Genomic DNA, 1,153,433 nt, shown 5'->3' with positions numbered 1-1,153,433 from the left:
TTACCGAAAGGCAAAGTGAAGAAGTGAAGTGAAGTCTCTCAGTTGTGTCCGACTCGTTTCGACCCCATGGACTGTAGCCCACCAGGCTCCTCTGTCCATGGGATTTTCCAGGCAAGGATACTGGAGTGGATTGCCATTTCCTTCTCCAGGGGATCTTCCCAACCCAGGGATCAAACCTGGGTCTCCCACATTGCAGACAGATGCTTTACCATCTGAGCCGCCAGGGACGCCGAAAAACAAAGGGTTATTTCAAACAGATGGCATTTAAGTGATTATATTTTAGAAGCATGCTTCTCTTTCACGTTCATCCTCTCCTTTAATCCTACCTTTGCCTCCCTTTGGCTTTCCAGGTGGCTCAGTTGTAAAGAATTCTCCTGTTGATGGAGAAGAAACAGGAGACATGAGTTCGATCCCTATGTTGGGAAGATCCCCTGGAGAAGGAAATGGCAACCCACTCCAGTATTCTTGCCTGGGAAATCCCATGGAGAGAGGCGCCTGCTGGGCTGTAGTCCAGGGGATCACAAAGAGTCGGACACAACTGAGCTGCTGAGCACACACACACACATGCATGATGCTTCCCTCTGATAACCACAGAGAGGAGTCGGGCTGACTCAGCTGTGTGATTTGGCTCATATGATCTGCACAGTAATCCACTTGAGTTCAAACTATGCAAGTTGGTGTGGGGTTTGAAGCTATGTCCAAATCCCCTTTCTCTTTCTCTTGTACTTGAACTTTGAGTGATGCTCAATCAACCTAAACAAGAGAATTTAGCCCAAATTCTGGTCATGGTATCTGCTTTATCTGAAATCAGTTTCCCGTTAAGTAACCCCACTGCAACCTCACTTCTGCATGGTTCCTGAAATCTCATGCTTACCTAGAGTTTCTCCTTAACAAAGGCACTGCAATTGTTTGCATTCATAGCTGGCCTTTTAGATCACAAGTATCTTAAGAATATTGCCTCTACCAAGTTCATCCTAATTATATCAGCATCTAAAACAGTGCCATACACAATACCACCACAATGAAAGCTTCCTAAATGAACTCATAAACACAAGAACATGAAAGTGCTCATAACAGCCGGAACACATGGTGCCACGGAAGTGTGAACTCAAGGAGGGGAGAGGTCGGGAGTATGGAAGGGAGACTTTAACAAACAGTGTTGTCGGAAAGTTACCACTAAACATTCACATCTTACATTTCTGGCTCACTGGCCTTTTCCATGCTTCAAGTTGATTTGGATGCAGTTACAAGCATACTTATAAAATACAGACGCACTGAATTGGGTAAACATTTTCATTCTATCAATTTGTAAAGAATGTGATTCTGCTCAAACCAAGTAACAGGCGTCCTTAAGTATCCGATTCTGATGCTAAACCAAGTTCTATTTCCTGACTTTTTATGGGCTGGGAGCGAGAGCATCTCTAATAGCTCACAGTGGAGACTTCCTGGCGATGGGCATCTATTTTCCAAGCCATTCAAAAACCTTTCATAAGAGCCCAGAATTGGTCATTATAAAGCAGTGTGGAGAAGTCACAGAATGGCCCTTTATGTTCTGACAAAAATGTAACAGAATAATATTTGGTTGAGCACTGAGTTTATTAGTAAGATATAATACATAATAGAAGAAAACAATAAATGAATTACTTTTTTGCCCCTCAAACTTTCAACTGAAAAAAATTTTTTTTCTGATTTCTAAAGCCTCTTCAGTTACAAGTATCATTTATGTACTTTTGTCTCCAAGATAGGATTTAATCCATAAGAACTAAGACTTTTAGCATTTGCACTGAAATGACATGGGCCACAGCACATAGCAAAAGGCACTCAGACAGTTATATATTATATACAAGAAAAAAAAGAACAACAATGGAAAGGCATACTTTGGTCTCATTTTCTCTGGAGGCTTAAAGGCAATTATAACTATTTTCTTCTTGGGAAGATTTGCCTGGAAGCTTTTCCTAAGTTATAATTGAAAGAGGTGACATTCTTCACTTACGTTCTTTGTAATATATCTGATAATCTTTTTCCTTAATATCAGACAGAGAGAATTTGGGGAAAAAAATAAACCACAATAATTTGAGAGAGAGAATCTTGAACTTATTCCATAGGAGTCCACAAGAACCAACCCAGCTGCAAAGTCACTGCTGATTCTATACAGTACAAGAAGCCCTAAGGAATTCAACTCCATTTAAAACCAGTTGCTTTTGCCTAATCTTGCACTACCATATACTGTCCTACAAGGTGGACTCAAATCAAAAGAAAAGGAACAGACTGGAATATACTACCTTAGAATTAACCAGGCAGCAAGATAGACTTCAATGGCTGATTTATTCACTTACTCAAATAATTAACTGAGTGGTGTATGACACAAGGTCTAAGCCCCTGCAACTCCAGTCAGTGGAGACAGGTTGCTTGTACCCACTAGGGGGAGACAAACATGTAGGGCAATACACATAATCCACTTTTTAACACTCAGCAGTCCCTCAGCTTGGGTTCCAAAATCACTGCAGATGGTGACTGCAGCCATGAAATTAAAAGATGCTTGCTCTTTGGAAGAAAAGCTATGACAAACCTAGACAGCATATTAGAAATCAGATACATACTTTGCCAAGAAAAGTCCATCTAGTCAAGGCTATGGTTTTTCCAGTAGTCATGTACAGATGAGTGACAGTTGGACCATAAAGAAAGCTGAGCACCAAAGAATGAATGCTTTTGGACTGTGGTGTTGGGTAAGACTCTTGAGAGTCCTTGGACTGCAAGGAGATCAAACCAGTCAATCCTAAATGAAATCAGTCCTGAATATTCATTGGAAGGACGATGTTGAAGCTGAAACTCCAATACTTTGGCCACCTGATGCAAAGAACTGACTCATTTGAAAAGACCCTGATGCTGAGAAAGATTGAAGGTGGGAGGAGAAGGGGATGACAGAGGATGAGATGGTTGGATGGCATCACCAACTCAATGGACGTGAGTTTGAGTAAGCTCCAGAAGTTGGTGATGGACACCGAAGCCTGGCGTGCTGTGTTTCATGGGGTCACAAAGAGTTGGACACAACTGAGCAACTGAACTGAACTGAGTCCCTCGGCATATAATGGGGGCACAAAGATTTCTATCAGCTTGTCAAGAAAATGCTTCATGGAACAAATGAAATATAGAGAACTGTAAAAGCAGCAGAGAAAAGAAAGAGATGGCCTGAGGAAAGAGAAACTTGAGGAACTACAATTTTGATGATATGGTTGGAAGATGAAGAGAGGGATGATATGGAGTTAGGGTAGGAAAGCTGGTTAAGGCTTATATCACACATGCCTTTAGAAATCACATTAGTTTTGAATCTCATCTTTAAGTCAATAAAGAGCATGAAAATAAATTAAAAATAGGTATGACAGGGAAACCCATTCCAACAGTCCAGGAGAAAGATAATAAACACTTGAATGAATCAGTAACAGTAAGAATGGATAGGAAGTGGTTAAACTAAGAGCCTTTAATGAGAAAATACATATAAGCACTCCCGTGGTGCCTGGTAAAGAGAAATGATTAGATATATGCTGTGCTCAGTCACTCATTCATCTCTCTTTGCAAACCCCATGGACTCCTGTCAGGCTCCTCTGTCCATAGAAGTTCTCAACCAAGAATACTGGTTGAGTAGGTTGCCATTCCCTACTCCAGGAGATCTTTCCAACCCAGGGATCGAACACACATCTCTTGCTTCTCCTGCACTGGCAGGTGGGTTCTTTACCACTATTGCCACCTGGGAAGCCCATGATTAGATACATATCTGCTATATTCACTGGTGTATTTTTTCATCCACAAGCAGAATACTTTGAGTAGAATTGAAGGCTAAGGAAAAGTCAGTGATTGTTAGAGCAATAATGACCACACATCTAAGCATTAGAGGCTTATGCCCAAGTCCTGCACTTTGGCAGCATGAAATGATCCTGTTCTAGCCAAGTCCATCTTCAAAGTGTAAGCAATATGGATTCAAGGAGACCTACCCAGCCAGAGTCTCTCGCCTTCCTTTTCCACATCACGCTTCCAGTAAATAGGAAACCAAATTCCGTGCCCATGTAAACCTCATTTCTCTTGTGTCTCTTTGTTGGGTTGATTATCCTAAGAACAGACTGAACCACTTGTATGCACATCCCTAGGCTGGAGGGGTGACTAAGGGAGAGCTGTTTACGGGGGCAGGAATGGAGATTGGATCCGTGGATGTCACATCTACATGCAAGTGGGGGAATTGTCTATGAGGGAGATGCAATGGTGAATGGAGAAGGGGAGTAGGCATCAGGCTACAGACCAGGGGCCGTGGGGCTAGGAGATGGCTTTCTCTGTACCACCACATTCTCACAAAGATATACAATGAGTCCAAGAATTCTTAATTCAAACTTGGCTTTTCACATCGTTATAAATGGTTGCTTGTCAAGACTGGATGGCAGCACATGTTTTATTTAATGGCTTAGCTTATGATATTTAAATATGTATGTATATGGCATGTAGACCTCTATTTTATACTTGTCCTGAGCCCTGCGAAGATTAGAAGTGAAACTTGAATTTTCTTTAAAAACCTTATCAAACAAAATTTGTACTTCGGATATAATTCAAACACTTACAAACACAGAAATGCTTTCACAAGAAGGTTAGGAATATTTCCAAAGTCATAGAACAGAGATAGGAAATATAAAATAAATATGAAAAGATATGAGAGACATAATGAGACATGTCTTCCAGTTCAAAGAGGAGAAAGGAGAAGAGAACCAAAATTTTCAAAGAAATAATGTCTGAAAACTTTTAGAATTTATAGAGATGCATTTCTTCAGGTTCAGGGAGCTTAACAAATCCAAGGCTAGATACATAAAAACCAAACGTTTTACAGTAAAAATGCATAAAGGGGGGAATTTCAAAGCAATTACAGGCAAAAGATGTAATATGCACATAGAAATAAAAATGGCACCAACATGAGATGTCCCAAAGCGACAGAGGAAGCCAAAAGACAGTAGAACAATACCTTCAAACTTCTGAAAAAGGTAACTGTCATCCCAGAATCAGGTACACAGATAAATTATCATTCAACAGCCAAGGCTAAACAAAGACATTTCCAGATAAAGGTAGGTAGTTTATTATGAATAAAGCCTCCTTAAAATAACTTGTTTTGAGGAAGTAAGGAGTCATATTGAGAAATATTTCAGAATCTACTTCATTTTAGAATAAAGAAAATTATAAACATGGATAAATTAAATCTTGACAATAAAAATTAATAATCATGATAATATATCAAATTTGAGCAGTGTTATGGATTGAATTGTATTTCCCCCACTGCTTAGCATTCATATATTGAAGTCCTTAACCCCTAGAAGCTCAGAATGTGACCACATTTTTAGGTGGGTCTTTACAGAGATAATCAAGTTATAATGAGGTGGGCCCTAATCAATTTAAAAATTGGGGTGGGCTCAAATCTAACAGGACTGGAGTCTTTATGAAAAGGGGAAAATTGGACACAGAGACATGCAAAGAGGGAAGATGATGCAAAGAAACACAGGGTGAAGATGACTTTCTGTAAGACAAGGAGAGTGGCCTGAAACAGACTCTTGTCTCTCAGCCCTCAGACAGAACCATCCCTTTTGATACCTTGACTCTGGACAGCTACAGCTATAGCTAAGTCACTTCAGTCGTGTTCGACTCTGTGCAACCCCATAGATGGCAGGCCACCAGGCTCCTCTGTCCATGGGATTCTCTAGGCAAGAATACTGGAGTGGGTTGCCAGTTCCTTCTCTGTGACTCTGGACACCAGGACACAAAACTGTGAGGCAATGAACTTCTGTCATTTAAGCCAGCCAGGCTGTGGTATAAAATAATACAATCACAGTTCTGTAATGAATTACATAAGACTGATGTGGATGGTTTTAAAACTTTCCAAGGTTTAAGAATATTATAGAGATAGTAACATCAGATTTTAAGTATGCGTGTGAAAACTCTGATGAACAAATAATGTGTATGGAGGTTGTATTTCCAAAATTAATTGAAGGGAAAAAATAGAATTTAAAAACTCAATTTAAAAAAAGGCAATAAATAATAAGGAAATACCTAAAGGAAGCTAAAACAGTAAGTACAAATGAGATGGCAGAAGTAACTGCAAATATTAATATACCATTTTTTTAAAAAAATCAAATGAACTAAAGTCAACTGTTTAGTAGAAAAGATAGATGAGATTAAATAAATAAAACCTAGCAATAACTTTTACAAAATATATACCTACAAGTACAGCTGAAAAGTAGTTTGGAAAAAGAATTATAAGAAAATTAAGAGTAAAATATTTTTAGGTATATCGTTAAAATGCCACAGCATATTTTTAAAATCAGCTAAGTAATAGTATTTCCCATGTCATTAACAGGTGGTATATATTATTTATATAATAATAGGTAATCAGGGAGAAAATGTGCATTCTTTTCCTTTTGTTTTAATATCTAAAATACATATTGGGTTTTAAATAAGACAATTAGGCTCCACCAAGACAACATACAGCTTTACTAGTACATTTTCTGCATCACATATAAATACTACACTCATTACAATAGTAACTTTTCTAGCAACTTTGATATCCATTAAGTTATTTGTATAGTGTTTACTGAGAGACTGCAAAATCTAATAAAATTTCAACTAGGAACATCTAAAATCAATATTTTTACTTTTTTGATAAATTATGTTCTAGGTCACCTGAAAATTAATATAGAAATTAACCATACTGAACTGAACTGATATACAAACTACAGATGTGACATTACCAAATATAGGTCATTGAGCTAGCAGAGAATTAGTAACTTCAAATGAGTGAGAAGATAAAATTAAAAATATATAAAATAACATTTTTTGATTTGCCAGAAAGAAACCATAAATGATCATTTTTTTCAGATTGTTTATGTATCTGTTTACCAACTGAACTGAACCAACTTAAAAGACAAAAAAGTTTTTCTGTATTTTCAGGAATGAAGTACATAATGGAAATAGTGCTAAATCGTGATAAAATAGTAGTCAATTCAATTCAGTTCAGTCGCTCAGTCGTGTCCGACTCTCTGTGACCCCATGAATCACAGCACACCAGGCCTCCCTGTCCATCACCAACTCCCGGAGTTCACTCAAACTCATGTCCTTCGAGTCGGTGATGCCATCCAGCCATCTCATTCTCTGTCGTCCCCGTCTCCCCCCTCCCCCAATCCTTCCTAGCATCAGAGTCTTTTCCAGTGAGTCAACTCTTCGCATGAGGTGGCCAAAGTATTGGAGTTTCAGCTTTAGCATCAGTTCTTCAAATAAACACCCAGGATTAATCTCCTTTAGAATGGACTGGTTGGATCTCCTTGCAGTCCAAGGGACTCTCAAGAGTCTTCTCCAGCACCACAGTTCAAAAGCATCAATTCTTCGGTGATCAGCTTTCTTCACAATCCAACTCTCACATCCATACATGACCACGGGAAAAACCATAGCCTTGACTAGACGGACCTTGGTTGGCAAAGTAATGTCTCTGCTTTTTAATATGCTATCTAGGTTGGTCATAACTTTCCTTCCAAGGAGTAAGCGTCTTTTAATTTCCTGGCTGCAATCAGCATCTGCAGTGATTTTGGAGCCCCAAAAATAAAGTCTGACACTTGTTTCCACTGTTTCCCCATCTATTTCCCATGAAGTGATGGGACCAGATGCCATGATCTTTGTTTTCTGAATGCTGAGCTTCAAGCCAACCTTTTCACTCTCTCCTTTCACGTTCATCAAGAGGCTTTTGAGTTCCTCTTCACTTTCTGCCATAAGGGTAGTGTCATCTGCATACCTGAGGTTATTGATATTTCTCCCAGCAATCTTAATTCCAGCTTGTGCTTCTTTCAGCCCAGCGTTCCCCAAGATGTACTCTGAATATAAGTTAAATAAGCAGGGTGACAAGATACAACCTTGACATACTCCTTTTCCTATTTGGAACCAGTCTGTTGTTCCACGTCCAGTTCTAACTGTTGCTTCCTGACCTGCATACAGGTTTCTCAAGAGGCAGGTCAGGTGGTCTGGTATTCACATCTCTTTCAGAATTTTCCACAGTTTATTGTGATCCACACAGTCAAAGGCTTTGGCATAGTCAATGAAGCAGAAATAGATGTTTTTCTGGAACTCTCTTGCTTTCTCCATGATCCAGCGGATGTTGGCAATTTGATCTCTGGTGCCTCTGCCTTTTCTAAAACCTGCTTGAACATCTGGGAGTTCACGGTTCATATACTGCTGAAGCCTGGCTTGGAGAATTTTGAGCATGACTTTAGTAGCGTGTGAGACAAGTGCAATTGTGCGGTAATTTGAGCATTCTTTGGCATTGCCTTTCTTTGGGATTGGAATGAAGACTGACCTTTTCCAGTCCTGTGGCCACTGCTGAGTTTTCCAAATTTGCTGGCATATTCAGTGCAGCACTTTCACAGCATCATCTTTCAGGATTTGAAATAGCTCAATTGGAATTCCGTCACCTCCACTAGCTTTGTTCAAAGTGATGCTCTCTAAGGTCCACTTGACTTCACATTCCAAGATGTCTGGCTCCAGGTGAGTGATCATGCCATCGTGATTATCTTCGTCGTGAAGATCTTTTTTGTACAGTTCTTCTGTGTATTCTTGCCACCTCTTCTTAACATCTTCTGCTTCTGTTAGGTCCATACCATTTCTGTCCTTTATCGAGCCCATCTTTGCATGAAATGTTCCCTTGGAATCTCTAATTTTCTTGAAGAGATCTCTTCTTTTTCCTATTCTGTTGTTTTCCTCTATTTCTTTGCACTGATCACTGAGGAAGGCTTTCTTATCTCTTCTTGCTATTCTTTGGAACTCTGCATTCAGATGCTTATATCTTTCCTTTTCTCCTTTGCTTTTCGCTTCTCTTCTTTTCACAGCTATTTGTAAGGCCTCCTCAGACAGCCATTTTGCTTTTTTGCATTTCTTTTCCATGGGGATGGTCTTGGTCCCTGTCTCCTGTACAATGTCATGAACCTCCGTCCAGAGTTCATCAGGCACTCTATCTATCAGATCTAGACCCTTAAATCTATTTCTTACTTCCACTGTATAATCATAAGGGATTTGATTTAGGTACTCAATTAAGAATGCTAAAATAAAAAAAGGAATTCTAAGAGTATCTGACTGTCCCATGTGTGAAGTGATGGTTTCATCACAAAGGCTATTTTGAATAAATTAGGGTAATCCCTGGCTCTATACAGGAGGAAGGAGGGAGCCTGTCCTGTGCATCACAGTGTGCCCTGGAGCCTATCATCCCCTCCCCAAAGTCAAGACAATAATCAAAACTGTCTACAGACATGGCAAAATGTCTCTCATGAGGCAAAATTAAGAACCTGGTTAAGAATCACTGATTTGAGTATTTCTAGCAGACGGAGGCAGAGAAAGCAATGGCAAGCCACTCCAGTACTCTTGCCTAGAAAATCACATGGACAGAGTAGCCTGGTGCGCTGCAGTCCATGGGGTCGCTACTAGTCAGACACGACTGAGCGACTTCACTTTCACTTTTCACTTTCACACATTGGAGAAGGAAATGGCAACCTACTCCAGTTCTTGCCTGGAGAATCCCAGGGACGGCAGAGCCTAGTCTGCTGCTGTCTATGGGGTCACACAGAGTCAGACACGACTGAAGTGACTTAGCAGCAGCAGTAGCAGCAACGGACGGAGGAGCCTGATGGGCTACAATCCATGGGGTTGCTAAGAACAGGACATGACTGAAGTGACTTAGCAGCAGCAGCAGCATATTTTTATTATGATTTTTTCTTAGTGTTACTTCAATAGTCCCAATTGTATTTCATTTTACTTTAGGTTATAAATATGCTCAATATATAGGCCAGGAATCTTCAGCTAAGAAAATGACTGACACTTGAATGGAAGCAGTGCTATCTACGTAAAGCACATCTTTTCAGGGTATTTTTAAAGTAGCCTGAAATATTTTTAGTTCTCTAATATGATTACTAAGGAGGCTAATTAGCATTCTTTTTGGCTGCTTTGATGTATTAGGGATCTCAGTTGCAAATAGAATCTTAGTACAAGTTTATTTATTTATTTATTTATTATGTTGGATAACTTTTTTTTGGAGGCTAATTATTATTTTACAATATTATATTGGTTGGTTTTGCCATACATTGACATGAATCTGCCCCGGGTGTACATGAGTTCCCCTTCCTGAACCCCCCTCCCACCTCCCTACCCCCATTATCCTCCCTCTGGGTCATCTCCGTGCACCAGCCCCGAGCATCATGTATCATGCGTCGAATCTGGACTGGTGATTCATTTTACATATGATAATATACATGTTTCAATGCCATTCTCCCATATCATCCCACCCTAACCCTCTCCCACAGAGTCGCAAAGACTGTTCTATACACCTGTGTCTCTTTTGCTGTCTCGTATACAGGGTTATCCTTTCCATCTTTCTAAATTCCATATATATGAGTTAGTATACTGTATTGGTGTTTTTCTTTCTGGCTTACTTCACTCTGTATAATAGGCTCCAGTTTCATCCACCTCATTAGAACTGATTCAAATGCATTCTTTTAATGGCTGAGTAATACTCCATTGTGGATATGTACCAAAGCTTTCCTATCCATTCGTCTGCAGATGAACATCTAGGTTGCTTCCATGTCCTCGCTATTATAAACAGTGCTGCGATGAACACTGGAGTACATGTGTCTCTTTCAATTCTGGTTTCCTCGGTGTGTATGCCCAGGAGTGCGATTGCTGGATCATATGGCACTTCTATTTCCAGTTTTTTGAGGAATCTCCACACTGTTCTCCATAGTGGCTGTACTAGTTTGCATTCCCACCAACAGTGTAAGAGGGTTCCCTTCTCTCCACACCCTCTCCAGCATTTATTGCATGTACACTTTTGGATAGCAGCCATTCTGACTGGTGTGAAATGGTATCTCATTGTGGTTTTGATTTGCATTTCTCTGATTATGAGGGATGTTGAGCATTTTTTCATGTGTTTGTTAGCCATCTGTATGTCTTCTTTGGAGAAATGTCTGTTTAGTTCTTTGGCCTATTTTTTGATTGGGTCTTTTATTTTTCTGGAATTGAGCTGAAGGAGCTGCTTGTATATTTTGGAGATTAATTCTTTGTCAGTTGTTTCATTTGCTATTATTTTCTCCCATTCTGAAGGTTGTCTTTTCACCTTGCTTATAGTTTCCTTTGCTGTGCAGAAGCTTTTGATTTTAATTAGGTCCCATTTGTTTATTTTTGCTTTTATTTCCAATATCCTTGGAGGTGGGTCATGGAGGATCCTGCTGTGCTTTATGTCAGAGTGTGTTTTGCCTATGTTCTCCTCTAGGAGTTTTATAGTTTCTGGTCTTACATTTAGATCTTTAATCCATTTTGAGTTTATTTTGGTGTATGGTGTTAGGAAGTGTTCTAGTTTCATTCTTTTACAAGTGGCTGACCAGTTTTCCCAGCACCACTTGTTGAAGAGACTGTCTTTTCTCCATTGTATATTCTTGCCTCCTTTGTCAAAGATAAGGTGTCCATAGGTGCGTGGATTTATCTCTGGGCTTTCTATTTTGTTCCATTGGCCTATATTTCTGTCTTTATGCCAGTATCATACTGTCTTGATGACTGTGGCTTTGTAGTAGAGCCTGAAGTCCGGCAGGGTGATTCCCCCAGTTCCATTCTTCTTTCTCAAGATTGCTTTGGCTATTCGAGGTTTTTTGTATTTCCATACAAATTGTGAGATTATTTGTTCTAGCTCTGTGAATAATATCATTGGTAGCTTGATAGGGATTGCATTGAATGTATAAATTACTTTGGGTAGTATACTCATTTTCACAATATTTATTCTTCCAATCCACGACACGGTATATTTCTCCATCTATCAATGTCCTCTTTGATTACTTTCAGCAGTGTTTTATAGTTTTCTATGTACAGGTCTTTTGTTTCCTTAGGTAGATATATTCCTAAGTATTTTATTCTTTTCGTTGCAACAGTGAATGGTATCATTTTCTTAATTTCTCTATTTTCTCATGATTAGTGTATAGGAATGCAAGGGATTTCTGTGTGTTGATTTTATATCCTGCAACTTTACTGTATTCATTGATTAGCTCTAGTAGTTTTCTGGTAGAGTCTTTAGGGTTTTCTGTGTAGACGATCATGTCATCAGCGAACAGTGAAAGTTTTACTTCTTCTTTTCCGATTTGGATTCCTTTTATGTATTTTTCTGCTCTGATTGCTGTGGCCAAATCTTCCAGAACTATGTTGAATAGTAGTGGTGAGAGTGGGCACCCTTGTCTTGTTCCTGACTTTAGGGGAAATGCTTTCAGTTTTTCACCACTGAGGATAATGTTTGCTGTTTGTCATATATAGCTTTTATTTTGTTGAGGATGTTCCTTCTATTCCCACCTTCTGGAGGGTTTTTATCATAAATGGATGTTGAATTTTGTCGAAGGCTTTTTCTGAATCTATTGAGATAATCATATGATTTTTATTTTTCATTTTTATTTTTCATTACATTGATTGATTTGCGGATATTGAAGAATCCTTGCATTCCTGGGATAAATCCCACTTGGTCATGAGGTATGATCTTCTTAATGTGTTGTTGGATTCTGATTGCTAGAATTTTATTAAGGAATTTTGCATCTATGTTCATCAGTGATATTATCCTGTAGTTTTCTTTTTTTGTGGGATCTTTACCAGGTTTGGGGATTATGGTGATGGTGGCCTCATAGAATGCGTTTGGAAGTTTTCCTTCCTCAGTAATTTTCTGGAAGAGTTTGAATAGAATAGGTGTTAGCTCTTCTCTAAATTTTTGGAAGAATTCAGCTGTGAAGCCGTCTGGACTTGGGCTTTTGTTTGCTGGCAGATTTTTGATTACAGCTTCTATTTGCGTGCTTGTGATGGGTCTATTAAGATTTTCTATTTCTTCCTGGTTTGGTTTGGAAAGTTGTACTTTTCTAGGAATTTGTCCATTTCTTCCAAGTTGTCCATTTTATTGCCATATAATTGCTGATAGTATACTCTAATGATCCTTTGTATTTCTGTGTTGTCAGTTGTGATCTCTCCATTTTCATTTCTAATTTTATTGATTTGGTTCTCCCTTTGTTTCTTGATGAGTCTGGCTAGTGGTTTGTCAATTTTATTTACCCTCTCAACGAACCAGCTTTTGGCTTTGTTGATTTTTGCTATGGTCTCTTTTGTTTCTTTTGCATTCATTTCTGCCCTAATTTTTACGATTTCTTTCCTTCTCCTCACCCTGGGATTCTTCATTTCTTCCTTCTCTAGTTTCTTTAGGTGTAGAGTTAGGTTATTTAGTTGACTTTTTCTTGTTTCTTGAGGTGTGCCTGTATTGCTATGAACCTTACCCTTAGCACTGGCTGCTTTTACAGTGTCCCAGAGGTTTGGGGTTGTCGTTTTTTCATTTTCATTCATTTCTTTTCATATTTTGACTTCTTTTTTGATTTCTTCTATGATTTGTTGGTTAGTCAGTAGCGTGTTGTTCAGCCTCCATATGTTGGCTTTTTTAATAGTTTTTCTCCTGTAATTGAGATCTAATCTTACTGCATTGTGGTCAGAAAAGATGCTTCAAATGATTTCAATTTTTTTTTAATTTACCAAGGCTAGATTTATGGCCCAGGATGTGATCTATCCTGGAAAATGTTCTGTGTGCACTTGAGAAAAAGGTGAAATTCATTGTTTGGGGGTGAAATGTCCTATAGAGATCTATTAGGTCTAACTGGTCTATTATATCATTTAAAGTTTGTGTTTCCTTGTTAATTTTCTGTTTAGTTGATCTGTCCATAGGTGTGAGTGGGGTATTAAAGTCTCCCACTATTATTGCGTTGTTAATTTTCCTTTCATACTTGTTAGTAATTGTCTTACATATTGTGGTGCTCCTATGTTGGGTGCATAAATATTTATAATTGTTATATCTTCTTCTTGGATTGATCCTTTGATCATTATGTAGTTTCCTTCTTTGTTTCTTTTCACAGCCTTTGTTTTAAAGTCTATTTTATCTGATATGAGTATTGCTACTCCTGCTTTCTTTTGGTCTCTATTTGCATGGAATATCTTTTTCCAGCCCTTCACTTTCAGTCTGTATGTGTCCCTCGTTTTGAGGTGGGTCTCTTGTATACAACATATATGGGGGTCTTGTTTTTGTATCCATTCAGCCAGGCTTTGTCTTTTGGTTGGGGCATTCAACCCATTTACATTTAAGTAAATTATTGATAAGTATGATCCCGTTGCCATTTTCTTTATTATTTTGGGTTTGAGTTTATACACCCTCTCAGTGTTTCCTGTCTAGAGAAGATCCTTTAGCATTTGTTGGAGAGCTGGTTTGGTGATGTTGAATTCTCTCAGCTTTTGCTCGTCTATAATGCTTTTGATTTCTCCTTCATATTTTAATGAGATCCTTGCCGGGTACAGTAGTCTGGGTTGTAGGTTATTTTCTTTCATCACTTTAAGTATGGCCTGCCATTCCATCCTGGCCTGAAGAGTTTCTGTTGAAAGATCAGATGTTATCCTTATGGGAATCCCCTTGTGTGTTATTTGTTGCTTTTCCCTTGCTGCTTTTAATATTTGTTCTTTGTGTTTGATCTTTGTTAATTTGATTAATATGCATCTTGGAGTATTTCGCCTTGGGTTTATCCTGTTAGGGACTCTCAGGTTTCTTGGACTTGGTTGATTATTTCCTTCCCCATTTTAGGGAAGTTTTCAACTATTATCTCCTCAAGTATTCTCTCATGGTCTTTCTTTTTGTCTTCTTCTTCTGGGACTCCTATGATTAGAATGTTGGAGCTTTATCATTGTCCCAGAGGTCTCTGAGATTGTCCTAATTTCTTTTAATTCGTTTTTCTTTTTTCCTCTCTGTTTCATTTATTTCTACACTTCTATCTTCTAGCTCTCTTATCCTGTCTTCTGCCTCTGTTATTTTACTGTTTGTTCCCTCCAGAGTGTTTCTGATCTCATCTATTGCATTATTCATTGTATTTTGACTCTTTTTTATTTCCTCTAAATCCTTATTAAACCGTTCTTGCATCTTCTCAATCCTTTTCTCCAGGTTATTTATCTGTAACTCCATGTTGCTTTCAAGATTTTGAATCATTTTCACCATCAAAATTCAAAATTCTTTATCAGGTGGATTCCCTATATCTTCCTCTTTTGTTTGTGTTGGTGGGCATTTATCTTGTTCCTTTACTTGCTGGGTATTTCTCTGCCTCTTCATCTTGCTTATATTGCTGTGCTTAGGGTGGCCTTTCCGTCTTCTGGTAGTTTGTGGAGTTCTCTTTATTATGTAGTTTCCTCGCTGTGTGTGGGGTTGGATGGGTGACTTGTCCAGGTTCCCTGGTGAGGGAAGCTTGTGTTGGTGTTCTGGTGGGTGGAGCTGGATTTCTTCTCTCTGGAGTGCAATGAAGTGTCCAGTAATGAGTTATGAGATGTCAGTGGGTTTGAAGCTCAGGGCTATTTTCCTGTGTTGCTGGAGAATTTGCGTGGTATGTCTCGCCCTGGAACTAGTTGACCCTTGGTTGGTGCTTGGTTTCAGTGTAGGTATGGAGGCATTTGATGAGCTCCTATCGATTAATGTTCCCTGGAGTCAGGAGTTCTCTGGTGTTCTCAGGATTTGGGCTTAAGCCTCTTGCCTCTGGTTTTCGGTCTTATTCTTGGAGTAGCCTCTAGACTTCTCTATCTGTCATTTCCAAGGTGGTTCCCTCTGTTTTAGCTTCTGTTTGCTGGTCTCTTCAGTGTCTAATTTCCACCTTGACACTAGGGGGCGGTGGTGGACCCTTTTTAGGGCTCAGTTGTTCAGTCCTGTTCTGGGAAGGGAGGAACACTGCTGACAAATATCTCTGGCGTCTGTGGAGAGTGCTCGCAGTGTCGGCCACACTGGGTTTGCCCCCGCTCACAGCGCATGTGCTGTCCCAATCTACACTGCACAGGCTCTAGGTGGCTCTACTGGGAACTGTCCGAGGCCGGTGCTGGGTTGCATGTACTTCCTAGGTCTGAGTAGCTCAGGTTCAGGTACTCAGGTACTCCACAAAGGTGCAGACTTGGTTGGGCCTGTGTTTTGTGCCTTCACCGGCCTGAGCAGCTCAGGTGACCAGGTGTTTGGCGAGCACAGTCACTGCGACTTATCGCCTCCCCGGTCCCTCCCACTCGGTTTTCTGGGTGTACAGCCGGCGCACCTTCTCAGGCGGATGTTTTCCAGTCAGAAACCCATGAAGTCTTGGTTAGCAAAGAAGCCTTTCTGTAGTTTGGTATCGGATGCCTCTCTGGGGCCCTACAAATTTAATTTAAAGAAAGATAGACAAGTCTGAGGATATTTCGTGTAACCTGAGGGCAGCATAGCAGCTGGTCTGTCTTCTGTAAGCTGGGATAACGTACAGCCCAGAAATAATCTCACTCCTCTTCTTTTTATGTGTACTGTATGTTTTATCTTAAACTTTTTACTATGAAAATTTTCAATTATACACAAAATTAGAGGAAAGGATATAGATAGCTAACAGCAGTTCAACTATAACTAGCTTCATCAATTAAAATATTCTGTTATTCCCATTTCATCTCTTACTTTCTTCTTTCACTCCACATTATGATGCTAAAGCTGAAACTGCAATACTTTAGCCATCTCACGTGACGAGTTGACTCACTGGAAAAGACTCTGATGCTGGGAAAGGTTGGGGGCGGGAGGAGAAGGGGACGACAGAGGACGATATGGCTGGATGGCATCACCGACTCTGTGGACATGAGTTTGAGTGAACACCGGGAGTTGGTGATGGACAGGGAGGCCTGGTGTGCTGTGATTCATGGCGTCACAGAGAGTCGGACATGACTGAGCGACTGAACTGAACTGAACTGAACTGAAGGCAAATTCTGGACTTATTATAACATTTCTGTACACACCACTAAAATATACATTCTTTTTAGTAATATAATCATAAAACCATTATCACATGTAAATTCAAAGTAAATTTATTAGTGTCATCAAATATGCCATCAGTGTTTAACTGTCCTTGATTGTGTCATAAATGCCTTTTAATAGTTGCTTTGTTTAAACTGGAGTCCAAACAAGTTCAACATTTAGCACTCGGTTGATCTGTCACTCAAATATATTTCAATCTATAATAATTCCCAAATCCTCTTTCTTTCCATAATCTCTTTGATTGGTCAAAGAAACTGAGTTACTAATCATATAGAAATTTCTAAATTACAGATTTTTGCTAACTATATCACCTTACCATAAAATGTCTCTCTCTCCTGTCTATATCATTTAATTTTGTATTTAGATGCTGATAAGACTTAGATTCACATTTTTTGGCAAGAATAGTTCCTAGATGGTACTGTATACTTTTCCAGTGAGTCAACTCGTCGCATGAGGTGGCCAAAGTATTGCAGTTTCAGCCTTAGCATCAGTCCCTCCAATGAACATCCAGGATCGATCTCCTTTAGAATGGACTGGTTGGATCTCCTTGCAGTATAAGGGACTCTCAAGAGTGAGGGTGTGAGGAGAAGGGGACGACGGGGAATGAGATGGCTGGATGGCATCACCGACTCTGTGGACATGAGTTTGAGTGTACTCCGGGAGTTGGTGATGGACAGGGAGGCCTGGAGTGCTGTGATTCATGGGGTCGCGGAGAGTCGGACATGACTGAGCGACTGAACTGAACTGAACTGTATACTTAGTTCTTAGTTCTTCTAATTCTATCAAACCAGAAGCAAAAAATGTTGAATAGTCTCTCCTACATGAAGTTCCCCACCTATTCCTCTTCTTTATTAAATGTCTAATAGTCCAAAATTATGTATTTTCTTAGCATGATATAGTTTTAGTGTGTGCAATTATGCCACACGAACAACTAGTCTTCTTTAAAAATCACAGTGAGCCCGTAATCAACGAGTCTGTTTTTGAATGGATTCTAAATCATGCCTGAGCACTATAGCCACACCATTGTGATAAGTGAATAACTTCCCAAATGTTATTTGAAGAGACTAAAACTCATTCAGAGGTATAACTCATAGTAAATTTGCTTAAAACAAAAGTGTCATGGCCTTATAATCTCACTATAAAGCTTGTGACAAAACTAATAACAGTGATCCTCTAGATGTGACTACTGCTTTAGACCTTACTAAGCAGTTTCACATCCTCAATTTCATTCAGTTTCCTCGACAGATAAGAGCAATGCTAGCAAGCTGGCTGGTGCCCGACAATGGATGTGTTCCTACCTGAGAGCCATCTGCTGTTCTCCTGTAAGAAGGGGACTGATGGTGGTGATGTGATTGTCTCTCTAATAAATGCAGTGCTGCTACCAGAGACAACCCACTCAATTTTAATAATCAGCTTTAAAATATGAAAATCAAAGTGGTAAAGTTGGACTAGGTCTTGATGGACAACACTATGCAAACAGGATGCACAGGTAATGTAGGAAATTATTTTAATGATGGTAGGGATCATCTGCATCATATTACAGAAGAGGAAACTGAACCCAAACACAGGAAACTTAAAGATGAGGCCATCACCCATGGGGACTGTGTTTCTACTTATTCATACATCATTAATTACTAAGATACTTATGATCTGTGCATTGGTGGTGGTGGTTTGGTCGATAAGTCATTCCCGACTCTTGCGACCCCATGGACTGTAGCCCACCAGGCTCCTCTGTTCATTGAGATTCTCCAGGAAAGAATACTGGAGTGGGTTACCATTTCCTTCTCCAGGGGATCTTCCCAAACCAGGAACTGAACCTGGGTCTCCTGCATTGCAGGCAGATTCTTTCCCAAATGAGCTATAAGGGAAGCCTGGCTCTGTGCATTAAGATTTAGCATTACTCAGAACAACACTAGACTGAGACCTTAAACATTCAAAATTAGATCTCTGTGAGAAAATGTTGACAAAAGTCCTGTCAGGGAGATGTATGTACTCATTCCTAGCCAGGCTGTTCCAAAGACAGGAAAAATTAAAAAATAAAACGAATATATGGAAACTCATGAACAAAACGAAGATTATTTAACTTCATTATATTACATATAACTAGCCTTCCCTGATAGCTCAGTTGGTAAAGAATCCGCCTGCAATGTAGGAAACCCTGGTTCCCTTTCTGGGTCAGGAAGATCCTCTGGAGAAGTGATAGACTACCCGCTCCAGTATTCCTGGGCTTCCTTTTTGGTTCAGTTGGTAAAGAATCTACCCGCAATGTGGGAGACCTGGGTTCAAACCCTGGGTTGGGAAAGATTCCCTGGAGAAGGGAAAGGCTACCCACTCCAGTATTCTGGCCTGGAGAATCCCATGGACAGTCTGTGGGGTCGCAAAGAGTCGGACATGACTGAGCAACTTCACTGTATGTAGGTCAAGGTGAAATGTGATAAACCATTGGCACAAACGATTAAGATAATGAATGTTATAAATGTTATTAAAATGTTCTGTGCAAAAACTCTAGAAAGCTAGAGTAGTTAGAAAGACTTACTTCATCCTTCATTTTAAAGGATGAATAGGATTCAGGCCTTCTAGGCAGAGAAAACAGCTTGAGCAAAATAAAGAGTTTAAAAAAAGAAAAAGCTCACAGCTCACATTCTCTAGAGCAGACAATGAATATCATGGTTCAAGGAAAAATTAACAGAGAGGAAGGATAAAGACAAGAGATCAAAATTTATTTGGATGGGGCTTCCCTGGTGGTCTAGTAGTTAAGAATCCACCTGTTAATGCAGGGGCAGAGGTTTGATCCCTGATCTTGGAAGACCCCACATGCTGCAGCGCACCTAAGCCCGTGTACTTCAACTACTAAAGCCCACGTGTCTAGAATCCCCGCAAGAGAGGCCACCACGATGAGAAACCCATACACTGCAAATAGAGTAGCGCTCATTCACTGCAACCAGAGAAAGTCCATGTCCAGCAATGAAGATCCAGCACAGCCAAAATAAAATAAATCTTAAAAAAGAAAAAGCATTCAGTGGGATGAAGTTGGGAGGGCTTTGGATTCTGTGCTAGGGAATGGGGCTCCATTTCACTGACAATAGTATATCATCAAAGGTTTTTTAGAAGGGACGTACATGCTAACACACTAATGCAGAGAGATCCTTCTATAGCTGTAGAAAAGATTAAAATTGAAAGGGAAAAAGAGTGGGCATGGGAAGAAAAGCCACCAACCTCTGAAGAGGGAAATTAATGTACGGAGGGAACAGTGAACAAGACAGTTGAAGAAAGAAACAACTACACCATGAGTACACAAGGCTTAAAACCACCTGCCACATCAGTTTGATGTTTCCACTTTTCACTCGGTCAGTTTTTTTGTGTTTCAACTTCTATGTGAGTTTCTGTGTTATGTAATTTTAAACCACCAAAAATACATCCATGGATAACAGCACAGATGAACACTGACTGTTTCACTCTTTCTGCCATAAAATAGTATGTAACATTGCTTGGCACAACATAATCATTCAGTGGGTTTTTCTTAAAGGTCAAGTGTGGAAAAAATTGTAGGCTGCAAACACTGTGTTAACTAACAAGATAATGGGATTCACTTGCCTTGGTTTTAGGTTTTCGTGACCCTTCTGAGGAACAACTGAAGACCACAACCACGGAAAGGCCTATCTCCATACGCATTTACAGAATCATGCAGTGCTCACATATAAAATATACAGGTAGAAATAGTAAGTGAAAATGTGTATCTTTGGGGTCAACATAAGTTCTTAAAAGCAGAAAAGGTTTGCATGTAAACAGGCAGGAAAATTAATCCAGAAATTATATTTTATATCTGAGTGAAAAACGGAAGAAATCATATGATAACCAACTTGCTACCATCTAGAGAGAGTAAAAAGTACATTACATGCAAATCAGGGTATAAATATTTGAAAGAAAGTATCAGAGCAGTTCATATTTCTCTGTCAGAAAGTCCAGCATCTCTGATGAGAGAAAGACCTCAAGAAACTGGGCAGCGTCAAGAGTTCCATTAGACTTCTGTTTTCACCACATGTAATCACTGTGAACACAAGTCAATTTAATATCCTGTTGCGGGACACTGGGACAGATAAAATTCAAGTCAACCGCTAGTGTCTTCATGTCACCTGGGTCCCATGGGGCTCACTGGCTGCTCCTGCCCCTGCATCAGACAGCCCAGAGCAGCCCCACGCAGACTGCAGGTCTCCCTTTCCAGGTTCTACTTTGTTGTTTTAGTTCTTCCTTCATAATGGGAGTAATGCACCTTCCTATGGTCACGGGCTTTCCTCATTCACACTTACATGCAACCAATCCTCTCTCCAGTTGGTCTGCAGCACATGTGTATCTGTGGCCACTGAGGCAAGGTAGGGTCATTATGACAGAAAGACAAGCAGACACGTGTTAATACTTAATTTCTGATGTTCTTGTCCACAGCCTCATGGACTAATCTGGGAGTGGCCATACCCATTCACTCATTCATTCCTCCAAGCAATATTTCCTGAATGTCTGCTGTTGCTACTACTGAGTCACTTCAGTCGTGTCCGACCCTGTGTGACCCCATAGACAGAAGCCCACCAGGCTCCCCCGTCCCTGGGATTCTCCAGGCAAGAACACTGGAGTGGGTTGCCATTTCCTTCTCCAATGTGTGAAAGGGAAAAGTGAAAGTGAAGTCGCTCAGTCGTGTCCAACTCTTAGCGACACATGGACTGCAGCCCACCAGGCTCCTCCTTTCATGGGATTTTCCAGGCAAGAGTACTGGAGTGGGTTGCCACGACCTTCTCCACCTGAATGTCTACTTGGTCCCAAATACTATCCTAGACCCGGCACATTGTGAACACGCTTCTTTTCTTCATGGAGATTATATTCTAGTTATGTTTCTAGAAAAGCAAATAGGTAATATTTTCAGTGAGGATTCATTCTCTGGGAAAACAGCATAAAGAGGATTAAGGGGAACAGTGTCCATTTAGGGTGAGGGAAGGTGAGAGGAAAACACAGTCTTTGAAAAGGACTCAGTGAAGGCCTTGCTGGTAAGAGGACTTGTCTGAGCGAGTCCTGAAGCAAAGGAAGTACTGAACCCCATGAACAACTGTGGGATGAGAACTGCAGGCAAATGACAGAGCAAGACAAAACCCCCGAGGCGGGGGCGTGCTGGTTCACTAGAGGAACGTTCAGGGGGTTTACCAGAGAGGGTGGAAGGGAATAAATGGGGGAGCAGTGTGACACGTGTCCAGGTCTGGGCTCAAAAGACGACTGAGTGACACAGGTTGGACACTGTCACTGAAAGAATTTACTGCTGACAGTTCCGGAGAAAAGACAGCCTGCCACATCACACAGAGCCACGTAGGCAATCACTGCGTTTGGTCAGGAGGCAGAGCACGAGTGAAGGGGAAGCACAGCCTTTACCGGGGTTTCTGTGGGAAGGACAAAGGAAGCTGGATACACAGTTTAGGACTGGCTGGTTTGAGTCATTCCAGTGGGCTTTGGAACACTAGGGTTGAATCTGTTTATCTGGTAGCTGGCCCTGGTCTGGGCAGGAGAAATCCTGAAGTGGTGGGTGAGAATAAGATAAAAGAGGTGGTTGGAAGCATCGACTCAGTATAGATTAGATGGTTAATAACACAGTTTTTAAGTGCCTACAAAAACTGGATCACAGGGAGATGTAAGCAAGTTTGATCATTAGACTGGCCCTGTGATTAATGGATGCCAAATGGACAAATAGAAAATTTATGAAAATACAGTTCAAATACCATGGTAGGAGACAAGGCCAGAAAAGGAAAAGGTGCAGATGATTGAAACAGGTGTCTATAAGCCCTTGTAAGCATTTTGTGTTATTTTCTGTGAGATAAGAAAGCAGTGAAAGCAGAGGAGTGACATGCCCTGACTTACATGTTAAAGGGACCTCTATGGCCTCTGGGCGGCTGTGGTGGAAACATGCTGGGAAAAGGGAAAAGAACATTAGTGGTCTGGTCTTGGACTTACTAAGTTTGAGGTGTCTGTTAGACCTCTAGGTACACCTGTCCAAAGACTGGCCTGTTACATAAATCTGCTTCCATATATCTGGAAATCTTTGGGGTCTTTCAGATGATTTTTTTTTTTTTTTTTTGAACAGAGGAAAATTTATGCGTCGAACCTGGACTGGTCACTTATGATAATATACATGCTACAATTCCATCAGATGATTTTTTAAGGCCATGAGACTCCATGAGCTCCCTCCAGTGAGTGGGCATGGACAGAAAGGTAAAAATGACTGAATTCTATGGTGCAGCAACCTCGGGAGGTTAGGGTAAAGAGATGGAACTAATAAAAGAGGCTCAGAAGGAACTATGAGTAAGAGAGCAGAACCCTGATGCTTTGGAAGCTGTGTGAAAATTTTCCTCTGAGAAGGAAAAGGTCATCGAGTGCTGAATTCTCTTCAATGTTTTTATATGATGAGGTTGACTGGATTTAGCGATTTGGAGATCTTTGGTAACTGATAAAATGTATTTTAGTGGAGTAGTGTGGGTAAAAGAGTAGTTGGAGAGAATTCAAGAGAAAATGGGAGGACAGAAATTTCAGACAGAGTATAGAGTATATGGGATAGTCGGATGGCATCACTGACTCGATGGCATGAGTTTGAGGAAAATTAGGGATATAATGATGAACAGGGAAGCTTGGTGTGCTGCAGTTCATGGGGTCAGAAAGAGTTGGACACAACTTAGCCACTGAACAACATCAAAAACATAGTGTACAGGTGGCTCAGACAGTAAAGAATCTGTCAGCAATGCCAGAGACTCAGGTCCAATAAGGGAATGGCTGCCCACTCAAGTATTCTTGCCTAGAAATTTCCATGACATAGGAGCGTGATGGGCTACTGTCCATGGGGTCACATGACTTTTTCAAAGAGTTGTATAAATGAGCAGAGAATTGGGAGGACAGCTGGAGATAGATACTGGGTCAAGGGAGTTGTCATTTTATTTTTAACATGGTTAGTATCACAGTATGTGTTCATGCTTGTGGGATTAAACCAATCAGGAAAAATAAAGATATTGGATAGAGTGAGGGAAGTAAGTGTGGAAATGTTCTTCAGTAAGAGCGAGTTAGATCAAGTGAGCAAACAGGAGAAATTAGGCTTAGACAGGAGCAGGAGCATGTTATTCATAGTAACAACAGGGAACATCGATCACAGGGATACAGGAATAGGTATGTCATGGTAGATATGGTGGAATTTATTTCCTGATTGCTTTCTATTTTCTTCAGGGAAATAAGAAGCCAAGATTGCAGAATGGGGAGGAGGTACTGAATCTTTTCTACTTCAAAGTCCTAAAGTTTACACCATCTTCGTACCATTGACAAACAATAATTCTCTACAGTATTTGCATCCACTGGACCGTATCTCTGGAGAAGGGTATGCCAGAATATGCAACAACTAAAGATCATCCCTACCATGTAATTCAGAGGTGCCTCTTCAGAGAAATGATGCCTTATCCCATCTCCATTGGGAATCCATTATTTAGAATGAGTTTTTCTCTAAGGATACTCTCTGCCCCATGAAAGTTCCTACTAGATCTGTCCTCAGTGCTTGCTGGACATGTCTAGGCTTTCATGATATCTAGAAATAGGTTCATTGTTGGTTGTGAGATAGATATTACGCAAATGCATAGTTACCGATACTGATAAGCGCTGTGAAAAAAGGAGGCAAATTTGAGCTGAAGTCTGAGGAAGAAGGGTGATAGGCAAAACAGAAGAAAGACCATGCACAGTGACCTTGAGGCAGGTGCTGGAGAAACCAAAAAGAGGCCAGTGGAGCAGAAGAGAGAAAGGGAAGGAGAAAAGGGTGATGGAGCAGGGCAGTGAGTTAGGTCATGCAGAATTTTGTAGGTCCTTTTCTGTATTTTGCTCCTTATCAGAAGACCAATGGAAAGCCAATGAAGTCATTTATGCAAAAGATGTAACAGGTCTGCATTGTGAAAGCACTTCAGAACTCAGGTAGGCAGGGGTGAGAGATAGGTTTCCCTTTTTATGCAATGCACTCCAAGAATAGGGAGGGTCGTTTAAAGCAGCCAGAACATCAGCTACACAGGAGCAAAGTGCAATAGGTGCTTAAAGACAAAACGGATGAACACACGAAATGCAGGTGGGAAGACAAGATTGATTCAGTCCGTCATTTAAGTCTTCCACCTCTCAATTTTATATCCCACAGACAGGTCACTTTCTGAATCGCCTCTTATTTTTCTTTACCAAATCTGCTACTAGTCTCTTCCACTTTCTCACTGAATCTTAACAACGGTCATCTCTTCAGCTTCCACAAAGATTTCAAAGGCTCAGGACGTAAAACCCTTTCTTACAGCACACTCTTCCCTCCACTGTAGTTTCTTCTCCTTCATCTCTGTCACAATTGCTACATTAAGATGGCTGTACCTTCTTATTTCCAGTAAGCCAGTCACAGCCTCTTAACTAGAGTTGTCTGTCTGTCTAGTTTTCTGTCAGAAACCCTCAATCTTGGGGCAGGATTCAGGGATTAATTAATTAAAAGTGTTGCTTCAATGCTAAGCAATCATTTGCTTGAAAACAACCAGGTAGAATTATTTGGTTGATAACTTGATCAAAATGAGAAATTTATTTTTAAAAAGGTGTGCTAAAGAATTGCGATTATACTATATATTGATTTGCAGGTATATCTCATTGGTAACCTTATACAGCTGAGAGCCTCAATTACAGAGAAGCGAAAGTCACACAGTTTTTCTTTTAATAAGAGCAAAATTGCTGGTGAGTATAATGAATTTTAATTTAGTTGCCAGGGGTATTGTAACACTAACGAAGAATAAAAATGATTAAAGTATTTTTAAATGGTAGCTGTACAAATATTTTATATTACCTACTTAAAAAGTATAGATCATTATCTACAGCACACAAGTTTTGTGAATTTTACAATATTTTCAGGTTACTTTGTTCAATGATGACAAAGCTACCTAGAGTTTATTTTTCACATAATGTGTGTAAACTTACATACATTATATCGGCATGATTTTAAAATTATAGACCTTTTCACAGTGGTGAATACTAATAGGGACAATATAATACCCAATTATAAAAATCCCCCTTAGCCACATTTTGGACTTGCTTTTTATCTGTTCTTAGAAATCCATTCAATTTAAGGATCTCTTGAGTTAAATCCATAAGTGAGTAGCCCTCCATGTTTCCAGTCAATGGCAGTTTTAAATAAAATTTCATCTAAGTTCAGTACAGCAAGTTACCCTGGGCTTGGAAGACTTGTGAAAAATTATAGAAAAGACACTAGCTTTGCTCTTTATATTTTTTGCTGGAAATGAAATGTATAGGGTATGGAGGAGGACACTTTCAGTTGCTTACACAACAGTCATTCTTTCCTCTGTCCTATTCTTTGCTAGTATGTTCTACTTTCTGCTATAGACATAGAAAATGCCACATAGTCACTCAATCCCTTTCAGGTAGAGCATGAACATGTGACCAAATCTTCATCAGTGGGACACAAAATCAAGTTTGCTGATAGGTTCCTGGGAAACATTTTTGTTTTTCATAAAAAGAGGACGTCTTGCCTGGAGCTGTGGCAGCCTTCTGGTGACAATGAGGAAATGAACCTATGGATAGATATCAACACTGAAATTGTGGATCAGAAAAAGAGAACTTGGGTCCCCAATGTTATAATAAAGTATCTAAACTGAGCCTGGAGTCACTCTACATTTATATTTTATATTTTACGGTCTATTACATTTTTCCTTCTTTATTCGGGAATAATGAGCTGGTTAAATCTCTAAGTAAGCATGTTCATTAAACATTTTACTACATTTTACTAGTAGTTACAAGCACAATGGGAATGGGGAATTCTTATTTCCTCATGTTTTTAACAGATTCTATCTTGATTGTGCAGATTGTTAATGGTAAACAAACCTGGAATTTATCAATTTATGAGACTTGGCCAAATACAAAATGCCATCTCAGTTACATAATTAACAGTATAAATGAAAAAGTTTTATAACCATCATATCTCCCTTTGTGTAAGCAAGGCCCCATATACATCATTTAGAGACTTTATATATTAAATCTGGGCTAGGGTAAATATCAATGCTATAAGAAAATACATATTAATAGAATACTGTGTTATTAGTCCAAAACTTTACCATATTTCACCTCTATTTCCTCTAAACTATTAGAAAAATTTGATATATGGTCAGATCTCCAGATTTTGTAAATGTGATTTGACAACTGAACTCTTAAGTGTCTCACTGCCACTGCTTATAACTTTCACTTTCTAATAAATATCAAAAGGCAACTCAAGCAGGACAATACTATTTTCAGAAGTCTAAACAGCAACACTTGGTGTTTTCTCCCTTCTAATTAACTCTGTATGGGTTCTCGCTAACAATAAACCAGACCCTGAAACTGGCCACGGATAAAATCTTTATTTAAACTGTGGCTTGAGATCTAAAGAGGAAGACTTTAGAGCTTTTAGAAATCCTTGATTTTGAGCTGAGTTCAGTAAGTAGATCTCTTGTTTGAGGAGGAGGCTGGGGGCAGCCTACTTAAGGAGGAGGGAGAAGTATCTGTGTATTTGTATGACTTACTGCACAGACTAACATTTCCCTCTCAAAACCACTTTTTCCTTCTTAGATAGTAATAGGATTTTTGTTTAATCACAAAGCCGCTCAGTGTAAAACAATGTTACCCAACTTCCCTCACAGCGAGGCAGGATCTTGTGACTAAGTTTTGGACAATGAAATATGAATGGTGCTACCATGGACAATTTGCAAATCACATCCATAAAGGAAAAAAATGTAGCCTCTGTTTTCCATTTTTATTCTCCCTTCTTCTGACTAGCAAAACCTACATTATACTATGAGATGGAAGTTGTTTCTAAAGATGAAAGGGCAACAAAACAGAAGGAGCTTGAATATTGGATATTTCTAGAATTACCATGCTAGCCTGGACCAATTTCCTAAGCATTCACATGAAAGAGAAAAAATTCCGTTTTGATCAAAACACTATTATCTTTGCTCTCTACTACTGAGATGAACCAATATTCAAACTAATGTATTCACTCATCCTCATAAAGAATCAGCATTTGGCCCTCCTCTCTCTCTTGCTATATACACACACACACACACACACACACACATATATAGTATTTGATCCTTTAAATAAATAAAGCTTTAATTTTATTTTTTGTTCTCTCTTGAAAGATTAATATGGTCATCTAAAAGTGTTATCACTAGGCAAAAAAGGAAGACTAGATATTGGGGAACAACTAGCAGTTTCTGTCATACTAGATTATTTCGGTAAATGAACAAAACAAAATTTCAGTGGCACATCAGCCTAAAATATTATTTAACAAGTTTATTTCTCCATTATCACCATCCACAGATTTTCCTCACCTGTTATTTTAGGAAAGTGCTAGCATTTGCCCAAAGTTCTCAATATAAACTTTTCTTTGCATCATGAGCCTTCCCAAAATAATCAGGTAGCTTAAAACTTGTTCCTAGAAAATCATTTGGTTGGAAGGATGTCAATACAGATGCTCCTACATTTCTAAATTTTTAAATTAAGAAGTTTTGTGCATGTACAAAAGCTCCTTCTGGGGCAAAGCACCTTAATTCTGGTTTTATAAGCATTTGGAAGGAGGGTGGTATAAGGTCATATTATTTTCTTCATTCTATTTTTGGTTTTTGCATTTTTTCCTGTTTAGAGTTGGTGTTATGCATTTTGTGAACTTAAGTTCATCAGCATTTCAAAAATGCAAAAGCAGAAAGAATGAGAAAATTCCAAGTAAAGAAGACTTTTGATTTGGAATGAAAATAGTAATAGTAAATTAAGTTATTTGTGAAAAAATAATGCGTGTACCTAAAGAATAGTAGGGAACATTACTTTAAAGTAAAACAGTAAGCCCATACAATGTATGGAAAGAGCTATGGACCTTTGCAATACGACACAATCGCCAGTGATAAGAAAAATGACTTACAAAAGGGAAACCCAGATCTGTGTCGCTGGATCCACAGTCACAGACTTTGCCAGATGCTGGACTCACTGACAGGCCATTAAAAATCCTGATGTCTGTTTGCCCCTCCCCAGAGGTTTTAATATAATTGGTCTGTGATGTAGCATGTGGCCTGGAGACCTAGATTTTTTTCAATCTCTCCAAGTGCATCTAATGTGCAGCCAAGACTGAGGATCACTGAATTAAGGTAACAGCATCCATGCCAGATGCCAGCTGTATAATGTTAATGCAGGAGGTTGGGAATTCATTCAAAACCTTAAATTTAAGATATGAGAAGGGTCTGATTATAAAAACATCTCAAGCCACAGAGGGTCAGAGTCTATTACTCCATCTATAATGGAGTAGATCCTAAGATTCTATAACACTGGCAATATTCTACATCCGTGGTGAATAAAATAACCACTTGCCACATGTGACTGTAGAGAATTAGAAATGGAGCTAGTAATTATAATAAATTTCTAATATTACTTAGCTAATAATATTTTAAAAATCAGTATTATCATTAAATGTTAATAAATTAAATAGCTATAAGTGGTAAGTGGCTATCTTCCTGGATAGCACTGACTTAAGATAAAGTGAAAGAACGTCATGTTGGTACATTACCTGATTCCACAGATTTTCAATATTGATAAAGTGGGTAGCCTACTTTAGATAAAGCTGCCATGTAAAACATGTATTTGCAAGAAAAACCATGAATTCTTTTTAAAGCTACAGAGAATACAGTCACATTCATACTTGCATAAAGAACTATAACCTTTAATTATCCTTTGCAAATCTTGAATCCCTGAACAGACTTAAAAAGAGAGTTTCAGAACCAAAAACTCTCTGCAAATATGAATATATGTGGTTTTAATTTTGACAATGGTTATTAAATCAACCACCTAATGAATAAGTAGAAAAGTATGTCAATAAGCTTCATGTCTGACATAAACCCACATGAAGGCACACAGAGATATAAAGTAAGAATCTGTGCCCATAATATAAGCAAGCATTCTTTTTTCCCTCTTTACACGAATAACTAGAATTGTGTGCTTACTATAGACAAGACCCTGCACTTACAGCTTTAGACGCATATTCCCATTTTATTCTCATAATCATCTAAGGAGACAGGGACTGTTAACCACTTTGAATACATGGAGGTTCACAGCAGTTTTTTATTTTCAAATTCACTCAATTCATTAATGTTAAAGCTGAATGCTATGTTGTCTTTATTAATAGTAATAATTGGCAAACCTTCTTATAATTACATATAGCGGTTTTAAGAATGTTTTCTTATTGCTATTCAACATTTCAGTACCACTGCTGAAGTAAATGATTGATCAACAGAGAATCACTGTCTGCACAAGGTGTAATCTGTGTCTACGTGTGAATGCATTTTTACTCTGTTACTGTAACATTTATATTTCTATAGCTCTAGCTCTCCAACAGTAGCTTGAACAAAGCCAAATTCTAGAAGCCACAGTAACAAAGATCCATTATTATTCATGCATTAAAACAATTGATTGCTTCCAATTGTCTTCTGTAGCTTTGCCAAGGCAGCAAGAACAAAAGAGGATAATGAGTATCACCCATGCCTTTTGTTTTGGAACTATTCATTAAATAAAGATAATTTAGCCAAAATACACTTCAAAAAGTCTTGCTGATTTACACATTTCTTACAACTGCATTCAGCAAGTGACAATGGCACTTAGAATCAGAATCTAAATTTACAATAAAGAGATATCACAGGATTTTGAAGTAGCGAGGGCATTTCTAACTGCTGACGTTTAAGAATGAAGAGACAAAGTAATGAGACCTTGGGAACATGTCTACAAACGTGAAACCAACATACTGAACAGCCATCTTGAGCTGCCTCCAGAAAGCTTGATGTACACTTCATGCATGATGCCGCCATACCAGAGCCTCTTGCAAAATTTACCACCTGGTTTTGTATATTTTACTCGCAATTCCACTAGAAAGATGTGGAACCAACTCAATTGTCACCAGCAAGTGAATTCTTGCCAGGATATTCTTCAGATACCTTGGAAATATCTCCAAGGCCTCATCCAATACAGCAACGTTGCCACTTTCAATCAGGAAATGAGACAGCCCAAAGATGCATATTTCCATATTTTCCAATGCTGCCTCTATTTTTGGCTAACATAAATGTGTATATTCATACTAATATTTCAAAATCTTTTTTTAAAATATGGAGTCAAAATAAAATAAAATCTAATTTCAAAATTCAATGAAAGCTGCTTATTTTATATATGCTTTCCTGGTGTTGCAGAGGTTAAAGCATCTGCCTGCAATGAGGGAGACCTGGGTTCGATCCGTGGGTTGGGAAGATCCCCTGGAGAAGGAAATGGCAACCCACTCCAGTACTCTTGCCTGGAAAATCCCATGGACAGAGGAGCCTGGTGAGCTACAGTCCATGGGGTAGAAAAGAGTCGGACACGACTGAGCGACTTCACTTTCACTTCATATATATATAAATATAAATATATATATATATATACTATATATGTTCCAGGCACTGTGCTTATTTCATCTCATTTAATGCCCTCAGTGCTATGAAAAAGACATTATTTTCTGTAGCTCACCTCTGAGAAACTGAAGCTGAGGGGTAAATGACTTTCCCAAAGTAACATAACCAGTAGGGAGGCATGCCTGGTGTGCCATACTCTCAACCGTTCTCTTTATGCCTAGCTAGGAATACACGTGGAGGTGGTTAAAAGTGTTCTAGTCTTCTCTTGTCTGAAAATAGACTCCATTTTCTTTCACAGAAAACAGCTATTTTGAAAAGAACAGTGTGTGTAGTTTTATAATAGACTTCAAAGATACACTTACTTTCCCACTAGTTATCCAGAAATAATCAACAAGAAACAATTTCTTTCACTTTTACAGCATGTTGGAGCCTTTTCTTACTTTTCCAATGTTAAATGGATTTAAAAGCATATTTATTAACTGAAGTCCATTTTATGTTTTATTTTTTACACTATGAATTGACTTCTTTCTTAATAAGAACCCAAATTGAGTCAGAGTATAAATCGCCACATTGTTACAGATCAATGGAACAGATGGTAACCTAATCTAGAAGGGAAAACAAGACCATGTAAATACTAGAAGAAAACATGAGCATATTTCTCTAAAGTCTTGAAGCAGAGAAAGCTTCCAAATTATATAAGTACAACACTGCACACTGATTGTACCCCTGGAGCTCTAAAAACCTTCCAAATTATGACCTCAGTTCCACGAGCCATTGAAAGTTCTGTAAATTCAACTTCTGCAAGATTAAAGTCACTCTAAGAAAAGCAAATTACGAACAAATCTAATAAACATCACAGGAAGAATATACAAGAAACTCTAAAAATTAAGTAAAAAAAAGAGTGAAGTAAGCCAGAAAGAAAAACACCAATACAATATACTAACGCATATATATGGAATTTAGAAAGATGCAAATGATAACCCTGTATACGAGACAGCAAAAGAGACACAGATGTATAGAACAGTCTTTGGGACTCTGTGGGAGAGGGTGAGGGTGGGATGGTTTGGGAGAATGGCATTGAAACATGTATATTATCATATGTGAAACGAATCGCCAGTTCAGGGTCATTGCATGTTACAGGATGCTCGGGGCTGGTATGCGGAGATGACCCAGAGGGAGGATAAGGGGAGGAGGGAGGTGGGAGGGGGGTTCGGGAGGGGGAACTCATGTACACCCAGGGCAGATTCATGTCAACGTATGGCAAAACCAACCAATATAATATTGTAAAATAATTAGCCTTCAATAAAAATAAAGAAAAAAACAAAAATGGACAAATAATATGAACCTAGTGTTTATAGGTTAAAAGAAAGAAAAATCTCTTAAATATATGAAAGCATAATCAATCTCTGTCAGAATAGAAGAACAGCAAACTATGAAATATACAATGATATAATTTTAACATATTTAGATATGGCAAAAATCTAAAATTTATAATAAGCTCTGTTAGATTATTTGAAAGAAAATAATTTCTCTTATATACTTCTTTTTAGTAGAGTAAAAAATTATGCAATGTCTATGGAGGTCACTGGACAATGGTTATTAAAATGAAAATGCATTTACTGTGTGATGCATCTATCTCTAGTTCCAATAATTTGTTTTGCAAATTAACAAACATATGTATAATGTGACAAAATCTATAGTGCTAATCACTGCAATATTTTCCTGTAATTGCAAAAAACTGAGAAAGTAAAACAACAGAAAACATCTATCAGTTGGGGGAATTTGTTGTTAATTCAGTCTCTCCGTCATGGCTCACACTTTGGGACCCCTTGGGCTGCAGCATGTCAGGCTTCCCTGTCCTTCACTATCTCCTGGAGTTCGCTCAGACTCATGTCCATTGAGTCAATGATGCCATCCAACTATCTTATCCTCGGTCACCCCCATCTCCTCCTGCCCTCAATCTTCGCAGCAAGTGGCCAGAGTACTAGAGAGTCAGCTTCAGCATCAGTCCTTCCAAAAAATATTTAGTGCTCATATTTCAGGTAATACAGTAATACATATAATTGACTTAAATACAACCCTACATTTGAACCATATTCAGGTCCTGAGGTGATGAGGAAGAATAAAGAAAAGGTTACATCAGATAATTTTGCTGAAAAGTTTGCTTCAGCAAAAGACTGGGAGTATGTCAGAGACCTGGGGAGATAAGAAATACCCCATGCAAAAGGTGGTAAGAAAGTAAATAAGCAGCCGCTGCCAGACTGGACTGCCAGGCCTCACAGTGCTCTCCAGACATCTTTATAGTTGGTCTCAACACTGTGCAGGGACACACTTCAATTATCTACAATACCATAAATGCAAGAAACTAGTAACTGGCAATATTTACTCTCAGCAGTGAACCCCAGCATGAACACTCACTCTTATTTCAATCATTTTGGCATTAATCTAGGCAATACTCAAAAAATCAAAAAGATTGGTAAACAATTGGACAGCAATCATATTCTGGATATTATAGTGACAGATCTGAGTTATTAAGAATTTTGTTGCAGTTGTATTAAAAATTACCAAATTTGAAAAGAACTACTTCAACTGTGCATAAAAGGCAGGTTGAATTTTTCAATGTGTGTACTTCTAGCTATACCCAGAATGTGAAGTTTTGTCTCCTCTGTGATTATTTAAAATAGTCTCGCAAGGGCTAAGGCTATAATTTCTGAATATATAAAGTTTCAGGGGACCGTATTTTAGCTGCAGAAATCTGATTGACTAAATCACTTAGAAATACAGAATTTGAATCTCAATTCCTTAAGACTTTACATACATTGTGACTCTGCTAGATGGGAATTAGTAAAATTGGAACTTCAAGATATAAAAGTGTTCATATGAACATCTTGACTCAAATGACTAATCAGTTAGCCAATCCGTACAGAAAAAAAAATCAAACTAATTTTGTTTGTGTTTACTAGAACCTTTGTTTTAGAAAAATGATTGTTTAAATTAATACTTCATTCAAGAGTATTATATTAATACAATAGTTTTTTAAAAAGTCATTGTGTTTTAGAAATACTCAACTGGGATTTAATAAGTTAATCTAATATTAAGTGTTTATTTAATCTGATAATTAGTGTTTTCTTTGAAAGAATTCCTATTTCCAATTATTATTGTAAGATGGAGTCACAGGGGGGCATATATGTCATTCTGCAAAAAAATACAACACATGATGATGCAGAGTGTGATTTATTCTGTTTGAAATAATATCTTCTTAAGGATAAATTACAAGTAATTTTATTAGAAGGGCTTTTGAGAGTCTGGTTTTTGTACTGATCATTTAAAAAGTCTTGCCATGTTTTATAAAGTTGTTTGTTACAATGCTTATGGAATTTGAACTACAAGAAGTGAACTAAATTAATCTGAGATTGACAATGTTATTAGATCATATGAGACCTTTCCAATGTACTTACTGCATATGATGCCAGGATTATTAGATAGGATTTTGTAGAAAATAACCATTCAAACTTTTGCTTAAATTTAAGAAAAAGTTAAATACACACAAGATAAAGAGCATCTACTGTAGGGAGACTTCAATAAAGTTCTGTGCTTGAGCTTTACTAGATGTTAAGAGAATATGATGACCCAAATGCTTCGTCAACACAAACAGGAGAGTAGAACCTAAGTGGATCTAATCCATCTAATATTCTATGATGGTTAGGGGAAGAGTTTCCTCAGGATGAGAAGCCTCACAGCAAGCAAGAAGAAAGTAAATGAAGTTGCTCGGTTGTGTCCAACCGTTTGGGATCCTGTGGACTGTAACCCACCTGGCTTCTCCGTCCATGGGATTTTCCAGGCAAGAATACTGGAGTGGGTTGCCATTTCCTTTTCCAGGGGATCTTCCCAACCCAGGGATCGAACCCAGGTCTCCCGCATTGCAGGCAGACGCTTTAACCTCTGAGCCACCAAGGAAACCAGAGACATTTAAGTCCAAATTCACTCTTTGATCCTATTTTTCACTTACAGAATTTAAGGACTTTTAGGTATTCTCTCAACTACTATAGAAAGCAATCCTCAGAGACCAAAAAGACTAAAAACCAAGTTGTCAAAAATGACTAAAAATAATTCCAACTCTGTAACACATTTTATAAACAAAATCAAGTCACCCTTTGGACTTTAGGCAAAGTATAACTTAACTTCCCAGCAGCACTGCAGGCTACTTGCTACATATTTTTAAGACTGGAAATACTGGTATGCTGATTTCTTATCTGTGGAAAACTGCTAACTGTGTCCTAACATCTTTCTCTCCTTCCTCCATAACAATATGACTGCAGCTGACCATACATCTGCCCAGCTAGACAGAATATTTCTCACTTACCTGGCAACTAGATAGGTGATTAAATTCATAATAAGGGCAGTGAACTTAGCAGCAAACTTCTCCTCACTTTCCTAATAAACTAATGCCCTCCATTTGGGGTTATCATCTTCCATAGGTGGGTGATGACTCAGCTTCAATCACATAGATTAACATACTACCTCTGAGGCCGGACACATGGGGGAAGCACCATTTCCCTAATAACTCTTGAAGCAGGTCAGCTACAGTGGCTGTGACGGGGTAACTGCATTCTACAGTATTTGAATAACTGTGTTGGAGGATCTTATTGATAAGGCAACTTAGCCTTTACCCTCAGACATACAGCTCTTCTCATCCTGTACGGTGACATTCTCAAAGAACAACGACTTATTTACTCAGTCCAGGGCCTGACTCATACTGACAGTCAAGAAATGTATATTGAATAGAAACTGAAGAATTCTAAGAGTGACTACTGTTTTTTTTTTAGTCTACCACAGCATCACACCAAAAAACTTCATCTGTTTGAGCACAGTAATCAACTTATTCCCCTCCGGGCTAAATGCCAATTCTTTTAACCTTTCTTTGAAAGACTTACTTTTCAGCACTTTAATCATTATGTCACTGTCACTCTCTTCTGAAATCTGTTCAGTTTCTCAAAATTTCTTTAAAATATAATGATTAAATATGCACATAAGCTGTACAGTGAAGGAGTTTGGAGCATGTCATCACAAAATATCCCACACGGGCAGACTGACAATTTTGAGTTAAAGATACTTGAAAAATAGCAGAAACAAGAACAATACTTGGATCTTCTTTCCAGGAGATGACATTTCAACATGAAAAATACTGTTTTTTTACCAGGACAGTAGTATTATTAAGGATGAGGGTTTGAGACTGAGAGAATTCTGTACAGACTTTGCTAAAATCATTCTCATATTTCTTTAGGTTCCCCATAAAGTTTATCACTTTTCCACAAATTCCTCTCTTTGTTCAAGCTAAGATAAAAGTTAGTAAGTTCTACAATGTCTTAGGGTCTTCAATCCTTAGGAAGGTTTCCATGTCATGTAAAACAATATAAAGTTGTGTGCCATTTGCCTGCTAATCTGTTTTACATCAGGCCCAGTTGAAAAACCCTAAGAGGGTTGAAGTAATCCAGGAAGAGTCTGAATGATGCAAATCAGAATGGAAAGAGTATCTTCCAATCCCTCCCTGTGACATTCAGGCATATGTTAGTATATTAGTAAGAAGCAGGAAATACTTAGTAAGTAGATTATTTGCTCACCTCAGAACCATAACAACAATTTATATTTACTTCATGATGCAGAGAAAAGCTCTACTGTTTGCTGCTGCTGCTGCTGCTAAGTCGCTTCAGTCGTGTCCGACTCTGTGCGACCCCATAGACGGCAGCCGACCAGGCTCCGCCATCCCTGGGATTCTCCAGGCAAGAACACTGGAGTGGGTTGCCATGTATGTATTTGCTACTATAAATCACTGTCCTTACTATTAGTACCTACTTGATGATATGTCTTCTCCTTTTGAATTCCACTATGTTTTTATGGAATTACATCATTTTTATTATCCACATATACCAAAGATTTTGTTTTATTTTACAAGGTTCTTGTAAAACCATCAAATAAGTTTGGAAAGAGCTCTGTGAATTACTGTCTTAAATGTTACGGAGGCTGATCCAGAGCCACTGGTAATTATCAATATCGTGATTTTGCTGGATATCAACAAATGATTTACTTAAGGGCCTGCATTCAACTCCAAATAATACAATTTGCTTTAATCAGATAGGTTTATTTCGCTCACCCAAAAATAAGTCTAGGAAGGGAATAAGGGAATCAATTGATTGGCATAGACATTCCACATGCCAGACTTCTATTAATTTCTGTTTGGTTTTGTTTTGCTTTGCCTTGCCATTCTTTGAGTGGGCCCATTACTCTAATTATCGAAAGAAAGCTGCCGCACACACAGAACAGGACAAGGGGACATACGAGTGTGTCTACCCCCTTTTATTCAGGATAACAAGGTTTTCCCATGAGCCCCACTCCCTAGATGCCTCCCAAAACTTCATCACATAGCTACCCATAGCTAAATGGAAATTGCAGGAGGTAAAGATCTGAACTGGGCATATTGCTTTCTGGAACAAATTTGGGATATACTAATAAAGGAAGAAATTAGCTATGGGTTGTGAATTTGCCATATCTGCCATATCTTATTCTGTGAAAGTCCAGATTATAATTTCTAGGTTATGAATAACATTTTATCATTAGGCAGATCAATAATTATCCCTTCCTTCCCATTAACAAGCATAACGCTGTCCTCAGTAACCATATTCTATATAGCACATTTTAGAGCAAAATTAATGTTTGATTAACTACTTTGATATTTATGCAAGGCTGTAATTTCTGAAATTTCTGGTTTTAAGTCTTAAAAACTTCAATCATCCCCTTTAAACAGCTTTTTAGCAATTCAAGGCCCCTGTGGTCAAGGAACATTGAGAAAAAAAATAAAGATTTTTAATTGTTTAGGACCTCACTTCTGAAGTCCTCACTCTGAATGCCCTCCTCCTTCCCCAATGTAGGGAAGTCATGTGAAGATGACTGAGAGGGATTTACTGTGTTTCCACAGGTGTGTCTACTTAATGGACTAGGACTGCTCCTTGTGATGCGGGACATATTCAGTATGCAAGAATCTTCAGCGACAGGCTCCTTTTATTTGCTTTTCTGCAGGTGGTTTACATAGTCATCATTCAAGCCAGAAAGATAAGTTTTCATGGTGAATATCTTCTATGTTTTGGTGTGGCTATCTACTGTTCCCAAATCTGATGAATTTTAATACTTGCTACATATATTCCATTCAGGTAATAAAGAAAAGTGAAGTGGCTCAGTAGACTCCAACTCTTTGGGACCCCATAGACTGTAGCCCACCAGGCTTCTCTGTCCATGGGATTTCCCAGGCAAGAGTACTGGAGTGGGTTGCCATTTCCTTCTCCAGGGGATCTTCCTGATGCAGGGATCGAACCTGGGTCTCCTGCACTGCAGGCAGATCCTTTACCATTTGAGCCACCAGGGAAGCACCAAGAAAGTACTCTATTTAGGAGCCCTTTGACAATTTAATACCTCCCCTAAGTACCATCTGGGAAATAGATGGAAAACAGTGGAAACAGGGTCAGACTTTATTTCCTTGGGCTCCAAAATCACCGCAGATGCTGACTGCAGCCATGAAATTAAAAAGACGCTTACTCCTTGGAAGGAAAGTCATGACCAACCTAGATAGCATATTAAAAAGCAAAGACATTACTTTGCCAACAAAGGTCCGTCTAGTCAAGGCTATGGTTTTTCCAGTGGTCATGTATGGATGTGAGAGTTGGACTGTGAAGAAAGTTGAGTGCCAAAGAATTGATGCTTTTGAACTGTGGTGTTGGAAAAGACTCTTGAGAGTCCCTTGGACTGCAAGGAGATCCAACCAGTCCATTCTAAAGATTAATCCTGGGTTTTCATTGGAAGGACTAATGCTAAAGCTGAAACTCCAATACTTTGGCCACCTCATGCAAAGAGTTGACTCACTGGAAAAGACTCTGATGCTGGGAGGGATTGGGGGTGGGAGGAGACGGGGATGACAGAGAATGAGATGGCTGGATGGCATCACCGACTTGATGGACATGAGTTTGAGTGAACTCCGGGAGTTGGTGATGGACAGGGAGGGCTGGCTGGCATGCTGTGATTCATGGGGTCACAAAGAGTCGGACACGACTGAGTGACTGAACTGAACTGAACTGAAGTGCCATCAGAAAGCAGAGAGATCACTTTGCTGACAAAGATCCATATAGTCAAACCTATGGTTTTTCCAGTAGTCATTCACAGATGTGAGACTTGGACCACAAAGAAGGCTGAGCACTGAAGAACTGATGCTTCCCAATTGTGGTGTTGGAGAAGACTCTTCAGAGTCCCTTGGACTGAATGGAAATCAAACCAGTCAATCCTAAAGGAAATCAACCCTGAACAGTCATTGGAAGGACTGATGCTGAAGCTTCAATACTTTGGCCACCTGAGGCAAAGAGCTGACTCACTGGAAAAGACCCTGATGCTGGGAAAGAGGGAAGGGAACAGGGGAAGAAAGGGAAAACAGAGGATGAGATGGTTGGATGGCATCACCGACTCAATGGACATTAGTTTGAGCAAACTCTGGGAGATGGAGAAGGATAGTGAAACCTGGCATGCTGCAGTCAATGGGGTCACAAAGAGTCAGGCACTACTTAGTGACTGAACAAAAACAATAATTAACAATAATCAGAATTTTCTGGCCATATGGCAGATAAGAGTAGGGAAATGCCCATTTAGTAGGAAAATCTAAATGACTTTTAGATTCGATATGCTTGAGACTGAATTCTCTTTCCTATCATTGGGTGCTCCTCATCAGTCATTTGAACTCTCAGACCTTGTATCCTTAGCTAGGAATTGGGTTCATAATATCTCCGTGCAAGACAGAAATTAAAATGGTCTCTTTTTGTTATTGTCAAACTGCCTACTCTACCACAATGACTCACCAGAAGTAGGATTTCACAGCAATTATTTCCAACTTTAGCAAAACTTTACTTCAAGGAACCTAGGAAAAGACATCTTTAGCATGCTTTGAATCTTTGAAAGTTAACAACCTTTAGGAATGGTACCCAAGGGCTATTATTTTTCATCCTGCTAGTGTCTAGAATTATAGATCTATATGTAAAGAGTGGCTTTTGTCATTCTGAAAGTTGTACTGAATGTTTTGCTAAAAATAATGCACTAAAAGTCGAAACACTGACAGCTAAAAAGATACAAGTACAGCACCTACTCATCATTATTCCAAGTGAATCTCTCTGCCTCAGTGGTGTGATGCTATTTTGCCTCTTTGTTTCAGATTCTTACTGTCTCTGCATTTATTACATAAGCTGGTACATTTTGGGTGTTTACTAAATTTAACCATTAAGAGAAAGGATTGTTTTAAAATTCTGTAAGGCTTTTATTATAAAGATGGTATACTTAATTTGCATTACCTTGGGGCTATTTTTAAAAGTTTTCAATTCACTTTGTACTACAAAAAGAGTGATGAAATTATTAAAAAAGAAACTCTTTCTCAGGTAGTATGGATTATATGCAGTTTGAAACTTATCCCAGGATGCACATTAGATAGTTATTTGTTAATGAAAAACATTTTAAATAATTCAGTTCAGTCGCTCAGTAGTGTCCGACTCTTTGCAACCCCATGGACTGCAGCACAACAGGCATCCCTGTCCATCACCAACTCCTGGAGTTTACTCAAACTCATGCCCATTGAGTCAGTGATGCCATTCAACTATCTCATCCTCAGTCGTCCCTACTTCCTCCCACCTTCAATCTTTCCCAGCATCAGGGAAGTCACTTTTCCAGTGAGTCAGCTCTTCACATCAGGTAGCCAAAGTACTGCAGTTTCAGTTTCAATATCAGTACTTCCAATGAATATTCAGGACTCATTTCCTTTAGGTTGGACTGGTTGGATCTCCTTGCAGTCCAAGGGACTCTCAAGAGTCTTTACAAATATCATAGTTCAAAAGCATCAATTCGGGTGTAGGCGCAGTCGCGGGAGACGCCCGGCTCCGGCGGCGCAGGCGCAGACGCGGGAGACGCCCGGCTCCGGCGCAACCGACCACGTGCAGAATCGTGGCTGAGAGGAGCTACCCCGCGCCCAGGGTTAGGGCGGTGGCCGAGAGGAGCTGTACCACGTTCAGGAGGCGGTGGCTGCTTGGGCACCGGAGGGCTGAGAGGAGCTGATCTACATTCAAAGCAGGAGGCGCGGCCTTGAGGAGATACCCCTCGTCCAAGGTAAGGTACAGCGGCTGCGCCTTGCTGGAGCAACTGGGAAGAGATACTCCACGACCAAGTGGAATATAAGAATCCAGTGTTCTGGGGAGGAAGGAACAAGATGGCGGAGGGATAAGATGGCAAGACCACTTTCTCCCCCACAAATTCATCAAAAGAACATTTGAACGCGGAGTAAAGTCCACAAAACAACTTCTGAATACTGGCAGAGGACATCAGGCTCCCAGAAAAGCAGCCCATTGTCTTCTAAAGGAGAGAGAAGAAATCCAGCTCCACCCACCAGAACACCGACACATGCTTCCCTAACCAGGGAACCCGGACAAGTCACCCGTCCAACCCCACACACAGTGAAGAAACTACGTAATAAAGAGAACTCCACAAACTGCAAGAAGAGGGAAAGGCCACCCCAAGCAAAGCAATATAAGCAGGATGAAGAGGCAGAGAAACACCCAGCAAGTAAAGGAACGAGATAATTGCCCACCAACACAAACAAAAGAAGAAGATATAGGGAATTTACCTGATAAAGAATTTCAAATTTTGATGGTGAAAATGATTCAAAATCTTGAAAGCAAAATAGAGTTACAGATAAATAACCTGGAGAAAAGGATTGAGAAGATGGAAGAAAGATTTAATAAGGACTTAGAAGAAATAAAAAAGAGTCAATATACAATGAATAATGCAATAGATGAGATCAGAAACACTCTGGAGGGAACAAACAGTAGAATAACAGAGGCAGAAGGCAGGATAAGCGAACTAGAAGATAGAATTGTAGAAATAAATGAAACAGAGAGGAAAAAAGAAAAACGAATTAAAAGAAATGAGGACAATATTAGAGACCTCTGGGACAATGTTAAACGCTCCAACATTCAAATCATAGGAGTCCCAGAAGAAGAAGACAAAAAGAAAGACCATGAGAGAATACTTGAGGAGATAATAGTTGAAAACTTCCCTAAAACGGGGAAAGAAATAATCACCTAAGTCCAAGAAACCCAGAGAGTCCCCAACAGGATAAACCCAAGGCGAAATACTCCAAGACACATATTAATCAAATTAACAAAGATCAAACACAAAGAACAAATATTAAAAGCAGCAAGGGAAAAGCAGCAAATAACACATAAGGGGATTCCCATAAGGATAACAGCTGATCTTTCAACAGAAACTCTTCAGGCCAGAAGGGAGTGGCAAGACATACTTAAAGTGATGAAAGAAAATACCCTACAGCCCAGATTACTATACCCAGCAAGGATCTCATTCAAATATGAAGGAGAAATCAAAAGCTTTACAGACAAGCAAAAGCTGAGGGAATTCAGCATCACCAAACCAGCTCTCCAACAAATGCTAAAGGATCTTCTATAGACAGGATACACAGAAAGAGTGTATAAACTTGAACCCAAAGCAATAAAGAAAATGGCTACGGGATCGTACTTATCAATAATTACCTTAAACGTAAATGGGTTGAAATTTTCAAAAAGGCTAGGAAACAATTCTCATAGCCATCAATAGTTCAGTGTTGAGTTCATGAATAGTTTTTAAACTTTGGGACAAACTGTAGTATTTGCTATTTGAAGTACTATTTGTAATTGGCATATTACGATGTAACATTGGTCTTCATTTCCATCTTAAAACGCCTAAAAATGCCTAACAGGTTTTTAGATTTGTGAATTTTAGTTGAAATGTATTTTACGATGTTACTAAACCTGCAGAAATATTGAAATATTTCAGAGAACTTATTCACTGTACATTTAATTTATTTTATTTATAAAAGTTATGAACTGTAAAAAAAAAAATTCATGTAATCCACTATGTAGAAACATCTAATATTAAAATTTTGTCAGTTTTACATGTAAAAAAAAAAAAAAAAGCATCAATTCTACGGTGCTCAGCTTTCCTTATAGTCCAGTTCTCACATCCATACATGACCACTGGAAAAACCATAGCCTAGACTAGACGGAACTTTGTTGGCAAAGTAACATCTCTGCTTTTTAATATGCTGTCTGGGCTAGTCATAACTTTTCTCTCAAGGAGTAAGTGTCTTAATTTCATGACTGCAGTCACCATCTGCAGTGATTTTGGAGCCCCAAAAAGTAAAGTCTGTCACTGTTTCCACTGTTTCCCCATCTATTTGCCATGAAGTGATGGGACCGGATGCCATGATCATAGTTTTCTGAATGTTGAGCTTTAAGCCAACTTTTCACTCTCCTCTTTCACTTTCATCAAGAGTCTCTTTGTTTCTTCTTCACATTCTGCCATAAGGGTGGTGTCATCTGCATATCTGAGGTTGTTGATATTTCTCCTGGCAATCTTGATTCCAGCTTGTGCTTCATCCAGTCCAGCATTTCTCATGATGTTCTCTGTATAAAGTTAAATAAGCAGGGTGACAATATACAGCTTTGACGTACTCCTTTCCCTATTTGGAACCAGTCTGTTGTTCCATGTCCAGTTCTAACTGTTGCTTCCTGACCTGCATACAGATTTCTCAAGAGGCAGGTCAAGTGGTCTGGTATTCCCATCTCTTTCAGAATTTTCCACAGTTTATTGTGATCCACACAGTCAAAGGCTTTGGCATAGTCAATAAAGCAGAAACAGATGTTTTCTTGGAACTATCTTGCTTTTTTGAAGATCCAGTGGATGTTGGCAATTTGATCTTTGGTTCCTCTGCCTTTTCTAAATCCAGCTTGAACATCTGGATGTACACGGTTCACGTATTGTTGAAGCCTGGCTTGGACAATTTTAAGCATTACTTTAACAACGTGTGCGACGAGTTGACTCACTGGAAAAGACTCTGATGCTAGGAAAGGTTGGGGGCGGGAGGAGAAGGGGGCGACAGAGAATGAGATGGCTGGATGGCATCACCGATTCTGTGGACATGAGTTTGAGTGAACTCTGGGAGTTGGTGATGGACAGGAAGGCCTGGCGTGCTGTGATTAATGGGTCGCGGAGAGTCGGACATGACTGAGCGACTGAACTGAACTGAACTGAACTGAGTGCAATTGTGCAGTAGTTTGAGCATCTTTGGCATTGCCTTTCTTTGGGATTGGAATTAAAATTGACCTTTTCCAGTCCTGTGGCTACTATTGAGTTTTCCAAATTTGCTGGCATATTGAGTGCAGTACTTTCACAGCATCATCTTTTAGGATTTGAAATAGCTTAACTGGAATTCCATCACCCCCACTAGCTTTGTTTGTCATGATGCTTCCTAAGGCCCACTGGACTTCACATTCCAGGATGTCTGACTCTAGGTGAGTGATCACACCATCCTGTTTGTCTAGGTTATGAAGATCTTGTTTGTACAGTTCTTTTGTGTATTCTTGCCACCTCTTCTTAATATCTTCTGCTCCTGTTAGGTCCATACCATTTCTGTCCTTTATTGAGCCCATCTTTGTATGAAGTGTTCCCTTGGTATCTCTAATTCTCTTGAAGAGATCTCTAGTCTTTCCCATTCTATTGTTTTCCTCTATTTCGTTGCATGGGTCACTGAGGAAGACTTTCTTATCTCTTTGCTATTCTTTGGAAATCTGCATTCACATGAGTAGATCTTTCCTTTTCTCCTTTGCTTTTCACTTCTATTCTTTTCACAGCTATTTGTAAGGCCTCCTCAGACAGCCATTTTGCCTTTTTGCATTTCTATTTCTTGGGGATGGTCTTACTCCGTATCTCCTGTACAATGTCACGGACCTCCGTTCATAGTTCATCAGGCACTCTGTCTATCAGATCTTGTTCCTTAAATCTATTTCTCATTTCCACTGTACAATCTTTAGTGATTTAATTTAGGTCATACTTGAATGGTCTAGTTGTTTTCCCTACTTTCTTCAATTTAAGTCTGAATTTGTCAATAAGGAGTTCATGATCTGAGCCAGTGTCAGCTCCCAGTCTTATTTTTGCTGACTGTAAAGAGCTTCTCCATCTTTGGCTGCAAAGAATATAATCAATCTGATTTTAGTGTTGACCATCTGGTGATGTCCATGTGTATAGTGTTTTCTCATGTTGTTGGAAGAGGGTGTTTGCTATGACAAGTGCGTTCTTTGGCAAAACTCAATTAGCCTTTGCCCTGCTTCACTGTGTACTCCAAGGCCAAATTTGCCTGTTTCTCCAGGTATCTCTTGACTTCCTACTTTTGTATTCCAATACGCTATAATGATCTCTGTTCATTTCCAAGGCAAACCATTCAATATTACAGTAATCCAAGCCTACGCCCCAACCAGCAACGCTGAAGAAGATGAAGTTGAACAGTTCTATGAAGACCTACAAGACCTTTTAGAACTAACACCCAAAAGAGCTGTCCTTTTCATTTTAGGGGACTGGAATGCAAAAGTAGGAAGTCAAGAATTACCTTGGGTAACAGGCAAATATGGCCTTGGAACATGGAATGCAGCAGGGCAAAGGCTAATAGAGTTTTGCCAAGAGAACGCACTGGTCATAGCAAACACCCTCTTCCAATAACACAAGAGAAGACTCTACACATGGACATCACCAGATGGTCAACACCGAAATCAGAATGATTATATTCTTTGCAGCCAAAGATGGAGAAGCTCTATAGTTAGCTCTACAACTAGCTAAAAGCTCTACAGTTAGCAAAAACAAGACCAGGAGCTGACTGTGGCTCAGATCATGAACTCCTTATTGCCAAATTCAGACTTAAATTGAAGAAAGTAGGGAAAACCACTGGACCATTCAGGTATGACCTAAATCAAATCCTTTATGATTACACATTGGAAGTGAGAGATAGATTTAAGGGACTAAATCTGATAGATAGAGTGCTTGATGAACTCTGGATAGAGGTTCATGACATTGTACAGGAGACAGGGATCAAGACCATCCCCATGGGAAAGAAGTGCAAAAAAGTAAAATGGCTGTCTGAAGAGACCTTACAAATAGCTGTGAAAAGAAGAGAAGCGAAAAGCAAAGGAGAAAAGGAAAGATATAAGCATCCGAATGCAGAGTTCTAAACAATAGCAAGGAGAGATAAGAAAGACTTCCTCAGTGATCAATGCGAAGAAATAGAGGAAAACAACAGAATAGGAGAAACAAGAGATCTCTTCAAGAAAATTAGAGAAACCAAGGGAACATTTCATGCAAAGATGGCCTCGATAAAGGACAGAAATGGTATGGACTTAACAGAAGCAGAAGATATTAAGAGGTGGAAAGAATACACAGAAGATCTATACAAAAAAGATCTTCAGACTAAGATAATCACAATGGCATGATCACTAACCTAGAGCCAGACATCTTGGAATGTGAAGTCAAGTGGGCCTTAGAAAGCACCACTACGAACAAAGCTAGTGGAGGTGATGGAATTCCAGTTGAGCTATTTCAAATCTTGAAAGATGATGCTGTGAAAGTGCTGCACTCAATATGCCAGCAAATTTGGAAAACTCAGCAGTGGCCACAGGACTGGAAAAGGTCAGTCTTCATTCCAATCCCAAAGAAAGACAATGCCAAAGAATGCTCATACTACTGCACCATTTCACTCATCTCACACGCTAGTAAAGTCATGCTCAAATTTCTCCAAGTCAGACTTCAGCAATACGTGAACCGTGAACTTCCAGATGTTCAAGTTGGTTTTAAAAAAGGCAGAGGAACCAGATCAAATTGCCAAATCTGCTGGATCATTGTAAAAGCAAGAGAGTTCCAGAAAAACATCTATTGCTGCTTCATTGACTATGCCAAAGCCTTTGACTGTGTGGATCACAATAAACTGTGGAAAATTCTGAAAGAGATGGGAATACCAGACCGCGTGACCTGCCTGTGAGAAATCTGTATGCAGATCTGGAAGCAACAGTTAGAACTGGACATGGAACAACAAACTGGTTCCAAATAGGGAAAGGAGTACGTCAAAGCTGTATATTGTCACCCTGCTTATTTAACTTATATACAGAGAATATCATGAGGAACGCTGGGCTGGAAGAAGCACAAGCTGGAATCAAGATTGCCGGGAGAAATATCAACAACCTCAGATATGCAGATGATACCACCCTTATGGCAGAATGTGAAGAGGAACTGAAAATCTCTTGATGAAAGTGAAAGAGGAGAGTGAAAAAGTTGGCTTGAAGCTCAACATTCAGAAAACTAAGCTCATGGCACCTGGTCCCATCACTTCATGGGAAATAGATGGGGAAACAGTGGAAACAGTGTCAGACTTTATTTTTGGGGGCTCCAAAATCATTGCGGATGGTGATGGCAGCCATGAAATTAAAAGATGCTTACTCCTTGGAAGGAAAGTTATGACCAACCTAGATAGCATATTAAAAAGCAGAGACATTACTTTGCCAACCAAGTTCCGTCTAGTCAAGGCTATGGTTTTTCCCGTGGTCATGTATGGATGCGAGAGTTGGACTGTGAAGAAAGCTGATCGCCGAAGAATTGATGCCTTTGGACTGTGGTGCTGGAGAAGACTCTTGAGAGTCCCTTGGAGACTCAACCAGTCCATCCTAGAGGAGAATCAACCAGTCCATCCTAGAGGAGATCAGTCTTGGGTGTTCATTGGAAGGACTGATGCTGAAGCTGAAACTCCAATACTTTGGCCACCTCATGCGACGAGTTGACTCACTGGAAAAGACTCTGATGCTGGGAAGGATTGGGGGCGGGAGGAGAAGGGGACGACAGAGAATGAGATGGCTGGATGGCATCACTGACTCGATGGACATGAGTTTGAGTGAACTCCGGGAGTTGGTGATGGACAGGGAGGCCTGGCGTGCTGTGATTCACGGGGTCGCAAAGAGTCGGACACGACTGAGCGACTGAAGTGACCGACTGACCCTATAATGAAAAGGACATCTTTTTTGGGTGTTATTTCTAGAAAGTCTTGTAGGTTTTCATAGAACCCTTCAACATCAGCTTCTTCAGCATTACTGGTGGGTCATAGACTTGGATTACCATGATACTGAGTGGGTTTTCTTGGAAACAAACAGATCATTCTGCCGTTTATGAGGTTGCATCCAAGTTCTGCATTTCAGACTCTTTTGTTGACTATAATGGCTCCTCCATTTCTTCTAAGGGATTTTTGTCCACAGTAGTAGATATAATGGCCATCTGAGTTAAATTCACTCATTCCATTCTGTATAATAGGCTCCAATTTCATCCACCTCATTAGAACTGATTCAAATGCATTCTTTTTGATGGCTGAGAAATACTCCATTGTGTATATGTACCAAAGCTTTCTTATCCATTCATCTGAAGATGGACATCTAGGTTGCTTCCATGACCTCGCTATTATAAACAGTGCTGCAATGAACATTGGAGTACATGTGTTTCTTTCAATTCTGGTTTCCTCGGTGTGTACGCCCAGGAGTGCGATTGCTGGATCATATGGAATTTAGAAAGATGGTAACCTTAACCCTGTGTATGAGACAGCAAAACAGACATAGGTGTATAGAACAGTCTTTGGGACTCTGTGGGAGAGGGTGAAGGTGGGATGATTTGGGAGAATGGCATTGTAGCATGTATATTATCATATGTGAAATGAATCACCAGTCCAGGTTCGACGCATGACACAGGATGCTTGCAGCTGGTGCACAGGGATAACCTAGAGGGAGGATATGGGGAAGAGGGAGGTGGGAGGGGGGTTCAAGAAGGGGAACACATGTACACCCGGGGCTTATTCGTGTCAATTTATGGCAAAACCAACCAATATATTAATGTAAAGTAATGTCTCCAATTAAAAAAAAATTCACCCATTCCAGTCTATTTTAATTTGCTGATTCCTAAAATGTTGATGTTCACTCTTGCCATCTCCTGTTTGACCACTTCCAATTTGCCTTGTTTCATGGACCTTACATTCCAGGTTCCTATGCAATATTTCTGTTTACAGCATTGGACCTTGCTTCCATCACCAGTCACATCCATAACTGGGTGCTGAGTTTGCTTTGGCTCCATCTCTTTATTCTTTCTGGATTTGTTTCTTCACTGACCTCCAGTAACATAGTGGGCACCTCCCAACCTGGGTAGTTCACCTTTCAGTGTCCCATCGTTTTGCCTTTCATACTGTTCATGAATTTCTCAAGGCAAGGATACTGAAGTGGTTTGCCATTCTCTTCTCCAGTGGACCACATTCTGTCAGAAATCTCCATCATGACCTAAGTTTCCCTCTTAACTCATGTGCAGTAATAGAGCAGCAAAGAGGGAAACCTATGACCTTTTCAGGGACATATGAGTTGCTTTAATCTCTGTTTTGAGGACAAAGGCTGCATCCGGGATATTTCCTGCCATACGGAGGAGCCACTGTGGCCCCCACTCAGCGCCTCACATGGCCTCTTCTCTGTGCACTGGCATCCTTGGTGTCGCTTTCTCCTTGCATAAGGACACCAGTTATATTGGATTAGGTTCCAGCCTCATGACAACATTTAACCTTAATTATCTCTTTAAAAGACCCACCTCAGAAACAGTCACATTGAGGGATAGCACTTTAACATATGAATATGAGGGTTAGGGGGAGTGGGGCAGACACGCAATTTAGTCCATAACATCTGTGCTGACTGCAGTACAGGAAGCTCTGTCTCCTTTGCAGTTTCCAACTTTTTTTTTTTTTTCCTGTGCTGGGTCTTCCTTGCTTCACGTGGACTTTCTCTAATAGTTGCAGCAAGCAGGAGCTACTCTTTGTTGTAGTTCATGGTATTCTCATGGCAGCGGCTTCTCTTGTGCAGCATAGGTTCTAGGCCTGTGGGCTTTGGTAGCTACAATGCACAGGCTTAGTTGTTCTGTAGCGTGTGGGATTTTCCTGGAGCCAGAATTGAATCCATGCCCCCTGCATTGGCAGACTCATTCTTATCCACTGTACCACCAGGGAAGTGCCCAACAAAGATTTACTGGTGACGGAATAAGAAATTTTTAGGCCTGGGGTAACTATTTATGCATGTTACACATGGGGAAAGGAAGTGAGGGTATCATTTGGGCTTTTGCACATTCCATAGGAGATAAACCCTTTCTAATTAGGGTTTCGGCAGATGCTTTCATTCTGGGGAATTATAGAAACTGCTTATTTTCCATAGTAAGGAAGGCTGATCACAGGACACATACATGCAAACAATAAATACATGCTATGTGCTAGCTCTGGTGGACACAGCTCTAATTAAAGCTAATTTTTCTATCACTGTTTCACTTTCTTCCTTAGAATTCTCTGCAACCCCATTTGCAGCTCTTTTCCATTCTCAATTCCTTTATTTAAGCTTCATTTGGAGCTTTAGGGCTGCTGCTGCTGCTGCTAAGTTGCTTCAGTTGTGTCCGACTCTTAGCGATCCCATGGAGTGCAGCCCACCAGGCTCCTCTGTCCATGGGATTTTCCAGGCAAGAGTACTGGAGTGGGTTGCCATTGCCTTCTCCGAGCTTTAGGGCAGTGGTTCTCAAACACTAGTGAATCACCTGGAAGGTTTGTTAACATACAGATTGCTGGGCCCCAACCCCAGAGATTTTTATTCTAGAGACATGCCCATGATCTGCATGTTTAACAAGTTCCCAAGAGATACTGATGCTGTTCTGGGGATCACAGTTTAAGGATTCCATGGCTTATATCAAGAACCAAGTCTAAAATTATCTTCTCAGTTGTAAGTATATTTTTAATGACTACATGTTTTATGGCCTCTAAAATATGGTAACTTTTATTAAGAGCATAATTTCAGAAGCCTGGAATTTCCTACTTCCAGTGAAAGCTAGACCTGTTAGTTTACTTGCCTAAATTATCCAAAGTAACAGGATATCTGAACTGATGTCAGAGATGAGCCTTAATGTGGTAATCTGCCATCCACATTGAATTGGTTCCCTAGGAATTTTAATCCAAGGAAGAGAAAACAGCTCCTCTGCAACCTCTTTCTCTTCTTGTAGAGTAGATTTTCTGTTTTCTCCCCCATGACACCATCCAGAACACAAATAAATACACTAAGACAACTAAACTCAGGGATCAAAAAGAGAAAAAAACGGTTCTATCAGATTTCTTATTGACTATTATCAATTCAGCCTTAAACTCCAGTAAAGTGGTCAGCACTTTTTTAACCACTTATAGTCTGAAATACTTGGAGAAGGCAATGGCAAGCCACTCCAGTACTCTTGCCTGGAAAATCCCATGGATGGAGGAGCCTGGTAGGCTGCATCCTGTGGGGTCGCTAAGGGTCGGACACGACTGAGCGACTTCACTTTCACTTTTCACTTTCACACATTGGAGAAGGAAATGGCAACCCACTCCAGTGTTCTTGCCTGGAGAATCCCAGGGACGGGGGAGCCTGGTGGGCTTCCATCTATGGGGTCACCCAGAGTCGGACACGACTGAAGTGACTTAGCAGCAGCAGCAGCAGCAGTCTGAAATACTGGACAACTTTTTTAAACCTCTCTGAGCTTCCATTACTTTGATGGAGTCTAGGCAGGATGCTTCAGATTGTGTCACTTTGGAATATTGGATTTCTTTGAGCTAAAGATACTCAAGGATCTATAGACTCAAAGAGTTTTTTACCTCCCCCTTAACTGCCCAAAGAATGCAGCACTGTTTACAACAGCCTAGACCTGGAAGCAACCTAAATGCCCATCAGCTGGAATGGATAAAAAGATGTGGTACATATATACAATGGAATATTACTCAACCATTTAAAAGAATGGAGTAATGCCACCTGCAGCAACATGGACAGGCCTAGAGATTGACATAATGAGTGAAGTAAGTCAGACAGAGAAGAAGTAATATCATACGACACTCCTTATATGTGAAATCTAAAAAGAAATGATACAAATGAACTTGGAAGACAGAGGCAGACTCACAAGGGTAGAGAATGAACTTACGGTTGCTGAGGGGAAGAGAGAGAAGTTAAGGAGTTTGGGATAGACATGTGTGCATCATGTGCTCAGTCGCTTAGCTGAGTCCAACTCTTCATGCCCCTGTGGACTGTAGCTTGCCAGGCTCCTCTCCTCATAGGATTTCCTAGGCAAGAATACTGGTGTGGGTTGCCATTTTCTCCTCCAGGGGATCTCCGCAATATAGGAATCGAATCTATGCTTTTAGCCTGTCCTGCAAACATTCTTATTTCCCATCTTCCTGTGAATTTTCTTCCTTTCCTTTGAGGCCCTGATCTCTACCTTCTTAGCTCAGAATGGCATATAAGCCTCACTTGCCTGACCATCTGGGAGATTCTCAGGTATCCAGGGCTCCTGTGTATATGAAGTTAAGTTTGTTTTCCCCTATAAACCAGTCCTGTGTGCTTACTCACTCACTCACTCAGTACTGTCTGACTGACTCATTGCAACCCCATGGACTGTAGCCCACCAGGTTCCTCTGTCCATGGGCTTTTATAGGCAAGGATACTGGAGTGGATTGCCATTTCCTTCTCCAGGGGATCTTTCTGACCCAGGGATCAAACTCAGGCCTTCTGCACTGCAGGCAGACTCTACAGTCTGAGCCTCCAAGGAAGTCCAAATCAGTCTTATGTGAATTTAATTAGATAAGCCAAATGAACTCAGAAGGGTTAAGGAAAAATTTTCCTCCCCTACACCTTCACTTATAAATTGAGAATAATGGTACTTGTCTCCAGTATTTTTAGAAGAACTAAATCACTAGTGTTTTCCATCACCAAGCCACAAAATACTGCTAATGGCTCTTAACCTTCCCTTCTATCTCTGATTATCTTAATACTTCATAAAAACAAAGATAAAAATAAATTATGGGGAAGTGTTGTTTTGCTTTATCATACAGCACCACCGACTCAATGGACATGAATTTGAGCAAGCTCCGGAGCATAGTGAAGGACAGAGAAGCCTGGCGTACTGCAGTCCATGGGGTCACAAGGAGTCAAACACGACTAAGCGACTGAACGACAACTTTTATCCTGGAGAACAGTATAATTGTAAATTCAACACCTCTGTTGATGAAAATTCTTTAATGTTATTAGCTTTCTAAGTTGACTTTTATTTGGTCCTTATTTTTATTGATTAGATTTTAAATTAAAATTGTCACTTCATGTAAAAATCCACTCTTCCTTTGCATCTTAATCAATTCCTTTTTTCCAGATTTTATTGCTTCCCTAGATTACTGTCAAGACCCTGAGAGCAGGGCAGGAAATGCTGAACTCATACCAACTTATTACATGTTCCTCTTCATCTTTTCCTGGGTTTATACTAAAAAATACAGTAAAGATTTCCAAGGTTTGATGCAGAGGAGTACAATAAAACACATACTGTGAGCACTCAGTACGTGATACCCTTGTTCTCAGTGTTTGCTGCGCATGGACTCCTTTAATTTCCATAATTCTTTCAGGTAGCTATTAGAGCTATCCCAGTAATAATGTGAAAAATGAGGTACAGATAAATTAAACTTGATAACACACAAGTCTAGGGATATGTGTCAGAGCCAAAATTTTAAGCTGTCTATCTAATTCCAAAAATCACAAGTTTAATTATTAGGCAAAGTCCTGTTAAAACGTATAATAGTGCTGGATTAGTAAAATAATTTTCAACTATTATGTAAGAGAGCAGTTCCACAATTCCCACATCATCACTAAATGGGATCTTTACCCAGTACCACCAAAGAAAGCATCACATTTTTCATCCATTGTTAGCCATTAGGCTCTACACTCTACACACACAATCAAGACATGTCTTAGAAAAAAGTCAACTTTATCAGCCACTGCATATTAAAGTCTAATCTGTGCCATTAGATTTCTACTTATTAGATGGTGGCAAAGGATAACGCCATGAGAGTTTCTAGCCTTGTCCATCCTTTAAACCACTGCCTTTAGAGTAATATCTCTGTCTCCCAGACATGAAAGGAAACGTGAGTAAACAATCCATCTCCTCTAAGTCAATTATTTCATGTAATGTTTGAGAAATTATATTTGTTGCTATTAAGACAAGCCAAGATCTCCTATTTTTCTATGATCAGAATCTCTCAACACCTTTTGACCTAAAATTGCTAGAAAGGAACAAATTCACTAGTTACTGCTCATTCAGACTGCTATGATTTTTAGGGGGATGGCAGGTGCTAGCCATAAAGGATACTGATAATTACAAGGGGGAAAAAATAAACACATGGATCTAAAATCAGAAGCAAAAGAAGAGACTGCCTTTGGCAGCCAGCCCTTTTCTGCATATTCCATTTGGGTGACATTCCTCAGTGATCAGTTTTTAGTTAAACCCAGAATATTTTTTTTTTAGAGAAAATGCCAGAAATTGCAAAGCTGTGATTCAGAAAACAACCTCAAAGGTTTTAAGACACACAAACAATATTCTATGGCGAAGAAACTATAATTTATTGACATAAAACCTAGGATATTGAGGTTAAAGAGGGGAAAGCAGAAGGGAGAATGTAAATTAGAAGCAAAAACCAAAGATGCTAAAGTTGGTGATTTAGAGTTGGATGATGCCTAAGAGCCAAAGGAGAACGTTTGCAGAAGGAAACAGGCATAGCTCAAAGCCAAAGACTAAATGATGGCTTCCTCAGCTTCTAAGTGGCTGCCTCTCTCTAGGCCTCTGCACTGCCTGGGATGGAGAGAGGCAGAGAGGAAGGCGCGGCCAGCGCAGCGACCGTCACAGATGAGTCAGGTCCCATACTCTGTGCACTAGTTTCCGTGGCTGCTGTAACAAATCGCCATAAACTTGTCACCATCAAACAAGACAGACACCTACTCTTTCACAGATATGGAGGCCAGAAGTCTAAATCAAGGGATCAGCAGGATCAGCTTCCCTCCATAGGCTCTAGGGAAGATGCAGCTCCTTGCCTCTGCCAGCTCCTGGTGGCACCTGGCATTCCTCCACTTGCGTCTGCACCACTCCGGTCTCTACCGACGTGCTCACATCACCTTTTCTGCTGTCTGTCTCAAGCCTCCCTCTGTCTTTCTCCGATACAGAGCCTTGTCATTGGATTTAGGGTTCCCCCCAATAATCGAGGATGATGTCATCTCCAGACTCTTAATCACATCTGCCAGAATAATTTTCTTCAAATAAGGTAACATTAAATGGTTCCAAGGATTTAACATGGATGCTCATCTTTTGTGGGGAAGGGTGGGGGTACATTTCTACCAACTACACCTTGAATGAATATTCTTCACAAACAAAGTCACTGAAGAGCTGAAACAGCCTGTTTTCCTATTGATAATTCTCTCTCCTTCAGATGATGGTCAGCTCAGAATTCTCCTCGTATGGGCACGGGGAAAGGGTAGAGAATGGAATAGAGAGGCATCAGGTGTACTTTACCCAGACGGGCCTTTTCTCCAGTTGACTTTTCTCACAGCTAGTCCCGGCTCTGTGAAAAAAATTCTAAAGATGCATGCCTAATATAATTAAGATATTCCCAACAGATACTTATTCCCAACAGAAAAATATTTTTCAAAAAACTTTTCCATTCCCAAAAGCAATTTTCTTAGGACAAGTTGAAGTTTATACCAAGGCTCTACACTTTCAAGTCACCAGAGATCAACTAAGGGTCTCTGATAGTCATAAATAATCCGAGGCTTGAGTAAACACAAAGAAAAATGTCCAACACACAGCTGGAGTAAATCATGCCCTTGAACATCTGGCTTGATGGGATATTAAAATGCTATTGTCTATCTTTCTGCAATAGGCATATTTTATAACCATCAGGGATGTTAGAAGCTCAATTTCCCAACAAGAGAAGTGACGGACGAATTTTTGCTGACCAAACAAAGCGTTGATTTTTATTCAATACTCCTCATTTTCTTTCTTAAAGCATATGACCCAGGGCTCCAGTAGGAGTTATGAATACTAAAGAATTACAATTAGAACCACAAATTGAGTTTTCTAAAATCAAATTATAAATAATCAAACTGACTTTGTAAAAGTCATCATGTTTCTTGGCAAACCGAAAGTAGATACACAGGTGTAAAAATTGTAAGATTTTAACTCTTGTAATCTTTATAACATCCAGGAAGAAGTAAAAAAAAAATCAAACTACAAAAATAGGAACAAAACAAACATCTGAGGCCCACTTGAAAAACCTACAGAATGTCTTTCATCTCGTCTTTTTCATCACCCAAATATGAATACACTGAGATAAATAATTGGCAACAGGAAAAAAAAAAGCAAACCAGAACCCACTTGAGTTTAGTTCCTAGTTTGTCTGTTTTTTCCTGCAGATGCTTTTCCTCTCAATTCGGTATTAGCACCATCATAGAGTGCCTTTTCTATTTCACATTCACTTCATAACCTTCATCTGTATGCCTCTTCAAAAATAAAGCTAACTTACAAAACCGTTTGCTTCACTGGAGGCGATAATACAGGGCATGCTGACGTGGGAAATTTCCATCTCTAACTCGAAGGGGCTAACAATTGCAAAGACAGTAACAACAAACAGCTCTCTCTCTCTGTCTCTCTTGCTGTTCGTCTCTCTCCCCTCCCTCCACCCTCCCTCACCGTCTCCTTCTCACCCTTTGTGATTCCTACTCCCCTGACCTGATTCTCTGTTCCCTGCTTCCAAATGAGAACCCAGCTGTCAGCCTTGTGCTGCAATGCTAGGGGTGTCAAGGGCATTCTGCTAAGCAACGAACAGGACCATTGATCATTGTTTTTCTTCAGTGTTTATGGAGACTCTGGGCAAGAAACGTGTCTTTGCCGCGCAGAAAGCACTGACAGTGTTGCAAGGTCTGGCTTTCTGGAACAACACAATAAGCTTATTAAGTTTGGAATATTCAGGAGGTTAAAACAGCTGTCTTGTGTTTCATCATTATTGCCTCAGTGAAAGCATATACGTGTTTACATCCAAAAGCCTAAATCCAGAGTCTCTGTATGGCAAAGATAGGGAAGAAAATCTTTACCCCCACACTTCTATACTGAAGCCTCACAAGTGACAAAACAAAACACTCAGGCATAACCATTTTAGTCTGATAACTGCACACTTCAGAGACAAAGAGAACAAAAGTAAAGAACACTCAAATTACCATTTGCAAAATAGCCATGAATTTTTAGCATAAGCATGAACCATGGAAGCAATACAAGTTGTTCTTTAAAAGCTTTGGATAAGCTTTTAAAGTTATGGATCTGCAACACAAACAAATTTAAACCTAAGACGACATCCTGTTGCCATGACAATATGATACAACAGCTCCCTGTCTTGATGGATCGTGGGCTTCAGGAATATGCTTACACCATCGTACTATCGAGTTTCTCTGATAACAACATGCTGCTTTTAAATCTTATTAATGTCCTACCTAGACATTTGTTTTTGGTCTTAAACATAGATATAATGTCACAAACAACCTAGCATAAATTAAAAAAAAATATTGTATATTTCTTTCAGAGTATCTTTTTATCTGATGTTTGTAGTAACTGAATTTGTTCACAAGATCTTTAAATTAGAGGGAGAAAGGAAATCTATTGTTTAGAAATGAGAAGCAGTCTTTGTCAGAATCACTAGCTTTTAATGTTTGCATGAAAAGAAAACTATTTACTAATCTGAAGCCTCAGAAAAACTTGGAAAAACTTATTATATTCATTACACAATGGTGTCTACAAATATACTTTAAAGAAAAAACAGGAACAGAAGACAGGCCTTAACTTGTCACAAACATGAGTCATAAAGAATCTCTTTTGAAGCACACAGCAAACAGCAAAAGAGGTTTCTTCCTGTCAAGGCTGATGGCAGCTTATCACCAGGCCTTGCCTTCTTTCCATTTCCCAAGTTTCCTTCCCTTATTATTTTGGAAGTGATAAGAAATGAAAACTAAAACAGCATTACCATTCATTCATTCTCTCATAAACATTTTCAACGAGCATTTTTATTAGGAAAAACAGACCAGAGAAGAATAAGCTCAGCCAACTGAGGAACACAAATCTGAAAAAAATAATTTTAAAGGAACCTTCTTAAAGGCTGTAGTCCTGACTATGAAGGAGTTCATAAAATCACAAAGGAATGTAGTGGTTTTGCACAGGAAAGTTCAAGAGAAAAAGTTATGTTTGAGGTGAACATTTTCCCAGGCAATGAGGGATGAAAATGAGAAGGGCCATTTCAAGGAAAGGATGTATACAAAAGCACAGAATTTTGGCATTCATACTCTATTCCAGAATGTTGGAATTTTGGGAAATACTATCAGATCTGTTTACCGGGAGTGAGGCAATATGGGAACACAGTATGAAAAATGTTTGCCATAATATGGAGTTTGTACTTTGTCCTAACAGGAACCCATCAAAAACCATGTGGAATTACAAACCACGTGAAAACAAAGTCCATAAGGTACTCGAGAAAACCCATCTAACCAGAGTGGTGGAGTGTTCGTCTGGGTTGAGGTGAGACTGAAGACAGAAAAACTACCTGGCTCTTTAAACAATCCAAATGAGAGAGACTTGAATGAAGACAGCATCTATAGAGAGATCTGGGAAATATCTGAGTGGTGAATTTAACGAACCTCGGTACTCTGCTGAATATAGCAGTTAAAGATGAAATATATCTGGGATCAGTGATTGGACAAATGCTATTGCAGTTTTCCAAAATGAGAAATATGATTCAGGAGACAGTCATGCCCTAGATGGATTAGTGAATCACAGAAAAATTCCAACCAGTGGACTATAAGGAGTGAAGAAGGCAGATCAAATACCAAAGGACACTAACATCTAACCGGAAGAGACATACAGAGGAGGAGGGGACAATAGAAAGAAACCAAAAAGACAGAAATTGGTAGCCTTTTTTTTTTTAACAAAGGCATTTCAAGAAAAAAAGAGCCTGCCAACACTGAAATGTATTTAAATGATGTTTTAGTGTGATAAAGATATTTGCTAGTATTAAAAAGTATGTAATATTTTATACTTTATAGTACATCCTTGTACAATATATAAGCATCATTTGATTTCAACCACAAATCTGTACAACTAGATTAGATATTATCATTTATGTCAGTATTTCATGGAAAAGAAACTGAGGGTTAGAGAGATTAACTCCCTCAAGAGTACACAGCTGGTAACCCAAGGCTGCTGAATCCATTTTCTCCAGGTAGTTCATTAAATAATCTAGTTATATCTGAACTGCATAGAGAGGTTTTTTTCATTAAAATATTTAGAAAACTATGTCATTAGCTAAAACCAATCCACATATTCTCAATTACAGAAATTATTTAAATAACTAAACAGATAATATTTGAAGATAACTGCCTTCAGTACAACTATAAACTAATTTTTTTTGGTGGAACTTAGATATGGCAGTTACAGAGTTTTTTTAAAAAGTCTAGAACAAAGTGTCATGAACATTTTCTGTAGAAAGTATTTTTACTCAAGTCAGAGAATCAATGTAATTTTTACTTTCAAGTGAACACGACCAGCCTCAAAATGACAATAATTACCCATTACCTGCTTCAGATACACAAACAGGATATTTCATTTTAGACTCACTAAGTAACAAGGCAACCTATTAACTGAGCCAAAAAATAACCAATAGAAAGAATGAAACTATTCCAAATAGTTCCTCTAAAAACATTCAAAAATAGCACACATAAATCTCTTGCATAGATGCATAAAAGCTAAATTGTAAAATGCTTGGGAAACCTGGGCCTCAAGAAGTGACATAAAATAATGAGCATGCTAGAAGAACTGAAACTAAAGGTATATTTGCACAAACATCTTTCAGAACTGTAAGAGATTGTGCAAGAGCCATAGAGAAGTCAGCAAGTGCCCTAAGATCCACCCCCAGCTCACTGTGGTCATTGAGAACATCTCACTCCCATCAATCCTTTGCAATGGAGAAAATCATTACTTCTGAAGCTTAACTAGCACTTTCTGTAATTTTATATATTTTTAAAAAAATTATTTGGTGATAGGAGAGTGGATACTGCTTTCCCAGTCCTCACTGAAGATGAAGAATCACTGGCTGAAGGAGACTGATATTGGCCTGCTGCTGCTGCGTCACTTCAGTCGTGTCCGACTCTGTGTGACCCCATAGACGGCAGCCCACCAGGCTCCCCCGTCCCTGGGATTCTCAAGGCAAGAACACTGGAGTGGGTTGCCATTTCCTTCTCCAATGTGTGAAAGTGAAAATTGAAAGTGAAGTCGCTCAGTCGTGTCCGACCCTTAGCGACCCCATGGACTGCAGCCTACCAGGCTCATCCATCCATGGGATTTTCTAGGCAAGAGTACTGGAGTGGCTTGCCATTGCCTTCTCCATATTGGCCTAGTTTTATCAAAAGGAGAAGGAAGCAAGCCATAATGTGAATTCATATGTTCTGACTCAAATCATCAGGTCACCACTCTCTGCTCCCTTTAATAAATTTCTAGTTTAACACTCCCATGATAAAGCCCGTGAAATGATCTTTCACTAGACAGGAGAAAGTCAAATCATATTGAGATGTCAACTGCCTCTGTTTTATTATGAGGTTACTCATCTTGTCCATAGATGGCTAATTCCTTTTTTCTTCTCTAAACAAAAAGTATGGTCACAAATAACCAAGTGTGTGTGTCCTAGGTTGTATTAAGCCACTAGTGTGTTACCACAGGCCTCAGACACTTTGCATTTTAATTACATGCACTGATTTCATAACTCAGTCCCATGGCAAATCACTATAATAAACACTTCAAAAGAAGTCTCATCTCTTTATGCATAATGCGAGCATCAAATAAAATGACCTTTCCCATATTTGCACATTAGTCATTTTATTTTACTAAGGGTAATGAATTCCTTTGCTTCTCGATTTGATCCTTGTTTTTGTAAAAAAATATTAATCATCTGTTATTCAGAAGTCTTTCTTTATAAGTCAAATTTTAAAGTCTCTCTGCTATAACCAAAGATATAAACATGAAATTTACAGATAATAACCGTGGATTCCCTAAGCTTCATAACAGTATCTCAAGTAGGCCAGTTAAAACGTGCCTGCAAACAGGAAAAAAAAAGCCCACTAAGGCTTTATCCCTAGGACATTTTTAGGGAGTAAAGCAGTTCTGAAAAGCATCATTGGGCTTCTTTAAAAAGTCACATAGATTTGTGCATAGCATCATCAATGTTAGGCTTCCAAGTGAAGCAACTATTTAAATTCTTGATTAAATTAGATTTGGGCTGTGTTTGTGCAGTGTGTATGTGTCTCTGTACATAAGTCTCCCAGAATCAATGAGACCTGAGCTGAAACACTGTCAATGGGTATATTGTCCAAAAAAGGAGTACAGGTTCACACACCATAATTATTACTATAATTATATATGCATAGGCTTCCCTGGTGGCTCAGACGGCAAAGTGTCTGCCTAATGTGGGAGACTCAGATTCAATCCCTGGGTCGGGAAGATCCCCTGGAGAAGGAAATGGCAACCCACTCCAATACTCTTGCCTGGAAAATTCCATGGACAGAGGAGCCTTGTAAGCTAGTCAATGGGGTCGCAAAGAGTTGGACACAACTGAGCGACTTCACTTCACTTCATACTTATGTAACAACTAGGTATTGTTAATTATGTCCCTATTCTTTCAACAATTTTAAGCACCTACTATGTGCACTCTGCTAGGCAGTAGAAACACAAGGACAAGAGCTGGAGCCCACTCTCAGGAAGTGACATCATAAAATATATCTACTAGCAAAATATGTCATTGTCATTATGAAACATATCTTTACATAAATATAATTTGAGAAAAGTGACTCCACAGTGAAAAACAATTTCCCCACAAGTAAATTAAAATTTCCATCCTGAATTCTCATGATTTTGAATGCAGGAGAGTGTTCCTACATATTTTCATCTTAGCCTCTTAAATACAGTATTGCTCAATTAACATTTTGGTGGGAGAGGTCAATCCCTAAGGACCTATATGAGAAAAACAACTCTCAGGCAGGCTCCTAAGTGCAATATTATAGCCAACTGTTAACAGCCTGGTAGGTAAATGACATAGAAAAACATAAAGGAAAATTGCTGGACCATTTGAAGAAGTATGGAGGAAGACATGAGAGGGAGGTGGTAAGGAGGATCACAGAGTATATGAAGAAAATAAAGAGACAACAAAAGTTATTTGAAAGTAAAGAGACAGTTAAGGGATATTCCCATCAGTGGCACCATAGTCTGTCCCATAGCTAGTCACTGGTAAGATGCTACTCGCGATGTCTCTGTGCTGCTTAAACCACATCCTTTATATTTAAATAAAACCTTTGTACATCTATTATTCCAAATATAGCTACCTCTAACTCATTTCATGAAAATTTTAACAAGAATAATTAGCATTTGTTGGGGACTCCCTGGTGGCACAGAGGGAAAAGCAACTGCCTACAACCAGGAGACCTGGGTTTGATCCCTGAGTTAGATAGATCACCTGGAGAAGGGAATGGCTACCCACTGCAGTATTCTTGCCTGGGAAATCCCATGGACAGAAGAGCATTTATTGCTTTCTGTAGGTGTAGTCAACATGTTAAATGCTTTAGGTACATTACTTATTCTTAATACGCAAAACTCTATGACATACATACCACTATTATGCCAGTTTGGGGATAAAGAAAATGTACAACACACAGCTTAATTTATCATACTCCTTTCCATTTGTCCCTACCCTGTCCCCCCAAAATTGGACATATGTGCCAGAGTCTCAGGTAAGACTCAAACAATCAACTGTGTAATTCTGGATAAGTTTTATACTTCTCTAAGGCTTAATTTTTTATTTACAAACGGGATATATTAAAATCAAGTTTATCATATCATAGGGCTTCCCAGGTGTTGCAGTGGTAAAGACTCTGCCTGCTAATGCAAGAGACACAGGTTTGATCCCTCAGTCAGGAAGATTCCATGGAGAAGGGAATGACAACCCACTCCAGTCTTTTTGCCTGGGAAATTTCATGGACAGAGGAGCCTGGAGAGCTACAGTCCATGGGGTCACAAAGAGTTGGACACGACTGAGCAAGAATATCATATTATGCTTGTGGAGGACTGAATAAGATAATTCATATTAAAAATTTCATTTATAATTGCAACAAAATAAGCATTCAATAAGTAAAAGAATTATCAATTACCATCATTATCTATTTTAGGTAGGTGATTAGACAGCAACATAGAGCATCAAAATCTTAAGAGTTCTGCTCATATTTAACTGGCAAGTCTATCATAACATACCAGAGTGGACATTGATTTTAAAGTGAAATGCTAGATTTCCATATCAGATTATGGTTTTCTGAAAAACATTTTTTAAATACTGTCTAGAATATTAGCCCCAAACAAATAGCATAAGTTCAATGTAATTAGATGAAAATACCTAACTATTGTTAATGTTTGCCATTATAATAAATCCTGAGGGTCTCCCTGCATTTCTGCCCATGCTACTCATGCCATGGGATCTGAAAAGTGGTATAAGCAACATACGTGTGTTATGATTTCTGTTGCAGCACAGGTGCTAAGTCAAGTCAATCGTCTCTGACTCTCTACAACCCCATGAACTGTAGCTGCCAGGCTTCTCTGTCCATGGGATTCTCCAGGCAAGAATCCTGGAGTGGGGTGCCATGGCCTCCTCTAGGGATCTTCCCAATCCAGGGATGGAGCCAGTGTTTCTGTGCCTCCTGCATTGGCAGGCAGGCTCTTTGCCACTACCATACCGGGGTCAGCATACAGTTATATCTCTAAGGTCTGTCATGTGTGTCAAAAGGGATAGACTACTTTTGAAACAGTAGATATTCCCCCTCGTTAGTCCCCTCTCTTGCCCTCTGCTTGGCCCTGTGTCTTCCCTCATGCATTGCCCCCCCTTCTAGTGACTGGGCTGTTCAGTGTTCACTGTGGATGTGGAAAGCAAGGTAAAAAGGAGCCAGTTAGTGTTGACTTATGAACACTTACCAGTCATGCTAGGGGGGAAAAAAATGAAATATAAACAAAACACTTAAGAAAGATCGTTTGAAGAGGTTCCAGAATTTGAAGTAACAGAAAATGGAGGAAGGCGGAACCACACTTGAAATGACCATGCAGATGCGAACAAAGCATGTTTTATCAGAGATGGGAGTGGACCAGACAGGATGAAGGTCACCTCAGTGACTACCTGCACACTCAGGCAACATGCAAGGCCATGTACCCTCCCTTCACAGGGGCTGTCTTAGTACCTCGGGCTGCTGTAACAAAAACACCATGAACTGGGTGACCAGTAAGCAAAAAAAAAAAAAGAAAAAAGAAAGAAAAGATTTCCTCACATTTCTGTAGGCCAAGAAGTCCAAGAACAAGAAATAAGCAGATTCAGCATCTGGAGAGAGCAGGTTCCTGGTTCAACAACTGGCCGTCTTCTCAGCGTGTCGTCCTCACATGATAGAAGGTACAGGGGAGCTCTCTTGGAATCTTTCTCTCTTTTTAAAAGACATATGGACCCTGGCAGCCAAGTGTGGCTTACAGAGACCACCTCGCTCTCTTGCCAGTGGTGGGTCCTTTTCCTACACTGCCCAGAATCTGGACGGACCCCAAGGGCCTGAACTAGGTCAGCCGCCAGCACGTGCGCAGTCTGCACCTGACGAGGGCTCTCAGAGAGCAGGCCCACCTGGCCTGATGGAGAGGGCGTGCTCTACCTCCTGTGCCTTTAGGAGGTTTGAATGTTTGCTGGCCACAGGACTGGAAAAGGTCAGTTTTCATTCCAATCCCAAAAAAGACAATGCCAAAGAATGCTCAAACTACTGCACAATTGCACTCATGTCCCATGCTAATAAAGTCATGCTCAAAATTCTCCAAGCCAGGCTTAAGCAATACATGAACCATGTACTTCCAGATGTTCAAGTCGGATTTAGAAAAGGCAGAGGAACCAAAGATCAAATTGCCAATATCCACTGGATCATTGAAAAAGCAAGAGTTCCAGAAAAACTATTTCTATTTTATTGACTATGTCAAAGCCTTTGACTGTGTGGATCACAATAAACTGTGGAAAATTCTGAATGAGATGGGAATACCAGACCTCCTTACCTGCCTCTTGAGAAATCTGTATGCAGGTCAGGAAGCTACAGTTCGAACTGGACATGGAACAACAGACTGGTTCCAAATAGGAAAAGGAGTACGTCAAGGCTGTATATTGTCACCCTGCTTCTTTAACTTATATACAGAGAACATCATGAGAAACACTGGGCTGGAAGAAGCACAAACTACAATCAAGATTGCCGGGACAAATATCAATAACCTTAGATATGCAGATAACACCACCCTTATGGCAGAAAGTGAAGAAAAACTAGAGCCTCTTGATGAAAGTGAAAGAGGAGAGTGAATAAGTTGGCTTAAAAGTCAACATTCAGAAAGCTAAGATCAAGGCATCTGGTCCCATCACTTCATGGGAAATAGATGGACAAACAGTGGAAACAGTGGCTGAATTTATTTTTTGGGGCTTCAGAATCACTGCAAATGGTGATTGCAGCCATGAAATTAAAATACGCTTATTCCTTGGAAGGAAAGTTATGACCAACCTAGACAGCATATTAAAAAGCAGAAACATTACTTTGCCAACAAAGTCCGTCTAGACAAGGCTATGGTTTTTCCAGTGGTCATGTATGGATGTGAGAGTTGGACTATAAAGAAAGCTGATCACCGAAGAATGGATGCTTTTCAACTGTGTTGTTGGAGAAGACTCTTGAGAGTCCCTTGGACTGCAAGGAGATCCAACTAGTCCATCCTAAAGAAGATCAGTCCTGGGTGTTCATTGGAAGGACTGATGTTGAAGCTGAGACTCCAATACTTTGGCCACCTGCTTCAAAGAACTGACTCATTTGAAAAGGCCCTGATGCTGGGAAAGATTGAAGGTGGGAGGAGAAGGGGATGACAGAGGATGAGATGGTTGGTTGGCATCACTGACTCAATGGACGTGCATTTGAGTAAACTCCAGGAGTTGGTGCTAGACAGGGAGGCCTGGCATGCTGCAGTCCATGGGGTCACAAAGAGCCAGACGTGACTGAGTGACTGAACTGACATATCCGAGAACTATCTGTGTGATTTTGTAACACATGTGTGTTTAAATATGCATATTGACATGTCAATAAGGCTATAAATTTATGCATTTATTGTCTAGCAAATTCTACTTAGTTAATAATATATATAAGTGTGTCCTACTACTACTACTACTACTAAGTCACTTCAGTCGTGTCCGACTCTGTGCGACCCCATAGATGGAAGCCCACCAGGCTCCCCTGTCCCTGGGATTCTCCAGGCAATAACACTGGAGTGGGTTGCCATCTGTAAATATCTATAGGCAAGAGTGCTGTTTTATTCATCTTTGTATTAGCTGGGCTCTGCTCAATTTCTGAACTTAGTAAATAGTTTTATCTTTTAAACCATTAAGTAGTCATTGAATTTAATTAAATGACTACATTAATTAAATGATTACTGTTTAGTAGTCATTTTAATTTCACATATATGAAATTGACATGATCAGAAACTGTGTTTTGAACAACATTAATTTGGCAGCCACCAGTAAGACAGCATGCACAGTTCAGCCAGAAGGCTACTGAAACTCCAAGGAAAAAGGCTGTGAAGACCTGAACTAGGCTGGTCCACTGAGAACAGAAACGAGGACATGAATGTAATCACCAAGAGGGAATTGGTCCAACTTGGCAGCAGTTTCTTAAACCAGAACCTGTGTGAAGTTAAGCCTAGAATGGTTTCTACCCTTGGTTAAGTGCTTGGGGGTACAAAGTAACTATTAGCTGTCAGAGACTCAAATGGCACTAGTAGAAAGAGCTTTAAAAGGAATACAGCTTTAGAAAGGAAAGTATTCAAACAGCTCATCCATTTAAATTGTCTGCATTTAAGTATTCTGTCTAGCTAAAACATGAAACACATCCATCAAGACTGTGTGAAATACCCTCATGTTCAATATGAGACTGTTAATAGGGCTTCAAGTGCACAACTTTAACAATAACAGTGAAAGCAATTATTATCAACTTTCAGTTAACAATCACGAGTAAATTCATATGCAAAACACTTGCTGGATTTGATATGTGTATGTATATTCATCTCAAACTGGAATTGGAACTGTTTACAATTCCACACTTAAAGAAGCAGGTTAGTAAGTACTGCAGTGCCTGGGGTCTTTATTATCTTTGAGGAGTGGTGAAACAGAATATAAAGAGAAACAAAAAGAAGAGATTCATGTTTCCATAGTAATATCATTATAAGGCATAATTTACAAGTACAACTTTTTGACATTACAAAAATACAAACTATATTCTTAGCATTAGAATTTTACCTATGAAAAATAAGAAAAAGTTTTCCAAAGTACCTTGAATATCTACAGAATATTTTTTTTTGTATCTCGCTCTTACTTATTTTTACTTAGTATTTTTTGAGATACATGTCTATAGAATGTTATAATATCTCATTTGTCTTTAAATTTTATGCATTATTTTACAAAGTATAATTTAGAAAGATTTGGTAGGAAACTACAACTTTTGACTTTTTGTGAGTTTTTTCAATTTCAGATTTGACTATTGTATTCTTTGATATAAATTCTGTGAGAAACCAATCTCTATTACAGGGAAATTCTTTTGAAGGCATGTTTGTACAACACAGTTTAATCTAATACCAATATTTATTATAAATAATAGTAGATGAAATATATTTGCATGGTTTTTAATTAAAACATTAGGAAAAATTCTCTCAGTGCACACCAAACAGTATTAGTCACATATGTAAACAGGGGCAATCAAACTCTTATTCAAAGAAGGACATAAAATTTTTAAATTTCAATTACAAAAAGTAATATACTAATTATTGAAATTAAATGATAGAAATAAACCACAGTGCTTTGTTTAGAATCTTTAACAATTTGCAGGGAAACTATCTCATAGGTAAGGGAGACCAGTGATAAACTGCCAGTGCCAAAAGAAGAATGTGAGTGAAAGGAATGCAACTTGACTATAGGAAAAAGAAGTCCAAGTAAAGAAGGAAGGAGAAAACCACTTGCCTCTCACTGGATGCCTCTTCCCAGACATACTAGCCTCACTAGTCAAGAGGGTCCTGAGACTGTTAACTTTTATTTCCATGGTATATGTGGTCATTTTGCCAACAATGGTCCATCTAGTCAAACCTATGGCTTTTCCAGTAGTCATGGATAGATGGACTATAGTCTCTCAAGTTGTATAAAAGAAAGCTGAGCGCCGAAGAATTGATGCTTTTGAACTGAGGTGTTGGAGAAGACTCTTGAGAGTCCCTTGGACTGCAAGGAGATCCAACCAGTCCATCCTAAAGGAGATCAGTCCTGGGTGTTCATTGGAAGAACTGATGCTGAAGCTGAAACTCCAACACTTTGGCCACCTGATGTGAAAAATTCAATCATTTGAAAAGACCCTGATGCTGGGAAAGATTGCAGGTGGGAGGAGAAGGGGATGATAGAGGATGAGACGGTTGGATGGCATCACCGACTCAATGGACATGAGTTTGAGTAAACTCCGTTTGTTGGAGATGGACAGGGAGGCCTGGTGTGCTGCAGTCCATGGGGTCACAAAGAGTCAGACATGACTGAGTGACTGAACTGAACTGAACTGAAGCTTCCTTGTACAGATACCACAAAATCCTGTTCTAAGCACAGTTTGGTCCTTATACTTAGTAAACTTTATAAACATTTCATTATTGCATTCTTGAATTATTTCTAGTCTGGGAAGGAATGGAAGAAGAAAGAAAGAAAAAGAACCCAAGTGCCTGCTATGCACACAGGCCATTCTGAGGAAAATATCTATGTCCACTGCTGCCTTGTGCCTGGGACAGTGGCATCCAGGACCATGGACAGTTGTGCCCTCCCCTTTAACCAAAGTTGACTGCACCTAACAGGCTCCTTCATTTTCTGACGCACTGAGTATCTTTAAGTATTCTCTGAGGGGCAAGAATCAATCTGGGATTTCTTCAGCTGAATTATATTGAACAGCTAGTGCTCACTGTCCAGTTTTCCACAAGCATGTTTTAAACGCCCCTTGACTTTACCAAAGTATAGGTAGGTCACTGGTCTCCTGTGACAAAAAGCCCTGCCCAGTGGGCATTCCTTGAACCAGATGGTGAATTTCCAAATGAACCAGATTCTCCTGTAACTCTAAGGCATGCAGAGAGACTCAGATAATGGTTGCAAAAACCTTGAGAAAGCAGATGCTATGAAAAACATAGGCTAGTGTGATGAATAGTGAAAAGGTAATCATAGATTCCAAAATATTAGAGGCAGAGACATAAGGAGAACAAGCAAAATTCACCCAAATCATAGAGCACTAGTATACTTGGGAAAAAAAAAAGCCTGTGTCTGAGGAATCAGTGAGCTACTCTGAACAATCTTCCAGCTTCCAAATGTCAAACCAGTCTCCATAAGGCCTGCTTTAAAAGCAATTGCTGCCTTTCACAAGTTCTAGCTCTTATTTTCTCCTGCATATTCGTATAATAAGCCTCCTTTATGTATCCCTTTTCTTTGCAAACTAAAAGAATCAAACAAAAAAGGGACAAAAGGGGCACCCAGATTTCTCTGTGAAAGAGGAAACTCAACACATTATGTAAAACTTGAACATCTATATTTCTTTCCCAGCTGCCACGTACAAGCCAAGTCCTGCTGCCTGACTGCTGGGCAGGAGAGCTGACTCAGCCCCATGCCATTCTGAGGGTGACTGCTTGCACCTCTAAGGGTTTCTGTGTCCTTGGGTATGTAGAAGAGTTGTAGGTATGCCCTGCTTTCTTTCTATTCAGCTCACTTTTACCATCAGGGTGATAAGTACATGATGCCATTTAAATAACCAAGGACCTACTCGAACTATTAGTAAAAGACAAAGTATTATTTAAGTATTCCTGGTTTTTTTTCTTCTGAGAGGAAATTGTCTGAGAAGTTATTTTCTGACCCACAAACTGTCCCTGAACATCCTTGGAGGATGAGCAATCAAACTTGCAACACCTTAAGTTGCATATCTTAAACAGAGGCAAGTCATGAGCAACCAGCAGCCTGTGATGTCCATTACATAAACAGTTTTTGGTGGGCAAGTTTATCACTTCAAGGGTCACTGCTACCTGACTGAACACACACAGGACTCCAATGAGGTTTTATGCATTTTTTTACTCAAAGACATAAGCAATTTACCTAAGCTGTAGAGGTTTAGCAAGAGGAGGGGTGTAGGATATTACTCCATACCCTGAGCTAGACCACTGCCTCACTCCCTCCTTTATCTTGGAGTGTCATTTGGGTGTGTTGCTTATTCTGTCTCTGCCCTTTACTTTTAAAAGATCTCTCTAACCCTCATCTTCTCCTTAGGTGCTATGATATATTTCTATAGAAAATTAATCAGGTCCTACTTGCTATTGCCTCAAAATTTTCAATTTCAAGTGTTAGGTAAATATCCACACATAATTTCTGCCATCTCTTATTGACCACTTATTGACCAGAGACGTATGAGTATATCTTTTGTTACCCAAATGATATTGACCAGGGATGTTTCAGTATTCACTTACATAACAAATCACCAGCAATAGGCCTTCAGTTCAGTTCAGTTCAGTTCAGTCGCTCAGTCGTGTCCGACTCTTTGCGACCCCATGAATCACAGCACGTCAGGCCTCCCTGTCCATCACCAACTCCCGGAGTTCACTCAAACTCATGTCCATCGAGTCGGTGATGCCATCCAGCCATCTCATTCTCTGTCATCCCCTTCTCCTCCCGCCCTCAATCCCTCCCAGCATCAGAGTCTTTTCCAGTGAGTCAACTCGTCGCATGAGGTGGTCAAAGTATTGGAGTTTCAGCCTTAGCATCAGTCCTTCCAATGAACACCCAGGATATCTTCTGCAAAAATCCCCCAGCAAATTGTATGTGAAGATAGAAACAGGCATTCATTTCTCAGTCTTGCTTTGTTCTGAAAGAGAAAGAGAGAAAGCAGTGAATGAATTCTGGTCTAGCTTTTAGGGATAAGAATTGTTGACTTTAGTCCTGGCTTTCGTTGGTTTTTCTCATTTTATTGTGAAGAACTCTGCTATATTCCCATGGAGAAGATATATTTCTGTTAATATGATTTTAAAATAAATTTTAATTTTAGGATAGTTTTGGATGACAGAAGAATTGCAAAGATGGTACAAAGCATTTCCATATACTTCACCCTCAGTTTCCCCATTAGGAACATTACTATGATACATTTCTTATAATTAATGAATAAATAATAATACGTTCTTAATAACTAAAGTCTCCACTTTATTCAGATTTCCTTAGTTGTTCCCAAATGGCTTCTTGTAGCTTCAGGGTTTCATCCAGGATGCACATTACATGTCGTTAAGATGTTTCCTTAACTTCTCCTGGATTGTCACAGTTTCTCGGACTTTCCTTATTTTTGATGGCCTTGGTAATTTTGAAGAGTACTGCCAGATTTTTTCATAAAACGTGCCTTCATTGAGATTTGTCTGACCTTGGCTATGGGTTTTGGGGAGAAAGACCAGAGAGGTACTGTTTTTTAGAAAGACCATAGTCATCAGAGTTCATCAAGGGAGTATACTATCAATACATCACTGTTGATGTTAGTCTTGATCACCTGACTGAGGTATTGTTTGTCAGGCTTCTCTATGGTAGAATGACTCTTTTACCTCTTTCCACACTAACTCTTTGGGATGTCACACTTAGGGAATGGGGAGTTATACTCCACTTCCTTCAGAACAAGATATCTACATAGATTATTCAGATTTTCCTATGTGAGAGATTTGTCTATTCCCCATTTACTTATTTATTCATTTATTTAATAAGCATGAACTCATACATATTAATCAATGATTTGGATGAAAATCCAGAACAGGCTGGTCAAATTGTTCCAGCTCTGGCTACTGGGAGCCCTTTAGCTGGCTCCTGTATCATACACTGCTTTTGTGGTAGTTCTGCTTCTGAAATTAAAGATGCTCCAGGCTCATTTTGTATGTTTACTGACCAAGTTCTAGATTTGACCATTTCTTCAAGAATCTTTGGTAACCAAGATCTAGAACCAGTGTGCTCATTATTGTGAAAGTGTTAGTCACCCAGTCTTGTCTGACTGTTTGTGACCCCATGGACTATAGCCCACCAGGCTCCTCTGTCCATGGGATTTTCTAGGCAAGAATATTGGAGTGGGTTGCCATTTCCTCCTCCTGGGCATCTTTCCAACCCAAGGACTGAACCCAGGTCTTCTGCATTGCAGGCAGATTTTTTACCATCTAAGCCACCAGGTTTACTGAGATGATATTAATGTATTTTTGACCACAAGTCTCAAGGAGTAACACATCTGGCCTAATGGTAAAAGATGATTTGCCACCCTTGCAATGTCAGTAAAACCCACTATATCACTAAACTTTTAATCCATTAGAACTAGATTATCCACTAGACATTCTCTCTTAGGACTTGACTCAGTTTATTCATTTTCAACTACATACAAGGTTTAGCAAAGTACTTGATTCTGAGTAAAACCTTGGAAAATGCCCCCGTAACAACCTTTTGAGGAAAGACAAGCACAATCTCCATTTACCAGTGAAGAAATAATAATGCAGAGAATTATAATATCTTGTGCAAGTCACACAGATTAAAAAGACCTAGGTTAGAGTCTTCTCTTACCACAGCAAATTGCCTCTTGTTTTCTTCCTAAAATAAAAATTCTCACTAGTATCTTCATTCTTAAGGATTTCTCTTATACACCAGCCAGAGAAGCCTGGTTGGTGTAACTTTCCAGAGTGTAGAGTGCCAGTTGGCAACTTCAGCAGAGGGCAAATGTGTGATCTTTTTGCAGATGTTAGATAGCACTGATGGAGTTCAGCATTCTGCCAATGAGCTTGTGCTGGACCTCAATGTCTTCCTTTTCATAGCTCCAGCAGCCAATAAAATGTTAGTAATGTCATTCTAATACAATAATTACACAGCTTTAATCAAAGCAAATAATGATTACTGGTTCCCATTTTAAGCACACATAATGAATGGGGAAGTCAGCCACAAAACATAGACCTTTTGGACCAAGTCAAAATCGCAAAATGTGTGTCACTCCCTGGATGAGGAGTTGGCAATTCAGACCACACATTTATTTTCTCCTCAATATATCGTGACTCTTTTCAACACAGAGAGTAAACAGTTCACTGTCTAGAGTCCTGAGGTTGGGAGTCCAAAGTTATGACTTCTCTAATTTTATTTACACTGCCCCCCCTTTTCCAGTGCCTGGCATAGATATAGTAGATAATTTTTGGTGATGTACTGTGCCATGTCAGTAAGAGAATCTGTTCATTTATATAAAGAATGATGCAGGCTTCACCTTTCACAATCTTAACACAATAGAGGAGAATTTACAGAAGCCTCTACTGAATAGAAGTTTAGAACTACTTTTCCAAACCCAAAGACTCCCAAAGGGGGAATAAAATATTCAGGAAATCTGAATCATATAAAATCAAAGTATTAAGTAAAGATTATCTTTTTTTCTGCATTCATCTCAGATAAGGCAAAGCTGGCATTTTTTATTGTGTAAGTTAAGTACAGGTTTTAGAAACTGGATGAAACTTAGATGGAGTAAAGGAGGAAAAATTGCTTGTCTATGGGAAAATTCTACCTGAAAAGAAATATAAACTAAACACTCAATCAAAATTCTTCACATAGGTTTTTCCATGGTTCTGAGAGTGGTTGAAAAAGAAGCTGTACTTTTTATTGCTTTTAGCAAATTTTGATAGCAAGAAACTAACCATAAGAAGAGAATATTTTGAAGTTGAAGGAATTACCAAGTTTTTGTTTCTCTGATTTTGAGTTATATGTTATTTGTATATTTTTAATATTTTCTTATTAGGTACATCATTTGCAAATATCTTCTCCCATTCAGCAAGTGAACTTTTTGTTTTGTTGATAGTTCCCTTCACTATGAAAAAGCTTTTTAAATTTGATGTAGTCCCGTTTGTTTATTTTTGCTTTTATTTCCCTTGCCTGAGGAGACAGAGCCAAAAAATATTGCTGAAAGCAATGTTAAAGAGCATATTGCCTAGATTTTCTTCAAGAGTTCTTCCCTGGTGGCACAGCAGTAAAGAATCTGCTTGCAATGTGGGAGACCCAGGTTCTATCCCTGGATCGGGAAGATCCCTTGGAGAAGGAAATGGCAATCCACTCCAGTATTCTTGCCTAGAGAATCCCATGGACAGAGGAGGCTGGTGGGCTACAGTCCATGGGGTCACAAAGAGTTGGACACTTACACTTTCACTTTTCTGTGGTTTCAGATCTTACATTTAAGTCCTTAATTCAGTTTGAGTTTATTTTTACATATGGCATAAAAAAGTAGTCCAATTTGATTCTTTTGCTTTTAGCTATTCAGTTTTCCCAGCACAAACTGTCAACATTCATTGTATCTTAGAGAAAGCAAGCGAATTCCAGAAAAGCATCTACTTCTGCTTCATTGACTAAACGTTTGACTGTGTGGATCACAAAATGTTGTAGAAAATTTTAAAGAGACCACCTTACCTGTCTCCTGAGAACCTGTATGCAGGTCAAGAAGAAACAGAACCAGACATGGAACAACAGACTGGTTCCAAATTGGGAAAGGGGTATGACAAGGCTGTATATTGTCACCCTGTTAATTTAACTTATTAGCAGAGTACATCATGCAAAATGCTGGTCTGGATGAATCACAAGCTGAAATCAAGATTGCTGGGAGAAATATCAACAACCTCAGATACACAGATGATACCACTCTAATGGCAGAAAATGAAGAGGAACTTAAGAGCCTCTTGATGCGGGTGAAAGAGGAGAGTGAAAAAGCTGACTTAAAATTCAACATTCAAAAAATTGATTGGGGGGTCCAGTCCCATCATTGCATGGCAAATAGAAGGGGGAAAACTGGAAACAGTGATAAATTTTATTTTCTTGGGTTCCAAAATCATTGTAGACGATGACTTCAGCAATGAAATTAAGATACATTTGCTCTTTGAAAGGAAAGTTATGACAAAGCTGGAAGGCTATGGCTTCCCTGGTGGCTTAGACAGTAAAGAATTCACCTGCAGTGCAGGAGACCCAGGTCTGGAAGATCAGGAAGATACCCTGGAGAAGTAAATGGCATCCCACTCCAGCATTCTTGCCTGGAACATTCCATGGACAGAGGAGCCTGGGAGGCAACAGTCCATGGATTGCAAAGAGTCTGATATGACTGAGTGACTGACAAACCTAAACAGACTTTAAAAAGCAGAGACATTACTTTGCTGACAAAGTTCCATATAGTCAAAGCTATGGTTTTTCCAGTAGTCAAGTACGTACATGAGAGAAGGACCATAGAGAAGGCTGAGCACCGAAGAACTGATGCTTTTGAACTGTGGTGCTGGAGAAGACTCTTGAGAGTCCCTTGGACTGCAAGGAGGTTAAACCAGTCAATCCTAAAGGAAATTAGCCCTGAGTATTCATTGGAATTACTGATGTTGAAGCTGAAGCTCCAGTACTTTGGCCACTTGTGAAAAGCTGATCCTTTGGAAAAGACCCTGATGCTGGGAAAGACTGAGGCCAGGAGAAGAAGGAGATGACAGAGGATGAGATGGCTGGATAGCATCCCTGATTCAATGCACACGATTTTGAGCAAACCTTTTTAAATTGGTGTGTTCATATTATGTATTTCTTTCTGATACAGTCATGGGAGACTGTGCATTTCCAGGAATTTATCCATTGAATTATACATTGACTCCATCTTGGCCATACTTCAAAATATATATTCTTTTGTAAAGTGGCAAAAATCTTGGCTGAATTATTTTCTGCTGTTGAGTAGAAAGTGGAACTTTAGACAATAAGCTTGGATAATTAGCTGAGGACATTTCCTAGTGAAATGTTGAAGATGTAACCTGGTTTCATATTGTTGCTTATAGCAAATGTGAGAGAAATAGATGAATTTTTAAAGGAACTGTTAAGCAAAAAGGAATTTTATAATTTGGAAAATTTTCAGCCTGTTCAGATAGTATGATCTGAGACAGGGCCAAGGTCTGACTGTACAAGATTTTCCTGGAGAGATTAGACATGCAACCTATGGATCCAATCAGTCCCTTAAGCAGAAATGCTGCCAGTTTGGACAGAAATTGTGTCAAATTTTATTCATTTTAAATTTGAATGTACAATGTCAAATTACTTAACAGGAAAACTGGATATAAGTGGTGAAAAAAAACCCACTTCACCATAATTTGTTAGACTGTGTGTATGTGTGTGGAAGTTGCTCAGTCATGTCCAACTCTTTGTGATCCCATGGACCATAGACCCCCTATCTCCTCTGTCCATTTAATTGTCCAGGCAAGGATACTGGTGTGGGCTGCCATTCCCTACTTCAGGGGCTCTTTCCAACCCAGAGATCAAACCCAGGTCTCCTGCAATGCAGTCAGATTTTTTACTGTCTGAGCTACCAGGGAACTGTACATTTCTCAAACTCAGGGACTGCTACTGTCTTGGATTTTACCCTATTCTCAGCATCGTAACTACATCTAGCATGCAGTCAGCACACAGTAAATATTACTTGACTAAATTAATAAAGATTATGTGGGATTTAAAGAATTTAATTTGCATCTAATTACTTTTATATCTGAAACTGAACCCCCTCTCTTCAATATACTCACTGGGAACATTTTGGCTATGAAGTAAGAACAAATTCTCTCTCTTGACATTCTACATGAATTATGTACCCATTGTGCTTTACCATTTACCAGTTTGCATGACCTTAGGCTAATTGTTTAATATCTTAAAATTTCCAATTTTCCATCTGCTAGATGAGTATAATAAAACCTCACTCAGTCTACCTGTCAGAACTGTTGTGAGATTTAAAGGATATAATGTGAGGTAAAGGTAGTTTGTACAAAATAAAATGGTCTGCAAATAAGAGAGATTAACAATTAAAGACAGGTTTAATGTTCCGGAATGCATTACACTTGACTCATATTAACCTGAAAAGATTCCTGCAAACATCCTAAAGCTCCAGGCTCAAAAGCTACCTTTTTCTGGTGCTTACCTGAGGATGCTTCGTGATGGTGATTTCTTTTAAGATTGGGAAGCGGCATTTTTTTGTTCCACATTTATCTGTCATACTTAGCTGAACAATGCTTCTTATTGATTTGTGGCATCAAAGTCACTTCCCTTCTCCAACGCTATTTTCTCTCTGTAAGCACAGAAATCTAAAAGCAACAACATAAAAAATAAATAAATAAATAAAACCCCTGCAGCTTAAGTATTGATTAAAAACAAGCTTGGTTCATTAAAAACACTGCTGGGATTTGAAGCACTTAGAGGTAATTTTATTTTCCTTAGCATTAAAAAATATAGTGATTTATAGATCTTAGTGGCTCTGAGAAGGAGTTAGTTGTTATTTAAATAAGTTTTGGATATAAAAAATAAGATTGTAAGGTAGAGTCCAAATAGCCCCCAATTCCATTTGGTACCTACAGATGGGGAAGATAATTTTCTCCTTAAAATAATAATACTATGATTCAGCAATATTTGTATAGCACTTTTCTACATAAGGATCTTTCATATAGTTTATCTGTCTCATCCCGGAATTTCTTGATCCTCCTTCAACAAAGACAAGGTCGGGAATGTGATGAAGGTGAGCAGAGTAGCCACTAGCTACTGTCTTTAGGGATTCTCCCAGAGAGGGAAAAAATCTGTGCTCCTGTCAAAAGGAAATATGTGTTCCTGTCTCAACCGACTGCATCATGTTCCTTCTTCCACTCAGGTGTCGTCTCGGTTGGAAGGAAGAATGGTGAGTCACAGGGTGACCCAGACCCTTGGCCCTCCTGGCAGGACATTCAGCTAACACCACGCTCCAGACAAAGGGAAATGAAAGCCATTGTGAATTGACATGATTTTTAGACTTGCTTAAAACTCTTTGATAATAAACTCTGTCATGGATTTACATGCTTAGATTTTTTTTTCTAAATATTTTAACACTTTTTCCTGAACATCTGTAATCTTCAGTATGACACACATCCATCACAGTGTTTGCCAAAATTATTTTGTTTAAAATAGATTTTTACTTAACTTTTATTTTAAAGGGAGTTTCAAACCCATCATTCTTTAAAACTATAAATACAAAATGATTATAAATAAAAATGCAACAAAACCAAAACAGTAATAAAAATTCCACTTTATTATTATTGCATGCCCCAAAGCTAGTTTTCTTTTTAAAAGGGACACTGGTAGAAAGATGTTTTTATAAATAGAGTGTCAACAGTTCTTGATCTGAGTTGACCAGAGGATTGAGAGAGAACTGAAAATGGAGCTATGTTCCTCAATCATTGCTGTGTAACATCATGTCCATGAACCAACTAAAAAGATCTGTCTGACATCCGGCGATACTTAATATATCCTTTGAGAAGGACAATAGTGCTATATTTTTTTCAAGGTGTTTCTTTTGAGCCTGTTTTACCTCCAAATCTGGTGCTCCTACTTAAACAGATAAGGCAGATATGACAGCCATTTTTACTGTGCAGACAAATATCCAAAGTGAGTTTTCCAATTTTTATCCAGATTCCTTGATGTTTATTACTTAGCTGTAATCTCTGGCTATGACTGAAAAACTGGAACAAAGTCCATAGGAATAAGAAGTATTTTAGGCCTATTATCCCAGAATGATATTCAAAAAGAGCTTTGAGTGCAGAAGCAGTGTGCCATGTTTCTCAAACTTTCATGTTCATGTAAATTATCTGCATATGTTTTTAAAATGCAAGTCTGGGCAAGGCCTGAAATTTTATATTTCCCACAACTTTCAGAAGATGTCAGTGAATGTGTCAGAAGTGATACAGCTAGTAAACTTCCATGGAGTAGCAAGTTAGTAGTTAAAGGACAGGCTGTGAATTCAAGCTTTGGAGTTATAATGTCTACTGAATGTCAGATTCAACATGTTCAAATTCTGTGAATATGGACAACTTATATAATTTCCTGCAGCCTGTCCTCATCTGTTAAGTGGGACAAGAAAGAATGGGGGCTACTCCACTGGATTGTTATGCCAAACAGATGAGTTTATACGTGTAAAACACTTTGAACTATACCTGGCACTTATGAAGCCCTTAATTCACGCTAGCTCTTATAACAAAGCCAAAGATGATGAGGAGGACACAGTTTCAGTAGCATTTTTCCTTGAATAGAAGACTGCTGCCACATGGGCCAAATTCTGCTATTAGCACGTCTGGGAAAACACCTGCCACATCCCATAGTATCTATGGCCACCCCTTGCTACTCTTCTTTAATAGACTCACTAAGTCTATGTGTCAAATTATCAAGGTCATAAAACTTAAGTTGGCTTGTGATAGTCCCTCTAATGCTAACTTCTAGTTCTCACTCTCAGACATTCTAATCTTTTAGCCAGATCAAACAATTTCATACTAAATAGGCAATGCTTTCTCATATCTCTGTGCCTTCATGAAATTAGAACTCTGGAAACCTAGCATTTTGCCCAGTGAATTTTCCCTCCTAGTGGAGAACTAGAGTATCTTCTATGGAATTGTACCTTTACCATCTTGGTTTTTTTGTTTGTTTCTCTTTTTTGCTATAGTACTCTTTATTATATGATTTTCTAAATAGACATTAACTCCTTGATTGTTCCATGTGTTACATACTTGGGAGCAAAAACTCTACCACCAGCCCCAGGTAATAAAATGAGAATTGTTATTTCAGCATTTGTTATACTGGTTGGTACACTCATACGAAACCTGTGTTAAATTATTGAAAGTTAGAAACTAAAATGATACATATATATATATATATATGCTTATAGTATCCTCACTCATTCAGACAGATTTTCATTCATTGGAGGATATAATAACATTTAACTAGCCACCACTTGATACCTATTAAACGATCATGATTTTAAAGAATTTCGAAAAGGATTCAAAATTGATCCATTACACATAATCAGTAATTCTCATATCCTTCACTAAAGAACTTTCAGTATGTAGTGTTTAAAAAACCTTGGACCCTATTCCATAATATATGTTTGTGTATGTATTTTAAAACACAAAGATTTTACATTATCATTAAATAATTTTTTAAAATTTCATGTCTATTTCATTAGCTAATAATTCTTTTTAGTTCATCATCGACTGCAAAAAATATGAATGAATTAATAAAAACCTACACTATGTATCAGATTTTTATGACAGGTAATTTTTTATTTCTTTGTTTTCCAATATTTTGATATCCCAAGTTTAATTTAAAAAAAACCTTTTCTTATTTTATGAAACTAAATGCAGTTTTATATTTCATATAGTTTCATATCATTAACATAGTGGTATTTTTTAAATCAGGAGGCATTTTTATATCTTTGATGTGATAACTATAGTATTTTTTCAGAAAATTATGATATATAAAATTTTATTATTTAAAATTGATGTTTTCTTAAACACAATAAAATTCAGTATGTGAGGGGAAGAGTGGCTAGAGATTTATATGATCATATAGAAGGGATGCCTAGTGTATGACTGAAAGCATGGTATATTGACAACACAGATCACCAATAGTGGACATTTTGATGCGAATCTTCTTGTAAGGTGATAAGTTACATATTATTGCTATGAGTGTCTAGGAACCATTCATTAGTCATGGAGACTGTCTAACATAAATACTCCTTGAAATCTGAAATGAAGAAGTAAAAGCACCACTTTTAATTCTGGCTATAATGAACTAGCTTGCATCAGACCAATCCTCTTACCAGTAACAACAGGAAAAGATGGATAATACACATTAAAAACACCTTTTTGAAAAAATGAGAGAGCGAATAGAACACCCTAATTTATACCTAAGATCCTGATGAGAAGTGCAGACGGACAGTCTGGCATTTAGCATGTTTTCATCAGTGATGGATGAGCCACTGAGTTGGTTGAGCAGTTTCAAAAGCCTGGAAAGAAAAGAAAAACTAGAGTCTATCAATGAGGAGGGAACCTGGTGAAATTCTCAAATTTTCAGTTGGATTCTTAAATGGCTACATTAAAGAAATAATGGAGAATCAGATACAGTCTTCACAATGACAAAAAGCCAATTTAATTTATGATAGGCTTCAATGATTTTTCCAAATCTAACCCCTGCTACAGGCCTGAGGAAATCCTCAATGAAGAAACATAAAATCTTCAAAAGATTCAAATTGTATCTATAATTTTTCATATATAATTTTCAGCATCCTATCACAAATAATTTAATACAGCAATAGACTCCACTACATTTGACACATGAATTATTACAGTCAAGACTTTTAAAAGTCTACTGGAGATTCTGATCTTAGAGATATCAGACTTCGACTTTGAGATAGCTATAATTAAAATATTTAATAAAACTAGGGGTGGTGGTGGTAATATGGTTAATGTCAGCACATAACCAGGATCTGTGAAGAATTACTATGGAAACCATGGAAAACCAAGAGCTAAAGAATACAATAAATATCAAAAATAACTCAGTAGGTAGAATTAACAGCATATTATTCAAGCTAAAGAGAAGACTAGTTGGAGATAGATAAGTTAGTAGACTATAATGAGATTAAAGTAAGGAAAGTAAAAGAAAGAAAATAGACAAAACCAGTTTATACACAAAACTACAAAATATTATTGAGAGATACTATAGAATGAAAAAATAGTTGGAGGGATTTTCATAGATTGGAAGACTTAATAATGAAAAATATCAATTTCCTTCAAATTTATACATAATTTCAATAAAATCTCAATTAAAACTCTAGACATATTTTTTCATAACATGTGACAAATTGATTTTTAAAATGAAGAGAAGACGCAGAGAGACAAGAATAGTCAGACAATTCTGAAGAAGAAAATTAAAGATACACAATGATCTTATCTGTATGCAGGTCAGGAAGCAACAGTTAGAACTGGACATGGAACAACAGACTGGTTCCAAATAGGAAAAGGAGTACCTCAAGGCTGTATATTGTCACCCTGCTTATTTAACTTATATACTGAGAACATCATGAGAAACGCTGGGCTAGATGAAGCACAAGCTGGAATCAAGACTGCTGGGAGAAATATCAATAACCTCAGATATGCAGATGACAGCACCCTTATGGCAGAATGTGAAGAACTAAAAAGCCTCTTGATGAAAGTGAAAGAAGAGAGTGAAAAAGTTGGCTTAAAAGTCAACATTCAGTAAACGAAGATCATGGTATCTGGTCGCATCACTTCATGGCAAATAGATGGGGAAACAGTGTCAGACTTTACTTTGGGGGGCTCCAAAATCACTGCAGATGGTGACTGCAGCCATAAAATTAAAAGATGCTTACTCCTTAGAAGAAAAGTTATGACCAACCTAGACAGCATATTAAAAAGCAAAGACGTTACTTTGCCAACAAAGGTCTGTCTAGTCAAGGCTATGGTTTCTTCAGTGGTCATGTATGGATGAGAGAGTTGGACTATAAAGAAAGCTGAGCACTGAAGAATTGATGCTTTTGAACTGTGGTGTTGGAGAAAACTCTTGAGAGTCCTTGAACTGCAAGGAGATCCAGCCAGTCCATCCTAAAGGAGATAAGTCCTGAATATTCATTGGAAGGGTTGATGCTGAAGCTGAAACTATAATACTTTCACCACCTGATGCAAAGAACTAACTCATTTGAAAAGACCCTGACACTGGGAAAGATTGAAGGTGGGAGGAGAAGGGGATGAGAGGATGAGATTTTTGGATGGCATCACCGAGTCAATGGACATGAGTTTGAGTAAACTCAGGGAACTGGTGATGGACAGGGAGGCCTGGCGTGCTGTAGTCCATGGGGTCACAAAGAGTGACACACGACTGAATACCTGAACTGAACTGAACTGAATGATCTTAATGTTAGTTACTATTCCAATCTTTTTTATGCAAATTTGATTTTTTTTCAGTAAATAAATTTTTTAAAGAATCAACGTCATCTTTACAAGACCTATCTTTTTTCATCACGTAATTTATCATCCACCATTCTTTAAATTTTCATGTTTTCACAGATATCATTATAAAAATATAAATATATGAAATGGATAAGTAATTTATATTAATAGTGTAACCCAATTGTAAATAAAGATTCAGTATCACATTTGTACCCACTTGTTTTTTTACATTTAAATTGTAATTAGCATTGTTTAACAAGCACTCCATATTTTTAGTTTTGCTGCTTCTTTTTGACCCAAATATCTTTGTCCATTTCTTTAATATGTTTATAATAATTACAATAACAACTACCTAAAAAGGTAATCTCATATACTAGTCTAGAACTTAACCTTCTTGTGCCGTGCTTAGTTGTTAAGTCCCATCCGACTCTGTGACCCCATATACTGTAGCTTGCCAGGCTTTTCTGTCCATGAATTCTCCAGGCAACCTGGAGTGGGTTGCCATGCCCATCTCCAGGGGATCTTCCCAACCCAGGGATCCAATCCAGGTATCCCTGCATTGCAGGTGGATTCTTTACTGTCTCAGTCACCAGGGAAGCTCTAACCTCTTCTTGAAGTGAAGTGAAGTCACTCAGTCGTGTCTGACTCTTTGTGACCCCGTGGACTGTAGGCTACTAGACTTCTCAGTCCATGGGATTTTCCAGGCAAGAGTACTGGAGTGGGTTGCCATTTCTTTCTCCAGGTAGTTCTAAAACTGTCCTTGAAATAAGATTCAAAAAATTTTTATCTGTTGTTTTGATCAAGTTATTATTTTATTGTATCCTACACACAGTGCTTTTCTCCTTTGCTTTGTAAAATCTTTTAGTGATATTCATTTAAACTCATGATTATGTGCACACTATAAAAAAGACATGAATTTACACAATTTTTGCTCAGGGGGATGACATTTCATTTTTTGTGTTCATCGTTTAAATAAGCATGTAAGTATATCCTACGACTTCTTGACTATTTATCATCACCTACGGAGAAGGCAATGGCAAGCCACTCCAGTACTCTTGCCTAGAAAATCCCAGGGACAGAGGAGCCTGGTAGGTTGCAGTCCATGGGGTCACTACGAGTCAGACATGACTGAGCGACTTCACTTTCACTTTTCACTTTCACACATTGGAGAAGGAAATGGCAACCCACTCCAGTGTTCTTGCCTGGAGAATCCCAGGGATGGGGGAACCTGGTGGGTGCCATCTATGGGGTCACACAGAGTTGGACATGACTGAAGTGACTTAGTAGCAGCAACCATCAAGTCACATGTTATAATTAGAATGATGACAGTAACTTCTTTGCTGTTATCTTAATAATTTAATGTTCCTTTGTACATTTTGATAAATTATTTATTTTAGAAAATCTATTCCCATACTTCTAACATTGTTTAGTTTCTTCATTCCTGAATTATCATTGCAAATTAACACATATTTTCAAAATAAGGTACAGTAAAATGGTAACCTATGGATGCAACTGAATCACAGCCTTGGACTAATTGGTATTCTCAGTGAGAACTGAGAAAGTGGAACTAAGCAATACAACAGTAAACAAATGATCTGATTGAGAGTAATCGCAACAGAAAGATGAGTAGATATTTGAGAATCAAATTTTTCTCTAAGTAACTGATATAAAAATAAAAATTAGGCTGGTTTAAAAGGTGATAAAATTTTTAAAGTTTTGTGATATGATAGCTTCAACAAGCAGTTATTATGGCTATTCCATCCCATTCGTTTTTGTTCAGTCGCTCAGTCGTGTCCGGCTCTTTGCGACCCCACGGGCTGCAGCACGCCAGGCCTCCCTGTCCATCACCAACTCCTAGAGTTTGCTCAAACTCACGTCCATGGAGTCAGTGATGCCACCCAACCATCTCATCCTCTATCACCCTCTTCTCCTCCTGCCTTCAGTCCGTCCCAGCATCAGGGTCTTTCCCAATAAGTTGGCTCTTTGCGTCAGGTGGCCTAAGTATTGGAGCTTTAGCTCCAGCATCAGTCCTTCCAATGAATATTCGGGTTGATTTCCTTTAGGATTGACTAGTTTGATCTCCATGCAGTCCAAGGGACTCTCAAGAGTCTTCTCCAGCATCACAGTCCAAAATCATCAATTCAGCATCAATTCAATTCAAATAATGCCATAATTACTATGTGTTGCTTATTCTAAAACAGTACACTCTGTTCACACTGATAAAATTGTCCCATGGAATTCCTAGCATTATAAAAGAACCCACTGTCAAATCATATCTATGAAATTGGCTGACATAGTAAAGTGGGATTCTACTGATTTTGCATATAGGCATGCATTAAAATACCTTTCAAGAGCATACACACTCAAAACTATTTGCCTCATAATATTCAGGGAAATTTGGCATTGAACTGAAATGTACTTTGGTTGTCATACAGCTGTGAAAATTCATTGACATGCTTGTATGAGTTGTCATCTGGAAGTATTCTAGTTTGAAATGCAAGATTGCAGGTACTCTGAAATCTGCTTTTAGATGAATCCAGGTTACTGCAGCTGCATGGAATATGTTCCCTTGATCTGTTTGGTCTCTACTCAAGCTGAGTTTTGTTTTCTTTGTGTGTGTGTGTGTTTAAGACTTTTATTTGATCTGAACCATTTCAAAATTCTTTTGAATTTGTTACAATATTGTTTCTTCTTCTTCTTTTCTTTAATGTTTTTTGTCCCACAAGGCATATGGAATCTTAACTCCCTGACCAGGGATCAAACCCGCACCCTCTGCATTGGAAAGCAAAGTCTTAACCAGTGGACTGCAAGGAAATCCCTCAGACTGAGCTTTGGTATGCTGCTTTCCCTGAATAAACAGGGAGGGTTTGAGTATACTTTATGGATGTGTTTTAGCTACTACTTTTTGTTATTTTTAGTCACTAACTAACGTTCAACTCTTTTGCGATCCCATGGACTGCAGCCCAACAGGCTCCTCTGTCTGTGGGATTTCCCAGACAAGAATACTGGAGTGGGTTGTCATTCCTGACCCTGGGGATCTTCCTGACCCAGGGGATATTCTCAACTTAGAGATCTCCAATGCAGGCAGATTCTTTACCACTGAGCTCCTGTGATATAAAACTTATACTACTTTATAAAAGTTTGTTGCAAGATATGCTGCTGCTGCTGCTAAGTCACTTCAGTCATGTCCGACTCTGTGTGACCCCATAGATAGCAGCCCACCAGGCTCCCCTGTCACTGGGATTCTCCAGGCAAGAACACTGGACTGGGTTGCCATTTCCTTCACCAACGTATGAAAGTGAAAAGTGAAAGTGAAGTTGCTCAGTCATGTCCTACTCTTAGCGACCCCATGGAATGCAGCCTACCAGGCTCCTCCGTCCATGGGATTTTCCAGGCAAAAGTACCAGAGTGTAGTGTCATTGCTTTCTCCAGTTGGAAGATATACCTGGAACAATAAGAGAGATGAAATATCAGGGAATCTAAGAATAGTAACTGGGAGGTTTTGATGATCAAGAGTGACTTCATTTCTCTAACATTACTCTCTAACCTACCTTACTTTAACCTTAGGCATACAATATGAAATTAGTAGATCAGATATATGTAAAATTAATTCAAAATGTTTAATTTTATAGTTCAGTATAATGACTTTAAAAGCTGGGACTATAAGGCACAGGTATATCAATAAAAAATATTTAAAATTCAATAAGATACTGTTTGGGCTTCCCTGGTGGCTCAGACAGTAAAGAATCCACCTGCAGTGTGGGAGACCTGGCTTCCATCCCTGGACTGGGAAGATCCACTGGAGAAGGGAATGGCTACCCACTCCAGTATTCCTGCCTGGAGAATTCCATAGACAGAGAAGCCTGGTGAGCTACAGTCCATGGGGTCTCAAAGAGTTGGACAGTATTGAGCAGCTAAGCACACACACAAGGTAATGTTTACTTCCTTGATGGCTCAGCAGTAAAGAATCCTCCTGCAGTGCAAGAGACAAAAGAAACACGGGTTCAGTCCCTGGGTGGGGAAGATCCTCTAGAGAAGGAAATGGCAACCCACTCCAGTATTCCTGCCTGGGAAATCCCATGGACAGAGGAGCCTGACGGGCTACAGTCCAGGGGATCTCAAAAGAGTTGAACATGACTGAACCACTGAGAACACAAGATAATGTTTTATTATCTTGGGAAAGATTCTAACAGATAAAAAAGAAAATACATACAGCATTCAGAGCTGAATACTTTAGAAAATTCACTAGTTATATGAAACCAGTGGCAAAATCACCTTGAGTAAGATTACAGACTCTAATCTGAATTTTGGCAACAATAAGGTGCCAATGTTCCTGATGCTGGGAAGGATTGGGGGCGGGAGGAGAAGGGGACAACAGAGAATGAGATGGCTGGATGGCATCACCGATGGCACCGATGGACATGAGTTTGGGGGAACTCCGGGAGTTGGTGATGGACAGGGAGGCCTGGCGTGCTGTGATTCATGGGGTCGCAGAGAGTCGGACATGACTGAGCAACTGAACTGAACTCTACTGAACCAGTGTTCTCTGTAAATTTTGAAGTCTGTGGGCTGTAAGAAGGGTTTCATTAGAGCTGTCAAAAGGATATTACAAAAAAACCCAAACAAGCCCCTCTGGTTCTGAACATCTTCAAGTTGTATTCCTGGTTTAAATCTCTGGTCAATAAGTAATATTTGTTATCTAAGAAAGTTACCCTATAAAAACGGTCCATGTGGAGACTCTGTTAAATTAATTGTAATTAATTAGAAGACTTATCTATAGGGAACTAAAGTACATGAAGAAATATAACATGGTAAAAGTTTATAATTATAATTTTATAATAATTCTTAATTTTTCAAGTTTAGGAAGGAGACTACGTATTAATAACAAATCATCTTATAAGTGATAGATCACATTTGCTTGACTTCCAAACAGAATAGAAATAGTTGTAAAGTAAGCTTAAATTTTTAAGATCTAGCTTCTTTAAGATGAAATATTTATTTTAAAAACTAAATTTGACCTCTGAATAATCTTTTGTGTCTGCAAAAGTCATTTTGAATCCATCAAAAGTTCACTCTACCAATAAGAAACTTCAAAGTTGATAAAAATATTTTTTCATTATTATAATCTGCACCTTAGGTAATTTATGATAGTTATTGTCCATCACAGTATGGGTTTTATTGTGCCTCTGTAGAGAAACAAGTTTTCACATGCAATTGATCAATCAGACATCTTCACTGGATATGGTATGACCTATGAAAACTCATAATGCTAGTGAAAAAGGAAATACTTTCATCAATATGAAATAAAGTTACCCAATTTGCCTTATAAGTAGATGTCAAGTATTTTCAAAGGCATCTTTGTTACCATAATTAAATTTGAAATTTTATATAATACAAATTCAAATTTTTTATTTTACTCTTTGTTGAGTTTTATATGTGAACATACTGGTTAGGATCAAATGTTTGTGAACTGCACAGCACAGGAAATATTTTTCACATTGCAGTTTATACAAGCCATGGCACCTCAGATTTTCAGCTTGATCTATAGTCATGGTAACTTTTAAAAATGGTATATTCTTCAAGAAAAATTTAATAAGTTTACTGATTTAATCGTTATTTGCTTCATCTAGTTCATCTAAAATGTTAATTTGCCCATGCAGAACATTTTACTTATAAGCACAATATTTTTGATCTCCCCATAGCATACTGTTGTAACTAGATAAATTTTTCTCACAGCAAAGTGAATTTAGGATTATATAATATTGCTTGGTAATGTTATGAAAGGCATTACAGGCATTGAAGTAATGCACATTACTCCCAAATCTTTCGCCTCACTGTGCAGTCAGCCAAATTATATATTTATTAATTTTGTTAAGCTGGCCTCATGAGTCAATAGAGTCCCTGTTAATTAAGTTTGCTGATGAAATGACTAGAAGCTTAGAGAATAGCTTTGGAATTAAAAATGAGTTTAACCAGCTGGAGCGGATTTATGCATTGGATGAGGATTGTACCAGATGACCTCTGTGGTCTTTTTCAACTCTGAGATTCTATAGAAAAACTGAGAAATCAATATAACAAAATATATATGAAATGAATTCAATTTAACAAAGGTTAGATGTAATCAATTCATCATATATATGTATACACACACACACACACACACACACACATATATACATATACATAGTATCAAAATCAGAAATAAATGGTAAGCACAGACATGGCTTTGGATTTTAATAGAGAGACAGTAAAGATAAGCTGATTTAATAATGATACTGAGATGCCTTGCTTGCTAAAAACCTTTCTATAGATCACTTTTTAGTATGAGAGACTACCTAGGTGTTCAAACCTGTGGTCTCTACATCCTGTATAATCAACAAAATTATAACATCTTACAGTTAATGGAACTCCTGTAGCCAAAATAAATTTTGACCAACACAATATGTGGAGTAGTGACATCAATTTCATGTCTTCCCAATAAATGCATCTTCATGCAATCCTACTTTCTCTCTCTTCTATTTTCACCTTTAATTAACCTGTATGCAGGTAAGGAAGCAACAGTTAGAACTGGACATGGAACAACAGACTGGTTCCAAATAGGGAAAGGGGTACGTCAAGGTTGTATATTGTCACCCTGCTTATTTAACTTCTATGCAGAGTACATCATGAGGAACGCTGGGCTGGAAGAAGCACAAGCTGGAATCAAGATTGCCGGAAGAAATATCAATAACCTCAGATATGCAGATGACACCACCCTTAAGGCAGAAAGTGAAGAGGAACTAAAAAGCCTCTTGATGAAAGTGAAAGAGGAGAGTGAAAAAGTTGGCTTGAAGCTCAACATACAGAAAACTAAGATCATGGCATCTGGTCCCATCACTTCATGGAAAATAGATGTGGAAACAGTGTCAGACTTTATTTTTGGGGGCTCCAAAATCACTGCAGGTGCTGATTGCAGCCATGAAATTAAAAGACACTTGCTCCTTGGAAAGAAAGTTATGACCAATCTAGATAGCATATTAAAAAGCAGAGACGTTACTTTGCTAACCAAGGTCCATCTAGTCAAGGCTATGGTTTTTCCAGTGGTCATGTATGGATGTGAGAGTTGGACTGTGAAGAAAGCTGATCAAGGAAGAATTGATGCTTTTGAACTGTGGTGTTGGAAAAGACTCTTGAGAGTCCCTTGGACTTCAAGGAGATCCAACCAGTCCATTCTAAAGGAGATATGCCCTGGGTGTTCATTGGAAGGACTGATGCTGAAACTGAAGCTCCAATACTTTGGCCATCTCATGCGAAGAGTTGACTCACTGGAAAAGACTCTGATGCTGGGAGGGATTGGGGGCAGGAGGAGAAGGGGACGACAGAGAATGAGATGGCTGGATGGCATCACCGACTTGATGGACGTGGGTTTGAGTGAACTCTGGGAGTTGGTGATGGACAGGGAAGCCTGGCGTGCTGTGATTCATGGGGCTGCCAAAAGTTGGACACGACTGAGTGACTGAACTAAACTGAACTGAATTGTCATGGAATGACTTCCAGGGCATTAGTAACCAAGAAAGTGCAAGTGGGAACCTCAATGAGATATCTTTATACACTGCCAGAATGGCTATGATTTTAAAATAAGTTATAAAACCAATAGTGGTAAGATTGTGAAAGAATAGAAATTGTTATACATTGATAATTATGGTATAAATTGAAAAAGTCTGATTGATGCTACTGTAGCTAATCATGTGTGTGTGATTATATGTATATACTATGATCCAACAATCCCTCTCCTATGTATTTCCCCAACAGAAATGCACACGTAGCTTGACCAAACAATTACATGGGGATGATCAAAACAACTTTATTCATAATAAAATGGAAAAAAGAATATTTATCTACAGTAGAATGACTAAATTATACTATTTTCATACAATGGAATATGATAGAACCAAAAATTTCTTTAGTCAAAGAGGAATTATGCAATACTAAACAAAAAAGCCCCAAAACAAAGACCAACATATGCAATTAAGTTTATATTAATTTCAAACATAGGAAAACAAATTAATATGTATATAAATAAGGTATATAATAATATGTATATAAATAATTATAAAAACCAAGTAATAGGTATATAAACACTCATTCAGTGTGTTTGTGGGGTGGTGGGGAAATACTGAATTGTAAGGGATTGATAAAAGCTTCTGTAATGCAGATAATGTGGTATTTTATTTTGATTTGGGTTGTAATCCCACTGGTATATTTATTTGTAAAAAGTCATGGAGCTTTAAACCTAAAATTTGTTCAATGTAATTTAAAAAAATGTTTACAAAAAAGGTATAGTCTAATGATTTTAGCTTCTGTGTGTTAGTGGCTCAGTCATGTCAGACTCTGCGATTCTAATGTCTGTAGCCGGCCAGGATCCTCCGTCCACGGAATTCTCCAGGCAAGAATACTGGAGAGGATTGCTACACCTTTCCCAGGAGAATCTTCCCAACCCAGGGATCTAACCCCGGTCTCCTGGATTGTAGGTGGATTCTTTACTGTCTGAGTCACCAGTGAAGCCCAAGAATACTGAAGTGGGTAACCTATCCTTTCCCCCAGGGAACTTCCTGACCCAGGAATCAAACTGGGGTTCCCTGCATTGCAAGCGGATGCTTTACCATCTGAGCTACTAGGGAAGCCCGATTTTAGGTTGCCTGGAGAATCCCATGGCCGGAGGAGCCTGGTGGGCTGCAGTCCATGGTGTCGCTAAGAGTCGGACACGACTGAGCAACTTCACTTTCACTTTTCACTTTCATGCATTGGATAAGGAAATGGAAACCCACTCCAGTATTCTTGCCTGGAGAATCCCAGGGAAGGAGAAACCTGTTGGGCTGCCATCTATGGGGTCACATAGAGTCGGACACGACTGACGCGACTTAGCAGCAGCAGCAGCAGCATGCCAAATATACATCTGAAATATTAAAACAGTAGAAATTCTGTACAATTTACTTTCTCAAAGGAGATTCAGTGGTTTAAATGCAATCATGACCAGAGGCAAGCTGGGAGATTAAATTACTTTTCTGGGTCCCTGTCAGCCCTAGGATCCAAAGATATTTCATAAAATGTGATGTGTGTGTGTGTGTGTTTAAACCCTTGGTCTGTTTCTCTAATACTGAGTTGTCCAGGACTGAATTTAAAACCCTAGGGGGTTTCTCACAAGAGCAGCATAAGGAGAAAGTCTGTCACCTCCCTAATAGATAACATGATGGGAGTTGTATCCAGTGGGAAAACTCAATGGTAGTTTGTGCAGTCCTGTGTCAGTTGGATGGATAATGCAAGTTCATATACAATTTTCTCTCTGCTCTCACCTTTGGATATTTTAACATTATTTCTTCACAAGTTTTCCTTCTTGTTGTATGCTTTGCACTAGATTTATTTTTCCTCTCAGAGGTACTAAATTGACTTCCTTTTTGTTAACTTTGGAAAAATATTTTTGAACATTCGAAGTCTGTGAATTCCATATGGGATGGAGAGTACTAGTGATTTCAGAAATTCTGTGGAAAAAATAATCAGCGAATTATTTTGTAATTGTGTAAAAAGGAGACTAATTGATAAAATATGTTATTTTGCTTTTAAACACATATTAGTGTCATGAGGATGCAATAATTAAAGAGAGAAAGACTTAAAAAGAGATGGGAGAAAAAACAATGCAAAATCCACTTATCATGACTACAGAGAGTTGAGGTTTCTCTTATGGTAATTATAACATTTCTTATCAATGCTACTTGTAAAACCCTTGAATGACTCAACTTCAAATATTTTTAAATTAACTAATTTACACTAAAGAGCATGGCAATGTGGATAAAATATTCATGCTAAAATATTGCAACTTGCAAATAAAGTTTAATACTAATTTCCTTCTAGTTTATTAAATACAATACATATATTTTGCTTTGGCACTGTTGAATATCAAAAAAAAAAAAAGAGAGAGAATATGAAGAATTAGTTAAGTTCCTCTCAACATAGACATTTTAGGAACATTTTTAGTTGGGTACTAGAAGCCTAGTGTTTCTGGAAGTTTGCCAAGTAAAACATTTACTCTGGAGAATAAAATCCCAGATTTGAAGATATCTGCACTAATTGACACTACACCATTTGTTCCCAGGCTTTTAAGGCTCTCCAAAGGCTGTAATTTTAGGACACTCATTCAAACTTTATGTCACTGAATTGTTTGGGGCAACTACAGAAACAGCATTCCATTGGTACTGTGCATCTGTGTACAGAGCAATCTCTAAATGCAGCTAATGGAATCTCAGCATGAAACAAGAAAAGACTTTTCCAAACTCATTACATTTGCAGGTTACTCTAGTTGAAAAATTGATTTTGCACTGGAAAGTAAAAACCTAACTTCACAATGTCATCAATCATTGGGAAAACACAACTGAGGCCTGAATGTAAAACTTATCTATTCACAATTCATAGAAAATCATTATGTCATTCAAATATAACTAAAATGTCAATATAATTTGAAAGAAAGCTTATAGAAATGCATACAGAAAATTAGTATTAAAAATACAGTGTCAATTGCTAGATATTCTAGTGCATGGAAAATTTGTGAGAGGGTGTATAGTGACAAGGATTAGTTTTCAGTCAAGGAGAACCTCCTTCTTCTTAGGATTAACATCAGAGCAAAGGCTCCTAAATTATACCATCATATCAGCATGTCTAACAGACAAATGAATAGTTTCACTTATTCATTCATTCAGTGACACATTTAACTCTTTTTTTAGATTTAGCTGTGTAAATTTTTCCATAAAAATATAATAGATTTTATAAACCTCATGTTTCTAAAAGTAGAGAACCCTGAAAATAGTTGTAAACACCCAAGGATTTTGTAGACCACTGATCGAAAAACACCGGTCTGGTTGATTTAAGATAAATAATGATATCCTCTTAAAGAGCTTTGAGAATGTAGACTCTAAAACCATGTCCAGAACCCTGTTGTCACCTGCCAATCACACAGCTACCATTTAAGTCAGAGAAGAATTTTTCACCAATGCTTACTGCCCGTATTCATAGACCTGGTGTCTTGGACTTTAAAGTTATACCTCACCTGTGGGAGCAGCCTCTAAGATGGGGCCAACATCCTGCTTCCTGATATTCCTGCGCTCTAACCCTTCTGTGGGGTTAGACTTATTGACTTACTTCTAACTAGTAAAATATAGCAAGAGTAACAAGAATCCCACTTCTGAGATTAGGGTGTAGAAAGGACTATGGCCTCCACCTTGGGCAACTCTTCTTTTTGTTCTTTCTCTCATTTGTCCACAATGTGTTATACCGTGACAAGCTATACTATGGCAAGAACCATGACGCAAGGGAATAAAGAAGTTCTCTGGCTGGCAGATGTTAAGGAACTAAATTCTGCCACCTGAATGAGAAAAGTCTCCTGCTAACAAGCCATCAAATTGACTTCTGTGGGGAACTTGATCCTATTAACAACCACACTACTGAGTTTCCAAAAAAAGAAAAAAAAACCTTTGCCCACTTGAGCCTTCAGATGAGACCACAAATGACAGCTTGACTGAAACATCAGGAGAGAACTTAAGGAACATGCACCCAACTAAGTTGAGCTCAGATAATAAATCCAGAGGAACTGTAAGATAATAAATGTTTGTTGTTTTATGTCACAAAGGCTTGAGGAAATTTTTCACACAGCAATATATAGTGAAATTATTTGTTATATCTATAGAAAAATGCAATTAACTTGTTTTATTACATCTTATAATTAGCTTCTAAATTTTAATATACCTAGGAAACATTCATTGTTAAATTTGGGGTATGAGTATACTGGAGTTTATGACACTCTTTACCTTTGCATATTTAAAACAAAAAAAAAACACAGAAAAGTTCTTAAAATGTTGTATATCATTAGAGAGAGAATCTACATTTCCCCTGCCCCCTTTTTCCTCAGATGAAACATTATTTCTTTTTACATTTTCTCAAAGGAATTGTTCCTCATCTTTTTAGTTATTTTTTTCCCATATATTTTAGAGCAGGGGTCCCAAACCCCTGGGATCCAATGCCTGGTGATATGAGGTGGAACTATGTATAATAATAGAAATAGGGTACGCAATAACTTTATTTTTTTGGGCTACAAAATCACTGCGGATGCTGACTGCAGCCAGGAAATTAAAAGAAGCTTTCTCCTTGGAAGGAAAGTTATGACCAACCTAGATAGTATATTAAAAATCAGAGACATTACTTTGCCAACAAAGGTCCGTCTAGTCAAGGCTATGGTTTCTCCAGTGGTCATGTATGGATGTGAGAGTTGGACTGTGAAGAAAGCTGATCCAGGAAGAATTGATGCTTTTGAACTGTGGTGTTGGAAAAGACTCTTGAGAGTCCCTTGGACTGCAAGGAGATCCAACCAATCCATTCTAAAGGAGATCAGTCCTGGGTGTTCATTGGAAGGACTGATGCTGATGCTGAAATTCCAATACTTTGGCCACCTCATGCGAAGAGTTGACTCACTGGAAAAAACTCTGATGCTGGGAAGGATTGGGGGAGGAAGGAGAAAGGGGCAACAGAGAATGAGATGGCTGGATGGCATCACCGACTCTGTGGACATGAGTTTGAGTGAACTCCAGGAGTTGGTGATGGACAGGGAGGCCTGGAGTGCTGTGATTCATGGGGTCGCAAAGAGTTGGACACGACTGAGCGACTGAACTGAACTAAACTCAATAAATGTTATGTGCTTGAATTATCCCAAAACCAACCACCCCCATGGTCCCTGGAAATATTGTCTTCCACGAAACGGATTCTTGGTGCCAGAAAAGTTGGGGACCACTGGTTTAAAGCATATTGAAATAATTAGATACATTGGCCCAAGAGCAGCATAGCATCAAACAACAGCAAAAGCCTTAATAGATTTTTATTAAATGTAGGATCTGTAGGGGTGATTTCTAGATCAGAGATCTATGTAGTAAGTATGAACTTTAAAATTAAGCAAGTGTTAGTGTTAGTCACTCAGTCATGTCCAACTCTTTGCAAGCCAATGCCTGTAGCCCACCAGGCTTTTTTGTCCATGGAGTTTTCCAGGCAAGAATATTGACATGGGTAGCCATTTCCTTCTCCAGGGAATCTTCCCTATCCAGCGAGCAAACATGGGTGTCCTGCATTTCAGGTAAATTCTTTACCATCTGAACCACCAGGAAAGACAATAATTAAACAAACCTGAGTTTGAAACCATGTAAGAACTGGTAATATTACTTATCCTCCTTTTTTTTTTAATCCTTAATACTGATTTAGCAAAACTTGTCTCATTGACCTATGATAAAGGGTATTCATGTAATACTAGCTAACATTTGATGAGCACTTATTATGCATTAGACAATTTTTTCAGTGTTTTTAAAATCTCATATAAACCATAAGAAAACCAATGAGACAGAGACTGGTTTTTTCCCCCAGTATATCAAACATGGAAACTGGGCAGCAAGATATTATGTAACTGCAAAGGACAAACAGATAGTAAATGATAAATCTTGGAATTGAACTTTTTAAGATTGTAATCACTGAGCTATTTTATAAATGAGATAATATGTGTTGTATACATAAAGTAGCATCCAGCACAGCTTAATTTATACCAGCTGAATTTCTTTCTCTTCATCATCCTCATGCAAAGATAGACTTGAGAGAGAGTGAGTTAACTATCTGAATTTGTCAGGTTTCTGCAGGCCCAGCCAAATCTGCGCGAGTGGCACTTCAGAGAGAAGAAATCCAGCTTCACCCACCAGAACATCGATACAAGCTTCCCTAACCAGGGAACCTTGTCAAGTCACCCATCCAACCCCACACACAATGAGGTAAATACATAATAAAGAGAACTGCACAAACTGCCAGAAGACGGAAAGGCCACCCCAAACACAGCAATATAAGCAAGATGAAGAGGCAGAGAAATACCCAGAAAGTAAAGGAACAGGATAAATGTCCACCAACACAAACAAAAGAGGAAGATATAGGGAACCTACCCGATAAAGAATTTCCAATTTTAATAGTGAAATGATTCAAAATCTGGAAAGCAAAATGGAATTACAGATAAATAAACTGGAGAAACGGATTGAGAAGATGCAAGAAATGTTTAATAAGGAATTAGAGGAAATAAAAAAGAGTCAAAATATAATGAATAATGCAATAGAAGAGATCAGAAACACTCTGGAGGGAATAAACAGTAGAATAACGGAGGCAGAAGACAGGATATGTGAGCTAGAAGATAGAATTGTAGAAATAAATGAAACAGAGATGGAAAAAGAAAAACGAATTAAAAGAAAGGAGGACAATATTAGAGACCTCTGGGACAATATTAAATGCCCCAACATTCGAATCATAGGAGTCCCAGAAGAAGAAGACAAAAAGAAAGACCATAAGAGAATACTTGAGGAGATAATAGTTGAAAACTTCCCTAAAATGGGGAAGGAAATAATCACCCAAGTCCAAGAAACCCAGAGAGTCCCTAACAGGATAAACCCAAGGAGAAATACTCCAAGACACATATTAATCAAATTAACAAAACTCAAACGCAAAGAACAAATATTAAAAGCAGCAAGGGAAAAACAAATAACACACAAGGGGATCCCCATAAGGATAACAGCTGATCTTTCAACAGAAACTCTTCAGGCCAGGAGGGAATGGCAATACATACTTAAAGTGATGAAAGAAAGTAACCTACAGCCCAGATTGCTGTACCCTGCAAGGATCTCATTCAAATATGAAGGAGAAATCAAAAGCTTTACAGACAAGCAAAAGCTGAGAGAATTCAGCATCACAAAACCAGCTCTCCAACAAATGCTAAAGGATCTTCTCTAGACAGGAAACACAGTAAGGGTATATAAACTCGAACCCAAAACAATAAAGAAAATGGCAACGGGGTCATATTTATCAATAATCACCTTAAACGTAAATGGGTTGAATGCCCCAACCAAAAGACAAAGCCTGGCTGAATGGATACAAAATCAAGACCCCCATATATGTTGTCTACAAGAGACCCACCTCAAAACGAGGGACACATACAGACTGAAAGTGAAGGGCTGGAAAAAGATATTCCATGCAAAGAGAGACCAAAAGAAAGCAGGAGTAGCAATACTCATATCAGATAAAATAGATTTTAAAACAAAGGCTGTGAAAAGAGACAAAGAAGGAAACTACATAATGATCAAAGGATCAATCCAAGAAGAAGATATAACAATTATAAATATTTATGCACCCAACATAGGAGCACCGCAATATGTAAGACAATTACTAACAAGTATGAAAGGGGAAATTAACAATAACACAATAATAGTGGGAGACTTTAATACCCAATCACACCTATGGATAGATCAACTAAACAGAAAATTAACAAGGAAACACAAACTTTAAATGATACAATAGACCACTTAGACCTAATAGATCTCTATAGGACATTTCACCCTGAAACAATGAATTTCACCATTTTCTCAAGTGGACACGGAACATTTTCCAGGATAGATCACATCCTGGGCCATAAATCTAGCCTTAGTAAATTCAAAAAAATTGAAATCATTCCAAGCATCTTTTCTGACCACAATGCAGTAAGATTATATCTCAATTACAGGAGAAAAACTATTAAAAATGCCAACATATGGAGGCTGAACAACACGCTGCTGAATAACCAACAAATCATAGAAGAAATCAAAAGAGAAATCAACATATGCATAGAAATGAATGAAAATGAAAACACAACAACCCAAAACCTCTGGGACACTGTAAAAGCAGTGCTAAGGGGGAAGTTCATAGCAATACAGGCACACCTCAAGAAACAAGAAAAAAGTCAACTAAATAACCTAACTCTACACCTAAAGAAACTAGAAAAGGAAGAAATGAAGAACCCCAGGGTTATTAGAAGGAAAGAAATCATAAAATTAGGGCAGAGATAAATGCAAAAGAAACCAAAGAGACCATAGCAAAAATCAACAAGCCAAAAGCTGGTTCTTTGAGAAGGTAAATAAAATTGACAAACCACTAGCCAGACTCATCAAGAAACAAAGGGAGAAGAACCAAATCAATAAAATTAGAAATGAAAAGGGAGAGATCACAAAAGACAACACAGAAATACAAAGGATTATCAGAGAATGCTATCAGCAATTATATGGCAATAAAATGAATAACTTGGAAGAAATGGACAAATTCCTAGAAAAGTACAACTTTCCAAAACTGAACCAGGAAGAAATAGAAAATCTGAACAGACCCATCACAAGCACGGAACTAGAGGCTGTAATCGGAAATCTTCCAGCAAACAAAAGCCCAGGTCCAGAGGGCTTCACAGCTGAATTCTACCAAAAATTTAGAGAAGAGCTAACACCTATTCTACTCAAACTCTTCCAGAAAATTTCTGAGGAAGGAAAACTTCCAAACTCATTCTATGAGGCCACCATCACCCTAATCCCAAAACCTGGTAAAGATCCCACAAAAAAAGAAAACTACAGGCCAATATCACTGATGAACATAGATGCAAAATTCCTTAACAAAATTCTAGCAATCAGAATCCAACAACACATTAAGAAGATCATACCAGTGGGCTTTATCCCAGGAATGCAAGGATTCTTCAATATCCACAAATCAAGCAACGTAATACACCACATTCTGTTCCCGTTCCGTTCCGTCGCTCAGTTGTGTCCGACTCTTTGCGACCCCGTAGACTGTAGCCTACCAGGTTTCTCCGTCCATGGAATTCTCCAGGCAAGAATACTGGAGTGGGTTACCGTTTCCTTCTCCAGGGGATCTTCCCAACCCAGGGATCGAACCCGGGTCTCCCACATTGGAGGCAGACGCTCTAACATCTGAGCCACCAGGGAAGCCACATTAACAAACTGAAAAATAAAAATCATATGATTATCTCAATAGATGCAGAGAAAGCCTTCGACAAAATTCAACACCCATTTATGATAAAAAGCCCTCCAGAAAGTGGGAATAGAAGGGACATATCTCAACATAATAAAAACTATATATGACAAACCCACAGCAAACATTATCCTCAATGGTGAAAAACTGAAAGCATTTCCCCTAAAGTCAGGAACAAGACAAGGGTGCCCACTCTCACCACTACTATTCAACATAGTTCTGGAAGTTTTGGCCACAACAATCAGAGCAGAAAAAGACATAAAATGAATACAAATTGGAAAAGAAGAAGTAAAACTTTCACTATTCGCTGATGACATGATCCTCTACACAGAAAACCCTAAAGACTCTACCAGAAAACTACTAGAGCTAATCAACGAATACAGTAAAGTTGCAGGATATAAAATCAACACACAGAAATCCCTTGCATCCTATACACTATAGGAATGAGAAATTCCTATAATGAGAAAATAGAAAGGAAATATACCGTGTTCATGGATTGGAAGAATAAATATTGTAGAAATAAGCATACTACCCAAAGTAATTTATACATTCAATGCAATCCCTATCAAGCGACCAACGATATTTTTCACAGAACTAGAACAAAAAAATCTCACAATTTGTATGGAAATACAAAAAACCTCGAATAGCCAAAGCAATCTTGAAGAAGAAGAATGGAACTGGGGAAATCACCCTGCCGGACTTCAGGCTCTACTACAAAGCCACAGTCATCAAGACAGTATGGTACTGGCATAAAGACAGAAATATAGATCAATGGAACAAGATAGAAAGCCCAGAGATAAATCCACGCACCTATGGACACCTTATCTTTGACAAAGGAGGCAAGAATATAAAATAGAGAAAAGACAGTCTCGTTAACAAGTGGTGCTGGGAAACTGGTCAACCACTTGTAAAAGAATGAAACTAGAACACTTCCTAACACCATACACCAAAATAAACTCAAAATGGATTAGAGAGCTAAATGTAAGACCAGATTCTATAAAACTCCTAGAGGAGAACGTAGGCAAAACACTCTCCGACATAAATCACAGCAGGATCCTCCAAGACCCACCTCCCAGAATATTGGAAATAAAAGCAAAAATAAACAAATGGGACCTAATTAAAATCAAAAGCTTCTGCACAGCAAAGGAAACTCTAAGCAAGGTGAAAAGACAGCCTTCAGAACGGGAGAAAATAATAGCAAATGAAGCAACTGATAAAGGATTAATCTCCAAAATATACAAGCAGCTCCTGCAGCTCAATTCCAGAAAAATAAAAGACCCAATCAAAAAATGGGCCAAAGAACTACACAGACATTTCTCCAAAGAAGACAGACAGATGGCTAACAAACACATGAAAAAATGCTCAACATCCCTCATAATCAGAGAAATGCAAATCAAAACCACAATGAGATACCATTTCACACCAGTCAGAATGGCTGCTATCCAAAAGTCTACATGCAATAAGTGCTGGAGACGGTGTGGAGAAAAGGGAACCCTCTTACACTGTTGGTGGGAATGCAAACTAGTACAGCCACTATGGAGAACAGTGTGGAGATTCCTCAGAAAACTGGAAATAGAAGTGCCATATGATCCAGCAATCGCACTCCTGGGCATACACACCGAGGAAACCAGAATTGAAAGAGACACGTGTACTCCAATGTTCATTGAAACACTGTTTATAATAGCCAGGACATGGAAGCAACCTAGATGTCCATCTGCAGATGAATGGATAAGAAAGCTTTGGTACATATACACAATGGAGTATATTTCAGCCATCAAAAAAAATGCATTTGAATCAGTTCTAATGAGGTGGATGAAACTGGAGCCTATTATCCAGAGTGAAGTAAGCCAGAAAGAAAAACACCAATACAGTATACTAACGAATATATATGGAATTTAGAAAGATGGTAACCTTAACTCTGTATAAGAGACAGCAAAAGAGACATAGGTGTATAGAACAGTCTTTGGGACTCTGTGGGAGAGGGTGAAGGTGGGATGATTTGGGAGAATGGCATTGTAGCATGTATATTATCATATGTGAAATGAATCACCAGTCCAGGTTCGACGCATGACACAGGATGCTTGGGGCTGGTGCACGGGGATGACCTGGAGGGAGGATATGGGGAAGAGGGAGGGGGGAGGGGGGTTCAAGAAAGGGAACACATGTACACCCGGGGCGGATTCATGTCAGTGTATGGCAAAACCAACCAATATATTAATGTAAGGTAATTTGCCTCCAATAAAATAAAAAAAAAAGAAAATGATCAAAAAAAAAAAAAAGATTATCAAGAATCACAACAGGGCTGGGAGAAGAGATAAACAATAATAGAACATTTATGGAAATGTTATCAAGTAAACACTGAATAAGTAGTTGGAATATTTATACTCTAAAATTTTATAATTTATAAAATTGCCTAAATTTGTCATACCCTAAATTTATCATAATTTTAAAATTGCTTCTTAGTTCATTAGTCATCCACTGCTTAATGTGTCTATTGACACAAGCCACCTTTTCATTACTTTTTTAAACCCATCCTTTTCAAAATAAGGAAACCATGGATCTTTAGTCTTTCTCTGGAAACTCTTTACTCCATAGTTATTCATTGTAATGCCTAACAGTTCTAAATTACAGAAATTACTTTAGAAAATAAGTATTTCATCACTGTACATTGAAATGTATAATGTTCTTCAGGTACTCTGAGTGAACACTTTCACAATTTTAGTCTGATTTGCATGGGTAGAATTCAACTGATACTTGTTTTAACCAACTCCCTATATCTGACTTCTTTAGAATCAGAACTTAAGGAACATCAAAAGTCTTGGTGTTCCAATTAAACCCTGTGGTTCGTTATCCCTCCTTCACTGTCAAGGACACAGAAGTGCCACTTTTGTCTCTATCCAGGGATATCCCTCTTAGTGTTTCTATTTTGCTCATTTTTTGGTTTGTTTTACAATGAATGGTTTACATGTCTGTACCCCTCAGTTACACTGTAAATTCCTTCAGAGAAGGGAATGAATCTTATTTATCTTGGTATCATTTGCACTTGTTGCAGTGCTTAAAACGTAGTAGGTACCCAAAGGTTGGTTGGTTGGTTAGTCATTAAATCATGTACTACTCTTTTATGACTCCATGGACTGTAGCCTGACAGGCTCCTCTGTTCATGGGATATCCCAGGCAAGAATACTGGAGTGGGTTGCCATTTCCTTCTCCATGGTATCTTTCTGATGCATGGTTCAAACCCAATACATGCATATTAAATAAATATTGACTAAATAAAAATAAATCACATAAATTTTAAATAGCCTCCCCCTTAAAGTTATAGTTGAAAGTTCCACTTTGAAAATGATAGCTGAGTAAGAAATATCTCGATTAGTTCATTTTCTATAGGAAATATATAGCTTGAATTATTACCAAGTAAGATTAAAAAAGACCATCATTTTTGAAACCAGCAGGCAATTCATGTTGGGCTCCCAATGATAAATTTAAGGAAATCACACATAATTAGCATGAGCCTCCACCAGCTCTAAGCTCAGAGAAAAAAGGCTGTTACACTATGCAGAGTATCACATTCACCAGCTATGCCCTAGGGCTCACAGCAGCATTTCTGCTTACATGGAAAATAAAATCCTAAGAGGCATTACTGAGATGAAATTATTATTGTAGAAAAAGAGCATCAAAAGTTGTCAAACTCCTGACCCATGTTCACCTTTAGAACATCAGAATCCATGTCTTATCAGCAAAGGATCTCAAGTTAAACTATGCCAAAAGAAAGAAACAAAGGAAGGGGAAAAGATAATATTAGTTCAGTTCAGTTGCTCAGTCATGCCCGACTCTTTGCGACCCCGTGAACCGCAGCACACCAGGCCTCCCTGTCCATACCAATTTCCAGAGTCCACCCAAACTCACATCCATCGAGTCGGTGATGCCATCCAGCCATCTCATTCTCTGTCGTCCCCTTCTCCTCCTGCCCTCAATCCCTCCCAGAATCAGAGTCTTTTCCAGTGAGTCAACTCTTTGCATCAGGTGGCCAAAGTATTGGAGTTTCAGCTTCAGCATCAGTCCTTCCAGTGAACACCCAGGACTGATCTTTACCATGGATTGGTTGGATCTCCTTGCAGTCCAAGAGACTCTCAAGAGTCTTCTCCAACACCACAGTTCAAAAGCATCAACTCTTCAGTGATTAGCATTCTTCACAGTCCAGCTCTCACATCCATACATGACCACCGGAGAAACCATAGCCTTGACTAGATGGACCTTTGTTGGCAAAGTAATGTCTCTGCTTTTAATATGCTGTCTAGGTTGGTCATAACTTTCCTTCCAAGGAGTAAGCGTATTTTAATTCCATGGCTGCAATCACCATCTGCAGTGATTTTAGAGACCAAAAAAAAAAAAAAAATAAAGTCAGCCACTGTTTCCCCATATACTTGCCATGAAGTGATGGGACCAGATGCCATGATCTTAGTTTTCTGAATGTTGAGCTTTAAGCCAACGTTTTCACTCTCCTCTTTCACTTTCATCAAGAGGCTCTTTATTTCTTCTTCACTTTCTGCCATAAGGGTAGTGTCATATCTGAGGTTATTGATATTTGTCCCAGCAATCTTGATTCCAGCTTGTGCTTCTTCCAGCCCAGCATTTCTCATGATGTACTCTGCACATAAGTTAAATAAGCAGGGTGACAATATACAGCTTTGACATACTCGTTTCCCTATTTGGAACCAGTCTGTTGTTCCATGTCCAGTTCCAACTGTTGCTTCCTGACCTGTATACAGGTTTCTCAAGAGGCAGATCAGGTGGTCTGGTATTCCCATCTCTTCCAGAATTTTCCACAGTTTATTGTGATCCACACAGTCAAAGACTTTGACATAGTCATTTTAGTGAATACCAAAATATTTCCTAGAAATTCCATTGACTGTTTACACCAATGTTTTTTTTTTCAATGCATGCTTACTGAGTGTCTATTTGTGCCATGTATCATCTTATATGAAAGGCAAAAAAAGAGGACAGTATAAAGTCCAGGCAAGGGGATGTAGAATGATATCTATAATAAGAAGACTTTTTAGTCCACTCAGTTCTATGAGAACATTGAAGAAAATTCAACCTGGGCATGAGAAATAGGGGTAGCTTCCAGTGGAGGAAGCAATTTCTAATCTGAGAACAGTAGAATGAATGACAACCAGAAAACAAAGAACTTTCTAAAAGAAATAAAACCTGGCTCAATTTTTTGTTTTTTTCTTTACAAGCCATGTTGTGGAGCTTGTACTTGAGAACTTGAGAACCACTGCTACATGAACAACCTTCCTTTCGTTAAAGAGCTCCCCAAAGAAGACATATAGAGGGCTTCTCTCGTGCTTCAGTGGTAAAGAAGCCACCTGCCAATTCAGGAGACCTGGGTTTGATCTCTGATCCAGGAAGATCCCACATGCTGAGGAACTAAGCTCATGTTCCACAGCCCTTGAGCCTCTGCTCTAGAGCCCAGGAGCCCCAAATACTGAGTCCATGTGCCACAATTACTGAAGACCATGCACCCTTGAGCCCATGTCCCGTGGCAAGAGAAGCGACCACAATTAGAAACCCATGCACCTCAACTAGAGAGTAGCCCTTGCTCTCTGCAACTAGAGAAAAGCTTGTACAGCAGTGAAGATCCAGTACAACTAAAAATTAGTTAGCTAATTTAAAAAATTACAGCTCCAATGATATTCTAGAAAAGATTTTTTTTTTTTTAAATAAAAGGGAACACAGATATTTCCTCTCTAAAACTCTGGGGATTTAAGATTCTACAAGGGATCCATTCTTAGCCAACCAGAGCAGACTGTGCCTGTGACATAATCCTGGCTGTATTTTGCCATTTTTTTTTTTTTTGTTCTATTTTCTGAGCATGGATTGTGTAAAGTCTATAATATCCTCACAAAATTCCATTTCTGTGTAAGGTAGCCCAAGTTGGTTTCTTTTATTTACAATCAAATTCCCTGATAATTTAGTATGGACAGAATTTTAAGCAGAAAATTGGTAAACTTCAAGACAATGTCTAGCAACACTGTATAACAGAAAGAAGGTGGTTTTGCTGGAGATGAGGTTTTAAGCAGCCAACCTAAAGATTCTGATGGCCATTTATTGTAGTGGTGTTGGGCAAAAGAACAGAGATAATGGCTGAGAACTGATAAATATGTAGGGTTAAGGGGAGGAAGAAATGATGGCCTTCTTCATTCTCATGAAAAACATTTACTGACCAACTTCTGAATACCCATTTATGGTATAGGCAACTATGTGGAAACTCTGTCAAAGGAGTCTCAGAAACAAAAGGAGAGTAAACCTAATGGACATGTCAAAAAGAATATAGCAGCAGTGGAACAGTTAGAATTTGAATAAGTAAAAGTCTACCTCTTTATCAACTGAGCCAACAGGGAATCCCAAAACCCTACTTTAAAGTGGCTTAAAGTGTACAGGACTTTTGTGGGAATTCAGAGGTAGATTGTTGATTTAATCCAGTAGCTAAGATTAACTCTCCCTGAATCATGCTTGACTCTTTCATCATATTTGGGTGCTTTTTCTTATTAGGATAATATGAAAGAGGTAGAGCAGTTTAGGGTAACATGTCTGTGCTTGAAAGTGCTCAGAAGGAAGAAACAACTTCTTTTTGTAACTGTTTCTTAAGGGAAAGAACACATTTTCCAAAAACTCCAGAAAACTTGTCCCCCTTTATCATGGGTTGTATTATCAGGGCATGTGTCTATAGGGGAGTAAAATTTGCCACCCCAAAATATCTCTTCGGAATGGTGATTATTTCCAGATGAAAACAATCAAGCCCCCAAAGACTCAGGGAGTAACTCTGACCATCTCTCTAACTGCCTAAAGGGTATAGAGGCCTTAGTCCATGAAAGAAGCTCTCACCACAGAATCACTGTCATGAGTTAGGTGTGTAAACACAGAGGAACCCAGCACAGTCTGCTGTTGAAAATTCTTCACTGTGTCCCATTGTCTCTGCTTGGTCTAGCAAACATTTGTCTACCAAACGTATTTCCATTGCCTTCTTCCCCTCTTGAGTTCCTAAACCACTACCCTCAACATTCCCTTTTGTCCTTAGCTGAAGATGGTATTTAAGGGAGGGAATTCAGTCATCTTGATGAGTTACTCAGCTTTTCTGAATCTCTCCCATATGTACATGTTATTAAACTTTTGTGTGGTTTTCTATTAATCTGTCTCACATCAGTTTAATGCTTAGGCCAGCCAGAAGAACCTAGAAGGCTGCAGGAAAATGTCTCCCTCCGCAATATGTCCATTCCTGAAATAATTATTGTGGCTGGGTGAGTTACATGTGTCACAGGCTTAGACGTGAGTTCTTCTAGCAAGATTGATAAAGTATGTAATAGTAAAAAGAAAACAAAAGTAGGATACAAATAATATAGTATACAAATATAGGATACAAATAAATAGTATTTCTCACAATATGGGGCAATATGGTGATAGTACATTAGAGAATGATTTTTGATAAGAGAATATTATAAACCACTTTATGCCAATATAGCTAAAAATGTAGATAAGTAATCTTATGTAAAGAATACATTACAGGGGCTTCCCTGGTGGCTCAGTGGGAAGGATCCTGCTGCCAGCGCAGGAGACGGGTTTGATCCCTAATTCGAGTGGATTCCACATGCTGAGGAGCAAATAGCCTGTGCACCACAACTACTAACCCTGTGCTTAGAGCCTGGGAGCCCCAACTACTGAGCCCATATGCTGCAGCTACTGAAGCCCACAAGCGACCACGTTCTGCAGCGAGAAGCCACTGCAATGAGAAGCCTACTCACTGAAACTAGAGAGTAGCCCCCGCTAACTGCAGCTAGATAAACCCTGACTCAGCAATGAAAGCCCAGAACAGCCAAAAGTAAATTTAAAAATATATAAATAAATAAAAGAATACATTACAAAACTTGATTTAATAAGTAGAAAAGCTGAATGAATCAGCAGACATTAAAATTTAATCATGTGCAAAAAAAAACCTTTGTCTAAAATTGTCATTCAATCCAGATCATTGCAGAGTTAAGTTTTACCAGACCTTAAAAGTATAAGTAATTTCTATATTACTAAAATATTTTAGACTTTAAAAAATATATAAAAAACAATCTTAATCATTTTGTGTATCTAATACAGCATATATGGAAATTAGGCAATGGCATAAAAATTAAAGTTCATTTTTAAAGATACATGAAGAAATAAAAAGAAAAATTGAAATCAAATCCAACCTAATATTTAAAAATACCAAGAAATGTTTTTATTCTGGAATTCAAAATTGTTACATTTTAAAAATTAGCATTTTAAAATAAAACATCTATTAAACTGAAAGGTTATATGATGAAGAAAAAATAGGTGCAGAAAAATAGCATTTGAAAAGCATTTAGTATTTAAGAATTAAAATTAGCATTTTTACCTAATAAAGTTTTGACAAAAATCTATAGGAATATTAAAAATAAAAAGTAAGGGTCACTCCTACTAACATCAAAAATTTTAAAGTAGAGTTTTATTATCATTCAGTTATTGAATGTTGCACTAGATGATCTGGCCAATATTATAATTAATAAATAAATAAATATGAAGAATACAAAAAATATTCACAGAATAGTTATTTACACAGAAAATCAAAGCAATCCTAGACATCACTCAGACTAATACTCAGTTTAATAAATCTGTCAAATATGAAAAAAATACTAAAATCATTAGAATTTTTAGAAACAAGCAATAGCAAATTAGAAAATGCTTATGTAAAGTGTAGACATTCAAAAAGCAAAGAAAATTATCTTAGTACCCATTAGGAGTAAGCCTAATAAAAATTGTGTGAGGCCTGCAAAGAAAAAATTACAAAATATTAAAGAACACAAAAGATGAATAAGTGAGAAAATACATTATATTCCTTTTTATACAAAAGGTAAAACTTTTAACATGTCAGTATTGGTCAATTTTGTATGGTAAGCACTTGGTATTTGTTATGTTACTTAGTGTATCTTGCCCTTTTATTCACTTATTTATTTACTTTTCAAAACAAAGACAAATCAGTAAAAGAAACTTTATCTCCACAAAGAAAAATACATTTTACTTCATAAAAAAATGGCAGAAATTTCCTAGTAAGGCTATTTTAGAAGTAAAATTTGACAGAATTATTATATTCCTAGAAGCAAGACAAATATGTTTCATGTGGGGTGTCTGCCTAAAAATATTTGCTGATTGAGATGAGGAAATATTAAAGTCTATTTAAAAGTATGTAAAGATAATTGAACAATAGAATTAAAACCTTAGATAAAGACTTCCAAAATGATTTTCTGCTCCCTTTTTTATTAAAATGATATGTCAATGTATACTATTAAGATAAGCATATGATAAAATTGTGATAACTTTTCAGTTCTTCAGAAAAAAACAAATAAGCTAATGTGATTGAAAAGTGTTTATAAAGCAAAAGGGAGGTGAGTTTTCAGGAAAATAATATTTTCAAGTTTTATCAATGTATTTCTCTTAACAGCCTCTGTCTTACTCATAGGGTTTCTGCTAGTACCCTGATATACATATATTTTCTGTCTGACAGCTGTAGTAACACCTTTCAGAGTACCCATAAAACAGGAATATTTTTTCCATAAGAATTAGTGAAGGACATTTTTTTACATCTTATTTCCAAACATTATTAGATATTTGCCACTTTGGATGATTTAAATTACTTTCAATGAGCTAGAGTTACAGTTTTATCGTATTTTTTTAATCAAATCAAGAGAAAACAAAATTGCAAACTGGTTTTATTTTCTCACGAAGACTAGATTAAACTAACATAGGAATAATACAGTAGATTTTCTTTTTTTTTTTTTAAACCAAAGAATGCATCTCTGGGGGTAAAATATCAACATGTATAGGAACCTTGAATTTAGTTGTTCTCACCAAAGTTGGGAGTTGAGAAGTCACTAGTGGCTAAATACAAGGTATCAGATACCTATATGACAAAGAACTACAAATCCTGAGCATTTTCCTGCCTTAATGTGTCCTTCTATTGTCTCAATGATCAAAATTTGACACATGATTAAACTTTAATTTTAAGCTTTAATGTCTCTAAATGTTTTCCCAGTTCAGTTCAGTAACTCAGTCATGTCCAACTCTTTGCGACCCCATGAATCACAGCATGCCAGGCCTACCTGTCCATCACCAACTCCAGGAGTTCACTCAAACTCGGTGTTGCCATACACCCATCTCATTCTCTGTCATCCCCTTCTCCTCCCACCCCCAATCCCTCCCAGCATCAGACTCTTTTCCAGTGAGTCAACTCATTGCATGAGGTGGCCAAAGTATTGCAGTTTCAGCTTTAGCATCAGTCCTTCCAATGAACACCCAGGATTGATCTCCTTTAGAATGGACTGGTTGGATCTCCTTGCAGTCCAAGGGACTCTCAAGAGTCTTCTCCAGCACCACAGTTCAAAAGCATCAATTCTTCGGCGATCAGCCTTCTTCACAGTCCAACTCTCACATCCATACATGACACCGGGAAAAACCATAGCCTTGACTAGATGGACCTTGGTTGGCAAATATGCTATCTAGGTTGGTTATAACTTTCCTTCCAAGGAGTAAGCTTCTTTTAATTTCATGGCTGCAATCAGCATCTGCAGTGATTTTGGAGCCCAAAAAAATAAAGTCTGACACTGTTTCCACTGTTTCCCCATCTATTTCCCATGAAGTGATGGGACCAGATGCCATGATCTTCGTTTTCTAAATGTTGAGCTTCAAGCCAAACTTAAAACATGAATTCTGCCTGAAAGCCGATCTCAGGATTTGTGAGAACCATGTTTAGAATCCCACTCTGTTATATTTGAAGAGAACATTCAGATCATATAGCCAAAGCTTCTTCCCGATGTATAAATGATTTCCTTACATAACAGTACCAGCAAATAGCGCTTCTGCTTAAGCGCTGCCAAATGCTTATAAACTTTCACAGACACCCCATATGACCTAATCAGTTCAGTTCAGTCACTCAGTCAAGTCTGACTCTTTGCAACTCCATGGACTGTAGCATGCCAGGCTTCCCTGTCCATCACCAACTCTTGGAGTTTACTCAAATCCATGTCCACTGAATCGGTGATGCCATCCAACCATCTCATTCTCTGTCGTCCCCTTCTCCTCCTGCCCTCAATCTTTCCCAGAATCAGGGTCTTTTCCAATGAGTCAGCTCTTCGCATCAGGTGGCCAAAGTGGAGCTTCGGCTTCAGCATCAGTCCTTCCAATAAAAATCAGGACTGATTTCCTATAGGATTGACTGATTTAATTTCCTTGCAGTCCAAGGGACTCTTCTCCAACACCACAGTTCAAAAACATCAATTCTTCAATGCTCAGCTTTTTTATGGTCCAACTCTCACATCTATACATGACTACTAGAAAAACTATAGCTTTGTCTAGATGGAACTTGGTCGGCAAAGTAATGTCTCTGCTTTTTAATATGCTGTCTAGGTTGATCATAGCTTTTCTTCCAAGGAGCAAGCTTCTTTGAATTTCATGGCTGTAGTCACCATCTCCAGTGATTTTGGAGCGACCCCCCCCCAAAATAAAGTCTATTACTCTTTCCATTGTTTCCCCAGCTATTTGCCCTAAAGTGATTGGACCAGATGCCATGATCTTAGTTTTCTGAATGTTGACACAATACCCTACCTAATATTTCCCTTTCTCCTTATTCCCTCAAATCAGATGTTGAAGGGTCAAATAGAAACAAATCTGGACTTAGATAATAATAGATGTTACTTAAAAGAAAGACTATTGCAATAGGGAGAGCTCTTCAATCTTAAGTTTTCAAATTAAAAAAATAGGTTTGCTTTTATAAGGAGTGGGTAAGCAATAAGTATGCAGAGTTCCAGAGAAGAGCAAGGAGAGATAAGAAGATCATCTGAAGTGAGCAATGCAAAGGAATAGAGGAAAACAATAGAATGGTAAAGACTAGAGATCTTTTCAAGAAAACTGGAGATATCAAGGGAATATTTCATGTAAGGATGGGCATGATAAAAGACAGAAACAGTAAGAACCTAACAGGAGCAAAAGAGATTAAGAAGAGATGGCAAGATAGTAAAGATTAATGAAATTAAAACCCAGTTCTTTGAGAAGATACATAAAACTGACAAGCCTTTAGCCAGACTCATCAAGAAAAAAAAGAGAAACTAATCAAATCAACAAAATTAGAAATGAAAAAAGAGAGGTTTTAACATACAATGCAGGAATACAAAGGATTTTAAGAAACTATTATGAACAACTATATGGCAATAAACTGGACAACCTGGAAGAAATGGACATATTATTAGAAAAGTTCAGTCTTTCGAGACTGTACCAGGAAGAAATAGAAATTATGAACAACCTAGTTACAAGCACTGAAACTGAAGCTGTGATCAAAAATCTCCAAAAAAATATAAAAGCCCAGGACCAGATGGCTTCACAGGAAAATTCTATCAAACATTTAGAGAACAGCTAATGCCTATCTTTCTAAAACTCTTTCAAAAAATTGCAGAGGAAGGACCACTTCCAAACTCATTCTACGAGACCACCATCACCCTGATACCAATCCAGACAAAGACACAGAAAATAAAATCACAGGCCAGTATCACTGATGAACATAGATGCAAAAATCCTCAACAAATTATAGCAAATAGAATTCAGCAAAACATCAGAAAGCTCATACACCATGATCAAGTTGGGTTTATTCCAGTGATGCAAGGATTCTTCAATATACACAAATCAATCAATGTGATATACCATATTAACAAATTGAAAGACAAAAACCATATGATCATCTCATTAGATGCATAAAAAGCCTTAGAAAAATTTCAGCAGCCATTTACAATTAAAACTCTTCAAAAGATGGGCATAGAAGGAACCTACCTCAACACAGTAAAGGCCATATACGGTAAGCTTACAGCAAACATTATTCTCAATGGAGAAAAAATGAAAGCATTCCCCCTAAGATCAGGAACAAGACAAGGGTGTCCACTTTCACCACTATTATTCAACATAGTTCTGGAAGTCCTGGCTACAGCAATCAGAGAAGGAAAGAAAATAAAAGGAATCCAGATCAGAAAAGAAGAAGTAAAGCTCTCACTGTTTGCAGATGGCATGATACTGTACATAGAAAACCATAAAGATAGCACCAGAAAATTACTAGAGCTAATCAGTGAATTTAGCAAAGTTGCAGGATACAAAATCAATACAAAGAAATCACTTGCATTTATGGAGCTGACTGGGGCTCAGATCATGAACTCCTTATTGCCAAATTCAGACTGAAATTGAAGAAAGTAGGGAAAACTACTAGACCATTCAGATATGACCTAAATCAAATCCCTTATGATTATACAGTGGAAGTAAGAAATAGATTTAAGGTTCTAGATCTGATAGAGTGCCTGATGAACTCTGGACGGAGTTTTGTGACACTGTACAAGAGACAGGGACCAAGAACATCCCCAGGGAAAAGAAATGCAAAAAAGCAAAATGGCTGTCTGAGGATGCCTTACAAATAGCTGTGAAAAGAAGAGAAGCAAAAAGCAAAGGAGAAAAGGAAAGATATAAGCATCTGAATGCAGAGTTCCAGAGAATAGCTAGGAGAGATAAGAAAGCCTTCCTCAGCGATCAATGCAAAGAAATAGAGGAAAACAACAGAATAGGAAAAACAAGAGATCTTTTTAAGAAAATTAGAGATATCAGGGGAACATTTCATTCAAAGATGGGCTCGATAAAGGACAGAAATGGTATGGACCTAACAGAAGCAGAAGATATTAAGAAGAGGTGGCAAGAATACACAGAAGAACCGTACAAAAAAGATCTTCATGACGATGATAATCACGATGGCGTGATCACTCACCTGGAACCAGACATCTTGGAATGTGAAGTCAAGTGGGCCTTAGAGAGCATCACTACGAACAAAACTAGTGCAGGTGATGGTATTCCAATTGAGCTATTTCAAATCCTGAAAGATGATGCTGTGAAAGTGCTGCAAATTCGTAAAACTCAGCAGTGGCCACAGGACTGGAAAAGGTCAGTCTTCATTCCAATCCCAAAGAAAGGCAATGCCAAAGAATGCTCAAACTACCGCACAATTGCACTCATCTCACATGCTAGTAAAGTCATGCTCAAAATTCTCCAAGCCAGGCTTCAGCAATATGTGAACTGTGAACTCCCAGATGTTCAAGCAGGTTTTAGAAAAGGCAGAGGCACCAGAGATCAAATTGCCAACATCCACTGGATCATGGAGAAAGCAAGAGAGGTCCAGAAAACCATCTATTTCTGCTTCATTGACTATGCCAAAGCCTTTGACTGTGTGGATCACAATAAACTGTGGAACATTCTGAAAGAGATGGGAATACCAGACCACCTGACCTGCCTCTTGAGAAATCTGTATGCAGGTCAGGAAGGAACAGTTAGAACTGGACATAGAACAACAGACTGGTTCCAAATAGGAAAAGGAGTACGTCGAGGTTGTATATTGTCACCCTGTTTATTTAACTTCTATGCAGAGTACATCATGAGGAACGCTGGGCTGGAAGAAGCACAAGCTGGAATCAAGATTGCTGGGAGAAATATCAATAACCTCAGATATGCAGATGACACCACCCTTATGGCAGAAAGTGAAGAGGAACTCAAAGGCCTCTTGATGAAAGTGAAAGAGGAGAGTGAAAAGGTTGGCTTGAAGCTTAACATTCAGGAAATGAAGATCATGGCATCTGGTCCCATCACTTCATGGGAAATAGATGGGGAAACAGTGGAAACAGTGTCAGACTTTATTTTGGGGGGCTCCAAAATCACTGCAGATGCTGACTGCAGCCATGAAATTAAAAGACGCTTACTCCTTGGAAGGAAAGTTATGACCAACCTAGATAGCATTAAAAAGCAGAGACATTACTTTGCCAACCAAGGTCCGTCTTGTCAAGGCTATGGTTTTTCCCGTGGTCATGTATGGATGTGAGAGTTGGACTGTGAAGAAAGCTGATCGCTGAAGAATTGATGCTTCTGAACTGTGGTGCTGGAGAAGACTCTTGAGAGTCCCTTGGACTGCAAGGAGATCCAACCAGTCCATTCTAAAGGAGATCAATCCTGGGTGTTCATTGGAAGGACTGATGCTAAAGCTGAAACTCCAATACTTTGGCCATCTCATGCGACGAGTTGACTCACTGGAAAAGAGTCTGATGCTGGGAGGGATTGGGGGTGGGAGGAGAAGGGGACGACAGAGAATGAGATGGCTGGATGGCATCACTGACTCGATGGACATGAGTTTGAGTGAACTCCGGGAGTTGGTGAGGGACAGGAAGGCCTGGTGTGCTGTGATTCATGGGGTCGCAAAGAGTCGGACACGACTGAGTGAATGAACTGAACAGAACAATGAAAAATCAGAAAGAGAAATTAAGGAATCAATCCCATTCACCATTGCAACAAAAAGAATTAAATATCTAGGAATATACTTACCTAAGGAGACAAAAGAACTATACACAGAAAATTATAAGACACTGGTGAAAGAAATCAAAGATAACATAAACAGATGGAGAGATATTTCATGTTCCTGGGTAGGAAGAATCAATATTGTGAAAATATACTACCAAATTCAATCTACAGAGTCAATGCAATCCCTATAAAATTACTAATATCATTTTTCACAGAACTAGACAAAAGATTTCACAATTCATATGGAAACACAAAAGACCCTGACTAGCCAAAGCAGTCTTGAGAAAGAAGAATTGAGCTGGAGGAATCAACCTTCCTGCCTTCAGATTACACTGCAAAGCTACAGTCATCAGGACAGTATGGTACTGGCACAAAAACAGAAACACAGACCACTGGGACAAGACAGAAAGCCCAGGAATAAACCCATGCACCTATGGGTACCTTATTTTTGACAAAGGAGACAAGACTATACAATGCGGCAAAGACAGCCTCTTCAATAAATGGTGCTGGGAAAACTGAACAGCTAAGAGTAAAAGAATGAAGTTAGAATACTTCCTAACACCATACACTAAGATAAACTCAAAATGGATTAAAGACCTAAAGGTCAGACCAGAAACTATAAAACTCTTAGATGAAAACATAGGCAGAACACTCAGTGACACAACATCACAGCAAGATCCTCTATGGCCCATCTCCTAGAATAACAGAAATAAAAACAAAAGTAAACAAGTGGGACATAAAAAGCTTTTGCACAACAAAGGAAACTATAAGCAAGGTGAAAAGACAATGCTCAGAATGGGGGAAAATAATAGCAAATGAAACAACTGACAAAGGATTCATTCTCAAAATATACAAGCAACTCATAACTCAGTACCAGAAAAACAACCCAATCAAAAAGTGGGAAAGAGACCTAAACAGACATTTCTCCAAAGGAGACATACAGATGGTTAACACACATGAAAAGATGCTCAACACGGCTCGTTATTAGAGAAATGCAAATCAAAACTACCATGAGATATCACCTCACACCAGTCAGAATGGCCATCTTCAAAAAGTCTACAAACAATAACTGCTGGAAAGGGTGTGGAGAAAAGGAAACTCTCCTGCACTGTTGGTGGGAAGGTAAATTGATATAGCCCCTATGGTAGATGGTATGGAGATTCCTTAAAAACTTGGAATAAAACCACCGTATGACCCAGCAATCCCACTCCTAGGCACATTTGAGTCAGTCCTGATGAGATGGATGAACCTAGAACCTATTATATAGAGTGAAGTGAGTCAGAAAGAGAAAGAATATCATATTCTAACATATGTATTCAGAATCTAGAAAAATGGTTCTGAAGAATTTTTTTAAAGGGCAGCAATGGAGAAACAGTCATAGAGAATAGACTTATGGACGTGGGGAGAGGGGAGCAGAGGGCGAGATGTATGGATAGAGTGACACAGAAACTCACATCACCATATGTAAAATAGAGAGCCAACGGGAGTTTGCTGTATGGCTCAGGAAATTCAAACAGGGACTCTGTATCAACCTAGAGGGGTGGGATGGGACAGGAGATGGGAGGGTGGTTCAAAAGGGAGGGGATATATATATACCTATGGCTGATTCATGTTGAGGTTTGGCAGAAAAAAAACAAATTTCTGTAAAGCAATTATCCTTCAATAAAAAATAAAAAGAAGAAGAGGAGGCAAGAATACACAGAAGAACTATACAAAGGCCTTAATGAGCCAGATAATCAAGAGGGTGGGGTCAGTCATCTAGAACTAGACATTCTGGAGTGTGAGATCAAGTGGCCCATACCAAGTACTACAAACAAGATAATGGAGGTGATGAAATTTCAGCTATTTAAAATCCTAAATGATGATGTTGTTAAAGGGCTGCATTCAATATGTCAGTAAATTTGGAAAACTCACCAGTGGCCACGGGACTTAAAAAGGTCAATTGTTATTCAATCACAAAAAAGAGCAATGCCAAAGAATGCTCAAGCTGCTGTACAATTGTTCTGATTTCACATGCTAAGAAGGTTAGGCTCAAAATCCTTGAAGTTAAGCTTTAGCAGTACATGAACTGAGAACTTAAAGATGCACAAACTGGATTTAGAAAAGGTAGAGGAACCAGAGATCGAATTGTCAACATTTGTTGGATCATGAAGAAAGCAAGGGAGTTCCAAAGAAACATCTACTTCTGTTTCATTAACTACTCTAAAGCCTTTGACTGTGTGGATCACAACAAACTGTGGAAAATTCTTAAAGAGATAGGAATACCAGAGCACCTTACCTGTCTCCTGAGAAATATGTAAGCAGGTCAATTAGCAACAGAACCAGACACGGGACAAGTGACTGGTTCCAAATTGGGAAAGGAGTATATCACCCTGCTTAATTAACTTCTATGTAGAGTACATCATGTGAAATGCCAGTTAGACAAATCACAAGCTGGAATCAAGATTGCCAGGAGATATATTAACAACCTCAGACATGCAGATGATTTCACTCTAATAGCAGAAAGCAAAATAGAACTAAAGAACCTTTTGATGAAGGTGAAAGAGGAGAGTGAAAAAGCTGGTTTGAAATTCAACATTAAAATAATTAAGATTTTGGCATCCAGTCCCATCACTTCACAGCAAATAGATGGGGGGAAAGTGGAAATAGTGACAGATTTTCCTTTTGTGGGCTCCAAAATCACTGCAGACAGTGACTGCAGTCATAAAATTAAGACACTTGCTCTTTGGTAGGAAAGCTATGACAAACCTAGATAGCCTACTAAAAACAAGGACATCATTTTACTGACCAAGGTACACATATACAGTCAAAGCAGTATTTTCTCCAGTAGTCATGAATGGATGTGAGAGTTGGACCATAAAGGGTGAGTGCCAAAGAATTGATGCTTTTGAACTGTGGTGCTGGAAAAGACTCTTATGAGTCCCTTGGACTGCAAGGAGTTCAAACAAATCAATCCTAAAGGAAATAAATAATGAATATTCATTGGAAGGACTGATGCTGAAGCTGAAGCTCCAATACTTTGGCCACTGATGGGAAGAGCCAACTCACTGGAAAAGGCCCTGATGCTGGGAAAGACTGAAGGCAAAAGGAGAAGAGGGCAGGAGAGGATGAGATGGTTAGAGAGCATCACCAAGTCAACGGATATGAATTTGAGCATCTCCAGGAGACAGTGGAGGGCAGAGGAGCCTGGCATGCTACAGTCCATGGAGTCACAAAGAGTTGGACACGACTTGGTGACTGAACAAAATAAAGCAGTAAGTACGAGGAAGTCAGCAAAAAAGAGGGAGTAAACACTCTATGTTCTGCGAGGATGGACAGGGTTGTCTTGCAGTTTGCTGCTTCTCAGCATAAGCTGATAGGCAGCATATGTTCTGCATTTTAGTGGTAGTTTGTGCTTGGAGGCAAGCTGATGTTCTTGGCCTGCAGGGAAAGATATGAGCCAGATAAGGCTTGGTCAAGACAAGGCAGAAGTTTAAACTTGGGAAATTATGAGCACTTGGTGAGGGGCAATGACATGTACTTGGAGGTTGGCTGTGTGGTGTAGTCTGGATAACAAGATGCAAGTGGAAGTTGACTTCTGTTTTTGTCCTCCTGATAAAAAGGGAGGGACCCACTTAGCTGGCAAACATCTTTTACAGACACATAACTAGCAGTATATCAACAATGTAAGGAGTATGAGGAAGAAAGATACAAATGCAGGATGAGAAAAGGATTCAGGTCACTGTTGGTATCACTGAATCATCATAAATGTCAGGATGACTTTCTTTTGCAAAAAAAATTAAATGCTGTTACAGTATGTGAACCATGAACTTCCAGATATTCAAGCTGGATTTAGAAAAGCCAGGGGAACCAGGGATCAAATTGCCAACATCTGCTGGATCATCAAAAAAGCAAGAGATTTCCAGAAAAACATCTATTTCTACTTTATTGACTATGCCAAACCCGTTGATGGTATGGATCACAACAAACTGTAGAAAATTCTTCAAGTGGTGGGAATACCAGACCACCTGACCTGTCTCCTGAGAAATCTGTATGCAGGTCAAGAAGTAACAGTTAGAACCAGATATGGAACAACAGACTGGTTCCAAAATCAGGAAAGGAGTACGTCAATGCTGTATACTGTCACCCTGTTTATTTAACTTATACACAGAGTACATCATAAGAAAGGCCAGGCTGGATAAAGCACAAGCTGGAATCAAGATTGATGGGAGAAATAATATTGATGTGTATCAATAACCTCAGATACACAGATGACACCATCCTTAAGGCAGAAAGTGAAGAAGAACTAAAGAGCCTCTCAATGAAAGTGATAGAGGAGAGTGAAAAAGTTGGCTTAAAGCTCAAAATTCAGAAAACTAAGATCATGCGTCTGGTCCCATCACTTCATGGCAAATAGATGGGGAAACAGTGGAAACAGTGACAGAATTTATTTTCTTGGGCTCCAAAATCACTACAAATGGTGATTGCAGCCATGAAATTAAAAGACGCTTGCTCTTTGTAAGAAAATTTATGACCAATCTACTAGACAGCTTATTAAAAAGTAGAGACATTACTTTGCCAACAAAGATCCATCTAGTCAAAGCTATGGTTTTTCCAATAGTCATGCATGTATGGATATGAAAGTTGGACTATAAAGAAAGCTGACCCACCAAAGAATCAATGCTTTTGAACTGTGGTGTTAGAGAAGACTCTTGAGAGTCCCTTGGATTGCAAGGATCCAACCAGTCCATCCTAAAGAAAATCAGTCTTGAACATTCATTGGAAGGACTGATTTGAAGCTGAAACTCCAATACTTTGGCCACCTGATGCGAAGAACTGAGTCATTGGAAAAGACCCTGATGCTGGGAAAGATTGAAGGCGAGAAGAGAAGGGGACAACAGAGGATGGGATGGTTGGATGACATCACTGACTCAATGGACATGAGTTTGAGTAAACTCCAGGAGTTGGTGCTGGACAGGGAGGCCTGGCATGCTGCAGTCCACGTGGTTGCAAAAAGTCGAACACGACTAGGCAACTGAGATGAACTGAACATTAAGAGACAGCAGTCAAAGTTCTGTTATGCAGCTAAACACAATATTAACTGACATAAAAACATTTTTTAATAATCTATTCTAGAAATTTGCCATAATTCAACATTAATTTACCACATTTTTAAGACCCCTAAAATCTCCCTTGTTTACTCGCTAAATCATGTCTGACTCTTTGTGATCCCGTAAACTGTGGCATATCAGGCTTCCCAGTCCTTCACTATCTCGCAGAGTTTGCTCAAACTTATGTCCATTCTACTGCACTATCTTTTTTAGTTTTCACCCATATATGTCACCAACACTGTGGATTTTCAGTTATTTTTCAGTGTTATTTTCAAAGATAAATAATTCTTACCTTCATTTTCTTATTCCTATGGACGCATTTCTTTTATTATCCTTATATTTTGCCTTTCACTTTAATTACTGACACATAAATTTTAATATATACTTACTTATTTACTAATGTTAATAAATACATAGGAAGCCAAATGTTCACTTACTGTTAGTATATATTTTTTATTCTGCATTCTGTCAATGCCTTTCACTTGCTAGATAGTCCATAAATACTTCTGAATAATTTCATGACATTTCTAATTCTGAGAAATTACGAACTTTGAGGGGACTTGGAAAGCTCTCATTTGGTTTTAATGGTATTTCAAAACATCACCACTGTGCTAATACCTACATGACAAGAATTAACCAAAACTAAATATGGATATCTTTCTGAAAGTCTTTTTTAAGTTAATTGAATTATTTCAATTGCCTTCGAGAAGTGCAATATTTAAATAAATCCTGAGGTGAAACCTTTTAGAAATGTAATAAGTCTCCCCTCATTCAACCCATAATTTATCTGCTGGGTTTTCCTATTGCCCTCGGCAGAATTTGGAAGACATAAGCATTTGCTGTAATCAGTTATTTAAGTCTTAACCACGATGTCAGCAAACAATCTGCATAGTTGTCAGGGAGACGAAGGAAAGACAAAGCGAGGGCTCTGATAAGAAGCCAGAGCTCTTCCAATCAAAAATTCTAGTAAACACGATGATTTTACCTGGAAGCAGCTTGATTCTACCGGTCAGCTTTGCCTAGGGTCAGTGTACGTATGTACCACTTTACAGTATGTAAATCTGCATCTCTCCTGACTTACTTTAATAAAGATTTTGTATCGGGCTTCCCTGGTGGCTCAGAGGTTAAAGCGTCTGCCTCCAATGTGGGAGACCCGGTTCGATCCCTGGGTCGGGAAGATCCCCTGGAGAAGGAAATGGTAACCCACTCCAGTATTCTTGCCTGGAGAATCCCATGGACGGAGAAGCCTGGTAGGCTACAGTCCATGGGGTCGCATAGAGTCGGACACGAATGAGCGACGGAACAGAACGGATCCTTGTATCAATGTGGTTTTGAGTTGTTAAGATTAGTTTTTATCAGACTTTTCTTCCATGTGCATCTTGTGGTGATCAGTATGGTAGATAGAAGATCCGAATCAAGGCTTGATAGTGTCCAAGATGCAATGCTGTAGAAACTGTATCCTATTATATAAAGATGATTAGAAAGCAAAATACAGGCAATATGCCCTATCACTACCACAGTTAAACCAATTCCCTTAGGGAAGACACACATGAAAATACGTTTTAAGTGTGTCTATAAATAGACTTGTTTATTGTTTCCCTGATAGCTCAGTTGGTAAAGAATCCTCCTGCAATGCAGGAGAACCCGGTTGGATTCTTGGATCCAGACGATCCACTGAAGAAAGGATAGCTATGCACTCCAGTATTCTTGGGTTTCCCTTGTGGCTCAGCTGGTATAGAATTTGCTTGCAAAGCGGGAGACCTGGGTTTGATCCCTGGGTTGGGATGATCCCCTGGAGAAGGGAAAGGCTACCCACTCCAGTATTTCTGGCCTGGAGAATTCCATGGACTGTATAGTCCATGGGGTCACAAAGAGCTGGATACAACTGAACAATTTTCACTTTCAATGAAGAAAAAGATTAATCCAAAGAAAGAAAACATTAGAATTTTTTCATAAATAAAAAAGTCGTATATTTCAAGCAAAGTGAATGACCATAAAAGGCTAGCATTTTTCCTTATGGGTATATAGGATATACAGAAAAATGGCTTATAATTAGGAATTCAATTATTTATAAATAAATGAATGCTTCCAAATTTCATATGTCTAAAAACAACATTCATTATTACATTCTAATTCTTTTAAAACATTTTCTTGGCAATTAACTTTGTATAATTCATTTTGTTTAGTGAAGTTTCTAATCATGAAATGCAAAATTAAGCTTCATTTTAGGTGCTATATGAAAGACAATATACTCTAAATGAATAAAATTTCCACTTAAATACATGTAATACTGAGTTTTCTATTAATATATTATACTGCTCTTTACATAAAGAGCTTCTCTGATAGCTCAGTTGGCTTCCCTGATAGCTCAGTTGGTAAAGAATCCTCCTGCAATGCAGGAGACCCCAGTTTGGACCTGGGTCAGGAAGATTCCCTTGAGAAGGTGTAGGTTGCTGCTGCTGCTAAGTCACTTCAGTCGTGTCTGACTCTGTGAGACCCCATAGACGGCAGTCCACCAGGCTCCCCCATTCCTGGGATTCTCCAGGCAAGAACTCTGGAGTGGGTTGCCATTTCCTTCTCCAGTGCATGAAAGTGAAAAGTGAAAGTGAAGTTTCTCAGTTGTGTCCGACTAGTAGCGACCCCATGGACTGCAGCCCACCAGGCTCCTCCGTCCATGGGATTTTCCAGGCAAGAGTACTGGAGTGGGTTGCCTTTGTATAGGCTCCCCACTCCAGTATTCTGGCTTGGGGAATTCCGTGTACTCTATTGTCCATGGAGTCACAAAGAGTTGGACACGACTGAGTGACTTTCACTTTCACTTTATTACATTAAGACACAAAACAATAACAATTATTGATGAGTAAAATTTTAAAACATATAAAGTATCACCACATCCTTTCAATAAACACAAAAATGTCTGGTTATCATTTGAAAGGCATTCAATTCTAAGTACTTATAAATAATTTCCCTGTGAAAGAAGGCATGTTTATTACAAGACTGTTGCAAAGAAAGTGCTATTTGTTTTCAAATTGTTTTTATAAGCAACATTCAACTGTTATATTGATTAAGTTACAGTACAATTTGTTATGCATTTATAGACAGGATTTGTGACTATAAGAACTCTGCAAATCAAGTCTATATAAGGTTTTATTGCCAAGGCCTGCAGATTGAATTTAGGGAAGAATAAAAGAAAGAGAAAGAATTGGAAGGCAACCAAAAAAAATAAGACCTGTGGTAAAACAATTGTAATAGTATGTTTAGTACTGAACAAGAGAGAATTATTTTGCCAAACCTGAAATGTTTTTGTAGATCAACTGTCAATTATTTAAGGAGAGGAAACATTCTTGTACATTTTGATTTAGTCATTATCTCTTCAGTCCATCTCAGCTCTTATTACTTTGAAAAATCTAGAAAAATAGGCCATTTGCATTACATAATTACATCAGTGGACTTGCAAGTTTCAGCATTGCTTTCTTTGAAATCAGAGGGCATGTCAAGACCAATCGGTTATGGTGACTAATCATCACAGTCCCTATGCCTGGGCTCGCCGCCCTCAGCTGAAGACCTCTGCCACCTGTCATTATTATGGGCTGTCTACAGGCTGGCTGACCCCAGCTCCCCCCAGCTCCTCCACAGCCCTTTAACACTCAATGATTAATGAACTGTAAAATAACAACCAGCCTTTGAGCCAGTCAAGATTCCCTCCCATGAATACTGAAAGAAAATGCAAAGTTTCTTCCCTGACTTTGTCAAGATTTTATGGGCAGACTTTCCTTTTTCATTTCTTTTTTTACCTTCTAACTCTAGTGAATATTTTGTTGCCAATCAATGTAAGAATGAAAAAGTCAAACCACATATTCAAAGACCATTTCTTGTTTTCTATAGTAACCCTAAGATGCTGCTTATAAGTTTTCATCATTTTATTCCAAATTGTACCAACTACTATGATTCATGATTTGCTCTTTCAGAACTTCCATATTGGGGCTGTACTTTAGCACAAGGGACTTTGGGAAACAGAGATAATTCAGTGAAGCAAATACAATTTGAGAGCTGAGAGCAGGCCAAAATCCCCAAGCTTACATAACCAAGTGAGGAATGTTTAATGCATGTAGCAATGCTTTTTTATAATAATAATATTGTTTTCTCATAGAACATGCCAATACAGTACAGTGAGATCATAAACTAAAGGGGAAAACCATAAGTTCAGGAAAAGAGAAAATAAAACAGAAACCTAAGGAAAGAAAGATGAGAACTGCTTTAAAGCTAGCACATTGATTTCTAGACATCTCATCCAAATTGCATTTCCCAGCAAACCTCTGTTGCTTAAGAATTCAATTCCAATTGATTTAAAAGATTATCATGGATCTAGAGTACAAAAAACTAAAAGCTGACTTTAGATTTCAGTAAACTTGGATTTAGCAAAGACATTGTAATAAAGTTCTTCTGTAAATGAAACAAATTTCTTCTCTTTGGCAACAATGCTTCTCATCCTTCTTTTTATTATAGAAAAATAGCAAATATGAAATAACACATAATGTCTAATTAAACCTTTTTAATTCTATCACTGATTTATAAAATTGCACTGGTCAAAAAAACATTTCCTAGTTTTTCTTCTGTATTATATTTTATGGCTTTTGAAATATTTAAAATTCTATGTTCTATTCTTGTTGCTTATATTTCAAGAATAAATATTTTGGTATTCTCTGAACTAAAAATTAAATTCAAAGCTCTTCAAACATCTTATGAAAATTTCTTTCTCTTCCTTCCAACACACTAAGATACATAGTGCAGCTGACCCTTGAACAACACAGGTGTGAAATGCATGGATCCACTTACCTGTGGATTTTTTTGTTGATAATAAATACTACAGAATTTCATGAGGGCTTCTCTGGTGGCTCACATAGTCAATAAATGGCCTACAAGACAGGAGACCCAGGTTTGATCCCTGGGTCAGGAAGATCCCCTGGAGAAAAGAATGGCAACTCACTCCAATATTCTTTCCTGGAGAGTTCTATGGACAGAGGAGACTGGTGGGCTACAGTCCATGGGGTCGCAGAGAGTCAGGCATGACTGAGCAACTAACACTCATTTCACTTCACAGTACTTCATGACCTGAGGTTGCTTGAAACCTCCATGGATATGGAACTTTAAATAGGGAGAAACCACATATTTATGTATTGTTGTTGTCTAGTCTCTAAGTCATGTCGAACTCTTTTGCAACACCATGGTCTGCAGTTCACCAGCCCCCTCTGTTTATGGAATTTCCCAGTCAAGTATAATGAAGTGGGTTGCCATTTCCTTCTCCTGAGCATCTTCCTGACCCAGGGATCCAATCTATGTCTCCTGCATTGGCAGGTGGGTTCTTTACCACTGAGCCATCAGGGAAGTCCTATATTTATGTATGGCTACTATAAATTATTCAAAGGTTTTCTACTATGTGAAGGGTCATGGAACTACCTCTGTATATTTCAAGGGCCCAATGTAATAGATTATGTTACTGTAAAGATAGTAATTTTTCTGAGATGTGAATTCACATCACGACATATCAGGAGAGCTCAACATTTTGAGAGAGTATAAATATTATTTATGAGAATTTAGAACAAGCATTATTAGTTACCTAATAGATTTTAGTTAATTGTCTTCAGATATATTGACCAAAAAAAAATCTAACTACTTCGGGCATCAGAAAATATCTTTAAATTAATACTATTTATGTAAGAGATGGGAATACCAGACCACCTGACCTGCCTCTTGAAAAACGTGTATGCAGGTGAGGAAGCGACAGTTAGAACTGGACATGGAACAACAGACTGATTCCAAATAGGAAAAGGAGTATGTCAAGGCTGTATATTGTCGCTCTGCTTATTTAACTGCTATGAAGAGTACATCATGACAAATGCTGGGCTGATGGAAGCACAAGCTGGAATCAAGATGCCAGGAGAAATATCAATAACCTCAGATATGCAGATGACACCACCCTTATGGCAGAAAGTGAAGAGGAACTCAAAAGCCTCTTGATGAAAGTGAAACAGGAAAGTGAAAAGGTGGTTTGAAGCTCAACATTCAGAAAACAAAGATCATGGCATCTGGTCCCATCACTTCATGGGAAATAGATGGGGAAACAGTAGAAACAGTGTCAGACTTTATGGTTTTGGGCTCCAAAATCACTGCGGATGCTGATTGTAGCCATGAAATTAAAAGACGCTTGCTCCTTGGAAGGAAAGTTATGACCAACCTAGATAGCATATTAGAAAGCAGAGACATTACTTTGCCAACCAAGGTCTGTCTAGTCAAGGCTATGGTTTTTCCCGTGGTCATGTATGGATGTGAGAGTTGGACTGTGAAGAAAGCTGATTGCTGAAGAATTGATGCTTTTGAATTGTGGTGTTGGAGAAGACTCTTGAGAGTCCCTTGGACTGCAAGGAGATCCAACCAGTCCATTCTAAAGGAGATCAGTCCTGGGTGTTCACTGGAAGGACTAATGCTAAAGCTGAAACTCCAATACTTTGGCACCTCATGCGATGAGTTGACTCACTGGAAAAGACTCTGATGCTGGGAGGGATTGGGGGCGGGAGGAGAAGGGGACGACAGAGAATGAGATGTCTGGATGTCACCACCGACTCGATGGACATGAGTTTGAGTGAACTCCGGGAGTTGGTGATGGACAGGGAGGCCTGGCGTGCTGTGATTCATGGGGTCGCGGAGAGTCAGACACGACTGAACGACTGAACTGAACTGATTTTTTCTAAAAAATAAGTTTTGTTAAAACAGAAAAAAAAACTCCCATTTTGTATTCTGATGAAAATATAACTTCAAATAGCTTCTATAGCTTTTAGAATCATGATTTTTGTCTCTAACTCCTCAGTACAGTGGAAGCAGCAACATGAAAAACCGACAGTGATTGTGAATTGACCCATTCAGTATCAGTGCGGCTGTTTGGATGCTTTAAAATGAATATTTATTGTATAATTAGGCAAAAATGCTAGGTTATTCAGATTTTTCAAATTAATATCTTCCTCAAATCAATCTGGTCTTACTGTTGTAGAAGTTGGGGTGGTCTAAGATATGAAAAGGTTGGCTTGAAGCTCAACATTCAGAAAACAAAGATCATGGCATCTGGTCCCATCACTTCATGGGAAATAGATGGAAAAACAGTGGAAACAGTGTCAGACTTTATTTTTTTGGGCTCCAAAATCACTGCAGACGCTGATTGCAGCCATGAAATTAAAAGACGCTTGCTCCTTGGAAGGAAAGTTATGACCAACCTTGATAGTATATTAAAAAGCAGAGACATTACTTTGCCAACAAAGGTCCGTCTAGTCAAGGCAATGGTTTTTCCCGTGGTCATGTATGGATGTGAGAGTTGGACTGTGAAGAAAGCTGATCGCCGAAGAATTGATGCTTTTGAACTGTGGTGTTGGAGAAGACTCTTGAGAGTCCCTTGGACTGCAAGGAGATCTAACCAGTCCATTCTAAAGGAGATCAATCCTGGGTGTTCATTGGAAGGACTGATGCTAAAGTTGAAACTGCAATACTTTGGCCACCTCATGCGACGAGTTGACTCACTGGAAAAGAGTCTGATGCTGGGAGGGATTGGGGGCGGGAGGAGAAGGGGACGACAGAGAATGAGATGGCTGGATGGCATCACCAACTCTGTGGACATGAGTTTGAGTGTACTCCGGAAGTTGGTGATGGACAGGGAGGCCTGGCGTGCTGTGATTCATGGGGTCGCAGAGGGTTGCAGACGACTGAGCGACTGAACTGACTGAACTGAAGATATGTAATACTGGCTTTAAAACTCTGTTTAAAATCACCAAGATTTTCACAATTGTTTCAAGAAATGAATCACTAGAACAAAATTTTTGAAAGCTCAGACAAATTTTTGCTTGTTTGCTCTTGTTTTTCGTATATTTTTATTCATTCTCTGATATCTTTCTCAGAGGTAATGCTCTACAACCATGGAACAAGATAGCAGGAGTACCCTAGTGAGTCAAGGGAGTGTGGTCCCTCCAGTAACCATTCTCCTTATTGCATATGTGGCATCAGGTTAAGAAAGCAGCTCATGGGTTGGCCAGGTACCCCTTAATAGCCATTGACCCATCCATTTATATCAGTTCAGTTCAGTTGCTCAGTCCTATCTGACTCTTTGCGACCCCATGGCATGCCAGGCCTCCCTGTCCATCACCAACTCCCGGAATTTACTCAAATTCATGTCCATTGAGTCCGTGATGCCATCCAACCATCTCATCCTCTGTCGTCCCCTTTTCCTCCCACCTTCAATCTTTCCCGGAATCAGGGTCTTTTCAAGTGAGTCAGTTCTTCACATCAGGTGGCCAAAGTATTGGAGTTTCAGCATCAGTCCTTCCAATGAATATTCAGGACTGATTGTATACTATAAGGATTCTTATTATCTTAAACATATATTAAAGATTGATTAACTGATACCAAAGTTGGCCAAGATTTAGGATTTATACCTCTCAGTTCTTCAAAGTGATGGCCTATTTATATATTCATTGATTCATTCACTCATCCAAAAGCTATTGATACATGTTGATTGATAGACATTCTTCTGTTTGCTGAAAATGAAACAGTATTCAGAGTCAGAAATATTGCCCAACCCCAAAGAACTTCCACCTAGTGGAAGAAAATGGAAAATATGTAAGTTGACCAAAAACAAGAGATAATTTCATAAGTGCTCTGAATGAAATAAAAGATGCCGCTGCAATACCATGCCTTAAGTAGGAGAGAAACTAATTTTCTGAGTAGTTTAGAATAGCTACTCTAGAGCGATGGGCTCCTCTGTCCGCGGGGTTTTCAGGCAAGCATAGTAGAGTAGGTACCCATTCCCTTTTCCAGGGGAACTTCCCAACCCAGGGATCAAAGCCAGGTCTCCTGCATTGCAGGCAGATTCATTACCATCTGAGACACTAGGGAAGCCCAGAGTTGTATACTAGAAAGGATTTTCTAAGAAAGTGTCATTTGAGTTGTGACTTGAATGGTGAGTAGGAGCTAGTCATGCAAAAGTTGAAGTAGTCCATGCAGAAAGGGCCAGGGAGGAAGAAATTTTCCTCTGCCCTTCTATTAATAGGTTCCCGTGGCTGGCCTAAGAATTAAACAACAAAAAAAATAAAGAATCTTAGGAGTAGTGGTTTGGGACTTCAAAGAGGAGGAAGGCAATTGACATGGAGATGGAAAAGCAAATGTTTGGTCACCGAATGTTTGCTGGGCCAAGCAGAGACAATGGGACATAGAGAGGAGTTTAAGTAATAGACCTTGCTGGGTTCCTCCTGTTCATACACCTAGTTTATAGTGTAATTATCTCTGGTGATGGCTCCCTTCCTGCAACAGGTCTTCTATCTACATTTCTTTAGGCAGCTGGGGGAAGGATAACATTTCTTCCTGAGTCTTTTGGGCCTTAAAAATAGTCAATGTAAATTAATTCTCATGCCAAAAAGGCACATTTTGGGGTGACAAATTGTGCTTCCCTAAAAGGCAAGGGATTGAGATTGGAACAGAATTGAATAGCTCAAAAACTAAAGAATGTTTAATAGGGTGTCATCTTTTCTTTCTTACATGCCACAATTTAAATTTTTGCAAAGGGAATGGAACTCAGAATGTTCAGAGATTTTGAGGGAACACGACCCTCACTTTCTTCTTTGAGGAGAGTAGACTATTTTGAAATTTAAAGCAGATTTATCGAAAATGTTTGGGAAGTCATCCAATCATTTATTTATCAACCATTATTTTGGAAGTGAGCTTTGGGCTTGGTCTTTAGTTAAGTGATCTGAGCCCAACTTTACATGCCACAGAATTACTATTTAAGTGGTGTTATATGTATAATCACATATGAAACGCAGAATAAGCCTATGAAGTAGAATTAATTTCATTCAAATTTTGTCACAAAATGTTAGGAGTAGTTCTTAAATACTTGAATCAAGAATACTAAATCCAGAAATATTAAGCTTCTAAAGACCCATTTCTCTGAGTATATTCTTATTCTCTCTGTGTTCTGTATTGAATACCTGACTACTTTATTTTTCCTTCAGAATGCCTTGCATCCATCTTTTTTTTTTCTAGCCCAACTATTATTCTGATTTTTAATCACCTACATTCACTCTTATTTTTTTAATGCTTTTTCATCCTTCTCTTTCTGAAAAAATCCTACTTATCTTCCAAAGGCCAGCTTCAAGCTCTCCTTATCTTGATGTTCCTCCAATATCTGGGCCAGAAGGAAGAAGAGTTTATGTCTCTTTGACACTAGCACTTTAGGTATCAGTTTCCCATCTACATGAGATCTTTTGAGGGCAAAGAAGCTGAAATTTTAGCTGTGATATCTCTCAGCTCTTGGCAAACTGCCTGCCCAGAATGAACGCTGATAGAGAGGGCAGACACAGGGGTGCTGGATTCAATTCTCTGTCTCACGCTTTTTCTGCAAAGGGAGGAGGATGCACACCCCAGAGAGAAATGAGGGGAGGCTCATGGGGCCCCCTTTTCCTTCTCAAGGAGAGGTGACTGATCCAAGAGGTTAAACAGAGGCAGAACCAGAGCCTGTAGATCCCGGCTCCTGTATTTCTTGCCAACAGTTTTGCTTCCAGATGCAGGCTTTCTTTGCTTTTGGAAAGCAGGTGCTGCATCTGTCAAGGGGAGATGACTGTGTTTCTGAGTGTACGGATTTTATTCTGAAGGAAGACTATTAGGAAAACTGATTGGAGTTACAAATCTGAAATACATTTTCCAATTCAGTTTGGTAATAATGAAGGCAATGGCAAGCCACTCCAGTACTATTGCCTAGAAAATCCCATGGATGGAGGAGCCTGGTAGGCTGCAGTCCGTGGGGTCGCTAAGGGTCGGACACGACTGAGCGACTTCACTTTCACTTTTCACTTTCACACATTGGAGAAGGAAATGGCAACCCACTGCAGTGTTCTTGCCTGGAGAATCCCAGGGACGGGGGAGCCTGGTGGGCTTCCGTCTATGGGGTCACACAGAGTCGGACACGACTGAAGTGACTTAGCAGTAGCAGTAGTATTTTGATCTCTGACTCTTCTTCTATCTTAAAAAGATAAAACAACTTCATAGCTCCTTGATGAAAGAAGGAAGGAATATACACCAATTAGATGTTGATAACCTATTCAATTATCTCAGTTTTCCTTTGGGGTTTATTAAGTCAGTACTCTTGTAAGAGCCACAAAATCAGACAAGAGTCTAAATTAGTATTTTCTGTATAAGAATTGCATCACTTGACAGCCTAGATAGCACAACAGTGTGGCACAGTTATGTTTTTATTATTATTATTTTATTTTCCAAATAAAAGACCCTCTCAACTTTAAAGAAGAGAGGACTGTGTGCTAAATATCTTCTCAAATAACATTAATGAAAAGTTATATCAAATAAATACTTTATATACAAAAAGAGGCAAGTTTTCTGTATTACTATTTAGCCAGCTGTCCCCATTTATTTCAATACAACTTTGGGTATTAAAGACTACATTTTTAGAAGGTCAGTTCAGTTCAGTTCAGTCGCTCAGTCGTGTCCGACTCTCCGCGACCCCATGAATCACAGCACGCCAGGCCTCCCTATCCAACACCAACTCCCGGAGTTCACTCAAACTCATGTCCACAGAGTCGGTGATACCATCCAGCCATCTCATTCTCGGTAGTCCCCTTCTCCTCCCGCCCCCAACCTTTCCCAGCATCAGAGTCTTTTCCAGTGAGTCAACTCGTCGCATGAGGTGGCCAAAGTATTGCAGTTTCAGCTTTAGCATCAGTCCTTCCAATGAACACCCAGGATCAATCTCCCTTAGAATGGACTGGTTGGATCTCCTTGCAGTACAAGGGACTCTCAAGAGTCTTCTCCAACACCACAGTTCAAAAGCATCAATTCTTCGGTGATCAGCTTTCTTCACAGTCCAACTCTCACATCCATACATGACCACGGGAAAGACCATAGCCTTGACTAGATGGACCTTTGTTGGCAAAGTAATGTCTCTGCTTTTGAATATATTATCAAGGTTGGTCATAACTTTCCTTCCAAGGAGTAAGCGTCTTTTAATTTCATGGCTGCAATCAGCATCTGCAGTGATTTTGGAGCACAAAAAAATAAACTGTTTCTGACACTGTTTCCACTGTTTCCCCATCTATTTCCCATGAAGTGATGGGACCAGATGCCATGATCTTTGTTTTCTGAATGTTGAGCTTCAAGCCAATCTTTTCACTCTCCTGTTTCACTTTCATCAAGAGGCTTTTGAGTTCCTCTTCACTTTCTGCCATAAGGGTAGTGTCATCTGCATATCTGAGATTATTTTAGAAGGTAGGAACTTTAAATTCTAAAGAAAGTGAAATAATAGTAAGCATTCCATGATTACATAATTGTCAATAGGAAATTAATATCTAATATCCTTCCACATAAACCAGAAATGATGCATAACAAATACTTCCCCAGACTCTCATTAGGTTTATGGAAGAGCCCCTTCTTACCATACTTTAACTCATTATGGAAGGCTCATTGGACTTGGAGAAAAAAAAGAAATGTTTAACATCATCAAAATTAATTATTGAGGAACACTCACATAATAATTCACAACATCAATGCAGCTGTTAAAAACAGCTCTGCTAAGAAAGTTCCCTGCATCTTATCTATGTCTAAACAGTATAGTTCTAAAATAAACCATGAGTCACCCCAAGAAACTAGAAATGTGAATTCAGCAGAAAAGCAAAATCCAAGTGAAAATCACATTGTCTTTTTTTTTTTTTAAGAACTGACTTTCAAAACTTTTCTTCTAATTCCCCTAAAGATTTAATGTTTTCTAATAATGTTTCTTTTCTAGGGCAACCATGTTTCCCTCTGTAATAAGAATCAGACAATTTCTAGGGAATAATATCATGTTAGAATACAGCAATTACCTAACAAGTTCATTCTCTCTGAAAAAAATAAAATAAAAAATTCACTACATACAACACAATGTCCTCTTATTTCTTGCAGGATTTAATTTAGGTTTTAATTCATGTATTCCACCCTGTAGAACTTTTCAATTTTACCTCTCCATGAATTTGACATTTCTATTTGGATCCACTGGAAGAGAAATAAAGCTTAAGCTATTACAGCTGGGAGAAATTTATAGTATTAACCACCAGTACTCAGGCTCATCTATTAACAATTTCCCACAATGTCTAAGATGGAAACTCCACATCACAGAGGCTGTTCTATTGGAGCCAGGCTTCCTTTAACTGAGATCTCACCATCTAAACACATTTTTTACAAGTTATACAAAAAAAGAAGAAAAATTTTAAAAGGCAGCACTTGTTAGGTCAACACCCAGCTCCTGGTGAAGCCTTGGCTTTAGAGGAAAAGGATATTTTGGCAACTTTGGGTAAGATAGTGTTGCTCTAAATTTAGTCACATTTAAATGAATTTCCTAAAGAGGAAAATTCAGAACTAAGACTCTCTCTCCAACATATGCACCTGTACTTTACTCCACAGGATCTAGGTTTAAGTTTTCCCCTGATCCTGATCATGCAGGAGCTGAGCAGAACTGAAGAATGCACTGTGACCTGTCTCAGCCACTCTGACCCTGTACACTCTGCCATTAATGGCGGTCTTAAGGCTATTATGTTTTGGTGGTGCTTTCTGTAATCTATCCAAAGTCTACTTAACACTATCATCACTCTTTCTTTTTTTCTATTCCAAACAGTGATCTACTTTTCCACAGATTGCCTTATCTATAGATATCATCGATAAGCAATGTGTAATAGGAATAGAAAAGAGTTTTCTTTGAGCCAAATAGGATGCTATCCCAGAAGACAACCTCTCAGGTAACTCTGAAGAAGTACTCAGGGCAAGTACGGTTTTCAGTACAGTTTTATACCTTGTTAGAACAAATAACATCAAACAAGTCAGGGACACATCATTTCAAGGTTTTAAAAAACAGATCAGCATGTCCACAACAAGTCAGAGTGGCCTTGATGCCTGGGAAGGGAGTCTTCTTATTTAAAGAATACTAGCATCCCTGAGAAGGAAATGGCAACCCACTCCAGTTTTCTTGCCTGGAGAATCCCAGGGACGGGGGAGCCTGGTGAGCTGCCGTCTGTGGGGTCGCACAGAGTTGGACATGACTGAAGCGACTTAGCAGCACCAGCAGCAGCATCCACATCCCAGAAAGGGAGGCATTCACTCTTCATTTTTAACATGGATATTTTTACTTCTGATCAATGTTCTCCTTAATCATGAAAACACATGCACAATATATATTTGACAAGCTGAAAAAAGACTGTGTCAGCATCAGATTTGAGTTAGATCATGTCTAAGTCGAATTGTGGTGTTGGAGAAGACTCTTGAGAGTCCCTTGGACTGCAAGGAGATCCAACCAGTCCATCCTAAAGGAGATCAATCCTGGGTGTTCATTGGAAGGACTGATGCTAAAGCTGAAACTGCAATACTTTGGCCACCTCATGCGATGAGTTGACTCACTGGAAAAGACCCTGATCCTGGGAAGGATTGGGGGCAGGAAGAGAAGGGGACAACAGAGGATGAGATGGCTGGATGGCATCACCAACTCGATGGATGTGAGGTTGAGTGAACTCCAGGAGTTGGTGATGGACAGGGAGGCTTGGTGTGCAGTGTTTCTTTTGGTCGCAAAGAGTCGGACACGACTGAGCGACTGAACTGAAGCTAGAATGTTGTTGTTCATTCGCTCAGTCATGTCCAACTCTTTCCAACCCCATGGACTGCAGCACGCTAGGCTTCCCTGTCCTTCACCACCTCCTGGAGCTTGCTCAAACTCATGTCAATTGAGTCAGTAATATTATGATATCTTCTGACAATTACTCATGTCAAGAATATAAGATAAGAGTATTTAGGGGAAAAAAGTATAAGGCTAAAACAGTAAATAAATGTGTTTTGTTTGTGGGTGGTTACTTTTTCACTCTCTTGGTGTTTCCTTTCATATGGAAAAGACTCCGGTAAGGTAACATTCCTCGTCTCTGTCTCCTTATCGTTTTTCCCAAGGTGTAAATGATGACCTAAAATGATTGGTGATTTTGCAATAAAAAAGTGGGGACTCCCCTTTTCTTCCTCTTTGGAGCCAGCGTGTTTTCAGGAAAATACATTCTGCTTTGCTTTTATGTGCTCTGACCCAGAGCCAGGCTTGTCTATGGGTAAGTTTAGATGATTCTGTGGCTCTGTATAGACATCCCACCTTCCTGCAGACATAAGCCACCATCTGCAATATCAGTATTACCAATAATGTTGCTTTAGTCTTTTGCCTTATATGTCAGTTCAAATCTCCAGGTAGGAAATTGATAGTACCACTTCTTAGGCTTCCCAAACCCCGCACATTTGAAGAAAATATATTTTACTTAATTTGTTTATAACTAAGTAGAATAAACAAAGCAATGATCATTACTATATGTCTATATGTTTGGAACAATCAAGGGACCTGAAAGAAAGCCATTCTTTTCTCATGCTTTCTTTCTGACCAGACAGTCTGACATATAAGTATTTTAGTATAAAAAAGCAATTATCTGAATAACCTATTCAAAGATACAATAAGGCATTAGTATTTGCAAATTTTCATTTTATTAATTCCAGATCAATAATTTAATGTGAGGTAATAGCAGTCAAATGATAATTAATAGCTAAAATTCTTGGGCATTAATAATGATGATAATTCTACGGAAAACATATTGTCTACTTAATCTTCAAAACAGCCTGAAGTGAGGTACTATGATTATCTCCACTTAAAAGTTAAAATCCAAGCTTAGAAAATGTGCTTGAGGACATAGAAGAACTTTTCCCAATTGAAAACCATGTATATTTAACCAAAATTTCTTACTTTTATTTTATATTATACTATATTTTATTTACAGTGTTGTGTTTGTTTCAGGTGTATAGCAAAGTGATACAGTCATATATCTATATATATATATATATATATGAATTAACAAAAGCAGTTTCCATCTTTTGATGGGGAGTTCGTGGTTTATAATATAAATGGCATTATTTTGAGAGAGGGATAACTTAGGTAAGGCATTGGGTTTTTTTTTTTCTTTTTGCAGCTTGAGGCAGTTGTAAAATAACTTAATGTAGCTTTTTGCAACTGTGTATTCTATAGTATTTTTTTCATTTGGTGATATTTTAACTGTTAATGTTTATGGCATTGTGCTTTATACTATTTATTAAATTTTATAAAAAAATTTAAAAAAATAAAATCATATTATATATTTAAATATCTCAAAATCATATTTTTAGCATGCTCTTGTTAAACTAGAGAAATTATTTGGAAAATGAATTCAACTTAATTCAACCTGTACTTGTTGCTTGAATCTCAACAATAAGAAATAGATATTTGCATTAATACATATTAATCAAGGATACAGCACTGAAAAGTTCACAGATTTTTATTAGGAACCTATTGTCTTTAAACAAAAGATTTGCCTGAAAAAGGATATGTAAGACTAGGATTCTTAAAGGTTTGAAAGAACAGAGATACCAAGAGATTGTTTTAGTGGATAGATGTCTATCCTAAGGAACTCCATAGGAAAGTAAGAACTAACATGTGCCACACAGTCAAATTTCATAGAGACGGGAGATGCTGATTTTACAAACAGCTCCAGTGTCACCTCAGTTACCTCAAATATCTTCTGCCTTGACATGATGATTACTCCATTGGTTTGTCTCTCTCTCCACATGCTCCCTTTTTTCCTATTCGGCTCCTGGCTGCCTCATAACTTCTGCTTTCCCTAGACATCAGTTGCCTCATGGCTTTTGTTACAGACAAGCCCATCTTACAATATCATTGGCTCTCTGATTTGTTCAGAGTCAATCTGTTACAGGTTGATGGATTATTGTCTTCATGCTTTTGACTTCATCCTACTCTAATGGTATACGTACCAAGCGAATTTTGTTTCTGAAGCAGACTTTCTTTGGCTCATCCTGAAACCTTTCTTTTGATGTTTCATCATGCTTGATCCTAATTATTTCAAAGAAACACAGTGCCTTTGATGATACCCTTACTTGCTTTAGAGGCACATAGATTTGCTATAAGACACAGTATGGAGTCGCTTAGTTTGTTTTTCTTTTTTACTTCAGGGTCAGTCCATCAGTTTTTTATTTGGTTATGTTTTTATTCATCACTGAGGAGGTTGCCAGTCAACTAGTGTAACATGTATTAGGATTAACATCAGCACAATGATACAGGTGTACATCCCTTTTATTCATTGCTATATCATAAAATTGGGAGGTACAATTCAAACCACCTTAATCAAAACTGTTTGTAGTTTCTTTTCTCTGTAGACATATTTCCCTGTATCACTTCTAGTGATACATTCTACCTTCCTGTTGTTGAGGAAGGGGACATTTCTCCCTCTTGAGTTCTTGTGGCTGGACTAACAATAAAACTCACACCAGACAAATTAATAAGAGAAAAAGGAACAAATTTTAATTAATGTGCATGGAGGTCCCACAGTAACAGATCCTAAAAAGTTGCCAAAGTAGGCAGTTTTTATGCTTTTTGAAAGAAACAACACATTTGTGAGGAATTGCTAGAACCAAGAAATTTAGGTTTTGGATGCCCAATTAGTGAAGAATCTAAACAGTGTAGGTTTCAAGTAGTAAGTTAAAGAAGTAACAAGGCAGACCTCTTGTTCCCAAGTTCCCTTCTTTGGCAATAAGGTTTCCTTCTACCTCCAGATTCAGGGAGTCCATCCTTCACATGAGATATCTATTTACTATTCTAAGGAAGACAGAAAGGAGAGTCAGTGTTTCTCATGAGATGGTCATTCTTTAGTCACGTTAATTCAAAATAATCAATATTCCACTGAGGCATATTTACAGAGACCTACCCTGGTCTCCAGCACTGTCCACAGAGATGGATCTTAACCAGAATGTCCTTCACCCACGAGCACACTGAGTGACCCAGGAATGGGTTTACAACCCGAACCAAAGGAATCGGAGTCCTTTCCCAGATTTTATTGAACTAGCAATTCTTTAGAAAAATTCTCTCATGATGTAATGCCAAAGCTGCTCAGCAATGATTATTTTTACCACAAGGGAAAAGTTTGTCTACCAAAGAAGAAACTAGGACCAAAGGGAGATAAACATGCAGAGACAGAGTGACAAGAGTTCTGGTCATGGCCAAGCCCCAGCTTTATTCCTCAGGCCCCTAGAACTGTCCAAGTCCTGAAAGTGTAACCACAGAACCAGCCCAATCTGGCCCTATCCTGTTTCTAGCAAGAATACTGGGGTGGGTTGCCGTGCCCTTCTCCAGGGTATCTTTCCGATCCAGGGATCAAACCTGTGTCTCTTATGTCTAATCTGCATCAGCAGCTGGATTTTTTACCACAAGCACCATCTGGGAAGCCCTTCTTTTTCAGAGACAACAGAGAACGACTGCAAGGCACACGACTGGAGCACGGGCAGAGGAGAACGTTCTGACCTCAAACAACACCCAGAACCAAGGTTTCTCCCTTCATGGAATCAAAAGACCAGGGTACCACTGGAACTGGGTGTCAGACTCTTTCTGAAGCGAAGGGTCTAATGTCCAAGAAGATGCAGGCCACAAGGCTCTTCACCATACCTTATCATAAAGGGCTACATCCCAGAGCCCTCCAATCAAAACCTGCCCACCAGCACTTCAGCCTAGTAATCCTCTTTCCCTGACGCACAGAAGTTTGACCGATGCCAGGTAGGGGAAACAGATTTGGCCATGCCTCCTGAACTCCAGTATTCTGGCCTAGAGAATTCCACGGACTGTATAGGCCATGGGGTCGCAAAGAGTTGGGCATGACTGAGTGACTTACACTTTCACTTTCACACTTTCCTGTCTCCTTGACAGTTGATCTTGCATTAAAGCCCTTTCTTTTTTCAAAAGCCAGTTCCACCATATTGGCTTCTAAGTGGTCAGGCAGTGAGTCCTTGCTCCATAGCAAAGCTGTTCCTTCATTGTGTGAGCTACCCTAGCCCACTTCCAATAAATCTTGATTGCTTAAACTAGTTCAAGTTAGGTTACTATCACTTAAACAACAGAAAGTTATGACACAGCATTCCTCTTAAACTATCACACATTTGTGCCCCTTATTAAGGAAGATGCTGATTGTATCTTTCAAACTCTTTCAAGTATGTGTGTGTGTTAGTCACTCAGTCATGTCTGACTCTCTGTAACCCCATGGACTCCAGCCTGCCAGGCTCCTCTGTCCATAGAATTCTCCAGACAAGAATGCTGGAGTGGGTTGCCATTTCCTTCTCCAATGCGAATTTTAGTAGCAGCAGTGTAGTCACTAAGTCACGTCCGACTTTTGTGACCCCACAGACTGTAGCCTGTCAGGTTCTTCTGTCCATGGGATTCTCCAGGAAAGAATACTGGAGTGGGTTGCCATTTCCTTCTCCACTATCAAGTATAAAGCATCGGTTAATAGACTTCTCATCCAAAACTACTTGAAAGTGCCTCAGGTTCCCCACATGTAACAAAAATATATTCTTTTTTCTGCAACTACTTTCCCAATGTGACTTCCCATGTGTATCAGCCTTACTGTTTTTTCTCAAAGAAGCTAAAAACACTTACCAAAGTCTCTTTCATATTTGTCTCACTTCATTCTCATCCATTTTCCAATCTCTCTCATATTTCTCATTTCCTATATTCTCTAGAATTGTAGTCCAGATTGTTATGCAAATCTGTGTCAGTCAGTTCAGTTCAGTTCAGTCGCTCAGTCGTGTCCGACTCTCCGCGATCTGATGTCTATTTCCCATGTTCTTCTTCATGTCATTTCCACAGTAATCTTTTTTTTTTTTTTTGAACAGAGGAAAATTTATGCGTCGAACCTGGACTGGTCACTTATGATAATATAAATGCTACAATTCCATTCTCTCCAATCATTCCACCTTCACCCTCTCCCACAGAGTCCCAAAGACTGTTCTAAATGCCTATGTCTCTTTTGCAGTCTCTTATACAGGGTTTAGGTTACCATTTTTCTAAATTCCATATATATGCGTTAATATACAGTATTGATGTTCTTCTTTCTGGCTTACTTCACTCTGTATAATTGGCTCCAATTTCATCCACCTCATTAAAACTGATTCAAATGCATTCTTTTTGATGGCTGAGAAATACTCCATTGTGTATATGTACCAAAGCTTTCTTATCCATTCATCTGCAGATGGACATCTAGGTTGCTTCCATGTCCTGGCTATTATAAACAGTGCTGCAATGAACATTGGAGTACATGTGTCTCTTTCAATTCTGGTTTCCTCGGTGTGTATGCCCAGGAGTGCGATCGCTGGATCATATGGCAGTTCTATTTCCAGTTTTCTGAGGAATCTCCACACTGTTCTCCATAGTGGCTGTACTAGTTTGCATTCCCACCAACAGTGTAAGAGGGTTCCCTTCTCTCCACACCCTCTCCAGCACTTATTGCATGTAGACTTTTGGATAGCAGCCATTCTGACTGGTGTGAAATGGTATCTCATTGTGGTTTTGATTTGCATTTCTCTGATGATGAGGGATGTTGAGCATTTTTTCATGTGTTTATTAGCCATCTTTATGTCTTCTTTGGAGAAATGTCTGTTTAGTTCTTTGGCCCATTTTTTGATTGGGTCACTTAGTTTTCTGGAATTAAGCTGCAGGAGCTGCTTGTATAATTTGGAGATTAATCCTTTATCAGTTGCTTCATTTGCTATTATTGTCTCCCATTCTGAAGGTTGTCTTCTCACCTTGCTTAGAGTTTCCTTCGCTGTGCAGAAGCTTTTGATTTTAATTAGGTCCCATTTGTTTATTTTTGCTTTTATTTCCAATATTCTGGGAGGTGGGTCTTGGAGGATCCTGCTGTGATTTATGTCGGAGAGTGTTTTGCCTACGTTCTCCTCTAGGAGTTTTATAGTTTCTGGTCTTACATTTAGATCTTTAATCCATTTTGAGTTTATTTTGGTGTATGGTGTTAGGAAGTGTTCTAGTTTCATTCTTTTACAAGTGGCTGACCAGTTTTCCCAGCACCACTTGTTAAAGAGACTGTCTTTTCTCCGTTTTATATTCTTGCCTCCTTTGTCGAAGATAAGGTGTCCATAGGAGCGTGGGTTTATCTCTGGGCTTTCTATTTTGTTCCATTGATCTATATTTCTGTCTTTATACCAGTACCATACTGTCTTGATGACTGTGGCTTTGTAATAGAGCCTGAAGTCCGGCAGGTTAATTCCCCCAGTTCCATTCTTCTTCCTCAAGATTGCTTTGGCTATTCGAGGTTTTTTGTATTTCCATACAAATTGTGAGATTATTTGTTCTAGTTCTGTGAAAAATATTGTTGGTAGCTTGATAGGGATTGCATTGAATGTATAAATTACTTTGGGTAGTATACTCATTTTTACAATATTTATTCTTCCAATCCACGAACACGGTATATTTCTCCATCTATTCATGTCCTCTTTGATTACTTTCACTAGTGTTTTATAGTTTTCTATGTACAAATCTTTTGTTTCCTTAGGTAGATATATTCCTAAGTATTTAATTGTTTTCATTGCAACAGTGAATGGAATCGTTTCCTTAATTTCTCTTTCTATTTTCTCATTATTAGTGTATAGGAATGCAAGGGATTTCTGTGTGTTGATTTTATATCCTGCAACTTTGCTGTAATCATTGATTAGCTCTAGTAGTTTTCTGGTAGAGTCTTTAGGGTTTTCTGTGTAGAGGATCATGTCATCAGCGAACAGTGAAAGTTTTACTTCTTCTTTTCCAATTTGTATTCCTTTTATGTCTTTTTCTGCTCTGATTGCTGTGGCCAAAACTTCCAGAACTATGTTGAATAGTAGTGGTGAGAGTGGGCACCCTTGTCTTGTTCCTGACTTTAGGGGAAATGCTTTCAGTTTTTCACCATTGAGGATAATGTTTGCTGTGGGTTTGTCATATATAGCTTTTATTATGTTGAGGTATGTCCCTTCAATTCCCACTTTCTGGAGAGTTTTTATCAAAAATGGATGTTGAATTTTGTCGAAGGCTTTCTCTGCATCTATTGAGATAATCATATGATTTTTATTTTTCAGTTTGTTAATGTGGTGTATTACGTTGATTGATTTGCGTATATTGAAGAATCCTTGCATTCCTGGGATAAAGCCCACTTGGTCATGATGTATGATCTTCTTAATGTGTTGTTGGATTCTGCTTGCTAGAATTTTGTTAAGGATTTTTGCATCTATGTTCATCAGTGATATTGGCCTATAGTTTTCTTTTTTTGTGGGGTCTTTACCAGGTTTTGGGATTAGGGTGATGGTGGCCTCATAGAATGAGTTTGGAAGTTTCCCTTCCTCAGCTATTTTCTGGAAGAGTTTGAGTAGAATAGGTGTTAGCTCTTCTCTAAATTTTTGGTAGAATTCAGCTGTGAAGCCGTCTGGACCTGGGCTTTTGTTTGCTGGGAGATTTTTGATTACAGTTTCAATTTCCGTGCTTGTGATGGGTTTGTTCAGATTTTCTATTTCTTCCTGGTTCAGTTTTGGAAAGTTGTACTTTTCTAGGAATTTGTCCATTTCTTCCAGGTTATTCATTTTATTGCCATATAATTGCTGATAGTATTCTCTAATAATCTTTTGTATTTCTGTGTTGTCAGTTGTGATCTCTCCATTTTCATTTCTAATTTTATTGATTTGGTTCTTCTCCCTTTGTTTCTTGATGAGTCTGGCTAGTGGTTTGTCAATTTTATTCACCTTCTCAAAGAACCAGCTTTTGGCTTTGTTGATTTTTGCTATGGTCTCTTTTGTTTCTTTTGCATTTATCTCTGCCCTAATTTTTATGATTTCTTTCCTTCTACTGACCCTGGGGTTCTTCATTTCTTCCTTTTCTAGTTGCTTTAGATGTAGAGTTAGGTTATTTAGTTGACTTTTTTCTTGTTTCTTGAGGTATGCCTGTATTGTTATGAACTTCCCCCTTAGCACTGCTTTTACAGTGTCCCAGAGGTTTGGGGTTGTTGTGTTTTCATTTTCATTCATTTCTATGCATATTTTGATGTCTCTTTTGATTTCTTCTATGATTAGTTCATTATTCAGCAGCGTGTTGTTCAGTCTCCATATGTTGGCACTTTTAACAGTTATTCTCCTGTAATTGAGATCTAATCTTACTGCATTGTGGTCAGAAAAGATGCTTGGAATGATTTCAATTTTTTTGAATTTACCAAGGCTAGATTTATGTCCCAGGATGTGATCTATCCTGGAAAAGGTTCCGTGTGCGCTTGAGAAAAAGGTGAAATTCATTGTTTTGGGATGAAATGTCCTATAGATATCTATTAGGTCTAACTCTTCTATTATATCATTTAAAGATTGTGTTTCCTTGTTAATTTTCTGTTTAGTTGATCTATCCATAGATGTAAGTGGAGTGTTAAAATCTCCCACTATTATTGTGTTATTGTTAATTTCCCCTTTCATACTTGTTAGTAATTGTCTTACATATTGCGGTGCTCCTATGTTAGGTGCATAAATATTTATAATTGTTATATCTTCTTCTTGGATTGATCCTTTGATCATTATGTAGTTTCCTTCTTTGTCTCGTTTCACAGCCTTTGTTTTAAAGTCTATTTTATCTGATATGAGTATTGCTACTCCTGCTTTCTTTTGGTCTCTATTTGCATGGACTATCTTTTTAAAGATTAAAAATCTATTAAAATCTTTTTTAAAATGTCATTTTGAGTACAACTGCTCAACAAATTCAGATGAAAGTTAAAACTCTATAGAGTAAACTAAACTTTTCAACTTGAAATTCAAGGCTACTTTTGTACCCTATTCCAACCATTGTTACCCAAACTTTTATTACTTTCTTTCAGAAATCCTACAGTTTCCCATGTAATATTCCCTAGTCACATGTTATGTTTCTACCTCAGCACCATTCATTTTGTCTAGAATGCCTTCCTTATTTCCATCTTATTCTCTAAGCGTTGTCAAGCTCAAACAGTTTTCTCTTTGGAGAACGTGTTTGCCTTGAGGCTAGATATACTAATCAAGAGAAATTGAAACTTAATGTGTGAGGGAGGAGAAAAACATGGAGATAAGTACGTAAATCAACTTACTATGGAAAACAGTAGCTATAACACTGAAAGAAGGGAAACACCATGGGTGGTACCAGGGGGTCTTATGAGAAAACAACTGAACCTGGTGCCAGCCAGTATAATTCCAAATGCACTGAGAACCTCAAATGCAAATATGTGTTGCTGAGCAGGGTCCAAGAACTGTGAATTTTAAATTTTAAGAGTAAAAGCAAAATCAATTCGTAGACTTGGTAGACTTTTGCACAAGGGAATACAGTGTTAGAAAGGCAAATAGATCCAGTATGAAATGGAAAAGGAGTGGCATAGTTTTATGTCCATCTAGAAAACCAAGGGAGAAGGCAATGGCTCCCCACTCCAGTACTCTTGCCTGGAAAATTCCATGGACAGAGGAGCCTGGTGGGCTGCAGTCCATGGGGTTGCTAAGAGTTGGACATGGCTGAGTGACTTCACTTTCACTTTTCACTTTCATGCATTGGAGAAGGAAATGGCAACCCACTCCAGTGTTCTTGCCTGGAGAATCCCAGGGACGGGGGAGCCTGGTGGGCTGCCGTCCCTGGGGTCACACAGTGTCGGACACAACTGAAGTGACTTAGCAGCAGCAGAAGCAGCAGCAGCAGAATACCAAGATTCTAAGAGGTAAAGCTTCTTAAGATCTAAAAGGTAATTTTTTTTTTTTGAAGAACAATAATTAACCCATGAGATTTTGCTGTTGGGTTACAGAATGGATCGTCATCAGGAGGTTCAGCTGAGGGGTAAAATTAGGATTAGGGCCACTAAACGGGAAAAAAGAAGCTTCCTTAGAAGCAAGATTTAGTAGTATATTGAGAGAATCCTTTGACTCAAAACAGAGTGATAAGTTCTGTCTTAGCTTTGCTGAAAATTAAAACTCCCAGAGAGAATAGGAGTCAACTAAGGGAAATCATTTAGAACCTAATTTTGACCAATGAGGAGGACTGGATGGTAAAATTAATCAGATGCAAGACTTGAAAAAAGGATATTAAAATACCATGAAAATGTTAACCTAAAGAGGGCTAGCATGGTTAAGCACAATATGCTTTAACGTAAAAAGCATAATTAGAAGAAAAAAAATGTTCTCTACATAATAATGAAAGTAACACTTAATAGAAAAATACAAAAATTTAAATTCATCTTGTACCCAAGAACGCATCTCAGAATACAACTGAGACAATTATTTGGAGAAATTAAAAATTGCACTACCAAAGTGGGACATTTAAAAAAATCTGCACATTTTCCCCAGTAATTGTAATATTCAGCAAATAGTCTATAAGAGCATAGGCAATTTGAATATATCAATTAACAAATTTGGCATGAAGACACATGTATAGAACAGTGCATGCCAAGATTAAAGACTACACAATGCTTCAGATTCACAAGATAGATTTACATAAACATTATCAAGCATCAAATAATAAAATGAGTCTGAAATAAATACCAAAGGATAGGTAACATGCAGAGCACATTCTTAATGATAAAGTAGTGCACTTACAATTTTAAAAATAAAGAAACACACATCTGAAAAGCTTAGAAAGCATTTCTAAATAACTAGTAATCAAAAAATAATAGAAGTTAGAATAAGTGTCAAATATTCAAATATGAAAATGCCACATGTTAAAACTTTGTGAAACAAGCTAAAGCTTGTTTACCTCACTACACAACTTTTCTTGATATGAATATTCAACATGATGAACCACAAATTTTTGCTCAAATTCATTATCCGAGTCAAAACTCTCTATTAAAAATCTACATTTATACACCGGGAAAAAATATGTTGAATTTGTATACTACCCATGGTCATAGAAAGCAATGTGTCTCCTAAGGATAGTATTTTAATCCATTATTTTAAAAGATTCTGCCTAACCATTACATGTTCCCACAAATTCCCCGGGCATCGTAGTTTTCTTATGCTAAGCAATTGGGTTCAGTTAAAATTAACCTATTATTTCACTATTTTAATATGGTAGAACATATTGTTTGTAATGTACACTTTACAAGTGTCATTTGTATCTGATTAAGAGTCATCACTGAACATTGAAAATAGTGGAATAAATGGTTTTAGATGCTTTCTGTTATACAACAGAATAGAATAGCCTAGAATCAAGAAAGTTTTAGTGGGACTTCCCCGGTGGCCGAGTGGTTAAGAATCCACCTGCCAGTGCAGGGGACACGGATGCAGTCCCTGCCCAGGAAGATCGCATAAGCTGTGGGCAACTTAGCCAGCCCACCACAGCTACTGAGCACACACACCCTGGCGCCCATGCTCTGCAGCAAGAGAAGCCCGCGCACCACAGCTGGAAAGGAGACGCCACTCACTGCGACTAGAGAAAGCCTGCACACAGCAACGAAGACCCAACCCAGCCAAAAATACATTTATAAGTAAGATTTTGAAAAAAAGTAAGTTTTAGTGATATGTGAAGCAACTTGAGTGAGAGCTTAGGATGGCCCAAGAATGCATTTGTACCATTTAAAAATGGAATATAACATACACATGACATGCAAATATGTTCTGTCCAACATATTTCCAGGTATGTATTAGATATTATAACAAAGGATGTCTGTATTTGCAATCATAAGGACAATAAAACCTTAACATAAGAGTAAATATGGAAAAACTGAAGAAAACTAATGCAAAAGTTATATTCACAGGAATACAAATAATAATCCTAAATAAAATATTGGCAAAGACAATGTAGCAATGTACATAAAATTTGGTTTATCTTAGACATGAAAATATTATTTAACACTTGAAAATGTAACTAACCATGCTAAAAGATGAAAGAAAAAAGAACTATCATTACGATAGATATGGGGAAAAGATTTTAAAAAATTAAAGTTTTTGTAAACTATGGTCTATTGGAAACTGTCTTAACTTGTTAGATGGTACCTGACAAGCATTATAGAAAACACTATGCTTAAAAGGAAAATGCTAGCTAGAGAAGGAAATGGCAACCCACTCCAGGATTCTGGCCTGGGAAATTCCATGGACAGAGGAGCTTGGTGGGCTACAGCCCAAAGAGTCGCAAAGAATCAAACGCCACTGAGTGACTAAATCACCACCACCACATATGTTGGGGGTGGGTGTCTGGCACCACATTTCCACCTGTGGTTGTTCCCACTTTGAAGATGTTTCCAACAGCTCCTTGTTCTGTGCACTTCTGTCCTTTAAAACTAAGTGGAATTAATACCAAAGGTGTAAACACTGTAAGTATTCAGTAAATGTGTGTGTGTGTCTGTGTATGTGTGTGTGTGTGTGTATAACAAAACCCCCATCTTTTAATGGTTGATACCTGGAGAGTTTTGAAAACAAAATGTTATGTTTGTCATCATTATATTTAAAACACTCAGAAGTAAACTAAATTATCGTGATTGCCTCTAAAAAGAGAGAGAGAACAAAAGTAAAACATTAGAAGTATTTTCTTCCAAATCAATAAGAGGATCTCACCATTACCATAGCTCAGGTTTCTTTACATTACATTTCAGGGATCTCAAGAGGGTAAAAAGGAGAAACCATAGTGTTTCGTAAAGTTTGGGCTTTTGAACTAAGACACCATCATATCTATAATACTCTAATAGCTTAAGCCATGCCAACAGCTATGCCAGATACAGTGCAGGAGGAGATTACACAAGAGTATGAGTACAGGGAAGTGTTGGCTCACTGGGGGTGATTTTGTGACAATCTATCACAGATATTTCAAGTTTATTTATGATCATATTAATACAAAAATGAGGAGGAGAATGATACTGATGGTGAAAATGGTAATAGGAAAGATTGGAGGGAATCTAATTCAGGAATTGTATGACTGTATCTGGAAACCTACACAGTGGAATAGCACAGAGCTGTAAAATTAACAAATTAGAGCTATGATTATAAACACAGATCTCAGAAATATAATCTTTCAGTTCAGTTCAGTTCATTTCAGTTGCTCAGTTGTGTCCGACTCTTTGTGACCCCATGAATCACAGCACGCCAGGCCTCCATGTCCACCACCAACTCCCAGAGTTCACTCAAACTCATGTCCATCGAGTCGGTGATGCCATCCAGCCATCTCATTCTCTGTCGTCCCCTTCTCCTCCTGCCCCCAATCCTTCCCAGCATCAGAGTCTTTTCCAGTGAGTCAACTCGTCGCATGAGGTGGCCAAAGTATTGCAGTTTCAGCTTTAGCATCAGTCCTTCCAATGAACACCCAGGATTGATCTCCTTTAGAATGGACTGGTTGGATCTCCTTGCAGTCCAAGGGACTCTCAAGAGTCTTCTCCAGCACCACAGTTCAAAAGCATCAATTATTCGACGATCAGCTTTCTTCACAGTCCAACTCTTACATCCATACATGACCATGGGAAAAACCATAGCCTTGACTAGACGGACCTTTGTTGGCAATGTCTCTGCCTTTTATTTTATTTTATTTTTGGTTTTTTATTTTTATTTTTTATGAGTTCCGCCTCCCGAACCCCCCTCCCACCTCCCTCCTCCCCTTATCGTCCCTCTGGGTCATCCCCGCATACCAGCCCCGAGCATCCTGTAACATGAATTAACCCTGAACTGGTGATTCGTTTCACATATGATAATATACATGTTTTAATGCCATTCTCCCAAACCATCCCACCCTCACCCTCTCCCACAGAGTCCCAAAGACTGTTTTATACATCTGTGTCTCTTTTGCTATCTTGTATACATGGGAAATAGATGGAAAAACAGTGGAAACAGTGTCAGACTTTGTTTTTTTGGGCTCCAAAATCACTGCAGACGCTGATTGCAGCCATGAAATTAAAAGACGCTTGCTCCTTGGAAGGAAAGTTATGACCAACCTTGATAGTATATTAAAAAGCAGAGACATTACTTTGCCAACCAAGGTCCGTCTAGTCAAGGCAATGGTTTTTCCCGTGGTCATGTATGGATGTGAGAGTTGGACTGTGAAGAAAGCTGATCGCCGAAGAATCGGTGCTTTTGAACTGTGGTGTTGGAGAAGACTCTTGAGAGTCCCTTGTACTGCAAGGAGATCCAACCAGTCCATTCTAAGGGAGATCAATCCTGGATGTTCATTGGAGGGACTGATGCTAAAGCTGAAACTGCAATACTTTGGCCACCTTATGCGACGAGTTGACTCACTGGAAAAGTCTCTGATGCTGGGAAAGGTTGGGGGCGGGAGGAGAAGGGGACGACAGAGAATGAGATGGCTGGATGGCATCACCGACTCTGTGGACATGAGTTTGGGTGTACTCCGGGAGTTGGTGATGGACAGGGAGGCCTGGCGTGCTGTGATTCATGGGGTCGCGGAGAGTCGGACACGACTGAGCGACTGAACTGAACTGAACTGAACTGATACAGGGTTACCATTTGCATCTTTCTAAATTCCATATATATGCGTTAGTATATTGTGTTGGTGTTTTTCTTTCTGGCTTACTTCACTCTGTATAATAGGCTCTAGTTTCATCCACCTCATTAGAACTGGTTCAAATGCATTCTTTTTAATGGCTGAGTAATACTCCATTGTGTATATGTACTGCCTTTTAATATACTATCTAGGTTGGTCATAACTTTCCTTCCAAGGAGTAAGCGTCTTTTAATTCCATGGCTGCAATCAGCATCCGCAGTGATTTTGGAGCCCAAAAAAATAAAGTCTGACACTGTTTCCACTGTTTCCCCATCTATTTCCTACGAAGTGATGGGACCAGATGCCACGATCTTTGTTTTCTGAGTGTTGAGCTTCAAGCCAACCTTTTCAGTCTCCTCTTTCACTTTCATCAAGAGGCTTTTGAGTTCCTCTTCACTTTCTGCCATAAGGGTGGTGTCATCTGCATATCTGAGGTTATTGATATAATCTTTAGAGTGAAAAAGTAAAAGTTGCTAAAGGACTATAATTTGATACTAATTATACAATTTTAAGTATTCAAATCAAGCAAAACAATGCTTATATATCACTTATATGTGTATATACGTTTAGTGTAACTATTTTTTAATGAATAAAATTAAAAATTTTAGCACAGTAGTTAGTTCAGTTTTAACTATATTTGTTTTTAAAAAGAAAATGGACAGATATTTCATTCATTTTTTAATAAATGTTATACTTCCATTACATCCAAAGACTGCACTAGGTGATGGAGAAATAACAGTGGAAAGAAAGGCATGGTCACTCTTTCATGATACTTAAAACAAGGACTATATCATCTATGGACAGTTTTAATCTATATTGTTCTGAATCAAAAAAAATTATAACATGTTTAAAGTGGTAGCTTTTGACAAAATAGAACAAGTCTTATGAGATTAACTATATCTATTTAAGGCTAACTTCATTTAGTTCTTTTAAGGGTTTCTGTTGTTGCTTAAAGACCAAGAGAAATACGCTTGATGTAGTAAATCTGGGACTTAGCAATTTTGTGACAACATATGAATTAACTGATATTTGTCTGAACTGGTTGTTTGAGGGAATATTGTACAGCTCGCTTCTCTGTGCTAGCTCCTACTTTGATCTTTAAGAATTTTTTGTTGCTTTGTTTGCTTCTTTCTTAATGGTTTTGGCAAAGCTATTGATGACAGGTTTACCTTTATTTTTCCAAATTAAACTTGAATAAATAGAGCCTATCAATGTACTAGTTAATATTGATGTGCAAGTTGTTAATATACTAGGAAAGTGAAAAAGCTGGCTTATACAACATGAAAAAACGGAGATCATGGCATCGGGAGCCATCACTTCATGGCAAATAGATGGGGAAAAAGTGTAAAGTGTTTGATTTTATTTTCTTGGGCTCCAAAATCACTGTGGGCATCGATTGCAGCCACAAAATTTAAAGATGCTCACTCCTTTGAAGAAAAGCTATGAAAAACCTAGACAGCATGTTAAAAAGCAGGGACATCACTTTGCCCACAAACGTCTGTATAGTCAAAGCTATGGTTTTTCTAATAGTCATGTACAGATATGAGAGTTGGACTTTAAAGAAGGCTAAGTACCAAAGAATTGATGTTTTCAAATTGTGATGCTGGAGAAGACACTTAAGAGTCCCCTGGACAGCAAGGAGATCAAACCAGTCAATCCTAAAGGAAATCAACCCTGAATATTCATTGGAAGGACTGATGCTGAAGCTGAAGTTCCAATACTTTGACCACCTGATACAAAGAGCTGGCTTATTGGAAAAGATTCTGATCCTGGGAAAGATTGAAGGCAGGAGGAAAAGGGGATGACAGAGGATGAGATGGCTGGATGGCATCACCAACTCAGTGGACGTGAGTTTCAGCAATCTCTGAAGACAGGGAGGCTTGGCATGCTGCAGTCCATGGGTTCACAAAGAGTCAGAGATGATTTAGTGACTGAAAAACAACATACATTTTAATATACAGGGATATATATATATCCCTTCTCTGATCTTGATGGTTATCAATTACACTGGCTTACATGGATAATCTCAGCTAGTCATGAGTTAAGTTGAAATTTATATGCCTACAAAAATTATAGGGCCCAAGTCTTGAAATGATTTTCTAAAGAGCAAAGGGAATAGACATAATGTCTCTTGAGAGAATAAACTGTTGATTGTTACTTCAGAATATATATTGCTGCCACCTTTCCTTTTACTTGGCTTTTGGTTGCAACTTCTTGGAGAACTTTCTTCTCACAAAAGAGAAAATTCACCAAAATTTTAAAAAATGAAAGAATACATAGCAGAACATTTTGGCAATCCATAAAACGTTAGGACACAATGGAACACTTCAAGATCAACAAAAAGTATAACACAAGTTGGGTTTATTCCATGCCAAATAAAACCTGTCACTTGCCATCTACCCCTCAGTAAATCATCTGCGAGTAAGGATTAGCTCACTAGCCACTGCAGTCACTGACCTTCAACAGCCCCAGAAAGAAGTTCAGGGTGGATATCAGGTATGAGGCACTCTGTGCTCGGGGAAAAACTGGCAGAATGGACCTTTAGATAGTTAAATGTCTGGAGAAGATTTCAGGAGCCCAAATTCCTGAATCTACTCCTATCTAGAAAAGCACTAAAATCATTAATGGGGACATGACTCGCAGCACACCTCTGCCAAAATGTGTGCTTGACTACATGTAAGCCCTTCGCTAAAATCAGATATAATACTGACCTTTCCCTTACCTCTTCAGAGCAGTTCCTCAAAGCAATCTCCTCATTTTGCCTCAAATAAATCTTAAATCTCAACACTCACATTGTGCATTTTACTTTTCAGTTGACACCCAGAAATACAAGGTTGGTTTAGCATTGGGAAATCAATTAATGTTATTTACCATATTTACAGAATAGAAAGGAAAAAAACTATGACCATCTCAATCAGTGTAGAAAAAACACTTGAAAATTTAATACTAATTCATGATTATAACTTCCCACTAAGAGCAGAAGATAATCCCTTTAAATTGATAGAGTATCTTTAAAAAAATAATTAGACCTAGCGTCTTGCTTGGAGAAGGCAAGGGCACCCCACTCCAGTACTCTTACCTGGAAAAATGGATGGAGGAGCCTGGTAGGCTGCAGTCCATGGGGTCGCTAAGAGTTGGGCATGACTGAGCGACTTCATTTTCACTTTTCACTTTCATGCATTGGAGAAGGAAATGGCAACCCACTCTAGTGTTCTTGCCTGCAGAATCCCAGGGACAGAGGAGCTTAGTGGGCTGCCATCTATGGGGTCGCACAGAGTTGGACACAACTGAAGCAACTTAGCAGCAGCAGCAGCAGCATCTTGCTTAATAAGGAAAAACAAAAAATATTTTGCCCAAAGGTGGGAACACCAGAAGACAAGAACAGCCACTTACTACTGCATTAATCTTTGTACTGAAAGTCCTAGCGAGTGCAGTAAACCAAGGAAAAAATATGTACTAGAAAGAGAAAAGTAAATTATCTTTTCCTAGAGGTCATTGGAAGGACTGATGCTAAAGCTGAAACTCCAATACTTTGGCCACCTCATGTGATGAGTTGACTCACTGGAAAAGACTCTGATGCTGGGAGGGATTGAGGGTGGGAGGAGACGGGGACGACAGAGAATGAGATGGATGGATGGCATCACTGACTCGATGGACATGAGTTTGAGTGAACTCCAGGAGTTGGTGAAGGACAGGGAGGCCTGGCGTGCTGTGGTTCATGGGGTCGCAAAGAGTCGGACACGACTGAGTGACTGAACTGAACTGAACTGAGAGGACATTTTTGTACTTGTAGAACATCCTTAGGAATCTACAAAATGCTACTAGAACTAATAAATGATTTTAGTAGGCAGCAGGTAATAAATGAGTTTTGTATTTGTATAAATCAGCAATATTTGGAAAATGAAATTTTAAAATTACCAATGACATATAAACAAGCAGCTCATGCAGCTTAATACCAGAAAAATAAATGACCCAATCAAAAAATGGGCCAAAGAACTAAACAGATGTTTTTCCAAAGAAGACATACAGATGGCTAACAAACACATGAAAAAGTGCTCAACATATGCAAATGAGGTACCATCTCACACCAGTCAGAATGGCTGCTATCAAAACGTCTACAAACAATAAATGGCGGAGAGGGTTTGGAGAAAGGGGAACCTTCTTACACTATTAGTGGGAATGCAAACTAGGACAGCCACTATGGAGAACAGTGTGGAGATTCCTTAAAAATCTGGAAATAGAACTCCCATACAACCCAGCAATCCCACTGCTGGACATACACACCGAGGAAACCAGAATTGAAAGAGACACATGTACTCAATGTTCTTCGCAGCACTGCTTACAATAGCTAGGACATGGAAGCAACCTAGATGTCCATCAGCAGATGCATGGATTAGAAATTTGTGGGACAGATACACAATGGAATATTACTCAGCTATTAAAAATAATGCATTTGAATCAGTTTTAATGAAGTGGATGAAACTGAAGCCTATTATACAGAGTGAAGTAAGTCAGAGAGAAAAACACCAATACAGTATAGTAACGCATATATATGGAATTTGAAAGATGGTAATGATGACCCTACTTGTGAGACAGCAAAAGAGACATAGATATAAAGAACAGACTTTTGGACTCTGTGGGAGAAGGTGAGGGTGGGATGAGTTGAGAGAATAGCATTGAAACATGTATATTATCATATGTGAAATTGATCACCAGTCCAAGTTCAATGCATGAAACAGGGCAACCAAAGCTGGTGCACTGGGACAACCCAGAGGGATGGAGTGGGGAGGGGGGTTCTGGATGGGAGACACATGTACACCCATGGCTGATTCATGTCAATGTATGGCAAAACCACCACAATATTATAAAGTAATTAGCCTCCAATTAACATAAATAAATTAATTTTTAAAAACTTACAGTAAGAAAAGAAATCACCATTGACAAAGCACCCAAAATATTAAATAACAAGGGGAACATTTAACAAATTATGTGAGAGGGATACACATTAATAAATACAAAGCATCAGTGACAGAACTAGAGAAGACCTAAGTAAACAGAGGGAAGGACTTCCCTGGTGACTCAGTGATAAGGAATCTGCCTACTAAGCAAGAGATGTGGGTTCGATCCCTGGGTCAGGAAGAACCCCTGAAAAAGCAGTGGCAACCCACTCCAATATCCTTACCTGGAAAATCCCATGGACAGAGGACCCTGGACTACAGTCCACAGAATTGCAAAGAGTCAGACACAACTGAAGCGACTTAGAAGATAAAAAGCCAAAAACATGTTAAAGTCTGGCCAGAATTAAAAGAGCTATATTACTGATTTTCAAAATTTACTGTAGAGATAAAGTACTCAAGACTGAGTGATGTTCATGTAAAGAAGATGTGTAGATGATCATCAAAGAGGTCAGAAATAGAAAGGCACAAATACTCTACTGAGGATGCAAAGTAATTCAGCGAGTCTTTTCAACATGTGATGAAAGAAGAGCTATATATTCATACGGAAAAAAATGACCATTAACCACAACTTCAACTTGTACACAAAAATTAACTGAAATGGGATATAGATTTAAAAAAAACTATAAGTATAAAATTATCAGAAGAAAACATAGAAAATCTTTGCAACCTAGAAAATAAATATTTCTAAGGATACAAAAGCACTTCCCACAAAGAAAACAAAAGAAAAATCAATAGTCTCATGAATAACAAACTGTTAGAACTTGTACTCAAACTTACTCTGACTCCCAAAATTAAGTCTGTAATATTATACACATTTTCTCTGGTTTTTCTCTCCCCCTCCCCTTTTTTTTTCTGATTCACATGAACTTCAGGACATGCAAAAGACAGGCTATTCTTCATTAGAATAAATAATGACAAAACATTTTTCACTTCTCAAAAAACCTTCTGATTTCTTTGGATTTCTAGTAAAGGTTTATTTTCATTTGAGTTTCCCATAAATGCTGAACACAAAATTGTTGCTAAATATTTATACAAAATAAAATCAGCTTCTCATAATGAGAACTACTTACAAGGACTTACTATCTACATACCAAGTGCAATTCCATATGTTCTATGTGTATTAACTCACTTAAATCCATGAGTTTAGATGTTTTTAACATCTCTTTACAGATGAGGAAACACGGAGTACAGAGTGGTAATTTACCAAGCAGGTTTACAATTTAATGAGACTCCCAAACAGAATTTGAATTCAGGCATTCTAAAACACACAGTCACTCAACCATCCACAGTGTACAGCTGATGTATTTTACATCTCAGTGTTCCCCACACTTAAACAAACAAAACAATAACCAGGAAGTCTTGTTAAAATATACCTTCTGGCCCACCACCAGAGATATTTTAGGTCAGAGAATTTGCATTTCTCAAAAACGAACAAACAAAAAGAGCTTCAGGTGGAGCTGATCCTGCTAATCTTCTTGCCAAACAATAAACCATGTTTGAGGGTGGGGGTGCAGATAAAATCATTTCAAAGATCTTTGCACTTCCCTGGTGGCTCAGATGGTAAAGAATCTGCCTTCAAATGTGAGACCTGGGTTTGATTCCAGGTTTGGGAATAACACTGGGTGAAGGGAAAGGCTACATCAGTTGAGTGAAGTACTTCAGTTCATTTGCTCAGCCGTGTCTGACTTTGTGACCCTAAGGACTGCAGCATACCAGGCTTCTCTATCCATCACCAACTCCCGGAGCTTACTCAAACGCATGTAGGTTGCTAATGCCATCCAACAATCTCATCCTCTGGTGTCCCCTTCTCCTCCTGCCTTCAGTCTTCCCAGTTCAGGGTCTTTTCAAATGAGTCAGCTCTTCGCATCAGGTGGCCAAAGTATTGGAGTTTCCTCTTCAGCATCAGTCCTTCCAATGAATATTCAGGGCTGATTTCCTTTAGGATGGACTGGTTGGATCTCCTTGCAGTCCAAGGGACTCTCAAGAGTCTTCTCCAACACCACAGTTCAGAAGCAACGATTCTTTGGTGGTCAGCTTTCTTTATAGTCCAACTTTCATATACATACATGCATGACTACTGGAAAAACCATAGCTTTGACTAGACAGACCTTTGTTGGCAAAGTAATGTCTCTGCTTTTTAATAAGCTGTCAAGGTTGGTCATAACTTTTCTTCCAAGGAATAAGTGTCATTTAATTTCATGGCTGCAGTCACAATCTGCAGTGATTTGGGAGCCCCAAAAATAAAGTCTGTCACTGTTTCAACTGTTTCCCCATCTATTTGCCATGAAGTGATGGGACCAGATGCCATGATCTTAGTTTTCTGAATGTTGAACTTTAAGCCAACTTTTTTACTCTTCTCTTTCACTTTCATCAAGAGGCCCTTTAGTTCTTCTTCACTTTCTACCATAAGGGTGGTGTCATCTGCATATCTGAGGTTATCGATATTTCTCCTGGCAATCTTGATTCCAGCTTGTGCTTCCATCAGCCCAGCATTTGTCATGTTGTACTCTGCATATAAGCTAAATAAGCAGGGTGACAATATACAGCCTTGACATACTCCTTTTCCTATCTGGAACCAGTCTGTTGTTCCATGTCCAGTTCTAACTGTTGCTTCCTGACCTGCATACAGGTTTCTCAAGAGGCAGGTCAGGTGGTCTGGTATTCCCATCTCTTTCAGAATTTTCCACAGTTTGTTGTGATCCACACAGTCAAAGGCTTTGGCATAGTCAATGAAGCAGAAAAACATGTTTCTCTGGAACTCTCTTGCTTTTTCAATGATCCAGCGGATGTTGGCAATTTGATCTCTGGTTCCTCTGCCTATTCGAAAACCAGCTTGAACATCTGGAAGTTCATGGTTCACGTATTGCTGAAGCCTGTCTTGGAGAATTTTGAGCATTACTTTACTAGCGTGTGAGATGAGTGCAATCGTGTGGTAGTTTGAGCAATCTTTGGCATTGCCTTTCTTTAAGACTGGAACGAAAACTGACCTTTTGCAGTCCTGTGACCGCTCCTGAGTTTTCCAAATTTGCTGGCATATAGATTGCAGCACTTTCACAGCATCAACTTTTAAGATTTGAAGTAGCTCAATTGGAATTTCATCACCTCAACTAGCTTTGTTCAAATGGGTATATCTTTCCTTTTCTCCTTTGCCTTTAGCCTCTCTTCTTTTCAGAGCTATTTGTAAGGCCTCCTCAGACAGCCAGTTTGCTTTTTTTGCATTTCTTTTTCTTGGGGATGGTCTCGATCCCTGTCTCCTGTACAATGTCATGAATCTCCATCCATAGTTCATCAGGCACTCTATCAGATCTAGTCCCTTAAACCTATTTCTCACTTCCACTGTATAATCATAAGGGATTTGATTTAGGTCATACCTGAATGGTCTAGTGGTTTTCCCTACTTTCTTCAGTTTAAGTCTGAAATTTGCAACAAGGAGTGGTGTAAGATGGCGGAGTAGAAGGTGCGCTCTTTATCTCCTGCGAGAACTCCAAAAGTACAAGTCACTGTTTAACTACCGTTGACTGGAGAATGTTGGATCCCATGACCAAAAGATACTCCATATTCAAGTGGAAAGGAGAAGCCCCAGCAAGATGGCAGGAGCAGTGAAATCGCGTTTGGAATCAAGCCCCATTCCCCCAGAGCTGCTCGGAGGCTCAGACACACTGCGCGCACCGGGACCCAGAGCCTGCGGAGCCCGCGCAGAGCCGCGTGTGGCGCCGCCTCCGAGGAGGACAGGCAGCAGCGGCCGCCCAGGGGCAGGGGCTCTGCAGCAGACCTGGGTGCGGCATCAGCCTGCTCAGAGGAGGCCACCATCAACCCACCACAGAGCCGCCAGAGCTGACACAGGACGGGAACAGACTCGGAGGTACAGACAGACCGTGTGCACCAGGACCCAGGAGAAAGGAGCAGCGACCCCGCAGGAGGCCGACCCAGCCTGGCCCTGCGTGTCCAGAGTCTCAATGGAGGCGCGGGTCCGCGGGGGCTGCTGCAGGGCTGGGCCACTGAGTGCAGCAGTGCCTGCTTGGGACCTAAAAGGAGGTCGCTTTTATCCTCCTTACCTCCACCATAGTTTGGCCTCAGGTCAAACAACAGGGAGGGAACACGGCCCCATCTATCAACAGAAAATAGGATTAAAGATTTACTGAGCCTGTCCTAGCCCATCAGAACAAGACCCAGTTTCCCTTCAGTCTCTCCCATCAGGAAGCTTCTGTAAGTCTTTTATCCTTCTCCAGCAGAGGGCAGACAGAATGAAAGCCACAGTCACAGAAAACTAACCAATCTGATCACATGGACCACAGCCTTGTCTAACTCAATGAAACTATGAACCATGTGTGTAGGACCACCCAAGATGGACATGTCATGGTGGAGATTTCTGACAAAACGTGGTCCACTGGAGAAGGAAATGGCAAACCACTTCAGTATTCTTGCCTTGAGAAACCCATGAACAGCATGAAAAGGCAAAAAATAGGACACTGAAAGAGGAACTCCCCAGGTCAGTATGTGCCCAATATGCTACTGGAGATCACTGAAGAAATAACTCCAGACAGAATGAAGAGATGGAGCCAAAGCAAAAACAACACCCCGTTTTGGATGTGACTGGTGATGGGAGCAAGGTCCGATGCTGTAAAGAGCAATATTGCATAGGAACCTGGAATGTTAGGTCCACAAATCAAGGTAAATTGGAAGTGATTGAACAGGAGATGGCAAGAGTGAACGTTGACATTTTAGGAATCAGTGAGCTAAAGTGGACTGGAATGGGTGAATTTAACTCAGATGACCATTACATCTACTAATGTGGGCAAGGATCCCTTGGAAGAAATGGAGTAGCCATCATAGTCAACAAAAGAGTCTGAAATGCAGTATTTGGATGCAATCTCATTTCGACAGAATGATCTCTGTTCATTTCCAAGGCAAACCATTCAACATCACAGTAATCCAAGTGTCTGCAGTAGATGCTGAAGTTGAAGTTGAACGGTTCTATGAAGACCTACGAGACCTTCTAGAACTAACACCCAAGAAAGATGTCCTTTTCATTATAGGGGACTGGAATGCAAAAGTAGGAAGTCAAGAGATACCTGGAGTAACATGCAAATTTGACCTTGGAGCACGAAATGAAGCAGGTCAAAGGCTAACAGAGTTTTGCCCACGAATACACTGGTCACAGCAAACACCCTCTTCTGACAACACAAGAGGAGACTCAATACATGTACATCATCAGATGGTCAATACTGAAATCAGATTGATTATATTCTTTGCAGCCAAAGATGGAGAAGCTCTATACAGTCAGCAAAACCAAGACCAGGAGCTGACTGTTGCTCAGATCATGAACTCCTTATTGCAAAATTCAGTCCAGTGCAGTAAATTTCCATCTCAATTCAAGACAATAAGATGGAATTAACCCCTTTAAATTTTATGGTTTGATGAGAATCTTTCCCCAATCAACATGGTTTAACGCTTAGAGACAACCCAAACATGGTTTATGTAATAACTTAAAAACCATTCTTTGCCTCTCAAAATGCAGAGAAAAACAGTGCATAACAGGATGACATTGCTTATGACCATTCGACAGTGAAAAGGAAGGTAAGAAGACAGTAAGCATCCACGCTTCTGAAATCTGTTGAGCTTAAGGGCTAAATTCTGTCCTCCATTAGCTTGAGATATAAATTCATGAACTAATATTTCAGCCAGGACTGAATTCAGTTCAGGAAACAAGAAGAGCATTTTATCTTAGAAGCTTCTCACGCATACTTTTGTTTCTAAAAGGGGAAGTTAATTTCAGAGAAGCATGCAAATCTTAGCTCCCAGGATAGAGTGGGAGAGACTGCTCAAAACAAAAGCCTGAGCATCCCATTAAGTGAGGTTCTGGGGCCCAGGCTATCTGCGGAAAGACAGCTACTTGAATTTAAGCACCAGTTAAAGATGTTACAGGCTTCAGTCACTTTTTATTGCAAGAACAGTCTACTTGTGAATTTAAAAAGTAGATCAACTGAATATTCTATTTAAGGGTGCAGGGAGAAGGTATATGCTTTGGGTCCTTTAACTTAAGAAGCAAATATTGGGGGAAATAATTTTCAAATAACCTCTTTATGAAGTCTCAGCTGCATTTGTCCTAAAATGGCCAACTGTCAGACTCCCTGCTGTAAACTATACTTGATAACTTAAAGGGTCATGCCTTTAAGATATAATTTTCTGGTATCTTTTGTCTTTTTTGTATTGCCATGTCTTGGCACATAGTAATTTCTTAGAAGTTTAAACGTTTGTTCATTGCTATTTCCATCTTGGGCAAAAACTTCACTTGAGACCCATATTTCCCATATTTGCAGCAATGAAAAATGTTTCTTGATGCTTCTCTGGTTAAAATTAAACAAAAAATGGGGGGCTGGGAAAAGAACATACAAGCATTAATCCATGCCAGTCATACTATATTTCTAGTATGAATTATTAAACCATCGTTAGTTATTAAACCTGAGGAAGGGGCTCTTGCTTTGGAAAACACAATGTAGGCATAGACCAAATGCTCATAAGTTATATTAATGAATATTCATTAATACAAGTGCATCTTATAAGAAGCCTACGGACAAGTTCATGATAATGGTCAAAGGAACTTAGTGCAGCTCTGGACCTAGAGACTGTCTGCCAAAAGTCTTCTTCCACTTGATAGTTTAGACAATTCAGAATGTCCACAGATGAGTTCTTCCACAATCCACTGCCAAGCCCAGGAGGTGCTATAACACTTGTAGGTTAAATTTGCTTTATTTGTCTCCTGTTACTGAGCATGGAAGCACTAATTGCAGAGGAGAATAAGCCTACTTAAGAAATTATTTGTGTTTACCACTATGTCTTAATCATCTTCAAACTGCCATACTAGAAGATGCATTTTGAATCTTTACATCTGGGACTCCAGCAAATATTTGTTTTGAGGACTCCTGCAATATTCAGCACAAACTCTTACAGGGAATTCACTGAAGAGCTTTATATCCAAGTGGGAAAGGTTTTAATATGGATTTTGGAGGCCTCCCTGCTTTAAATCATGGTTAAAAACATAAATAAATAAAACAGCCACACTCATCTATCCAGTGGGTTTCCCTGGTGGCTCAGGGGTGAATAATCTGCCTGCAATGCAGGAGACACAGGTTCCATCCCTGAGTCAGGAAGATCCCCTGCAGAAGGAAAGGGCAACACATTCCAGAATTCTTGCCTGGGAAATCCCATGGACAGAGGAGCCTGGGGTCTATAGTCCCTGGGATCACAAAGACACAGACATGACTTATCAACTAAACAACAAAAACAATCTATCCAATAAATTTCAAAAACCACTTAAATGAGTACTTCTTGCATAAATGTCAGAGAAGAAAATCATAGGAAATATCTAAAGGTGTTGAAAAAGCACATCTTACTTGGTAAAGACAGAAGGTTTTTCTCAGGAATCAACTATTAATCTCAGTCTTTCTAAATGACTATGGATGAGCTAAGGGGGAGACAGGTGGAAAAGATAAAGCAGTAGTAATCCAGCCATATTGGCTGGATTATAATCCAGTCTTTGGTTGTAAAGATCAGGGAGAAAGATGCAGTATAAAGAGTTTGAGAAATGGAATAAAAGTCAGTGACTAATGTGGAAAAAGCAAAGGAAAAGAAAAGCATGACAGGAGGCTGGTAGACACTGGAGCAAGCAGAGCTTTGTCAGAGAAACTGAGGATTTCAGACGATACTCTAAGAGACAGGGGATCATTGAGGGTTTTATGCAAGGCAATGCTATTACAGTATCCAACTCTTTAAGAAAATCTCCCTCCATGCTCTATGGAGAATTGGTTGGAGGGACAAGGGAGGAAGCAGAGACCAGGAAGGAGACTCTTCCTTAGTCCAGGGAGAAGATGATGGAACAGTGCACCAATTTAGTGGGAGTGGACAGGTTCAAAAACATTTATTTATAGAGGAAAAATAGATGGAATTGGAGAATAAGGAAGAATGAGATTTCAAGGATGATTCCTGTATTTCTGGCTTAAGAAGCAATGAGTCAGAGAAATAATAACGTGGACCAAGCCTGGGGTTTATGCATTTATTAAACAAATACATATTGAATACTTGCTATATGCCCAGCACCATTCTAGGTGAATGGATCTGAAATACAGACATGTATCTGGAATAATGATGCATGATATTTATGACTCTTTAATGTGTCCTAAGCACTGTAAAAAGGCAAAATGGTTGTCTGAGGAGGCCTTACAAATAGCTGTGAAGAGAAGAGAAAAGCAAAGGAGAAAAGGAAAGATATACCCACTTGGATGCAGAGTTCCAAAGAATAACAAGGAGAGATAAGAAAGCCTTCCTCAGTGAGTAGTGCAAAGAAATAGAGGAAAACAATAGAATGGGAAAGACTAGAGCTCTCAAGAAAACTAGAGATACCAAGGGAACATTTCATGCAAAAATGGACTCAATAAAGGACAGAAATGGTATGGACCTAACAGAAGCAGAGGATATTAAGAAGAGGTGGCCAGAATACACAGAAGAATTGAACAAAAATTATCTTCATGACCCAGATAATCACGATGGTGTGGTCACTCACCTAGAGCCAGACATCTTGGAATGTGAAGTCAAGCCGGCCTTAGGAAGCATCACTACGAACAAAGCTAGTGGAGGTGATGGAACTCCAATTTAGCTATTTCAAATCCTAAAAGATGATGCTGTGAAAGTGCTGCAATCAATATGCCAGCAAATTTGGAAAACTCAACAGTGGCCATGGGACTGGAAAAGGTCAGTCTTCATTCCAATCCCAAAGAAAGGCAATGTCAAAGAATGCTCAAACTACTGCACAATTGCATTCATCTCACATGCTAGTAAAGTAATGCTCAAAATTCTCCAAGCCAGGCTTCAGCAATAAGTGAACCATGAACTTCCAGATGTCCAAACTGGTTTTAGAAAAGGCAAAAGAACCAGAGATCAAATTTCCAACATCTGCTGGATCATGGAAAAAGCAAGAGTTCCAACATCTATTACTGTGTTATTGACTATGCCAAAGCCTTTGACTGTGTGGATCACAATAAACTGTGGAACATTCTGAAAGAGATGGGAATACCAGACCACCTGACCTGCCTCTTGAGAAACCTGTATGCAGGTCAGGAAGCAACAGTTAGAACTAGACATGGAACAACAGACTGATTCCAAATAAGAAAAGGAATATGTCAAGGCTGTATATATTCACCCTGCTTATTTAGCTTATATGCAGAGTACAACATGACAAATGCCGGGCTGATGGAAGCACAAACTGGAATCAAGGTTGCCCAGGAGAAATATCAATAACCTCAGATATGCAGATGATACCATCCTTAAGTCAGAAAGTGAAGAAGAACTAAAGAGCCTCTTGATGAAAGTGAAAGAGGAGAGTGAAAAAGTTGGCTTAAAGCTCAACATTCAGAAAACTAAGATCATGGCATCTGGTCCCATCACTTCATGGGAAATAGATGGGGAAACAGTGGAAACAGTGGCTGAATTTATTTTTTTGGTCTCTAAAATCACTGCAGATGGTGATTGCAGCCATGGAATTAAAAGATGCTTATTCCTTGAAAGGAAAGTTATGACCAACCTAGATAGCATATTAAAAAGCAGAGACATTTCTTTGTCAACAAAGGTCCGTCTAGTCAAACCTATGGCTTTTCCAGTAGTCATGTATGTATGTAAGAGTTGGACTTTGAGGAAAGCTGAGAGCCGAAGAATTGATGCTGTTGAACTGTAGTGTTGGAGAAGACTCTTGAGAGTCCCTTGGACTGCAAGGAGATCCAACCAGTCCATCCTAAAGGAGATCAGTCCTGGGTGTTCATTGGAAGGATTGATGTTGAAGCTGAGACTCCAATACTTTGGCCACCTGATGCGAAGAGCTGACTCATTTGAAAAGACCCTGATGCTGGGAAAGATTGAGGGACGGATGAGAAGGGGATGATAGAGGATGAGATGCTTGGATGGCCTCATTGACTCAAGACATGAGTTTGGGTGGACTCCAGGAGTTGGTGATGGACAGGGAGGCCTGGTGTGCTGCAGTTCATGGGGTTGCAAAGAGTTGGACACGACTGAGCGACTGAACTGAACTGAAGCACTTAATAATTGATAATGTGTGTGTGTGTGTGTGTGTGGTTGTGTGTACATGTTAAGTTGCTCAGTTTTGTCTGACTCTTTTTGATCCCATTTACTGTAGCCCCCCCAGGCTCCTTTGTCCATGGGATTCTCCAGGCAGGAATACTGGAGTGGGTTGCCATTTTCTCCTCCTGGCAGTCTTCCCAACCTAGGGACTGAACCCATGTCTCCTGCATTGTCAGGTGGGTTCTTTTCCACTGAGCCATCAGGGATGCCTATGTATATTTATAAACACACACACACACATACACACATCATTATAAATTCACTTAGCCCTTAATAAGCATTATATAATAAGAACTATTATTATCTCCGTTTTGCAGATGAGAAAAGTGAAACGTAAAAACTATAAGAAACACATAGTCAGTAGTAAAATCAGAACTCTAACTAAGCACTCTGGCCCCAGTGTACATACTTTGAACACTGCTCTGTATCACAGAACAGAATGTACCACCACACAAATATGTTTTGAGCCATTAGAAGTGGCAAACACTCTTCTGTGCTCTCCAGGTCTAGGTCAAGTAGGAAGAGTTAGTGTCACAGTTGACATACCTATGAAGACATGCTTGCATAACCTCTCAACTATAATGGAATTTCATTAGACAAATATTTAACTTTTGTAATTTCACTATATATGATTGACACTAAAAGAGAGAGAGGAAAAACAATACCAAATTCAATAGTAAAGAAGATTTTGGTTGCTGTTCCAATCAGTGGAGATCATCCCTGGGGATAGAATAAAGCGAGAACGATGCATCTCCTGGAAACTCGGTCTCGGTTCTCAACTACCTCCCCCAAATGTGCACCTCTCCCAGAAGACAGTGTGATTCTTGTGTTAGAACCCATGTTCCGTCTCCTCAAACACAACTACCTCATCAATTGCACATATAGAGGGACCAAGGCTGCTTCCATGACCTCTATACTAAGTAACACGTATATTAGCACTGTGACACCTCCTTAAGTGACAAGTTGCCAGATTATATTGTTGCTCCTATTTTATGGCAGATTTTAATATTTTTCTTGTTATTTTCTACACTTGCAATGGTAGCATTATATGCAACCCCACCACCACCACCACCGCCACATTGCCTGTGACTTTCTTTCCTGGTGGAAGACATGTAAATATCTTCTACTGGCATCAACTTGATGCTTGGCCATGTGACTTGCTTGGGCCAGTGGAATGTGAGCAGGAGGGAAAATGTCCTTAACTGAACAGAAACTTAAAGAGCCATCAATCAGCTTTCCCTTTGCACCTCACTATCTATAGCAAAATGAGCTACCTCAGTGGCTCAGTGGATTAAGAATCTGCCAGCAAGAGACACAGGTTCGATTCCTAGGTCAGGAAGATCCCCTGGAGGAGTAAATGGCAACCCACTCCAGTATTCCTGCCTGAAAAATCCCCAGGACAGAGGAGCCTGGTGGGCAACAGTCCATGGGGTCACAAAGAGCTGGACACGACTGAGTGACTAAGCACAGTCTACAGCAAGAGTGGGACTTCCTGAGAGGAGCAGCCACGCAGGCTGAATCGCAGAATGAAGAGGGCATGTGCAGCCAACCTGCAAGTGAATCTAGCCAATGAACACAAGAAAGAAACAAATCCTGAGTTTAAGATGCTAAAATTCAGGGACTGTTTATTACTGCAGGGCAACATAGTCCAGGTTGATTAATACTAAAATCCATGACTACTGTTGCCTGAATTGGAATATGTGAGGATTTCCCTTGAAATTCTACCTTTAGAACCTAATCTACACAAAACACAACTCCAGGTACTCATCAGAGTTTCTATTGCCTCTCTTAACTACAGATGGTTTCAGATCTCATAACTGAGATGATTAATGGAAGACCTATCATTTGATTACCAGCTCCAGGCATCTATACTTCCTTCCCCCTTCCTGATCTGCCTAGAGAGCCAGCAGCTTTTTAAGTTTTACTGTGAAATGTTTTCTGAGGGAAAGGAAAGAGCAGCAATCACTCACACACACACACAGACACACTCACACTCTCTCTCACACACACACACACTTCTTGTCCATTTGTTCTCCCTCATCTTGATTTCATGAATATTCTGTCTTCACTTTTGTAGACAAACGCCTGGCTGCTTACCAGATTTCTTAGATTGGAAATATGATTTATGCTTGTATTTTGCCAGCAGTAATGGGTGTTTTCTTCATGAAGCCTGTGCCACCACTGCCACCTTCATAAACTCAAGGTTCTTACAGAAACTGCTGGGATTTGCTAACTTTTAGTCTTAGTTAGTGTTAGTCACTTAGTCCTGTCTGACTCTTTGAGACCCAATGGATTGTAGCCTACCAGGCCCCTCTGTCCATGGGATTCTCCAGGCAAAATACTGGAGTGGATAGCCATTCCCTTTTCCAGGGGATCTTCCCAACCCAGGGATGGAACCTGGGTCTCCTGCACTGCAGATGGATCCTTTATGGTCTGAGCCACCAGGGAAGCACAACTTTTAGCTTTAACACTAACTTCAGCCTTTGTCACCAACTAAATCTTTCTCTCTCTCTCTCTCTCTCTCTCTCACGCACACACACAAAGCAAGTCCAGAGCCCACCTAACATTCAATATTTCTAAATGTTCTCCTTTGTATATGATGTCTGGTGGTTAACTCCAGTGGAGCATGGGTGGAAGATTTCAGACCTTAGCACTTGACAGAAGGTGCTGCCGGCACACTGACAGACATGCAATCAGGCAGCCCCCAGAGAGCCTTGGTCACACCCAGACAGCATGAACAGCCTGAGGTACGAGAAGAGGACGGCAGAGTGAAGAGACCGCGGGTTTTTTCCTAATGATGTATAACGTACTATAACAAGACGGCGAGTTGGTGCGGCTGAGCACCAAGTCTCCTCAGCCCTCGATTTTTCTCCCACACATCAAGTCACATGAAGAAACAGCCCAGTAGGTTTACCTACGGAAGGAGGGAGTATATCCCTAGCAGCTAGCAGTACTTATGATTTGAAACTAAACAACCAGTCCTAGGGAAATAAAATTTATCATTTGACTTGAGTTCTGATAAACAGATTTTTGTTCATCACTTTTCTGGATATTGAAGGGAAAGAAAAGTGACTCTTTTCCTTAGTACATTTTCCTTAGCACTTTTCTCTGTATGCTAGTCTTGCTCATGAGCTGGTTTTTTTTTCCCTTAAAATTTAAACACTCCTTTCCTCCTCCCCAGCGCATAGAATGCCAAGTGCTATTCTCCGATCAGCTATTGATGTGGTGCCATCTGTTACCTATGAAGCACGATTTCAAGGAAAGCAATGGTGTGGCATTTCTTACTTAAATTGTTCCAGGCAACCCTTTCTTCCAATGTGCTAGACACAAACCTATTTGTTCCCTGTCTGCCACCAGAACTTGATTATGATTTTGTATTATTTATAATTTACATCTAAATGAATTCATAAAATATAATGGAAATTTGCATTTGAGTTGATAGCTTGCACAGAAGGTTTTTAAACCATTATTTTCCTCAATAAGGAGGTTCTCATTACATGCCAGTCAACCAAATGAGCTTTCTATAAAACATCACTCCCCATAAGTTTTCTCTTCTTATATAAGTAATGTTAACCCCTTATACCCTCCTTGGGTTAAAAAAAAGAAGAAGAAGAAGATGTCAGTGAAGAAAATCTATACAATTCTTCAATTTGAACTTCACCATTTGTTAAACTGCTGGTCAAAAGAGAAGTTTGATGTAATGGTATCACAAGAATCATAATTACACTCATTTTAAAAATACAGCAATAAATTAACTGAACATGTGCTATTTTATCAGCCGATGCAATGTGTGGATTTCTACTTTCCTACATGGATGGCTTTTTCCTTCTCTGTTTACATAACCATGTATTATATATACATTCTCTAATTATATATTCTTCTGTTTTCAAGAAATATAAATGTGTGAAGCTAAATAAAGAATATATGGAGTTATTTTTATCGTCATGAGCATTGTACTTTATTAGTCACTCAGAAATAAAAATCAGTGTACCACTGTATATAATTAGGGCCAGGACAAGAAAGTCAAGGATTAAAATGACTCTTTCTCTCGGGTCATAGAGTCTACCACACATATACATCTGTCTAGTCAAGGCTATGGTTTTTCCAGTGGTCATGTATGGATGCGAAAGTTGGACTGTGAAGAAAGCTGATCGCCGAAGAATTGATGCTTTTGAACTGTGGTGCTGGAGAAGACTCTTGAGAGTCCCTTGGACTGCAAGGAGATCCAACCAGTCCATTCTAAAGGAGATCAGTCCTGGGTGTTCATTGGAAGGACTGATGCTAAAGCTGAAACTCCAATACTTTGGCCACCTCATGTGACGAGTTGACTCACTGGGAAAGACTCTGATGCTGGGAGGGATTGGGGGCGGGAGGAGAAGGGGACAGAGAGTGAGATGGCTGGATGGCATCACCAACTCTGTGGACAAGAGTTTGAGTGAACTCCGGGAGATGGTGATGGACAGGGAGGCCTGTCGTGCTGTGATTCATGGGGTCGCGGAGAGTCGGACACGACTGAGCGACTGAACTGAACTGGACTGATGTGCCAGGCACTGTCTAGGCAGCAGAAATGAGAAATAGTCTCTGCCCTCTTGACACAGTTTCATGGAGGTCATGGACATTAATTAATTAATTACTTAAAATATTTTTAAAATAGTAATATTGTACAAAGAAGAAATATTAGATGCAGAAACCAGCTGATTTTGAGAGGATGGCAAAAACTTCTTAGAAGAGAAGTTGAAAAAAAAAAAAAGAAGGGAAGTTGAGGTTGAAATTTTAAGAAAAAATTGAAGGCAACCAGGTAAGTGAGGCTATGAAGTTTCAATTAGTATAATTGTGTATTGTCTAAACCCATTCTCTGCATACATCTGCTTTATCCTTCTGTCTATTCAATTTATTTTGCCTATGTATAAGTTTTGCAGAGACCCAAAATATAGACTATTTCAAATCCAGAAATTACATAACCCTTAGGCTGTTACAGGTAGCCTATGGTCTCTGTTGTTAAACTGGGGAATCGGATTGACTCAGCCTCATCCATGGAGGGTTTGGCTAACATTTGGTGCTCCCACTGGTGGAGTCAGCCTCTGGAGAAAGCAAAGAGTGCCAGGTCTTGAAGTAAATGGCTGTGGTTGTGGTCAGAAAGGATGTGCAAGAAGGAACATAGATTGTTGCAGGTAAACTAATTGCTAGGTCTAGAATACAAACGTTTTATGTGCACACACACATGCCCTGCCTCATGGATGAACTGTTCACTGTTCCTCACTGCTGGTGAACAGCTGTACACACCCTGTCCAGCTTCCTGTATGGTGACTGTTCAGCAAGGGGCAGGCGCTGAGGAGTAGCCAGAGGCAGTAACAAATTGTTGAATCTGACTTCCTTGGGAAAGGAAGTCATGACCTTGACTTGCTGTGATCTCTACTCCTCTATGAATTACTATTGCTGCTTTGAAACAATTGTTGAATGCTATATTCAACAATTTCTCTATCAATAGTAAATTGTTGAGTTCTAGAATCAGGCCCTAATTTGTATCCAATTACTAAAAATGTTACATAACGTGGTTACAACATAGGATTCTTCATTCATAAAATTGAGATAATACCTGTGTACCAACTAAGAATTCTGGGGAATAGTACTAAATAGACTATCCAAAATACAGTGCTGCTGCTTCTAAGTCACTTCAGTCATGTCCGACTCTGTGCGACCCCATAGACGGCAGCCCTGCAGGCTCCTCCATCCATGGGATTTTCCAGGCAAGAGTACTGGAGTAGGGTGCCATTGCCTTCTCTGAAAATGCAGTGACTTAAACACATATAGATTAATCTATCTCATTTAAAAGGAACAGATGCAAGGATTCCAAAGCTTATGGTAGGGGGGCTCCAGGAAGTCATCCAGAACCTAAGATCTTTCTGGCTTTCTGCTCCCCCTTGCTCAGCACAGGCTTCCTTCCTCAAGCTCCCATAGCCCGTGATGGCTGCTGAGTCATTAGGAATCACACCTGTGTTCCTGAAAGTAAAAAAGTCAAGGTTAAGGTAGAGGGTGGGCTCAAAAGGAAGCTCCTGACAGCATAAAATCCACACAACAGTTCTGTGCACCTCTCACTGGACAGAACTCAGTCCTAGGGCTTTGTGAAGCTACCATTTGGGCTTGGAAATGGAATCTCTTAGCGAACACTTTATCACTTAGGCTAAAGTTTGGGTAGAAGAGAGGGAAAGAAAAATTAGACTGGTAAGCAATAAGCAGTCTCTGTCACAATGTCCACACAGGATTATTAGACAAATCTCATGATTTAACCCATGTTAACTTCTTAGCACAGAGCCTGATCCACTGTCAGCACCCAGAAGCTACCATTATTACTATTAGTCAATTACCAGGGACATTGGATTCTACTATTTAAAATTCATTAAAAAGGAAATTACCTATAATTCTGGAGTATGTAGATTTCTTTATTCTATTTGGTACTGACAGAATTTTAGAGGAAATGATTTTTGAAAGCCATAAACAAAATGTATAGAAAAAGCAGTTCAAACCAGTAGTTAAAAAGTGTACCTTGAAAAGCTTATGTGTCAACAAAAATTTATTAAATTGACGATCCAAACCTGAGACACTAAGGAAAGCTAAATACATGGGGGAGGAAAATGCTTTCCTTGAATTCAAGAATAATTTTCATAAAAAAACTGAAAAAGAAAAGATAATGGACTGTGGGCTCTTTCTCGTACTTCACAGATTTTCACACAGTTCAGCACAAGTGCTTGTGTGGGTGGAGAATGAGGGGAAGCAGCCATGTTCCTTTTCTTCTCAGATGTCTCTAGTCTCTGCTAGCTGACTTTTTCCCCCTGTTTTCTGCAGCTTTTCCTTTTCTCTTGCACTACTTCTCCATTTCTCTTCTCCTTTTCTCTGCATTTTTCTCTAGGCGTCTTCTATCTGGCTACTTGGCAATGTGTTTGAGGCTTGATGCAAATCAGAACCAATGTTCTTGATTCCTTTTTAGAGGATGCATCATCCTGAATCACTGGTTCCAGGCAAAGGATGGTGCCAGGTTGTCTCAAGGCTAATTTTCTCTTTTCAGTGCTCTCTCATAATGCAAATGGAAACATTCTGCGAGGAGCACAGTAGCAAAATGGCTTTCAATACCACATGGACCAAGGGGTGTGCCGCCTTATAGGAAGTGGGTGAACTGCGATCAGCCTCAATTTCCCTACAACTGGTATAATAATAGTATATGTTACATAGGGGCTTATGTTAAGGATTAAACATGGTAATGTACGTAACTTCATAACCCAATAAGAAACGTGGAGCAAATGTTTGCTCTGATAATGACAATCATGAAACTGGACACAGAAAAGCCACAGCCCAGCTTCTAGTATCTATAAAATATTGTTGTTAAATAATCATCTTATTATCTTATTTTTCCAGTTGAGCTATTTCAAATCCTGAGATACAATAGACCAGTTAGACTTAATTGATATCTATAGGACATTTCACCCCAAAACAATGAATTTCACCTTTTTCTCAAGCACACACAGAACCTTCTCCAGGATAGATTACATCCTGGGCCATAAATCTAGCCTTGGTAAATTCAAAAAAATTGAAATCATTCCAAGCATCTTTTCTGACCACAATGCAGTAAGATTAGATCTCAATTACAAGAGAAAACTATTAAAAATTCCAACATATGGAGGCTGAACAACACGCTGCTGAATAACCAACAAATCATAGAAGAAATCAAAACAGAAAATATGCATAGAAATGAATGAAAATGAAAACACAACAACCCAAAACCTATGGGACACTGTAAAAGCAGTGCTAAGGGGAAGGTTCATAGCAAAACAGGAATACCTCAAAAAACAAGAAAAGAGCCAGCTAAATAACCTAACTCTACACCTAAAGCAACTAGAAAAGGAAGAAATGAAGAACCCCAGGGTGAGTAGAAGGAAAGAAATCTTAAAAATTAGGGCAGAAATAAATGCAAAAGAAACAAAGGGACCATAGCAAAAATCAACAAAGCTGGTTTTTTGAGAGGGTAAATAAAATTGACAAACCACTAGCCAGACTCATCAAGAAACAAAGGGAGAAAAACCAAATCAATAAAATTAGATGAAAAGGGAGAGATCACAACAGACAACACAGAAATACAAAGGATCATAAGAGACTACTATAAGCAATTATATGCCAATAAAATGGACAATTTGGAAGAAACGGACAAATTCTTAGAAAAGTACAACTTTCCAAAATGGAACCAGGAAGAAATAGAAAATCTTTACAGACCTATCACAAGCACGGAAATTGAAACTGTAATCAGAAATCTTCCAGCAAACAAAAGCCCAGGTCCAGATGGCTTCACAGCTGAATTCTACCAAAAATTTAGAGAAGAACTAACACCTATCTTACTCAAACTCTTCCAGAAAATTGCAGAGGAAGGTAAACTGCCAAACTGATTCTATGAGGCCACCATCACCCTAATACCAAAACCTGACAAAGATGCCACAAAAAAAGAAATCTACAGGCAAATATCACTGATGAACGTAGATGCAAAAATCCTTAACAAAATTCTATCAATCAGAATCCAACAACACATTAAAAAGATCATACATCATGACTAAGTGGGCTTTATCCCAGGAATGCAAGGATTCTTCAATATCTGCAAATCAATCAATGTAATACACCACATTAACAAAATGAAAAATAAAAATCATATGATTATCTCAATAGATGCAGAGAAAGCCTTTGACAAAATTCAACAGCCGTTTATGATAAAAACCCCCCAGAAGGCGGGAATAGAAGGAACATTCCTCAACATAATAAAAGCTATCTGTGACAAACCCACAGCAAACATTATCCTCAATGGTGAAAAATTGAAAGCGTTTCCCCTAAAGTCAGGAACAAGACAAGGGTGCCCACTCTCACCACTACTATTCAACATAGTTTTGGAAGTTTTGGCCACAGCAATCAGAGCAGAAAAAGACATAAAAGGAATCCAAATTGGAAGAAGAAGTAAAACTTTCACTGTTCGCTGATGACATGATCCTCTACACAGAAAACCCTAAAAACTCTACCAGAAAATTACTAGAGCTAATCAATAAATATAGTAAAGTTGCAGGATATAAAATCAACACACAGAAATCCCTTGCATTCCTATACACTAATAATGAGAAAATAGAAAGAGAAATTAAGAAAACAATTCCATTCACCATTGCAACGAAAAGAATAAAATACTTAGGAATATATCTACCTAAAGAAACAAAAGACCTATATATAGAAAACTATAAAACACTGGTGAAAGATATCAGCTGCTACTCCTAAGTCACTTCAGTCATGTCCGACTCTGTGTGACCCCATAGACGGAAGCCCACCAGGCTCCCCCTCCCCTGGGATTCTCCAGGCAAGAACACTGGAGTGGGTTGCCATTTCCTTCTCCAATGTGTGAAAGTGAAAAGTGAAAGTGAAGTCGTTCAGTCATGTCCGACCCCTAGCAACCCCACGGACTGCAGCCTACCAGGCTCCTCCATCCATGGGATTTTCTAGGCAAGTGTACTGGAGTGGCTTGCATTGCCTTCTCCAAAAGATATCAGAGAAGACACTAATAGATGGAGAAATATACCGTGTTCATGGATTGGAAGAATAAATGTTGTGAAAATGAATATATTACCCAAAGTAATTTATTGGTTCAGTGCAATCCCTATCAAGCTACCAATGATATTTTTCACAGAGATAGAACAAATAATTTCACAATTTGTATGGAAATACAAAAAACCTCAAATAGTCAAAGCAATCTTGAGGAAGAAGAATGGAACTGGGGGAATCAACCTGCCGGACTTCAGGCTCTACTACAAAGCCACAGTCATCAAGACAGTATGGTACTGGCATAAAGACAGAAATATAGATCAATGGAACAAAATAGAAAGCCCAGAGATAAATCCACGCACCTATGGACACCTTATCTTTGACAAGGGAGGCAAGAATATTCAATGGAGAAAAGACAGTCTCTAACAAGTGGTGCTGGGAAAACTGGTCAACCACTTGTAAAAGAATGAAACTAAAGTACTCCCTAACACCATACACAAAAATAAACTCAAAATGGATTAAAGATCTAAATGTAAGACCAGAATCTATAAAACTCCTAGAGGAGAATACAGGCAAAACACTCTCTGACATAAATCCATGACCCCCCTCCAAGAATATTGGAAACAAAATCAAAAATAAACAAATGGGACCTAATTAAAATTAAAAGTTTCTGCACAGCAAAGGAAATTATAAGCAAGGTGAAAAGACAGCCTTCAGAATGGGAGAAAATAATAGCAAATGAAGCAACTGACAAAGGATTAATCTACAAAATATACAAGCAACTCCTGCAGCTCAATTCCAGAAAAATAAAGACCCAATCAAAAAATGGGCCAAAGAACTAAACAGACATTTCTCCAAAGAAGACATAAGGATGGCTAACAAACACATGAAAAGATGCTCAACATCACTCATAATCAGAGAAATGCAAATCAAAACCACAATGAGATACCATTTCACACCAGTCAGAAGGGTTGCTATCCAAAAGTCTACATGCAATAAATGCTGGAGAGGGTGTGGAGAGAAGGGAACCCTCTTACACTGTTGGTGGGAATGCAAACTAGTACAGCCACTATGGAGAACAGTGTGGAGATTCCTCAAAAAACTGGAAATAGAACTGCCATATGATCCAGCAATCGCACTCCTGGGCATACACACCAAGGAAACCAGAATTGAAAGAGACACATGTACTCCAGTGTTCATCGCAGCAATGTTTATAATAGCCAGGACATGGAAGCAACCTAGATGTCCATCTGCAGACGAATGGATAAGAAAACTGTGGTACATATACACAATGGAGTATTACTCAGCCATTAAAAAGAATACATTTGAATCAGTTCTAATGAGGTGGATGAAACTGGAGCCTATTATACAGAGTGAAGTAAGCCAGAAAGAAAAACACCAATACAGTATCAGTTCAGTTCAGTTCAGTTCAGTCGCTCAGTCTGACAGCACGCCAGGCCTCCCTGTCCATCACCAACTCCCGGAGTTCATTCAAACTCATGTCCATTGAGTTGGCAATGCCATCCAGCCATCTCATTCTCTGTCATCCCCGTCTCCTCCCACCCCCAATCCTTCCCAGCATCAGACTCTTTTCCAGTGAGTCTAATGCCTATATATGGAATTTAGAAAGATGATAACGATAACCCTGTATATGAGACAGCAAAAGAGACACAGATGTATAGAACAGTCTTTTGGACTCTGTGGGAGAGGGCGAGGGTGGAGTGACTTGGGAGAATGGCTTTGAAACATGTGTATTATCATATGTGAAACAAATCTCCAGTCCAGGTTCAATGCATGATACAGGATGCTCGGGGCTGGTGCACTGGGATGAACCAGAGGAATGGGATGGGGAGGGAGGTGGGAGGGGGGGTTCAAGATTGGGAACACATGTACACCCGGGGCAGATTCATGTCAGTGTATGGCAAAATCAATAAAATAATGTAAAGTAATTAGCCTCCAATTAAAATAAACTAATTAAAATAAATACCCGGGGCAGATTCATGTCAATGTATGGCAAAACCCACCAATATAATATTGTAAATTAATTAGCCTCCAATAAAAAAATATAAAATAAATAAATAGTAAGAAATAAAAGCAATAAGTAAAACTAAAAATATAATAAAAGATAAAGCTGTTATAGAGCTGCACTCAGTATGCCAACAAATTTGGAAAACTCAGCAGTGGCCTTAGGACTGGAAAAGGTCAGTTTTCATTCCAATTCCAAAGAAAGCCAATGCCAAAGAATATTCAAACTACTGCACGATTGCACTCATCTCACACTCTAGCAAAGTAATGCTCAAAATTCTCCAAGCCAGGCTTCAACAGTATGTGAACAGTGAACTTCCAGATGTTCAAGTTGGATTTAGAAAAGATAGAGGAACCAGAGATCAAATTGCCAACATCCACTGGATCATCAAAAAAGCAAGAGAGTTCCAGAAAAGCATCTACTTCTGTTTTATTGACTATGCCAAAGCCTTTGACTGTGTGGATCACAACAAACCATGGAAAATTCTTAAAGAAATGCGAATACCAGACCCTTTACCTGCCTCCTGAGAAATCTGTATGCAGGTCAAGAGGCAACAGTTAGAACAGGACATGGAACAACTGACTGGTTCCAAATTGGGAAAGGAGTATGTCGGCTGTATATTGTCACCTTGATAATTTAACTTATATGCAGAGGACATCATGCAAAATGCCAGGCTGGATGAAGCACAAGCTGGAATCAAGATTGCTGGGAGAAATATCAATAACCTCAGATATGTAAATGAAACCACTGTTAAGTCAGAAAGCAAAGAAGAACTAAAGAGCCTCTTGATGAAAGTGAAAGAGGAGAGTGGAAAAGCTGGCTTAAAACTCAACATTCAGAAAACTATCATGGCATCTGGTCCCATCACTTCATGGAAAATAGATGGGGAAACAGTGGAAACAGTGATAGACTATTTTGGGGGGCTCCCAAAAGCACTGCAGATGGTGACTGTAGCCATGAAATTAAAAGACGCTTGCTCCTTGGAAGAAAAGTTATGACCAACCTAGACAGCATATTAAAAAGCAGAGATATTACTTTGCTGACAAAAATCCATCTAGTCAAGGCTATGGTTTTTCCAGTGGTCATGTATGGATGTGAGAGTTGGACTGTGAAGAAAGCTGAGTGCCAAAGAATTGATGCTTTTCAACTGTGGTATTGGAGAAGACTCTTGAGAGTCCTTTGGACTGCGAGGAGATACAACCAGTCCATCCTAAAGGAAATCAGTCCTGGGTGCTCATTGGAAGGACTGATGCTGAAGCTGAAACTCCAGTACTTTGGCCACCTGATATGAAGAACTGACTCATTGGAAAAGACCCTGATGCTGGGAAAGATTGAAGGCCAGTGGAGAAGGGGACAACAGAGCATGAGATGGTTGGATGGCGTCACCAACTCAATGGAGATGAGTTTGAGCAAGCGCGGGGAGTTGGTGATGGACAGGGAAGTCTGGCATGCTGCAGTCCGTGGGGTTGTAATGAGTTAGATACAACTAACTGACTGAACTTATTTTTATCTTCTAATTATCTTACTATCTTACTATAAGTTCTGTCCACATGGAGCAAAATAAATAAACAAAATGTCAGAAACAAATACGCCATCTTTGATTCACCTATTGGGTACATTTTATTACCTGATGGAATACTGCAAATTGGCCAAAGTCTGTCCTGTGGCTATAGTCCGATAGCCAATACTGTTACTCATTTTCTGTTTATGAATTACAATGTCTTAGTCTCAGCCTTCTACCATTTGGTAATTCAGAAATATGTCATCTCTAATTTTTTTCTTGTATCTTAAAATTATTTATTATTCATCATTCTCAGACAGCATAATCCAGACTTTATAAAGTACTATACACAGCATCAGTGCTCACAGACATACCTTTAGTCTAATTAGAGTGGGTATGTTTATTCTTTGCCTGACTATATGAAATAAATCCTCCCACTCATTCACTTCCTTCCGAAGCACATATTGTTGCTTTTCTATCTAATAGTCCTTTTCCCAAGGTACTGACATATCTTGACAAACTTTCCCTATCTCTATCAAAAGCGTAAGTTCTTAAACTGTTTGGACTGATGGATGCTTGTGAAAATCTGAAAAAAAGGATAGATATTTTACCTGAAAAAAAAAAATGCCCACATGTTCCTATGGATTGACTATGTCCTCTCCTAACTTCATGTGTTAAAATCTTAACCCCCATGGTGATGGTATTAGGAAGTGGGGCCTTTGGGAGGTGATTAGGTCATGAGGGTGGAGCCCTCATACATGAATTAGTGCCCTCATCAAAGAGACCTGAGAGAGTTCCCTTGAGTCTCCCACTACATAAGGATAAAACAAGAAAAGGTCCTGGAAGTGGGCCTTCACCAGACAATGCTGGAATCCTGATCTCAAGACTTCAGCCTTCAGAATGATGAAAATAAATATTTCTTGTTTATAATTCACAGAGTTTATGGTCTTTTATTATAGCAGCCCAAACAAACTAATTGCCAACTAGCTCTTCTCCCTTCCTTTTGGCCATTTTTTTTTTTTCTCTCCAGAAGTTATGCCTTTCAAAAATTGCCTCCTCAAATCCTGCATACTTTCAAATTCCTTTCTTTCATCTATGGTCTGATCTACCGGACACATTTAGTATTTCCAGCCCTCTTAAAGGCTTAGTCTTTCTGGCAGCAGGTTTGAGTTAACTCTAAGCCAATTCTAGCTCGCACCTTCTCTCTCCCAGAATGGGTCCAGCCCCTCTTCGCTTACTGCAAGATCTTGCTTTAGGAGGTGCTAGATGAGAGACCTCAGGCTGGATTTTGCTCTTTCAGAATTCTGTCTTAGAATTTGTATGAATTTTATGATTCCCTGTCTCTAAATTAGGCTGAAAGTATTGATTTTTCCTCCTTGTTGATCCGTATTGTTTGTGGAAGAAATACTAAGAAATATGGACAAAGGCAGCCACCATTGTCCTCAACTATCTGGGATTCCTCAGAGATAATTCTGCCAGCAGTGTGAAGGACGGATTGGAAGAAAGGCTAAAAGGTGGAAAGACTCATTAGGAAGCTATTTTAATGATGTAAATAAAATGTGAGGGCCATAATTAACTCTGCAGATGACGATATGGCGGGTTCAGTTGATATTGGGAATTTGGTAAGTGTCAAGCAGTGGAAGGAGGGAGGGTGACACCTATGTTTCTGGCTTAGCCATTGAATATCATTATGGTAGGACCATTTGGAAATAAAGAAAATAGGATGAGGGCTGATTTGGGCAGATAGAAAATGTGTGTATAAGAAATTTAATGAATTCAATTTCAGAACTAGGAATTTGGGATATCTGAGTAACATCCAGTTGGATTTTCTCACTAGGGATTTAGAAATAAAAAGCACAAAAAATATTGTAACTAAAGATTGCAATCTGGGAGTTGGCAACATAAAGCTGATGGGAAAAGCTCTGTTCACATGTGGAATTTTTCAAGGTAAAGGGAATAGAAAAGAGAAGAGGAAAGGATGTCAAGATAAAAACATCATTTTCATTGATGGTGTAGGCAAAGGAAGAGACTTGGGAAGGAGAAACCAGTAACACGGGGAAAATGGAAGAGGCCCATTCTGGAAGCTGATGGTGAAATCAACTCCTTAATGGAAGAGTTTGTGCATCTTCTTTAATATGGAACAAAAAATAAAGAGGGAAGTAAAGGTATGAACATCAAGTTGCTTGAGGACTTAAGATCTTTTGAAGTTTTTAGCTTTAGGAGGTCATTGATAATGTGTGCAAAGCATAGTTCTTACAAGTTGGTGAGGAAGAATATCAGATTACAGTAGGTTGAGGGATGAGTGACAGGTAAAGAATTGCAGACATAAAGTATAGACCTCTTAAATCTATAGTGCCTCATCCATTTCAATAACTTAAAAACACAATAATAGCAGTAATGAAAATATACCTAATAATGCTCTCATAACCTTTAGCACTCCTTATCTGTGGCACTTCTGACTATGAGTATCTTCCTTCTTTCTCATCTTAAATGGAAAGTTCCTTTATGTAAAGAAACATGTCTAAATCGTGTTTGTATTCTGCAGTAGTGAGCAAGTATGATGAATTAGTAAGCATCTGTTAGCCCAACGAATGAGCCAATGAAAGACTTAAAGAGCCAAGGCTTACCTTCCAAACCCTTGGCATGATACTCAGTTCCTGTTTCCAGGTGCCACCTCCTATTAGAATATTTAGCCTCCAATTTGAAACAATGAAGAGATTCTGACTCTTATTTCATGAGATGTCAGTCCCTGGCAACCACAGCAGAGGAGCCATTAGGGTGCATGGAAGACGCTGACGACCAGCTGGGTTCTGTAAAGGGACATTCTCACAGGCTTCCTCCAAAGTGGGTTTCAGATCCTAATGTATTTCATCATTTATCTGTCCTTGTATAAGTAAAGAAATATTTTCCATCTGTAACTGCCCACAGGGGCTTTTTAATTTTACCACTGCGCTCTACAGTGCTACCCAAGCAAATGTTCTTTGAGCTTATTTTGATTACTAACACAGTTTGCACTTTTTGATTTCCAAGCCCACCTCAAAGTGAGACTGCAGCGGAGACCTCCAGATCTTCTCCACATTGGCTCTGTTTTGAAAGTCTTTGATTGATATAGGTTTCAGAGAACACACCACTAAGCATGAATATGAAAGCAACAGCATGTACACAGAGAAAGGAAGAGAAAACAAGCCAGAGCAAATGTGCCAGAGCTTAGTTTTTAAGGAAAAAGAACCAAAGGACAAACGTGGATCAAAATATCCAATGCAGGATTTCATACAGTTTTGACTGTAACCCCAGGTAGGCCTTCAAATATAGGCCAACAGATTTTTTTTTGAAAGCTAAATGAAGACGTACATCAGAAAAGTTTTCTGTTACAGTGTAATCCAAATATCTGAACATATTTAATTTCTCCAGCTGGCTGTGGTGACTATATGAATATTTGCATGAAATTGGCTTGAACTCCTTAAATTCCCTATAATTACTTGGGTAGAGATGTATTAGGCAAGCCCATGTTTCTCTGTGTCTTTTCAGCTTAATTCTTACTCTGTCATAAGTGACATCTCCTACATGTTTGTTCTACACCCCATTGGTCCACTGAATCACATGTAGATACCTTTATTCTCTCAAAAGCCTCCAATTAAAGGTGATGTGTATTTCAGATCTAACTTAAGAGTTTAGAAATAACAAGGAAAGAGGTAGGATTACTTAGCTGCACAGCAGGACAAATGATTTAACATTGACAATTAGACACCTCTCTTTTTGAGCAACTTCACTTTCTTTTCTCTTTCACACATTGGAGAAGGAAATGGCAACCCACTCCAGTGTTCTTGCCTGGAGAATCCCAGGGACAGGGCAGCCTGGTGGGCTGCCGTCTATGGGGTCACACAGAGTCGGACACGACTAAAGTGACTTAGCAGCAGCAGCAGCAGCAGCAGCAGCAGGGCATTTGTGGTGGCCATTTTTCCTAGTAGGATTTTAACCTTGCACGATGTTGCTGTCCTTCTTTCTCCTCAAACCAAGCTCACTTATGCGTAGCTGCCACCAAGGTTAAGATCATTTCTGTTGCAGAAGTGTTTAGCTAACTCTCTGTTTTATCACAAACCATTTGCTCATGCCCAAAGAGCCTGATCCTCATATTTATGACTGAACATGACTCTTCTCTCCCTAGAAGGAGTTCTGTGCCAGACCTCAAAATTATACAATCTTTTTCTTCTTCTACTATTTCAAACTAAAGCTTTCCTGGTTGGGCTCTCTGTGACAGAAATTGTGTACGTACATCATAACAGTCTCATAAAAAATGAAGATACAGAGGATATATTTTACTTCCTTTGCCCTTTCCCCAAAATTACTTATCCTTCTCCACATCTTGAGCTTATCTCTCTTTCAGAAGACCCAACAGAACAGTTAAAGAAGGAAAAATAGTTTTAAGAGCCTTCTCTTGCGGTACCCAACCCCCAACTTGGTTCATTATATCCAGAGTGTTTATTATGCCCCTAGGATGGGTAATTTTATGTATCAACTTGCCAAGGCCATTGATATTTGGTCAAACATAATTCTGGATGTGTCTGTGAGGGTGTCTTTGAATGACATTAACATTTGACTCAGTAGACTGAGTAAAGCAAATTGCAGTACATGGAACGACCAGTTCAATTACACCAGCCACCAGAGCAACCTCAATACAGTGCTGTAATTCTTTTTAAACTTTTCTGTTTCCATTCCATTCAGTCGCTCAGCCGTGTCCGACTCTTTGCAACCCCATGAATCACAGCACGCCAGGCCTCCCTGTCCATCACAAACTCCCAGAGTTCACTCAAACTCATGTTCATTGAGTCAGTGATGCCATCCAGCCATCTCATTCTCTGTCGTCCCCGTCTCCTCCCACCCCCAATCCCTCCCAACATCAGACTCTTTTCCAGTGAGTCAACTCGTCGCATGAGGTGGCCAAAGTATTGGAGTTTCAGCTTCAGCATCAAGTCCTTCCAATGAACACCCAGGATTGATCTCCTTTAGAATGGACTGGTTGGATCTCCTTGCAGCCCAAGGGACTCTCAAGAGTCTTCTCCAGCACCACAGTTCAAAAGCATCAACTCTTCGGCTATCAGCTTTCTTCACAGTCCAATCTCTTTACTCCTACCTAAATCATACATACACATTCAAAAATGTTTCTAGTCTATATTTTCATAATTTAAAGAGCTGGCCTCCCCAGAATGTCTGTTTTCACCTAAAAGCATTAAAAACTCCTCCAGTACAGTTGGGCTCCTGGAGAAGGGAAAGACTACCCACTCCAGTATTCTGGCCTGGAGAATCCATGGACTATACAGAGTTGGACACAACTGAGTGCCTTTCACTTTCACTTTTCACAGTTGAGAATTTCTCTACCGCTTCATCTCCCCCAAGTAATGCACCATGGACGTTCTCTTTACAGTATGATCAACTTGGGGTTTCATGGCCCACTGCATTCTGTTTTTGAGCATTTGACTTACAAAGATCCTAGGGACTGAAAAAGGGACTGGGAGAGGGAAGAAAAGGAGAGGGGAATGGGGCCTATATGAGCCTATTTAAATAAATGTCAGCAAAGTCTCTGAGCACGGGTGGGCATCACCTGGATAACTTCAGGCAGCAGTTTTTGATGAAAACTCCCTTGCATTGACAAGAACTGCTAATGAGTCTCCCCAGAATCAGGGACACAATGAGCTTGCTCAAGTGGTACCAATGACCCACACGCCTTGGCTAGTCTCCCTTTCTGCTTCCTGGCACAGGAGACAGAGCTTTCAGCAGTCTCCTGGTGCTGACTCTGATTTCTGATGCTCACTGCCAGTCTGGAAGACAAACACTGAAACTTGTCGCTTTTCTTCTGCACTTCTGCCACAACAGTCTCATTCTCCAGGCAATGTGCGTACTCTGACTGATTAGGGGAAGAATCGGTTCAAGGAAGTTCACATTCAATGTTTCACTGTACTATCTCACTGAATAAAGCACCTACACTTCCTATTGCATACACTCCCCAGTAAGTGGGGGCAAGTAAATGACCAAATAAGTGAAAGGAAGCAAATATAAAAGCAGGAGAGTTGCCACATAGGTCTGTGTAATTAAGGAGAACTTTGAAAATGGAGAGGGGAGTAGAAATCTGTAAAATTTCTGTTCCTCAATTATTTGGTTATTTCAACCTCCTCCTCCATGTCTGTTTTCTATAGACAAATCCACAGATAATCTTCGATGGCTTTTGCTACAGAGTCTAACCCTCTGGATCTTTTTAGGATAGTTTCCACTTTGTCCAGTAAACAGTCAAAAACATCTGGTGTGAGTAAACTACAAACCACTTATCTAGTTAGTGCTTTTAGTCTTACCCTCAAGTTTCCAACAAAGCTTTGGTTACCATTTGGCAGGGAGACATGTGCTCATTAGGGCAGATGGGATAAAGCTGAAGGGAAGTGGGAAAGCAGAAATGACTGGGTGCTGGGAGAGGAAGGAGGCTTGTGAGTGGTTTGCTGGTCGAAACAGATGTCAACCGTCACAAGAACTGCTAGACTACAGTCTGTGTTTTGGTGTCCTGAAGACTGGGTATTTTGCAGTTTCAATGTGGATATGACTCATTCAATAATAATGCAGCAACATTTTTCAATATCTACTATGGTCCCAGCCTCTGTTCCAGATGTCGGAGCTGACATTTTAGCATTTGCAGATACATATACAATGACTCTAGTGTCATGATCCTTCTGTTCTGCACTAAGGTGGATCAGGCCATGTTGTTATGCAAACATTGCTCCCTAGGACTCAGGGATCCTGGATTCTACTTCATGAACTTCCGTTCCAGCATGTCTATAGTTTGTTCAGGGCATAAAGTCTCAGATTTCTCATGTGTAAAATGTGGATATTAGTTTGGAACCTTAACACTTAAGCCCTTGTAAATAGTAAATACAAAAATGCTTTAAAATACTCAAGGGAAAATAGAGTCAAATGAAAATTTATAGGTATAATCAAGAAATACAGGAAAATAATCAAGAGAATGAAAATGACATAAAGAAAGAAATTAAAAGGAATCAGAAGGAGAGCAGTGGAACGGAAGACAGGCAAAGAAAGAATAACAAAAATATGATCAGAGTCACTGGGGAAAAAAATAAAACACACAGTGAACCAGAGATAATATTGAACACTCTAATCTCAGAAAACTCTCCAGAAATATAAAATGAGACCAAATTGTATACACTGAAAGAAATTTTAAAATTACCTGGACAAGTTAAACCACATCAATCAATTCTGTGACATATACTAGAAAAAACTATTTGATTTCAAAGACAAAGATCTTCAAGACATGCAAGCAAAATGCCATATAAAGATGTCTGACTTTACAAAACATAAAAAGAAAGGCAATGGCAGGACTTCCATTTTTTTTTAATTCAGTGAAAGAATACATGAACCAAAGATTTTGTAACAAATCTGCCTTTCAAAAACCATGGTTGCAAAACAAAGCCAATGAAAAATTTTCAATATACAGTTCAGTTCAGTCGCTCTGTTGTGTTCGACTCTTTATGACTCCCTGGACTGCAGCACACCAGGCCTCCCTGTCCATCACCAACTCCGGGAGCTTCCTCAAATTCAAGTCTACTGAGTTGATGATACCATCCAAACATTTCATCCTTTGTTGTCCCCTTTTCCTCCTGCCTTCAATCTTTCCCAGCATCAGGATCTTTTCCAATGAGTCAGTTCTTCATATCAGGTGGCCAAAGAGCTGGAGTTTCGGCTTCAGCATCAGTCCTTCGAATGAATATTCAGGACTGATTTCCGTTAGGATGGACTGGTTGGATCTCCTTACAGTCCAAGGGACTCTCAAGAGTCTTCTCCAACACCACAGTTCAAAAGCATCAATTCTTCGGTGCTCAGCTTTCTTTATGGTCCAACTCTCACACCCATACATGACCACTGGAAAAACAATAGCTATGACTAGACAGACCTTTGTTGGCAAAGTAATGTCTCTGCTTTTTAATATGCTATCCAGGTTGGTCATAACTTTTCTTCCAAGGAGTAAGAGTCTTTTAATTTCATGGCTGCAGTCACCATCTGCAGTGATTTTGGAGTCCAAAAAAATAAAAGTCTGCCACTGTTTCCATTGTTTCACCATCTGTTCACCATGAAGTGATGGGACCAGATGCCATGATCTTCATTTTCTGAATGTTGAGTTTTAAGCCAACTTTTCTACTCTCCTCTTTCACTTTCATCAAGAGGCTCTTTAGTTCTTCTTTGCTTTCTGCCATAAGGGTGGTGTCATCTACATATCTGAGGTTATTGATATTTCTCCCAGCAGTCTTGATTCCAGTTTGTGCTTCATCCAGCCGGCATTTTTCATGATGTACTCTGCATATAAATTAAATAAGCAGGCTCATAATATACAGCCTTGATGTACTCCTTACCCGATTTGAAACCCGTCTGTAGTTTCATGTCTGGTCGTAACTCTTACTTCTTGATCTGCATACAGATTTCTCAGAAGGCAACTCAGCTGGTCTGGTATTCCCATCTCTTTAAGAATTTACCAGTTTGCTGTGATCCACACAGTCAAAGGCTTTGGTGTAATCAATAAAGCAGAATTAGTTGCTTTCCTGGAACTCTCTTGCTTTACTGATGATCCAGCAGATGCTGGCAATTTGATCTCTGGTTCTGCTACCTTTTCTAAATCCAGCTTGAACATCTGGAAGTTCATGGTTCACATACTGTTGAAGACTGGTTTGGAGAATTTTGAGCATTACTTTACTAGCGTGTGAGATGAATGAAATTGTGTGGTAGTCTGAGCATTCTTAGGTATAACTTTTCCTTGGGATTGAAATGAAAACTGACCTTTTCCAGTCCTGTGGCCACTGCTGAGTTTTCCAAACTTGCTGGTATAATGAGTGCAGCACTTTCACAGCATCATCTTTTAGGATGTGAAATAGCTCAACTGGAATTCCATCACCTCCACTAGCTTTATTCGTAGTGATGCTTCCTAAGGCCCACTTGACTTCTCATACCAGGATGTCTGGCTCTAGGTGAGTGATCACATCATCATGGTTACCTGGGACATGAAGATATTTTTTGTATAGTTCATCTGTGTATTCTTGCCACATCTTCTTAGTATCTTCTGTTTCTGTTATGTCATTACCATTTCTGTCCTTTATTGTTACTATCCTTGCATGAAATGTTCCCTTGGTATCTCTAATTTTCTTGAAGAGATCTCATCTTTCCCATTCTATTGTTTTCCTTTATTTCTTTGCATTGATCACTGAGGAAGGCTTTCTTATCTCTCCTTGCTATTCTTTGGAACTTTGCACTCAAATGAGTGTATTTTCCCTTTTCTCCTTTGCCTTTTGCATCTTTTCTTCTTTCAGCTATTTGTAAGGCCTCCTCGGACAATGATTTTGCTTTTTTGCATTTCTTCTTCTTGGGAATGGTCTTGATCATTGCTTCCTGTAAAACGTTACAAACATTCATCCATAGTTCTAATCCCATGAATCTATTTGTCACTTCCACTGTATAATCGTAATGAATTTGATTTAGGTCATACCTGAATGGTCTAGCGGCTTTCCCTGCTTTCTTCAATTTAAGTCTGAATTTGGCAATATGGTGCTCATGATCTGAGCCGCAGTCAGCTCCCGGTTTTGTTTTTGCTGACTTCATCTATCTTTGGCTGCAGCTTCTCCATCTTTGCTGCAATGAATATAATCAATCTGATTTCAATATTGACCATCTGGTGATGTCCATGTATAGAGACTTCTCTTGTGTTGTTGGAAGAGGGTGTTTGCTATGACCAGTGCATTCTCTTGGCAAAACTCTGTTAACCTTTGACCTGTTTTGTATTGTACTCCAAAGCCAAAATTTGTCTGTTATTCCAGGCATCTCTGACTTTTGCTTTCCAGTCCCCTATGATGAAAAGGACATCTTTTTTGAGGTGTTAGTTCTAGACGGTCTCGTAGGTCTTCATAGAACTGTTCAGTATCAGCTTCTTCAGCTTTACTGCTCAGGGCATAGACTTGGATTACCATGATATTGAATGGTTTGCCTTGGAAACGAACAGAGATCATTCTGTCATTTTTGAAACTGCATCCAAGTACTGCATTTCGGACTCTTTTGTTGACTATGATGGCTACTCCATTTCTTCCAAGCGGTTCTCACCCACATTAGTAGATGTAATGGTCATCTGAGTTAAATTCACCCATTCCAGTCCAACTTAGTTCACTGATTCTTAAAATGTCGATGTTCACTCTTGCTATCTCCTGTTCAATCACTTGCAATTTACCTTGATTCGTGGACCTAACATTCCAGGTTCCTATGGACTGCAAGGAAATCCAACCAGTCCATTCTAAAGGAGATCAATCCTGGGTGTTCACTGGAAGGACTTATGCTAAAGCTGAAACTCCAATACTTTGGCCACCTCATGCGATGAGTTGACTCACTGGAAAAGACTCTGATGCTGGGAGGGATTGAGGGTGGGAGGAGACGGGGACGACAGAGAATGAGATGGATGGATGGCATCACCGACTCGATGGACATGAGTTTGAGTGAACTCCAGGAGTTGGTGATGGACAGGGAGGCCTGGCGTGCTGTGGTTCATGGGGTCACAAAGAGTCTGACACAACTAAGTGACTGAACTGAACTGAACTGATGCAATATTGCTCTTTAGAGCATCGGACCTTGCTCCCATCACCAGTCACATCCAAAACAGGGTGTTGTTTTTGCTTTGGCTCCGTCTCTTCATTCTTTCTGGAATTATTTCTTCAATGATCTCCAGTAGCATATTAGGCACATACTGACCTAGGGATTTCATCTTTCAGTGTCCTATCTTTTTGCCTTTTCATGCTGTTCATGGGTTTCTCAAGGCAAGAATACTGAAGTGGTTTGCCATTCCCTTCTCCAGTGGACCATCTTTTGTCAGAACTCTCCACCACAACCAGTCCATCTTGGGTGGCCCTACATGGCATGGTTCATAGTTTCTTTCAGTTAGATAAGGCTGTTGTCCATGTGATCAGATTGGTTAGTTTTCTGTGATTGTGGTTTTTATTCTGTCTGCCCTCTGCTGGAGAAGGATAAAAGGCTTACAGAAGCTTTCTGATGGGAGAGCCTGACTTAGGGGGAAACTGGGTCTTGTTCTGATGGGCGGGGCCGTGCTCAGTAAATCATTAATCCAATTTTCTGTTGATGGGTGGGGCTGTGTTCCCTTTCTGTTGTTTGATCTGAGGCCAAACTGTGGTGGGGGTTATGAAGGCCTCCTTCAAAAGGCCCCATGGATGCACTGTTACACTCAGTGCCCCCAACCCTGCAGCAGGCCACCACACACCCACGCCTCTGCCGGAGACTCCTAGACAGATACCTGTAAGTCTGGGTCAGTCTCTTGTGGGCTCACTGCTCCTTTCTCCTGGGTCCTGTTGCACACAAGGTTCTGTTTCTGCCCTCCCAGAGTCTGTTTCCCAGTCCTGTGTAAGTTCTGGCGGCTTTGTGGTGGGGTTAATGGAGACCTCCTCCAAGAGGGCTTATGCCATACCCAGGTCTGATGCACCCAGAGCCCCTGCCCCTGTGGCAGTCCACTGCTAACCCATACCTCCACAGGAGACACTCAAGCACAGTTCTGGGGTTCTCTGTGGGGTTTCTGAGTCCTGGTGTACACAAGGTTTGTTTGAGCCCACCGAGTGTCTCTGGCAGGTATGAGGTTTGATTCTAAACATGATTTGCCCCTCCTACCATCTTGGTGGGGCTTCTCCTTTGCCCTTGGACGTGGGTTATCTTCTTGGTGGGATCCAACATTCTCCTGTCAACGGTTGTTCAGTTGCAAGTTGTAATTTTGGAGTCCTCGCAGGAGAAAATGGGGCTTCCCTGATAGCTCAGTTGGTAAAGAATCCACCTGCAACGCAGGAGACCCCAGTCTGATTCCTGGGTTGGGACTGTCTGCTGGAGAATGGAATAAGCTACCTATTCCAGAATTTTGGCCTGGAGAACTGCACGGACTTTATAGTCCATGGGGTCGCAAAGAGTTGGACAGGACAGAGTGGCTTTCACTTTCAATATATAAGAACTTAAATTCTGTATATATCAGTCCTTTTGGGGAAATATCCCAGTGTACTATTTAGCAAACTATGGTCCAAGGTCCTGTTTGGTAAGTTACAGTCACACTCATTCATAATGCCTATGGTTACTTTCATACTATAATAGAGTTGTGACAGAAACAGTTTGTGGTTTTCTGCTCTACACAGCCCCAAGATTTTACTATCTGGCGCTTTACAGAAAAAGTTGGCTGACCTCTGCCAAGCAGAGCATGAGCTCGATCCAATCAAGTAACAATGAGGAAAACTTTGGCATAAGGACTGAATGTAAGCACTTTAAAATATAGGAATATACATTTAAGACTAAAGCAATGTCAGAGATGAGAGTGGAATACTAATACCCAATTGTTACACATTGTGATAAATTAGAAATATTGCAGTTGAAAATGGGAAGAGAGGAGGAGAAAAGAGGGAAATATAAAAAGTTCCTCGTTGCATAGGCAAAATGTGGGTGCTAAATAAAATGGAAGTTGATAAGCTAGGTGGTAAAGGGTTAAATAAAGAACACTCGAAAGAATAGCACGAGACAAAAATACAGACCTTCCTGTATAGTCCCCCATTTTTAAAATAAAAGAACAAACTATACAAGCAACTTAAAAAGAATCTCATAAGGCAACATATGTAATGAGTAAATAATATATGCCACAGAGAATTGATACCAAACATATCAGTCACATAAGTAACTGTGAGTGGGCTTAATTCACTGTGTCAGTTAGCAGGGCTGCCATAATAAAATACCACAGACTAGGTGACTTAGACAACAGAAATTTACTTTCCCATTGTCCTGGAGGCTAGAAATCCAAGATGAAAGGGTCAGGAGGTTTGGCTTACTTTGACCTTTGCTTGCAGGTGGCTGCCTTCTCTCTGTATTTTCACATAGTCTTTCCTCTGCACGGGCATCCCTAGTGTCTTTCTTTGTGTCCTAGTCTTTTCTTTTAAAGACACTGTCAGATTGGCTGAGGACCCACTCTCGCAGGCACATTTTAACTTAATCTTTCCTTAAAGGCCTTATCTTCATATTCAACCCCATTCGATATAATGTAGTTTAGGGCTTCAATGTGAATTTTGTGTGTGTGCTAAGTCACTTCAGTTGTGTCTGACTCTCTGCAACCCCATGGACTGTAGCCTGCTAGGCTCCTCTGTCTATGAGATTCATCAGGCAAAGATACTGGAGTGGGTTGCCATAATCTCCTCCAAGGGAACTTCCTGACCCAGGGACTGAACAGGGCATCTCTTATGTCTCCTGCAAAGGCAGGCAGGTTTTTTTACCACTAGAGCCACCTGGGAAGCCCTAATATGAATTTTGGAGGGAAGCAATTCATCCTAAAATATTCATCTAGTAAAGAAAAAAAGATTTTCTGTTTGACTCAAAAACATAAAACTCCATTATTGACCTCATTCAAGTATGAAAGTTGAACCAGACACATTTTTACAAGAAATAGAAACAATCCTTAAACTAATAAAAAAGCCCCATGCCTGGAGGTTTCTACAGAGGAATTTTACTTAAGTTCCAAAGACCATTAGTCTTAGTACTCTAAAGTTATTACAGAGCACTGAAAAGGAAGAAACGCTTCCTAATTTCCCTTATGAAACAAGATATTAATCTAATTTAAACCAGAAAGAGTATAAAGGGAGAACATTAAAGACTAATGCACCCATAAATACTGGTTAAAAAAATTTTAAACAAAATATTAGTAAGCAAAATACAACACCATATTAGGAAAATAATGTACCATGACCAAGTAGGATTGTTCCCAAAATGTAAGATTAGTTTAACACTAGGAGAGCTATTAATATCACATACCATACTATTAAATCTAAGGGGAATATTACGATTATCTTCAAAGGTGCTGAAAATAACTTGGACAAAAATTTAACATCTACTATTGCTAAAAAAAAAAAAAACTCAAGAAAATAAGAATTGAGATGTAGATATTTTCTTAACATATGTGTGTATGTATATATGTTACTCTTTAAACAGTTATCTTATTTAAAGGGGAGATACTTCATGCATTTCCACTATCCCTTTTACTTGTTGATATTTTCCTAGGATATTAGTCAAATTAGACAAGAGATGTAAATAAGAGAATAAAAACAGATACAGGAGCAATATTATCTTCATTTGTAAATGGTGTGATAGTATACTGGAAAATCACCAGGGGATCAACGATAAATTAACTCAAATATTCAAATAACTCAGTGAAATAACAAACTATAACATTAGATATGAAAATCAACAGTCTTCATATAAACATGTAATAAATGGTTAAAGGTCATAAAGGTAGAGAAAAGCCCATTTAAAATCTTATTTTTTAAAAAAAGATAGCATACTTGGGAATAGATTTGACATAAAATGTATAAAATCCCTAAGAGGGAAATGGTAAGACAATTCAAAAGTCACAAAAATAGACTTGAAATAGACATTCTTTTTCTTGGCTAGAATATCACAACATAAAGATGTCAGGTCTCCCTCACTTAATATATAAAATCAATATAACTCCAATAAAAATGAAAACAAGCCTTTTTGTAGTTAGACAAATCACTATTAAAGTTCATATGGGAAAGCAAACATGCAAGAATAGCAGGAAAAAATGGCTAAAGAAAAATTTTGAGGTAAGAACTAGCCCTAGTAGGTATTAAAACATACTGTTTAGCATCTCTGCCATTACAAATATAGTGCTGGTGCATTGAGAGATGAGACGGTTAGGGGATTAGAATAGAAAGCCCATAACTGGATGCAAGTGTACATGGAAACTGACTATCTGACAAAGACATCATTCTAAATTCCTGGGTAAAGATGGAGGTTTTTCAAATAAATGGTGATGGGTCAACTAAGGAGTCATTTAGGGGGAGAAAAAAGGATAAAATTAAACCATATCTCACACCATAAACAAGAATAAACTCCAAATGGATTAGGAACCAAAATGGAAAAAAACCCACAAATGATAAGAGAAAACACAGATGAATTCCTCTAACTTCACAGAGAAAGGGTTTTTTTAACTATGACTCAGAATTCAGAGGCAATAACAGAAAGGTAAGTTTGACAATATTTTTTAATTTTCATGAAAACAATCACAATAAACAAGGTCTAAAGGGAACTAGGAGAAACTATTCAGAACATACACTACAGACTGAGGGCTAGTATTTCTATCACAGTAAAACAAACAAAAAACTTTAAAATGAAGGGAAAACATTAAAATGTCAAAAAATATGAACAGACAATTCTACCTCTCTAATATAATCATATATAAATCACATATTAAAAGTAGAGACACTACTTTGCCAACAAAGGTCTGTCTAGTCAGACCTATGCTTTGTCCAGGAGTCATGTATGGATGTGAGCGTTGGACTGTGAAGAAAGCTGAGCACCGAAGAATGGATGCTTTTGAACTGTGGTGTTGAAGAAGACTCTTGAGAGTCCCTTGGACTGCAAGGAGATCCAACCAGTCCATTCTAAAGGAGATCAGTCCTGGGTGTTCATTGGAAGGACTGATACTGAGGCTGAAACTCCAACACTTTGGCCACCTGATGCAAAGAGCTGACTCATTTGAAAAGACCCTGATGCTGGGAAAGAATGAAGGCAGGAAGAGAAGGGGACGACAGAGGATGAGATGGTTGGATGGCATTATTGACTCAATGGACATGGGTTTGGGTGGACTCCAGGAGTTGGTGATGGACAGGGAGGCCTGGCGTGCTGCAGTTCATGGGGTTGCAAAGAGTTGGACACGACTGAGCAACTGAACTGAACTGATAAGTCTCCTCAAATAGGGAGAAAATGTTTAATCTCACTCATAATGAGAGAATTACAAATTAAGATAATGCTAAGATGTCGTTTTTGATTTATTAGAGACTGGAACAGTTTTAAAATACAACAGAACATTCTGTCAGTTGGGGAATAGACACTCTTATACATTGCTGATAGAAATGAAAATAGATATAGTCCTTCTAAAATGAAATTAGCACTGCCTTACACAAGGATATAGCACATATCGTTCAGACCAACAATCATACATTTAGGAATCTACCCTCAAAATACACTTCCAATAATACAGAAACACCTATGCATAAGGTCACTCATTGTAGCATCGTTTGTAATTACTTAACATGGAAACAAGCTAAATGTTCATACATAGGAAAGTGGTTGAGTAAATCTAGCATATCTTAGAGAATGGAATCCTACTCAACTGTAATAAAAGAATTAATAATAAGTTTATGACCTGATATGGAATGCTTTCAAAAACACACTGCTAAGTGAAATAAACAAGGCACAGAACAGTATACAAACTTTACTTTAGAAAAGGAAAATAAGAAGAAACACACGTATCTGTTCATTTGTGCAAACCAAATACTGGGAGGATAAACCAGAAATTAAAATCAATGAATTACCTATAAGGACTAGTGAAAGACTGCTGTGAGAAGTGGGAACATGGTAGCAGGGACAGGAGAGAATGATGTTTCTCTGAGTACATAGAGAAGCATGTACTTTTATTTATTTATTTTTTTTGCATAGCTCTGACCCAAAGGCCCATAGTAATGTTTCACATACTCAAAAAAGAAAACAACAAAAAACAATAAAATCAGCCAAAATGGGTAAGAACACAAAATAGAATACAGACAGTAACAAATGAACATTAAAGGCACTGCAACTGAATAGTTACCACATTCGTTCATTCATTTGTGGTAGGGAAGAGAAAAATAAACTTAGATAACTGGAAAACAGTGTCTAAACCAGATAGGAGGGAAGCTAAGTCGCTTCAGTCGTGTCTGACTCTGGGTGACCCCATGGATTGCAGCCCACCAGCCTTCTTGGTCCATGGGATTCTCCAGGCAAGAATTCCGGAGCAGGTCAACATTCCCTTCTCCAGGGGGTCTTCAGATACAGCAAGACTAAAAATCTGTACATAAGTGTTACTATCTAGCTGATAAAATCTTTCTCATGGGGATATAAATGAGTTCAAAACCTGTTTATATGTATACTAGATTAGAACCAGATAGGCAAATGCATGATAGTTGGTGAAGGCCAATTTCTCACTGTTGGAGTAAGACACTCAAAGGAAGAAAAGGAAGAAAGCTAAAAATGAACGCTTGTTATCAGACTGGAATTCAATATTGCAGTGAAAATTTACGGTTCTAATACAAATACATGGAGTGTGTGCATTCTTAGTCATGTCTGACTCTTTGCAACTCCACGGACTGTAGCCCACCCAGCTGCTCTGTCTACAGCATTTTCCAGGCAAGAATACTGGAGTAGGGGTGCCATTTCCTCTTGCAGGGAATCTTCCCACCTCAGTGATCAAATCAGTCTCTCTTCTGTCTCTTGAAAGGGCAGGCAGATTCTTTACCACTGGTACCACCTACGAAACCCCACTTTCTCCAGTACTTTTGTGGTATTTTTAAGATAAGGCCTGTATATATTCCCCTGTGCCACCTACACTGAGAATTTTTGATTACACAAATCTTATTTGTTGAAATCATTTTGGTTTGGTGAGTCTAGTCAAGCAGATATTGGATGGTTCCTATGTTTAATTTCCTGTTTTCTCTGATAACACATCTTTCTGTGGTGGCAGCAGAAGAACAGGATATTTATTTATCTATTTCTGCTGAGCATAGTTCACATTGCCCTCAACATGCAGTCTAGAGTTGCCTAAAATCCTTTCCTTGGATCGTAACAGTACCTTGAAACCTATAATTTTCTAAGTACTGGTTTTGCATTCCTGGATATTTAGCCAAATTAAAGTTTTATCTATTAAGCATGATCATAATTGATTAACTTTTGGAATAAGAAATTGGTGAGTCCTCCTTAGATTATAATTGAGATAAAAAGTTAATTACTGTAGGGGAGAAAAATTTGCCACCTCAAAATGCATCTCTCTTTGGCATATTAATTATTTCAAGCTGATTATTTTTAAAAAAATAGAAGATATGAGAAAAATTCTGAAAACCAAGTAGGAGTTACCTTTTTTGCAAGAAATATCTACACATAAGGGCAATCTCTATCTATAAGGGTGTCTCCCTTGCTTTGTCAGAAAGAGGAAGACGACCACAGGTCTAGAAATTCTTATGAATGGAGAAGTGAAGTGAAAATCACTCAGTCCTGTTCAACTCTTTACAATCCCATGGACTATAAAGTCCATGGAATTCTCCAGGCCAGAATACTAGAGTGGGTAGCCTTTCCCTTCTCCAAGGGATCTTCCCAACCCAGGGATCGAACACAGGTCTCCCGCATTGCAGGCTGGTTCTTTACCAGCTGAGTCACCAGGGAAGCCCATGAATAGAGAAGGTAAGGACTTAAATCTGCACAACAACCTTATTCTTGTTTACTGTGTTTTCCCCCACTGTCACATACTCTCTTATCTTCAGCTGAGGATAGTATTTAAAGTGAGGGTTGTGGCCATTTGGGTGATTTTTTTTTTCCTGGGTTTCTTCCATGTATCCATGTTACTAAACTTTGTTTGATTTTCTCCTGTTAATGTGGGTCATGACAATTTAAATCTTAGACCAGCCAGAGGAATCTAGAATGGTAGAGGAAAATTTCTTCTTCCTCGACACTCTGCTCTGATTTCTCTGTGCATCATTAGTCAACTAACCCCTACCCTTTTTTTTCCCTTTTTTTGGGGCCTCCAATGTCACTATAGATGGTGACTGTAGCCATGATATTAAAAGAAGCATGCTTCTTGGAAGAAAAGCTATGACAAACCTAGATGGTGTATTAAAAAACAAAGACATCACTTAGCTGACAAAGGTCTGTATGGTCAAAGCTATGCCTTTTCTAGTAATCATGTATGGATGTGAGAGTTGGACCATAAAGAAAGCTGAGCATCAAGGAATTGGTGCTTTTGAACTGTGATGCTGAAGACTCTTGAGAGTCCCATAGACAACAAGTAGATCAAACCCATCCATCCTAAAGGAAGTCAGTCCTGAATATTCATTGGAAGGATTGATGCTGAAGCTGAAGCTCTAATACTTTGGCCACCTGATGTGAAGAGCCAACTCATTGGAAAAGACCCTGATGCTGGGAAAGACTGAGGGCAAGAGGAGAGGCAGGTGACAGAGGATGAGATGGTTGGATGGCATCACTGACTCGATGGACATGGAGTTTGAGCAAGCTACAGGAGTTGGTGAAGGACAGGGAAGCCTGGTGTGCTGTAGTCCATAGGGTCACAAAGAGTCAGACATGACTGAGTGACTGAACAAGACAAGACAAACCCGTTGTTCTAGTCAGTATACATGCTAGACCCCATCTGTTTTACAGTCATTATTGCTATTCACCAAATAAGAGAGAAATAAACTTTTGTGCTAATACTCTAAAATTTTGCAGTATCATTGACTAAAATGATCCAAAATGTGCAAGTTGTGAGTTAAGCTTTATTGAGGGCAAAATGAGGACTGCAGGCCAGGAGACAGCACCTCATATAGCTCTGAGAGACTGCTCCAAAGAGGCAGTGGGAGAAGCTCAATATATAAGATTTTGGTGAAGGGAGAATTCTGTGTAATCAAGCACTTACTTTACAAGTTTTTCAGCTAGTCATGAGGAGCTAATGTCACCATGAAGGGATTTAGTGATTTTCTAGCTATGAAGAGATGCAAGGATTAGTAGAATGAAATCAGTTCCTGAAAATATCTAACTACCTAACGACCTGTTCCACCAGTTTCCCTGGAACACAGAGTGCCTCACTCTCCACCCTGAATTCCCCTCAGGGGTGCTGAAGGTGGGCAGCTGCAGCAGCGCAGGGCTCAATCTCTGCAGAGGCAGATGGCAAAGACCCATGTGGTTATTGTTCAGTTTCTGGTAAAGGTTCTTGGCAAGTGCCAATCTGAAGTTGACAGATTATTACTGGAGCAAAACTTCAGTTCAGTTCAGTTCAGTCGCTCAGTCGTGTCCGACTCTCCGCGACCCCATGAATCACAGCACACCAGGCCTCCCTGTCCATCACCAACCCCCGGAGTTCACTCAAACTCATGTCCACAGAGTCAGTGATGCCATCCAGCCATCTCATTCTCTGTCGTCCCCGTCTCCTCCCGCCCCCAACCTTTCCTAGCATCAGAGTCTTTTCCAGTGAGTCAACTCGTCGCATGAGGTGGCCAAAGTATTGGAGTTTCAGCTTTAGCAGCAGTCCTTCCAATGAACACCCAGGATTGATCTCCTTTAGAATGAACTGGTTGGATCTCCTTGCAGTACAAGGGACTCTCAAGAGTCTTCTCTAGCACCACAGTTCAAAAGCATCGATTCTTCGGCGATCAGCTTTCTTCACAATCCAACTCTCACATCCATACATGACTACGGGAAAAACCATAGCCTTGACTAGATGGACCTTTGTTGGCAAAGTAATGTCTCTGCTTTTTAATATACTATTAAGGTTGGTCATAACTTTCCTTCCAATGAGTAAGCGTCTTTTAATTTCATGGCTGCAATCAGCATCTGCAGTGATTTTGGAGCCCAAAAAAATAAAGTCTGACACTGTTTCCACTGTTTTCCCATCTATTTCCCATGAAGTGATGGGACCAGATGCCATGATCTTTGTTTTCTGAATGTTGAGCTTCAAGCCAACCTTTTCACTCTCCTCTTTCACTTTCATCAAGAGGCTTTTGAGTTCCTCTTCACTTTCTGCCATAAGGGTGGTGTCATCTGCATATCTGAGGTTATTGATATTTCTCCCAGCAATCTTGATTCCAGCTTGTGCTTCTTCCAGCCCAGCGTTCCTCATAATGTACTCTGCATATAAGTTAAATAAGCAAGGTGACAATATACAGCCTTGACGTATTCCTTTTCTTATTTGGAACCAGTCTGTTGTTCCATGTCCAGTTCTGACTGTTGCTTCCTGACCTGCATACAGGTTTCTCAAGAGGCAGGTCAGGTGGGAGCAAAACTTAGCCTCTCTTAACTGGTACAGTACTGGACCAACACAATTAAGTATGGTGAACACAATGATTTTCCACCCAGGATCTGAAGGTCTGATGGTAGAAAAGAAGAGTAAAGAAACAACTACCTCCTCGATAAAATAAGCACTCAATCATTATTCACTCAACAAATATTTGAGCGCCTACCAGCTGCCACCCAGAATAGTGGAGTGCATAAAGGGAGTTGTGGCCCTGTGTTTACCGAGCCTATGTAAAGTGTTATAAAGAAACATACAACAGTGCTAAGGGGTGTAGTGGTTATGGTGCTAAGAAACAGGGAAATCTGAACTGGCCGGGGAACTCAAGAAGGGCTACTGGAAAAGGTAGACTTAAGCTGAGATATGAATAGTGAAAATGAATTAACAATACAGGAAGACGTCAGAAGCATTCTGAACACAAAGTCAGCCCTTGGGAAGGCCTAGGATAGAAAAGAAGTTGAGCAGGAGGAATTTAAGGTCAGTGTGATTGAAATGAGTAGGACCTGTGGGGCCCTCCTGGGTACAAAGACTTTCTTGTCCCAGATTTCTTCTTGGCAGAATTAAGGCCATAGCCTCCTAGACCTTCCTGAACACCAAAGAGCAGATTCAAATAGTTGTTAATGAGAGAAGGAAGGGCATGCAGAAACAAAGGAGGAGCAAGCAAGAAACATGAAGTGATAAAGCAGCATCCCGGTTCTTGCTCAGGGGATATATACAACAGTATCTTTGAGTTCTTCTGCAGGAACAAAGACCTTCCCCATCCAGGTGGAGGGTGGTCACTTCATGCTGAGCACAAGATTCCTAGAACACTGCCAAGTTACTTCATCACCAACCAATCAGAAGAAAGTCACATACCCTGCAGCCTTCACCCCAAATTTTGCCTATAATATCTCCCAGAAAACCATCAAGGAATTCAGGGATTTTGAGCCCAAGCTACCCACTCACCTTGCTTGGCCCTGCAATGAAACTCTGCTCCAAACTCTGACATTTTGGTTTACTTGGCCTCACTACACACGCCAGGCATACGAACTTCTGTTTGGTAACAGATAGACAACATATTTAAGGTCACGTAAGAGTTCATTCAGGGCTACCCAGGTGGCACAGTGGTAAAGAATCTGCCTGTCAATGCAGGAGACACAGGAGATGAGTGTTTGTTTGATCCCTGGGTTGGGAAGATCCCCTGGAGTAGGAAATGTCAACACACTTCAGTATTCTTGTCTGGAAAATTCCAGGGACAGGAGCCTGGTGGGCTACAGTCCATGGGGTTGCAAACAGCTGGACATGACTGAACATGCGCACAAGTAGTACAGGAGTTCATCTGACTGATAAGCAAAGTTCAAGGTGGGGACAAATAGTTTAGGACGATTTGGGGTTAATTATCAGGAGTTATAAATTGTCTTCTGATAATTTTACGCTGGGTAATTGTGAGGTATTGGAAGACTTTTAAGAAGGTAGTGACAAGAACTTATGTTCTTTCTAAAAAAATAAAATAAAATCACAGCGTGAAGTTTAGATGATGTATTAGAGAAGGGCTGGGGAGAGGAGTGGTTGTTTCTAAAACCATCTTGTCTACAAGCAGATAACTCAGCGCTACTGTATTTTCTTAAGGAGAGAGAGATAAAAGGTCAATAACATGAGAAATGGGAATTCATTCTTACAATAAACACAAACAAAACTTATTAGGAAAAAAGTGATGTGATTATAGGCTTCTAAGTCTGTTGCATTAAAATAAAAAGTCATCTTGCTGTAATAAATAAATATGATTGTAGCAATGATTTGGGCTCACATAGGAGCTGAGGAACTAATTATTATCACCTTCTAAAGTGCCTATTGCTGTTTATCAAGTTTGCAAGATAAATGCTTTAATTCATTATAGTTACAAAAATCCCCTTGCAGTGTCTTCTTTATCACTATACGAACAAAATGAATTGATTTTCTAACACTTTCTAACTTTTTTCAATTAGCACATACTGACATTTGCACTTTATTAAATTCAGCTTTCCTTCAGGTAAAGTATCTTATCAACTTATCAGCCCCCAAAAGTGTGGATTCCAGAATCAATCAAAATTTGAAAATTTAATTTCCTCCCTTATGAATAGAGTCCACCTCTTCTCACCTTCTGTACAAGGTTCACTGCTTTTATTAAACCAGACTAGTAACTCTGCCCTCAGAAGTTTTAGCTGCATTCTAAGAACTGAAAAATTAAATCGCAGGTTGGTACAAAAGCTCAGTATATCATGAAGAAGATGGTTGGAGAAAATTTTTTTTCAGAAAGATCAAACTCTCCAGGTATGAATTTTCCTTAGTGTGAATTTGTCTCCTTTTCTTCAAAACACACATTTTAGTAAGTTAATTTGTAATATTATGTGCCAATCAAGAAATAATTTTCCATGACTTCCCCGGTGGTCCAGTGGTCAAGAATCTGCCTTCCAATGCAGGGGGACAAATAGCAATCCCTGGTTGGGGAATCAAAGTCCTACATGCTGTGGGGCAACTAAACCTGGGCGCCGCAACCGGAGGGTCTGCATGCCGCAACAGAGACACAGCAGAGCCAAACAGAAGGAAATGAATGAGTGCAAAAAGAGAAACCCAAGTCTACCCTTTATAATGCTCAGAATAACAAGTATCCATATATATTTCTGTTCTCATTACCTTACTTAAGCACCTCCTACAAGAGGATGAAGTGGAGATATGGGAGGAAGAAGCAGAGGTTGTAATGGAAACTTTAACTGCATTAGAGATGAGAATAGATGTAAGGTGCTCTATTATACAAATAGCTCTTCAGTTCAGTTCATTTCAGTTCATTTCAGTCGCTCAGTCGTGTCCGACTCTTTGCGACCCCATGAATCACAGCACACCAGGCCTTCCTGTCCATCACCAACTCCCGGAGTTCACTCAAACCCACCTCCATTGAGTCGGTGCTGCCATCCAGCCATCTCATTCTCTGTCGTCCCCATCTCCTCCCGCCCCCAATCCCTCCCAGCATCAGACTCTTTTCCAGTGAGTCAACTCGTCGCATGAGGTGGCCAAAGTATTGCAGTTTCAGCTTTAGCATCAGTCCTTCCAATGAACACCCAGGACTGATATCCTTTAGAATGAACTGGTTGGATCTCCTTGTGGTCCAAGGGACTCTCAAGAGTATTCTCCAACACCACAGTTCAAAAGCATCAATTCTTCGGCGGTCAGCTTTCTTCACAATCCAACTCCTACATCCATACATGACCACCCCTAAATATTAGCCTGGACAAAGACTAGCTGTCTCTTCCTAATATTTTCTCCTTGGGTATAGAGTAACTGAGATTTGATTTATTGGGCAACTGTTTTTAACCACTTCTGAGGTTTCTCAGTGAAAGCTGTCACTACCCATATGAGGTCTAACCCCTCAGCTAAATAAATTTGAAACAGCTTTCTTCTTAGCTATTGGCTCATTATATTGCCTTTCTTAGGGCATTTAGTTTATCCTTTCTCTGGCACTTGGAGATGTAAATCTTCCACCAACCAGATTTAATTTCCCCTCAGGTATCTATAGAGACTCATTCCTTTGAAATGGAATAATCAAGAAAGTCGGAGCCTCAAATGAAAAGATGTTCAACATCATTTTTACAGAAATGCAAATCACTTCACACCAGTCAGAATGGCCATCATTAAAAAGTCTACAAATAACAAGTGTTGGAGAGGGTGTGGAAAAAATGGAATTCTTTTACACTGTTGGTGGAAATCTAAACTGGTGCAGCTACTATGGGAAACAGTATGGAGGCTAATAGGATCCAGCAGTTCTACTCCTGGACATATATCTAGACAAAACTATAATTTGAAAAGCTACATTTGCCCCTGTTTTCATAGCAGCACTATTACAATAGCTGCTGCTGCTGCTGCTAAGTCACTTCAGTCGTGTCCGACTCTGTGTGACCCCAGAGACGGAAGCCCACCAGGCTCCCCCATCCCTGGGATTCTCCAGGCAAGAACACTGGAGTGGGTTGCCATTTCCTTCTCCATTGTGTGAAAGTGGAAAGTGAAAGTGAAGTCGCTCAGTCGTGTCCGACCCTTAGCGACCCCACGGACTGCAGCCCACCAGGCTCCTCCATCCATGGGACCCTCTAGGCAATAGTACTGGAGTGGCTTGCCATTGCCTTCTCCGATTACAATAGCTAAGACATAGAAATAAATGTCCATCAACAGATAAAGAAGATATGGTATACAGACACAATGGAATACTACTGAGCCATGAAAAATAAAATGCCATTTGCAGCAACATGGATGGATTCACTTAATATACTCATTATATTAAAGTATTAAGTGACGTAAGTGAAGTAAGTTAGAACGAGAAAGACAGATATCATATAATATCACTTATACGTGGAATCTCAAACGTGACACATAGGAACTCATCTACAAAACTGAAACAGACTCACAGATACAAAAAGCAGATTTTTGGTTGCCAAGGTGGGATTTGGGGAGAGGGCTGGGAGTGGGAGGTTGGGGTTAGCCGATGCGAACTATGCACAGAATGGATAAATAACAAGGTCCTACTGTACAGCACAGGGGACTAGATTCAGTTCCCTGTGACAAGCCATAACAGAAAAGAATACGAAAAAGAATGTACATATGTATACATATATATATGGAAGTTGCTCAGTCGTGTCTCTTTTTATTCTGACCCCATGAACTATAAAGTCCATGGAATTCTGCAGGCCAGAATATTGGAGCGGGTAGCCTTTCCCTTCTCCAGGGGATCTCCCAACCCAGGGATCGAACTCAGGTTTCCCACATTGCAGGCGAATTCTTTACCAGCTGAGCCACAAGGGAAGCCCATACATATGCTGCTGCTGCTAAGTCACTTCAGTCGTGTCTGACTCTGTGTGACTCCCTAGATGGAAGCCCACCAGGCTCCCCCATCCCTGGGATTCTCCAGGCAAGAACACTGGAGTGGGTTGTTGCCATTTCCTTCTCCAATGTGTGAAAGTGAAAAGTGAAAGTGAAGTCACTCAGTCATGTCTGACTCGTAGCGACCCCATGGACTGCAGCCTACCAGGCTCCTCCATCCATGGGATTTTCCAGGCAAGAGTACTGGAGTGGCTTGCCATTGCCTTCTCCGGCCATATATATAATGTGTGTGTAAATATATATATGTATAAGTGAATCACTTTGCTATACAGCACAACTTACCACAAGATTGCAAGTCAACTATACTTTAATAACTTTTTTAAAAGAAAGATGGAGCCTCAATTTCCCAGTCTCTGTGAGAGCAGCAGAGCCTACCTTCATGATCAGCACCAATTAACAAACTCAGATGGCTTAATCTCATAAATGAACCCCACCAAAAGTCCTCCTGTATTTACCTCCGGCTCATTGCAGTTTTATTTATCACTTTTTGTATCGGTGAAATTTAGTTCATTTTCTCTCTTCCTGTAACAGTCCTGATTCCTAATGTAATGGTCTTGAATAAAGTTGTCCTTTCCTGTATCATTAGGTACAGTTTTACTTGGACAAGTCACATGCTGATGGCCTCCTCTGACGCAGAGTCTCAGGGCACTGTTTGAGCGCAGTTTAATGGTTAAGCCTGAGGAGTAACAGAATTTCAAGACTGGAGTGTGTGTGTGTGTGTGTGTGTCAGCGGGTGAGTGAGGCTCATCCTTCTCTTGATCTCACCATCTCATCTCAGTGCTCCAGTAGATGACTCCCTGTTCCAATCCCTCCCCCACGGGGGAAGAAGAGTGAATTGCTTACCCATCGACCTTGGAATTTAAAACATCTGCTTGACTGTGGGGCAGAGCAGTTTGAGAGAAAGTAAGCACTATATGTTTATTAATTTAATCAAATGAAAAAGAAATAAATAGGTTTCAAACTTTGGGCAAGGAGCATTTTGGCAAAAAAAAGAATCTGCCAGCAATGCAGGAGATCTGGGTTCGACCCCTGGATCCAGAAGATCCCCTGGAAAAGGGAATGGCAACCCACTCCAGTATTCTTGCCTGGAGAATTTCAGGGACAGAGGAGCCTGGTGGGCTACAGTCCATGCAGTAACAAAGCGTCGGACACAACTGGGCCACTGACACTTTCACTTCAAGATTTTGTCAGTTCAGTGCTTAAAACCTGAAGATATTAAAATTATAAATTCTGTTTAAAATATTTAAGGGGATTTAATTAACACTATTGCTCAAGGAACTGATTATCTATCTGAGAGCTTAAACCATTAGACTTGAGCAAATCAAATTTAATTAAAGAATAAGTAAGGGAGAAAAGGTGACTGTTGGTTCTCAAGTAGAATTTATTAGATGTATAAATGACAAGATAAATTTTGTGAAAAATAGCTTAAAGACCTAAGGAAAACATGATTTTTTAATTTGAAACTCTAATAAACTGATTGTCAATTTAACTACAAAATGTAGAAGTATATTCATTGCCAAAAGGCATTCTAAGAACTCACATTAACTATTAAAATACTTTACTGATATACCTCAGGTCAGTTCAGTAGCTCAGTCGTGTCTGACTCTCCGCGACCCCATGAATCACAGCACGTCAGGCCTCCCTGTCCATCACCAACTCCCGGAGCTCACTCAAACCCATGTCCACAGAGTCGGTGATGCCATCCAGCCATCTCATTCTCCGTCGTCCCCTTCTCCTCCCGCCCCCAACCTTTCCCAGCATCAGAGTCTTTTCCAGTGAGTCAACTCGTCGCATGAGGTGGCCAAAGTATTGCAGTTTCAGCTTCAGCATCCGTCCCTCCAATGAACACCCAGGATCGATCTCCCTTAGAATGGACTGGTTGGATCTCCTTGAGGTACAAGGGACTCTCAAGAGTCTTCTCCAACACTACAGTTCAAAAGCATCAATTTTTCGGCGATCAGCCTTCTTCATAGTCCAACTCTCACATCCATACATGACCACGGGAAAAACCATAGCCTTGACTAGACGCACCTTTGTTGGCAAAGTAATGTCTCTGCTTTTTAATATTTTTCAGATATTGTTTTGAAAAGCATGAGCACAGAAGTGAATGCCACTAAAAGGTTAATAAAAAGACTCTGAACATTAACTATGGTGACCTTATCTGTACAAACTCTTTTGGATTGTTTATTAAAAAGCAATCAACATTCTAAAAGATATGGCCTTTTAAAATAAATCTTTTGTAACCTATAATATCAATAAAGATACTATTTGGTGATTTTAATTGATGTTTATTTTTGCAAGCATACTGTTAAAAAAACAAGACAACAGGCAAATATTGGAGTTGCTTATGCTAAGGCTAATGTCACCAAACTGCCAAACTGAGACTTGACTTAATTAGAGTTTCTGTTCTCTCAGAAATGGAATCTTAAACCAGTCAATTAGGAATCATCTGATCAGCATTAGTTGGAAAGCTGCTGGATAGACCTCTGCTATTTAGTAAAGCAGGGTTCTCCAGCCACCCCACCTCCCCTTGTTCAAAACCAAGCCATACGGCAGGATATGAGCAGCAGGTATAACCAAAACCATCCCCTTCCCCACCACACACCCTATCCCGTTGAAAAATTATCTTCCATGAAGTTGGCTCCTGGGGCCAAAATGGTTGGAGGACCTCTGCCCTAAAGGTACAGGACTTTGCAATAATCGACTTGATTTTTCTTTTGGTATAACTTTCTTATTCCTGTGTCCTTCTGCCTGTAAAAGTTTTTCATTTTGAATGGCTCCTCAGAGTTCCTTTCTGTCAGTTTGCATGCTGTCCAATTCACACATCATTGAACAAAGCCAAGTAGGTCCTTAAATTGTCTCAGTTTTTTTTTTTAAACAATATCAAATTTCAATAGATCCTTCATGCCCAGTGACCCAGTTCTACACATGGGAAGAATTTTATATAATGTTGCTGAACTAGTCACTTAAGTCTGGGACAAAATGGAGTTGGCCAATGCAGGTGCCTTAAAGAGAATGAGACTTAAGTTCACCTAATGTTAAGTTGGCCAATGCAGGTGCCTTAAAGAGAATGAAACTTAACTTACCTCACATAAGTTGCAGGAATTTACAGAACTTCTCAGAAGTCTGCAGAGGGTGCAAGCTGGTCCCCAAATGCCAAGTCTGTGTACCTTATCTATGGATTCCCTTACTCCCTCAGCTGTGTACCTTATCTATGGATTTCCTTACTCAGCTATCTGGATCCCAATGAGGACAGAGAGCTCGAGGCAACCAATCAGCTAAAAAAGTTCACGTGTAAAAACTCCTCAGTCTGTGAGCAACTCAGAGCTGTTCCTGTAGCCTTGAATTTCTCAGCTTGCAGGCTGAAGCTTTTGCAATAAACTCATCTTTCCGCTTTTTTCACTCCATGTGCAGAGTTTGGCTGTTGACAATATTTTATGGTATATGAGACATCTTTGTACTAGAAGCAAGCGTGATTCAACTGTGCCTATTTAGAGCATTTCCACATAACTTTACATTTTAAATTATTATGGAGGTAGAAGGCATTAGGCTAAGTACCTGAACCTAATCCACTATTGCTATTCTAGTTATGAGTGTTGAGACACACATATAAAATAATATTATTTAAAACACTGAAATGAGAGCGCTAATGCCTTATAAGGCACAGTCCTGGTGGCTCAGTTGGTGAAGAGTCTGCCTGAAATGCTGGAGACCTGGGTTTGGTCCCTGGGTTGGGAAGATCCCCTGGAGGAGGGCATGGCAACACACTTCAGTGTTCTGGCCTGGGGAATCCCCATGGACAGAGGAGCCTGGTAGGCTACAGTCCATGTGGTTGCAAAGAGTTGGACACAACTGAGTGACTAAGTACACACAAGATTTTATTTCACTTCATTTCTTACTGGGGCCAAGGGTCTCTAAAGAATCAGGTATATTTGCTCTAACTCTTATAGAATTGCTAAGAACTTGAATATGATGCACACGTATTTTATATAACTAAATGTCTGTTATCACCAATGTGAATCCCCCAGTCATAAAATTGTTCTTATGGGAAAAATGACACATTTCAAGGAGCCCTGATTTATTCTTTGAGTTTCAGGAAATAATTTTGTGAGAAAATGGGAACTTCCTGCTTTCAGACCTATGAAAGCAGGCCCTGTTCCCTCTTCGAATAAACATATCACAAAGATAACATTACCATCTGAATGGATGTCACCAAGGGAAGTCAGCAACACTTAATAAATAAGCTGATTGCAAAACCTTTGAGAGGAAAAGCTTGGTGAGACTTCTCAGAAGGCCAAATGAAAAATAGATGTCGGTTTAAGTGTAATTAGAGAAAGAGAAATAAACTAAGCAAGGATGGAGAATATAGGAACCTGGGGTGGTGACAAGGCAGAGCAGAAGGAGACGACGGAAGACTTTTTCAAGTGGATTTGGGGGAGGAGAGGAGGCAAAGAGGAAGCATGGGCAGTGAAACTGAGGTTGGTATTTACTAAAGGCAGTTTGGTTTCCCCATCAATAACAGAAAGCATTTCTCAAGGCCACTGTCCGGCACAGGAAAAAAGGACTGGAGAAAACAGCATGCCCCAAGGCCAACTGTTTTACCCAGCGAGGACTGACCTAGTTGTGCGAACTGTTGGAAAGAACTGCATGGACAAAGCTGAGGGACAAATTCAGTACTTTCCATTTTTCATCCAGTTCGAATAAAAACCAGGACACAATCAACATAACAAAAGGTATGCCGATACCTTAATATAATTCCATTGCGTTCATCAAAAGCCTTTCTCTCTTTAGAAGCCTGTTCTCTGCGAGTAGTTAGATGTCTCACAGAGCTAATGAAATGCATCATCAAAGAAGCATTTGTATTCATGGGCATTTGCAAAAGTATAGGCATGGCCACCTACTGGATATGCGGTGAAGTGCAAGGAGAGGTTCCCTATTTAAAAATACCTCCCTCACGGGCTGGGCTTGGTACTGTGCACAAAAAGTACCCCCAGCTGGGCCATTCAGACTAAGGAATTCTTTTCTGTGAAGTCAGGTGAAAAAGTAAGTCTGTTAACTGAAAGGAAAACTAGACTTCTTTTTTAGGCATGATTCTCATCTCTAATAGCATTGTAGATGGTAACTTGGGGGTGTCTCTCCAGCTTTTCTTCTTTGTAAAGTACTCCAATTAAAATGAGTTGGCCTGAGAGAAATATTTATCTGGGGTGATTCTGTCTTTCTAATCATAGCTTGCTGGACAACCAAGGATACATGATTCAAGCTGGGCCAGCCAGAATCTTTTGCTCAAGAATTTAAACTTGGATACACAGAAATTAGGAGTTGCAAACTGAGATGAAGGAAATATCTCTTAGGATATTTGCTTCTCAAATCTCAGTCATGCATGTAGACTTTTAAAGGAGGAAAATGTCATGGAATCTTGGTAATATCATAATAATTTTTATATGACAATCATGGATAAGCATAACTGTATTTGCAGGTATAGCCACTATCCCTTTATAAGGTCAAAGATAATTATAAATACAAACAAAATTATAATAATCAATAACAGTTAAAGAACATAAATTTCATATGTAGAGAATGCTGTTTCGTTTAAAGTATATCACTGATTGCTCAACGTGTTGTGTTGAAAACCGATTTTCCCATGACTAGACTTTCAGTCAGTATGTTTGACACTATGAGCTGATACAACATTCATGTTAAGTGCCCACTGCTTACACAGAGACTTTGTTCTTTAATCAACAGCCTTCAATCTTTAGAGCAGACTACCTGGTTGGAACTCCACTATATCCAAATTCAAGGTCTTAAATCATGAACAGAAGGCAATTAGCAATATTTGGTTTTAAGATAGTTGTCCAAATGATCCAGAATGTGGGGGTGAAGAAGGAATTCATAGGGCCTGGACTCCATCTTAGGCCTGTTCATGCTGATCACGCTCAGCCACCTTTCCAATGGACTCTGAACTCTGTGTTTAGTGCCTATGAAAATGACAACAGAAGGATAAGACCCTCTCCAGACAGGGGACCCTTGAAGATCGTATCTAGGTTACTCATCGCCTAAGAGAAAACATACACTGATCACCCCTTCCTCCAGACAGGCTGTAAATTTTTCTGTATCTATTGGAGTGTAACCTCGGGCTTATTGATTATTGGCTAACTGTTTGACTGTTTGAGCACGTGAGCACATAGCACGTGAATGATGGGGTTACTGGGGTTGTATTTTCCTTGGTTTATGTAAGTCTCAAGGAATTTGGAGTGGTGGGTTCAGACACGTACGTATGGCGTATAAAAGATTTTCACAAATGCTGGTCGGGGTCCTTCGCTAAGATGAGACTCTGCCTTGGACCCACTGGTGTAATAAACTGTACTCCACTATCTGCATTGTCCTTCTGAGTGAGTTTGTTTCCCGGAAGGCATGGCTACAACAGGTGTGTGTGTGTGTTTTAATAATCATCATGCCAAATATATCAAATATTGAAATCCAAATAAATATCACAAAATGTACCCATATTTTCCTAAGTCTTTGCAGGTTCCAATTTGAGCCTCATTGCTCTAGAGAAGCACTAATTGAACGTTCTGCAATAATGAAAATGTTCTATATCTTCTCTGTCCAATACAGTAGTCCCATGTGGCTACAGGGTTACCTGAAATGTAGCTAATGTGATTGGTCAATTGAATATTACATTTTATTTAATTTTTACTAATTCAAATTTAAACAACCACATCTGGCTAGCAGCTACTGTAATGGCCAGGAGAGCAGTACTTTTTTTTGAACCTCTGTCAAATGCTGGCTTTCCAAATATTACCAAAACAACTTCTGATATAGAAAAAACTACCCACAGAATTTGGGGACTTCCCAGGTGGCACTAATGGTAGAGAACTCACTTGCCAGTGCAGGAGACTTAAGAGACATGGGTTTGATCCCTGGGTCAGGAAGATCCCCTGGAGGAGGGTACAGCAACTTACTCCAGTATTCTTGTCTGGAGAATCCCATGGACAGAGGAGCCTGGCAGGCTACAGCCCTTAGGGTCGCACGGAGTCAGACATGACTGAAGTAACTTAGCACGTACCCACAGAATTTAGTAACTTAAAACAACAAACGTTCTTTCTGTTCACAGTTTCCATGGATCAGGAATTGGGGAGCAGCTTAGCTGGGTGGTTCTGGTTCAAGGCCTCATGGAACTGTATTTATGTCTTTGGGGGCTGCAGTCATCTGGAAGCTTGACTGGGCTAAAGGATTAACTCTAAAATGGCTCACTCAGGTTGTTGGCAGAAAGCCTTGTTTCACAGCCAATGGGCCTCTTCCTAGGGCTGCTTGCTATATTCTCACTCATGACAGCTGGGTTTCTCTAGAGTATGCAGTCCAAGAGAGGAGGCTGAGGTGCTTTCTGTGACCTACTCTCTAAATCCAAATTCCTCACTTTTTCTTTAATCTGTTTGTTAGAAGCAAACCACCACGTTCAGTAGAAGCTCAGCTAGAAGGGAAGTGGGCTCCAACTCTGAAGGAAAAGTATCAGAGAATCTGTATGCACAATTTAAATCCACTATCCGTTTCCGTTCCGTTCCATCGCTCAGTCGTGTCCGACTCTATGCGACCCTGTGGACTGTGGCCTACCAGGCTTCTCCGTCCACGGGATTCTCCAGGCAAGAATACTGGAGTGGGTTACCGTTTCCTTCTGCAGGGGATCTTCCCGACCCAGGGATCGAACCCGGGTCTCCCTCATTGGAGGCAGACGCTTTAACCTCTGAGCCACCAGGGAAGCCCATAGACAACTTATTTAAAGCAATGGAACTCATAAGTGGAAGAGCCTGCATTTGAATTTGTTTTGAGAAATGGAAATATTTCCTGCCATATCAGTAAACAAGGATGTCACAGTTATCAGCAACTGCAGCCTTCCAACACGAGCCAGTAGCCCTGAGGAAACTGAGGAAAGAAAAGAATAACGGTCATCCAGCAGCCCTCCGACTGCAGCCCCTCCCTACTCTGAGTCCTGAGGAAACTCAGAGTGTGGAAATACAGGATCCTGACCCCAGAGAGCTGAGGTGCACATCAAAGGGATGATTTCAGGGAGTCCAGACTCTGACATCTTCCCATATGTAAAAAAAGTGCTAAATTCCTTAAACTGGAATATCTGGTTTTCTTTCATTGACAGTAATCTTTTGATGTTCCTGACTATTCCCTATGTTGCAAAATCCCGATTCTGCCAGCTCCCCTCTTGCCTCCTCTGAGCAGCCCCTCAGAGCTGAGATGGTGTCTCATAGGCTGCAGTACTCATCTTGCCTCAGACAAAGCACTCACGTTGTGCGTTTTTTCCCGACAGTTTCGATCTTTGCCTGGACCAGATGTTTTAATCACAGCTCTCTACTGCCTAGAGCAAACATACATTTGAACACATGATCTCTTGGGAGTACATTTAGAAACCAAATGCAAGTATCTAGCTCAATTTTTGTTGATTTCAAAAGGTATTTGAAAAACTTGTTAGTTCCTAAATGCTATATTATAATTTGGTATTTTTTTAAAAGTCCTATTTAGAACTCAAGTATATAGACTTATATTATGTCTGTAACTTTATGCCTATATTTATAAGTCAAATAATTAGCCTTATGTTTACAAAGAAGGTGCTAGAATCAATGTGGTGTTTGAAATCCCAGAATCCACTGCTGTATTGAATAACCGATTAAACTGCCCTTTCAGGGGTCTCAGAGTGATCCCAACCTCCTCTTTGCTGGTCCCGTGTAGTCTTATTTCAACTGTGTCCCGCGTGGTCAGGCTAGGGAAGTTTCAGCATCAAAGAAGCACAGTTCAAGTGATGTTTCCAACTTTTGCCTAATCTCTCAAAGAACAAAAAAGAGGATCCATGTACACAGTCAACAAGAATTCTCACTAAAACCTCCAGTCTTCTTCTATTCTCTAATATCACAGAACACTCCCACGCCTCTCATTCTGACAGAACTCTCCATCCTCTATGCCCTTCTACGCCTTCCTCTCTCCCCTTCTCCCACTCCACCTACAATATGCTGCTTTCACAGAGCCATCCGTTCCATTCCGTTCTGTCGCTCAGTCGTGTCCGACTCTATGCTACCCCGTGGACTGTAGCCTACCAGGCTTCTCCGTCCATGGGATTCTCCAGGTAAGAATACTAGAGTGGGTTACCGTTTCCTTCTCCAGGGCCTTACTTTGAGTCAATATCCCCTGAGTATGTTAGCTATTCTTTCCTCATTATTGTCAAAAAGTTTGGCAGTAAAGTGGTTGTTGCTTCTGTCTCTTCTCTCACAGACTCAACACCACAACCCAAAGACCTTAAAAGCAGAAGAGACAGCAAAACAATATATTTATCTGCAACCTACCTTGGAGTAGGCGTAGTAACCTACCATGCATTAGTCAAGACACAAGTTTATAAACGTTTTCTCTGCCAGGCTAGGCACAGCTGAGACAGCTACACTTAATGGTGATTGGAAAAACCACACACGCCCTTTCTTTTAAATTTAAATATGAAACACTTAGCAGGAAAATAAGTTAGTAGAGAGAATAGAAGCAAAGAGATGAAGAGCTATATGGCAGTAAGCCTTGCATAGACATTAGACCTGAGGCAGAAAGAAGCAAAATAGTTTTAAAATAAAGTCTAATTAACTGAGGCAACTCAAGTGTGCCTCTCCCTGGCAACCCGGAGGAATCTAATATACATATTTAAAGGGATAAAAATTGTGTTTGTTATCTTCCCACAAGTTTTACTTGGGGTTTCTTATTTCTTTTTTTAACCTCAATGTTAAAAATGGATTGTTAGAGTAAGAGTGACGGCTAACATATCCTGCACTGTTACTATGTATCAGGAACTGAGCTAAATATATTAATACATCTTCATTATTATCTCCATTTTTACATCAAAATTTTAAGACAGAGTACCTCCCAGGTGCCTCAGTCATAAAGAATCCACCTGCCAGTGCAGGAGACACAAGAGAGACGGGTTTGATCCCTGGGTTGGGAAGATCCCCTTGAGGAGAAAATGGCAACTGACTCCAGTATTCTTGCTGGAAAATTCCCTGGACAGAAGAGCCTGGCAGGCCACAGTCCATGGGGTCACAAAGAGTTGGACATGACTGAGTGGCTGAAGATGCACATACCTAAAAAGAATTAAACCCCAAGTCATACAGCTAGGAAGTGGCAGAAGTGGGGTCTGAATCTAGATAGTCTGGCTCCAAAGGCTGACTTCTAGCCATGGTACTCTTTTGTTATCCTAAATGAGATTCCTTGGATGCCAAAGGATAATTTCTAAATGTCTTATCCTGACAAGTAGCACCTTCACAATTTGGCTAACAACCTTTACCAAACTCCATCACTTCAACCCTTATCACCTCCAGACTCTCCTCCCACAGCCACCCAAAGCATGCACCATCAGGCTCAACACCACCTTTCTGCACTTCTGTGCTTTCTGAAAGCAGAAAGCCTGACTAAAAGAGGGTGAGATCACAGAGAAACCAGCACACGAGCAGCAGCGGGTCTCCCAACTGCCACAGTTTCAGACATCTGAATTCTGAGGCTGTAGAATCCAACTTTGATGAACAATGTGATCTTTCAGACTATAAGTGATTATTTAGACTCTCAGCTGAAGAACAAGGAAAATGAAATTTAGTCCCGAGCTGTGTGAACATGGTCTGACTCTTAGATGATTTATTTTTTATGACAGATTCCATTTTCTGCTGCTGGCATGATTACACGGGAATACATCTGTCCACTGAGAGTACATTTGTGTCTTTTGCATGGGTTAACTCAGTGGTAGCATTTAATTTGTGCACTATTATTCACTTACCAGACCAAAAGACGGTACATGCTCAGAATTACTAAGTTTATTGAAATGTTATTACAGGAATCAGTCTTGAGAAGCAAAGGGACATCAGTGCCAGCTTGAGATTATCTTGTTATCTTCAAAGTGCAGACATCATTGAGATGAGTTTCCCGGATAAATCCAAGTCTGAAGATGTATCAATATATATTGTTAGGAAGGCTATATTGCAGTGTTGTTTGCTCTATAATGCAGTTGTTGAAAACAGATGCGTAGGGTGAAAGTGGGTGGATGTACATGAACGGGGACTAGTGAATGCTCTTCTGAAAGAGACTGTCCTTTGTCAAGTCTAGCCAATTATAATGATGGGATATGGTCCAGAATTGCTGGACACTCTCATTTTGAGAGAAACTGTATTTCTGGATGTCTATATGAAATACTTTGATGTTTAAATGTTGGCAAGTGGGTAGTAGTAACAGTTGTAAATACTAGTAGGTAACTAGGTAAGTAGTAAGTGGTAGGCATAATTCTAAGTGTGACCTTCCATGTCTCATCCTATCCCTTTTGAATATAAATGGAGTCTGTTGCTATGATGAGGTATTTGTTCCATGACTTTCATGTTATGGGGCAAAAGGTTGATTATCTAAATTGATCTAATCAATGTCATAGCATCAGAGGGGGAAAGCAGGAGAGAAGTAGATATGATAGGCATTTGCTGGCTTTGGTGCTATTAATATAGAAGGCCATTACCAAGATCCAGTAAGCCTGCAGAAGCTGAGAGTGGTCCCAGCAGAGAAAAGGAACTTTATTCCCACAGCCACAAGGAACTGAATTCAGCCAATAACCTGAATGGGCTTAGACGCAAATTCTTCCTCAGATCTTTCCAGGAAGAGCTCACCCTAGTCAACACTTTCATCTTGGTCTTGCGAGACCCTGAGCAGAGAATGCAACTGAGACCAGTCTAACTTACGACTTACAGACTCTGAGATCATAAGCAGATGTGACTTTGGGTCACTAACTATGTGGTTGTTTGTCCCCAGCTACAGAAAACCTAATACAGTAAGCAATTTAAAAAATTTAAAAGTTGTTGGTAGGTCACTTATTACAAGTCAGTCAAGAAGGTATTAGTTTGCAGCGTGGTTTTGACTAGGGCTTCGCAGGTGGCACTGGTAGTAAAGAGCCTGCCTGCGAATGCAGGATACATAAGAGATACAGGTTTGAAACCTGGGTCAGGAAGATCGCCTGGAGGAGGGCATGGTAACCTACTTCAGCATTCTAGCCTGGAGAATTCCATGAACAAAGGAGCCTGGCAGGCTACAAAGAGTCGGACACAGCTAAAGCAACTTGGCACGCATGCATGTTATAACTAAGATGAGGTGAATGAATTCAGATGGAAGCATTTTTCCATCTTGCAAGGTAACAGATTGTTCAATGTACTTCTTATGGTCATCACTTATAAGCATCCTTTAAAAAATATTTTGATTTAAAATGCAAATAAAAATTATCCACATTTTGGATAATGGGTAAAAGCATAAGGTGATGAAGTACATAAGTGCATTATTTTATCAACTTTGTGGATGTTTTCTGCATTTGTTACTTTGAGATCATTGAGGTAAATCAAGAAGAAGGAAAATTTCTGTTACTTTGTTCCTAAATATCAACTGGGAATGATTATATTCTTAAAACTCTTACTGAATGCACCACAGATGAGCTTCATTTATTCTTGATTTGGGGCATATCTTGAAGACAAGTGGCAAAAAATTTGCATTCCCAAATGATCTCTAGCTTGAATAGCAAACAGTACATCCAGGTAAGTTCAGAAATTCCATATGAGGTAGTTTCTTTTGTGTAAACTAATTTCAGAACATTATTTCAAGTGGCCCCTCTGGAAATATATTTATGCTCATTTCATGTTCCCAATAACAGCATTCTTTGGCTAAAGTAAATTTTAAATATACAAATGATTAGTTAGTTAGTATCTTTTCTTGCGGCCCTTACAAGACTCTCCTTATTTATTCTGCATCTTTAACTGAACATCTATTATGTTTAAGGCACTATATCATTAACAGAATTCTAAGAACAAAGAGAGAAAAAGAAATATATTCCCATTTGAACGCAGAGTTCCAAAGAATAGCAAGCAGAGAAAAGAAAACCTTCCTCAGCGATCAATGTAAATAAATAGAGGAAAACAACAGAATGGGAAAGACTAGAGCTCTCTTCAAGAAAATGAGAGATACCAAGAGAACATTTCATGCAAAGATGGGCTCAATAAAAGACAGAAATGGTATGGACCTAACAGAAGCAGAAGATATTAAGAAGAGGTGGCAAGAATACACAGAAGAACTGTACAAAAAAGATCTTCACGACCCAGATAATCATGATGATGTGATCACTCACCTAGAGCCAGACATCTGGAATGTGAAGTCAAGTGGGGCTTAGAAAGTATCACTACGAACAAAGCTAGTGGAGCTGATGGAATTCCAGTTCAGCTATTTCAAATTCTGAAAGATGATGCTGTGAAAGTGCTGCACTCAATATGCCAGCAAATTTGGAAAACTCAGCAGTGGCCACAGGACTGGAAAAGGTCAGTCTTCATTCCAATCCCAAAGAAAGGCAATGCCAAAGAATGCTCAGACTACTGCACAATGGCACTCATCTCACACGCTAGTAAAGTCATGCTCAAAATTCTCCAAGCCAGGCTTCAGCAATACATGAACCATGAACTTCCAGATGTTCAAGCTGGTTTTAGAAAAGGCAGAGGAATCAGAGATCAAATTGCCAACATCTGCTGGATCATGGAAAAAGCAAGAGAATTCGAGAAAAACATCTATTTCTGCTTTATTGACTATGACAAAGCCTTTGACTGTGTGGATCACAATAAACTGTGGAACATTCTGAAAGAGATGGGAATACCAGATCACCTGACCTGCCCCTTGAGAAACCTGTATGCAGGTCAGGAAGCAACAGTTAGAACTGGACATGGAACAACAGACTGGTTCCAAATAGGAAAAGGAGTACATCAAGATTGTATATTGTCACCCTGCTTATTTAACTTATATGCAGAGTACATTATGACAAACGCTGGGCTGGATAAAGCAAAAGCTGGAATCAAGATTGCTAGGAGAAATATCAATAACCTCAGATATGCAGATGACACCACCCTTGTGGCAGAAAGTGAAGAGGAACTAAAGAGCCTCTTGATGAAAGTGAAAGAGGAGAGTGAAAAAGTTGGCTTAAAGCTCAACATTCAGAAAACGAAGATCATGGCATCTGGTCCCATCCCTTCATGGGAAATAGATGGGAAAACAGTAGAAACAGTGTCAGGCTTTATTTTTCTGGGCTCCAAAATCACTGCAGATGGTGACTGCACCCATGAAATTAAGACACTTACTCCTTGAAAGGAAAGTTATGACCAACCTAGATAGCATATTAAAAAGCAGAGACATTACTTTGCCAACCAAGGTCCGTCTAGTCAAGGCTATGGTTTTTCCCGTGGTCATGTATGGATGTGAGAGTTGGACTGTAAAGAAAGCTGAGCGCCAAAGAATTGATGCTTTTGAACTGTGGTGCTGGAGAAGAATCTTGAGAGTCCCTTGGACTGCAAGGAGATCCAACCAGTCCATTCTAAAGGAGATCAGTCCTGGGTGTTCATTGGAAGGACTGATGCTAAAGCTGAAACTCCAATACTTTGGCCACTTCATGTGTCGAGTTGACTCACTGGAAAAGAGTCTGATGCTAGGAAGGATTGGGGGCGGGAGGAGACGGGGACGACAGAGAATGAGATGGCTGGATGGCATCACCACCTCGATGGACATGAGTTTGAGTGAACTCAGGGAGTTGATGATGGACAGGGAGGCCTGGTGTGCTGTGATTCATGGGATCGCAAAGAGTCAGACACGACTGAGCGACTGAACTGAACTGAACTGAAGAACAAAGACAACTAAAAGACTTGCTAGCTGGGTGGCTTCAAGTTCCTATCTTCCTTTTCTTTTTCAATCTTTCTCTTATAGTTAGAAGTGGACACCTACGGATTCTATTAAAGATGCTATCAACATTTCCTAACTCTGTTGTTCATCATCACACAGATAAATAACAATTTGAGGACAGAAGACAGTTGAACCCATTTGATTGCAAGTGGAAAAGTTGGGGAACTTCAGCATCCCCCCCCCCCAAATCTTCTCCCAGTGCTTACAGAGACCCTGCCCAGTGGTCCTTACTATAAATGCTGGTGAGCTGCATCTGCACACAAGCAGATCTGAGAGCCTTCTGCCCTCCTTGGCAGATAAATGTGACAGCTGTGCATATTACCATTCACACAAGTACTCCCCATTCAGTTCAGTTCAGTTCAGTCACTCAGTCGTGTCCAACTCTTTGCGACCCCATGAATCACAGCACGTCAGGCCTCCCTGTCCATCACCAACTCCCGGAGTTCACACAAACTCATGTCCACAGAGTCGGTGATGCCATCCAGCCATCTCATTCTCTGTCGTCCCCGTCTCCTCCTGCCCCCAGTCCCTCCCAGCATCAGACTCTTTTCCAGTGAGTCATTCAGGCATGTTCAAATCAGGGGTAGAGCTTTTAAGGGCAGGTTAGAGCCCTGGGGTAAACCTGAGGGAACCCTGGCTAATCATTTTTTCCACATGAAGTTTACACGCACCTTGTTCAGACTCTGAATCAGCCCCATCACCCTAAGCCTCCTTTCCAGAATGCCAGGCCATTGTTTGTACCTTGGGGGAGGGGGGATGGAGAGAGAGTCCTTCAGCAGGTCAGCAGCTCTTTCCAGGTGAAATTTCTATTCCTGTGGCCTAAGGCCAAAATGTGAGGAGAGGAGAAATGCTATCTTTCATTAGCACTTACTATGTCTTTAAAATCAGCCATCTGCATACTCAACAGAACCATCAGATAATGAATGTTCAACAGATAAAGCAAAGGTTTTATCTTAGGGGCTACAGATGACGTTTAACACCTGTTTAGAAATGCTAAGGCATATGTAAAACATAATTATCACAGTATCACTATTGTTTCTTTTGGAATTTTCCGGTTAGTGTCCCAGACATATTAAATAGGACATCCATTAAACTCTCCCCTTTGAACAGTAAGTCCTGTTGATTCTGGTACTCCACTTTTTTTCAGTTTGGGTCCCTTGTTCTATATGAAGAGAAATACAAAGTTACTTAATACATATTTCTGTATACCTTCTAAAAATTGGTTACGGCTACCCCCTAGACAGATCTCTACGATATTGTTAACATAATATGCTAGAAGCTACAATTGTTTGGCCACAAAATCTTTTTCGCTTCAAATTAACATGATAACAATTTAAAATTATTTGCAATAAATGGTAATGGTTTAAAATTGTTTACAGTATTTTCCTATGACATGTTCAAACTCCTATTTCATTTTTGCCTTAATAATGCTGAGACTAGATTTGCAACTTGACCTTTCTTTGAAATTAATAGTCACAGAGTAACTGGCTTCCGGCGGTATCAATATTTGCCTGGCTGGTAAAATGTTTTCCTCTGTTTGCACACTATCTACTTTCTAGTTCTCTGGAGGTCCTGGATATTTTCTGCAAATCATTCTGTGAGAAGGAAATTTCCAGAGCATACTGCAAATCCATGGTGTCCCGCAAGGAGTCATGCAGGAATCGCTCTCATGTAGTTAATATGCCAGCTGGCTCACTGGAAAACTTTCCTCTACTTCTGTCTTTTTGCTAATGGCATATAGAAATTTTATTTCCAAGTTTGCAGTTTAGATAACATTAGAATCAAGTATAATTTTATTTGATAACCCATTCATTTTACTTAAACCCTAAAGTGTGTTTGGGGTACAAATCATTTCCAGTTTCTGAGTGTGCCCAATTATAAGACATCCTTTTTTCAAGCTAGCTAATAAAGCTCTTGGTTGGTACTGAAAAAGCAAACAGCTAAAGGGCATACTATTTTTAAAAAAGGCTAATTACTTACTGTGTTATATTAACAAGGGGATGTCTTACAGTGTGCTCTCTATGGTCAGCCCTGTGGCTTCTGCAGATGAACTAAATTTCTAGTAGCAAATCTTTAAAAAAATGTATAGTCAAGGAAATATGAAGTTTCAGATCTTGGAAAGAAATAGTCACTGAATTTTAATATATAAGAGAAAGAAAGCAAAAAATGTTAGAGAAATACCTTTATAGGTTTGGGGGTTTCTGGAAAGGCAGACAAACAATTTGAATGTTTGATAAACAGTGAACGTTGGCAAAATCAGTAGGTGGCTGGCCCCCAGGGGTATTTTATGCAGATCAGGAAATGCACTGCTTTAACCTGTTTCTTCTGTCTCTTAGTTAGTATGTTTGCCCATCTTTAGTGTGTTGGTTATTCTACTACCTCCAATCTTAAAAAATATTCTCTTTTTATATTTACATATGTTAATATTATTTTCAGGTTTGAACTGAAATTCTGATCTTGCTCTGGGAGTCATTTTGCTATTTAAAATGTCTTTACCTGCTAATTCTTCTTTTTAATCTAGAGAAGAGAATTTTTCCTATGGAAAAATAACTTTTGTCTCTCTTTGAGGAGAGGTCCTTTTTTATCCAAGTGTAGGATGAGTAGACAATTTTTGTCCTGGGATTAAGAAACCATATGTGAATATATGGAGATATGTACATGTAAAGATATAAATGTGTGTAATTATATACATATAATGATTATATAATTACTGTATGTATACACACATGTATGCATGTACATATATACACATATGTACATGTGTGTATATATTATGAGATGAGATGTCCAAACAAGAAGTGAACACTGTGATCTGAGAAAGCTGATTGCTGGCTGAGGCTAAGGTTGGGCTGTCTTATTCAGGAGTTGCCACTGTCCACTTGTGTCTACTTGCAGGCTGTACAGCGATTTAGGAACTCACTTTTTAACTTCAGTGTTAATTGTCTAAAATTTAACTTTAAAACTGGTACTCAGTTCATGTTAACTATGTTTGGAACAGCTCACCTAAGTGGATCTTCTTAACCAAGTTTTTAAAATCTGAGTACAGATGAAGTTCTTCTGATGAATATTTAGTCTCCAAATTGAGATGTGCACTAAGTGCACAGCACATGGTGGGTTTCAAAGACAGTATAGAAAAGGAGAAAAAATGCAAAATGTTTAAAATTTTATTAAAACATGTTTTAGCTTCTTTTATGTTGAAACCATATTTTGATATGTTGAGATAAGAAAGCATGTATGTTATTATAATTAATTTTACCTGTTTCTTTTTACTTTTAGTAATAATGCTACTGGACAATTTAAAATGGTATGTGAGGTTCCTGTTATATTTCCAGTCGAAGGGCTGTAATTGTCTAAAGAGTATGAAGTCTCACGATTGAGCAGAGTCCAGGTGAATTTCCTTCCCCTGAGAAACCACTGCTATTGGCAAAGACTCTCCTCTAGCTTCTCTGAAGTGGCCAAATTTGAAGATTCAGCTCCAGCCACCATGAGCCTGACTTCAGCTGCTCATTGTGTTCACTCTTGGCCTCAGAAGTTCAACTTGCACTAGGTTTCTGGGCAGCACTGCCCCAACACTGTCTGTCTCTGGCCCCTCAACTGGTTAAGAGCCCGCCCCGTTCCTGCACACCCCTGCACCCTGTGAAAGGGCTGGACTACAGATGTCAAGCTTACCAAGAAAACCATTTGCCTGGGACTAGACAGCACACCCTCAAAGAGATACTGATGTTAGGCACACCATCATTCTCCCACATTCAGAGGGTCTATAGGGAATTCAGTCCAGCTTTTCCACCTTGAATATCATCCTCTAAAACCAGCTTATACTCAGCTGACCCCATTCAGAACACCAAGTCAGGACCAAACCAGACTCAACACAATTACCAAACATACCTATAAGCACTCAGGCATTCTCAAGCAGGCTATGACTGAACTTCTAGAGTTTCCACTATGTCCTGTGAATATGGTTCTCCAGGAACTGATAAATACACATGATTAGTATCACAAATGATGTACAGAGTGACTCCATTTACTGTGGAGGCACTTCATTATACAATGCCATCTGAAGGGTATAAAATCTAGATTAACACTGACCATAGAGTACTTAATTTTTCCTAGAAAAAAAAAATCACAAAATGAGATTAGGCTATAGATTTTCTGACTTGGAATTCAATGGTTTTACATTAAACTCCTCCTTTATATGTGTCCCATTAAACAGGCTTAAATATGTTAGTTAAAAACTAAAGCCAAATGAACTATAAAGGTGTTCACCACAGCTCTTACTCTCTCTTCTGTTTTCTCTATTTGGTCAAGATCTTTCTTGTGGAGGAAATATCCCAAGGTGAAATTCACATCTCTTCTCATTTCTGTGCTCAGGATTCCTGTTTTGATCTTTTCATCTTCTAGGCTCTAGCATTAGATTCCCAACTGCTTGGTATATTTTATCTCTTCCTCTAAAAAAGTCCATATATTTAAACTGCACTAAATAACTAAACCATCTTCAAAGGACTTGAAAAGCAGAAAGAAAAAAGAAAATTTGGTTGAAAGTATGTAATACATTACGTCTAAAGGGGGAAAACAGTTTCAAGCATGAGGCAGAACTTTGTCCTGGAGGACACAAACCCTCAGGCGATCTGTCCTCCTCCTGTGGTCACTAAGCGGCACGTTCATTATTCATCTGTCTTCTCGGGGAGCTCACCTGTGAAAGTGGCTCTCCTCAAATATTTTTATGTAACATAAGCTTAAGTTCAGCTGCTGTCTCCATGTTCAGAAACATTTTTATTTAGTAAATATTCATTGAGTATGCACTATATTCTAGGCCCTAAAATTGAACATAAGTGAGATCACAGTATATTGTGTATATATATACACACACACACATACATGATATGTGTGCTCAGTCATGTCTGACTCTTTGCAAGCCCATGGACTGTAGCCTGCCTAGCTCCTCTGTCCATGGAATTTAATTTTCCAGGCAAGAATACTGGAGTGGGTTGCCATTTTCTCCTCCAGAGGTATATATATGTGTGTGTGTGTGTATAATTTGATTTTATATATAAAAGCAAATAATTCAGAGTCTTGTCTGATCTTGTCTGAGGGATCCAAAAGGCTTGTCTAAGGCATTTGAGAATATACAAAGGCCTTGGGGTAAGAGGACCCACTCCAGTATTCTTGCCTGGAGAATTCCATGGACAGGGGAGCCTGGTGGGCTCTGGTCTGTGGGATCGCAAACAGTCAGACACAACTGAGCACACAGCACTGGGGTAAGAGTAAGTAAATTACAGTAAAAGAAACGGTGTTCTAAACCTGGTCTCAGACAAAACATTATTGCTTGATGAACTCCGTAATCTTCTTTGGATAATTTCGAATGGTGATAAATGTTTAGTAGTGTTCAATATCGGAGAAGGCAATGGCAAGCCACTCCAGTACTATTGCCTAGAAAATCCCATGGATGGAGGAGCCTGGTAGGCTGCAGTCCATGGGGTCGCTAAGGGTTGGACACGACTGAGCGACTTCACTTTCACTTTTCACTTTCACACATTGGAGAAGGAAATGGCAACCCACTCCAGTGTTCTTGCCTGGAGAATCCCAGGGACGGGGGAGCCTGGTGGGCTTCCGTCTATGGGGTCGCACAGAGTCGGACACGACTGAAGTGACTTAGCAGCAGCAGCAGCAGTGTTCAATATTTGCTTAATTAGCTATGGGATTAATATTTGATTTGGGAAACCCTCCACTTACCCATCCACCTGGCAGTTAAGAAGCTGGGAATCTTTAAGTGTTTTGTAATCTAACCTACATTTTTAATAAACGTCTCTCTACTAGGAGAGCAACCTTTAAATTGGCCTACCAGAGGGTTGTTTTTCTTTTTTTTTTTCAAGATTATACTAAAGTGTTGACACATGTTCATAGCTAAATTGTCTAGAAAGTTATTGTTAATGTTTCAACAATTACTTTTTGGTTCTACAACTAGGGTAATGTAGAGAACAGCATCAAAATGGGGCAGTGAACATGGGAAAAAGGAAATCAAGGGATAAGCGAAATCCAGATTGAGCAAAGAATTGTTTGAACCTTATTCCTCAAAACAAAATGCAGAAGAGATGAGGGAGATGGGTGATCAAATTTCATGAAGATCAGTCTTTCTATAGTAGTGTTAGCCAATAGGAACGGAACTATCAAGTGAGTCACAAATATGAGCAGTGTATTTAATTGTAAAATTTGCAGTAGCCACATTAAAAAAAAGAAAAATGATCAGGTGAATTTTAATACCACAGTTAATATAATCCAATATACTGAAAATATTTTCATCTCAACACATAATCACTGCAAAAATTACTCAGTTGTACACCAACTTCAACTCTATCATGCTATTATAGAACACTGGCAAACTTTAAAAATTCCAGTGATAAATAAAAGGTTCATGAATTTCTTTACAATTTTATGGAAAGGAACTTGAGAACTTTTTATTTTCCTTTAATAAGATTCTTCTCCAGAGTGTGCTATGTTTAATTTCTGTAAATATGTTTTCTAGCAGAAGAACTCCTGGGTAGCTAACAGATAACGTATACTTGATGTAGAGAGGAGAGACTTCAAGGATTATGTATCCAGATCATCTCTCTGAACTAAAAAGTAATATTATTTCAGTAATGCAATATCGAGTGGACATGAGTTTGGGCAAGGTCTGGGAGTTGGTGATGGATAGGGAAGCCTGGTGTGCTGTAGTCCATGGGGTTGTAAAGAGTTGGACACGACTGAATGGCTGATCCGATCTGATCTGAATGCAATATTTTAGTTATTAGTTTGTCCTCCCCCTAAAGCAAAACACAATTGAAACTTTTTAAACATCTTAACTGATCAAAGACACAGATTTAGGCATAGATTTATCTCTTACAAAAGTGTTTTTTCTTTTAACATGAACGTCCAAAAGTCTGAAATAAAGGTATGTGAATTTCTCCAAAGTGAAAACATAACCCACTGGTATTGTTGACTCTATCAGTGTCAGAATCTCCAGCAGCTACTATTCATTGAGCTTCTCACTGATCATTCTCTTAGAGAACTTAGGTACCCGTGAAAATAAGAAGCAGAGACCCAACAGTTCTAACTTTAAGTTCCTTAGGTTTGTGGCCTGAGTCTCAATGATGCCTAAGAAAGTTGCCTCGCACATATTAGGCATGTAATAAATATTTGTTGAATAATATTAATAATAATAGCTAACATATAGCACTTAAGGTGTGACAAAATTTTCCAAGTGCTTCATGATTTTAAAATATTCCATCTTCCCAAAATGCACATGAAAACATGCGCAAAATCACTAATTATCAGAGAAATGCATAACAAAAGTACAATGAGATATCATCTCACACCAGTCAGAATGGCTATCATCCAAAAGTCTACACACAACTAGAAGATGCCCCATACCACAACTAAATATTCCGTGTGCTGCAACTGAGACTTGGCATAGCCAAATAAATAAATGAAATATTTTAGAAAGTCTATACCCAACAAATGCTAGCGAAGGTGTGGAGAAACTCTCCGACACTTTTGGTGGGAATATAAATTGGAACAACCACTATGAAGAACAGTGTAAGTGTGTTAGTTGTTCAGTCGTGTCCGACTCTTTGCAACCCCATGGACTGCAGCCCAACAGGCTCCTCTGTCCGTGAGATTTTCCAGGCAAGGATACTAGAGTGGGTTGCCATTTCCTTCTCCAGGGGATCTTCTCAACCCAGGGATCGAAACTGGGTCTCCTGCACTGCAGGCAGATCCTTTACCAACTGAGCTACAAGGGAAGGAGATTCCTTAAAAAACTATTAAATAAACATAGTGCTATCATATGATCCAGAAATCCCATTCCTGGGCCTATATCTGGATAAATCACACTGGAAAGATATGCACCCCAATGTTCACTGCTGCACTATTTACAACCACCAAGACATGGAAGGAAACTAAATATCCATTGAAAGAGGAATGGATAAGGAAGACGTGGTACATATATACAATGGAATTATTATCCAGCCATTTAAAACCAATGAAATAATGCCATTTGCAGCAACATGAATAGACCTAAAGATTATTATACTAAGAGAAGTCAGTCAGATAAAGACAGATTTAATATGACATCATTCATATGTGGAATCTAATTTTTAAGATATATAAATGAACGTATTTATAAAACAGAAACAGGCTCACAGATTTCAAAAACAAACTTACGGCTATTAAAGAGGAAATGTTGGGAGGAGGAAATTAGGTAGTTGGGCTTAGCATACATACACTAATACATATAAAATAGACAATCAACAAGGACCTACTTGTATTGCACAGGGAGCTCTGCTCAAGATTCTGTAATAATATATATGGGTAAAGAATCTGAAAAAAAGATGAATATATGTTTATATATAAAAGACTCACTTTGCTGTACACATGAAACTAACCCAACACTGAAAGTAAATTATACTTAACAAATTAAAATTAAAATAAAAAATAGGAAATATCAGGTCAGGAATCAACAGTTAGAACTGGACATGGAACAACAGACTGGTTCCAAATAGGAAAAGGAGTACATCAAGGTTGTATATTGTCACCCTGCTTATTTAACTTATATGCAGAGTCCATCATGAGAAACGCTGGGCTGGAGGAAGCACAAGCTGGAATCAAGATTGCTGGGAGAAATATCAATAACCTCAGATATGCAGATGACACCACCCTTATGGCAGAAAGTGAAGAGGAACTCAAAGACCTCTTGATGAAAGTGAAAGAGGAGAGTGAAAACGTTGCCTTAAAAGCTCAACATTCAGAAAACAAAGATCATGGCATCTGGTTCCATCACTTCATGGCAAATAGATGGAAAAACAGTGGAAACAGTGACAGACATTTTTTTTCAGGGGGGCGCTCTAAAGTGACTGCAGATAGTGATTGCAGCCATGAAATTAAAAGACGCTTACTCCTTGGAAGGAAACTTATGACCAACCTAGATAGCATATTAAAAAGCAGAGACATTACTTTGCAACCAAGGTCCTTCTAGTCAAGGTTATAACCTTTCCAGTAGTCAAGTATGGATGTGAGACTTGGACCATAAAGAAAGCTGAGTGCCAAAGAATTGATGCTTTTGAACTGTGGTGTTGGAGAAGACTCTTTAGAGTCCCTTGGACTGCAAGGAGATCCAACCAGTCCATCCTAAAGGAGATCAGTCCTAGGTGTTCATTGGAAGGACCGATGTTGAAGCTGAAACTCCAATACTTTGGCCACCTGATGCGAAGAGCTGACTCATTTGAAAAGACCCTGATGCTGGGAAAGATTGAGAGCAGGAGGAGAAGGGGATGACAGAGGATGAGATGGTTGGATGGCATCACCAACTCAATGGACGTGGGTTTAGGTGAACTCTGGCAGTCGGTGATGGACAGGGAGGCCTGGTGTGCTGCGGTTCATGGGGTCACAAACAGTTAGACACGACTGAGAGACTGAATTGAAACTGAAAATAAATAAATAAAATATTCCATCTTCAAAGCAATGAGTAGAAACTAAAACTATCCCATTTTATAGACTGGCAAACTGGATAAAAAGACATACTTTTCATAAGACTTTAATATTACCATGAATACATTTACAAATTCAATAATGAGAGTATTTGTTACACTGTTGATGTTATTAATGTATTATAATGGCTGTGCTAATATAGTAGCTGGCATTTATTCAGTTTCCTGAGCGCCAGGCATCAATTGAAGTACTTTACAGATCTAAATTCAATACTCCCAACAGCCCTATGAGATAGGCACTATTACCCCATGTGATAAATGAGGACACTTAGTTTTAGAAGATGCAGTCTTTAAAAAAAATACTGTTGACCTTTGAAAACACAGTAATTGTAAGAGGTGGATACTATTCCAATCGTCTGCTTGAGAGGTGAGGAAACGAGGCATAAAGAGTGTAAGTGGCCATGGTCACACAGAGAAGGATACAGTTGGGACCGACACTCACACAGCCTGAGACCGAAGGTGTGAGAATAACGTTCAAGCTTTATATCAGTTCAGTGTTTACCTGGATAAGATGAACTGTGGAAATTTCCCAATCTCCAAAACTGTGAATAAAGGAAACATTTATCCATTTTTAACTCTTAGTGTTGTTCAACTCACTTTAACTAATACTTTTTTTTCTCAACAAGTGTTCTAATTTTCCTGCTTTTAGAATTAAAACCCTACTCAGAGTACCCAAATATGCATTCCAATTACTGGTATGAAAGACCAAGGTGCTTTGAAAAAAATTTCTCATTTTAAAGAGGGTTCCTTTTCTTTTTAGAATCTCTATTAAAAATAAACCACCACCAGAAGAATTCTTCTATGTTAAAAGCATCTTTACAGCTAAAAGGTCAAAAAAAATGTTAATGGAATAAAAACAAAGAAACATTTAATAAGTTGATATAATTAAGTGAATATTAACATTTTATTTTATATTAATGCTTTTTTATAATCATTTAGGTAGACTAATAATGAGTTTTCTAAAAATATTCACTGAATAAATAACTTTCATTTAAAAAGATATACCTAGTGCCTTCAATATATTTACTCATTTAAAAGCTATGAGGTCCTTTCTATGAGGAATATAAAATAAAAAGATTACATACATCCTACTCATGGCTTATTAATAGTGCAAGCAACATTTTAAAGTTGGATACTTTTGGTGCATAATTATTCAATTCTCTCCACATATAGACACCACACCTTGTTGTCAATAAATAATTCCACTTTAATGGCAAAGTAATAATTTAGACAGATACAGGGTGCACATTTGCAAAAAAATATATGCAAGCTGGTTTACAAGCTAGAGGAACAACCAACCAATAGAAAATACATCACCCAGCTAAGTCCACTGACACCAAGTAGTTGCTGTCGGGGCTTTACAAAGCCTACAAAACTTTTCAGATGATTTATTTCACTGTTTCTATTTACATGGTATGTTACATCAAAAATGTACAAAATATAAAATGTATACAGACAAATGTTTCACAAACTAAGTTGTAAACTAGGCGGACCTACTGGGATGTATTGCAGGAATTTCTGTTTAATGAACATGTTTGGACTGTGGTTCTCAAAATGGCAGGGAAAGATTAGCAATTTTCTTAAGTCACATATTGTACAAGGGCCACTAGTCACTCATCCAGCTACGTATTTTGACGTTTCACCACAGACGTGATCCACGTTTGAAGCTTCAAAGTCAGGGTGCCCTTTCTATGTGCACAAATCCAGTTCCAATTTCCCTTAGGGCAATAGCACCGTGGAGGGCCTACAGACCGAGTGACACTCTGACAACTGCACCGATGTCTTGTGTGGTTACTGTTCTACAGCAACTGACCCGTGGGTGGTCACAGAGGGTAGCACCAATTGAACGTCCTGAAGTAGCACATTTTCACACGCATGGAACAAGTCTACACTGTGGCCTAGCCCTTGGGGTGATGAATTTCAAACCTGTCCTCTATGCGTGGTGGGAACTTCTCCAGTCACTCCCATCAGCTCTCATATATTCTCTTGAAAGCCTGCCATGACAGATGCACTTTCAGACATTTTTACCTTTCCAAAAATGTATTGGCTTCATGGACAGTTTTGAAGCATGCTCACTCTAGCACTGATAGCTCCTGCATGGTCATCACAACTGTAAATACAGGACAGACACACCAGGTAACGACAGCATTGAGGGTTTGCATTCTGTATTTGTTTTCAACGCACAGGAAATCTCAGCAAGTGAAACATCTCTTAACACCCACAGGATAAAATACAATTTGTGTGTGTGTGTGTTTGTTTGGACTTGTGCAAGTTTTTAAATGATTATTTACAATACCTACCCCAGTAGACTGTGCAAATCTAACCTTCTTTTACAGTATAAATGCTTCCTCATCCACAGTGACTTCACTGCTTCAGTGTTCTCGAATGCTGAATTTCTCATGTACAATAATACCCATCAAAACAACATGCTCAAAACTCATAATAATTAAAAAAAAAAAAATTGGAGAGAAAAGCCGAATAGTTGTGCTCATGCTGCATCCAGTGCTTCCAGCTCTGCTGGATAAGAATTCACCCTCTCCCGCCTTCTAAAACTCTTTCCCCTAGAACTGGATGGAAGATAGCCACATGGCTTAGCTTTTAAATGACAGTCAAAGAGGGTTTCTGGATTACTTGAGTCTTTTGGAGGATAGGCAAAGCAATCTATTCTCAAGGTAAAAATACTGATCTTTCTCCTATCCATTTCTTCAAAAACAAACACAAAAATAGAGATGAGGCTACTGTGTTAACTGGTGTTATTAAGTGAAGACGGTGGAAATTACCAATGGTTCAGGATTTAAACCAACTGTTAAAGTGTTGTAGAAATCGGTTTAAGGCAGTGAGACAGCACCATAGGAAATGTTCCTTCTTTTCACTGACAAGGCTCAAACAAATAAAGCCCTAAAAAAGCCTGTTGTCAGTGTTGACTAATAATTGGTATAAAACTTTTTTTTTTTTAAGGGGATGGGCAGGTGGTTTAAAAAGACCACAGTGGGAAAAACAACCTTATCAAACCTGTGACTCAGACACTAAAGTGTGGGTGAAGCGCATCCTGTGATCACGGCAGTTGAGAATGATACTGGCACTTCTCCAGCTGGCCACAGCAGTGTTTCCCTGGGGGTCGCACAATGCCATTTGTGCTTGCAGAGGCCTGGCCTCGTCATTTTGGAATGGGGTGAGCGCACGACGCAAACGCTACTGGGGCTCCGCGACCAGCACCATGTGGCACAGAAGAGGCTGGACGGACCGAAGAATGGACCCTGCTGGGGGACAACAACCCCTCAGAGGAAACCAAGAGAAGGAACTGCAGTAACAAAAAAAGAAAAAAGAAAAGGTCTGCATTGTAAACTTTCAAAGAGAAAAAAACAGAAAGTCCAGTTTGGCTATCCCATGCGCAATCTTCAGTTGCCCTGTCATTAGGGTCCTTTCCAGTTGAGTATTGGAGCCTTACTCCACAGAGATTAAAAAAAAAAATGCCTAGAAAGAAAAGCAAGTTACGCTTCCGTGTCAACTGAGTACCTTGGTGGTTCAGACTTAGTTCCACTGTCTCCTTAGAGACCACAACTCTGGGTCAGGGCCCTGACAGGATGCTTTCATACTGGCAGTGGTTTAATGAAAATACCTTACTTTTCAAACTTTTTTTTTTCTTTTTTAAAGCATAGTCTTTTCCCCTAACTTTTTTTTCACCCTCTAGAGGGTAGATTCAAGAGACGAATCCAAAACGTCTTCATGACGGCTGGTGCTATCGCTGTCGCAGCTTTGTGTGCCCGGGTAATTGGCTGCTTCTTGGAGTTTCATTAGCATATTCATCTGAAGAAAGAAAAAGAGACATCGATGGAGGCGGTGATGCATGGAGAAAGCCAGGCCCAGAAAACACACGGCCCCGAGCCACATGGATGACCCATCTCATCCCCTCCAAGGGAAACTGAAAACAATTTTAGACTTTGACTGGTTGCCCGGGCTCCTAGACTGTTTCTCCCACACATGACTACAACGGCAAACCATAAGGACAAAATAGGGCCTCTGGATGAGTCTTTTATTCGCGATTGTAAATGAATACAGCGCCAGCGGGGAGAGCGGAAAGGAAACTGTATCACAGCCGGACATCTGGGCTCGTGGCTGCAGAGGACGCCAAGCTGCCCAGCTTTTTGGCTGCGAGAAGCAGAAAGCACTGAATGGCCACTGAAAGTCCTGAACGTTCCTACACGCCGACGGGCACACAGGCTTCCGCTCAGGGTCCCTGGAGAGGAGGCGGGGCTGGAGTAGAATGGAACCAGCTGCTTCACACAAGCCCCCCATCTGCTGCTTAAGCGTTGACCTCGAGGGGAGGCGACGGAATGAAGCCGACCATGAGCATTTGAAGAGGGCAAAGGGAAGAATCACCGTCAAGCTTCTGTGGCTGTTGAGCGCCTGGCTAAAACATGATGGATATCTCACTGAGAAGAAAAACCACCTTCTGGAACAGGAGCAGCTGTCTCAAGTTTCCCAGCCTTCTAGGACAATGGCAACGTTTGTTCTCACAAAAGGGACATGGGCAGGAAAGCAGCTGGGGAAAAAGGCAGCTAGTGTTTCCGGGTATTAAAAATAAAAGGCGGCCACTTTGCTTGGATTTTGAGAGATCTGCAGATTCACTGGTAGAGATGGATAAAGAAATATTGTTCAAAAGCAAATCATGAATAAATGATTTGACAGTTTTAGAAAGCACAGAAAAAACGGCACATCTTCGGGAGGGTATGGACTTGTTTTCTTATCAAGAGTTTCTGTAAATGGTAATAATCTTTATATTGTTTAATGCATGCTAGCTTTACTACTGGAGAAGGAAATGGCAACCCACTCCAGTGTTCTTGCCTGGACAATCCCAGGGATGGGGGAGCCTGGTGGGCTGCCGTCTATGGGGTCACACAGAGTCGAACACGACTGAAGTGACTTAGCAGCAGCAGCAGCAGCAGCTTTACTATTTAATATGTAAAAAAGATGTTCTTTTTTTCCCCCAACTTAAAATTTAGGGAAACTGATCCAACAGAAAGGATAAATCCAAAAAGATTCCTTAGTCATATGTTAAGCTCTGCTTGCTGATATAGGCAGTGTGAAATGTGTGTTCAATTAAAAAAAAAAGTTTGTGAAATAAAATGACACACTGGTAATTACCTATTAAAGCAAGAATGCCTTTCTGACAAAGAAGCTATAGTTATAGCATATTTTAAAGTCATTTTAATATTCTTTAGGATGATATTTTTCAACATAATTTTCTGTCTAATTCCCTGAAATTATTAAACTAGCTACAAAAACGTATGAAAGTAGTTGGTGATAATCTCTTAAACCCAGTGGGTCAAAGAGCTAAATGTCTCCATCAACGGTGTTTCTCTCTCCCCCTTCTCTCTTTTCTGAACACACACACACACTCCCACCTTCATGCACATTCATATTCCCTGTTTTCCTTCCTTTTATTACTCCCTCCCTTGTAAGTAGCTGGCTGTATGTTCAAGCATCTGGGTGAAGATAATTTGTAAAAAAAAAAAAAGAAAGAAAGAAAAACTGTGTTTTGAGCACCTTTCAAGAATAGAAATGCTTTCAAGGTTATGCCTCGATCTCAGTTACAAATATTTGAAATCACTTGAAAGCTGTTATAAAAGTTTTACGGTATAACAATAGTATTATTAAAGTCTCAGGTTTTGAAAATGGTGCCATATAGTAACTATGTTCCATTAAAATAAGTTCCAAGTCTCAGATTCATGGTAAATACATACAAAGGATTTACCGTGCCTTCTCAGAGGGTTGCTTTGTACATTCGAGTCAAAGGAGGTAGGTAAGGTTCACATCAGTCAGTAGTCTGACTGGGTGTAATCAGGGTGGATCATTATTCTCTACACAAGCATTTCCTTGTGCTCTCTTCCTCTGCTTCTTTCCCAGACCCATAGTCATAAGCACAGTGCCGATCATTTGTAACACCCTGGTCAGGTCCTTATTGTCCCTGGTATTTACACATCTGCCCGTCTTCCAGCCTCTATCCTCTTTCCTTCAACCTGCCCTCTATTCTATTACCAAGGTGATTTTTATAAACTGCAAATATAGTAAGTCCCTTGCTCAAAAATCTTTGGTGGCTCCCCATTGAGTGGTAAAAATTTAACTTCCTACAAGATAAACAAGGCTTCACATGACTTATCAATTGTAGACTTCTGTAGTTTTAATTCTTTCTGTCCTTTTTATTCTAATTCCACAAATTTGTATACAGCTCCCTAAACTCATTATTTATACTTTACTGTTTCATCATGTTTCACTTGCTGTTTTTTAAATTTTAGATCATCTCTATCCAACCTCATTATGAACTTTTATTCATCCTTCCAGACCTAGTTCAAGCATCTCCTCCTCTGAGGAGCTTTATCCTAACCACTTCCTCAACAGACTCAAAACTTTACCTAGAGCATACTTCCATCATCATCGCACTGTAATTTATATATGTAGATATCTTTCTCCATGGTTGGACTATGAGCTTCTTAATGTCAGAAATGATATTGATTTTACAATCACCAGGATTTAGCCCTGAGTACATACTTTGGCCACCTCATGCGACGAGTTGACTCACTGGAAAAGACTCTGATTCTGGGAAAGGTTGGGGGTGGGAGGAGAAGGGGACGACAGAGAATGAGATGGCTGGATGGCATCACCGACTCTGTGGACATGAGTTTGAGTGAACTCCGGGAGTTGGTGATGGACAGGGAGGCCTGGCATGCTGTGATTCATGGGGTCGCAGAGAGTCGGACATGACTGAGCGACTGAACTGAACTGAACATACTTATTATTTACTAATATTTACTGAATGAATGAGTCTGTTGATGATGAACACACATTATATTTTTAAATACTGTGAGATGTGCCAAAAACTTACATCCTTGTTCAGAGTCAAAAATACATTACTGGCACTGAGGTTTTCTCTGTGTACTTCTGATTTAGATTGAACTGCAAATATGTTGTTAACTTATGTCAGTCATTATAAAAATATAGAGCAATAAACACAGAGAGATACTTGCCAATCAGAATGTGCCTGATTCACAGATATTTAGATGAGAAGGTTTTGTCATTTAATATGTCAAAGATCATAACCTCTTGTTCTTTAAGATGTTGAGTGAAGCAGAAGGTTAGGAATCAGAGATTTTTTTTTAACCCGAATTCTCATTCAGAATGTAGAGATTCTGATCCCTTTTCTAAAGTAGAAGATAAGAACATCTGGAGTCAGGGAAAAGAGTGATTAATGGGTTTAGCTCACCAGGACTGTGTGAACTGGGAAAATTTAGAACATCCCCTAAACGTCCCATACTCTATAGAGTAGCCCTGAAAACAAACCTTATAAACACCTTACCTTTATCAGGAATTGTATGAGAAACTGCAAAGGGAGAACTGGAAATTATAAAAAAATTTCAGAAGAAATAACCCATATTTGTACTGTAAGGCTTATTTTTTCTTTATTAGATAAGAATGTGAGAGTTGGACTATAAAGAAAGCTGAGAGCCAAAGAATTGATGCTTTTGAACTGTGGCGTTGGAGAAGAATCTTGAGAGTCCCTTGGACTGCAAGGAGATCCAACCAGTCCATCCTAACGGAAATCAGTTCTGAATACTCATTGGAAGGACTGATGCTGAAGCTAAAACTATAATACTTTAGCCACCTGATGCGAAGAACTGACTCATTTGAAAAGACCCTGATGCTTGGAAAGATTGTAAGTGGGAGGAAAAGGGAATGACAGAGGATGAGATGGTTGGATGGCATCACTGACTCAATGGACATGAGTTTGAGTAAACTCTGGGAGTTGGTGATGGACAGGGAGGTCTGGTGTGCTGCAGTCCTTGGGGTTGCAAAGAGTCAGACATGACTGAGTGACTGAACTGAATTGAACTGTTCAGGAATTACTTAGTGTACAGTCAAAGTTTTATGGAATTCAAGCCAATTTCACCATCACTGTTGTTTAGTTATTTAGTTATGTATGAGCTAAAGGGCCAGACACTTGTCATAAAAATATGAGTTCAGGTCCTCAAGAAGTTTATGAAAGTGAGAGTCACTTAGTAATGTCCAACTCTTTGCAAGCCCAAGACTTGCAAGCCCCAACTCTTTCCAAGCCCTAGTCCATGGAATTCTCCAGGCCAGAATTCTGGAGTGGGTAGCCTTTCCCTTCTCCCAGGGATCTTCCCAACCCAGGGATAGAACCCAGGTCTCCCACATTGCAGGCAGATTCTTTACCAGCTGAACCACCAGGGAAGCCAAGAATACTGGAGTGGGTAGACTATCCATTCTTGAGTGGATTTTCCTGACCCAGGAATTGAAATGGGGTTTCCTGCATTGCAGGGTGATTCTTTACCAGCTGAGCTACAGGGGAAGCCCCAAGAAGTTCAGAGTTTAGATCAAATGTTCTAAATAAGAGATCACTTGGCTCTAAGTAGATCAATGTATATTTCTTATGACTTTATGGAACTTTTTGAAATAGTATGGAAAATCTTCTGTGTGCATGCATTTTATCGGGAAAAAAATCATGAAACTTTATTAGATGGTTCACATGTAAATTCCAAGATGTTCAAAATGGTCAACTGAAATGAGGATGATGTACATGTATTGCGGTTATTAGTGTAAGGATATTCCACAAAATATCAAGTCATAATTTTATGTCTTTAGGTATGGTTACAGACTATGATTTAATCATTTAATTTTCTGTCTGAGGACTTTTATCTCAGCATGTCTTCTTACTATATTGGTTATTCAGTGATTTCTTTAGCCAGAATAGCAACCTAACAAACACATTATATTTGAGACAAATTTATGGAAAGTCATCTCTAAAAATAGAAAAATACATAAGAAAATAAAGTCATTTTACTAGGAATAGCATGTGCTTAGTATTTCCAGAGTATTCATGCTTCAGGGTTTTATTGACTTATAGTATGATTCCAAGAATTCAATCTGAGCAAGGCAGGGAATAATGGCCCTCTATAAAGAAAGCTGAGCACCAAAGAATTGACACTTTTGAACTGTGGTGTTGGAGAAGACTCTTGAAGAGTCCCTTGGACTGCAAGGAGATCCAACCAGTCCATCCCAAAGGAGATTAGTTCTGGGTGTTCATTGGAAGGACTGATGTTGAAGTTGAAACTCCAATACTTTGGCGACCTGATGTGAAGAGATGACTCATTTGAAAAGACCCTGATGCTGGGAAAGACTGAGGGCAGGAGGAGAAGGGGACGGCAGAGGATAAGATGGTTGGATGGCATCAATGACTCAATGGACATAGGTTTGGGTGAACTCCGGGAGTTGGTGATAGACAGGGAGGCCTGGAGTGCTGCAGTTCATGGGGTCACAAAGAGTCAGACATGGCTGAGCGACTGAACTGAACTGAATTGAATTCCAAAGTCAGTTCATTCTTCTCTACTGTTGACAATGGAGTACTAATCCTAAATTTAGTTAGACAAAATTTTACATGTAAAATGTAAAATTGATACATGTAAAATATTCTTTAGCTTTTCAAGTATAGATTATATTTTGTTCTAAAATGAACAAAATTTTAGAACAAAATTCAGCTTTTTCTTATATACATAATGAATTGAGTCCTGTAATGTTTGAAGTTTATTTATATAATTTTCTGCTTAATAAAAGAAAAATTATGGCCTCAGAGCTCAGCCTGGTTTAAGTGTTTTTTATTATTTTGAAGTAAAGAAGTCTGGTCTTTTAAAAGTTTCACCCAATGAAAGAAGACCAAAGGTGAAAATTTGAAAACTGAGTATCAATATCAGGACAATCTCAAATATCACCCAGGAAAACGAATTAATGTCTCTGATGCAAATGAGTAAATACTAGTGACCACACACTGCAGTCAAGATCAGACAGGAAGAGTCTGACATCAGTTTCTTACCAAGGGGTCGCCCTCTGTGTCAGTTTGTGGAATGTGCTTTGAGGTTGTAGCTTCCTTCGTGGAAACACAGCCCTCATACCCAACATCTTCTGGTCGCAACTGAAGTAGTGCTGGGCCTTCCTGAGGCAGAGACGCGGAGCTCCATGGATATGTATCAAGCACCCACTTGGAGGGATCTTCCCAAGGTGCTCGTTTCCCATACATCTAAAAAGTGATCACATATTTAGCACATATAAAATGAATTCCTTTTGTTTTTTTTTTTTGCCACACAGCTTGCAAGATCTTAGTTCCCAGAACAGGGATTGAACTCAGGCCCTCAGCAGTGAGGGCCTGGAGTCCTAACCACTGGACCACCAGGGAATCCCCTACCTCTCTGTTCAGTACGGAGGTGACTACTAATTGCACACTGAGTCCCTCTGGGACTTTCAGGGGAATGAAGCGTCCACATGCTATTTCCCAGATTTTAAACTATCTGTATAGTTCACTTTAAACTTGAAGGCTAGACAAAATAAATCTGAACATCTAGAATAGATGGTCAGCATTTGGGGGAGAGGATAAGGGAGGTTTATTTTAAATACATGAAGAAATGACTACCCATATTTATCTTTGTTAGTAATTTTACAAACTAAATGAAAGCTCAACATTGAGAAAGGCAAGTTCCAGTAATAGAGTAATAAAAAGACTCATGCTAGACACTAAATGCCTTTATTTACTAAAGTGTTCTTTGGAAAGACGATGGATACAAGAGATTTCTTTTCTCTATTTCATTCTACTCAGATTTTCCTTGAAAATAAGCATCCTTTCCCTGACAACCATTTCATCGGATTAATTCCATCTGTAATCTCATTGCTTCCTATTAAAACTTCTTTGAGATATTTGTTTGTATGACCACTAGTACAGAGGAAAATTATGGGAAATGAAAACTTTGTCAGAACTCCTCTGGAGGAAGAAAGTCGATAAGAAAGAGATTATAAAGCCTGGTTAAAATATGGGTAGTGGAGTAGATGGCAGATGAACACAACTGACATTAAAAAAAATTTAAACTGGAAGCAAAGCCAAAACCAAACTAGAAACAGCACACTGAGGAGACAGGTTGGTTGGCTTGGGAAAAAAAAGAAAAAGTACAAACCACAAAGGGATAGACAGAAAGGTTAAAATTAAGAGTAGAGGATAGTAACATAGGTACATTACTAGTTCTTTGATGGACTTTCCTACTCTACTGAGGGCAATCCTGGTTACTAGGTGGATATTTGGTTCCAGACGGCACCGAATACCAGTGTGAAGCGTTTCTTGTGGTTTGTTGTGCTTCCGTGAGACAAAAACAAAATGGCGAATGCTGAGGCCATGAAAGGCCCACAGTCTGCTTGGAACTGTCTTTTGAGCTTCTCCTGGAGAATTTGCAAGAGATTGTGGCAGGCTTGCCTTAAGGAAAAAAAAAAAAGTTAAGGTCTTGATATCTGCACATCTAGGGGATAACAGTCAGAGGAGGCAATGGCACCCCACTCCAGGACTCTTGCCTGGAACATCCCATGGATGGAGGAGCCTGGTAGGCTGCGGTACATGAGGGTTGCACAGAGTCGGACACAACTGAGCAACTGAACTGAACTGAATAAAAAGACAAATAGGCTCAATTCCATATTTCAGAGTAAAGTAGATGTTATAGAACAAGAAATGAAAGAGACATTTAAATATTCAGAAGGAAATGATCTGATTGCTGACATTTCAAGAAAGATAGAATCATCAGGATAAAAATGAGAATCCAGTGCATCACAGTGTTTTTTTCAACTAGAACATCTGGCAAAGAGTATTTGCCATATGGTGCCCCACCAAAGCACCAGCTTCATTTGAAGAGAAATTATTCTAGTCCTCTAAACTCAGATTTTCATCTTTGAAACCGTGCTTTATTTTTCCACCTTTTGTTCCAGTTCATGGTTCTTTGTTGCCAGTAGATCCAAGAAAATGGTTCCTGACATATGTGATTTCTCTTCTTCCTGTTCCTCCAGAAGTCACATATGGACCATCCCGAGAACATCATCTGCCCACAGACTTCCAGTCCAGCATATCCGTCAGTAGCGATGATAACTCTCTATTTAACAAAGGATTTTCCTTTTTTTCTCAAAGTGCTGTATCTGCCTCCTGCCACCTCTGTTCCCCACAAGCCTCAGTTACTGCCTATGTTGTGATTGATCCAACTTTCACTCTAACCTACTAACAAACATCCAGAACCACAGCAGAAAATTTGAGATATTTTTATTCCTCCTCAAAAAAAATTTTTGGAGTATCTCTCATCTTGGGAAACTGGTATTATCTTAGTGATTATGATTTTATTTAAAGAGAATTTTTATAGAATGATAATTCTCAGGATGGTGCTTTATAAATAATGATTTGAACATTAAAAATGCTACATACTTCTAAAAATTGAGATTTAAGGATTTTTAGGTATTACTGTTTTTGAGTTTTTAAAACCCTTCTAATTCTTCTGATATATTAGCAAATGAATAAGAAACAAGGAAAATTTAATATATAAAGATTTGGATAATAGTTTACTAATGCTGAAATACACGACTGAGTGACTGAACTGAACTGATTAATTTAAAAATCATGACCTCATGAATATTTTAAATAAGTTTCATACAAATATATGATGTTTTTGGAACAAATAATTGAAACCAAGAGACCCAACTCACTTCTGAGATAGGATAATACTTTTAGAGGAATCTTGACATGTGCTATGTTATAATTGAAAATAAAAACTTTCGGCGCAGTCTTTAACTTTGTTGGAGATATTTTTTCAGGCTGGTTTGGCTTGTACCATTAAAAATATGAAACTGAGGTAGAACCAGTTGATAGCATTCTCTAGGATTATTACCTCTGTACGTTCAGAACATCCTCATAATATTCATCACGCTCACCATTCTGTTAGATCTAAATCACTGCCATGCCCTTCCACAAGGTGAGGAAAGCATAAGGAAGTGAAATGAAGGAAAACAGACAACCAATTTTTTTTAGACAGTGATATAAAGACTTAACACAGAACTGCAGATGACAAAATGTGAAAAGCATGAAGTATATCTTAATTCTAGCAGCACTTATGATAACCAGAAATAGAGATGCCTAAAACTGAGAAATAGAGAAAAGCAAAAACTGCCTAAACCTTGGCTGAGTTATTGTAAAGATGACTGGATTTTTCTGCCACAAGTTTGGTGATTATACAACGCGAATCTTAAAAAAATTCACACAAGGAAAAAAAAATCAAGACTTACGGAAAAGGGATGATATATTTTGTTGAAAAAGGGTTTTCTTATTAGGGATGTACTTTGATTTCTTAGTTAAGAGTAAATAGAAGGGGTGGTTGCAGGGCCTCGTGATGTAAGGAAGAGGAGGGAGGAGCAGAGATGCTGCTAAACCAACCTGTCACAGTTTTAAAAAAACAAATGCCTTAAATTTAGAGCACTTTTAAAAACAGAAAGGAATTTTGCAAGGGATGTTAAAGGGTTTTAAGCAATGAAACATCCTAAAGCAGGGAATCTATTAATGTAAGCACAAACTACTTGCTACAGATTATATAAGAAGAGAATAAATGGGGAATTTCCTAGAGATCCAGGGCTTCCACTGCAGGTGGCATGGGTTTCATCCCTAGTCAGGGAAGATCTCGCATGCTGTGTGACATTATCAAAAAAAAAAAAAAAGAAGAGAACAAATGACCAAGGTCCATATCAACATGCTTGTTTTATAAGATGCAGAACTGTGCAATTAACTAGCTATCTAATAAGAACAGTTTGTAAATACCGATGGCAATAAATTTGGCCTTCGATGTGTTCTTGTTGGAATTCTTTCTCCTACATATTTATTCTCAGAAAAAAATATATTAGAAACTATTTGTTCTTTCAAGCTACCTTTATTTTTCTGTACAAACCAGAGAAATTATTTTTTTGTTTGTTTTTTTGCTTTTAAAGGATGATTTTTTTTCCTATTTGGTTTTTTAAAACAGTTAAGAAAATTGAGTACTATACCTGCAGACCTTCTCTTACTGCCTCCAGAATATAAGGTACCAAAGAATAGTTCCAGAGATCCATGAACCATACTCTAGAACCTTCTACATCCATGGGACAAGAAAGGAAAAGTCGAGGGCCTGAAAAGAAAGACATAAACCATTTATGAGACTCCCTGTATTTAGCAATCTAAACACATATTTAGACACCGTTCTGGGGGAGGTAATATGCTTCTTACAGGATTCTTAGAAAATTATAATCTTGGTCATCTTAATTATTATCAGTGTTTTACTGAAGATCCATCTTCAAGACCATCCTATATTTTTACACTAAAATCTTAGTCTAACACATAACATTTTAGTATTAGGAGAAACCTTAAAGGTCATAATCCAGTCAATCTGCTCCACTTTACAAATGACAAAACTGTGATGGAATGAATTGTCAAATATAAAATATGTCATTATTTGCTGGAAGTGGGCCTCTGCTGCGGTCTTCTGATCCCAATTGTAGAACTGTTCTATTTCCTTCTACACTGTGCCTTTAGTGAGTATATCTTTCTGATTCACATCAAGGAAAAGGGGACTTATTTGTGTGCAACTTAAGAAGGAATACAAAAATAAACATCTTCATGCCAACTCAAGACAAATAACTCAAGCAATTTTATCTTCATGAAAATATAAAACACCTACATTATCTTAAAATAAAATCTCTCACAACTATAATTGATATATGCTAAAATTTTTAGCATAAAAATGATACTCTAAAAAGATATAATTTATTTCACATGGCTACCTGACTTTTAGTTGTCTATATTAAACTAATATAGCTGTCTACATTAGTTGATGTTAGCAAAGTTTCATGCTTGTATGCATGCTAAGTCTTTTCAGTCATGTCTGACTCTGCAACCCTAAGAACTGTCCAGGCTCCTCTGTCCATGGGATTTTCCAGGCAAGAGTACTGGAGTGGGTTGCCGTGCCCTCCTCCAGGGGCTCTTCCCATCCCAGGGATTGAACCCACATCTCTTATGTCTCCTGCATTGGTAGGCAGGTTCTTTACCAGTAGTGCCACCTGGGAAGCCTCAGTAAACTGTAATAGTCAGATGAAAAGAAAGAAAGCTTGAAGGCAAACTTTCAGAAGGAAAAAAAAATGAAAACTTAAATTTTTGGAAGCTTCAAAAACATCAGCTTCAGTTGTTATTTTCTACTTCCAATCTGGCTATCTTTACCAAGTACTCTTAGTTCCTGGAAAATGGCATATTGCAATTTTGGAACTCACCAATTGTAACATCAGAAGAACTGTGTGTTTCCAAAAAACTGTTGAGATGATGCCACGTCTTAGGAATCCAGTCTATAATTTTGACTAGGTCGTTATTGCGAATGTTTCTTTCAATTTCCATCTCTATCAGTTTCCTTCGAAGATATCTGCCTAAAAAGCCTTTCACTGGCTCAGTGTGGTTTGCACAGAGTACCCACCTAGAAAAAGGAAAAAAAAAAACCAATCAAAACCGAAACCCAGAAATCCTTATATAAATTAAACTTTAAGTCCACAGTGGTTCTCTCTCCAAAATAAAGTAATAATGTTCCTATTTCAGTTGGAGGCCGTATGTTAATGGTCAAAGAGATGAGACAGTCTATTAACATTAGAGCTAAACTGTATGTAACTCTTCTTTCTGAGTTAAAGAGAAGCTCCTGTGCGTCACAGCAGTGAGTGGGAGTGTGCACGCTGAGCACTCTTCTGTAGGAGAATCACAAATCCTGAAATAGGAACTCTCTTCACATTTCTCACATTTAGAAGAAAAGTGTTCTACTTTAGCTGTGACATAGTGAGCAGGAAAAACATTTCTTTTTTCTTCTTTTTTAAAGGAACACTTCTGATTATAGGTCAGGGATCACAAAATGTCTGCTTGAGCAAGAGTGTCAGAAGAAGTGAGAATTATTTCCACACCCCAGGTTACCGATTTGTCAGTGTACAAATGGAAAAAAACAACCACCAAAAGCAAACAGAAAAGAGACAATGCAAACAATCCCAACTTATTTTTACCTGAAATTGTGATGCAGCTCTAGATTTGGTGATGAAGAAACTCCCTGATTCATTGTTCCAATAATATATGGACTGGGGAAAAAAAAAATATATATATATGCATTAAAGGTAAAAGGTATTAATACATTAAGATTGTTTCAGGAAACAATTTGGATTAACTTGTAGTCTTCCATTTTAACATTATTCTGTAAAAAGGTAATTTTATAACGTTAGGCTGGAGAATGACAAAGATCACTGAAGCAGAAACTAAGATTTGGGGTTCAGATTTCAGCTCTGGCATCCTAGGCAAATCATTTTAATCATTTTCCCTCTCTAATCCCATGTTTATTCATATATAAAATAAAGAGATTAGATAGAATAATCATAGGGATCTCATCCCACTCTAACATCTTATGATTCTTTTGCTTATAATCCAATCCATTAATTTTTCCTTTATTATTTCATATTTCTAGCAGAGATAACTGGGATACTTGTACCACTGAAACTAACATTTATGTAGTTGTTCTTATATGTTCATTTTTAGAGGTCATACTACAGTGAATCTTAAAAATCTTTTCAGATTTTTTATACCCTACTTTAACCTTTTCTCTCATGTAAATAGTTAAACATTAGAATCACTAAGGACAAAGGTATATCTGAATGTAATAAATTTACTTCTATAGGAAGGTTGAATTTAAACTTTACTATGGACTAAAAATGAAACAGTTCTATAGCCTTGTTCTAGTTCTTTATTTCCCTGATTCAAACATTCTGTTATTGATAATAGTCAATAATAGGGCTTTCCTTGTGGTTCGGCTGGTAAAGAATCCACCTGCAATTTGGGAGACTTGGGTTTGATTCATGGGTTGGGAAGATATCGTGGAGAAGGGAAAGGCTACCCACTCCAGTATTCTGGCCTGGAGAATTCCATGGACTGTATAGTCCATGGTGTCACAAAGAGTTGGACACAACTGAGCGACTTTCATATCACATCACATAGCCTCATTCTAGTTCTTAATATTCCTGATTTAAACATTATCTTATTGACAATAGTCTTCCAGACTTTTAGCATACATGTAGAAGTTAATATCATCAAGTAAATACTGTTGCTATAAAAGCACCTGGGACACAGTTGTTGAATGAATAAATAGACGTTACAAGGGATACACAGAGATTCTTTGTAAACATGGTATAGTAGTAAAGAAGGCTTTTCAAATTAATGGCATTCACTGCTGCTGCTGCTGCTAAGTTGCTTCAGTCGTGTCCAACTCTGTGTGACCTCATAGATGGCAGCCCACCAGGCTCCGCCGTCCCTGGGATTCTCTAGGCAAGGACACTGGAGTGGGTTGCTATTTCCTTCTCCAATAAGGGAAAGTGAAGTTGCTCAGTTGTGTCTGACTCTTCATGACCCCATGGACTGCAGTCTACCAGGCTCCTCCATCTGTGGGATTTTCCAGGCAAGAGTACTGGAGTGGGTTGCCATTGCCGCCTCCGAATGGTATCTACTACAGGTCTTAAAAGGAATAAAGGCACAAGAATGCAAATTTGATCATCATTTTTCATATTTCATCACTCAAAATATTTCAAGCATACCATTTATTATATTTACAGTTGAGAAAACCATTGAAGATATCACTCAAAGAGCCCACATGATGAAGATTATCAAGAATTATTACAACTGGAAGCTCTGCACCATTATTATCAGCACTGCATTGTTCAGCCAGGTTAGCTAGATACTGTTGCAATTCCTTTAAAAAATAAAGAAAACAAACACATCAATGACAAATTCATACTAATGGTAAGCAATTCATAATTTAGGAATAATGCATTTTGTCTTCCATCTGAGTTCTGTGATTAAAACTCATAGATCATTCCATTGATATAAAATCTTATTCTGCAAAGCAAAAAACATATAATGTTGAAAGTGTATATTTTTAAAGGAAAGAGAAAAGCCAGTGCAGCACATCTGAAGCAAATATAAAACCGTAAACACAAGGACATATTTCTCAGTTGTTCTCTCCCTGGAAGAAAGGCAAAAAAAAAGAATTCTTGATATGAGCTTTTATGGTAAACCTTAAATATTGAGACTCCATTCTTACTTTTGATATAATTATAAAAATGGATTTTAGCAAGCCTTATAATTTGAGGTATAGACTAAATCCAAAATGATACCCGTAAATTTCCATTTAGACTCTAAACGTCTTAATCATTTTGATGAGGCGCATCTGAAAATACAGCCTTGGGACTCAAATAAAACTGTGGTTGGTTGATTGTTTGATTGACTTATTTATTATCTGCATGCAACTGCTGTAGTTTAAAACAAAGACAAAAGTTGTTATATTTCATTGGGTCACTTGACATTAGCATTTAGCATTTATTAAGCTTCTTGGTTCTTTACAGGTATTTTTCCTTTCTAATAGCTTTTAAAAAATCTAAATATGATAACCAGTTCACTGATTGCTGTCACAGATGGGTAGGCCAGAATCATAATTAGGTTTCTTAGAATTATCCTAATCAGTAAGAGCATTTCCATAATATTTGCATATTTACAATGACATTTTCAATTTGTAAATCTTGAGCAGGGTTAAAATCAATTTCATGATGGATCTTGAAAATAATGAATAGAATTCCAAATGATAAGTATGCAGTTTTTTACTCTTTCAACACAGATTTAGTGCATGCCTACTATGTGCCAGGTACTCTGGCATCAAGGATTTAGACCTTATTTCTACATTCCAGGCGTTAGAGTTGACAAACAAAAGGGCAGGTCAACAAGTAAATCACAATGCAGTGTGATAAGTGAAATGCACAAAGCACTATAGAAAAACTAAAGAGAGATATCTAATTCAGATTTAAGGTTCAGAAAAATAGGCTATGGGGGTGGGAGGTATAACTGAAGAATAAAGAGTAAAGCATAAAAGCTGGAAGATATGAGTGTGTGATGTGTTTGGAGAAATATTAGTGTTCTGCTTTTGCAGAAAATGGTACATGGTAGTAGTGATCACAATGAGAGAAAACAGAAAAGACATGCAGAGAAATTTGGATTTTACTATATAAACACAAACCATTCATATGTTGTTGTTGTTTTGACAAGAGTAGAGAATTTATCAAAGAAAACATATATATGAAGGATTTATCGTTGTTCAGTAGCTCAGTCGTGTCTGACTCTTTGCGACCCCATGGACTATAGCATACCAGGCTTCCCTGTTCTTCACCAACTCTCAGAACTTGCTCAAACTTATGTCGGTGCATGTCATCCAATCATCTCATCCTCTGCTGCCCCCTTCTCTTCCTGCCTTCCATCTTTCCCATCACCAGGATCTTTTCTAATGAGTCAGCTCTTAGCATCAGGTGGCCAAAGTACTGTAGCTTCAGCTTCAGCATCAATTCTTCCAATGAATATTCAGTGTTGATTTCCTTTAGGATTGACGGGTTTGATCTCCTTGCAGTCCAAGGGACGTTCAAGAGTCTTCTCCAACACCACAGTTCAAAAGCATCAATTCTTCAGTGCTCAACTTTCTTTACAGTTCAACTCTCACTTTCATATATGACTACTGGAAAAACCATAGCTTTGACTATAAGGACCTTTGTTAGCGAAGTAATGTCTCTGATTTTTAATATGCTGTGTATGTATCATAGCTTTACTTGCAAGGAGCAAGTGTCTTTTAATGGAGATGCTTAAAGGACAGGATAATAAATTAGAAATAGAAAAACCAATCAAGATGCTTACTGCCTTGAGTAAGTTAGGCACATACAATATGCAGAAAACTATAATTCATAGTGGAAGATAATACATTACCTCAAAAGAGTATACAACAAAGATTTTGTTCACTGCATATAAAGATTACTTGCGACTTCTGGGAAAGACTTTCGGGTGGCAGTATTATTTGCTATTAACTTTTTATTCTAAAGGTTAGGAAATATTTTGATGCTTAAAAATGGAAGAAGAGCTTTCCACATAGAGACAAACAAAGGCAAAACACAAAAATATGAGCTCCATGTATGAAAGAACCAGTAGTATATGTTTTGTGAAAGAGTTGTAAGTAAATTGGAAAGAAAAGTCTGCAACTTTGAATGACTGGTAAGACTACTGGACTTTTCCTACTGACAGTGTAGAAACATTGACTATTTTGGAGATCTGAGTAATGTAGCCAGAATCATGATTTTTGCAGTGAGGTAAATATATTGCTTAACTCTATACTCTGAGCATATCATGAGAAAAGGTGGGCTGGATGAGTTACAAGCTGGAATCAACATAGGCGGGAGAAACAGCCACAACCTCACATATGCGGATGATACCACCATAATGGCAGAAAGCAAAGAGGAAGGAACTAAAGAGTCTCTTGATGAGGGTGAAGGAAGAGAGTGAAAGAGCCCGCCTAAAACTAAATACTAAGAAAAAAACCAAGATTGTGGCATCCAGCCCCATTATTTCATGGCACATAAAAAAGGAAAAGGTGGAAGTAGTGTCATATTTCCTCTTCTGGGGATCTAAAATCACTTCGAATGGTGACTGCAGCCATGAAATCAGATGTTTGCTTCTTGGCAGGAAAGTCATGACAAGCCTAGACAGTGTGCTGAAAAGCAGACATTACTCTGTTGACAAAGGTCCGTATGGTCAAGGCAATGGTCTTCCCAGTGGTCATGTACAGCTGTGAGAGCTGGACCATCAACAAGGAGGGGTGGTGAGGAATCGATGCCTCTGAACTGTGGTGCTGGAGAAGACTCCTGAGAGTCCCCTGGATAGCAAGGAGATCAAACCATCAACCTTAAGGGGAGTCAGCCCTGAATATTTGTTGGAAGGACTGATGCTGAACTGAAATTCCAGTGTTTTGGTCATCCAATGTGAAGAGCTGACTCATTGGAAAAGTCCGTGATGCTGGGAAAGATAGAGGGCAGAAAGAGAAGAGGGCATCAGAGGATGAGATGGTTGGATGGCACCACCGAAACAAGGGACATGAACTTGGGCAAACTTCAGGAGATGGTGAGGGACAGAGAGGCCTGGCCTGCTGCAGTCCATGGGGTCACAAACAGTCGGACACAACTGTGCAACTGAACAACAACCAGTATATTGTAAAGGAAGAAGAGAAATCAGTCAAGAGAATACTGAAATTGCTGAAGCCAAGACACACTGTGTGACTCAAGAGGAATAATAGAAGTATGGGAAGATTTTTGACCTAAAGCAGACAGCAATGGGGAGTCACTGCTAGATTTTAAACTGGTCAGCTTTTAATTATGAAAAGACATTCCATTTCCATGAAGTGAAAACAAAAAGAGACACACAGAGAGAATTGGAATTTAATGGAAGTTGTAAATCAAGCAGTTAGTAAGCAACTGCAGTAGCCCAGGTAAGTGATAGAGTGTTCATTTGGTTGGGAGGGTGGCGGCAGCAGAGATGGATAGAAGAAGATGCATTTGTGATACATTTTCAGAGTTGAAATTGGCATTTCTAAACATGTATATTTACTATACTAATGGAAACATATCTGTAAGCTAACAGAAATGTCTACTACCATATAGAAGATGGGCATGGCTAATAGTGTCCAAGTGGAACCAACACATGTTCAAACAAGGAAGTTATCCAGATGAGAACAGACGTGGAGGAGAACAGAATGTTGAAGAATGTTTTCATTCATTGGAAGGTGAAGGAAAACCATTCAGTGAATGACACGAAGAAGGAGCTTACTAGAAAGTAGGAAGGAAACAAAAAGAGAATTCCATAATCATGAAAATGAGAACAATTTCTGGAAAGGGGGATCAATTATAGTAATCCGGTATACATAAATCAAAAGAGAGAAAGGAGGAGGTAGGCTAGGGGAGAGGAGGAAGAGGAGGAGGTGAAGCAGGGAGGCGGTTGGGGGAGGGGGATGGGAAGAGGGAGGTGGAGAAGCTTGACTTGGATTTGGTAAATAAGAAATCACTGGGTGATTTCTGAAAAAATAGGGCTAGAAGATTCCATTATGGTTCTCTTTTGTCTTGAGACTGGTAGCAGATTCCTTTGGGAATCTAATAAAAGGTATGGACTAGTCAGAAGTAGAAATAGGCAAATACAAATAATTCAGGCATATAACTCGAGGTTTTTTGTTTTTTTTTAACTCCATTTGAAATCATTTCATGATCTTCACCCTAACTTAACTGGGGTAAAATCTTAGATTGAAGTATTGATGCATTAGCATTAGAAGTTTCAGTCCAAGATCTAATAAGGGAGAAAAATAAACAGGTATAACTTCCAGATGGATATTGATAATAAGATGAATCCCATACTTTGAAAATACACACAGAACACAGCGGTTGCATAAAAACTATTGATCAGTGCTTTCCCTCCTTTTGACACTGCTGCTGCTGCTGCTAAGTCACTTCAGTCGTGACCGACTCTGTGCGACCCCATGGACGGCAGCCCACCAGGCTCCTCTGTCCCTAGGATTCTCCAGGCAAGAACACTGGAGTGGGGTGCCATTGCCTTCTCCGCATTTTGACTCTAGTCACACTCAAAATGACTCTGCCAAGTCCAGCTTTCTGATCTTTTCCCATGTAACATTCCAAATGGCTTCAGCTGGCCACATATTCTTTACTAAATCCATCTCTAGCCTTCTGGGCCCACTATATCAGATGTCACAAAGTGTAATTGTTTATGTGTCCTGCTTTCAATCAAAATATTCCAGCTGGCAGCTCAAGACAGGGCTTGAAGAATGGGAAGAAGGACAGAATGTAAAATGCAGAGACACCATAAACATGAAAAGATTTTTTTCATTTGATGGTTTATTGTTGGACTTCTTTGGAATCAGGGAGTACTTTGTGCCCTTGTCACTTCAGAGCTATCAGAGGCACAGCACAAAGCATGTCAGCAGTTACGCAGCTGTTTCTCTGGGAAGCCGTTTATCACACACCTTATTCACCCTTTACTTTCATAAACCGACACTTAGCTGTCCCTCCCACAGTGCTAACCTGCCACCCCCATTTCTCTATACCACTCTCACATACCATCAACTCCCTGAAAATAATTGCAAATTCTCTAACAATGTGGCAGGAACTGGCCAGGACTTGGTATCCAACATTACTGACAGGTCATTCATACCTTACAACCATAAAGAAATAATAAACATTTGTTAGTTGCATTTTGTGCCTTCTTGGTGATGAATGCTATGTGACTTGTCCATGGATTTCTTCCTATAACTGTTCTCTAGCATCATTCATTCTGTTCACTTCTGTCATGCTTTATTTATTACTTTATAATAGCAAAGATTAAACTGACCTCATAATGGCACAAGTGATTTTATTCAGGAAAAGTAGAAAATAAGAGTGCTGGCTGTATTTGATCAAGTTGTAAAGGCCATATAAATTGTTATTGCCAAAAAACATCTCCAAGCACTAAACATTTTTTAACTGAAATAAAAATAACTTAGATATAACAGTGTCTTATGGAGTGAGGCAAAATTTAGAACTAACGTAAGTTACCCTACTTTCTTTTAGCATGTCAGATTATATCCTGAGGAAGGCCGGTCAACTTGACTCACAATTTGACTTTAAGTGATTCTCCAACTTTATCAAGGTCCCATTTCCTCTAATAAATCTATTCTTCTCCTATTTTCCAACCAGTTGCTTTTTTTTTTTTTTTTTTTCAGAAAGGAAGTAACTTCTAAAGAGGTCTCTCACATTAATATTAAGGAAAAATCAAAGAGAACACAAGGTAATTAAGATATGTGAATTCTTTTATCATTTTGGCTGAAAAGAAACAAAATATGTTAAAGCTTTTAAATAAAGGTATGCGGAGACCCAGAATTCATTGGAGGCATTAAACATGTAGGCTGAAGCAAACAACTGTGTCCTCTGCTTTTACTTAGAAAGAGTTTAATATTCTGTCTCAGGTGCCATGTCTCTTTCTACTTCAAAAGAGAATGTTTGGTTCGTCAACAATCTGAATAGCGCTGAATCCCAAGGACGTAGTCAGAACTCCTGTGCTATACTGAGTCAACATGAGGAGATAACATCATGCCTTATACACAACTTTGTTCTCCTTGGGAAATATAAATAAGACAATTTAAACAAAGGTGTGCGTGTGTTACAGGGATGGGTGGTCTGTATGGGTCTGTGTGTATTTGTATAATAAGTCCTCACTGGAGCCAAGAGCTATAATTAGTAACTGGGGGCAGCCCTTAGGCAGTGCTTGCTCTGTGTACCATTCTCTCTCTTTCCCTGCTTCTCTTTCTCTCTCACACAGAGTCACTCCTTTAGTCCTTAACACAACTTCTCTATTTTCCCCATTTTATAGCTGGGAAAACTGAGGCACAAAGAAATTAAAGAATCAGCCTGAGGTTCCACAGTTGGTCGGTGTCATGAACTTGATGAACTATTCCTTTAAGGCATTTTTGTTCACTAAATTAAAGTCTTTCAGGAATTTAGTGGTTTGGGGCTGCTTTGGGGAGTTGTGTTTATTTTCTGAATATTTGTAGGAGGGCGGTTACTGTGAGACGGGGTCAGTTTAGATCATTTAACCAGGTCATTTTTGGAAAAAAACTCAGTGACGCAGTGTCATCTGGGTAGCTTCGAGGCATTGCTGATAACAGATGTAGATCCCTGAGAGGACCTCAGGCTGCGCTGACTGAGAATGCAATCAGTAACTATCAGTAAGAGTAGCCCAGTGCCAGAGACATGTTAGGCGTCAGCTATTTTCTTTCTAAAACTGTTGACTTTGTTTGGAGCATATCAAAGTATTGGCTGAATTTTACATCCCCTCATGACTATTTAAGAGCTGAGAGTGTTCAGGATGATAATTCTGGTATACTAGACCTTAGCATCAGAGAAGGCACTGGTGACCCACTCCAGTACTCTTGCCTGGAAACTCCCATGGACAGAGGAGCCTGGTGGGCTGCAGTCCATGAGGTCGCTAAGAGTCGGACATGACTGAGCGACTTCACTTTCACTTTTCACTTTCATGCATTGGAGAAGGAAATGGCAACCCACTCCAGTATTCTTGCCTGGAGAATCCCAGGGATGGCGGAGCCTGGTAGGCTGCCATCTATGGGGTTGCACAGAGTTGGACACAACTGACGTGACTTAGCAGCTGCAGCAGCAGACCTTAGTATAGACTCATCTCACACACTAGCAAAGTAATGCTCAAAATTCTCCAAGCCAGGATTCAACAGTACATGAACTGTGAACTTCCAGATGTTCAAGCTGGTTTTAGAAAAGCAGAGGAATCAGAGATCAAATTTCAGAGATCATCAACAAAGCAAGAGAGTTCCAGTAGCTGGAGAGGGTGTGGAGAGAAGGGAACCCTCTTACACTGTTGGTGGGAATGCAAACTAGTACAGCCACTATGGAGAACAGTGTGGAGATTCCTCAGAAAACTGGAAATAGAACTGCCATATGATCCAGCGATCGCACTCCTGGGCATACACACCGAGGAAACCAGAATTGAAAGAGACACATGTACTCCAATGTTCATTGCAGCACTGTTTATAATAGCCAGGACATGGAAGCAACCTAGATGTCCATCTGCAGATGAATGGATAAGAAAGCTTTGGTACATATACACAATGGAGTATTTCTCAGCCATCAAAAAGAATGCATTTGAATCAGTTTTAATGAGGTGGATGAAATTGGAGCCAATTATACAGAGTGAAGTAAGCCAGAAAGAAGAACATCAATACCGTATATTAACGCATATATATGGAATTTAGAAAAATGGTAACCTGAACCCTGTATAAGAGACTGCAAAAGAGACATAGGCATTTAGAACAGTCTTTGGGACTCTGTGGGAGAGGGTGAAGGTGGAATGATTGGGGAGAATGGAATTGTAGCATGAAAAAAAAAAAAAAAGAGAGTTCCAGAAAAACATCTACTTCTGCTTTATTGACTATGCCAAAGTCTTTGACTATGTGGATCACACCAAACTGTGGAAAATTCTTCAAAAGATGGGAATACCGGACCACCTGACCTGCCTCCTGAGAAATCTGTATGCAGATCAAGAAGCAACAGTTAGAAATGGACATGGAACAACAGACTGGTTCCAAATTGGGAAAGGAGTACGTCAAGGCAGTATAGTGTCACCCTGCTTATTTTACTTATATGCAGAGTACATCGTGAGAAACGCTGGACTGGAAGAAGCACAAGCTGGAATCAAGACTAATGGGAGAAATATCAATAACCTCAGATACACAGATGACACCACCCTTATGGCAGAAGGGAAGAAGAACTAAAGAGCCTCTTAATGAAAGTGAAAGAGGAGAGTGAAAAAGTTGGCTTAAAAGTCAACATTCAGAAACTGAAGATCATGGCATCCAGTCCCAACACTTCATGGCAAATAGATGGGAAAGCAATGAAAACAGTGACAGATTTTATATTTTGAAGCTCTAAAATCACTGCAGATGATGACTGCAGCCAGAAAATTAAAATATGCTTTCTTCTTGTAAGAAAAGTTATGATCAACCTAGATAGCATATTAAAAAGCAGACACATTACTTTGCCAGCAAAGATCTATGTAGTCAAAGCTATGGTTTTTCCAGTAGTCATGTATGGATGTGAGAGTTGGACCATAAAGAAAGCTGAGGGCTGAGGAATTGATGCTTTTGAACTATGGTGTTGGAGAAGACTCTTGAGAGTCCGTTGGACAGCAAGGAGATCCAACCAGTCCATCCTAAAGGAAATCAGTCCTGAATATTCATTGGAAGGACTGATGCTAAAGCTGAAACTACAATACTTTGGCCACCTAATGCAAATAACTGACTCAATGGAAAACACCATGATGCTGGGAAAGTTTGAATGCTGGAGGAGAAGGGGATGACGTGAGTTGGATGGCATCACCGACTCAATGGACATGAATTTGAGTAAACTCCAGGAGTTGGTGATGGACAGGGAAGCCTGGCATGCTGCAGTCCATGGGGTTGCAAAGAATCAGACACAACTGAGCAACTGAACTGAACTGACTGAGACCTTAGCTGATGGTGAATTGGAATACTATTCAATTTCCTAAGTTTCTTACAAAGAAATCCTATAGAAATATGATGTAAAGAAATTTCTGCTCCCAGAATTTCTGCTTAGAATATATTAATTATACTCAAATCTCCATTGTTGCAATATTCCAGTTAATTCCTTGTTTATTATGACCCAAACCAGATTTTGACTTTTGAAAGCTCTGATTCCTCCAGGAAGAGTTCTGGCCTCTTGCTTCCATAATATTTGCTTGGATCTCTTTTTGCTCTCAGTTCAGTTCAGTCAGTTCAGTCGCTCAGTCGTGTCCGACTCTCCGCGACCCCATGAATCACAGCACGCCAGGCCTCCCTGTCCATCACCAACTCCCGGAGTTCACTCAAACTCATGTCCACAGAGTCGGTGATGCCATCCAGCCATCTCATTCTCCGTCGTCCCCTTCTCCTCCCGCCCCCAACCTTTCCCAGCATCAGAGTCTTTTCCAGTGAGTCAACTCGTCGCATGAGGTGGCCAAAGTATTGCAGTTTCAGCTTTAGCATCAGTCCCTCCAATGAACATCCAGGATTGATCTCCTTTAGAATGGACTGGTTGGATCTCCTTGCAGTACAAGGGACTCTCAAGAGTCTTCTCCAACACCACAGTTCAAAAGCATCGATTCTTCGGCGATCAGCCTTCTTCACAGTCCAACTCTCACATCCATACATGACCACGGGAAAAACCATTGCCTTGACTAGACGGACCTTGGTTGGCAAAGTAATGTCTCTGCTTTTTAATATACTATCAAGGTTGGTCATAACTTTCCTTCCAAGGAGCAAGCGTCTTTTAATTTCATGGCTGCAGTCAGCATCTGCAGTTTTTGCTCTAACACTTCCTGAATGGATGTCTAAGAGAAAGTAGAGAATAGAGACCTTGTTCTTTTCCTCTGTCAATTCCCAATGCTTGTGAAGTACTAGATAACTGAATGCCACTGAGCAGTCTTATTCAAATTCACAAAATAGGGTTTATTCACTCTCCAGATTCCAGCCTTAGCCAATGAGATAGATACGTTTCCATGCACAATATGGAAGTTTCATATAATCTTAAAGCTTATTTGAGTAATACAGTTATGGATAAATAGCAGCGGTTGTCTCAGGAGTCTGTGACTTACCTTACTAGACTTGTGGTCCACATTAAAAGTGGCGATTGCATCGTCTGTTTTTTTCCTCCCAGATTTGGTTATTACATATTCAGCAAGTTTGTGTGCTAAATAGGTCTTTCCAGTACCACTAGGTCCTGAGAGTATAATTCTGTGATGCTCCATCAACAAGTTAAAGTATCTTTGGGTAATTGGTTTAGGAATCAGAGTATCAAAAACAAAACTGTCCAAACTGTTTTCTTCTACTCCTGAAGGGAGAAACAAAGGGAAGAGATTGGCTTACAGTTCTACATAAGCTAGAATTTAAAACACAGTGTCAACTGGCAACTGGGCTTTGTTAGCCATAGGAATAACACTCCTTGCAAAAGACTTTCCTTGACATTTCTGTCTCACAAACATGCGTTGCTATTTTAAGACAGAATACATGAGTAATAAGGCAGAGTGAACATATGAATGAAAGCAAGCCATTTGCCTTTCCTGAGACTCTCTCCCCTGTCTACTTCATGCTTCCCACTTATGTTTCCACAAAGAAATGGAAGCATTACTATGAATTCTATCAAGAAGCATCCTTCTCTTTGAAGGTGGTAATTTTGTTAAGCATAAATATAAAAATTAAAATAAAATATACAACTGTGTGTTCCTCTTTTTCCTCCTCTTTTCTTCCTTCTAGCTCTCATTACACATCCCTGCTATACCATCACTTAAGCTTCTGAAGAATATATATTGCAATATTTGGCAAGGAATTAAGGAGAGCAACAGTATCTTCTTTTAATAACTCAACTATTTTAATCATAAAATCAAATATTGTCAGATCCCTCTATTAATCCATAGTTACATAGATGTGTTCTGAACTCATTAACATATGTGAACAAGAAATTGTGAAGACAACGATACTTGAGATATTCCAGTTGCCTGGAAATAATCACATTATTCAAAGCAAAAGCACTTCTCAACCCTGATCGCTAACTTCCATTCTCTATCCCCAGTGGGTACTCACTGAATATGTGCTTAGTCTCTTCATTATATCCAACTCTTTGTGACCCCTGCCAGGCTCCTCTGTCCATGGGATTCTCCAGGAAAGATCATTCGACTGGGAGCTTCCCAACCCAGGGATCAAACTTGGGCCTCCTGCATTGCAGGCAGATTTTTTACCATCTAAGCTACCAGGGAAACCCTTGCTGAGCATATATATTTTAAAATTGAAGGAATAGGGATGAATATATTATCTTAGAATATGCAATAAACTTTTAGAAATCTCCCTTAAATCAAAGAGGATAATGTAGAAAACCTAGAAATTTGAAATTTGACAAGTCACTTCCTCGGTGAGTCCTCGAGAAACTTCAAAATTATATCTCAAAACTCAAAGACTTCAATTTACTTGATTTTTTGTTTTAGTTGGATTTTTGTGTTTTTAATATAAATATGGTTCATTTCATACCCAAACTATTAAAGTAGTTAGCCTACTTTTCAAATATAAAAATTTGAAGTGAAACTGCAAAAAAAAAAAAAGGAAAATAAACATTGGTAAAAATGCAACTGTGGGTTTTTTTTCCATTTTTATTTTTACCTTTCAGGTTCACAGTGATGACGTTATTATCACCAACAAGGTATCCACAAGGCAGCAGTTCAGGCACTTCCAGGCCATGGGATCTAGTTAACTCCCCTATACAGTAGCTGGCAATGCAGTCAGAGCTCAGACCAAGGCTAGTGGAGGTATCAATTCTGAACACATATTCCTAAAATTGTATACACAAAGACGCAAAGTCAAAACAGAGGTACAATTCTTCCACAGGGTAAAATTCATGGGGATATGAAACTAGCTGTCAAGAATTTTAGAACTGGATACTACAATAACTATCACACAGCATAAAGAGAAAACTTTCCTTAATGTTTAAAATGCAGGAAAGGAAAGCAGATATGTACATGCCATTAAAGCTAAGGGAAGCATCTAAAATAAAACGTTTGAAAATTAGTATCAGGATTTGTGCAACGTACCTTAAAGAGACGTCTAATTACACCATCTAAGACATCCCACTTGGTTTTTCCACTAACACCAATGGATCCTATCAAATACACCTGAGACTTCTGATCCTAAGTAAGATCAAAATAAAATAAGATAAAACCCAACTGTATCTTGTTTTATTATATCTACTAACATATTAATATTGGTGGTGATTAACACTAAAATATGTATAAAACTTATGGTTTATATAATAGTAGACATACACAGTGGATTATACAAAATACCCCAGCAAACAAAGCAACCAAAGTAACTAATTAACTAACAAGCAAAGTAACAGGAATAGCAACCAAACAAGACAGAAAGAGGTTAGATGAAGTGGTATGGCCAAGGAAAACTGATTCATGACCTGTTCAGTAGAAAGGAAAGGTCCAGGAGAGAACAGTCTTTCATTTTAGGAAGCAGGTACATTTCTGAAGGGAAGCAGCTTGGTGGGAAGGAGATGGTGATAGAGAGGCAACGGAGCTATATCCTGAGTCCTAAAATCTCCTCTTAACGTTTTTGCAATCTAAACATTAAGTCCAAAACTCAGTTTATTATTTTTTATTTAGATTATCTCTAAAATCGAATCCAAATTTGAAAAATAAATTATCCATGGAGGTATGGCATTCATATATTCACAACTCAGGTTCAATTTATCAGCAAATTCAATATTTAGAATACTTGCCAGGAAATCCTACAGGATTACAAGGAATCCTTGAAGATTCTTGGAGAATCTTCAAAATTACATTTCAAAACTCAAAGACTTTCATTGACTTTATTTTTTTTGGTTTTTTTTGGTAGGGTTTTTTGTGTTTTAAATATAAACATGGTTCATTTCATAGCAAAACTATTAAAGTGGTTAGCTTACTTTTCATATATGAAAGTCTAAAGTGAAACTACATCTACCATATAATTAAGAAAACTGATGTTAGGTCAAGTCACTTAGCTGGCTCAGACCTCCATTTCTTCATCTATAACATTTCACTCTATAAAGATAAAGGATTATCACCACTACTTAGGTATAACCTGAAACCAATATTTGTTAAAAAAAAAAAAAGTTAGAAATTCATAACAAACCCACTGTTATTTTTGTACTACTGTTATAGACTGAATGCTCTTGTTCCACTCAAATTCATATATTAAACCACAACTCCCAATTGATGGTGCTTGGAAATGGAGTCAGCAGGAGGTAATAAGAGTTAAATTAGGCCATGAGAGTGGGTGTGACATCATAGGATCAGTAGCCTTCTAAGTAGGGAAAGTAAGAGAGAGCTCTCTCTTTCCCCAAGTACACACATTGAGGAAAGGCCTGTGAGGACATAGCCAAGAAGATGCCATTTGCAACCCAAAGAGAGAGCCCTTTTCAGGAACCAAACCAGACAGCACCTTGATCTTGGATTTAATAACCATGAGAAAACAAATTTCCACTGGTTAAGCCATCCAATCTGTAGTATTTTGTTATGGTAACTCAAGACCAAGATAACTTCTTTATTTTGAAAAACAAAACTTGTTTTCTGGTGTTAATGTAACTGAGTCAAAATGGACACGCTTACAGTGCTTTTAAGCAGCTGCTTTTAAATCAGAGATCGTTCAAGCTTCACTGAGACTGCTGCTGCTGCTGCTGCTAAGTCACTTCAGTCGTGTCCGACTCTGTGTGACCCCACAGACGGCAGCCCACCAGGCTCCCCCGTCCCTGGGATTCTCCAGGCAAGAACACTGGAGTGGGTTGCCATCACCTTTCTCAATGCGTGAAAGTGAAAAGTGAAAGTGAAGTCGCTCAGTCGTGTCCGACCCTTAGCGACCCCACGGACTACAGCCTACCAGGCTCCTCCATCCATGGGATTTTCTAGGCAATAGTACTGGAGTGGCTTGCCATTGCCTTCTCCGTCACTGAGACTATTATAGTCTTTTACAAAAAGACCCACATGGGAAATTCAGGCACAGATCTTCAGCTCAAGCAGAAAGCTTATGGCATTAGAATTCTTGGAATATATGCTCAATGTAAAAATTCACAATTTGCTAGCTCACTTTTCAAAGTTAAATACTTCAATTACCTTAAAATTCTAAACTTCTTTGCTCTTCTGTTTGATACAAAAATATTGGATACTTACAAATTTGTATTTTTGGCCACTGAAATACAATTTCAACTTGAAAAAATATTTTTTGTTTCAAGAAGAGGCTGGGATCAGGATGACACTGTCAATTTGAAGGCATTATTTGATTCCAGAAAAATTAAATATTTGCCTTTTCAGCTAAGGCCTTGCTTAAAAATGATACACGCAAGTATCCTTAATGGACACTGTTATAATGAGTCTCATAAAATTTATCGATCTTTCCAGTGTCTAGAATAGCCATCCATATAGCTTATAGTCTCCTCTTTGCAGAAAGACTATCTTGAAAGTTCTAGAAACACCGTACCATACATCATAAACATCACCTGTATTTAGTTAGGTAAGATGTTTATGTCAAAGAAAGCCACGTGTTTCTTTTTAGGTTTTAGGAATGAGGGTGGCTGACAACCGCTACTGCTTTCTGTGAATAAACATGAAGTACAGAGACACATTTCTATTTATAGGATGAGGCCATTTCTTTCAAGTCCCTAACTTTCATGCTTTTATAAAGATATTAAGCCAATGCCAAGACAAACACTGCTGGTAGTATATTTATCAGGACAAATACTCATATTTCAATATATTTGACTCGTGGTCATTCACGGTAATAAAGAGCTTAAAATTAAAGAAATACCTTTGCTCGGCCGTAGCCCTTGCTTATGGAGACGATAATTTTCACACTGCGGCCATCCTTATGTCCAGTTGCATCACCAGGATCATCCAGCAAAATATCTACCAAATTTCCAAAGAAACACACACATACACACACATAACAGTCATGTTAGCTCGGATTTGTCTACTGTCATCACTTTCTCCCCCATAGTTATAGTGAAGTCACTCAGTCGTGTCCGACTCTTTGCGACCCCGTGGACTGTAGCCCACCAGTCTCCTCTGTCCATGGGATTCTCCAGGCAAGAATACTGGAGTGGGTTGTCATTTCCTTCTCCAGGAGATCTTCCCGACTCAGGGATCGAACCCAGGTCTCCCACATTGCATGCAGATGCTTTAACCTCTGAGCCCGTCTCCTCATGGTTTTACGTTTTTCAACGGGAATATTTACCTTTTCTGACATCCATGCTAACTTAACAGATGTGAAAAACCTCAGCTTTCAAGAAGATGGGTGGCTGTGGTTGGGTTAAAGTTTTCATCTAAGACTTTATTTCTGTTTTCAAAGATCTTCACCCAAGTGTTGGGCCATCGCATTAGATGAGGAATAGGAATTTCCTATTAGGCACAGGTCTGAGTAATACCTGAGTAATATTGAGTTACCATTATAACTGCTACAAATTGAAAAGCAATCTGATTTTCAACCTAGCTGAAAATATCCAAGCTCAAAACCCATGAAATTATGAATGCAGAGGTGCTGAGATTGACTGTCAACTGAAATTATTTTCAAGCATTTGGTACAAACACAGCTATATGACTACTTTTCCTTATATCTGTAATTTTAGGTAATGTTTTGAATTTCAATGATGGCATTATACTTCCCTGCATAAATATATTAATTATTGCTCTTCTGTCCCCTTTCTGCTCACAGTTTCAAAACAAAAATGATATTTCTAGTAATCAGCTAAGAGTTACAGAAGCATGATAAAGCTAGTTAACCTTTAAACTACCAACTTTAAATGTAATTAAAGGTTAATTTTTTAAATATAGTAAATGCGATTAATGTTCAGTTTGGAGAATGAGTAAGGCAAACTATCCCACATATGTTTTCCTTTGAAAATGATGATATTATAGAGGCATATTTAATGTGAAGACAGTGTTCTGTGGACAAAGGAAACTTAGTTGCATGTTGAAGATCACGTGTGCCTGGTGACAAGAGGACTCAGTTGCTCAAACTGTAAATTCAGAGAGACAAGAACTTTGACTGTATCATTATATTAAAAAAAAATTTCATCAAATGGGTTCTGAAAATAAAATGGTTCTATTACTTTAATAATTGGAATATGCAATTTTGCAAAGAAAGGAGTTTAAAAAATGCCACAATACCATAACAATCAAAAACAAATTTAGAGTTTTAGGAATATGGAGATTTTTTAGCTAGAAATTTTTAAATTGTCAAAGACAATCTCCTTTACTGGAATTAATTTTTTTTTTTTTTTACTGGATTAACATCCTCCTGGTCTCATATTTTGCTTATCCTGCTCAAAACTCTTCCTTAAGTGTCATTTCAATTCTCGTTCCTTTCCTCAAAATTTTAAAGTAGCTAATTAGTCACATGTTTGAGTGAACTCCGGGAGTTGGTGATGGACAGGGAGGCCTGGCGTGCTGTGATTCATGGGGTTGCAAGGAGTTGGACACGACTGAGTGACTGAACTGAACTGAACTGAAATATCTTATAATTCATGACCAAATCACCTCTTTAGTACTTTGTTCGATTATTCATAACTGTTCATAAATATTCAAAAATAATTATTAAAAATAATAATTTATTAAGCATCAAAGAAATCAGGTACTGTACTGAGCACTGGAAATGAATACTATGGTGAGAAAGAAGATGAATTCCCTGCTCTATCACTTACTGAACTAATTATAGTAATCACTTCCCTAAGTCTTGGCTTCTTCATCTGTAAAATGGGTTATAAAGCATCAGCTTGGCAGAATTATTGACAGCATAACAGACAATGCTTTTAAAGCACTCTATCCTCAGTATTTAGTAAGTTCATCTGTTCTAACCATTACTCCTTTTCTCTGTTTGTCTATTCTAACTCCACACCTCGGCTCACTCTGGGTCTCCCCATCGGTACACCGATGAGATGATCACCTGAGCAAACAACTCCGAGGAAAAACAAAGAACAGCCAATGTGAGATGGGGTTCTTCGTGTTTGTTTTTTTTTTTATTGGAGGCAAATTACTTTACATTAATATATTGGTTGGTTTTCCATACATTGACACGAATCTGCCCTGGGTGTACCTGTGTTCCCCCTCTTGAACCCCCCTCCCACCTCCCTCTTCCCCATATCCTCCCTCCCTGTGCACCAGCCCCAAGCATCCTGTATCATGTGTCAAATCTGGACTAGTGATTCATTTCACATATGATAATATACATGCTACAATGCCATTTTCTCAAATCATCCCACCTTCATCCTCTCCCACAGAGTCCCAAAGACTGTTCTATACACCTATGTCTCTTTTGCTGTCTTGTTGGACAGGGAGGCCTGGCGTGCTGTGATTCATGGGGTCGCGGAGAGTCGGACACGACTGAGCGACTGAACTGAACTGAACTGATACAGTCTTTTATTTGGAAAATAAGTTATGGTCCACTGTCAACATATTGAAAAAAAGAAGATCTGCCATTCTGGTTCCAATCAAGTGAAATTCTGACAAGAAAAATAAAGATTTTTTCACACCTCTGTCTTCACTGGATGCATGGAACATGCACTATATTTCAGGAACTGGACATCTGTCAATTGTCCTGTATCTTGTCTACTTCTTTTTTTTTTAAGTTAATCATGTACTTTAGAAAGCTTTTCTGTTAAAAAGCCCCAACATAAAAGCAATTTTGATTGTCAAGTTTGAGCCCACTAACCATGCAGAGGAGCAAGGAGAGATAAGAAAGCCTTCCTCATCAATCAATGCAAAGAAATAGAGGAAGATACCAAGGGGACATTTCATGCAAAGATGGGCACAATAAAGGACAGAAATGGTATGGACCTAATAGAAGCAGAAGATATTAAGAAGAGGTGGCAAGAGTACACAGAAGAACTGTACAAAAAGATCTTCATGACCCAGATAAAACTATGGTGTGATCACTCACACTCACCTAGAGTCAGACATGCTGGAATGTGAAGTCAAGTGGGTCTCAGGAAGCATCACTATGAAAAAACTAGTGGAAGTGATGGAATTCCAGCTGTGCTATTTCAAATCTTAAAAGATGATGCTGTGAAAGTGCTGCACTCAATATGTCAGCAAATTTGGAAAACTCAGCAGTGGCCACAGGACTGGAAAAGGTCAGTTTTCTTTCCAATCCCAAAGAAAGGCAATGCCAAAGAATGCTCAAACTACCGCACAATTATACTCATCTCACACGCTAGTAAAGTAATGCTCAAAATTCTCCAAGACAGGCTTCAGCAATACATGAACTGTGAACTTCCAGATGTTCAAGCTGGTTTTAGAAAAGACAGAGGAACCAGAGATCAAATTGCCAACATCTGCTGGATCACTGAAAAATCAACAGAATTTCAGAAAAACATCTATTTCTGCTTTATTGACTATGCCAAAGCCTTTGACTGTGTGGATCACAATAAACTGTGGAAAATTCTGAAGGACATGGGAATACCAGACCACCTGACTTGCCTCCTCATAAACCTGTATGCAGGTCAGGAAGCAACAGTTAGAACTGGACATGGAACTACAGACTGGTTCCAAATAGGAAAAGGAGTACGTCAAGGTGGTATATTGTCACCCTGCTTATTTAATTTATATGCAGAGTCCATCATGAGAAACACTGGTCTGGAAGAAGCACAAGCTGGAATCAAGATTGCTGGGAAAAATATCAATAACCTCAGATATGCAGATGACACCACCCTTATGTCAGAAAGTGAAGAACTAAAGAGCCTCTTGATGAAAGTGAAAGAGGAGAGTGAAAAAGTTGGCTTAAAGCTCAACATTCAGAAAACTAAGATCATGGCATCTGGTCCCATCACTTCATGGCAAATAGATAGGGAAACAGTGAAAACAGTGACAGACTTTATTTTTGGGGGCTCCAAAATCACTGCAGATAGTGACTGCAGCCGTAAAATTAAAAGATGCTTACTCCTTAGAAGAAAAGTTATGACCAACCTAGACAGCATATTAAAAAGCAAAGACGTTACTTTGCCAACAAAGGTCTGTCTAGTCAAGGCTATGGTTTCTTCAGTAGTCATGTATGGATGTGAGAGGTGGACTATAAAGAAAGCTGAGCACCGAAGCATTGATGCTTAGAACTGTGGTGTTGGAGAAGACTCTTGAGAGTCTTTTGGACCGCAAGGAGATTCAACCAGTCCATCCTAAAGGAGATCAGTCCTAGGTGTTCATTGGAAGGACTGATGTTGAAGCTGAGACTCCAACACTTTGGCCACCTGATGCAAAGAGCTGCATCATTTGAAAAGACCCTTATGCTGGGAAAGATTGCGGGCAGGAGGAGAAGGGGACGACAGAGGATGAGATAGTTGGATGGCATCACCGACTCGATGGACATGAGTTTGAGTGAATTCCGGGAGTTGGTGATGGACAGGGAGGCCTGGCGCATTGCGGTTCACGGGGTTGCAAAGAGTCGGACACGACTAAGCCACTGAACTGAACTGAAACAATTGTGAAGGGAATATGAGCTCTCCTAGTCAAGTGATGTCAAGTGATTTAATTTTTTGCCAGTTTAGACACAAGAATCACACTTAAAAAATAACTGAAGGAAGAAAACAATACAATACTAAAATTAACAATGAAATGGGTAAATATAAAGCACATTAAAAAAGGAAAAATCCTTCCCCCACCAAATTGTCCCAAATTCTGAATCATGGCCATCACATGGACACAGAAATTGTAATTTCTTTGATTTCATATTCATCCTAATCTCCCTCAGACATTAGTTGTAGTATAATTTTTATATAGCTGTTCTTTCTAAACAACTTTCAGTACTAAATTTGCCTCCTTCAAACATGATTGTATTTCCTTGGGCTAAAACAAAATCATGTAACAGGCTGTAGAATCCCACCATTAAGCCATTCTGTAAGGTACTAACTCTGATGAAGTGAAGTCCCAGGTCGTAGGAAAGCACTGACTGCCATTAGGTGTGGATCCTACTTCACTTCTCTTGGATTCATCACTGAGAAGCCAACATATAGGATGTAGCTCAGGACTCTCAGATTTAAAGTTTTTGTTCTTTTTCTTCCCTCATCTTCTGAAGAATGTGGATGATAACACCTCATGGACAATTTATACATTCAAGTTATTACCATATTTCTATAGCTTTATTTTACCTAATGACTTATAAGTTCAGTTAATTATAACCTCTGTTTTTTCTTGTGCTGTGCTCAGTCACTCAGTCCTGTTTGACTCTTGGTGACTCCATGGACTGTAGCCTTCTAGGCTCCTCTGTCTATAGGGACTCCCCATGCCAGAATACTGGAGTGGGTAGCCCTTCCCTTCTCCAGGGGATCCTCCCAATCCAGGGATCACACCGGGGTTTCCTGCACTGCAGGCTGATTCTTTTACCAGCTGAGCTACTGGTACTAATATTTCTTTTGCTTGATGTGTTTTCTCAGAATTCATTTTCCTTCCCCAATCTCTGCCAAATGGTATAAAACAATGTTTTCATGAACTTAAGGGAATTCCTACTTACCTTTTAGTTTTCAGCTATCTTTTATAAGAAAGCAAGTATGCATTTGGGCCATTCATTTTACCCCATGAAGGGAAGATATAGTTAGTAGAATTTTACAAATTCTGACCTTTCAGAAGCAAGAAATATGATTTATTAAAATATCATCAATATCAGCTTGCTGTATATCTCATTGTGTTTTTCGTTTTCATCTTATCTTTGTTTTCTATATTTTAGTGTAATTTAAGGCAAGTCATGAAGTTTCTCAGTTGTATCATGGGATCTAAAATTGCCCAGGAACATGTATATTATTTGGAGAAGGCAATGGCACCCCACTCCAGTACTCTTGCCTGGAAAATCCCATGGACGAAGGAGCCTGGTAGGCTGCAGTCCATGGGGTTGCGAAGAGTCGGACACAACTGAGAGACTTCAGTTTCACTTTTCACTTTCATGCATTGGAGAAGGAAATGGCAACCCACTCCACACTTCTTGCCTGGAGAATCCCAGGGACGACGGAGCCTGGTGGGCTACCGTCTATGGGGTCGCACAGGGTTGGACACTGAAGCGACTTAGCAGCAGCAGCATGTATATTATTGGTTTTCAGGCGTCATCTAGTGGCTGTGCTTTGTAATCACCACAGATCCTCCTGTAAATCTTTTCTCAATCGTCTTCTATGTATACAAAAAGGATTAAAGGCTGTGAGTGCGCGCTCAATTAAAGAAGCAGTTATACTTTATAACTGAATAGTTCATCAGATACTAAGACAACGTTAGGTTATATGATTCTATTTGCAACTGACTAAAACGGCACCCTTATTCTGAACACAATACTGGAACCCAGTGTTTCCTTTTTGTCTGTTTGGTGACAGTTTAATAGAGCTGTGTGACAGAGCCTGGTGACAGAGGAGCCTGGTGACAGAGGAGCACTGGTGACAGAGGGGCACTGTATTCTCCCCGGGCTGCAAAATGCAGGATCACTTAGTCAAATTTAGGAATAGGTCCTGAAACACCTGTAAATGGGCTTCCTACACTTACAACGCTATCAAATTGCACAGGGTTCTGATTATACAGCGATGAGTACCAACGATCATCGCTGAGAATATTACTCCTTCGGCCTATCCGTAATCCTGGAAGAAGTACTTCTCAAGCACAAATGATTGTTTTAAAAAATGATATGAAAACCATATCTCTAAGTCATTTCACTTTTGCACAGAATGTTCTTTTAAAATGATCATGACAGAGAATGAACTTATAGGAAAAGGGGCTATCTCTGAGAATTAGGTTAACGCTTTGAAGAGGGGATGGGCGAGGGTTGCGGGGGGCAAGGGTCTCCAAATTCGAGGTGTCCTCACTTGTGAAGTCCTAGGCCTGCTGTGATTCAGGCAATGTGCGCAGAAAATCACCTGAGGTAACAGACTCCGTGATGTTCAAATTGTTCAGCGAGAGTCCTAAGGACTGGCGAGAGGAGGACGAGGAGGTGCTGCTCGCGGACTCGGACGGGGGCCGGGCGGGCTTCGCAACGTTCCCCGTCTCTGCCTTCAGCCGGTCATTTTCAGCCTTCAGGATCTCAATCTCGTTCTGTTGTGAAATTGGAAACGTGAAAAACATGGCGCTGACTTGAGAAAAGGATATCAACTCTTTCAGTAGTGTTAATCAGTGTGTGTGTGTGTTTTAATGTGGTGAGATATTAATTAAATATCAATTATGAAAGCAAGATTTCCTTCCAAAGAAGGAAAAGTAAATCTCTTTCTCTGTCTCCCATATATACATATTCAGATAATCACAAATACAGATTAAACTGACCAGTGGAATTTTTTTATACTTAAAAATCTATCATATATTTAAGGAGTTTTCCAGGATGTGGTCTCACCTGAATTAAGAATAACATAATTGAAGAGGTCATTCCATTTCTCATTTTAGAATTAAACACTACAACATATATAAAAACAGATAACCAACAGAGAGACCTCCTATATACTCAATATTTTGTAAAAACCTATAAGGAAAAGAACCTAAAAAGAATGTATCTATCTCTCTCTATATTCAGTTATATATATAACTGAATCACTGTGCTATACATCTGAAACTTCGTAATACAACATTATAAATCAACTATGCTTTAATAAAATAAAACCTAAAAATTAATGAAATACTATTAATATCTCACAGAAGAAAATGCCCTTCGTAATACTCTGAATTCAGGGGGAGCTGAAAATCACAGTAAAACAAAAGTAATATAAATGAAGTGATTTAAAATTATCACTTCAGAATCCTAGCTAACGTCTGAAAAAGTTTTTGTTCCTTCAAAACAGGGCACTAAGCTCATAAAAACAACACAAGCCTTTTGATGAATATATCAGTGGTATAGGAATCTGCTTGGCAACGAGCTTTTCCTGTTTCAGTCATCTGTGGTACCAAGTGATTACTGGTTGACAATAATAAAATGAAAGTCTGAGCACAGACTGGTTCTGAATTTAGCCTTCGGATCCTTCCAAGACACACAAAAGCTTTACTTTTACAGATGGCATTCTACATCACATTTACTTTCATATTTAGAAAGCTTGTGTTATATTTCTGTCCTTTCCTCATTTCATTTGTTTTTCAATAAAAAATAGGTAAAGGTGTTTGAAAGTCAGATTTCAAAACTACAGGGAAAAGTTACCAAAAGGTAAATCAAGGGAAAGTGAAGAAGCAAGGGCTGTAGTAGTTTCTCTGAAAACTCAGCTCTCAGACAATTCAATCACTAGTAAAAGTGCCTTCAATGGTCCTTGAGTGCAACCAGCCAGTTTGCACTCCCATTTCCAAACCTGGATTTTACAAAATGCTCCAACCGATATTAGGAAAGGAGTTGCGGAGATTAAATAAAAAGAGTGCATTTCCAAAAGGGATTTAAATGTGAGATTTGCTTTTACAATAACAGAGAAGAGAATAAGCAGCATTTTAAATCTCTCCTGTTCACCCCTTGAAGGTGCTTACAGACCAACCTGCATCCGGTTCATGGCTTCCCGGATCTGATCGAGATGATGTGCAGAGCTGAGGGCCTCCAGCCGAATATCTGTTAATTTTAATTCCTTTTCTCTGAGCTCACTTTTCAACTGCAGAATTATCTCTGCCTCAGCCTCTGTGCATTCACAGATCCTGAAGAAAGAAACAAGTACAAAATCAGCGGTTGGGGAAGCCAGAGGATTAGGAAAGGCAATGATTCTTTTAAAAGCTGAACTGCAATATTATCCAGCAGGTACAGAGATTATTTGCTGCTGGCAAAACCTAGAGAAAAGGAAAAAGAGTTTTACAAACAGTAATACATTTGTAGGTTTAAAACTGAAAAGAGTAGGCCTTTGTTTCTCTTTTTTAAATCTCTATTTTTTGAAGTTTCAAAACAACCTATCTTTACTGCATAGAAACTGATAGTCAAAATTCCCTTGTTGCTAATATTTGTGGGGCGGAAAGTCAGAGTATTACTACATTTCATTCAACCATTTTTTCAAGGGACTTAACCTTCTATTCGCAACATATTAAATTTGTTTAAAACGAAGTTATTATGTATTAAAATGTTGATTTCTAGTTTTATAAAATTTTGCAAGGAATAACCTTATTTGCCATAATACTATCTCCAGGTTACCACAAAACTTCAAAATAAATATTGTAGACAATAAATCAGGGAGATTAGTTTTAGACATGTAAATAATGGATGTGTTATACAATCCTTCTGGTAGGCTCAGCTGATTTAGGAGGTCAGCTAATGAAACTGAAGCAAGGTTTCAACCCAAACAAGCGGGCTTTGGGGGCTGCTTGAAGGTCACATACAGTACATCCTTACTGTGTTGTGGTTTTGTAGACAGCTTGGGAGGAAACGCATCAAAAAGAATTTCTGTTATATTAATGAATAGCTTTTCTGTTTAAAACGTGCGGATTAAGTTGCTGGTCACAAAATGACAGTGCTCTAAGTCAAGGAATTATATAGGGTGTGCAAGGTCTTAAATGGTTCTATTTGTGGCCTTGTATATGCCAGCTCTGGGGAGCTGCCGTCACGGGCACACACGGAATCTGAATTAAACAGTATATAGAACAAAGAGAATTATCAGAGCACATGCTTTACATTCTAAATGTTTTATTCTTTCTTGTAACATTCTAGTGGGATACCATAAAAAATGCTCTGCTAGATTATCTAACACAATTGAAGAAAAATGGATTGCAGTTCGGCTTAAGGTAACAAAATTTTCCTTCCATAACAGGAGGGCAGAGGAGGTAGTCATTGCTGAAACACATGCGAGTGATTTTAGAGAAAGCAGGCGTGAACACTGCTTAGGTTAGAACTGGGATCTCAGCAGTTTTCATGCATCACACTCCATTTTACCGGGATCTATGCTTGTAGATCACAGGGCCATTTTGCCGTTTCTTTGGTGGCCAGACAAGGGGTGACCTGCATTTAATGCACAGTTAGATAGATACAAGGACAAATGCCAGCGAAAATAATAACTTAGAAAAGGGGAGAATGAGATCAAGAAACATTCACGTTCTAATGTATGAAAACAGAAGAGAAATGAATGCTGTCTGCTATTCTAAGGAAGATCTGGAAATAACAGACACAGAGACGGTGCTGCGGTTCCATTCAGAACACACACGTGGGCCTGGCCTGAAGTCGTCTTCAATAGATTCTTCCTCGTGCTGCAGAGGGGGTGACTTACGCAGAGGCGGACTGCGAGGGCTTCATGGAGGCTGACGCACAGTCACCCCCATTGTGGGGCAACTTGGGGGATGCTGGAAGGGACGAATCCGTAAGCTCTTCAATGTCCGAATGTGAGGAAGGAGGCTTGGTGGACTTTTTCTTCCCAAAGGCTTGTTTGAATGAGCTTCTCAGCTGCAAGAAGGACAGAAATTACCTTCCTTGTCTATTTGCACTGGGGGCATCTCGCTTTGGGCCGTTAGTTTGCAGGTGCCATCCTAGCCACTGCCTGGGGTCAGTATGTATAAGCAAAGGATTAACAGCTGCAGCACGGTATCTCTAATTTAAAAAAAAAAAAAAAGATACCGTGGTTTGTGTTTCTGTTTTATTCTTGTATTAATCCAGCACAGCGCAAACATGGAAGGCTTTTAAACAGTGCAGGGACAAGGGCATGGCTGTCAGAGCACTCATTTAAAACGAAGTACCTTGAAGGGATCTCCTTTCAGAAGGCTCCTCTCTTCAAGGCAATTTGTTTTAAATGGCCACTTTAGCACTACTGTCAAGTCAGGGCCTGCTGACAGCATAAACTTAAAAAGCAAAATGAAATCAAATTCACCTAACACTTCATTAATTGTGAGTTTCTATTCAAATTTTCAGTTCCCAGACTATGCAAAACCAGAATTGGTACGCCCTACAGCGCTATTCGGAAAGTAGTTTTACTTCTCTTTAAAATTGAAGATTAAAATGAAAAGACACAAAGAAAAGACAAACAAGGTAATCTGTTTTTAAAAGGTATAAAAGCTTTCCTGCCAAAATGAATAGCATTCATGCCAAGGGTGGGTGTTTTTATAGACGCATGCCAAACTGTCCACGGTTTATATTCACCTCACTTCCTCTAGAGTTCACCTTGCGGAAACATGAAAGAGTGTGGAATTACAAATCAAGGGAAGGAAGGCTGATCAGTATTTTAAAATATTACCTGCATCAACATTTCTTTAAAACAAAAAAGATATTTCTCTCATTATTTACAGAAAGCACTCTAGTAAAATCCTTTCCTAATTTCCTTTTGGATTTCATCAAGAGTTCTACTTATTTAAAATTTACTTTTCTTTCATGGCAGTCAAAGAAATCCTTTCCTTCATTATTTTTTAAACATTTTGCAGTGGTAGCATCTTCCCCTCAATTTTTCAGCAATTACTTTATATCATAAATTATGTCTCTAGCTAACAAGGGATAGTTCTGTTGAAGTACTATATTTCTCCTATGTTCTTTTGGTGAACATATATAAAGTTGATTTCTGATACAGTGATACTTTCACACTATAAGCTCTGTTGATGCAAGGGGTGGAGAAGTTTGCAAGGACTCTTTTTTCTCTTTTACCAATTCTATTTTTTCTCCTCTTCTTCCATCAGCATCTTTACCACCATCACCACCATTGCCACTACTAACAACACCACCATCATCACCATCATCCTTTTCTTCATCTCCACCTTCACAATAAGGCCCTGCTCTGAGCCACTTATTTATAGATGTTACTCTATTTTTCTTTACAATATCCCTGTAAAGTCAGTATAATTATCCAGTTTTTACAAACGAGAAAATTTAGGCTCCCCAAAAGGTGAAGTAATTTGCCTGAGAGCCAAAAAATAAGCATCAGAGTTGGGATTCAAATCTAAGTTCAGTTAGTCCCAACTCCAAAAGGTCTGCTCTTCAGCGCCAGGCTGCCCTGAATTGTTGATGAGTGTAGCATTTGAGGGGTCAGTGACTTGGATGAGACATTGTAAACTGCTGTGAGTCTCTAAAGCCCAAAAGGAAAATTCCTGCCTCACTGTGCAGTAATAAGCTTCTGAATTAGATGAATGCTAACAGCTTACCCAATTTTTCTTTTTCTTCTTCTTGGAGTCAGCATCGTTACCACTGCCAATGCTGGAATGGCTTGTGGCACTGTTAATACTAGAAACGCTTTCAGAGGAATGCTGTCTTCTGATGCGGAGATCTAGCCATAGACAGAGAGACTCACATTTACTCATAAAGACTTTCAATCCGAACAAATAAGACTTTTAGGCTTTCTGAGAGGAAGTTCTCTAATAATAGTCAACACAGCTTTGTATAGATCATTTCAATGCAGTTTTAGTTTTATAAGCTTAACAAAGTATCACCCTATTTGCTTTAATTAATTAGGTTATCTGTATTAAGATTCCATGGGAATCTCAGGTAAGTCTGTAGCATTGGCAGTTTAATGAATTCTGAGTTTTGTCCCAAAATTAAATGCTATGCTAGTGATTTTTACTGAATATCTAGATCAAGCAGCACTTAGAAAATCATTTATCCCAATGATATATTCCATGGAGAAAATGGAAATTCAGAATGGCATGAAAATTAATTGTGTCTTTTTAATATTTGTCCTCTGAATAAAGCTACCGAAGCCAAATATACTGACTTTCCATTTCATGGAAGCATACCTTGTTAGAGCCAAAACAAACCTTGCGAGTCATTTAAGCACTTCATCTCATAGATTAGGCAACTGAAATGCAAAGAAATACCTTGACCAAGGTCAAAGAGCCAGTGGGGTGAAAGTCCTCAAGAGAGAATCTAGGTAGACTTCATTCGTGAATTAAATAGAAATCATTTTTAAGACAGTGTAATTCTCCCATTACACCTAATCCCAGCCCATGACTTAGAAGAGTAATAGTAGTAATAACAGGTAATAATAAAGCTAGCTTTTACTAGATACTTACTTTGCTCTGGGAGCATCTAATTTTACTCTTAAAGCAAACCACTGAAATGAGTAATCACTAAAGTTTCCTTGCAGTAACACAGCTGAAAAAGAGTCTTAGACGGATCCTATTGTCTATTGTACTAACTGCCAAGTAATATGACCTCTATGTACTCCTAAAAAGCATGAACTTCTCTCCAGCTAATAAGATATTTTGAAAAGGACACTATTTGATACTAAATCACCTTTTGAAGGTAGTCACTCCATACAACAAGCTTATAAGATTTATTTATAATTATTAAAATTGAAATTATTTCTACTCATGGTGAACTGACCTTAAGAGTTAGTGAAGACACAAGTAATTTATAAAATTATTTTTTATGTCAAAAGTGCTTATAGGCCATCTCTTACTGTTATATTTAATTGAAATCAATGCAGATTAGCCAAGCAAAAAAAAATTTCAGTGGAACTTATCAGGTGTCAGAAATTACAATATAGCTTTCATAAAGTTCCCATAGAAATAATAGTATATAATCAAAACTTTACTTTTCAGCAAAGTAATTTAACAGTAAAATGACCGACAGAAATGGAACCTTAACTGGTTACTTGCAAATCGTACAGTAAGAATATGTGTGGGTGGGTAATATACATATATCCATCTTTAATCTCATATACATACCTATCAATAAGTACTTTGATTTTTCCATTAAAAGAATAACCGTGCTGAAAAATTTTATAGGATGGGAAAAATATAATAGCTGTTTTTAAGAATCCCTAGAATTTGGTCTAAAAGTATATATTTTTTAACGATGAAAGCATTTACTGTTTTTGCATGCCAAAAGCATTACCAATGCCAAAACCTAAATCAAGGTATTTATGTGTGTTATTTTGCATCAAAAATAAAGGAGCACAGTATCCCTTAATCAACTAATGTGGAAATTATGTGAATAGAAATAAAAGAATATGTGTAGGTATTTGTGTTTTAAATATCTGCTACATTTGGCTGCAAGCTTTTCTGAATAAGATTAGTATTTGCTAGCTTTCTCATCATAACTGACTTTTACAAATAAAGCAGATGTATTAAGAATTAAAGTATTTTAGAGTTTTCATTATATCCAGAATTAATAAATTACATTTGACTTCAATTAATCCCAAAATGTTTAACTATAGGTTAAAAAGTAGTCCTTGGAGGTAGTAGCTATGTTCAACCATGACCACGCTTCCAGTAAAGACTGGTAAGGGCATAATCTCAATAACATTACGGGATGAAGGGAATGCATTTTACTTTTCTCTGACGATTCTTTTCTGGAGTTAAGCATATGAGTACATGCAGCATCACAGAGTTCAGTAAAGAAGGGTTGATCAAATGAATACCAACATCTGAATGAACAGAGAGGCTCATTTTAAACAACATACATTTCAGTTATATGTTTATTCATTCTTCAGGTTCCACTTCGCACCCTTTGCTCTGTCACTGTTCTAGTTGGAGCCATCACCATCACCTACTTGCTCTAAGAAAGAACAGCTGGCCAACTCATCTTCAAATCTTTTTAAAGAAAAATCTTACCATCACTTTCCTATTTAAGACTTCCCAGTAGATTCCCATTTGAGCAAGAATAGAAAACATTCCAACTCTTAAATATGGTCTACAAATCCCTAAGTAATCTGGTCAGTACTCATCTCTCCAACCTGGTTCAGTTTATTTTACCTTTGATCATTATCTTCTTGGGGTCAGTTTCATAAAGGCACGGATCTCTTTTCTGTCTTAAGAACCTCATGGAATGCTTTTCTCTCAATATTTAAAATCTGCCTTGACAATTAATCCTTGGATTTCCCCTTATACATTACTATCTGCTCAAGGACTTCCTTGACTCTGTAACCAGAGTAGGTTCTCTGGTACCCTTGCTCTCTATGGCACACATTCTTGTCCATTTTAGAACTTATAACTGTTTTACATGCACATTCAGCTACCCTAATGATCGCAACAATTCTTCATTTCTGTTTTCCCTTAAGATTAAAAGTTAAATGTTGAGAAAGACTATGTCTAGTTGGTTTACCATTATATATTCAGGGCTTTATACAGAGTATATCATATGGTAGGTGACCAACAAGTAATTGTTGAATAAATATATTCTTACAATTCATTCAGTGTAACACTGAGCTTTAATGTTAATCTGAATATCCTATATACATTCAATCCTTTATAACTATTTGTTTTTGTTAGTTTTAAACTTTATAAAACTATTATTTTATCTTTTTTGACCAATTTGTATAGTAACTGTTATCCTTTTGTTCATTTTAGTCACCCCTCTCACATATCTGAGCAAAGGAATTCCTATTTTTCAATTCCAGTAGATATTAAGCTACCTGTTGCCTGAGATAAAATGAATCTTTCCAGAAAGTTTTACTTCAGTGTCTTGCACAACAGTAAAGAAGGGATTAAGCCTTTTTAAATCCCTTCTGGACCTATTTACAACATGAAGATTTAGAACATAAGCTGCTTTATTATAGCTCTAAGATAAGCTTTAAATATGCAGTAATTTTCCATACTGCATATAAATTAACTCCTCCACATGGAAAGTTGCTAAATTCTTAACAGAAGTAGCCCCTAGAGAACTAGTTTTTCTTTTAATTTCAGTATATCTCACTTTATATAATTATTTTCCCAAAAGTTAAATTTTGTTTTTAAAAATTATATTAATATTTTCTATAAAATTTGAATAAGCCCCTTTCATGTACAAGGCATCAACATGGCCAGGATTTAGTATTAAGAAAACAAACCACCCTGATATCAACCAGGAAAGGTAGACCATAAATAAATGAAGGCACCAAAGTGTAATGCAAATTTTGTAAGGGAACTACAGTTATTTTCAAAAACATGTCACAAAGGGACCTCATGTAGTTTGAGAGTCAAGGAGGTATGTGAAAGGGAAGTGAAAGTCACTCAGTTGTGTCCAACTCTTTGCAACCCCATGGAGCATATGGTCCATGGAATTCTCCAGGCAAGATACTGCAGTGGGTAGCCTTTCCCTTCTCCAGGGTAGCCTTTCCCTTCTTCTTCCCAACCCCGGAATCGAACCGGGGTCTTCCACATTGCAGGCAGATTCTTTACCAACTGAGCTATCAGGGAAGCACCAAGGAGGTATGTTTAGGCTAACTCTCGCAAGATCTCAGAAAGTTTTTATGCTGAACAAACACTGTAGAAAGTGCCAAGCAAAATAAACAGAATATGTAAAGAACTTCTGAAGAACTGAAAGAAGTTCAGGATAGTTAAAGCATGAAATGACAAAATGCAAGACAAAAGGTCTAAAAGACCATCTAGAACATAAGTGATGATCATTAAATACTTGTTGAATAAACAAAACTGGCAAAGAGAGATTATGTCATGTTAAGGAGTCTGTATTTTATCTAAAGGCAACGGGATACCTGTTAGATACACACTGTTGGACCACTGCCCCGGTCTCACTGTGAAGAATGGCACAGAGAGGTGAAAGAAACAGAGCAGGAAGGTTATTCAGGAGCGTGTGGTCACCGTTCAGGGGAGAGATGAGGAATGGGGATAGGAGGATCAGAGAGGCGGGATCAACAGAACGTAGGGATTTACTGAGTGAGGAGAGGAGGATTTCTGGTAACATGGAAGGGTGGTGATGCTTTTGACTGAGAGAGCAGCACCGAAGGCATAAGCAGGTCTGAGGAGGAAGGAGACAAGTTCAAATTTAGAGATGCTGAGTTTCAGGTGGCAAACACACATCCAGAGATAACCAGACAGAGTTCCCTCTTTAGCAGCTGGATTTACAGATGTGTGACTCAAGAGATGACCCTGCCCTGGAGAGATATATTTGACAGTTATCAACACAAAAACAATAATTATACAGACAGTATTAGATGGGCTTGTATAAGAATTTACATAGGATGAAGAGAATCATAAAATGTATAAAACCATAATGGAAGCGAGCTCAGGACTGGGCTCTAAGAAACATCAATATTTAACAAATGCAACACACGAGTCTACAAGAGAAACTGTGAAAGAAGCTTTCAAAAGCATAGAAGAATAAGAATATGCATGTAATGAGCATCAGAAGAAGTGAATGTTACAAGTAGGATGGAATGGACATCAGTATTAAATGCTATTTCTACGATAAATATAATAGGAATTTTAAATGCACTGGACTTAGAGTTATATAAGTCCTTATTGCTGATGGAGAGAATAGTTTTGGTGGAGTAGCGGAAAATCCCATGGATGGAGGAGCCTGGTAGGCTGCAGTCCGTGGGGTCGCTAAGGGTCGGGGACACGACTGAGCGACTTCACTTTCACTTTTCACTTTCCACTTTCACACATTGGAGAAGGAAATGGCAACCCACTCCAGTGTTCTTGCCTGGAGAATCCCAGGGAAGGGGGAGCCTGGTGGGCTTCCGTCTATGGGGTCACACAGAGTCGGACACGACTGAAGTGACTTAGCAGCAGTAGCAGTGGAAAGAAAAACCACACTTCAGTGTCTGAAGTATGACTGGCTGTTAAAGACACTGAACAATTCTATCAAACATTCCCAAAATTTGTCTGGAAAAGGGAAGAGAGATGACAGAGCACTCAGGATTTAAGAGGGTATTTGCCAGCTGTGAGTTGGGCATATTGAATGATACTTAAAAGAGACTAAGTGGAACTTACGTAAAGAAAAAAATGACATGACTTTATCACAGAGTATTTCTTCCGTGGCAATCAAAGGGGTGGGGGTGGTGGCAAAAAAGATTATTTTATGATTGTTTAAGATTGTTGAAGCATTGCTATTGTTTAGTTACTAGGTTGCATCTGACTCTTTTGTGACCCCCATGGACTGTAGCCTCTCAGGCTCCTCTGTCCATGGAATTTCCCAGGCAAGACTACTGGAGTGGGTTGCCATTTTTTTCTCCAAGGGAGCTTCCCAACCCAGGCATTGAACCTTTGTCTCCTACATTGGCAGGTGGATTCTTTACCACTGAGCCGCCTTGAAAGCCCTGCTGAAGCATAGTAATAATTAAAAACACACCAACTTTTAGTCCATTTTCTTACTGTTCTTAGATATATTTCTTATAGCCCCCACCCAGGAGTTTGGGTAAACTCTGGGAGTTGGTGATGGACAGGGAGGCCTGGTGTGCTGAGGTTCATGGGGTCACAAAGAATCAGACACGACTGAGCGACTGAACTGAACCACACAGGACAAGTTGCTCCCAATACCCACTACTTCACCATATTGATTGCTATATTTTTACATAAAGATCTAAATTTCCATATTCCTTCTCTGGTTTGTTTTGCTCAATAGCAGATATGAATGTATTACCTAACCTCTCTAGACCCAACTTCACGAAATCAGGAGGAGAGAAGATTTTGACTGTAGGAGCCAATTCCTAAGGTCAGTTTGATACTGAAGGCTACTGTTCTTAAATTCTGAATAATAGCAATTCACATATTATCAAAGGCAGTGTGACTGAGTAAAAGTAGCTTTGTTCTAATTAATAAAAATAGATGCCTATCAGATTGCATGAAAAAAATGGCAAGATTTCTAAATATACCTTTGGGAGGGTGGTCAGGACCATTCAGTGCTCCCTGAATGGCTGCCTGGGCAGCAGAGTTCTGGGCCTTCAGCATTTCAATGGTTTCTCTTAGTTCTATCAGTTCAGACTCCTGTGAAACAAACAGAATTTAGATGCTTTAATATTTCAGAGAGAAAAAACCACTTTTATTCACAGCTCACTATCTAATGAGCTTGGTTTTATGTAGCGCTACTGTCCTGGGAGATCTGGATGCTTGGCTGACCTTCTAAGCTGTATCCTACAATCTTTTACTTGTAAATGTAAGAAGTTAAATCTGATAGAGAATTTAAAAATAATGGTTTGGTTATTCTCTTACAAATGTGATCTGAATAGTCTTTATTTCTCTAAAAGGGTACCCAAAACTGAGGGCTTCTAGGTGGTAAAGAATCCACCTGCCAATGCAGAAGACACAGGAGATGCGGGTTTGATCCTTGGGTCAGGAAGGCCCTTGGAGGAGGAAATGATAATCTACTCTAGTATTCTTGCCTGAAGAATCCCATGGACAGAGGAGCCTGGCAGGCTACAGTCCATAGGGTCACAAAGAGTCAGACACGTCTGAGCATGCACGCATCCAAAGCTGACCAGTGTGACGTAAAACAAGACAGCACATTGATCATTTAGATACCAAACTTATTACTACTACCCAAAAGTATATCATATTGCATGTACTGTTAATTGGAAACCCCGAGGTTTTGTCAAATGAGTGATTTTAGGTTTTCCCATCTGTTTTGCATTTGGGAAATAGAGTCTTTATATTCAATAAAAAACCTGGAATTCATTCCTAAGTCGCTCCTATTAAATGCCATATTATTAAATCTGCTATCATATCAAGGTCATCTTAGATTTTGGCACTTTTCAGGCAAATAAAATTCCGAGTATAAAGACCTAGCTTCAGCAAGCCAAAGAAATGCAGGAATTGTTAAAAACTGAATAGAAATATATGTAACATATAGTCCTTAAAATAGTTAAATTATTTAAAAAGCTTAGAAATAAAAATCTTATGACAATTATTTTCTTATTGGGACTTCCCTCGTAGCTTAGCCAAGGAATTGGCCTGCAGTATGGAAGATACAGAAGACTTGGGTTCGATCCCTGGGTCAGGAAGATCCCCTGGAGAAGGAAATAGCAACCCACTCCAGTACTCTTGCCTGGAGAATCCCATGGACAGAGGAGTTTCGCAAGCTACAGTCCATGGGGTCGTAAGAGTTGGACATGACTTAACAACTAAACCACCACCACCACCATTTTCTTATTGAATTTAGGGTAACTTTAAGCTATGTCTCAATGAAAATTCTTGTCTAAATTACATCATCTATAGATATTTAAATGGGTATCTTTACCAGAAATAAAGGAAGATAAGATAACGGTAGCAGCAACAACAACCAGGAACTGGGTGTTGTTTCAGCGAAAGCAGTATTTCCATCAGGAGCACAAAAACAAGGAGGATCCCTGGCTGTGACAGCAATCCTGACAGTTAGAATCCTTGTGGATCTCTTAGGAGGAGAATTACTCCATAATATATTTGTCGTTCATCATTTTTTCCAGTATCTTTGACAGAAAGCCAAAGATCTGCACTTGCGTCCTTCACTCAGTGGTCAGCAGTTTATCCCTGCTTAACATCTCCCAGTATGTATGCAAAAAAGCAGGGTCACGATAAGTGCCATTGAAGAAAACTGCTTCATGCATGGGAGTGTCCAACGGCTATTCGAGCCTTCAACACTTTTTAAAAAAAAGACGAATGGTGCTAATTGAAATGATATGCAAGTTCAGAATAGATACTCAGCACTTCATATATTTATTTTCCTTGAGTATCTGACATATTCCTAGAGGACAGGCATAAAAATACCCTCTTATAGACTTTTAATAGCTTATAAATCAAAGAATCTCAGAAAATCAGTAGTGACCTCCTGGATTCACACATGGATCCTCAAATATTTGACTATAATTTCACTTGCGTTTATTTGTCATAAAGGACAAAAAATCTAACACAATTTGTCATATTTTTTCAGTCTTTCCAAGTTCTATCTATATTTTGCCCCTTGTCCGACTAGTAATAGATTATTTTACCAAAATTTAATATGCTTCCCATTTAAAACAAATCTCACAAGTGATAAAATACTTACTGGAAATTCATTCTGCTTTTACCAGAAATATACTCACAAAAGAACACCTATAGTGCATATTTAATGAATCACATAATGTAAGTAATTTTACAACTAGTATGGATGTTAAATTTTAATTAAATCTCAGATTTTCATACTTGAATTTAAAATCAACAGTGCTAAAACATTTGCTTTTAGGTTAAAAGAGGAAAAAATGAAAATTAAATCTCATATAAATGTCTAAAATTTTGCTTAATTTTATGGGTTGGTTGACTTATTTCATTTATTTCAAATTTTGTTCTTTTCTAAAGATATGTCTTCTAGAAACTATTTTTTTTAAAATTAGATGTAGAATGTTCAGATAATATTGGTTTTTTTCAGAAAACTGTTTAATGAAATAGAAGAATGATCACATTATAAAATCTTAAGTATCTTTTTAAAAACAACAGCTTTTGGCAGGGTAGTTATCACTCAGGGTGGAACAGTAAGCCCAGAAAAGAATAAGTATATAAGAAATATTTCCATTATATATATGGGAAAATCACATCTATGAAAAAATTAGTTTAGCCAAACTCTGTACTTCCTCAGGAGAACTTTGTAAGTATAAGCAAGTACCTATAAAATGTCACATTGACTTTAAATAAACAAAATAGCTAAATTTGACACTGATAATCTGCTCAAATCTGAACTAGTTATCTCTCTATATCTGCCAAAATCCCTGCTTACTTCTGTTAATGAGATCCACCCTCACCATAACTCAGACTAGCACATATTTTTCTCTGAGCCTTTCCATGTGATTTCTTCCTGTGCTTTGAATATCCTTCTTGACCCTTAAGGACTACGGTGAAGTATCTTTATACACAATGACACGAGTACTCTTTTGAGGAAAAATGAAAAAGTTCCTTCTCTATATGTCCAGACCACTTAACGCATTGAGTGTAGTTAGCTGCTGCGGAGAAGGCAATGGCAAGCCACTCCAGTACTCTTGCCTAGAAAATCCCATGGATGGAGGAGCCTGGTAGGCTGCAGTCCGTGGGGTCGCTAGGGGTCGGACACGACTGAGCGACTTTACTTTCACTTTTCACTTTCACACATTGGAGAAGGAAATGGCAACCCACTCCAGTGTTCTTGCCTGGAGAATCCCAGGGACGAGGGAGCCTGGTGGGCTGCCGTCTATGGGGTCACACAGAGTCGGACACGACTGAAGTGACTTAGCAGCAGCAGCAGCAGCAGCTGTTGAAGAGTTTATCTTTTCATCTGACTTATTATCTGATCTCAATAAATGCTGGAATGATTTTGTTCAAATGTCTGGTCTATATTAAACAGATGTTTCTTCCCTTCAAAGAATGATGAAATGATTCAACTCTACTGCATATTTTAATAAGAGGGTGCCTCATCAAATAGATGCCATATACTAAAAACATCAAAACCTTATCATTCATTATAAAACAAAAGTCTCAATATAGCTAACTCAGTGGAATCACATCCTCTGGATGGCAACAAAGTAAGTTTTTTCTTTCTCTCTTTTAAAAAATGTATAGAAATAAATATAAAGCATTTCAAAATTTCATTGAAACAGCAATTTTTTAATAGTTTATTTCTAGTGTTCCTCTTTCCCCTTTATAATTATAGTTGATTTTTCACCTTTTTTAAAGCTACATATTTTCTAAGATGTCTATAATTCATGGAACTTGCAACATTGCCTCTAAGTACAACTATGGTTTCTGTGTTTTTTTTTTTTTTTTGGCCATGGTAGAGAGAGAGTGAATTAGAAGTGAGTTCCAGAGATATTCAACTATAAAATTCTTTGATAATCTGAAATATATTAACATACTCTTTTCATTTTAAAGGTGACTTAATAGAAGATACTTAAGTTTTGAGGATCCCTTTTAAGCCTTCAGAAAGAACCTGGAAAACATATATACCATCAAGAGATGAATCTGAAGTCTATTTCTCCAAGTCATCAGTTTTCTGTTTCCTACTCCGCTCATTAGGTACCAAAGAGAAGACTGGGCCTAGAGTAACTCTGCAGAGGTTCTTGGGAATAAGACGATCAGATACTATTTTGTTTATACTTCCCCCTTTTCAAAACTGATACTTTAAAATGTGAGAACCGAACTAAAATTTTATTTACCTACAATGAGCCTTTCAAGATAATGATGCCTCAAACTTGCCATGTAAGATGTCAGTATTCTATGACAGTTTCTTGTGTAAAAGGGGTTAGATGCAGTCAATATCTCTTCTAACTGCTTCAAAATAAAATGATCAAATGTTGTGTCAGAATACTAGCCTTGCTTGGTGTTTTTCCAACCTAATTTCCTAACTACATCTGACTTCTTTCCAAATTTCTCCTGGACAGGCCTTGTTGAGAATCCCACTGCTTGGCAACAAATCTTATCAACCAACTGGAACCAACCGGAACTTCTAGGCAAGGTTATTAAAATTATCAGTGAGTACACAGCCTTAGTAAATTTTCAAGGACAGCAAAACAGCAGTAGCTGTATAAAAATTTCATTCATAAAAATGTAGATTAGTAGAATTCTTGCCATTTTGATGACCTTTATTATAGCATAATAAAATAAAATCCTGAATAATAATTTGAGTGACATTTTTTTTCAATTCTGACAAGTCTGGTATATTGTTAGTACCACTTTATTTTTAATTTTTATTGGAGGCTAATTATTTTACAACATTATATTGGTTGGTTTTGCCATACATTGACATGAATCCGCCTTGGGTGTACATGAGTTCCCCCTCCCGAACCCCCCTCCCACCTCCCTCCTCCCCTTATCCTCCCTCTGGGTCATCCCCGCATGCCAGCCCCGAGCATCCTGTAACATGCATCGACCCTGAACTGGAGATTCGTTTCACATATGATAATATACATGTTTCAATGCCATTCTCCCAAACCATCCCACCCTCACCCTCTCCCATAGAGTCCCAAAGACTGTTTTATACATCTTGCAGTGAAAAGATAACTGTTTCATCACAGTGCTTCAGGGCATTAGATTCCACAGCTTGGCAACAAATCTTATCAACCAACCAGAACTTCTAGGCAAGGTTATTAAAATTTTTCCATTAAACCTGCCCTTTGCTTCCCCATATTGATACAATTAATTCCACATTATTGAGCCATAGTTTCTTTGAACATGTCCTACTTGCTATTCCCTTGTGTGTCTTGAAATACCATGAGGTTTTCTACCAAATGAATCTGGCCACTCCTGGTTTTAAGTGAACTGAATTCATCAAACCCCAGTAGCATAGGTAACTTGAATCTATAAGTAACTTGTGGATTCAAATTATGCTGCACCCTAAAAGGATAATGAATGCATTTTCTGAATCTAGTGATAAATTTTTAAAAAACATTTCTAGATATAAATATTTTAGCCTGAGCTAGGAGGAATTAATGTAAATACCCAATTCAACTAAAATTTTAGCTTTGATGTTAACCATTTCCAGAGAGTAGCTTTTGAATATTCTATTTTAGTATTTAAGTGTCTATTCATTTGGCTATCCAAAAAAGTAGTTTCACAGAGGTGAGAATAAGCAAACCCTAGATATTATATTTAGCATAAAGATCAATATCTGAGCTCCAATACTCATACAAAAATACATTCCTCTGTTGTGCTCTGACCTTGCAACAAGACTAACCTACCACACCTTAGTATATGTTCTAAACAGCTCTGGCACTAGATATAAAAAAGTGATTTGGGAGTCTTTTAATTATCAGTGAGTACACAGCCTTAGTAAATTTTCAAGGACAGCAAAACAGCAGTAGCTGTATAAAAATTTCATTCATAAAAATATAGATTTGTAGAATTCTTGTCATTTTGATGACCTTTATTGTAGCATAATAAAATAGAATCCTGAATAATAATTTGAGTGACATTTTTTTTCAATTCTGACAAGGCTGGTATATTGCTAGTACCACTTCAGATGCAGTGAAAAGATAACTGTTTCATCACAATGCTTCAGGGCATTAGATCTTAATTCTTTTAAACAATCTTGGTAGAAAAGTACTAGTCAAGGGACAACGAACTGAAATCCAGGTAAAATTCTTGATCAAACTATGTTACAATTTGTTGAGCAGTAGGTTTCAGGCAATACCTAGAAATAATATTACTGTACAGACAAACATTATTGACAATTATCTTAATTACTTCTACTTAGTAATTAAGCAGAATGCATGCATGCATTCAAAGTCGCTTCAGTCATGTCCGACTCTTCGTGACCCCAGGGACTATAGCCCACCAGGCTCTTCTGTCCATGGGATTCTCCAGGCACGAAGACTGGAGTGAGTTGCCATTCCCTTTTCCAAGGAATCTTCCCAACCCTGGGACTGAACCCTCATATTTTATGTCTCCTGCATTGGCAGGCAGGTTTATTACCACCAGTGCCATCTGGGACGTCCACTCCTATTTATAGACTTACTCTTCTATAACCTGTGAATCTTGTCTTGTGTTCAGTCATGTCTGACACTTTTGCAACCCTTTGGACTGCAACCTGACAGGCTCCTCTGTCCATGGGATATTTCAGGCAAGAATGCTGGAGTGGGTAGCCATTTCCTCCTCCAGTGGATCTTCGCAACCCAGGGTTTGAACCTGTGTCTCCTGCATTGCAGGTCCATTCATTACCCACTGAACTATCCGGGAAGCTTGATCTTTTGGCAACTACTGGAAATGCTGTTAAACTACTGGGAAATGTATTTAAGATTTTTACCTTCATTAACTATCTTTTATCCTGTTAGTCTGGTGTCGAAAACCTTTGAATGGCTCCTTGTTTCCAAAGACCAAATTCCTTAGATACCTTTCAGGCCTTGGTTCCACATTTCCTTACACACGTCTTCTTTTTCCCTCAATGTGTTCCATCATGTCCCTGCTTGCTCTTCTCCCCCATGGTGTTCCTTCCCCTATGACTCACATCCTTCATCTCTCCTGATTTTTTCATCCACCCAGAGCCTGACATGTATCCTCTGTGTGCCACCTCGTTTATAAAACTAGTGTGACTAGATCCACAGACATAGAAAACATATTTATGGTTACTGAAGGTGAAAGCAGTGGAGGGAAAAAATAGGAGTTTGGGATTAACATATACACACTACCTATATAAAATAATCAATTAGGGCCTATATATAGGACAGGGAACTATACTCAATATTTTGTAGTGACATACAAGGGAAAAGAAGTTAGAAAAGAATCAGCTCAGTTCAGTTCAGTCGCTCAGTCGTGTCCGACTCTCCGCGACCCCATGAATCACAGCACTCTAGGCCTCCCTGTCCATCACCAACTCTGGAGTTCACTCAAACTCATGTCCATCAAGTAGGTGATGCCACCCAGCCATAGATGTAACTTATTATATAACTATATATAACTGAATCACTTTGCTCTATACCTGAAACTAATAAAAGATTGTAAATCAACTATACTTCAATAAAAAAATAAAAATATAAGTAAATATATAATATTTACTTATAAATTAAACAAACTAGTAAGAAAATGCAATGGTTCTCTGTGAAAACAGTCAGGGCATCATCCTGTTATATTTCTAAGTGTACCTCATAATTTCCTGTCTCCCGAGTTATTCATACATGTCTTTTCCTTTTTTTAACCAGGCTACACATATATAATAACAGTGTTTTGGCACATACATTTGGCAAGAGAATCAGTGTGACTTGGCATCTGGAAACAAGGGGGAAACTTAGAACACTATTCAAGGGAGCTATTTCTAATTAAAATTTTGATACAGTTTTCAGGATATTAATGCCATATGATTATTAAAAGTCCCACTCTGAAGCAGGAGTCTTGGATTTGAGTGTCAGCGTAGTTCATCTATGTGTTAATTAGGTAACAAAGCACATGTGACCATCTTGGCTTTGAGTTCGTCATGTGTTAGCATTCCACCTTGCTTCTCAGTACAGCATACTGATTCTCAGCTTTAAATTTTTTCAGTGGTGTTTATCTACATCTGAAATCATACATATTAAACTTACATTTTTATCATAATCTATCAGGTACTAGAATATGAACTCTATTTTATAGTATAACCAGTTATTAATTAGGATGTAAGTGTGTGTGTGTGTGTGTGTTTGTATTTCACTGCTGAATTCTCAGTAGCTAAAATAGTATCTCATACACAATAGAAGTTCAACATAACTTTGGTGAATGACTAAATGGACAAAGGAACCTTGGAATTCTAGAATAGAGTGTCAAAACCCCTGCTCTCTATTATCTGTTCTTTTTTCCTCAGGATTGTTGGATCACCAGAGAGTAATATGCCCTTTTATCTCAGCTCCCTGAAGAAATGGCTTTACTGAAATATGACTAAATGTTATGCCTCAGCTTTTAGAGAAATGCCTATTTGAACAGTGGTTTTGTCTTTTGTTATTTCATGACCTCAATTTAAGAAACTTTACAATAAATTTGTCCTTGAATTCAGTGTCTGTAAGTGTGTCTCTTCAATCTAAATTATGCTCTCCTGGTCAGAAAATGAAAACTACACATTCTAAGAAATCTCCTTTTGTGCCTTAGCTTCTTTGAGATCAATTCAATTCAGTAAATCACTACTTTGGGGCAGTAATTACCTAGGCTCAAGCACCTTGTTACATACATTCCTCTACTGGTTTTCAATAGATTCTGTCATTGAATTATGCTATACCATAACCCAATAAATTTTATAAGATTCTTAAAACCACTTTGGAAAAAAAGCAAGTTATAAATCCCAGATTAATAAACATTGTTAATAAAGTATAACGCTAATGTAAATCTTAAAAAAACCAATGATAATAAAATGAACATTGCTTTGTGGGTATATAGCTTTCAATTAAAAGAGCAATCATTCATTCCATTTGCAGTTAAAAAATGTCAGGGGCAATTGCAGACATTATGAAATATTCTGAGAAATATTTATAATTTCGGCAATGTTACTTCAAGGATAATGTGAAAATAATTATATAAATCTTTGTAGTATAGAGATACATTGCAAAATTTTAGAAATTTTTCATAGGCATTATAAAGTAATATATATGTATATATTTCTGATTTCCATGAGAAATTTTGCCTATAAATATAAAAGAGCTGAAGGAAATATGCAGAGGCAAGATATATCAATTTTGACCTCTTAAAGATACTGACACTTAAATATTATCCATGATTTCTAGCAATATGCCTGGCACATAGCCAGTGATGAATTTGGTTTACCTTACATTTTTTTAATGGAAAAAAGAAAAAAATGTCAAGAAAGGTAACATTTGTTGATTATTCACTGCCTGTGATACATTATAATATCTCCTTTATTCCTCATAATGATTTTTTGAAGTAGTTATTATAACACCTGCTTTCAAAATGATAAAGTTGAAAGTTAGGAAAGGTAGATTCTACAACTCTTAGCAGACCTCACCGAGATTTAAACAAGGCTACTGGACTCTAACATTTATAATCGTTACCACTAAGCTGCCCTAAAAAAGGCCTTGTAATCCTGTTTGCTGAGTTCTTATATTATTTAGTGAAATGGTAAATATGTATCCTCCCAAAAGATTAAGATAAAATTTATATTTACGGTCAAAGCAGTTTGTTATCTTCTCTTTTCGAACAGACTTGACAGGGATAGAGGATGTTCTCTTTCATGGGCAGGATAGATTATGAAATAGGAGAATGAAAGATAAGGGCAAGCAGAATATAGTTTTATATTCATACCAGGCTTCTATAGGCATATTTGATTTTCTCTTTTGGTTTAACTGAACTGTTCAACTTTTTTTTTTTTTTACTTTAAAAAAACGTGGTAAACTGACAAAACTCAGTAACACAAGCTAGTTCTTTAAAGTCAAGCCATACGTTATAGAACTGAAGCCAAAATTGAAGCCATCCTCATAGAAAGATATAGGTACTGAATATGAAATTATCCAAAATTTAGAATTATGGATTTCTTTGAAAATTAGAGGAAAACCATGGACATCTGCTCACATTTTACATTTTTAAAAATATTTATACACAATTTTAGAGACTTTTTAGACACTCATCCAAGAATTCAGATTAGGGTCACCAAATTCATGACCAGAGCTAAGTTATTGGTCATCATATGGAAAGTGTCCAGATTGTTTCCATCTAGTGTGGACCTTTTTGATAGTTCTGCCTTTGTGAACCAACTTCTCTGTTTTTATCTTTTAAGTACTCCTTCTCCCAGTCTGTAAAATCCTTAAGTTTATTTTAAAGCTTTTGCTGTAACTTAGCTTTACTTCAAAGCATCCCCAGATGCCAACACATCCTTGTTATTCCCCAATTACACAGGACTGTGTCTTGTCCCATGGATACTGGAACCTAAGGCTCCTTACTTTAAAAAGGCCCTAACCTCCATTTTAGGCCTTCTTCATGAGTATCTCAGACCACAATATGGTCTATAGACCATGAATTTGGGAAAATTCTTGACAGCGTACAATTCTTCTCAACAGCGTTAACAATTATTCCTAGAATATTGTAACTCCTCTCATTTCTAAACATTTGATATTCTTTCAATAGTTCCTGTTAGAAGTAAAATAATAGACTGCCTTGAAAGAATGTGAGTGTGTGTGTGTGTGCACGTGCGCGTCTGCACGCACACTCAAATATAGGTTAATCTGAATCATAAGTCTTTAAATTAAAATCTGGAAAGAAAAGGCATCCTCTTGTCATAGTCCCAGTATACTTTAGGATGGATCCTTTCAGTATTATTTCTAAGGAGCTGCATCTCAGGTGCTGTTTAAACATCTATGCAACTTGCTGCCTTATTTCAAGTCCCAACGGCGATTCTGGCACATACCTTCTGTTCCGCGGTCATGGTTAGACTTTGCAGTCGGCCAGTCATATTCCCTAAACTCTTTTCAAAAGCTGCTACGAGGTGAGCCTGTGAACAAAATGAAAGGAACATATCTTAAATGTCAGAGCCTTATGTGGATGGATGAGAACCTCTCACTTTACCAAAGTGCTTAATTTCAGGTATTCTTATTTTTTAAGTACTATGACTATCATGGCCGGCTTTCAGTGCTGACTTCCCTTTAACACAAATCTTCGTCTATTATTTCCAAACTTCAGCTTAAAAATGACTGTTTCAGTCCTGACATGTAATGTGAGTCCAACTACTGAAAGGGAATGATATTTCACAAATAATAACACCTTCTAACTTGCACATCATAGAGCATTTGACACCAGCCAGAAAGTTCTGAGTTGCCAAGTTTTTAGACTCAAAGCCCAAGAGGAACTCACTGCAATAGTCAATGGATGAACGTTCCTCACATTTTATACCTGCATGATGACCTTTGAAGATATTGTTAGCTCCTCTGTTGAAATGATGCTTCCTCCAAGTGTCAGACATCTGCTGACAGCTCTAACATTATCTTTCCTTTTTTCCTACTTACAAAGAATTCAGTCGAAAAGAGTTGTCTTCACCTTCCAAACTCTTTTCAATAAAAAGGGCTTTCATTTTTACTTTATTCCCTCCCACTAAGGAAGTGTAGGTAGGCCAGAGAGAGATAATACTCGGTCATATTTTATTTAAGTTTTTGTGGCTCTGGGGTTTTCTTTTAAATCTCAGAGAATTATACACAGTGCAGTGCATAACCATAACTCTTATGATTAAGAGATATTTGACAATCTTATTACAGCTCTAAAATAGGCCAGTTTCTAGTGACACACCATTATGCAACGGCTTGAACCACAGAATACTAAGCATGAAGACATGCTTCAACTTCTCACTGCGGCTCGATGTAGAACCACAGATATGTTGTCTCAATGTGATCGAGTTTTATTGCATCCATAAAAGATTCAAGTATAGAATATTTTACAACTTCCATCTATAATAAACTCTGTATGGGGGAAATTTAGTAAACGAGAGGCAAAAGAGAAAGGAGTGAGACCCTACCAGAATTGAAAGGCCTAGGTACCTGTTATCAAATGGATCACAGGAGTCCTAATAGTTAGGGCACCAGAAGTTTATTTCATTATGAGTAACAGCCAGAAGTTTATTCCCTTATTGGTAACAGCTAGAATGTACAAGTTCTTTCCATTAACAGGATGATATTAATATGAAAGTATCTTTGTTCCTAGCTCTGAGTCTATCTTGGGATGCCTTTCTTTTTCAGACATTGTAATATATAGAAAAATAATTTATAGAAAATGCAATTAATCTTCAGTCCACATATAAAATTCTATTCTCTTTCCATCTATCTACAAACCAGAAAGAGACTCACAGACAGAGAGAACACACATGTTACCAAGGTGAGGGGGTGGGTGGAGGGAAGAGCTGGGAGTGAGGAATTAGCAGATGCAAACTATTATATATAGTTGATTATATATAGATGGATAAACAATGAGGTCCTACTGCATAGAAGGTGGAACTATATTCAATATCCTTTAATAAACCATAATGGAAAATAGATTAAAAAGAATGTCTATATGTGTAATGTCTATATGAGTTACTTTGCTGTACAGCAGAGATTGGCACAACACTGTAAATCAACTATACTTAATACAAAATTGGAAAAATAACCCAAAAAACTCCCATCTATTCCTTTCCCACTCCCTTCTTCCTCTCTCCTCTTTTCTCTCTTTCAAACACACACATACACACAACCTTGAGAACAGGACTCCAAGGTTTGTTAGCAGGTTTATTTGGATAAATGATCTTTTTTTTTTTTTTTTAAAGAACAGTATCTTATACTTTAAAATGTTTCTAATGACAAGGAAAGTCATAACATCAGACTCATGACCCTCAGAAATTGGAGTAAGGTTGTGTTCCACTTTCTCTTGTACTTAACCTTCACACTATGTTAAAAGTGAAAAAAAGGAACATGGACAGCCCACTGGTTTATCACAGTGAACATTCATGCACTTGGCAGCCAAGTCAAGAAATGGGACATTTGAAGATCTGGAAATCCTCCCTTGTCCCTTTTTCATCTCTGTCCTTTCTGCCTTCTGCAAAGATAACCTCTACTGTGACTTGTATGATAATTATGTTCTTGCCTCTATTTTATAGAGTTTGGCCACCTGAACCTGAATCCCTAAACACTATGTTTTCAGTTCAGTTCAGTTCAGTTCAGTCGCTCAGTCGTGTCCGACTCTCTGCGACCCCATGAAGCACAGCACGCCAGGCCTCCCTGTCCATCACCAACTCCCGGAGTTCACTCAAACTCATGTCCACAGAGTCGGTGATGCCATCCAGCCATCTCATTCTCCGTCGTCCCCTTCTCTTCCCGCCCCCAACCTTTCCCAGCATCAGAGTCTTTTCCAGTGAGTCAACTCGTCGCATGAGGTGGCCAAAGTATTGCAGCTTCAGCTTTAGCATCAGTCCCTCCAATGAACATCTAGGATTGATCTCCTTTAGAATGGACTGGTTGGATCTCCTTGCAGTATAAGGGACTCTCAAGAGTCTTCTCCAACACAGCTTGGCCTATTTTTAAACTTTCCAAGTGGAATGATTTTTTGGGTGACGGTTTTCTTTTGCTTAACACCATGTTTTCAGATTCACACATGTGGTGTGTGAATATACTGTAAAGCACTGCTCTATCTGATTTAAAATTTATTTGTCTATGGTGACTATTAGAGCTGATTCCAGTTTAAACTGTTAAAAATAATTCTGCTATAAAGATACAGTGGTTTACTAAATCCTAATGCTAAAATTGCTTGCTTTCCTTTAAAATAGAAAAGCTTTGTTAATATTCACCAAAAGAAATGCAAGATTCTATATAACATTGAAAAGTTTCAAGTCTCTCAAATAACTGTAAGGTTTAGCTGTTGGACTATGAGTCCTTGAATGAACCATTTTATAGAAAATTAGTTCATTTTAGCATCTGAGCAATATATTGCTTATATGTAGTAGTCATCAGTAAAGATAAAATGTTCATCATTAGAATGCCATTTTTTAATCTTTAGAAAATTGCTCTTTATTAATTATTTACAAGAACATATAATTGACTACAAAAGAATATTTTGAGTCATATTGTTCTCAATGAAAAGTATGTTAAAAGTATGTTTATGAAGTGCTGCTTTAAGTTATGTCTCCTTGGCTTAATTTATCACAATAGCTTTGTTACTTTGAATATAAGGGTAAATTTCTCACCAATTAGATTAATAGAATGGCAGTACAATAAGTAAAAAAAGAAAGGAATTTCTACCAGTGATAATATTTGTCACTTTATCAGAGAGAAAAGAGAATATAAGATCAGATTAAATTATAGGAAAATATATCTTATCTGAAAAACTTTATAAAATGCTGACTTTAAAAAAAATGTGGATTTTTAGGGGGGACTGTTAATCACAGTTTACAGGGTTCTGAGTTTTCCCTTAGAAGATGCATAATTTTCAAGTCAGAGTAAAATTGCATTCGTGTATTAAGGAGTGATAGATAGGGAAACAGTGACAGACTTTAATTTCTTGGGCTCCAAAATCACTGCAGAAGGTGACTGCAGCCATGAAATTAAAAGATGCTTGCTCCTTGGAAGAAAAGCTATGACCAACTTCAGTTCAGTTCAGTTCAGTCGCTCAGTCATGTCTGACTCTTTGCCACCCCGTGAATCACAGCACACCAGGCCTCCCTTTCCAACTTAGACAGTATAACAAAAAACAGAGACATTACTTTGCCAACAAAGGTCTGTATAGTCAAAGCTATGGTTTTTCCAGTAGACATGTATGGATGGGAGAGCTGGACAATAAAGAAGGCTGAGTGTCAAAGAATTGATGCTTTTGAACTGTGGTGCTGGAGAAGACTCTTGAGAGTCCCTTGGAATGTAAGGAGATCAAACCTTTCAATCATAAATGAAATCAGTCCTGAATATTCATTGGAAGGACTGGTGCTGAAGCTGAAGCTCCAATAATTTGGCCACCTGATGTGAAGAACTTACTCATAGAAAAGACCCTGATGGGGGGAAAGACTGAAGGCAGGAGGAGAAGGGGACGACAGAGGATGAGATGGTTAGATAGCATCATTGACTCAACGGACATGAGTTTGAGTGATCTCCAGGAGTTGGTGATGGACAGGGAAGCCTTGCATGCTGCAGTCCATGGGGTTGCAAAGAGTTGGACATGACTGAGCGACTGAATTGAACTGAATTGATTAATGAATATTCCCTGCCTGTGTTAGGTGAAGTCTGTCAAGGTAATAACATAGACAAGACTATTAGTTAAGGGATAAATTTTTAATACATACTGTCTTTAGTTTTGGAATCACATAACATAATCTGAATACACATGTAAAGATCTGTGGTACTAAAGAATAAGACAGAATACCATTGTGAAAAATGCCTGCAATTGTATTTGTTCATTCAGAATTCAACAGCATCCTATCAATAAAATAAAAAAATACTCTTTACATAGATGTATATGGGGATCGATAGATAGGTAGCTAGGTATAGATGATTTTATATACATGACTCTGAAACATCATAAAGATTTCATATATATATATAAATATATATATACATAATTATCCCTTCGGTGTTTGTCATTGTTAATTACGTGCAAAATATTTTTTCTTAAGCGAGATGCAGAAAAACAAAAGTAACTGCTTGATTATGTAAAAATACTAAGTAGAGCAAAGAAATAGGGCACAATCCTAAGCAAAATAAAACCTGAGAAATTTTTGGTTAAATGACTTATGTGCTGAAAGGCAAAACACCTTTTTTTGTTACACATTCATTCAGCAATATATAAGACGGTAGGTATTGCGAGGGGGCATCAGAGGGCAGACACACTGAAATCATAATCACAGAAAACTAGTTGATCTGATCACACGGACCACAGCCCTGTCTAACTCAATGAAACTAAGCCATGCCGTAAGGGGCCACCCAAGATGGGCAGGTCATGGTGGAGAGGTCTGACAGAATGTGGTCCACTGGAGAAGGGAATGGCAAACCACTTCAGTATACTTGCCTTGAGAGCCCCATGAACAGTATCAAAAGGCAAAATGATAGGATACTGAAAGAGGAATTCCCCAGGTCAGTAGTTGCCCAGTATGCTGCTGGAGATCAGTGGAGAAATAACTCCAGCACTCACTGAAAAAGACTTTGATGCTGGGAGGGATTGCAGGTGGGAGGAGAAGGGGACGACAGAGAATGAGATGGCTGGATGGCATCACCGACTCGATGGACATGAGTTTGAGTGAACTCCGGGAGTTGGTGATGGACAGGGAGGCCTGGCGTGCTCTGATTCATGGGGTTGCAAAGAGTCGGACACGACTGAGCGACTGAACTGAACTGAACTGAATGGCTAGCCTTCGTGCCCATTTCCAGATTATCTAAGGGCTGACATTTGTAAGAAAATACATTAAGACACAAAGAAATGCATCTCACCTGGCTTGGCTTTAAGAAGTTGTGGGCGAGAGGTCAGGGGCAACTGGCTGTCTGTCTGATATGACCATTCATTCCTGGGGGCCATGGACTGTGGGGCTCCTATTCAATGGTGGGGTACTGATTCAAAGAAAGCCAGGCAACAGTGCTGGCCCACATTGTTCCTCTCCTTTCTATAGACATCCTAATGGACACATCTCTGAAAAGAGGCTTCCCAGGGTTTTCCGAGCTCTGCTCAGAGACCTGCACAAATTATTGGGTAGGCTCAGTGTACCTTCCACTGAACATGGGTTATACTCTCTCAGGTAAATGAGATGAGATAACCAAATATATCACTGACTTACCAGTGCCCCTTTTAACAAAGGGGAAAAGAGATTTTAGTAAAGAAGCAGATGTTTCCAATTTAAATATTAAAACACAGATTGCTGTGTGGACTCCAGATGAATATAATAATGCCAGGTCCAAACATCTGATACACCAATTACAAAAGAAAAAGAAATACCCCAAATTTAGGAAAAACATTTAAGTCCTGACAGAATTATTCGTATATTAAGTAAACTGAATATATCTTAAACTGACTACTAAATAAATAATAACAGTTAATAATATTTTCTATAGAACCAAACATTGTAACTTGTATTTATAAATCATGGCTATTACACTTCTATACAACAATGGCCATTATAGTGATCTCATTTAACCAAAAAGTAAAGTTTACTTGTGGTTTGAATAAAATAATAAAAGACATATCTCTAACTCCAAATAGGAAATGTACAAGAGTAAACATTTTTTGACTTATATTGAAGCAATTCTACAGAAATTTTTTTGTCTTATAATTAGTTTTTATACAAGTATATTAAAATGTATGCATGTATATTACATACATCAACAGATGCTAACTCATAGGCAATGAAGTAAAGCACACTCTAAATGAAATTCAAATGCAGCATTTCCTAGAACTGAGGAAAACCAAGTGTTTTCTCAAGTAAATCCTTTGATGACTCATAATGGTACACTGAATCTAAAGTGACATTTTAAACTAGATGCTAAACATAATGAGTTCAAGATAGTTTGTACCTTATAAATAATTCAAATTTCTGAATGTTTAAAGGAGATTTTATCCTTAAAAATACAAAGGGACATAAATATATAATACTCCACCCCTAGTAATTATGAAACTATTAAATGTTTAAAATAGGATTGGCATTAAAATTATTTTATAAACATTGATGAACTCATCCACTTATACAAGTTCTTCGCTACTGCAATAGCTTTATAGTGAATTTTGATAAACTGTTTTATAAAAGAGTAGAAGATAATGCATATCTGCATTACCTGAATCTCCTGACTTTTATCTTCTGACAGTTTCAGCAATACATTTATCTGATGGTGAAAAACTAACAATGCGTATTACCACCAAATAAAAAAAGCACTAAATTGTGAAATAAGATAGAAATGTGCAAGAAGTTAAAAACTAGACATCTCTTTTAAAAACTGTGATAGATCTTTAGGTGTTTGATCTTTTGACTTGAAATAATTATAGATTCACAAGAAGTTTCAAAGAGAGTACAGAGAGGACCCCTGCACCCCTTTACCCAGCTTGCCTCAATGGTTACATTTTATATAATTATAGTTTAATATCAAAGCCAGAAGTTCATTATTGGTAAACATATGCACATTCACACATGTAAAGAACCACCTTTCATCACCATCAAGCTCTCCCAAGTTTCATACCCACCTCTCAGGAAAGAGGTGATCACCATTCCTAGACCCTGGCAATCAATACAATTTTGTCATTCGAGAATGTTGAATAAATGGAATTACACAGCACGTGACTTTAAAAGTTAGACTTTTTTCACTCAGCTTAATGCACTTGAGATCCATCCAAGTCACTGTGTGCATTAATAGCTATTGTCTGTGGTATGTATGTATGTATCAGAAATTGTTTATCCATCGACCTATTAAAACATTTCCGTTGTTTCCAATTTTTTCACTATTAAACAAAATAAAGGTTCTATGTACAGGTTTTTGTGTGGGTCTGATCCAACCAGTCCATTCTAAAGGAGATCAATCCTGGGTGTTCATTGGAAGGACTGATGCTGAAGCTGAAACTCCAATACTTTGGCCACCTCATGCGACGAGTTGACTCACTGGAAAAGAGTCTAATGCTGGGAGGGACTGGGGGCAGGAGGAGAAGGGGACGACAGAGAGTGAGATGGCTGCATGGCATCACCGACTCGATGGACATGAGTTTGAGTGAACTCTGGGAGCTGGTGATGGACAGGGAGGCCTGGCGTGCTGTGATTCATGGGGTCGCAAAGAGTCGGACACGACTGAGCGACTGAACTGAACTGAACTGAGGTGATTTGAGAATATTTCTAAAATGTATTGTGACATAAAACTAGAATAACATACACAATAGGATTCAGCTCCCACCCATGTGTAAAATATGCTACTACTGATAACACAGATGCGGACAGAAAGGCTGGAGATATCTGGATAATGTGTCCAAGACTAGCACTTTTTTTATGTAAATTTATGTATTTGGCACCACTTTCTCTAATTTTGTGTTTCTTACTTTTTTTTTTTCTTTATTGCCCGTTAGGGAGAAAATATAGAATTTTTTCCCCTAATTGCCCCCTTCTTCGATGACCATTTTATTATCACAGATATGCTGGATACCTGTTTATATTCTCTCTGTATATCTCTGCTTTATGCATAAAAGAATACTTTTTTTTTTTTTTACTGTAAGAAGCTATATTCATGCTATGAAGGTCATATATCAATTCCCAGCTGAGTATACATACTCCATAGTCATGAAAACAAATCAGTGATAACAGCGTGGCATACATGACTGGGAGAAGTGGTAGGTAGCCAATGTCTCACATGTTAACTCAGCACCACTGTTTCAAAAGGTAAAATGTTTGTTATCTTTTGAAACAGTGGTGCTGAGTTGTCCCCCAGGACCGTCCCCCCATGTTAGAACTTGGTTCCTTCTGTCGGGGTGTGTGTGTGTGTGTGTGTGTGTGTGTGTGTGTGTGTGTGCACGCATGCGTGCATGCATGTGTGTGTGTAAGCCTTTGCAAGTGTGTAGTATATATATGTATCCATGAGTATATAGAAGAACAGTGTTGAAAGGACACACAAGAAATCAAAAACCATGAATGCAATTGGGAGCCTCAGAGGGAAAAACAAATATATTTTGTTTTTATTAAATGCTTTTCTAATTTTTTATTAAATTTTTAATTTAATGCTTTATTTAATTTAATGCTTTTATTTAATGCTTTATTTAATTTTTTATTAAATGCTTTTATTAAATACTTTAATTTCTGTTTTTCTTTTTAATACAATATACATGTACATTTGTCACTTGGTATCGATGGGAGATTAGTTTCAGAACCAAAGTCCATGAATGCTCATGTATCATAGTTGGCCCTCTGTATTTGAATTACACATTCAAGAGGTCAACCAACCATGGACAGTGTATGGTTGAGCTCTGAACAACATGGATTTGAACTATGTGGGTCCATTTATATACAGATAATTAATGTGTGAATCCACTTATGTGAGGAGTTTAAAATATCCATGCATAAGTGAACCTGCACAGTTCCAACCTGTGTTGTTCAAGGGTCAACTTTATTGCTTTTTAAATGGAGATGGTATATATATCACTGTGTAAAAGCCCAAATTCCATTGTGTATAGCAGTAATTTATTAATCCAATAACTGAGTATACAAGTCCATGCAAGAGACATTTACAAAAGACAATAAAACTCTGAGTAATCATTCAAGACATTTGTATCTTTACTATCCAGGGCATAGGGTCGGTTACTGAGCCTTCCTCATTGCAGACAAACTTCTCTCAAAGATAAAATCAATTCAAATACAGTGCTAAAATGAACTCATTGTGAGGGAATTAACTTATACACTGCGGAAGGAAAGACTCTCTTAATGGGCCCACACCTGCTTACTTTTGCGATGTCAAGCTTTGTTGAGATGGAAAAATTCAAGGGAGAGCAGAGAGTGGGAAGACAGTGAACAGTCCCAAAGCCACCCAGTGGGAGTGAGCAGATTGATGCTGAGCACAGGTGCCAGGACACATGGCAAAATAGCAGGAGCTTCCTCACCCCTCACTGCTGCTTAGAGTGCCACTGTTGCTCAGGACCAGGCACAATGCCACATGTTCTCCTGGACGTGAGCATCTACTCTGAGTGCTCCTTGGCACACGGAAAGGTCTTCAGGGAATGTCAGTATCAGCGGTAGTCTTTATCACCATCTTTTTTGCTGTCTTCGGCTCCTTAAACTATGAGAAGGCTACCACGGTTTTTCAGAGAACTATAGCTCATTTACAATATAGCTAAGATACTCAAACTCAGACCAATCTAATTTTTGAGAATTAATTGGATGCTTCATTAATTGTTCAATAAATTGTGCTGAAGGAGTCAGCGTGCATGAACTTTTTATCTTCCATGGTCAGTCACTGTCAACCGCTCACTGTTTTGGGGCTTAAGGAAGTCTTATGTATGGAGAATGATAAAAATAAGAAATAAGAAAAGAAATAACCTTTCTAGATGTTACCAATATTCCAATCTTACCAAGAGACTAAAGCCATTTTAACCACATTCTGACTCCTCATAAACTTGGATTTAGATGTTATGATTCAGTGTGCACAGTTCCCTGATTTAGAGACTTAAGTCTGTATCATTTGGACATCTAATGTTTGTGAGCCTGTTGCTAAAATTATGCCATTTGCTATATAAACATCTGTTTTAATATGTCAAAAAAATTAAAAGTGACTTACATTTGCTGAAAGTTGAGATGTGAGGGTGGCAACTTTTTCTTGTGATGCAACCAGCTCTCTTCGTAGTTTATGGATTTGCTGAATGTAATTTAAAAAAAATCAAATCAATATGGTAGTAGATTTTAACTTAAAACTAAAAATTTAGTCCAAAAAAGCAAACACTGTAATTAGTTCATTCTAACACCACTGTATCAGCAACAATTTCCAAAACTTAAAGAAATGTGAAAACTGGCTACTCAGTAACAATTAAATGCCACCTATAAAAAAGAAAGACAAGTGACTATGTTCACAACTCAAGTTCGAATCGGCACATTAAAGGATGCTTTTTTGTTCATTTGCCGTTTGCTTCAATGCTTATTTGCCATTGCTATTTGAATCCAGAATCAGTTCACTTTTTCTATTGGTCCTTCTACCTCTAGAAATTTATGGTAATAGAAGTGTTTCTTTTTTAAAATTAAATACACATATATATTTTCTGGGTCTTTTTCCTTTTCTATCCATTTTTGTATGTTTATTTTTATTTCCTATATTTTGGCAAGTACTAATAAGCTGTAGAATATTCCTACAGTCACTGAAAGTTGGCTACAATTCAAAGTTTAATGATTTCATACATGAAAATAATTTTGTTGGCTGGAGTTTTCATTACTAACACTTAGAGAAGCCTTCTCAAATATTTATTATAATGTCTTTTATTCAGTGAGTTACTATGAGCTCCAAAAAGAATCGCTTTATAGATTATCCATAGTTTGGAAAAAAAGGGGAAAAATCAGAAGACTGTGTAAATGGCTAGATAAACCAATAACAAAAATATGCTAAAATGTTTTCCTTTTTTGGTTTACTCCATACTCAAATAAATTGAACCAAAAAAAAGTGAGAGTATGTATCATTTTTAAAAGCTTCAGTACTTTCCACAGTTTAATCTGCATTTCTCATGATGCCATGAAATATAAACAGTGATTAGTAAGGTTAAAATGTTTACAAGAATCTAAGACTAAGTTTACAAGTACACTTTTGGTCTCAAGGGATTTTAATTACTTAGATGCCAAACATTCTACTCTGATGATTTTCATTTCTTCAAAAACAAGTTGCGATTGTTGTAGTTGGACTTTTAAGACACTGTCTTAGTTTGAAAGAACATTCTTGATATAGCTCATTAAGTGCCTATTTTTTCCTACTCACTAGATTTTTGTAGAGAAGAAATGGTGGTCAATATTCAAAGATTCTAGATAAGAACTAAATTTTAAACTGGGAATAGAGACGGGAATATTTATATAATTTCAGCAGATGTGATTCCATTTGACTCCTGTACTTTAAAAAAGACACATCCAGATCCAAAGAGAATTTGGGTTCATTCAAATGATGATGAGCACAAATAGCTCTAAGAGGCATCTATTTTATTCTTAAAATAGTACAAAGTCCAAAGAACACTTCTCAAATTAATATTCTCTATTACCTGATTATATTTCCTTTAAAATTAAGAATACAAGAAACCTGAAACTAATGTAAATCATTAAAGAAAATGATCCACTATGGGTATAAATAATTAAAGTGGAGGTGGATAATTAATATGGCAAATAGATGTGGTACCTGTCTGCCTTAGTAGCTGCATATATTACGATCATTGTAGGAAGCTTTGCCATGTCCCCATATATAAACAGTTTAGGTTTTTCAAAATCGGATTTACTCTTTGGCCTAGCAATTGTACAAATAAAATTGGTATAATTTACACTTTCTCAATATTTTATTGTAATATATATAGAAAATAAAATATATTTTATTGTAAATAAAGTAAAATAGTACAAACTTTAGAAGATGGATAAAATAAAATTTCAAAGGGAAGAGTTACTTTGCAAAGGCTACTGCCAATGCATTTTTCTTTGCTCAGGGTAAAACCAATCAAATAGTCATTAGCACATGGTGAATAAAGGCCTAATTAAAGTCCCTCTGCTCTCCTTGGAAGGATAACTCTCAAACAAAGGGAAAGAAAAAGAATGTTCTTTCCAAGTTGCAATCTGATTTGTATGTGATTGTAATGAAATACTTGTGATGTGTGATTAGAATAACATACTGCAGTAGACATCAAGTGATTAGAAGCAGAAAAGTACTGGGGCCAAATAATAGATGGACTGAGATGCTGGTAAACTGCACTGTGGAGGTCTCATGCCTCAGATGTAATACTTGCCATAATCCTATGTGCTTAGTCTTGCAGCAGTGGGGGAAGAGACTACACATTTATTCATTCATCAAAGATTTTTAAGTGATTAATACTAGAGACAACTTAATAGGTGCTGAGTTAAGACTCCAAGCTAGAATGTGAGAAGAGAGTTTGCTTCTAAAAACTTAAGTTCTTAAGTTTCACTTTCTTGTAAGAGGAAATATCCAAGATTATTTATCATTGCTGGGTCACCTCAATCAGCAGTGTTGGAGTTATGGGTTGTATCACAGAGCCCTCTGGTGGTAGAACTACTCATTTCATCCTAAATGTAATCTAGAATAGTCAACTAAAAATGCTGCTAGGTTGTTACCTCTGAATGAGCCTTTTCTTCAGCCTGTAAAAGATAAAAGGAAAAGGAATTTAACTATAAATAATGAGCGTCAATTCATTTCACAAGTAAAAAGAATACAATAAATATACCGTGTAATTTAAAATGTTATTTTGGTCTAACATAAGAATAAAAAAATATATTAAATAAATTAATAGTAAAAGTAGAAACTGTAGAACTGCAAATTATATTTATTTATATATAGACCATATGGTATTTTGAAAACATAGGTTATTTGACTGATGGATATATACTGTGTCTTTAAATCTTTAAAAGTGTAGAATTAAAAGATGGTGCTACCCTAAGATCCAGACCACAAATAACACAAACAAAAGTTATAAAATTATATTTTGAAAAAAGTAAGTGCAAAAAAGAGTAATAGAGTAGATTTTTTTTTCATACAGATTTTAGGAAATTTGTACTCCATGAAATCATAGAGATTTTTAGCCAAGACCTAGGAGTCGGAATTTTATTCTGTGATTTATAAATCATAAAGAATGCCAAATACAACTGCAGGTAAAACAGTTACCTTTACTGACAACCACAGAAAATCAGCATATTAGTTACTATTTAGTTTACTTTTCCTAATGATCATTAAATAAGCTTATTGGGCTGCAAGTCAGAAAGACGGTAAAACACCCAATGGTGAAGTGGTGAAAAAACTGGTTGGCAAACACAGGCTCTATAGATGCTGGATATAAGCACTGTTGTAGGACCTCAAAGGGTGTTTTGGCCTCAGCTGTAGAAAACTCCTAGCTCTATTTTTCTTCTTCTCACGGGGCTGCAAAAATACCAGACAATGAGTTACATGTGCCATTATACTTCGGAAGCTCCCTCAATCTGAAAAAAGCTGGAGAATGCATAATATTGCTGAACATTACAAGTCTGTTCACTGCTTTGACAGCTCCAAGGCTGAAAACAATCTCTTACCTCCTATCTCTTTTTGTGACACTTCCTGATTAACTGATGCAGAACTACATGAACCACTTTTTAATTCTTTCATTTCTCCAGAAAACATAAAATGAAGCAAAGTAAAACAACTCTCAGGATATTTTTTTATGCATAAGCACCTCTTTTAAACGGGGTTTTGTTCATTTATATATTTTCTCTAGTCTTAAAAATATGTATAGTTAGCAATATACTGGGGTAGATATTAAAAAGACCAGGAGATGACTGTGACTCAGATCATGAACTCCTTATTGTCAAATTCAGACTTAAATTGAAGAAAATAGGGAAAACCACTAGACCGTTCAGGTATGACCTAAATCAAATCCCTTACAATCATACAGTGGAAATGACAAAGAGGTTCAGGGGATTAGATCTGATAGAGTGCCTGAAGAACTATGCATGGAGGTTTGTGGCGTTCTAGAGGAAGCAGGGATCAAGACCATCCCCAAGAAAAAAGAAAGGCAAAAAGGCAAAATGGTTGTCTAAGGAAGCCTTACAAATAGCTGTGAAAAGAACAGAAGTGAAAAGCAAAGGAGAAAAGGAAAGATATATCCATTTGAATGCAGAGTTCCAAAGAATAGCAAGGAAAGTTAAGAAAGACTTTCTCAGAAATCAATGCAAAGAAATAGAGGAAAACAATAGAATGGGAAAGACTAGAGATGTCTTCAAGAAAATCAGAGATACCAAGGGAACATTTCATGCAAAGATGGGCACAATACAGGACAGAAATGGTATGGACCTAACAGAAGCAGAAGATATTAAGAAGAGGTGGCAAGAATACACAGAAGAACTATACAAAAAAGATCTTCATGACCCAGATAATCACAATGGTGTGATCACTCACCTAGAGCCAGACATGCTGGAATGTGAAGTCAAGTGGGCCTTAGGAAGCATCACTATGAACAAAGATAGCAGAGGCGATGGAATTCCAGCTGAGCTATTTCAAATCCTAAAAGTTGATGCTGTGAAAGTGCTACACTCAATATGCCAGCAAATTTGGGAAACTCAGCAGTGGCCATGGGACAGGAAAAGTCAGTTTTCACTCCAGTCCCAAGGAAAGGCAATGCCAAAGAATGCTCAAACTACCTCACAACTGCACTCATCTCACACATTAGTAAAGTCATGCTCAAAATTCTCCAAGCCAGGCTTCAATAATACATGAACCGTGAACTTCCAGATGTTCAAGCTGGATTTAAAAAAGGCAGAGGAACAAGAGATCAAATTGCCAACATCTGTTGGATCATCGAGAAAGGAAGACAGTTACGAGAAACGTCTACTTCTGCTTTATTGACTATGCCAAAGCTTTTGTGTGTATCACAACAAATTGTGGGAAGTTCTTTAAGAGATGGGAATACCAGACCACCTGAGCTGCCTCTTGAGAAACCTGTATGCAGGTCAGGAAGCAACAGTTAGAACTGGACATGGAAAAACAGACTGGTTCCAAATTGGAAAAGGAGTATGTCATGGCTGTATATTGTCACCCTGCTAATTTAACTTATATGCAGAATACATCATGAGAAATGCTGGGCTGGAAGAAGCACAACCTGGAATCAAGATTGCCAGAAGAAATACCAATAACCTCAGATATACAGATGACACCACCCTTATGGCAGAAAGCGAAGAAGAATTAAAGAGCCTCTTGATGAAAGTGAAAGAGGAGAGTGAAAAAGTTGGCTTAAAACTCAAGATCTAGAAAACCAAGATCATGGCATCTGGTCCCATCACTTCATGGCAAATAGATGGGGAAACAATGGAAACAGTGACAAGTTATTTTTGGGGGGCTCCAAAATCACTGATTATGGCGACTGCAGCCATGAAATTAAAAGGAAGAAAGTTTTGACCAACCTAGGCAGCATATTAAAAAGCAGAGACATCATTTCGCCAACAAAGGTCCATCTAGTCAAAGCTATGGTTTTTCCAGTAGTTATGTATGGATTTGAGACTTGGACTTAAAGAGAGCTGAGTGCTGAAGAACTGATGCTCTTGAACTGTGTTGGAGAAAACTCTTGAGAGTCCCTTGGACTGCAAGGAGATCAAACCAGTCCATCCCAAAGGAAACCAGTCCTGAATATTCATTGGAGGGACTGATGCTGAAACTGAAACTTCTGAAACACCTGATGTGAAGAACTGACTCATTGGAAAAGACCCTGATGCTAGGAAAGATTGAAGGCAGGAAGGGAAGGGGATGACAGAAGATGAGATGGTTGGATGGCATCACTGACTCAATGGACATGAGTTTGAGTAAACTCTGGGAGTTGCTAAGGGACAGGGAGGCCTGGCGTGCTGCAGTCCATGTGGTCGCAAAGAGTAGGACACAACTGAGTCACTGAACTGAACTGAATATTTAGTAAGATAGTGGTTAATTAAAGAGTAGTTACCTAATAGAATCCCAATAGCCTTTATAGCAAAACTGTTTTTAAAAATAATCACTGAAATAAAGCTTTAATGTTTTACATCTCAAATTTATTTTAAAGTGAAGTGAATCTTTAAGTAAAGATTCAATATTTTAAAATTATAATAATTTCAAGGTTTCATATAGTTTGATTTTTGAATCAGACATATATTGGAATTTTAAGACAGTTTCATAGACAGAAAGTTGGAAGTTGTTTGCCTTGACATATATGGTGTGATTAACCCTATTTGGTTTCCCTGGTATTTTGAATATTTACTGCAAGTTTATTCTGTCCAAATCCTGCTTTGCTGTGATTCATGGGGTCGCAAAGAGTTGGACATGACTAAGTGACTGAACTGAACTGAGGATTATACAGAACTGATGCTCAATTAGTTTCTGCATGTTTAAAAGAGCACTGAATGTTATTTACAAAAATAGTCTAAAAAGAAATTCATCACATTTTTATTATTAATAAAAAAACCCTGAATAAGTTACATACATTAACTACATGCATAACTATTAAATATTAATTATATATAAGTGAAAGTGAAGTCATTCAGTTGTGACAGACTCTTTGCAACCCCATGGACTGCAGCCCACCAGGCTCTTCCATCCATGGGATCCTCTAGGCAAGAATACTGGAGTGGGTTGCCATTGCCTTCTCCAGGGGATCTTCCCAACACAGGATCTTCCTGGGTCTTCCCGACACAGGGATCGAACCTGGATCTCCCACACTGCAGGCAGACTCCTTACCATCCGAGCCACCAGGGGCTCCTAATTATATATATATGTATATGCATACTGTATAGAATCATTTTGTTTGCTGACTTTTCAGAACTTTTTCTTTAATCTTTGCTTTATTTCATATGCTTTGGTTAGCAATACTTTGTAGCTGTTACCATAAAGTGGAAGCAATAAGCCAGATTATTAATATTATATTTCTTTTGGTGGGTTAGGTATGGATTGATGACATATGATGAAATATGATTACTTCTCAGTAGTAAATAATGGTTTTGAAGCTGGCTCAATGTCCTCAAGGACAGTAAACAGTACAAAACATCTTGCCTAAATAAAAATATATTAGATGTTTCTTTATTCTGCAAGCCTTTCTTGGCCATTCACTCATCCTTTCAAATATATTAATTAATTAATATTTGCTTTATTATTAGCTGTGTGTTAGGAAATATGCTGAAGGGATCCACAAAGAACTAACACAGCCCTCACTCTTATTAAATCAATACAAAGTAGATTAAAAGTACAAAACCAGTTCAATACAATTTTTAATGTACAGCCACTCAGAAAACATCTATTGCAAAGATCAAAAATTTTAATATTTAATAGAACTAGACACATAAAGAATAAAATGTGCCCTGGGTATTAAAAAGAAAAATCACACAACCTTCCTAGGCTATTTGCCCCCACTTTTCATAAAGATATGGATACTACAGATTTATTTCTTTTCTTCAAGAAATGCAAAAGCACAATAATAACTAACAATGCAAACTCAGCTTCAGTGTCAGCAACAGAAGAATCGGTGGAGGCTGGGTCTTGTCTGAGATCACACTAACATCTTAAAGGGGTGATGCTGTAAACACTAGTGGTAAAGACTTCCTGCCTATGCCTATGAGGGAGACATAAGAGATGTGAGTTCGATCCTTGGGTCAGGAAGATCCCCAGGAGAAGGAAATGGCAAGCCATTCCTGTATTCTTGCCTGGAAAATCCCATGGACAGAAGAGTCTGGCAAGCTACAGTCCATGGAGTCGCAGAGTTGGACACGATTGAAACAACTTAGCACGTCTAAACCTGGAAGAATTTCATCTCCATGTTGTTAGATATTCCACTTACTTTCAAAAGGAACTTAGAATTTTCATGTAAAACTCCATATTTCATGGTGTTGGCTGGGAATTAAAAACAAACACACAAACCCAAAGTTTGCCAAGGGTAACAGCTTGGCAAGGCAGACTGAGTCTGTTATTTTTCAACCAGTTTATAATCTCCCTGGATCTTTCTGCTCAAAAACTCTGAAAGATGATTTACTCAGCTTTATAACAAGATACTTTTGAAAATTTCACCAAATTATAATTGGTTAGTCAGTCAGTTCAGTCGCTCAGTCGTGTCCGACTCTTTGTGACCCCATGAATCGCAGCACGCCAGGCCTCCCTGTCCATCACCAATTCCCGGAGTTCACTCAAACTCATGTCCATTGAGTCATCTCATCCTCTGGCATCCCCTTCTACTCCTGTCCCCAATCCCTCCCAGCATCAGGGTCTTTTCCAATGAGTCAACTCTTCATATCAGGTGGCCAAAGTATTGGAATTTCAGTTTCAGCATCAGTCCTTCCAATGAATACCCAGGATTGATCTCCTTTAGGATGGACTGGTTGGATCTCCTTGCAGTCCAAGGGACTCTCAAGAGTCTTCTCCAACACCACAGTTCAAAAGCATCAATTCTTCGGCGTTCAGCTTTCTTCACAGTCCAACTCTCACATCCATACATAACCACTGGAAAAACCATAGCCTTGACTAGACGGACCTTTGTTGGCAAAGTAATGTCTCTGCTTTTTAATATGCTATCTAGGTTGGTTATAACTCTCCTTCCAAGGAGTAAGCATCTTTTAATTTTATGGCTGCAGTCACCATCTTCAGTGATTTTGTAGAGACTTCAAAAGTTGTATGTGAAGAAAGAATCCTTTCAGTTGGATTTATTGTACTTGTAATTTGACAGGCAAATGTCATCTTTGTTAGTTTAATATAAACCCATAAATTGTATAAATGATGGTGTCAAAGATTGTTTCTATCCATGGTTCCTAAGAACAGTATATTGCCTAATAAAACAAAGTGTCTAACAATCTTCTTAAAGAATTTTTTCTTTTTTGGTCATATAGCTTGGTTAAGAGGATCTTGGTCCTCCAATCAGGAACTGAATCCAGGCCTTTGGCAGTGGAAGTGTGGAGTCTTAACCACTGGATTGTCAGGGAACTCTTTAATTATTTTATGAAGGAATATCATGCACAATTGTGTTACTTGCACATGGTATAATTTCAAAAGATGCAATTCACAAAGACTATGATTTCAATGGTGCTCCCATGAAGTTTACAGTTCTTTTCTAATCACTGGTATAGAATGACCCTCTTCTCTAATAATTGCAGAAGTCCCTTGAACAGACCGGATAGATCTGGCTGCTCTTTGCCAACATATTTTACAGGTATAGTCCAAAGAAATTGAGCAACTTTTCTGATGTCAAAAATGTAAATCAACTGATCTTTATCCACAGTCCTTAAGGAGGCATGGAAAAAAATGATAAATTGATTTTTCACTTCCTGGTTTGAGAAACGCTTTCACAGATACCTTTTCATTGCCAGTTAAATCTCAGTGCATGGTAATGGAGCAATGGCGACACAGTGACTCATCATCTGGAGTTTTCTCTTCATTACTCCACTAAACATGCATTTATCTGAATTGCCTAAGGTTGTCAGTACAAGTATATAATTTCCATCATTTCCAGTAAAGCTATTTAAATTTCCTCAATTCTGAATAATATCACCTTCTAATGTTTTGATCACCTAATCCATTCTTTTCACACTTAACATGAGCATCTATTTTATCACATAAACGTGTGTGCATAGTCTCTTTATTTTCATCTCTTCCTATTTCACATTGTACTCTTAATGCAATACTTGCCATTATACTTTCTAATTTACCCTTACTATTTTGACATCTATTCCTGTAAACCTATAATATCCAACATAGTAGCCAGAGGAACATGTGTCTATATAAATTTAAAGTTGTTTTTGTTTAGTCGCTAAGTTGTGCCTGACTCTTTTGCAACCCCATGGATTTTATCCTCTCCAGTTCCTCTGTCTGTGGGATTTCCCAGGTAAGAATACTAGAGTGGGCAGCAATTTCCTCCTCCAGAGGATCTTTCTGAACCAGGGATGGAACCCACGTCTCCTGCATTGACAGGTAGATTCTTTACCATCTGAGCCACCAGGGAAGCCCAAATTTATAGTATGCAAAATTAAAAATTCATTCCCTTTGTCATACCATATAAACTTCAAATACTCGATAGCCATGTGTGACTACAAGTTACTATATTATCTAGTACAGGTATAGAGTATTTTTATTATCACAGAAAGGTCTATTAGACTTGTGTATACTAATTAGCCATCTGCTTTTCCTCAACTCATGCTGTTTTTTTTCCTTGAGTTTGTCTCAGGCTACATGAAGGTGGTTTCTCATCCAAAGACTGCTTCTGTATAATTTAAGATATGACTGCTTCTGTATAATTGCACCTTTGACGTTACAGAGAGACTTCAACTGCAAGGGTTTAATTCAGAATAGACCTCCCCTCAAGCAGTGCATTGGCCCAACAGGAGGAATACTACACCTTAACATATTTTTTTGTTTTTGCTTTTTCCAATGCATTTTAACATTTCTCACTTCTTTCTCCATTTGCCCCAAACAGTAGATTTATCTAAACACTAACAGTAATTTCATTATTCTTAGATCTATTGACAATTTTAGTCATTAAAAGGAAAAATAAGAAAAATATTGCCTCTGCCAATGATAGTTTGATCTTGAGGAACTTTCTAAAGCAATAAATATGTAAGAGGGCCATAATCTTTGAACTAATGAAAATGAGTGAAAAAATCAGGATTGCCCTTACTGTTTAATTACTTAGTGACAGCTGAGGCTTTTAAACTTTTCATGAACTTTTAATATGAATTAGTCATAGTGTTCAAGCCTCAGTGAGATTCATAAACCAAAATATACCTAGGATGAAGGAAGTTTTTTGTAAAACATAACTCCCTGTAGACTGATTTTTAGAAAAGGATGGAATTATAGTAACTGGGAAGAAAACTTACACTTGCAAAAACAAAATATATTTCACACACAGGAAAAATAAGTTGATATACTGGAGATTCTCTCTGAAGAAATTAAGTTTTAAAAATCATCCTCTTTAAGAAGATTTAGTTTAAAAATTCATTAAGCCTTTTAGGCTTTTACCCCTTAATACAATCTTCTCAAAAAATGAACTTAAAAAATAAAAAAAAAAAGAAAATGAAGCAAATACCATAGAACAATTACCAGTCAGAGAACCAAACAAAGAGAAGTGGTCAGTATAATAAAGTTATAATGAAGAATAGTACATGGTTTTAAGGGTTTTGAGTCATAAACCATCAGGTTTTACGAATTCAGTTTTTCATGCACTCAATGATTACAAATACAAGTGCGTTATAGAAGAATTGGTAGAGTACCTGCCTCCTTACCAGATATGCAAGAGCTTAGAGTACACCTTTATGTCACTGTGGAACTTCTGTGTAAATGTCAACCTATTTAACAAAGGTGGGCAAAGGCAAAAAGTTTTTCTTTACAGTCAACACTTACCGTGGAGTAAAGAGAAGAAGTGCTGGAGACCAATGACAGTGAAGAGCCGTGAACTGAAGAAAGCAAAAAAGAACAAGAGTAAAATAATGATGTCTGTTAAGAACCACCAGGCCTTTACTGAAAAATGAAGAATAGGTGGTTAAGCAAATAAAAATAACATAAGAATCTGAGGACAAGCCTGCTGTTAATTTTTAGAGATCCAAATGTTGAGCCATGGAAAGGTCCCATACCGTTCCCCTAAAGTACTTCCTCCATATACAGAGAATCGACAAATGCAAGCCCTTCTAGTATGCCATGCACATATTGCAAACCAGAGTAAGCTCTCACATAATAATTAATCAGAAAATCAAGGGCATCTTAAGGTACTACGAATGTGTAAACTTATAAAAAATTTTTATGTATTTTATTCTATTTCAGTTTTTATACAACAAAGGTTGGTTTTCAGTATTTTTCTCCATATATGTTCAGGGAAATAAGCCATTTCAACATTATCTGTGATGAGCTTATTACACTCATTTAAATGAAGTATGGTTTCTTCATAATTTTAGTAATAGAAAAGTACTTATTTCAAGGTGGTGTCTCTTAGAAATTAAGAGTGGAAATTTTATACTGTCTTTTGGGGAGGTGTACAAAAATATCACCTTGATCAGTTAACAGAATGATTTGTTACTTCTGCAAGTCCAAGGCATTAAGCTCAAAGGCGGATACAATTGTGCTTAATTATACTTGTAGAAAAGTTCTTCCTTTTTTCATTATGGGATAATATATAGTTATTTCTTCTTATTCATCCATTAAAGAAACACTAGTTGAGTACACACAATGTGACAGGCCCTTGCTAGATGCTGGGATTATAAAATTGAATGTCACAATTCTCAGGGCTCAAAAAGAAATAGAAATATATGTAACTAAAAAAAAATCACAATGGGGTCATATAAACACTATCGAGAGCAATGTCCTGGGCACTAAGAAAGCACCTGGGGGTGCTCACAACTGGTCTGGAGAGGTCTAGGAAGGCAGCTGAAATGATAATAAAGAGATGAATTTGAGAGATACAAGGTCAGACTATTTATCCACATAAAGGAAGGCCAGAATTTCCAAGCATATAAATGGTATTCTGCCAGTGAAGCACCACAGAAAGCCATGAGTGTGTTTGGCACATCATTTCTCCAGTATTATAAAAGGCCTATCTGTGAAGAGAGAGATAGAAACATTTTAGAAATGCAATGACTTTACAATTCAGATTTGTTATATTTTTTCTACATCTGCAGCTATCAGGAGGCTCTCAGGATAGAATTCACTATCTTTCACAGTGAAGTAAGTGGTCTGGTCAATACCCCAAAAGGCAGTGGCAACTGCGGTCAACTGATTTAGTAATAGCCTGGTAAATAAACATACTACAATGATGACCTGAAGACCAGAAGTCAGTTTTCACAGCTGCCTCAATTTTAGTCAGAAGATGTTTTTAAATAAGAAGGTAGGAAGGGGAAAAATAAAGGAACAGAATTGCTCTTTACTGTGCTTTCATCCTTAGAAATTACAGACACAGAAATCGGACCTAACAAAGTCATGAAACTTTCTCAAGTTTATACCACAAATAGACAGATGACCAGTATGTTTCAAGATCTAGAGTCTTTTCTGTTACTGAAACTTACTAAGGCCCAGGATAGTATAGCTGACTGCCTCTGATTTTATTCTAAGCAACTTGGACTTCTATGTTTCAGTTCAGTTCAGCTCAGTTGTGTCCGACTCTTTGTGACCCCATGAATCACAGCACGCCAGGCCTCCCTGTCCATCACCAGCTCCCGGAATTCACTGAAACTCATGTCCATTGAATCGGTGATGCCATCCAGCCATCTCATTCTCTGTCATCCCCTTCTCCTCCCGCCCCCAATCCTTTGTTTTATTCTTTATTTTTTTTTATATCTTTTTTTTTTTAGTTTTCTTTTATTTATTTATTTTTTTTACTTTACATTATTGTATTGGTTTTGCCATACATTGACATAAATCCACCATGGGTGTACAAAAGTGCTTTATAAAATGTGTGTCAAAATTTTCTTGTGTGAGCATTTAAAAATCATTCATTAAATCAAAGAGGAAAATCTCTTAAATATTATTATCAAATTTGACATTTGAGGTTATACAGTTTAGAAAATTATATACAGTCAAAAATCAATTTAGCCTCCTGAGTATTTCAAAGAGTATTTGTTATATAGTGTTCATATAGAATTTTACAACTATAAAAGACATTTATTAGGTCAGGTGAGAATTTTAATGTAACGGATAAAGGAAATATAAAGCAAAATGTAGGTGTACTATGAATTCTTAAATGATATGATAATAAAAACTAACACCAGAGGGAGTTTCTGAGAATAAAAGTTGGCAGCATGTGGTTGTTTCATATGAGAATTTTTTCTGGTTTATGTATCTTTTATGGTTTTTAACCAACGTGTCAAACAAATTTCACTTTGATATTTGGCAAACTAAATAGTCTCTAAAATCGCCCAGGTTTGTGTAGGAGAACACCAGATTTATTCTGAACTATTCTATAGCCAAGTATTAATCTAAACTATTTCTGTCATGTTTCCAAATGCATAAAGAAATAGAAGGTACTGCAGGCTAAAATGTCTTCAAGCCCCAGGGCTCCCAAAATGGAACTACCCTACTAGATCTACTCTTGAAGGCATCCTTTGGACGTGAGTGATGGGATAGCTTCCAGGTCTGAGTTAACCAGCTTCATCCTTATTTCCCCCATGCCTACCTTCTTCCATGCTGTCCCTGAATGAGCCTGAGTGACTGATGGCCCGTGGCCTCTCCTCCAGAGACGTGGCACTCCCACAAAGCTGGGAGTCGTCATAGAGATCAAAGGACGAGTCTTGGGCTGGGATGCTGTTTGAGCGCATCATGCTGGGCCCAGGAAGGTTAAACTGAGAAAGATTGGTTGGGCTCACTGAAAAACAAAGTGCACACAGCCCATTATTCCGGGGCTTGGAAGTTTGCCTCTGAAATTTTCAATAGCAGTTACAGTGCAGTCCCTCTTTTTTCTAGTACATTCATGGCAAGCAGTATGTCAATTTCTAAAGCAATATTAAACAAAACCATCAAGTCACCTCTACCGTTTTTTCCTAGAAATAATATGGTATTTCCTGCTGCCCATTATGAAGAAAAAATTGTCTTCCTAGAATCTGAACATTTATTTTTAGCGAAAAAGAAATCTAAATTTTCTAGGAAAATGTGTATGAAGCTTCCAACCAAAGACTTTCAGTCAGTTTGAGTTCTAAATTTTTGTCAGTTCATAATCAGAACCATCACTATCATCAGAGTTAGGTTGTAATAAAGAAAAATAAAAATGAAATATAATATAAGGTACATGGTTATCCACATCTCATTGTGAAGGTAATTACTTAAAACTACCTTCAACTGTATCTAAGATGAGAATGTCACAGTGAGACTGTCAAAAGTCACCAACTTGTATTTCTCAAGCAATACCTTAAGTCTGTAATTTGAAACATGAATTTATTAACCCAGTGCCTATTGACAAATAGTCCTGATATCATTCAAGTTTTTAGGCCAATTGACTGTCATCAATTTAAAGAAATATGTGGTTGACTGAACTGGAAAACAGTATTGCTTTAAATCTGGAATAAAAGCAAAACAGAAAAATTAAGATATATTTATCATAAATGCTCATAATTAAGAAATACAGGTTGTTATAGACATATGAGGAAGCAGACAGGAGACCCTTAAGATATGAAAAGAATGGCTGAGTATTTTCAAAATCTTGGGGAATTTATGTCTTTGGCTTAGAACCGGTCTGATAAAATTTCAAAACTTGCTATTTTTTTTCTTTGACATAGGCACTACATTTCTTAATGTAATTGCTGGATCTCAGAGCAATGTAAAATATGGGACATATATATTATGAGGTAACTTTAGAAGACTGTCCCCTATTTGCCAGGTACTATGATGGATATTTCACAGGTATAAATGAATCAATGCACAGAACAACTCTGATAGAGCTAGTTGTGAATTGAAGTAAAATAAGAGCAAGAAAAGTAACTTAAGACTTAGAATTATATCTATGTGTGCATATGTGACATATAATAATGAAAGAAAGAAACTTTGGATTTGCAAAGTCCCCAGTCCACTGGAAGAAGGGAAGAAAGGGTGGAAAGAAGGGGACAAAAAAGAAAGGAGAGTGAGAGAGCAAAAGTTAAAGAAGGATCTTTCAGGTCCATTCCTTCAGTCAGCAGTGACAAGTCAGTGATTGCTAAAGACAACCAACAGATACCCCAAAGGACACTCTAGACTTGAATGCATGTGTTTAAGGCGTCTGGACTGGAGTAAATCTTACTATCTTAGGCTCAGAGTATGAATTCACTTTTTGCTAAATGAATACATTCGCAAGTGTATTATTTTAATACATATATAGAGAGAGGTTAGAAACACACCTCATTCACTGACTTTGTGCAAATTCTTACAAAATGTTTGCAGATATACCCAGGTAAAGTCTTCTTACTAATTTCAAAGCCTAACACTTTGCTCATTCAAAGTGAAATAGTAATGAGGACTGGGACAGATTTAAAAGGAATGGTCTGCAGTGCGGAGGAGGGACGGACTGAGAGAGTGGCCCTGGCACAGACACGCTGCTGCTAAGTCACTTCAGTCGTGTCCGACTCTGTGCGACCCCATAGACGGCAGCCCACCAGGCTCCCCCGTCCCTGGGATTCTCCAGGCAAGAACACTGGAGTGGGTTGCCATTTCCTTCTCCAATGTATGAAAGTGAAAGCGAAGTCGCTCAGTCATGTCTGACTTGTAGCGACTCCATGGACTGCAGCCCACCAGGCTCCTCCGTCCATGGGATTTTCTACGGAAGAGTACTGGAGTGGCTTGCCATTGCCTTCTCCATAATAGATACACTACCAGGTGTAAATAGCTAGCGGGGAAAGTTGCTGCAGAGGACAGAGCTCAGCTCAGGGCTCTGGTGACCTAGTGGGGTGGGATGGGGTGACTAGGAGGAAGGCTCAAGGGGGAGGGGTGCATGTACACATATAATTGACTCACTAGGTTGTGCAGCAGAAACTAACAGCGTTTTAAAGCAATTACACTCTGATTTTAAAAAATGATGTTAAGGATAGTAGCTAGCTTTGGGGGAAGGTATGGATTGTGGCTGGGTTGCTAGATGGGTGGAAGGGAATTTCTGAGGTGTTGACGATGTCCTTGTCTTGACTAGAATGAAAGCTGCATGCATGTTCACTTGGAAATAGTCATGAAACGGTGCTTTATATTTTAAAAATAAAAGGAATAGTGTACATTTATAAGCATTTCTGATAGGTTCTCAATTGAAAACCTATTCATTCTATTTAAGAATGTTCAATTAAGTTAAATCTATGGCAGGTTTGCTTTTTTTGTTACTGTGGTTGAATAGAAAGATCAATACAGCAAGATCTCTGGCTTCAAGAGTGACCACTACAGAAGGTAATTGAAAGGTAGAGAAATTGATAACATAAAAGAGACAGATAAAAGCTATGTAATAGAAGACAAAAGTACAATGGACAGAGAATTTCTGTAATGGGACACAAATTAGTACAGGGCATCTAGTGGTAGCTTTGCTTTCCACTTGCTTTAGGCAACTTTTTCCATATCTACCCTTCAGTTTCTCCATAAATTAAAAAAAAAAAAGGCAGAATATATAGCCTCTCAGATCCATTTAAAGCCAGGAAACATGTAAATATTTCTAATAAGCGAGATATATATGTGACAAGATATTATGGAAAAAGAGGGCTACTGGCTTTGCCTTAAATTGTATTGACACACAATATAGTATGATTACTAACATCACTGCTTTTATTAATTTATATGTCGATTTGTGATGATCTGAGGAGAACAGGAACTGACAGACAAATGGAGTGGGTTTTTAAATACAGCAAGTGACCCCAGACTTTGCTGCCGTAGACACGTTAGTCCATGATATTTTCCCTATAAGAGTTGTCATATGCAATCTACGTTTACTTTGTTGAATTTGGGAATATAACTGGGAATTAGGTGGAGATTCAGAAAATGTTTATTTGATCATTTAAAGAACTTTAAAAGTGGAATATATCTAGGTATAGGTAGGTTGTCATTGGTGGGTTTACAGAAGCTAGAGCTGTCACAGGAACTTGCATAATAGAATCACAACTGAATCAGATGTAGGCTTCTTCCAACTGTGAGATTCTACTCTTCCTTGAGTATAGAAGGCTTAATCCTGAATGGCTTAAGGGTGAATATGGAGAGGGAGTAGAATGGCATTCAAGGTGTAGGGACCTTTGGGAGTAAATGCAAAGAAACTTCCCATACAAACGTGTTTAAACATCACTCTATGCAAAAGTGAAAATGAAAGTCACTCAATCGTGTCTGACTCTTTGCAACCCCATGGACAGTAGCTTGCCAGGCTCCTCTGTCCACGGAATTCTCCAGGCCGGAATACTGGTGTGGAGTATACAGGCCATTTCCTTCTCCAGGGATTGATGCCAGGTCTCCCGCATTGGAGACAGATTCTTTACCGTCTGTCTAATATATAGACTTTAAAAGTGACACATTGATAGTAAGGCTTCTACACGATAACCCTTGAGGCAAGGTGAAAAAGAATCTGAGCAACTGTCATCACCCACGGGACTATGACAATGTCTCACTAGGTTATGGGATGCCTCACAAGGACTGTGACCAATAGTAAATAAGATTGCATCCAATAATAATTTGTTTATGTAAGTTATATTCTGCATTGCTCTCTTAGGGAGGAATGATTTCTATTATAGCTATCATGCCAGAAACCACATACAAACCAGAGTTGACTTCAGCAATAGCTCACAGTAGTCTGCTAATAATGACATAATAGTAGTGAACTTAAATTTCTAATGTTTATTACATGCGATTTTTACAGTAATATTTCTAAAAATTTTATATACAATATTAATATTTTAGTGGGTAAGAATAAAAAACATGGTTACTGCAACTCCTAAGTGTTTGTAATAATCACTTATCTTACTGATTATTAAAAAAAATGGTCAAATTGAAAACAAGTGATTACTAAAGTAAAATGTAGAACAATGCTATCCATATTCAAGTTATAGAGTTACATTTGATGTATTTTTAAAATTTAATAATAAAATAATTTTAACTTATGATTGCATTTTAATAGTATCTGCTCTCTTGCCTAATAAATGTAAGTTCCAGTGGTCTGGAAACACAACCAAAAGTCTTTAAGAGCAATTTCCATGGTTTTGAAACTAGTTATTTTTTTTTCTCTTGTAAAATAATACAGCATATCTGATATGAATCCACATACCCACTTACAAAATATGGGTAGGCACATAAAAGTGTGTGGGCATGTACGGGAAGATCTTTCTTCATAAGTCCCCCTCAGCGAACACTTTGAGATGTACGAAAGTAGAGACAGTAAGATCTATTTGAAACCTACTGCAATTCTCTGCTAGCATAAGACATCTCTTTCCAATAAAAATGATGACGTAGCAGAGTCTACCAACTCTGACACTCTCTCTCGTCTCTGTGCATAGGTTAGTCATTCCTTACAATATAACCTAGGTATTACGAATCTATTCAAGGTGAGAAAATTGAAGTTAAATGACTGCTAATATCACACACAGTGAGTAGTGAGTTTTTTCCTTCTCAACAAAAAATGGGATAGATTGAATCAGAATAATAACGGAAAAATAATGGCGTAAGGATTCACATACTCAGATTAATGTCAGTTAATGAAAAGACTGACAGGAGGGAGCCGTGAGATACCCAGCAAATTCAGCAAACTAGGTGACATGGGTTTGATTTCAATACTATACAATATCACATTTTGTTTCATACGTCTATGACTCTACAAAAACATTTCCATTTCATTGTTTGAAATCAAAGTTTTAAGCTTCCTGTTGCGTTTTGTAACTACAACTCAAAATAAAAATTTTACCATCCTTTGCCATTATGAGACAAAGAAATCTCATCACTGTGTAGGCTCATCAATAAAAACTTGGTGTTGGTTATATGTTCACTAGTACATATAGAACGATAACCTAAATAACGTTTTTCATTGTTGTAATCTCTGTTCTCTATAGCAGAACAGTTATAATAGAAGGGAAATAGCCTTTACTATCCCAACAGGGAGGAAAGTTGAAAAGTCCAAATTATTAAAGAATTTGGACATTCTGTTGGTCTATCGTTACAAAAAAAAGCTCATGAAAATATTAATGCGACTATTTTATACATGACTTTATAGAAGAGACATCTATTTTTAAAAGCAATGGATCTGTTCAGTGATAACTGGCATATTTAGGCTTTCATTATTTTGTCACTTTACCGTGTGTTTTCTGTGATATTTGTACAAACAATTTTATATTTTGTAAAAGTTATACTAAACACAAAGTAATCCAGTGGTTCAAATAATCATTTCTTTTCATTGCCTTCATCCAAAAATGTTCACAGGGTATTATCTTAATAGGAATTCTCATATGCATTTTAAGGAGTTTTAACTTTAAAATGAAGATGTGACTATGGAGTCATGGAATGATATTTTTCTTCTTATTATTTCTATTTCATTTTTTTTACAAAATGATAATTAATTTTCTTATAAGGATTAAAAAATTTAAACAGAAAAGAAGGAGGGGTTTTACTGGTTTCTAAGAGGACTCTGAGAAAACTTCTAGGCTTAAGGTCAGGTGTTCTGGCATCAGTTACTATCTTTGCCCCTTAAGATTGGTGATTTTTTTTTAAAGTCAAAAAAATCTCTTTTTGCCTCTGGATCTCAGAATATAAAATAACAACAGTATTAACTATGTCAACTGGTTGTCATGAGAAATAAACTGCATAATGCTTGGGAATTATTTTGGGGATTGTAAATGTACAAATATAAAGTAATGTTAAGGTGTCCATCTCCTCTTTAAATGGGCAATCCTTGTGAACGTATGCCACGGTCCCTGGGAGAGTAGGTGGTAAAAGGAACAAGATGAAACTGATGCTTTAGAAGATTTTACCCAAGTTGGAAAAATGATATTTTCCTGTTGCAGAAGATGACATGGCAGAAGGGGACACCAGGGGTGACTGGTTGCCAGTATCCTGCAGCCCTCCTGTAGAATGCGAGCGTAACCACTCTTTGCCTTCTTCTTGGTTGGCCTGCCGAGATGATGGGGTGTATCTGCAAAACAGCACAGCTAAGACACTTCAGCACATCTGCAAGGGCAAGGCAATATCAGGACGAGAAAACAATTGAGAGGAGCTTACTATTCAGACTGAACAACATTCTCAAACAGATTGAATCTAATTATAATTGCTTAGTTCTTCCAGATGATTTGACACCATCTGTTTGAATCTCACAGGAAAAAAAAAAAAGGATTTTGAAAAGAAAATTACGTTCCTGTGAGATATGTGGTTGAAAATCATAAGCAACAAGCAGACAGCCGGGTTAATTGAGAAGGGCACAAAAGCATGGTGTTTAGAAGGGTGTGAAGAGGGTGAAAACACAAAGTAAATATGGTAGACAGTAGCTGGCCAGAAGCCAAAGGAATTGGAGGGATGGTCACAATAAGACACAGGAAACAGAACACAAACTGACAGATCTTTTAAAGGAAAGGGAAAACACTTATTTGGTTAAAAATGCCACTTGACACCATGTCTGGATTTTTTTTTTTTTTAATGGAAAGAGAAATAAGCTTCCTTTATTGGAAAATAAATTTCTGGAACAAAATCTCAAAATGGAATATTTGCAAACTGTTTGCTCTTGCTAAGAAACTGGAAAGGAGGAGTATAATAGATAAAGATATAATAGGCCAGTATTCACTTTCGCCAGAGTTAAGTAAATTCTTAGTTCCAAATAGCAACTTATCATGTTCATATAGTGTCATATCTCTAGTAATAGTTCATTCCATATCTTCCCATAAGATAAAAGCATACAGTAAAAGATGGCCATGCATTAAATTTTCATTTTATATTTTTTATGAACTTAATAATTATTTTGATAGTATTATGTAATACTAGACTACTTTATGTCTGTACTGATGTGATAGATATCAGCACTTCTGAAAAACAGAAAAAAAGAAAGCTCTTCTGAGTTTTTACCAAAAGGATTCCTTAAAAATTATCCCTTAATTACACTATTTGTCCTCTGATGATGAAAATAATTTTGCTTTGATTCAAATTAGAGCATCCTTCAATCTTTCAACATTCATTGGCCACAGGTATAGACTATAGGGGTAGAGGCTTTTGTAGGCATATGTCTCCAAGATACAAACATTAGGGAAACTGATTTTATTCTTCAGAAGTGAGTTCTGAACTCTATTAAAATTGCTGCCCCCCCAAATAATGTCTTTTACATCACATTTAATTTACTGAGTTTCAGCCTCTACAAAAACTTCTACCTGAGGGCCATCTCACCGACTCCTCAGGCCAGAGAAAACATCAGGATTAAGAGTGAGTTGATCCTTGATGTCAGGTGCTTCTTTGCAAAGAAAGAAAGAAAGAGGTGGAGAGACAGCACACAGAGCTTACGTAACAACAGAGAAAGGCAGCGGTTGTGCTGAGAGAAATATATACCTTAGTCCCTTTTTGGGTAGTGTATTTCTGTCAAGCTGCATGCTGTTAAAACAAAGAAAACCCCTAAGGACATAATGTAAAAAAAACCCTCCAAATTATACATCCAACATAAATGACTCTGTTTGAAATCTGTTACACAAAATAAGGTTTTCTTTTTTTGTAAAAACATATTTAATGCTTAACTCATTGGAAAAGGCCAACCAAAGGAGACTGGATTTCACTGTTGTAACACATTCAATGATAACTTAGTGACAAGTCTATTTGAAAACAGATTAAATTATATATTAACATACTTCTTCTCTAGATTCTATTTTCCTAGTGTTATGGTAGGTTTTCCTTCCCCATGCAAATGACTAGATTTCTGCTATGATTTCACATGTAAGAGAATCATAGAGGAGGAATGAGAAAGATCTCTGCCTAAGTTAAAGTGGCATGATCCAACAGACAGAGAGGTAATAAATCCCCTTTCAATACTTATTTTTTTGTATTTAAATGATCTTTAGTAAAAATAAAGGTAGATATATTCCTATTCACAGAAAAAGAAGAGAAATATATATCTGCTTGAAATATAATCCTTCTAGCATCATTTATTTAAATATTTTAATACAATTAAACTATGCTATCTTTTCGAATTATAAATTGGATGTTTAAAAGGCTATGAGTTTTCAGTGTCTATTTTAAAGAATTCTCAATTGGTCCTAAAAAGGGAAAAAAGAATGTGTCTGGAGAAAATGAGAAGTGGCCTCCCAAAATAGAGGAAGAGGGTGTCAAGAATTAAGTGGGACAAGTCTAGGAATTTCTGTTATAATCTCTGGCATATGGATAACCAAATAATAAAATTAATTTGAATTTGCAGAATGATATCTCTCCTTCATTAAACTTCAAATAGGCAAAATTGAATACACAGGATATGCACATGAGGATGATATAACATGAATGCCAACACAATGACTTGAAATTTAATCACTAAAAATCAAAGCTAAAATGTTTTCTTCTATGGGTACTCCATTAATTAGCACTGAAATAGAAAGCATCCAAAGGCATAATCTTCTTTTATGTACTGGGAATGTCCAAATAGGGTAATCACACAATTATGTAGCGGCCAATTCTAGTATGTATCTTGACTCTAGATGTATTCTTAGTACATCTGTATTTTTAGTACAACAAAAAGGAATCATACTGAACAACTACAAGAGTAGTCTAAATATACACTACAACATGCTGAAGCATTGATATCGTTGTAAGCTATTTTAAAGATGATCTCTTTCATATGTATGAATTTATTAAATTTTAACATCACAGAGAACAGTGAAAATAGGCATTGTTTTGCCCATGTTATTAACTGTGTAAACATTATATGTTTGTATTGTACAGAGAATTTAATGAAAGGAAAATCAGAAAATAAGTTTACCAATATAAGTTAAAATTTTAAGTAGAAATATCTGTTTGAATCTGGATATTAATGATTTTATAATATAGATACTTTTCACAAACGCTGAAAGGCTAAAAACTCATGCCTGCAGGAGCCAAGAGGGCAATGAGAATAAATGAAGTAGAAATTTTAACTAACAGTCTGAAGTGGGCAGGCACTGTTTGTCTGAAGCTAGTAAATGCGGTACAGGATGGCTACAGTAGATCAGCTAGATCTGACAGTAAAAAACAAGCCAGACGTTTTTAAAGTTGGCTACAACTTTAAATTTTTTAAGGTTTGGTTTGGTCACAAAAAACAACATGTACAAAACAAATGTGAACTAATTACAGTCAAAGGCTGCTCTGATCTAGAACAGTTAGAGGAGAAAATTGTGAAATTTTAAATAATTTATGATAATTTAATTAGAAATTTAGACCAAAATTAAAATCTATATGAAAAGCTATTTAATAGTATTAGAATAGTAAATATCAATAAAGTCTTCTGAAATTATAGATCAACAGGAAAGTCATTAACTTACATACCTCTCTATCTTTCTAATTACTTTGTCTAAAATATTTAGACTTTGGCACATTTTCTGTTCAGTTCAGTTCAGTGGCTCAGTCGTGTCCGACTCTTTGCGACCCCATGAATCACAGCACGCCAGGCCTCCCTCTCCCTCCAGTAGCATACTGGGCACCTACCGACCCGGGGACTTCCTCATTCAGTATCCTATAATTTTGCCTTTTCATACTATTCATGGGGTTCTCAAGGCAAGTATACTGAAGTGGTTTGCCATTCCCTTCTCCAGTGGACCACATGCTGTCGTGGCTAAATGTTTGGCTTCCTTAGTGTTCCCAACATTATGTGGACTATTGTAATTAAGCCAGGATCTCTGATAGGATCTAATTTTCTCTTCAAGGGATCATATAGCTCTTGGGTGTACTTTAAAGGATTAGAATGAATTGCTGTTGCTTTCAATTTTGTTCACAAGAAAAAAAAGTACAACTTCTTATATCAAAAATTATTTCAATCAAGTAATTTATTGGAAGAAACTAGTTGATGTTTATATTGTATACCGTAACTATGAAGATAATTTGCTTTTTCACAGTTTAATAGTCATGAATTTATCTTACTAAGAATAAAAGGTAAAAATTTCACCTCTTCAAAATTAGTTTTAAGATTTAGTTTAGAAAAATTATTTATCTATTTATACCAGAACACATCCATCTGTAAAACTGGTCTATTTGAAGTCTGAAAACTAAGTTCAAAAAGAAGATTTGTTTAAAGAGAATGCTGCTGCTGCTGCTAAGTCACTTCAGTCGTGTCCGACTCTGTGTGACCCCATAGATGGAAGCCCACCAGGCTCCCCCGTCTAACTGTATATTTGTCAGTGTATTTCCATAGTTATATATATATATATATATATATATACTGACTTCTGCTAGAATACAGATCAAAGTAAAATATTAATATTGCATTTATATTGCAGCTATAAAACTCATCAATATTATCAACTAGATTTATTTGAGAGTTACTTGGTTACAAATAATTACTTGACCACTTTCCTGTGTTTTAATGTATGAATGCCAAAGAAATGGGTTGATGGCTAAATGGTCAACTTGTAGTCATATTCATGATAAAAATAATCAGTATTTGGGAAGGTGAGTATTGTTAACAAATAATAACCTATTTGCAGTGTGCCATGTTTGAGGTGATATGTCATCATCAACAACAGACTGAATACAAGTTTGTGAAAGTTATCAGGCATTTTCAGTAACCTGTGGCACTTTCACAAATAACACAATTAAGATATACAGCCAAGGGCATTATGAAAGCTTTAGGTGTACCAAGAAACAAACAGCATTAAGTTCATCAGGGAAAACCAGGCAGGTTTAAGACACATTCCTGGGGAAAAGAATCAGTACCAAAATATCTGAGAAAGGATTTTTTAGGAAGGAGAATCCAGAGCCTTCTTAGCCAACAGAGATGCTTTCTCGTAAGTATATTAGGTAAAGGAATGCCTTAGTATGGTCATTTTAAGTTTAAAGGAAAACAGTAATTAATTAAATCAATGAGAAATATGTTGCAATGTAGTTTAAAAAGGGCATAATAAAAATGTCACTAGAGTTGTAATTCTGTCTAAGAATTCATATCTGACAACTGATCTTTTTTTTTTTCCAATTCAACTAGGATTCCTAGCTATCCATTTGCTATTTTTCCAAAGAAATGCTAATAAAGCCCACTGAACATTTTACTCTGAGCATATTTGTAGAATCCATTTAGATTTGATCTTTAAATATGCTTAAATCATCCTCAGGAGCTGTGTTGTCCTGGAGCTAAAGCTAAATCATTATTGTATCTTGAGAAAACATCATTCAATACACAAAAACATGCTTTGAATTTTATTTAAATTGGCTAGTGGGTGTATATGTATGCAATACCAAGAAACTAACTAGTCAATTTTTTATGGATCCTTAATGGTTTCACCTTCTGCAAATATGGTAGTAACACCAAATAAAAGGCCCAGTATCAACAATCCGACATCCCTTTGCAAAGTGGCACTCTCACTGAAATGAAAAAAAAAACAAAACTGAATGCAGGGGAGGGGTAGGTACAGTGTGGGGAGGAGGGAGGTGAGGACTTCAGCAAGGCCTCCAGGAGAGCTCACCTTTCTGAGAGAGTAGATCTCACACTACCAGTTCTCATGAGCAGGCTCTGCACCTCGTGAGTGCCTGTGGTCAGTCCAGACAGGGAGCCATGGTGGCTGAGGGGGAGGTCAATGGACTCAGAGCTCGTATGGAGGCTAGTCATGGACTGGTAACTCGGAGTGTCCTTGCTGCCAGCAGAGGAACTGCTCAGATTGGCAGCCCACACGAGACCACCTGATGTGAAAGAGTGAACCGATGCTGGGCTGGACGCCAATGACTGGCTTAAGCTTATAACATCTGCAGTGAGGTCTGAGGGTTTATTGAAGAGAGGGCTGCTGCTGCCACTGAGCCCACCAGCACTGCCCAGGCTGCCCGTACCAGACGACGGCGACTCCAGACTGCCTTGCCGCGCTAATGTGGTACTAGGACTGGACATTACAGAGGAGGGTTTCACACCCTCGGTATTAGGTGCGGGGGCAGGTTTGCCACCTGCCTTGGCACCAAACAACCTAAAAGAAAAACAAATAACAACTTCAGTTGTTCCGAGAAACTAACATCCACATTTAATACTTAGGGCTATAGTACACAGAGCCAAGTGTGCTCTGGTGGACAGGCCACTGAGCACTTCCTGTCTCTATGTTATTGAACTTGATAAGCTTGAACTTCCTAATCTCTCTCTCTCATACTGCTGTAGGGGTAAACTGGTACTGGGCTGCCATCCCGTTGACAGGGGGATGTGGGCCACAAAGAAGGAAGGGTAAGCCAAACATTAAATCCCTGGTTTCCGTAGTTAAGTGATCATGAGAGGTTTTCGCAAAATTAAGTAGTTTGCACATACTTGCTACGTACTTATAGAACCATTATAATGAAACAACTTCTATGCATTCGGTATATAATATGAAATTATTTTTCTTTTCTTTTTTTCCTTCATGTTGTCAGCTTATTCAAAATCTAGAAGGAATGCTTAAGGCAAAGTTTAGGAGGCTGTGTAGTATGGCTGGGGGCCTAAGTGACTGTCAGAGAGGAGATGGTTAGAAACAATATTGGGTACTGTCGGCAACATGTCAGTATGTCTGTAGTTTCCCCAAGAAAGACCAAAGGGTCAGATGTCAGTTGCCAGTGCTATTCAAATACATATTTATAATAGTGGTTTGAAACATGGTTGGTGCTAAGTTAGATGTTGGAGTTTCTTCAGAAAACATTTTAGTTTTGTAAATGAAGCAGATGATATAATTGAATTTATGTAAATATGGAAATAAAGTGTGATATGAAAAATGACATAATGATCACTAATTAAGTTGCAATGAAATCGTTATTTCCTATAGTGAAATATTTTATGATGAATAAGAGAAATTGTTTCATAGGTAATGGGCCACTGGAGGGCACTATTGGCTTTTACTTAAGCAACAGAAATATTTACTCTCACTACAAGTGATAGTTCTTTTCAATGAAAATCAACATTTCAAAACACCACTTCTTCAGGATTAATATTTCTACTGAGGAATATAAAACCTCTAGGTCTTTCAAACAATCATGTATCTGAGATTACTGAAATGTAAATGTTTCAAGACACTCTGTTTCCCAGAGGCTCTTGGTTTAGTCACTATAATAAAAGCAAACACTAAAAATACTAACCATAAACATGTAATGGATTATAAATGGACTATAAATCATATTCTATCATTTCATAGATGAGGAAACAGACCCAGAATAATTGAACTGTCTGTCCTAAATCTTTACCTGTATGTATTTTCCTGCCACTTAAAACACATCAGTATTTAAAGACACTGATATTGGGAAGGAGAACTCCATATATTGAATATCAAAGATAATCCCCATGCAGAAACCAAGTCCTATAGGTTATTCAAGTCATATCAATGAAAGCTGATGATGAGTTAGAAAACCTAGCACATTACCTAGTTATAATCCTATACCAAGTATCTGCTGCTGCTGCTGCTAAGTCACTTCAGTCGTGTCCGACTCTGTCAATCATATCATACCTTGATTTTCTTTTTTTTTTCTTCATGCTTTTACTTTTATATTCTTTTTTTTTTTTACTTGACATTATTGTATTGGTTTTGCCATACATTGACATGAATCTGCCCCGGGTGTACATATAATATTTCAGGATATGGTGCTACATAAATCTGTCCACTGTGATCCATTACTATATAAAGAACACAACTTCACCTATGTTCATGATTAGCATCAGCTCATTAAGAGCCAACAAGATAATAGACACTAAAAATGGATACCAATAGTCATAAAGACCTATTTTACTTTGTTATTAACTGTGTAAAGATGAAAATCTATTACAAGCTACTATTTTATTACTCTCCCTAGGTACTACCATCTGCTTTTACTCATAAATGCTGTTTATTTTGCTGTGACAATAGTGAAACTGCAAATTTGGAGCATTTCTCAAAATGAGCAATATTTTTCCACTAGCTATTTATAGCATCGGCTTCTGAAAACTCATTGTACTCAGAAACGGACTTAGAGTCTAAGTTATATACAGCATCCACTGAGGATATACATCTTTTATAGGATAGGCCATGGGACACACATATATCCTAAGACAGAGCATTAACTGTTGTCCCAGCACCATTTCATGCTTTCTTACCTTCGAAACGTCGGCGAGGCAATGTCAGGGTACTTGGACCCTGGCTGCCTGAGCCCTTGTGTCCCACAGGCACTAGCAGATGTGGGGCTGGATTTGGGGGAGCCCGACAAAGAAACGCTCTCTGAATCTGAGACCGCAACCTTTTCTTTCTCCTTGTCTGTCTGGTTGACCGTGACGGGACTCGAGCGCCCTGAGCCGATCTTCGTGGGTTCTCTGAGTTTCGAGGTGCTGGCACCAGCTGACTTGCTGCTGACATTGGAATCGATGCTGCTGGTGCTGGATCTGTGGCCGCCTCGGCCGGGAATGCCACTGGCGCTGGATTTGGACGGGCGGGGCAAGCTGCGGTACTGCAGGGAGGTTTTGGAGCTAACATGCAGCCCAACATCGTCCTGATTCTGTGACCCATCCAAGCTGGTTTTCCTCCCTGCGTTTGACTTCCCACCAATGGCAGCAGATTTGGGGATTTTACCCAGTGTGGCTGAGCCGCTTGTTATGGTGGCGCCACTGCTAGTGATCATGGCAGAGGACCCGACTCCACTTGGCTTCTTAAATCCAAAAGAGCCAGTGGCCGTTGATCTTCCAACGCCCGAGGGGGGCTTTTTCCCCTCATCTCCACTGCTCTTTCCCGCATCTGATGGAGATCTCTGTAGAGATGACCCTTTCAGGGGACTTTTTCCTTTCTCAGAAGCTTTGGCATCATCAGTTTTCCCTAATGAGTGAGAAAACATACACATTTATGTGCCCGCACATTGTGATTTCACAATATTTCTTTAAACAGAGTGTAAAATGTGAATACATCTGTGCGTGTGCTTAGTTGCTCAGTCGTGTCTGACTCTTTGCGACCCCATGGACTGTGGCCCACCAGGCTCCTCTGTCCATGGGATTTCCCAGGCAAGAATACTACAGTGAGTTGCTAGTTACTACTTCAGGGGATCTTCCTGACCCAGGGATCGAATTCACATCTGTGTCTCCTGCATTGGCAGGTGGGTTCTTTACCACTGCACCAAAGCCCAAATATATTTTTTTTACTACTTAAATTCCTATTCATTATTTCAGTTCTAAATAGGCATGTATGCAATATATTCAGAAGATAAAGTATAAAGCTATAAAAATATGGCTGTTAGAGGAAAATGACTAGAGATCAAGGAGATAAAATGAAAATGCATATTTTTGCTATGTCTTATTGCCTTATAGCTTGCAACTCTCTTCCTTTATAAAGATAGCACTTAATCTCATCAAACTAAGTGCTTGAAAAAGAGTTCATCAGATGATTGTATTTGAAGTATCCTGTTACATTAGTATCTCAGATACTAATCTCAGATACATTAGTATCTATTTATATGAGGCACCATTTTTAAAATAGGGAGAGAGTCTTTAAAAAAAAAGGATGGTACAATTTGCAGAAATCTTTTACTCTATTTTTTCATCAAGTCTAATTTGGAAATGATGTTTCAAATCCAGCCATCCAACCCATTAGATTAGTGTGACTTTTCTTGCCTCTTAGAAGTGAAACATAAGGGGAGATTTAACATAAATATTCCATACTTTATAGAAAATCAGAATGAAAGCTAACTTATGTTTTTTTAATAAGTTGGCTTATTTTAATTCCACATGACTGGAAATGACTGTGGCAAAATAAAACACTCACCAAACTGTGATGATACCCTCTAGGGGATGCCTGGAGTGTTGTATTCATGTGGATGCATATGATAAGGCATGTGAAATTTAGACAGAAAAGGTTTTTATATGGAGAAGTATAAGTATTATAGAAATATAAATAATTATATTTTTGATATAATTATAAAAAGCTACTATTAAAGACAACAAAGATCAAATGGAAACAATTTAGCTTAACAGCTGCCAGAAGACCAGCCTACCAGGTGTCTTGAGTGCACTGGTCCCAGTTTTCTGCCTGGATGGCGCCCCTCCTTGGGCTGACATGCCTCTTCTCCAGGAGCCTGTCTGAGAAACAGCCAGGGAGGCTTTCTGCCCCGTCTTCTCAGGGTCTTCAGGAAGTCCAGAGGAAACACCCTTCCACTTGCCACCCCCATCCCCATGGCTGTCAAAGTCCTCCTCGGGTTTTTTCAGCTCCTCAGTGCTCTCCCAAGGCTCCTCTGTTGCAGATCGTTTCTCTGAATCTGTCTTCAGCTGTGAAGAAAATAGGACAGGAAAACTTTGTGCAGAAAAATCTATCAAGTGTGAATTGGGCCCTGGAATGTCCTTTCAGAAAATTAGCTTAAAAAAAAAAAAGCAGCAGCAGTGATTTGTATCTCAAAAGAACTCCAAAGACGCCTCTATTCTTATCTCTCTCTTCATTTAAGTTTCATTTTCATTAATTTTAGTCCTATAATTCTCACTTGCACATATTAGAGAATATCAGAAGAAATGTGTGCAGAAAACTTCAATTAAACACTCCAGAGAGGAAGGCATTTTCTGTGTCAAATCTAACAAGGAAAAGTAAGACAAGATAAAACTTAATTATCTAATATTCATTCTCGATTCACCATTCTCAAGGGATTCAACAATGCATCTCAGAGATCAATATAAAATGAATCATGAACTATCCAAAATTAGACAATTAAAAAATAATTTTTGGATTCCTAAACAATTATATCAATATTATAAAGAAAGATATGCACCAGAAGTCTTTCTGGGTAAGATTGTAATCGAAAAAATACATATACACAAGCTGCCTCAGTTTATGTAATTACTTCAGACTAAGAGGCTGTGCTATATTTTAATGCAATGTAACATAACTTGGGGAAAAATCTGGCAGAAGCACTGGAGAAAGAAAGAAGGCAATTCTTACCTGAGTGTTCTTTCGGGATGGGACAGTGATGTTGGAGTAAGAGCTGACAGAGGATGTGGTATTCAGGTCATCAGTGCTGATGTTATCCAGGGTGTCGCTGAGACCACTGCTCACGGAACTGCTGTCATCCCAGCTAAAGACAGGCAGCGGCAATGACTAAGCATAGGATGCACAACGCAAATCACCCACATTTCCACTTAACGCATCATTGGGAAAAGAATTATTATTTTTTTAAAATCTTATGATGAAAAATACTCACTTTTCATTTTTGGAAAATCATGCTGTTAACAACTGAGCACAAACCTGAGAATAACCTTATCAAAGGTTTGTTAAGAATCAGTGCCTAAAGCAGATACAGGGGAAATGCTTATAAAATGAGTAAAAATAATGTTGAGAGCCGAAGAATTGATGCCTTTGAACTGTGGTGCTGGAGCAGACTCTTGAGAGTCCCTTGGACAGCAAGGAAGTCAAACCAGTCAATCATAAAGGAAATCAACCCCAAATATTCACTGAAAGGACTGATGCTGAAGCTGAAGTTCCAGTATTTTGGCCACCTGAGGTGAAGAGTTGACTCGTTGGAAAAAGACCCTGATGCTGAGAAAGACTGAAGGCAGGGGAGAAGAGGATGACAGAGGATGAAATAGTAGGATGACATCACTGAGTCAATGGACATGAGTTTGAGCAAACTCCTGGGGTTGGTGAACGACAGGAAAGCTGGGCATGCTGAAATCCATGAGGTTGCAACGAGTTGGACATGACTAAGCAACTGAACAACAACAAAAAATATTGCTACAGATACTGCAAGGCATCAGGAAAAAAAAATATATATACCCATAACCTTTGTTTTTCCCCCTGAGAAGGCAATCAGGAGTCAGTCATATAGCATGTAAGAATCCATCCTTTGTGTTAAAAAGTAAAAAGAAATACACACACACACAAACTGTGCTTTAGTCAGGAACCAGAAAATCATTCCTCATTCTTTCTTCTACCAATAACTACTTCCAATGATTTATCAAATCTTGAAGATTGAGACTTATTTTATCATAGCATTCCTCTTGCAATACTTCACGATTTCTGACCTGGACAACATACAATATTCTTTCATCTGGCCTTCCTGCCTTCAGTCCTCAATAAACTTCACCTGGTAAACTTGTGTCAACGTTCAGAAGTTCAATCTAGCCATGTCACTCCCTTACTTAATACTCTTCAAAGACTTTTTCTACCAAAGCTGTAGATTCCACACTATAAAGTTCCTGCCCTTCAAGGTGCACAAAGTAATCATTTGGCGCATAAAGAAAGTATTGGAAATTCTTAATAAATCTGTTCTCAATCGAAAGACGAATAAATAAATAGGCAATATCAATATTCATGTGCAGACTACCATGGGAACCCTCACTCAATCAACATGTCAGACGATGCAGAAGTCATGCAGGCTGACCAGGGTCACCTGATGAGAACGGGAACTCCAGAGAGTAAAGAGGTGAACCACGGCTCTCACTTACTGGCTGGTTTTCAGTCTCCTGTGAAATACTGCTGCTCACCTGCACTCTATTAATTGATTTGTGTAAACTGGATACATATATCACATACAGACAAGCGTGAAGTCTCATAAAATAGACAAGTGGCTTTAAAAAACCATCTGCAAGTAATCCACACAAAGAAGAGACTATGCATAACGAAAGGACAAGCTAACCTCAAAGGAAGGGTAAACTGGTAACTTTTCCTACTCTGCTATGTGTACTTTCTGAGTCACACCAGACATTAAAAATAATAGGGATGGCTTGAGATCATAGAGCAAACTGACTAGAAATGTAATTATCAAGAAGAAAATTTTAAATTAGAATTTATAGAAAATATTGTTATTGATGAGCTGTCCCTAGGTGAGCTACTGACAGCATAAAACATGATGACCAAACACATTTATAAATCATGTTATTCAGTTCAGTTCAGTTCAGTCGCTCAGTCGTGTCCGATTCTTTGCGACCCCATGAATCACGGCAGGCCAGGCCTCCCTGTCCATCACCAACTCCCGGAGTTCACTCAAACTCATGTCCACAGAGTCGGTGATGCCATCCAGCCATCTCATCCTCTTCACTTTATGCCATAAGGGTGGTGTCATCTGCATATCTAAAGTTATTAATATTTCTCCCAATAATAATTATATTTTTAATCACAGCAAAAGGGTATTTTGCTCCACTGTAGGAAATACCTGCCATTTGCGGCTGCTGTAATCTTTTGATTATCTTCCCACATCTTATTTTGATAATTTCCCACATTAGCAGTCTTAGTTTCTTAAGACAGAATGTAAGAAACTCACATTTCCAGATTTCCTTATAGACAGAGAGGACACGTAACACAGGGCCTACACATGCACCCACAGTCACAAATGAGAAAAGTAATCTTCTGGCAAACATAGTAGTAGTCATTCGAGTTTTCTCTTATAAACACTGGCAGATATCTGGTCTCTAGTTCCAGGGTTCAGAGTTCCTGGCAGAGGAAGAAGTGATGCCCTAGGTCTATGGTTGGCTAAAAGCCTGCAAAGAGCCTCATTATCCAATCACCCCAATTATTCCAACAGCCTTTTTATATCACTTCATTCCTTAGACAGAGCCTGTAGTTTGAAACTAAGAACCTCTATCAATAATTCATAATTTTTAAAATAATATTTCTTCTTTCATATATCCTCTAATTTTTTTAAATGTTTATATATGCTATATAATACATATACTGGGTTTCCCAGGTGGCTCCAGTGGTAAGAACCTACCTGCCAATGCAGGAGACATAAAAGACGTGGGTTTGATCCCTGGGTCAGGAAGATCCCCTGAAGGAGGGCATGACAGCCTACTCCAGTATTTTTGCCTGGAGAACCCCAAGGACAGAGGAGCCTAATGGGCCATGGTCCGTAGGGTCGCAAAGAGTTCGACACGACTGAAGCAACTTAGCATAGCATAATACATATATTCTCACAGGAATGTGTGCATATAATTATAAAATTTTAAATATACATACTTGAGCAACTACTTATCTATTTAAATAGCTATTTAATTAGATTAAGCAATTACTAATTGCTATCTGATTAAGCAGTTACTTATCAGATTCCTTTAAAAGTCATATGGCTTTCCGGCTTATGTGGCCCTAGACTACCTCCTCAGTTGAAACTCTCCATCCCCTGCCTGCCTGTGTGCACCTGGACTCACAGCTGCATTCAGTCCCCATCCTCATCACACTGTTCACAACTTCTGCCTTTGATCAAGCTACCCTTTAGCCTACTTGACTACCTCATACTTGCCTTAGAAAGCAATTCTCGCAACTATCTTCAGGATAAGCTAGGTAGCTTCCTCCCTGCGTTGTCACAGACTTACAGGACTGGATGCAGCACACTGTTTTACAAATCTACAAAAATGTCTATAAATGGATCATTAGACCTTGAGTTTTCTTAGCACGGAACTGTGTGATAGTTTTCTTTGAATTTCTACTATTTGGCAATTTCTACTATATGGCAATGACTGATGTAAATGTTGAATAAATTATCATTTTTATTCAGATTAAAAGAAAGAAAATTACAGAGGTAATCTTTCATACTCATATGAAATGGAGTTTTAAGAAATACTTATCACAATATATTAAGTACTCAAAGAAAATTAAACAAAAAGGAAATTTACCATTTTAAAAATGAATATTTTTAAGGTAACTATTTCTCTGGCAAGGAAGATAGAATCAATATTTCTAACTATAGCTTTCACCAATGTAAATCCTAGCGTTTGCAACTCAAAGTTAAATGCAACAACTCTCATGGAATTTTAAAAAATCACTTGTGTTTTAAAGCCATTTAAAGTCTCAAATGATCACAATGGCTTTGTGGTTAAAATAATATAAATGAGAGAATCAAAAATAAGATATAAAGTTTCAATCTCACAACAGAAAAATTTAAAAATATATCAAATTAAGAAATATCATAGACATGAACAATCTGAATGTATTTTGGTGTAATGGAAAGAACAATGAAATTCTAAAATTAAAGTTTTTCATGTGAGCCTTTATTAGAGGCCCATAGCTAGTCTTGCTATTCTGATCTCCCTATCTGACAGGGTAGCACAGGAAGAAAATGAATCATTTATATGAACCCTTTAATAATACTTTACACTTTTCCATCTCCTCAAACTGCTTTACCTCCAAGATAAATGCTGCAGTCTCATTTTTGATCACAATCTTCCATACTTCCAGAATTCTAAAATCTGATTCCTAATTTTTAAGGCTATTTGATAGCTACTTCCTGTTGTCTACTTTTAATAGCCTTCTTGTGTTTTTTACGCCACTGATGTCTTTACTGAATGATGCAGGATCTAAAGATGCTGGAACAAAAGGACTGCTAAAGTGAGACGTACTCTGTTCTAGCTCTTGCCACCATAGTGGTCCTCCATACCTGTCTTGACTCTGTTAATTAAGCATGTTTTCCCTATTACTATTTTGGAAAATGACAACAAAGTCAATTAATGAGAATGACTAATATAAAAATATTATTATATATTTTTATAATATGTAATAATGACTGCATATAGATTCAAGTTACATAACCTCAGGTGATTTCTCAGCTGAGGTTAGATTTCTCACTTAGAAATTCTGCCTAATCCAAGAGTGACTTTCTTCAGATTTCAATGATATAGCTTTGTTTCTCTCTTCTTTCTCTGGATCCCAAGATCTTCCTCCTAGTATTTTAGTGAAACCGCTTTCACAAAGGTCAATAAATCCATGGATTGAGTGCTTACTATGCGTCCTACTCTTCTAACTACTTAATGCTGCTGCTGCTGCTAAGTCCCTTCAGTCGTGTCCGACCCTGTGCGACCCCACAGACGGCAGCCCACCAGGCTCCTCTGTCCCTTTGATTCTCCAGGCAAGAACACTGGAGTGGGTTGCCATTTCCTTCTCCAAAATACTTAATATATATTATCTAATCCCCAAATGAAACCAAGAGACAGACATTATATAAAGGGGTTCAGGTAGTTTGAATGATGGAGCTGGGATGTGACCCCAGGAATTTTGCCCTAAAACTTGGTCAGCACTTCTCTCCCTCGCCTCCCATCTTCTCACCCCTTGTATCTTGAAATACACCAATGATGAGCCTTTAGAGGCTCTTTGCAAAGTTCCCCAGTCCACAGAACACTTTACTTGTCTCTTCTTTGTGATTCCTTCGAATTCCTTAAAATTCAGAACTGAATCTTAAACCACCTTAGAGATTCTTTCTTGGAAATTTCTTAGTCTCTCACAACTTCAATATCACCTCCATAGTGACGATACTCAAGTTTATATCTCTAATTCAGACTTCTTTCTTGATTAATTGATCAGTCTTTCCAGCCTTGTACTGAACAGTTAGTTTCTCAAGGATGTCCTATTCACATCTCAAATTCAGTCTACCTACATCCCATCATTTCTCTTTAAAAATTCTTCTCCCTTTCAGTTACTGCCTACCTGTTTATCCTTCTTCAAAATATTACTGCTAGTATCTCTCTTCTCTCACCTGGATTCACTGTTAATCAAGTTGTTTCTTATCCTCTAAGGTCTGTCTAAGTTACACGTGACATGGCCCTCCTTGAGTTCTGTATTACCAGTGTGTATACCCCTTCCATAAGAGCTATTAGTAAGAATCTGCTCTTATTCATTAAGTGGCTAATAAATTATAGCTCTTCTCCTTTGAAGAACTCACCGTGTATTGTGGAGGGCAAACGTAAACAGACCATTATAATACAAAATGGTAAGGGTTGTAATAGAGATGAATGGCAAATATGTGGCAGAATGGCACTCTACCACTCATTAGAAGAGTTCAAGCATGTCTTCCAGACACGGATATGCAGCGTGATCAGAGGAAATAAATGTTAATCACTGTAACAGAGCATGTACCACTTGTTATGCCACTATTTTGGTGTCTTCCCATCTTCTTGGTCATAATCTGGATTACCTGACGTCAGAGACTGTGTGACATTTATCTTCATAATTCTAGCACATAACATGGTGTCAACCATTGAACAGATGATTAGTTGATGTTTGTTAAATAAATGAAACAGTTTTACTTTTGAGAATACTGCCTCTATCCAATAATGTTAAGTTAGACTAAAAGCAATAATAAATGTAAAATTGAGGGAAAAAAAATGTGTTCAACATATTTCTTTGCTAAGTAATCTTAAAGGAACACCTTTTGATTGATGACAACATGATTTTCCTCACCTTAACTGTGTTTTGACTTTCATCTTTGGTTTATTAGAACCAGAATTCTCCCTAGGTAGGATGCAATTAATCTTATTTATTATGGCATATTTACTTAAGTGAAAAATTCCAGAGAAAATAGCTTTTTAACTGACAAAAATTAATTTACTCAAATAATTAGCTCCACGTAATATGTCTCAAACTCAATATATTTTCATCATTTCATTTTTAATTTCATTAAGATGTTCTAAGAATTTCTGATTATATCTTTTTTTATAAAAGAGCAAGTCTTTATCTCCTCCAAATTACAGATCTATTGCTCTGCTAAGCTTTTCTCAACAAACTAGGACAGTTAAAAAAAAATTAAAAATCTGAGTATCTTATACACACAGTTTGCATTTACACATGGTGTTATTTCCAGTTTAAAATACTATGAATAAAGCTGCTAAGAACATTCACATGCACTCCACTGATGTGGCATTCTAGAAAAGGCAGAACTACAGATATGTAGGACAAATCAGTGACTGCCGGGGGATAGGAGCATGGGAAGATCTGTGGGGTCTGAGACATGACTTGTTGTATACATCAAAATTCCGAACTACAGAAAAAAAATTATTGTATATGAAGTTTTTAAAAAGTAGCTAATTAACCTGTTGGTAAATCACAATTTGGATATACACTAGATTACTAATTATTCTAAGAATAAAGTGACTCTTTTGGCATGTTTTTAATATTTATATTTTTAAAGATTAATTGTTGACTATGCCAAAACCTTTGACTGTGTGGATCAGAACAAACTGTGGAACATTCTTAAAGAGATGGGAATACCAGACCGCCTGACCTGCCTCCTGAGAAATCTGTATGCAGGTCAAGAAGCAAGTTAGAAATGGACATGGAACCACAGACTGGTTCAAAATAGAGAAAGGAGTAGGTCAAGGCTGTATATTGTCACCCTGCTTATTTAACTTATATGCAGAGTACATCATGAGGAACGCTGGGCTGGAAGAAGCACAAGCTGGAATCAAGATTTCTGGAAGAAATATCGATAACGTCAGATATACAAATGACACCACCTTTATGGCAGAAAGTGAAGAGGAACTAAAAAGCCTCTTGATGAAAGTGAAAGAGGAGAGTGAAAAAGTTGGCTTAAAACTCAACATTCAGAAAACTAAGCTCATGGCATTTGGTCCCATCACTTCACGGGAAATAGACGGGGAAACAGTGGAAACAGTGGTTGACTTTATTTTTGGGGGCTTCAAAATCACCGCAGATGGTGACTGCAGCCAAGAAATTAAAAGACGCTTGCCCCTCGGGAGAAAAGCTATGATCAACCTTGGCAGCATATTAAAAAGCAGAGACATTAGTTTGCCAGCAAAGATCCATCGAGTCAAAGCTATGGTTTTTCCAGTAGTCATGCATGGATGGGAGAGTTGGACTGCAAAGAAAGTAAGTGCCAAAGAATTGATGCTTCTGAACTGTGGTGCTGGAAACTCTTGAGAGTCCCTTGGACTGCAAGGAGATCCAACTAGTCCATCCTGAAGGAAATCAGTCCTGAATATTCATTGGAAGTACTGATGAGAAGCTGAAACTCCAATACTTTGACCACCTGATGTGAAGAACTGACTCATTGGAAAAGACCCTGATGCTGGGAAAGATTGAAGGCAGGAGAAGGGGACGACAGAGGATGAGATGGTTGGATGGCATCACTGACTCAATTGACATGAGTTTGAGAAACTCCAGGAGTTGGTGATGACAGGGAGGCCTGGTGTGCTGCATTCCATGGGTTTTCAAAGAGTCAGACATGACTGAGTGACTGAACTGAACTGAATAACTCAATGAAGCTGGGGATCTATTTATTTGGCTATGCACTGTGGCTCTGACACTAATGTTCACCCCTGGATTTACACTGAGAAGCAAATATATGTGGAATTTATTAATAATCTTTTTTTTTTGTTTTTATGTTGAAGAATTCTGAAATATTAAGTAAATAAATGTTAAAGTAATTTTACAGATATAAAACTAATTCCAGGGAAAAATGCTAGTGCTGTTGGTCAGTAATTTTTCAACACACACCTGGATGATAAATAAATTTATCATTTTTATACATGAAAATTTATCATTTTTATACATGATTTAAACAAAGTTGGCCATTGGTAAATAACATAGATAACATAACAAAGTGTTCATTCCAGTGCTTGAGTCTAGGGACATCTCACACATACAGTCCAATACACTAGTTGCATTTAGGCTCTGCAGACACAGACAAGTGTGGAGATTCCCATTTATTCCTTGAGTGTCTATTATAAAACGGGTATTTTTTAGTTATAAGTGAGGTGGTAAAAACAGAAAAAACGTAGAGGCTAGAAGAAAAGGGAGACATTCCATGGGTATGTCAGAGGTCCAAGTTAAAAATCTCATAAGATAGTCATACTGAGAAAAATAGGCTGCTCTCTTCCAGCCTAAATATAATATATGATAAAGTACAAGTATATGATATAACACAGTATAATATATGAAAAAATAATAATATATGATAAAGTACAAGTTCTAATGATTTTACTGTATATTTCTTAAGACAAGTAATTTTTTCCTGAAAATAAAAGAGGAGTCTCTGTAGTTATCTATAAGACCATTGGGTGAAAACTTCTGGATATGCCTTCTGTTTCTAAGGCAAAAGTAAATAACATTTGCCTAAGGAAATAAAGGTACCACTTGAAAGTCTATTACATTCCAGAATAGCTTTGTTTTCCATTTCCAGTGTTTATGCCAATTTCCATAATACACATAAGAAGATAACAGTTATCTCAAAAATATTTAGACATAATGATCTTTACAATAATAATCTTAAAAATACTGACAATCAACTATTGAGGCTGTGCAGTTTGGTACTAATATGTTAAGTCAACGATCTTTTCCTCAAAACTAAATGAGCATAAAACCACTTAGACCTATTCCATAAATTCTTTTTTTTTTTTTTTTAATCAGCAAGCACAATGCACTACCTGCCACATTTGAGCACTGCAACCACTGAAGTGTAAATTCTACATTACTTCAGGGTCATTGAAAGAAAGCAATGGCGTGTATCTCAACAATGATTCATTCAGCATTTCCCTCGAAAAATATTTTATCACCAAGAAAAAAGAATGAGGCATTAAAAAAGATTGTATAATTAGAGAAACCCAAGTATATACTAACATCAATATACTAAACACAATTTTATGTTTAAAGTAATCCTTTCAACCTATAAAATGAACATGGTCTTCACTGAGTTTTTACAAAAATGTCCTACTTTCAAAGGTATTCTGTCCCTCCACTGCTCATTAACTCTGCAGTGGAGTATAAGCAACTGGTTTATAATCAAGTCAAAATGTCGTTTCCTTTATGAACCCATCTAGGATTTCCAAGGACACATTAACTCTCCCCTGTCTGTATTAACTACCAGTGTGCTTCTACTGTCCTGTAATGGATCTGCTTGCAATGTAGGTACAGCTACAGGACTGTGGTTGAGGGCAAAGAGAGTGGCTTTTCTCGTAGTTTCAGCATTCAGGCTGCCATCTGGCCCATGATAGGTTCTTAATGTTTGTGGGATAAATCAACGGTGAGTGAAAACAATGTTGCCTGCCCATAGCAGTAGACAAAGAATGTTGCAATCACCCAGCCTCTACAGTGAGCCCTGAGGGAACTCCGGAGAGAAACAGCAAGCCTTCCATCAAGCCATCAGCCACCTCAGTGACTCCCCGGCACTGCACGCTGAGGAGACTCCCGAGGGAAATGCAGGATATGGATCCCAAATAGCTGAGGTACACATTGAAGAATGGTTTCAAAGAGCCCAGCATTTTGCCTTTTCTTGTGCACACAAAAGCATTACACTGAGTCACTTGAGACGTCTGGTTTTCCTTCAGTAACAGTAATATTTTGATGCTGTGACTGTGTTTGTTGCAGAAACTCGTGTATATCTTGGCTCCTCCCTTACTTCTTTAGAAGAGCCTCTCAAAGCTACCTGAGAGTCTGTATCCCAGACTGAAGTCCTCAGTTTTTTCCACAAAATAAAACATAATTGTGGTGACCCAAGAACGAAAGAGCAGATTAAACCAAGGAGGGTCATGGAATGCAGGAAAAGAAAAACCAGACCCCTGTCATCCTTCCTGCCCCCATGCTGTAACTACTAATGGATTCCAGGTCCCCCTGAGCAGTATAACCTGCCTCCCCTCCTACCCCATGGGGAGAAGGCATTTGCCTTACTCTTCCCCCACTCAGTATGTGTGCCTGTGCCTCATCCAATCAGCAAATGGCCCGCAAGACCCCTATCCCACTCTTGTACCCTGGGTGTAAAAGTGGACTAAGCACACCTGTTCAGCGCCGGTTCTCCCCTGAGCTGGCCCGCTGTTCTAACAGCGTCTCCCACTCTAATAAGCTTTCTTTCCCTCTCATTCTGTCTCATGTCTGAAAATTCTTTTCCAACCTGTGCCCAGACCACGACAATAATTTCAATGCTTAGGTTGTGCATTTTTTTCAAACGACAAAAGAAACCATCTAGTCTTACAGTCATATACTACAACCTTTACTCATTCTAACACTTAAATGTGCACATCATTATGAATTGTGGTTAAAAAAATCAATGTGATTATATGAGAGAAAAACCAATCAGAAGGTTGGTTTTTACTATTACGTCAGGTGAATAAAGAACAGCCTCTCTGAGGAGGCAGCTGTAGACAGTCACAAAATAGACGAGCGAAGGGTGAAGGAAAGCCGTCTGTGAAAGGCGTGGAGAAGACAACAGGGAGAGAGGCAGCGAGTGCAAAGACCCAGAAGCAGCAGAGGGCAGGGGGCAGCAGGGCTATGCAGCCCCAAGCAAGGGGCAAGTGTCAGTTCTGAGACTGGGAAGTAGGCAGGACCAGCTCTTGAACGATCTTCTAGACAATGTTAAGACGTTAGAGTTCCTTGGAAGTATGAAAGAAATTCACCAAATAGTTCCAAGCCATGAAATGACATGCGCAGATCTAACATTTAAAAATAATACTCCAGTGTCATGAGGATATTAGAGGGAAGGAGGAAAAGTATTGAGAAGCTCAGCGAAGACGTTATTACAATATCTGTCAGTTTTTGATGAGGGGGTTAGAAGTAAACTAAAAGAAGGCAGTTTGGGGGTTCCATGTTGCTCCAGTGGCCAAGACTTTGTGCCTCCAATGCAGGGAACCTGGGTTTGATACCTGGTCAATGGCAAGCCACTCCAGTACTCTTGCCTGCAAAATCCCATGGATGGAGGAGCCTGGTGGGCTGCAGTCCATGGGGTCGCTAGAGGTCGGACACGACTGAGCGACTTCACTTTCACTTTTACACATTGGAGAAGGAAATGGCAACCCACTCCAGTGTTCTTGCCTGGAGAATCCCAGGGACGGGGGAGCCTGGTGGGCTGCCATCTATGGGGTCACACAGAGTCGGACATGACTGAAGTGACTTAGCAGCAGCAGCAGGGAACTGGAACCCACATGCTGCAAACTAAGACTCAGAGCAGATAAATAAGTAAAATTTTACAAAAGGAAGGCAGTTTCAAGATATATTTGGAGGTAGAAATGACAGGATTTGCTGTCGGCTGGTATGACATAATAGGCAATATACACTTGGTTTCTATCCCCATTTCCTTCTACAGAGCTCCTAAGAGTTTTGTAATTTTTTTAGGTGATAGGGACGCCAGGATCATGTTTTGTTCTAATATTTGGTCTTGGATTCTAGTTTCTAAGGCAGAGCTCCTCTATTCCTGGGAATCTTCTGGGTGATAGGAGCATCTTTTGTTCTAATAAGACAACAAACACTTGGTTGGCTTATTGGTCTTTTTCTTTTAAACCACAATTCAAAATTACTTCAGTTCAGTTCAGTCACTCAGTCGTGTCTGACTCTCCGCGACCCCATGAATCACAGCACGCCAGGCCTCCCTGTCCATCACCAACTCCCGGAGTATACTCAAACTCATGTCCACAGAGTTGGTGATGCCATCCAGCCATCTCATTCTCCGTCATCCCCTTCTCCTCCCGCCCCCAACCTTTCCCAGCATCAGAGTCTTTTCCAGTGAGTCAACTCTTCGCATGAGGTGGCCAAAGTATTGCAGTTTCAGCTTTAGCATCAGTCCCTCCAATGAACATCCAGGATTGATCTCCTTTAGAATGGACTGGTTGGATCTCCTTGCAGTATAAGGGACTCTCAAGAGTCTTCTCCAACACCACAGTTCAAAAGCATCGATTCTTCGGCGATCAGTTTTCTTCACGGTCCAACTCTCACATCCATACATGACCACGGGAAAAACCATTACACTCATATAATTAGAATGAGTGAAGGTATCACAGATTAAGGCCTTACTTTGTGACTATGAGATACTAGATCATTTATTGATTTATCTCACACCTCCATTCTTTGGGAGGAAGAAGGGCTGAAGACTGAGTTAATGTATCATGCCTACGTAACAAAGCCTCCATAAAAATCCATAAATTATGAGGTTCAGAGGGCTTCCAGGTGAACATACAGAGGTGCTTAGACAGTAGGTTGCCAAGAGAGAGCTTGGTTGTTTCATGTCCCTTCTCTCTACCTTGCTGTATGCAACTCTTCAGTTGGTTATTCATCTATATCCTTTGTCATATCCTTTATAATAAACCAGCAAATATAAGTAAATGTTTCCCTGAGTTCTGTGAGTCATTCTAGCAAATTATAGAACCCGAAGAGGGTCATAGGAACCTCCAATTTATAGCTGGTCAGTCAGAAATAGGAGGCCTGGGCTTGCAATTGGCATCTGAAGTGGGAGCAGTCTTATGGGACTGAGCCTTTGGCTTTGTGGCATCAGATGCAAATTCCAGGTAGATAGGGCCAGACCTGAGCTGAATTGAACATAGGATACAGAGCTGGTGTCAAAGAATTGGTTGGTGTGGAAAAAAAGAAAACACCAAACATTTGGTGTCAGAAGTATTTAGTGAGTGAATTATATAGAAAACAGAAGTTTTCCTTTAGTTGGAATGTGGTAAGAGAGGAAAAAAAAGACTAGATCTCTTGTAGAGTTTCTATTGGCAATAGAGGCATGAATGGATTTTTGGAAAAGTAAAGAATTCATCAACAGAACGCAAAGCATAATTTCATCTTAAATTTTGTTTGCACTTAGTACTGTTATTTTTATATATCAAGGAAAATGTATATGAGTTTAACATCATAGTTGAAGTGCATAACTCTTGGCAAAAACTGGCAATTCACATAAACATGAAGTTAAAATTTCTCCATTTTCACTATTTTTAATGTGAACAACATGCTATATATTTATCCGTGAAATATGTATAGAGACTACTATTATTCTGTGGGGGTTTTGGATAAGGAGAGCATCAATAAACTCTATTCACTGGCCTTTTCATTCCCCTTTCTTTTTTCTAGAAAACAGATAATGAATATTTACAGTTATTCTATTATGGCATCAGACAGGGTAAGATAAACAAAAAAGAAAAAGCTCTTGTTCTTTATAAAAGAAAGCCCTAGGTAGATTTGATTAAAGATGATGAATGATGTTAGCTTGAAATGAATCTATGTAATCTGGCAGATTTTAAGAATTAATGGTATCTGAGACAGATAAGAAACATCTATTTTTGTTTTTATTATTATACAGGCTGATACCATAAGAGAGAAAATAATCTTATTAAAATTATTTTGCTGAAACACATCACTGGAACAATGCTTATTATGGTTTTGCTAGTTTATTTCAAAGCCTTCTTTAATGATTCCGTTACATAGTTGCAAAGTGTAGAAGCTTCTTTAAAGGTTTCCTATTAGTGAAAAGCTGAGAATATAACACATAACTCATATGAAAGCTAACTTGGGGTTAAGATCCACTTGGTATCTTTTTAAATCTTACATAAATTAAAAAACCAGTATGTACCCATTGTTGCAAACTTGGAAGTCCAGAAATACATAAAAGAGACAAATCTTTTAATTTATCTGTAATCCCACTAGAAGTACCCACCAACATTTTGTGATTTCTGTCAAGTCATTTTCTGGATGTATAATATATACATATGTAAACTGACCTCACTGAGACCTAGACGATTATACCTGATGGCATGTCTGACTGTACCTTCCTCATTTGCATTACTTTACGATGATTTTTAAAATCTTTATATTTTCTTTGATATAATTATATCAACTATTATATATTTTACCACTTCCGCTTTAGGATATATGAAATACTTTATAATTTTTTTTTACTATTGTAAATAACACTTCAGTGAATATTTGTATGTAAGTATTTAGATTATATTTACAGTTATTTTCTTAGGGTAAAGTCCTAGAAAGAGAATTAATGATTCACAAAATACAAACATTTCAAGCACTGCAGAAGCAAGCATAATAAGTGAGAAAGACATCATTTTATGCTCCTGCCAGCCATAAGAGTGCCAATCTTACAAAACTCTGGATACTTTCAGGCACATGGTTTCCTTCAGTGATTCAAAAGTTTTGAGATGTGCAACAGTTCCTTAATGTAGTCTTAATTAAATTGATCAAATTGTAAGTGGGATTACATTTTCTATAGGTTCATTAGCTAATTTTATATCCATAAATTGTCTATTTTTTTGTATATCTTTCCAACAGAGTTTAAATAACAATAAGAAAAAAAATCTAACAATGTTTTTATATATTAAAAATGTTTCAAATATTTTCTCAATCTATTTCATGGTTTTTACTTTTATTTATTACATTTTAATGAATGGAGTTGAAAAAACCCATCTCTGATCTTTTCTCCAATTTCTCCCAGGAAATTTTGCATGTATAATTTGATTCCTCTGCCTCTTTCTTTTTATATACTATTGTTATGGTAAAGTGAGGAACTACTTATTTAAAAAAACAGCCAGTGAATTTCATAGACATCATTTATTGATAACTATTCCTTTCTATTTATTATTATAGTTCACTTACCAAGTCTTAATGTATGGTATTTTTAAAAATGATTATCAGATATGTTCCACTGACTTACTTGTTGATTTTTACAGTAATATATGCTGTTCTAGTATAGTGAGGTAGAGTTGCAGTTTTTTTTTACACAGTGAAGACTACAACTTCAAAATATTTATATATATATATATATATGTCTAGATAGATAGATCGGAGAAGGCAATGGCAAGCCACTCCAGTACTCTTGCCTAGAAAATCCCATGGATGGAGCAGCCTGGTAGGCTGCAGGCCGTGGGGTCGCTAAGGGTCGGACATGACTGAGCGATTTCACTTTCACACATTAGAGAAGGAAATGGCAACCCACTCCAGTGTTCTTGCCTGGAGAATCCCAGGGACGGCGGAGCCTGGTGGGCTTCCGTCTATGGGGTCGCACAGAGCTGGACACGACTGAAGCGACTTAGCAGCAGCAGCAGCAGATAGATAGATAGATACATACATATATATATATATATATATATAACTAAGAATCGAAGCCTTTAAAAAAAACTTTCTCAAAATTACACTAATTAGCTATTCTTCTAAAAACTATTGCCATTTATAGCCACAAGGGCTTCCCTTGTGGCTCAGCTGGTAAAGAATCTGCCTGCAATGCGGGAGACCTGGATTCCATCCCTGGGTTGGGAAGATCCCCTGGAGAAGGGAAAGGCTACCCACTCCAGTATTCTGGTCTAGAGAATTCCACAGATTGTACAGTCCATGGGGTTGCAAATAGTCGGACATGACTGAGTGACTTTCACTTTCATAGCTTTATTCAGTTAGTGCATGCCAAGTTAACTGAATGATATCATTATCAGATACTGAGAATACAGAAATCAATACAATATTATAAAGACACAACTTTTGCTCTAATGTAGAAAATGTGCAATTTTCACTTTTGAGAATTCAGACTTTTTTTGATATCAGAACATTTAGTTATAGGCATTTTACTTAATAAGTAGCAATCGCAGCCACTAATCCTCAGCTAAGAGCTTCCATTGCAGCTCATCTGGTAAAAAATTGCCTAAAATGCAGGAGACCCTGGTTGGATTCCTGGATGAATTCCTGGGTCTGGGAGATCCCCTGGAGAAGGGATGGACTACCCACTCCAGTATTCTTTGGCTTCCCTGGTGGCTCAGACAGTAAAATATCTGCCTGCCATGAGGGAGACCTGGGTTCAATCCCTGGGTTGGGAAGATCCCCTGGAGGAGGGATTGGCAATCCACTCCAGTATTCTTGCTTGGAGAATCCTCACAGATTGAGGAGCCTAGTGGGCTACAGTCCATGGGGTTTCAAAGAGTTGGACACGACTGAGCGACTAGGCATAGGACAGCAATCCTCAACTAAATTGTCTGCTCTCTCAAAAGCCTCCTTTCCCACTTGAAATATTTTTGGCATTAGCTCTATCTTTCAGAAGAATCAGTTCAGTTCGGTTGCTCAGTCATGTCCGACTTTTTGTGAACCCATGAATCACAGCACACCAGGACTCCCTGTCCTTCACCAACTCCCGGAGTTCACTCAAACTCATGTCCATCGAGTTGGTGATGCCATCCAGCCCTATCTCATTCTCTGTTGGCCCCTTCTCCTCTGCCCCCAATCCCTCCCAGCATCAGAGTCTTTTCCAGTGAGACAACTCTTCGCATGAGGTGGCCAAAGTATTGGAGTTTCAGCTTTAGCATCAGTCCTTCCAATGAACACCCAGGACTGATCTCCTTTAGAATAGACTGGTTGGATCTCCTTGTAGCCCAAGGGACTCTCAAGAGTCTTCTCCAGCACCACAGTTCAAAAGCATCAATTCTTCGGCGCTCAGCTTTCTTCACAGTCCAACTCTCACATCCATACATGACACGGGAAAAACCACAGCCTTGACTAGACGGACCTTCGTTGGCAAAGTAATGTCTCTGCTTTTTAACATACTGTCTAGGTTGGTCATAACTTTCCTTCCAAGGAGTAAGCGTCTTTTAATTTCATGGCTGCAATCAGCATCTGCAGTGATTTTGCAGCCCAAAAAAATAAAGTCTGACACTGTTTCCACTGGTTCCTCATCTATTTCCTATCAAGTGATGGGACCAGATGCCATGATCTTTGTTTTCTGAATGTTGAGCTTCAAGCCAACCTTTTCACTCTCCTCTTTCACTATCATCAAGAGGCTTTTGAGTTCCTCTTCACTTTCTGCCATAAGGGTGGTGTCATCTCCATATCTGAGGTTATTGATATTTCTCCCAGCAATCTTAATTCCAGCTTGTGCTTCTTCCAGCCCAGCGTTCCTCATGATGTACTCTGCATAGAAGTTAAATAAGCAGGGTGACAACATACAACCTTGACGTACTCCTTTTCCTATTTGGAGCCAGTCTGTTGTTCCATGTCAAGTTCTAACTGTTGGTTCTTGACCTGCATACAGGTTTCTCAAGAGGCAGGTCAGGTGGTCTGGGATTCCCATCTCTTTCAGAATTTTCCACAGTTTATTGTGATCCACACAGTCAAAGGCTTTGGCATAATCAATGAAGCAGAAATAGATGTTTTTCTGGAACTCTCTTGCTTTCTGCATGATCCAGCGGATGTTGGCAATTTGATCTCTGGTGCCTCTGCCTTTTCTAAAACCTGCTTGAACATCTGGAAGTTCACGGTTCACATATTGCTGAAGCCTGGCTTGGAGAATTTTGAGCATGACTTTACTAGCGTGTGAGATGAGTGCAATTGTGCGGTAGTCTGTGCATTCTTTGGCATTGCCTTTCTTTGGGATTGGAATGAAGACTGACCTTTTCCAGTCCTGTGGCCACTGCTAAGTTTTCCAAATTTGCTGGCATATTGAGTGCAGCACTTTCACAGCATCATCTTTCAGGATTTGAAATAGCTCAACTGGAATTCCATCACCTCCACTAGCTTTGTTCGTCGTGATGCTTTCTAAGGTCCACTTGACATTACATTCCAAGATGCCTGGCTCTAGGTGAGTGATCACGCCGTCATGATTATCTTGGTCGTGAAGATCTTTTTTGTACAGTTCTTCTGTGTATTCTTGCCACCTCTTCTTTATGTTTTCTGCTTGTTAGGTCCATACCATTTCTGTCCTTTATCAAGCCCATCTTTGCATGAAATGTTCCCTTGGAATCTCTAATTTTCTTGAAGAGATCTCTTGTATTTCCTATTCTGTTGTTTTCCTCTATTTCTTTCCATTGATCGCTGAGGAAGCCTTTCTTATCTCTCTTTGCTCTTCTTTGGAACTCTGCATTCAGATGCTTATATCTTTACTTTTCTCCTTTGCTTTTCGCTTCTCTTCTTTTCACAGCTATTTGTAAGTCCTCCTTAGACAGCCATTTTGCTTTTTTGCCCTTATTTTCCTTTGGAATGGTCTTGGTCCTTGTCTTACTATAATTTGAAGGTTGAGTGAAGAGAAATGTTATGTAGAAATAAAAGAACTTAGATAAAACCAACAACTTACCTACAGATCTATCCAAAAAACAAGGTTGAAGATGGAAATCTGTTCTGTGTTATCTTACTTGAAATAGCATACATTAAAGTAACAAGATCTCAATAAAGTATTTTTATTTTAAGAGAGAAATATTATTAACAATGAAGAAATACTTTTTCTCTGAAATAATATAAAATAGGCCATATAAAAACATTCCAGATTCTTCTATCTTAAAACATTCTCAAAGCTGCCTTGGTAAAGAATATCCCCTCACAAGCTACTCCAGAGAGTGAATATCTCCAGGAGGAAGTCAAAGATAGTTCAGAATTAGAGAGATGTCTGCCAGGCAATTCACATCCCAGCACTAAAGAACAACAGATGGCAGCAGTAACAATGAAAACTTGCAGCAGATCCTGGCTGGCACACTTTCAAAATGGCCATTTATATTTCCCACCACAAACAGTCAACTGCTGTTACTTTGTATTGCATGTATGGATATAGAAGAGAAAAAAAATGTAAGAATGACAGTCAATTGCCTTCAAAGCGAAAGGATTAAACCTTAAAAGCAAGAATGAAGTGATGACATGAATCTGGCCAGGTGTCTAAGTCTCCTGAGACTTCCCAGGCACCAACTCACGGTTGATGCTTTGCCTGAACTATCTACGTCTGAAATGTTGCCAGCTGCTTCCAAACTAATCTCTCACTTTCCACACCCCAGTCTCTGCGTCTCTCAGCATGGCTTAGAAAATTCTGCTTGATTTCTGTTTTCTTCCAGAGAAAGATTTCATCCATAGATGTCTATTGCTAAACCTGTATCATAATATCTGATTCATCTTGGGTCCCACCCAGCATGAACAGATGATTCAGAAAAGGTGACACTTTCAAAGATGAGGCAGTGGTTGGTAAACAGACCATCTCTCACCTCAGACAGGCAAAGTGGAGTCAGGGCGCACCCAAAAAGAAAGAGACAGGGCAGAACACAAACAAGCAAGAGAGAGGTCATTGAGTCCTTGCACAGCTGAGAGCTAGTGGATTTACAGTGGTTGAAAAGGCTCACAACATAAGCAGGAGGAAAAAAAAATGCAATGCTCAGCAACAAAAAATATTTTGAGAAATGGGTCAGTCTCTTGCTTCAAACAGAGAGCATTTATATCACTCAAGCAGAAATCAATTTCTTAGGATTGGTGAGGGTAAACAGAAGGGTCTGACAGAATGGTGTAAAGATTTGGAGAAAAGATGAGAAAGGCATCTCCTTTCCAGTTGGTTTGGGATGCAGGTTATAATGTCATTCTTTGGTCCTCTCAAGAAAGGAGAACTAGGTTTTATACTATAAGCTTGGAGGAAGTGAGATAATTGGTTGAAGTGTTTCCTATGTGGTGCTGAGTCATGGGATTGATTATGAGAAGTGTATTTCTGGTTTCCACACAGTGGATTTAATACTGTCTTGTCTTAGCTTCAGGCATACAACAGATATATGGAAGACTCGTCTCAGGCTGATGTGAGTTAAAATGCTAGAATCAGCAAATGAATTTTTTCAGTAGTGTTTAAACCAAATATACTGCATTTTCTATATTTTATCTGGGTTGCTTCTAGGGCTATCAATAGCCTTTGTTGTAAGTATCTTTTACAGTTCCCTGGGAGCATGGCTTTGAAAGCAAAACGTCATCTGGAGTTCAGATGCACACTCATTCAGCTGTGCATCCTTGAATAGTATGCAACGTGTATGATCATATATGGCCATCCTAAATACTATCATGGAAGCACTCACCCAAGACAAAAACCTAGATTTCTCTCTCTTGCACAACCTAAACCCAACGGGTCAACAAGCTCAATTGGCTCTGTATTTCTCTCTGCATCTCTTCGTCCCCACTGCCACTGTCTTAAAAGATCTCACTACTTCCCAGCAGACTAGTACTGCTGTCTCCTAACTGTCATCTCTTCCTCTGGTCTGAGCCAGTGGATCCTCCAAAATGCCAGAACAATTACCAAGAACCCTGCAGAGTACCGAGACTCTTCCAATCTATTCTTAAGTGTTTTAACCTAGTTTTCCATGGCTACCCTACCCATAATCATGTGGCACTATCTTGTACTTTTTGAAGTGTTCTCGCAATTTCATAAATTTACGCATTCCTTACTGTATTTTTATATGTACATTTAAATATAAAATTTTATATGTACAAAAAATATTTCTATGTACATTTCCCCCAGGCTGTTATATAGCTTCAGTTCCTTCTCAGAAAACTTCTCAAACACCTGAGGCTCTTAAATAACCCTCCTGTGCATACTGTATGTATTCAATTCAAATATTTATACTCATTATAGCACTTCTCTCATCAAATTTGACATTATTTATTCTACTTATCTATGTTTTTCATTGGCATGTGATCTGTTTAAACAGAGTTTCTGATTACATATACAATGAATTTTGTAACATGTACAAATACCATAGGTTACATTAACAACAGGTTATATAAGATTGGTAGATTTCATTCTCAGAAAGCTAAAATATTGTAATCACCAATCTCTGCTTGTCTTTTAGACAAAATCTCTGAAAAATAAAATGTAGTAAGCTGGTTAACGTTAACACATTAAAATTCAAATGTTAACACATAAAACACTGGATTGAGTCCAGTAAGAATTCACATAAGGCAAAAGAGACAGATTTTGACATTCCTAAGCCAGTGTTTCCACTGATCTTCCTTTCTTTATCAGTACTTCCTCCGTAGGTGGTCTCATTACACCATACTGCAATTGCTTCACTTTATCCCCCAATATATGAAAGAAACATGTCTCCAACGCTAGAATCATCGTGTGTTTCACTCTCTGAAGGACAAGTGGAAAGGAGACTAAAGGAGCCATAAACACAACTCTCCCCATCTGTGCCCACCTCTGGAGTCTGGGCTCTTCTAGTGGAGTGGCGAAAGAAGAACTCCAGGAACCCCTTCCACTGTGTTTATAAACATATGTGTTCAAGTTCTTTCTCCCTTTTACCCTTCCACTTTCCCTTTTTTAAACTGATTTATTTTTTATTGAAGGATAGTTGCTTTACAGAATCTTGCTGTTTCCTGGTTCTCAACATGAATCAGCCATATGTATACATATATCCCCTCTCTCTTGAACCTCCCTCCCATGTCCCGCCCCATCCCACCCCTCCAGGTTGATACAGAGCCCCTGTTTGAGCTTCCTGAGACATACAGCAAATTCCCATTCGCTCTCTGTTTTACATATGGTAATGTACACTTTCTTTAGTAACATACACTTTCTTTAACTCTTGAGGTTGAGTTGATTGAGGAAGTGTACAGAAGTCACTTTTAGCAATTGGAATTCCTTCCTGTGGAGTCTACCTAACTTGGAAAGCCCTCTGGAACTTTTGTATGAATAAACACAGCAGCCTGGTAGGCTACAGTCCACAGGGTCGCAAAGAGTCGGACACGACTGAGCGACGGAACGAACGAACGAATGTGTGTGCGTGCATGCATGCATGCTAAGTCGCTTCAGTTATGTTCGACTCTGTGTGACCCTATGGACTGGAGACTGCCAGGCTCCTCTCTCCAAGGGATTCTCCAGGCAACAATACTGGAGTGGGTTGCCATGCCCTCCTCCAGGGGACCTTCCTGATCAGGGATCAAACCAGTGTCTCCTACGTCTCCTGCATTGGCAGACTGGTTCTTTACAACCAGCGCCACCTGGGAAGAATAGCAATTGTATCTATCATATAAAGAAATATTTTAAAATATCTTTCACATGTAAGACAATATAAACAGAAGTTATACGCTTCTGATTTATAACCTGGTAATTACTAAAACACTAATTTTATTCTTCATCATATTCTTGAAAGTTTTTTCCAATAATAACTATAATAGAACATATTTATAATTGTGTAGCTACAAAGTATTATAATTATGACCTTAAAAGATCAAATGATCTATGATGCTCATAATGATATGACAGGGTTAATGTCATTCTCCAAGTTTAAATATGTATGTAATCTGCAATCATCTCAATTATTGTTAATAATTTATCAGGTATAGCTTTTGATTTGGGGAATTATATTCTTCTCATTAAAATGTTGTGTCATTACTTCCATTGAATCATTTTCATTAAATATAAACAAGCCAGGGCTTCCCTGGTGGCTCAGTGGTAAAGAATTTGCCTATCAGTGCAGGATACATGGGTTCTACCTGTGATCTGGGAAGATCCTACATGTCACAGAGCAACTAAGCCCATATGCCATAACTACTGAGCCTGTGCCCTAGAGACTGGAGTCGCAACTACTGGGCCTACATTCTGCAACTACTGATGCCCGCACACCCCAGAACCTGCGCTTGGCAACAAGAGAAGCCATCTCCATGAGACGTCCACACACCACAATTAGAGGACAGGCCCTGCTGTCCACAGAGAGAAGCCTGTGCAGCAGCGAACAGCAAAAATAAAAAAAAAAACCAAAATTATTAAGAAAAAAAAATAAACAGCCCATAACTTAACACACTGAACATAATATTATACCTCGGGCATTTGAAATTTGTATTTTCTAGATTGCTTTTGGGATAAAGAACAAGTCCACTTCATAACTGCAGGTTAGAAGGAAACGCCCACCTGGCTCCAGTCTTTACAATCAGCTTCACAGTGTTTATAGGTAAACTCAATTAAATGGACACAGGGTGAAAGTCTAATCCTCCAATTGTATTCAAATTAGTACTTTACAATCTATCTTTAAAAATACAAATAGTATTGAAATGATTTTTTAAGATATGTTGGTAAACAACAACCGTTTGAATATGCTCTGGAATAAATATATCTATATATCTTCTAATGTAAAAGGAAAGATGGTTTGGGGTAGGAAATAACATTCACTGGGAAAGAACAAGTTTGTCTGTTTTCCAGTTTAATGTGCCACTGTATTCTGTTTCATTTCTGTTAATCCCCAGAGTCCCTGTGCTTTGCCAAACTGACACAGAGAGCCATGGTGTCTTGTCCCTACAGCTCTTCCAATGCTCTGCAAATCTTTATACTTCAGTGATGTGTGTTTTATTTCCAAACAGTATTTAGATTTCTTGCATTTATTCCACCACAACTTCATATACCAAGCGATTTAAGGATACTTTCAATTTCCGAATCACAGCTTAAAATGCCTCCTCTGTTCTTCTATTCCAGTCTTGATTTATTGAGTACCTTCTAAACTCTAGGCTCCACACTACTTGCTGTTATAAAATGATGAATGAAAATTAGATTGTGTCTTCAATAAGCAGAGGATGCAGAAAAATAAAGATGGGTAGATATATGTAATTGAGGATGTTTATTTCAGCTTGTTTTTAGTCAACGAAGAAAACTACAGAAGCATTATGAAAAACCTAACCCTGAATTTGTTGCCACAACAGGCAGGCACAGATTTAGCCACAGAAACTTGAAAATGTTACTCAATGAATCATATTTATTGTTTAGTGAATAATTTCTATTTTCATTTATTCATTCATTCTTCAAGGATTTACTAGTTGCTAACTCAGGAAAACGAAAGAGACAAAATCCAGCCTCCTAGGGCTTGACCAAATGGGAATTATTGCGGGAAGCCGATATGACTTGGCAAGTTTCTCTGGGTGCTTTGATCAACCAACCAAGTAACTTAATCACTGTATGAAAGCCAAATACATACCTTACTCTGCCCTATGTAATAGGGAGATACAAAATGTCTGTGTCTCCTTAGTATGGAATTAGCCTTAGAATTTTGGTTAAGGCCTAAGTGAATTCTGATGAAACAGCTGGGAAAATAATAGATACTTTCAAATAAAATGAATCTTTTTCATGGCATTAGAGAAATAATACTATATCAAGTGTGAACACATAATTACAGATGTATTTATTTTATACATTATAATATTCTATCAATATAAGCCAAATATTTCATATGGGGCTGACCTCTCCTTGCCTTCCAATTTACACAGGTACTGATTTGAAATGTTACTTAAAATAACCTTGAACTTGAATGTGAATTTTCCACTAAATTAAGAAATTTTGCAAGAGTCTAGGCTAAATGGAATCTGTACCCTGCAATGTTGTATTCCCACTGTTTTGTATATATTACGTTTGGATATTTGCTAGAATAATAATGAATAAATGTTGTAGGCTGAGAATATCAGAAAAATTAAATTACTATTTTCTCTCTTACTCTTATGACTTAACTTAGAGCGAGTGCTATTTTGAGAATGGACTGAGCGTGAAGTAATTTTCTGTATTTTGTCCAGGCTTTAAAATGAAACTCAAAAAGGAAGAAAAGAAGGAACAAAAATAAATGTTGCCAATGAATAGATGAATTACTTTCTGGTCCTTGATTAAAACACTGCTTTCACTTAACATTTATTTTCAGTAAAGTCTGTAAACTGTTGAACCTGCTGATTAAGGATCATTTCCTAAATTACTAATTTTCAACAATCTAAAAATTGTTAACCTTAATCAAAAAACAATGCATTTTGGCAAAAAAGGGCCAATGACACACCTCCTAAGAACTCATCAGAATCCTTTTCTGAAACCATCTTTGTTTACAAAACTAAGGTTATTATTAAATGTTACATCTCCAAATGAACTTTTAAATGATAAAACATCAGTAAGAATCAGTAGGTATAATTTCTATGATCTTTAACATTTCAGGCACAAATCTTAAGGAGGATCTCCTTAATTAGCTAGGTTATTAATCTGCAGTGTTTCAAAAAAGCATTTTAAATCACCAACTGTACATTTTTTCAATTTTATTGTCATTTTACAACACTCTAGTTACTTGAGTAACTAAAGCTAAACCTGTATGTCTTTGGATGTGTTCACATATACACATACACACATGTCCATATCCACACAAAGCACAGAATTAGCTCTGACACTTTGCAAGATACCATTCACCTTTTACTTTTATTGTTAGAGTTTGGGAGTGAAAGGATGGATCCCATGAAGAGGGATTTTCTCATCTTTTTAAGTTTTATTTTAGAAATCAATGGATTTTAGAAATATGAGAGAAACTATTGTAGAATCCTCTTTATCACTTTAAAGACAGATCATAAAGACTGTTGTATGCGGTGTCAACCACAGCAGTTTTTGTTTTAGGAGAATTTTAAAATACATGTTGTGGTAAATTTAGGAACCTATAAAAGTACTGTCCATGGTTACTCGGTGGTAAAGTCACAGTACACTGACAACAAAGCTCTATTTAATGTCAGTGGTACCATGATCAGTGGGAAAACATTCCAAAAAGCTCACTCATCATATACTTTCTATTATCTATCTGTTTGGAATCATTTAAGGCACAATTCCTATGGTGAGATCTAATAGGTATCTTCAGGCAATGTGGTTAAGGTTAATAGCAGAGGTCTAAATTCAGACAAGCTGAAATTAGAATCTTGGATAAATTTCTTAACGCTTTTGAATTTTCCATAGCTTATTATTATACCACCCACATTTATTGGCAGTACTCGAACCCAAGAAGCACAGACACAGGAACACCTGCAGTCTAGTTCAACTTTCAAAACTATTTTTGGGTTCACCTGAACACAAAGTACGGTTGTCACCGTTTGATGAAGAGGGTGATAGAGACATGAGAGGAGAGACCTACATGTTATTAATTCTGCAAAAAGATGATAGAGTCAAACTCATAAAATAAGCAAACAAAAGCATACAAGTCAAACAGAGCAGAAGAAAGTTTAAGCCAGAGTTTGAGAGAGAGGCCATTTTGAATTAGAAGATGTAGAAGACAGGGCAAAGGCACAAAAGGACTGAAGGTACCAGCCAGGCAGGAAATCGAGGTCAAAGCTGAAGAGGAATGGAAGGTGGGGGTCCATAGACACACAGAAGCATCTGGGATCTGAAATTATTTTTTATTCGATGAGTTAGATATAGTGGAAGAATAAGGAAGGGTTTGCAAGTAGGATACTGGTGGCCACAAGTACCAACTTGCATATGGGGAGGAGGCATAAGGGAACCGACTTCCCATAAAGCACTGAGTCTCTCTTATCATAATCCCAAGGCCCAGTTTCCACTCTTGATCCCATCACTAAGCAGTGCATTCAAACAGGATGAACATTTCAAAAGACATTTATAATGTTAAACCTAAAAGCCATTATCCAAGCTAATAAAACTGAAATGAGGTTTATCTCATCTTAAAAATGAGGGAGGGCTTCCCTGGTGGCTCAGATGGTAAAGAGTCCGTCGGCAGTGTGGGAGACCTGGGTTGGATCCCTGGGTTGGGAAGATCCCCTGAAGGAGGGCATGGCAACCCACTGCAGTATTCTTGCCTGGAGAATCCCCGTGGAGCCTGGCGAGCTATAGTCCATGGGGTCACAAAGAGTTGGACACGACGGAGTAACTAAGCACAGCACGAAAAAGAGGGAAGGAACTTAGAAAAAGGAAACCTCTGGAAAACCAAATGTAGTTGTCTTTGAAAAGGCTAACAGTCTGGAGATTTATAGCTTACTTTTTAACAAATCAGAAAAACCGGGGTATCTACCTAACCAAGGCAAATGCCTAGGTATGGTAACATGTTTATCTCAATATTTTATTAACAGTTATGGCCTCCTCTCATGGTTTAGCATTTATCTTTCTCATTTGTTTCCCGTGCATTGGCTTAATCTCTCTACTTGAATTAAACCTCAGAGAAAACAAATATAAGCTTATACATAGGTGAATTCCATAAGGTATTTTGGGGGGAGGGGAGAGGAGAGGAAGTGGTGGTGGGAGAAAGTAAGTTGGTTGACTAAATCACAGATTTAAATGGCCAGACCTGCCATATTTACAAAGAGAGTGCAATATACAATCATGTCTCTCATACTGATTTCAAAATATATGAATAGAATCCTTAATACTCTCAAAATCCAAAACACCTAATTTAAATGCCAGTAAGGGCTTTGAGAGGTTTGTGATGTAATTTCTTTTCTTTTTTCTGGCTCCCTTCTTTGTACTACAGCCTGCAGTCTTAGATTAGTTCTGCAGTGATATGCAACATTCAGCCATCTTCCTGCTCATGCTCTTGATTCTGGGTGAGCGATCCCATCTTCAAAGTCCCTGGGGACCCCTGTAAAAACAAGCAGTTGCTGCCTACAGGAGTGCAATACTGCAAGGAAAGTAGCATTTAAGCAGAGTTCTGGGTAACAGTATTTATTTTAGTTGCTTTTCTAAGTTTCTCTCTTGACAGGAGTACAAAAAGAGAAAGAAGCCGCATGAACTTTTTATCTTCTCTTCTAGAAAGGACGTCCTTAGCACTTCTTGTAAATTTATGTGACTGCATTTCAACAAAGCAGTGAAAAGTAAAAGTTGTCAAGCTAATTTAATCATTGGGTCTTCCCCCTTTGTTGGCCTAGCTTAGATAATATTGTTGCAGTGATAATCCATCTACAAATTCTATAACAATAGTATTTTATGTTTTGTTGGAAAGGTGTTTGGAAAGAAACCACAATGTTGAACAAATTTTATATTTTATCCTGTTATATTATGCTTATAATATGCTACCTCTGGATTTATGTTTCTTCATATGCATTTCAGAACAATGATTTCATTTTAATATGTTTTATATATTACATGAATTACATAGCTGTGACAATGAAGACCAATGATAACTATCATCATAAGAAGGGCAAATGAATCAGTAGCATATAAAAATGAATGAAACATACAATAACATATACAAATATGCATATGAAAAGATTGGAAAAGAAAATGGTAACACTAGTGCTTAGACAAGAGGGAGGAAATTTTTTTTCTATTTAGCAAAAGCTCTCTATGATGTTATGTTGCTTTTGCAATAAAAAGATGATAGTTTATATTAATAATGTTGATTTATATGTGAATATTCAAATTAATTTTTTATTATGAGTTTATCTGCAAAACTAGGGCAAGTAAATAAATCCTTAATTCAATAGAAAAGTCTCTGTAAGACTATAAAATTAAGTAGCTGGCCATTTTAATTCTAAAATTCTCTTTGCATAATATACAGGGAAAATAGTCAAAAGAGGTCAATTCATTTTAGAGGCTGCCTTTTATAAACTATTATTTCTAGAAGCAGACAATAAGGTGAGACCTTATAAATCTACATGACAATTATAGATTACTTTACTACCCACTAATAGGGCTTCCTGGGAGGCCAGCTGGTAGAGAATTTGCCTGCAATGCAGAAGGTCAGTTCAGTTCAGTCTCTCAGGCATGTCTCACTCTTTGCGACCCCACGGACTGCAGCATGCCAGGCTGCCCTGTCCACCAACAACTCCTGGAGATTGCTCAAACTCATGTCCATCGAGTCAGTGATGCCATCCAACCACCTCATCCTCGGTCATCCCCTTCTCCTCCTGCCTTCAATCTTTTCCAGTATCAAAGTCTTCTCCAGTGAGTCAATTCTTCGCATCAGGTGGCCAAAGTATTGGCGCTTCAGCTTCAGCATCAGTCCTTCCAATCAATATTCAGGACTGATTTCCTTTAGGATTGACTGGTTGGATCTCCTTGCAGGCCAAGGGACTCTCAAGAGTCTCCTCCAATACCACAGTTCAAAAGCATCAATTCTTTAGTGCTGAGCTTTCTTCATAGTCCAACTCTCACATCCATACATGACTACTGGAAGAACCGTAGCTTTGACCTAACGAACCTTTGCCAGTAAAGTAATACCTCTGCTTTTTAGTACTGCTGCTGCAATGCAGAAGACTCTGGTTCAATTCCTGGGTTGGGAAGTTCCCCTGGAGAAGGGATAGGCTACCCACTCTAGTATTCTTGGACTTCCCTGGTGGCTCAGATAAAGAATCCGCCTACAATGCGGGACCTGGGTTTGATCCCTGGGTTGGGAAGATATCCTGGAGGAGGGCATGGCAACCCACTCCAATATTCTTGCCTGGAGAATCCCCATGGACAGAGGATCCTGGTGGGCCACAGTACATGGGGTCACAAAGAGTCAGACACGACTGAGTGACTATGCACAGTACAATAAGGCTGTCAATGAATTTTTTTTTAAAAATTAAACAACTGCATAAAACTGCAGAACAAATCCCATGTGGGTCACCTGGGTCACAACCCCTCTTCTAAATGTTCATTTCTTGACTGTGCCTTGCAAGTAGGTGTGGGAGGGTGGGGAGGTTAGAGTGATAATGCATGGATGCTTTTGGACTCTTTCTGAATGTATCAACTTCCAAACTCATCTGCCTAACACAGGACAAAATACACATATGGATACCAAGATAACCTTTAATCTGCCCTGAGCCTGTTGATTTTCAGTTAAAAGTTTGATTTCTAGAATTAGATCAGACATGTCAAGGTCTGTTACAAAACCAGCTCTCATAGAAAATGTATATATTTTGGCGGCTTAGCAAAGAAATCCTCGATTTCAGTGAGATCAACAGAACCATTTTTAGAAAATCACTGCCAGACCTGAAGCTAATTTCCTTTAATTCCGCAACATCTGTAAGCCTCATATGGGAGTCTGGGTTTTAATTAGCGCTGCAGGCTAACAAATGGCTAGTGATGTTTAAAAAAATAAACACCAACAACCACTTCACAGGAAAACCACAAGACAGTATAAAAGAGCAATATGGGCTACAAGCTCTAGAATACATACTGTTTTACTGACAACTGTTAAGACTTCATAGTCAGTTCAAAAACCAGGAAAAAAGTGTTGGCATCATAAAACGAATCTTCTTCACTAAAGAGTAATTTTTTTTTACTAGTATAAAAGATGAACAGTGAAGCCACGATAACCCCAACACAGAGATATATCTCAATGGAAGTCATATCTCAGTGGAAAGAAGTGATAGTGTAGAAGGAAATGCAAAGAGAACCTAAGCCCCAAGTGGGCTATAGGAATTCTGACAGTAACATAGATGTATCGTTCCAAGTTTTTAACTCTAGCCAACTTCCAAGAGTTGCATCATTTAATTCTTCAAGTTAAATGGAATAAATAGTCCTTCAGCAATGTTTCAATCATTCAAATGTTTTTCATTACTATATAACTTCTTATTAAGCATACAAACTTGAGAAGCTGAAGGTAAATGTATCAATACCATGCAGACAGCCTCTCATAGTGTCAGTGTGATAAAAATATTGGTAGCAATAGATGTACATGTTGGACAGTCATACTCTTGCAAGGGGGCACAAGGTGAGCATTTGGGCACAATGAATCTAAAAATTAAACTTATTACTCAAAGTGCTGCATACATATTACAACTGAATTTAATCTTATTTGCATTTTTCACATAATTGGGTAATAATACACATTCCAGGCATTTTTATTAGTTGCCAAAAGAAATTTTAACACAGGAAATTAAAAAAAAAAAAAACATGTTTCAAGAACCAACTTCGAGAAAAGCAAAGGCAAATAAAACCAGAGTTAATGTTTCATTTTTGTTATTTAGTTAAAGCATTAAGTTTAATATTTAAATCAAGTCAGGAAATGTCTGAGCATTCTGCAAAAATAATCTCATTTAAACTTCTCCACAATCCTGTAAGGTAAGGGTTATTATTACTATTTTGCAGAAAAGGAAACAGGTTTCAGTTCAGTTCAGTCGTTCAGTCGTGTCCGACTCTTTGCGACCCCGTGAATCACAGCACACCAGGACTCCCTGTCCATCACCAACTCCCGGAGTTCACTCAAACTCATGTCCATCGAGTCGGTGATGCCATCCAGTCATCTCATTCTCTGTTGTCCCCTTCTCCTCCTGCTCCCAACCTTTCCCAGCATCAGAGTCTTTTCCAGTGAGACAACTCTTCGCATGAGGTGGCCAAAGTATTGCAGTTTCAGCTTTAGCATCAGTCCTTCCAATGAACACCCAGGATTGATCTCCTTTAGAATGGACTGGTTGGATCTCCTTGCAGTCCAAGGGACTCTCAAGAGTCTTCTCCAACACCACAGTTCAAAAGCATCAATTCTTTGGCGATCAGCTTTCTTCACAGTCCAACTCTCACGTCCATACATGACCACTGGAAAAACCATAGCCTTGACTAGACGGACCTTTGCTGGCAAAGTAATGTCTCTGCTTTTTAATATGCTATCTAGGTTGGTCATAACTTTCCTTCCACGGAGTGTCTTTTAATTTCATGGCTGCAATCAGCATCCGCAGTGATTCTGGAGCCCCCAGAAATAAAGTCTGACACTGTTTCCACTGTCTCCCCATCTATTTCCCATGAAGTGATGGAACCAGATGCCATGATCTTAGTTTTCTGAACGTTGAGCTTCAAGCCAACTTTTTCACTCTCCCCTTTCACTTTCGTCAAGAGGCTTTTTAGTTCCTCTTCACTTTCTGTTATTATTACTATTTTGCAGAAAAGGAAACAGGTTTAAGGAAGTGAAATAATTTTCCCAACCTGAAAGTGTTACAAAATGGCTGAGTTGTAAGTTAAACACGTATCTTGGATTCCTGAGCTTATGTTTTAATTTCCATGCCATACTGTCTGAAAAATTCATAAAAGTCAGAACCCACTTGCTGAGTAAGTCTAGGTGATTTAATAGTGGATCACCAATCCACACTACTATTAGGATGCATTTTACTTTGAGCTGGATTTTTGTAATTTGGGAACCAGCTACTCTGTTTCTTAGAGTTAAATCCTTTATTTCTTTTTGCCAAAATGTAGGTGTTTCCAAATGATCTGTTCTTGGCTCTATTCAGAATTGCCAGCCCTGAACTTTTCCCTAAGTGCAGTTTTCCATTTCAATCTGCCTGTCTGACATCTGCTCCTGGATGTTCAGCCTACACAAAATATGTTTCTTACTGAATTCATCTTCTTCGTTCTCAAATTTATCCTTTCTACTCGATTTTCTATTTCTGCCTCCCCTTCTCACAGCCACTTAGGAGGACAGAAGCTAGTAGTTTGAATTACCCCTGTAGAAAATGGTATTACTGTTCACAAATACCCTACTCTTATCTCTTTTTGTGGCTTATCCATGTCTAACTCACCGACTTTGACCTTGATCTGGTGATGTTTTTTGGTGAAAGGGATATCAGCAAATATGACACATGCCACATTCTTTAAGGAGCACTGCACTTTTCTGCTGACTTTCTGCTTCTTCCTCTCTTACAATACCCAAACAGGGGCTGCCCCTTCAGCCTGGGTCTAGGAATGAGAGAACAAAGGAAAGGCAAGCAACATCAGGCAAGTCACAACTGTGGCATGCTTTGTAAACAAGGAATAAATACTCGCTACTGTAAACCACTGATATTAGTAGGTTATTTCTCGCAACTCCAAATATACATTTTTGTTTTACTGTCACTTTGACATCAAATCCATTGCAATTTCTATTAGTTCTACATTTGCAATGTCCTCCATCCTTTACTTGTATACCACCACTGTCCAAATCATGTTGATCATTACCGTCCCTTTGGTGACTGCAATTCCTTACGCCCCTCTTTTTCTCTAGTTTCTATCCGGAGGACTCTCCCTCAAGTGAAATTTGAACATCTCACTATTCAAATACAAATGCTTCTCCAAGGGCAAGGAAAAGTCTCACAGAAGACTAAGTAGTCCATTTATCAAATAGTGCTGACAGGTCAAGTCAGAGAGGAATGAGAAATGACCACTAAATTTAGCAACATGTATTTGACATCAATGAAAGTCACTGCTAACCCTAGTAAGAAAGTCATTCATTACCTCAGGAAGAAAAGATTTGGACGTGTAGAGTCTAGAGACAATGGGAAGAGAGGAAATGGAAACAGCAAGAGAATTAAAAAAAAAACTTTTCAAGGGTTTTGGTGTAAAGAGCAGAGAAAGAGGGAAGTGGCTCAAGGGCAATATGGATTTTGCCAAGGGGGCTTTGTCGTATTTATTTACAGTGAGAGAAATGTCAACATGTGTATATGCTGATAGGAATAACCTACTGGGAACAAACAGAAAAAACTGATGATGCCGGCAGCTTAGAAGGAATGAAGCTAAACATTCCATTTCAGATAGTGGATGCGATCCAGTACTTAACTGGAGTGTTCAGTCTTGTATTAGCAGCTGAGACAGTTCCAAAAGAGTAATAGAAGATATCAAGTGAGCTGTAAGAGGAGATCTGGGGTGATGACAGTTCTATGTGAATTGCTTCCATTTTCTCAGGGAAGCGGTAAGCTTGCTAACTGGGAATGAGAATGGGAAGAGGAAATCAGAAGCATAGGAGAGGAAGAGGTGTGGAAATCTGTTATGAAAATGGAAGGCTGAGTGAATAAGGGGATATAGGATTTGGGGGCAAACCAGGAGTCCACTTGAGATGACCAGTCACAAATCAGTCTGCAGGATTTTTGAAATTTTCCGGCCACATTCAGCTGGACAGATTCAGCTGGACAATACATGAAATGTTGGATTCAACTACAGATTAAAGCTTTGTTAGTCAAGTAAGCAAAGGGAAGAGTGGGCAGTGGGATAGAGGGGATTTTTATAGCCAATAAAGGGTTTTGTTTTGTTGTTTTAAGTGATCAACACTTAAACAAGTTAGAAAACAAGTTAGGACGTGTAGAGTCTAGAGACAATGGGAAGAGAGGAAATGGAGACAGCAAGAGAATTAAAAAAAAAACTGTGTGAAGGAGTCTATGAAGATACAATTAAAGTGTGCCATTTTGGCAAGTTTGAAATTAAGGAATAAAAGGTCTTGGTAGAATTAGGTGGCTTCTCTGATAACTCAAGGGGTAAAGAATCTACCTGCAATGCAGGAGATGTGGGTTTGATCCCTAGGTTGGGCAGATACCCTGGAGGATGAAATGAAAACCCATTCCAATATTTTTGCCTGGAAAATCCCAGAGGAGCCTGACAAGGCTACAGTTCATAGGACTGCAAAGAGTCAGACAGGCGTAAGCAGACATGCACACACAGCAGAATTATATTATTCTTGGAGCAGGGATAATAAAAGGAGTAAACTGAAAGGATTAGAATGATTATCATCATAATACTCAAAATTGCTCCAACGGGGAGGGCAGAAGCTCTTATTAACAACAAGTTCTAGGATGCGATGGTGGGAGCACGCGGTTTAAGACAGAACAGAAGGCAGGATCGTCGCCGTGGGTGGGGTCAAGGTCCCGGGCAGGTAGGCTCTGGGGCAGTGTGTGCAAACACTGACACCATGATGGGTTATCACAGGAGTCACTCAGAGGAAGTGACAGAAGCTGAGCTACCACCGGAGTGACTGAGCGAGAGGAGCCTAAGGTTCTCGGAAGGACAACACCAACAACCGGTAGCAGGGAGGCTAGACTGGTGCGAGGGCGGAGCTTCAGAACCGGATGTGGTCGGAAGGCGCGGGGCAGTGGGGGTGGACGGGTCAGCTGCATCCGGGCGCAGCTGCAGGAGGTCTGTGCGTGACTTGCCGGGAAGCAGAAGCCTGCGGCGCGGGGATGGTTGACTGGGAAAAGCAGATGAAGGGTGCGATTCCGGACAAGAATACTGTTAGAGTCAACTTAGCGGACGATGGTTTTAACTTCTAAGAAGTGTGGTGGTGAAAAGGCTTCTAATATCTGAAGATGAAATTTGGAAAAGGAGGATTTACCGAACTCTATAGCTTGGGAGTAGAGATATGACAGAGCAACTTTTAATTATCATATTAAATGTATGTCTTGAAAAGTCTGATGTATGTAACAACACAGTCTGTCAATCACACATCTTCTATATAAATGTCAACAACAGGAGAACCACATCACACACGCTTTTGTCTAGTAACAGAGGAACAGAAACCAGATAGAGAATGTCTAAAACAAAATACGCAAGTGTTGAACAGATAACTTGTTACCCTCAAGTTAAAGTTTACCAGAAAAAAGTTAACTAACCTAAAAGGCCATGTTCTCTTTGAAACCTTTTGCAAAGATATTTTTAAAACATCATTAATCTGACAAAACAATGAAGGCAAGAATAATTCATCAGTTTGTATGTTTATATTGGAAAATGTGCCTATGCCAGGGAATGAGGTAAGTTAAAGAACACCCAGGGAAATAGTGAGTTAACATTCTTGTCTTTAGGGACTTTTTGTATTTTAAAACGAAAAAGTATCTTTGTGGTGTGGTCAGCAGCTGAAACACACAGCACAGGTTACAAACACATGGAGGCCGTGAATGTAGAGGGTTCAACACTCAGGACGCCTGGCCCTGTGAGGGCGATGGGCAGCCCTTCTCTGGCGACTGGAAGAGAAATGATTGTTTCCACTCTGAATGAACACCATGGGCTGAGTACCGCAGACAAGCCTCTCTCCCACTTCAGGATAGGCCCTATTAGATCTCCCAGGTGTATTAAAAGGTCTATGCCAGGGTTTTAACAGAGACAGAAGCAAGAGACAAGGAGAGGAAATGATTGTTGACAGTGAGCAAGAGACTGTCAGCAAGACAGACAGCTGACGCAGAGGAGAGGGGCAGCGAGAACAGAGAGCGCTTCCTCCGTGCAGCTCCTGCCAGTCACAGCCCGTGAAGGCCGGCACTCGCGGCCCTGGGGCCTTGACTGTGCTGAGCCCCACGCTCTGTGTCTGCACCAGACCCAGCACGAGCCTTGTGGAGCTGAACCAACAGGCTCATTACTTGCATCTACACACAAGGGATAATAAAAGGCATGATAGTGTCTGCTGACTCTGACCAAGAGAGAGTCTTTCAAGAAAAGAACACTCCTGTAATCTGAAAAATCAACCTCACTCTCTCTTTATGTATTATAGTGTTAAACAGTTTGTAAGACATTAGAGATTTTCCAGGCCCAGGATTGAACCTGAGTCTCTTGCCTTTCCTGCATTGGCAGGTGGATTCTTTAGCCCTAGCACCACCTGGGAAGTCTATGAGATGCTATAACAATGTAAATAAGTGAATGTTTCAAATATCCTTTGAACAAAGAGAACTTCTAGAGCTTCATAGATTTTTCTCCTAAGGGGGGAAATCAAACTCTAACTTCTCTATCTTGTATCTTATTGCCTTTCCTCTTCATACCTGCTAGCTTGTCACATGGATACAATGTCTAAAATGCACCAGACCACGTCTACAATGACTAAATGGCCTGTGGTTGACAGGACTTTGAATTAGCCTGTTTGCTATTATTGTGTGCATGTGCTCAGATAAATAAAGTCATAAGACAAACAACTTTGAGATAATCAGATGGTGCTGATCGTACCTGGGGTATGCACCTGACTTTCATAATTATTTCTGCATTGAAGACTACCCATACTATTGCATCCTGCAAAACAGAGCATCACAGTATGGGAAAAGCATTCAGAGTCCCTAGTGACCCTCAGTATTCATTTGAACACTATCATCTTACCATGAGTCCAATATCTTGGAAAAACTCCAAGGCGACAGCCAATCAAGAATTATGACCTATTTTAGATAGAAATTAAACAATAATGGGAAGAAGTAAAATCTAAAAGTCATAATCAATAGTGACACCCACTGTGTTAATGAGCTGCTGTCATTACAATAACAATGGAATCAGAAGGTTAGGAAAAGCATCTCTTCAAAGTGTGGTGATTAAGCCTTTAATACAAAGAGAACATTTTTGTGGGTGAAAATTTATTTCAAAAGCATGTTGCAAGATAGAAAACATTTAAAAGTTAATTTGAGGCTCACTCCATATATCACACAGACAACTTGATTTTACAAAAGGGTTCCTATTGATTTTTAGAAAATGAGAGGAGGCCAGCCGCTCTCCTTCTGTGCTTGCTGGCTAAAGGGACGTGACACTCGTCTTTTCTGCTTCCCACCGGTTCTTTGTACTGTTTTAGTTTAACCCATACCTCATAAGTACCTACTAGGGAAGAGACACTCTAAGTTAGAAAAATCTTAACTATATCCAATCTCTGAACTGGAATATCAGTCAAGAAGCCCAGGCATGTGGTTATAGTTTGAGATTTGGCAGTCCACAGAATGTGTGCATGTGAGAGAGGGGAAGGATCGTGTTCATTCGGTACTGAAATATAAACAAAACACATTTGGTAAGGGAAATGCAGTCACTCTCCCTGCTTTGGTTGCCCCATTTGCAAAAGGCAGAATAGAGCACTTCAGTTATGAATACAGGATGCGTTGCATGGTATCTTGCCTGTAATTAAACAATATTAAGTCCCCTTCCACTTCTCTACTGCCACAAGCAGGAAAAGGGGAGCAAATATCAATTATGCTGCATAGTTGTGATGGGAATTCCATTCAGTAGACAGCCCTAATCAGTTCTCCAGTGTTCTCTTTGGAGATGTTTCTATATGCTTCTATTCTAGAGGTATGATCAATATACCAGATATTAGTCATGTTCTAGGTAAGTAAAGAAGTCTTATGTTTGTTTTCTTACTTTTAAAGATGGGAAATTTTTTAAACATTAACAATTTTTTTTTCTGTGATGAGAAGGAAAGAGAATTATGCTTGCCACTGTAAAAGGTTACAACTGTCCTATTAAAGCAGTCTTGGGATGATGGATCAAGAATAAGAGCTGAATATCAAACAACACATACCAAAGTATATTGCCTCTTTTTGCTGATAAAAATGTCATCAGTCATGAGAATAATGCACAGATCCAATGGCAGCCTAATAAGACTTCAAAGAGACAGAATACCATGCTCTATTTTAAAGCATGTTTCTTTCAAAATTGATGACTATGGACTAATTTTTCTGGTTTCAGGTATGTAAGCTACAAATCTAAGCTTTTATATCTAAGAACTTCATACAGTTTTTTCATTTAAGCCTTAAAAAAAAAAAAAGAAAAAAAAACCTCTTTAGAATCCCTGTGCTAACCCATCCTTGCCCCGGCTGTTTGACTCAATGGCATCTCAGCTCTGCATGCTGTGACAACTCCAGTTACAAAAAGTATGACACTTCTTAACAACAAGGCACATTCACAGCTGGGAACTTCAAATGACAGTTTTATTTTAGAGTCAATGCTGCCTGCTGTTGGACACAGACGGGTATGATTTCTGTATTATTCTTGATATTTTTAGGGAATCACAGAGTTAAGGATGTTAGCCAGAAGAATATTTGTTAGAAATATGATGAAAATTAGTAATTTTGCTTATAATTTGATTTTTCTAAATATTGCTGCCTGTTTCTTAAAATGGTAAATAGATGACTGACATGATGCCGCATTTCCAGGCAGGTGTTTTGTAGGGTTGAAGCAGCAAGTCGTATAAGGTCACTTTTCCATTTTCTTGGTTTAGTTCTATTTTTCTATTATCACCCTGTAGAGCTACTAACAGAAAAGCTATGGCTTGATATTTAGAAGGACAGAAAGAATAAGATATCACTCTCATATCGGTTACTTTACGTCCTGGTAGTTATTGAGTCTGATGTCATACAAAGAGAAGGAGAATGTCAAAGTTGAACAGAATGCCACCATCCTTACCCAGCCACAAATCACATGGCAGAGTCCTAAGTCCCAGCATGTCAGAACGGGACCTTCTTTGAAGGTACTGTCTTCCCAGAGGCGATTAAGCTAAAGTGAGGTCCTTAGGGTGGGCACTAATCCAATATGAGTCTTTCTGTGACTATGGGATGGGGCCATATGGATACACACGGACAGGGCAAGACAATGTGAAGACACAAAGAGAAGACGACCATCCACAAAGGCAGAGGAGGGACAAGAACAGGTCTTCCTCTCGTGGGCCTCAGGAGGAGCCACCCCTGCAGACACCTGCATTTTCTCCTCCTATCCTCCAGAACCATGACACCACGTTTCCATTGTTTAAGGTGCCCAATTTGTGGGAGTTTGTTACAGCAGCCCCAGCAAACTAATACAGAGAAAAATGTCAGGCCTTAAGAACAGACAGAAGAGGAATCACCGAATTATGATTATGAGACAAATCCAAGTTGTAGACCCCATGAGCTAAGAATGCTCTTTACATTTTTACATGGTTGGAAACATTTCTGGCAATTGTTTTTATCTGTTATCTAAGCACATGCATAATTTCTTGATTTTGTTTCTTAATGTTCAAAGTCTATAATATTTACTAACTGACCCTGACCAGAAAAATTTTGCTGGTCCCTGGTCTAGAAAAGAATCAAGCTGAGTTCAGCTCCCATTGTGACATTTAATTATTGGGAGTACAGTTAAATTTACTGAGCTTTCCTATTTTTATTTGCAGAATAGGCTTTATAATAATTTTCCAATATCACAAAATTAGTATCAAGGGGTAAATCAAAAGATGAAGAATGTGAAAAACTTAAGAAATGTTGAAAGATCTATGAACATACAGTTATAGTTTTTCCCTAGAAATATTAATATAAATTACATAAACAGCAAATATTAGAAGTCTACAGCTTTATTCAATGAATTTTCTAAACTCAGAGACGAGTTCTGCATTGTTTTAGATGCAATCAAGACATACTTAAAGGAGAATTTCTGATGAAAATTGTCATTAGATATCCTAGTAATATACCTCACTAATTAAGTAAAATGTACAAACTATTGGGTAAAATATTTAGGTATAACACTACAGGGATATACCATACAAAATGAGAAATACAGCCAATATATATAATAACTGTAAATGGAATATAACCTTTAAAATTTGCAAATCACTACCCTGTATACCTATAACTTATATAAAAACTTATATAACATTATACAGCAACTATACTTCAATTAATAAATAAATTTGTGGTTTGAATGTCTTGGCCAAAATATTTTTAAATGATCACCAGTTAGAGTTAAATCAACACATTTTACACCTTAAATTTACACAATGTTATATGTCAATCTTCTCTCAATTTTAAAAAAAGAAGTGAATAGCAGTATTCTGGATAATAATGACTTTCAAAGACATTCACACATAATAAACTCTTCCATAATGTCTTCAATGTTAACATTATTATCTACATTCATCCTTTTCTACCTACAGTTTTCAAACAAAGTCTCCCTAAAAAAATATTTCATTCATTCATTTAAGAAAACAGTAATTGAGTACTAACTGTATATCAGGCTCTGTGCTAGATGCTGAGAATATAAAGTCAAATAAGACATGGAAAAATATTTTTGATACCATGTGGAGATTATTATATAATACAAGGATATACAAGATGAAATGGGATTACAGGAAAATAGATGTACATAGACAATAACTGCATCAGAAACTTGGGATAAGGGAACGAATAGGGCACAGCCCCTGTCCTAAGATACAGCATAGGCTTCTGGGAGAGACAGATACATAAAAAGAGCATTCAAAATAATGTAGTGAATTTTAGGATTGAAGTACACCCAGTACACCAAGGAGAAACACTGAGCCTATTAAGGTTTTAAGGAAAGTTCACAGAATAAATAACTCCTGAAGTGAGTCTCAGAGAACAAGTAAGAATTATGAAGGAGATAGAAGGGTTGAGTATAGAATTCCAGGTCTAAGCAAGGACATGGAACAGCTGATTCCAGCATGTGTATATGTATAAGTAAGAATTACTTACACAAACTCTTTGGATTTATCCCATGTGATAGGGGAGCATGCAAACATTAAAATGCATAGTTTAAAAAATATTTAATGCTATCGGGTAGGTTCCTTATGTAAGTGGGTAAAAAAAGTATAATCTCTCATATGGATGCAGTAGCACAAACTGTATAAGCAGAGTGATTAGCAAGCTTAAGAGGAAATATATCAAAACAGTATTCTTGGTTGTTTCGGGGGTGGGAGGATTATGAATTATTTTTAGATTCTTTTTTATACTTTTATTTATTCTGTGAACTTCCCTCAATAATCACAGAAAAGCTTTACAATAACAAAATAACTATTTAATTCAGAAAATACGCACTCATTTGTAATGAAAACACTTTCATTTGCAACTTATCTAAAAAAAAACATATGGAAGCTCTGTTGATGCTTAAAAAATATCCCAGCTCACTGCAAATAACTTTAACCATTTCAAAGACAAAGACAAATTAAGTCAAGTAAAGAAAAGGAATATAGACAGAGCGCATATGACACTAATAAATATGTCCGTGCCACTCACTCAGTACAACTGGAATGAGGACACAGAGGTTATGATATCAGCTTCAGCCAGAAACCCTCACTCTATTAGTTAGCCTATAAAAACAAGAATTCATCCACAGTCCTTGAAGGGGAAATAAAAACAACTGTTTCATGTATAGATGCAACTCTTAAACTAAACGATTAAATTCACTGATAAACAACTCTCCTGTTTTATTGCTCTTTGTGGAAAAAAATCATATTATATAAAAGGCCCACATTGTTCTCCCCCTCATATAAGTACTCTTTCAGTTATTTTTCCTACATATAAGATGAATCATGTTTCTCCCCTTTCCATTTCTATTACCTCCATGAGCCTGTTAGAAATAGCTATTTCAACAGACCATTAGATTTCAAGATTATGATAGATTTACATGTATAAAAAGAAGACACTGCTGAATTGTTACCAATATTAACAAACTATCTTACTTTTAGAAGCTTTAATGCATGTGAAAGTATTGTTCTGTCAGTTTTGTGTGTGTGTGTGTGTTAGTTGCTTAGTTGCGTCCAACTCTTTGCAACCGCATAGACTGTAGTCCACCAGGCCCCTTGGTCCATGGGATTCCCCAGGAAAGAATACAGGAGTGGGTTGCCATTTCCTTCTCCAAAAGGAACTATAGAAAGAAAGAGAAGTCGCTCAGTCATGTCCGACTCTTTGTGACCCCATGGGCTGTAGCCTACCAGGCTCCTCCATCCATGGAATTTTCCAGGCAGGAGTACTGGAGCGGGTGGCCATTTCCTTCTCCACTGTCAGTTGTGTTTTTACATTTATTGACAATCTTCAATAGAAGTAGAAAATGATGACATGTACTGAAGGAACTTTTACAAAGTTGAAAATATTTTATAGTATGTCTAGACCAAAAAGGATGGCTAAAATAATTTTTAAAAATCAGAAAATGTTATCCAGTCATTATAAGAACCTTATCTAAATTATTAATTTTGTGAATAATAGTAAGAGTACAGGAATTGGATTCAAATCCAGCCATTACCATTTATTAGAAGAGAAGCGAAAGGCAAAGTTGAAAACAAAAGATATACCCATCTGAATGCAAAGTTCCAAAGAATAGCAAGGAGAGATAAGAAAGTCTTTCTAAGTGAACAGTGCAAAGAAATAGAGGAGACAATAGGATGGGAAAATAGAGATCTCTTCAAGAGAATTAGAGATACCAAGGGAACGCTGCATGCAAAGATGGGCACGATAAAGGAGAGAAACAGTATGGACCTAACAGAAGCATAAGATATTAAAAAGAGGTGGCAAGAATACACAGAAGAACTATACCAAAAAAAAAACCAAAACACACAAATCTTAATGACCCAGATAACCATGAAGCTGTGTTCACTCACCTAGAGCAAGACATTCTGGAGTGTGAAGTCAAGTGGGCCTTAGGAAACATCACTATGAAAAAAGCTACTGGAGGTGATGGAATTCCAGCTGAGCTATTTCAGATCCTAAAAGATGATGCTTTGAAAGTGCTGCATTCAATAGGCCAGCAAATTTGGAAAACGCAGCAGTGGCCATAGGACTAGAAAAGGTCGATTTTCATTCCAATCCCAAAAGAAGGACAATGCCAAAGAATGTTCAAACACCACACAATTGCACTCATCTCACACACTAGCAAAAGTAATGCTCAAAATTCTCCAAGCCAGGCTTCAACAGTACATGAACCGAGAACTTCTAGATGTTCAGGCTGGATTTAGAAAAGCCAGAGGAACTCTAGATCAAATTTCCAGCATCCACTGGATCATAGGGAAAGCAAGAGAATTCTAGAAAAACATTTACTTCTGCTTCATTGACTATGCTAAAGCCTTTGACTGTGTGGATCATAACAAACTGTGGAAAATTCTTCAAGAAATGGAAATACCAGACCACCTTACCTGTCTCCTGAGAAATCTGTATGTAGGCTAAGAAGCAAAAGTTAGAGCGGGACATGGAACAAGGACTGGTTCCAAATTGGGAAAGAAGTACATGAAGGCTGTATATTGTCACCCTGCTTATTTAACTTATGTGCATATTCAACGTATATGCAGAGCACATCATGAGAAATGCAAAGCACAAGACGGAATCATGCCAGGACAAATATCTATAACCTCAGATATGCAGATGACACAACCATTATGTCAAAAAATTAAGAGGAACTAAAGAACCTCTTGATGAAGGTGAAAGAGGAGAATGAAAAAGCTGGCTTAAAACTCAACATTGATAAAACTAGGATCATGGCATCCAGTCCCATTATTTCATGGCAAATAGATGGGGAAACAATGGAGATAGTGATAGACTTTATTTTTGGGGCTCCAAAATCACTGCAGATGGTGACTGCAGCCATAAAATTAAAAGACACTTGCTCCTTGAAAAAAAAGCTATGACCAACCTAGACAGCGTATTAAAAAGCAGAGACGTTACTTTGCCTTAAAAGATCTGTCTAGTCAAGGCTATGGTTTTTCCAGTGAAAAGAAAATCTTGTCTGAATCTTTGCAACCCCATGGATTAACAGTCCACAGAATTCTTCATGCCAAAATATGGGAGTGGATAGCCTTTTCCTTCTCCAGGATGATTTTTCCAGTAGTCATGTACAGATATGAGAGTTGGACCATACAGAAGGCTGAGTGCCAAAGAACTGACGCTTTTGAACTGTGGTGTTGGAGAAGACTCTTGAGAGTCCCTTGGACTGCACGGAGATCAAACCAGTCAATCCTAAGGGAAACCAACTCTGCCTATTCATTGGAAGGACTGATGCTGAAGCTGAAGCTCCAATACTCTGGCCACCTGATGTGAAGAACCGATTCATTAGAAAAGACCCTGATGCTGGGAAAGACTGAAGGCATGAGGAGAAGGGGATGACAGAGGACAAGATGGTTGGATGGCATCACTGACTCAATGGAGTTGAGTTTGAGCAAGCTCCAGGAGATGGTGAATGACAGAAGCCTAGTGTGCTACAGTCCATGGGATTGCAAAGAGTTGGACACGACTGAGAGACTGACTAACAACCACCATTCATTAACCAAGTGTTTATAAGCATGTGACTTGATCAAAGGACTGTCTGCCTCACTTACAATAATGACAGTATAAAATTTCCACTTCATAGGGGTGCTATAAAGATAAAATATAATAATGTACTTAAATACTATGTTATGTGGGCTATAACACCAGATACTCAATATAGACAGATAATATATAATATGGCTATTTTTACTATAATAAGCAAGTCCCCTGTTTGTCTTGAACATCATCATCACCGTCTTCAAAAGATTTATTATTAAGAGTATTGGGGACCATATCCTCTATTGGGAGATTAATTCTAACATAATGGCAAAGGTTATCCATGGCCAAGTTTAATATCAGGGGCAGTCTTAAAAAGGGTGGTGAAGCTTACAGCCACATGATATATGTTTTAAAATATATTAAAAGGTATGTCAATCAAAACAACTTGGGCTAGTCATGTTGTCCAAGTATCCTTTGAACTTCAGTGGCTTTTTAGGCTTGATTAAGCCAGCCTAAAAAGCTCTTCTAATGTAAGACCTTTGATTACAGAGTCCCCCAGGATCGAGTACAGAGTTTGACAGACATCAGGTTCTCAATGCATGTATACAGTGTGGATTAATTCTACGAGGGATATTACTTAAAAGTATTAGAAGTTTGTAAGATTATTCATAATGAGGTCAGGTAATGCTGAGAATCAGGACACAGGAGAGAAGTTAGCAGCAGTTTGTAAGCCTGCAAAGATGAGCAAGTTACCAAAGGAAAGTTGAGGGGGCAAATAAAATTTTTTCTACTTCTCCAGTGTTTTGCATTGGTCTCTCCCTATGTAAAGAAAGGAGGGAAAATGACAGGCCATTTAATTATAAATGAAATAATTACATTTACTTTTATCTATTTTCATCACAGCCTATTAATCTTTTTTGTGTTTGTTTTTAATTACTGTGGAAAACCAGTCAGTTAATGCAGGAAACACTTCCGATGTGGGAATACGCCAATTCTGTGATTATGTGGGAATGAATCAACAGAGAATAGAAGGAAGTGTTGAAATGTACATAAATTAGTGACAAGCATCATGAATCCAGACTCTGGAGATATTTGCTTGGTGGCTTAGGAGAAATCTCTGTTGCTTTTGTGATTCTTGTTTGCAGAAGCCATAAAAATACCAAAGGCTTCCTACCCTTAGAAATGACAGCCCCTTCTGATTTTATAAGAATCTTCCATGAGTCCGTTTGCAGAGGCAGTGCAGTACTACACATTGATGAAAACTGTGAAGGCATCCAAAATTTACCACTCTGAAGAGCTTTTTCTTTCTTTTGAAGTCTCCTCATCTGCCTAAAAGAGTCTCACCCAAAGGATGCAACTGTCATCAGTCTCCTCCCAGGGAGCTTCACAATCAGTCAGGACCGACTCCTATCACCAGAGACAGGTGGCACTGAATAAGAGAATGCCTGAATAGACTATAGGCTTCCCTGGTGGCTCAGACAGTAAAGCGTCTGCCTACAATGTGGGAGACCCGGGTTCAATCCCTGGGTTGGGAAGATCCTCTGGAGAAGGATGGCCACGCACTCCAGCACTCTTGCCTGGAAAATCCCATGGACGGAAGGGCAGACTCTGTCACACAACTGTCACATCTCCCATCTCCTCTACAGTCCCACTGATTGTTCCTGAAAGTCATTTGTTTTCCCATAAGTGTCCTTTTACTAGTCCCCACTTCCCTAGGAAGAGGTCCCGTTTCTAATCACCTCCCTGAGTCACATCTTTCTGTGCTCTCCTGCATACATATGTGGATAAGAATGTGGCTACTGTTTTTTAGTCAGTGCAATTTGCAGGCCTGCTGCTGCTGCTGCTGCTAAGTCACTTCAGTCGTGTCCGACTCTGTGTGACCCCATAGACGGAAGCCCACCAGGCTCCCCCGTCCCTGGGATTCTCCAGGCAAGAACACTGGAGTGGGTTGCCATTTCCTTCTCCAAAAATTTGCAGGCCACCAACCACTAAACCTAAGAGGGTGGAATAAAAGATTTCTCCTTCTAGTAGGAAAGCACTAGACTTTCCTCAATACAATAAGTTAGAATGACTGACAATCTGACAGGCATGTAAAATCATGATAATCCTTAATGCTTTTGTAAATTTGTCCATCAGCTGTGATTTTAGTTTCTGAATTATAGTATCACAAATGAAATCAGTCTCTCCTTTAATACAATACAAAATAATAATTTCTATGATAGATGGTGCTTTTATATTTTTTATAAAAATTCATGATTAAACAGGCAAAAATAAGGAAAAAGATGAATAAATTGTTTAGTTTATAATTGAAATAAACAATCACTGCTTTTTATAGTGTGTTAGTCAGTTGTGTCCGACTGTTTGCAACCCTGTGGTCTGTAGCCCGCCAGGCTCCTTCATCCATGGGATTCTCCAGGCAAGAATACTGGAGTGGGTTGCCATTTCCTTCTCCAGGGTACCTTCCCGACCCAGAGATTGAACCCAGGTCTCTCACACTTCGGGCAGACTCTTTACCATATGAGTCACCAGGGAAGCCCTGCTTTTAAGAGTGTAGTTTAGATGAAATGTCTTTTTCTACTGTTCATAGAGTTCTGAATATTCATTGGAAGGACTGATGCTGAAGCTGAAACTCCAATACTTTGCCCACCTGATGCAAAGAGCCGACTCCTTGGAAAAAGACCCTGATGCTGGGAAAGACTGATGGCAGGAGAAGAGGATGACAGAGGATGAGATGGTTGGATAGTATCACCGACTCTATGGACATGAGTCTGAGCAAGCTCCAGAAGCTGGTGATGGACAGTGAAGCCTGGCATGCTGCAGTCCATGGGGTCGCAAACAGACTTGACTGAACTGAACTTTGATGAAATGTAAGACAATCCAGAAAAGAGCTAGAAAATGGTATCTCTGTTATTGAAATTTAAGGGATTTTGTTCATATTCAGTAAAGAGTGGCACCTGGAGCTTTGTCTTCCTCTCTTGAGACTCATTCTATCATCATAATGAGTTAATGGGCACCTGAATAAATCATCTACATAACTGAATTCTGACTTCTGTGATCATTCTCCTTTAGTAACTTAGGTGATGACTTGTGCCTTGTTTAATATCTAGAACTTTAGCTCTCAAATGTTAAACTTCATATTACATTTTAATTTTTTTCATAAACCTTGCCCTAACTTTGAATCTCCATTGATTTTGACATTGGTGTCTATTCCCCCTTCTCTCCACTGCAAAAATACCAGCTAACTCAATCTGTCCTCTGCTTTGCGTTAGAGTTGATTTCTCTGTCTCTTCAATGGCTACTCTTCCTTTATTCTAAGTATCAAGGGTACATTCCCCAGGCTTGTTTTTTCACTCTATATCACAGATCCAAATATGCTCTTAGCTTGAACAATGCTGACCTGCAGAGTGTTTTAAACAAAAGTAATTACAGTTACTTCCATAACAGGCCCCACAGTCTCACCTCAGTGACGCTATGACTGGGAAACAGACTTTTTTTTTGTTTTGGCCCTATCTTATATTAAAAACTTAAAAACGAACTCAGTTTTGCCACGATTCTTTGTACCTGCTGGGCAGGGTTCTCAGGACTGGCAGCATTCTCACTCTGCCTCACAGGCGTCACCACTAGTGAATATCTTTAGGAAACTTAATGGACCTAGAAAGTTTACAAGACCATATAGGAGAATGTTCATGGTCTGCTTTTGATGAACTCCTCTGTGATTTCCAAGATTATCTGACACTGAAAAAGTATGTGTATCTTTAACTATCTGTTGGCCTCACATATCTGCTAAGATAGTTACCAATACTTAAAAATGGGGAGAGCTCTCAAAAAAGTCCAGACACTTGATTTTTCTTCATGGTTTTCAAAAAAGGAAATGTTAGGAGGGGTAAATTAGGAGTTTTAGATTAACATATATGCACCACTATATATTAAAAAGATAAGCAACAGGAACTACTGTACAGCACAGAGAACTCTATTCAACCTGCTGTAATAACCAATATGAGAAAAGAATCTGAAAAAGACTAGATATGTGTAATATATGTATAACTGAATCACTTAGCTTTGTACCTAAAACTAACACATTAAAAATCAACTGTACTCTAATATAAAATAAAAATTAAATAGTAAGTCAAATGGTTTGGCAATTCTCAGCCCTCCTTTCCACATTTGTGCATTTCCACAGACAGCAAGCTCCAGGAGCTGAGGACAGATACCTACTTGGACCTGTCATGTTATCGTGTCTCTTCTGCTTCACTCATTTCATGCAATGTTCCTCATCCCTGTAGGATTTGGGCTTATGATGTGCGTAATACATATATTCACTATTTTACTCAAGCACCTATAGAATGTCTGAACCTATATCTCAAAGGATAAAACCACCTGGGAGTTACGTAGTTTTAGGGACTGAATTGTGTCCATATCATCACCTTCCACTACCAGATTAACATGGTGAAGTCTTCATTCTCCAGTGTGTTGGTAGTGGAGACTGCACCTTTATGGAGATCATTAAGGTTAAATAAGGTCGTAAAGGACGGGTAACTATTCCAATTCAACTGGAGTCCCTATCAGAAGACAGATAGGCACTAAAGATCTCTTTCACTGCAAGAGAGCACAGAGAAAAGGCCACGTGAGGACACAGTGAGAAGGTGTCTGTGTGAAAGCCAGAAGAATGCCCTCACGAGAAAATGAATTTCCTGACCCTGTAACCTGGACTTTAGCTTCCAGAACTGTGGGAACGCAGCCATCTATTGTCCAAGCCACCCAGTCTGTGATACTTTGTTAGGGCAGTCCGAGCAGAGTACTATATAGAGGCGAAATCCAAATTTCTCTCCAAATGAGGCCCCATTTCTGCTCTTTAGTCAGGGCTCATCTTCCCTCACCTGGACTTTTACAGCTGTGTCCTAAGCAGTCTACCTATGTCTGAATCATCCTCTTCAATATTTGCTGTGTGAATGTTTTTTATAAAAGATAAGGATTATAACATGTGTTCTTGCTTTCAAAAAACTAAATAAAACAGGTAAAATAGTTTCTTATCACTTAGAGATCCAAATACTCCAGAACAGCCATCTGAATCCATTGTCTCCTGTCCACTTTTGCCCACATTCCCAAGACACTAGCAAAATCGCATTACTAACGGCTCTGACAAATACTCTCTCCTTGACAAAACTTTATTCAGGGTCCTCTGAAGTCGCTTCTCAACTCACTCCTGACTTTGGCCCCTTGCTGGGCTGCATAGTCCAGTTTTATTACAAATCTTGCTAGGTCCTCCATGTAGAAAGAATCCTCCTCCCTTGAAAGATAATCATCTTCAATATCTGGTCAGCTTGTCCATCCTCCACCCTCAGTACCTAAATGGCATGGCCTAGACATTAGCAAGCATCTCACTGAACGGATTTAACAAGAATCCCATGCCCTCTCTCTCCTTTCAGTAGGCTTCCTTCCCTAACCCCCCTCATTCTGCTTGTTGGCTATGACCCCACTTATTCTTGCTCTTTTCTGAACTGAGCCCAGTTCTGTATGGAGGTCTTCTTTCCCTTACTGCAATAGTTCTAATGAAATCCGTTTTTACTCCTTTGACAGCTGACTCCTGTCAGCTTCTGGATTTCCTTAACTCATTAAACCAAACTCTACCATGCCTCTACACTCTCATTCCCCTATTCCCTTTGCTTACTCCCAGGCTGGGCTTCCCTTGTGGCTTAGCTGGTAATTGTTGTTGTTCAGTCACCAGGTCATGTCCAACTCTTTGCAACCCTTGGACTGTAGCACTCCAGGCCTCCCTGTCCCTCACCATCTCCTGGAGTTTGCCCAAGTTCATGCCCAATGTTTTATTTATGGCCCCACTGAAATCATGTTGCTTTTGGAAGTGTTTTCTTATACTCCCAAGTTTAAATAATTATTTTCCTTTGGTGCTTCTAAGGCGCTTTATATACACATCTATTATCACTTGCTCAATTTCACTATCATTTTATTTTTTGTTCACATTGTTCTTTCTGACCTATAAACTCAGGGTCTTTCACATTTATTATTTTGTTTTATTTTTACCCAAGGTGCTATTATGATGTTACGCACTTAGGAAAAATTATATATTTATTAACCAAATATTGTCAGTGCTAGTACAGAAGCCAGTGTGGACAGTAATAGGAATTACTAAGTCAAAATGATAATCATCTCCCACCCTCTCCCCAAAATTAACTCTTAAAAGCTCAATGAAACCGTTAAAGTATATGTGAATTAGGACTGACCTCATCATAACCAGAGCCAAACGGACAGAGTCTGCACATTCTGCTATGAATTTATTTTTGAAGCTCTCAGAGAGCCTCCAGCATGTCTACAAGGATTTTCCCACTCTATAATATTCTCTTAGGCTACTGAGGAAGTGGGGCTGGTGTTGGACAGATATAACTGCAGTCTCTGAGTAACAAAATACTTAAAACACAATACAGTTGGCTGTTGGAAGCCTTCCTCTTTTCTTCGGGGCCATTTTAATCTGCTGAGAAGAGGAAATCAGCTGTTCTCTATTGTTCATCACATTTTCTTCAGAAGTTGATCAAAGGGGATCCTGTAACCATCACTACAGCAACACAAACAATTCAAATCCACTGCCATACCATCCATCTGGATACTTTGTCATTATACAAGTGCATTTTTCACTGATACACCTTCCAGAAAGAATATCTAAGAAATATGAAAAAGTAATAAAACATTGCAGATTTTTTTTTGCTTCTAAACTTTCTTACCAGTGAATTATTACAAGTCCTAACATTTACCAATTTACTAAAATGAACTAATCACAAATTACATTATAGTATTTTTTTAAAGTCAATAAAAAATAAAAATTAAATTTAAAAAATCTGGGGGTCGGGGGGTGGAAACGTGACTAAGGTAGTCCTAAGACTCCTATAGTAGGTTTCTCAGTATAACCATATTCCTGTTTAATATATAAAAGTGGACAAAGTTCTTTTGCATTCCTCATATTACATATGGAGAAGGCAATGGCACCCCACTCCAATACTCTTTTGCCTGGAAAATCCCATGGACGGAGGAGCCTGGTGGGCTGCAGTCCATGGGGTCACTAAGAGTTGGACACGACTGAGTGACTTCACTTTTGCTTTTCATGTTTGTGCATTGGAGAAGGAAATGGCAACCCACTCCAGTGTTCTTGCCTGGAGAATCCCAGGGATGGGGGAGCCTGGTGAAAAGCCATCTATGGGGTCGCACAGAGTCAGACATGACTGAAGTGACTTAGCATCATCAGCAGCATATTACAAAATTCTTTCAAAAAACTTTTACATAATTTTCAAAATCTGAATCCAACAGAGACAGATAAAACACATCGTTCTCTAATTTAAAAAATGTTGACTGCAGCCACGAAATTAAAATACGCTTGCTTCTTAGAAGAACATTTGCTCCAGCCTTCTCCAGACCTCCTTCCCAGACACTCTAGCAGGGCCTTTGCCTCTACCCGTGACCACATGCTGACCGACACCCGACAGCCCACGATGGTTTACATGTTCACCAAGACCAGCAGTGGGACAACCAGGGCACCGGGCATGTCATTCAGCTATGCTGAGTGGCTGCAGGGCACGTCCCTGATAGTCAGGGTCTGACACCATGTGGTCCTTTGGAGAAGGGACTGGCAAACCATTTCAGTGTTTCTCCCTTGAAAACCTCATGAAAACCTTGGAAGAAAAGTTATGACAAACCTAGACTGAATATTAAAAAGCAGAGACATCACTTTGCCAACAAAGGTCCATATAGTTAAAGCTATGGTTTTTCCAGTAGTCATGTATAGATGTGAGAGTTGGACCATAAAGAATGTTAAGCACTAAAGAACTGATATTTTCGGACAGTGGTGTTGGAGAAGACAAGCTCCTTGAACAGGAAGGAGCTCAAACCAGTCAATTCTAAAGGAAATCAACCCTGAATATTCACTGGAAGGACTGATGCTGAAGCTGAAGCTCCAATACTTTGGCCACCTGAGGCAAAGAGCCGACTCATTGGAAAAGACCCTGATGCTGGGAAAGATTGAAGGCAAGAGGAGAAGGGGATGACAGAGGATCAGATGGCTGGATGGCATTACCGACTCAACGGACTTGAGTTTGGGCAAGCTCCAGGAGATGGTGAAGGACAGGGAAGCCTGGTGTGCTGCAGCTCATGGGGATGCAAAGAGTGGTACACAACTTAGTGACTGAACAACAACAACAAAAGATTTTTGTCAAAAATACAATAAAGATTCATGCCATTGCTATTTTAATAGTCTCTTCTACTTGACAAAGCATAGTTAATAAAGTAAATATTCCAAATGTCATTGTTTTTTTTTTTTACATGTTTCTGTTCAGTGTTTAGTTTTCATAGGCCTAGCCTCTACTTGTTAATTTTAAGATAGTGGTTCACTAGTTTTTGTGTATATCCGAATCACCTGATTAAAGCTTTGATTGCTGGACCCCAAGTCAGCACGTCTCCAATGGAGCTGATAATCTGCATTTCTAAAAAGTTCCTAAGTCATGCAGATGCTGCAGATCCAGGTACCACACTTCAAGAATTATGACTTTTGCTGGTCCTAATTTATTAGGTGAAGCTCTGCATCTTTCTGCTGCTCTGAGTTTGTCAGCCAGGCCCCAATCTGAAGACTTAAGGGAGCAAAGAGAGCTGGTTATCCCATATGTCTGCAAAATATGTTGTCTTTTAATAATTCCCGGGTTCTGCTACCATAAATCTCATTCCCAAAGACCAACAGATTCTTTTCCCTTCCTTTAATGTTTTCCACTGTCAGCTAACAATATGTAGGTCATTAGTTTCAAAATGTGGCCCTTTGGATTTTTTTCCCTCTAATCACTACTTCCTGTTTCCCAACATAACTCATTCCCGCTCTGATATAATATCCTTACAGTACAGCCCCACTCTTACATAATATCCTTATGGTATCCTGTCTTTTTCCCCAGCCTTGTTTGTTTCTTCAACTAACTGGACCCTATCGCTAGCCTATATGAATGTATCGCTATATTCATTCCTTTGTTCGTTCACTCCAAAAGCATTTATTAAAAGCTCAATGTATCATAAATACGACAAAATCTTTTTGCATTTCTGTGCTTACACTGTTGTGAGGGAGATACAAAATAAATGTGTAAACAAATAATTAGGATTGATGTGTACACTAAAGAAAATAACTTAAGATAATGGGAAAGAAAGTGACTGGAAATGAAATGTACCTTAGCTACTCCGAAAACACTTTGTTAAGAAGGTAACATTTAAACTGAAAAGGGCAGTCTAGGCATAGGAAGCATCAGTTTGAAAGCAGAAATAGGCCCATTGTGTTTGAAGTTAGTGAGAGTCGGTGAGGGAAAACAGTTGAAGAATAGTTCAGGTGGGGGTCAGAGTGAATAAAATGTTTTATAAGCCTGTTGTAACCACATGTTCCACACAGACACCTTATATACAGTCTAGGAGATGAGCACACACACAGGTTGGGGTCTAGGCCAACAAGAGTTAAAGCATCAGCAGCATGTCAGTGAGCAGGAACTGAAGACTCACATCAGAGCACACTGTCTAGCCTTAGGAGTTCGCTGTATTAAAATGCACAACGAATTATACATAGTTCTTATTTCAGAATGTGGACACAGTAGGTCTTAACATTTTGTCTCCTTCATAAACAGTGAATTAAAGAACTACTCCAGGGGTTTATATACAGTAGTTCTGCTGCTGCTGCTGCTGCTGCTAAGTCGCTTCAGTCGTGTCTGACTCTGCGACCCCAAAGATGGCAGCTCACCAGGTTCTGCCGTCCCTAGGATTCTCCAGGCAAGAACCCTGGAGTGGGTTGCCATCTCCTTCTCCAATGCCTGAAAGTGAAAAGTGAAAGTGAACTTGCTCAGTTGTGTCCGACTCTTAGCGACCCCATGGACTGCAGCCCACCAGGCTCCTCCTTCCATGGGATTTTCCAGGCAGGAGTACTGGAGTGGGGTGCCATTGCCTTCTCCAATACAGTAGTTCTAGAAATAGGCAATCTCTCCTTGCTTAAGAAATGAAACATTCTGAGTGATCAGGGGGTAAAATCAGGACAGAGCATGTCTTACAACAACATTTCACAAAGACAATAGTTTCAAACAGCAGTGATTCTGATAAAATTGGCAAAACAATTCCCAGCAAAAGAATAACTAGTATATGAAAACACACCAGCCTTTAAGCAATTTGAGATATGAAAGAGGTTAGCCTAAAGCAAAATTTAGTTGTATGCTTTGAAGAAACCCCTTAAGAAAACCATCAAGCTCATCTTACAACATAATTAGAAATATGTTTTAATCTTTATATCATTAGCCCCCAGGTAGAACTGAGAGCATCTGAATCGAAAGGAATTTACCAGGCAGGGTTCTTTTCAGGGAAGGAGCAACAGTCTACATTTATAATTTTGCTTTTCTAGATATTAAAATTTGCCACCATGTAACCTGAAATTTATTAAATATTCTAACCAGCAACACAGTTCCTTTTAGTATACAGAATGAAAATTCTTATACGCAAAAGCACTTTAGTTTTCAAAATGTTCCAAAATAATGCTTGTAGCAGTATAAATTTGGTTTATACCTAGCACCTCACTTGTGAAAGTGCTTTATGTACTTCTCACCATCGAGCATACTGGCATTACCTATCTGCATCCACGGCCACGTCGTGAAGCCCTCTCTGAATGACGTCCTTGGATGATGCTGGGTCTGGGGCTCGGTGCAGACTCCTCGTGTACAGGTTGAGCCCTCCATCTGTCATGTAGCTGAAAGTAAGAGCCTAATTAATCAACAGAGAATTGAATGACCGCCTCTGTATAATTTACCTCAACAGTGTTCACAAATTTCAATACTGCAATTATAAAATATGCTCTATTATAGCTTTTCTATATAAATATCCTACTCACCAGGAAGTATTAGAAAATCTCTTGAAGTTTATTAGGAAATTAATCTTTCTTACTGCAACAAGCAACTATCCTATTGTAAAACCTTTCTTCTTTCTCTCCTTGTTATCAATATTTTGAACAGACTTAGCAAAATAAAACCAAGATCATTTCATCTTATAAATACCATTTTTGAAGAACTGAAGGTCCCAGGAGTCATTTTAAAATTTGATTAATTTTTTGATAAATAAAATGTACACCACAATTGACCACCATTATAAAATAACTAAGATGTATTAAACACTTAAGATGTCACCAGGAACTGTTCTAAATGGTTTACTTGCAATAACATTATTATCCCCATGTTAGTGATAAAGAACATAAGCAAAAAATGTTTAAGGATTTACACCAAGTCATTCAACCAAGTCACAGGCGTGTTGAGAATAATCTGGAAAATCAGCTTCAGAAACCATCATCTTGCCCAACATGCAGAGCTGTCTGAACTTAAGAACCACACTGCCTGACTCGCTTCCTATCTCTAAGAACTACTTCTTTGCCATCACAGGACCACCGCCATCAATAGGGCTGGTAGACTGTCACAGTCATGTTGCTTCCTTGGCAATAGGGGTTAGAACAGGTGTTAATCTCCTACCCCACGTGGGGCTAATCAAATGCTTCTTTCTTGAAAAATGGGACTAAGACAGCTCATCAGTCTTTCTATGTGAAAAGTTTATGATAATGAAAACCCAGGAGCTATGGATATTTATCTTCACCAAACGCAAAGAAGCGCAGAGAAAACTGATGAGCAAAATGGAAAGAATGACACAGGTGCACAAAAAGCACATTTTGGTCATGTGGTTTCAGCTTCACAACTTCTTGGGTTCTAGGAGATATCCTTGCTTCCTTATAATCAGATCCTCAATTTGCTTAAACAAATTTGAGTTAATTCCACTATTTTGAACAAAAAATTAATCATGATCATATTAAAGATTGCTCAAATAGTTAAAACTAGGATTATCAAATTTGCTAATCACTCACATGATTAATAAATTCTGTCCATTTTAATTGAAGGATCGTAAAAAATTTCTTAAATTATATCTCAATTTCTGCCTATGGAAATGGGAAGAATAAAATTTACTTAAGATAGATTTTATGTAATTGAAGGAAAAATGCATAAAGCTCTTAAAATGAGAATCCTATAATAGCAACTTGTTATTCACAAAGTCTCTCCCACATGTTAAAAATGAAATATATAAATTACGTACACAAACAACAAGTCACAGTACATTATCCTTGTAAGGTACTCTACATGGTTAATCTTTGTGATAACCAAACAATTAAATCCCATCAAAATTAAAACAATGAAAGAGAGTATTTTGGTTCCAAAATGTGCTGAAAACTGACATACTCTCTTAAACAGGGAACGTTTTAGACATGACAACTTTTTTGACAACTAATTCATGATTATGAGCATTAATTTCCTGTATCATAACAATGATACTAAATGAGACAGAGTAAAGGATATTTGTCCTTGGTACTTTTTAATTTTTCAGTTGCCATATTGGGGCTGTCAACGTTTTATTGTTTTTTCTTACTTCCATATCATTCTCAACCAATTCTATATATTTTTAATTGCTTTTTTTTAAGGTGAAATATATGGAATTCCTGATAAAGTAAAAGTGTTTAGAGATAAATAGCTTTCTCATTCACTCTCCTTTTGAAATTGTCTTAAATGTTTGAGAATGGTATAAATTTTCTCTAAGGACAATTGAAATACTTCTTAAAAAAAAAAATCAACATCGTTGATCCTAAATTTAACTTGAGCAGGAAGAAATAACAATGTCTATGTATTAAGTTTTACAACTCATTGGTCTCTCTTATTCATTGATAAATATCTAAAAGTGTTCAGCCAAGTGTTTTGTGTATAGTTTGGGGTCAATAAATATATATTGTCTGTTCAACTGCATTTGAAAGGCTTCCATACTGTAGGAAAACACCATTACAGCAGATCTCAGCACTTTATCCACAATGACAATGCATGTAAACCAGAAATAAGATGGATGATCACTTCTATTAGAAGCACAACAAAGGCTAAATGCTTTGAAAATTCAATTTCAAAAGAAAAAAAAAGCTTGGAAACTTCATTGAATAAAGAAAAAAAAAAGCATTCTTTTTAAGAAGCATTTCAAAGGATATTCATTTTGCATTGACCCTTGGATTTTCCAGGTAATATTAAATAGGTTTACATCAGGTATTAATTGTACCAAAAAAGTCATTCATGTCTAATTCCTGTTTACAGACACTGTTGCACTGGAATGTCGGCAGGGCATTTTCATAGTCGAACCATGAGTTTGCTATTTGAGAAACTATATATAGGGTAAAGCACAGGTAAAGCAAATTTCTGATTAAAGTTTTTTTCTTGAAAATTCTTCCTTCTTTTCAGTTTTTCTAAAGGATTTAAGAAAATTTTTTAAATGAACTTCACAGTTCCTCTAGAAAAATTTGCTGCAATCTGGGAACCATAAATGTTAGGAAATCATTTTGAAAGAAAATGTAAAATTTTTAAAAAAACTCTCCTTATAATGTTATATGTAAACTTAACCATAAGCTGAGTTGAACAGGTAACAGTCATAAAAGAAGACTGGTATAAACAAAAAGTTGCAAAGGAAACTTGTGAAGGTTACTGACAAAAAGAAAACCTCTAAAAATATGAAAGTCTTAAGACAACTTTAGCCATGTTGAAATTCTGTAAGCTCTAAGATGGTTCACATAAAAACCCAACAGTCTCCAAAAGCATTTCTAATTCTTCGTCATATCCCACTGCTATCTCTTTTCTTCCTTCTGTTGCAGAAAAACTTTGATTACTTTGGCATATTTTCTTTAGGTGTGTGTTTTCCTAATTAACATTTCCAGGCCATACTGCTCCACCCTGCACTAGAATGAGATATCAAACTGCTTCCTGTGCACAGATAATGTACATTTCCCATCAGTACCTCATATCTAGCATAAACTGACCATATAGTACCTTCACCACGAAGGCTAGGCTCTTTCCGTGTATGCTAATCTAGTTACAGGAAAAACACTCCATTCACGTAGTCACCAATCTAGAGAGATGATTTTCTACTTGTCATTCAGCACCCTCAACTATTAAAGGTTAGTCTACTCAGACCTGTGAATCAGCATCACTATGCTTTAATTATGTCTAGAAATCACTAAAATAGGAAGAAGTATTCAAATCTTATTTTTGTATGTGATTCAATCTCATTTTCTCAGTCAACATAAATATGTACAACACATTGGAGAAGGAAATGGCAACCCACTCCAGTGTTCTTGCCTGGAGAATCCCAGGGATGGGGGAGCCTGGTGGGCTTCCATCTATGGGGTCACAGAGAGTCGGACACGACTGAAGTGACTTAGCAGCAGCAGCAGCAACCTTCACAGCAAATCCATAATTTTTTAAGGATCATAGTTAAATATATCATATTTTTTCAAGAGTATTAAATAATAAGTAAAAAATAATATCAATTTTCAAGTACCCATAACTTGGATTCAGAAAGAGAATCTTTCCAGGCTTCAGTGACCATACTGGCTTTTCTTAACCTTACATTTCCAAACCTCGCTTCCAGAGATATCTACTGTCCTGGATTTTGTAGTAAGCATTCCTTTACTTGTCTTTCTGATTTTACCACATAGACATATATTCCTAGAAATACATTGCTTAGCATCTCATGAATTTGAACTTTATATAAATTGAACCATATTATATATATTCTTCTGTGACTTATTTCCTTCATTCAAAATTAAATTTTTGCAAATGATCTACCTTGCTGTATATTGTGTTTTGCATGTTAGCATTGTGTAGCTTCACTTTACAAAAGCTGCTTCCCAGGTAGCGCAGTGATAAAAGAATCCACCTGCAGTGCAGGAGACTCAGGAGACACGGGTTCAGTCCCTGGGTTGAGAAGATCCCCTGGGGTAGGAAATCACAACCTACTCCAATAGTAGCCTGAAAAATTCCACGGACAAAGGAACCTGGCAGGTTACAGTCCATGGGGTAACAAAGAGTCGGACACAACTGAGTACATACACACATATTTTACTTATTGTTTTGACTACTACAGACATTTGAGCTGTTTTTAGTTTTTTGATGTTACAGAAAGCTCTACCATGAACATTTATATAAACATAATTCTTTGTGCTCACAAGCGTTTGTCTGAAATCTATATCTAGAAAGGGAATCATTGGGTCATAATAGATACATACACATAATATTCAAACCTTACTAGTCAGTGCCCAAGAGTTTGGAAAATATTTTCAGAACAAACTTGCTTATTTCCATGTTAGCTTTAATTTCTAAATTCCAAATTATCAAGCAGGTTTATCATATTTTTACTTTGTTAAAGGCCATTTATGCTTTGCCTGTGAAAAGTCTGTTCGTGACTTTTGCTCATTTTTCTACTGGATTCTCTTTTCTCTTCTAACTGATATTCATCCTTTATTAGTTGCATGTGTTGCACGTTTGTGGTTTATGTGGGGTTTTTATTTTGACATTTTTGTCTTGCTTATTTTTGTGTGAAATCAATTATTTGGAATAAAAAGAAACTTGATCTAGATACCTTTCTAACTTCACACAGTAAGTGCCTCTTTTATTTTTGTGTATGTAGTGTGTTAAAGTGTGATAATTAGCTTTTTGAGATTTCTGGACTCTGTTCCTGCCCCTCATTTTGATCTGGACCTTCTCTATTGTCACTTTTATTGTCACATCCTGTTCAGTTTGCTTCTTCTCCTGGAAGTCTTCTCTCAGAGTGGGGCCCTGTCTGGGAAGGAAGCTGTAGCTGGAGCGTTTAATGAACTCATGGGAACAAGAAAGCTCCATTCCCTCCAGATATGACCTTCAGCCTGGACTCTCCTTGCCTGGTCAAAACCCTCCCACCTCCAGTTGCGGCCTTCAGATAGGGCCTGTGTGTATTCCAGTCAGCGTCTCTTGGCTCTTTTTTGGGGTAATTCTGTTCTCAGTGTGATCAGATGTCCCACTACTACCCTCCGTTTCTTTGTACATGGATGATGGTATCAGTGGTAAAGAATCTGCCTGCCAGTGCAGGAGACATAGGAGATGTGGGTTCAATCCCTGAGTCGGAAAGATCCCCTGGAGTAAGAAATGACAACCTGCTCCAGTGTTCTTGCCTGGAAGATTCCATGGACAGAGAAGCCTGCTGGGCTACAGTCCCCGGGGGCAGCAAACAGTTGGACTCAACTGAGCACACATGCAAGCTAGTATCATTCTCATTCTTTGGCTCCTGACTGACTGTCCTTTATTACTTATACCTGGGGTATGAGATGATACCTTGTATCAGCTTTTTTAAGTAAACGATCATTTTTTTTATGGCTTTGCTATCAAGTTGTTTTGCTTGTTTTTTGTGGAGATTTGGAAAGATTCAAAATCCATGTCCCTACCAATCTTCATAGAACTGTTTTTACACTCAATACTTCATATCAGAAACTTAATATAACAATTAGATATTTTTTATGACATGAAAACACAGGGAATCTAAAATTTGTGTTCATATTTAACTCCCAAGGAACTCTAGTTTAGCATCTAGAACAGAGATCATGAGCACAGGAAATTTTAAGGATCGTCGCCTTGATCAAAGGTGCTAGCTAAGGAAAACTACACTAACAATGAATGATTGCTGTGAAGCTCTTTTATGTTTGCTTGTAAAAGAATAAGCTTCTGTGAGAGAAATGTGGACAAGGAGACATGTAGCCAACAGGGTCAGTATGTCAAGATGATTAAGAGTGCAGACTGGAGGCAAATTGTTTTCAAGTTCAAATTCAGCAAAGCATGCATCAAGTAAGTTTGTATTTTTTGGGGGGGGATGCCAATGAATTAATTTTCTGAGTTCTACCTAAAGCTACTTAATCTATCTATGCCTCAGATGTTTCATCTGTTAAATGGAGACAGTAATGATATGCTTACCTCTTACCGTTATGGTAAGAAATAAATTAGTTAATGAGTTAGGAAGCACTGCTGTTAATAATCAGAGAAGGCAATGGCATCCCACTCCAGTACCCCTGCCTGGAAAATCCCACGGACGGAGGAGCCTGGTGGGCTGCAGTCCATGGGGTCGCGAAGAGTCGGACATGACTGAGCAACTTCACTTTCACTTTTCACTTTCATGCACTGGAGAAGGAAATGGCAACCCACTCCAGTGTTCTTGCCTGGAGAATCCCAGGGACTGTGGAGCCTGGTGGGCTTCCGTCTATGGGGTCGCATACAGTCAGACACAACTGAAGTGACTTAGCAGCAGCAGCAGCATCTGTTAATAAAGCTAGTGGATCTGATGGAATTCCAGTAGAACTACTCAAGACCCTTAAGGATGATGCCATCAAGGTGCTTCATTCAATATGTCAGCAAATCTGAAAGGTTAAACCCCATCCCAGTTCCCAAGTAGGGTAGTACTAAAGAATGTGTTAACCATCAGACAAGTGCACTCATCTCCTATGCTAGTAAGGTCATGTTTAAAATCTTGCATGCTACCTCTAAGGATTATGTGAACCAAGAACTTCTAGATGTCCAACCTGGGTTTAATAAAGGAAGAGGAAACAGAGATCAAATTGCCAACATCAGCTGGAACATAGAGAAAGCTAGGGAATTCCAGAAAAACATCTACCTCTGTTTCACAGACTATGCCAAAGCCTTTGACTGTGTGGATCATAATAAACTGTGGAAAGCTCTTAAAGAGATGGAAATACTGGACCATGTTACCTGTCTCATGAGAAACCTGTGTGCGGGTCAAGAAGCAGCAGTTAGAACCCTGTATGGAACAACTGACTGGTTCAAGATTGAGAAAGGAGTACGGCAGGGCTGTCTCCTGTTCCCCTGTTTGTTTAACCTGTACACTGGGCACATCATGAGAAATGCCTGGCTGGATGAGTTACAAGCTGAAATCAAGATAGGCGGAAGAAACATCAACAACCTCAATATGCGGGCGATATTACTCTAATGGCAGAAAGTTAAGAGGAATTAAAGAGTCTCTTGATGAGGGTGAAGGAACAGAGTAAAAGAACAGGCTTAAAACTAAATATTAAACAAACTAAGCTCATGGCATTGGGCCCCATTCAGTTCAGTTCAGTTCAGTCGCTCAGTCATGCCCGACTCTTTGCGACCCCATGAACCACAGCACGCCAGGCCTCCCTGTCCATCACCAACTCCCAGAATCCACCCAAACCCATGTCCATTGAGTCAGTGATGCCATCCAATCATCTCATCCTCTGTCGTCTCCTTCTCCTCCTGCCTTCAGTCTTTCCCAGCATCAGGGTCTTTTCAAATGAGTCAACTCTTCGCAGCATGTGGCCAAAGTATTGGAGCTTCAGCTTCAACATCAGTCCTTCCAATAAACACCCAGAACTGATCTCCTTTAAGATGGACTGGTTGGGCCTCCTTGCATTTCAAGGGCCCCATTACTTCACGGCCAATAGAAGGGGAAAAGGTGGAAGCAGTGACAGATTTCCTCTTCTTGGGCTCTAAAATCATTGTGGATGGTGACTGAAGCCATGAAATTAGAATACAACTGCTTCTTGGCAGGAAAGCTACGACAAACCTAGACAGTGTGTTGAAAAGCAGAGATATTCCTCTGCCAAAAAGGTCTATATAGTCAACGCTAGTCTTCCCAGTGGTCACATATGGTTGTGAGAGCTGGACTGTAAAGAAGGCTGAGTGCCGAAGAACTGGCAGAACACCAAAGAATTGATGCCTTCGAAATGTGATGTTGGAGAAGACTCCTGAAAGTCCCTTTGACAGCAAGAAGATCAAACCAGTCAATGTTAAGGGAGATCAACCCTTAATATTCACTGGAAGGGCTGATGCTGAAGCTGAAACTCCAGTATTTTGGCTATCTGATGTGAACAGCTGACTCATTGGAAAAGTCCCTGATGCTGGGAAAGACTGAGGGCAGAAGGAGAAGAGGGCGTCAGAGGATGAGATGCTGATGGCATCACCAATGCAATGCACATGAACTTGGGCAAACTTTGGGAGATGGCAAGGGACAGAGAGGCCTGGCATGCTATAGTCCATGGGATCGCAAAGAGCTGGACATGATCAGGTGACTGAACAACATCAAAATGAGCTAATATATGTAAAATGCATAGAGCATTACCTAGCACATAATAAGTGCTAAGTATATGCTGACTAGCATTACCAGCTATTTGTCCATTAGACTTTCTACATTCACTAAAAATAATTCTTATGTCTTAAATATGAAGTGAAGCATTATGATTAGGAATAAGTAGAAGTTTACCATGTACATCCTTTTAACCCAACTCAGGTAACCCTATCTTTTCCAACGTTATGCATGCTTCAGTCACTCACAAAGTTTACTACAGGAGAAATGAGGGAGGATCAAAGAGGAAATGGCAACCCCCTCCAGTGTTCTTGCCTGCCTGGTGGGCTACAATCCATGGGGTCACCAAGAGTTGGACACGACTGAGCACTCAAGCATGCATGCAGGAGAGAAGCAGGATTAAAGTATCCATCTCCCTTTTAAAAATGTCATTCCCCAGAATTAAATTACTTTGTGTTTGGGCCATTTAAATTAGAATTTTAGGTTATATTCTTGGCCCAACTATTTATCACTGTGATACCTGGAGATAACTCCAGTTTCCACCCAGTTAAAATATGCAATTTTCCCTCCAATATTCTAGAGTATTCCCTTTTTTTTTTTTTTAATACATGGAGACTTTTTCAGAGCTATTCATTATATGTAAGAGGCCTTCCTCTGACTAATTCCTAATTACTGGCAGATTCACATCCCCAAGTGTTTAAGGTAATTTTGAGAAGTGAAAAAAGAGATAAGCCTTTGCATGCTTCAAGAAATTTTGAATTCTCAGAATGCCGATTACCTAATTTTCTCAGTTCTACCTGAAGTGCATGACAAAAAAATGAAAGTCCATTTCCATTTACTTCATGACATACCTTGCAGCTGCGTGAAGAGAAAATCCTAAATTAAACATCTTCATTCACTGCTATGGCTTTTGAGCCTTTTTTTGTCCATTTAATCATTAAAACATACTTCTAAAAATTGGGAACAGACAGTTAACTTTGTGATTCAGTATTTTTTCATGAACTGTAGCACAGACATTTCTATGCCCTCTTTCTTGAGGAAAATATAAAATTAAAATTCCCCTGAGCATGTCTTCCTATCTCTTAATTTTAGGCTGACACACTGGACTGCATCCTACCGATGTCGACAGGGGCACGGCATGTTCACAGATGAGCAGTGAGGACACACAGCACATCCTGGGCGTCCTCCCCACAACCCCAGTCACCGCTGAACCGAGACCAGTGGCCCTGCCTTTGACCACAGCTAGTCACCCTCCACGCAGGGGCAGGACTCTGAGTCCTTTGTCACATTCCCATGTCTGCACTCCACCACAGGAAAGAGCGTGTATAAGGCCAAGCAGGTCAGCATCATCAGAGGGAGCTTTCAAACAAGCTTTGTTCTGTTTTTAGTTTTTTTTTTCTCTTCATCTTCTTCTTTAGTCACTGAATATGGGTGACTTGGGTGGTCAACACAACACACGCAGACCACGAACACGTACTTATACAGACTCGTCTGTGGGACTGTTCAAGACCTCCTTTGAAAGACCAATAGCGAACAAAACTGGAGAACAGAAGTGAGAAACAGGTTTTCAGTGAGTCAGGAAACAAGCAAGAAGGAAAAGGGATATAACAGTATTTTAAAAATTCCTCATTAGAGTTCTGCAGAGACTAGCCAGCTCTATCCAACCAGTTTCCTCTTCCTTCTGGGCACACAGCTGAACAATGGTCCCTGGCCGCACTGATGATTTGACGCGGCCCCCTCAGCTCTGTACGAGGGAATGTGTGTGGAAGTCATACCCCCACTTCTAGGCCTCGTGCATACGAAATATTCTCACACCCCAGTCATCTGTCTCTTTGTCATCTGCCTATTGAAATCAAACCCCTGTCTGCCTGGGTAATAGCCATGTTATCTATCATCCTAGTCTCTGAAAGACTGTGTCTTATGCACACATTCCCCAACTGATGACCAGAAACGTCAGGAAGGGTTTTACATGAAGGAGAAATTAACTTCTTTGTGTTAAGTTGCTGAGATTTTGAAATTTCTCTGCTACAGAAGTTAGTCACCTAATATAGCTCCTGAGTATGGGTATGCTGGTAAAAATATATTACTATAAGCAGAACTCAGTTTTTTTAAAAAAATGCCTTCAAAATCCACTTATCTAAGAATGTATATATATACACTTACATATATATGTACATATATGGCTATTCATTTATTGAATAAATGAACACATAAAAATATAAAAAAAAACTAACATGCGAATAATACATGGGCTGGTACTGTGTCTATATGTTCACCACTGAACACACAGTGCCTAGAATGTTGCTTTACACATAGGAAGAACTCAACAAATTTTTCTAATAGGTGCATATATAATTCATCTCATGATCTCTCTTCTCTATTATTTTCCCAGGATTCTTTCTTCATACCTCTCACAATTTCAACTATCTCCTATATGAGATCATATCCTATGATTATTATGTTATTAATCATCAGGTTAATAATTCTACTGATAAAAATCTAATTGTGATGACAGAGGTAATTGATAATTAATAACAAATTGTGATAACAAATGATAATTTACTGAACACTTACATTGTGAAAGACTGTGCTAAGGACAATTTGTGGGGTTTTCTTCATTCCTAAAAATTTAATGAAGATTCTGCAATTTTGTCTTTATTACAGAGAGGTATTTGGATAAATTAAGCTCTCGAGGAGATCACAGACAGCACATGTTAGAAGGAGATTTAATTTAGACACTATGACTCCAGTGGCAACTCAACTACCTCCCACCCTAATTAACAATAACCTGTCTCCCTAAATCTAGCTCCTTAGAGGCTCAAAGAAGGTGGACACCAGGAGTGCACTGGTGGGGATCAGGATATCAAAGCAGAGCTATGAGTCTGATCAAAAGCTCTTTTGTCCTTTTTAAGGTCTTGTCCCCATTCAAACAAGTTTTTCATGAATGAAGTCAGGAAAGGTTACTTGTATAAAGAATGTCTTCTGAGACTAGTCCTCTCAGAAGCATATGGACAAAGAATAGGTCAAAACCCAGACTCACATGAAAAATATAGATAAAGTTAATTGGAAAGTTTTTCCTTGTATTACGGAGCCTGGGTTTTGAAGTCAGATGTGTCTGAGTTCCAATGCCATTTTAGTCTTTCCTTAGCTTTAATACAGTTGGGGCCAACTGTGATCAGTTTCATTATCTGTAAAACAGGTTTAAAAATACACACCTCAGAAGGGTTGTTAGCGGAGGGTTGATTAAATGACAATGTCCTTAAAGAACTTAACAAGAGTGAAGTGGGTAATAAGTTTTCCAAGTGGCAACTACAGTCAATAATAGAAGCAGTCTTAATAGAAAATCCTATTTCTGCCACTGGGGATCATCCTTAGATTGAACTAAATATTCCAAATTGCCAAAATACTTTTTGAGAGTTTTATATCACAATATTTTTTTTCAGAGTGTAATAGGAAACAGAAGAAAAATGGGCTAAGATGCCGACAAAAAAGAGAATAAACAGATGGAAACTTTCAAATGCAAAAGTTAGATCAGAGGTGTATAATTAAGAATGCTAGAAAATATGAGTTCCTCAGAACAGTTACAGGCAGCTTTGACAAGCCCCCCAAAAATCAAGCAGTTCAGCAAAACTCCTCCTGTCTCCTTCCCATGTCCTTCACTATAAAATTTGTTATTTAAGAAGCATGTGAAAATCACTCTGAAAACATATGGCACATGTGTTTCTCCGAATTAACAATAGAAAAAGTTAATGGATTATAATGAAAAGATTTTAAAGAAATTTTGGCTATCTTATTGTTCATGAGTGATCAGAAAAGAAAGCTGAAATACCCCCAAATAAACTTAGATTTCTCACATTTTCTAACAACTTTATTAACTAACTTTATATACTCCCTTTCTGGAGGCTTACCAGGTGGATCAGTGTTAGAGAATCTGCCTGCCAATGCAGGAGACACAGAAGACACAGTTTCAGTCCCTGGGTTAGAACGATTCCCTGGAGAAGGGAATGGCAACCCTCTCCAGTATTCTTCCCTGGGAAATCTCATGGACAGAGGAGCCTGGTGGGTTACAGTCCATGGAGTCGCAAGAGTCACATAGGACTTAGCGATTATATAACATCAAATTCCCTTCCCACAGCTAATGCACCTCGGTAGACCACCCTCTTTACACAATTCTGCTGGAGCCCAGGGCCCTGGGCCACTTACCCACTGTGGATGTCGTCAGTCCTGAGACTTTTCCCAAGGATATCACCATCGCTCATGTATCCACCAACGTCGACTTCAGCAGACACGTCCAGGTCACTGCTTGCTTTCTCACTCATGTCAATCTGTGACATGTTTCCCAGTCGAGAGACAGCAGCTCGACGGAGAGGCGTAGTGTACATGAACCTTGAGGGGTCTGTGTGGATGAATCTCCCAGTACCGCTGCGAGGGTAGCCGGCGCCCAGGGACGGAGCATCTCCAGCCTGAAGTCGAGGGCATGCCTGGCCCAACCTCCAGGTCATGGGGGTGGGTCGACCTGTCAAGTTGGGTATGGTCCTGCCATTCACTTCCGTTGTTACAGTGCTGTCAAATGTTGTCTCCAGGGTGCTGTCAAATAAAATAAAGAAATCACTAGACACTGGCTCACCTGGGGCCACGGACCCAGAGTGCATGAGCACAGGAAGGCTTATAGTTGAGAGTCATTTCTTGGAGCGATGTCCACTTTCATGGAAGTCAAATTATACATTCATTTTGAGATTTCTAAACACCTCTGTAGGTATCAAAATGTAGGAAGGGGCATTCACCATAGCTTTTTCTTTTTTGCTTTCCAAGAAAGGCCATCATTACATTTTAGGTAAAACAGTGTTTCATATTCTCAACTAACCCTTAATTTAACTCACTGTAGCCTTCCTGGAACTTTTCTGAAAGTTACAACAATTAGTTTGAAAGACTCTATAACATCCCTCCTCAGGTGTATTTTAACTACAACATCTGCCAGTGTTATTTAAGGCAGGCCTGAAAATCCATTTAGCAGTGACGGTGGTAGGTCAGTAGCTAATTCAGTCTGAATGGGAAATTATATGAAGAGATGGTTAGGAGTGAAAAACATCACCAGATAGGTACTGAGAAGTCACCAGTTGATTGTCACATAAAATTTAAGCGAGAAAAGAGTAAAGGGAAACTAAAATCCCTTCTTTATCATTATAAGAAGTTAAGCGCTTGCTGTAATTTTTCCTTTATTGACCCCCAAACAGGCAGAACTGAAGACCTGTGGCTTATCTGGGTCCCACGAAGACTAGACATCGTCTCTTCTAAATTCTGCCTCAAATCTGCTATGTTTTTAACTGTTCTCATTCTTCTTGTTTCAGGGTCTTCACCTAGAAAAGTAACACAATAATTTGTTATTCATGTCATTTATTGGGTATATGTATATATGAGTTCCTTTTATCAAAACTAAAATAATAGGGAGAAAATTCCAAATAACTATATCATCTGAAATTATAATTCTTTGTTTTACAAACAAAATGGGAATAGAAACAAATATAATGGTAAAAGTAATAATTTGAAGTGGTGATAACATAATAATATTTCTTAGGTCTATGAGCTTAATCGTTGCAAAATGAGTCACCAGCTCCATGTTTCTGAGCTTAATTTAAAAACCTGCAACTATCTGGATCCTAATTATTTCCATAATCGCCTGTTTCAAAGTGTGCTCAGAGTAGCTGAGATAAACTTATATAGCAAGTATACATTTGGACTTAGGGGAATAAGATGGAGGCCTTTGTTCACAGAAGTAATATCTTTTCAAGTCTTTCAACAGACTAATGAACAAAGATTCAGAACTGGATTTGTAATTATTTCTCCACTTTCTACAGGGAACCAGGCCATACACATGTGACACCAAGAGTTCAAACAAAGTCCTACGCATCTAATCCAGGAACAAGTCTACACATAAAATAAACAGCTCTGCCAGGGTGACAAATGCTGGCCTTATACAACCTCAACATGTCATTCGGGGGCAGAGGGGGCATTAAGCCAGTTTGTTTATGGCCATGCAATAAAGTACAGGCCAGTGACCATTTCAAGTTGGTGATTCTGGAAATAAGCAGAACATGGAAAGGAAGGAGAGAAATCATAGTCTCCATTTTGTTCAATTTAGCTCAGGAGTATGTCCAATGATCAGGAATTTTAGATAAAAAGAAAGAAGGAAATTTAAAAAAAAGGTGAGAGGAAGGGGAATGAAAGAAGGAGGTAGAAGGTATGGGAAGGAGAGGGAGGAAGAAGACAAAGGAGGGGATGGCAGGGAATGAGATGTAAAAGGGATGGAAGGAGAAGAAAAAAACAAGAAGGAAGAGTGAAGGCAGAAAACAGTATGTATTAGATTCCAGAATAAAGACTGTAGCACAAACAAGCCAAATATCGACAATCTGTTTTAAGAATATAGGTAGATAGTCAACCTGTTCGCTTTTTTCCCACAATATTCATGCCATATTTTTAAAAAATACAGAAAAAGTGTACCCATTTAACATCTATATAGCATTTGACATCTATAATAGAAACTTACCGTTGGTGGGGACTTCAGAGATTCTCTGGCCTTACCTCTCTGCCAATGAAGGAACAAATCTTTGTCTCACTAGCCAGGTGGCCATGTGTATCTATCTGAAACCTCTAAGATTAGAAAGACTTTCTATTCTCCAGTAAGAACTGATTCTTTCCAATATCAGACTAATTAGATCTAATTATAAAAACAACTCTGAGGATGAGTAATAATTTGTCTGCATTTAACTTCCACCCAGGGATCCTAACAACTGTGAAACCAACAGAACAACTTTACACTACTTTACCATGGTGGCCCCTCAAAAAGACAACTGCTAATTCCCTGTTCAGCCAAATATTACTACCTTGTTCGTTTTTCTTCATCCTGGGTGGCTGTTAAAGCAACCACCACTCTTCTGCCAGTCTGCAAATCTCTTCTTTTTAACTTACCAATTATTTGAATTGTTGAAATATGATTAATAACTGTATTATTATTTTAAACTTAGAAAATATTGAAAAACCTCCCTAATTAACTATATGGAAGATGCATGCATGCGTACACACACACACACACACACACACTAGAATGTTACTCACTCATAAAAAGAATGAAATAATGCCATTTGCAGCAACGTGCATGAACTTAGAAATTATCATACTATGTGAAGTAAATCATATAGAGAAAGACAAGTATCATATGATACCACTTATATATGGAATCTAAAAGAAACGATACAAATAACCTATTTACAAAACAGAAGCTGACATAGAAAGCAAACTTATGGTTACCAAATGGGAAAGGTTGGAGGGGGTAAATTAGGAATTTAGGAATTGGGAGTAACACATACACACTACTATATGTATAAAGTAAATGAGGACCTACTTTATAGCACAGGGAACTTCACTCAATATTTAGTAATAACCTATATGGGAAAAGAATCTGAAAAAAACTATGTGAGTATGCATACATTATATATATATATATATATGCACACATATATAACTGAATCACTTTGTTGTACACCTGAAAACAACACATTGTAAATCAACTCTACTTCAATAAAAAATGAAATAAAAAAGTCGCCCATTGTATCCTCATGCACATGGCATTAACTTTTCCAATCCTAATCCATGTGATTTATAACCTAGTTGGAGAAGGAAATGGCAACCCACTCCAGTGTTCTTGCCTGGAGAATCCCAGGGACGGGGGAACCTGGTGGGCTTCTATCTATGGGGTCGCACAGAGTCAGACATGACTGAAGCGACTTAGCAGCAGCAGATTAATATATGTTTAAATATCAGAACTGTATTTAACTTAGCCCTTAAAACTCTAATTATGCCTTCTCCAGAAATTCTTTCTATTCTCCTCTTCATAAATACAACACAGCATATTTGAGAAACAGTCATAAAGAAGTCTTTCTCTTATTTCCAAATAATCTGGCAGAACCCTGAAGGAAAAGGAAGGCTTTGTAAGAAAAATCTTAAAGGGTGACTACAGCCATGAATTAAAAGATACTTGCTCCTTGGAAGAAAAGTTAAGACAAACCTAGACAGTGTATTAAAAAGCAGAGATGTTACTTTGCCAAAAAAGGTCCGTCTAGTCAGAGCTGTGGTTTTTTCCAGTAGTCATGTATGGGTATGAGAGTTGGACCATAAAGAAGGCTGAGCACTGAAGAATTGATGCTGTAGAACTGTGTTTTAAAAGACTGTTGGAGAAAACTCTTGAGAGTCCCTTGGATTGCAAGATCAAACCAGTCAATCCTAAAGGAAATAATCCTGACTATTCATTGGAAGGACTGATGCTAAAGTTCCAATATTTTGGCCACTTCATGTGAAGAGCCAACTCATTAGAAGAGACCCTGATACTGGGAAAAACTGAAGGCAAAAGGAGAAGAGGGCGGCAGAGGATGAGATGGTTAAATAGCATCATGACTCAATGTATATGAGTTTGAGCAAACTCTGGGAGAGAGTGGAGGACAGGGAAGCCTCGTGTGCTGCAGACCATGGGGTTGCAAAGAGTCGGACACGACTGAGTGACTGAACAACAACAGAAAAAAATATCATTACAGTCAAAGGAAAGGCAGAGGTAAGGAAGGGGTTTTTCTAAAAGTGGCAGAAAAAAAGTAATAGTGAAGGATGAGACCAAGCTGGATACACACTAAAGTTAATACTGATGTGGCAGTGTATCTAACACGTCACACAGTAGAGAAGCCGATGATTATAAGTGATGGTAAGAGATGAAGAGTCTTAAAGAAGAAAGTGTTGAGATGACTTTTACTGGAGGGAGTAAAGAAAGAACAATATTGCCCTTGTACAAGTTTCCCAAAATATACCTTTATATGTACCCAGTCACCCAGCCCTTTCCCTCAGGGAGAACTTTCACATTGCAATCAAACTGCATTTCAATCACCTACCTGCCAATTTCTTAATATTAATAACACTGCTATTTGAGTTACTTTCAAAATTTTTTACATAAACTTTAAGAACACTGTATTTTCGGACATTCCATTTTCACATTTTTTTTTAAACATCTTTATCACATTTTAAGTTTCCTTCTTCCAATCCAGCAGGCATCTTAAGTGCTTGGATTCTTCCCACTGCATCCACTGCTTGTTTACACAGCTTCCCTCATGTTTCAGAACCATCACCGTTCTCCCTCCTCTGGTTTTTCTCCTCATGACATCCACTCATAACCATCAGACAAATGGACATTTTCCTCCCAGCACTTACTGAGCAGAACATAATCGCTGCCTCATTCATGTCAGGAAAGATAATAACCAAATCAAAATTTATTGCAGTAAATGTTCTCAATGACCCACAAAAAGCAAGATAAAGTTAAATGTACTTGCAAACCCCCTAAGGATGGTACAAGCTTGAAACAGCCTGTAAATTTGTATCCAAGTGATGTCTACAGAAATGGTGGTGGGGAGAGAATGTCAACCTAAAAGGTCAAATATAAAAATGCAAATAATATTAAATATTTAGTAACAAAAGTTAGAAGAAAATATATTTAGTGAGAAATGTATTTAGTCACAAAAATGTATTCCGTTTCACTTTCATAACCTTAAATCTAGCTATTATTCCTGAAGGAAGCCTCCTAAGTGTCAGACAAAATAGTAAAGGCTTATACACACATTTTCCAGAAGGCTATATTCTGAAATTCACTTTGAGTTTACAACATTAGTGTGAACTGTTTTCTCTTTGCTTGTAACATCTCTTCTCTGAGTAGGACACAGAATAACAGGCTCAGTTTGGTTCTTCTGCATTTTTACTTAATTGCAGACAGACCATTTAAACTGTGTGGTCCTGCTCTTATTTTTCAGGCTTTAATTACATGCATTGTAATTAACACTGCCAGTCCTGTTATCTTTTAGGAGGAAAACAAATTATATATGAATGAACCTTATTCACAGAGAATTATATCTTCTACAGTAGCCATATTATAAACGTTATTTTTTAGAGTTTAGCTGTCTGATTTATTTGGAGAAATCACCCTAGTTTTGTGGATTACCCCCAACAGGGAGTTGGATACAAAATTTTTCAACTCATAGGGTAAACCAGACACTTTGGTGGGGGGGCACAAAAATAACAAAATATAGCTAGCAGTTTTACTAATTACCTTTTAAATATTCTCCTATATAGTTATAACACACACCCTAGTCTGTCTGACTTATTAGAATATATAAGAATAAAGAATTGAACTCAGGGAACTCTGCCTAAAAACTAACTTGGAAGAGGCCATTTTGAGTCAGAAGCAGAACCCAGTTAAGCACGTGGCAGAAATCCTGAAATTCCTGTGTGCTATGGGCTCTGATATATTTACCAACTTAAAATGCATCATTATTTAGGGAACTGCCTGGCAATGCTTCATTATCCTGATATGATTATTCATATCAGAGCTGTTTGAATAAACTCTTCCTCTTACTTTCTCATCTGCATTTTTGAATACTGACATCTGTTGGGGGAGAAAAAAGCCTTACGGAGAACAATCCCACAAATACAATTAGCAGATACTCTGTTTAAAAATCATGGACTACACAGACACCTATGGAGAGCTGACCCTCTGACAGTAATGCTCCAAGTTATTTATGCACAAAAAGGCATGTGTCATATACACACCCACCCACAGCCTGCTATAATTTAACAGAACAACCAACACATGCTGTTAGAAGACTTCACTCTGGTCGTATCTTTGAAAATACTTACATAAGAGGTACTGAGGACAAGATAAATGCTATCATTTTCAAGGCAAAAGACAAATGTGATTTGATTCTACTGTTTCAGAGGATCAAGAAAAGAAAAAGGAGTCTTAAGGATTAAGACTCCTTCTCTTGCCTTTGTACTGGATGCAGGTTTTTTGTTTGTTTTTATGAGAAGCAGTTCATCACAGAAATCACACAACGGTGAAGAAGTAAATTTTCAGTGTCTGATCACCTAGGATATTCAGATTCAGAAATCACCATTCCTTCAACTGCAGAAACATTCTTCTTTTAAAGCTAAACTGACATGCAAAATGGAGTGATATTTGCCTCTGCTGTCTCTCTAAGTTTTCTTCAGCTGGTTCACTGAGATTCCAGAAAATCTCATAAAACCTCTTGTAACAGGAACGTCTACAGAGAGACTCAAAGCAAACCTATATTTGGCATCAGCTGATTGAATCAGAAACAAAGAGATCACTGATTTGGTTTAATTCTTGTGAATATAAGGGGTCCTATATGAAGGCCTTTGTGGAAATAAACACACTGATATAAAAGAGGATGTGGTCAATGGTTAAATGCTTATGTGTTTTTGAAGAAGGCACCCTATGATATAAATATGGTACATTAGAGCACTGGATTTAAAGTATTTCACTTCACTTTCATATAGTTTACCTATTCAGGCAGGTGGCTAACTAAAGAGTTACTTCAGACTTATTCATACCTAGTTAATTAAAGATAGTATCAGAAGTTACTCCTAACAATCATGTCATCAAAAAGATCTAGTTTGTAAACATCAGAATAGTTCACACTCTACATAGTGATTTGAATAGTCACAATGTACACACTCAGAAATATTTTTTTGTCCAACACTTTTTAAAAAGTGAGTCAAGCTGTCAGAAGAGACCTCTGCGTTTCTGGAAGTGTAACTAGAATGCATGGTGCTTGTCACTGAGGTAAAAACAAGGCCATCTATTCAGACACCAGGGAGGCAGCAGGAGAAAAAAGCTGACTACACAAAAAAATTGACCCACGAGCTCCATCATTCTTCACTCCAAATCTGTGTGAGGTCACCTTGAGAGAAGTTGAACAAATAGGCCCTACTGATGACTAAGTAAAAAGCACACTTGGAGTTTTAAATTGGGAACACTTAATTATGGCTCTCTAGACTCTGAGCCAACAATGCCCAGGGCAGGCGCTTGCCATTCACTTTCTCCACGTAGACTTTACAACTACTTCTCACAGTTCACTTTGCCAGACAATCATTTCAAGACACAAGGAATTTAAAATTCTTTCAAGTCATGGTGTTTTTTTTTTTTAAAGTCAGTAGGAAGAACAGAAGCTCTATGGCTCATGCAAAAGGGCAGCTCCTTAAGACTCCATCCTCCTTTCAGGAGCAGACCCGACTTACCTAACAAGTCAGTGTAAAGGGCCTCTTCCAGATCACCCAGCATCGTCAGGATGACATCTTCATCCAGATGGGCTGTGCCTTCCCGCAGGCAGCTTTCTCCCTCCTCCTCAGCCCAGCTCCTGCTGAGGCTGCCGGGCCTGGAGGACACATTTTCATCTTCAGACCGGCTGTCTTCATCGCTCTCCCCTTCCAAGCCTCTTCTGGAAGTCCACTCCTCTAAGTTCTCACTGCCCGAGCGGCTGGAGGGCAGGAGGCTCCAGGCCCCAGGGAGGCTGGTGTGGTACAGGGACTGCACGGAGCGGGAGGAGCACCTGGAGAGCGAGCGCCTCTCTGCATAGCTGGATTCCCTCTGGCTGGCCTTGGCGGCATTTCCAAACCAGTTGGAAATGCGCACAGCAGGGCGCCTCTCCCCCTCACTGGCGAGGGTCAGACTGGTCAGAGATTTCTGCTTCTGAAGACAAGCTCTCTTTGGCCTTTCTTCTTTGCTCCGAAACACAGAGAGTTCAGCCGGCCGCTGCATGGCTCTCTTTATTGGCTTCTTTTTCAATTAGACTTCATATTGTCTTTCTGCACAGAGATGCCAACTGGCCCTTTTGCTTATAATTAACACATGCACTTCAAGAAAAGCCAAGGCCAGGCTCAGACATTCACGTTAGATTCTAGAGCTGTGGCACAATCAATGAGTTGCCCACAGTTCAGCTTGCCACGTCATCGCCCTCATCAGCAGCACTCACAAACATTTTGCTTGGACATATCGGAAGCAGAAGAGACTTCAACAGACACTTCTCCAGCTGCAAAGTAGCACAGGAAGCCAACCACGTTTTCTATTCTTCACCCAATCACATGTCTCAGCAGGGCGACGGGTCCACATTTCCCTCTATCGCTTCTGTATTCCCAAACGCGAGGAAGTGAAGCACAAGCACCCCAGATGTCTCTGACTGTGCTTTTTTCCCTCCTGTCTCTCACCAGCCCTTCACTGATCCGGGTCTGCAGCCCTTAACTCTGGAGGAGCTGACACGGTGTAGCACGCACAGCTCCTCATCAGAGCCCCGCAAGAACAGACTAAGCACTGAAGCCAGCCCGGCGCGAGCCTCTCGGGTTTTAGTATTCCACCTGCATTCGCAGATCTACGGCGCTTCCTTGCTGCTGCAGTGGATGCTGCTGGCTGCCATGGCAGCAAACATCCTGCTAAATTAAAACAGAGGCACGGAAGCGGCTGTCCAGCCTAGCATGCCACAGGTTTCAAAGCCAAGCCTGAATGAGATGCTACACGATTAACCCTCTTCACGTTTAAATCACTCTAGGCTACCCCGCCTCAGACACAGAGGCGTGCGCGCGCGCGCACACACACACACACACACACACTTACTCACTCACTCTCACACATAACACACACTCCACGACACTGAGAATGACAGACTAATTCTCCATAGCTGCAGGCAGCCGAAGCAGGCAGATCTGTCCTCTGAATGTTGGGATTCGTACTATAAAAGCACAAATCAAATTCAGGAGTGTAAAGGACCTAAAGAACAGAGCATGACACTCTGCACCGGCAGGCAGATAATGGTTTAAAGGGAAAGATTTCACCTTCTCTTTTAAAGAGCAAGTTCAAGGGGTTTTTATTTTGAGGATATTTAGTATTATACAATCCTACTGTACAATAAAAAATCAAGATTTCTTCCTATAAAAATAGCAAAAAATAAAACCTTTAAAAGTTTTTTTTTTTTTTTTAAATTTTGAGAAGGGATATTTTTACTCAAAGCATATAATTGAGAGTTAACAGCTAAGTGTGTGGAAGACAGTGGCGTGCCAAAAACATAAAATGTATATTATGTTTTCTGACATGAAGCATTTTTCCTAGTCTATTCTATAAACCTATCACTGTGTAATCAGCTCTTTATTTTTAATCTTTTGATAAAAAGCAGAAAAGGTAAGTTTCTTGTATTTATCTTGCACTGGTTACAATTACCATCCTGAAATTCTGATTTTAGGAAGACTTTGAAAATACTTACCATGTGTAGTAGAGACCATGTTCTACTGAGGGCTAATGAGAAGAGTATCAAGGAAAAGCTTATGAGATTGTTTCTGTCCATAAACATTCCTCTCCAAAAGGGGGAAGCATGGAGAAACAGATGAAAATATTCAAAGTGATATAACTCCCTAGCACATAATTTTCTGAGCTAATATGATCAAATTAATTCTGATTTTTCACCTCATATTGCTAACTTCAACTAGGTGGTGGGGGTGGTATTTGCTCAGTCATGTCAGATTCTTTTGCAACCACATGGACTGTCACCCGCCAGGCTCCTCTGTCCATTGGCTTCACCAGGCAAGAATACTGGAGTGGGTTGCCATTTCCTTCCCCAGGGGATCTTTCTGCCCCAAGGATCGAACCCATGTCTCCTGCATTAGCAGGTGGATTCTTTACCACTGAGCCACCAGGGAAGGCCAAAGCTGAGGGTAGAGGCATACCCAATCTTCTAACTATAAAAATTATCATTACAATGTACACTGCCTACATCTTTATATATGATAACCACTTACTTTGCAAAATTGATTGTTTCTTATGCTCAAGCTCAAGAGGGACCACGAGTACACAGATACATAAAAGAGAATCAGATAGAAAGAACAGCAATTATTTGTGATAAAAAATTGTGCGATTAAACGAACCTGTGAATTTTAAGCACAGATTCTCAATTCTCCACTCCACAAAAATAAATTATGTGTATATAAAATGTGCTCAAGTCTCCCCTGGTGGCTCAGTGGTAAAGAATTCACCTGCTAATGCTGGAGCTTCACGTTTAGTCTCTGATGCTGGTACATCCCACCTGCTGCATGCAGATCAACTAAGCACCACAACTCTTGAACCTGTACCCTAGGGCCTGGGAGTGGCAACTACTGAAGCTTGCCTGCCCTGGAGTCTGTGCTCTGCAACAAGAGGAGCAACCCAGGTAGAATCTGGCACAATGAAACTAGAGCATCCCAGCTGGCAGCAACCAGAGAAAAGCCTGTGCTGCAGCAAATAGCCAGAAGTAAATACGTATATACACATCATGCTTAAATAAAATGAGGGCACAAAGGCCAAATTACAGAAACCAAAAACTGCCCTTCTACAACATCATTTTATAAAGTGTTTTTTTTAAAGATTAGAATGCTACTCCACTTTGGAGTTTTGTTTTGCTTTTTCTTTCTTCCTTTGGAGTTATTGTGATCCAGTGAATCACTAGATTACAAGACCAGAGTAAATTTGTTAAGGTTAGAAAACATTAATTTATTTGATAGGTATTATGCTGAAGTACACATGGAACATCTTCTAAAGTCTTACAGATTCACCAAAAATGGAATTCTTATGCTTTAGGCATCAAGAGTTGAGCATATATAAGCAATAATGATGCCCTCTCTTTATACAAGGAAACTTGTGTCTCAGTGGTTCTCAAACCTAAATGTTCAGAACCTCTCTGAGGGTTTATTACAACTTAGCCAGCGGTGCCCCATCCCCAGCCCTATTCATTCAGCCAGTCTGAAAGGATCTTGAGGCGTTGCATTTCTAACATATTCCCAGTTGATGTAGTAGAGACTGCTGGCTCTGGAACCCCACTTTAAGAACTTACAGGCTGAGACTAGTGGTTTTCAACTGGGTCCTCCTGAGGGGATATTTAGCAGAATCAGGAGACAGTTTTGTTTGTCACAAATAGGGGTGTGGTGTTTCTGACCCCTGGGAGGTAGAGGCCAATATTGCTGCTACCCATGCTACAATGACAGGGAACCTCCTCCCACCCAACAAAGAATTATGCAGACTACATGTCAGTGGTTCCAAAGCTGAGAAATTCTGGCTTAGATTAAGTTATACTGCATTTATAAATGATTTAGAAATGTCAATGGCTTACAGTAACAAAGATGCACTTTTGCTCACATTAATGTCCACTCTACGTTGGCTGCAGTTCTGATCCAGGTACCCTTCATACTAAGAACCATACTAAAAGAGCAACTTCCCATAGCCTGGGATATGTTGATATGAATGAGGGAAAAAGAGATGAGAAATACCAGATTCTGCTCAAGAATGTCTCATATCATTTTTCCATTCACGATTATTGGTCAAATGAATCCACACAGTCCATTCTGATTCAGTGGGGCAAAACATATAATCTTCCTATAGGAGTGAATTTAGGAAGAGGTGGCTAAGTCCACTGGATTCAGTAATGAGGGGCTAGTTAATTTGAAGACATATCCTAATAGAGAAAAGCATCAAAAGGGCATTTGTGTTTGTTTCTTTGTTTAAAGACACTGTCAACTTGTAGTTATAGTAGTTATTCCTCTGGGAACTATATCCTTAAGTCCTTAAGTTTACCCTCAACAACAGCTGGGAAACTAATTATGGCTTCTCTAGCGTCAGTTATCTCTGCTTGCTTTGGGAGTACATTTAAACATCAGTGTATTCATACGTATCTATATTAAACTGTTTAAATGTATGTTACCCAAGGTGGAAGAGGAAGCCTCAGGGCATAAGAGACAAACACCCCCAATCAATGCTGAAGATGTGAATCACTCTAATTTAGCCAATACCTCACATAAAACATAGCTACTACAATGTTCTGAGAAGAATGATTTTGAGCTCTTTCAGTTCAGTTCAGTTCAGTCGCTCAGTCGTGTCCAACTCTTTGCGACCCCATGAATCACAGCACGCCAGGCCTCCCTGTCCATCACCAACTCCCAGAGTTCACTCAGACTCATGTCCATGGAGCTGGTGATGCCATCCAGCCATCTCATTCTCTGTCGTCCCCGCCTCCTCCCGCCCCCAATCCCTCCTAGCATCAGAGTCTTTTCCAGTGAGCTCTTTAGTAAGCATAATTATAAAGTAAGTATTTAAGTAGAAGATCTAAACTGATTTAAAATGACCTGAGCTTGATCATCTTAGTCTTTATAAATGTCCAAGAAAGAGGCAAGATAAATGATCATTTACTAAGGTCTTAAATATGAAGTATTTCCCATTATTCAATACAAAGTCTGGAAAGTCAGAAAAAGACACATGTAACCATTAGTTTATCTCTCTGTTTAATCTAAATTCTTACTTCCTGAATCCATCCAATTATTTAATTATGTTTTTACAAATGACATATTAGCTTTGCTGATTCTCTTTCAGTTTGGCATCTACCATCATTTCTCAGTTGAATATAAATTCTAGGTTAAAAAGTGGATTAAATAAATGTGAAGCACGTTGGTAGACAGCCTTATGCAAAACAAGGGACATGTGTGGATGTATGTACTAAAAAATATCTAAAAACATTCTAAATTATTCCAGTGAAATGAAAAGTAAAGCCCACTTTACATCTGGCAGAATCTCTTGGCACTTGATGAAAAGGATGGTTTCTGAGGCCAAATTCTTTTTGTCAATGAAATAGAGAATAAAACCCAAGCCAAGCAGTAAAATCTAAACCGCTATTTCAGCTGAACTTGTAATATTGAGAGCATGGCATGACTTCTAAAGGATCGGCTGGAAGCAAGAAGCTCACCCACTCTGTGTCACAAATTTCATGAAACACATCACCTGACTGCAATACTTACTAGAAACATCATCATCAGATTGGGTGAGTATTACTAGTTTGCTCCCCAAGAACCTGAGAACCAATAGGAAACTTGAGAGAATTACATAGAGACTTTGGAGGGATATAAGTTTTCCAACCTTATACCTTATATCCCTCCAAAGTCTCTATGTAATTCTCTCAAGTTTCCTATTGTTTCTCAGGTTCTTGATTCATGGGGTCGTGGAGAGTCGGACACGACTGAGCAACTGAACTGAACTGAAGGTTTCCAAACTGTAAAAGTCTTGGGCTTTCTCTAGAAAATGCTATTTTATTGAGTGTCATTCATTTCTGATACTTATATTTACATATCAATCTAACTACATTTTTAACTTCTGGGCCCATTTAGTCACGAAGACACTGTTCTTATAAATTCACATGAGTTATACAACAAGCTGAGCTTCCTAGGTAACTTATGAATCCCTCTAACAATTCTGCTTTTCATAATGAACAATTCAGGTTTGCTCCTTAACAGTATCCGAGAGCTTTAGAGGTCATGCACCTCACAGGTCATGCAATAGAGGTGCTTTTAATGTTTGTTTAAGCACAAGCGGGGATTTTTCTTGGGTAACACAACATAAAAGTGCAGGGAAGAAGGGAGAGAGAGTCTCTGACATGGTTTGTTCAAGAGTTCAGACACTGAGCTAATTCTCTCCCGCTTCAGGTTCTGTTTTCTCTACATTTGTTTCACGGGAGGGTGAAGGTAACTGCCAGCACCTCAAAGCTTTCTTTCGATTACCTTCTTATCTAGTGGAAAAACACAGGCCTCTTTCCGAACAGTCAAGTAAGTGCTGAGACTGATTCTCACTGGTTCCCATTCAACTGAATTGGGTCACATGTCCACCCCTGAAAGAGTCACTGTGGTCAACAGAAAGGGTTGTTCTGAAAGGATCTGCTTGGGTAAATTTCATCTGAAGCACATGAACAAAGGTTGATGAGGCTGTGGTTGGTTCCCAAAAAGAAAATCAAGGCACTGTTTTTAGAAGATGTGGCAATGTGGTCAGGTTAAGACTGTACCAGGACATCAAGGTATGTCCACTGTGAAGCCAATGATATTTAAGATACAGAGCTTCTAACTTGATTGAGCCCCTTACTAAACAACACAGTTTTGTATTTTTAAAATTATTTTCAGGTTTTTCCAAATTGTGTGAATTTTCTAAAATTCACAAAATCTGATCTTATCCATCCAAGACTAACTGCATCAGAGGTGTTCTATATTATTTACATGTATGAGGTCCCCACAGCAACATTTAGTGATAAGGGTTCAACAAAAACACTAGCATTGAAACTGTGGGTTAAGAAAATCCCAAATGTGCTCAATTTTACAATAAGAAATAGATGAAAATAGAAAGGTAAGTAATTTTTTTTTCCAAAATTTTTTCATTGAAGTTGCTTTTTCCTGGAATATTATTTACTGATTTCCTTATCCATTAGAATTCTACTATACACACATGTAATCTTCTTTTAAGCTCTAAATAAATCTTTACAGCATAGTTAGTTGTTCCCATAAATCTAGTAATTCAATTATTCGTGGTGTTAAAGTTTGTCTCTTATTCCCCTATAGTAGAACTCATGTCTTACTCATGTTTGTTTTCCTAGTCCTTGGCATGCTTGGCATTTATAAAATACTGGTCATGATTACTGAAAAGATGAATGGAATAAAAACCATATCTCACAATAATCCTGTGAATTTATTAAGCATCATTATAGTCACCTCATTAAAAAAAAGGGAACCAAGGAACAGTTCAAACAGCTAAATAACAGCAATGCAAAAGTCAGAATTATTTTTTTCTACTTCCTAGAACATTTACCTTCTCATATCTCACTGTCTTTGAACAAATAGTCCATGAGCCAGTCTAAGGTATGGCTTAGCAATAAAATCAAGTGTTCGTGTACTTTGTGGTTTCTGTAGCAACAAGAGAAATCAGAAAAAGAAAGAAAGTGGTGGAAGGGATCGAGAAAAGTTGTTGTTTTTTATTATGATTGGAGAGATAGCAGCATCCTGTGGGCTATAGAGTGATTTGCCATAGAGGGAGATATTAAAGAGTTAGAAAAGAAACTAATTCAAGTGGAGTAAACAGATATACAGGCTGACCATCGGAAAAGACCCTGATGCTGGGAAAGATTGAAGGCAAGAGGAGAAGGAGACGACAGAGGATGAGATAGTTGGATGGCATCACTGACTCAATGGACATGAGTTTGAGCAAATTCCAGGAGATAGTGAAGGACAGGGAGGCCTGGCATGCTGCAGTCCATGGGGTCACAAAGAATTGAACACAACTTAGCAACTGAACAGCAACAAATAAGTATAAATGCTGGGCATGGGTAGGTATGGTGGCAGGGGCTTGTGAAATCCTTTTTTCTCTGCTTAAGTGGTATTGGAGATTTGAGAAGCAGAGAAAAGGTATAAAATTGTCACCCAAAACCTTGAGATTGTTCTTAGATGACAAAAAAGAGTAAATGCACCAGAGAAATATAGAATGATTGCCAGGCAGCATTAACTACTCAGTTGAGGTTGGTGGTCATGAATGTGAAGCAAATCACATCAACATGTCATGTGTTTTTCTCCAGGTTCATTCATTGCTGGTACAGACTGGGTGGAGATTTGAATGTCACTGGGTCTATGGTTTCATCCAATGAGTACAATGAAGTAAGAGAGGGGTACGGCAGTAAGGAGTACATGCAAAAGTAAAATCATATTCCATCACTATCGGAATTCATCTGATGAAGCAAGGAAGCAAGGATATGAAGAGTTTGGTGAGGGTAAGGAAAAGGTAGTGGGATCAATGATTTAGACCTCTCAGAACCGGTGGTGTTGTCAGAGAACGAAAGGAAGGGCACTGAAAAGGAGCAAGAGTGGGCTGCATGCCAGTGGGATTATAGAGAAGGCGAAGATTCTGATGATGCCCACATCTGCGGTATGAACGGGAGAGTGAGTAGCTCGAGGAGGGATAAGAAGACAAGATCATCAGAAGAAACGCCAGGGTTTGCCAGCTCACTGGTCCACTTCCTCGTGACTATCACCCTCTCATCACTGCTCTAGCAGTATTCTCTCACCTAGATCCCTCCAATTATGGTACTCCAATGATGGCTGGATGGCATCAATGACTCTGTGGACATGAGTTTGAGTGAACTCCGGGAGTTGGTGATGGACAGGGAGGCCTGGCGTGCTGCGATTCATGGGGTCGCGGAGAGTCGGACACGACTGAGCGACTGAACTGAACTGAATGATAGCTTACTGAATATAAGGAAATATCTTTCTTTCATGAAATCTGCAGTTTGCATTGACAAATTTTCAATATTCCACCACAGACTCACTTTAAACACATGATCATAAGAATGACACAATCAAATCAGCCTCATTTCAGCACTTATTTGCGATTTTCTTTTTTTATTGTATTCCTATCTAAATTATAGACTCAAATCTATGATTCTACAATAATAATTACTGTAAAAACTAATATTATACCTTCTAATAAATCCATCAGGCTATTGTATAATGTTAAAGTCTAGTTTATATTTCACTTTCAAATATTTTATTAAAACCAGAACATTAAATGGAAATTTTAAAAAATTCCAGTTTTATTGAGATAGAATTGGCATATAGTACTATATAAGTTTAAGGTGTACAACATAACGACTTAACTTACATAAGTAGAAATATTAGCTGGAAGTATGAATAAATGATCTAATGGTCAAAAGAATAAAAAACTGAAGAAAGAATCAAACATGCTATTGAGTCAGAGATACTAAGTGATATACTAATTTCAGAAAAACAAGTTTCTTTGTAAAATTCACATAAAAATCTGAAGTCAAAGTGTAATAAACACATTTTCTCCCACAGATTTGAGTTCTTGTAATTTGTAAGCATACTGATACTATTTGAAGGCATTCATGAATAAAGAAATGTGTAAAACATATACATCTCCATACCACACTATGTTTAAACAATATATAGTCACAATACAGATACATATCAATCACCATGGGGTTATCTGGAACTATTGGAAACCTATGCCTTCTCCTAGTGATTGAAAAAAATCTACAAACTGTCCAAGCAATTTCCCCCATAACATCCCCATTGCTATGCCTTGGCATTACCATTTCAGCCCTTACCCTGCACTGACCTATTTTAATTCCCGCATGAAAACTCTAAAGCCTAGTAATACCATGGATGTTAATTCCAAAAGGAGCCCTTGGGATGCTGTGCTGTCATTGTTGTCAATATCCATTGGTGGATACTGCAGTAACGGCTAATGCTCGCTCGCCAAAGTGTTTAAAGTCTGATGAAGTGAGGAAGTTTCTTAACTTCCAAATTTGTGATATGGTTAGGCTCATGAGCTTCAGAGCAGTATTTTGAGTCCTTGGAATACTGTGGTGATTTTAAAAAATTAACTAGTTCTTTTAGTTTTTTCCTTAGAAATAGACAAGGGCTGAGCCAGAGATTTGTTGAACTAACAAATATACCTCTATGTCTATGCATTCTTATACTTGGAAACAGATCAAATGTTCTTCAGCCTTCTTCCCCCTTGTTGTTCAGTCACCCAGTCATGTCCGACCCTGTCCCTCACCATCTCCTGGAATGTCCCCAAGTTCATGTTTATCACATCAGTGATGCCGTCCAGTGATCTCATCCTCTGATTTCTGCCTTCTCCTTCTGCCCTCGATCTTTCCCAGAATCAGGGACTTTTTCTCCTTAGGAGCATTGTATTGTGTTAAGAGCCTACTTAGCTCCTCCTGAATATGGACCTGTATATAATAAAATTATATCGAAAGCTTTCTCTATGTCACTAGGCTTTATCCAGATCCTAGGAAAAACAATGCACTAGTGCTGAGAATCTGACAAATTGGGTCTGGAATTTGTATATGGCATTTTTTTTGCATTATTTATATAAAATGAAAAAAATTTTCCATAATTAGATTTTTCACAGAATACACATTTAGAGTCACTCTGCAGAAATATACAAAATAATACAGAATTGAAGATAAAATAGGGTTGGATTGGCCATGAAAATTTAACATTCCCACCTGATCATTAATATTTTTTAAATCTGCAAATACATTCAAGGACTGCCTTCTTAACAACAGAAGTTTCTCCAGATTGTCTCTGAGAGTATTCAACTTGACTGAGGGCAACAATTACTTAAAATCTCAGCCTCTGAGAGCACTACCCTTCTTTACAGAATTCTTTACAGAACAACAAAGAGATCATTCTAAGCAGAACAGTCAAATACCTAAACATCTCTGAAGCATGAAATGTACACAGTCCACATATGCCTAAGGGAAAACAGTATAGCACAAATATGACTTAATAAAAAAGACTTATATAGAGAGATTACAAGAATTCTGAGTTTGACCTATGCATCAATCAGGTCACTTACCAGATATCTCCTCTAGGCACTGCTTAGCTGTCTTACTGTATGATAAATCCATCTTAGTAGGACTGGTACAGGAGTCGGCAGATGGTAAACAGGTACCTTCATTTTCTGAATGAGCTCTGAAGTTAACCAAGAAGACAGAAATACAGATTGCTGTCATCAGTGACTCATCAAAGTTCTCTAATACAAGAAGAAATCAATGTATTAAAAGTTTTCTATTAAGTTGAAGGAGCATTTCTTTATGTCTGAGAAATTTCTTTATTTTTCACATAAAACTGAGATACACTGGTTGTAGTGAGATATTAAATTAGATTTCTTTATTTTTCACATACAACACAAGGTGTAATGAGATATTAAATCAGATTTCTTAGACTTTTCTAAGTTTGAAAGCGTGTAATTACCAATGTATTCTTTTTTGACAAAAGGTTTGAAAAGATTCTTTTTTCTTTTTGCTGTTTTAGAGAAAGTCTGGCTAAATTGTGATCTTCTGAGAATAATAAAAGCATTGAAAATAACCCAAATATTATTTCCCTGCAAATTCTATAAAATATATCCTAAAATACAAAGTATATATAAAATAAATACTGACTTTGCTATGGGCTATAAATGCCACTATGATGTTTTCATTTCAGAAAAAAGGCAATCAAAAAAAATTCTCATTCTGAAAACCCTCTTTTTATATTGTTTTATATTGGTCTATATATGTACATGGATATGTATTTATGTGTGATTAATATGTAAAGGTTGGGTCTGACTAAATAAAAAGCTCTCCACAGAGGGACCACACATGTTTTGATAGTCTAGTCTTCATGCAATGCGTCTGCCTTTTATGCACAGACAAACACTTTAAGGGGCTCTATCTCTCCTTATGCAGTTTCAAAATCTACATATATTTGGTCAAGAATACCACATATTTAGAAAGCCCACACCATGAAGTACAAGAGAAAGAAGGAGACAATTGACCATACAGCCTTGTACACTGGATTCTGTTCTTCATAGTGACCTCATTTGGGGTCCCATTCCTAGTACAGGGTTTAGACCATGGAAAGTAATTACTAAATATTTTTTACTTAAAAAAAATCTAAAAAGAATATTTATATGTGAAAGAAAAATTCAGTATATCTTTAATAAATTTTCACCTAATATCTTACTTTTATTTTAAATCCTGGTTTTGTTTAAGAGAAAATAAAGTGTAGTCACTGATGTTAGAAATATTTTTTTTTATTTATCGGGCATACCTAGAAAGTCTGAAAAATTCATTAGGATCTTAATAAATCATGGAAAATTAAATGCTGTGTGTATGTATACAGGAATTGGTATAATAAAAGAAAGACAGAGGCATGCAAGAGCTCATAGAAAGCTGCGCCTTGACCTCCAGTGATTTCTGGCAGACATTCCTAATTTTCAGGCAAAGTCCCAAATTACAAATACTTATTTCTCTCCTATTTTGACAGCACTTCATACTCTCACAATGTGACATTAGTGCACTTATTTGATAAATGTTCATCTCCAAAGTAGAGTCCATTCTCCGTATTTGAGCTCACCATTATACCCTAATGCCTAGCCGCACGTCTAGCATATATATGAATGAGTAAATATTATCAGTAGTGATTATAAAAATAGTGTTCTTGGTGGGTAAAATATATGGAAGGAAGCATGGGATAATGATGCATGCTTTGGGTCTGGTTGGAAACTTGGCTCTCTAAGCAGTTATTAACTCATGTGACCTTGCTAAGTTACTTAGTTCCTCTGAACCTCAATTTGTTTACGTGCAAAAGTAAAGAAAAATATGTTCTTCACAAAATAACTGTGAGCTCAAGTGCTATAATTACTAAAGGTCTGGAAAAGCATTCTCTTGAGGCTTGAGGGACTCTGGCCAATGTTAAAATGTGGGGAGTATATCTGGCTCTCTGTGCCACTTCCTTTCTTCTGTGGCCCCCAGGGTCTCCTGGTTCCCCGGTCTGCTGCCCATGCCCACTCACTTCCAAAGTTCATTTTCATCTATTCCTCCGTCTGGGCTCTTTACTTGTGAGCCATTGCACCTCCTCGGCCTATTCTTTAGCCTGGTGTCTATGATGAGGGGGGAAATATTCCTCTGACATTTTCTAAGGATTGTTATTACTTGCAGAAGAAGTTTAAACTGATAGTATATAGTGAAATAGGAGACCCCGGGAGAGCGTACTGGCTGCCTGCCAAGGAGTCTCCGAGAGGAATGGGTGGTTAGGAGAACTGGCTGGGAGCCAGGGTGGTCTACAGTCACATAGCTCAGAATTCACAGCCTGACCTCTCAGACGCTCAGTCACGGAGAGCAGTTCTCCAAGATGGCTGTCTAATGCCCATCGCCAACTGGGTCTTCCTAGAACAAAACCTGAGCTATCTCAGGAATCAGAATACTTAGAGCCATGTTAGTTATAAAGATGCAGAGCATTTCCCTCTAGGAAAGTCTCTACAGAGCAAAAGAATATGTAGAATGTACTTTGGGGGTAGAGTTTTTCTTTGCTGCAAATAAACACAACTTAAAAAGTACCTCTCAGTGTATGGCTATATTCCTCAGTATATGAAACCTGGTATTAATTCCATTGGCTCAGTCCCCACCCTTAGATAAAAATATTCAAACTTTGGTCTTAGAAACCTTTATTTTATTTTTTTAATGTGACAGTGAACATTTCTGGCTGATTTGCTCTTTAACTTTTTTTCCCCATTGTTGTTTTTAATTTAGGTCACAAGAGATAATTTTATTTATACCATATTTTCACGTTCTTTGGTGTATGTGTCACTATATTCCCTATCTGAGCTACCTACAATAGCAATGATAGAGCAACAGATTGATTGAGGGAAGGAACATAGATAAGTTAAACTTCAAATAATTAGAAAAAGACCCCGAGAAATCATCTTTGGTTTGTATTCATGTGTATATGGTTCCAGACCTCCTGCTCTACATATGTTGCAAGCCATCCATTTCTCCACAATTTGCACCTCATTATTTGTTAAAGTGGAGTCAGATTTTAAATCTAGTCTCTAGAGGGACAATCAACGCTAACTGGTAGAGATTTAACTTTTATACAAATGATCAAAGAAGTTCAGTTTAAACTCTGAATTCTCTCAGCATGTCCTCTATTTTTGTGCATGCTTCATTCCAGTAAAATAAAAGGCTCCAGGGATGATTCATAAAATAACTCACACAGACTTAAGAATCTATAGTGTTCTCTAATCAAAAGGTACAGTCACAGTGGCATCATTCACTGCTTCCATGTAAACTGATATTGAACTCTCCTCATATTGACTGGGAAAAGGAAAAAAAAAAAAGAGTATCATGAGGTTCCTTCAAACTATTCAGAAGACATTATCCTGTGCAGACCATCTGACTGCATTTACAACATGGTCAACATGTTAAAAGTACTTATTGAAATTGTAAGATAGGGCATGGCAAAAACACCATTTATTTAGAGCTCTAATATTAATGTTAGTGCTAGCATCTGTTACTAAGAGTCTTAGTAGGTAAAAGTAGATTTCACCAACGATTAACATAAAACTTATTTCCCCTTTAAGTGCACTCACTATGTACCAAGTGCTATGCCTAGTGTTTTATCTAGGGCATATCAAACTCCACAACAATACTGTCACTATTATCTCAGTGTCTGGCTGCTTCCAAAATTCATGTGTTGAAACCAATGTGATGATACTAGGACATAGAGCCTTTGGGAGGTGATAGGATCATGAGGATGGAGCCCTTCTGTATTGGAGAGGTCCCTCACCCCTTCTATCCTGTGAGGACAGAATGAGAAGACGACATCAAAAACCAGGAACCAGGCTCTCACCAGATACCAAATCTGCTGGCACTCTGATCTTGGCCTGGCACACTTCTCAGCCTCCAGAACTATGAGAAATAAATGTTAGTTGTTTCAGCCACCTAGTCTACAGTATTCTTGTTAGAGTAGCCAGAACAGACTAAGACACTGGTAATGCAGGTGCTATGGATAAATAAAGGGTTTTAGAGGTGTAACAGTTTGCCCTGTATAACAAGCTGGTAGATACTTAAACTGTCTTTAAACCTGGCATCTTATAAATATTGTTCTATGAACCACTACCCTACAATTTAACTCCATCCAAGTGTCTCTGGACACTGAGCATGTTAATGTATGTGATGTTTCCCCAGATAACAAATAGCTTAGCACTAAGTTATTAACTAAAAGTTAATAATGTAACAGTACTCAATGGTCTAACCTTAATTTTACTCTTTACTACTTTAAATTTTTACATTTAAGAAAAGGAAGCTATTATGCATGCCATCTAAAGGAATTCAGCAATACATCTAGATACTACCAGTGTTCAGATTTTCAATTTCACAAATAGAGGTGTCGCACATTGGTTTATATAAAAAAAAAAATCTATCCATGTGAACTCATCTTTATATGGATATACCAGTCACAAATGTGGGCACAAGCAAAATTGGTTTGAATTAGCAACATTAATGAATGGCCTTATAGTTCCTGTTTTATAAATTCAATATAAAAGAAAGAAAAATCAAGTATCTTCCTAAAGCAGTTATCTCCTTACTGGTGGGGGACAGTCAGGTGACAGCCAGGCGAAGGCCAGCAATCTGTCAGGATGAAGAGCAGGCCAGGATGGACGGGACATTTGTTAGATCTGTATGTTGCAGGAGGGTGTTGAGCAAATAAAGTATACTGAGGAGAGTGGGAGCCTGGCTTCGCAGGTGACAAAAGAAGGTGCAAGTATGGAAAGGAGAAAACAAGACAAAACTTTGCATGTTGATTTGGAATTGGAGGCACTGTGAATTCTCTAACAGATACCTCACTGATACTGAGATAAACGCGTATGTGTAGGCATACACCTATTTATTTCACCATTTAGGAAACCTAGGGGCAGTGAGATCAGGCTCCTAAAGATTATTTTTCACAAAAGAACTCAAGGCACCATAGGCAAAAGCTCAAATTAAGGCAGTGAGAGTACATGATGAGTCTAGATCAGCTTGAGCCAAAATGAAACAAAGTTATGAAAGAAAGATGGAGTGAGCGGAAGTCAGTGTGAAGTGCATCCCAGTAGCCTGATTTGAGAAAATTTAAACATCACAATAAAGGGTCATTATCGATAGATTATAATCCATTGAAGACAAGAGGAGTCCATCAGTCCACAAAATTTAAAGCGAGGGAGAGGGATGGAGTATAGAAGAAGGAAAAGGAAGAGGGGAAAGAGGAGAAAAATAAGAAGGGACATCATTTTCTAAAAGTTGAATGGCAAGGCATACATACGTTTCTAATTAGAAATCACATGACATTAATTGGAGTAAATGATTAATTTAGGCAAGAAATCTCAATGTGTGCTAAAATCCTATGGGTGAAAGTGGATCAGGGAATAGAATTTTTATAGAGTCTCCAAATATCGTCCCATAAAAATATCTGTGAAATGGAAATGGGGCAAAATAACTATAAGTAGAAAAGTAGCAAACAATATCTCAAACAACTTATCAAATTCAATGTCACTAAGATGGGAAATATTAATATTATTGATACCTGAAAGGAAGGAAACAGAAAAAAAATCCAGCATCATTTCTATGACATTCTAGACAAAAAGTATATTTGTGGGTCTAATCATGAGAAACTATCAAATGACCCTACGCTAAGAAGTAGTCTATAAAATGCTTGCCTTCAAGGACTTCCCTGGTAGTCCAGGGGCTGAGACTTTGTGCTTCAAATGAAAGGGACTCCAGTTCAATCCCTGGCGGGGGAAATAAGACCTTACATGCTGTGAAGTAAAAAAAAAAAAAAAAAAATCTTTTCTAAGAAAAGATGAAATATAGGAAAAAGAAACAGTAGTGGTTTGGTTGGGCAATCTGGCACTGAAACTTGTAAGCTAAATACAGAAAGGGCAGTTTACCAAGCTTCACTCTGAAGAAATGCCAACTCATAGCCATCTTCTATACAACAGACCCTCTTCTAGCATCGGCTCTGTATTCCTGCTTAAAATACTGCTGTGTGAGGGAGGTTAAACTGCTACCCTATACCCTATGCAGAGATTTATATCAAATCTAGCAGAGACAAGTTTGCAAGATAAGCTTTCAATAAGCTTTAGTTTGTGCTGATGACCAATTATGCCCAGTTCACATAAAACCACAAGTGCAGCGTAATCCGTAATAATAGCTGCAGGGCTTACAAAAGTTTTATCTGCAAGATGGTTATATGCTTCATGTTTCAATCTTTGTAAACTCAAAACCTCCTACTCAATATACTGGTTCAACAAACAAGTTAAACTTAAAACCATATGAGTAAGCATTTTCAAAACTAAGGTTTTGCATTCTTTGCCTTTCAGAACATAATATATTCAGGTGACAATTTTCTGTGTCACTTTCTAGGCAAATCCGAGATCTCCAAAATCTTGTTACAACCCAAATCTTTCCCCAAAACCCCTAATGTTGTTGTTCAAGACACTTATATCAAACAAAAGGAAACCTCTAAGTTCAGACCTTCTTAACCTGATTTTATAAACCAAGTGTGTATAGAAGGTTTCTGCTTATATTTAATATTTAATCAATGGCTTTAAGAAGCACATTGATTTTTCTCTCAGTTTAACAATGTTTTGCCTTATTTAAGGGTTGAGTTCATTTTTTTCTCCTTTGTGAAATGGTCCCCGCCCCTCCCACCAATTCTCTCTCTTTGCCTTTAAATGTTTGCTCTATGTCCAAAACACTCTTTTCTTGACATTTACCACAAATGGTCGGAAAATAACAAGGAGCACATAGGCCTCCTCAAACTCATAAGCTATGAATCTGGTTAGTAGCTATTTTGAAATGTATTGGGTGCTGTTAAAAACACTGAGGTTTAAAGAAAATGTACAGGCCATTCATGCCTCCTTGACTAACTTCACTATTCATGTATCTTTACAAGCACAAAAAGTATAGCTGTGAAGGAATGAAAGCAAAAGAAACAGAAGAAAAAATGATGCATGGGAAGAGGGGAGGCGATTTTGAAGGCCGCAAGGAGCTAAGGTAACCATTTTTGAACTCCAGGCAAGGAAAACAAGTTCGAAGATTGTAACACAGCGGGCAGACACCAAGAAAGAAGAGGAACATGGAAAGGTCAGCTTTTCTTCTTAAGTGTGTTCTTACTCTTTATTGTTCTTTTCCTCCTATAATCAGTACCTCTAATTCAAGTTTAGCAAAGCTGACTCTGAAAGTCAGTAAAAGTCTCCTTCATCCAGCCACTGAACCTGGTATATCCTCCCTGACCTCTTCTGCTAACCTTTACGTACACAAGAAGGCAAAGTACACTTTCAGATTGTGCCGCGCACCCATGCTGTCAAGTGCTGACTACACACTCACACAAAGTCTAATATTTTTGACATTCAAGAGTTTCGGCTACAATCAGGCTGCAATCAATCTTCGTTTTTGAGGAAAACTGATCTTGCCAACAACCTACGTATCTTGTGTTGATCCTGTATATTTGGCTCCTTTGGTCTTACATTTCCTTTTCTGTCCCTCTCATCTCTAAACGTCCAACTCTCACTTCTCTTTCGGAATCCAGCTTAAGTGCTACTTTCTGATTCCAACAACTTGCGGTAATTTTCCATTTTTCGAAATCTCAGTTGCCAAATCTGGTTCACTACTGTTTGTTTTTTTTTTTTTTTTTAACATTTCCTGCTTCATTCTGTGGTTATGTTTGAGTCAGTCTCTTTTCTACTACATTTCTACTACATGGACTACAGTCTCATTTCTACTACATGGACCATAGAAAGAAAATAACATGGGATGTGTGATGTTTCACTCTGACCCTGATGCCTTATAAAGTAAGGCTATTTAGCAGGGAGTCAAAAGCGGGGGAGATACATGAATGAATGTCCTGAACAGTAGATATGGTTTCATTTTGTAAACATTTTAAAGTTGTTTATATTTCAAGTAAACCTTACCATTTATAGGAAAAAAGACTTCTGACTTTTTCTCATTCCATTGTACATTTTTGGCAGTGTTTCTATTCTTCTATAGTGGATGAGTCTAAGCCATGAGGATGGTGTTTCACTCAATTTTTATTTGGTTACTATTGTGGGAGGCTTGTTCTGGGCAATTATGCTACCAAATAAAAATAGACAGGACTCTTGTTTTTCAATGAGTTTATGTTATAGTTGGAGGTGGCTGAATTCACACTTGTTAATAAGTAAACAAACAAACAAACAAAAAAACAGTGGATGGTGATAAACTATGAACAAAACACAAGAGGACAATATTGCGTACAATTCTAGAAAGAGGCATTGTGAGTGTTCTTTCGGATTAGATAGCTAAAGATAGACTGAAAGAATTGATGCTTTTGAACTGTGGTGCTGGAGAAGACTCCTGAGAGTCCCTTGGACTGCAAGGAGATCCAACCAGCCCATTCTAAAGATCAATCCTGGGTGTTCATTGGAAGAACTGATGCTAAAGCTGAAACTCCAATACTTTGGCCACCTCATGCGACGAGTTGACTCACTGGAAAAGACTCTGATGCTGGAAAGGATTGGGGGCAGGAGGAGAAGGGGACGACAGAGAATGAAATGGCTGGATGGCATCACCGACTCGATGGACATGAGTTTGAGTGAACTCCGGGAGTTGGTGATGGACAGGGAGGCCTGGCGTGTTGTGATTCATGGGGTCGCGGAGAGTCGGTAACGACTGAGCGACTGAACTGAACTGAACTGAACTGAGACTAATTTAATAAGCATCATGTAAGTAGAGCTCTGATGAAAAGGAGCCTGCTCTGATCCAGGAGAAAGTCCTTACATGCAGAGAAAATGTCTGTGACAAAGGCCCCAAAACAGGACAAGTGAGTTTGTTGAGAACAGAAGGAATGCAGGGATGCAGGGAGTGCAGTTTAAGGGCTAGACAGATGCGAGATAGAGGCCAAATAATGTAGGAACTTGTAGGGCTTGGTAAGAAGCTTGGGTTTTACTACATGTAATGGAAAGCCAATAGACGGTCTTATGAATTTAAATGACATAACATTTATTCTTTTGGAAGATTAGAGTCCCTGTTGTGCAAAGGATGTTACTGGAAAGAGTCAAGAGTAGATGCTAGAAGACTCACTGGAAACTAGGTAAAAATTAGTGGCACCATGTCTTGGGCCAAGGGAAGGAGGGTGGAAATAGAAAGAAATGTACAACTAAGGGATATTTTAGAGAAAGAGACAATAGGACTAGCTGAAAATAAAACGTGTTGGGAAGGAATGATTGAAAGAGAAAAATGAAGTATGGATTCATTCTAAATTTTCTTCCTAGTTTACAAATGAAGTAATCATGGATTCTAACCTTTAGTCTCCAGCAGTTTTGGTTACTATCATTTGCATACTACTTAACAATTTGCCTGTTATTTTTTCCATCATGCTTGGATTGTAAAAATGTCAAGTTTGGATGATGCCATAACATTCTTCCTTCCACCTGACAGATTCTAACTCATCTTTTTAAGTCTTATCTGTTCTTTCACCTTTTCTTTAATGCATACATTGACTCCACCCTCACACAAGAGTCAGAAAACTCTTCTACATTATTTATTGTATACATTTCCATGAGAACAACGATTTTTTTAAAAGTTCTTGATTAAATTCTTATCATTATCACCAATATACTGAACCCCCACAGAGCAGAGACTTTTTTACTCTTTGTAACTCTTATAACAGTATTTTCAGAATGAGTAATGAGTACATAAAAGAAAAAAATAAAAACTCTGGTGATTTTCTTTTACTTCAACTATGGAAACTGGTCACTGTATCACTTAAGAATCTTCAGTAGTCCCCTTAACACTTAAAAAGACATCTTAATCCATTCATACAGGTCTAAATATTAGAAACTTCTTATAGTGAATTAAAATCTTTTTCAAGTTTTCATCTTGATTTTAGTGCTATCTACACATTAAATGGACAAGGTATGCCAAACTCAGAACTACTTTTATCACATTTTAGTGATAAATGAGCTACAGGAACTTAATATAGAATATCCTTGCACTGTACAGAAGGAGGTCTAATAGAAAATTCATTAACTTCTAGAATTCAACATTATATTTATAGGACACTGAACATTCAATTTGCAGTAAAGAATATTATGAAGCAAATATTAAAGTCCCCAAAGGAATAATTAATAACCAGCATGACCTAGAAGTGGGCTGAGAACAGGGAAAATAATACATCACCCATCAATCTTCTCATTATATAAAGGTTATTTTCTTTAAATATCAAACATATGCATGTTTATACATATATATACACACATAAATATGTTTTAAATTTATTCTACTTAAAAGGAGTAAAGTAATTTCCCATTATAAATGAATTCTGATGGAGATATCTGCAAATCTGCTATTGACATTTTCCCAGCCAGAATTTTCCTAGTAACGATATCTCCTATTTCTACACGTACAGAAAGAACTGTGAAGCAAAGGAGGCACACTAGAGATTCAGGCATATATGGGTTCAAAGGCAAACTCCTGCTAGCCCTGTGACTTTAAGTGATTATCATTATTCTGCCTTGAAACTGCTGCTTCTTCATCCCTGTAAAATGCTGTTATATCCCTTTGTCATGGGTTTATGACACAGTTTAATGAAAAAAAAATAGAGACTGCATTAAGTAAGCACTCAATAAACACCATTATAAAATAGTACATTATTCAGTTCAGTTCAGTTCAGTCGCTCAGTTGTGTCCGACTCTTTGAAACCCCATGAATCACAGCACGCCAGGCCTCCCTGTCCATCACCAATTCCTGGAGTTCACTATTATCTTATCAAATAATTAGCAACACTAGGGAAATCTGTCAGGGATATTCCAAGAAAAATTTGTAAATGGTGTTGGAGTAGTCAGAGTTGAAAAGACATTGGGGTCACAAAAGCCGTACGATGTGACTTTACAACTTTCACTGACCGTTAAGAAGCTTAAATACTGACTACTCTAAGATGATTTATATTATCATTAATAAAACTATTCCGAATTTATAAAACAAGCAACCTTTGCCTCATAGGTAGACTATGATGCAACATTTCTGATTCAATGGTTTTGTTTTCAATTATTTTGAATTATTGAAAATAAAACAGAATTAATGACATTATAGACAATTTATTCTGAATCTGGCTCTGTGCTTAAGTCTTTACACAAGATCGTCCTAACTTAATCTTTAAAACAACCAAATGAGGTAGATATTCGACCACACTTTACAGTTTCTACAGGTTAGAAACTGAAGTCTGGGGAAGGTCTTTTACAATGTGGTAGGTACTGTTCTTAGCCCTGTATAAGTATCAACTCATTTAACCTTCAAATTGCCTTATGAGGAAGCTTCTATTATTACTCCCTCCATTTTAAAGATTATTAAAACTGAGGTCCAGAGTCTTTAAATGTATTACACAAAGTCACATGATCAATAAATTATGTCATCAAGATTTCAACCCAGGGAACCTGGCTCTTGGGGCCACTGTCTCAACAATACAAGGTGCTATTTCTGAACCGTGGTAGAAGACACAGACTTGACAGCCTGCAATCCTAGCTACTTGGCTTTATTACCTCACGTTTATAGTCTTCATTTTAAAGAGTGCAGACAGAAACTGAAAGAGGCTGGAGAATCTGGCAAAGTCACACAGCTGATTCACACTTTAACCTCTAAACTATGCTGCTTCCTCTCTTAAATAGCAAAGGCTATACTTTCAAATGGAAATCACTAAATCTGTACCCACTGGATATGTTACTGCAAACAACCCAAAACATCTGCTGCTACTTACAGAAAGAAGCTTGCTAAATTGGTGGGTATGTCCTTTCTGCTTAGATTTATACTTTCTTGTTGAAATTCATCTGTGGTGATTTCAAATGAGGGACGTTTTTATGGAATATACTTGAGAGCCACAAGTGTACTGAGTGTGGCATATTTCAAACTTCCTAATTTCTTCTTATATCGTTGAAAGGTGGATTATGATTCTAACATCTTAATTTTTTTTGGTCGGGTAGGGTCTCTGGCAGAGAAGGCAATGGTAAGCCACTTCAGTACTCTTGCCTAGAAAATCCCATGGATGGAGGAGCCTGGTAGGCTGCAGTCCGTGGGATCGCTAAGGGTCGGACACGACTGAGAGACTTCACTTTCACACATTGGAGAAGGAAATGGCAACCCACTCCAGTGTTCTTGCCTGGAGAATCCCAGGGACGGGGGAGCCTGGTGGGCTTCCGTCTGTGGGGTCACACAGAGTCGGACATGACTGAAGTGACTCAGCAGCAGCAGCAGCAGCGTCTCTGGAGTTAAAAGGATCTGCTGCCTCCTGCTGTAATGGGGGTGAGGCAGGCATGACCTAGAGCAGTCCTGCTCAGCCACTGGTCTGCAGCCCAGTGGGCCCCTCCCCCAGGCGAGTGGCCGTTAGAGCAACTGTCAGGGAGCAACCGTTACTGATCCTGCCCACACATTGGCTGGCGCTGCAGTGGGCCCCTCCCCCCGCCTCGTATAAAAAGAGTCTGAATTCCGACTGAGGGAAGATGGTGTTTGAGACACTAGTCCGCCATCTTCTTGGTCTGTTAGCTTTCTGATTAAAGTCGTTATTCCTTGACCCAGCAGCCCTTCTCTGGATTTACTGCCCTGCCTTGCAGGGAGCAGAGTGAGCCTCAGCCCCATAACACCATGCGATTTGAATACAACAGTTTTAACCGGATCATTGCTATTAGTCAGAAGAGCAGACTTAAATAAGGTAAGCTAAGATCTGAAATTCGGTAACTAAACATTTGTTTGGATGAGTACATAAAGCCCTGGTGGGGGGTAGGGGTGGGGATCACTTTAAGCACTTAGGTTTGTCAGGGAGGGAAAACAAAGCATCATAATTATTTTCTTTACTTAAAAACTCATATATGCAATAAATTTAATAAAATTTGAAACAGTATAATCTTGATCATTTCCTATTTGTAGTAAATGCTACATCCTATTTTTCCTGTAGATTAACTATACAACTGCCAAAATCATAGGCATTATTCCTCTCCAGTAACCTCTTCACTGAAAAGTCAGGGAATGAAAATGGTGACACAGCAGCACTGATATTTCAAACTGATTAAAACTTACCACAAAACAATAGGCAAAACGTATTCTTTTTAGAGCTGTATGCTGCCAAGGCACTTCACTCGTGTCCGACTATGTGCGACCCCATAGACGGAAGCCCACCAGGCTCTCCCATCCCTGGGATTCTCCAGGCAAGAACACTGGAGTGGGTTGCCATTTCCTTCTCCATTAGAGCTGTATAGTAGGATATATATTTGAAAATATAGCATGTGCTATATATTTTAATATATGAAAACTAAAATATAAATAAAAAAAGGTTAATGAAGTATAAATATAATAATTACAGAGATCATTATTTGTACCTAGAAACACAGGCCTAGCTGTGGAAAGTTAATATACATTTTATGTTGGGAAAACAATGCCTTATAAACAAAATATAACAAACATGTGCAAGGTGCCAGAATATATAATAAGCATCTTATATGCATTATGCCTGTTATTCTTCCCAACTCAGCAAGTTAGATACTATTCCTCTTTGACACCTGAAAATAATGAGATTAAGGATATTAAATTCATTGTCCAAAGGCATATAGCTGCTAAGTGGCAGACCTGACTATCAAATCTACATATGCCTGATTCTAGAACCTGCACCCTTAACCATTAGGGTCTACTGTCTCCCACGGGTGAATTATCCCTCAACTCCGTAAAAACAAGAATTATTTTAAATGACTAATAAAATTATTTTGAATGACTTATAGTAAGAGGCCCAAGAAAAAAATCATGGCACCTGGGTTCTATTTTGCCTTGGATAACGAGTAGGTTCACTTTCAAAGGCCTCCAATTCTTAAGTAGAGAGGGGAAGAAAAGGGGGAGAGGGGAAGGACAAGAGGACTAGCAGACTGGACACGGGAGCTTTTCTCTTAAAATTTTTCACTCTAGGCCTCTAACTTCAGAATGAACCATTGTTCCACAACGAACAGAAAATAGGACTCTGCAGCCTTCCTCAGGACACTCTGAGTATGCAGACCTGTCATTGTTTAAAGCTGTGGAGAAGAGAGGCCACCTTACCTATAGATGAATGGAGCCACAGTGGCGGTATTTGGGTGGCTGTGTTGCTGCTGCTGAGGGAGTTGGACAGCACCATTTCCCATGCTCTGCCCACTGCCTTGCACCACTAAACCAACAGAGGAACCTGCCAGAGAAGCATGGCTGGTTTCCCTTCCTTCCAAGGGAGCGGGGCAACTGGATGTGCTTGCTTTCTCAGTGGTTATGGGCTTAGGGAAGGACTGGGAAGGGCTTCCCTTGGTAGTCCTGAATTTTTCAGACTCTTTGCTTGCTGAGTTGCCAGGTGAAACAGTCTGCTTTGCTGTTGGCACCTTTGAGCCCGGCTTTGGAATTCCACTGGAAGAGGGGATTAAGCTTTCCTTCTTGGCTGCTGTCGTCTTGCTACCCTTTGGGATTAAGCTTGCAATTTTAGAGGTCTTTTTTGGAGCCGTCTCCATCATCTGATCTTTCTCGTCCTTGACCAGCTTTTCAGTACAAGCTTTACTTTTGTCCCTGTTCTTTTCCTCTTTTTCCTTTGGCTGTAGCAAAGACTTTTTATTGCTGAGATTTTTGCTTCCAGCTTTTGGAGGGGCTAATTTCGGTGACACTTTGGGGCTGCTGTTTGTTGAGCCACCGCTATTGAGACCACTGTTCAAACCTTCCATTTCACCAGATTCAGAGAAGGCATCGTCTTCCTTCACGCCATCACTGGGTCCTGAACTGGATGACTGCGGGGGGCGTAAAGCAGTCCGGGCATTGACCAGCTTGAATTTCTCAAGCATGGATTTCTGTCCTGAGGGAGCTGTTTTGACCCCTTCTGAGGCAGGGGGCTTCAGTCTGTCTGCAGACGGTGTGGGAGAGGTGGCTGGGCTCGCCTGCTTCACGCTGAGCATGGTGGAGGTGGCGCTGTGCTTGGCATTCATGGACTTGCTGCGCCATGGCTTGCTGGTGCTTGGGGAAGGGATGGCTGAGGCAGGGGGCTGCCCTGCAGTTCCGGGAGGCTGCATGTTACCATTTACCCCTGAAGATGGTTGAAGTCCTTTGGAGGAATCTGGACATGGTTAAGAACAAACATTTTTAAAAGGCTGATTAGTTTTTGATCTTTCATATCAAGCTACTTTTTGAGGGCTATAAGAAAATACGGCCTATTGTCATATAAGGACTTATAGTGCACTAGTGTTAATTTACTTTCCACTCAGCAATCTCATTATGATATGAATTTTTATATGACTATTACAACACTGATGAATGCTTGATTAAAAGTCTTAAAAAACTAAGCCAAAAAAAAGATTTTATAATATCATATAGAAGAAAAAAAAATGAGTTTGGAGTTAAGAGATCTCAGCATAAATTTGAGAACTGTATAGCATTTGAGAACCATATAATTCTGGTCATGTCATTTACCTGAAGTTTCATCTACCATAGATACCTCCCTCTTCCATCCTCTTTTTCTGAGAAATGGAGCAATAAAAAATTAAATTAGCTATTTATGTAAAAAAGGCAACAATGATACTGTTAACATACTAGATATTGTCAAATTAATGCAAAGTTGTTTTTGATGAAATGTCCAAAGGAAATAGTTTACTAAAGAATCTTTTAATAATATTCCAGAATTGGAATCCATTAAACCAATTAAATATTAATAAATATAAAACTACAATGCTTTCACTTTTAAATGTTTTCTTCAAGGGTATCAAAATGCATGATAAAAAACATGTAGTTAAGTCAATTGGTATAGAATACATATCTTACCTATTTTTCAGAAGAAAAATTTACATAAAAAGTTAATAAAGAAGTTAGAGACACGAAAAGAGGTTAAATTGCTTACTGAATTTTTGTATGAGTTAGGTTTTCTTTTTTTAATAAATGTACCTAAAATAATATAGTAGGTTTGTGAAGTTTCTATTAATAAAAACAACTGTATAGACAAATGTGGGCTTCACTGGTGGCTCAGCAGTAAAGAATCCACCTGCAATATAGGAGATGTGGCAGGAACTGTAGGTTTGATCCCTGAGTTGGGAAGATCCCCTGGAGAAGCAATCGGCAACCCACTCCACTATCCTTGCCTGGAAAATCCCATGGACACAGGAGCCTGGCGGGCTATAGTCCATGGTGTCACAAGAGTCAGATATGATTTAGTGACTAAAACAACAACAACAAATAGACAACTATTTTATATTAAGTTGGTACACCAGCATTGACTTCTAATTCTCACTATGTTTCCTAAAATCCCTCATTTTAACTAATAAAAATTGGTGTAATTCTGTATTGATAAATGCTTCACTAAAATGTAGTAGTTCACTGATAACCCAATATGCTTACATGGTATATTTAAATTTGAAAACATAGGACAATACATTGATTTTTTTTTACAGTATTTAGTCTGTAATCATGTCCATTTCTAGAATATTTGTAAGGCTCCATTTGGTTCATACAGAAACAGTAACATATTCTTATAAACAGTAGAAGTATCTGACTAATTCCAGACAAACAAATCCAAACAAGATTCAAATGTCCAATGTCTCAAATACCGTCAGTCTCTGTGAATGGATTTCAATTCTTTACTTGTATCTGTTTTAAGTATAGGTTATTCCAGATTTACTTCCCTTCAGATTCCTTTCAGAAACAACATGTTAACATTTCATTGTAATCTGAATCATTCTCAGTAGCAGATACAGTACACGGATTACCTACAGTTAGAAATGCCTATCAAACATTTCTTCAGAACAGCTGCTACTTATTGGTCAGGTCTCACTTTCACCTCACTTCCTCTGCAAGAAAACCAAAAACATCATTTCCACCCTCACCTCTGCTCTCCCTAGCATCAAGTCTGGGTTAGCTTGGGGTTCTAAGTTAATTCTGTCAATGACTATATTATAATATTTTCAAATGTATATAGTGCTAAATCCAATTTTACAGTTTCTGAAAGGGATAAGGAATAACACTGTTCCTGGACTCTGGAAACATAGAAGATATTCAATGTCAAACTAATGCCTTTAATAGAATTGCCAAATGAACTTTATTTCTTGATTACCTGGGTTCGACTAGAAACTAATAACACCCCCAAGCAAGATGAACTTTCCCAAGTTCAGTGACGTGTACATGCCTGTGCATTTCACAGAGTGCACTTACTATTTCAGTGATATTTGTCAACATCTATGGCTCTATTTTGACTATCTACAGAAATATTACTCAGTGCTATTTAGTTCCTACAATCTCTAGGACATGAATCTAGGCATAACCTCTGTTAAAGTTTACTGAGTAGCAGTCTCCCCAAGACACAATCTGGTCAGAGGAAAGAAATTGGACTCACAAAAGATGAATGGCATATACTAAATGCTAAATGAGTAGGAGGTGGGAAAGAAAATGGAAGAGATCAGAAGTGCACCAACAGCTGTACAATATTAAATAAGATCAAGGTAAATGAGCTAAGGGAGATACGCAGACATTCATGGCAGGAAGAATATAGGAATTTTCCAGGAAACTATGTGAAAATTTATTCTATGTATTTACTTTTAAATAATATGTACATATGCATATTGGGATTCAGAGTTGGAGAGAAATAAAGTACCCCCAAAATGAAAGCATAGTCTGCTGTATTATTGTTTATAGGAACATAATGGCCTCATATTGAATTTATCTTCAGTTTCTTACATTGACTCCAGAAGTTATTTGCAGTATTTCTTATTCTATAATGAAAATAATATTAATGATTATTAAAAACATAATAATGCCTACTAGCTACTAACATTTTATTGAAGGTTCTTTATATTTTCTCACATTAGCATTCACAACAACCTGATGAGATGAGAAGGGTTCCTATCTGTTTTTTCCAGCTTTTTTTTTTTTTACAATTTTATAATTACTTTGCCTATCTTTTTGGGGGGAGGGGGTTCTACTTATAATACTCACTTGTGGAAGCCAAGGGTTTGAGGGTCTGAACAACTCATTCAGTGGTACACAACTAGTTAGGAATTGTTGTGTGGCTGGAATTGACCCCACATGTGTGATTCTGGTTCCCAGGTAGTGCTCTTGGTAAAGAACCCACCTGCCAATGCAGGAGATATGAGACATGGGTTCAATCCCTGCATTAGGAAGACCCCCCTCAGGAGAAGAGAATGGCAACCCACTCCAGTATTCTTGCCTGGAGAATCCGATGGACAGAGGAGCCTCGTAGGCTATAGTCCATGGCGTCACACAGAGTCGGACACCACTGAAGTGACTTAGTACGTCTGATTCTAGAGCCCAAGCTCTGTTGTTGCCGTGCAATGTGTGACATTCTAAGTGTGTAATGTAAGGGTCTCAGACTTCAGTGTGTGCTTCAGTCACTGGGGATCCTACTGAATGCCCATCACTTGTGCTTTAGCGGATCTGCAGGAGGCCCTGAGATCCTGCATTTCTAACAAGCTGCCATGTGATGCCAATGCTGCTGGTACAGACCATGCTTTGAGTAATAGAGTTTGAACAGATTGGGAAATCAGGGCAACTGCTGAAATTATGGGCTTTAAAGAATTGTTTCTTATGATAGTGTCCAAATTAGCTAAATTCATTAAACTTTCCACACTATGCAGCATTAATATTGTTTACTCTGTGAACTTCTGGAACCTTGGCCAGTTCAACCTTCCCCCAGATGCTTGGCAGTCTGTGGTGAGGGACCACTAAAAACAAAAGAAGCCTATCAGGTTTTCCTAATGTCTGTTATTTCATCATTTTAGCACATACGTAGTGTGTATCTTCTGTTTCTGCAATCAGGTTAAGAGGTCAGGGGATTCCTCTGCTGCCTGCCTGGGAGCTTTGGTGAAGATGGGAGGAGAGGTTAAGAAAGGACCAGTCAGGATGCTCTTTAAGTGTGCTGATGTTAGCTAGACAGACTGCTATCACCGTTCAAGTAGAGGGGAAATTCAACATCATCACGCTGGAAAATGAGACAGGAAGAACTCCAAATTATGACATATATATCCAGCTCATAGTCTCAGCCATACAACAGCTGTACAACTGCCCTCAGATGGGTACACACAGAGAAGACACTTCTCTGAGCTCACCTCTCAATCTGCCCCCTTCTTGACACAGTTGCAATGAGGGGCTTCAGGTTTCATGAAGAGCACAATTCACAGGTCACTGTGCCTCCAGGGAACATTAGAATAATGAGTGTCTCTGGGCTCCTCACAAGAAAGGCTGCAGAACAATAGCCACTGAAATGACAGCCTTTCAGCTCTGACAGAGTAGGGGCCGCCACACATTCAGCTCTCTGTGCCATTCACATCTTCCGTAATAAGCAGCCTGGTCTCACAGATACATTTCTGAGTGTTGTTAACTCAGCTTCTCTGAACGGTTATCTATGTACAGCACACATATAAAGGCATTCCTGCAACAAAGTAGGCTGTGTTTGCAGGGGCCCCTCTCTGACTCTAACTGTCCCTTGTCTCTGATCTCCAAAGAGAAAGGTGCTTGCACTCCTGTTCTTTTTCTTCCCCTTCTTCTTTCACCACCACCAATTCCACTACAACCAATAACCAATTATTTACTAACAGCTTACTTTTCCCAGATACTTTGATATATGCTATCACCCTGAGAGTTCTAACGACATGCCTTGTTTAAATTCATAATAACCTACCATATAATTATGATTTCTACTATTATATATGAGAAAACTGAAGCTCAGAGAAAGCAAGTTGCTCCAAATCATACAGACAGTAAAATTTAGAAAAGAGACTCAAAATTGGAAACCAGGCTTATGTGACTCCAAAATTTGGAAGATTTTTATACTCTCTTCTTTCCATATGTCCGTGGCCCACCCAGAAATTCTGCCAGTACGGTTCTCCAGAAAGTCACATTTGTCACAACAGTGAAGGCAATCGGATAACTCCCTGAAGTGTGGGTTCCTTCTTCCTCAACAAATAGAGGAGAATATACATGGGGAGGATATCATACAAGATACTATTCAGCTAACCATATACTATCTCCTGGGACATCCTGCTGACACCATCCTTCTGAGCTGATGTTAAAGAAGATTTTAATTCTTGCTCAGAAAACAGCTAAATTCACAGAGCTAATTTTTAGTTATTTCATACTGCAAAAGATAACTTTGATGACCTGGGAAAAATGCCAATCTGTTCTAAAATTACTCCACGGAGGTAAATGTGGCAGTCACAACAGGCATATGTGAAGTTTAGATAAAGACGATTCTCTGGGGAAATTTGGCAGGTTAGCTTCAGAGCTTAGAGACATGTTGCCAACAGTGCTGCTAGCCTGAGAAACGGACCAGGGAATACCCTCAGTTATTTATCTCTTCTTCCTCACTGAGTAGTATGCTGTTTGGATGGAAACAAACCAGTTTCAATTTACAAAGTAATGGCAAAGTGCACCTGTACTCAGTCACTCAGTTGTGTCCGACTCTTTGCGACCCCATGGACTGTAGCCCCGGCCAGGCTCCTCTGTCCATGGGATTTTTCAGGCAAGAATACTGAAGTGGGTTGCCATTTCCTCCTCCAGGAGATCTTTCCAACCCCAGGGGTCAAACCCACGTACCCTGCATTGGCAGGTGAGTTTTTTACCACTGAGTCACCTTGGAAGCCCAATGACAAAGTAACAATACCACCAAAAATAACAACAGCACCTCCCTTTTTAAAGTATTCACTGTCTAGCAGGCATTGTGGTCAGTGACATGTAAGGTCCCTACTAAATATTCAGCATCACAGATCATTATGGAAGGGAGGAAATGATTGATCAAGGTAGTCATGGTAATTTGGAAAATAACTAGATTCTCATTTTATAATAATACACCAAAATACTTTGAAAGTTTTGAAAGTTAAAAAAAGGAGCATTCAGATTTAAATATGGCTTGTTATCAACTGGCCCTGGGTTACCTCACCACACTGTCTCCCATAAATGATAGTTTTCAAAATGCCTCAATCATCAGTTTTATGATGACTCAACAGAAACATGGAATGCTGTTACAGGGATAGTAGAGGCACTGTCCATTCTGCACATGTATATAGTGCACCATATGGAAGGTGAGAGTCCTGCCTTGTGGACTACTGCAAGATTTAGGGAAGCTTCAGTTCACCAGCCAGATTCTTGAAACATACCTAATTTATGTATAAGCATGTGTAATGTGTGTACACCTCAATATGTGAGCATGTATACATAGAAAACAACATATTTGTTTGTTTAATCATATCACTTGATCTATGTACTTAATTACTTTACCTCATAAAAATCCCCAAGATTAACCTGAAGTTATCATGTCATTATAGGTTTATATAATTAAGGAAATGAAGCAGAAAGTCATGGCAGACTACATAAAGAAATCACCAGTAAAGGGACATAATAAGTAAAATATATTTGTATTGCGTTGAAAATAAAAGAGTTCATTTTTTGTCTTATAGTAATTTCAGATTAATTTTTAAAACATACTTAAGAACTAGATAACTGTGTTTTAAAAAACCATGAGTTATACAACATTTACATTAAACCTATAGTTTAAAAAAAATCAATTTTGCTAAATTCTCTGTATAAAGTCTACTATATTGAATGTAAGTGAAAGAAAACACCTCCACACCAGAAGCTACTTCATTAGCATCTAGGAAAACAGAAAACAAATCTCTTTCGGAGACGTGCAGGTACCATGTAAGAATCACATGGGAGAAATATAAAGAGACAGGAGCATGCCCTATGCTGCTGTGGCATGTTTCTTAGCAACACAGAAAAACATCTCTCTGCTAAGAAACTCTGTCAAGTTATATGTGTTCACGGATCATAATTCAGAAAGTGAATTCCAAATAGAGCCAGGAATGTTTACATTCATGATAACACTAAACTGTTAAGCTGTTTTCATATTTATCATGTCAATTTTATAAAACAAGAATTTTTAAGATAAACTGTTTCAGTCATAAAAAATGGTGTGTCCAAATGAACCATGGCATTTTTTCCCATAGGTTCTCTGATTTCCACTGAATAGGTATTTGATTTTTCTTTAAAGCATACATTTGTCTAGAGTAATTTTATAGGTTCCACAAGCAAACTACTACATGCTAGTGTCAGAATATATTATTCATTGTCAGTTTCTGAATGGCAGGTCATCAAGGAAAGAAACTTGGACTCCCCAAAGAAATGCTTCTCTACAAACAACGCTGTCTTCATTTCACCATTTGTTCTGTGAAATTTGTCCCTACTACATTTCATTTCAACAGAATGGTGAATGGCCTTGCTTTCTATTTTAACAACATTTCTATTTAGCCTTCTCTGCAAATGATAATTAAACTATGGTCATGTTCTCTGATATTTTAATACATTTGGTGAAAGGAGCACACTATTTTTTGGTTTGTATTATTATTAAGATGATATTATATGTATCATTTGAAGTGCGGTTTGTGATTCTCTACTGATTTTCCTTTATTAGATAAGTCACAAAATTCCAAATAAGCTATTTTTACCATCCCAAATATGTGAGAAGCTAGTGTGCTTTCAAAATTATGTTTTTAAATAAGAAGTGAAATTGTTTTACTTGTGAATAAGTCTTTATTATCTATTACAAATTCTAGAGATTCCCCAATTGATTCATATAACTCATCATTTAAGACTTAAGGAAAGTAGAAAGTACATTTTTCATTTAGAAGCATTCAGGAAGCACATTACAGATAGTATGATTATTTTTTCTAGCAAAATATTTATTAAACATAAATGTTATATTTTCTAATAACTAAAAAGAAAAGGCAATTAGAATACTCAAGTCAGTACTTTCTGAATTCTGTCATTGTAATACTGTAATTTTTGAAAACTCTTGTTTAACTTTCACCTTATTTGGACATGCCCAGGATATGTATGCAAACTAGTTGGTCACAGAGATCAACTTATTATCTGATGGAATATTTTTAGATGTTATCCTACCACAAAACATCTCCATGTCAAAAAGGTTAAATACATTCTTATCCAAAAAGATATACCACAGGAACAGTCTAAAGGATGAATTATGAACTGTTTCTTAAGTGATGTTTATATTTGCTTTGTTTGCTCTATAGTTTAAGACAATATTTTGGCAATGTGGCTTCCCAGGTAGCTCTAGTGGTAAAGAACCTGCCTGCTAATGCAGGAGACCTAAGAGACACAGGTTCAATCCCTGGATTAGGAAGATTCCTTGGAGGAAGACATGGCAACTCACTCCAGTACTGTTGCCTGGAGAATCCCATCTCTTGCCTGGAGAAACTCATGGTGGGCTACAGTCCATAGGGTTGCACAGAGTTGGGCACAACTGAAAAGACAGCATGCACGCACATTTGGCAATATAAAAGCATGATACAATGATTAATTTAAAAATGATATTGGAAGTACTGACATGAAGTTGTATCTCCATGTTAATAGAAAATGCCACGTGACATAGAAAACAAATTCTACAGGTCAGAATACTGGAGTGGGTAGCCGTTCCCTTCTCCAGGGGATCTTCCCAATCTAGGGATCAAACCCAGGTCTCCCACATTGCAGGTGGATTCTTTACCAGCTGAGCCACAAGGGAAGTCCAAGAATACTGGAGTGGGTAGCCTATCCCTTCTCCAGTGGATCTGTCCAACCCAGGAATCTAACCAAGGTCTCCTGCATTGCAGGTGGATTCTCTACCAACTGAGCTATGAGGAAAGCCCTGTATTATATAATGCAATTTAAGCTTTATTATTGACAGTTTCAGACCATTTAATGCCTACATTTAATATATTATAAATATTTGTGAGTGTGAAATCATCCACTTTAAAGGTTTTGGAATTTTACTTTGTTGGAATTATAAAGTAATGGCTATAGTTCACCAGGAAAACTTTTGCTCTTGAGACCAACCTAAGGAAATCTGCTTATGGTCAAAAATCACATAATGTATGTCATTTGTCTCCACCTTGCGGTTATTGTAAATACTGCTACTTTTTAGAGAGGCTGAATGGCTATGGAAAAATAGGAGTATTTGGCTATCTTTGGATTTTTACTTTTAGATACCAGAAATTTTAAAAGTATTTCACATTTAAATGACAGATAAATACATTGTTATATCAAAGTGTTAGCTCATCTAAAGCATTTCTAGGTTTCTTTGCTAATTACTAGTCATTTCTTACAAAAATATTATGTAACTGTAGTATCATGTAGCTAAATTGGACACCTGAGCATTCCACTCAGCATATATGGTCTAAGCCTGTTTACTTTCCATTAGAATTTGACAGCACATAAAGGCCATTGACACTTTCTAGAAAAGTCACAAAATGAGGGAGATATTTCTGTGATAAAAACTGTTGTCCAGGAGAAGTATAAGTCTTCAGAAATACTTCTTAGGTTCTCAAATCAAAGATTTTATTGTCTATTTTAAAGACAAAATCCTAACTTTCAAATACATACTATTTTCTTATTTTTCCATTTAACTCAAGAACTGGGGATATTACACTGCTTTGTTTATAGGGGTTTAGAGTCTGCCCAGTTGTGTTTTAATGGGTAAGAAATTTTCAGTAATATGTATAGATCACCTATAGATGATCACCTATAAAGTGTATAAACCTACAAAGTGTATAGATCACCCCTATCAATTCACCTATAGATCACCCCTGTCAATTCTGAGTAAAAGAAGTCTCATCAAATCATCCATATGAAACAATTGGAAATGTTCTAATCAGAGCCAAAAAACTTTTGACCTGGTTGACTGCTACCACTAAGCATATTTGTCACTATTGAATTTCCTGTTGCATGGAGAGTTAAATACTACAAAGAGAAGTTTTATTGATTAGAAAACACTACCTCAAAATCTTGCAACATGCCCTCCTCCCTCACAGGGTCACACTGCTCCCAACAGCAGAGGTTCTTGGTTTTCTTATGGTTTAGAGGTAAATTATACATTCTCCCACTTGGATGCACACTCCACAGGGATATGCATCAAGCCATAGCCTCTTTAAATACACACTGCGCACACTACAGAGAACTGTGTATCATATAGTTAACATATAATCTGCCTTTAACACACTTCCAACTGTATCCTTTCTTCCTGATCAGTATGTGGTTGGATATTTCTATCATATACCCTTTCAAGAAAGTAAAACAAACCTGAATAATTTGTCTCTTAAAGCAAAAATTAAGGTCATAATATTTATCTGTCCTGCTGCTTCCAAAGACTAAATATCCTTCAAAATTATGTCTTAAATTCTGATTGCTCCAAACTCAACTTCCCCAGACACTTAGGGCACTTAATTAATTTAGTTAACTAAAACTAAGGATTCAAAGACATTTTATACAGGTTTATGACTTCAGAATAAATGTTCACAAAACATGAGAAGACAAAAGAAAATGTTATTTACATGCATCCAGGAGGAAATCTTTGAGAAACAGATTTTAAACATGGGGATATCACTAACTGCTTTAATATAAATGACTACATTTCCTTAAAATATTCTCCAGATAAGAAAGGTCTTGAAGAAAGCTGGAATTCAAGAGGATGCACTTAGAAAATATAAGAAAATCCACTGATAACATTTCCACTCCAAATGCTCTAACACTGCTTTCATGCTAGATTTAGCATGTAATTTACGAGGCTCATAGGTTACACTTGTGCCTTTATGATGTAAGGGGAGAACACGTACCTTTCTCATTTCCATTTGCATAATTTGGAGGCTTGTTTTTATCAATGCTGTTAAAGCTCTGACTTCTCCTATTTAAATTGGAGGCTCCCTGGACCTTGTTGCTGTTGCCTGCAGCTGGCACCCTAGAGGGACCTGGAAGCCTGAAATAGTACAAGAAAAATTACATCATTATTGTACATTACAAAAAGATAGAGAACAGGAGGTTCTAAGTAGGGAAGGGTTAATGAGAAAATCGTAATTTATGGAGTTCAGCAAAAATTGTTGGTTTAAGTGACAAATTGCTAAATACATTTGAGAATCACCAGAAAAGTCTTGTTTCATATGATGTAATCTGCCTTCAAAGTATATTAATAATGCAAGACAATTAGAAATAAAGTAATTCTAACTAAAACACTAACGCTTATCACATGCCTGATGAATACAACTTTGCTTAAAGGGGCTGTAACAATTACATGAAAAGCAAGGGAAATAATAGTATTTTATTATGGTCTCAGGATATAAGCAGCTGCCTGCAATTATTGTTAAGTTTTTTCAATGTATGGGGCATTTGTTTTATCTTAGGTGGCTGTATCTTAAATGAACTTACATGTTAATAACAAGAAGAATAAAGTTACATAATAAGCTGCAAAGAGCAAATACTTACTGAATATCTGAGCTAGTTAATTACCCTAAAACATGATGTGGAGACCAGGGTCATGAGTTTGTTCATATTGGACCCACCTGTCTCACATAAAAACTTTCACTAGCTTGCCAAAAGTGAAGACCTGGACTTTACCTGGTTACCCCACAAGTGTGGCTAGTAATCACACAGGCCATGTGACAAAAAAAAAAAATGCAAGTCTCATAAGAAAAAAAAAATCTGTTAGTAGAATGACAATTTAAAATGCACATAGAGTGATAGTTGTTTCAGCTCTTTCTATATGAAGGACAAGACATGAGGAAATACGTGTAGACTATCTTAAAATTGGGGAAAGCTTGACAAGAGTTAATGAACTTAAGTTGTTTTACTTGAACTATAATTAAACATCAGTTGGATCATTTATTTCATTGTTTAAACAGTTCCCATATTAAAATTTCAAGTATTCAGTTATTTAAAGGATGGTGCCCAAAATACCCAATTACAATATTTTATTTAGTGTACACTGCAAATTTATAATAATCCACATAAATTAAAACTAGAAATTAAGAACTAGTATTGGTATTCTAGACACATTTAAAAACATGATATTAAGCACTGCAGGCATCTTTGCTAGTTTTTGCTGCCACCATGTGAACATCACTGTGTACTGCTCTAATAAATTCTATTTTAAAAGAAAAATAACAAAAATAATCTAGAACTTATAAAGGTAGCAATTTATTTTTTTTTACTGTTATCCTTTAGAAAAGGTTTAAAGTAAAAGAATGTTTATATCTGTTATACTGGTACCCAATATATTACAATTTCACAATCATTTGCTACCATATTCAAAATTTAACTCACCTTATTACACTACCTGACATAGTATCTCCACAGATCCTTAGGAAATCAAACTCTTAAATGTATACTATAAATATTTTAAAATAGTAACAGGTATAGCAAAAAGGAATGTACATCAGGAAAACACATACACCAGCCTTAAAACAAAAATGTTGATATCTTGGAATAGCTAATAGCTTCAAAATGTTGACTGTATTTTGGAGTTTAAATACATATGGCTGTTAATAGTTCCTTGAGCTATTTTGCTAATTAGAGGTTGTGTCATACACAAGATTAGAATCTTTTCCAAATGACTCCAGTATTTAACTTTTGCTCATATGGATCTACAGGATTTGTAAGTCTAGCACAATAACCACAGACACCAGGAATTTTGGAGACCAATGATCACACTATGTAGAAAGAACTCAATTAATTAATTTGGCTAAATGTCCCAATCTCAATAAAAATGAGAGCTAGGCTCAGTCACAGACTTAGAAAGTTCCTCCAAACTCACATGTATAAGCAGATTTTGTTACAAAATTTGCCCTGATTGCAACAAAACTTGATGTGTTTCTAGAAAGCAATTAAATTGTATTTTAATCTTGACTGTGACCCATGGAGCCAAGTGATCTTTAGTTCTCAGAAGAACAAATTAAAACACATTAAAAAATCCATTTGCTCTTCTCATTACCCTAATTTGACAGTCAGCCAGAGCTCCAGATCATTCATCAAAGTACTAAAAAGAGAAATGAGAATGAAGCCAAAAAAAAAAAAGAGATGTTCTATTAAATTGAAGAAGTACTTAAAATACATTTTACATTCATAAGTCTTAGAAGTAGTAATAAAAATGCTTACTGAACATGGAAGGTCATTGTTCTTTCCACATCCTAATTTATCTCATTTCTTCTGGTTTTTCATTAAATACCCTCTCAATTTGCCTATCCAGAATCAGTTTAATTACTATGGAAATGAGCATAATTTAGAAAACCAAGGCAAAGGGACAATATTTCAAGTCAAGGCACCATCAGCAGTCCTTGTGGTCATACACTGCATAATATGATTCATTATTAGAGTAGTGACTAGTTAACCACCAGTGAGACACTCTCCCAGTGAGTGAGATGGCCCAAATAACTACAGCATAATCAGGGGGGCAAACACATTTGCTGTGGCCTCACTTAGCTGTACTATCATTAACATTAAAACGAGATCAATTTTCACACATTTTATATACTATTGATTTTCCAAATAGTACATAATGCACTGTCATTTATTATACTACACTGACTTTAAAATACATATTTTATAAAGAAGAAAAAAAATAAAGTGTTAAAGATAAAACAAAGACCCAGGTTGACCTGGTGCTAACTGCCCCATAAAAGTCTGCCAGTGTACCTCAGTGCTGCTTCAAAATGTGCAATAATCAATGCAAGGCCATTTCAAAAAGCAATTATAATCTTGTTTTACTTCCAGAATTTGGAAAGAAGAGGGTCTTCAAAGTAATTTTTTTCCTTGATTTTCTCTAAGCCTAGAACTGAGACTATAGCCCAGTCAGAGCACTATGGGTAACAAAACTAAATTAGAGGCACTCAAGATTCATTTTGTAATTTAACACAACAAGCTCATCATCAAGAAGTCATGTGGAAATCTACTTGGAAAAATTCAGTTCTCTAGCCTTTTCATCCAGAAGTATGTCATTTTTTGAAAAAAAAATTAGAATGATAGGACAAAATATCACTGGGTATTTACTGTATTATCACTAATAAGCAATAAATTAGAGATATTAACTGACCTAGTAGGCTTTTTTTGACTGGTTGCAATTCCACTGTGATTAGACTGAGTTGCATATCTGGCTGCCAGACTGTATGAGGAGAAACAGAGAAATTGAATTAAAGAGATTCCTTGAACATGGAAAGAAAAGTACAAACTTACAAGAAAACTATGAGTTAATGAAATGCAATTTGAACATGTATAACCGTGCATAAAGAATAAATTAATTAGAAAATTATAATGTAACATATACACCATGACCTTTGGTTATGAACATACTATGAAATAGTTAATGCTGTGTACCCCCTTAATAAATGTGTTGTCAGTGGCTGTAAAATAATGGCTGTGTGACAATCTTAGTGCCTTCTTAAGTAGTAGCATCCCATCTTATAAAGAATTCAGCCTTTGTAGATGACAGTGAAAGCATAGCAAGATCTCTTTCTCAAAAAAAGATTCAAATGAAAAAAGTATGAAATGAGAGTAATTATTTTATGAACTCTAATTAGAAAATTTTAACGTAAATACTCTTTTGAATACCAAAAGTTAAAATGTCTGGTTTCTGTCTAATGAGTTATTGCTGATCTCCAGTCCTGGATACAACATTTTAAGGAAGTGATTAATAAAAGATACCTTTCCGGAGAAAGAGCGATGCAAAAATTGAGATTAAAATGGAGTCAAATTCTTCAAAAACAGACTGAACAACTACTGAGAACAATTTCTTGGCATTCTTAAACTACAATTATCAATGATTTTTTAAATCAAAATCTTTGGTCAAAAATACACCAAAGAGCATCATGGAAACTGAGTTTTGAAGAGCACTGGATACTTTATAAACAAAATCAACATCTGAGCTTCAGTTTGAACTGATTTCTGAATTACCTAATGGCTCTGAAGCTAGTGTTCTGAGGACATAGTTAGACCCAGTGGACCCAAACATTTTCACATGCGCTGTGATGGTCATGGGTTGATGTGTGAGTAGAGAATCCCTGTGCTGGTGAATTGTGATGCCTTTACATGAAGCCAGTTGTACATGCACAGTTTTCAAGGCCTCCAAGGAGACAGGAACAACATGGGGGTGTTGGAATCATGGTAGAAGGGTTGTGTGGAGCCCTGCTGTTCAGCCGATTGCTTTGCCGCCAAGCAGAGGGTATTTAATCAAAGTGGTGATTAATGGTGTCCTTAAAATGGTGACATGTTTCCCAAGTAAACTCTGACTCCACAGAGGCAGCCGGTGGTGGGAGCATGCAGGTCCTTAGAACTGCCTGGCTAGAGAGGAATAAATACATCTTCGAGGTAGCTTTCCAGAGCACTTGTTTTCAAGAGGATACATGATATATTCTCATTTGCAGAGAGTGCGTTCTGTATTCCAATGGCACTGGACACTAAGACAGCTGGCCACAATGGCCAAACTACACCTCAACTACCACAACATCAGAGGACAGCTTAAAAAACAGAAACAACAGAGCATCACAGTGGAATGGGACATTCATCCAAAATTTAAACGTAAAAGAACCTGCAGTGAATAAAGAATCTTCTGTGAATTCGTCAACTGAGAAAAAGAGAACTGCCTAAAGGTTTACCGTGATGTCTTCTATCCTGTACCTTCTGAATTGAAGACAAATAGTAGCAGGAGAGATGCCCATTAAAAAATGCACGTTCCCTAAGGGAGTTGAGGTCACCTCATTGATACTTTCCTCCATGATTTATAAAGTATCATAATTTCTACTATGGAAGTGGAAACCAACAGCAAAATCTAGAGAAGTTAATTGTCTTGGCCAAAATCAATTTGATTTTATTGCCCACATGTGTTTTCTAAATATCAGAGAATATAGGGTTTTTTAGGTGGCTTAAAAGTAAAGAATCCACCTGCCGAAGAAGGAAACACGGGAGATGCAGGTTTGGTCCATGGGTCAGGAAGATCCCATGGAGGAGGAAATGGCAACCCATTTCCGTATTTTTGCCTGGGAAATTCCATGGATTTCCATGGGAGCTGGCAGGCTACAGTCCACAGGGCCACAAAGAGTCGACATGACTGAGCACAGGCACATCAGAGAATACTCTACAAGTTGCCTATATTTTTGTACTAAGCCACCCTATTCCCATTCTTTAAAACTTGGTTTCTGCTCTGTTCTCTCCTTGCAATTGTGAAACTATTATTTGAAAAACACACGAGTTTGATTCTGTTCTTAACATTCTAAGGTCTTTGTATTTGAACATATTGTTCCCTCTGCCTTTCTGACTCTCTTTCATAGACTGTCATACCAAATAAACTCAATCGATCTGCCCACCATCATTCTTGATCATTTTCTCTTTCCTTCACCTCTTCCATTATCCATCTCTTAAAGACATGCTTTTACATATGCTATCTTTCCTCAAGCACTTGTATGTATTCTTTCATTTGAGTCTTACATAAGATTTCAGGTAAAATCAACTAGAAAGTGAAAGTGTTAGTCGCTCAGTCGTGTCTGACTCTTTGCAACCCCATGGAATGTAGCCCGCTAGGCTCCTCAGTCCATGGAATTCTCCAGGCAAGAATACTGGAGTGGGTAGCCATACTCTTAGGCTTTCCTGGTGCCTCAGCAGTAAAGACTCTGGCTGCAATGCAGGAGACTTGGGTTCTATCCCTGGGTCAGGAAGATCCCCTGGAGTAGGGCATAGTAATCCATTCATAGTACTCTTGCCTAGAGAATCCCACGGACAGAGCAGGCTGGCAGGCCATAGGGTCACACAAAGTCAGACATGACTGAAGCAACTAAGCAGCAGCAACCATACCCTCATTCAGGGGATCTTCACCTCCCAGGGATTGAACCCTGGTTCCTGCTGGGGTTAATTAATAATAGAAGGCTGGAGTTAATATCTGCCAGTTCAGTTCAGTTCATTTCAGTCGCTCAGTCACGTCCGACTCTTTGTGACCTCAGTGATCAACATCAAATGAATAAAAGACACCCATTTCCATAACCTTCAAAATCAACTACCACACCAAACTCACCATTTTCTTTTTTAACTCCCAAGTTCTAATCAGATCCTTGCTTTCATTTCATGATTTCTGTTCACAAGATCACCATTTTATTTAACCCTCTGGGCTTGAAACCTCAGTAGTCAACTCTTCCCTTTTTCCTTCCTTTTAATTACTATAGATGTGCAATCAATATCCTGCCATGCTGATTCGACCTCTACAAATTTATTTGCATCTAGGTTCTCCCTCAGTTTTCATGTTTCCCATGCTAACTCAAGCCTCAACACTTCCCACAGCGACTCTAGTTCCCTTCATTTTTCTTAATTTTTTTTTAACCTGGCTCTGACTCCCTGTGCAACAGAAACATATTTTTTCCCACAATGCTTGTAATACCATTTCCCTAGTTTCAGATTTACAGACTGGCTAGTAACAAAGAAGGTGAGTGGATACAGTCAAAACAATTAATGAAATAGACACAAGGGTCATGTAGACACAGCTATGAGGCAAGTGAGGGTAGATAAAATGAGTTAGAGCATCAGTCATCTAAGGATTTTCAGACATCTGGATGGAAGATTGTGTCTTTTCCAGAAATGTTATCAAAGGAAACTTCTTCTAGTTAATAATTTGGATGACAAAATGTATCAGAAACAAAAGAACAACAACAGAAAAATATTTAGAAACTCACTGTGGGTCCTATACTAAAGAAGCATCTGCTCATCTATCTAATAAAGTAGAATATCAAGGGAATGCTTTTTATTTCCTCTAACATGGAAGGGAAGAGGAGGAGTTTCCAGATAGCCAATTAAACAAAGGATGAAATTCATCTGGTATTCAGAACACAGAAGAATCCCAACTGCCAGAACTATCTAAAACAGCTTCAGCACAAATTTCCATGTGGAATTACAATATCCACTTATTTATAAAGAAAGAATGCTTCTCAAAGTAAACAGATCCTGAATTTTGATTATCTATTTTTATTAACCACCAGAGTCACTACTCAAAGTGTTGTCCATAGGTGAACAGAACTGTCATGACACGGACTTTCTTAGAGGCTTCCTCAGTGGCTCATTTGGTAAAGAATCTGCCTGCAATATGGGAGACCTGGGTTCCACCCCTGGATTGGGAAGATCCCTTGGAGAAGGGAACAGCCCACTCCAGTGGAACTCATATTAATTAAAAGGCTTAGAATGAGTGTAAAAACTTCCTTGATTCCCTCTTTTACGCTCTCATCAAAATATAAAGAAGATTTTGAGTCGTTCGGTGCAGGACTTTTGTAGAAGATTCTATTTCTGTTGTAATTATTCTAACAGTAGACTTCCACGCAGCAGTAAATATTACATAACCTTATTAGTTAGCTTTCATCTTCAAAAATCAAAATGGATCCAGATATAAAGGATATGTGCATATTTTAAACATCACCAAAGTATACTATTTGAACATAACACATCTATTCCTCTTTGTCTCCACTGGCTACTATTAAGCTTCTGATATCTCATTTATTGTTCAGTAGCTCAGTCATGTCTGACTCCTTGTGACCCCACGAAATGCAGCACACCAGGCTTCCTCATCCTTCACTATCTCCTGGAGTTTGGTCAAATTTATGACCATCGAGTCGATGAGGCCATCTGATCATCTTATCCTCTGTCATCCCGTCCTCCTCCCGCCCTCTATCTTTCCCAGCATCAGGGTTTTTTCCAAAGAGTCAGCTTTTTGCATCAGCCAAAGTACTGGAACTTCAGCTTCAGCATCAGTCTTTCCAATGAATATTCAGGGTTGATTTCCTTTAGGATTAACTGGTTTGATCTCCTTGCTCTCCAAGGGACTCTTAGGAGTCTTCTCCAGCACCACAATCTGAGAGCATCAATTCTTTGGCGCTCAGCCCAACATTATGGCCCAACTTTCACATCCATACATGACTACTGGAAAAACCATATCTTTGACTAGACGGACCTTTGTTGGCAAAGTATTGTCTCTGCTTTTTAACACGTTGTCTAGGTTTGTCAGCTTTTCTTCCAAGGAGCAAATATCTTTTAATTTCATGGCTGCAGTCACCGTCCACAGTGATTTTGGAGACAAAGAAAATAAAGTCTGTCACTCTTTTCATTTTCCCCCATCTATTTGCCATGAAATAATGGTAACAGATGTCATGATATTCCTTTTTTGAATGCTGAGTTTTAAGCCAGCTTTTTCACTCTCCTCGTCTACCTTCATCAAGAGGATCATTAATTCCTCTTTCTTTTCTGCCATTAGGGTGGTATCATCTGTATATCTAAGGTTATTGATATTTCTCCTGGCAATTTTAATTCCAGCTTGTGATTCATCCAGCCTGACATTTCTCATGATGTACTCTACATGGAAGTTGAATAAGTATGGTGACAATATATAGTCGTGGCATACACTTTTCTCAATCTGGAACAAGTCTGTTCCATGTCTAATTCTACCTATTGTTTCTTGACACACATACAGGTTTCTCAGGAGGTAGATAAGGTGGTCTGGTTTTCCCATCTCCTTAAGAACTTTCCATAGTCGTGATCCACACAGTCAAAGGCTTTAGCATAGTCAGTGAAACAGAAGCAGATGTTTTTCTGGAATTCTGTTGCTTTTTCTATGAATGAACAGATATCGGCAATTTGATTTCTGGTTCCTCTGCCTTGTATAAATCTCATTTGAGACAGTTAATATTTGAATTGTCTTAATTGGTGCTTAATTAGCATGATAATTAAATATTCAGATGGGAACCTGGAGAGGCACATCGACTAACAAATTGAGACTTTGTACTGAATATAGCATAGAATACCAAAAAGTTTAAATTGCAGAATAAATAATAAATTTCCACATTAGTGAGATCCTTTTCTTCAATATGTAATGAAGAAATTGGGGGACAAAAGAGGTTGGGATATTTAGTAAGCTTGGAACCAGACTGCATAAGAAATCACTGGTACTGCTCAGAAAAGATTTGATGAGGGCCTGAATGGAAGCAGAGGGACAGGAAATAAGAAAAAAATGATTAATGAGATAAGTTATAATCATGGACATAGGAACTGAAGGAAAAAATCTAAGATGGCTCCTGGACCTTGGCTTGATCTGCGTAGTACAGAGCAGAGCAAAGAGATTTAACATCCTTGATATAGAGTAAAAAGAGAGAAAAAGGCTCCACTTGTAACTTATGTCACTAGTCAAAGGCTGAATAAATAACAGGACATACTAGAAAGATGGATATTCACAGGTGGGTAAACCCACCCTCACAGCAGAGAGAAAGATCACTTCATGATCTTATTATAAGAGCTCTCTTATAAAGCACGTAAGACTTTTGGATACCGAGTGAACCAATAAATAAAGGGGACATTGACTTCTCACCCCTACGGTACTTACAGTGGCAGATGCACACAGATATTGAGAAATGTAATTGAGTTTTGTCTTCTGCTTATTCTAATAAGCATATATTGATTGATATTATCCACCAATTAACAAACCATCAAAACCGCTATTATTGACCACTGACAAAGTATATCAGCATTGTTCTGACCGCAAAGTTCCAATATGGAAAATTAGGTTTAGGCATGTGGGGATGACCTGGAGAAGGAAACGGTAACCCACTCCAGTATTCTTGCCTGGAGAATCCCGTGGACGGAGAAGCCTGGTAGGCTACAGTCCACGGGGTCGCATAGAGTCGGACACGACTGAGCAACGGAATGGAATGGAATGCGGGGATGACCACGTCACTCAGAGAAGTATAACCCTTAAGACCATGTATTTTAATTCAAAACGCTTCCTAAAAACATAACTTGATATTTAATGGAAATTGAATTGACTTCAAGGTTGGAAGGAGAAACCCAACAATATTAGGCAAGTGTGCGAGAAGTGACACATTCAAATATTTATTCTCTGTGAATTACTAAACTGAAATGCCAGTAGTAAAGATCTATCATAATGTATTGGTTCATAGCACAGTCTCTAGAATGCTGTACCTGAATCCTAGCTCAGCTGTTCTCTGTGCCTGTGTCCTCATGGGTTAAATAAGGTTGACAGTGTTTCCTACCTCATGGATTACATTGTAAATCACTTAGAAAGGTGGCCGGTAGACATAAGTGTTGGAACAGTTGAAAAGACAACTCTGGACTTCAGATGAATGTTTGGAGTCCCTGGATTCACTAAGCCCCCATGTGAGGTTCTATAAATAGTCTGGTGAGTTCAGTACAACATAACTTCCTATGTTCTTATAATTACCCTGCCCTCCTGTGCTTGGTATTATTCTCAACACCATTCTTTGGTCCCACCTATCACTTTCAATCTCACTACATTCTTACTCTAAAACCAACAAGCATGGATTCTTCAGGGCAGTGCGTGAGCTTTAACTCTGGCTCTCAGTCTCCTGGTTTATAATTATTTTGAGACCATGGTTTCTTGTAAGCAAATACAGTTGTCTTAATCCCCTTCAAACCTCCCTGGATACCACTCACTCTTTTTGTTTCCTAAACTCAACAATAGCCAGCCCTATAGGTCCTAATATTATAAAGAATCATCAGAAATTGTCCCAATAGGGCATCCATGAACCACCATTCCCATCACAACATGCAGAAGGTAAGCCTTCCAGAAACTATAATTCTCAGCACTGTACATAATCCTCAAAGTATCTCAAATACATAAATTTCATAAATGTTTTACTCTGTGATATATCATTAAATGAAAATACAGTTTTGATATGTTTAATGCTACAATACATTTGCTTTAATATTCAACCACAGTTTTGTGTTAGATTTGTACTCAAAATTTCACAACTAATTAGAAAGACAAAGATAACATGCCTCAGAAACAACAACAAAAATAATTTGTCTTTAAGAAGGTAGCTAATGGGCTCTCACAATTTAAATACTTTGCAAAACAAACAAAAGGAACAATCTCTTCTTTGCTTACTTGACCAATAAACCTTTGCTGTCTCCAGAGTTTGTTCTGAGACCTCATTTTCTTTAGAGAAATGGAAGAGCATGATCCTCTCTTTCTGAGTAATCTCTTCCATTTCTATTGTTTCAACCAACAAACCATTGCTAAGTCAATGTTCCCAGGTCCGTATAGCTGGCCCTGACCTATCCCCTGGGCTCCAGAGTCTCCTATTCAGTTCAGTTCAGTTCAGTCGCTCAGTCGTGTCCGACTCATTGCAACCCCATGAATCAGAGCACGCCAGGCCTCCCTGTCCATCACCAACTCCCGGAGTTCACTTTAGATATCACCATCTACGAGTCCCAGTGAAATAACAAATTCATAAAGGCCAAAGCTAAACTTCATTCTCTGTATCTCCTTCTCATGTGTTTCTACCACAGCATTATTTTTTTTTTCCTAATTAAAAGACATCACCACCAATGAGCCAGCCAAACTAGAAACATGATGATTTTTTGGCCCTTATCTCCAAACAGCCCAAATCCATTTTCCTCATCCTACCCTCATGCCTACTAGCATTAAACTATTCAAACTCCTCTCCTCAAAGAATATCTTTTCTCTACATTGTCATCAAGGTCAAGTTCCCAATTTATAAATAGCATCATCTTTCCTCTGTTATAAAATACCCAGAGAAACTCCCTTTACCTTGAAGAAAGAAGTCAGCTCCTAGACAGAGCATCCAGAGACCCATAAATTGACCTCTGCCTTGTTCTCTATCCTATCATCAAACCCTGTGACAATTTAAACCCAGAGCTATAATCAATTACTTGGTACTCCCGTATTTAAGAAGCGGGGTCTTGGGCTCCTGAGGATTCACTGTGCGGGGTGACAGCATCTGCTGGGTTGAAATTTTGGGAGCCCTCATTCACATTTGGAGGCCAGAAATCACTGAGGGCTTTTCTTGTTTGTTGATATGGCAGGAGATGGTTTTATTTCACACAGCAACCATACCTACCAACTATATTCACTGCAGGCAGCCTTAAAAGCCTTGTCTCTCCTGACCTCACTCTTCACCCAGGCTCTACTGTGAAATGTGCAGAGGTAAAACACCAGAAAAGTAGAAAATCTAAGCACTGAGGTCCTGCTACTGGCTGTTGGTCCCACTTCCCCTGATAAAGTTTGAGACACTGGTTGTCATCTAAACAACAAACAAAACAAAAATACAAGCCCAGTTATAAGCAGACAGGATTACCACCTCACTCAGCCTTGCCCATCAGAGGGGGAAAAAAAAACTGAGCACAAATCTCACCCTATACGAAGCTTACATAAACCACTGGACCTGCGCTAGGAGGGCAGAAACCAAAAGGAAGAAAGAATTCAACCTTGAAGTCTGGGAAAAGGAAACCTCAAACACAATAAGTTTAAAAAAAATAATGAAAAGGCAGAGAAATGCTACACAAATGAAAGAACAAACAAGAAACACAGAAATCCAAATAAATGAAGAGGAAATAGGCAAACTACATGAAAAAGAATTCAGAATAATGATAGTAAATATGATCAAAAATCTTGAAAACAAAATGGAGAAAATGCAAGAATCAATTAAAACCTAGAAGAATTAAAGAATAAACATACAGAGACAAACAATTACTGAAATTAAAAATACTCTAGAAGGAATCAATAGCAGAATATCTGAAGCAGAAGAACAAATTGGTGAGCTGGAAGATAAAATGATAGAAATAACATCTGAAGAGCAGAATAAAGTAAAAAGAATGGAAAGAATTGAGGATAGTCTCAGAGACCTCTGGGACAATATCAAACATACCAACATTTGAATTATTGGGCTCACAGAAGAAGAAGAGCAAAAGAAAGGGTATGAGAAAATTTTTGAAGAGATTATAATTGAAAATTTCCCCAACATGGTAAAGAAAATAGTCAATCAATTTTAAGAGGCATAAAGAGTCGCATACAGGATACACCCAAGGAGAAACATGCCAAAACACATACTAATAAAACTAACAAAGACTAAACACAAAGAATAAAGATTAAATGAAGCAAGAGAGAAGCAACAAGCAACATACAAGGAAACCCCACAGACTAAACAGCTGATCTTTCAGCAGAAATTCTGCAGGCCAGCAGGGAATGGCAGGATATATTTAAAGTACTGAAAGGGAAAAATCTACAACCAAGATTACTGTACCAGGCAAGGATATCATACAAAATTGATGGAGAAATAAAAAGCTTTTCAGACAGGCAAAAGAGAAGAGAATTCAGTACCACTGCCTAGCTATACAACAAGTGTTAAAGGGACTATATTGTCAATAAATACAACAGAAGAAAAAAGATCTACAAAATCACTCCCAAACAATTAAGAAACTGGCAAGAGGAACATATATATCAACAATTACTTTAAATGTAAATGAATTAAATGCTCCAACCAAAAGACACAGACTAGCTGAATGTATATAAAAACAAGACCCATATATATGCTGTCTACAAGAAATCCACTTTAGATCTCAAGAAACATATAGACAGAAAGTGAGAGGATGGAAAAATATATTCCATGCAAATGGGAAGCAAAAGAAAGCTGGAATAGTAATCCTCATATCAGACAAAATAAACAACGTAAAGAAGATTACAAGAGATAAGGAAGGACATTACATAATGATCATGGGATCAATCCAAGAGGAAGACATAACAATTGTAAATAGCTATGCATCCAACATAGGAGCACCTCAATGCATAAGACAAACACTAACAAATATTAAAGGAGAAATTGACAGTAATAATAATAATAGGAGACTTTAACACCCCACACACACCAATGGACAGATCATCAAAACAAAATTAATAAGGAAACAAGTCTTAAATGATACATTAGATGACATGGATCTCATTGATATCTTCAGGACATTCCATCCAAATGCAGAAGAATACACCTTTTTCTCAAGTGCACATGGAACATTCTTCAGGATAGACCACATCTTGGGTCACAAATCAAACGTCAGTAAATTTAAGACAACTGAAATCATATCAAGAATCTTTTCTGACCACAATGCTTTGAGACTAGATATCAATTACTAGGAAAAAAAAACCTGTGAGAAACACAAACACATGGAGATTAAACAATACATTTCTAAATAACCAACAGGTTACTGAAGAAATTGAAAGTGAAATTAAAAAATTTCTAGAAACAAATGACAATGAAAACATGACAATTAAAAACCTAAGGGATGCAGCAAAAGCAGCTCTAAGAGGGAAGTTTATAGCAATACAATCCTACCTCAAGAAACAAGAAAAACATCGAACAGACAACCTAACGTTACACCTAAAACAACTGGAAAAAGAACAAAACTCCACAAAATTAGTAGAAGGAAAGAAACTATAAAGATTTGAGCAGAAATAAATGAAAAGGAAATGAAACAAACAAGAGTAAAGATTAATAAATCTAAAACCTGGTTCTTTGAGAAGATAGATAAAATTGACAAACCTTTAGCCAGACTCAGCAAGAGAGAGAAGAATCAAATTAACAAAATTAGAAATGAAAAAGGAGAGGTTACAACAGACAATGCAGAAATAAAAATGATTATAAGAGACTGTTATGAACAACTATATGGCAATAAAATGGATAACCTGGAATACATGGACAGATTATTAGAAGTTCAATCTTGCAAGACTGAACCAGGATGAAACAGAAATTATGAAAAACCCAAATGCAAGCACTGAAATTGAAGCTGTGATCAAAAACTCCCAAAAAACAAAAGCCCAGGACCAGATGGCTTCACAGGAGAATTCTATCAAACATCTTGGGAATAGCTAATGCCTATCCTTCTAAAACTCTTACAAGAAATTTCAGAGGAAAGAGCACTTCCACACTCACTCTACAAGGCCACCATCACCCTGACACCAAAACCAGACAAACACACACAACAAAGAAAACTACAGGTCAGTATCACTGAAGAACACAGATGCAAAAATCCTCAACAAAATTTTAATAAACATAATTCAGCAACACATCAAAAAGCTCATACAGCAAGATCAAGTTGGGTCTATTCCAGGGATGCCAGGATTCTTCAATATACACAAATCAATCAATGTGATATACCATATTAACAAACTGAAAGTTGAAAACCATATGATAATCTCGATAGATGAAGAAAAAGCTTTGACAAAATTCAGCATCCTTTTATGATGAAAAATTTGCAAAAAGTAGGCATAGAAGGAACCTACTTCAACATAGTAAAGGCCATATAAGATAAGCCTACAGCAAACATTATTCTCAATGGTGAAAAACTGGAAGTATTTCCCCTCAGATCAGGAACAAGGTGTCCACTTGTATCAGGAAATTACTAGAGCTAATCAGTGAATTTAACAAAGTAGCAGGGTACAAAATCAATACACAGATATCACTTGCATAAATATATATACTACCAGTGAAAAATCAGAAAGAGAAATTAAGGAAACAAACTCATTCACCATTGAAACAAAAAGGATTAAATATCTAGGAATATAGACCATTCAGATATGACCTAAATCAAATCCCTTATGATTATACAGTGGAAGTGAGAAATAGATTTAAGGGACTAGATCTGATAGATAGAGTGCCTGATGAACTATGGACGGAAGTTCATGATATTGTACAAGAGACAGGGATCTAGACCATCCCCATAGAAAAGAAATGCAAAAAAGCAAAATGGCTGTCTGAGGAGGCCTTACAAATAGCTGTGAAAGTAAGAGAAGTGAAAAGCAAAGGAGAAAAGGAAAGATATAAGCATCTGAATGCAGAGTTCCAAAGAATAGCAAGGAGAGATAAGAAAGCCTTCCTCAGCAATCAATGCAAAGAAATAGAGGAAAACAACAGAATGGGAAAGACTAGAGATCTCTTCAAGAAAATTAGAGAAACCAAGGGAACATTTCATGCAAAGATGGGCTCGATAAAGGACAGAAATGGTATGGAGCTAACAAAAGCAGAAGATATTAAGAAAAGGTGGCAAGAATACACAGAAGAACTATACAAAAAAGATCTTCATGACCAAGGTAATCACGATGGTGTGATCACTGACCTAGAGCCAGACATCTTGGAATGTGAAGTCAAGTAGGCCTTAGAAAGCATCACTATGAACAAAGCTAGTGGAGGTGATGGAATTCCAGTGGAGCTGTTTCAAATCCTGAAAGATGATGCTGTGAAAGTGCTGCACTCAATATGCCAGCAAATTTGGAAAACTCAGCAGTGGCCACAGGACTGGAAAAGGTCAGTCTTCATTCCAATCCCAAAGAAAGGCAATGCTAAAGAATGCTTAAACTTCCACACAATTGCACTCATCTCACACGCTAGTAAAGTCATGCTCAAAATTCTCCAAGCCAGGCTTCAGCAATACATGAACTTCCAGATGTTCAAGCTGGTTTTAGAAAAGGCAGAGGCACCAGAGATCAAATTGCCAACATCCGCTGGATCATGGAAAAAGCAAGAGAGTTGCAGAAAAAACATCTATTTCTGCTTCATTGACTATGCCAAAGCCTTTGACTGTGTGGATCACAATAAACTGTGGAACATTCTGAAAGAGATGGGAATCCCAGACCACCTGACCTGCCTCTTGAGAAACCTGTATGCAGGTCAGGAAGCAACATGGAACAACAGACTGGTTCCAAATAGGAAAAGGAGTACGTCAAGGTTGTATATTGTCATCCTGCTTATTTAACTTATATGCAGAGTACATCATGAGGAACACTGGGCTGGAAGAAGCACAAGCTGGAATCAGGATTGCAGGGAGAAATATCAATAACCTCAGATATGCAGATGACACCACCCTTATGGCAGAAAGTGAAGAGGAACTCAAAAGCCTCTTGATGAAAGTGAAAGAGGAGAGTGAAAAAGTTGGCTTCAAGCTCAACATTCAGAAAATTAAGATCATGGTATCTGGTCCCATCACTTCAAGGGAAATAGATGGGAAAACAGTGGAACCAATGTCAGACTTTATTTTTCTGGGCTCCAAAATATCACTGCAGATGGTGATTGCAGCCATGAAATTAAAAGTTGCTTACTCCTTGGAAGGAAAGTTATGACCAACCTAGATAGCATATTAAAAAACAGAGACATTACTTTGCCAGCAAAGGTCCATCTAGTCAAGGCTATGGTTTTTCCAGTCGTCACGTGAGAGTTGGACTGTGAAGAAAGCTGAGCACTGAAGAATTGATCCTTTTGAACTATGGTGCTGGAGAAGACTCTTGAGAGCACCTTGGACTGCAAGGAGACCTAACCATTCCATTCTAAAGGAGATTGGTCCTAGTGTTCATTGGAAGGACTGATGCTAAAGCTGAAACTCCAATACTTTGGCCACCTCATGCGAAGAGTTGACTCACTGGAAAAGACTCTGATGCTGGGAGGGTTGGGGGCAGGAGGAGAAGGGGACGACAGAGGATGAGATGGCTGGATAGCATCACCGACTCGATGGACAAGAGGTTAGTGAACTCCAGGAGTTGGTGATGGACAGGGAGGCCTGGCGTGCTGCGATACATAGGTTCATAAAGATTCGGACATGACTGAGTGACTGAACTGAACTGAATTGAAAGAGAGAAAAGAACTGCACACAGAAAATTATAAGAGACTGATGAAAGAAACCAAACACTACATAGACGGAGAGATATTCCACGTTCCTGGGTAGGAAGAATCAATATTGTGAAAATTACTATACTACCAAATTAAATCTACCTATTCAGTGTTATCCCTATCAAATTACCAATGGCATTTTTCACAGAACTAGAACAAAAAGTTTCACAATTCATATGGAAATACAAAACACCCTGAATAGCCAAAGCAGTCTTGAGAAAGAAGAGTGGAGCTGGAGGAATCAACCTTCCTGACTTCAAATTATACTGCAAAGCTACAGTCATCAAGACAGTACAATACTGGCACAAAGATAGAAATATAGACCAATGGAACAAGATCGAAAGCCCAGAAAAAAATGCATGCACCTACGGGTACCTTATTTTTTACAAAGGATCAAGAATATACAATGGTGCAAAGACAGCCTCTTCAATAAATGGTGGTCAGAAAACTGAACAGCTACATGTAAAAGAAGGAAATTAGAACACTTCCTAACACCATACACAAAGATAAACTCAAAATGGATTAAAGACCTAAATGTAAGACCAGAAACTATAAAGCTCTTAGAGGAAAACACAGGCTGAACACTCAATGACATAAATCAAAGCAAGGTCCTCTATGACCCACCTCCTAGAGTAATGAAAATAAAAACAAAAGTAAACAAGAGGGACCTGATTAAACTTAAAAGCTTTTGCACAGCAAAGGAAACTATAAGCAAAGTGAAAAGACAACCCTCAGGATAGGAGAAAATAATAGCAGGTGAAACAACTGACAATTAATTTCCAAAATATACAAGCCGCTCATACAACTCAAGATCAGAAAAACAAACAATCCAATCAAAAAATGGGAAAAAGACCTAAACAGACAATTCTCCAAAGAAGACATACAGATGGCTAATCAAACACATGAAAAGATGCTCAACATCGTTCATTATTAGAGAAATGCAAATCAAAACTACAAGATATCACCTCACACCGGTCAGAATGGCCATCATCAAAAACTCGACAAACAATAAATGCTGGAGAGGGTGTGGAGAAGAAGGAATCATCTTGCACTTTTGGTGGGAATGTAAATTGATACAGTCACTATGGAAGACGGTATGGAGATTCCTTAAAAATCTTGGAATAAAACCACCATATGACCCAGTAATCTCATTCCTAGGTACATACACCAAGGGAGCCAAAACTGAAAAAGACACATGTATCCCATTGTTCACTGCAGCACTATTTACAATAGTTAGGCCATGGAAGCAACCTAGATGTTCATCAACAGATGAATGGATAAAGAAGTTGTGGTACATATGCACAATGGAATATTTTCAGCCATAAAAAGGAATGTCTTTGAGTCAGTTCTAATGAGATGGATGAACCTAGAGCCTATTATACAGAGTGAATTAAGTCAGAAAGATAAATATCATATTCTAACACATATATACGGAATCTAGAAACATGGTTCTGAAGAATTTACTTACAGGGCAGCAATGGAGAAACAGACATAGAGAACAGACTTACGGATGTGGGGAGAGGGGAGGAGAGGGTGAGCTGTATGGAGAGAGTAACATGGAAACTCACATTACCATAGGTAAAATAGACAGCCAAGGGGAATTTGCTGTATGGCTCAGGAAACTCAAACAGGGGCTCTGTATCAACCTAGGGGGTGGGATGGGGAGGGACAAGGGAGGGAGGGTCAAAAGGGAGGGGATATATGTATACCTATGGCTGATTCATGTTGAGGTTTGATGAAAACAACAAAATTCTATAAAGCAATTATCCTTCAATTAAGAAATAAATAAATTTTAAAAAGTAAAATAAAATTAATGATCAAAAAAAAAGAACAGAAGTGTGATCTTTGTCCCACCCACTCTCCCTTTGAAGATGGGTGGTCTTGTCACTCCTTTCGATCAGTAGGTCATCATGTTTGAAGTACAATGTCCCTGAGACGCCCATGCTGGTGAGGATATATGCTGTCACTATTGCAATTAAGCTGCTGGACCAGTGAGTGAAAAAGTCACCTTGGAAGTGATTCTCCAGTCAAAGACGTTTTGCCTCCTACCAGTGTGTGACACACCAGCCATTCCACCCTTCCCCGTGAAAGTCCCAGACACAGTAGAGTTGAGAGCAGCTTTTCCTGCTGCGCCCTGTCTGACTCCTAAGCTTACATTATCCATAAGTATAAGAAAATCATTGTCATTTTGGGCCAAAATATTTTATATAGCAAGAGACACCTAGAACACATTTCTGCTTTCACTCCCTCCTCAGCCAAAAAGTGGCAGCTTCCTGAATGTGGAATGGCGTCCTTCGCCAGTGCCTTTGTTTGGACTCCTGTACTCTGTTGTAGCCTGCACACCTCACCGAACCATCTGTTTAAACATCTAGGCTCTCTATTAGTTGGTGGGTGATTTGAAAGATTAAAGCATCAACAGATCCCAGCTGCACATCTAGCATAATTCTTGGCACAGAGAGCAAGCTGAATCTTTATTTGCTGAAAGGTCGCATGCGAGCTTTCAAATCACCAATAAAAAAAGAACATTGTGCTCTAAGGTAATATATGAAAGATCATAGAACAATATTGTTTTTCATTATGCCATATGGTATTCTTGGACTATGCCCAACTGCATAGTGACTAGCTCACCAAAACATAAAAATAAAACATAAAAACAGTATTTTTTTAAAATAGATGTACTTAATATAAATAACTGAATAGACTATGTTAACCAGAGCAATTTTCATATCATGTAGGTTTTTACAACTCATCTATATTAAGAAACCTTATAAAAACTTATCTTTGAATCAGCCCTCTTTCCTCCCTTTAGTCTACATAAGGCTTGGAGTCACACAAATATTATGAGTGGAAATCCCTATACAAAACCCCCCTCAGTCAGACCTTTAGTACTCTATTCCCAAAGAAAGGGAAACAATGCTTAGTCATAACATCACATTGTTCTCTTAACAACACTATTCCCAAGGAGCCAAAGAGGAATACAAAGAAATTTTATAATAGGAGGTAAGACATTTCTTGGGCATAAATTTTGGTGGAAGTTTTTACCTCCAAATTTTACCTTTTTTTTAATAAGACAGTATCATGTGAAGAAGATAGGAATTATTTCCTTTCAAATTTACTAAATAAGGCTTGAGAGAAATCAGGGATAATTTACCCAAGATGTACTATAATTAACACATTGCAAGAAAGTTTTAAACTAGGATTTTTATACAAAATAACAAACACTTAAGAAAATAGGGCACATTCCCTAAAATTTTTTGACTGAGATAGATTGAAATATATTTCCTTATATATCCTATGATTGGTAAGGGTAGAAATGAAACCAGATCTTCAGAATAAATATAATTTAAACCAAATTCTTCCTTTAGTAGATATAGTTTCCCTTCTGTAGGATCCTTGTGCAATGTTATAAAATGATAAATTATAAGGTAGTAGCTCTAAAAAAGGAAAGTGTTCAGACACTTCTGCAAAGTATCTTTTGTACCTTATTCAAAAATATTTAAGACGTAACAACTACTCCAGAGCATTTTAAAAAATATATTGTCCCTACACATAAATTTTGCTGAGACTTCACTAAACACAGTTATTGTCTAATCCATCAATGAGTCAGAAACGTAGCCTTCATCCACATGTGTTTCTTTTTAGCAGCTGGGTGGCTGAAATATCATCCTGATTACACATGAGACAGGTTACTGTGATAACTTATCCCATTAGTGAAATATGGCATGTAGATATCTTACAACCTCTGCCTGATCTTAAATTTCAGCTGACAGTCAATAAGGCCACCTGCATGGTCTGCTTTTGTGGGATCTCTAAACAGTAACTACAGAGAGAGATGCCTGGATAAGATATTGCTGCATCAAAGTCTCATGCTCTTTTAGGAATGCAGAACTTCAAGATAAAGGAGAACTCAGGAAACCAGGCTCATATTTCTCTCAGAGTGTTACCATAAATTAGATTTTCCACACTGCTTTTACTCACATGTAGCTCAAAACACTATGCTGGGGCATGGGTCTTTTCCATTTACAACCTTTAGTGTGGAAGAAAATTATATCCCAGTGCATTCAGTGCTGCAATCCAAAGGTCCATTTTAATGCAACTACCTCAAAAAAACAACAACTGGACTCTCAGTACTGCTAGACAAAACTGTTTTAAAAATTTAATTATCGTTTTCTGTTGGAGTATAGTGGATCTCATGTTGTGCTGGCTTTAGGGGTACGGCAAGGTGATCCAGCCATATGTTAGTATGTATCAGTTCAGTTCAGTCGCTCAGTCGTGTCCGACTCTCCGCGACCCCATGAATCACAGCACGCCAGGCCTCCCTGTCCATCACCAACTCCCGGAGTACACTCAAACTCATGTCCACAGAGTCGGTGATGCCATCCAGCCATCTCATTCTCCGTCGTCCCCTTCTCCTCCCGCCCCCAACCTTTCCCAGCATCAGAGTCTTTTCCAGTGAGTCAACTCGCCGCATGAGGTGGCCAAAGTATTGCAGTTTCAGCTTTAGCATCAGTCCCTCCAATGAACACCCAGGATTGATCTCCTTTAGAATGGACTGGTTGGATCTCCTTGCAGTATAAGGGACTCTCAAGAGTCTTCTCCAACACCACAGTTCAAAAGCATCGATTCTTTGGCGATCAGCTTTCTTCACAGTCCAACTCTCACATCCATACATGACCACGGGAAAAACCATTGCCTTGAATAGACGGACCTTGGTTGGCAAAGTAATGTCTCTGCTTTTTAATATACTATCAAGGTTGGTCATAACTTTTCTTCCAAGGAGCAAGCGTCTTTTAATTTCATGGCTGCAATCAGCATCTGCAGTGATTTTGGAGCCCCAAAAAATAAAGTCTGACACTGTTTCCACTGTTTTTCCATCTATTTCCCATAAAGGGATGGGACCAGATGCCATGATCTTTGTTTTCTGAATGTTGAGCTTCAAGCCAACCTTTTCACTCTCCTCTTTCACTTTCATCAAGAGGCTCTTGAGTTCCTCTTCACCTTCTGCCATAAGGATAGTGTCATCTGCATATCTGAGGTTATTGATATTTCTCCCAGCAATCTTGATTCCAGCTTGTGCTTCTTCCAGCCCAGCGTTCCTCATGATGTACTCTAAGTATAAGTTAAATAAGCAGGGTGACAATATACAACCTTGACGTACACCTTTTCCTATTTGGAACCAGTCTGTTGTTCCATGTCCAGTTCTAACAGTTGCTTCCTGACCTGCATACAGGTTTCTCAAGAGGCAGGTCAGGTGGTCTGGGATTCCCATCTCTTTCAGAACATTCCACAGTTTATTGTGATCCACACAGTCAAAGGCTTTGGCATAGTCAATGAAACAGAAATAGATGTTTTTCTGAAACTCTCTTGCTTTCTCCATGATCCAGCGGATGTTGGCAATTTGATCTCTGGTGCCTCTGCCTTTTCTAAAACCTGCTTGAACATCTGGGAGTTCACGGTTTACATACTGCTGAAGTCTGGCTTGGAGAATTTTGAGCATGACTTTACTAGCGTGTGAGATGAGTGCAATTGTGCGGCAGTTTGAGTATTCTTTGGCATTGCCTCTCTCTGGGATTGGAATGAAGACTGACCTCTTCCAGTCCTGTGGCCACTGCTGAGTTTTCCAAATCTGCTGGCATATTGAGTGCAGCACTTTCACAGCATCATCTTTCAAGACTTGAAATAGCTCAACTGGAATTCCATCACCTCCACTAGCTTTGTTAGTAGTGATGCTCTCTAAGGCCCACTTGACTTCACATTCCAAGATGTCTGGCTCTAGGTCAGTGATCACACTATCGTGATTATCTTCGTCATGAAGCTCTTTTTTGTACAGTTCTTCTGTGTATTCCTGCCACCTCTTCTTAATATCTTCAGCTTCTATTAGGTCCATACCATTTCTGTCCTTTATCGAGCCCATCTTTGCATGAAATGTTCCCTTGGAATCTCTAATTTTCTTGAAGAGGTCTCTTGTTTTTCCTCTTCTGTTGTTTTCCTCTATTTCTTTGCATTGATCACTGAGGAAGTCTTTCTTATCTCTTCTTGCTATTCTTTGGAACTCTGCATTCAGATGCTTATATCTTTCCTTTTCTCCTTTGCTTTTCGCCTCTCTTCTTTACATGTGTGTTAATCAAACAGTCGTGTCTGACTGTTTGTGACCCCATGGGCTGTAGCCTGTCAGGCCTCTTTTCATGGAATTCTCCAGGCCAGAATACTAGAGCGGGTAGCCATTCCCTTCTCCAGGGGATCTCCCTGACCCAGGGATTGAACCTGGGTCTCCCATATTGTAGGCAGATTCTTTACTGTCTGAGTCATCAAGGAAGCCCATTTTATGTATATATAGGAATCTGAAAACTAATGTGTGTATATATATATAGAAAAGATTCTGCAAAGTAATTTTCAGATTCTTTTCTATATATATTGGTTATTACTATTTTAAGCAAACAATAAATAAAATAACAAACGTTGGCAAAGACTAAACTGAGGAGTGAAAAATCTGGATTATTTAATACTTCTGAACACTTAAAAAGAATTGTAAGCACAAAATACGTTAACAAATTATTTCTCAGTATATACATTCATGAAAATGACATATAAAATAATTATATAAGTGTTTGAAGGTCTATGAGAAAGTAGCTTTCAAGGAGTCCTTGCAATTGAGCTCCTCTCAATTTACTGCAAAGCAAATGTAAGCATCAATACAGTAAGTCTCACACTGTTAAGTGGTGACTGGGGTCTAAAAACACTTCTGATGGTGACTCTGATCTGGAGTCCTCCCTGCAGTGTTGTGTTTATACATCTTTTGAGACTGAGAGGTCAACCAGAAAGATGTGAGTGCAGGGGGGTGGTGTGGTGTGGGCAATGAGTGTGGCCAGAGGCAGAAGCACATGGCATGGAATATGAAAAGGAAAAAGTTGACAGTGCGCTTTGCAATGAAGAAAGACTCTTGACCCATGGCAAGACTACCTCAGCTGCAGAAACATGCAAGTCCCCCAAATTCAGTTCTTTGCTTATTCTATCATCCTCTGATTATAACTTGGCTTTTTCTGTATACCTTATGACAGGAAAATATTCGATGGTTATACTGAAATGATTGTGACAGTTGCATTTTTCCACTGTAAGACAATAAGTTGAATCTCTGATACACAGATGCTAGTGTAAAACAGATTAATACGTAATCATTGCGTATGGTATAAAATTGCAGATATAATTATCAGCTCTACATTTGTCCAGTCGCTAACTCATATCTGACTCTTTGCAACCCTATGGACTGTAGCGCACCAGGCTCCTATATCCAGGGGACTATCCACCCAAGAATACTGGAATGGGCTGTCATTTCCTTCTTCAACTCTACATTACCAATGTTCTATTTGAGAAGAGAGTGTTCCAGAAATAGCAAAGATTGAATAGAACAAAAAATTTCTAGTGTTTGGGAGACAAAGTTCATATAATACATAAACAGGATATCAAAATGTCCTAGAGTAAAATATTCAAGAAATAAATCACAAGTTAATTATTCTGAGTTATGGCTCTGTGATGATACATGAATATGTCATAACACCAAATTATGAAAGTATGAATTGGTTTATATTGTTTTTATCTAGACATTATGTCACAAAGAACACAAGTCTTAAATTCTCTAAATTAGGAGTAGGTCTAATAATTTAAAAGATATATTCTCACAGTTCCCTTGGGAAGGTAGAGCATAACTGTGATGTTTTCATTGTGATATTTTCTCCCTGGATAAGTTCAGCTTTAAATAAATTTTCATTTATTTAAAGAAAATAATAAAGTTATTAGAATGAAGAATGATTCTGTCAAAGAACGTGATGCCATAACATGTTGATAAAAAATAATCAAGGTTTAAGCTCATAACATCAAAGGATATCATTATAGATAAAAGGGGCCATCAATGACCAGGAGGCTTCAACAGATTTAGGCAACTGAAAATAAATGAATTATTTTTGATGGAGGACACACAGCAGGGGAAGCCTCATCCTACTGTACACATGGAGGGGGGTTCAGTCTGTAAGAGTGAGGGAGGCTGTCAGTCCATAAGAGAGAGGGAGGCTGGACTAGGAAACTGCAGATGAGATGAAGGAGGTACAAAAAGAGGGAGATTAATCAAATACTTATGTCAATTACTATTGCTGCTCACTCTATGACCAGACATAAACAAACCAACTAATTGACCATCCAAACAAACAAGAAATAAGTTTAACTACAACTAAATAATTCCAGAGAAAAGATGCTGGCAAAGAGGGATCCCTCAATTTATAATATCCCTCTAGAGCAACATTAAATGAGCCGTGGCCTATTTTTTTTTTTTTTACTGAAATGTATTACTCAGTCATTAAGAATAAAATAATGCCATTTGCAGCAACATGGCATATCATAGTTTCCGATTTCTCCTGGAATAAAATCTACAGTTCTTATAATGGCAACGGGGTCATACTACCTGATCTTTCTCTGAAATATATCCTACTCTTTTTCTAAGTCCTTCTTTCTGATACAGCCAAATTGGGTTATTTCCTCTTCTTAAAAAAAAAAAAAAGAACAGATATACTCCTAACTCAAGGTCTTAGCTCTTGTTCTTCTGTCTGCCTGACACTCTCTTCTATAGGATAACTACAGAGCTAGTTCTGTTTCCCCCTTTGCTCAGTATCATCTGAGTGAGAACTTTCCCAGAAGCCTGCTGAAATGCAGAAAAACATCTTATTTCTCCTGTTCTGATTTATGCTTCTCTACCAACAGCTGCTCAATTACTAGTACATATTTATTTTTTTTTACTGTTTGTCTATAACTAAATATAAACTCCAAAAGGGCAAGGATTCTTCCATTTATTTTATCCTCTGCTGTATCTCCAATGTTTAGAAGAGTGCCAGGAACACCTAAGTGCTTAATAAACATTTGTTGAATATATTAATGGGGGATTGGAGAGACGGGAGAGTGCATACATCAGGGGTGGTAGATTTGATTCCTGGTCAAGGAACTAAGGGACCCCCTGGTGATTCAGATGGTAAAGAATCTGCCTGCAATGCTGGAGACCTGTGCTTGATCCCTGGGTTGGGAAGACCCCCTGGAGAAGGGAATGACTACCCACTCCAGCGGGCTTCTCTGATAGCTCAGTCGGTAAAGAATCCTCCTGCACTGCAGGAGACCCTGGTTCGATTTCTGGTTAGGGAAGATTCGCTAGAAAAGGGATAGGCTACCCACTCCAGTATTCTTGGACTTCCCTTGTGGCCCAGCTGGTAAAGAATCTGTCTGCAATGTGGGAGACCTGGGTTTGACCCCTGGGTTGGGAAGAGCCCCTGGAGAAGGGAACAGCTACCCACTGCAGTATCCTGCCCTGGAGAATTCCATGGACTGTATAGTCCATGAGGTTGCAAAGAGTGGGAAAAGACTGGGCAACTTTCGCTTTCACCCTCTCCAGTATTCTTGCCTGGAGAATATATCTTGGGGTATATTTTGCCTGTCAAAGGCAGAAGAAGATGGTGACAAAGGATGAGATGATTGGATGCCATCACAAATTTAATGGACATGAACTTGGGTAAACTCCAGGACATGGTGAGGGACAGGGAGGCCTGATGCACTGAAGTTCATGGGGTCGCAAAGAGTTGGTCGTGACTTGGTGACTGAACAACAGCAATGTGGCCATATAGTGACTAAGCTCACATGCCACAACTGGAAGTCTGTGTGCTGCAAGGAAAGATGCAACTGGGATCTGATGTAGCCAAAAATAGATAATTCAAAAAATAATGATCAAATTAATGGATAAAAATGAATGGCAGTAGCAGTTTATTTATCTATAGGGGAATAATTACTAAAGGAAATACCTAAAATAGTGAATGGGGTTACCTCCGTTTAGCTAGATCAGGCCTGGGAGGCTCTGAGCATCAGGTCATTATTTTTAAATCGTGAGGATATACTTTGAACTACTTTTATGTAATGCATAAAAAAATTTCGAAGTGTGGTGGACAGAGCTGATCAGAGAAAGTGAGAAAGAAAGGAAGAGTGAAGATGTTGACTTGAGGTATTAATTTTGATCTATAATTTTATTATACATTGATATGACCTTAAAGTGAGAGGAGGGAAGATGAAAATGGCTGGTTTGAGTGTTTATTACACACTAAGAGTTGTGTTAAGGAGGCACTTTAAATACAAATTATGTCCTGTGGTCTTCTCAATACCCTTTTGAGAAAGTTATCACCATTCCAATATTAGAGGTAGGAACACTGGTATTTGAACAGGTTAAAATCACTTGCCTCATGCCACACCACTGGGAATTGGTAGGCAGAAGTGAAACCCATGTTTGCCTGATGCTAAAATAACCAAAACTATGGAGATGATACCCCATCATAACAGCAGAACTATGAATAGCTGTCAAGCTTTAAAAATACTGAATGAAAGCATAGAACATAAGCACTGTGTATGCATACACTCTTAGTATTATACCTTTTCTTGGTCTCCTCAACCAATCAATTAAAGAATAATTTCTTTCCCTTCAATTATTTCTCTCTAGGAATAAAAAAATCCTGATATTAAAAAGGAGACTCATAAATGTCTTTGTTGTTTGTTTCATTTTCTTTAAAGTTTAATTGACTCACCGTCGTTTTTGAAGAGCACTCTATAGTCCACAACACAGAGCTGAATTACGCAACTAATTGAAGCCAGGTTCATGAGGGCTTAAATTACCAGAGCTTTCCTGTCATCTTAAATTAAACTTCCCTCTATACTTCTTAAGATTTATAACCCCAGGCTGAAAAGCTGCAAACTGCCCCAGTTTCACAGTGAATCTCCCAGAAGGAAATGATGTTTCCTGGAAAAGGGGAAGGCAAATGTCTTTCATGGAAGAGGGTTCCAAAAGCAATGTGTGTGGCAGGGGTCACAGGAACCTTGGCAAGGGGGCTGTAAAGGGAGCAGGCAAGTCACTCAAAAAGCATGTGCCCAGAGATTTTGCAATTTGACTTGTGAGTCCTGTAGGAAGGAGCAAGTCCATCTAAACAGCAATGCGACACATTCTTGACTTTCTCCTACAAAATGAAAAAGAAGAAGGGATAAATGATCCTCTGTGGGGATCAAAATCTCCCAAATTCCCAAAATAGCTCTTAGTTTAGTTCAGAAAGATTTGTTATCACTGCCTCTAATACTCTATCACCTATGTAATTTCTTACCTACATTTTCACATGCATTTTGTTTCTTTCTCACATGTTTCATGAAAGACCAAAAAGGAATATAGTCAGGGATCAGTGAGGATGAGGTGAATAATTTCATGTGTTCAGATAAGGCCTGATGGTTCCACTACATACCACTCTGAAACTAACTATAGTTCAATATCATGACCACCTAAGAATCCGGAATACATTTATCTTTAATACAGTATTTTTATAAATATACACAATTTTCATTTTAAATGACCTACCATTGCAACTTTAAATGTTAGAGAGTCTTCCTACTTAAAATGAGAAGCAGCTATAATAGATTCATTCATTTTCACTTTAACTCACTTCAGAATTCATTACTAAGCACCTCATGTGTATAATGTTTAATCCCTCAAAAAGTATTAAAACATAAAAACACTACTCTCCTCTCAGGGCTTATGATCTGGAGGGGAGGAAGTAGCAATAATAAACAATGGCTATAATAAATGTTTTAGGTTAGAGAGTGATTAGGGCTATGGAAAGGAAAGGAAAGCACAGCAACCACGATGGATGGGCAGCCTGTAGTGTTAACAGAGTAGTCAAGGTCACCATCAGTGAGAAGGTGACACGGGAGCAGTGAACTTGAAGGAGTGAGACATTCAGCCACGTGACTCTCAGAAGAAGAGCACTCTAGGCAAAGGAATCAGACACAGCATGTTTCCTAAGTGCGGAGCAAGTCGAGGCTATTTGATGCCATCTCAAGGCTTTGAGCAGAAGAGTGACATCTGCCAGGTATGTTCAGTGAGTGTTAGATTCTGACCCAATGAGCCCCCAGAACAACCTCATTATATTGGTGCCACTGCCCTGTTAGCAAATAAGAACCTGAAGCACGCAGAAGTTAGGTAAGTTGCCCACAGTCATACAACCAGAAAGACATAGAATTGGGATCCAGGCATAGGCAGTCTGATTCTAGAGGGGAGTTCTCAACAAGAAGATCTGTCCTTGAACAGGACACACACAGGCGCCTGTGCTCACATCTATGTGCACAGCCACACAACCACAAACACACACTCAAGAGGAGAGAGGAAGCTGAGAAGTCGGAAGAGGAGATTTTGCCACCCCCACTCAACTTCTCTTGGTTCACATTTGATTTTCTCTCTTGTACATGTTACTTGTTAACCTTTAGATCAAAATGTCTATTTGAATGAAAAATGTTCAAATTGAAACATTTAGTGTTATGCTCAAAAGAGCAAAACAAATTAGCAAATCTTAGTGTATAAAATAAATATTGTGGAAATCTAGGCAGTTATGCCAGTTTATTTAATAAACAAAGTGAACAAAACAAAAACATTCTCATGAAACAAGGTGCACTAAAATCCTTTCAGGTCTACTGAGAAAAATACAAGAACATTTTCTGGCTAAATATCTAGAGTAATATAGGAACCCATCATTTAAACCGTTCACTTGGAAACAGCTTTGAAATCAATAGAAAATCTTCATAAATCATGATTTATGACTCACATCTCAAGCAAACAAAGAGAAATGTGTCACTGGGATTTTTTTCTCATTTATCATCTTGGTTCTATAGCATGGACATTTAAACCTTTCCTATGTATACTGTCAATATAGGTTTTGAAAATGCTTAATTACGTTATCACATTTCAGTTCACATAAACTATAATCATATACTATTTCACTATATCAACCTTCAGCAATATTTAAGTAATATTTTAGCAACCTTTAAGCAATATTTCTGTCTCTGTACAACATTGTAAACTCGAATTCTTTTGGCAAATTTTACTCATTAGTGAATGATTAATAAAGAAAAATTACAGTTTCACCCAAAAAAAATTGAAGGTACTAAAAGGCCATGGAATGATAAGGGATGTTTGTTTTTACTCAATAATGCAAATGTGCTTCTGTTCTTTAAGCTTGTCTTGGCCTTTTGTGATGTTGTGTGAAACTGTGCAGGAATCAAAGTGAAAAATATGATCTATAGTATAAGTTCTTTGAATTTCATTAAGAATGGAGAAGGAGGAACAATAAAACATACACTTTATTATTAACTTTTGAGGGGTGATTGATAGAAACATCTCTAGATTGCTTATCAAACCTACACAAATGGAAATAAGTATTAATATCTGAAATAGAGCATTCTCCAAAACATAAATTCTGTTGAAATGAAGATGTTGAGCTCCTCTTTATCATGACCCTAACTAGGCACTACATTTACTACAGTAAGTACTCTGATTTGCTAAATTACCAATCCAAAAAGTAATTAAATCCAATTTATCAAAAAAAAATTAAGTCTGGGTTCCCAGGTAGCGCTCACGGTAAAGAACTCCCCTGCTATCCCAGAATTAAAGGACACTAGTGAAAAGAACGGGCTTCCTAATGCTTTTTATAACCTTCCACCGAAAAAAAATAAGATAGCTCTCTCCAAGATGCTGTAAAATGACCATGCCTATTCTATATATAGTTCTATATTTTAAAATATTATACATCTTCATAATATCCATGCATATCTAGCAAGAAGAGAAAAAAATCTCCACCAAAGGCTTATAACCACTGAGAAGTCTGGGGCAAGAAACTCCAAGGACAGATACAGAAGCAGAGTGGGAAAGGAAGTGACAAATGACAGCTCATCTCATTTCAGAGTCAACATTCTTCGCACAATACCATTTTACTTCCTGTACTTTTCTAGCTACTAGAGGAGATCAGTCCTGGGTGCTCACTGGAAGCAGTGATGCTGGAACTGAAACTCCAGTACTTTGGCCACCTCATGCGATGAGTTGACTCACTGGAAAAGACTCTGATGCTGGGAGGGATTGGGGGCGGGAGGAGAAGGGGACGACAGAGAATGAGATGGCTGGATGGCATCACCGACTCGATGCACATGAGTTTGAGTGACCTCCGGGAGTTGGTGATGGACGGGGAGGCCTGGCGTGCTGTGATTCATGGGGTCGCGGAGAGTCGGACATGACTGAGTGACTGAACTGAACTGAACTGATTCTTGCTTCTTGTCTATTCAAATGGCTTAAACCAAACTCTAAGAAATATTATTTCTGGCAGGTTTCAAAATCTAGATCTGCTTCTATCAACCACCACTCCCAAATTAATAAGTCATATGTTTTATTTTTCTCCTCTATTCTTAAGGAAATCCAAAGAACTTATACTATAGATCTTTTTTTTTTTCACTTTGATTCCTGAACAGTTTCACACAACATCACAAAATGCCAAGACAAGTTTAAAAAGCAGAAGCATATTTGCATTATAGAGTAAAAACAAATATTCCCTTATCACTCCACCACCTTTGTAGTACATCCCAAATTTTTTGTTGAAACTATAATTTTTCTTTATTAATAATTCACTAATGAGTAAAATTTGCCAAAAGAAGTAGAGTTTACATGGTTGTACAGAGACAGAAATATTGCTTAATTTGAAGCAAGGGGTGGTTGACAGATGAAAGAGGAGATTTCTGAACTGTTGAATATCTGACAATAAGTGGGAAGTGGTTTGTGAATGTATTTTGGAATTTTATATTAGTTTATTCAGTCAGTACTAATTGCCAAAAACAAACTCAAGACAAACTGTATTATTAGGTTTTAGGTTTGGCTTCTAAGATGGAAAAAGTTAAATATTTACATATATTTGATACATGTGTATATTTTAGAAGATGATAAAGAGTATTTTTGTATTGGACATTATCTCTCCTTAAGAAAAACAATCACAGCTATGTGTGCGATAGAACTAATGAACTGATAACCCAAACACTGATCAGAAACAAATAAACGATTTGCATGAAACCTGTTAAACTTGTTCAGTGATCATTTTTTGACGTGCTAACTTAGCTAGGTTTATTTAGTACCACTCAGCACCAATCTGGGTCTTTCTGCAAAAGCATTTTGTAGATGTGGTCTAAATCCATAGCATGTGACTTTAAGTAAAGGAGATTATCATTAGGATAGCAGGCCCAATTCACTCCTTGAAGGTCTTAAAAGCAGGAGTGTGGCCTCCTTGAGACATGAAATTCCACCTGTTTATAGCAGTTTTGGCTCATGCTCACAGTGTCAGCCTGTCCTCTGTTGGGTTGCCGTTTGGGTTCAGATTTGCCTTGCTAGCCACACAATCACGTGAATCAATTCTTTACAATGAATCTGTTAACACTATTTTTTACTGATTCTGCTTCTCTGGCTGAATCGTGACTGATGTAATTCCAAACTGAAAGAAACAGTAATGAAAGAGTAAAGGATGTTGTAATGGTTTGTCAGAACTCGATCCTGGCTGTGTCTACATGTACCCACAGACTCAGGAAGACAAACATAACCTGTGTATATAAATACACACATACGCATGTGTGCACACACACAGTCTCACATCAAAACAGCATGTTCCCAAACACTCAAACTCCTATGTTTAACAGACCTAAACTTTTTGACAGATTTAATGATTTAACCAATCAGAAGCATCAACAAAAGAAAACTATACAACTAGAGACCAGGACTCTAAAAGCACATTCTAAATAAGAAGAAAGGAACTGTGACACACAGCTTACAAGAAAGACACTTCACACATTTCAATACAAACCACAATCACCTTTAGAAAACAAACACAAATATTTCACCTAAAAAAGTGACAAATGTTGGTCATTCAAGCAAAAGAGGTTTTAAATACTATAACATTTGTTAAAGAATCGCATCACATTGATACAACTACATAAATATGGTGACCAAACTCACAAACAAAAACTTATAAAAACAAGTTGCCAGAATCCCAGCCTGGCTGTGTGTACATGCTCCCACAGACTCCCATCGAAGTAAATTCATTTTAAACACATCCCCGGCTTCCCTCCCTTACCTGGACTGCATTTCTTGCTGGGTTTTGGCCTGGCTGGCTTCTGCTTGAGGGGAGGCGTGGGTGACCCGCTGCTGAAGCTCCACCAAGGACTGGTAATACTGCTGCTGATGGTGCTGCTGCTGCTTGTAGCGAGACAAACTGAAAAACAGCCCTAGAATGGCTTTTAAGTTTCCATTTCTTATTTCTGTATCAAGCGGAAAATATAAAAACAGTATCATATAAAATTATTTTTTTAACAAAATAAATTATAGAAACAGTTCTGCAAATCGCTTCCAATAGGCTCTTAATAGACTAAATGTTTGAAGATATAAATAAAACTTGGTTTTCTCAGTCACACATTTAAGTAAGTCTGATTTTCTAAAACATGCTAACATTTTTACATAGCTTGGAAATTTCAGAGAGAGAACAAAGCTTACTCAAGGGATGCTCTTTGCTGACCCTGAACTACAGTTTTTCTCGAGTTAAGTTCTTCATGCAAATGGATAGGCGCACTGTTTTATGTTCATCATTTGATTTATCATTTTTTCTCTCCCAAATGGGCTTCCCAAGTGAGTCAGTGGTAAAGAATCTGCCTGTCAATGCAAGAGATTCAGGAGACACAGGTTCAATCTCTGGGTCAGGAAGATCTCCTAGAGCAGGAAATGGCAATCCACTCCAGTATTCTTGCTTGGGACATCTCTTGGACAGAGGAGTCTGGAGGGCTACAGTTCACTGGGGTCTCAAAAGAGTCTGACATGACTGAGCACACACACACACATTTTCCCTCACAAATGCACACAGCTGTTACCAGCGGAGGGATGCCTATGAGCTAGAGAAAGAAAGCCACTTAAATGCTCAGTGCCTTGCATTATAAATACTGATGCTATATGCTGCTGCTGCTGCTACATTGCTTCAGTCATGTCCAACTCTATGCGACCCCATAGATGGTGGCCCACCAGGCTTCTCTGTCCCTGGGATCCTCCAGGCAAGAATACTGGAGTGGGTTCCATTTCCTTCTCCAATACATGAGAGTGAAGAGTGAAAGTGGAAGTTGCTCAGTCGTGTCCGACTCTTAGTGACCCCATGGACTGCAGCCTACCAGGCTCCTCCGTCCATGGGATTTTCCAGGCATAAGGACTGGAGTGGGTGCCGTTTCCTTCTCCGCTGATGCTGTATGGGTATACCTCATAGTAACTGTTAGCAGTATTCTAAATCATCCACCAACCGATTTATTAAAAAACTAGGTATGTGTCCTCCAAAGAGCAGATGGCACCATAGTTATCCACTTTAATGTTCCGATTCTTTTATTTTTAATTCATATTACATATTAAGAAATAATTAAGATCATTTTATGCATGGCTTTAGATGCATGCTTATTATGCATGCATAATAGTGTAAGTAGAATAGGCATAATAGAATAAGTAGAATTTCTAGTTCTAACACATGAGGCTCCTGTGTAAGTTTTTCTAACATTGAAGAAAAAATTAAATGCACAAAGTAGGCCACAACACGAGCTAGTTTTTTCTTCTGGAGTTATAATTTTAGAATTAGAAAAAGAGAGGCCAGTAAAGCTGGATATAATGCTATGCAACCTATAATCATACTTTAAATGAAACTTGCCATTGGCAATAAAATATATCCTTTTGTGAGGTCAAGGTTTTATGCCTCCTTTTCAGAATTTAGCAACATTAACAAACTACTTAAATTTCTTGCTCTCTGATGGTTTATAATATCACACACACACTATGCAGAGGAATTATTCATATAAAATAAGGCTGAGTTATTATAACCCCCAACCTTCCTCACAGGGCTATAAGTATAGGCTTGATCAATATGAAGCTACAGTGAGAAAGCATAAATTTTCTTATGTGAACCTGAAAGCATTAATTTTCTCTGTGAATCTTATTGAAAGATATTCTTTAAACTTATTGTTTTATTACTATTCATGTTTAATAAATACAGAAAATCATTTTGACTTCATATATTTTTAGGAGATACATAAAAAGCAACAGGCTTATAATAATAAAAAGGTATCATGTTAAAAGGAAGAGACATAAAACCAACAAATAGTAACATTTCTCACCTACTTTTAACCTCTTAGAAATTAAAGTATTATCCTGGAGAATTTTATCAAATATTATTCTAAGTAACAGAACCATGAGTTAGGTTTGAACTTAAGTTTTGGCCATTAAGTATATAATTTAATATTAAACATCATGACATAAACATAAAAAGGATAGAAGAAACTCAAAATAAAATTTAAACAGTGCAGAAAAACTGAGAAAAGTAAATCTAGTTCATGTTCATAATATTTCAGAAGTCACACAATTCCTATTTTTCCAATGGCAGTAAAACTTGTAAAACTTAGACCTATCTAATATTAATACTATCTGTGGGGGTGGGGAAGGCTTTGCAGAGTAAATTGACTGTAGTAGAAACATTAAGTAACATAAATTGCCAAAAGTGATTAATGTAATATAATTAAAATTCTAATTTAAAAAATTCTTGTTGCTGATATAGATCTCAAAGGAACTGATATGTCATAACGTTAGCAATTGTTTTTGTTACTATTACTACTTGAAAATTTTGAAAAGGTTTCCTAAAAATATATGTTGAGAAAAAAGAATGCAGGAAAAAAGTGACAGATTTAGTTGTCTTTTTCCTGTTTTCTATATTTCAATGTCAGTGATGATCTTTAATGTTAAGTTGTTTACAAAGAACAGTTGCTAACTAATTATTTAAGAATTCCTGAGGGCATCATTACACTTACCAAATATTCAGACTTGGACTACTAACTTGATCAAATTTTAGAACTGTTATTGATAAAACAATATTTAAGCATTAGTTACACCATTTAACTGTATCTATGTCCATCGATTACCCAGCATTATCTATCCATCCATCTACTTAATATTCTAAAAGCACTACTTCCTCGTTATAACATAAAGATACTTTGTTAATATGCCACCCTTCCATACACTCATAACATAAAGAACAACTTTGACAAAATCTGGAACACAGCTACCTAATGAAAGCATACAATAACCACGGAACTATTATTTTGGAAACCTTACTAATTTCCTTTTCTATATTACGGGCCTATGTACTCTCCTTTGACATTTCTAGTGTTACAAAACGTCTTTTCAAACACAGATGCCATTTATAACCGTTGTGCTTTTCCTTACCTTCAGCAGATAGACCTTGAACATTTACTCCTCTGGCTGCTAGAAAACTAAGGCAGACATCAACATTTTCAATCTGCAACATGAAAAGCAGTGAAAAAGTAACTTAGAAGATTATTTTTAAGTACATCAATGAGCTAGAATGAAGCCAGAGAGAAAGATAAAGAAAGAATGAATACTTTACATTCATTTCATACTAGAGATCTTTAACTGGACTATAACTAGAATAATTTTGGCTAATTGCAGGATGAATATAAAGACTGCATTGTCTGATTTGGTACTTACAAACAATTCATAGAGGCCTGATCAAGAATGGCATTCTTACAGATTAGCAACCCACCTACTTAACATAAAACCAGACTGGTTTTGTGCTTCACAAGTAAGTCTCAACGAAAGCACCCAAACAGGAGACTCTTAGGTACTAGGGTGTGGGTAACTGAGCTTCGAATAGTAATAGTCGATAAGTATGCCAAAAGTCAGCTAAGATTGGAAAGGGGTTGACACACATGAAAGAAATGAAGTGTATTTTCATTCTAAATCACAGAATTCTTTTAAAAACTGCATTTGCTGTTGTTTAAAAAACAAAATAGGAAATTAACATGTGATACGGTGTTATTAACTAAAGTACAGATTTGGTTCAAATTTACCAAAATTTTATGCGAGTGTTCTTTGTTTTTATACATTATTCAAGATTCCATATTGTATTTAGTTGCAATAAGCCAGCTTCAGCTGTATGCAACAAATTGTGGTAAATTCTCTTTTCATTTGTATTTCATTACAAATATTTTCTAATTTTCCTTGCTATGCCTTCTTAGATACACCCATCATTTAAAAGTGGACATTTAATTTCCAAACACATGAGGTTTTTAAAGGATTTATGGTATTAATTTCTCATCTTGACAGCAATTTCTTTTAAATGCTTTCATCTCAGCAATCACCCTCTGTGTTTTTTTCAGGCGTCTAATTTTACTGAGGCTTTTAATGGCTAAGTCAAAGATCTCTCTTGGTAAATGTCACATTGCACTTGAAAATATGTGGGTTATTTTCAAATATCTTTTGATATTGATTTTTAACATAATTCCACAATGATAAGAGAATAGACTCTGTAATGATTTCAATACCTTTACAGCGTGAAATTTTTACAACTTGTTTTACGTTCCTGGAGTGTTCCAGTGTCTCCTAGTTTACAGTCTATGGGAACTTGAATAGAACTTGCATCCTACTGTTGTGTGAAAATTGTATAAATCTTAATTATATTAAACCGGTTCATGGTGCTTTTCAGGTCTACTATATCCTTCTACTTTTCTGTATATTCATTCTATTAATTTTTGAGAGCTTGATATTGAAATTCCAACAAAAATCTTAATTTATCTATTTAAAAATAATTGTCTTATATAATGGGACTAAATGACTTTGTTCTGTATTTTCAAAGTCTCCTGTAAATATGTTATCTTATTTTCTTGTGAAACGAATCACTAGTTCAGGGTCAATGCATGTTACAGGATTCTCGGGGCTGACATGCGGGGATGACCCAGAGGGAGGATAAAGGGAGGAGGGAGGTGGGAGGGGGTTCAGGAGGGGGAACTTATGTAAACCCGGGGCAAATTCATATCAATGTATGGCAAAACCAACCAATATAATATTGTAAAATAATTTGCCTCCAATAAAAAATAAATTAATTACCTAAAAAAAAAAAGAGAGAAAAACTATATTTGTATTCCCATTGTTGAGTAATTCTCTGATTAAATACAGATATCATCTTTGTAATTTAAAAGAGTAATGCCACTGCTTTTAAATAGTCCATTTCAACACAATAACCAGCAAGTGATTAACCATTTGGGGTGAGAAGCAAAAAGAAACAGGTTAATTTATGTTAATTCATGGGTTGATTTCAGTATTAGTCACGGCAATATGTAGCAAAGTTAAACAACTAAGACTTTTTAAAAGAGTGTAGGAAACTAGAAAGTTCCAGTTCTTTGTGACTCATCTCCCTGGGTTTTTCGGTATTCCATAAATCTTGAAATTCTAAAGTAAATAAGGTTTAAAGTTAATACTTGGCAAGGTACTGTTCTCTGTCTTATTAAATTCTCATCAAAAGCTATGTATGAGGACACATGAAATTCTGGCGATGTCTTCTCTAGCTAAGCGTCACAGGAAGGTCAAAATGTCTTTTAAAGAAAATAAAAAGAAAAAATACATTCCAGACTTTGTTGGACAACTGTTTACATTTCTTTTTAAATGTAATTTTGTGCAAAATTAAAGCAATAATACCCAATGAGAGGTTTTTCAGCTTTATAATGATTGCAGCCAAGGTATACACATTTGCTTTGAGAAAAAAAAGTTTTATATTAATTCATTTCAAAATAAGTTTTACTGAAAGAATTATAGAGTTGAAGACGCTAAATATTAAATGACCAAGTGGACCTTCTTGCTCTACCTGTTTACACTGAAATATGCAAAAACCCTATAGTTCTGGAACCAACTTTGAATTCTTCCGTTTCTTCACATTTCATTTTGTTATTAGAAAATGAGATAACATAAAGAAGGAAAGAATATCTTTGCCTTTGTGAGCTTTGTGAATTTGTAATACAGCTGAAGAGACGAAAAAGATTTGTAAATCAGCATAACACAAGGCATAATATTCCAAAAGAGAATTATAAAGAACACTGTGTGGCAGTGAAGAGAATGGATTTATCAGCTTTCACTATGGAAGAAGTATCATTTGGACACACAGGATAAGTCTGATTTTGATAAGGCTGGGCAAGCTTCAGAAGAAGGAGCAGGCATGCCCATCGGAGCCACCCAGAGCAATACAATTGCTCACAAGGACGTCTGAAAACAGACTGTGCCAGCCTTTCCTCTCTGCAGTCATGCTTATAGAGTAAATCTGGCCTGGAACTGAAAAGGCTCCAATACCCACTGGGATCCTAAAACCACTGCAATATAAAAAGCTAAATAACTGTAAACCAGATAGCAGGCATAATACTTCAAAGACTTGAGTTTTCTCTGCAGACACAATGCATTCTGGCTAGGGCATGTCTGTAGGTACTGCTGTTATGAATCAACACAGAAAATATGTAGAAGAATATAAATCAAATGTAACTTTTATTCTCTCTGGATGTATATTCTTTTCTGACTCATGCTATTTTAATGATTCTTCCCATTTTCATGACAAACAAGTATTGCTAATATCATTGTATAAATTAATTAAATTTTATTTCATCCAAAAAAAATAAATAAGATGGCTCGGTTTGAGGAAACTCCTATCACATGGCAAAATTCAAATGATTATATAGATTTTAGCCAAAGATTTTATTATAACTCTTTAAAACATAAACAGAGAATTAAAATGCAATAATGTTTTTCATTGCTTAAAACTGTTAAGATGTTTGTTTTCATTCACTCACATAATGATTATTTATTAACTGAGACATGTCTAAGACGTTAAATACATATATAATCTCATAGGAAAAATGATTCCAATGTAACGCAATGAATGTTATAGAGAAACACAGACTGCTAAACAGTCTATTCATGATCAGGGATAAAGAGCCTAGGAAATTTATTAGTAACTAAGATTATCTAGTTAGTAAAGTCATGCTCAAAATTCTCCAAGCCAGGCTTCAGCAATATGTGAAACGTGAAATTCCAGATGTTCAAGCAGGTTTTAGAAAAGTCAGAGGCACCAGAGATCAAATTGCCAACATCCACTGGATCATGGAGAAAGCAAGAGAGTTCCAGAAAAACATCTATTTCTGCTTCATTGACTCTGCCAAAGCCTTTGACTGTGTGGATCATGATAAACTGTGGAAAATTCTGAAAGAGATGGGAATACCAGACCACCTGACCTGCCTCTTGAGAAACCTGTATGCAGGTCAGGAAGCAACAGTTAGAACTGGACATGGAACAACAGACTGGCTCCAAATAGGAAAAGGAGTACGTCAAGGTTGTATATTGTCACCCTGCTTATTTAACTTATATGCAGAGTACATCATGAGGAACACTGGGCTGGAAGAAGCACAGGCTGGAATAAAGATTGCCGGGAGAAATATCAAAAACCTCAGATATGCAGATGACACCACCCTTATGGTAGAAAGTGAAGAGGAACTCAAAAGCCTCTTGATGAAAGAGAAAGAGGAGAGTCAAAAGGTTGGCTTGAAGCTTAACATTCAGAAAACAAAGATCATGGCATCTGGTCCCATCACTTCATGGGAAATAGATGGAAAAACAGTGGAAACAGTGTCAGGCTTTATTTTTTGGGGCTCCAAAATCACTGTGGATGCTGATTGCAGCCATGAAATTAAAAGACGCTTACTCCTTGGAAGGAAAGTTATGACCAACCTAGATAGTATATTAAAAAGAAGAGACATTACTTTGCCAACAAAGGTCCGTCTAGTCAAGGCTATGGTTTTTCCCGTGGTCATATATGGATGTGAGAGTTGGACTGTGAAGAAAGCTGATCGCCGAAGAATCGATGCTTTTGAACTGTGGTGTTGGAGAAGACTCTTGAGAGTCTCTTGGACTTCAAGGAGATCCAACCAGTCCATTCTAAAAGAGATCAATCCTGGGTGTTCATTGGAAGGACTGATGCTAAAGCTGAAACTGCAATACTTTGGCCACCTCATGCGACGAGTTGACTCACTGGAAAAGACTCTGATGCTGGTGGGGATTGGGGGCGGGAGGAGAAGGGGACGACAGAGAATGAGATGGCTGGATGGCATCACCGACTTGATGGACATGAGTTTGAGTGAACTCCGGGAGTTGGTGATGGACAGGGAGGCCTGGCGTGCTGTGATTCATGGGGTCGCAAGGAGTCAGACACAACTGAGTGACTGAACTGAACTGAAGATTATCTATCATGGTTACAAAGATCTCTTCTTCTAAAGTTACCATAAGTATAACAATTTTTCCAGGGGTAGGTGTTGATCAGCTAATTAAATTGAGATGCTCAAGGTTACACAGAGACAATATATCAAACCCAGAGTCTGTGTCATTAACTTGACACACACACATACATATATATATATATTTCTGCTTCAAGGGAAGCCTGAGCTAGTCCCTGAAATGTTAGGGAGGGTTAACCCAATAACAGGATGTGGGGTGAAGTGAAGTCAAGGGAGGTACATTATGTGAACTGTTGAGGGCTGAGAAACACCTTAAGTTAAAGGACTTGCAAGGAATTCAGAATAGCTGGGAATATTAAGAGTTGAACCCTGCTTAAAACTTTCCCCACAACTTCTTTGCTATCAGTGTGAAAACAGACCCCTCTGGTGGCCTTAAAAAGGTTTTAAGAAACTGTATCAGTGGAGCATTCAGGAAGAAGGGACTCCAACATCAAGAATCTTGAGATCTGGAAAATCTAATGGCAGAAGATGAATCCATAGAGGTAAACAGGTGCTGGATGTGTAACATCTTCCATGTCTTGCTAGTGGCTGGGCGTGATCGTAAAGCTCAGGACAGTAACAGTGTATTTGAAGCAAAAGAAATAAATTGTCAGTGTTGCACTGAAGATACCTTTTTTTTTTTTATGATCACACAGTATATACACAGGTTTATAGATAGAAATTAATAAATGTTTCACATATCAATTTCTACCCATACTATCTGCCATGTGCTTTAATTTTTAAAAGTCTATTTTAGTGGGTTTAATTTTAATATGTCATTTGTAAAATATTAACTTGACAACAGGCTGCACTGTGGATTCCCCCTACAGCCCCTGGAGGGAGAACAAGACTGCTGAAGGCTTGATTTTGGCCATGGGATACTGATGTTGTGTGGATCACAATAAACTGTGGAAAATTCTTCAAGAGATGGGAATACCAGACTACCTGACCTGCCTTTTGAGAAACCTGTATGCAGGTCAAGAAGCAACAGTTAGAGCTGGACATGGAACATCAGACTGGTTCCAAATCGGGAAAAGAGTATGGCAAGGCTGTATATTGTCACCCTACTTATTTAATTTATATGCAGAGTACATCATGTGAAATGCCAGGCTGAATGAAGCACCAGCTGGAATCAAGACTGCCAGGAGAAATATCAGTAACCTCAGATATGCAGATGACACCACCCTTATGGCAGAAAGTGAAGAAAAACCAAAGAGCCTCTTGAGGAAAGTGAAAGAAGAGAGTGAAAAGTTGGCCTGAAGCTCAACATTCAGAAAACAAAGATCATGGTATCTGGTCCCATCACTTTATGGAAAACAGATGTAGAAACAATGGAAACATTGACAGACTTTATTTTTTAGGGGGTTCCAAAATCACTGCAGATGGTAACTGAAGCCATGAAATTAAAAGACACTTGCTCCTTGGAAGAAAAGCTATGACCAACCTAGACAGCATATTAAAAAGCAGAGACATTACTTTACCAACAAAGATCCATCTAGTCAAAGCTCTGGTTTCTCCAGTGGTCATGTATGGATGTGAGAGTTGGACTGTGAAGAAAGCTGATCGCCGAAGAATTGATGCTTTTGAACTGTGGGGTTGGAGAAGACTCTTGAGAGTTCCTTGGACTGCAAGGAGAGCCAACCAGTCCATTCTAAAGGAGATCAGTCCTGAGTACTCATTGGAAGGACTGATGCTGAAGCTGAAACTCCAAGACTCTGGCCACCTGATGCAAAGAACCGACTCTGGAAAAGACCCTGATGCTGGGAAAGATTGAAGGTGGGAGGGGAAGGGGACAACAGAGGATGAGATGGTTGGATGGCATCACCAGCTAGATGGAGGTGAGTTTGAATAAGTTCTTGGAGTTGGTGATAGACAGAGAAGCCTAGCGTGCTGCAGTCCATGGGGTCGCAAAAAGTCAGACATGGCTGAGCGACTGAACTGACTGACTGAGTACTGATTTCAGATTTCTTGCATCCAGACAAGTGAGAGGTTAAAGTTCTACTGTTTGAAGCCACATTTGTGATAATTGGTTACAGCAAGGACAAGAAACTAACACAATTGTCTACTTAGCAGAGCAGCAGGGCAAGGGTGAGTCTTTAGCACGAAAGGGTGAGTTGGGGTCTGTGAGCATGCAGATCTCTGGGCCTTGTCCTCTGGGGATTGATTTGTTAATCTGTTGGGAGTGTAGATGAAAGATTCAGTTTAACTAGGTACCTCCTGCCACTGTACACTATATCCCATGCTTTGCTTTTCTATTTCAAGTTAGTTTGTGCCGTGGGATAGGGAGAGGTAGGAAATAGTAATTCTGTTTGGCTCTTCAGTTTGTTTCTGTGTTAATTTGGTCTGGGGTGAGACACATGATTAAGCACTACAGAATAACAGTTTAAAGTTTTGCACTCAAATCTGAGTTTGAATCCTAGTTATGACATTTACACTCTGTAAGAAGTCAAAAAAATAAATTGATAAAGTTTTTACTCTCCTGAAGCCTCAGCTAACCTATCTGTGAGATAAGAATGAAAGCAGCTCCCACACAATATATTATGTGAGGACTACAGATGTTTATGAAGAGCTTAGCTCTATACTGGGCATATGTGTATCTATGTCTGTGTGTATACATGTGTATATATATATTTTTTCATACTGCTGCTGCTGCTGCTAAATCGCTTCAGTCATGTCCGACTCTGTGCGACCCCATAGATGGCAGCCCACCAGGCTCTCCCATCCCTGGAATTCTCCATGCAAGAACACAGGAGTGGGTTGCCGTTTCCTTCTCCAATGCATGAATGGGAAAAGGGAAAGTGAAGTTGCTCAGCCGTGTCCGACTCGTAGCGACCCCACGGACTAGAAATGCCCATATAAACACACATATTACAGAATGTGTGTGTATATGACTAATTAGATAGATATATAAGGGTACTCACGAAAAATTTATTAGGACTTTTTCAGATAAAAATTGTTTTTTGTTCAAAATTCTATATTCTGCTTCAACTGACTTGGTGTTAGAGAATAATGAACATCATTTAATATTAGTTGCCTATTACAGATGATATTAAATCTTCATTATAGGCTATAATTGCCAATATAAAATGTTATAAAATTATAAAATACTGCATGAGTACCTATTAACCTGAAAATATATTCTCTGGGTTTTTAGTAAGTTTTTGCTTCTCTGTTTGTTACAGAGAACAAAACAAAACAAGGAATTTTTGACTATTATTATGAAGTTATAAAATTATTCTAAACTTACATAATATCTGTCTATATGTATTATATATAAGGGTAAAACTATATATAATAATATTTTCCAAATACATAATTTCACCATAAAATCTATAAATCATTATCCTATATGCCTGTATGCTCTCCCAAACTAACCAAAGCTCCTATTTCTGCTGTATATGGAAGGAACAAGTATTGTATTAAAGAAAAACACTCATTTATCTTGCAAGTTTGGAGGCAGGGGAGAGAGGAGAAAGATCCAAACACTAAAGAAGAAGGAGGGAGAGGTGGAAGAGGAAAAGGTTAAAATTTAAAGACTTGAATTTCAGACCTTATTTTGTTTAATGCATTTATTAATAAGTTTAAAAGCAATTTGGCCTAGTTGTTTTTTTTAGTCTTAAATAGACATGAGACAAAACACTGATTCTTCCACTTACTGAAAAGGGACACAGGCAACCTCAATGAGGCAAATTCTTTTGTAGGTTTGCTATAATGTTGCAGTGAAAAAGGAGTCAAAGCATCTAGTACAGCACTGGACAAAGATGGCTGGCATTCAGTCTACAAGTGAATCAATAAGTGATGCTGATACTGCCGCCCCCTCAGGTCCATCCCTAAAGCTTGATGCTTCTATGATGCAGTTTCATAATGGGCTTCCAGGTGGCACTAGTGGTAAAGAACCACCTACAGCGCAGGACATACAAGAGACATGGGTTTGATCCCTGGGTCAGGAAGATCCCCTGGAGGAAGACATGGTAACGCACTCCAGTATTCTTGCCTGGAGAATCCCTTGCACAGACGAGCCTTGTGGGATACAGTCCACAGGACCATGAAAAGTAGGACACGACTAAAGTGACTTAGGATGCATGCATGTGATGCAATTTCATAATATATTTTTATGTTTGAAACATGACTCATACAAATTAAAGGGCAATACAGTGTTTTAAATGTAACCTGATATGTCATGAATTATGGCTATCCACACAGGTCAGTTTAATTTAACTCATATTAAATCATTTAATAAAGGAGATTTGGTACATCTGCTGATTTTCACGTAATTTATCTTATCTAATATATACTTCTCAACTGAACATACTGAGGTCAAATGAAAAAGTTTCTCCCATTTCATTTTGTTTTTCTGTCCAGTGGTAGCAATTTTACTTATAGGTTTTTAAGCTAAGAATATTACAGGTCATAGTTAAAATGATCTCATATCTTAGTATATTGTTTTCCAAGCTAGGATTTTAAAATTTCATCTTCTTCCATATTTTTCTTTTACTACTGAGTATTGAAAGTGGAAATTTTCTATTAATTTTAAGAAGGGAATTGAAAAAGATGGAGCAGTAGGTTCTTTTTAAAAATTAGACCATTTAAGGTAATAAAAGCCAAAATTATGAAAGGATTGCTACAAAATATGTTTTCTAATATTAGGTATGACTGTATTTCATGTTAAGTGGGATAGTGGCTTATCAGTGGGAAACAACTTACAGTATTTTAAGTTAAACTATTAGGGATAAGAACATTCTAAATATTTAAGAAAGTGGTTGATATTCAAATATACAGCAGAAATACAAAGTACATTTGCAGTTGTTTTTTCCATACAGATATAAAGCTTAATAACTACATGTAAAAACAGAAATAAGTTACATCCTATCTTCAAAAAGAAAGAAAAAAATTGTATGTGGAAATCTGGTATCCAATTCAAAATTAACTACTTAACTTTAGTTTCTATTTGTCCTACTAATGACACAAACCAATTATAATATTGAAACTTATAAGAAAAACATTTACACTATTTATATTATAAAGATAATGTAGGAAAACATTCTTATATTTTCAGCATTTACTTAATTTCTGAATGACAGACTAGATAATGTTCATAAAAGTATTGTTTTTCATTGTAAATTAGACTTAATACATCTTAGGAAATATCTTTTTTACCTTAGTATGGATGCGGTTTTAAAAAGTTATAAAGATTGAAAACCCAAGTACATCTCTAAGAATAACTACTGAACAGAAAGCATGGTCTTTGCTGTTTTGTTAAATCAGTACAGCAGGTCAGCATTCCAATGGATTTCAGAGTTTATCAGTCTGATTTCTTCACTACAGAAATTAATGAAGTCTTTGAATATGTATGGAGTTTTTTCCTGAATCATCTAATCAGAATTAGAACTCCAGTGATCACTGTCCTTTAAAAATGACACACTTACTCTCAATGCCCCCATTTTATTTCAATTTTTTCATTCAAACTTTACCTTATGAGTATACTAAACAACTTCTAGAGACAAACTCAGCTTTAAAAATCATCAGGGTGATTTATATTAATAATATAAATAAATTGTATCAATAATTTAATATAAATTTCCTAATACTTGTAGTTTATGCTTATTTCTCTGAAGTGTGAGACTAAATAAAAATAATGAAACTGTTAAGCAAACTACAAAGTAGATTTTTAGTTAGTGGTTCTTTAGAGATCAGAGCTCTATTTGTAGGAAAACATTTGTCTTCATTAAGCTATCTTTTTCTAGACATTCCAGAAGATGAACAGTTTCAAAATGGCAGGGGATCATGTGAATGGACTAACTTAGCAATATTCCACTCCTCTGAGTCATAGTGCTAGAATCCTGCAGTGAGCCGTTTATAAGATTTTATTAAACCTTTAGAGCATTCCAATATTTTATCTCTTCCCTATTTGGTTAGAAACCTCATCTTATCTTACCTAAATAGATCCTTTAAAAGGGCAGCAATAACAAGCAGTGGCTGGAAGAATTAAAACTTGAAAGGGCAACATACAGATAAAACAACAGAATAATTTTTCTATCAAGAATAGCTTCCCTGTCTGGATTCCTGTAAACTATAGAAATGGAACAAAGATGCCTGTGAAATACAGTAATTACTGTGGCAGCCACAACTCTGTAGGACATGGATTCAGAGAAGTAAGGGATGACTAAAACCTGTTATTTCATCTAGGAACAGAAAAGGGTAAGAGGCACAAGCATTCCAAAAATCCTCATATCAGCAAGCTTCAGACAATATGATATGATAGGAAAGAAGGTAGAAGGTTGTGGCTGAGAAAACAATTGGGCTACTAGAGTGAGGTGAAGGGATGAGCCCGCAAAGAGGAAGGACAAGCTGGGAATTGCATTTGCCAGATTCTCAGTTCTGCCCCATAATCTAAGTCTTGGTTTGCAACTATTGCACATAATCAAATTTCCTAATCCTTCCAGGCACTTATGAAGATTGTTAAACAGCATGGTCTATTTTACTAGTGTTCTACTCTAACCAACAGAGCTAACTGGCCAAGTGCTCTAATGGGCTATTTTAAAATAAAGAAAATTTTGTTTTCCAAACAACTTTTCCCCAATGTGTCTTTCATTTTTGTCCAAGAACCTTGCACTTGTGCCTCTGCATTTCAAATACATGTTGGGCATTTTTTTCCTGCTATTTTTAATCTGCTGGGCATTCTGGACATTCCTGGTATTTATAGTTGACTAATTTATTTCCTCATGTAATCTCACCAAAGTTGTGGCATGCAGCATATATTTTGAATCCTGATACCACCCACCTAGAAATTACTTAACAGGTGCCATCCATATTAGTAACTTCATCTTTGGATGAGGTTAAATATAGTATTGAATAAGCTCCTACAAACTTAGCTCGGTTGTTTTTTTTTTCAGGATGAATTTAGTCTTAAGCTTATTAAAGAAAGATAGCAATAGATAACAGTTGAAACAATAAATATGAATTGGAACCTCTCAGTAATCATGCCAATAAACTGCTGTAAAGACAAGTTCATATTGTCTTAAATGCTTTTTAGTCAATATTTGAAAGAATTATTGCTGAATTGTATGTTATAAAATACTATAATCAATTTTTCTTTATAAGGTAACCATTACAGAATGACATGGAAAAGAGCACATTAATAATATCTAATAATCTGAAATCATTATATTTGAATTTCTTTAATTTCTATGTAATCCACTAACAAATACCTCTTCATGCGATCATATTCCCTTATGACATGACATAAAGGAAAATGTATTCTCGTTGTTTTACAGCATTAAATCTTCCACCCAGACTTCAAATTTCCTCCTCTGCCACTTCCTTGAGGATCTGGCATTTCCCCGGAATCTCCCTCCCCTCTCCTTACTGCTTCCTCCTTCTCTACTTCCCCCTTGCAAAAACACCCCTCACCATGCCTTCCTCTCAAACCATGTTTTCCCTTCAACAGGAAAATCTTAGAAAAATATTAAACACTCAGTGGCTATCTGCCCCTCTCAGCCACTCTTGAACACACGATCATCTTACAGAAGATGTTTACTTGAAGGTCATTAATGCCTGTCTAACTACTAGAACTAATATTTCACCTTTGGTATACCAACCTATTTTTTATGTAGCCCTGGACAGTATCAATCACATTTCCCTCATTTTACTTTTCCCTGTCCCACTAGGCTAACCCAAGTATGCACTTTAGCTTAAGCTACCATGGCTACCCTAAGGATTAACAATCCACATCTGTTGAGGGAACCTCTCAATGACGGGCTCACTTTCTGACCACCCTTTCTGACTCCTACACCTCTCCTCATCACATATATGCTGGCATACCCCAAGGTGAGAACCTCAACTTTCTTCCTATCTGAATTCACACAGATCTCCTAGAGATCTCACCCTTGTCCACTTCAATCAGTGCCTACACACAAGGTATATTCTAATCAATACCTTACTTCTGACCTTTTGGAAACATGCCTAATTGCCTCCAATCACCTCCACTTGATGTTCCAATGGACACATCAAATTATATTAATGAAAATCTGAATTTGTCATCTCCCCCCATTCACCTTTTAACCTGTTTTCTCCCTCCATAATAACCATCTTATTTAGTGGTAACTATTTACTCATTCAGGCCAAAAAACTGGGGAGTACTGAATAGTCCCTACATTTTTCATCTGCCACACCCAACTCAAAGTCAACACTTAGTTCCTCAGTCGCTCAGTCGTGTCCGACTCTCCACGACCCCATGAATCACAGCACGCCAGGCCTCCCTGTCCATCACCAACTCCCGGAGTTCACTCAAACTCATGTCCATTGAGTCGGTGATGCCATCCAGCCATCTCATTCTCTGCCGTCCCCGTCTCCTCCTACCCCCAATCCCTCCCAGCATCAGACTCTTTTCCAGTGAGTCAACTCGTCACATGAGGTGGCCAAAGTATTGGAGTTTCAGCTTTAGCATCAGTCCTTCCAATGAACACCCAGGACTGATCTCCTTTAGAATGGACTGGTTGGATCTCCTTGCAGTCCAAGGGACTCTCGAGTCTTCTCCAGCACCACAGTTCAAAAGCATCAATTCTTCGGCGATCAGCTTTCTTCACAGTCCAACTCTCACATCCATACATGATCACTGGAAAAACCATAGCCTTGACCAAACAGACCTTTACTTAAGGACTTTACAATTCTCAGAAAGCACCTGGGGTGATCTTTTTAAATATTTACATCAGATCATAACATGGTCCAGCTTTAAAAGTCTTCTAAAGCTTCTCAATCAACAGAGTAACACAGTGGACCTTCCTTTGGTTCCACATAATTAGGCTTCCATTCTCCCCTCTGAACACCTCTCACTGTGCTCAAACCACGTGGTGTTCTGTTTCTGGAACACACCAAGCACACTCCCTCCACATTCCTTTTGTTCTTCCCTATGTAACACTGTCGTTATTACTTATCTGAATGTTTGTTTCTGATTCTCAAGTGTCCCTATACCTGATGCTTTATGGGCTCAGTTAATCTTACATAAATATGAACACCTGGCTGTTATTCATCAATTTCCTGTAGATTCATACTACAAGAGAATGTCTCTTCTTAAAGACTTAAAATAATCCAGTAAAGGCTTCCCTTGTGGCTCAGCTGGTAAAGAATCTGCCTGCAATGTGGGGGACATGGATTCAATCCCTGGGTTGGGAAGATCTCCTGGAGAAGGGAAAGGCTACCCATTTCAGTGTTCTGACCTGGAGAATTCCATGGACTGTATAGTCCATGAGTTGCAAAAGTGAGACATGACTGAGCGACTAACTGCTAAAAAAAAAAAAAAAAAAGTTAACAAGTTTAAAATTAAAAAAAAAACACTTTATAACTAGAAATAGTAGAGACCTAGTTTTATCTTAGCTTTTGTTATCAAACATGAATGCCAACCCAAAGGCCATGAACAATCCTTTATAGATATATAAAGAATTGGACAAGCAGTTCTATGAGTAAGGACAGTGCTCACTGTTAACTAATGCAGCATCGCTTGGCTGTTACACAAAAAAAGCAGCAGGCCACATCCTGTTTGGGGTAGATATATGAACTTTATAAACCTAGTCATGCTGTCATAATTCTATTTCCTCTACTTTCTTATCTCAGTTAAAATCTGGAATTTTTGTTCATTAATAACATGTTACCAATGCCAATTTTTAAGAACAGAGGCAAAAATGATTCAACCAAAAAAGTTACATTTGTGTCACATGTATTCTTGTGATTCGCCACAGGGAAGCCATGCCAGTTTCAGGTTAAAAATTCAACCACCAAAAAAAAAAAAAATGAGGTTACAAGTCATTGTTACTCATAATTCAGTGTAATTCTGACTAAAACTTCTGACTGGAAAAAAACACCTATTTTATAACATGCATTTCTCAGGTCTTGATTTTTCTGTTGTTCTTTTTTCATCAGAAGCAGATATATCAACATAACATGTATACTAGATGCTATATGACATTTGAGGGCTAAAGGAGTAGGAAGTAGTAAAATTAAGAGAATTTTCTGAGATGTTTTCATATTTGTAGAATCTTAGGCACAGATGTTTCAGATGAATACCCAAGGACTACATCTCTGTCTACAGTTAAGAGCTTTGGAGGTTTGTTTATTATCTATCATGAAGCAATAGCTTGGCTATTCATTGACCTGTTATCAGAATCAAGTTGGAATGACAGCAGTGAAGATAAGAATTTTAGTATCCAACATCTCTTGATGATTGAAATAAGGAAATAAAACCAACAGTGTTGGGTTTGAGAAACATAGCGTGATATTCAGGGACTATACTGCTTTTATAAGAAACCTTAAAATGTTTTTAACAGGTATTAATTAATGAATGTGCCCTTTATAAAGTTTTTAGCAGTACTATTCTGCATTTCCATATCAGTTTAGGTAGTAAAGAATGTCCATAGTTTTATGTTATTATCATATCATATAATTAGGGTTCATTTTACAGATGAGAAAGCAGAGGTTCTGAGAAGTTACATGTCTTTACCAACATCAAGGCGCTTTCACTGCAGCAGGGCCCAAAGGTATTATAATTGCTTCCAGGAAAACTTCAGGAAACAACCATAATTAATTTTTATAGAGTCATCTTTGTGCCCAGAGTAATTAGGTCAGGAACTTTCCCTAAAACTAAAGTGTTTTACAGAGAATCTTTCCTTATAGTGACTTTTTATCACAACAGCGGCAAAGAGTTCATGACTTTGTAATAGGTCCTTAAAGTGCTTAAACACACACACACCAGACATGCTAGTTAATCACTCTTTAAAACTAAATTATTTTTTATTATTTTGGATTTCAGTTTTCTGACAATACCTATATCAGGTCAGCAGGTCAAAAAGTTTATCATTTCTTTTCATTCTTCGTATTGCTGTCAATTAAGTACTCATTATTTTTATTTTAAATGTCTATTCTATGCTAAAAAGAGTTTTGGCAAAACCTCATCTTCTGAATTTTGGCTGTCACTCCTAATTATATCTGCTGACATAACTTCAACTAAGGCATTTTGGTTTCAGGTTGTCCGATAAAATTAAGTTGTGGTTATTTAATTAATAAAGGGGTGGGCTTCTAATCTCAGCAGTTTATCAATCTATTGTTTTATTACAAAACTCTACCCTTTACCAACTAGTAAAGATAAGAGAGGGCTAGGGGAGATAAAGACCTCTAGATCGGCGACTTTCTGGAAAAGGCTATGAATCATATCCCCTAGTTAGTCCCTGCTCAGCAAAACCAGCAGCTTGCCTTTATAGAGTCATTTCCAAAAGTGCTGAAGAGTCCATATGTTTATACTGGACTTTGTTATGAGCAAAGAAAATAGTATTTATATATTTTTTAAATGCACATGACAACTTTTGTTCTTCAAATCAGTTGTTCAGACAAAAAGGCTCCCCTTAAAACTGGAAATGGGATTTCCTGCCACCAGTGAAATTATTCAGACATCAGAACACAAAAAAATGTCAAGGATATTAACCTGGAGACTGTTTTTTCAAAAGTCATACATATTCAAACATATTGATGCTATCACTTTTCCTAAACTGCACCTAGAGAAATATACATACATGATAGACTACAATCAAATGGTTTCCTGAATAAGCAGGAACACATGCAAAAGAAATTTCTAGTCCATTTATAAATGCAGTTAACTCTGAAAGTGAAGACAGGCATTATATTTAGAATAAATATGATTCTTACCATCTGAGATTGACTCCTAGGACATCCATTGATATCTTCAACTTTTTCATTTGCTAAAACCAAGAAATAAAATAAAAGAGAGAAAAAAAGAACGACATGCTTAAGCCATGAAGTGAAACACACACACAAGAGACTAAGAAAATAAAAGAAAAATAATCCAGCAAAACACTGCTGCTACATTCACTTTGTCTCCTAAGCTGTGTACAGGAGGACACACTTGTTAGCAGCCGCCAAGTCCATATGCAGAAATCAGGCAAATAAAAAAAACAAAAAAGTGACTGAGAAGGAAGTTGCCGCTAATTCCTCAGCTTGTGCCAAATGACTGCTGACATGAAACCTTTCACAATTGTCCCTGCTGGATCAGGATACAGTTTCAAGGAATCTCAGAGTGTATGAGTTGCTCCAGCTAACGAAAAGCACACATGGGAGACATATGGTTTAATGAAGCGTTCATTTCTGACAATTCAGTGTATGCAAAGATACAGCTCTAGCCATTTACAAGTATGGCCAAACTGCCTTTTTCAAACATTCTCACATAAACATTTTAATTAAATCACAGGGAGAGCTACATTAATCTCACAGACACATGGACCAAGTTTCTAAGCATTCGACTTAAGTTGCATTTTACCCAAAGTAGGTGGGGGCAGAGACTTTCAAGTTTTGTTTTGTTTTTCTTTCCAGAGAGTGGTCTTACCAATGATCTGGATGATTTCTGCTAGCAGTACCCCATCTGCAATGTCTTGTTGCAAGTCCTTGATCAGCCGCTTGTGGCCCGATTTTGCCAGGTAGTGGTTGGCCCAGTCTGTGTAAATCTGTTGAACAGAGGGAGGGAAGGAGTGAGATGAGATGAGGGAAAGAGAGGCAATGAGAATGCTCCAGACAGATGCTGGGTACAGAGGGGTGTTATTCTGGATCACATTCCAGCTTAAGAAGTCATAGCGCAAAAGGAAATGGTTGTGAACTAACTTTTAAGTTCTCTCTTTTTCAAACCCAGGGACTAGTCACTTGTGACAGAGCAAAACTCCCTTCCTGGATGACTACTGAGGAAGCTCCTGCTCGCAAATCAGTTTCAGTTTTCACTCTCGTGCCTCTGGTTCCGTCATACGGAAAATAATCCTGTCTGTCCTCGTAAAAGGAAGCCACCTGGATTGACTTACATAGGAATCTCACCATAAAAATGTGTGGTTCTCTGAGCAGACTTTATTAAATCTGTCATGTGAGATACTACATGTGAGAATATTTTTGCAAAATTTTATGAAATAATTGCAGATGCCTAAGCTATTTTATTTGAATTGTCAAATCCCATTTCAGCTTCTTGTAATGTGTTTTTATAAGAGAACAGAGGAAGTTTAAATGCAGCTATTATATAGAAATTATAATTAATATAGAATTGAGTATAGATTATTAACTCTAAGCTTGGCTATCTATATAAAGCAGAGGTGTCTCTCCAATAACAGATTATGATGGAGGAAAAAATTGAAACTGTTCAAAAACCTCACAAAAATAATAAAATGTTACTAATTTTTCAAATATTATAGGCACTTACTTCTGTAATATAGTCTAATTATAAGGATAAAACTTCAGTGTCATGAGAGGCTCACATGGACATATTAACACACTTATTACAAGGCAGACCATAACATGATGTGATAGAAGAATGAAAACTTGAAAGAAGAATGGAGGAGGACAAACAGCTGAGAAATACACACGTGTGTCACAGAAGCAGCACTGGAATTAGACCTGGAAACAACAGAACCTGAAGAGAGAAAGTGAAGGGAAGGGCTTTCCCCCAGAGGGGACAAGACACAGAGAGGCAGAGGAACAAAGGAATCAGGGGCACAGCTGAAAATCATGTAATTAAGGCAGGATGCCTGAAATTAGGACAAATCAGACAGGAAAGGTAAGTTGTGCCTTGTGGTCATGACACTGAGACCCAAGCAAAATGCAAAAACAGAAAAACAAAATTTCTAATACACATTTTTCTTAAAAATAAAGTAAAACAGAAGTGTAAAAACCAGACAAATAAAAGTTTCCCACAACTTGCAACCCCACCCACTTTTGAATAACTTGATATAAATAGTTCTAGAACTTTTTCTACACCTACACACTTCAGCACACGACATCATATTACACACCATACACACATACTCAAGACAGAATGAGTGACCAAATCCAGCTCAATGTTACCTACCACTCTGCATTTTCAGCTTTTCATGTAACAATAATTTAATAATACTTCTAAAACCATTTTAAAAAAATTTATCACTATTTTTGATGTTATATTATACATAGTATCAATCCCCCATAAGGAAAGATACTTATTTTGTTTAAAAATGTTTCTATTGCTTCTAAATTTGTAAGAGACATCTTATATATGTGTCTTGGCGCATACCTATACTAGTATTTTTTACAGGACCAAAATCTAAAAATGGGGCTGCCAAGTGTTTTTTTTAATGGATCCTAGGTACAATCATTTCAAATATAACACAAAGGAAAAAGAGTGCTTACTTTAGAAAATATAAGGTGGCATCTTAATGCATATGTACTGGCAGAATGTGTTCTGAAAGATATCAGTAATTTGAGGTATATCCTGCTGCTGCTGCTGCTAAGTCACTTCAGTCGTGTCCGACTCTGTGTGACCCCATAGACGGAAGCCCACCAGGCTCCCCCGTCCCTGGGATTCTCCAGGCAAGAACACTGGAGTGGGTTGCCATTTCCTTCTCCTGAGGTATATCCTGCTGCGTAAGAAAAACATACACGATGGGAGCCCTACATCTTCTTTCTTCACATTCATTACCTTCTTTATACTGAAGGTCGTTAAAGTGTAAGAAAAATCAAGCACAGTTAGAAAACAAGCACAAGTCCTAGATTGACATTTTTATTTGTTGATGATCTTCCTCAATTAAGATTTTATTCTACTTGTATTATGGCAAAATTTTAATTTTATAAGATTTACACTGTTTATAATCCTGAAAAATTGAGCATTTTCCCTTCACCTACACATCAATCAAATGATAGCATTAATCATTCGGTGTCTAGTAGAAACGTCAGTGTGAGTCAGACTTTATTTGTGCCTATCCCCGAGGCAGTGAGTTATTTATAAGGACCAGTTAACTGACTCTAAAGGATCCACAATGATGAATATGAGTTCTGGACTCAAGCAGACATAGCTTGGAGGCCCAGCAGACTATTTGCTTCCCCCTGGGACCTTGAACAAATTACTTATGTTTTCTAAACCTGACTCCTCATCTGCAAAATAAGGATGATATAATATACAGTATTATGTCAGGACTAATAAGATTGAACTTGTAAAGGGCCTGTCACAGAGTTGATCCTGAAACAAGGCCTATTATTATTATTTTATGGCATCTAAATGTTATTTGCTATGGTGGGTTTCCAACAAATATTTGTTGACGTTATCATTGCTCAAGGTTAAAAAATGTGGAAGTATTGGCAGTTGAAGACTGGAGAAACTGTATTTCTTGCTTTCTTACACTAGTCACATCTCTGACTGCTGCTATCTAATTCACTGAGGCCACGGATCTGTCCCCCATCCAAACTCTGAGGAATGTGTCCAATTTTGAGGCTGCAATGTTCTCATCCAGGCCTGCAGTGAATGCCTCCATCCTTACACCACCTCCAACAAAGTTCATACTGCATGGGTGCTTTTTTCATTAAATTACAGAAATTATGCTTACTTAATATTAATTTAACTATATACAAAATGGAATGCGTTAAAAGTAAAACAATAATACTTTCATTCTCCTAATGCACGCTAACGGTGCCTTACCCTCTATCCAAAGCCCTCTGGGACTTAGGTGAGTAAGCAGATGGGAAGTCAGCTGGTTGGCTTCAAGACCTTGTTGAGAAAGCCTCTGACTGAGCTCAAGAAACAATTTTTCACTTGGTCCAGGATTTCTTCTAGAGGAATCACAAGTCCAAGTGCTTTGACTTGTCCAGTATCTCCGACATGTGAAATTTTTCTCAGACAATAACTCTGACTTAGTGGCAATCAGAAAAATATATTCAGACTAAATAAATGAACTTAAAAATTAGTTCTGTGTATTTTACATAGTCCTTCTAATAGACATATGTAGAAGATACTTGATTCAAATAAATCAGTGTTTTCCAAAGGATTATAGTATAGATGATGAAATATAAAACAATTACCTAGAAACTTCTATACATTTTAAATATTAAATATAAACTTATAGTTTCATATCTTTAATAAATAAAAACTTAAATTTAAAAAAGTGGAAATAGGAAGTGTGTCTTTAAGAAGACAGCCTTCAAGCAAAGGACACACGGTATATAAATGTGTTTAAAAATCAGAGAGAAGATACAAACAACCTTGTCAACCATCATTAAAATCTGTTGTTCAAATATATACAGAATTTATTTGAACAGAATGGTGAAATCATGACCAATATTGGTTGTGAGCTCCAAAGTTGCCCTTGGTTAATTTCCACAAAAATAATCACATTATTTAACCTTTTAACCTCAGTTGAATGAGCAAAATGTGTGGTAACATATTTTGGAGGATTATACTATGAATTAGAGGGTTATTTTGTGTGTGTGTGAAGAAACCAATATAATTGAAAATAACATCAAATTACTCATAAATCAATATTTTGTATTTTCTATAGCAGGACCACTGAGTATTTAAGTCATCAAGGTTCTGACCAAAACTTTAAATAGTGTTTACTTTTAAGCATCCAAAGCCAACTTTCCTCAACCATTTTAACTGCAATGTTGTGAATATAAATGTCATCTCATGTAGTAATTATATTTAAGTTAATTCAGAATAATTAATGAGATTACACTTACCAAGGTGCTACTTAGAAACTCTAGCACATTTGTATGTTTAATTATTCATTCACAGTAAGTTAAAATAATAGAATTAAATGCACAATGGCATATTTCATACTTCGTATTTATCAGCATGTGTTTTAGGGCCTGTATGCAACAGCAGGTATTCTTTAAGGAACAATCTACAGGGTTGAAATGTCTGCTCTTCCATTTAATATCCATGTGGATACTGACTGAACATTTATTTTTTCTCAGTATCAGATTTTTCTCACCTATAAAATGGTAATAATTGTATTATCTACTAATGGAATTATTGTGAGGACTGAATAAATTTATACTCTTGGAACATGGCCTTTCACTTACTAAATACTGTTAAGTGTCAAATAGTGTTAGTAGTTCATGTTTCAATATAAAATGTATTTATCTTAATTGTAATTAGTTTATTAACATAATTCATCAGTATCATTATCAAATCCTTAAATATTAGCTGTCTACCCAAATGGAGATAACCTAACTAATGAAGGAAAATTGCTGCAAGTTATAATGATCTCTTAAGTATTGATCCTATAATTTTTCTTTTACAGTGCTCACTTCAGCAGCACATACACTAAAATATTTCTTTTACAATGCTTGTTTTTAAATTACAAAATAATAGGGTCAGAGAGAAGGCCATATTCCTGATTTCAAGTTATACTATAAAGCTATGGTCATCAAAACAATATGATAGTGGCATAAAAACCAATAAATAGACCAATGGAACAAAACTGAAAACCTAAAAATAACCCAAGCATATACAGTCAAGTAACATTTGACAAAAGGGGTAAGAACACTCATTGGATAAAAGGCAGTTAATTCAGTAAATGGTGCTGAGATAATTAGATATTCACATGTGAAAGAATGAAACCGCACCCATGTCTTATACCACTTTACAAAAATTAACTCAAAATGGACTAAGCCTTGAAACCATGAAACTCCTAGAAATAAACACAGGAATCAATTCTTTGACTTGGGTCTTCAGAAAGAATTTTTGAATATGACATGTAAAGCTCAAAAAATAAAATTAAAAAAAGAACAAATGGGACTGTACCAAACTAAAAAGCTTTGACACAGTAAAAGAAACTATCAATAAAGCAAAAAGACTATCCATAAAGTGGGAAAAGTATTTGCAAACTACTCATGTGATGACAGAATTAATATCTAAAATACATTTTTAAAAATCATATAACGCAAAAGGAAAAAATACAAATAATCCAATAAAAAATAGGCAAAGAATCTGAATAGACATTTCTCTAAAGAAAATATACGGAAGGCCAACAGGTATGAGGAAAGAGGTTCAGTATCACCGATCATCAGAGAAATGCAAATTAAAACCACAATGTGATCTTACCTCGTGCCTCTTAGAATGACTGTTATCAAAAAGATGATATAATAAACTGGTGTGAATATGGAGAAAAGACATCCTCCTCCTCGCTTTTTCTTTTTACTCTATGTGAGAAGATGGATATTACTGAACCTACTGTAGTAATAATTTCACATTATATGTAAACCAAAGGCTTCCCAGGTAGTGCCAGTGGTAAAGAACTCGCTTGCTAATGCAGAAGATGTAAGAGACATGGGTTCAATCCTTGGGTTGGGAAGATACCCTGGAGGAACAGGAGATGGCAACCCACGCAATATTCTAGTGTGGAGAACCCCATGGACAGAGGAGCTTGAAAGGCTAGTCCCTAGAGTCACACAGAGTCAGACACGACTGTAGCTACTCAGCACACAAACTGGCATATAAAACCAAACTCTATAAGCCTCAGACTTATAGAGTGATATGTATCAATTATTTCTCAATAAAACTGCAAACGGATAAATAAATATGGAAAAACACACAAAACAAACAAAAATAGAAGACAATACATATACACCACATTGCTTTTGTTCTGTTACATTAAAACAACGTCACAAGTTCTACTTTGATTCTCCATGGAGTCTTAAACTTTTACTCATGATGACCTCTTTTTAACTACTGACAACATAATGTACTGCTGCTGCTTATCACAGCAATCTATTCCTGAATTTTTTAACTGTAATTTCAGAATTTGATGAATGTATTTTAAGTAAACTGACAGATAAATAAAAGAATTATGACTTTTTATTATTGCATATACTGCACAGTTCAGTTCAGTTGCTCAGTCATGTCCAACTCTTTGCGACCCCATGAATCACAGCACGGCAGGCCTCCCTGTCCATCACCAACTCCCGGAGTTCACTCAAACTCATGTCCATCGAGTCAGTGATGCCATCCAGCCATCTCATTCTCTGTCGTTCCCGTCTTCTCCCACCCCCAATCTCTCCTAGCATCAGACTCTTTTCCAGTGAGTCAACTCATCGCATAAGGTGGCCAAAGTATTGGAGTTTCAGCTTTAGCATCAGTCCTTCCAATGAACACCCAGGATTGATCACCTCTAGAATGGACTGGTTGGATCCAAGGGACTCGCAAGAGTCTTCTCCAGCACCACAGTTCAAAAGCATCAAATCTTCGGCGATCAGCTTTCTTCACAGTCCAACTCTCACATCCATACATGACCACGGGAAAAACCATAGCCTTGACTAGATGGACCTTGGTTGGCAAAGTAATGTCTCTGCTTTTTAATATGCTACCTAGGTTGGACATAACTTTCCTTCCAAGGAGTAAGCGTCTTTTAATTTCATGACTGCAATAAGCATCCACAGTGATTTTGGAGCCCCCCAAAATAAAGCCTGACACTGTTTCCACTGTTTCCCATCTATTTCCCATGAAGTGTTGGGACCAGATGCCATGATCTTTGTTTTCTGAATGTTGAGCTTCAAGCCAACATTTTCACTCTCCTCTTTCACTTTCATCAAGAGGCTTTTGAGTTCTCTTCACTTTCTGCCATAACGGTGGTGTCATCTGCATATCTGAGGTTATTGATATTTCTCCAAGCAATCTTGATTCCAGCTTGTGCTTCTTCTAGCCCAGCGTTCCTCATGATGTACTCTGCATATAAGTTAAATAAACAAGGAGACAATATACAGCCTTGACACACTCCTTTTCCTATTTGGAACCAGTCTGTTGTTCCATGTCCATTTCTGACTGTTGCTTCCTGACCTGCATACAGGTTTCTCAAGAGGCAGGTCAGGTGGTCTGGGATTCCCATCTCTTTCAGAATGTTCCACAGTTTATTGTGATCGACACAGTCAAAGGCTTTGGCATAATCAATGAAGGAGAAATAGATGTTTTTCTGGAACTCTCTTGCTTTCTGCATGATCCAGCGGATGTTGGCAATTTGATCTCTGGTGCCTCTGCCTTTTCTAAAACCTGCTTGAACATCTGGAAGTTCACGGTTCACATATTGCTGAAGCCTGGCTTGCAGAATTTTGAGCATGACTTTACTAGCGTGGGAGATGAGTGCAATTGTGCATTAGTTTGAGCATTCTTTGGCATTGCCTTTCTTTGGGATTGGAATGAAGACTGACCCTTTCCAGTCCTGTGGCCACTGCTGAGTTTTCCAAATTTGCTGGCATACTGAGTGCAGCACTTTCACAGCATCATCTTTCAGGATTTAAAATAGCTCAATTGGAATTCCATCACCTCCACTAGCTTTGTTCGTCATGATGCTCTCTAAGGCCCACTTGACTTCACATTCCAAGATGCCTGGCTCCAGGTGAGTGATCAGGCCATCGTGATTATCTTGGTTGTGAATATCTTTTTTGTACAGTTCTTCTGTGTATTCTTGCCACCTCTTCTTAATATCTTCTGCTTCTGTTAGGTCCATACTATTTCTGTCCTTTATTGAGCCTATCTTTGCATGAAATGTTCCCTTGATAGCTCCAATTTTCTTGAAGAGATCTCTTGTTTTTCCTATTCTGTTGTTTTCCTCTATTTCTTTGCATTGATCGCTGAGGAAGGCTTTCTTATCTCTCCTAGCTATTCTCTGGAACTCTGCATTCAGATGCTTATTTCTTTCCTTTTCTCCTTTGCTATTCGCTTCTTTTCTTTTCACAGCTATTTGTAAGGCCTCCTTAGACAGCCATTTTGCTTTTTTGCATTTCTTTTCCATGGGGATGGTCTTGGTTCCTGTCTCCTGTACAATGTCACGAACCTCCATCCATAGTTCATCAGGCACTCTATCTATCAGATCTAGTCCCTAAAATCTATTTCTCACTTCCACTGTATAATCATAAGGGATTTGATTTAGGTCATATCTGAATGGTCTAGTGGTTTTTCTACTTTCTTCAATTTAAGTCTGAATTTGGCAATAAGGAGTTCATGATCTGAGTCACAGTCAGCTCCCGGTCTTGTTTTTGCTATCTGTATAGAGCTTCTCCATCTTTCGCTGCAAAGAATATAATCAATCTGATTTCGGCATTGACCATCTGGTGATGTCCATGTGTAGAGTCTTCTCTTGTGTTGTTGGAAGAGGGTGTTTGCCATGCCCAGTGTGTTCTCTTGGCAAAACTCTATTAGCCTTTGCCCTGCTTCATTCCATGCTCCAAGGCCAAATTTGCCTGTTACTCCAGATGTTTCTTCACTTCCTACTTTTGCATTCCAGTCCCCTATAATGAACTAACACCCACCGCCCCCCCCCCAAAAAAAGAGAGATACACTGCACAGAGGTACACAAATATGTCAGTGAGAGACAATAATTTGTTTATAATGAGTGCTAAATGATCAAAAGAATGTACCGAAGTAGGTTGGGAAAGCCAGACTCTTTAGTCAAGAATATATTTTAATAGAAATACACTAACCTATAACCTAAAGTCCTGAATATTCATTGGAAGGACTGATGCTGAAGCTGAAACTCCAATACTTGGAAGAGTTGACTCACTGGAAAAGACCCTGATGCTGTGAAGGATTGGGGGCAGGAGGAGAAGCAGACAACAGAGGATGAGATGGCTGGATGGCATCACCTAGTCAATGGACATGGGTTTGGGTGGACTCCAGGAGTTGGTGATGGACAGGGAGGCCTGGCGTGCTGCAGTCCGTGGGGTCACAAAGAGTCGGTCATGACTGAGTGACTGAACGTATAACTTAATTAGAAAATATTATAAGTGAAGTCTGATAATTTTGAAATATTAGTTGAGCCAGTTTTAACCCTGCATTTACTTATACCATTAGTGTCTCCCCAGTATCCAAGGAGTAGTGACATTCCCATAAGCACTACTCTCCAGTTTATTCAAATTACTGCTTTTCAGAAGTCAAATAGGCTCTTCTAAATCCACAGCAGACAGAAATCATTTTGAAAGCCAAGAATTTCCATGGCAATAAGAGGCTTCTGCATTATATAAATCAGCAAAGTACTGAGCACTTGAAAGATAAGCCATAAATGGTGGACTCGGGAAGTATTTTTCCCAGAAAGAGAACTAGTACTGGCAAGAGAACTGGAAGAAAGGAAGCTGCTGAGATGTCACCTCACAGGCCGCTCGTCTGGGTAGAATTTCACAGTCACATGTGGACCAAGAAGGACTCACAAAGCACAACATGTACCAAAAGTTTATGGGACAGCATCTGTTTGTTTGGTTTTGCCTTTTTCCAATTCCTGAAAACAGTATGGCACTGTCTCAGGGAAAGCCACTTATCCTAGAGAGCATCTGAAATCAGGACAGGAAGAATGCTAACTGGCACGTGAAAGGACAAAAAGGAAGAAAGATGTGATCACAGGTCATGGTCAGCGCAGCCTGACAGGCATCGTGTCACCACTCACCAGGCAGTGGCACTGAGACGCACTGGTGGCCCAGAAGACGTGGCATCACAGTGCCACGGGAACAAGCAACCCTGTACACCAGCCCTCCCCGGACCACCCTTCAGCGAAATGTGCACAGGGATGGAGGAGACTCCGGGACTGACCGCGCCTTTTCTGATAATACCGGGCTGGAAACTGGAAGAAACTGAATACTGTGATTTGGGAAAAATCAATTTTCTCCTGCTAAATAGGAACAGAGACTTAAAAGCTATGATTTTACACACCTCAGTATATGACTCAAAAATCCATGAACAATAGGCAAACTTAGACAAAAGGATTAGCAAAATTCCTAAGGATTTATGATTTAAAACATGCTACTTTAGTCAGCTTGAAATTTGATCCCAGACTGGATCTTCAGTTGTTATCACAGAACTGATAAGACCAAAGATCCATGGAGGTCAATGTCATGGCTCCTGCAGACCTTCTAGAAATCTCAATACTGAGGGCTATGAGTGAGTGTACATGCTCAGTCATGTCCGACTCTGCGACCCCAAGGACTCTAGCCCACCATGCTTCTCTGTCCACAGGATTTTCCATCCAAGAATACTGGAGTGGGTTGCCATTTCCCTCTCCAAGAGATCTTCCTGACCCAGGGACTGAACCCACATTTCTTGCGTCTCCTACATTGGGAGCCGGATTCTTTACCACTGCACCATCTCGAAAGTCCCAAAGAGGTACTACTATAAAATGAACACATTAAAAGCTTTTGATAATATCACTATCATCACAATGTATGTAATAGATTCACCAAGCATATTAACTCAGCTAGTAGGAAAATACTGTTTATGAAGTTTTTCAAACAATTCATGTTTGGAGGTTGATGAAAAGTGAACATTAATTTTGCTTATAGAATTAGCAAAGACTTAAACGTGATAATATTTAGTGCTGGCAATAGTGTGATGGGGCATTCTTATAAACTTCCAGATGAATGTAAATTGACCAACTTTTCTGAAAAGCCATCTCCCAGATTCAGATGTAGTGCTTCTCAGCATTTTTGAGGGCGGACTTCATTGCCACTCTATTTCTTTGATGAGTTAATTGTGTATTTGCCCATTTTTTCTTAGGCTGGTCACTTTTTCAATCACTGATATGCAAGCCTTTTTATGACTGATTATTTAATTAGTTTTCCCTACTAGACTGACTTATTTAGTTTTGTTGACCTTATATCCAAAGTGCCTACTGTATTCCCTGGCATACAGTAGTCACGCAATAAAAACTTGTTGAATAAATGAGTGAGTTGACTAGCAGTTCAGAGAAGGCAATGGCAAGCCACTCCAGTACTCTTGCCTAGAAAATCTCATGGACAGAGGAGCCTGGTAGGCTGCAGTCCATGGGGTCGCTACAAGTCAGACACGACTGAGCGACTTCACTTTCACACATTGGAGAAGGAAATGGCAACCCACTCCAGTGTTCTTGCCTGGAGAATCCCAGGGACGGCAGAGCCTGGTGGGCTGCCGTCTATGGGGTCACACAGAGTCGGACATGACTGAAGTGACTTAGCAGCAGCAGCAGCAGAATAGCAGTTACTTAATAAAAAAATTGTTGAAGCAGTGAAAAAATGAATATTAATTAATAAGCAGTTAAAAATGAATATTAATGAATAAGAAGGTCTTTGAAAGCAGGTAAATTCTAAAGTAAGCATAAACTAAGTTTCGATACTTTCCTTTCACTGTTTTTTCTTTCTCTTTAAAACCCTCTAAAATAAAATACAGACACCAGATGGGCAGATAAAAGAGTAAGAATAAAATACTGTAGAAGGCAGGAGTAGACTAAAACTTCAAGGAAGTTATAATATTGGTGTCTACCACTTAGTAGACACCCAAAAAAGTCTGGCTTTCAATCTTTCGAGCCATCTGTATGCAATCCATATAGATGATATATACATGATGCTTTCATTTTAATATTTTAAGACAACATAAACATTTCTTAATTGTTTAAAATATCTGATTTTTGGCTGCAAAGAAGAAAACGCATTAAGGATGACTAGTACATGTCACATATATTACTAATAATATATTCCATGTGAAGGGATTACCAGTCTTAAATAAACGATTAAAATTCATATACACGCAAAAATATCACTTTCCCTTATTACTACACTTAGTGTTTCAAGTTCTTTGAGAGTTATATCCTATATGAGACTACAATACACCTAGACCACCTACTGTATTTATTTTGAGCATAGCTGGATGAACCAAATCATCATCAATATTCTCAAGTCTCACAATTGAAACCCTATGGATCCCAGTGACATGTTTTTGGTATGAAGCTGTCAAATGCATTTTACTGAATTTACTGAAACAAGTTATATTGATATTTTCATTTACAACTGCATTTATCTGCTTAACATTTTACCACAAATTATTAGCTTGGAATCTAATGACCTCTCCCTATAGGCATACCTCCAAGATATTGTGGGTTCCATTCTAGACTACCTCAGTAAAGCAAATGTCTCAACAAAGCAGGCCAGAGGAATTTTGTTATCCAGTGCATATAAAAGCTACATTTACACTATGCTGTAGTTTATTAAGTGCAAGTGCCAAAAGCAGAAAAAATTTACATACCTTAAATTAAAAATACTTTATTGCTAAAAATTCTATCTGAGCCTTCAGTGAGTCACAATCTTTTTCAACAGTAACATCGAAAAAAATCACTGATCACAGATTATCATAACAAATGTAGTTATAATGAAAAAGGTTGAAATATTGCAAGAAATACCAAAATGTGACACAGAGACATGAAGTGAAAAAATACTACTGGGAAAGTTTGATGCAGGGTTGTTACACACCTGCTGCTGCTGCTGCTGCTAAGTCGCTTCAGCCGTGTCTGACTCTGTGCGACCCCATAGACGGCAGCCAACCAGGCTCCGCCATCCCTGGGATTCTCCAGGCAAGAACACTGGAGTGGGTTGCTATTTCCTTCTCCAATGTGTGAAAGTGAAAAGTGAAAGTGAAGTAGCTCAGTCGTGTCCGACTAGTAGCGACCCCATGGACTTCAGCCCACCAGGCTCCTCAGTCCATGTGATTTTCTAGGCAAGAGTACTGGAGTGGCTTGCCATTGCCTTCTCCAGTTACACACCTACAACTTCTTAAAAAACCTATTATTGGTGAAGTGCAATAAAGTGAAACAATAAAACGAGATCTGCCTCATTGATATTGGGAATAAGAAAATCTCAGATGGGCAGGAACAGACATAATGTAATGCGAAAGGGAAACCTGGTAACATTCTAGCCACCTGACTTAATGGTCCAAATCATCATTTCCCACAATCTTGTGAAGGATGCCTGGCATCCGTTTGCAGTCACGTGTCACTGATCCATTTCAGCACTGCAAATGCATTGACTGCTTCGGCTTTTGAGTCATATCTTCTCCTTCACTCAAGGTTTTAAGAGTGACCATCATCCTGGGCAATTTCCTCATAAGTGAGTAATCCATTAAACACTGTCAGAAATTAAATATATAAATAAGAAGTATCTACTGGGTAGAGAAGAACTATATAAAAAAGATCTTCATGACCCAGATAACCATGATGGTGTGATCACTCACCTAGAGCCAGACATCATGGAATGAGAAGCCAAGTGGGCCTTAGGAAGCATCACTATAATCAAAGCTAGTGGAGGTGATGGAATTCCAGTGGAGCTATTTCAAATCCTAAAAGATGATGCTGTGAAAGTGCTGCACTCAATATGCCAGCAAATCTGGAAAACTCAGCAGTGGCAACAAGATGGGAAAATGTCAGTTTTCATTCCAATCCCAAAGAAAGGCAATGACAAAGAATGTTCAAACTACCACACAGTTGCACTCATCTCACACACTAGCAAAGTAATGCTCAAAATTTTCTAAGCCAGGCTTCAATAGTACATGAACTGTGAACTTCCAGATGTTCAAGCTGGATTTAGAAAAGGCAGAGGAACCAGAGGTCAAATTGCCAACATCCATTGGATCATCGAAAATGCAACAGAGTTCCAGAAAAACATATACTACTGCTTTATTGACTATGCCAACTTCTTTGACTGTGTGAATCACAAAAAAACTGTGGAAAAATCTTCAAGAGATGGGAATACCAGACCACCTGATGCCACCTGAGAAATCTGTATGTAGGTCAAGAAGCAACAGCTAGAACTGGACATGGAACAAAAGACTGGTTCCAAATTGGGAAGGGAGTATGCCAAGGCTGTATATTGTCACCTGTTTATTTAACTAATATGCAGAGTACATCATGCGAAATGCCAGGCTGGAAGAACCACAAGCTGGAATCAAGATTGCCAGGAGAAATATCAATAACCTCAGATACACAGATGACACCACCCTTATGGCAGAAGGGAAGAAGAACTAAAGAGCCTCTTGATGAAAGTGAAAGAGAAGAGTGAAAAAGTTGGCTTAAAACTCAACATTCAGAAAACTAAGATCATGGCATCTAGTCCCATCGCTACATGGCAAATAGATGGGGAAACAATGGAAACAGTGAGAGACTTTATTTTTGGAGCTCCAAAATCACTGCAGATGGTGACTACAGCCGTTAAATTAAAAGACACTTGCTCCTTGGAAGAAAACCTGTGACCAACCTAGATAGCATATTAAAAAGCAGAGACATTACTTTCCTGACAAAGGTCCGTCTAGTCAAAGCTATGGATTTTTCCAGTAGTCATGTATGGATGTGACAGTTGGACTATAAAGAAAGCTGAGCACCAAAGAATTGATGCTTTTGAACTGTGGCATTGGAGAAGACTTTTGAGAATCCCTTGGACTGCAAGGAGACCCAACCAGTCAATCCAAAAGGAAATCAGTCCTGCATATACATTGTAAGGACTGTTGCTGAAGCTGAAACTTCAATACTTTGGCCACCGGATGTGAAGAACTGACTCACTGGAAAAGTTCCTGATGCTGGGAAAGATTGAAGACGGGAGAAGGGGACGACAGAGGATGAGACTGTGGGATGGCATCACTGACTCAATGGACATGAGTTTGAGTAAGCTCTGGGAGTTGGTGATGGACAGGGAGGCCTGGCATGCTGCAGTCCAAGGGGTCGCAGAGTTGGATACGACTGAGTGACTGAACTGAACTGACCCTGTTTTAAATTTATAGTGCATATTTTAAATGATCTTTTCTTTGATACAAAATATGACATCTTGTAAGTTTTTTTAAAAAAAGGAGTTGGATAGTATAATCATACAGTGTAATTCTGGTACTAATTTATTTTTTTCTTCACTTAACTTCAATTGTATTTCCACTGCTACCAGCAGCAGGACTAAAAAAAAAGGGTTTTATAGTATTCTTTCTCCAAGATTTAGTATCTACTAATAATATCATTGAGAGTATGGCACTGTTTGTACATGTTAAATGGTTTCACTAATCAATCCTCAAAGCTCCCTGACACAAGGATAATATTATTCCATTGCAGACATGAGAATCTTGTAAGAGCATGGTGAAGTATTTTCCCCAGGTGTAACAGTAAGTGTGCCAAATAATCCAGATATTCTGTCTCAGAATGTGTACTCTTAGCCCACACAAAAGGAAATATCTCACGAGCTTTCTTAATTCCAGCCTCCCATAGTTATTTCCATTGCATATGACATGCATCTCAAAATATGAGGAAAAATCTCCTTTATTTGACTGTTACAACATCTGGCATTTATAGAATGCTCTATGGGGAATTCTAACAGCTTGAAAAATTCTAATAACCCAGGTGGCAACATGAGCTAAAATATGCATATTAGAACCAGTTAAGAGAACTTTTAGTTCCCATAGTTTTCTAGGGAAAAAATATCATGATACTTGAAATTCTCTTGCCTTCTTTTTATCTCGGTCTGATAATTGAGGCAATTTAAATTCAAGGTAAATATTAGCAACCAGCCTTCAAAGACTAAATAACATGGCAGAAAAATATGTGTAAGAAAATCATATTAATGAAACACAAAGTTAAAAGAGCATAAATCTCTATTAGTCTTAGCAATTCACAGTTTCTAGGCTTCTGACCCAGATACTTCTCTTCATGTACCTATAATTATCAGTGAAGAATTGATGATAGAAATATTAAACATAGCCCAGTAATTCTCGAAGTACTATGGTCCCTATGCCAACATTCTCAGGGTCATCTAGGAACTTGCTAGAAGTGAAAATTATCAGTTGTCACTGGAGAGCCACTAACTCAGAACTCTGAAGGTAGAGCCTGTAATCTGAGTTTTAACAAACCCCTCAGGTGATTCTGATGTATGCTAACATTTGAGAACCACTGGCATAGACAATGATGTACACACATAAAAATGGTTTTATTTCTAATAATTTAAACTGTGTTTTAATGTGAAGAGAATGTCATTTCTAAATAAATTAAAAGTAACAAAAGACTTATGGCTTATATGGTATTTTCCCTTAGCTCCTAAACTACTTCTTCTACCAAAACAACAATAACAACCACAAAAACCTCACAATGAGCCCTGAAAATACTGACTGTAAATGCTCTTTGCAAATCATTCAATTCTATATTAAAATCTTTATATTTTTAGTAATAAAGGTAGGCATCTATTTCAAAGTTTTTTTCAAGATTAAAAATAATTATTTAGAAGAAAGTGAACAAGAGGTGGTTTGTATTTACTTAGACTAAAAACATAAACTTGGAAGCTGAGAGAGATACTTCCTGCTGTGCTAAAAACCTCCAATGAAACATAATGGAAATAAAAGTACATCACCCCAGGGTCCCTAATACATCCGTTCAGTCACTGCTTGTCTGTAGGAGTGAAATTCCTGGGGGAAAAAGAGACTTTTGAAAATATTTTTGTTTTGTGCCGTTTTGTTTTTTGTTATTATCACATTAATTCTAAGCCAACACAACACTATCTGGAAGATTTGGGGGCATAAGCTATTTTATAAATATGTGACAATTTTGAAACTATCATCAATTACAATTGCATATACATATATGTGTGTATATATGTGACACATGGTGAGATCTCTCATGTAGTCTGCTCTTTGCTAAGGACACTGCGATGGATCCAGTTATATTCCAGTCAGACAGAATTACTTACTGGCTTCCTACAGGTGGTTTCTCTACGGTGACATGCTATAGCTCCAAATCACCACGGGTAGGGGCTAGATCCACATAACTCCAAGACCATCAGCTAGCATACAGCTTTGTCACAGCCACCATACAGCTTTGTCACACTGCAGAGTAACCTGCTCACATACTGGGACAACCATACTAGTGGTCTATTGACCCCTAAGAGAGCCTCAAGGTTTTAGAAGCGATCACATTAACAGTCACCACAAACATTTACAAATTTCATTATGAAATCCTTTCATTTCCATGTATCCAACAGCTAGGTTGCTAAGGATTCAATTTAAATTCCTTACAAATTATTGCAATACATTAAGTAAAATGGAAAAAGAACACCAAATAGGCAGACTGCTCAATATATGAAATCACACTGTATTTATATATGAAATGCAAGGTAGCAAATAGAAACCAAAGATTCTAATTTGGCCAATATTTCAAGTTCAAGCCTCCAAACCAAATTTTACAATCGGTTTCCTTATGAACCCATTCCAGTGACTGAAGCTATTCCCCACAAGGGATGCGAAACATGGGCTAGGTCATTCACACCACATGGATGGACTCAGGAAGCAAAACTTCTCACTAAGCAGGGAAGCTGATCTCAGTTGATGTTGTTTCCTAACTCCTAACCCCTCTGAGAAAAAAATAAAATAAAATAAAAATTTTGAAGGGTTTCAGAAGTGGAGCCTGGATTCAGAAATTCTGGGCTTCTTTCCCAGTCCCACCACTTACTACTGGATCTTGAGTTTCCTCCTCTTTAATGCAGGGATCATATCCTTATCTACCCTGCCTATCTCAGAGGATTATTATGAGGATTAACTGTAATAGAAAACATTTGCAAAAGCAAAATATATTATCCAAAATAAGGCATCATTATCATAAGCCATGAAACATGTTACCCATGAATTACATTTAAAAACATATTTCCCCAAAACAAACATACAACCATTTCAAAGAACTATTGTGCATGTCTATTGAGGTCAACTACGTTTTAGCTTTTAACTGCATTAAGGAGACACAGAACCTAATTTATTTCCACAAAATACCCTTAACTCAATTTTTTTTGTCCATATCCGATGTGTTTTCTAGTCTCTTCCAAAAAAGGTCATGCATCAGCTGTGTATGCTGACAATGGATGATTTTTATGTGAAGCTGACCCAACCAAGGATGCCCTTCCAGCTGCTTCCTGATTAGAAGCGTCCCCACTCCCACTCCTTGTCAGGGAATCTATTACCCTTTAGCTACTGTTCACCAAAATTGGTATTCCAGCTTCCATGGATAAGATCTCTTCTAGCAAGCAGCTTCTCACACAGAAATCCCGCTTCCAGCTCTCCTCTCCTTGGATTTAGGTAGTAAAATGTGGACTAGTTCTTACCAATGGGATGTGAACTGAAGTAATATTCATCGCTTCCAAGCCTGGCCTATAAAAACATCCTATACCCTCTTCTCTATCCTTTTTATTATTTTTTCCCCCACAAGGCAGCTAGAAGTTCATATCTAGGTGGAGCAAGGAAGCCACATGATGAAAATGGCAGAGTTACCATTAGTATTAGTTCTTGAGAGTCCAAAACAGAATATCCTGACTCCCACGTCCAACAAGAAGAAAACATCTTGGATAGCAGGAGTGAGAAAGAAATACATACCATGCTGCTGCTACTGCTGCTAAGTCGTATCAGTCATGTCTGACTCTATGTGATCCCATACATGGCAGCCTACTAGGCTCTGCCGTTCCTGGGATTCTCCAGGCAAGAACACTGGAGTGGGTTGCCATTTCCTTCTCCAAAGCATGAAAGTGAAGTCGCTCATTTATGTTGGACTCAGCGACCCCATGGACTGCAGCCTACCAGGCTCCTCCATCCATGGGATTTTCCAGGCAAGAGTACTGCAGTGGGTTGCCATTGCCTTCTCCAACATACCATGCTAAGCTACTGGAATTAGGTGTTTGTTAGAGACTGGTGTTAATTTAAATTAAATCTCCTTGCAGTGAAAGATTCATCAAAGAAAAGCTCCCATGCGTCCCAGAATTTGATGATGAGGCCAACAGAGGGAAACAGGAAATATTCCTATTCTATTTTCCCTTCCAGAGACCACTGTCCTTTACCCACAGTCCTTATCAAGGACTTTCTCCGCCTGATAATCTTTTCATTAATTCGTGTCATATGTATCATCTGAACACTTACCACTCCATCACTAGGAATACTTATCTCTTCCTTATGAGGCTCTGAGCTTGAACCCCCAGCAATTTCATTCAACTCATTACTACTGGTCCTGGGGTGGGAATGTGAGCATAGATTGGTCAAATTTCCATACCTGATATCCTCAGAAGTTGGTATAACCATTTTTTGTGCACATGTGTTTTTTTGTTTTTAATAAACGGGTTTCCCAGGTAGTTCAGTGATAAAGAAACCTCCTGCAATGCAAGATTCTCAGGTTTAATCCCTGCTTCAGGAAGATCTCCTGGAGAAAGAAATTGTGACCCATTCCAGTATTCTTGCTTGGGAAATCCCATGGACGGAGGAGCCTGTTAGGCTATTGTCCATGGGGTCACAAGAGATGGACATGATTTAGTGACTCAACAACAACAAAAAATTAAAAATTGAACTATTAAATAGTTCAATTTTTATTTTGTTTACAATTTACAAATGGTTCATCTCACTGGTTCCTCACAATACTCTTTCGATTTGAACAGAGTAGCTTTTATGGAATTCCCAGGTGGCACAAGTGGGAAAGAATCTGCCTGCCAATTCAGGAGACTTCCTTGGGTCGGGAAGATCCCCTGGAGAAAGCCATGGCAACCCCCTCCAGTATTGTTGCCTGGAGAATCCCACAGAAAGAGAAGCCTGGTGGGCTATGGTCCATAGGGTCACAAAGAGTGGGACACGACTGAAGTGTCTTAGCAGCAGCATATACAGCAGGTATTATAATCATGATCCTACTTTACAGACCTATGGAAGGGGTAATACAGTTTTAGGAGTGCTGTTTGGAAAACTTACCCATCATTTATAACACTGTTTCTATGGCAATGGTGGTTCCAAATGTCAATAAAATGTGCTTTTAAAAATCTGGAAGATGACCAATTTCTAAATTCATCACTGCTTCCTGTCTATTTTAGTATTGAATGTGTGTGCTTGGGACATTAAATTCAGTGTCTTATAAACTGTGTTTAAAAAATAAGCATTGGTTTTTAAAGTTCAGAATTCTTTACTATCACAATTAGGTGGTATAATGCTAGAGTAGTAGAAAGTTGTTTTTGTTTTTTTTAAACATTTCTCAAATTGGCTTTAGGTTTGCCATACACCCCTGTAACATTCTGTAATCTTTTTTTAATATGCATTGTGTGCCAAGAAAATGTCACATATATTATGAAAAGGGAGAACAATCGAATCAACAGAATTAGAAATGAAAATGCAGAAATCACAACAAAAAACACAGCAATACAAAGGATCATAAGAGACTACTATCAGCAACTATATGCCAATAAAATGGACAACTTGGAAGAAATGTACAAATTCTTAGAAAAGTATAACCTTCCCAAACTGAACCAGGAAGAAATAGAAGATCTTAACAGATCCATCACAAGCATGGAAATCAAAACTGTAATCAGAAATCTTCCAACAAACAAAAGCCCAGGACCAGATGGCTTCACAGGTGAATTCTACCAAAAATTTAGAGAACAGCTAACACCTATCCTACTCAAACTCTTCCAGAAAATTGCACAGGAAGGTAAACTGTCAAACTCATCCTATGAGGCCACCATCACCCTAATACCAAAACCAGGTAAAGGTGTCACAAAAAAACAAAACTACAGGCTAATATCACTGATGAACATAGATGCAAAATTCTAACAAACAGAATCCAACAACATATTTAAAATATCATACATCATGACCAAGTGGCCTTTACCCCAGGGATGCAAGGATTCTTCAACATTTGAAAACTAATCAATGTGATACACCATATTAACAAATTAAAAGATAAAAACCATATTATTATCTCAATAGATGCAGAGAAAGTCTTTGAAAAGTTCAACAAACCGTTTATGAAAAAAAACCCTCCAGAAAGCAGGAATAGAAGGAACATACCTCAACATAATAAAAGCCATATATGATAAACACAAGGCAAACATTATCCTCAATGGTGAAAAATTGAAAGCATTTCCCCTAAAGTCAGGAACAAGACAAGGATGCCCACTCTCACCACTACTATTCAACATAGTTTTAGAAGTTTTAGCCACAGTAATCAGAGAAGGAAAAGGAATAAAAGGAATCCAGATTGGAAAAGAAGAAGTAAAACTTTAACTATTTATAGATAACATTATCTTCTACATAGAAAACCCTAAAGACACCACCAGAAAATTACTAGAGCTAATCAATGAATATAGTAAAGTTGCAAGATATAAAATTAGCACACAGAAATCCCTTGAGTTCCTATACACTAACAATGAGAAAACAGAAAGATAAATTAAGGAAACATTTCCATTCACCATTGCAATTAAAAGAATAAAACACTTAGGAATAAATCTATGTAAAGAAACAAAAGACCTATATATAGACAACTGTAAAACACCGATGAAAGAAATCAAAGAGGACACAAATAGATGGAGAAATATACCATGTCCATGGATCGGAAGAATCAATATAGTGAAAATGAGCATACTACCCAAAGCAATCTATAGAGTCAATGCAATCCCTATCAAGGTACCAACGGTATTTTTCAGATAACTAGAACCAATAATTTCACAATTTGTATGGAAATACAAAAAACCTCGAATAGCCAAAGCAATCTTGAGGAAGAAAAATGGAACTGGAGGAATCAACCTTCCTGACTTCAGACTATACTACAAAGCTACAGTCATCAAGACAGTATGGTACTGAAACAAAGACAAAAATAAAGATGAATGGAACAAAATACAAAGGCCAGAGATAAATCCATGCACCTATGGACACCTTATCTTTGACAAGGGAGGCAAGAATATACAATGGAGAAAAGACAATCTCTTTAACAAGTGGTGCTGGGACAACTGGTCAACCACTTGTAAAAGAATGAAACTAGAACACTTTCTAACACCATATACAAAAATAAACTTAAAATGGATTAAAGATCTAAATGTAATACCAAAGAGTATAAAAATTCTAGAGGAAAACTTAGGCAAACACTCTCTGACATAAATCACAGCAGGATCCTCTATGACCCACCTCCCAGAGTAATGGAAATAAAAGCAAAAATAAACAAATGGGACCTAATTAAACTTTAAAGCTTATGCACAACGAAGAAACTATAAGCAAGCTGAAAAGACAGCCTTCAGAATGGGAGAAAATAAAAGCAAATGAAGTAACTGACAAAGAATTAATCTCAAAAATATATAAGCAGCTCATGCAGCTCAATTCCAGAAAAATAAACAACCCAATCAAAAAATGGGCCAAAAAACTAAATAGACATTTCTCCAAAGAAGACATACAGATGGCTAACAAACACATGTAAAGAGGCTCAACATCACTCATTACTAGAGAAATGCAAATCAAAACCACAATGAGGTACCATCTCATGCCAGTCAGAATGGCTGCCATCAAAAAGTCTATAAACAATAAATGCTGGAGAGGGTGTGGAGAAAAGGGAACCCTTTTACACTGTTGGTGGGAATGCAAACGAGTACAGCCACTATGGAGAACAGTGTGGAGATTCAACCTAGATGTCCATCTGCAGATGAATGGATAAGAAAGCTTTGGTACATATACACAATGGAGTATTTCTCAGCCATCAAAAAGAATGCATTTGAATCAGTTTTAATGAGGTGGATGAAATTGGAGCCAATTATACAGAGTGAAGTAAGCCAGAAAGAAGAACATCAATACCGTATATTAACGCATATATATGGAATTTAGAAAAATGGTAACCTGAACCCTGTATAAGAGACTGCAAAAGAGACATAGGCATTTAGAACAGTCTTTGGGACTCTGTGGGAGAGGGTGAAGGTGGAATGATTGGAGAGAATGGAATTGTAGCATGTATATTATCATAAGTGACCAGTCCAGGTTCGACGCATAAATTTTCCTCTGTTCATTCAAAAAAAAAAAAAAAAAACTGGAAATAAAACTGCCACACGACCCAGCAATCCCACTGCTGGGCATACATACTGAGGAAACCAGAATTGAAAGAGACACATGTACCCCAATGTTCATCGCAGCTCTGTTTACAATAGCCAGGACATGCAAGCAACCTAGATGTCCACCAGCAGATGAATGGATAAGAAAGCTGTGGTACACATACACAATGGAATATTACTCAGCCATTAAAAAGAATACATTTGAATCAGTTCTAATGAGGTGGATGAAACTGGAGCCTATTATACAGAGTGAAGTAAGTCATAAAGAAAAACACCGATACAGTATATTAACACATATATATAGAATTTAGAAAGATGATAACGATGACCCTATATGTGAGACAGCAAAAGAGACACAGATGTAAAGAACAGTCTTTTGGACTCTGTGGGAGAAGGTGAGGGTGGGTGATTTGAGAGAAGAGCATTGAAACATGTATATTATCATATGTGAAACAGATAACCAGTCCAGGTTCGATGCGTGAGACAGGGTGCTCAGGGCTGGTGCACTGGGATGACCCTGAGGGATAGGATAGGAAGGGAGGTGGGAGTGGGGTTCAGGATGGGGGACACATGTACATCCATGGCTGATTCATGTCCATGTATGGAAAACCACCACAATATTGTAAAGTAACTAGGCTCCAATTAAAATAAATTAATTAAAAAATATTTCTCAAATTGGCTTTAGTTTTGCCATACACCCCTGTAACATTCTGTACTCCTTTTTAAATATGCCTTGTGTGCCAAGGAAATGTCACATACATTATGAAATAGAGTATTGAAAAATAAGTATTAAAATAAATACCCAAGATGTAAATTATTATTCCTAAATAAGATTCACTCACCCTAGGAAATATTAAATAGCCATGAAAAATAGAAATTATGATGCTTGTATACCAAAATACGAAAGCATAATGTAAAAAAGTAGAATATAAGGCAGTCTTTAGATGTGCACGTAGGAAATACTGCAGGCAAATGCAAAGTATAACAGTAGTTATACTGAGGATGATCAGACTTACAGAGTTTTCTCTATATTTAACAAAACTCTATGATAATGTATTTCTTATACAATTAAAACTGATTTCAAAGCATCACCTCAGTTCAGTTCAGTCGCTCAGTCGTGTCCACAGGTGCTATGAGAAGATTTCTTTATAGCTATAAGAGTTCTTTACAAGCACTGTTTGGTCTTCTGGAAAAAAGATGCAGTGAGACTTTGAATTCAAGGCAGTTACATGAACACACATTATGACTTATCACTTCTACGGAGAGAACCACAGGTAACCAGAGGGGTTTAGGACCACATACAGACTGAGGGACACATGCCAACGGGACAAGAGAGAGGACAAATCTGGATAAAGGTATGAGCAAAAGTTGGTAAGTGGTCTGAAAGGGCGTAGCACTTTGGGGTGGTCCATTTATGTCCAGAAGGTAAGACCAACACTTGTGCAGGATGAAAGCAGAAGGCAGGCACAGGGTAACTGGGAAAGTCAGAAGGAACACTGATGAGGAAATCTTCCCGGAAGTAGAGGAGTGTAGAAAAGAGAAGATCTAACACATCAAGTGCTCAGATAAGAACCAGGGTGTTCATAAAAACCCAGTGGCCAGAAAAGCAACTAGGAATCTGAATTTAAATCACTAGCCCACCAAAGGGGAGAAATCTTAAAACCCTCTCTGGTTCACAGCTCAGAGATTTTAAAACATGTATTAAGTGGCTTCAGTCACGTAGGACTATTCGCGATGGTGTGGACCATAGCCAGCCAGGCTCCTCTGTCCATGGGATTTCCCAGGCAAGAACATTGGTGTGGGTTGCCATACCCTTCTCCAGGGAATCTTCCCAACCCAGGGATTAAACCTGCGTCTCTTACATTCCTGAACTGGGAAGCAGGTTCTTTATCTCTAGCGTCACTGGAGAAGCCCTTTTAAAACACTGAGACAGGCAACCATCCAAAGGTAGCTATGGTGGCATCTTCAGGGAAGGGAGGTATTTGGAACTGATGGCTGAATTACAGAATGTCTTCAGGGCTAACAGAGGCGGGAGCTTTCTTTAAACAAATGACTAGAACCTCTTGGCCTCGAAGTTGACAGACACACAGATTCAGAGAGAGCTCTAACCTCACCACCACAGTTTCCACTAAGTCACAAAGGATACCTGCTCCAGCACAACATTCACTCCCACAAGCTGGGCACTTCACAAGTGTTATTTCCTATACTTTCCAAAGGATCCTATGAGACGAGCATTGTTACACTCTTGGCCCTTGGCATTTGCGGATGTGGAATCTGTAGATGTACGGGGGCTGAATATGGTCTGCCAATGTATACAAGGGCTTGGTGTTTGCAGAGGGTCCTGGAACCAACCCATCATGGACATCAAAGTGTTGTTGTTCAGTCACTAAGTCATGTCCGACTCTTTGTGACCTCCATGGACTGCAGCACACCAGGCTTCCTTGTCCTTCACTGTCTCCTGGAGTGTGCTCATACTCATGTCCATTCAGTCAGTGATGCCATCCAAGCGTCTTATCCTCTGCTGCCTGCTTCTCCTCGTGCCCTCTGCAGGATAACTGTATTAAGTTTACAGAGGAGACAAGTGAGGATCAGACCAGTTTACCAGCCTGCCCAAAGTCAATAGCAAGTCACAGAGCCAGACTTGAAACTGTTTCTCTCTATCTTATACCCATATGTTTTCACTGACACCATATCATCCTCTCTGTTGGCATAAAAACAAAGAAAAAGGGTAATATTAAAAATGTTCAAAATGTTTGTGTTGGTGCAACCTTTATGTGACCATAAAAACAGCTGTTTTCCTTAAGAAAATATTGCTTTAACCCTACATTTTCCAGAAAATTTTTTCATCTTTTCATATTAGAAGGCTCATGCTAACTCCATGGTAAAGAGGCTTAGCTATGAGAAAGAACTTACCGTTAGACAATCTTTTCCCAAATCAGTTCCAAGCTGCAGCTATTAAGGGCACTGTTTTGTTTCTGTTTTCTAATATATTTGGATTAAAAATGCTTACAATTTGTTGATTGCTCCAAACTGCTAATTTCTCTGATGGAGCTTATATGGGTAATTCTGGGGTGTAGGATTATAAGTATATTGTTTCCACAAAGCTATAATTTTTCAACAGTTCTATTAATAGTAAAAGTGAAATTTGATTTTCATCTCTGTGTCTTCATCAAATATTTGCAGTTGATATGAACTTAGCAGAACATTTATTAGTCTCTAAGATTTCAAGTTAAAATCTGAATAAAAATCAAAATTTATAGAATTCTATATCTAGAGGATACATGACCTCAGTTATTAGATTCACAATGACACAAAAATAAGTAATTCATTAAAAAATAAATAATCACTCTTCTCAAACTAGGCTAAATTTAAAGTTTAGCCTTTGTCAAAAAATCTGTTGAATATTTCATATAACTCTACTCATAAATTTCAGCTTCTTCACTGATAGTTGAGTGTCCTTTTCATGTTCTTATGATGGAATAATTAGAAGTGCTTTTTTCTAACCAAAATTCTCTACTCAGAAATACCTACAACCTTTTCATTGTCTTTTTTGACAAGGACATAGGCAGAAAACCCAAAAATGACCTTTGAAATTTTAATATTCTCCATATTTGCAAGGTAAAACTATTATCAATGTCACTTGATTCTTTGATAATCTGTATCAAGACAAGGATGCTGCTGCTGCTGCTGCTGCTGCTAAGTCACTTCAGTCGTGTCCGACTCTGTGTGACCCCATAGACGGAAGCCCACTAGGCAGGATAATCTCCTGCAATTGTTTAATATGTTTTTATGACAAATATCGTTGTTAACATTTGAATTTATAGTAGCAAATCAAGTAGAAAAAAGTCAAACATTTGGCTACATGCGTGAGGTGTTTAAGCATCGGTAAATAAGAGTAAGTTTGTACTTGTCTTTCAGATAGTTCTAATTTTTCACAATATATAGTTCTCAAAATTTCTATTTTTCACAATACCAAATTAACTATGTTTCCAGGAAAATGCTAAGAAGGAGTTATTTGTCCTGTGAGATTTCTAAATAAAAAGTCATTTAAGACACTTCATTTTATAGTTTGGGGCCTTTCTTATTGTGTTTTTTAAATTTATCTTTTCCTTGTTCTTTATGTAAAATATTAGCTCATTCTCAAAACAAATTCCAATTTTTTGGAAGAAAACTGTTTGGATTGGATAAAGCAACTGATAAATTACATACAACGTGAAAGTGAAAGTTAAGTTGGTCAGTCATGTCTGACTCTTTGCGACCCCATGGATTGTAGCCTACCAGGCTCCTCTGTCCATGGGATTTTCAAGCCAAGAGGACTGGAGTGGGTTGCCATTGATAGAGCAAAGTATTTTCGATTCAAATCTGAATTATGGATTATAGACTGCATAGTAACAGTAATGATAACAGTAAGATGTATGAATTTTTACCATGCACTAGGCACTGTGTTCTGTGCTACAACTATCAAGACAATACATTAGAGAGATTATTATTACTATCATTTTACAGATGAGGAAACTAAGGTCTAGAGATGTTAAGCCATTTGCCAAAGTTCACACAGGTAGTAAGTGCTGAGCAGACTCTTGGGCAAGCCAAAAAAAAAAAAAACCTCTGAAACTTTTAACATTATGTTATATTTTATTTTTTTAACATTATGTTATATTTTAAATGCATTTGACAAATAGTGCCTAAAATGGTAGTAAGTTCTAAACTTACTATATTTATAGTGTGATTTCCAGAACTGAAATACAAATGATTGTTCAGTCCCCTCTAGAAAAACATTGCTAATTCTCTTCAAATTCTAACCATACGGCCCCAACAATGACAAAAAGTCACCAGACAATCAAAGCTCAATTAGGTTTCTATGAGGTTGATTAAACAGTGGCCCTTTGAGACTCAGAATTCTGTTGATCTGCTCAAACAGAAAGCAAACAACATATAAATGCCATTGAGAACAGCCACGCAGTTAAGCTGAACCCCAGTAGCTGAATGAACTCTGAGCTGCCATGTGAACAAGCCTGGACTATTCTGCTGGATGAGGAAAAACCACATAGGGAGAGGTTCCAGTCTTCCCAGTTTTATCAGATAAGGAGATGTGGTCCTGCTTGAGAAGAGCTATCTGACTCTCAAAAATAAACATCTGGTAGCTGACCACAAATATGAGTGACCCATGAAATACAGTTAAACTGTCTGGATGAACCCAAGCCGAATTGCTGACCCACAAAGTTATGAACGAAATAGTTGTTGTCTTAAGTTATGGAGTTTGGGTGGATTTTGCAGCAAAAGCTACCAGATACATTTTCCAATAACTCAAATTAGGTTTGGATGTGTTAAAAGAATCAGTAACTAACAACTCTGGACTAGTTGATGTAAAAGGTTCCCATAATCTAGACCATAAACACTCTCAGCCAAACAGTTTCTATTTGTGGATCACTGTCTAACAGAATGTAGATGTCATATGCAAGATGATAGAGTTACTAAAAGAAAACATTCCTGACCATGGAAACTTGTCCAAAGGGACGGTAACAAAGTGGTGCTAACATATCTCATTTAAGAAGAGCTCTAATAATTAAAGCAAGAGAAATCCCTAGGATTGAGAAAGAAGAGAAAAAAAAAATACCACAATTGACCATTCCATACAGAAAGCCAGAATATTGTTCTTTAGGTATAAGTTCAAGTGCTAATGCTTAATTTTGATTACTTCAGTCTGGACTTTATATAGTTTGTTGGCCCCTGTGATAGGGAAAAAAATGCTGTTGAAAATGTACAGGTGAATGAAAGTTTTTTGAAATGCCATCACATGCTTTCCACATTTAAGAAAAGATACTACAGATTAACAGGATCCATTTGGTCATTGCCTTTGATGCAAAAATCACAGTATGAGTCAGGATCTATTCATGAAAATAATAATCACTCTAGAGAAATTGAAGCTTCTCTGGTAGCTCAGACTGTAAAAAGTCTGCCTGCAATGCAAGGGATGTGGGTTCCATCCCTGGGTCAGGAAGATCCCCTGGAGAAGGCAATGATAACCCACTCCAGTATTCTTCCCTGAAAATCCCATGGACAGAGGAGCTTGGTGGGCCACAGTCCACGGGGTCACAGAGTCAGACACGACTGCGCATGCACACGTGCAGTACAGCAGCAGAACTGAAGCGCTGGATTTACGGCCACATAGCCATAAAGACAAGGAGTGAAAGGGAGTCACTCAGTCGTGTGCGACTCTGCAGCCCCAGGGACTGCAGCCTACTAGGCTGCTCCGTCCATGGGATTTTCCAGCAAGAGCACTGGAGCGGGGTGCCACTGCCTTCTCTAGGAGATCTTCCCGACCCAGGGATTGAACCCGCGTCTCCTGCGCTGCAGGCAGACACTTTACCATCTGAGCCACCAGGGAAATAAGGAATGCTTAATCCTGATTTTAAAGGAGCAGGAAGTCATTATCACCTCTACAGCAGAGGGGAAATGGGGTGTGGTTTTGCTGATCCTAGAACCTGACTTTGCTAATAAAAGCGACAGCTGGAGAGAGATGAGACCACAGAAGAGAAGACACATTCAACGCAAAAAAATGCCAGCCTACTACCCCTAGGTGTTCAAAGATCAAAATATACTGAATACAACAGACAGAAAGATACTAGGTATATTCTGTATTTTAGACCTTTTTAAAAATGCTGACTCAAATCTATGGAAAACCTGCCTCCCTCATATTTCAACAAATGCCTAATAGCCTTTCTCTGTTATTAATACAATCTTTACACCTTCTGTCCCTCTCCTGCTATGATTAACCATCCCTTCCTCTTTGCTTTGGGACCTTTTAGTTGAAGGAACTGGACTCCCACAAAGTACAACCAGAAAGGAGTCTTAGTGTTTCCCTTCAAAACATTTTTCTGGATTTATTCTTTCCTCTTCCTTGAACTAAATATTGGACCAGTAGTACATAATTTTCAATGATTCCTAAATAATAAATAGCCCTTTAGGTGTGCAATTAAATAAAGTGAAAGTGTTAGTCACTCAGTTGTGTCCTGCTGCTGCTAAGTCACTTCATTCGTGTCCGTCTCTGTGTGACCCCATAGACGGAAGCCCACCAGGCTCCCCCGTCCCTGGGATTCTCCAGGCAAGAACACTGGAGTGGGTTGCCATTTCCTTCTCCAATGTGTGAAAGTGAAAAGTGAAAATGAAGCCACTCAGTCGTGTCCGACCCTTAGCGACCCCAAGGACAGAAGCCTACCAGGCTCCTCCATCCATGGGATTTTCTAGGCAAGAGTACTGGAGTGGCTTGCCATTGCCTTCTCCGTAGTTCTTTGCAAATCCATGTAGCTTACCAGGCTCTTTTGTCTACGGGATTTCCCAGGCAAGAATACTGGAGTGGGTAGCCATTCCCTTCTCGAGAGGATCTTCCTGACCCAGGGATAGAATCAGGGTCTCCTGCATTGCATGCAGATTCTTTACCACTGAACCACCAGGGAAGCTGCATCGTTAAATAAAAAATTGGTGCAGTTTAAGTATCCCGTAAGTCTTATCCAGCTTCAGGACATAGTATCCACTGCTTTTTTCCTTTATATCAATTAATCATTCACCTAACCAGTCATGTGTTCCCCTAACCATTTCATTCATGTCTATGCTCAAATCATCATCTCAGAGAAACCTTCCTTAAATTTCTTGATACTCTCGCCAATGCAACTCTGTCATAGCCTAACTCCATATATTTTTTTCTCCAAGTACTTAACATCACCTGATACCCTATAGATTTGCCTCCCAATTACCTTCACGCTCTCACTAGAATGTACGTTTCATGTCATTTAGCATGACTTTGTTCGTTGATATATCTCCTGTGGCTTAGACCAGGTCTAGCCTATAGGACGGAGAAGGCAATGCCACCCCACTCCAGTACTCTTGCCTGGAAGATCCCATTGATGGAGGAGCCTGGTAGGCTTCGGTCCATGGGGTGGTGAAGAGTCGGACAGGACTAAGTGACTTCAGTTTCACTTTCATGCATTGGAGAAGGAAATGGCAATCCACTCCAGTGTTCTTGCGTGGAGAATCCCAGGGACAGGGGAGCCTGGTAGGAGGCCGTCTATGGGGTCACACAGAGTCGGACATGACTGAAGTGATTCAGCAGCAGCAGCAGCAGCCTATAGAAAGTCCTTGATAAATACTGATAGGGTAAAATGAATGAACGTGGCCACAGAGTATACAAAGCAAACATCTTACCAATTTTACAACTTCTTTGTCTTTATAGCTCTACAGAAAAGATAATGATGCAGTCAATTTAATTATTTCTCAAAGATAAAGTGATAATCTTCAAAGATCAGAGAAAATTTACCCTCCTGGTCTTGAGCAAATGTTATAGATATAAAATGGCAAAAAAAAAAAAAAAAAAAAACACAAAACATAAAAAGAAGACAATACTCAGTTGAATTAATTGATTCTGGCTGGAAGACCTTTTCTTCCTTTTAACATGAAGAGATCCAGTGGGAAATCCCTGGCTTGCAAATTTTGTAGATATAAAATAGCAAAAAAAAAAAATGCATAAAAAGAAGACACTATTCAGTTGAATTACTTGATTCTGGCTGGAAGACCTTTTCTTCCTTTTAACATGAAGAGACCCAGTGGGAAATCCCTGGCTTGCCTGTTTTTGTCAAACATTCAACAGTAACTGATAATCTCTACATCTGTTATTTATTTGACAAATCTCCAGAGGGCCATAAAAGTGGAAATTTCAGAAAAGCCCTAAACAAACTCCACGGCACTATGCAATGCCAGGAAGAATTTTTAGCCATTCTATAAATGTTAGGTTTAATTTAATATACACACAGATGACTACTTACCTATGCATTCTTTTGCATAAAGCGTATAATCTGAAATTCTGTGATGTGCCCACTATTGTATTTAAAAACAAAAGTTAATTACACATTGAAATTAATCCTTATGACTCAGGGAGGAGGCAAAAATCTGCAGCTGGTCGGGAAGAAAATCCAGGGTGGAGAAATTTTTGCAGAGCTCAAGAAAAGAGGATTGTAAGGCATGAAGGATGATGTTTAGACTTTATTATGGTGTTTTCGAGATTCTGACAGCTAGAATCAAAAAGATATAAGATATCCCTCAAACATGCATTGCATAACTAAACTAAATGATCTTCAGAAATTAATGAGCTGCATTTGGCTTGGATTTTTAAAAGCCATTTAAATGACATACATTGTAAAATAATACGCATGCTGCAACACACACACTAGGCATAAAATGGAGAAACACCAGATCCTGAAACGAAGACTAAGCACCTATACATTTCTTAACTTGGTAACAGGTTTAAGTTTATTGTTTTGAATTTTAAGTATCTGTTTTCTGAATAAGAACAGATATCTGAAAATTTCTTTTTAAAACTATTCAACATCTGTTTCAGTCTACAACAGACTAGGCAAGACTCCATGGATTGTCACTCCATATTTGTGCAAGGACAAGACAACAAAAGCAAGATATACAAGCCTTCCCATAGGGCACGAGCTAGCCCTTTGAGGGAATTTAATCTGTGCCTATGACCATAATTTATTTTAACAGTATCCCCAAATGAGAAGTTATCCTTCAAGTATGACTTCTAGATAAAAGCAAAATCATTTATTTTACAATTTCATGACACAGAAACATTTGTAACAAAACACTAGAGAGCACCCCTCACTAAGATATCAAAGTAGCTACTAAACTCAGAGGCCAATTGAAGTACAGGCAGTAGAAATCATCTTGTACATCCCCAAACATCTTACACCTTCTCACATGATTGATGAGTGAATCAAGGATCGAAGTTTCTAATCGTGAACCAAAGGCATGCTCTCTTCACATGCCAGTAAGACCAATAAGGATTCATCTGCAGAAGAGATCGTTACATGATTCTCTCCTGAAGCAGCTTAAAAAGTTGGCATAGCTACAAAATGTGAAAATTATGGGACACATGAACCAGCTAAACATCTGTTGTAATTTTCATTCAATTAACAGCAGAACATCTTAAAATCTTGACTTGGCTTCCTTAAAATGTCATGGCTTAGAGGTAAAGAGCGACCTCTGCACTGGAAATGATTAAGGCTCACAAAGGATTAGGAGAAAAATTAACATTCAATAAATCTGTATTGAATTCTAGGCAAAGTGCTAAAAAAAAGCTGCCTGAGAAATATAAGATCCACATCAGACTTAAAAAGAGTATGTAAAACAGACAGAGAGAAGAGGCACAGAACTAAGAAAATACTTGAAAAATCATCTGTAAAAATGTCTGAAGCCCAGCATAAGATGAGAATTGTGCAAACATTTTAAGTAGTTATATTTAAAGATAGAACTTAAGTGACAGAAAACAAAAAACACACAAATCCCAATTTGCTTTCTTGAATTGAGAGTCTAATCTGCCAATAAACTACAAACTAAGTCAAATGATCATAACTAATAAAAACAGAACTAATATTGTAATATAAAACTCTTTGAATTAAGCGTAGAACATGGGTAAATACTAGGTAAACGTTAGCTCTGATAATTATCATAATCTTCCCTCTTGTTCAAATATGTTAATCGTCTAGTGGTTCAGTGGATGGGACACACAAGCTGCAGGGGCTGTTTAGAGTTTTCTACCCATAACCCAGTCACCACAGTGACTTGAGCTCCACTGGACAGAGACGCATGTGGACTTCCCTTCTGTCCCTTCCTTCAGTGTGGCTAAGTGGTTCCAAGTAAAAGTATATATGTACATATGCTAAATAATTGGGCTTCCTTGGTGGTTTAGTCCCTAAAGAATCCGCCTGCAATGTGGGAGACCAGAGTTCAATCCCTAGGTTGGGAAGATCCCCTGCAGAAGGAAATGGCAACCCACTCCAGTATTCTTGACAGGAAAATCCCATGGACAGAGGAGCCTGGCAGGCTACAGTCCATGGGGTCCCAAAGAGTCAGACACGACTTAGTGACTAAACTACCACCATCACATGCTAAATAATCTTGTATACCATGTATCAGGGCCAATCCAATTATTTTAAGATTTTTTTATTCCACTGCTGCTGCTGCTGCTAAGTCACTTCAGTCGTATCCGACTCTGTGTGACCCCATAGATGGAAGCCCACCAGGCTCCCCCGTCCCTGGGATTCTCCAGGCAAGAACACTGGAGTGGGGACATTTTTTCACATCATAATGGACTTTGAAGTTACATTGAACAGAGTGATTCAAATATAACTGGTAATCTGGAAAAGGAAAACATGATTAAGGGTTACAGAAATAACTGAAGATAAAGGAAAATACAGTAAATAAAATTATATGGGCACTTTAAATATACTAAAGTCTTCAAGTACAAACTATTTCCTCATGTTCTTGAAAAAAAATACATCTTTTAAGAACTACAGAGATAATAACAATGATAATCATGATCGTCATGATCTTTTCAGAAAGAGATTGATCCATCAAAACTGGGGAAAATATGTCTTTGCAGATCACTTGATGCTGATTCATGAAAAAATTCTAGTGTCAATTTCTGAGCAATTGATAACTGAGCATTTACATATTAAAAGATATTTCCAGCAATCAGACTGTTTACTAAGAAAAAATCAATTCAAATTAACACCATATCATTTGTAATAAGATAACCAGGCATTCTTTAGTTTGTAGGCTCATCACACTCCAAGGTCACATGGTGTTTTTCCTATGAATCTGTGTCCAGATCTCCCCCTTCTCATAAGGACAGCAGTGAGTGGAGTAAGGCCCACCCTAATCCAGCATGTGTTTGTCTTAACTTGATTATATCAGTAAAGATCCCATTCCCAAATAAAGTCACATTCACAGGTACTGTAGGTTAAGACTTTTGCATACATTTTGCTACTGCTAGGTCGCTTCAGCCGTGTCCGACTCTGTGTGACCCCACAGACGGAAGCCCACCAGGCTCCCCCATCCCTGGGATTCTCCAGGCAAGAACACTGGAGTGGGTTGCCATTTCCTTCTCCAATGCACGAAAGTGAAAAGTGAGAGTGAAGTCGCTCAGTTGAGTCAGACTCCTAGCGACCCCATGGACTGCAGCCTTTCAGGCTCCTCTGTCCATGGGATTTGCCAGGCAAGAGTACTGGAGTGGGTTGCCATTGCCTTCTCCTTGCACACGTTTTGGGAGGACACAATTCAGTCCCCAAGAGTACTTTATTCCAGGCAATGTATATTATATTGCCTCAGTAAATGGTTGCCATAAACTCAGTAGAATAGGCAACATTTCCTTTTAACTGATGAAAAGAAAGCTCACTAAGGTTAATGTAGTTATGAGAAAGGACACAGCAAGCAAGAGGCAGAGTCTCTAACATGGGACTGTGTTTCTGAAATGGGGTAAGAACATCCTAGAGTTACAAACTGTGTGACTAGTGGTATAAGAATTTTTCCGATTAACATGGCCCATCTTCCATGGAAATCAAATTTATCTGACAATGAGTGACTTAAAACATTAATTTTATTTTTAAATCAACATATTTTATAATGGAATGTTATCACATAGGCTGTTATAAATAATATTAGTTTCAAAACAAGTCGGGAGAATGGATTTTTGGCAAACCCTTCTAATAAGTAAACATTCACTACATCAGTCTGTAGATGCTTTATTTTTTTAGTTAAAAATAATTAATGAAATATTGCCAGTGTGATAGTTTTTTTTTTTTTTTTTAAGATGGATCATCATTTGCCAGGATGTTTCAAAAAGTCTTGGATAGGATTTGATTCTTTGACTTGAAATAGGTAATAAACTAAAACATCCTTTAATCTGTTCTTATTAATATTTTAACATAAACAAAGATACAGGTTGAGTGAAAAATATAAAACAATTCTGGTATGATAAATCAAGAGTATTAATTTTTTTGGGAGCAAAGTTGTATGCTCTCACTACTCACAAAATTGGTTAAGTTTTATGAAAATGCCAGATTTTAATTCCATTCCCTCAAGGAAATTCTAGAATGTCCAAAGGTTAGGATAAATTCCATTTCCAATCATCTTAAATCTTGAGGCACTTGATCAGTTTTCTCATCAAGATGCTCTTTGGTTTCTCCTCAGAAACTAAACTAAGAAGCAATGTTATTAGTTATTCTATTAATTGCTACTTAGTTACTCTACAGCTAATGTTTGGTTGAAATGACACATTATTGCCCTAAGGTTATTCTCTCTCTTTCTCTCCCCTCAGCCTTTTCTTTCTTTCCTCTGAATCTCTAAACACTGCTACAGGCTAACAGAAGTATAAAAAGGTGGCCATTCAATTCAATCCCAACTACAGAAGTTTGGGGAGTTTTCCCTCGGCTCTTCTGTTGTTCAGAGCGACTTTTTGGAACTGCAGGTTCTCAAATATGAAGTTTTAATGCTTATTGTGACAAAATGCTATCAAATTGCTGAAATTCAGAGCAAACACACTTAGGCAAGAACAAGAGAGTATTTTTAGATTTCTATACCGTATTAGAAGAAATGGAGCAGCCCTCATAATCAACAAAAGAGTTTGAAAAAAAAGTACTTGAATGAAGTCACAAAAACAATAGAATGATCTCTGTTCATTTCCGAGACAAACCATTCAATATCAGAGTAATCCAAGTTTATGTCCCAACCACCAATGCCAAAGAATCTGAAGTTGAAAGCTTCAACGAAGACTTACAAGAGGACTGAAATGCATAAGTAGGAAGTCAGGAGTTACATGGAGTAACAGGCAAGTTTGGCCTTGGAATAAAAAATGAAGAAGGGAAAAGGATAGAGTTTTGCCAAGAGAATGCACTGGTCATAGCAAACACCGTGACAGCAACACAAGAGAAGACTCTACACACAGACATCACCAGATGACCAACATCGAAATCAGACTGATTATATTCTTTGCAGCCAAAGATGGAAAAACTCTACATAGTCAGAAAACACAAGACCAGGAATTTACTGTGGCTAAGATCATGAACTCCTTACTCAAAATTCAGACTTAAAATTGAAGAAAGTAGGAAAAACCACTAGACCATTCAGGTATGATCTAAATCAAAACCCCAAGAAAAAGAAATGCAAAAAGGCAAAATGGTTGTCTGAGGAGGCCTTACAAACAGCTCAGAAAATAAGAGAAGTGAAAGGCAAAGGAGAAAAGCAAAGGTATACCCATTTGAATGCAGAGTTCCAAAGAATAGCAAAGAGAGATAAGAAAGCCTTCCTCAGTGATCAATGCAAAGAAATAGAGGAAAAGAATAGAATGGGAAGGAGATCTCTTCAAGAAAAATAGAGACGTCAAGGGAAATTTTCATGCAAAGATGGAGACAATAAAGGACAGAATTGGTGTGAACCTAACAGAGGCAGAAGAGATTAAGAAGAGGTGGCAAGAATACACAGAAGCACTGTACAAAAAAAGATGTTAATGACCCAGATAACCACAACAGTGTGATCACTCACCTAGAGCAAGACATCCTGGAATATGAAGTCAACTGGGCCTTAGGAAGCTTTACTATGGACAAAGCTAGTGGAGGTGATAGAATTCCAGCTGAGCTATTTCAAATCCTAAAAGATGATGTTCTGATGTTCTGTACTCAATATGCCAGCAAATTTGGAAAACAGCAGTGGCCAGAGGACTGGAAAAGATAAATTTTCATTTCAATCCCAAAGAAAGGCAATGCCAAATAATATTCAAACTACCACACAATTGCACTCATTTCACATGCTAGCAAGGTAATGCTCACACTCTTTCAAACAATGCTTCAACAGTACGAGAACTGAGAACTTTCAGATGTTCAGGCTGAATATAGAAAAAGCAGAGGAACCAGAGATCAAACTGCCAACATTTGTTGGATCATAGACAAAGTAAGGGAATTCCAGAAAAACATCTACTTCTGCTTCACTGACTACACCAAAGCCTTTGACTATGTGGATCGCAACAAACTGTGGACAATTCCTAAAGAGATGGGAGTACCAGACCATCTTACCTGTCTTCTGAGAAACCTGTATGCAGGTCAAGAAGCAACAGGCAGAACCAGACATGGAACAACTGGCTGGTTCCAAATTGGGAAAAGAGTCCATCAAGGCTGTATGTTGTCACCATGCTTATTCAACTTACATGCAGAAAAAAAAATCATGTGGAATGCCAGACTGGATGAAGCACAAGCTGAAATCAAGATTGCCAGGAGAAATAGCAATAACCTCAGATATGCAGATGATACAACCCTAATGGCAGAAAGTGAAGAAGAACTCAAGAGCCTCTTGATGAAGGTGAAAGAGGAGAGTGAAAAAGCTGGCTTTAAACTCAACATTCAAAAAATGAAGATCATGGCATCCAGTCCAATCACTTCATGGCAAATAGATGGGGGGAAATGGAAAGAGTGACAGACTTTATTTTCTTGTACTCCTATATCCCCGCAGATGGTGACTGCAGCCATGAAATTAAATGATACCTGCTCCTTGGCAGAAAAGCTATGACAAACATAGACACCTTATTAAAAAGCAGAGACATCACTTTGCGGACAAAGGTTCCTATAGTCAAACCTACAGTTTTTCCAGTAGCCATATATTGATGTGAGAGTTGGACCATAAAGAAAGCTGAGTGCCAAAGAACTGATGCTTTTATACTGTGCTGCTGGAGAAGACTTCTGAGAGTCCCTAGGACAACAAGAAGATCAAACCAGTCAATCCTAAAGGAAATCAACCCTGAATATTCATTGGAAGAACTGATGCTGAAGCTCTAATACTTTTGCCACCTGATGCGAACAGCTGATTCAATGAAAAAGACCCTGATACTGGGAAAGACTGAGGGCAGGAGGAGATGACAGAGGATGAGATGTTTGAACGGCATCACTGATCCAACAGACATGAATAGCAAACTCCAGGAGATAGTGAAGCATAGGGAAGCCCGGTGTGCTGCAGTCCATGCGGTCACCAAGAGTCAGATAAGGCTGAGTGACTTCATAGTAACAACAAGAACAACCTTATTAACAATGTATCAGAGTTAAGAGTACTCCAGTTCTATTTATTATGAGTATTGTAAGGTATAGTCCAGGTGAGGCAGAAAAAGGAAAGACGATCTCAACAGAAGTAGGTTACCTTTATTCAGGCAAGGAGGGGGCGACAGTCGGCCTAACGACCAGGCTGAGCGCCGAGAGGGAACAGGGAGGCTCCATATTAATAGGGAGGTTTGTGGAAGCGATAAGGGAAACGTTAATCAGCGGGATGGTTTGGGTATTCTTTAGTTGAGATGGCATTTGTAGTTGGGCAGGGGATGATAAGTCATTTGGGAAAGTGTAGGGAGTGGAAAGTTTTCGGGCAGGGGGTGATAAGTCTTCAGGGCAGGTGTAGGGGGTGGAAGGTTTCTGGACAGGGGGTGACAAGTCCCAGATAGATGCAATCGGCCTGGAGCATCAGGGTGGAACCTAAAGTTCTGTTTTGTTTTCTCCCAAGTCAGGTGATTCAGCAAGGGCCTTTGAGACTGCTGTTTTCTTTTCTAGGCCCAAAAGACTCCAAGTATAACCAAACATGTTTTGCTATAAAACATATAACCATGTTTGGTTCAGTTCAGTTCAGTCGCTCAGTCGTGTCCGACTCTCCACGACCCCATGAATCACAGCACGCCAGGCCTCCCTGTCCATCACCAACTCCCGGAGTTCACTCAAACTCATGTCCACATCCAGCCATCTCATTCTCCATTGTCCCCTTCTCCTCCCGCCCCCAACCTTTCCCAGCATCAGAGTCTTTACCAGTGAGTCAACTCGTCGCATGAGGTGGCCAAAGTATTGGAGTTTCAGCTTTAGCATCAGTCTTTCCAATGAACACCCAGGATCGATCTCCCTTAGAATGTACTGGCTGGATCTCCTTGCAGTACAAGGGACTCTCAAGAGTCTTCTCCAACACCACATGTTTGGTTACACTCATGCTAAATAGAATTGCAGTATTCTTAACTTTGATACATTGCTAATCAGGGCTTTTGTGGTAGTTCAGCTGATAAAGAATCTGCCTGCACTCCTGAAGACTCTGATTTGATTCCTGGGTCGCTAATTTCCCCTGGGTAAGGTACAGGATACCACTCCAGTATTCTTGGGTTACCTAGTGGCTCAGGTGGTAGAGAACGTACCTGCACTGTGGGGGACCTGGGTTTGATTCCTGGGTTTGGAAGATCCCCTGGAGAGGGATGGCAACCCACTAAAGTATTCTTACCTGGAGAATCCAGGAAAGAGGAGCCTGGCAGGCTACAGTCCATGGGTCACAAAGAGTCAGACATGACTGAGTGACTAAGCACATAACCAAACATAAGACATACTCTTGAATTGAAATCCCTCAGGGGTACACTTTAAGAATGCTTTAATAATCAGTTAGTGTTATTGTGAAGAAAATTTTAAAATAAAAATAATAGAAACACTTGGAGATGGCTCAAGAATGGAAACAGTGAAAACATTCAAATGGTAGCTGAATTATAAAGATTCACCTTAGTTTCTAAAGGCATCCATAGCACCAGGGCAACTGTATGCTATACCCTTTTGTAGATATTCAATTTTGTGTTTAAAGTAAATTGTGATCAGAGAAGGCAAGGGCAAGCCACTCCAGTTCTCTTGCCTAGAAAATCCCATGGATGGAGGAACCTGGTAGGCTGCAGTCCGTGGGGTCGCTAAGGGTCAGACACGACTGAGCGACTTCACTTTCACTTTCACACATTGGAGAAGGAAATGGCAACCCACTCCAGTGTTCTTGCCTGGAGAATCCCAGGGACGGGGGAGCCTGGTGGGCTGCCGTCTATGGGGTCACACACAGTCGGACACGACTGAAGTGACTTAGCAGCAGCAGTAAATTGTGATACCTTTTAAAAATGTACCTTGTAACCATAATTCTGATGCCAATTTAATAATTTGAATAGATTCTGATAAAGATTAAAGAGATCATTCTGCAATATATAAACATTCATGAAGATTATTTGTATAAGAAAACCATAAAATAAAGCCTCCATTTGCATTGAGTCATATTAGATAACGGATGACAACTTCATGTTAGTAGCTGATTTTAAAAGGCAAAAGTATTTTGCTCCACTTACGTTCCATTGAAGAACTATTTCTATTTAAAAGAGAATGAACAAGTTGGTTTGCCTTTCCTTCTGTGCTGACAAGCACCAGCATGTAGTACCACAATCTCTTTATAGCGTTTTTTCTCTTTTAACAGACTTTGAGTTGGCATCTCTTGTGTTCCTTCTTTTTACTGCTGAATTAGCTTAGATCTGAGTGGAACGCAGTCTTTATCTGGCTGGAAATGGGCCTAAGTTGCACCACTGTTTCAAGAAGTATAAAGAAGAAAAATTCCTGAAAATTCCTAAAGATTTCTCAGCTATATATCAGACACTCACTTGTATTTCCCATTTTAGTTTCTGTTATCTTTAAAGATCAGGTAGTTGTAAAATCCTATACCTAAAAATATACTTCTGATAACAGAAGCTACATTCTGTGTACCCTCTACAGGCTAGGACCTACATTAGAGACTTTATATCCAGAATCTAGTTTAATCCTCACAACAAAACTGTAAGGCAAATAACATTAATCCTACTTTGCAGATAAGGAAAATGAGGCTGAGAGAAATTAATTTAGCTTGAGCAGCGTCAAACATCAAATGGAAGGGTCATGATCTGAATCCAGTCTGCATATTTCGACATCTGTGGTCTGTGTTCTTTTCCCTGAAGTATGTATGGTTTGTTTTGATTTCCAAGTTCTTTAAATACAAATTAGTCAATCTATTTTCACAAGAAAGGATAAAGTGCTGTTATCACACAGAAGGAGCTTCTGATTTATAAATTACACAATGAAGAAAAAATATCTGAGGGTGGTATGCCAAATGCTTCTCTGAAATATTGTAAATAGTAAAGCAGTGGAAAAATCCAACTATTACTCAAGGTATTTTAACTATATCTAAGCCACTTACCCTGCTTATTGGACCTTTGCCAACAAAGGTCCATCTTGTCAAAGCTTTGGTTTTTCCAGTAGACATGTATGGATGTAAGAGTTGGACTATAAAGAAAGCTGAGCACCAAAGAATTGATGCTTTTGAACTGTGGTGTTAGAGAAGACTCTTGAGAGTCCCTTGGACTGCAAGAAGATACAACCAGTCCATTCTAAAGGAAATCAGTCCTGAATATTCATTGGAAGGACTGATGCTGAAGCTGAAACTCCAATACTTTGGCCACCTGATGTGAAAAACGGATTAATCTGAAAAGACCCTGATGCTGGGAATGACTGAAGGTGGGAGGAGAAGGGGACGACAGAGGATGAGATGGTTGGATGGCATCACCAACTCAATGGACATGAGTTTGAGTAAGCTCCAGGAGTTGGTGACAGACAGGGAAGCCTGGCATACTTCAGTCCAAGGCTTCACAAAGAGTCGGACACAACTGAGTGACTGAACTGAATTGAAGCCACTTACCAAAGCAAAGTATGCATTTTTTGATGAATATTATTTGCATAAAAATGATTTTAAAAGTCTATATATTATTATAAAATAGAATTCATATGATCTTCACAAATTGTTTAGACATCAGAAGCTAGAGATTAACAAGGACACCTTCTTTTTAAGGGCTTCCCAGGTGGCGCTAGTGGTAAAGAACCTGTCTGTCTGCCAGTGCAAGAGAGTAAGAGACATGGGTTTGATCCCTGGGTCGGGAAGATCCCCTGGAGAAGGTATGGCAACCTATTCCAGTATACTTGCCTGGAGAATCCCCATACAGAGGAGCCTGGTGGGTTACAGTCCATAGGGTCACAAAGAGCCGGACACGACTGAAGTGACTTAGCACCCATTCTTTTTAAATTGTATTTTCTCCCATTTAAAACTACTGGTATCATTGTTTCTTTTTCTTCTAACAAATACATTTGTGGACACTTTGCTAAGTGATGACCACTTGGAAACCATTTTATAATTCTAAAATAAAAGACATCCAAACTTTTCAGTGAAGTATAATATATTTAGCCCATATGAAGTGATAAACAATATGTCAGCTTCAATACTTTCTAGAAGCATATGTTGCTGATTTTATACTATATTTACAATATGGTGATTTTAATATTTTATTTATATTTTCCGATATGTTATTAGTAGTCTACATGGAAATAAGCAATTCTGCATACATATTTGGAATAGCCTGCTGACAAATATATAATTTGTCATTACTCCTTACAATCAAAATCTCATTATGTTTTAAAATAAGAATATAAGAAAACAAGCTAAAAACCACTGCTAACTATAGTTCTGTAGTTTCTGTGTGAGAGTGGTTTGTTTCCAGCTTTCCAGAATATTATGGAAGAAAATGTGTGGTAATCACCACGGACAGTACACAGGCCAGTAACTGTATTCAGCCACTCACGCAGTGAAAGAAAAGTTCCTAAACATCCACAGTTACTTACAAGCCTGTGGCACAGACAGTGTTATTCAGATGTGAAATCTTGCAGTCAGTTACATTTCCTGAGCTGGTTCACTTGCCCAGCATCATGCCTGCATCCAATATATTGAACATATTAGCTCCCTTCTAGGTGTTCACCATTTCAGGTGCTGAAGTCTTAGCTATGTTAACTGAATAATCAGATATGATAACACCTATTGAACTGTGAGGACTCATATGTATATAACATGAATAAAATTAATGATACAATATGAAGGTGTGTGGAGTCAGTCAGAAGGACAAATATTATATATTAACACATGCATATGGAATCTAAAACTGTGGTACTCATGAACCTATTTGCAGGGCAGCAATGGAGACAGACATAGAGAGAGACAGACTTGTGGACACAGTGAGAAAACAGCATGGCAGTATGTAATTACCATATGTAAAAGAGAGAGCTTTGGGGACTGTGCTGTGCGACACAGCGAGCTCAACCCAGGGCTCTGTGACAATCTGGAGGGGAGGGGACACATGTGTACCTCTGGCTGATTCATGTTGACATACGGCAGAAACCAGCACACTATTGTGAAGCGATTGTCCTCCAATTAAAAACAGTGTATGAGACTGATACTTGTTGCCTTGCGTTACTATTCATCACGAAGGCAGAACCAGAAGAGGTCTGGAGCATGTAAGAAATGTCACAAAGAAGAGATGGGATTGAGTAAACTCTCTCGAGATAAAACACTTACCAACAGCTCTCCACTGGTGGCTTCTAGAAACCACGTCAACCAAAGCACAGCCTGCAAGGCTTCCCACAGAAACACAATTCTCAGCCTCAGACTGGGAAAACTTACATGTTCCAAGATGAATGCACTCTCATCGCTTCTGAATCAGGCTTTCATGCATTCTGCTCCTTCTGACTTGAAGGCGCACCCTCCGCTTTTTTCGGGGGAGGCGGGGTGCTTTTCAGTTCATTCATTGAGTCACATCTTCTCAGGAAAGATTCTCATGTCTACTGAACTGCCTTCTCCACCCCTTCTCCCCTCTTCTCTCCCATCAGTTATCTTCACTGTCACTCATCCTCCTAAGAATCTAAAATCTGAATTCAAATCTGAAGCTCTCTATCCAGCTTTTAGGATCTTTTGCATCCAGTTTTCCATCCTCTTGTGTTATATCCTGGAGCTCTGGAGTGGTGGAGGAAGCATGGGCACTAGGGTTTCCTGGCATGTCTACAGACAAGCCATCAAAGGGATGCTGGAAACAGGATGCCTAATTTGGGGGGCTCCCCTCCATCCTCCCCTCTCCCCTTAATGTCTTTCATCCTTCTGAGGGTTGACTGAGTTCCTCTGTTCTACAGGTCCATGGCAAAAGCAGATCTGATGTTTTTGAACTCATAAGGCCAGTGTCGAAAGCCACTTATAGTCTTGGTCCACAATTTCGAGGAAGAAGATACAGAATTGAAATAGCATGGATCAAAAACCCACCCTTTATCTAATCAAAAGTGACTACAAGGAACAAGGTCCCAAAGCATGTTGCCTACTCAGTAGATTGTGTGAAAAGTACTCAGCAGAATGAAGGAGGCTCTAGGTTCCCATGGCCTGTGTACTCCAGTATTCAACACCAATCGAAAATGTTCTAGTTAGCTCAGAACATTTATATACTTTTCATTACACAAAAGTTAATTACTGTGGCAATTTTTGTTCTAATATTTTTACGGATCTGGCCAGTCACTGTTAATATAGCATTTATTAAACAAAATAAGTACTATTGTTATAGAAGGCAAACATATTACTTCTATACTGGGTTATATTGTTATTAATTCAAAAAGCTTCCAAGAATGAGAAATGCATTAAATTTGGAGATAAAAGCCAGTCGGGTGTAAATATTTCATAGAAAACTGAAAACATAAATGTAAACCAAAACATAAACCTAATATATTTGAAAGTAAATGTGAAAAAGGCGTCTTCCCTGGTGACTCAGTGGTAAAGAGCCCACCTGCCAATGTAGGAGACTCAGGTTCGATCCCTGGGTTGGGAAGATCCCCTGGAGAACGAAATGGCATCCCATTCCAGTATTCTTGCCTGGGAAATCCCATGAGCCGAGGAGCCTGGCATGCTGCAGTCCACAGAGTCACAAAGAGTTGGACAGGACTTAGAGAGAATGTGCAGCATGGCAAAGAATTTCCATTTCATACCTTAGGCAGCTTCATAGCAAGAGGTTTGAGAAGAGATTAAAAAATAATGTGATGTAAAATAAAGATGAGTGTCATTAAAAAAGTGTTGAAAAGGAAAAAGAATACACAGAGTTACGACACCCAACTTCTACAACCTTGGACAAATCGCTCAAGCTCTCCACGTCCTTGCCATCTAGCTATTTGACTCACGCAATGTGTAGGTCTCCCTACTTTACAAACGAATGATGCTTTTCCTTCCACACATATAGGATTTTAGGTAACGATACAAAATCTAGAGTTTCATTCAAACAAAATACTTCATGATGAGATAAAAAAATGCATGTCAAAGAAAATCCTTTTCCCTCACTTGCAGATGATCATTAATGAATGCAAGTAGATATATTTTTTCCCCGTAAAGTATTTTTTGTAGCTTATACCATATTAATCTATTCTAAATCTGATTATTGAGATTCCAGTTGATACTAAAAATCCCCAAATCCCCGAAGACATAGATTACATTTTGTTATGCTGAAAGGTGAGGTTTAATGAAATAATTGCAGGTACACTCAAAGACATAGAGACTAGGGAGATGACATATTGACTTTGCTACCTGAGCGGTTAAGGATAATTTATCATACCTTCATTTATCGGCTTCCCAGGTGGCACTGGTGTAAAGAACATGCTTGCCAATGCATAAGACACAAGAGACGTGGTTCAGTTCCTATGTCGGGAAGATCCCCTGGAGGAGAGCATGGCAGTCCACTCCAGTATTTTCACCCGGAGAATCCCATGGACAGAGGAGCCTGGTGGGCTACAGTCCATTGGGTCACAGACAAACATGACTGAAGCAACTTAGCGTGCACGCACATTCATTTATGCACTGGCACCATTTAATCATACTTACTTCCAATTTCTTTCTTAGCAATTTTTTAAAAATAAAGTATCTGTATAAATGAAAACAACCATATGGCATGGTTTGCACAGCAGGAAAACAAAACACCAACACCTATGCAGATAACATATAGAAGAGAAATTAAAGTAGATAGAAGTATAAGAAAATAGTCATGAAAACAACTTTTGGTCCTAAGCCGAAAATACGTTAGAATTCAGAAAACCCGGCAGTAGTTCGAAAGTAAATTTAACAAGTACTCCTGTGCCTTTTAGTTCCATGTTGACTTGGTTTTCATGACCACCTACCTTTTTGGATAATCTTTAGTGCATTTTTCACAGGCCCAGCATCATAGGGGCTGTCTACACATGTAAAAACAACACAGTGGTTCATTCAATCAAATGGCTGGTTACCAGTCAGGCAACTACAGGTTTAGTGGGATTGACCACTCAAAGAGTGAGCATGATCTGTCCAGAAAACAATTTCAGGTACAGAAGTATACTAATTAAAGACAATTAAGTAAGGGAGGTAATTCAGGGCAATTCCACCATCAATAAAATATCTAGTCAAAGTGTCACGAGATAATTTTGGAAAACAACATCTAACAACTAAAATGAAATGCCAGAAATAAAGAAAATAAGAATATATATCACTTGTTTCAGAGGAAGAAATAAGAGTGAAGGTAATTATAATGAAATATTTACTGTAGGACCATCGCTTCTTTCACACGTTTCTATGGTGGACAACTATTGCTAAGTTCAGAAGACTCCTCTATACGCCACTCGGAAAGACACTACTGGATAAGTTTAGAGCTGAAGAGTCAACCAAAACCAGAGACCCCAAACAGAAAGGAAAGAAGAGAACGTTCCTCTCTAGAGACAGGGTTGCTCAGCTGAGACCAGAAGAAGGCAGCAACAGCTGAGCCTGAGCATGAAGCAGAGAAGAGGGATGGTGCTGCAGGAAAAGCGGGTGGGTTGATTCAGAAAACCAGAGAAGGCAAGATCGAGGGCAGGAATAATCCAGATACGGGGACCTGCACAGAGCGAACGGTCTCCAGGTAAGCTTGATGTTCCACATTCAACTGGGGAAAGTGAAGTGAAAGTGAAAGTCGCTCATCACATCTGACTCTTTGGGACCCCATGGAATTCTCCAGGCCAGAATACTGGAGTGGGTAGCCGTTCCCTTCTCTAGGCAATCTTCCCAACCCAGGGGTTGAACCCACATTACAGGCAGATTCTTTATCAGCTGAGTCACTAGGGAAGCCCAAGAATATTGGAGTGGGTAGCCTATCTCTTCTCCAGCAGATCTTCCCAGACCAGGAATGGAACCGGGATCTCCTGCATTGCAGGCAGATTCTTTACCAGCTGAGCTATCAGCGAAGCCCTTTCAGCTGAGGAGGACTTTATAACCCCTGACATTAACCTATGCTAAATTGCCATGTTCATGTTCAGAATCTGTGCCTTCTTTTGCCCTCAAGATGACTGTATTCTGAGGGCAGAGTTAAGGAAAGCATATTGGAAAAAAGATCAAATAAATTAAAGAATAAAAAGGCCAAGTTTTCCCTCCATAAAGAAACAAAGAGGCAGACACCAGGCCCAACCTGCATGGAAACTTTAATGTGATTTTAACATAGAAGAAAGTTGAGGAGAAAAAAACTGCTCTTTCTGTTGAGAAGTCTATTTAACAAATTTGGAGGTGAAAGGAACAAAAGGGTCACAATTTCAAGGAGGCAGCCAGAGAAAAGAAGGAAGTCAGTACATGGCACAGAAAACAACAAAAACCGAAGAAAAAGAGATATAAGGAACAGAAATTAAGCTGACTATACTACGGATCTTTTGTAGCTAGTGAATCAACAACTTATTTTGAAAAAGATATAAAACTTAAAATATCTAAACACATAAAATATGCCTCATTTTATGATCCAGATATCATTGTAATTTTAAACTTTTTACCCTTCTCTGCTCTAAAATTCACAACATATCTTCAGGTATGACCAGTTTGTCTCCTCAGGAAGCCTTGGACAGACCATCCTGCACCCCCCAGCTCTAGTCCAGATAAAACTCTGTCCGTTGCATTTTATGACTCCACCTTGCATGCTCCCTCTACACTGGCTTTGTCAAGGTCAATAATGACTTCCTAGTGTTAAATTCATGGGCCTTTTTTCTTGTTATCGTTATAACTTAGTATAAGTTATACTAACTTACAATCCACTATCTCTACTTGGCGATCCAAAAAGCATCATGTGCTGGTTAACTGTATGTGCCAACCTTACATGGCCACAAGATGCCCAGATATCTAGTAAAACATTATTTCATTATTTCTGGGATGTCTGTGAGAGTGTTACTGAAAAGATTAGCATTAAATTGATAGAATGAATAACCAGGTGGCCCTCCCCAATATGGATGAGCATCCTCCAATCCACTGAAGTCCTGATGGAACCAAAAGGCAAGGAAGGTTGAATTTGGTCCCTGCCTAACTGACTAAGCTGAGACATGGATCTTTGCACTCCTGGTTCTCAGGTCTTCAGACCTGGACCGGAATCTACCTCATCAGCTCTCTGGCTCTTAGGCCTTTGAACTACACTAGATTTCCTGGGTCTCCAGCTTTTAGAGATCAGGTAGTTGGATTTTTCAGCCTTCATAATATTGTGAGCCAATATCTTATAATACGGAGAAGGCAATGGCAAGCCACTCCAGTACTATTGCCTAGAAAATCCCATGGATGGAGGAGCCTGGTAGGCTGCAGTCTGTGGGGTCGCTACTAGTCGGACACGACTGAGCGACTTCACTTTCACTTTTCACTTTCACACATTGGAGCAGGAAATGGCAACCCACTCCAGTGTTCTTGCCTGGAGAATCCCAGGGACGGGGGAGCCTGGTGGGCTTCCGTCTGTGGGGTCACACAGAGTCGGACACGACTGAAGTGACACAGCAGCAGCAGCATCTTATAATAAATAGTAAATCTCTTCATATACATTTATATACATATGTAAAATACCCTATTTCTCTGGAGAACCCTGATACACATCTCAAACCTAATATTTACAAAATTTAGCCACTGATCCCAACCTCACCCAAACTGGCTCCTCTTGCATTCTCCCCCATTTTACATCCCAGAAATTTTATCCTTCCAACTGGTCATTCTAAAACCTTGGTGTCATCCTTGACTATCCTCTTTCTTTCATATCCTGTGTAACATCTGTCAGCAAGTTCCGATATGTTTATGCTAATATTTAACTATGTATATGACAAGAAGAAAACATATTCATTCAGTTTGACTGGTTTGATGATAATTGAAATGAGATAAAATGCAAATGGACTATAAGGATATCATGCTTTCCAGAGAATATGGGATATAACATGATTTCAAAAAAGTACCAAAAGCCAGAGATTCAGTGTTGGTTCAAGTGTGTATGGCTTTAACTAATTAGCTAATTTCCATAATCATCATATTCTACAAAATGGAAATACAGGAGACACCTAACCTGTAACAGCTACTATAAGAAACAGAGTATAATTTTCAAAAGTAAAGGAAGGTCAAATAAAAATAGGTACTTATAATAGAAATTATTGATAAGATGTTCCTGTATTAGGTCAGCTGAACTGTTAACCACTTGGATACAGAGCTCTAAAGAAAAAAAGGGTTGTGAGATTGGACACTGAGCTCAATGGGTATAGAATATAAAATATGTACATAGATTTTCTCTCTTGAGATATTTTTAGAATTACACAATTCCCAGACCATGTTTAATCTCATGAATAACAAAGAACACAGACACCCCAACTCATATGCCTATCAGTGACTGGAACACACAGTGTGCCAATACAAGAGAAAAACAAGGCAAAATAGGAGCTTAGAACTGGCTAGTGGAGACCCCATGTACCATTCATGATGAAAGAAAGCAGAAGAACCAACCACAGAAGCCAGACCAGTAGGAAGCCCAGGAGGACATACAGGGTTGCAATTCAAATTGCAGTTACAAAGTAACTAGAAATTGAAGTTCACAGAGGTGTAACCAAGGTGTAGCTGGGAAAGACCACATACTTTTGAGTAAAATAAATATGAGAAAATAGATATAAGGCAAAATAGCAAGAAAGAGCAACAAAGATTGATGTCAGAGCTCCAGGATGACAGATAGAATGCCCGTAAATACTCAAATATCCCATTAAGTTAAAGCATGATGTGATGTGACGGTATGTACTAGTCATTTACTGGAACACCCTGTAATCATTTCAGAAGATTTATGTCCATGCAAGTTACAGTGAGCTGCTCTCTAGGAGAGACCAAGAATCAATGAAAATGGCCAGTGGGCATCGGAAAAGGAAGGAAAAGGAAAGGACCCTAAATTAAAAGTCATGACTGAGAGAAAAATCAACTTTTTCTTTTCGATGCCTTTCTAGGCCAGAACTGGTCAAATGCTTATGAGCCTAAAAATTACATTAAAGTGTGGAAAGTGAAAGTGTTAGTCATTCAGCTGTGTCCAGTTCTTTGTGGACTCATGGACTGTAACCCACCAGGCACCTCTGTCCATGAAATTCTCCAGGCAAGAATACTGGAGTGGGTAGCCATTCCCTTCTCCAGGAGATCTTCCCAAGGCAAAGATAGAACCGAGGTCTCCTGCATTGCAGGCAGATTCTTTACCACCTGAGCACAGTCACTTGAGACTTACTTAAATACAGATTCCTTTTCAGGAGATCTAGAGCAGAGTCTGAGATTCTGTATTTTTAACAAGTTCACAGGCAACGCAGGTGATGAGTCCACCACTGCGCTCTTCAATCAGTGAGACACTGATACACAAGCAACTTGAAAGCCCACGCGGGTCTTCTGTGGCTGTCCCCGGGCCTCCTGTAGGCCACGATGAACAGCTTCGCTCTGTCTGGCCCACACAATTTTCAAGCCCACAAGGAAAAAACAGGAGATTATATGCAAAGATTGGGTTTCTCAGTTCTCTTGAAATCCTAAAACAGCTGGCATCACCGCACCTGTCAACCACCAGTTGACATTAGAGCAGATTGAAAGTTACCCCTCAAGAGAGGTATTTCCCCTCCAATCCTTAACAGCCTCATTCACTACCAAGTAGCTCCCTGACAGAGGCAGAGACCACTTTTCCATTCATCATGAAAATTTTATGTTGAATTTGTTTGAGAGAGAGAGATTTTTCTATCCCATGTCTGCTAAAACTGAAGGTTTTACCAGGTTGTATCACATGATATGCTTTATCTATATCAATCATTTGTATTATATGCCAAGCCCCTTCACGTTTTTAAGTTTGTAATACATGGTTTTATTCACTTATCTATTTCCAGAACCTAAGACAGAGCCTGGCAAAGAATACTATGAAATGAACCGCTAACAGAAAACAGAGACTCGGAATCAAGAGCCTTCTTTTGAAATCCTTTAGCGGTACCTTGTTTTGTTACATGAGTATTTCCCCTGGTTTCCGTGTGCAGGCAGATCCACGAGCTATAATTGTACCAACAGTCAACCCACAGGTTCATTCAATCTTTTAGATGAATTTTATGTTCTGACAAACTAGAGAATGGGACTACACTTACCCTGAAAAGGATCTTGCAACTGGAATCAAGTCATACAACTTGATTAAACAAACAACTTGAAATTAAACATACAACTTTATTATAAAGTGCTTACTTCATTAATTGTTTGACATTAGCACCACTTTCTCAGTTTTGTGACAGATTTCCATTGTCCTAAAAATGGCAGTAAAAGAATCTCTTGTTTTGTTTTTACTGGAAATTGAGATCAAAAGACAAACTAAATGGCTGCAACAGTTCAGAATAAAATAAAATCTCAGTTTCAGTGGTTATAAATCATAATGTATACTTTTATATGAGCTCTTTGCAAAAGAGTGGGAAATATAACTCCTCTTATCAGATATGCGTATTTGGTTTAAAAGGGAATATTTGCATAAATGTTTCCAGACAGAATTTTTTAAAAATGTGTGTATGTGTGTATGTATATATGTTGGTATAGCGTGGAGTGGCATGGAAAGAAGGCAGATGTGAAAAAGAATCATTATTCTTACTTAAAGTAGACACTTTAATTATTTAAGAAAACATAAAACTTAATATATTTTATACAAAGCTCAGGAGTGCAAGTTTGCATTTTGAAGAGCACTGCTGAGAACATTAACAACATAAAATCAAAACCAAGTAACAGAAAGTCAGGTTCTAATCAAAATACTTGCCTTGTGTTTGGACAGCATGTTAAAAAGCGGAGACATTACATTGTCAACAAAGGTCTGTCTAGTCAAGGCTACAGTTTTTCCAGTAGTCATGTATGGATGTGAGAGTTGGACTATAAAGAAAGCTGATCGCCGAAGAATTGATGTTTCTGAACTGTGGTGTTGGAGAAGACTCTTGGGAGTCCCTTGGACTGCAAGGAGATCCAACCAGTCCATTCTAAAGGAGATCAGTCCTGGGTGTTTATTGGAAGGACTGATGTTGAAGCTGAAACTCCAATACTTTGGCCACCTGATTTGAAGAGCTGCCTCATTTGAAAAGACCCTGATGCTGGGAAAGATTGAGGGCAGGAGGAGAAGGGGACGACAGAGGGTGAGATGGTTGGATGGCATCACTGACTCAATGGACATGGGTTTGGGTGAACTCCGGGAGTTGCTGATGGACAGGGAGGCCTGGCGTGCTGCGGCTCACAGGGTCGTAAAGAGTCAGATGCGACTGAACTGAATTGAACTGAATCAAAATACTTTCCTTGTATTTGGACAGCATAATCTAAGTTTTATATTCATCAGCATGTCCAAGACAAAAAAAGTTCCCTTTATGGTTTATCACTAAAGGTTTGACCAGCAAGGTTTGAACATTATACTATCCACATCCTACTATCCCCTTCTTTCCTCCTTCCCAGAAAACACACACACACACACACACAAACACATCCCTTACTTTCAAAATATGTTTTTAAAATCAGATCAGTCCCAGATGAACCAGCAAGTCTGTGTTGAACTTCTGTTCCTATTACACCGTTTGCTAGTATTTGACAGCCTCAGCTCCCTTCATCCTATCCCAGCATGAGAGGCCCAGCCATGCAAGGCAGCCATTGGAGGAATCCTGGAAAATAACATAGTTTTCAAGAAACATTGCTGTCCTTTTCTTATTCCTGTTTCTACGAGAAGACCCTGTGATCTCATACCTCTTTCAGATATGTCAAGAAAATAAGAATACATGATGAATATCTGTGAGGGTAGAAGTAGTCATTCAACAGAATGAAGCTTCCAAAGAGGATTTGTTTGGCAAACACAGTGGTTTTAAAAGATCTTAGATTCCACGTATAAACAATATCATACACATCACTGTGTGTGGCATCCAAAGAACTGGTACAAATGGACTTATTTACAAAACAGAAATAGAGTCATAGATGTAGACAGCAAAGTGAAGGCAACCCAGGGGAAGGCAGGGGAGAGATAAGCTGGAATATTGGGATGGACGTACACGTACTGCCATATGTGAAACAGGCAAGAACTCACTGTACAGCACAGTACTCTCTAATGGCCTACATGGGGGAAATGTAGAAAGAGTGTATATATGTATATGTGTAACTGATTCACTACGCTGTGCAGCAGAAATTAATACAACATCATAAGTTACGTATGCACGTGTGTATGCTCAGTCACTCAGTCATGTTTGACTCCTTCAACGCCATAAACTGTAGTCCACCAGGCACCTCTGTCCATGGGATTTTCTAGGCAAGAATACAAGAGTGGCTTGCTGTTTCCTACTCTGGGGGATCTTCCCAACTCAGGGATCGAACCTGCGTTTTCTGTGTCCCTGCATCGACAGGCAGATTCTTTACCAAACTGAGCCACCTGGGAATACTTAAACAAAAAAAAAAAAAATTTTATCTTACACTGTTGGTGGGAATGCAAACTAGTACAGCCACTATGGAGAACAGTGTGGAGATTCCTCAAAAAACTGGAAATAGAACTGCCATATGATCCAGCAATCGCACTCCTGGGCATACACACAAAGGAAATCAGAATTGAAAGAGACACATATACTCCAATGTTCATCGCAGCACTGTTTATAATAGCCAGGACGTGGAAGCAACCTAGATGTCCATCTGCAGACGAATGGATAAGAAAGCTTTGGTACATATACACAATGGAGTATTATTCAGCCATTAAAAAGAATGCATTTGAATCAGTTCTAATGAGGTGGATGAAACTGGAGCCTATTATACAGAGTGAAGTAAGCCAGAAAGAAAAACACTAATACAGTATACTAACGCATATATATGGAATTTAAAAAGATGCAAATGATAACCCTGTATACGAGACAGCAAAAGAGACACAGATGTATAGAACAGTCTTTGGGACTCTGTGGGAGAGGGTGAGGGTGGGATGGTTTGGGAGAATGGCATTGAAGCATGTATGTTGTCATATGTGAAACGAATCACCAGTTCAGGGTCGATGTATGTTACAGGATGCTCAGGGCTGGTGTGTGGGGATGACCCAGAGGGAGGATAAAGGGAGGAGGGAGGTGGGAGGGGGGTTCAAAAAGGGGAACTCATATACACCCGGGGCGGATTCATGTCAATGTATGGCAAAACCAACCAATATAATATTATAAAATAATTAGCCTCCAATAAAAAATAAATTAATTAATTTAAAAAAAGCCAAAAAAAAAAAAAGATTTTAGCTAGTTTTTAAAACTGAGACTATCTGAGATTTCTGGCTTCTTCTGAGAAGTGGGACAATCTGGCAGCACGAGGTTCACATTCTGGCAAGTCAGTAGTGAGTTCTCCCGTTAATATGAAACCTGTACTTCTCAGTTAACCAATCCTCTTCACCATGACCTGTAGTTTTGTGTCATCAGCCCTTTCCACACAGTTACTCTTCTTGCCTGGTGCCCAGAGACATTTCTTTAACTTTACAATTCCTGTACTAGACATCAGCTAGTCCCTTCTAATTCTGCTAGCTACAGTTGGTAGAGTTGGATAAAAATAAAGCGATACCAAGGATATTTTTTCTGGTAATCAACCCTTTTACACTGTCAGTAGGTTATTGCTTTTCAAACACAAATTACTGAAATTTTTATATTAACATGAAATTGTTGGATGCAATCAATGAATCAATGGACATGAGTTTGAACAAATTCCAGGAGATGGTAAAGGACAGGCAAGCATGGCATGCTGCAGTCCATGTGTTCACAAAAAGTCAGACACACCTAAGCAACTGAACAACAACAACAATCACAGCAAGATTTAAAGATCGAGAACATGTATTTTCTCTGACTTATATGTTGGCTTAGAAACTAGTCTGAATCTCATTTTAAGAATAGAAATCTTCCTAGGTTACATTCATAATTGTCATGCTGAGAGGGCGGTGACAACACCATGGTGTTAGTCAACTGGAAAAATATCTAGGAACGTGCTGGGCAAAATTCCAAAGAAAACAAACCAAAGTAAAGCTGGTATAGTTTCAGGAAGTCAGGAGGTGAGAGGGAAGCCAAAGTTCTAGGACCCAGGATATCACATTATGCATTTGAAAGGGGAAACAGATAACTGCCAAAAATTACACAAAAGCAACAGCACTGCTGGGCAAAAGCCAGCTGTCTCTGACACCCTGAGTGCTTTCTGCAGAAAACAGGCAGCTGTTCATCTACCTTTCAGAACATATTAGTGTAACTAGATGGCAACTAGGAAGGCAATATTATAATCATGATTGGAGTTTTCATTTTCATATCAACAGCTAAAAGGAAGTTTATTTGCACACGTGTGCGCGCATGCACACACACACACACAATGGAATATTAGTCATAAAAATGAATGAAATGATGCCATTTGCAACAACATGGATGCACCTAGAGATTATCAGAATAAGTAGGGTAAATCAGGCAGAGAAAGAGAAATACCATATGATATCACTTATATGTGCAATCTGAAAAAAATATACAAATGAACCTATTTAGAAATAGACCTGGAGACACAGAAAGCAAATTTATGGTTACCAAGGGAAAGGGGAGTTAGGGATAAATTAGGAGTCTAGTATCAACATATACACACTGCTGTATATAAAATAAGGGATCCACTGATGGCTCAGTGGTAAAGAATTCACCTGCAATGCTGGAGACATGGGTTCAATCCCTGGGCTGGGAAGATCCCCTGGAGAAGGAAATGGCAACCCACTGCAGTAGTCTTGCCTGGGAAATCTCATGGACAGAGGAGGCCCAGTGGGCTACAGTCCATGGAGTCGCAAAAGAGTCAGACATGATTTGGTGACTAAACACACACACATATATAAAATAGATAACAAGGATCTATTGCATTGCACAGAAAATTATACTCAATATTTTGAAATAACATATAAAAGAAAAAAAAATTTAAAACTGAATCACTGTGCTGTCCACCAGAAACTTGTAAATCAACTATTCTTTAATAAAAATAAATGTATACATAAATAACAATTTAAAGAATCTTAATTACTCTTCTGAGTTTTATGCTTGAGGGAAAACTTCACATTTAAGAGCAGAGAAGTTTGACCTCACAGTAAACTCCTAAGAAAATGTTTTAATTTGGTAGAGGGTGACCTCTATAAACTTTGACATTATAAGATTTGTAGCATGATGTAAGTTGTAGTTGATTATTTAGCTACTTCCTGAGGTTCTTAAAGATAACAAATTACTTTCCTTACTTTATGTTCCTTTGAATCCTATTTTATATTGATAGACATCTTTTATATACCATGTTAAGGGAAAGTGCTACAGTTAGACATAAAGTTTCCTATAACTATGTTAATATTTCTAAGCACTGTTCTTCAGAAAACTAACATCAATTGAGATATTAATAGTTATTACTCAATGGCACTGAATGATTATCATGAAACTCATCACTAAGCTACCTACCAAATAATTATCAAAGTTAGATATCTGCCAAATAATCATCACCCCTCCCTTCTTTCCTTTATAATGGCTAACATACATTTATTACTTTGTACCAACTGCTGCATTCCTATTATCTCATTATTATTCTCATTTTGAAATAAAGAAAATTAGGCTTATCAGGTTTAAATAATTTTCTCAAAATCATGTAGTTGGCCAATGACAAAGCACAAATTAAATTCAGAGAGTCTGATTCCACAACTTGCCTCCTCTGTGAACGTAGGGGAACCTTTGGTGATCATCTGATCAATAAAGAACTAACCTTCCCTGAGCAAGAGGGTACAAGCAGCATTCGCAACTGACCTTTGCATTAAATGCTTCTGCTCAGGGATTACAGGCTGTGACATGGGCTTACAAACTTAGCAGCCTCATTGCATATTAAGTATGTCATCTTCTGATAATTCATTAAACAATCTATGAGACCATTTTTGCCTTTTACTTTAATGTTAGTTTGAATTATTCCTCTCTACTACCATGAGTACCTTGTTAATACACTAATCTAAAAAAATTATAATTATATATTTATATTTATAAATATATATATATTTATATAATGATATAATTATAAAGTTTATAATTATAAAAGTGTTCCTTGGTCAAAAACATCTGAGAAACACCATGATAGTGACAGAGTGGATGAATAGACTCCAGAGGCTTCTTCTAGACTAGTTCAATTCAGTTCCTACTCTTTACGACCCCATGGACTGCAGCACGCCAGGCCTCCCTGTCTATCATCAACTTCCAGAGTTTACTCAAACTCAAGTTGATAGAGTCAGTGACGCCATCCAACCATCTCATCCTCTGTTGTCCCCTTCTCCTCCTACCTCAATCTTTCCCAGCATCAGGGTCTTTTCTAAGTGAGTCAGTTCTTCGCATCAGGTGGCCAAAGTATTGGAGTTTCAGCTTCAGCATCAGTCCCTCCAATGAACACCCAGGACTGATCTCCTTTAGGATGGACTGGTTGGATCTCCTTGCAGTCCAAGGGACTCTCAAGAGTCTTCTCCAATGCCACAGTGCAAAAGCATCAATTCTTCAGCACCCAGCTTTCTTTATAGTCCAGCTCTCACACCCATACATGATTACTGGAAAAACCATAACTTTGGACAGAAGTTTATTGGCAAAGTAATGTCTCTGCTGTTTGACATGCTGTCTAGGTTGATCACAGCTTTTCTTCCAAGGAGCAAGCATCTTTTAATTTCATGGCTGCAGACTAGTAGATGAGGAATTAGACCGGCAAGGCTATTGGTCACTGAGAGGAGAGAAACTGATGGAATCAATTACACAGTTCCTGTGAAAGAAAATAAACAGACAAGGGAACAGCAGTGCCTGGAATGAATGGTTTGTCTCTGGAAGGCGGCATAGTGATACAGAAGTCTAGTACACTGAAACTGGCTTTGGAGTTGTGTGTAAGTCCTACGACTCCAATGGTTTCAGTGAAAACGGGTTTGTTAAATTGTTAGATGTTTGTGATTTGCATGATACAATGCATCATATATTAAGTCACTGAACTTAGGTAGTTCCTGTTTCAAATAACGTTATGAGCCACAAATAATACAACTGGAAATCTGTTAAAGAATTCTGGAAATAAATACAGGCATATCACAGTTTATTGTGGTTTTATGATGCTTCACAGATACTGTATTTTTAACTGTATGAAGACTTGTGATGACCCTGTGCTAAGGAAACCTCGGAATGTCATTTTCCACTAGCATTTATTTGCTCACTTTGTGTCCATATGTCACATTTTCATAATTCTCACAAAATTTCAAACATCTTCACTATTGTTGTACCTGTTATGGTGATCTGTGATTGGTGATCTCTGATGTTTCTACTGTAAAAAGATTATGACTCACTGAAAGCTCAGATGATGGTTAGAATTTTTAGCAATAAAGTATTTTTTAATTGAGGTAGATAACTTTTTGTTATAACACTTCACTATAACATAGTGTAAACACAACTTCTATATGTCCTGGGAAACCAAAAACTTTGTGACTTGCATTGTCACAGTATTTGCTCTGTTGTGATGGTCTGCAGCCGAATCTACTATATTTCAAGTATTCTTAGAATATTTCCTCCTGTATCTCGATTTGAGAGTACAAGAAATGAGATTGCATTTCCCCCAAAAGACAACATGTTTACATACGTCTGCCAAGAACATAAATGAAGAGCTGAGAGGCAAGAGTGCTACAGGAATATTTTGAGTTCAACATACATACTATAAAAACAGTGCTCACCACATAAACATTTACTGAATTATCACGAAAATAATATTTGGTAGTACATTTATCTTGAATCACAGCATAGATATAGAATAACCTATCTAAATCACTGGAGAAATATACTCCAGTTATTTTGTTATTTCAGTTTGTTTCACTTACCAATTTTTAAAGCAGAAATACCAAGAAAAAGTTCTAATATTTCATTAGGAACACTAAATTTACAAGGAGTCTTTGTTATAAAACAGGGTAATCCTGCTTAAGAGAAGAAAGGGAGGAAAATATTTGGCTAACCACAGGCTGCTCTGGAGAACGATCTTGTGCCTAAATTATTAAATCATTTATCATATTAGAATACTGGGCATGATTCCCTCCTTTTGATCCTTTTCTGAAACATTATAGGCATTTCAGATGTTGATGTGTCTGAATTGAAGCTACTTTCACAAGAACTTGAAACTTTCCCACAGAGTTGACAGATAGCTCTTTAAGATACCTTGGGATATATTCACATTGTAGAGTACCTACTTTGTGCATAAAGTCATCTTCATACTTTAAATTCTAATTATATAGTTGTTATATTGAGATTTAGGGATATTTTCCTAAGTCAAAATAGAGCAAGTTATTTACCCTGGCTTTTTTTTTTTTTTAATAAACATCAAAGCATAACAGATGTTATCTAAATTTAAAAGAAGAGGTAAAAAATAGACATGTTTTTCTAATTCCAACCATGGGTAACCACATAAGAATTAGATATTATCTAGGGCTTAAAGTACTATTTATTATATTTCTTTAATTTATAATTTCTTTAAAATTAAAGAAATCATAGTATGTTGTAAACAGCAAAGGTCTCAGCTAGGTTATTCTTCAAAAAATTTTATCAACAGCTAAACTTTGACTCAATATGGATTACAATTTGCATAGAACAAGAATTTATAAAAGGAAGGTTTATGAGACTAACATAAAATTCAAATATTAAGGTCACATTAGAACATTAATCTTTAGTTTTTTTTCTTATTCTACCCACCCACTAAGCTTGGTTTCAGTTTTTTATTTTTTTCCTACGATTCTTTTTTTTTTAATTCATTTATTTTAATTGGAGGCTAATTCCTTTACATTATTGTATTGGTTTTGCCATATATTGACATGAATCTACCCCAAGTGTACATGTGTTCCCCATCTTGAATCCCCCCTCCACATCCCTCCCCATCACATCCCTCTGGTTCATCCCAGTACACCAGCCCTGAGCATCCTGTGTCATATATTGAACCTGGACTGGCGATTCGTTTCACGTATGATAATATACATGTTTCAATGCCATTCTCCCAAATCATCCCACCCTCACCCTTGCCCACAGATTCCAAAAGACTGTTCTATACATCTGTGTCTCTTTTGCTGTCTCGTATACAGGTTTATCGTTATCATCTTTCTAAATTCTGTATATATGTGTTAATATACCGTATTGGTGTTTTTCTTTCTGGCTTACTTCACTCTGTATAATAGGCTCCAGTTTCATCCACCTCATTAGAACTGATTCAAATGTATGCTTTTTAATTGCTGAGTAATACTCCATTGTGTAAATGTATCACAGCTTTCTTATCCATTGGTCTGCAGATGGACATCTACGTTGCTTTCATGTCCTGGCTATTATAAACAGTGCTGTGATGAACATTGGAGTACATGTGTCTTTTTCAATTCTGGTTTCCTTGGTGTGTATGCCCAAGAGTGCAATTGCTGGGTCGTATGGCAGCTCCATTTCCAGCTTTTTAAGGAATCTCCACACTGTTCTCCATAGTGGTTATACTAGTTTGCATTCCCACCAACGGTGTAAGAGGGTTCCCTTCTCTCCACACCCTCTCCAGCATTTATTGCATGTAGACTTTTTGATGGCAGCCATTCTGACTGGCATGAGATGGTAACTCATTGTGGTTTTGATTTGCATTTCTCTAGTAATGAGTGATGTTGAGCATCTTTACATGTGTTTGTTAGCCATCTGTATGTCTTCTTTGGAGAAATGTCTGTTTAGTTCTTTGGCCCATTTTTTGATTGGGTCTTTATTTTTCTGGAATTGAGCTGCAGGAGTTGTTTGTATATTTTTGAGATTAATCCTTTGTCAGTTGCTTCATTTGCTATTATCTTCTCCCTTTATGAAGGCTGTCTTTTCAAGTTGCTTATAGTTTCCTTTGCTGTGCAGAAGCTTTTAATTTTAATTAGGTCCCATTTGTTTATTTTGTTTTTATTTCCAATATTCTGGGAGGTGGGTCATGGAGGATCCTGCTGTGATTTATGTCGGAGAGTGTTTTGCCTATGTTCTCCTCTAGGAGTTTTATAGTTTCTGGTCTTACATTTAGATTGTTAATCCATTTTGAGTTTATTTGTGTGTAGGGTGTTAGGGAGTGTTCTAGTTTCATTCTTTTACAAGTGGTTGACCAGTTTTCCCAGCACCACTTGTTAAAGAGATTGTCCTTTCTCCACTGAATATTCTTTCCTCCTTTGTCAAAGATAAGGGGTCCACAGACCCACAGCAAACATTATCAATGGTGAAAAATTGAAAGTGTTTCCCCTAATGTCAGGAACAAGACAAGGGAGCCCACTCTCACCACTACTATTCAACATAGTTTTGGAAGTTTGGGCCACATCAATCAGAGCAGGAAAAGACATAATATTAATCCAAACTGGAAAAGAAGAAGTAAAACTCTCACTGTTTGCAGATGACACGATCCTCTACACAGAAAACCCTAAAGACTCTACCAGAAAATTACTAGAGCTAATCAATGAATATAGTAAAGTTGCAGGATATAAAATCAACACACAGAAATCCCTTGCATTCCTATACACTAATAATGAGAAAATAGAAAGAGAAATTAAGGAAACAATTCCATTCACCGTTACAACAAAAAGAATAAAATACTTAGGAATATATCTACCTAAAGAAACAAAAGACCTATATACAGAACACTACAAAACACTGGTGAAAGAAATCAGAGAGGACACTAAAAGATGGAGAATTATACCATGTTCATGGATTGGAAGAATAAATATTGTGAAAATGAATATATTACCCAAAGTAATTTATAGGTTCAATGACATTCCTATCAAGCTACCAATGGTATTTTTCACAGAACCAGAATAAATAATTTCACAATTTGTATGGAAATACAAAAAACCTCGAATAGCCAAAGCAATCTTGAGAAAGAAGAATGGAACTGGGGGAATCAACCTGCCGGACTTCAGGCTCTACTACAAAGCCACAGTCATCAAGACAGTATGGTACTGGCATAAAGACAGAAATATAGATCAATGGAACAAAATAGAAAGCTCAGGGATAAATCCATGCACCTATGGTTTCAGTTGTGAATACCTAGCCAGGCTTAAGACAGTTTGCAGGATAAGAGTGGTAGCTACCGCATTCCATAATTTGGAGTTCACGTTTATAATGGCTATTCTGTGTGTATCTAGAGAAGTTTCAAAATGCAGATAAATGGTGTAACTATAGGACTTTTTCTGCATGCTTATGTGAGAACTAGAATGTTCTTCCACTCTAAAAACATGAATTGCATTTAGGAATGATATTAGGAAGAACCCAACATTAGTGGTTCATGTACATCTCTAACAACAACTGGGTTTCAACCCTTCAACAGCCATTAACCCTAAATTGTAACTAATGGTGATAAACACGAATGATAAGGCTCTTTAAGTTTGATATAAGCATGAGTTGTTGAGTCCAGTATAACAATAATTATTACAGTGTAAAAGAGTATTTACTGAGTTACCATTGAAATAATTTATGGTAGTTAAAATAGCTGCATTGACCATGGATTGTCCAGCACTTAAATTTTAAACCTAGATATAGCCACCTGTATTAGTCGGCTTTTCCTAGGGAAACAGAAGGTATACATCTAATGAGATTTATAGAAGGAAGTGGCTCATGTGACACAAAGACTCAGTATCTCAAGGTGTGCAGTCGGCAAGCGGGAGACTCGCAAGAGAGGACTGTGTAGTTCCAACCTGAATCCAAAGGCCTGAGAAGTAGGGGAACCTAAAGAGTGAGTTACAGCCCAATGGCAGGAAAATACTGATTTCCTGGCTCAAGCCTTTTTGTTCTATTCAGGTCTTCAATTGACTGGACAAAGCATATCCACAATAGGGAGGGTATCTTTACTCAGTCTACCAAATCAAATGTCCTCTTAACCATAAACAGCCTTACAGTCAAGCCCACAGTAACATTTGTCCAAATGTCTGGGTACTCACGGACCCAATCAAGTTGACACATAAAATGAATGATCATATGACCCAAAAGGTGAGTGTTCTTTTTAAACTTCATTAAAATTTTAAGATAAAATGGAGATGTTTTATTTCTATTAAAGCTTACTGTTTATTTTTAAAATAAATTAAATCATATATGTTACTAGAACACTAAAGAAGATAATTTACAAGTAAGAGAAAATAAATTCACAATTAAAGATCACAAAAGCAGTTTAAATAAATCTATTGAAAAGGAAAATGACATTAACATACAATAACTCCTTTCAATATTTATTGAGTTCCTGTTAAGTTTTGCTAAATGCTAATTAATGGCTTCCCAAGTGGCTCACCGGTAAATGATTCGCCTACAATGCAAGGAACTCAGGAGACAGGAGAAGTGGGTTTGGTCCATGTGTCAAGGAGACCCCCTGAAAAAGGAAATGGCAACCCATTCTAGTATTTTTGTCTAGAAAATACCATGGACAGAAGAGCCTGGTGGGCTACAGTCCAAAGGGTCACAAAGAGTCCGACAGGACTAAGCCCTGAGCACAAAGGCTAATGGTTCAAAGGTAAACAAGGTAGACATAGTCCTTGTTTTCAGGGAACTTATAATGTAGTGGAGAAAGCAGGTGCCACATAACCACAGAAACAAATACAAGTTTTGATAAAACTTTCAGTTCACTTCAGTCGTTCAGTCGTGTCTGACTCTTTGTGACCCCATGAACCACAGCACGCCAGGCCTCCCTGTCCATCACCAACTCCCGGAGTTCACTCAAACTCATGTCCATCGAGTTGGTGATGCCACCCAGCCATCTCATTCTCTGTCGCCCCCGTCTCCTCCCACCCCTAATCCCTCCCAGCATCAGAGTCTTTTCCACTGAGTCAATTCTTGACATGAGGTGGCCCAAGTATTGGAGTTTCAGCTTTAGCATCAGTTCTTCCAATGAACACCCAGGACTGATCTCCTCTAGAATGGACTGTTTGGATCTCCTTGCAGTACAAGGGACTCTCAAGAGTCTTCTCCAACACCACAGTCAAAAGCATCAATTCTTTTGCGATCAGCTTTCTTCACAGTCCAACTCTCACATCCATACATGACCACGGGAAAAACCATAGCCTTGACTAGACAGACCTTTGTTGGCAAAGTAATGTCTCTCCTTTTTAATATGTTATCTAGGTTGGTCATAACTTTCCTTCCAAGGAGTAAGCGTCTTTTAATTTCATGGCTGCAGTCAGCATCTGCAGTGATTTTGGAGCCCCCAAAAATAAAGTCTGACACTGTTTCCACTGTTTCCCCAACAATTTCCCATGAAGTGATGCGTCCAGATGTCATGATCTTTGTTTTCTGAATGTTGAGCTTCAAGCCAACCTTTTCACTTTCCTCTTTCAATTTCATCAAGACGCTTTTGAGTTCCTCTTCACTTTCTGCCATAAGGGTGGTGTCATCTGCATATCTGAGGTTATTGATATTTCTCCCGGCAATCTTGATTCCAGCTTGTGCCTCTTCCAGCCCAGCGTTCCTCATGATGTACTCTGCATATAAGTTAAATAAGCAGGGTGACAACATACAACCTTGATGTACTCCTTTTCCAATTTGGAACCAGTCTGTTGTTCCATGTCCAGTTCTAACTGTTGCTTCCTGACCTGCATACAGGTTCATCAAGAGGCAGGTCAGGTGGTCTGGGATTCCCATCTCTTTCAGAATTTTCCACAGTGTATTGCGATCCACACAGTCAAAGGCTTTGGCAGAGTCAATGAAGCAGAAATAGATGTTTTTCTGGAACTCTCTTGCTTTCTCCATGATTCAGAGGATGTTGGCAATTTGATCTCTGGTGCCTCTGCCTTTTCTAAAACCTGCTTGTACATCTGGAAGTTCACGGTTCACATATTGCTGAAGCCTGGCTTGGAGAATTTTGAGCATGACTTTACTAGCGTGTGAGATGAGTGCAATTGTGTGGTAGTTTGAGCATTCTTTGGCATTGCCTTTCTTTGGGATTGGAATGAAGACTGACCTTTTCCAGTCCTGTGGCCACTGCTGAGTTCTCCAAATTTGCTGGCATATTGAGTGCAGCACTTTCACAGCATCATCTTTCAAGACTTGAAATAGCTCAATTGGAATTCCATCACCTCCACTAGCTTTGTTTGTAGTGATGCTCTCTAAGGCCCACTTGACTTCACATTCCAAGATGTCTGGCTCCAGGTGAGTGATTATGCCATCGTGATCATCTTGATCATGAAGATCTTTCTTGTACAGTTCTTCTGTGTATTCTTGCCACCTCTTCTTAATATCTTCTGCTTCTGTTAGGTTCATTCCATTTCTGTCCTTTATCAAGCCCATCTTTGCATGAAATGTTCCCTTGGAAACTCTAATTTTCTTGAAGAGATCTCTTGTTTTTCCTCTTGTTTTTCTGTTGTTTTTCCTCTATTTCTTTGCATTGATCACTGAAGAAGGCTTTCTTATCTCTCCTTGCTACTCTTTGGAACTCTGCATTCAGATGCTTATACCTTTTCTTTTCTCCTTTGCTTTTCACTTCTCTTCTTTTCACAGCTATTTGTAAGGCCTCCTCAGACAGCCATTTTGCTTTTTGGCATTTCTTTTCCATGGGGATGGTCTTGGTCCCTGTCTCCTGTACAATGTCATGAACCTCTGTCAATAGTTCATCGGGCACTCTATCTATCAGATCTAGTCCCTTAAATCTGTTTCTTACTTCCACTGGATGATCATAAGGGATTTGATTTAGGTCATATCTGAATGGTCTAGTGGTTTTCCCTACTTTCTTCAATTTAAGTCTGAATTTGGCAATAAGGAGTTCATGATCTGAGTCACAGTCAGCTCCTGGTCTTGTTTTTGCTAACTGTATACAGCTTCTCCATCTTTGGCTGCAAAGAATATAATCAATCTGATTTCGGTGTTGACCATCTGGTGATGTCCATGCATAGAGTCTTCTCTTGTGTTGTTGGAAGAGGGTGTTTGCTATGACCAGTGCGTTTTCTTGGCAAAACTCTATTAGCCTTTGCCCTGCATCATTCCGCGCTCAAAGGCCAAATTTGCCTGTTACTCCAGGTGTTTCTTGACTTCCTACTTTTGCATTCCAGTCCCCTATGATGAAAAGGACATCTTTTTTTGCGTGTTAGTTCTAAAAGGTCTTGTAGGTCTTCATAGAACCATTCAACTTCAGCTTCTTAAGCATTACTGGTTGGGCATAGGCTTGGATTACTGTAATATTGAATGGTTTGCCTTGGAAACGAACAGAAATCATTTTGTCCTTTTTAAGATTGCACCCAAGTACTGCATTTTGGACTCTTTTGTTGACCATGATGGCTACTCCATTTCTTCAAGGCAAATTGGAAGTGGTGAAACAGGAGATGACAAGAGTGAATGTAGACATACTAGAAATCAGTGAACTAAAATGGACTGGAATGGGTGAATTTAACTCAGATGACAAAACTTTACTACATCCCTAAACACAGTGTGTCACAGTCTTTCCCTGAATAATGGTTCTGAAGTTACCACAGAAGGGACACTTTTCTCACTTTGAAATACTGAAGTTTCCTCTAAAGTAGAGGATGCATAGTCTTAACTTTACAAATCAAATAGTCGTGTAGAAATTGAAACCAAGAAGGGACTCAAATCCGTCTCATGATGGAATGATGGACTAAATTTTCCATGGCATTGAAATTAATTTTTCTCATTACTCAGTCCCATTCTCTCTCTTACCAACTCAGATGAATAAAATTTTCTAAATTAAATGCACCTGTGATAGGACAGCTGCACTCAGGAGGCACATCTGTTCCTTGAGAACAGGGTGTTCTTTAAGGCAACATCAAATTTGTATTCTTAGCATCTAACATTGTGGGTTTCCCTGGTGGTTCAGACAGTAAAGTGTCTGCCCGCAATGTGGGAGTTGGAGAAGGGAATGGCACCCCATACCAGTATTCCTGCCTGGAAAATCCCATGGACAGAGGAGCCTGGTAGACTGCAGTCCATGGGGTTGCAAAGAGTCGGACATGACTGAAGCGACTTATCAGAAGCAGCAGCAGCAGCAATGTGGGAGACCTGGGTTCTATCCCTGGGTCAGGAAGATCCCCTGGAGAAGGGAATGGCAATCCGCTCCAGTATTCTTGCATGGAGAATTTCACAGACTAAGGAGCCTAGCAGGCTATAGTCCATGGGGTCACAAAGTGTCAGACATTGTAGCTGCTGCTAAGTCACTTCAGTCGTGTCCGACTCTGTGTGACCCCATAGATGGAAGCCCACCAGGCTCCCCTGTCCCTGGGATTCTCCAGGCAAGAACACTGGAGTGGGTTGCCATTTCCTTCTCCAATGTGTGAAAGTGAAAAGTGAAAGTGAAGTTGCTCAGTCGTGTCCGACCCTTAGCAACCCCATGGACTGCAGCCTACCAGGCTCCTCCATCCATGGGATTTTCTAGGCAAGAGTACTGGAGTGGCTTGCCATTGCCTTCTCCGAGACATTGTAGCTGGAACCTAGTAATTGTTTATTTAATTAGCATGGAAATCCTGTTAAAACTCCATAAGCCTAGAAGAGAACTCTTCTTTCTCAAAAAAACTTGGAATACACAGTATCCTACATGAAGACAACTGAAAACTCTTAACACAAAGACATTTTAAATTGATTATGGTGACTGAAATCAAAGGGTACAGTTATACATAAATCATGTCAAAAGGCAACATCAGAATCGAACCACAATTATATAGCTCATTTCAGCCTAGTAATTATTTATAGAGAGCTGGCTTTGTGGTACACACTATTGTAGATATTTATTTAAGAAGAAAAGATTATTTTAAAAGTATCTCCAATTCCAGAGATGAAGGAAATAGCATTAAATGTATCAAATTTCATGACTTTTATTCAGCAAGCTACAACATTTAAAAATAAGAATAACAGAAAAATTGTAGGATGTCACGATATCTTTGAGAAAGAAGAATTCAGCAACGAATTGTCCAGGGATGGAAGCAACAAAATGCTTAAATAATGCCCAAGTCAGATTTGAGATATTTTCAAATGAAAAGAAATTATACCCATTGGAAAAAACATGAATAAAAAGTATGGTAACTATACTTGAGGGATTAATAATCTGTGTTAGACTAAGAGAAGGATAATATAAATCAATATAATATGTTAAGTTTAAGAGACACATACATTGTAGTGATGGTAGGGGAAGATACAAAAGTTCAAAGGAGCTGGGGGGAGAAACTAAACCACTAAACAGCAGGCTGTGTGAGCAGAAGCCATTTAGTGTTATTAGAGCAAAGAGAAGAGGCTGGAAGTGAATGCAGGGAGCAGATCACAGCTGCCCTGTGCAGTACGCTGTGCGGATGGGAATCATTCACATGTAAGTGAGGTGGTGGAACTGACATTTCTCAGCCAACAGTTTAAAGACTGTTAAGGAGACAGAATAACTAGATTGGGACTATCCACAAGGTGACTTTAGGAACTACATATAGTAGAGATTGCAACGGTGGGAACGAGGGCAGTGATAAAAGCGATGACTGGGGAAGGGAGGAGGTTGAAGAAATGGCTAAGACATAAAATGAGCAGGATCTGGTGACTGATTTGATACCAGGAATGAAGAACTTGGCTCAGACAAAGAGATAAATGATGCCACTTTTAACCGGGAGAAAGAACTGCCAAAAATAATGTATCATTTGCTTAAACAGAAATATTCTTAAATGGAAAGATTGAGAAGACCTGTTTGATTTAACCTAATGCCCCCATTGTCAAATATGGTGAGAAAGATCATTGAACTATAGCTATGTCTCACTTTGGACTAAAATTAATCTTAAGCAACTGGAGAGTTAAAGAATGACTCAAGTTGCAAGTATGACTCAAATTGCAAGTATGTTCTTTGCTTCAGCACTATTTTTTCAGGAACATGACCACTCCAGTGTATTTAAGAGCACATTAGTGACTGTCAGCTACTCAACTGAGAAACTAAGGGAAGGTGACGACCAGAGGCACGGACGTTCAGAATGAATGTCAGAATTCACTTTCAGCTTAAGACTGGAGCATATTCTTGACATCTCTGATTCACAAAAATACTTCTCTGGGGCAGATACACTGGGAAGAAGCAGAGGAACCTTCATACATGAGCAACATCACTTTCATTTCTATATAGACATTTATTATCTAAAATGCATTTATTGAGCATATGTCCTGCACAAGGTATTGTTGTGTGTTGCTATCTTTTTTCTCCCCTAAAATTAAGAGGAACATATACAGTTACAATTAACAATGGTGAAAGCTGTGACAAACTATCTAATCTCTTTAGATTGATCATTTATACAAGCAGGTCACTGAATTCTAAGGGCTGTTCAAAATCTGTGACTCTGACATAAATTGAGGAACTGAATCACATTTCACTATAATAAAACACTCACTCCTAGAAAAAGCTTAACATTTTAATTGTTTTTCCTCCACTGTATATAATGATAATCTAATATTTTCAGGAATAACAATGAGTTAATAAAATGGTTAGACTTTAAAGCAAATGACACAGAATTTAACATGATATACTCTCCATGGTAGATTTATAGTCCATGGATATAGACATTTTTCAATAATAACGATGAGGTTCTAGAAATGCTTCCTACATCCATCATCATCATCCTCATTATACACTTATGATAAAACACACTTGATATTTCTGAAAATAGAGTACATCTAAATAACAATTTGCCATTGTCAATATTTGTTTCCTTTTACTAAAGTTTTACTAAATTGATGGTGAACTGAGAATTGCAGAAATAAAGAATCAGAGCTATCATTTGGAGCTGTTTCAAGGTACCAAGCTCAAGGGCCAAAGTTATAAAATGAACCAACTAGCTTTAGAAGCCAGATCTGCCTTTTAGCCGAAAGAGCTATAAAGTTTTAAAGTTATGGTAGGTGCTGGGCCTCCCAGAGAGATTACTTTTGGCTTTATTTCAAATTACAAGATCACATGGAAAAAATAATAAAATTTCAGGTGACCAGATGTAATTTGTATCTTTTGTAAAACGTGTCTTTAAAAAAAAATATGGCTTGAATGTATAACCAATCTTTTCTAGGGAAGACTTCCAGATGGACCTGTGATTTTTTATTTCCCTGCGGTATACTGAAAGTTAAGAGAAAGAAGTATCAAGTAACTATAGCAAAAACCTAATGCAACAGAGAGCATCTTCGAGGAAAAGAGAAACTGCATTTCTTCACTATGAAACACGCTCAGCAGTGCATCCTCTCTCTGGTACTCTCTCTTAGTAAACCTGCTAGAATAAAATTGCTTTTTAACCAAATATGATATCAAATGATTTTGCTGAGCAGCAGGCAGAACTGTAGAAGACTAACTGCCATTTTCCATGAATGTTGATAGGTGATGAAATCTGATCCTGATATGCAATTCAAGGAAGATTCCAACCCAGCTACTAACCATCGGCAAATATGGTAATGACGTGAGATTTCACCTGACAGCACAGTAGAGCCAAGTGTTAGAACAGGGCAGGGAGACAGAGAGAGAGCCATCTTAAAGCCAGTTCCTAAGGTCAAAAATAGCATGACAAAAAACCCCTTTACAAAACGTTAGGCTGATGGAATAAGGTCACATTTATGTGTGCTCACATTTGAGATCCACTAAGTTAGCCTGCAGGAAAGCACAGCTATCGAGGCATTCTGCCTCAAAACAAATGGAAAACAGCAGATTACTGATTGGCAGGGGAGGCAGAGGTGGCGACAACACACTGCACAACTCCAGAGTGTGTCATTTACATGCTGTCTACGACGCTGGAGCAACACAGCACTAAGGCTCTCGATGGAGAAGTTACAAGAAATACTTCTTGGGACTCCCCGGATATCCAAGTGGTTAGGAACCCACCTTGCAATGCAGGAGATGCAGGTTCGATCCCTGGCTGGGGAACTATAACCCCACATGCCTCAGAGCAACTAAGCCCACCCGCCACAACTATAGACTCAGTGCAGCCAAATTAATAAATAACATGTTCTTTAAAAGAGCTACTTGCCTGCAGGGTTTATCCTATTTCTAAATACGGAACCTGTATAAGGAAAATTTAACTGCATGCTAACAGAACTGTCCATTTTCCTGATAATGAAGGGAAGCCACATTTTACATGATGTGACTTCACTATGAGACAAGCCATTTGCCAAACAAAGAATCTGTCCCTCAGGCTTTCTTTTCCTAGAATGAAAAATACAATAAGATGAATAGAATCATGCCACTCACTGTCTTTATTACTTAGAAATGGAGGTTCAGGCATATTTTTATGAAGAGTCATTGGGAGGCTGGAAAGGCTGGGACTTCTACTCACTGTTTCTTACCTAATGCAGAATCAAAACAGGCAAATTCATAGAATAATAACTACTACCATTTATCAGGCACTTAGGATACATACATTTTTACAAATACCATCACATCACCAAGATCGCTGTAAGGTACAGATTATGGCCATTTATGATTGATGAGGAAAATGAGAGTAAAGAGCTTAAATCTTTTACCCAAGGTCCTGATGTGAACCCACATCTGCGGGACTGCACTGTTACCTGCTTTGTACCACAAAAATGATGGAAAAGATTGACTTAATGAGACGAACTGCTTTCTAAAAAGCCATAGCCAACCAACAAGTGAAACAAATTGGCTTGTAAGGCAGTGAACTCTGATGATTACACATAACAATTATGTATATCCATATGGAGTACTTTACACGGTAAAATGATTATCATATACATGAACTCATTTAGCTTGTATGGTCCTATGGGTCAAACATTTTAATTCCCATTTAATAGGAATTCTATGAACACGAATCTCGCATTACAAAGAGACGTGATTTAGACAGATACTGAAACCATGCTGTCTTAAAACCCCATGGCTCTCTGAAGGTATGCAGGGGAAATTTTTGAGCCTGGGGACTTTTCAGGGTTACTTGTTTAATATAGACTGTTGCAACTCTCTTACTCACTCATAAATAGTTCCTCTGCATCTGCTGTATTTGGTGGCACAGAGTGACCAACTTCCCGGTGCTGCCACATTCTAAGAGAGCTGCTTCCTCCCACAAGAGTCATTCAAAACTAAGAAATGGTTGTCTGAGACAAAGTGTGTGGAGTCACAAATATGCTCAATGGGGAACTGAGTACCTACAAATTCAGGTCTCTCTCCTATAAACGGGCTTTCCAGGTGGCTCACTGCATAAAGAACCTGCCTTCAACACAAGAGATGCAGAAGACAAGGGTTCAATCCCTGGGTGGGGAAGATCGCCCTGGAGGAGGGCATGGCAACCCACACCAGTATTCTTGCCTGGAGAATCCCATGGACAGAGGGGCCTGGGCGGGCTACACTCCATGGGGTCGCAAAGAGTCAGACACCACTGAAGCGACTGAGAATTTAGCACTCTTATAAACATCTTATTGAACTTTATGTGATTGATGTGAGCATTAATTTTTCTCACCCATTCTCAGAAAGCAATTCAGGTCAGAGTTTGATGGCCAAAAGCTGCTTATAGAGCAAAGAGTATATATACTGTGAGAACTCTAACATCCCTTATACAATTAAAACAAATGTAACCAGAATGTCTAAGCTCCATTTGCCAGAGACCTCTTCATCAGATGGCATTACAGTTTTTTTTTAAATAGACAGAATTTTTTAGAACAGATTTTTAGGTTTACAGAAAATTGAGAAGACAACATCAAGAGTTCCCATATACCCAGCATCAAATTTCCTCTATTATTAACATCTTATATTACTGTGGTATATTTGTTACAATCAATGAATCAACGTTAATGCCCTGTTATTAACTAAACTCCATATCTCATTCTCATTTCCTTAGTTTTTAACTAAGGTCTTTTATCCCTGTTCCAGGATCCCATTCAGTATCTAATACATTTAGTTGGCATGTCTGCTTAGGTTCCTCTTGGCTCTGCCAGTTTCTCAGACCACAGCTACAAAACAGTAATAGAAACATCAACCAACTTCATTTCCAAATATATTATTCCAAATATATATATATAATTTATTTTAGAATTTTGATGGAAGTAAGAACAATAATAGCACACAGAGCCACCGTCACGCTACCCTATGCCTCGGAAAGAGACTAAGAACCTGAATTGCTAAGTGCTTCTCCAATAAGCTATATTTTTCTCAAAAGATGCCAGGACACAGAGGAAATGATAATGGATCCCTCTAAGTATTGCCTTTTGATAGAGGAACATGCAAACGGAGACAAAGAGTATTATGCAAACTACACACAGCCTAAACACATACAGTCGATAAAATACATCACTCATGTGAGCAGGGATATAATCACACTGCCAATTTAATCAAACTCCATACTCAAATAATAACTCCTTTTCTAATCATTTGTTGTTGTCTAGTCACTCGGTCACATCTGACTCTTCTGCAATCCCATGGACTGTACCCACCAGGCTCCTCTGTCCATGGTATTTTCCAGACAAGACTGCTAGAGTAGGTTATCATTTCCTCCTCCGGGGAGCTTCCCAGTCCAGGGATCGAACTCAAGTCTCCACATCTCCTGCATCACAGGCGGATTCTTTTACCACTGAGCCACCAGGGAACCCTTTCTTATTGCTGATTCTGTTTACTTTTTCATTTAATAAATATGTATTGTGGCCGCTCGATATGCTGGTGGTGTTTCAGGAAGTGAGACCGCAATAGTGAATGCTCCCTGTCCCCATAGATCTCACATTCCAACGGGAAGATTATTTGATAACTATAATGTATTGGTAAGTACTATCACCTACCAGGTAGAACAATCAAACAGGATAATAAGGAGCAACAAGGGTGTTTTCTTGAGAAGTATAGTCAGAGAAGATCTTCTTGACAATGTGTAATTGGAGCAGAAAGTTGTGTAAAATATAGAAGTGAGCTTTGGGTAACCTAAGGGTAACGACTACTACAGAGGTCCTGAGGCTCTCATGCAGGGAGTGTTTAATAATGTAAATCAGTAATTTAAATGTTTATAGTCTGCTGGCAGCTTGAAGAAAAAGGGGCTTTCCCAAAAGTACTTCTGGAGAAAATATACGTTTAAAGTGTTTATTCTGTATAAAAAGCAACAAATGACCAAAAAAATGTCTTTCACCTCTATCAGTGGCAGCTAAAGTCATGTCATGAAAAACTTTACTGTTGCCCAACAGCTAGTTATTTATAAAGTTAAAATAAATATGCATTCTTCTTATAACAAAATATAAATTTCTTATTAACTTTGGTTACTTTCCTCTGTATTTTTATACATTCATCATACTGTGTGATGTGCTTAATTGCTCAGTTGTGTCCTACTCTTTACAACCCCATGGACTGTAGCCTGCCAGGCTATTCTGCCCATGGGGATTCTCCAAGCAAGAATACTGGAGTGGGTAGCCATTCCCTCCTCCAGGGGATCTTCCCAACCCAGGGATTGAACCCAGATCTTCCCCCATTGCAGGCAGATTCTTTAGCATCTGAGCCACCAGGGAAGCCCACATTCATCAAGGAAACTGTTAATATCAAACTGAGTAACCAAATTTATAGAGTAAGGAGAATGAAATAATCATTTGTTGAGAGAGAAGCCCATCTATGCTTAATTTACTCGCTCATTATAATAACATAGTAAGGTAGGTATTATGTAAGTAAGGTAGTAAAAAGGCTATCTAAACCCACTCTAGAGACCAAAAATCTAAAGTATCACAGGCGTTTGTAACTTGTTCCAGAAGGGCTCCCAGCAGGTAATTATATTGTATAAACCCATTCTGAGACATCCCAAAGCTTAAAGCTTACACACATGCAAGCATTTACCAGTAACTAATACAATTAATATAGGTTTTGATGTTTTTAAAAGCTACTCAACCTATTTGAAAAGATTAAAAAGAATATCAACAACTAGTATTGACTAAGTTAGAGAAAAATGGATAATCTTACAACATTATTATCGAAAGAACTAAGTCACAGGGGATTTAGAAAGAGAAACTTCATATAATCTGATTTAACATTCTATAATGTGATTTAAGAAAAAAAAAAGGTCTTAATGACCCAATAACCATGATGGTGAAATCACTCACCAAGAGCCACACATCCTGGAGTGTGAAGTCAAGTGGGCCTTAGAAAGCATCACTGTGAACAAAGCCAATGTGATGAAATTCTAGCTGAGGTATTTCAAATTCTAAAAGATGATGCTGTTAAAGTGCTGCACTCAGTGTGCCAGCAAACTTGGAAAACTCAGCAGTGGACACAGGACTGGAAAAGGTCAGTTTTCATTCCAATCCCAAAGAAAGGCAACACCAAAGAATGCTCAAACTACCGCACAATTGGACTCATTTCACATGCTAGCAAGGTAGTGCTCAAAATCCTCCAAGTTAGGCTTCAACAGTATGCATCATGAGAACTTTTAGATGTACATGCTGAATTCAAGAAAGGCAGAGGAACCAGAAATCAAATTGCCAACATTCATTGGATCATAGGAAAAGCAAAGGAATTCCAGAAAAACACCTACTTCAGCTTCATTGACTGTGCTAAAACCTTTGACTGTGTGGATCACAACAAACCGTGGAAAATTCTTAATGAGATAGGAATACCAGACCAACTTACCTGCCTCCTGAGAAACTTGTGTGCAGGTCAAGAAGCAACAGTTAGTACTGGAGATGGGACAAAAGACTGGTTCCAAATTGGGAAAGGAGGATGTCAAGATTGTATATTGTCACCCTGCTTATTTAACTTATATGCATAATATATTTTATGTTAAACACTAGAAATATACTGGTGCGCAAAAGAAATCACATTTTTGCCCCCATAAAGTTTGTGGCCTACTGGGAAATATAACAAATAATTATACTAATACATGCATTATTAAAAATTGAGATAATGACTTTAAATGGAAGGAACACGATATTAAGAGAGCATGAAGCAAAGGAAACAAAGTTTGGATGGTGGAGGCAGGTGTTCATGGAAGCTAGCCCTGAAGAAGTTAAGTCTGAACTAAAATCTGAAAATGAGTGAGTTAACCAGGTTAAGAGCAAAGGAGAAAGTTCCAAATAGAAACAATACTTTCGAAAATTCTGAGGAGGGAAGGTCATGCCATGTTCAAAATAGCTAACATGGTCAGGATCACATATATTAGAACAAATTTTCATTTACTCAACAAATGATCAAAGGCATAATACGTCAGTACGTTATGTGATTTGCTTCATAAAAAATTATCATTACCATATTTTTCAATACAATATTGTTTCTGCTGCTGCTGCTGTCGCTTCAGTCACGTCCGACTCTGCGCTACCCATACACGGCAGCCCACAGGGCTCCCCCGTCGCTGGGATTCTCCAGGCAAGAACACTGGAGTGGGTTGCCGTTTCCTTCTCCAATGCATGAAAGTGAAAAGTGAAAGTGAAGTCGCTCAGTCGTGTCCGACTCTTTGCGACCCCATGGACTACAGCCTACCAGGCTCCTCCGTCCATGGGATTTTCCAGGCAAGAGTACTGGAGTGGGTTGCCATTGCCTTCTCTGCAATACTGTTTCTACTTGACATTTATTTTCCCAAATAGGGTACTTATTATTCGACAAGAAATATAATTTCATGGAATCCTGTACAGCTGGGAAACTGATGCTTAGAATAGTTAGCTGATTTGCCCAAGGTCACAAGGCTAAAATAAGGGGCAAACCTAAGAACTGAGTCAGCCCTACTCAAAGCCCAGCTTCTTTCCACTTGACTTTATTTCCACCATATTAATTAAAACTTGCATTCTCAGCTAGTAGAGCAGAGCATTCGCAGTCTTTTTAAATCATCATTTTAAATAGCTTGAACATATCTGTAAGGGTAGGTTTTTGCATAGTGAAGTTTACGGCTCTCATACAATTATTTAAATTAACCAGACTTCATGCAGGAGTTGTTTTTTAGGAGTACCTATTTTTATTCCATAGGAACATATGCCCTGGCTCTATTTCTCCCCATGTTATAATCCAGATATCCCTGCATTCCGTTGATTCAAGTTCTTCTGAATATTAATAGTTCTTTGAGTTAGAGCCAATCACAAAGTTTGAAGATTAGAAGAAAATGACAAACTGGTTTATTACAGAACCACCAAATCTACAATGCAGAGTCTGTGCCTGAAATGAAGGACAATATCTAGGGTGAGCAGGCTCCACTGTCTAGTCTTCCTCAGTGCTTTACCCAAATGCATGCAAACTGGAGTGGCTTCAGTAGCATACATCTACTAGATTAGTGCAGCCCAGAAATGCCAGCTGGCTACATTTTATACTCTTTGGAGCCTGAAGAGGTGGGGTCACAACAGCACCCGAGGGTTTATTCTATTATCTTGAATTTTTTTTAATTTTGCTATACAACAATTTGTCGTTGCTGTTTAGTCACTAAATTGTGTTTGACTCTGTGACCCCACGGACTGTAGCCCACAAGGCTTCTCTGTCCTTGGAATTTCCCAGGCAAGAATACTAGATCGGGTTGCCATTTCCTCCTCCAGGAGATCTTCTCCACCCAGGGATTGAACCAGCACCTCCTGCATTGGCAGGTGTATTCTTTATCACTGAACCATCATAGAAACCCACACAACAATTACGAAAACTAATTAGTGTTTTGTATGTGTTAGTCACTCAGTCACGTCTGACTCTTCGCAACTCTATGGACCGTAGCCTCCCAGGCTTCTCTGTCGATGGACTTCTTCAGTCAAGAATACTGGAGTGAGTTGCCATTTGCTTCTGCAGATTAGTGTTTAAGCTTTTATTTGTATCTTTGGGTCTACTCAACAGTTAAGTGTCACAGCTCTAGGAATGGCCTGTCTGCTATGCCTGGGAATGTTCACATTTTATTCTCATACTCTAGAATGTTCTACATTTCTGATTTCGTTTGAAAGGACATCATGTTTTCCACTCTTTTCCTCACACTGATCTATTCATTATTTTTTCAAAGGGCATTCGATATTCATCGTCCTGTTACCATCATGCCTAGCTAAATTTTAATTTCACTTACTTTCAATAGTAACCTTCAGGATTTTATATACTAACCTATATATTAATAACAATGCTTACATATTCTTCAGTGTACTTAAGCTCTGTATATACTTTCATCTTGCTGCTGCTGCTAAGTCACTTCAGTCGTGTCCGACTCTGTGTGACCCCATAGACGGAAGCCCACCAGGCTCCCCCGTCCCTGGGATTCTCCAGGCAAGAACACTGGAGTGGGTTGCCATTTCCTTCTCCAATGTGTGAAAGTGAAAAGTGAAAGTGAAGTCACTTGGTCGTGTCCGACCCTTAGCGACCCCATGGACTGCAGCCTACCAGGCTCCTCCATCCATGGGATTTTCTAGGCAAGAGTACTGGAGTGACTTGCCATTGCCTTCTCCGACTTTCATCTTAGAAATGCCAAATATTCTCTTAGAAACAAAGATCAGATAAAATCAATATGTAAAAAGAAATACAACAGTCAGGAGGAACAAAGAATAATTATGTATCTTGGACTTCATCCACTTTCAACTGGAATAATTGCATTTATCATGTCTAAACACTGACTTCATTTTAAACTGTTAAATTTAATGCTTGTTTTGACTGCCACATTACTAAAGTTAATCCTTGCCATGTTATGTGTGTCTTCTGAAGAACAAATGTATATGTTAATAATTTTATTTGGTTACACTGAAGAGGAGGTTAAATATAAATGAGATCTTTATTGGGAATGTATGTTTGTTATTTTAGATAAAGATCAAAGCTTGATTGGATATTACAAGGATTTCTTTATTTTTAAAATTATTAAATGAACTTTCCAAATTATTTGCTGAGTTATTCAAGAAGAATATAGATAAAATATGTACCTTCTATGCACAAAGTTAGATTTTAAATCTTAATCCCACTTCTTGTAGCTGCTGCTGCTGCTGCTAAGTCACTTCAGTTGTGTCCGACTCTGTGTGACCCCATAGACGGAAGCCCACCAGGCTCCCCCGTCCCTGGGATTCTCCAGGCAAGAACACTGGAGTGGGTTGCCATTTCCTTCTCCAATGTGTGAAAGTGAAGTCGCTCAGTCGTGTCCGACCCTTAGCGACCCCAGGGACTGCAGCCTACCAGGCTCCTCTATCCATGGGATTTTCTAGACAAGAGTACTGGAGTGGCTTGCAGTAAATCTGTCTCTAGGCCTTTTTCAAAATTTTTCTGTGATTAAAATTAATCTTCATTATCGGTCTCTATGTGGGATAAAGAAAATGTTTGCTTCTGCATCCTGTGGTTGCTGGATTTTCTGGCTTCTCTGAAGCAAATCAAACTGCTTCTATAATCCCACAGACCAGGAGGCCTGTACAATTTGCATGAGCCTGCAGTCATTTAGGCTAATTTGTTCCTGTTTTTAAAAAACTCCCTTCCCTACAAACATCCACTTATAAAACAAATAAATCATGAGCATGTAATGTACACTATGGGAAATAAAACCAATAGTATTATATTAACTTGTTAGTGTGCGAAAGTCACTCTGTCACGTCCAACTCTTTTTTACCCCACGGACTGTAGCCCACCAGGCTGCTCTGTCCATGAAAGTCTCCAGGCAAGAATACTGAAGTGGATTGCCATGCCCTCCTCCAGGGGATCGTCCTGACCCAGGGATTAAACTTGATTCTCCTGTACTGTAAGCAGATTCTTTATAGTCCGAGCCACCAGGGAAACCCTGTATTAACTTCATATGGTGACAAATGGTTACTATTGTGGTGATCATTTCACAGTGTATACAAATGTCAAATCACGATGCTGTCCATATGAAATATAATGTATCAGATATACATCAATAAAAAATAACAGAAAAAAAAATAAAAAAAAAAAACCTCTATTCTACTATCCAGTTCAGTTCAGTTCAGTCGCTCAGTCGTGTCCGACTCTCCGCGACCCCATGAATCACAGCACGCCAGCACTACATAAACCCTCAAAGCCATTCTAACTAAACCTTAAGCCTTGGGACTTCCCTTGCGGTTCAGTGGTTAAGAATCTGCTTGCCAGTACACACAACACAGGTTCAATCCCTGGTCTGGGAAGACCCTTCATGCTTTGGGGCAACTAAGCTTGTGCCCCACAACTACTGAAGCCTGTGTGCCTAGAGTCCATGCTCTGCAACAAAAGACGACACCTCAATGAGAAACCCACACATGTGACTACAGAGTGGCCCCTACTCGTCTCAACTAGAGAAAGCCTGTGGGTAACAACAGAGACCCAGCATGGTTAAAAATGAACAAAGAGAAATTTAAAAAAAAAACCTTAAGTCTTACACTTTATTTTATACTTAAACCTTATATTTATTGTCAATTCTCCAGTAGAATGTAGAAAGATAATATTCTAATATCCCTGTAACTCCTATACCACTATTCATATTTTACCCAAGTTGGCCAATCATTCAAGATCAATATAACAGAGTCAAAATCATATTTTTTGTTTTACATTTAGATTTTACCTTATTTAATGTTGAAATCTGGTTTCAAACTATAAGCTTAAAATTTGATTAATTACTCTTCATAAAATGTCTTTGTTTAAAAAAAAATACTGGAAAAATGTTATCACACATTGCTTTGGTGGCAAGCTGACACACTCCTATAGTGTTAAGGTGATGGGAGCATGCCTAAGAGCAGTGGGTTGTCTCTTGATGCATTTTAAAAAAGAAGTGTATACTGAGTATTACCTAGTAGGGGATCCCAAAGGTTAGAGAAAAAGGGGGAAATGGGAAAGTTTGTTTACAGTAGTCACTAAGCAAACATATTAGGCTGCCAAAAACATGCAAGCAGGATAAGAGAACAATGGGTTGTTTTGTATTGTAGAAATAGTTGAACTGTTGTCCATTTGTTTGTTATTAAATTCATTGTCTTAAAACTTATAAATGTACCTAAATATTACTCATAATTTCCTTAAATTATAATACATAGACTATTTAGCAAACTAATTTTTTAAAATTACTACTATCAAGAGAAGTGATTAAATACATGTTAACATGAGACATTAACTAATAAGTATTTTTCCTATATCTAAAAGATATTCATAGTTCCAAAGAACCTCAAAATATCTCCTGAAAAAAATATTTCTGACAACAGAAGATTGGAAAACAAAAACAAGTTCTACAATGTTTGAAAAAGGATTTGAAATATTCAGTATCCTTATGGGCATTATGAAAGTAAGTTCAGTCGCTCAGTCGTGTCCGACTCTCTGCAACCCCATGAAAGGGAAGCCTTAATCCTTTCTTGTTCAAGAGAAACGTATCATATCAGTCTTCCCTCCCATTTCAAAGTAAAATAAAATAAAATAGGAAAACATATAGACTCATCTACGTGAACTACAAAAGAGCTTTGAACTGTAGAATATACTTCAGTTCAGCCATCAATTTTTTCAAAAGGAGCTAATGTAAATAAGCATCTTTCATTTCCTCACCAACTATTCATATTTCATTTAAAGTCATCATCTATTGACAATATAAATGCCTTTCTCACAGATTTCATAATAATGCATCCAATGGCCCTAAATCATCAAAATAAATCACAAATGTGCCTGATGCCAACAAGCTCATCCTGGAGAAGAGTAAACACTTTGAACCTTTGAAGCGTTTCTTTCAGTTTAGCTCGCTCATTCATTCCTTCATTTATTATTTGAATAGATATTTCCTGAGCACCAACTTTGTGTAAGACTGCTCAAGACACAGAGGGATCTTTGATTAAAACAAAAAATATATGACAGGCAAGAGCTCTCCCCTCATGGTACATAATTCTGAAACAAATAAAGATAATTACAGACTGAGATGCATATCGAGAGAAATTTTAAAAAATGGTAACATAACACCCAGTGGTTGGGTAGAGGGAATTTCAGATAGGAAAAAGGCTGCTTAGGAGGTGAGCAGACTCCACTAGAACATAGTTCTAGGGGACATCTACTTCTATTCATAATAATCTTGCTGCTGCTACTGCTGTTAAGTCGCCTCAGTCATGTCCAACTCTGTGCGACCCCATAGATGGCAGCCCACCAGGCTCCCCCGTCCCTGGGATTCTCCAGGCAAGAACACTGGAGTGGGTTGCCATTTCCTTCTCCAATGTGTGAAAGTGAAAAGTGAAAGTGAAGTCGCTCAGTCGTGTCCGACTAGTAGCGACCCCATGGACTGCAGCCTACCAGGCTCCTCTGTCCATGCGATTTTCTAGGCAAGAGTACTGGAGTGACTTGCCATTCAGATTAATCGTAAGAATATCTAAAACCTTTGCTGTCTCAACAATCTCAAAAATCATAACCAACTGTATCAAAACTTCATAAATGCTTACTACAGAGAGTAGTTCTTGTACAGCAACTCTGTTGTGTGTGTGTTTTATTCACTCAGTCATGCCCATGGACTGCAGCTCACCAAATTCCTCTACATGGGATTTCCAGGCAAGAATACTGGAATGGGTTGTCATTCCCTTCTCCAGGGGATCTTCCTGACCCAGGGATCTAACCCGGGTCTTCTGCACTGCAGGCAGATTCTTTACCCACTGAGATACCAGGGAAGACCCCATTCAATTGCACCAAGGTAATTCTTGCAGTGAACATACACTAGTGGGCATGTGATACATTTAAAGGTAGTTACTCAGAGGTTAAAGCGTCTGCCTCCAATGCGGGAGACCTGGGTTCGATCCCTGGGTCGGGAAGATCCCCTGGAGAAGGAAACGGTAACCCACTCCAGTATTGTTGCCTGGAGAATCCCATGGACGGAGAAGCCTGGTAGGCTACAGTCCACGGGGTCGCAAAGAGTCGGACACGACTGAGCGACGGAACGGAACGGAAAGATTATTTGCTATGAAAAGGATTCAAAGCCATTTCATAATGAGGTATGTTTAAACAAATTTCACTATTATTCATAGATACATTGGCAAACCATTGGGCCCTACATCTGAAAATATGATAGACTGATAAGGAAAAGGGAAGGATAACTTGGTAGAACCTAGTAAAAGAATGAAAATAGAAAAAGAAGATTAAACCAAGGGTCAATGAGGAAGGTATAGCAGGATGAAGTTCACATCAGAGGCACCCTAAACGCAGTGTTTAAATGAATCTTGGTGTTTAGGTATTTTCTAAGATACATCACAGAGAAGGCAATGGCAAGCCACTCCAGTACTCTTGCCTAGAAAATCCCATGGATGGAGGAGCCTGGTGGGCTGCAGTCCGTGGGGTCGCTAAGGGTCGGACACGACTGAGCAACTTCACTTTCACTTTTTACTTTCACACATTAGAGAAGGAAATGGCAACCCACTCCAGTGTTCTTGCCTGGAGAATCCCAGGGATGGGGGAGCCTGGTGGGCTTCCGTCTATGGGGTCACACAGAGTCGGACACGACTGAAGTGACTTAGCAGCAGTAGCAGCAGCAAGATACATCAAAGTTGTTCATCAGTCCTGTCCCCACTTTAATATCTGCCACAAGAGGCATTTTTACAGAGAAAGATGAATTGAAATATATATGTTAGAGAATTTGGGGATGTGTTACTATTAACTCCACTGCCTACATGATTGCTTTAAATGATTTTTATTTTCTCTTCCTGTTTTCTGATTTCAGGTGTTCATTGGAAGGACTGATGCTGAAGCTGAAACTCCAATACTTTGGCCACCTCATGGGAAGAGTTGACTTACTGGAAAAGACTCTGACGCTGGGAAGGATTGGCGGTGGGAGGAGAAGGAGACGACAGAGAATGAGATGGCTGGATGGCATCAACGACTTGATGGACATAAGTTTGAGTGAACTCCGGGAGTTGGTGATGGACAGGGAGGCCATGATTCTTGATTCTGGCGTGCTGTGATTCATGGGGTCACGGAGAGTCGAACACGACTGAGCGACTGAACTGAACTGAATCAAGAGTCAGAGTACCTTCTCTCCTGATATGTACTAAAAAGAATTGAGCTTTTATGACTTGAAGTATATATGATTCATTTTAACAAGCCTCAGATAAATAAAAGTTAACTCTGTCAAACAAGTATGCATTCTGATCTGCCTATCTTCAGCAGAGTTGTTGTTTGTTTACACTTTGCACTTCCTTTCTCTAGCATTTAGACAGTTGGCACTCCTAGGCCTTACATTTTAAATATAAACCTGTTGTATTTGGTATGAGCAGTTGCAGATAATTTAACAAAGATTTTCAACATGTCAATTTCTTAAGAATATGCATACAGTTCATCCAGTCACTGGCAAAATTTTCATTAACAAAGAAGAAAGGAGAATCAGAATGGTAACATGCAATGTTTAAACTATGACAGAAATAAAGAAAGCTGATACTGTAGTCCTGTTTTATTTTTTGTTTCTTTTTTCTTTTGAAGATGAGAGAAAAAAGGCCAAGGTTTCATGACCTTCTAAAATTGAGTGTGACAGTATCCTCCTTCATCCTGTCCCCATTCAAGTCCTAAAATAAATAGTTGCTTCATCCAAGAAACTTCTGCCTGATTAATATGGAAACATTAGATAAGCTATCATTTAAACAAATTAATGTTTTTTTAAAAAAATCACATATCACCACCAATGAAACAATACTTTCCCTTTGGGGTTTCATTTCGCCAACAAAAGGAGAATAATGATGCTGTCTTTTTAATAATTTTTTGTTATGATTTGCTTGGTACACTCATTGGACCTTGCTATGAAGGATTACAGGAAGGATTATGAATTTAATACATGTTTTCACTTTTGGTTCCATCTCAAAATAGATCAAGCCAAAGGAAACAATCTCAAATTATTCAACAGATTCTACAGGCTGGACATTGCAGATTCAGCATCAGCTTCAGTTATCATTCAACTTTCTGTTCACCTACCCCCAAACTCCACAAAACTGGAAACAAGCTCATCTTGTTGACAAGCAGAATTGACTCGAGGAAGACAAGATACCACAGTATCTTTGTCATTAACTTTCAGGTAATTAAAGTGTCACACCAAATCTTCAAAATGCCCTTCAGGGACAACTGATGAACTGCTCTTTTCTATATACTTAACTTGAAAGCATTTAAAAGACATTATTTTAATGATATACAAAATAAAATTAATAAACTGTTACTTTATTCAGTACTCCTACAAAGACTCATAAATAGAAACATAATTCATTTTAATGTGCATTTCACATCTGCAGAAACTGCTGAAGAGCTGTATTTGCCTGTTATTTAAAATAACAATCATAACAATATTATCCACTGGAAAAGTTAGAAAACATGTCAGAAATGAGACAGCAGAAAAGTATCTCTTTGTGTATGTGAAATTTGTTCTTCACCTTTCATTGTATATTTTAAAAGCAATTTTAGACAAACACTATTTATATCAATTGATAAAAATGACCAAAATCCTACCTAATGTTTATTCACATTGATATTAGCCTGGGTAGGGAGTGACTATTTTTCTAATGGTTCAAAAAATGAATTTCATTTGTAGAATAATGGAGTTTAGACATAATATATAATAGAACCTAGACTAGTAAACATACTGCAGAAAAATTATTTAAGATCTCAGGACATTTTATTGTGTCCTCTAAGATTTCAGGAGCTTTTTCCATAATCTACTCCCTCCCCAATCCCATCAATTTAAAGTCAAATTGACTTCCATGGCATCTGGCCAAAAGGTAACAGAAACTCTTAGACATCCTATTGCTTATATAGCAAGCAAGCAAGCAAGAAAGCGAAGTCAGTCATGTCTGACTCCTTTCAACCCCATGGACTGTAGCCTACCAAGCTCCTCTGTCCTTGAAATTTTTCAGGCAAGAGTACTGGAGTTGGTTACCATTTCCTTCTCCAAGGGATCTTCCCAACCCAGAGATCACACCTGGGTCTCCCACATTACAGGCAGGCACTTTACCAGCTGAGCCACCAGGGAAGCCCTGTTTTTGTGTATATAGCAGGTTGCAAATGTCCAGGAGCCATATTTCATGTTATTTAATGTTATTTGGGGCTTCCCTGATATCTCAGTTGGTAAAGAATCCACCTGCAGTGCAGGAGACCTAGGTTTTATCCCTGGGTTGGGAAGATCCCCAGGAGAAGGGAAAGGCTACCCACTCCAGTAATCTGGCCTGGAGAATTCCATGACTGCATAGTTCATGGGGTTGCAAAGAGTTGGACACATTTCACATTTCATAGTATTTCACATTATTTTATGAGGATATAGTATGAAACTGGTAGGGGAAACAACTGAAAGTGCCCACCGTGGCCAGACACCACAGTAACCGTTCGCATAAGCTGTTTTATGACAGGAAGTCCAGGTAAGCAACAAGAAAGTAATAAGCTATAACCAACTGGAAGAGTTTGGCAAAGATCAAAAGGAGATGCCACGTGTCCTCCCACCTCCCAGAATCCTCCTCTCTGGCTTCCATCTTGGCTGAGCAGTGTGTGCACCTCCAGGAAGGACCCTGAGTCAGAATGATCGCCAGAGACAACCCAGAAACTAATCCATCACCATAAACCCGAGACTGAGAGCCATGTGGCAGAGCAGTCCTCCCAGGTTCCCTTACCTTCTTGCTCTCCACTGGGCTACCCCTTCCCAATTAAGTCTCTGGCTTTGTCAGCACGTGTGTCTCTTCAGACTATTTATTTTCAAGTGTTAGATAAGATCCCCCTTTTCAGGCCTTGCTAGGAGTTCTCCTTCCTGCAACAAAACTGTATCTTCAACACTGAAGTTGAAATGTTGAAGTGTTTCTTACTGTGCTCTCAAGAGAGACATCCAAGCTGGTTTCATGAAAACATTATTCCAGATTTCTTAGCATTTGATCAGAATGTAAATACTATTAATTTAACCCATTAAATATTGTCCTGATAATGACTGATGAAATATGATAAAAGAAAACTGGACAAAAAGTCATAAAACTTCATGCTGGTCTTGGTTAATTAAGAGTGTTTCATGCAGATGACTGTACATAATCATCAATATAAAGCAGGAGAGAAAAAAGAAGAAAATCATGTCTTCTTTTTAAGCCAGGAAACATCTTAATCAAGTTAGAGCCTGTTTATGATGCTGCAATCACTTGCTATCTCTCCCACCCAGGAGATAACCATGACTATGATATCAAACTGAAGCAATGAATGGCCACAACGAACATCTCTATGATTAAGAAAGGAATTAATGGGATTTACCAACGCTCTGTTTTAAATGGGGTTTTCCCTGGTAGCTCAGGACTCTGTCATTTCTTCCTAAACACATGGAAAATGAATATGTCATTATACAGTTAAATAATTCATACTAAAATGAATTATTTTTACCCATTCTGTAAAAACAGCTTTGATCCTCGAGTCCTTTATTTCCCTTTTACAGTCCAATTAAAACTACTTGACTAAGAATTACTAAAATGCTAAGCTAACTGCCATTTCAAATGGTATGAGACACTGCTTCCATCTGTTTCCATTCAGTAAGAAACCTATGTGGAATTCCATTTAAACCTGTAAACCTGACTTTAGGCATTTACATTTGCACTAATATTTTGATGGCACAAACTAACTTTATTCTATTTAAATATTAATACAGACTTGGGATTATTGCATTTTATTCAAATAAAATAACACCAATTTATTCCAACCCGAAAGATATAGTGCTTTATTTAATACTTGCAATTTGTGCCCTCTACCCAGAAAACATTTAACAAAAGAGAAATAGAAAATTAGAAAAATAATTTTTGTATACTCATGATTGCTGCTGTGTAATACTACTTTGGAAATGGTTATTTCTAATTTAAGTATAAAAAAGGATTTAACAATTTTTTTAAAAAATTTTTTTATTTTACAGTTAAAAGTATTTTTATTAAAAAAGCACATTTCTTTGCATTTGTGGTTTTTTAACAATTATTTTTTTAAACCTTAGCAACATTTTAATATTCTTGGATTTTAAATAATGTGTATAATAAAAGTTTAAACAATACAAAGTGTGCATATACATATACATGTATATGTGTATATTTACATGTATAACTTTTATATGTAATAAGTGTGTGTATATATATTTGCATAAATATGTTGTGTTGTATGTATATATGAATATAATTATGTGTATCCTTTTATATATAAATTATATACATGACATATAAATATATATGACAGTATAATGGTATATTATATTATTATATATAACAGTAAAGTAAGACCACCTCTACCCTTGATCCCTAAACTTCTCAGTTTCCTTCCCCTCCCTGGAGGCAATCACTGTTACTATTTTCTTATGTAGTATTTTGGCTTCCCAGGTGGTTCAGTGGTAAAGAACCCTCCTGCCAATGCATGAGACACAATCGATCCATGGGTTGGGAAGATCCCCTGGAGAAGGAAATGGCAACCAACTCCAGTATTCTTCCCTGGGAAATCACATGGACAGAGGAGCCCGGTGGACTGCAGTCCATGGGGTTGCAAAAGAGTTACACATGGCTTAGTGACTAAACAACAACATGCTATTCCAGAGCTGGTATGTGCACACATAAATACATACATCCATATACATGCAATATATTTTTTATTTATAAGCATCCTACCCATCATGTTCTGTACTCTACTTCTCCAGTTACCATATCTTCAGTCTAACTCATTATCAGTATATGTAGATCAACCACAATTTTTTAAGGAACACGGAAATATTTTAAATGGGCTTTACTTGTTAGCAGGAACTGATCCAACTCATGAGGAAATACAATTTAGCATAAAAATAATGAAAATAGTGACAGTGCGAACAAGAGTACAAGAGAAATACAAGGACGATGAGGCATGTCCCAGTTCAAATTCAAGGTAAAGTCATCATTTTAAATATTGCCTTGAATATCAGAAAGATACAGCAAAAAAGGTTATTAATTTAGTTTTTGCCATCACTCAAAAATTGTTCTTTCAAAAGTCACATTCTGTGAGCTGTAGTTTCTGGGAAGTGAGCAGCTCTCATTCCTGTAACTCTTGTAATCCAGTCATTCGTGTGCCTCCTTCATGAGGATTCAGTGCGGCTATGGTGCTGTTATCCCTCTGATAGGAACTCTAACTCGGTGTAAAGCCCCAAAGGTCTGTTACTTATTTTTATTTTATATAGTACTATATTTTATTTACAGTGTTGTGTTTGTTTTAGGTGTATAGCAAAGTGATACAGTCATATATATATATATGAATTAACAAAAGCAGTTCCCATCTTTTGATGGGGTGCTCATGGTTTATAACATAAATGGCATTATTTTGAGAGAGGGATAACTTAGGTATGGCATTGGGTTTCTTTTCTTTTTGCAGCTTGAGGCAGTTGTAAAATCACTTAATGTAGCTTTTTATAACTGTGTATTCTATAGTATTTTTTCATTTGGTGAAATTTTAACTGTTAATGTTTTTGGCATTGTGCTTTGTACCATTTATTAAATAAAAATTTTAAAAAAAAGTCACATCCAATTTTCCTTAAGCCTGAAAAATTATTAGCTCTGTCACAGAACCTTTGCCTTGAGGGCCAAAAGACATATCTCAAGGGACTATATATTTCTCTTAGACAAAACTGAGAAATCTGAAGGTTGGAGTTATATTTTAAATTGTTTCTGAGACACATTTGCAATAGTTTCCAGGGACTTATAATTTCTAAAGGTTGCAATTTGGGAATATAACTGCATTCCAAGGAATGTGTAAATTATGATAAAATATGCTAAAAGTTTCATGAGCTGAAGATAAATCATAGCTCAACTGAAATTTTATTCTCTTCTCTAAAAGAATGAGGAGGTATCTCAATGAATTCTTTACAACTACTAGTTTTCATTACTGGATGGGATGACTAACTCTTTTATTGTGATAACTCTTACTGATTTAAAAACAGAGGAAGGAGCTACACTTTCTACAGTTGTAATGAAAATAAACTAGGAGAAATGCACGTCAACTTGTAATGGCAGTCGGTCAACACAAAAGGTTTATGATCTTAGGCTGGGGTAAAGAAGCTCACATCTCCCTCAGGAGGAACCCAGAACAGAATCATCCAGGGTAACTAACTCCTCTGCTAAGCACTGCCCATGATGTTGTATACTTAATGAGATTTTGTAAGATTTTATTTGGATTGGTTTTGGTTTGGGTAGAGCAGCTATTGTTATGTGGATAAGCATGCTTATATAGCAGATTTTCCTTTTAAATATTTTCCTGGGGTTCAACAGGAACACAATTTTGATTTGTGAGCTTTTTGCTTTCCCTGAAGAAAAGTGGTCAGAGTGAAATGAGAGCAGAGAGGCTCCCCTAGTTCTGGAAGCAGAATTCCCACAGTGTGGAAAACCACAGTGAGATAGCAGTAATAAAATGCAACTGTGAGCCCCCAGTCTGTCCTCAACAGAGCTGCTTTCTCACCGTTTCTCCTGGTAAATCAGTTGTGTATGTAAGCAGCTGGAGTCTTAGATATTCAGTTTTAACATGGTGGCTGTATGCATTGTACTTTCTGAGAACCTGATGTATTGCTGAACCTTTAGAACTCTTAATTAGCAACACAGTCCTTCCGAAACATTTCCTGGAACATATGTATTTTGAGTCCAATTCTTCATCCACATGGAACCCAATCCCTCCTAAACTCCCTGTCTCCAATTTGCATTTTCTTTTCATGTTTTCCACCTCCCATGAACAACAAATTTTTCAAGCCATTCTCCAGAGCTTAAAATACTGCAATGTACTTTACAGTGTGAATGACGGATAACTTTTTGAAATATTATAAGCTATTGTGTTTTATTTCAGAAGCCACTGCCAAAAGTAAAAATCACAGGCCAGATTCCTAACTCCCTTGGAACTCTCCCATAGAAGTGACCCCTTGAAATTCTTAAACCCATGAAATAAATATGGATTGTATTTTGTCTCAAATGCAAAATGTCTTTTGGCAAAATGCACAGATAACATTTGGTACTTAATGTGAATTTTTCACTCACATCCTTACAAAGATACTTAAAAAAAAAAAAGCAAAGAAAACAACAATAACAAAACTCATCAACTTTGTGTCACAAAAATATAACCAACTCCATGGCATTGTAAATACATGTTTGTGGGGTGGATCATTTTCCATCTAAATATTACATCTACATAATACAGATTTGTATTATCCCCAGTTTTAAGACATGTTTTTATATCTGACCATTTAATTTTTTTGCAAGATTTAAATATGATTAATTCCTGTGAGGGGCAGACATTTTCCAAAATCTTATTTTTTTCCTTGCTCTTAAAAAATCCAAGAGATGTCATATTTAACTAAAGATAATGGTTCAAAATTTAGACAAAAGAAACTGTTGGAAACCAAAGTGATGATATTTTAAATTCCCCATTACAAGCATTGCTGAATATTTAAAGATAACACAATTGGTTAGATTTTTTTTTTTTAGTTGCTGAATTAATGAGACTCTTGATTTTTTTTTTTTGAAATTTTTTGTTGCAGGCATCTTATTTCATGCAATCATCACATGAAGAATAAAACAGAAATCCCACAATTATCATATGATTTCAAAGAAAACTGAAACAAAAATCTTAGACTATACAACAAGTTATTATTTTTAAAGGATCAATTTATTCTAGGCACAGATATATAACTCTTGCAAAAATTTCGTGAGGGTCATCTTATAATCTCCATTTCAGACAGAAAGAACATGGAACACAGAGAGGTTAAACAGTATATTCAAGGTTACCCCCTTTATAAGTGGAAGGGCTAGTATTTGTATGTAAAATTATCTTGTTCCAATTTTCATGCTTGAAATCCTCTCCAAATTTATCAGAAACATGTAGGTTCAAGTTTCCCTTAATCAGTATCTAATTGTTCAGATTATCATAATGAATGCATTTGTTTAAAAAAAAAAGTTTAAGATGTATTCTATGGAAAGTCACGAAAAAAGAGCTTTAAATATTTGATAATCCTAAATGAAGCCTAAACATTTAGAATTTAATGTTTGTTGATCTTTCACTGTCCAAAGAAAGTGTAAAAATGTTAAATCACTTTAAGATTTGTAAAAATCTTCCTTTCAGAAGCAATCATTTATTTTCAACTCAGACAATTCAAATTTTTAAATGTTTACTTTCACAATGTCTGGGGAAATTTTTTTTTAAAGCCATTTCCTAATATTCAAATATTTAATGTTAATTTAGAAAAGAAAGTAGATAATAAACTTTATTTTCCTGTTTTCAATTTAACATTTTAATGTCTCTGTATTCCCCTAAATTGTAAAATATTATATTAAGACTTCTATTATTTTATTTTTTATTATATCAATTCAACATTCTGTAATATTCTTTCCACTAAAAAATTTCCAGACAAAGTTTTTCATTTATTTCTAGAGTTATGAACTTTAAACACTGAGTTAAACCAATATAGTCTTTAAAGAAGTCTAGGTTTCCAATGACTGTCTTTATACTTTAGAATAAAGACAACAAATTTGGGGTGAACCTTCTGTGTGAGAACATAGCCCTTGAGGCCCAGAGGGACCAAAAGACACCTTTCAAATTTTGTGAGCAATTTATCAGTATTTTCTCTCAGTTTCACCCTGCCATTATCACTTCAAAAACTGGTATTTAGTTTGGGGGGCTCCGAAATCACCGTGGACAGTGAATGCAGCCATGAAATTAAAAGACACTTGTTTCCTGGAAAGAAAGCTATGACAAATCTAGACTTCATATTAAAAAGCAAAGGCATCATTTTGCCGACAAAGGTCCATAGAGTCAAAGCTATGGTTTTTCCAGTAGTCATATAGAGATGTGAGAGTCGGACCAAAAAGAAGGCTGATCACCAAAGAATTGATGCTTTTGAATTGTGGTGTTAGAGAAGACTCTTGAGAGTCCCGTGGACAGAAAGAAGATCAAATCAGTCAATCCTAAAGAAAATCAACCCTGAATATTCACTGGAAAATCTGACACTAAAGCTGAAGCTCCAATATTTTGGCCACCTGATGCTAGGAGCTGACTCCTTGGAAAAAGACCCTGATGCTGGGAAAAACTGAAAGCAAAAGAAGAGAACAGCAGATGGTTAAACAGTATCACCAACTCAATGGACATGAGTTTGAGCAAACTCTGGTAGACAGTGAAGGACACGGGAGGCCTGGCATGCTGCAGTCCATGGGGTCACAAAGAGCTGGACATGACTGGGCAACTGAACAACAACAAAACTGGTATTTATATTCAGACTTAAATAGCTAAAGGTAACACGAAAATAATAAAAATGATCTGGTAAACAGAAGCCCAAGATCTACAAGCCCAATGTTATTCCTAAAAAAGAAGATACTTAAGGGACTTCAAAGATTTTAATGTACATCCATTGGTAAAAAGAATTATAAAGCATTCCCTTGCAATCCATGTGCCAGGATAAAATGAATTTCCAAAAAACTACACTAATGTGAATACCATAATATTTCAAAATGTATGGACAAAAGAAATTTTAATAATAAACTTACATGGAAATAAACTTTGTAACACTATTATGCAAATGTACTACATATCAGTATCGGTTAGCATCTGCTATAAAATGCATTACCAAAAATGTAGCAATTACATTTGGTAAATACATTACCAAAAATGTAGATTTACTATTTGTTTAGCTCATGATACTGTGGGTTGACAGTGCAGGCTGAGAGCAGCTGAGCAGTTTTCACTTGATCTTGGCTGGTCTCCCTCAAGAAACTACACTGCACTGGTATCAGTGACTGGCATCATAGGACATTTGAGTGTGGCAGTCAGTAGCTGCTGGTGACGGACCCGAGTCATGTGCCATTCGTTACCCAGTCGCCAACCCAGGCTTATTCACCTAGGGCTCCCAAGAGCAGCAAGGGGGAAAGCTACTAGGCTCAGAATTCTTACATTGTCTCTTCAACTATATTCTATTGCTAGAAGCAAATTTCAAAGTCAACTCAGATTCAAAATGGGGATAGAGTCCTATATCCCACTTGATGAGAGGAGCTACAATGTCATGTAGAATTTTTATGATAGTGATAAATAATACAGTCATTAAACAAAGACTTTATGAGAAAGTAGAAACATATGTAGTGCCCTTTAACATGCGTGTTAAGTCATTTTAGCCATTTCTGATTCTTTGCCTGGGAACTGCCAGGTTGCTCTGTCCATGGGATTCTTCAGGCAAGAATATTGTAATAGGTTGTCAGTCTCTTCTCCAGGGGATTGTCCCAATCCAGGAATCAAACTTGGGTCTCTTCCCTCTCCTGGATTGGGAGGTGGGTTCTTCACAAGTAGCGCCACCTGGGAAGCCCAGTGCCCCTTAGGGACAGAATGAATTCTCTAAGAATAGATTCTATCAAACAACTTTCTTTCATTTTGTGGCAGCATTACATAAGTCAGCCAAGGGAATAAAAAAGACATAGATATCTTAATTTGAGCAGATTTTTCAGATAATGACTTCAATAATTTTTTGCAAAAATATACTGACATTCAGGCTATACAACAGAATAGTTTGATAATTTCACATATATTTGGAAAATACAATTAAAGAATGATGATTAACAGACCATGGTCTACCTAAATATTCTTAGGAACCATAGACTACGATGTGTTAATCAGCATTTCTAAGTAATATACACTTAGATTTAAAAGATTTAGACGGTATTCATTTATATGTAAAGATTAAGAAAAGATAGTAGGAATAGCTAGCATGATTGGTAAGAAAATTAGCATAGCTGCATTTAAATTCACGTTATTATCCAAAGGTACATATAATACACATATATACACAGAGACACATAACTGGATTAAAATCATGACAAACTTTATATCCCAACCTTTTCACTTGCCTTTATGTTCAGTTCAGTAATGTTCAGTCGTTCAGTCGTGTCCGACTCTTTGCGACCCCGTGAATCACAGCACGCCAGGCCTCCCTGTCCATCACCAACTCCCGGAGTTCACTCAAACTCACGTCCATCGAGTCGGTGATACCATCCAGCCATCTCATTCTCTGTCGTCCCCTTCTCCTCCAGCCAATCCTTCCCAGTATCAGAGTCTTTTCCAGTGAGTCAACTTGTCGCATGAGGTGGTCAAACTATTAGAGTTTCAGCTTCACCATCAGTCCTTACAATGAACACACAGGATTCATCTCCTTTAGAATGAACTGGTTGGATCTCATTGCAGTACAAGGGACTCTCAAGAGTCTTCTCCAACACCACAGTTCAAAAGCATCAATTCTTTGGCGATCAGCTTTCTTCACAGTCCAACTCTCACATCCATACATGACCACGGGAAAAACCATAGCCCTGAATAGATGGACCTTTGTTGGCAAAGTAATCTCTGCTTTTTAATATGATATCTAGGTTGGTCATAACTTTCCTTCCAAGGAGTAAGCGTCTTTTAATTTCATGGCTGCAATCAGCATCTGCAGTGATTCTGGAGCCCCCAAAAATAAAGCCTGACACTGTTTCCACTGTTTCCCCATCTATTTCCCATGAAGTGATGGGACCAGATGCCATGATCTTTGTTTTCTGAATGTTGAGCTTCAAGCCAACTTTTTCATTCTCCTCTTTCATGTTCATCAAGAGGCTCTTCAGTTCCTCTTCCCTTTCTGCCATAAGGGTGGTGTCATCTGCATATGTGAGGTTATTGATATTTCTCCTGGCAATCTTGATTCCAGCTTGTACTTCTTCCAGGCCAGTGTTCCTCATGATGTACTTTCCATATAATTTAAATAAGCAGGGTGACAATATACAATCTTGATATACTCCTTTTCCTATTTGGAACCAGTCTGTTGTTCCATGTCCTGATCTAACTGTTGCTTCCTGACTTGCATACAGGTTTCTCAAGAAGCAGGTCAGGTGGTCTGGGATTCCCATCTCTTTCAGAATGTTCCACAGTTTATTGTGATCCACACAGTCAAAGGCTTTGGCAGAGTCAATGAAGCAGAAATAGATGTTTTTCTGGAACTCTCTTACTTTCTCCATGATCCAGCGGATTTTGGCAATTTGATCTCTGGTGCCTCTGCCTTTTCTAAAACCTGCTTGAACATCTGGAAGTTCACGGTTCACATATTGCTGAAGCCTGGCTTGGAGAATTTTGAGCATGACTTTACTAGCGTATGAGATGAGTGCCATTGTGCAGTAGTCTGAGCATTCTTTGGCATTGCCTTTCTTTGGGATTGGAATGAAGACTGACCTTTTCCAGTCCTGTGGCCACTGCTGAGTTTTCCAAATTTGCTGGCATATTGAGTGCAGCACTTTCACAGCATCATCTTTCAGGATTTGAAATAGCTCAACTGGAATTCCATCACCTCCCCTAGCTTTGTTTGTAGTGATGCTTTCTAAGCCCACTTGACTTCACATTCCAAAATGTCTGGCTCCAGGTGAGTGATCACGCCATTGTGATTATCTTGGCCGTGAAGATCTTTTTTGTACAGTTCTTCTGTGTATTCTTGCCACCTCTTTTTAATATCTTCTGCTTCTGTTAGGTCCATACCTTTTCTGTCCTTTATCAAGCCCATCTTTGCATGAAACGTTCCCTTGATATCTCTAATTTTCTTGAAGAGATCTCTTGTTTTTCATTTCTGTTGTTTTCCTCTATTTCTTTGCATTGATCACTGGGGAAGGCTTTCTTATGTCCCCCTGCTATTCTTTGGAACTCTGCATTCAGATGCTTATATCTTTCCTTTTCTCCTTTGCTTTTCTCCTCTCTTCTTTCATAGCTATTTGTAAGGGCTCCTCAGACAGCCATTTTGCTTTTTTGCATTTCTTTTCCATGGGGATGGTCTAGATCCCTGTCTCCTGTACAATGCCATGAACCTCCATCCATAGTTCTTCAGGCATTCTATCTATCATATCTAGTCCCTTAAATCGAGCAGCTGTGAAGAGATATTCCAAGGTAAGAGAAACCCAAATAAGACGGTAGGTATTGCGAGGGGGCATCAGAGGGCAGACACACTGAAATGATAAGCACAGAAAACTAGTTGATGTGATCACATAGACCACAGCCCTGTCTAACTCAATGAAACAAAGCCATGCCGTGTGGGGACACCGAAGACGGACGGGTCATGGTGGAGAGGTCTGACAAAATGTGGTCCACTGGAGAAGGGAATGGCAAACCACTTCAGTATACTTGCCTTGAGAACCCCATGAACAGTATCAAAGGGAAAAATGATAGGATACTGAATGAGGAATTCCCCAGGTCGGTAGGTGCCCAGTATGCTACTGGAGCTCAGTGGAGAAATAACTATAGAAAGAATAAAGGGATGGAGCAAAAGCAAAACCAATACCCAGCTGTGGATGTGACCAGTGATAGAAGCAAGGTCCAGTGCTGTAAAGAGCAATACTGCATAGGACCTTGGAATGTTAGGTCCAAGAATCAAGGCAAATTGGAAGTGGTCAAACAGGAGATGGCAAGAGTGAACATAGACATTCTAGGAATCAGTGAATTAAAATGGACTGGAATGGGTTAATTTAACTCAGATGACCATTATATCTACTACTGTGGGCAGGAATCCCTTAGAAGAAATGGAGTAGCCATCATGGTCAATAAAAGAATCCGAAATGCAGTATTTGGATGCAATGTTAAAAACGACAGAATGATTTCTGTTCGTTTCCAAGGCAAACCATTCAATATTACAGTAATCCAGGCCTATGCCCCAACCAGTAACACTGAAGAAGCCAAAGTTGAACGGTTCTATGAAGACCTACAAGACCTTTTAGAACTAACACCCAAAAAAGATGTCCTTTTCATTATAGGGGACTGGAATGCAAAAGTAGGAAGCCAAGAAACATCTGGAGTAACAGGCAAATTTGGCCTTTGAGCACGGAATGAAGCAGGGCAAAGGCTAATAGAGTTTTGCCAAGAAAACGCACTGGTCGTAGCAAGCACCCTCTTCCAACAACACAAGAGAAGACTCTACGCATGGACACCACCAGATGGTCAACACCGAAATCAGACTGATTATATTCTTTGCAGCCAAAGATGGAGAAGCTGTATACAGTTAGCAAAACAAGATCAGGAGCTGACTGTGGCTCAGATCATGAACTCCTTATTGCCAAATTCAGACTTAAATTGAAGAAAGTAGGGAAAACCACTAGACCATTCAGGTATGACCTAAATCAAATCCCTTATGATTATACAGTGGAAGTGAGGAATAGATTTAAGGGACTAGATCTGATAGATAGAGTGCCTGATGAACTCTGGATGGAGGTTCGTGACATTGTACAGGAGACAGGGACCAAGACCATCCCCATGGAAAAGAAATGCAAAAAAGCAAAACAGCTGTCTGAGGAGGCCTTACAAATAGCTGTGAAAAGAAGAGAAGCAAAAAGCAAAGGAGAAAAAGAAAGATAAAAGTATCTAAATGCAGAGTTCCAAAGAATAGAAAGGAGAGATAAGAAAGCCTTCCTCGGTGATCAATGCAAAGAAATAGAGGAAAACAACAGAAATGAAAAACAAGAGATCTCTTCAAGAAAATTAGAGATTCCAAGGGAACATTTCATGCAAAGATGGGCTCAATAAAGGACAGAAATGGTATGGTCCAGCAGAAGCAGAAGATATTAAGAAGAGGTGGTAAGAATACACAGAAGAACTGTACAAAAAAGAGCTTCACAACCAAGATAGTCCCGATAATGTGATCACTGACCTAAAGCCAGACATCTTGGAATGTGAAGTCAAGTGGGCCTTAGAAAGCATCACTACAAACAAAGCTAGTAGTGGTGATGGAATTCCAGTTGAGCTATTTCAAACCTTCAAAGATGATGCTGTGAAAGTGCTGCACTCAATATGCCAGCAAATTTGGAAAACTCAGCAGTGGCCACAGGACTGGAAAAGGTCAGTCTTCATTCCAATCCCAAAGAAGGCAATGCCAAAGAATGCTCAAACTACAGCACAATTGCACTCATCTCACACGCTAGTAAAGTCATGCTCAAAATTCTCCAAGCCAGGCTTCAGCAATATGTGAACCGTGAACTTCCAGATGTTCAAGCAGGTTTTAGAAAAGACAGAGGCACCAGAGATCAAATTGCCAGCATCAACTGGATCATGGAGAAAGCAAGGGAGTTCCAGAAAAACATCTATTTCTGCTTCATTGACTCTGCCAAAGCCTTTGACTGTGTGGATCACAATAAACTGTGGAACATTCTGAAAGAGATGGGAATACCAGACCAGCTGACCTGCCTCTTGAGAAACCTGTATGCAGGTCAGGAAGCAACAGTCAGAACTGGACATGGAACAACAGACTGGTTCCAAATAGGAAAAGGAGTGCGTCAAGGCTGTATATTGTCACCTTGCTTCTTTAACTTATATGCAGAGTACATCATGAGGAAGGCTGGGCTGGAAGAAGCACAAGCTGGAATCAAGATTGCCAGGAGTAATATCAATAATCTCAGATATGCAGATGACACCACCCTTATGGCAGAAAGTGAAGAGGAACTCAAAAGCCTCTTGATGAAAGTGAAAGAGGAGAGTGAAAAGGTGGCTTGAAGCTCAACATTCAGAAAACAAAGATCATGGCATCTGGTCTCATCACTTCATGGGAAATAGATGGAAAAACAGTAGAAACATTGTCAGACTTTATTTTTTGGGGCTCCAAAATCACTGCAGATGTTGACTGCAGCCATGAAATTAAAAGACGCTTACTCCTTAGAAGGAAAGTTATGACCAACCTAGATAGCATATTAAAAAGCAGAGATATTACTTTGCCAACAAAGGTCCATCTAGTCAAGGCTATGGTTTTTCCTGTGGTCATGTATGGATGTGAGAGTTGGACTGTGAAGAAAGCTGATCGCTGAAGAATTGATGCTTTTGAACTGTGCTGTTGGAGAAGACTCTTGAGAATCCCTTGGACTACAAGGAGATCCAACCAGTCCATTCTAGAGGAGATCAATCCTGGGTGTTCACTGGAAGGACTGATGCTAAAGCTGAAACTCCAATACTTTGGCCACCTCATGCGACGAGTTGATTCACTGGAAAAGACTCTGATGCTGGGAAAGGTTGGGGGCCGGAGGAAGGGGACGACAGAGAATGAGATGGCTGGATGGCATCACCGACTCTGTGGACATGAGTTTGAGTGAGCTCCGGGAGTTTGTGATGGACAGGGAGGCCTGGCGTGCTGTGATTCATGGGGTCGCGGAGAGTCGGACACAACTGAGCGACTAAACTGTACTGAAGTGATGTGCTTATAATATCAGCACTGCCAAAAATTTACTAAAGATGTTTTACCCTCAAACAACAGACATAAGCAACTTTCCACTGTAAGAGTTAAGGAAACCACAGGCTCTTTGTCAGTAAAGTTAGGGGAAGCACCCTGACTGAAACCGCCCACCCTGGCCGAAACCGCCCACCCTGGCCAGGCACCATAGTAACCATTTGCACGAGTTGTTTTACGACAGGAGGTCCTGGTAAGGAACAGGGAACTATTAAGCCACCACCAACCAGAAGAGTTCAGGAAAGGTCAAAAGGAGACACCACATGTCTTACCACCTCCCAGAATCCTTCTATCTGGCTTTCATCTTGGCTGAACAAGGCGTGCACCATCAGGAAGTACTCTGAGTCAGAATGATTGGCTAAAGACAACCCGGAAACTAATCCCATCAGCAGAAAACCAGAGATTGTGAGCCAGGTGGTAGAGCAGTTCTCCTTGGTTCTCTTACCCTTTTGCCCTCCACCTGCGTGCCCTTTCCCAATAAAATCTCTTGCTTTGTCAGCACATGTTTCTCCTCGGGCAATTCATTTCCAAGTGTTAGACAAGAGCCCAGTTTCGGGCCCTGGAAGGGGTCCCCGTTCCTGCAGTAGTAATACACCATGGGACTATCGCTTGATAATAATTTTAAATGTAAAGATATCATAACTAACTAGGCCACGTATAAAGAAGAATAGTCAAGATGTTAAAGAGTCTAGAATCCATAATCATATGTGGAATAGGCCTCTGCTTGGACAGGAGAACAACAAGAAGGATTTCTACATTAAAATGAGAGGCTTCACCATATTACTTCAGAATGAAATTGAATTCATAAATAATGTGACACAAAACAAAATTGCCACTAATTTTTAAAAATAGATAACATTATCTCTCTTCCGCACAATGAGCAATTCTGCACATTTTATTATATCTATGTATGTGTATTAAAAAGTAGCTATCAAATATATTATACATATTTAATTTTATATCAAATAATGTCATTAACAATTAATTATTATTGGTCTTTCATGACATATATAATAGACATTGAGGGAAGAATTAGGAAATGTTCTAAACATTCTAGGAAACAAATACAGTAACTTGTGAATTTTATGATCACAATATATATTCATCATATTTATGTAGAAAGGAGTGTATTTTTGAGTGCATATGTTTGTCCTTATTTATCTCTATTTTTTAGTTGACATTTGGCCCCTGATTCCTCCATCCACTGAAACAATGATATTTATAACTTCAAGACAGAATTCAGCATATAACAAGGAACTCACTGCTCAACTGTATTTCAAATATTTTTTAAATGACAAAGTAGTTTTGAAAGTTAGGATCCATTGAATGAGAAAGTATTTTCAAGATGGCAAAATTTCCTTTTATTTCCTTTCAAGCAAATTGAAAACCTGACCACAGAGTTCATAAGAAACACAACTCAGGAGGTATTTTGAGAGAGACCTATTGTCATGGTGAGAATTTTTAGAAGTTCAAATAGCAGGAAGGAAGCAAGGAGATTCAGAAGGGACATGTCTAAAATAAGACACCAAAAGGATCCACATAAAAGTCCATGACTCCAGACCCTGGAGAGCATCCTCAGGATTGACTGTTCGATTAGAACAGTTCCAAGCCAGACTGTAGGTTAGAGTGAAAGCTAAGAGAACTTGCATCCCACTTCCTACGTGGTAGCTGGAAGGTGGCACTAGTGGTAAAGAATCTGCCTGCCAATGCAGTGATGTAAGAGACTAGGCTTTGATCCCTGTGTCCGAAAGATCCCCTGGAAGAGGCCACAACAACTCACTCCAGTATTCTTGCCTGGAGAATCCCATAGAGAGAGGAGCCTGGAGGGTTATGGTTCATAGGGTTGCAAAGAGTTGGACACCACTGAAGCAACTTAGGAGTACGTCGAGGCTATATATTGTCACCCTGCTTATTTTACTTCTATGCAGAGTACATCATGAGGAATGCTGGGCTGGAAGAAGCACAAGCTGGAATCAGGATTGCTGGGAGAAATATCAATAACCTCAGATATGCAGATGACACCACCCTCATGGCAGAAAGGGAAGAGGAACTAAAAAGCCTCTTGATGAAAGTGAAAGAGGAGAGTGTAAAGGTTGGCTTGAAGCTCAACATTCAGAAAACAAAGGTCATGGCATGTGGTCCCATCACTTCATGGGAAATAGAAGGGGAAACAGTGGAAACAGTGTCAGACTTTATTTTTGGGGGGGCTCCAAAATCACTGTGGATGCTGACAGCAGCCATGAAATTAAAAGATGATTACTCCTTGGAAGGAAAGTTATGACCAACCTAGATAGCATATTAAAAATCAGAGACAGTACTTTGCCAACTAAGGTCCATCTAATCAAGGCTATGGTTTTTCCCGTGGTCATGTATGGATGTGAAAGTTGGACTGTGAAGAAAGCTGATCGCCGAAGATTTGATGCTTTTGAACTGTGGTGTTGGAGAAGACTCTTGAGAGTCCCTTGGCCTGCAAGGAGATCCAGCCAGTCCATCCTAAAGGAGATCAGTCCTGGGTGTTCATTGGAAGGACTGATGTTGAAGCTGAAACTCCAATCCTTTGGCCACCTGATGCAAAGAATTAACTCATTTGAAAAGACCCTGAAGCTGGGAAGGATTGAGGGTAGGAGGAGAAGGGGACGACATAGGATGAGATGGTTGGATGGTATCACCGACTCAATGGATGTGGGTTTGGGTGAATTCTGGGAGTTGGTGACGGACAGGAGGCCTGGTGTGCTGTGGTTCACAGGGTCTCAAAGAGTCGGACACAACTGAGCGACTGAACTGAACTGAACTGAAGCAACTTAGCATACACACACACAGGGCCAAAACACAGGGTGCTCATGCTCAGTGGCTAAACTGTGTTTGACTCTTTGCGACCCCATGACTCCTCTGTCCATGGGATTTCCCAGGCAAGAAAACTGGAATGGGTTGCCATTTCCTTCTCCAGGGGATCTACCAGACTCAGGAATCAAACCTGTGTTTTCTGTGTCTCCTGCGTTGGCAGGTGGATAAGCCACCTGGGAAACCCTAAACATAGGTGCCTCTTGCCAAAATCAATACCAAAAAAATACAGGGAAAATGGCAAGAGGACACAGGTAGCCAAACAGTGTTTGAAACAGCATTCCTGATGTGCACTGAATCCAGAATTCCTCCATCCAGTGAGGGGATGTGAACACGAGGAGAGCACCACGTCTCCAAAGAGAGCTGGCATCAGGGGAAGGCAGATGCAGGACCCAGCGACGGTCAGTAGCAGAGGGTGTCCACATAGGAGGCAAAGCCCAAGTCTCAGCAGGGATTGGCACAGCAAGCCCAGAGCCGGGTGAGGCCATCACGGCACAGAACGGTGAGGAGCCAGACGGCTGCAGCAAACCTGAGTGTCTTTCCCACTCCCCTGCGACAACTTAAAGACACACACAGTTTCCTAAATATTCTGTGTTTATCTACCAGATGATGTCATTTAATAAATGAGAAAAGAGGAGAGAAACCTCAGACAGGAAAACAACACTGATAAGAAGCTTGACCTGACAATTAATAAATATTTACTCTAAGGAAGCATTCCTAAACAAAATAAAGGGGGGAGGGTCTAATTTAGGTTTCTCCCAACATCAACAATTTCCTTTTCTATCACTATCAGTAGGAACTGAGGTTTGAAAGCATGGAGAGATGTGTTACAGAAAATGCAGAATTATATTTTCTTACACATTGGAGAAACTAATGTATCTTAAAGCCTTGTAAGTCCAACATATAAATTACAATGCACTTGGCTGAATTTACTACACTATAATGCATCTGTGATTACTTACAGGAAGATCCAGATCATACATCATCTTAGACAAGGAAAACTGTGTTAACATCCATAAGCCTACCCTGGTTGGCATGGACATTGTTGCTAAATAGAGTGATCTCATCAATTATGTTTTATCTGACAAGGAAATCAAAGAATATCAAGATAATGTGAGGTGTTGGAGTTTGCTTGGAACATCTCTCATCTCCCTACTGTTCCTCCGAAACAAAAATATGGCTGGCTTTCTATGAAACAATGAGTCTTGGATTTGATGTTAAAGTCATATTCATTTTTTCTCAAGCAGGATTCTTGTGAAAGTGAAGCCATTCAGTCGTGTCCGACTCTTTTGTGACCCCGTGGACTGTAGCCTACCAGGCTCCTCCGTCCGTAGGATTCTCCAGGCAAGAGTACTGGAGTGGGTTGCCATTTCCTTCTCCAGGGATCTTCCCAGCCCAGGAACTGAACCTGGGTCTCCCACATTGGCGGCAGATGCTTTAACCTCTGAGCCATCAGGACCTAAATAACAACAACTGGGACACTCAGGTCAAAGACTTGTATATTAACTTTTTAAGACGATATAGCTTTAAGATAGGCCATTTCAATTTGCTGGGTCTTGATTTTCAGTTCAGTTCAGTCGCTCAGTCGTGTCTGACTCTTTGCAACCTCATGAATCGCAGCACACCAGGCCTCCCTGTCCATCACCAACTCCCGGAGTTCACTCAAACTCATGTGCATCGAGTCGGCGATGCCATCCAGCCATCACATTCTCTGTCGCCCCCTTCTCCTCCTGCCCCCAACCCCTCCCAGCATCAGGGTCTTTTCCAGTGTGTCAACTCTTCACATGAGGTGGCCAAAGTATTGGAGTTTCAGGCTCAGAATTAGTCCTTCCAGTGAACACCCAGGACTGGTCTCCTTTAGAATGGACTGGTTGGATCTCTTTGCAGTCCAAGGGACTCTCAAGAGTCTTCTCCAACACCACAGTTCAAAAGCATCAATTCTTCGGCAATCAGCTTTCTTCACAGTCCAACTCTCACATCCATACATGACCACTGGGAAAAACCATAGCCTTGACTAGACGGACCTTTGTTGGCAAAGTAATATCTCTGCTTTTTAATATGCTATCTAGGTTGGTCATAACTTTCCTTCTAAGGAGTAAGTGTCTTTTAATTTCCTGGCTGCAATCAGCATCTGCAGTGATCTTGGAGTCCAAAAAAATAAAGTCTGACATTGCTTCCACTGTTTCCCCATCTATTTCCCATGAAGTGATGGGACCAGATGCCATGATCTTCGTTTTCTGAATGTTGAGCTTTAAGCCAACCTTTTCACTCTCCTCTTTCACTTTCATCAAGAGGCTTTTTAGTTCCTCTTCACTTTCTGCCATAAGGGTGGTGTCATCTGCATATCTGAGTTTACTGATATTTCTCCCAGCGATCTTGATTCCAGCTTGTGCTTCTTCCAGCCCAGCGTTCCTCATGATGTACTCTGCATATAAGTTATATAAGCAGGGTGACAATATACAGCCTTGACGCACTCCTTTTCCTATTTGGAACCAGTCTGTTGTTCCATGTCCAGTTCTAACTGTTGCTTCCTGACCTGCATACAGGTTTCTCAAGAGGCAGGTCAGGTGGTCTGGTATTCCCATCTCTTTCAGAATGTTCCACAGTTTATTGTGATCCACACAGTCAAAGGCTTTGGCATAGTCAATAAAGCAGAAATAGATGTTTTATCAATGTACAAAAAACAGATAAATTTTATTAGAAGACCCTTCACTATCCCTTCCACTATTCATATGATGTGTGTGTGTTAGTGACTCAGTCATGTACGACTCTTTGCAACCCCATGGATTATAGCCCGTCAGGAACCTCTGTCCATGTAATTCTCCAGGCAAGAAAACTAGAGTGGAATGCCATTCCATCTCCAGCAGATTTTCCTGACTCAGGGATCAAAGCCAGGTCTCCTGCACTGTATGCAGATCTTTATCATCTGAGCCACCAGGGAAGTCCTATTCATATGATACATATGATGATATAGAGACTTATGAAACCACCAGTGAACTGGGATAGAGTCACTCAAGATGGACTAGAACACTGCACCAAAGCCAGAATTAAGAAGATTTTGATCCTCAATCACTAAAATAGCAGAAATATACCCAAACAGTAGAGCCAATATTTATAGCCAAGCAACCATGAATAGGAGAAGGCAATGGCAACCCACTCCAGTAGTCTTGCCTGGAAAATCCCATGGATGGAGAAGCCTGGTGGGCTGCAGTACATGAAGTCGCTAAGAGTTGGACACGATTGAGGGACTTCACTTTCACTTTTCACTTTCATGCACTGGAGAAGGAAATGGCAACCCACTCCAGTGTTCTTACCTGGAGAATCCCAGGGACAGAAGAGCTTGGTGGGCTGTCGTCTATGGGTTTGCACTGAGTTGGACATGACTTAGCAACAGCAGCAGCAGCAGCAGCAACCATGAATACTCTACAGTAGCTCTTTTTGAAATAAAACCATCACAAGGCAAATGATAAAAACCATTATTAATTTTTTAACTCAAAAATATGTTCTAAATCTTACTGCATCCAAGATGTTATAGTAGGACTCTCAGGGGATATAATCATGAATTAAATAGGATTCTCCTTAGAGTTTAAATGAGAAATTCCATTTCAATCAGATAAAGGAGAACTTTGAATGAATGCCAAAATTCCCAGATGTGCTATGGAAGATTAATTGGTCAACAACATCTAGGAAGGACTAGTATCACTTTTATAGTCACAAAAATCACAGAAAATACTGCTATTGTACAGTCATTCCTGAGAGAGTCAAAACTTACGATCTATAAACCTTAGCAAACTGGCAAACATAACACAGCCTCTTTTTTGGAACATATATCTAATCGAATGGCATCATGCTGAGAAGACTGATGGTTCAGTCTTTATTAAAGAAATTTATCTCTGTTTACCTGGGTTCTGCCCTCTAAAATAAAGAACAGCAATAAAGTTTAAATCATCCTGTGTTTCAGAAACATATGGCAAAAGTAGACACATTCTGTCCAATAGATAAGATGATAGGTATTTTTTTATCCTTTATACCACTGCCAGAATAAACTCTTCCAAGTGTTTAGTAAATTATGTGCTGTATTAAAAATGGTGTGAGCTCATTATTTATTTTTCGTACTGGAGGACAAAGTTCCTATATGTCTTCAACTTGACTCTTTATAGCAGAGAAATTTTTCATTTACCTCAACTAAAACACTTGGCATACAATGGAAGGAGGGTAAGGACTTCTCACTGACTTCTCCCATTAAGCATTCTTGGGCAAACCTGAGATATACTCCACAGAATGGATTTTATATTCAATCAGCAGCCCAGTTTTGCAGCTAGTAGCAACATTCATAGGCTTTACTCAGAGCAGTCCTGTTATTTTAACATGGCTGTTTCTATTTATAAAGTTACACAATCCAGTTGGTCCCTTCTTCCTCCCTGTCTGAGACATAGTTTACAGACAGAAACCACAGTTATTACATAATTGCACTGCCAGGAAGTCCAAGTGCTGTTTTCTGGTAGAGAGTATAAGACCTGCACCTTGACATACATCTTACTCATCTTAAATCACATCTGTTTGGGGGACTTTCTCCTGGCTCAAGAATGTCCTCTGAAGTTTTACTATACTCATTAGAATGCCATTTTTGCTATTATGACTAATTCATGTGGTGGTTTTACAGATGTCCTGTAAATGAAAGCCCACTATACAACAGGAAGTACCAATGGCCAAGTCCTTTGGAGAGCAGCAACACATTCGCCAGAGGATCCAGGTGGTAAGACATGTGAACAAAAGTTTTACAGAACCACACTTGAAGAAAACAAAAGACAAGGCAGACACTGGGACTCGCTCTAACTCTTGTCACTCAATGGCAGCTGCTCCAGCTGAATGTGTTCATTCAAGCTACCATTGTGAGGGGGTGGATATAGAACGGAACTATCCTTTGGGAGGCAAAGCAAACTATGAGTACAACAGAACCAACACAGGGATATGATGTCTGCGATTTTCTCGTAACTCCTCAAGATAGTAAATGTAACTAAAAATTTACTGACTGTCTGATCAAGGCTGCAGAAGAGAAAGGGAGGTATCAGTGTGTGTGATACTCCAAGCAGCATCTTCTCTCAAACTGCACCCAGCATGAGTTGTAGATAGCTGTCGACACCTGGCCCACTCCCAGCCTAAAAGGATTTCTTTCTTGCTAAAACCTCTGCAGTCTTATCTTTCAGTTGGATTTTATCTTCTTGCTTTTTAAATTCTCTCAGCTTGCCTCACAAACACCAGACTTAGGAGCTAAAGGAAATGTGTTTAGTGCCTGAGGGAATTAATTTTCAGCCTGGGATAACTAGACAAAGTGTGATGCAATTCCCCCCCTGAATTTAAAATGCTGTGTTATCTTGGAGGCAATCTTCCTCTTCCAATAAAAGCAGAGGGAAAACGGGTGACCTTAGAAGACATTTTTCTGAAACCTAAGATTCTCACACACACAAATGCTTCTGATAATTCTGGTTGTAGACAGATGCTCTCTTCCTCTCTGTACTTCCCCAAGTCTTTGTCAAAGGGCTATTGTTAAAAGTGTGGACTTTCTCCCAGACCACATCCTGTCTGTCTTATGGAGAAGGACGCTGCTGAAGTGAATTGAAAAGTCCTGTTTTTCTGAGTGTGGAGAGAAAACAAATTAACCTCAAGATAGTTCCAAATTCAACTCAGAACTATGGAACTTATGTTGGAAATCACCTGATGAACGCAGGGAACTATGTTTGTTTTACTGACAACCTTAAGTCCTTCACACAAAACCAAACAACAAGGCATTCACTATTGCCAGCACTAGCGAAAATGCGGAGATAAGAAGGAGTAGATGTAAATACCTGAACCTCAAAACAAAACAGTCATTCTTCGAACAACTAAAACCTCCACAGAAACTACTTCTAATCTGAATAATGGGCATTCAAGAAAGGACATGGTCTGTCAAACTGAGTCTGACAATGAATCCTTAATTAAATAAGGTGATATTTTAAAATCAGTAAATATAAAATGCATTTTTGACTACTACCAAATTAGAATAATGAGATAAAAGTGAAATAAAAGTAAAGAGAAAAATAAGGGTGACCCACCATCCCAGTGTGCCCTGGACTAAGAGATTCCCTGAACAAAAACTTTCAGAGCTAAAATCAAGACAGTTCTAGGAAAACCAATGCAGTTGATCACCTATGCAGACTGAATTTTTTTCATCTTTATGGTTCCTTAGACATAAGTTTGAGTGAACTAACTTCGGGAGTTGGTGATGGACAGGGAGGCCTGGCGTGCTGTGATTCATGGGGTCGCAAAGAGTCGGACACGACTGAGCAACTGAACTGAACTGAACTGATAAAAGGTAAGAAGAGGAGAAAACAATAAGTAAAATTTGGAATAAGAATGGTATCAAGAAAATTGTTATTTAAATTATACAGTAAGATCTCCCTATGCCCCTACAAAATATTCCTTGCATACCAAAGAGCAGACAAAGATGTGAATCTCCTATATTAGCTCATGCTTTGGGCATTGATAAAAACATCACTTGCTTTAACCTTCATGTATCAGCAGCTCCAAAGCTCAGATCTAAATGTGTAGATGACCTTTAGCAACTATACAAAACATCACAGAATAAATCTTATACCAGTCTTTCCTTTAGCTTTATCTTATTCTGTTGTTCTTTCCTTCTTATGATTCTATTTTATTCGCACATATTTTGAAGTTATGTTGCATTTTTTAAAAATTCTATTAAAGCTTTTTTTTTTTTTTTCAAGAGAGACAGGATCTAAACTGGCAGTACTAAATTGAGGGCAATTTCTCCTTCACCAAAGGGACAGACAATGTCTGGAGATATTTTTTGATTGTCCCAACTGAAGAGAATAAACCTGTTTGAAATTTAAAGGAAAAAAGAAAACATACTTCAAATATATAATAAATACTATGATTATTGGAAACCTGAGTTATCAATATAATTGTTTCTGATATTTCTAAATAATACCAGAGGAATTTAATGTTGCCCTCAATAATAAATATAAATTCCTAAAGACTCATAGTTGTTGCTAGCATATTTCCCACAAAGCCCATCATGTTAAAATGAGCTTTCAAACACATACACACTTCCTTCTACAGTAAGCATAAATAGTTGATGATGGACTAATTAAGAGATACAGGAAAAGCCACCTAGGATCCATGACATAGACACAGAAGTAGAACTTGGAGGGATTTACTTAGTGAAATAGCAACCTTGTTTTAGAATACAATAGATTTAGCTTGAATCAGAGGAAAAGAGCAGAGGGAACATATTGTTGGAGATGATAACCCTTGTGTTCAATGGAAGAAGGCAACACACAAGTGTGGATATCAAAAAGCCAGCCAAAGGAAGGAAAAAGCAGCTATAAAAAGCAGATGGTTTGAAGAGAAAGGAAATGCAAAACAGAATCCAAAAAAGTATATGGGTCAAAATAATAACATAAATGATTCTGGCAAAAATATTGCTCTGGAGAAATGCAACAAATGGCCAAAAACAGAAAGGCACAGCAAGATTAAAAATGTAAGCATTCAGAAGCAATAAAGAGAAATACCTATTACCTGCATATTTTTCAGAGCCTAAAAGCTGAGCAATTTAAATTGATCCACGCTAAAGCTAAACAGTAAACACTGACAAAGAGACATAGAAACCGAGTCCCAGATGTACAACTAAATCTAAAGACCAATTAAGTCATCTAGAAATTTATGTTGCATTTGAAACGAGCTTGTTTTATGCACTGTTCTTTGTATTTGCTCACCAAGGTCTGAAAGAATTGCGATGTGAGTTGCTTCTTCCAAAACTAGCAGTGGATTTGTCAAGGACCCATTCACACTAGGTCCACTTTGAAACCAATGTGTAATGTGCCTATAGAGTTAGGTGGTGTCTTCAGGCCGAGAGAGCAGATATTCCCTGACACAACTATGCAGCCACGCATTTGACACCGAGATGCCACCAAACACCTCCTTCATGCTCCTGACTCCCTTCCTGACTCCAGTCGGACTCTACATTTCACTTCTAGATCAGATCTGACGCTCTTTTGGCCCTTCTGGCTCCCAGCTTGATGGAGAGTTTCCAAATCCAGCAAGAGGAAAATGCTACAAGCTGAGCAGTAAAGCAAGTAGAAACAAGGGCACAGGATCAAGAGAGAGTTGCCTTCAGGATGTAAGCTTGGATCAGCCGGTTCGAACAGGAGAAACTAAAGATGGGTAGCAAAATCATCAGCGGGAAGCAGCCTGTGGAGTCACGATGTTGCTGTTATTACTGGTATATGGTGCATTTGTGCACATGGGCCTGGTCTATGTTTTAGAAGCAGAATTAAATACAAGGTGTTTTCTTTCTGTACATTTAGTAATTTGAATATAATCATGGTGCTCCATTCATTCAGTGTTTTGCACTTAAAGACATGTCCTTATATCAAGAACTTTTGGACAATCTGGAAACCACTTCTGGGCACCTGAGAATATTTCTAATATGGCAAATTTTGGCTGATTTCAAACGTCTGACTAATTAGGCAGTCATGGGCTAACTAAATTCTGGCTAATAGTTCACCAAACCATTTCCAGATGCGTGGCTAGGCTATATTTCCTGGCCTTTCCAGCAATTAGGTATCCTGTGATAGGGTTCTGGCCAACAGAACTGAGTGGAAGTGAGTTATGTGGAATTTCTAACCCTCTTACATAGTCCTCTATTTTCTCTCTCTCACTGACGGTTAGCTAAAGGTAGGATGTTACAACCACAAGCTAAAAAAAAAAAAAAAAAGAATCTGATTTCCTGAGTTACCATAAACCAATGTCAGCAAACTTTCTATAAAGGACCAGACAGTAGATATTTAAGGTCGTACTGTCTCTATTACAACTACTCCACCCTAGTCTCACTGCACAAAAGCAACCATTGACAACAGAGAAACAAATGTGATAGCTGCATCCCAATAAAACTCCGCTTACTAAAATTGGGTGCCAACCCAGATTTGACCTGTGTGCCACAGTTTGTCAAACCCCAATATTATAGAACAACCAAAAGTTTGAAAAATAACCTCCTACTATGGTAAGCTACCGAGCCCTTGAGTTTATCTGTTAGAAGTTTAGCATTACCTTAAATAACCAAATGACATTTTGATTGTTTACAAAACTTACTTTAACACATGTCATGATGGGAAACTGTGAACCTGACACCCCACAGGTTTTCAATTCTACAAGAGTCCTTTAAAACATCAAAATACAGCAAGAAAGAGATGGCCTGCTGTTTTTGTTTCTTTGTTTGGTTTTTCTCTTTGATGAAGACTGTATCATCATATTTTATGGGGAAATAGGTAAATTTTTGCCACCATCTTCCCATCTCCAGGCAGACTTGTAACACTTTTTAACAAATCATTCCATTTACTGGAACAGTGGAGAAATCCCGCCATGCATTCAATTAATGATCTCTCCCACAGATATTGAATTTCTCTCCTGGCTCTAATGACCAGGAATCCAAAGTAAAGCATCTCTCAGAGCAAAAATGGAGCAACACTGGGAGGACAAAGGCTTCAAAGTGAAAACTGTCAAAACTTAATTTTCCTATATTTTCCCATTATGTGACTGAAGCAACAAAAAGAAAAATAATAACATTGATTTTGACTGTGGTTTATAAATTGTTATCAGAGAGAGACAGAGAGGGAGATTGAGAAGAAAGGACTTAAGGGTCATATAGACCTAGGTTAGCATTCCTGCTATATTTTGACACCTCTCTGAGCTCAGTTTCTATATATATTTAATTGTAATAATAATAAATTGGGTATAGCATCCAGCATGTGGTAGATACTCAGAAAGAATTAATAATTATCATTAGTTTTAACTGCTACTTGCTGCCAAATTCACAAATTATCATTTCCAAATAAGCTGCAAATTTCTGTCTCAATTAAAATACTTCAAATCAGAGAATGCTGTGTTTTGTTGATAATTGGCTTCCCTGGTGGCTCAGAGGTTAAGGCGTCTGCCTCCAATGCGGGAGACCCGGGTTCGATCCCTGGGTTCTCTGGATCCCTGGAGAAGGAAATGGCAACCCACCCCAGTACTCTTGTCTGGAGAATCCCACGGATAGAGGAGCCTGGTAGGCTACAGTCCACGGGGTCTCAAAGAGTCGGACACGACTGAGCGACTTCACACTTTCACACACACATAGCTTATTTCACTAGACTTGTCCCTCTTCCATTACCCTTGAGAGGGTTATTTTAGACAAAAGTTCGCTCCATTACACACTCTTAAACTTCTGTATTTCCAAATTCTCTTTTTACTGGATGTTTCCACATTTTATCTTATCCTCATCTTTCTAACATATAGACTTAATCGTGTCTCTTTGATATCCTTCCCCTATCCTCTAAAGAAGAAGTACAAACTACTTGTTAGGCATTTAATGTTACCTTCCCATTGCCTCATCTCAACTACATCTCTCTTACCTATGTTTTAGGATTGCTGAATAATCTATAGTTTTCTAACCACAACACTGTATTTCATACTTTGGTAGATGCTATTCTACCTAAAATGTTCCTTATTCTGTATTTATTTGGCTAAGCAAATTCAGTCTTCAAAACATACTTGAAATGTTACTTTACTCATGCATAGAAATTAATCACTATTTCCTTTGTTCTACTAATAATACTTAATATTGCTAATCTTTATATCTGGTCCCATCACTTCATGGGAAATAGATGGGGAAACAGTGGAAACAGTGTCAGACTTTATTTTTTTGGGCTCCAAAATCACTGCAGATGCTGATTGCAGCCAGGAAATTAAAAGACGCTTACTCCTTGGAAGGAAAGTTATGACCAACCTAGATAGCATATTAAAAAGCAAAGACATTACTTTGCCAACCAAGGTCCGTCTAGTCAAGGCTATGGTTTTTCAAGTGGTCATGTATGGATGTGAGAGTTGGACTGTGAAGAAAGCTGAGTGCCGAAGAATTGATGCTTTTGAACTGTGGTGCTGGAGAAGACTCTTGAGAGTCCCTTGGACTGCAAGGAGATCCAACCAGTCCATTCTAAAGGAGATCAATCCTGGGTGTTCATTGGAGGGACTGATGCTAAAGCTGAAACTCCAATACTTTGGCCACCTCATGTGAAGAGTTGACTCACTGGAAAAGACGCTGATGCTAGGAAGGATTGGGGGTGGGAGGAGAAGGGGATGGCAGAGAATGAGATGGCTGGATGGCATCACCGACTCTGTGGACATGAGTTTGAGTGAACTCCAGGAGTTGGTGATGGACAGGGAGGCCTGGCGTGCTGTGATTCATGGGGTCGCAAAGAGTCGGACACGACTGAGCGACTGAACTGAACTGAAACTAAAGTATTACATATTTTATAGTATTATAATAGGTAATAAGTTGGCCACCAACTATGTATGGTGGCACACAGTTTATAGGCAATATCTCGTTTATTCTTCAGAGTAATTTTATGTGGTTAGTTTATATTATTGTCCTCATTTTACAGATGAAGAAGCTGAGAATTAAGTATTAATTGACTTGCCAGGGTCACTTCGGTAGTGAATATTGGAGTATTCTAAATTGAGAATTGTGGTCAGCAGATGTTAAATGGTACAAACAGGATGAAAATAAGAAGTAAATGTGAGCCAAGAAAAGATGTCTTTTTAAAAGCCATTATTAACTTCTCAGAAAACAAAAGTCAGAAATCAAGAAAAATAAAGCAAATGTAAAGCTGGAAATAGTGGCAATAAACACAAACTACTCTTTAAAGAAATGTATCTGCAAATAATAATCATTAAATATTAAATGTAAAAATTAATGAATATATTTAACATTTAAAAGGTTAATAATAATAGTGGTTATTATTATCATATAGTAAAGACCTGAGCATTTTCAGAAGCTGATTCTAAAGCAGTGCTTCTTAACTGAGTTTGACTTCACTCTCACCACAGGTACATTTCACAACATCTGAACACATTTCTGGTTGTCACAAGTGGAGGCTCCTGCTAGCATGCAGTAGATACAGGCCTAAATTACGCTCTATGTCCCATGATTGCTCCCCTACATCACAGAACCATCAGGTCCAAAATGTGATGAGTTTGAAAAATACTGGTCCAAAACAATCTATTGAAGAGAAAGATTGAATAAAAAGAGAAATGTGATAACTGATAGGACAAAAAGCACAAAGAAGAATAAAAGGAGTACATAACAAAAATATTACCCTTAGAAAAACTTTATCAAGAACTGTTGTCCTCAGTTCTCTTTTATTTTTACAGATACAGAGACTGAAGTTGAGAGAGTTTAAATAACTTATCCTTTCAAAATCAATCAGAAGTTTAATTCAAATCTTTGAGCTCCTAATTTGATGTTCTTCTAACTAAGCCAGCTGGTATTTTAAGTTCAAGATTGACTGTAATTCCTGGAGACATGATGGCATAAATACCAACTATAGAACAATTATTTTATTTACAAATTAATGATATACCTATTGATTGTGTGTTCCATAAACAATATATTAAGCACGTTCATTTTTATTACAGGAAATAAAAAATGTCTATAACACTGGAAAGGAAGAAACTAAGAAGAATGCATTTAGCAAACTGTCATCAAATATTCACTCAACAGTGACACCCACAGAAGAACAATTTAAAAGTTGCATGAGATTTTGAATTACATTTAATCACATATAATTTACACCAGAAATTATGGTAATTTCATAGTTTAAAACAGTACATATAATTCTTTAAAGACTTTGTAAAGCACAAACTAAAATAATAAATTATTACACTGTCACATTTCTATAAATTGTTACTCAAGGGAAAGAAATGTATGCTACTGAAAATCTGAGTCTTCAGAGTTAAAATTCAGAGATCATTACAATATTCTTTACACTATTGCTGTCACAAAGACAAAAACAATTAAAGCAATTATTAATGGCTTCACTGTAAAGCTTGGAGCGTGAGCTACAACAAGAAAAATAAATCATCTTGTTTCTTTAAATACAAATAATTAAATGTGCAAGCACAGCAGAACTAGGCAAAGCAGGGGGAACCATCTAAAGGACAGAGGGCTGACCTATGCAGCCGTGGGCTAGCTGGCCCTGCAAGTGCTGCCATGTGAGAGAGCCAACAAGAGTGTCCACAGTCCTCAGCAACCAGGCATCCTTGCCATGAAGGAAACAGCTGGAGGCCAGAGACCGCCCTCTACTCTACTGACATCTGCTGCTATGTATTTCTATTATGGGGTTTCTTTTATTCATCAATATTTTTGCTTTTCAAACAATTTGACGGAGACCATGTGTCAACTTGTCTTCTGATCATTCCAGGCACTTGGGCACAGTGTTTTATTTGCGACTCACTAGCAATGCTAATTAAATACTTAAACCTTACCAATACATATAGAAATAAGTCAGCCAATAGCCTTTCTGAATTCTACCACATTGAGATACTGATAGGCAATTTAATCTCAGTTTCAGTTTATTCATCTGTAAAATGGGGATAATAACAGTACTTATACGATAAAGCTATTTCAAGGACTGAATGGAATACTCCATGAAGTGCTCAGTCCAATAAATGGCATCTAGCAAGCCTCTGTAAGCATTAGTTAATATTAGTCCCTTTCCACTCTGATTTCTCTGAAATGTCATTGACAGTGTAATTTTGTCTCATTTTTACATTAGAAGAGACTCCTTCATTGTCTATCAAATGCCTCCATCTGCCTACATCTATAATCTGACCCCCTAAACTGTATCTTTTCATTAATAGTCTGCTCAAATCATAATGGCTCTCCCACTTGGTATCCCTCTGTGAGATCCTCTCCTCAAAATAATGCTGTTTTCCCCTCTACACAGGCATCCTATCTGCCCCCAAAATTCCAACTACTTGATGATGAAGTATGTTTTGAATGTTCCAGCCAAATAGGATTTCTATCAAATGTAAAATCTGACAAAATCACTGCCCTCATTAGCAATATTATCCATATATTTTCTTGTCTATGTCACAATTTCTGTTTTTTTTTTAAATATTCAATTTAATGCTTCTGAGTACCTTCTATTTTCAAAGCATTACTGTTGGGACTATATGAACAAAACCGTAAGAAGTGATCTCTACCTTGATTGTTCTTACAACTAATAGGGTAAGAATATTAATCAAACCTCCATTCTATCATGTACAAGTACTTTCTTTATATCTCCCCAACTGAATGTAAACTTTTCTTCCTTTTAACCTGCACAACAATTTATTTATTATTTCCTTTGACTTTGGAAGTAAGTCTTTAAAAAAGGTGAAATCTGGAGGAAAAAGTATAAACAGAATATTGCAAGTATATCATGAAGAGAGAATCTAACATAAAGGCAAAAAAAAAAAAGGCATTGTAGAGACAAATCTAGATTCAAACTCTGGATTTTGACACTAATACTTAACTGTTTGATCCTATGCTGGTTGTCCACTCTATATAGGCCTCAGTTTAATCCTCTGTAAATGTGGATACAATGCCTTTTTTGAAACACTGTGAGACTAAAATGAGAAATTTCCTATAAAGTACAAGATCAGTTCCGTTCTGTTCAGTTAAGTAGTCATGTCCGACTCTTGCAATCCCATGGACTGCAGCACACCAGGCCTCCCTGTCCATCACCAACTCCCGGAGTTTACTCAAACTCAGTCAGTGATGCCATCCAACCATCTCATCCTCTGCCATCCCCTTCTCCTCCCACATTCAATCTTTCCCAACATCAGGGTGTGTTCAATAATGAGTCAGTTCTTCGCAGCAGGTGGCCAAAGTATTGGAGTTTCAGTTTTATAATCAGTCCTTCCAATGAACACCCAGGACTCATCTCCTTTAGGATTGACTGGTTGGAGCTCCTCACAGTCCAAGAGATTCTCAAGAGTCTTCTCCAACACCACAGTTCAAAAGCATCAATTCTTTGGCGTTCAGCTTTCTTTATAGTCCAACTCTCACTTCCACACATGACCACTGGAAAAATGATAGCTCTGAATAGATGGACCTTTGTTGGCAAAGTAATGTCTCTGCTTTTTAATATGCTGTCTAGGTTGGTCATAACTTTTCTTCCAAGGAGCAAGCGTCTTTTAATTTCATGGCTGCAGTCACCATTTGCAGTGATTTTGGAGCCCCAAAAAATAAAGTCTGGCAGTGTTTCCACTGTTTCCCCATCTATTTGCCATGAAGTGATGGGACCAGATGCCATGATCTTAGTTTTCTGAATGTTGAGTTTTAAGCAAATTTTTTCCCTCTCCTCTTTCACTTTCATCAAGAGCCTCTTAGTTCCTCTTCACTTTCTGCCATAAGGGTGGTGTCATTTGCATATCTGAGGTTATTGATATTTCTCCTGGCAAACTTGATTCCAGCTTGGGCTTCATCCAACCCAGTGTTCCTCATGATGTACTGTGCATATAAGTTAAATAAGCAGGGTGACAATATACAGCCTTGACGCACTCCTTTTCCTATTTGGAACCAGTGTATTGTTCCATATCCAGTTCTAACTGTTGCTTCCTGACCTGCATACAGATTTCTCAAGAGGCAGGTCAGGTGGTCTGGGATTCCCATCTCTTTCAGAATGTTCCACAGTTTATTGTGATCCACACAGTCAAAGGCTTTGGCATAGTCAATAAAGCAGATGTTTTTCTGGAACTCTCTCGCTTTTTCGATAATCCAGCTGATGTTGGCAATTTGATCTCTGGTTCCTTTGCCTTTTCGAAATCCAGCCTGAACATCTGGAATTTCACAGTTCACATACTGTTGAAGCCTGACTTGGAGAATTTTGAGCATTTCTTTGCTAGCATGTGAGACGAGTGCAATCGTGCGGTAGTTTGAACATTCTTTGCCATTGCCTTTCTTTGGGATTGGAATGAAGACTGACCTTTTCCAGTCCTGTGGCCACTGTTGAGTTTTCCAAATTTGCTGGCATATTGAGCTCAGCACTTTCACAGCATCATCTTTTAGGATTTGAAATAGCTCAGCTGGAATTCCATCACCTTCACTAGCTTTGTTCGTAGTGATGCTTCCTAAGGCCCATTTGACTTCTCATTCCAGGATGTCTGGCTCTAGCTGAGTAATCACACCATTGTGATTACAAAGTACAAGATACATGCTCAAAAAATTATTTTCTACAATAATATTTGAAAAGTTTAGTTTGCATAGGTAATCTAAGAAAGAAGGGGTGAACAAGCCATGTGTGAAAGAAATTAAAAATGAGAACAGAGGTAATATACAGGTGACAGATCAGGCTGAAAGGAGGCTGGGAATTTAAAAGTGAAGGCCAGTTTTCAGTGGTAGGTCGGCTAAGGAACTTTCACAAACAGGGATGTCTAATGCTTAATCACATGATATCTGCTGAACCATGATAATGTAAAATACTCTTTCTTAACCTTAATCTCCAGATTCTTAAATATGATCTCCTAACCAAAGTGACTGTCTTTCTCATTTGGGTGAACACCTAGGAAGAAAAGAAAAGCAAATCACATGAGGAAAGACACTAGAAAATTCAAGAAAAGATAGAAATCAGAACAAAAGGTAGACAGAAAAAAGTATAAGTCCTTGAAATATCATGGTGGAATATGAAATTGGGACATGAAGTCTGTAATTAAAGCTATTTATTTTTTAAGACCACAATGAGCTATCACCTCACACCTGCCAGAATGACGATCATCAAAATGAACACAAATAATAAATGCTGGCAAGGGTATGAAGAAAAGGGAACCCTTTTTCTCTGTTGGTAGGAATGTAAATTGTGGAAACCAGTATTGAGGTTTCTCAAAAAACTGAAAACAAAATCACCATATGTTCCAGCAATTCCACTCTTCGAAAACCTCCCAGGCCCAAATTTATAAAGATACATGCACACCAATGTTCACAGAGCATTATTTACAAAAGACAAGATATGGAAGCAACCTAAGTGTCCATCAGTAGATGAGTGGACAAAGAAAATGCAGTGTACACACACACACACATGCACACACACTACTCAGCCATAAAAAGAATGGAATTTTGCCATCTAGAGCAACATGGATGTACTTGGAGGTCATTATGCTAAGGAAAATAAGTCAGACAGAGACAAATATCCTATGATATGACTTGCATGTAGAATCTAAAAGAACACAATGAACCAGTGAATATAACAAAAAAGAAGCAGACACAGATACAGAGAAAAGCTAGTGATTGCCAGTGGGGCCTGGGAAGGGCAGAGTATAGTGCATTTAGGTAGGTGTAGTACAGGTGTGGGCTTCCCAGGTGGTGCTAGTGGGAAAGAACCCACCTGTCAGTGCAGGAGACATAAGAGATGCAGTTTCCATCCCTAGGTCTGGAAGAGCCCCTGGAGAAGGGAATGGCAACTCACTCCAGTATTCTTGCCTGGAGAATCCCATGGACCTAGGAGCCTCGTGGGCTACAGTTCATGGGGTTGCAAATAGTTGGACATGACTGAAAGTGACTTGGTACTTTAGCACATTAGTACAGGTATAATACAGTAAGAAATACAAACTATTAGGCATAAGATAAACTATAAGGATATATTGCACAACATGAGAAAAATAGTCAATATTTTATAATAATTATCATAGGAGTATAATTTTTAAAAGTTGTGAATCACTATACTGCACACCTGCAACATATAGTATTGTATAGCAATGATACTTCAATTAAAAAAAGGAAAAAAGAACAGGGAGTCTAATTCGACTGAAAAAGTTTGCGACAAGCAAGCATGAGAAAAAGAGTAGCCAGAAGGAGCTAAGATAGAAGTGACACCAATCAGAGGACTGAAATATAAGACAGGAGATGTAACTAAAGTTTGGTTTTTTTAATCAGAATGGTAAATGTTTTGACTAGATGTGATAGAGAATCCCTGGGGAAGGGACCAATTTGGAATTATTACAATAATTGACAGAAAACTTAACAAGGGTCAAGCTTGTGCCTACAGGAGTCAATGAAGATGAGCATAAGGGGATAAATCCAAGCTGCAGTACAGAAGCAAAATCTCCAGTTTCTAGCAAATTATGGAATATGGAATAGCAATGTTTACTATCACAAGTTAGACTAGGAAATCAAGATTAGATGTCTGGAATGTTGGCATGTACACTAACCAAAAACAAGAATAGGAGAAGGGAATACTGGATTGAAGATCTGTTTCTGACACTGTCATACACAGGTTTGTTCTCTCTCACCAAACTGTGAGGCTGTTCGGTGCAAGGACTAGCCAAATACTCCACATAAATGTTTCTTAATGATAGTCATCTATTGTGGGTACTATCCATGGTCTCTTTTCCTTAGAAATAGAACCCATAATTTTCAGTTGGGCACATGGTTGCTTAGAATAAACTTTACATTTTCCAGTCTCCACTACAACTAGATAAGGCCTTGGAACTACAAAACAGGCCAAATGGATGTGGAAGCATCCTTAATGAAATAGAACATGTCTTTTTAATTGAGTGAAAGTCAGTTATCCACTCAAGACTGAGAGATGGATGCCAAAATGATGATGGTGAATAAAAAAAAAAGAGTTTGGATCCCTGACAATTTCGTGAAGACCCCCTGCCCGTCATGGAGTACTTACTTCCAGATAGCCTTTAAATGAAAAAGAAAGAAACCACTATTTTAATTCTGCTATCGTTAGGTTGAGTCCTTTTTTAAACAGTTTGTAGCCACACCTAATTTTCTCTAATATAGCTACCTTGATCACATGTGCTGTTTTCTTCAGTTCAATTTTTTCAAAGGTTTCTGTAAGTCTTTATTCTTTTCTAACATTTAGAAATATTCTGGAATGCTGACCAGGCATTCTTTACATTTGATTGAAAAAATTTTAATCTGATAAGTGACATGGTAAAAACATCCTTATAAATATAGCATTACTTACCACAGAGTCTTATTGGAATATCAGATGTATGACTGATATGTTCACTAACCAAAGAGACCAACCAAAATTCTCTTGTGAACAGTACTTATGGTGGTCAAGTCTTAGGCCAAGGCCATTTATCAAAGCAGAAGTTGGACTAAACCTGCAGAGATTATAGCCACGGTCAGTAGAGAAAAGTGGTTTCTCTTCCATCCAGATCAGACAAGCCATTGTGGGTATACGGAATTTTAGAAGAGAATGACATCCATTTGCTTTTAATTATTTTCATAAAGTTAAATATTTTTTAGTCTTTGTTTGGTAGTTTACAATTCCCTACTTTCACCTTGAAATGCTTATTTTGGGCTGAGGACTCCAAGCCTGAAAGTAATTACTTTCTTTTAACTGATTTTTCTTGGGTAGAAGATGCTGTCCTAAAACGTAAAAGGAATAATTGTAGAACTAGAAGTATTTAAAAAATCATTCATTCCAAGCCATATGTTTTACAGGCGGAATGGTCCAAAGAGACTGACTCATGAATAAACTAAATCTTTCTCGGTATAATTGTCTTTCATTCACTGATTCTTTCATTCACGTGTTAATCCTTTCAATGACTATTTAATTGTTATGCATAAAGGATTGAGGGGAGGAAATGGTAACAGAGAATAAAGTCCTGGGCTCTATATATGTTCAGTTTAGTGGGGCTAGAAATAAATTATCCAGATAATTAAAACACAATATAAATCAAGATGTTGCAATCATAACTGCAGACAGAAGAGGAAGGAACAGGAGAGGTAGCTAGCAGAGACTTTATGAAGAAAGTTGCCCTTTGCTGTACCTGGGAGGATGTGAACAAGTGAGGCTACAGTGGACATTCAGACAAAAGGGTGACTTTCTTTTTAACCTGTACAGTTGATTTCTGTACAAAGACTTTTTCTTATTTTTAACATACATTTGGGTGGGAGAGTAAAATCAACTCATCCCAAAGGAGTCACAGATGAGAATGGTAACTTTGTAAAGCTGGACATCCTAAGTTAATGCTGCATTAAAAAGTGATGCAAGGTACAAAGGAATTCCTGCGAAGTTCACCAACTAAAGGGTCATGCTACCCTTCAGCATCTGGAGAAAACGCGTGTAGTATGGTTTAAAACCCAAGAGCTACTGTTCACAAATGTCATAAATTAAATGACTGAAAAAGATGTCAGTAATAAGTAAAACCAGGGTTTCAATTTACAAGTGAAAACCCAGACAAATGTGCAGTATCAAGGAAAATCATCTTTCATTTTCTTCTATACTGTAATGAATTAAGCAGGCTAGGATTCACATATTCAGTCAGAAAGTGTATAAAATGCAAATGATTCAGAGAAAAGTGATGGTGTCTGTATGACTTTTCACAAATCAATCTTATTTTACTTTATAATGTATGTGAAAAGTAGCTTCCTTTACCTCATACTTATGATCAATTATGGTTTTCAGTAAGAGAGATATCTAGGATTTAACAAGGCACTTCATCAGTAAGTAGTTCTGATAACAAAGGCATATTCAGAGAATTCTGTTCATAACTTTTACAACAACTGTACACAGGCTTTTTGACTACACAAACTGCTTAACTTTCTTACCCCCATATTGCTCTGCTGCTCCCCAATCACAACATGCTTTATATTTTACCTAACAGGAAATTCGCCTTTCAGCTTTAAAGTCTGCAGGTAACCATTAGTCACTGACCTTGCTGTTTTCTGTCTCCTGAGCTTTTCCTTGGAGGAGTTTCTTCTCTTCAAATTCACAGTCTGATTGGAAGGTGAGCTGACAAGAAAGCACTGAGCGCTCTAATCCGGTAAGGTCCAGAGGTCTCGAAGAAGAGCGCCGGGACCCAGTGCTGCCAAGACTCGGTATCAGAAGAGCGGTATGAACAGGCTTTGACCCAGCAGCTGGCTGCCTGAGTTTGGAGGCAACCCCAAGCACAGGCATGGCTTCTATAAAAGTATCTTCTTGCTGCCAAAGAAAATGCTTCTAACCTCAGTCTGGTAGACTCCAACTTTAGTATTTCCAGAACAAATACTTTAAACAAAACTAGCAGTCATCATGATTTAAAAAAAAAAAAAAAAAAAAACTAATAATATAACTTTCAGGAAGAGGCAAAACTCCCCTTCATCTTTAGTTAAGTTTCTTTCTTGCTGGCTTGAATTTTCATGTTTTCATTCTCTCATATATTTGTTCTCTCTCCTCTGTTCAGTGCGTCACTGCCCATGTAATATTAAATACTCCTTTGGGGAGGAAACTTCTTGAAGGTAACTGATACAGAGCTCTTTCTCTAGGATTAAAGAGCTCCTAGATTTGCTCTTTCTTCTCACTAGAGCAGTCTGAGTCTAAGCATTGCGAGTGAAAAAGAACAAAAGGAAAACCCTTCAGTCCAACTGTCAAAGCAGCCAAGAGACCACAATAGTAGAAGGACAGGCATTCTTCCTGACTTCAGAAATAATCAGCCTATATTCTCTTTTTAAAGAAAATTGTATTTCCCCCAGCTTAAAAAAAAAAAAAAATGGACGCGATTAATGGCCAAAACAAACAGCTGTTGGAAGAACTTTTAGCCCGGAAACAATCTCAGCAATGAAGCTGTTTGTCTGATTTCCAGCTATTTTTCACTACTGACAGCCATGAACCATGGTGTTCATTCTGTTTCATCCCATGAAATCAGGTTAGATTCATGCAATAGCAGCTAAAAATGCTAAATCACTCAGCAGATCACGAATGCCTAGGTTATGAAAACATAGTAAATACGAAGAGCAAGACACCAGATATACAGTGATCGTTTTAAAATTAAATAATGGTGATAACAATACTATTTAGAGCTAATACACATGGGAAATGTACTACATAGCAGTTACTAGGCAAGCACTTCACACATTATCACACTTAACCAACGGGGTAATTCAAGAATAGGCACATGTATTTTCTCCACTTCAGAGAAAGGCTAACTCAGATTCATTTAAGTAATTTGACGAAAATCATGCAGTTAAAAAGTGAAAGAGCCTATACTATTTAAAGAGTAAAAGCTAAGAAACAATTTAAAATAAAACTATTATTCAAGCTCATTAAATCTAACTTAAAATTCTAAACTTCTAAAAAGTGTCCACTGATGTATTCAATGGCTAGGAACAATAATGTTTCTATCCATAACATGATTTTGATTATCAGATCAAGTTTCATTTCTGGTAAAAGCATAGCAGGATCTATAATAAAAGCAAGGGCTATGTTTTTAAGAAAGCATCTGATGTAGCATACTGTCTTTAAAGTCGTATTTAGATAATGGTTCCCCAGAGAAATTCCCCCACCATTTAGCAAAACCATACTTACATGATGGTCTTGAGATTTCAACAGAAAATTTATACCTAATAACAGGAATTTATTTGATTTTATATCCCTTACGTTGAAGAATTCTGTAAGATATTCACAGATTTTCTCTTTGTTTTAAATTTTTTATTTATAATTGTCAACAATAATAAGATTTAGTAATATTCCAAGTAAAGGTCCATAGCAAAATGAATGAACATTTAGTATTCTTTCAAGAACTGGTGGCAAATGTGAGAATCATAATCACTATTGCAGAAAATATCTCTCTATAATGAAGGAATGATTTTATTTTTCTACTGTTTCCAGGTCTAAAATTATTACGTACTTTTAATCCAATTTATACTTGAATTTATTTATTTTTAATTTATTCATTTTAATTGGAGCCTAATTACTTTACTGGAGAAGGAAATGGCAACCCACTCCAGTGTTCTTGCCTGGAGAATCCCAGGGACGGGGGAGCCTGGTGGGCTTCCGTCTATGAGGTCGCACAGAGTCGGACACGACTGAAGCGACTTAGCAATTACTTTACAATATTGTACTGGTTTTGCCATACATTGACATGAATCCACCCCGGGTGTACAGGTGTTCTAAAGTACTTTTTTTTTGTTCTTTTGATATAAGTATAGGAGAAATTGGAATACAAGTTAGAAATCTTGCAAACTTAAAAAGCATCTCAAGTGGGCTTTACACAATGGGATAATAAGAAACAAGTGTAACACTAGTAGTGATAAAGAAATAGTTACTTTACATTTATAATGGAAGTTAGTTACTGTATATTTATATACCATTTAACACACTGTCTCTTCCAGAGACTATGAGATACTGCCAACCAGGAGATGTTCAAGTTCCTAAAACAGGTTTTAAATTCTGTGAGAAGATATACGCACCCTGCAATCCTTGCATTGCAGACAAAATGGCATACCTAAAGTAGTACTTGGGGGCAAATCAGGTTCTGGGAAAGTCATTCAAAACATAAGTGACTTTGGGAGGAGACCACTAATAAAAAATAATACTGGTACTCCGGAAGATAATTCAGACCACCCAGGCAAGCAGTCAGGCTCAGAGTTCAAAACAAACAAATAACATATTGAATAGAAGCACTGGAGATATTTTAATTAGAATTGGTAGGAAAAAAATCTAGTTGAAAGGCAAACTTTTGGGTCCAAAGGTTTGCCACTGAAATGGGCCTATGGGGCAGTGCAGTTGGAAAATATCTAAAAGTCACACAAGACAGGAGGCCCTGAATAAGGGACTTACTCTTTAAATTTTCTTAAAATTGAGCCAAAAGGGCACCTGTTGAGTGGATAGTATTAAAGCTGAGGATTTCTTTTCCTACCCAAGGCTATAATTCTACCTTGTCTTATTCTGCCTCCCTTGATCTAGAATGTATGACATGCAAAGCTACATTATATCAACATAATTCTATTTACCAACTGTAAATAAGCTAATTGGCATTTCAGAAACGTGCTGGAGGAGAACACACTGTATTTCCTGATACAATCAAGTTGAAAAACAATGTTCATGTGCAAAAGGGTATCTTTCACTTTGAAATATCTTTTGTTTAGTACACAATATCATTTCACTAGGACAGAAATACAGAATTGAAAGCAATCACTGCTGACAGCCTAGGAAATTATATCAACTAAGTACAATAAAAACAAGCTAACTTATTACAGAGAATTTACTGTGTCCCAGGCACCATCATCCATTTGATCCTAAAAAGAACACCACCTTTGAATAGGAGACAAAGGTGCTGAGAAGTAATTAACTTAAAGTCACAGAAAATGGGGTTGCTCAAACTGGATTCAACAAACTACCAGCTGGAGTGCTTGCTAAAAATACAGATTCCAAATACAGACTCTCAAATTCATCCCAAATCTACTAAATAAGAATCGTGAGGGAGAAGTGTATGAATTGAATTTAATAAATTGATTCTCTTATCTTACATTTTGATTTGTAGCTTGACAGTTCAGGGAATGGAACTTTAAAAGGCTTGATTGCCTGTAGTCAAATTTTGCTTCTTCACTTACTAGCTGTACGAATCTGGCAGTTGCTATGACTCAGTTCCATCTTCTATAAAAATGGGGGAAAAATCTGTAGTTCTTCCACAATTTACTTGTGAGAATTTTAAAAATGAGACAAATTAAGTCATTTTTCTCATCAAATCCGAGGGAAAGCAGCGTACATTAAAATAGCACATTATTACATTATTCTAAACTGTCAATTCCTTTCAAAGAAAAACAAAAATAAAAATGCATTTTATGTTCATCCACATAACTTTATTTCCGTAGTAGGTATTCCTTTGTGTAGATGCAAATTTCCATGTGGTATCATTTTCCTTCTCCTTGAACAATCTCAGTAACATTTATTTTATTACAGATTTGCTGGTGATTAACTGTCTCAGCTTGTTTGTGTGAAAAAAGATTTACTTCACATCCATTTTTAAAAGAACTTTTTTTCTGAGTACAGAATTCTGAGTTAATGATTTTCCTTCTTTGATACTTTAAAGATGTCACTCTATAGTTTTTCATTTGCATAGTTCTAAGGAGGAGTCTGTTGTAATTCTGATCTTTGTCCCTCCCTGTGTATTGCAGCTAGTTTATCCAGCTTTTGTTATGACTTGCTCATTTTACTCATTTTTAACAATTTGATTTTGTTATGTTTCTTCTGTGTTCTTTAGTATTTAGAGCTCTGCCAAAGCTGGAAAGTTTAGAATAGTTATTTCTAAAAATATTTGTTGCCTCCCTCTTCCCTTCTGGGGCTCCAGGAACACACATGTTGGGCCATTTGCTTTTGTACCCAGATTACTAACACTCAAATCAAATCCCTTATGATTATACAGTGGAAGTAAGAAATAGATTTAAGAGTCTAGATCTGATAGATAGAGTGCCTGATGAACTCTGGACGGAGGTTGGTGACATTGTACAGGAGACAGGAACCAAGACCATCCCCATGGAAAAGAAATGCAAAAAACCAAAATGACTGTCTGAGGAGGCCTTACAAATAGCTGTGAAAAGAAGAGAAGCGAAAGGCAAAGGAGAAAAGGAAAGATATAAGCATCTGAATGCAGAGTTCCAAAGAATAGCAAGGAGAGATAAGAAAGCCTTCTTCAGTGATCAACGCAAAGAAATAGAGGAAAACAACAGAATAGGAAAAACAAGAGATCTTTTCAAGAAAATTAGAGATATCAAGGGAACATTTCATGCAAAGATGGGCTCGATAAAGGACAGAAATGGTATGGACCTAACAGAAGCAGAAGATATTAAGAAGAGGTGGCAAGAATACACAGAAGAACTGTACAAAAAAGAGCTTCACGATGAAGATAATCACCATGGCGTGATCACTCACCTGGAGCCAGACATCTTGGAATATGAAGTCAAGTGGGCCTTAGAGAGCATCACTACGAACAAAGCTAGTGGAGGTGATGGAATTCCAGTGGAGCTATTTCGAATCCTGAAAGATGATGCTGTGAAAGTGCTGCACTCAATATGCCAGCAAATTTGGAGAACTCAGCAGTGGCCACAGGACTGGAAAAGGTCAGTCTTCATTCCAGTCCCAAAGAAAGGCAATGCCAAAGAATGCTCAAACTACTGCACAATTGCACTTATTTCACACACTAGTAAAGTCATGCTCAAAATTCTCCAAGCCAGGCTTCAGCAATATGTGAACCGTGAACTTCCAGATGTTCAAGCAGGTTTTAGAAAGGGCAGAGGCACCAGAGATCAAATTGCCAACATCCGCTGGATCATGGAGAAAGCAAGAGAGTTCCAGAAAAACATCTATTTCTGCTTCATTGACTATGCCAAAGCCTTTGACTGTGTGGATCACAATAAACTGTGGAACATTCTGAAAAAGATGGGAATCCCAGACCACCTGACCTGCCTCTTGAGAAACCTGTATGCAGGTCAGGAAGCAACAGTTAGAACTGGACATGGAACAACAGACTGGTTCCAAATAGGAAAAGGAGTACGTCAAGGTTGTATATTGTCACCCTGCTTATTTAACTTCTATGCAGAGTACATCATGAGGAAGGCTGGGCTGGAAGAAGCACAAGCTGGAATCAAGATTGCTGAGAGAAATATCAATAACCTCAGATATGCGGATGACACCACCCTTTATGGCAGAAAGTGAAGAGGAACTCAAAAGCCTCTTGATGAAAGTGAAAGAGGAGAGTGAAAAGGTTGGCTTGAAACTCAACATTCAGAAAACAAAGATCATGGCATTTGGTCCCATCACTTCATGGGAAATAGATGGGGAAACAGTGGAAACAGTGTCAGACTTTATTTTTTGGGCTCCAAAATCACTGCAGATGCTGATTGCAGCCAGGAAATTAAAAGACGCTTACTCCTTGGAAGGAAAGTTATGACCAACCTAGATAGCATATTAAAAAGCAGAGACATTACTTTGCCAACCAGGGTCTGTCTAGTCAAGGCTATGGTTTTTCCCGTGGTCATGTATGTATGTGAGAGTTGGACTGTGAAGAAAGCTGATCGCCGAAGAATTGATGCTTTTGAACTGTGGTGTTGGAGAAGACTCTTCAGAGTCCCTTGGACTGCAAGGAGATCCAACCAGTCCATTCTAAAGGAGATCAATCCTGGGTGTTCATTGGAAGGACTGATGCTAAAGCTGAAACTCCAATACTTTGGCCACCTCATGCGTCGAGTTGACTCACTGGAAAAGAGTCTGATGCTAGGAAGGATTGGGGGTGGGAGGAGACGGGGACAACAGAGAATGAGATGGCTGGATGGCATCACCGACTCGATGGACATGAGCTTGAGTGAACTCCGGGAGTTGGTGATGGACAGGGAGGCCTGGCGTGCTGTGATTCATGGGGTCGCAAAGATTCAGACACGACTGAGGTTCAAGGACTGGACTGAACTGAACTGAACTGAATTGTTCTTTAGTTCTTTTTGTTGTTCAGTCGCTCAGTCACACCCAACTCTTTGCAACTCTATGGACTGCAGTACACCAGGCTTCCCTGTCCTTCACCAACTCCTGGAGCTTGGTTACTCCTGTCCGTTGTCGGTGATTCTATCCAACCATCTCATCCTCTGTCGTCCCCTTCTCCTCCTGCCTTTAATCTTTCCCAGCATCAGGGTCTTAACCAATGAGTCGTCTCTTTGCATCAGGTGGCCAAAGTATTGGAGTTTCTGCTTCAGCATCAGTCCCTCCAATGAATACTCAGGGTTGATTTCCTTTAGGATAGACTTGTTTGATCTCCTTGCAGTCCAAAGGACTCTCAAGAGTCTTCTCCAACACCACAGTTCAAAGGCATTAGTGCTTCTGTGCTCATCCTTTTACATCCAGCATTCACATCCATACATGACCACTGGAAAAACCATAGACTTGACCAGACGGACCTTTTTCAACAAAGTAATGTTTTTGCTTTTTAATATGCTGTCTAGGTTGGTCATACCTTTTCTTCCAAGGAGCAAACGTCTTTTAATTTCATGGCTGCAGTCACCATCTGCAGTGATTTTGGAGCCCACGCAAGTAAAGTCTCTCCCTGTTTCCACTGTCTCCCCATCTATTTGCCATGAAGTGATGGGACCGGATGCCATGATCTTAGTTTTCTGAATGCTGAGCTTTAAGCCAGCTTTTACACTCTCCTCTTTTACCTTAATTAAGGTGCTCTTTAGCTCCTCTTCAATTTCTGCCACATGATCTTTTAATTCTGTTTTTTCTCTTTTTTTTCCACAATCAGTAAGCCTCTATTGTTACATTGGCAAGTTCAGCAACCCTTACTTCTGTAATATTTAAATATTTTGTATCTAACATTTCTTTTCTCACCATATTTATATTCTCTTCTACCTTCTGTGTTTATGAAGAATATTTATAATAGCTGTTTAATATTCTTATACATGAATTTCATCCTTTCTGTCATTTTGGATTATGTCCTTCTTACGATTTTTTTTTTTTTCCTTCCTGGGTATGACTCATTTATACTGTTTTTTACATGTCTGATAATGTTTTCCTGGATGGGAGATGTTTTGAATTATACATTATTGTCTGCTGGATTTCATGAAATGTATGAGTTTGTAACGGTACAACTAAGTTACTTTTGAGACTTTATCACAAGTTATTTTAAAAAAGGTACAGAGCAGCTTGTTGTCTAGAGTTAATTTAACAGCACTTCTAAACAAATACAGATGCCTCATCTGTTAAGTGGCCTCTCCACTCTAGCTGGGGAAAATACCAAAAGTCCCTAGACTTATATGAGCTCTGCGGACTGTTTATCATACTATTTTATGGTGCTTCTTTTCTAGACCTCTGCTTGTTTCCTTGTCATACAAGTACAGGTCAGTCCTCTACCAAACACTGGAGAAAACACGTCTGTACGTTTCCAGTGTTCATCCTCATTTTCTCTCTCATTCATTTTTCCCTTCCTTTCTGGTATTCTTAAAACATTTAGACCTTTAGGTTTTCTGAACTTTGATTTCAGTCTTTACAACTCAGCACAACTGCTGGACTCTACTTGGGTTCCCTAGACCTTCTGTGGAATTTGGACATTGCCTCCAGGAAATAAGGTGGCACAATAATAGAACCAGTTTTTAATTACCCTTCTCTTGGGTATCACAGATTTATGCTGCCTTTTGTCCAAAGGATGAACAATGTTGTTTTTTATAACTTTGTCCCACTTCCAGTTGTTTAAGACAGGAGATTAAGTCAGATCCCTATTAATCTGTAACGGTCAGAAGCAGAAATAGAGTCAGATCTTAAATTTTTTTCCTCCAATCCATCCTGAAAACTGTTGACTGTTACTAGTTTTTCACAATACACCTCAAAACGTTTTTTGGTTTGTGAGCCTCTTTCATTTAGCTGAGTAATTCCCTTCAAGCACAGAGAAGAAATAATTTGTGCTGACAACTTGCAAACTGTTTGACTGATTGGGTTAGACTGCCAGATCTAATGAGAAAATTTAAATAATAAAACTAATGTAAGATACAATGAGCATGAAGTTACAGCTAGTCTCCAAACTTGGCTTGAAACACTTAAAACACTGAGATCTGTTTTAGAATGTCTCTTTCCAAAATCCCCGTTGGCATTATTTTTTTTTCTCCTGATATCTGGGAAATATCTGATGCAGAAAGACGTATTAGCCATATAGTACATTTGAAGGGGCAGGAAGCCAAAATATGCCTTTATTGTGGCATTAGACAGGGAAAAAGAAAGTAAACCAGCTGGCTCAAATATAAAGGCAGGTGATGAGTACAAAGGAGCCAATAATAAAACTTAATTAACAGTTGGAAATGCACATGATACCCAGTAAAATGAGGAACAATTCAAGAGAGTTGAAACTAATTATATTTGCTCTATGGCATAGATTTAGCATCTTACAGGCTTCCTTACAACATACTACTGACATAGTCAATTGAGCAAATAAAATTCATCAAATTCAGAAGCCTTTTTAACCACAAGGTATAATGAAAAGCAAATGTAGTAAGCTCTGAAATGGCAATGCATATTGATTCTCTCCCTTTCAGAATATCATCCTCCAGAGTAAAAAATATATACATCCGGAGAAAGGACAGTTATTTTATTAAGACAAAGTCTCTTTGATAGCTTTGCCAGATAAATTTCAGTTCTCCAATAAGATGGCAGATCTTACTCACAAAGGACATTAGTAACTTTAAAAATAGTTACATTTTAAAAGACTATTTATGTTGACAGAGAAGTACATAAACACACTGTGTTATGAAGGTAAAGAAATGGAACTAAAACCAAGTCCTGACAGTTTGGTCCTGGAAAATGCAGGCAAATAATTTTAGGCATGCATGAGTACTAAGCTGCTTCAGTCATGTCCATCTCTGCGACCCTATGGACTGTAACCCACCAGGCTCCTCTGATCCTAGGATTCTCCAGGCAAGAATACTGGAGTAAGTCGCTATGCCCTCTTCCAGGGGATCTTTCTGACCCAGAGGCTGAACCCATGTCTCTTACGTCTTCTGTACTGGCAGGTGGGTTATTTACCACGAGCGCCACCTGGGAAGCCCAATTTTAGACATGACAATATATAAAGTCTATTTTTATAACAGTGGCTCAGACAGAAAATAATCTGCTCACAGTGTGGGAGCCCTGAGTTCGAACCCTAAGTCAGGAAGACCCCCAGAGAAGGGGATAGCTAATAGAGAATTTCACGGATAGAGGAGCCTAGCAGGCTACAGTCCATGGTGTAACAAAGGGTCAGACATGACTGAATGCCCAACACACTTCTTTCATATAATATTTTTTAAGTACCGTTGCCACTTTTCATTATTTTCAACTATATTACATAAATAGGAGTTGTTTAAAATAAGAGATAAAGCAATATAGCATAACTGTTTAAAAGATATCATTAAAATTGTTGTTTGCAAATGTTGTACTCACTTGTGAAGAATTTGTAGGAATATCACTTGAAATGTTATACATTCTCACATCCTAAGTACCCTATGGCATTATATATAACCACTGTTCTTATATCTTTCAGAATATTGTTAACTATCCCCTGTTTTATTTCAGATACAATGAGGGTGCATCAGAATTCTTTGAAGAATTCAGAAGAAATCTTTTCTAAAGCTGTCTTTCTAACTTTATTTTTATATTTAACCCGAAAAGTGAGCTAAATTAATTGTTGCCTGTGAGCAGGAGGAGATATGTCCCTCAGTTTTAGCAAAGGGAATTTCAGACATAACCAACTTTCATCTCCATTATAGGAGACCACCCAGAAAACCCACCCAAATCAATAGCTTCGCAAAGGTGGTCTTTATCAGATCATGTAACGTTTTCCTAGGAACCCTGGGGATATTTCAAAACAGCTGTTGGGGGGTGGGGGGAGGAGAGGAGAAATACTAAGAGATTTAGCAAGATCACATATATCCTACTTGAAGACATGAAAATGAGAAATGAGGAATTGGGAAGAGTGAGGATGAAAACACGTGGTCTAAGGATTATTCTCCTACTATCCCAAGTATTTTATTCAGGTGCATGAACAGCAAAATAAAATTCCATATACATTAGGAGCATCTGTTTATCCCACTGAACAAAATAACAAGCCAGGGCTACCACTTGTAGCTGCAGTGCCTTTCACACCTGGATCAGTGCAGTGCACAATCTGCTCAGCTGTACGCAACGGCCCTATTCACAACAGCCAGGGATAAAATAAGACTGATAACTGGAAAACCACGGTTTTTGTATCAGGGATATCTAACCCATTGGATTCAAAAATACATAGAAAATAAACCATGAAAGAAGCAAGCTTCAAATATATTCTTTATAAACAAGCCTGAGGGAACACTTTAAAGCTTTTTCTTTTTTTACCTACTTTTCACCAAAATGGTTTTCCTTATGTATATCCTTTTACTGACACAATATTCCCCTGATCTTGACATCTGTTTCCTTTGCCAATCAGTTTTCTTACCAACATATTGATATCCAAATATATATTCCCTTCACTTCCACATTATACACATTTCAAGGATTCCTTTCTTGAAATTTCAAAACGGAAGAATGATTTCTGACAGCAATAGCAGCTGTTGCCAAACTCTTTCTTACATATTTTTGGTTATTGCATTTTTGAACAACACATATGTTGCCCTGAAAAATCTTCCTCTTTCCTGTTTTAATTCTTTGGACTTTGAAGATGGCTGAAGAGAAAAGCATAATGTTGACAAAGTGCAACAGATTTCTCTAAAGATGACTTTAATTAATTAATTTCAATTAATTTAATAGGAAATTCTTTATCATTATCAATGTAAGATATATATCAGTTCAGTTCAGTTCAGTCGCTCAGTCGTGTCCGACTCTCCATGACCCCATGAATCACAGCACGCCAGGCCTCCCTGTCCATCACCAACTCCTGGAGTTCACTCAAACTCATGTCCATCGAGTCGGTGATGCCATCCAGCCATCTCATCCTCTGTCGTCCCCTTCTCCTCCCAACCCTAATCCCTCCTAGCATCAGACTCTTTTCCAGTGAGTCAACTCGTCACATGAGGTGGCCAAAGTATTGGAGTTTCAGCTTTAGCATCAGTCCTTCCAATGAACACCCAGGATTGATCTCCTCTAGAATGGACTGGAGGAGATCCAGTCTCTCTCAAGACTCTCTCAAGAGTCTTCTCCAGCACCACAGTTCAAAAGCATCAATTCTTCGGCGATCAGCTTTCTTCACAATCCAACTCTCACATCCATACATGACCATGGGAAAAACCATAAGATATATATCAGGAGCATCTAATTCTCAAAGCTGAAAATTTAGGCAAAGGCTGAGATGTTTTCTTTTGTTTTCTTCACTTTATTCCATGTACCTATAGTCTCTTGCTAAATATTTTGACAAAAATATTTTATTATCCTCCCTGCAATGCATCCACAAAAACTTTATAAGCTTTATGTATTAGGCAAGGATGAGAACACAGAAGGAAAAAAAAAAAAACAAAAAACTAAGTTTGGTATCTAAAATATGAACCTATTTTTCATTTTTCAACAGCTGTATTTTGAAGATTTACAATCCACAAATTTAGAAGAAATGAGATTTTCAAAATTTGCTGATAGCATGCTATTTAGTAGCTGGTGACACAGTAGAATCTCATCTAATAGAGCAAGTTTGACTCTTAGTAACCTCAGCTTAAAATCCTATTAGTAACTCTTGTACTCAGGATGAGTAGCATATTTATACCATGTTTATGTTAAAATTCAGTTCAGACAAAAATTAAAAAGAGGGTGAGGGGACAGGGAACCCCCCAAAATATTTATGATTCCCACTGCTCTCATAAAAAGTTCACAGAAACATCTACTGCTGCCATAATTCTTGTCTTTGCCAAGTTCTATAACAGTACCAAGAAGGTTTGAAATCAATTCCACTATCACTGACAGATATCGCTGCAGTCACTGAAAATGTCTTCACTGGACTTTTAGAATATAGAGAAATTTTGCACAGCCAAAATAAAATGGAATTAAGTACCATTAGACTTGCTGAAAATGGGATGGGTTGAAATCTATCAACAATTGGCACAATACATCCTACATGGGAACTTGGAATATAGAACCAGGGATATGAATAGTTTGCTAACTTTTAAAATAATCTCACTTTTCATTACTTAAACTCTGCTTATATTAAATGCATTCATTTTCATATTCTTTATCATAAGCAAAACAAAATCTCTCACATACATTTCTGGAATTAATACAAAAACTTTCTTCTCTTAGATGCAGGCAGATGAAAGAGGAAATGCTAAGGATGAAAGGTAATACATTGTCTCATCTCCTCTAAACCCCATCTGATGGAGACCCTCCGATACTAACTTAGAATCTCACAAATGTACTGATTTTCTCCAGACTTTCCTAACAGAAGTGTTAACTTTTACACGAGGTCACTGAAAACAAAGGGTTCACATACTCTTAGTCTTGGGGACAACACTGCCAACTTTCCACACTTTTCAACTTTCTACACTTTCTGACAAAAAACAGGCAAACAAAACAAGACTAAACACTTTGAACAAATGGAAAGTTTCATAATTCGAACTGGATGGGACAGCGATTTCTCCCATAAAGCCAATTTCCTTGTTTCTTATGAAACACTAAAATTACTCATTACAAATAGATCATTTTCATAGGATAGTTTTAAAACCCATGCCCCAAAGCATATGCATTCTAGAAGTTTTATTTCTGTAATTCTTTCGGCAACAATGGCATACTTGCATTTTCTATTGTACACATCCCAGACTCTCGTAAAACAAAATACTTGGGATTTCTCTAAGAAAAGCATTATGATAAATCAGTTCCATTCAATTGTATGGCTTACTCGAACTAAGTTCCATTATTAAAGTCTCATGCTTTTGAAGCTGCTTTTCGTTGTCTTTAGCACAAGGAAATCCTTAGGTGTTCCCTTCCCTAAACACAGAAAGCCTTGTTTCTACATATATATATTTCACCACACCTCAGCTTCTAATTCATCTGCTTACTGTATCTTATCTAAAAAGTGTTATCTCAACATCCCAAAGATATAGTGATAAGAGCAGGTTCCATAGTTGTAGGCATCTTCCATCTTGCTAGTGACAAACCATACAAAAATATTGTCCTATTGCTGAAAGATGCTTAGAAACACATTTGCCCAGTTGAATTCACCTTTGAGGGTTAAAAGAAGATAAATGAGAGTCCAGTGGTGATTTTTTTTACCCACCAGCTTGCATCTTTCAGCTGGGTTTTAAAAGCTATTTTACAAAATAAGCATATGGAGACCATAACTGCTATAGTGAACACAAAGAAGGAAGATAATGACAATAACATGCTATGAAAACTACATTGAAGGTGAAGGGACCATTTAATTGCACATCTGGCAATGCTAAGAGCTGAAAAGGAGAAAATATTCAGGAGAGGTTACAGTTGTCTCTGCAGTAAAAAAAAAAAAAAAAAAGTACAGTGTGCTCTTAAGAGAATCACTGGAAGAATTTTGCAAAGCCATTGCCATCAAATCAACAGGCGTTGCCATCAAGGAAACTATTCTAAAGTAAAAAATAAATAAATAAATAAAAATTCAAACTTTTTTCTGTTTGTTTGTTTAAGATAAACTCAGCAGCTTCTCCCCTTGAGTGTTTCTGCAAAGAATCTGACTTAAACAAAGCATTTCTGGGGAGAAAAAAAATAGGGCTTATTATCCCTACACAGAATATTTAATAAAGGCATAAAATTATTAGTAAATCTGAAAGTGGGTATAGCCGTTCCAGGCCCACAATTTCAAAACAGTGAGCTCAATTTAGATAAGCTTTAAAGTCTGTTTACCCACTTTCTTTCTGTTCACTTTACATTTTATTGGTATATTTTTTTCGTATCTGAGGCCCTATAAGCATCCTCCCAAAATCTTACCACCAGTGTGTACACAGTAAATTGCGATTGCTGTTGTTCAGTTCCTAAGTCCTGTCTGACTCTTTTGCAACCCCATGGACTACAACCCAGCGGGCTGCTCTGTCCATGGGATTTTCCAGGCAAGGAATAGTGGAGTGGGTTGCCATTTTCATCTCCAGGGGATCTTTCAGGGATTGAACCCATGCCTTCTGCATTGGCAGGAGGATTCTCTAGCACTGAGCCACACGGGAGGCCCAAATTTGGATTAAAGGTCAATAAAAAGCCACCCAGAAGATGGAAAGAGTATAATAAATTGGAAAAGAGAATGAAAAAAAAATTGAAATCAATAGGAGCAACTTCAGTTTGACAGAAGCATGTAAAATGCGAACTGTACAGACACATGGCCACAAAATTCAGTTTGTCCATCAGCAAGAATTCATAGAGTTGTTAACAAATAGATGGCACTTTATTATTATCTCTGAAATGTTAGCTTTAAATGTTCACTGGAAAGATCAAAGACTCCCTCCATAGGTTATTACAGATAATAAAGATGTTTAGAAGTGAGCTGAAACATAAAGCCCTAAATCTACATTATTCATTTAAAATATCTGCTTACTGATATGAAATTTATTTTTCTATAATTTTGGATAGGGAGGTGAGGAGTGGCAAGTTATGAAATAAACATAAAGCTAGATAGAACAAGATACTGTGTCTACAAGTAATAATCAAAGCCAAGTAGGCACAAGGGCTTCCCTGGTGGCTCAGCTGGTAAAGAAACGCCTGCAATGTGGGAGACCTGGGTTCGATCCCTGGGTTGGGAAGATCCCCTGGAGAACGGAAGGGCTACCCACTCCAGTATTCTGGCCTGCAGAATCCCATAGACTGTATAGTCATGGGGTAACAAAGAGTCAGAAGGGATTGAGTGGCTTTCACTTTTACTTTCAGGCATAAGGAGTGTAAGGTCAACATTTGGGCACCATTTGAGAGGAAGGCAGATAAAAGTGCATGTCACATGCGACCTGGAGGCTTCACCTTCCATTTCTTCTAATTGTTTCTGCTCACACTGGATAAGGAGCTTCAAGGTGATCCTGGATGGTAAACTCATAGGAAAGCAAGCAAAGGGAACAAAGGTCAGTATATTAGACTCAATTGGAAAATATTGACCCAGTACCAGTTCTAAACAGAAAGTGAAACTAGTGGTTTTCCAGTGTATTCACCTTTCAGAAGTAGATAAGTTCTGTTTTTCAGTAAAAATGCACCTTCTTTTCTGACTGAGCTAAAATCATTTCTTTAAATATTAATAACATTAGAGGGTATTCACTATGTCTGAAAATATAGATGAATACTATAAACGATTCATGGATATTATACTCAAAACATCATAAAATGATAGCTTCAGTTTCCAGACTTTCTACTTCTAGTATTTCTTAAGTCTTTATTCTTAATTCTTTCCAGTGAATACTGTGTTCATTTCTCCAAACATACCTTGTGATTATACACACATCTCCACTTCACTTGAGTTCAGTTCACTTCGGTTCAGTTCAGTAAAGTCGCTCAGTCGTGTCCGACTCTATGCGACCCAATGAATCACAGCACGCCAGGCCTCCCTGTCCATCACCAACTCCCGGAGTTCACTCAAACTCATGTCCATCGAGTTGGTGATGCCATCCAGCCATCTCATTCTCTGTCGTCCCCATCTCCTCCCACCCCCAATCCCTCCCAGCATCAGAGTCTTTTCCAGTGAGTCAACACTTCGCATGAGGTGGCCAAAGTATTGGAGTTTCAGCTTTAGCATCAGTCCTTCCAATGAACACCCAGGATTCATCTCCTCTAGAATGGACTGGTTGGATCTCCTTGCAGTCCAATGGACTCTCAAGAGTCTTCTCCAACACCACAGTTCAAAAGCATCAATTCTTGGTTAGCGATCAGCTTTCTTCACAGTCCAACTCTCACATATATACATGACCACTGGAAAAACCATAGCCTTGACTAGACGGACCTTGGTTGGCAAAGTAATGTCTCTGCTTTTTAAAATGCAATCTAGATTGGTCATAACTTTCCTTCCAAGGAGTAAGTGTCTTTTAATTTCCTGGCTGCAATCAGCATCTGCAGTGATTTTGGAGCCCCCCAAAAATAAAATCTGACACTGCTTCCACTGTTTGCTCATCTATTTCCCATGAAGTGATGGGACCAGATGCCATGATCTTTGTTTTCTGAATGTTGAGATTCAAGCCAAACTTTTCACTCTCCTCTTTCACTTTCAAGAGGCTTTTTAGTTCCTCTTCACTTTCTGCCAGAAGGGTGGTGTCATCCGCATATCTGAGGTTATTGGTATTTCTCCCGGCAATCTTGATTCCAGCTTGTGCTTCTTAAAGCCCAGCCTTCCTCATGATGTACTCTGCATAGAAGTTAAATGAGCAGGGTGACAATATACAACCTTGACGTACTCCTTTTCCTATTTGGAACCAGTCTGTCGTTCCATGTACAGCTCTGACTGTTGCTTCCTGACCTGCATACAGGTTTCTCAAGAGGCAGGTCAGGTGGTCTGGGATTCCCATCTCTTTCAGAATGTTCCACAGTTTATTGTGATCCACACAGTCAAAGGCTTTGGCATAGTCAATGAAGCAGAAATTGATGTTTTTCTGGAACTCTCTTGTTTTCTCCATGATCCAGCGGATGTTGGCAATTTGATCTCTGGTGCCTCTGCCTTTTCTAAAACCTGCTTGAATATCTGGAAGTTCATGGTTCACGTATTGCTAAAGCCTGGCTTGGGAAATTTTGAGCATGACTTTATTAGCATGTGAGATGAGTGCAATCGTGCGGTAGTTTGAGCATTCTTTGGCATTGCTTTTCTTTGGGATTGGAATGAAGACTGACCTTTTCCAGTCCTGTGGCCACTGCTGAGTTTTCCAAAGTTGCTGGCATATTGAGTGCAGCACTTTCACAGCATCATCTTTCAGGATTTGAAATAGCTCCACTGGAATTCCATCACCTCCACTAGCTTTGTTTGTAGTGAGGCTTTAAGGCCCACTTGACTTCACATTCCAAGATGTCTGGCTCCAGGTGAGTGATCATGCCATCGTGATTTTCTTGGTCATGAAGATCTTTTTTGTACAGTTCTTCTGTGTATTCTTGCCATCTCTTCTTAATATCTTCTGCTTCTGTTAGGTCCATACCATTTCTGTCCTTTATCGAGCCCATCTTTGCATGAAATGTTCCCTTCATATCTCTAATTTTCTTGAAGAGATCTCTTGTTTTTCCTATTCTGTTGTTTTCCTCTGTTTCTTTGCATTGATCGCTAAGGAAGGCTTTCTTATCTCTCCCTGCTATTCTTTGCAACTGTGCATTCAGATGCTTCTATCTTTCCTTTTCTCATTTGCTTTTCACTTCTCTTCTTTTCACAGCTATTTGTAAGGCCTCCTCAGACAGCCGTTTTGCTTTTTTGCATTTCTTTTCCATGGGTATGGTCTTGGTTCCTGTCTCCTGTACATTGTCACGAACCTCCGTCCATAGTTCATTAGGCATTCTATCTATCAGATCTAGTCCTTTGCTGGAGCAGCTGTGAAGGGATATCCCATGACCAAGGTAAGAGAAACCCAAATAAGACGGTAGGTATTGCGAGGGGCAATCAGAGGGCAGACACACTGAAATCATAATCTTAGAAAACTAGTTCATCTGATCACATGGACCACAGCCCTGTCTAACTCAATGAAACTAAGCCATGCCCTGTGGGGCCACCCAAGCCGGACAGGTCATGGTGGAGAGGTCAGCATGTGGTCCACTGGAGAAGAGAATGGCAAACTACTTCAGTATACTTGCCTTGAGAACCCCATGAACAGTACAAAAGCAAAATGATAGGATACTGAATGAGGAATTCCCCAGGTCGGTAGGTGCCCAGTATGCTACTGGAGATCAGTGGAGAAATAACTCCAGAAAGAATGAAGGGATGGAGCCAAAGAAAAAATACCCAGTCGTAGATTTGACTGGTGATAGAAGCAAGGTCCGGTGCTATAAAGAGCAATATTGCATAGGAAACTGGAATGTTAGGTCCATGAATCAAGGCAAATTGGAAGTGGTCAAACAGGAGATGGCAAGAGTGAACGTAGACATTCTAGGAATCAGCGAACTAAAATGGACTGGAATGGGTGAATTTAACTCAGATGACCATTATATCTACTACTGTGGGCAGGAATCCCTTAGAAGAAATGGAGTAGCCATCATGGTCAACAAAAGAATCCGAAATGCAGTACTTGGATGCAATGTTAAAAACGACAGAATGATTTCTGTTCGTTTCCAAGGCAAACCATTCAATAATACAGTAATCCAAGTCTATGCCCCAATCAGTAATGCTGAAGAAGCCGAACTGGTCTATGAAGACCTACAAGACCTTTTAGAACTAACACCCAAAAAAGATGTCCTTTTCATTATAGGGGACTGGAATGCAAAAGTAGGAAGCCAAGAAACACCTGGAGTAACAGGCAAATTTGGCCTTGGCGCACATAATGAAGCAGGGCAAAGGCTAATAGAGTTTTGCCAAGAGAACGCACTGGTCATAGCAAACACCCTCTTCCAATAACACAAAAGAAGACTCTACACATGGACATCACCAGATGGTCAACACCGAAATCAGATTGATTATATTCTTTGCAGCCAAAGATGGAGAAGCTGTATACAGTTAGCAAAAACAAGACCAGGAGCTGACTGTGGCTCAGATTATGAACTCCTTATTGCGAAATTCAGACTGAAATTGAAGAAAGTAGGGAAAACCACTAGACCATTCAGATATGACCTCTCCACTAGTTCATTCTTAATAACTGTCCCATCAAGCTTTTTCCTGCCTTTGAAATTCTATCTTATACTTCCTCAATATCCCTGCTCTTATTCCCTGTCCTCTCAAATCATTCAATATATAAGGCTAGCTTGACACAAAATATAATGTATTTCAATTCCCCACTTTCCCTGGTGTATGGTTACATATTAAGAAGTTTCAAAATACCATAAAATATCAATAGAAAATGATCCAGTTTTCTTAGCATCAGATTATTATTTTATTGGAATATCTAAAGCTGTTAGGTACCACACCCAAGTTCTTATTTTGAGAGCTCATACTTGGCAATCTAAAAATTACAGTGTACAGTTCAGAAAGGATGTGGAGATGAAATGTAGGCGAAAATGATTTGATGAACTATGACATCTCAGGAAGCCATGACCACATTTTATATGAGAACTAAGATGTCCTAATATAAAGTGATAATTTTATGGGACTATGGTGTAATTTTAAAAGCTACAACTTATTGGAGATGATATACATGATAATTTAAAAACCCATTCATCACGGGGTGTATCAGGATTTTTTAAATGAATTATATTTAACCTATCTACTCATAGTAGAGATCTTCAGTCTATTGAAATATTTAAAATGAAAGGTTGTTATTTACTATGTGCTCCTGGAAATACATATGCTGTAATTCTGGTAATGAGAAAATAGTAGGTTAATAACATAGCAGCATCTTCAAAGAACTAGATGTTCAAATTTCACCACTTGAATTTTTAAAATAATTGCATCCCTGTCTATTCTACTATCCCCTGGATCAAGGCTGATCCTCATTTGCTTCAATACAAACAATATAAGTAACTGTCATGCCATAAATAAAAAACTCACTGAGTAACTACTGTCTGCAAATTATTTGCTTTTTGTATTATCTATTTATTCAGCCTAAAATTTTACTTTGAAATAACAAAGAACATCTGACTGGTAGTGAATACAGCCGGGACTAAAATTCAAGAAACATATACCCCACTCCCGTCAATGATCGAAGCTCACCACCTTGTCAATTACACCGCCATGCTCTTATGTTCATATCACTTCCCACCCCTGCCAGTCTTCAGGGATCCCTTCCATTAACAGCACCAACATAAACTCTAGTAAAATCAACACATCTTGCAGCACATCTTTGGGAACATGAACAAAAAATACATATCTCTTCCTCTCCCCAAACTGGGAATTCACATTCCAACCTAACTGATTAATAAATAGCACCAGCAGTAGCAACATTCTAATCAACATTTTACAAGCACAATCCAGCTGAAGACAGTCTTAACTTAAACATTGCACATCCAGTAGCTTACTGTGTTTTGCTGGTTTTTAATCACAGGTGAGTCCCTTTAATGGGCAATTCCCGTCGTAATTAGGAGGAAGGTTCAGTTCAGTTCAGTTCAGTTCAGTCGCTCAGTCGTGTCCGACTCTCCGCGACCCCATGAATCACAGCACGCCAGGCCTCCCTGTCCATCACCAACTCCCGGAGTTCACTCAAACTCATGTCCACAGAGTCGGTGATGCCATCCAGCCATCTCATTCTCCGTCGTCCCCTTCTCCTCCCACCCTGTGCTATTGAGGGCTCCCTCTTTCACTTTACAAACTGCTTCTCCACAGTGCTTTAGTCATTTCCATAGGATCCAGTGCTTTCCCTGTTTCGACAATTTCCTCTGCTTACCACACATGGGTTGTTTTTATTGACACCAACCCACTCATTCCCTTTGAACTCAATCTTCCCTCCTTACTGATGTTTTCTTGGTATAACATTTCAACTAAAGAGCTCCATTGCTTTGTGTTGTTTTATGTCTTTTTCGATTTGCATGGTGTAGAGTTTGGTGGAAGTAGAGTTCAGTGCCAGGCCATGGCAGAGAAGGCACAATGTCTGATTTGGAGATCACATCTTCCCAAAGGTTTCTTGATAAACTTGTCACAGGACAGAAAATGGTAGGAGACATTGGTATGTCCACCTCAAATCAGTTTTTCCTCAACTGATTGCCATGAAAAGCCATGAATCTTCTTGGGCATTGACATACTACTTTCTCTGGGACATTGAACTTGGGAGTGTCCACCAAGCTCTAGCATGATATTAGGTCAGTGGTCCCTTAATGCACATTAGATATGTAGATGATATCAGCCTAATGGCAGAAAGATGAACTAAAGAGCCTCCTGATGAAGGTGAAAGAGGAAAGTGAGAAAGCTGGCTTAAAACTCGTCATTCAAAAAGCCAAGATCATGGTATCTGGTCTCATCATTTCATGGCAAATAAATGGGGAAAAAATGGAAACAGTGGCAGATTTTATTTTCTTGAGCTCCAAAATCATTGTGGACAGTAACCGCAGCCATGAAATTAAAAGACGCTTGCTCCTTGGAAGAAAAGCTTTGACAAACGTAGACAGCATATGAAAAAAGCAGAGATATCACTTTGTCAACAAAAGGGCATATAGTCAAAGCTATGCTTTTTCCAGTAGTCATGTATGGATGTTAAAACTGGACGAGAAAGAAGGCTGAGTGCAGAAGAACTGATGCTTTCAAACTGTGGTGCTAGAGAAGCCTCTTGTGAGACACTTGGACTGCAAGGAGATCAAACTAGCCCATCCTAAAGGAGATCAGTCCTGGATATTCACTGGAAGAAGCAGGGTCAGACTTTATTTTGGGGGGTTCCAAAATCACTGCAGATGCTGACTGCAGCCATGAAATTAAAAGATGCTTACTCCTTGGAAGGAAAGTTATGACCAACCTAGATAGTATATTAAAAAGCAGAGACATTACTTTGCCAATCAAGGTCTGTCTAGTCAAGGCTATGGTTTTTCGAGTGGTCATGTATGGATGTGAGAGTTGGACTTTGAAGAAAGCTGAGTGCTAAAGAATTGATGCTTTTGAACTGTGGTGTTGGAGAAGACACTTGAGAGTCCCTTGGACTGCAAGGAGATCCAACCAGCTCATTCTAAAGCTCAATCCTGGGTGTTCATTGGAAGGACTGATGCTAAAGCTGAAACTACAATACTTTGGCCACCTCATGCGAAGAGTTGACTCACTGGAAAAGACTCTGATGCTGGGAGGGATTGGGGGCAGAAGAGGAAGGGGACAACAGAGAATGAGATGGCTGGATGGCATCACCAACTCGATGGACATGAGTTTGAGTGAACTCTGGGAGTTGGTGATGGACAGGGAGTCCTGGCGTGCTGTGATTCATGGGGTCGCAAAGAGTCGGACACGACTGAGCGACTGAACTGAACTGAATTGAACTGAGCAATGCTGTAGCCGAAGCTCCAATACTTTGGTCACCTGATGCAAAGAGCCAACTCATTGGAACATACTCTGATGCTAGGAGAGGCTGAGGGCAGGAGGAGAAGGGGGAGACAGAGAATGAGATAGTTGGATGGCATCACTGACTCAATGGCCATGAGTTTTGCCAAACTCTGGATGATACTGAAGGACAGGGAAGCCTGATGTGCTGCAATTCATGGTGTCACAAAGAGTTGGACATGCCTAAGCAATTGAACAACATATACCATCTGAAAAAAATAAACTCAGAATGGCTTAAAAACAAACATAAGAACTGAACATACTAAATAACTTCATATGGTGACAATACATAGGGTGTTCATATCATAATGTATAAGAATATCAAAGCACTATGCTGTACATCTGGACTTCCCACGTGGTTCAGTGGTGAAAGAATTTGCCTGTCAATGCAGGAGACAGAGGAGACATCTTTCCTATCCCTGAGTCAGGAAAATGCCTTGGAGGAGGAAATGGAAACCCACTCCAGCATTCATTCTTGCCTGGAAAATCCCATGGACAGAGGAGCCTGGCAGGCTATAATCCAAAGTGTCAGCAAAAAGCTGGATACGACTAAGCACATACACGCACACACATGCGCATGCTATACAGCTGAAACTAACACAATATACTAAGTCAGTTTACTTCAGTACAAATAGTCAAAGCATCAAAAAGCAAACAAACTCTAAAAAATCACACATGCATTCATGTTCTTAGCAGCACTACTCATAATAGGACAAAGGTGGAAACAAACAGTGGTATACACATACAATGAAAGACCTAGCCTTTAAAAGAAAAGAAGTACGGATACGTGCTACAATGTGAAAGAACCTTGAAAACATTGTCCTGAATGAAAGAAGCGAGATACAAAGGCTATATATCATACAACTCCAATTTCTATGACATGTTCAGAATAGTTTAAAAATACAGAGGTAGAAAGCAAACTGGTCATTTCCAGGGGATGAGTAAAGGGGTGGAAATGTGGAGCAACTGCTTAATGAGTACAGGGTTTCCTTTGCAGGTGATGAAAGTTTTGGAAAACTAGATAGAGTTGGTGGTTGCACAACTACAAGAGTGTACTAAATGCCACCAAATTGTTCACTCCAAAATGGTTAATTTTGTTCCTCATCTTATTTTACAGCACTCTCAGTGAATGTCTGTCTTCCTGCTTCCCGCCTATCTATGTCCTTCTCAGAAAGGCAATTCACACGTCATTAATTTATTAATACCTTCTTTGACAATTCCAACCCCAAGTTAACTTTTATTTCTCTGAGTGTTTATCTTGTATTTCATATTCAGTCATTCAGCCACCAACTATTCATTAAGAACCCACTGTATGTAAGGCACTGTGTTAAGTTCTGGAAAAGCTTCCACTTGAGACAAATGGGAAGAATTAAACTAAATCAAACTAAAGAAGGTCTAGATCAAAGCAGTAAATATGCTTTGATAAAAAGAACATTCCTTAAGAGAATACAACTAAATAATGTGACTAAGCCTTGATGATGGAAGTTGTCAGAAGAGAGGATTAACAATACGTGTTTTATCATATACTCTCTTAATTATTACTATTATATAATTAGTTCCCCAAATATTAGAAAACAAGATCATATACTACATAAATTATAATGCTCTTACATGATGCAAAAGAAGGAAAGGATGAATGGATGCTGAGTATATAGATATTCATGGACTATAGGAGTAGATGGTGAAGAATTTGATGGAAACAAGTTTGCACTCTACCTAAATAACTAATAATTACTACATGAATTAACACATTTATTCTTTTACATTTTAAAAATTCATCTACTATGCATGTTTAATTGCCATTTGAGAGACATCTTTTCAATTGAAAATATTAAATATTTCCCTTTAGGAAATCTAACTGCCTTGAATATTTATTATTCAGTAGTCATATCAGGGGAATGTGATCTAAAGCTATTTATTTTTATCATTCACTGAATATTTTAACATGAGCAAGTAATTTTGAATTAAAATAAGAGAGCAATAAAACTGATTTAACATAAAACTTTTAAGAGGCAATTTTTTTTTAAAAAAAAGGCTTCATTTGAATACTATACTACCTTTATTCATAATGACTTGGCAGAAATATTTAAGTAGTGAAAAGAATTAAAAAATTTGTAAGGAACATATTTGTTGACATTATATATGAAATGTCTTAGTTCTGTTTATTTTAATTAACTGCCCCAAAGTATTTATTCCTGGGAAGAAAAATTTGTTTAGCCTTAGTAATTACTTAGCTTTAGTAATGTTGGTCTGCAACATTATTCTAAGTTTTAAAGTATTATCTGATTTTAAAACAGTTCAGCTCAGTTCAGTTCAGTTGCTCAGTCGCGTCCGACTCTTTGCGACCCCATGAATCACAGCACGCCAGGCCTCCCTGTCCATCACCAGCTCCCGGAGTTCACTCAAACTCATGTCCATCGAGTTGGGGGTGCCATCCAGCCATTTTATTCTCTGTCGTACCCTTCTCCTCCTGCCCCCAGTCCCTCCAGGCATCAGAATCTTTTCCAGTGAGTCAACTCTTCGCATGAGGTGGCCAAAGTATTGGAGTTTCAGCTTTAGCATTAGTCCTTCCAATGAACACCCAGGATTGATCTCCTTTAGAATGGACTGGTTGGATCTCCATGCAGTCCAAGGGACTCTCAAGAGTCTTCTCCAGCACCACAGTTCAAAAGCATCAATTCTTCAGCGTTCAGCTTTCTTCAAAGTCCAACTCTCACATCCATACATGACCACGGGAAAAACCATAGCCTTGACTAGACGGACCTTGATTGGCAAAGTAATGTCTCTGCTTTTTAAAATACTATCTAGGTTGGTCATAACCTTCCTTCCAAGGAGTAAGCGTCTTTTAATTTCCTGGCTGCAATCAGCATCTGCAGTGATTTTGGAGCCCAAAAAATTAAAGTCTGACACTATTTCCACTATTTCCCCATCTATTTCCCATGAAGTGATGGGACCAGATGCCATGATCTTCATTTTCTGAATGTTGAGCTTCAAGCCAGCCTTTTCACTCTCCTCTTTCACTGTCATCAAGAGGCTTTTGAGTTTCTCTTTACTTTCTGCCAGAAGGGTGGTGTCATCTGCATATCTGAGGTTATTGATATTTCTCCCAGCAATCTTGATTCCAGCTTGTGCTTCTTCCAGCCCAGCGTTCCTCATGATGTACTCTGCATAGAAGTAAAATAAGCAGGGTGACAATATACAACTTTGACGTACTCCTTTTCCCATTTGGAACCAGTCTGTTGTTCCATGTCCAGTTCTAACTGTTACTTCCTGACCTGCATGCAGGTTTCTCAAGAGGCAGGTAAGGGGGTCTGGGATTCCCATCTCTTTCAGAATGTTCCACAGTTTATTGTGATCCACACAGTCAAAGGCTTTGGCATAGTCAAGGAAGCAGAAATAGATGTTTTTCTGGAACTCTCTTGCTTTCCCCATGATCCAGCGGATACTGGCAATTTGATCTCTGGTGCCTCTGCCTTTTCTAAAACCTGCTTGAACATCTGGATGTTGATGGTTCATGTTTTGCTGAAGCCTGGCTTGAAGAATTTTGAGCATGACTTTACTAGCGTGTGAGATGAGTGCAATTGTGCGGTAGTTTGAGCATTCTTTGACATTGCCTTTCTTTGGGATTGGAATGAAGACTGACCTTTTCCAGTCCCGTGGCCACTGCTGAGTTTTCCAAATTTGCTGGCATATTGAGTGCAGCACTTTCACAGCATCATCTTTCAGGATTTGAAATAGCTCCACTGGAATTCCATCGCCTCCACTAGCTTTGTTCGTAGTGATGCTTTCTAAGGCCCACTTGACTTCACATTCAGTTACAAACAGTTACCAGTCTATGAATGGAATCACATAATATCACTTTAAAACAATTATTCACTATGTAACAAACAATTATTGATTGATATGAAAACACATAGTGGATCTTGTACCAAAAAATGAGTGAAATGACTAAGTTTAGAAAACTGACTAAAAGAATTTTGAATTAAACTGAAAAAGAAAAGATCCAGGCACAACCTGGATCAATCCTGAGCAGAATATTTTGTATAGTCAGGCATTTGAAAATCTGGTTTTAATAGATACTTGAGTTAGTATTTTTATAACAGCAAAGGTGACAAGCCAATACAAATATTTAGCAATTCAATTTTTGCTGCACTGGAGCAACCAGGAACCCAACCAAAGGCAGATCTGATACACAGACCAAGTAAATATCTGCCAAACATTAAAGCCAAAATGATTTGTAATTCACTGTGGAGAAAGCCACACAACAGTGGTTTTGCTGTGAATTGGAAATTAGCGATTTAACCCAATTTAAAGGACAGAGATCAAAAATAAAGAATCAACAACCCACATTAGCAAAGTATTTTTCTATTCTGAATTTTTTTCATAACTGAAAAAAAAAAAGGTTAGTAACTCATTCCTCAGTTCATTGGCTAAAATGTAATAGTATAGCAAGGAAGAAAGCTAGACAATATGACAGTCATTAAAATATCATCAAATATAGGATGCTGTATAATAAATTTACCCTTTAAATTATCAAAAGGAATTTTCAAAGCTAAACGAGAAGAATGTAATTTTTAAGGTTCTTTCATTAACATAGTTTAATTGAGACTCATTTCCATTACTCTAGTATCCATTTACAGAAAACAATTATTTGAACTCTCAGGAAAAATTCTGTTTTCCTTTTGAATGCCTGAGAATAATACCAAATCCATTTCTTTTATTTCCATCTTTTCTCCTTAAACATCAGATATAAGCTTGACTGAGCTAAAAATGTAAACCACAAAGTTAATATAATATGAAATTCACGACATACCTAACTTCTCAATCGCTTAGGCCTGGTTTTCCTAGAGTCACTTATCAAGCAAGGATTAACTGTATTTGCTATAAAAAGTCAATGATGTATTTTTAGCTGACTTCTATCCAGTATTCCTTTGGTGGCTCAGATGGGAAAGAATCTGCCTGCCAAGCAGGAGTCATGGGTTCAGTCCCTTGGTCGGGAACATCCCCTGGAGAAGGGAATGGCAACCCAACCCAGTATTCTTGCCTGGGCAATCCCATGGGCAGAGGAACTTACAGGTTACAACAGGGCTGCAAAAGAGTTGGACACAACTTAGTGACTAAACAACAACCACAATCCTCTGAATACCTAGGTTAACTTGGGAAAGGAGAGAAAGGGGGTGGGGGTGGGAGGAGTGCTTTTCTTAAAATATATGCTAAGTCACTTCAGTCGTGTCCGACTCTGTGTGACCCCATAGACAGAAGCCCACCAGGCTCCCCCATCCCTGGGATTCTCCAGGCAAGAACACTGGAGTGGGTTGCCATTTCCTTCTCCAATGTGTGAAAGTGAAAAGTGAAAGTGAAGTCACTCAGTCATGTCCAACCCTTAGCGACCCCATGGACTACAGCCAACCAGGCTCCTCCATCCATGGGATTTTCTAGGCAAGAGTACTGGAGTGGCTTGCCATTGCCTTCTCCGCTTAAAATATATACCAAGCATCAAAATATACACCAAACCTTCTGAACAAGAATCATTCCTCATATTCTTATATTCACACAAACAGTTTAAGGCCGAAGGTTTCTTTTAAAAGATTATTTTAAACCGTGGTTTACCCACTTTTATATTTATATGTACAATTCTAGGATGTTCAGCTTGGAGCCCCTGAGAACTAAATTACCATTCATTCATTTATCGAATGCTGAGTCAGCAGCAACTATGAGCAAAGATGCTCTAAAGACTAGAGACCACCTGAAACTCTCATAACATTGTTAACTGGCTATATTGCAATACAAAATAAAAAGTCTAATAAGAACAAAGAGAGAAGAGAGACATTAGGCATGCCATCTCTCCCTCAGCAGTTTAACTGAAAAGGAAGCGAAGATAAGGATCTTTTCACTAGAAATCATTAAAGAGTTAAGATGAACATCTCTGATGGGCTAAGAGAGCTACCGCCAAAGGGCTGAGGAATGAGGAAGGTCAGACGTGAGGGGCAGCTCTTAGCTATTCCACGCAAGAAGCTCTAGTCTTTGGGAGCAAGTCACACCAGTATCCCAGGTTGTCTTATCATTAAGTACAAAACCCAAGAAAGAAAAATTTAAGCTTTATATACTAAGTTTTCCATTTAGATGGAGCACACTACTTTTTTTAGAGTTTCAGCAAAATCAAATATCCCAAGGACCATTTTTATTCATCAAAGAATGAAACAATGCAAATTAAAAAATATGAATGAACCAGTACTATAAATACAGTTTCAAAATAGAATTTCCGAAATCATGGGAAAAACAATTATCCATCTCTTTCTCTGGATGTACGTTTGTGTTCAAGAGATACAAATAAATGTCGAGGATATGAATTTTAAAAATAGAAGAAATTACAGTCATGTGTTATAATTAATTTTTAAGATCCATTATATCTCTAAAACCACTTTTAGTTAAAGTTTAGTTTTTGTTCACAATGACAGTATCTTTAATGTATGTTATATAATGATGTAAATTACATATACAGTATTTTATATATATACACACACACATATATACACACATGCTCAGTCATTTCAGTCGTGTCTGACTCTTAGCGACCCTGTGGACTATGACCCACCAGGCTCCTCTGTCCATGGAATTCTCCAGGCAAAAATACTGGAATGGGTTGCTATTTCCTTCTCCAATATACAGACATATATACATACATGCAGTACACTATATACATACATACATTAGACTATGTAATCATGAAAGTGGGGGAAAGGAACTAATAATTACTGAGTAATAGCTATGTGACAGCCACTCTGCCAGGTTAGCTCAATGAATCCTGAGCACTGCACTTTGAGCTAGGTTATCATATCAGCTTTTGTTGTGCAGAACTAAGACTCTGTGTGATTCAATATTATACCCATGATCAATCTGGATGGATTAGAATCTGAATTGCAAAACAGATAGTTTTTTTCAGATTCTAATACTCAGGGAGGCAAAGCAAAGAAACATATCATCTTTGGTCAGAAAAGACTGTTGCCATGTTTTTTCCTAATTGCCTCTTAAACAAAATCACAGTATTCCCTGGGAATAATGAAAACGTTTTAAAAAAATGAGGCATATCCTGGGTGAATACAAGGGTTTAAGAATAAAGAAAAGTCTAATGAATACTAACTTCTACCTTACCTAAAAAGGAAATATGAATTTATTAGAAATAGATGAGGATTTCTCTATCATTTGTTTTATCTGACAAATTTGTGTCCATCAACAAGCAGATCTTAAAAACATTCCTCCAAATTAGTTCTTCACAACTCATTCTGGTATAAAGTCAGATATGGAGGTCACTTATATAGATGCCAAAGTATGTTGCTACTGTATTTTAATGGCAAAGCTACATAATCCTGTCTAAATAAAAGTTTAGATTGTTCATAGAAAATAGTTTTGCCTACTGTACTTATAAACAACAGAAAGAATGTTTATTTTGTTAGTAAATATTAGAATACTAAGGATAATATCAAACTGATGACTTTAGGTGCAAATGCACTAGGTATTTTATGAATAACCATCAAAATATCCACATTCCTTCAAGAAGAATATGAGACCCAAGAACATCAGACCACTGAACACGTAATAGAACCCACTGACTTTATACCATGATAACAAACACTTTTCCTATAAAAACAGCCAGACTAAAGTTCATGTGATTTGTAAATGTGAATACCTCAGTTTATTAGCTATGGAAGTTGAGCTTCATGTTCCATTTCTGCTTTGGGAAGAATTTCATTTCTAAAGACCACCCATAAATGCAAGCCAGTCCCTTCCTTCTTACCATCTTCCCTTTTGGCCTTTACCAATGCTTTGCTGGCCAAATTGAATCTTTGCAGTGGCTGCCAAGTTCAAGCCCTCAAAAGCCATCTCATGACGCTCCTGTTGAAGTTCCAGGAAAGTCCAACTCTACTATTATTAAACTATTATTCACCCATGGTTTGACATGTCTTCACTATTATCTCTCTCAGAAAGCAAGGGCATGCGAAGGTGCAAATGATGCGTTTTAAAACATTATTCTACTCATGCCATTGATTTTTTATATCACTGATTCTGAATATTTACTGAGGTAACTGTTGAGATTCTGGAAGAATCAAATTATAATAGCATTATAACTAAGTACAGATAATATAAAACATCATAACTACACATATTCATTTCATATTTAAAATATATCTTATAGGGACTTCTCTGGCAGTCCAGTTCACCTTCCAGTGCAGAGGGTTTGAGTTCAATCCCTAGTCTGGGGGCTAAGATCCCACATGCCTGGTGGCCAAAAAACCAAAATATAAATCAGAAGCAATATTGAAATAAATTCAACAAAGGCTTTAATATATACATATATATTACATATACAAACGCATGTATGCACAAATAAAATCTGTGACACTGTAGAGTATAGTAACCAGAAGTCTGTGTTCTAACATCAGACCAACAAATGCCAATCACCTCTACCACTTACTAGCACGTAACTCTGGAAGAGTTCCCTAGCCTCTGAGTATTTCGCCTTCCTATTTGATTTTTTAATTAAAAAATAATGATCTATGACAAGGCTAAAATAGGAGAATATACATAAATAATCTAATAGCATGTGCAATGTACATTAAGACCTCAAAATTAATTTTGGTTGTTATCACCACCGTAAGCATCACCATCAGTGGGGGAGGAATAAACCTTCTTAGTATTTATCGCCAGCCATAGCAATTGAACTCTGGCTTTATCACATTCTGACTTTAAAATTATAATGAGACAATAATTTTTAATAAAGGACCATGTTGACTAAGGTCTTTAAAATCATGTTCAATGGTTTACCTGCTTCATTAATTAAGATAATCAAAGCATTTAATATAAATTAAAAGCCCAGTAAATCAAGGCGGGGCTCAAAAGTTGTATTTGTAGTGACCTGTTATAAGAAAGAGCTCCGATGAATCATATTCCTTGATATCCCAACCCTTGTATTATCTCCTCTCACACTGACTCCTCCCACACGTGCTCTGGCCAATGGAAAAAGAGCAAACACTATACCAGCAGAGGCCTGAATGGAAACTGCACTGTGGTGTGCCCTATCTTTTGCTCCACAGACTCAGGCTAGGCTGCTGAAGATGTGTGGTCCAGCTGAGAGCCAGTATCAACTGCCAGATACATGAGCAAGGCCATGAGGGAGCAGCCAACTCACTGCAGATGCTTGAATGCAGCCAAAACACATGGAACAGAGAAAAGCGATTCCAGCTCAGCCACAGAATGATTTGTTAATAAATGGTGGTCTCGAGGTGTTTTGTTATGTAGCAAAAGCTAACTGATAAGAGTATTTCTCCTCCAATGAAGTAATTCTAAGTTATTCAGCTGGGTGACAATGTGGTTCATTTCACTAATCCGTTTTCATTTATTTATACCTATCTTTGGTATATAAACATTGAAAAACAAAGTCAAATCATATGTGAATCTTGCTCCCCCTTGGATCATTTGTATGGACGTGGATGGACCTAGAGACTGCCATACCGAGTGTCACAGAGAGAGAAAAACAAATATCACGCATTAATGTATAACACGGAATCTAGAAAAATGGTATAGATTATCTTATTTGCAAAGCGCAAACAGAGAGCAAACGTGGACACCAAGGAGGAAAGAGGCAGTGGGAGGAACAAGAAGACTGGAGTTGACACACATGCACTATTGACCCTGTGCATAAGCTAGAGAACTGAGGAAGCCATACTGGGCAGCACAGGGAACACTGCACCGCGCACCGGGGCGACCTGGGTGAGAAGGAACTCCAGAGGAAGCGGACACATACACAAGCATGGCTCGTTCACGTCACTGTACAGCAGAAACACTGAGGGCAGCTACACTTCAACAAAGTTAAACAAACAAACGAGAAGAATCTCCTGGTAGCAGCAACACGAAATCAAAGGAAAGGAAGTTCCCTTCAAGAGCAATCATAGCAAGTATGATATTTTATCATTACTCAAATATCATTAAAAATAAAGATAAAATATAACTAATATTTACGTATTCAAGCACACGATCTCATTTAATCACCACACAACTGATAAAAGAGGTTTCACTTCTATTCTAAATCTTAGGGGAGAAAAGTGAAGCTCAAGATGTTAATTTTTCCATCACACAGCTGTTAGATGGACTATTTTTTCCATAATTTCTACAGTTTTACAACTATATACTTACAAAAGTTATGCATTTCTCTATGCTTATAATTTTAAAACAATATTAAAACTAAATGTATTTATATATCACAAAAACAATGAGTTTTAAAAGGGAACGCAAAGAAGAACTAAAGAGCCTCTTGATGCAAGTGAAAGAGGAAAGTAAAAAACTTTGGCTTAAAACTCAGCATTCAGAAAACTAAGATCATAGCATCTGGTCCCATCACTTCATGGCAAATAGATGGGGAAACAACGGAAACAGTGACAGACTTCATTTTTTTGGACTCCAAAAATAACTGCAGATGGTGACAGCAGCCATGAAATTAAAAAACGCTTACTCCTTGGAAGGAACATTATGACCAACCTAGACCGCACATTAAAAAGCAGAGACACTACTTTGCCAACCAAGGTCCATCTAGTCAAGGTTATGGTTTTTCCAGTGGTCATGTATGGATGTGAGAGTTGTACTATGAAGAAAGCTGATCTCCGAAGAATTGATGCTTTTGAATGGTGGTGCTGGAGAAGACTCTTGAGAGTCCCCTGGACTGCAAGGAGATCAAACCAATTGATCCTAAAGGAAATCAGTCCTGAATATTCATTGGATGGACTGATGCTGAAGCTGAAACTCCAATACTTAGGCCACCTGATGGGAAGAACTGACTCTTTGGAAAAGACCCTGATGCTGGGAAAGATTGAAGGAGGGAGGAAAAGAGGACGACAGAGGGTGAGATGATTGGATGGTATCACCAACTCAATAGACATGAGTTTGAATAAACTCTGGGATTTGGTGATAGACAGGGAGTCCTGGCATGCTGCAGTCCATGGGGTCACAGAGTCGGATACGACCAAGAAACTAAACTGAAAGCAAATTTATTTAACCTGCAGTGTGTATTATCTACCCCGAACTTGGTTACTTCCTCATTTATCAAATGAAAGTATTTGAATATATGATCTTTAAACTCAGTTCAGTTCAGTTCAGTCCCTCAGTCATGTCCAACTCTTTGCAACCGCATGAATCACAGCACGCAAGGACTCCCTGTCCATCACCAACTCCCGGAGTTCACTCAAACTCATGTCCATCGAGTCGGTGATGCCATCCAGCCATCTCATTCTCTGTTGTCCACTTCTCCTCCAACCCCCAATCCCTTCCAGCATCAGAGTCTTTTCCAGTGAGTCAACTTGTCACATGAGGTGGCCAAAGTCTTGGAGTTTCAGCTTTAGCATCAGTCCTTCCAATGAACACCCAGGATTCATCTCCTTTAGAATGGACTGGTTGGATCTCCTTGCAGTCCAAGGGACTCTCAAGAGTCTTCTCCAGCACCACAGTTCAGAAAGCATCAATTCTTCAGCGATCAAGTTTTCTTCACAGTCCAACTCTCACATCCATTCATGACCACTGGAAAAATCATAGCCTTGACTAGATGGACCCTGGTTGGCAAAGTAATGTCTCTGCTTTTTAATATGCTGCCTAGGTTGCTCATAATGTTCCTTCCAAGGAGTAAGTGTCTTTTAATTTCATGGCTGCAATCAGCATCCGCAGTGATTTTGGAGCCCAAGAAAATAAAGTCTGACACTGTTTCCACTGTTTCCCCATCTATTTGCCATAAAGTGATGGGACTAGATGCCATGATCTTTGTTTTCTGAATGTTGAGCTTCAAGCCAACCTTTTCGCTCTTCTCTTTCACTTTCATCAAGAGGCTTTTTAGTTCATGGTCATGGTGGAGAGGTCTGACAGAATGTGGTCCACAGGAGAAGGGAATGGAAAACCACTTCAGTATACTTGCCTTGAGAACCCCATGAACAGTATCAAAAGGCAAAATGATAGGATACTGAATGAGGAATTCCCCAGGTTGGTAGGTGCCCAGTATGCTACTGGAGATCAATGGAGAAATAACTCCAGAAAGAATGAAGGGATAGAGCCAAAGCAAAACCAATACCCAGCTGTGGATGTGACTGGTGATAGAAGCAAGGTCCAATGCTGTAAAGAGCAATATTGCATAGGAACCTGGAATGTTAGGTCCATGAATCAAGGCAAATTGGAAGTGGTCAAACAGGAGATGACAAGAGTGAACGTCGACATTCTAGGAATCAGTGAACTAAAATGGACTGGAATGGGTGAATTTCACTCAGATGACCATTATATCTACTACTGTGGGCAGGAATCACTTAGAAGAAATGGAGTAGCCATCATGGTCAACAAAAGAGTCCGAAATACAGTACTTAGGTCTTTAACCTACTTTCTACAACTTCTGTATAATCCTTAGACACAAAAAATTAAATCAGGACACGTTACTGATTTACTTACTCTAAGTACATAATGAAGTGCAGTCACAAGGTTATTTTTGAATTAGTTTTACGTTTTAGAAAAGGCAGAGGCACTAGAGGTCAAATTGCCAACATCCACTGGATCATGGAGAAAGCAAGAGAGTTCCAGAAAAACATCTATTTATGCTTCCTTGACAATGCCAAAGCCTTTGACTGTGTGGATCATAATAAACTGTGGAACATTCTGAAAGAGATGGGAATACCAGACCACCTGACCTGCCTCTTGAGAAACCTGTATGCAGGTCAGGAAGCAACAGTTAGAACTGGACATGGAACAATGGACTGGTTCCAAATAGGAAAAGGAGTACGTCAAGGTTGTATATTGTCACCCTGCTTATTTAACTTCTATGCAGAGTATATAATGAGGAAAGCTGGGCTGGAAGAAGCACAAGCTGGAATCAAGATTGCTGGGAGAAATATCAATAACCTCAGATATGCGGATGACACCACCCTTTATGGCAGAAAGTGAAGAGGAACTCAAAAGCCTCTTGATGAAAGTGAAAGAGGAGAGTGAAAAGGTTGGCTTGAAACTCAACATTCAGAAAACAAAGATCATGGCATCTGGTCCCATCACTTCATGGGAAATAGATGGGGAAACAGTGGAAACAGTGTCAGACTTTATTTTTTGGGCTCCAAAATCACTGCAGATGCTGATTGCAGCCAGGAAATTAAAAGACGCTTACTCCTTGGAAGGAAAGTTATGACCAACCTAGATAGCATATTAAAAAGCAGAGACATTACTTTGCCAACCAGGGTCTGTCTAGTCAAGGCTATGGTTTTTCCCGTGGTCATGTATGTATGTGAGAGTTGGACTGTGAAGAAAGCTGATCGCCGAAGAATTGATGCTTTTGAACTGTGGTGCTGGAGAAGACTCTTGAGAGTCCCTTGGACTGCAAGGAGATCCAACCAGTCCATTCTAAAGGAGATGAATCCTGGATGTTCATTGGAAGGACTGATGCTAAAGCTGAAACTCCAATACTTTGGCCACCTCATGCGACAAGTTGACTCACTGGAAAAGACTCTGATGCTAGGAGGGATTGGGGGTGGGAGGAGACGGGGACAACAGAGAATGAGATGGCTGGATGGCATTACCGACTCGATGGACATGAGTTTGAGTGAACTCCGGGAGTTGGTGATGAACAGGATGGCCTGGCGTGCTGTGATTCATGGGTCGCAAAGAGTCGGACACGACTGAGCGACTGAACTGAACTGAACATACACAAACACCTATATATAGATAACCCACAAATAGTGCTTTTAAAAGAAGGCCACACATAAATAGTAGATTATAGAAAAAAAAAAAGTATGTCCCAAGACCTTGATTAATACTCTTATTAGCCTTGATACTGACAATTAATATTTGGACAAGCTGTGCTCTATGTGCCTCGGTGTTCTAATTTGTAATTTGAGGAAAATAATGCATACTCTGTGAATATTTTGTAAATGAAATAAGAATAAGATAAAGTGTTCATGTGTGCTAGGCATTGTACACACAATCTCCATTCTGACACACACTATGAAAAAGCGCTCTTATTCTCATTTTATGGTAAAAAGAAGTTGAAAACTTGAACCAAGATCATACATCTTCAGTTCAGTTCAGATGCTCAGTTGTATCTGACTCTTTGCAACCCCATGAGTCACAGCACGCCAGGGCTCCCTGTCCATCACCATCTCCCAGTGTTCACTCAAACTCATGTCCATCGAGTCGGTGATGCCATCCAGCCATCTCATTCTCTGTCATCCCCATCTCCTCCCGCCCGCAATCCCTCCCAGCATCAGACTCTTTTCTAGTGAGTCAACTTTTCGCATAAGGTGGTCAAAGTATTGGAGTTTCAGCTTTAGCATCTGTCCTTCCAATGAACACCCAGGACTGATCTCCTTTAGGATGGACTGGTTGGATCTCCTTGCAGTCTAAGGGATCTCAAGAGACTTCTCCAACACCACAGTTCAAAGGCATCAATTCTTCGGCGCTCCTCTTTTCTTCACATCTTCGATGAAAACAAACCAGTACTCAAACCTAAGTATCTCGGGACTTGCTGCATGGTGCTTTGAAAAAAAGTTGATGTTAAAGGATATATTTTTATTTAGGTAGATAGCTGGCAAGATCAGTCATCTTGACCAATAGCTAGGTTGTAGACTGATTACAACTTGAGGACCATAAGCAGTGAAGCGATCTTTAAAACCACCTCATTTAAATAACAATAAGAAAGTGGAGTACCTGAGTTTACTTACTTGCCCAAGATTTTACTTGATAGTTTGTAAAGAAGACTTGACTATTAACAGATTCCTGACCTTAAGTTCAGTGCTCTTCTTCATTTTAAGATGGACGCTACAACTTAACTGCTAAAACATCATAAATAGAAGGCATTAAGAAATAATTGTCACTTCTCTTTTCTCTTAGACAAAATACCACCTTCTCAATGAAATTTCCTGATTTCAGTATAGCATTTCTCTTTATTACACCTCTATTACGTTTTCCCTTCGTTTACGTTTCCAGCGTTAACCATCGATATAATTATTTTACTTATTCACCCGCTCACTTCAGTATTGCCTGTGTTTTCTCAGTGAAATTAAGTTCATAGTGGGCAACCTCACTGGGTGTATGGATGGAGTCAGTTTGGCATTAGCAAAGCCTAAGGAAGTGTTCAGCTTCCTAGGGTAAACAGGCACAGAGGACCACAGATAGCCTCTCTGAAGACTCTTGCACTGGAAGTCCGGGATGCACCAGGTAAGAGTCTGCAGACTTGAAGGGGCACAGTAATATGTCCACAAAGAAATAGTCTTCCTGGTAGTAACCGCTGGAAAGTGATGATTTGACGTCCAGATCCCCTACCTGTTAGTAAGGGGGTTGTTTGTTTTGTTTTAATATTTTTGTTTAGTTAGTTTTGGCTACACCACATGACTTCTGCGATCTCAGTTCCCTGACTGGGGACATGGGCCATGGCAGTGACGGGGCCATATTCTAATCACCTGGCCACCAGAGAACTCCCAGGAAGGGAGTTCTTGGAAACAGACACTAAGACAGGATTAAATGTGCTAAGGTTTTCCAATAGGAAACAGCTATGAGAGAAAATAGACAGGGAGACTTAAAAGGCTATGAGTGCCTTCATTCAGACTGTACCAGTCTGATCCCAGTGGAGGAAAGCGGGAAGGCCAGTCGAGAGGGAAAGTGCCTCAAGGTGCTGAGCAATCAAAGGACAGTTGAGCGCAACTGAGGGGAGTCTGTGAACCAGAGCTGACCATCAGAGGAATCCCATGCCTTTCAGCAGTCAGCCTACCTTAACATCTCTGTTCTGCTTAGCAGCTGGTGGAGAGCAGCCCCAGGAATCCTGTGTCGGTGGGCTGATGGATTTCAGGGCACATCGGCAGGGGTCTCTGTTCAGCTTGGTTCCCTGTGGCCTGCGGTCGTGACCACCATGACCCGCACCAGTGCCGTGGCCCTGCATGGTATATGTGCACCATGGCAGGTGGGTATGTGAGTGGACCTTTTTGACAGCCTGACAAGAGACAGGTTAAACTAACAATTGAATTGAATTATGAAACAAAGACTATTTTATGGCTTGGCACCTGCATTTGTAAACTGGGCTTCTCTTTTGCTGCGTGTTGGAAGATAAAGAATTCTAAACAAAAGAGGAAAGCAGATGGTCCAGAGACGAAAACAACAACAACAAAAAGACAATTTGGAGGAGCTGAAATAAAGCAAGTCTGGCAGTAAAAGTGGTACTAATGTTAGATGATGTTGATGAACAAATATAAGGTGCTACGTGCTTAGGTAGATTTTGCAGGAATACATATAGATGTGGGGTCCTACTGCATGCCTGTGGCTAGCCATGGGCTACTAGTAACTTTTTGTGAGTCTTACATCCTCTTTTCAAAATAAGAATTACGATAGCATAAGGGAGTTATGCGGACTAAATGAGACAATATCTTGAAAGCATCCATAGTAAGTTTCTAAGAGCTAAGTCTGTTCCAACTCATCAGAGAGCCTGTTTCATATGCCAGGAAAATGCCCTCCTTTATCATTAGTGCCCATCCTGATGACCATCTCACAGGATGAGCCAGAAGGAAGAAATGACAAAATGAAAGGAAACCCTTCTTACTGTCCTACAGGTACGAAGAAAATGCCAAACTGAGGTCAAGGGTCTTGCCTTTTTCTGTTCCTCGTTTTCGCCTCCAGGGGAGAATTGGGTGGTGGAGAGAAATGCCTTAAAATCATAAGGTTCATGGAGGAAAGCAGCAAGAGAAGGAGGACTTTGCACTGCAGAAGGTACCTGAGTGGGGTGGCCAGACACAGTCTCTGGTTTTCACTCCTGAATATTATTACATCCCTGGACAGTGAGCTGAGAGTCACTCAAGTAGTAGTGAATCCTCTGAGTAGCGAATCCCATACGCTGGGATAAATATCCAGATCTCAAACCCTACAGAGGATAATGCAGAGCCTCAAAGGCCAGAAAGCCTCTGAAACAAGCAATATTTGGTCAACTGGAGGCAAAGGCGGACCCTGCCTAAGCCACAAAGCCAGACTGCAAATTATACTAGTAGCTGTCCCCACCTGCCAAGGCCAGCACCAGGTGGGCAAGGGTCATCAAGCCAGGGGTCAGAGCAAACAGAAGCTCCAGAACCCAAGAATCTCAACTGTTTTCCCACAAGATAATGAAAGTCACTTACTCCTCAATACTTATGTGCAGACCAGTCTAGGAAAGAAACCTAAAATGGGGCAGAGGCCTGAACCCAAGGTTGAGTATTTTCTCTTAGGGATGCTAAGCATCACCTAAAGAGTCAAGTGTATATATCTATTTTACAGTTGCCAGTTGTCTCATTATTATTTTTTTTTTCCTGGAGAGTCAGAAGATGTGAGCCTGTGTGAAGGACATCAGCTCAGTTCAAGACATCACGTGTTCACTGTGCATCTCAGCTCTAGTGTGAGAAACTTTGCTATCGTTTCTTTTATGGGTGTTTATATTAAAAATGACAGTAGGAGTACCAGAGATAGGTTTCTTACATATGATGTGAGCTAGTAGGGTAGTAAGGGAAGTTCCACAGAGGTAGAATCTGCAGAACAGATTTGCTAAATCTTGAAAGTATCAATACTTACCTGGCAGACACAGGAGAGATGAGGGAGAGAAAGGTATTCCAGAAAGTGGGAACAGGAGGATAAAGGTAGGTGGTGGGTACCAGAAAACAGACTAAGGAAAATAAAGCAGTTCAATAAGAGTAAGAGGGTGGAGGGGCAGGAAAAACAGGGACTAATGACTAATAAGCCAAGGAATAATGCATGCATGAGGCAGCTGATGAAGAGCTGATAAGAGACTGGAAACATCTACTACGGGAGGAATATGATCATCAGATACACATTTTCATTCCAGGAAATCCCACTTTGGCAGAGAAATGGAAAATTTACTGAAAGGATTTGATGTCAGAATGAGGAAAATAGGTGAGCTGGCATACCCCGAGCAAGAAATGATCAGAGCCTGAAACGAGGCAGTGGCAACGGAAATGGAGCAGATGGACTAGGACATGAGTGAAGTAGAAGAGTCAGGGCGTGGTTACTGGATTACCGTGGATGGGGTGTGCATGTGCGTGCAAGCTCAGCCATGTCCAACTTTGACCCCAGGTCCGACTAGCCCTCCGGGCTTCTCTGTCTGTGGAATTTTCCAGGCAAGAATACTAGAGTGGGTTGACCTTTCCTTGTCTCGGGGATCTTCCCTACCCAGTGATCAGAACTGTGCCTCTTGTGTCTCTTCCATTTGCAGGTGGGACCAGGACTTCCCTGGTGGCTCAGACAGTAAAGCGTCTGCCTACAGTGCCGGAGACCTGGGTTTGATCCCTGTGTCAGGAGGATCCTCTGGAGAAGGAAATGGCAACCCACTCCAGTACTCTTGCCTGGAAAATCCCATGGAGTGAGGAGCGTAGTAGGCTACAGTTCATGGGGCCGCAAAGAGTCGGACATGACTGAGCGACTTCACTTCTTTACCAGCTGAGCCCCCAGGGAAGCCCATGGCTGGGGTAGGATGTACGGGCATGTTTACATGGCTTCCAGTGCTCTGGCTGGGGAAGCTGAAGTAGAAAGGGACACCCTGCACAGCGTGAGGAGATGCAGGGGAGGGACCAAATTTGAGGAGCCAGGAAATAGAGAAGATGACGGGTTCAGGCAGGGGGCAACATGAAGTTTTGTTGTTGGTATTGTTTTAATCTACTGTAGGAGTTTAATCTCAAGAAACCTCAGTTACTGTGTCTTAGGAACGGACATCCTATTACTTACCCCTCCTGAAAGCAGTAGTTAGGCCTTGAATCTCTACAAATTCTATATAATAAAAGAGAAAAGAAGGAAAAGGGTTGGGCGGGAGGAGGAGGAGGAAGAGGAAACACCTGAGAAAGTCTGTTTTTTTTAAAAGGCTAAATGTATTTAAGAACACGGCATGTGTAAAATTCATTAAGTCCAAGTATACAGAAAGATTCACAGACCTTTAGAGACAAAAGACATCTTAGAGATCATGTAACCCAAGTTAGCACTTTTCGAGCTGAGGCAACAGGGGTAGGGAGGGGTTAAGAAATTCAGCCAAGATCACGCCCAGGGGCCCATCTCGGGACTGCTCTTCTTGCCGGCAGCTGCCTCGAGGGATCACATTCAGCTACAGCTTAAACTGGAAACGCTACCACAGACGGAACTGAAGGCCTGTTGCATTTCTTTCTAACATTCAGAATTTCTAATTTTACTAGAAATCTCTTAGCATCAATCTGAATAACTCTAACAACAGTAAGGAATTTACACATATGCATTTAATACACCTCCATAAAATCCTCAGTAAAGACATTATTTGGGTCTACTGATATTCACTACAATCCCATGAGGATTAGCTATACTTTATATTAATAAATGAAAACACCAAGGTAGAGCAGTGTCAAATGTCTGACTCCGGGTCAGAGGATTAATAATCTGTGGAGTTAGGACTGCAACACAAGTAATCTAGCTTCAGCATTTTGAACTCTACAATATACTGTCTCTCAATCATCTCTTTTTTTGTTGTTCACAAACTAACAGAGCTAATGACTCATTGATAATACCAAGATACTTTCAAACAGGTTGTCATTTAAATATAGATCTAATCATTATCAAGATAAGTCCATGAATAATTTTAAAATATGTATATCTGTACAACTACCAAACTGTAACTGTACAGTCCATAATAACTTAATGATGATCTACAAAATAATCTTGGCTTGGTAAACCACATTTATATAAAGTGAACAGTTTCCCAAAAAAACCTGCTAAATAAAACAAAGAAGATTATTTTTAAAAAACTGTTTAACTTAGTTCAAGGAATTGAACTTTATGGAAATTCTTATCCATTAGACAATGAATACATCCTAAAGGAAACAATGCCAGAAAAACATGTTGGTCACATCAATGTTTGTACCAAAGTTACCTTCTGGGTATCTAAGCGAGTGCTGCCGGCCTTACAGGACAGATGGGGACAGGTAGGCCACACAAATAAGAACTCTGCTTGTCCATAGCTGTCTCTGACAGCCATCACCCTTCAACCTCAGGATAACATTGTCCATTCACATGAGAGGATAAAGGAAGTACTCATCAATCAACTTAAAGTAATAAATAGTTCTTAAGCTTCAAAGCTCTTCTTTCTTGAGTGCTAAGCTATAATGGGGAACAAAAGATTGGGAACAATAGAACAGAGAAATGGCATAACAGAACTAAAAATAATACGTGCTGAGAGATGAAAGGCCAAGACCTCTTTCAGAAGAACAATGTGATTCTAAGACTTCAATTCCATTGCTGGTAGGATTAGGAAAGAAAGACCCTGGGAAATCAGAGATGGTAAAAGCTGGAGGTGTGGGGACAGTCACAAAAAAAATGGTAAGAGTCAAAGATGCAGGGATTTCTCCTATATAGTTCTTGCAGCCGTAACCCCATGCCTCAATATCCGCTTCAACATGTCCTTCTCCAAGGATCCACCTTCTACACTGCCTCCTCTGAACTGCCTCAAAATGTTCAAAGAAATTATGCTTATTATTTGAGCTACATGGCTGTTGATATGCTGCCCAAATGAACAAAAATATTTTATTTGGCCCATTTTACAAAAAAATAGAATGATGTTTCAAACCATTCCCTTTAAATTATCCTAGTGTTACAAAGACAAAAAAAGTCACTTCAGTTTTAACATATGAATAATATTAAAATGACATATGAAGAATATTAAAATACATGGATAATAGTCACCATTTGGAAATGATAGCAGGCAAATGGGTATATGATGAACAATCCAAAAATATAAAGCTTTAACTCAGGAAAAAACCCAAATAAAATAGTATCAGTGTTCTCGTATTTCACCATAATCAGAATTATCTTATTTTCTATCATATTCTTGAAAAAAATAAGTAGTACCACATAACATTAGCATAACAAAATAGCCATTTTCAATTATTCTTGTGAAATGACTTAAATAGGGATTTTTTTTTAAGAGGCACTATTTGGCAAAAATCTCATTGCAATGATTTTTATTGGAAAGATTTTGTGGGCTCCCACAGCTTAGGTGAGAGAATTTGATCCCAAACCCCAAGCCAAAATTCTTATAAATCTACACTCATCAAAAAAGATCATTCAGTTCCTGCTAAGGCTTGACTTGTTTAAGGTTTAACATAAGAAACCTCTCCTCATCTCAATATAACACAGGCTCTGTTACTGAGGGATTTGGAAGTACGGATGACTGTGCGTTTCTTGGGTTTCCAAAGTATATACTGAGCAAATTGTCCCCCTGATAAAAGTCATCTTAAAGCTACTATAGGAGCCCACCATTATTCCTGATGGCATTCAGGGTAGGCTGCCCCAAAATACCACTTTGAGATATTGACGATTTTGAATTAAAGCTACTTAAGAAACAGCCAGTACAAGAATGTGCTGACCCTCCGCAGTCTCCCTGAAAGCAGGAGACGACTCTCCCATGTCAAAGAAATTCTTCCTGCACCAGCAGAAAGAGAAAGACTTCTTATCTGTCTCCTCAGAGAGAGAGAATTTATAGATTTGAGAAGGCTGTATAAACAAACCTTGCTATTTCTACCCCAAATTGCTTCTCTAAACCCAAACTTTTTATCTCGTCAATTCTTCACAAACGTATTGTTTCTTTGTCTAAAAGGTATATAAGCTGCCTCTTTTGGTCACTTCTCTGAGTCTCATCTTTCTATGAGTTCCCCATACCTTACATTTTCCTCTGTTCATTTCTTTGCATTTGTGCTTTTTTAATAAAATTCTTTTTTAGAAATAAAAAAAAAAATAAAAAACAAAATTAAAATGTTTGCTGTTTTTTCTTGTTAATCAGTTTCATATCAATGTATTAGAATAGCCAAAGGATCTACAAAGAAGGAGAATTTTCCTTTCTTACATTCCTTTCATCAGTAAGACTGTGGAGTAAAACAGCCCACACATATTCCAGGCTTCACACTCCAATACTGACCTGCTTACAAACACGGCAGGAGCGGCCATGAGGCTCTGCCCGTCTATGCATACACATAGACTTGTTTTGTCGTCTGGAATGTCTTTTTGCTTATTTCTCCTCAACCCGTCAAGGATCAGTTCTGTTTCCACCTTCCCCTTGAATCCATACTTAAAATATCAATGTGTCATCAGCACCAGGATGGATCTGCAGAAGGTGCCCTGCCTTCTTTGTCCCTTCACCTTTTCTTCAGTTCCCACCCCTCTCCTCCTACTTCTCCACCTCAGTACCTCCTAGGAACATTTCTGTCTAACATGCTAACCCTGTTCCAATTAGCATTCATCTCTGTTTAGGGAATCTTCCCCATCTCCACCACAACTCATTGCACATTGTCTTAGGAAACAGTGACTACTTCCTACTAAGGAAGTCAAAGTAATATATCATCATGACCCTGTTCAGGACAGACAGAAGCCATGTATGGACAGATTCCAGGTCAATAGGAGGCTCTCTGAGGTTTTCAGTGTTGAATAAACGATACCATAAATTAATATGGGGAGCACTGGAGGTCAGAGGGGAGGCATGAAGAACACATGGTCTTCACCCTGTGCTGTGCCTACAGCTTCTCTTCATTTTCCAAGTCTGGACCTCCTGCTTCTCACTGGAGTCACTGAACTTGCATTATCCTAATTAATATCCATTTCGCTTTCATGTGTTGGCTACTGTAGCTTGGTACTGAGATCCTTGATGGATACATCTCCCAATGTCAACTGTACCCAAACTGATCCTCCCACATATTGCTCCTCCAGCCAAACAAGAAATGGAAAATATAAAATACTAGTTCAACTAACTGCTTCACTGACCAAACTCACCGACTCCTGCCACAGGTGAAGTTCTACTGCTGACTCCCACTGCACCTCTAACCTTGCCATGCCTTCAGCAGGAACTTCCTCCTTTTGATGGTGGAATATCAGTTACCTCATCGTTCCTTAGGGTGACACTGTCCTTGTTTCACGTGCTCCACTATCAATGTTTCCAGATCCTGACTGCAATCAGAATGCAGTCTGAACTCCCACTCATGCTGTGTATCTTATGACAATGACAATCAAATGCTGATAGAAAGGATAAAGAACTATCATCTCCTTCTGTCCAGATGAGGGAAATACCAAAATAGAATCCTCTTTGAACAACTCATAGCTGCAGGCTCCTAGAAGACTCCTGAGAGTCCCTTGGACTGTAAGGAGATCCACCTAGTTCATCCTAAAGGAGATCGGTCCTGGGTGTTCATTGAAGGACTGATGTTGAAGCTGAAACTCCAATACTTTGGCCACCTGATGCGAAGAGCTGACTCATTGGAAAAGACCCTGATGCTGGGAAAGATTGAGAGCAGGAGGAGAAGGGGACGACGGAGGATGAGATGGCTGGATGGCATCACTGACTCGATGGACATGAGTTTGAGTGAACTCCGGGAGTTGGTGATGGACAGGGAGGCCTGGCGTGCTGTGATTCATGGGGTCGCAAAGAGTTGGACACGACTGAGCAACTGAACTGAACTGACCAAATCTCTCCCAGCCTTAAAACCTCAGTGAATTAATTCCAGGCTTAATTCCACCAGCTTCCATCCCCTTTAGTTTCTCTTTGGCTTTCTGTCGCCTCATCTCTAGATTCTTCCTCTCTCCGCTGACTGTTCGACTGCACAGTCCTCTCTGTAACTTTGGTTTCAGGTTCTCCATGATATCACTGGAGTCCAGCGTTCTCATCCATTTGGCAAGAAGCTCAATCCAGCAGGGACAGTTTCAGCTTATGGGAGAGGGGTTGTTATACCTCCACTCACAATCAAGAGAGTAAGTGTGCTGAAATGGGATTTTCATCCTTCTTTTTAGCATGATAACAGCTACTGCTCACAGACTGTTACTGGGTGGCAGGTACCAGCCTAAGCATTTTACCTAATAATCTTATTTGATCCTCAGAATGCCTTGAAGCAATTAGCATTATTGCTCCTCATTTATTGAGGGGAAAACTGAAGGTGAGAAGCATTATGTACTATACAAGCTTACACAGTTTGTGGATGACAGAGTAAGGATGGAAAACCAAATTGCTCTGATCCCAAAGTTTGTGTTCTGAATCACTACACTCTAACTCCAGTCTGCCCGCAACACACACAGCCATGAAATGACTCATCAAGTCTTTACTTCCTAACTGAGTGCCTTATGATTTCCTTCTGTTTGCCTTTCCAAAATTCTCTCTCCTTTTATCCCTCCTCCCTCTCTCAGCCACATGGAATCTGAACTCCAGGCAAATCGAAATGCATATATCTACAAATAAGCTCTATGCCTTAAGCCCTAGATGGCCATCCTTTTACTAATGCAATTTCCCATAATATAAAACATTCTTACCCTTAAAATCTCCATCTTCAGTCCTATTCATTCCATATGATCCAGATCAAACACGTCCTTTTCCATGAAGCCTGCCCCATCATCCACCCACTTAAAAAAAAAATGTGCCCGTCATTTTAATTCCCATAATACTTAATTTACTCTCTACATAACCCACGCCACCTCAACAAGATGCTGAGTTCCTTGGAGGCTCACACTGTGATCTTCTCTTCTAATGCATGCTCAGTACACCACTCTCTTCCCTCGTAAGCTCAACTGTTGGAATCACTTAAGTCGTCTTCTGCTTGATCGTATTCCCAGCATATCTCGAAGGGATGCAATGAGGTTGCCAGACACCGATGATTAGAGGCCTCCAAATCTGCCCTTGCTTATCTTCCTTCACAGTTTCAGGCTCCATGTGCTCCTTCTGGGTGGGTTCTCCCATCAGGCCTGGAAAGGTCATGTGCTTACACTTTATAAGTACAAAGGAGAAGACTGGTTGCAACAGTTCTAATAGGTAAAACATGAAGTGGGAGCTGGAATCCATAGCCCAAACTGGACTTTAATATAGCATCTTTTAAAATGACAAACTTAATACTATAAATTGAAAATAAATTATCACAATAGAGTCAATGGTATGAATGAATATAAAAAAAAAATATGTTCCAAGGATAACTTGCAATGCACTGCTTTACAACATAATGAGAAAAACAATTGCTAAGGAACTGATTCTTCCCATGCTCCTTCCACTTCCACCTCACCTCCAGAGAGTCTGTAAACACAGCCCAGGACATTGCATCAGCAGATGCTCCATTTTCACACTAAGATAGAAAAGAGAACTTTGCAGACAAAAAGTGGGGACAAATTAAAGTATGCTCTCAAATGTGGAAAGTGCAACTAAGTAATAAAAGTTTAGAATGAGAGCAACATGTGACTTCTTCCTTTTTCATCTGGATACTGCTTCAGCTCCACTAGGATTTTCTTATTATCCTATTTCGAGTGGGATAATTTCTTTGAGAAGGTACAGCTATGAAAGATGCAAGGAAATACAGAGGATAAAAACGGTATGAAACTGTGTGGAAAAGTTTGACTGAATTGTTTCTATGTGCCTTTTTGTGAAGTAAACTCCCAATTTACAGGCTTTTTGCACAATATAGGGAATCTTTAAAATCTCTCTAGGACAATTCACATGAGTATGATTGGTCAAATTCATAATGCTAAGCATTAATTCATGAAGTTTTCATTTTAAATTTTATTTGAATCATGCCTTTTCCAGCTAGTGTGGTCAGAAGTATTATCTGGTGCAGTGCATTTTTTATTATATTTTGAAGGAAAGAGAATTTCATCAAAAAAGGAAAGAAAAAAGAGAAGAAAGAGAAAAAAAATTCACGAGAAACCTCAGCACGCTGTTCAGGGTAAAGTAGATTTAGAGAATCAGAGCTGTACGATATGAGGACATCACCTTCATCATCAAACTTCTCTAGCAGCACTTTGAGGACTCCTACAGATCTAAGGAAACTGTTATTAGTGAAACTGCTTTAATTTCACAAAATTTGCAAATGAAGGATATGGTGCATAAGACTGTTAGGGAAGCCTCCTGGTACTTACATCTCTAGGTAAAATTCTTCCATTGAGTGTGTGTGGAAAATGTGACGAGTCTAACCAACAGATTATAGTGAAGGTGCTGAGATGATATTTCTAGGATTACAGGGTGTTAACACACAACTTTCCTTGCTAGCCAACTTGCCCCAGGATCTCTCTCTCCCCTTTTCTACTTTTAAAAAACAAATGCCGTGAATCCTGTAGCCAGAGAGTTGAATGTTGGTTATAATCATCCAAGTGGAGGGAGTAGATGTTTTCAAACTTGAGTGTCTACTAGAAAACACCGCAGTGGTCAACACACTGATTTCAATAGAGCATAAGCAATCACTGACCCACAGAAACTGAGAGATAAATAAATGTGTGTTGTTTCAAGCCACTAGGTGCGTGGGAATTGTCATGCACTACAGAAAACGCATAAAGAACTAACATCTACAAAATATACAGAAACCAGAGCCAAAGACAAAACCTAACTTATGTTTAGAATTCTCTACATTCGTTCTGCCTCCAAGGAAAATGAAGGTAACCAAGATGCCCTTAAAAGCATCCTCAGCATCACTAAGATTTAGACAAGGTTCTTCCTGACTTTTGGCCCTTGCCTTCTCTTTTCTTAGATTTGCTTCTAAAAACTTGATTTTGTAAATTCTTTCTGTCTTTGAGATATAAATCATTTCCCAGCCTCTGGCTCCTTCTACTACTTAGAAAAGTCTTTCTCAATTACCTGGGAAACATCTCTTTGAAATTTTGTCATCAGTAAAGATTTAGCCTTAATTTTCCAGTCTCTGTGGAAGGTAGGAACCTCAATTAGGTAAACTGCCATATTGCAAACACATCGACTGACCTCTCCACAGATATCCCACAAAGTTTTCTACTAGCTCATTACTGCTAGTGTTAGTCGTTCAGTCGTGCCCGACTCTCTGCGACCCCACGGACTGCAGGCCACCAGGCTCCTCTGTCCATAAGATATTCCAGGCAAGGGTACTGGAGTGGGTTGCCATTGCCTTCTCCAGGGGATCTTCCCAACCCAGAGATCGAACCTGGGTCTCCTGCACTGCAGGCAGATTCTTTACCGACTGAGCTACAAGGGAAGCCCAACTAGCTCATTACAAATACTTAAAAATTCTACTGTTTCTTGGTTCAGCATAATTAAAACAATCTCTTTCCTCTACTGTATAATCTTGAATAATCTCACTGCAATGGTCTTGACCCCTATTGCAACAGACATGAATAGTAAAGTCTTCCTTGTCTGTTTAACTCTATCCAGTATTTGCTCAGTTCTAGAAGGTCTGTGGACATGAGTTTGAGTGGACTCCGGGAGTTGGTGATGGACAGGGAGGCCTGGCGTGCTGTGATTCATGGGGTCACGGAGAGTCGGACACGACTGAGCAACTGAACTGAACTGAACTGAACTGAACTCAACTGAGAAGGTACCTCTCATACTTATTCACATAGAACTTCATGACGTTGTGCAACACAAGATGTACATATTAGTTCTTTCCAATGAGCAGTTTAAGACTGTTCTTCTTTTTCAGCAGTCCTGGATGATCTGAGTATATACAAGCTGCAAAGAACTCAATTTCAGAATTCAGGCACCTTAGAGAGAATATGGATTCAGTTCCGAACTATCACAATAACGTGAATATCACAATGGATTGCACAAATATTTTGGTTTTCCAGTGCATATAGAAGGCATGCTTATACCATACTTCAGTCTTTAATTGTTCAATAGCATTATGTCTAAAATAACAATGTATACACTTCAATCAAAATATACTTACTGCTAAAAACTATCATCTGAGCCTTCAGGCTGTTATAATCTTTTTGCTGTCATAGCACCAAAAATCACTGATTATAGATCATCATAACAAAGAAAACAATAATGAAAAAGTTTGAAATATTGTGAGAATTACCTAAATGTTATACAGAGACATGGATGAGGAAATGCTATTGAAAATATTGTGTCAGTAGACTTGTTCAACACAAGGTTACCATAAATTGCCAGTTTGTAAAAAAAAAAGAAGGCAAAATCTGCAAAGAGTGATAAACGAAGCACAATAAAACAAGGCATTGCCTATATGTCCATCTAATTGGAACGGTTGGTTTTATGCCCACTGAGATATTATTTTAGTGCTGATTTCACTCAACTCATGGATAGGCACCAAAAATTTAATTCATACCCTCTGGGTGAGGTTTTTTCAGTGTGGCGACAATATTTCAATTCAAAACCGCAAATCTCAGTGGCTTCATAACATTTATCCAAAATTGACACTTGCAGAGGAAATAAGTAATGTGACCATTTGCCACAAAAGTGTCATTACAAAGCAGTATAAGTACAGACTCCAATTATTTATTCTCACATATACAAAGTGGTACCAGGTAGTAGCAAAAAGACTTCTACTAAATTTACATTTTTAAAGCCTATTAATGCTTGTTTTTATTAATAATTTGAGAAAATTACAAATTTCAATGCACATTTTAACTTAGTCACGTGAGAGTCATTTGAGATAGTCATATGAGACAGTCAATCTCAGTAATCACTAAATTGATTATTTCTTTGTCCCCCAAATAATTGATGTTATCTAATTACATACACATTTATTACTGATGATTGAGAACTCTGCTTGATGACACGATTTTATGCTTCACTACTATCTACAATTTCCTTTCTCCAGCAAACTACCTTTTATAATTTTAAAAGTAACTTTTTTCCCATTTTATTTTTAAATACATGTTCATTAAAATAATACAGAAAATAAAACAGTGTAACAAAAAAGAAAATGATCTATAATTTTATCAAAGAGGATCACTAACACTTTCAGTATAGTATCCTGGGAGCCTGTTGGGCTTCCGTCTGTGGGGTCGCACAGAGTCGGACACGACTGAAGCGACTTAGCAGCAGCAGCAGCAGCAGCAGCAGTCTCTTTTAAATACATTTTAAGGGGAAAGGGTTGCAAATATACTGATGAAACCTTATGTAGTCTACTTTATCATAACAGTATATACCAAGCTTTTTTCCTATATGGATACTAATTCTTTCCAAACATCCTTTTAAATGACTATATCATAGTTCACTGAATAAATGTACAATGATTTACTTAATCTTTGCTTTCCAATAGGAAAGCAAGCATATGCTTAACCATCAAATGAAATCTGAACTATTGAATTACATGGATAAGGATATCTTCATATTCATTTCTATTAATCACTGTTTGAATATTGAAAAACTCTCAGCTCCTGTTTATACTTGTTCAGAGACTATTGATCAGTGATGCAATCCCAGAACATAACTTTGATGAGCTTAAGGACTGATGATTTTGAGACACAGGGTCAGAGAAGTGCAGTACCTTCATAAGGAGGTTATCATCATCCTACTGAACAAATGATTGACAATGAATGAACTCTCCATAACCAACAGTTGGAGTTTGTTTCCAAGTATCTGATAACCACTAGAAATGGAATTTAAAATACATATGCCTATGTTTTTGTGTATTTCTCTGTAGAGGGATCAGAGCTTTCATCAGTTTCTCAAGAGGTTTATGATCTACCAAAAAGGGCTTCCCTGGTGGCTCAGAGGTTAAAGAGTCTGCCTGCAAGGCAGGAGACCTGGGTTCGATCCCTGGGTCAGGAAGATCCCCTGGAGAAGGGAATGGCAACCCACTCCAGTATTCTTGTCTGGAGAATCCCCAGGGACAGGGTCTGGCAGGCTATAGTCCTTGGGGTTGCGAAGAGTCAGACAGGACTCAGAGACTTTCACTTCACTTCACTTCTACACTTTTGTGCATTTTTTCCATAGAAGGACTTTAGCTTTCGTCAGATTCTCGAGAGGTCTATGACCCACCAAAAAGTACTTAGCTATTAAATGCAGGAAAAGTTCAATACATAGCAAAAATATTATTAACCTCTTGTGTGACACATATCTACCTGTTGTCACGTCTTCTTTCTCTGTGATATTAGAACTGCCTGTTTCTGTTCACGTGTTTATAAAGTGTCACCAACCTAGACTTTACCCCATCAGCTCCCAATCTAGTTTTCCTTGGTCAGACACGTGTGACTGGTGAACTTCACATGTAACACACTAGTAAGCTTTCTCGGATGCTCCAGTAGGTTGCGTCTTCCCCTATAATAATTCCTGGTAACAGAGAGATGGGGACTATAAACCTTTCCACATCCTGAGGACAAAAGTGTGTGTCCCGACCTTGGGCTCTATGGTCTGAGAGGACAGAATGGCCCTTTTTTAAATCACAGAAAGGTAGCAAATAGGCTAGTGGCAATAATGTATACACACAAGTACAAACATCTGTTGATATGCCACTTCCAGCATGAGATGTAAACTTACCTCTCTTATCAAACTTCAGAAAGTGATCAATGGTCTTATTTAAAATTGCACAATAAGGACCATCTAGTAATCATCAGTTCGTGTCAAATGTAAATATTTTGGTATTATTTAATTGTGCTTGATAACAGCTGTGTCCAACTCTTAGTGATCCCATGGACTATATCTCACCAGGCTCCTCTGTTCATGGGATTCTCTAGGCAAGGATACCGGCATGGGGAACCATTCTTCATTCCTTTCTCCAGGGGATTTTCCAAACCCAGGTTTTGAACCCAGGTCTCCCACACTGAAGGCAGATTCTTTACCATCTGATCCACCAAGGAAACCCCAACAAAAATAGGGGCATTTGTGCTCGACCTCACAATATACCTGTATGCAATGCTATTGTGGTAAGAAAAATGTCAACCAGTACGGATTCTGTAAACTGGTTATTCATTTATTTTTAATCCCACATTTTCCAAAAGTTCTAAGGTGTTCTACATAGTCATACGAACTAAAACAAGACACAAATTTTTAAATAAATGGATGAGGAAATATATCCGAGGGAAAATAAGAATAAGAAAGATAAGATAAAGTCAGGAGTGAAGTTGATAGACAAGTATACCTTGCAAGATGAAATTCACTGGTTAGAGCCTGGTCATGAATTTAAATTAACTTTGCAAGAAACAGCTCAAATTGACAAATAGAGAGACGCTTTTAGGTGAAATATCCATGTCTAAAGTCAGGAACTCCTGTTATAAATGAAACAAACTTACTTATTTTATTCATAAGGAAAATAAGCCATTTGTTCAGAGTAGAAGCTCTGAGCTTCTAAGCTCAACTAATCCTGGTACTAAGAACAGACAGAAATTTCTCCCAAGGATCCTCATAGGATTAATCTGTGATATATAAATAAATAGAACTGCATGCTTCATAATCTTTATTTTTTAACTTCTTTAATGTAGACTGTTAGATTCACAGTATTTTAGAATTCAGAAAATTACATTTTAATGGAAATTGGAAAAATGTGGTTTGGGTATATTAATCAGACACCAGCCTATTTTAATTGAAAGATTAAATGCATGGTTTTGAAGTGGTCATCTGGTTCCAGAAATCAACCTTCAAAAAGTGTGCTTTGTGGAATGAGAAATAACGTCTCTTAGATGTGCATGTGACCTCCAGGAGGCCACAGATCACATAGTTGCCTTCATTCAATTTTGTTACTTTCTTGGCATCTCTAGTCCTTTAAGTATGCAATTACCAGTCTAGAAGGGTAGGTGATCTGCACCTCCCTCAAGGAATCATCATAAATACTCCTTTTCTCATTCTAGCTTTTGATAAACATTTGGGGCAGTGACATCAAAATAATATTCTCCTTTTTCCTCCTGGTTATGTTGCCCTCTGAGGTTCCAAGGCTCACCACAGATGCGCCAGTGAGAGTGTTTCCTGGTGTTGGGAAACTTCTCTCTTTTTTAAGCCTCCCTTCCCGGGACGGAGCTCCGTCCCTACCTCTTTTGTCTCTGTTTTTATCTTTTATACTTTTTCCTACCTCCTTTCGAAGACAATGGGCTGCTTTTCTGGGTGCCTGATGTCCTCTGCCAGCATTCAGAAGTTGTTTTATGGAATTTACTCAGCGTTCAAATGTTCTTTTGATGAATTTGTGGGGGAGAAAGTGGTCTCCCCGTCCTATTCCTCTGCCATCTTCCATTGTGGTGCTAGGAAAACTGGTCAACTGCTTGTAAGAGAATGAAACTAGAACACTCTCTAACACCACACACAAAAATAAACTCAAAATGGATTAAAGATCTAAATGTAAGACCAGAAGCTATAAAACTCCTAGAGGAGAACATAGGCAATAGGCAAAACACTCTCCGACATAAATCACAGCAGGATCCTCCATGACCCACCACGCAGAATACTGGAAATAAAAGCAAAAATAAACAAATGGGACCTAATTAAAATTAAAAGCTTCTGCACAGCAAAGGAAACTATAAGCAAGGTGAAAATTTGGGAGAAAATAGTAGCAAATGAAGCAACTGACAAAGGATTAATCTCAAAAATATGCAAGCAACTCCTGCAGCTCAATTCCAGAAAAATAAACGACCCAGTCAAAAAATGGGCCAAAGAACTAAACAGACATTTCTCCAAAGAAGACATACAGATGGCTAACAAATACATGAAAAGATGCTCAACATCACTCATTATCAGAGAAATGCAAATCAAAACCACAATGAGATACCATTTCACGCCAGTCAGAATGGCTGCTATCCAAAAGTCTACAAGCAATAAATGCTGGAGAGGGTGTGGAGAGAAGGGAACCCTCTTACACCGTTGGTGGGAATGCAAACTAGTACAGCCACTATGGAGAACAGTGTGGAGATTCATTAAAAATCTGGAAATAGAACTGCCATATGATCCAGCAATTGCACTCCTGGGCATACACACCGAGGAAACCAGAATTGAAAGAGACACATGTACTCCAGTGTTCACTGCAGCACTGTTTATAATAGCCAGGACATGGAAGCAACCTAGATGTCCATCTCCAGATGAATGGATAAGAAAGCTTTGGTACGTATACACAATGGAGTATCACTCAGCAATTAAAAAGAATACATTTGAATCAACTCTAATGAGGTGGATGAAACTGGAGCCTATTATACAGAGTGAAGTAAGCCAGAAAGAAAAACAACAATACAGTATACTAACGCATATATATGGAATTTAGAAAGATGGTAACGATAACCCTGTATACAAGACAGCAAAAGAGACACAGGTGTATAGAACAGTCTTTTGGACTCTGTGGGAGAGGGCGAGTATGGGATGATATGAGAGAAGAGCACTGAAGCATGTATATTATCATATGTGAAACGAATCACCAGTCCAGGTTCGATGCATGATACAAGATTCTCGGGGCTGGTATACTGGGATGAACCAGAGGGATGGGATGGGGAGGCAGGTGGGATGGGGGTTCAAGATGGGGAACACATGCATACCTAGGGCAGATTCATGTCAATGTATGGCAAAACCAATACAATAATGTAAAGTAATTTGCCTCCAATTAAAATAAATAAATTAAAACAAAATAAAATAATATTCTCCAAGAAATGCCTTGAATACACTATTGTACATTGCTGACTGAGTAGTGATTATTCAGAAAAGTAAGACTAGACCGGCATCAATTTATGAAAGCTAATAAAGTCCACTCTACGTCTTAGCGGAAGTGGGTCAAAGCAGGGCAATGACTGGATACCTGCAGACACTTCCTGCTATGTCTTTCCACACTTTCTCAGTGTGACCATCTGAGTAGAAGACATGTTTCTTCTTTCTAGTCTCTGTAACTAGGCAGGCAACTATGCATGCTGTTCACCAGAGCATGAAAATCACACCTGGAAACTGCTACATAATTCTCAAGAAAATTGTTTCATTCACATTAATTCAGTAATATTAATGTAAAACTGCTATGTGAACGCAAGCATTTTAAACTCATGACCAATTTCTGATCATGTGCTTAACAGGCAAGTTAAGTACAATAAAAACAGAGTTTTTGGCAACATAGTACAAAGTTCAGTTCAGTTCAGTTCAGTTCAGTCGCTCAGTCATGTCCAACTCTCCGCGACCCCATGAATCACAGCACGCCAGGCCTCTCTGTCCATCACCAACTCCCGGAGTACACTCAAACCCATGTCCACAGAGTCGGTGATGCCATCCAGCCATCTCATTCTCCGTCGTCCCCTTCTCCTCCCGCCCCCAACCTTTCCCAGCATCAGAGTCTTTTCCAGTGAGTCAACCTGTCGCATGAGGTGGCCAAAGTATTGCAGTTTCAGCTTTAGCATCAGTCCTTCCAATGAACATCCAGGATTGATCTCCTTTAGAATGGATAATAGTGATTAATTGCAGAATAATCATACCTAATGCCTATAGCTCCTAAGAAAGAAGAGCAGCTTGTGAATCTGCCAAATCCCACTTATTTTTTGTTCATTAACATAACAGTAGGGGTTGGCTGACATAAATACAAAATAGGGTATAGTATAATTAGACAATTAAGTAGATGAATGTATCAAAGTTACACATTATGTACACTGGGAAAAACACCATATAAAGTTGTCAAAAAACACATTTGAGAGTTAATGTTTGATAACTAATCTATTAAACTGCACCTCCCCATACTCCCCAACAGCATTCTCTGTCTTTCCCGCCTTGTACTTCTTGATGGCTCTTATCACCATCTAACATTATATCGTTTACTTATGCATCTCATTTACTGTCTGACTCTCCAACTAGGTTTTAAACTCCATTGGGACTATCTATGTTTCCACTTCATGGAGCCAGAGATTATTTATTTCCAACATGTGTAAGGAAGTATAACTGACTAGCACTTTGTATTTGATAAATAGCTGTGAATTAATACACAGAATGACTTAACAGTCAATTTTATTTAAAATTATAGAACACCTTGCAACAACCAAACTAACAGAGACATCAAATAGAATACTCCAGTGGAATATGCTATTGTTTATATTGTTTTTCTTTTGAAATCTTGGTGGTAACAGTTATAGACTTTGTCTACAATAATTCCAATACTTTTTTAAAAAAACACTGAGGATGTTCACTGGAGAAAACAACAAAAACCTGATGATTTGAGAAAAAGGAGTTCTGATAAGGTGATACAGCAAATAATCAACACTTCAGGGGAAAACAATCTCTGATTATTTATTACTGAATTACATGGCAACCAGACATATATATTCCATAATGATGTCGTATCTATGACAGCAGATGGCTTTGTAGCCAATAGGAGAACTCATCTGTTTCTGCCATTTAGGATGATTAAATACTGGAATGAAAGAGTGTCAGAAACTAGCCTGTTTTTTCACCATTACAAATTCTTCATGTAACATATCTGCTATTGAAATGTCCAAATTTATCTGTTGTTCATGAAGAGTCATAATACAAACGACTATAGAAGGCTGAAAGATTCACGAACAGCTGGTAGGAAAGAGCAGCAATCTGTTCAGTTCATTAAGCTAGGTCTGGGTGCTCTCATGTATCCTGTGTGTCCCATAAGCGCATTTCGGCCATCAACAGTCATCCTAAACCTCAGTAAGAATTCAACACAGATTCCAACTGCTTGAACCATCAAGGGTTTTCCTTTTAAAACAGTTTCTCATATGACTGTGAGTTTACCCATTGAAATAGAAACTCTCAAACTGAGAAGAACTGAAATTTAAAAGGATAGCCCCCTCCCCCAGAAAAACCTCAGTTCTGGTTTCAACATGAAAATTGCTAGAATCTCCTTATTGATTTTGCTCAGTGAAGTCAACATCAGTGTTAACACAATTTATCATTAACCTGAGCAAGGATTTGACTCTGATGTTTCCTTATAGAAAGACATATATTCATAAAAGGAGTGACAGGTACAGTCAAAATCAAAGATTCATGAATAAAAACACTTGGTTGGTGGTTAGTGGCTGATTTCTCCTAATTAAAAGATTTCAAACTTAATTTCTTCTATTATTTTGAAATCATCTTTGTGTTTTTATCATCTGTTGCTCAGAGTACACAACATTCAAGGTTTTTGAAAAGCCTTCACAGAATCAGTATAACTTAAGAGATTAGACATACCCAAGTTGGAATACTAGTTTTGCCCTTTGTTATTAGCAATGAATGTCACCTGGAGCAAATTACACAACCTCTCCAAGTTCCAGAATTCTCATCTGTAAATAAAGCTAATGATATCAAATTCAGAGTTGAGGTAAGGTCTACAGGAGATCATTATGCAAAGCCCTTAGCACAGTGTCTGGTACAACATAAAAGAATGATAGATATGATTAATAGGTATTACTAGTAGGTACCAATGTTGAATATATAGTGTTAATTTTTCATACTTGATCATATCCTGGGATAACCTAAATCCAATGCTTCATATATAAAAGCAAGGAAGAGTAGACGGGCTCCAGAAGGGGTACAGGTGTGATTGCTAGGCTATCACTAATTACTCAGATCTGAAGCTCTTGGCAACTGCTGAGGCAAGCCACCTCTAAGTCAAATTCAACTTTCTATGTCTACTTCTCAAGAGCTCTTAAGTAGTTCAGGGAAGTCCATTACAGTTCAGTAGCTCAGTCACATCGGACTCTGTGATCCCATGGACTGCAACACACCAGGCTTCCCTGTCCATCACCAACTTCCAGAGCTTGCTCAAACTCATGTCCATCAAGTGGGTGATGCCATTCAACCATCCCATCCTCTGTTGTCCCCTTCTCCTACTGCCTTCAATCTTTCCCAGTATCAGGGTCTTTTCCAATACAAAGTTCCTACTAAATAACACTCTCTGGTTACTTGGGAGGACAGTTTATTGACTGGCCCACTTCTTTGACATGCTCAGTCAATCCCAGTGACATCCAAGTCCAAGGCTACTTCAGCAGAGACCTCACCTCATTCAGAATTGCTCCATATCTAAGACGGCAAACTGACAATTTACTCTCCTCCTACAGGGATTTAACTTTCTCAATTATGATTTTTCCACTCCTATAAATGTTGTCCTCAATGCCAATATTCTTTCTTATAAACTGGAGAAAGCCCATTGCTCTCAGGCTCGTAATATTTTGATGACAAAGAAAATCTAGAAGTTTAGCATAAGCAACTTTTTATGTCTTCTCTTTTCATATTCCTACTGGTATTTCTCAATAAAACATAACCAGATTCAAACTTATCAACTTCTTTAAAAAGACAATTTCTCCTTAAAGAATTTAAAGAAAAATTAATGAATTAAAGAAAATTCATTTCTTTAATTTCATTTTTTCAAAAGAAATTTACCTGAATATCCTAGTTATTGGTCAAACATTCATTTCACTAGATGTACTGATGAGAGGTTACTATCTTGAAACAGGAACTGATAGTTTTTTAATTAATAATATTCACTACCAGGTTGCTTGGGAAAAATCAGTATAGGATACACTCAATGTCTTACAGTCATCATTTTAACTTTTAAAAATCACTTTCTTGTTGAGACACCTTAGTTTCTATAATGGCAGTATATTTCCAACTCTGGCATCAAAGACCTTAATTATAAAAATAAACCATTTCAGTTGAGATTATTACTAAATTATTCTAATGATTCAATGTTTTCCTTTACTAATTTATAAAGGTCCAGCAATTTGTGTTTATTAGCCCATAATCAGAACTGTCTCTTCAAATACTCCTGTTACTTTTCTTTCATGAATATACTGTTTACTCTTGCAGTCAAGGAAATGTACAGAAAAAGTCTCAGATGTTGAAGTAGTTATCTGGCTAACCATACAAAGCAGGTCAACATTCCACTTTTCAAATACATCAACTACTGCACTATCAGAAAATGCTTCTGACAGATGGCATGACTGCTCTGAGATCTGTGTTCTTCTGTTAGTTATTAATAACAAACTGGGCATTTTACATATGTCTGAATTTGTATTAGAAATAATATTTGAAAGCTTGGAAGCCATTTACTGCTAAGCCTTATATCAAATTTAATTTGTATCAAAAACATATTTGAAAAGAATTATTTCATAAATTAGCAGCAACTATATGTAGAAGTTTAAAATACAGCTTCTGGAGTTGACTTGCCTGGATTCCAATCTGGGCTTAGTTCATTCTCTATGAGTGACCCTAGCAAATTATTTAACATCTCTATGCCTGTTTCCTCAATCATGAGATAGTAATGAAATAATACCTAACTACCTCAAAGAGTTTTTTAAAGAAGATTAGATATATTAATTTATGTAAAAGACTTAAAACAATGCATTGCTCACAAGAAATTTTCATTTAATGTCTGCTATTAGTATTTTCTTGAGGAAAAGGCATTGCCATTGAGCAAAATTAACTTGAGGAAGAAGAGAATCACGGGTATTCATTAGGCACCCATCATGTGACACTTTTGTGTTGGTTTCTTTACCCAGATCACCACATGTGGTTCTCACAACAGTCCTGTAGGAAACTATATGTACCCACTACGAAGAGGTCAAAACTGAGACTTAGTTCAAGAAGCTTAGGTAGAGACACAAAGCTACCACATGGGAAGCCAAGATTGGAACCTATCCATGTAACTCCCAACTTTCTACCAAAATTCCTACTGGTCATTTCATCCCTTTTCATAAAATGATTAATTGCTTAATTTTAGTATCCTTAAATTTTTATCTGGAATATATCTTAGATAGAAGATATACAAAGTTATCATTTTTAAGCATAAGAGGAGGCATACCTTATGCCCATCACAAAATTAACTAAAAGTGGACCACAGTCATAAATGTTAATCACAAAACTGTAAAATCCTAGAAGAAAACCTAGATGACCTTGAGTATGGTGATGCATTTTTTGAGATACAACACCAAAGGCATGACTCATAAATCAATGATAAGCTGGACTTCATTAAAATTAAAGGCTAGTCTGTGAAGAAAACAAGCCACAGCCAGGGGCTGGGGGGAGGAAGTACTGCAAAAGACACACTTGATGAATGACTGCTACCCAAAATACACAAAGAACTCTTAAAACTCAATAATAAGAAAACTGTGCAATTTTTAAAAGTGGTTCAAAATACATAAAGCAGCAGATTAGATTAAAAAACAAGAACCTACAGTGTGCTGCCTAAAAGAGACTCACTTCAGGGTGAAAGACACAACTTCAAAGTGAGGGGATAGGAAAAGATATTTCATGCAAATAGAAACAACAAGAAAATAAGATTAGCTATACTCATATCAGACAAAATAGACTTTAAAACAAAAGTCATAAAGAAAAAAAAAGGTGGGGGGGAGACCTTAAGAGACACTTCACTCAAGAATATATGGATGGCAAATAAGCATATGAGATGTTCCAACTATGTCACCAGGGCAACGCAAATTAAAACAAGATACTACCACATGCCTGTTGAGAGTGCCCAAAATCTGAAACACTAACACCACCAAATGTTAGGATATGGAGTAACAGAAACTCTCATGCCCTACTGGTGCAAATACAAAATGGCACAGCCACTATGAAAAGACAATTTGGCAGTTCTATAGAACGAAACAGACCAGGTGGGAGGGAGCCTCAAGAGGGAGGGGCTGTATCTGTACTTATGGCTGACTCATGTTTCTGTATGGCAGAAACCAACACAATATCGTAAAGCAACTATTCTCCAGTTAAATATAACTTTTAAATAAAATAAACATATTATTACCATGCAATCACCAATCACTCTTCTTGGTATTTACCCAAAGTACTTGAAAATTTATGTCCACCCATAAACTTGCACATGGAAATTTTGCAAAAGTTTAATTCACAATTGACAATAGTTGGAAGCAATCAAGATGTACTTCAGCAGATTAATGGATAAACAAACTGTGGTACATTTAGATAATGGAGTATTATTCAGCATTTTAAGAAAATTAGCTAACCTGTGGTGACCTAAATGGGAAGAAAAATATAAAAAGTCTGGGATATATATATGTGTGTGTGTGTGTGTATGTGTAACTTATTTACTTTGCTGTACAAAACAAACTAATACAAGATTGTAAAGCAACTATACTTCAATTTAAAAAAAAAAAGAAAGAAATGAACTATCAAGACATGGAGGAAAATTATTCAAATATTGCTAAGTGAAAGAAGCCCATCTGAGAATGGTATATATTGTATATTTCAACAATAGGACAATCTGGAAAAAGAAAAACTAGATAGAAAGACAGTAGATCAGTGGTTTTATGGAATTAAAGGAAAGGGAGATGAACAGAGAACGCACAGGGGAATTTTAGGGCAATTAATATACACAATATGATAGTTTGCGATGAATATATGTCATTATACACATTTCCAGACCCATTGGACATACGACATCAAGAGTCAACCCTTCAGTAAATTAAGGGCTCTGGGTGATTATGATGTTCTAATGTGGCTTCTTCTTTGGTAAAAAGTGTGCCATTCTGGTGAGTGACGCTAATAATGAGGGAGACTATGGGTCAGTGGCATAGAGCCAAGTTCTGTGCCTGTTCCAACTTTACTGTAAACCTGAAACTTCTCTAAAAATATATGTATTTTTTAAAAAAGCAGGAGGAGACTGAAACTTAGAGTGCTTAAGGCATTTGTTCTAAGGCCATGTGGCTATCCTGTTTTTTACTGTCTTCAGCTCTATCAATATGTTTTTTATTAAAAAAAAAACCATTCTCTTTGAATGTTAAAAACATTCTCTTGGCCATGGTCCATTTTAGACAGTGAGTTGATGAATATGTATGAGGCCATGATAACTTGGGAATGAAAGGGCCAGCCACTAACAGAAATGCTGAGCCAGGTTCTGAGACGGAGATAAAAGGAATAGCTTTGTTGGTGGATTAGAGTTGTGCCAAAAGGGGAGTTACGTTTCACTTGGAAAGGAAATGGAGAAAGAGAAAATGGTGGTGCTGATGTGTAAAAGGAATTGACAGATTTTCCACACCTCCTTTAAAAGTAATTACCATCTCTTCTATTTCCTGTATCTTCACCATCTTCCCTTACTCGAGCTCTTCTCCCTTGTGTAATAAATGTGACCTAAGTTTTTCTATCTAGCAGCAAAAAGTAGCCTGTCTGGATAAGGCTTCAGTTTCCACTCCTTTGCTCTCTGTTCTCCTTCAACAAATGACCACTCAACATCTCCTTTTCCTCACAACGCTTAAATTTCTCAAACTATGGCCATTCTCAACTAGTCAGCTAAAACAGATCCAGCTTGGACACTCAGAACACACTGTATATCCCAATGGGTTTTATGTCCTTCCTTCAAAGTTCATCAGTGATTCTTTCCTCTCCCATTACATTTTTCTCTTATTTCTATGTTACATTCTTCTCCCAGTTCTTCCTCTTCTCTCTTTCTTTGATCTTGGTATCTTCTTCCTATCTAGTCAGTTTCATCAGATTTCACTGTTCAGATGTCACTGTTTCCAATAGGTCTGAAAAAGTGTATAATGACATATATTCATCACTAAACTATCATATCGTGTATATTAATTGCCCTAAAATCCCCCTGTGCTTTGTCTGTTCATCTCCCTTTCCTTTAATTCCATGAAACCACTGATCTATTGTCTTTCTATCTAGTTTTTCTTTTCCCAGATAGTCCTATTGTTGAAATATACAATATATACCATTCTCAGATGGGCTTCTTTCACTTAGTAATGATTAATTTTCCTTCATGTCTTTCACGAACATGTCTTTCATTTCACTGTTGGCCTTCCTTCTATTCTCAAGTCTCTATCTTGAATTTCCTTTTCTTCCACTGTAATCAGTTCTTACTTTCTTCCACTGGTAATCAGTTCTTACCAGCTCTCACATGAACTCTTGGCTCCATCCATACTGTCCTTCCAATACCCTACGTTCTTTCAGAACTGCATGCCTTTGGTCGTGTCACTCCTTTTATTTGCATGGCTCTTTTCCTCTTTGCTTCCTGACTTAGCTTAAAAACCATCTTAACTGAATGCCTGAAACACAGTCAGCTGCTGTTGCTTCTATATTTTTAAAAGTCTCTGTAGCACCTATCACCTTCTTTTGTAACTAGACTTCTCCTGCAGCAGAATGTGATCTTCAAAGGCACCACTTTGAAATACACTATTTATCTTCAGAGCCCAAGTAACGTCATGATACCTATATACAATAGATCTTTCCACAATTAGTTCTTAACAGTCCTATCAGTGAACAATCTGGAGTCATGAGTTAAGCAGCTGACCCTGACATTCAGAGGAGCACAGAGCAGAGGGCTAAGGTGGCTGGAAAAGAGATTTGTGGCCGAGGGTCTCAGAAAGGTCAAAGAACCTTGGAGACTAAAGAATTCAGGTCTGGCAGCAAGACTCCTGTCAGAAGTCTTCTTTAGCTCAGGGTATGAACCTGCTAGGCTCTTCCAACAAGATGTGGATAAAGAAGAATGTTTAAAATATTAGGATTTCTAGGGATTTCCACTTTCCAAACACCAGTTTAATTTAATAGCCTTCATAATGTTTTATGTTCATGAAAACGTTTAAGCAGGTTTTCTAACAGCATAATTGAGAACATACCATTAAGAGATTTTACAAGAGGGCATGGGGAGGACCGGTTTGCCGATGCATACATATGCAGACACTTCCTGGATGAGGTATATGTTACATGAACTGTGATAGCGTCCAAAACAATGACCCAGACTTTCTTTCACAAATGTCACTTATACACTGACATGAATACGCAGAAATTTATGTACCTACTCATTCCATTTGTAAATGAGAGGTCCATTAGCGAATTCAGAGGTATAGACTTCCTGTAAGATGATAAAATAGCTAAAGCAGTATAAAATGCAATAATGCCATGTGGGAGAGCAAAATTTGCCACCCCAAAATGTGTCTCTTTGCATAAGGATTATTTTGAGCTGAAAATAATCAAGGCCCAAGAGACTCAGGAAGACCCTGTGGCCTTCCCCCTACCTGCCTAAAAGAATGTACATAAAGAACTTATTCCAGGAAAGGAACTAATACCATAGATAACTAGAGGATGAACTATGTGTGGTAGACCAGGAGGAATCTAGCAAAGTCTGCTTGTTAAAATTCCCCTCTGTCTCCAGTTGTCTCTGTGTGGACCAGCCAACATTTGTTTATTAAACATTTGCTTTTCCATCTCCATATGAAATGCCTTCCTCTTCTCTGAAGTCCCAATTCACAACCCCCAACACTCTCTTCTGGCTTTAGTTGAAATGGCACTGAAGGTGAGGGCTTTGGCCATTTTGTCTAGTTAGACTTCCTGGGTCTATCCCATGTATGCTGCTGCTGCTGTCGCTTCAGTTGTGTCCGCCTCTGTGCGACCCCACAGATGGCAGTCCACCAGGCTCCTCTGACCCTGGGATTCTCCAGGCAAGAACACTGGAGTGGGTTTCCATTTCCTTCCCCAATGCACGCATGCATGCTAAGTCGCTTCAGCCGTGTCCGACTCTGCGACCCTATGGACAGCAGCCCACCAGGCTCCTCTGTCCACGGGTTTCTCTAGGCAAAAATACTGGAGTGGGTTGCCATTTCCTTCTCCATGTTATTAAACATTTGATGGATGTTCTCCCATGATCTGTCTCATGTCAATTTAATTCCTAAGCCAGCCAGAAGAACCTAGAAGAGTAGAAGAAAATTTCTTCCTTCCCAACAGCTAACAACACTATTTTATTAGGTTTTAAAACAGTGTAAAAGCAATTTAATAAAAGTCTTTTTTTAAATCCCATGAAATGAATAAAATTAATCTCATTCAAATCAACTAAATAGCAACTTAAATGAAGTTAAATTCTCTTTTGCAACTTGATTAAAGGGATCTTAAAACACCTCAGGATTAAATTTGTCTTTAAATCCCTAAACAGATATGAATAGTTCATTTCTATCTTCCTTTCAAAATAACCAATGACTGGTCCCAGTAAAAAAATGCCCAGGGTCCTCTGGGTGGGTCTTGAAGCATATACCAAAATAACAGTGATGGCCTATGAGGGACAATTGGGGTGATTTTATTGATTTTGAGCAGGCTGTATTACTTAGGGCATGAGTGCCAGGCAAACGTATAAACAACGAAGATGCCAGTATGTACAGCTTAATTAGGAAGGACAGTGCCTGTGTACAGATGGTCACACATATAAAAGAGCGGCGTCTACAATGTTGTTATACTTCAGGAGGCATTCATCCTCTTGTGGGAATATTTGAAGAGATTGTAAAGGACAAGAAAAGATGACTCAGAAATGGGAAGAAAACTGTTTCCATGATTAAACAGCTCTAATGGGCAGTACCACCTTTTACAAACAGGCAAGTGAGGCCCCTGTCCTGGGCCCCAGGATTTAGCGGCTCCCACATCTGAAGAGCCTTGTTTGAAATTTTCCTCTGTTCTTAAAATAATTTTATTGAGGTATAATTGATATACAAAGAAACTATACATACCTAATATACATAGCTTCGTGAGCCTGGACATATGCATAAAGCCAGAAAGCCATCACCACGAAGTAACAGACATATCCATCACTTCTGAAAGTTTCCTTCCTCGTGTGTGTGTATGCGTGTGGTAAGAACACTTAATGTGAGATCTATCCTCTAGACAAATGTTAAGTGTGTAATACGATATTATTAACTATAGGTTAATAATATGTTGTATCGGAGAAGGCAATGGCAACCCACTCCAGTACTCTTGCCTGGAAAATCCCATGGATGGAGGAGCCTGGTAGGCTGCAGTCCATGGGGTCACTAAGAGTCAGACACGACTGAGCAACTTCTCTTTCACTTTTCGCTTTCATGCATTGGAGAAGGAAATGGCAATCCACTCCAGTGTTCTTGCCTAGAGAATCCCAGGGACAGGGGAGCCTGGTGGGCTGCTGTCTATGGGGTTGCACAGAGTCGGACACGACTGAAGTATATAGCAAATTTCTAGAACTTACTCCTCTTGCATAACTAAACACTGAAATTTTCCTAAAAAGTCCCTCTCTAGTGCCTGGAGCCAGCCAGGGTCTACAGTGCGAGGTAGGTGTGGTACCTTAAACTCAGACCAGAACCTCACGGGAACTATTCCCCTTTCCTCCGTTTGTGGTCTTCTGCAATGCTTTATTGAGGGACCCATGCCTATTTCAGGACTTAGTGACCTTTCCCTCATTCCAGGAGAGTAGCCTGGCATGGAACCCCTCATACTGGTCAGTGCACTCTCTTTCATAAGGTCGCCCAAGGTTAGGTCATAAGAGTTGTGCACACATAACTGATTCTGAATAATGTTCACTTATGTGGACATGAGTTTGAGTGAACTCCGGGAGTTGGTGATGGACAGGGAGGCCTGGCGTGCTGTGATTCATGGGGTCGCAAAGAGTCGGTCACGACTGAGCGACTGAACTGAACTGAACTGATGCTGGATAGAACGCACATTCAGGATGTGGGCAACCAAGGTCTCGGCGACCCTGATCTCCATGGGCCCATCCACCAGCTCACCCACGTTCCAACCATGTGGCGCTGCTGGCCTGCGGCACTCAAGGGCAGCAGGGGTGGCAGTGTGCATCCTCTCTTCTGTGGGCTCCTTACCCACTGCATCCTGGGCTGCCATCAATGCCCATCTGCAGGCCCCATGATGCACGTTCTTTAGTGGTGGTCATATCCATCTTCTCAAAGGCCTTTTCCCTAATACTCATGAGTCACTGTGATCAATGTCCTCTCTCACTGCCTGCTGAGCCGCTTCCCCAGTCCAGTCCTAAGCTGTATGGACACAGGAGACATATTCTCTGTATGAAGAAGCAACTTCTCTATCAAGTTTTCACCATCCCCACCCGAGGGACGGCCTGTGGATAAGGCAAGGACACAGTCTACATTAAAAATAATCACAATCTAGGGATACACTGACTATGGCCTAAGGAGTTCATGAAAAGATGTAACAAAGATGGATATGTTATTTTCGGTTCACCCTCTAGATAGTAAATTTAAATAGTAAACAGGAAACAAATTATGGTTCACATTTTCCTCCATATTCTGAGTAAGATGTCCATTCATGGTTATTAGTGTTTATAGGAATAGCCTCTGAGGGAGCCACCACAAGTCAGTATTCAGGGAAAGAACAATGGATAGTGCAGTATTGTGAACAATCCAATGAGCAGTCATTAAATGCATCATGGAAATACAGAGGCAAGATGCATATTGTTTCAATATGAATAGTTTTTAAAGATGTGTGACACTAAAACAGTCATGACCACAGTGAGCACTAGTCAATTAGCCAAAAACTGTACATTTTAGAATAAAGAATTTGAAGAAATGAGTGGGATTTTAAGGAGGAAGAGTTCTGTCAACTAAGAACGTTGTAGCAGTTATCCCTGTTTATATGTGGAATAGTCAGCTTTTGAATGTTTTCCATGATAAGAGAGTTCAAAGAACATGGATCGAATGTCAGAAAGGTCGGGAGTTGGTAGTTGCAGTGCAACAGATGGAAACAGATGATCGTTAGGGTTTTGCTGAATTATCCTGGTCTTCAATCACTCCTTCTTTGGTGAGAGACACTGGAATTCCCAAAGTGGTGTCAAAATAATTTTCTAAGTAATTTCAGGTTTCTGCAAAGTATAGCATAGGTTTTCTCAAAGTAAAGTGTGAAGTTGATATAACTGAGTTTAAAATGTTAATAGGTGCATAAGCTGTCAATTTTGAAAAACATACCACTGAAACAGAATTTTAAAAATTTTCTAAGATTGTTGTTCTTCCATTGCTCTGTGAATCTGACTAAGCCTTGTAACTTTGTGCAATGACTATGAGTGTCCCTATTAGAGTAAGGGGAAACCGTGCACCAAGGTCTCTAGAATCTGTGGTTTGTTCTGTCTCCTTCACTCTTCTCTCCTTTGCATCATCCAGCTCCATCACCGCCTTCACGTAATTCCACTATTATGCAGGTAAAACTGTAAGCATTCTGGACAAAACATCATCATCATTAATCTAAGATATTCTCAAATACTCTACTTCTTAATTTGAAATATATATATATATTTGATTTTGAAGTGGAATTATTAACAGTGTCACTATGTAATGTTCTCGTAACCTACAACAACCTAGCAGAGATCAGTACAGTCAAAGGAAAAAGAGTTGACTAGTGAGGGCACTAGGCACAGAACTAACATAATTTCCTATCAGCTTTTTTTTAAATGGTAAATTGTTTTGCTTATTCATATTGTTTTAAGGATCTACCTTAGGAGATGGTCTATAGACATGTCCAGTATCTGCCTGCTAGAGCTAGTACAGAGTCAGTGTGCTCTCTCTCTCTTTTTTTTTTTTTAACTTGATGACAACAGAGAGAGTTTCTTCTTTTATTAATTTAATTTGTTCACTCCTTTATTTTTGACTGTGCTGGGTCTTTGTTACTCCATGAGGGCTCTCTCTAATTGTGGTGCCGGGCTTTTATTCTGCTGGTTTTCCTTGTTGCAGGGAAGGCTTGTTGCACTCCACAGGCTTAGTAGCTGTGGTACGTGGATTTAGTTGCCCTGAGGCATGTGGGGTCTTCTCGGGTCAAACCCATGTACTCTGCATTGGCAGGAGAACTCCCAGCTACTAGACCACCAGGGCAGTCCCTAGAGTCAGTGTGTTGTGTCCATGGCAACCCATCACAGCAGGGGGCCCTGCACACACTGACTTTCCACTTCTGTGCCTGGATCAACCTTGATTTAGATGATCAGTACCTCAGCAGGGCTCTCCTGCAATCCTAGGGTCAACTTCCAAGAGGCAGTGCTCTTCATATCATCCAAGGCCCTGATTCACCCGCTGCTTTCTTGCATCACCCAACATCCATCCCCAGGGAGACATTCTTCGTGATACTCCTACTGCAGCTCAAAAAGACTTGGGCTACTGCCACATATCCCCTAAAGTTTCCCTGATTCATGACCAGGCCTATGATTTTGAACTCTTCTGGGAGAAAGACCCTACCGTGAAATGCATTCAGTGTTGGACACTCAGAAATCCTCTAATATTTGTGAAGCACTCTGTGGATTAGCACTTGGCTTTGAATGAGTCCTCCATCCCCACCCTACACTGGTAAATACTGGCCACTTGCTGGATACCTATACTTCCTGTTCATATATACTTTCTGCTGACCTCTACTTCATTGGGTAGTGGGGGAGGATTTCTTGTAACTAGACATTTCTGGGGAAGCCTACAGAATCTGTTGGAGGTACCTCTTCTGGAACTGTCTAGTATCTTCCATCTCCGCTAATGCTTAGCAACCTAACCTGAAACCTGGGCTAAGATTATGGCCTCAGTCAGAGAGACAGCAATAGGAGGCTGGGTTTTCTTTTACTCTTAAAATGGTCAGAGCTTAACATTACTTAACTTTGTTTCCTAGAAATCCACTTGTCTGGAAAACCATTATCACTCAGAGCTAACTCGTAGTACACCCAGGTTCTTGAATCACACTTAAGCTTGGTAAAAAACTGTGCCCCACCCCCATAGTAACACTCTGACCTTTTACCTTCCTGTCAGTCTCTCTAAACTCCTTGTTGTCCTGGGTTCATACTCCTATCCCAGAAGTTGACACTGGAAAAGTTATATGATATTTCCCTTGCTTTGACCAAGAGTTTCATCTAAAACAGAATTCATTTTCAATGCAACTTCTTCATAATGATAGCTTTGCAGTCCAACTTACTGACAGCTAGAGGAATATTAAAAACAAGGCTACAGATAGCCCTGCAAACTCTCCAACTGCTGCTAGCATAACTGTCACCAAACAATTGCCAAGGTCAGCAATAAAGGCTTGGAGAGGCTAAGACAGGTTGACAGTCCATTTGAATCTGCTCGTGGCAAGAGCCCCAGAATCCAAAGGAAACTTGCATGCCGCTCTGTGCTTCCCCAGAAACCCATCTGCCCACTCTGATTCCATTCAGGACAGTGGGACCAAGGCCAAGATACTTTCTCAGCATAAAAAAAGATTTCCACCTGAAAGTGTAACTAGAATCCTGACAAAAGGAAAATTATTTTGGAACAAGAATCCAAAAAATAGTTCTTTTTTACATGGCTACCCAATGACTCAAAAGATACTGCTTTCCTCATAGACATCGGTATCTCCTGCCATATCTGGATTTAATGTTGTTCTAACAGAAATTCAAAACATTAAACATATTCTACCCCAGAGATCTTCTGATGTTCACAATGTTCAACAGTCTAGGATGTTCAAGTCACCACTAGAAAGGTTCCAGCTCCCTTGGATTTATAACTGATCCTGGGAAAGAAGCACTTATGCATTAATTATATACAATCAAAGAGGATACTTTCAATTCACTCTTTGGGCTTCTGCTGCAAACAGGAAACTGCTGCATACTAAGCATAACTTCAGGCAGAAGTCATGTGACAGTGCTTTAGAATCCAGAAAAACAGCAGTACTGGGCAGATGGACTACTTAGCTAGGAAAAAAGCTGTTGATTCCTCTAGAATCAAACTGGAATATAATCCCAAAATATTTTAAAACTGAGACAGTCTTCATCAGTAAACAACCTTACTTTAACTCCTGCATATTTGTTCATAGAGTGGTGAATATCCACAACAGGGTAAAATTAATGTTTGTTCATTTGAACATAGTAGACAAGCAAAATAATGACATTTAATCCATTAAGAGCCCATTTCTCAATTTAACTTTGGCTATACTGGCCACCAGGAATGATTTTATTTGATCAGTTACCTAAGAGTCAGAGGACCACATTTACAGCTTCACACTCATTTCAATTAGCACAGTTTAATTCCCTATGAAATAAATGGCTTCCTGGAAATTGAAGACCACTGGTCCTACATAAGTTCCTAGATCAGTCAAAAACTAAGATCTGAGAATACAGCTCTGCCATTTTAAGCTACATGAGTTTTGGCAAATTTTGTTACCCTTCTGGGCCTCCTTTTCTTTTTAATCCATTTTCATTTCTTTGTGTAGAGCTGCTGCTGCTAGATAACATTTATAAAGCAACTACTACAATCCCAGCATATAGGTGGCTCTCAATGACTATAAATTATGATAAATACTTCTGATCAAAAGTGGAAATTAAAAATGAAAGTGCTTAGAATTATTAACTATGTGGAACATATAATAGTTATTATTAAACATATGTCTGAAAAGTGAATATATGGTGTTTTCAAATTAGGGAGAGGAAGGGACATTTCAGCATGTAAAGACAGCACTACTGACATAGTGTGGTAGACTGTAATTTTGTCTAAGAATTCCTGCTACTCTCCTCCCGTACAAACCAGGCCCAATGCTGCAGGGAGCCATACTTCACATCACATCATTATCAAGCATGGCCACGTGACTTATGGCTCATGAGACGTGAGTGAGAGAGAGATGAGACGTGGGCCTCTTGAAAGCAGACGAAGAGCCAGCATGTGGTCTCACAATCTCTTTTGTCCAATCTGCTACACACTTGGCATGGCCCAGATAAGAGCTGCCCTTCAGCTTGAGTCCCACCAGGACAAAAACATGAAGGGGAGCCTCAGAAAACATTGGACATGAGCAAGGAATAAAATTTTGACTTCATGGAGGTTTCTCTTACTGAAGTGTAAACTAGGAAAGGCTACCTAATTAGATGTAAAGGGTTTGTTGGATGGACTCTAGCCCACCAGATCCTCTGTCCATGGGATTCTCCAGGCAAGAATACTCGAGAGGGTTGCCATTCCCTTCTCCAAGGGATCTTCCAAATACAGGGATTGAACCCATGTCTCCTGCATTACAGGCAGATTCTTTACCATCTGAGTCATCAGGGAGGTCCCTTTCATCTTCAAGAAGTAGTAATTAAAATCTTATCTAAGAGTGAATTTAGCAAGTTAAATGACAAAAGAATCTTTTCAGGCATGAGGTAAATTTACTAAATATATATATATTTTTTAATGCAGTTAATACAGTTAAATAGAGTAGCTGAAATGTACCCACTAAAGACCGATGGACAGATTTGGTGGAAACTGTATCTCAAAGACTTACAAAGTACATCTGCATTTTGGTTATTAGGAGCTCTTGACTTTCAAATAAGAAACTAAGAACAACACAAAATAACAACATGATAATTCAGGATATCACTTTTAAACCGTTACTGAAATACTCAGTCTCAAAAGAAACTCAACCAAGAATCTTTATATAACCTCCAGCTATAAAACAGAAAGTTACGTATATTTCTTTTTTATACGACGCTCCAGACTCATAAACTGTACAGCTCCTGAAGGAGCCTGTCTTACTGATATCACAGGATGTAATGGAGAATGGCAAAGATAACTGAGACAATTCCAAGAACGCCTTTCTTCCCATGTCCAGAATAATACACAGGACAACACACTGTGTGACGAAATAAAAATGCACGCTTCCTGGAGACAGGAGAGGGGGTGAACGTTTACAAATAAAGCTGACAGTGAAGCAAACATGGCATGCATAAACTGCAAAAGCCAAAGAAGCCAACGTTCTGAACGAGTCTTCTATCCCGTAATTTTCTAATTTTCCTAAGTCTACTTAATTTCCATGAAATCTTGTTTTTAATAACTTTGGTAATAAAAACAGAAGGCAAATGCTCACTAACAGCCGACTGAGTGGCAGTGGTCGTGCACGTTATATCACGTGCACCTCACACACCTCTGTAAGGTGACACTTATTACCTCTGTCTTTTTAAAGAGAACAAAATGAGAGTGCAAAAAGGCAAGTGCAATCTGTGCCTGCTAAGTCACAGTGCTAGGAGTCCAAAGGTGATATCTCCATTCCCAAGTTAGCACCGTAGGCTTTGTCCTGTGTTTTCCTCTAACGTATGAAGATCATTAAAGTAGTTTTAATCTTTCAGTATGTCTTAAAAGGATTTCTAATTTGTTGTTTCAACCCAACTTACTGTTTCAACCCAATAATGTTATTATCCAATAGTTTCTCAAAAGGAGATTACAAATTCCACCAAATAAAGGCAGAGGGCTTTGCACCCCTCACATGCCCAGCCATAGCTGGTACATGGTAGACATAGGTGAGCAAAGAGGTCACAATATATGCAGCTTCTGTTAAATCCATATATATATTTATACATTACATATGAATATATTAAATTAACATATGTGTTAATATGTGTATTTCATTTTATTTCAGAAGAGCCTTATTAGGAAAACATAAACTGGAAATGATTAATTGTGATATAAGATATCTAATTCAATCTCTGAAATCATCTCTTCGAAAAAAAAAAAGACTGAGTAAAATAAACTTCAGGAAAAAAACAGGCCTAGAAATACCAAGATGAGGTGAGGGATGCACCCATATGAAAAGGTTTACCTGTGGTCCTACCTTCATGGCTAACTGAAAGAAAAGGGAAAATTAAACTATTAGGTTTTTGTTTTCTTTTAATTCAGGAAAGAAACTTGTAATTTAGAATATTATATTTAAATATTTTGGTTTTTTTTTTATAAAGGATTCTATATCCATGTCAATGATTTTCATACAATACTACCTGATTATATCTTTGAATTTAGTGCAAAATCAGTAGCAAAGTCACAATATTACAAGGAACATGATTCAAGCAATATTTCTTTCCAAGGTGGAGGGAAAAAAAGATCTCATGAGTAATTCAGGCAAAATTTCACATAAACAGCTCATTCACTGGAAGCACAGCCAAAACGAACATTAACATTTTTCTAGGATTTTCATAAAGCAGCACTGATGTTAGTTAATAACTTTGCCTTCCTCCTCTCTCAGTAGCAGCAAGGAACATGAAACTGTAATTAAAAAGCTTGTTTGCTGAAGCTATCTAAGTTTCAGTACGTAAGAATTAGATGTTCATTTAACCTCACAGTCTGGGCTGTATAGACCATGGAAGAGAAAGACAAGGTAAGGTAGTTTTTTTTAAGAGCAATGAAGGTCACCATAATAATCCAATATAGGGAACTGGTAATAGCCATAGCTTCTACTGAAACTTGAAAGTGTTAGTTGATTAGCGGTGTCTTACTCTTTATGACCCCATGGACTGTAGTCTACCAGGCTCCTCTGTCCATGGAATTGTCCAGGCAAGAATACTGGAGTGGGTAGCTGATTCTTTACCATCTGAGCCACCAGGGAAGCCCAGCTTGTACTGGAGTATAGTTACATACACTGGAATATGTAAAAGAACTTTCACATATATTGTTATTCCCTTTCCATGCAAGCATAAGTGGGGAATTAAGCCAACAGATAATTCAGTTAATCTGTCTGACTTTAGCTCCATGTGACTGAAAGCTTTAGTAATGCCAATCCCATGCCAAGATTCAAGTTGGGGAAGTGAAGGACATGAGAGCAAATGTCCAAACAGAAGCTCCAAATGGTTAAAGCTGAGAGAAGTAGGGTGACGTGAAATGATGAGATACCTGCAACACGCCTTCGTAAAAGCTTATTCAGAAATATCGATAATTTCAGTGAGAAACCCAAAATTATTAATCATTTCAGAAACAAACAAGTACACTAGCCTCATTTTTTCCATATATCAAGACTCAAAATAATGGTTAATTACGTGACACTAAAAGTGACACAAAATTTACTGGCACTAAAAGGGGCTGTCTGACCAATGTGAAAAAACCCGAATCTCATATTAGTGAACAGCATGTAGAATGACAACACATCTCTCATTTCCTTCTTCTTTGTATATGATTTGATGCATTCTTACCTCGATAAGCACTCATTCTCTTCATCTGTGATAATTTCACTGTAGACAAAGAATTTTTTATATGATGTTTACAACGTTCACACCATTTCTTAAAAAGCCATGAGTTCAGCGTTGTAGAACAACAGTCATAGACCACCTCCTCTTCTCTGCCTTTTCTACTAATTTGTGGCAAAGGATAAAAAAGAATCCAACACTTCATTTATAATGCTATCATCATTCTCAATATGACCTAACTGGTAAAAACTGCAAAATCAGCAGTGGATCCAGACCTAGGGATTGTCTTTAAAAAGAGAGAGGAGAAGCACACATGAGCTGCATCCAAGAAGCTGTCATTAGACCTAGGGATGAAGTTCACTTTTGGCTACTACAAAGCTCAGCAATTGCTACTTCTCCACTCTGACTGGGTATATACTCTTAAAAGGAGAGATTTAGAGAATATTTTAAAAGGAGTCTTCCCTGTGAAAATCTTGGTCATAAACTCCAATTGAAAAAAAAATTTTTATTAGGTGCCTACAATGTGCAAGACAGGGAGCTCATGAGAATGATAAGTAGTTTTCTCCACAGTGAACGTTGTAGAAACACAATAAATATGAATAAAAGGGTTGATTTGACAGGTAAAAGTTGGTTGAAATTCTTTTACTATTTCTACATGGTTTCAATTTCTAGCCTCACATAGCTCTGAGGACAGTTTGAAAGCCTTCCAAAATATAGATGAACTGAGCCTATGAGACCTAAATTACTCATAAAATACAATGGAATTTTATGGAGTGGTGGCTGTGTGGTGCTGGAGCAACTATGAGGAGATACCCCACACCCAAGGGCAAAGGAGAAGCCTCAGCAAGTTGGTAGAAGGGGCGACATCACATTTGGAATCAAACCCCATACCTGCCAGAGACGCTCAGAGGGCTCAAACAAACCTTATGTGCCCAGGACCCAGAGACCCCACAGAGACCCCCAGAACTCTGGGGGTTTGAGTGTCTCCTGTGGAAGTATGGGTCAGCAGTGGACTGCCACAGGGGCAGGGACTCTGGGTGCAGCAGACCTGGGTATGGCATAAGCCCTCTTGGAGGAGGTTGCCGTTAACCCCACCATAGAGCCACCAGAACTTACACAGGACTGGGAAACAGACTCTTGGAGGGCACAAACAGAACCTTGTGTGCAACAGGACCCAGGAGAAAGGAGCAGTGAGCCCACAAGAGACTGACCCAGACTTGCCCGTGAGTGTCCAGGAGTCTCCAGCAGAGGTGTGGGTCAGCGGTGGCTGCTGCAGGGCGGGGGGCACTGAGTGTAGCAGTGCGTGCATGGGACCTTTTGAAGGAGGCCACCATTATCTTCATTATCTCCACCACAGTTTGGACTCAGATCCAATAACAGGGAGGGAACACAGCTCCACCCATCAACAAAAACTGGATTAAAGATTACTGACCATAGCCCTGCCCATCAGAACAAGACCAATGTCCTACTCAGTCAGTCTCCCCCATCAGGAAGCTTCCATAAGCCTCTTATTTTCTCTGTCAGAGGGCAGACAGACTGAAAACCACAATCACAGAAAACTAAGCAATCACACCCTTGTCTAATTCAATGAAAACTATGAGTAATGCCATGTAGGGCCACCCAAGACAGATGGATCATGCTGGAGAGTTCTGACAAAATGTGGTCCACTGGAGAAGGTAATGGCAAACCACTTCAGTATTCTTGCCTTGAGAACCTCATGAACAGAATGAAAAGGCAAAAAGATAGGACACTGAAAGAGGAACTGCCCAGGTTGGTAGGTGCACAATATGCCTCAGAGCATCAGTGGAGAAATAACTCCAGAAAGAGTGAACAGATGGAGCAAAAGCAAAAACAACACCCAGTTGTGGATGTGACTGGTGATGGAAGTAAAGTCCAATGCTGTAAAGAGCAATACTGCATAGGAACCTGGAATGTTAGGTCAATGAATCAAGGCAAATTGGAAGAGGTCAAACAGGAGATGGCAAGAGTCAACATTTTAGGAATCAGAGAACTAAAATGGACCGGAATGGGTGAATTTAACTCAGATGACCATCATATCTACTTCTGTGGGCAAGAATCCCTTAGAGGAAATGGAGTAGCCATTACAGTCAACAGAACATTCTGAAATGCAGTACTTGTATGCAATCTCAAAAACGACAGAATGATCTCTGTTCATTTCCAATGCAAGCCATTAAATATCACAGTAATCTAAGTCTATGCCCCGACCAATAACGCTGAAGAAGATGAAGTTGAACGGTTCTATGAAGACCTACAAGATCTTCTAGAACTAATACCCAAAAAAGATGTCCTTTTTATTAGAGTGGACAGGAATGCAAAAGTAGGAAGTCAAGAAACACCTGGAGTAACAGGCAAATTTGGACTTGGAGTATAGAATGAAGCAGGGCAAAGGCTAATAGAGTTCTGCCAAGAGAACGCACCGTTCATAGCAAACACCCTCTTCCAACAACACAAGAGAAGATTCTACATATGCACATCACTAGATGGTCAATACCGAAATCAGAATGATTATATTCTTTGCAGCCAAAATGGAGAAGCTCTGTACAGTAAGTGGAAACAAGTCCAGGAGCTGACTGTGGCTCAGATCATGAACTCCTTATTGCCAAATTCAGACTTAAATTGAAGAAAGTAGGGGAAACCACTAGAGAACTCAGGTATGACCTAAATCAAATCCCTTAAGATTATACAATGGAAGTGACAAATAGATTCAAGGGATTAGATCTCATAGACAGAGTGCCTGAAGAACTATGGATGGGGGTTTGTGACGTTATACAGGAGGCAGTGATCAAGACAACTACCAAGAAAAAGAAATGCAAAAAGGCAAAATGGCTGTCTGAGGAGCCCTTACAAATAGCTGTGAAAAGAAGGGAAGTGAAAAGCAAAGGAGAAAAGGAAAGATATACCCATTTGAATGCAGAGTGCCAAAGAGATAAGAAAGCCTTCCTCAGTGATCAATGCAGAGAAATAGAGGAAAACAACAGAATGGGAAAGACTAGAGATCTCTTCAAGAAAATTAGAGATACCCAGGGAACATTTCATGCAAAGATGGGCGCAATAAAGAACAGAAATAGTATGGAACTAACAGAAGCAAAAGAAATCTCTTTCTTTTGGCAAGAATACACAGAAGAATGATACAAAAGGGATCTTAATGTCTCAGAAAACCACGATGGTGTAATCACTCACATAGATCCAGACGTCCTGGAATGTGAAGTCAAGTGGGCCTTAGGAAGCATTACTACAAATAAAGCTGGTGGAGATGATGGAATTCCTGTTGAGCTATTCCAAATTCTAAGAGATGATGCTGTGAAAGTGCTGCTCTCAATATGCCAGAAAAATTTGGAAAACTCAGCAATGGCCACAGGACTGGAAAAAGTCAGTTTTCATTCCAATTTCAAAGAGAGGAAATACCAAAGAATGCTCAAACTACTGCACAATTGCACTCATATCACATGCTAGAAAAGTAATGCTCAAAATTCTCTAAGCCAGGCTTCAAACACTATGTGAACTGTGAACTTCCAGATGTTAAAGCTGGATTTACAAAAGGCAGAGGGACCAGAGATCAAATTGCCAACATCTGTTGGATCATCAAAAAAGCAAGAGTTCCAGAAAAACACCTATTTCTGCTTTATTGACTATGCCAAAGCCTTTGACTCTGTGGATCACAACAAACTGTGGAAAATTCTTTAAAAGATGGGAATACCAGACCACCTGACCTGCCACCTGAGAATTCTGTGTGCAGGTCAAGAAGCAACAGTTAGAAAAGGACATGGAACAGACTGATTCCAAATCAGGAAAGGAGTACATCAAGGCTGTATATTGTCACCCTACTTATTTAACTTATATGAAGAGTATATCATGAGCAATGCTGGACTGGATGAAGCACAAGCTGGAATCAAGCTTCCCAGGACTAATATCAATAACCTCAGATATACAGATGACATCACCTTTATGGCAGAAAGTGAAGAACTAAAGAGCCTCTTGTTGAAAGTGAAAGAGAGTGAAAAAGTTGGTTTAAAACTCAACATTCAGAAAACTAAGATCATGGCATAGATCCCACCAGTTCAGTCCAGTTCAGTTCAGTCGCTCAGTGCTGTCAGACTCTTTGCGACCCCGTGAATCACAGCACACCAGGCCATCCTGTCCATCACCAACTCCCAGAGTTCACTCAAACTCATGTCCACAGAGTCGGTGATGCCATTCAGCCATCTCATTCTCTGTCGTCCCCTTCTCCTCCTGCCCCCAATCCTTTCCAGCATCAGAGTCTTTTCCAGTGAGTCAACTCATCGCATGAGGTGGCCAAAGTACTGGAGCTTCAGCTTTAGCATCAGTCCTTCCAATGAACACCCAGGATTGGTCTCCTTTAGAATGGACGGGTTGGAACTCCTTGCAGTCCAAGGGACTCTCAAGAGTCCTCTCCAGCACCACAGTTCAAAAGTATCAATTCTTCGGCGATCAGCTTTCTTCACAGTCCAACTCAAACATCCAAACATGACCACTCGACAAACCATAGCCTTGACTAGACGGACCTTGGTTGGCAAAGTAATGTCTCTGCTTTTTAATATGCTATCTAGGTTGGTCATAACTTTCCTTCCAAGGAGTAAGCGTCTTTTAATTTCATGGCTGCAATCAGCATCTGCAGTGATTTTGGAGCCCAAAAAAATAAAGTCTGATACTGTTTTCACTGTTTCCCCATCTATTTCCCATGAAGTGATGGGACCAGATGCCATGATCTTTGTTTTCTGAATGTTGAGCTTCAAGTCAACCTTTTCACTCTCCTCTTTCACTTTCATCATGAGACTTTTTAGTTCCTCTTCACTTTCTGCCAGAAGGGTGGTGTCATCTGCATATCTGAGGTTATTGATATTTCTGCTAGCAATCTTGATTCCAGCTTGTGCTTCTTCCAGCCCAGCATTCCTCATGATGTACTCTGCATATAAGTTAAATAAGCAGGGTGACAATATACAACCTTGATGTACTCCTTTTCCTATTTGGAACCAGTCTGTTGTTCCATGTCCAGTTCTAACTGTTGCTTCCTGACCTGCATACAGGTTTCTCAAGAGGCAGGTCAGGTGGTCTGGGATTCCCAACTCTTTCAGAATGTTCCACAGTTTATTGTGATCCACACAGTCAAAGGCTTTGGCAGAGTCAATGAAGCAGAAATAGATGTTTTTCTGGAACTCTATTGCTTTCTCCATGATCCAGCAGATGTTGGCAATTTGATCTCTGGTTCCTCTGCCTTTTCTAAAACCAGCTTGAACATCTGGAAGTTTACGGTTCACAAATTGCTGAAGCCTGGCTTGGAGAATTTTGAGCATGACTTTACTAGCATGTGAGATGAGTGCAATTGTGCGGTAGGTTGAGCATTCTTTGGCATTCCCTTTCTTTGGGATTGGAATGAAGACTGACCTTTTCCAGTCCTGTGGCCACTGCTGAGTTTTCCAAATTTGCTGGCATATTGAGTGCAGCACTTTCACAGCATCATCTTTCAGGATTTGAAATAGCTCCACTGGAATTCCATCACTCCACTCGCTTTGTTCGTAGTGATGCTCTCTAAAGCCCACTTGACTTCACATTCCAAGATATCTGGCTCCAGGTGAGTGATCACGCCATTGTGATTATCTGGTCCTGAAGATCTTTTTTGTACAGTTCTTCTGTGTATTCTTGCCACCTCTTCTTAATATCTTCTGCTTCTGTTAGGTCCATACCATTTCTGTCCTTTATCGAGCCCATCTTTGCATGAAATGTTCCCTTGATGTCTCTAAACATCTTGAAATTTCTCACCGGTCCCATCATTTTATGGCAAAGCATGGAAACAGAGAGTTTATTTTGGGGGGCTCCAAATCACTGCAGATGGTGATTGTAGCCATGAAATTAAAAGATGTTTGCTCCTTGGAAGAAAAGTTATAACCAACCTAGACAGCATATTTAAAGCAGAGACATTACTTTGCCAACAAAGGTCCATCTAGTCAAAGCTATGTTTTTTTCCAGCAGTCATGTATGGATGTGAGAGTTGGACTATAAAGAAATCTGAGCACCAAAGAATTGATGCTTTTGAACTGAGGTGTTGTAGAAGACTCTTGAGAGTCCCTTGGACAGCAAGGAGATCCAAACAGTCCATCCTTTAGGACTGATTTTAGGATTTTAGAAAATTAGTCCTTAATATTCATTGGTGTGGGACTGATGTTGAAGCTGAAACTCCAATACTTCGGCCAGCTGATGTGAAAAACTGACTCATTTGAAAAGACCCTGATGCTGGAAAAGACTGAGGGCAAGAGGAGAAGGGGACAACAGAGGTTGAGCTATTTGGATGCATCACCAATTCAATGGATGGGTGAGCTTGAGTAAGCTCCAGGAGTTGGTGATGGACAGGGAAGTCTGGGGTGCTACAGTCCATGGGGTCAAAAAGAGTCAGACATGACTGAGAGCCTGATTTGACCTTCACGATGGAATGGTTCACATCTTAGAGATGTATTAGCACCTTCAGGTCGCTGCGTTACCATTCACTTCACTAGAGAAGAAGTAAAGACTATGTCATTGACTATGTGTGTGAGAGCAGGGTGACAGCGAAGCCAGAATTGCCAAAGCTAACTCTTTTTAAAGACCTTAAACCCCATAGTCTTGCCAAAAGGAATTAACTTCTATATTCAATTTTGAGAGATGAAGAGAAGGAGGAGGAGGTGTACTCTGTGTCAATCCCTGTTCAGACTCCCTTAACTTAATCTTTCCAAGCCCTCTATGAGGTTGAAACTTTTGAGATCTCATTTTAGAGTTGAGAAAACAAAGACTCAGGGAGAGGAAAATAACTTGTCTGGGCATATAAGTGATAGAGTCAGAATTCAAAGTCAGGTCGTCTGGATCTAAATCCTATACTGGTGTGTTTGAATGGATTGCTTTGCATTCCATTAAACTCAGACGTTTTGGTGTGTCTTTATCTGCTTTTACCTATAAACTGAGAAAAATGGACTTGGCTAGATTTTTTTAATAGCAGTGCCAACCCTGAACTTGTGGGTACAGGCACATTCAGGTAGCACTGCTTAGAGCAACACAAACATCCTGTGTATATAGCCCTTTAGAGAATGTCAAGCAAATAGTTTCCTCCCCAGATTCCAGGTCAAAATGGAGCTTGCTTCATATTTTACACCAAAGACAGGATCTGTGCCAAGTTTAAATTAAGAACAAAAGTCAAAGTAATGGTGCATCAGTTGTGGGTTTGGCAATGGCAAGAAAGATAGCCTCAAAGAAAACTCATACCTTTTATGGAAACCAAATATTGACCACAACTGGCACACAGAAAACTGCACAGACAAACAAAACTGCTGGATAAACAAATCAAAATTACATAGGAAGCTGACACCCGTTCTTTACAGTGGAAAACCAAAGATAAAAATGAGTCACAAATTTTATATTCTTGGAAAGGATAAATGTTCACTCATCTGGTAACATGTTTTCAAAAAAATTTCCCTGAAGATGTCTAATAGTACCAATATTTTCTTTAATAACAAACTAAGAATAACTACAATGTGCTAACATTACTGAACAACTGACTATAAACTCAGTTGAGAAAGAAAAATAAAATTGAACATTGTGTCATGTAATAATACAAAGTGTATTCTCAGATTCCTATTACATTCTTAGATTATAAAATGAGTCTACATATATGTGTGTCTGGGTACTGGATTTGAGGGAGAAATAAAGAGTCCTTTCAAGACTCATTTCTGAAGTAGAGAGGCATTAAAGAGTATAACATGTTAGTCATCCTTTTTTTCTCTTTCGTTACCCAGTATCCTTACATTTTCTTTCCCCTGCCCCACACCAAACTAAACTTGCATACACTTAAAAGGTCCTAAAGAAATAAGAGGTTCAATTTGCTCAAACTAATATCTACTACATCTTTGTGAAACTCTAAAGAACATAACCCTTTAGCCCATCTGTCTGAAAATAAACAAGGAGAAAAAGAAAATTCTTATAATTAGCCATGAGATTGTAGGAACCACTGAGCGTATTATAAAGGCAGTCATGTAGCCAAAGCCACCATTATTTTCAATTCTAAGTGAAATAGTGTAAGTGAAATCGTGTAAAAAACTAAGGGAAATAATGTAAAAAACTATAATCCTGTTAGTTCATGAAAACCTTCAAAGGAGACAGACTCATTTTTTGTGAGTTTTGTGTTTTGCCTTTTTTATTGTACTTCATTGCATTGTTTGACTTGGGAAAAAAATCCACATAGAACTATTTCTGACTTTCCCTTTTTAATGCTAACAGTTACAACACATGATATAATCTTTCACCACTCAACACTGTACCACAATTAAGTCCACTCCAGTATTGAAACAGAGGCCCAAGGTCTAAACAATAAGCTTTAACAGGCGTAGAAGCTAATCAAGGGTGAGATCCCCCAGTGAAACCCTATCTTAGCTCTTACCCAGGGTTCTCTTTTTGCTGTCTCAAATTTTTCATTTATATTAAATAATCATGGTATCTTTGACTTTTAAAACAGAGCAGAAGTTATTCCATTTAATCTCTACCAAACCAAAGATTCCTGTTTATTGTATCTGTTTGGCAGTGGCTGCCCATTCTAGGAGAATCGAGTCTGCTTCTTAGCTTTTACTTGACAGAAAGTAATTCTAGCATCTTCTCTATTGGAAAGCTGAACATCTGAGGAAAACTGGTCGGCCTCCAGCTCCATTCGGACCCAGTCTGACATATTTAGCACTCTGTTAAATCATGGCTCACAGAGGGCAGCACAAGCCTCTGGACATGGCCTGTACATCACAAGGTACTAAGCGTCTAGGAATATTTTTAAATCTTTTTCTTTTTTGAAGTATAATTGATCTACAATGCTGCATTAGTTTCTGATGTAGAGCAAAGTGATTGAGTTATACAATATGGATAGGTATATAGGTACATTCTTTTTTATATTCTCTTCCATTATGGTTTATTTTTATCAGATATCGAATATAGTTCCTGTGCTATCCTTATTTTTTATCTATTTTCTATACAGCAGTATTTATCTGCTAACCCCAAACTTCTAATTTATTACCCCCTCACTTCCCTTTTCCCCTTTGGTAACCATAAGTTTGTTTTCTACAGGTGAGAGTCTGTTTCATAAATAAATGCATTTGTGTCATATTTCAGATGGCACATGTGATACCAGGTGATATTGTCTTTCTCGGACTTCACTTAGTGTGATCATCTCTAGGTCCGTCCATGCTGCTGTCCCTGGCAATATTTCACTCTTTTTAATGGCTTAGTAGTATTCTGTTGTGTTGATATATGCATCTTCTTTGGGCTTTCATCTATCAGTGGACACTTAGGTTGCTTCCCTGCTTTGGCTGTTGTGATGTAGCGCTTCTACGAACACTGAGGTGCCTGTCACTTTGTGAATGAGAGTTTTATCCAGATACATGCCCAGGAGTGGGACTGCTGCATCCATGGCAACCCTGAGTTTAGTTTTCTGACGACCTTCCCTACTGTCTTCCATAGTGGTCGCAGTTTACACTACCACCAACAGTGTAGGAATCAAAAGATTCTTTTGATCTTTATTACATTTCTCTCATGCCTAAGGTTTTTATTTTTATCAGCTGCTTCATACTATTGGCTTATATTATGGTCATATAAAAATACCCAGCTTAACCTTTTTAAAAAGCATCATTTGCTATCAAGCTGTGGTTCCACTGTCTTAAAATTGCCCAAATTGATTTTTTAAATAAATATTTAGTCAAATTTAACCCCATAATTTGATGATATCCATCAAGTGAAGCTATTAACTTTGTGCACTGATGTTCTCATCCATCATATTAATGCTCCCTCCTGTATTTTTATCTGCAAAAATTACATATCTTTTATGACTTCATTCAAGTTTTAATATTTATAAATGCTTTTAAATGTTAAACCCAGTCTCAAGGATGAATCCTTCATAGTCAAATCCTCAGATATCCTTCAGCATAGAATTATTAGAAATGAAAAGCCTTCCCTTTTCCATTTACAATAATATTTCCTTTCTCTGTTAATCCAAAGCCCATCACCACAGTCTAATTAGAATCACTCTCTTTATAATTGCAGTTCATATCAAATTTTCCTTCATCATGCCTGTCATCATTAAAGAAGAGCATCTCTTTTCAACAGTTCTGGGTTGCGAGAATCTTTCACACTTTATATCATTGAAAGTTTACTATCAACATTGTGTGATAGTTTAACATCACATATATCTTAAAAGGCCAATTTGAATCTTTCCCACCATCTTAAAAGCTTACGTACAAACTTTTTTGGTCAGCTAGAACAAAAGAAATCTTGAATTTGACAATGAGAAAGGCAAAACACAAATGGAAGCTGAGTGATTGTAGCAACCAAATTGCTCAGGAAACTTTATAGACACCACCATCATGACACTGAACAACTGATAATATAATTTTCCACCTAGAATCACAGACTGTATTTTATTGTAAAATTACCAGTAGAAAGTGATACACTGGCCCTTTCAACATACTGTTCTATGATAGCAAAAGGGAACAAATTTATAATCCTGTTTTTCTTTTTTTGACATGCTACTTTCTGATTACTTTCAAAATATGGTTTAACAATTTTAAACGCCTATTTTAATGTGGCAAACACTAAATCAGATTTATCCACTGGTCTTTATTTTTCATAGGTATAACTTCCAAAAATAGAATCAACAGACTTAAGAATCTACTGCCACATAAATTTAATTTATAATTCAATAAAATATTTTAAAAGAAGAAAAGGGAGTTGATATCAAATATAATGGGGCACTACTTTCAAGGTATCAAATATTTTGGGAGACCATTATCATACTAGTCAAAATGTGAGTTCGAAAAGTGCCCATTTAATTTTTAGATTTTTCCAACTTTTAATAACTATTCAGACTATATGATATTTAGCAGAACTAAGTGGTAGAAATAATAATCCTGAAAAAACTGAGTCATTATTTTGTCTTTCCAAAGCACAAGAGGAGCTGAAATGCTATACGTTAGAAAGAGTTCCCTGTTGGCTGCTGCCTCAAATCTCAAGTCCAAAGGCAGAAAAATCTCCCTGCTTGGTGCACAGGCATTCTGCACTCAAAGTCATTAAGTAACCTTTTTAACAGTAACTCACTGTCCAACGACATGATATTTTATAATTATTTCCATTCTCCCAATCTTCCTTTCTCCATTTCCTTCTTCAAATAGATGTTCATTTCTGGGAAGACAGACTAATTCTTTAATTTCTATATATTTCTCACAGAGACTATAACAGTATTGTGCATGTTAGTCACTTAGTTGTGTCCAACTCTTTGCAACCCCTGCAAAGGTTCCTCTCTCCATGAGATGCTCCAGGCAAGAATACTGGAGTGGGTTGCCATTTCCTTCTCCAGGGGATCTTCCTCACCCAGGAACATATGCGTGCATACATGGGTATACACACAGATACATACATACAGGTAGAGATACCTGTAGATAGATTTTTTTAAAACTCTTTAACATCCAGGAGGCTAGACCGTTTATTTTTACAAGGACTGCAACACTGTTTATAATGATACTTCTTTACATTGGCTTTTAATGGGGATTTCACACGAATGCTTCTGGGCAACAACCTATAGTTTTCATGTAAAAGCATTTTCATGTTGTATATGGCTGTTTGCTTGCTATGATGGTAGATCTCAGTAGCTGTAATAGAAAATAGGGCCCACAAAGCCAAAAATACATACTATCTAGCCTGGTAAGAAAACATCTGTCAACATCTCATACAAGCAAAATACACAACACAGAGTAGCCCTCAACTAATAGGAATAATGGTAGAAGTTGGACTAGCCTCATAGATTTTCTTTTGACTGCTGTTATCAGCTTGCCAACTGGGGAACAGGTTACCACTCTTTACGGCTTCCCTGGTGGCTCAGATGGTAAAGACTCTGCCTACAATGCAAGAAACCCAGGCTCAGTTCCTGAGTTGGAAAGATCCCCTGGAGAAGGAAATGGCAATTTCTTGCCTGGAAAATCCCATGGACAGAGGAGCCTGGCAGGCTACAGTCCATGGGGTCGCAAAGAGTCAGACATGACTGAGTGACTACACTTTAACTTCTTTACCACTCTTTACTAATGGTTCCTAGAATATGTTCCTATATTTTGACCTTAAGTATGACTGAGCAACTGAACGCACACACAGCACATTTAGCTAATCTTGTACAGATTTCTTGTATAGAAATGTATGTATGTATAGATTTCCAGTTTAAGTTTTCAGATTCAGGGCTTCTAAACCCCTGCTGCATTTTCCCATAAAATTTCTTGGTCTCCTATTCACTTGAGCAGTCACTGTCGCCCCACTTATCCTAGAGTTTTACTTTCCTTTGTCCCTCTCTGTCAAGAACTACTAGAAAAGCCCATTGTAATTGACCAAGAATACACATATAACCACACCAAGACCTCACTAATGCTCAGTAAGGCTTTGATTCCTTCCTAAATGATTCCTTATTGCATTCTCCTCCACACTTGACCCCAAAATTTACCATCAGAACTTCTCAGTCTTTTCTTCCCCTCTCTCAATGTCCTCAACTCATTCAATGAGTATTTACTGAGCAGTGGCTCTGCCTCTAAGTTTACAAAGATGACAGTCGCTGGAGATGACATCTTGCAGTCTCCTTCCTCTCCACCAGAAGATGTGGCTGACTTCTGCTGCATGCATCCTTTTTCACTGAGTTCCAGTTTCCAAGCCTCCTGAACTTATCCCCAGTCTTCTCAGTTCGTTCCATCAAACACTTTTGGCTACTTTATCACTGCTTTTCTTTCTCTCACTCTTCTGACTGACTCAAACAAACATTCCCAGCTTTCACAAGAACCAATGATTACTACCTGGCTAAGTAGTCTAAACTCTTACTAATAAAAGGAAAAGAGACAGCCTCAGTTTCATGCAGAATGAATGATGTAATACTTACTCACCACTAACAAAGTGTTGGTTTTAGATACTATCTCATTTGACAAAGTTTAATGATACTAAAATCAGCAAAAATTGCTGTAATACCAGTTTTTAACCAAAAGACAACACTTCAGCCCAGATCGTCAATTTTTTTAAATAAAAAAAGGGAGTTCCTCATTGCATTTAACACAACACTGTCCAAATCAAGACAGAAATACAGTTATTGTTCACCCCTTGAAATGCAAATCATAGATAGATGGAGCTACTTAGCATCTAAAGATATTCTCATGATCTATTTTAGAACATACTTTAAACATACTAAACTTACTTTAAAGTTCATATCTATAAGAAAAGCCCATTATGATTTTTATTTTATATGAAAAGAGATAAAATATTTAAATAAATTAAATAAAAATACTTAAATAGCTTAACTAATAACAGTAGTTTCCTGACATACCTTCTACTGACATATTTTTATTAATATACCATGAAAAACACTTAAAAAAAACCCACCACAATAAAAAACTTAGTAAAGAGCCTGTCTAGAATCTTAGGAAGTGCTACACTCTATAAACTCCATGAAATTAGACAGAGGAAAAATATCGTATCCTATATACCCTTGCATGGATTCACAAAGACCCGGACATGACTAAGCAACTGAGCACACACACATATATGCTTCCACTTATTAAACAGAGAAGTTCTTTCACAATACACGAGGCTTCTCACTTACTCCTGCAGCATGTTGTCTCAACTCAAAATCAGAGTCTTATGTTTCTGATTCCTAGAGTAAATACCTAGGAGTGAATTGCTGTGTTAGATGAGATGTATACGCTTAATTTTATAATGATGGTGTATCACTGAACATTGCCTCCAGCAAAAGCAATGTGCTGAGATAAATTATTTCAAAAAGGATAGGCTACATATACACTAACACTGTACCAGCTGAATTAAGGGTACAGCTGATAAGCTGGTTAAAACTGTAACACAGATGTCAAACTAGAAAAACTCACGAGCAAAAAAGTGCAAAAAGGTCAAATTACATCAGAAGAAAATTTTTATAGAGATAGCAGAGAAGATCACTAATAAAAGATTTTCAGGTATACTAAATGCAGAAACCAGAAAAATAAGCAATAAGAATCTCAATATATATTGAATAACATGGTAATTATGAAAGAAAACTTGGTGAAGCTATATATGAAGATCAAAAGAGGTCACTGGGTTCTTAACAAATTCAAATTAATTAATAACAGGTTTTTTACCCTTCTATCTAAGAAGAATCATATATTTAATATTTTTGTAAAAAGATAAACTGTCAAAAAATCATGAAGTTAGGAAAATCAGTTATCAATGAAAAAGAAAGACATTAATTTGTTATCACACCCATATGCAAAACTGAATTCCTACTAAATTATTGAGCACTGCCTACAATTTTAATGACCAAGCAGTACCTTTATATTTAGCCATATTTTTATTCATATATGAAGCAAGAGAAAGATATCTTCAGTAACTCAAACTACCTATTTATAAAACTAACAATTAGAATGCATACTCTAGGTGTCTGAGTAATAAATCAAATTTAAGAGATACTGAATAAAGAAGTGGTGGAACAGAATACTGGCAGGGGTAACAAAACTCAGTTAAATAAAAGTTTTCTAATTGTAGCAAATATAGTTTAAGAAAAAACACCCTGAAAGCAATACAAAAATTAAAAGTGCATATTTAAAGGACAGAAATATATAATGTAAAAATTAATACCTTGTAACACTGGAAGAGAGTCTGATGCTGGGAAGGATCAGGGGTGGGAGGAGATGGGGACGACAGAGAATGAGATGGCTGGATGGCATCACCGACTCGATGGACATGAGTTTGAGTGAACTCCCGGAGTTGGTGATGGACAGGGAGGCCTGGCGTGCTGTGATTCATGGGGTCGCAAAGAGTCGGACACGACTGAGCAACTGAACTGAACTGAACAACAACATAATTCCTAAACCTCAGATTATTATACATGCTAAGTCACTTCAATGTCTGACTCTTTGCAGCCCTATGGACTGTATGTAGCCCACCAGGCTCCTCTGTCCCTGAGATAGATGGTTCAGGCAAGAATACTGGGGTGGGTTGCCGTACCCTTCTCCAGGGGATCTTTCCTACCTAGGGATCGAATCCCCATCTCCTATGGCTCCTGCATTGCAGGTGAATTCTTTCACTGAGCCACTGGGGAAGACCTAGATTATTAGAATACAACGGAAAATAATGACTAAATTAACATAGGCAAGTACTTTAAAAGTGCTAAATGTATCTCATTTTATAAGGATTTTCTTTTTTTCTGTCTCTCCTTTTTTATTCTCATTTTTACTATCTTTGCCAAGTAAATATTGCTGTGGTTATTTCCAATCTCAAATAATTCTTTACAACCAGTGACAAATGACATTTCAAGAAACTGTTTCTCCATAAATTATTATTTTTTTAATATTGGACTCTCCCACTCTGATAACATACAATCTACCTGGCAAACTTCTGTGCCCTTTGGTTGGTCTGAAAACCTATGGGTCAGAAGGTTGCTGAGAAGTTCTTGGTCCCTCTCTCCCAAAGAGGAAGCCTCAGTTATCACATCCCTGACATCTGGTCACCCAGGTTCTGCTGAAGAAGTCACAGTAAATGACAACTTCCTTGCTAACTACCTTGCATCATGGCTGCAATAGTACCAATGGAAAATGATGCTTCTCTTCCAGGGGCCATAATTTACCTCCCAGGATTACTCACCCATTTGTTCATCTCTGCCTTCTTGCAGTCTGTGGGCAAGCCTTCTCCTTTCCACGGAGAAGGAGTAATCATGACAGCCTATCCTCACTGGAAACCATGAAAGACCTCTTATGTTCCTACTCATCCTCTTTGAAAAGGACCTTAGAAATGGATTCAGTACTCCAGATGTGGTCTTAACCACAGAATGGCATTCATCGTCCAGTACCATAGGTGAAACACTCCCTTCACTGGAAATATGCCTTAACTAATATATGATGAGTCCTAATGTCACTGTTATTCTTTTTTTCAAACTGAATTATTTAGCATACTGTTTTGAAATTAACTTAAAAAAGAATAACTCTCCCCTCATATATCATAAATATCCCCTCTATTTTTTTTTTTTTTGCAAAATCATGTTTCCTCAAGCCAATAAAGATGTTTTTTTGACTTCTGTAATGGCCCTTGTTTTGATCTTATTGCTTTCTAGATGGTTATTTTCATAGTGTTTAAAACATGCAGGTTCTGTGTACCAGCTTTCTACATATTAGAAACATCATATTAAAGAGAAAATGTTCACACATTCAATGAACCATTTTAAAATTTAAATTGAGTGCTATATTATTAGTTTCCTTATGCCTACATGGGGATAATAATTACATAGTTTTAATAAAATCTGTAAAATCCACCAAGCATAGGAAACGAAAAACAATTAATATTCAATGCTGCTGCTGCTGCTGCTAAGTCACTTCAGTCGTGACTCTGGCGACCCCATGGACTGCAGTCAACCAGGCTCCTCTGTCCATGAGATTTTCCAGGCAAGAGTCCTGGAGTGGGGTGCCATTGCCTTCTCCGTAATATGCAATAAGTGGTGATTACTGAAATTATGAGTTCCAACCCAAGAACTGGGAATCAAGCGGCATCTTTCTCTTTACTACATGACTGAAAGAACAGATACTTTTATTAATTAATATGGTTACCATCAACTTAATTTAAAAATAAAGTCTGCAATTTTCCTTTAAGGCATTGGTGGCATTCTTTTAGTTCACACAAATGATAGTTAAACAGATTTTGCACTTCATATTAAAATGTGATCTAAACAATTCAAATGCATAATGGAACAGGTCACTGAGCGAACACTAGCACACCTGTCGTTTAGATTTAAATGTTTAACACCCCAGAACCATGGCCACTCTCTACTTAGAAGAGACAGTTATCCACGTGGATTTGAATTTTCCATCATCTGACATTATTCCAATTTTAATATTACTATAATTTTCTGGGATCTGAAAGGCTGAGTAGAATTGTTGAGGTTAAAATAAAATCTGTTTGCATCTCAAAAACTTATTTTCATACCATTTTAAAATTTGCTGTGAAATGAATAATTATGTCTTGGGTAGATCTGCTTTAAATCAGTCAGATACAATTTTCACTACTCGTCAGGAATACCCACTTTAATCAGTTTTTACAATTAAAAAAATGTCTTATTTTGATCCAGTGTGACTTTCTTGGTCAGTGTTCAATGCTTGATGAATTTGCTATTAAAGGCAGCATCATGCTAAATGCTAGACACACAGAGAAGTAACAAACATAAGTTTTATAAGTTATAAAACCGTATTCTCTGAAAAAAAGGCACTATTTAAGTAAATATATAGGATACACAAAGAGAAAAATACATACTCTAGAAGTATGTAATGCCATTATTTTAAGAAACTACATTAAAAAATTAAAAAGCAATAGCTAACTTTTATATGCTATTTAAGATGTGCCAAGTAGTATTTTAGATCACTTCCTTTAGTTCTCATAACATTTGGTCCTTTCATCCAGATCTAACTAACGAGAAAACTGAAGTACAGAGGCCAATCTCTTGCCTAAAATCACAAAGATAGTCAGTGTTGGAACCAGGCTTTAAGCCAAACCCAGTTCCAGAACCCACAATCTTAACTGCTCTACTACTCTGCTTCTAATTACACTTTTTTCCCTCAAGTAATTCATTGAGGTATGATTTACATCTAGAAAATGTATATATTTAAGTATAGATCTCTGAAACTTTGACAAATGGTTACGGCTATGTAACCACCACCCAAATCAGATTATGCTTATGTGTGCCTTGTGCCTGTGTGTGTGTGTGTGTGTGTGTGTGTGAATTTGTGCACTTTTGAGTCTGGCTTCCATTAATCATGGGCTCAGCTGGTAAAGAATATGCCTGTAATGCAAGACAGAGCTAGGTTCAATCCCTGAGTTGGGAAGATTTAGAGAAGGGCACGGCTACCCACTCCAGTAGGCCTGGAGAATTCCATAGACTGTATAGTCCATGGGGTTGCAAAGAGTGCAGACATGACTGAGCAACTTTCACTTTCACTTTTTCACTTTCCATTAATTATACTTTGCTACAATTAATTTAGAAAAGCTTATAAACTTTGTGGGAAAAGGAGGTGTCATTAGGAAGTAAAAATAAAAACTAACATTTATTGAGTACTCACTAAACGGCTACCTCTATACCTGATATTTTATATCTAATGACTGTATAAGCCTTTGAACTGCCCCATGAGGAAAATACTGCAATTGTCTTCATTTTCCAGATTAGAAATTGAAGCGCTAAAAAGGAGGAAGCAGTAAGGCCTGGAATTTTCACTCTATTAACTGATCAGTTAAAAAGAAAGAGATAATAAGATAGATGGATGTTAAATACCAAGAAGAAAATTCCATAATTCACATTTACATTTGATTTTCCTTCAGAATCCAAGTAGATGTGTACTAGACTGCATATCTTAGGAGACTGACAATGGAGCAACAGAAAGAAACTAAAGTAAACATCCAAGAACTTGAGGAGGAAGAATAAGCTGGATACAGGAAACATCCTTCAAGGATGCTAAAATTAAGATGGATATGCTGGTACATCAAGGGAAGAGAAGAGAGGCTATGAAGCAAGGGATAAGATGGTGAAATTTGCTGTCACCCCAAAAGGGAACTAAAAAAATACATAAGAGTGTGTCTGAAAGTTTCTAGATTTCAAACTCAGCCACCCAATCAATGTGAAATACTGGAAACACTTGTATCTCTAGAAAAACAGTGACTGTTGAATTCTTACAAGACAAAAGGTACACAAGTTCTTGAAGAGTCTATAAATGACAACGAGTCCTTCACCGAAATGACATATATGAAGTTACCTTGAAATCCGTGATAGTTACTAACATTCTGTAGTTACTGCATCTAATCTGTAGCTAACACTACCAGCTTTGGCCTGTTTGTTTGGGTTTTATTTATCCCAGATGGAATGCTGGCCCATCTTCCCTTTTCACTTTTCTTTAGTGTTTCTTAATCTTTGGTTTACATCAGACTCTCCTGAAGAACTTTTAAAACAGCATCAATGTCCACATCCCCTGGATGTGTGTGTGTGTGTGTGTGTGTGTGTGCGCGCGCACGCACGGGCGTGAGGAGAGGTGGTGTTTCAAAGAATACTTGCTTGCTTGCTTGCTTGCTTCTCCACCCCTGTGATGCTGGGAGGCAAGGCAGAAGATTACAATGCAAAGTTTGCCAATGACCTCTAGTGAATTCTACTATACACTCCTCCTCTTTATGGAACACTATTCTATCCATTCTTTAGATGAGCTCAACCTCTTCTAAGGCTTCAAAAACCAGCTGTATGCCAATGACTCCTAAACCTTCTTCTCCATTTAGATCTCTCTCTGTTCCAAACTCACAAACCTTGCAACCAGTACATATTTCTACATGTATATCCTAAGAAACATCAACATCAACACATCTTACGTAGAGGTTTTGCTGTTGTTCAGTTGCTAAGTCCTGTCTGACTCTTCTATGACCCCATGGACTGGAGCCGGCTAGGCTTCTCTGTTTATGGATTTCCCAGGCAAGAATACTGGAGTGTGTTGCTATTTCCTTCCCCAGGGGATCCTCCCAAATCAGAGATTGAACCTGAGTCTTCTGCATTGGCACGTGGATTCTTAATCACTGAGCCAACAGGGAAGCCTATGTAGTGGTACATGAACTCATTTATTGCACATGGCACTTCATTTTATGAAAGTCAGTGTTTGGAGTATAACAGCAGATTCAAATGGCAGATATTTCATGCACCATTACTTTAAAGGAAAATTCCATAAAAATAAGCCATTTGTCTTTCCGTGATAAAAATATATATTTTCTATTATAATAATAAAATAATGTATAACAGGGCAGAAAAATTAAAGGAATATTGGAAATTTTAAAGAAAAACAATAATCACCCTGAATACTAAGAAGGTCTTTAATCAAACTAAAAAAAAGAATGGACCTCTGCCAGGGAGCATCTTCTGTTTACAGGAGGGTTTAACACATTTTCCCTCTTATTTTTACATCATTCAAATTCAGCTAACCATTGTTAAACTCCTACTGTGACCAGTGATCTACACTTTCTTTTATGTAAATTCATTTATTATTAATATTTTTGTACATTCTCATTGGTACTGAAATTCAAATCCTATGTAAGAGAAAATAAAATTTTTACATTCAAAGATAAGTATCATTTTCCAGTGCGCCATTATTAATATTACAAACAAAGTTCAGGATACCAATTTTCAATGTGTCTTATAAGACTTTAAAAGACGAACAAAATTTGCATGCCTTTGCAATTTTTCTTTAAAATACTTTTTTGTCTTGTGTCAAAGTATTTGCAATTACGTGAATAATATCATGTTCTTGGTATCTGTGCAGAAAAAAAGCCTACAATATCATTCAAGTGCACATACACAGGGTATTCACTGACATTTGTATATCAATTTACATATCATTAGCTCTTTCGGAGAGAAAATTGATTCAACTTCATCTTGTCCTTAGTAAAACGAGTTACATCTGACCATGTAAAACATCAAGGCTACCAGGGAATAAAACACACACCAGATTTTCAAAGGCAAATGATTGTTAAGATTGTCTTCAAAGACAGTTCTGCTGTTTTCGCTTCTAAATGTTTCCTTTTACTTACAGGACCAACCTAGATAGTATATTAAAAAGCAGAGACATTACTTTGCCAACAAAGGTCTGTCTAGTCAAGGCAATGGTTTTTCCCGTGGTCATGTATGGATGTGAGAGTTGGACAGTGAAGAAAGCTGATCGCTGAAGAATTGATGCTTTTGAACTGTGGTGTTGGAGAAGACTCTTGAGAGTCCCTTGGACTGCAAGGAGTTCCAACCCGTCCATTCTAAAGGAGATCAATCCTGGGTGTTCATTGGAAGGACTGATGCTGAAGCTGAAACTCCAATACTTTGGCCACCTCATGCGACGAGTTGACTCACTGGAAAAGACTCTGACGCTGGGAAAGGTTGGGGGCGGGAGGAGAAGGGGACAACCGAGAATGAGATGGCTGGATGGTATCACCGACTCTGTGGACATGAGTTTGAGTGAACTCCGGGAGTTGGTGATGGACAGGGAGGCCTGGCGTGCTGTGATTCATGGGGTCGTGGAGAGTCGGACACGACTGAGCAACTGAACTGAACTGAACTTACAGGAACTGGTCAAGGTTGACACATTAGGCGGTCTTGCCTAGCAGAGAATATTTTTAATGGTGATTTGTTGGAGGCATGGCTTCGGGTTGTGCAGTGTCCCTGGAACTGACTGTTTAAAATCCCAGATAGGCTGACTCATCCCTTCCACTCTTAGAGGTTAAAAAAAAGAAGGCACATCTTACAATTTACTGCATGCAGATCTTTGAGGCCAGGTTGTAGATCATCAGCTCAGACTGCAAAATTATATCCAAATACGCAAATAAAAAACCTCAAATTTAGTTGCTGTGACTGACTTCTATAAAAGTCACTTAGCCAAAGCTTCAAAACTCAGTTGTTGCTTGTTTTTATGTTTTGTTTGATGCTAGGTATTTTTCTCATGTGTAGATAAGATATCAGTCAAATTTTCCTTAAATATTATCGCATGGCTACCATACACAGTGAATCTGAGAAATTAAAGGACAAAGAGACATAGTCTGTGGTGCCAATATAAAAAAGAACCGTGATACTGCAATTTGTAAGAATGTATATTTGGCCATCTGGATGACCTGATGAGTCTAGGTGCCAGTGAAGCCAAGCATATGATTAGAATGTTGAAACTTTGAGTCCCACTCCCTGACCTCTGGAGAGAGGAGAAGACCTAGAGGTCGAATCAATCACCAACAGCCAATGATTTAACCAATCACGTTTATATGATGAAGCCTCCAAAAGCCCCAAAGGATGAGGTTCAGCAAGCTTCTGGACTGGTGAACACTGTTGAGATGGGGGATAGTGCCCACTTAGAAAAGGCATGGGAGCTCTGGGTGGGCATTGCCCATATCCTGCCCTAGTCTCTCTCCCATCTAGCTGTTTCAGAGTTCCATCCTTTTATAATAAAGTAGTATTCTATTAAGTAAAATATTTCTCTAAGTTCTATCAGCTGTTCTATTAAATTAATTCAACCCAAAAAGGATGTTATGGGAACCTCTGATTTAGACTCAGCAGCTTAGAAGAAAATATAACAACCTGGGCATACAAATGGTATCTGAAGTAGGGGCGCAGTCTTGAAGGACTCCAACCTTACACCTATGGAATCCGATGCTATCTCTCAGTAAACTGCGCCAGGACTGAGTCATGGACACCCTGCTGATACCTGGGAACGGCATTTTGGAGTTGAGGGGAATCCCCTCCCACACACAATGAAAATCTAAGTATGCAATTAAGTTACTAAGCATCAGAACCAATTTAAGGATGCAAATGAAAAAGACCATAAATACAACTGGAATTCAGAGAAAGGCAAAAATGAGTGGTTCATGGAATACAGGATAGGATACGAAAAAGTAAAGACTATCAAGTTGACAAACTGCTAGATTTTGTCCACCAAGTTCTCACTTTCAACCTTTATAGCATTAGTGAACAAAGACATATCCATTGTGAGCCAAGTCAAATGTCCCTTTTCTACTCTGGATGCCTTCCTTCCCATTAACACATTCCCCCTTGCATGCATGCTCAGTCACTCAGTCCTGCTAACTCTTTGCATACTATGGACTGTAGCGCACCATGCTCCTCTGTCCATAAAATTTTCCAGGCAAGAATAATAGTATGGGTTACCATTTCCTTCTCCAGGGTATTTTCACAACCCAGGAATCAAACTCGTGTTTCTCATGGCTCCAACATTGGCAGATAGGATTCTTCACCACCTGGGAAACTCAAAATATTCCCCCAGGGTTCCTTTCATGCTCAGAATCTTCCAATTCATATTTATTTTCTGAGTCTTTCCCTTGAGTCTCTCTCATCTTAAAAAAAAAAATCTTGTGACCCTATTTTTTCCTATTATCTCTTAGCTTTGAGAAATGTCTAGTCTACAAAAATTTGATTTACTTCCTCACCTCTCTTTATCTATAAACTGAAAACAAGGTCTTAATCCAACTTCCTCAATGAATCTAATCTCAGTTCAGTTCAGTTCAGTTCAGTCGCTCAGTCGTGTCCGACTCTCCGCGACCCCATGACTCACGGCACGCCAGGCCTCCCTGTCCATCACCAACTCCCGGAGTTCACTCAAACTCATGTCCACAGAGTCAGTGATGCCATCCAGCCATCTCATTCTCCGTCGTCCCCTTCTCCTCCCGCCCCCAACCCTTCCCAGCATCAGAGACTTTTCCAGTGAATCAACTCGTCGCATGAGGTGGCCAAAGTATTGGAGTTTCAGCTTCAGCATCAGTCCCTCCAATGAACATCCAGGATTGATCTCCTCCAGAATGGACTGGTTGGATCTCCTTGCAGTATAAGGGACTCTCAAGAGTCTTCTCCAACACCACAGTTCAAAAGCATCGATTCTTCGGCGATCAGCTTTCTTCACAGTCCAACTCTCACATCCATACATGACCACGGGAAAAACCATTGCCTTGACTAGACGGACCTTGGTTGGCAAAGTAATGTCTCTGCTTTTTAATATACTATCAAGGTTGGTCATAACTTTCCTTCCAAGGAGCAAGCGTCTTTTAATTTCATGGCTGCAATCAGCATCTGCAGTGATTTTGGAGCCCAAAAAAACAAAGTCTGACACTGTTTCCACTGTTTTTCCATCTATTTCCCATGAAGTGATGGGACCAGATGCCATGATCTTTGTTTTCTGAATGTTGAGCTTCAAGCCAACCTTTTCACTCTCCTCTTTCACTTTCATCAAGAGGCTTTTGAGTTCCTCTTCACTTTCTGCCATAAGGGTAGTGTCATCTGCATATCTGAGGTTATTGATATTTCTCCCAGCAATCTTGATTCCAGCTTGTGCTTCTTCCAGCCCAGCGTTCCTCATGATGTACTCTGCATATAAGTTAAATAAGCAAGGTGACAATATACAACCTTGACGTACACCTTTTCCTATTTGGAACCAGTCTGTTGTTCCATGTCCAGTTCTAACTGTTGCTTCCTGACCTGCATACAGGTTTCTCAAGAGGCAGGTCAGGTGGTCTGGGATTCCCATCTCTTTCAGAATGTTCCACAGTTTATTGTGATCCACACAGTCAAAGGCTTTGGCATAGTCAATGAAGCAGAAATAGATGTTTTTCTGAAACTCTCTTGCTTTCTCCATGATCCAGCGGATGTTGGCAATTTGATCTCTGGTGCCTCTGCCTTTTCTAAAACCTGCTTGAACATCTGGGAGTTCACGGTTCACATACTGCTGAAGCCTGGCTTGGAGAATTTTGAGCATGACTTTACTAGCGTGTGAGATGAGTGCAATTGTGCGGTAGTTTGAGCATTCTTTGGCATTGCCTTTCTTTGGGATTGGAATGAAGACTGACCTCTTCCAGTCCTGTGGCCACTGCTGAGTTTTCCAAATCTGCTGGCATATTGAGTGCAGCACTTTCACAGCATCATCTTTCAAGATTTGAAATAGCTCAACTGGAATTCCATCACCTCCACTAGCTTTGTTCGTAGTGATGCTTTCTAAGGCCCACTTGACTTCACATTCCAAGATGTCTGGCTCTAGGTCAGTGATCACATTATCGTGACTATCTTGGTCGTGAAGGTCTTTTTTGTACAGTTCTTCTGTGTATTCCTGCCACCTCTTCTTAATATCTTCTGCTTCTGTTAGGTCCATACCATTTCTGTCCTTTATCGAGCCCATCTTTGCATGAAATGTTCCCTTGGAATCTCTAATTTTCTTGAAGAGGTCTCTTGTTTTTCCTATTCTGTTGTTTTCCTCTATTTCTTTGCATTGATCACTGAGGAAGGCTTTCTTATCTCTCCTTGCTAATCTAAACAAGTCAATAATGGCTTGCTAAGTGCTAAAGGTTTAGTGGACTCTCAGTAAAATTTGATTACTGTTTCCTTGAAATTTTACTCACTATTCTCAAGCTTTCATGAAACCATGATTTGTAGGTTTACTTTAGAACTTGGCTCCTCTTCAATCTCCTCTGGGGTCTTTGTTTCTAGCTACCATTTAAATGTGATTTTCCTCCCAAATTATAACCACATTCCTCTTTGCCACTTAGTTTATATCTATCAAATGATCCCAGATGATGTTTCGGAACTTTGCTCTACATTCCTGTGACGGTTACAACCATGGCCAATATGTGCAGGTGAGACCCAGACTGAAATATACACGTCTCACATCCATCCATCCATGTCTCCTCTCTCTCTCTGTCACACACACACATATATACATGCACAGGCACACACATACAGACACACTTTAAAACAACCGACCCTGAACATTTCCACCTAAAAGCCTTCCAGGTCACAGAGCTGATACGTCTCAAAACTGAAGACACATTTTCTTTGTCTCTCCAACGTTCTTCTTCACGGTTTTCTCAGACGGGTGAATGGTGCTTCCTCCACCAAGTGACTCAAGGCAGAAACAGAGGAACTGTCCCTCATCCCCTCTTCCAGTCTTTCACTAAGTCTGTTTAACTTCCACAGTGCCTGTCCTCTCTTCTCTGTGCCAACTTTTTAGCTCAATCAATGTCAGTTTCTTAAAGGTTTTCAATGCATTATCTCCTCTTCTGACTTTTCAAACAATCTTCTTCTATAATGTCAGAGGGTTCTTTCTAATACAAATCCAATCATGTTATTTTCTTAAAGTTCCTCAATGGCTCCTTTTAACTATCAGGCTAATGCCCAAAGAAAGGCATTGAATAGGACAAGAAGGCTCTTCATGAACTAGCTTCTCTGATGTCTACCCACTTTTTTTTTACTGGTTCCCCAAATGCCCCCTTCACATGTGCATCACGTATTCTATGTTTCAGCTCTGCTTATAACTTTCAATTGCCCAAATTACTCTGTTTTTCAACCTGTGCACTTGCTGCTTCTCTGTCTACAACTTAGTTACATCTGGCATAGGATAATCACTAACCAGAAAGGAAAGGAGTTGGGCCGCTCAGATTCCAACATCACCTCCTCCATTCACTTGCTTTGTGACTCTTTGCCAATTAAATGCTGGGTCTCTTGCTTTTCTTTTTTGTAAAATAGAGTGAAAACAACTCTTACCTTATAGAGTTGTGGCAAGGATTAGGTGAGATAATCCATATGAAGCAATGAAAACAGGGCAGTAATAACCTCTCAGTAAGTGTTAGCAGTAATCACCAAACAAATATGCAAGGATTATCTACAGGAAGTACTGAATTCTACCCGGTTTGAGAAATAGCTCACAAAACTAATCAAGCGGCTAAGATGCAGTGTTGAGGCCCTATAGTTTGGTTCCACTTACCCATGGAGGCACCCTCAAGAAACAGAGAAGAGCCTCCCTTCCAACCTCCCTCTGTCAGCTTGTGTTTTCTTTCAGTCAAATTCTTCTCCAGTTCAGTTAATGTTTAACTCCCTTCCTAAACTCTTTCTCATTGGTTCTTCATTTCAGCACCATGACCTTTTTGGGGAACTGCTCATCAGCTGATAAAACCTACTTCACTACCCCTGCATACGGGCTGCAAAGTGGGTATGGAATTTGGGATGGAAAAGCAGTAGGGATGCAGAATAACGTTAACTTACAGGGAGCCTAATCCTTGTCTGTGGCCTGCACGCAAACTTTACTGTTTGGGGGATTTAATGTGTGGGCTCTAATTTTTTGCCTTGTTTTCAAACTTTCTCTCTCTCCTGTTTCTCTCCCTGTATTCTATGAAATAATTCAAATCTCTCTCACAATAAAGCTGCTCAATGGAGCAACCATTCCTCGAGGTTCTTCCTTCTGCCCTTCCTAGCTTAATTCCAACCACAATTGTACTACATTTACAGACTCTTCTTCAAGCATTCCTCCTCTATGTCAGAATAATTTTATATCTAGAATGTTATGTGCAAATTTTAAGTTAAAAACTTTTTTTTTAAGTTAAAATATACTGGAAAGAATTTGAAAAAGAACAGATATGTGTACACGTGTAACTGAATCACTTTGCTGTGAAACTGAAACAATATTGTAAGTCAACCCTAGTCTAATATAATTTTCTTAATTAAAGATTTTAATAAGAACAGCAGTCCCCTGTGTCAACATGGAGTTCAGTTCCTTGAAAAGCAATTATTTTAAATCTTTCAGTTAATTTTCCTAGAATTTATCTCAGAGGTACAAACAATATCTGTGTTATTCCCTATTATTTCAAAGTTCAAGAATCTCTTGAATTTCTACATGGAAGATGAAGATTTTTTTTTTCTCCTATGAGCTTACTTCTCGAAGTGCTCTTTCCAATCACAATTTGGACAGAAGTCAATATTTAGTGTTTATACTACAGTAACTAAGTAACTTTGTTTACTGCTGGGTCACGCATTGCAGCATAAAATCATTTATTATACTTTTTTTTTTTTTTTTGCTTTTCTAGGAATTAAATGCTTTTTTTAAAATATATGCATTGTTTTCTATGTTCCTGTCACTAAATTATTCTATAAATCTCTATGGTAAAGCACGTAGGCTAATCCATCATTTTAACTTTTTCTTTGAAAGACCTTCCCCTGGACCCTTTCCTTTTATTCTAATAGTCAGTACTGGCTGCCCCGTAGGTCTGCTATACAGACGTCACCCTCGCCTTCAACTTCATTTTTCTGAGAATCACCTTTTCCTCTCTTCTGGGTTAGCTCTCCTCATTCTTGTATCTAACGCTACCTTCATTTTTTACTTAATCCATTTATCTGATGGACCACATGTGATGTAAGTGGTAAAATTTTCAATGCCATGTATTTTCTCAAATACCTTTCTTTTGATTTTAATCCTCACATTATTCAGAGATTAGCTGAATATCAAAATGTAGGTTGGGAACCATTCTCCTTTGAGGACTGCAGGAATTTTCTTTTTTTTTTTTTTCTAGCTTCTAGTACCCCTTTCACGGAGAAGGCAATGGCACCCCACTCCAGTACTCTTGCCTAGAAAATCCCATGGATGGAAGAACCTGGTAGGCTGCAGTCCATGGGATCGCTATGAGTCAGACATGACTGAGCGACTTCACTTTCACTTTTCACTTTCACACACTGGAGAAGGAAATGGCAACCCACTCCAGTGTTCTTGCCTGGAGAATCCCAGGGACGGGGGAGCCTGGTGGGCTGCCGTCTATGGGGTCACACAGAGTCGGACACGACTGAAGTGACTTAGCAGCAGCAGTACCCCTTTCGAGAATGGTTGTCTTATTTTTTGGAAGTTACCTTCCTTTCTGAAAGCTTTTAAACAATTTTCTCTTTATCTGACTATGCAAAATCCCATCATAATGTGCCTTTCTTTTTTTTAATTCATTATATCATATAATTCAATGGGCACTTCATTTGGAAGCTCAATAATTCAAGATTATTTTTGTATTATTTCATTCCTAATTCTTTCACTTGTAACTTCTCAGTGGAACATGAAATAGAACTTCTCAATGGACATGGAACAACAGACTGGTTCCAAACAGGAAAAGGGGTACGTCAAGGCTGTATATTGTCACTCTGCTTATTTAATTTATATGCAGAGTACATCACGAGAAACGCTAGGCTGGATGAATCACCAGCTGGAATCAAGATTGTTGGGAGAAATATCAATAACCTCAGATGTGCAGATGACACCACCCTTATGGCAGAAAGCAAAGAAGAACTAAAGAGCTTCTTGATGAAAGTGAAAGAGGACAGTGAAAAAGTTGGCTTAAAACTCAACATTCAGAATACTAAGATCATGGCATCCAGTCCCATCACTTCATGGCAAATAGATGAGGAAACAGTGGAAACAGTGTCAGACTTTATTTTTTTGGGCTCCAAAATCACTGCAGATGCTGATTGCAGCCATGAAATTAAAAGACGCTTACTCCTTGGAAGGAAAGTTATGACCAACCTAGATAGCATATTAAAAAGCAGAGACTAGTTTGCCAACAAAGATCCGTCTAGTCAAGGCTATGGTTTTTCCAGTGGTCATGTATGGATGTGCGAGTTGGACTATAAAGAAAGCTGAGCACCGAAGAGTTGATGCTTTTGAACTGTGGTGCTGGAGAAGACTCTTGAGAGTCCCTTGGACTGCAAGAAGGTCCAACCAGTCCATCCTACAGGAAATCAGTCCTGGGTGTTCATTGGAAGGACTGATGTTGAAGCTGAAACTCCAATACTTTGGCCACCTGATGCAAAGAGCTGACGCATTAGAAAAGACCCTGATGCTGGGAAAGATCGAGGGCAGGAGGAGAAGGGGACGACAGAGGATGAGATGGTTGGATGGCATCACTGACTCGATGGACATGTGTTTGGGTGGACTCCGGGAGTTGGTGATGGACAGTCAGGCCTGGCGTGCTGCGGTTCATGGGGTTGCAAAGAGTCAGACACAACTGAATGACTGGACTGAACTTCTCAATTCTTTCTCATCATAGGATTTTATTTTATCCACTGCATGTTCCCAGCATCTAGAATAATAGATGACATAAAGTACTGCTAATAAAAATTGACAGAAACACTATAATTAGGATATCAGACCTCTTGGTTTACTTTCCTCAGTTTGCTTTCCTATTATGATTCTCTCACGCCTTTTTTAGCTGTTACTGTCTTTCTGATTTTAACTGTTAAATCTTATTATTTTTTAATTTCTTGAAATCACACTTTTTCATTTCCAAAAATGTTAATTTTTATTAATTGTTCTTTTCAAAAATCTCACCCTATTCTTCTTTCTTGTATCTTCTATTTTTTTCCTCTGAACTTATCAATTATTGCTCTTTAACTTTTCTTTTGCTATGTATATATAAATGTCTTCATTTCATTTGAGTTATTTTTCCTGATTTTTCCTAAGGTTATTGCCTCACATTAAAGGAATTTCTCAATGTCTTGTGATCCTTGGAAGTTATATATTAACCTGAAGCAGATGAAGTAGAAGACCTTTGCGAATGTTTAGAGTTTATGGGTTCACGGGTCTTATCGTGGAGTGAGTGGATAGAGTCTGCTTTCAACATAGAAGCTTTCAGATGTCACTACCTAGAAAGCCTTCTATTTCCCACTCCCCTTTCTTGAGAAAGAAAGCTACCATTCTCTCATCTAGGGAGCTAAAAGCTTGGAGGCAGCATTCTGTTACTATAAAAGGAAGGATGTCATGGTCTTTCTATTTATATCTACATTTTGAAGTGTTTTTAGGCCTTCTATTGTGTCTGAAATCATTGTATCAGATACAATACTGTGTCTAATATTATTTCTGGTTCAATTTGCCAGTGATTAAACTTTCTGCCTTATTTCTGGATTGAGGAAGAACTGCTCCACGGCTCTGGAAGGGATCTGGGAGACTAAGAGTTTATTCAGAACTTCAGCGACCATTCATCCCCCTTTTCAGTGATTCCTGTCACCTCTGATTCCTTAGCCATTTCAGGGTCTGAAGACAAAACTCCATTCCTCATTGGCTCTTCCTTCCAAAGGCAGCTGTACTGTATTCTACTGACCATTTTCCTTTGCAGTTCACTCTTGAACAAGCCATACATCTTACTCTTATCCTCGCCCATCACTTTTCCTGGAGTATTTTTTTTTTCCTTTGCTAACATTTTAGAGAGATTTGAGAGGTAAAAATAAACACATGAACTCAATCTTCCATGTTTCAGTAGAAGAAGACTTCTCTTCCCTTTCCAATTATAAAGTCAGGCTTCTAGCCTTTTTAAATTGGGGTTATAATTGCTGTGCAATGTTGCATTCATTCCTGCTGTTACGTCAGCGTCAGCTATGTGTATACATATATTCCCTACCTTTGCAATCTCCCTCCTGCCTGCCCCCATCTCACCCATCTAGGTCATCGCAGAGCACTGAGGTGGGCTCCCCGTGCTACACAGTAGGCTCCCTCTAGCTATCTACTTGCTGCTAACGCTGTCTTAGCCAGGATCAATAATGACACTTTCCATCCTAAAATCAACATGCTGATGATTTCCACACCTGTATATATGAGCCAAGGCCTCTTCTCCACATCTACAAGTGTGCTCCGGGCATCATTTATAAATTGCACTCACTGCTTCCTCCACCCTGAAGCTATTACTGCATTAAACCATACCAGTACTCAACTTACAATTCAAGCTAGAGACTTGGACATTTTCTCCCTCTTCCCCATCCTTCGCCATCTAATAAAAAAAAAATCAACAAGCATGATTAAATTAATATGTTTTACATAACTATGTCCCCTCTCCTCGGTGCAAATGCTTTAACCCACTTTATAACAACATTTATTGGGGTTATAGAAAGTGTCCAGCTATATTCTTTCTGTCTCTAGTTTTGCACTTTCCATACCATTACAAGGGAGAATTTTACCAGACACAAATCTACCCATGCCATTGCTACTGAAAAGTAATAAAACACTTTTGATCAAATGCCCTAATAAATGACTCAAATAACCTTAGTAATTTTTTGGAAAGGGATGCTGAAAAGGGATGCTTGCCCTCATAGGACTGGAATGAATCAAGTATTTGAATACCTCCCTAGATCTCTCCTCTGCTTCTCTTGGTGTGTTAGGTTTATGAATTCCACTGACTATGCCCACAAGGCTGGAATCCTAGTCACCTGCAATCTGCAGTGCACATTTTACTGGCTTTGCTACCAGAGAAGTAGGGATTTATACTCTCTTAATTCTGACTTTTAATCCTAAAGGAAGATTCTCATGAGGTCAGTCTGGGTTTCCTGTCTTCTCTAATAGCCAACGGGAATGGAGATGATTGACCTAATGAACAGAGGAGTGTTTTCCCACAAAAGGAGGAATACATAGAAGGATGCTGAGCAACACTGCCGCCCACTATGTAATATAGACTGTCTGGACTCAAATTCCGACACAGCTCCCTAGCTGTATAGCCAGGGGAAGTAACCTCTCAGTGTCTTTCCTGTCTAAAACAGAAAATGAGAGTAACGACACTAATTATTTCATAGACTTGTTGATTTAATAAGGATATAATTCTTACAACAGTCTTAGCTCCATAGTCTGTAATAAACAAACATTAGTCATGAATAAATAAATCAAATTTTTCTTACTGTAACAAATAAAACCCATTGCAACCTCGCCCGCGCTTAATATTTCAGCGTAATTTCTTATCCTGTTCCTCATACTCACACTTCCAGACAAAATCTCTGTGTGCCTCTTGGCCATGCTGGCACTATTCTCTGTCTCTGGAATGCCCTTCCCTAGCTTTGTCTGCCTTTATGCCATGTAAGTTTCATTTCAATATTAAAATATTTATACTTCAACTTGGAAGTAGTACTTCTAGATGATACAAAAAGTAGTCAAAGATTTATGCAATATTTTAATTGCTCCTCTTAAGAGCTGAAATAGGAAGTGGTTCCCTTTCTTCCACCCTCTTTGGTTCCATTCCATTCTGACTGTAGCTTTATACAGACTAAAGATGCCCACAGATACAGATCCAACTCAGACTGAACTCTCAGACTTTGAATAAATTATTAAACTTTCCCCTCGAAGCGTCACGTTGATGATGGAAAGGCACCTCAAATTCAATCTACCCAAGGCCAAACTCAGTGTCCCGGCCACAGCTGCTTTCTCTGCCAGTACTTGTCCTTGTAAATGGAGGTAGCCGTCCAGTGGCTCCTGTCACCCTGGCTATTCACTTCACTAACAACTTGTGCACGCTTCTCAGCACAGCCCTCCTTTCCCAGTTTCACTGTTCCTTTCACTCAGGAATGTCTACAGCCAGAGGGATCATTTTAAATGCGACTTAAGTGTATTTCTCCTCAGGTTAAAAGTGTTCGATAGCTCTCCTTTGTCTTCAGCACAAAACCCGATATTCTCACCCTGGCATGTGAAGTCTCCTAGGACCGAGATTCAGCCCACCGTCATTATCTTAAGCCATTCTCCTGCTCACCGAGGAGATCTCTCTTACTTCTGTGTATGTGCTCAGTCGCTCAGTCATGTCTGACTCTTTGAGACCCCATGGACTGTAGACCGCCAGGCTCCTTTGTCCATGGGGATTACTGTCCAGGCAAGAATACTGGAGTGGGTTGACATGCCCTCCTCCAGGGGACCTTACCACCTCGAGGATCGAAGCCAGGTCTCCCCCACTGCAGGTAGATTTTTTACCATCTGAGCTACCAGAGAAATCCAAGAATACTGGAGTGTGTAGCCTATCTTTTCCAGGGGATCTTCCGGACCCAGGAATCGAACTGGGGTCTCCTGAATTACAGGCTGATTCTTTATCACTTGAACTACCAGGGAAGCCCCCCTGACTTCTATAGATTCCTCGAATTTTCTAAGCAACTTCCTGATCTGTGGTGTTTAATTATGCTCTTTTTCCTCAACCACTCCTCCCCACTTCCTAAAGTATATAAATCCATCCATCCTTCTAGTCAGTTTTAATGTCACTTAATCAGGGAAACTGGGCCTGACTAGGAATAATCTCTCCATTTTTATGGCACTCTTGTTTTCATTTTCACACACAGGTCAGAATTTTAATTAATTAATTCTTCAGTTAATCCCTTACTTTTCTTACTTTTCCACTTTCCCATAGATCCCCCAAAGGCAGAAGCTTTATCTTACTTATGACTAAAACCCCATGTCTTTGCAGAATACCTCTAACATAACTGGAACAAAATAAACATTTTTTGAATAAGTGAAATGGCCAATATGAGGTGAGTATAGTAAATTCTTTCAATATAGTATAGATGAAAAGACATATACTAGAAACTGCTGATATGAGAAAATGCTACATACAAGTTACACACATACTATTTCAGTTTTGTAAAATATGCACAGAAGACAGATGTGGTGGGCAGAGAAATGACCCCGTCCCCAAAGATGCTCACACTCTCTCCTTGGAGCCTTTGAGTATGCTGTATTACATGGGAAAGGGTCATGGAAACTGTTAACCAACTGTTCTCTTAAAGAGAACTGTGGATTATTTGGTCGGACACAATGTAATCACAAGGGTCTCTTAAATGTGGAAGATGATACAGAGGAGCCAAAGCCAAGTAGGATGGAAGAGGAATGTGAACAGCTCCTAGAAACTGAGAAAGGCCAGGACAATTCTCTCCAGGGCCCCCAGAAAGAACACAGCTTTGCATCCTCAACTTTATCCCAGTGAAACCCCATCGTGGAGCTTCTGACCTCTAGAACTTTAAGATAAAATATTCTAGGATTTTAATCCATCAGTTTGTGGTAATCTGTTAAAACAGAAATAGGAGACGGATACTATAAAAGGATATATGAGGATAGGAGAGTTGATGAGCTTTTGTTTTCAAAGTTTGCATGTTTTTCATATAAGCTCTCTGTAACTTCTCCTTTCTCTGCTTTTAGCCCAGTTTTATCAGCACTGTCCTTATGACTGCCATATTTCCACTCAATCCATAAAATTAAAAAAAAAAGTGGAGAAATAATATGGTTCACACATGCAAGCATTTTTTGTCCCTAAAAGGACATTACATGAAAATGTAAATGGCAGATATTCAAAGAAATATACGGAGAAATTCCACAGTTTTTCTTGCTAAAATGATGAATGAATAAATTTTCATCAGTTACATTAATATCAGAAAAGGACTTTGGAAAATATGTATATAGGTTGATGACTTTTAACACTGAAAGACAGAAAGAGCTCCCAGGATAATATTACTGTCCCCTTACTAGTTATCCTCTTTCTATACCTTTACAGTAGTAATGAAGATAAGTACTGGATTTTGGAATCTGAGACATATGCTGTAATTCCTGAATGGGAAAGAAAAGGGAAATCCTTGATGGAATTTTGTAATGTCAGCATCTTGAAATAAACTATCTCAATAAAATACACATGCATACCTGATATTATACCTAAGAAGCTTGGAGGACAGCAGAGTCTTCACAGTTAATGAATTTACTAACAAGATTAGAAAGTGTGCTCTAGAAGTATGCATTCAACACTACCATTCTCAGTTCTATCTTATTTTGAAATGAGTGTAAATTGACTTTTGAACAATCTGAAATTTAAATTAGGATAGATCATAAGGTTTCTTTGTATAGTTGACTTAAAAGATGATTTTTTACACAGAAGCATAAAATATTTATCTTCAATTACATGGCTATTATGTTCTCAAATAAGTTGCACATTTTTCCCCACCCCAAGGTCTCTTCTAGTTATCTAGATGAATAAACAGGTTAAAAATCTGCTTTTGTTTTTGCACATGGCCAAAATCCTGAAACTTTGTATATCTAATATTTAAAGCACATGAAAACCTGTCACTGAACAGATGAAATTATTTAGATGGAGAAAACACCAGCAAGCAAATGGGAAAAAGCTAGTGCAAAGCATTCATAGAGCTGGTTTCATTTCCCTCTAGCACCTTCTGGTGGCAAACATGGTATATTGCTGATTTCTCTAGAATTAATAGAAAGAATTTACTGCAAACATTATTAATGTTTGAGGTATCACTCAGTATCTTGATTATCCCTCAAAGCAGTCCAAATATACTTTTTTCTGTAATTATGGTGATATGTCCATAAAATGACCATATCAGAAAAGATAATTTTAAGATTTCTTCCAGACCTTTGAGTTAATTTATTTGCAGGAATGATGAATTTTTTGAAGGATTGAACTCAAAAATAAAATTGGATAAGGCAGAATCAAAAAGCAGGACTGAAGATAAATACACAAGTACACACATATGTGGTTTCAGCTTGGATTATATATGAAAGAAATTTTAAGAGAAAAGTACCTTATTTTTATTTTTTAGATCTAGAATGTGATATTATTTAGTGTCAGTAATATCTAACATTTATTGAGATCTTACATGAATGTCTGGGATAACATTAAAGTATGTTATAAATAATTTCATTTGGTTAAACAATAAGCTAATGATGTACGTGTGTGTATGCATGCTATTATCCACATTTAATGGATACAGAAAAGTAATAATTCATTGACATATTTAAAAATAATGAATAGAAAAACACAACAAATACTCAAATGCACTCTCATATTCAAAGAATAAATGTATGGATAAATGTACTCATTACCTAACATCATGTACATATCAAAGACCAAAATTGGGAAAGTTAACATGAAAAAGTGTTAGTGGCTCAGTCATGTCTGACTCTTTGCGACCTCATGACTGTAGCCCACAAGGCTTCTCTGTCCATGGGATTTCCCAGGCAAGAATACTGGAGTGGGTTGCCTTTTCCTCCTCCAGGGGCATCTTCTGACCCAGGGACTGAACTTGTGTTTTCTCTGTCTCCTGCATTGCAGGCTGAGCCACAGGGGAAGCCCTGTTATGCATATGATATGTACATGCACATGATATAGTACGTACCTGATACGTACATGATGTGAATATCATGCACATATCAAAGACCAAAATTGGGAATTTAAGTGAAAAAGGCTCATTACTACATTGAAAGCATTCACTGTGTAAGTTGCAAAAGTTATAAAGGAAACAATATCATGGGATACTGTTATAACAGATACATATGTACCAAATGTCAGAAGTGCCAACACAAGTCCCTAAATCTGTATGAAGACACAGAAAGGACAGATTTGGCTAGTGATCAGGATCTCCCATTAATCCTCTATTTCCATGATCATTAACATCCAAGGAATCAAAATTTGGCTTGCATCTAGATTTGCTGCAAGGAGAAGATACATAAGCCTGAAGAGCCAAACCTTTCACAGTATTTATTAATTTAAGTTTTGGAATTTATTTACATTAAGCAGACAAAGTTCATCCCTGTTTTGCTCATCACTGACTTCCCACAGGGTGAGACATGCTCAGCGTCTGCTCAGTCGCTGCACATGGCCTCTGCAGTCTGCCTGTCTCCTTATTGAACATCTCATCACAACTCGTCACACAACACCACCCTATGAAACCAAAAATGTTCAACACTTTCCAACAGCATTAAGTGTAACAGGCGGTGCAATTCTGCAAAAGTGAAGCGTTAATGCATACAGTCTTCACTGTATTGATAGGCACTTCAGTAAATGGCAAGGTTTGATAAAGGAAAGAGGACTGAGAAGAGATATTTTCGTAGATCACATAGTCTCCCATGAGGGCAGAGACCACACCACTGCCACTTCCACATCCTAGTAACCTGCTCAGTGTTTGGCACACAGCAGACAGATAACCAAGTATTTGTTGAAGAATGAAGAATAAATAAATGAAACAGCTTACATATTTCACAGAGTGAACGTGAAAGTCGCTCAGTCGTGTCTGACTCTTTGCGACCGCATGGAATTCTCTAGGTCAGAGTATTGGAGTGGATAGCCTTTCCCTTCTCCAGGGGATCTTCCCAACCCAGGGATCGAACCCTCGTCTCCTGCCTCGCAAGCAGATGCTTTACCATTTGAGCCACAAGCGAAGCCCAAGAATACTGGAGTGGGTAGTTTATCCCGTCTCCAGAGGTTCTTCCCGATCCAGGAATCGAACCGGGGTCTCCTGAATTGTAGGCAGATTCTTTACCAACTGAGCTATCAGAGAAGCACAGAGAGTTAATCATAAATCAGAAAAACACTAGGATTCTCAAAGGTAGAAAGATTATTTAGAATCACGAAAGCTTGTCACCCAAAAGCTACAGCGGTACCCCTATGCAGACTCCAAAACAGAAAGAAAGTCTGCACACGCTCATTTGGACTTAGCCTCATTGAGGCTTATGCCAAATACACATGGCAAAGGAGAAAAAAGAAATCGTTTGAAAGCTGAACTTCAGGAGTAAGGTCTTGGCTGGAAAATTGCTATCCTCATAAACATTGCATGATTTCCAAGGAACATGACAAAACTTCTATCAATAATGCCATAAGATAAATATTTGGCCTAATTCAAGAATAGTTCAGATCATTCTTTTATTTAAACCATGTTCCCACACAAACAAAGCATAGAAACAGCCTGGACACTCTTCAAAAGACTCTAAAAGAACTCAATGACCCATATAATAACATTATTTAACAAAATTTCTCCCAGACTATAGCAGAATATTTTTCATTTTTTTCCATCAGTGCAATTTATGTGTAATTTTAATACTGCCCATTTAAAAAGAGTCTCATAGCCCTTCAGGAATCAAAACTTATTGTTAAGCAGTATTACTAGCATAATGCTTTGTAGAAACAAAGGTTTAAACATCAAAAAGCTGAAAGCTATCACATACCATATTAACAATATTTTTTTATACTACCTGGCACTTTAACATATAAATACACAACATGTACTTTGCTGGAAAGGACACAAGTATATTAATTACAGGAAGTCTTAAATCCTCTTTTTCATGAACAAAGGGTGCTTATAATTCCTATCAAATGAAGTGTCAGTCACAGCCCAGTACACAGTGTAAAAACTACTGCCAAAAACAACTGAAATCATTTCCATGTCTTGCATTTTCTAGAGACATCCCACTTACAAGAAAACAAGAGAATAAACACAAAATGTGCATCATGTTGAAAGGCTTGTTTGTGGGCTCCATCACTGCTGTTTTCAATGCAAACATTTGTCCAGCAGAAAATTGAGTTGAGTTTCCGTTCCATTTAAACACAAGGAGCACATGGTTTACGGCAATTGTTGGCACAGAGTAAAACTCACAATTCTTCCAAGGGTGCTATCCTTAATTTCTTGCCCTCAGAAAACCTAAGCAGTGCAGTGGTTTGCAAACCAGGTTAGGGTTCGATCTCTAGAATCAGAAAAGCCTCTTTTCCTTTAATTAAAAGACTTTGAGATTTTACCCCCCACAAATCAGATAAGTCTTGAATTGCTTTGTTCCTTGAGTAAAAGCACATTGTAAATTGCTACATTCCTATACAACAATTTTCTAAAATGGTTGTTTATGCGCTAGTATGACTTTCAGCATTTCAGATCTTGAATGTAACATCTTAATTTCAATATAAAGGATGGTAATAGGATCACTGATTTTTAAAAGATAGATGACTAAAGCTACTCTCTTTACTCTCCATTAAATTCTTCATATTTTTATACCCACGCTTCTTACTTATAACTAGCACTACTTTAAGTATAAAATTCAGTACCTACGTTACTGAATTATAGGATTCCACATATGAGAAATGGATATACATTCACATATGTGAGGGAATTAAAGTGAAAGTGAAAGTTGCTGTCATGTCTAACTCTTTGCAACCCCATGGACTGTCCATGGAATTCTCCAGGCCAGAATCCTGGAGTGGATAGCCTTTCCCTTCTTTAGGGGATCTTCCCAACCCAGGGATTGAACCCAGGTCTCCCACATTGCAGGCGTATTCTTTACCAGCTGAGCCATAAGGGAAGCCCACGAACCCTGGGGTGGGTAGCCTCTCCCTTCTCCAGAGGATCTTCCAGACCCAGGGATTGAACTGGGGTCTCCCACATTGCAGGCGGATTCTTTAACAACTGAGCTGTCAGGGAAGCCCATGAGGGAATTAAGACAAATATAAACAGGTAATTTTAAACATTTAATTACTCAGAATTTGCAGAAGACTCAAATATCTTCATTATGCTAACACAGGGCCAAGCAGCTACTGTCAAAGCGAACCAACTGTATGAATGGCACATACACAAATAACCATATTAAAAAGTGGGCAAAGAACTTGATAGATATTTCTCCAAAGAAGACATACAAACAGCCAACATGTAAATGAAAAGATGCTCAACATTACTAATCATCAATAACATACGAATCAAAATCACAATGAGTGATCACCTCATACCTATCAGGATGCCCACCAGGGGAAAGAAAAACAGAAAATAATGTTGATAAGGATACGGAGAAACTGGAACTTTTGTGTACTGTTTATGATAATATAAAATGGTAAAATCAGTATGAAAATCAGCAGACATTATTATCATATGTGAAACAAATCGCCAGTCCAGGTTCGACACATGATTCAGGATGCTCAGGGCTGGTGCACAGGGATGACCCAGAGGGAGGATAAGGGGAGGAGGGAGGTGGGAGGGGGATTCAGGAGGGGAACTCATGTACACCCGGGGCGGATTCATGTCAATGTATGGCAAAACCAATCAATACAATAAAAAAATAATAATAAAAACAAAAATTTTAAAAAATAAGAAAAATAAAACCCCGCCCAAAAAATCAGATATTAACCTTAAGAAAAAAAAAGGAAATCAGCAGACAGTTTCTTCAAAAAATTAAAAATAGAACTACCATATGACCCAGTAATCCCACTTCTATGTATTTATATTAAAAAAAAAGACAAACCAGAAAGCAACTCTCAGAAAGATACTTGCATTCCCATGTTTATTATAGCATTACTCACAATAGCCGAGAAGTACAAACAATCTAAATGTTCACTGCTGGATGAATGGATAAAGACAATTGTTTACGCATGTAATGGAATACTATGGGCCTCGTGGTGGCTCAGTGGTAGAAAATCCACCTGCCAATGCAGGAGATGCGAGTTTGATCCCTGGGTAGGGAAGATCCCCTGGAAAGGAACTGCAACCCACTCCAGTATTCTAGTCTGGGAAATCCCATGGACAGAGGAGACTGACAGCTACAGTCTATGGAGTTGCAAGAATTCGACAAGTCTTAGCAACTAAACAACAACAATGGCATATTATTCATCCTTTAAAAGGAAGGAAATCTCATATGCTATAATGTGTATGAACCTTTAGGACATTATTCTAAACAAAAAAAGGCAGTCACAGAAGGACAAATACTGTATGATTCCCCTATATGAGGTATATAAAATAGTCAAATTCAAAGAAGCAGAAAATGGGATGGTGATTGACAGACTGGTGGTGGGGGTGGAAAATGAGAAGTCACTGTTCAGTGAGTATAGAGTTTTGGTCATTCAAGATGAGAAACTTCTAGAGATAAAACAATGTGCATATAGTTAACACTGTACTGTACACTTAAAAATTTGACAGCAGATTCCATGCTATGTGTTTTTACTACAATAAAAAAGCATAAAAACCAGAGATATTTAGAAATTCCCTGTACATACACACATGCACACACTGATGCACAGACATATGTTTAATTTTCAGCAAGCTACAAAACACAGTTTCTTTACTCTTTTTATTATAGTGCTCCCTTAGAATAAACATTAAAAGCAGTTTCCTAAAAACCTTATTCCATAGGATTTCTGCTGTCAATATGAGGTGTCTAATGATCACAATAAACTGTGGAAAATTCTGAAAGAGATGGGAATACCAGACAACCTGACCTGCCTCTTGAGAAACCTGTATGCAGGTCAGGAAGCAACAGTCAGAAATGTACATGGAACAACAGACTGGTTCCTAATAGGAAAAGGAGTACGTCAAGGCTGTATATTGTCACCTTGCTTATTTAACTTATATGCAGAGTACATCATGAGGAACGCTGGGCTGGAAGAAGCACAAGCTGGAATCAAGATTGCTGGAAGAAATATCAATAACCTCAGATATGCAGATGACACTACCCTTATGGCAGAAAGTGAAGAACTAAAAAGCCTCTTGATGAAAATGAAAGAGGAGAGTGAAAAGGTTGGCTTGAAGTTCAACATTCAGAAAACAAAGATCATGGCATCTGGTCCCATCACTTCATGGGAAACAGATGGAAAAATAGTGGATACAGTGTCAGACTTTATTTTGGGGGGCTCCAAAATCACTGCAGATGCTGATTGCAGCCGGGAAATTAAAAGACGCTTACTCCTTGGAAGGAAAGTTATGACCAACCTAGACAGCATATTAAAAAGCAGAGACATTACTTTGCCAAGCAGGGTCCATCTACTCAAGGCTATGGTTTTTCCCGTGGTCATGTATGGATGTGAGAGTTGGACTGTGAAGAAAGCTGATTGCCGAAGAATTGATGCATTTGAACTGTGGTGTTGGAGAAGACTCTTGAGAGTCCCTTGGACTGCAAGGAGATCCAACCAGTCCATTCTAAAGGAGATCAATCCTGGGTGTTCACTGGAAGGACTGATGCTGAAGCTGAAACTGCAATACTTTGGCCACCTCATGTGACGAGTTGACTCACTGGAAAAGACTCTGATGCTGGGAAAGGTTGGGGGCGGGAGGAGAAGGGGTCGACAGAGAATGAGATGGCTGGATGGCATCACCGACTCTGTGGACATGAGTTTGAGTGAACTCCGGGAGTTGGTGATGGACAGGGAGGCCTGGCGTGCTGTGATTCATGGGGTCGTGGAGAGTCGGATACGACTGAGCGACTGAACTGAACTGAATTTCCTTCCTCATCCCATTTAATGGGGTTTGCCTCATCCCATTTAATATTATTCAAAATCTGTGTGGTGGAAATTGTTCCTCCCTTTTGACAGATAAGAAAGTTGAGGCTTATACATGGTAAGAGGGAATAAATAGTATAGATTGAAATTAGATATGTGGAGGAGAAGGCAATGGCACCCCATCCAGTCCTCTTGCCTGGAAAATCCCATGGACGGAGGAGCCTGGTAGGCTGCAGTCTATGGGGTCACTAAGAGTCCGACACGACTGAGCGACTTCACTTTCACTTTTTACTTGCATGCATTAGAGAAGGAAATGGCAACCCACTCCAGTGTTCTTGCCTGGAGAATTCCAGGGACGGGGGAGCCTGGTGGGCTGCTGTCTATGGGGTCACACAGAGTCGGACACGACTGAAACAACTTAGGAGCGGCAGCAGCAGCTCTAGTCCAGGATTCTAACAGTTTTTTTCCAAGAGAAAAATTGAGAATTTAGATTTATTCACTGGTAACTTGATTTGTTACTATATGACCCTGAATGATAAATGATTTTAGTTGCTTAGATAAGATGCTTATAAATTTCTATTTTATGACTGAAAAATGTGCAGGAAAACTAAAGGTCATAATTTCTGCTATTCCTCTAAATGTGGTTGCTCTCGAAGACATTAAAGATGTATAAAGAAAGGAGTATTACATCATTTCCTTTAGATAAACGAAATTAATTTCTTGAATTCCAAAACTTATTTTAAAAAAACAGATTGAATTTCAAAATTTATTTAAAAAATCAGTATTACAATATTTAATTTAAACTCTTATTAAGGAAAAAACACTGATGTCGTCAACACACATAGATTGGAAAGAAACTTGAAAAATGAGACAAAATTTCCTTGTAAGAACTTGACAAACTCTAAGAGGTTCAAAGTTACAATTACAGGTTTTGCATATTGTAAATATAACATAAATATATTGTACTTGTGAAGTACAATGATTTTTCTTTTGGCTCAAAATCTTGATAATGGCCTAGGTGCTACAGACGTTTGAGAATTTGCACTGTAGGTATGAAGTAGTTCATATAGACATACCTAAGAATAATTTTATAAAGACCTCAAGTTCTCAAGACGTAAATAAATGGCCTCCTACAACAATGACTGAAGGCCACCGTAACTTTTTCATCATTCAGCAAAGTGGCACACAACACAGAGAAAATACACAAAAAGCAAAAAATGGCCAAGTCAGCAAAGCTTTGCTACTCAGCCCCTACCCTGAACAGAGTAACAAAAGACACTGAAAAAAACCAAAAGACTTGCTTCAAAACTGATCAATGGCTTAAAATATCTAAAACTAGCGTTTTCAGTAATGCACCCACGCTCAGTCGCTCAGTTGTGACAGACTCTTTGGGTTAGGATTTAGATCCCCTGGAGAAGGGAATGGCTACCCACTCCAGTATTCTCGCCTGGAGAATTCCATGGACAGAGGAGCCTGGCGGGCTACAGTCCGTGGGGTCACAAAGAGTCAGACAGCACTGAGTGACTAACACTTTCACAGTCTACTTAAAATGGCAAAGATTCCCAAATTGTAAGGGATACTGTTTAAAGGCGTATCATTGCAAATTTCTTTCCTGATAGTACATAATGAAACTTGAAAACAAAATTTTTATTTATTTATTTTTTGCTGACTTTCTACACAAAGGTTTCTTTTTGTTCATAACATAGGCAAAGTTATTTAAGTCAATAAATTTTTAAGGATTTTCACACGTCCTGATTCTTTACACTGCCAATCCATCACCATAGCTCCTCCAAAGTTGTCATCTTCAAGGTAGCCCTTTCAAAAAATTCTGCTCAATCCACAGTGTGATGCCACAGTTGTTTTACTTGGGCCTCTTAGATATTCAATGGAGTTCATGTCAAAGTTTGCCACCTGTAATCTTCAAGATCCAATTTACTCAAGCAGTTTACTATAGGATCCTGTTTAGGGTCAGGAGATGGGATCTGTCTTGTTCTTAATGACAACCATAGGAAAAAAAAGTATTAGTTACTATTGAAGATTATGTCAAACTGAGCCTGGCGGGCTACAGTCCGTGGGGTCACAAAGAGTCAGACAGCACTGAGTGACTAACACTTTCACAGTCTACTTAAAATGGCAAAGACTCCCAAATTGTAAGGGATACTGTTTAAACGCATATCATTGCAAATTTCTTTCCTGATAGTACATAATGAAACTTGAAAACAAAATTTTTAATCACAGAATAAAAAACTGAATTCAGTAAGTTGAATCATTTATTTACTATAAATAAAACCAAAGATGTTATTGAATCTAACATATTTTAATTTTTCAGGGTAAAATGGGTAGCTGTTTAAGGTAGATACCAGTCACAGAAATCCCCAAAGAAACGAATGTTCTAGGGCGGCCCTGTGTTACTTTCTCAGTCGTGTCCGACTCTTTGCAACCCTGTGTACTGTAACCCTCCAGGCTCCTCTGTGAATGGAATTCTCCAGGCAAGAAGACTAGAGTGAGAGAAGTAAAATAAGAATGGATTCTCACAGATATCTGGAGCTGCACCTTCAATTCTAAAAACATTTGATAGGCTATAGGACACAAAGCTGAATAAAGTCAAGAAGATCAGAAACTAGATCGATTCATCAGAGATTGTGCACAGGGCTCATCACAGTTCAGCATGTAGCTCGTAAACTGAAAACAATAATAAAATAACAGCCTCCGTTGACGAACTTCATAGGATAAATCTGAGTATAAGGTAGAGTTGCATTAGATCTTCTTCTCTATCCATTCATGCAGTATTATTTTCGATATCTCGCCATAGCTTCATTTCCCAAATTTCCAAGTTATACAGATTTGACATTTTTATGCCTTGTATCCTCATTCTAGATTTTGAGAAGCAGAGTCTGTAGCAAAGTTCTTTGGAATTTCTCCAAATGTCTGTCACAAGCCATGAATTATACATATAATAAATAATATTCCCAGAAGAAAACAGAAAATATGTATCTTTATTATCTCCATAAAATAGTATATTTTCTACCATGCAGAAAAAATATTTCCTCAATGTAATAATGTTATATTATACAAATATATAATAATAATGTGCTTTGCTATGCTAATAATGTGCTTTAGTCATGTCCAACTCTTTGCAACCCCATGGACTGTAGCCCACTGTGCCTAAGGCTTATGAGGCACCTAATTTTGCTAGGAAATATTATTGGCCCTTTTTAGAAATGATGAGAACATATCTAGGGACTTCTCTGGCAATCCAGTGGTTAAGACCTTGCCTTCCAATGCAGGGGTACGAGTTCCATCCCTGGTCAGAAGCTAAGATCCCACATTCTCTGTGGCCAAAAAACAAAATCAATATTATAACAAATTCAATAAAGACTTTAAAAAACAGCCCACATCAAAAGTCATTAAAAAAACAAAATGAACAATGAATTAATAATGAAAATGAATAATATTAATAAACAATGAATTACTTAGCTGACAGTATCCACTGAACTGGTAAATGTTAGAGCCAGGAGTCAGATCCAGACTTTCTGACCATAAAGTCCATGCTGTTACCCACCACGAGGTAGTATATATATTGCTGTATTTCCATTTCTGGCTTGCACATTTCCATTATTAATCTTAGATTGGAAAGAGATAAAAAGCAAGGATGCAACAGAGGAAATAAAGACATCAAAAAGTCACCTATTAAAGATCAGAAAGGAAGATTATTAAAGGTACCTTTAAGGCATGATAAAGAGTAGAGAACAGAATAAGCAGGGGTGCTTCCACTCAGCATTTCATGAGCTTCATACACTCCGTATGTTACCGAACACCATTCCTACTTTTCGGTTCACTGACTTTCACTTCCATGTGTAATTAAGAACAGATACATTACTAAAATCAAGCTTTGGAATCCTATTTTACAATACAAAATTTCCTCACTTTGTAAGTTTTAAACAGTATGTAAAACTGAATATACATTATAAATCAAATTTTAAATAGGAAGAGATAGGCACAGATACACAGCATAGATAATTTCTGAACAACATATTTTTGTGAGTGAAGATATTTTTATAACTGGATAAAAAAACCAAATGCTTGAAGAAATCAGAAACTAATGCATACACACATCAGCCTCCCTCTTTCAGATGACTGATTACTTGCTGTTTTCTTCTATCTAAATGAATATGTGAACACACAGAGCTGGCAATGCATAGGCATGCTGCTTAAGTCAACTGTTACCAGTGGAAGGGCCATTTCTGGGTCAGCGGAAGAACGCTAGGCCTGAACTGGCTTCCATGGTGATGCGACTCCAGAGAGTGGAAGGACAGGCAGTGTCTGACCCGAAGGCATCTGGGCCCACAGCTGCAGTGGCCATGAGCATTGGAACCATCACAAAACAGTCCAAGAGGACTGAGCCACATGAAAACCAGATACAGCTCCAGAGTGTGATTTATGAAATTTAGCTGTATATAATTGTGTTAAATGATCTCCATCACCTCACTTGCCTATTTTTTAATGAGCAATTTGCATGTATGAGTTTGCTTTATTTCTATGCAAACTCTGAAACAATGGTTGTGTGTGTGTGTGCATGTGTGTTTAGTCGCTCAGTCGTGAACAACTCTTTGTGACCCCATGGGCTTAGCTTTCCAGGCTCCTCTGTCCATGGAATTTTTCAGGCAAGAATACTGGAATAGGTTGTCATTTCCTACACCAGGGGATCTTTCCAACCCAAGGATCGAATCCGCAGCTCTTGCGTCTCCTGTAGGCGGATTCTTTACCACTGCACCGCTACTTCACTATTATCTGAAAGAAGTTAATTGTTTGGCATTTTATGCAAATGAAGCCTCGTTTGAGAAGAAATGTCCATAGTTGGGCACTTACAACTATCAGTTATTAAGAATCCAACAGGCAAAACTAAGATTGTAAGCAACTTTAGATCACTGTAAACATATTCTGGCTAGGGCATCAGATTAATACTTATCTTACTGGAGTCTCAATTCTAATTATCAACAGAAGTGGCCTTTCATTGGAAACTTTCTTTGGACCTCAACGTTTATTGGTCCTGAACCTATCTGAGGCCAGCATCTTCCTGCTTCCAAATATAAAGATAGGGCTTTTAATGTATTTTACTTTAAAGGGAGCCTGGGTACGTTTTGAATGGTGTTTTCTAGAAACAATGAGTATTCTGACAAGTGGAACAAATTCACAAGGGAAAACATTATGTGATAAACATACAATGGTATCTTCCGTCCACTTAAATCTTCCCTTAGTCCAGCATTCTTTTTTTCTCTTGGCTTTCCTTTAGTCTCTGCTGCTTATTTTCACAAAAATCTCTCTCTCTCTGAAAAGGAGATTGCGGCTTAAAGGGTGTACCTAAGCTAGACATGATAAAAGGCAATATTAGAAAATAATATAAGACATCTAAACCAGAGTTTGCTTTTACCATGCTCAAGTTACAGGTGGTTTAAATGACCTGGAGGTTGAAGAAGAGATGCATATAGTCTTAATTCAAAAGAACTAAAAGCTTTTTAATAGAGTCACGGGTTTTAAAAAAATAAAGAGGGAGAGGGAGGGAGAGAGAAAGAGGAGGCAGAATGAGTTCACTGTCAACAGCGCTACCAATAGTCCACCAGAGAAAGGACAAAACCAAATACAGGAGGCAATGACTAAGAAAACAAGATCACACTTGAGGGGAAATAATCTCAGCTCTATTTGTTGGCACAGAGGCGGAGTAGTAGAAGACTAATCAGAAAGTTCCTGAGAGCTGATTTAGTGGTTGCTTAGTGGCCACTGGGGTAGCAGGTTTTATCTAAGACCGGAAATGAAGACATCTGTTCCCCAAACCTAAAGATTGAAAAGAGCTTAGTCCATGACCAGTGTTCAAGATGAGAGCCTAGAATTGATTAAAAAAAAAAAGGACAGTAGCATCCCCAAGCAGACTGTCAAACATTGCATGCCTGCATCTCACTGGATATAACCAAGTAACTACATCTGATGAACTACAAGCAATTATAGCTTCCACTCTGCAATTTCCTCCCACTGTGAGAAGAAAGGTTCCAGGACTTACAGGACAGCTTCAGACCCCTGGGAGGGAGAGAGAGAGAGAAATAACAGACAGGCATCTAGGGCTTAAAAGGATGGCAGCCGTCTTTGGCTCTCAGGGGATGGTAATAAAAAAAATTATCACAAGATTCACAGCAATGGGGGTTCCAGCTAAAAGCTTCCAGTCTGTGGATACCTCCTCTCTCAGAGATCCCTTGTCCCACTGACATCCTGGCTAATCTTCTTTAGGCAGCTTAAGAAACAAGACTGACAGGACATCAGGAGTGTCTGCCCTTCAGCCTCCCTTGACACCACACTCCATGCCACAGACACAAATAAGGTCCTGGATGGGATTCCTTCCAGTTTTAAGCTATAATTTCAAGATCAGTTCAAAGTTCTTGCCCCTTGACCCAGATTTTAAGAGCAAAATGATGAGAAAAGAAAATTAGCCCAATCCTCTTCCTACTTTCACTGATTTCCTTAGAATAAGGGAAAGATAAATTTAACATCATTACATTAATAGCGAAGACTGGGAATTTCTCATGAGACTAGTTATGTTCACACAACAAAAGGCAGGGCAGAGGCCATAGCCAAAATAAATAAATAAAACATAAATTTAAAAAATAAGTAAAAAACAAAACAAACCCCAACCAACGAACTAACCAAAAACAATCTTCTACGTCAGTCCAGAGGCAAGGGGTTAGGTCACACTAACAAGAGTGAAGAATACATGAGTCTCTGAGGCTCCCACTGGTAATTCTAATGCAAAGTCACAGAGGGTCTGCAGATGACAGTGGGATTCTAAGTGGGTTTGATGTTTTTCAAAATGCAAAGCATTCTGAGCTTTGTTGCATACCGAGACAGTTCAATTAGCAATGATTTCCACAATGCACAATGTCTAGTGACTTCATTTCTTTGAGAAGTGCAAAATAACACAGTATTTGACAAGGATTTTTATTCAGTTTGTTGTTTTATAAGGTCATTGGGTTGAAATGGAATCAAGAAATATCATGGTACAAAAGTTCTGGTCAACAAAAATTGAATAACTTCAAAATTCTTAGAAACAACTTTTTAAACTATGTTTAAAGGTAGCTGCCAGAAAGAAAAGCTGACTCAAAGAAATTTTGCCAAGTATATTAGATTAGTTCATTTAATCCACTGCCAAGAGCTAGAACAAGGAAAACACTCAAATCATGTCTAGAAATACAAGCAATGTGAAGTACTATCTTTCTAATATGTTACAGAATTCCACGAAAATTCAAGAGAGCCTGAACAAAGAACACACGTTCTTGTCTATGAGCATGTCAGAGACACTCTACCAGGACTTTGTTCTTTTTAACTTTTCTATTAATTTGTTCATTAAACTATGGTTGTGTAATACTAAAATATTTCTAAACACTTGTAAGCAATTTCTACTGGTACCTATGGGGGGAGAGAGCAAGATAAATCACATTAACATCCATTTACCAGATGTAAACGCTGGTACAAAGAAGACAAGTAAGTTTCAACATCACAAAGAACACTGGCAGAGTCAAACTTGAACTCAGTCTTCTACTTCTGCTTTTAATCCTTAAGAGTCGGTAGGCTGTAGGGCATCCAAAAGGTTATTTATTTGACAAGAGCTCCAAACAGGTAACAGCTGCCCAGAATCAAGTCCCAGAAAAAAACAAGTTTTAGAATCACAAATTAAGTCTATCTTAGATGTAAAATTTTTGCTTCATGATCAAGAGAGTCTGTGCAAAAGCATTTTGATTCTGAAGTGATTTTAAGTGTTCTGGAGAGAGCTGAATCTTTACTGACTTCAAGTACGGTATATTTGAAATACATTAGGATATTTAAAAGAAAAAAGTAAACACTCTAACAAGAATAATCATCAGCTGATTTTTTTGGTGGGTGTTAGAATCCATTTACTAACTATTGGCTTTCAAAATGCAGCTTTCCAAGACATAGCCTACTATGAAAAGTAATTATTTTAAAAAAGTACTGTTGAGGTGTTATGCATCTTTTCAAATTATGGTTTTCTCCAGATACATGCCCAGGAAAGGGATTGCTGGGTCATATGGCAGTTCTATTTTAGTTTTTAAAGGAATTTGCATACTGTTCTCCATAGTGGCTATACCAATTTATATTCCCAACAACAGTGTAGGAGGGTTAATTGCGGCACTATACAAGATACAGAAGCAACCTAAATGATCATCAACAGAGAAACGGGTACAGAAGATGTGGGACATCCATATGATAGCATATTACTCAGCCATAAAGAGAACAGAATAATGTCATTTGTAGCAACATGAATGAACCTAGTGATTTTCATACAGAGTGAAATAAGTCAGACACGGAAAGACAAATAACATATGATATTGCTTGTATGTGGAATCTAAAAAAAAGGGGTACAATGAACTTCTTCACAAAACAGAAGTAAAGTCATGGATGCAGAAAACAACCTCAGGGTTACCAGAGGATAGGCAGGAGAAGGGATACATTGGGAGATTGGGACTGACATAAACACACTACGGTATGAAAGTAGGTAACCAATGAGAACCCGCTGTGTAGCCCCGGGCACTCTGCTCAATATTCTATAGTGGCCTGCATAGGAAAAGAGCCTAAAAACAAGAAAACAGATATGTGTATATGCAGAACTGACTCACTCTGCTGTATATTTGAAACGAACGCATTATAAACCAGCTGTACAGCAATGTTTTTTTAAAGTAATGTGAGCTGAGATTTGTCTCTGCTGATGCTCATATAAGGCCCACAGTAGAAGAGCTCAAGATTCCAGATAGTTCTTCTGGGTTCATGTTGTATAACTGGGCCTAGTGAATTTGGCTCAGTCTTTAACATTAACAAGTTGAACAGAGACAGATTAAAAGATCACTGGAAAATATATATGGAAGGAAAACATAACTTTGAATTAAGCACACCTTTATTGAGTGTTTACTCCATGTCAGGCACAATGCTAATTGCTGGAAATACAAAATCAATATTGAGAAGGTTGCAATTTAACAGGGGGGTGTGAAACAAATGCAGTAGAAAGAGTGCTTCTATTCAGAAGTCCTTTCCTAGACTATGACAGTGGCAATACTCAATATCTCAGTTTTTAAATGATCGGGTAGGGATATAACTAACTCATCATTTTGTTGTAATTAAGAAGAAATTGCATATAAAGAATATTTTATACTTTAAAACACTATGTTTGACATAATCCCTTGCTGCTGCTGTTAAGTCGCTCCAGTCGTGTCCGACTCTGTGTGACCCCATAGACGGAAGCCCACCAGGCTCCCCCGTCCCTGGGATTCTCCAGGCAAGAACACTGGAGTTGGTTGCCATTTCCTTCTCTAATGCATGCAAGTGAAAAGTGAAAGTGAAGTTGCTCAATCGTGTCCAATTGTTGGCACCCTATGGACTGTAGCCTACCAGGCTCCTCCGTCCATGGGATTCTCCAGGCAAGAATACTGGAGTGGGCTGCCATTTCTTTCTCCTAATCCCTTGCAGTACCTACCAAATATGGTACCTAAAATATTTTACTGAATTTATACTTATATTGCTCCCGTTCCACTCAATTGCATGGTTCTTTAAGGTACTGGATGTTTACAAACATGATGCCTTGCAGAGCAGACAACCAGTCATTATAAATTAAAATGTTTTAAAGTGTACAAGAAAAGAAAGTTGAAACTATTTGGTAGTAAAAGAAAAAAGGTAGGATTCTAGCTAGGACCTTGAAAAGAGAATAGGAATTTAGTAGATAATTGAAAGCTGGCAAAACATTTACGGACCTGCAAACTTATCAACATGCAAAAAAAAAAAAAAAAAAAAAAAAACCACACCTTTTTCCTCAGATGTTGTAATCCTGGGTCTGTTTTATCTTTTGATTTCCAGCGTGAGAAGAGTGATCAGGGCCAGGGAAGACAATCATAATAACTTACCACTTGGCATGTAATACAGGGTGCACATTAAAAGGGCAAGTGCCTAAGAGGTGTCAGTAATGGATGGAGTGCATAGATCAACAGGTTCAGTTTGTCTCTAATCTGAGCAAAGTATCCTTATGTGGAAATGAGAAAATGATCTCAAAGTCTTTGAAAAACTCTTGGGAAATATAGCATGCACTTCTAGAAGCTCAATTTACTCATTAAAGTTTTAATGTGATTTTTCACCATTCATAATGGAGATCTGTTAATGTTAATTGAGTTTGCCAAAATGATTAACCAGGTTTTCTGGAGTAGTTTGCACAGTGATAAGTCTACCTGAAATTTTATTAAGTTTTTATGAAATCATATCTCTTAGCTACACAACAGGGTAATCTTCTTTGATATAAAGTATGAGTCATAAAAGTGAAAGGTTGTTCAATAATAACTTTCCTGTCTTTATAAAGGAATTGTAAAGTCTCAACTGGAGATATAATACACTGTAAGAATATCCTCTATTCTAACAGCTTTGATGGGAAAACACAATCAAAATGGACAGACACATCAAAGGCTTATTCCAATTGAGGAAAAAAGTAAACTGAAAATACGTAACTTAAAAAATAAGATGGGTATTATAAAATATCTGAAAACTCATACAAGACTAAGGAAAAAATACCAAGTGTAATCCAGAGATTAAAAATGTCCATTGTTAACAACTGACAGTTCTACATCCTCAAACCGTGGCTAGGACATTAAGCTCCCTCACAGCATAAACTCGGACTGTTTGCAATCAGCATTCGAAACAGTACCTATGATTTCAGTGAATCATGCCTGAACTTAAGGGCAAAAAACGACCTAGGTGAAACCAACTAAGTACCCTATCTGGTTGGAGCTGCCAATAGCCATACTATCTCTTTTTTCCCCATGAAACTATGTCCTAGAATGGAATCACAGCTCACAAGGAATCCAGATCTACATCTAGGAGAGTCTGACTCCAATGTCCCTGATTTTAGTTACTCTGCTTGGTCAGTGAGTTGAAGCCATTTCAGCCTGCTCATCCTTGTTGGGAGATGCCCCAAGACAAGCATGAGGGCAGCTGTAGGGAGAAGGAAGAAAAGATGGATGACCACACAGGGATGATGCATCTAGAGGTACAGAGAAGGCTGGGAGAGTGATGGGCTCAAGGAAGCCTGGAGAAACAGGTGACTGAAAGATCAGAGGAGTGTGGGAGTTAATTACACAACCCAGACTCCTCCAGGCTAGGAGAAATTACAGGAGAAGGATACCAAGACGTGCTTACTCCTCTGGGAGAAAGAAACTGGGTCAGGATCAGAAATACGCAGCTCTGTACTTAGGGAAAGAGTCAGCTGCCAGAGGGAGGATCCCACAAGAACCTTTCAATTGTGTAACCAAAGATGAAGCCAATAGGCATAAATAATGAGTTAAATGAATTAGCAGTAGTTGGAAATAACAGTACATGAGTTAAAATAATAAATAAATAAATAAATGTACATGAGTTAATAATAAAGCACAATCGCTTCCATGATGCTTGTATTCAAGCAACATCAGATTATCAACAGGTGAACACATAGTGTAGGAAGCCTATCCACACATCACTCCATGTCATTACTCATCCAGCAAATGTATTTGCATCTATCACATCTCAGGCACACAGTCACCAGGGATAACAGGAAGAAAGAGGAAGGGTCCCTGTACTCAACAAGCTCAGAGTCTTGCCACATGCCTCAAAGAAGAAAGAATAAGAGCGTCACATCATGCATCTCCTAAAGAACCGGAAGATTCTCACTCAGAAACAACACAGAAAAGCTGCTCTAGGTATGTTTGGGAATTTTAAAAATATCTTCAGGGTAAGGTTCATGACTTACCAGAAATTCCTTCTTTGGATGGAGCTAGTGCCATTTGTTAGGAAGCCAGAAAAACTTTCTAAAAGCAGGAAGTGCCCAGCGAAGGGGCTTTCTGTGTTGGTCACAGTTCCTTCAGAAAATCCAGAACGTAGGGAGGGCGCTCAAGTCCTCATGTACCCCAGTAACTACTGGGCTCTCTGATAGATGGTATCATGCCTTACTGCCAAGAGAGAACATGGGAACACCTGAAAATTCTCCTTACTGCTTCTCATCCTGTGAATGGTAAAAGAGGCCCATGAGCACCACCTCCTTTCTACCCTACACCTACAGTTCCAAACCCAAGGCTACGAGAGGCTAGCTGCCTAGAACAAAATGTGCTGCAGGATGAGAAGGTTTTCTCAGCACTTGTTACCGAGAACACCCAGCTACGGAGAGCAGTGCCTGGGGCAGACGCAGCTTCCAGGGGAAGATGGGGAAGATCAGTGGGTACAGACAACGTTGTTCTGCTTACTTACTTTTCCACTTTCTCCAAAGGCTAGCCTGATGTATTAATCACTTATTTCTGTTAAACACGTCACAAGTTTAGTGGCTCTAAATAACATGCTTATTATTTCACAATTCTCTGCCAGGAGACCAGGCAGACTAGACTCTGCTTCGGGGTCCATACCAAGGTTGTGCTGAAGGCATTGTCCAGAGCTGGAGTCTCACCTGAAGGCTCAATTGGGGAGAAATCTGTTTCCAAACTCACATGGTTGTCAGCTAAATTCAGTTCCTTCCAGGCTGTTGGACTGAGGACTTCATTTCTTACTAGCTGTTGACCAGAGGCCCCCCTTTCAAATCCAAGAAGGCTCACCTTAATTCGAAACGATACCAGCAATAGTGTTACATGGGCAAAGGATGTCTTTTTGGGCTACAGGCCCAGATTATTTAAAGTGGAAGCAGATCTTTTTTGGGAAGTAGTAGCCATAGGTTTTCTTCCTTTTAGTTGCTATACTGATGAAATGTGAGTTTTATATTCGTTCAACAAATATGTATTTCTTTAAGAGTATTGTTTTAAGTTTAGGAAATACACTGGCATTAAAACAGATGAAGTTGTGTCTTTACAAAACCTACATTCCAGTAGGGGACAAGCTCCTAGATGATTTGGAGATTTGATCAAATATTATATTTGTGTGTTTACTGGGTGCCAGACAATGGACTGTTTTACATGCATTTTATCATTAAATATCTCTTCTACTCGATACACATATAATTTGATTTCCTTATATATTAGATAAGGCTTCCCAGATGGCTCTGGTGGTAAAGAATCTGCCAGGCAATGCAGGAGAGGCAAGAGTCGCAAGTCTCTCTCTGGGTCAGGAACATCCCCTGGAGGAGGAAATGGTAACTCACGCTAGTATTTTTGCCTGTGAAATTCTATGGACAGAGAAGCCTGATAGGGCTACAGTCCATGGGGCCACGAAGAGCACACTCTAGCCTAGCTTAACTTTCTATATTAGATACTATTCTACATCCTGTTTAGAGAAACCTATCTGGGGTAGCCTAGTAAACGGGGGTATATATGTTTTGATGTCTGGTCGTTTTTTATTCCAGACTCTATAAGTCACTCCCTCCCACTGCATATCATATTTAGTTCAGGGAGCCACGAGTTCGGGAAACACGTGAACAGAGCCATGAAAAAGACTAAAGTATTAGAAACTGACGAAGACCCTAATCAAACCTTAAACAGCTTGCTCTGAGGGCTCTTGACCAGGCCTTGTCCTTGGGCCCTGTCATCAGTCTGCCAAGCTCAGTTGTAGCAACAATCTTACTGGGTCCATTTAGTGAGGATCCCTCCACCCTCGGTATCTGACCACTCAACCTGACTTCAGCAAGAATCCTCCGCTTCCCTGAGGCCGCCTCTTCGTCTTTTCTGCCCACTGACTATAATACCCCTCCTCATCCTTGCTGCATTCAAAGCTGAGTCTGTCTCCCCCGCTTATCGTGAAATCCTGACATCTGTCACAGCAGTTCTGAATGAAGTCTTCCTCGCTTTTTTAACCAGTGTGTCCGAACAACTTTTTCTTTATGTATGTAAGTATCTAGGAGGGCTAGGCAAAGCAGAGGTGGCTCAAAGAGAGGCCATCCATGTAAAGGAAGTCTGGTAGTTGGCTTTTATTTGTAAACATGTGGTGTGGACACTGCAATTGGTTGTTGTGTATGACAGATTATAGACTCAGAGAAAGGAGGGACTCTTTTTATAACCATCCGTGGGGTAGAAAATATTAGCCAGGATGACATTTGATCACAGAATTCTACTTCAGGTACAAGGATTCTGGAAGAGAAAACTGAGATACCTAGGAACAGAGATCACAGACACTATAAAGCTTGATAATAAGGAGAGAGTGGGGAATTGCACTGCAGTAGCAAAACCTCAGGGACCTGCATGGTGTCCCAATTATTCTGCTGATAAGAGACACAGTATCCTAAGTATTTCTCATGTATCCTATTAGAACATTGTATCACCTGGAGTTAAAGATTGTAAGCAGAGGTAGATGCTCTTTCATTTGAAAGATATTAAAAAGGGTACTTAGAGAAATGAACTGAACTCTGTAATCCAGAAAGCCATAGGGCATAATGCATTGTGGGGAGAAGAGTGCAAGTCTAGAGCAGGAGATAAAATGGCTATTTTTTCTAAGCAGAGCTACCAGGACAATAATATCACGAGCCTGGTGTTTTCAAGGCTAATCAGGTATGGAAGATGGTAGCAGGTGTTGCCCAATAGCATAAGAATAAGTAACATATTCTGTTCAGCCACATGACTCCAGCAAAACAGTTCAGTTCAGTCGCTCAGTCATGTCTGACTCTTTGCGACCCCATGGACTGCAGCACGCCAGGCCTCCCTGTCCATCACCAACTCCAGGAGTTCACTCAAACTCATGTCCATTGAGTCAGTGATGCCATCCAACCATCTCATCCTCTGTCATCCCCTTCTCCTCCTGCCCTCGATCTTTCCCAGCATCAGGATCTTTTCAAATGAGTCAGTTCTTCGCATCAGGTGGCCAAAGTATTGGAGTTTCAGCTTCAACATCAGTCCTTCCAATGAACACCCACGACTGATCTCCTTTAGAATGGACTGGGTGGGTCTCCCTGCAGTCCAAGGACTCTCAAGAGTCTTGTCCAACACCACAGTTCAAAAGCATCAATTCTTTGGCGCTCAGCTTATTTATAGTCCAACTCTCACATCCATACATGACTACTGGAAAAACCACAGCCTTGACTAAGGGCCAATTCTAATAGGAGTTCTCAGCGCATTCAGTAAGTAACTAGAAGCCATAATAAATAACAGATTGTCAGTAAAGGAGCCTCCACTTGTAAGTGGTTCCACGCTGAGCATGAATGGCACAATCACAAAGTAGTCATTCAGTTGATTCTAGGTAATGATGCTAGTCCAAGTGATTCCTGGTTCACAGACCGGACCACCAGGTACAAGGTTTGTAGATGAAAGCATGACAAGCTGTTCTCGTGGCCTATTATTTGGGCTACTAGTTTAAGGCACAGTTACAGCTGTCCTCGCTCATGGGAAACGCAGATCTAGAAGTCACCCCGCAGGCTACATGAATAGCTTCTTGACAATCTCTTCTTAATCTCTCCCTCCCTCCCTGCACTCTGGACACTCTGGTCTTCTCGCTGTCATTTGAAGGAAGGGTCTGTGTATACGCTGCCCCTCTAATAAGAATGTTGACATTTTTTTCCCTATCACATCTGCTTGGTTAACTTCTATTCTTCAGATTTTTAACTCAGACATAACTTGCTCAGAGAAGCTGTCACTGACCTTCCAGATTAGGTTAGTTCTCCTTTTTTAATGATATTCTTAAAATTATGTGCTTCTCCTTTGCAGCCTTGTGTATGTGTGTGTTAGTCATAAGCGACTAACTGCCTAACTCTTTGCAATACCTTGGACTGTAGTCCACCAGGCTCCTCTGTCCAGGGAACTCTCCAGACAAGAATACTTGAACGGGTTGTCATTTCCTTCTCCAGGGGATCTTCCGGACCCAGGGATCAAACCCAGGTCTCCTGCACTGCAGGCTGATTCTTTACCATCTGAGCTACAGGGAAGTTTGCATCCTTATCATAGTTATAATTCATGTGATTCATTGATTAGCATCTCTCTCTCTGAAGAGAACATAAGTTTTATATGGACATAAATATATTCTTGCCTTTTAAAATATATATTTCTGCACATTAGTATCTCTCTTGTGCATAACAACACTTGAAAACAACCCAAAAACGAATGGCTGAATTAGTTAATGAAATACAATTACTATACCTTTACATTAATAGCTAAACATGCTTTTTTGTTTAAGCTCAGAACTATCATTAATAATGGTGATGGATGGTGATGGGAGGCATCTGTTGGACCCTGTACATGAGTAGTACACAGTGCCAGATTCAAAGAATAGAGTATACCATGCTTAATAAAGTGCTTCAACAAATCCATCTGATCCTTACCACCAACAAAGGTTGGTAGTAATGCCACTTCCTCATTACAAATTTGACACACTACAGGCTACAGGGGAAATTATTGACTAAATGCTATGGAGCTGTTAAATGGTGGAACAGTGCCTTTGACCCAAGTTCTTTGAGTCCTAGTCCATTTCTCAGAAATAGCAGTGAGTTCTTATATTCTAAAACTATAAATGTAAAATATTTCATTATGAATATCTCATAAATAAAATCTTTAAATTTTAATCATTGTACCCCTATATAACAGACTCATTGCATAAACATAAATTTCATACTTTCAGCCCTCCTATTCTTGTCTTTCATTTACATATTCCAATATAATGTTTATTTGAGACGCAATATTAGGCAAAGAAGCTTCCCACCTAGGTTGTGTACTAGAATCCCTGGAGAGAGCTTAATACAAATACAGAGGAACAGTCAGCACTGTAGATGAACATTTGGCATCGTTGCTAATGGTGATACCATGCAGTGCAAGGTACAGTCCCTATATTAAATGAACTTAGAGTTTAATTAGTTAAATATACATGCGTATGTTTATTAAAATTTGATGTAGTAAAGTAATATGGGTAAGACCTTAAGTACTTTGAATTCTGACAGATCTGAGTTCAAATCCCAGATTCTCCAATCACAATGTGGGGGAAGTTACTTTTGAAGCCTCAGTGATTTCATCTATAAATGACAATGTAATAACCAACCTCATAGGATTATATCTAATTTATATTAGCAATCATGTAAAAATGGAAACAATAGTAAGATACCACTTACTATAGGTACTGCATTACATGAAAATTCAAAAAAGGAAAAGCTGCATTTATCATAAAGGGTCATTATCATGAATGCCCAGCCATTCATATGAAGTTGTATTTATATTAACAAATTAAAATAACACAGATGTCACAGATTTTTAATTAAAAGTATGAGACAAATTATTTATTTTTTCAAACAATCACTTTCAGCTTCAGAATAGTACCCAAAATATTCCATCTTTACATGTGGGGACTTCCACTCAGGAAATCACACTGTACTACTTTCTATAGAGGTGATGCCAGACCCCGCCATCTAATTTGCCACTGTGATAAGGAAACTGTTAAAGATTCAGATAAACCAAGCAGAAATAAAGGATGCCATTTACAAGGGAATGTCACACCATAATTGAATTCTAAAGTCATAATTCCTGACAATAATTGAGTTGTTAATGGCTCTAAGAGAACTTGCCCTAGAATGGTCAAGTCCCTCCTGACCAACTTGCCACCTGCTGCCCCATCTTACGATATTTAACCATTTGGTTTTCTCTGCTTCTGCTTTATTTTTACTTCAAAACTGTAACTGCATATCTTTAAGTGCTATTTTAAATGCTCTCTTTTATATTTTTATTGGAGGCTAATTATTTTACAATATTATATTGGTTGGTTTTGCCATACATGGACATGAATCCGCCCTGGGTGTACATGAGTTCCCCCTCCCGAACCCCCCTCCCACCTCCCTCCTCCCCTTATCCTCCCTCTGGGTCATCCCCGCATACCAGCCCCAAGCATCCTGTAACATGCATCGACCCCGAACTGGCGATTCGTTTCACATATGATAATATACATGTTTCAATGCCATTCTCCCAAACCATCCCACCCTCACCCTCTCCCACAGAGTCCCAAAGACTGTTCTATACATCTGTGTCTCTTTTGCTGTCTCGTATACAGGGTTATCATTTGCATCCTTCTAAATTCCATATATATGCGTTAGTATATTGTATTGGTGTTTTTCTTTCTGGCTTACTTCACTCTATATAATAGGCTCTAGTTTCATCCACCTCATTAGAACTGGTTCAAAAGGATTCTTTTTAATGGCTGAGTAATAATCCATTGTGTATATGTACCAAAGCTTTCTTATCCATTCGTCTCCAGATGGACATCTAGGTTGCTTCCATGTCCTGACTATTATAAACAGTGCTGCAATGAACATTGGAGTACATGTCTCTCTTTCAATTCTGGTTTCCTCGGTGTGTATGCCCAGGAGTGCGATTGCTGGATCATATGGCAGCAAAATAGAAAGCCCATATATAAATCTACGCACCTATGGACACCTTATCTTTGACAAAGGAGGCAAGAATATAAAATGGAGAAAAGACAGTCTCTTTAACAAGTGGTGCTGGGAAAACTGGTCAGCCACTTGTAAAAGAATGAAACTAGAACACTTCCTAACACCATACACCAAAATAAACTCAAAATGGATTAGAGAGCTAAATGTAAGACCAGAAACTATAAAATTCCTAGAGGAGAACATAGGCAAAACACTCTCCGACAGAAATCACAGCAGGATCCTCCAAGACCCACCTCCCAGAATATTGGAAATAAAAGCAAAAATAAACAAATGGACCTAATTAAAATCAAAAGCTTCTGCACAGCAAAGGAAACTATAAGCAAGGTGAAAAGACAGCCTTCAGAATGGGAGAAAATAATAGCAAATGAAGCAACTGATAAAGGATTAACCTCCAAAATATACAAGCAGCTCCTGCAGCTCAATTCCAGAAAAATAAATGGCCCAATCAAAAAATGGGCCAAAGAACTAAACAGACGTTTCTCCAAAGAAGACATAAAGATGGCTAACAAACACATGAAAAAATGCTCAACATCCCTCATAATCAGAGAAATGCAAATCAAAACCACAATGAGATACCATTTCACACCAGTCAGAATGGCTGCTGTCCAAAAGTCTACATGCAATAAATGCTGGAGAGGGTGTGGAGAGAAGGGAACCCTCTTACACTGTTGGTGGGAATGCAAACTAGTACAGCCACTATGGAGAACAGTGTGGAGATTCCTCAAAAACTGGAAATAAATGCTCTTAATTTTAAAATAAAAATGAGAAGAAAGATGTTCACTCATGTGATTCTTATCAGAATAATATTACTGGCTTCCTTTTAGTAATGCACAACAGTAGCCAACTGTCTCCTCTATTAAACTGAAGCCCTCATTTAATCTCATTCATTTTTCATTTATCAAGGCTTGACTGATGATTCACTCCATGCACTAAGTAATGTTGCAGGTGTTAGGAAAACAAAGAGCAATGGATTGATTCTACTTTAGCTTCCTGAAAGGCCGTCTATTTCTTCTTTTTAATATAATTGATATTCAATAATAATTTTCCAATATTATTCCATTTAGGATCTCTTTTAATAATCATATTATTAATATAAAAATAATATTAGTTTGGCTCAGATCTGGGATATTAATGTGAGGAAGATAGTGGATATAACTGACAAACTGCATGAAAGAAAACAAATTTAGCACATAATTTATTGCTAAGATGTAGATACAGTTTAAGAGTTTGGTTTTAATTTTAGCAGTGTGAACTACTGAAACAAACTCAGAATATCATTCACACTGAATAAGTGTTCCTTTTTTAATGAGAAAGGGAGGAAAGGGGGGAAATTTATAAGTGAATATTACTCTAGGTATCACACATATATTTTATTACTTATTATTCAGAAGCATCCCGGATTGTAATTAAGATAACCTCCATTTTAACAAAGGTGAATAGTAATGTTCTAGAAAAGCAGATAACTTGCCTAATATCCTTCTGTCACATGACAGAGTTGAGAATGGCATGCACAGCCATCTGGCTGCATAGCCCAGGCTCTTTCCACTCCACCATATTGCCCCATATGCAGCAGAAATGAGATAAGCATGCCTTTGACAACAGAAAGAAATTTTAAAATGTTAAGTTTCAGGAATTTAAAATGTATTTATACTGGAATGATGTTTACAAAATACAAAACATCTTCCAAGCATTTATTGGTTTTTAATTACCTTGTTAGAAATGGTAACTAAACATTATCCTTTGCAAGAATGGATTTTCAAGAAAATGGATTTTCTTATCCTTTACAAGAATGGATGTATTTTTCTAGACATTTGAGCAGTGCTTTTATTGTTCCCAGCCTCATATAATCCACACTAAGTTTATCTGCCTCCTTTGGAGTCTCTCATTTGTCAAAGTGACCCAAGACCTCCCTGGGGCATCACACTGAGACAGTTTGCTTCTCAAGTGGTATCTAGGCACCATCTGCATCAGAATCACTTGTGAAACTGAAAACAATTCAGCCCCACTGAATACTTGAGAAAGGTACCTGAAAATCTGCATTTTATCAAGTTCCATAAGTTACTCTTATACAGGTGGCTCGTGAAGAACCTGATAAAGCTGAATGTTAACATACCCTGAAGTATGAGAACCACTTATCTGAGGCAGAGAAAATGGCTCAATGTTAGTGATTATTCAATTTCATTTCAGAATGGCATATGGAAAAAAAATACTTCTGGTCATATTTATTCTTGATATGATCATCACTTTTGGAGATGGGGACAGCAAATAATATTTAAACAGTCCCAAATCTAACAGCTGACATGGTAATAATTAGTCCTACTATGATTTCTGAAAATATTGAAATATTTCACTGCAACATAAAATTTGTGCAGTAAAAAAATAGGTGCATTACTTAAAATGTTGACTTCCCATTTTAATTATTACCTTAAATAAAAACAGCTAAAAATGAAGCCCTCCTTTAACTATGGTCATTTGGAAATGTTACCTTTACGATAAACCCTTACCTCAGTTTACGTTCTTATTCATTTTTTACTGCATCTAAGCACTAGGATAGTGTTTCTACAATCAGCTCTCGGAGAGAAACATCTAAGTATAGTACACTGCTACAGTTGCTAAGGTAACCACCATCTGCTAGTCTCTTAAAAGTTTGAGTTCACCGACATCTTAACCCACCTTCCTGAAACATCCAACATAAAAGCCACTGCCTAGAGAAATTTGGGTTCCCGTGTATTGGTTATGCATCTCAGACTAGAGAATCTGCGGCATCAAAAGAGGTTGATATCTTTAGTTTACAATCTTCATTGCACTTAAACATCGGTAGAAGACTAGCTATGTTCTAAAATGGTTCTCGAATGAGCTCATTTTGATTCATTCAGTAATTTTAGCACTGCTTTGGCTTGAACACTGGTACATAATGTTGAGCTTTCTGAGATTTTTTTTTTCCTGGCAGCTGATGTTCAAGACATGAGAATAACATATTTTGCTTGGAAAAGCAGCAGCAGTTTCAGCAGGAAATGTTATCTTATTTTAGACTTGCTAATACTTGGAAATAGCCTGCTCAGTGTGTTGAGATCTTCCATATTTCTACTGATAAGGTCTTCAATAATGTTCTCAATGCTGTTTCCTCCTTAATCCTTCTGCTGTGCTGTGCTAAGTCGCTTCAGTCATTTCTGACTCTTTGTGGTCCTACAGACTGTGGCACACCAGGCTCCTCTGTTTATGAGGATGCTCCAGGCAAGAATACTGAGTGGGTTGCCATGCCCTCCTTCAGGGGATCTTCCCAATCCAGGGATTGAACTTGAATCTCTTATGTCTCCTGCATTGGGATATTCTTTTCCATCAGTGCCACCTGGGAAGCCCACTGCTGTTTCAGTCTTAATCTCGAACATCCCCTCTTTTATACTTATTATCTTGATTTCATCCTAGGCCCTTCCAGAGAAAGTTACAGAACTATGGAACTTCAGCCCACTGATAATTCAGATTTTCTGATTTTAGTTGGCTTCTTATAATGTCTCAGAAGTCCTTTCATTCACCCCATATTGCTTACAGAACACACTGTTTAGAGTGGTCAGCCAAACTCTTGCTTCTTTGCCCCCACCCCTATACATCCCAATTTCACCAAGTTTCTCTTTCCTTATACGGCTTCTCCTTTTTCATTACCCATCAGTCCTTAATAGCCTTTAGAATTTAACGTCCACTAACTTCCTGCCACTGAAAATTCATTCTCCAAAACCGTGCATTTGTAGTAAGTCATCCCTCGCAATAACTGTGCTTTATCTGAACACTGGTTTCCATAATGCTTCACTCTTGTTCTCCCTCACTCTGCCTCCCAGGGTTACTGACTCCTCAGTGAAAATTCAACTGAATGTTCATTATGAACCTATTGTTACCTGTCACTGGACTAGACCTTAGAGATGAAACAGCGAACGAGACAAGGTCCTTATCCTCAGGGAAGGAAACAACAAAAAGGTAATCACAGTATTAAGAAAGAAATAGCACAGGCCACAGCAGGCACGTACAGTAACCAAATCTAACCTATTCCAGGGGTCAGGAATGGTCTTGAGGAAGAGCCTGAGTGATCCGTAATCAAACAGCATTTGCACCATCTCTTAAGCTAATTGATAAGTGTTTCATGTAAAGTTTTTTCACTCATAAAACCTTTAAGTACATTAATATTGTTTTCAACTTTGTGGACCAATAATAATTATGTGGGAGAAGTGAATGGAAAGAAAAATTTCAAGAACAAAAAATAACTTAAAATTGAGCTTGCAAATATACTATTTAAATGGATATCAGTGGGTTTTCATTTGCTATGATACTTACATTTCACTGGATAATAATTAAAGTGTGATATAGAAGCTTTATGTAAAATCAACAGTTATGATATATTGAAAAGTTTATCCTTATAAGATACAATGAAAAAGATGTGGACTAGCCTACATTTTTTATAAAAATAATTTTGAGGGAATACTCAGTATAACAGGTTAAAAACACTAAATGACATATTGATGTTTTTTACAAGTCGTTATTATGCAATAGGGTAATCAATTCTATCCTGATCCACAAGTAGCTTAAAATCAAGAAAGGCATTACCATCTCTTTAACAGAGAGAGCTCACGGAACCTACCTAACTTATATTACCATTCAGTGTTGAGCCTACTAATCCAGTTTTTTTCATGATCATCCCAGCATTATGCTAGAATGATTCCATATGCTGTGCTTTTTTTTGCTCATACTTGGCCTATGACTAGGCAAATAAATAGTCCATTTAAAGCTCTGGCAGATATAAGCTTGATTAATTAAGTCTCTTTCATTATCTCTAGGCACTTCCTGGGTCGATTTCCCATCTCTTGATTGTCCACAGATTCAGACATTTTAGGTGTTTTTAGATCTTGGATTCTCAGACATGAGTCTGGGATGGCCACAGAAGCGGAAGGATAAAGCGTGCACTTTGGGACTGGTTGATAAATGTGGGCTTCACAGAGCTTCTTCCACATGTGCACGCACATACGTCCTTTCTCATATACGAGCACATGATGTGTCCAGATAATGAAGAACATCCCTAATAAAAATCAAACAGCAGACCTAAGATGATAAAAGGCACCAGGCCACTCCTTTCAGCTTTTGTAACTGATTATCTGTCATAGTAAAAAAAAAAAAAAAAAAGAAAGAAAGAAAGAAAACAAAAGGGAGAAAGAACATTGCATGTCAATTGCTCACGTTCTTCCAGCCTGGAGGTATAAAATTAGAAGACTGGAGAGGTAAGACTCAGAAAATGTTAGTAAGAAAAAACAAATTTTGTATACATATGAAGTCATATTGTATATATTAAACTTACACAATGTTATATGTCAATTGTATCTCAATAAAACTGGAAAAAAATAAAAAGGAAATTTTTAACCAGACTGAAGTGTGCATATGCAGGAAATTATGGATGCACTACGAGAAGTACACTGTCCAACGGCTTGTGATAGTGAAAACGAAAAGGTTGTTATGGGAAAGGGACCCCACTAAGAGGCAGTATTGCATTTTAGACATGTACACACTATTAATTTTGTTTCTTTCTTTTTAATTCTCCTATAACTCTGCTTGTGTATTACAACATAAACTCTAATAAGAGATCTGAGCTCTGAAAATTTCATCAGAGCCTTTATGAACAGCTATTTTAAGAGAGTGTTTGAAATAGAGAAATAGGCAGTTAGGCGTATCAAGAGCTTGTGAAGTCAGATGGACCTGGTTAAAATACTGGCTTTCTCTCCACCATGTACTTATTATCTGGGATATGTTATCTCAGCCATCTAAGCACAGTGTCATCATCTATAAACGGGGATAACAATGCAATGAAATAATATATACAAAGTATTCAGCACTCATGGAGGCTATGTGTGGACTCATCAGTAATTCTGAGGCTTAAAACACCCTTTGAAATGAAAGTCCAGTAATTCAAATATCTGTGCTTGTGTTAGGCGTATGTTGCCAACTGAGTCAGAGTGCCGGTCACTGAACGCACTGAATGGACAAAGGGAAGCTTACCACCCTTAACGCAACTGGAAACAGCAGATGGACACTTGCCAGGAAGCCTGAGTCACAAGAACTAAAGAAGTGCTCACACGCTTGACATTTTCACGGCATGTCACACATGGCACCTAGGATGTACACGCATATTTACATATTGAGATTCTTCAATAACCCATTCACAAAATAGACATTTTTCAGTTAAAGCAGGGGAAGAATAGAGGCTCTAAATAAGTACAAAGTAATACTAATTAAGAATTCCAGCTTTGGAAATCTTGAAAAATAATAATCATGTTAGAGGATTAACATTAACTGATTTCAGGACTTACTATAAAGCTAAAGTAATCATAATAGTCTGGAACTGACATAAAGACAAAAAGATCAATGGAATTGATCAATGAAATTACCTGTTGGCCTCAATGGCTTATGATCCCTATGCAGCCGTGTGCAAACCCCTACATTACACCACCACCATGGCCACAAGTGTGTGTGGACGTCTGGCCATAGGTTCTTACATCTTTGGTATTCTGACTGCTGCTATCGATGTTGGGGACACATTCTATCTCTCTTTTTGTATGTCCAATGTCATCCATCACTTTTTCTGTGATATTCCAGCAGTCATGTCTCTGACTTGTTCAGAGAAAGACATTAATGAGTTGATTCTTTTTCTTATTTCGAGCTTTAATATCTTTTTTGCACTTCTTGTTATTTTGATTTCCTACTTGCTCATATTTATCACCATTTTGAAGATGCAGTCAGGTGAAGGATACCAGAAGGCTTTATCCACCTGTGCTTCCCACCTTGGTGCAGTTTCCATATTTTATGGGACCGTCATCTTCATGTACTTACAGCCCAGCTCCAGCCACTCCATGGACACAGACAAAATTGCATCTGTATTCTCTACGATGCTCATCCCCATGCTGAACCCTGTGGTCTATAGCCTAAGGAACAGAGAAGTCAAGAATGCATTCAAAAAGGTTATTGAGAAGGCAAAGTATTCTCTAGGTTTAACCTTTTAATCGTGTGAAATGCACAGAAGTTATTTCATCTCTCTTAGACCTACTCTATGTCATAACTCAATGTTCACAGCCATATAGGGACTTGAACATAAAATTTTGTCAAATATTGTTTATTTCTTTAGTTTTGGAACAGGTCCAAGCATTCAAAATGCAGAAATATGAAAATCATTTTGAATAAAATATTTTAATAAAGTTAAAAAAAAAAAAAAAGAATTCCAGCTTCGGAAATCTTGAAAAATAATAATCATGTTAGAGGATTAACAGTAACTGATTTCAGGACTTACTTTAAAGCTAAAGTAATCATAATAGTCTGGAACTGACATAAAGACAAAAAGATCAATGGAATAGAGTCCATAAATGACACAAAGGGGAAAGGAAAGTTGCTTTTTTTTTTTTGCTAGAGTATACATGTGTACACACACACGCACACACACATATATAGAGAGAGAGACACACACATGCACACCAAGTCTAGATTACAGAAAATGCAAAAACCATACCAAAAAAAATACTATGAAGTAAAAATCATACTACAAAGGTCACCGAAGGAAACATAGGCAATTATATTTGTGATAATTATCCCTGTGACCAATTAGGAAAAGATTTCTAAGTAGAACAAAAAAAGAACAAACCATAAAAAGTTATAATAAACTTGATTTCACTGGACTTAAAACTTACGCTCATTGAAAGACACCATTAAGAAAATGAGAATCAAATCACAAAATGAGAAAATATTGGCAATACATAAATCATATACTTGGATCCAGATGATCTAAACCGTGCCCACAAATAAATACTAATATGATTATCAAACAAGTCAGTTAAAATGGGGCAAAAGACTTGACACTTCAGAAAACTGTACACTGGAATGACAATACATGATCCATTATTCTGCTCCTACGGATTTACCCAAAATAAATAAAACATGTCTCTCAAAATATTTATACATGGATATTCATGGAAATCTTATTCATAACAACCTAAAACTGTAAACAACCCACTCATCCATCAGTAGGAAAAAGAATATAAAACTATAACATATTCCTACAATGGAGCACTATGCGGCAATAAAGAATAAACTTCTGATGCAGGGTAAAGGGATGAATCTCAAAAACGTTATTCTTAGGAGAATCCAGACATAAAAACACACCTACTGTATAAGGGCTTCCCTTGTGGCTCAGCCGTTACAGAATCTGCCTGCAATGTGGGTTTGAGCCCTGGGATGGGAAGATCCCCTGGAGAAGGGAAAAGCTACCCACTCTAGTATTCTGGTCCGGAGAATTCCATGGACTGTATAGTCCACGGGGTCACAAAGAGTCGGACACAGCTGAGCGACTTTTCACTCACTCATTGTATAACACAGTACTGCAGTGTTCAAGAACAAACAAAAATGATTCTATGAAGCAAGAAATCAGAGGAGCCATTGCCTCTGGGAGAAAGGGGGATAAACTGGAAAGATGACAATACTGTGTATCCTGATTGAGGTTCTGGTTACATGAGTGCATACACTTATCCACACTCTGCAAAATACACTTAAGATCTGTGACTGTGACTGTTTGAAATTAATGCCAGCAAAAAAAGGATAAAATATCCAACTGAACAGAATACCTTGTATCAGAACCTCCTGAAAAAAAAAGTGATCATTTAACACGTTTCACAGCTTTTACCTTTTCTCAACTACAAATCCCACTCACATGAAGGTATTTCAACACAGGTGAGATTCTTTTTTGAGTTAAAATTTTAAAACAGACATTTCTGTAGGAAAATAAGCCTTCATCTTACTGAAAATACCAACTGGCTCCTGTCATATTGCTTCGTGCTCTATTTTCTAGGACTCACAGTGTCGGGAGTGTGTGTAATTTCCTGGGTTCTGTCTCGCAGCAACAAAGATTTGAAAGGGCGGATCAGTGCTACAGCTCAGAGTTTTATTCAGCAAAAAACAGACCATCCTCGAGGCATGAGGGCCTGCGACCCCAAAGGAGAGGCCTCAGTCCATCCTGGCTCCCTCTTTCTATAAGCTTCATCTCCTCCCCACTAAGCCTGCCCTATACAATTTTGGGCTAGCCTGAAAAGGGGCGTGTTTGTTCCACAGGAAGTTCTCACTCAGGTTGCCAGTTTCTCCTTTGTTCTCTGTTCCCAGGCTTTTCCCTTTCTTTGTCTTTTAGTCACCGCCATTTTGGATTCCTTTTTCCTATTCTACCTACCTAACAACAGGACTCAAGTCCATCGAGTCGGTGATGCCATCCAGCCATCTCATTCTCTGTCATCCCCCTCTCCTCCCACCCCCAATCCCTCCCAGCATCAGAGTCTTTTCCAGTGAGTCAACTCGTCGCATCAGGTAGCCAAAGTATTGGAGTTTCAGCTTTAGCGTCAGTCCTTCCAATGAACACCCAGGGTTGATCTCCTTTAGAATGGACTGGTTGGATCTCCTCGCAGTCCAAGGGACTCTCAAGAGTCTTTTCCAGCACCACAGTTCAAAAGCATCAATTCTTTGGCGATCAGCTTTCTTCACAGTCCAACCCTCACATCCATACATGACCACAGGAAAAACCATAGCCTTGAGTAGATGGACCTTGGTTGGCAAAGTAATGTCTATGCTTTTTAATATGCTATCTAGGTTGGTCATAACTTTCCTTCCAAGGAGTAAGCGTCTTTTAATTTCCTGGCTGCAATCAGCATCTGCATTGATTTTCGAGTCCAAAAAAATAAAGTCTGACACTGTTTCCACTGTTTCCCCATATATTTCCCATGAAGTGATGGGACCAGATTCCGGGAGTTGGTTTTGGACAGGGAGGCCTGGCGTGCTGTGATTCACGGGGTTGCAAAGAGTCGGACACGACTGAGCGACTGAACTGAACTGAACTGAAGAATAGGAATGCCAAAGAGTTCCTGGGCCAGAATTCCTACTCACTAAAGGTCTAAAGGTTTGATAGAATTGACTTCACCAACATAAACTACTGTTACGTACCTGTCTTTCAACAAAAAGGCATGCAAAGTGTGTTTTCATTATTTGATTGCTATTTTAACTAGGCTTTCAATTTCATTGTTCTAAAGGAAGACAAAGTAAGTTGGGGACCCCCTGCCTTGGACTCAAATCTTTTCAAAATTAAAAGATAATTAGGATAAAGTCCTTGCCTGATAAGTTACCAAGCCACCTTGGAAATAATAACAATAAAAAATACTATGTATATCTAGGTACATAGCAACGACTTAAAAAAATTATTTTTTAAAGATAAAAACCCATTGCCAGAAATCTGACAAAGAATGTGACAAAAATTCTTATAATCTTAGTCAACCTTGATTAAAAAACTAAAAAGGAAAGCTATTTTAATACATTCTTGCCTCCACTAGATGAAAAATGACAGTCAGCACTTATCCTGCGTGTCCACATTCGACTCATCAGATTCTATTCTGTACCCTGACCCTTCCCCTAGCATTTACTCTTATCTCCTATCTGAAGGCAAAAGGTCAAGATGCTCTTAACTTTTCATTCGCATACATATGGAGATGTTTCATTTCCTAATGTCAACCGTTTTCCACTTATCTCAAAAGAAAAGTTTCCTGAAAATTAATAAGGGGCATCAAGAAGTAAAGGTACCTCTTCTTTAGCTGAATTTGGAGCTAATTGAGAAATAAGACAAAAATCAATTAAGTCCAAAATCTCATCTTTCTTATTGTTGAAGTAAACACTGGAGACAATGACTAAAGCGTAAGGGTTAAATAAAGCTTCTATATAGTATTAAAAATCAAGACTAAGCAGTCTTATCAACCCAGTCACGACAATAATTAAAAGAGGAGAATTCACAACAGGAAGGAAAGAGGAAGAGTGGGCTAGAAACACCAGTTGGTCAGAGTCACAAGTTAAGTCAACGATGTCTCCTTCTTCTCCTAGGGGAGTAGCGGGTAGAAGGTGGAAAGCAGCAGTGTTACCCCAGAAGTACTCTCTCCTCGTGGAGGGAAATGGCACCGCGGGTGGGAGAGTAGCACATCTCCGTTTTCCACCCCACCCTGCTGTACCCTTCCCTAAAGACGTAAAAGCATCTGTCCTCAAGTTCTATCTGGGTCAAACGCAGATCTTGTAGCTCCAGTACCTTTCCTTCTCTCTCCCTCGATCAGTTAATCTCTGCTCTCCTTATACCTCCTGGCTTCCTTGCTCCTTCAGTGCAACAGTATGCAATCTGTATTGCTAAAAGCCTTTCCCTTCACCGTGCACCCTCTTGCATCTATAACTCGTCTCCTTGCATTCTCAGTTCAGCTTCTGAAGAACAGATACATGTTGTTTGCCCTCACACTGCCCGTTGCTTTCCCATCGCTGTAATCTGGCCTTCCTCCCACCCATCCACTGACAGTTTGGTTCCTCAAGTCAACAACTCTGTTTGAGTTTCCAGAGCTACTGTTTGTATATCACTCCTGTTCCTACTGGACTTCCCACTGACACTGTTGCCATCCTTTCCTTCTCAAAGATTCCTCTTCGCTGTCTTTGCAGATAGTCTTTGCCAGCTTCCTTCACACCTTCCAGGCTGTGGTCTCTGCCTTCCCGGAAGTTTCTCCTCGGCCTCCGCCGGCTGCTCCTCCACCTCCCATCTCTAGCTTTCCCTTCCCACAGTTTCCCTTTGCTCAGTGGTCTCTTTCACCACCGTGGAGTCAACTACTACTTCAAAACGGATAACTCTCAAACTTTTTAAAATGTCCTTCGAGTCTCTCTTCTGATTCCCAGACTCAAATACATATTTCCCATCTATAAACACGGCAGGGTCTGAAAGAAATGTGCCACCCTGTTCACCGACTTGTGCATGCTCTATCTTAGTGAGCGCCGTCAAACTCCACCCGTGTATTTGCAAGCGCTCCTCAAGACTCACCCGCTCTTTGAGCTCATTATCTTCACTCAGGACCTACCAAGCCTCTTCCTACATTATCCTATGCGTCATGGCGTCCCCAGAATCTCCACTAGGCCCCTGACATTAGCAGAGGCCTCTACCACCTCTTACTTAGATGGCTTGGATATTCAAAAGTACCACCTCAGTCATACCTACATTGTGTAAGGGCCTAAATGAAAAAGAGCTAAATATAAAGTCCCGAATTGGGATTCAAAAGAAACAAAAAGAGCTAGAACTGTTCAACTGCAAATTCAAATGAGGTACCATTGAATAGTAACTGCTCAGAGGTCTCTATATAGACACAATCATATTTAAGATGCCTTTGGTCACAAGTAAAGGAATGCAAATGTAAACTTTTTTTTTTAAGTTTTGGAGTATCACTGAAAAGATAATGAGATACTTAAAGAATCTCAAAGGAAGCAGGACCTCAGGAGGCTCGAGAAACAGAAGCCAGAAAGCCTTCAGGAAATCTGGGCACACTCTCTTCAACTCTCCTCTCTATCCTTCTGTTTACTTCTGATTTCCCTGTGACTAGATTCCTCTCCTTCTTAGGGTACCATATGGCATAAGATGGCTGAGGAACTGCTCCTGCATTTTTACAGATCTCTTAATTGAACCACATAGAGGCTGAACAGAATCAAATTATTAAAACTTCCTGAGAAAGGTGGAAGTTACTAGAACAGACATATCCATTACAGGGTTATTTAGAAAACACAGCATTTGGTAACAAATGAAACAAATACCAGCTAGCATCATTCAGAAGGTTGGGGAGCATCCTTGAAGAAATAAAGAATCCCAATGTCCTTTTATTGTCTCCAAAGAGAAAACAGTTAAGGCGTGATATTCATATAGTGATGATCTTGAGTCACTAATAAAAGAAAAACTGCTTAGTACACTCTATTTTCTGAATCAAATACCTGCAATAGTTAAGGTTCCCATAGAAATGATAATTTCCACTAAAACGTGTTAAAGCAAACATTACAAATTTAAGTGCTTAAATGTCAGTTATAAGTAAAGTTCATTTACCCTTTCCCTTTGCATGCTGAATGGTTGAGGTATTCTGCTCCCAATCTTTTCTCAAATCAGGCTGATTACACATTTTTAAAATACAACATAGCTGTATAATGTCTATTTCTTCCTCCTAATCTTCCATTCCCATTTGCCCACCACCTTCATCCTTTTCTATTTATTAGAGTTTCTGTGTACTTTATTTATAAATCCATATCAAATACTAAGTCCTTAAAGAAGTTACATTGTCAAAATCCTAACAGCAAATCAGTGCTGCTGCTGCTGCTGCTGCTAAGTCACTGCAGTCGTGTCCGACTCTGTGTGACCCCATAGATGGAAGCCCACCAGGCTCCCCCGTCCCTGGGATTCTCCAGGCAAGAACACTGGAGTGGGTTGCCATTTCCTTCTCCAATGTGTGAAAGCGAAAAGTGAAAGTGAAGTCGCTCAGTCATGTCCGACCCTTAGCGACCCCACGGACTGCAGCCTACCAGGCTCCTCCATCCATGAGATTTTCTAGGCAAGAGTACTGCAGTGGCTTGCCATTGCCTTCTCCGAAATCAGTGCTAATAAGGCATAATATCAGAGCCCACTACTCCTCCTTTAGAAAATTATGCAATTTAGCAATCTTGAAGTTACAAGAAACAAAATATTCCAAATTTGAGTCTGTGGGAAACAACAACAGTCTACTTGCTGTACGGAAACTAGCCAATGGTCAGAAAATAGAGGCTGGCAATGTTAAGGGAATAAGACAAGAGTTTTTAAAAAATGATTTGATATCATTATTATTTTAGAACAGTGAAATTTATTTGCTACTTTAGTAGATTGTTTAGGCCTGGAAAACAGTTTGGTTCCAAAACGCATTCATTTATGTATTAGTAAAAGCAGCAGCAGCAGAGCAGCAGGTGCCAAGGTTTCCGGCGTGCTTGCTAACTGCTGAGCAAAGCACTAATTACTCCATTCATACACCTCATTTATCTACTGAGCAGACCTATGCAGACACTGATATAACCCCATTTTACAGATAAGACAGTGACGTTCAGAGTAGTTAAGTAACTTGCCTGAGAGCTAGTAAGTAAAATCATGATTAGAAGGCAAACACCATCTGTTCCTGTCTGGCTACACAAATTGTTAGGCCCAGGACAAAACACAAATGTGAGGACCGTTGTTCAAAAATGATCAGGAATGCTAAAATGATTAGGAATGTTAAGATGGCACAGCAGCGCATTAAGCCAAGCGTGGGCACTTCTAAGCACAACAAGAGTCTGTCCCGCCTCTGCTCCATCAGATCACAAAATGTCTGCAATTCTCTCTTTTTTTAACCCATCTATATTCTTCAAAGAATAAGTATCTGTAATGGTCAATTAGCCAATTATAAACTAAGACTCAGAATTCATACTATGTGCTATACCTAGATACACTCAATAGTATTTGTTGAATAAATAAACCTATTTCTTGGCCTCAAACTGAACCCCTCTCTTCAATAACTCATGCTGAAAGCGCCTCTGGTTAAACGCCGAGATAGGTTAAGAAAAGATAAATGGATCATTAGGAATCCATCCGCACCACTGGTGGAAACACTGCATGCTCCATTTGTGCCGGTTTGGGAGTTTTTATGACTGTAAAGAAGCTATTTTAAAATCTAATTATCATTTCTATCTAGAGTTGACATTTAAATTCTGGGGCTCTAAGCAAAGCTTAGAGGATGCACTCCTCACTTTCCCACCCCCACCCCCAATACACACCACCCTCATCCCACCCCTAAGCCCTTAACTTTCCCTAATAAACAGTTTACCAGCAGAAGCAAAAAAAAAAAAGTCCTTTCTGCTCAATCTGTGCCTAGTGAAGGCCAACATACTTGATACTCAAACTCTGCTTTTCAAAAGACATTAAAGGGTCAAGTTTGCAAGCCACACAAGAAGAGTTCTGCAAAAATACAAGAAAGTCCACACCCTTTCTAGTCCTGAGGGATTGTTAGGAAGGAAAAAATAAAATAAAATTAAAAACTATGTAAGCCATCCTTGGTGGGACAGCACTGGAATTAGTGCTCTTTCTGAAAGAGTCCATGGGAGAATGCCATCTTGTCAGTTCTTCTTTGTAAGCCAGGGAGTCAAGACATAGAGGTTAGGTAGATAACCTTAGAGCTAGCATTTGGAAGCTGCTGTGGCTCAGCTGGTAAAGAATCCGCCTGCAATGCAGGAGACCTGGGTTCGATCCCTGGCTTGGGAAGATTTGCTGGAGAAGGGAAAGGCTACACCCTCCAGTATTCTGGCCTAGAGAATTCCACAGACTCTATAGTCCATGGGATCACAAAGAGTCAGACACAACTGAGCAACTTTCACTTTCACTTAACAGTCGCATTATGAGGACAGCACCCTTATGACCTAATCACCTGCCAAGCCTCCTCTCTCAATAATATCACCTTGGAGGTTAAGTTCCAACATGAATTTGGGGGAGATACATTCAGACCACAGCAACCATGAAGTTCTTTTTAATATCATACAAATCACATGAGCTAAAAATGGCTCAAAGCCAGACCTGCATGAAGAAGAGTTCATAAATTGGTTTGCCAATTTTACATTTATGCAGAAACAGAGATTTTATGGTTCTCCAAGATAGCTAAATGACACCACATTTTACAACATTCTTAATAGTATTTGAATCCTTTGGAAATAATGATTCATCTCATGACTTGGGATATTAATTTGGAAGTTTAAATTGGGTAATTAGAATTTAGGGAGTTGTAAATATTTTTAATAAAAACCTATGTTCACATTCTAAAGGCAAACCAAATTCTTGGTATCTTGGCACAACCAAAACATTAGACATTGATCGTATTAGCAGAAAAGTAGAAATAGAACCTCCTTATAATTCTATGTATTCTGCAGTTTAGGAAATGAAATCTTTCATGTTGAAAATCCTTCTCATGAGAAAAGGATCCTCAACTATCTACTCACTTATTTCTTTTTAAGTGGAGAAATTGTATAAAAGGCTAAAATCAAACACTCAATACAAAAACTCAGGAACAACTATTTACTTTCAAATGAATTTGATGCCACTTAGTGCATCTTTCTGGAGAAGGAAATGGCAACCCACTCCAGTATTCTTGCCTGGAGAATCCCAGGGATGGAGGGGCCTGGTGGGCTGCCGTCTATGGGGTCACACAGAGTCGGACACGACTGAAGCGACTTAGCAGCAGCAGCAGCAGCAGTGCATCTTTCATATTCACTAAGATAATTTGCTCAAGGAAGATCTCATGCTTGAAAGCAGACATAGGCACTTTAAAATATATGTTCTTCTTTGGATATACTGCTGAGAGGGAATATTTTTAACAGTTACATCTAGTATCTACTAGTGCTGCTCAATCAGTAAAGAATCCGCCTGCAATGCAGGAGACCTGGGTTCAATCCCAGGGTCAGGAAGATCCCCTGGAGAAGGAAAATGGCAATCCAACCAGTAGTCTTGCCTGGGAAACCTCATGGACAGAGGAGCATGGTAGGCTACAGTCCATGGGGTTACAGGAGTATGACTCAACTTAACAAGTAAACTACTATGCTTCCCTGGTAGCCCAGTGGTAAAGAATCCACCTGCAATGCAGGAGCCGCAGGAGAGGCAGGTTCAATCCCTGGGTCAGGAAGATCCCCTGGAGCAGGGCACGGCTACTCATTCCAGTATTCTTGCCTGGAGAATCCCATGGACAGAGGAGCCTGGAAACCTGAACAGTCCATGTGGTGGCAAAGGGTCAGACATGCCTGAAGCGACTTAGCATGCATGCACCTACACCTTTCAATGAATCAAAAGAAATTACTATTATAGCTATTAAGTTCCATTTAATCATTCATACATTACTCTGAGTATGAAGGTCTGGCAATGAAATTTGATTATTAAAGACTAAAGTTTAAATTCAAATATGTATGAACAGTGAAAACAAAAATCATTGTCAATGGAGTTTTTAATCAAAATGAAGGACACATCATTCAACAACAACAAAAAAACGATGAATAAAAAAACTGCTATTCCCATAAGTTAATATCCCTGATTTAATGAAAAGTTTTGAATTTATATAGCAAACGATACTTGATTACTACCAAATATGAGCAAACACAATAACTACTAATTTCAATGAAAGTATTAATGTGCAAATATATGAGTTATTCAAAGTGAGGGGAAAAAATAAAGAACAAAGGTCAAGCATCTTTTACTTGGAAGCCATTTGTTTTTTCTTTTTTATCCTCTTCTCTTATTACCCTTCAAAATAGTCAAAAAAAATTAAATCCATTTTAACAATGACTAAAACTAGCAAGTATTTCCTTTCCCACAAAATTCCTTGCATTCTCCATTCACATTCTCTGTGACTGGGAATTTATTTTTAGGATTTTGACACGGGACTGATGAATTAAAAAAAATAATAAAAAGCTTTGACTCTGAAAATTAATTTTTAAGTTATTATTTCTGAATAATATACAAACGTCATTTTAGATCATATAATGTGCTTAATAAACACTTTAATATAGGATACCACGATTTTTAAAATTTTGGTTTAAGAAATTAAATATGAAATACCCAGAAATGGGTATTCTGCTTCTGAAAGAAACCTATTATTACCCATCATAAAAAACATGTAGAAAATGTTCAACAGAAGTATAAGAAATCAAATCAAACTTACCAGAATTTCTTTCAAGCAAATTTTATCTTCCTATCTGATGTGGGTATCATGCAAAGTTTTAAATCAAATAAAAATACTTAATCCAGATAGAATAAGCTTCAAAGAAGCACAACATACCTTTAAAGAATAGGGTTTAATAACTCCTTCAGTTTAATACTTTTAGCAGAATATTTAGACTTACTTAGCACAAGTCAATTGCTCTAAAATCTTTGAATTCATTCTCAGAATGTACTAAATTAAAACTATCATTTTCTTCTTGTAAAGTACTTTTTCCTAATAGATATTCAGGAATTCAGGTTCTATTTTAACACATATCCGATTAAACAACTCTATCCCTTCCTGGTGGCTCAGAGGTTAGCGTCTGCCTCCAATGCGGGAGACCCGGGTTTGATTCCTGGGTCAGGAAGATTCCCCTGGAGAAGGAAACGGTAACCCACTCCAGTATTCTTGCCTGGAAAATCCCATGGACGGAGAAGCCTGGTAGGCTACAGACCACGGGGTCGCATAGAGTTGGACACGACTGAGCGATGGAACGGAATCCCTTCCTTTAAGTAATCTAATTTTGTGTAGTCTAGACATTATAAAATTCATTCATTCACACGTTCACGCTACAGGTGTTTGCTCTTTGCTAAACACAATGTGCTTGGTTTAACAGGAGTAGTTATTAAAATCAAAAACCAAGGACCACTGTTCTACCATTAATTTGAAAAGATATTGTTTATGGAAGATTTGAAAGATTCAAGAGAGGGCTCTGGATAACAAACAAAACATGCAATTGACTGGAACCACCTGGAGCTGGATTTCTCTACATGAATATACCTGAACAACTTTAATATGGAATTTTATAAAAATAGAGGAGATTAGGAATAAAATTGCACTTAAATTATGATTAATGGACAATAAAGTAATTATATTCATAACTGTATAGGCTCCTCAAGTTTTCTTATTTGTCAAGGAGGATAGTTAATCCTAAGCACTAGGTAAATACTGAATAATTAAAATGAAATGTGTAAAGAGTTTGAGAGGTCATATGATGTGTTTCTTCTCTAATTTGCATGCTGTGTGCTAAGTCACTTCAGTCGTGTCCAATTCTTTGCAACCCTATGGACTGTAGCCCACCAGGCTCCATGGGATTCTCTAGGCAAGAATATTGGAGTAGGCTGCCATTTTCTTTGAGAAACTATCAAATCAACATTTCCTTGGTAACTCTAGGCAAACCATTTTCACTTTCAGTGGAATGGTTACAACTAGAGGCTGAAAGTCAGACAAACTACCAGGGAATCCCCATCTGTCCTCCAGGAACCACTGACTGAGGAAGGTTATTCCCACTCACATCAACTGTAAATAGGAATGACCATGTATACCTTTTAATGTTTTAATCATTTAATGTTTAATGTTGTAACGATTTAATGTTTGTATGTCCCCCTGTCTCACCCATACACCCTCAGCCAATTTATATGCTGAAACCTAACCCCCATGTTAGTTAGGCCATGCAAAAGGCGAATTCATGAGTGAGATTAGTACCCTTATAAAAGAGACTTAAGACGGGAGTCCTGTCCCTCCTTCCATGCAGGACACAGCAAGAAGGTATGAACCAGGAAGCTTGTCTCCACCAAATACCAAAATCCGCCAGTGCCTTGTGCCTGGACTCCCCAGCTTCCAGAACTGTGAGAAGCAAATCTCTGGGCTGCATCCTAGTCTATGATATTTTTGTAGAGCAACCTGAATAGACTAATACAACTTGCATGGTTTTTATGAAGATGAATGAAATGATGCCACTAACATGCCAAATATAAAGCCTGGCCTGTCACAGATGTTTAACAGTCAGTATTTTGATAACTGAATTTCAGAATATAAAGTATTTTAAAGCTATTTAAGCTTTACATTGTTTTCATCTTCCCAAGATACTGAGCTATTTGACCAATAATGGAGAATTCCTCACAACTTTCTGACAGAAAAGAATATTGTCAAGATAAGAAAAACATGATGGAGAGAAAATGTTCACTTTGTTTCATAATAACTTTTAAAACATTTATAATCTTTACAAAGGAACCATAATATGAAATAGTGCCACAAGGCCCATAATAATTTGGTCCTTAGAACTAAAAATGAAAAACAGAAAAGTCAATAGCATTTCTGTGATGCTGACTAAATACAAGAAAGTATGGATCATTTCTGATTTACATGGGAATATGAGAGTTATGGGCTTCCCTCATAGCTCAGTCGGTAAAGAAACTGCCTGCAACGCAGAAGACCCAGATTCAGTTCCTGGGTCAGGAAGATGCCCTGGAGAAGGAAATGGCAATCCACTCCAGTATTCTTGCCTAGAAAATCCCATGGACAGAGGAGCCAGGCAGGCTACAGTCCATGGGGTCACAAGAGTCAGATACGACTTAGCAACTAACCTCCCCCCCACCACCACCGTAAGAGCTGGGTTTCTTAAAGTACTAAGAATTACACTATGAATATCTCCTTGATTTAGCTTTAAGGGATCCAGTGACCTAAAGGAATTGTATACAAAATTGTATTTGCATAAGTACCTATATGCTTTTCTCAGAGGAAAAGTCTAGGGCTTTCACAGATTCTTTATAGGTTCTCAAAAGGATCCATAAACCAAACACAAAAGTAGCCCTGCTCCAAAAGTGCCAACATACATCACAACTCTTACGCACTGCAGAGCATTGCAAACTCAGCTACAGGAACTGTTGCTCAATACTTATTTTTAGTGTACAAAAACAACAGGCTATCAGAGAAGACGCTACATAGATTAACAAGATTATAGCGTGCTTTTTCTTTTCTTGTTTTTAATTTAAATAAAAATAAATAAGTGGAGAGGCAGTAAAGATATCACATCTTAATGGATAAGAAATTCTGAACAAAGATTTATAGAGTAATAAGTATTTTACTTTTGAAGGTCAATGGAATTTTTGATTTAGGAATTATAATAGTACTGGAGATTATCATCTATGACTTTAGCAGATAGGTATTAAAATAATATATTTTCATTAGACCATATTTATCATTAATAATGATACTGTCAGATAACCTATTTAATATAATTACAAGTACACATTAAAAGTCCCAAAAAGTATTTTAAAATATCCTCAAGCACTGTGAGGAAGCAATGGACCATAGATCTACTGAATATCAAACCAACTCCTCTAAGGAAAAAAAAAAAGAATATGTTCAATAGAACTTAATTCTTCATTGAATATGACAATTATCTGGTACACGATGAAAAATTTTTCTGATATGTTTTAAGTAGGATGACCATGGGTACTTATAAGAATGTTCAGTTCTCATACTTCTGAAGTAATTTGGATCCAGAATCTAAAATAACTACTAAACATGTTATTAATTCTTCATATATGTACTTTAGCACTGGCACATACCAAAACCTGAATAAGTTCATAGTTAATCAATTTTTTTTTGCTAATGATATTACTTTTTATCAATGTTTACCTTCATCAAACTTTGTACCAAGCTAAAGGGTTAATATTAAAAACTGGAAATATGTATATAGAAAGATAACAGATAGGAACAGCACTTCCAACACACAGACGCATAACTACACACATGTATGTATGTTGGGTGAGTGTGTTCAGTTATTTAGTCATGCCCAACTCTTTGTGACCCCATGGACTGTAGCCCTCCAGGCTCCTCTGTCCATGGGATTCTCCAGGCAAGAATACTAGAGTGGGTTGCCATTTCCACATAAATAAATTGCCCATCACAATAAACTGTGGAACATTCTGAAAGAGATGGGAATACCAGACCACCTGACCGGTCTCTTGAGAAACCTGTATGCAGGTCAGGAAGCAACAGTTAGAACTGGACATGGAACAACAGACTGGTTCCAAATAGGAAAAGGTGTACGTCAAGGTTGTATATTGTCACCCTGCTTATTTAACTTATATGCAGAGTACATCATGAGGAACGCTGGGCTGGAAGAAGCACAAGCTGGAATCAAGATTGCTGGGAGAAATATCAATAACCTCAGATATGCAGATGACACTACCCTTATGGCAGAAAGTGAAGAGGAACTCAAAAGCCTCTTGATGAAAGTGAAAGAGGAGAGTGAAAAGGTTGGCTTGAAGCTCAACATTCAGAAAACAAAGATCATGGCATCTGGTCTTATCACTTCATGGGAAATAGATGGAAAAACAGTGGAAACAGTGTCAGACTTTATTTTTTGGGGCTCCAAAATCACTGCAGATGCTGATTGCAGCCATGAAATTAAAAGACGCTTACTCCTTGGAAGGAAAGTTATGACCAACCTTGATAGTATATTAAAAAGCAGAGACATTACTTTACCAACCAAGGTCCGTCTAGTCAAGGCAATGGTTTTTCCCGTGGTCATGTATGGATGTGACAGTTGGACTGTGAAGAAGGCTGATCGCCGAAGAATCGATGTTTTTGAACTGTGGTGTTGGAGAAGACTCTTGAGAGTCCCTTATACTGCAAGGAGATCCAACCAGTCCATTCTAGAGGAGATCAATCCTGGATGTTCATTGGAGGGACTGATGCTAAAGCTGAAACTGCAATACTTTGGCCACCTCATGAGATGAGTTGACTCACTGGAAAAGACTCTGATGCTGGGAAAGGTTGGGGGCGGGAGGAGAAGGGGACGACCGAAAATGAGATGGCTGGATGGCATCACCAACTCTGTGGACATGAGTTTGGGTGTACTCCAGGAGTTGGTGATGGACAGGGAGGCCTGGCGTGCTGTGATTCATGGGGTCGCGGAGAGTCGGACACGACTGAGTGACTGAACTGAACTGAACATAGTTAATAAGTGAGTAAGCCAAAAATGTGAACCTAGGTAATACAGTCCAGAGTCCTGGCTCTTACCCATTGCTTACAGCTGCCTCTGGGAGCAATGGTAACAAACAGGTAAGACAGATGGATTGTTTGGGAAGTGGTAGCACCATGAAGAGTTGCCAGAATGATGAAAACCTCTTGAGCTTTTATTGATTACTGCATACGTTCCATGTAATATTAATACATGCATGTGATTAAGTGCAGTGGATATACACTCAGGCACACATGGTGCAGGCTTGACTCCACACACTTGGAAGAAATACTGCTTCACATGTAGGATAATCTTTACTTGTAGTGGAAAAAGCTAACTTTGTAGATTGTGTCTTTCTGTTTATGTTTGTTTACACTATTCTTTAGGTCCTTAATTTCCAAACTGATGCAGTTTCAGAGCTGACAAATTGAAAACTCCATAAACCTGTCTTTGGCTTGAAAAGTTACGTTTTGACACAACTCACACAGTAGTCAGACTGATGTATGTTTGGCATTATATCAATTCATATGTGGGGAAAACAGGTGTTTGTGTTTTATGCAATTAAAATTCTTCACTCAAAAATTATTTAAGGAAAAAAAGACCTTCCCAGTAAAACGTGAGATGTTTAAAATGACACAGATTGCTGGTTTAAAAAGAAAAACTGAAGTGAATAAAAAAGATTTGTACTCAGTGTATTCTTAAACAATGAAATTTACAAAATTTAAGTGATAATTTAATAAATGCACTGTTGCTGTAAATTGCAAATTACACAATAAACATGATAAGGCATAAGCATTTTTCTTTCATGAAATAAAAACCTGATTGTAAGGAATGCATTCTTAATGCATTTAGTATTGATCACATATTCACCTTAAACTTTGCATCCTTTTGGAAAAAAGAAAAAAGTGAATTTTTTCACCACAATGCTTTTGGATAAAACAACTCTTATTTTATCGCAAACTTGGGTTTTGTTATTACATTGTCTGTATGACCTAGGAATGGAGTCTAAAGCATGAAACATTTGCAATGTATTTGTAACAAAACGTTAAATATATAACCAAACCTATTAAAGTTTCATTTTTATAAATTTAAAGTACTTGCAAACTAAAGTTGATAAAGCATAATATATTGGAGAAATATATGCAAAACTCCATTCCATCATTCAATAAATATGTATCAAGTATTCACTATGTGCTAAGCATGGTTATCTACTCTCAGATAGCATATAGACTATTTCTGGGAGACATCTAGAATGAGATACCCTTTAAAAATCCTAAAAACTTTTTATAAAAGGGTGATTCGTGTACCAGAATTAATAAATGTGTATATGATAAACATAGGATAGGATACAAGATACAAGATATATATAGGATACAAGATAAATATAAAAATTATTTGCATCTGATATGAACAAAATATCTGAAATACAGTTAGAACAAATTTTAACAGTAGCATTAAAAGAATAAAATATTTAGGAATAGATTTAACATAAATCCAAGACTAGCAGCCTAAAATCTATAATATGTTGTTGAGAAAAACTTTAAAAGACACAAAAAAGGTAAGATGTGCCACATTCATAGATTGGAAGAATATGATTAAGAAAGCAATTCTCCAAGGTGATCTATAAATTCAACAAAATCTCAATTAAAATTACAAATCTCATTATAGAAATTGATAAGCTAACCTTAAATTTTATATAGAAAGGCAAAAGACCTAGAAAAGAAAGTCAAAGTTGAAGGAGATATATATATATATATATATACACTCTTTGATTTTAGATGTTAATATAAAGCTGCAGTAATAAAGACAGTATGTTATTTCCATAGACATAAACAAATGGAATGAAATAAAATCTCCAGAAACATACCTTCTCATTATGTCAACTGAGTTTTCATAAATGTGCCAAGGCAACATGAAGAAGAAAGAAAAACTTTTCACTAAATGCCATTGGGATGACTGGATATTTATATGACAAAATAAATTTGACATCTAGACTCACACCATTTACAAAAATAAACACAAAATGAAACAAATATACAAATTAAAACTACAAACTATCTAGAAGAAACAGAAGACAATACTAAAAATAGGAGAAAACCCCTGACTTTGAAGTTAGGTAAAATTTCCTTGTGTTACTCCAAAGCAATGATCCATTAAAGAAAGTTTTAAATTTAACTTCAGGAAAATCAGTAATTTTTCTCTTTAAAAAAACACCATTAAATAAAAGGAAAGCTTCAGACCATGAGAAAACACATCCAACTCGCTAATAAAGGTTTTCTCTCTACAATTATAAAATGCTAATTAAAACCACAATAAAACACCACTATTTACACTAGAATGGTTAAAATCATAAAGTCTGAAAAATCTGTTTGTTGAGGTTATGGCTAATTAGAACTTGCAATAATTTCTGGTGGGAATGTAAAACTGTGTGCCCATATTGGATTATAGTTGGCCAGGGATGGGAAAAGAATGGACAGCAAAGGGCCACAGAGGAATTTTTGGTGAAGACAGTCTAAAATTGGACTGAGGCCGTGGTTACACAATGACATATATTTCCTCAAATATATCAAACTGAAAACTTACAATGGTGAACTTTATTATATATAAATTATACTTTAAAAAATGAAGTACAATTTACATATTACCATAATTTTTAATTAAAAATAAAAGCAACACCTTTAGACAATTCATGTAGAAACCTTGTGGTATATACATGAAAAAAAAATCTAATCCCTTTGAAGGCACAGAGTTGTCTCATAGAACTAAATCTTTCTGACTTTTCCCAAATTCCCAGCTTTAATAATTTAGTTTATGATTTCACAATATTTGACTTAAATGTTACGATAAAAAAAATACCATTAAAGTAGGAAAATGGGACTAACACCTACTCACTAAAATTATTCTACTTAATAAACCATATACTTAAACTGATGATGGTAGCTGAATTCAGTTCAGTTCAGTTCAGTCGCTCAGTCATGTCTGACTCTTTGTGACCCCATGAATCACAGCACGCCAGGCCTCCCTGTCCATCACCAACTCCCGGAGTTCACCCAAACTCATGTCCACAGAGTCGGTGATGCCATCCAGCCATCTCATCCTCTGTCGTCCCCTTCTCCTCCCGCCCCCAACCTTTCCCAGCATCAGAGTCTTTTCCAGTGAGTCAACTCGTCACATGAGGTGGCCAAAGTATTGCAGTTTCAGCTTTAGCATCAGTCCTTCCAATGAACTCCCAGGATTGATCTCCTTTAGAATGGACTGGTTGGATCTCCTTGCAGTCCAAGGGACTCTCAAGAGTCTTCTCCAACACCACAGTTTAAAAGCATCAATTCTTCGGCGATCAGCTTTCTTCACAGTCAAGAACTTCATTAGATTTTGCTCCATCCACCATAAGTAATTCCTGATGTATTTTTATACATATATATATATATATATATTATGTATACATACATAATTACCGTAAAGAAAAATGGCTTTCTGGTATTCCTCACTTCAGGGCTATCCGAATGTCTTTCTTAATTCAGAAAACTACCCTTCCCACAGAGATACATCTGTGTGTTTGCAAATGTGAAAATAAAGACATATACATGACTTCCCTGGTGGCTCAGACGGTAAAGCGTCTGTCTACAATGCGGGAGACCCGGGTCGATCCCTGGGTTGGGAAGATTCCCTGGAGAAGGACATGGCAATCCACTCCAGTACTATTGCCTGGAAAATCCCATGGACAGAGGAGCCTGGTAGACTACAGTCCATGGGGTCACAAAGAGTCGGACATGAATAAGTGACTTCACACACACTGCTTACATGGCTACTGGTTTCCCCAGTGGCTCCGTTGGTAAACAATCTGCCTGCAATGCAGTAGACCCTTGAGCCCTGGGTAGGGAAGATCCCCTGGAGAATGAAATGGCAACCCACTCCAGTAACTTGCCTGGAGAATTCCAAGGACAGGGGAGCAGGGTAGGCTAGTCTATGGGATCGCAAACAGTCAGACACAACTGTGATTAACTTTTTTTTTTTAATACAGGGATGCAATACATTTATGTATAACATATGTGTGTGTGGGGGTGGGTGTGTGAAAGTTGCTCAGTCATCTCCGACTATTTGTGACCCCATGGACGATACAGTCCATGGAATTCTCCAGGCCAGAATACTGGAGTGGTAGCCTTTCCCTTCTCCAGGGAATCTTCCCAACCCAGGGATCGAACCTAGGTCTCCCACATTGCAGGAGGATTCTTTACCAGTTGAGGCACAAGGGAAGTCCTTAGAAAGTTAAGCATAGAGGAGAAGTCTGCCCTACTGATGGATCAAATTTCAGAGGATGGTTTTTTTTTTTAAGTATTTTAAATCCCTGTGGCTGTTGAATAATCCACTCCAATCATCATTCATATAAGCAGCAAGAACTACTAAAAAAAAAAAAAAAGCATAGGAAAGATGCTGGTAGTTAACAGTAAGTCACCAACAAAGTGGAGAAAATCAGAATGGATCATTCCGTGAGCACTTGAAAAGACTGAGGCTCACAGAGGAAAAGCAGCTGAAATTTTACCTCAATATTTTTAATGTCAGCATAAATATGGTGGGGAATTCCCTTGAGTATGAACGACCAAAATTTTCTAAGGAACTGATTATGTTCGCCAAGAGGTAATTATGAATGCAGCTGGTCTAAAAAGTAGAGAAGTTGTACGATTAATTTAAATCAAAGGGACCCTGTCCTCTAAGGCATTTTGTGTTAAAATGTTATTAGCAGTGTAAAACGTATTTGTATTTTGATGAGTCTAAAAGGCTGAGAAGCTAGTTTTAATAACAATCTGAGTTATTGGTATGAATGTACTCTAGATTTAAGCAAGTTGCTAAAAATTAATGAGAAATGGAATTTTCACTTCTCTGTACCCATTCAATAGGATCAAATCACTTGAAAACTTGAAAGTTTGAAAAATGTTCCTATATCTATCTGTTTGTTTCTTCAGTCACACACTCTTTGGACCCCTGTAGACTGTAGCCCCGGAGAAGGCGATGGCACCCCACTCCAGTCCTCTTGCCTGGAAAATCCCATGGACGGAGGAGCCTGGTAGGCTGCAGTCCATGGGGTCATGAAGAGTTGGACACGACTGAGCGACTTCACTTTCACTTTTCACTTTCATGCATTGGAGAAGGAAATGGCAACCCACTCCAGTGTTCTTGCCTGGAGAATCCCAGGGACAGGGAGCCTGGTGGGCTGCCGTCTATGGGGTCGCACAGAGTCGGATACGACTGAATTGACTTAGCAGCAGCAGCAGCAGACTGTAGCCCACCAGGCTCCTCATATATCAGCAGCACCACCTTTAGTTTGATTCTCAATCTTATTGCTGACCTAGTAATAGGTATTATAATGACCATCTCTATGATCTATTAGCCTGTTATTAAATAATACCAAAAGTGGGAAATTTAAGTCATTAACACTAACTAATGTTTTGGAGAAGCAAAGGGCAACCCACTCCAGTATTTTTGCCTGGGAAATCCCATGGATGAGGAGCCTGGCAGGCTACAGTCCATGGACAAAGAGTTGGACATGACTTAGTAACTAACCAGCAAACAATGTTTTCCCAAGACTGGTATCAGGCTCCAAAAACATTTTCAGATTTACTGACCCCGTAAAACAAAGCATCCTTCTACAAATCAATTACAATGTGTAATTCAATTTTTAAATTGAAATAATAAACCACACAAAATAACTCAAGTCAAAGAAATACAGAAATATGAAACGGTTCATTGTATATGGTAAAATGTTCTTCTCATCAGATTTTGCACTTAGGACAAATTCTCTCTTTTCAAATCATGATTAGATTAATTCAGCATATCTAATAACAAGGCTTCCTTTCCAGCTGTATCTCCTTGAAACTCTGCATCAAGTGAAATATCTCCTGACAACAGAGAAGTGGCAACCAGAACTGCTTCTCCTCAAGTTCTTCATTGGTCTCACCAACTAAGAAGCGCTCAAGGTTCATCTTAAATGTCAAGTTCAAGAAGACTTTCTTATTTCACTCCCTCCTCCATAGCCTAGGACAAATTCCCCAAAGACACTTCTCACTATAACTCATACTTCTCCTTTCAGAACATTAAAAACACAGAATCAAATCACTGTGTGTGATTATTTATTTAAGGAATATTTTTTGATTACTAGCTCGAAGATATGTGCTTAATGGCTTCATCAACTGGATCCTTAGAAGCCAGCACAGAGCCTGGCACCTGCTGCTGCTGAGTCGCTTGGGTCATGTCCAACACTGTGCGACCCCATAGACGGCAGCCCACCAGGCTCCCCCATCCCTGGGATTCTCCAGGCAAGGACACTGGAGTGGGGTGCCATTGCCTTCTCCGCCTGACACCTGGGAACTGTCTGAAAAAGGAGGGAGAAACAGCAGACCAGCCAAAAGTCAAGAGTGGAGAAGACAAGCTTAGCAGACAAAGCGACGACAGGATGGAGATGCATCTGGGCACCACCACCGAAATGAAACAACGCAGCTCAACATGTCTGAAGAGGAAGATCTTTGTCTAACATATTCTGAATAAATGACTCATGAAAGGACCTAAACTAAAATGAAAGAGGAACTCAAAATGACCTCAGTAAAGAAAGCAAAACTACTGCAAGGAGAAGCAGAAGTGAGGACTGTCATTTGAAAAGAAAGAGCTAGTAAATCATTCCTTTCCAAAGGCACACGTAAAAAATCTGTCGTCATACAAAACATAGCAGAGAGCAAGTTTTAATGGCAAAATGGTTTTGTATTTGCCATATTACTGCTCAAACTGAGTCTATTATAACAGTCATTTTTAAAGAAGATTAATCAATGTAATGGTCACAATGATGTATAGATACAGGGCCATGAATTCTGCTTGTACTTTAAAATTCAAACTGAAAGTTTCTTTGTATTTCTGATTTACCATCCCTTGTTTGTATCTTGAATTCACTGAGTGAATCAAAGATAATCCAGGCACTGAGCTGCATAATTTGATGCAAACAACATGATGTGCTAATTTATGCCTTTTAATTAAATAAGACAAATTAAAACTTGAAATGAGTGCCAACAGGACAAAAAATAATATAGCACATAATGTATTACTATCCAGGGGTTACACGTAATGTATTATCTCCATCTCTTGTCACTAATACTCATTATAGAACTTGAAATACACAAATATCATCAGACTTTGAAAAATCTAAGGTCACGAACAACCTGCACTTTATTTAGGTTAACTAAGTTAACCTCAGTGCCTGGTAAACTGCCTTCCATACAAGAGGTGCTCAATAAATGTTGATTGAAAGAGGGAATGAATTTTTCATTCCTGGCCTAGGTCCATCTGTGTTGCAGTGGTCTCTCTGCAGAACCACTGGCTTGAGTAAGGTCTAATCCAAATTATATTCTCAAGTTTATTTAAGAAATTAAGGAAGGAGCAACCCAGGAAATTCATCTACTGGGGATAATGTACGATTATAGCTTATCATCTGAGCCTGATTCTATCTAAACAACCTCCCTAGTCTACTTTCCTAGTTTCCAAATAGCTTACTTTATGATGTGCTGAAAGAATCAGTTACATCAAAAACAATATGGGGTGTAAACAGAGGATTTCCAATTGACTCTGAAAGGGAAAGAAAAAAAAGACTTATCTTCTCAGTAGACACCTTAACCAATAATATCTGCCAGCAAAAAGTTCAGGAAAGTTCATAGAATACAGAATTGAAAGAAATTTTAGCAAGCTCCATCAGCTCTACACTTCATACACAAAGCAAAACTGAGATAATTATTACAGAAAACAGGTGCCAAAAATTTTATGACATATATTAGGGGACTTGCTGTTTGCAGATTTCTTCACAGTTTTTCTCCACAGTTGGATGAACAATAACATTCAGAGGAAAGTTCTTCCACTGACTGCCAAGCTTATAATAAAGAAGCAGAAATACTTGAATAATCAGTTTGTCCCTGATCCAACTATTACCATTTAATAAACAGTCAGTAATATATTCTAAGACTCTGTGAGATATAAATACTGCTATTAAATTGATTGTCTGCAATGTTCACCACTTTTGATGGTTTTGACTTAAAACACCATACATGACAAAGTCTCCAACCAAGAGCCCAATTAATTAAGTAAAATTAAGGGTGTCTGGCTGTACACATGTGCATGTGTATACGCTCCTGAAAAGATAATAAAGATCAGGTCTCTAACTCCAGCTAAATTATAGCATAATTCAGGATCAGACCTTGTTTGATGATAAATCTCAGCAGCATCTTGGCTTTTATACTCCTCCAAAGAAATTCCTTTGAAACCAGGACTTACTTTTACTGGACAATGCTGCAAGACTCAACTATACTTTATATGTCTTTCCAAATAGGTATGATTTTTCAAATAGGGCAAAATCTCTGTTTGGGCAATGATAGAGGGTCCAAAAAGAGGGAAGTATCAGGATCTGTTTTCTTCTCTTTGTTATTTCATTATTTTTGAACAGCTGCCAGGTTTCTCCTTGGTCTTGAGGGCCCAAAATGTAATGTTATTGCATTTCCCCATCTGTTTTAGAAGTTGAGATGCACACTGTAAATTAAGGTACAGAAACCACATTTTTCTTTTATATGGTATAGGAATGGTAGAACTGTGCTTTTAAATCAAGCAATTTCCTGACTGGCAGGCTTTATTCCTCTGTAGTAGTAGAACACAATACAGTAGTAATATCACTAGAAAGAGCAGTGCATCTATATTACTTCATTCCGAGCCTTAGAGAGGGTTGGCACAGTGGAAAAACAGTACTGGTGTAAAATGTGAATAAATCACGTCATTTTATATCAAAAAGAACAGGATCAGAAACAGCACTAAACAAGCAGTGATAGATCTGATCATGTGCCTTTCCAAGTGTTTCTGGAAAGATGGAAGGAGGATAAAATGGAGACAAAAAGATCCCAAGTCCCAAACTTTCTCAAATTTCTGAGATTAAAGAAAAATGTCTACTCAGTTTCAGCAAAGAATAATGTGCTACAAGTCTACAGCTGGCTGTGACATAGAGCTGTTTTAGAAGACTAATGACTTGAGCTTACTGTGATTTTAGCTGATGCAGAAACAGAAGAAACTATAATTTGATGAACCAGTTAAGACACGTAAAGCCTTTCTAATACACAAAGAAGCTGCTCTCCCTTTACCAAGAAATGTCACTCCCAAGTCATTTTTAATTATAATGAAGTTAAATGCTTTGTTTTTAACTCTTCATTGTATAAATATGCAATAATTTATCCATTCTTTTCTTGATGGCATTATTTAGTTCATTTTCAATTTTTGCTACTACAATTGTATTTCTTGCACACATAGACACAAGTCTCTAAGAAATATATAGACAGACCATCTGAAAATGCTGTTTTTGTAGGTCGAAAACAGGTAAGTATCAGCAATTTCAGACAGTTCAACTTAATAGGAGTGGAATTGCCAGGTCATGTCAGGATTACTAGGTTTTACCAAATTGCTCTCCAAAGTGGTTTAGCAATTTATATTTTCTTTATCAGGAGTATTTTAAAGAAAGTTTTGCTTTTCTGCAGTCTTTTCTGCAAAATGATGACTCATCTCCCAGTGAGGAACTGCTTTTTCCAGGGTGTTGCAAGACAAGTCTCTTTCTCTCTGCTCTGCATCTCTGTGATTAGTTTTCCAAATTCATCATCTCTTTTGTACAGTTTGCTCAGCAATTATAATCTTCTACTTCCCTGATACATTTTAATATCATAAAACTTAGTCAAAGGAAATAAACAGAAGCATATCTACAGGAGGGGGAAGGTACATGATACAAGACTAATCAAGCAGCCTTAATCTCTAAGAACTGAATCCAAGAATTAGATGATGGTCAGGAAGATTCTATTGGAGAAGGCAATGGCACCCCACTCCAGTACTCTCGCCTGGGAAATCCCATGGACGGAGGAGCCCGGTGGGCTGCAGTCCATGGGGTCGCGAAGAGGCGGACGCGACTGAGTGACTTCACTTTCACTTTTCACTTTCACGCATTGGAGAAGGAAATGGCAACCCACTCCAGTGTTCTTGCCTGGAGAATCCCAGGGACGGTGGAGCCTGGCTGTCTGCCATCTATGGGGTCACACAGAGTCAGTACACGACTGAAGTGACTTAGCAGCAGCAGCAGGAAGATTCTATACAAGAATCTTTGCCGTGTGGCTTTCCAGGTGGCTCAGTGGTAAAGAATTTGCCTGCCAAAGCAGGAGACGTGGGTTCCATCCCCGGGTCAGAAAGATCCCCTGGAGAAGGAAATAGCAACCCACTCCAGTATTCTTGCCTGGGACATCCCAGGCACAGATGAGCCTGGCAGGCTACAGTCCATGACGTTGCAAAAGAATCAGACATGACGTAATGACTAAACAGCAACAACCACTTTTGTCATGGGGCCTCTTCTCAGCTTTTGTCCGTAACAGTGTACCCCCTTTGAAAGTTCAGGTCAGTTTTCCTCCTTGTCATGTCTCTTTTAGGCCTCCAGTCAGACTTTCCTCTCTGCTGCCTGGAGGCCCTAGGAGCAACAGTGCATGCGTTACATCTCTGTGTAGGCAACTGTCTGGATGCGGGACGTACGCAGGGAAGGAGGGCCTAACACGAAGACCCTAGTCTTGAGTTTTAAGGCTGGTGACTGCTCTGTGCAGTCAGACGTCATGTGTTTAAAGTCTGCACCTATTAGTCCTGCTCTGTGCTTCCCAGAGTACCTAATTTCTTGGTCTGTCACCGCATGTCACCAGCTCTCAGTGGGCTGTCTGTTCCCAAACAGACTTTCTTACTCCCTGTGGTTCCCATTCATCTTTTTATACCTGGCAGTAAGCACCCTCTTACTTAGCAGATAAATAGGAAATATGTGTCACTTAGTTTTCTCCTAGGACTGATGCTAAAGCTGAAACTCCAATACTTTGGCCACCTCATGCAACGAGTTGACTCACTAGAAAAGACTCTGATGCTGGGAAAAGTTGGGGGCGGGAGGAGACGGGGACGGCAGAGAATGAGATGGCTGGATGGCATCACCAACTCGATGGACATGAGTTTGAGTGTACTCCGGGAGTTGGTGATGGACAGGGAGGCCTGGCGTGCTGTGATTCATGGGGTCACAGAGAGTCGGACACGACTGAGCGACTGAACTGAACTGAATTCTCCTTCAACACTGACTTCACAGTAGGAGCCAGCGTGTGTTCTAGCAGAGGAGTTCCAGCAATGGACAAAGTAGACAAACCGTTGCCTTCAGATAATTTACATCCTGGTTGGGGGAGACAGCCAACAAATGAATAATGGGTCAAATCACAAAAAGTGCTACAGATAAAGTGTGCTGAATCAGGGAATGAACGAACCATTCAGTTTCTGCTTCAGCATTCCTCCATAGACCATGCATTGCTCAAGAGCAGACGGTGGGTCTATCCTGCTTATTTCTGAGCCATTTATACTAGACAAGTGCCTAGCACCTAGATGAGATTGTTACCTGACTAAATTAAATAATGAAGGAATCTCAAATGTCCTTAACACACAGAAGATGAAGGTAAGTAAAAACTTGCTTATAGATCCTTGATCTGTCAACAATCTAGACCCAAATGGAGATGGTCTAGCTACCCCAAACTTTATTTCAATGGGCATTTTCCCCACAATTACCTCAGTGGTTCTAAATCAGGATGCAATGTGCCTATCACCAACTATTTTTCAACGTTTAAAACTTTTGCTGAATATAGATACAGTCACTCCAATGTCCTTATAAAGAATGCGGAGTATATTGAAGGGGGAAAAAACCAAAGCATGGGTCCAAATAAATATTCATCATTCCGAGAGAACATTTCAACATTGTCACCTAAGCACATCAGAGAGCAGGTTCAACATAACAGTCCTGCTCAAATAGAGTAACAAGGTAAAGAATAAACAACTCAGATGGTATCTGTCATTTGCACCACTGCGACACAGTGGTGATGGTGCTATGAATACGGTGGATTTTATTGTTTGGAGAGTTTTAATCTATTCAAGTACGATGGACGAACTATTCGTATATAAAAGCGTCACATGTTCAATGAACAGTGTAAAAATCCTCTCTTAAATTGTTCTATTCTCCAGTCAGTACTTTCAGAATATCCAGACGACACTTATCAAATAAGAGAACTACAGCTAACGCATTACGACCTGTAGACTCCTGTGGAAGATTGTGCACACTTATCTTCATACAAGAGACAGCAACTTCTCAGAGAAAGCAGACACCTACACGGGATGTGGCAGAAAGGCAAGGGGCAAAGCACAGAAAGAGCAGGAGGTGGAGTACGCCGATAAGAAGTACACAACATGGAATCCTAGTCTTTAAAGAGAAGGAAGATGCAGAAGAACAAGGAGTTATCCTTTCTAGGGGCTGGTAAGATCCATCTGGGCTTCCTTGGTGGCTCAGATGGTAAAAATTCTACCTGCAACGCAGGAGACGTGGGTTTGGTCCCTGGGTTGGGAAGATCCCCTGGAGGAGGGCATAGCACCCCACTCCAGTATTCTTGCCTGGAGAATCCGCACAGACAGAGGAACCTGGCGGGCTACAGTCCATGGGGTCACAAAGAGATACGACTGAGCGACTAAGCACAGCACAAGATACATTAAGAGAAATTCCACGATTTTATCCTTTGTTTTCTAACAAAGCAACAGAAAAAATTCCCCATTATATTCAAGACAGCAGTATAAAGATGTTTGGCCATTCATAAAAATCATTCAAAGATCCTATTTTTTTAATTAATGCATTTAATTGGGACGAGACATTAATTTCTCTCCTAAGACTCAGTTATGCCACGTTTTTCAATTAATGATCAATTGCGGAAGAAATCCCTATAGACAAGAGACATTATGTCCCATGCTCTACTGAACAAATGAGATGACAAATGGCAGCAGAGCACACACAGAGGTTACTTCATGATCCATCAAATAGTGTCTGTTGAGAACCTTTGACTCATTAATTAAAATGTAAATTTTAAAAATTTCTATGACAGTAGTCAAATAAGGAAATGCTATTTAAAAACATGACTCTGACCTATCAGAGCACAATTTTTAAAATAATGGAATTCTCTGAAATTACAGCTGCATGCATCAGCTACTTTGTAGAACACAAAACATGGTAATATAGGCAATACGCTTAAAGCGCTGACTGAACTACTGAAGTAAGTACCTGAATGATACAGATGAAAGGCAGCACTGAGCATACACTCTGGAATTAGACAGCCTAGATTAAATCTGATGGCCACATTTACTAGCTGTGTAAACATAAGCCAGTGTGTATGCTTCATTTGTTTTACTCTAAAATGGGAATAGTAATGTGCCTACCTCCTGTGAATATGAGGATTAAGTAAGTTAATATTTATAAAATGCTTAGGGCAATCTCTCGGAGAAGGCAATGGCACCCCACTCCAGTACTCTTGCCTGGAAAATCCTATGGATGGAGGAGCCTGGTAGGCTGTAATCCATGGGGTCACTAAGAGTAGGACACAACTGAGCGACTTCACTTTCACGCATTGGAGAAGGAAATGGCAACCCACTCCAGTGTTCTTGCCTGGAGAATCCCAGGGACGGGGGAGCCTGGTGGGCTGCTGTCTATGGGGTCACGCAGAGTCAGACACGACTGAAGCACCTTAGCATAGCATAGCATAGCACAGCATAGGGCAATCTCTAGAACAAAGCAGTTACGATGTACCTGTAGGGTAAAAGTTTTTTGTCAATATTGGAAATTGCTTCAAATCTTACCTTTAAGGACAAAAACTGTAAAGAGGCTGCAATTTTCCTGATCATTATGCTATTTCCCCTTTCAAAAATTCTAACGAATACTTAACTTTACAATTTTAAGTGCCATAAGTAAATTTTCAATCTCAGTGATGGTTTAAATATTACAAATTCTATGGCAAATTTTTTGTCACTAACATCAGTAATCACCTTTAGTCAAACATTTATAGTGTTGATTTATTTTAATATTAAATCCATTATGCATCCCTAGATATTTATAAAGTAGCTGAATATTTTTAAAGTAAGATTATTTATGTCTACAAAATAATTATTTATGATGTAATGAGTAGTAGAATTAGAGGATAAGAGGATGACTTTGGAATTTACAGCTTTACAGTAATTCTGTAACTTTGGGAAGTTTATTCAATTCTCAAAACTTTAATTTCCCCAGGAATAACTTCCACAGGGAATATTTTAAGGAAATTTCCAAAATAGAAAAAAAAACATGGCTACTTCAAAGTTTCACACTATGAATGTCACATTTTTCACATTAAAACATAAATATTTTTGTCCTTCAGTTCAGTTCAGTCGCTCAGTCGTGTCCAACTCTCCGCGACCCCATGAATCACAGCACGCCAGGCCTCCCTGTCCATCACCAACTCCCGGACTTCACTCAAACTCACGTCCAGAGAGTCAGTGATGCCATCCAGCCATCTCATTCTCGGTCGTCCCCTTCTCCTCCCACCCCCAACCTTTCCCAGCATCAGAGTCTTTTCCAGTTAGTCAACTCGTCGTATGAGGTGGCCAAAGTATTGCAGTTTCAGCTTTAGCATCAGTCCTTCCAATGAACACCCATTTTTGTGCTTGAGGATGCAAAAATACTGTCATCATCTACTAAAGATGATGATGATGCAAGGAAAAGGGCATCTCTCTTTTCAACATGTTTAATAACTATAATTAATTAACATTAGCTATAGCTGTCCCAAATCTAGATTACCTTGCAGTTCATCCCTTGTAGTACTGTTTATGGTATGAAAGTCTTTAGAACAAAGAAATTATTGCTCATGCTGCTTCACAGAATGAAAAAATTATCTCTGCAAATGCAACAAGTATGTGATGGCAGAAGCCCAATAAAAGATCTGCTGGAGAAGGGATAGGCTACCCCCTCCAGTATTCTTGTGCTTCCCTTGTGGCTCAGCTGGTAAAGAATCCACCCACAATGCAGGAGACCTGGGTTTGATCCCTGGGTTGGGAAGATCCTCTGGAGAAGGGAAAAGCTACCCACTCCAGTATCCTGGCCTAGAGAAACCCATGGACTGTTTAGTCCATGGGGTCACAAAGAGTCAGACACGACTGAGCGACTTTCACTGTTCACTGTTCAAAAGTAAAGTGAATACATTAAACCATCAAAATAGCAGTACATGCAATCCAATGCTGAAGAGGATGTTCTATAGATAAAGACCATGAAGCCTGAAAGTGTGTCCTTAGATAATGAGAACAGCCGCTATTTACTGAGGGTTTGCTCTGTGTCAGGCATACTGTTCACTGTTCAAAAGTAAAGTGAATGCATTAAACCATCAAAATAGCAGTACATGCAATCCAATGCTGAAGAGGATGTTCTATAGATAAAGACCATGAAGCCTGAAAGTGTGTCCTTAGATAATGAGAACAGCCACTATTTACTGAGGGTTTGCTCTGTGTTAGGCATCATATAAGCTTGAAAACAACACATCTCATTTCAATACCCTCAGAACCTCAAAGGATTCTTATAAAACAACCTGAATTAACGAGAAGATTTTTCAAGGTGGCTGGAAGCAAAATTAAAATACATATAAAGAAGTGAGAAAAAGAACCAGGAAAAAATGTTCTGTTTACATTAAAAACAAAACTGTTAAATACCTAGAGATGAATGTAACAAAACAGATCAGGATTATATGAAGAAAAGATCATGATATCTTTGAATGATGTAGAGTAAGATCTGTACAATTAAAAACTCATTTTATAGTCTGAAATGGGAAAATTTATCATAAAGATGTTAGATCTCCCAAGATAAATATATACATTTGATGCAATTCCAAATAGCACTCCAATAATCATGTTTTTCAAACAGAGTAAAATGAGTATGTTTAACTTTACCTAAGTGTATTTTTACCCAAAAGAAAGAAGTAGCAAATGGAAATAGTTATCTTGCAAACCCCTTCACTGAAACAACGGTGTATATTTTCTGACTTTGAACTTCACATTTATAGAGCTTGCAGCACTTTAAAAGTAGTAGCCAAATTCTAACAATTATTTTCTATTTCCAACCTCACTACTAACCTTGGGAATGTAAATTGGTTTAGCTTCTCCTTTAAATTTTTTAAGTCAATTATTTAATATTTAGAAAGTACTTTGAATCTTTTAGACTTTTATCTGGCCAACGCTAAGAATAATACCTAGTTTTCTTTGATAAACATCTTTATGAACTCCTAAGAACTGTCAAGTTTTGAAGAAAAATGACTATTATAAAAAGACATTTGGCTGTGCTGGGTCTCCATTGCTGCGCATGGGCTTTCTCTGGTTGCAAGGAGCAGGGGCTGCTCTCCAGCTGCAGTGCTCAGGCGTCTCGCTGCAGTGGCTTCTCTTGTTGAGGAGCACGCATTCTGGAGTGAAGGCTCAGGAGCTGAGGTGCACAGACATAGGTGCCCCTTGGCATGTGGGTTCTTCCCTGACCAGGGATCAAACCCGCGTCCCTGCATTCGCATGTGGACTCAACCACTGCACCACCAGAGAAGTCTGACAGATGACTCTCTTAATTATCATTTTAACTTCTTCATTGTGAAAAATACGTGATAAGGAATGGTGTAGAATAACTTCAGCAAAATAAACATTCTCTTATATTAAGTATACAGTGACTTTAACAATAAGTATTAGAAACAGTTTTTAAAAGTCTAAGGACTGTAATGATGACTCATCTTAAGCACCCTTCCTTCTGCTTATGGAAAAAAACATAATGAAACAGTTACAGATTCATAAAAGTATTAAAGTGATGATGTACTCTTAAGATACTAAGTGGACCTAACAATGGACCGCAACTCATAGGGATATAATGAGCACACAATGAGATAATAATCAGATAACACTTAATATGCTGCTGAGCATATTTTAAAAATCAATGAAATTCACTTTACAGCTGAATTTATTCTAACAGAAACGTTTTTCCACTTCTCTCTGAATACAAACCTCTTAGTCAAAATTGGAAATATCTATAATATAATTATGTTTAAATTAGCATCACTATATGAAAAATAAAAGGAAACCAGTTGAAATGACAGCAGGCATTTCTGAGTACTTACTAGGCACAAGGCTAAACATTAGTAAAGATGTTAAATTATGGGACATGCATCTGTATATTTTTCTAAGATATTTTCAATATACAGCTATCCAAAAATACCTGTACATACTTTATTCAAAAATCAACATATATGTGTGTATATTTTTAATATATATATAGACAGTATCTATAGATATTTACAGAGTAGGAAAAAAGGAAACCCCAAACTTGATATATTGCTTTTAAAAGACTCATCATTCCTCGTAGCATATGCTATGGACTTTAGATTTATTTTCTTTAAAATAGCCAGCAAAGATAACAGAGGTAATATTAAATATTAGCAGTGATATAAAAATGTATGGTAATATAAACCTATTAGCCTTTTTGTTGTTGTTGTTTTTTACAAAGAACATCAAAAGATTGCAACCTCTTTGGGAAAAGTACATCAACATCATCATTCTCATTTTAGTCAGATAACAGAGGAATAATATTCATGCTCACCAGGTATGCGTCTTAGTGGAATGAGTAGGACATAAAACTATTTTGTTGATTCCCCACCTGATATCAACAGTCCAAATCATGCAGGCAAGCACCAGGCTGATGACAACACTGTTCTGGTTGACATTCCACCCACTACCCACCAATCATTAGAAATGGAAAAGGTACTAATGATTCCTGGTTGCTTGCAATGTGTCAGGCTACACAGGTTATTTAGCCAAACAATACATTTTAGTGCTTTAGGAAAATGGACTAGGCACCAGTGAACTATACTTTCTTTGGTATCAGAAATGGTTAATGCTAGCAATTTAATAAGAAAAGAGGAAAACTAATCAAGCTTTACTCATTGTGCCTTGACATAATCACATAAGAAGGTGATAGAGTGAGAGTAAGAATCAGCTCTATTGAGCTGAGTACTACTATCACTTTCACGGTGGGGAAGCTGGTATTTCTAGCCTCAGCCTTAGTGTATTTTGGCTCCAGGATTTGTTCTCTGAATCCAGTCATTGCTCTCTCCTCTGTGGCATGCTGTTGGCCATGGGGTCTGAGACTCTGCTGAAAATATCTTAGCTTTTCTCTTCAGAAAAACAAACATAACGTCAGTCCTGCTTTCCAGGGATATTTTATAAATTAAAGCACACTGACTTAATTGCTATGAAATGGCCTTTATTTTTCTTTCTTTACCCCCATGATGGATTAGTTCCCTAGAGTAGCTACTTGCCGAATGGTACCCTAGTGTCCTGAAAGAGTTAAGGCAGCTTGTTTATTTGCATAATTTACAACCAGGGAGTAGATGGGGACTGGGAGAATCTGGTTCAGTAGGCCATTTAGAAATTCATTAAAATTTATTCACTCTTTATGGTTTCTCTGGCTATGACCAATACCTAAAAACATCAAAAATGTGTTTCTAAAAGTAAAGTAGAAAATAAGGTAAAACCAGTATTCTTACATGGGTAACTGTAAACTCTTAAATCACCCCATTGTTTGTTTTTTTTTCCTTAAATACAGAAACTTATTCATATATTCACATTAGGCAGTTAATTGAACAGAATAGAGGTTGCTATGGAAACAGTGTGGTATGCCCTAGTACTTAGTGAGGAAATGAACACTACTAATTATCACCAAATGTATGATATTTCTGCCTTTGTACTCTATAGCTTTTAATGTACAATCTGTTTAATGAGCAGCAAGTTGTTCACCCAGTGTGCAGAGGGTGAACGAAGTCTAAAAATAGATGATTACATCTTCAGGTGTGAATCTGCCAATTTTATTTAAATAAAGCAATAAATATAAAAGACTTGTCTTTTTCCCATATGCTTTAATAAGAATGGAGGTCCGTATTAGAGCCTAAAATCTTATATATAAGCAGTTAAGAGAATAGGAAGGTGCTGCCAAGAAAAAATAAATCTGATTCTTCCGTCACTTCATTAAAATATTTCACACACCCAACACACTCAAAAAGATATGTACTGAATTCTTACCAGGTACCAGGGAGGAATGGAGGCCTGGTCTAAAGAAACATGGTTTTACTCTGTTACAAAGCCAACTCTATTAGGGTCCATTAATGAGTTATAGAAAGCACTAAGAACACAGAAGAAAAGCAGGTTAAATCCAGCCCAGGAGACTGATGAAAACAGATTTTACCCAATATCCTTGAAGGATGGTGAAACTTCTGGCCCACTGAGTTGCTCATAGCTGCCAGAAGGAATAACTTGCTCACCTGCAGACATAACCTTGAATTTCACTAGGAAGACGGTACAGACACTGAATCGGGAGACCCTCTTACCATGACGGAGAGCAATCTGCAGTTGATCACCTGCTCATCACACTCCTATGTCCTGGAATATTTGTCCCCCCACATGACCACTGGTGGCCTCTTCTACTATTGGTGTTATTTGTTTCCTGTACATCCTTGTTGGTTATCTATTTAAATACAGCAGTGTGTACAAACTGGAAAAGAAGTAAAACTATCACTGTTTGCAGATGACAATGATACTATACACAGAAAATCCTAAAGAGGCTACCAGAAGACTAGTGGAGCTTGCCAATGAATTCAGTAATGTTGCAGGACGCAAAGTTAATACACAGACATCTGTGGCATTTCTATACACTAATAACAAAAGATCATAAAGAGAAATAAAAGAAACAATCCCATTTACCATCACATCAAAATAATAAAATACTTAGGAAAAAAACCTATCTAAGGAGGCAAAAGATCTGTACTCTGAAAACAGTAAGATGCTGATGAAAGAAATCAAAGACGACACAAACAGATGGAAAAAAATATACCATGTTTTGGGATTGGGAGAATCAATATTGTTAAAATGACTAAACTACCCAAGACAAATCCCTGCGTTCCAGAGTATTTGAAAGAGAATCTGGCTGCAGCTTTTTCAACTTTGACCCTGGTTAGTTGAATTCTGGAGTTTGCTATCCAATTTCTGACTGAAATGTCTCTCTCACCTTACTTCCATCATTTCTGGTGCTAAACCTATGGGACCCTTTCCAAGAACTACTTCTGTAACCATTATTGCCATGAGCTGGCCCCAACACAGATTGCTGGCTTATGCAATTATGGATATTTTAAGACTACTAAAACCTGGCAAGGAATCATGTGTTATATAGGTAGCTCCTCCCAGCTTCTCCCAAGCCTACTTGGCTCCTATTTTCAGCATGGTAGGAATTCCCAGAACACCCAAGAAGCAGGTAACAAGCAGAATGTCATTTTAAAGAAAGGAGCGTTTACAATGTACAAAAGTTAATATGGTTTACATATATTTAAGCAATAAAGCATATCAAGATAGCAAAATAGGATATTACTTCATCAACAGCTTTGTTGGTACCACAGTGAAAAGAATATTTAATGTTTTCGCTTTTATTCTAGGGGAAAATTAAAGCAAATGGTATTGCAATAGTCCAAAGCAAGAGATAAAAGGAACCAGAAAAGAATCAAATTTATTCATGGCTTTGCAAGTGAAATGCCCAAGCTCCAATCACAATGCACATTAAGTAATGGGCACTGGATAGACATTTGCGGATGATCCCATGCTGTCAGGTCAGCTTCAAAATGTCAAACTAAAGGCCACTTATCACAATTACACTTTAAAAGTCAAATTATTTTGATTCATAGAGCAAACTCAGAATTTCTATTTCACTTCACTTAGCACATGAAATTTATAATTAAACATTGATCAAGCTGCAAATATTTATTGAATACTTACATCCAAGCCAGCTGGAATCCTATTACTAGACTCTAAAAGACAGTATTTATGGGCTTGTAAATAAGTCAGCCCTGATTTTTGTTTTACAACTTTATTATTTCTATGCTAGGATAAAATTGTTATTAAGTAGTATAGATATTGATCAACAGCTTATAAAACTGTGCCTGTAGGCAATTTTGAGAACTTCTTTCAATATGATAAAATTATTTTCAACTATATGAGCAATTAAGGTTTACTTACTGTGTACATTCAATTCAGTACCCTCAATGTGCTTGAGAATGCTATTAAAAAATTTTAAATTCTGGAAAAAGGTAGAGTCTGGATTTCTCAAAAGCAACTTGCAAACCAGGAAAAAACCAGGAAATGTATACCATAATTATACTTTAATGACACAAATAATAATTGAAAAATTGTTTCTATTGCTGATATTGTGTTTCTTCTCTCAGGTTACAAATTTAAGTATCTTGTTAGGCAAGAATAGTTTGATGCAGTTTTTAACTTCTTACACATGAATTTACTGAGTTTCACTTCTTTCCACTAATTTCATGCAGAACTTGCTTTCAATTATTCATTTTGTTCAGTTTATGGATTATTCAGGCCTTTTATTTCTGAACCTGACTCTTTTTAAATTCAAATCACTACATATCTGTTCTTACTAACAATGGCATTGATAGACAATAAAAATCAACGCTTATCAAGAACTTATTATGTGCAAGCATTGTTCAGAACATTTGACATACAGCCATGAAATTAAAAGACACTTACTCCTTGGAAGGAAAGTTATGACCAACCTAGGCAGCATATTAAAAAGCAGAGACATTACTTTGCCAACAAAGGTCCGTCTAGTCAAGGCAATGGTTTTTCCCGTGGTCATGTATGGATGTGAGAGTTGGACTGTGAAGAAAGCTGATCGCCGAAGAATCGATGCTTTTGAACTGTGGTGTTGGAGAAGACTCTTGAGAGTCCCTTGGACTGCAAGGAGATCCAAACAGTCCATTCTAAAGGAGATCAATCCTGGGTGTTCACTGGAAGGACTGATGCTGAAGCTGAAACTCCAATCCTTTGGCCACCTCATGCGGCGAGTTGACTCACTGGAAAAGACTCTGATGCTGGGAGGGATTGGGGGTGGGAGGAGAAGGGGACGACGGAGAATGAGATGGCTCGATGGCATCACTGACTCTATGGACATGAGTTTGAGTGAACTCTGGGAGTTGGTGATGGACAGGGAGGCCTGGCGTGCTGTGATTCATGGGGTCGTGGAGAGTCGGACATGACTGAGCGACTGAACTGAACTGAAACTACTAAATCATCACAATAATCCTCCTAAGTAGGCAATATTAATATTTCTAATTTACAGATTAGGGAAAAGAAGGTAGCTAATTTCCTTGAAGTTTCAAAGCTCATGAGTTGGGATGTCAGCATTTAAACCCAGGCAGTCTACTTTTAGAATTCATACTTTTAACAACTCCACTATCATTGATATTTCATTCCTCCAAAAGTATTTCTTACATGTATTTTTAAACTTTATTCTATAGAGTGACTATTTACAAAACTACAGAAAATCAAAGACAAAGGTTGGAAAAATCTCCAATCTTCAATAAGCCACTAAAATATCCCTGAGAATTAAGGATGTCTGCCATTAATACTAATGCAACATTTGAAAGGACTTAAGGAGGTTAAATCTGATAGATAATGTTGATTTTAACTTTGCAGTAACATGTTAATTTCTCAAATGAACTTACCAAACACTGAGAGGAGTCATAACCTTTGCAGTCATTCTCGATTCTTCTCTCTCCCAGCCTACATGCCATCACTCAGCACATCCTGCCAACTCTACCGTCAGCAGCCACTTCACAATTCTGCCCTTTCACCGGGCTCAAGTCAGCCTCTGCGTCCACTCTTGTCAGACTACTGAAGAAGACTGCTGAGTACAGACAGAGTGCACCTCTGGAAACACTTGTCAGATTGCATGCCGTTTACACTCAGGATCATCCAGTGGCTTTTAAGGTGTCTCGAACAAAAGCTAACATGGAATTGCCATTCCTCTGGGCCAACTGGCTGGGTCTCCAACCTGGTTTCTACAACTTTCCCCTTGTTCTCTGGTCTCTGTACTGGTCTCAGCATGACCACTGTTCTCAGAGCTCTCAGTGATACCTCTGCTTAATTTCTTGCATCTCACATATTCACAAGCTGACATCACCCTCTACTCAGTTTCTACCCAAAATGCCGCTTGTTTAAGACAATCTTCTCTTGGCCAGCCCCTTTAAAATAACCCTTTGTCACTTCCTGCCCACTCGCCCTGTCTTCCCCGTGCTTCCTGACAGGACTGATACTCTGCCTTCATTATTATGATGTAAATTCCCTTTAGACATTGCTGTAGGCTTAATTCCTAGAGCAGTGCCCGACACACGGTGGATGCTGAAAAACATCTGCTGAAAGAATAGGTGAATTTAGATACAATATTTCTTCTCACAATCATTTCACTAGTACAGCAGGAAACGGAATCTAGTCCTTCATCATCTTATTTTTCTTAAGAAGAATGAATCATAAGCTCTTGCCCTGAGTTTCTAACAGATACTTTTATCTATAATTTTCTCCTGTAAAATGCTGTTAATAATTTAAAGGTTGAAATATTTATCTTTATATTACTGATAAGAATTATCTTCCTGATTCTCTGCAAGAGAAAACTCAAGGAAAATCCTGGCATTAGAGTATTCTTTAGGACAAGAACAAAAACACAAAGATACCTCCATCTCAAAGAACATGCTAGACCTTAATAATGGTGTTCAGAAGTAAGACAGACTCCCCTGAAGGGTCTCATCCCTTATTATGCTGCCTTTTAGAAAGTATCCCCCCAAACTCCCACTGACTGTTAGACAATTCACTAAAGGGCTGTCTTACACTTGGGATCAGAAAGTCTGTTGTGAAGGCGATCTTTCATAATGTAGGATCTTTCACTTTCCAGATTCCCACCAACTCAACACCACGGGCATCCCCATGGACCGTAACAACTAAATAACGTTTCCAAACATTTCCCCACCTCCAGTAAAGAACTGATAGGCGAGAAGCCTTCCAGGTTTACTCTCATTCTTCTGTAATATTCTCCTCCAAGCCTGACTTAATTCCTTATTTGCTTATAATCCAGTGACTATACTATCCTCAGATTAACCTCCTAAAGCTCATCTCTAATCAAGATGCCCCCCACAGTTCTCTGGTTGCCTAAGAGACAATGGGTAAAAAGCACATTTAATATCTTTAATTTTAATTAATATTTTATTTTTAGTCTTACAGTATTTTATATTCTTATAAAGGAATCAAGCAATTTTATTTAACAAAAGTGTACTATATTTTAATTTGAAAAGAACATACTTATAGTAATACAAATGTGTTCTGCCCTCAAAACCATCCTATACCAAGACATCTAAGCAGACACTTTGGTGAATCATTTCTTTTCCTGCCCTGATGTTTGCCAAGGCACATTCCTGTCAACATAAATTGGTATCCATTACTTTCCATTTTGAAATTGTCCAACATAAAACTGTATTACAAATATCATCGAGTGAAAACCACTATGCGTATATCAAATTCTCTGGGTACATACACATATGCCCTTTCGTACCTTCCTGGATGACAAAAGAAATGCTACATCTGCATGTAACTCTCAGTACATTTAGGATACCAAATGCATTTTTTAAATTATATAAATTATAGATACACATTATATACATGCACACACACACATACATATTTCATTCACCTTTATGTTTCATAAATTCTCCACATCAAAATTCATTTAGCAAATGGAACAAAATCACTATGATTGATAGAACACAAAGTGTTGAAGCCAGGAACTAAAACACAAGGACTTTATTGCCTTTCTAAATATTTTGGAACAAGTACAACCAGCCCATGCATCATGTTTTCTTGGTGCTTGCCTAATCATTTCTCCTCCAACTTCCGATGAAAAATTCATAAGGGTGGGCATCATGCAGAGCACAATGGACCTTGATCAATGCGGAACAGCGGAGAAACACTGAAGACTTGAAATTGAACGCTGTGAGTCTCCTGCTTCCTCTGCTCATTTTCCTCATTTATATAATTAAATAATAATAATGGCTTGGGCAAGCATTATTCTAGAAAGATAAGGGAGCCAAAACATTCTTGTTGAAAGAATAAGATGTTAAATTTGAACACGTCCAATAATCCTCCCCCAGCAAGCTTATACACTGTATTCACTCAAATATTATTTCTCAGGTTCTAAGACATGAGTGATGTATTAATGGGCAGGAAAATGTTAACTGTGTGATTGTCAGTTGGGGTCAGGGGTTACCTTCTTTTGATAAGACTTTCTGAGCTCAAAGGTGGCATACAATGGAGCTTTGAGGTTCAAAGGGAGAGTTCAATGATGGTTGTATTAGCTTCTAATTACTTCCTTAGGGTTTAAACAAAGTGATGGATTTTTTAAAGTATTTATTTATTTGGGGGGGGCGTGGGTACTGTGCTGGGTCTTCCTTGCTGCGTGGACTCTTCTCTAGCCACAGTAAGCAGGAACTACTCTCTGGTTGTGGTACAAGGCTTCTCACTGCGGTGGCTTGTTCTGTTGTGGTTCCCAGGCTCTAGAGCACAGGTGCAAGAGCTGTGCGACAGGGGCTTCGTTGCTCCATGGCATGTTGAATCCTCCTGGACCAGGGGTCATTCCTGAGTCTCCTGCACTGGCAGGAGGATGCCTCACCACTGAGCCACCAGGAAAGCCTCAAAGTGATGATTTGTTTCCGAACCTACAGTATTTCATTTCTCACATGTCCTAGGTTGCTGGGTGCTTTGTTGGGAAGTGTGCCAATGTCTGTAGCTCCACTATGAAAATAAGACCCAAAAGTTGTAGGAAGGCTTCCTAACTACCATCCCCTCTGGTTTCACAGTGACTGGCTGATAAAATACAGGGAAAATAGTTTCATAAATGATAAACTTGTAAATGACAAACAATCGTTTGCTTATCACTTTCAGTACATCTCACAGAGTTTCAGAATGGACTCAACCACATCAAAAATCCAATCCTTCTTCAAGAATAACTTACTGAAACATAAGAACTTGAGCCACTTGTTTCACCCCTCCATCAGTTTCTCCAACTTTTCCACCACTCCTGCTGCCATACTAATGCCAGTTTCTAGCTTTTGTCATGATGTCATCTAAGTTTATCAACTCTTTTTGATTCAAGTATTTTATGACTTTTGATTTTTGTAAGTTTTAAGTTTTTAACTGTTCATTTGATTCATTCATATAAATGCCAAAATATTTTCTTTCTGTACTCTTTCAGCAACCATTTGACCTCTTTTTCATAAAATGAATGTTCAAAATCAGACGTGTTATTCTGAAGATTGGGCACAAGCACAGGTAAGTGGTGTGTGAATGGATTCCATTAGGGTGCCTACATTTCTGTCTCAGCAACACCTGCCAACATCATCATGAGCAGCAAAAATGACATATTTACTAGGTGACTTCTATATGAAGTAGCATGCTATAAGAAGTTTCCATCATCAATTATCTTCAAAAACCCATTACAAAGATTTGAAAGATGAGGTTCGGGCAGATAAGTTGCCCAGGATTTCACAGGTAGCAAAGTCGGGCACAGGAGGAGGGGAAGGCTGAATTTCAGGTATGAGACTAGCAACATCGCTAGTTTTTCTAGAAGTGACACTTATTTTTATGATTTGGTCTAAAAGGTAGTCTCCAAATTAAAAGCATCTTTAATTTCACAATGAACAAAATTTTATTTCTATTTGGGCAGTGGAAATAAACTCAGAATCATCTGTCTTTCATATCATTTTAATAAACCTTTTACCCAAAAGGTGTATAAACATTTGAAAATTTCCAAATCTGGGGTGGGTTTGCGCATGTGTGCACGAGAGAGACAGAGAAAAAAAGAAACAGACAGACCCTCCAAACCTGCAATGTGTCTGTCTTAAAAAATGCTTCCACTCCAAAGTCATTCTGAGAATGGAGTGCCTCCTTGTGTTTGCTTTATTTTTTTTAATACACATGAAGAAAAATGGTAACTAAAAAAATGTGATTCATATATGACAACTCTACTCACTCATTTTTCTTTCTCACAAGTTCCCTGTGATAGCAAAAGCATTCATTCCTTCAATAGTCCAGACACAATTAAAACCATACATCATGTGTGAGTCCAACTGACAGGACACACCATCTGCAGTGACCACGAAAGGCCTGCTTAGAAGGCCAAGTACAGCGGCCATCAAAGCTCAAGACAAGAAAACATGCTAAGATTCACAGCCACATTTTTAATACACGCATTTTCCTTACCTTACTAATAAAGAAAATTGTCAAAGTAAGAGGAAATCATGAAAGGCAACTGGCCGGGTCAGAACAAAGGACCCGCAGAAAAGACTTAACCCGGACCAGCCCGATTTCTGGATCTGTCTGATGTGGTTTATGGTCTTAATCAGCAGACGTTTATGAAATCTAAAAAATATTATTGAGGGACACACATTCTTTTAAATATTTCAGGAAGCTTTGTGGCTTTTGACAGTATTCATAAACTTAAGTAGGGATAAAGAAACAGCTTTATATTCTGAGGAAGCATGGAGAATCGTGGTTGGCAGTGATCATTATGTTACGCCAACAGAATAAGCCACCTTTTCAAAACATGGAGAAGGAAAATTCTTTCATGAAGGAAATGCATTGTGCTAAAAGGAAAATAGGATACACTAAATACTAAATTGAATACTAAAAGCATTTGATACACTACTAACCTGACTTATGAAAATATATTTTCAATGATTATTACAAGATATTCATTTTTTGAGCAAATCTCCTGAGCCATCCTTTACATTTTTAGATTTCAAAGCTACACCGTTTGGTTACACAACACAAAGCTTATCCTGACACTGAAACTAAAAGAAACATAAACTCCTTGGAAACCAAAAGCAAACTCTACTGGGCTACTGGCAATCAATTTAGCCTTCGTATGCTTTCAATTCTTTACCTATAGATGAGAGCAAAAAATATTTATTGCCTTATCATTCTTCCTCTCATCCTTACTTCAGCTTCACTGAGGCATTATTAGATTAATGAATAAATCTTACAAATACTAAGATAAAAGTAATACTCAAGGATTACAACTGTTTTTTTATTAAGGAGGAGTCTCTTCAAGCTCTTTTATTATGAGATATAAATAGGTTAAAACACATTATAACAGTTATGAAGTGAATTCAGTTCAATAGTTTATCACTGTCTAACACTTCAGTTTTATGAATGTTTTTCATTTATTTCATTCATCTTAAATTAAAAATACTAAATGACTGTTGGTAAAATGCATTAAAAGAATCACTTTTTAATTATAATATTGAATATAGATGAACAAATAAAAGGTGAATTCCATTTTGTAGGTGTCCCTCGTGGCTCAGATAGTAAAGAAACTGCCTGCAATGTAGGAGACCCAGGTTCATCTCTTGGTGGGGAAGACTCCCTGGAGAAGGGCACAGCTACCCACTCCAATACTTTTGCCTGGAGAATTTCATTGACAGAAGCAGGCTACAGTCCATGGGTTTGCAAAGAGTCAGACATGACTGACCAACTAACACTTTCACTTTTCATTTTAAATACATGAAAAAAAAAAAATTGAACACTTCCATTTTAAGAGTGCCCGACTATCAAGAAATAAAGACTATCTTTATTTCAAATAAAGACTATATTTGTTAATTATTGCTCAGTATAACAAATTATCCCGAAACCTAGCAGATTAAAACAATAAACGTCATTTTTTGGTTTATGCAGGTCATGACCTTGGCAGCAGTTTAGCTGTGTGGCTCCAGTCCACCTTCCATGATGTTGCAGTCAATACAGTGGCCAGAGTTGGCAGTCATCTGAAAGACTGACTGCGGCTGGAGGACTCACTTCCTAGACGGCTTACTCACATGGACTTAACAGGTCTCCTTTGCTCATCATGTATGTCTCCACAAAGCTGAGCCAAGACGGCTGTGTCTTCAGGAGATGGCAGCGAGCTTTCGCCCAGGACAAGGGATCCCAAAGAGCAGGACAGAACATGCAATGGGTTTTATGATCTAGTCTCGGATCTCAGTCTCTGACAGCAGCATCCTTTTACACAAGTCAGCCCTACTCCATGTGGGATGGAACCCAAGGGCATGAATACAAGGGGGTAAGGATCACTGGGGGACATTTGGAAGTTGGCTACTACAACCACCCATCTTGTAAAATGGTCAAAAATAAAGAACTGTGTGATCTACTCTAGAAAAGTCAATAGTCATTCGTCCAAAACATTTCCAGTAGGTGTGCTACTCAAAGAGAAAAACTGTGAAATGTTTCCATGATAAAGTCATAGAAGGTGTCCTCAGGAAACTCACAAGAATGGGCAAGATAAATGGTTAATCAGAATCATGCAAATACTAAAGTGGATTCTAACACATTCTTCTTGAATTATAAAAAAAAAATCACTAAACCAGTGATAAGTTAAAATAATTAGCAATTTAAGTCCATTGGCAGTAGCTTAGGATCATAAAATGTAAAAAAATAACAATAAAGAAGACATACTGAGCTTTTCTGCAGAACATCATCCTACCTTCACAGCTATTTAGAGGTCTCTGAAAAGGAGGTGTATGACAGCACAGGGTCTACTTTAATATATGTTTGTGTTTATAGTAGAAATAACAGACTCTGAAGTCAGGAGAACCTCGTTTCCCTGCCCAGGTCTGATATTTACTGAGTCAATTTAGGCAATCAACAATACTTCTGACAGCAGCTTCCCAACCTCTAAAATTGTCCTACCTAACCCACTGGTTATTATGTGGGTCCCAGAGGCATGTACATGTGTCAGAAATAGCACCAGATCTTACGTATGTTAGGAAGGGGTAAGATTTGTTTTTGAATATTATATTTGTATCACCAGGGCAGCTGAGCATTCATCAAGAACTGCCCAAGGATGATTAGATGCCTATTCTCACACAAGAAAGATAGCTAACATGGAAATGACGGACAGGAAAAAAGCTGGTGAATAAAACTTGCACTTTGGCATTATTTGTAAAGAAGCAAAAGGAAGCAGGAAATAGCCAGGCTTTCCCGAGTCTCTGATAAGAAGGAATTCTAAAATTAGGTAAGATTATCATATACTAATGATATCATTTTCAAGGAAAAAATTAGGTTTTCATTGAGAGTCAATACTTCATTAAAATGGATAAAAATACTCCACGAAACTTCTAATAGCAAAATAAACTTTTATAAAGTATAGAGAGTTGTGACCTAAGAAATACAGGCTGAAAGTAAACGTTACTTGTTAAAATATTTAAATAATGCATTTGTTTCTGTATCACAGATTATATATATATTTTTGAAGGTAATACTTCTGCTGGAATGCCCTACCCTCTTCTTCACCGCACGTCCTTTGGGTAACCTAGTCCTACAGGGCTCAGCTACAGAAGAAAGACTTCTGATGTTACTACCACTCCTCCACTCAGGATGAGGTGTTGCTCTCCTGAAGAGAACAGCAAGCTCAGTCACAATGTTGATGCAGGCAGTGGTAACATCCATCTCAACTAACATTCTTTACACGTTTACTATGCACCAATCACTGCGTGAAGTGCTTTACGCATGGTTCTGTTTAACCTTATGAACACGTGTGTAAAGACAGGCAGTACTGTAATATTATTTTGACCTGGATTCACTCCTAAAGGAAATCAGTCAGCCCTGAATATTCATTGGAAGGACTGATGCTGAAGATGAAACTCCAGTTCTTGGCCACCCGACGTGAGAGCTGACTCACTGGAAGAGACCCTGATGCTGGGAGAGACTGAAGGCAAAAGGAGAAGGGGGCACAGAGAATTCAGTGGTTAGACAGCATCACCGACTCGATGGACATGAATCTGAGCAAACTCTGGGAGACAGTGAAGGACAGGGCCTGGCATGCTGCAGTCCCTGCGGTCGCAAAGGGTCGGACTCGCCTTAGTCACTGAACAACAACACAACTATCATTTTACATATGATGAAACTGAGGTACTCGCTGGGAAGATCACACAGCCAGAAATGCTGGAACCAGTCTTTGAACTCAGGCAGTCTGACCCTAGGACACAGCCTCTTAACTGCTGAGTGAATACCTCCTCATCTGATGTATTTTAAATACTCACTATGTAGGACAGTGCCTGGGTCACGTAGGTGCTCAATTTCATTTTTCAAAATATAAATAAGTGATTTAAAATATAATAGTGATAAACATTTTAAATATTAATTAAAAGTTTCTTCTCACTATTATGGTCAGACCGAGGACAAAATTTTACTGGAAGTTACAGGTTCTTCCCAAGTGGCTGAGTGGGAAAGGATCATCCTGCCAATGCAGGGCACACAAAAGGTGTGGGTCCGACCCCCAGGTCAGGAAGATCCCCTGGAGTAGGAAATGGTAACCCACTGCAGTATTCTTGCCTGAAAAATTATAAGGACAGCAGAGTCTGGTGGTCTACAGTGCACAAATTGGAAAGGACTGTGCAACCAAACATACACACACAGTGCCACAATAAAGGGTGACACTTGCATATATGTTTAAGAGGCATCCCTGTGCAGACGTCCTTTCCCTGCAGATCAGCAGTTCTCAATCGGGGGCATTTTGCCCTCGGAGGCTGGGGGACCATTGGCTGAAGAGTTTTGGTTGTCACAACTGAGCGGGTAGTGCTACTGCCATCTAGTGGTTAGAAGCCAGCGATGCTGCAAAACAACCTACCCAGGGAAAAACACCCCCCACAGCAAAGCCCCGCCAGGCTTAAACCGTCAGTAGTGCTATAGAGCTAGTCTTGAATGTGCATTCCCTTCCAAATTTTAATATGCTGATTAATATTTAAGGACTCTCCAAATCCCATAATGCTTTATATCCTAAGTATCAGTAACAAAAAATAATAAAAACAAACCCACAATTTCAAAGGACAAGAGAGAGAGGCCAATGCTTTGGAAAATAATGACTTCTGAGAAGATGAACACTGACCTCCTAGAATCCTAGGACATCAAAAGCAAAGGATGACACAGTGGTTAAGGCTGTGCGCTTCCACTGCCAGGTGGCACGGGTTGATCCCTGGTCAGAGAACTGAGATTCTGCGTGTCTCACAGCTCGACAAAAATAAAATTCTTCTAATAATAAATGCTGGAGAGGGTGTGGAGGAAAAGGAGCCCTGCTCCATGGCTGGTGGAAATGAAAATCGGTAAAGCCACTGTGGAAAACATTATGTTGGTTCCTTAAAAGACTAAAAACAGAGTGGTCCCACTCACAGGCATATATCCAGAGAAAAATCTAATTTGAAAAAAATACAAGCACCTCAATGTTCATAGCAGCATAATTTACACCAGTCAGTATTTGACCCCGCAAAAGGAAGCGCTCAGCAGCAAGATGAAAGAACAAAAATGTGTTGTGGATAAACCTTCTAACCTGAAGAAGAGGAGGATATATTGGGTGAGCTGAGGAAAGAATATCAAAGAAGAAAAAACTCAGAGAAGAGCAAAATCAAGAAATGGCCGCCTTGATTTTACATAGTAATGTGTGTGGTATTTGCCGTGCAATGAATCAATTGATCTTCTTAATGTGGCTTTCATGACTAAAGAATAGATCATACCAGCTAGTTTTAACAAAAAGGGGAGAAGATGGAAAAATCATTATAAAATACCCTCTGAAGAATCCTCCAAAAATGTTATTGTGATGAACTGATGCTGCTAACTCTGGTGAACAATTCAATGTACCAGATCGCGTCACAGGAAGAGAAGGACTGAAAGAACTACAAGCTGCCAACCCTTCCCGCTTTTGGAACTTTGTTGAAATTAATGTTTCTCTAGAATTGCAAAGATTAAGAAAAACTTTGAATATCCCATGTAGTTCAGCCCTCGGATTCAGTACTGGATGACAGCACTGGCTGCACGGCCTGCTTTGCTTCCAGAGGAGTTGATTGGTTAGTGGCCCAAGATGAAGCAAACCCATTTCAGAGCTGTGTGAAGGCAGTTCTCACTGGAGGTGGCGCAGAGGAGCAGCTTGCAAGTTATTCTCATCATCATGTCCACTTCCAGACACACAGGTTGGAAAGATTGAATAAGGAAATTGAAATGGAATTGGGTCAAATTTCTTCCAGAAATCTTGGTCATGATGATCGAGTTATTGGTGATCATGGAAAAGAAGCAAGATTTCCCTTCCTGAATGAAAATATTGTCTCCTTTCTATATTTCCTACCAGTCTGGGAAAAGGCAAACTTGACTTTATCTCATGGAATTGGTGAAAAACGAATTTTGCACCTTGCAGGACTGGAACTTGGTCTAACAAATCTCTGGTCTTCTGCCAAAGCAGGTCAGGCAATTTGGATCCAGAATTGCAAAAACAGAAAAGAATAATGAAAAGCCATCTGATAAATGTGGAAGGCTCCAAGTCATCTCCTTAGAAAACCTTTCTATTGAAAATTATATTAAAACGTAATATTTCACAGTGTAACAACATTTACTGAATGATGAATTTAAAAAAAAAGTACCCTGCTGCCTCCTTGTAAAAAAAGGAAAGACATGGTATATATACATACAAGGGAATATTAGCCATAAAAAAGAATAAAATAATGTCATTTTCAGCAACATGGATGGATCTAGAGACAATCATATTAAGTGAAGTCAGTCAGAAAGAGAAATCACTTGTATGTGCAATCTAAAAAAAAAAAAAAATACAAATAAACTTACTTGTGAAACAAACAGACCCATAGAGAGAAAACAAACTTCTGGTAAGGAAAGAGTAAAAATGAGGAAGGGATAAACTAGAAAGTTGGGGTTAACATATACTCTGTACTAACACATAAAACAGACAAACAAGGACTTCCTGTATAATACAGGGAACTATACTCAATATCTTGTTTTTTATATATGTGTGTGTGTGTGTAACTGAATTACTTTGCTGTATACTTGAACACATTTTAAATTAACTATAAGTCAATAAAAAGTTATACTAAATAAGAAATTTGACATAAGAACAATTTTTTTTAGAAAGGAATATATAGATAACAGGAAAATAAAAGTAAAGGTTGGTGGGAAGAACTCACTAAATACACCTACTTGGTTCAGGCCAAGGGCTAGGCATCTAGAAACATTCCAACACCCTAGACATTTCATTCAAGAAGGGATTGTGTTCTAAAAAGACAAAGTAGCTTTGCTGGGGTCATAGGTTCAATGCAGCAGCAAGGCCCAGACACATAGGTTCCTGGTCTAAAAGCCCAAGCTCCCCTTTTCCATGATCATAAACTTAACGTTAGATGGGGGGACCCAACCAGAAGGCCAGGCAGACCCCCTAGTACCAAACCAACAAACAGCTGCCAGGTCAGCTTGGCCTGTAGTTATATAAATGGCTTCTTGGAGAAGAACCCTGAAAGCTCTGATAGACTAAAAGACAACTCCACAGACAAGTGACAAAAGCTCAGGGAGCTGTCATACGAAACATAGAAACAAACGCCAGCGTATGTGGGTGTGTGCTGTGAAAAGGCCATTTATTCTCCACATACACCTTCCAGCCTCACCCGCGACCACGGAGAGCAAAGTCCTTTTCTAAGTCACGGGCACAAGTGTTGGAAGAACATGGACTGCCTTGAATCCCAAGAATTTCCCTCCGCTCCTCTCTGCAAAGTGTGTACCAGATAAGGGCGAAAGCAAGCACAGTGGAAAATGAGACTGCACACTTCACGGACAGAGGACACTGAGTCCCTGGAGCACCATTTTCATGCAAAAAGGCTGTGTACCAGTCCTGGAGGCTAAAGGTTGCTAACATCACCTCCCAGACTTTTCTTCACGACAGTGGTCTCAAATGCTCCCAAATGATGCACCAGTATAATCAATGTCCTTGGACAGAGAAAACACTGGTAAACAGAAATGAATGTTGTTGGGTTTCTCGGTAAACAAAAAAACAAAACAGTACAGGACTCATGCGTGCATAAAATTCACTCACTGCCCTGTTTAGAATTCTAAAAAAACGTAGGCAAGTAGCTGGCCAATAAACAAATAAAATCTATTCTACTTCCAGGGCAATATGAATCTAGAACTAAATGAGATTGCAACTGCTGCTAGAGGAGACTCCTTTCCAGTTGAAGGGCTGGCATTTTAAAAATGAGAAGAAAGAATATAGGTCATCAAAAATCTTTCTGAAAACTTTAATTATATAAAATAATAAAGCAACATTAAAGAAAAATATTTCCTTGCTCCAAAATCTGTTGGGGTGGCTTCCAAATCCACAAGAAGCAGTGATGGGTTCAGATAAACGCATGGCTTCCTGGGTGGCATTAGTGGTAAAGAACCTGCCTGCCAATTCAGGAGACCTAAGAGATAGAGGTTCAAGTCCCTGGGATGGGAAGATCCCCTGGAGGAGGGCATGGTAACCCACTCCAGTATTCTTGCCTGGAGAATCCCATGGACAGAGGAGCCTATTGGGCTGCAGTCCATGGGGTCGCAAAGAGTTGGACACGATTGAAGCAACTTAGCATGCACGCACGCTAACGCCACAGAGCATCTTTTCTATTCTGCTGCTTCCCACCTGCGTTCCGTTCCGTTGCTCAGTCGTGTCCGACTCTATGCGACCCCGTGGACTGTAGCCTACCAGGCTTCTCCGTCCATGGGATTCTCCAGGCAAGAATACTGCAGTGGGTTACCGTTTCCTTCTCCAGGGGATCTTCCCGACCCAGGGATCGAACCCGGGTCTCCCGCATTGGAGGCAGACGCTTTACCTTCTGAGCCACCAGGGAAGCCCACCTGTGGCGTGCAGAAATTATAGGAATCACAGAGTTATCCAACAGTGAAGCAGATATTTAAGTTTTACTCTATAAAAACTCAAAATTACATATTTTTTTCAAGTGCAGATCATCATGTGAAGGAACCTTCCACATGAATGACTGAAGAGTGATTCTTCCACAACCAAGGTCAAAGAAAGGCTGTATTTTCACCAAATTCACATATTTCAAATAATATTGTAATACAAAGTATTTTTGTGGCAATTACACTCCTACAAGTCTGTTCACACTATTTACTATGGGATTATTAACTCATAAGGTCTAGTCTTTTCTGGGAAATAATCTAAAATTTAGTTTTGCTAATAGTTTATTAAGAATTTAAACTAGAAATGTACAATAAAATCATAACATTAATACCATCCAAAATGTCTGAGAGGATGTTTCAGGGGTCATTATCTCCTTAGCTCATTAACAGTTCTTACAGAATTAAAACAGGCAATGAATAGAAGCAAACATAAATGAAAACCAGCTTCCTGTGTCAACAATTTAATAATGAGATGCTTATGTGCTTTTCTTCCAAGGGATAGAGTGCTGTTAATCTGCTTCAGGTTTTTTTTCTAAAAAAGGTCCACTTGCTAAGATGTCCTCGATTATTTATTTCTTCTGTTTTTATTATAGCAGTTTTGCTTCTCATTAAAGTATGCACTTTCGAAATACTTCAGGAACAAAAACCAAGGCTTTGTAAACTATAGAGAAAGTGATTCAATTTCTGGTGTGTGTGTGTGTTATACAAACAGAAAAGATAACACAAAAGCCTGTTAATGGTGACTGCCTCTGGGAAGCAGAACTGGTGATTCACAAAAAATGTCCTAAAGAATTTTCATTTGGCGCTTTCCCGGTGGCTCAGTGGTAAAGAATCCGCCTGTCAGTGTAGGGGACAGGGGTTCAATTCCTGACCCTTGAAGACCACGCATATCGTGGGGCCACTGAGCCCCAGGGCCACGACTACTGAGTCTGTACCATGGAGACAATGCTCTGCAATAAGAAACCATTGCAATGAGACGTCCGCACGCCCAACCAGAAAAGCGGCCCCCTTGCACAATGAGAGAAGGGCCCTCACAGCAGCACAGACCCAGAACAGCCACAAATAAATACATAAAATGTGTTTTAAAGAAGAATTTTCCTTTTAACGTTTATTTTATGCAATTTTCTATGTGCACATAGTTCTCTTAAAATTGAGTTTCAACTTTTTCAAAGAGTGTCATATTTAATAGGAGAATAAACAGCTAGTATATATATTTAGCTTTTCATCCTTTTGCCCAGTCTCATCAAACTCAACCAAAATTATAATTCTTTTTTCCCCAGAAAGGAGAGGCATACAAATTCAGGCATTGCCACTAATATCCTCCAACTCAAAGAAAAAGCTTTCTGACAGGATGAAAAGATAAACAAAAATGGAACATTAAAAGAAATGGAAACTTAGAAAACAAAATTGCCCTGTCAGGAGAGAGATTTCACTGGGAAGCACTGCCCTGCAGGGTGCCCTGGATAAAGTCCTTTTATTTCCACCCTCTGATGTGGGTTATTAGGTACAAGACTAAACTCTTCTCACACTAACATTTAAAATGAAAACTATTATTATAGTAGTCAAAACTGGCAAACATGAATATTCCTATTAAGCAGAGCTAGGGAATATTTTTTAAATAAGACTTTTCAGAATTACTTGAAAACTGGGCATCCTCCATTCTCAAGGGTTTAGTTTTCACTTCCCTCTTATTCTGGTTTCTGTCTATTTTACTTCCAAAAGTATACAGATCACGCACTCTCGGGTCAGATACGCTTCAGCTCCTAAAATAGCCCACTTTCCAAGTAAGAAGGCAGAAAAGACGCACTTTACTTCTGAGTCCATAGAGACCGCGTTCCCATTCTCTGGTCCTTCAGCAGAACTCGACTCTTGTAGGACAGTCTGCAGGTAGGAAGCCCTACAGTTCCAAGCACAAATGAGACATTCTTTGAAATTTTCTTCTGAATCTTAATAAATGAAGTCCGGCTGATTCCAGAAAGACTTTTAGGATGAGATCTCAACTACAGAAGCTACTGAGGCATCACTAGTTCTGTCCACGACCAGCACAACTCTTTCAACGTCCTTGAGTGTCTCCAGTCCACGGGGATTTCTCCCACACCACACTGCATGCTACAGAAAATATAGCCAGAATTTTCAAGAAGACTGATAAGACATGAAAAACGTTTAGATAAGGAGAACGAAACAAAATTCCCAGTTCACTCTGGAATGCGACTGGGGAAATGCTACTACCAGCCTGCATAAATCAAGACGGAGACATAGAAAATAGCTTTACTAGAGACAAGAGGCTAAGACCCGGCTGCACAGCGCGCTGAGCCTCAGCCGGGCCAAAGATTCTCCTAATCTTATTAGTGTCTTGTTATGGCCCAACTCCACATCTAAAACAAAGCAAATGTTTTGCATATAGGCTATAACAGTCTGCTTAAATTACATGGAAAGGATAATACTGTCTCAACTGACACTTGTGATTAATTCTAATAAGAACTTGCTTTAGAAAGTTTTTGGCAGAATGTTTGAAGCTGACAGTTCACAAAGACAAGGATTTCACTGCTTATGACAACAAATATGGAAGCAATAATGATACTGTGCCATGTCTCCTGATTTCCCTGCATCTGTTTAAGAAGAATGCTTGAATAAAACAATAGCATGTCCATATCTTGACATTTTTATGAATTTTATGGAAGTAAGATAAATACAGTGACACACCCATAAAACTTCTTCCTTTATTATCTAGTTGTTTGAAAGTCATTAGAAACCCAGCATCAGAAAAGCAGGAAAAATCATTTCAAGTGGTTCTATTCCCTTTGAAAGTCTTTTAACAGTCTTCTTTCTTACTGGATCTTTTTCTTTGCATGGCAATATTTAAATTTTAATCTGAGTTTCTCAAGGAAAAAGAGCTAGGCAAACACTTTCACATCACTGTAATCCAGTTACCTGTGTCCAAATTACTATGAAATAGAACATTTGAGCCAATTCTCACTAGCATTTACTCAGCACCAATTATTTACTATACAGCTCTCAAAATGCTGAGGTTAATTCTAGAAAAGGACAGGACAAAATTCTTGCTCTCAGGGTATTTACGCTCTATTTAGGGAGACGATACACGTGGATGAAAAGAGTGACATGGTATTTCAGAGCAGTAAGGGGAGTAAGAGAGGGACGGACTGGATAATAGGATTGGTTTGGGGTTGAATCAGAAGACAGGAGAACTGCCATGGAGCTGAATGCTTGATAGACACACAACCTACAAGTTGATGGCTTCAGTTTGATATGCAGCACCAAGCCCACAACACTGGTTTTGGCTTCCTGGCTCCCTCCTGGCTATTCCTTGTGCAGGAAGGACACCTTGTTCATTCACGATGTATATTCTTTCAAAATGGAAATGCTCACACAAAATCAGGTTTTTAAGAAGTCTGAGATCACTGGGATGGTTCTAGGCAAAACTACGCATCTGCCAAGTTTGTTTCCCTCCCTTTTTGCTTTCCTATGTGTGTTTTCCTGACCCAGTTATTCAGTCATTTTCCTAGTGTCAAAAGGCAAATACATCCCTTGTTGAAGGCTAAAACTCCTCACAGGGTTAGGAGGGTAGGTTGGTGGAGATGGGGGTGGTAGAAGATTTTTCCTAAATTGCATCATGAATGTAAGTATACACTATAACTTTTGCTAAACTGAGTCTTGGGTTTTAGTTAATTATGTGCTGCCAGAATCATTACTAATAGATTCAAAACACATGTTTACACACGTGTGTGCCACTTTTTGAACTATGATAGACTGAGATAATTCAGACTTCAAAACACTTTTTAAATGTCCTCAGTTCACTACACTTTACTAAATAAAGTGCCACAAAAGTTTTGAAATTCCATTCATTAGCTGTAGTAAATAATTTTTATAGTATCCTTGCATTCATTTGTCTCCTGACTCCAATCATCTCTTGGCAGACTATAATCCCAGCAAAGTCAGTCTGTAGAGTCTATGCTTGACCACAGTCACAGGTTTAAGAATGGCATGTGACCTACAAGAATCCAATTTCTGGGAGTGAGCTCAGGACTCTTTCCAGCAGTGTGGGACACAAATGCTATCCCCTGCCCTAAACCCGTGAAGATACACATTGCAGCCTGAGGGAAGCAGACATAAGGGTGATGCTTTGACCTGGAGATAGAAAGGGCCAAACAAACTGCAGAGAGATGTGATGAGATCTTGATTGAATTAAATCTAAATTATTAAGTCAGATTCCTTCATTGTTCAAGGCATTTTTAGCAGGTTTTCCCTTAACCTGCAACCAAACACATAATAACTCATGAACTGAGCAAATATGTATTGAGCACATGCTATGTGCTAAGTTCTAGGAGTGCAGCAAAGAGACATAAATTCTTCCCTGAAGTCGCTTACATTCTAGCAGAAAAAACGAGAAAAATAAAACAACAACACAACTAAACTGATACAGTGTGATAATGAATTAAGAAGGTAAACAGAACAAGAGAAAGTTATGAAAAGGGGGACCTAATCCAGCACTGCTGTTTTTTTTTTTTTAAAGACTTCAAAAATTAACATAAAGACTAAACTACATCATTATCTTACATACAATATAACAGTATCAACCAGTTAACAGCATGGCTACTTCTATGTATTCAATATGAAATGGCTGCAGTTGAAATGCCAAATACTACTACTCCCACCCAACACTGAGCCCCTTGATATCAGCAACTCAATCCTGAAATAAACTGTCATCCAGTGTCTGGCAAGACAAAGACATTCCAGTGAATAAAATGGAAAGTATTAACTCCTAGGCCACTATCAGGTAACTTATTTTACCTGAGGGGTTTTTCAGAAGGAATCTCTGAAGACCTGAATTCAACAAATTCAGTGAGGCAGTTTCAAAAAACCACAGTGGTAAAACAGTAGCTGGATGTTAAAATATGTTCCTCTACCAGTAAAATGTTTCCTGTGGAATAATATGCAATAAAAGATACGAAAGCAAGTTAAAGAGTATAAAGAACTGAAGGCAAATGCTGGTTACTGACACTCTTGAGAGTGAACATTGTTACTATAATCAGAGATGCAGGAAGTATGATTATTCCATGCAGTTACCTCTGATATCTTTAATCTCAGAGGACAAAATGAACATGTTAAAGAAGGCCCAATACAAATCACTGGGCTGAAATAAAGAACTGATACCTTCACTCTTCTTACTGGGATCTGCACAAATAAAACCAGACAGCATGGTTTGGAGTTTTGTTTCCTTTACTTTTCATCATTGAGGAAGGAATATAGTAAGAGTCAACTGATTAACTGAATCTTCTAGTGTAATAGGAAAGTGGGAAAGAAAACTAATGAAGTAGTGAAGTAGTAATAGTGTTAGTCACTCAGTCGTGTCTGACTCTTTGCAGCCCCTTGGATTACAACCTGCAAGGCTCTCCTGTCTGTGGAATTCTCCAGGCAAGAACACTATAGTGGGTTTGTGTGTTGTGCATGCCAAGTTGCTTCACCCACTCCAGTATTCTTGCCTGGAGAATCCCGTGGACGGAGAAGCCTGGTAGGCTACAGTCCACGGGGTCGCAAAGAGTCGGACACGACTGAGCAACAGAACGGAACGGAACGGAACGGATGGACTGTAACCCACCAGGCTCCTCTGTCCACAGGATTCTCCAGGCAAGAATACTGGAGTGGGCTGCCATGCCCTTCTCCAACCATCCCCTCTGAGGATAAGTGCCATCAATTTTATTTCATAACTACCGTGTTTGCATGATTATTCCCATTTTACAGAAGAGGAAGTTGAGACTCTCAAAGCTTAAATGACTTGACTGAACAAATGCTTGTAAGGTATTTTGTTAAACTTGATTCCAATTTATCTCATAATCATCTTCTTTAGAGTTGCTGTAGCTAACAGGCATTTCTATAGCATAGGAAATTGAACTGCTTTTGAAATGATCTATCATTAATGCAACCCCTTCGCTCTTGTTCCCTAAGTGTTGAGTCCTCAGTTCATCTATAATATAAGCTATCAGTCAGTCCGTCAGTTCAGTCGCTCACTCATGTCCAACTCTTTGTGACCCCATGAATCGCAGCACACCAGGCCTCCCTGTCCATCACCAGAGTTTACCCAAACTCATGTCCATCAAGTCGGTGATGCCATCCAGCCATCTCATCCTCTGTTATCCCCTTCTCCTCCTGCCCTCAATCCCTCCCTGCCCTCAATCCCTCCCAGCATCAGGGTCTTTTCCAATGAGTCAACTCATCGCACGAGGTGGCCAAAGTATTGGAGTTTCAGCTTTAGCATCAGTTCTTCCAATGAACACCCAGGACTGATCTCCTTTAGAATGGACTGGTTGGATCTCCTTGCAGTCCAAGGGACTCTCAAAAGTCTTCTCCAACACCACAGTTCAAAAGCATCAATTCTTCGGCTTTATTAAAAAAACAGGCTCTTAACAAATACTGAATAAAGCAGGGTAACGTAAGATCAACTTGTACAGCAACCAACCATTCTACAGTGTCCCATTTCCTTTGTTTTTTAAGTGTATCACCTAAAATAGTTAAGTCTTTATTTAGAGTTTAAAGGAACAAGGTTTATATCTATACATAGTGAAGTGTTAATACAAGAGTCCAGTTTTGTGAGAAACAGTGAATAAATCCTCTTAATAAGCTATTTAAACATCCCCAAGATATTTGGAATTTTACCAACTATAAGTTTATACCTTATATACAAAGCTTAAACCCAACTAAATAAGGGCAAAAGAAACATAAATGAACCAATGACTATATCAGCACAAACTATACAGCCTAGTAGACACTCAAAAGGAAGAAAATCTCATCAAAGAAAAAGAAACACAATTCAGTCCTCACTGTGCATCTCAGCTACATTCTAGCCAGCTATTTTTCCCAAAGTGTGTCCCCACCATCGAAAGCCACATAAAAATAAATGTATGGCTCTTAGAGAACATTTATCTGGGGCTGCTCTGTACCAGGCATTGTTGTAGATTCTTTACCGACGACTCTGTTCACACTTTTATTAAGGTATCGGTATGTCTGGCTTAAATGTTCATCTTTCTGAGAATGCTAATCCTCTTCTCATTCTTGATTCATTTCTTCTCATATTCTTCTCTTGCACCCATCCTTTTGTACTAGATAAAAACGTATCCACTATGCATGATGAGTGGTTTCCAATTCCATCTGGGCAATTGGTGCTGTTCTACACTCATCACATTTGCCCTCAGTGAGTTTCTTGTCATGTCTGCAACGGCAGACATTATGAAAGTGAAAGTCAAGTTGCTCAGTTGTGTCCGACTTTTTGCGACCCCATGGACTGTAGCCTACCAGGCTCCTATGTCCATGGGGATTCTCCAGGCAAGAGTACTGGAGTGGGTTGCCATTATACATAGTTGATAAACCAGCTTTTCCTTTTTTTAAAGATTTACTTATTTATTTAGTTGCAGCATGGGAGATCTAGCTCCTAACCAGGGACCAAAACACACCCCCTTGCATTGGGAGCAGAGTCTTCATCACTAGACAACCAGGGAAGTCCTGAAAAACCAGCTTTCTAATTCATGGAGAAAATATCAAACAGGGACTCTACCAATGTGTCTCCTCAAATGTAATCTCTAAAGTTATCCAATACAGAATATTTCTTTATGCCCTTTGCTCCTATCGTTCTTATGAAGGACTTCCTCCATACACTAGACTTCTCGCTCCTATGCTTCAAGCAAATTCCTTCATATTGGCTTCTGCTTCTGAGATTATAAACACATTTAAAACTTCCATGTAAAAGGGAGGAAGAGAAAGAGAAAATAAGGAGGAAGAAGGGCAGAAGGAAGAATATAACTCATTAGAGATCTGTCTTCCATTCAAGGTTCTGTCCTGCTTCCTTTTCCCTTCATCATAATCATGTATCCAGCTTCTGCTCATCAGTAAGAAGTTTTTGAAAGCATCACAGTCTTTATTTGCTCAATTTTTGTTAGTGCACAGTCCAATGGGCATTACTTAGCAAGTTATGATCCTTCAGCTTCTACTAATACCAATGTACTACAATATCTTTTGGGCTTCCCTTGTGGCTCAGTTGGTAAAGAACCCACCTGTAATGCAGGAGACCTGGGTTTGATCCCTGGGTTGTAAGAGCCCCCTGGAGAAGGGCAAGGCCACCCACTCCAGTATTCTGGCCTGGAATTCTTTTGCTGAAATCACCAAAGAGTTCACTAATGTCCATTAATATCATTAATGTTCATTCTCAGCTCACTCGATCTCTCCAGCACTTGCTATTTCTAAATACGTGGTTTCCACATACCAGTGAGCATGGATTGATATGCTTACAGTAGGTGAACCTAAGGGCCACAATCCTATGAGTCAGTTCTAAATTCTGTTGCCTTAATATCCAACACAGTTCAGCATCAGAAGGTCCAGGATGCCCATAGCTTTGTTTCTACTATTTCCTTAAGGACAATAAGGTAGGAGATAAATGCTGAATTGTTGCAAGGAATTGAGAGATATAATATTATTCAATTGTCTGAACTGAGGGCTAAGTGTTTCAAAATTTCTTAGAGTTCCCTCTTGCACTGGTCTTTTGCTTTGTGTGATTGGAGTAATAGTAGACTGAGTCTGAAGACTGAGGCCTTGTTTGAAGGTCATTGTGACTGCACTCAAGGAACTTGGAAACCTTTTTCTGATAGACAGGAGCCTGCAGAGAGGAATCACTTTTAAGGGCATGGTGATATATGCAAGGATGTTACAGACTGCTGCTACAGAAGCAGTGGATTGGGGTACACAACTTCAAAAGAGAACCCTAATGTCAATCTTCCCCATCTCCCGCTCCACTCTATTAACATTTCTGACTGGTTTCTGTTCTCTCTAATCCATTCCCTCCAAGGTTGCTGTCCTTTAGATTCTGCAATTAGTCTTTAACCTTCACTACTAATGCCCTCCCCAGTCCATCTGAAACAGCAAATTTCTGAGGACTCAAATTTATCTCTGTCATGACCAAAATCCTTATTCCAAACTACCTACTGGACATAACTATCAGACAGTCTCACAGCAGTTAAAATTTTAAATATCCAAAACAGAACTCATTATCTCCCCATGTCTTCCTAAATTTGTCCCACCCCCTTCATCTCAGATCTCTATTAATGTGGTCATGAAACATTCTAGAGCTGAACTACTAATAATACCTCAAAATTGACTTTCTCTCCTTTCCTTTAACAACAGAACCTCCAAGTCTTAGCTGGATACATGGGCATCCAGAATAAAGACTACAATCCCAGCCTTCATCACTATTAGAAATGGCTATGTGACTAAGCAGTAGCCAGTAAAATGTGAGCAGACTTCCTGAGCACGCTGCTTCCTGTCTTCTAGACTAGTAAAGAGATCTCTTCAAACATATGGATGAGGGTATCAGCAACAAGAAAAGAAAATATACCTGAACTGGTAATAACCACAGATCCCCATATCATCACTAGATTTATACTTGGACGATTTCATTGAAAGAGAAATTAATTTCTGCTATTTTTAATAACTGGCAATTTAAATTATACACATGTGAGGTTTATGACTTGATGATTGGATATATGTATGTATTGTGAAATAATTACTACAGTCAAGCTAATTATCATAGCCATCACCTCACAAGTACCTTTTTCTTCTTTTTTTAAAGTAGTAACACTTAAGATCTATACTTTCAACAAATTGCAAGCATAAAATATTAACTATAGCTGCACTGCTGTCATAAATCCATCCTGCACAAGTGAAACTTTGTACTCCTTGACCAACATCCCCCACTCTACCTGGTCACTGTATTTGTTTGATTATTCCAGACTCTGGATATAGTTGAGATAATACAGTATTTGTTTTTCTGCATCTGGCTTATTTCATTTAGCATTATGTCTCCTAGGTTCAAACCATGTTGTCACAAATGGCAGGATTTCTGTCTTTCTTAAGGTTTGCTAATATCCCACTGCGAATAAATATCACATTTTCTTGATCCATTCACCTATCAACTTCTGCTTTATTTAAACAAGTGTTGTTAAACTGGATTTGGTACAGAGGATAACAAGGATTCTAAATGCTACACACCATATCTCAAGCTATAAAATTCATAGGCATGTCTCATCAATATATCTCATCCCCTACCTTTACTCATTTAACAAATCTTATTCTGACAAAAAAAAAAATCTCAAGTTCAAAACAGTATGGCACTGGCACAAAAACACATAGATCATTGGAATAGAAATAAACCCATACACCTATGGTCAATTAGTCCATGACAAGGGAGGCAACATATAATGGAGAAAAGACTATCTTCAATAAGTGGTGCTGAGAAAACTGGATAGTTACTTATATGACAAGGAGACTCGAACATTCTCTAACAACATATACAAAAATAAACTCAAAATGGATAAAAGACCTAAATGTAAGACCAGAAACCATAAAACTCCTAGAGGAAAAGACAGCATTCTTTGACTTAAATTGAAGCAGCACTTCCTGGATCTATCTTCTAAAGCAAAGGAAATAATAGCAAAAATAAACAAATGGGACCTAATTAAAGTGAAAAGCAATTGCAGAGCAAAAGAAACCACTGAAAAAACCAAAAGACAACATACTGAATGGGAGAAAATATTTGCAAATGAACTGACCAATGTGGGCTTAATATCCACCATATATAAACAGTGGATAAAACTCAATAGCAAAAAAAACCCAAACAACAAAATTTTGTAAATGGGCGGAAGGACTGAACAGGCATTTTCCAATGAGCAAATGGGCTTCCCTAATAGCTCAGTTGGTAAAGAATCTACGTGCAATCCTGGAGATCCCGGTTCAATTCCTGGGTTGGGAAGATCCCCTGGAGAAGGGAAAGGTTACCCACTCCAGTTTTGTTGGGCTTCCCTGATGTCTCAGCGGGTAAAGAATCTGCCTGAAATGTGGCACACCTGGGTTGGGAAGATCCCCTGGAGAAGGGAAAGGCTACCCACTCCAGTATTCTGGCCTGAAGAATCCATGGACTGTATAGAGGTGGGAAAGTAAATTGGTATAGCCATTGTGGAAAACAATATGGAGGTTTCTCAAAAAAGTAAAAATAGAACTACCAAATGGGCTCAGCGATTCCACCTGGAGGTGTGGATCCAAAAGAACCAAAAACACTAATTCAAAAAAAATACATGTACCCCAAAAATCATAGCAGCATTATTTACAAAATGCCAAGATATGGAAGCAACCTATTGTCCATCAACAGATGAATGAATAAAGAGGACACAGTATATATGCAATGGAATACTACTCTGCCACAAAAAGAATGAAACTTTTCCATTCCCAGCAACATGGATGGACTTGGAGGGCGCTATGAAATAAGACAAAAAAGACAAATGCTACATGACACCACCTAGAGGTGGAATCTAAAAATACAACCAGTGAATACAGGAATATAACAAAAAAGAAACAGATGTAGAGAATAAACTAGTAGTAACCAGTTTTTTGGGGGGCTCCAAAATCACTGCAGATGCTGATTGCAGCCAGGAAATTAAAAGACGCTTACTCCTTGGAAGGAAAGTTATGACCAACCTTGATAGTGTATTAAAAAGCAGAGACATTACTTTGCCAACAAAGGTCCGTCTAGTCAAGGCTATGGTTTTTCCCGTGGTCATGTATGGATGTGAGAGTTGGATTATAAAGAAAGCTGAGTGCCAAAGAATTGATGCTTTTGAACTGTGGTGTTGGAGAAAAGTCTTGAGAGTCCCTTTGACTGCAAGGAGATCCAACCAGTCCACCTAAAGGAAATCATTCCTGAATATTCATTGGAAGGACTGATGCTGAAGCTGAAACTCCCATACCTTGGCCACCTGATGCAAAGAGCTGACTCATCTTAAAAGACCCTGATGCTGGGAAAGATTGAAGGCAGGAGAAGGGGACAACTGAGGATGAGATGGTTGGATGGCATCACCGACTTGATAGACACGAGTTTGAGTGAACTCTGGGAGCTGGTGATGGACAGGGAGGCCTGGTGTGCTGCAGTCCATAGGGTCACAAAGAGTCGGACACGACTGAGTGACTGAACTGAACTGAGGATGTTATAAGTTTGATTATGTAATGAGTTGTAAAAATATAAAAGGTGTAAATGAATAGGATATGTAATGTTTCCACACACAAAACTTAAAACAGCAACTGCCACACACTAAACATTATAGAAAGGCTAGCTGTTCCAAGGAAGTCTAAAGGAGAGTACTGGGAGTTGTGAGTGAACAGTAGGGGTGACTCCTTGTTATCTTTTCTCATTATTATCAGGTAGGGATACATTTCTAAAACTGGCTAATTTTTGTGTAAATAATTAAAGTTCAAAGGTTACAGGATGCCTGAAAGAAGACTGCCACTTTAAGGCCCAGAACATAAAAAGATACCTGTAGAGAAATCTGCAAAGATACTGGAAGCCAGAGTCCACTGTCTCCTGGACTGGTCCTGCACAGGACCTTTATTCCCATCTAATGGTCATCCATCACCACTTGACCTGGGATGATTCCTACTGAAACCTCAAAGACAGAGTATGAAGCCTGGACAAGACTTAATGGTGGAAAGATGGGTTAGAGAGAATAGACCATCCGGAGGGCATAGGAACCCGTAAACGTCAGTAAAAGAGCTGAGATGTACTGGTCAGTAACAAATGACAGACACAGAACACAGAAAAGAGATGAAAGAACACGTGAATGCCAAAGGTATGACTAATGCTTTCCCAATTCTGCCTAGGTACTAAATATTTAAGCGCAAACATCAAAACTCTAGTTTTGCATTCCCTGGAGTAAGCTTACAGTCAATGCTGCATTACTTTGACCACATGTATTACACATTTGCTTAAGCATCAATGTTTCTAAATATATTCTGACAGCAAGTACAGCTACAAAGGAGAAGAAAATCTGTGATGTTGTGTAGCTTTTCAAAGAAATGACAGTCTTCTTTAATAATTAAAAAACTGCTATACTGGTCTAATGGCAAAATATTTCTGCAGATTGACTTTCCATTCATAGTGTGAGAAGACTGGACTAAAAGCTAAATAATCGTTAATGTGCCTTCCTGCTCTATATTTCCTGGGTTTGTGTTTAGACTCTTATGAACTAAAAACTAACCAGATTAAAAATTAACAGTCTCTCAAATGTAAACCACAGTATTTTATTAGAGAAGGAAACTTGATGTGAATCTTCTTTTAATAACACTATTATGTCGAAAAAAATAAGAAAGCCTGAGAAAAATACTTGGAGTTTTTTAACTGTCAAAGTGGATTATGACACTTGATGATAAAAAAAACAAATGTTTGAAAATTCTTGAATAAATATCTATCACTAAAAAAGTTAAATATTTTAATAGTTCTTTAATAGCTAGTCACTACTTCCTCTGTATTATTCTCTACATTGTTCCAGCTTATCATTTCATTGATTAACCTATTAAACTCTCTTTCATTCTTAGTCTCTAAAACACTGTCATTTACACCGTCTATTCTCAGCACCTAGTGCAGCATCTGGAAGTGACTGCTTTAAGACTAGATTGTTGAACAAACTTTTAATTTGAAAGTATTAAGATATGCTAAAATATTCTGAATTACTCTAACTAAAATCTAGGAAACTGGCTGAATATGTGATTATCTGCATAAATTTTTTTCTCAGACTTGTTTCAATTTTACTTGATAGCTAAGAAAACTGAACTGCCAAATATATACATTTAATTAGTACCACACGGGTCTTGTTTTTGCTAACTGTGTAGAGATTCTCCATCTTTGGTTGCAAAGAATATAATCAATCTGATTTCGGTGTTGACCATCTGGTGATGTCCATGTGTAGAGTCTTCTCTTGTGTTATTGAAAGAGGGTGTTTGCTATGACCAGTGTGTTCTCTTGGCAAAACTCTATTAGCCTTTGCCCTGCTTCATTCCGTGCTCCAAGGCCGAATTTGCCTGTTACTCCAGGTGTTTCTTGACTTCCTACTTTTGCATTCCAGTTCCCTATAATGAAAAGGACATCTTTTTTGGGTGTTAGTTCTAAAAGGTCTTGTAGGTCTTCATAGAACCGTTCAACTTCGGCTTCTTCAGCATTACTGGTTGGGGCATAGGCTTGGATTACTGTAATATAGAATGGTTTGCCTTGGAAACGAACAGATATCATTCTGTCATTTTTGAGATTGCATCCAAGTACTGCATTTCGGACTCTTTTGTTGACCATGATGGCTACTCCATTTCTTCTAAGGGATTCCTGCCCACAGTAGTAGATATAATGGTCATCTGAGTTAAATCCATCCATTCCAGTCCATTTTAATTCACTGATTCCTAGAATGTCTACGTTCACTCTTGCCATCTCCTGTTTGACCACTTCCAATTTGCCTTGACTCATGGACCTAACATTCCAGGTTCCTATGCAATACTGCTCTTTACAGCATCGGACCTTACTTCTATCACCAGTCACATCCACAACTGGGTATTGGTTTTGCTTTGGCTCCATCCCTTCATTCTTTCTGGAGTTATTTCTCCACTGATCTCCAGTAGCACACTGGGCACCTACCGACCTGGGGAGTTCCTCATTCAGTATCCTATCATTTTGCCTTTTGATACTGTTCATGGGATTCTCAAGGCAAGTATACTGAAGTGGTTTGCCATTCCCTTCTGCAGTGGACCACATTATGTCAGACCTCTCCACCATGACCATTCAGATATGACCTAAATCAAATCCTTTATGATTATCCAGTGGAAGTGAGAAATAGACTTAAGGGACTAGATCTGATAGATAGAGTGCCTGATGAACTACGGATGGAGGTTCGTGACATTGTACAGGAGACAGGGATCAAGACCATCCCCATGGAAAAGAAATGCAAAAAAGCAAAATGGCTGTCTGAGGAGGCCTTACAAATAGCTGTGAAAAGAAGAGAAGCAAAAAGCAAAGGAAAAAAGGAAAGATATAAGCATCTGAATGCAGACTTCCAAAGAATAGCAAGGAGAGATAAGAAAGCCTTCCTCAGTGATCACTGCAAAGAAATAGAGGAAAACAACAGAATGGGAAAGACTAGAGATCTCTTCAAGAAAATGAGAGAAACCAAGGGAACATTTCATGCAAAGATGGGCTCAATAAAGGACAGAAATGGTATGGACCTAACAGAAGCAGAAGATATTAAGAAGAGGTGGCAAGAATACACAGAACTGTACAAAAAAGATCTTCACGACCAAGATAATCATGATTGTGTGATCACTCACCTAGAGCCAGACATCTTGGAATGTGAAGTCAAGTGGGCCTTAGAAAGCATCACTACGAATAAAGCTATTGGAGGCAATGGAGCTATTTCAAATCCTGAAAGATGATGCTGTGAAAGTGCTGCACTCAATATGCCAGTAAGTTTGGAAAACTCAGCAGTGGCCACAGGACTGGAAAAGGTCAGTCTTCATTCCAATCCCAAAGAAAGGCAATGTCAAAGAATGTTCAAACTACCGCACAATTGCACTCATCTCACACGCTAGTAAAGTAATGCTCAAAATTCTCCAAGCCAGGCTTCAGCAATACATGAACCGTGAACTTCCAGATATTCAAGCTGGTTTTAAAAAAGGCAGAGGAACCAGAGATCAAATTGCCAGCATACGCTGGATCATGGAAAAAGCAAGAGAGTTCCAGAAAAACATCTATTTCTGCTTCACTGACTATGCCACAGCCTTTGACTATGTGGATCACAATAAGCTTTGGAAAATTCTGAAAGAGATGGGAATACCAGACCACTTGACCTGCCTCCTGAGAATCCTGTATGCAGGTCAGGAAGCAACAGTTAGAACTGGCCATGGAACAATAGACTGCTTCCAAATAGGAAAAGGAGTACATCAAGATTATACATTGTCACCCTGCTTATTTAACTGCTATGCATAGTACATCATGAGGAACGCTCGGCTGGAAGAAGCACAAGCTGGAATCAAGACTGCTAGGAGAAATATCAATAACCTCAGATATGCAGATGACACTACCCTTATGGCAGAAAGTGAAGAGGAACTAAAAAGCCTCTTGAAGAAAGTGAAAGAGGAGAGGAAAAAGTTTGCTTGAAGCTCAACATTCAGAAAACTAAGATCATGGCATCTGGTCCCATCACTTCATGGGAAATAGATGGAAAAACAGTGGAAACAATGTCAGACTTTATTTTTGGGGGCTCCAAAATACTGTGGATGCTGATTGCAGCCATGAAATTAAAAGATGATTACTCCTTGGATGGAAAGTTATGACCAACCTAGATAGCATATTAAAAAGCAGAGACATTACTTTGCCAACAAAGGTCCATCTAGTCAAGGCTATGGTTTTTCCCGTGGTCCTGTATGGATGTGAGAGTTGGACTGTGAAGAAAGTTGATCACTGAGGAATTGATGATTTTGAACTGTGGTGTCGGAGAAGACTCTTGAGAGTCCCTTGGACTGCAAGGAGTTCCAACCAGTCCATTCTAAAGGAGATCAATCCTGGGTGTTCATTGTCCAATACTTTGGCCACCTCATGCGACGAGTTGACTCACTCGAAAAGACTCTGATGCTGGGAGGGATTGGGGACAGGAGGAGAAGGGGACGACAGAGAATGAGATGGCTGGATGGCATTACCAACTCGATGGACATGAGTTTGAGTGAACTCCGGGAGTTGGCGATAGACAGGGAGGCCTTGCGTGCTGTGATTCATGGGGTCAGAAAGAGTCAGACACGACTGAGTGACTGAACTGAACTGAATTAGTACCAGATTTAAATTTTAGCATTACCTTTAAATACTAGTACTACTATACAGCCTGGAAGAGGGCATGGCAACCCATTTCAGTATTCTTGCCTTGAGGAGCCCATGTACAGAGAAGCCTGGTGGGTTACAGTCCTTGGGGTCACAGAGTCGGACACTACTGAGTGACTAAGCACAGCACAGCATTATACTGGTAGTATTACATTTAAATTTTTATTTTACTCATATTAAAAGTGAAAACTATTTATGTTCTAATGTGACAATGAATATATATTATAATAGACTTGATAAAAGTCTAAATTTTTTCAGATTCTTTTACTGTAATAACCTATCACATAAAAGAATCTGAAAAATAACATATATATATATATATATCTAAAATGGAATCACTTCACTGTACTCCTGAAACACTGTAAATCAATTATGCTTCAATAAAATGGAATACACACACACACAAACATATTTATGTATGCCATGTGTTTTGCAACCTCGTGGACTGTAGCCCACCAGGCTCCACTATCCATGGGATTTCCCAGGCAAGAATACTGGAGCAAGTTGCCATTTCCTCCTCCAGGGTATCTTCTTGACCCAGGCATCAAACCTGCCTCTCCTGTGTCTCCTGCATTGAAGGTGAATTCTTAACCTGCTGAGCCACTGGGGAGGCCTCCAAAAAGGCTAAACAGTGACCAAATCCAGAGTCTGTACAAATAAAACCTGTTAAATTGATATACTCAAATAATCAAAAACTACCATTTTCTGTGTTCTTGCCATGTATCTTGCACTTGTAAAGGTTTTAGAGTACACGGCAACCGTCCCAGAATACTATTAACATTTCCGTTGAGTACAAGAAATTCAGAGAGATCGACCCGTTTGTCCAGGGTCAAACATCCTGGAAAGTGGTAGACCTGGGATTGTCACTCAGATCTGCCGGCCCCCCAACCTCTGAGTCACTCCTTACATGACTGAAAAATGACATGCTGCTCAGAGATGGCCAGAATGGACCCAACAGTTGAATAAAACCTATGCATCCAGTAAATCTCCAATGTTCTTAAGGTAAGCTTCTTCCTACTTGAGATAAACAGTTTCACAATTCAGTGCATTACTTTCTTGTTTATTATTTATCTGGCAGACAAATGTATCTGTCATGAAGCTAATTAGAAGTATGTGAAAGTGACAAGTATTCAAGTTAAACATATACATAGCAAAGTAACCCTTCACATTTGTATAGGATGGTTTACATCTTCCATAAACTTTTTTGACATAATAAAAGATGTGCTGAAAATAAATATAAATTATAAAGGGATTTGTTCAATAAGTATTTACTTAATAATCTACTAAAAGTCAGTAACTGAGTGGAATATAAAAACTGGTCTGATATAGTCTTACCCACACAGCAATCTTAGCCACTTGGCAAGTCTACCTCTATAGGTACAATGAATTAACTGTTGAAATTTGAGGAATACAAATAAGGAGGTCATGCCAACATATCCTACCATTCATGCTTAGTACAATTGACCATTTCCTTGGAAAACATTTTTTTGTTAGTGTCCCAGAAGAAAATAAGCTACCACAAGATCTTTAGAATTAAACAAACAAAAATATCCACCACATTTTACATCCTCAGGCACACTTTGTAGCTTATAGCCCACCTAGAGAAATAAAGGTGAGAAAGAACCCATTGTGTACTTTTCATTGTTGTCAAAATCATGCATTTATGAGAAAAGCAATTAAACCATTCAACATACAGATACACATGCTATGCATGTTAGATACAAAATAAGCCCAATGATTGTATTTATCATAACCAGTGTTGCATTCCAATCAGTAGGATCTTACACCAGAGACAAACTTCTGCAAGCACTACACTGATAATGAATTCTTTTTTTCTTCATCATTGGGTTTTCCTCACCTGGCATTTATTAAAGCAAAACAACATTTAAGGAAAATATTAGGTGATTACAAACCATGTGGAGTAAAAACAATGATCCTATTGCATACTGCCTGGTTTTCATTCTGCACCCCAAGAAGGAGGGCCTGAGGAAAGGTCTTCTAACCTTCAGTCCATGTCTAAGTGTCTTGTCTCTTCCTGCTTTTCTTTTATGACTCACTTGACTACTGTCAACTATGTGTTTTATGCAGAGAAGCCTGATTTGGCACTTTAGTGCCCTAAAACCCAACAGCAAACTTACTCTGCTTGGGGAACATTCCTTCCAAGTAAATATTCAGGCTCTTCTGCCAGACGTTCAACTAACAAAAATCAATTACTGCACAATATTCTGTCCAGTCTTGCCACCAGCAGACCATTATTATACACAGGGATCTTTGACAAGTCAGTGGAGACTAGTTAAAATAATTGGATACTTTTATTTAAACACTGGAAGAAGGGCTAAGCCTTTGTTTTTCTTCTTTTCTTAGCACAGATATATGATTACAGAAGATGTCTGTAGAATTCTGAGCGACTGTTTTCTTCTCCATGACAGTATTTTCAGGATAGCAGACTAGCTACTTCCTCCTATCACCACTTCCCCTGCGGGCAGTAGGAATGACTACATAAAATGTAACTGTAAATGTGTGAGACAGTCCCCACAATTCCTCTGCTAAAAGACATAAAAAGTATTAGCAATTTTTTTTGCTGTTCCAATAGCAAAGGGCGTTAGTAAGATTTTCCTTTTAGGGTATTGTTAGTCACTGGCATTAAGTAGATCTGCTGGCTAAGAAAAGGAGATAAAAATTATGTGAACTGTGTTGAAAAATTAGTAAGTTGTGCCAGTGTACATGTAGTTTCATGTGCTCAAGACATGACAGAAGTTGTGCCAGTGTACATGTAGTTTCATGTGCTCAAGACTGCAGAAAAACAGTAGAACCATGGAATGTTAGAGAAGAGGGGAAATACCGAGAAAAGAGCATGAAGACATCCGACAATGAAACACGCTATAAACACCAGCTTTCACTTTCGTCTACCCAAAATACTCATCCCCCCCAAAAAAAAATCACAAAAAAAGTGACACTGGCTATTTAGGAGACAGCCAGGGAGAGGGAAAGGGGAAGACACGGCGGGTGAAGGGGAAGCGGAGAGCAGGGAGAAATTGAGGGGGAGAGAGAAGTTAAATATGTTAGAATAATATATAATTAGCTTTATATTATTTAAAATATAAAGGATAAAAATACACACACGCACACACATACTCCAGAGAGTTAATGAGTGTTAATAGTGTTGGTGTAACAGTTACATTCCTTTTCAACAGATTCATTAGTTTTCCACTATGATCATTCCTAGGCACCCAAGGGTGATTGGGGTTTCTCTTTTCTCTGGCAGGCCCAGTCTTTTCTGCAAGCTGGCTTCTATCCTTGCTCCAGGCTACAAAAAGCAGGGTTGTTTGCATGGCACAGCACCAAGCCCTTTAACTCGGAGGCTTATACCATTTAGAAGCGCAGTTTTTACCACCTCCATCTGCTGCCTAAGAAGAATTAGATCCCAGTTGTCTAGGCCACTGAGAAAGGGTATTTGTAGCATTCCTCTGGCATCTCCTCGGGCTACTGGCCTTTCCATTCAAATGTCAGCATTTTCTTTTCATTCAGTAGACTTTGCCAAACAAAAATATGACTCTGTGTGAAATGGTTTGCTACAAGTAGGGCGAATTCAGAATACCTAGTATATGGGCAACCTGGATAATCAACTGGCAGAGGAGATCATTCAACCAAAATATTTAGAGGAATTTAGAAGAGTTTTACAGCTTAGCATATGTGAACAAGTACAACATATATAGCAGCACCAACCAATATATCAGACCAAAGTGTAGGAACTAAGCTACAGGACATAATCTGATATCTTCACTAAGGAAGGTCAGAAGATAACTCACCCCCTGAGGCTTTAGTCTACTGAAAAAATTGGGTGGGCATGGTAAGACTCCTGTCAGAAAGGGAAAGAACAAGCAGCTAAATTTAAGTTTCAGAATATCACCAAAGGAATCTTTATTAGAGCATAATAATTGTTGTTTAGTCGCTCAGTTGCGTCCCACTCTTTGCGACCCCATGAACTGTAACCCTCCAGGCTCCTCTGTCCACGGAATTGTCCTCACAACAATACTGGAGTGGGTTGCCATTCCTTTCTGCAGGGGATCTTCCTGACACAGGTGTCAAACCCACGTCTCCTGCATCTGCAGGCGGATTCCTTACCACTGAGCCACCAGGGAAGCCCATAATAATGTTTGCTTGAGCTCAAAGAATGACAAAAGACAGGCAACAGACATCCACAATAGAACACTCTGGAACTCATTTATTTCCTCTCTGTGGCTGCTTGGAGAGCAAGAGCATCACACATCAGGCCCCAAGCAGCATTAGCACAGGCTCTCTCTAAGTGACCCTTTAGTTGAGTGTGGACAGTACCCCAACAGCACTCAGCCAGCACCCAACCCAGTGTTGACTTTCAATATGCTTCCTAATGATAGGCAACAGCTGGCCCTCAATTTCCTGATTAGGAAACCTGACAGGAAAGCCCAATGAGCCAGGCAGGATCCCAAGCTGGTTTTGGAGCCAGACACTGTGCAAAGCGTCTAGTCACTAAGAAGCCCAAATTTCTAGTTTCTAACAACAGTGTACCAACCTACCATTGAAACCTACTTCAGAAGCCTTGCTTCAACAGAAAAGTGTATTTTACAATTCATAAATCATCATGGAAATTTAAATTCTTTACATTTTACTAAAAATTGTACATTCTGATCAATAATAAAGTAAATACGATATTGTACTTAACCACACATGTACACATTTGGATATATATATATATTTATATAGAAACACATATATAAACACATTTAACACACATAGATATATAAATCCAAGCTTATATAAATAAATATGTGCATATTAATTTTATATTTAAATATGATTGCCTCCTGGTGCACTCATTTTTAGATAGGTATATCTAGAATATTTGCTTAATATTTAAGTGGTTTTGAAATCAGATGATACAGCTAAATAAGGCTGATCAAAGTATTATGTATAAATTTTCCTGACCAGTCAACTTATCTCTACTGACTGATTCAAGAAATTAGTAGTACGGGCTTCCTCAGCTTCTTCCATCTGTATAGAGTTTATATTAATGTCTATAATTTTGTACAAAATAATTAAATAGGTAACATCACCAGCATGTCCCCCATGCTATAAAATTTCTTACAGCAAATAATCCTAAAAACCTACAAAAGAAATCTGGTGGATAAGATCTATCCAATTAGCCATAAAAGTAAATTAAACAAACAAATATCTTTCAATGTATCTGAAATGAATTTAAGTAACATAATTTTTAAATTAATTACAACTTTCTTTTTAATAAATAAGGTTTCAAAATGACAGATTAAGAAGATATTGGCTTTGGTGAGCAGTGAATTTAGAAAAATAACTAACATATATGAGAAGAATGTACTTATCTCATATACTTTCTATCCCCACCCCCCTCAATTTTCCAGTTAAATGACTATGAGCAATATTCAGGGAAACCAATTCGATAAGTCACCACTGCTTATCTGATATCATTTCCTCCTCTTCCTCTTTTCCTTGAGCCATTCTTACACAAAGCCCACTCATACAAAGGGACTTCCATGGCTTATCACCCTTATTATGACAACTACCTAATAAGGTGGATATTATTATGACTCCCATAATTCAGATAAATAAACTGACGCTGAAAGAGCTATGATCACAAAAAGACAAAGAGTAGTCTTGGCACTCATACCCAGATCTGTAGGGCTCTACAACCTTCTCTGTTAATCATTATAAAATTCTGTCTATTCACAAATTCCACAAAAGCATCTGTGTATATATATACGCTTGATGACCCAACTCCACGAATGAGTACATTGATGTGAATAATTGAAACTACAAGATGGGGTCTTAACTTCATTCCCCCTGCTGAGGAATATGCTATCGAGTCCTCTCATCTTAACTGTGGAGGGAGGGCTTAAGCGAAAGATAGGCCAGGAGCTTAACCCATCACTGATGAGACATTCACAGCCCCACCCCCTAGCTGTCCGTGTTCGCCCATCACGAACCTAAAGTGCCCAATGCAGATACAGGTACACCACCTCTTCCCGGAATTATTACTGTCTTTACTTAAAGCTCCAGTGTATCACCCATCTGAATAATCTCTTCAGCTCCTCCTAGGTCTTAGTTTGCTGTGCCAGTCCTAACTTGGGCTTCCTGGTGGCTCAAACAAAGAATTCACCTGCATTGCGGGAGACCTGGGTTTCATCCTTGGGAAGATCCCCTGGAGGAGGGTATGACAACTCACTCCAGTATTCTTGCCTGGAGAATCTCCATGGACACAGAAGCCTGGCGGGCTACAGTCCATGGGGCCACAAAGAGTTGGACATGACTGAGCGACTCAGCACACATAGTTTTTACTTAAAACTGCCTGCCTTCAGCGCCTACTGATTAGTAGTCATCAAGATCTACAGCACAAGTTGCGACATGGACACCACTGTCTGAAATTGCCAAGACGACAGTGAAAGATGCTCTAGTGGGTTGTTCCTAGCCTATCACTGGTCACATGTAACAGTAAACCTGTATTGGCTTATCACATTAAGACAAGCTTCTCTAAATTAAATTTAGGAATGATTGGTGTATATAAACATATGTTTAAAAAACATGCGATGATTATAAGTTGTTAAACATTGTAATTTTTAAAAAATCTCCTTGATGGAACTGTAGCTGTTAGTACATATGTGTCTTTGATCACAGATCTGACGCTGTGACCTTGAGTTACACGGCCCCTCAGTCTCAGATTTCTCACACTCCAAGTGAACCATGTAATCACTAAGATTTTTCTTTTTTTGGTTTTAAAATTCTGTAACTATTACATGAAACACACACGTCAGTCTACTAAGACTTAACATTCCTGGTAAATTAAGTATTCACATATCTTATTTGCATTACTATATAAATTCCATGAAAATCTTTCATTTTTAATGAATATAATGGCTTCACCACGCTTTTCTGAGGTCTGTTCAGTTTTATATTTTGAACCTAAAGTGGTCTGACATTACCTCACTGAAAATGGGATTTCAGTTTTATATTTTGAACCTAAAGTGGTCTGACGTTACCTCACTGAAAATGGGATTTCACAATACCTATTTTGGATCAATGCTGCCTGGAAAACAAATTTAACTGACAATGCCTTTGCTAACTAGCTAACATTTTACTCGTTTTAGCTTTAGTAAAATTTCTAACAAAAGCTTAGAAAACATACAGCTCTATTGATCTTATTATTTGGCAAGAAGACAATAAATATAAAACAGATGAGTTGAACTACAATATAAATGGGTACAATTATGATTTTAAATCACTTGCTAAAATGATGGAAAATATTATGCAAGTATTTTTGTAAGAATTTTACTATTCTTTTTGACCTCAATATTTTTGCCCCAATACTAATTTGTTGGCTGACTGTATTATGATGTAAGATTTGAAATAGCATTTAGTTCCCTGTGAGATCATGGAAAGCAATTTTGCTTTGCAAAGCCTTCACTTTAGTGCACTAGTGAAAATTTATGATCAAATAATTTATCATGGAAAATTATTTATGATAATTCAACATTTTCCTTATATATAACACGAAGCTGATCATCTCATTCATTGTATGTTGCTTCTTAAGGTAAGGAGCTTGGGTTTTTCCATGTAAGCAAAAAATAAGAAATATAAATAGTTCAAATATTAATTTGGTAATTGGTCTAACTGATCTTTAAGATACTTTCAAGCACTTTATTCACTAATTTATAGCAGGAAAAGAGGTAACTGTCCTTTTTATCATGGAACAATGATGGCCTCCCATTCCAATCTTGTGCACTTAAAAAAATTACAAAATACCTTTCATGAATGCTCTTTTTCCTTCCTTTCACTGGTCGAACTCTGGCTCTGGCTCCCTTAACATCCCATTATCCACTGCGTTTTAACCAGGACAACATTTTAGCAACGATGTCCAACAGAGCTTTCTGCAGTGATAAAAGTGTTGCACATGTGTCCTGTCCGATATGGTAGCCGGTAGCCACATGTGATGACTATGCATTTAAAATATAGCTAGAGCATCTGAAGAACTGATTTAATTTTAATTAACAATCATTTTAAACTGACTAGGGAATACAGCACCAAGAAGCACAGGTAGAGCATTCACATGTTTTCTAAGCTCCCATTCCTATTTTGCAATACTTGTTCCCATCTTACTTTCCCTTGAAAATAATCCTAAATTTCGTCAGGTGCTCTCTAGGACTTTAAAAAAACTAAATAACACTTCAGTTAATCAATATTCTATTAGAATCAACTTCCTCTCGACAAAAAGCATATTTTTAATTATGTTTGTAAACAAGAGTCTGAGAAGTCCATTATCTCTGAGAAAAAAATAAAACAGCAGCATGTGCTAAAGGACCCCTAGTCTTTCTAAATATTGGAAGGAATCTCGTCATATAAAACTAGCACATACAGAGTTGATTACAGTTTCTTACCTAGGAAAGTGCTCTCCTAAGCACCAACAATAAAGTCTTTCTTCCAGGAAAGAATATTAATACTTATGGCCAATCGATATCATAAGACTTTACAGAAGAGAATTGATGTAAAAGGAGCTGGCGGTCAATGTAAATGACAAAATAGCATTACAGTAAGCTTCTGAGATGGACATGCGTAATATTTCAGAGGTAAAGAAACCAACAAACCTAATGTGACATCATATATTTCATAAAGTAGTATGACTCCTCAGAGGAATGATTATTTTTTTCATTTTTATATTTTCTCTTCCCCAGCAAGAGAGTTGCTGGAAATTACCTTAAAGTCATTGAAACTGATTTTTGTCTAAGGTTCAAGGAAGTTTTACTAGAAGCCCACTGCCCAAAAAAGAGTATAATCAAGCACATTGTGTTTGACAGTAGGGAAAAAATGGTGGCTAAGTGTAAATGCCTGTAGTGGTGACACTCTGGACATAGATGTGATCCAGTGTCCCTGATGTCAGCTGATACCTGGGAAGTGAACACATGCACAGACCCCAAAAGGAGGAACACTGAACACTGCAGCTTGGTGACCAGATTGGAAGAAAGAATGGAAGTCATATCACGCAAGGCCCCACGGGCCATGTGAAGGAGTTCAGATTATACTCTGAATGCACTGAAAAGCTACTAAAAGGCTTTAAAATGGCAAGGAATAAATCTGGAGGCACCATGTATTGGGGAAAAAAAAAAACTCAGTTAATACCCATGGATACTCTTAGTGTCATCTCTTAGGCGGAACCCACTAATGCAGTACTTGATAATGGCTATGAAAAACATTTTATAGGTGGCAAGTGATATAGAAATATTAAGGCATGGTTTTCAACATTATTTTGTACTTTTCTCTCAGAGAAATGTGGAAATCACTGCATCAGTTCATAATTACATAAAAAGATTTTACATAACGAAGAAGACATTAATTACAAAATTCACATTGTTTTTAAAGTTTAACCCTAAACCCTTTCCCATTGTTAGAGATTACATATATATAAAAGGTGTTGTTTATCTGTTACTTGCAAACATTACTATTTGCCAATACTGGCAACTGCTAAAAGCCAGAGGCCTTTGTTACCAAGATAGCATGAGATGAGACTTCTACCTTGCACTTAACATGGATGTTTCCTCCAGGAGTTTTTAAGCGTTTTGAAGGAGAACATCTAATTTTAATGAAAAATATGAAGTAGAAAATTAACTATCAGCAGCAAAATGCAAGCAGGAAAATTCATGTGGTTTCTATCACCTTCACAAGAAGACGTAGCCTTGAATGAGAACACTTTGATTAGTACCCTATAGCTATTAGTGTTTATGAAAACACAGACATTAGGCAAATGAGATGCTTGTACCCAGAGCACCACTGTAAAATATTATTAAAAAAAAAAAACAATTAAAAGAAAACTCCAGAAAACAATAAAAATATTATCAGAGTAGAAAATCAAAAGGGCCATTTATCTGGAACACTATGCTCATCTTCATTTTGCATCAGACAAATCAAACATATGGCAAATTAGGTCCAAAGATAGGCACAAATCCATTTTATTTTTTATTATTCCCTCAAAAATGACTTGGATATGCCTGGAAATGGCCAGCAATATTACCTCTGGGACAGGCCCTGCTTCCCAATCATTTCCACCAGGGTGAACATTCATTCTGAACGTGAATGTGGTCCAACAGAACATGCTGCCTCATGACAGGAGGGCAAGGCAGCTCTCATACCTACATGGATTCACATGTGTCACTGGCACAGCCAGGGGACCTGGTAGCCAAGTTTGTGGGTTATCTGGTGGCTGACGAGCCTGGCAAAACTGAGAAGCTGAGATGGAGCATGGCCCTACCTGTGTGGACTGATGATTTTTCTCCATGTAGCCCATCAAATTTAAACGTGACCTGTGTTCCTTACAATGTATTTTCCAACAACTAAATGAAGCTTCCTGATGTGATTTAATGAAATCTGTCACCTTTAATAAGCTAGAGAACCTTGAATCTGGGTCCCCAAATGTGACAAGTCTAATGTGACCAAACCAGGTTGAACGCCAACAAAGAACTGCACTTTCCCAAATCTGAATTCTCATTTTTCACACATTTTCAAACTCATTTAGGGAGTGGCTTTTGAAAAATATTTGCTCAGAGAACGTATATCACGCTCAGACTCATATGGCAGAAAAGTTGAATAGAAAACTAGAAAGGTTTCTGTAGATGTATCCTTCAAACAGATTTTAATAAACCATGAATAAATTAAATGCTTTTAAGAAAGAAATTATTTGATACATAATTTTCATGCACACAGAAAACATGCTAAACATAGGTAGATAAGAATTTTGAATAAAATCATAGACCACTAAGCAAAAAAGACAGATGCAGCCTCGTGAGTTCTCTGACCTTGGGCAAGTCCTTCACGAGAAGGGACACAAAGAATATCTGACCTTCAGCTCCACTGAAATGCAAGGGTAGATACAAATGTGAGGAAAAGTGCTTTGTAAACCACAGGCTGCTATTCAAATATTGGTTAGAAGCTTAACCCCATTTGTTATTCAAAAGGAAGTGCAAGGATATAAATGATAAACTCATTAGTAATGCAGTTAGCACCATAAAGTGTATTATGGTGCCCTACCACAGGGCACTAGAAGGCACTCTATAAATACGCAAAACACATTGAATTCAGCCAAAATACTGTGCCATTTAAATCTGCTTAATCCACAAATTTATCATTTCTACTTCAAACAAAATATTATGCTAATATATATATATACTACAACTAAGGGCAGCACTACTAACCAGAATCAGCTGATTCTATTTCTGAAACAATCACTTTTCAAAATCTAATTAGTTAATTGGAAGGTAGCAAGTAATATGCAGAGCCCTCTGAATATACTGTGGAAAATTCTTAGGCAAGAACTGCATTCACTGGGCATTAATGAACTATTTTACCATTAAGCAAAAATATTCATAAGAAATAGCTTCTAAAAAGGCAATTTAATATTTCACATTTTAAGGTACTTTAACCACTACACTGTCCAATAAAATATGTGTTAAGGAACATTTATAAAAGAGCATATTCTACCAAATATGACAAACTGATCAAAGAACATGATTCCAAAAATGATTAATAGGGATTTTTTTTCTTTTATTGCATTAATGCTTAGAACTGACAACTCCGACTCAAACTGGAGCACAAGAATTCTGCTCTTTTACGAAACACACAAATGATCAAATACACAAAACTTATTTTTAAGTCAAGGAAAAAATCAACATATGTGATGGTGTCCTAAAACTGATTTTTAAGAATGTCGTTAAAAATTGTGAGTGTATTTCCCATTTATATCATGTAAAAAACACATAGAGGATCCAAGAAGAATTGAAAAAAACTATCTAGTTCAGCTTAATAAAACTAGGAATAGCAGTCTCCTTTAACTCCTCTAAAATCCACTAAGCTCTCTGGATCCCCAAGTTACACTAAAGAGAAGGATCAAGCTTTGGAAAGTAAGGCAGAAAAACAGATTTTAAATGCTGGGTTGGCTAAAAAGTTTGTTCATTTAAGAAATATGTTATTCAATAAAGTTCTTCATGAAAATAAAATACGTGTCCTTTATTTTACTTAAAACCAAATGAACTTTTTGGCCAACCAGATACACAGAAAGTAAGCATCACATTTTGTTAACATATTCCCCCATGATGTTTCATACATATTTTCAGATATATAAAAAAGTTAAAATAATTTTACAGTAAACATATATATACCTAACACTAGAGTCTACAATTAACAATTTTCTATGTTTCCTTTATCATACGTCTTTGTAACATACAATTTTTACATTCTCAGCCTCACTTCGGAAGTGACAGAGATAAAGCATGAGTTACTTGATGTATTGACAATTTTCCCAATATTCAATAATCTTTGCCTCTCTTTGAAACTGAAATAAAATCCATACTAATGTTCAGAATTTAGAAAGTAAAATTTTATTTAAAATGTACCATGTACTAGAAGGCAACTTCAGTTCGGTTCAGTTCAGTCGCTCAGTCGTGTCCGACTCTCCGCGACTCCATGAATCACGGCACGCCAGGCCTCCCTGTCTAGAAGGCAACTTAGTATCTGTCAGATCATGCCATGGCCAGAAAGTATTTTGGTTTATCAAATTCATTATCCTAAGGGAAGTAAAGACTCTGAACTTACAGACTTTTCTTCTGACCCGCTCGAGAGTTTAGCTCTAGTCACACATGGTTGACCGTGATCCATATTTTAAAACATGAAATATCTTGAGCACCACCTATGTATGCTCTCTCTTCAGGAAACAGGCAAACTGAGTCCGGCCTGTCTTAACCACTGAACCACCAGGGAAATTCCTAATAAATGACTTCTGCTGCTGCTGCTGCTAAGTCGCTTCAGTTGTGTCTGACTCTGTGCGACCCCATTGACGGCAGCCCACAAGGCTACCCCATCCCTGGGATTCTCCAGGCAAGAACACTGGAGCGGGTTGCCATTTCCTCCTCCAATGCATGAAAGGGAAAAGTGAAAGTGAAGTCGCTCAGTCGTGTCCGACTCTGTGCGACCCCATGGACTGCAGCCCACCAGGCTCCTCTGTCCATGGGATTTTCCAGGCAAGAGTATGGGAGTGGGGTGCCATTGCCTTCTCCAAATAAATGACTTCTAATTGTGTGATTTTTTTAGTGAATGGGGTAAAGGCAGGAGATGGAAAGAGGTACTAGAAGAAATGTCAGCAACTGCTTGAAACATTCTAGTCGCAAGGGCCATCAACAATGGGGTGACAGTGGGAGGAGGCAAGAGCGGTGCTGTGAGTGGTCACCTGTCAACTGGAAGCATACCAGTCAGGGCCAGCCACACTATACAGGTGCTAATTTATCACCTGTCTGAGCGTGGACTTGGGATGTCTGTGTGTGTACTTGGGTTGTGTGTGTGTGTGCATGTGTGTTCAGTCATGTCCGACTCTTTGCAACCTCATGGGCTGTAGCCCGCCAGGCTCCTCTGTCCATGGGATGTCCTCGACAAGAATACTGGAGTATTCTCTGACACTGCACTGTCAGTCTTTTCCAGCCCCTTTACAAACACAGCCTTAACTAGAAACTAACAATGATCTGATTGACACTGAAGACAGGTCACAAAATATTTAGCATTTGCTTAAAAACTTAGGCATTTACTTATTGCCATGGTAAGTCACTGTGAAACTATCAACTGTACCCCGCCAGGCTCCTCTGTCCTTGGGATTCTCCAGGCAAGAATACTGGAGTGGACTGTCATGCCCTTCTCAGGGGATCTCCACAACCCAGGGATGCAATGCAGTGTCTTACATCTAACCTGCATTGGCAGGCAGTCCTTTACCACTAGCGCCGCCTGGGAAGCCCCAAAGGTATTTATATATACTAGACATCAATTCTTGCCTGGAGAATCCCAGGGATGGGGGAGCCTGGTGGGCTGCCGTCTATGGGGTCGCACAGAGTCAGACACGACTGAAGCGACTTAGCAGCAGCAGCAGACATAAATATATGTATAAAATCTAATGACATATGTATTATGATCTTAGTTTTCTCAATGTTGAGTTTTAAGCCAACATTTTCCCTCTCCTCTTTCACTTTCATCAAGAGGCTCTTTAGTTCTTTCTTGATTTCTGCCATAAGGGTGGTGTCATCTGCATATCTGAGGTTACTGATATTTCTCCTGGCAACCTTGATACCAGCTTGAGCTTCATCCAGCCCAGCATTTCACATGATGTAGTCTGCATATAAGTTAAATAAGCAGGGTGACAATATATAGCCTTGATGGACTCTTTTCCCAATTTGGAACCAGTCTATTGTTCCACGTGCAGTTCTAACTGGTGCTTCTTGGCCTGCATACCGATTTCTCAGGAGGCAGGTCAGGTGGTCTGGTATTCCCATCTCTTTCAAAATTTTCTATAGTGTGTTGCGATCCACGCAGTCAAAGGCTTTGGAATAGTCAATAAAGCAAAAGTAGAGGTTTTTCTGGACTCACTTGCTTTTTCGATGATCCAGTGGATGTTGGCAATTTGATCTCTGGTTCCTCTGCCTTTTCTAAATCCAGCTTGAACCTCTGGAATTTCACAGTTCACATACTGTTGAACATTGGAGTAGAGAATTTTGAGCATTATTTTGCTAGCGTGTGAGATGAGTCCAAGCGTGTGGTAGTTTGAGCATTCTTTGGCATTGCCTTTCTTTGGGATGGGAATGAAAACTGACCTTTTCCAGTCCTGTGGCCACTGCTGAGTTTTCCAAGTTTGCTGACATATTGAGTGCAGCACTTTCACAGCATAATCTTTTAGAATTTGAATTAGTTCAACTGGAATTCCATCACCTCCACTAGCTATGTTTGTAGTGATGCTTCCTAAGGCCCACTTGACTTTGCAGTCCAGGATGTCTGGCTCTAGCTGAGTGATCACACCATCATGGTTACCTGGGTCATGAAGATTGTATAGTTCTTCTGTGTATTCTTGCCACCACTTCTTAATTTATAACTCAATTACCAGATATTTCAGACTGGTCTATTTATCTATATGCAGATTATATGGTCATTATATCTTCTGACATTTTAAATCCAGCAATCAGGAAAAAAGCATATGGTTTAGTTTAGAAAATAAGCAAAAGTCCCAAGAAGCATGGTATGCAGTGTTTACTTTTACCAATTTCCAGCTCTTTCCATCATCCCAAGTCTGTTTATAGGGCAAATGTATGTTGCCCGAAGCAAAAAGACCAGAGGCCGTACAAGCTTTAAGAAGTCCACTTGAGGAACACCAATGACATGATAAAGGAAGCGTTAAAGGAAATCTTATGCAATTCAAATCCATCAGATTGAAAAGAGACATTTCTAGAATAACTTCTGAGCAGAAAAAGAGCTCACCTTATCTAATTTATCCTTAGAGAACTCCAGGTCAAATGGCTGAGAGACAGCTGTTTTTAGCATCCTTTCATAAAAGACAGTGGGGCAGAAGAAGAAATTAGGGGCAATCCTAACTGGCATTACAATGTGTCACAATGCCAGTACTAGATTTTTGTGAACCTGATATTCATATTTGTGTTTACACATGTATTCCAGATTTATACAATAGCAGCGCAAAATGGTTGTTTGATGTACTGCTGTCCCTTGAACAACACAAAGGTTAGGGGCATTAATCTTCTTGCAGTCAAAAATCCACCTATAATTTTCCACTTGTCCTTTTTAGCTGAGGTTCTGAGTCTCTAGATTCAACCAAGCATGGACCATGTCCTGCAGTACATATTTATTGGGGAAAAAAAGTCTGCATGTAAGCAGACCCACACAGTTCAAATCAAGTATTAATAAAAGGTCAGCAATATTTCAAAAATTAATATTTCGAGTAAGCCATAATGGGATGACTGGTCAGTTTTGCTGAAACCCTTGATAATGCATTCATATTAGCACTCATGCTTCAGAACTTGATGATTAACAAATGATGTGGTTTTGCTTTAGAAACCTCATCCTCCTGCACAGTCCTTTTAACATATATCACACACACTAACATAAAAGAAGTCAGGCAGATTTAGAAAAATAAAGCACCATGAAATGAGTCTAACCTTGAAGAATATCAAAGAATAAAGAGCTGAATCTAACCTAAGCCTCTCTTCTACGGTGATTTATCTTCATATTTTATCTGAAGAAGACATAAGCAGTTTCAAGTAGTCTTCGACACCTGTGAGAATAATCCCAGTACACTTCTGTAGTCATACATGATGCTGTTTTACCATCACTGCAAGAAAATACAGCAAATGTAGTCTAAATTTAAAATTTCAGCACACTAAATAAATAGTAAAAGCTATTCTAGTTTTAAATTATTAAAAACAGTTTTACTCTATAAAGCAGGGGCAACCATAAGTGGGCAAGATTTTTCAGTAAAATTATTAGAGCAGCCTAACACAGTCACATTCAGATAAACACCTGGGTCACACTTCTGCATGATGTCAACAGAAAAAAAAAAAAAATAGAACACAACTAACTCCACAGGCAAAGACAATGATGGAGCACTCACTGTCGTTTACAGATGATGCTTCCTCTAACCCGCTACTTAAACTTGATTTTGATTCCACAGCATTACAGGGGCTGCCCTTAAAAGAACAGGCTTGTTCCAGCCGACTCATTAGAAAAGACCCTGATGCTGGGAAAGACTGAAAGCAGGAGTAGATGCAGACGACAAAGAATGAGATGGTTGAATGGCTTCACCAACTCAATAGAAATGAGTCTGAGCAAGCTCCGGGAGATGGTGAAGGACAGGGAAGCCTGGCAAGCTGCAGTCCATGTGGTCACAAAGAGCTGGACATGACTGAGTGACTGAACAACAATCAGCATATTCTTTTCTATTAATAAATACAATCATTTATCTCATTTTCCATGATTTTCCACATCTCAAACTGATTCACTACTAAAATAATTGTCATCTCTTAGAAAGAAAGACACAATGTGTTGGGATTTATCTTGAGTTTTTTACACTGCAGTGTGAAAATAATGCCAAACGTGTAAAAGACGTGATTTTAGAAGTGACAAACTGAGATGGCATCCACCTTGGATATGTCCATAAAAGTAAGTGCTGCTGCTGCTGCTAAGTCGCTTCAGTCGTGTCCAACTCTGTGCAACCCCACAGACAGCAGCCCACCAGACTCCCCTGTCCCCGGGATTCTCCAGGCAAGACTCCTGGAGTAGGTTGCCATTTCCTTCTCCAATGCATGAAAGTGAAAAGTGAAACAGGAGTCACTCAGTCTTGTCCGACTCTTCACAACCCCATGGACTGCAGCCCACCAGACTTCTCCATTCATGGGACTTTCCAGGCAAGAGTACTGGAGTGGGGTGCCATTGCCTTCTCCATAAAAGTAAGTACCTCCACATAAATGCAATAATACTGCTCATTCCTTTCTGCTTAATAGAGAAACAAAATAATTCAAACAGGTCACTCTATATTTACTGTACGTCACTGCCACAGTTTCAAAATGTGTATCCTGCTCCTTTTTTCAGCAGTACCTAGTAAATTGTTGACTATGACAAATGGTTTGGTTTAATACATAAAATATTTGTAGAGCTGCCTGGTCGGCAAACTGCTGCAATTAGACTGACAGTAAAATCATCCGAGCTGTGCTTTTGAGTTCAAGGTCACAAGTAATTATACAGAAGTGACATTTGTACCAATAGGGCTTACACTGTTCTGGGAGCTTTTGTTGAAATAATTTCACAAAGCAATACAATTAGTGGAAAGTAATATACCAACTTCACAGGCATCAGTGAGCAAACAAGGGTCAGAAGGTAAAGTTTCCAAAAATAAACACCTCATTATGGGCATCCAGAAGTTTTGCAATGCCATCGTAATTCTGCCATCTGGGACATTCCAGAAGTTGAACGCCAACAGGAGGATTATGTGCCAATATTAACTGAAAGTTCTACTGATAACAATCATAGGAATCAAAAAAGACAATGGAATTCCACCTAGTCCTTCACTAATCCAAGTTGATTTGATAGTCTTAGATGTATTCTCAGTTCCTATAAAATCCACATTTCTGGTTTATCCATAATGAAGAGCACTTCAGTAAAGGATTTGTGGACATGATAACTTCTTTCAAGTATGTTTTCCTCTGTCCTGAGTTAGTGAGATGATGAAGTATTATTTAAAAGAAGCCCAAGAATTCACACAATAGTGCGTGTATGTATGTATGTGTGTGTGTGTAAGTGTGTATGTATATATATATATATATATATACACACTTGAGAACTGAGCATTATGTTTATAGGACCAACTATCTTAAAGAGGTAAAAAGCAATTTTTATCTTTGTGTGAAGGTACATTCTTAATAAATGAGAAAGGACCAAGCATGTGCCAGGTATATAGCAAAGTGAAAATGAAAGGCGCTCAGTCGTGTCCGACTCTTTGTAAACCCATACACTATACAGCCCATGGAATTCACCAGGCCAGAATACTGGAGTGGGTAGCCTCTCCCTTCTCCAGCGGATCTTTCCCACCCAGGAATCGAACCAAGGTCTCCTTCATTGCAGACAGATTCTTTACCAACTGAGCTATCAGGGAAGTCCCAGCTATGCAGTAAGTACTCCATAAGTGATCTCTGACATTTACCTACTCACTGCAATAAAACAGACATACTCACAAACTCTCATGTTTCAGTACTCTAAAGGTTTCTCCTTAGAAGCAGAGAATAAGTACAAATCCACACATTTTAAGTTAAGAACAAAAGCCAGTGAGCTATCTATACACTAAACAAGAAATTGGTGTTTGGAATTCAAAATAAGAACCTAGACTCAAGCCAGTTCAATGCATCTTGCCTTGAATGTCTACCATGTGTCAAACTGTGAAAAGCACATAATTTTCAGTAATGCCAAAAAAAAGTTTCACCACTGGACTTTCAAGTTGTGAATTAGAATTAATGAATTTTATTCCACTTCTATGGAACACTGCTCCTGTTTAATGAATTCATCTCAAAGGACTACAAACACTTAGAGTAATTACATGAATGATTTTATAATCTCTGCTGGCAATTGTGTGGTGTCAGGGCTGTGTCCAGAGCTTAATCTATGAAGATTTACAATGCAACATTTCATTTTTCTCCTTAATACAAACTCTCAAAACTGTCGTTAGAATAGGTATTCCTGCTGACACTTAACAGATTTCCATCTTATGTACTGATCAATCAACACCGGAGTTCCTGCCTTATTCACTGCAAATGCCTGCACCAATTGGGCGGCCAGGATATCCTTAGAACCCTGTTTTCCGTCTTGATACTGCTTAATGAAAATGTCCATTCCTCCCACATCTCCCTGCCAACTAGAAGGTAAGGCAATAAGGATTCTCTTACAACACAACACCAAGCTGTTTTTTTATGCTGTTTTCCACAAAATCATGGATCCCCATAATCTGTCCAAATTCTATTACTATTCTCTACGTGCTAAACAGTCCTCTGTGAATTGGCCCGGGCAACTAATTATCACTACAGACTATTGTTTAAAGTTCCACTCAAGAAATTTTCAAATGACTTTTAGAATATATCCCATTGCAATTCATTCCATTCTTTAGTTTGCACTCCCTTCCGTGTTTGCAAAAATATCTTTTATTCAGGAAATGAAAGAATAACACATGCAGCAGTACTTTGTTTGCCTGCCAGAAAAGCAGGGCTGCTATAAAAAATCAGAACTCTGTAGCATTAATTGCTTACCTAACTCACTTTCCATGTGTAGAGTCTTCTCCTGTGTTGTTGGAAGAGGGTGATTGCTATGACTAGTGTATTCTCTGTGCAAAACTCTATTAGCCTTTGCCCTATTCAATTTTGTACTCCAAGGCCAAATTTGCCTGTTACTCCAGGTAGCGCTTGACTTCCTACTTTTACATTCCAGTCCCCTATAATGAAGAGGACATCTTTTTTGGGTATTAGTTCTATAATGTCTTGGAGGTCTTCACAGAACTGTTCAATTTCAGCTTCTTCAGCGTTACTGGTCGGGGCACAGGCTTGGATTACTGTCAATATCCAATTACTTGGAATATTTTTCATTTACTTGGAATATTTTCCAATTACTTGGAATGGTTAGCGTTGGAAACGAATAGAGATCATTCTGTCATTTTTGAGATTGCAACCAAGTACTGCATTTTGGACTCTTTTGTTGACCATGATGGCTACTCCATTTCTCCTAAGGGATTCTTGCCCATAGGAGTAGATATAATGTGGAGGTAATGAAGATAACGGGGACCTCCTTCAAAAGGTCCAGTGCACGCACTGCTGTACTCAGTGCCTCCGACCCTGAAGCAGGCCCACGCCTCCACCGGAGACTTCTGGACACTCATGGGCAAGTCTGGGTCAGTTTCTTGTGGGGTCACTGCTCCTTTCTCCAGGGTCCTGACACGCACAAGCTTTTGTTTGTACCCTCCAAGAGTCTGTTTCCCCAGTTCTGTGTAAGTTCCGGCACCTCTATGGTGGGGTTAATGGTGACCTCCTCTAAGAGGACCTATGCCATACCCAGGTCTGCGGCACCCAGAGCCCCTGCAGCAGGCCACTGCTAACCCATACCTCCACAGGAGACACTCAGACACAGTTCTGGCTCAGTCTCTGTGGGTTGGGTGTGCATTTGTGCCCTTCCTAGCTCTGAACAGCTCAGGTGACCATGTGCTTGGTGAGCACAGTGTCCCAGGTAGACCGTGCATCTTAATCACCTCCCCAGTCCCAGCCACTCAGTTTTCCGGGTGCCCCACGAGAGCACCATCTCAGGTGTGCCATATGTCTCCTCTGGAGAGCTGGTCTCAGGCTGCGACCCTTCTGGCAGATGTCAACCATCCAGGATCTCAGGAAGACACAGTTAGCAGCCGGGAGCCTGCTCAGAGTTTGGTGGAAGATGCCGTCTCTGGGGCTTGGATTGTAGTAGCCCCTTGCCGTCCGGCTCTGGCTATCACAAGCCTGTCTCTCTGCCTCTGGGAGCTTACTGTGGCTCAGATCATGAATTCCTTATTGCCAAATTCAGACTTAAATTGGAGAAAGTAAGGAAAACCACTAGACCATTCAGGTACGACCTAAATCAAATCCCTTACGATTATACAGCTGCAGTGACAAATAGACTCAAGGGATCAGATCTGACAGAGTGTCTGAAGAACTATGGACAGAGGTTCGTGACATCGTACAGCAAGCAGTGATCAAGACCTTCCCTAAGAAAAAGAAATGCAAAAAGGCAAAATGGTTGACGAGGCCTTGCAAATAGATGAGAAAAGAAGAGAAGTAAAGACAAGGGAGAAAAGGAAAGGTATACCCATCTGAATGCAGAGTTCCAAAGAACAGCAATGAGAGATAAGAAAGCCTTCCTAAAAAAAAAAAAAAAAGCCTTCCTCAGGAATCAGTGGAATGAAACAGAGGAAAATATTAGAATGGGAAAGACTAGAGAATTCTTCAAGAAAATTAGAGATACCAAGGGAACATTTCATGCAAAGAGGAGCATAATAAAGAACAGAAATGGTAGGGACCTAACAGAAGCAGAAAGCAAGAATACAAAGAAGAGCTATACAAAAAAGATCTTCATGACCCAGATAATCATGATGGTGTGATCACTCACCTAGAGTCAGACAACCTGGAAGGCAAAGTCAAGTGGGCCTTAGGAAGCATCTCTATGAACAAAATTAGTGGAAGTGATGGAATTCCAGTTGAACTATTTCAAATCCTGAAAGATTATTCTGTGAAAGTGCTGCACTCAATATGTCAGCAAACTTGGAAAACTCAGCAGTGGCCACAGGACTGGAAAAGGTCAGTTTTCATTCCAATCCCAAAGAAAGGCAATGCCAAAGAATGCTCAAACTACCGCACGATTGCACTCATCTCACACGCTAGTAAAGTAATGCTCAATATTCTCCAAGCCAGGCTTCAGCAATACATGAACCGTCAACTTCCAGAGGTTCAAGCTGGTTTTAGAAAAGGCAGAGGCACCAGAGATCAAATTGCCAACATCTGCTGGATCACTGAAAAAGCAAGAGAGTTCCAGAAAAACATCTAATTCTGCTTTATTGACTATACCAAAGCCTTGACTGTGTGGATCACAATAAACTGTGGAAAATTCTGAGAGAGATGGAAATACCAGACCACCTGACCTGCCTCTTGAGAAACCTACATGTAGGTCAGGAAGCAACAGTTAGAACTGCACATGGAACAACAGACTGGTTCCAAATTGGGAAAGGAGTATGTTTAGGCTGTATATTGTCACCCTGCTTATTTAACTTATATGCAGAGTGCATCATGAGAAATGCTGGGCTGGATGAAGCACCAGCTGGAATCAAGATTGCTGGGAGAAATATCAATAACCTCAGATATGCAGATGACACCACCCTTATGGCAGAAAGTGAAGAAGAACTAAAGAACTTTTTGTGGAAAGTGAAAGAGAAGGAAAAAGATGGCTTAATACTCAACATTCAGAAAACTAAGATAGATCATGGGATCTGGTCCCACCACTTCATGGCAAATAGATGGGGAAACAATGGAAACAGTGAGAGACTTTATTTTTGGGGGCTCCAAAATCACTGCAGATGGTGACTGCAGCCATGAAATTAAAAGACACTTGCTCCTTGGAAGAATAGCTATGACCAACCTAGACAGCATATTAAAAAGCAGATACATTATTTTACCAACAAAGGGCCATCTAGTCAAAGCTATGGTTTTTCCAGGAGTCATGTATGGATGTGAGAGTTGGACTATAAAGAAGGCTGAGCACCGAAGAATTGATGCTTTTCAACTGTGGTGTTGGAGAAGACTCTTGAGAGTCCCTTGGACCGCAAGGAGATCCAACCAGTCCATTCTAGAGGAGATCAGTCCTGGGTGTTCATTGGAAGGACTGATGCTGAAGCTGAAACTCCAACCCTTTGGCCACCTCATGCAAAGAACTGACTCATTGAAAAAGACCCTGATGCTGCAAAAGATTGAAGGCGGGAAGAGAAGGGGATGACAGAGGATGAGATGGTTGGATGGCATCACTGACACGATCGACATGAGTTTGAGCAAGCTCTGGCGGTTGGTGATGGTCAGGGAAGCCTGGCGTGCTGCAGTCCATGGGGTCGCAAAGAGTCGGACATGACTGAGCAACTGAACTGAACTCATTTTCCTCTAGTTAGATGAAAAATAATGCAAAACCTAAAAGTTGAGACTACATTTTATTCTGGCAGACAAAACTGAAGACTTAAGCCCAGGACACACCTTCTCAGGTAGCTCTGCGTGACTGCTCCAAAGAGCTACGGGAGAAGTCAGGATATGAAGGAGTTTTTGCAACGAAGACCAGGTAGTCAGAATATCGGAAAATTATCATTAATTAAAGAAAACCCAATACTGAAGTTAAGGAATTTAGTGCTTTTCTACATATGGGAAGAGGCAAGAGTCTTGGCTCACTGGAATCATTCCTTTGATATGCACCTCAGCTATCTGGGGTCAGTATCCTGTGGTTTTTCATCCTGAGTCTCCTCAGGATACACACCATCAGGGGTTGCTGTAGTGGCGGATGGTTTGACAGCTGCAACATCCTTTGTCTTTTGACATGGCAGGCAGTAGTTGTCAATCATATTCCTCATTGGTCCAATACAGTAGGCAAAATTTTATCATCAATGTGAAGGACATTTTTAGAAATGTGGATAGAGGAAACAGATTAAATGGTTCCTTTGTAGTTACAAAATTGAAGAGCATGCTTTAGACAAACTTACCTTGCCAACTTTTTCAGATTAACACCCTTACTGCTAAATAACAAGGAAAAAAATGCTGACCATTTAAAACACAAACAGCATTCTTGGTAACATATTTATTTGTAAAGAAATTTATATCCACAATGAACTGAAAACAGATTCCAGCCATTTTGGACTTTACAATACTTAGTGTTTTCCAACACTTACTCCATGAAGGTTTCCAAACCCATCCAAACTGGGCATAAATAATCCATCCATTTCTGCCCAAACTGCTGCAAAAAGGATCCCTGTAGCCCCCATTCTAGTGGCAATGGTCACAAAATCAGAACAAATTAATAAGCTATTGACTCTTCTTGGCTTCTTCTAAATTTCTTACCTCTAAAACCGTGAAAGAGCTAGTTGCATTCTGGGACTACACAGTGCGTAGTAAATAATTTCCAAGACAAATGTAAAAACAAACCTTAATCGTGTCCCTGAGATCCAGCTTTAACTAAAAATCTTTCTGTTATCTCGCTATTCCTTGCCTTTGTGCCTTAGCCCCTGGGTCCCCACAAGCAATGGATTATACTAATGGATTCAATGAAAGGCACCACAAAAGAGAATGTATTTCATTAAGAATAGGCTTCCTCTCCTGGGGACCATCCCTGACCCTTCTGCTAAGTGCTCTCTCGATGGTTCTCACAACAGGACAACAGTTTAGCAGGTAAGAGTTTCTCAAAAGGTAGAAAAACGAGGTTGAAATGCAACCCTCAGTATTCAATTCCCAGCTTCCCTCTCAGAAGCTCTCTAAGCCCATTTTTTTTCTTTTTAAATATTAGCACAGTCCTTTCTTGATATTTTCCATTAATTGCTCGGACATCACACAGGAAGAGGCAAACCATAGCTCACAGTTGGCTCATGATTCTGTAGGCAGAAAACTAACAGGTTGGTGTGCCCCAAGGACATGAAATCAGAACATTTCAAATGCCAACTAAGCCTTTGAGCAGCAATAGCAGCAAGGCACTTGTTCTCTTTTAGGAGAACTCTGTCTTGCTCCATTACTCCACAGGTGCCCCACGACTCACACTGTATCTGGACCTCAGAACACTGTTCACGCGCAGTCAGACCAGCATGCTGCTGTTAACAGAGTCAAGTCAAGGGTGAGCAAACAGTAGAATTCTTTACAAACCCATTGCATGGATGACTTCAGAAGACTTTAAACCACTAACTGATAATGAAATCCAGGCCCAGAGCAACACTTGGCTACATGGCAGGATTAATTTTCATGAAATAGCATGTTATTTCTCAGAGCATAATCATTTTCAGCTTACAGTCTTCTGTGTAAGCACAAAAGAAAGTGACCAAGTAAAAGGAAATATATCTGTATTACCTTTTTCTGATCTTCTAGCTTGTGACTCACTGGATTCTTCCCATGTCTGCTCATCTCTGAAGATAAATCCATCACATTAGGTTCTTGCCCTTCACAATAGAATATCTTCAAAAAAGCAGCAAGCTAATCCAAGATGCAATCACTAGGAAAACACTTCCCATCACGCACCATCTCTGAATTTCATCAGCTCCAAGGAATGATTAAAAAATCCATTGATTGAATGGAAAAAATGGATTTTATAATTGACGCCTGGGACTTTCCAAATCAACATATCGTTTTTAAATGCAGACTTCTCAAAAGCAAAATATTCATCCAGGAATTTTAACTGCAACTGCTATCTTTTTCTTTCTTCACAGTTTTCCATTTTAATAAATAATTACAGTTCCTGTAAGCCTATAATAAAAAAAAAAGTACACAGTTAATTCTAGCCCACCATTTATAGTACAATTAATGAAAAATTTTTATCTGAAATGTCGAATTTAGAAAAAAACTGTAGGCATGGATTATATTTCACATAATAGGAATGGAAATAAACGGCATTATTCTTTAACCCTAAGGGCATTTAAAATACCAATTATAATACCCGAAACAAAATAGAATATTAAAACCAGGAATTGATAGTATACTGAAGCAAAAAAAAATCAATCAAGAATACACACACATTCACCAAATGTGTATATGCTCTATGGTCCCACTCATCAATTTCAGCGTTCACAGAGCTACAATTTAGAAAAGAGCCTGATAGACATTATACAAGACTGATACTTTTCATAAACAACTTTATTTAAAATTCCAAATGAATCTATAAAGTGGATATTATTATTCCATTTTACAATGAGGAGATTGACAGGGTAAGTAAGTTTTGTAAGTCTAGTTAAATAAGTGTAACAGGACTAGAATTTCAGATACCTTTGAATCCAAAACACATTCTTGTCCCAGACACAGTTGTCTCAGTTCACATTATGTATTTTATTGTCTGCAAGGATACCATAAATGAGTTTATTAAGTGCCTTGTTAGATAATGAACACACAAGGCACTCTCCTTATAATCCCACGGTTTCCAAACCCATCCAGAAAAGTGAATCAACTGGTAACAATCTTAATCACATAGATTCTTGGGGTCCAGCCCACCCTGTCAGTTCAGAAGCTACAGGGCAGTGCTCACAAACACTCTGGCTTTTATTGTTTTTCCATCTTTTCTAAACCCTTCTGATGCAAGAAAATCACTGAAGAGTTAAAACCTCCCTCTAACGCAGGGCACTTTCCAAACTTTTTTCTGCATTTTGGAATTATTTGGGAAGCTTCAGAAACAACTGATTCTTGTGTCTCATCCCCAGAGACTGTCATTTAACTAGTCTGAGATATGGCCTCAGTCTTGGAACCACTGCTCTAATATATAAATTCCATTTACATAATTGACCAACCACTGCATGAATACATCAAACAGGGGGAAACTTAGTGTCTCAGGAGGCAGCTCTTTCCAGCTTGGGGTAGTTCCAGGCTTTAGACTGTTCTTCCTAATTTGGAAATGAAGTCTGCATTCCTGAATGTGTCTGTGCATTGTAATTATTCATATCCTTGTAGTCTTCAATGTACACAAAATCTTTTAAATTTCCCTTTTCATCTGACAGTTCTTCAAGTATCACTTTAGCAGGGTTAACTATGCCTTGTGCCTTCAACCGTTCCTCACCGCCCTGGTTATTTACTTAAAAGGCTTTACTTTTGACATGACCCATAAACTGTTCTATCCAGAAATGAGCATGAGTTGAACGTGGTATGTTCCCTTTAAGAACACACCTCCAGGTACCACTAAACATGCCAAGCCAAGCATAAAATATAAGATAAAGTGGACAGATAATGTTTGAAAAATCAGCTCCTGGACTGTTTCCTGACTAGTCATCCTTTGGCCAGCCCTTGCTCATTCTACAACTCCTCTGCTCTGCAGCATAGGTATTTGTACTATATACAATGTACAAAGTTTCTGTCCGGTGTGAACATTACCAGCAAAGGAAACTGCACAGGCAAAGACTTGGAAGTGGGAGAAAACATAGCCTATCTGAGGAATTCAAAGACATTCAAAGAGAAGTCACTGACATTTTTAAAGAAAGAATGCAACAAAAAAGAATATTTTTTTGTAATTTTAAAAGTCCATCTAACTAAAGTATGGAAAATAGGTGGGAAAGAACGTGTGGCAGAGAAACTTTATAGGGATCATTAGAACAATCAAAGAGACAACAGCATTCGGAACAAGTGTAGGAGCTGACAGATGGGAAAAGATGACAGAACTGAGCGCTACGGCACACAGGTGGAGTTGACAGAACCGGTAACTGACTGGACATGAGAATGGATATGTGAGCACCCGGGAACATCATCCATGTGTGAGCATCATCATGAGAACAGATTATGCTATCACTATCGAACGTGGCAAATCCCATAAGAGAAGCATTTTAGATACAGGGAAGATCACAGAATTTGTAAAGCAAACCAAAGATGCTTATTGAAGTCCAGAAAATTACAAGCCAATCTCATTGGTGGACACAGAAGCAAAAATCCTAAAGGAACATGAGCAAGCTGAATCCAGTAAAGTATAAAATGAATCATACATCAATTTCAAGTTGGTATCACCCTGTCGATAAAAGACTGGTTTAAGATTTAAAAATCCATCAGTATAATTCACCATATCAACACAACAAGGAAGAAAAATGATGTGCTCATCTCTATTGGTACAGAAATATAATTTGACATATTTAACATTGATTCATGATCAAGAAAAGCAAAAGCGTCTTGGCAAATGAGCACCAAAAAGGGATTTTCACAATCATCCTTTATCTGATAAAGTGTATTCATAAAATATCTATAGCAAACACATACTTTATGGATGAAAAGCTAAAGATTTTCCATTTGCTCAGGAAGAGCACATAATGCCTGCTAATGTTAGTTAGTTAGTTCTAACGTTATGTCTACTACTAAATATTGTACCTAAAGTCCTACTCATGCATTGAGAAAAGAAAACACGAGAGAGGGAGAGACAGGGGGAAGGAGAGGGAGAAAGGAGACAGAGGCAGGCGAGCTGTATAAAGCAACAAAAAGAAGAAAATATTATTTGCAAATGTCATGATAATGCACACAGAAAACACTAAAAAATCGAGAGATAAATTACTAGAATTAATGTGTTTAGCAATTTTCCTGGATAAAAACATATAACATTCCTTTATATTCTTTATAACAGCAACAAATACTCAGAAAATGAAGCTCTAAAAATATACTATTTAATGCTGTCACAAAAATAACAAATATCTTGGAATGCATCTCATAAAAGATGATAAAAACTTTATGAGAGGGCAATAAAACACCATCAAAAATAAATATCTAACTGAAAAAGGCCTATACCATATTAATAAATTAAGATTCAGTACTGTAGAAATGTTAGCTTATGCCTAGATTCAGAGCATTACTAATCAAAATCCCATTTTCTTTTTATAACTTTAAAAGACGTTTGTAAAATATATATGGAAACGTAAAAGATAGTGAAAATCCAAGATACTCATGAAGAACAAGTTGCAACTATTTGCCTTACCAGATGTGAAGACCTATTATCAACCAAGAGTAAATAAAAAAGTATTTCACTGGTACAAGGGTAGACAAGTTCACCAATGGGATGCAAAAATCCGAAGAAGGACTCATAACACATATGCAGTTCACAAAGGTGGGACTGCAAAGCCCTGGGGAAAAAACCTTCAATAAAGAGTTCTAGGTCAACTGGATATTCATAAGGAAAAACATAAAACTTGACCTCAACTTCACACCAGTATTCAATTTCAGGTGGATTGTACACAAAACAATAAGGCTTACGGGAAAACACGTTCGTGCTCTGAGGGAAGGGAAAGATTTCTTAAACAAGACAATAGTCACTAAACATTAAAAAATATATAAATAAGATTATATTAAAATCAAGAATTTTATTCATTAGATTGTTGCTGTTGTTCAGTCACCCAGTCGTGTCTGACTCTTTGTGACCCAATGGACTACAACACGCCAGCCCGCCCTGTCCCTTACCATCTCCCAGAGTATGCCCAAGTTCATGTTCATTGCATTGGTGATGCCATCTGACCATCTCATGCTCTGACACCCTCTTCTCCTTCTGCCCTCAATATTTCCCAGAATCAGGGACTTTTCCAATGAGTCACCTGTGTGCATGAGATGACCAAAATCATCAGATTGTACCAAGAAGAAAATATAAACGCAACCCATAGAATAGGAAAATGTACTTGTTAAACGTAAAATTACAGGTAAAAACATCCAAAAATCGAGCAAAGACAGGTAACAATAAAAAATATTTTAGCAGCACTCCAAAAATAACAATAGAGATGAAGAACAGATTCGTGGTTACTATGGGTTACAGACAGAGCAAGAAGGTCAGGTTGCCAAAGCATGACACAAAGAAGTCTTGCAGTAAGGAAACAATGCTGAATCCTGGATGTAGGGGCAGCTGTATGAAACCATACACGTGAAAAACGGCACGAAACAACACATACACACACACGTACATAAATGCATGTAAGTCTGGTGAAACATGAATCAATTCTGGTATCTCTGATGCCAATTTCAGGCTTTGACATTGTGCTACAGTTATGCAAGATATTACCACTGGAGGAAAAGAGGTAGTAACTGGTTCTACCACTTCCTGCAAAGTTGAAATGATTTTTTTTTTAATTTTAGAAAAAAAGAAGATATATAAATGGCCAATAACCAATCTGTACAGTTCTTCTGATGTCTAATATGCTTTATATGAGACTTTAACTACGTCATAATTTGACTGCGTCATATGTGACTATGCAAAAGCCTTTGACTGTGTGGATCACAACAAACTGGAAAATTCTTCAAGAGATGGGAATACCAGACCACCTGACACCCTCCCAAGAAATCTGTACGCAGGTCAAGAAGCAACAGTTAGAACTAGACGTGGAACAACACACTGCTTCCAAATAGGAAAAGGAGTACGTCAAGGTTGTATATTGTCACCCTGCTTATTTAACTTATATGCACAATGCATCATGAGAATCGCTGGGCTGGAGGAAGCACAAGCTGGAATCAAGATTGCCGGGAGAAATATCAATAACCTCAGATATGCAGATGACACCACCCTTATGGCATAAAGTGAAGAAGAACTAAAGAGCCTCTTGATGAAAGTGAAAGAGGAGAGTGAAACAGTTGGCTTCAAAGAGCTGACTCATTGGAAATAAGACCCTGATGTTGGGAAAGACTGAAGGCAAAAGTAGAAGGCAGCAGAGAATGAGATGGTTAGATAGCACCACTGACTCAAAGGACACGAATCTGAGCAAACTTTGTGAGTCAGGAAAGCCTGGCATGCCGCAGTCTATGTGGTCACAAAGAGTCAGACACGACTGACTGAACAAATTTATATGAGTATAAAATAGAATTTCCAAAGTATCATCAATGCTCTAAATTATTTAAATTTACCAATGTTATCTAATTTACCTTTCATTACAGTGTTAAAAGACATTTAAAACACACAGTACTGAGTGCTTAATATGCACTCAACACCATGCAGGACATAGGAGTCAAATTTCAGATCTAGTCCTTGTCTTTGCAGAGGTAACAGTCCAGTGGAGAGTCAGATTTAACTAAAACCAAGGAGCACCAGAAAACTCTTCAGTTTTGTCTGACATCAAAACCTTAGAATACCTATGAGAAGTTTACACCAATGATAAAAGGGAATTTCACATGGATGGAATGAAATGAATATTAAATATATTCCCCGGTGATTCAGACAATAAAGAATCTGCCTGCAATTCGGGAGACCCAGATTTGATCCCTGGGTTGGGAATATTCCCGGAGAAGGGAATGGAAACCAACTCTAGTTTTCTTGTCTGGAGAATTCCATGGACAGAGGAGCCTAGCGGGCTAGAGTCTACGGGGTCACAAAGGGTCAGATACAACTAAGTCACTAACAGTTCATTTTAAATGCATAAAGGATTTAGTACAACTTATGCTTGCTTTCATGGAATAAAAACCATTCATAATAAAACTAACTGGCTCAAAAAGAATAGATTATGTGTATCGAAAAAATTCTCATAGGTTATTCTCTCATTTGGAGGTAATCGCAAGTATGTCATAACAATTCTCTGCTTCTCTGCTACTCAATATAATTCAGTGGTTGGGTTTGGGAGTGAAATTCATTTACTTTATGCATAAGTAAAAATAGCTTCATTTTTATATAGGTTAAGAGGTTTCCATCTTGCTCAAATTTATCTAAAAGTCCCTCACATACATGCAGGATGAAAAAGATGAAGAATATGAGATTTTTGAAAGGATTTTTGGGTGATTGGGATATGTGCTACTTCCTGACCTAGCCTTCTCTCAGGGATTTTAAGGGGATCATCAGAGAGCTTCCCTACATTTGTAGGTCCCCTGCAAGTAAGAAAACCCAGAAGCTCAGTACCTAAGTGTGGTAAGGTGGCCTGTGGCAGCAGGAGAGGGCAAGGCATCTGAGAAGTAAACTGTAGTCTTCTCTGACTGTAGATCAAAGATGCATCTGTCTTAGAAAAAGAATAGGAATTTGTGGTAGGAATGTTTGCCTTAATCCACAGAAAATAGGAAAGGGATCCTTCTCAAAAAAGCAACTTGCCAGGATAGGTAAGGAACTCCTGCAGGAGGTAGCTATAGGGACTGCAGAAAAGAGAAGCCCAGGTGATCTGAAATGCTCATCTCAAGGAGAGGTCATTTTCCAGATCAAGGGAGGTGAGATCAGAGGGATGCAACAGAGAAGTTCTCAAACATCTCACATAAATAACCAAGAGTTAGTTTTCACACCCCCCAGTCCTACAGAGAATCAGGCCATTAGGTCACTAAGCCAACACTGGCCATTGAGCCAGGAGCACCAATAAGAACTTTTCTACCTCTATGCCTCTTCTCTCCCCCTCACCTCCCTTACAGAGATCCTACTGAATGGGTGTGGAGGTGAAAAAGAAGGTTCTTTCCAAATGGCTGAAGTGTGGTAAGGAGGGACACTGGCACCCAATCTTGGTTTGGTGGAAAAGAAAGAGCTTTTGAGTAGTGATGTGTTTATAAATGTATTGAAATAAATATTCTAAATTTTAAATTGAAACTTGTTTTGTGACCTAAAGTGATCATAAAGATTACATTATTTAAAGGTGAAGAAATACATGAAATAAGACAAGTTTCTATCCGGGGACAGAGAAATAATTCTAACTCAGAAGTGTGAAGAAAAAGGAGAGACATTTGGAAAAGAGTTTTGGATTTAAGAGTCATCAGTCTAAAGAGATAACTCATAGAAGTTACATAAATTGAGAAAAGCACCAAAGGCATACCTCCAGGGAAGATCAAAATTGTCTTAGGTTCTCCTGCCAAAATTGTCTCCAAAAATGCAAACATAATCATGACACTTAACTAAAATTCTTCAACAGTTCCCTAACCCCTAAAGCCAAAAGGAAAATCAAAATTCCTTAGCATGTCATTCAATGTTCTACCCTATTCATGATCCCTTCTCAACTTTTCAGCTTCATATATTACTGCTTCTGAGCTTATATTTTTATAAGAAATACAGAGTTCCTGAGTACAATGCCTCATTCTACAGCTTGAGCGTTAACACACCCGTAAGTGCCACACATCTTCTTGACAAACTCCTACTTATCATTAAAATGTCTCCTCAAATTCATCTCCTCTCCAAAGTCTCTACTTTCTTTATGTCCCCAACCCTGCTCCAAACACATCGACCCCTTCTTTCCCAAGAGTCTACTGGCATTTATAGATTTCCACCATACCATCACACTTATCTAGTTACTCAGCACCCACCGGACTGTCAGCCCTATAATATACTTTCTCAGATATCCCCAAGGCCTGATACAATGCCTTCAGGCTGGTAGCCGTTCATAAAGGGATTCATATGATTGTGAAGCAAGCATGTGAAAAGCACGCATGCTTACATACATACATGCTCCAAGCAATACAGTTGATCTTGACCAAAGGAGGTTTCAGGATCACCGACTATCACACAGTTGCAAATCCACTTTACAGTCAGTCCTCTGCATCCATGGATTCAACCATCCACAGATCATGTAAAAGTGGAGTACCTATTTGTTGAAAAACATTACATAGAAGTGGACCTGTGCAGTTCAAACCTTTGTTGTTCAAGAGTCAACTGTTATTTCCTACGAACCTAAAAAGGTTATATCAAAACTGTATTTTATCAAAAACATATAGTTGAGCCCTTTCTGAATTTATTTCAGCCATTCTCTCTTTAATTAAGGCATCACACATACACAAAGCAGAAAAATCTTAAAGCTACAGCCTACGATTCACTTAGTTAACCACTCAGTTCAGTTCAGTTCAGTCGCTCAGTCGTGTCTGACACTTTGCAACCCCATGAATCACAGCACGCCAGGCCTCCCTGTCCATCACCAACTCCCGGAGTTCACTCAAACTCATGTCCATCGAGTCGGTGATGCCATCCAGCCATCTCATTCTCTGTCGTCCCCGTCTCCTCCCACCCCCAATCCCTCCTAGTATCAGAGTCTTTTCCAGTGAGTCAACTCGTCGCATGAGGTGGCCAAAGTATTGGAGTTTCAACTTTAGCATCAGTCCTTCCAATGAACACCCAGGATTGATCTCCTTTAGAATGGACTGGTTGGATCTCCTTGCACTACCCATATCAAAATACAAAATCTTTCCAAAGTTCCTTGAGACTTACTAACGTCCCCTCTCCTGGGGCAGTGAGAGTACATGTGCAAGTGCTCAGTTGTGTCCTACTCTGTGACCCCGTGGACTGTTGCCTGCTAGGCTCCTCTGCCCATGGGGTTTTCCAGGTAAGAACACTGGAGAGGGTTGCCATTTCCTCCTCCAGGGGATCTTCCTGACCCAGGGATCAAACCCGAGTCTCCTGTGTCTCTTACACTGGCAGGTGGATTCTTTACGAATAAGCCACGTGGAAAGCCCAAAGTGAAGCTGCTTTCACTTGGATGGTGAAAACCACTCTTCTGCTTTATCACTACAGATCTGTTTTCTCTATTAAAATTTCACATTAAGTGGAATCACATAGTGTCTCCCCTCTATTTGTTTACTGCACCATTCATCTGCATCATTTTTTTTTTTTTGCAGCAGTAGTTCATTACTTTCTTTTGTTCTATGGAGGGGGGACTGTACTTAGACATCCCAATTCATGTACTTGCCCAAAAGAAAGCCTAAATTCATCTGAGATTTTTAACCATCCAGAACTCAATATCCTAATACAGGCTTTCCGGATGCCTTGTATTTACAACTGAAGAAAATAAAGAGGCTCACTTTATTTCACATACTTTCCCCAGGCTCTATGACCTCTATTCAAGGCAAAGAGAATGCAAAAAGGATCAACAGTCCCTGTGTCCATACTGCTGACTGAGTAATAAAACCAGATCCAGAAATCATTAAGAAATGACAGGAAGTATCTTTTGCAATTTAAACCATTAATCTGAGGTGAAACGGCCATTGTTTATGCTTTGAATGCTGATAATGAATTGTTAAATACAGCTGCCCTTTGAACAAAGTGGGGGTTAAGGGAGCCCACGCCTCTGCACAGTGGAAACTCTGGGATCACTTCACAGGCTGCCCTCCACAGCCATGGAGCTGCATCCAGACCCAACCAACCTTGGACACTGTACTGACTCTAGTGCGTGTGTAGTGACGTAAGCCACAGTAAGTGCACATTCACAGTTCACACCCGTGCTGCTCAGGGGCCCACTGTCATCTCTACGTAGCTCAATTAGTATTTCTGAAGCACAAAGGAGCCACGCCCAGCCGGAAAGGGCTAAGAAGTCGCTTCAGTAGAAAACGGCTCTGGAGCCAGAAGCTCCACTCGACCTCCAGTCAGTGGGTCCCAGACCCAGGACTCCAGTGTTCCCTGTAATGAAGGACTCGACCCCTGCACAGCTATTAGAAAACTACTGGAATAGCATAACCGCTCTAAGAAAATAGTCTACAATTATTTTTGATAAATCTGAATACCCACTCATGATTTAAATATAAAAAGAAAATTTTAAATAACAGAAATAGGAATAGAAAGAAGTCAAAAGCTACAGTAGAGAAGACCATATTAAAGGTGAACATATAGAATATGACACCAGCAGAACGGGCTGACGGAGGATGAAATGGTTGGATGGCATCAATGACTCAATGGACATGAGCTTAAGCAAACTCTGGGAGACAGCAAAGGACAGGGAAGCCTGGTGTGCTGCAGTTTATGGGGTCTCAAAGAGTCAGACATGACTTAGTGACTGAACAACATATACAACTTAAAACAATGTAAATCACGACTAAGCATCATTTATAAATATATATAAAGTTTAAAATCATGCATGAAATGATGTCTCTAAAGGCAGGAATAAGATAAAAATGTCTGTCACCCATCTTCAATAAACCTTTATACCATAGGCACTTATCACCATGTTGAGACAAAAAATTAAAACAATGTAATAAGAATAGAAAAGGTAGAAAAAATATCAGCATATGAGAGTTTGAGAAAATTTATCTTGAAATTATTTAGAAGAAATAAAGCTATAATTTACAATACACCAGCAAAATATATATCTTTGTATCAGGAACAACAATAAAAACCGAGAAAGAAAATATAACATTAAATCCAATTCCATCCTTAAGAGACATATAGAACATAATATCCTAGAGATAAACTAGAAAAAAATAAGTTTTTTTTTTATAGAATGGTCTCATTTTAAATTGAAATGCATGAAGATTTTCTATATAAATGGAGAGATAACATGTTCATGAGTAAGAGGGGTGAATAGCATAGAGAAGTGTTATTATTAATAATCAAATTAATTAATTATGAATTGTTAATAAACTCTATTTATTAATTTGTTTTATTCTAATTATTCTGTAAGTTCAATTCAGTGCCAACCAAAATTTCAATGTATAACTTTTATGTATCAATGACTTAAAAGGATTATTAAATTCATATGTAAGAACAAAGGGATGGGCTTCCCTGGTGGATCAGTGATAAAGACCATGCCTGCCAAAGCCAAGAAACACAGCTTCAATCCCTGATCCAGGAAAAGCCCACATGCCACAAAGCAACTATGCCCGTGTGTCCTAACTACTGATCCTGTGCTCTGAGCCCAGGAGCTGTAACTCCAGAGCCTGATCGCTGCAAGTACTGAAGACCGCACACCCTAGACCCCGGGCTCCACAGCCAGAGAAACCTTGGCAATGAGAAGCCCTCTCACCACAATCAGAGAGGAGCTCCCACCCACCACAACCAGAGAAAAGCCCATGCCACAAGGAGGACCCGGGATGCTCAAAGAAAATAAAAGGAGCAAAGCATAAGGCTAGCCAATACAACTTTGAAAAATGCATGCTTTCATAAACATCAAGATTTATCTAAAACTAAGATATTTAAGTCACAGAGGTACTGGACAAAGGAAACAATAAATAAATATCAGAATAAAATATATAGCTCAGAAATAGAAATACCACATAAAGATTATGTAATATGTGGAAAAGAATGACAATTTTAAAAGCTGATTCTTGGACAACTGGCTTTCCACCTAGAGAAAATAAGACTAACAGAAAAAGATTTTTTACACAATATAGGAAAACTGCTTACTGTAATAAAAAGACTGATAAAAATTGGCCTCAGCCATTTGTACAACAAAAAGCATATAACATACAAAAGCCAGAGGCTGGGAAAATCTGTTTACAGTATACATACACATATGTGTGTGTACACATACTAAAAACAGAAATCTGGCTTTAAAAAAATCTACAAAGAAGACAAAAGATCCAGTAGAAAAATGGAAAAAATCGTATGAGCAGGCCAGGCCCACAAGAGGAACCATGGACAGCCGATAAACATATTAAAAGTAGAAACTGGGGAAACACAAAGTGTTAAAAACAAACAATGTCCCACACAAAGGGTTGTTAACATTTTTTAATGTTACCAACAGTAACTGTTGCAAAAGATAATACTAAAATTTCATGAACCTTCAGTGGGTCCTGCAATGCTTTGTTGCTACAGCAAAGCACTATTGAGTAATCTTGAAAAACTTAGTATATTAAATGTCAGAAGATCCTCACACCCATAAGTTGAATTTCTAGGGATAAATGCATACACTAAAAGATATGTATGAGAACGTTCAATATAGCATCCTTAGCATTGAGTTCTAAACAATTAGATATATTCTAAATATCCAAGTATCAGAAATATAAAGCAATTGTGGCATGTATTTGTATTACCTGGTTTATAGCTTTTTAAAATGAATAATCTAAAGCGCCCATATCTCAAGACAAATCTTAATATAATCATGCATCAAGTAAAGAAGATGCAGAAGAACAGGCTATAATATCATTTATAATAAGCTTTAAAATATGTAAATAATACCAAATACCACTAAGAAATACACAGAAATATGGTAAAATCATAACAACAGATAAGAAATTAAAAATCTGAAATCAAGACAGCAGTTTTTTTCCTGGGGTAAGGATACAGAAGAGAGACTGAGGAGGACCGCAAAGAAAGCTTTAATAATGATGCAGTACCCCATGGCTTCAAAAAATTTAGAAAACCACATGTTAAAATGTCGCAAGGCTAGATGTTGAGTACACATAAGTGTTAATTCTGTATATTCTTTATGCTTATTCATTGTGGTTTTCTTAAAACTTAAACTAGTTCACAATAAAAATAAGAAATGTTTAAAAAAAAGAATTTACAGAATGTAAAATTATTTGTAATAGATAAATCAACCAACCAACCAACTATGGTACTATAGCAAGTGGTTTTCTGCAGGGCTAGAACCTCTCTATAAGTGGCATCTTACAACGTACCAGGAGGAGTGGGCTCTTTTTGGTTGTCCCATGAACTGGAGACACTGCTGCCACTTACTGGGAGGGAGCAGGAATGTGATAAATATCTTGCAATGCAATTTGTACAATTCAGTACAAGGAAAAATTGTCCCTACATCTCCACAGTCACTATACTAAGCAGCCTGGAGCATGTCTGACTTGACCACAATATAAATTCAAGGTCCTCACCTTGAGACGATGGCCTCTCCCTTGGGATTCTTCCTTTAATATATATATATATATATAATTTTTTTTCCTAGAGCCGCCCATGTGTCAGAGATTTTTCTAGGGCTGGGAAGAAAGTATATGTTTAAGGCTCTGTCTTGCCCCTCACCCGTAAGCTGAGTTTCCAGCTCATCCTCTCAGGAAAAGACCTGGGCTCCATCAATTCAACCCCAGGACACGTTTATGCTCCACTGAACTAGGCTGTACACAATGAAACGGAGCCTTGGCACTATTGGTTGCCCCATTAAGGCCCCTGCACACATAAATGTATACTTTTTTTAGGTGTCACAGAGAACCTGGCCACCAGAAAGTCAACAGAGATATAATGCAAATTTTGTGGGTTTTCAGAAAATTGCAACCCAATTTTCAAAGACAAACAAATCTTTCTCTTGTATACCACATATTCAGGAAAATTATTTTTAAAAAATACTGCCTTGCATCAGGCTTCACAAACTACATTCTTGTGCAATCCCGTCTTTCCCACTGGTGATACACAGGAGAAATAAAAACAGCAGGGGAAACAGTATATTCCTTGCAACATGGCTGCTCTGCTTCATTTCTGTAGAAAGTGGTATGTTATTTGCTTTATCAGATAAATTGGCTCTGCAGTCCACATTTAAAGAACATATATGGGTTTCCAGCAGGAAGTGTGGACTTGATTAGTTCAAGATAAAAGGATGCAGAGAGGGTTGAATAGTATTCTGAGCCAATAACCATATCTGTAATGGAGATGAAACAGTATCAAAGATCCATATTCTTAGGTACTAATGGTAAGTCAAAAAAAAGCTTGCAACTTTTAGCTAAATTTGCTCATTGTCTAAAAACTCAATGTAGTAATTCAATGCCAAGTGACAGGAAATTAGTTTCCTGGCTGACATCAATTCGATCTTCCATAATAGTTCTTAAATGGAGTTTCTATGCTCTGAAGAGAAGAAAAACACGTACATGCATGATATTTCCAATAATTCAGGTCAAAACCCAGATGATACAGCACACATTATGTAAAATAAAATTATGATGTGTGCCTATAAACATGAAAGGCCTTATTATGTCATTTTAATCAAACTTTTCATTTGATCAGGTTCTCACATTTAATGTGTACATGAACTTGGTTATTTACAAAATACAGACTCCCATAAGGGAGATTTGAAACACATGGCTGTTTCTTGTTGCAAAAACAAATAGACAATCATTTTATTGAGGTAATCATATAAGTTATACTGAAGGCTGATGAGCTAAGAAAAGTCCAAAAATCTCATTTTCTTGCTATGAAAAGACTGTTATCTACACAATTTCTCCTAAGCAGAAAGGGGCTTTTTTCATCTTTTCTACTCATGCTCATTCCTCCATAATATACACACACACATGCATACATACATATGTATATATATATATATATATATATAGTTCAAACTTTTCTGAATGTACAGACTGCTGATTGCCAATATGTGTTCTCTATCGATCCTCAAGGTTTTATTTTCCTGAATACAGGGCCTCAAAATGAAAGGCTACATCTACCAGTTTACCTGGTCACAAGGTCCTGCCATTTTACAACGCTATGGCCAATGGAATAAGAGCAGAAATCCCTTTCAAATAACTTCAAAAGGGAATTGCTTCTGTGGCAATTTTCTCTCTTCACCCAATTCCCATGAGTTGGAATGCAATGTTGTGCTGGTCAGAAAACTTCAACCGTACGACGAGGACACCATCCTATGGGCAATGTCAGGGCACTGAGATGGAAAGAACCCAGGAACCTTGCGTATTACTGGCTCATGAAGGAAGAGGAAATACATGGAGAAGACCTAAATCTAACCCGTAGCATTACGGCAAACTCAGTCAAGCCCAGCCTTACCCATCAATGGGAAAATAAATGCTTGTTGTTCTTTTTCAAAAATATGTATTGATTTAGCCAGCTGGCTGTGCAGGGTCTTAGCTGTGGCATGGGAGATCCTTTTGTTGTATGTTTTGAACTCTTAGTTGCAGCACATGGGATCTAGTTCCTTTGAAGCCTTAGTTGCAGCACGTGGGATCTAGTTCCCCGACCAGGGTTGGAACCCAGGCTCCCTGCATTGGGAGCACAGAGTATTATCCATTGAGCTACCAGGGAAGTTCCATATCTGCTGTTCTGAGCTACTGAATTTGGGGGGAAGAGAATAGGGAGAGGGAGAAGGCAATGGCAAGCCACTCCAGTACTCTTGCCTAGAAAATCGCATGGATGGAGAAGCCTGGTGGGCTGCAGTCCATGGGGTCGCTACTAGTTGGACACGACTGAGCGACTTCACTTTCACTTTTCACTTTCACACACTGGAGAAGGAAATGGCAACCCACTCCAGTGTTCTTGCCTGGAGAAACCCAGGGACAGCGGAGCCTGGTCAGCTGCCATCTATGGGGTTGCACAGAGTCAGATACGACTGAAGCAACTTAGCAGCAGCAGCAGCAGGCAACATTATTGAACTAATATATAATACTGAAAAAAAAGAAGATGGGATGCTATGTTAAAGAAAACAATTTGGACTTCATGAACTTGGAATTAGAAGTTTTAAAAAAATTTATGTGGTTTCAACTCAATCTCTTAGTCTTCAAAAACAGAAGGATTAAGTACACTATCTTTAAGGATCCCCACAACTTTGATTTTCTAAGACTTTGTATGCTGTCTCCTAACTTCCACCACTTTCTTAGCCAAGGCCCTTTACTAGTTTGATCAGTGGATACAACCCACAGATACTCTGAGTAGAGTAACATTCTCCTTGTTAAGAAATGTTCTCAGCCCTCCGTGATTTCAGATCATCAAAGTCGTGATTTGTTGCCATTTTATAGCCCAATGGGTCTACAGTTAACTTTCTCTTAATATCCAACCTTTGGGCATCAGTATGACACCAATAAAGGAGCAAAGTATATTATTAAATATCATAAATTCTCTGTGAATTGGAGAATCAGAATTCTGGCCAGCATATAAAACTGTGGAAACTTTCTACTAGAGAGACTAGTAATATATTTTGAAGAGAGATCAAAGAAACGCCAGTCTTCAGTGGAGGTCATTCTTTTCTGTAATAAGATGTGTTAAAGGATGGGGATACGAGAAGCCCTTCGGGGAAAGGCTGTACTATTTTTGTGTCCAGTAAAAAAACCTTCTTTGGGTATAATTTTTTTTTTCTTCAGCAGTTTATTTTTACGTATCACTGTCCACAGGTGTATAAGAAACCAGGCCATGTGCTCACCACAGCGTTTTCTCCCCCTGTGCAAAAGAAGACCACAGTCCTCAACCACACGACTGGCATTATGTTGCTTAGTTCTCACCAACAGCCAGAGTGAGCTGTTACTTTTGGAACTAGATGGTTAAATACAGTGAGTGTCAGTTCTCAATGGTCTTTCCCATCTGTGTAGCTAAGAGGGAAACAGTTGGAATTCCTGAGTTACTGTTTAGGGAGAGTCACCCAGGAGAGTGGCCCAACTCACACCAGGAAGTGATACAACTGAGGGATAAACCTGTGCCATATAATCCACTGACATCTAAAATTTCTTAATACCACAGTTTCCCTCACCCGTATAAGATCACTGGGTCCTATCCCCACACAGCTTTCACGGTTGTTCTTCTCTACGGGAATACTGCGATCACGCACTGAGAACTGTTTTCCTTTGTTCATCAATGAAATTTGGATAAACCTATGAAAATAAACAAAAATGCCCCTAATTTTTTATGTTTCTATTTCTGCTGACATACACAACATGCCACTGCACAAGAGTACTCTTGGAGTGCTCTAGAAAAGTACTCAGGAAGAAGGAAGGTGTGCTTTACATAGTGGTTCAGTTTCCAAATGGACTTACAGAATCTTAATTTCATTATGGAAAAGTTTTTAATACTTAATGATTTAACATGCTCATTCATGTTAGGCATTAAGAACTAAAAATGAAATGCAAAGACATGCTCTTTTATCTTTAAACAATCGCAATGACTATAAACATCTGAGAAATAGGAAATATAGTCAAATGAGATACAGCCACTCTTGTGCCCTTCTAACACAACGTTACTTAAGGACAGTTAAGACTATCCTATTTTTATTCTTCAGGAGTAAGTTATCTTAGCACAGAGTTTAAGAAATGATTATGGAAATAAGAAAGGAAACAGAAAAGAAGAAAGGGAGGAAGGAAGAAAGAGTGTAGTAGCCAACCAAAGAAATTTACTGCTCAATTATTTTGGAAAGGATTATTCTATATTTGACTTTCTGAAATTCTGGGTCTGAACATACTATAAAGACATGTATCAAAAAATAACTGTTTAATAATGGGAAATATAACATTTTAAAATATTTCAATCACCAGTGATGCATCACACTAATAATTTATATTAAGAAGTTAGAATTATATTGGACTTAATTTTTCTTTAATGTTAGTTTGAAAGGAGTTTCAGAGCAAATCAATAGTACAAATAGTACTTCAACAAGCACGAGCTGCTTCAAAGCACTTCAGCTCTATGTAATTTGTTTACAAGTGATGAATTGGTTAGCTATAAATGGCTCTTATTATTCATAAAAGCAATTCAGGTATTCCTTCATTCAATTAATATGCATCAAGTACCTACTAAACGCCAAGCATGAACTCTACCTCGCTTTACAATAGCACAATAAAGAGATATTTTCTCAAATATACTCTAGAAAAAAGATTTTAGAAAATGGCAAACTAATCCTGATTCCAATTACCTACTTCAGTAAAATTTTGGTAAAACTGTTATATTTAAATTTTTGTAGCATGACTTCAAATGAAAAAGGATCATGGGAAGGGGTTCATTAAGAATTACAGATCTTCAGCTTCGTCTCGAGGAAAGAAAAGGAAATACATCAGGGCTTATGACAGCCTACCTGACCAGGAATTTAGCACCAGAGAGTGTATGTTAGGCATGGGGGTTACATGTGGCTTTGGAGAGGTTTTGGAATTTTTTTCTTGCTGTTGTTTAAATTGTTATCATGCATTCTCAATTTCCAATGTGTCTGAATACTTGCTATTATCTTAAAACTAGTCACTTCACACATTTATAATAATGACCTAATCCCTAAATATGATTACTCCAAGGACTTCATGTAAGTAGAATCACACAGCATTTGCCTTTTTGTGACTGGTTGTTTCACTTAGTATAATGTCCTCAAGGTTTATTCATATTTTAGCATATTGCAGATTTTCCTTTCTTCTAAAGGCTGAATAATATTCTGAATATTCTGAATAATATACATCACATTTAGTATTTCCATTTATGTGTTAGTGGACACTTGGATTGGTTTCAGGTTTTACCAACTGTGAATAATGCTGCTTTTTTTTTTTACTGTTGCATAGTATTCCACTCAATGACTATACAATAGCTGATTCAACCATTCCTTTGTGTGTGGGTATATGGGTGTTTCCACTATTCTGTAATTCTCATTGATAATGCAATGCACAAACTTGTATAGGTATTTCCAGAGTACTGTATTTAGAGATGACTGAGCGACTGAACTGAACTGAAAAGTGCAGCTGCTGGTCAAAAGAGAGTAGTGCATGTAACCCAGCCAAGTACTGTCCAGTCTCCATTCAGAAAGCCTGTAGTAGGCACACTCCTACCAGCAATGTTTGGGAGTGCCTATTTCCTTATGGCTTCATCAGTGGGATGTGTTACCACAGTATTTAACTTTCACTAACTTGATAGTTGAGAAATGGCATCTCAGGACTATTTTTATCAGCATTTACTTAATTATGGGTGAACTTGAACTTTTTTCCTCATGCTCGAGTCCCATTTTTATATCTTTACTTGCAAGTTTGAATTGATAGTTCCTAACATCTCCCATTTATTTTTTTGATGTTTTAGTCTTTTGTTTCTCAGCCTCTCAGAAGTCTTTGTACATTAAGGATGTATTAAGCTTTTTGCTTGTGGCATATGTTGCCAATTTACTACCGGTTTGTAATTTGTCTTTCATTTGCAAACAGTGTTTTATCCCATGAGCTGTGTGCATGTGGTACCCAAATTGTCGATTTGGATTTGGATCATAATTAGATAGCTCTTTCCTTACACCAAGGTAAAGAGGAAGTCACTCGTTTCCTCTCAGTGTGTGTATGACAACAAATTTAAAAATATTTACATACTGGCTGTGCTCGGTCTTAGCTGTGGCATGCGGGATCTTAGCTGTGGCGTGCGGGATCTTAGCTGTGGCGTGCGGGATCTTAGCTGTGGCGTGCGGGATCTTAGCTGTGGCGTGCGGGATCTTAGCTGTGGCGTGCGGGATCTTAGCTGTGGCGTGCGGGATCTTAGCTGTGGCGTGCGGGATCTTAGCTGTGGCGTGCGGGATCTTAGCTGCCGCATGCAGAACTCTCAGTTCCCTGAGCAGGGGTCAGACCCAGGCCTCCTGCACAGAGTCCTACCACTGAATCTCAGGGAAGTTTCAACACTTCCTTATTTACACAAATAAATTTCTACAAAATAAACTGGTTAAGTGATATTAACTATAAAACAACTGAAGAAGAAATTCTTAAGTTTTTTAAACAGAAAAAAATGTTTTTGTGAAAAAGGAAAATCAAAAGTATCTATTTTAATTACTGCTTAATTTTTAATAGCTTCATCCTATATTTCCTATTTTCTTTGAAAGTCATCATTAAATGATTCAGGACCTGCAGAAACACCTGAGATGCAAGCACAAAGAAATTTCAAGAATGTTCCTCAGATCCTTTGCACACTACACAACCTAGGCTCCATATAAAAAAGGAAAATAAACAGCATTCATACATTTTTTCTAATCAAAACGAGCATCTTTCGGTGTTCTGTATATGCAAATGCTACTCGCTTTCATAGCTGACATGTGAGAAACAAATACTGTGCTTTCTATAATTAAGTTCTTGTCTACAAGAACTCAGATCTAAGTAAATAAGTTAGTTCAGTTCAATCTCTCAGTCGTGCCCGACTCTTTGCAACCCCATGAATCACAGCACACCAGGCCTCCCTGTCCATCACCAACTCCCGGAGTTCACTCAAACTCATGTCCACAGAGTCGGTGATGCCATCCAGCCATCTCATTCTCTATCATCCCTTTCTCCTCCTGCCCCAAATCCCTCCAGAATCAGAGTCTTTTCCAGTGAGTCAACTCGTCGCATGAGGTGGCCAAAGTATTGGAGCTTCAGCTTTAGCATCAGTCCTTCCAATGAACACTCAGGACTGATCTCCTTTAGAATGGACTGGTTGGATCTCCTTGCAGTCCAAGGGACTCTCAAGAGTCTTCTCCAGCACCACAGTTCAAAAGCATCAACTCTTCGGCGATCAGCTTTCTTCACAGTCCAACTCTCACATCCATACATGACCACTGGAAAAACCATAGCCTTGACTAGACAGATTTTGTTGGCAAAGTAATGTCTCTAGTTTTTAATATGCTATCTAGGTTGGTCATAACTTTCCTTCCAAGGAGTAAGTATCTTTTAATTTCATGGCTGCAGTCACCATCTGCAGTGATTTTGGAGCCCCCCAAAATAAAGTCTGACACTATTACCACTGTTTTCCCATTTATTTCCCATGAAGTGATGAGACCAGATGCCATGATCTTAGTTTTCTGAATGTTGAGATTTAAGCCAACCTTTTCACTCCCCTTTTTCACTTTGATCAAGAGGCTTTTTAGTTCCTCTTCACTTTCTGCCATAAGAGTGGTGTCATCTGCATATCTGAAGTAATTGATATTTCTCCCAGCAAGCTTGATTCCAGCTTGGCTTTCTTCCAGCCCAGGGTTCCTCATGATGTACTCTGCATAGAAGTTAAATAAGGAGGGTGACAATATACAGCCTTGATGTATTCCTTTTCCTGTTTGGAACCAGTCTGTTGTTCCATGTTCAGTACTAACTGCTACTTCCTGACCTGCATATAGGTTTCTCAAGAGGCAGGTTAGGTGGTCTGGTATTCCCATCTCTTTCAGAATTTTCCACAGTTTATTGTGATCCATACAGTCAAAGGCTTTAGCATAGTCAATAATGCAGAAATGGTTGTTTTTCTGGAACTCTCTTGCTTTCTCCATGATCCAGCAGATGTTGGCAATTTGATCTCTGGTGCCTCTGCCTTTTCTAAAACCTGCTTGAACATCTGGAAGTTCAAGGTTCACATATTGCTGAAGCCTGGCTTGGAGAATTTTGAGCATGACTTTACTAGTGTGTGAGATGAGTGCAATTGTGCGGTAGTTTGAGCATTCTTTGGCATTGCCTTTCTTTCGGATTGGAATGAAGACTGACCTCTTCCAGTCCTGTGGCCACTGCTGAGTTTTCCAAATTTGCTGGCATATTGAGTGCAGCACTTTCACAGCATCATCTTTCAGGATTTGAAATTGCTCAACTGGAACACCATCACCTCCACTAGTTTTGTTCATAGTGATGCTTGGTAAGGCCCACTTGACTTCACATTCCAAGATGTCTGGCTCTAGGTGATCACACCATCGTGATTATCTGGGTCATGAAGATCTTTTTTGTACAGTGTTTCTATGTATTCTTGCCACCTCTTCTTAATCTTTTCTGCTTCTGATAGGTCCATACCATTTCTGTCCTTTATCAAGCCCATCTTTGCATGAAATGTTCCCTTGGTATCTCTAATTTTCTTGAAGAGATCTCTAGTCTTTCCCAATTCTGTTGTTTTCCTCTCTTTCCCTGGCCACTGAGGAAGGCTTTCTTATCTCTCCTTGCTATTCTTTGGAATTCTTCATTCAGATGCTTATATATTTCCTTTTCTCCTTTGCTTTTCGCTTCTCTTCTTTTCACAGCTATTTGTAAGGCCTCCCCAGACAGCCATTGTGCTTTTTTGCATTTCTTTTCCATGGGGATGGTCTTGGTCCCTGTCTCCTGTACAATGTCACGAACCTCCGTCCATATTTCATCAGACACTCTATCTATCTGATCTAGTCCCTTAAATCTATGAACAGCATGAAAAGGCAAAATGATAGGATACTGAAAGAGGAACTCCCCAGGTGGTAAGTGCCCAATATGCTACTGGAGATCAGTGGAGAAATAACTCCAGAAAGAATGAAGGGATGGAGTCGAAGCAAAAACAATACCCAGTTGTGGATGTGACTGGTGATAGAAGTAAGGTCCAATGCTGTAAAGAGCAATGTTGCATAGGAACCTGGAATGTGAGGTCCATGAATCAAGGCAAATTGGAAGTGGTCAAACAAGAGACGACAAGAGTGAACATTGACATTCTAGGAATGAGTGAACTAAAATGGACTGGAATGGGCAAATTTAACTCAAATGACCATTATATCTACTACTGTGAACAGGAATCCCTTAGAAGAAATGGAGTAACCATCATGGTCAACAAAAGTGTCTGAAATGCAGTACTTGGATGAAATCTCAAAAATGACAGAATGCTCTCTGTTCGTTTCCAAGGCAAACCCTCAATATTACAGTAATCCAAGCCTATGCCCCAACCAGTAACGCTGAAGAAGCTGAACAGTTGTATGAAGATCTACAAGACCTGTTAGAACTAACACCCAAAAAGATGTCCTTCTCATTGTAGGGGACTGTAATGCAAAAGTAGGAAGTCAAAAATCGCCTGGAGTAACAGGCAAATTTGGCCTTGGAGTATAGAATGAAGCAGGGCAAAGGCTAATGGAGTTTTGCCAAGAGAATGCACTGGTCATAGCAAACACCCTCTTCCAACAACACAACAGAAGACTCTACACATGGACATCACCAGATGGTCAACATTGAAATCAGACTGATTATATTCTTTGCAGCCAGAGATGGAGAAGCTCTATACAGTTAGCAAAAACAAGACTGGGAGCTGACTGTGACTCAGATCATGAACTCCTTATTGCCAAATTCAGACTGAAATTGAAGAAAGTAGGGAAAACCACTAGACCATTCAGATATGACCTAAATCAAATAAGTTAAAATACAGACAAATATAAAGTAATTATTGGTAGCTATCAGAACAAAAGGATTATAACCCACCAGGCTCCTCTGTCCATGGGATTTTCCAGGGAAAAATACTGGATTGGGTTGCTATTTCCTTCTCCAGGGGATCTTCCTGACCCAGGTATCAAATCCGGGTCTCCAGCATTGCAGGCAGATTCTTTACTGCTACACCACTGAGGGAGCCCCAAGAATAAAAGGATGTAGAGTAAATTGAAATAAGCAAAAGACAGTGATCAGAACTAGGTTTGTATGCCCACCCTCCTCTGACAACAGACTTTGTGACCTCATCAGTGAAAAGGAGAATATAACAACACCCTTCATATCCAATAGATTAAACAGTATAATGGCTATGAAAGCATCTACCCTGGGATATTAACAGAAATACGCAGAAAGTTCAAAATATATTATTCAAAAGAATCAGATACAGACAAGACTTGCTACCAGGGTCAGAGAAAAAAGGTTATAAAAGATATGCCATAAATAGCGTATCTGCAAAAATGCATAGTATTTGTACCAAATACATTATGGAATGTTTTCCTGCTCTGACTATAATTACAGCAAATTGAGTATGTTTAAACTTTCTCTATAAATTATCTTCCCTATGCTTGTGGTTCTCATTGGAGCACGCCAGAGCATTTATTTACACACAAGAACAAAATTAACTAAATAAATCCTTTAGTACATTTAAATAAATCCTTTTGTACATTTAAAAGTACAAAAAATACATTTCTCAGTAAAGCAATTTAGCTTGTTCTTTGCTAACTGGAAATATTTCCATCCAGTGTAATATCAGACGACTCCCAGTCACTTTCAGAACTGCAGTCCTTCGGCTCCTGCCGAGTATAGCAGGTGACAGATGATATTTCTCAGGCCCAGTGAGTATCGGAACCAGTAGCTTGGGCTCACCTACTGACTAAACCACAAGGCACTGGTGGATTAGTGTACACAACACCTCTGGAAGAGATCACGCTTTGCATGAGCATGCATCATCTCCTTCTTTTAACAGCAAAAATGCCAAATTAAAAATTTTGAATTAAATAGGTAAACAAGAGCCTAACTAGAGGTTTTCCAGCTTCTCTTGCATCTAATGTGATCATGACTAATACCCGGCTAATGGAACCTACGGAGAATTGAAGTGTGCTACTGTTCTTAGAAGGAATGGACATATGCTCAGCTGACCTTTGCTCTTCTGATGACCTCAAGTATACATATGATGGTGACACTCATCTTGAACCATCACATGAAAACTGTCTATTGAGAAGAAAATAACAAGATTGAATGAGCCTCAGGCCCTGTGTGAAAAGTTAGACACTAGACCTGGTCTACCTGTAGAGCACCATGTAAGAATAAAACACACATACAAGCATATACATGCATCCACATCCCTACACACATATGAGCATATACATGCATCCATATCCCCCCACACATATGAGCATATACATGCATCCATGTATACGGATGAGTACCTGGTCTGAGCAAATTAAAAAAGAGTGACTCCAAGCAAATTCCTCAGAAAGTGACAGTGTCCAGTTTTCTATAAAAGCAATGTTTATTGATCCAAATATCAGAAAATAAGAGTATTCCCTTGCCAAGATGGAGGAATAAAGGGGTTTATGCCTTTATCATTCTGGCTTGCAAACTAACCTGTAATATAGAAAGAAATACTTTTTCCCTTGTTAAAGGAAAATCCAATGTCCAATAAAATGGACAACCTGAAAGAAATGGAAATTTCATAGAAAAGTACAACCTTCCAAGACTGAACCTGGAAGAAACAGAAAATATGAACAGACCAATCACAAGCACAGAAATCCAAATTGTGATTAAAAAAAAATCTTCCAACAACAAAAGCTCAGAGCCAGATAGCTTCACAGGCAAATTCTGTCAAACATTTAGAGAAGAACTAACACCTATCCCTTCTCAAACTCTTCCCAAAAACAGCAGGGGGTGGGGGGACACTGCCAAACACATTCTATGAAACCACCACCACCCAGACATCCAAACCAGACAAAGATACCACACAAAAAAGAAAATCACAGGCCAACATCACAGATGAACATAGATGCAAAAATCTGCAACAAAGTACTAGCAAACAGAAACCAACAACACATTAAAAAGATCACACACTATGAAAAAATTTTCAATAATGACTAGTCATGCAAAGGTAGGCTAGTCCAAGAGACCTGTGCTGTATTAAGAAAAGTCTTTAACAGATCGGCAGCCATTTGCTTCATGAATCAAACTGAACTTTCCACAATCAATGAGATTATTTTCCATAACAGGGTCAACATTTTCCTGTAGTGTTCTGAAAATTAACGTGGATAAGGGCCAAGTGTACCAAGAATGATTCTCTCATGCTTTTAGGGTATAATGCCATTCACACAAAGTTGAAGTCATGTGAACTTCTGCTAAAAACCTAAGTTAAAAGATACCTTTAAAGTAAATAAAAGAACTATAATTAAATCTCTTTAAAGGAATTATCTTTCTAGAAGACTTACCTAGCCACCTGTACAACTCTTTGACTCATACTACCTAAGGATCTGTCCCGGATATTCTATTTTTATGACCTTTTTTTTTTTATTGTTTGGGGTATGGAAAAAGAACTTGTACATATGAAACGAACGCACACTTGGGCTTAGGTAGATAACATAGAGGGGCTAGAACAAATAGAAGCAGACGGCAATCCAACTCTCATCCCTCACTCTCTGAAATAAACCCTTCTGAGTTTCCACTCTATTTTCCCTCCACTTCTTCTTTCAGAGGAAGAGAGAGTAACAATACAAAGGGAGAGAAGAAGAATGAGGTAGCTTCCCTACTTTTCTGTTTTTTTCCCACATCTCAGCCTACAGAAAATATTTAAGCTACGTCTAAGGGCTTCTTGTGGAGAAGGCAATGGCAAGCCACTCCAGTACTCTTGCTTGGAAAATCCCATGGATGGAGGAGCCTGGTGGGCTGCAGTCCATGGGGTCGCTAAGGGTCAGACACGACTGAGCGACTTCACTTTCACTTTTCACTTTCACACATTGGAGAAGGAAATGGCAACCCACTCCAGTGTTCTTGCCTGGAGAATCCCAGGGACGGGGGAGCCTGGTGGGCTTCCATCTATGGGGTCACACAGAGTCGGACACGACTGAAGTGACTTAGCAGCAGCAGCAGTAGCAGCAAGGGCTTCTTGAGAGTCCTTTGGACAGCAAGGAGATCAAACCAGTCAGTCCTACAGGAAGTCAACCTGGAATATTCATTGGAAGGACTGATGCTGAAGCTGAATCTTCAATACTCTGACCATCTAACGGGAAGACCCAACTCATTGGAAACGACTCTGATGCTGGGAAAGATTGAAGGCAGGAGGAAAGTGGGATAACAGATGGTTGGATGGCATCACCAGCTCAATGGACATGAGTTTGAGCAAACTCCAGGAGATAATGAAGGACAGGGAAATCTGGTGCACTGCAGTCCACGGGGTCACAAAGAGTCAGACACAACTTAGTGACTGAACACAAGGGCTCTCAGGTGGCTCAGTAGTTAAAAAAAATAAAATTGTCTGCCAGTGCCAGAGATGCAGGTTCAATTCCTGGGTCAGGAAGATCCCCTGGAGAAGGACATGGCAACCCACTCCAATATTCTTGCCTGGGAAATCCCATGGACAGAGGAGCCTGGCAGGCTACAGTCCTTAGGGTCACAGAGTTGGATACAACTCAGTGAACAAACAACAACAAATACAGCAATTAACTGTGTTTTGGAACTGAAACCCCCTAAATGAGTTCACATGTGGCTTTACTTACTCACCAAACTTGACACAAATTTCAAAGAGTGGCCCTACACAGGAGCCTCCCAGGCATTTGAGAGAACGACCTGAGTCTACCGAACTCAGAGTCTCTATTTTAGGGTGGCACTATCTTGCTTATATTAAAAAAAAAAATGAATATGTGTTAAGTGTATTTCTGTGAATCTGTTTTTATAGAGAAGAAGAAATAATTTTCTCTGAGCAATGGGACTAGAGACCTTTATTATTTTAACTTACAGTAATTATCAAAAGATACAAAATAAAGTGAACAGCACAATGGACCACTATGTACCCAAAACTTACCAGGGCCAATACAGTCTCCTCATGATGATTTTGAAGCAAATATCATCATGCATCATTTAATCACAAGTTCTTTTCATTAATTTTTATTGCATATAGTTTCTAAATATTTTAACATGACTATTTCTTTTATACTAGAAAAAGACAATAAGTTTTCTCAATAAAAATATGGAATCCAAGGCAGGACCAAAAGACTATCAAGTACTAAATAGACACTGTAAACCAGTATTAACAAAGAATAGGTATATAAAAATACAAAGGATCATAATATGTATTGACCTGGCATTGAAGACCTCTTATTACCATTTCCTATTTCAATTATCTTTGACTTCTTAATGTTTTCACAATTTTGGAGGATGTACAGGCCTTCAAATTGTTGGTAAACAACACCTGAAATTAAGATGAATGCTCACAGCAAAGGTACCGATTTCTTCCTCAGTACCTCAGTGTACACTTTCCTTCTGCCATCTCTGCTTTGTGTTATAATGCATGCTAGGAGATCAATCCTGGATGTTCATTGGAGGGACTGATGCTAAAGCTGAAACTCCAATACTTTGGCCACCTCATGCGACGAGTTGACTCATTGGAAAAGACTCTGATGCTGGGAAAGGTTGGGGGCGGGAGGAGAAGGGGACGACGGAGAATGAGATGGCTGGATGGCATCACCGACTCTGTGGACATGAGTTTGAGTGTACTCCGGGAGTTGGTGATGGACAGGGAGGCCTGGCGTGCTGTGATTCATGGGGTCGCGGAGAGTCGGACACGACTGAGCGACTGAACTGAACTGAACTGAACATCTATTTGCACATCCTCTGTATAATTCAAAAATATTCAAATGCTGAATGAGACAAAAACCTAGAATATGTATAATTTTAAAACCTAATGAGAATCAAGTACAAATCATTGTGTACCTTCAAAATATATGTTTCATTATAAAGTAATATTTGGAAACTAAAACATATCAAAGATATTACGTCATGGCCCTTTAAAAATCATGTCAAATTTGAGATCTGAAGTTGGAAGTCAAATGAACTTTTATTTAAAACTACTACCTGACTCCAACATTGGCTACCTTGTTGGAAAATGAAAGGTTATATGTATTAAGTAGGCTCCCAGAGAGACACTTCGTTACAAATACATTGTCGAAGAGATGTGCCTTCACTCTACTCAACCCTGTTCTTCCAGCCTGGGTCAAGGTGTGTCAGAGTAGAATACAGTAAACCGAGTTCTTAGAAGTGACAGAGGAGGACCAAGTGGGATACTAAGAATAAAAATGAACATACTGTCTCCAAAATGTTGTTAGCTAACAGCAAAAATCTAACCTCTAGGTTGAGGTAGTTAATGTAATGCAAGCCACATACCCAATTCATGCTGCCTTTCTAACTGTGACACCTCCCACTGAGACTGATTTCTATCTGTGCAGTTCCCCTAAACAGCACAGCAGTTTCACAGAGGAATGAATGTCTGGAAATAACTAAAGAGGCTTCCTAGCTGAATCCAAACTTCAATTAAACACTCCCAGAAATCCTTCTAGGTACCATTTTAGAAGTATATCCTCTGGATGAACCTAGAGCCTATTATACAGAGTGAAATAAGGCAGAAAGAGAAAAACACGTATTATTGTATGTTAACACATATGTGTGGAAACTAGAAAGACAGTACTGAGGAGCCTTTTTGCAGGGCAGCAATGGAGAGACGCAGACACGGAGAACAGACTTGTGGACATGGTGGGGAAAGGAGAGGGTGGGATGAATTGAGAGAGTAGCATTAAAACATACACAATACCACACGTCAAATACAGAGCCAGTGGGAATTTGCTGTATGATGCAGGGAGATCAAACCCGCTGCTCTGTGACAACCTAGAGGGGTGGGCTGCGGCAGGCGATGGGAGGGAGGTTCAGGAGGGAGGGGACGTATGTACTCATGAATGGTTCATGTTGATGTATGGCAGAAACCAGCACAATATTGTAAAGCAATTGTCCTCCAATTAAAAACAAATAAATTAAAAAAATAAAATTATAACCTTTGCCTTCTTTTTTTAGGGCTACTAAAACAAAACAATCTAAAAGTGACAACCCTAGTCCTCCCAATAAAAACCAAAAGGAATCATTGATGAAATATATAAATAGCCCTCTCTGGAAAGACCAGTCTGGTCATTTGTTTTCCTGACTATGGAAATGTAGTAGCTTCTGTCACGACCAAGCTCCCTGCTGAAGCAGACCATGAAACGAGTGTCTTACTTACAATTCTGCTTCTGGCTGTTGCTGGCCTCACAAGCCCAGCTCCTGATCATTCCGTGTGGATTCAACTGATCAGTCTCCAGGCACATACAACAGTCAGGGGTGAACGGCCATCATTGCAATCAACCGGAGACAGTATGAAACGTACACGTCCTTAACATGGCAGTTGGGCAAGGGGCATTCAGCTAGTGACCCCCAACCACCTTTGATATTACAACCCGAATTAACATCACCTACATAAAGCAATCAAGAAGGCCAGTCCTGACAGCTGTTAGGCAAAACCGCAGAGAAGCCGGAACAGTAGGTTATGGAAACACCTGGCTTACTTTGAGCCAAACAGATTCTTCGATGGCAGCATGGAGAAAAGAGAATGTATTATTTATTGAACACACACACTACAAGAGAGCAAGAGGGCAGGATGATGTCTTAAATGAAATAACAAATCAATGAAAATTCATTCCTTTCTCCTTCAAGTAAGAATCTCAGAGGATTGTTCCCTGATTCTGTAATAAAAAAGGTATATTGCTCTCTGCTAGCGTAGCAATAATAGTTCATCTCATATACTTCTTCCTTTTTCAGGGGAAGGCAAGGGATTCTTAACATTTTAAAGTGAGCTGATCCATGTGGCTTCAGGTGGTCATGTAAACAGTATATTCATATTTCAGTTCATACAGCTCCATATTTTAATATTAATGTACATTCAGTTCAGTTCAGTTGCTCAGTCGTGACCGACTCTTTGCAACCCCATGAATCACTGCACACCAGGCCTCCCTGTCCATCACCAACTCCTGGAGTTCACTCAAACTCATGTCCATCGAGTCGGTGATGCCATCCAGTCATCTCATTCTCTGTCGTCCCCTTCTCCTCCTGCCCCCAATCCCTCCCAGCATCAGAGTCTTTTCCAGTGAGTGAACTCGTCGCATGAGGTGGCCAAAGTATTGAAGTTTCAGCTTTAGCATCAGTCCTTCCAATGAACACCCAGGATTGATCTCCTTTGGAATGGACTGGTTGGATGTCCTTGCAGTCCAAGGGACTCTCAAGAGTCTTCTCCAGCACCACAGTTCAAAAGCATCAATTCTTCGGCGATCAGCTTTCTTCACAGTCCAACTCTCACATTAGTCAGATCATATTACTTCTTTGTAGATTTCATAATTATTCAAATATAATACCCAATGTAACAAAGTCTACTTTTAAAAAGCATTATCAGCACATAAAATTTCCAACTTACCCTTACTAACAGACATAGAAGATTCAGAGTATGTATGACTGTCTGCACACATTATTATTTTTTAATTACTATCTTTGATTCAAAGAATTCACAACCAACAATTTTGTTTCGCCTAAAGGTGCAGACTTCTAAAGGCAAGCTTTACTATGAAAACAATGTTTTGAGGGCAGGGTTCAGTTAGCCTTTCCTACATTGCGTCCATTGACAGTAATTTTACTCTTTCCTTAGGAATAGCAAACGTTTTAAGCTTAGATGTTCTCAGGTACATCTATAGTTCATCCATCCAAAAAACCAACACCCAAAAGAACGATGCTGTCTGCCTCCACTCACACATGGTGTCTCTTTCCTACTAGGGAAATAACTACATTTTTCTAACACAGTATCCTTAAGAAACTCACACATTTCTACTGTATTCCAGCATTATGCTTTTAGTTTACTTCAGTTAAATTTTAAAACTCCCACATATACAAAACCTTACGAGACACTATGATAAGAGCCTTACAAATACTAACTCAACTCATCTTCATAGAAACCCTATAAGATAGATGATATTATTATCCCCATTTTACAGATGAGGAAATTGAGACAGAGAGCTTAGATTTTCTCAAGGTCACACGGCTATAAAGTGGTTCAGTGAAGATTAGAATCCAGGAAGCCGACTGCACAAAAAATAATTCTAAGGCTTTCTACTAATCATGCATAATATTGATGGGATGAAATCCCTTTACTTACTTTTCTTCAGAAATCTTAAGAGGGATAAAATGACTCTTGAAGGTTAAATATATAACAGATGATTCAAAAAAATTTTTAAGAAAAAAATGTGATGCTTTTCCCTACCAGCTGGTTAAAAGACATAAGCATTTAGTATGCAAAGAGTCAATTCAAATCAGCAATGAGAAGAAATATCCAATAAGTGGTAGACAGGAGCAGCTGGCTAGTATTCAACCTGAGAAAGCATTTTAAGATATCTGTAAGTATTTCATACAGTATAAACGGGTATATTAAAATACACTAACTACAAGTAGAACATATTCTGATGCTTTGCATTCCAGATTCTGCCAAACCAAAGCAAGAGAACAATCATACATCTGAGAAAGTTTTGCACCAAAAACACAGGTAACTATTAGATAGCATCTGCTCTATACACTCAAAATAACTTTCAAAAATAATTGTGCTTCCCTGGTGTTCCATTGTTTAGGAATCCACCTTGTAATGAAGGGGACATCAGTAAGATCCCTGGTCCCTGAAGATCCCACATGCCACGAGGCAGGTAAGCCCGTGTGCCACAACCACTAAGTCCGCGCTCTAGAGCCCAGAAACCACAAGTACTGAGCCCACTTGCTGCAACTACTGACGCTCGTGTGCCTAGCATCCATGCTCGACAGCAAGGCAAGCCACTCCAATGACAAGCCTGTGTTCCACAGCAAAGAGCAGCCCCTGCTGTCTGCAGCTAGAGAAAGCCTGAGTGTAGCAACAAAGACCAAAAATTGCCAAAAAAAAAAAAAGAGGATAAATCTTAGAAAGCTAACCACTGATTTCTAGCCCTCCCCAACACATGGGTCTCTTTTTCCTCTAGGCACATGAAGTTTGGTTGGCTAAGAGAGAGGCCTAATGACTGCTTCTGGCCAGTAAGCCAGAAAAATTAAATCACAATGTGGTAACTGGTGATGTGGCCAGTCCCAAATGGTGCTGGTAACAGTCAGGCTCCGTCAGCTTTGATCACTGAGTGCCTGTGTGGAATAGTTCACACCATCACCATACGGTATGCAGCATGAGAGGAAATATATTTGCACTTATTCTTGCAACGTAGACTATTTCATACTGTTTAGCACAAATGCTAAGAATAAAATATACTAAGGGGGTTGCATAAACAATCATAGATAATTTCTAAAGCCATGGTGGAATTCAAAAGAACATTAGGTAATAATGTAAAAATCAAATCATGAATTATCATATTTGACAGACTTTCCAAAAACAGAAAGGAAGAATACAAAAGTTGACTCTGACAAAGTTAGTGAAATTAGATAACTGATTTTCAACTCATGGATAGTAGGTGTTTTTTGGAGGAAGAGACTAAGACAAATAGAACAAATATAATAACCCAACATATTAAAACATTAAAGCTAAATGATAATCTGATGATCAGCAGACAACACTCAACACATACAGTTTTTTTTTTTTTACTGAGGTTTATTTTTATTTATTGTTTTTATTTTTTTTAATTGGAGGCTAATTATTTTACAATATTATATTGGTTGGTTTTGCCATACATTGACATGAATCCGCCCCAGGTGTACATGAGTTCCCCCTCCTGAACCCCCCTCCCACCTCCCTCCTCCCCTTATCCTCCCTCTGGGTCATCCCCGCACACCAGCCCCGAGCATCCTGTAACATGCATCGACCCTGAACTAGTGATTCGTTTCACATATGACAACATACATGCATCAATGCCATTCTCCCAAATCATCCCACCCTCACCCTCTCCCACAGAGTCCCAAAGACTGTTCTATACATCTGTGTCTCTTTTGCTGTCTCGTATACAGGGTTATCATTTCCACCTTTCTAAATTCCATATATATGCGTTAGTATACTGTATTGGTGTTTTCTTTCTGGCTTACTTCACTCTGTATAATAGGCTCTAGATTCATCCACCTCATTAGAACTGATTCAAATGCATTCTTTTTAATGGCTGAATAATACTCCATTGTGTATATGTACCAAAGCTTTCTTATCCATTCGTCTGCAGATGGACATCTAGGTTGCTTCCATGTCCTGGCTATTATAAACAGTGCTGCAATGAACATTGGAGTACATGTGTCTCTTTTAATTCTGGTTTCCTCGGTGTGTAGGCCCAGGAGTGCGATTGCTGGATCATATGGCAGTTCTATTTCCAGTTTTTTGAGGAATCTCCACACTGTTCTCCATAGTGGCTGTACTAGTTTGCATTCCCACCAACAGTGTAAGAGGGTTCCCTTCTCTCCACACCCTCTCCAGCATTTATTGCATGTAGACTTCTGGATAGCAGCCATTCTGACTGGTGTGAAATGGTATCTCATTGTGGTTTTGATTTGCATTTCTCTGATTATGAGGGATGTTGAGCATTTTTTCAAGTGTTTGTTAGCCATCTGTATGTCTTCTTTGGAGAAATGTCTGTTTAGTTCTTTGGCCTGTTTTTTGATTGGGTCATTTATTTTTCTGGAATTGAGCTACAAGAGCTGCTTGTATATTTTGGAGATTAATCCTTTATCAGTTGCTTCATTTGCTATTATTTTCTCTCATTCTGAAGGCTGTCTTTTCACCTTGCTTATAGTTTCCTTTGCTGTGCAGAAGCTTTTGATTTTAATTAGGTCCCATTTGTTTATTTTTGCTTTTATTTCCAATATTCTGGGAGGTGGGTCTTGGAGGATCCTGCTGTGATTTATGTCAGAGAGTGTTTTGCCTACGTTCTCCTCTAGGAATTTTATAGAATCTGGTCTTACATTTAGCTCTCTAATCCATTTTGAGTTTATTTTGGTGTATGGTGTTAGGAAATGTTCTAGTTTCATTCTTTTACAAGTGGCTGACCACTTTTCCCAGCACCACTTGTTAAAGAGACTGTCTTTTCTCCATTTTATATTCTTGCCTCCTTTGTCAAAGATAAGGTGTCCATAGGTGCGTGGATTTATCTCTGGACTTTCTATTTTGTTCCACTGATCTATATTTCTGTCTTTATGCCAGTATCATACTGTCTTGATGACTGTGGCTTTGTAGTAGAGCCTGAAGTCCGGCAGGTTAATTCCCCCAGTTCCATACAGTTTAAAATGAATAAAAGGCAGAATAATAGGACTGAATTGGATTTAAAAAAAATTCTAATAAGGACACATGCAAAAAAAAAAAGAAGTCAGGCCACAGTTATTTGCTCTGAAATAATACAGTATGAAAGATAAATAAATAAAAAGGATACCAAGTATGACTTTGGAGCTCAAAATTTTCAAGTCAATCTATATACATAATGCACTCATGTCTAAAAATGGATATATAAATAGGATATGGAGAGAGGCAGAATTTAGTTTCTTTCCTCTTATTTATTTATTTTGTCTTTAAATCTTTAAAGATCTTACATTGGAATCCCAGGTACTTCATAATGAACCACAACAAAAAAGAGACGCTTTAAGGAAGAAAAGAAAAAACAATCCCAAAGTGTGAGACAGCATGAAAGATTCTGAGTGTCTGAGTATGAAATCAGACAAGTTTGCACTTAAGAGCTTGTATATGTAAGGCTGTCAGTTGTGTCAACATTCATGCTCAACTAAGAAAAACGTAAGAAATTATCATACATTTCATTTTCTTCTGTAGTATTTTTGATGCTACAGTAACATACTTTCACAGCTGTCAAGAACTTCAAGTTCACCATGAGCAGTAAGAAACACTTTTGTGAAACAACTCTGACTGCTTTGTATTTATTCATAGAGACCTGATTATATTTGATTTCAGAAAGCTCCATGTGTTGCAGTAATGAGAAAATAATTACTGTGCAAAAACTCTTAACAACAAATATTTCATTTATTGGTATTTCATAATTCAAAATTGACATAGCTGTGCAGTATTATAAGTTTAAATGCCAAATGAAAATTACTCATTTTTAAATGACCCAAATCAGGAAGACTTCAAGAGTTGAAAAGATATGTAAATGTAAAACTTAAGAACAAAAGAGTTGAAAACATCATACATATATATATATATATATATCACTTTGTCAGGCACAAATGTATTCATCATGTTCATGTCCTGGAGATAGTATGGGTGTTGAAAAGGATGCAGAGGCATCATCCAATTTATGGCCATCACAGTGGCTGGCATTACAAATCACAGTTTTCTAGGTTAGACACTATGCATCAATCCCCAGAGTCCCCTCTTCCTAACCCACTGAAGAAAGTGAAAGTGTTAAGTTACTCAGTCATGTCTTACTCTTTGTGACCCCATGGACTGCAGCCTACCAGGCTCCTCTGTCCATGGAATTCTCCAGGCAAGAATACAGGAGTGGGCAGCCATTCCCTTCTCCAAGGGATCTAAATCCTAACCCACTGAAGTCCCTTAAACACAAAGCGCCACTGATTCAACCTGTGAAACACCTCTACTGCTTCAATCTGAATTTCAGCCTCCCTCATTTCGATCAACCAACACTTTTCCAATTGTTTAGCTTACCTTCTGAAATCCAGTATTCACAGAGGAAAAAGTCACCCCTTGCAGGTATGGATTCAAGAATGGCAATTCCTTCTTTAAATGGCATTAACTGGCTCCCTATTTGCTCCAAGATGAAGTCGCAACTCTAGAGTATAACTTACAAAGGTCCTTAAGAATCTGGCGCTGGGAGTCTCTCCATCCACATCCCTGGGCATTCTGCACCGCCCCCCACACCTGCCAGCCCTGTTCCAAACACAAAGACATGCTGAACGTGGGTACACAAAACCAAACGGTTCTTCCTTGCCTTTCTTTTTCTGGAAATTCTCTCTGCTGCCCCTTTCTACCTTATTACTGTTAAAGATCAAACTTAAATATTACTTCCTCCAGGTGCTTCCTCTCCTAACCCAAGCTTCCATGGCTCCTGGTGTGCCTTCCTGTCACCAGACTCACCACACTATACTCGGTAGACTATACATTTGTGTCCCCTACACTCCAAAATCACATTTTGAAGCCCTGATCACCAATGTGGATGGAGGTGAGACATTTGGCAGATAATCAGGTTTACATGAGGTCATGAAAGTCGAGCCCCCATGGCAGAATTAATGCCCTTATTAAAAATTATAAGACTCAAGGGACTTCCTTGGTGGTCCAGTGGCAAAGACTCTGTGCTCCCAACGCAGGAGTCCCAGGTTCAATCCCTGATCAGAGAGCTAGATCCCACACACCACAAGTAAAACCTGATATAGTCAAATAAGTAAATGAAATAGCATCTCGTCCCATCCCTTCATGGCAAATAGGAAACAGTGACAGACTTTATTTTTGGCCTCCAAAGTCACTGTAGGTAGTGACTGCAGCCATGAAATGAAAAGACGCTTGTTCCTTTGGAAGAAAAGTTATGACCAACCTAGACAGCATATTAAGAAGCAGACATTACTTTGCCAACAAAGGTCCATCTAGTCAAAGCTATGGTTTTTATACTAGTCATGTTTGGTTTTTCCCGTGGTCATGTATGGATGTGAGAGTTGGACTGTAAAGAAAGCTGATTGCCGAAGAATTGATGCTTCTGAACTGTGGTGCTGGAGAAGACTCTTGAGAGTCCCTTGGACTACAAGGAGATCCAACCAGTCTATTCTAAAGGAGATCAATCCTGGGTGTTCATTGGAAGGACTGATGCTAAAGCTAAATCTCCAATACTTTGGCCACCTCATGCAACGAGTTGACTCACTGGAAAAGAGTCTAATGCTGGGAGGGATTGGGGGCGGGAGGAGACAGGGATGACAGAGAATGAGATGGCTGGATGGCATCACTGACTCGATGGACATGAGTTTGAGTGAACTCCAGGATTTGGGATGGACAGGGAGGCCTGGCATGCTGTGATTCATGGGGTCGCAAAGAGTCGGACACGACTGAGCAACTGAACTGAACTGATGGATGTGAGAGTTGGACTATAAAGAAAGCTGAGCACCAAAGAACTGATGCTTTTGAACTGTGGTGTTGGAAAAGACTCTTGGGAGTCCCTTGGACTGCAAGGAGATCCAACCAGTCCATCCTAAAGGAAATCAGTCCTGAATATTCATTGGAAGGACTGATGATGAAGCTGAAACTCCAATCCTTTGGCCACCTGATGCGAAGAACTGACTCACTGGAAAAGACCCTGATGCTGGGAAAGACTGAAGTGGGAGGAGAAGGGGACAACAGAGGATGAGACGGTTCTATCACATCACCGACGCAAGGGATGAGTCTGAGTAAACTCCGGGAGCTGGTGATGGACAGGGAGGCCTGTTGTGCTGCAATCCATGGCGTCCGAAAGAGTCGGACACAGCTGAACTTGTTTGAAAACAAATATTTAAAATAAGTATTTTTTAAGAAACTGAAAATTAGAAATTAACAGACTCAAAGATTTCTCTCCCCTCCCCTCTCTAAGCACCAAGGAAAGGCCACGTGACAACGTAGTCAAGAAGAGGGTTTTCACCAAGAACTTGACCATGCTGGCAACCTGCTTACAGACTTGCAGGCACCAGAACAGGATTATTTGTTATTTAAGCCACTCAGTCTATGATAAGTTACAGCACTCTGAACAGAGACAATATTGTATTCAACCGCATACATGTCCACTGGCACAGGGACTTACCTATCTGGATTCAACACCATATTCTCAGCACTGACATGGTCTCTGACATGGCAGTGTATAGTTAATAATGAGACTTACTGACAATAGCAAGCTGATGTGACACAAATATAGCACATTAATTATATTTCCTAATAGATCCTCGATTAAATAATTATATAAAAACTTGCTCTTTGGTGCTATTTTTCCCTGCAAGATCAGCCATTAAAGAATCCGCCTGCAATGCAGGAGACGCCAGTTCAATTCCTGCATGGGGAAGATCCACTGGAGAAGGGATATGCTACCCACTCCAGTATTCTTGGGCTTCTCTGGTGGCTCAGCTGGTAAGGAATCCACCTGCAGTGTGGGAGACCTGGGTTTGATCCCTGGGTTGGGAAGATCCCCTGGTGAAGGGAAAGGCTACCACTAGAGTATTCTGGCCTGGAGAAGTCCATGGACCGTATAGGCCATGGGGTCACAAAGAGTCAGACAAGACTGAGTGACTTTAACTTTTATATATTAAAAACACTTTAAAGTTTGGAGATTACAGTGTTATCCTAAGAGAGTAAGGCTGTTAAACATGTTAAGAAAAGAAAAATAACAGGCTTTATAGAGAAGCAATAACAATTTGCATAATTTTGATGAAAAACAACATTCAAGATAAAGGTTTTCTTAAACAAGGCACTGTAACTTTCAATTTCCACTACATTTATTTCTCCTTTTCCCATTCAGTAATAGGCAATGCAGATCATAAACTTGATTTCAGCTCCAAAACTGAGAAAGAATTAGTCTATATCAATCACAGTGATTCTGTTTGCTCTGTCAAAAACTATTTTAGGGATGGAGCTGTGATTCAATTCTGGCCAATAAGCTAAGAAGTATCAGGGAATGATTGCCAAATAGAAACAAGGAACATACAGTTCCCGTGGCCAGTGTGACCACCCAGCAACCACAGGATAAGTGAGCACAGTGACATGTCGCTCAGGGGAAGGAAAGAGCTCGGTAACCAGGAAGAGACAGAGCCGTGTCCTAACTGAGCCAGACCTGAAACCCTTTGCCTCTCAATTTCCTCTTGAAGGAGCCAATAAAATGTCTTATTAACACAGTGTGCAGCTGGTTTCGGTTAACTGTAGCCTTTCTGATAGTCACTCTCCCTAGTCCACAATGTATTCACCTGATAAATAAGTGCTTGAAGTAGACAAATTCTTAAGTTGAAATTTTCTCAATGTGGTCCAATAACTGCTTGCATCAAAATCGCCTGGGGCACAGCTTAAAAATACAAGTTTAGCAGGCCTCCCATCAGACCACCTGAACCAGATTCTTCAGAGATGTGTACCAACCCCCACCATAAAGCAACACTCCAGGTAGACAATAAAGTTTGAGACTTCACTTGATCCACACCCAGATGTGCAAGTGCTTTAAACAGATCTAGGAGCTTTCGGCTTATGCAACAAAAGCATTTCTCTTAAAATTATTATGAAGTATGTATGAATATACATGCAAAAAAATTGATATTTTAAAGAAATTATAGACTGAACAACTCTGATGAAAGCAACAGTCAAGCTCCCAAAAGGGCCTTGTAAAATCACTATTACAAAGCTATCAACATAAAATGAAATTGGCACTCCCACCTTGGCTATCAGCTATGACAAGAGATCACTTTATCCCTGTCACTACTTTAACTTGTCACTTTCAGGACGAACACTAGCCTAGGGCTACTCTGGCAAACTTAAAGCAAAATAGAAAGACTGACTACATGTAACTCATATGATTAGTTTTCTATTTTGTGCTTTTCACAACTCCATAAATAAACATAACACAATGCCAATAGGAAAGATGAAAGTGTTTAATATGTACTAAAATTTTGCTAAGTGTGTCTGAAGTACAAGGTAATATAGAAAAGTAAATTGGTGGTGGTGGAATAGTGGACTTTCTTATTTCAACATGACTTGTTATTGATATCATCATTTATATATATATATATATACACACACACACACATTTGAGAAATAAAATGCAAGACCTACAAAGTATTCAACTAAAGTCTAAACTAAGATTTACATTATCAACTAAAACTATTTTTTGTTAATTTCATACCCATGCCATTTTTTATTACATAGAATATATTCACAAGATACATTTCTATAATCCTGAAATTCCCAGGCTTCTGAATAAAAACAAGATTCCTTGGTCCTTCTGTTAAACATTTATCAATATTGCTTGAGAAACTTGCAGAGCACAGAATAAATAGGACTCCCTTCAAACATTATTTATTGGCACTCAACATAAAAACATACAAACCAAGACCATCACTTGAATAACCCAGAAATTTAAGGAACACCTTTTAAACAGATAATTTGGTCTCAAAAACTGTCCACTTCAATTGGTGTAGTATATATTCAAAGCTAGAGATGGACTGATTCCAGTATCTTATAAAAGCTGTAGCAATTCTGTCTAATTTCAACAGATTGTTCATACCACTGCTGGGAGACTATGTTTCATGAATAGGTTCACATTTCTGCATACTCAGGACTTTCTGGGTAAAAATTCCCAGCAACCTGGGTTAAAAGATGATTGAATGGAAGTTAGAGAATTTTTCCAGAGAGATTTAAGGGCTTATCTGCCTCAGAGATATTTGCTTACATGTTAAGGGTAATAAAAATCTCTGGACCTTTCCCTCCCGTCTCCAGACAGAACGTATCTCTTCATGGGGAAAGGGGAAAACATGCTTGCTGCCTTACAGAAACCCTGAGTTTCATATTTTAGGGGTTCCTCTCCCTCGGTGCAGTCTCTGCATGCACAGATGTGTCTAGTCCACACAGCACGGCCCCACAAGGCACTGGAACACAGGGGAATCACTGCTTCTAAGATGCTGTGTGAGTAAATGGTCTAATCTCTGATCTGGAGGTCTCCTCCTCTGTAGTGTTTATATAGGCACACTACAATGGCAGGTGAGCTTTTGGCTTACAAGAAGCTTCCTCTCTTTTTCAAAAACATTTAATTGAAGTGAAGTTGATGTCCAGTACTATATGTTGCAATTTATACAAAATAGTGATTCACAATTTTTAAAGGTATGCTCCATTTACAGTTATTATAAAATGTTGGCAACATGGTTTCCCTGGTGGCTTAGCTAGCAAAGAACCTGCCTGCCAATGTAAGAGACTCAAAACACACAGGTTCGATCCCTGGGTCAGGAAGATCCCCTGGAGAAGGAAATGGCAACCTACTCCAGTATTCTTGCCTAGAAAATCCAGCGGACAGAGGAAGCTGGTAGACTGTAGTTCATGGGGTCACAAAGAGTCAGAGATGACTGTGGATGCACACGCACTACAGGCAGTATGGCTATATTCCACATGTTGTACACTAAATCCCTGTAAGTTACTCTACACATTTAACAGTCTGTGCCTCTTAAACCCACCCCTGCACTGCCTCTCCCCTGCTTCTGTTTCTCCACTGGTAACTACTAGCTCGTTCTCTGTGAGTCTTGTTTGTTACATTCACTAGTGTATTTTTTTAGGTTCTACATATAAGTAGTATCATATAGATTTGTCTTTCTCTGTCTGAATTATTCACTTATCATAGGATCATCCATGCTATTGCACATGGCAGGATTTCCCTCTTTTTTATGGCTGAGTAGGGGTGTTCATTGGAAGGACTGATGCTAAAGCTGAAACTCCAATACTTTGGCCACCTTATGTGACGAGTTGACTCAATGGAAAAGACTCTGATGCTGGGAGGGATTGGGGGTGGGAGGAGGAGGGGACGGCAGAGGATGAGATGGCTGGATGGCAGCACCGACTCGATGGACATGAGTTTGAGTGAACTCCAGGAGTTGGTGATGGACAGGGAGGCCTGGCGTGCTGTGATTCATGGGGTCGCAGAGAGTCGGACACGACTGAGCGACTGATCTGAACTGAACTGAGGAAGCTACTGAGGGCTTCCCTGGTGGCTCAGATGGTAAAGCGTCTGCCTGCGATGCCAGAGACCCTGGTTTGATCCCTGGGTCGGGAAGATCCCATGGAGAAGGAAATGGCAACCGACTCCAGTATTTTTGCCTGGAAAATCCCATGGACAGAGGAGCCTGGTAGGCTACAGTCCATGGGGTCACAAAGAGTTGGACACAACTGAGCGACTTCACTTTCACTTTCAGCATGCCATTGTGTGTGTGTGTGTGTGTGCTTATGTTGCTTCCATCTCATGGCTACTATAAACAATGCTGTTATGAACACTGGGCTGCATATATCTTTTCAAATCAGTGTTTTCATTATCTTTGGATATATACCCAGGAATGGAATTGCTGGGTCATATGGTAGTTCTATTTTTAGCTTTTTAAGAAACTTCCTTACTGTTCTCCACAGCGGCTGCGGCAATTTACATTCCCATCAATAGTGTACTAGTGTTCCCTTTCCTGCACATCCTTGTTACCTTTTGTTATTTGGGCTCTTTTTGATGACAGCCAATCTGATTTTAAGGGGAGGCAGTGGGCTTCAACACATCTCGTACCAATCTATATCTCCTCTCTTTAAAAACTGTTAACAGAGGCAGTGAAGGACTACATTAAGAGCAAAAGCTTTGGAATCTGAGCCTCTGTGGCTCCAAATGCAGCTTTGCAGGTCACCTACTAGGTGACTCTGGTTAAGTTACTTAACCTCTTAGTTTCCTTATCTGCCAATTAGGAAGAAGATAATACATGCAAATACTTTAAGCAACCCACTGCTCATGGTTAGCCTCAGTAAATGGTGGTTGCTGTCATCACTCTTAGCACAGTTCCTCATTACCCTGAGAATAAAGTGTGAACCACATAAAAATTCCCGTTGGAGAGCATTATAATCTGGCTCCAAACATTCTCAATTCTGCAACTCAAACTCCAGACCCGCTTCCTTTCTCCTCATCCTCAAAGCATGTTCTTCATGACTCCAGAGATTTACTTGTGCTCCTTCTCATCCCTAAAAGTATTTATCCTCCTTTGCCATGGAAGTGACTGCTCATCCCTGACCCAGGTCATCCTCTGTCTGCCTTTGGTTGGCAGTCACTCCATCCTCTGGGCTCCAACTCCACATATCTATCTAAGCTCTCCAAGCACTGACTGCAATCATTATTATTTACTTAGACATTTGTTTCCCACACTAGAGGAGCTGTAAGTGTGGTGACAGCCTGAATCAAGATGGAGTGGCCCATCTGCTAAGTTGAATTATATAAAATATGGAGTCATGGTAGCTGGAGGCCACGGGGTGAGAGGGTCAGAATCTTGCTTGAAAAAGGAGGCAAAGCAACGTAGTTTGCACCAAAAGCACCCATAGTACCAGGATCACCGTGGAGCTCCAAATGCAAACATGAATCAGAAAAACCATAAAACAATCCCTATCAAATATACCAGTGACATTTTTCAAAGAACTAGAACAAAATTATTTTTTAATATGTAAGGAAACACAAAGACTCTAGATAGCTAAAACAATCTTTAAAAACAACAGAGCCTGAAATAGCATATTCCCTGGCTTGAGACTATACTACAAAGCTACAGTAATCAAAACACTATGCTGCTGGCAGAGAAACAGACATATAGATAAATGGAACCAAACAGAGCCCAGAAATAAACTCCACACGTGAATTAATCTATTTAAAAAGATGCAAGAAGGCATAACAGAGAAAAGAGTCTTTTTAATAAGTGGTGCTGGGAAAACAAGAGAGCCATATGGTAAAAAACGAAATTAGAACATTTTTAGCACCATACAAAACATAAACCCAAAATGGACCAGAAACAATAAAACTTACAGAAGAAAACATAAACAGAACATTCTTTGGCATTAATCGGAACAAGATCTTTTTTGATCTGTCTCTTTAAAAGCATGAACCACAGAAAAATCCCTATTGGAGAAAGAATGGAAAAAAAGGGGGGGGACCTAATTAAACCAAAATGCTTCTGCAAGGCAAAGGAAATGATCAACAAAATTAAAAGACAACCTACTGAATAGGTGAAAACATTTGAAAGTTATATGATCAATAAGGGGTAATATCCAAAACATTCAAACAGCTCATACATACAACTCAACATCAAAAAACAAACAACCCGACTGAAAAATGCGCAAAAGATCAGAACAGACATTTTTTCAAAGCAGTCATACAGATGACCAACAGACACATGAAAAGATGCTCAACTTTGTTAATCATTAGAGAACTTCAAGATCCGAACCACAATGAGGTATCACATCACACCTGCCAGAATGGCTATCATCCAAAAGAACACAATAAATGTTGGTGAGGGTGTAGAGAAAAGGGAACCCTTGTACACTGTCGGTGGTAATGTACATGGGGGTAGCCACTATGGAAAACAGTATGGAGGTTTCTCAAAAAATTAAAAAAAGAACTATCACATGACTCAGAAATTCCACTCCTGGGTATATATCCAAAGAAATGAATTTAACAGATATATACACCCCAATGTTTATGGCAGCATTATTTACAATAGCTAAGATATGGAAGCAACCTAAATGTCCATCAACAGATAAATGGATGAAGATGTGATACACACACACACACACATATCCACACGATGTAATACTACCCATCCATAGTAAAGAATAAAATAACTCAGCTTGCAGCAAAATGGATGGACATGGAGGGTATTAAATCTAGCAAAGTAACAAAAAGGCAAATATTGTACAATACCACCTTTATGGAATCCAAGAAGGAAAACAAACTAGTGAATACAATAAAAAGATACAGATATAGATCTCACAGATACAGAGAAGCAACTAGTGGTTACCACTGGGGAGAGGGAAGGGGGTGGGGGATTAAGAGATAAAAGCTACTATGTAAAAAACAAACAAGCTACAAGGATATACTGTACACAGGAAATATAATCAATATTTCATAATAACTGTAAATGGAGTATAACCTTCAAAAATAGTGAATGATTATGCTGTATACCTGAAACATGTCATACTATAAACTATAGTGAAATAAAAAAGAATGCATTTGGAAGATAAAATTAAATTTTAAAAAAGATATCAAAACATAGTGTTATACTCTATAAACACATATTAAACTCTGAAACATATTTATTATCAACACTAATCTCTCTCCTCCTTCTCTACTTCCTCCTCAACCTTTTTATTCTCCTCCATCTCCTTCTGTGTGTCTGCTTCTCCTTCATCTCACTCATATACATTGATGTTGAAAAACTCATATATGTTGATGTTGAAAATACCAAATATACTTTTGAGCCTACTCACTATAAAAACACTTTGTGATATTTTATAGCCATGACCAGAATCCAAGAAATTATACAACACATGAATTTAAAATTACTTAAGAGTAATATCTGCATCCTTTTCAAAATGTTTAGATATATCAATCCCTCCTTGAACAGAATATCAAGCATGGAGACTATTACTGGCTAAATCCACCTTTCATGTATTGTCATTAACAAGTGCTAAAACTGTGATGTTAAAAACAAAATTAAAAGTATACTTGATAAAGTTTTTGTCTACGTAAAAAAATGTGGTAAGTGCCAAATCTAGAAGTGAGAATGCTATGTATGCATTTCACAACATTTGCTATAAATTATGGAGCTGTGGACACTCAACATATATAACAAAATATAACATAGCATGAATAGTGAACTAACACAGGTCTTCCTTTTATCACTTTACCAGATAACCTCTAAAGGATCTTATGCCTCATTATAAAGATGAAAACATAACAATTTTCTAATATGTATAGGACATATCATTGGTATAGCCACAGAAAAAAGGTAAATTTTGTATCTTTGGGTACATTTATATTCTTGGTCAATGAAATTGCTAAGATAAAACAGATTTTAGTCATCTTAGATTGTTTGCAAAATCTTTTTATTTTTGCCAACAGAATCAGACATGTGATGATATTAAGCAATGAAATTGCTCTAAGGGTTCATATATTCTCAAATAAGACTGCTTATATACAACATTAGCCATCATACTTAATAACTGTGTGTGTGTGTTCAGTCACTAGGTTGTGTCTGACTCTGCAGTCCCATGGTCTATAGCCCGCCAGGCTCCTCTGTCCACGGCATTCTCCAGGCAAGAATACTGCAGTGGGTGCCATTTCCTCCTCCAGGGGATCTTTCTGACCCAGGAATTCAAACCCTCATCTCCAGTGTTGGCAGGCAGATTTTTTACTGCTAGCACCACCATACAAACAAAAAGTTGCTTCCATGATTATAATATTAAAGAGTATACTCTTTACCTTTACTAAAAAGTTACTGAATAGTAGATACATAAAATTCAAAACAACCGAATTCCACTAGCAGAAACACTGATAAAAAGCAACGAAGCACAAGAAAACATACCAGGGTGCCCCCCAAACCTGTTCCACATTTATCTTAACTCATTCTTCCTATTTCGTCACTAATTCATTTACACTGCTTGCTTTAAACTCCCTTCCTAGACAACTGTATTTTATTTAATGAATACATGTCTCAAAATAATTTACTCACATCTCGTTATTCATCATTTTTCTGTGTTGAGAATAATGTGTGTATTTTTTCCAAAAAAATGGAAATAAGATAATAAAAAGTGAACACCTACATAAAGAAAATAGATTTTCTTTTAGCTGAATTAAATTACAAAGCATGATGATATTAATTACTCCTAAGTAAAACACAACAGAATGTTACAATTTTATTCCAAACATACAATTATCTTTGAACTATTTTAAACATACAGATTAAAAACAGATTTTAACCTTTACTATCATTTACCTAGAAATAATTTCTATTATTAACAAATAAACAATACAACAAAATAAATGGTCTTTACTATTTTCGTTGCATTACTGTAAACAGAAAACAAGCTACCAGTTATTGGAGCTTTAAAAAGCATAGCATTAAATCAACAAATTAAGTGAATAAATGTATTCTTAATACTGAAATTAATGATTGTGCTTTATGCAGTTTATTATCTCTTTTGAAATGCCATCCAATTTCAATTCAGAACTTTCTCCTCTCCTCTGACCTCTAGGAATTTTGTCAGCAGAGGTGGAAACTAATGCTCTAATTCACAAATAACAAAAATGTATCAAGTTATCTTTGCCAATTTGTCTAGCACATGGGTTGTCATTCACTAAGTGCCTAATAAATGCTCACTGACTTGAACCAATGAAATTTTTACTAATGGATAATTTATACTCCTTTCTTTTGGTCACAGCTCCAGAAAGAGTAGGCAGGCCCAGATCTTCCACCCTGCACCCACAGCCAGTAAAGGGTTAAAGTCATTCTACATACCAGGAGCACACATCACTCTTGAAAATCAAGACCAAAGATGCACTCCTCTTACAAATACACAGGTACCAAGCCTGGATCCTGACTACTCTTTTTGGGGTTTTTTATTGAGCTATAGTTCACATAACATTAAATTCATCCTTTTAAAGGATATGGTTCAGAGGTTTTTAGAAAAATCATGGAGTTGTACAACAATCAACATGACATAATTTCAGAAAATCTTTTCACCTCAAAAAGAAACCATATAGTCACTAACAGCCACTCCCCATTTCCTCATCCCTCCAGTCTCTAGCAACCACTACTGTACTTTCCATTTCTGGGGATTTGCCTAGTCTGAACATTTCATATAAATAATCACACAATATGTGGCCATTTGCCACTGACTTCTTTCACTAATCACGTTTTCAAGGTTTATCTGTATTGCAGTATATGTCACTACTTCATACCTTTTCATTGCCACACTACCTTCTATTGCATACATTATCATATTTTATTTACCCACTAATCAACTGATCGGTATTAGTGTTGTTTTTTGGGCTACTATAAATAATGCTGCTACAAACTTATGTATACAAGTCTTCATGGGACATAGGTTTTCATTCCTCTTGGGTGGGGAATTCTTTAGGAGAAGAATTGCTTAACTATGTCCTTAACATGCGAAGGAACTACTAACCTGCTTGCTAAAGTGACTGCACCATTTTACAATTACAACAACGTTTAAGATCCTACCATCTTCATCTCCAAACAGCATCTGTTATTGTCCTTCTGATATTAGCCATTCTAGTGGGTGTAAGTGGGATCTCAATGTTGTTTTAACTTGCATTTCTCTGATGACTAGTAATGTTTTCAGGCACTTACTGAACATTTGGGATACCTTCTTTAGAGAAATAGGCTCATGTATATTTTACCTATTTTTAATTGAATTGTCTTAACCACTGAATTATAAGAGTTCTTTACATAGTATGGATAGTAGTTTCTTATCAGACAAATGAAATTCAAGTATTTTCTCCTATTCTATGGGTTACTGATTCACTTTCTTGATGGTATCCCTTTAAGAACAACAGTTTTTAATATTAATAAAGTCTAATCTATTTTTCCTTTCATTGCTTATACTTTTGATGTCATACCATATCCTAATCCAAGATCATAAATGTTTACTTCTACATTTTCTTTAAAAAAATTTTATAGTTGTAGCTCTTACATTTATGTCTGTAATCCATTTTGAGTTAACTTTTTATGTGGTATGAAGTTTACCAAATTCATTCTTTCACATGTGGTTATCTGGGTCAGGAAGATCCCTCAGAGAAGGGAATGGCTACCCACTCCAGTATTGCATGGACCAAGGAGCCTGGCGGGCTACAGTCCATAAGGTTGCAAAGAGGTGGACATAACTGAGTGACTAACACTTTCACATCCAATTAGTCCAGCACTATTTGTTGAAAAGACTCTTCTTTCCCTATAGAATTATCTTGGCAAGCTTGTTGAATGCTCTGTAGCTTCTTAAAGGCAAATATTTATCTTTTAGACAGTTAGAAAATTTTCTAATTGCTCTCCCATTAGATTTAAGGTTGCAGTTCATTTTTATAAGATTTTTTTGTGTTTCTCTCCTCAAATTCTGTTTAAACTGGTAGCAACCCAATTTTTTTTCATTCCAAAGACAGTACTTTCTTAGTACTTTTTTAGTATTTTAATATCTAAAATCTATTTTCTAGGTGTACTATGCTAAGCATAGTATAGTACCACAGTGAGTTTTCAGGACATTTTGTGAAGAAAGTTCCAGAAAACATATTAGTTTTAAGCTATGGTTGCTCACTCTTTTAAAAGAGAACTGTGAGCAGAAGCAGGACTAATTATGCAAAGCCAAACTGTCCTTAAATTTCCTGAAACAGCCTTGTAGAGGAGAGTTCTTGCCTTCAAGCTGCCTGATAGACCCCTGCTTTGCTAACAATCAGTTCAGTTCAGTCATTCAGTCGTGTCCAACTCTTTGCGACCCCATGAATCACAGCACGCCAGGACTCCCTGTCCATCACCAACTCCCGGAGTTCACTCAAACTCATGTCCATAAAGTCAGTGATGCCATCCAGCCATCTCATTCTCTGTCGTCCCCTTCTCCTCCCACCCCCAATCCCTCCCAGCATCAGAGTCTTTTCCAGTGAGTCAACTCGTCACATGAGGTGGCCAAAGTATTGCAGTTTCAGCTTTAGCATCAGTCCTTCCAATGAACACCCAGGACTGATCTCCTTTAGAATGGACTGGGTGGATCTCCTTGCAGTCCAAGGGACTCTCAAGAGTCTTCTCCAGCACCACACTTCAAAAGCATCAATTCTTCGGCGATCAGCTTTCTTCACAGTCCAACTCTCACATCCATACATGACCACGGGAAAAACCATAGCCTTGACTAGATGGATCTTGGTCAGCAAAGTAATGTCTCTGCCTTTTAATATGCTATCTAGGTTGGTCATAACTTTCCTTCCAAGGAGTAAGCATCTTTTAATTTTATGGCTGCAATCAGCATCCGCAGTGATTTTGGAGCCCAAAAAATAAAGTCTAACACAGTTTCCACTGTTTCCCCATCTATTTCCCATGAAGTGATGGGACCAGATGCCATGATCTTAGTTTTCTGAATGTTCAGCTTCAAGCCAACTTTTTCACTCTATATCCGGTTTCATTTCAGGAATCAACTTTTCGTTCTCTACATGGTATCTTGCTGGAACAGTAAGTCAAGGGGCTACACACTCCCACTACTGACCCTCCCAAGGAGTGCCTAAAGTTCTCATCATGGGTCAAGGTTAAGCTGTGGGAACAACCTGAAATACAAGCTCTGAGAAATTCAAGAAAGGTAATGCAAGGACAGAGTAAGCATGAGCTCACAAATCCCGGGGAGCTGCCAGAGCAAGGTGATGAAAGTGTCTCTACTCCCAAAAGCCATATTAATATAACCGGTCCCAGTCTATCTGAAGCTTGGTCTGTATTATTCCTTTCAAAAATGGAAACTACACCATAAACTTCAAATAAATCCATTTATTGGTTTAAGCCAATCATAATTCACTGATTGAAAGAAAGAACCTTAACGTATACAGTCAATTCCAAAGATATCACTAGAGATTATAATCTTGTTTTCTAATATGATTTCTCCATGAATAAAAACTGATAAGTTTTCTCAGAGAGTCTGTTTAATAGTTGGGTCAACACAAGTTACACAACTGCTTGATTTAACGAGCTTGTCTGAGCAGGTGGTTTCTGGAATCCTTAATGTCATAGCTTGTCTCCTTGTCTGGGAAACGCCATCCCAGTAACTTGCACACAGCTTTGTGCATGTATATATTCCTTAGATGGTGCTGACTTAAGTTAGTCATGCTGCTTTCCGAGTACTTTTCAAGGCAATATTAATTAATGAAAGTAAAAGTCGGTCAGTCGTGTCTGACTCTTTGTGACCCCATGGAATATACAGTCCATGGAATTCCCCAGGCCAGAATACTGGAGTGGGTAGCTCTTCCCTTCTCCAGGAGGGAATCTTCCTGAAGCTTCCCTGAAGATCCAAGGGATGCTCCCAACCCAGGGATTGAACCCAGGTCTCCACAGTGCAGGCGGATTCTTTACCAGCTGAGCCACAGGGAAACCCAAGAATACTGGAGTGGGTAGCCTATCCTTTCTCCAGGGGATCTTTTCAGCCCAGAAATCAAACCAGGGTCTCCTGCATTGCAGGTGGATTCTTTACCAACTGAGATATCAATCAGAGAAGAGCAGATACCAAAAACAGGAAAAGAATTTTGGCACATATTTTTAATTTAAAGATAAGAAAAGTGGTGGGTTTTAAGAATTTTTTTTTCCTGCCAAAATATGGATAAAGGTGCAGAATGTGGCAGCTTGGTAAAGTTGCATTCTGTTTTGAAGAGGTTTTAGTTAAACTAAAGAAACTTTTCCTACCCAGAGTGTTGTCTGTGTATGTCAATGCAGTTTTGTACCGAGAGATCCGTGGATATTTTACCGTAATGTGACATTCTGCCTTATGAGTAACTTATTTCTGCTTTGTTGCTGTTTCCTTACGAATTAAATTAAGTTTATTGGGCTTCCCTAGCGGCTCAGCTGGTATATGATACTATTTCACATTACTGGGCTGCCCTTTGCTGTTTTGTTTGTTACTTGGTCGTGCTTGGTTTTTTTTTTTTTTTTTGGTTGTTTGTTTTCCTTGTTTTGTCTTTTGCTTCTTTTCAGGAATGGTCAGGAGACAGGACCGTATATTTGTTATCCTTTTTTATACTATGTGTAAGGCAAATTGAGTCCCAGGTGCCTCAGATGGTAAAGAATTCACCTGCAAAGCAAAAGACCCGGCTTTGATCCCTGGGTTAGAAAGATCCCCTGGAGAAGGAAATGGCAACCCACTCCAGTATTCTTGCCTGGAGGATTCCATGAAGAGAGGAGCCTGGTGGACTACAGTCCATGGGGGTGCAAAGAGTCGGACACAACTGAGCCACAAAGCACAGCACATGTGGGAGCTACCACACTTATGACCGATGAGCTAAATTTCTTGAGCTAGATGATGACCTCCCAACACCAAAGGTACTAGTACAATACAGTGACAATAGGAAAAAAAAGTCAATTGGACTTTATTAAAAGAAAAGAAGTAGGAAGCCTTCAGAGGATTCCATTTTCTAGCCATTAAAATAGCCCCTGCATGTCTCATCTTTCTAGTTAAGACATCCAACAACCATGGAGCCGAGAAAAACATGCCCACATTTGCATTATGCCCTTTCCAAATTTCTGATCTATGTATTCCATGAGCATGCAAATGATAACTGTTTTCTACCACTAAGCTTTGAGGGTGCTTTTTAAAAATAGTAACAGGAACAGATTTTGATTCCTGTAAGCAGAGTACCACTATAACAGACCTAAAACACGAAACAATAGATACACAGAACAACAGATATGGTCACATTCCATCCCATCCCTTACAGTCTATTAGGACTTCCCTAGTGGCTAAGACAGTAAAGACTCTGTCTGCAGTGCAGGAGATGCAGGTTCAATCCCTGTGTCGGGAAGATCCCCTGGAGTAGGAAATAGCAACCCACCCCAGTGTTCTTGCCTGGAGAATTCCACAGAGGAGCCTGCAGGGCTACAGTTCACGGGGTCACAAAGAGTCAGATACAACCGAGCAACTAACACTTTCATTTATAGTCTATTGGGAGGTATAGAGAAGTAAATAACCAACAGCAATGAAGAACTAAAAAGCGCCATGAAAAGATGGAATGCCTGCACTGGGATGTTAGCAAGAACACCTCTCCTCATCTGTGGTTCTCAGGGAAGATTTCCTCCATGTGGCGCCATCTAAACTGAGGACAAGAAAGCAGGAAGGCAGCATCTGAGACCAAAGGCAGACCATGTGTGAAGGCCGGGGGCGGGGAGGGGAAGCAAGTAGCCATGCAAGATTTGAGAGCATGCATTAAGCTTCTGTGTGACCAGAGCTCAGAAAGTGAGTCTGAAACTGAACAAAGTGGGAGGGGTCAAGCCTTGGAACACTTTTACAACATTCTAAGTCGTTTTGTTCTTACCCTAAGGGCAAGACCACTGATTCTTTAAGCACAGAGACTGCATGACAGTATATCCTGCTGACTAACCTGGGAAGGACGCACTGAAAAGTAGTGGCAGAGAGAATGCAGAAAGCCACCACGATCATCCAGGGAGACAGCGGGCTGAATTAAGTGGTGGCTCTGGAGATGGGGAATCCTGACCAGATTCTAGAATTAGTTCAACAGACAGAAAGAGAGGGACCTCCCTGGTGGTCCAGTGGCTAAGACTCGTTCCTCCCAATACTTCGATCCCTGATTGGGGAACTAGATCCCACAGGCTGCAACTAGGACCTGGTACAGCCAAATAAATTAAAATATATTTTTTAAATGCTGTGGTAGCTAAAATTAAAAACAAACAAACAAAAAGAGAAAAATACGAGTCAAGGATGAAGCCCAGGTTGTTGACTTATACAAGTGATTCAATGGTAGAACCAAAGTCTGTGAAAGGGAATTGAAAAGAAGAACAGCTGGTAGGGGAATATGGTAAATCATAATGAAGTGTTTGGCTCCTTTTAAATATAAAATGAAAAAAATTATACACATGAGAAATTGACAGATTTCTCACATATAGGAATATTCCTTCTGGGGTGTTTTTAAAAATAGATATTTAAGGAAAAAAAATTTAATAAGCACCAAATATTTGTACATTAAATATTAAAACATTTAGGAAATGATTTTCACTATGTCAGAAAGGAATCAAGCCTCCCTCCCCAAAATCAATAGTTGCTATTTTCAGTTTTAATATTTAGTATATAAATATTCCCATCAGAAGAAAGACACTATCCTTTAAGAAACTGCCTCTTTAAAAAGAAAAGATACCCAGATTTAGCAATCTTTCAGAAAATGGGAAATCAATGAGAATCTTCATGCCAGTGTGTTTGGAATTACTTAACAAGCCATCACGTGGTCACTGAGCCAAATTATCTCATATCACAGCCCAGCATCCCTGCTCTGAGAGGCAGATTAGCTATACTCATCGACCAAAAATAAACACTTCCTTCCCGACCACAATTTGCCTCTGAACTCAGCTGGGTAAAACAACACAATATTCATTGTGATTGACAGAGTACTTTCAGATCTAATGATAATTTTCACCAGTTTCTGAACATGTTATGTTTTCAGCATGAATTCCAACACAATTGAATGATTCTCACATCAATATGAATTGAGGGATCTGGTGATAACAAACATCTGTACTGTTGTGCATGCAGATGATACACTGGTAGGTTCAGAGTTTGTTTATTTTGTAACAGAATAATGTGAATAAGGCCAAATTCAAGAGCTTAGTCCTTTTGGGGGGAATTCAAAATTGCTTTCTTTCATCACCCCTAACATGGGCTAATGTGCTCATAAACACACACAACTGATTTCAAGGGTATCCTCGTATTTAGGCTATATTATGAAAAACCCATTGATGTGTCCAGAAAATCAAATTAATGTTTATGCCTGGGTGACTGTGTATCAAGAGCTCCCAGACTGGCCCATGTACTGTTCAGTCGGTACTGAACAAAAATAATGTTCTAACACCTTGGCATTTTTCACAGTCTTACTATGCTTCCTTCCACACTTCGCTATCTTCTACTCCAAATTCTGTAGACTTGTCATGTGCTTATTACACATCTTACTCATTTTTGCACTTGGAGCTCTCCCTTGACCCTGGTTCCTGACAATGAGTACTGCCTCTGCAGCTACACCGCTCTGCTTCTGGTAGGATTCAGATCCTCTCACCCCTTGTCCTCCAGCCACCATGACTTGATATTTGGCATAATCCAGGCTAGCAGATGGTCCTCTCTATCTTTGTTTAGAAACCCATGGCATTTCCCCTTAAAGCTCCTCAAGCAAAGCCAGCTAAGATCCCCTTCTAAACTCTGGGGATGACTTCTCAATGGCCTTTGTAATACTGGCACTTGAATGTCTTCCAGGCATCTTAAATGGAAAACCACATTTGGGCCCCATCTCCCATCTTCCATCTTCCCACTGTCTATCAGTTCCTTCCTGCTTACAGCAGAAATGTTGGAGACATTCTTGGGATTCTCCTTTCCCTCACCACACACCAGGGCCTGTCTTGTTAATTCTATATACAAATCCCAGTAAAAGCACTCTTAACTATTCTCCAGTTACCTGGTTATTAGAGTAACTGATATTTTTCACTTCTTCTATAAAAAGACTTGTGACCATGGAACACTGAATGCTTGCAGCCAACACAAAGTTGCTTCGAGCCTCAGCCTACACTTTTACTCCCTCCAGTTAAATGACATCTGTGCCAGAAGTCAGTTGTATTTTTCTCCAAACTTGCTGATACCAGTATGCACTTAATACTGAAATGATATATTTCATTTAAACACTACATAAACTGGTTAATCTTTAATTTTAAAAAGTTTGACTTCATAAAAACAAAGTAGAATGTCTGAGCAAATCTCCAAGGAAATTTTCTATATGAATTGTTTTAAAATCCCATAATGGGCAAAATTGCGGGAAAAAAAGAAGCTAGAAAGTTTTGTGATCTCATGCTCATCCCTAATTCATAAAGCCATTTACAGATGTCTTTAAAATTCCTGCTTCATATAAGGGAACCAAAACTGGACATCATGGATGATGTAACTATAGGTATGGTTCACACAAAAGTAAACCAAACAAAATCAGGTCAGAATTCCAGTTCACAAATTCACCCTCAACAAATGGTCCCAAGCTGTATCAAAAGACTGGCAATCAGTGTTTATATTTCTTAAGTTAAAATATAGGATCTAAATACATATTATTTAATATTTCCCTTTAATCAACTTTTCAATTAACTAACCAACTAGTGTGTTCTATTGGGTAATACAAATAACAACAGTAAGTAATATTTACTTACAAGAACTCTATACCAAACACAACTATTCCCATTTTTCAGATAATGAAACTGAAGGCTAGGTCTGCATATCCTGACCCTTTCCATCATTTTGACCACTCTCCTATTTTTTCAATATCCTCTTAATCAGTCTCTACACTACCACCTTCAATCCTTCATCAAATTTCATTAATCAATGAATAGCAGAAAATATTTTTTAACTCATCTGTAATTATGCCATCACCTACTTAAAACTTTTCAGTGTCATTCCACTTCCAAATAGATTCAAAATCCTTACAAAGCACTTCATGACCTGGCACTAATATATTTCTCCATCTTTACCTAACATATCTATCCTTGCTCATGGCACACCAGTTATCTCAGCCTTCTTTCACTTCTCAGAATGTGGAAGTCTATTCCATTTCTAAGTATGTTCCCATGCTGTGTACTCTGTTAAGAGTGTTCTTTTTCGAGTTTCTCTTCATCCTTCAGACCTCAACTTGAGCTCAACTAGTCTTTGAATTCCAATTTAATTACCTCATTTTCCTAACTCATAACATTCAATTATTTTCATTCATAAGACATGACAATTGAAAAATATGTATTTATTCGAAATTATTTTACTCCTGTCTTTCAGAAGGGAAAGGGCCATATCTATTTCATTTACCTCCATGGTCCCTCCAGTAATACCTTTAATTTAGAACATAAGCTCACACATAACGACTCAATGAATCAACCCATCAATGTTTATATCTGAAGTAGAGAAGAGGCAATGCCAAGAACTTTCAAACGGCCATAAAATACCTACTGCCAAAGAGTTTCCCCAAAATGGGTGAGTCATTCTCCAGTGATGCTGTGAAATATTTCCAGGGATGGAGGCTTCTCCACCACTTGCATTAGATTCTGTTCCCATTCTAACCTTCAGCCTTCCCTTGTAGCTCAGTTGGTAAAGAATCTGCCTGCAAGGCAGAAAACCTGGGTTTGATTCCTGGATTGGGAAGATCCCCTGGAGAAGGAAATGGCAACCCACTCCAGTATTCTTGCCTGGAGAATGCCATGGACAGAGGAGTCTGGCAGGCTACAGTCTATGGGGTCGCAAGAGTCAGACATGACTTAGCTGACTAAACCACCACCTATTCTAACCATCATTATATTTGCGATGTCTAATTCACAATTCTATCGCTCTTTCTCACAGATTTAGTAAATCGAGTTTCCCTGGTAGCTCAGACAGTAAAGAATACACCTGCAATGCAGTAGACCAGGGTTCAATCCCTGGGTCGGGAAGATCCCCTGGAGAAGGGAATGGCTACCCACTCCAGTATTCTTGCCTAGAGAATTCCATGGACAGAGGAGCCTAGTGGGCTCCATGGGGTTGCAAATAGTAGGGCATAACTGAGCTAAATAATATCTATATAATGCTAGCATTTGTAAATTAGGCATATATTAAAAATATTAAACATATAGGTCATTTGATTGTATATTAGAAAATAGTGTTCCAGAAATCAAGTAAGTCCTAAAGCAGTCTTCAGCCCATCTACAAACACTAACATCTCCCTTATTCCATGAACTGCACTTGAGAAAATATCAAGTCTTCACACAAGCTCTGGTGTTATTTTAGACACAATCCCAGCAAGCATAGCTTGCAGTCAGAATTAGCAAATAAAGATAAGCTTTCTAAAAGTAGGCACATTGCCAGTGGTGAGAAATAACAGTAGACATGAGAATTCACAACAGGACAGCTGTCTGGATCCATTTAGTACATGGTCAAGAAGGCCTACATATTTTCATACATCCTGAGGACAGTATTGTATCACTGAGCAGTGGAATAAAAAATGCCTAATGATGACCTTGTATTATGAAGAAAGCTGATACTATTTCCACTGCATACTGCATCAAAAGACAAGGAAGAGAGGACCATATCACAGGGGGAAATCACCTGGAAAAAAAGTGTATTTATCTAGAATACATCATTTCCTGACAACATGCCATGAAATCAAGTTATTACCATATCTTACAGCTTTGCACCCCATGCCTTATTAAAATAAAAATAGGCTCTATAAAGTTTCAAACTTTCCTAATATTTCTCTAAAGAAGGGGCATAACATAAATTACCAAATTCAAAGATTTAACCATTCTACTTCAGTGATTTTGTAACTGTGAAGTGCTCATCTTTTGAGAACAAAGCATAGCTTACTAAGGAACATGAGAGAAGAGTGTAGCAGACAGTATTAACAGGAATTTTTCAAAGTAATAAAGCACTTTGTCTTCAAAACAGATGAACTAGGTAGAAATAATCTATCATTTCCAAAATAATAAAAGAAAATAATTATATATGGACTTTATATATTTAGATTTGATTGCCACTGTACATTCGGAGAAGGCAATGGCAAGCCACTCCAGTACTCTTGCCTAGAAAATCCCATGGATGGAGGAGCCTGGTAGGCTGCAGTCCATGGGGTCGCTAAGGGTCGGACACGACTGAGCGACTTCACTTTCACTTTTCACTTTCACACATTGGAGAAGGAAATGGCAACCCACTCCAGTGTTCTTGCCTGGAGAATCCCAGGGACGGGGGAGCCTGGTGGGCTTCTGTCTATGGGGTCGCACAGAGTCGGACACGACTGAAGTGACGCAGCAGCAGCAGCAGCAGCAGCCACTGTACATTATCTTTGGATTCTCTCAAAATATTCTTCACAAATTGCTAAAATAGGAACCCACAGTAAATACAGTAAATGGAACCCTGATTGACCAAGACTCAGGTAGACTAGATTACTAGAAATTTAATTATCAGTCAACCTCCAAGACAAAAATTATAATATAAATTATGTTTCCTATGTGCCAGATACTGTTCTAAGTAAGCATATTATCCGAAGGATCTCATCTAATCCTTAATACAAGGCTAGCAAGTAGGTATTATTATAGACCCCAGTTAGAGCTGACAAAGCTAAGGCACAAAGCAGTTTATACTGCTTTATTTTGCTTTAAAATCTCACAGGTAGGGCTTCCCTGATGGTTCAGGGGGCAAAGAATCTTCCTGCCAATACTGGAGACATGGGTTCCGTCCCTGAACTGGGAAGATCCCACACGCTGCAGAGCAACTAAGCCCGTGTGCCACCACTACTGAGCCTGTGCTCTGGAGTCTGGGGAATCCACAACTGAGTCCACGCGCCACGACTGCCGAAGCCCGAGGACACGACAGAGCCTCCGCTCCACAGCAGGAGAAGCCACCGCGGTGAAACGCCTGCGCGCAACAACTAGAGGGCGGCCCCCGCGTGCCACAACTGGAGAAAAGCTCAGGCAGGCACGAAGACCCGGCACAGCCAAGAATTAGGTTTCTTGAAAATCACAGAGTGGGTAAATGATGAAGTTAGGATATGACTCCTGAAAGTCCATTTTCAGCACATACTTTTAACCATACCAAAACACTGTCAATGAAGTCTTCAGTTATGCCCATAAAAGAAATGGCTTTATTTCACGTTTAGATAGTGGTTAAGTTAAAGAGGAAGTTAAGTGGAAGAGACATAAAAGTGATGCAAAACAAAATTTTGGAGAATGCTTTTTTCCTCAAGTATCTGTTTCAATGTGAAGAAAGGCACAAAGAGTCAATGATTTAACACAAAATAGGATGCGTCCAACAATCTTCAAAGTATTCCAATTCAACAACCTCAGAATGCTTTACTATTTTAAATAAAAGGTTATAGGAAGAATGGCAGTATGTTCTTCAAACTGTCTCAAGCCCCAGGAGCCTGTAGTCTATAAACAGTGTACTGCTGTATAAATTAACAATATAACACAGCCATAACCAATGTTTTAGAATCAGCGGAGTCAAAAGCATACACTAGTGATACAAATGAGGAGGAGAAACCATTTCTTTCAAAATGTCAGATAAATTTAAAAACCACCATTGAATGTAACAGGCATATTTTAGCTAGCAGCTAAAATACTGTATTTCCAGCTGAATAACTACAGCCCTCTAATAAACAGGCGTTGATATTTGATACACCTTGTTAGTGCTAGAACTCTCACTAGAAATTTGGAAAAGATTCTGAAATAGCATGTCTTTTGCTAAATAGATCCTTCAAAAGTATTTTGAGAGTGTTGTTGGCTACTTCAATTTTCTTTCCATATTTGATTCTATTTAAATATCCAATAACTTAAAATTCTCTAATGCAGATAAGAATTATTAAACTTTTCAATGACTTGCAGCCTTTTATCATCTTCACTTCACTTTCTGGCCAATCCCCTTAGCAATTTCTAGTGAAAAGAGACAAAAGGGAAATAAAAGGATCAAAATTTGAAGGTACTCAAGTATGATAATGAACCTGTTATTCTCTGAAAAGAATGCCTTTCCTCTGTCCTTGTCCATTTCAGTCTTTTGCTCTGATCTGCCATATTAAAGAACCCTCCTATTCAAGACTCTTCCTATTCCAGCATCTTCCTGGAATTGCATTTAAATAGCCACTCTTCTCTGAAATTGTCTGTTTTGATTTGTGAGTTCCCCAAGTTTTGACAGTAAACCAGGTTCTGAGCCAGACAAAACACAGGACAGAATTACATAAGCATAATTGGCTTTATTTTTGGGGGCTCCAAAATCACTGCAGATGCTGATTGCAGCCAGGAAATTAAAAGATGCTCACTCCTTGGAAGGAAAGTTATGACCAATCTAGATAGCATATTAAAAAGCAGAGACATTACTTTGCCAGCAAAGGTCCGTCTAGTCAAGGCTATGGTTTTTCCCATGGTCATGTATGGATGTGAGAGTTGGACTATGAAGAAAGCTGATCACCGAAGAATTGATGCTTTTGAACTGGGGTGCTGGAGAAGACTCTTGAGAGTCCCTTGGACTGCGAGGAGATCCAACCAGTCCATCCTAAAGGAGATCAATCCTGGGTGTTCATTGGAAGGACTGATGCTAAAGCTGAAACTCCAATACTTTGGCCACCTCATGCTAAGAGTTGACTCACTGGAAAAGACTCTGATGCTAGGAGGGATTGGGTGTGGGAGGAGAAGGGGACGACAGAGAATGAGATGGCTGGATGGCATCATTGACTCGATGGACATGAGTTTGAGTGAACTGCGGGAGTTGGGGATGGACAGGGAGGCCTGGAGTGCTGATTCATGGGGTCGCAAAGAATCGGACACAACTGAGCGACTGAACTGAACTGAATGCATTTGGAAGCTGAGCTCACAAGGCCTAAAGAATGACACAGGCATTTGAACTGTTCATTCACACATACCCATCCTTGGTGACAAGAAAGTCCTGAGAACCTTTGGTGACAAGCTCTCATGACTTCATGGAGAGGGAAGGCTTGGAGACTGACGGCTATACAAGCAGGCTGGTCTCCACAGTAAGGATCCATCTCGAAACCTGATGCCCGTTGGCTTTTCCTGATCTCCATAGATGCTATGGAGATGTACAGCAGGGAGTAGTGTGCAAAGTCACCTTCTCCCCAGGAGCAAGTGAAATTCTATTATTTTAACCAAAGGAACAAACTCTCATGAGCAAAGTAGCCTAGGGATGGCTGAGTAACAAATACAAGTAAACAGGCAACAATTCGCTCATTAAACTCACCCTTTTATCATGTCATCCATCCACCTACTAACCACGTGGCAGAGTGGAAACATTTGCAGCTTTGAAGCTGTATATACTTGAGCTCAAACATGATACTACTGATTACTAGTTAAATGACCTTGTAAAAGTTACCTATTTCTAAGCTTCAGTTTCTCCATCAATAGAAGTAATAACAGATCTGTTCAGGATTGTTCTCAGGATGAGAATGACTCTTTCATTGAACAACAGTTCAGTTCAGTCTCTCAGTCATGTCCAACTCTTTGCGACCCCATGAATCACAGCACACCAGGCCTTCCTGTGCATCACCAAATCCCATAGTTCACTCAAACTCATGTCCATCAAGTCGGTGATACCATCCAGCCATCTCATTCTCTGTCGTCCCCTTCTCCTCCTGCCCCCAATCCCTCCCAGCATCACAGTCTTTTCCAGTGAGTCAACTCTTCGCATGAGGTGGCCAAAGTATTGCAGTTTCAGCTTTAGCATCAGTCTTTCCAACGAACACCCAGGACTGATCTCCTTTAGAATGGACTGGTTGGATCTCCTTGCAGTCCAAGGGACTCTCAAGAGTCTTCTCCAGCACCACAGTTCAAAAGCATCAATTCTTCAGCAATCAGCTTTGTTCACAGTCCAACCCTCACATCCATACATGACCACGGGAAAAACCATAGCCTTGACTAGACAGACCTTGGTTGGCAAAGTAATGTCTCTGCTTTTTAATATGCTATCTAGGTTGGTCATAACTTTCCTTCCAAGGAGCAAGCATCTTTTAATTTCATGGCTGCAGTCAGCATCCGCAGTGATTTTGGAGCCCCCCAAAATAAAGTCTGACACTGTTTCCACTGTTTCCCCATCTATTTGCCATGAAGTGATGGGACCAGATGCCATGATCTTAGTTTTCTGAATGTTGAGCTTCGAGCCAACTTTTTCTCTCTCCTCTTTCACTTTCATCAAGAGGAGCTACCCAACGCCCAAGGTCAGGGCCGGCGGCTGGGAGGAGCAACCCCAAGTCCAAGTGGTGGCGGCTGCGCGGGCTCAGGAGGGCCGAGAGGAGCTATGCCACGTTCAAGGTCAGGAGGGGTGGCCGTGAGGAGATACTCCTCATCCAAGGTAAGGTGTAGCAGCTGTGCTTGCTGGAGCAGCCGTGAAGACATACCCCACAACCAAGGTAAGAGAAACCCAAATAAGACGGTAGGTATTGCGAGAGGGCATCAGAGGCAGACACACTGAAATCATAATCATTGAACATAGGCATACCTTATTTTATTGTGCTTCATTTTACTGCATTCCACAGATAATTATGTTTTTCAACAAGTTGTTTTGTGGCAGTCCTGAATCAAGCAAGTCTATTGGAGCTATTTCCAGTAGAATTTGCTCAGTTTGTGTCTCTGTATCCCATTTTGGTAATTCTCACAATATTTCAAACTTTTTCAGTATTATTTTATTGCTATGGTGATCCATGATCAGAGATCTTTGACATCACTATTGCAATTGTTTTGGGGTGCCACAAATTGTACTCACTGAAGACTGTGAACTTGATCAGTAAACACATGTCCCAACTGCTCAGTCAACCTCCCTTCACCCATCTCCCTGTTATCCTGGGCCTCTAAACACTGACATTAGGCCAATTAATATTCTACACTGGCCTTTCAGTGTTCAAGTCAAAAAGAAGAGCTGTAAGTCTCTCACATTAAGGGAAAAGCTAGAAATGATCAAGGTTAGTGAGGAAGGAACGTCAAAAGCTGAGACAGGCAGACAGCTACGCCTCTTGTGCCAAATAGTTAGCCAAGTCATAGATGCAAAGGAAAAGGTCTTGAAAGAATTTAAAGTGCTGCTCCAGTGAACACATCAATGATAAGTGTAACAGCCTTATTGCTGATAGGCATAAAGTCATAATGGTCTGGATAGGGGATCAAACCAGCCAGAGCATTGCCCTAAGCCAAAGCCTCCCAGAGCAAGGTCCTAACTCTCTTCAGTTTTAAAAAGGCAGAGGTAATTAGAGGAAGCTGCAGAAGCTTTTGTAGATAGCAGAGTTTGAGATGAGATTAACTTCTCATTGTACTTTTTAAAATTGGATTAAATTTTAAAATTACTAATGAGATTTAAGAAAAGAAGCCACCTCTGTAACATAAAAGTACAAAGTGAAGCAGCAAGCGCTGACTTAAAAGCTGCAGCAAGTCATTCAGAAGATCTAGCTAAGTTCATTAGTGAGGGTGGTCACACTAAGAAGCAGATTGTCAATGTAGACAAACAGCTATCCACTGGAAGAAGATGACATCTAGAATTTTCAAAGCTAGAGAGGAGAAGTCAATGGTTGGGTTCAAAGCATCAAATAACAGGTTGACGCTTTTGTTAGGGGCTAACGCAGCTGGCACCTTGAAGTTGAAGCATAAGCTCACTTACCATTCCAAACATCCCAGGGCCTTAAGGATTATGCTCAATCTGCTTTGCCTGTCATCTATACATGGACAACAACGACTGCGTGACAAAACATCTCTTGACAACGTGGTTACTGAATATTTTAAGCTCATTGTTGAGATGCATTGCTCAGAGAAAAGATTCCTTTCAGAATATTATCATTCATGAACAATGCACCAGGTTCAGTTCAGTTTAGTCGCTCAGTCATGTCCAACTCTTTCCGACCCATAAATTGCAGTATGCCAGGCCTCCCTGTCCATCACCAACTCCCAGAGTTCACTCAAACTCATGTCCATCAAGTAGGTGATGCCATCCAGCCATCTCATTCTCTGTGGTCCCCGTCTCCTACTGCCCCCAATCCCTCCCAGCATCAGAGTCTTTTCCAGTGAGTCAACTCTTCTCATGAGGTGGCCAAAGTATTGGAGTTTCAGCTTTAGCATCAGTCCTTCCAATGAACACCCAGGATTGATCTCCTTTAGGATGGACTGGTTGGATCTCCTTGCAGTCCAAGGAACTCATAAGAGTCTTCTCCAACACCACAGTTCAAAAGCATCAATTCTTTGGTGCTCAGCTTTCTTCACAGTCCAACTCTCACATCCATGCATGACCATGGGAAAAACCATAGCCTTGACTAGATGGACCTTGGTTGGCAAAGTAATATCTGTTTTTTAATATGCTGTCTAGGTTGGTCATAACTTTCCTTCCAAGGAGTAAGCGTCTTTTAATTTCACGACTGCAGTCAGCATCTGCAGTGATTTTGGAGCCCAAAAAAATAAAGTCTGACACTGTTTCCCCATCTATTTCCCATGAAGTGATGGGACCAGATGCCATGATCTTCGTTTTCTGAATGTTGAGCTTTAAGCCAACTTTTTCACTCTCCTCTTTCACTTTGATCAAGAGGCTTTTTAGTTCCTCTTCACTTTCTGCCATAAGGATGGTGTCATCTGCATATCTGAGGTTACTGATATTTCTCTTGGCAATCTTGATTCCAGCTTGTGCTTCTTCCAGCCCAGCGTCTCTCATGATGCATTGTGCATATAAGTTAAATAAGCAGGGTGACAAAATACAACCTTGACATACTCCTTTTCCTATTTAGAACCAGTCTGTTGTTTCATGTACAGTTCTAACTGTTGCTTCCTGACCTGCATACAGGTTTCTCAAGAGGCCGGTCAGGTGGTCTGGTATTCCCATCTCTTTCAGAATTTTCCACAGTTTATTGTGATCCACACAGTCAAAGGCTTTGGCATAGTCAATAAAGCACAAATAGATGCTTTTCTGGAACTCTCTTGCTTTATCCATGATCCAGCAATTTCATTAGCAATTTGATCTCTGGTGCCTCTGCCTTTTCTAAAACCGGCTTGTACATCTGGAAGTTCATAGTTCACATATTTTTTTTTTAGCATTTTGAGTATTACTTTACTAGTGTGTGAGATGAGTGCAATTGTGCAGTAGTTTCAGCATTCTTTGGCATTGCCTTTCTTTGGGATTAGAATGAAGACTGACTTTTTCCAGTCCTGTGGCCACTGCTGAGTTTTCCAAATTTGCTGGCATATTGAGTGCAGCACTTTCACAGCATCATCTTTCAGGATTTGAAAGAGCTCAATTGGAATTCCATCACCTCCACTAGCTTTGTTCGTAGTGATGCTTTCTAAGGCCCACTTGACTTCTCATTCTAGGATGTCTGCCTCCAGGTGAGTGATCACACCATCGTGATTATCTTGGTTGTGAAGATCTTTTTTGTACAGTTCTTCTGTGTATTCTTGCCACCTCTTCTTAATATCGTCTGCTTCTGTTAGGTCCATACCATTTCTGTCCTTTATCGAGCCCATCTTTGCATGAAATGTTCCCTTGATATCTCTAATTTTCTTGAAGAGATCTCTTGTTTTTCCTATTCTGTTGTTTTCCTCTATTTCTTTGCATTGATCGCTGAGGAAGGCTTTCTTATCTCTTCTTGCTATTCTTTGGGACTCTATATTCAGATGACTATATCTTTCCTTTTCTCCTTTGCTTTTCGTTTCTCTTCTTTTCACAGCTGTTTGTAAGGCCTCCTCAGACAGCCATTTTGCTTTTTTGCATTTCTTTTCCATGGGGATGGTCTTGGTCCCTGTCTCCTGCACAATGTCATGAACCTCCATCCAGAGTTCATCAGGCACTCTATCTATCAGATCTAGTCCCTTAAATCAATTTCTCACTTCCACTGTATAATCATAAGGGATTTGATTTAGGTCGTATCTGAATGGTCTAGTGGTTTTCCCCAGTTTCTTCCCTTTAAGTCTGAATTTGGCAATAAGGAGTCCATGATCTGAGCCACAGTCAGCTCCCGGTCTTGTTTTGCACCTGGTTACCCAAGAGCTATACTGGAGACGGACAATGAGACTGATGCTGTTTTCACGCTGCTGGCACAGCATCCATTATGCAGCCCATGGCCATTACAACTTTCCAGTCTTATTAAGAAATATGTTTTGGAGACTTCCCGGACAGTCCTGTGGTTGACTCTGCACTTCCACTGTAGCAGGCGTGCGTTCAAACCCTGGTCTGCCCTGCAAAACCATATGGCACGACCAAACATTTCAAAGAAAAGGAAAAAAATTAAAAAACAGACATTTAAAATGCTATAGTTTGAAGGCTATTTAAAGGTTATAGTTGCCATAGATAGTGATTCCTCTGAAGAATGTGGGCATCCTTCTAGATGCCATTAAGGGCATTTGTGATTCATGGGAAGAGGTCAAAATAACATTAACAAAAGTTTAAATGAAGTTGATCTGAGCCCTCATGGATGATTCTGAGGGGCTCAAGACTTCAGTGGAGGAAATAACTGCAATATGGTGAAAATAAAAAGAAAATTAGAACTAGAGGTGGAAACTTAAGACTGAATTGCTTCAATCTCATGATAAAACCTAAACGGATAAGGAGCTGCTTCTTGTGGATAAGCAAAGAAAGTGTTCTCTAGAGATGAAATCTACCCTAAGTTGAAAGGATGACAAAGGATTTGGAATATTACATAAATCTAGCTGTTTTAACAACAGCAGGGTTTGAAAGAATTGACTTTAATTTTGAAAGAAGTTCTGACTGAACTACTCTGGTTAAAATGCTGTCAAACAGCATTGACACTACAGATAAATCATTCTTGAACAGAAGAGTCTATTGATGCAGCAAACTTCACTGTTGTTTTATTTTAAAAAATTGCTAAAGCCACCCCACCTTCACCTGGGGTGAAGGTGAACCACCACCCTGATGGGTCAGCAGCCATCACACGTAGGCAAAACCTGCCACCAGCAAAATGATTACACCTTGCCGAAGGCTCAGAGACGGTCAGGATTTTTTTAATAACAAAGTATTTCTAAATTAAGTATGCAAATTTTTAGATAATGCTAATGCACATTTGATAGACTACAGTATAAACATAAACTTAACATAAACTAAATAGAAACATAAACTTATATTCCCTTCACTGCATTGAGCTGGAAAACAAACCCTCAATGTCTTGAGGTGTGTGTGTAAACACTTATTAACTGCCTTCCACATCACAGTAACTCTGCCAAGGATGGGGTTATAGCAGTGAATAAGAGAGACATGGTTCCTGACGTCAGAATATTTGTAAAATGCCTGGATGCCTTTTGTAAGTTCATGGCCGGTACTCAATAAATGGTAACTGATACTGTCACTGCTATTAATATTCATTAGCATTATTCTCAACTCAGCAATATGCTGACAACACTGAGATGAGACCGAGGTACCTTCCCCTAGCAAGAGCATCTATTCCATTACTCTCTACGATGTGTCTTGAAATAAAGGAAGCTTAAATGAAGGTGTATTTATGAGAGAAGAAAGGAGAAAACCACTGAGTAGACCCACTGGAACCCGACAAGCACAGATGAAACTCTGCTGTGGAAAGCAGCTTGGCCTTATAAAGGATGCAGAAGTTTCCTCTTCTGGTTCTGTATTTGAGCCTGGGAAAACATTTCTCAAGGACTGATCAGTGAAACTCTCTCTAGCGTTGCTTAAGGACCCCTCTTCTCTGTGGCCAGGTACTTATCCTGCTTCTGTGACCAGAGGATAGGGCTCCTCCTTCGTTTTTAACAATCTGTAAATTCTTAAGTTTATAATTCTTTAGTTCGGGTGACCAGGTGATCCTTCTCAGGAGAGAGAACATGCAACCCATTCTGGGTGAGGAATGTTTTTCTTCGTCCCATTTTCTCTTGTCCAGAACAAGTACAAGTTTTCCTTTGGGGATCAAAAGGGTAGAGTGGCTGGGTAAAATAAGGCCATGGACTGGCCCAAAAACATTTATTAAAATTAGAGAACTAAGTAAAAATGCACAATAATCATCCATATGAACATTGCAAAGGCTAGTACATTGTCTCACTACCCCAGCTATTACTGCTCCATTCAAATTCACAGATATGAAACATCCATGGAAGGGAAAAGGCATCAGTTATAATAAAGGAAGCAAATCTAAATTTCACAACACTGTGAAAGGGATTTTTATATATGCCAAAATTTCATTGAATATTCAAAGTTCTTGCAACATTCAATAAACTGATATTTATTAAATAAACACTATGTCAGTAACTGTCAAACTCTAGTAGGAGAAAGTCCATTTAATTTGAAATTTAGAGATGATTGGTGACAAAGACAAAACAATTTCATTAGAGAGACATCAGTAGAAGTCAGAATGAAACTGGTTTAAAATTGGCAAATGAGGATGCTAAAGAGAAAATGTAATCTCTTCTTTTAAGAGATTTAGGAGAAGAATGAAAGATTTAGAGACATAGACAGACTAAGCTCTTAAGCCTCAAGACACTTTTCTGTGTTTGCCTGAAAGTGCTAGAATAGGCATGCATGCATTCATGCGTGTGTATATGCACACACACATATGCGGGCCTGCACATATGTTCATTTTAAAGCTAAGCCAATTTGTTTCCTGCTCGAGTGAACAAGCCCATATTAAAGGAGAGGCTGAAAATTAAACAAAAAAGAGGGACTAATTGAAGTTATCAATTCTTGGAGAGGAAAGGAGGTAACTGGACCAAGAGGAATTAGCCTTGGATAGGAAAAGTCTTAAATCTTAAAGTCTTAAAGACAATTTTAATCTCTAGGCGGGGGAATACAATTCTTGATGTAGAACTTGTAAAGTATGATGGAGTAAATAAAACTAAAATACTATTTCCAAGGATAAATAGAACTCCATAAATGGAGAACTCCATAAATGAAAAGTACATGTAGATATCTTCCCAGATACAACACAAAATGCACAGAATATTTTCCCCACACTCATGAAAGAGCTTTTTAATTAGATTGCCCTAAATATACGTTCCCTTTGATATAAGAATTTTTAATCTTATATTAACACTTTCACTGTCACCAGTAAAAAGCCACCTAACTTACAGTGGAATATTTGGTGTGTTCTGAAAACCAATTTTCACTTAATAATCATAAGTGTATCATTTGAATGTTTTAATGAAAGATAAAAAAGAATCTTCCTACTGCACAGATTTATAAGGTGTATTTGTGTCTAAATAAAACAGAAAAATCAAAATGTAGCTCTTGTTTTATCATATAAAATTATGCTCTCACCTCCAAACAATGGAATACACATGGGGAAAATAGGAACTTTCCAGTCAAGAAATCTAGCAAACACTAACTAAGCCAGGTGATCAAAGTTACACCAGGAGTAAGTGATGTTGATACTCTGTACTCCTGACAGGAGGTGAGGAGGAGGGAATATGGTTTCTGTGATAGTTTTTCCCAAGCCTCAAAACTCAAGTCTAATATTCAGTCAAAATTAAGTTGAGGAATTCTTTTCTTTTTTTTCACATGTTAAAAATTTCTATTTTTTCTAGAATTTTTTCAATCGCGATATAATTGTTTCAGTTCAGTTCAGTTCAGTCACTCAGTCATGTCAGACTCTCCGCGACCCCATGAATCACAGCACGCCAGGCCTCCCTGTCCGTCACCAACTCTCGGAGTTCACTCAAACTCATGTCCACAGAGTCGGTGATGCCATCCAGCCATCTCATTCTCTGTTGTCCCCTTCTCCTCCTGCCCCCAACCTTTCCCAGCATCAGAGTCTTTTCCAGTGAGTCAACTCGTCGCATGAGGTGGCCAAAGTATTGCAGTTTCAGCTTTAGCATCAGTCCTTCCAATGAACACCCAGGATTGATCTCTTTTAGAATGGACTGGTTGGATCTCCTTGCAGTCCAAGGGACTCTCAAGAGTCTTCTTCAACACCACAGTTCAAAAGCATCAATTCTTTGGCGATCAGCTTTCTTCACAGTCCAACTCTCACATCCATACATGACCACAGGATAAACCATAGCCTTGACCAGACGGACCTTTGTTGGCAAAGTAATGTCTCTGCTTGTTTACAATGTTGCATTCGTTTTTGCTGTACAATGAAGTGAATCAGTCATGTGTATACATGTATCTACCCTCCCTCTTAGACCTCTCACTGACCAGTACCTCTTAAAAAGTGTCAAGGTCACAAGAAAGAAAGCTAAGTAAAATACTGCCGCAAGTCAGAGGAAACTAAGAAGTCATGAAGATTCAGTACAATGTGATAACTTGGACTGAATCGCTAAACGGAAAAAGGGACATTAGCAGAAAAACTTAAGAAGTCCAAACAAATTCTGGAACTTTGTAAATATTAATGTGTCAATATAGGTTTCCTAGTTTTGACCAATACCATGGCTAACATTAAGGGGAAATGAGTAAGAGAAGGAAAGAAACTCTCTACTATCGTCACAGTTTTTCTACATTAAAAAATAACTTCCCAAATACAAAGTTTATTTAAAAATAAATTTATTTTCAAAAGAGAAATTAAGTTAAAATCCTGGTATCTATTTCTCTGTGTGTATTAGTAGCTCAGTCACGTCTGACTCTTTCTGACACCATGGACTGTAGCCCACCAAGCTCCTCTGTTTATGGGATTCTCCAGGCAAGAATACAGGAGTGGGTTGCCATTCCCTTCTCCACATGATCTTCCTGACCCAGGAATCAAACCTGGGTTGCCCCCGTGCCAGGCAGATTCTTTTACCATATGAGCCACCAGGAAAGCCTGGTATCTATTTCTGAATTACTTCAAATTGTAATCAAACTGCTGCAAGAGAAGCAATCATGTCCCCAGTTAAAGCATGAGAACAGAATAAAAGGTTAATTTTGAAGTGTAGTTATAAAAATCTTGAATTAAAATTAGAAACATGAAATCTACTGCCTACATTGTGAAAACTATTCTGTTTATAGTTGCTTTCCTTCTGTTCTTAAACTATTTTGGCAATTTTATTGGACTTAGTTTTAGATGTCTTTCTGAAAATACCTTTTTATTAATTGGCTATATTCTTATGGATGTGCATTTTACACAAACTTGAGCCAAACTGCTATTCTAGTTGTGTGCTTCAAAATGTGAAGGCAACTAGTGCTACAGCCATAACATGATAAGTACATATGTAAACTATACTACAAACATAAGGATTATCACTTGGTTCATCAGATTATTCTGTTGTTGCTATTTAGACACTAAGTTGTGTTCAATTCTTTTGTGATACTGTGGACTGTAGCCCACCAGGCAGAATTTAATACTTCCACACAATCCTTAAATATCTATTTCCTTTTTTAAATAGCCTTATTGAGATATAATTCATACACTCTAAAATTCACCCACTTAAAGTGTACTTGAAAGTGGGTTTTATTATATTACTAGAGTTACACAACCATCAACATGATCTAACTTTAGAATGTTTTCATCAACTGCAACAGAAACTCCAAACACATTAACAGCCCTGCCTCATTCCACACCCTACCCTTAGCCCAGGCAGCCATTAATCTACTTTCTAGCTTTATAAATCTGCCTGTTTTGGACAATTCCTATCAATGAAATCATGCAACAGGTGGTCCTTTGTGACTGGTTCCAATTAGCACAATGCTCTCAGGATTCATTCATCTTGTAATATGTAACAGGACATCTTTCCTTTTTATGGCCAAATAATATTCCATTGAGTGAGTATACTATGTTCTGTTGATCCATTTTTCAGCTGATAGATTTGGAGGTTATTGTGAATTCGGGTCTATTATGAATAGAGCAGAGAAGGCAATGGCACCCCACTCCAGTACTCCTGCCTGGAGAATCCCATGGACAGAGGAGCCTGATAGGCTGAAGTCCATGGGGTTGTGAAGAGTCGGACATGACTGAGCTACTTCCCTTTCACTTCTCACTTTCATGCATTGAGCAGGAAATGCCAATCCACTCCAGTGTTCTTGCCTGGAGAATCCCAGGGACGGCGGAGCCTGGTGGGCTGCCGTCTATGGGGTCACACAGTCAGACACGACTGAAGCAACTTGGCAACAGCAGCAGCAGGAATAGAGCTACCATGAACATTCACAAGTTTTCCATTCACAATTAGGGTTAGGGTTAAGGTCAGGGTTAGGACATATGTTCTCATGGCTCTCATGTGCATGCCCAGAGTGGGACTGCTGTTATCAAATGGTAACGTCATGTTCCACATTTTGAAGAATGGTCAACTGTTTCCCAGAGTGGCTGCATTATTTTACATTCCCTTCAGCAATACACGAGGTTTCCAATTTTTCCTCATTCCCACCAACACTTGTCATTGTCTGTCTTAAAACATGTATTTTCAATACTTATAATTTCTCTTGTTCCTTTTACTCCCTATTAAAGTCATTTGTCTTCTGATCTCCTTTCCAAGGAAACACCTATGTTGCCAAACAAATCTATGAAACTTTTAAATGATACAAAATATACTAAAGCCATAATCCATCTTAATCCTATTATTTTCAAAGTGTTTTACTTCATTCCCCTCTGACCTCATCATTACCCTTCTTTCTTTCATTAATAATGACTTTAATATTACTTTTCAAAATAAAAATTCCCACTAAAGTAATTCTTAGCAAAGCAATTGTGACATGCATTTATATGGGTGTTAGGAGCAAAATTATTAATTTAGCCATGTTCATAGACCTCTTTTTCTCTAATCAAAGATAATTATGTAATTCAGTTTCTTATTGCTGCCCAGAACCCATTAATGAATCACGAAATCGTAACTGGAATTTTTAAATAGAGGACAGAGGAGAATAGAGGGGTGGGGAAGGGTGGAGCAGAGCAGAATGGAATAAAATAGAAATGTTAGAGTCCAATACATTATTTTCTGATGCTTTTCACTCATTTTTATGTTCAAGAAAGTTTGAAAGCCACAAATTTGATTATCTCTTACCACTTAAACAGGAATAACTCTTTCCTAAATTAACTGAAAAAGACAGAAAGGGGAATATTATTTATAAAAGACAGGTGGTGAAAAAGGAATTTGAAGAATTAATCTGAAGAGTGAAGAGCTCTGAGTTACAAAAGGGAATGTAAAAAACTACTGATAGTGAGCCACATATTTAGGTTATTTTTATGTCTGCGAAAGGTCAGAGCAAATAAAGAATATATTTTTAACAATTTTGGACTATATACGTTGCCTCATTCATCTCATTCTGCTCTGATGTTAAGAAATGAACTTCTAGGTTATTAAGAACTACATAATATATTAAAACTTACAAATATATGCTAATTTATATAAGCAGGTATTTATTATGATGGGAAAAGACGTAACAACTCTCTATGGAAAGGGAATTCATCTTTATAACAGATGACAGTAGTTTACAGTTAAAAGTATAAACTCTGGATTCAAGCAGATTTCAGCTAATCCAACTTTTACTTCCAGTTACATATTGTCCCAGGTAGACTACAAAAATGTTTCACCTTATATAAGACTCAGTTTTTTTCAGAAAATCCATAGGCTGCTTTGAAAATAAAATAATAAAAGGCATGTTAAAAGAATACAATATCCTAGAACCCAGAACATAGTATCAGTAAATGGAAGCTCTTTTTATTTAAAATTATTTTATAAGTCTTAAAAGTATTTTAAAGCAGATAATCCAAAGATATAGTCCATTTTAATCAAGAGAAAGTGAGTGGATACATTAGAACATGTTGCTCCTGTAAGCAATCAGACAAGGACCAGGATCATTCAAGGATTCAATCTTTATTACCAGTTCATGTGGGCTTCCCTGTTGGCTCAAATGATAAAGAATCCACCTGCAATGCAGCAGACCTGGATTTGACCCCTGGATTGGGAAGATCCCCTGGAGAAGGGAAAGGCTACCCAACTCCAGAATTCTGGCCTGGAGAATTCTAGGGATTTATAGTCCATGGGGTCACAAAGAGTCGAACAGGACTGACCAACTTTCACTCACCTGTTCACGTAATACTATATTCATCATTTTTTAAATTGACATATGACAAGCAAAAAACCCAGATTGTTCTATGTGTTCCAATTTCCAATAATGAAAGGTAATTATAACTGAAATCAGCTCTATAACAATCCACTCACAGCACAGAAAATCTGTGTGCATCAACCAGGTAAAAGTATAAGACATCAAGACATATATATGAATAGGATATTGAAAACTCAGTTATAACTTAGGCACTTTACATAACCTTGATTAAACTATAGCCACTCAGTTGTGTCAGACTCTGCGAACCCATGACTATAGAGTCCATGGAATCCTCCAGGCCAGAATAATGGAGTGAGTAGCCCTTCCCTTCTCCAGGGAATCTTCCCAACCTAGGGATCGAATCCAGGTCTCCTGCATTGCAGGCAGATTCTTTACCAGCTGAGCCACAAGGAAAGCCCAAGAATACTGGAGTGGGTAGCCCATCCCTTCTCCAGCAGATCTTCCTGACCCAGGAATCTAATCCAGGTCTCCTGCATTGCAGGCAGATTCTTTACCAGCTGAGCCACAAGGGAAGCCCAAGAATACTGGAGTGGGTAGCCTGTCCCTTCTCCAGCAGATCTTCCTGACCCAGGAATCCAACCGAAGTCTCCTGCATTGCAGGCAGGTTCTTTACCAGCTCAGCTACCAGGGAAGCCCCGTGATCAAACTACCCCACAACTCTCAAAGGTAAGCAGATTGGCATAAATGCCATTTGTTAAATGTGAAGCAATTAGGTAAAAATGGAGATGGAAAGAGCTGATCAAGAAACTCTAGGAAATCAACTGCAAATTAAAATACTGCAGTAACTCCTTTAAACTCATGCTCCTGTTATAACGCAGCTGAAGTCTTTTCCAACCAGTTAGTTCACCTAGAAAATGTCACTATCCAAGAACCTCTAACACTTGCTCACACGAGGGAACTGCACACACATCAGAGAGGTTCCACTGTGACCTGTAATCCTTCCAAGTCTGTTGCAAAGGGGAGGCTTGAGACATCTCTAGATTATCTAGCAAACTGCATATTCCAAAGATAAATAATTCCAAAGATAAATAATTCATAGATCTGATGACTGACAGTAAATCTGCTATAAAACTTGTCTGATGTCTTGACACATAGGAGGTCCTCAACAAGTAAGGCAAGACATTCAGAACAGTGAGATCTATTGTCCCAAGTAACAACACCTATCTAATTCGCTAAGAGCATTTTTTTCCACATTCTAAAAATTGCTTCTTCGATTATTAGAAAAAGCTATAAACATTCATTGTTTTGTGGACACAGGTTTGTATTAAATATTGGAAGACATCCATTTAAAAGAGGTAATAGATAAAAGGGCCATGCACTCATAATAACAGAGGTAAAGGAAGAGAAGGGATAAAGGGAGAAACAAAATTAAATTCATTGGATTCCTCTAAAGAATGTTAAGGCAACACTGTATTTCTCCAAAAATTAATGATTAAAGAGAAAAAAATAAAATTTATGCTGCTGCTGCTAAGTTGCATCAGTCGTGTCCAACTCTGTGCGACCCCATAGACGGCAGCCAACTAGGCTCCTCCATCCCTGGGATTCTCCAGGCAAGAATACTGGAGTGGGTTGCCATTTCCTTCTCCAATAAAATTTATGCTACTATTCCTATTTAAATTCACAGTAAATATAAGGCAGGTTGATAAAGGGAAATCTTACCTAATAAGTGTAGACAGAATGAAATGATCACACGTCCACCATTTTCCAATATTTAATAAATACCTGATTTGTGCAATCGGTAGCCATTAATGAATAGTAAAACCAGTAAGTGCAAAGTTGATGGGGAAGTTCAGACTGTCACCTCTCAGCATCTGGACCCAGTTTAAATATCGCTAAAACAGAAACAACCAGACACTGTTGACAACTGATACGATGATACATGAAGACACACAGCACTCCTTATGAATGATTCTTGCAAAAGTATATGTAAATCTAAGTATTTCTATCAACTTCCCATCTGCAGGGAACATGTAGAATAGGGGAATGAACTAAACACCTGCACAAAGGAGCAGTCAGAAAACTCTGAACTCCAAAACCTTGGACCTTCTAAGGACAACTAACTGATTGCTTCTACAGAATAACTGAATGGGAGATAGAGAAGGTAGGAGAAGAGGACTGGGGTGGGCGAGGTTAGGAGGGGATGAAGGGAGGACGGGAAGGGGGAGGAGTGGAGAGAAAAGGAGGGAGGGCGGGAGGGGAGAGGGAGGGGAAGATGGAAGAAGTTGGTCCTTAGATCCCAAAACCCAAGAGACTTCAAAGAGACTTAAAGAACACAACCACAGAGAAGGTATGGATCTTGTCTAGAAACTGATTTGAAGAAACAACTGCTTCAAACACACACGTATTTTTTAGACAAGTAAATGTGAATTTGATATGAACTGAGAATAAGCGTAAGTATTGCTCATTTTATTTGAAGTGATAATTAAATTGTATTTAGTGGTCTACTAACGATGGAGTGACAGCTTCAAGTGCTATGAAGCTCTAGGCGAGCTACAGCAGATAAAGACAGGAACCTCCAGCGGAGGAACCACATTTATTTCACTCTGCTGTGCCTTCAGGGCCTGACACTGCACCCACACAGCTCACTCAAGGTTTACTGAAGGACTGTATCTACGACAGTCTAAGAGCACATCTCAGAATCTTGGCAGGGACCTTTAACAGGTAAAATACAGCAAATAACAGAAGGCCTTTGAGAACATGAAAACTGTTTAAACTGGCTGGAATTATATGCGCACTTGGAAGAAAAATGAAAGCTGTAGCTGAAGTAGCAAGGAGGAAGCAAATCATAACTCTATTCCATATGTGACACTACAAACTTTGTGTTTTACCCTCTTAGTAGAGGGCAGTCACTGAAAAGGTTTGACCATACATAAATTAGAATGAGGTTTTAAGAAGGCCACACTAGAAGAGTTTTTCTACACCTGCACTGCTGACATTGTGGCCAGGTAATTCTTTGTTGTCTTGCTCAATGCAGAATATTTAGCAGCATCTTTAGTCCCTTCCATATAGATGCCAGTACAACCCACATGTGACAACCAATTATTATCTCCAGACACTGACAAATTTCACCTGGAGGCGGAGAGTAAAATTCCCTCCAGGGCAGAATCACTGCACTGTAAGTCTTGTGAATCAGAAGGTGAAACTCAAGACAGGAAGATAGGTCAGAAGGCTACTCTACAAAAAGAACAAGAGCATGAACTAAAGCAGTAGTGTGGGGAACGGAGGGGAAAAATAGATTTGGGTGCCACTGGAGAGGTAAACACAACAGCCAATCATGGGCAGTGAATGAGGCTTAACAATGGGCAAAGATAATGCCCAGCTACCTTGACTGAGCAACGGGATGGTGGGGCTAGCCATTCAAACAATGACTAAAGACGAGTGCCTAATCACTCTCCAGCGGGTAATATGGTGAACAACAGCCGCAACAACAATGCCCGTCTTCTCCTGAAACTGATTTTCTAAAAGAGGTAGGCAAGTCAACAAACACAGGAATAACCTAACTTCTGAGAGTGATGACTGCTCTACAAGGGGTGATGCTTGCGAAAATGTTTAAGGAATCAGAAGCCAGATGTGGAAAGATTTATTAGTATCGTATAGGCTTAGAATTGGGAGACCTGATCTTTGATGACAATTCTGCTCTTTCTTGGTTGCTACTTAGAAATGTTGGTCAGCCAGTTTAAGTCTCACTACCCCAAACTATGCCATGAAGATAATGAGTATTGAATAGGCTGTTATGAGTTTTAAACAAGAAAGAATTTGTGTGTGCATACCTGTGTGCCCATACATGTGTGTGAGTTTGTGTGTAATCTCAGTACAATGTCTGGCACGAATAAGCACTCAATAATAACCATTATCACACGATCATTCCGTGATGTTGGGGGAGGGAGGAGGCTGGTGTTTAACAGCTTTTCTCAGAGCCACTCAGCACTTCAGCTTTTCACGCCTTATGCCTTCAGCCAACAAGTTTTCATCACGTGCACACTCTGTGGTTGATACCCTTCTAAGAGCCAGGGACCAAGCAGTGAGCAAGACAGACAGGGTTCCTGGCTCCAGCACCAAAGCTACTCCTGGGAGCCTCATCCTTCTCAGCAGCTGGGTCTTTCCACCTCAGAGCATGTCTGGGCACCTCCTCGACTGAAAATCAGTGAAATTCCCACCATAACTTTGTACCAGGCCATCTCAAGGCCCTGCAGCTAAAAAGCTTCAGCAGGGTCGGAGGGTGTTCAGAAGATTAGGCAGCTGTTTATCCCTTGCCAATCTACGATGATATTAAGCTGAAAGCTGCTTGAGAGAATAATTGGCTTGGTTCCATAGAAAGCAATTCCAGTCAACAATGGCAGCCAAGCCGGAACCTTGCTTAGACAGCATCCTGGGTCCAGTTGTGCTCTAAATGATGATGCTCAGATCTCCTAAGCAGGAGCAATAGGAGAATGGCTGAGAATAGAGAACAAATGAAAGCTGCAGATATTCTTGACTCGATGGGTTCCAGGAGCTGGCGGGGTTGGTAACTGCCATCCTACACTGACTTCTGTGAGAGTGCTGGGTAAGGATCTAAGTCAGCGGTTCTCAACCTTGGTCATACTGTAGAGTCACATGGACAAATCCTAAAAGTAGGCAGAGCTGGGCCTTACCCTCATTTAATTGGATTGGGTGGGGCCTGGTTGTTAGTGTTTTAAAAGTTCTCCAGGTGATTCTAGAGTTTGTCACCTCTTTTGAGATCCAACTGCAATGTGGGAGACCCAGAGGTTCAATCCCTGGGTTGAGAAGATCCCCTGGAGAAGGGAAAGGCTGCCCACTCCAGTATTCTGGCCTGGAGAATTCCACTGGGGTCGCAAAGAGTTGGACACGACTGAGTAACTTTCACTTTCACTTTAAGAACCATCATTCAGAGCAAATAATATTCAGTGTGTGATTTCAACAGAAACATTTGCAACAAGGGGAAGGTAGAAGAAATTGACAGAAAAATTTTAAGTTATATCTTATCCACTCCTCTCTGGATCATCCTCAAATTATCATTACTTCTTTTAATCCCAAGTCTCCAAAGAAGAATAGTGGTTATTATTGAACTAACAATCAAGTTAACAATAATTCATATTAAACTAGCAACTATTTTAAAGAAGCTGAATTTTTTGACATATAGTTTAAATAAACACAAAGAAAAATATGAATCCATTTTTTAATTGCTAAAAATAACTTTAGCTCTCAGAATTTATTTTCTTGATCGCTATTATCTTCTTTTCACACTTTGGTAAACTGAATGCCAGGTCCTAATATAAAATAAAGTAGGAGCTCTGTTTTGGAGGACAACTGTATCCCAAAGCAGCCAATTAAGAAGATACTATAATTTTATAATAAATGTTTGAGAAACTTTGGATTGATAGAATTCCTTGAAAATGGAAATTTTTAAATCAGTTATATTTTAAGTGAAACAAAAAATACAATTTCAGAGGCACTATTTTTCTGACAAAATTGCATGAAAACATTACAAGACACTGTTCACTCCATTTCTAATTCACTCAAAAAAAGAGATACTTTTCCAGTGATTCACATCATTTGCATTGTATTTCAGCAAGCAACTACCCATGGTGATATCTGATGTCAGGTGTAGGATAAGATGGCTTCATTAAGCGCAAGAGATGTTTGAATGGAGACTACTTTTTGAGGTAAATATCAATAAGCAGTTTCATGTTATAGCAATTAGTTGTCCTACTCAACTTTATAAATAGATAATAAGGACTCTCTATGATAAAATGAGATGGCTGGATGGCATCACCGACTCTGTGGACAGGAGTTTGAGTGTACTCCGGGAGTTGGTGATGGACAGGGAGGTCTGGCGTGCTGTGATTCATGGGGTCGCGGAGAGTCGGACTCGACTAAGCGACTAAACTGAACTGAACTGATGATAAAATATCATACAGCAGAATAAACTGACTAGTCACTAAACCCATAGATGACCAAATTAGTCAAATATTCAAATGATGACATGAAATGTGATCTTACACACCAAATAGCCATCAGCCCTAATAACAACTGAAATCAAGGTCCAATATTATTTTGAAAGCAATTATTGATCTTAAAATAAAATAGAATATATGAGATACAAAGGCTAATCTAGAAACAATATTCTATCTCAAGTGCGGCCAAATAGTATTAAATAATTATAATGTGTTAATACAATGCTTTCCATAGTGTTTTACTGCCTATATAATATAAAGATATTATTATCCCACTATATAGATGAGGAAATTGAGGCTCAAAAGTGCTAAGTGATACAACTGAGGATGTTTGGTTAGAAAAGGTAGAGATGAAATACAGAGTCAAATCTTGGCTCCAAATGTAAAGATTTTGATGTTCTAAATTGTACTTCTGTAACTTCTAAAGAGTATTTGTAAGTGTTTTAGCAAAAAGGCCAGAGAAGTACCTTTCTTTATTACTTCTATGGGATGGGAACGTCATTCTTTCTAACTTATAGGGCCAGAAAAATAACTATTTTAATCTTATTTTCCAGGAGGAAAAAGTGGGCACATATGTCATAAAAATGATTGAATTTTCTAAGAAACACTATTTTTAAGTAATTCCCATCGCTCTTCAGTCATGTCTGTCCATTCAAATCAATACCACAAGGAGCTAACTCTACCACAGCACTCAAAGGATCTTCTCCATCATCAAATCTGTATTTCAGCTCCTTTCTAAAGTCTGCTTAGACAGAAGCTTACGATTACTCAAGTAACTCCCCAAACCCCAGAATACTCACTTAAGTAATGACCTTTATACATCATTCATGGAACAGTTTACATCACTGGATGATAATTCCTACACATCATTGATACTAGGAATTATCATCTACTGTTGCAAAGTACTCCAGGCCTGGCATGAAATAGGTACATCGTCATTAAGCTAAGTTGCTATTCTCCTCATGAAGTGCTTTTGAGCATGAGATGTCAGTTCACATTTGTGTGAACACTTGACTAATCTAACCTTCCTTTATGCTAGAGACTCATGAGGGCAGCACTGTACCTTTTCCTCTATATATTTATATACCCAGAACAGAGCATGCTGCCTGGCATACAGTTGGCCCTTATCCTGTCATGAGGTTTTATACACAGTCCTTAGAATAATGGAAGGCTTTCAAGTCTACAGCAAGCACCCCAAGTATTTACTGTCATTGTTGGTTCTGAATCAATGAATCATTGACGACCTCGTCACTACCTGATGTAGCAGATAAGGAAGATTTTACACTCTATATTTTTACCAGATTTTTTAACTTAGAGAAATAACATAAGTTGACCAAAAATTCTTGGCAAGAATCTGTTTTGCAAAGCCATATCATAAAGATTAAATGAATCCAAGTAAGATCTGATTAAAAGAAGGAAGATATATCTATCTTGGCAGTTCCTAAAATATGAATCAAATCAGAAACTTGAGACCATAAGGAGCAGACAAGCCCGCTCCCCTCAGTGTATCTCAGTCCTGACTGGCATCCAACTCCTTTATTCAGCATGGCAGACTGCGTTTTTCAAAGATAGTGGCAACAATATTTCCCTTCCCACATGCTCATCTCCAACGGGACTCACCCCCTCCTCAAGTCCTAAGATCACCCCTGAAGGGTCAAATCAAATCCTCCTTCCCTTGACTCTGGGATTTCCTTAGTGATATTTATGGACCAATAGAATATGGCAAAACTGAAGTCATGAGACCAAGAAAGGTAGAGAAGGAATCTACAGCTTTAATCTGGGCTTTCTGGAACCACCTAGCTGGAGGCAGACAACTCACAGAACTATGGGAAGTCATTAATAAACTATCAGTAATGTGTTAGTAACTTTGAGAATGGTTTATTACACAGCAATAGATAATTTGAAAATTCAGGAAAAACACACGACCCCTAATGAATATGTAGGTACTGCGCTAGCTTGTACTGTGTGTCACAAAATTGTCTGGGGTGAGGGTGGAATTCAGAATTAGTGTAAGTATCAACTGAAAGGATCTGACAGCCCCAGGTAACCACAGCCTCATATTCTGTCCTCCAGCAACTCCGTACATACATTGCTTACTTTCATGTGACGATTCTATAAATTATCCGCACGCTAGGCCTGGAATGCTCACCCATCCCACCTCTTTCATCACTCCTCAATCTCAGACTTATCAGTTCTCCTTTCTAACACTCAGAACACCCTGTACTTCTCTGTTGCAATATTGTTCAGAATTCTAATTGATGAATTATTTGTGTGATTATTAGGTCACTGTGCATCTCAAACAACGCACTCTGAGAAATAAATAAGCCTATGTGCTTGTTCATTACTACATTCCTAAGACATCCTAACATGACACATAGTCCAAAAAAATGTTTTGGGTCCGATTCATGTATGAGACACTATCTGAGTGGCCTTGAGTGGAAAAAAGAGGCCTTCCCTCAAATCTGAGGCTTCCTAATTTTGTTCTTGTCAAAGATAACAACTGTAGTGTTAAAGGAGCTCTGAAAGTTCTAGCAAGACGATGGGGCTGGCTCTGGTAGTTGAGTCTTCATGCAGTGAACTATGGCTGAGTGGCGATGAATCAGGAACACAGCCAGTATCATCAACTCCCAAGTGACCCCCTTACAAGCTGCCTGAAGACCTCAAATACCCAGCTCAGCAACATAAGGGGAAAGTGCAGTCTTTGAAATCAGATGAACTGGACAGATACAGTCACAGACTAGTTGTTCAAATTACTAGTTGTGTCATATTGGGCAATTTTCTTCTCTGAGAGTCTTATTTTCATGATATATGAAAAATAGAAAGGATGTATTTGCATGAGATTATCATGAAAATGAAATAAAATAATGGGTGGACAATGTAACTCCAGGTTCCTGAGTGGAGTCAGTTCCCCCTCTTGTGGAGCACATAACCACCATTCTGTACTATTTCCTCATGAAGAGCACACATCAATCCTCCGTGAAAATGAAAGTTAAAACATGCATAAGGGTAAGCATATAGAGCACTGCTGGCTGAATGTGAATCTACAGAACTGTGAGGCACTTCCCAAAATGAAAGAAAACATCTGCGAAGCCCCATTTAAGATGTAGGCTTACTGACATAGAACCCAGCTAGCTAGAGGCTCCCTTCTGCAATATTTTCAAGACACAGCACCTGTTGCCTGTGCATTTTCAGACTGAACCCGGGATTATGCTTCATGTTTAAAACTGCAACTTTAGAGAAGCAGTTTATATTCTAGAGGAGAAAGAAATAACACTTTATGCTTCACACTGACTACACATCTGAGGAAAAAGAATAACAGCCTGTCAACGTCGCAGAACCTGGAATTGACACGTACACTAAGAAGCTAAGTCATCTTCATCTTCCTTCTCTTGCTACCAGTTGGCATGATCATTTAAGAAAAATGCAAATAAGGCAGGAAGTATCAGGAGAAGAAAGTGTATCTTTTTGACTGGAGCGTTACTCCTTCTGGATGATAAAGCTCTCCAAGCTCATCAGAACGTTGCTCTATGCTCACAGCTCTTGTCACTCAGTACCCCGTATTTTTGACTGTTTACAGTGAGTAGTCAACCTAGTTTTAAAAAAGAATAGATCTGAAAAGTGTTACAGTAAGAATATTTAAAACCGAGTAAGAACAGTTAACATACAAATTTCTCAAGAGAGATCAGAAACCATTTATAGCAAAGGAAGAGAGATCCTAGAAAAATGACATAAAACCATCCTGCAATTGAAGGGCGAATTCAGCACTCAAGTAAATTTTGGGATGGATTTTACAGTTTTCTTTGTGCAAGCAAGCTCATTTGAGAGGCAGATTTTGCTGGCATTAAATCCTAGGAAGAATGTATTCTGTGAATCCTTATAGGCAAAGGAGATATTAGAAATAGGACAGAAACTATCATTTGAATATGGAATAGCCAAACGATCTTCTTAATATGCAAGCATGCATGCTCAGTTGCTTCAGTCATGTCCGACTCTTTGTGACCCTGTGGACTGTAGCCCTCCAGGCTCCTCTGTCCATAGGATTCCCCAGGCAAGAATACTGGAATGGATTGCCATTTCCTCCCCCAGGGGATTCCTCCTGCTGCATCTCCTGCAGCTCCAGGGGACCTTCCCGATGCAGCGATCAAACCTGCCTCTCTTACATCTCCTGCACTGCTGGTGGGCTCATTACCACTAGTGCCACCTGGAGCCCCATCTTTATAATACAGAATGGCCTAACTATCATCTTAGAGCCATTTCTTATATAACAATCCTTGATGATCACTTAGAACATAATAGCAAATAATTTCATGAAGCTTAAATAATATGTTGCTTTCTGAAGGTACCTCCTGATGAAAAATTGGGAGAAAGCAATGACATATTCTCATTAGGTACTTTAGACCCATGGTTCCAAGATATTAGGAATTTCTAATGGTAAAATCAGGGGGCAGGGGAGAAAAAAACACCAGGACAGGGGGTCGCCATGTGTTATTTTTGTCAGATAAAGATAACTTTATGTCTCATTGCAATAACCTCAAAAAGAAAGGCTATTTTAAATGGCAAAATGATACAAGTTAAAGCATTAGTCCTTTAGTAAATTTTATAAAATGTATAAGGTCACCTCATGCATTTTTTTTTTAAAGATCGCCTCATACTTTTAATGTCCTCTTTTCTTCCCACTATTTGCCACCAACAGTGAAAGTTTTGCCACAGAATAGTATCTGAACACAGACATTTGGGAATTACCCCCTCAGATAATTTTCCTAAAATAAAGAGTCAGCCTCACAGGTGAGTGGTCCCTGCAGTCTCACAGGGCCCAGGACTCAGAAGGGCCTCTCACTTGGGGGGTTAAGGCTCTGTGGTCATCACCTTGAGCTTCTCAAAAATACAAAATGCCTACTGTTATTAGTTTGCTCTGGGCACCCCCAGGGGTTTCCCAGGTGGCTCAGTGATAAAGAAACTGTCTGCCAGTGCAAGAGATGCCGGGCACGCGGGTTCAATCCCTGGGTCGGGAAGATCCCCTGGAGAAGGAAATAGCAACCGACTCCAGTGTTTTTGCCTGGGAAACCCCGTAGGCAGAGGAGTACAGTGGGCTCCAGTCCATGGGGTCACAAAGAGCTCGATACGACTTAGTGACTGAGCACACACAAACACACCCCCAATTTATGTAGCCAGTCATGCCTAAGATATTGTGAGCATCTTGTACATTTTAAAGTAACTTGCCCAAGAGTCAAGTGATTCACAGTTGCATTTCAAGTGAGTGCCCAAAGGACAAACATAATACTGTCCATTGAAAGGAGAATGAAAGCCTTCAGAAACATGAGAGGAAAGTGACAAGCAGACATTGCACAGTGGAAACGGTGGCATCGAACACCACCCAGATCAAAGGGTATTTCAGCTCTCAACAGGTTGCAGAGATGCCTTGGGAGAAAAAGCTAACATTTTTCTGAAGGGATAAAAGTCTGAATTGCTCAAGTGATAAGACAGGTACTAAGCTGAGACTGCACAGGTCTGTATCGGGGAACATGCAAAAAAATGTTGCACTGGGCCAGGGAAATATAAGTATCTTCTGTTCTCACTCTCTAGCACACAACACTGCCTCTTGAAGGGCCTGCCAGAATGAATGAGACCTAAAAGAGATACTCAAATTGTCTTCCCAGCTGTGCCTCTAAGAAATATTATTTAATCATATCCATGTAAATTTGGACAATTTATGCCCAAAACGAGCCCCAACAGTTGACACAGTTGAAGTACAAATGTTTTTTCCTGACAACTATTAGCTTAAGTGTGATACGACTTTGGAGCAAAATCGATAGGTAGTTAGGCCCAGTGGTCTCTGACAGTTAAGAGGTGTACCACCCCAAGCAAAGGGTCTTCCTTTATGTCCCTAAACCTTGCTTTTCTCTGTCTAGTGGTGACTAAGTGGACATCCTAATATCATGGCACTGCCACTTACCGATTGTATAATTTTTGTCAAGTCATTTTATCTGTGTCTCAGGAGTGCCTGCTCATTAGTCTTAAACCCGAAAAGATCTATTAGTTGGGGAGCCCACTGTAACTCTTACTGACCCCCACTGTACTGGGAGTGCATCCCATCACTTTTGTCCCCAGGCTACAGGGAGACCCATCTGGCTGACTCGGATTGTGCACTGTCCACCCTACTGCAGATGTCAAATAACATACCCGTACCTGTCCCCCAGTTTCTCATTCTCCAGCGTCCAAATAGAATAGCGAGCACACAGTGAGACCACTGACCCCAGACAAGTCAATCAGCCCCACGTGCATCCACTCTGGTGAAACAGGGTGTCCCTGACTGGGCCTGGGCTGACATTGGGTGTGTGCAACATGTGACAGATTTCAATTCATATATTTATAGGTAGAGATTCCTGTTCTCTTGGATTCGGGTCATGTTGTATGGAAATCACCCATGCCCGTCTCCCACTGGAGTGTAAGCTCCTGGAGGGCAGGACAGTGGCTCTTTCATGGGCTTCGTCCCACCAGCACTCATCATACGGCACACCTTCCTCATGTGGACTGCAGTTTAAATGTATAAATGACTAGTAAAATGCTCAAACAGTGCTCTTCAACTATACCTACCTTGTCTTCTCCCCAAACTAAGTTTCAAGCCGTTAATTTTTGTGCTGAAGTATTTCACTTGATTAACTCTGTGAACATTGTTAGTATGTTATATGGGAGTCCAAGGTGGCTCAGTGGTAAAGAATCCAACAGCAATAAAAAGGAACATCACAGGAAAGTGAGCCACACAAATTTTTCAGTTTCCCAGTGCAGGGAAAAGTCAATGTTTATACTGTACTGTGGGTCTTCCCTAGTAGCTCAGATGATAAAGCATCCGCCTGCAATGCAGGAGACCTGGCTTTGATCCCTAAGTTGGAAAGATCCCCTGGAGAAGTAAATGGCAACCCACACCAGTATTCTTGCCTGGAAAATTCCATGGACAGAGGAGCCTCGTGGCCAAGAGTCCACGGGGTCACAAAGAGTCGGACACGACTGAGCAACTAACACATACACTCTATACGGTAGTCTATTAAGCAACAGCATTATGTCTAAATAATGTGCATAACTGAATTTAAATATACTTTATTGTTAAAAACTAACCGTCATCTGAGCATTCGGCAAGCTGTAGTATTCTTGCTGCTGGAGGATCTTGCCTCAATGTTGATGGCTGCTGACTGAGCAAGGTGCTGCTTGCTAAAGGTTGGGGTGGCTATGGCAATTTCTTCAATTATTGTCTTAAAATAAGACAACAATTAAGTTTGTCACACTGATTGGCTCCTCTTTCACTTGAGCACTTAAAGGCCAATGTAGGGTTACTAACTGGTCTAATTTCAATACTGTCGTGTCTTAGGGAGTAAGGTAGTCTGAGGAGAGGTAGAGAGATGGGAATGGCCTGTCAGTGAAGCAGTCAGAAGACACAACACCAATCAGTCAAGTACGCTGTCTCATATAAACGCGGTTCGTGATACCTCGAAACAACTACAATAATTACACTGAAGATATAAAAATAATTTAAAACTTTGAAATATTTTGAGAATTACCAAAATATGACAGAGACACACAGTGATCAAATGCCATTGCAAAAACGGGACCAGTAGACTTGCTTGATTCAGGTTGCCACAGACGTTCTGTTTTTCAAAAACACAGTATCTGCATATCTGTGAAGCACAGTAAAGCAAAATCACAATAAAACAAGCTATCTTCTTGATAAATAACTGCTGGATGAACGAGTGAATAAGTGATTGAGGACCTTGCAATCTGTTCTATCATCTCCTATCCCATCCATTGCAGATGTGGCTGAGAATTTATAACAAGCCAGCAATTCTAAATTCAGAAAGACCAAAGCACACAGACAGACCTGTAGGAAAGGCACGCTTAACTCCAGACTTCATGCACATTCCCACCCTTGCAGGCAAGTGCCATTTGTTTTGCAATAACTCCTTAGAGTAACCAAGCCAAGAGAATTCCTCCAGGGCTTATGCAAAATTAAAAGATTCAGCTTCTAAGGTGCAGTTATAAAGGGAACTTCTGGTCTGTAACATGGAGTTAAAAATCTCTGGCACCCCATCATCTTAATTTAAAAGCTCAACTGAACAAATCTTCTATTTAATATATTTCAACTCTAGTAAATTACTATGAGTTTTTGAAATCCTAATAAGTGAAGACATCACATACACATGGGTAAGAATCATAAAGGAACTGTGTAGAAATATGTTAATGGTTTCTAATTCTCTCGGTTTTCAATTGCTTTCCCCCCAGCTTTCAAAAAGTACCAAGTCCCTCAAAATGAAGCTTTGGTTATATAGTGCTCCTCAAACTTCAGTGAGTTCAGAATCACCTAGAGGACTGGCTGAACATGCATGACGGGGACTTTCATGGCTGCCCAATGGTTAAGATTTTGCCTTCCAAAGCTAGCGGTGTGAGTTTGATCCCTGATCGGGGAACTAGGATCCCACATGCCTCACAGCCAAAAAACCAGAACATAAACAGCAGAAGCAATATTGTAACAAACTCAGTAAAGCCTTTAAAAATGGTCCACAGGAAAAAAAAAAAATGTTGAAAAAAAAAAATACATGTCTGGGTTCCAGCATGTGTCTCTCACTCTGTAGATCTGGGGAGGCATCCGCATTTCTACAAGTTTTAAAGGCTGCTGATGTTACTGGCCCAGGAATTACCCTCCACAAAGCACTGGCATAAAGCAGAGGCAGTACTGAGGCTGCACAGCATAATGGTTAAGAGCACCAACTTAGGACGAGACATGTAGGTGAGCATTAGAATTCCCCAACTGTATTAAATTTGGCAGATTAGTGGTAGTCTGTCTTCCTTTGAATGACTTTTCCATGTTGGAGGTATTCCCGCGTCCCCATTGTTGATGTTAAACTGCAGCCAGATCCCAGACATAGGCCCTGTGCTTCACTCCTCAGGTACACCCACTGAGCCATCAATTCACAGGCGAGCAACAGATGGAAACAAGCTCTCCGGGCAGCTTCCATATTGCTGGCACTGGGAATGGTAGGCATGGGTAGGCATCCACTTTCCTGAGGCCTCAGTGGAGGCAAAGTCAAGTTCCTGATGTTCAAGAGGCATCAATACAACAAGTTCAAGTTTCTAGCATTAATGGCTGGGTGCATCAGCTTCCTCAGCAGGCCAGCTAAGCAGCTTGACTTGAGTCTGTGTCCCAGAAAATTAAGCCCTGAGTCCAAGTTCTAACTGCTCAAATGTTCTACAATACCCTGTAGTTAACGCCTCCCTGCCAAATGTATTTTGAGGTTTATCTAAGAAATCAATAACATCCACATTCCATTACTGTGAACTAATAAATATCAACATAGCCTCCATCTTCTTCGCTGTAAAATGAAAATACTATGAAATGGAGAGTGAGTCAAAAAAATTTATATAGTGTGGGTCAAATATACATTCTGAAAGACATTTTTAACTTCAAACATAATATTTTGTCACAAAACTCTAACTTCATGACACTTAATAATCTGAAAAAGTACAGTAATGGGTAACTTTTCACAAACAAAAGATTCCTTTAACTGATGTTAGCTAGCCAGGAAAAAAGAACTTATGTTGAAGTTTTCTTTTTTTCTCTCATTTTTCCTCCTCTTAGGATTTTGGATATTTGCAAATGAAATATTCAATATATCAAAATGAAAAACAGTGATTAGTAAACGGCCTGGGAGAAACATAAAACAGTATGTGAGGTGATTTTTCTAACACACAGACTTTCCCTAAGCTATGCCGATAAGATAAACAGAGAGAAACCAAAATGTGCTTTTCTGCTGCTGCTTTTTCCATAGCCCCAAGAAGACATCCTGGCAGAGCTGTCACATCTAATCTTATCTCACATTCCTGGATGCTGTTTACTAACCTCTTATTTTTTTATTCAACTGACAAGCTGACAAGCACAACTGCAATGTCTAGTTTTGACTGCATTTTCTTTTTGCTTCCTCTCTTCCAACAGTATAGATGCTGTTGTCAGATAACCTCCCCACCTGAACCCATGTGACTGGTATCCAGTGCAAAGTAGCAGGCTGGACCATACATTCATCAGCCATCTTCAGTCCCCTCCCGCCTTGTCATTCAAAGGCTAAGTTCCTCGAGGCCATGGCAGTTTCCATCAAGGCCCAGGACACACAGTTAAATTGTCACAGGCCTATATTTTAAGAACGCCAAAGCTGGGAGAGACTTTGTACATTTCACCACAATCACACACCAAGTGATGGCAATATTGGAAACAGGATCTGACCTCAGATTTCCCTGACTCTAACAGTCCCAGCTATTAACCATTTCATAATAGTTTTTTTTTCTTTTTTGCAAAGCAAGTGAAATAGGAATTATATTTATTCTGTATACCCCTTGAAAGCTTGACATTAAAATTGTTCTAGAATATAGTAAATATTTACTCAAACAGTAGTCACATGAGTTCAGTTGCTCAGTTGTTGCCAACTCTTTTCAACCCCATGAACTGCAGCACACCAAGCTTCCCTATCCATCACCAACTCCCAAAAATTACTCAAACTCATTGAGTTGGTGATGCCATCCAACCATCTCATCCTCTGTGGTCCCCTTCTCCTCCCGCCTTCAATCTTTCCCACCATTAGGGTCTTTTCCAAAGTTCTTCGCATCAGCTGGCCAAAGAATTGGAGTTTCAGATTCAACATCAGTCCTTCCAATGAATGTTCAGGACTGATTCCCTTTAGGATGGACTGGGTGGATCTCCTTGCAGTCCAAGGGACTCTCAAGAGTCTTCTCCAACACCACAGTTCAAAAGCATCAATTCTTCGGCATTCAGCTTTCTTTATAGTCCAACTCTCACATCCGTACATGACTACTGGAAAAACTTTGACTAGCTTTGACTAGATGGACCTTTGTTTGAAAAGTACTATCTCTCCTTTTTAATAAGCAGCTAGGTTGGTCATAGCTTTTCTTCCAAGGAGCAAGCGTCTTTTAATTTCATGGCTGCAGTCACCATCTGCAGTGATTTTCGAGCCCCCCAAAATTAAGTCTCTCACTGTTTCCATTGTTTCCCCATCTATTTGCCGTGAAGTGATGGGATGATCTTAGTTTTCTGAATGTTGAGTTTTAAGCCAACATTTTCACTCTCCTCTTTCACTTTCATCAAGAGGCTCTTTAGTTCTTCACTTTCTGCCATAAGGGTGGTGTCATCTGCATATCTGACGTTATTGATATTTCTCCCGGCAATCTTGATTCCAGCTTGTGCTTCATCCAGCCCAGCGTTCCTCATGATATACTCTGCATATAAGTTAAATACGCAGGGTGACAACATACAGCCTTGACATACTCCTTTCTCAATTTGTAACCAGTCTGTTGTTCCATGTCCAATTCTAACTGTTGCTTCCTGACCTGCATACATATTTCTCAGGAGACAGGTCAGGTGGCCTGGTATTCCCATCTCTTAAAGAATTTTCCACGGTTTCTTGTGATCCACACAGTCAAAGGCTTTGGCATAGTCAATAAAGCAGAAGTAGATGTAGTCACAAGGCCATCTATTAGAATCCCTACTTTGACGAGTGGCTAATATCTTAATACTGATTCTTTAAAAATACAAGTCTGAGGCAAATATTATGGACTGAGGCTTGAATGGAAGGGGCAACTCCAAGACAACTAACATGAGGAGGAAGGGGAAAAAGCAGATAAGGAGGGAAAGAAAATACAAGGTGGGGTTATTCTGAAGCTTAAAAGAAAATAGTCAGTGGCTCAGGTACATAGAGAGGAGGTCCTCAGAGAGGCCACATGGAACCACAGCAGCTTGGGACAATCCGGAGAGAATTTTATCTACACACTGCTTCCTGTCATATCTTCCTCATTGGTCAGAGTAAGCCCCCTGTTATGTAATCCTCTACTACTTTCTGTTTTCTTTATCCTGCCCTCCACCTCACTAAAGGGACAGAAGCCAGACACTATGCATCTTGGGACCACACTTCCCTGAGACAGGAAGCTGTGAGAAGACTCCAGGAGGGAGTCTTGTCAGTCTGGCCCTGGAGGTTGGCCTTGGGTGTGAACCACTATGGTTGGACATTGCTCCAGAAGAGGAGTTGTTAGGAGATGCAACCGTGGTATGGCCATCCATCAGGCGAGTTACCTAGGAAAGGGGAGACACAGCTTGGTCTAGAACAGTGGGTTAGACAGAGCTGCTTTTGCTCCTTCCAAATCTAAAGGTCTGTGATTCAAAATATTAACAGTGGGGTTAATGATCTGTTGAAGACTGAATAGTAAGTTAGCAGAAGTTTGAAACTTGAAACTCCCAAGAGCTCCTCTGCTATGCTTTCCACCACAGTACAGCTTCCTTAAAGCTTCCTTAGAATCCTCTTGAATCCTCAGAGTCCTTCAGACCACAGGGAGAAAACAAATACCTAGAAGGTCCAGACAGGTGCCACGGACTAGTAAACCATGCCAGGTATTTGCATATTGAACCACAACAAAACAACCTTTTTTTTTTTTAAGCATTTTGTCTTTTGTCTCAAGTTTCCAATTTTAATAACGGAAAGAATTGAGAAATGTTTCTTTACCATAAGAAAAACAACACAAGTCTGATGATAAACGAAAACTGGCCATGGTAGGATAGGACAAGCTCACACCATGCTGTCTGAGCATCTTCCCTATTCTGTGTTCAACGACTTCACCAGGTAACCTGAGAATGGCCACGGTGGAAAATCAAATGCTACAAGTCTAGGTTTTTTCACTGTCTGCAGAGCCAAGAAAACACTGACCAGCATAACACTGCACATGACCTCACTTTTAGATGACAGAAAGTCACGGGGCCTGTAGACTAGGGAACACATATACTCCTTTAAAGATGACAGTGAGATCGACTGAGTCTTAGAAAAATATCACCACGTAAGAAGGTAGGCTCAGCATGGTTGACCTTCCAAGTATTCCCAGAGGTGAAAAATGCAAGTATTTAAATTAAAACCTCTAATTTTTACATTATTTTCCGTCCCCCCCACCACCCAAACATCTCCCTAAAACAAACTGGGACTCTTTGCCTCAAGTTTGCAAATTCCAGTTTAAACCATGGATGACCTCAAAGGGCCACATGCTACACATCTTCCACTAAATAAACATCAATATAAAAGATCTGATATGCATTTTTCTTTTCTCAAAAATGTAGCAAAAGATACACCATGGATTTATTCCATATCAACTGTCCCTTTATTTAACATAGCAGCAGCATCATTTGGTATTTATCTGACTTCCAGAAATGCACTGATCTAACTAGAGGCACTGTGGAACTAAAATCTTGGCCCTCCTCTTCTGAATTCCTGTGTTGGGCAAACTTTATCCGTGTTACTTTACAGAGTTCCAGATGACTGGCAGGCTGCCCACTTTAATATTAGCCTTTACTTGAGCAGTTCCCAGTAAGATAACTGGCGATACATGAAGTAATGTTTTTTTAATCCTGTTTTGTTATCCAAAAATGACAACAAATTTCAATATTCAAGCAAATTTCCAATATTCAGCACAGTATTATTAACTATAGCCAACATGTTGTATATTATGTCTCTAAATTTATTCATCCTACATAACTGGAATTTTGTACCCTTTGGTCATTATCTCCCCATTTCCTCCACCTCCCCACCTCTGGCAACCACCATTCTACTCTCTGCTTCTATGTATTCAGCTTATTTAGATTCCGTATCTGAGAGCATGCAGTATCTTTAATTATGTGTCTAGCTTATTTTACTCAGGATAATGACCTCCAGGTTCATCCATGTTGTCACAAATGCGGGATTTCCTTTTTAAAGCTAAATAGTATTCCAATATATTATAATGATAGCACATCTTATATACATGTATGTGTATATATAATACATATACACACATATATAGTGATATATATGGATATGGTCACAATTTCTCTATTCAGTGACAGACATGGGTTTTCACATATTGACTATTGGGAATAATGCCTCAATATAAATAGGAATGATCTTCGCAGGGGGCATTAGTGCTAAACAACCTTCTTGCCAATGCAGGAGATGTAAGAGATGCAAGTTTGATGCCTGGATGGGGAAGATACCCTGGAGAAGAGCATGGCAACACACTGCAGTATTCTTGCCTGGAGATTCCCAAGGACACAGGCGACTGGCAGGCTTACAGTCCATAGGGTCATACAGGGTCGGTCATGACTGACACAATGAAGCACACACACATGCACACAACTATGGGAGTGCAGGTATCCCTTCAAGATACCGATTTCATGTCCTCTGGGTATATATTCAGAAGAGTTACAAAAAAGGGACTCTATCCCTAGAATTGACATTTATGGGCAGGCTAGTCCTTTAATTTCCGATTCGATTCTTTTTCTGAATTCTCTCTGCTTCCACAAAAGCCTCCTGGTGGGAGGTCTTGCTGTCAGGTGTCCCATATACATACCTAGTTCAGTGGAATTTCTATCTGGAAGTCTCCCACTGCAGGGAGCTGCATGGTGTTGAACACACAGGAAATGACGCAACTGCTTGAGCAGTTGGAGGTAGGGAAACCATTTCTCCAAATTCTATGCCCACCTCCCCCACCTTATAAAACTTGGTTTAGTATAAACCTCAATTCTCTTCAATACATACTGTCTGCCAGTCCACAATGACTTTGGAGCTAATTTTCTAAATTTATATTTACCATTCACTTGCTACCTAGACGGTAGAATCTGGTAAGATCTCTCAACTTTGTAACATCAGGCAATATAGTTGCATATGTATGTATCTGGACAGACACACACACACAAAGAATTCTGAAAAGTCTGCAAACATAGCAAAAGCTTACTTGAAAACAGTTTGTTAGTTACATTTTTAAATATGATATCCTCAGTGCATTTTACATCAACTCCTAGAAAACATTTTGGATCAAGTGTCTCTAAGTTTAAAGCAATAGGTGCCACTGTTAATATATCACAGAGTGATGAAAAATGTGTAAAGGGAAATGTCATATTACCTTTTCTAATGAACATTTATTCAGCCCTTGAGTACAATCAATATGCTTTCTCTCATTCAGTGAAAGAAAAAAAGGATGAAGTTATCATACATTTCTTCATCTCAATTAGAAGGAAAATGATGCTATCCAAAATTAAATATTTTCAGTTCTTTTTCTACAATGGGACACCCAAAGATAATATGCTTAAAGCACTGCAAAATGGACACAAATTCAAGTGGCTTGAGTAAACAACATTCAAAATCTAACATCACTACTATTTTTTCCTTAAGCTTGTGAGTAACCGGAGACAGACAGGAAGAAATAGGAGACAATAAATAAAGCAAATGAGCTATTTCTCAAATGCAAATATTTTGGCTCAAGCTGAAAGATTATATTGTTTATAGACACACGATACACTAAAACAGCAAAACCAATATTCTCTTAAAATATACCACATGCTGGGTAGAAAATATGTAATCTATTCAAGTATTGAGCAGAAAAATCTTTTCCCATAGCACACAACCACGTGTACTAGGAAGATTAATAAATATTACTTTGAGAAGGCTGCTGGGGAGAACATTTCCTACTGGGAAATTTTATTATCCAGAGTAAGGTACATTGATTACCAACTTTCATTAATCTTATTTATGAAGACTACTTTATATTCTATTCAGGTTCTGTTTACCAAGGAAAGTGGAAGGAAAGAAATTCTCATTGCACGGACTTAGACGTTACAGACTGCATGAACAGTCTTTGCATTTTGTGGTTTGGATCACCATTTAAACATTATGCACATTACCGGGTGACAGCAGGCTCTGCGAGCAGGGTGGGAAGAAGAGTTCTTCTAGTGCTCTATCAGAGGGCAGTTATTTCTGTGTACCAGGAAATCTGAACTTATTTACCTTTGTTATGATGAACAGAAATGCACTTTGTTATAAAGCCCGTAAAATGTATAGACTTTCTTGGCACACATTTTCTTTCTTGAAATACTAGCAGTAAAAACAACACAGCTTTACCATCCATCGCTGGGTATCATCAGTCAAATATGTAAACAGAGTGTAGGATGACTGATGTACTCAGGTCATATTAGCAATTCAACAAGTCTTCATCTCCCAGAAAATGCTGAGTCTCTGGTCAAAGAGAGACTTGCAGCTGGAAGCAACATGTAAACAGACCAAAGAAATAACCCAAATCAAATCATCTCATAGTACACCTTAAACTTATACAATGCTGTATGTCAATTATTTTGCAATAAAGCTGGAAAGAAAGAAAATGAAAGAGCCCCAAAGTTAATGATGTACCACTATAAAAATTAGTGGGTATAAACGACTCTAGGAACTTCTGGATAGAAGAAGCTGGGTCGATTAATGCTGAAGAGGGTTGTCACAGGTTACACATAAGAACATTCTTGTTGAGGTCTCAGAAGTACCAAAGGCTAGAGAAGAAACACATGCTCACAGTGCAGAAGGAAAAGTGAACCAAGGTTCTGCTTAGAGCCTTCAGGACAGAGGTTCAGAAGAAACTACCAGATCCCTTTTATCAGAAGGAAGCAAACAGAGAAGGCAAGTGCGATACTGCTAGAGCTTTTGACAGTAGCCTTCCCTTCTGCCTGCCCCGGAGAGAAAAGCACCACTTTCCTTTCCTGCAGGAACTGTCTGGATTCAGACTTCTCTGGCTGTACTCTATTACAACAATATTTTCTACAAAAATGACAGTCCAAACTACTAAACTCCTAACATATCAATACCCACACAGACTGTCCCTCTAAGTATTGCCTTATTTCATAGATAGCTACCCACTTCCCTTTCCAAGACATCATTTACTTCACACACAAACACACATATACACCATACAAAGAGAAGAAGAGTCAGCAGGAGTGATACTGTGATTGTGATATTTATTAACCAACCCCATCCCCTTAATAACTATGCCCTCCTTGAAGCTAAGTTCCTCTCCATAAGCCACATTCCACAAACTAATCATCCACATGAGCTACAGGAAAGGCCCTGCCACGTCGGCTCCTGGACTTCTTTGAAATCTGCAAACTCCAATAGAGCAGCACCGCCATTGTTATGTACTTCAAATCCATTCAACCCGAGAAGATCTTAGTATTTGTTTACTCCCCTGTGTGTGTGTGTCTGTGTAGTATAAGGGCTCACAGATGCTTGTTGTTGTTGTTTTTTTCTTTTTCGTAATACAAGTGCCTGACTTAAGCTTTGATTGCCCAGGCTTTCATTTCAAGGAGGTATCCACTCCAAAACTGGCTATCTTACAGAAACACATTGCCAGCCACTAGACTAGATAAACAGCCAGGCCATCTCCCCATAGCAGGCTCCTTTGTTTTTGACATCTTGGCTGATTTCAACAACTGATTTGGACTATTTGCTTTTTTCCTCTTACCACTCTTTACATTTCTGCTCCATGCTTTAAATTCACCAACAAAGAATGAGCACTAGAAATCCTAGGCCCCCACCTTCCACTCCAAAAAAAGTGGAACCACAGCCCCTGCAGCTTGCTCCCTCCCCAAACTGTGCATTGTAGTTTGCCAGTCTTTTAAGCCATAAATCTATTTTTATCATATTTTTGTGTATAACCATCAGGAGGGCATCTCACAATCACAGTAAGAACCACAAGGGCTGGTCCAACTACAACACTGGTTACTGATAGGATGAGACCAGCACAAAACAGTGTGTCCCTGTGTTCAACGTGATTTGCACAGTCAACCCCTTGAATAGAATTATAGTTGCAAACTGCTATAAACTGAATGCTTGTGTTCCCCACCAATGCATATGTTGAAACCATATTCCCAATGTGATACTAGAAGGCAGCGCCTTTGGGAGGTGATTAGGTGCTAAAGGAAGAGTCCTCTGCACAGGACTAGTGTCCTTACAAATGACACCAGACAGGCTTCTCTGGTGGCTCAGGGGTGAAGACTCTTTCTGCCAATGCAGGAGACACAGGTTTGATCCCAGATTCAAGAAGATCCCACATACCGCGGAGCAACTAAGCCCCAGCCTGCACACCACAGCTACTGAGCCTGAGCTTGAGAGCTTGGGAGCCCCAACTAAGGAGCCCACATGCCCACAACCACTGGAGCCCATGCCCTAGAGCCTGTGCTCCACAACCAAAGAAGCCACCGCAATGAGAAGCCCATGTGCCCGCTACAGACTAGCCACACTCACTGCAACTGAGATGGCCAATGCAGCAAAAAGGGTCAGCACAGCCAAAATAAATAAAGCGATTTTATATATATATATATATATATATATATATATATATTTTTTTTTTTTTTTTTTAAAGAGACCCAAAAGCGCTCTCTCGCCTTTTGCCATGAGGGGCACAGGGGGTGATGGCCATCTATAATTCAGGAAGCAGCCACAGAATCTGCTGGAACCTTGATCTTAGACTTCCCAGACTCCAGAACCAAGTGAAATAAAGTTCTATGGTTTCTAAACCACACAGTCTGTAGCCCAAACAGGCTAAGATACAAATACTCCTTTAAGTCCATTTCTTGTCATCACAACTGAGACGTCAGCTTCGGTCCCTCAGAGAAGACTGGGAGACCCAAACCACACGATGAGAACTCCATCCAAACGTTGTGATGGAGCCTGGCTTCAGGAGCACCAGCTTTGCCAGGTAGTACTGAGTACCTATTTCTTGGATTTTCTCTTTTTTATTCCATTTAATTTCCCCACGTGTTCTCCATGACAATTGTCTTTACTAACTACATTTTAATCCTTTCCAAATGGCTTTGTATTAGACTTGAATTCCACCTTTTGATCCACCAGTGAGTTTTTCCCACTCCTCTCTCTCCTCTGCAGCCTGTACAGAAACCTGGACCTCTCCTCACCCCATCCACTCATGTTATCAGTCCTTTGAGATCTGCTTTTCATCCCTACTTGTCTGTGAGATGATCCAGTTCTATTCTCCCTGAAGCCTTTGTTCTCGTTCTGTTATTTTCTAGAGGGAATGTCACCTCTAATCTTATTTTCAGCTCTTCACATAACTCCTATTTTCTTTCATGATTAATTTATGTTAATGCTGGGATATATTATCTCCAGCCAAGTCACTAGGGAGTTTGTATAATATACTGGCAATCAATTAATAATTACAAATTGCTAAAAAATGTTTTCCAGTCTCTGCATTTCGAGTGCATTTTTAAATGGAGAATTATTTATAAGAAAGAAATAAGGTTTCACCACCTGATACCTCTTATAAACAAATATGGAACACAGACTTATCATCCTAAAATACATCGAGGTGGAAATATAATTTTGATCTCTTTAAACAAGGAAAATATCTCATGGAAAACAAAATAACACAGATTTAGGGTACAGATCACTGAACTAGAGAATTCCATTATTTTTTTTCCCATGGAAATGTGAGATTTAAAAATCCTATAGTATAAGCTACACTAGAAATAAAGCTTCCTGGATAAACTGAAGTTATTCTCACCACACTCTTTGAATAGGTAAACTTGCCAGAAATGTGTCATTGAAGAATAAGACTGTGAAGCCCCCAGACAAGTTACGTTAATTAATGTGTCATTTCCAAGTTCTGTAAATACTTCATTAAAAACCTAAAGGATTAAACAACGACTTTTCATATTTTGATAATGAATACAGTATTATAGAATCTCATAATTTAATTCATACTGTACATCAGACACACAGATTCCTAAATAGGCATTTGCTATAATGTGTATTTGAACCAACACATTAGGCTTTCTAGCAATTTTAACTACACTTCTGATTTTCACTTCACCAACCTTATTTTAATATGGGGGCTCCTCACATAAAGGAAATAAACACTGACAAACATTTTTCATCTATTTGGGGGGCAAGTTGCAGATGCCATGACCCCTTGGAGAATTAAATAAAAGGCTCAGACTTTTAGACTATGGCTGATACTTGTTGATGTATGACAGAAAACCACAAAATCCTATAAAGAAAATATCCTTCAATTAAAAATTACAGTGGCAAAAAAAGAAAAAAACAGGCACAGATTCTCCTCCCAGAGAAGTACATGATAACATGTGCATTTACATATCATATATCTGCACAAACAGAATTTTAACTATTCTCAGGGGTTTCCTGGGCTTCCCTCATCATTCATAGCCAGAGTAAGATCCCAAGGACACAGTGCAACTTTAATAACACTAGGAATATCTTGCTAAATTTTCTAAACACTGTACATGAAAGACTCCTTCTAAGATGATAAATGGCAACATACAGATGTGAGAAATGCCCCAAAATTGGATGTGCTTCTCTTTTTTGAAAACAGGAAATAAAACTTTTTTATTTATTAAAAAAAATCCCTAACTTCACTATCCTATACAATCACTACTGGCTACTCAGCAAAGGAAATGTGACTACGAGTCTAAATTAATCAGATTTCTAAAATTTAGTACATACATACACATGTATCTGTGTGTATATATACACACACGCACACACACATATATGATGTTCACTAAATTTTCAGTTGATCATAGGATGAAATAAAATTCAATTCTACTCTTGTTCAGTTGTGTCCAACCCTTTGGGACCCCATGGACTGCAGCATGCCTGATTCCCTGTCCTTCACGACCTCCTGGAGTCTGCACAAACTCATGTCCATTGAGTCAGCGATGCCATCCAACTATCTCATCCTCTGTCATCCCCACCTCCTCCTTCCTTTAATCTTTCTCAGCATCAGGGTCTTTTCCAATGAGTCAGCTCTTCACATCACGTGGCCAAAGTATTTCAGCTTCAGCATCAGTCCTTCCAATGAATATTCAGGACTGATTTCTTTTAGGATTGACTGGGTTGATGTCCTTGCAGTCCAAGGGCCTCTCCAGAGTCTTCTCCAGCACCACAATTTGAAAGCATCAATTCTTCAGTGCTCAGCCTTTTTTTTAATTCTTTTTGAAGGATAATTGCTTTATAGAATTTTATTGTTTTCTGTCAAACCTCAACATGAATCAGCCATAGGTATACACATATACGCTCCCTTTAGAACCTCCCTCCCATTTCCCGCCCCATCCCACCCCTCTAGGTTGATACAGAGCCCCTTTTTGAGTTTCCTGAGACATACAGCCAACTCCCGCTGGCTGTCTATTTTACATATGACAATGTAAGTTTTCATGTTACTTTTTCCATGCATCCCACCCTCTCCTCCCCCTCTCCCCATGGCCATAGGTCTGTTCTCTATGATTGTTTCTCCATTGCTGCCCTGTAAATAAATTCTTCAGGACCATTTTTCCAGATTCCGTATATATGCATTAGAATACGATATTTATCTTTCTCTTTCTGACTCACTTCACTCTGTGTAATAGGCTCTAGGTTCATCCACCTCATCAGAACTGACTCAAATGTGTTCCTTTCTATGGCTGTGTGGTGTTCCATTGTGTAGATGCACCAGCACTTCCTTATCCATTCATCTGCCGGCGGACATCTAGGTTGCCTTCATGTTCTAGCTATTGTAAATAGTGCTGCCGTGAACAATGGTGTACATGTGTCTTTTTCAACTTTGGTTTCCTCGGGGTATATGCCTAGGAGTGGGATGGCTGGGTCATATGGTGGTCTTATTCCTAGTTTTTTAAGGAATCTCCATCCCATCTTCCATAGAGACTGTATCAACTTACTTTCCCACAAAGAGTGCAACAGGGTTCCCTTTTCTCCACACCCTCTCCAGCATTTATTGTTTGTAGACTTTTTGATGATGGCCATTCTGACCAGTGTGAGGTGATATTTCATTGTGGCTTTATTTGCATTTCTCTAATAATGAGTGATGTTGAGATGTTGTTAGCCATCTGTGTGTCTTCTTTGGAGAAACATCTGTTTAGGTCTTTTTCCCACTTTTTAATTGGGTTGTTTGTTTTCCTGGTTTTGAGTTGTATGAGCCGCCTGTATATTTTGGAAATTAATCCTTTGTCAGTTGTTTCATTTGCTATGATTTTCTCCCATTCTGAGGGTTGTCTTTTCACCTTGCTTATAGTTTCCTTTGTTGTGCAAAAGCTTTTAAGTTTAATCAGGTCTCACTTGTTTACTTTTGTTTTTATTTCCGTTCCTTTAGGAGATGGGTCACAGAGGAACTTGCTTTGATTTATCTCATCGAGTGTTCTGCCTATGCTTCATCTAAGAGTTTTATAGTTTCTAGTCTGACATTTAGGTCTTTAATCCATTTTGAGTTTATCTTTGTGTATGGTGTTAGTAAGTGTTCTAATTTCATTCTTTTTCATGCAGCTGTCCGGTTTTCCCAGCATCACTTATTGAAGAGGTTGTCTTTGCCCCTATTGTATATTCTTCCCTCCTTTGTCAAAAATAAGGTAACCATAGGTGTACGAGTTTATTTCTGGGCTTTCTATCTTGTTCCATTGGTCAGTATTTCCATTGGTCAATATTTTCTGCCAGTACCATACTATCTTGATGACTGTAGATTTGCAGTATAATGTGAAGTCAGGAATGTTGATTCCTCCAGCTCCATTCATCTTTCTAATGACTGCTTTGGCTATTCAGGGTCTTCTGTGTTTCCATATGATTTGTGAAATTTTTTACTTTAGTTCTGTGAAAAATGCTTGGTAATTTGATAGGGATTGCGCTGAATCTGTAGATTGTGTTTGGTAGTATAGTCATTTTCACAGTATTGATTCTTCCTATCCAGGAACATGGAATCTCTCTCCCTGTTTGTCATTTTTTATTTCTTTCATTAGTGTCTTACAATTTTCTGTGTACAGTTTTTTTGTCTCCTTGGTTTATTCCTAGATACTTAATTCTTTTTGTTGCAATGGTGAATGGGATCGATTCCTTAATTTCTGTTTCTGGTTTTTCATTGTTAGTATGTAGAAATGCAAGTGCTTTCTGTGTATTGATTTTGTATCCTGCAACTTTGCTAAATTCACTGATTAGCTCTAGTTATTTTCTGATACTATCTTTAGGGTTTTCTATGTACAGGATCATGTCATCTGCAAACAGTGAGAGCTTTACTTCTTCTCCAATCTGGATTCCTTTTCTTTCTCTTCTCCGAATGCTGTAGCCAGGACTTCCAGAAGTATGTCGAATATAGTGGTGAAAGTGGACACCCTTGTCTTGTTCCTGATTTAATGGGAAATGCTTTCAGTTTCTCACCATTGACAATAATGTTTGCTGCAGGCTTATCATATATGGCCTTTACTATGTTGAGGTATGTTCCTTCTGTGCCCATTTTTTGTAGCATTTTCATCATAAATGGGTGAATTTTGTCAAAGGCTTTTTCTGCACCTACTGAGATGATCATATGGTTTTTATCTTTCAATTTAATATGGTGTATTGAAGAATCCTTGCATCCCTGGAATAAACAAAACTTGATCATGGTGTATGAGCCTTTTGATGTGTTGCTGAATTGTTTGCTAAAATTTTGTTGAGGGTTTTTGCATCTATGTTCATCAGTGATACTGGCCTGTAGTTTCATTTTTTGTGTCTCTTTGTCTGGTATTCACATCAGGGTGATGGTGGCCTCGTAGAATGAGCTTGGAAGTGCTCCTTTTGAAAGAGTTTTAGAAGGACAGGCATTAGCTCTTCTCTAAATGTTTCATAAAATTCTTCTGTGAAGACGTCTGATCCTGGGCTTTTATCTTTTGGGAGTTTCTTGATCACAGCTACAATTTCAGTGCTTGTAAATGGGTTGTTCATAGTTTCTATTTCTTCCTGGTTCAGTCTTGGAAGATTGAACTTTTCTAAGAGTCTGTCCATTTCTTCCAGGTTGTCCGTTTTATTGCTGTATAGTTGTTCATAATAGTCTCTTATAATCCTTTGTATCTCTGCATTGTCTGTTGTAACCTCTCCTTTTTCATTTCTAATTTTGTTAACTTGATTCTTCTCTCTTTTTTTCCTGATGAGTCTGGCTAAAGGATTGTCAGTTTGGCTTATCTTCTCAAAGAATCAGCTTTTAGTTTTATTCATCTTTACTATTGTTTCTTTTATTTATTTTTCACTTATTTCTGCTCAGATCTTTATGATTTCTTTCCTTCTACTATTTTTGGGGGTTTCTTGGTTCTTCCTCTTCCAGTTGTTTTAGGTGTAAAGTTAGGCAGTCTATTCAATGTTTTTCTTGTTTCTTGAGCTAGGATTGTATTGCTATAAACTTCCCTCTTAGAACTGCATTTGCTGTATCCCTTAGGTTTTGAGTTGTTCTGTTTTCATTGTCATTTGTTTCTAGAAATTTTTTTATTTCTCTTTTGATTTCTTCAGCAACCTGTTGGTTATTTAGAAACATGTTGTTTAATCTCCATGTGTTTGTGTTTCTTACAGTTTTTTTTTTTTTTTCTTGTAATTGATATCTAGTCTCATAGCGTTGTGGTCAGAGAAGACGCTTCATATGATTTCAATCTTCTTAAGTTTACTGAGGTTTGATTTGTGGCCCAAGATGTGGTCTATGCTGGAGAATGTTCCATGTGCACTTGAGAAGGAGGTGTATTCTTCTGCATTTGGATGGAATGTCCTGAAGATGTCAGTGAGGTCCATCTCATCCGATGTATCATTTAAGACTTGTTTCCTTATTAACTTTCTGTTCTGATGGTCTGTCCACTGGTGAGAGTGGGGTGTAAAGTCTCCTACTATTGTCTCACTGTCAGTTTCTCCTTTTATGTCTTATGCATTGAGGTGCTCCTACGCTGAGTGCATAGATATTCACAATTGTTATGTCTTCCTCTTGGATTGATCCCTCGCTCATTATCTCCTGTAATACTCTTTATTAACGTCTATTATATGAGGATTACTACTCCAGCTTTCTTTTGCTTCCCATTTGCATGGAATATATTTTCCCATCCTCTCACTTTCAGTCTATATGTGTCTTGAGGTCTGAAGTGGGTTTCTTGTAGACAGCATAAATATGGGTCTTGTTTTTGTATCCATTCAGCTAGTCTGTGTCTTTTGGTTGGAGCATTTAATCCATTTACATTTAAAGGAATTATTGATAATATATGTTCCTATGGCCATTTTCTTAATTGTGGGGTTGATTTTGTAGATCGTTTTTCTTCTCTTGTATTTCTTGATTACATAAGTCCGTTTAACATTTGTTGTAAAGCTGGTTCAGTGGTACTGAATTCTCTTAACTTTTGCTTGTCTGAAAAGCTTTTGATTTCTCCAATTTTGAATGAGATCCTTGCCAGGTACAGTTATTTTGGTTGTAGATTTTTCCCTTTCAGGATTTTAAATATATCCTGCCTTTCCCTTCTGGCCTGCAGAATTTCTGCTGAAAGATCAGCTGTTAAGTGTATGGGGTTTCCTTTGTATGTTACTTGTTGTTTCTCCCTTGCTGCTTTTAATATTCCTTCTTTGTATTTAGTCTCTGTTAGTTTGATTAGTATGTGTCTTGGCATGTTTGTCCTTGGGTATACCCTGTATGGAACTCTTTGTGCCTCTTGGAATTAACTATTTTCCTTTCCATGTTGGGGAAATTTTCAACTATAATCTCTTCAAAAATTTTCTCATACCCTTTCTATTTCTCGTCTTCTTCTGGGACCCCTATTATTTGAATGCTGGTGCATTTGATATTGTCCCAGAGGTCTCTGAGACTGTCCTCGGTTCTTTTCATTCTTTTTACTTTATTCTCCTCTTCAGAAGTAATTTCCACCATTTTATCTTCCAGCTCTCTGCTTCATTCTTCTGCTTCAGATACTCTGCTTTTGATTCCTTCTAGAGTATTTTTAATTACAGTAATTGTGTAGTCTCTGCAAGTTTATTCCTTAATTCATCTGCTGCTGCTGCTGCTAAGTCACTTCAGTCGTGTCCGACTCTGTGCGACCCCATAGACGGCAGCCCACCAGGCTCCACCATCCCTGGGATTCTCCAGGCAAGAACACTGGAGTGGGTAGCCATTTCCATCTCTGATGCATGAAAGTGAAAAGTGAAACTGAAGTCGCTCTCAGTTAATTGATTTTTGTACTTTCTTCACTTTGCTTTCAAGGTTTTTTATCATCTTTACTATCATTTTTCTGAATTCTTTTTCAGGTAGTTTGCCTATTTCCTCTTCATTTATTTGTATTCTATTTTTCTAGTTTTGTTCCTTCATTTGTGTAGTATTTATCTGCCTTTTCATTATTTTTTTTTTAAATTTATTGTGTTTGAAGTCTCCTTTGCCCAGGCTTCAATGTTGAATTCTTGCTTCCTTCTGGTTTCTGCCCTCTAAGGTTGGCTCAGTAGTATGTGTAAGCTGCTTATAGGGTGAGATTTGTGCTGAGACTTTGTCTGTTTGTTTTTCCTCTGATGGGCAAGGATGAGTGAGGTGGTAATCCTGTCTGCTGATGATTGGGTTTGCATTTTTGTTTGTTTGTTGTTTAGATGAGGAGTCCTGCACAGGGTGCTATCGGAGGTTGGGTGATGCCAGGTCTTGTATTGCATTGGTTTCCTTTGTGTGAGTTCTCACTATTTGATAACCCTAGGGTTATCACGATGGCGAGATAACTCACCTGGAGCCAGACATCGTGGAATGTGAAGTCAAGTGGGCCTTAGAGAGCATCACGACGAACAAAGCTAGTGGAGGGGATGGAATTCCAATTGAGCTATTTCAAATCCTGAAAGATGATGCTATGAAAGTGCTGCACTCAATAAGCCAGCAAATTTGGAAAACTCAGCAGTGGCCACAGGACTGGAGAAGGTCAGTCTTCATTCCAATCCCAAAGAAAGGCAATGCCAAAGAATGCTCACACTACAGCACAATTGCACTCATCTCACACGCTAGTAAAGTCATGCTCAAAATTCTCCAAGCTAGGCTTCAGCAATATGTGAACCGTGAACTTCCAGATGTTTAAGCAGGTTTTAGAAAAGGTAGAGGCACCAGAGATCAAATTGCCAACATCCACTGGATCATGGAGAATGCAAGAAAGTTCCAGAAAAACATCAATTTCTGCTTCATTGACTATGCCAAAGCCTTTGACTGTGTGGATCACAATAAACTGTGGAACATTCTGAAAAAGATGGGAATACCAGACCACCTGACCTGCCTCTTGAGAAACCTGTATGCAGGTCAGGAAGCAACAGTTAGAACTGGACATGGAACAACAGACTGGTTCCAAATAGGAAAAGGAGTACGTCAAGGTTTAATACTGTCACCTTGCTTATTTAACTTATATGCGGAGTACATCATGAGGAACGCTGGACTGGAACAAGCACAAGCTGGAATCAAGATTGCTGGGAGAAATATCAATAACCTCAGATATGCAGATGACACCACCCTTATGGCAGAAAGTGAAGAGGAACTCAAAAGCCTCTTGAGGAAAGTGAAAGAGAAGAGTGAAAAAGTTGGCTTGAAGCTCAACATTCAGAAAACAAAGATCATGGCATCTGGTCCCATCACTTCATGGCAAATAGATGGGGAAACAGTGGAAACAGTGTCAGACTTTATTTTTTTGGGCTCCAAAATCACTGGAGATGATGATTGCAGCCATGAAATTAAAAGACGCTTACTCCTTGGAAGGAAAGTTATGACCAACCTAGATGGTATATTAAAAAGCAGAGACATTACTTTGCCAACAAAGGTCCGTCTAGTCAAGGCTATGGTTTTTCCACATTCACATGTATGGATGTGAGAGTTGGACTGTGAAGAAAGTTGATCGCGAAAGAATTGATGCTTTTGAACTGTGGTGCTGGAGAAGACTCTTGAGAGTCCCTTGGACTGCAAGGAGATCCAACCAGTCCATTCTAAAGGAGATCAATCCTGGGTGTTCATTGGAAGGACTGCTGCTAAAGCTGAAACTCCAATACTTTGGCCACCTCATGCGACGAGTTGCCTTAATGGAAAAGACTCTGATGCTGGGAGTGATTGGGGCCTGGAGGAGACGGGGACGACAGAGAATGAGATGGCTGGATGGCATCACCAACTCGATGGACATGAGTTTGAGTGAATTCCAGGAGTTGGTGATGGACAGGGAGGCCTGGCGTGCTGTGATTCATGGGGTCGCAAAGAGTCGGACACGACTGAGCGACTGAACTGAACTGAGGGTTAGTTATCTGGTAGTCTAGGGTCTTGGAGTCAGTGCTCCCACTCAAAAGCTGAGGACTTGATCTCGAGTTTTGAGAGGGTCTATATATTCTCTTCTGCTGGCAAGGTACTCCTGCCGGCTCTCAGCTGGTTTTGTGCATGCATTTCTGCGTCTAAACGTGTAATCCTGATGTGTCCATGGAGAGAAAGGTATTCCGCTTCAACCTCCTCCTCTGCCACCTTGCTCCTCCCACTCAGCCTTCTTTATGGTCCAGCTCTCATATTCGTACATGACTACTGGAAACACCGTAGCTGTGACTATAAGCACCTTTGTCAGCAAAGTGATTAGTGTCTGCTTTTTCATATGCTGTCTAGATTTGTCATACCTATTCTTCCAAGGAGCAGCATCTTTTCATTTCATGGCTGCTGTCACCAACTGTACTGATTTTGGAGCCCAAGAAAATAAAGTCTTTCACTGTTCCCATCGTTTCCTCATCTGTTTGCATGAGGTGATGATACTGGATGCCATGATCTTAGTTTTTTCAGTGTTGAGTTTTAAGCCAGCTTTTTCACTCTCCTCTTTCCTCTTCATCAAGAGGCTTTTTAGTTCCTTTTCACTTTCTGCCATTAGGGTGGTGTCATCTGCATTCTATGATGACAGTTCATGTCCTCTGTTTCGTTTTACTACTGAGATACAGTGACTAGGAAACTTAAAATTGCATATTCAGCTTGTGTTATATTTCTACTGGACAGGGCTGGTTTAGAAAATATAAATCAATATTTCATTATATACCTAATCCTGCAAGAGCATTAGATTGTTATAATCTTCCACCTAGAGGCAATAATTGCACACCTGACTTATGCAGTGCATTTCTGATTCATTCACGTGAAAAACTACGATCATTCACACCCTTCTCCCTGTTCCTCGTTACCACCAATAATCGTTCTGCTGCTCTTGTCTCTGTCCGCTTCTCTTCTTGCATAACTGTCCGCTCCTGGCCACGCTTCCCATAGGTCCTGGCCAATACTGCCCAGCACTAGAAGACTGGACCATCCCTACCATCAGGGCCATGTGGACTTTTAACACTGTTGAATTTAGAATTCTTTCATTTTCTTTCTTTTCTCAGCATGACACCATTTACACTATGGCACGTTAGCCTCAGAAAAGGTGATAATTCTGAGGGTTTTCTATGTTCCTTGCCCAGAAGAAGTTTACCATTATATATGAGATAAGACATCCAATATAAAACAAAAAAAATTAAATGAAAGAATGCAATCAAGTGCTTAGATGTGTGAGATGGAAAATAACCACAGCTCATAAAGATTTTTTAAAAGGAGAAATTACTGCCTAACAAGTTTTATATCTTAAACATAATTGACTAGGACTTGTAGAGTCTACAAGATATATTTCTACATTGTTCTAAAGCAAGTGACTAAAATGTGAAAACATGGAGAAATGTTTATTCAGAGAAAAACAAAATATATTTGATTGAGTTCAACATTTTGATGATTAACAAAAACCATGATTTGAATATTATCTCAGATGTCATATACCCACATATTAAACTCAAGATTTTTTAATCACCTGCAAGCAAATGGAATGTCTACATTTGAAGAATTCAGGTTTCTGAAAACTAAACAAAAACAATTCTGAGGAAACTTCAAAACGGGAAACCAGAGATTTTTAATTTGAAATTTAGAAGCCTACAAGCCAGAGCTCCTAGTACTAAGGATGAAATATTATTTTCTCACTGTTTTGTTTGGTATCTAAAAATCAGTCAACTTATATCATTTTGTCAGTGATGTGTATCAATCACCAACTATGAGATTTTTTCTTTTAGGTAACAATTTTTTCAACCACCTTATTTACAGTTCAAATAATAGCTATATTATTTGAAGGGGACATGTCTGCCTATTACAGCAGATTTTTAATCTTGGTCAAACAAACGCATACGATGTAACAGGGCAAAGTTCACAATCTCTCCATCTTCAACCTCTATCCTTTCCAAAAAATCCATATGTCATATTACATTCCAAATACAATTTCACCTTTCAGCTTAACCTTGGCCTTTGCCCATAATTATTAAAAGGCTTGGACGATGGCAGTAATTCAGTTTGTTCTTGTTTGTGTGGCAGGAAAATCAATACTGTGGCAGCATTTCACACATCACCTGCTATCTTCACTATTTTCATGCTGAAATATCCACAAGAGTCTGAACAGGGTGTGTATCTATGTACTCAGAAGTCAAACGATAGTTGTCAAGAGACAGATACACATGCAAAAAAACTTGGAATGAAGGAAACAACAGAACACTCTAAATGCTGCAAGACAAATGAATAAACACATAACAGAGGAAAATAAAAGTATAGGGTAAATTATTTCCAGTTTTTGACATCTATAAATGTTAGATTTGACAGCAATCACATCAATATTCTATATGTATCAGAAAATTGTTGAATAAGAAAATATTGCTTGTTTCTATACACATGGATTTTATATTTACTGCTTTCTATATCTGTACTTCTGTATACTAATTCCTGTATTTTTTTCTACATTAGAAACTACCTGAAATTATGTTTACTGTTGTTGCTGTTCAGTCACTCAGTCAAGTCCAACTCTTTGTGACCCCATGGCCTGCAGCATGCCAGGCTTTCTTGTCCATCACCGACTCCCAGAGCTTGCTCAAACTCCTGTCCACTGAGTCAATGATGCCATCCAACCATCTCATCCTCTGTTGCCTCATCTCTGCCCTCCATGTTTTGCAGCATCAGGGTCTTTCCCAGTGTTTACTGGGCTGTATGCCAATCAATTCTAGGATGAACATACTGCAATGAATTTTCAATAGCCATACTCCATAAACATGGTTTTGCATATATGATACGTAAATAACACAGGTATTCAATAACTGTTTTTAGAATGCATCAATAGATGAAAACCTAAGTAGAGAATCTTGGATTTTTCTTTAATTAGCATTTATTGAAAACTATTAATTAATTGAGCTCTACAGACACAGTGTATCTCCTCACTGGCTCCTTTCCCCCAGATAATGAGGTAGAAATGAGGAATTTCACAATTACTGCAAAAGGTCAGTTTTCATTCCAATCCCAAAGAAAAGAAATGCCAAACAATGCTCAAGTCAGTCATTTCAGTCGCTCAGTCGTGACCGACTCTTTGCGACCCCATGAATCACAGCACGCCAGGCCAAGTACTGCACAATTGTACTCATTTAACACGCTAGCAAAGTAATGCTCAAAATTTTTCAAGACAGGCTTCAACAGTACATGAACCGTGAAATTCCAGATGTTCAAGTTGGATTTAGAAAATGCAGAGGAACCAGAGATCAAATTGCCAACAGCCATCAGATCATCAAAGAGCAAGGGAATTTCAGAAAAACGTCTACTTCTGCTTTATTCACTATGCCAAAGCCTTTGAATGTGTGGATCACAACAAACTGTGGAAAATTCTGAAAGAGATGGGAATACCAGACCACCTGACCTGCCTCCTGAGAAATCTGTATGCAGGTCAAGAAGCAACAATTAGAACTGGACATGGAACAACAGACTGGTTCCATGGTACTGGGAAAGGGAAAGGGTACTGGTACTGGGAAAGGAGTACGTCAAGGCTGTATGTTGTCACCCTGCTTATTTAACTTATACACAGAGTATATCATAAAAAATGCTGGGCTGGATGAAGCACAAGCTGGAATTAAGCTTGCCGGGAAAACTATCAAAACCTCAGATATGCAGATGACACCACCCTTATTGCAGAAAGTGAAGAACTAAAGAGCCTCTTGATGAAAGTGAAAGAGGAGAGGGGAAAAGTTGGCTTAAAACTCAACATTCAGAAAACTAAGATCATCCCATCACTTCACGGCAAATAGATGGGGAAACAATGGAAACAGTGAGAGACTTAATTTTGGGGGGCTCGAAAATCACTGCAGATGGTGACTGCAGCCATGAAATTAAAAGACGCTTGCTCCTTGGAAGAAAAGCTATGACCAACCTAGAGAGCATAATAAAAAGCAGACAGTACTTTGCCAACAAAGGTCCATCCTGTCAAGGCTATGGTTTTTCCAGTGGTCATTTATGGATGTTGGACTGTAAAGAAAACTGAGCACCAAAGAACTGATGCTTTGAACTGTGGTGTTGGAGAAGACTCTTGAGACTCCCTTGGACTACAAGGAAATCCACCCAGTCAATCCTAAAGGAGATCAATCCTGAATATTCATTGGAAGGACTGATGCTGAAGCTGACACTCCAATACTTTGGCCCCCTGATGGGAAGAACTGACTCATTGGAAAAGACCCTGATGCTGGGAAAGACTGAGGGCAGGAGGAGAAGGGGACGACAGAGGATGAGATGGTTGGGTGACATCACCAACACAACGGACTTGGGTTTGGGTGGATTCTGGGAGTTGGTGATGGACAGGGAAGCCTGGTGTGCTGCGGTCTATGGGGTCACAGAGTCGGACACAACTGAGCAACTGAACTGAATTTCACAATACACGCTCTTCAAGTCTTTATTGAAATTGTTACAATATGGCTTCTATTTTATGTTTTGGTTTTTTTGTCCACGAGTCATGTGGGAATCTTAACTTCCGGACCAGGGATGGAAACTGCCTCCCATCCCCTGGATTGGAAACCAACATCTTAACCACTGGACTACCAGAGAAGTTCCACAGTACACCCCTTAATTGAAGATCATGGGTGTGAAGCGAGGTGGAGGCTGGTAGGATGGAAAATTCAGCAAGTCAGTTTTATAACATCTGTTTCCTGTAGCAATGAGCTCACCAGGAAATAAGCTTTGAGTCTGTTATTTTATGTTTTAATGATTTGGAAGGAAAACAAATTTAGCATATGACACTTTCTAGATATACTGCTTCCCTGGTGTTGCAGTGGTAAAGATCTACCTGCCAATGTAGGGAGAGCAAGAGGCATGGATTCGATCCCTGGGTCAGAAGGATCTCCTGAAGAAGGAAATGGCAACCCACTCCAGTATTTTTGCTTGGAAATCCCACAGCCTGATAGGCTATAGTCCATACGGTCGTAAGAGAGTCAGACACGACTTAGCAACTAAACAACAATATATACTGCAACCTGCATCCCCTGCCCCAGGAAGTCACAAAAATGGAAAGGATATAGTCAAATATCAATAGGAAACAGAGATACTCCCTCAACTGAACTGTGGCCAAGCAGAATCTAAGACACACACACACGTGCAAGCACATACTTGTACACACTCATGATAGGAAGAGTCAAATTAGAAATAAATATGTGTGCAGTCATGGAATAAACTTTCTCCTAATGGTAAGTATGGCTCACTGAAGTATTCTCCACAATTTCACTTAATCCACTGTGATATTACAAACTTAAGGATATGTCTCCAAATATCCAATTGCTAAGAGAGAAGCAATATTTCTGAAGTATATACATATCCATAAATTGACCAAGCTGAATTTCTTTTTCAAACGTAGCTAAGGAAATACACAACAATCCTTGCAAACTTCTTTTTTTTCCTTTGGATATCCAAAACAAAATCAAGCAGTTATTTCCCAAAGCTTCTGGGATTTTCTGCCGCTAGAAGAAAAGTGGACATTATGTAACACAGTGGGTTCAAAATAATTTCCGTGGTGCTTATTCATTCAAAGAAAACGTGTTCTTGTGACCCTTGCTTTAGAAAATTAAAATGAATAATTGGAGGAATCAGTGTATAATTGAAGGCCATCGCATGTGTATTGGCAGCTTAACAACAGCTAATTTTACCTTCCATGTACACCTCACAAACTCTAAGGAACATTACCATCAAATGGATTAAGAAACAATGACACAGGGCTTCCTAATAAGCTCACCAACAGCATTACGCACTTTCCAGTACAGAAGACAAAATGCACAAGGGAATAATTTGATTATAATGAATCAATGGCTGAATTTCTGGTTGTGTCCTTGCTATAGTGACAATTTTATACAGCCTCAATTTCTTCACTTTTAATTTAGTTATCAGCAGGTAAAACAGTTCACGTGGTGATGGCTCTAGCCCTTAACTGAACATTAATGAAGAATATGAATCTCTGAGAGTCTGCTTTCTATCCTTCCGTTTTGTTGCAGAACACTTAAGACTCCTGGCATGTACCATGCACCAAGTACCATGCTTGTCTTCTTCCTCTTTAGGCATGTCCTCTTCACATGTTTCCTGCTTCAGTTATTTCATGTTAAATATTATTTTCTTTTTCAGAAGAAAGAAAATACTGATCTCGAGATCACCAAGACCAATGCTTATAGTTGAAGAGATGAACAAATTAATATTCATAATCAAGTGTAAAGAAAGCGGAAGGAATCAGGACCATTCTCAGCTACACGGAGGCAGCAGGTCAGGAGGAGGTGTGGCCTGGGGATGGACTTGGTACCCAATTCCGCCTGGGGCTGGCTTCAGTAAATTTCCTTCATGTGGCTCAAAGGCCTTCACCAAATGCCACAGTGAGAAGTGGAGCTGTGGCCTGATGGACTTGTCAGGATCTTGCCAGGAATATAACTATAAATAATATTTACTGGTAATAACAATAGCAACATTCTATTATGATCACACACAGTATACTAGGTACATCATATTCACTAAATCAGTAAATCCTAGCTACAACCGTATCAAGGAGACACTATTTTCATCCTCGTTTATAGATTAGCAAACAGCCTCAGAGAAGTTAAGCAATGTGATTAAAACCACACAACTGGAAGTGGCGTGAGCAAAAAAGAGACCTCTACTTCTTTAGATGCATGAAAGACCATTAAAAACTAAAATTATGCCAATAAAATAGTAGCTGAGAAGATTTAGGAAAAGAGCTTCAGGAAGGAGAATCCTGTATGGGACCAACTTATTCTTTGTATCATTCCAACAACCCCAGGATAAGAATCAGCCAATGAGGTAGATTTGGTCCTAATTCAAGCAATAGCACTCTTCCCATTCAATACGATGAATAAAATGCATTTTCTGGCATCATACACATCCACACTTAAGGATTTGGTAGAAAGGGTCAGAAAGTCAATTTCAGATTTCTCAAGAATGAAAACAAAGCAGATGTAGCATGATATTTCAGCAGGAATGTCAAAGAGACTTTTCTTGAATGAATGACAATAGGAGCTGTGTCTCTAAGGAGCAACGCAGGCTGTAAAGCCACTCCTGGGAAAGTAGGCATGGGGCAGCAGCAACAACTACTATTACTCATGTTAACATTTATCAGGTGCTGACCACGTGCCTGGCGTTGCTCCAAGAGATTTAAATGAATTAACTCACTTAATCTTAACAACTCTACAGCAGACATCGACATGAGCCCCACTTCTTAAATGAGAAAACTAAGACATAAAGTGGTTGCAAAAGGGCTTAAAACTCAGGTCACCTAGATTCTAAGTGTCTGCTCCAAATTCCAAAGACAATGCCTAAAGAGCAACCCCTCAACCATATATAATATTTTTAGATATTAGGTACTATAGGTATTGGCATAGAACAGAGGACTGATCTTTAATCCAGCACCCACTGTAAACTGTATGACAAAACCAAATCAACCTCTTCCTTTCTAGTGAGTAAATCAATTTCTATGTGTTATTGAAGGTTTCCGATGACGATGATCATTTGAATTATTACCTGCATCAAGAAGTACGGTGCTTGAAAGTATGCATTTCAAGCAGACAAAAGAAAAAGAAAGTAGAAATATTACTACTGCTTTTGCTTTGCATTTTAAGAGACCTTTCCCTCCAATTAACTCTAAAATCACTTCTTACGTACATCACCATCTATCCTTTAAAACTGCTGAGGCCAGGGCATCTCTGATGACGTGGTGGTGAAGAAGCTGCCTGCCAATGCAGAAGACGGGGCTTTGATATCTGACCTGGGAAAGCCCACATGCCGTGGAGCAACAAAGCCTGCGGTCCACAACTACTGAGACTGTGCTCTAGAGCCAGGGAGCCACAACTACTGAACATGCCCTAGAGCTGATGCTCCGCAACCAGAGAAAGCACCGCAGCAAGAAGCTGCTTGCTGTAACTAGAGAAAAGTTCATGCAGCAATGAAGACCCAGCAGAGCCAACAAAAAAATTAAGGGCAAAGATAAAAGAGTAAATATAAAGGAATATACACTTAACTACAGAACTGGCAAAAATAACAAACCAGTTTTATATATATTGAAATTAAATCCAAATTACTTTAAAGAAAAGTGCGTGAGTAGTGTCATATTTGAATACTTTCAACTGCGCTTTTAACCACACCTTTGATTTTTAGAAAACTAAAATGAAAGTCAATCTATCTGTAGATAACACCACAGAAAGTAGAAGAAAACCAATGAAATCCCTACGACAGAGTTTAGAACTCTTATTATTCAAAGCCACCATCTGAAAAGCATAATGAAGCATTCACATTTCTCCCAGAAGGCTTTAATCGCTCCAACTTCATTAAGTTTAACATTTTTCTAACTCGGATCGCAGCTATGAATCTTGCCACTGATCCCAGCTCAATATTTTCACAGTAGTTCACTGCTAGTCAGGTTTGCACCTGCTTTCTGATTGCCTGCACCCATTTCCAAGTTGAAATCAATGAAACCTATTAGCATGTTCTCTACTCGGCACTTTAATTTTGGATAGTGATGTATTATTAATGTAATCATCCCAGCGCAACCCTACTTCAGCACAGAAGTAAAATTGAAGGGTTCACAATAGAGAACGTTAATAAGAATGCTTATTAAATTGCAATGAAATCTAAATAATTGAATGCATATTTGATACAAATTTTAAATTGAAATGGATCACACCAAATAGAAGGCTGTGAGTGGAGAACAGAGATCCTTTATACCTTTAAAAGACAAAACATGATTCTAACCATGTATTACTGCATTCATGACATATAACCAAGATAACTCATTTCTGCATCTGGAGACGACTGTTCCCTTTTTTACGTCTTTACTAGGCTTGCCACTTTCTATGAATAAAACAGTCCTCCTTCTCCAAGTCAGATAAAGAGAAGGCAGTATCACCAGGTATCAGGTACCGACTTGGTAAATGTAAAGACTCTTAAGAGAAAAATTAGTGAAGATGTTGATGAATTAAATTGATATCTGACCTGGCAATGCCCAGAATGCATGGTCAAAGAAAAGGGGAATTTTGATGGAAAAGAATTAACGATTAAAAGATGGTAATTGGTTAATTTGTTATCTAATTTTTCTCACTAAGAATCTTATATGATTTGAAGACTAATATTTACTTTCCTTAGCACTTGCTTTAATAAATATTAATATGGGAACATGATTATCATAATTAAAATAAATTTATTGATTTCTAATGTGTACAGGTTGTTTAAGCAAATTTACTTTCTGTACTCTAGGCACCTATAATCTAAAGCAGTCAACCAAAATAGACACCATAGAGTAGCAAAAGAGGAGTATGAAAACAATAGTTGTCACACACACAGAAGCTGACTATTTAGCCTGAGCATATCATACAGTAAAGCCAGGGAAAGAACTTTAAGTTCTGCTAAAAGGGAAAAGTGCTATGAGGTCATATGGGTTCACCCAAATTCGCAGAGAGAATGCACAGGCATTTTGCTGGGTCACGGAATTTGAGAAACTCACCTATCTTCTATTCATGGGGGGCTCAAGGCAAGAATACTGGAGTGGTTTGCCATCCCCTTCTCCAGTGGACCACGTTTTGTCAGAACTCTCCACCATGACCCGTCCATCTTGGGTGGCCCTACACGGCCTGCCTCATAGTTTCATTGAGGTAGACAAGGCTGTGGTCCATGTGATCAGATTGGTCAGTTTTCTGTGACTGTGGTTTTCAGTCTGTCTGCCCTCTCATGGAGAGGATAAGAGGCTTATGGAAGCTTCCTGATGGAGAGACTGACTGAGGGGGAAACTGGCTCTTGTTCTGATGGGTGGGGCCACGCTCAGTAAATCTTTAATCTAAGTTTATGTTGATGGGTGGGGATGTGTTCCCTCCCTGTTACTTGACCTGGGGCCAAACCTACAGCGGAGGTAATGAAAATAATGTCAACCTCCTTCAGAAGGTCCCAATGCAGACACTGATACACTCAGTGCCCCCAACCCTGCTGCAGGCGACCATCATCCCACCCCTCTACCGGACACTCATGGGCAAGTTTGTGTCAGCCTCTTGTGGGGTCACTGCTCCTTTCTCCTGGGTCCTGGTACATACAAGGTTCTGTTTCTGCCCTCCAAGAATCTGTTTCCCCAGTCCTGTGTAAGTTCTGCTGGCTCTATGGTGGGGTTAATGGCGACCTCCTCCAAGAGGGTTTATGCCATACCCAGTTGGCTGCACCCAGAGCCCCTGTCCCTGGGGCAGGCCACTGCTGACCCGTACCTCCACAGGAGACATTCAGACACAGCTCTGGCTCAGTCTCTGTGGGGCCTCTGGGTCCTGATGCACACAAGGTTTGTTTGAGGCCACTGAGCATCTCTGGTGGGTATGGGGTTTAATTCCAAATGCGATTTCACCTGTCCTACTGTCTTGCTGGGGCTTCTCCTTTGCTCTTGGGCATGGGGTATCTTTTTTGGGTGGGATTCAACATTCTCCATAGGATTATATGGTGGAAGTGAGAAATAGATTCAAGGGACTAGATCTGATAGACAGAGTGCCTGAAGCATGATGGATGGAGGTTCGTGACATTGTACAGGAGACAGGGATCAAGACCATCCCCAAGAAAAAGAAAAGCAAAAAGGAAAAATGGCTGTCTGAGGAGGTTTTACAAAGAGCTGTGAAAAGAAGAGAAGCAAAAGGCAAAGGAGAAAAGGAAAGACATATCCATTTGAATGCAGAGTTCCAAAGAATAGCAAGGAGAGATAAGAAAGCCTTCCTCAGTGATCAGTGCAAAGAAATAGAGGAAAACAATAGAATGGGAAAGACTAGAGATCTCTTCAAGAAAATTAGAGATACCAAGGGAATATTTCATGCAAAGATGGGCTCAATAAAGGACAGAAATGGTATGGACCTAACAGAAGCAGAAGATATTAAGAAGAGGTGGCAAGAATACACAGAAGAACTGTACAAAAAAGATCCTCATGACCCAGACATCCATGATGGTGTGATCACTCACCTAGAGCCAGACATCCTGGAATGCGAAGTCAAGTGGGCCTTAGGAAGTATCACTATGAACAAAGCTAGTGGAGGTGATGGAATTCCACATGAGCTATTTCAAATCCTGAAAGATGATGCTGTGAAAGTGCGGCACTCAATATGCCAGCAAATTTGGAAAACTCAGCAGTGGCCACAGGACTGGAAAAGGTCAGTTTTCATCCCAAACCCAAAGAAAGGCAATGCCAAAGAATGCCTGAACTACTGCACAATTGCAGTCATCTCACACGCTATCAAAGTAATGCTCAAAATTCTCCAAGCCAGGCTTCAACAGTACATGAACTGTGAACTTCCAGATGTTCAAGCTGGTTTTACAAAAAGGCAAAGAAACCAGAGATGAAATTGCTAACATTTGCCGGATCATCAAAAAAGCAAGAGAATTCCAGAAAATCATCTACTTCTGCTTTATTGATTATGCCAAAGCTTGTGACTGTGTGGTTCACAACAAACTGTGGAAAATTCTGAAAGAGATGAGAATACCGGACCACCTGACCTGCCTCTTGAGAAACCTGTATGCAGGTCAGGAAGCGACAGCTAGAACTGGACATGTAACAACAGACTGGTTCCAAATTGGGAAAGGAGTATGTCATGGCTATATATTGTCACCCTGCTTATTTACCTTATATGCAGACTAATGCTGGGCTGGAAGAAGCACAAGCTGGAATCAAGATTGCTGAGAGAAATAACAGTAACTTCAGATATTCAGATGACACCACCCTTATGGCAGAAAGTGAAGAAGAACTAGAGGCTCTTGATGAAAGTGAAAGAGGAGAGGGGAAAAGTTGGCTTAAAACTCAACATTCAGAAAACTAAGCTCATGGAATCTGGTCCCATCACTTCATGGCAAATACATGGGGTAACAATGGAAACAGTGACAGACTTAATTTTTTGAGGCTCCAAAAATCACTGCAGATGGTGATTGCAGCCATGAAATAAAAAGATGCTGCTGCTGCTAAATCGCTTCAGTCGTGTCCGACTCTATGTGACCCCATAGACAGCAGCCCAGCAGGCTCCCCCGTCCCTGGGATTCTCCAGGCAAGAACACTGGAGTGGGTTGCCATTTCCTATGACCAACCTAGACAGCATAATAAAAAGCAGAGACAGTACTTTTCCAACAAAGGTCCATCTAGTCAAGGCTATGGTTTTTCCAGTGGTCATGTACAGATGTTGGACTATAAAGAAAGCTGAGTGCCAAAGAATTGATGCTTTTGAACTGTGGTGTTGGAGAAGACTCTTAAGAGTCTCTTGGACTGCAAGGAAATCCAACCAGTCCAACTTAAAGGAAATCAGTCCTGAATATGCATTGGAAAGACTGATGTTGAAACTGAAACCCTAATACTTTGGCCACCTGATGTGAAGAACTGACTCATTTGCAAAGACCCTGATGCTGGGAAAGATTGAAGATGGGAGGAGAAGGGGATGACAGAGGGTGAGATGGTTGGATGGCATCACTGACTCATGGACATGAGTTTGAGTAAACTTTGGGAGTTGGTGATGGACAGGGAAGCCTAGCAGACTGCAGTCCATGGGGTCACAAAGAGTCAGACATGACTGAGTGACTGAACTGAACCTATCTTCTAATGGGGTTGGCAGTTTGTACCTAGAGATTAATGATCTGATACAGTAATTCACTCCATATATATAAGGCACTTGCTTTATACTAGGATGGTTACTTCTTCACTCTAAGTTATGGCAATGTCTCCTGATAATCCTCATGTTTTTGTTTTTTTTTTCCCCCAAGAGTTTGCCTATATTTCCTCTTCTATATAAACCATCCATCACCAGAGAATGCATTTGAGGGGTACCAAATGGGGAAAATACTTGAAAGTTTCAATAATTTGGGTAAAAACTTATAAAAGTTCAAACCAGGTTAGATGCAGTGAGGAGAAAAAAGGAAATACCTGAAACACGATTTTGAGATCAAATTGAGTAGGACTTGTAATTGATTGCATTTGTACATGAGCAAGAACTTGAAATCAAGTATGAAATCAGGTCTATTAATAGTAAGTACCTCCAGCTGAGATAAAGAAAACAGAAAAAATAATTGGCTAAGTAGGTGACATATTCATTCAGTCTGGAACTTCATAAGATGCTCACTAGAATATCCAATGAATTTCACATTAGAAATACTAGTGAGGTGGTATGAACTTGAGACAGATTGGGCAACCATCAGCATCTTTTAAAAGTGCTCTCAGAAATATAATGCAATTGGCCTATGAAGTTTAAAATTCTCCAGTAGCTCCATTTTTTGAAAACAAAGGAATAAACAAAGTTATATTTTATTTTACAAATGTATCCAAAATATTTTTTCAGCATGTGGCACTAGCCCTGTTCAAGCTAAGCAGTCATATGCTGTTAGTGGCTACTACATTGTACACTGAGTGTAGTTGAAGACTTTAGAATGAGTGTATCACATAGAATGTATAAGCAAAATAAGAAGGAAGGTCTAAGAATAGAGCCCTGGACTGCGTCAGTGGAGATGTGGAAAAATGACCTACATCTGAGATGAGGAAGAACTTAAGAAAACACACAGAAACAAGGAAAAATAAGGACCAAATGAACGATGTTTTCACAGAAAAGAGATTAATAGGTACAAGAAGGCTAGTTAGGAAAACTTAAAGTTAGTGATAATGTTAGCATTAGTATCAACCTGTCAGAGGTGCCCAGCAACAGAAACTAGGACAGATATAGATTTAGGGGGACTTATAATTGAACCAGTTTTAGAATCCCCTTTAAAAGGACAAAATTATCAAAACAAAATTATGAAGACCCCTATGAAGGAAAGAGTTCATGCAAATTAGAGGCCCTGAAGTTTAAGCCTCTGTAGCTGCACAGAAAATTTGCCTTTAATTGGTACACAATTTCAACGGAAGGTAAGAATATGGAAACACTTTCAGACATGTCTGAAAAAACTCAAAGAGAAGAAACTGCATGAGATTAAGATGAAGGTTCACATAGAGTACCAAGCCATATGAAATTGAGCATGAGTTAACAGGTCAGAGGGTAGGGATGCCGCAAAAGTACACGTGGAGCTAGAGCTGTAGCTTAGTGTCACGGAAAGGCAACCCTTGCTAAAACACCTGCAGGCTGAACGCCCTCTTGCATGTTGAACACATAAAAACATTTTAAGAAGTGCTAGCTCCTCTTTCCAAACAATTCAGATTATGCAAAACGTATCTTCCAGTTTTGCTAAATTTCTTTAATGTCTGACTCTTTAATGTCTCATTTAAAGGCTCATTAAAGAAACCATGGGCTTCTCTGGTGGTCCACTGGTTAAGAATCTGCCTGCCAATGCAGGGGACACAGGTTCAATTCCTGGTCCGGGAAAGCCCCACATGCAGTGGACAGCTATGGTCCTGTGATCCACAACTTCTGAGCCAGTGCTCTAGAGCTTGCAAGCTGCGGCTATTAAAGTCAGTCTACCTAGAGCCTGTGCTCTGTAACAAGAGAAGTCCACACATCACAACTAGAGAGGAGCCCCTGCTCCCTGGAACTAGAGAAAGCCCCTGCACAGCAAGAAGGCCTAGCACAGCCAAAAATAAATAAAAAGTTTTAAAAAAGAAACCAGAAGTCTAAAATTCCATTGGTCCTTATCCCACGCTCCTCCTAATCACTCACAGCCCACATAACTTTTCTACCATTGTTTTGCTCTTAGTCAATTTTCAGAGCTCACAAAACTGAGGTGAAAATCTTCACTACCCATGAAAGAGTAAATATAGGCTTACATTATGTAACTCCTTGGTGATATTTATTCTTAGGATAAAGCTATATAGCATTATTGTTAAGAATGTAGAAATCCAGGCAAACATAGGCAAAACTTCTGAGTAAAGCTTTTGGTGGCTCACATGACAAGATGAATGAAAACCTAAAAATGAAGCTTCTTTGCAACTTCAAAATTAAAGCTTTCATTTAGAGTGGTCCTGACTGGTGAGCGGCGGCTGCGCGGTGGTGGAGGGGCGAGTGGCTGAGAGGAGATAACTCACGTCCAAGGTCAGAGAAACCCCAGTAAGAGGGTAGATGCTGAGAGAGGGCATCACAGGGCAGATAGACTGAAACCACAATCACAGAAAACCAACCTAACCACATGGAACACAGCCTTGTCGAACTTAATGAAACTGTGAGCCATGCCGTGTGGGACCACCCAAGATGGACGGGTCATGGTGGTGAGAGCTGACAGAAGGTGGTCCACTGGAGACGGAATGGCAAACCACTTCAGTATTCTTGCCTTGAGAACCCCATGAAGAGTATGAAAAGGCAAAAAGATAGGACACTGAAAGATTAACTCCCCCGGTCAGTAGGTGGCCAATATGCTACTGGAGATCAGTGGAGAAATAGCTCCAGAAAGAATGAAGAGCCGGAGCCAAAAAAAAAAAAAAAACCCTGGTTGTGGATGTGACTGGTCTGATGCTGTAAAGAGCAATACTGCATAGGAACCTGGAATGTTAGGTCCATGAATCAAGGCAAATTGGAAGTGGTCAAACAGGAGATGACAAGAGTGAACATCAACATTTTAGGAATCAGTGAACTAAAATGGACCGGAATGGGTGAATTTAACTCAGATGACCATTATATCTACTACTGTGGGGAGGAATCCCTTAGAAGAAATGGAGTAGCCATCATGGTCAACAAAAGAGTCCAAAATGCAGTACTTGGATACAATCTTAAAAACGACAGAACAATCTCTGAGAAAAGATAGAGAGAAGATAGTTGAGAAACGAAGAGAAACAAAAAGCAAAGGAGAAAAGGAAAGACATATCCATTCGAATACAGAGTTCCAAAGAATAGCAAGGAGAGATAAGAAAGCCTTCCTCAGTGATCAGTGCAAAGAAATACAGGAAAACAATAGAATGGGAAAGACTAGAGATCTCTTCAAGAAAATTAGAGATACCAAGGGAACATTTCATGCAAAGATGGGCTCAGTAAAGGACAGAAATAGTATGGACCTAACAGAAGCAGAAAAGATTAAGAAGAGGTGGCAAGAATACACAGAAGAACTATACAGAAATGTCTTCACGAACCAGATAATCACAATGGTGTGATTACTCACCTAGAGCCAGACATCTTGGAATGAGAAGTCAAGTGGGCCTTAGGAAGCATCACTACGAACAAAACTAGTGGAGGTGATAGAATTCCAGTTGAGCTATTTCAAATCTTGAAAGATGATGCTGTGAAAGTGCCGCACTCAGTATGCCAGCAAATTTGAAAAACTCAGCAGTGACCACAGGACTGGAAATGGTCAGTTTTCATTCCAATCCCAAAGAAAGGCAATGCCAAAGAATGCTCAAACTACTGCACCATTGCACTCATCTCAAACGCTCGCAAAGTAATGCTCAAAATTTTCCATACCAGGGTTCAACAGTATGTGAACAATGAACTTCCAGATTCTTAAGCTGGATTTAGAAAATGCAGAGGAACCAGAGATCAAATTAGCAACATCTTCTGGATCATTGAAAAAGCAAGAGAGTTCCAGAAAAACATCTATTTCTACTTTATTGACTACGCCAAAGCCTGTGACTGTGTGGATCACAATAAACTGTGGAAAATTCTGAAAGAGATGGGAATCCCAGACCACCTGACCTGCCTCTTGAGAAATCTGTATGCAGCTCAGGAAGCAATAGTAAGAACTGGACACGGAACAACAGACTGGTTCCAAATAGGAAAATGAGTAAGCCAAGGCTGTATATTGTCACCCTGCTTATTTAACTTATATGCAGAGTACATCATGAGAAATGCTGGGCTGGATGAAGCACAAGCTGGAATCAAGATTGCTGGGAGAAATATCAATAATCTCAGATATGCAGATGACACTACCCTTATGGCAGAAAGTGAAGAGGAACTAAAGTGCCTCTTGATGAAAGTGAAAGAGGAGAGTGAAAAAGTTGGCTTGAAGCTCAACATTCAGAAAACTAAAATCATGGCATCTGGTCCCATCCCTTCATGGCAAATAGATGGGGAAACAGTGGAAACAGTGTCAGACTTTATTTTTGGGGGCTCCAAAATCACTGCAGATGCTGATTGCAGACATGAAATTAAAAGACGCTTACTCCTTTTAAGGGAAGTTATGACCAACCTAGATAGCATATTAAAAAGCAGAGACATTACTTTGCCAACCAAGGTCCGCCTAGTCAAGGCTATGGTTTTTCCTGTGGTCATGTACGGATGTGAGAGTTGGACTGTGAAGAAAGCTGAGCGCAGAAGAATTGATGTTTTTGAACTGTGGTGTTGGAGAAGATTCTTGAGAGTCCCTTGGACAGCAAGGAGATCCAACCAGTCCATCCTAAAGGAGATCAGTCCTGGGTGTTCGCTGGAAGGACTGATGTTGAAGCTGAAACTCCTATACTCTGGTGACCTGATGTGAAGAACTGACTCCTTGGAAAATACCCTGACGCTGTGAAAGACTGAAGGCAGGAGGAGAAGGGGACGACAGAGGATGAGATGGTTGGATGGCATCACTGAGCGACTGAACTGAACTGAACTCTGCCATATGGGACACCTGGCTGCTTAGCCCAAAACCCCATTACCAAGATTCATTCCTGAGCTCACATTTTCCATAAAGTCTTTGAAATTCTTTTGACACACCCCTTCCTCCAGCCTATTTGTTTACTCACCCAAATAGGTGTAGCTTGTTAAAGCTATATTTTCTAACAAACCATTCCTATATCAAAACAGAAAACGCAATTATCAGATTCTCCTTCCATGAACTAAAAGAGTAATCAACACACAGAACACACTCTACAAAGCTCCCTCAGTTCAATCAGAATGGCAATAGATTGCTAAGAAACTGCAGAAGTTATTTAAAGGACTCAAAATTTAAAAATATTGGGTTGGACAAAAGTTCAGTAACATCTTACAAAGAAACTCAAATGAACTTTCTTGTAGAAGCTGAAGCTCCAATATTTTGGCCACCTGATGCAAAGAGCTGATCTTTGGAAAAGACCCTGATGCTGGGAAGAACTGAAGGCAAGAGGAGAAGGGGGCGGGAGAAGGCAAGATGGTTGGATGGCATGACTGACTCAATGGACATGAGTCTGAGCAAACTCTCAGAGATGGGGAAATACAGGGAGGTCTGGTGTGCATTCTCCAGTTTCTTCACTCACTGCTTTTTAAAACATCGAGGAATTTTGTCTTTAGAATGTTTCAGCTCATTAATGAAGAGTTTCAAAAATCCCAAAAGAATAACTAATGGGATAGGATCCTTAACTATCTCATATACATTTTTAATTTGACATTCAGTGAACAGTAAAATTACTAGAGCACCACCAGTTATACATGCAATACCTGTGTAAGCTTAACCAAGAAAAACATAGCAAAGTCAGTACAGTGGGTAAATTATAGTATTCAGTCAACAGAGAAGGCCCCACATCAAAGCAAAATTAATCCCACTATCACGGACTTTTCAAAGTGAAATTAGAAATAAGACTTGGATAACAGTGGAAACAAAGGCAAGAGAATTGCCGCAATTCAACAATGTGAATGACACTTATTCTGATCCAAAGGCCAAACACCTCTAAGAACACTTAGAATTACAGTAATAGAAAAGGGGAAAAAGAACAATTCTCTAATCAACTGCGCACAAACACCAACAGAAAGTGCTCTTTCTATGTCTGTTTCATATTTCTTTACGGACAATATGTGTTTCTGGTGTTACAATGATCAAATATTTCTAAGCCTTGCCCTTTTTTGAATCCTCCAAATGGAAGCAACTCCTCCAAGGATGCTGTTCCAGAGGAGGCCAGACGGTGTGCCGTGGGGCCCTCCTCCTATCTCACAGCTCAGCTGCTCTATGGTGTGGACCCAGGAGTTGCATGATTCCTACGAGAGAAGGAGGCTCACCAATTTGAGTTCTTTAGATGTCTGTTCATTCATATTTGTTTTTAAAAAAGGATATGGTGGAAAAGTATGGAAGCTATGAAGGCCTCCCTGGTAAAAGACCTGTTTGTGCTGCTGCGTCGCGTCAGTCGTGTCCGACTCTGTGCGACCCCATAGACGGCAGCCCACCAGGTTCCCCCGTCCCTGGGATTCTCCAGGCAAGAACACTGGAGTGGGTTCCCATTTCCTTCTCCAATGCATGCATGCATGCTAAGTCGCTTCAGTCGTGTCCAACTCTGTGCTACTCTATGGACAGCAGCCCACCAGGGTCCTCTGTCCACAGGATTCTCTAGCAAGAATACTGGAATGAGTCACAATTTCCTTCTCCAAAAGACCTGTTCAGTGCTATACAATAAAATAAGTTCTCGCAGGAAACAGGGCCCTGATGACAGCAGCATTTTTCAAGACAGTATCTTGAACCCTGCACTAAGGAATTTGGGGCTAACATTTAGTATGATCTCCAGCCTACACAGCATCGAGACCTAGACCTTACTTCCAAAATGGTTATTTTGTGACATGAAGTAAATGGACAGAAGTCACGCTGCATGGTAGGATTCATTTTTCAAAAAAGCATTCAAATTTATTGTGACAAAATCTGTTGAAATACTAAACGGCCTTCCCTTGTGATTTCTTATTTTGGAGATTTGGACTGGCCCATTGAAAGTAATGCTGAGAAGAACTGGGCGGGAGGGGGGCTGGGCAGGATATCCTGGGACTAGGAGAGGGACCGAGATGTGAGGGCTGGCACCTTGTTCTGCTTCAGGCAGGTAGTCAGGCCAGGAAGGGAAACCGCCATGTGGGACACAGAGGGGGAAGAGGTCCCGGCTTCCAGGGCTCCTGGATTCTCAACATCACTTTCGAATCCTGACCCACAATTCCAGCATGGAGTGAATGGAGTGAGGACCCTAAGGAAACACCTGGGGTGGGAATGATGCTGTCCCCAGAGTCACCGCCACGACACTGATGACACGCCACGGCTTCCTGGGTAGCACAGCCCTGGGACCTCTGCACAGCCACGGAGGAAGGAGAGCAGATGTAATTATAAACGAGCTTGGGCTTCCCATCATGCCAGCAGGTTCTGCAAAACGGAATTCTGTTAGTTACAGAATATGAAGCAGTACAGCATCTTCAGCATACTTAAGTCTATGGAGGGTGATTCAGACTAGCTATCTACTTTGATATTCTACTGAGAGTCGGTCAAAATCAATGCTTGATATGCTAAGCCTTCTCGCCATCCTCGCTCCACAAAAGATTAAGGCATTCAACGATTTTGCAGGTCAAATGAAGGACCATTTTTCATTTGGCCTCATTACTCAAAGAAATGACACTGCTAAGACTTATATACAGCACAAACATGGCAAATGTCTCAACCCTGAGACTTTTTAACAGAATATATTACCTTTGGTTTATATATGTGAAGATCACAGGTAACTTCTTCCCAAAGCCCATGAGTGAACAAAATTGCCAGTTATAACAAATGTAAAGAAGCTTTTAGCCAATGAGACACTACCACAAGCCTCAATAAGAGTCGTGTGTATCAACAGTTGATGAAATTTTGCCAGTAGACAGAATACAGGAAACACTTACTTCATCATATGTCTTAAACAGTAACAATTACCATTTGCCCCATCCACGAAAGCTTAAGAACATGTAACGTAAAGTGTGCGTGAGGAAAAAAACAAAAGAGTTACCCTTAAAGACTCTGTCATTCAATATCACTCAGGATGGAATCCCAAAACTATCATAGCACAAACTGCCAAGCATCAATAATTCTTAATTCATATAAAAGCAAAGCTCAGAAACTGTCACAATCCAGAAAGAAACATCTCTGGATCTGAAATACACAGTTAGCTATTAAGAGTTCATATCATGTGACTCTTACGCCCAGCTTTGCCACTTACCAGCTATGTAAGCTTTGCAAGTTTTAAGAACCTTTCAGGCTTCCCTGGTGACTCAGATGGTAAAGAATCTGCTCACAATGAGGGAGACCCGGGTTCGATCCCTGGGTCAGGAAGATCGCCTGGAGAAGGGAATGGCAACCCACTCCAGCATTCTTGTCTGGAGAATTCCATGGACAGAGGGGCCTGGCGGGCCACAAATAGAGTCCATGTGGTTGAAAAAGAGTCAGACACAACTGAGTGACTAATACACAGAAGAACCTTTCACCACCTCAGTTTCTTCATCTATAAAGTGAGGGTAATGATAGGGCCTAAATTTTAAGACTATTTTGAGATTGACATGAGAAAATGCAGGTAAAGCACTGTGGCTGAGGTTTAGTACCTGGCACACTGCCCCGAAAACATTTTACAGAGTGTTGTTATTGCTATTATTACTCATAAATCGCAGTAAAAACAAACCTCAAGGTGTCTGTCTTCTGAGTGACAATAATTCATTCAACAAACAATTTTAAGGCACTTACTATGGATGTGAGAGTTGGAGTGTGAAGAAAGCTGATCGCCGAAGAATTGATGCTTTTGAACTGTGGTGCTGGAGAAGACTCTTGAGAGTCCCTTGTACTTCAAGGAGATCCAACCAGTCCATTCTAGAGGAGATCAATCCTGGGTGTTCATTGGAAGGACTGATGCTAAAGCTGAAACTGCAATACTTTGGCCACCTCATGCGACGAGTTGACTCACTGGAAAAGACTCTGATGCTGGGAAAGGTTGGGGGCGGGAGGAGAAGGGGATGGCAGAGAATGAGATGGCTGGATGGCATCACTGACTCTGTGGACATGAGTTTGAGTGAACTCCGGGAGTTGGTGATGGACAGGGAGGCCTGGAGTGCTGTGATTCATGGGGTCGCGGAGAGTCGGACACGACTGAGCAACTGAACTGAACTGAACTATATCTATACAAGGGTTTCCCAGGTGGCTCAGTGGTAAAGAACCCACCTGCCAGTGCAGGAGATACGGGTCCAATTCCTGGGTCAGAAAGATCCACCAGAGGAAGGCATGGCAACCCCCTCCAGTATTCTTGCCTGGATAATCCCATGGACAGAGGAGCCTGGCAAGCTACAGTCTATGGGGTCACATGATCTAGCAACTGAGCATATGTGCACACACTATATCTATATCTATATCTATAAGGAATACATGTGTACAGAGATATAGATTATTATATGCATTAATAGAAGCTCAAACACAAAGGCAAGCTCCCTCCTTCCATATCCTCCAGTCCAGTGATGAGACAGAAAAAGATAGACAATAGATACACAAACAGTGACACTGTTCTGCTACAACAGCTGAGGTGACAGCAACTGCTGCTTTAGTTTGTGAACTGGAAAAGAGTATCTGAAAAGTAAATATTTGAGCTGACTTCCAAACAACAGAAAAGCACCTGCATTGAGAAGATCTGGGTCACAAGCTTCCGGGAAGAGAATATTAAGTTCAGAGGCCCTAAGGCAGAAAGGAGCCTAAGGGTACTGGGAAGAGTTGCTCTCCACAATAATCCTAACAGGAGAGTAGCTAACAGTAGAAACTGTTTTGTTAACATGCAGCCCAAGCCTTCGGGGAGCGGTCTCTGCCTCTCTCTGCTACGTGGACAGCCAGAAGTCTAGGTCAATAATCTCCATAAATTAGCACAAGCATTCTTTATCTCAGTGAGTGTACAAAATGGGCCACAGTATTTATTCCACCTCACAACTTTGCAATAACCTCACCTTGTCAAGAGCTGTTCCTTCGCACCATAAGTATAAGCCTACCATATTTAAGTTTGGAAAATGCATGAACAGGTGACAACGGGAACGCTTAGTCAAAACTCCAGGCTCTTGTGCAACTCATCCAAAAGAATGTGGGTGAGGAACACAAAACACAAAGGAAAATACACCCACCGAGGCTGAAAATTAAAGAGAACAAAGAAGCAGTTTATTTAGGGCAGCAGCCAAAGTTATACTCTCGAAGAAGAGAATGGGCACCCTCCCGAATGAGAAGTGCCCTGCAGGATTGTTGATCCCCCTTTTATCTTACTTTTAGCCCTTTGAATGGGTGGGGGTCTTTTTGATTAGGAATGGAATATTCATTGAAGGGAGGAGGGTTGAGGGGTGGCCTGGACTGCCCCAGGTCGCATCAGCTTCTGATGCTGTGCATCTGTCTCCTGAAGCTACCCTACATGCACTCTTAAGAGCTGTTTTCCTTTGAACGTTCCCTTACTAGTGGAATGCCATATGCAGAAGGAAGGTTGTTCAGAGTCATCAGCAACCTGTACATTATCATTGCGCCTCCTCCAAGGTTTCTGTGGTCAGAGCTTCTTGCTCAGATGCTACAGAATTTCTGTTTCAGATGCCAATTCTCCACTCGTCATGACCTCATGAAGTGCAACACAGGAAGTGGCTCTGCATTCTGCCTAATGCCTATCCACGTGAGGAGGCTGTCCTTGGACCAGCCTTGTCCCTCTTGCTTCAATGGGTCTGTTTCCAAGACAACAATGGGGTAGAATCGAGTATGTTTTCCTCCAAGTTGACTGTGAGAGATGGCCGTCAAGACTTCTGGGGTCAACAGCAGGAGTCAACTTTGTTAAATTGTTTGCAGGCTCGTTTCTATCTAGACATTGTTTTAAAAAAGCAAACCAAGACTAATAAAAATACATATCTTCTATTCTACCTGCCCTCTGCCTATTTTTAACCTTGGAAATTAGTTCTTACTCAAGACTACGGAGCTGAACACCAAAAGGTCCCCCTCATTAAGGAGTCATGATAAGCCACTGATAAATGCACAAGACGTTCTTTCTAGAGTGATTGCCTACAGGTAGAACCGTATAAATGCACCACCTCAAAAGTGTATCTCACCAGAGACTCAAAGAAAGAAATATTCTCTTCAACCAGTTATGATGTGGAATCGACTGGGGAACCTTACGCACAAATTATGGAACACAGAGAAAGTCACAATTGCTTTTACATTGAGAAAACGGGCATTATAAATGCTAAGAGACGACCTTTCTTAATATCAGTGTTTTCTTTTCGTCTTTTTCCCCACCTATAATTTTTTACTGAAAGGATTTTGAAGCAAGATTAAGCAGATTCATTTTGCCTAAGATAGGAACGGACAGAACAGCAGAAATAGTACCCCACTGTTTAAGACCTTTAACCACCTTGGGGTTTGTTTTGTTCTGGTTATTGTACTGTTTGTCTTCCTAGTCGTTCTACCCTGGCTTTCCCAACGTAAGAGGATGACAGTCCCACTGACTGAATCCTATCTTTTTTTTGTTTTTTTAATAGAAAGGTTCAACCTGCTGTATGGAGTCCAGTTTTCAATATCTCATCCCTTTTTTGACCTGTCTCTTACTATCAGCAATCTCAGTATTATAATAGTTCAGAAGTTTCAAAACCAGCACAGGGTGTGTAAATTATTACATAAGTTAAAGAGCAGCTGCAGCATTGAAAATATCCTACTAAACTGAGTCAAACAGAGTTAAAGTGAGTATTAGGAGCCTTAGATTTTGCAAACAAGTCTAGGAGAGAAAACGTAGATATAGGAAATGATTAATTATCAGATGTCTTCAGATAAACTGGCATTTTGTTTCAGATTATTCCAATTGCATACAAAGATAACATGTTACAGTGTGGTTATAAAGAGGCAAGTGAAAGGATGATTTCATAATGGGTGCTGCATGTTTGTACACAAAGCCAGTTAAATTACATCCTGAAATAACTAGATGCCATTGCAGACATAAGAGCATCATAAAACATGAAGAGCTTTACAAACATAAAGTGTCATTTCCTCTCCTTTTTTTTAAACAGCTAAATAGAGAAACTGAAATTGACAGAGCAGTAAAATGTGGATCTTAACTGGATTCTTCCAAGTATAAAGGTGAACTTAAAAAAACTACCTCATGGTCAAATATATGTTTGACACAAAAGTGATCTATTGGGTCTCAGCCTTAGAACAAACACTCATGTAGAAGACTTTTAGGCACATCCTCACCTCATAGTAGTTAGAACTGGAGCAAACTAGAGTCATGGCTCTAGGCATCCCTCATGGATGCCCAAATTCCCAGGAATCTAGGAGTTAAGAAAGATACTCCTTCCCCAAAATAAGCATTAAAAAAAAAAGCAATGTCCTTGTCTGCATGGAGGAAATAGACGATTTTAGACAGGAAACAATAAACATACTCACACCCATAAACATACACACACCATAGACATACACACACCCATAGACATACACAAACCCAGAAACATATACACACCCATAGACATACACACATCCACACACAGGTGGAACTGAAACCCAGAACTATCAAAAATAAATCAGACGTGACTCTCCTAAGACAACTGTACTTCATGGGAAATATATTTATCATATGAATTATGGCATCAGATATACTATTGTGATGGTTAATTTCAATTTGTCAATTTGACTGGGCCACAGAGTATCCAGGTATTTGATCAAACATTATTCTGGGTGTTTCTTGAATGAGATTAACATTTAAGTGGGAAGACTTTAATATTCACTATTTTTTCTCAGTTTCTTCACCTTCAAAATGGGGAAAACAATAATACCTATAGGACAGGGCTAGGAAAGATAAGTGAAGGAAGTGATATTTGTTAAAATTTACAAGAGTACCTGACATATAGTTGTGTTGTGTGGCATTTGCTCATATCATTAACAGTACCACTGGCTGTAGAATGTCAACCAACATCCCACAGCTATTACATAGTAAAACTGAATTTTGAACTCCACTCTCAAAAATGTCCAGCTCCAAACCACTCGTCTACACTGCTCCTCATCGTAAACAAGGGGGACGACATTGTACGAAGAGTCCATCAGATGATGTATTTGCAGAAACTACCTCCACGTGACTTGAGAATGATGAGTTATGATTAATCGTGGGGATGGTATAAACACAAGGAGCTAATTTCTAAGGTGAACAGGCCTACATTGCTTAGGACCTGATCGATCAAACACCAGTTTCCTGAATCTGACTTGAAAGCCAATTGGCAGCTACAGCCACGTGAGCCAAGAGCCTTGCTATCATGTGCTCCCTGCGGCTCACTTACTTAGCACTTTATACCACCAGAGTTTGTGCTATTTGCTTAGTTTAGAAGTCAATAAAACTGCACAGGGCTGCTAAGCACACATCAAACGAAAATACAACAATCAGGAAAAAAAATAAATCAAAGTAAAACAGCATCACCCTTCTTTCTGACTCCTCAGGTTCCAGCCAACATCCAGAAAGGTCCCACGGACAAAAATACAACCTTGACATCTTACCGGGGGTAAAAGCTTCATGCTGATCAACAAGTCCCTTTAAGACAACCTTAGAGTCTGTTGAAACAGCTCCTAGATGTGGTCATTAAGTACAGTACAGATGAATAAAGAACTACCTGGAAACCACTCCCTTTTTCAGGAGTTCTTGGCACAGATAATATGAAAGAGTATGACTTACAGGGAAATGCATTCAATCAAACAAGCCTTTAAACCTAATATCATAAACCCTTACACAAGATCACCCAGCAAGCATATTGCAGTTTTTCTGATCCAGATTTACAGCTCTCCAAAAGTGAAAAGGAGAAAACTGAAGGCCTGCACCCAACTCCTGTGCCTCTGGCTCCCAGAGCAGAAGTGGCACAATAGGGGCTAGTATTAACACTAGCACATGCCCCCAAGTGGCAGCAATATTAACATAACCTCATGACCCACATCTGTTTCCACACACATAACTAACCATCAAAATTTCACATATACTTTTGATAATATTCAAGATAAGCACTTGGTAAGACTCAAAGGTAATCCAGCCAATCACTACAAATAATGTCAGAGTCTTAACTGCTTGCAAAGGTCAGGTACAGGAGTAGAATGTACCTCCACTATGGCTCAGTCCAACGCTTCTACCTCCCAGTGGTGAGCAAGGAAATGCCCTACTTAAGCTGTTACCGTCCTAGTTGCTTTACGTGTTCTATAATTTGGAATGTGCAAGTTATTAGATTGCCTTGAGCCTAACAGAGTGGTAATGCATCTGATAATCCCTCAGGTTTAAAAGCAATAAGGAGGACACTCAGTCTCACTTATTTCTTACCTCGGGGAATCCAAAACCTTCTTCATCAAATGAATTAAAAATATAGATAATAAAGAAAGACTAAAAATAGGGCTTCCCTGGTGGTGCAGTGGTTAAGAATCTACCTGCTGACGCAGGGGACACAGGTTCAATCCCTGGTCCAGAAGATCCTACACGCCATGGGGCACCTAAGCCCGAGCACCACAACTACTGGGCCCACACTCTACAGCCTGTGGGTGGCAACTGCTGAAGCCCACGTGCCCTAGAGCCTGCGCTCTGCAACAAGAGAGGCCACAGCAATGAGAAGCCCCTGCACCGCAGCTAGAGAGTGGCTCCCACTCTCCACAGCTAGAGAAAAGGCTGCACAGCAGTGAAGACCCAGCACAGCCATAAATAAATCAATAAAAATTGAAAAAAAGAATGACTAAAAATAATGCCAAGAACTTCAGTTCAGTCGCTCAGTCGTGTCTGACTCTTTGCGACCCCATGAACCACAGCACGCCAGGCCTCCCTGTCCATCACCAACTCCCAGAGTTTACTCAAACTCATTCCATTGAGTTGGTGATGCCATCCAACCATCTTATCCTCTGTTGTCCCCTTCTCCTCCTGCCTTCAATCTTTCCCAGAATCAGGGTCTTTTCCAATGAGTCAGCTCTTTGATCAGGTGGCCAAAGTACTGGAGTTTCAGCTTCAACATCAGTACTTCCAGTGAATATTCAGGACTGATTTCCTTTAGGATAGACTGGTTGGATCTCCCTGCAGTCCAAGGGGCTGTCAAGAGTCTTCTCCAACACCACAGTTCAAAAGCATCAATTCTTCAGCACTCATATGACCACTGGAAAAACCATAGATGGACCTTTGTTGGCAAAGTAATGTCTCTGCTTTTTAATATGCTATCTAGGTTGGTCATAACTTTCCTTCCAAGGAGTAAGCGTCTTTTTACTTCATGGCTGCAGCCACCATCTGCAGTGATTTTGGAGCCCCAAAAAATAAAATCTCTCACTGTTTCCACTGTTTCATCATCTATTTGCCTTGAAGTGATGGGACCAGATGCCATGATCTTAGTTTTCTGAATGCTGAGCTTTAAGCCAACTTTTTCACTCTTCTCTTTCACTTTCATCAAGAGGCTCTTTAGTTCCTCTTCACTTTCTGACATAAGGGTGGTGTCATCTGTGTATCTGAGGTTATTGATATTTCTCCTGGCAATCTTGATTCCAGCTTGTGCTTCTTCCAGCCCAGCATTTCTCATGATGTAGTTTGCATGTAAGTTAAATAAGCAGGGTGACATTATACAACCTTGATGTACTCCTTTTCCTCTTTGGAACCAGTCTGGTGTTCCATGTCCAGTTCTAACTGTTGCTTCCTGACCTGTATACAGGTTTCTCAAGAGGCAGGTCAGGTGAAATGGGCCAAGAAACGAAAACCCAAATGGATGTCAAACCGACTTGGTCAACTGACTCAGTGCAAGAATTAGGTAACCTCTACTTGGTGAAATAGAGATAATATCTGACCTCTGGAGCATGAATCTCTTGAGAAATAACTGCTAAAAGCTTATCATACAACTAGCAAGTAAGAGGGAACGTATGTGTGCATGCTAAGTCACTTCAGTCATGTCCAACTCTAAGGCATGGATTGCCATGCCCTTCTCTAGGAGATCTCCCCGACTCAGGGATCTAAGCCATGTCTCTTACATCTCCTGCCTGGCAGATGGGTTCTTTACCACTCGTGCCACTTGGGAAGCCCAAGACGTATCCATATATACCATACTAAAAAAAGCTTTAGATTAATTAGAATCTCAAATATGAAGCTGTTTAATGCCTAAATTGGGATCTGTTTAAACCTACAGTTAAACCGAAGGAGAATTTAATGAGAAATCAACTGATTTCATAATGAAATATCTCTGAAGTTCTTATAATTTCCAAGACATAAAACAGCTTCAGCAATTTCACGGTGCCTGTTTGGAGGCAGATCCCTTGTTTTCACCATCCTTCCTACTGTTCTTCCAGCTGCCAAAATGAATTTACCCAGAGGCAGGACATGACCTATGAGGCAATCTGTGAAAACAAGTGTAAGGAAAATAATAACAACATTATTAAAACTAGAGCAAATGCACTGAAAATTATACTATTTCAAGCTGCTCATGGATATTTGACAATTATGAGATCTGTGGCAAGAGAAATATAATGAGGCCCTCATACATTTTCTAGGCACACAGGAAGATGTTTTCCAGTCCTCCAGCAATCTAGGTGGGGCTACGTGACCAAATCCTGGCTAAGGGAACAGTGATAGAGGGGAATTCAATCCCCCCAATCCAACTGGTTAGTGAGTAGGGAGAGGGGATGCTGGCCACTGAAATTACAATTAGAATTCCAAGGATGTTCTAGGCAACAGCCTCCAACCTGTTTGGCACCAGAGACCAGTTTCATGGAAGACAATTTTTCCATGGATGGGGTCAGCGGGGCAGCCCAGATGATTCAAGCACATTTCCTATGCACTTTATTTCTATTATTATCACATCACTTTCACCTCATATCATCAGCCATTAGAGCCCAGAGGCTGGGGATCCCTGATTTAGGGCACAGACAGAACCACAAGAAAGAAGGTTTCTGCATCCTTGTGTCACCACTTGAATGAGAACCACCCAGGAGTGCCTTTTAACTTGCGATTACCACTAATTACCTCTACTAACAGAGCTGCTCGTGTTCCAACTGACTTTAAGGTTGTCAACCTCTATCAAAATGTAGAGTGCAATGTTATATATCTATAAATGAAAGCTAATATTTTTTGAGGACTACACACAGACCAGGCACTTCCTAAGTGTTACCTGTCCATTATGGCACAGTTCTCACGAGAATGGATTAGCCTCATTATCCCCAGGAGGAAGCTGAAGCTAGGGAACATTCAGTAAACACACAGGGTTACACAGCAAGAGGAGGCAGAGCTTGGCTGAAAGCAGCTGTCTGCAGAGCTCTCAGGACAAATCTTCATGGTGTCACTACTCCGTACCTCCCAGGCCCTGTGCCAGGTAACCGGGACACACAGACCAAGTAGGACTCCTGACTTCTAGAACTTTTTACAGTCAAGGGGGGAAATGATTGAAAGCGAACATTGAGAGTTTCCACTACCCTAAAAAACACTCTAATAATAAACCACTTTAATAAAAATAAATAAAAGCACAAACGAAATAAAAAGAACATCCAGGTAAATTTGGAATGGCAGCTTCCTGGGAACACTGTCACTATTTTCCATTTGAACAAACATCTACAATTCACAGGCATCAGCCCAAGGCTTTCCTCACCCTGAATCCCTGGAGGAAGCAGCTAAGGGTCAGAATCAGCTGACATTCATTTCTTGTACCCTGGCTCTTAGAAGGACTGCTCTATTAAGCCTTCTAAGCAGCCCAGGATTTAGTTACAGATGAAGTCACTGCTTGATTAATTGTTGCCTGCCCGTTAGGAAGACTGCCGCTGATTTCAAGGATGCCAATGCCACATTCTTTGGCCTCAAGGTGTTATTTTCCTGAATGCTCCAAAAGTCTCTTTGGTCTCCCTTACTGGCTGCTAATTACACTTTCCTATATTTTCCTTGGTATCCTACCACTCGGTCTGATTTCTGGTCAGTCAAACTACAGTCAACCACAGTGAGCAGGCTCTTGCGGAGTGACTGCCCAAGGTCTTGATGCTGATATTCTAAACTCTTAATTCTAAATGCACTACAAAAGTCACTCATTTAATAATATTTACTGAATCTCTGACTTCCTCCCGTAGATTGTGCTAGGCAGGTGCAGGGATACAAAGGTAAGTGAACACAAATCAAATGCATTAGCAGCCATCAGAGAAGGTATGACTCAGCAGTGACTAGACGCGGATGAAACTCGAGTAGATGCAGGCCACAGGTCTAGGAAGCAACGCGTAACATGTCGGAGGTGTGAGACAAGACTTCCCTGGCAGTCCAGGAGTTAAGACTTTGCCTTCCAGTGGAGGAGTGCAGGTTCCATTCCTGGTCGGGGACCTAAGACCCTACATGCCCCACACCCAAAAAACAAAACATAAAACAAAAGCAATATTGTAATAATTTCAATAAAGACTTTAAAAATAGTCCACAAGAGCAACAAAAAATATCTTAAGGGAAAAAAAAAAAGATATAGTGGAATAGGATAACGAGCCTAGGAGAGGGTGTTACTGTTGCTCTGCAGTTGCTCAGTCAAGTCTGACTCTTCGCAACCCCATGAACTGCAGCATGCCAGGCATCCCTGTCCTTCATTATCTCCCAGAGTTCACTCAAACTCATGTCCATTGAGTCGGTGATGCCATCCAACCACCTCATCCTCTGTCACCCTCTTCTCTTGCCCTCAATCTTTCCCAGCATCAGGGTCTTTTCCAAAGAGTCAGCTCTTTGCATCAGGTGGCCAAAGTACTGGAGCTTCAGCATCAGTCCTTCCAGTGAATATCCAGGGTTGATTTCCTTTAGGGTTGACTGATTTGGTCTCCTTGCTGTCCAAGGGACTCTCAAGAGACTTCTCCAGCACCATAGTTCGAAAGCATCAATTCTTGGGCACTCAGCCTTCTTTATGGTTCAAACTCTCACATCCATACATGACTACTGGAAAAACGATAGCTTTGACTAGATGGACCTTTGTCAGCAAAGTGATGTCTCTGCTTTTTAATACGCTAAGTTTGTCATAGCTTTTCTTCCAAGGAGCAAGTGTCTTTTAATTTCGTGGCTGCAGTCACCACCCACCATGATTCTGGAGCCAGCGATAGAGCGGCTGAAGGGCATGTGCCTGCCAGTCAGGGCTTGATAAAACGTGGTCCACTGGAAAAGGGAATGGCAATCCACGTCAGTATTCTTGTCTGGAGAACCCCATGAATAGAATGAAAATGCTAAAGGAGAGGGCAGAGACAACAATGGGTAAGCAGAAATTAACTAGTCAGAGAGTGCCAGGAAACGCACTTTATATTGAGGGCCCAGATCACACGTGGGCTAAGTGGCAAGAGAGCACAGGAAACTAAAGGGGATTAACGAATGCAAAGAGAAGAGGAAGGCCGTGCTTGGCCACTCAGTTGTGTCCTATTTTTTGTGACCCCATGGACCACAGCCCACCAAGATCCTCTGTTCAAGGAATTTTTCACCCAAGAATACTGGAGTGGGTTGCCATTTCCTACTCCAGGGGATCTTCCCAACCCAGGGATCGAACCTTCTTCTCCTACATTGGCAGGCAGATTCTTTTACCACTTGCATCACCTGGGATGCCCAAGGAGAAGGCTAGGACAAGATAAAGTTGACAGGTAGGCAAAGGCCAGATCAGACACACAGGCTCATAGGTTCTGCTAAAGATGAGAAGCCATAGAAGGTTTAAGGAATACTACAACTGCTTCTAGAAATACTACCACTAGATCACATAGCTCTCAGAAAACGGCAAAAATCCATAAAAAAAAAAAAGTGGGTTACTTGGGTGAGCTTCCCAGAGTTATAACTGACTTGTTATTTACACACACCCTGTGGGCTCTTTTCCCTACAACAGGAGCCATCTAATTAGAAAAGGTGGTGGGAAATTTATCCCTGACTTTAGCTGAAGTGATCAATGATACCACCTAGGCCCTGGAAGGCATTCAGGTCAGCCTCAGTTCACTGGTCAAGGCTATTATGGATGATAAAAATGCACTAGACCTACTCATTTTGAGCCAAGGCAGAGTATATACAGTCACCAACATATCCTGCTATGGCTGAATTAACGCCTTAGGTCAAGTGCAAAGCTCAATACATAAGCTTAAGGAGAAAAAGCACCAGGTTTCCTAGGATTGACCCTGATGTTTTATGAGATTTGTTCAGTTAGCTAGTTTGGGACTCTGGAGGTTGAGTTTGGCCTCATCATGCTGCTTGGAATCCTGGTGATACGAGTCTTAATTAAATACTACATAAGATAAACAGATTTGATACAGCTTCCGTTGGTCAGATTAATTAGCATGGCCAATGAAGAGGCACACCCATGGTAAAATTCTTCAGAAGTCAAGACGAAATAGAAACAAAAGAAGGATACTATTAGAGAAAATTTTCTATGAGGTCCTCGCATTTACACGTATCTTACAAGCAGAAGCACAAACAGCCTTTGTTCTGGACTACATTTTCAAGGATGTCTGTGTGGAAAATAGCTTTGGAAGACAGGAACAGCATCTCCTTCTGAAGCAAAGACCAGGTTTATTTTTACTGTCCAATATAATAAAGACAATGACTCTGTCCAAGGCAAAGGTCAGGCAGGTTTGCTTGGAGGCCAAGGTAAAAAATTCAGTTCCTCAGTCCTGGTTTTTTGCATTCCCTTTCTCTAATGTAACCCTCTCAGCATACAGGCATTATCAAGCTGTCTGTGAACTGTCCATGGAAACAGGGCTAAGAAAAGTAGTGCAAATGCTAATACTTCAGCTATTGCTATAAGTAACAAAATCCTTCGTATCTGAATCAGAAGTCTCGTGTCTGTGTCTGCCAGCAAACATGAATTGTAGCAGACTGATATATTATCTTGCAAACAGAGTAAAATCTCAGACTCTCCACATTTCTCAACACTCATAATCTCAGAAGCAGACGTTTTTCAGATGAGTTCTGCCAAGTTTCAATCAAGCTATATCTCAATGATATCAGTCCAGGCATGATATAAGAGGAATTCATGCCCCTGGCATTTACCTGAAATATTCTTGCCATCCAGACACTAATTTTTTAATGTGCTAATTTATTCAAAGACAACTGCTTTTATTGATGAGCACTAGCCCCATTATATATGAATTAGTACGTGAGATTTCCTTAGCCACAGGGTTCAGCATGTGGTCCAAGATTTTTCAAGTTAAGTAAATTCTAAAGCTCCTATTTTAGGGTTTACAAAGAGTATATTCAGTACCTTTGGATGATCTGATATAGGGTATAAGGCCTAGAATTAGGGCAGTTACTTTTCCTCTGAGAGACAGTATTCTAAAGAAAAGACAATTCAGAAAGAATTGACATGACCAAGATAATCACAGATAAATGGTGCGGGAGCTGAGATCAAACCACAGCTGAAGAACACATTGCTGGACCTTTGCTTACATAAATCAGAAAAATGCCCTTCATCAAGCCACCTTCCAGTGCATTTTCCGAAACTTGCAACTCTCAGGTTGCTGACTGATCCAGCCCACCTGGCTTTAAAACACATCTTCATCACCACTACACCATACTGGCTCCCACTGTTCCCACTGTCAGACACTCAAACAGCTATTACTTGTAGAATACTGCAGAATCAAGCAAACAGTAAGATTTTCTAAAAAGACAATGAGCAGCAAATAATTATCCCAAAGTTTCTACATGGTATGAAAGAAATAGGGTCTCCCCTTGTCCAGGGCTTCTGGCATGAAAGGGATTCAAACCTGACACATTGACAAAATAACTACTAAGAGCAAAGAAGGAGAAAACACTAAAAATCAAGCACCAAAAGCCATCTGAAGCATTCAACAAAAGAAGGCATGAGCAGTCTCCTACCTGTTTGAAAGTGAAAGTGTTAGTTGCTCAGTCATCTCCAACTCTTTGCGACCCCATGAACTGTAGCCCGCTAGGCTTCTCCGTCCATGGAATTCTCCAGGCAAGAATACTGGAGTGGGTTGCCATTCCCTTCTCCAGGGGATCTTCCCAACCCAGGAATCAAATTCAGGTCTCCTGCATTGCACGCAGATTCTTTATCGTCTGAGCCACCAGAAAAGCCCCAATAAGGTTCTCAGACATCCAGAATTAGATATCAGGATTCTATAGCCAGAATTTCAGATTTGGTTTCAACTGATAAGAGAACAGAATTTTCAAAGAATTTCAAGTAGTAGAATGTTTATGCAGGATACAGTAGTAGGAAATTAATGAGGAGAAGCAGTACATAGGGATCAGATAATAAAAGGCATCATGTTATATGTGGGCTAATCAGTTTCATCTCTATCCTGAAAGTCGGATGTTTTAATTTGGAAGACATAGACAATAGGGGTGTGTGTGTGTGTGTGTGTGTGTGTGTGTGTGTGAATAGGTGTGTATCTGTGTGTGTCAATAGGTGTGTGTGTGTTTGTGTGTGCGTGTGTGACAATAGGTGTGTGTGTGTGTGTCAATAGGTGTGTGTGTGTGTGTTTGTGTGTGTGTGACAATAGGTGTGTGGGTGTGGGTGTGTGTGTGCACACGCGTGCATGCAAATATACACTGGAAAAGGATCTACAACTGTTTTTAAATTCTAAAAGTAGTCCATGAATGAAGGATGGTTATGAAATCTGTTGGGATCACCTGCAGGGAAATTTTCTTCACGTTATGCATTGGAGAGACAAATCTGGATCAAGGACTGAATATAGATTGGGCAGACAGTACACGATACTGAAGACGGGAAATCAGGTCAGAGACTATAGGAAGTGCCCAAGCTACAAAAAATACAGACTGCACTTAAATCAGGCAGCTCAGAGTTTCTATTGAGAACAACCAACAGGCAACAATGTTCTTGCTATAATCATGTATACCATAATAAGTCTACAGGTATGTATACATTTTAAATCTCCAAGGATACATTTACCAAGAAGAGCATTACATACAAGTGGATTTCTGGTAAGTCTCTGGATTGATTTCATCCATTTAAATCTGAGAATGGTTTTAATTTACAACTTGATAACGTCTTTCCATTTGCAGGCAATACTAAGTATTTCTGACTAGCAAACTGTCAATCACGGAAATAAACTATAAGAAGATTGCACAAAGCTATGTGAGAAGAAATGTGACCAAATATTCCTAGCCAAAATAATCCAAGTTATATTTGTAAGATGGTATGCTCAGTCACTTCAGTCATGCCCGACTCTCTGTGACCCCACGGACTGTAGCCCACCAGGCTCCTCTGTCCATGGGATTCTCCAGGCAAGAGTACTGGAGTGGGTTGCCATTTCCTTCTCCATTTTGTATGATGGTACTTACAATGTAATCACAGAATGATTATGCAAAAGGGAAAAATACAAGTGAGAAGACGATCAACCTTACAAACAGTAATGAAAATACAAAATCTTTTATACCTAAAGTAGCAAAAATAATAAAGTCTGATAATAAGGAGTGTTGACAAGGAAGCTGACCAATTCTTAGAAAACTTGGTAAACAGCTTTGCAGAATGAATTGTTAATACTAATATGCCCACAGTAAGGCAGAATAACGGCTCTCCAAACTCATCTAGGAGATGTTGAGGGCTTCCCTCAAAGCTCAGTCGGTAAAGATTCCGCCTGCAAAGCAGGAGATCCTGGTTCAATCCCTGGGTCAGGCAATCCTCTGGAGAAGGAAATGGCAATCCACTCCAGTATTCTTGCCTGGAGAATCCCATGGACAAAGGAGCCTGTCATGCTATATAGTCCATGTGGTCGCAAGAGTCAGACAAAACTTAGAGACTAAACCAGCACCAAGGATGCCTAAATTTTAATCCCGGAAACCTATGTCTATGTTCACATTATATGACAAAGGGATTTTGCAGATTTGAGATGGGGTGAGGGATTATCCAAGTGGATCCAATATAATAGTAAGGGTTCTGATAAGAATGAGCAGGTAGGAAGGTCAAACAAAGCAAATATAGCAATATGTTGAATTTTGATAAATCTGAGAGGTGACTACAAAGCTATTCATCATTCTCCCTCCTCTACTTATTGATGGCTTCAAGAGTTTCAGGTACAATATTCTGCTACAATCTCCCCACTCTGGACTACCACTCCCTAAACCAGTCAAGTATCCCTGGACAGGTACAGGAAAACAAAACATTACTTTTCTGATATTTTTAGGTCAGAAAACTAAAAAGAAGTATCAGAAAATGGTTATAAACCCTCTATACCCAAATGCTAAAACTCACAAGAAAAGATTTCAAGGAAATACAAGTTTAGAAGGCTTTGTGAAAGGTATATAAGGTAGGTCTTGTCAAATACTGAGGTTTCACAACCCCTGAAAACCCTTAAAAATTACTGATGACCAGAGAAATCTTTCGTTTATATGGGTTGGATCTATCAACATTTACCTGTTAAGAAATACAGACCAATGGAACAAGATAGAAAGCCCAGAAATAAACCCATACACCTTATCTTTGACAGAGAAGACAAGAATATACAGTGGAGCAAAGACAGCCTCTTCAATAAGCGATGGTTGGAAAACTGGAAAGCTACAGGCAAAAGAATGAAAGTAGAACACTTCCTAACACCATACACAAAGATAACTCAAAATGGATTAAAGACCTAAATGTCAGACCAGAAACTATAGAACTCTTAGACAAAAACATAGGCAGAACACTCAGTGACATAAATCAAAGCAAGATCCTCTATGACCCACCTCCCAGAGTAAGGGAGATAAAAACAAAAATAAACAAGTGGGACCTGATCAAACTTAAAAGCTTTTGTACAGCAAACTATAAACAAGGTGAAAAGACAACCCTTGGAATGGGAGGAAATCATAGCAAATGAAACAACTGACAAAGGATTAATTTCCAAAATACACAAGCAGCTCATACAACTCAATATCAGGAAAACAAACAACCCAGTCAAAAAATGGGAAAAAGACCTAAAGAGACATTTCTCCAAAGAAGACACACAGATGGCTAACAAACACAGGAAAAGATGCTCAATATTGCTCATTACTAGAGAAATGCAAATAAAACCACAATGAGATATCACCTCACACTGGTCAGAATGGCCGTCATCAAAAAGTCTACAAACAATAAATGCTGGAGAGGGTGTGGAGAAAAGGGAATCCTCTTGCACTGTTGGTGGGAAAGTAAACTGATACAGCCAGTATGGAAGAAGGTACGGAAATACCTTAAAAAACTAGGAATAAGACCACCATATGACCCAGCAATCCCACTCCTAGGCATATACCCCGAGGAAACCAAAACGGAAAAAGGCACATGTATCCCACTGCTCCTTGCAGCACTATTTGCAACAGCTAGAACATGGAGGCAACCTAGATGTCCACTGACAGATGAATGGATAAAGAAGTGCTGGTGCATAAACACAACGGAACGTTACTCAGCCATAGAAAGGAGTGCGTTGGAGGCAGTTCTGATGAGGTGGATGAACCTAGAGCCTATTATACAGAGTGCAGTGAGTCAGAAAGAGAAAGATGAATACCGTATTCTAACACACATATACGGAATCTAGACAAACGGTACTGAAGAATTTACTTACAGGGCAGCAGTGGAGAAACAGACATCGAGAACAGACTTGTGGCCGTGGGGAGAGGGGAGGAGAGGGTGAGACATGTGGAGAGAGTGACACGGAAACTCACACCAGCATATGTAAAACAGACAGCCAACGGGAGTTTGCTGTATGGCTCAGGAAACCCAAACAGGGGCTCTGCATCAACCTGTAGAAGTGAGATGGGGTGGGAGAGGGGAGGGAGGTTTGGGAGGGATGGGACAGGGTATACCTATGGCTGATTCATGCTGATAGCTGGCAGAAAACAACAAAATTCTGTAAAGCAATAATCCTTCAGTTAAAAGTAAATTAAATTAATTTTTTGAAAAATCTACCTGTGGGAGAGGGTGAGGGTGGGATGATATGGGAGAATGGCATTGAAGCATGTATATTATCATATGTGAAACGAATTGCCAGTCCAAGTTCCAGGGCACTTGGGGCTGGTGCACGGGGATGACCCAGAGGGATGGGATGGGGAGGGAGGTGGGAGGGGGGTTCAAGATGGGGAACACATGTACACCCAGGGCAGACTCATGTCAATGTATGCCAAAACCAATACAATAATGTAAAGTAATTAGCCTCCAATTAAAATAAATTTAAAAAATTAAAATTCAGTTCAGTTCAGTCGCTCAGTTGTGTCCAACTCTTTGTGACTCCATGAACTGCAGCACGCCAGGCCTCCCTGTCCATCACCAACTCCCAGAGTTTATTTAAACTCATCTCCATTGAGTCACTGATGCCATCCAACCATCTCATCCTCTGTCGACCCTTCTCCTCCTCCCCTCAGTCTTTCCCAGCATCAGGGTCTTTTCCAAGGACTCGGTTCTTCGCATCAGGTGGCATAGTATTGGCATTTCAGCTTCAGCATCAGTCCTTCCAATGAATATTCAGGACTGATTTCCTTTAGTATGGACTGATTGGATCTCCCTGCAGTCCAAGGGACTCTCAAGAGTCTTCCCCAACACCACAGTTCAAAAGCATCAATTTTTCAGTGCCCAACTTTCTTTTGGAATTAAAATTGAGAAGTGTTTAAATAATCAGTTGACCAAGAAGTTCATTCAAGTTTAACTTCTTGGCCAACCCAGTATTTCCTAATGCATTTTAAATAACAACATTGTACCCAATGCCTGTTAAAATATACATATGTATCTTATGTGAAAAATAAATATTTTAACTAAAGTAATTAGTGAGAATAGTGGCATTAATCTACTTTTTTGTTAAGCTCTTTACTATCTGGCTTGAATAAAAACAATATGGATTCTATCGAGTATACTGTTTCGGTTGACATATGTAAAGACGATCTGACTCACATAGATTTGTAGTTGAAAAGAGCTGGTGTACCTTGTAGACTCCTGAAAACTGGGGGAACCTCCAAAGGTCCCCAGGACAAACTTCAAGAACCACTGGTAATGAGGGTATTCCTTATTTCCAAAAGCTAACGAAGAATATGACCAAAGTATATATGACCACGATGTTACATTAAAAACCCGGTATTTTAAACTATCTGGGAATATTAATACTAGTAAAATCATAGAAACCCTAACCTACAAACTAACCCTAACCCTAATTTTCTTATAGAAAACCAAAACTATAATTTCTACCCATCCCATATACTCATTTAGAAGCTTAAAAGATAAGTTTTTTTGATACAAACAAGGAAATGATTCTCATCATTAGGTGATAAACTTGAACAAATAGTAGAATGTGAAAAAAGCTTCAAAGGAATTAAATAATTTTGATTGAAAGGACTTTGAAATACTCATAGGTAATAAATTCATAACAGCCAAGAGAATAGAGTAAAAATTTCCATTCCCATAAGTACTCCACACCCAAAAGAAGTAAAGATGTGATGAATAAGAAATATTTCATGTTACCTACTATTAGTGTTTACTTATAAAAGAGAAAAATAAACCAAGAAAAGGAAAGTCAGAATGCCAAATTATTTGTGATGCTATTCTAGAACTTGATGACAAATGAATTAGCCTATCTTAAGCAATAATAATTTACCACAGTAGATATATTTTAAGTGTACAGTTGAATATCTAAATAAGATTATTTGAGTTCAGAAATCAATCAGCGAGAGTTACGAAAAATAGCAACAATAGCAGCAATCACCACCATCACCCCTTTGGTACTTTGGGGAGTAGCATAAGCAAAAAACTGCCATCATGGAGAATCATAAATATAAAACAGCGACAAGTTCATAGTTCATTTTCATCCTCTTAGCATACACCTCAGGGTATCCAGGCAACATAATCGGGGCAAGATCCTAATAACTCCTCTTATTTAAGAGCCTGAGGCTCATTGCTAAAATAACTAACCTGGAGCTCATTTGGTAAAACTCCAGAAAGGCTGGGGTGGGGACAGCAAATTTTTAAATATAGGTTGTCCCTTATTCTTCAGATATTTAACTCTATGTCAACACATTCACAACTCCAATATATGCGATTCTTGCTTTAAATGTCTGTAACACTAGCAGAAAATAAATGCATTTACATTTATGCAAATTAGCAAATAAAGTCAGCCATAGGTTTGTTTTTGAATAAGATTTCTTTATCCCTCTAAAAATCAAGTGAAGAAACTAACCAGATGAAGTGTTAACAGGAGCTATATCCAAAATAAAAGGAAAAGCTCAAGAAACGAATTATTTTTAGCATCACAAATTAATAAATTAGCAAGGTTGCTAGATATACACAGTAAATTTTCCCATCACAATTTGTATTCAGCATAGCTGAAGTCCAGTGCATCTTATGGGAATCCACCATAATTAGCATAATCTCCCAAGTTTCAAATTCATGTGTTGCTATCAACACTGTAAATTTAAATTCTGGAACAATGCCCAGAATTTTTTGTTAACTGAAAACCAAACGAATCCCTGAAAGAAAGAGGTCTCCTCCCTCTGTGGTTCATGCACATTTTGCTTCTCAATAGTTTTGGCAACACATTCTTGGAGACTGTATTTTTCTGGCCAAGCTCTGTAACATTAATTCTCAAAAGTGATGCGCATTATTAGCACAATGGGTGGGCAATTTTCAAAAGTACTTTAAACAAATCACAGTTAAGTATGATTCATTTTAATTTTCAACAAATATTTGACACCTAGCATTGTGAAGATAGAATAGGCCTTAAAACCAAATGGTCTATCATAGGAACGCAGGACCGCACCACTCAGGAAGCTGTCTTTTCCAAATGACTGAGGTCAGATTGATAGAGAACGCAAAATAATCCAGATTTTAGGAAAGTAATGTGGTGATGTTCCATATGTTACACAACTCTTTCTGGGGAGTTAAGAGTATCATGCTATCATCAAACACATTAAGAGAAAAAGTGAAAACAAATATAATAGAGACAATGAAACTATTTGAGCAAAAATTAAATGAGGGAGACAAGATTAAATAGAAAAAGAAGGAAAGTTAGAAAGAGTTAAACACTCACTGTGTAAACAACCAGATGGCCCTTTTGTTAAGATTTCGTGATCCAACATATTCAATGAGCAAACAGAAAGATCAAGGCCACAAACTGGCTAGCGGAGGAGACTAAAGAGGGCTAGGGGAACTTCGGGGTTTGTTTTTATTACAATTTCGGTACACAGAATGGCACTCAAAAGACATCCACATCCTAATCTGTGGAACCTGTGAATCTGTTACATGGCAAAGGTGATTTTGGAGATGTGATTAAGTTTGCAAATTTTAAAGCAGGGGCATTAGCCTGTATCATCCAGGCTAACCAAACCATACAAGATCTGAAAGACAGAGCAATTTCTCTCACTGGTGTCAGAGAAACCTAAAGTATAAGAGGGACATGATCTGTTGCTGCTGAGGGTGGAAAGGAAGAGGCAAACGCAAAGCAGAAAGCATGTGAAGGAATGCAACAAGGGCTCTGGCAGCAAGGACCAGCCCCTGGTCGACAGTCTGCAAGGAAAGGGTGATCTCTGTCCCAGGACTGCAAGAAACTGACTTCAGCTATGAGCCAGAACGAGTTTGGAAGTGGACCCATCCCAAGAGAAAGAGACACAGCCCACCTAACAACCTCATACCAGCCTTGTGAGATTATAAGCAAAGAACCCAGCTGGGTCACACTGCACCCTGGATTTCTGACCCACAGAAGTGTGAGATAATAAAAGAATAGTGTTTTTTGTGTATGTGTGTTTATGTATTTTTTACTGAAGTATAGTCAGTTTACAATGTTGCACCAAACTCTGCTACACAGCAAAGTGATTCAGTTATACACATACATTCTTTTCTTATATTCTTTTCCATCATGGTTTATCACAGGATATTGAATACAGTTCCTGAGGTATACATTAAGACCTTGTTGTTTATTATAATACTTTGGATCTACCAACCCCAAGTTCCCAGTCTATTCCTCTCCCTCCCCCCTCACTTCTCCTTGGCAACCACAAGTCTGTTCTCTGTCTGTGAGTCTGTTCTCTTTTGTAGATATGTTCGTCTCTACCATATTTTAGATTCCGTGAGTAAGTGATATCATGCTATTTGTCTTTCTTACTTCACTTAGTATGATCATCTCTAGTTGCATAGGAAAAGATACTGTTTTAAGCCACTAAATCTATTGTAATTTGTTATGGCAGCAATAGAAAACTGAAACAGCCATCACTTTAAAAACGTGACAGTGGCCAAATCCAGTTGGTGGTTGGCTAGAGGAAGAAAAGCATTGCAAGTATGGGCTGCTGCTGCTGCTGCTAAGTCACTTCAGGCGTGTCCGACTCTGTGTGACCCCATAGACGGAAGCCCACCAGACTCCCCCGTCCCTGGGATTCTCCAGGCAAGAACACTGGAGTGCGTTGTCATTTCCTTCTCCAATGTGTGAAAGTGAAAAGTGAAAGTGAAAAGTGAAAGTGAAGTCGCTCAGTCGTGTCCGACCCTTAGCGACACCACGGACTGCAGCCCACCAGGCTCCTCCATCCATGGGATTTTCTAGGCAATAGTACTGGAGTGGCTTGCCATTGCTTTCTCTGAAGTATGGGCTAGTGATGTTAAACAGGAAAAGGCAACTGGGAAGACTAAATCTTGAAATTTAAAGATGTCAAAATATTTTTTATTTAGTATCTACTACTTGTTGAAAGAAAGTACACTGAAATTTATATAAACAATTATTTTTATTACTCATGGTCAAAGTTCTACTTTTTTATTATTTACGGTAGCATCATCAATAGGAATTTGAATATCAAGAATCTTTGACACAAACTGGCTTTTAAAACTGAATACACGGGGAGAAAATAATCTCTGAGTGAAAAGCATGAGTACATGTCACAGATAAAGCAAACTAGTCTAAGGGCAAAGACTCATTCAAACTGTCTTAATTTTAGCAAACATTCAAAAACCAATTTATCAAGTGATTATATATGAAAGGCTTATTTATGAAAGATGGAACGTTATTTAAATAAGACACTGAAAATAATTCGGACTATAATATATAAATAATTTATCTTGTCTCAACAGGTATGATTTGCCTGAAATTTTGTTTTCTTTTAATGTACCTTCTTTTAATTGAACTAGAGTTGACATACAATATTGGTTTCACGTGCACAAAAGTAATTCAATATTTACATACATTGCACGCATGCTTAATCATGTATGACTCTTTGTGACCCCGCAGATTGTAGCCCACCAGGCCCCTCTGCCCACAGAATTTCCCAGGCAAGAATACTGCCATTTCCTACTCAGGGGATTTTCCCAACCCAGGGATTGAACCCACGTCTCCCACATCCCCGTAAAGAACGGGGCAGATTCTTTACCCGTTGAGCCTCCAGAAAAGCCCTTATACACATAAATAAGCCATGAGGATGCAAGGTACTGCAGAGGTAATATGGCCAATAATACTGCAATAACTTTGGACAGTGATGGGCGGTTACTAGGCCTATTGTAGTGATTGTAATGTGCATAAATGTTCTTTACTCTGAGTGTGTGTCTTCATTTTCACTTGATAAATACCCAGGAGTGGAATTCCTAGATAGGTTAATTCACCTCCGTACTGTTTGCCAGAGTGACTGTACTAATTTGTATTTCCAGCAACAGTGCAGGAGGGTTCTTTTTGCTCCACATCCTCCACTTATTTGTCTCTTTAACAATACTCATTCTGACAGATGTGGTAGTATCTCAAGGTTTTGATTGCATTCTCCTTAGGATTAGTGATGATAGGCATCTTTTCAGGTACCTGTTGGCCATTTGTATGTCTTCCTTGGAAAAATGTCTATTCAGGCTCTTTGTACATTTTTTAATTAGATGGGTTTCTTGATATTAAGTTGTGAGTTATTTATATATTTTGAATATTAACCTCTTATAAGACGTATCATTTGCAAATAGCTTTTCCCATTCAGTAGGTTGTCTTTCCATCTTCCTAATGGTTCCACTGTGCAAAAAGCATTTTAGTTAGATACAGTTGCACTTGTTTATTTTTGCTTTTGTTGCCCTTGCCTGAGGATACAGACCAATAATAATTACAAAAATAGTAAGACCAATGTCAAAGAGCACACTGCTGATATTTTCTTCTACGATTCTTATGGCTTCAGGTCTTACATTTAAGTCTTTAACTATGACTCTTTATTTAGAGTTTATTTTTGTCTGTGATGTGAGAAGGTGATTTGTTTTGCCAACACCATTTATTGAAGAGAGTGTCATTCCTTCACTGTATAATGTTGGCTCCTTGGCTCATAAATAAATTGATCATATGACCATGAGTTTATTTCTGGGCTATTCTGTTCCACAGAAAACAGTGGTGCCCACCAGCATACTCAGCACCAGATAAAGTTCCACCAGATCCCCACCACTCTAGCACATGACCTAAAATCTGTCAGTGAATATCCTTGTATAATTCAGATATTTGTCAAGCTGCTCCCTTGCCGTGGAATTCAACACCAATGAGTTTGTACACAGGCCCTTCAAGAAAGGAGTTTGTTTCTCACAGCCCTCCAGTGCTCTCAGATGTAAACCCTGCTGGTTTTGAAGCCTGGTGCTATGAGGATCTCCTCTTCCCAGTGCAGGTCCCCAGGGTTGGAAGCCCAGCGCGGGGCTTGGACGCCCCCCTCCTCTGGGAGGAACCTTGCTCCCAATGGACCTGTGGGTTGCAACACAGGAGCCAAGGGCTCTGAGTGGACTGGGTCTGAGCCCCTCCTACTCATCTCATCTCAGTTTTTACGTCCGTGGTTATCTGTTACGCTAACCTTCAGGCTGTTCTCAGAGACAGTCATTCAATATGCAGTTGTATTTTGGGTATGGCTCTAGGGAGAGATGAGCTCTGGATCTTCCTACTCTGCCATCTTGATCCAGATACCTTCATTTAATGAATTTACAAGACACACAGAGGACCATGTGGATACTTATTATCTAATAGCCATGGATCCTCTTATCGTAATGTAAACCTTACCATCTTACCATAGTATAAACCATACCAGCCAGCTTATTATAAATATCTATATTTATATATTAATTATTAATATAAATTAAAAATCTCTCCTACGATTCCACATCTTAGAACTCAAAACAAAAATCAGAAAGAAAAATTCATATGTGTTTGGCTAATTGCTTTTCTAACTAAGGATCCACAAGCATAAATTAAGCAAGATGAATGTTTTGTAATTGGAGTCTGCACTCAAGTTCAAGGTTCAAATGCCCAACTTTTTATAGAAATGAGCATAAATATTGTAGTCAGTCATTTGGGGTACAACATAGCATAAAAATTTCCAGAGTTCACAGAAGTCAAAGAATCCAGTAACCAATTTTGTTATATATTATTTAACATGACCTGAGTGCTATATAAGCCACATTCTATTGTTTTCTCATCAAATCTAGGATCATAAAATTCAAAAAGGAGTCTTCAGCAACATTTTGGCAAACATCATCAAAGTGATTTCGGGCCTCTTGAGAATTCTGAAGACTTCTAAGGCATGTTCTAAGTTCTTTTAGTTAAAGATTCCCTTATAGCAAACCTACACTTTCCAAATCAAGCTGTAGTCTTTTCTTTTTTTTTTGGCTGCACCATGTGGCTTGTGGAATCTTAGTTCCCCAACCCAGGGACTGAATCCAAGCCAAGGCAGCAAAAGCACAGAGTCCTAACCATTGGATCTTCAGGGAATTCCCCAAGCTGTAGTATTTTTCAAACAAATTCAAAGTAGGAATAGTCTTCTCAAAACCGGCAATGCAAAATACAAATGCCCTTCTTGAGTTTGCCAAGTAGTATATGCCTGTAAATTTCTAACTAGTTACATTTGCTTTTTATCTAACCCATTAACTTAAATTTATTGAACTAGAAAATTAGAAGGTAAAAATAGACAGCAAACAAAATAAAATTTAAGACTAACCATAAATGCGGGGTGCATGTATTAAAATGTATTAGTATAGTTTCAGAATATGAAGGAAATGTCATGGCCAAACTATTAAGAAAAACACTCAACCAACAACATATTTACATTCAAAGGATGTTTAGTAACTACAGCTATGGATTCAGTAAGAAAGGAGTGTAATTGATAAAATTCAGGAAGCACCTTATTCTAATAGCTAAATTTAGGCTTAGCCCTATATTATCTCACGTTAATGTTTGATATTCACAATATATTTCTTCTGAATTGATGCAATAAACCAACAAAATGGGTCTCCCACCACATCTCATGCTTAAGTCATTTACCAACTGCATTTGTGGTTTTCTTGAGTAAAGTTCCAACCTAAAAGGTTTAAAATATCTTCCTAAGAGTCACATTCTTTCCCCTTAAAGACTGGCTAAATGCAATGAACTTAAAATGGGTTTTATTCCCCTACAAATAAGCATTGATCCAGAGTATGAATCTGGCCACACTTGAAAGAGCACCACAGAAAACCAAGAATATGAATAAGAGTGCCCCCAGGCCCAGGACAAAGCATACACCTCAGGACACAAACATTCTCTGCTGGAAGATTTTGAAAAGTACAAAATAAAATTTTTGCAGACTGACCTTTTTCCAGGATTGAATCAGTTTGAAGTAATCTATAAGGTTAGATATTTTCTTGGCCCTCAAGGTAGTTTGCAGTGGGAGCAAACATGCACTGAAAACTTACAGTTTTTCCACTGGGAGAGGTCTGCATCACATTAATCATGTTCTGCCCAGACAGTCAGCCCAAAGAGGAGTTGCTTAGCTACAGCAACATACTTATCAATCCTGGCATTGAGCCCACTATCAAATGATAACCTGATAAATTTATCTTTCATTTTTTGCTACCCTATTAAAGCAACAGACACCTTACATTGTTAGTGGGTTGTTTTTCTCACATGAGAATGTCTGACAGAGAGATACATGGAACAACAGCAAAAAGGAACCAGCTTTTTAGCACCTAGAGCTCAATGACAGAACGAAAACTAACATTACGTAAGTGAAAAATATAAAGCTGGGAAAGCAATGGGAAGATGATTGCAAACGGAGTGGAAGCTAGCTGCTAAATTTCATCCTGTGTAGCTCACCGATGTGAAATCTCCTGCAGGTTAGAAATGGGGGCTGGGGCTGTGAAAATTCTCTCTTGGTGAAGCTACTTGGAGTAGAGAAGAGTCAGATAAATCCAAGATTCCCATGACCCTGGCAGCATTCACATCTCATCATCGTGAGGAATGTCCCACTGACGGTTTGGAGCACATCCATCACAACCACACAGTCCGCCCTCGCTGTAAACCATGTCTGTGATTTATAGGCATCAACAGACGTGCTGTGCCCTTTCAGCTCTGCTGGGCGCAACAGGAACGTCCAGATTCATTTCAGTAAAAGAAATTTGTGTTGGCTGCTCGATTCTACCTTTCTGTGAGCTGAATTCTCATTATCTCACACACCTACCAAGGGTTTGCCTGTAAGGTTTTAAGTACCTTTCAAGACCTCCTCTTCCCTGCAAGCAGTGCCTAAAAAGCTCATTAGAAAGTGATTTTGTAATTTCCTGTGTGTAAAAGGTAGCAGTTTGGAGTTTCATTACTGTCAAAGGACTTGGAAAGTCACATCTATTTTATAGATTACCATCTCTGACCTGCTTCCACTGGGTACAGGCTCTCCCTCCTGAAACCAAAAGAAAATAGAATTCAACGGCTCCCTAACGCACACAGGGTTAAGTTCTAACTCCTTGAATGGATATTTTTGACCCTCCACAATCTACTTCAGGATTTCACTGCCTCAGCACTACTCACATTTGAGGCCAGAAGATTATTTATGTGGGACAGTTCTGTTGATTTTTTAGTTTTTGGGAGCATCCCTGTCCCTACCAACTAGATACCAGCAATTCCTCCCCAGATGTGAGAGCCAAAACCATCTCCAGACATGGCCAAGGATCAGGTTCTATCGAAAATCACTGATCTAACACAAGCCACGTTTCCAGCAGTTTTTATAACCAAGAGGCCCCCACAGAAAGCTTCTAAAACAAAATCTCAGTTCTAGTTCAGAAAATTGTTACTTTCTCATTTTCATATTTTTCCAAAATATGCCATCTGTATCTTCTTCAAGATCCACCTTTATTTTCAATTGCCAAAATTTTTTCTGGCTGTGTCAGTTCGAATGCTAATTTTTGAAAGGTTTCTTTATCATCAGATGGTGACTGCAGCCATGAAATTAAAAGACGCTTGCTCCTTGGAAGAAAAGCTATGACAAACCTAGACAGCATATTAAAAAGCAGAGACATTACTTTGCCAGCAAAGGTCCATCCAGTCAAAGCTACAGTTTTACCAGTAGTCACGTACGGATGTGAGAGTTGGACCATAAAGAAGGCTGAGCACTGAAGAACTGATGCTTTTGAATTGTGGTGCTAGAGAAGACTCTTGAAAGTCCCTTGGACAGCAAGGAGATCCAACCAGTCAACCCTAAAGGAAATCAATCTTGAATATTCATTGGAAGGACTGATGTTGAAGCTTCTATACTTTGGAACTGACTCATCAGAAAAGACCCCGATGCTGGGAAAAATTGAAGGCAGGAGCAGAAGAGGACAAGATGGTTGGATGGCATCAACAGTTCAATGAACATGAGCTTGAACAAGCTCCAGGAGATGGTGAAGGATGGGGAAGCCTTGCGTGCTGTGGTCCATGGGGTCACAAAGAATCGGACATGACTGAATGACTGAACAACAAGAAACAAGGATAATACTATCTAGCCTTCACACCTGGTTGTGGTGCAAAGCTAACGTCATGCAGTGCATGGAGTACTTTGACAATTGTAAACATGTGTAAAAAACTATCAATAAACCAAGAAATGCCCTCTGCTCTCTGTCCTTTCACAGTTGTTATTTAGCTCTTACAATGGGATTTATATTTTCACATGCCCATCAAGTCTTCACTATACGAAGGCAAAGAAGATTCCCAGACTGAGTGTTTTCAACAATGATCAGGATAATGTAGCATTTAATAAATATGTTTAAGCTGTTTCATAAGTTCAACTCTTTAATCATGGCTATTTCAAGGAAAGGTAATTTAACTTTAGATTCCATAACTTCCTACAGCGAGCAATTCTTCACATCAACAACAGTTCCACATAGTACACAGGACTGTTTCTCTATTCCATCATGCCCCCCACCCCACCCCCGTCCCACTGTTCAAAAAAACAACCTGGTATTTTGTTAGGAAACTTGGGACACATTCTTAGAGTTCAGAAAATAGCATTAATACATACTTGAAGGAAGAAAAGGGAAAATAATCAGGACTGGGGTTAGGCAGTGAATGATGATTCAATCTCCCCTTGTCTCCCCTACTCAGCAAACAGCAAATTTCCACTCTTTGTAAATGTTTGCCTCCTTTGGCAAAGCTATTACAACACCCCCAAAGTCATCGATAAGAATGACGCCAAAGCTGAACTATTTGTAGAATCTGCATCACTGTCACACGAATATCTTCATTATTTGAAGAGGGTTTCAATTTTTGGTTATAGCCAAGTCATTCGGACAAAAGTTCATAAATGAGGTTGGTGATCATGTGGGGCAACACTGTGCTTAGAGAGGGTCTTCTCTGATAGCTCAGTTGGTAAAGAATCCGCTTACAATGCAGGAGACCCCACTTCAATTCCTGGGTCAGAAAGATACCCTGGAGAAGGGACAGGCTACCCACTCCAGTATTCCTGGGCTTCCCTTGTGCCTCAGCTGATAAAGAATCCACCTGCAATTTGGGAGATCTGAATTTGATCCCTGGGTTGAGAAAATCCCCTGGAGAAGGGAAAGGCTACTCACTCCAGTATTCTGGCCTGGAGAATTACATAGACTATACAGTCCATGGAGCCAAAAAGAGTCAGCCACGAATGAGCGACTTTCACTGAGAGAAAAACTTAACTCTATAAAGTCAACTTGCACGATTCAACCTCTGTAATTCCAAAACAGAAGTGACAAAAGTACTTAGGATCACAGCAACGTTTATTGTTTGACCTCCCAGGGGATACTTCTGTATATTTTATTTTTAATAGTTCTTTATAAAAACAGACATATTACATAAAGCTAGAGCTCATAGAGGAAAAAGCAACAGGTTATATGCATCATCTTTGAAAGAGAAATAAGCTGCCATGGAATAATCCAATTGTATTCTGCATTATGTGTATAAGTTTGATCCTGAATAAGCTATAATTTACTTTAACTGTTTATAAACATGATTATTAATGCTTTTGAAAGATTTTTTAGTAAATACTATCACAGAACACAGAATCTTTTTTTCTAAATTGGACTATTAAAAACCTAAAATCCCGTGAGTTAATTCACTCAAAATAGACAATAACCAATGCATATTATTGTAAACAGGAAGATTTATTTTTTAATCTTTAGCACCTCTAGTGTTGAAATGCATTTTTCTAAAATTAAACACACACTCTAAAGACAGTGCCTCTATTTCCCACTGGCATTTAACAATGAATTCTCATTGGTGCCATATTTAAAAAACAGACCATCAGTTCAGTTCAGTTCAGTCGCTCAGTTGTGTCCAATTTTTGTGACCCCATTAACCGCAGCACACCAGGCCTCCCCGTCCATCACCAACTCCTGAGGTCTACCCAAACTCATGTGCATTGAGTCGGTGATGCCATCCAGCATCTCTGTTGTCCTCTTCTCCTCCTGCCCCCAATCCCTCCCAGCATCAGAGTCTTTTCCAGTGAGTCAACTCTTCACATGAGGTGGCCAAAGTATTGGAGCTTCAGCTTCAGCATCTGTCCTTCCAATGAATACCCAGGACTGATCTCCTTTATAATGGACTGGTTGGATCTCCTTGCAGTCCAAGGGACTCGCAAGAGTCTTCTCCAACACCATAGTTCAAAAGCATCAATTCTTCAGCACTCAGCTTTCTTCAAGTCCAACTCTCACATCCATACATGACCACTGGGAAAACCATAGCCTTGATTAGACAGACCCCTGTTGGCAAAGTAATATCTCTGCTTTTTAATATGCTATCTAGGTTGGTCATAACTTTCCTTTCAAGGAGTATGTGTCTTTTAATTTCCTGGCTGCAATCACCATCTGCAGTGATTTTGGAGCCCAAAAAAATAAAGTCTGCTGTTTCCACTGTTTCCCCATCTATTTCCCATGAAGTAACAGGACCAGATACCATGATCTTAGTTTTCAGAATGTTGAGCTTTAAGCCAGCTTTTTCACTCTCCTCTTTCACTTTCATCAAGAGACTCTTTAGTTCTTCTTCACTTTCTACCATAAGGGAGATGACATCTGCATATCTGACATTACTGATATTTCTCCCGGCAATCTTGATTCCAGCTTGTGCTTCTTCCAGACCAGTGTTTCTCATGATGTACTATGCATATAAGTAAAATAGGCTGGGTAACAATATACAGGCTTGATGTACTCCTTTTCCTATTTGGAACCAGTCTGTTGTTCCATGTCCGGTTCTAACTGTTGCTTCCTGACCTGCATATAGGTTTCTCAAGAGGCAGGTCAGGTGGTCTGGTATTTCCATCTCTTTCAGAATGTTCCACAGTTTATTGTGATCCACACAGTCAAAGGCTTTGGCATAGTCAATGAAGCAGAAATATATGTTTTTCTGGAACTCTCTTGCTTTCTCCATGATCCAGCGGATGGTGGCAATTTGATCTCTGGTTCTTTTTAAAACCAGCTTGAACATCTGGAAGTTCACGGTTCACATATTGCTGAAGCCTGGCTTGGAGAATTTTGAGCATGACTTTACTAGCGTGTGAGATGAGTGCAATTGTGCAGTAGTCTGTGCATTCTTTGGCATTGCCTTTCTTTGGGATTGGAATGAAAACTGACCTTTTCCAGTCCTGTGGCCACTGCTGAGTCTTCCAAATTTGCTGGCATATTGAGTGCAGCACTTTCACAGCATCATCTTTCAGGATTTGAAATAGCTCCACTGAAATTCCATCACCTCCACTAGCTTTGTTCATAGTGATGCTTTCTAAGGCCCACTTGACTTCTCATTCCAGGATGTCTGGCTCTAGGTGAGTGATCACACCATCATGATTATCTGGGTCGTGAAGATCTTTTTTGTACAGTTCTTCTGTGTATTCTTGCCACCTCTTCTTAATATCTTCTGCTTCTGTTAGTTCCATACCATTTCTGTTCTTTATCAAGCCCATCTTTGCATGAAACAGACCATAGTTCACTGCAAATTGTACTTCAGTATCATTTTGGCAAAGGATGGAGAGCCATCTGAGTTTCTGATCAAAACTGTACATAAATATACAGAGATGCTCTTGTGGTTTATAAGTTCTATCTAGGATAAGAGCCTTTTATAAAAAAATAAATATGTTTCCTAATTGATCCACTATAAGTTTCATTTACACGGGGAGGGGTAGAGTCATAAATAGTATCTGGTTGATTTTATTTAGCACTTTACAACTGTGGACCATGATTCAGATGTGGTTAGAAAGAAATCTACTGAGATTTAGAGTTGGATTTTAGAGGCTATTTGATTTCTAAAGCAGCAAACTTGACAGCTAATTGATAACTTGGAATTCTAGATGAATAGTAAAGGTAGGGCAATTTCCCTGGAGCTAAAGAGAGAGGCCCTTACAAACTCCCATCCTCATAATGGATTTGCATAAATACATTTCAAAACTATCACGCTATGAGAAGCAAGTCATTTACGTCTGTGTAGATCTAATTGGGGAAGGTACTTATATAGCCTATGAAATCAGTTTTTAAAGTATTCAACTAATGGCCTATGGATTCCAAGAATGTACTATTTCCTGGTTCAATGGTATCATATTTACTAAAGCCAGAAGAATACTTTTATAATACCTCAATATCAAAAATTAAGAAGATCTGATAGTCTAAAAGCACTTAGCAAAAAAAAGAACAAGTTACAGCACTCTTTTAATATAAAATTGTAAGAGAAAATTAAAAAAAAACTCAAACTCCCTTTACATCCAAATATATATAATCTTAAAGTCCAAATTGGCCACATATTAGTATCATCAAGGGTCTCATCAACCCATTAGAGACTACCTGTATTCAATATGCCAAGGAAACCTGGTGAAAATAAGGAGTATTCTGTCTGTAATTCAGCCTAAGTCCCCTAAACATAAAGATCATTGTCTTTTCCAGGAGGTTACTCTAAGGAAAAAGGTTTCTGTTGAAGAAAGGAATCCAAGGTCAAGGGAAATAAACCCAATACAAAAGGCTCGAATTAGTCTAAATAAAATAAGCAGTTGCATTTCCACAGAGCTTTTTGAATACCTAGTATTGTCATAGTTCATGGAATAAAGGACTGTCACTTTAAAAAGCTAACACTAATACAGCTGTTACCATGTATCAGGTTCTTCTCTACCTTGTAATTTACTTCTATTTAACTCTCTCAACAACAGGTAGGTGTGATTACAACCTCCAAGGTCACATGGCTTATAAACAGAAGAAACGGGCCTGGCCCCTGCTCTTAGCCACTACTGATAACACCTCTGCTAAAACAAGCATCTACACAACCATAAGGAAAGAACAGGGTCTGCCTAAACTAGATAAGACCAGCAGTCAAAAGGAGGTTTACACACAAACAACAGATGTAGAAGGGAACTCCTGGGGACTTAGGAAGCAGTCAGTTCTCCGGCAACTAAATCTAAGATAATAGTTATCCCTTTTCTTCTGTGGAATGGGTGGAAACTATAACTGATTATTCAAGTATTCAGTGAATACCTACTAAGTGCCCAGGACCACTAGGGGTTGTAGGGAATGAAAACGAAGTCAAAGGCATGTTATGTGCGCCATGGGACATTAACAAGGTTTATTCCAAATATCTTACTACATGAAAGAAGAAACAAGGCCAGAAACAATTAAGGAATAAGCTCATAGCTAATGACGTGCAAAAAATTGCAGCATAAACAGTAAATACCCTTTAAAAAAATCTGGTTTATACTTTGGGAGAGCACTTCAAAACTGTCAGTTTCCCTTCACCTATCTGCAATTAACAAGCTCTCACACAGCTGCACTAAGATACCAAAAAATCTACTTGAACAAATATTTGTCCATCAAAGAGAATTGCAACTGTAAGAATAAATAGGAAAAGAACATTCTAAGTTTATTTTAAATATGTATTAATGCAAGCTAAAGCTGAAACTCCAATACTTTGGCCACCTCATGTGAAGAGTTGACTCACTAGAAAAGACTCTGATGCTGGGAAAGGTTGGGGGCAGGAGGAGATGGGGACAACAGAGAATGAGATGGCTGGATGGCATCACCAACTCGATGGACATGAGTTTAAGTGAACTCCGGGAGTTGGTGATGGACAGGGAGGCCTGGCGTGCTGTGATTCATGGGGTCACAAAGAGTCGGACACGACTGAGCGACTGAACTGAACTGAACTGAATGCAAAATTTGAGTGAATTTAATGGTGGTTCTTTGCATGGCTTTCTTGGCTTTTTCTCACCTTCTCCACCCGTAGAGTGCCAGTGGGCAGTGCAAGGGATAGTAAGTGTAGTTTTAATGAGCTCCTTGCTTCTATAAGGAGTCTGTCTACAAGGAGCTGGAGGAGGTGTTGAAAATAGAGATCCTATTTTTTTCTTCCATTATGCAGACAACTTAGATTTTTGCTATAGAAGAACCAGAGAAAAATTACCTTCTGCCTGAAAGCGTTTTACTTCCCTCACTGAATACACAAGCCAGAAAACTCCCATTCCATCTCTATTTCTATCTTATTAACAGCGCCCCATCTCTTGTCCTCCTGGGCACAGAAAAAAAGCAGACCCATGGAGTCCTCCCATCCAAAATCAATGTTTAAATTTAGAGTTCCCAAGCAGAGCAAACTACAGTGCATTGCTGTGGCCCAAGAGCAAAGATGGGGATACAGGAAGCCAGGGAGTTGCATAAACATGTAATGAATACTGTCAGTCCTCAGAGGGCAGAGTTCATTAGAAACCTTCTCATATCTTAATATCAAAAATTCAAAATTTTAAAGAAAATGCAGCCACAAACTGCAGATGTAGTGAGTGAAGTAGCAGACCTACGGCAACCTTTAGGCCATGAATCCCATAAAAAGTGAACACCTACAAAATTTTATGATGTTTTCACTCTTTTTAGACCTACTCTCAGCTCTTAGCGACGACACCAGCGTCTCCTTCGGAACGTGTGCCATGTAGAAAATTTACATTCACTCTTCATTTACTTACCAAAACAACTGTGGAATATTTTGCCATTGAATGCTACTTCTCAAAAGCTAGTTATGCAAGGAAAAAATAAGACTCAATCCATTTCTATAGTTCGTATTCAGAGGACCTGTATAGGTGAGCACTCCTTGAACATGATGGATGGGAACGCTTTCTCAGTCAAAAACCCTGACCTCTGAGGAGACACTCAAACTTCATCATGAAGAACTGGGGTTTTGCTAAATGCAAGCTCCTTCTCAAGGAAAATTAGATTATTTTCCTAAAAACTCTCTAGTATGAGTTTTAAAATAAATTATTTTCTATTGTACAATAACTGTGGTGTTGTTTATATTTTTCTCTGGTATTGAAGAATCAAGGATGACCTCAATGAGAAGAGTATTAACGAGAAACGCTAACACGCACCCCTTTTTAACCTTGAGTGCCTGGCACTGTTCTAGGCAAGGTCAGTGGGTTAGCTCAGGTTAACGTCGCCAGTTACACAACTACACGAGTAGTACGGAGATGCTGCTATTAACTTTCTCATGCAGCTGAAGAAACTGAGGCAGAGCAGCCAGCAGGAAGGACGCGACGGAGCAGGATTCAACCTCAGGGACTGCAGGTCCAGCGTCTGTGCCCTTCAGCCCACCCCCATCGCAGCTGCACCCTCAATGCTGCCTCTGTGCCCCCTGATTTCAGTCAGCTGAAGAATCACATGAGAACATACGACAGAACTGAGTTTTTAAGTGTCTTTTTAACTGCAACTGTTCAGTATTTATTTCTCAACTTTCCTGAAAACTCATCGTCTACAAGGCTACTTCGAACTGTGGTGTTGAAAAAACTCTTGAGAGTCCCACGGACTGCAAGGAGATCAAACTAGTCAATCCTAAAAGAAATCAACCCATGAATAATCACTATTGTATGGCTTAACTGGTCATAATAATAACTGGCTCAAACCATTACACACAGAAGATGGGAACACGAATTCCTAATCTTAAGGACCAAATACAACACATAGTATTTAAAGCTATACTGTCTCAAGAAAGTTCAGTAAATGAAAAATAGGAAAAAAGAAATGTTGTATTTTGAATGAAACACCAGCAGCAACAAAAACTTCAGAAACTAACTAGGAAACTCTCTTCAGACCTGGAACCACACACTTGACGAAGATGATCTGAGGATGGAAAGGAACTGATTGGGCTGTGCAAACCTTGATCCAACGTATCCAAACTTAAATTTTTTTAAAACCCATATTTGATGGAAACTAACATCTCTATTATACCGCACAATTGCACTCATCTTACACGCTAGTAAAGTCATGCTCAAAATTCTCCAAGCCAGGCTTCAGCAATACGTGAACCGTGAAATTCCAGATGTTCAAGCTGGTTTTAGAAAAGGCAGAGGAACCAGAGATCAAATTGCCAACATCCGCTGGATCATGGAAAAAGCAAGAGAGTTCCAAAAATCATCTATTTCTGCTTCATTGACTATGCCAAAGCCTTTGACTGTGTGGATCACAATAAACTGAAAAATTCTAAAAGAGATGGGAATACCAGACCACCTGACCTGCCTCTTGAGAAACCTGTATGCAGGTCAGGAAGCAACAGTTAGAATTGGTCATGGAACAACAGACTGGTTCCAAATAGGAAAAGGGGTACGTCAAGGTCGTATATTGTCACCCTGCTTATTTAACTTATATGCAGAGTACATCATGAGGAACGCTGGGCTGGAAGAAGCACAAGCTGGAATCAAGATTGCTGGGAGAAATATCAATAACCTTAGATATGCAGATGACACCACCCTTATGGCAGAAAGTGAAAAGGAACTCAAAAGCCTCTTGATGAAAGTGAAAGAGGAGAGTGAAAAAGTTGGCTTGAAGCTCAACATTCAGAAAACGAAGATCATGGCATCTGGTCCCATCACTTCATGGGAAATAGATGGGGAAACAGTGGAAACAGTGTCAGACTTTATTCTCATGGGCTCCAAAATCACTGCGGATGCTGATTACAGCCATGAAATTAAAAGACGCTTACTCCTTGTAAGGAAAGTTATGACCAACCTAGATAGCATATTAAAGAGCAAAGACATTACTTTGCCAACCAAGATCCATCTAGTCAAGGTTATGGTTTTTCCAGGGGTCATGTACGGATGAGAGAGTTGGACTGTGAAGAAAGCTGATCGCCAAAGAATTGATGCTTTTGAACTGTGGTGCTGGAGAAGACTCTTGAGAGTCCCTTGGACTGCAAGGAGATCCAACCAGTCCATTCTAAAGGAGATCAATCCTGGGTGTTCATTGGAAGGACTGATGCTAAAGCTGAAACTGCAATACTTTGGCCACCTCATGCGACGAGTTGACTCACTGGAAAAGACTCTGATGCTAGGAAAGGTTGGGGGCGGGAGGAGAAGGGGACGACAGAGAATGAGATGGCTGGATGGCATCACCGACTTGATGGACATGAGTTTGAGTGAACTCCGGGAGTTGGTGATGGACAGTGAGGCCTGGCGTGCTGTGATTCATGGGGTCACAAAGAGTCAGACACAACTGAGCGACTGAACCGAATGAACATCTCTATAGCCTGAGTTCAGTCCACACGTGCCTCAATTCCTAACTCCTGCTCTAAATATTATTCTCATCTTACAGCTCCCCACCAAGGACCTCATATTTATTCCTTTTCCCCTGAGACCCTGTATTTCAAAAGAACTTGTGGCAACTTCAGCCCAAATTAAAGGACAATTTAAGTAGCTTACGCAATAATAATGCTGATAATTAAGGTGTTTCTCATAGAGCTTTTGGAAGATTAAAGATAATTTACACACTCCACTGTGCGTGCTCCATGCTAAGTCACTTCAGTCGTGTCCAACTCTGTGAGACCGTATGGACTGTAGCCTGCCAGGCTCCTCTGTCTATGGGATTCTCTAGGCCAGAAGACTCCAGTGGGTTGCCATACGCTCCTCCAGGGAATCTTCTGAACCCAGGGAATAAACCTGCATCTCTTACGTCTCCTGCATTGGCAGGCGGGTTCTTTACCACTAGTGCCACCTGGGAAATGCACAGTCCATTAGAGAGTGGTGAAATGCAGGATCTGGGACCAGAACAGTATTGATATGAATCACATTTCAGCCACAATCACATCCTAGTCAGACAATCTTGGGCTGCTTATGAAACCTTTATGTATCTCAGTTTCTTTATTTGTAAAAAGGAGAAGGGAGTGATAGCAGCACCTTCCTCACAGAACTGCTAGTTGGATTAAATGTAACTACTTGGTACACCCAACACCTGGGCTTCCCAGGTAGCTACTCAGATAGTAAAGAATCTGCCGACACTGCAGGAGACCTAGGTTCAATCCCTGGGTCAGGAAGGTCCCCTGGAGAAGGGAATGGCTAGCCACTCCAGTAATCTGGACAGAGGGTTAGCGAAGAGTCGGATATAACTGAGCGACTAACACTTTCAAGTCCAACACCTAGTGATTTTCACAAGAATGGACTTTCACAAAACCATTTGAACACAATTGATTCCTAAAAGTTTCTAGACTGACCACAGATAAAACACTACCTTGATATCTTCTTTCAAAAAAAGTTCCTTAACAAGAAATTGGATTAAGAAATCTTCTACTGGTTTATTATCAAACAAAGTGCTTCAGTGGAATGATGTATTAACAACTGACAATCCCTTGTGATAAGAGTTCATTTTAATTCACCCTCTTCCAACAACACAGGAGAAGGCTCTACACATGGACATCACCAGATGGTCAACACCGAAATCAGATTGATTATATTCTTTGCAGCCAAAGATGGAGAAGCTCTATACAATCAGCAAAATCAAGACCAGAAGCTGACTGTGGCTCAGATCATGAACTCCTTATTGCCAAATTCAGACTGAAATTGAAGAAAGTAGGGAAAACCACTAGACCTTTCAGATATGACTTAAATCAAATCCCTTATGATTATACAGTGGAAATAAGAAATAGATTTCAGGGACTAGATCTGATAGATAGAGTGCCTGATGAACTCTGCACGGAGGTTCGTGACATTGTGCAGGAGATAGGGACCAAGACCATCCCCATGGAAAAGAAATGCAAAAAAGCAAAATGGCTGTCTGAGGAGGCCTTACAAATAGCTGTGAAAAGAAGAGAAGTGAACAGCAAAGGAGGAAAGGAAAGATACAAGCATCTGAATACAGAGTTCCAAAGAATAACAAGGAGAGATTAGAAAGCCTTCCGCGGTGATCAATGCAAAGAAATAGAGGAAAACAACAGAATAGGAAAAACAAGAGATCTTTTCAAGAAAATTAAAGATATCAAGGGAACATTTCATGCAAAGATGAGCTCGATAAAGGACAGAAATGGTATGGACCTAACAGAAGCAAAAGATATTAAGAAGAGGTGGCAAGAATACACAGAAGAACTGTACAAAAAAGATCTTCACGATGAAGATAATCACGATGGCGTGATCACTCACCTGGAGCCAGACATCTTGGAATGTGAAGTCAAGTGGGCCTTAGAGAGCATCACTACAAACAAAGCTAGTGGAGGTGATGGAATTCCAATTGAGCTATTTCAAATCCTGAAAGATGATGCTGTGAAAGTGCTGCACTCAATATGCCAGCAAATTTGGAAGACTCAGCAGTGGCCACAGGACTGGAAAAGGTCAGTCTTCATTCCAATCCCAAAGAAAGGCAATGCCAAAGAATGCTCAAACTACCGCACAATTGCACTCATCTCACACGCTAGTAAAGTCATGCTCAAAATTCTCCAAGCCAGGCTTCAGCAATATGTGAACCGTGAACTCCCAGATGTTCAAGTAGGTTTTAGAAAAGGCAGAGGAAGCAGAGATCAAATTGCCAACATCCGCTGAAATATGGAGAAAGCAAGAGAGTTCCAGAAGAGCATCTATTTCTGCTTCATTGACTATGCCAAAGCCTTTGACTGTGTCAATCACAATAAACTGTGGAACATTCTGAAAGAGATGGGAATACCAGAACACCTGACCTGCCTCTTGAGAAACCTGTATGCAGGTCAGGAAGCAACAGTTAGAACTGGTCATGGAACAATAGACTGGTTCCAAATAGGAAAAGGAGTACGTCAAGGTCGTATATTGTCACCTTGCTTATTTAACTTATATGCAGAGTACATCATGAGGAACGCTGGGCTGGAAGAAGCACAAGATGAAATCAAGATTGCCGGGAGAAATATCAATAACCTCAGATATGCAGATGACACCACCCTTATGGCAGAAAGTGAAGAGGAACTCAAAAGCCTCTTGATGAAAGTGAAAGAGGAGAGTGAAAAGGTTGGCTTGAAGCTCAACATTCAGAAAATGAAGATCATGGCATCTGGTCCCATCACTTCATGGGAAATAGATGGGGAAACAGTGGAAACAGTGTCAGACTTTATTTTTGGGGGGCTCCAAAATCACTGCAGATGGTGACTGCAGCCATGAAATTAAAAGACACTTGCTCCTTGGAAGAAAAGCTATTACCCACCTAGGCAGCATATTAAGAAGCAGAGACATTACTTTCCTGAGAAAAGCCCATCTAGTCAAAGCTATGGTGTTTCCAGTAGTCAGGTATGGATGTGATTGTTGTACTATAAAGAAAGTTGAGCACCAAAGAATTGATGCTTTTGAACTGTGGTGTGGGGAAAGACTCTTGAGAGTCCCTTGGACTGCAAGAGATTCACCCAGTCCATCCTAAAGGAAATCAGTCCTGAATATTCATTGGAAGGACTGATGTTGAAGCTGAAACTCCAATACTTTGGTCTTTGGTAAAGACCCTCATGCTGGGAAAGAGTGAAGGCAGGAGGAGAAGGGGACGACAGAGAATGAGATGGCTGGATGGCATCACCGACTCAATGGAGAGGAGTTTGAGTGAACTCCAGGAGTTGGTGATGGACAGGGAGGCCTGGCGTGCTGTAGTTCACGGGTTGCAAATAGTCAGGCGTGACTGAGTGACTGAACAGGAAACCTGTGCCAGATCCTATGGTGCCTGAGTATATATGCTACTTCCTACCTGCACTGTGTGAATCTGGTGGAAATCAATATCTAAGCTCTATATCTGAAATTTCATATCTTGTTCAAGTATATCAATACATAATTAAAAGTCTGTTACAACGTCTAAATAATATAAATAAACTGGGTTGTGTAATGGCTAATACAGAGTTGCCATTAAATAATCTTTACAATCTCTCTCGTCCTCTATTCTCAAAGGATGGGGTGAGCAAAGCTCACCCTACAGAATATTTCCTAAGTACTTTGCAGAAATAATAAAAATGCCATGTTATGCCAGAGAACGTGTGGAGAAATGGGAACCTTCCTGTACTATTGGTGAGAATTTAAACTGGTGCAGCCACTACGGAGAACAGTATGGAGGGTCCTTAAAAAACTAAAAATAGAACTAGTTACCATATGATCCAGCAATCCCACTCCTGGGCATATATCTGGAATATAGTCAATATTTGATAATAACTGCAAATAGACTAATTTGAACAATACACGCACCTCTCAATATTGACAGCAGCACTATTTATAATAGCCAAGACAAGGAAACAACCTAAAAGTCCATCAACAGATGAATAGATAAAGATGATGTGGTATATACAGTGGAATACTGCTCAGCCATAAAAAAGAATGAAATATTGCCATTTATAGCACATGGATGGACTTGGGAGGCAATATGCTAAGTGAAATATGTCAGAGAAAGATAAATACTACATGATATCACTTATATGTGGAATCTAAAGCATACAACAAACTAGTGAATATAACAGAGAAGAAAGACATTCATAAACGCACAGAACAAGCCAGCAATTACGAGTGGGAGAGGCAGGGAGGGGCAATCCTGGGCTGGGGGAGAGCAGATACAAATTACTGGGTATGAGATAGGCCCCAAGGACGCACTGCACAAGACAAGGAATATAGCCCATATTTTGCAGCAACTGTACATGGACTATAACCCTTAAAATTATACATAAATTTAAAGAATTAGTCAATGGAAAAATGTGGCTTTTTCCCAAAGTTTGTTCTGGAACAACTGGACATTCAGAAGCAAAAATAAAAAAGAAGGACTCTAGATATTAATTTACATCCATCACAGAAATTCACTGAAAATAGACCACAGACCTAAATGTAAAACACAAAACTATGAAAGTCCTAGAGGATAACCTAAGGGAAGATCTAGATGATTCAGGGTTTGGCAAGTGACTTTTTAGATACAATACAATAGGCATGATCCATGAAACAAAGAACTGATGAGCTAGACTTCATTTAAAAAACTTTTTAAAAAATTTTCAGCAAAAGATATTGTCAAGAAAATGCAAAGACAAGCCAGAGACAGGCAGAAAACATTTCCCAAAAACATATCTAGTAAAAGACTATTAAATTTCAACAATAATGAAACAACCTAAAATTTAAAAACTGAGCAAAGATCTTAAAGGACACCACACCAAAGAAGATATAAAAATAGCAAATAAACATATGAAAAAAATGCTCCACGTTACATGTCATCCAGGAAATGCAAAATAAAACAATCATGAGTAATGATTACACACCAATCAGAGTGGCCAAAATCCAGACACTGACAATACCGAATGCTGGTGAAGTCGTGGAGCAACAGGAACTCTCACACACTGGTGGGAACGTAAAATGGTACAGCTTCTTTGAAAGACAGTTCCATGGGGTTTTTTTGTTGTTGTTTTTGTTGTTTTTTAACATTAAACATGCCCCAACCACAAGATCCAACAATTGGGCTCTTTAGTATTTACCAAAATGAGTTGAAAATGTATGTCCACACAAAGAATGACACACAAATGTTTACATCAGCCTTATTCATAATTGCCAAAAACGGAAAGCATCTAAGATGTCCTTCAGTAGGTAAATGGATTAAACTCTGGCACATCCAGACAATGCTTTTTCCACAGTGCTAAAAAGAAATAAACTATTAAGCCATGAAAAGACATGGAAGAAACTAAAATCATAACACTAAGTGCAAGAATCCAGGCTGAATAAGCTCTATATTGTGTGGTTTTAACCATAAGACTTACTGGAAAAGGCAAAACGATAAAGACACTAAAGAAGATCAGTGGTTGCAGAGGAGTAGAGGAACAGAGCGAAGGGCGGGTCAGGGAAGCACAGAGGTTTCCAGGGCAGAGAGACTGCTCTCTGTGACGCCATAACAACGAATACACGTCACTGTAAACCTGCCCAGACCCACACAACGTGCACCGCAAGACTGAATCCTGATGCTACTGCAGACTAAGTGATGACGGTGCGTCAGTGTAGGTTCATCGACCGTAATCAACTTACCAGGCTGGCAGGCAGTACTGACAATCAGACCATGGGGGTGTGGGCTCAGGAGATACACAGGAAAACTCTGTCCCTTCACCTCAATTTTGCTCTGAACCTAAAGCTCCTCTATTTTTAAAAGAGGAACATACAGATTTTGTTTTGAATGCACAGTCCTCAAGAGCACAGATATATTTTTCGACTGTATGTTCTACTGTGCCTAGTGCACTGTAAACACTCAGGAAATACTGGTGATGAAAGACAGTGAGTCTTGATAAGAATGAGAAATGCAAATATCAAAACAAAATAGGTAACTGTGGCCTTTCTGGAGAAGGCAATGGCAAGCCACTCCAGTACTCTTGCCTGGAGAATCCCATGGATGGAGGAGCCTGGTAGGCTGCAGTCCGTGGGGTCGCTGGGGTCGGACACGACTGAGCGACTTCACTTTCACTTTCACACATTGGAGAAGGAAATGGCAACCCACTCCAGTGTTCTTGCCTGGAGAATCCCAGGGATGGGGGAGCCTGGTGGGCTTCCGTCTATGGGGTCACACGGAGTCGGACACGACTGAAGTGACTTAGCAGCAGCAGCAGCAGTGGCCTTTCCTAGTGGCGCAGTGGTAAAGAAGCCACCTGCCAGTGCAGAAGACACGGGTTCCAGCCTTGATCCAGAAAGCTCCCACATGCTGTGGAATAACTAAGCCCATGCCCCACAAGGGCTGGGCCTGAGTGCCGCGACTGCTGAAGCCCACACGCCTCGAACCAGTGTTCCACAGAAGCCACCTCAACAAGAAGCCTGGGCACCACCTCCACGTGCAGCAAAAAAGACCCAGCACAGCCAAAAATCATGTTTTTTAAAAGGTAGCTGTTACATTAACATACATTGATGTATGCATGTGTATGCGGATACACATACATGGAGACACACGCGCGTATGTGCATACACACGCATTTTCTATATCCATATATATTCTTTTCGACTAACATAACAAAACAGATTGATAAAGGTCCCTTTGCCACTGGTGATTCTGGGAAAAAAACTGGAGATATTAGAGGGGGTTTTGGTGGACTGGATTTCTGCTCACCCCATATTGATTCTGTGGCAACCTCCATGAAGTCATATACGCCACCTCTGGCTTTGAGAATCAGTGCACTAGACATTATCTCTCTCTCTGCCACAAGACCAGCAATATTCTATTGCCTGACAGGCATGGAATTGACTGGAGAAAATGTGAAGCAGTTGAATTTGCAGAAATTGTGCAGCTGAATCACAATAGAAATGGTTTATGAGTGAGAAATAAACTTTGGTTTTTGTAAAGTGCTAAGACTTGGGAGTTGTTGTTCAGCATACCCCAGTATATGCTGATACAGCTGTGCCATCAGAGCTTAAAGTTTGGAGCTTAATAAATATACATCTTTGCCATAATCCTGTCAGCTTTTCCCCAACTTACATACATGCTCTACAGCCAGAATACTATAGCAAAGAAGTATGGCTCTCTGACTCATTCTCTGCCCTTAGCGTTTCTTTTTTTTAATTTACCCTTTCTAGGTTTTATTAATGTTTTTTATTGGGAAGAGGGACAGTCAAAGAAAAAACAAATCACTCAAATTTTCACACCTAAAACAATGAAAGTCTCCAAACATTTAGGTCTCCTATTTTTTTTTTAGGTCTCTTATTTTAAAAGGATAATCACAACTTAAAATTACAGGATCCATGAAATTATTCTAAGTACTTAAAATAAGCAATCACTTAACTTTTATCATATGTACACTAGAAGCAGGCCTTAATATGGAATCAGAAGACCTGAGTACGAAATTGGGTCCTGCTCTGTAGCAGCAACATTTTGAGACACAAAAAAAATCCTACTCAGAGCCTTGATTTGGAAATGACCCAAACTTACCACCCTGTGATAGTATAGTCATGTTTGTCAAAGTGAATGATTTATCTTTACACCAAGTGACTTCAGACAGCCCCCAGTCTACAAGGTCAGGTCCAAATGAATTTTATATTCAGGTCTTCGACATCTATGAGATTACACTATATCATCTCTTACGTTAGACTGAGAGTACATTTAAAAGAAAGTTGCAATAAAATTTTTGATTAAACGTGTGCTGTAAGTGAATTACTCTCTGAGACTGGGTCTACTGAGCTATAGAATCGATTAAAACATCTTGCTCGGCTGTTGGGAAATTCAAATAATGTGAATAAATGCAACTCTGTGGGAATAATCAATCTGAAAAGAAATTTCAGAGCAACTATTCAAATCCTTCCTAAAGTAAACATTATGCTCAACTCTCAGGTAAAGGAAATTACTGGTAATCAAATATTCATTGTAACAACTCTACCTGGCATATTTATTTGAACTATGTCAAATTTTATGAGAGTATTTAAAATAAAATGTATTAAAACTCCTTAAAAATTTAACAGAAATACAATATTTTAAGTATTTTAGACCACAGTGAATTTTAGCTGAAATTCTTAATCTTGTTACCTTTACTATTTTGTTACTACTGGTCCTTAGATGGGGAAACAGTGGAAACAGTGTCAGACTTTATTTTTTTGGGCTCCAAAAACACTGCAGATGCTTACTCCTTGGAAGGAAAGTTATGACCAACCTAGATAGCATATTAAAAAGCAGAGACATTACTTTGCCAACCAAGGTCCGTCTAGTCAAGGCTATGGTTTTTCCCGTGGTCATGCATGGATGTGAGAGTTGGACTGTGAAGAAAGCTGATCACCGAAGAATTGATGCTTTTGAACTGTGGTGTTGGAGAAGACTCTTGAGAGTCCCTTGTACCGCAAGGAGATCCAACCAGTCCATTCTAGGGGAGATCGATCCTGGGTGTTCATTGGAAGGACTGATGCTAAAGCTGAAACTGCAATACTTTGGCCAACTCATGCGACGAGTTGACTCACTGGAAAAGACTCTGATGCTGGGAGGGATTGGGGGTGGGAGGAGACGGGGACGACAGAGAATGAGATGGCTGGATGGCATCACCGACTCGATGGACATGAGTTTGAGTGAACTCCGGGAGTTAGTGATGGACAGGGAGGCCTGGCGTGCTGTGATTCATGGGGTCGCAAAGAGTCAAACACGACTGAGCGACTGAACTGAACTGAACCGAACTTGGTCCTTGTTAAGAAACTCAACATCCTTTGAAAGCACTATCTCTTTGAAAAAGTATAATGAGCTTTAAGTTTCCTGTAACTGCTTAAAGCAAAAATCTACAACTGATAGGAACCCACATTTAGGAAAAGAGGAAGGAGTACATTGAGCTTAAGCATACCTTTTAGGTTCCTACGGAATTTTTATTTTCTTTTCCTGTACACAGTCTAGAGAAGAAAGTTTACCAAATGACCATCATTATGGTTTCTTTAACCTCACAAACATTATGCTTAATACGTACCATTCCTGTGCAAGTGGTATTTTCTCTGAAGGAAAACACTGACATTTTTCCCCAAAATGAAGAAATTTACAGAATATATTCAGAAAAATCTATTTTACTACACTAGATAAATTCTAAGTACTTTATGGCTCTGCTTCCAAAAGCAAAACAGGAATACTAACTGCTCACTAAACATGAACGTCACTGTACACGGGGCTTTCCTGACGGCTCAGACAGTAAAGAATCTGCCTGCAATGCAGCTGACCCAGGTTCACTATTTGGGTTGTGAAGATCCCCTGGAGAAAGGAATGGCAATCCACTCCAGCATTCTTGCCTGGAGAAATCCAAAGACAGAGGAGCCTGGCAGGCTACAGTCCGTGGGGTTGCAAAAAGTGTGAGTGACTTACACTTTCACTTTCACTCTCCATACAATCTTGTTCCCCAGTACTCTTTTTTTCAGGACCCAAAATGCTGTACCAATTGTCTACCATGTTTTGAATTGTTTTGCAAGAGATAGTTTTCAATATAGGACATTATTCTACTGTCTTATATCACCTTTTTGTGGATCCAAAACTGTAGAGTTATGGGTGGCTCCCTAGAGGCCATTTTTAATGAAATACTTTAATCTCACAAATATCTTCAAGTTATCTCTTTCTTCTGTGTACCTGAAAATTGCTTGAGAATGTGAAAATTGCTTGGATGTCTCCTCCTGAAAGGACATTTAATATAGCAGCATCAGCATGGAGAAGTTTAGTGACTAAAGTGGTGGCAATTCCAGCCTAGCTTGATATATTTCAATTTCAGCTACATAAGGACAAATAGATAGAAAGCATTTACAGCCATTCTTCATGCTATTTGCTATGTCTTAAAAGTTATTTACCACATAGTTTTCTGTTTCCTTTTCACATTAAAATGCTTAGGTCATTGGAACTTTCCCAGGAGTCAACTTAAGATAATTCAAACTGATACAGTACTGATCAAATGGAACAAATATACGAGATCATTCAGAAGAAACAAAAATCTTAGACTCATATTCCAAAAGTATTAATATACCAAGAAGACAAAATTCTGCATTAAATAATCAATATAAATGGCTTCCTATTTCATTTAGACACCCCAGAAAGTTATTCTACTTGCAAATATAGCATGCAGTTATAAAGCTCATTAGAATATCTTTAAATCAAAATAAAATTATTTGTGTCATTTTCAAGGCATCTAAAGTTCTAAAGCATTGAGTATCACAATAGGGTCAATGAATCGCTGATGGTCTATTGATATCCACTTGGTGGTGTTTAAATTAGACATGTTACTATTCATGTTTTGAGTACATTAATGAGTGTACTGCATATCTAAGGTTATTGATATTTCTCCCAGCAATCTTGATTCCAGCTTGTACTACTTCCAGCCCAGCGTTCCTCATGATGTACTCTGCATATAAGTTAAATAAGCAAGGTGACAATATACAACCTTGACGTACTCCTTTTCCTATTTGGAACCAGTCTGTTGTTCCATGTCCAGTTTAACTGTTGCTTCCTGACCTGCATACAGGTTCCTCAAGAGGCAGGTCAGGTGTTCTGGTATTCCCATCTCTTTCAGAATTTTCCACAGTTTACTGTGATCCACACAGTCAAAGCCTTTGGCATAGACAATGAGCAACTGACCTGAATTGATGAGTGCGCTAATTGAAGTATAGTTGCTGCTGCTGAGGCGCTAAGAAAGAACAGTGTCCATCACTCCACTTGTAGTAGTAAGCACCTCTCCCATCTTTGTCTGATTCCATTTACAAGAAGAAATACATGACATGACCCGCTAGTTCTTTTTCCTGGAGTACTGAGTATTGAAAACATTTTAAAAGATCAAATACCAAAGTGTATTTCAAATAAAAGCATCCTTCAATGGAAAGATAATCCTTCAGACTTGTTCAGTTAAAGGACCCAAAGCAAGTTATAGAGCAGTGACTGTATTTCATAGAGATGAATGACGAAATTTAACTTCCAGCATTCCACAGAACAGTAAAGTAGTAAAGTATGTAGAAAAGCAGGTAAGACAATAAAATGAGAGTTAAGACCAGAGTTTGAACTTTCAGGAAGAGGAAGCAAACACATTCGGCAATTAGCCTATTAGTTCTAATAAGACACAACTGGCTTAATGCAGTGCTGTCCAATACAACATTCTGTGATGATGGAAAGATTCTATTCTGTTCTATCCAATATGTCCATGTGGCTACTGAACTTGAAATACAGTAAGTGAATCTTTCGACAACAACAAGAAAACAAATCTACACTATGGCACCACTTTGCCCACAGGGTGGCAAAGAGTTGGACATGACTGAGCACACACACATACACACACACACTCATGAATAAAATATGACGGAAGACAACATGTAGCACATCTCTTATATATTGTAGGCAGTTGATAAATGTTGACTCCTTTTTCAATATTAGAACCACTCTTTTAGATACTGTTAAAGAGAGCTACCTGAGATGAAGCCAGCTGAAAATTACAATTGGGATTCTATGCAGACTAGGTAAGTAACACTCCTATCCTATTTATAGAGAGATGCCCATGTGCTCCTGTTTCTATGGGTCACATACTACATTAACTAATTTTAATACTTAAGATGTGCACATAGATTAAATTCATACAAACTGGGGATATTTTTAACATAATATGGCTTAGTTTTCAAGATATTCAGCAGCATTTTAAATGGTAGATATGAGAATTAAATGCCTTACAATATTTCATAAGTCAATATATTCAGAAGGAGAGATTCTTATTGATATTAGTATGGATAAATCTGTAATTGAGCTCTGAAATTAAGATGTATAATCATGAGGAGAAAATATATGTTAGAGGGAAATGAAGAACTTTAACCATGAGAACACACAGAAGAGAGTCATTTTATCTTTCCATTTTCTATACTTTTAATAACATTCATCTGAAAGAAACACGAAAACCAATATTTTGAGCAGCTTCAAATAATTAAATAATTAACTTTAATAATGAATGATACATATCAAGAGACAAACTATTCACTTCATGTCTAGAGTATCTGACAATGTTTGATCTTTGACTATTACAATATAACGATTTTAACTTGATTTTATGTTAAAGCTGCAAGATATCTGCACTTTTTAATAATGAATTGAGAGAGCATGCTTCATGTTTAGGCTTAAAAATGTTAATTACTCATTATCAAAAGTGATACTTCAAAGAAAGCAAAGGCAAGAGTCTCAGCTTTTCAGACCTTGAAAGTATTGAGGGTCGTGAGGCAGAAAAAAAATGATTCACATATAGGAATTCCATAGATCTCAGAGCAACCCACAGTTTTTACAGAAGGCTCAAATCTCTCCAAGCTACAGACTACATTCATGCTAGGGTCTTTTTATCTCTAAACTTCCTAAGCTTCCCCTGTGGCTCAGGTGGTAAAGAATCCGGCTGCAAGAAGGGAGACCTGGATTCGATCCCTGAGTCGGGAAGATCCCTTGAAGAACGGAATGGCTACCCACTCCAGTATTCTTGACTGGAGAATCCTATGGACAGTGGAGCCTGGCAGGCTACAGTCCACGGGGTCACAAAGAGTCAGACACTACTGAGCGACTAACACACACACACACAAACTTCTTAGAGGTTCTATTTTTGAGAATGTAAAAGGAAGAAAAAAACTGAGAAGAGAAAGGCATGAATTCGTATCTGAGCAATTAGCATTTTTCAAGTTGGAGTTTCATTATAGTACTCAGGTTATTGGTTCCACCTTCAATTTTTCCTTCTTCATATTTCTGTATGTAAGAGTCCTTTCAATCATAAACAATCAAGAGAATAAAAAAAATTAACAATAATAACCATCTCCAATAAAGCACCCACCATATGCTAAGCACAATGTTAGATGACTTGTGTGTATTTTCTCTTAAAACAACCCAGGACAGGCACGTATAGCTATTCCATTTTGTGGGCAATGGAACTGCAGGGTTTACAAGGTCAAAGAACCTGTCCACAGTCATTCAACTAGTAACCAGGAGAGCTAGAAATCAAATCAAAGTTGGCAGAAATCTCTCACCCAAAGACCAAGGGGTCAGCCAAGCTGTGATATTGGTATAATGAAATGAATAGGGGGATGATGACACAGGGTATTTTTTCTTCCTGGCAACACCTCGGTCCTGATGCTAATTCTTCTCCCACAGAAGCATTCTCTACAGCATACTGTAACACCATACCTCTCTAAGGTGACTCCTACAGGCATCAGTCAGGGGCTTCCCTGGTGGTCAGACTATAAAGAATCTGCCTGTAATTCGGGAGACCCAGGTTCAATCCCTGGGTCGGGAAGATGCCCTGGAGTAGGAAATGGCAACCCACTCCAGTATTCTTGCTTGGAGAATTCCATGGACAGAGGAGCCTGGCAGGCTACAGTCCTGCCAGGGGTCACAGAGTCGGCTACGACTGAGCAACTTTCACTTTCACTGGCATCAGTCAATCCTGGTATTAATACCAGGGAGCTTGTTGACAACAACAACAAAACAAATCTACACTATGGCGCCACTTTGTGTAAGAAATTCAAGTTCAGTTCAATTCAGTTGCCCAGTCATGTCCCACTCTTCACTACCCCATCAAGAAGTGAAGTTAAATCATTTGAGACCCTGCTTTTGAAAAAGGAGCTCAATGATCATTCAGCTCAGTTCAGTTCAGTCACTCAGTTGTGTCCGACTCTTTGCGACCCCATGAATCACAGCACGCCAGGCCTCCCTGTCGATCACCAACTCCTGGAGTTCACTCAAACTCATGTCCATCGAGTCAGTGATACCATCCAGTCATCTCATTCTCTGTTGTCCCCGTCTTCTCCCACCCCCAATCCCTCCCAGCATCACACTCTTTTCCAGTGAGTCAACTCGTCACATGAGGTGGCCAAAGTATTGCAGTTTCAGCTTTAGCATCAGTCCTTCCAATGAACACCCAGGATTGATCTCCTTTAGAATGGACTGGTTGGATCTCCTTGCAGTCCAAGGGACTCTCAAGAGTCTTCTCCAGCACCACAGTTCAAAAGCATTAGTATCTCTTAAATAACTGGACAAACAATAAAAAGCCTAAAGACTTTTTTATAACACAGAATTCTTGGAAATACATTTTTACCAGAATAATCTAGTGAGGTGTTAAAATCAACATTTTTTCTTTATAACAGTAAGCACATATATATTAGAGTTAAAACATAAGAGTGCTAAGAGGATAAGTGACTGCATACGGTACATTTTTCCTCTACAGAGGTTCTTATCACAAAACCAACCAATATAATATTGTAAAATAATTAGCCTCCAATAAAAAAGAAAGAAAGAAAGAAAGAAAAAAGAAACCAATGTTAATACAAAGACCCAGGCATTACAAGCAGTCAGGATGGTCCCTGCACACCACCACTGTTCACAGGTGCCCACTAATCCCAGGTGCCAACACAGAGTTCACAAGCATACAGCCCAACTCTTAGACCAGCTCCTTTCCCTTAATATTTCCTAGAAAGAAAATCCTTCCCACAACATTCTTTACACTCTATTTTATTTTCATTTTTCAGTTGTCTAAATAGAAGTCAGTAGGGATGCTGAACTCAAAAACTATAACAATCCTACCACTTAACACCTTGACATCAAAATCACAAACCATAAAATTAAAAAATTGATGAAATGGACTTAAAGCTAAAACTTTTCCATATCAAAAGACCCCAAAAGAAATTTCTAAGATGAATCAAAGACTAGCAGAAATTATCTGTAAATCATATATCTGATACAGTACTTGTCTGTGAAATACATAAAGAACTCTTACAACTCAACAATAAGTAGACAAATCAATTTAAAAATTGGCAAAACAATTCAAAAGACATTTTATCAAAGAAGAAGAATGGCTAGTAAGCGTATGATCAACATGACTATTCTTTAAAGGTGCACGATCAGTCACGTCTGACTCCTTTTGACCCCATGGACTGCCAGGTTCCTCTGTCCATCGGATTCTCCAGGCAAGAATACTGGAGTGGGGTTCCATTTCCTACTCCAGGGGATCTTCCTGACCCAGAGATTGAACCTGCGTCTCGCATCTCCTGCATTGGCAGGTGGATTCTTTACCACTGTGCCACCTGGGAAGCCCATTATTCATTAGCAGATGAAAACTAAATCTAAAATGAGATACCTGAAATCAAAGACAAGACCAAACTGGTGAGGACACAGAGAAACTGGATCACTTATACACTTCTGGAGAGAACTAGCTTAGACAGTTTGAAAAAGATATTGGCAGTTTCTTTAAAATTAAACATAAAACACACCATACAACCCAGCAATTCCACTCCTGGGAATCTAAAGGGATGAAAAAATGTTCACACAAAGACTTGTACAAATGCTAACAACAGTATTATTATTCATATTAGCCAAAAGAATGGAAACAATTCAAATGTCCATACATAAATGAGCATAACATATCCATACAATTGACCACCATTTAGCAATAAAATAGGAATGAACTGCTGATACAACATGCTGCTGCTGCTGCTAAGTCGCTTCAGTCATGTCCGACTCTGCGCAACCCCATAGACGGCAGCCCACCAGGCTTCACCGTCGCTGGGATTCTCCAGGCAAGAATACTGGAGTGGGTTGCCATTTCCTTCTCCATGATACAACATGGATAAACCTCAAATATTTATGCCAAGTGAAATAAGTCAGACACACACACAAAAAACTGCGTATTCTATGGTAACATTTACAAGAAATATCCAGAAAGTGTAAATCTATGGGAAAAATATTAGTGAACCTAGACTGTGACTGCAAAAATGCTCATAGGAACTTGGGGTTTGATAGAAATCCTGCAAAACTGAATTGTGCTATATTGTGGCACAACTCCATAAACTGATTAATAATTACTGAATTATACACTGCAATGAGTGAATTTTAGGATATGTATAGTATACCATAAAAAGTTCTTAAAATAATAATGCCTTACATGAATATATTTCCTTTTTTAATTATCCCATTGGAAGATAAAGATTAAATATAGAGAAACACAAAAGTTAATATGAGACATATCTTTTGTCAGTTACCCAAAAATAAAGCCTATTGACATGCTTTAAAGTAGAACTGCTATCATCCAAATATTTCAGAAGTAAAAGCAGGCAAAAATAAAGAGAAGTAACTAAATCCATATATATTTAGTCAACTAATCAAAATTAAGATAATTTTTAATTCTAATTTGGAATCTTTCCACTTTTCCAAGATTTAGCATTTAAAATTGACAAGTCAACCAGAATTCATTTCTTCCTATAATTCACAGGTGATTCCAAGAATTAAAGGCTATTAGAAAGTTTATTCTTTTTTACAAGGTATATGGCATCAGTTAGAATGCTGGATTCTCCCTTACAGAGAAAGTCCAGTTGCAGCTTTGAGGATACTATGTACTCTTCTTTGTTCCTATTTCTTTTCTTTTATGAAAAATGAAGAGAAAAATGCCTTTTCTCCTTCATGGGGTTGTGACAGGCATCAAGTCAAATTATATTCATACCCTGTAAATCTGTAACAAAGATCTGAAAGTTGTAATAAATCAGATGTAAGATTTCCCTTCACTGGTTATAGAAAAAGCCGCTCAAAATTATTGAGAATGTTGTTCAAGCTAAACTATAGGAGTCAGGTGATGGTTAATGTTTGTGATACCAGTTAAAGAGAGGCATGCTCAAGCGACTCACAGTCCAGAGGTGAAAACAAATCATTTTAATGCCATACAGTCAGTCCTTTTTCCATCCACCCAATATATTTATAGATTACATTAGAATATATGCGTTTTCTGTTAACAGTTTCTATATGTGTAAATGGTTTCAGTCCCGCCAAACAAAAGTGCTACATCCCCATTTGATATCACTTTGATTGCAACCTCTGCATGAAAGCAAATCTGGAATGTTACAAGACAGTCTGGACTGGGCGGCAGATATATCAAGTTGCCGACAATAAGGATCTTAATTGGAATTCCAAAGAAACAACATGCAGGCAGCTGATGACACAGACCTGGGGTAACAATGAGATAAATATACAGAATGGAAGACCTAATGCTCCGAAAACAGTTTAAGTATTGGTACTGAAAACTGGGAGTTCCGATGCAAGGGAAAGGGGGCAATTCCAGTCCTCAATGGAATTTCTAATGAAAAGTTTGCTCTAAGCTTAGATGAGCAAACCAAATACATTTCCACAGCTGCTCCAATTAAATGAGGATAACTTAAGTAAACAAAAACTTCTGCACATGATCTCAATAAAAACAGCCATGTCTTGCGGATTCACACTTAGGATGGAATCAACTGCATGGTTGTTCCTCCCAGAAGTTAAATGCATGCCACAATAGTATTCTTTAACACAAACCTCAAATCTGCCTTCAGAACGTTAGAGAAATGCCTGTAATCTGTAAAAATATTCCTCCCAGACACTATTGCTTGAACACCAGTCACTGATGTGCATTTCTGAAATGATGAGTTGCATTTCCAGTTATCAGCCAGATATTAAGAACATCTGCTGTATGAGCTCAATGGAGGGGAAACGTTTGTTGGCCACTGCAAAGAGAAGTTTATATCCATCCCAGAGCTTCCTCTGCTGTCCAAAACTCTGCTTTCTCCTCATAAGCTTAAATGAATAGAAAGTTCTTGGCTTTCTCTCTTTACAGGGAATAGCCTCAAAGAAGATTATCACCATGAAGAATAATATCATGTGTTACATTTCTCTTTTGCTATTAATCTGAAGACCAAAAAAAATTTTAAGAAACACAGAAGTTTCAACATCCATTTTTGAAAGTGAGCCAATTCTTGAGACAGTAAAAAATATCATCAAGACCTCCAGATTTACTCTGCAATTAAAGAATACCACAGGCTGGATGACTCAACAGAGGCCCCAGAGAGGCAATGGTAACCACTGTCTAGTGCTGTGGCTTTCCATTTCTGGAGAACATGTAACCTTTCTGACGGCTGTCTGGCTGTACAGAGTACCCACTTAGCTTTCCTATGAATCTATACATCAGGACATTTTCAAGCAATTCAACAAATGCTGTACCAGGCACACAGAGTCTTCCAGGCACTATGATGTTAAATACAAAACCAACACCAGTGAGACCTGATCCTCTTTAATTTAATAGCAACAACATCCACGAAACTCAAAACAGACACATTTAATGAGATACTTGAGTTTGGAAGTTTGGAAAATCATCAGTCTGGGACCTGGAAGTCAAAGAATTCATATTTAGTTCTGCACAGTTATTTGACCTGTGGTTAGAGGAAAGCATGCCATCTCTTTCTTTTTTTTTTTTTTTTGGTGGAACCATTGAGATGGTTAGCTAAGCTAGCTCTATCTGTAGATACGGAAAAATGAAGATAAAAAAGACTAGGAGATGGGCTGTAGAATGAAGACAAGAAACCACGTGCAGGACAATTCAGTGATTCTTGCTGTAACTGTGAAGGAATCTATGGGGCCTTCTTGAGACAGACCTCTACCCCATGTTCTCTGCTCTCTCTTAAGTACCCACATAATAGTATCTGATGCACATTTCCTCAGTTGTTTTACAGATGTGAAAACCCCTAACACAGAGAAGATGTTCACTACCTGATGACCAGGAACACAAAGCTCCAGACCTAGCAGAACTTAACGACTGAAAATGTTAACCTCTGTGACACTGCCCTGTTATTTCACCGTCAACCACCAGAGTACCGTGCAGGCACTGATCACAGACCCTGCAACCACCGTCCCTCCCCCAGGCTTTAAAATGCTTTCCTGCAATGCATGGGGAGTTTGGGCTAGTTTTCAGCACTAACTATCCAAGACTACTTGTATGCGGCTTTACAATCAACGTTGCACTTTCCTTCACCACAATCCAGTGTCAAGAGATTGGCTTTACAAAGCACACGGGCGAGGGGACCTAACTTTGGTTCAATAACATGGGTCTCTTCTGTCATTGGAAAGTTGTAGGAAACTGACTACCATTGCCATATCTGGGGAGAGGAAATACGGCTAAAAGTCTCTATAACACCTCAGATTGGCCATGACTTCATGACTGGAAATGGGTTTCCAATAGGTACAGCAGATAATCATAATAAAACTAGTCTTCTCTGCAAGAGCTAGAACCATCTCAATCCCATATCCCATTGAAAAGGGTGGCCAGGTTACTCATTTAAGTATCTCTTAGCTGATCTGTGGTTCTTAATGTTGTTAAGACCACTGCTCAGTGACCTTATTTTCCAGATGCCTCATACTGAAGACAGGTTTAGATTAACTGTTCCAGCTGTACTCTGCTAATACAAATGTAGTCACTAAGATTTTTCCTAATTTAGTACATGGCTTCACATTCTAACACAGACAGTAAGTAATGAGGCATTGTCTCAAAAGTACACAGGATATACACATTTTCAAGGTCCAGAATAATCGCTATGTATCACATTTTTCTAACCACACCCATATTGAGATATAAAAATTCCCCAGGGGATATCAAGCAGAGTTCAATATTGGCTATTAAGAATATTTCCTGTGTCTCAAATACAGCAATAAATAGTGTGTGTAAAAAGTGAAGCAAATATACTACTTTGCTTGTTTCAAGAGCAGGTCACTTCTTTTTATTAATCCAAAAGTAAATCAAATTTGTTGGGTAAAACATAGAATTCAGTCCTCTAATCATAATTCTCTTGCATCTGTCATGAAAGAAATTTGCACTCTTGAGAAAGATTGACTTTATCTACATGACAGTTTTGTAAATTCTGAAAACCTTTAGTCTAACTCCCAAGGGCCATGAATTATTTTTGTACTATTAGATTACTGTAACTCTGTAATGACATTTTAAATAAGATCATATGGTTTGATGCTAAATTATTTTCCAGTGTTGTCCTAGGGAACATAATTCTTGGAGATGATTATAAAAAAGAATCCTGTGGTTGAGTAAGTTGGAAAATATTGTGACCTCTTGCTGGTTGCTCTGAAATCACAACAGCATATTCAAGGCTCTGAGAAGTCTTGCAAAGAAGAACTTTTTCAACTATTTAACCTAACATTTTGTAGGTTTTTTAGCCCCAGAAACTTTTTCTTACATGATTACAGTCTCAAGCACCAGTGTCCCTAAAACAAACACTCTGCTAACTGTGATGCTGCTTTAATCCATGAGAATCTCTAAACTATTTAATTGAATAAATAATGAATAACAGTAAGAGATTACTCAGAGGTTTGTCTGCTGCTACCTGGCTTATTTGTCTGTATCCTATAACTTGACTTCAGTAAACATGTTCTAAATGAATAAACATCCTCGGCATTTCAAGCATGAGATGGTATTACGGGTTGACTGGTTTTCTCCAGAGAAGTTATGCTTCAGTCTTAACCTCCAGTACCTAAAGATGTGACCTTATCAGGAAATCGAGTTAAAATGAGGTCACTCGTGTACACCATAACTCAGTATTACCGTTGTGCTTATGAAAAAGAGACGTTTGGACACAGAGAAAGACATACAAGAGAGAAGACAATGTGAAAGTTCACACAGAAAAGATGGATGCATGACTGGAACAACACAACTCAAAGCCAAGTAACACCAAGTCTTGTGGCAAACACCAGAAGTTAAATGAAGCAAGGAAGGATTTTCCCCTAGAGCACTTTCTCTCAGACTTCTAGCCTCCAGAATTGTGAGACAATAAATTTATGTTGTTTTAACCATCCAGTTTTGGGTACTGGGTTATGGCAGAGTCCAAGAAAACTAATACAGATGGCATATCCATAGATACTTTAGGTAACTATGTTGTTTAGTCACTAAGTCATGTCTGACTCTTTTTTGACCCTATGGACTGTAGCCCAACAGGCTCCTCTGTCCAGGGAATTTTCCAGGCAAGAATACTGGAGTGGGTTGCCATTGCCTTCTCCAGGGGAGCTTCCCAACTCAGGGATTGAACCTGTGTCTCCTTCTGGGAAGCCCAGATACTTTATATTTGTTCTTATACATTGACTTGGTATGATGAAGTAGGTCAGTAATAAACTATTTTCTTTAACAGCATCCTTCATAATATATTCATTTATATAATGTATTTACAAGTTAAATTTCATTTTTCATTCAGCAAATCCATACCTATTGGAGAAAATCTAAAAGTTAAGAAATATAAAGGAGAGAAAAGAAAATATTAATCAAACAAAAATAAATCAATGTCATATGAGCATCACTCTGAAACAGAACAACACTACAGAGAAGTTCTCATTTCACAACATTCTCACTGATCCTCTACATCTGGAAAATTTATGCCCAAGAATTATGTCTTTCCATACAGATGACCAACAAGCCTTTGAAAAGATGTTCAATATCACTAATTATTAGAGAAATGCAAATCAAAACTACAATGAGATACCACCTCACAGGATCAGAATGATCATCATTAAAAAGTTTACAAATAACAAATGCTGGAGAGGGTGTGGAGAAAAGGGAACCCTCCTACACTGTTGGTGGGAACGTAAGTTGGTGCAGCCTTTAGGAAAAACAGTATGGAGGTCCCTCAAAAAACTAAAAATAAGAGTTGCCATATGATGCAGAAATCCCACTCCTAGACATACATCTGGACAAAACTGTAATTTAAATAGATACACACATACCCGCATGTTTATAGCAACACTATTCACAATAGCCAAGACCTGGAAACAACCTAAATGTGCATCTAGAGATAAATGTATAAAGAAGATGTGGCACACACACGTCCACACATACAATGGAATGCTGCACGGCCATAAAAATGAAACGATGCCATTTGAGCAACATGGCTGGATCACACTAAGTGAAGTAAGTCAGAAAGAGAAAGACAAATACCATATGATCTCACTTACATGTGGAATCTAAAATATGACACAAATGAACTTACCTACGTAACAGACTCACAGACATAGAGAACAGACTGGTGGTTGATAAGTGAGAGTGTGGGGTTAGCAAACAAACTAGTATATATAGAATGGATACACAACAAGGTCCTCCATTATAGCACGAGGAGCTATATTCAATATCCTGTGATATGCCATAATGGAGAAAAGCATAAAAAATCTGTGTATATGCATGACCGAACCACTTTGCTATATAGCAGTAACTAACACAACTTTGTAAATCAAGTATACTTCAATAAAAAAGGAACTGTCTTCCTAGATATTGCAATAGACGTTTCAGAAAATACAGCTATGCAGAATGCTGGTAGGACTGTTTTTTTTTCAATCCTAGGTCACAATCAGCCTGTTTGAAGCAAACCGGTATTATTGTAAGAGTAACACAATTATGTATTTGAACGTAAAACTGTCCGTATGTATCTAAAGAGATATTCTTTAATGTTGACTGAGTTCTTTTCACCTTCCTAATGCACACCATGAAATTCTTCACAGGAGGAACACAGGAAGAGCTGTTCAGAGCCACTAAAGGTACCTTATAGCTGACAGATCCACAGACCCACATATTCAGTAGAAAAACTGGGTCTACCATTGAGAAGTAAAGAGGTCCATAAAAAAAGTGCTACCTGAGTTTGCTTTCCTTTCCACACACTCAGGTATGGCCAACAAGGGCAGCATGTTTTACTAGTCTTATTTCAGAAATGGCGACCTCCAATCCTAGAGAAGACATCAGTGACTACGGTCTAGCTGATTGTGGCTATTTAAGGACTGCCTTGAAAATCCCATGGATGGAGGAGCCTGGTAGGCTACAGTCTGTGGGGTCGCTATGGGTTGGACACGACTGAGCAACTTCACTTTCACTTTTCACTTTCACACATTGGAGAAGGAAATGGCAACCCACTCCAGTGTTCTTGCCTGGAGAATCCCAGGGAAGAGGGAGCCTGGTGGGCTTCCGTCTATGGGGTCACACAGAGTTGGACACGACTGAAGTGACTTAGCAGCAGCAGCAGCAAAGACGATAAACATGATGGCCACACATCTGGTAAAGCACGTGTCTATCAGGTTACAGGACACAGAGGGCAATTTTCTCTTACACTGTCAAGAATAAATTATACAGAAGGTCACTGTCAGAAGTTAAACGATGAATTTTTTTCCTTCAGGTAGGTCAGTAAAGCCAATTTTCAATATCTATATCCTAACAGTTTCAAATTACCATTGCTAATACATTATTATTATATGTATTATTGTGTCAAAGTATTATATACACATATAAACATATACAGATACACATATCTTACTATCATGAAAATTATAACTCATAAAAAACTAACAAACTATGGATTCCTTGTTGAATATTCAAACTTCATGGGGTGGTAGTAGTAAAAAAAAAAATTTTAATAAATACCCAAAGAATATGTTTTTTAAAAAGCAAAGATCTAAGGAATAATTTGGAGAAGGCAATGGCAAGCCACTCCAGTACTCTTGCCTAGAAAATCCCATGGATGGAGGAGCCTGGTAGGCTGCAGTCCGTGGGGTCGCTAGGGGTCGGACACGACTGAGCGACTTCACTTTCACTTTTCACTTTCACACACTGGAGAAGGAAATGGCAACCCACTCCAGTGTTCTTGCCTGGAGAATCCCAGGGATGGGGGAGCCTGGTGGGCTTCCGTCTATGGGGTCACACAGAGTCGGACACGACTGAAGTGACTTAGCAGCAGCAGCAGCAAGGAATAATTATTTGAGTGTTTCAAACTGATAAATTTAGCATTTATTAGTAAGAAACAATAGTAAAGAATTATATGTCAAATGACTAACTGATTGTCTTAATATTTACTCTATATCTTTGTACTAAACCACTAGAGTGTGTCTTAATTTGTTCCACAGTGTCTGTTCCAAGGAGAATACACACACACACACACACACACACACACACACGGGCTTCCCAGGTGGCACAGTAGTAAAGAATATGCCTGCTAATGCAGGAGACACAAGAGACGTGGGTTCAATCCCTGGGTCAGGAAGATCCCCTGGAGGAGGAAATGGCAATCCACTCCAGTATTCTTGCCTGGAAAATTCCATGGACAGAGGAGATTGGCAGGCTAAGGTCCATAGGGTCGCAAAAAGTTGGACACGACTGAGCAACTGAGCACACACGGACACACGCACACACACACAGACACATATACATAAAAGAACATATACATTTAAGTTTCACATTTGGACTCATGTCTGTATATCAAAGCGTTCTCCTCTAAGTAGGCGTGAACAGTCTAAACCCATAGAGGCTGTCAATGATTGACCCATTTTAAGATAGGAACTTCTTACTTTGTAAGTATTTTCAAGTCATAAGCTGCATATAGCTATGTGTGGCTGGGCACACTATATTCAAAACTGTTATAAATTGAAGACTCAAACTGCAATACTCCAGATTCAACACCTGATTATTTATTAATCAGGGATGCATACCTAGTATCTCATCAGAGCAATCCACTGAAAATGCGCTAAGACTAATGAAACGGCGACTTAAAAGCGGTGGGTGTTTAAAACCTAGCTCTGGAGACCAAATCAGCTCAGTCACCGGAGTGATAATGGCCTTCTAACCTTGGGCTCAAAACCCTGATTTTGTAACAGTTTTCTCTGTTTAAAAGCCAAGAAAGCTCAATCCACTTCTCTAATATCACTACATTTGAAAATGATACAAGAAATAGGAAGTGCCAAAACACTTGGAATTGCATGCTGCTATTGGCTTGTCAGGATATTACCACTTCAGACAAAATCAGGAATGTCTGAGCACAGAGAAACCTTAGTAATCTTTGATGTTCCCTATCAGACAGGGAGACGCTCCAGACTGTCTCCTCAGCAAACATCAAGCTACATGCCCTGGAACAATGCCAGAGAGAAACAGGCATTAATGAGTTATTTTCTATTGTTATTCTATGGCAGTGCCTTATAATTATGCAAACTACTGAAGGGACAATTTGAAATCTAATCAGGATTAGGAAAAAATCCTTACATTATTGCATTTTTTCATAAGCCGCATTTGTTTTAATATCTACTTAGCTCAGCTCATTCAGAATATGCCCCTCCTATAATAAATCAATTTGCATTTATCTCATCTTTCATGTATCTTTATGCAGTGCGAAAAAAAAGAAAAGAGTTAAAAACTGACCTCCCCCAGAAAGATTAAGTCAGACCTAATGAGTTTATACAAAATTGAGAAGAAATGGAATCAAGGACTTTAAGGCAGCACTTTTCCTATCTACGCTAAGCATTTGAATCCTTGTAAGATATTGAATTAAGTTGTTCCCAAAATCCCAATGCAGAACACTAGATTGTTTTAAATGAAATCACCGGAACAATCACTTCTAGACCAAACTTCACACACTGAATAATCAAATTCAGAGTACGCAGGCATTTGAATTGATTCTGTAGTATATGTCTGGCAAAACTTCAAAATGACTACACTGTAAGATGTTGAGCTCCCACCCCCAAATTGTTTTTTGCATCCAAAATTTAAAATAATTAGCTAGAAGGCAATACATTCCCTATTACAAATATCGATAGAAATACTTTGAAAAAGTAATGTCTGCTCATAACAAAAATTTCAGACAGCAGAGAAGGTAAAAATTCAAAGGCCTCCTTTCCTCCAGACCCCATTTCTACTTCTCAGGAGCAAACCACTTAATAATTTATTGCATATTCTTTGATATATTTTCTGTACAAAGAAGAGTATCCTGCAAGTTTTTTTTTCCACTTACTGTGCCTTAGCTCTCTTCCCAAGGATACCTAAGATAGAGACTCTTTGTAATCTCTATCGACCTCACTGCACAGATTTGCCATAATTTAATCAGTTTCTAACTTATGAGCAGTTCAGTTGTCAGTAGTATTAAATTTTATAAAACAATGCTATCATGAACCCCCTAGTCCATATATCCTAAGAACATATACTTAGGCTGCCAAAGCACAAGAATGATAGTACAGTTATGCGCAAAGACTGTCAAACTGCCTTCCATAAAGCCTGCCCTTATTAATGCTCTACTAGTGAGCACTGGTTGTGAAAACTCCCATTTCTCCACACCCTCACATACACAAAAAAGGGTGGATAACTAAGTCTGTTGACCCAACTTTATAGAAGAATCTTAAAACATGTTGTTTCATTTATTCCTCTCAACACAATCTTGCAAGTTTTGTATTATCCTCATTTTAACAGATGAGGAAACTCAGAAAAGTTGGGTTGAGGCAAAATCAAGATTAAAACCTAGTCTGCCTAGTTCCTAGAGACCAAGCGTTTTCCAATCTACTAAGCTCCCATGTGATTCAACAGACTGTGGGCTCATAACTAAAATTCAGGAACTTGCCCCACCAGCTATCTTGAGAAGTTTCACCCACTAAAGAAGCAGTAGATGACTGAGAAGCAACAGCAACCTCAGAATAGCTATTTAGGTGTGCAGAGTCAATACTCTGATTTTATTTGCCTCAGCATAGGAGTAGAGGGACTTCCCTGGTGATCCAGTAGGTGAAAATCCTCCTTGCAGTGCAGGGGTCTGGGGTTTGAGACCTGGTCAGGGAATCAAGATTCCACACGCTACAGAGCAACTAGGCACACGTGCTCCAACTAGAGAAGAGTAAAGACGCAATTACTAAGCCTGTGTACTCGAGAGTGTGTGCTGTGCACCAAGAGAAGGTAGTGCTGCAACCAGTGAAGCCACCGCGTGCCTCATCCGGAGAAAAAGCCTGCGGGCTGCAGTGAAGAGCCTGTGCTCCACAACAGACCCAGCACAGCCAAAGAAATAAACTGGGAGAAGACAGGGGAAAGAATGAAGACAGAAGAGGAAAACGCTTCTTGTCCTATCAAAATCACTAACCACAACCCTTAGGAGAAAAAGGCTTCCAAGTACTTGCCCTTCACCATCCTGTGCTATGAGAAATTTTCAATACCACTCTCTCCCAATCTCTGGGTTTCCCAGGTGGCTCAGTGGCGGGAAAAAAAAAAAAAAAAAAAAACACCTGCCAATGCAGGAGACACAGGTTTCATCCCTGGGTCAGGAAGATCTCCTGTAGGAGGAAATGGCAACCCGTTCCAGTATTCTTGCCTGGGAAAACCCAGGGACAGAGGAGCCTGGTGGGCTACAGTCCACGGGGTGGCAAAGAGTCAAACATGACTGCACAACTAAGCACATATGCTCTACCTATGATAATAAACTCGGTAAGTTCAGAATTACCTCAGCATCCTATGGGTGTTTTGTTTTGTTCTCCAAGGACAACAAGGTTCTACGTCTCCTGGATACCAGGAATCGATAGTATTTTTTTTTAAATCAAATTGGTCTCATTACATAGAAAAGTATCATGATTTATAATCTGTTTATTTGACAAACTGTTTTCAGTTTCCTAAGACTTTTCTCAGCAAATTTGGAAAAAGAATTTCTGGAAGGAAGGACATATCCAATTAGTTTTCTTAAAGTGGATTTTAAGTTACAAATTCCAACAGATGAGAAAGAGACATGGTCAGGATAGTATCAGAGAAACAAAGAAATCATAAAAACTCTGTCTTGATTATTTGTCTATTTACAGTTAAATTTTTTTTCCAGAAAAATCTGAAAATAAGCATATGCATACTGAGAAAGTAAGCTCTTTAAGAGTTAAATTTTTAAAAATTCTACTTAAAGCACTTAAAGAGAATCACCAGAAATTTAAAAAAAAAAAAAAAAGTCAGGAGTTAAAAAGAACATGGTAGACCAAGGAGTCAGACCTAGTTCAAAGTGCTGTTTCAAGAAAACTACCTACCCTTCAAGTTAAGAGCTGGCAATGTAGCTGGTACATATCCAGCCTTCAATAAATGTTTTCCCCAAACTATAATACTTCTATTTCATAAATATTTGCTAAACACCTACTGTGTGCCCATTCTGCACTGCCCAATATGATAGCCACTGGCCACAAGTAGCCACTGAACACTTGCAACGTGACCAGTATAAACTGAGATGTGCTGTAAGTGTAAATACACACCAAATTTCAAAAACACAAGAAAAATATAGAATATCTTACAAACACTTCGTAGAGATATGTGGAAATGATCATTGCTTGGGATATACAAGTTAAATAAGATCTATTAAAGTTAATTTCACCTTACTTTTTATGAGTGCATCAAAAAATATTAAGCTATACATGTGGCTTGCATTCTATTTCTACTGAACAGCATGGGTCTAGATTCATGTTTCCCCAATTTCAATGTGCATCAAACTCACCTGGGATCTTGATAAAATGTAGCTTCATGATTCATCTGGTCTGGGGTGAGGACCAACATGCTTCATTCTAACAAACTCCCAGGTAATCTGATCCCAATGGAACTTGTCTGCAGACCTCACTTTGGGAATCAAGGCTCTGAGCATGTGCTACCCAAGTGTGCCATATAGGGCAGTGCTATTCTACAAGTATCTATCAGTCTAAAGGAAGAAGGAACTGAAAGGGAAAACTGAGAATGAGCTTTGATAAATGATTACTGTTGTTGCAAAAATCCAACTACATGATCACTGGACTCATCATATTGAACTGGATACAGGTCAGCTGGAATGTGGGCAGACTCACGTGCTACATACCAGTTGTGTGCTCATCACCACAAGCGACCTATTATGCCAGAAGAAATTAGCAAGATGCTTTGTTACTACAGTAGATTCAGAAACACTGCTCTAGAGCTTAGACCATCCAGGCCAAGGAGGGTTCACAGAATACCAGGAAGGAAATGCAAAAAAATTCCTGGTTAAGCATATTTTTAAGACTTTAGTTTAAAAAAGAGAGAAAAGAACTACAAAACAGACTCACATAATTCAAAAACAAATGTATTGTTGTATGTCCACTCAGTTGTTAAGTCATGGCGGACTCTTTTGTGACCCCACGGACTGTAGCGCACCAGGATCCTGTCCATGGAATTTTCCAGCAAAGAATACTGGAGTGGGTTGACATTTCCTCCTCCAGGAGATCTTCCCAACCCAAGGATCAAACCCACATCTCCTACATTGGCAGGCAGATTCTTTACCATCTGAGTCATCTGGGAAGTCCCCAAACCTATGGTAACCAAAGGGGAAAGGTGCAGGGGGAGGGAGGGTAGATTAGGGGTTTGTATTAACATACACACACTACTGTACATAAACCAGATCATCAACAAGGACCCTATAGCTTAGAGAAGTCTACTTAGTATTCTGTAATAACCTATATGGGAAAAGAATCTGAAAAAGAATGGATACACGTATATGTTCAGTTCATTCACTCAGTTGTGTCCGACTCTTTTGTGACCCATGGACTGCAGCACACCAGGCTTCCCTGTCCATCACTAACTCCTGGAGCCTACTCAAACTCATGTCCATCGTGTCAGTGATGCTATCCAACCATCTCATCCTCTGTCATCCCCTTCTCCTCCTGTCTTCAATCTTTCCCAGCATCAAGGTCTTTTGCAATGAGTCAGTTCTTCACATCAGGTGGCCAAAGTATTGGAGTTTCAGCTTCAGCATCAGTCCTTCCAATGAATATTCAGGACTGATTTCTTTTAGGATTGACTGGTTTTATCTCCTTGCAATCCAAGGGACTCTCAAGAGTCTTCTCCAACACCACAGTTCAAAAGCATCAGTTCTTCAGTGCTCAGCTTTCTTTATGGTCCAACTCTCACATCCATACATGACCACAGGAAAAACCATAGCCTTGACTAGACGGACCTTGGTTGGCAAAGTAATGTCTCTGCTTTTTAATATGCTATCTAGGTTGGTCATTGGAGAAGGAAATGGCAACCCACTCCACTGTTCTTGCCTGGAGAATCCCAGGGACAGGGGAGCCTGGTGGGCTTCCGTCTGTGGGGTCGCACAGAGTCGGACACGACTGAAGCGACTTAGCAGCAGCAGCAGCAGTAGCATGTTGGTCATAGCTTTTCTTCCAAGGAGCAAGGGTCTTTTAATTTCATGGCTGCAGTCACCATCTACAGTGATTTTGGAGCCCAGGAAAATAAATTTTGTTTCCATTGTTTCCCCATCGATTTGCCATGAAGTGATGGGACTGGATGCTGTGATGTTAGTTTTTTGAATATTGAATATTCTCTGGCTTTTTTTAAACCAGCTTTTTTACTCTCCTCTTTCACTTCCCTCAAAAGGCTCTTTAGTTCCTCTTCACTTTCTGCCATAAGGGTGGTGTCACCCACATATCTGAAGTTATTGATATTTGTCCCAGAAATCTTGAGTCCAGCTTGTGCTTCATCCAGTTTGGCATTTTGCATGCCATACTGTTCATATAAGGTAAATAAGCAAGGTGACAATATTGGGTTATATATGTATGACTGAATTATTTTGCTGTATACCTGAAATCAGGCTTCTCTGGTGGCTGAAACAGTAAAGAATCTGCCTGCAATGAGAAAGACCTGGGTTTGATCCCTGGGTCGGGAAGATCCCCTGAAGAAAGGAATGGCCACACTTCAGTATTCTTGCCTGGAGAATTCCATGGACAGAGGAGCCTGGCGGGCAACAGTCCATGTGGTCACAAAGAGTCGGACAGGACTGTGCAACTAACACACACACATAGACACACACACCTCAAATTAATACAATCAAATTAAATCAATTATAAAATTTAAAAAAAAATTTTTTTAACTTTAGATTAAACAAAGCAGAGCTGGCCTCTTTGTTGCAGGATTTCTCGTAACCTTTAACGTGCTTGTGTTCTTCTGTATCTCCAAGAGAACACAGCATATAATGTTACCCAACTATTTTGTTATCAAAACCCCTCACTCTATACTATCACCATCATCACCACATCTCAGGAAGTAACGCTGTGTGGAATACCAGTGTATGAAGTCATTCTCCGAAATGATCTAACTGAGGTATCTTGCTTTTGCAGCCATTTGAAAAAAGTACTGATTAAGTACCAATTAAAATTAACCTGTGGTATCTTCATTACCACCATCCTGAACAGTTTAAGCCATTTTAATTTGCAAAAAGTTATTTATGTTTTCTTGGTCTATTAACAGCAGAATGGTTGTTTTGGCAGTTAAATACATTACTACAAAACATAATTTAAATTAAAAAAACACAGTGACACAATACCACAGTATTTTAGGGTCTTACAGCATTCCCGTTAACAAATTTCCTAAAAGGCTAATTTGGAATTTAATTTAGATAACAGATTTGTGATTGCAGAGTCTCTCCCTCTCACCACTAATGAAATCCATCGTGAAATATCACTGTTCCACTTGGTATTCAAAGTTACTAATTAGGCTGAGTTCTCTTTTTACAAAAACACACTTTTTACTTTGTAAGTGACTAGAGACTCTTAAGTATAAACTGCTCCTAAGTTAGAGGAGATAATCTGTATGTACAATCTCTTGACAAACTTCACCTTCACACCTAAAGGAAATTCAGGACAAATGGAATGAGGCTGAAGTCTACAAACATATTGATTATGAAAAATGGTCCTCAACAAGTTTTCTTTAACCACCACTGTCAGTGAGAATACCCCTGGTGATGAAAAGCACAACTCTGTAAAATATTCATGCTCATTTTTCAAAGAAAAGTAACAGACTTTTTGTTTGTTCATTAGGGAATGACTGCTAATAGTTGCATCAAGTTCACTTTAGTTACAAGATGTCTAGAGGAATACTGGCTGTTATTTCATGACATGTTATTTCAGTAAGCATTCAACAAATATGTTTCGATAAACATGCAGGGCTCTTAAAGGAAAAACATGTTAATTACCAACCTAGTATTATGCATTTGTAGGAAGATCAGGAAAAATTTGGAAACAAAAGAAAAACATAATCCTCACAGTTTACATTTAATGTCCATTTGTACCCTAGTAAACTCTTGAGAGTCCCTTGGAATGCAAGGAGATCCAACCAGTCCATTCTAAAGGAGATCAATCCTGGGTGTTCATTGGAGGGACAGATGTTAAAGCTGAAACTCCAATACTTTGGCCACCTCATGTGAAGAGTTGACTCACTGGAAAAGACTCTGATGCTGGGAAAGATTGGGGGCGGGAGGAGAAGGGGACGACAGAGAATGAGATGGCTGGAGGGCATCACCGACTCGATGGACATGAGTTTGAGTGAACTCCGGGAGTTGGTGATGGACAGGGAGGCCTGGCGTGCTGTGATTCATGGGGTTGCAGAGTCGGACACGACTGAGCGACTGAACTGAACTGAAACATACTTCAAGACACTTATTTTTTTAACAAACAAGGAATTATACTCCATGCTAATGACACTAGTGTCATAGGTATAACATTCAGCTTCATTATGAGATACATACACAGTCATTTTAGGAATAAATGAAATTTAAGAAATGCCTCTACTACTGAAGATCTAAATTATTTCTCCTCTGTTATTATTCCAGAGAAGGCAACGGCATCCCACTCCAGTACTCCTGCCTGGAGAATCCATGGACGGGGGAGCCTGGTGGGCTGCCGCCTATGGGGTTGCACAGAGTCAGACACGACTGAAGCGACTTAGCAGCCGCAGCAGCAGCTATTATTCTCCCCTTTGTCTGAAAAGAGGTACTCTTAGGTCAACTCTCTGTGCACTCCCTAACAGTTTCTTTAGGAAATATTCCTGAAAGGACATGTATATTGTATTTTAACACTCTTGTGCACTTCCAAACTATCCTTCAGAAAGACCAACTTCTCACAGCACAACAAGCAGAACAGAAGACTCACCTTCAGAATTTTAACTAAGAATCAGAAGCTATGACTCAAGAACTCCACTTATCCTATCTCATCATCAACAAATGGCACACATCAAGGTTTCTAAAATCTAACCTCTCCCTTAGGAAAGCAACAATGCTATAAAACAATGACTTGTCCTAGGCACACAAGAGGCCAAAAATCTCAGAGCTGAATGCAGAAGAAATAACACAGTGTGAAAGAAGTAAGAGAATCAAAGAATGAGTTTTATCAGGTAAAATCTAAGTTTTGTAATTCTGTGCCAATGAGAGTATTAAGATAATAAATGAGTGAAAAATTACTCATTTATCTCACTCAAAGGAAGTCAAGTTCTATGTACATTTCAAGGAGTAAAGTAGAGGTGTTTGGGAGAAGGCAAAAAGTTCCATATTTTCTGAGACAAAGGGGTTCAAGTAACTAGACATGGGTAAAGCTCTTAGCAAAGAACACAAGAGGATAAAACTAAGAAAAAAATTATATATTAGAACATCCGTTCCGTTCAGTCGCTCAGTCGTGTCCGACTCTTTGCGACCCCGTGGACTGTAGCCTACCAGGCTTCTCTGTCCATGGGATTTTCCAGGCAAGAATACTGGAGTGGGTTACCATTTCCTTCTCCAGGGGATCTTCCCGACCCAGGGATCGAACCTGGGTCTCCCGCATTGGAGGCAGACGCTTTAACCTCTGAGCCACCAGGGAAGCCCATATTAGAACATAGGAAAATAAAAAAATAGTCATATCCTATCATTTAATTCTATCACAGTGAACAAAAGGTTCCAAGCCACAAGAAAGTTTGATAAAAAGAAGATCATCAAAAATTTAAGGCATGAATTGATCCAACAGGTATTGACTGATTCATGTTGATGGACATGACAGTTCTTTGGCATGTGACATGCAGAGTCCCATCTATTTGCAAGTCTTGCTTATTGGTCTCCAAGCACCTAACATCAGTCAGCTTATAGAATAGTCAGCATTAGCTGCCCATCTGCCCCGCCCCAACACACACACACACACACACACAAAACCATCCCACATACCCAACAATCCCAGCCAAAGTTACTGGTGAGCCATGACAATCTGACTTATAAGATCTCTCTGCCAGACCAGACTAGGTCTTTACCTTTATTGAAAATACAACCATTACCTACCTGATTTGGAGGCCACCAAGGTCTAATGGTAGGGTCTAAGAGGAAAGTGATGAGGTTAGGAAGTGGGATTCAACGAGACTTTGGAAGTATTAGTTTGCTTGAACCTCAGTGAAAGTCAGAAAAAAGTGGGGGGTGGAACTGATGTCACTCAGTCATGTCTGACTCTTTGCAACCCCATGGACTGTAGCTCGCCAGGTTCCTCCATCCATGGGATTTTCCAGGCAAGAACACTGGAGTGGGTTGCCATTTCCTTCTCCAAGGGGTCTTCCCAACCCAGGGATCAAACCCAGGTCTCCCACATTGCAGGCAGACTCTTTACCATCTGAGCCACCAGGGAATAGGTAAGTTTTTTGTTTTCATTTTTAAGTCTGATAGTCTTTTCTGCAAGAGCCATACCTCCTGCACAAGAGAGAATATACCCACCCCTCTGCCACACTGTCTATGGCTCCCAGAGGCTCATTCTGTCACACACCCAATTTTGTGAGGACTCTTGTATAATGCAACATCTGTAAGAGGTACAATAGTGGCCAATTCCAAAAACTGGGGAAAAAGTGGGTAGGAAAATGAAGATCAGGGAAAAAAATATCAGGAAAATAATCTGCTAATGTCTTCACTCACATAAATATTCACAATACCACAGATTAATACTCAGCTTTCATTTAAACAGTGTATAAAACTTCCATGATGTCAAATTTTTCAAGTATTTTTCAAGACCTGTAACATATGTTTATTTTCTTTTCACTATAATTGGGTTGTTATTTAAAAAAAAAAAAAAATTGAATCATGTCTCCATCTTCATGAAAATTCCCAGTCCTGTGGTTATAATCAAGGGTGAAATTGCTGAAGACATCAAAATCAATGAGAGCACAGAAATTAGAAGGTGGACCCCACTTGACCGCCACACCCACCTTAACGTTTTATTTTTAGGATAAAAAGAGGCTTCAAGCACGCTGGCTTCTTGGTTGATTTATTTAGATACACCTGATAGCACTCCCTAATCCACATTCAGTGTTCAATTTTCCTTTACCTCCACTCCCTCACACACACACACACTCACACAAAAACCTCAAAAGCTCAAATATCTTCTGACCTCATGATCCAGAAATTAGATATAGATTGGTAGGTCTGATCTAAAATGTGCCAATTTCATTTAGCTCAAAACAACTGAATAACCTTAAACGAGCCTTTTCTGAACTTTCTTTTCTAAAAAAAAGAAATCAAAATATAGGTTACATGGCCTTTAACAGAGATTAAATTTTGAATTTATATAGTATATGTTTTAACTGACAATTAGTGAAACAGAAAAAAGAATATAAGAAAAATGTGAAAAATTTAAAACTAATACTTCAGACATCTGATTACAGAGACAGGAACAGTTACAAAGATGACTGGTTGAGCAAAGTTTAAAGGCTTACTTTAGAGACTAAGGTTCATATTGCATATTATTCTTCTAGGTCCCTGGGGGCTCAGACGTTAAGGAGTCTGCCTGTAACACAGGAAATCCCGGTTCAATCCCTGGGCCGGGAAGATACTCTGGAGAAGGAAATGGCAACCCACTCCAATATTCTTCCCTGGAAAATCCAATGGATGGAGGAGCCTGGCAGGCTACAGTCCATGGGGGTCGCAAGAGTCAGCAACGACTGAGTGACTTCACTTCACTTCTTCTAGATAATAAAAGGATATTTTCTTTGGCTATTCTGCTACACATTCCTCTTTGCTTTCCATCATCAACCTAGATGCTAGACTGAAAATCCCTGTTTCAACAGCAATCTTTTTCTATTATAAAATGAATTAATTAATGAATTCAATAACTATTTATTGAGCACCATCCTCAATGCCAGGCACTATTCTGGGAATTAGGGAAAGTATAGACAAAAAGAGGCAAATAATCTCTGTCTACACACAACTTTCATTCTTTGACTAAATCTTGACTGAAAACTCACTGTGTGTTCAGACATTGAACTAAACAGTAAATACATTAACAGTGATGAAAACACAATCTCACTCTCAAGAAGTCACAATTTACTTGTTTTTTCCTGCTAACTTTATTTTTGAATTTTCCATTTTTGTTTTTTTTTTTTTTACTTTTATAGACAGTGCATCCTAGAATACTTAGGCCCAAGTTAGCCTAAAAAAATATCTTAATAGATAATAAATTACCAAGTATCAAGCATTTCCATCTATTTGGATTTTTTAAAAAGTGTTCCCTAATCTCATTATGATAAATGAGACATATTCTATGTCTACAATAGAAGCAAGTAATGTTGACAAATTTGACTCATTTAGAGCTGTTCATTTCCGGAGACTCACCTGAATGTTTAAACCACTTTTGTCAGTAGCTCCAATTTATTTCCCACACCCATCTCTTCATCCAGGATCTACAGGCCAGACCACTCTCTCATTTCTGCTTTTCAAGTAGGTGATACCTTGAGTTGAACTGCCTTCTCTACACTAAGGCCCAAAGTATATTTTCTTTAATTCCTACTTAGAAGGCACATTAAAAGATAAGCCTCAATTAGATTACAGATTCAAAATGATTCAAAAAGGAATTTAATTACATTTTCAAGCGTAAAAAAAAGGAGGGGTGTACTTAGCATGATGGGATGAAAGAAGAGTTCTAAGCAGAGTTTCACATAAAAAAGTTAGAAACATTTTGCCATATAAGTGATAATTAAGTCATTTCTGCTGTACTATCACAGAATTTGAACGTGCAGAAGGATCATGTGTACAAAGCACAAAAAATGAAAACAATTACAAAATCTGAAGGCATTGTATGAGAAACAGTAAAGAAGATGAAAGCCTGCTAGTATTAGCTGGCTATTATTTTGATGTTAATATCCTAACACTTAACAAAATCTGAAGAAAGAAGGGAAGATTTTTCTCTGAAATTTTGACTAAAAGAGTATAATAATAAAGAAGCCCGTTATTTAAACACCAGTGCATGGGAGAAAACTAACAATTAGTTGCAGTTTTAGGGTCAACTGGGATTTCATAATATATAATCGGTTATATATGAAAATGGAGAAGGAAATGGCAACCCACTCCAGTGTTCTTGCCTGGAGAATCCCACGGACGGGGGAGCCTGGTGGGCTTCTGTCTGTGGGGTCACACAGAGTCGGACACGACTGAAGTGACTTAGCAGCAGCATATATGAAAAAATAGAGAGAGATACACATATACACATGTGTGTTTGTTTTAATCAGAAAGACCTATCTTTAGCTCATGGAACTGTGCAAGTTTGATATGCTAGGTCTAAACCCAGATGAAAAATTCTGACTGCAAACAGACTATCCAAGAAACCCAAACAATATGCAATCATGACACAATGATCTTAGTTTGCAGATGTGAGCGTGTCTTTTATTAAAAGAGTTACTCCTCAGGACGGATGCAATAACACCAATTACTCCCCATTCCTGAATCTCCACGTGCACAATGAGGGCATCAGGACTTGAAACAGTGCCAGGGTGAAAAAGGGAGACGACGGAGAAGAAGAAAGAGGCTTCGGATTAATGAGCTGGCATACGCACTGCGGCCTTAATGGGCAGCCCTGACAGGGTTCAATTACCGTGGAGCGCGCAGCCTCGTTACTGCCCGTGGCTGTCACACAGGGCACTGGTGCAGAGGGGAATCCAACGGACTGCAGACAAAAGGAGAGAAAAATACATGAAAACAAAAGATACTTACACAGCACCTTCAGGAGCAAAGAGCCTACCCTCACCCCCAACACTCACACACACACAGAGACATACACACATAGAGACACACACACACACAGAGACACACACACATAGAGGCACACACACACAGACGCACACACACACACAGAGGCACACACACAGAGACGCACACACACACAGACGCACACACACACACAGAGACACACACACACACAGAGGCACACACACACACAGAGGCACACACAAACACAGAGACACACACACACATACAGACGCACACACACAGAGACACACACAGACACACACACACACACACAGGCACACACATACACACAGAGACACACACACACAGAGACACACACACGTGCACACACACGCAAACACCCATATGCCCCTCAGCTCCACTTACAAATCCAGCACACACACAGGCACAAGATCTTTGTAGTTACACACAGGGAAGTTTCCTCCAACCTGGCTTGCTCATTGCTTATTACATACAGGGCTTTTAGACAGAAATTTAACTAAGAGCTAGTGTCAAGGCGGTTTTTACAAATGAGACCTTAAATACTATTCCTCAAAAAAAAATAACAAATTCCCATTAAAATTGTTACTCTTCATACTGGGCACCAATACCTTCTTTATTGCTCCATGCTGTCTCACAAATGATGATCACCCTTTATGACATAATCTTCAATGTCAAAATTATAAATGTAAAAGGAAGTAGTTTAATTCCATGAATAGTTATGTGTAAATTTTCTAGGCTATTTAAAATTCTCTTCATGTCCTGGTGTTTAAGTGGAGGGGGAAATGTGCTAAATTGAAATTTGATAAGGCCTGACTAATAAAAGTTTCAACAACATGTGGGATCAAGTCTTGCTACAGAAAATCCATTTCTGAAATGCAGTCCATGAATCCACTTATGAAAGACAAAAGGCTGCCTCTTCCCCTTGAAAAATCTTCTCCCTCTAAAAAAACAAGTATACATTTAACTAACTGATTTGAAAACAGGGACTTGACGTGAATATAAAAAAATGATCAAGGCACTAACAAAAAAATGCTACAAATACTATGCATTTATTCAGATTTAGACTGTAAATTTTAACAGACAATATATACAGCTATGCTTGATGTGCAGTAGAATGATAGTTACTTGAACAGTAAACCGTAAGCTGACATTCTTTTTCTCCAAGAAAAACATCTCCAGGTGAATTTTAACAACCCCTGTTTAGATAATTATTGGGTTCCTTTTCAATTATCTATGACCATTCAGAAACAAAATCAATCTTAGTGGAAACAATTCAGAAAATGCTTTAGTGTCTTTTAAAAAGAAAGAAGCAACAGAAAACTCTCAGGATTACTTTGAGGATAGTTTTCAGTTCCCCTTTCTGAATACATCATAAACACCTACAGGTGAAATGGATTTAAGCCTAGGAATACATCCCCCAAAATCAGAAGGGATATACATAAATGCAGAGCACGGATTACTGAGCCAAATGAGGCTAAAATAACAAAAACATGCAAAGGGGAAATATTTCAAATGAATGGACTTTCCTAAACCAAGAAACCATCTCTTAAAAAAGACCAATATGCGTTTGCATTATAAAAAATGTCTAAAAGTAGTCATTTTTCTGCAAGGGATTCATACTAACAACTTTTCTAATACAGGCAGATGCCAGAAAGAAGGCATAGTTATAATTCTGAATAGAAAATGCAGCAGAAGCAACAAAAAGATGAACATTTCATTCATTTTTATATTTCAGCATATATTCTCACTCTATCAATAACATTTACAGATAATTGGAGCCCAAACAACATTAACTTATTTGGATCCTTTGCCAGGCATGATTACACTCTGGTGGAAATTTCCAACTGAAGTATTAACTTAGACCAAAGCCGTCCTAACCATCCTAGTTACTCACAATCCAGGAGTTCCTACAGTCATATTCTACTTGTGGCATCAAGGCCATGAGGACCAGGGAGGTGAGCCATCAGCCACATGATCATAAACGGTGTGTCATCCTCCTACATCTGGCTGGAGTCCACCCACACCATCTCCTCACTCCACCATATTGACCTCTCACCCAGATTCACCACTCTGGTCAAGAGAAGGACCTCACCAGTTAGTTCCTCCCTAGCTACAATGTCAAGAAGTTCTACCATGGGTACCCAACAAAACAGTAATACTAATGAACAGCAACAAAAACGGGCCACATAACACTCACTGCACCAAGAAGAGCCAGGTCATTGTTTTGAAGGGCTCCACACAGCACTGAGTAGACCCACAAACACGAACAAAGACGAGTCACACAGTCCTCTAAATTTATAGGTGGAGAAATTAAGGCAATCTTTACTGAGTTTGAACAGGCTGTAAATATAGAAAGAGTGAAATGTATCTGAAGCATCTCGATGTGCAGAGCTTGGCTATTGAAAACCACTGGTTTTCCTCTCCCTACCCTTTACCGTAATGAATGCATGACTTCATTATGTCTTAAGACCCAGAGTACTTCGTGGCTTATGTCTCATCTCACATCTGCCAAGCTAAACCACAGAAGGGCAGGACAAGGACCGCCACAGCTTAAGTGCTGTACAACCACTAAAAATATATTTTATATATACCTCTGATCTCAACTACATAATTGGCACAGACCAAAATATACTGCAAATATACTGCAACTCACCTCCCTCATTTCCTGCCTACAGCGCTAGTAGTTCAGAGAAAGATCTTGTCGTGGTCTTCATTACAATCTTTAAAAGCCCTATACAACTTTTATTCAGAAAATTTGTTGTTACTAAAATATGCTTTGTTCTTTTCTGAAAGTTCCAAATGGTATCACAGTAAGATTCTTTTCTTCTCATAAGAACTGTAAAGTTACATACCAAGCCATAATATGGTTACCAAGGAAAGGAATAAGAAATGAAATTAGGAGGGAGTGTATATAAAGAGACACAACCTAAAAATAGTACTGCAGTATAGTATAATTGTTGTTTAGTTGCTAAGTCGTGTCCCACTCTTTTTCGAGCCCATGGACTGTAGCCCGCCAGGCTCCACTGTCCATGGGATTTCTCAGGCAAGAATACTGGAGTGGGTTATCATTCCCATTTCCAGAGGATCTTCCTGAACCAGGGATCAAACCCATGTCTCCTGAATTGGCAGGTGAATTCTATACCACTGAGCCACAAGGGAATTATAGTATAATGAGAATTGATTTAAATTTTTACTCTTTTAACTTTTTTATATTACTATGTGTGAATTTCTAAAAGTAAAATCATGAAAACTTTAAAATTTTAATTTAATTAAAATTTTAAATTAAGTATTGACATTTCCCCAATTATGAGATGGGTGACTTCTTGCTATTTCCAATAGACAATGTATGTCTTAATACTTCTCTTATCTCAACTTTGCAAAACCTCATGCTTTTTTTTTTTTTCTTCACTAAACTTTGGACTTGCCCATAAAGACCCAGTTCATCAGCATCTGGAGAAAATCCATGCATGCAATAGTTACTCATATGACCTGGAAGACAGACACAGTTAAGCCAGACTCAGCAAACATCCCACCAATAAAATGTCTTTTCTCCTGAGGGCAAGATTTGATTGGTTTTCCAATTCCACAAGGCTGAACCACCTTCAGCCAACAACATTCATTTCCCCAGACCTGACTCGGTGGGGGTCTTCCACTCTCACCATATATCCAAGTTTCTGATCTGTTCCAATGTTTAATAGCTGCAAAATTCCATAGTCATCCAATGAGTGTTCTATCCTCAACTGTAAACAAATTCATCCCATGCACACTCCATAAAACCAAATGCCAAGCAACAACCGTGGTTTTAACTGCGGCAAATACTCAAGATACCTTCTTTTCCCTGACTTCTACCCTCCCCATCACTAAAAAAGCACACCCAAACTCATCTATTTCCCTTTGATCCTGATTCCCTTTATTTACTTGAGCTTCCCCCAGCTCCAGCTCCTTCAACTCTGTGTATTCTAAATTACATTTCAATTTCTGGCCCATTCCATTTTGGGGACTCTGACGATCAAGTCTTCCTCCAACTTAAATATGCACACTATTTAGTTCAGGCTGCTGAAACGAATACCATAGGCTGGAAGGCATATAAACAACAGAAATGTTTTTCTCACGGTTCTGAAGGCTGGGAAGTCCAGCATCCAGGAAGCTGCAGGTTCAGCATCTGGCGAGGACCTGCTTCCTAGAAGGCAATCTTCCAGGTGTGTCCTCACCTGGCAGAAGAGGCAAGGGAGCTCTGTGGGGTCTCTTATAAGGGCATTAATCCTAATCATGAAGGCTCTCTCCCCATGATCCAATCACCTTTCAGAGACTCCACCTCCAAATACCATCACATTGAGGGTTAGGTTTCAACACACGAATTTTGAGAACACACCAGTCAGTTTACAGCTCATACGAACCACCTCAGAGGCTTATGAAAAATGTAGATCTGGAAGCGGCTGGTCCAGGGCAGTAACTCAGATTCTGCATTTCTAACAAGTTCCAAGGTCACGCCTAGGCTGCAGGTCTTGCTGATTTGAATAACACATTTATCTTCATCCCCCTTACTTTCCTGGACCTTAACATTCCTAATTGCTAGTTATTACTTGTTCTTCCAGTATGCATTTTCCTCTAGTTAAATACAAGGCACCCTGCCCCTTCTCACAAAATCATCAAGAATATCCTGATACAAACAGAAGGCCGTAATCATGCAATACCTAGGCAGCCATTCATGGGAAAAGTCAGCTCAGATATTTTAGGTCATGAAATCCTATTTTTTTATAAAGCATCCCAATAATCATCATCCATATTCAGGAAAATATTAAATTGCCCAAGGTTTTCCTGTGAGTTTCTAAGCTACAGAGCACTTGGACATCGGACATCACCCTATAGGAAACAGCTCAGTACTACATTAAATCTGCTGCTGCTTCTAACAGCTGCAGAGGTTATATCGTAATAAGATAATCCCATGTGTGAGCAAATCACATGCCTCCCTCACAATCCTCTAAGGGCTCTTTCCATGAACATAAAAAATCATCTCCTTTCAAAGGATTTAAGGGAGGGGAGTGTCAAACAATGTTTAACACCACAGTTAGCAGCTTAGACTGCCCTAAACCCTCTAAGCACACATAAATAAAGCTAGATTTCATTATGGGCTTGACAGCAATGTGTAGCCCTACATTTTTTATTTTATTTCAATCCCAGGAAAAAGCACAGAGGAAGAAAAGCGGTGCTTGTGGACTAAAAGAATGCATCATAAAATATCATTCTAAAAAGAAACAAAGAAAAGGCAATGCCAGTGAGTCAGCAAATGCCCTCAACATATTTAGCACTTTCTCAAAAATATATGAAAATCTGATCTAACAGATTGCTCTCACTACATTTTAACTGAAGCCCCTCATTTGGGCCATAGTTTCAGCACTGGAAGTCTGACTACAAAAAAAATGCACATTTTCCAATGGTGATTTTTAAACCAACGTGTTCACTTTGCCCACAACTCCTCTCCAAAAAATTATGAATCCCTAGTCACACTCTTTCATGTCTCAGGACATTAGAGACTCCTTCAGTTAAACACAGCTTATCGTGGTTTCTGCCTTATACAGAGTACCTCTAATCTACTCAGAGAGAATCCAGCAGAGTCTCTAACTCCTGGACTTTGTTTTCTGAAACAACCAATTCCACAGACATCAGTTTGCTTCCAGAAGAATCCGATCAAATCACACTTCTGCAGAAAAGCAGATATAAATGTTATGAACTTCAAGAATATGAGTTCATAGTTACCGCTCCACTGATAAGTGAAAAAAATTACAACGGACTTCAGAAATGATTGTGTCCAGGGCTCCAAAATCCCGGTACTTCATAGGTAGTTAACTATTTGTCCTTTCTCTAACATATTATAGAATCTGCTATCTCCCTGGGCCATGCCTACAAGTCTTCAAGTTCTTTCCCAAAACAAATTTCTCCTGCTGTTTTATAGGATTTTCTTTAGTTTTGAGAAGAATGGATGACATTTACTGTCCTTCTAACTCCTCTTCATGAACTTGCAACTTGTACTTAAATCACCATATATTTATCTGCATATGAAATAATTTCCAGTTCCTATTCTCTTTTACTCATAGGTCCTATTTCCCAAACCATTAGTCATGTTCCAGATGTTGCCAACAAAGAATACTGGAGAAGAATTACTCGTGATTACTATATGCAGTTTAAACATTCCCTATTTCCAACTTAGTAGAAGTAAAACTAAGTTTAATCAGAGGATAAGAGATGTGTGTCTTAGGAATGGTTCCAATCACATTAAATCAGGGAGAACTATGATTTCTGAATGTCAATAAATGTTCAAAATTTTGATGGCAAGTTAAAAATTTTTTAGAATTAAAAATTGCAACAGGTAAAGTATACACTGCCCTGAAGAGAAGAGAACAAATGCAAATTACCTGATTTTAATTGGTTCCTATGAGTTATAATTGTAACTTTCTAAAGGGTGATTATCCCAAAAGGAAATTTCCACACTTCTAATTGGGCTTCCCTGGTGGCTCAGAGGTTAAAGCGTCTGCCTCCAATGCGGGAGACCCGGGTTTGATTCCTGGGTCAGGAAGATTCCCCTGGAGAAGGAAACGGTAACCCACTCCAGTATTCTTGCCTGGAAAATCCCATGGACGGAGAAGCCTGGTAGGCTACAGACCACGGGGTCGCATAGAGTTGGACACGACTGAGCGATGGAACGGAACGGAATCTAGAATTTGTAAGCATTTTTAATCACTGTTCTGGAAACTCTCATACTTAATATAAATAAATCATTCATGATTCCCTCTAAATACAATAAACACTGGAATTTTCTTTCTAAAAATGATAGCATTGCGTTTATTTTTCTAGTAAGAGGGAAGGGAGAAAAAACTGTACTGAAAGAAGTTATAAAATTGGATGGAACCCAACAAAATGACAGATTAGGTGGGGCAAATCTTACACTCCCTTCAAGATTCTGTTCTTGTTTTTATAAATCAAAATCAAGGATGTAAGTGCCAGTCACACACATTTCATCGGGGACCCCTCCTACTTATAACACTGCCACAACAGCAGAAGTTCACGATCACATTTTACATCACTGACAGCTTTGGAGATAATGCAAGGAAAGCATCCAGCTCTTTCTTTAGATCTGGATTGCTTCCTCGATGTTAAAAGCCATGTGTACCTAATTTTATTTTATTTTTCCTAAAAAAGAGGTCAGTATGAATCAAACACTATGGCTGATGACAAATTCAGTCAGAATGTACCATTTAGACATAATCATTTTTCTGGACATCACGATGTTTTAATCTCAAAGCAGTCCTGCATTTTCTGAAGCTGGTTACCATCCCCCATTGCTACCCTTTTCCTTCTACACAGAAATATTCTCTGTTGTAAGTTACCCACTGAATCTCCCAACTTGGAAGCCATGTGTTTTCTCTAGATATATGGCAAGAACGATAAAACTGCAATAACTGGCGGCCAGAACCCTGAGGCCCCATGCCTGTGTCCACTCAAGCAACAATAATGATCAATCCATTTTCTCCCATTTCATCATCGCTATTCTCCTCTGATGCTACAGGTCAACCGAAGAAGCTATCTTGATCTTGGCAGTAGGACTAAATGGGGCATCTTATTTGAAAGAGGAAGCATGGGTGTTTCAGTTCAGTTCAGTCGCTCAGTCGTGTCCGACTCTTTGCGACCCCATGAACCACAGCAGGCCAGGCCTCCCTGTCCATCACCACCTCCCGGAGTTCACTTAAACTCATGTCCATCAAGTCAGTGATGCCATCCAGCCATCTCATCCCCTGTCGTCACCTTCTCCTCCTGCCTTCAATCTTTCCCAGCATCAGGATCTTTTCCAATGAGTCAGCTCTTCACACACATCAAGTGGCCAAAGTATTGGAGTTTCAGCTTCAACATCAGTCCTTCCAGTGAACACCCAGGACTGATTTCCTTTAGGATGGACTGGTTGGATCTCCTTGCAGTCCAAGGGACTCTCAAGAGTCTTCTCCAACACCACAGTTCAAAAGCATCAATTCTTCGGCGCTCAGCTTTCTTTATAGTCCAACTCTCACATCCATATGTTCACTCTTGTCATTTCCTGTTTGACCACTTTCAATCTGCGTGGGTGCTTACTCCCACCCTAAAATGGCTCCCTCTTTAATGCAGAGAAGTAAGACTTTTACAAGCACAATTTTGTTAACTAGGATAAATTGCTTCAGAATAAATTCTATTCTTTAAAAAAACCACTAGAAATAGCAAGAAGACACACAATTAGAGACAATTTCTGCTTGATCAACTTTAGAAATTATGGAGTCTAGTTTCCTCATGTGACAGATGTGAAACAGAGTCCCGGCGCATAAACATGACTTGACAATCACAAAGGGAGCTAAAAGTCAGAGGTGGAATTCAATCTCTTTACCAGTTAGACATTTTACCACAAGGATAACAACTGGTTACATTAACAACCCACTTCTAACCTTCCTGTCCAAGCCTTCTTTCTTTCAAATCTGGGCCATTTATCAACCCAGAACTTCTTTGAAGGAGACAGAGGTTCAGCCCGAAGATCCACAAAAGCACATAGGTGATCCACTTGTAGGCAGGAAGATCCTCCATGAAATTGGAGCCTGCCCCAGAATTTTAACATGTTTTTGGTCTTTTCCCATAGTCTGGAAAAGATCTAAGAACTGTATGGCCTCTAGCTGAAACCCGAACCCAGAATTAATCTTTGAGAAATACTTAAACGGGGCAGGGTGTACCAAGAATCCATCGAGAATGACAGAAAATGACTCCAAAGAACCACAGCCACTCCCACCCTGGAGCACCTTTCTCCACTTCTGCCTTCAGAAACTTCCTCTGCAGCTGACCCCTGATGCTTAGAGATGTCCAGAGCAAAGGGCCCTGGCCATTTGTACTCTAAGCCTGTGGGTCCCTAGTACTGTGCATTGACTCCATGCTAATCACTGCGCTTCTGTGAATTGAGAAGGGCAAACTACAATTTGAAAATGGTTGCTGTTGTGTTTGTTTGCTTCCTCTTTAATAGCCCCAGCATAAAGCACAGTGCCTTGCATATTGTAGGCACTTAATAAAGGCTTGTTGAAGAATTACTTTTTTAATATCACGTTCTACTGAGAGGCATTGCTTTGACTGCCTCTATACTTGCTCTGTTGACATGTTTTTAAAGATCATCCCAGACAAATTTTGGAAATTATGAAAGAAGAAAGTGATTCCACTATTTTCTGATACTTTATAATATCCAGAAAGAAAGCAAGACTTGTGAAAGCTAATTAGCCCCATGAGAGCATCTTATTTTTTGTTTGTTCTTATTAGAATATAGTTTATTCACAATACCATGTTAGTCTCAGTGTACAGCACAGCAACTCGGTTATACACACACACAGGATAGGTCCTTTTTGACTATTTATTTTATATTATAATAGTGGGTATAGGTATAAATCCCAAGCTCCTAATTTATCCCTTCCCATGAAAATATGTTGTGACAAATTTATTTTGAATCAAACTCAGATACCTGCAAATCCTAAGCCTGTGAACACAGAATACACTCAAGCATAAAAGGAGAGAGGAAATACGCCCAAGGTTTTGCCTAAACACCCGTCACAGCCTGTTACTGACATTCCCTATAATGAAGTACAGAGAAGATCCTCCTATTGCATTTTTGGTATAAAGAGCAAGCATTCCCACTTTCTCAGCTTCTGAAGAATGTCATCTAGTAATAACAGAGTATTAGACTCAGAGGATAGCACGCCAATAGTCTCATTTTACAGATAATAAATAAATCCTCAAAGAACTCTTCTATGCAAGCTTTCAAAAGTTTTCCTACGGTCTCTCTAATCCTCCCCAATCTTCCTCTTTAGAGTTTCCTCATCTCTGCCACATAGAACATTTTTCTCCAGTTGTCTCTTCTCTCCTAAAGTTATTTAAATCTTCAGAATAAATTAACTCTTTCCCATAACCAGATCTACACCACCACTTCTCTCCAAAGCCTCCCAGATAACTCACACAATTTTGAAACTTCACTTCCAGCCTCCATCAGCTTGGATCAATGCCCAATCAACTGTCCTGCTGCTCAATGTCCTTAACCACTGGCAGACCATAAATATGGGAAAGTCCCATCAATACCAAGAACAACAAAATTAGTTTAATTAGAAGAAATGATTATATTCAATAGGGGAAGACTCCAAGAAGCTACAAGATGGCAAAAAAAATGAGACAGCCTCTATTTTTAAATTCTTGAATGGATTTTGGTTGTCACTATACAGAAAAAGTAGCTGGCTGAGAGACATGACTTAATAAGTGCAAGGCAGACTCCTCTGTCTAAAAGTATCTCACCCATCAGCTGAAAATGCTTCATTTCATTGTATCAACAACACAATCCATGAGATTTAATTTAAGTTATTAATAGAAAGCTTTACTGTTAACAAAATGCAAATGCTAAGAGGAGCAATATACTGCCTCCTATGAATTATACTTGACCCTTGATCCACCAAAGGCTTAGGGGTACAGATCATTGAAAATCCATACGTAATTTTACAACCGGGTTCTGCATTTGTGGATTCAACTGATCAAATGTAGTACTGTAATATGTATTTTTTAAAACTCTGCATATAAGTGGACTCACAGAGTTCGAACCTATGCTGGTCAAGGGTCAATTGTATTTCCAGTTTCACATAAATCAGATGGATCATCTGGCTCCTCTAATAATTAGCTGAGATCCAATACCTACAGAACTCTTATAAAGTGAGGACTGACAGTAAAATGTTTTGCATTATAGAGCATAATTAAGGAATAAGTTTGAAGTTTGGGAAAGGAAACATATGGAGATAAAAGAAAATAGGAAGCATGACAAATGTCACTGTCTCAGAAAGTTGACAAAACCCTATCCTTCCTTCAAAAGTTGAATTTCCTTAATAAATGAGAACAAGAACACTACTTTTACATTCGGCAGATTGTTGTGGCCCTTGAGACTTTTATAATCACCAGATGCTTTTGAAATAGTGCAACAGCACTTTAGTTACTCCCTCAACCTAAGCACATGGGTATCTTCAGAGAGAAAAGGAGGGAGCTGAGAGGATGAAGAACACTGAAAAAGCAAGAAATGAGAAAAGTCAGTCATTAGTTAAAAGGAGGTGTTTCTAGCACTTCACAAACCTGCAGCAGCGGTTCTCAGCCAGTGGTGATCCTGTCCCCCAGAAGACACTAGGCCCATCTGGGGACACTTTTAGTTGTCACAGCTGGGAGGGAATGAACGCCCTGGCACCTAGCGGATGGGGTCAGGGGTAATGCTAAACATCTTACAATACATAGGACAGTCCCCACAAGAAAGAGCCATCCAGCCCCTGTACTGACCTAGAGACCATCACATTAAGGGAGAGAAGTGAGACAGAGAAAACCAAACTTCGTGTGATATCACTTATATGCAGAATCTTAACAAACAGTACAAATGAAATTATTTATAAAACAGAAACAGACATAGAAAAAAAACTTACGTTCCCCAAAGAGGAAATGGGAGGGGAGGGTTAAATTAGGAGTTTAGGATTAACAAATACACACTACTATACATAAAACAGATAAACCATATATATATACACATATAAAACAAAATAAACCTTTTATATATATACATATATATACACAAACTGAATAACTTTGCTGCACACCAGAAACTATATTGTAAATCAACTACACTTCAATTTAAAATTTTTTTAATTAAAAAAAAAAGGATTATCCATCCTAGCCTAGAACACCACTGGTGCTGAGGTTGAGAAACCCTGGTCTAAACTCCTGTAAAACATGAAAAACGATTGCATGGACAATTAAACGAGGGTCTTTTTTACCAGGTGAAAAAGGTTCACCAGGAAAGATTTCACTTTGCTTGTGCTGATCTGCATAGCCCAGAAGCAGGCCACTGTTTTCTACAAAACCTGCACACAAACGTTGATAGTAACGTGAAAAGGTCTAGCTGCTATCCAACTGACCAAAGGATACGAGCATGAGTCTGAGCTGGCATCCAAACATGCAAAGTGATTCGGTGAGATGAAGAGTTTGGGGTTGGAGAGATACCAAAATCTTAAGCACTGCATCTGTATTTAGAGATGAAACAAAAGTAGACATTATACCCTTGGGATTTTCAGTTCATCCTACGAAACATATGGAAGTTTAAATGAATCCAGATAATGATCACGATGAAACAGCAACGAGCGTCAGTTCAAAACTCTCTGCATGCCAAATACACGCTGGATTCTTTACAGACACAATATTGTGTGCTTATTACAAACTTTATTTTACATTCCGGAAAACTTAGGCTCTGAGAGATAAGGTAATAATTAGAAAAATGTAGGAATCAAACCTAGGTATTCCTGAGTCCAGAGTCTAGCTTTAACCACTGTACCATACCAACTTCCTAATGAATAAGAGTACTGATCCAAAAGAAAGGGCAAAAAACAACGTTCCTTCATTTATCCCTCAATTATTTGAGTGCCTCCTAGGAGCTAAGAATACTGCAGTGAAGAGGACAGACAGATGCCTTGATCTCAGACAACTAACAAAGCAGCAGGGATAGAAAAAATCTCCAGAATGAAACTCTGGGGGTTAGCCGGAGTCTTTGATGATAAAGTCTGTAAGGCCAAAGCAGAAACAGGAGCTTTCTATTTGTGCAAGAAATTCTGACTCCCTTTAACTAGGCCTAGAGCAAAGCACAGCCTAATCATGTACAGAGGCTGCTCCTCCCTCAAAACTCAAAATTAAACTTTGCTTCCCATACAAATAGAAAGCTCTTTCTCCCCATCAAAGACCATTTGATGACAAATTCCAAACACTATATATATATATATATGCACACATATATGTATATATATACATATATTATATACACATATAATTTGTATATTCTATATAATATATATTTAATACATAATACATATATATAATTTATGTATATGTATATAATTATACATATTATATATGTATATAATAAATTGTATTATAATTATGTATTAATATATTAATACATACATGTATGCATTTATACATATTATAATATGTATATAATTAATACATATATACATAAAATTATATACATATAATTTGTATATATAATTTGTCCAACAAATATATATATTTGCATATATGTGTGTGTGTGTGTATACATATATATCACATATGTAAATGAAAGTGCTAGTTGCTCAGTCATGCCCAACTCTTTGCGACCCCGTGGACTGTAGCTCACCAGGCTCCTCTGTCCATGGGATTCTTCAGGCAAGAATACTGGAGTCGGTTGCCATTCCCTTCTCCAGGGGATCTTCCCAACTCAGGGATCAACCCAGGTCTCCTGCACTGCAGGCAGACTCTTTACTGTTTGAGCCACCAGGGAAGCCCATATACATATGGACTTGCCACTTTCTATCCAACCAGCTTTAGAAAAAAATAGGCTTATGGCTTCCTTAAGTATATGAAGTCCTCAGATCCCAGACTGCCAGTCACAAAGAAAATGACGAGAGGCATCAAAATACTATAAAATAATAAAAGAAGCCGCAGAAGCAGTTGTCTGATGAAATCGTCTCATACATTATGAAGAACATGGGAGAGCAAGAAAATCCCCTGGATTAAGACACAAAGGCTGTTATTTCAAGTCACAGCTTTATCGCTTACTGGTTGTGACCCTGGGCAAGTAAATTAACCCTCCCAGAATGCCCATTTCCTCTCCTATTAAATGAGAATAATAGCTTCTCTGTCTACCTTACAAAAATGCAATAAATAAAATAACACATATGGAAGGGCACTGTAAACTGTCAATATTGCATTACACAGGTATCCAATTTTATCCATCCCGAACTGCTGGAGGTGAAACATTGGTTAGAAATGCCTACTTGCAAACATGTCACAACACCCTCAGCCAAGTGCCACCATCCCCAAGTGCCACCAGCAGAAGCATGGTCACAGAAATGGCAGAGCCTGACAAGGGTGGTCTTTCCACAAGATGGCGCTAGAGCCTCCCCACGTTCAGTTTTCATCTTCAGTAATTTGCTTACAGACACAACTTTGCTGGTGGCTAAGACAGTAAAGAATCTGCGTGCCAATGCAGGAGACAAGGGTTCGATCTCTGGGTGGGGAAGATCCCCTGGAGGAGGGCATGGCAACCCACTCCAGTATTCTTGCCTGGAGAATTCCTACGGGCAGAGGAGCCTGGTGGGCTACAGTCCAAGGGGTTGCAAAGAGTCAGACATGACGGAGTGAGTAAGCTCGACAACAACAGAACCAAAAAGCTGATTCATTTATAGCCGTGAACTTTTCAGGTTTCATACTTGAGCACGTTTCTCACAGGTAGATTGCACAACATCTCTCTTCTCTCACCCCAGTATGTAGGAAGGATTCTATAACCCGAAACAGGGTAAGGATTACATTTCTCTTCTCCCCATCGGGGCTACCACAAGGCAAGTTTAGCTAAGGAGAACAAGAGACTAATAAAAGTGTGGATGAAAAAGTTAGCTGACATTGATTAACAGCACTGCAATATTCTAAATGAATGCCACACAAACAATGTGATGAAGAGAACACTCATGCAGCTAAGGGCAAAGACGTAGAGTACCAGTATATCTGATCTGAAAACTATCCAAATGCCATCGTCCTTCACAGTGACATTTGCCCTCTTCCAGCTCAAGTTCAGGATGTCTGTGACAGTGTCTGAAGGAAGCTTTTTCAATTATGCAGCAATGATTAATAGTGCGGGCTCTGGATCAAACCATCCAGGTTCCTATGTGCGTTAGACCATGTGATCTTGAACAAGTACCTGGGCGACCTTGGATGAGCCACTTAACTGTCTCGCTCTCAGTTGGCTTCCATGTAAAACAAAGAAAGTAATAGTACCTACTTCCTACAGCCACTGTGGGGATGAGATGAGATAACCCAAGTCAACCACATGACTGTATGCCTGACGTTATACTACACATTCAGGACATGTTAGCAGCTACTTATCACAATCGAATGACAGAGATGCAAGGGATTACTAACTTCCAACTAGGTAAGTGATTTAAAAGAACTCCTAACGCCCCCCCGCCACCACCATCACAGGTCCACTTTAATTGCTAAGCATAGATATAAACAGTGAGCCCCTGAGGGTAAATTTTCAAAAAGCACGACATATAAACATACCTGCAGCAACATCTTAGGTGTAAGAGTGACCAGTCCACACAGAAAGCAAACGACAGCAAGGGGGCACTCAAGGGAAAGCTGGGAGCACAGGCCTGAAGCCGAGTGGCCTTCACACTAAGGCAGAAAAGGCCTGAGAGGAAAGGATGGAGGGCCAAGGAAAAGCTGGGGCTGCTGACAAAAAAGCGAGCCACTCAGGAGCACCCAGGTCAGAGACAGACAACATGACCACAGGGGAATTCCTCTGGGACTTGAGGTGGCGTACTGAAGAGAAGAGAACTGACAAGAAAACCAGGAAGGTCAGGAAAGATCAGACAGACGTGCTAAATGTTTAAAGAAATCTTAATGACCTGACTTAATGAAAGAGTATTAAAAAATGCTGGAGATGACACTGGAAGCCACAGGCTGGGCGCCAGCCCCCATTATCTTGCCCTGCCTCACCAGATGTGCCTTATCACCCTCCAGTGGCGGAAGCCAGTCAGTTCTGCTATAGCTCAAGAATGGGTTCCAACATGATCCACTGTATTACAAAACAATTTAAGCATAAGCAGATCTTGCATTGGCTTAGGTGCAAAGTCATCTTTGGGGAAGACCAGATGAACAAAGAGAACACAGCTGGCTGAACCAAGCCAGGTAGGTATACAAAGGACCAGGCAGGCCCCATACTTGAGCATCTACCAGCTCCCGTTGCTGTACTATGAGCCTCGCCACCCAAGTCTGCTCTTACAATTTTCACTCCTATCTCACATAACCCTCTGGGCATCACTTTGCAATAATTCACAGGCTACAATCCTTTTGACACCAGCTTCTACAGGTAAACCTCAGATTCTTTTCAAGGAAATGTGCCACATTTGTTGTGGTATTTCTGTATTTCCTAACACTTAACTGATGCAAAACTGTGCTTTCATGTTTATTAGGTTTCTATCTTTTTCCTCGAAAGTCACTTAGGAAGTCTTGAATCAGTTCAGTTCAATTCAGTCACTCAGTCGTGTCTGACTCTTTTTGTGACCCCATGGACTGCAGCACGCCAGGCCTCCCTGTCCATCTCCAACTCCCAGAGTTTATTCAAACTCATGTCCATTGAGTCGGTGATGCTATCCAACCATCTCATCCTCTGTTGTCTCCTTTTCCTCCTGCCTTCAATCTTGCCCAGCATCAGGGCCTTTTCAAATGAGTCAGTTCTTTGCATCAGTTGGCCAAAGTACTGGAGTTTCAGCATCAGTACTTACAATGAATATTCAGGACTGATTTCCTATAAGATGGACTTGTTAGATCTCCTAGATGTCCAAGGGACTCTCAAGAGTCTTCTCCAACACCACAGTTCAAAAGCATCAATTCTTTGGCGCTCAGCTTTCTTTATAGTCCAACTCTCACATCCATACATTACTACTGGAAAAATCATAGTTTTGACTAGACGGGCCTCTGGTGGCAAAGTAATGTCTCTGCTTTTTAATATGCTATCTAGGCTGGTCACGACTGAGCGACTTCACTTTCACTTTTCGCTTTCACACATTGGAGAAGGAAATGGCAACCCACTCCAGTGTTCTTGCCTGGAGAATCCCAGGGACGGGGGAGCCTGGTGGGCTTCCGTCTATGGGGTCACACAGAGTCGGACACGACTGAAGTGACTTAGCAGCAGCAGCAGGCTGGTCATAACTTTTCTTTCAAGGAGCAAGCGTCTTTTAAATACATGGCTGCAATCACCATCTGCAGTGATTTTGGAGCCCCCCAAAATAAATTCTGACACTGTTTCCACTGTTTCCCCATGTATTTGCCATGAAATGACGGGACCAGATGCCATGATCTGTTTTCTGAATGTTGAACTTTAAGCCAACATTTCCCCTCTCCTCTTTCACTTTCATCAAGAGGATCTTTAGTTCTTCTTCACTTTCTGCCATAAAGGTGGTGTCATCTGCATATCTGAGGTTACTGATATTTCTCCCAGCAATCTTGATTCCAGCTTGTGCTTCTTCCAGCCCAGCGTTTCTCATGACATACTCTGCATATAGGTTAAATAAGTAGGGTGACAATATACAGCCTTCACGTACTCCTTTTCCTATTCGGAACCAGTCTGCTGTTCCATGTCCAGTTCTGACTATTGGTTCCTGACCTGCATATAGGTTTCTCAAGAAGCAGGTCAGGTGGTCTGGTATTCCCATCTCTTTCCGAATTTTCCACAGTTTATTGTGATCCACACAGTCAAAGGCTTTGGCATAGTCAATAAAGCAGAAATAGGTGTTTTTCTGGAACTCTCTTACGTTTTTGATGATCCAGCGGATGTTGGCAATTTGATCTCTGGTCCCTCTGCCTTTCCTAAAACCAGCCTGAACATACAGGTATGACCTAAATCAAATCCCTTATGATTATACAGCTTTTGAATGCTTCACTCCAATCCCCTTTACCCCATCAGCCAAGTGGTTTTTCATTGTGCAGTTTTGCAACAATGATTTTTTGCAATGCATATGTCACGTTATAGCAGACCTGACTGTGTCCTGAAGTGACCACATGATTTTGATATTTTACATAACCATGTAAAATTATTCCCATTGGCTGGAGTGCCACCCTGCATCTGAGGTTTACGCTCACTGTTTCTATTTAAATCCTACTTTCCCTTAAAATTAAGCTCTTCCAGCAAACTCTCCATGGCTGGCCAGTTCACCTACTCACGTGCTCCTTCTCTGAGCTCTCATGGCACTTTCCACGGACGCTTGTATCATTACACTTGGCGTGAAGTACAGAAATGACACCTTTCCAGATATCTCCACCACTGATTTCAATTTCAAAAGCATGTATCCACTGTATACACTTGGGCATCTTCAACATGGCACAGCATAGGCACCTAAGAACTGTTAGCCGAGGTAAATGGAACAAAACAAAGCCACTTTTGAGTTTTACAACCCATTCAGTATCTCATAACTCAACAATATCTACACAGAATCTCAGGAAAGAAAGAAAAACTAAAGGAAACAAGGAGCATTCAAAACAAGCTGAGTGTGTTCAAAGCTGCCAGATCAATAAAAAGGGTGAAAATTAAGGAGACTCAATATGAAAAGTCCACACCAAGGGAGACACTGAAGAATATTACATTTATATGTTGAGGAAACATTGGGAAATGTGTTTGTAAGTAAACTGTGAGCTTCGTATGTTGAGAAAGAATGAGACTAGCACATACTAGTGACCTTTTACCAAAAATGTCGTAATAGCGGCTGCTAGATAGTGTTTTCCCCTAAGCATCCTTTTATCATTTAAGTAAAATTTTCCATATATGTTATGGGAAGGGCATTTCTGGAAAGGTTTATTAACTTTGAGATGAACTATATTTAAGCCAATTAAAGGGCACGTATCATGGTCTTCCCTGAATAGGGACTGAAATGAGATATAATAAAAAAGTTCCTTTTAATTTAGGCAACATTTATAATGAGACAGACTGACGATAACGCTTTATCACGGATTATGAATCCATATATATAGCAAAGCACTCAAAGAGCCTACCCTAGTGACTTTAAAGGATTTTTGTTGAGAGGAGAACTATAGTCAAACTTCACCAAATGAAAATTACCCCTTATATTGCTTTTAAAGCTACACATATGTAGGCTATCCAACAACTGTCCTGAACTTGAGATTCACTCACTGCTCTAATGCAAACAGGATAAGACAATGTGGAAGCTGCATTAAATGCACTTCAAGCCTTTCATTTTATTACTAAATGAAAGAAAAAATTTCCTCAAATTGGTAAGAAATGAAACAGGAAAAAGCAGGACAGAAAGCATTTCAAAGCAATGTTATAAACAAAGGGAGAACCTCCATTCACAAAACAAAGTTCAAACAAAAAAAGAAAGCACTCCAACGAAATAACAAGTAAATAAATAACATGACAGAGTAAAAAAAAAAAACAAAAAAACAGACTGTGATAAACAAGCTTTATTTATGAAACCTATTTAAGATGAGACTAAGCTCAGATGGTAAAGCGTCTGCCTACAATGCGGGAGACCCGGGTTTGATCCCTGGGTCAGAAAGATCCTCTGGAGAAGGAAATGGCAACCCACTCCAGTACTCTTGCCTGGAAAATCCCATAGACAGAGGAGCCTGGTGGGCTACGGTCCATGGGGTCGCAAAGAGTCGGACATGACTAAGCAACTTTCAACAACAACAACATATGATAACTAACCGTGATAAAAGAATGAGATATGTCCGAGGGGACAAAAATTCTCCCTTGGATATGGATCAGGGAGGGCAAAGTATGTGAAAAATGCCACAATACAGTGAATACAGAAACTGCTAACATATTTCTTTAAATTTATACCTGCCACACAAAGCAATCTTCAATGGCTATGCAGATCTTTAACAAAAACCCTAATCAGATCCTACTTCTGTCATTCTCTGATGCCATATAATTCAGTGCTGCTCCTTTTTAATGGCTTCCAATAGCACTTCAGTGCTTTTCCCATGCCAGGCACTGCTTTAAGTGCTCCATGTACATACACTTGGGGCCTGCCCAGGCAGCACAATGGTAAAGGATTCACCTGCCACTGCAGGTGACATGATTCGATCCCTGTGGGAAGATCCCCTGGAACAGGATATGGCAACCTGCTCCAGTGTTCTTACCTGGAAAACTCCCATGGGCAGAAGAGCCTGGTGGGCTACAGTTCATGGGGTTGCAAAGAGAGGACACGACTGAGCACACCCATGCATGCACGCGTGTATATAAATTTATTTCTTACCGAAAGTGGTATTACTGTTCCCATTTTACATGAGACACAAGATTAAGTGACTTAAAGTTACGCAGAGCCAGATTTGAACCCAAACAATCTAGATCTAAAGGGTTTGGGATTAATATACACATTGCTATTCAGTCGCAGAGTCATGTCTGACTCTTTGTGAACCCATGAACTGCAGCACGCCAGGCTTCCCTATCCTTCACTATCTCCTTGAGTTCGCCCAAACCATGTCCATTGAGTCGGTGATGCCATCCAGCCATCTCATCCTCTTCTGTCGTCCCCTTCTCTTCCTACCATAATCTTTCCCAGCATCAGGGTCTTTTCCAGTGAGTCAGCTCTTCACATCAGGTGGCCAACATATACACAGTTCCATATATAAAATGGGTAAGCAAGGACCTACTGTACAGCACATGGAACTATATTCAATATCTTGTAATAACCCATAACGGAAAAGAATCTGAATAAGTAGATACATATAATATCATAAATGAATAATTTTGCTGTACACTTGAAACTAACACAACATGGTTAGTTAACTATACTTCAATTAAAAAATCTTAAAACCTATACCACCGACCATAACAAACAAGAAATATATTCTGTTTAAATGTATCCCCCCTCAAAATAATTACACTCAATCTATTTGTAAAGTGATATGTAAGACCAAGAGATTTGGGTGGTTTTTTTTTAATGTGAATTCCTATAGTTGTGTATGGTTCAAGGGGAGAATATGTAGCCAATGTGGAGCTTTTAGTTACTCAGCCATAACCTGGGGACTGGAGCCAAGAGACTCACCCCAGTTTGCTGGAAGTTGACAGAGTGTCATTCACCCAGCTGGGAAGAGAAAATACACACAGCTACTAGGACAAGCTCCAAAATGGAAAACAGTATGTTTTAAAATATCATTTCTCTAGACAACACTTTTTCCTCTGCTTGAAATTGCTGACAAAAGCTCCCTCTTTAGCCTCTGAGAAATTTAAATAACAATTTGTCAATAGCCAAAAAGTTAGCCAGGCCACACACAACCTCACCTTACCCACCTGCCTCCTCCAGCACTCTTTCTGGCAAGCAGCACTCGGGAAACGTGGATGGCAAGACTGTTCCCAGTTGGCCCAAGGATCCAGAGAGGGAGGGGAGAAAGCCCGGGGCCCTGAATAAATGTGCCTTATGGGTTTCATCACAGATTCCAAGAAGAGTTCTTTGGATGCTTCATGGTGTTAAAGATGCAATGCCAGAAACAGAAAGGACAGATTGCTTTAGTAGTAAGGTATAGAGTCATAAGGACTGACTTGGAAACCCAGGGGTGAGAGCCAAACACCCGTATCCAAAAGCACAGAAGGATTTTTTATATCCCAGATGATAAATCAATAACATCAACAGTTGAAGTTCTCACTGCCTCCCAGAAATGATTCCTGATTCATCAAGGTTACTGTGTGTGCGTGTGTGCTCAGTTGCTTCAGTCGTGTCCGACTCTTTGCAACCCTATGAACTGTAGCCCACCAGGCTTCTCTGTCCATGGGATTCTCCAGGCAAGAATACTGGAGTGGGTTACCATGCCCTCCTCCAGGGGATCTTCGAACTTGCGTCTGCCTTCATCTCCTGCATTGCAGGCAGATTATTTACCCACTGAGCCACCTGGGAAGCCCAAGATTACTGTAGATGCCCTCAAAGAACCATGCACTCACTCTTATCCTGGTACCTTTCACAATGCTGTGACCGGCAGGTGCCTGTTGCCTCAGTCCCCATGTGAGGCCCACCAGCGCAGACACTGTGTCTTAGCACACGTTACCCCATGTCTGTACGACGCCCGGCACATAACAGACGCCCAATAATTTTTCTGAATGAATGAATGAATGATACAGGCCAAACCAGCTGTCAGATTCTGAACCCTAACTCATCTTGAGAGCCAGAGATAGCATGTCAGAATCCAGGATCACCTAAAGGCAATTTGAAACTAGAACAAATATTTTATTAAACGGGAAAAGAAAAAGGTGGGTGTTTGCCCCACGGTGGTGCTTGTAGAAGGACATAAAAGGATGCTTAGTGATAGGGAAAAATGGAGAACGCTACCAGGAAAAAAAAAGGTTGAAAGTGACAATGACAATTCTGACATGTCAGTCCACATTAATGGGTTAAGATGCGAAGAGAATACATATAACTGATAATTAAGTGAGATTTTGCCTCACTTTATTTCTACTTTATATTCTGCTGAACCTATTTGCCTACAATTTATTTCATGGCCTGTTTACTTTAAAGTGAATACCTATATGGAAATTGTTAAAATCAAGATTTAATCGAGTTTGGGCATGTCCTAGAGAATTAGGGGGAAAGAACAAAGCAGAAAGCCCAGGCAATATTTTTATAGATGAAAAACTTTATTATCTCAAATGCCCTTCCTTGAAAAACCACTTATTGTATTTTATCATTTTTAATCCGTTTTTACTTTCTAAGAATGAAGCCAAATGGTTCTCAGAGTTCTTTAACTGACCAATAGCAAAATAATTTCAATCATATATATTAAAGTTTTTATAGGCACAAAATGTAGAACCTTCAAAGGACAGGGAAAGAAATGAAGAAAAAAGCAAAGACAAAAAAGCATTTACTTACTCCACAGCACACAACATTGGTTAACATAACATACACAAAGATCTGTGTTTTGTTGTCATATATCAGAGTCTGAAATAACTGGTCAAGCCGCATGAAACTATATTCATTTTAATCCTGTGAATCAAGAACTGTCATTCCTAATGTAAAAGCGGTAAGAGAGCAGTCCATATACATCACTGCCCACCATCTCCAGTGACAGACACACACGAGTAGGAACAAACAATAAAAAGGAAGACACTCCTCTAAGTCACTGGAGCATTAAAAACAAGCAGAAACGAGCATTTCAGAGGAATGCATTGATTCCTGCAGATATGCATTAATTCAATTAGCCAGTGTTTCTTAAAGTGCTGGCATGCATGTATTGGGTTCTGGGGATATAAAATAAACACTTTCGGTGTGCATTGTTCATAATCTACTGTAGGGGGAAATCTATGGAAAATAAATTGAATACAGCTATAACAAACACATATGCATACTTATATACATATATGTACTCCTATGGTGAGCAGATTCCTGAACACGTCCAAGGAGTCCAGGGGGATGGAAGATAAGGGTTTCTGAAAGATTATGAAGCAACCTCCATTGCTAGGAATTGGGCCCTCTGACACACTGCGAGTGGGACAGTATTGGGTGGGCCAAAGAACTCATAACATCTTACAGAAAAACTCTTTGATCAACCCTACACATTGCTAAGATGATGGTGTTATACAATTTAGCATTACGCAGCAAATCTCTTAAAAACATTCATACCCTTTGACTTAGTAATTACGTACCTAGAAAGATAGCCTAAAGAACAATCTAAAATTAGGGAAATGTTTATTCACAGAGATGTTAATCACAGCAATTTTATGGGAGCAAATATTTGGCAAAAACTATCCAACAACAGAGAGACGCCTGAATAAACGATAGTGTATTTATTCAATTAACTCATTATAAAATCATTGTAAGTATAATTTTAACACCACAAAACAAGTTTCCTTTGTAATAAGTGAAAAAAAGCAAGATACAAAATTGTATTTGATGTGATCACCACTAAAAACTATATATTCAAAAGTGAGAACTGAGGACTTCGATGGTGGTCCAGTGGTTAAGAATCTGCCTTGCAATGCAGGGGATACAGGTTCAGTCCCTGGTCTGGGAAACGAAATCCCACGTGCCATGGAGCAACTCAAGTCCACACTGTAACTATTGAGCCCCCATTCTCTGGAGTCCCCAGGCCACAACTAGAAAGCACTCTAGCAAAAGACCCTTTACAACACAATGAAGACCCTGAGTGCGGCAGTTAAGACTCCACACGGCCGAATTTTTTCAAAAGGGAGAATCAGTATACATAAAAATGCTACAGTACTTAATTTTAAGTTACAGTAAAACGGGTAGTTTTTCCCTTAATTTTGTACTTCCCAGGCTTTCTATAATGTGTATTTTATTATTGGCAAATCAAATAATAATTTTAAAAAACACTATTTATGACCCAGAAGGAGGATAAAGGGAGGAGGGAGGTGGGAGGGGGCGTTCAGGAAGGGGAACTCATGTACCCCCGGGGCGGATTCATGTCAATGTATGGCAAAACCAAACACTATAATATTGTAAAATAATCAGCCTCCAATAAAAAAAAAAAAGAGAGAGAAAAAAAAAACACACGATTTTGGTTTCTTTATACCAACCCCCAAGATGAAGAAATACCTTTACATCCTCTTCAGAAAACTCTGGACAAAACACAAAATGCAGCCACTTGAAAACTCTGAGAAATAAACAAGAGCAAGTAATTTAGGGAGGGAAGTAAAAACCTAAAGAACCAGTTCAACAGTGGTTTCTAGATTTTACTCTTCTTTACTTTCCCGATTTGACTCAAGGCTGAACCTGACTCCTAGAACTACATGGGAGGGATAAAAGGCAACAACAAACTCCAACAGAAAGGCCTGTCTCCACAGAGGGCTTGGGAAAGGCACTCCTGCAAACAGGAGGGTATGGAGGGAATCTGTCCTTTTTTCCTCTCCCTGTCCTGCCAGAAACCAGTTGCAGTCCCAGCCATGCAGTTCTGCCACAGCTATGACTCAAGCATTAAGATCTAGAGAGAAAACCCATCACTTGACTCAAAGGAACTGTGCAAATGAACCCAAGTGGTCTGAAGAATGTGACAGTATCAGCATTTCTCTTTCTGTCTCGGTCTGCCCCCAAACCTCCCACTCCACTCAATCCCTACTGCTCTATTCCCTAGGGCAGCCCAAATGGGCAGAACTATGCAACACCACAGGGAACTAAACTGAAACACTAGCTTTTTATTTCCCTGACAGAAAGAGGAAAACAGACCCCTGTGAGTCAGAGAGTACTGGGGGAAATCCAGTGAGGAAAGATCTAGAGAAGGGGTCCTCCAATGCTGTGTATAAACCAACACAAGTCCCAGTGCCTCCCAACTGCGCACTTTGTGACACAGACACAAAGAAACCCAACAGAAGCTTTGAGAATGACGCCATGACCCAAACCACCACTGCATCTGAAATGAAACCCAGAGTGAGGAACGCATGAAGTGGACCCAAAGCAGCAGAGCAAAGGGCTGGAAAACAGGACTGACACTGGGAAAACCACCCACCGAAATGGGACAAACCTAACTGGGCTGACTGCCCGCCCAAGCACAGAAACAAAAGAAATCAATGTTCTCAAGGGGACTTAACAAGACTCAAAGTCTCAGAAAACAATATTCAAAGAGTCCAGGATACAATCCAAACTCATTCAACATACAAAACACTAGGAAATTCTGACCAATTCACAAGGAAAACAACAAACAATAGGGACCAGTCTAAGATGATCTTAAAATTAATGAAGATTTTTTAAAAAGCAATTATAACTGTGGTAAACATGAACATACTCTTGAATTGAAAGGGAAAGGTCTCCATAGAAATCAAGAAATCATAAAAAGAAAGAGCAAGTATTAAATTTTTTTCCCATTTTTATTTTGACACAATTGCAAAAAGTTAAAAATCTGTAAAGCACTCACACTAAAATTTCGAAGTCTAAAATTTCAGCGGATTGTCTCACTAGCAAAACAGAGATGAAGAGGGAAACTGTCAGTGGACCTGAAGATAAATCAACAGAAATTAACCAGTCTGAAGAAGATTGATTTTATTTTAAGGAACAGAATTTCAAGGACATGTGGGACAAAAGTCAAAAGGTTACACATGTGTGTTACTGGATTCCTGGAAGGAGAAGGGAATGATCAGGGTGCAGAAAAAATATATGAAGGAATAATGGTAGACAGAACCCTAAACCTGGTGGAACACTAATTTACAGATTCATTAAGCCAAATGAACCTCAAAAAAGATAAACTCAAAATCATATCCAGACACATTGTAATCCAATGGCTGAAAGCAGTCAGAGGAAAAAAAGACCATTAAACACAGGTGAGAATCCAAATGACTGTGGATTTCTCATGAGAAACCAGGGAGGGAGGGCAGAAGACAGTGGAACAGCACTGTTAAAGTACTAAAGGAAAAGAATTAATCAGCCCATGTCTACAGATTCAGTGAAAATACACTTTAGGAATGAAATCAAAATTAAGACATTCTCAGACAAAAGAGAGCAAATACAATTGGTCACCAGCAGACTAACAATAAAAGAAATGCTTAAGGGAAGTCGTTCATGTCAAAGGGAAATACCCGGAACGAAGGAGGACCAAGAGAAATAATCTATAACAGGGTAAATAGATTATTTTCCTTCTCAAAGTTTTTAAAAATATGTATGACACATAAAGCAAAAACTCTAGCACTGGGTAGGTAGGAAGGATAAGACGGATAAAGCAGACTGCAAAAATCAGTTATGTACACTGTAATTCTTTCAAACCCTGTGAATAAAATAGAGTCAAAAAAGCAATTAATAGCATACTAAAATTTCAAATAATACCCCAAAAAAGGCAGGAAGAGATACCAGAGAAGGGAAAAAACAGAAGATAACAGAAAATAATACAATGGTAGACCTAAATCCAACTATATCAGTAATTATGTTAAGTGAAAATGGTTTAAACACACACACTAAAAGGTTAAGTGTGAGGAAATGCAACAATAAAACCAAAGACCCAAACTATATTTTGTCTACAAAACCCACATTAAGTACAAGGATAGAGGTGACTTAAAGGTCGAAAGAAATAACAACATATCATGCAAATTTAAATCAAAAGAAAGCTATGTTAATATGAGGCAAAGAAGGTATCAGAACCAAAAAAATAAGGAATAAAAAGGAACATTTCATGATGACAAAAGCATCAATTGAACAAGGAGTTATTAAAAAAAAACTATTTTATTCATCTAACAACAGAATATCAAAAAATAGCAAAAAAAACTGATGGAACAGAAAAGAGGAATAAATATATCCACAAATATACTGGGAGACTTCAATACTTCTCATAAACTTATGAGAAAAGTATATGGAAAAACTGATAAAAAAGTAGAAGTAAACAACTACAAACCAATCTGACTTGACATTTTTAATATACTCCAACAACAGCCAAATCCCTATTCTTTCAAGTGAAGATGGAACATTCATCCTGGGCTACGAAAAAAACAAATTTAAAAGAAATTTAATGCTACAAAGTATGTTTTCTGACCACAGCAGAATTAAACTAAAAACAATAACAGAAAGATAACTGGAAAATGCCCAAATATTTGGAAATTAAACAAGACATTTTTAAATAATCCTCAGGTCAAAAAGAAGTCTCCAGGGAAATTAGAATACATTTTGAATAAAAATAAAATGAAATTACAATACATCAAAATCTGCTGAATTCTGCCAAAGTCCATTGAGGGTAAATGGTATCATTAAAAGCTTATATAAGAAAGTTCAAAATCATTAATATAAGCTTCCACCTTGGGCTTCCCTGGTGGCTCAGACAGTGAGGAATCTGCCTGCAATGCAGGAGACCGGGGTTCAAAACCCAGCACATTACATCAAAAACAAGCAGAAAAAAGTGAAACAATAAAGGCAAGAGAAAAAATTAATGAAACTGACAATAACAACACACACAAAAAAAAAAATAGCAGAAAAAAATATCAATGAAATAAAAAGCCAACTCTCTGAAAAGACCAATAAAATTGATTTTTATCAGATTTGATCTTTCTCATCAGAAAGAGATGTAAATCTCTATGCAGATTTACAGAGAATGAAAGACACGATTACCAATAACAGGAATGGAAGAGACAATATCACCACAAACCCTACAAACATTAAGAGGATAATAAGGGACACTATGAACAGCATTTTTGACAACTTAAATAAAACATAATTCCTTGAAAGACACAAAATAGCAAACTGAAACAAACAGATGACCTGAATAGGCCTACAACTAACACCATAAAGTAATCATCTTCCAATTAAAATAATTTTTTTAAGTTAAATTTACAATCAAAATCCTTCCAACAAAGACAACTCCAGGCTCAGATGATTTCACTTAGAAATTCTACCAAATACTCAAGGAAGACATTGTATCAGTTCCATAGTAGCTCTTTCAGAAAATGGAAGAGGAAAGAACACCTCCAAGCTCATTCTGAGTCTAGCATTACACTAGCCCAGACAGACATACAAGAAAAGTATAAACATCTTCATGAATATAGATTCAAAAATCCTCAAGAAAATACCAGCATATCATATGTATGTATGTATACACAAACATAGCTTCCCAGGTGGCACAGTGGTAAAGAACCCACCTGCCAATGCAGAAGACACCAGAGATGCAGGTTCAATCTCTGGGTCGGGAAGATCCCCTGGAGGAGGAAACGGCAACCCACTTCAGTGCTCATGCCTGGGAAATCCCATGGACAGAAGAACCTGGTGGGCTATAGTCCATGGACTCAGAGAGTCGGACACAACTAGTGACTGAGCACACACGTGCACATAGCATATGCAAACATATATTAATTCATAATTAATTGAGGTTCATTCCAATAATACAAGTCTACTTTAACATTCTAAAAATAAATGTAATTCACCCTAGTAACAGACTAGGGAAAAAAATCTGATTATATCAGTAGATGCAGAAAAAAGCACATAACAAAATTCAACACCCATGCATAATTTTTTAAAAGGTATGTCAACAGCAGAAAGAGAATCTTAACCTAGTAAAGGCTATCTACAACATATCCCTAGAGCTAACATCAAACTTGATAATAGACTAGATGCTTTCCTCTAAAATTGGGGGGAACTCTTGAGAGTCCCTTGGACTGCAAGGAGATCCAACCAGTCCATTCTAAAGGAGATCAATCCTGGGTGTTCATTGGAAGGACTGATGCTAAAGCTGAAACTGCAATACTTTGGCCACCTCGTGCGAAGAGTTGTCTCACTGGAAAAGAGTCTGATGCTAGGAAGGATTGGGGGTGGGAGGAGTCGGGGACGACAGAGAATGAGATGGCTGGATGGCATCACCGACTCGATGGACATGAGTTTGAGTGAACTCCGGGAGTTGGTGATGGACAGGGAGGCCTGGTGTGCTGTGATTCATGGGGTCGCAAAGAGTCAGACGCGACTGAGCAACTGAACTGAACTGAACAAAGCTATCTGCTCTCACCATTTCTTTCTAACATCTGTAAGTTCTAACAGGCACAATAAGATGAAAAAGGAAAAGGCAACAGATTGAAGAGAAGCAGTAAAACTATTCTTATCTGTAGACAAGATGATTGCCTGAATTAAAAAAAAAAATTAAGAAATACTCATAGTGAAGTCACTCAGTCGTGTCCGTCTCTGTGACCCCTTGGGACTGTAGTCTGCCAGGCTCCTCCATCCATGGGATTTTCCAGGCACGAGTACTGGAGTGGGTTACCATTTCCTTCTCCAGGGGATCTTCCTAACCCAGGGATCGAATCCAGGTCTCCCCCATTGCAGGCAGACGCTTTACCAACTGAGCCTCCAGGGAAGCACATACTCATAATCAGTTCCTAAAACTAGTGAATAAAATTTACTATGACCATAGGAAACAAGTAGAAATGCAAAAATTAGTATTTCTTTAAGTAACAATCAGCAATTAAGATATAAAAAATGTTTTAAGCTACCATTTATAATAGCACTCTCTAAAATATTTAGATGATTAATACTTTAACAATATCCAGTATCTGTATGCTGAAAATTTACAAAACGTTGATATAAGAGAAATAAAAAATAAAGGGAGAGATACATCATGTTCATAGATTGAAAGATTCAATATTAAGGTGTCAATTACCCCAAATTGATATACAGAAATTACATGATAGAATCAATACAATTTCTTTAAAAATGTATGGATGTGAGAGTTGGACTGTCAAGAAAGCTGAGCGCCGAAGAATTGATGCTTTTGAACTATGGTGCTGGAGAAGACTCTTGAGAGTCCCTTGGACTGCAAGGAGATCCAACCAGTCCATTCTAAAGGAGATCAGTCCTGGGTGTTCACTGGAAGGACTGATGCGAAAGCTGAAACTCCAATACTTTGGCCACCTCATGCGAAGAGTTGACTCACTGGAAAAGACTGATGCTGGGAGGGATTGGGGGCAGGAGGAGAAGGGGACTACAGAGAATGAGATGGCTGGATGGCATCACCGACTTGATGGACATGAGTTTGCGTGAACTCCGGGAGTTGGTGATGGACAGGGAGGCCTGGCCTGCTGTGATTCATGGGGTCGCAAAGAGTCGGACACGACTAAGCAACTGAACTGAAGGAGAAATTTTTATAGCAATCAAACAAGCGGATTTTAAAATTCATATGGGAAGGCAAAGGAACCAGAAAGCCAAAGCAATTTTGAAAATAAAAAAACTTAGGGGATTTCCAGGACCTGATTCTGAGGCTTTTTTTTATAAAGTTATGGTAATCAACAAAGTATGGTGTTACCAAAAAACTGACACATATATCAATAGGACAGAATGGACAGACCAGAAATAAGAGCACACAGTCCAGTTCAGTTCAGTCGCTCAGTCATGTCCGACTCTTTGCGACCCCATGAATCACAGCACACCAGGCCTCCCTGTCCATCACCAACTCCCGGTGTTCACGCAAACTCATGTCCATCGAGTCGGTGATGCCATCTCATCCTCTGTCGTCCCCCTCTCCTCCTGCCCCCAATCCCTCCCAGCATCAGGGTCTTTTCCAATGAGTCAACTCTTCGCATGAGGTGGCCAAAGTATTGGAGTTTCAGCTTTAGCATCCGTCCTTCCAATGAACACCCAGGATTGATCTCCTTTAGAATGGACTGGTTGGATCTCCTTGCAGTCCAAGGGACTCTCAAAAAGCACACAAATACAATCAATTTGAAGAAGGATGTCAAGGTGATTAAATGAAGAACTTTTTCAATAACTGGTACTGGAATAATTGAACATGTATGTTGTCATCGTCGTTGTTTAGTCATAAGTTGTATCCTACTCTTCGCAACCCCATGGACTGCAGTCTGCCAGGCTCCTCTGTCCACAGAATTTTCCAAGCAAGAATACTGGAGTGGACTGCCATTCCCTCTTCAGGAGATCTTCCTGACCCAGGGATCAAAACCGCATCTCCTACATCGCAGGCATATTCTTTACCACTGAGCCACCATGCTAGCCCATAGCTGAACATATATAATACCTGTTTCCCCCCCCAAAAAAAAAAACTCTTGCCATATATTCTACATCTTATACAAAAATTAACTGATATGGATTATAGATCTAAATGTAATGCCTAAAACCATAAAACTTTTATGGGAAAACATTGAAGAAATTTTTTTTCTAACCATGGGTGAAGAAAATAGTTCTTAAGTATAGCATTAAAAGTATGACCCCAAAGAGAAATATGGATAAACTGGACTTAAAATTTAAAATATTTTGCTTTACAAAGGTCTTTGTCAAAAGGATTAAAAGAGGGACTTCCCTAGCGGTCCAGTGGTTAAGAATCTGCATTTCCACTGCAGGGTCCAAGGGTTTGCTCCCTCAGCTGGGAACTAAGATCCCACATGCTGTGCAGTCAAAAAGCTGAATAAATATTTTTTAGAAAAGAGAATTAAAAGACAAGCCACAGAGTGGGAAAAAAATTTTTTTTCAACTCGCAAAACTGACAAAGGACTTTTTATCTAGCATACACAAGGAACACTTAAGAATGAGAAAACACCCTTTTTTTCCAATGTGTAAAACGTCTGAACACAGAATTCACTGTGGAAGATAAATAGATAAGCACATGAAAAGATGCTCAATATCAGTCATTAGAAAAATGCAAAACAGAACTACAATGAGATAATTACACACCTATTAGAACAGCTAAATTTTAAAAAAAGATATCAAGTGCTGACAAAGGAGAGCAACAAAGACATTCATACTTTGCTAGTGGGAAGAGTTCAAAATGTTAGTCACTTTAAAACAAACAGTTTGACAGTTTCTTACAAAGTTAATTATACACTTACCATACAATTCAACAATCCCATTCCTAGATGTTTATCCAAGAAAGATGCTTAAATTCACAAAATTCATAAAAACTTGTATGTGAATTTTTAGAGCAGCCTTATTCATAACTGCCAAAACCTGGAACCAGTCCAGATGTCGCAATTGGTATATGGTAAGCAAACTACAGTAAATCCACACAATGAATATTACTCAATAAAAAGGAAAAAACTGATACACACAAACAGCTTAGAGAAATCTCAAACTCAGTATGCATGTGGGCATGCTAAGTTGCTTTAGTAGAATTCAACTCTTTGTGACAATATGGATCTTAGCCCTTCAGACTTCCCTGTCCGTGGGATTCTCCAGGAAAGAATACTGAAATGGGTTACCGTGCCCTCCTCCAGGGGGATCTTCGGAACCCAGGGATCGAACCCAAGTCTCTTACATCTCCTGCATTTGCAGGTGGGTTCTTTACCATTAGTGCCATCTGGGAAGCCCCCAAATGCACTATACTGAATGGAAAAAGCCCAACGTAAAAGGCTACTTATCATTCAATTTATATCACATTCTAAGAAAGGTCAAATTACAGGAAAGGAGAACAAATCAGTGGTTGTCAAGGGTTGCGGGGCTGGGGGTGGGGGTGGGGGTTTGTTGACTACAAAGAGGCAGCATGAAGGAATTTTTAAAAGAAAAGGAATAGGGACTTCCCTGGTGGTCCAGTGGCTAAGAAATGCAGGGGGCCAGGGTTTGATTCCTGGTCAGGGAAATTAGATTTTGCATGCTACAACTATGACTCGGTACAGCTAAATAATAAATAAATAAAAAGAAATAAAAGCCAAGGAATACGCTGAACTTTGACTGTGCTGATGGTTATACTATCCCATGCAACTTGCCGTAATTCACAGAATTACTCATCAAAAAGTGAGTAAAACTGCCGAAAACTTTTCAACACACAAGTTATTTTTGAAATTTACCTATATTCAGTAAGTCTCTTGTTGCCTTTCATTCAGCTCCCAAATCTTATAAGAAAACGCAGAACTAGACAACTGCACATACACACACACACCAAACAATCATAGCATTCCCTGGTTCGCCAATTATAAGTACCTCCGTTTCAACTTCTTAGAAAACAGCTCATTAAAATATATGTGATAGTATGACTAGAACCAAGAATCCTAAATATAAAAACCCTGTTTTAAACTTGGTCCAACTCTGCACACATTAATGCTTATTTGTTTACCACTGGAAAAGCAAAGCCAAGATAAATAAAACACTGCAGTAAGAAGGTGAGTTTTCATCTAATAGAAACAAGAATTTCAAGCTACTGCCTGTTGTTCAGAATTGAATAGGGATGATAGAGGAAAAGTCACTGCCATCAGAATTTCTATCCAAACATGCCTTACCATGGCCACTCTGCTCTGAGTATTACACGAGATAACAAAACCTACAGCATTTTATCTGCTTTAGGCACACATCCATCACCCTTGAAATAAAAAGGACACAGACAAAAACTTCAAAACACAGACTATCACCATCAACTGACAGCATTTGACAAAGTTATTACAAAATTGAAACCTTTAATTTTTTTTAAATCCTTTATTATGAGAAGGATCTTTCAATTAATCAAATAATTACCATCATTTCAAAAGAATGTTAATCAGCCTGGCAATGACATGAAGTTGCAACTATGACCCTGATGACCCTAGCCGGCCAGGCTGCCTATCTCCACACCAGGGGTGAACTGAGCCTTTACACACTCAGATTTCTCCAGGAATTGGGGCTGCAAAACCAGAAGCCTATTTTTTAAAAGATCAACGTAACTATAACAACCGAGATGAAATGAAACAACTGCCCACGCTTGGGCAGCAAATTTTATAATAAAATGTAAGAAGAGGTGAAAAGTATAAAACCTAAGATGTTGCTCTGAAGAATGAGATGACAAATAAAAACAAAGGCAGGCAAATTAACAGAAGCAGACAGGACCCAATTCCTGGAGGAAGGGTTGGGGTTAGCACGTTAACATTTCCTTCCAGATTCTATTCCGCAGGATTCTCTTCTGCACAGGCTCCCCAGGTGGATGCTGCGGGACCCCAAGGGTTCAGCTGCAGATTGAGGCTTGAGGAGAACAGTGTCTCTCATTTTTCTCTTCCATACTTGCCTCCAGTGGTCAAAATAATAGTTCAGAGCCAAATGTATAAGTGAAGAAAGAAATCTCTAATAAGATATGAATGCAATATTATTATTATGAATGTCATATACTCTACTGGTAAGTGTATTATATACAATGGAGTTGCATGAAAATGAATGCTGACCCTGATCTAATTAACTTTTTTGGCTTATTGTAACCTAACTTTGACTGTGTCTATCACAATAAACTGTGGAACATTCTGAAAGAGATGGGAATCCCAGACCACCTGACCTGCCTCTTGAGAAACCTGTATGCAGGTCAGGAAGCAACTGTTAGAACTGGACATGGAACAACAGACTGGTTCCAAATGGGAAAAGGAGTACGTCAAGGTTGTATATTGTCACCTTGCTTATTTAACTTATATGCAGAGTACATCATGAGGAATGCTGGGCTGGAAGAAGCACAAGCTGGAATCAAGATTGCTGGGAGAAATATCAATAACCTCAGATATGCAGATGACACTACCCTTATGGCAGAAAGTGAAGAGGAACTCAAAAGCCTCTTGAGGAAAGTGAAAGAGGAGAGTGAAAAGGTTGGCTTGAAGCTCAACATTCAGAAAACAAAGATCATGGCATCTGGTCCCATCACTTCATGGGAAATAGATGGAAAAACAGTGGAAACAGTGTCAGACTTTATTTTTGGGGGCTTCAAAATCACTGCAGATGCTGATTGCAGCCATGAAATTAAAAGACGCTTGCTCCTTGGAAGGAAAGTTATGACCAACCTTGATAGTATATTAAAAAGCAGAGACATTACTTGGCCAACCAAGGTCCGTCTAGTCAAGGCAAGGGTTTTTCCCGTGGTCATGTATGGATGTGAGAGTTGGACTGTGAAGAAAGCTGATTGCCGAAGAATCGATGCTTTTGAACTGTGGTGTTGGAGAAGACTCTTGAGAGTCCCTTATACTGCCAGGAGATCCAACCAGTCCATTCTAAAGGAGATCAATCCTGGATGTTCATTGGAGGGACTGATGCTAAAGCTGAAACTGCAATACTTTGGCCACCTCATGCGACGAGTTGACTCACTGGAAAAGACTCTGATGCTGGGAAAGGTTAGGGGCGGGAGGAGAAAGGGACGACAGAGAATGAGATGGCTGGATGGCATCACCGACTCTGTGGACATGAGTTTGAGTGTACTCCGGGAGTTGGTGATGGACAGGGAGGCCTGGCGTGCTGTAATTCATTGGGTCGCGGAGAGTCGGACACGACTGAGCAACTGAACTGAACTGAACCTAACTTTAACTATATTATAATTGGGAGTGTCAGCAAGTAAGAATGGAGAGGAGCCAATCCATACCAGGTCCTCATCATCAACTGCCTCATTGAATCCTCACTACAACATGGCAAGGTAAGCATTATCATCTCTCCCGTATAGATGAGGAAAGTGGTCCAGAAAGGTAACTTTGTCAGCCCCAAATTAAAGAGCTAAGTAATATAGGATAAGGCCTAAAATAAAACCCCAAATATGATTGCTAAAGCATGATTTCTTCCCCTAATCTGCCTCCATTAGAGCTAGGGTGCAGCTCATCTCTTCCCTATCACCTTCTAAGTAACTCAGTGGAAGTATACCATACCAAGAAGTGGCTTACTTTTCCTTAATCATCTTTATAGTAACACCAAATGGAATTCCAGAGGTCTGAACTTCGTTACATTTTTCTAGTACCAGGTACAGGGTCTAAAATGTAATTCTAAGAGGTGATGGACTACACAGGGCTTCCTAGGTGGCACAGTGGTAAAGAACCTGCCTGCCAATGCAGGAGATGCAAGAGACTCAGGTTCAATCCCTGGGTTGAGAAGATCCCTGGAGTCCGAAATGGCAACCCACTCCAGTATTCCTGCCTGGAAAAATTCCATAGAGGAATCTGGCAGACTATAGTCCATGGGGTTGCAAAGAGTCGAACATGACTGAGTATGCACGCAATGATGAACTACACAGTGAAAAAAGAAAGATCCAAATATCCACCAACGAAACTGAAAGAAGTGTTGCCATTTATTCATGTCTTCTTTGATTTCAATTTCATTTTTATCAATATTAAACAGTTTTCAGTGTATGAGCCTTGCACTTCCTTGATTAAGTTTATGCTCTAATATTTTATTCTTTTCTGTGTTATTTTAAATGCAATTGTTTTCTTAATCTCCTATTTGGAGAGTTCACTGTTAGTATATAGAAATGTAGTTAATACAATGTTATGCCAATTATATCTCAATTTAAAAAGAAAACAGAAAATGATTTTAATATATTGATTTTGTATCTTGCAACTTTACTGAATTTGTTAATTAGTTCTAATAGTTTTTTGTGGAATCTTTAGGGTTTTGAACACACAAGACTATGTGATCTTTAAAGAGATAATTTTACTTCTTCCTTCCCAATATGGATACCTTTTATTTCTCCCATGTTCATGAATTGGAATATTTAATGTTCTTAAAATGTCCATACTACCCAAATTGCTCTACAGCTTCAATACAAATCTCTATCAAAATCCCAACGGCATGTTTCTACAGAAATGGGAAAAATCCTAAAATTCATATGGAACCTCTTACAAAGAACTCCAAATAGCCAAAACAATCCTGAGAAAGAAGAACAAAGTTGAAGGCATCACATCAAATTTCAAATTACAATGACTCTTGAACAACATGGGTTTAAACTGAACAGGTCCACAAATATGAGGATTTTTTTTCAATAATAATTACTACAGTGCTACAAAAACATGCAGTCAGTTGAATCTGTGGATGTGGACTCATATGTAGTCAGAGGGTCAACTATAAATCATACCCAGAATTTGGACTGCACAGAGGTTCAGCATCCTTAACCCCTGCACCATTCAACAGTCAGGTTTATATTACAAAGCCACAGTAATTAAAACAGTACAGTACTGGCATAAAAACAGACAGAGAGACTAACAGACTAGAACAGAAAGCCCAGAAATAAACCCAGGCATGCATCTCCACTGCTCTTAGATAAAGGTGCCAAAACCACACAATGGGAAAAGGACAGTCTCTTCAACAAATGCTGTTGGAAAACTGGATGTCCACAAAAAGGATGAAAAGTGGACCCTTGTATCATTCACAAAAAATAAAAAAATGGATTAAATATTTAAACACAAAATCTGAAACTCTAAAATTATTTGAGAAAAACACAGGGGAAAATCTTTGACATTGGGCAAATGCTTTCTTGGATATTACACCAAAAACACAAGCAATAAAAGCAAAGACACACACATGGGACTACATCAAATTTTAAAGTTTCTGCATAGCAAAGGAAACAGTGAAAAGACAATCTGTGGAATGGGAGAAAATAGTTGCAAATCATATATCTGATAAGGGGTTAATATCCAAAATATATAAAGAATTCCTACAACTCAATAGCAAAAAATAAAAAAAATCCAACTTAAAATGGGCAAAGGACTTGAACGAATATTTCTTTACAGATAACATACAAATGACAAACAAGTATATGAAAAGATGTTCAGCATCACAGATCATGAGGAAAATTCAAGTTAAAACCACAATGAGATATCATCTCCTATCTATCAGAATTTGGTGGCTCTTCAGTCAATAAGTCATGTTTGCTCTTTGCTGTTATTAAAAAACAAAAAGATAAAAAGTGTAGGCAAGAATGCAGAGATATAGGATGCTATTGTATGCTACTGGCAGAAATGAAAAATGGCGCAATCATATGGAAAACCATATGGAGTTTCCTCAACAAGTTAAACACAGAACTACCATATGACCCAGCAATCCCACTGCTTGGTATTTATCCAAAGGAATTAAAATCAGGATCTCAAAGAGAAGTCTGCCCTTCCTTGTTAATCACAATAACCAAGACACAGAAGCAACCCGAGTGCCCATGACAGATGAAAGGATAAATAAAACATGATCTCACACACACACACACACAAATATTACTCAGCCTTAAAGATGGAGAAGATCCTGCCATACACAACAACATGGATGAGCCTGGAAGGTATGCTAAGTGAGATGAGGCAGACCCAGGACAAATACTCCATGATCCCACTTCGATGAGTTATCCCAAACAGTTAAAATCACAGAAGCAGAAAGCAGAGTGGTGGCTGCCAGGGGACAGGGCTGGGGAAATGTGGAGTTGCTATTCAGTGGGTATGAAACTTCAGTTATACAAAATAAATAAGTTCTAGAGACCTGCTGTATAACATTATGCCTCTGGTTAACACCACTTAAAATTTGCTAAGCAGTCCACTGTTGGTGGAATGTAAATTGATACAGCCACCATGGAAGACAGCATGGAGATTCCTTTAAAAACTAGGAATAGAACCACCTAATGACCCAGCAATCCCATTCCTAGGCATATACCCTGAGGAAACCGAAGTTGAAAGAGACACATGTATCCCATTGTTCATTGCAGCACTATTCACAATAGCTATGGAAGCAACCTAGATTTCCACTGACAGATAAATGGATAAAGAAGTTGTGGTACATATACACAATGGAATATTACTCAGCCATAAAAAGGAATGCATTTGAGTCAGTCTTAATGAGGTGGATGAAGCTAGAACCTATTATACAGAGTGAAATAAGTCAGAAAGAGAAAGCTAAATATCATATTCTAACGCTAAAAGTAGGACACGACTGAGCGACTTCACTTTCACTTTTCACTTTCATGCATTTGAGAAGGAAATGGCAACCCACTCCAGTATTCTTGCCTGGAGAATCCCAGGGACAGGGGAGCCTGGTGGGCTGCAGTCTACGGGGTCGCACAGAGTCGGACACGACTGACGCGACTTAGCAGCAGAAGCAGCAACGCATATACACGAAATCTAGAAAAATGGTACTAATGAATTTATTTACAGGACAGCAATGGAGAAACTGGACTTCTCCAGTGGCTCAGACGGTAAAGCATCTGCCTACAATGCGGGAGACCCGGGTTCAATCCCTGGGTCAGGAAGATCCCCTGGAGAAGGAAATGGCAACCCACTCCAGTACTCTTGCCTGGAAAATCCCATGGATTTTGAGGAACCTGGTAGGCTACAGTTCATGGGGTCGTAAAGAGTCGGACACGACTGAGCAACTTCACTTCACTAATGGAGAAACAAACATAGAGAACAGACTTACGGAGAGGGGAGGAGGGGGTAAGATGTATGGAGATTGTCACATGAAAACTCACAGTGTCATATGTAAAATAGAGAGCCAACAGGAATTTGCTGTATGATTCAGGACACTCAAACAGGGGCTCTGTATCAACCTGGGGGTGGGATGGGGAGGGAGATGGAAGGGAGGTTCAAAAGGGAGGGGATATATGTATACCTATGGCTGAGTCATGTTGAGGCTTGACAGAAAACAGCAAAATTCCGTAAAGCAGTTATCCTTCAATAAAAAAATTAAGTTAAAAAAAATTGCTAAGAGGGTAGGTCTCATGTTAAGTATTCCTTACCACAAGAGTAAAAAGCAAAAAAGAAATGAGAAGTTATGCCTTCTTGAGCATCATGCACACAGTACAGAAAAAATAGAGCATAGACCTGGTATCAGAGATAACTGGGCTAAAAATCCAGCTCAGTCACTTTCTAGGCATTTAAATCTTTGGTAGACTCAGCCCTCTTCTCAGTAGGGTGGGAGTTCTCAGGACAGTGCTCGGGATTAAAGTATACATGCAAATGCCTATCGGAGTACCCAGCACATAGCCAGTGAGCAGTGTTAGCACCCTTCCTTGGTTGTCAGTGTACAATTATCCTGGACTTCTTTGTGGCGTTTTCCTTTACAGAAACACTAGTGCAAGTAACTCTGAATACGAATCCAATGCAACAAGCATACTGGAGACTGAGTCTGAGCAAAGCGAACCGAGTCAGGAGAACAAGTGACAGCTAACTGCTGCCTCTGTAAGCACTCTCTCAGACAGAGCCCTCAGAAGCTAGCTGGCGGGCCCCAAGTCTTTCCTCTCCAGCCTGCTACTTCAACTCTAGCTCATAAATAGTGCAAAGGAGCTCCCCATGCGCCAGCTGCTCGGCCTGGTGGAGAAGGCGGTACATGCCGTCCAGCTCAGACTCTGCTGTGCATGCAGCCCTATCTCTGAGTTCCACTACATTTCAGCACCATCAGGACCCTATTACAGGCTGCCCTTCAAATGAAGAGAGTGGTGGCAAGGAGAAACCCTTTTTTTTTTTGAAAACTGCTAAATATGTGCTGTGCCTCTTCCTCTGCAATTCACAAAATATGTTTATATTGATTCCACACTCATGCAGTGCACAAAAGAGAGAGGACATGCTAGATGGCTTCCCTCCTTCCCTCCCACGGTCCTTCGCTCCTTTCTGCCTGCTAACACTCAGAAACCTAAGGAATACGCTCAGTGCCAACCTTCCAGGGTATGACGCCCGCCTTTCATTCGACAGGATGTTCTGAAGATGTAACGATGGCTGTGTGCTGACTAATTTAATGTTCGATTCCTCTTTTCAAAGGGGGAGAGGGAAAGGAAGAAAATTCAAATCCTTGGGAGGAATATAGAGATGTGACAGCCCTATTATCCTCTTAATGAGTTTTTATCTAGCTTCCAAGGGGATTACCATAGTTACTGCCATTAGCGTTTAGTAATGACCTCCCAGACAGCTGAAAGAAAGATGTTAAAATTCAAAAATAATTATGAACATACTAACAATTTTATAATAATAATAAATGTGGAGTTTTCCTCCCTGGCTGATGAATTCTAAATATATGTGATTTAATAAAATGCTAAATGAGTACATACTAAATGTGTTTGGGGGAACCACCTTCTATTATGAGTAATACAATTGAAACTACTACTACTCATGACATTCATATAAGATATACTGGATATACAAATTTTGCTTTTAGGGAACATACGTACCTAAAGTTACTATAATTGTGAGAATTCACAGTTCGTATAATTAGAAAACACTAACTTTCATAATCATAATAAAATCGAATTGCTTCACAACAAGTTTATCAACAATTTTACCAAGATGTCTAACTCTAAATGTCATGCTATAAAATTTCAAAATACAATTATGTGCATGTATTTAAACCAGAGTTGTAAGAAAGCATTATCTTAAGATCCTTTATTCATGATAATCATAAAGAAATTGTGTCAAATATAAATATTGAATACAAAGTGATTCAATAGCTAAAATATTACAACTAGTGACTTTAATCAATATGGATAAAACTACATATGTCTACATGTACAGCTCAGTATGAAACGCATCATTAGAAAACAATGTTTAGCTTCACAGTGATGAAAAAAACAGGTTTTATCTTTAAAAAGAAAAACTACATGCTGCTCTATTATGCCTATCTATATTGACAAGTTCAAGCCTACATTCATAAAATGTGCCCTTAAATATGATACTGTTTTCCTCCAACATGGAGTATGAGAGCAGTCCCTTTCAATCCACAAAGACAATAACATGATCATATCAAATCTATAATGTCAACAGGTTTATGATCACAAACACTTGATGAGCTGAACACTGTACCTACCCTTCAATAATGCTTGCAGTGTGACAGGGCCTGACGGTTACCATAGTGATCATGTGCCAGCTCCTGATGTATTACCTTGTTCCCTGGGACGGTGATGGCTCCTTGGCTATACCTTCAGCAGCTATTTCAGATTTGAGAGCTACACTATGATAAATGTCCGCTATCTGAAAGATATACTCAGCAGAAGGTAACCTTGGAGAGCAGTGCTTTAAATGCAAATTGCCAGTTTTGCCTTGCTCTTAGAATATGAAAGAGTGATTCCAAAGCCATGAAAAGGGGAGACCTCTGGCCCCTGACACGTGAATTCCTCTCCTTAGGGACTGTCATTTTCAGGGATACCACCCAGTGAATAGTTAAGCAGTCTGGAACGGGAAATGAGGCAATAAATTCTGTGGAGGCTAGTCCAAGCAGCACATTGATTACAAAAGCAGGCATGCGTCTAAGCAATTAGTGAGGCATGCAGTTATGTGGCGCCAAACGTTCGATGCATTTAGAAAGTTATCACTACTGGTCAATAAATTATGTCATCGCATCGCAACTAACTGACACAGCTAACGCTTTCACGCGGAGCCCTGAAAAGAGCATTTCAGGGAATAAATCTCCCAGCCGGGTGTCCATTTGCCAAAGCTTCCTAGTTATACATACCAAAGGATGATGAGGTCTTATTAAAAAAAAAAACAGGTTTTACCTGATTTTTGCTTTAGGAAAATGTACCATACACAATACCGGTGATTTGTTATAGGAGTTTGTCATGAAACAAGGTAGTACACAGATGTCAGCTGTTGCCACTACACGTGTGAATTAACATCCTAGGAAGATTATGATATATATCGTTTTATTCCCTTACGTTGTTTCTGTCTATTCTTTCATTTGATTGGATGGCAATAAAATACTGAGAGGATACAGCCTTTTAAGCTTATCTAGCTCATACGCACCATACACTAATTTGTGTATTAGCAAGTCCCACATGGAAACCAAGTTATTGATTCTGCCATCTCAATCCCTTGCTTTGACAGAAAGGATATTGCTTTTAGGATAAATAAGACAATCTCTGCAATCGTTTATGTCCCTTTCTTAGAGCTCTGTTTGCAGAAATCCTTCCTGAAGATGAAAATACACACAGTATTTTCACAGCATAATAGGCCAGCACAAACGGAAACCAGTTTACGTTTTCTTTTGCATGACTGATAAGAAAGCCTAACCGTGGCCAGGGATGTGTTCTTCCTGACTCATAAAACCCAGAGGTGAGAAGGTATTTTCCATTTCCTGCTTTGTTGATTCATCAAATCTGTGTAATTCCTGTCTGTGCAGTACATTAATGGGTTCCCCATAAACCATAACTGACCTAGTCAAAGACTTACTTAATAGTAAGTCTTATTTTGTTTTATTGGTACAAAGAGTAGAGAGGAAGATCAAGTAAGTCAGTAGACCTCTCCACTTCAAATAACTATAATAGATATATATATATATATTCACAGAAGAGTTTTAAGAACTACTTTCAAATTTCAAATCCTATATCCTACTTTAAGGGTCTGGGGCAGGGGAGAGAGGCAGAAATTGATTGCCGTGGATTAGCTATTTGATTTTGTACTGGATAAAAAAAAAAAAAAAAACCTCAGTAGATTACAGAAAACTCTCCACCCATCCACTCTGCCCCCTTCTCAGTTCTTTATGGCAAATGGTTACATGTAAGTGAGCATGTGTGAATCGTGTGAATGCCAAGTCACTTTAGTCGTGTCCAACTCTTTGCAACACTATTGACTGTAGCCTGCCAGGTTCCTCTGTCTGTGGGATTCTCCGGGCAAGAATACCATGAAACTAACCTGTCTGTTCCCACAGCTAGGAATTCACAGGTACCTCATGTATAAGACCAGTTTGGGATTAATATCTTTTTCCTGTAAATCAGATATATATAAGAGAGAGACTATACCATATTCTCTCATATTATATACCATATAATAAGGTATTAAGAAGTCATAAGGTATCAGCATCTAGAATGAAATATTCCTTTACTTTAAAAAATTGTATCCATTTATTGGCATTAAGAAGTCCAAAACTTGGAAAGTTTTATATAAATATAAAAGTCATAGCAGTTCTACTGTGAACAGCAATAAATTAAACAAATACATAATTCGCAAAACTGGCTTGACCTACACTGCCCTAACAGTGAACTAGCATTTCCTATAGGTTTCCTCTCTGCCCATGTTCTAGGAACCATAGCAATCGCCCCAACATTCCCAGAAATTCCTCGTCCAAACCCATTTTTCAGGTCCCAATGCTCATCAGTACCACAGCAGCTCTACCTGCACAACCACAGAACCCATGTCCCAAGGGACAGCGCAAGGAACACACAGTTGAACCTTCATACACCTCCTTATCTTGGTCTCTTTCCCCACGACCTCCCTAAGTCCTCGACTACAGTGAGCACATGTGATTATAAGCCGAGTGGAACACAAAACTACCAATCCCTTCTTGTTATCTAATTCTGAACCAGTCAGATCAATGTCCATCCAGAGCCAGTACTAGAAAAGAAAGGGAAAAAAAAGTGCTGACAGAGGTTCCCAGTCTTCCACGCCTGCTTCAGCAGCTCCTGCAAATTCAATCACTTCACTTCTCTTACCTACAGAGCCCACTAGGAGTTAACCGCTGTCAGCCACGCAAGAGTCATTCTGACCCAGAGGTCAGCAATCTTATTAAATCCCTATGCCACCATTGGGACAAAGTCATGTCCATGCTGCTCAGTGCAAGGCAAAGGGGAAAATGATTGAAGAGAGAAAGAGTTAGACAAGTCAGATGGAAAATTAAAAAAAAAAAAAAAGAGTTGGAACTAGATGGGAGCAAGTGGTAGAGAGAAAACCTCCAAAACTGTTCTCAGTTAGTCTGTTCCTACATTTCTTCTTAGAATTCGCCAGTCAACAAAGCATTTGGTGTAATTAAATAACCATTGCAATTGGGAAACTCCTTTAAGAGCACAAGCTTACATTTTTGTAATTGATGTCATTCTACTGTGAATACACAGCCCACACCCAGAAGGACTGGTGTAGTCATCCTTTGGCATTTTGTAGACAAGTGCTAAAATTTTGCAAGTATGAAACATATTGACATTTATTTTTATAATGGCAATGCTCCAAAAGAGAATGAACCGTCTTTCATTTTAATGAACAAGAATTGGGCTGAAGCAAGTGCAGATGACAGAGCTTCTCATTTCTAATCTCATTTATGTATGCTAAATACATATTAAACAATATTTCTAGCCTTAAGTCTCAGCTATGCAATTACAGGTTTATGTCCCTTCTGTTTGTGTTTGTTCATATTTGAGGAAGAACCCATTATCACTGAGTTTGTTGTAAAGATCATAATAGCAGGCACAGAAACCTAGTGACCATTTTCAAACAAACTATAAATTGAAAAAAAAGCGATACCTGCCTCATTTATTAAGATAAAATTTTCACTTCACAATGCACAAAACTTCATTTGTTTCAAGAGAAAGCCTCTATGATGATAGCCCAGAATACAACTTGCTCTGTGTTCCTGCTGTCTAGAATCTTTTTAAACATAGCATCTAGCAAGAAAGACACATCTAATCTAAACACAACGGGAGGCTTCCCTGTTGGTTCAATGGTGAGGAATCTGCCTGCCGATGTAGGAGAGACAGTTTCGATCCCTGGTCCAGAGCCCAGGAGCCGAAACTACCGAAGCCTCTGTGCCCTAGAGCGCATGCTCTGCACCAAAGAGACGCGACCGCAGTGAGAAACCCACGCACCGCAAGGAGAGCAGCGCCCACTTGCCGCAACTGGAGAAAAAAGCCCGTGCGGCAATGAAGACCCAGCACAGCCAAAAATATGTAAATTAATAAAATTATTTTAAAAACAAAGAAATAACGACAGTGGGGTAATAAGGGGAATGAGCCATAGCATGTGAGAAGCAGTTCTAGGCTTGTGCTGATTTAACCTGGGGAAGCGGACTGAACCCAAGAAGAGCCACCTATGCAAGGGGGGTTAGACGGGTTCCTGAGGGCACCAACATCAAACTAATAATAGTGGGGAGGAGCTGAGGCAAACAAATGACAACTTAGGGGAAACTTCCTATTTAAAAAATTGGCAAAAATAGATCACCAGTCCAAGTTCAATGCATGAAACAGGGCACTCAAAGCCGATGCCCTGGGACAACCCTGAGGGATGGGATGGGGAGGGACATGGGAGCGGGGTTCAGGATGGGGAACACGTGGACACCCATGGCTGATTCATGCCAATGTATGGCAAAACCACTACAATACTGTAATTAGCCTCCAATTAAAATAAATAACTGTGGCTCAGATCATGAACTCCTTATTGCGAAGTTCAGACTTAAATTGAAGAAAGTAGGGAAAACCACTAGACCATTCAGATATGACCTCAATCAAATCCCTTATGATTATACAGTGGAAGTGAGAAATAGATTTAAGGGACTAGATCTGATTGATAGAGTGCCTGATGAACTCTGGACTGAGGTTCGTGACATTGTACAGGAGACAGGGACCAAGACCATCCCCATGGAAAAGAAATGCAAAAGAGCAAAATGGCTGTCTGAGGAGGCCTTACAAATAGCTGTAAAAAGAAGAGAGGCAAAAAGCAAAGGAGAAAAGGAAAGATATAAGCATCTGAATGCAGAGTTCCAAAGAATAGCAAGGAGAGATAAGAAAGCCTTCCTCAGTGATCAATGCAAAGAAATAGAGGAAAACAACAGAATAGGAAAAACAAGAGATCTCTTCAAGAAAATTAGAGATTCCAAGGGAACATTTCATGCAAAGATGGGCTCGATAAAGGACAGAAATGGTATGGACCTAACAGAAGCAGAAGATATTAAGAAGAGGTGGCAGGAATACACAGAAGAACTGTACAAAAAAGATCTTCACGACCAAGATAGTCACGATAATGTGATCACTGACCTAGAGCCAGACATCTTGGAATGTGAAGTCAAGTGGGCCTTAGAAAGCATCACTACTAACAAAGCTAGTGGAGGTGATGGAATTCCAGTTGAGCTATTTCAAGTCTTGAAAGATGATGCTGTGAAAGTGCTGCACTCAATATGCCAGCAGATTTGGAAAACTCAGCAGTGGCCACAGGACTGGAAGAGGTCAGTCTTCATTCCAATCCCAAAGAAAGGCAATGCCAAAGAATGCTCAAACTACTGCACAATTGCACTCATCTCACACACTAGTAAAGTCATGCTCAAAATTCTCCAAGCCAGGCTTCAGCAGTATGTAAACCGTGAACTCCCAGATGTTCAAGCAGGTTTTAGAAAAGGCAGAGGCACCAGAGATCAAATTGCCAACATCCGCTGGATCATGGAGAAAGCAAGAGAGTTCCAGAAAAACATCTATTTCTGCTTCATTGACTATGCCAAAGCCTTTGACTGTGTCGATCACAATAAACTGTGGAACATTCTGAAAGAGATGGGAATCCCAGACCACCTGACCTGCCTCTTGAGAAACCTGTATGCAGGTCAGGAAGCAACTGTTAGAACTGGACATGGAACAACAGACTGGTTCCAAATAGGAAAAGGTGTACGTCAAGGTTGTATATTGTCACCTTGCTTATTTAACTTATATGCAGAGTACATCATGAGGAACGCTGGGCTGGAAGAAGCACAAGCTGGAATCAAGATTGCTGGGAGAAATATCAATAATCTCAGATATGCAGATGACACTACCCTTATGGCAGAAAGTGAAGAGGAACTCAAAAGCCTCTTGATGAAAGTGAAAGAGGAGAGTGAAAAGGTTGGCTTGAAGCTCAACATTCAGAAAACAAAGATCATGGCATCTGGTCCCATCACTTCATGGGAAATAGATGGAAAAACAGTGGAAACAGTGTCAGACTTTGTTTTTTTGGGCTCCAAAATCACTGCAGATGCTGATTGCAGCCATGAAATTAAAAGACGCTTGCTCCTTAGAAGGAAAGTTATGACCAACCTTGATAGTATATTAAAAAGCAGAGACATTACTTTGCCAACCAAGGTCCGTCTGGTCAAGGCAATGGTTTTTCCCGTGGTCATGTATGGATGTGAGAGTTGGACTGTGAAGAAAGCTGATTGCCGAAGAATCGATGCTTTTGAACTGTGGTGTTGGAGAAGACTCTTGAGAGTCCCTTATACTGCAAGGAGATCCAACCAGTCCATTCGAAAGGAGATCAATCCTGGATGTTCATTGGAGGGACTGATGCTAAAGCTGAAACTCCAATACTTTGGCCACCTCATGCGACGAGTTGACTCACTGGAAAAGACTCTGATGCTGGGAAATGTTGGGGGCGGGAGGAGAAGGGGACGACGGAGAATGAGATGGCTGGATGGCATCACCGACTCTGTGGACATGAGTTTGAGTGTACTCCGGGAGTTGGTGATGGACAGGGAGGCCTGGCGTGCTGTGATTCATTGGGTCGCGGAGAGTCGGACACGACTGAGCGACTGAACTGAACTGAACTGAACATTTAAAAAAAAAAACTTGGCATTATTTAAAGATGGCAAGGGTCTTTCCAGGTGGCACTAGTGATAAAGAAACCTGCCTGCCAATTTAGGAGATGTAAAGAGATGATGGTTTGATCCCTGGGTTGGGAAGATCCCCTGGAGAAGGGCACACCAACCCACTCCAATATTCTTGCCTGGAAAATTCCATGGACAGATAAGCCTGGTGGGCTACAGTTCATAGGGTCACAAAGAGTTGGACACAGCTGAAGCAACTTAGCATGCAAAGATGGAAAGAGCTTTGTACTTTGGTGCGTAAGTATAATATAGAAAGCTAAGAGATTATAGAGAAAACTCAAGCTTAAGAAAAATGATTCCATCACATTTCAGGTCCTTTTAAATAGGATACCTGATCACCAGAAATGTTGTTAACCAAGAATAGAAAAACGATATACTCTACTCTGAAACAATCTAAGGACTAATTAGCCACTAATTTGCTGCCAGTGCCAACTGGCCAACTACAAAATTTAAGTTAATGTTTATTTCGCTTTTTCTAAAATAAGGTTTTACTCAAAACAGGGTAAAGCAAAAAAAAAAAAAAAAAGAACACTTAAGCAAATAAATCAAGAAAATGCTCTAAACCTTCAATATGGCACTAAACATGGTTCAAATATTTCACTTCCACGTCCTTCACAGAATCCCAAGGTCATTTTCCAGTGGCAGAGAAGATAGAACAGAAACAGGCTGAATAAACGTAACAGAAGGATTGGTTCTGATCTCTCCAATCAACAACAAGCCACTTTTGGGCCCCTTCAGCTGACATCACAAATTAATATAATTTCCTGCAGTTCCCATATAAACAGTGTTTCAAGTGGTGGTCTGAGTGGGGAAGTGCTTGAGAAACCAGTAGTTCCTCATTGGTGTTTCACAGTCATATTCTTTCTGTGACAATTCTTAATAGTCACTTACTAACATCCCATGGACAGAGGAGCCTGGTGGGTGGCAGTCCATGGGGTCGCCAAGAGTCGGACACGGCTGAGTGACTTCACTTTCACTTTTCACTGTCATGCATTGGAGAAATTAATGGCAACCCACTCCAGTGTTGTCGCCTGGACAATCCCAGGGACAGAGGAGCCTGGTGGGCTGTTGTCTATGGGGTCACACAGAGTCGGACATGACGGAAGCGACTTAGCAGCAACAGCAACATGTATGGTACATGTTAGCTCTTCTATGGTAGAGAAGCTGGACTATATATAGCTTTAAGTTCCAATCCATACACAAGAGTGTATAAGCTCATGCAACTTGGAAATAAAGTTGAATCAAACTTCAAACAACATAATGTATATATGGAATCTAGAAAGATGGTGCTGATGAATCTATTTGCAGGGCAGCAGTGGGGATGCAGACACAGAGAACAGACTTGCGCACGTGGAGGGGGTGGGGAGGAGAAGGTGTGCAAACGGGGAGAGCAACGTGGAAGCATAGACACTGCCACGTGGAAAACGGATGGCCAGTGGGAATGTGCTCAGGGAGCTCAGATTGGTGTTGCTGACAACCTAGAGGGGTGGGATGGGGTGCGAGGTGGGAGAGACATTCAAGAGGGAGGGGACGTATGTGTACCTATGGCTGATTCATGTTGCTGTATGGCAGAAACCAACACAATATTGTAAAATTATCCCTCAATTAAAAATAAAATTAAAAATATATATACCCTATCTGAAGTCTTTTTCTCCTTAGAAAAGCTGAAAGTGTTAGACTTTTTCACTTTTCAATATTTATTGAGCATCTACCGCGTGTTACACATTGTTCTAGGACCTGGGCATACAGAAAGAAACCGACAAAAGCCACTGCCCCCGTGAGCATATATTCTCGTGACACATTCAAACAGTTCTAAAGTACTTGAACTACAAAACACTCAAACCATTGTAAGCCTTCATTTATACAGAAAGACTGTACAGTGTATATGTGCACATACACTTCGTGCATAAATCAGGCATAAAATACGCACCCAGAAACTGAAAAACAGCAAAATTCTAGGTTAATGCGTTAATAGATTATACCCAAGGTGGATTAGAGAGCTATATAACCAAACACCCAAAACTTAAAGAGCTTTATTCCAAAGACAAAACACATGAACCCGTAAGGCACAGATTATATGATGAGGGACAACTTTCTGTGAACGCTTTTCTGTTTATCATGAGCCTTCAACCATCAGGTACACACTGGGTGCCTAACAGTTATTAGCTCTACTACCCTTTGTTCATTATGCTTCCTGTGTGCAAGTTACTAAGGGAGTATCTAAAGATAAAAGACAAGGTCCCAAGTTCAAGGGACTTAGAATGTACTAGCCAAGATTAGACAAATACACGAATACAGAAGTCATAATACAGTAATAAAAAAGAATACAGTATAGGAAGTTTGATATAGTAGTGGACAGTACAAAACTGTTGAAAAAGTTAGAGGTAGATTCTGGAGAGCATGAATGCTAGGCTAAGGCTAAGCTGAAGAGTGTTCAAGGTAGCATCTCCGACATCTTAATCAGAGCCCAGGGTGGAAAAGAAAAAGAACTGAGGCCAGGACCCAGCCCCTATCTGCAACAGAAAGGCCCAGGGAATACCAGCAGAGCGCACACAGACTTTCCCCAAAGAAAGGCAGATGGGCCGAAGTGTCTGGCACCAAAGAACAAGTCCAGATACAGAAGATCCAGGCCTTTATCAGAGAGGGTGAAAGCAGGCACCGCCTGGGTGCTGGAAGCCCTGGGCAGAGGCTCTGACATGCTGAGATAACGCAGACACAGCTACTGACACTAGGTTCAAAGCTTGCTCACAAGAGAACCCGGTGAATGGAACCCAGACTTTGTAAAGAGCAGGACAAGAATCATGGCTAATTTTATGCTTAGCCAATCAAGATAATTGCCTGGCTTTCTGAAATTCCCTCTGACTAAGAGATTCCCCTTAGAGACAGGGATGAGACTAAGCCTGCAAGCAACATCAGGAGTCTCAGCTACAGAATTTAGAAGACTGGAGTAGGAGGAAGCCAGATGTGTCATTTCAACTGTCCTCAAAGATCTCTTCTAATACCCTGAAGGATAAAACTACTATATAATTCATATGGGACATCAGCAAATACAAGAAGATAGAATTTTTCTCCAACAACTATGTGATTCAAATTCATACAAAATTAAGAGAAAAACTCCTCAGCAGTTTCCTCTAAAACATGCAGCCTTAGAGAGTTACTAAAAGATGTGTGCCCTGGCCTTCTAAGAAAAATATGTGTTTATTTCACGGAGAAATTAAATAAAGAAAAAACAACCTCGAGTAAGTAACTTAACATCACTAAACCTTCTGTAAATTGAGCATGATAACAGGATCACTGTGAGCATTAAATGATATAGTATGGAAAGAGCTCACGTAGGTTCATATTATCACAGTTTTTAATACTGTATCTCAATAAATGTTCTGTGCCATCGGTTATATACTATTACAAGAATAAAATTAACAATATAAAATATACAATAAAAAGGAAGAAAAGAAAAAAACCATCAAGGAAGCATAATGCATCATTGATTTTAAGATACATCCTAGTTTCAGAGATTTCTTTCTATAATTTTATATATTTATTTATGGTTGTGCTGGATCTGCATTGCCCCGTGGGTCTTTCTCTGGTTGCAGAGCACAGGCTCAATAGCTGCGGTGCATGGGCTTTTAGTTGTCCTGTGGCCTGTGGGAATCTTCCCAAATCAGGAATCGAACCTGTGTCTCCTGCATTGGCAGGCTGATTCTTTACCACTGAGCCATCAGGGAAGCCCTCAGAGACTTTTTAATGTGGAAAAATGTGTATTTTAGCATTAGAGAAAAAAATGATACTAACTAAAAGTAATTAACAGCCTTCCTTCAAATACAGGACCATACCTGAAGGGAAATTATCCATGTTTATAGTGAAGATTAACTCAATCATTAACTTAATCAAAGGATAGAATTTCATCATGATGCAATGTCAATTTCAGCAGCACATCAAGTGTGATATGGGCCTTGAAAGGAATCTTGGAGAGTAGCCTTTTTGCCAGACCCTGATTCTATACCTTCCAGATTCCCATTCCTTAAGAGACAATTACTCCCGTTGTTACAATCTGCATGTGTTGGTTTTCCCTCCCAGTTAAGAAAGTACAGCTATGCTCCACAAGCTTTTAAAGCACCAAATTGGAGCTGCGGCGGGGTCTGGGGCTCAGAGCAGCGGCGGCAGGAGGCGGACACGTGGCAGCAGTAGCAGCCCCGGCGGCGGCGATGGTGGCGGCAGAAGGCATCGGCCCGAGCCGCCTGCCGCCTTCCCTCCTTCCCGCCTCACGGCAGCCCTAGCTCCTCCCTCTTCACTCCCCCGGCCGTGAAAAAGAAGCACCAAACTATCTTCAGTTCAGTTCAGTCGCTCAGTCGTGTCCGACTCTCCGCGACCCCATGAATCACAGCACGCCAGGCTTCCCTGTCCATCACCAACTCCCGGAGTTCACTCAAACTCATGTCCACAGAGTCGGTGATGCCATCCAGCCATCTCATTCTCTGCCGTCCCCTTCTCCTCCCGCCCCCAACCTTTCCCAGCATCAGACTCTTTTCCAGTGAGTCAACTCGTCGCATGAGTGGCCAAAGTATTGCAGTTTCAGCTTTAGTATCAGTCCTTCCAATGAACACCCAGGATTGATCTCCTTGCAGTCCAAGGGACTCTCATACTGGCTTCTAAATCCTAGCTCTGTGGCTGTATGATAAGTCAATTAATGAATGGCTCTTCAAGATACCTAAAACAACCAGCAGAACCAGCTTGAGACGACCATGAAGACTGGTAAGGGTAAAATGTAAACGCAGGGCATAAAGGCAGCGAACACCTTAATTCAGACTTTTCAATCCCAGTAACGAGGGCAGAACTGAATCCCCCGAAAACGCGACGCTGAAGCCTTAACCCCCAATGTCAGGGTATTGAAATGGGACCCTCAATAAGTAATTAGGGTTCAATGAGGGTTCATGAGGGTGAGGCCTTCATGATGGGATTAGTGGTTTTACAAGAAGAGGAAGACAGCTCGCTCTCTCTGCAAGTGAGGACGCTGAGAGAAGGCAGCTGTCTACAAAGCTAGGAAGTCGGGCCTCAGCAGGAACAGAATCTTCAGGTACCTCCAAAGACACGGAGGAAAAGGAAATACTTGCAGAATAAAACCCTAGACAAATAGTCAAATGTGAGTGGTGGGTTGGGGCTTTCTCCCTAATGAGAGCATAAACGTAAACAGATGTGGTCTCACAACTGAACTGCATTTAAAACATGAGTCGGGACATTGGATGAGGGTGTGTAAAAATTAAGATACTGTTAACAACTTGAAAACACTTCAGTATTACTCTCAGACCATCATGTAAAGGGAACACAAGATGGCCACAGTTGTTCCAATAAGCAAAATCCAAACGTATGAAACCTGCTAGAGTATATATTTGGAGATGGGGTTCTACAGAGGTGGAGTCCCGAGTTATCCTTATGGCAAACAGGAATCTCCAAGATGTTTCTTATTGTCAATAGGGGTAATGAAAGAACTACAAGTTCTCATTTCCTGTGTGCTCACAATGTGCCAGGTACATTGTGTTAAACACTTAAAATACAGCATCTCATTTAATTCTAACAATCTGTTGCTCCTCACTTCTAATATGTTCGTTACCAAGTGTCGAGGATCACGGCATCACATTTCCAGCTACCCATTCCTCCTTTCCAGTCCCTCTGCCGCTACATTATCGTAGGTCCTTCAGGCCTTTCACATAAACTACTGAATGTGTTTTCTTACTAAATTCCTACTCTCGTCTCATCCCTCTCCCGATCAATCCCCCACTCCCCTGGAGCATTTATCCTTAGAAGATGCAAGGTCATCACTCTCTCTCGTTCCACGTGTTCTAAACCCTCAGCATAGCACAGAAAGCCCCTTGTGATGCCATCCCTATCTGCCTCTGGACACCTGACTATCGCCCCCTGCCAACCATGCTCTCTAGACTGCAGCCGTGTAGCACTTGGAGTATATTTTCAGAGCCCTACATATGCTGTTCTGATTTACCCCTCCATACCTCCTGCAAACTCTTATAAATCCTCTGAGACTCAACTCAAACATCATCTCCTCCTCTGAAGACTTCTCTTGACACAAACCCTCCCTCTTGCAGCAACTGACACCATCTTTAGGCTCCCACAGTGCATGGGCCATTCTCTGGAAGGCTGTTCAGAGTGTGGGGTGCTCAACAGGAGCACTGGATACCCACTCAAAGGGCATACTTTGAACTCAGTGAATTTCAGGGGATGGTCCTTCTATAACTCAATTTGATCAGTGACAAACAATGCTGATCAGACTGAAAAAGCTAAACCACACTCACTAACCAACCAAAGACTTAAAGAGAAAAAGAGAAAATCATCAGCCCAGCTGCTGATCAGAACAAAAAAATTAAGATAAAAACAGAGCACATGAAATGACAGTGTCAACACATTTCTTGTCTTTATGATATCTGACTTTCACTGGGTTCCACTCCTGTTCATGCCCACAGCATGCCTTATGTTTATAGCTTCACTGAAGCAACACAGATGATGTCTTTCTTTGTCTATCCTGCCTTGGGAGATAATTTTCCAAAAGCCCGATCCCTATATTCCTTTTCCTTCTCATTTTAATCATCATGAAGACATACTTTCAGCATATCGTGCCAGGAAATGAGTAACTATGTTAACTGCACCTAAGAAAATATGCAAAGTACTAACATTTCTGAAGCCAAGAAGGATTTTTAACACATTGTCTTCATCTGATTTTCCCTCCTAAAAATAAAAACTGAGTGACTACATACCAGGAAGTGTATCTTTAGTGGGTAAATATATGTGTCTTATATATGTTCCACTTTACTCCAGCTCTTTCTAATTTCTTCCAAGAAATTATATACTCATATGAAACCAGTTATTATGTTTATTGAAAATAAACAGAGTCGGCATTTTAGCAGTCATACACACATGTCTATTTCTTTCCCCTGGGCTGTGTAGAATACCCCAATATTTCCACACATCTTGGGTTATTATCTGCTTATTGCCTTTAAGTTCTAATTTCTATCAGCAAAAGAGAAAATACTTGAAATTTTTAAGTATACATTTGGGTGTTCCATTATCAAGTTATCCTAACCGTACAATTACTTTGGCTAACAATATAGACAGTGCTGGATAAATCCATTTTTTTTAACCAGAGTGCAAATATCAATTACATAAAAATTTCATAAAATGCTACTGTAGGGGGAAAAAATTTAAAGAAAGAAAGGAATAGAGAAGCATATTAAGTTCTAACAAATGGGATATAGGAAAGCTTCATCAGACAGATTAACAACTGTCTCAGAACCATGGCATGGCATTGTCATTTGGGTAATGTTAACCATGAGCAGACAACACAGTACACAAAGGCTGTTCTGAATTTAAAAAGCTACTGACTCTGCTAAATCACACACAATACACTGACCACCAGCTCTCCACGACTGTGGTCAAATAACCCAGCAAGCCATCTGGGCTGGGGATGGATCTGAGAACATCTGGTGAGTCAAGAGCAGTCAGCGACTTTACTCCCACATAACAAGTTACTCAGATACGTTTCCTCCCAACTCTGGGATTGGAAGAAAATCACAGAACTCTGGATAATATCTTGAATAAGCATGCATGAAGGCAATTATCTTAAAAATTCTATTCCTTAGTATCTTAAACAATCAGTGCCTTAGAGAGCCAACAAGGACGAGGATCTTTCCAGCTTATCTCTTAAAAATGGGGCTGCCATCAAGAGGGGTTTGATATCCCTTTCATAAGTATTTCTGCTTCCCTAACTTTATTAAGATTACCAATAACAAAACACAGAAATCCATTTTTAGGGATTTGGGAGATCTAAATTCTAGAGCCAGTTTTCTTAGACATGAGTTTCTTCATCATTAGAGAAAGAGAACTATAACCAACTTATCCTAAGATTTTCTCTAATGTATACAAAGAACTTAGAATTTATTATTCAGCACTAGACTTTCACATTTTCATGAAATGATTAGAATAAAAATACAGGTTTTTGTGGCTGCATTATGGGTTTCCTAGAAGACTGAACTCCAGACATCCCATAAAAAAGATGATCACTACTTATCCTTGAACTCTTCAAAGGAGATTCCATAATCTTCCATAGCAAAAAGCTTACATACTTAGAGAAACAGCAGCTAAATAGAATGTTGTACAAAGTGCCCAAGTCAATGCCAAGATGGAGCCCTGGAATGGCACAAATCAAAAGAAATGCTATGCTAACATCTGGGGAGGGAAACAGAGAAAATGGGTCTGCTCACAAAGAAGAATCCAAGTACAGTACTGAACCGGTGCTATAGCGGAATCACTACAGAGATCAGGAACAGAAGGTGAAAGTGCAGTACTGAACCTGTCCTATAGCTCAATCACTGCAGAGTCGGTTAGGAACAGAAGGCGAAATTCTGACTTTGGTTTCCTCGTCATCATTACTGCTCTAAAAGCACCATTTCCCAAACAGTGTTCTATGAGATATTCACAGATGCTCTGCTAGAAAGGGGGCTCCCATGGCCCCCACGGCTGAGTGAAACAGTTAATTAAATAGGTTTCTCTGCCGCTGGACTTTTCAGAGCCTTGGAATGTGAATATAGATTCTGTATCTCCCAGAGAGAAATAAAGAATGCATCATTACCCAGCCTCTTCCTTCCCTGGTCTCCCCTAAGGAAAACCTATTAACCCTTCCTGAATGGCAAGAACACTCTCCTACCTACTAGAAAATAAAATCTTGATGTCTGCCTTCCCTCAAATTCCCACCAACCCAGCTATTTCCCCATATGCAAAAATTCAAAGTCTACTACAGGTTACTTATCATCAAGGCAACACTGGACATAAATAGTTGGTACATTTGTAACACTTAAATGAAAGAAAGGAACCCTCTCTTCGACTGTACTACCCACACCTTTTCCAGAGCATGTCAAATTTACTGCATAAAGAATGAGATTGAACTTAATAACATTATTTCAAGCTTTGGGTTCAGGGCAGATGACATAAATACACTACTACAGGACTACAATATTCTGCTCCAAGACTTGGATTCAACCATGTACTTATTTCTCTCCTCACCACCCCTCCCCTACACACACACACACACCACACACACACACTATTTTACGATAAAACAGCTCAGTAACAGAAAAGCAGCACAGTGGCAGTGTGTTACTCCAACCACTTCTCTTTATACAACCTGCAGCTTACGAGAAGGTCAGACATATACAAAAAGTGATGACTTTGAAACGTGTGTCATCAACAGAGTCATTTATCAACACGCCTGACAAGAAGAAGGTAAGAGTCCATTTCAGCTAGCCAGAATGACTGCTGTACATCACATTTGGAGGCAGTAAGCCAAGACAGCATGAGTATTACCAAGTTGTTATGGTAACTAAATTGTGGCTGGTTCCATCAAACATTAGCCTTCCATTGCAGGGAGCGTATTTACCATTCACCATGAGGCAGGGTCTCCGCTCCATATGAGACAGCGCTGGCACCTTTACCTACAATAAGCCATGCCAACAACAAACCTCACAGGAGCAGAGTAGCAGCCACCATCCAGGAGAGCTCAGCTGCCCTGCACCGATGGCTTTCACCCACTAATTCTCAGCCCTGTGACACCCCAACCTAAGGGACAACGTTCTCCACCCGCCTTCACCAATATATGAAGACCACCCAGAAAGGGAATCAAAGCAAATCAACAAAACAAAGGTCACTGTAACCACAGCCAAAAACAAAAATCTCAGAACAGAGGTCCGGGATCACCAGCACAGGCTGAACAGCATTTCAGCCTGAGGCTTTGCAGTCAGAGATTCAATCTGAATACGGACCACCAACACGACCCAGAGAAATCACCCTCTTTTCACCTAAGCCTCTATGTACTAACAATGCAATCACTGTCAAACTGCATAATGGCCACAAACAGCATGGATTGTTATCCTTTGTCTGAGGTCCAATTAGCTGTGTGACTTTAGACAAGTTATTTAACTTCTCCAAGCCTCAGTGCTTTCAACTGTAAAATAAGGATCACCCTACCTACCCCTAACAGCTTCCCAGATGGTATGCCATTGGTATGGCATATGGCATCCATTGGTATGCCAATGCAGGAGACGCAAGATATGTGGGTTCAATCCCTGGGTCTGGAAGATCCCCTGGAAGAGGAAATGGCAACCCACTCCAGTATTCTTGCCTGGAGAATCCCATGGACAGAGAGCCTGGGGGGGGCTACAGTCCTAGGGCCCGCAAAATACTGGACACGATTAAGTGACTGAGCACCCCTTACAGTGGCCATGAACGCTGAATAAGACCCGACTGGAACACAGTAGGGACTGAACACATGTTACGGTCAAGGTCATTGACCTTGGTGGTGGGAGATGACTACCTACAGTGGGCAGTACAATGCTCCCCTAAAGATGGCCACATCCTAATCCCTGGGACTGAGATGGAGCCAGACCCTATGGTCCTTGCCCCGCCGCCAAATCCTCCTCCTGCCTTTTGTCTCCAGTAAAACTTTAGCCAAAGAGTCAGTTCAATCAGAGCGGTGAGCAAGTATAGAAACAAAGGGACGCGGTCAAACAGGACAGAATGACAGTCCTTCAGTCATTAAGCAGAGTCGAGGACCTTAGTGTCTCCTTAAGGGCTGTGGATAATGAGCCCCTATCACGAAGAAGATGTTAACTACATGATGACTAGGCTGTGGCCATGAAAAGCCACTGCGGTTCCAGGAACTGGCCTCAAGGAAATGGCAACAAACTGACTCAGGAACTGCAGATTAACTGTACTTAACATAATCAAGATGATGCCGGTCAGACCACTGTAAGACCAATTTCAAGGTGACCGTCAGAGCTAATTGTACCATGTCTGCATGCAGCCCCCACTCTTTCCCACTCACTGTTGGGGCAAGAGGTGGTTGGGGGGAGGCAGCCTTTGAACCCGATTCCCCGCCCTCACCAGCCCCTGTCTCCGCCTGGTTGCCCACATCCAGCATAAAGCAAACTTTCCTTTCCACTAACGTGGTCTCATTACTGGCTTTAGAGGGGTAAGCAGACAGACCCCACTTTCAGTTACAGAACCTGTGGATACATACTCTACATGTCAATAGGAACTTTGTACCTGTGATTATTCAAGAGTCTTGAGATGGGGAGGTTAGCCTGGATCATCCAGGTAGATCTGATGTAATCACAAGGGTGTTTACAAGGAAGAGGGAAGCAGAGGAGCCAGAGCCAGAGACGGAGATGTGAGTATTATGCAAAATGCACCACACATAATAGGCTCTGAATAAATGCTGGTTGTTGAATTCTGACAGATGCCAGTGACTAGAGGGACTCAATGTTTCTCAGAAACCTCAGTCATCTAGTTTTCCACTGAAGCTGATGTCTGTTACCTGTAGCAACCTGTTTGCCTCCTGCCACATATCAAAGTTATAGATAGACAGCATGCTCTAGCCATCAATTCTCAGATAATTGCACCTGAAATAGTCCAGATAACTAAATGAACCAGAAAGGGAGGTACCATCGACCAAGAAACAGCTGAATTTTGAAGATGAGCAAACCTAGACAGGAATATCATTAGCCCAAGGCAATCTTGTAATTCAAAAGAGAAAAAACCCACAGTGCTTTGAAAAGAAATAACAAAAAGCATGTCTACTCGCCTCAGGTCAGGTCTAAGACTACTGAGCCTATAAATCTGATGGCACCCATAACAAGGAGCCTCCAGATGATCACGGAGAAGGGCTGACACACAAAGATTCAAGAGCCTGCTGCCCCAGTCAATAACGAGGGAAACACAAAACCAGGAGGCTTCTCCACTCCTCTTTCACGTAACGTCTGGTGGGGATGGAGAACTGTAATCACTTTTGGCAGCATGTCTGCCAGTACACGGAGGGGCGTGTTGACTTCATTCTACCTCCTCTGCAAGGGGTATGGATTCCTGCTGTTGGGTTTTGGAGACAGACACAGTGATCGGGGCGATCTTAGGAATAACACTACCAAACCATGTGTGGGAAGACGGATGGGACATCTGCAGTGGAGAGACTGGAAAGGGAAAAGAATCCAGCAGAGCAATGTAGGGACAGAGAACAAATGACAGGATTAACTGATTATTCCATCTGTGAAATTCATGGGCAAATCAGGGCTTTACTTTTGTATGTGCCTTCATGTGCTCAGTCACTCAGTCATGTCTGACTCTCTGTGACCTCGTGGACTGCAGCCCACCAGGCTCCTCTGTCCATAGAATTTTCTAGGCAAGACTACAGGATTAGGTTGCAGTTTCCTACTCCAGGGGATCTTCCCAACTCAGGGATCAAACCTGCGTCTCTGCTATCTCCTGTATTAGCAGGCAGGTTCTTTACCACTGCACCACCTGGGAAGTCCTATGTGCCTTTATATACAGCCCTAAAAAGAGCCTTACATTTTTCATTGTACATGACCTGGGGTGGGTCTTAGCACTAGGACGTTCTTGATGATCATGGAGAGTTAGGAAACAACCTGATCACTTTTCCAGACACACAGAATTTCCGTTTTTAAGAGCTTTATCTATATTTTCACCCTTACATTTATATCTGCAGGCTCAGGTCTTTCAAACAAGAAAACAGTAAAAAGGTTAGAAGAAATGAAATTATCCCAAGCTCCTACTCCAGATGGAAAGACAAAATATGAGTTCTTTTTTTTAAAGGTACAAATAAAAAGATGAAGCCCGCAAGGAACATCCTGGGTGAGACTATCCTCCTCCTGCTAGGATGTGTTTGCCTATGATCTTCCGGATATGGAGATGTGGCATGGGATTCCAGCCCAGGGCAAGCGATGGGTGGAATATACTCATGGAATGTCAGAGTTTTCAAACTGTGCTCCAGGGATCTCCTAGGATCTTTGGCTGGGGTGTGTGTGTGAAACAGAGGGTGGGGAACTGGAACTCAGCCCCAGTCCATCTGCAAACTGAACTTTCCTTTTATATTTTGGGCCTCTTGAAGGAAAAGAAAAAAAAAAGACGTTTAATAACATCTAATTTAATGCAACATCTAATTTCACCAACAAACATGGAGAACTGAAGGGAGGGCAACAAGTCAGCCCAGGACAGTCGGGTTGATGCCTAAGGACCTGCTGTAATTTTGAATAGCAGCTCCATGATGTGACAATAAATTATGTAGTCACCCAAGCGCAATTAAGTTACAGATCTGCCTAAGGTCCCACATTCCTGTGTGGTTCAGCCAGTATCCACTGGCTCAGCAGGTGAAGAATCCCTCTACAATGCAGGAGACACAGGAGACTTGGGTTCGATCCCTAGGTCAGGAAGCTTCCCTGGAGAACTAAATGGCAACTCACTCCAGTATTCTTGCCTTGAAAGTCCCATGGACAGAGGAGCCTGATGGGCTACAGTCCAAAAGGTCACAAAGAGTCAGACATGACTGACTGACTAGCCTAGCCTCAGCCAGTACCAGATCATGGCTCTTAGGATTATTCCTGCTACTCAGACTTTTAGCCTCTTATCAGAAAGAATGGTTTTTATTTGCTTTTGTTTGTGTTTCACTGACAGGGGAAAGAATTCCATTATAACCTAATAGCACCCACAGAAAAAATATAAATGATCACTGGAACGTTTTCCTTATTTTATTCTACACTGCTTCTTTGCCTTAGATAGTAATCAAACAGCATAGAGTTTGTTTGTATTGTCCTTCTGAAAATTTACGTGGACTTCTGGATCTTTTTTCAGTGGCCCAGACTTAAATTGAGGTATAAAGACCATCTGGAAATGACCCAGAGATGTGTACTAGAGGGAATTCCCACTATAGACAGGGTCCTTATTTCCAGATTTTCTGTTTCACTCATTTTTAATAATGCAAATAACATAAAAGTTAGGAAGCTGAATGAAAAATCTGCATTCGTTTTTCACGTGAAATGTGAGATTTCAAGTGATTCTCTCCTCATTTCCATAGACCAGCCCCATGAACCTTAGCGCATGTATTCACTGTCTTCCATCTTCAAGCTGATCAACATTAGTGTAAGTGTCCCACGATAACTATTTACAGTCGCCACCCCTGACCTGCCATGGTGGTCACTATCCTTGCTTTTCAGAATGTGACTGCATCTGTTTATAGTCTTCCTTATGTTGTGCCTCCCTGAAAAAAAAGGTATCGCCTCTTCCCTCAACCTTTAGGACCACGTCCCATTCGGGCCATTAACATCCAAACAGGAACTTTTGCAAGCTGGGAGAAAGAGACTGCTGACACTCACTCAAGATGAGATGATGCACTGCCCTGCAAGTGCTGACCCAGCGACATATCTCAACATAGCCGTGCTGCCTCCACTCCCAGAGGGGAACACAAATGCAGAGAGAAAAAGCGGGGGTCATGACAAGCCCCTCCCAGTATACGCACTCCCAGTATTGGAAGCTCCCGTTCCCAAGCAACGCGCTAAGTTGTTTACATGAGAAAGTCTTGTCAACCTCTTCTACTACTACTTGACTGATGCTCATGTGAAACCTTGTCCATGACAGAAGAAACACTAAATAGTAGAAGCAGGGAACAAGCACTGGAACAGCAATGAGAACAGCTGAAGCACAGCTTCCAACAGTCCCAGGTTGAGAACAGTGCTGCTCTCTCAACTCTCGCAGCCTTAAAAGATATTTATTGTAAGTGAGATATGGCTTCCCACTGTAATTGAGACTGCACTGTAAGTAGAAAGACGAATAGATTATTTCACCCTGGCAACTATATCACTTCTCAATGTCCTATTTAAATCAAAGATTTGTTTAAATGCTAACAAACCTGCACGCGTGTCTCAACTGCAGGACTCACCTCTTGTGCAAATCTCTAGCCTCCCTGGGCCCCAGTGAGGTGAACGTTACCCTACTAACTTTGCAAGATGATGTAGGTTGGGGGCTTCTAGCAATATCGAAAGACATATACAACTATCCGGCTGTACAAGACCACAGAAAGGCTGCACGGTCTTTTCTGGGGACCAGGAGACCATCGCCATGACAAACGGACAATGTCGCCACAAAGATAGCGTGTGCTCTGGCCCTTCTGAGCCTCAGGACCCTGAAGACTCAGGGAGAAAGGGTTAGTGCACAAAGGGAACGTGGAGATTCAGGGACTCAGCAGCAGGCATGAGGAAGGAAGAAAGGCCAAAAGAATTCTCTTTTCTAAATACAATCAAACATTCCCAAATTCCTCCCAAAGTAATAAGCAACCGTTTCAAAATCTGAAATGTATACAACCTTCACCTTGTCTGCATGGTTTCCTCAAAGGACTACTTGTTAAGGGGGGAACTACTCAGGGCTGTACACTTACAGAATTAGTCCTCCCCAGTCATTTGTTTGGCAGGAAAACCTGATCTGCTTTTATGTAATTAGGTGATTAAAAGTGGTGTTTGATTGAACCCTAGCTATACAAAGTGATCTTGAGCTGATTGAAGGACACATTCAAATGCTTCTATTGACAGTGTTTGTGTTGAAGATAATATATCTTTACTTAAGGATGGAATAAACATTTGTATTTGAACAATTTCAACACCAATGATAATATACTTACTCATTAAAGAGGCGGGTTTTATTAGTCCCTTTCGAGAATAAAAAAAAAAAAAAACCATGATGATACTTTAAATCATGCACTCCTGAGGAAAAAAGTGAGTAAATTATCCACAATGATCATTTACGGTAAGAATGGAAACAAAAATTACCATGCCTGATTCATTGTGATGTACAGAAGGAAGAGACTACATCACGGAACTATAATTTATCATCACTATCGACTTCGCAGAAGCCTGTGTCAAAAGATGAAACACACTGACCCCAAACATAAGCAGAACTGTTTTGCAAAAGGATGTATTTGTTCCTTCCATCCATGCCTCCCTAATAAGGAGATTGTGCTTTTTCCCTTCAATTTTTATTACCAATTTTAAAATATGCATGCTTCCCCCAATGTTGCAGATATAATTAAAGCCCTATTATGGTTGAGAATGCCCCAGAAGTAATGAGAAATAGCATCCCTACCCACTGCCTTAGCAACTACATGCCTTTCCTGATTAATTACAGATGCCAATTCAAAACTCTACACTAGCTGAGCTGGGTTCTAATTCTACTCTATCACCAGTCACTGTTCTGAATTTGAATAAACCACTGCACTTTATTCCAAGCCTCAGTTTAGCTACCTGTACACTGAACCAAATATATGTACCACGTGCCATCCAAATTTAAAAACATCATATGCTAAAGTACTTCAGAATAAAGCAAAAGGACTTCCTAGAGATTTCCCATAAACAGTTTGTAGAGAGGAAATGACTTATTGTATCCCACGTACTTTAAATGATACCATTTTATACTAGTTTTTAACCAAAGTAGAAAATAGAATTTGAGCACTCTGTAGCCAGGCCTCAAGGACTCTTCTATTACCTCTTGGAGATGGCTGATCCTGGCCACAGGCTATTTTAATTTATCCCCCATCATCACAGTTAGCTATCATGGAGACTCAGCCCTTGGTCAAATCAATCAGGCCTTGTACAGAATAGAACGACTCTGAAGAGGCAGTGAATGAATCTGGTTAAGAAGTCACACAAACTGAGCAAAAAAACAAATAAAAGACAGTAGGCTGTAAGAGCATGTAACTGCACCTCCTTCTACATAAAGTCAATCAATTAGCAGTAAATTGTTAAAGCTTTACCATTTGGTTAGATCATTTTGCATCTTCCAAAGCCGCACGCCCCTGCAGCAGCCAGCTATGAACTGTGTTCTCCAGTAAAAACAGACCCTGGCAGTCCAGTGCTTTCATCCCGTTTTCTTCTCTCTCGCTCCAGCTAAGCTTTAATACCTGTGTAAAAGCAGACTCTACACTACTTGGCGACACACACAAGAAATAAAATCCATATAACTAGGATTCTAACCGTAACCCCATTTGCCCACATGGTATTCCCATGATGCCCAAAGACACAGGCGTGTTTGGAGGCTGAAATGTAAATGGGATTATTTGCTGAGCATGACAGAAGGAAAAATAAAATGCAGTGCTACAGTCTTCACAATTAGAACTCAGTCAATTTATTGTCCACTGTCAGGGTGCTGAATTTCGATCTATTCTTTCAACGTAAAACACACACGCACACACACAAGACTGAATATGAAGCATACAACAAAATCCATTACACAGAAAGCAGGGAAGACAAATAATGAAGTTCTGTCTACAAGGTCATCCTTCTGATTCATGGAATTCATTTAATCCTGAGGGCCAATTCAACGTGTCCTCCTCTACAAATAAATCCATACAGGTTCCTAACAAGAGCCCTAACAGTGGGTTCACAATGCAAATGAGGAGAGCAGCCATGATACAGACACTGGGAAATTGTTTGGGGGGAGAGGGAAGCACCACGAAAGAAGCCATTTTTCTGTTTTAAGTATCTTTTAGAGGACAATAAACTGCTTTACCCAAAAAATTAAACTGTAAGCAAAAAAATGAAACTAATAACATGTGCTAGAGGTTAATTTTCAAGGGCTTGGATCTGCAATTTACCAACCACTTCCTTCATTAGCGGCACCAACTCATCATTAAAAGACTTCTCCAGACTGTGCCTTCCATTGGAACTCGTGATTCACGTGACTGGCAGAGTAACAATTATTCATCATTCACTCATAGTAACTGCTCAGCAAGAAGGACCAAGGTCTGACTTCATCTTTGTATCACCTGCGACAGATTTTATGAGAAGTGACAAATATTTAAAACTCCTGCTGTTTAACCTGATGAACTAGGGACATCAATTTTCCCTGGAAAGTCAGTGAAATAAAACTACTCCCAGAAAAGCAAATATCATATATTAATACATATATGTGGATCCCAGAAAAACGGTAGTGATGAGCCTGTTTGCAGGAGAGGGAAAGAGACACATACACACTACCATGTGCAAGACAGCAGCTCAGCCCAGAGCTCTGTGATGGCTCAGAGGCGGGAGAGGAGAAGCGGGAGGGTCAGGAGCGAAGAAATACATGTACACGTGTGGCTGACTCACTTGGAGGTACAGCAGAAACACAACATTTTAACATGATTATCTTCCAGTTAGAAAAATAAGTCACACCCCACATTAGAAAAATTATCATGGTTATTACCTTAAAATCTTGCTACAGTAAAAGGGAGGCAAAAACACTTTCCAAAACAGCCAAGAAAGTGTGATTATCAATTAATAAAATGCTAGGAAGTCTGAGTCCATCTTTCCCTCTTATAAAGACATTTGATTTTTTCACTAACAGAAAGCCCAATGATCTATGTAATATGTCTTGGTATACAGTTCAATTGTTAGAATGCTTGTGTTTGTGAAATGCTGTGTGCTGATACTACATACACCAGTACACTCACCAGCTGAAGCATTAATCTGTCTCATTCTCTTCTGAGAAAGCTTTATTACATGTAAGTGGTTACTATCAGCTGAACTGTGATACCTAAGGATATGTGAGAGAGTTTCAAGTGACCATTCAAACACACGTTTCTGTGGTTATCCACATTTCACTGATAATTGCTCGGCCAGGCCAGCAGAAGCCATGCCAAACCCTACATCATTTTGGTGCCCTAGCTTCCGCTCACATTTCTCTGGACCAACTGAGTCACAGCAGGGGCAGCTCTTTCAATCTCCAGCATTCCCTGTGTTCTGTTCTGACGCCACCTTTCCTGATAACGCAACACAATACTCCTGACTATGGGGTGAGATTTCCAAAGCCTCACCCAAATGTGGCTAATCCCAGTCAAGGCCCCACGCATGCGATTTGCCTCAGATTGCCTCATTTTTGCTTCCTACCACATCTCATTTTCTAAAGACCCTTCTTCAGGCAGGTGAACAGGACCATCTCAGATTTCAAGACACATGTAACATTCAGCCTATGGCTTTCGGCTTTCATTATAAACTTGAAATGGCCTTCCCAGGTGGCACAGTGGTAAAGAACCTGCCTGCCAATGCAAAAGGCTTAAGAGAGGTGGGTTCAATTCCTGGGTTGGAAAGATGATCCCCTGGAGAAGGAAATGGTAACCCACTCCAGTATTCTTGCCTGGAGAATCCCATGGACAGAGGAGCCTGGCGGGCTACAGTCCACGGGGTCGCAAAGAGTGGGACACGACTGAAGCAACTTAGCACACAGCACAATACATGCTGCAACTGACCTTTAAGGACCCTTTCAGTTTTCACACTAAGTTCTTGCTGGACATCTAGTCTTTATTCTTAATAAAATCAAAATGCATAGTAAATGTACACTTAATCATTGTGTACTTAGTATAATCGTTGGGTTCTTTAGCAACAATAACACACCTAATTCTCACATCTGCAACAGGGGTATTATCACGCCCACTAAGCAGATAAAGAAACTGAGAGGCAGAGAAGCTACATAATTTGCCCACACTCATACAACCTATAAGAAGTGTCAGCACATTGTGAAGCCTCAACTCTTAGTTGACACATGGTATTGACACATGGTAGGGCTTCCCTGGTGGCTTAGAGGGTAAAGCGTCCACCTGCATTGCGGGAGACCTGGGTTCAATCCCTGAGTTGGGAAGATCTCCTGGAGAAGGAAGTGGCAACCTACTTCAGTATTCTTGCCTGGAAAATCCAACGAACGGAGGAGCCTGGGAGGCTGCAGTCCACGGGGTCACGAAGAGTCAGACACGACTGAGGGACTTCACTTTCCTTTGTTGCTTCTGCACTGAACAATTTTTTTATTAAGATAATATAATCCTGGTAGCTGCTTTCGAAGGGAATCAGACATAAGGCTCCCCTGTTTAACATCCTTCCACAACTGATACTTGCAGAATAAAGTACTAACTCCTTGATCTAGAATGTATACACTCTCTCAGCTGCCTGCCCTTCCAGCTTCATCACGATGCACCCATCCCCAACACATACTGTGCTGGTGGGGACTGACTGCACTCTAACTTTTGATGTTCCCTTATGTCTTTGTACACTTGCAGAGTCACATCCCAAAACATCCTCCTCCATTGTGTCCATCTGGCAGGCTCCCACTCATCTTTCATGACTCACTTCGAGCCTCTCCTCTCGGGGCACTCATCCCCGAGGCCCCGCCAGAAGGCCGAACGGTCATCCCCACTCCTGCTTGCCCCGGCATCCTCGTCACACGTCTAGTACGGCTGTGGAAGTTTCACATTGAAACTGTCTGTTCGTCTCTCCAGCAGTGCGATCCCTAAGAACAACTATTTCCTCTGTCATCCCTTCAGCAGAGTGCATGCTTCAACATACAAGTAAAGATGGTGTAAGTGGCATTATTGGAGTTGAACAACATCACCTACATATAAGCTCGGGAATTCCGGGACCTTGTGGATGGCAAGACTAAACAACCAGGAAGATGTTATTTACAGAAAGTCATGTCTATGTCTTAAGAGGAGTTAAAAAAAAAAACCTCAACATGGACCTCTCATTGTACAGCAACCAGACATGTTAGCAGAGGTCCACAGTGTGAAGGGCATGGCGCTTGAGGACGCTATGAACAGCTCAGTGTGGCTGGAGGGGAAGTTGAAGGGGGCAAGAGGCAGCAGAGCGAGGTCCTGGAGGCCCATATGCAATGGTATGGACTAAATTTTGCATGAATGGTTTCCTAACCTTCATGGTTCAAACGACACTTCCTCCATCAAGCACACTGTATTTTCCCATCTGGAAGAAGCCTCCCTCCCTCCTTTATCTGCTTTTCTGCACGGACACATGTTAATTGTCCAGAGAACTAGCCACCTACCTCTTCCTTTGCACAAGGCTTACCTTACCTACTGAGCATAAACTCATTAAGGGCAAAGTCTAGATCCTTTTTCAAGCCACTTACAACCTAGAACACAGCCCAGAGCCTAATACATTGTGGTGTGAAGAATAACACATTCCCTAGGTTCTGAAACTATAGTAAATTCAGTAGAGTCTATAAGCTTGAAAACCAATTTATGATTATATATCACTGCTAAATTTTAAGACAGATTTCAAATAAAATTTCTCTCCGGAATTCCCAATATTCTAGATCTTCATTTGGGCACAAAACTTTACACAACTAGCCATCTTGTTCTTGATGACATAGACATGAAGTCTCAACACAATCTCTTGTCTAGGGTATGTTGTAAGGTTGTATTTGATTCACAATCACTTTCATCAGAAGCTTAGATTTCAGATGTATCCTACTGAAAATGTTGGGGAAGAAAAGGGTTGTGTTATGGGTAAGGGTGATGTGCTTGTGGGGACAAAGAGGAGACATAGTCTTCAGTGAGAAAAAAAACATTTGAAGTCACATATTTGGTCATAAACCACAGCTTAAAATCTAGCGATTTTCTAGAAGAAAAAAGAAAAACAGTAACACAACCACACACCCACACCACCCAGGACCAGGCAAAGCAACGCTCACTCTCCCAGCACATGAGCAAAGGAATCAACAGGGAAATTGATGTTCCTGAAGTTTCACTTTCAGATCAAGGACAGTGTACGGTGCATGCTAGATGTTAGCATTTTAATTTGAATCAGAGCTAGCATCATCATGCTGAAACATTTCACCATAGTATAACCTTCAAACATGTATCAGACAACTACAGTCATTCCAGAATCATGGCATCTACTACAAGGACACAGCCTCACAACAAAATAAAACAAATATTGCCTCTTGAGCGCGAATTGCTGCCTTGTATTCTAAAGTATGCTTTATACTTTGCAGGTTATTTTCTGGGAAAATTTAAAAATACATAGACTTTGCCCTGGATTCTGCTATGGGAAGGGACAGAAGATGGACATTTCTTGCTCGCTTAATGTAATTAAATGGTTGAGAATGTGGGTCCGTGGATGAGCCCAAGGACTGCAGCCTTTCTGTGCTGAGACACTCATCCCAGATGCCATGTCCCTTGGAGCCACACCAACACTGCTGCTGCTGCTGCTAAGTCACTTCAGTCGTGTCCGACTCTGTGTGACCCCATAGACGGAAGCCCACCAGGCTCCCCCATCCCTGGGATTCTCCAGGCAAGAACACTGGAGTGGGTTGCCATTTCCTTCTCCAACACTAGAGACTTATAATGTAGGGGATGGATTTCTCAGAGCCAGAAGGAAGAAGCAACCCACTGCCACATTCACAAAATCATCCTGCAGTATGTCTTGCCCTCCAACCCCACTACAAGGAGGGACAGGAGGCAACTGCCCGATAATAAATATCATCATCAAGGACCATGAACATTTACACGTACTTCAGAATTTGAGTCCCTCCATATATACTCGGCTTCCCCGGTGGCTCAGAGGTTAAAGCGTCTGCCTGTAATGCGGGAGACCTGGGTTCGATCCCTGGGTCGGGAAGATCCCCTGGAGAAGGAAATGGCAACCCACTCCGGTATTTTAATCTAAATCAAGGTGAACCGAGAGCCACAGGGGCGAGTTGGCCAGAGCCATCATCAACCAGTGTAAGGTCCATAGAGGCAATGGACATTGCATACAAAGAAATCACCAGAGACTCAAGTATTCAGATGATAACTAAAAGGCTTTCCTCCTAAGAACTCTTCATCCTATGATTAATTTAAACACCATAAGGTCATCCAGTTAAAACACCAAGATTTTCAGTTTCTTTTACAGGCTCACAATTCCTAAGTGCAGTTCACAATCTAAAAAGCTCTGCAAATCCAAAGGTTTCGCATAACTGGACCTGAAGTAAAATCAGGTCATAGTCATTATCTCACTGCATCCCTGTTAGTGTCGCTCAGCTGTGTCCGACTCTTTGCGACCCCATGGACTGTGGCCCGCCACGCTCCTCTGTCCATGGGATTCTCCAGGCAAGAGTACTGGAGTAGGTAGCCATACCCTTCTCCAGAGGATCTCCCCAACCCAGGGATCAAACCTAGGTCTCCTGCATTGCAGGCAGATTCTTTACCATCTGAGCCTCCAGGGAAGCTTGTATTAGTTTTGTACCACTGCTGTAATAAGTCACCACAAATGTAGTAGCTTAAAAAAATTTTTCTGTCTTACAGTTCTGGAGTGCAGAGGCGCAACAGTGGGCTCACCAACGAAAACCAGAGTGTCAGCAGGATGGCGTTCCTGTCTGGAGGCTCGAGGTGACAGTCTGTTTCCTGGTGTTTGCGGACTTCTAGGGGCCACTGCCTTTTTTCACCCCAGCCCCTTTCCTCCACTTTCGAAGGCAGCCAGGTCGCATCTTCTGTTTCCATCACACCTCCTCCTCCCACCACAGCTGGGCAAGGTCCCCTGCTTTCAAGGACCCTTGTGATTACACAGGGCCCATGCAGACCATCCAACATCATAGCCTTATCTCGCAGTCCTTAAACCTTAATCACAAATTTCAACTCCTCTTCAGCCATGAAAGGTGATGTATTCACGGGTTCTGGGGATTAGAACGTGGACATTTTAGGAAGGGGCATTATTCTGTCCACTACGCTACTTATTCTGAATATTCAAGGATTTTCTTATAGAAATAGTCATGTTACGTCAAGAGAAGCTGTCACAGGTCACACTGTGTTTGTTACATGATATATACACATATACACAGACACACACATACACTCCTGTCTTTCTAAAACATGACACAGTGCAAATTCTGAAATATTTCTTTTTCCTAGGCTTTCAGATAAGTGACTGTGACCCGTACTATGATGAATCTGTCCACTTGGATCTCTCCCTCCTCATCAGGAACTCCTCTGTCCACCCCTTTCAGAGAAAGGAATTGCTCTTCTAGTAGGTCAGACAAAAAAATAATGACTGGAGTTTAATTATGAGTGAGCAGGTCACCACGCTTTAAAGACAACAAAACCAAGATCTAGCCCCTCTCTCTTTCTACTTCCTACTTTTATATGGTTTTTAAGTTGAAATTAGGACCCCTCTTGGGACATGATCATTTCTTTCTCTTCCTGACCTCCTTCCCAAACTATGGCTAAACCAGAGCATATCAAGACTAAATACATATATATTTGGACTCAAGCCAACAGTATGTGCTCCAAACCACTTCTTTCCAAAGAGCCCTGCATCAGGGGTAATTGGCCCCAGCTCAAGCAATTAATAAAGTGGTATTCTGATTACCTTTTGGCTGCTATTGCCTGCATTTATCTTCCCTGGGGGCCCTGCACAGGGACAAAGGTAATTGATAGATAAGCTTCAGGTATGTCTGAGATTCTAACATACTATCTAATCCCCACCTCAATTCTTAAAACATGCAATTAGCAAGCACAAATATCAGAAAATTTACTTCAACATTCATAAGATGTATTTCCATTCTGGCATATATATTTTATATATATATATATCTCCCAAGTATGATACAGACATTTGCCCTATAGGGAATACACTGAACAGACATGACTAGCTAGTCAGTTAAAAAATAGGTAACTGCAGAATTTCTAATGCAACTTCCTGTGACATTATTGAGAGTTTATCTGCTGAAGGCAGAAAGGCCTTTGTGGTCATTGAGGCCATACACAGGAGACCTTCAAAAGAGTATTAGCATTCATTAACAGTGTAGAACTCAGGGTAACTCTCCATTGTGGCAACATAATTTAACTGGATTTTGTGTTGAATGCAGTCTAACCCTAACTTGTAAAGTCCACCATAAAATAGCAGCTAAATACTCTGAAAAAAATTTAAATTAATTAAGCACATCCCAACTTCCTCTAGGGCAAGGACTTTGTATTATTCATTTCTGTACCCCTGTTATCCTCATCACAGTACAGAAAGTAATTAATATATACCTAAAACTTTCTCTTAAAAATCATGCTTACTTTATAGGGTAAATTAAAGCCACATCAAGTGTGCAAAGAACATAAAATAAGCACATAAGATGAGTCACATTATCCAACAAAAACAAAAACCTGCTTAGCAGAAGACATTTATGAAAACACTCCCAGACTCTACACACATCTGCCATATAGCCTTTTCACTGACAATGAATAGTAGTTTAATTTCTACATTTTCAAAAAGAACAGAAAAACCAGACATGTTGCTTATCCTCAGTTCTAAAGGTAGTTCTTATCACACACTGTGCTCAAACATAAAAATATCAAGAAGAGCTAAGTGACTTCATTATTTTTCTCCTGAGGCTTGTGATGCAACTCATTTGTGATGTCTTGAAAACTAATTTCTGAACATCTACTTAGTGGTTTTCCTAAGCCATCCCAGGCGATGCTTGTTCAAACAGCAAATGCACATACCAAGGACCAAAAAAAAATCAATTTCAATTCCCAGAGAGCATGATATTGGTACAGGTCAGTGAACACCATCACTGTTTTATACTGAGATAAACTTGGATCTGAAAACATTCTCAGAGGCAAAAGAATCCTATTAGTAACCCTACCCGACAAATTAAAAAGTAAATATACTAAAACCTTAAGCTCCAAAGCATAAGACTAATAGCTTATTTAAGAAAATAATGTTCACGCCAATATAAAGCCTCGAAAACCTTACTGCTTAGTGTTCTCCAAGTGCCTAAATCTACTTCTATGTGTGTTAGTCCCTCAACCGTGTCCAACTCTTTGTGACCCCACAGACTGTAGCCCACCAGGCTCTTCTGTCCATGGAATTCTCCAGGCAAGAACACTGGAGCGGGGTGCCATTCCTTCTCCAGGGGATCTCCCCAATCCAAGGATTGAACCCAGGTCTCCGATTCAGTCACCCTTTAAATTTTTATGGGATGATAATTTATGTAGATAGCATTAACCAGATCCATGAAGTAAAAAGTGAGGTTATGGTCTTTTTTTGATTTTCTATATCACGTCATTTTGTATGTACCAAAATGTCATAGTTATACAGAATGTTTTATACCTATGTGCTTCGTGCTTAGTCAGTCAGTCATGTCCGACTCTTTGTGACCCCCTGGACTATAGCCTACCAGGCTCCTCCGTCCGTAGGATTCTCCAGGCAAGAGTACTGGAGTGGGTTGCCATTTTCTTCTCCAGGGATCTTCCCAACCCAGGGATCGAACCCAGGTCTCCCACATTGGAGGCAGACACTTTAACCTCTGAGCCACCAGGGAAGCCATTTATACCTCTAATAATATACAATTTTTAGATTCCCTTAAACTTATGAGAAAAAAGTTTGATATGTACAACCCAGAAGCATGCTTAAGGAGGGAAATGAAGCTGCTCAGTCATATCCGACTCTTTGTAACCCCATGGACTATAGTCCACCAGGCTCCTCCATCCATGGAATTTTCCAGCCAAGAGTAGTGGAGTGGGTTGCGTTTCCTTCTCCAGGGGATCTTCCTGACCCAGGGATCGAACCTGGGTATCCCGCATTGCAGACAGATGCTTTACTGTCTGAGTCTAACAATATTCACAAAAGACCAGAAGTGCAGACAAATTCATGAAGAATGGCTACATTAGGGAACATCACCAGGGCCTCATTGGGGCATATTTTATTTGAGGCACTTTAATCTTGCCTGGTTCATAAGATAACAAAAGAAAACTTCTATGGCAATGAAAGCCAAAATTTTGAATGTCTTCCTGTGTGTCCGAGGGTCGGGGGAACTCTCTGGGGGATAACCTGAACATAAACTGGGGCATCTCAGGTGGCTTGGTGGTACAGAATCTGCCTGCCAGAGCAGGAGACATGGGTTCAATCCCCAGGTTGGAAAGGTCCCGTGGAGAAGGAAATGCAACCAACTCCAGTATTCTTGCCAGGAAAATCCCATGGACAGAGGAGCCTGGCAGGCTATAGTCCACTGTGTCACAAAGAGCAGACACAATTGAGCACACACACACTGCAAGTAAACTACAACACTAGCTCAAAGTTTACCTGAGCATCAGCTAAAGCACGTCCCAGCCCTCAACTTCCAGTCCCACCCTCTTAAACAGATCCATTGCCAAATGGAAGTGCTGAGATTAGGTTCCAGGTAAGCAATTAATGAAAGAAGAGACACCATGCCTTCTGCCCTCATTTAATTATGGATAATGTCCACAGAAGATTCATTCTGAGGAGTTAAAAGTTTAAAAGGAAGCTGCTGCTGCTGCTGCTAAGTCACTTCAGTCGTGTCTAGGATGCCAGAAATTCACTGTGCTAAATGCAGATTTAAACAGCAGTCTCACAGCTAGAATTCTACTGATGCTTCTACCTAGTTAGAAGAATCATAACTATTTATATACTAACAATCTTATATACTAACACTTCTACCTAGTTAGAACAATCATAACTATTTATATACTAACAATCTTGAGGCAGTTTAAGGTTTTTATAGTGTTGCTGCATAACAAATTACTCCAAAATTTGGCAGTTTCAAACATTTAATAACTCATGCAGTTCCTATGGGTTATGAATTCAGAAGTGGCCAAGCTAGGTGGTTCTGGCTTGTGGTCTCTCAAAAGGATACAATTAGTCTGTTACCAAGGATGGCGACTGCCATCTGAAGAAGTCATCTGAAGACTTTTACGGGGGCTAAAAACACCCTCTTCCAAGGCTGATGCTCCATGTGGTTGGTAAAGCAGTGCTGGCTGGCAGCAGAAGGCCTCCTTGCCTTGCCACAGGAACCTCTATGGTCAGCTTGAGTATCCTCACAACAGGGCAGCCAGGATCTCCCAGAATGAGTCGTCCAAGAGAGCCAGGCACAAGGGGCAATGTCTTTTACAACATAGCCACACAAGTCACACACTATCATATCTGCCATATTTCACTGGTCACAGAGAAACACCCTGTAAATGTGGGAAAGTAACAAGAGAATGAATAGCCAAAGTCAAGAATCACTGGGGACCATCTTGGAAGCTGGTTTTTACTACCCTAAGATAAGCTTCCAAATGAAAGACAATGTTCAGTACAGTTTTAGAACTGTTTATTATAGCCCAATTTATTTAAAAAAAAAAATTTCTTCACCACACTGCATGGCTTGTAGGATCTTAGGTTCCCCAACCAGGAAGACTGATCATGGGCCCTCGGCAGTGAAAGCACAGACACTTATCCACTGGACCACCAGGGAATTTCATCTTAAATATGGTAATATGGGATCAATCCTACAGGATAACATCTTTGAGTCTATGCTCAGTAATGTATGACTCTGCGACCCCATGGATTGTAGCCTGCCAGACTCCTCTGTCCTTGGAATTTTCCAGGCTAGAATACTGGAGTGGGTTGCCATTTCCTCCTCCTGGGGATCTCCCCAACCCAGGGATGGAACCGTATCTCCTGCGTCTTCTGCATTGGCAGGTGGATTTCCTACCACCAGGCCACGTGGGAAGCCATAACTTCTTTGAGGGAGACATTTAATAAATGTCTATTGAACCAAACTAATCCCAACACATTGCTTATGTATCATTTTGTTCACCTGCCATTAAATTCTCAGTGCTATAATAACCCTATCACTTTAGTATCAATATTCCTGACAATAGGGTCAATATTATTTAAAAACAGATATTCTGGATTCTCAAAACCAAAGGGAATCAGAATTTCCAAGGTCAGAGAATCACAGAACTAGGAAGGATCTTAAGAGGTTGTTACCTAATTTGTTGCAGTTGAACAATGGGTCCTTGGAAATCCATTGTACTGTCTTTTCTACTTTGGTTTTTATTTTTTTTTTCATTATGGAAAGTTTTGAAAAAAAGAGGTATACTAACCCAATACATTCACTTTGCAGATGAGAACCACCTCTCAATATGTAAAGAAATTGACCTACTCAATTCAGCTCTTTGAATACTGGAGCTCACAAAGGAAAAAAAGCAGGATGAAACAAATCTTTAAACAACATTTTCTCATCAATGAGACTTCAAGTGACTTCATACAAAAAAGATTATTCAGCAACCTTCTTTAGCAAAAGTTTGTATCTTTATGATTACATTAGGGTGATAAGAGGCAGGTGTGGCTTGTGAGCAAACACCACTGTAAAACTGAAGCATAACATCAGTTTTATGTTTGTCAGTTTTCTAAGCTGATGTAATATAGTACTACTGGAGCTAATCCTGATTTCAAGTTTCAATTTGTGAATTTTAAAAAAGTCCATGGATAATGTTGATACTGAAAATAAAATAAGCTTTTCTGGAAAAAAGGAGAATGAAACCCTCCCAAATAAATGTATTCTTATCACCCAGGCACCTGGTCATTATTTTCATCTTGAAATTGTCAGGAAAAGCTAAGGTGGGAGGTTGGGGCGGGGTGGGGTGGGGGGAGCAGGAAAAGGGCATAGCCCTTATATGGACAAATATTACACAGCACATTCAGACTCAGAAGGAAAAACTTCAACAGAAAAAGAACTGGACTTCTGATAACGCTGTTGTCAAAATGGAACAATGTGTGCTACATGTCAGAAGCAGTCCTCGGGATTATTAGCAACACCCTCTTCCAGTTAGTCTTTACAGAAATCCTTCAACAATTGTTTTACAGAGAAGGAAACTAAGACTCAGATTAGGAAAAGTAGCGAAAGTAACCTACATAGTAAGTGCCAGAGCTGGGATTCAAATCCCAATGCAGTCTACTCAAGAAGCTACATCTTTAAGCGCTGTGCAATACTGCCTTCAAATGCATCAGTATACTCAGGCAGCCATGGTGTCTGATTCCATTTTAATAAGGTGGCCTAAGATGGTATGTGGATCACAATAAACTGTGGAAAATTCTGAAAGAGATGGGAATACCAGACCACCTGACCTGCCTCCTCAGAAATCTGTATGCAGGTCAGGAAGCAACAATTATAACTGGACATGGAACAACAGACTGGTTCCATATAGGAAAAGGAGTATGTCCAGGCTGTATATTGTCACCTTGCTTATTTAACTTATATGCAGAGTACATCATGAGAAATGCTGGACTGGATGAAGTACAAGTTAGAATCAAGATTGCTGGGTGAAACATCAATAATCTCATATATGCAGATGACACCACACTTATGTCAGAAAGCAAAGGACTAAAGAGCCTCTTGATGAAAGTGAAAGAGGAGAGTGAAAAGGTTGGCTTGAAGCTCAACATTCAGAAAACAAAGATCACGGCATCTGGTCCCATCACTTCATGGGAAATAGATGGGGAAACAGTGGAACAGTGTCAGACTTTATTTTTTGGGGCTCCAAAATCACTGCGGATGCTGACTGTAGCCATGAAATTAAAAGACGCTTACTCCTTGGAAGGAAAGTTATGACCAACCTAGATAGTATGTTAAAAAGCAGAGACATTACTTTGCCAACAAAGGTCCGTCTGGTCAAGGCTATGGTTTTTCCAGTGGTCATGTATGGATGTGAGAGTTGGACTGTGAAGAAAGCTGATCGCCGAAGAATTGATGCTTGTGAACTGTGGTGCTGGAGAAGACTCTTGAGAGTCCCCTGGACTGCAAGGAGATCCAACCAGTCCAGTCTAAAGGAGATCAGTCCTGGGTGTTCATTGGAAGGACTGATGCTAAAGCTGAAACTCCAATACTTTGGCCACCTCATGCGAAGAGTTGACTCACTGGAAAAGACTCTGATGCTGGGAAGGATTGAGGGCGGGAGGAGAAGGGGACGACAGAGAATGAGATGGCTGGATGGCATCACCGACTCTGTCCACATGAGTTTGAGTGAACTCCGGGAGTTTGTGATGGACAGGGAGGCGTGGCGTGCTGTGATTCATGGGGTCGCAATGAGTCAGACATGACTGAGCGACTGAACTGAACTTAACTGAAGATGGAGTTCAACAACATAAATGTTTCTTTTGATTGGGGAAAAAAACTAACGGTATGATTTTGTGGTCATGCTTGTAACTGTAACATAAGCAGGTAAAAGGAACCATTTCTTCCTCAATGCTATGCCTTCAAACCTACCAAAAGCCAAGTAAGACTAGAGATTTCGACAGGGCTTCCCAGTAGAAATAAAAAAACTGAAAGTTGGATATGAGTTCTGCATATAAATAGCTACAAAGAAAGATTTTAAAATATAGAACCTTTTTTTTCAACTCTTCTTGACTATATCTGAACTGTTCTCTATCACTTATCAAAATTGCTGACTTCCATCTTCTTTCTAGAAAACTCTGGTTTTTCCAGACCTTGATATCTCCAGGTCCCCATTAACCAAAGAAGCACAACCAGCAATGGTCCCAACTGCCACCGCTCGTATGAAAATGTTGCACAGATTAACAAAAAGAGGAGCACTGTACAAACACTGTATAATGAAAAGCAGCTTTTAAATTCTTACAGGGACCAAGCTAATTTTAAAAATTATAATGTTTGGAAAAATACAATAGTAAACAGATATAATTATTAAGACCTGGAGCTTAAAAAGGAAAAAAAAAAAAGACCATTGAGTTACATAACCAAGTTGAGTGATGCACTGAATTCAGAATCTGTGTTACTCAAGACTTCATCTGGGCCAGAGGAGAAGGATGACCTGTGGAAACGCCACCACCTGAGGCACATATCACATATTACTGTTGACAGTCAGACTTGGGAGGAAAAAATGAAGACTGAGCAGAAAGCTCAGGGGATTTTTCACACCCTGAGGTCCACTTAACCTAACAGAAAATTACTTTTTTGTTACAAAATGGAGGAGGGGAGGAGAAGATCTTAAATGGTTAAAAAAAAAAGAGAAATGTATTCCTCACTTGCACTCATGTAACTAAAAAGGGTGATACCTGCTGGGATTATTCAGCATATTCAATTACATGATTACTCACTGAGCTCTCACTACCCATACCCACAGAACAGAGAGGAATGTATTTGCCTTTTCCTGAATGGAAGGAAATAGTCAGCATCATTACACATATCTCAATGGTATAAGGAAATACTTCCTTTCCTGAGACGTAAGTCTTGTCTGTCGCCTCTGAGCATGTGTGTGTGTGTATGTGTTTTAGCATCCACCGCTTCTACACATGTACACTTGTATGTATATGATTATGTCATATTCACATATATTTGAGAATTCAAAAAACAGGAAAAAGATCACTATGTCCATTTTTCTTCTGGAAGAAAAACAAAGCTAAGTGACATCTGTGAACAAGGAAGCCACTCCAAGAAGTACCCTGATACAGTGAGAAGGGAGAATATAACCTTGGCCTCTTGGCTCCTATTTACAAACACACCTCCCCAACTCTCAACATTTTAAAGTTGACAATGCCTCTCATGTTTGATTGGGTGCTATTCTCACCCTAATTATCCTAGCTATGCACAAAGTCAGATGCACTTCTTTATAAACACTTTTAAATTAAAATTATAACTCACTTGTTTTCTGAGAATTTTAGAACATTCAAGTGAATGAGGAGCTAAGGGGAATTGCAAAGCAGGGAACTGTTATTCTGACTAAAGTCAAAAAGGTAACGCCAGTCCAAACCAAGGAGGCAGCACACTTTTCCTATCAAGTCCCTGAATGATGACAAAGTGTGGCTATGGGTCCACACTTCAGCTTCCACCCAGGAAAACCATTTCCTGTTGCCATGGGTTACAAGGATGAGTCACTTGCAGCCCTCCAGACAAACTTGAGAGATGTCTTATACCAATGTCAGAATTAACAAAATACATTCCTGGTAATTAGTAGTGCTCAGCAACACAGTCTTATTAAAATATCAGATCAAAAATATCTATTAATCCCTTGAGATGAAAATGGGGACTTGAGGTAAGTAAACTTGAGGGATGTTTTTCCCATTATAAAACAGATAACATTCCCAAACTTTCATTAAGTGATCCATATAAATATGCAACCACAAGGAGGAGAAAACAGTTTTGGGATCAATGTACTATAAATAAGAGAGTGATTTATGTCTTGTCACTAACATACCTTTTAACCTCAAATCACACAGGCTTAGTCAGAACAGGCTTTATATTAAATCCTTTACATACACACACACAATCACATCAAAACATTAAATGTCCAGGAGGGCATTCCATCTCTTAAACTAAGAACAATAACAACAAAAAATGAACATTTTATTGTACATACAATTAATTGCACATTCAAGCTCCAAGCAGCGTCCTAGGAGAATCTTGTAAATGTGTCAGGAGCAACCCACCCAACCCAAAGAATGCCAAAAATCAGAAGTCAGGTGCAAACAATCACGTAGGACCATTACCACTATCAGCATTCACTAGAAGAAGAAAACGTTGTAGGGAAAAACGTGCTTTACAGCTATCACTGGCAAGAAGATTTAAGTCTTTTGTAAATATTCATCTGAACTGCATAAATACGACCCCAGGTCCGAAAGGCATTAGGTACAGATTTAAGCAGAGGAAAATCCATTTAAAACAGCTGCAGCTTCTTAATTGGCTAAAAACAAAGACACAGTGAGGTGGCGTGGCAGTATTTATCTTTTCTTGGTTTCGGTATAGTTTCCATTACACCAGTAGTTCCTCTTCTTCCTGATACATTCTCTGCTCCAAGATCCTTTATTCTATATTAAAAGTTGAATTTAAAAACAAATGTGCAGACAAAGGAAAAGGAGGCAAGGGGGGGCTCTCTAAAAACTGAGACCTTTTTCTGTATAAACTATCAACACCACTGAAACAGTGGAGGAAAATCATTGCTTAACATTGTCTTCACCCCTGAAATATTTTGACCTCAGGAAAACTTGAGAGCATAACAAGTAGATCTTTTGAGAAACAAAGGAAATCCATATAAATCCTATTTCTGGTAAAAATTGAAGTCATCCTCTTTTCCCCCTTTGTTTTCACATGATACAGACATCTTAAGTTTCAAAGAAAAATAAAACCATGGTGAAAATCACTTCAACATAAACAAGGCTGAATGGGTTCTATACTACATAGGGGTTCTTTTTTTAAGTAAGTTTTAACTTATACCTACCTAGTATGGTTATACACATGCTAAGAACCAAAAGCAAAAATCTCATTTTATTGTATTTTCATGTCTTCAGTACTGAAGTCTGAATCTAGTTATGTATTCTACACTAGAGTTGCTATGCCTTTTCTATTCTTTGGCAGGTCCCAATGTTCTGGCCCCCTACTTGGTTTTCTTACCCAGCCTGGAGTTTTGGAAGCAAGCCTCTGAACCTTAGTTATGCTCTATCGACTCATTGTAGGGACTAAGAAGCGCAAAACTGAATGAGGTTTAAAGAGGAGATAATTAAGGTAATAGAAGTTGCATGTTCCTAATCAACTGGGAGAAGAAAAACACACACCTGTCTCTCGGTTCTCCTAAAATTAAATATCAAAGAGGGGAAAGAGTCTATCAGTCTAAGAGGGAAGTTCCTCTAGAATAAAACTAAGGTTTTTGTTTTGTTTTGTTTTAAGATAGATTTCTTTACACCCATGGCTTATGTGGATTTAAAACATAAGCAGTCCTTACAATACACGTCCTCCTGCGAGCACGGAAGCGAGCTGCAGAACTCTGATTCTGACATACAGACGCCCAGCTCAGAACGCATTTCTGCAGAATCAAGGGAGATCAATAGACTCAGGAAACAAATATGTTGATGGGTGAAGACGAGTCGGGAAACGACCAGGTTGAGGTGGCCACGCTGCAGGTTTCACCACTCTTCCCATACTGGCAAAACCAAAGGTTACAAACCAGCCCCCTTTCTTTTAAGAGGAAAAGGAGAGGAGGGGGAAAAGAGATAAGGAAGGGAAGATAATGGAGCCAGCGGTGAGAAAAGGAAGAAAGAAATGGGAAGCGGGGGAAGAGAGAGAAACCCGGAGAGGGGCGGGGGAGTAGGAAGGGGGGCTATGATGCATGGACGCTCGCCAGCCACCCAGCCAAGCGCTCCATCGCCCCCCAAGCCTGCGTCCCCCGCTCGCCAGTCTGGGGACGCGGGGCTCCCCGGCACTGCCGCCCTGGGGCTGACAGCCCTCCCCGCGACCCCTGCCCGGCGCACCCAGCGCCCAAATGCCCAAAGTAGCCCACCGGAGCCCGGCCACCCAAGCCCGCCACTCCCTGGACCGCGCTGGCCGCCCACCCCCGCCCCGACTTCTCCCCGCGCCCCCATCACTCGTCTCAGGGAAAAAGCCAGCGAGAGCGCAGAGATGGGGAAATCAAAGAGAGGCGGGGAGGGGGCGACCAAGAAAAAATTATATGCGTATTATATATATATATATATTCAAATACGGTGCTCGTGGGTCCGGGGGGAGCAGCAGGGGAGGAGACCCGCGGAAGGCACCTGGAAGGAGCACGCTGTTGCAAATACCCCGGGCTGCGTGGGGCTGGGCGATCGTCCACAAAAGGAAGTTTGCAGGGAGCGCGGCCGTTTGCCGGGGGAGAGGACGAGAGCCGAGCGTTACCTGACAGGGTCAAGCCGGCGGGCCGCGGAGATCCGCAGGTTTGCGATCCTGAGCCGCTTGATCGGGTTACTATGGAAATCGTCTCAAGGAGGAGGGCGCGGGGGGGAGCCGGCAGCCAGGCACATCGCCGTCACCCGCGAAGGGAGCCGCCGGGCGCGGGCGCGGCGCCTCTGCCGGCCCGGCTCGCTCTTCCTCCGCTGCTCGGCCGGGCCGCGCCTCCCCGCCCCGCGCCGCCGCCGCCGCCGAGCAGCCCGCGGCCCGAGCGAGCCCTGCGCGGCGCGCAGCCGGGAGCGGGAGCGCGAGCGAGCCGCCGCCTGCCGGCCTGGGCGCCGGGCGGCGCTGTCTCCCGGCCGCGCCGCTGGGATTTAAAGAGACAGGCGCGGCGCGAGGTCGGGGCCCGCGGGAGCCGCGCCCCGGCGCCCGCCGCCTGCCCCGCCCGGCGGCCCGAGCCGGCCCGGCGAGGAAAGTTTTCCGCGGGGACGCCTGGGGGAGCGCCTGAGGCCGCCCCTGCCTCCCGTCCCGAATGCAGAGCGCGGGCTGCAGGCAGAGTCAGCGGGATTTTCTTTTTCCCCTCCCTGGGAGACTAGCGGGGAAACGATTTGTATGCTCAACAAGTCATGCACCTATTTTCAGCCGCGCTCGTTTCCGTCCTTGTGCAGCGACTTTTTTCAGTGAAAGCACCGAGAGACAAATGGAGGGGGTCACTCCTCGTTTCATGTCAGACTCTAAACGGAGCCGCATGGGTCTGGAAGGAAGGTGGTGGCGGGAAGATACAGCTGTCAAATATCTTGAAAAAAAATAATTTTTATTTTTCTCCTCCTCTCAGCTAGTGAAGCACCTCCTTTTCTCTTCCCTCCCAGCCGTGGAGAATACGCATGAAGGTAGAATCCAACCTCTGGTCCAGCATTATCCGACAAATTACATTCCTGCCGGCACCTTTTCTCTACAGCGATGGATGTGTCTATCAGAAAGAAACATTTAGTCTGGCTGGCCCTCTTCAATGCCTAGCGGAAAACCAGTTTTCAATGGGCAGTTCTCTCACTGCTATTGTAAATAAGGCTCAGATTTGTGCTATTCCCAACATACAGCCCAGGCAGAATGTGCTTCTAAATTACATGGTTTAATGCCACCATGGATGTACGAGTACCAGGGAAATTATGATCCGATTTATTTCACTATTCTCACCACTACCTTTCACTGCTTTATATATAGTAAACAGCCATTGTGGTATAGTTCCACAATGGGGAATAAAAAACAAGGAGAGCCTCCCTGTGGTCTTGTCCAAATCAATCAAGAGGATTTCACAGAGTTACCCTTGCACATAGTAACAGAGGTTAAAGCATCTGCCTGCAATGCAGGAGACCTGGGTTCGATCCCTGGGTTGGGAAGATCCCCTGGAGAAGGAAATGGCAACCCACTCCAGTATTCTTGCCTGGAAAATCCCACGGACAGAGGAGCCTTGTGGGCTATACTCCACGGGGTAGCAAAGAGTCGGACACGACTGAGCAACTTCACTTCACTTCATAGTAACAGATACTCCATCAACAGGGATGGCACTCTATTGGGCTGGTAGAATGTATTGTCAGAAGGAATGAATCTAGTCAGTCTAGATTATCAACACCTTGTGGGCAGGAGACATGAATCCTTCTCTTAGACCTTATACATTCTCAGGAGCCCAGCACTCAGCAAGGATGCTACACTCTGACTCAAGAGCCTTACATTTCTTCCCTGTCTCTCCCTATGGACTTACCTCCAGTACTGACACCTGTTCCATGCATCCATCATGCCCTCTTTTACCCTGCTTCCAGAGTGAGCCTGCAAAAAAACAATAGTCTTATCTAAAGCCTCCCATAGTTCCCCATTTCCTTCAGAGAAATAACCAAACTTTTTACTGTGACATAGTACAGGGTTTCTCAAACTTTATCATGCATCAAAATGATAACCAGAAGCTCTTGTTAAACAAAGATTTCTCGGCCCCATATTCCTGTTCAACTTTCCTCTTTAATGGGTCTAGGGTGGGGCAGAAGAATTTGTAGTCCTGACAAGATCCCAGCTGATGCTGTGGATCTGGGACCCATCCTTTTAAAACCATCTTTTATGATGTAACCCCTGCCTGCTCCTCCTGCTTCATCCTTTACACCTACCCTGCCTTTGCTAAGCCAGTCAAACTTACTGATGCCATGCTTTCTCAGACATTCGCTGGTTTCTGCCAGGAATTCCTTCCCCCACCTTCCCCACATTCCCCATCACCGCATCTGATAACTTGCTCAACCAGAAAACTCAGGTCCTTCAGGTTGCCTCCCTAAACACTCGTGGGTCCCACATCTGAGCTTACACCACTCATTGTGCTGCCACTGTGCCCGCTTTTCACACCTTAGGTATAACAACTGCATGTTTGTCTGCTTCCTCACTAGACTGGCTGTGCTAAGGGCAGGGACTATAGGTTACTTATTCCCACATCCCCAAGTACTTAGCACACTGGCCAAGATATTGCAGCTCAGTAAACGTGCAGGCGGATGGGAAGAGAGGAGAGGAAGATGGACTCTATTTTTCACTCTGATGATGGTAAAGACAAAAGACCAAGTGACATAAAGGAAGTAGTAATTTCCTGGTGGCTCAGTTGGTAAAGAATCGGCCTGCAATGCAAGAGACCTGGGTTTGATCCCTGGGTCAGGAAGATCCCCTGGAGAAGGGAATGGCAACCCAGTCCAGTATTCTTTCCTGGAGAATTGCAGTAACAGAGGAGCCTGGTGACCTACTGTCCGTGGGGTCTCAAAGAGTCGGACACAACTGAGGAACTAACGCACACAATAATATTAGAAAGGGCAGAGCGGGGAAAGAAAGACTATTTCTGAACTTCTAGCATGTATCAGATGCTGGGTTAAATGCTTTGCATGTCTGCTATCATAAACAATGTTTGTATCTCCCCCAAACTCTTATGTTGCCACCTAATCTCCAGTGTGATGGCATCTGAAGGCGGGGACTTCGGGGAGGGCATTAGGTCATGAGGGTAGTGCCTCAGAAGTGGAACTTGGTGTCTGTGTGAGATCCAGCCCTTTCTCCACAGGAGGACACAGCGAGAAGATGGTCATCTGGAATTAGGAAGCTTGTCCCCACCCAACACCAAATCTGGCTTCTTGATCTTGGACTCACCAGCCTCCGGAACTGTGAGAAATGAACATTTGTCGTTTAAGCAACCCTGGATATTCTTGTTAGAGCAGCCAGACACTCTTACCTCTCCTATTCCTCAAAGCAGCCCTGCAAGATACACATTTCCTGAAAGCTTAGGTGAGGAAAAGTGAAGTCGCTTGCTTAATATCACACAGCTGTTTGGTGGCTCTTGTGGAGCGAAGCAAGGGAGCTTATGCTTCACTGCCAGCACCACAAAGACAGTTCACCACAGGTATGAGTGTGTTTAGTTTATAGCTGATATTCATGGATTTTTATTACTTTGATGAATGCCGCTTGATCTCTCACTCCCCTTCCTGTCAGAAGGGACTCTGCCTCAAGGGCTGAGGCCTCAAAGGCTTTACTGATCCTCCTGTGACTCAGCTGCCCACTGAGGCAAGGGGCTTCTCTGACTGCTGGGTACCATCTCTGTGAGGCCATACTCAACCTATGTGTGGCATCCTTCATGTTATATAAATTTGCAACCAACCAACCAAACCAGACAGGCAAACATCCATTATGGTGACAGGGCCAGAGTTCTTCACTTGCCGTTTTTCCCACCATGCTCCATTGTATAATACTGTAATGGAGGTAAACGTTAACTGGCAGGAAAATATGTGAGTATTAAAGGTGTGGTAGATAAAATTATTTGTGCTCCCTCTTTCATATTTAACAGAAGTGCGGTGTTTTTTTTTTAAAGTAAATTTTATAGACATTTGCAATAAGACTTTAGTGAAAAGTTCAACTAACGTATTATAAATAAACCAACTCTCAGAACTCATAAAATCAGTGTAAAATTGGGACCCATACAATGACAGAATAAATTAGTACGTCACTATAGGAATGTTCATTTGCCATGAATGTTGTGTCTTTTATGGAGGATTATGCTGAAGTCATGACATTCTTACAGCTAGAAGGTATCTTAAGACAGTAGTTCACATGTTAGCTGCATAGTAGAGTCACTTCTGGAGCATTCAAATAGCGTGATGCCCATGCTGCACCTGGACGCAATTGTATCAGAACCTTCAGGATTGGTATCCAGGTATTAAGAGTGCAAAAGCCCACCAGGTAATTCTAACGGACAAGCAGGATTGAGGACCACGGCTGAGATGATCTGCAGCAGACTCCAATCATGGCCACTCCTTAGGAAATGTTAAAGGCCACCAAGCCCAGACCCACCTGTAGAGATTCTGATTTGGTTTAGCTGGGGCCCAGTCCTTCCTGCAGCTAAAAGCAACCCCAGGGGATTCTAATGTTGTGCTCTGTTTGAGGATTATGGTCTTATACCAATGGTTCTCAAGACAGAGTCCTCAGAACAGCACCAGAGGCATCACCTGGGGACCTGTTGGACATGCAGACGCTCACTCCCACCCCAGATCTGTCGAGTCGGAAATGCTCCTGGTGGGATCCAGAACGTGGTCTTTCCACAAGTCCTCCTGGTTACTCTCATGCACACTGAAGTGTGGGAACCACTGCCTTACAACTTGGGCTTCCCAGCTGGCTCAGTGGTAACGAACGCACCTGCCAATGCAGGAGATGTTGGTTCGATCCGTGAGTCGGGAAGATCCCCTGGAGAAGAAAATGGCAACCCACTCCAGTATTCTTGCCTGGAGAATCCCATGGATAGTGGAGCCTGACAGGCTACAGTCCATAGGAGTCACAAAGAGTTGAAGACAGTTGAGCATACATGCCTGCACCAACATGCCTTACAACATGGTATTAAATGGCATCATTCTCCTTTGGAATTAAGAACTCAGCGTTACCTTCGGTAAGCATCTATTGAATCCCTACCATGGTGGTTCTAACAAGTTTCCAGGTCATACTGATATTGTAGGATCAGGGATCACAGTTTGAGAACCACTGTCCTATTATGTCCCCAGCCCTGTAACTAAGCATTAATAATCCTGAGATTTGTTTTCAAAAGGAACCTGTCCCAAAATAAAACCAATGTGTTTAACTCCATCAAGCTTATTATGATTATTCTTGTACTTATTCCCAAAGAATCAATTAAAAAAAGTAAGGAAGATTGCGTAATACATACTTTTAACCTACTTTGAATTACCAGGTCAGAAAAAAAAAAACTTTGGCATTCAGCACTAAAAGCTATGGGTACCATGGTAATGAATGTGATTGGAAAAAGTTCCTGTATTGGATTGCAGAAAAACCCCAGAAAAAAAAAAAAAAAGGAAAGACAGTCCGTCTCTCCTCAAACCAAAGCACCAGGTCCAGGGCATAAGAAAACTGCTGGTTAAAATTTTGCCCTCTCTAACTACACATGTGAGCCAATTTGCCTTCCCAAAGAGGCTACTCTTCTTCCTGTAATTGCTTGAAGAAGAAAGAAAAACCTGTTCATTCTCAAAAAGAAAAAGAAAAACTTCTTAGTGCCTTGGTGTAAATGTAGCTGTATAAACTTGGTCCATCCTAATCCACAGCATTAAAAGAACCCCCATTCCCACAGCCTGGGCTGCTTTCCAGGGAAAAGCATAGCAGTGCAGGTCACTGAAAGCAAGCACTGTGTCACTAATCTTTGCCTCTAGTCAGGCAGCCAAAGAAAACCCCCAACCAGAGCACTCAAAAGAAGACACCCTGGACCATGAAATCTCCTTTCATCCTTTTAGCTGCTTGAATTGATTTCAAGCTACTAACCTGGATCCTTGAGGGAGGATCTTTCAGGGATAAGCTTTTTATTTTATTTTTTTTTATTAGTATGAGACCCTGCCTCTACTTGGCAATTGCTTTTGAAAATTTCCGAAATATACTGCTAAACTGCATTTTCTTTCTGAGACTACTTTAGGATCAATTGCATTTCTCTGCTTTAACAGATGAGAGCTCCAGGGAGAAGATCCTAAAAGAGCTCCAAGATGCCTGCCGAAACCTCGGGTGCTGAGTTGCTGACAAGAGAAAAGCCTTTCTAAGAGTGAGCTACCAGCCTGTGTTTGCCTGTGCTCTTTCAAATAGCCACATTGTTAATTACTACATCAGCCACTAAACCACTTACTCTCCAAATGTCTTAAAGTTTGAATGAAGTCTCTTCTTATCAAGGCTGGAGGAAATAATAGTCTCCACCACACAGCAAAATGTCACCTAGATTTCTTTTTTAAAGGCCTTAAATAAACAATGCAGCTCTGAGAAATGTAACTAAGTTGCTTAGATGAATAGCAGGAAGTGGCCTTTAGAAATATCATTTGGGAGGGAGGGAAATGTAAGGGAACAAAAAGTAAATAAAGATGATGAAAAGAAAGGGCATATAAGAATAATTGGGAAGGGAGTTGCTGTGAATGGCAGGACAGCCTTCATTGGGAGAGTGTCAGTTTCAGAGAAACAGCTGGGGTGTTTCATTAGGGAGTAGATCTCTTTGGGAAAAATAATAAAAAGGTAAATTTTCAAATCAGAGGACTGTTAAAAATAGATTACTACCTGAATTTGAAAGTAGCTGTGAGGTTACATAAGAGAATATCACTGTTCTTAGGAGATTTCAGCTGAAGTGACACTGAAACAGCTATAAAAATAATAATAAGTGCTTATATAAGAATAAAAATGTTTCATATTCTTATATAAGGATAAGAATGTCTTTCTTATCCTTATATAAGAATAAGAATATGATCATTTAGGAGGATGGGATTAACATATACATGCTACTATAGATAAAATAGATAACCAGCAAGGGCCTACTGTATAGCACAGGGAAGTATACTCAATATTTTATAATACCCTACAAGGGAAGAGTCTGAAAAGGAATATATATACATGTAGACATATATCTCGGAGAAGGCAATGGCAACCCACTCCAGTACTCTTGCCTAGAAAATTCCATGGATGGAGGAGCCTGATAGGCTGCAGTCCATGGGGTCGCTACGAGTCAGACATGACTTAGCGACTTCACTTTCACTTTTCACTTTCACTCATTGGAGAAGGAAATGGCAACCCACTCCAGTGTTCTTGCCTGGAGAATCCCAGGGACAGGGGCACCTGGTGGGCTGCTGTCTATGGGGTCGTACAGAGTCGGACATGACTGAAGCGACTTAGCAGCAGCAGCAGCAGGCATATATCTGAGTCACCATGCCATACATCTGAAATTAGCACAATATTTTAAATCAACTACAACAATACTTCAATTTAAAAAAATTTTAAGACTTATGTTTTATGGAGAAAGAATACAAATGTGATGAACATTAATGAAAGGTGTATGTAGGTGAATCTAAGTAATTTGTAATAGACGTACAACTTCTCTGCAGATTTGCAACTTTTTCAAAACAAAAAGTGTAGTTAAAAAAGAAGAGATTAATAAAATTTCTGCAAAGTAAGTGACTCAAAGGAACAATTCAAAGAGAGTTTACAATGAGGATGCTGAAAATAGATTCTTAGTCTCTTCTAAATACCATTAACAAGAGATTGGCAATGTGTTCCCCTCTTGTAGGACTATTATTGTCATTAGAGATAAGGCAAACGCATTTTAGCACATCATATCTGGCAAGTAATCAGAACACTAGTCTGTACCATGGTGACCTTTGAATATTCTGCAAATTGATTTCTAAGCCATTCTTGTTCCCTCTTGTTTATAGCCTTGGTTACCTAGAAGACAATGAGCAAGACTGACCAGCTGTGAGGCCCGCATTTCCTGGCTCATCAGCACTCAATCACATCTCTCTCTCTCCCAGAGGCCTCATGACAACCCTTATGGATGGTCAGGAGAGCCGCAGCCCCGAGAACCTTCTGTACAGTCAGATTTAAGAGCTATAAGCAGTTGAGTGAGCCCCTCAGAGGTACCCACTACAACACCAGGACCAGTAAATTTATATTTTTCTATATTCCAAACTAAGAGTAGAATTCTAAACCTTGCTTCCCAGGTTCTTGCCAATGCAGGAGATACAAGAGACCTGGGTTTGATCCCTTGGTCAGGAAAATCCCCTGGAGAAGGAAATGGCAACCCACTCCAGTTTTCTTGCCTGGAAAATCCCATGGACAAAGGAACCTCTTGGGTTATAGTCCATAGGGTCTCAAAGAGTCAGACACAACTGAAGCATCTTAGCAGACAATGTAAAGTGACCATAACCCTTGAAACCATGAAATGTCCAGATTATTCATATATTTTCCTATCATTAAATCATCTTTACCTGTTGTTTTCATGAACTTTCAACCCATAAAAATGCCCTTTCATATGCTAAATCTTCATGGATGCTGACCACAGTGACCCATGCTAAGGTTTCCTTAAAAATTCTTACAAAAAAGCAATCCCAAACCCTGAATCACACCCAGATCATTAAATAAGAAGTCAGCACCTATCTTAAACTTTATGACTTAGAATTCCCCAGCAGACACATATTCCTACAAATAACCAACTAAAAT

The 1,153,433-nt window shown here is 39.0% G+C and overlaps 2 protein-coding genes across 7 annotated transcripts; one reads left to right on the top strand and one right to left on the bottom strand.

Moving 5' to 3' along the window:
* Positions 1–229,232: 229,232 nt before the first annotated feature.
* NAV3 (neuron navigator 3) lies at positions 229,233–1,145,051 on the bottom strand. 6 transcript variants are annotated; one of them, XM_055394051.2, is made up of 40 exons: positions 1,144,920–1,145,051; positions 858,507–858,899; positions 498,261–498,378; positions 497,567–497,619; positions 480,996–481,068; positions 477,832–478,015; positions 447,427–447,495; positions 444,182–444,321; positions 432,609–433,635; positions 418,556–418,671; positions 400,721–400,829; positions 399,676–400,059; positions 387,116–387,235; positions 332,080–332,212; positions 331,148–331,418; positions 329,271–329,979; positions 326,668–327,156; positions 322,589–322,630; positions 321,034–321,194; positions 314,775–314,963; positions 312,017–312,069; positions 303,271–303,294; positions 300,746–300,823; positions 290,428–290,511; positions 279,515–279,626; positions 273,126–273,247; positions 272,137–272,157; positions 271,274–271,446; positions 269,570–269,723; positions 267,989–268,163; positions 260,923–261,020; positions 258,171–258,266; positions 257,743–257,911; positions 256,188–256,423; positions 245,705–245,859; positions 244,133–244,204; positions 243,368–243,564; positions 242,114–242,232; positions 238,101–238,304; positions 229,233–232,024 (listed from the first exon to the last, which is right to left on the bottom strand). In XM_055394051.2, exons 2-40 carry the CDS (start codon positions 858,576–858,578, stop codon positions 231,905–231,907), a joined length of 6,921 nt encoding a protein of 2,306 aa, XP_055250026.2. In that variant the 5' UTR covers positions 858,579–858,899; positions 1,144,920–1,145,051; the 3' UTR covers positions 229,233–231,904. The 6 variants fall into 6 exon arrangements, with proteins under 6 accessions (XP_055250026.2, XP_088692939.1, XP_088692940.1 ...); XM_088836813.1 differs by lacking the exon at positions 272,137–272,157; XM_088836814.1 differs by lacking the exon at positions 322,589–322,630.
* On the top strand, positions 765,245–765,859 carry LOC148777542 (olfactory receptor 5B3-like; the record flags this gene model as incomplete). Its single annotated transcript, XM_088836696.1, has 1 exon — positions 765,245–765,859. A coding segment is annotated over one exon (615 nt), but the record flags the coding sequence as incomplete, so codon positions are not given.
* Positions 1,145,052–1,153,433: the final 8,382 nt, after the last annotated feature.

Source organism: Moschus berezovskii, chromosome 6 (assembly GCF_049115385.1).
Source record: "Moschus berezovskii isolate FMDL1 chromosome 6, NW_MosBer_1.0, whole genome shotgun sequence".
NCBI classification, from domain to species: Eukaryota; Metazoa; Chordata; class Mammalia; order Artiodactyla; family Moschidae; genus Moschus; species Moschus berezovskii.
This window is presented reverse-complemented; position numbering and strand designations above follow the sequence as displayed.

Bases quoted from the DNA above. Each gene is read 5' to 3' on its own strand.
- NAV3 (XM_055394051.2), bottom strand. From the start codon at position 858,578: ATGGATTTATCTTCAGAGATGAGCAGACATGGGAAGAATCCAGTGAGT. The intron at 300,824-303,270 runs GTAACAACCTAG...AATTACATTCAG, and splicing joins AAGAAAAGGCTCATTCAGAG to CAAATCCATAAACTACGAAG. The intron at 290,512-300,745 runs GTAAGTCACTTT...TTTTGTTCACAG, and splicing joins CATCTCAACTTTCAGCAAAT to GCTCACCTCGTAGCAGCTTT.